Source organism: Pleurodeles waltl, chromosome 11 (assembly GCF_031143425.1).
Source record: "Pleurodeles waltl isolate 20211129_DDA chromosome 11, aPleWal1.hap1.20221129, whole genome shotgun sequence".
Classification (NCBI taxonomy): domain Eukaryota; kingdom Metazoa; phylum Chordata; class Amphibia; order Caudata; family Salamandridae; genus Pleurodeles; species Pleurodeles waltl.
The window spans coordinates 354096105-355249537 of record NC_090450.1 but is presented as its reverse complement, the minus strand read 5'-3'; the positions used below and the strand labels follow the sequence as shown (position 1 = coordinate 355249537).

The 1153433-nt window shown below is 45.2% G+C and overlaps 1 protein-coding gene across 2 annotated transcripts; it reads left to right on the top strand.

The window, feature by feature from the left end:
- Positions 1-220103: 220103 nt before the first annotated feature.
- Positions 220104-1098362, top strand: CROCC2 (ciliary rootlet coiled-coil, rootletin family member 2). Of its 2 annotated transcripts, XM_069213663.1 has the most exons (36): positions 220104-220300; positions 251694-251844; positions 259164-259309; positions 273956-274132; positions 294626-294709; positions 310213-310319; positions 369505-369670; positions 370007-370113; positions 370238-370465; positions 371806-371902; positions 374887-374976; positions 390044-390259; positions 416070-416269; positions 459957-460139; positions 461197-461341; positions 485857-486003; positions 504654-504884; positions 513321-513514; positions 514192-514319; positions 594698-594867; positions 607166-607345; positions 634621-634755; positions 682369-682512; positions 728102-728340; positions 742114-742273; positions 763280-763447; positions 813935-814286; positions 852428-852639; positions 863174-863294; positions 864651-864814; positions 887549-887989; positions 912130-912279; positions 912534-912734; positions 975032-975163; positions 975447-975626; positions 1090845-1098362. In XM_069213663.1, exons 1-36 carry the CDS (start codon positions 220256-220258, stop codon positions 1090926-1090928), a joined length of 6075 nt encoding a protein of 2024 aa, XP_069069764.1. In that variant the 5' UTR covers positions 220104-220255; the 3' UTR covers positions 1090929-1098362. The 2 variants fall into 2 exon arrangements, with proteins under 2 accessions (XP_069069764.1, XP_069069765.1); XM_069213664.1 differs by lacking the exon at positions 294626-294709 and having other exon boundaries at positions 220139-220300.
- Positions 1098363-1153433: the final 55071 nt, after the last annotated feature.

The following is a 1153433-nucleotide window of genomic DNA, read 5'->3' as shown; positions in this document are numbered from 1 at the left end:
GTTTAGCTGCCTATTGGCTTTAACATGACATTAGACATTACATTTGGTATTTAGGTTAGCTGACTATTGTTTTTAACATGGCATTGGATATTACATTTGGTATTTAGGTTAGCTGCCTATTGGCTTTAACGTGGAGTTAGGCATTGCAGTTGAGACATAGCAGATGAGCTGTGTTTTTCCAAGCTGTGTTTTTCCACATGGTTGACCAAGCTGTGTTTTTCGTATTGAATTCACACCAAACCCTAGCTGATAAGAGAGCGTAGATTTTGTGTTTACCTCTCAATCCAGCCGGGGAACAAGTGAAGTTTGGAGAATTGGCCACTCTCCAAACTTATTCGGTTCCCACACTGAGCCAGCATTTTTGCTTTTAACGGTGGCCCTGGGCAACAGCAAGGGGAGATCTTCCAGGACTTCAGTCAGGAGCGGACGTCAGCTGCCTGGCTCCCGTTTGGGTGGAAAGTCTTTCTCGCAGTTGAACCGGAGTCATCAACTTGAAGATAGGAGAAAGATGGCAAGCAGTGATAGGCCCTACAGTGATGCAATTTTGATTTTTATTCTTTGCTTTGAAGTTATGCTATAATATAATCACATGTATTTGCTGTGTACATTGCAATTGAGAAGTACTTTGCTATATTTCGCTTTCATTACTGCACCCCACGAGGAAACAGGACGCCATGGAACCAGAGCTGCACATTCTCCCTGCCCTTATCTTCTTGCTCCTCTGCCAGGAGCACGAACGCCGGCAGAGAAGACCACGGTGAGTACTGCACCTACTACACAGGGGAGGGGGGAGGGAAAAAAGAGGGACACACGCACGCAACACGCAACACCCCCACCCTCACCCACTACAACACACACACTAATACAGCATGATAAATTACAGTTACACCCCCCAAACCCCCCGGAAGAATGCAAAGACAAAAGGAAATGAGTGTAACCATTGTAATATATTAAAATCCAGTGCGCAAAAATATATACACACTATTAACAAATATATACACCAAGAATTGTAGTCCAGGTATAGCTCCATTGAAGTCCATGGAACACTGGGACCACACGGCATGGGCGAGGCCCACACTCAATACCCAAACAGGAGATAACACTGCAGGGGCATCAGATAGCAATAAAACAGACACCTCAGGGGGAAGGAAAGGGGGAGGCACCTCAGCCGGTTGCCAACTGTTCAATCCTGGGGAGTGCAAAGCCACAGTCTCTCAAGTCTCTACAGCGGGTGGATTGCCCACTGTTCAATCCTGGGGAGTGCAAAGCCACAGTCTCTCAAGTCTCTACAGTGGGTGGGTTGCCCACTGTTCAATCCTGGGGAGTGCAAAGTCACAGTTTCTCAAGGGGATAACAGTCTCCACTGGTTCTGGAGGGGGCTTTGTGCCCAGAGTGCTTCATCCTGCCAAGGACTGAGGTAGTGGATGTAAATCTCTACTGGTTCTGGAGGGGGCTTTGTGCCCAGAGTGCTTCATCCTGCTCGTGGCGGACACAGTAGCTTCAGTGCCCTTGGCGCTCATGGGCCAACGGTGCTTGTGGCGGCGGTGCCCTGTTCAGCGGTGCTTGTGGAGGCGGTGTCCTGTTCAGTGGTGCTTATGGCAGCGGTGTCCTGTTCAGCGGTGCTTGTTGCGCCGGAGTCCTTGGCAGCGACTCAGCTCTGGCGGTCCTGTCTGGCCCAGCGGGGCTGGTGCTGGCGGTCCTTTCTGGCCCAGTGGGCCGGTGCTGGCGGTCCTGTCTGGCCCAGCGGGGCTAGTGCTGGCGGTCCTGTATGGCCCAGCGGGGCTGGTGCTGGCGGTCCTGTGTGGCCCAGCGGGGCTGGTGCTGGGGGTCCTTTCTGGCCCAGCGGGGCTGATGGCGGTGGCCTCCTGGGCTGCGGGGATGATGGCGGTGGCCTCCTGGGCAGCGGGGATGATGGCGGTTGCCTCCTGGGCAGCGGGGCTGATGGCGGTCTTCTCCGCTGTGCTGCTCTTCCCAGACTTGCTGAGTTTCTTGTGCCCCTTCCCCACCTTGGAAGGTGTCACAGCTGACTCCACACTCCCACCTGTACCCCTGGGAGCGGCTTTGCTTGCTGGAGTCTTGCCCTTCTCCCGCTGGGCACTGGCCAACTTTTGATGCTTGACAGGTAGGGGACTGTCCGTGCTGTGGCTCCTTGCCACAATGGCTGCCCTGCTGCCTGGTGCACTCCAGAATCCGGTGACTACAGGCACCACTGGTCCCAGAGATGTTGTGGCTGAGGTGCTAGGTTGGGACCTGGAGAGTCGGGCCCTAGGAGACTGATGGGGTGGGGGAGGTGAGGGAAAGAGGTCAAGGGTGGACAGGAAAAGTTTCTTGGGAACACTGGGACGGGTAGCTGGAGGGGGTTTGGGAGTGGAGGAAGAGGTTGTGGTTGTAGGAGGTGTTCATTTGGTGACTTTGGGTGAAGGTGCATGCGCTGGAGGATGTTGTGAGGTGGATGGCTGTTGGGTGGGTGTGTGCCTGCGTTTGTGTATCTTGGGAGGTGGCATCACAGACACACTGGGAGAGGACACAGGGGACGTGTGAATGGTAGTGGGGTGGTGACTGCACGTGAGCAGGGTGTGGTGGTGTGTGTGCTGGTGGTGGAAGTAGTGGCTGTAGATGTAGTACATGCAGGTGTGAGTGGAGATGAGACTGGGAGGGAGGAGGGAGACGAGGAGGAGGGGTACACAGTGGAGGCAGTGGATGTTGGTGTGTCTGCATGTGTGTGATGCTTGCGTGAGTGCCTGTGGGATGTGTGGTGCTTATGTTTGCCAGAGCTTCCCTTGTGTGTTGACGTGTGTGCATGCTGGTCTGATGGTATGCTTGGGGTAGGCTGAGGTACGGGGGTGTGGGTCTGGGTGGAGGAAGTTGGAGGGGGGAGGCTAGAGACAGGGACAATAGCTGCCATCATTGCTGAGGCCAGAATCTGAAAAGCTTGCTGAAGGGCTGCCTGACCAGAATGAATGCCCGCCAGGAATGCATTTGTTTGTTGCAACTGCCTCTCTACACCCTGGATGGCATTCAAAATGGTAGACTGCCCAACAGTGAGGGACCTGAGGAGGTCAATGGCCTCCTCACTGAGGGCAGCAGGGGTGACTGGGGCAGGGCCTGAGGTGCCTGGGGCAAAGGTGATGCCCACCCTCCTGGGTGAGCAGGCGCGGGGCAAAGGCTGAGGGGCTGCTGGGAGGGCGGTGCTGGTAGGGGGGGTGGCGGCTGTACCTGTAGATGCGGGGGGCACAGATGTGGCCACCACCACAAGCGAGCTCTCATCAGAGGACGAGTCCATATCACTGGTCTCAGCTCCTGTCCCTGCTGTGGAGCTCCCCTCGCCCTCCGTCCCACTGGTGAATTCCGAGTCCATAGTCTCGCCCTCCAGGGCCATGTGGGATGCAGCTCCCTCCTGCTCCGGTGCCACTGCTCCCCCACCTGATGATGCTAATGCACACAAGAACAGGGAGACCACAAAAAGGGGGGGGGGACGACAGAAGAAAGACATGTTGAGTGCATGCATTACCGCTACAGTTGGCGGACACGACAGACACAGAAGCCCCCTGCACTACGCCGTGCACTTGGGGTCCACTGTTCAATCCCTGAGACATGGCCTACAAGGCTATGGCCGACATCTGCACACATGGATGTCACAGGAGCCTGACTAGGTGTAGTTGGCACTGTACACAGGTGGGGTGGGGTGCCACACGGTCTGCCAGAAGAAGGGGACCAAACTAGCACACTCGCCCTGGCCTAGGGAAACCCACAGCCCACCTCCCCCACCCAGACACCTCCACTGCGTGCTGAATCAGCTGAATGAGAGTGTACTCACCCCCTTGTGGCTGCTGTGATGCCCTCAAGCGCCCATCCAACTCCGGGTACGCCACCGCCAGGATCCTGAACATCAGGGGGGTCATGGTGCGACGGGCACCCCTCCCACGTTGGGAGGCCATCCCCAGCTGGGCCTCCGCCGTCTTCATGCTCCAGCGGCGAATGTCCTCCCATCTCTTACGGCAGTGGGTGCTCCGCCTGTGATAGACCCCCAGGGTCTGGACGTCCTTTGCGATGGCACGCCAAACACCCTTCTTCTGGTGGGCGTTGAACTACAGGAATTGTACAGGGGAAAAAGAAAAGTTATTACCAACTGCACCGTCAGTCATTGGCCCCCATGCCTACCCTTGCCATGTGGCACATGCACTCACCGTCGTTACATGCACGCCTCAATCTCCCCCCCATCTTTCATCCACCCAACTCCACACAGGCATAGCCCATACAGCATGCTCCCAGTGTACTTACCTGTTTGTCTGGTGGACCGTAGAGTAGTGTGTTTCAACACCAGGGCAGTGCGCGCTATATTGGCGACTAGAATGCAAAAACCCAGCACTCTCAAAACAACTTAATTTATGCATTGTGCTGATATGTTGTTGTTTAACCTTTTGCATTGCAGAGTTCAATCCTGAAGACTTAGTTTTAATGTGCTTACAAATGCTGTTCATTTGCAATGTATTGCTGCAGGCTTTCAGAGTGTGTTAGGGTGTGGTCCCTTTCCAGGGCCTTCTAGAGACTTTCCCTGCAACATGCCTGGGTGTGGTTGTGGGCTGGGCCAAGACTCCATAAAAAGGAGCCAGCCCAGCTCCAAGGGCTCACTATTCTGTCAGAGTCACAAGATCCTCAGGGTCTGCGCACGTTCCCAACACGTCCACCACTGAACAGCTCCAAGACTCTGATAGACAAATCACAGAGGCTAAGGGAGTTCAAGAGGGGAAGAGGGGATTAGGAAGGGAAACAGCTGGGAAGGAGACCTGTAGTAAGAAAAAGGTTATAACACACAATATGGACATCTTATTGCCTGTAAAAAATTGCCCACTTCTAGTGAACTGGCAACTATTTTACTGAACAGAGTGGTTCGTTATCATGGACTGCCAAAAGTTATCTTCTCCGATCGGGGGTCGCAATTTGCCTCCAATTTCTGGAAGACATGGTGTAAAACACTCCAGGTGACATCTACACTATCTACTAGTCACCATCCTCAAACAGATGGTCAAACGGAGAGACTAAATCAGACTTTAAAACAATAGCTACGTGCCTACGCTGAAAAGGCACTTCATTCTTGGACATCTATGCTCTGGTTAGCTGAGTTAGCTTACAATAACTCATTCCACATTTCTATTGGCGTTACACCCTTTTTTGGTTTATTTGGCTATCATCCGGACACCCTGCCCATCACAATTCCTCAAGAAAGTTCTCTTACTCCAGCTGTGTCAGAAAACATTCAGCATTTGCATCAAACCCAGAAACTGATTCAACAGCATTTAGAAAAAGCCAAACAAAAATACAAAAGGCATTATGACAAGAAACATTGTGAGGGACCGCAATATCAACCAGGTGACAAAGTGTGGCTTTCCACAAAACATATAGACTTCAAGAAGAAGCACATGTTTAATCCCAAATTTATAGGTCCTTACACAGTCCTTCAGCAAATCAGCCCGGTAACCTATAAACTACAATTGCCCAGATCCTTACGGATTCATCCAGTTTTACACACTTCCCTATTGAAAAGGGCAGTCCAAAAGGTCCACCCTCACCCAGCTCCTGTTCTAGTACAGGGAGAAGAAGAATATGAAGTTAAGTAAGTGTTGGATTCTAAACTACGAGGACGTAATCTATGGTACTTAATCTCATGGAAAGGTTATGGTCCTGAAAGTAACTCATGGGTTTCCACATCTGATGTTCATGCTCCAGTACTTGTGAGACGCTTTCATCATCTTAATCCAGGCAAACCAGCTCCTAGAGCGCGTCTGGGAGAGGGGAGTACTGTCAACACCAGGGCAGTGTGCGCTCTATTGGCGACTAGAAAGCTAAAACCCAGCACTCTCAAAACAACGTAATTTATGCATTGTGCTGATATGTTGTTGCTTAACCTTTTGCATTGCAGAGTTCAATCCTGAAGACTTATTTTTAATGTGCTTACAAATGCTGTTCATTTGCAATGTATAGCTGCAGGCTTTCAGAGTGTGTTAGGGTGTGGTCCCATTCCAGGGCCTTCTAGAGACTTTCCCTGCAACATGCCTGGGTGTGGTTGTGGGCTGGGCCAAGACTTTATAAAAAGGAGCCAGCCCAGCTCCAAGTGCTCACTATTCAGAGGTCCCGGTGCAGAGCAGCAGCTACTTCCTGAGCTCCTGTCCCGGTGGCCTATTTGATCTTCCAGACATCTGACTTTCATTCTTCATTTGGAGATCCTTGTTCTGGGCGGTAAGACGGTGGTTGGGCTGGCCTCCCGACGCCGTTATCGAAAACTCTCATCTTCTTGGGCCTAATTCTTTTAGGATTTGACAGAGTACTTTGCGCGTGTGAAATATGCACTTGAGTGTTTGTGACATTTGCAGGGTGACATGCGAATCAGCAAGACGCGCGATTCATTTCATGATAATTTAATCTTGTTATTCATTGCACGCTACCATTTCTTGACATTTGCATGGTGGCTTAAGAATCAGCAAGACGCGCAATTCGTTTTATGGTGTTTTAACTTTGTGGTTCATTGCGTGACCATTTCTTGACATTTACATGGTGGCTTAAGAATTGGCAAAAGACGCGTGATTCGTTTCATTGTACTTTGATCTGGTTATTCATTGTGAGCTGTTATTTCTTTGCATTTACATCGTGGTTTACGAATCGGCAAGACGCGCGATTCGTTTATTGATGATTTGACTTTGATATTCATTGTGTACTACCATTTCTTGGCATTTTACATGGTGACACTCGAGTCGGCAAGACGCACGATTCTCTCCTCAAGTTTAATTCATGTTGTTTATTGTATGCCACTATTCTAAGATATTTATCATGTAATATTTGAGTTGACAAGTTATGTGATTTGTTTTCCTGAATCCATATTGTGTTATTCATGGTGCACAATCCTTTTATGGTCTTTACTATATATATATATATATATATACATATATATATATATATAAATCTACAATATGCGCAATTTGTGTTGAAACATTTTAAGAGTACACAGAAGATCAGAGTTTCTAGATGCAATATTGTATGTTCCTAGTATGCATTCTCAAAAAAGGATTTATATGACTGGTTTAAAATTTAGTCAGAATGTTTTTCTGATTCTCATGTAAAGGAAAGTACTTGAATAAGACAGTTTTCATTTCATCCATCTTGATTCCCTTACAGGTATCCGGCCATCTTGAAACTTAGTCATTTTAAATTTAATTCTTAGATTGTTCATGTTTTCAGAATGACTATGCTTAGAATCATAGTTTAGTATTGATTTCAGGAGATATAATGTTCATATTGTGTGTTCTAACCTTTTTCTTACTACAGGTCTCCTTCCCAGCTGTTTCCCTTCCTAATCCCCTCTTCCCCTCTTGAACTCTCTTAGCCTCTGTGATTTATCTATCAGAGTCTTGGAGCTGCTCAGTGGTGGACGTGTTGGCAACGTGCGCAGACCCGAGGATCTGGTGACTCTGACACGTGTACTGGGGGAGGACCCCATCCACGAGTTTCTCCAACTCCTCCGATGTGAAGGCAGGGGCCCTTTTCCCAGGCGCACGAGCCATTGTCTCTTCCAGACTGAGGTCACAGCAGCACTTGCAGTGTAGGTCCTCTCCTGTCGAAGATCAGGTATCGAGTGATTGAACAGATAGAAAATGGCGGTCAAATCCGCGGCGGTGTGTACCGTCACCGCCGGCGTACATCGCCATTGGCTCCTGGGACCTATAGGGTCCAATGTTAACCAATGCAGAATTGCGCCGTGGTCTTCGACCGCCTACCGCGACGGTGTACAACGCCAGCGCAGTTACCTCACATCCCATTGTCCCACTTTACAGGTCAGGCACCCGTCATTTCAGGGGCCCACATGGCTTAATTTTTAACTACGTCACACATACCTAGGCCTTGCCTCAACACTCATACATGCTTATTTCGGATTATGAATCGTGTACTGTGTAAACTGTGGGTACGTACCTCTGAGTTGGTTGACACTGTGCTCGCTGTTGTCCTTCGTAGGCACCGTCCGCTGGGACATGTAAGGAGATGGCGGCATCCTCCGGTGTACAGACCGCTGGTGGACCTGTCGACAATGGAGGAAAGACATGTGATCATCACCTACAGGCTTGATCATGCCACAATCCTGGAACTGTGTGCCCAGTTGGAGCCAGACCTGATGTCAGCTATCCGCCATCCCACAGGAATCCCCCCTCTAGTGCAGGTGCTGTCAGTACTCCATTGCCTTGCAAGTGGGTCATTTCAAACAACAATGGCCATAGCATCAGGGATGTCCCAGCCTATGTTTTCCAACGTGTTGTCCAGAGTGTTGTCTGCCCTGCTGAAACACATGCGGAGCTAAATCGTTTTCCCTCAGGTGGAGGATTTGCCGACAGTGAAAGGTGATTTCTATGCCCGGGACACATCCCCAACATCATAGGTGCTATTGATGAGACACATGTGGCTTTGGTACCCCACGCAGGAGTGAAACCAGAAGAGTTATCATTCGATGAATGTGCAGATGGTGTGTATGGCCGACCAGTACTTCTCCCATGTTAATGCCAAATTCCCTGGCTCAGTGCATGACGCTTACATTTTGAGGAATAGCAGCATCCCTTATGTGATGGGGCAACTCCAGAGGCACCGTGTGTGGCTATTAGGTGAGCACCTGGAAGCAAGTCAGTGGGAATGGTTGTCTGGGGATATCCCTACAGGTTAGTGTGTGTCTAACAGTAGTCCCTCGACATTTGCAGGGGACTCTGGTTACCCCAACCTGTCATGGCTACTGACCCCAGTGAGGAATCCCAGGACAAGGGCAGAGGAACGCTACAATGAGGTCCATGGGCGAACTCGGAGGATTATAGAGCGGACCTTTCTGCCTCCTGAAGGCCAGGTTCAGGTGCCTCCATATGACAGGTGAATCCCTATTCTACTCACCAAAGAAAGTGTGCCAGATCATCGTGGCCTGCTGTATGCTTCACAACTTATCTTTGCGACGACAGGTGCCTTTTCTGCAGGAGGATGGTCCAGATGGAGGTGTTGTGGCAGCTGGGGACAGTGAAGATGAGGAAGCAGAAGAAGAGGACATCGACAACAGGAACTCAGTGATCCTGCAATACTTCCAGTGAGACACAGGTCTCAAACCTGCCTACTACATGTACTTTAACACTACTACCTCTCTACTGTCTGTCCTTTTCACCCAGTGTATGATCACTAAGTTGTCACTTTCCCTTACAATTTCACAGATGTAGTTCCCACTCTGTGACATCTGCTTTGTTTCCTCATGGACTAGAGCTGTGTGACATAGGTATGTTGACATTACAATTGAAAGAGCATTTTGACACTGTAATTGCTAATACACTATTTCAAAATCACAGACAGACTCCAGATTGTTTTGTGCTTTAAGGGTGTTTATTTAAGTGCTCAATATTGGAGGGTGCTGTAAAATGGTAAGGGGTGATGGTGGACGAATGTCCATGGCAGAGTCCAGTCTATTAGTCTCACAGGTGCATTGCCCAAATGGGCATAGGAAGTGGAGCTGGGGCAGTTTGAGGATGGACAGGGTGACAAGGTGGGACAGAAGGATGACAATCAGGGCGGTCTCATTTCTTGGCGGGGGTCTTGGCATCATTCTCTGTCTTTGTCCTGGATCTCAGGGACCGTTTGTGGGGTGGTTCTCCCTCTGCAGGGGATGGGGTGCTGGTGTGGTGGTCCTGTGGTGGTGCCTCCTGTCCACTAGCGTGGCGGAGGTGGTGGGCAGTTCATAGTCCAGGCTAGTGTCAGGGGCCCCTTGTTGTGCCACAGTGTCCCTCCTGGATGTTGAGGACTTCCTTCAGTACCCCTACGATGGTGCCCAGGGTGGAATTGATGGATCTGAGTTCCTCCCTGAAGCCCAAATACTGTTCCTCCTGCAGCCGCTGGGTCTCCTGAAACTTGGCCAGTACCGTTGCCATCGTCTCCTGGGAATGGTGGTAGGCTCCCATGATGTTGGAGAGGGCCTCATGGAGAGTGGGTTCCCTGGGCCTGTCCTCCCCTGTCGCACAGCAGCCCTCCCAGTTCCCCTGTGTTCCTGGACCGTGTGCCCACTGCCACTGCCCCCAGGTCCCTGTTGTTGTTGGGGGGGTGGGTTAGCCTGGGTTCCCTGTAGTGGTGGACACACTGCTGATTGACGTGTCCTGGGGACAAAGGTGTGGGCCAGCTGGGTGGGTGCTGTGCTGGTGTTTCCAGAGGGGGGAGGCTCTGTGGTGGCCTGTGCCAGTGTGAGGGGAACCAACTGTCCCGAGGTCCCAGATTTGCCGGGCTGTTCATCAAGATCCAGTTGGACAGAGCTGCTGTCATCACTGTGGGCCTCTTCTGTTGGTGGTGTGGACATCTGTGGACCCTCCTGTCTGGTGACGCTGGGTAGGGGTCCTGCAGGGGTATAAAAGGATGTTTATTGCATCTGTGTGTGCCATGGTGTGCGATGGGTGGGTGACCATATACCCCAGTGCTTGCATTCCTGTGTGGGACCTTGTGTGATGATGGTTTCGGGGGTGTATGGGTATGTGCAGTGGCCATGCTTTAGTAATGGGTTTTCCATGCTTTGTTGTTGAATGCAGGGCTTGGTGTTGGGATGTGTGGTTTGTGATATTGGGACATTTGTGAGGAGTTGGAGTGATGGGGTGAGGGCGAGGGTGGGGGTATGTGATGGCATGCAGGTAGGGTGGGGTATGTAATAGTTAAGATTTGACTTACCAGAGTCCATTCCTCCATCTACTCCTGCGAGGCCCTCAGGATGCAGAATCGCCAAGACTTGCTCCTCCCATGTTGTTAGTTGTGGGGGAAGAGGTGGGGGTCCACCTCCAGTCCGCGGAACCACAAGGTGGTGTCTTGAGACCACGGAACGCACCTTCCCCCATAGGTCCTTCCACCTCTTCCTGATGTCATCCCTATTTCTTGCGTGCTGTCCCACTGCGTTAACCCTGTCCACTATTCTTTGCCATAGCTCCATCTTCCTAGCTATGGAGGTGTGCTGCACCTGTGATCCGAATAGCTGTGGCTCTACCCGGACGATTTCCTCCACCATGACCCTGAGCTTCTCCTCAGAGAACCTGGGGTGTCTTTGCCGTGCCATGGGGTTTTGTGGGTGATGTGTGGGGTGGTGTGCGTGGTGATAAGTGGGGTGATATTTAGTGGTGTCTTGTGTGAGGTGCGTGGAAGTTATGTGGGTGATGGTATTGTGTGCCTGTGGATGCTTGGTAGTAGTTTGTAGTGCTTCTCTCTGGCCTTCTTTCGGTATTTTGGTCGTAGGGGTTTGTGGGTGATGTGGATGTGAGTTTTATATTGTAATGGGTGTGTGGGAGTGGTGTGTGTATGTGTATTAGGTGTGTGTATTTCGAATTGTCCAACATGGCAGTATTTTGTCAATGTGTGTGTATTTTGAGCGCGGCTGTGTGTACCGCAAATAGAATACCGCAGTTGAAAGACCGCAGCGTGGATTCGTGGGTCGTGATAGTGTATATCTGTTGGCGTGATGGTGGAGGTTTTGTTTTCGCCAGTTTATCACTGACCTTTGGTGTGGCAGAATTGTGTGGGTGTCTGAATTTTGGCGGATTCAGAGCAGTGGGTCGTAATAGCTGTGGCGGAATTCCGCGGCCGCGGCGGTGTGTTGACGGTCTTTTGCATGGCGGTAAGCGTCTTTTACCGCCAATGTTGTAATGAGGGCCACAATGCTTACAAAACAAGGGCAGCTTGATACCAGCTCTCTCTTCTATTGAAAATGAAACTATCTCTTCCAGAAAACGACTTCAGAAATACTTTTCAACCTCTATACTTGCAGGAGGCTAACCTCGTTTGTAGTGGGTAACTATGGTAATTACACCTTTTACCAGGTCCAGTTATCCCTTATCAGTAAAATATAGGCAGTGTCTAGAAGCCAGGCTGTCTAGAGGTAGCTGTAGCTGAGCAGCTAAGGCTTATCTGGGAGACATGCAAAGCTCACACAATACCACTGTAGTCACACAGTACTCACACACATGAAAGAAAACACTCAGGCCATCATTATGACATTGGTGGTAAATCCCACCAACTGCTGCCAACATAATGCCGCTGCGGCGGATAACCTCCAACAATATTATGACACACACATACCAATCTGTCACTATACAGCCACACACACAAATCCGCCAGCCCAAGGTCAGTGATAAACTGGCGGTATCCAAACCCACACCGTTACGCCAACAGAACTATACCCACAACATTATGACCCACAAATCACCGTAGCGAACATTCAATGGCGGTAAACCATTGGTGGTACAGACGGCCGGGCTCAAAATACACACACTCAAACAAAACAGCACCACATTGGACAATTCAAACAACACACACCTGACACACATACACACACCACACCCACACACCCACTCCACTATAAAACACACACACACACTACTCACAACCCTTTACGAAGACAAACCATTGCCAACAGAGACAGCAAGAGCACCCACACAACCAGAGCCACATACCACCATCACCTATACACCACACATGCAACTTACATCACACACCCCAACACATCACCCCACACACCCTCACCCATACCACCCACACCACACTCATGGCACCACGACGACATCCCAGGTTCTCTGAGGAGGAACTAAGGGTCATGGTGGAGGAAATCATCCGGGTAGAGCCACAGCTAGTTGGATCATAGGTGCAGCAGATATCATTTGCTAGGAAAATGGAGCCATGGCAGAGGGTCATGGACAGGGTCAACGCCATGGGACAGCACCCAAGAACAAGGGATGACATCAGGAAGAGGTGGAATGATCTACGGGGGAAGGTGCGTTCCATTGCAGCTAGACACCAGCTCGCAGTACAGAGGACTGGTGGTGGACCCCCACCTCCTCCCCATAACTTACAACATGGGAGGAGCAAGTCTTGGCAATCATGCATCCTGAGGGCCTGGCAGGAGTAGGAGGAGGACTGGAATCTGGAATGTCAAATCTCTATTACTATCACCCGACCTGTATGCCACCACATACCCTTACCCTCACTCCCATCATCACTCTACCACCGCCCACATACCCCACCATCACAACCCACTCATCCCAATACCAAGCCCTGCGTGCAACACCAATGCATGGACACCCCTCACAGACCTGAATGGGCACATATCACCATAGCATGCACACTAGAGAGAATCACTTAGCCCACCAAATAACAACTCACACAAGGCAAAGCTGTCAGGGGAATAACAACCATAAAGCGCAACCCACCCATGCACAATATGTCACATGCAGAAACAATAATACTGCATTTACATTCCCACAGGTAACCCGTCCAATGTCACAGGCGAAGAGTTGCCAGCAACATCCAGTCCCCCCACAGAAGAGGCCCACATTGATGACAGCAGCTCTGCTCGCCTTGATCTGGATGACAATCCTGGCCCATCAGGGATCTCCGGACAGTCGGTTACCCAGGCACAGTCTTACACCACCACAGAACCTCCCCCTCATGAGACACCCCCACAGCACCCACCCAGCGGGCCCATACCTCTGTCCCCAGGACACGTCAATCAGCAGTGTGTCCACCACTACATGGATCCCAGGGCACCCCACAAACATAGGACGATCAGGTACCTGGGGGTCAGTGGCAGAGGGCACACGGTTCAGGGGACAGAAGCGCAGGACAACAGGGAAGCTGGGAGGACTGCTGTGCGACACTGGGAGGACAGGCCCAGGGAACCGACTCTCCAGGAGGCACTTATCATGATCCTGGGAGCATACCAACATTCCCAGGATACGCTGGGCCAGATACTGGACAAGTTGCAGGAGAACATGCGGCTGCAGGAGGGACAGTACCTGGGGATCAGGGAGGACATGAAGGACATTAACATCACCCTGGTCTCCAGTCCAGGGGTGCTGGCAGACATGGCCAACAGTATGAGGGAGGCAGTGGCACACCACAGGGCTCCTGACACTAGCCAAACCACCGAACAGCCCTCCACCTCCGCTATTCGTTGAACAAAGGTTCAAACATTGCAATTCAACTGTACAATAATGTTTACATTGGAAAGACCTGTAGTTGGCTGCACTGAACACACCAGGAGCAATATTTGGGCGCCAACATCTGCAAAAAGAGATGTTAAAGGGTACAGTGAGTGGGCATAGAAGTAGGAATACACAGCCTGCCAGTGACAATGTCACACATCAAACTTTCAATTATATGTGTATTAACACTGTCTTACCTCTATCTCATTGGACGTATTGATGAATAATTGCACTTCTGTTGTCCTCATCCTCATCCTCATCCTCTGCCTCCTCATCTTCATTGTCCACAGGGTCCACTGCTGCCACATGGCCATCTCCAGCCTCCTCCTCCTCCTGCAGAAAAGGAACCTGGCGACGTAAGGCAAGGTTGTGCAACATACAGCATGCCACGATGATCTGGCAGACCTTCTTGGGTAAGTAGCACAGGGATCCACCTGTTAGATAGAGGCAATGAAACCTGGCCTTCAGGAGGCCAAAGGTCCTCTCTATAATCCTTCTTGTTCACCCATGTGCCTCATTGTAATGTTCCTCTGCCCTTGTCCTGGCATTCCTCACAGGGGTCAGTAGCCATGAGAGGTTGGGGTAACCAGAGTCACCTGCAATTATCGAGGGACAACTGTTCGCCACACACCAACCCTTAGGGCCCACACCATACCCATACACCAACATACACTGTTGGGGAACTAGGGCTCACCCATTAACCACACCCTGTGACTCTGGAGTTGAGCCATCACAATTGGGATGCTGCTATTCCTCAGGAAAGAGGCATCATGCACTCTATCTTAGGATAGTTAGCATTGACGTGGGAGATGTACTGGTCCACCAGGCACACCATCTGCACATTCATTGAGTGAAAGCTCTTTCGATTTCTGAACACCTATTCTTTTCGCCGGGGGGGGACAAATGCAATATGTGTTCCATCAATATCCCCAATAGTGTTGGGGATATGTCCCATTGCATAGAAATCAGCTTTTACTGTGGCCAAATCCTCCACCTCCACGATGTAGCTGCACATGTGTTTAATCAGGGCAGACAACACTCTGGTCAGCACTATTGAGAACATTGGCTGTGACATTCCTGCTGCCAAGCCCACTGTCACTTGGAAGGAGCCAGTTGCCAGGAAATGGAGTACTGATGGCACTTGCACAAGAGGGGGGATCCCGGTGGGGTGATGGATAGCAGAGATTAGGTCAGGCTCCAATTGGGCACACCGCTCAGTGATTGTGTCCCTGTCAAGCCTATAGGTGAGGATAATGTGCCTGTCGTCCTTTGTTGCCAAGTCCACCAGTGGTCTGTACACGGAGGGATGTCTCCATCTCCTATTCATCCACAGCGGTTGCAATCTATGGGCCAAAAGAGTAAGCAGTTGGTCATTATCTCCACATTCCAACCACTACAGTTCAATGCATGTTGTGATTGTGACAGTATTTTGTTGGAGATGTCCCAATGGTGCATTCGCATAAGATGACGCAGTTAGGAGCCATGGCCTGCAACCCCCCCCGAGCCCCCGAAATGGTGTCCGCCTGTCCTGTATGGAGAGACAGGTGGAAATGAGGTAATTCCGCTGATGTTGTGCGCTGTTGTGGGAGGCGGTCGAGAACCGTCGTGCAACTCCTCATTTGTTAACATTGGGCCCTATGGGGTACAGTGGCCAATGGTGAGGTATGCCGGCGGTGACGGTACGCACAGCCGCGGACGTGACCGCCATTTTCTATCTGTGCACTCACTTGCTACCTGACCTTCAACAGGAAACGACCTACACTGCATGTGCTACTGTGACCTGTGTCTGGAACCGACCATGGCTCGTGTCACTGGGTAAAGGGACCCTGCCTTCACCTCGGCGGAGTTGGAGCGACTGGTGGATGGGGCACTACACCAGTACCGACTGCTGTATGGGCCTTCAGACCAACAGGTGAGTACACTGTGAGTACGATGCATGGGGCGTGAATGCATGGAGTGCTGTGTGTGTAAAGGCCTCATGCGAGGGGGGTGGTGGATGGGCCCTGGGCACTGTGCCGCATTTATGTCTGTGCCGCATGTCTGTGCTAATAGGGATGGGAAGGGGCATGGTGGGCCATGAGTGTAACTGGCAGGACGGTCGGACTAATACCTTTCCCTGTGTCTATTTCCCTGCAGGTCAGTGCCCATCAAAAGAAGGGTATATGGCATGCCATCACCAAGGACGTGCGGACCCTGGGGGTCTACGGCAGGCGGAGCACCCACTGTCGGAAACAGTGGGAGGACCTGAAACGCTGGGAATGGAAGACAGCAGAGGCCCAGTTAGATATGGCCTCCAAACGAGGAAGGGGTGCCCATCGAACCATGACCCCCTGATGGCCTGCATAGTGAGGGTGGCCTATCCGGAGCTAGATGGGCACTTGAGGGCATCACAGCAGCCACAAGGGGGTGAGTACAGTGCCCTAATATACAACTTGCACCTGGTGGAGTGGTATCCGGGTGGAGGGGTGGGCCCTGTGGATGACCCTAGCCCAGGCCTGGCATTGCAGGGTAGGTCCTATGTTGGGCAGGGTTCTAATGTGAAAGTACTCCAACCAAGCTAGTAGGCATCCACTACTGGGCAGGGGTCTGTGGGTCTCAGGTATGCTGCAATTGGCGTCAGGTGTCCAAATCCATGGGCTGGTGACTATCATTGTGACTGGTAGTGCATTGCCTAGTGCGTAGGGCTGTTCCCTGTGTGTGAGTGTGTTGTGCCCACGGCGGTGTTGTTGGTGCCATTGACCAAGTGTATCCTTTGTCTCTTCCCCCACCCTTTTTGTTTTGTCACCCTGCCCTTATGTGTATTAGCATCATCTGGCGGAGGAGCAGCGGCACAGGCGATGGAGGGAGCTGCATCCCACATGACCCAGGAGGCCGAATCCACTGACGGTGAGGGCACCAGTCGAACAGAGGGCGAGGGGAGCACCACGGCAGACTCTGGAGGGGACAGTTTGGACACGGATACCTCCTCCGATGGGAGCTCCCTGGTGGTGGCGGACACCTCTGTGACCATCCCAGCTACAGGTACAGCCGCCACCCCGTATCAGCACCACCCTCCCAGCAGCCCCTCAGCGAGTTTCCGGTGCCCACTCACCCAGGAGGGTGGGCATCTCCTTCACCCCAGGCACCTCAGTCCCTGCCCCAGTTAGCTCTGCTGCTCTGAGTGAGGGGGCTATTGACCTCCTGAGATCCATCTCTATTGGGCAGTCAACCATTGTGAATGCTGTTCAGGGGCTGGCAGCCCAAATACAACAGACAAATGTATTCCTGGAGGGCATTCACACTGGCCTGGCGGCCCAACATCATTCTAGGCTCTGGCCTCCACTCTGATGGCAGCCATTGTCCCTCTTTCCACCCTCCCCCCTCCAACTTCCTCTTCCCAATCCCATTCCCCTCAACCCCAAACTATCCCAAGCACACAGTAAGACGAGCAGGCACCCAGGACAACACACAAGAGTGGACATGGCAAACACAAGCACCACACTTCAACCAACAGGCACTCACACAAACACCAGCCAGAATCAGAAATACCAACATCCACTGTCTCCACTGTGCCCCCCTGTAGGAAAGTACCATCTTTCTTGGCATGTTACCCCCAATTTTATATGTATGTCAGTATGTTTTTGCCTGTCTCACTGGGATCCTGCTAGCCAGGACCCCAGTGTTCTTAGTTTGTGGCCTAAATGTGTATGCCTGTGTAGTGCTAACTGTGTCACTGAGGCTCTGCTAATCAGTACCTCAGTGCTCATACTCTCTCTGCCTTTAACTGTGTCACTATAGGCTAGTAACTACATTTACCAATTTCAATTGGCATACAGGACCGCCCTTATAAGTCCGTAGTACATGGGACCTAGGTACCCAAGGCATTGGGGTTCCTGGAGATTCATATGGGCTGCAGCATTTCTTTTTGCCACCAATAGGGAGCTCAGACAAACCCTTACACAGTACTGCCATTGCAGCCTGCGTGAAATAACGCACACCTTATTTCACAGCCATTTTCACTGCACTTAAGTAACTTATAAGGCACCTCTATGTCTAACCTTCACTTGCTGAAGGTTAGGTGCAAAGTTCCTAAGTATGAGGGCACCCTTGCACTAGCAAAGGTGCCCCCACATAGTTCAGGGCCATTTCCCCGGACTTTGTGAGTGCGGGGACACCATTACACGCGTGCACTACATATAGGTCAATACCTATATGTAGCTTCACAATGATAACTCAGAATATGGCCATGTAACATGTCTAAGATCATGGAATTGTCCCCCCATTCCAAATCAGGTATTGGGGAGCAAATTCCATGCATCCTGGGGGCTCCACTATGGACCCCCAGTACATCCAAGCCAGCTCTCTGGGGTTTTTCTCTGCAGCTACAGTTGCTGCCACCCCCACAGACAGGGTTCTGCCCTCCTGGGGTCTGGGTATCCCAGTCCCAGGAAGGCAGAACAAAGCATTTCCTCTGAGAGCAGGGTGCTACACCCTCTCCCTTTGGAAATAGGTCTTAAAGGCTGGGTAGGAGTAGCCTCTCCCAGACTCTGGAAATGCTTTGAAGGGCACTGATGGTGCCCTCTTTGCATAAGCCAGTCTACACCAGTTTAGGGAACCCCAGCCCCTGCTCTGGCGTGAAACTGGACAAAGGAAAGGGGAGTGACCACTCCCCTGTCCATCACCACCCCAGGGGTGGTGCCCAGAGCTCCTCCACTGTGTCTCAGACCTCTGCCATTTTTTTTTAGAGGTGTGGGGGCACTCTGGATGCCTCTGAGTGGCCAGTTCCAGCAGGTGATGTCAGAGACCCCTCCTGATAGGTGCATACCTGACTAGGTAGCTAATCCTCCTCTGAGGGCTATTTAGGGTCTCTCTTGTGGGCTTCTTATCAGATTACGACTTGCAAGAATCCAGTAGGGCTCCTCTGCACTTCTCTCTTCGACTTCTGCCAAGGATCGACCGCTGACTGCTCCAGGACACCTGCAAAACTGCAACAAAGTAGCCAGAAGACTACCAGCGACATTTTAGCGCCTAATCCTGCTGGCTTTCTCGACTGTTTGCTGGTGGTGCATGCTCTGGGGGCTGCCTGCCTTCACCCTGCACTGGAAACCGCAAAGAAATCTCCTGGGGGTCAACGGAATCTTCCCCCAGCTTCAGCAGGCACCAAACTTCAGCTTCACCGGTACTCTGGGTCCCATCACATCCTGACGAGTGTGGCCACTGGAACACAGGTGGTGGACCCAAGTGACCCAGACTGTCCAGAGGTCCAACTGTCCAAATTTGGAGGAGGTAAGTCCTTGCCTTCGCTCCCCAGACAGTAATCCTGTGCACCATGTGATCTGCAGCTACAAGGGCTTCTGTGTACATTTCGAAAAAATCCTGCATGCACAGCTGAGCCTAGGTTCCCAACACTCCATCCTGCGATGCTCAGCTCCCTGAGTTCACCGCCGGTGTTGTGGGACCTCTCTTTGCAGTGTTGAGATGACTGCTGTGTTCAGTCTTCTTGAACCTGTGTTCAAGGACTTCTGCAGGTACTTCCCTCTTTTCTGTGGGCTCTCTGCATTGCTGAGGGCCCCCTCTGTCTCCTCACCTGAGTGGCGACATCCTGGTCCTTCCTGGGCCCGGCCACCACCCTTTTTCTCCAACCGTGACCCTTGCAGGTAGCAAGGCTTGTTTGCTGTATTTTGCCAAGGAAACAACTCTGCACCCTCCAGCACACAGTGGGACATCTTCTGCACAAAGAAGAACCTCCTACCTTCTTTCATTTGTGCAAAACAAGCATCTTCTTCCAACCAGAGGCAGCCATTTTGCACCTTCATCTGGGGTTTAGTGGGCACCCACCCCCCCCTGGACACTTAAGCGACTCTTGGACTTGGTCCCCTTCCTGCAGGTCTTCAGGTCCAGGAATCCGTCTTCAGTGCTTTGCAATCTGTTGTGGTTCTTGCAAAATCCTTTAACATTACTTTAGTGTATTTTGGAGGAAATAGTAGTACTTTACTCCTACTTTCCTGGGTCTTGGGGTGGGATCTCCTTTACACCCTTAGTGTTTTCTCACACTCCCAGCAACCCTCTACACACTACACTTGCCTAGGGGTGCATTCGTGGTTTGCATTCCACTTACTTAGTATATGGTTTGTTTTGCTCCTACACCTATTGCATCCTATTGTGTTTTACAGTGTTTGCACTACTTTCTGACTGTTTTACTTACCTGATTTGGTTAGTTGTGTATATTTTGTGTATGTTACTTACCACCTAAGGGAGTATATCCACTGAGATATTTTTGGCACATTGTCACTAAAATAAATGAACCTTTATTTTTAGTAAATATGAGTATTGTCTTGCTTATGATATAGTACCTATATGATATAAGTGGTATTGCATGTGCTTTGCATGTCTCCTAGTTCAGCCTTTGCTGCTCTGCTATAGCTACCTCTATCAGCCTAAGCTGCTAGAACATTACTACACTCTACTAATAAGGGATAACTGGACCTGGAATAAGGTGTAAGTACCATTGGTACCCACTACAAGCCAGGCCAGCCTCCTACATTGGCGGTGCAGCGGCGGGATAAGTACTTGTAACTGCTTTACCACTTTGTCATTGGTGCTTTTCATAAGAAAATCATATACCTAATACTTAGAAATATACACAAGTAAACTTAACAGTCTTACTTTCACTCTAAAGACTTTCTGAAACGTTTCTCAAAAGTTTGAAAAAGTTTTTTTCTCTCTGTTCTTGAAAGCTTAAAACTTTTTCTCTTACCCCTAATCTCTTTCTTTTCACCATGTATGTGGTAGTGGCTACTCCCAAAGTTGTGAAAACAACTTATGATAATCTAAACTTTAAAAGTTTGAGGGGTCTCTGTATAGAAAGAAGTTTGGGGATTGGTAGGAACCCTACTAAGGATCCCCTTCTTAACCTTCTCCTTGAAAGTGACCAGAATCAGACTGGTCAATCCCAGGATCAGGAGGTAGAAGAGGGGGGTACCCAGATGGATTCAGGGGTAGGTCCTGAGAACTCTGGGGAGGGTACTTCCAAAGACCTTTCACTTAACAGGCCACCTAGTGAAGCTGGTAATGGGAGGGGGTCACACAGCAGTAGGACACCTTTCACTCCTAATAGCCAGGTCACTACGGTTCAGGCAGTCAGAGAAAGGTCCACTTCTGCACATTCTCACATTTCCTCTATATCAGAGACTTCCCTAACCTCCCAACCTGAGGACAACACCCTAGACAGGGAACTCAGAAAGCTGAGGTTGGAAGAGGCCAGATGAGGCTAAAGCAGCAACAGTTGGCCTTAGACAGGGAATCCCTAGATGTAGAGAGAGAAAGACAGAAGTTGTTTTTAGTTCCCCATGGTGGCAGCAACAGCAGGAATCTTGATAGTCATCCTGTTAGAGAAACAGATTCAAGAAACCTGCATAAGATTGTCCCCCCTTACAAGGAGGGGAATGACATTAACAAGTGGTTTTCTGCACTTGAGAGGGCCTGTATGATACAGTTGGCCCCTCAAAGGTAGTGGGCTGCTATATTGTGGCTATCTTTCACTGGCAAAGGTAGGGACAGACTCCTTACTGTCAGGGAGAGTGATGCCAACAATTACAAAGTTTTGAAGGGTGCACTATCAGATGGATTTGGCTTAACCACTGCCAATACAGGATAAAGTTCAGAGATACCAGAAAAGAGTCCTCTCAAGACTGGACAGACTGTAGACTGTTCAGTGAAGGCCTTGGAGGAATGGTTACATGGCAGTAAGGTGACTGATTATGAAAGCCTATACAATCTAATTTTGAGACAGCATATCTTGAATAATTGTGTGTCAGACTTGTTGCATCAGTACTTGGTAGACTCAGATCTGACCTCTCACCAAGAACTGGGAAAGAAGGCAGACAAATGGGTCAGAACAAGAGTGAACAGAAAAGCTCATACAGGGGGTGACAAGGATGGCAAGAAGAAGGATGGTAAGTCTCATGACAAGGGTGGGGACAAAGACAAAAAGCATTCTGAGTCTTCATCAGGCACACAAAAACCCTCTGGGGGAGGTGGGTCCAAATCCTCTTCTCACAATCAAAAGAAGCCATGGTGTTATTTATGTAAAAGTAAAGGCCATTGGGCAAGTGATCCCACCTGCCCAAAGAAAAACACCAAGGCTCCCACCACCACAACCCCAACTGCATCCACTAGTGCCCCTAGTAATAGCAGTGGTGGTGGGAAGAACACTACAAATAGCCAGATAAAGGGTGTAGCTGGGCTCACCATTGGTAATGTAGTGGGGGTTGGTCTAGTTAGGGAGACCACAGAGGCTGTTTTAGTCTCTGATGGTGGTATTGACTTTGACACCTTAGTTGCTTGTCCTTTTAATATTCGTAAGTACAAGCAACTACCCCTAATAAATGGTGTTGAGGTTGAGGCCTACAGGGACACAGGAGCCATGGTGATAGAGAAACAGGTTGCCCCTGAACAACACCTACTTGGTCAGCAGTACCAAGTGACTGATGCTCATAACAACACTCTTAGCCACCACCCCATGGCTGTTGTGAATCTCAACTGGGGGGGTGGGGTTACTGGCCCAAAGAAAGTTGTGGTAGCCACTGATTTGCCTGTAGACTGCTTACTAGGAAATTAATTGGAAACATCAGCTTGGGCTGAACTGGAGTTGGAGGCTCCCTGCCGCAATGCTTGGCATTCCAGGACATATCTTTGCTCTCACAAGGGCTCAGGCCAAGAAGTAAGGAGGACAGGGAAACTTGGATCCTGAAAAAATGGACCAAGTGCTCCCAAGGCTAGAGGTAGAAAGGGGAAATCCTTGCCCACTATTCCTCCCTCTCCAGAAGATTCCCCTGTTGAGGAAGAGGAATCCTCTCCCTGTGCAGTACCCACACCAGAGGAGCTGGCAGCTGACACTGCTGAGCGTTTGGCTGCGGGGGGCTGCTAGGGAAGATCTGAGTGTGGCACAGCAGACCTATCCCACACTAGAGGGTCTATGACAGAAAGCTGTTAAACAGAAAAATGGGGCTGTCACTGATACCCAGAAAGTCTATTGGTAAGACAACCTTCTCTATAATGAGGTAAGGGACTCTAAACCTGGAGCTGCCAGGAGATTGGTCATCCCTTTGCAGTATAGTGAGTTTATTCTGACTTTTGCTTATGACATTTCTTTGGCTGGGCATTTGGGCCAAAGTAAAACATGGGACAGACTTGTTCCATTGTTTCACTGGCCTCATATGTCAGAGGACACGAAGATGTTCTGTCACTCCAGTGTGACCTGCAAAGCCAGTGGCAAGACTGGTGCCACACCTATGGTCCCCTTAATTCCACTTCCAGTGGTTGGGGTGCCCTTTGAGAGGGTAGGAGTTGACATTGTTGGCCCCCTTGACCCTCCAACATCTTCAGGAAACAGATTCATCCTAATGGTAGTGGACCATGCCACTAGGTATCCTGAAGCTATACCCTTAAGGACCACTGCACCTCCTGCAGTGGCAAAAGCCCTCCTGGGAATCTTTTCCAGAGTGGATTTCCCTAAGGAAGTGGTATCAGACAGAGGTAGTAACTTCATGTCTGCATATCTCAAAGCAAAAGTATGGAAGGAGTGTGGTGCTACCTACAAGTTCACCACTCCTTATCATCCACAGACAAATGGATTGGTTGAGAGATTTAACAAAACTCTTAAAGGCATGATCATGGGACTCCCTGAAAAACTCAGGAGGAGATGGGATGTCCTGTTACCACGCCTCCTTTTTGCTTATAGGGAGGTACCCCAGTAAGGAGAGGGCTACAGCCCCTTTGAACTGCTCTTTGCACACCCTGTAAGAAGTCCCTTTGCTCTTGTGAAGGAGGGTTGGGAACAACTTTTAAAAGCTCCCAAACAAGACATTGTGGACTATGTGCTTGGCCTCAGATCAAGGATGGCTAAGTACATGAAAAAGGGCAGTAAAAGCCTTCAGGCCAGCCAAGAGCTCCAAAAGCAATGGCATGACCAGATGACTGTCCTGACACAGTACCAACCAGGACAGAAGGTGTGGGTATTGGAGCCTGTGGCACCAAGAGCACTCCAGGACAAATGGAGTGGACCCCATCTCATTGTGGAGAAGAACAGTGAGGTCACCTATTTGGTGGACCTGGGCACTGCCAGAAGCCTCCTTAGGGTGCTTCATGCCAATCACCTTAAACCTTACTATGACAGAGCTCACTTAACCCTGCTTATGGCCACAGATGAAGGGCAGGAAGAAGAGAGTGACCCTCTCCCTGACCTATTCTCCACCACTGAAGCTGATGGCTTAGTGGAGGGAGTTGTACTAGCAGATTGCCTTACTGCTGAGCAGAAGGACAACTGCTTAAATCCCCTTGGACAATTCTCTGACCTCTTCTTACTAATTCCAGGTACAACTACTTGGTGTGAGCATACAATCAATACTGGAGACAGTTTACCTGTCAAAAGTAAGATTTATAGGCAGCCTGACCATGTCAAGGACTGCATAAAACAAGAGGTTCAGAAAATGTTAGACTTACGAGTGATTGAGCCTTCGGAAAGCCCCTGGGCCAGCCCAGTGGTGCTTGTCCCCAAACCTCATAGTATAGAAGGAAAGAAAGAAATGCGGTTTTGTGTAGACTATAGGGGTCTCAGTCAAGTAACGAAAACTGATGCTCACCCTATACCCAGGGCAGATGAGCTAATAGATACACTGGCTTCTGCCAAGTATCTAAGCACTTTTGACTTAACTGCATGATATTGGCAGATTAAGTTATCAGAAGATGCTAAACAAAAAACTGCATTATCAACCATTGGAGGGCATTATCAGTTCACAGCTATGCCCTTTGGATTGAAAAATGCACCTGCCACTTTTCAGAGGTTGGTGAATACAGCCCTCCAAGGAGCGGAAGCCTTTAGTGCAGCATATCTAGACTATATTGCTGTCTTTAGCTCCACCTGGGATGATCACCTGGTCCACCTGTGCAAAGTCCAGTGACAAGGGTGTTCCCTATCTATGGAGTCATCTCCTGGAGTTGTGCTATTGGATCACTTAGACACTGAGGTGATATGGGAATTGACAGAGGTGGATCTTTCCCTAGCTTTTGTGACCCTAGTGATCTGACCTCTGGGTGTAAATGGGGCCCTAACTAAGTGACTACCCTTCCCACTACCAGCTACACTAGTGGGGCTGCTAGGTAGAAGATCTTTGGAAGAGCTCTCCCCTGAACCTGAAAGGTGATTCTCTCATTCTATGGGGTCAGAATCTCCCTCCTCCTCCTCCCCCTGGCTACCAGCATGCTCCTGGTCATCCTGGAGAAGGAGGCTCAAAAGGAAATTCTTGTTGGGGTTCTTCCCCACATCTAGTTTCTTGTCTGTACAAAGCCCCTTCAATTCCTTGAAGGACATGCTCTCATAGGGAGTACCCATGACCACAGAGCTAGGCCCAGCAGTAGACATGATGTGTGTGTTAGGGTGGTGTAGGGTGAACCTAACCTACCTAACCTCTAGTCTCTAGAAAAGGAAAGTAAGAGACTAGATCCCTGTACTCGGTCTGTTTGTATAGCTCTAGGTATAGAGTGGTCTTTCCTGTAGAAAGCACCAAGTGACAAAGTGATAAGGCAATTGCAGGCACTTATCGCACCACTGCACCACCAATGTAGTAGGCTGGCCTGGTTTGTAGTGGGTACCTATGGTACTTACACCTTATACCAGGTCCAGTTATCCCTTATTAGTGAAATGTAGGCAATGTCTAGAAGCCAGGTTCTCCAGAGGTAGCTGTAGCTGAGCAGCCAAGGCTTATCTAGGACTCATGCAAAGCTCATGCAATACCACTGTCGTCACACAGTACTCACACACATGAAAGAAAACACTCAGTGTTACAAAAATAAAGGTACTTTATTTTGGTGACACAAATGCCAAAAATACATTAGAGACTATACACCCTTAGGAAGTAAGAAATACACAAATTATATACACTAGTTGTAGGAGGCTGGCCTGGCTTGTATGAGGATAAGATATATACACAAGATATATGTACACAAACCAAAATTATGCAGGTAATAAAAGTAAATGCAAGCAGTGTAAAGTTACACTAGATTGCAATAGGAGCACATAGGTATAGGGGCAACACAAACCATATACTCCAAAAGTGGAATGAGAACCACAAATGGACCCCAAACCTATGTGAGCTTGTAGATGGTCGCTGGGACGGTAAGAAAACAATGAGGGTTAGAAAAATAGCCCACCCCAAGACCCTGAAAGGTAGGTGTAAAGTGCACCTACTACCCCCAGAGAGCACAGAAGTCGTGATAGGGGGATTCTGCAGGAAGAACAAACACCAGCAATGCAACAAGAAAGAAGAGGACTAGGAACTTCCCCTTTGGAGGACGGATGGATGTCCCACGTTGCGATGAAGCTTGCAGAGGTGTTCCCACGCAGACCGCAAACAAGCCTTGCTAGCTGCAAGGGTCGTGGATAGGGTTTTTGGGTGTTGCTGTGGCCCAGGAGGGACCAGGATGTCGCCACTTGGAGGAGGAGACAGAGGGGGTGCCCAGCAACGTAGGGAGCCCTCACAGAAGCAGGCAGCACCCGCAGAAATACCTGAACAGACACTTAGAAGAAAAGTGAACCGGAGTCCACCCAAAGTCACAAAAGGGAGTCCCACGACGCCAGAGGACAACTCAGAAGGTTGTGCACTGCAGGAAGGAGTGTCGGGACCCAGGCTTGGCTGTGCACAAAGGAAATCCCGGAAGAGTGCACAGGAGCCGGAGCAGCTGCAAATCACGCGGTACCCAGCAATGCATCCTGGCGTGGGGAGGCAAGGACTTACTTCCACCAAACTTGGACTGAAGAGTCACTGGACTGTGGGAGTCACTTGGACAGAGTTACTGAGTTCCAGGGACCACACTCGTCGTGCTGAGAGGGGACCCAGAGGACCAGTGATGCAGTCTTTTGGTGCTTGCGGTTGCAGGGGGAAGATTCCGTCGACCCACAAGAGATTTCTTCAGAGCTCCTGGTGCAGAGAGGAGGCAGGCTAGCCCCAGAGCATGCACCACCTGGAAACAGTTGAGAAAGCCGGCAGGATGAAGCGATACAAGGTTGCTAGTGGTCGTCTTGCTACTTTGTTACGGTTTTGCAGGCGTCCTGAGCAGTCAGCAGTCGATCCTTGGGCAGAAGGTGAAGAGGGAGATGCAGAGGAACTCTGGTGAGCTCTTGCATTTGTTATCTAAAGAATTCCCCAAAGCAGAGATCCTATATAGCCAGAAAAGGAGGTTTGGCTACCAAGGAAGGAGGATTGGCTACCAAGAGAGGTAAGAGCCTATCAGAAGAGCCTCTGACGTCACCTGCTGGCACTGGCCACTCAGAGCAGTCCAGTGTGCCACAGACACCTCTGTTTCCAAGATGGCAGAGGTCTGGGACACACTGGAGGAGCTCTGGGCTGCCTGGACCCCAGGAGGGCAGAAACCTGTCTGAGGGGTTGGCAGCAGCTGCAGTGGAGACCCCGGAAAGGCAGTTTGGCAGTACCCGGGTTCTGTGCTAGAGACCCGGGGGATCATGGAATTGTCCCCCCAATGCCAGAATGGATTTGGGGTGACAATTCCATGATCTTAGACATGTTATATGGCCATGTTCGGAGTTACCATTGTGACGCTGTACATAGGTAGTGACCTATGTACAGTGCACGCGTGTAATGGTGTCCCCGCACTCACAAAGTCTGGGGAATTTGCCCTGAACGATGTGGGGGCAACTTGGCTAGTGCCAGGGTGCCCACACACTAAGTAACTTTGCACCCAACCTTCACCAGGTGAAGGTTAGACATATAGGTGACTTATAAGTTACTTAAGTGCAGTGGTAAATGGCTGTGAAATAACGTGGACTTTATTTCACTCAGGCTGCACTGGCAGGCCTGTGTAAGAATTGTCAGAGCTCCCTATGGGTGGCAAAAGAAATGCTGCAGCCCACAGGGATCTCCTAGAACTCCAATACCCTGGGTGCCTCAGTACCATATACTAGGGAATTATATGGGTGTACCAGTATGCCAATGTGAATTGGGAAATTTAGTCACTAGCCTGTTAGTGACAAATTTGGAAAGCAGAGAGAGCATAACCACTGAGGTTCTGGTTAGCAGAGCCTCAGTGAGACAGTTAGGCATCACACAGGGAACACATATAGGCCACAAACTTATGAGCACTGAGGTACTGGCTAGCAAGGTCCCAGTGACACATAACAAACATACTGACAACATAGGGTTTTCACTATGAGCACTGAGCCCTGGCTAGCAGGATCCCAGTGAGACAGTGAAAACACCCTGACATATACTCACAAACAGGCCAAAAGTGGGAGTAACAAGGCTAGAAAGAGGATACTTTCTCACACTAGTATGCAAAAACAGATGTAAAAACAGTTAGAAAATAATGCAAATAGTGAAAATCACAATGGCCCTCATTACAACCCTGGCGGTAAATGCCACCTACCGCTGTGCCGACGGCTGCCAACATACCGTGACCGCGGCAGTAATCCGTCACGGGTATTATGACCCACACAGAGAATCTCGCCACAATACAGACACCCACACAAGTCCCCCAGCCCAAAGGTCAGTGATAAACTGGCGATAGCAAAACCCACACCGTTACGCCAACAGGAATACGCCCACAGTATCACGACCCATGAATCAATGCCGCAGTCATTCAATCGTGGTAATCCATTGGTGGTACACACAGCCGCGCTAAAAATACACATACAGTTACAAAACCACACCACATTGGATTATTCAAAATACACACACCTGACACACATACACACACTACACCCTCACACCCATACCACTATAAAACACACACTCACTCACATTACCCACAACCCCTTACAATGAAAAAAAAGAGACCAAGCACAGAGAGACAAGCAAAGAGTGCCCACTCAATCAGAGGCACAGAACACCATCAGCCATACACCATCCACGCACATCACAGTATACACCCCAACATGAGACCCCGCACATCACCTCACACATATCACTCACACCACACCCATGGCACCCCAAGGACACCCCAGGTTTTCAGAGGAGGAGCTAAGGGTCATGGTAGAGGAAATCATCCGGGTAGAGCCAAAGCTATTCGGATCACAGGTGCAGCAGACGTCCATTGCAAGGAAGATGGAGCTATGGAGGAAAATCGTGGAACGGGTAAATCCCGTGGGACAGCACCCCAGAACAAGGGATGACAAGAAGAGGTGGAACGACCTACGGGGGAAGGTATGTTCCGTGGTTTCAAGACACCAGATTGCTGTACAGAGGACTGGCGGTGGATCCCCACTTCCTCCCCCACAACTAACAACATGGGAGGAGATAATGCATCCTGAGGGCCTCACAGGAGTAGCAGGAGGACTGGACTCTGGCAAGTCAAATCTATACTATCATATCCCCCACCCTACCTGCATGCTATCACAAACTCCCACCCCTACCCTCACCCCCATCACTCCATCACCTCAAATATACCCCACTAGCATAACCCACCCATCCCAATACCAAGCCCTGCATGCCACACCAATCCATGGACCCCCATCACAGACCTGCATGGACACCCATCACCCCAGCATGCCCAACAGAGAGACTCACCCAGCCCACAAAATCACCACTCACACAAGGCCAAGCCGACAGGGAAAGCACAATCATACAGGGAAACACACCCATTGCACAAGATGACACACACAGATACATTAACAATTCATTTGCATCCCAACAGGACACCTACGCAACGTCACCGGAGAGGAGGTACCAGCTACATCTAGCCCCCCCCCCAGAAGAGGCCCACAGTGATGACAGCAGCTCTGTACTCCTGGATCACGATGACCAACCTGGCCCATTAGGGATCTCTGGACAGTTGGTTCCCCTGTCACAGTCCCAGACAACCACAGAGCCTCCCCCCTCAGGAAACACCACCACAGCACCCACCCAGCGGACCCATACCTCTGTTCCCAGGACACGTCAATCAACAGTGTGTCTACCACTACAGGGACTCCAGGCAACCCCACAAACAGAGCACGATCAGGGACCTGGGGTCAGTGGAGGTGGGCACACAGTTCAGGGGACTTAGGTACAGGACAACAGGGAAGCTGGGAGGACTGCTGGGCAACAGGGGGAGGACAGGCCCAGGGAACTGACCCTCCACGAGGCACTCTCAAACATTATGGGAGCATACCACCATTCCCAGGAGACCATGGGGCAGATACTGGGCAAGTTACAGGAGACCCAGCGGCTGCAGGAGGGACAGTACCTGGGGATCAGGGAGGACCTAACTAAAATATACACCATCCTGGTCACCATTGCAGGGGTGCTGGCTGACATGGGCAAGACCATGAGGGAGGCAGTGGCACAACGAAAGGCCCCTGACACCAGCCAAACCGAGGAACAGCCTTCTACCTCCACCGGCGCTAGTGGGCAGGAGGCACCGTCACAGGACCAACAGGCCACCAGCACCCCACCCCCTGCAGAAGGAGAACCACCCCGCAAACATTCCCTGCGATCCAGGCAGAAGACAGAGAACATTGCCAAGACCCCCGCCAGGAAATAAGACTCTCCTGATTGTCACCCTTGTGTCCCACTCTGTCACCCTGTCTACCTTGAACTGCCATTGCTCCCCTTCCAATGCCCAATTGGACAATGCACCTGTGATACCAATAGACTGGACTCTACCCTGGACTTTCCTCCACCATCACCCCAGCCCCTTGCACTTACCCCCATACTAATTTGCACCAAAAATAAACACCCTTGAAACAGAAACCATACTGGAGTCAGTGTGTGTATGAAAGTACCATCTTGCCTGGCACATTTGCACTGTATGTATGTTTGTTTTTGCTCATATGTCACTGGGATCCTGCTAGGCAGGACCCCAGTGCTCATAATGTATGCCCTGTATGTGTTCCCTGTGTGGTACCTAACTGTATCACTGAGGTTCTGCTAACCAGAACCTCTGTGTTTATGCTCTCTTAGCTTTCTAAAATTGTCACTGCAGGCTACTGACTAATTTTATCAATTCTCATTGGCACACTGGAACACCCATATAATTCCCTAGTATATGGTATCTAGGTACCCAGGGTATTGGGGTTCCAGGAGATCCATATGGGCTGCAGCATCTCTATTGCCACCCATAGGTATCTCAGACAATTCTTACACAGGACTGCCACTGCAGCCTGAGTGAAATAATGTCCACGTTATTTCACAGCCATTTTTCATTGCACATAAGTAACTTATAAGTCACCTATATGTCTAACCTTCACTTGGTGAAGGTTAGGTGCCAAGTTACTTAGTGTGTGGGCACCCTGGCACTAGCCAAGGTGCCCCCACATTGTTCAGGGAAAATTCCCCGAACTTTGTGAGTGCGGGGACACCATTACACGTGTGCACTACACATAGGTCACTACCTATGTGTAGCGTCACAATGGTAACTCCGAACATGGCCATGTAACATGTCTAAGATCATGGAATTGTCACCCCAATACCATTCTGGTATTGGGGGGACAATTCCATGATCCCCCGGGTCTCTAGCACAGAACGCGGGTACTGCCTAACTGCCTTTCCGGGGTTTCCACTGCAGCTGCTGCCAACCCCTCAGACAGGTTTCTGCCCCCCTGGGGTCTGGGCAGCCCAAGCCCAGGAAGGCAGAACAAAGGATTTCCTCTGAGAGAGGGTGTTACACCCTCTCCCTTTGGAAATAGGTGTGAAGGGCTGGGGTGGAGTAGCCTCCCCGAGCCTCTGGAAATGCTTTGATGGGCACAGATAGTGCCCATCTCTGCATAAGCCAGTCTACACCGGTTCAGGGATCCCCCAGCCCTGCTCTGGCACGAAACTGGACAAAGGAAAGGGGATTGACCACTCCCCTGACCAGTACCTCCCAGGGTAGGTGCCCAGAGCTCCTCCAGTGTGTCCCAGACCTCTGCCATCTTGGATTCAGAGGTGTTGGGGCACAATGGACTGCTCTGAGTGGCCAGTGCCAGCAGGTGACGTCAGAGACCCCTCCTGATAGGTGCTTACCTCTTTCAGTAGCCAAGCCTCCTTTCTTAGTAGCCAAACCTCCTTTTCTGGCTATTAAGGGTCTCTCCTCTGGGCTGTTCCTCAGATAACGAATGAAAGAGCTCACTAGAGTTCCTCTGCACGTCCCTCTTCGACTTCTGCCAAGGATCGACCGCTGACTGCTCCAGGACGCCTGCAAAACCGCAACAAAGTAGCAAGGCGACTACCAGCAACATTGTAGCGCCTCATCCTGCCTACTTTTTTCGACTGTTTCCAGGTGGAGCATGCTCTGAGGGCTGTCTGCCTTTACCCTGCACTGGAAGCCAAGAAGAAATCTCCCGTGGGTGAACGGAATCTTGCCCCTGCCAACGCAGGCACCAAACTTCTGCATCACCAGTCCTCTGGGTTCCCTCTCATCCCGCCGAGCGTGGTCCCTGGAACACAGGAGCTGGGTCCAAGTGTCTCCCACAGTCCAGTGGCCCTTCTGTCCAAATTTGGTGGAGGAAAGTCCTTGCCTCCCCACGCCAGACAGCAAACCTGTGTACTGCGTGATTTGCAGCTGCTCCGGCTTCTGTGCACTTCTCCAAGGATTCCTTTGTGCACAGCCTAGCCTGGGTCCCCAGCACTCCGTCCTGTATTGCCCAACTCGCTGAGTTGGACTTCGACGTCGTGGGACCCTCCTTTTGTGACTCTGAGTTCACAGATCTTCTAAGTTCCATATTCTGGTACTTCTGCGGGGGCTTCCTGCTTCTGCGGGGGCTCTCTGAGTTGCTGAGCACCCCCCCTGTCTCCTCCTCCAAGGGGCGACATCCTGGTCCTTCCTGGTCCCCAGCAGCACCCAAAAACTCCAACCGCAACTCTTGCAGCTAGAAAGGCTTGTTTGTGGTATTTCTGCCTGGAAATACTTCTGCAACATCCAGCATGCCGTGGGACATCTTCCATCCAAAGGAGATGTTCCTAGCCCTTTTCGTTGTTGCAGAATCTTTTGCTTCTTCCACCCAGAGGCAGCCCTTTTGCACCATCATCTGGGGTTTAGTGGGCATCTGCCCCCCTGGACACTTTCGTGACTCTTGGACTTAGTGCCCTTCCTTTACAGGTCCTCAGGTCCAGGAATCCGTCTTCAGTGTTTTGCTGGTCCTTGTGGTTCTTGCAGAATCCCCTATCACGACTATTGTGTCTTTCTGGGATAGTGGGGTAACTTTACTCTTGGGATGGGGTATTTTGGACACCCTTACTGTTTTCTCACAGTCCCAGCGACCCTCTACAACCTCTTATAGGTCTGGGGTCCATTTGTGATTCGCATTCCACTTTTGGAGTATATGGTTTGTGTTGCCCCTAGACCTATGTCTACCTATTGCATCCTATTGTGATTCTACATTGTTTGCACTACTTTTCTTATTGTTACTTACCTGTTTTGGGTACATATAATTTGTGTATATTACTTACTTCCTAAGTGAGGGTATCCTCTGAGATACTTTTGGCATATTGTCACTAAAATAAAGTACCTTTATTTTTAGTAACTCTGAGTATTGTGTTTTCTTTAGATATTGTGCCATATGACATAAGTGGTATAGTAGGAGCGTTGCCTGTCTCCTAGTTCAGCCTAAGCTGCTTTGCCGTAGCTACCTCTAACAGCCTAAGCTGCTAGAAACACCTCTATTCTACTAATAAGGGATAACTGGACCTGGCACAAGGTGTAAGTACCACAAGGTACCCAGTATAAGCCAGGCCAGCCTCCTACAGTGTAATGATTAGAAAGATGTATAATTACAACATTATCAAACCATTGCAACGTCTATGTTCAGTGAAATATACCACTGGTCATTGGTGGGCAGCAGTACATATAGCAGTAGCCAGAATTGGGTACACAGATCTGAAAATAGAGAATCCAAAGGTAACAGTCAGTGTCCATAGACAGAGGGTAAGAGGCTGCCATGTACAATGTCCAAAGGTTTACTGTAATGTAAATTAGAGTTACAGCCTCTTACCTGTGTGTCACTGGAAGTACTGCTGTATAATGTTTGTTCTGTTGTCCACATCTTCTTCATCTGCCTCCTCTTCCTCACTGTCCACAGGCTCCACCGCTGCCACAAGACCATCTCCAGGCTCATCCTCCTGCATAAAAGGCATCTGCCGTCTCAAGGCCAGGTTGTGCAACATACAGCATGCCACGATGATCTGGCACACCTTCTTGGGTGAGTAGTACAGGGATCCACCAGTCAGATGGAGGCACCGGAACCTGGCCTTCAGGAGGCCGAAGGTTCTTTCAATTATCCTCGTCGTACGCCCATGTGCCTCATTGTAACGTTCCTCTGCCCTTGTCCTGGGATTCATCACTGGGTCAGTAACCATGAGAGGTTGGGGTAACCAGAGTCACCTGCAAATATCGAGGGACAACTGTTAGACACACACTAACCCTTAGGGACAACCCCATACTCAGACCCCAACTTATACTGTGTAGGGACCTTGGGCTCACCTATTAGCCACACCGGTTGCCTCTGGAGTTGCCCCATCACATAAGGGATGCTGCTATTCCTCAAGATACAGGCGTCATGCACTGAGCCAGGATATTTGGCATTCACATGGGAGATGTACTGGTCCCCCAAACACACCATTTGCACATTCATCGAGTGATAGCTTTTTCTATTCCTGTAGACCTGTTCATTTCTGCGGGGGGGGGACAAATGCCACATGTGTACCATCAATGGCACCAATGATGTTGGGGATATGTCCCAGGGCATAGACGTCAGCTTTCACTGTGGCCAAATCATCCACCTGCGGGAAAACGATGTAGCTGCGCATGTGCTTCAGCAGGGTAGACAACACTCTGGTCAACACATTGGAGAACATGGGCTGAGACATCCCAGATGCCATGGCCACTGTAGTTTGAAAGTAACCACTTTCCAGAAAATGGAGTACTGACAGAACCTGCACTGGAGGGGGTATTCCTGTGGACTGACGGATAGCTGACATCAGGTCTAGCTCCAATTGTGCATACCGTTCTTGGATTGTGGCACGATCAACTCTGTATGTGATGATAATTTGGGTCATTCCAACCCTGGCGGTCATCGACCGCCAGGGTGGATGACCACGGAAGCACCGCCAACAGGCTGGCGGTGCTTCCCTGCCCATTCTGACCGCGGCGGTAAAGCCGCGGTCAGAAAAGGGGATCTGGCGGTTTCCCGACGGATTTCCCCTGTCTGGGCTGAATCTCCATGGCGATTCCGACCCCCTTCCCGCCACCCTGTTTCTGGCGGTTTTTACCGCCAGGAACAGGATGGCGGGAACGGGTGTCATGGGGCCCCTGCACTGCCCATGCCACTGGCATGGGCAGTGCAGGGGCCCCCTAACAAGGCCATGATTTTCACTGTCTGCCTAGCAGACAGTGAAAATCTCGACGGGTGCAACTGCGCCCGTCGCACCCCTGCAACAACGCTGGCTCCATTCGGAGCCGGCTTCTATGTTGCAGGGCCTTTCCCGCTGGGCCGGCGGGCGCTCCTTTGGCGGGCGCCCGCCGGCCCAGCAGGAAAGCCAGAATGGCCTCTGCAGTCTTTTGACCGCGGAGCGGCCAAATGGCGGTGACCGCAGTCAGAATGACCGCCAATGTGTCTGTCCTCCATTGTCGACAGGTCCACCAGGGGTCTGTATACCGGAGGATGCCGCCATCTCATCATCTGCCTCAGCGGTTGTAGACTATGGAGGAGAACGGTGAGCAGAAGGTCATTTTCCACATAGATGGCACAACTGTTTTTGAATTCATGTCACAGAAGCAGTGTGTGAGTTCGAGAGTCAGTAGATGTGCCAATATGTGCTGTGACGCAGCTAGGTGCCAGGCCATGTGCCCCCCTGAAATGGCAGCTGCCTGACCTGTGAGGAGGGACAAGGGAAAATGAGGTAACTGCGCTGGCATTGTGCTGCGTCATGGTAGGCGGTCCATGACCGCTGCACAACTCTGCATTGGTTATCATTGGGCCCTATGGGTCCCAGGAGCCAATGGTGATGTACGCCGGCGGTGTCGGTACACACCGCTGCGGACGTCACTGCCATTTTCTAGCTATTCACTCACTTGCTAGCTGACCATCAACAGGAGAGGACCTACCCTGCAAGTGCTGCTGTGACCTGAGTCTGGAAGCAACAATGGCTAGAGTGTCTGGGGAAAGAGCCCCTGCCTTCACTGCGGAGGAGTTGGAGAAACTGGTGGATGGGGTCCTCCCCCAGTACACGTTACTCTACGGTCCTCCAGACAAACAGGTGAGTACACTGTGAGCATGATCCGTTGGCAATGCCTGTTTGGAGTGGTGTGGATGTAAGCCACATATTGGGGGGTGCTAAGGCGTCTTGGCCTGAGTGCTGCATGAGAGGTGGTCAGTGTATGTGCATCAGGGCATTGGTGGGAACTGGTGGCCAATGAGTATGACGGTCCGGACGGGTGAGTAATTACATTTTCTACTGTCTTTTCCCTCTAGGTCAGCACCCACCAGAAAAAGGGTATTTGGCGTGCCATCACCAAGGAGGTGCGGACCCTGGGGGTCTATCACAGGCAGAGCACCCACTACCAGAAGAGATGGGAGGACCTGCACCGCTGGACGAAGAAAACAGCGGAGGCCCAGCTGGTGCTGGCCTCCCAACGTGGGAGGGGTGCCCGTTGCACCATGACCCCCCTGATGTTCCGCATCCTGGCGGTGGCCTATCCGGAGTTGGATGGGCGCTTGAGGACATCACAGCAGCCACAAGGTGGTGAGTACAGATTCAGAAAGCTGACTTTGCGCACTTTAGGAGCTAGCAGGGTGGGGGATGGGGGCGGTGGGTGCCCCTAGGCCAGGGCGATCATAGCAGGATAGGTCCCTTGTGTGCAGGCTCTGAAGCACTCCTACCCTAATGGTACAAGTGGCCAACTACTACTGGGCAGGGTCCTGTAGGTGTCAGGTGTGCAGATGCTGGCGTTAAGCATTGTACTCCATGGGCTGGTGACTCCCTTAGTGACTGGTTGGGCATGGCCTAGTGCATAGGGCGGCTCCCTGTGTGTGGTGTCCACTAACGGTAGTGGTGTTGACGGCATTGACCACGTGTATCCTCTGTCTCTTCCCCCCTTTTTGTTTTGTCACCCTGTGCTTGTGTGCATTAGCATCATCTGGCGGAGGAGCAGAGGCACCGGCGACAGAGGGAGCAGCATCCCACATGGGCCTGGAGGCCGAATCCACCGAGGGTGAAGGCACCAGTGGGACGGAGGGCAAGGGGAGCTCCACGACGGCGACAGGCGGGGAGACCAGTGGCAGCGACTCCTCCTCTGATGGAAGCTCCCTCGTGGTGGCGGACACCTCTGTGCCCACACCAACAACAGGTACAGCTGCCACGCCCCCTACCAGCACAGCCCCTCAGCGTGTTTCCCGTGCCCGCTCACCCAGGAAGGTGGGCATCTCCTTTGCCCCAGGCACCTCAGACCCTGCCCCAGTCAGCCCTGCTGCCCTCAGTGAGGAGGCTATTGACCTCCTGAGATCCCACATTGTTGTGCAGTCAACCATTCTGAATGCCATCCAGGGTATCAAGAGGCATTTGCAACAAACAAATCCATACCTGGAGGGCATTCATTCTGGCATGGTGGCCCAACAGAGAGCATTTCAGGCTCTGGCCTCAGGACTGATGGCAGCCATTGTCCCTCTGTCCATCCTCCCCCCTCCAACTTCCACTACCCAGTCCCAATCCCCTCTACCTCACCCTATCCCAAGCATACCTTCAGACCAGCATGCACACAAATCAACACACAAAAGTGGCTCAGGAATACATAAGCACCACACATCATCACACAGGCACTCACACAAGCACTATACCCATGCAAACATACCAACATCCACTTCCTCCACTGTGTCCCCCTCCTCCTCTTCGTCCACCTCCCTCCCAGTAGCGTCTCCACTCACACCTGCATGCACTACATCATCAGCCACTGCCTCCATCACCAGTACGCCCATCACAACGCACCCCTCATGAGCAGTCACCACCCCCACAACCATGCACACGTCTGCTGTGTCCTCTCCCAGTGTGTCTGTGAGCCCTCCTCCCAAAGTACACAAACACAGACATACACCCACTCAACAGCCATCCACCTCACAATAGCATCCAGCCCATGCACCTTCACCCAAACTCAGCAGACGTACACCTCCTACAACCACTACCTCTTCCTCCACTCCCAAACCCCCTCCATCTTCCAGTCCCAGTGTCTCTAAAAAACTTTTCCTGGATAACATTGACCTCTTCCCTACGCCCCACCGTCCTTCCCCTAGGGCCAGGGTGTCAAGAACCCAGGCCAGCACCTCAGCCACCAACTCGGCGTCCTCTGTGGTATGTGCAAGTCCCAGGGGTGCAAAGGGGGCACCCGTCAGGGCTGGCAGTGTGCCACCGAACAATGCAAAGGACCAACCGATTCCGCCACCTGCCAAGGTGAAGAAGGGGCCAGCATGCAGCATGGACAAGACGCACCACCCACCCAGCAAGGCCTCATTCAAAAAACAAGAGGACAGTGCCAAGGGCCCAGCAGCGTCTGCCAAGGTGGGGAAGGGAAAAAAAACAAAGGCAAGGCACTTCAGGGCTCGGAGCCTCCAGGTGAGCGACTGTTGACCACCATTAGTCCTAACAGGCCAGCAACCTGTACCGCGGAAAGCACCGCCGCAAGCACCGCCATCTGCACCGCCACCTGCACCGCCGCTGCCACAATAACAGTCAGCAGCGTCATACCCAGTGGGCAGCCGTCCGAGGCTGCTGGAGACGGCCTGGTGTCTCCCTCCACTACTACCAGCACCTGCACCACGGCCAGCACCGGCAGCATCTCCGCCGCAGACACCACCGCAGGCACCGCCATCTGCACCGCCATATGCACTGCCACATGCCCAGTCGATGCCACTACATCGGACATCAGCAGCATCCCCAGTGGGCAGCCATCTGAGGCTGCAGGAGACGGCCTGGACCCTGTACCCATCACTTGAAGCATCATCACCAGCACTGGCACTACCAGCAGTTTGCAGCCTAAGTCGCCGCAGGATGGAGTCTGGCTCTGCCTCCGTGGAGTATCATGCTACCTGTTCCCCGGACATCTTGTGCCTCAGACACTCAGGTGAGGGAATGTGAACTGCCACATCCCAGGTGCAGCATCACTGGGCACAAAGCCCCCTCCAGAACCAGTGGAGATATGCATCCAGTCACCCAATCCTTGGCAAGATGAAGCAGACTGGGCACAAGGCCCCCTCCAGAACCAGTGGAGATATGCATCCACTCACCCAATCCTTAGCAGGATGAAGCACACTGGGCACAAAGGCCCCTCCAGAACCAGTGGAAAACTGGCACCCACTTGAGAGACCGTGACTTTGCACTCCCCAGGACCAAGCAGTGGGCAAACCACCCACTTGAGAGACTGTGGCTTTGCACTCCCCAGGACCAAGCAGTGGGAAGACCACCCACTTGAGAGACTTGAGAGACTGTGGCTTTGCACTCCCCAGGACCAAGCAGTGGGTAAACCACCCACTTGAGAGACTTGAGAGACTGTGGCTTTGCACACCCCAGGACCAAGCAGTGGGCAAACCACCCACTTGGGAGACTTGAGAAACTGTGGCTTTGCACTCCCCAGGACCAAGCAGTGGGCAAACCACCCACTCAAGAGACTTGAGAGACTGTGGCTTTGCACTCCCCAGGACATTGCTGTGGGCATGTTGCCTCCTCAAGGAGCAGTGGCGTAGTACCATCTTTTGGCTGAGGTGCCACCCCGCCTTTCCCCTGAGGGGCCTGTGTGTTTTCGACCTGATGCCCCTGCAGTGTTCTCTCCGTTTTGAGGCAGGAGTCAAGTGTGGGCTTCGCCCATGTTTTTTAGGCCCACTGGTCCACGGACATTTGCAAAGGACAGTGTACGGCCCTCTGTACATATTGTAAATATTTGTATATACTGTTGTTTACATTCGTTAACTTTATCTGCATTTTATAAATATCACTGATGTAACTCAATTCCTTTTGTCCTTGCATTCTTCCAGGGGGTAACGGGGTGTAAATGTAATGTTGCTGCATGTTCTTGGGTGTATGGTGTTGTGGGTTGGGTGGGGGTGGGGCTGTTGCGTGTGTGCGTCACTCTTTTTTTCCTCCCCCCGTGTGCTAGGTGCAGTACTCACTGTGGTCGCCGCCGCCACCTTCTTTGACGTTCCTGGTGTATTAGCAGATACACCAGCATCGGCAGGACCTGTAGTTAGGGCTCCATGGCATCCTAGTTCTTCGTTGAGTGTTGAAAGGTGAGTGGTTCCCCTTCTCTGTCCTTCTTCAGCCATGCTTTTGATGTTGTTGGTACCACCCCGGAAAAGCTGGTGGGTTGGTGCCTTGTAATAGAGTGGGTGGTACATTGTCTTCTGCCTGTCTGTTGGAGGTGACCGCCGCGGTGTTTGTTGCTACCGCCGTAGCGGTCGGAGTGTTAAAGTGGCTGTCTATGTTGGCGGTTTCCGCCGTGGTCGTGATCCCATTTTTTTTACCGCCGGCCTGTTGGCGGTATTACCGCCGCTTTATCACCGACCACCAGGGTTGTAATGAGGGCCAATATTTAGAAATGGGTCTAGGGGGAACACAAACCATATACTAAGAAAGTGAAATGCGAATGTCGGTTTCCCACCAAGGCAAGTGTAGTGTGTAGTGGGTCACTGAGAGTACTAGAAAACACCAGAGGTAAGTGCCCACCTTAGAGCCCAGAAAAGTAGGAGTAAAGTACAAGAACTTTCCCAGATCATACAGAAACACAAGAAAGAAGGTTATGCAAGAACCAGAAGAGACTGCAAGACACCAACAGTGGATTCCTGGACCTGAAGACCTGTGGAAGAAGGGAACCAAGTCCAAGCAGCACAGAAGAGTCCAGAGAGAACAGGAGCACCTGCTAACCCAGATGAAGGTGCAGGAGAAGTACCACGGGTGAAAAACAGTCAGTACTGCACCCAAGAAGATGGATGTGTGTTCCTAGTTGGTGCAGATGATGTCCCACGCCAGATGGAGGATTGTAGTCTGGTTTGCGTCACCGGAATCCACCAACGAGCCTTGGCACACTCAAAGCTCTCGGTTAGTGGAAAGTGGCGCTGCCCAGGACCAGAAGGGACCTGGTGGACTCTACCCAGGGGGGGAGTCAGAGGGAGCTCTCAGCAACAAAGAAAGCCCACAGAAGACCAGGCAGCATGAACAGGAGACCCACAGCAGGGGGACAAAGAAGGTGCAAAAGGAGGCCCACGAAGCACTACAACAAAGGCTCCCACACCGCCGGAGGACCACTCAGGAAGATGTGGGTCACAGGAGAGAGTGCTGGGGGCCGGAGCTGCACAGTGCACAAAGAACTTCGTGGAAGGATGTCAACAAGCCTTGGCAACTGCAAAACACCCCGTGCATGGGGGTACTGTCTTGCGTGGGTAGAAAGTCTCTTACTTCCACCAAAGTTGGACAATAGTACGTCAGGACCATCGGGACCACTTCAGCCTACCACTCGTGATGCAGGATCCACTCAACTTGTAAGGAGAAGGGACCCGCGCCACTGTTCGTCGAGGCAGTGAGGTGCCTGCTGAAGCGGGGGAGTGACTCCTTCACTCCAAGGGAGATTCCTTCACTCTTCTGGTGCAGGCTGAAGATAGGTTGTCCTCTGAGGATGCACGACTGGGAAAAAGTTGCAGTTTCTGGCAGGAGCTGAAGGTACAATGTTGCAGAAGTCGTCGTTGCTTCTTTGTTGCAGTTTGTAGAGTTCCTGGAGGGTCCAGATGCAGTTTCTTCAGTGAGAAGGTGAAGTGGAGGATGGAGAGGCTTCCTGCTAGAGTCTTGCAATCTGAATCTGAAGAACCACCCAAATGAGAGACCCTAAATAGCCCTGAAAGGGGGATGGGTCACCTAAACAGGTAACCACCTATCAGGGGAGAGCTCTGACATCACATGCTGGCACTGGCCACTCAGATGCTCCCAGAGTTCCCTGCCAACTTGGAATCCAAGATGGCAAAACCCAGTGACCCTCTAGAGGAGCTCTGAGCACCACCCCTGGGGTGGTGATGGATAGGGGAGTATTCACTCCCCTTTCCTTTGTCCAGTTTCGTGCAAGAGCAGAGACTGGGGGTCCCTGAACCGGTGCAGACTGGATTATGCAAGGAGGGCACCAAATGTGCTCTTCAAAGCATTCCTAGTGGCTTGGGGAGGTTACCCCTCCCATGCCTGTAGCACATATTTCCAAAGGGAGAGGGTGTAACACCCCTCTCCTAAAGGAAATTATTTGTTCTACCTTCCTGGGCAAGAGCTGCTCAAGCAACAGGAGGGCAGAAACCTGTCTGAGAGGGGGCAGCAGCTCGGGCTGGCTGGAAAACCTCAGAAGGCTGGAATGGCAATACTGGGGGTCCTCTAAGGAGCCCCCAAAGTGCATGCAATCATACAACCAATGCTTGCAAAGCCTTGGGGTATGATTCCAACATGTTTGATACCAAACATGCCTATGTTCTAAGTTACCATTATGTAGCTGGACATAGGTAGTGACTGTCCAGTACATGCGTCACGAAGTCTGGGAAAATGGTCCTGGCGGTCATGAGGGCACCTCTGCTACTGCAGGGGTGCCCTCACATACAGGAACTCTGCACCCTGACCTCAGGACTGGAGGGTCTGCTATGGGGTGACTTATAAGTGATAAGTGACCTGGTGCAGTGTAAATGGCAGTGAAAGGGTGCATGCACCTTTTCACACAGGCTGCAATGGCAGTCCTGCAGAAGCTTTTGCATGGGCTCCCTATGGGTGGCAAAAGATATGTTGCAGCCCATAGGGATGCCCTGGAATGCCAATGCTCTGAGTACCTAGGCACCATATACTAGGGACTTATAAGGGGGCACCAGTATGCCAATTGTGGGTGAAATACTGAGTTACCAGTATGCAACAACCATAATTTAAGGGAGAGAGCATAACTACTGGGGTCCTGATTAGCAGGATCCCAGTAGATACAGTCAAACACACTGACAAACAGGCCAAAAGTGGGGGTAACCAAGCTACAAAGAGGCTACTTTCCTGAAATACTCTAGTATCTTGATGTTGTTAAAGCCTCCCAAACTCCACACAGCATCCTTAAGGGCATTCCTACACGCCGCAGCACGTCATCATGGGCCAAAGGAAATATGAATACATTAACCTTTCATGATAGAGTTCCATTAGCTTTCCTCGCCAGCATGTTCTATCTTAAAATCCAGATGTGTAATTTACAAAGCCATAAAAACGAGTTCCCCACATTTTTGCAGACAAGTTCACCATCTTTGGTGGTTTTCGGAACACCCAAAGCCAGGACACCATCTGTCTACAGACTAAGAAGTGTGAAAAAGAAAAAAATAAGCAAGAAGCCTCTTCCATCTATACACCAAGGATCTGGAAAGCATCCCAATACCAATCAGGACTGTCTGAGCACTGCTACAATTAAGAAAGAGTTGAAGACTCATCTCCTAAAAGAAAACTACATCACAATGCATTAACCATCCACAATCCAGCTATTTCTTCCATCACTCATCGAATTTATGCTTGTCATTGTCCATTTTTCATACATCAATACATATGTCATATTTAACACTTTACAGGAAGCGCTCACTCCCTTCAACACAGTCAGTGATGCATGCAAATGTGGACAGATCCTCTCAGTGCTTAGAAAAGTAATCCTTGAACCTGATTAGCTCATAAACTACTGAACTTCATACGCATATCATTAAACAAAAACAAGTAAGCAGTCAATATCTAGCTACATTTCCAAATTACCATCAATTCCATCCTTTAGGACTACCAATGTGGTTCAAACCATACTGGTGCACTGAGACACCAAATATTCATGCTTCGGGATATATCCAGCTCATCAGAAAACTAGACTACTGTACTCAATGGCATGCAAACTCTCTCACCTACTTTCAATAATCCTGACTAATCCCAGATCCAAAATCTCTTCCTCTGCATGGCCTTCGATGCAGGGATGTTACATTGGCTCCCTTATCACTCCAAGCAACAACACTTCCTCCAGGAGTATACCTTCTGCCTAAATAGCTACTGATACACTGAAGAGTGCCCAAATGATCCATTCTTTCCTTGTGGTCTTAAATGTATGCAAGGAATGCTTTGTGGGTAACCGTGGAATCAAGTTCAACAAATATACCAATAATATAAAGCTTAATCTGAAAGTGCAAGGAAGGACAAAGACCAGCTAAATGACTACCTTGCACTAATCTAAGTCTGGTAGGCAGGTGCCTCCCTCAAAATGCAACCAAAAGACTAAACTCATTCTCCTGTCAACAACAAACAACAATCTCAAAAACAGGATTGATTCTCAAGTATGAAGCACGAAAAGTTTTAATTCCCTACAAGCATAATACCACTTGGATTTATCAGAGTCAGAGTCGGAAATTACTTTATTCGACTGCTTAAAACCTTAAAAGTACACATACAAAAGTCAAACAAATGTGCATAAAAACATTGAAAGCATTAAAAACATTAAAACGAACAACTGCAAATAATTTAAACTGGCAAGCATAAAAGAAGATGCAGAATCACGAAAAAAACACAATACAAAATGTATTACACCAGAAGCCTAAACCACATAATCATACCACCCACACCTTTTCATATATCTAGTGACAGCCACCAAAAAACTTGCAGCACAAAAGCACTCCAGGGGACTAATTAACATCTCAAGATGTATCAGGGCCAGTTTAGCCTGTACAAAGCCCTTCTCTTTTAAAAGTTGATGAAAAATGCTGTTGTGGTAAACAGTAATAATCACAGAAAAACATAAAATACAGAGGCCCTCATTACAACCCTGGCAGTCGGTGATAAAGTGGTGGTAATACTGCCAACAGGCGTGCAGTAACAAAAATGGAATTATGACCACGGCGGAAACCACTCAGACAGACAGCCACTTTATCACACCGACCGCCAGGGCGGAATCAACAAGCACCATGGCAGTAACCGGCAACAGCCAGGCAGAAGACAATGTTCCGCCCACTATATTATGACTAGCCTATCCGCCACCTTTTCTGGGGCGGTACCAACGACATCAAAACCCTGGTGCAAATACTGCACAGAAGGGAAACGACTCACCTCTGGAGACTCTGGGAACAACCACGACGCCATGAAGCCCGAACTACATGTCTTCCCCATGCTCGTCTACCTTCTGCTCCATTATGAACTCCAACGTTTGGCGAAGACGACCACGGTGAGTACAGCTACCTAGCACACAAGGGAGAGGGAGGAAAAAGACAGTGACACACACATGCAACACCCCCACCCTCAACACCATACACACAACCTAATGCAGCAACATAACATATTTACCCAGAACCACTCAGAAATAATGCAAGGACAAATTGATCAGAAGAAAGTGACTGTAATATGATAAAATACAATAAATAAGTGCATCCAAATCCAAACGTATATACACATTTTCAAATGTAGGGACACTGCCCAGTCCTCAGTGTCGGTGAGCCACAGGGCCACAACACATAGACCAAGGCCCCACCTCACACCTGCAACAACTCGGAGAGAACACTGCAGGGGCATCAGGTCGAAAATAGCCAGGCACCTCAGGGGGACAGGGAATGGGGGGGCACCTCAGCCCTGTGCGCTGTCCTGGGGAGTGCAAAGCCACAGTCTCTCAAGTGGGTGGTTTGCCCACTGCTTGGTCCTGGGGAGTGCAAGGCCACAGTCTCTAAAGTAGGTGGTTTGCCCACTGCTTAGTCCCGGGAAGTGCAAAGCCACAGTCTCTCAAATGGGTGACTACTTCCACTGGTTCTGGAGGGGGTATTGTGCCCAGTGAGCTTCATCTGGGGAGGATGGGGTAAGTGGATGGCTTTTCTACTGGTTCTGGAGAGGGCATGTGCCCAGTGAGCTTGATCCTGGGGAGGATGGGGTGAGTGGATGGCTTCTCCACTGGTTCTGGAGGGGGCAGTGTGCCCAGTGAGCTTCATCCTGGGAAGGATGGGGTGAGTGGATGGCATCTCCACTGGTTCTGCAGGGGGCAACATGCCCCGTGATGCAGATCTTGGGGAGTGCAAGGTCACAGACTCTCACCTGGGTGTCAGACCCACAGGATTTGCTGGTCCCAGCCTGCACAACAGCCCATGGACACAGGACTACACACTGTCTGCCAGCGTTGATGGGTGCTCAGTGGTGGCAGTGGTGGTGCTGGTGCCAGTGTGGCAGTGGTGGGGGAGGCTCCAGCCCATCCCCTGCAGCCTCAGACGGCTGCCCACTGGGGCTGCTGATACTGGCAGTGGTGCTGGTTGTGGTGCTGGCAGTGGTGGGGGGAGGCTCCAGCCCATCCCTTGCAGCCTCGGACAGCTGCCCACTGGGGCTGCTGATGCTGGTGGCAGTGCTGGTGGCGGTGCTGGCAGTGGTGGGGGGTGGCTCCAGCCCTTCCCTTCCAGCCTCGGACGGCTGAACCACCATGGTTGGTGGTGTGGGCTCCAAATGAGTCCCAGCACCAGACCTCCTGTCCTTCCTGCCTGCTGGTGCAGGCCCCTTGCCCTTCCCTTTCGCAGCTGGGGGTACCTCCTTGCCCTTCCCCTTCGCAGCTGGGAGTGCCTCCTTGCCCTTCCCTTTCGCAGCTGGGAGTGCCTCATTGCCCTTCCCTGTAGCAGCTGGGGGTGCCACCTTGCCCTTCCTTGTATCCGCTGGGGGTGCCTCCTTGCCCTTCCTTGAAGCTGCTGGGGGTGCCTCCTTGCTCTTCCTTGAATCTGCTGGGGGTGCCTCCTTGCCCTTCCTTGCAGCACTTAGTGCAGGCACCCTTTCAGTGTGTCTGCCAGGTGCCCGGGATTCTCTCCCACCTGGAGTAGCTGTGGGCACTATTGTGCCCGTTGACTGGGTGGCTGAGGTGCTCGCCTGTGTTCTGACCACCCTGGCCTGATGTGAAGGACAGGGAAGAGGGTAGGGAAGAGGTTAAGAGTGGAGAGGAAAAGCTTCTTAGGGACATTGAGGCAGGAAGAGGGAGAAGGTTTGGGAGTGGAGGAAGAGGAAGTGGTTGAAGGAGGTGTCTGTCTGCTGTGTTTGGGTGCAGGTGCATGGGCTGGATGATGTTGTGAGGTGGATGGCTGTTGGGTGTCTGAATGCTTGCGTTTGTGTACTTTGGGAGGAGGGGGCACAGACACAGTGGGAGTGGACACAGGGGACGTGTGCATGGATGTGGGGGTGGTAACTGCCAGTGAGGGGTGTGTAGTGATAGGCGTGCTGGTGATGGTGGTAGTGGATGAGGATCTAGTGCATGCAGGTGTGAGTGTAGAGGCAACTGGGATGGAGGTGGATGAGGAGGAGGAAGGGGACACAGTGGAGGCAGTGGATGTTGGTATGTCTGATTCTGGATGGTGTTTGTGTGAGTGCCTGTGGAATGATTTGTGGTGCTTGTGTTTGCCTGAACTACTCTTGTGTGTTGGTTTGTGTGCCTGCTGGCCTGCCTGTGTGCTTGGGAAAAGTGGGGGTTGAGGGGAATGGGATTGCTCATTGGGAGGCCATCCCCAGCTGGGCCTCCAGCGTCTTCCGTGCCCAGCGTCTAAGGTCCTCCCACTGTTTCCGACAGTGGATGTTCCGCCTGCCATAGAACCCCAGGTCCCGCCGGACATTGGCGATGGCACGCCATATACCCTTTTTCTGATGGGCGCTGAGTTGCAGGGAAATGGACACAGGGGAAGGTATTAGTCCGACCATCCTGCCTGTTAAACTCATGGCCCACCATGCCCCTGCCCGTCCCCTTACCCACAGACATGGCCCAGCTTACAGGCTGCGTGCTTCCCAGGGCCCATCCACCACCACCAATGCCCCCCTACACGAGGCCTTCATACACAGCACTCCATGCATTCATGCCCCATGCATCGTGCTCACAGTGTACTCACCTGTTGGTCTGGAGGCCCATACAGCAGTCGGTACTGGGGTAGCACCCCATCTACCAGTCGCTCCAACTCCGCTGAGGTGAAGGCAGGGACCCTTTCCCCAGTGACACAAGCGATGGTTGGTTCCAGACACAGGTCACAGCAGCACATGCAGTGTAGGTCCTCTCCTGTTGAAGGTCAGGTAGCAAGTGAGTGAACAGACAGAAAATGGTGGTCACGTCCATGGCGGTGCATACCGTCACTGCCGCGTAGATCACCATTGGCCACTGTACCCCATAGGGCCCAATGACAACCAATGAGGAGTTGCACAGCAGTTCTCGACCGCCTCCCGCAACGGCGCACAACGTCAGCGGAATTACCTCATTTCCACCTGTACCTCCATACAGGATAAGCGGACGCCCTTTCAGGGGGGTGCAGGCCATGCCACCTAACTACATCACAGTACACACATGCACCATTTTGACGTCTTCAACAATATACTGTTACAATCGCAACAGGCAATGAAGTGTAGTGTTTGGAAATATGAGATACTGACCCGCTGCTCACCGTTTTGCCCCAAAGATTGTTACCGCTGCGGATGAATAGGAGATGGAGACATCCCCCGTGTACAGACCCCTGGTGGACTTGGCAACAATGGAGGACAGGCACATTATCCTCACCTATAAACTTGACAGGGCCACAATCACAGAGCTGTGTGCCCAATTCGTGCCTGACCTAATCTCTGCTATCCGTCACCCCATCGGGATCCCTCCTCTTGTGCAAGTCCTATCTGTGCTCCATTTACTGGCAACTGGCTCCTTCCAAGTGGCAGTGGGCTCGGCAGCAGGAAGGTCTCAGCCAGTGTTCTCAGTAGTGCTGACCAGAGTGTTGTATGCCCTGATTAAACACATGTGCAGCTACAACATTTTCCTCCAGATGGAAGATTTGGCCACAGTGAAAGCTGATTTCTATGCAATGGGACATATCCCCACACGTTATTTCACAGCCATTTTCACTGCACTTAAGTAACTTATAAGCCACCTATATGTCTAACCTTCACTTGCTGAAGGTTAGGTGCAAAGTTACTAAGTGTGAGGGCACCCTTGCACTAGCAAAGGTGCCCCCACATAGGTCAGGGCAATTTCCCGGGACTTTGTGAGTGCGGGTCCGCCATTACACGTGTGCACTACATATAGGTCAATACCTATATGTAGCTTCACAATGGTAACTCGAAATATGGCCATGTAACCTGTCTAAGATCATGGAATTGTCCCCCATTCCAAATCTCATATTGGGGTGGCAATTCCATGCATCCTGGGGGCTCCACCATGGACCCTCAGTACTGCCAAACCAGCTCTCTGAGGCTTGCACTGCAGCTACAGCTGCTGCCACTTCAGACAGGGTTCTGCCCTACTGGGGTCTGGGCAGCCCAGTCCCAGGAAGGCAGAACAAACCATTTCCTCTGAGAGCAGGGTGTTACACCCTCTCCCTTTGGAAATAGGTGTTACAGGCTGGGGAGGGGAAGCCTCCCCCAGCCTCTGGAAATGCTTTAAAGGGCACAGATGGTGCTTTCCTTGCATAAGCCAGTCTACACCAGTTCAAGGACCCCTTGTCCCCTGCTCTGGCACGATACTGGTCAAAGGAAAGGGGAGTGACCACTCCCCTGTCCATCAGCACCCTAGGAGTGGTGCCCAGAGCTCCTCCAGTGTGTCCCAGACTTTAGCCATCTTGCTTTGCAAGGTGTGGGGGCACTCTGGAGGGCTCTGAGTGGCCAGTGCCAGCAGGTGACGTCAGAGACCCCTCCTGATAGGTCCTTACCTGATAAGGTAGCCAATCCCCCTCTCAGGGCTATTTAGGGTCTCTCCTGTGGATCTCTTCAGATTCTACTTGCATGTTTCCAGCAGGAATCCTCTGCAACTACTACTTCATCCTCTGACCCCGGATCAAACGCAGCCTGCTCCAGGAACCGCTGTAACAGCAACAAAGTATCCACATAGGATACTTTTCTTTAGCAACTTCAGCGCCAGCCAGCAACTGAAGAGACCTCCCGTGGGGTGACAGAGTCACTCCCCTGCTCACGCAGACACCTTCCAAGTCGACGACTGGTACTCCTGGACTCCTCTCACAGCAACGAGCGTGCTCCTAGAAACCCAGAGGGTGGACATCATCAACATAGACTGTCCTGAGGTCCTGCTGATGCAATTTGGAGGAGGTAGGACCTTGCCTTCCCTGAGAGCGACGGTACCCCTGTGTACTGCGTCTTCTTCACCTCCTAAGGCCTCTGAGTACTATTTGGAAAATTCATTGATGCACATCCTGGCCCAGGTCCCCAGCACTCCATCCTGTCACGCTCAACTCGCTGAATTGTCCTCCGGCTGCATGGGACCTTCCTTTGTTGTGCTGCACCAATCGTGTCTCGCGCCTCCTCCGTGTCCATGTCCTGGGACTCCTGTGGGTGCTGTCTGGCATCCTGAGGGCTCTCTAAAGTATTGAGAGCCCCCTCTTCCTCCTCACACATAGTTGAGGCCAACAGGTCCCTCCTGGGCCCAGCTGGCGCCATTTTGATGCAAAACGCACTTTTGTTGTAACCAAAGCTTGTTGGTGACCTCCAACACGAAATCATGTCTGCATCCATCTTCACATCGTGGGACATCCTTTGCATCATGCAGGAACCCGCTGGCATCTTCCTAGGGTGCATTCCTGCAGTCTTCGACTAACCAGTGACTCTTCTTTTGCACCCTCTTCTGGGTTGGCAGGGGCTCCTGCCCTTCCTGGAAATTCTTTCGACTTCTGGACTTGGTCCCCTTCTTTTGCAGGTCTTCAGGTCCAGGAATCCAGCAATTGTTGTTTGCAGACTTGGTTGGTTACTGCAATATCCCAATCACGAGGTGTAGTGTGTCCGAAGGAAACTTGCAGTACTTTACTCCTGCTTTTCTGGGCTCTGGTGTGGGGTCATTTACTTACCTTTACTGTATTCTTACTCTCCCAGCAATTCTGCACACACTACACTCATCTAGGGGGGAATTTGTGATTTGCATTCCACTTTCCTATTATATGGTTTGTGTTACCCCTAGACCTATTTTCTCCCACTGCATTCTGTAAGATTTCCTATTGTTTGCATTGTTCTATGACAACTTACTTGTCTAATTTTGGTGTCTAGTGTATATATTGTGTATAATACTTACCTCCAGAAGGAGTATTGTCTCTAAGATATTTTTGGTACTGTCACCCAAGTAAATTCCTTTATTTTTGGTAACACTGAGTATTGTCTTTGCTTGTGTATAAGTACTGTGTAACTATAAGTGGTATTGCATGAGCTTTGCATGTCTCCTAGTTCAGCATAATCTGCTCTGCTATAGCTACCTCTGTCAGCCTAAGCTGCTAGAACACTACTACATTTCACTAATAAGGGATAACTGGACCTGGTATAAGGTGTAAGTACCCAAGGTCCCACTACAAATCAGGCCAGCCTCCTACACACTGCCTCCCTCATATTGTTGGCCATGTCTGCCAGCACCCCTACAATGGTGACCAGGGTGGTGGTGTTGTCCATCAAGCCCTCCCTGATCCCTAGGTACTGTCCCTCCTGCAGCCGCATGTTCTCCTGCATCTTGTCCAGTATCTGGCCCAGCGCATCGTGGGATTGTTGATATGCTCCCAGGATCACGGTGAGTGCCTTCTGGAGAGTCGGTTCCCTGGGCCTGTCCTCCCCCTGTCATACAGCAGTCCTCCCAGCTTCCCTATTGTCCTGTGCCTCTGTCCCCTGGACCGTGTGCCCACTGCCACTGACCCCAGGTCCCTGATTGTCCTGTGTTTGTGGGGTGCCCTGGGGTCCCTGTAGGGGTGGACACACTGCTGATTGACGTGTCCTGGGGATAGAGGTATGGGCCAGCTGGGTGGGGGCTGAGCTAGTGTTTCCTGAGTTCGGAGGCTCTGTGGTGGTGTGTGACTGTGCCTGGGTAACCGAATGTCCAGAGATCCCCGATGGGCCAGGTTGGTCATCCAGATCCAGGGGTCCAGAGCTGCTGTCATCACTGTGGGCCTCTTCTGCGGGGGACTGGATGTTGCTGGCACCTCGTCTCCAGTGACGTTAGCTGGGGGACCTGTGGGGATGTAAATGCAGAGTTATTGTTTCTGTGTGTGACATCATGTACATGGGTGTGTTGCCCTCTATGGTTGTTGTTGCCCTGGCAGATTGGCCTTTGTGTGAGTTCTTATTTGGTGGGCCAGGTGATTCTCTCTAGTGTGCATGCAGTGGTGATAGGTGTCCATGCAGCTCTGTGATGGGTGCCCATGCATTGGTGTTGCATGCAGGGCTTGGTATTGGGATGGGTGGGTTGTGATGGTAGGGTGTGTGTGAGGTGGTGGAGTGGTGGGAGTGAGGGTGATTGTGGGGGTATGTGATGGCATGCAGATATGGGGGGGTGAAAGTAGTAAAGAGTTGACTTACCAGAGTCCAGTCCTCTTCCTACTCCTGCCAGGCCCTCAGGATGAATGATTGCCAATTCTTGCTCCTCTCATGTTGTTAGTTGTGGGGGACTAGGGGGGGTCCACCACCAGTCCTCTGTACAGCTATTTGGTGTCTTGCTGCTATGGAATGCACCTTCCCTCGTAGTTCATTCCACCTCTTCCTGATGTCATCCCTTGTTCTGGGGTGATGTCCCACGGCGTTGACCCTGTCCACGATTCTCCGCCATAGGTCCATCTTCCTTGCAATGGATGTCTGCTGCACCTGTGATCCGATTAGCTGTGGCTCTACCCAGATGATTTCCTAAACCATGACCCTTAGCTCCTCCTCTGAGAACCTGGGGTGTCGTTGTGGTGCCATGGGTGTAGTGTGACTGGTGTGGGTGAGGGTGTGTGGGGTGATGTGTTTGGGTGTGTGATGTAAGGTGTGTCAATGGTGAATAGGTGATGGTGGTGTGTGGTCTTGTCTGTGGTCTTGCTATCTCCCTTGTGGCACTTGTTTTTAGTTGTAAAGGGCTGTGGGTAATGTAGGTGTGTGTTATATAGTGGTGTGGGTGTATGTGTGTCAGGTGTATGTTGTTTGAATTGTCCAATGTGGTGGTGTTTTGTCTGTGTGTGTGTGTAGTTTGAGCGCAGCAGTATGGTCAACCTCAATGGTTTAGCGCCATTGAATGTCCGCTGCGGTGATTCGTGGGTCATAATGTTGTGGGTGTAGTTCTGTTGGTGTAACGGTGTGGGTTTTGATACCGCCAGTTTATGACCGACCTTTGGTCTGGCGGACTTGTGTGTGTGGCTGTTTTGTGACGGATTGGTATGTGTGTGTCATAATATGGTAAGCGGATATCCGCGGCGGCAGCGATATGTTGGCAGCAGTCGGCATGATGGTAAGTGGGACTTACCGCCAATGTCATAATGAGGGCCTGAGTGTCCGGGTAGAAAAGTTATTGCAGGTGCAGGGAACCGAATTCTTCCCCTTCTGTCTCCACTGGGGCGCAGTAAGTAACTAATGTACCAAATTCAGTCTGAACCTAGTTAACAGGAAGTGGTGGTAAGGTAATGAGGTCTCAAGTAAATAAGGTTCTGTCGAAGGACAGGTTTTTTAACAAGATGTACGCTCTTACAGTGCATTTAGAAAGCTCCCTTGCCTCCCGCTATACAGACATAACCGGGAAAAATTGTTTATTCGCCCAGCAAAGATCGCTTTGGTAAGCTTCTTGAGAGGGAAACAAATCTGGGCAACCCAATTTCTGAGCCACGGTCTTGATATGGCACATCTAGGGAATGCTTTTAACATGATCTAAAGAAAGACAGTCTTTTTGTTTTTTAAAAGCCAACACAGGGTTAATCCAGGTCCTAATCCAAAGCAAAAGGGGAGAAACTAACCCCGGGTCAGAAATATACCCCACCTCCAATTCTTCTTGGACAACGTAAGAAGCTATAGAATGGGGAACCAAGAGCAAATTCTGGAGGAGTTTATTGTCTCCTATTTGTAAGTCCCTGGGATCCTTATATCTCCATATCTCACTCCCATAATAGGTAATAGATATACATTTAGCCCTGTATAGCTTCAGCAGTGCCTGCACTGGTTTAGCCCCCAGTCTTTTGGCAAAGTCAAGAACAGCAGCAGCGGCTCTTGACATAGAGTTTCTTTTTGCTTTTCTTAAAGGAACACAGGAACCCCTGTGATCAAACAGGCCTCCCAGGTAGGAAAATGTTGGAACCCTAGTAATTTCAATGCCATCACAATATTGCTTTCTCTGGGTTTCATTTCTCTGACCCAAAACTATAGTATGATACTTAGCAAAATTAGTACTCAGGTCCAGGGAGCTCACAAACTCAACACTGGATGTCAGTGCAGTGTCTGAGCATTACATTCAAGCAGAAATTTAATCACGAGGGCCCGGTAAGCACCACATTAATATATCAACAGGAAAAAAGCGCTCTGTCTAGTATTATTAGTCAGAAAAACAGTACACTGTCACCACTGCCTAATATATGTGTCCTAGGGCATGAAAGATTGTCTTATGTCATCTAAAGAGTGTGTTTGGTGCACCCATCCAAACCTCAGAGCAAGGCCCTATGTCTCATTGTCAGTTACAAGACCTAACTGACCTCAGTGCATGCACAAGATTATCATATGTGCTGGGCCAAAATGTCAGGATACCAAATAACCTACCTACAGCTGGGATCACTCAGGTCATGGGTTCATGTCTGTACTACCGTGCAGGGGCCATTCATTTTGTCCCAACAACTTATCTAAAGGAAAGTATGGCCATATCATTCCCCCATGAAGTGCCTTCACTCCTGCATCACCTTAAGACCTTCTGCTTCACCTAAAGAGCACTAACAACAAACTAGCTCACATGTTGTAGGAAAGTGGAGTATTATGCAGCGATGCTGACTAAGCTTCACTATGTAATACCCTCACAAGACACCAAAGATGGTTGGTCTTTGGATTCACAATAATAAATCCTTAGCTCAGTTCTGGTAGTGGGGCAAACAGTAGTCAGGCTTTACAAGTGGAACATGTGTTAAGCATTTCAGAGTACCAACAAAGTCAGATGGACTCCTCCCAATGATCAGGCACAGGTGACCCCACATTTAGGGTATTGAGGGACCTAAGAAAGTGTGAGACGACAAAGCCCAAACTTAAAGTGGCACTAACAGGGATACATGCCACAATATGATCCTATTTTCCATCCTGACGAATGCCACGGACGCTTGTGAGCCAAGAAGCAGAAACAAGTGAGAATGGGGTATTGGTTCCCCTAATATCCACACCGTTTTTAGCACCAAGTGATATCTCACTTCAATTAAAAGGTAGTTTTGAATTATCACATTGGTTTATAACATATTCATATCACAGGTTCAGTAGTTGGGTAGAAATGCCTCCTGTACTATAAAGTGTAAGCTCACTCTTCATCAAACGGGATTTTAGACTAGTGAGGGGAGTCCTATGATGAAACATGACACCTGGTAGTATGAGAGGACATTGCGTCACATTTTTTTGGTGTGTCCATAGATAAGCTTGAGGGGGACAATTACTTATAAAGGAGCAAACAACAATTTCTTGTGTGGCTTTTCTTATGTTTAATATTTACGGTTGGAGGCCAGCTCACCCCAGAGACCCCATTGCCTCATGTTCCCTACCTTGGAGAATCTCCAAGTTCTTTTTGGTTTGATGTGCCGATGGGCTACTAGCCCCAGCAGCTAACCACCCCCAAGTTGACAACATCTGGTGCGTAGTGGCACCTTTTCTACACAGAAGCCTGTATTTTGCCACATTTCAAGATGGCAGAAGCCTTCCTTGGCAGTACAGACCAGGAAGCCCATCTTAAAAGTGTGGTTAGCCTTCTGGGGGTGTATGCTGCCTGAATAACGAATTTTCCCTCCTGCGCATGTGTAAATGTGCCTGGAGGAACGACGATGGCTTTGTCCTCCCAAGGAACAGCCTTCTTGAATATCAGAGCCAATGTGTCCTTTGAAGCCCATTGCCTTGACATACCACTTAACTAGCTTTCATGGGAGCGGCAAGGTAGGCGCTCTTTCCCATCCAGGCCTTTTTCCTAAACCCTGGGAGTGTTCACACTTCATTCCAGGGTGTCAGAATTCTGGCTTGGCAGCAGTAGCTGTGAGATGGCAGCCAGAGCACAGGAAAACTGGGGCAACCAATTGCGCAACCTCTAAGGTTACCACTTGAGTGCATGCCACATTGCTCTCAACATGAAATTCATGTGAGGGTGAGAAGGCATGTTGTTTGATACCAAACATGACATATTTGAGCGGCACCATAATGGAGCTGGCGGCCTCTGGGTTGCCTCGGTGCCGGTTCATGCTATCCTTTAGGCAGCCTTTCACTTATAGTAGCTTTTAATAGAAAATGCCACTATAGGGACATGTAGGCTTGCCTGTATACGTCCACCCCTTTAACATAACGCACCCTGCCTTCTGGGCTCAGGACTCCTTCCTTAGGAGTGACTGACATGTATTAAAAATAGTACATTGGCTTTGCCGCACATGATGTGGGCAAAATCGAATTTGAGCAGAATACACTGCTCCTTCAGTCTGCAATGACAGGCCTGCTGTCAGTAGTTTACTTGGGTCACTCAGGGTGGCACAAACAGTGCTTCAGGCCCTGGTAACCCCTCTAAATACACATTGCTGGGTACCACTGATACCAAATACCAGTGACTTATAAGGTGGTTAAAGTCATTACCAACTGGGGATACCAATTCACATGTACTAATTTTGGGAAAGAGCACTGGCACTGGGGCCTGGTCAGCAGGCTCCAGTTTACTTTCAGTCTCATAACCAACAGCATCTAGAGAAAAAAAGTGTGGGAGTGAGCATACAAAAAGGGCACTTTCCTACATGACCTTGAACTACTAACCTTCCTCTTAGTAGTTATCATCACCTAAGTGGAAGAGCCTGGAAAGGTCATCTGTATTGGTATGGTCAGTCCCTGGTCTATGTTCCACTGTAAAGTTCATACCCTGAAAGCAAATAGACTACCTCAACAATTTGGTGTCCTTTCTGCATCATCCACCTGAGAGGCCTGTGATTCGATAGAACATTCAAGTGAGTCCCAAACAGGTAGGGTCTCAGCTTCTTCAGGGACCAAACCACAGCAAAGGCTTCACTCTCGATAGCAATCCAATGCTGCTCTCTAGAGAGGAGCGGCCTGCTCATACGGACAACTGGTTGATCCTGGCCCCCATTTGTTTGTGACAACATTATCCCTATCACATGTTCAGAAGCATCTGTTGGAACAATGATCTGTTTCTCATAGTCAGGTGCTGTCAGGATAGGTGATGAGCACATGGCTGCTTCAGGATGTCAAATGCCTTTTGAGTTCCAGTGGTTCAAATGACCTTCTTAGGCTGCTTCTTGGACATAGGTTCAGTGAGAGGGGCCCCAATCGTACCATACCCCTTCAACAACCTCCTGTAATACCCAATAAAGACAAGGAATGCCATGACTTGGGTCCGGGTCTTGGGAACTTCCCAATCCAGAATGTTCTGGATTTTGGATTAGAAAGGCATCATCTGGCCTCCACCTACAAGGTGGCCCAAGTAGAAAACAGAACTCTGCCCTATCTGGCACTTGCTGGTCTTGATAATTAGGCCTGCCTTCAGCAGGGTCTGTAAAGTTTCTCTCAGGTGGACCAGCTGATACTTTCAGGTGGAGCTAAAGATAGCAGTGTCATCCAGATATGCTGTACTAAAGTCATCCAATTCTGACAGAACTTTATTTACAAATCTTTGAAAAGTGGCAGGTGCATTCTTCAGACCAAAAACATAACTTTAATTTGAAAGTTTCCTTCAGGGGTAGAAAATGCAGATCTCTCCTTTTCTCCTTCATGGGTGAGACCAATTTGCCTATACCCTGATGTTAAATCACAGGAACATTAAAACAATAGCTGCAACCAGCTTATCAATAAGCTCACCTGCTTTTGGTATGGGGTGTGCATCAGTTGTAGTGACTGCATTTAAACCCCTGGTATCTACACAGAGCCTCATCTCTGGTTTTCTACTCTTTGAGTGAGGTTTGTGAACCAATACCACTGGGCTAGCCCAGGGACTGTCAGAGGGTTCAATCACCCCTAGCACTAGCATCTTGCTTACTTCCGCTTTTATGCATGCTTTGACTTGATCAGACAGTCAATACATTTTGTTCTTGACAGGGACGCTGTCACCTGTGTTCACATCATGGACACAACAGGTTGTTTGACCAGGGGTCAATGAGAAGAGCTCTGCTAACTGGCTGAGGACTTGCCTGCATTCAGTCTGCTGCTGGGCAGTGAGGGTGTCATCCACTAAACCATCTTGATGGTTGCTTGACAGTAGGCCAGGGAGTGGCTGACTTGCCTCCTCCTGTCCTCCATCAGAGACCATCAGCAGGGCCATGTCAGCCCTGTCTTGGCGTGGCTTCAGGTGATTAACATGGAGTGCCCTGTGAAGGTTCCTAAGTTTACTAAGTAGGTGACTTCCCCTTTCTTCTCCAAAATGGGATAGGGCCCAGTCCACTTGTCCTGGAGGGCCCTGGGAGCCGTAGTCTCCAACACCCACACCAACTGACCTGGTGGATACTCAACCAGTGCTGACATGTGGTGACACCAGAGCCTGAGAAGCTCTGGGCTTGCCTCTAGATTCCTGTTTGCGTTTATCATGTACTCAACCTTGCGTGAACGCAGGCCCAGCACATAGTTTACTATGGGGGTTATTACAACTTTAGAGGAGGTGTTAATCCGTCCCAAAAGTGACGGTAAAGTGACGGATATACCACCAGCCGTATTACGAGTCCATTATATCCTATGGAACTCGTAATACGGCTGGTGGTATATCCGTCAGGTTACTGTCACTTTTGGGACGGATTAACACCTCCTCCAAAGTTGTAATAACCCCCTATATCTTGTTTGGGTTGTTTGAAGATTTATCCTAACCTTCCCTCCCCAAAATTAGAGGACCCCTTCCAGGATAGCCAAACAGAAGTTCAAAGGGGCTAAAGCCAACCTCCTTGTGAAGCATTTCTCTGTAGGCAAACAAGAGACATGGTAACAGGATATCCCATCTCCTCATGAATTTTTCAAGGGGAGCACAATCATGCCCATCTTGGTTTTGCTGAACCTTCAACTAAACCATTTGTCTTGGGACGAAAGGGGTGGTGAACTTGTAACTTACACCACATTCATTCCCCATAGCTTTTAAGTGTGCAGACATGAAATATGACTCTCTAACAGAGACCACCTCTTTAGGTAATCTCACGCTAGAGAAGATGCCAAGGAGGGTCTTTGACACTGCAGGGCAGTGTCAGTCCTGAGGGGAATTGCCTCTGGGTACCTAGAGGCATGGTTCACTACCACTAGAATAATTCTGTTCCCAGATGCAATTGGAGGGTCAAGGGTACCAACAACATCAATTCCTATCCTCTCAAAAGCTGTCCCAACCACTGGAAGTGGATTTAAAGGAGCCTTTGCTTGTCTTCCTGTCTTGCCACTGGCTTGACAGGTATTGCAGGACTGACAGAACTCTTTTACCTTCTCAGACATCTGGGGCCAATACAAATAGGCAACCAGCCTCCCCCAGGTTTTGGTTTGTCCCAGATAACCAGTGAGGGGGATATCATGGGCTAAGGTCAGAATATACTTTGTATACTTGGGGGACCACCACTCTTTGGGTTGGCTCTGGTTTGGGGTCCCTGGTCTCAGTTTACAGGAGCCATCTTCCCAATAAACCTTGTGGGTACCAGTGTCATCTTCTACTTCTTGCCTTGCTGCCTGCTGCCTAAGGCTTTTAAGAGTAGGGCAAGCCTCTTGCCCTTGGGCATAGGTCCTCTCTGGAGGGTCCCCCTGCACTTAGGTGATCTGCCAGGCCAGGCTTCATCAGCTGAAGTTCCCTCCTCAGGCATCAGGGCATCTCCCTCAGGGGAACTCTCCCCCAATCCTGTGACCTCTTTGAAACTGTCTTAACAGTCTCCTTGCCCTTTATCTTGCATTTAGAGTCTTGGACCATTATTTCAGGGTCAAGTCCACTTGACTTTCCTATTGTGCTACCTGTGCTCTAGATGTCACACACACCCACTCAAGGAGAGTAGGCATTTCTGCATGAGTCCTCCTTTTGACTGTCAAGACGGGCAACTCACCTGAAAAACAGGCTGTATGCAGGCGCGATGGTATGCCCCCGACCTCCTGGAACACCTCTCGGCACTTTCTGGTGGACACAGAAACCCCGGCAGGTGTCCCAAAAGAAAAGGGGGAGTGGAAGAGAAAGAGACAAAACACTGCCACGTCTTGCCGGTCCAGCCAGGCCCCCTGTATCTTGGGGGGCAAGTAGTTGTTGACAGAGTTATAGTAGAGTTAGTGCACTCAACTTCCTTGAAACTGAATCTCTCTTTCTGATATGGGCACAGGACTGGTAGAAGAACACTGTGATGCTCCAGCACTTTTCTTGGATAATAATAACTTTTGGCACCATTACTAACACTTCATTACCAAAAATCCAATCTGAGTACCATAACAATAAGTACTGCAACACTAGGGCTGGCTTCACAGAGATTCACTGTTGCACACTACAATTAGAACTGTGGTTGCACTTATCATGCAAAAGAAAGACAAACAAGGGAATTTATTATATCAGGTATAGCAATTCTGCATGCATAGGGTTAAACTAAAAGGAACAAAAACAATTCAAGAAATACAAATGTCCACTCTGGGTTTAAACAGTTAGGGTGGCACAGTTTGGTTTGGTTTCAGTGTGTGTGTGTGTGTGTGTGTGTGTGTGTATGTGTGTGTGTGTGCAAATTCCTCAAACCTGAAACAGGCATGAATGAGACAATTTAAATCCAAGAGTTGTGCTGTTAGAGAAAGAAAAGTCACGTAAATGCTCTTTTAAAATTTCACTGTCACTTTTTGAAGTACTTGAGCTCAAGCCAATTTTCTGAAGCACATTTAGGCAAGTAACTACAATAATAATGTATAATGTTCAGAAATGCATTTGTCAGATAAGCACACTGCCAAAATACGAGGTCTGAAATACACCAGCTGTTCTAGGAAAGCCCGGCGCTCTAAGAACAAACTCCCTGGACAATACTAGACACTTAGCTGCAGGCTTTGCCAGAGAGCTGGAGGAATGCCTGGTGTCAGCTGGTTCAGGAACAAAGAAAATAATTGCCTCAAAAGTCCTGAATATGAGGATGACAGCAGGGGCTGGAATGCCAAATCAGATGCTGAGATAAGGAAGCAAAACAAAGCCAAGCAGGGAGGCATGCTTCACTCTGCTATTTATAGCCAATCAGGAAAGCAGTTGAGTTTCCACATATGGATGAGTCACCACACCCAATTAAAAGCACATGCCTACACCACACCCAATTAGAAGCACATGTCTACACCTGCTCACATTAGTAAACGAGCATTGGTAAAACAAGCATTGATAAAACGAATTGTGTAACAACACAGCACATTATGTTTACGTAGAAACATGAAGGTTTAACCAAGAACAGAGATATGATTTAACTCTAATCCCTAGGGATGCTGACAGATAACGCAGGAGGCACCTTGGGGATTCCTGACAGTCCTCCCCACCAAGGACCTCTCAAAGGGCGGGGCTTGGAAGGGTGCAGGAGATGGAATTTTTTAGTAAGACATGGAGCATGAACTTTGGACGTGGGTTCTCAGGAATTGTCCTCAGGCCCATAGCCTTTCAAAGCCAATAAATAGTGTAGAACACCACTGACGCACCAGGAATCAAGAATTTTGGCCTCTTCAAATTCCCATTGCCCATGTACTTTTACCAGGGGAGGTGGTGGGGCATCGTGGGTATCAGGGGAATAGGGACAGAGTAATGACACAGGAAACACGGGGTGTACCTTGAAATCATCTGGCAATGTCAGTTCTACTACCACAGGATTGATGATTTTGGCAATAGGAAAGGGGCCTAGCAACTTGCACTGTCACTTTTTGTGGTACTTGAGCTCAAGCTGATTTCTTGAAGCACATCTAGACAAGTAACTACAATAGCAATGTAGAATGTTCAGAAATGCATTTGTCTCTTTAGGATAAGCACTCTGCCAAAAATGAGGTCTGAAATACACCAGCTGTTCTAGGAAAGCGCGGCGCTCAAAGAACATACTCCCTGGAGAATACTAGCCACTTAGCTGGAGTCTTTTCCGGAGTGTTGGAGGAATGCCTGGTGTCAGCTGGTACAGGAACGAAGAAAAGAATTGCCTCAAAAGTCGTGAATACGAGGATCATAGCAGGGGCTGGAATGCCAAATCAGATGCTGAGATCAGGAAGCAAAACAAAGCCAAGCAGGGAGGTATGCTTCACTCTGCTATTTATAGCCAATCAGGAAAGCAGTTGAGTTTCCACATATGGATGAATCACCACACCCAATTAGAAGCACATGTCTACACCACACCCAATTAGAAGCACATGTCTACACCTGCTCACATTAGCAAACAAGCATTGGTTAAACAAGCACTGATAAAACCAATTGTGTAACACAGCACAATATGTTTACTTAGAAACATAAAGGTTTAACCAAGAACAGAGATATGGTTCCCAGGAATTGTCCTCAGGCCCATAGCCTTTCCAAGCCAATAAGTAGTGTAGAACACCACGGGCGCGCCTGGAGTCAAGAATTTTGGCACTTCAAATTCCCATTGCCCGTGTACTTTTACTAGGGGAGGTGGTGGGGCTTCGCGGGTGTCAGGGGAATAGGGACGGGGTAACAACACAGAAACACAGGGTGTTCCTTGAAATCAACTGGCAATGTCAGTTCTACTACTACAGGATTGATGATTTTGGCAATAGGAAAGGGGCCTAGAAATCGGGGGTTTAATTTTCAGGATCCAGCAAGATGGAGATTTTTGGATGAGAGACACACATGATCTCCTATCCGATATGAGGGGGCAGGACTCCTTCTTTTGTCTGCTTATTTTTTTTTCTTGAGCTTGGTAGAGTTTTAGATGGTGTTGTACTTATTTTTGAGTCTTCTATAACTCTTTACGGTATTTCTGTACTGATGGGATTCTTGTGAATGTTTGGGACCCAGTTATAGGTAGCATTCTTGGGTGCAGAACATACCAACAGTAAAATGGGGATACTCCTGTAGCCATGTGGACACTGTTGTTATATACAAATTCAACAAGAGGTAAAGCCTTATCCCACTCAGTAGTCCATGTGTTAATGTAACATCTCAGGATTTGCTCCAGCAATTGGTTGGCATGTTCCGTCTGTCCATCCATTTGTGGATGATATGCAGAGGACAAGCGGACGTCCATACCGACAGAGGAACAGAAGCTACGCCAAAACCGTGATATAAATTGGATGTCACAATCGGAAACAAATGTGGTGGGCAACCCATGAAGCCGTTCAATGTGTTGGACAAACAAATCAGAGAGCTTGGAAGCCGTAGGGAGGCATGTTAATGGAACAAAATGAGCCATTTTAGTTAGGTAATCTACAACCACCCATATGACAGTGTGTCCATTGGAAGCTAGGAGATCAGAAATAAAATCCATACTTATGGTATGGCATGGGGCCACCAGAATTGGCATGGGAAGTAACAATCCTGTGGCTGGAGTATGTGGGGTTTTAGCAAGAAAACAGGTGGAACAAGTTTGGACGTAACTTCTGACATCCTGCACGAGTGTGGGCCACCAAAACCATCTTTGACAGAGATCTAACATCTTTTTCTCACCCGGGTGACCTGCGAGGACAGAATCATGTCCCAAATAGAACACTGTATCCCGTAATTCTTTGGTAGGGACATACAACTGATGATCATTGTATAGTAAACCCTCTTTTTCATACACATCAGTTGAACAGGGAACCTTGTGTTGGGCTACCCATATTTTCTCAAGGAACTCTTGGGAAGTGCACACAGCCATGATTTTTTCTGGGGGTATAATGCTTCTGACCTGTTCTAGCGCAACATCAGAGGAAAAACCCATCCTAGACAATGTGTCTGCCTTTTGTTGTGTAGTACCTGCCCTATAGGTGATTACGAAGTCAAACTCATTAAAGAATAGAAGCCAGCGTAATTGATGCTGTGTCAGGGCCTCAGTCACTTGAAAAAACAGTAAATTAAGGTGATCTGTGTAAATAGTTACGGTTTGTCTAGCTCCTAGTAGGTGGTGACGCCATTCCTGGAAGGCAAGCTTGATGGCCAGAAGTTCCTGCTCCACCACTGTGTAATTTTGCTCTGCGGGTAGCAATTTCTTTGAGAAGTAAGCTACTGGGTGGAAATGCCCAGACTCAGGATCTCGTTGGGACAAGACACCACCCACTGCCATTTGGGAAGCATCTGCTTCCACGAAAAATGGCTGAGCCGGGTCGGGATGATGGAGAATGGGTGCTTCAGTGAATGTGTTTTTAAGATGTTGGAAGGCTTTCTAAGCTTCTGCATCCCAGAGGAACTTAACCCCCTTTCATAGGAGATGTGTTATGGGAGATACCACGGTAGAAAAGTGGGGTATAAATCTCCGATAAAAATTTGCAAAGCCCAAAAAACTGTTGCACTTCCTTGATGGATCTTGGGGCTACCCAATCCAGGATGGCCTGTACCTTGGACCTATCCATGGAAATTCCATCGGGAGTGATCACATATCCCAGGAATTCTACAGTTGTAGCATGAAAAACACATTTTCAAGGCTGGCGAAGGGATGATGCTCACAAAGTCGTTGTAAAACCGCTCTTACATGCCCTATAAGTTCCTCTGTGGAAGACGAATAGATCAAAATGTCGTCTATTTTTACCACTACACTGATATCCAGAAACTCCTGCAGCACTTCATTGATGAAAAATTAAAATGCTGCAGGAGCGTTACACAACCCGAAGGGCATCACTGTGTTCTCGAAGAGTCCGAATTTAGGGGGTCATTCTAACTTCGGCGGGCGGCGGAGGCCGCCTGCCAAAGTTCCCCCGCCAGAATACTGCAGCGCGGTCAAATGACCGCCGCGGTAATTCTGACTTTCCCGCTGGGCGGGCGGGCGACCGCCAAAAGGCCGCCCGCCCGCCCAGCGGGAAAGCACCAGCAACGAGGAAGCCGGCTCCGAATGGAGCCGGCGGAGTTGCTGGTGTGCGACAGGTGCAGTTGCACCCGTCGCGATTTTCAGTGTCTGCTAGGCAGACACTGAAAATCAATGTGGGGCCCTGTTAGGGGGCCCCTGCAGTGCCCATGCCAGTGGCATGGGCACTGCAGGGGCCCCCAGGGGCCCCACGACACCTGTTCCCGCCAGCCTGGTTCTGGCGGTGAAAACCGCCAGAACCAGGCTGGCGGGAAGGGGGTCGGAATCCCCATGGCGGCGCTGCACAGGGGCAGGGGAAAACCGGCGGGAAACCGCCGGTTTCCCTTTTCTGACCTTGATGCTCCGCCAGCCTGTTGGCGGTGCATCCTCCAACTCCGGCCCTGGCGGTCCATGACCGCCAGGGTCGGAATGACCCCCTTAGTTCTGAACGCCATCTTCCATTCATTCCCCTTTATCAATCCGATCAAGTGGTAGGCGCCCCGGAGGTCGAGTTTAGTACAAATGGTTGACTGGCGTACCTGATCTAAAAGTACCGGGATCAACGGAAGTGGATACCAAATTTTTTATGGTCACTTTGTTCACTGCGCGATAATCTATACAGGAGCGCAGCTCGCGATTCTTCTTGGGCACATAGAACAAAGACGACGATACTGGTGACGTTGAATGGTGAATAAAACCCTTAGCCAATACATCATCCAGGTAGTCTCGCAGGTATCGATTCTGAGGTTCAGAAAGAGCATACACCCTACTACAAGGCAGCCTCTGGAATCAAGTCTATACAACATTCGTATGACCTATGTGGCAGCAGCTGGGTGGCCTTCTGTTCACTAAAGACATCATGGAAGTCTTTATATGGTGCAGGAATGGCCAGTGTGTCGTCTGGCTTGATAGCCATCCTATGTGTGGACCCACAAGGCAAGAGTGTCCCTAGTAATGGTTTGATTTGGTAATAGGAGTGCCTGCAATGTTTAGAGTCTAATGTCACTGTCCTTGCTGCCCAGTCAATTTTGAGATTGTGTAACTGAAGTCAGGGTATCCCAAAATGGCTCCAAATACTAGGGTATCCATGAGGTCAAACTGAATTTGTTCTGTATGGTTGTTTGCACAAAGCATGGACAAGGGTGTTGTTTGATAAACGATAAGCCCGGAGGACAATTTTGAGCCATCCACGGCTCTGACTGGTTCACAGACGTCTTTTCTGACAGTCGTAATATTGAGGATTTTAGCCAAACCCAAGTCTAAAACGTTTCCGGTAGCCTCAGAGTCAAGCAATATGGGAATGACCTTACGAACCTGAGGGGACAACACTAATGTCACAATAAGAGTTAGATGTTGAGGTACTGGACTGGTAGTATTAGCCAGAAGATGTGAGACCATATTGAAAGAAGCGCTCAATAAAATGGTCTTAGAAGTTATTGAGCCATTTAGTTTTCCGTCTGGTCAGGAAGAGAGAATTCAGGCCCTGTTACCGCTCCAATGGCTTTTTTTTTGGAGCAGTAGGCTTGTTAGGACATTTCCGAACAAAATGCCCTGCCTTACCCAGCATAAAGACAGTTTCAATTTTTTCCTACGTTCTTTCTCTTCCTTAGATAGTGGGCCCCGCACACTGCCAATTTGCATGGGCTCAGGTGTATCAAGAGTGGGAATGGTGGGCTTCTTTTTCTCAGTTTTGAGCACCACTAAGCGTGTGTCACCCTGGAATTTTTCTCCCTTATGTTCACTCAAGCGATGATCAAGTCGTACTACCAGGTCAATGAACTCGGAACACTCTGTAGGCGGTTCCACAATTTGGGCTAGAACATCCTTGAGATCGTCCCAAGGGCCACAATAGAAGAGGGAGGTCCTCTTCTCCTTGGGCCACTCAGTCGCTGCCACCAACCGATTGAAAGAGGTGATATAGGATAGTAGATCCTTGTTTCCCTGGCACAAGTTCAGCAACTCATTGTCACTGGCTTGCACGAAGAGATGTTTGGCAAACAGTTTCCGCAAGGCTTCCTTGAACCGGTTGAAATCATACAGTATAGGGTCATTGCACTCCACCAGCGGAATAGACCAATTAGCTGCATTGCCTCCCAAATAAGAGATAATAAAAGCTACCTTTACAGCATCGTTGGGGAATGCAGCTGCCCGACACAAAAACTGTACCTGCCACTGGTTAAGAAAACTGTTGAAATTGGCACTATCTGCGGGAAACCTTTCTGGAGGAGCTAAAGGCACAGGAGTTGGTTTTGTGACCATTACCTGCATGGGTTGTGTGGTGGAAGTCGTTGGGCCTGAATCGGGTCTAGGGACATGATTAGATGGATCAAACCGAGGGGCCTGTAGTACTGGAGATCTTTGTTTTAATTTGACTCCTCCCCAGGGGGTGTCTTGTGGTTTATACTGCTGTAGTTCAGTATGCAACTTCAGGTTCTCTTGCTTTAAGGAAAGAACTTCCTTCTGAAATCCCGCTAGGGCCCTAGTTAAATCTAATAAAGATGGAGCATCCTGATCAGCTGGTAAAGCCTGTGCTAAACCTTTGAAAGTAACCATTGAGGAATCCATCGCCCAGGCAGCCCTGTATGTTGTGGCTTGGCTTTATGGCGAGACGAGGCCACTCACCTGAAAAGCAGGATGTCTGCAGAGCCGATGGTATGCCCCCCGACCTCCTGGAACACCTCTCAGCACTTCATGGTGGACACAGAAACCCCGACAGGTGTTCCAAAAGGAAAGGGGAAGGGGAAGTGGAAGAGAAAGAGACAAAACACTGCTACGTCTTGCTGGCCCAGCCAGGCAACCTGTATCTTCGGGGGGCAGGTCGTTGTTGACAGAGTGATAGTAAAGTTAGTGCACTTAACTTCCTTGAAACTGAATCTCTCTTTCTGATATGGACACAGGAGCGGTAGAAGTACAACGGGATGCTCCAGCACTTTTCTTGGATAATAATAACTGTTGCCACAATTACTAACACTGCATTACCAAAAACCCAAACTGGGTACCATAACAATAAGTACTGCAACACTAGGGCTGGCTTCACAGAGATTCACTGTTGCACACTACAAGTAGAACTGTGGTTGCACTTATCATGCACAAGAAAGACAAACAAGGGCATTAAATATATCAAGTATAACCTTCCTGCAGGCATAGGGTTAAACTAAAAGGAACAAAAACAATCCAAGAAATACAAATGTCCACTCTGGGTTTAAAGTTAGGGTGGCACACTTTGGTTTGGTTTCACTGTGTGTGTGAAAAACCCTTCAGAAGCAAATTCCTCAAACATGAAACACAGACATGAATGACACAATTTTAAATCCAAGAGTTATGCTATTAGAGAAAGAAAAATCATATAAATGCTCTTTTAAAATTGCACTATCAATTTTTGTAGTACTTGAGCGCAAGCAGATTTCCTGAAGCAAGTTTAGGCAAGTAACTACAATAATAATGTAGAATGTTCAGAAATGCATTTGTCTCTTCAAGATAAGCACTCTGCCAAAATACGAGGTCTGAAATGCACCAGCTGTTCTAGGAAAGTGTGCCGCTCAAAGAACAAACTCCCTGGAGAATACTAGTTACTTAGCTGTAGTCTTTTCCAGAGTGCTGGAAGAAGGCCTGTTGTCAGCTGGTAAAGGAACGAAGAAAAGAATTGCCTCAAAAGTCCTGAGTATGAGGATGACAGCAGGGGCTGGACTGCCAAATCAGATGCTGAGATCGGGAAGCAAAACAAAGCCAAGCAGAGAGGCATGCTTCACTCTGCTATTTATAGCCAACCAGGAAAGCAGTTGAGTTTCCACATATGGATGAGTCACCACACCCAATTAGAAGCACATGTCTACACCTGCTCACATTAGCAAACAAGCATTGGTAAAACAAGCATTGATAAAACCAATTGTGTAACACAGCACATTATGTTTACTTAGAAACATGAAGGTTTAACCAAGAACAGAGATATGATTTAACCCTAATCCCTGGGGATGCTGATAGATAACGCAAGAGGCACCTTGGGGATTCCTGACAATATTTGTCTACAATTTAAATACAAAAATGTATTTGTAATTTTTTTTAAATATAATAATTTGATTTTAATAAAAATTAAAAAAAATGTAAATAAGTCCAGCTGGACTCAAACCCCCAATGCTCAGCGTAAAGGTCTGCAACCTACACACTGAGCTGCAGGTTTGTTTTAATTTTTTAATTTTTTTTTTAGTCCTTTATGGGCTATCTGAGACCACGTCATGCTAACACCACCCCTGGCGTGGCATCAGTGTTTGGCGCTGCCACAGATTTACTAATTTTTGTAATCTGGGGCAGCGTCAAAAGCAATGGGTGTTGTGGTGGAACACCCACTGCAACACCCATTGCACGCCCCTCTGTCGCAGAAAACTGCAGTGGTTACGACACCGGAGTGTCACAAAAAGTGATGCTGTGGTTGTGATAGGGCCTTGTAAATCTGGCCCCTGGCCTTTAAGCGAATCAATAACAAAGCCTAGATTATGGACTGACATGGAGGGAGATGAACACTGTGGTGCTGGATAGGCAGCCAGTCGGGTGGGTGCAGTTTGTGGCTCACATGCTTTTACTTAGGGGACTACTCTTGTGGCCCAATCAAGAGCTGTCTGGACTGGAAAATCACCTCTCTGTTGTTTATTGCTCCACTGCTGCTCGTCTTGTCAGTTGGTGATGTTGTCATCTCCAGCCATGAGTGGGGCCGATGGTCATGTCTGTCCTCATTGTTTTTTTGTTTTTCTGTCCCACATTTGTTTTATTGATGCTACATCACACAATTTTACTAATCCTGTTGATGCACACTTTCTGACTACAGTGTACCCGATGTGCATTTTCGGCAACACAGCTGCATGCATTAACTTTGTGCTCATCTGTGGTGTTGTGCGTATGACACGCAGTGAATTTTTGGCACTTTTTTCAGTGACCATTTTGCTTGAAAAATGCTGCGGGCTGTTGCACCCAGTGTTATGTGCACTGTACTCATGGACTTCTATTGAACTCACAACAGGTTTCTTTTTGCACAAAGGCATGATGCACATATCGGTGCCTGCCACACTTTACCTGTCTTTAAGGTGTACTGTGAATCATAATGTTGGCTTTCATTCTGTTGTGCTGCAAAGCTTAATTGCCCTATTCTCCCAGGAGACTGTGCTTGGGTTTTTAAAAACTTTTGCTGCAGATTTGCGGATCAGTCGTGATTTAGTGGCAAAAAATATTTTAAAATGCTTTTTTGCCCTGGTGGGGTTCTTGGGGGACCCAGCACCAGGGATAAGGGGTCAGGATATATTTACCCTGCACCTGTTTCATTTTTTTCAACTTAGTTAGTTTTTGGGCCTCGGCTGAATTTGAGTCCCAAAATGGCTGCCAACAACTTTCTAGTTGGCAAACATTCAGATTTCAGCACATGGACTAAGGTACCTATAATTCACGCTCTTGCCATGGACTGCTAATTACCCTAGATATTACATCACTCATGACATCTTCTATGACATCATTGATAATATCACTGTAACATTTGTAGTAAAATTATTAATGAGAAAACTGTGCATGGGGAGGGCTCGAGTTATAGTTACTTGAAAAACTAACTATAAAAGCTGAAGCTCTATGGTTTGTGCATGTAAGTTCAGAATCTAACTGTAACATCCCTGTACACTTTTTTTCAGTGTATATATATATATATATATATATATATATATATATATATATATATATATATATATATCCAATAAAGCACGTCGGCTGAAAACGCGTCACCTTCTTTGCGTTCAACACCACAACGTACCGAGACGTATTAAGCACCAGCGTATTTCTTATGAAAAAACCTTACGCGTTTCGGAGCTAATGCTCCTTGATCACAGGTTGTTACAAGTACCTGATTCCATTGCTTATTTAAAGACCACCACCATCTTTTTTCAACTCAAGTTACAAAATAAACAAAAGGACTAACAAAACACATACTTTTCCAGGAAAAATGTCCGCCATCTTTGAATGTACCTACTACTTCTTGAAATATACTGTACTACATATTGGACATTGTACTCTATTTCCATCCACAAAAAATATATTTCCCTTATGAAAATATAAACATAATAGAATAATCCAAAATAATTAGAAAAATAATTAAAAAATACTTTTATCAAACTAATGATCTAAATTTAACTTAATTATACAATATCACACCTGCATGAATAAACCTTAAACCTGCATCTACCATATCCCTTATCAGCATGCACTACAAATTCACAAATTAGTAATGAAATTTATATGACAATATTAAGAAAAACTTAATTATACATCACAGTTAGATCTTTTCCTGTTCTCCTTCTGGCCTGGATACAATAGCTCTTTTGCATCAGTTGTATCTAAATATTTCAACAAAAACAAAAATATCAACAAATATTGTTATATGCATGGGCCTACTGAACAACTACCCTATTATGAAAGAACAATATTATTGTAAATATATATATATATCATATGTATTCCCTTGTGTGGCCTTTACACTATACATATTATGACAGCTAAACTCATCATAAATGTACCGATAAGTCCTTATCAAGGTTAAAGCCTTCAGGGGACATTGTTCTGTATTTAATAATATATTTCGACTCCAATCTTCGTAATTCTTGTTCTCTATTTCCTCCCCGTATATTTAGAGGAACATTATCAAGTACACAAAATTGCAGAAGGCTGCTATTTTTTCCATGACATTGTGCAAATTGTCTAGCTATGGGATATGTTTTGTCCTCCCTAGATATAGCTCTCATGTGTTCTAATATTTGTTTCTTCACTTTATAGATGGTACTGCCAATGCAACTTTTAGCACATGGGCATTGTAATGCATAAACGCAAAATTCAGTATTACAATTAGGATGTTTCTTTACCACCAAAAGGTCTAGTAGATTGAGATAATCGTATTTGTTTACAACTTTTACTACCTTTACATTCCTTACAGGAGCCACAGATAAAAGCCCTGTATCGATGACTGTTTCTGACTCTTAATGGATTCAAAAAGACTGGAACATAATTTATCTTTAAGAGCTGCACATCTTCTAAAGGTAATCTGAGGTCTTTTATCCAACTTTAATATATCCCAATATTTATTCAAGATACACCTTAATTCTCTAGCTTGGTCGTTATAGGTTGTAATAAACCTAATAGGTTGAGTACCTTTCACACTATCCTTTACCTTTGGAACTAGTAATTTGTCATGATCGATTATCATCACTTTCCTCAACGTATTATCAATAAGGTTTCTAGGATAACCTCTCCCTTGGAACCTTATACTCATTGCCTGTGCCTCATGATAAAAATCTTCATTCTCAGTACAATTCCTTCTAGCTCTCAATAATTCTCCATATGGAATACTCCATATGAGATTCTTTGGATGACAACTATTGGCGTGGAGTAAACTGTTTCCTGCTGTCTTTTTGCGATGCAAGCAGCTTGTTAATCTCATATTTCTAACCTGCAACTTGAGATCCAAAAATTCTGTTTTGGAACGATGTATATGAACGGTGAATTTTAAATTTAACTGGTTTTCATTCAAGGATCTTACAAAATCCAATGCCTCTTTTTCACGGCTGTTCCAAATACAAAAAATATACTCTATGTATCGAGTCCACAAGACTGCATGCTCTTCAAATAGACCCATATTATACACTACCTGTTCCTCCCACCAACCTAAAAAGAGGCCTGCATAACTAGGAGCGAAGCATGTCCCATCGCAGTCCCTCGGGTTTGACGGTAGATCTGATTATTAAAGATGAAAAAATTATTCGTTAAACATGTTCTAATCATGTGCACTAACATGTCAGTATGTTGTAAAAAGGAGATGGATCTTGTTCTTAAAAAATGTCTGATTGCTGTAATACCCAGTTCATGCAGGATGCAAGTGTATAAACATTCGACATCTATACTGAGCATCAGGAATTGTTCATCCCAGACAATACCTTCAATCTGTCTAAAAAAATCACCAGTGTCCTTGACATTAGAAGGTAAGGCTTCAACAAATGTTCGTAGAAATAAATCAACATATTTAGATGTATTCTCTAATACACTTCTACTAGATGAAACAATTGGTCTACCCGGTGTATTAATTGGGTCCTTGTGTAGTTTTGGAAGTAGATAAAGTACTGGGAGTTTAGGAAAATCACATTTTAAATATAAATATTCATTTTTTGTGATGATTTTTTCATCATACCAATTTTGTAGTTATTTCAAAAAAACATTATTTGATCCAAGATATATTTGTCTGGTAGACCTTTCATATTGTTTTTTATCATTTAATTGTCTTAACCCCTCCTCAAGGTACTTTTCTGCTGGCCACAGAACCACATTACCTCCTTTATCAGATTGTGTGGTGACTATAGTATCATTTTTCTGTAACTCAACCATTGCTTTCAATTGCTCTTTGTTTAAATTTTGCCAATGAAATTTCTTTTGTCTTTCCATCTTTTGAAATTCCTTAACCATGCATTTTTCAAATATCTCTATAGATTCATTGGATACTTGTGGACAGAATATAGATTTAGGTTTGAAAATGTCTGCCATTCCACTGTCCCAATTGGTCTCTACACCTTCTTCCTGTATACTCCGCATAGGATATTTTACCCAACTCTCATCATCCATAAGATGTCCCATAGTTTGTAATGTCTCCAAATCACCTATTTGGAGAGTAGCGGGAGCCTCTCTGACATTCATGATGTTGCTTTCACTCATAATGTTTGTAGCATGCCAATATCTCAACCTGAGTTTTCTAGTAAAGTGAAACAAGTCAATCCTACTTGATGTATAATCAAAATGCGAAGTTGGGCAAAAAGAAAGTCCCAAAGATAAAATGTCTTCTTGCGTCTTAGTTAACACAATGGTAGATACATTCACCACTGTTTTGTTTGATATTCCTGTGTCATTTGCCTTTTTGTGCGGATGCCCCAAGATCTTTCGATATCTGTTTGGCGTGCAACATTTCCTTTGTTTCCTCCTCTGCCTCCTCTTCCACGACCTCTGTGGCCTTGGGCACCTCTGCCTCGTTGGGCTTTCATTCTGCCTTGTGCCATCAAACTGAATTCCTTTCAAATTTGGGATTTTACTCCTTCTGTTTCCGACTGATTAGAGACATCACTCTCACTATTTTCACTGTCTGCTGTATCTGTTGGAGCAGCATTGCTGTCTGGAGGCAAAGGTGGTGCTGTTATTGATGTAACCAATGAGCCTGCTGTATCTTTCATCTGACTCTGATCACCCACACTGCTTCTTAGGTATTGAAATCTGCGAGCAAAGGTTAATATCTGACCTTTCACATAGTCACATTCATCTCTGCTTCTAATTTAACCACTCTCTTTTGTATCTTCTCCATCTCATTATCATATTCTTCCTTGCTACATTTCTCTTTAAGGATCCCAATATTTTTATCAATTTCTGCTGCTGCTTTTTCAACTTCTGTCTTTGCATACTTAATCAATATTTGTAACATGCACATGGAGCAATTGAGGTTATTCACTGCCCATTCTTGTAGCATTTCAGGGTCAGGTTTAAACACCGTTGGGAAAATAAAGATTCTCAAATCCCTTGGAATTCTCTCACAGTCCACATATTTTTGCAAAGTGGTGGCTTCCCACCATTTCAATTGTTCACGTTTGAATAACTTCCATAAATTCTCCCACAATTGTTTTTTGGACAATTCTTCCTTCTGTCCCTTAAATGCCTCTGTGTTTGATCTGCCATCCATCAATGTAAAAAGTTTATCAGCTGACATCTGACGTTTCTGTTCCCTACTAGCTGCCATTGTATCAATCTAGAATCAATAATCTGAAAATACGCTGTGCCTACGGACTTCTTTGCTTCTATAATTACAAGCTTTGTTTGGAACATCTGATCCGCTTGCCAACCATCGCAAAAAAAGTATTAAAACACACAAATATGCCGTCGCTATGTTCAACGATCTTGAAGTCAAGCTTAATGACTGTATTTACATACGTACACAGTTTCATTGTGTTCCATGCGTATCATACCTCTCCCGAGGGATCGTTGTGTGCATTCCATACACCTCCCCAGAGGTCGTGTCCCAACAAACTCGGGTATCCTGCAAACGGCAGTTGTTTTCTGCCGTTCGCAGGATACCCGAGTTTGGGGCGGGCCGATATTGCATCGAAATCCACTAATAGCAAGTCGCTAGAATCCGGCCTCTTTCACGCAGCACGACTCAGCAGGGTGACAAGCCCTTCATGAAAGAAGCCGGATTCTAGGGACTTGCTGTTAGTGGATATATAAAAAAAATATATATATATATATATTTTTTTTTTAATGAAAAAAACAAAGATTATAGGGACGTTGGTGTATGAGTTGGTGTATTTTTTTCCCATTGTATTTAAGATCCACTGATCCTATGCAAACTTACACTGGGGGCTGCGCTGAGCACTGTGGATTGTCCAAAAACAATTTTGGGGCAATTTCTTGCCCATGACTGGGTCCCTCTGGGACACCTTCATGTGACCTATTGGGTCAGGATACCTGTATCCTGCCCTTTTCTGTAGTTTCACATTTTCCCAGATCCGTGGATCACCCACCAGTGGATCCATGAAGGATCCAGGTCCATAGATTTCTTTTTACCTTAATAACTCAAAAACTACTGAATAGATGTATACAAAATTACAACAAGGGCTCTTTCCAGAGCACGATCTAGCTTTCTGCCAAGTTTGATGTAATTCTCTTCTGCGGTTCGGGCTGTAGCCGTGTCTAAAAATTGCAAAATCCATATAGAAAATGCATGGGGAAAAAGTGTTTTGAGACCCCCTCTTTTCTCAGCTCGCGCTTGACGAAACACCCCACAACTTTCCACACAGCAGCTAAAGTTAGAGGTAAACTACATTTGAAAAAATTTGTGAAGATTCGTCAAACGGCGCCAAAGTTATTAGCAAAAAAATATGCTTTTTCTATGGTAACGGTGCTAACTATATCTACCTACTGGCTATCGGCAGTAGGTTAGATATATATATATATATATATATATTCAACCAAAGCCATCAAAAAATGCCGAACTCTAGCGAGCGGGTGCTACCTATACGTGATGATGGAATCACGAAAATAAACATAACAACAAGGTTTAGGAGCACTCACGGGTAAGTAAGTTCATTAATTTCGCCCACAGACGGTGCTGAAATGCTCGCTAGACTTCGGCATGTTTTGGATAGAGAGAGAGAGAGAGAGAGAGAGAGAGAGAGGGGGGGGGGAGAGAAAGTGAGAACTATATATTCTTTTTACTGAAAAATCCAAAGGTTACAGGGGCGTTATAGTTAGAGTCATGTTTTGCACACACAAAGCCATAGTCCAGCAGTTATAGTTATACATATGTAAAGAAACTATAACTTGTGGCTTAACGTTATAACTATAAGTATAATTATGACTGCTGAATTTCGTAAAAGATGATAAAAGATGACTCTAACTATAACATCCCTGTAACATTTGTTTTTTTAGTGAATTCCTATTTTTTAAAAGGTAAATTAAAATATAATTACCATACTTTAATACAGCGGTTCAGGCTGTATGGGTGTCTAAAATTGAAAAATCCCCATAGAAATTGCATGGGGGAAAAAGTGTTTTGGAACCCCTCCTTTTTCTCGGCCCCACTTGATTAATCATCCCAACACATTCCACACATCACCTATAGTGAGTGCCAAATTAGTTTTGAAAATGTCATGAAGATTCCTTAAACGGCACCAAAGTTATCAGCAAAACAAAAAATGCTTTATCTATGGGAAAAGTTGATCTATAACGACCTACTGGCTATTACCAGTAGTGTGTTATTTTTTTTTATCACTGAAAAAAACAAAGGTTACAGGGATATTATAGTTAGGTTCTGAATTTACTGATACAAAACCATAGAAATTCAGCAGTTATAGTTAGAGTTATTTCAAGTAACTATAACTTGCTCCCTAAGGTCACTATAATTCCTCACCACTACGTAGTTATAGTTAGGACCATGCTTCCATAGAAAAAGCGATTCTTGACTCCACAATATCTTTGGCATTGTTTGACAAAATTTTCCAAAAAATGAGTGCCGGTGAGTCTTGTTGCACATTCGATGTTTTGGGGTGAGCCATCAAGCGGGGGCCAAGAACCGGGGGCGGGGTCAAAATCATGCGTTTCCCATGTCAATTCCCATAGGAGTTTTGAACACAACTACAGCCCTAACTGCTGGATAAAATTACATCAAATTTGGCAGAAAGCTAGATTTTGTTACGCAGATTGTCCTTTAGGTTATTTGGTGTAAATCAGTTCAGTACTTTTTGGGGTATTGAAGGGAAAATACATACAAAAATTAAAGAAAAAAAACAAGCAGGGGCTGCCATGCTTGTTTTTAAGAAGCCCCTGACTGGGCCATGTCACAGGGGCATTGACATTTTGAATGCGGGGAGGCCCAGCCTCCCTGCAGTCCTGGGGACTGCCACCTCCCCGGGGCACAACTTTAAAACAAATGCAGGGGGCCACTCGGTGCCTGCTGCAGCTCCGGGGACTGCCACCTCCCCAGGGCACAAATTGTCAACAAATGCGGAGGCGCCACTTAGCCTCTACGCAGCCCGGGGACCTCCACCTCCCTGGGGCACAAATTGTCAACAAATGTGGGGAGGGCGCTCAGGTACCCCCGCAGCCCCGGGGACCACCACCTTCCCAGGGCACAAATTGTCAACAAATGCGGGTGGTGGGCCCTGCCCCCATCCCAGGGACCTCCACCTCCCCAGGGCACAATTTAAATAATGAAGGGGGCCTGTCACAGACCCCTGGGGACCACCACCTCCCTTGGGTATTTCATTTGGAGGGGGGCCACGTGGCATCCCTTGTGGAGCCAATGATGGCCCTGGGGACTGCGACCCCCAAGGCCGGCTCCTGCTATGTCTGGGGTATTCACTGCCGGGACATAGCTGTTTGCTATTGTAGGAAAGTACCATCTTGCCTGGCATGTTACCCCCATTTTTAATTGTGTGTCAGTTTGTTTTTGCCTGTGTCACTGGGATCCTGCTAGCCAGGACCCCAGTGCTCATAGTTTGTGGCCTATATGGGTTCCCTGTGTGGTGCCTAGCTGTATCACTGAGGCTCTGCTAACCAGAACCTCAGTATTTATGCTCTCTCAGCCTTTAAAATTGTCACTGCAGGCTAGTGATCATTTTCACCAATTCTGATTGGCACACTGGAACATCCTTATAATTCCCTAGTATATGGTACCTAGGTACCCAGGGTATTTGGGTTCCAGGAGAACCCTATGGGCTGCAGCATTTCTTTTGCTACCCATAGGGAGCTCAGACAATTTTTACGCAGGACTGCCACTGCAGCCTGAGTGAAATAACGTCCACGCTATTTCAAAGCCATTTTACACTGCACTTACGTAACTTATAAGTCATCTATATGTCTAACCCTCACTTGGGGAAGGTTAGGTGCAAAGTTACTAAGTGGGAGGGCACCCTTGAACTAGCCAAGGTGCCCCCACATTGTTCAGGGCTATTTCCCTGGACTTTGTGAGTGCGGGGACACCATTACACATGTGCACTACATATAGGTCAATACCTATAGGTAGTTTCACAATGGTAACTCCGAATATGGCCATGTAACATGTCTAAGATCATGTAATTGTCCCCCCATGCCAAATCTGGTATTGGGGTGCCAATCCCATGCATCCCCGGGGCTCCAGCATGGACCCCGTGTACTGCCAAACTAGCTCTCTGGGGTTTTCTCTGCAGCTACTGCTGCTGCCAACCCTCAGACAGGGTTCTGCCCTCCTAGGGTCTGGGCAGCCCAGTCCCAGGAAGGCAGAACAAAGGATTTCCTCTGAGAGAGGGTGTTACACCCTCTCCCTTTGGAAATAGGTGTTAAGGGCTGGGGAGGAGTAGCCTCTCCCGGCCTCTGGAAATGCTTTGAAGGGCACAGATAGTGCCCTCCTTGCATAAGCCAGTCTACACCTGTTCAGGGATCCCCCAGCCCCTGCTCTGGCGCGAAACTGGACAAAGAAAAGGGGAGTGACCACTCCCCTGTCCATCACCACCCCAGGGGTGGTGCCCGGAGCTCCTCCAGTGTGTCCCAAACCTCTGCCATCTTGAATGCAGAGGTGTGAGGGCACAATCTAGACTTCTGAGTGGCCAGTGCCAGCAGGTGACGTCAGAGACCCCTCCTGATAGGCTCTTACCTGGTTAGGTAGGCAATCCTCCTCTGAGGGCTATATAGGGTCTCTCCTGTGGGTTTCTCTTCAGATAACGAATGCAAGAGCTCACCAGAGTTCCTCTGCATCTCTCTCTTCAACTTCTGCAAAGGATCGACCGCTGACTGCTCCAGGATGCCTGCAAAACCGCAACAAAGTAGCAAGACGACTACCAGCAACATTGTAGCACCTAATCCTGCCGTCTTTCTCGACTGTTTCCTGGTGGTGCATGCTCTGAGGGCTGTCTGCCTTCACCCTGCACTGGAAGCCAAGAAGAAATCTCCTGTGGGTCAACGGAATCTTCCCCCACTGATGCAGGCACCAAACTTATGCATCACTGGTCCTCTGGGTCCCCTCTCATCTTGACGAACGTGGTCCCTGGAACACAGGAGCTGGATCCAAGTGACCCCGACAGTCCAGTGGGCCTTCTGTCCAAATTTGTGGAGGTAAGTCCTTGCCTCCCCACGCCAGACAGTAATCCTGTGTACTGCGTGATCTGCAGCTGCTAGGGCTTCTGTACACTTTTGCAAGGATTACTTCATGCACAGCACAGCACAGGTCCCCAGCACTCCAACCTGCATTGCTCAACTCGCTGAGTTGACCACCGGCTGCGTGGGACCCTCTTTTGTAGTATTGAGAAGACCGCTGTGCTCAGATTTCTTGAACGCCTGTTCAAGTGCTTCTGCTGGTGCTGCCTGCTTCTGCATGGGCTCTCTCTGTTGTTGAGCGCCCCCTCTGTCTCCTCCTCCAAGGGGCGACCTCCACCCATTATCTTCAGCCACAACTCTTGCAGCTAGCAAGGCTTTTTTGTGGTCTTTCTGCGCGGAAAGAACTCTGCGTCCTCCAGCACGCCGTGGGACATCTCCTGACCAAAAGAGAAGTTCCTGGCACCTTCCGTTGTTGCAGAATCTTCTTCCACCCGGAGGCAGCCCTTTTGCACCATCATCCGGGGTTTAGTGGGCTCCTGCCTCCCCTGGACACTTGCGTGACTCTTGGACTTGGTCCCCTTCCTTTGCAGGACCTCAGGTCTAGGAATCCATCTTCAGTGCTTTGCAGTCAGTTGTTGCCTTTGCAGAATCCCCTATCTCAACTTTACTGTCTTTCTGGGGTCATAGGGTAACTTTACTCCTACTTTTCAGGGTCTTGGGGTGGGGTATCTTGGACACCCTTAGTGTTTTTTTACACTCTCAGCGACCCTCTACACTCTACACTAGGCATGGGGTCCATTTGTGATTAGCATTCCATTTTTGGAGTATATGGTTTGTGTTGCCCCTAGGCCTATTGTGTCCTCTTGCATCCTATTGTATTTTACAGTGTTTGCACTACTTTTCCAACTGTTTACTTACCCGATTTTGGTTTGTGTGTATATTTTGTGTATTTTACTCACCTCCTAAGGGAGTATATCCTTTGGGATACTTTTAGCATATTGTCACTAAAATAAAGTCCCTTTATTTTTAGCAACTCTGAGTATTGTATTTCTTATGATATAGTGCTATATGATATAAGTGGTATGGTAGGAGCTTTGCATGTCTCCTAGTTCAGCCTAAGCTGCTCTGCTATAGCTACCTCTATCAGCCCAAGCTGCTAGAACACTACTAATTTACTAATAAGGGATAAATGGACCTGGCACAAGGTGTAAGTACCATAAGGTACCCACTTTAAGCCAGGCCAGCCTCCTACAGCTATGACTTGGTGGGAGCTTTGACAGCTCCCACCAAGTCAGAACAAACACTTCACTTTCTGCAAGTGAGAGCTGTCAAGCAGCTCTCACTTGTAGAAAGGGACATTTTCATCTGTTTCACTGCACGCAAAGATGCATGCAGTGAAACAGATGAAAATATTGCTCCCGCAAGCAGAGAGCTGCTTTTTTTTCAAGCAGCTCCCTGCTTGTGGGAATAATGCCAGCTCCTATAGGATGAGGGAGCTAGCTAGGACCATGTGGCCTTGAGGCTCCCCTGCGGTCCTGTCACTCTTTCACTCTCTCTCTCCTTCATCCCATAATGGGATGGAAAAGAGAGAGAGATTGTTATTGCAATGGTCTCTCCACACAATGACTTCAAAGAGTCAAACTAGCAAGAAGTTTGGTACCCATGTTATAGTTGGATTTGGATGCAAAGCAGAACAGAGTCACTTCTGGCCTGCTGTCTCACAGTAGGCTGAAAGTTCAAATCCTAGTATTGCTTGGCAGTGTGTCTCTTTATTTGCTAGTGTTTTCACTGTTAAACATTCCTATTGATGGAATATTGAAGTCTTTTTACCCTCAAAATATGTGGATTGAATGTCATAGCTAAGTCTTGCCACTGTACAGTAAGGAGTCACCTCTGACCTAGTGGTTAAGGTCTCAGACATGCACATTAAAGGTTAAGGGTTCTAGTGTAGATGAATCTGTGGTCGTTCCCTGCTTTAGTTTCTTTCCAACTATAAATGTTTAAGTTACATAATAAAAAATGAAATTGGGTATCTAGTTTTCAGAGGTATGCACCTTGTCCAAGTAGGGACCACAATCCTAGTCATGGTAAGTCACTGCACAGCCTTAATTATCCTGTGCTTGCCCTCTGGTAGCTTAGCACAGAGCAGGCAGGCTTAATTTAGAAGGCAATGTGTAAAGTATTTGTGCAATAACTCATACACTAACACAGTGAAATCACAACAAAAGTACTCCACACCAATTTAGGAAAATAGATAATATCAATCTGAATAAATTAAGACTAAAATGACAAAAATCCAATATGCACAAGTCAAGATATCTCTTTTTAAATGTTTAAATGAGTCTCAATCCTTAAGAATCAGTGGTTGTATCCTTTTAACACACAGTACCTGGGACGTGTCAAAATAATGACACAGGGGGGCCGCAGAAGAGATGATGCATCGAAAAGTAAAGCAATGCGTAGATTTTTCCAGGATGGCAAACAAGATGCGTAATTTCTTTCCATGTTGCATGGTAATGCGCCAGTTCCCAAGAGAGCAGCCTTGGTTCCACACTTTGATATGGTGATATTTTGACATCCAGGGACGATGCGTAGAAAACCCAGAAAGTCTTGAGCAGAGGCAACAGACGCTGTATCGATCTGGCAAGTGATGCACTCATTATTTACCCATAAGGGGGTGCTGCGTTGAACCAGCAGGCATTGTGTCAAATTTTGCAGGCATTGCGTCAATGCGCTGGATTTTCTTTTCTTTGATGAAGTCTTTGATAGCCCTAAGACCTCAGAAAGGAGGCAAGCTCAATCCAAGCCCTTGAAGACCACTTGAGGAGGAAGGCAGAGCCCTTCCAGCAGAGTCAGGGGTCAGAAGGCAGCAGGGCAACAAGGAGGCCAGCAGTCCTTCCAGCAAAGCAGTCCAGATGAGTCCTTTGGGCAGCCAGGCAGTCCCTCTGACAGAGTTCTAGTTCCAGAAGTGCCTGATTTTGTGGGGTTACAGAGACAGTATATTTACCCAAAAGTGCCTTTGAATTGGAGGAAACTTCAAAGAGTGGTTTGGAAGTGCACAAGTTCCCCCTTTAAACCCAGCCTTGTCTGCCAGGAGCCCTGTGGGGCCTTACCAGTCATTTTTGTGAAGGCAGGCCACTAACCTTTGAAGTGTGAGAGCCCCTCCTCCCTTCTTTCCCAGGGAAACCCATCTGTATGCAGATGAATGTAGATGCAGCTCAGTGTCCTGTGCTCATGGCTGTCTGGGTGGAATGCACAAGGGGAGCTGTAAACCAGTACAGACCAGATGTTGATTGGAGACAGACTGTAAGTTACAGATGCCAGTAAGTGCAGAGAAATACCTACTTTATGAAAGGGTCATTTCTGAAATAGTAATGTAGAATTCAGCTTCACCAGTAAGCAGGATTTCTCACTACCATTCAACCATATCAAACATGACAAGTCTATGGGTTACCTAGGGCCTACCCGAGGGGTGACTTACATGGAAGAAAATGGGAATTTAAGGCTTGCAGGTAGTTTTAACTGCCAAGTCGAAGTGGCAGTGAAACTGCACACACAGGCCTAGCAACGGTAGACCTGAGACATGGTTATGTGGTTACTTTATGTGGGTGGCACAAGCAGTGCTGCAGGCCCACTAGTAGCATTTTATTTACAGGCCCTGGGCAAATCTAGTGCACTTTACTAGGGACTGAATGTAAATTAAATATGCCAATTAGGTATAAGCAAATGCTACCACGTTTAAGGGAGAGAGCACTTTAGGACTGATCTACAGTGGGAAAGTGTGCAGAGTCCTAAAACCAGCACAAAGGGGATAAGAAAAATGGAGGGAGGCAAAACGTTGGGGTAAGACAACACTAAGGCTATCAGGTCTAACAGGTGATCTCACTCTTTTTAATTGACAAAAACATTTTTATTTTCAATTTGTCCGGAAATATCTCTCTCTCAATCCCTCACTTAATCTCCCTCTCTCTCTCTCTATCTCTCAGGGTTGGGTGGTTAGAGGGGTTGGCTGCAGGGACTGGCCACAGGCCAGGCCCTGCAGCCAACTGCTGCCACGCACAGCTGAAGGCCATGCGCGGTGGTAGTTGGATTAATGGATAGTTATGAAAATTACTATAACTCGCTCCCTAAGGTAACTATAACTCCAGCCCCTGCCATGCACAGCTTTCTCATCAATAATTTTATTACTAATATTGCTGGGATTTTAGTAATTATGTCATAAAAGATGTCAGGACCGGTCAAGCTCAGTTTTAAAGGGAGAATATGGCAGTCCGCATTACGGCAGGTCACTAAAGCGCAGGTCATATGGGAAGCCCAGCCAGTGCAAGGAAGCATGCTGAATGTGCTGTCTTACCTCTCTCGGGTCAGCAAGAGACACAAATCGATCCGGCGGGGCCTTGGGTTGGTTCTGACCTGCCCTGGAACTGCAGAGGAGTCGCAGAGGGCCAGCACACGCTCCTCTTTGGGGAAGCGAGGGCAGCGTCAGCACAATCTCTATGGCGGCAGCGGCTGAAGCGGAAGGTGAGGATGTTGCAGTTGAACCAGGGAGAGTCACGACGTGGAAAGCAATGTACGAAGCTGTCAAAATTTTGCAGGCTCCGCAAGTGAAAGAAAAGGGCCGGCAAGGAGAGGTAGGACCCAGGTTTGAGTCTGTGGATAGAGCTGCTCTAACGGGGGAGTATGATGTGAAAAGTGGGGGTTGGAAAGGGACTGGGTGTGGTGGGTCTCTTGCGTTTCCAGGGCATGGAGCGAGCACAACAAACCTTGGGATGAAGCAAAGCAGTGACTGGCAATAAATTAGGCAAAGCTGGCAAAACAAGTAAAAGAGTTGCTTCTATTGCCAAACCGAAAATTACTCCTTCACTGAGGTCCTTTTTAAGGTCTTGCCATCAGTGGTGGGTATTAGTAGACCCCCTAGAGCAGCAAAAGAAGACTTAAGTAAGAAGACATTACCTCTGCTAACTATGGCAAGTGGAAATGAAATGGTAAGGAGCAGAGGGGATAAGAGTATGTCTAAGGCCCTGACAAACTTGGAGAACAGTCGTGAGGCAATAGGAAGGGTAAGAGGCGAGGCAACAGATAACCAGCTTAGTGATATGGTAGCCTCCTCTGTAGGGGCTTCCCCTGTTTAGGTCACTTTACAGGAGCCTACACAGGAGATTCTGGAGGTATCCACCTTTAAGGCCATGGAGTCTATAGATCGCACTGTTCATTCAAACGCTCACTCAAACGTTTCCCTGGAGTCTATGATGTTATCTCTTTGGAAGGAGATCATAAGGGGTTTTGCTGTCTCTGAATCAAGGGGAGATAAGAGATGCATGTGAAGCTCTTGAAAAAATGTTTGGTCTTTTGACCATTAGAACCCAGGCCCTTGAAGAGACATTAGGAGTCATGAAAGAGCAATTAAGGAAAAATAAGGAGGAAATCCAATCACTGAAGATTAGTGAGCTGTAAATGCAGGATAAACTGGAACAGTCGAAAGATAGCTCAAGAAGGAACAACTTAAGAATTTGAAATGTTCCAGAGGGGACGGAGGGGGGCGATCTAAAGACTTTCACGATTTCCCTTATTAAGGCAGCATTATCGATAGAAGAAAGTGAGGAAACCATTGCAACGGAAATGCAGAGCATTCATATGGACCCTTTCAGGAGAAATCCCCACAAAAAGCAGACACGTAAAATCCTATTAAACTTTCAAAACTTATGTACTAAAATAAAAGATACTGCTTAAAGCATTAAAAATTAAATCGCTGAAAGGGAAGGGTTTCTCTTTTCAGATCAGACCAGATGTGTCCACAGCAACCATAAATAAGCAGTGGGAATTCGGGAGACATCTGGAGCAATTCAAAAGTTTAGGTGTATCAGCTCAGCTCAAATTTCCGGCCTCCCTTCAAGTAAAGTATAATAATAAAATGTATAATGTGAGATATCAAAGAGCAGCGGATGACTTGCTAGAGGTCATCAAGGGTGGGGACTGTAGAGCCTGAAAGGTTTTTGTTTTTTTGGCCGGATTTTCCCAGAGGCGCTCTAAAATCGGACTAACACCTAGTCCATGAAGAGGAAGGGGGTGTTCTCCAAGGGTTGGTGGAAGTGACAGGGTGAGGGTGGTAGGGAGCACAGGTTGGGGAGCATTTAGAAGAAAAATAAAAAAATCCTCTTACACCTCAGCCGGTATCTTACTGGAAATAGAAAATGGGTGGGGGGAGTGCAGATTGATTCAGATTATGTAATGGAATGTAAATGAGTTGCGTACCAAAGGGAGAAGAGGGAAGATTTTGCAACGCTTAAGGGATTCTCCAACCCAGCTATTTATTCTGCAAGAAACACACTTGACTAGAGTCGAATGTAGGGAATTGTTTACATCTCAAAAATTGGTTCAATTCTCTGACTCTACAGACCACAATTTTAACACCAAGGGGGTGTTGTTGTTCCGGGAAACCAGTAGGTTAAAGCGTGATATTGGGGGTGAAATCTGACAAATCAGGGAGGTAGTATACTCCAACTATATGATACTATATTCACATGAGTAGGGATTTATGGACTGAACTGTGACGATATTAAGCCACTTAAAGTGTTTTTTTCTCACCTTTTCGATTTCTCTGATCCAGTTATAATGGCGGAGGACTTCAATGTGATTTTGCATAATAAATTAAATAGATCAGCGAGGCGTAGATCAGTAGGTACCCCAAAATCACAGGCATATCTTAAAGGGATGATGAAGGAATTTGGATTGTGTGATTTATGGAGGTAGAGTTGGCGTGCAGCATGGGTTTTCTTTTAATAATAAAAAATATGGGCATGCCTCTCACATCGATTACTTTTTGGTGGATCGGGTGTTAGGTGAGTTAGTTGATGATATAGATTACTTAGCTCTCCATCTGTCTGCTCATGCGGCAGTAAGATTAGCAATTAAGCCCTTTTCGAATGAGGTGGTAAAGAGATGGACTTTGGCTCATACATTATTGTTGGAGAGTAATGTATTCCAACTCCGTATTGAGGCAGAAGAATTGTTTTAGGCCAATTTGGGATTAGTTCCATTGACTGTGGTCTGGGATAAATTTAAAGCTGTTATAAGGGGAAAGATCATAAATCATACGCGTTTCAGAAATAAGAGGTATAGGAATGAAGTGAGTTTTTTAGAAGCAGAAATGGCCAGCTGTGAGAAACAACTAATGGCGATTTGAAGAGGCAGAAGGCAAGTTTGTTTTGGGAAAACGGTTGAGCCAGTTGACGATGCAGATGGAGAAAGTATTGCAGGCCAGAGTGAGAAAGAGATGGTAAGCAAGCAGATTAGCTCATTTTCAGTACGTAGAAAGAGCATGAAAACTGTTAGCCTGTAAAACTAAGGCAGATCAAGTCCAAAATACCATCAAAGAGATTGTGTGTGAGCCGACTGGGGTGATGTGGAGGAGTAGTGTAGATATAGAGAAGGCTTCTCAGAGGTTTTTTTTGCAGAGTTCTATATGGAGGAGAATTTAGTGACTGTGGAAGCGGTGAGAGATTGGTTTGGGATGGATATCTTGCCCAGTCTTAAACCCAAGGAACAGGCCCAATTAAACAAACATATCTCCCAGGGAGAAATTTAAAAGCAAGGAAGGGAGGTAAAGCAGCGTAACCTGATAGCATTCCGGTGGAACTGTATACAGTTTGGGGGGGATTCCATAGTACCTTTTAATGCAGCCATGTTCGGGGAGATTTTGGAAGATGGGGTGCCATTATCATCATCTTGGAATGATGTAACTATCACCTTGATTCGGAAGCCAGGAAAGAGTGCGTTGTGTTGTAAGTCATATAGACCGATTTCACTTTTGAATAGTGACTATAAATTATTTGCCAAGGTGTTGGCTAAGTGGGGTGGTGGCCGGACTTCTACATCCAGATCAAAAGGGATTTGTCAGAGGCAGATTTCTTCATGAATTAACCTCTAATTTGTTTGGGGCTATTGATCTGGCCACAACTTATGATGCCCCTCTTGCGGTTTTGACGCTGGATGCAATAAAGACTTTTTTTGGGAGTTAATTGAGTTTATTTGAGTTAAATTCTTAAGCACTATAACTTAGGTGAACAATTCTGTAGGGTGGTTGGTCAAATCTATCAAGCCCCCAACTGCAAGGGTATTGGTGAATGGGAATCTAGCCTCCTTTTTTTAGGATAACCATAGTATAGTATAAGGTAAGCAATGAAGGCAGAATACTATAGCCATTGGACCCTATTTAGGATTCTCCAGGCACCCCGGGTTGCCTTGAAGATAAGTTGGCTATACCAATCAGGAGGGCAGGTATAGAACATTGTGGTGAAGCTGAACAAGGTAACGGGGGTAAATTGTCTAGATTAAAGTACTTTCAGTTGAAAGGTTGAAAGGCTGGTCACAGAGTATCCAAGCGAACCTGGGATTGACGAATCATCTGGAGGAGAAATTGCTGAGGGGACCCCCAAGTGCCAAGGAAGTGTTCATTTGGTATTGGGAAATCTTAAACACGTTGGAGGGGGACTTGAAGTTGGCAGAAGATCTCTGGGGAGGAAGCTTGCCGAAGGAACAGCTACAAGATCTGTGCCAAGTATTGATGCACACTTTATTTGCTGGGTTTAGACCTGCTCCAGTAAGAAGAAATATTTTTTTCCATTCACAGAGCCTATTTCTCATCACACTAGCTTACAAAAATGAGGAAAGTGGGAGTTGCTAAATGTGCAAAGTGTGGTTTAGAGAATGCAATAGGTATCCACATGTTTATGAAGTGTCCAGTGTAGGAGGCTGGCCTGGATTGTTGTGGGTACCTTGGGTACTTACACTTTATACTAGGTCCAGTTATCCCTTATTAGTGAAGTAGTAGTGTTCTAGCAGCTTAGGCTGATAGAGGTCGCTATAGCAGAGCAGCTTAGGCTGAACTAGATGACATGGAAAGCTCATGTAATACCACTTATAGTTACACAGTACTTAATGACAATACTCAGTGTTACCAAAAATAAAGATATTTATTGGGTGACACAGTACCAAAAATATCTTAGAGACAATACTCCTTCTGGAGGTAAGTATTATACACAATATATACACTAGACACCAAAATAAGGCAAGTAATTAGACATAGGATAGTGCAAACGATAGGAAATGCTATAGAATACAATGGGAGAAAATAGGTCTAGGGGCAACACAAACCATATACTAAGAAAGTGGAATGCGAAGCACAAATTCCCCCCTAGACAAGTGTAGTGTGTGCAGAATCGCTGGGAGAGTAAGAATATAGTAAAGGTAAGTAATTACCCCACCACAGAGCCCAGAAAAGCAGGAGTAAAGTACTGCAAGTTTCCTTCGGAAACACTACACCTCGTAATTGGGATTTTGCAGCAACCAACCAAGTCTGCGAACAACAACTGCTGGATTCCTGGACCTGAAGACCTGCAAAGGAAGGGGACCAAGACCAGAAGTCGAAAGAAGTTCCAGGAAGGACAGGAGCCCCTGCCAACCCAGAAGAGTGTGCAAAAGAAGAGTCCCTGGTTAGTCGAAGACTACAGGAATGCCAGCGGGTTCCTGCATGATGCAAAGGATGTCCCACAATGTGAAGATCATTGCAGACGTGATTTTGTGTTTGAAGTCACCAACAACCCTTGGTTACGACAAAAGTGTGTTTTGCATAAAAATGGCGCTGGTTGGAGCGAGGAGGGACATGGGGCCTCAACTCTGTGTGAGGAGGAAGAGGGGGCTCTCAGCACTTTAGAGAGCCCTTAGGATGCCAGCCAGCACCCTCGGGAGTCCCAGGACATAGGGACAGAGGGAGGTGCAAAATGCAGTTGGTGCAGCACAACAAAGGAAGGTCCCACGCCTCCGGAAAACAATTCAGCGAGCTGAGCATCACAGGACGGAGTGCTGGGGACCTGGGACAAGCTGTCACGAAGAAATTTTGCAAATAGTGCACAGAGGCCTCAGGAGGTGAAGAAGACGCAGTACACAGGGGTACCGTCGCTCTCTGGGAAGGCAAGGTCTTACCTCCTCCAAATGGCATCAGCAGGACCTCAGGACAGTCTAAGTCGATGATGTCCTGTGTTCTTAAGGAGCATGCTCGTCACTGTGAGAGGAGTCCAAGGGTACTGGTCGTTGTCTTGAAAGGTGCCTGCTTGAGATGGGGAGTGACTCCGTCACCCCACAGGAGATTTCTTCGGTCCTTCTGGTGCAGGATGAAGACAGGGAGTAGTCAGAGCGTGCACACCATGGAAACTGTTGCAGTTCCTGACTTGGAGCTGAGGTTGCAGAGAAAAGTATCCCTTGTGGATACTTTGTTGCTGTTACAGCAGTTCCTGGAGCAGACTGTGGTTGATCCGAGGTCAGAGGATGATGAAGTAGTTGCAGAGGATTCCTGAAGGAAACTTGTCAGCAGAATCTGGAGAGAACCCACAGGAGAGACCCTAAATAGCCCTGAGAGGGGGATTGGCTACCTTATTAGGTATGGACCTATCAGGAGGGGTCTCTAATGTCACCTGCTGGCACTGGCCACTCAGAACCCTCCAGAATGCCCCCACACCTTGCAAAGCAAAATGGCTGAAGTCTGGGACACACTGGAGGAGCTCTGGGCACCAACCCTGGGGTGGTGATGGACGGGGAGTGGTCACTCTCCTTTCCTTTGTTCAGTTTCACACCAGAGCAGGGGACAAGGGGTCCCTGAACCGGTGTAGGCTGGCTTATGCAAGGAGGGCACCATCTGTGCCCTTCAAAGCATTTCCAGAGGCTGGGGAGGCTATCCCTCCCCAGCCTGTAACACCTATTTCCAAAGGGAGAGGGTGTAACACCCTGCTCTCAGAGGAAATGCTTTGTTCTGCCTTCCTGGGGCAGGGCTGCCCTGATCCCAGGAATACAGAACCCTGTCTGTGAAGTGGCAGCAGCTGTAGCTGCAGTGCAAGCCTCAGAGAGCTGGTTTGGCAGTACTGGGGGTCCATGGTGGAGCCCCCAGGATGAATGGAATTGGCTCCCTAATACTAGATTTGGAATGGGGGACAATTCCCTGATCTTAGACATGTTACATTGCCATATTCGGAGCTACCATTGTGAAGCTACATATAGGTATTGCCCTATATGTAGTGCACGCGTGTAATGGCGTCCCGCACTCACAAAGCCCCGGGGAATGGCCCTGAACTATGTGGGGGCACCGTTGCTAGTTTAAGGGTGCCCTCACACTTAGTAACTTTGCACCTAACCTTCAGCAAGTGAAGGTTAAACATATAGGTGAGTTATAGGTTACTTAAGTGAAGTGAAAATGGCTGTGAAATAATGTATGCGTTATTTCACAGAGGCTGCAATGGCAGGCCAGTGCAAGGGTTTGTCTGAGCTTCCTATGGGTCGCAAAAGAAATGCTGCAGCCCATGTGGATCTCCTGGAACCCCAATGCCGCAGGTACCTAGATGCCATATACTAGGGACTTATAAGGGGGGGGGGGGGTCCAGTGTGCTGATTGAAATTGGTAAATTAAGTCACTAGCTTACAGTGACAAATTTAAAAGCAGAGAGAGCATAAGCACTGAGGTTCTGGTTAGCAGAGCTTCAGTGGCACAGTCAAGCACTGCTGACAACACATGCATTAGGCCACAAACTATGAGCACTGGGGACCTGGCTAGCAGGATCCCAGTGAGACAGGCAAAACACACTGACATATAAGTTTCTGTCTATGAGCACTGGGGTCATGGCTAGCAGGATCCCAGTGACACAGTAAAAACACACTGACACACACTCACAAACAGGCCAAAAGTGTGGGTAACCATGCTAGAAGGAGGCTGCTTTCTCACACAACCCCCGCAAATGAAAGACAATAAGGCTAACCTTGGCCAGTTGAGGCTTTATTGTCTAAGTGGTGATAAGTGGAGAGTAGATCTGCAATGGAGTGGTTACTCCCTTTATCATCCACTATACGTTTACTTCCCTGTGGGGATGTAAACCACTGTTCGGAGATTTTTACCTAACCAACAGTGTGAGTGTAAATTCTCAGAGTTCCTATTAGTATGTTTTAAAGTTGGGCATTGGGATTGGTCCACTGGGCCTATGTCAAATGCAGGAAATGCTTGACAGGGATGCTGTCTCAATAAACCCATAGCTGGGCAAAATGTTTGTCCATATGGCTGTAAGAGAGAACAGGGTTGCTGTTTCTCTTGAGTTGGAGAAGGGCAGGGCTGCTGTCCTATAAGCTCCACACCAGGACAGGGTGTCCTAAGTGCTTAGAAGCTGTGTAGGGCTGCTGCACTAAAGTTTCTCTGGGAGGGCTGGAGGGATGCTCCATATTTACTAAAATGGTGCAATTTTGCACATCTGGATTAGTAGTTCCACAGAGAGGTACTTTTACCTCTAGGAATCCAGCTGTGGTAGCTGAGAGCTCCTTTGGTACAGGTTCCACCCAAGGAGAGGTTTCTCCCACCACAGGAATGGTATCCTCAGTGGCAAGGTGGGGAAGAGATACTTCTTACCTGTTGGCGGAGAGGGATCCTGAGATTTCAGGCCTTTTTCTCTCCTTTGCTTTTTCATTTCACCAGAAATGAGAGGAAGCAATTCCTCAGGGATACCCAGCATGGATGCATGGGTCCTAAACTCTACCTCAGCCTAACCTGAGGCATCTAGGTCCTTCCCTAAGAGACAATCTACAGGTAAGCTAGGTGATACTACCACCTGCTTAGGGTCAGTAACTCGACCCCAACTAAGTTGACCTACAGCTACGGGGAGAGACTGAGTGGAGTTATTTACATCAGTAACTTGGTACTTCTGTCCAAGGAGGTGTTCTGCAGGTGACCCCAGGTTTTCAGACACCAAAGTGATACTGGCACCTGTGTCCCTGTAGGCCTCGGCCTCAACACCATTTATGAAGGTTGTCTGCTTGTACTTATCCATGTTAAGGGGACAAGCAGCCAAAGTGACAAGGCCAATGCCACCAGGAATGACAGAGACTGTCTTGGGACTGTCCACCCCAGTTTCCATTATGGTCCCAAAAGTGAACCCAACTACACCTTTAGTTTGACTATTGCCAGTAGCCCCACCACTATTACCACTACTGCTAGGGGCACTAGAGTCTGATGCCTTAGTGGTGGTAGGTTCAGGGGCTTAACCTGTGCAGGACATATCCCCTGGCCAATGGCCTTTATTTCCACACACATAGCACCAAGCCTTTTTCTGATTGTGTGAAGAGTTTGAAGAAGATAAAGAAGTTTTATCCCCACCCCCAGGGGAGTGTTTTGGGCCTGAAGAAGGATCTTTGTGTTTACTTTTATCCCCATGCTTGTTTTGAAATTTTTCACCATCTTTCTTTTTGCTGTCTTTGTCACCCCCTGTATGAGCTTTTCTGCTCACCCTTGTTCTGACCCATTTGTCTGCCTTCTTTCCCAATTCTTGGGGAGTGGTCAGATCTGAGTCCACAAGATACTGATGTAACAAGTCAAACACACAATTATTCAAAATATGCTCTCTCAGAATCACGTTATATAGGTTTTCATAGTCAGTCACCTTACTGCCATTTAACCAACCTTCTAGGGCCTTCACAGAACAGTCTAGAAAGTCTGTCTAGTCCTGTGATGACTCCTTTCTGGTCTCTCTGAACTTTATCCTGTATTGCTCACTTGTTAATCCCAGACCATCTAAGAGTGCACCTTTAAGAATGTGATAATTATCTGCATCATCCTCTCTGACAATAAGAAGTCTGTCTCTCCCCTTGCCTGAGAAGGATAACCAAAAATTAGCAGCCCACTGTACATGAGGGACCCTCTGACTTTACAGGACCTCTCAAGTGCAGCAAACCACTTATAGATGTCATCACCATCCTTGTAAGGAGGGACGACTTTGTGCAGATTTCTAGAATCAAATGAAGGTTCCCTAACATTTGTATTTCTACAATTGTTGCTGCCACCATGGGGAACTAACCCCAAACCCTGCCTCTCTTTCTCCACAGCCAGGGATTCCCTGTCTAAGGCCAAATGTTGCAGCATTAGTCTTAGTCTGGCCTCCTCTAGCCTCAGCTTTCTGAGTTCCCTATCTAGGGACTGCTCCTCAGGGTTAGATGTGTGGGATGCCTCTGAAACAGAGGTAACATGGGAATGGACAGAGGCAGATCTATCTCTAACAGGGGCCACCCTAGTGATCTGGTCTCTAGGGGTGAAGGGAGGCCTATTAGTGTGTAAACCCTTCCCACTACCAGCTGTACTAAGGGGCTTGTTAGCATATAAATCTGTGGAAGTACCCTCCCCAGGATTGTCATTGTGCTCCTCTGAGCCTTCATGGTTGGAATCATCCTCTTCCCCTGTCTGATCTGGACCAGTGCTGAGTCCTTGGTCATCTTGGAGGAGGAGATTTAAGAGGAACTCCTTATTGGGGTTCTTTCCAATTCTTAAACTTCTTTCAACACAGAGACCCCTCAAACTTTTAAAGTTAAGATTCTCATATGTTGTTTTCACAACTCTAGGGGTAGCATCTACAGAAGACATTTTGAAAGAGAAAAAGTTCAGGAAAGTGAGTAAAAAGTTAGTAGAATAACAGAGCTAACTTTTTAGAGAAAAGAATAAAACTTTTCAGAACTTTGTAAAAACATTTGCAAAGTTAAAGAACTTTTGAGAAAGTTAGAAAATTATTTCTAGGAATATACTATGTATGCTCTAAGTATTGGAGCAAGCTTTTCTTGTGAAAAGCAACAGTATCAAAATGGTAAAGCAATTGCAAGTACTTATCCCATCGCTGCACCACCAATGTAGGAGGCTGGCCTGGTTTGTAGTGGGTACCTTGGATACTTACACCTTATACCAGGTCCAGTTATCCCTTATTAGTGAAGTAGTAGTGTTCTAGCAGCTTAGGCTGATAGAGGTAGCTATAGCAGAGCAGCTTAGGCTGAACTAGGAGACATGCAAATCTCATGCAAAACCACTTATAGTTACAAAGTACTTATACACAAGCAAAGACAATACTCAGTGTTACCAAAAATAAAGGTGTTGATGCAGAGCTGAGCTTCGTAGCTGGTGTGCAACCGGTGTTTCAGAAGTGCTGAGCTGCAACGCTTAAGGGCAGAGGCGGAGACTGCTGGTGAGGAGGACGTGGCATACATGAGTGGGATACGCTTTCAGGAAAAACATTTTTGTGGACAGACAGACGTGCGTGCACATCGCGTGCGTTCACTTACCAGTGGTGAAAGTGAGGAAGGACTATGGAGCTGTAGTTGAGAGCTCACCGCACGTGTCTGGGGGCCATTTTGCAAGGTTGGGGAAGTATTTCAACGTGCCCAAGCAGATGTTAAAAGAAAGGAAGAACAAGCATTGCGGCAGCCACCTTGAAGATAGTAATATTGTTTTGAATGTGATCAAACACAGAGGTAATACAGAAGGATACAGGTACTGAGACAAAAACAAAAAAAAGGAAAATAGAAGGAACAACACATTAAGGCACTTGCAATTACTTATAACAGAGAAAAGTGAAAAGAAAAAAGACAGTAAACAATACATTTACAGGAAAAAAGAACGGTATAGCAGAGGTATATTAAGGACTTGTTTGAAATAAATTCAAAGTGGAAATATTTTTGTTACAATGAAACACCGCCTGTTGATTGGCAAACATGGAAGGAAACATTTGAGGCATACCTGGAGGCTATAGAGGGTGACACTTTTACTTTGAAAAAGAAAAAAGCGCTTTTGATATATAATTTGGGTACAGAAGGAAGAAACATCTTAAAAACATTGCCCTTAGAAGCAGTTGGTATCTTCACGGTGGGGGAAAGATGGAATAGAGTCAACATCTGTGGTCGATAAATATGCCTCGATAATTAGCACGCTGAATAAGAGGTTTAGCCCAAGGAAGAACATTGTTCTTGTATGGCATAAGTTTCTTCAGTGCGCACAGATTCCAGGAGAATCAATTGACGATTTTGTAGCAGCGCTACCAACTCTGGCTGCCAGTTGCAATTACAGAGAGTTTAGGGATGAGATAATACGAGATCACCTAATTGAGAGAACAAACAACAAAAAGATACAGCCATGGAAGATCCGGATTTAGAAACTGCTTTGAAGTTGGCTAGGAGTCTAGAACATTCACAAATCTGCATGCAGGAAATGAATAAAACCGTAAAAAACCCGGAGATACAAAATATGAGAACTAAACAAGTGGCAAAATCAACCGTGAAGAGTAACAAAGCGAGTGGATGTGATGAACATGAAGTTTTATCATCCAAGAATAAAAACATCCCTAGTGACATAACCTGTTATAGGTGCGGTAGTAAGACTCATGTAGATAATTCAAAGAATGGTGCAGCTGTGAATCAATTGTGTTTCAAATGCTGAAAGAGAGGTCACTTCGCAAGGGTATACAAGGTAAGCACAGGCATGAAGAATGCGTCACATACAGTCAAAATGATTGACAACAGCTATGCCACTTGGAACGAAGATGAGAATGTTATCCTCATGCTCTCGTCTAAGAGTCAAGAGGACGGCGGTACTGTAGAGATATCTTCCATGATGGCGACGCAGAAGCGGAGACTGCCACCTAGTGTGGTTTGGGTCAACAATAAGAATGTGAAGTTTTTAGCAGATTCTGGCTCACCACTCACGTTAATTATTATGGCTGATTTCAAGGATACTGACGACATGGTTGTGCAGGAATCTCGTCTAAAAAAATTGCATATGGAGAAAAACGCGTTGAAGTTGTCAGAAAATTCAAAGCAACTTTAAGTTTCAAAGGGAAGTGTGCAGTGGGAACGGTGTACGTGGTTAAGGAGGGTGTAAATTTATTGGGTTGGGAAGAACAAGAAGAGTTGGGAATCATTCTAGACCCGAATAACCCTGATATGGTCTTATCAAAGAATAACAACATTTACCAATTGGGTACGGGAGCAACCAAGGATTGGATCAAAGATTACTCAAAAGTTTTTGCAGAAGAGTTAGGAAAGCTCAAGGGTTTCTAGCATCGCATAATATTGAAACAAGGTGCAAAGGCTGTGGCTCACAAGGTACACAAAGTACCATTGGCACTACGTGCTGAATTGAAGTGTGAACTGGAGAACCTATGTACGTTGGGCATAATTGAACCTATTGAACGGTCTGAATGGTTGGCACCTATTGTTTTGGTGCATAAAGCAGACAAATCCTTAAGACTCTGGGTGGATTTGAGAGGCTTGAATGCGAATATTTGGGTGGACTGTCAACCACTTCCCAACATCAATGAAATGTTGGCAAGTTTGAAGGGGGCAAAGTATTTCACCTCACTTGACATATCTTCTGCATATCATCAGGTGGAATTGAGCAGGGATTCTAGATACTATACATCATTTGTGACTCCAGAAGGTGCATACAGATACATACGTATGCCGTTTGGTCTGGCATCTGCATCTGCTGTATTCCAGCGTTTGATGAACAATTTGTTTCATGACAAAAAAGGTGTTATGTACTTCCAACATGATATAGTAAGATTTGGGGAAACTGTTGCTGTGCACGATGAGAGAGAAGGGGTGTGTTGGAAATTATTAAGTAGAGTGGGATGACTTTAAGAAAGGACAAATGCAAGTTTAGGCAGGACGGCATGGATTATTTGGGACACCATGTATCAGAGTTAAGGCGTGGAACCCGAAATGAAGATTTTGGATGCGATTTGTCTTGCACCTATGCCTAAGGATAAAGATCAACTATGGTCCTTTCTTGGTTTGGTGAAATACTATGCGGAATTTGTGCCCAATTTTTCTAACATAACAGCGTGTTTATGCAATCTTCTAAAGAAAAATGTCAAGTTACATGGGACAGTTTGTGCTTCAAAAGATTCAAATTAATCACAAACAGCATAGCCGATGCGCATCCTCTTAAGGCTTTTGACATTAATGACACATGTATTATTGCAGCTGATGCAAGCAATATAGGACTCAGTGCTGTGCTTATGCAATTGAGGAGCAATGCAAAAGAAGAAACTTTTGCATTTGTATTTAGAACCTTGGGGCGGGCAGTGTACACATATTCTACAATTGAAAAAGAAGCCTTGGCCATGTGGTGGGGTGCAGAACATTTTAAGAATTTCTTGTGGGGGAAAGAATTTGTCTTAAGATCGGATCATAAACCATTGGTAGATCTTTTTAGCAGGGTGGGGGCAGGGCCACACTCAGTATTGCAAAGTGGCAATATAGGCTGCAAGAATCCAACTATAAGCTGGAGTATATGCCAGGTGTGAATAATTGGGTGGTTGATTGACAGACCAGGTTACCTTTGTCGAGTAGTGATGATGAATCAGAAACGGTGGACGAAATGGAAATTGTGTGTGCAGTGAATGCTGCTGTTGATGTTTCTAAGGGAGCGTTGACTGAACAAGAGTGGGTAAGTGCATGTTTGAATGATGGAGTGTTGCAGGAAGTTAAGAGTTTCATCACGGGAGGATGGCCCAGTGCAAAAAATACACCAGAGGATCTAATCCCCTACAAAAGAGTTGAAGAGGAGTTATCCATTGTTGGAAATAAACCTAAGTATGGCCTGGTTGTGGTGGACTACTTGACCAAGTGGCCTGAAGTAAAATTTGTAGATCATATGAATACTGATACAGTCACAAGGTTTTTCAAATAACTTTTCCTGAGAGAAGGTTTTCCGGAAGAGATTGTAACTGATAATGGGATACAACTTGTTTCTAAAGAGATGGCAGGTTTCCTGGCCAATTTGGGAGTAAAGCACGCTCTAACTTCTCTTTATCATCCTCGTAGCAACGGGTTGGTGGAGAGTGTGAAACATGTCGTAAAGGAAAACTTGCAATTGGCTTTGGTCAATGAGTCACAGTGGAAGGAAACTGTTGAAGCCTTGATGTGGGGGATTAGGACAACACCCCATATTAGTACAGGGATTTCTCCATTCATATTCCTAAGAGGTAGGGTGGCTGGTTCAAAGTTAAATAACAAACGGATGGCTAGGAACAATATTGATTTGGACAAGTTGGGAAAGGTAGTGGATGTGAGATCAGCGGTACAGGAAGGATACAGAACGAAGGGCATGAAATGCAAGGGTCTTGTTGTAAAGGAAAGTGATTGGGTGAGTATTAAGAAAACGGGTTTTGTGTGGAAGGGATTATCTAGGTTTTCTTCTCCTGCTAAGGTGAGGAAAGTTCTGGATCATGTTAGTAGTGTTAGAGAATGGGAAGAGATGGAATAAATCCTTCCTTTCCATTGTAGCAGAATCTAAAAGGGATTATGTCAACAGGAGATTGGGCGTGGAGGTAAGTGAAGATTGCATGGAGGAGAGTATGGATAGGAGAGAGTCGGGAAGGATGAGGTCATGTCCTATGAAATTCAAGGATTAAGCTGTACATCAAACAATATAGTCAATCACATGTGCAGCCATGGATATGTTAGACTTAGGTAATTTATTGTTCACACATTGTTTTTCCTCTCATTGTGAAGGAAGGGGTGTGTGTTGGGTATCGTGTGTAGAATCTTAGATGAGTTCCAATTCCCTGCGTGGAATGTGGAACATGAAGGGAGTTGGATGAGGAGTTGTTGCCAAGACGCTGACAGATGAAGAAATAAACTGGTGCCCTCCTATCCGGTGTTGTCTTCCTTTCAAATTTCTATGGTTTTCTGCAAGTAAATTCAGAACATAACTATAACGTACCTGCAACCTTTGTTTTTTAACGGAATTTCTATGTTTTTTAAATTTTATTTCCTAACTATACCGTGCGATAACCCTCCTACATAAAAGTGATGTAAAATCTGCTGAAGGTCACACATGGTCCACAGAAAGATAATTTTGTGTGTTTAGAACGGTTTTTGCTATATTTGTGCAAATTCCATGAAATGGTGAAAAGGGCTCCCAAATAAACACCAAAAACATTTAAACCACCAGTCAGACTAACATTCAACTGCGGTAAACCATTAGCGGTACATACCACTGCGCTCAAAATGCACACACACATACAAAACAACACCACATTGGATAATTCAAACTACACCCACCTGAAACTCGTACACACACCACACCCACACCACTATAAAACACACGCACACATTACCCACAGTCCTTTACGACTCAAACAAATTGACAACTGAGAGAAAGAGACACACCAAGAGCACCGACAGAACCAGAGCCACAGAACACCATCTCCCATACACCATCCACACACCTCACAGCACACACCCTAACACATCACCCCACACAACTCACACACACCACACACATGACACCCACGGCACCACAAAGACACCCCAGGTTCTCAGAGGAGGAGTTAAGGGTCATGGTGGAAGAAATCATCCGTGTAGAGCCATGGCTTTTTGGATCACAGGTGCAGCAGACCTCCATTGCCAGGAAGATTGAGCTATGGTGGAGAATCATGGATAGGGTCAACGCCCTGGGACAGCACCGCAGAACAGGGGACAACATCAGGAAGAGGTGGAACAACCTGCGGGAAGATACGTTCTGTGGTTGCAAGACACCTGATAGCTGTATAGAGGACTGGCGGTGGACCCTCACCTCCTCCCCCACAACTAACAACATGGGAGGAGCAAGTCTTGGCAATACTGCATCCTGAGGGCCTGGCAGGAGGACTGGACTCTGGTAAGTCAACTCTTTACTACTTTCACCCCCTTACCTGCATGCCATCACATACCCCCACCCTTACCTTCACCCCATCACTTCATCACCTCACATATACCCCACCATCACAACCCACCCATCCCAACACCAAGTCCTGCATGCAACACCAGTGCATTGACCCCCATCACAGACCTGCATGAACACCCATTACTAAAGCATGCACATTACAGAGAATCACCTAGCCCACAAAATCACTACTCACACAAGGCAAAGCTGACAGGGCAATCAGAACCATACACAGCAACACACCCATGCACAAGATGTCACACACAGAAACTATAACACTGCATTTACATCCCCACAGGTCCCCCACTCAACATCACCGTAGAGGAGGTGCCAGCAACATCTAGTTGCCCCCCAGAAGAGACCCACAGTGATGACAGCTGCTCTGCTCGCCTGGATCAGGATGACCAACCTGGTTACCCAGGCACAGTCTCATCCCACCACAGAGCCTCCCCTCCTCAGGAAACAACAGCACAGCACCCACCCAGCGGGCCCATACCTCTATCCCCAGGACACGTCAATCAGCAGTGTGTCCACCACTACAGGGACCCCAGGCAACCCCACAAACACAGGACAATCAGGGACCTGGGGTCAGTGGCAGTAGGAACATGGTTCAGGGGACAGAGGCACAGGACAACAGGGAAGCTCGGAGGACTGCTGTGCGAGAGGGGGAGGACAGGCCCAGGGAACCCACTCTCCACGAGGCCCTTGCAGGGATCTTGGGAGCATACCACCATTCCCAGGAGAGCATGGAAGAGATACTGTACCTTTTGCAGGAGACCCAGCGGCTGCAGGAGGGACAATACCTGGGGATCAGGGAGGACCTGAAGGAGATCCACACCACCCTGGTCACCATTGCAGGGGTGCTGGCAGACATGGCCAACACCATGAGGGAGGCAGTGGCACACCACTTGGCACCTGACACTAGCCACACTGATGAACAGCCCTCCACCTCCGCTGCCGCTAGTGGACAGGAGGCCCGCCACAGGAACAACAGGCCGCCAGCATCCCTCCCCCTGCAGGAGGAGAACCGCCCCGCAAGCGGTCCCTGCGATCCAGGCAGAAGCCAGAGAACATTGCCAAGACCCCAGCCAGGAAATAAGACTCTCCTGATTGTCACCCTTCTTTCCCACTCTGTCACCCTGTCCACCTTGAACTGCCATTGCTTCCCTTCCTATGCCCCATTGGACAATGCACCTGTGATACAAACAGACTGGACTCAATCCTGGACTTTCCTCCATCATCCCCCCAACCCTTTGCACATCCCTTTCTACCTCTTAGCACTTAAATAAACACCCTTTGAAAAAATACAAGTATGGAGTATGTCAAATGATTTAACTATGTATTTGTTTAACAAGGTTGAAACACTGCAATACAACTGTACAGTGATGTATACATAGGAAGTACCTGTTGTTGGCTGCAGTCAACACACCAGGTGACAGAGTGGGTCACAGATATCTGAAAATAGAGATGCCAAAGGGTACAGTAAGTGGCCATAGAAGTGGGAGAATCTGTCTGCCATGTACTATGTCAAATACAAAACTGTCAATGCAAAGTGACGTTACAGTGTCTTACCTGTGTGTCACTGGAAGTACTGTCGTATAATAGCTGTTCTGTTGTCCTCATCCTCTTCCTCTGCCTCCTCATCTTCACTGTCCACAGGGTCCACTACCGCCACTAGCCCATCTCCAACCTCCTCCTCCTGCAGAAAAGGCACCTGGTGTCTAAAGGCAAGGTTATGCAACATGCAGCATGCCACGATAATCTGGCAGACCTTCTTGGGTGAGTAGCACAGGGATCCACCTGTTAGATGCAGGCCCTGAAATCTGGCTTTCAGGAGGCCAAATGTCCTCTCAATTATTCTCCTTGTTCGCCCATGTGCCACAGTGTAACGTTCCTCTGCCCTTGTCCTCACAGGGGTCAGTAGCCATGAGAGGTTGGGGTAACCAGAGTCACCTGAAAATATCGAGGGACACCTGTTAGACACACACTAACCCTTAGGGCCCACACCATACCCATACACCAACATATACTGGTTGGGAATCAGGGCTCACCTATTAGCCACACCCCGTGCCTCTGGAGTTGATCTGTAATATCAATATAAGTGCACTGTTCCAAAAAAGAGAAAAAAGACAAGAAAACTAATTAAGTTCTATTCAGCAAAGGCGAATCTATACTAGGTGTTTTAGGAGAGCCCTCAAGCACCCACTAGGGTGACAGGTATCATCATTGGGCTTACTCCTCGCCAGACTGGTGCTGCAATGCCTGGCGGGCCACCCAGCATACTGGGTGGCACTCAACCGTTGTTAAAGAGTATGTCTAAGTCAGTTGGTCAGTACAGTCGCCCATCCCGTATTAGAGATTGGGCTCCCTAGGTCTGCGCTAGCATCAACGAAGGAGATCGTATTGGATCGCTCCTTGGTAAATCCGGAAACCTGCCCCGTGCTGCGCACATGAAGACATACTCTGACATACTCTGTCTTCTATTCTGTAAGTGACCTTTTGTGCACTTGATTAATTGTTGATACACAGGAGAAGTAGTTTAATTACAAGTTTTTTTCGTGGGTCCTGAAGAAGCGTCATACGATCACTTTGTGACCGATCGTAGACGCGAAACATGTTGACCATGTAGGACTAGGTAAACTACCTTCCCTAATTAGAGAGTGTAATGGTACATTATTTCCAGTAACACTCCTATATTCCCGTTTTCAATCTTGGCCTGGACCTTGTTTCTAACACATTAAAATAATGGTTTAGGTTCAGAGCTAATTTTAAGAGTTTTGTCTCTTCTCTATACTCTCCGTTTCTTAGTCAGTCTCTTTCCCAGATCTTCTTTTGTTAGCAATTTAACAACGGTTGAGTGCCACCCAGTATGCTGGGTGGCCCGCCAGGCATTGCAGCACCAGTCTGGCAAGGAGTAAGCCCAATGATGATACCTGTCACCCTAGTGGGTGCTTGAGGGCTCTCCTAAAACACCTAGTATAGATTCGCCTTTGCTGAATAGAACTTAATTAGTTCTCTTGTCTTCTTTCTCTTTTTTGGAACAGTGCAGTTATATTGATATTACAGGTTCACTTCGGGAGACTGTGCACTGGACCAACAATCTCCCAGTCCCTATTTTTGTTTAAAGCCTCTGGAGTTGAGCCATCACATATGGGATGCTGCTATTCCTCAGGATATAGGCATCATTCACAGAGCCAGGATACTTTGCATTGACATGGGAGATGTACTGATCCGCCAGGTACACTATCTGCACATTCATCGAGTGAAAGCTCTTTCGATTTCTGAACACCTTTTCATTTCTCCGGGTGGGGGGACAAATACAACATGTGTACCATCAATAGCCCCAACTATGTTGGGGATATGTCCCATTGCATAGAAATCAGCTTTCACTGTTGCCAAATCCTCCACCTGGAGGAAAACGATGTAGCTGCACATGTGTTTAATCAGGGCAGACAACATTCTGGTCAGCACTATTAAGAACATTGGCTGAGACATTCCTGCTGCCAAGCCCGCTGTCATCTGGAAGGAGCCAGTTGCCAAGAAATGGAGCACAGATAGGACTTGCACAAGAGGGGGGATCCCAGTGAGGTGACGGATAGCAGATATCAGGTCAGGCTCTAGTTGGGCACACAGATCCGTGATTGTGGCCCGGTCAAGTCTATAGATGAGCATAATGTGGCTGTCCTCCATTGTTGACAAGTCCACCAGCGGTCTTTACACGGGGGGATGTCTCCATCTCCTTTTCATCCACAGTGGTTGTAATCTAGGGTGCAAAAGGGGGAGCAGCTGGTCAGTATTCCACATTTCCAAACACTACACTGCATTGCATGTTGTGACTGTAACAGTATGTCGTTGGATAGGCCCAAATGGTGCCTATGTGTACTGTGATGAAGTTAGGTGCCATGGCCTGTCCTCCCCTGAAATGGCATCCGCCTCTCCTGTTTGGAGGGACAGGTGGAAATGAGGTAATTCCGCTGACGTTGTGCGCCGTTGTGGGAGGTGGGTGAGTACCGCCGTGCAACAGCTCATTGGTTGTCTATGGGCCCTATGGGTTACAGTGGCCAATGGTAATGTACGCCGGCGGTGATGGTACGCACCCCCTTGGACGTGACCGCCATTTTCTATCTGTTCACTCACTTGCTACCTGACCTTCAAGTGGAGAGGACCTACACTGCAAATGCTACTGTGATCTGTGTCTGGAATCGACCATGGCTCGTGTCACTGGGGAAAGGGCCCCTGCCTTCACCTCTGTGGAGTTGGAGAGACTGGTGGATGGGGTCCTACCCCTGTACTGAATGCTGTATGGGCCTCCAGACCAACAGGTGAGTACACTGTGAGCACAATGCATGGGGCATGGATGCATGGAGTGCTGTGTGCAAGGGCCTCGAGTATGGTGGGTTGGTGAAAGGGTTCAGGGCAGCATGCTGCATGTATGGTGGGCAATGTCTGTGCGTAAGGGGATGTGAGGGCCATGTGGGCCATGAGTGTAACAGGCCGGACGGTATGACTGATACCTTTTTCAATGTATCTTTTTCTGCAGGTCAGCGCCCATCAGAAAAAGGGTATATGGCATGCCATCACCAAGGACGTGCAGACCCTGGGGTTCTACGACAGGCGGAGCACCCACTGTTGCAAACAGTGGGAGGACCTGAGACGCTGGGCAAGGAAGACGGAGGATGCCCAGCTCGGGGTGGCCTCCCAACGAGGAAGGGGTGCCCGTCGAACCCTGACGCCCCTGATGGCATGCATACCTGCGGTGGCCTATTTAGAGCTGGATGGGTGTTTGAGGGCATCACAGTAGCCATAAGGGGGTGAGTACAGTTTCACAATATACTACATGTGCATGGAGGGGTGGGCTTCGGGTGGGGTATGGGGGCCTGTGGGTGCCCCTAGGCCAGGCTGGACATCGCAGGGTAGGTTCCATGTTGGGCAGGGGCTGATGAACACCACCTCCAACCAAGCTAGTTGGCATCTACTACTGGGCAGGGGTCTGTGGGTCTCAGGTATGCTGCCATTGGCGTTAGGTATTCCTGTCCATGGGCTGGTGACTAGCATTGTGACTGGTAGTGCATTGCCTAATGCGTAGGGCTGTTCCCTGTGTGTGTGTGTGTGTGTTGTGTATGCCAACGGTGGTGTGGTTGCTGCCATTGATCAAGTGTATCCTTTGTCTCTTCCCCCCCTTTTTGTTTTGTCACCCTGTCCTGATGTGCATTAGCATCATCTGGCGGAGGAGCAGAGGCACCAGCGACGGAGGGAGCCGCATCCCACACGGCCCAGGAGGCCAAATCCACCGACAGTGAGGGCACCAGTGGGACGGAGAGCGAGGGGAGCACCACAGCGGAGACAGGAGGGGACAGTTCAGACAGTGATACCTCCTCCGATGGAAGCTCCCTGCTGGTGTCGGACACCTCTGTGCCCACCCCAACTACAGGTACAGCCGCCACCCCTGTACCAGCACCGCCCTTCCAGCAGCCCCTCAGCGTGTTTCCCGTGCCCGCTCACCCAGGAGGGTGGGCATCTCCTTCGCCCCAGGCACCTCAAACCCTGCCCCAGTTAGTCCTGCTGCCCTGAGTGAGGAGGCTATTGACCTCCTGTGATCCATCTCTGTTGGGCAGTCAACCATAGTGAATGCCATCCAAGGGCTGGCTGGCCATTTGCAACAACAAAAAATAATTCCTGGAGAGCATTCACTGTGGCATGGCGGCCCAACAGAGATCAATCCAGGCTCTGGCCTCCTCCCTGATGGCAGCCATTGTGCCTGTCTCTAGCCTCCTCCCTCCAAGTTCCTCTGCCCAGTCCCATTCCCCACAACCCCAACCGATCCAAAGCACACATTCCGATGAGCATGCACCCAAGCCAACACATAGGAGTGGCTCAAGCAAACACAAGCACCACACATCATCCCACAGGCACTCACACAAACATCATCCAGATTCAGACATGACAACACCCACTGCCTTCACTGTGTCCTCCTCCTCCTCCTCCTCCTCGTCATCCACCACCCTCCCAGTAGAGTCACCACTCACAGCTGCATGTACTACATCCTCATCCACTACCCCATTACCATCACACCTATCACTACACACCCCTCGCAGGTAGTCACCACCCCCACATCCATGCACACATCCCCTGTGTCCTCTCCCACTGTGTCTGTACCCCTCCTTCCTAAGGTACACAAACGCAAGCACTCAGACACCCAACAGCCATCCTCCTCACAACAGCATCCAGCCCATGCACCTGCACCCAAACACAGCAGACAGACACCTCCAACAACCACTCTCTCTTCCTCCACTTCAAAACCTTCACCCTCTGCCCACCCCAGTGTCCCTAGGAAGCTTTCCCTCTCCGCTGTTGACCTCTTCCCTACCCCACCCCATCCTTCATGTCGGGCCAGGGTGGTCAAAACCCAGGCTAGCACCTCAGCTGCCCAGTCCACGGCCAAGGTAGTGTCGGCAGCTACTGCAGGTGGGAGAAGCTCCAAGGAACCAACCATCAGCACTGACAGTGGGCCTGCACCAGCTGCCAAGGGGAACGGCAAGAAGGCACCACCAGCTGCCAAGGGGAAGGGCAAAGGGCCTGCAGGCAGGGCGGACAGGAAGCCTGGTGCTGGGACTGAATCTGAGCCCCCACCACCAACAATGGTTGTTCAGCCGTCCAAGGCTGCAGGGGAAGGGCTGGAGCCTCCCCCCACCACCGGCATCCCCGCTACCAGCACCGCCACCAGCACCACCACCAGCACCACTGCCAGCAGCAGCATCCCCAGTGGGAAGCCGTCCGAGGCTGCAGGGGAAGGGCTGGAGCCTCCCCCCACCACTGCCTGCCCCGACACCAGCACCGCCACTGCCACCACTGAGCAGCCATTACAGCCGGCGGGCAGCTTGTAGTCCTACCTCCATGGGCTGTAATGCGTCCTGGACCCTGCAAATCCTGTGGGTCTGACACCAAGGTGAGAGACTGTGACCTTGCACTCCCCAAGATCTGCATCACAGGGCACAAGGCCCCCTCCAGAACTAGTGGAGAAGCCATCCACTCATCCCCTCCTTCCCAGGATGAAGCACACTGGGCATAAGGCCCTCTCCAGAACCAGTGGAGAAGCTATCCACTCACCCCCTCCTTCCCAGGATGAAGCACACTGGGCACAGGGCCCCCTCCAGAACCAGTGGAGAAGCCATCCACTAGAGAGACTGTGGCTTTGCACTCCCCAGGACCAAGCAGTGGGCAAACCACTCACTTGAGAGACTGTGGCTTTGCACTCCCCAGGACATCGCAAAGGACATGTAGCCCCCTCCAGGACCAGTGGTGTTGTACCATCTTCCGGGCTGAGGTGCCCCCCCATTCCCCATCCCCCTGAGGTGCCTGTGTATTTTCGACCTGATGCCCCTGCAGTGTTCTCTCTGTGTTGTTGCAGGAGTCAAGTGGGGCCTTGGCCTATGTGATGTGGCCCTGTGGCCCACGAACATTGTGGACTGGGCAGTGTCCCTCCATGAGATATATATGTATATACGGTTTTGATTTTGAATCACAAATTTCTAGTATTTTATCTTATTACACTCACTTTAATCAATTCCTTTTGTCCATGCATTATTCCTGAGAGGTCCGGGTGTATATGTAATGTTACTGCATCTGTTTGTGTGTATGGTGTTGGAGTCGGGGTGGAGTGGGGGTGGGGGTGGGGGAGTCGTGTGTTGCGGGTGTGTGTCACTCTCCTTTTCCTCCCCCCTCCCTTGTGTGCTAGACTGTGGTACTCACCGTGGTCGTCTACGCCGGCGTTGATGTTCGTTGTAGGAGGCTGGCCTGGCTTATAGTGGGTACCAGATTGTACTTACACCTTGTGCCAGATCCAGTTATCCCTTATTAGTAGATTAGTAGTGTTCTAGCAGCTTAGGCTGATAGAGGTAGTACTATACCACTTATGTCATAAAGCACTATATCATAAGAAACACCATACTCAGAGTTACTAAAAATAAAGGTATTTTATTTTAGTGATAATGTGGCAAAAATATCTCAGATGATACACTCCCTTAGGACATAAGTAAAACACACAAAATATACACACAAACCAAAATCAGGTAAATAAACAGTTAGAAAAGTAGCGCAAACACTGTAGAATACAATGGGATGCAATGGGCCTAGGGGCAACACAAACCATATACTCTAAAAGTGGAATTCGAAGCACAAAAGGACCCCAGGCCTAGTGTAGTGTGTAGAGGGTCGCTAGGAGTGTAAGAAAACACTAAGGCCCGTATTTATACTTTTTTAGCGCCGCATTTGCGTCGTTTTTTAACGCAAAAACGGCGCAAACTTGCAAAATGCCATTGTATTTTGTAGGTTTGCGCCGTTTTGCGTCAAAAAGCGGCGCAAATGCGGCGCTAAAAAAAGTAAAAATACGGGCCTAAGGGTGCCCAAGATACCCCACACCAAGACCCTGAAAAGTAGGAGTAAAGTGACCCTACTTCCCCAGAAGCACACTAAAGTAATGATAGGAGATTCTGCAAAGGCAACAACTGACTGCAAAGCACTGAAGACGTATTCCTGGACCTGAAGACCTGTAAAGGAAGGGGACCAAGTTCAAGAGTCACGCAAGTGTCCACGGGGGGCAGGAGCCCACTAAACCCCGGACGAAGGTGCAAAAGGGCTGCCTCCGGGTGGAAGAAGCTGAAGATTCTGCAACAACGGAAGACGCCAGGAACTTCTCCTTTGCAAAGATGTCCCACGGCATGCTGGAGGGTGCAGAGTTGTTTCCACGCAGAAAAACTGCAAACAAGCCTTGCTAGCGGCAAGAGTCGGGGTTGAAGAAAATGGGTGCTGCCCGGGCCCAGGAGGGACCAGGAGGTCGCCTCTTGGAGGAGGAGACAGAGGGGGCGCTCAGCAGCACAGAGAGCCCACGCAAAAGCAGGCAGCACCCACAGAAGTACTTGAACAGGCCTTCTAGAAATCTGAGCATGGCGGTCATCTACAAAAGAGGGTCCCACGAAGTCGGTGGTCAACTCAGTGAGTTGAACAATGCAGGACGGAGTGCCGGGGACCTGGGCTATGCTATGCACAAAGGATTCCTTGCAAAAGTGCATAGAAGCCCTAGCAGCTGCAGTTCACACAGTATTACTGTCTGGCGTGGGGATGCAAGGACTTACCTCCACCAAATTTGGACAGAAGGACCACTGGACTGTCGGGGTCACTTGGATCCAGCTCCTGTGTTTCAGGGACCACGCTCGTCGAGATGAGAGGGGACCCAGAGGACCGGTAGAGCAGAAGTTTGGTGCATGCTTTAGCAGGGGGGAGATTCCGTCGACCCATGGGAGATTTCTTCTTGGCTTCCAGTGCAGGGTGAAGACAGACAGCCCTCAGAGCATGCACCACCAGGAAACAGTCGAGAAAGCCGGCAGGATTAGGCCTACAATGTTGCTGGTAGTCGTCCTGCTACTTTGTTGCGGTTTTGCAGGCGTCCTGGAGCAGTCGATCCTTGGCAGAAGTTGAAGAGAGAGATGCAGAGGAACTCTGGTGAGCTCTTGCAATCGTTATCTGAATAGAAACCCACAGGAGAGACCCTGACTAGCCCTCAGAGGAGGATTGACCATCTGTACCCTTCAAAGCACTTCAGGCTACTCCTCCCCAGCCCTTAACACCTATTTCCAAATGGAGAGGGTGTAACACCATCTCTCAGAGGGAATTCTTTGTTCTGCTTTCCTGGGACTGGGTTGCCCAGACCCCAGAAGGGCAGAAGCCTGTGAAAACCCCAGAGAGCTAGTTTGACAGTACCCGGGGTCCATGGTGGAGCCCCGGGGATGCATGGGATTGGCACCCCAATACCAGATTTGGCATGGGGGGACAATTCCATGATCTTAGACATGTTACATGGCCATATTCAGAGTTACCATTGTGAAGCTACATATAGGTATTGACCTATATGTAGTGCACACGTGTAATGGTGTCCCCGCACTCACAAAGTCCGGGGAAATTGCCCTGCACAATGTGGGGGCACCTTGGCTAGTGCCAAGGTGCCCTCACACTTAACAACTTTGCACCTAACCTTCACTAGGTGAGGGTTAGACATATAGGTGACTTATAAGTTACTTAAGTGCAGTGTAACATGGCTGTGAAATAACGTGGACGTTATTTCACTCAGGCTGCAGTAGCAGTCCTGTGTAATATTGGTCTGAGCTCCCTATGGGTGGCAAAAGAAATGCTGCAGCCCATAGGGATCTCCTGGAACCCCAATACCCTGGGTACCTAGGTACCATATACTAGAGAATTATAAGGGTGTTCCAGTGTGCCAATCAGAATTGGTGAAAATGGTCACTAGCCTGCAGTGACAATTTTAAAAGCAGAGAGAGCATAAGCACTGAGGTTCTGGTTAGCAGAGCCTCAGTGACACAGTTAGGCACCACACAGGGAGCACATACAGGCCACAAACTATGAGCACTGGGGTCCTGGCTAGAAGCATCCCAGTGACACAGGCAAAAACAAACTGACACACAAGTAAAAATGGGGGTAACATGCCAGGCAAGAGGGTACTTTCCTACATTTGTAGTGAATGAGGAGGTATACAATCATGGGAAATATGTGCAACTCGGGCTCCATGGCGTCGTAGTTATTCCTTGAGTCTCCAGAGGTGAATCCTTTGCCTTCTGTGCTCTGTTTCTGCTGTGCTTTTGATGTTGTTGGTACCGCTCCGGAAAAGGTGGCGGATAGGTCTGTTGAAATACAGTGGGCGGCACATTGTCTTCCACCTGGCTGTTGCGGTTACCGCAGTGGTGCTTGTTGCTACCGCTGTGGCGGTCGGTGTGTTAAAGTGGCTGTCTGTGTGGGCAGTTTCCGCTGTCGTCATAATTCCATTTTTTTTACCGCCAGCCTGTTGGCGGTATTACCGCCGCTTTATCACCCACCGCCAGGGTTGTAATAAGGGCCTTAATCTTCATTACTTTTTCAACCTAATATTGGTTTCACCACCATATGTATTATAGTGCCTTTAATTATGCTTGTGGAATTTTTATAAAATGCTAAGGCTACCTTATGATATGCCTCTGATTCTATGAGTATGTCGTATCAGTGGGTATTGCATACACTTTTCTTATTAATATTAATTCACACATACAGTATTCAACAAGCATTTTCCCCGCAGATTGTATAACGGTCCCTCGAACTAATCCTATTAATGCCCAAAATGATATCTTGCAACTTCCACCAGACTGCATGCCATATGTTTTGGTCTTAGCTAATGTTCCTCCCCTTGAACCTTCATGTAGGGAAGATACTATTGGCTGAGGCAAAAGTTTAGCTATCAAGTTGATTTAAATAATAAGATTCTTATGGCACAAAGAGTGAAGTCGGTGGGTCTTCCAAAGAAGGTACATGACGGCGACTGCATTGTGAATAATTTTGCCAACCCGTATTTGGTTAATCGTTTATTGATGGATTCTTCATACCATGCTAAGAGGAATGAAGGGATTCAAATATATCCTTTGAGTTTTTTCTATGAGTTAATCATTTTACCTATCCCCTCTACTGTGGCTCATTGTGATTTAAATGTGGAGATGCCTATGGCATTTGTACAGGAAAATACTTTTAGATGTAGTCAGGCTTTGACTTCTTTAGATGTGAACGATTGACAGATGGCATAGAACATCTCCACAACTGGTGTTTTAAATGAAGAATTGGCTGGTGTTTGGTGTGTAACCTCGATACTATTGAATGGGCTTGATGAGTCAGATACTTCCCCTCAAGATATAGCAGATGTTTCTATAATCAAGGAGCCAGTGGCTGGGATTTTTAACAAGAATAAACCTTTAACTCTGATTAGCTGGAATATTGAGGGGCTTCGGTCTAAGGTTAAAAACCCAGAGTGGCGGGAATTTATATCTATTTATGATGTTATCTGTTTTCAGGAAACTTGGTCTACTGACCCTTTTTATTTGGATGGGTATTTCTCTGCATTTCGCCCAGCAATCCCTTCCTTAGTGGGCAGGGCAAGTGGGGGGCTTTCAGTTCTTGTTTCTTTGCAGCTCCCTAAAATGGATGCGTCTTTGGTTTGGTCTTCGGGATTTTTTATGGTGGTTCAATTATCGATGGAGGGGAGCAAGGGTTTTTTGTTTATTAATTTTTATAATAACATTCCCTGTGATTCCCTAAATGCAGTTTTGAGGAGTTACGGACTTCCTTGATTTTTATGGGTAGTGTAGGAAGTTGGCTCTGTATGCACTATTTCAAAGTAGGAAATAGCATGCACAGAGTCCAAGGGTTCCCCTTAGAGGTAAGATGGTGGCAAAAAGAGATAATTCTAATGCTCTATTTTGTGGTAGTGTGGTCGAGCAGTAGGCTTATCAGAGGGTAGTGTTGAGCATTTGTTGTACACACACAGGCAATAAATGAGTAACACACACTCAAAGACAATTCCAGGCCAATAGGTTTTTATATAGAAAAATATATTTTCTTAGTTTATTTTAAGAACCACAGGTTCAAGATTTACAAACAATACTTTAAATGAAAGGTATTTCACTTAGGAACTTTAGGAACTTTGAATTAGCAAAATAGCATATACAGTTTTCACACAAATGGCAATAAGTTATTTTAAAACTAGACAGTGAAATTTTCAACAGTTCCTGGGGGAGGTAAGTGTTTGTTAGTTTTGCAGGTAAGTAAACCACCTACAGGGTTCAAAGTTGGGTCCAAGGTAGCCCACTGTTGGGGGTTCAGGGCAACCCCAAAGTTACCACACCAGCAGCTCAGGGACAGTCAGGTGCAGAGGTCAAAGTGGTGCCCAAAACACATATGCTTCAATGGAGAAGGGGGTGCCCCGGTTCCAGTCTGCCAGCAGGTAAGTACATGCGTCTTCGGAGGGCACACAAGGGGGGTTTTGTAGGGCACCAGGGTGGACACAAGTTAGCACAAAAAGTACACCCTCAGCGACACGGGGGCGGCCGGGTGTAGTGTGCAAACAGGCGTCGGGTTTGCAATGTAGTTCAATGGGAGACCTAAGGGTCTCTTCAGCGATGCAGGCAGGCAAGGGGGGGCTCCTCGGGGTAGCCACCACCTGGGCAAGGGATAGGGCCACCTGGGGTTGCTCCTGCACTGGAGGTCGGATCCTTCAGGTCCTGGGGGCTGCGGGTGCAGTGTCCTTACCAGGCGTCGGGTTCTTAGAAGCAGGCAGTCGTGGTCAAGGGGGAGCCTCTGGATTCCCTCTGCAGGCGTCGCTGTAGGGGTTCAGGGGGGTCAACTCTGGCTACTCATGGGCTAGCAGTCGCCGGGGAGTCCTCCCTGTAGTGTTGGCTCTCCACAAGTCGAGCCGGGGGCGTCGGGTGCAGAGTGCAAAGTCTCACGCTTCCGGCGGGAAATGTGTGTTCTTTCAATGTTGCTTCTTTGTTGCAAAGATGTTTCTTCTTTGGAGCAGAGCCGCTGTCCTCGGGAGTTCTTGGTCCTTTTAGATGCAGGGTAGTCCTCTGAGGCTTCAGAGGTCGCTGGACCCTATGGAACGCGTTGCTGTTGCAGTTTTTCTCGAAGTGGGGAGAAAGGCCAGTAGAGCTGGGGCCAAAGCAGTTGGTGTCTCCGTCTTCTCAGCAGGATTTTCTGCTCAGCAGTCCTTCTTCGTCTTAGGTTGCAGGAATCTAGTTACCTAGGTACTGGGAGCCCCTAAATACTCGATTTAGGGGTGTGTTTAGGTGTGGGAGGTTAGTAGCCAATGGCTACTAGCCCTGAGGGTGGCTACACCCTCTTTGTGCCTCCTCCCTGAGGGGAGGGGGGCACATCCCTAATACTATTGGGGGAGTCCTCCATCTGCAAGATGGAGGATTTCTAAAAGTCAGAGTCACCTCAGCTCAGGACACCTTAGGGGCTGTCCTGACTGGCCAGTGACTCCCCCTTTGTTTTTCTCATTATCTCCTCTGGCCTTGCCGCCAAAAGTGGGGCCGTGGCCGGAGGGGGCGGGCAACTCCACTAGCTGGAGTGCCCTGAGGTGCTGTAACAAAGGGGGTGAGCCTTTGAGGCTCACCGCCAGGTGTTACAGTGCCTGCAGGGGGAGGTGAGAAGCACCTCAACCCAGTACAGGCTTTGTTACTAGCCACAGAGTGACAAAGGCACTCTCCCCATGTGGCCAGCAACATGTCTGGTGTGTGGCAGGCTGCTAAAACTAGTCAGCCCACACTGGAAGTCGGGTATGGTTTCAGGGGGCATCTCTAAGATGCCCTCTGGGGTGTATTTTACAATAAAATGTACACTGGAATCAGTGTGCATTTATTGTGCTGAGAAGTTTGATACCAAACTTCACAGTTTTCAGTGTAGCCATTATGGTGCTGTGGAGTTCGTGCATGACAGACTCCCAGACCATATACTCTTATGGCTACCCTGCACTTACAATGTCTAAGGTTTTGCTTAGACACTGTAGGGGCATAGTGCTCATGCACTTATGCCCTCACCTATGGTATAGTGCACACTGCCTTAGGGCTGTAAGGCCTACTAGAGGGGAGACTTATCTATGCCATAGGCAGTGTGAGGTTGGCATGGCACCCTGAGGGGAGTGCCATGTCGACTTAGTCATTTTATCCCCACCAGCACACACAATCTGGCAAGCAGTGTGTCTGTGCTGAGTGAGGGGTCCCCAGGGTGGCATAAGGCATGCTGCAGCCCTTAGAGACCTTCCCTGGCATCAGGGCCCTTGGTACCAGGGGTACCAGTTACAAGGGACTTACCTGGATGCCAGGGTGTGCCAATTGTGGAAACAAAGGTACAGATTAGAGAAAGAACATTGGTGTTGGGGCCTGGTTAGCAGGCCTCAGCACATTTTCAAATCATAACTTGGCATCAGCAAAGGCAAAAAGTCAGGGGGTAACCATGCCAAGGAGGCATTTCCTTACACAACGCCCCCCCAAACGAAAGAGGATGAGACTAACCTTTCCCAAGAGAGTCTTCATTTTCTAAGTGGAAGAACCTGGAAAGGCCATCTGCATTGGCATGGGCTGTCCCAGGTCTGTGTTCCACTATAAAGTCCATTCCCTGTAGGGAGATGGACCACCTCAACAGTTTTGGATTTTCACCTTTCATTTGCATTAGCCATCTGAGCGGTCTGTGGTCAGTATGAACTACAAAGTGAGTACCAAAGAGGTATGGTCTCAGCTTCTTCAGGGACCAAACCACAGCAAAGGCCTCCCTCTCAATGGCACTCCAACGCTGCTCCCTGGGGAGTAACCCCCTGCTAATGAAAGCAACAGGCTGGTCAAGGCCATCATCATTTGTTTGGGACAAAACTGCCCCTATCTCATGTTCAGAGGCATCAGTCTGCACAATGAACTGCTTGGAGTAATCTGGAGCTTTGAGAACTGGTGCTGTGCACATTGCTTGTTTCAGGGTGTCAAAGGTCTGTTGGCATTCTACAATCCAGTTTACCTTCTTGGGCATTTTCTTGGAGGTAAGTTCTGTGAGGGGTGTCACTATAGATCCATATCCCTTCACAAACCTCCTGTAGTACCCAGTCAAGCCAAGGAATGCCCTGACTTGAGTCTGGGTCTTTGGAGCTGCCCAGTCCAGAATAGTCTGGATCTTGGGCTGGAGTGGCTGAACTTGGCCTCAAGGTGTCCCAAGTAAACCACAGTTCCCTGCCCTATCTGACATTTGGATGCCTTGATATGAGGCCTGATGCTTGCAGAGCCTTCAAAACCTTCTTCAGGTGGACCAGGTGATCCTGCCAGCTGGAGCTAAAGACAGCAATATCGTCAAGATAAGCTGCACTAAAGGACTCCAAGCCAGCAAGGACTTGATTCACCAACCTTTGGAAGGTGGCAGGGGGATTCTTTAAACCAAAGGGCATCACAGTGAACTGATAGTGCCCATCAGGAGTGGAGAATGCTGTCTTTTCTTTTGCTCCTGTTGCCATTTTGATTTGCCAGTACCCTGCTGTCAAGTCAAAGGTACTTAAGTATCTGGCAGCACCTAGCTTATCAATCAATTCATCTGCCCTTGGAATGGGATGGGCATCTGTCTTGGTGACAGAATTAAGTCCTCTATAGTCCACACAGAACCTCATCTCTCTCTTTCCATCTTTGGTGTGAGGTTTGGGGACTAAGACCACTGGGCTGGCCCAGGGGCTGTCAGAGTGCTCAATGACTCCCAATTCCAGCATCTTGTGGACTTCCAACTTGATGCTTTCCTTAACTTGGCCAGACTGTCTGAAAAGTTTGTTTTTGACAGGCATGCTGTCTCCTGTGTCCACATCATGGGTACACAGGTGTGTCTGACCATGGGTTAGGGAAAAGAGCTCAGCAAACTGTTGCACGACCTTCCTACAGTCAGATTGCTGTTGGCCAGAGAGGGTGTCTGAATAGATCACTCCATCAACTGAGCCATCTTTAGGGTCTGTGGAGAGGCGATCAGGGAGAGGTTCACTCTCAGCTTCCTGGTCCTCATCTGTTACCATCAACAGATTCACATCTGCCCTGTCATGGAAGAGTTTGAGGCGGTTCACATGGATCACCCTTTTGGGGGTCCTGCTAGTGCCTAGGTCTACCAGGTAGGTGACCTGACTCTTCCTCTCTAGCACTGGGTAAGGGCCACTCCATTTGTCCTGCAGTGCCCTGGGAGCCACAGGCTCCAGAACCCAGACTTTCTGCCCTGGCTGAAACTCAACCATAGCAGCCTTTTGGTCATACCACAACTTCTGGAGTTGTTGGCTGGCCTCAAGGTTTTTACTTGCCTTTTCCATATACTCTGCCATCCTTGAACGTAGGCCTAGTACATAGTCCACTATATTTTGTTTAGGCTCATAAAGAGGTCTCTCCCAGCCTTCTTTTACAAGAGCTAGTGGTCCCTTTACAGGATGGCCAAACAGAAGTTCAAAGGGGGAAAACCCTACTCCCTTCTGAGGCACCTCTCTGTAGACGAAAAGCAGACATGGCAAGAGGACATCCCATCTCCTTTTGAGTTTTTCAGGGAGCCCCATGATCATGCCTTTCAATGTCTTGTTAAATCTTTCTACAAGACCATTGGTTTGTGGATGGTATGGTGTGGTGAATTTGTAAGTCACCCCACACTCATTCCACATATGTTTCAGGTATGCTGACATGAAGTTGGTACCTCTGTCAGACACCACCTCCTTAGGAAATCCCACTCTGGTAAAAATACCAATGTGTGCTTTGGCTACTGCAGGGGCAGTAGTCGACCTAAGGGGAATTGCTTCAGGGTATCTAGTAGCATGATCCACTACTACTAGTATGTATTGGTTCCCTGAGGCTGTGGGAGGTTCACGTGGACCCACTATGTCCACACCCACTCTTTCAAAGGGGACCCCCACCACTGGAAGTGGAATGAGGGGGGCCTTTGGGTGGCCACCTGTCTTACCACAGGCTTGACAGGTGGCACAGGAGACACAAAACTCCTTGACCTTCTGGGACATGTTGGGCCAGTAGAAGTGGTTGACTAATCTCTCCCACGTCTTGGTCTGTCCCAAATGCCCAGCAAGAGGAATATCATGAGCTAAGGTTAGAATGAACTCCCTAAACTCCTGAGGCACTACCACTCTCCTAGTGGCACCAGGTTTGGGATCTCTTGCCACAGTGTAAAGGAGTCCATCTTCCCAAATAGACTCTATGGCCCTCATTCTAACATTGGCGGGCGGCACTCGCCGCCCGCCTGGCGGGAACCGCCATATGGCCGCTCCGCGGTCGAAAGACCGCTGGGGCCATTCTGACTTTCCCGCTGGGCCGGCGGGCGCTAGCCAAGATAGCGCCCGCCGACCCAGCGGGAAAGGGGCCTGCAACACTGAAGCCGGCTCCGAATGGAGCCGGCGGTGTTGCAGGTGTGCGACGGGTGCAGTTGCACCCGTCGCGCTTTTCACTGTCTGCTAGGCAGACAGTGAAAAGCATACTGGGGCCCTGTTAGGGGGCCCCAGCACTGCCCATGCCAGTGGCATGGGCAGTGCAGGGGCCCCCAGGGACCCCAGGACACCCGTTCCCGCCAGCCTGTTCCTGGCGGTAAAAACCGCCAGAAACAGGCTGGCGGGAAGGGGGTCAGAATCAGTGCCGCCATGGCGGATTTGGGCAACCGGGGGAAATCCGGCGGGAAACCGCCGGACCCGGTTTTCTGACCGCGGCTTTACCGCCGCGGTCAGAATGGCCCAGGAAGCACCGCCAGCCTGTTGGCGGTGCTTCTGTCATTTTAGCCCTGGCGGTCTCGGACCGCCAGGGTTAGAATGACCCCCTATGTGTTCCTGTTATTTTTCCTTTGGACTCTTCAGCAGCTTGCTGCCTAAGGCCTTAAAGAGAGGGACAGGTTTCTTGCCCCTTACACAACTGTTCCCTTGAGGGTCCCCCTGGGCCTAGGAGCTCAACCTGATAAGGATCTAACTCCATGGGCTCAGTTCCCTCAGAGGGCAGAACTTCTTCCTGGGAAGAGAGGTTCTCTTTCTCTTGTTGTGTTGAAGTCGGTTCTCCAGTCTTCTTTCCTTTTCTCTTGGAGGGTTGGGCCCTTTTTCCAGGCTCCAACGCCACTTTTTCACCTTGAGCCTTGCACTGTGCCCTTGTCTTGACACACACCAGTTCAGGGATACCCAGCATGGCTGCATGGGTTTTGAGTTCTACCTCAGCCCATGCTGAGGACTCCAGGTCAGTTCCAAGCAAACAGTCTACACTGACACTGGCACCTGTATCCCTCAGGCCTTCTACACTTGTCCCATTAATTAAGAGTTGCTGCCTGTATTTTTGCATGTTAGGGGGCCAGGCAGCCAGTGTGGCTAAATCCACCCCACCCTCAGAGATTAATGTAGCTTCAGTGTGAACCCTGATTTGCTCTGGGCACACTGTTGATCCCACTTGGAGACTGGCCATTCCAGTGTTAGCTGGAGTAGAGTTAGAAGTGGAACCTTTCTTGGGACAGGCCTTGTCTCCAGTTTGGTGTCCTTGCTGATTACAGCTACGACACTAGGCCTTTTTGGGATCAAAGTTTTTACCCTTGTACCCAAAATTGGATTGTGAAGAGGCTCTGGACCCTCCATCCTGAGCAGGTTTTTGGGGCCCTATAGAAGACTCTTTACTTTTTCCTTTGGATGTCTCAACACTCTCCCCTGGGGAGTCTTTGTGACCCCTTTCTTTTGGTCACCCCCTGTGGAAGTCTTGGTCACCCTAGTCTTGACCCAATGGTAGGCCTTCTTTCCCAATTCTTGGGGAGAAATTGGTCCTAGGTCTACCAGATGCTGATGCAGTTTATCACTGAAACAATTACTCAATAGGTGTTCTTTCACAAATAAATTGTACAGCCCAACATAATCATTTACACCACTGCCTTGAATCCAACCATCCAGTGTTTTTACTGAGTAGTCAACAAAATCAACCCAGGTCTGGCTCAATGATTTTTGAGCCCCCCTGAACCTAATTCTATACTCCTCAGTTGAGAATCCAAAGCCCTCAATCAGGGTAGCCTTCATGAGGTCATAGGATTCTGCATCTTTTCCAGAGAGTGTGAGGAGTCTATCCCTACACTTTCCAGTGAACATTTCCCAAAGGAGAGCACCCCAGTGAGATCTGTTTACTTTTCTGGTTGCACAAGCACTCTCAAAAGCTGTGAACCATTGGGTGATGTCATCACCATCTTCATATTTAGTTACAATCCCTTTTGGGATTTTCAACATGTCAGGAGAATCTCTGACCCTATTTATGTTGTTGCCACCATTGATGGGACCTAGGCCCATCTCTTGTCTTTCCCTTTCTATGGCTAGGATCTGTCTTTCCAAAGCCAATCTTTTGACCATCCTGGCTAACTGGAGGTCATCTTCATTGAGGCTGCCCTCAATGCTTCCAGAGTTGCTGGACTCTCCTGTGAGAGAAGCAGCATCTCTGACTATCACTTGTGGAGACAGGGTTTGAGGGACCCTGTTCTCCCTAACTAGGAGTGGGGGTGGGAAATCCTCCACATCACTAGCTTCCCCCTCTGGGAAGGTATCCTCAGAGGGGTTGTTCTTAGCAAACTCTGCCAAAAGCTCCTGGAGCTGTACTTTGGTAGGGTTTGAACCAGTTTTAATCTTTTTGATTTTGCAGAGAGACCTTAACTCTGACATCCTAAGATGCAGGTAAGGGGTGAGGTTGAGTTCCATCACAATCTCTTCTGCAGCAGACAATATGGGGGTAATTACAACATTGGCGGTAAAAGGCGCTTACCGCCGTGCAGAAGACCGCCAAGACGCCGCCGCAGCGGCGGCATTCCGCCACAGCTATTATGACCCACATCTTGGAATCCGCCGAAATTCAGACACCCACACAAAACCGCCACACCAAAGGTCAGTGATAAACTGGCGGAAACAAATCCTCCACCTCCATGCCAACAGAAACACGCCCATGCTATTACGACCCACGAATCCACGCGGCGGTCTTTCAACCGTAGTATTCAATTGGCGGTACACACCGCTGTGCTCCAAATACACACACTACAAAACACCGCCACATTGGACAATTCCAAATACACACACCTGATACACATACACACACCACTCCCACACACCCAATACAATATAAAACACACACCCACATCACCCACAAACCCCTACGCCCAAAAATTAGACACGAAGGCGACAGAGAGAGAGCACAGAATAGACAACCCCACTACACAGAGGCATACAACACCATCACCCACACAACATCCACGCACAAAACACCACACACCACTACACTCACCACAACCATCACCACATACACCACCTCACACATCACACACACCACCCCATGGCACGCCAAAGACACCCCCGCTTCTCCGAGGAGGAGCTCAGGGTCATGGTGGAGGAAATCGTCTGGGTAGAGCCACAGCTATTTGGCTCACAGGTACAGCACACATCAATAGCCAGGAAGATGGAGTTATGGCGCAGAATAGTCGACAGCGTGAACGCCGTGGGACAGCACCCAAGAAATAGGGAGGACATCAGGAAGAGGTGGAACGACCTACGGGGGAAGGTGCGTTCAACGGTCTCCAGGCACAACATCGCGGTACAGCGGACTGGCAGCAGACCCCCACCTCCTCCCCCACAACTAACAACATGGGAGGAGAAAGTCTTGACCATCTTGCATCCTGAGGGCCTCGCAGGAGTCGGTGGAGGATGGGACACTGGTAAGTCAATTCGTAACTATCATATCCCCCACCCTACCTGCATGCTATCACACACCCCCACCCTCACCCCCTCTCCTATCACTACAACTCCTCACTAATGTACCCATGACACCAACCACCCATCCCAACCCCAAGCCCTGCATGATACAACTAAGCATGGATACCCCTCATTAAAGCATGCCCACTGCACATACCCAGTACACCCCCCCAACCATCACCACACAAACCCACACACCGGAATGCATGCACTGGGGTACACAAACACCCACCCATTGCACACCATGACACACACACATGCAATAATCATGCTCTTATGCCCCTGCAGGAACACGAAGGACCCTCACCACACCAGAGGGCCCAGACAGCACCACTCCACCCCCAGAAGAGGCCCACAGTGACGAGAGCAGCTCTGCCCTACTGGATCCTGATGATCAGCCCGGACCATCGTGGGCCTCGGGACCGTCGGTTCCCCTTGCACAAGCACAACCCAACACTGACCTTCCACCCTCTGGTAACACCAGCACAGCACCCACCCAGTGGGCCCAATCCTCCCTACCCAGGACAGGTCAATCAGCGGTGTGTCCACCACTACAGGGCACCCAGGGTAACCCACCACCCCAACAACAACAGGGGCTTGGGGGCAGTGGTAGTGGGCACACGATCCAGGGGACGGAGGCACAGGAACACAGGGGAACTGGGAGGGCTGCTGTGCGACAGGGGGCGGACAGGCCAAGGGAACCCACTCTCCACGAGGCCCTATCATCCATCATGGGAGCATACCACCACTCCCAGGAGACGATGGTGACGGTTCTGGACAAGTTGCAGGAGACCCTGCGCCTGCAGGACGAACTGTATTTGGGGTTCAGGGAGGAGCTCAGGACCATCAGCTCCGCCCTGGGCACCATCGTAGGGGTGCTGAAGGACATACAGACGACCTTGAGGAACACTGTTGCACTCCAAGGGGCCCCTGACACTAGCCAGGACGATGAAATGCCCACCACCTCTGCCGGCGCTAGTGGACAGGACACCCCGCCACAGGACCACAACACCAGCACCCCACCCCCTGCAGACGGAGAACCACCACGCAAGCGGTCCCTGAGATCCAGGAACAGGACAGAGCAAGATGGCAAGACCCCGCCAGGAAATGAGACCACCCTGATTCTCCCCCCACCATCCCACTTTGTTACCCTATCCATACTTAAACTGCACCAGCTCCACTTCCTATGCCCAGATGGGCAGTGCACCTGTGAGACTAATAGACTGGACTCTGCCATGGACATTCCTCCACCATCACCCATCACCATTTTCCAACCCCCTCCCATTTCTGAGCACTTCAATAAACACCCTTGAAACACAAAACAATCTGGAGTCAGTCTGTGATTCAGTAAAAATGTATTATCAATGACAGTGTCATAATGGATGTACCATTCTAAAGCTAACATACCTATGTCACACATCACAAGCCCTTGAAGGATGCAAGCAGTTGACATGTAGGTAACCACACCTGTGAAACCGTAATGGGAGGGTACAACTCAGTTACCAAATGTTGACTCAAATCGAAAAACAGGATAGAGGTAGACGTGTGAAAGTTAATGTAATGCTAAAAATTAAAATGTTCTCACCTGTGTCTCATTGGAAATTTTGCTGTATGACTGACTCCCTGTTGTCGTTGTCTTCTTCATCAGCTGCATACTCATCACTGTCCACAGGCTCCACAGGCTCCACAGCTGCTACAACACCGTCATCTGGATCATCCTCCTGCAGAAAAGGCACCTGGCGTCGCAAAGCCAAATTATGGAGCATGGAGCAGGCGATGATGATGTCGCACACCTTCCTTGGTGAGTAGAATAGGGATCCACCTGTCATATGGAGGCACCTGAACCTGGCCTTCAGGAGGCCGAAGGTGTGTTCGATCACCCTCCTAGTCCGCCCATATGCCTCATTGTAGCGTTCCTCTGCCCTGGTCCTGGGATTCCTCACTGGGGTCAATAGCCAAGAAAGGTTGGGGTAACCAGAGTCCCCCAATAGCAACACACGGTGCCTCTGGGGTTGACCCATCATATCAGGGATGCTGCTATTCCGCAGGATGTAGGCATCATGCACTGAGCCAGGGAACATAGCATTTACCTGCGAGATGTACTGGTCTGCCAAACAGACCATCTGGACATTCATGGAATGATAACTCTTCCTGTTCCTGTACACCTGTTCACTCCTGTGGGGGGGACCAGAGCTACATGGGTACCATCAATAGCACCTATGACGTTGGGGATATGTCCAAGGGCATAGAAGTCACCTTTCACTGTAGGCAAATCCTCCACCTCAGGGAAAATGATGTATCTCCTTACGTGTTTCAGCAGGGCAGACAACACTCTGGACAACACGTTGGAAAACATAGGCTGGGACATCCCTGATGCCATGGCCACAGTTGTCTGAAAAGACCCACTTGCAAGGAAATGGAGCACTGACAGCACCTGCACGTCAGGGGGGATTCCAGTCGGATGGCGGATTGGTGACATCAGGTCTGGCTCCAACTGGGTACATAGTTCCTGGATTGTGGCACGGTCAAACCGGTAGGTTACGATGACATGTCGCTCTTCCATTGTAAACAGGTCCACCAGCGGTCGGTACACCAGAGGATTCCGCCACCTTCTCATATGTCCCAGCAGACGGTGCCTACGAAGGACAACAGCGAAGAACCAGTCATTATTCATCCAGGTATGTACCCACAGTCACACACAAGACTACACCACTCACAAAACCTTTCCTGTATGTGTGTTGAGTGTAGGCCTAGCAATGTGTGACGCAGAAGTAAATGGAGCCATGTGGGCCCCTGAAATGGCGGCTGCCTGACCTCTAAAGTGGGACAATGGGATTGTGGGGTAACAGCGCTGGCATCACACACCATCGCGGTAGGCGGTCGTAGACCGCGGCGTAATGCTGCATTGGTTAACATTGGACCCTATGGGTCCCAGGAGCCAATGAACAGGTGCTCTGGTGGTGATGATGCGCACCGCTGCGGACGTCACCGCCATTTTCTATCTGTTCAATCGCTAGATACCTGACCTTCGACAGGAGAGGACCTACACTTCTAGTGTTGCTGTGATCTCGGTCTGGAAGCGACGATGGCTGCTGCGTCTGGGGAAAGGGCCCCTGCCTTCACTGCACAGGAGTTGGAGAAACTGGTAGACGGGGTCCTCCCCCAATACACGCTACTCTACGGTCCTCCAGACCAACAGGTTAGTACACAGGGAGCACATTGGATGGGCTAGGCCTGGGTGGAGAGGGCTGGTTGGAAGAGGGAAGGGGGCAGAGTCCATAGAACATTAATGCATGGGAATGTATGGACCACATGGCCAGAGTAGGGAGGGGGCCACTCACAACAACGGTGCAGTTGGTAATGACTGTTCCTCTTTCCTTGTGCATGTCATGTAGGTCAGCGCCCACCAGAAGAGGGACATTTGGCGTGCCATCGCCAAGGAGGTCCGGACCCTGGGGGCCCACCAGAGACGGGGCACCCACTGCTGTAAGAGATGGGAGGACATTCGCCGCTGCAGCAAGAAGACGGCGGAGGGTCAGCTGGGGATGGCCTCCCAACGTGGGAGGGGTGCCCGTCGCACCATGACCCCCCTGATGTTCCGGATCCTGGCGGTGGCCTACCCGGAGTTGGAAGGGCGCTTGAGGGCATCACAGCAGACACAAGGGGGTGAGTGCAACCTCATTCTGCGGACTTTGCATGCAGTGGAGGTGTCTGGGTGGTGGAGGTGGGCTGTGGGTGTCCCTAGGCCAGGACGAGTTCGGTAGGCAAGGCCCCTCTGTAATGTAGGCCATGTGGCACTCTACCCCACCTCAGCAGAGTGCCAAGTCGAGGTATAGTTGCCCCAGTGGCATCCATGTGCGCCGATGTCCACCATTGCCATATAGGCCATATCCCAGAAATTGCATGTGCAGAGGGCAGAAGCACGGCGTAATGCAGGGGGCTGCTGCGTTTGTCTTGTCCGCCAACGGTATGCCATGCACTAAAACCCTCTTTCCTCTGTCTCCCCCCCTTTGTCTGCTCTTCCTGTCCTTTTGTACATCAGCATCAACAGGCGGAGGTAGAGTGGCACCGGAGCACGAGGGAGCTGCATCCCACATGGCCATGGAGGGCCACACCATGGACTCTGAATGCACCAGTGGGACGGAGAGCGAGGGGAGCTTCACGTCGGCCACCGGATCACCAAGTAGCGACACGGACTCGTTCGACGATGTGGGCTCCCTTGTGGTGGCAGCACCATCTGTGCCCCCACCTCTACAGGTACAGCCGCCACCTCCCCTACCAGCACCGTTCTCCCAGCAGCCCCTCAGCGTTCGCCCTGTGCCCGCTCACCCAGGAGGGTGGGCATCACCTTCGCCCCAGGCACCTCAGGCCCTGCCCCAGTCACCCAAGCTGCCCTCAGTGAGGAGGCCATTGACCTCCTCAGGTCACTCACTGTTGGGCAGTCTACCATTGTGAATGCCATCCAGGGTGTAGAACGAGAGTTGCAACACGGTAATGCATTCCTGGAGGGCATTCATTCTGGTCAGGCTGTCCTTCAGCGAACCCTGCAATTTTTGGCTTCAGCACTGATGGCAGCAATTGTCCCTGTGTCTAGCCTCCCCCTCCAACATCCTCCACCCAGACCCAATCTCCTGTACCCCAGCCCATCCCAAGCACACCTACAGACCAGCATGCACACAAGTCAACACACACAAGAAGCTCAAGCAAACATAGGCACCACACACACCACAAGCACTCACGCAAGCCTCAGCCACATACAGACACAACAACATCCACTGCCTCCACTGTGTCCCCCTCCTCCTCTTCTCCCTCCTCCCTCCCAGTCTCGTCTACACACACACCTGCATGCACCACATATACAGGCACCATGAATCGCACCAGGACACCCAGCACCACAAGCCGCTCACCTGCACTCACCACCTCCACTGCCATTTACACGTCCCCTGTGTCCTCTCCCAGTGTGTCTGTGACGCCCCCTCCCAAAGTACACAAACGCCGCCAATCACTCACCCAACATCCATCCACCACACGACAGCCTCCAGTACCTGCACCTGCACCCAAAACACCTAAAGTTACACCTCCGACAACCAGCTCCTCTTCCTCCACTCCCAGACCCCCTCCAGCTACCCATCCCAGTGTTCGTCAGAAACTGTCCCTCTGTAAAGTTGACCTTTTTGCCCCCACCCCCCCTCCAATTCATCAGTCCCGTCGTAGCGCCTCAGCCAAAAAGCCTCCAATACCAGTGGTGCCTGTTCAAGGTTTTTGGATTGCACCGGCCACCAGGGCAGGCAGTAGGACCCGAGCCAAGGCGCTGGCAGCCCTCCCCTGTAAAGGCTCCAAAATTGGAGAGTGGACGACGGGACCGTGTTAAGACTCCTGGTGGGAAAACAACTGACATGGGTTCCAAGGGGATTGGAGAGTCAACTGTGATTCCACCAAAGGTGGGGAAGGGCCAGAGGAAGTCTGCCCAGCCTGTTGTGAGTGTCACGGCGGAGAGGTGCGCTATCATTTCCGGCGGTCGAGACGCAACCGCCAGCACCGTCGTTACTGGTCCACAGACCACCGCCATAGTCACAGCCCAGGAGGGCCCAAGTATCGTCACTGGTCAGGAGACCACCGCCAGAGTCACAGCCCAGGAGGGCCCCACTATCGTCACTGGTCAGGAGACCACCGCCAGAGTCACAGCCCAGGAGGGCCCCACTATCGTCACTGGTCAGGAGACCACCGCCACCGCCGGAGTCAGTGCCCAGGAGGGCCCCACTATCTTCACTGGTCAGGAGACCACCGCCGGAGTCAGTGCCCAGGAGGGCCCCACTATCGTCACTGGTCAGGAGACCACCGCCAGGGGGAGTCAGTGCCCAGGAGGGCCCCACTATCGTCACTGGTCAGGAGACCAACGCCAGAGTCACAGCCCAGGAGGGCCCCACTATCATCACTGGTCAGGAGACCAACGCCGGAGTCAGTGCCCAGGAGGGCCCCACTATCGTCACTGGTCAGGAGACCACTGCCAGAGTCACAGCCCAGGAGGGCCCCACTATCGTCACTGGTCAGGAGACCACCACCAGAGTCACAGCCCAGGAGGGCCCCACTATCATCACTGGTCAGGAGACCACCGCCAGAGTCACAGCCCAGGAGGGCCCCACTATCATCACTGGTCAGGAGACCACCGCCGGAGTCAGTGCCCTGGAGGGCCCCGGCTTCCACAGCCCCGCTGGGCAATGATGAAACGTCATGCCACACACCAATGTCCAGTGTAGAAGACGTCATGCCACACACCAATGTCCTTATCAGAACCGCCATGGCAAAGCACAGCTGAACAGTCCAGAGACCGCCATGGCAAAGCACCGCTGAACAGTCCAGAGACCGCCATGGCAAAGCACCGCTGAACAGGGCAAAGACCGCCATGGCAAAGCACCGCTGAACAGTCCAGAGACCGCCATGGCAAAGCACCGCTGAACAGGGCAAAGACCGCCATGGCAAAGCACCGCTGAACAGTCCAGAGACCGCCATGGCAAAGCACCGCTGAACAGGGCAAAGACCGCCATGGCAAAGCACCGCTGAACAGTCCAGAGACCGCCATGGCAAAGCACCGCTGAACAGGGCAAAGACCGCCATGGCAAAGCACTGCTGAACAGTCCAGAGACCGCCATGGCAAAGCACCGCTGAACAGGGCAAAGACCGCCATGGCAAAGCACCGCTGAACAGGGCAAAGACCGCCATGGCAAAGCACCGCTGAACAGGGCAAAGACCACCATGGCAAAGCACCGTTGAACAATCCAGAGACCGCCATGGCAAAGTACCGCTGAACAGGGCAAAGACCGCCATGGCAAAGCACCGCTGAACAGTCCAGAGACCGCCATGGCAAAGCACCGCTGAACAGGGCAAAGACCGCCATGGCAAAGCACCGCTGAACAGTCCAGAGACCGCCATGGCAAAGCACCGCTGAACAGGGCAAAGACCGCCATGGCAAAGCACTGCTGAACAGTCCAGAGACCGCCATGGCAAAGCACCGCTGAACAGGGCAAAGACCGCCATGGCAAAGCACCGCTGAACAGGGCAAAGACCGCCATGGCAAAGCACCGCTGAACAGGGCAAAGACCACCATGGCAAAGCACCGTTGAACAATCCAGAGACCGCCATGGCAAAGTACCGCTGAACAGGGCAAAGACCACCATGGCAAAGCACCGCTGAACAGTCCAGAGACCGCCATGGCAAAGCACCGCTGAACAGGGCAATGCACTGGGTAGAAATTAATGGCCCGCCACATCAGGCATCCTTATCCCATGTGCAGCTGGGACAGTGACAGGACACTACCTTTCACGAGGAGACTCATCCAGTCTGGGCACCAGTCCCCCCCAGTACCAGTAGGGACCTGCATCAACTTGAGAGACTGTGGCTTAGCACTCCCCAGGATGGCACAGTGGGCAACCCACCCACTGTAGAGACTTGAGAGACTGTGGCTTTGCACTCCCCAGGATACATCAATGGGCATGGAGCCCCGTTGTGGATCTGGCTTTGCAGTCATCCGGCTGAGGTGCCCCCCCTTCCCTTCCCCCTGAGGTGCCTGTAGTATTTCTATCTTATGCCCTGGCAGTGTTCTCTCCGATTGTGGTCAGGTAACGTTTGTGGGCCTCGCCTATGTATTTTTGGACTGATGGTGCACGGACATTGTTATGTACATATCTGCAATACTTCTCTTATTGTATATTATTATGACTGATTTTCAAATACATATCTGTATATTTTTGTATGACATGTATATTGCCACATTACAAGGTTTGACAGAATTTCGCATTGTCTTTTCATTCTTCCTGGGGGATTGTGGGTTGTTACTGTGATTTTTGTGAATGCATTGGTGTGTAGGTTGTAATATGCGAGGGTGGGGGTGGGGGTGTTTAGTGGGTGTCCCCCTAACTTTTGCCTCCCCCATGTCGTAGGTGCAGTACTCACCGTTGTCTGCAGCGCCTACGTAGCTGTTGGTCGTAGAAGAGCAGAAACACAAGGGCAGGGAGTATTTGGAGTTCCGGCTCCATGGATTCCTCGTTCCTCGTGGGATATGTTAAGGTGAGCATTTTTCCATTGCAAAAGCTGTTTCTGCCGTGTTTTTATCCACGGTGAATCCGCCCCGGAAAAGGTGGCGGATTGGCAGGTTGTAATAGTGTGGGGGGTACATTGTCTTCCGCATGTCTGTTGGCGGTTACCGCTGCGCTGCTTGTCTGTACCGCCGTGGCGGGCGAAGTGTTAAAGTGGCTGTCTTTGTTGGCAGTTTCCGCCAGGGTCATAATTCCCTTTTTTTGTCCGCCGGACTGTTTGCGGTATTTCCGCTGCTTTAACACCGTCCGCCAGGGTTGTAATGACCACCTATGTTTCTAAAAGTTGGAATACTTTTTAAGAATCTAAAACTATCTCTAGAACTTAATTCAAACTTTTACAAAACTTTTAAACTCTAAAAGAAATGCTAACAGGGACTAACACAAGACCCTAGCAGGACTTTTAAAAATTTAGAAAAATAGCTAAAATTTCAAAAATCAGTTTCTAATGACAATTTTTGGAATTTAGTTGTGTGATCAGGTATTGGCTGAGTAGTCCAGCAAATGCAAAGTCTTGTACCCCACCGCTGATCCACCAATGTAGGAAGATGGCTCTGTATGCACTATTTCAAAGTAAGAAATAGCATGCACAGAGTCCAAGGGTTCCCCTTAGAGGTAAGATAGTGGCAAAAAGAGATAATTCTAATGCTCTATTTTGTGGTAGTGTGGTCGAGCAGTAGGCTTATCAGAGGGTAGTGTTAAGCATTTGTTGTACACACACAGGCAATAAATGAGGAACACACACTCAAAGACAATTCCAGGCCAATAGGTTTTTATATGGAAAAATATATTTTCTTAGTTTATTTTAAGAACCACAGGTTCAAGATTTACAAACAATACTTTAAATGAAAGGTATTTCACTTAGGAACTTTAGGAACTTTGAATTAGCAAAATAGCATATACAGTTTTCACACAAATGGCAATAAGCTATTTTAAAACTGGACACTGCAAATTTCAACAGTTCCTGGGGGAGGTAAGTGTTTGTTAGTTTTGCAGGTAAGTAAACCACCTACAGGGTTCAAAGTTGGGTCCAAGGTAGCCCACCGTTGGGGGTTCAGGGCAACCCCAAAGTTACCACACCAGCAGCTCAGGGACGGTCAGGTGCAGAGGTCAAAGTGGTGCCCAAAACACATATGCTTCAATGGAGAAGGGGGTGCCCCGGTTCCAGTCTGCCAGCAGGTAAGCACCCCCGTCTTCGGAGGGCAGACCAGGAGGGTTTTGTAGGGCACTGTGGGGGACATAAGTTAGCACAAAAAGTACACCCTCAGCGGTACGGGGGCGGCCGGGTGCAGTGTGCAAACAGGTCTCGGGTTTGCAATGTAGTTCAATGGGAGACCTAGGGGTCTCTTCAGCGATGCAGGCAGGCAAGGGGGGGCTCCTCGGGGTAGCCACCACCTGGGCAAGGGATAGGGCCACCTGGGGGTCGCTCCTGCACTGGAGGTCGGATCCTTATGGTCCAGGGGGCTGCGGGTGCAGTGTCCTTACCAGGCGTCGGGTTCTTAGAAGCAGGCAGTCACGGTCAGGGGGAGCCTCTGGATTCCCTCTGCAGGCGTCGCTGTGGGGGATCAGGGGGGTCAACTCCGGCTACTCACGGGCTTGCAGTCGCCGGGGAGTCCTCCCTGTAGTGTTCGTTTTCCACAAGTTGAGCCGGGGGCGTCGGGTGCAGAGTGCAAAGTCTCACGCTTACGGCAGGAAACCTGTGTTCTTTCAAAGTTGCTTCTTTGTTGCAAAGATGTTTCTTCTTTGGAGCAGAGCCGCTGTCCTCAGGAGTTCTTGGTCCTTTTAGATGCAGGGTAGTCCTCTGAGGCTTCAGAGGTCGCTGGACCCTGTGGAACGCGTTGCTATTGCAGTTTTTCTCGAAGTGGGGAGACAGGCCGGTAGAGCTGGGGCCAAAGCAGTTGGTGTCTCCGTCTTCTCTGCAGGATTTTCAGCCCAGCAGTCCTTCTTCATCTTAGGTTGCAGGAATCTAGTTACCTAGGTTCTGGCAGCCCCTAAATACTCGATTTAGGGGTGTGTTTAGGTCTGGGAGGTTAGTAGCCAATGGCTACTAGCCCTGAGGGTGGCTACACCCTCTTTGTGCCTCCTCCCTGAGGGGAGGGGGGCACATCCCTAATCCTATTGGGGGAATCCTCCATCTGCAAGATGGAGGATTTCTAAAAGTCAAAGTCACCTCAGCTCAGGACACCTTAGGGGCTGTCCTGACTGGCCAGTGACTCCTCCTTGTTTTTCTCATTATCTCCTCCGGCCTTGCCGCCAAAAGTGGGGCCGTGGCCGGAGGGGGTGGGCAACTCCACTAGCTGGAGTGCCCTGGGGTGCTGTAAGAAAGGGGGTGACCCAGTACAGGCTTTGTTACTAGCCATAGAGTGACAAAGGCACTCTCCCCATGTGGCCAGCAACATGTCTGGTGTGTGGCAGGCTGCTAAAACTAGTCAGCCCACACTGGAAGTCGTTTATGGTTTCAGGGGGCATCTCTAAGATGCCCTCTGGGGTGTATTTTACAATAAAATTTACACTGGCATCAGTGTGCATTTATGGTGCTGAGAAGTTTGATACCAAACTTCACAGTTTGCAGTGTAGCCATTATGGTGCTGTGGAGTTTGTGCATGACAGACTCCCAGACCATATACTCTTATGGCTACCCTGCACTTACAATGTCTAAGGTTTTGCCCTTATATATATGTATAGTGCACTCTGCCTTAGGGCTGTAAGGCCTACTAGAGGGGAGACTTATCTGTGCCATAGGCAGTGTGAGGTTGGCATGGCACCCTGAGGGGAGTGCCATGTCGACTTAGTCATTTTATCCCCACCAGCACACACAATCTGGCAAGCAGTGTGTCTGTGCTGAGTGAGGGGTCCCCAGGGTGGCATAAGACATGCTGCAGCCCTTAGAGACCTTCCCTGGCATCAGGGCCCTTGGTACCAGGGGTACCAGTTACAAGAGACTTACCTGGATGCCACGGTGTGCCAATTGTGGAAACAAAGGTACAGGTTAGGGAAAGAACACTGGTGCTGGGGCCTGGTTAGCAGGCCTCAGCACACTTTCAAATCATAACTTGTCATCAGCAAAGGCAAAAAGTCAGGGGGTAACCATGCCAAGGAGGCATTTCCTTACAGGAAGTATCAGGACAGTGAGCTAGTCATGATTTGAGTTGGAGATTTTAATGTGCTGTTATGTAATCAGGAATTACCACATGTTTGTGGCACTTTTATAGAGGGGAGAGAAACGTCCACACATTTTACCCATTCCAACCAGGGCAAAGCCTTAAATACTCTCATTTATAAACTTGATCTTGTCTTTGCTAGGGAGAATGCCGCTACACATACTCAAAAGATACCCACTTATACGGGAAATTCTAAAAGTAGCATTATTGACTTTATTTGAATTAGCTCCCCAGACTTTCATTTAATTTCGGATTTCAAGGTCATACCACATTGTGCCAGTGATCATAACCCCCTGTGTATTAATTTAGTTTATTACAATAATTCAACTTCATCTAGTGCAAGACGCAGGGGCAGTCCAGTTTTCAACAAATATTTTGGTCTTTGTATGAAATGGGAAAATATAGATCCAAAGATTTTTCATAAATATATTACTGAGCAAAATCTTGGTTCTATTAATAAGTGTTTAATGCCACAGCCGTCATATCCTCATCTGGTACTAGAATTTAAAGCTTTAAGTAATGCCATCTCTGAGGCTTTAGTGAGTAATAGGCCTTCTCATTGTTTCAAGCCTTGGCAATGGTTTAATTCTATCTGTACAGCTGCCCATAAAGAGTTAAAATTAGCTCTGAAAACAATCCTGTTTAGTTGGGAACTAGTTAGACGGGCAAAGGGCTGATATAAGACAGCCCTGGAGGAAAGGAGAAATGAAATTAGAAATAGAGCATGGGAACAACTCATGGTGGCTACGGAACTGAAGGACTCAACACAATTCTGGAAAGTAGTTAATCATCCTTACTTTCTGGAATATGATAACAAACAGGGCGAGTGTCTGATACCTGAAGGGGTCTGGGTGAAACATTTTACAGAGATATTTCAGCCTGCTAATGATCCCCATCATGAACAAGGGGATTGTAGTAATTCGAATGTGGTGGCAGTAAATTTGAATACGAATAATTTATCCTTTGAGCCACATGAGGTAATTGCAGCTATTAAACGATCGAAATAGGGGAAAGCACCTGGTCCGGATGGGGTCCCAGTCGATCTTTTTAAATCTATTCCAGACCTCTGGGGACCATTAATCACAAATGTATTGATTAGTGCAGTTAAAAGTAACATTCCTTCTTCATGGAAATTGGCAATAATTGTTCCTATTTTTAAAAAGGGAGATAGACAAGACCCAACCTGTTACAGACCAATTTCCTTAATAGATTCTACTGCCAAGATTTTGGGAAGTGTTATCTTGACCCGGCTTGAGGACTGGGCAGGTAAGACTAAAATTCTCTCACCAATCCAATATGGCTTTAGGCCTGGCTTAGGCACAGTGGGGCAGGCTTTAAATTTACATCTTATTCTTAGTTAATATGTCACTATCAGAAAAGATCTATTCACTTAGCTTTTATTGATTTATCTAGTGCGTTTGATTTGGTGAATAGAGAGAAATTGTGGCAACTTATGGATATAATAAGGGTTGACCAGGATGTGCTTGAATTAATTAAACGTTTATACACTAACCTTACAATTTCAGTTCAATATGGCCAGCGTGGAGAGAGATCTCTTCCTTTTCCATCCTTACGAGGAGTTAGGCAGGGTTGTATCTTAGCACCGTTTTTATTTTTATTATATACCAATGGCCTTTATAGTTTTTTAGTACAAAATGGTAAGGATTTCCCGAGGATGGGATCCAGACAACACCCGGTCTAATTGTATGCTGATGATGCTGTTTTGATTGCCCGCACAGCAAATGGTCTTCAGAATTCATTAGACCATTTTTTACTTTTATACAGGATCTTGACTTGAAAGTAAATTTTGTAAAGTCACACATTATGACATATGGCCCTCGAAACACACGCACAAGATGTTTTACTATGGATGGAAATATTTTAACTAAAGTGAAAGATTTTTGTTAGTTAGGACTACATTTAAACTCCTCCTTGTCATGGTACCCCCATCTTAATTTCAAAATCCAACTAATGGAGAGAAACATAGAGACGATCTTTTGTTTTGCCCGTAAACTGGGTCATAGGCCAGTTCACCAGATTATTACGCTATATAAATCTAAATGCATTTCTGCAGCTATGTATGGGGTGGGTCTTTGGGATTACATCAAATCAGCCCATTTACAACGAATTGAGAGTACATTTCTGCACAGGCTGCTTCTGGTACCTAAGAATGTAGCAAATATTATTTGCCATGAGGAGCTGAGAGTACGGTATATTGAGGATTTGGTTGGTATTGCCCCACTTTTGTTATGGCTAAAAGTTTGGTCAAACCCCTGGGGGGGGCGGTGCTAGCTAGCTGTCAAGATGGCCGTCACTACGTGAGGCTCTGCCAGACTTAGGGCTTTAAGCGTTCATTTCTCCTGACGTGGTGGTGCTGGGAGGGCCCCCTGGACCGGGAGCCCTCCAGATTATCAGGGTGTTGCTGTCTGCCGCCGGGTTTCGGTGTTGCCGCAGGAGAGCTGCATGGAGCGGGCTGAGCTGGAGGCGGGCCCACCGCGGAGGCCTGTTTGACCATGCGGGCTGGCGTGCACTTACGCGCACTTACGCGGGTGGCTGGAGAAAGGCCTTGTTGCCCCGCAGGAGCGAGGCGAGTGGTGAGTGCTTCCTGGGGGGGACCTTTGGCGGCTGTTTCGGGCCACGGCCACCCCCCGAGGGAGAGCGGAACGGCCCCAGCTTGAGGTGCGCAGCCTGGTATTGGAGGCCGCGCAGCCTGAGTGGCTGAGCCTGCACCACGTTTGGTTTGGCGTGCATGGCGGCCGCGCTGTGCTGTCTGGGTGGAGGCTGGGGGGCCCCCTGGATCAGAGCTCTTATCAGGGTGCGGGGGCCCCTGCAAATACATGTTGTGGCGCTGCCCATTGGGGCCGGAGGCCGGGTCCCGGGGATAGGTTGGCCCGCTTTGGACCTTCAGGTGCTGGGCCTTGTTGGTGGGCCCGGGGGTCGTAATCGCCGGCTGGTTCAAGACGGGGGGCGAGGCCTGCAACATCTGGTGCCGCTTTGGCCTTTTTGGGCTTTTTGAAGACTTTGGCCCCCGGAATGAAGTACAATCTGTGCTAGTTGAGCTGCTGGAGGTAGCTGAGGATACACTGGTGGGGCTGGTGACATGACGAATTCCAGGCCGATGCTTGTCGCCTCTTGAAGCTTATTGATTGACTGGACGACCTCTGGTACTTACCTGGTTTTGTCTGGGCGCTGCCCCGGTTGGTGGCTGCTGGGAGTTCTGCTGGGGCCCTGGTTGGGCTCTGCGTTCTCTGTTTGACTTGCAAGATCTCTGGAGTTACGAGGTTCGTCGGCGACTGGCTCCCCAGTGGAGTGCGCTATGGGCAAGGAGGAGCAGCGACAGGCAAAGCTTTCTTTTGATGGCGGTAGGCAAAAGGGGGGTACCCCTGGGCCTTCGACTGGAGAGGTACAGATGGAGGAAGGGTCCTCAGATGCTTCCGTTCGGTCCATGTTCTTGGACCTCAAGAGTCGTTTGGCGGGCATTGATGCCAAGCTGGACCATCTGACAGAGCAGATGGATCACATCCGAGCCCGGGTGGATGAGCATGATACCCGATTCGAGCAACATGAGTTACGTACCTCGGAGCTGGAAGACCAGGGTCATGGTGAGGGAGAACGCTTGCTACAGATGGAGCGGGTGCTGGAGGTTATTAGGAATAAAAACGAAGAGTTGGAGGCGCAGTCCCGGCGCAATCACGTCAGGATGCTTGGTCTTCCTGAATCCACAGACATGGGCAGAATGGAGGACTTCATGGAGAAGCTTTCCGGGCGAGCTGTTTCGCATGCTGGTGGTGGAAAGGGCTCATTGATCGTTGGGTCCTCGGCCCCCCCGGGACCACGCCGCGTCCTGTTATTTTCCGCCTCTTAAACTATCGTGACCGCGATAGTGTGCTGCGACTGGCCCGGGAGCACAGAGTTACTTTTTATCCCTGACTATACTCCGTCTGTGCAGGCGGCACGTAAGGCTTTTTTGCCGGTTAATTGCTCTTTAAGCCTGACTGCGGATCTCTGCATTTCTATACGGACCCGAAGCTGGCGGGCAAGTTTGTCAAAACACTACCACAACGCTCTGCGACTGAGGGGGCTGGAGATCCTGACCCGGAGCGGGCGAACCTCAGTGACACTGATTGACTGCCTCTGCGCTGAGGCGCTGCTGGAACCTGACTCCTGTTTGGAGTGATTATTGTATTGTTCTTAATTTCCTATTTTGAAGCTGCCATGTCTGCATTTTTGTCTTTTCTTTGCCCTTTGTCCTTTCCGGCCTGTCTGCTTTGCGGATGGACTGGATGGCTAGCTCACGACCCTTGGATGAGTCCCTTAACTATGTTGTGGGCCCCTGGATGTTCTCTTGGGGGATGGGGGGTGTCTCTGCTTTGACCCAGTTGGGGGGTCTGCGTGGGTGGGGGTGGGAGAATTCTTTGATTGGTTGTTTAAGTGTTGATTGGGGGTATTGTTATTGTCTATTTGCAGTGAATAAGTGTGGTAGGCGCTGACGGGTGGCGGGGCGCATGGATAGGATGCTGGATCGTGGCAGGTGATGATGGTGGTGGTTAACTGTCTTACATGGAATGTGCGTGGCTTGAATGATCACCGTAAAGTGCAGCTCATGTCTGCCTACCTTCAGCGTCATCATATCGATATATGTATGCTACAGGAGACGCATTTGGATGGGTCCATGATGCACCGGCTGCGTGCTGGGTGGATTGGTGAGAGTCATGGTGCGGGGTTCTCGCGCTACGCCAGAGGAGTGGCGATTCTGATACGAAAGGGGCTGCAGTGGCGTACTCATCGGGTGATAGTGGATCCAGAGGGGCGTTATGTGTTGTTGAATGGCACCCTGCTGGATCGGCCCTGTAGGCTGGTGTCGGTGTATGGCCCGAACGTTGATGACCCTGGTTTTTTTTTGTGAGTTATGGCGCCTGATTGACTCACTGGGAAGTGGGACTGTGATCTGGGAGGCGACTTCAATGTTGTTTTGGATCCTGAGCGGGATCGGGAGAGTGCGACCAGGCCTCGATGCTCTGCTGCTGCTGCGGTGTTAAAGACTGTCATGTCCGATGGAGCCCTGGTAGATCTATGGAGGGTGAAGCACGGGGATAAGTGAGAGGGCACGTGTGTCAACTATGTTCATAATAGCTGGTCTCACTTAGATCGATGGCTGGGCACTCGGGATGTGGAGATGTGGACGCAATCGGTGGATCATTTGGCTCGGACCCTCACGGCTCACTCCCCGGTCAGGCTGCGGCTTTCCATACCGGGAGCCCCGAGTACTGCGTTTGCCTGCCATCTGCAGGGGGGGGCACTTCGTGTTTCGGGAAGAGATTCATGAGTCCATTTTGACTTTCTTTGCTGAGAATCGCAGGTCGGTTGCTTCGGCGGGAACGCTTTGGGAGGCCTTTAAAGTGGTCATTCGAGGAGAGTGTCTTTCCAAGCAGCATGGGGTGCTTCGTGCGTTGCGGCGGGAGTTGGCCGAGCTGGAGGTGCAGATATCGGAGGTGAAATTGGTGGCAGACTGTGCTGGCGAGACGGTGGCGGCTCTACGTGAGGCGATCTCCCGATATGAGCAGGCCGCTCACCGAGAAGTTTGCTTTTTGGGCAAATATGCCAGGGCCGGGCGTTATGGTGAAGGGGACAGGGCGGGTCGGGCATTGGCGAATATGTTGCGTAAGCCTTGGGCGAGTGGTTACGTTACTGGAATAGATGGGCAGGGGGGCGAACGGGTAATAGGCACGGAAGGTGTACTGCAGGTTTTTTCGAAATATTTTGCGGACCTATACTCTGCCCCCACTGGGCAACATCTTGATGCAGCGCAGGCTTACTTTTCAGAGATTAGTTTGCTTTGGTTCAATGAGGGCCATAGGGCTAACTTTGACGAACCCTTCTCGGTGGACGAGGTCAAGGCAGTCATTAGTGGGCTGCCTGGTGATAAGGCCCCGGGGCTGGATGGATTAACCCCTGCATTCTATAAGGAGTACGCTGACATTCTGACTCCGTATCTGCTGGAGGTCTATGCTGAGGCTCTGAAGGCTGGGTCTCTTCCCGCATCCTTGAGGGAGGCGCTGATTGTTACGATCCTCAAGCCGAGTAAGGACCTGTATAGTTGTGATTCGTATTGTCCACTGTCTATGATTAATGTGGACATTAAAATTCTGGCCAAACTGTTGGCATCAGCGCTTGCAGCCCCTGATGTCGCGCTTGGTGCTTCCGGACCAGTCTGGTTTCGTGCCGGAGCGGTCGACGATGCATAATTTGCATACCTTTTTCGCAGTGCTGGGTGGCCTTTCGGCAGACGATGAGGCTGCTTGTGTGTTTTTGGACGCGACTAAGGCATTCGATTCCTTGGCCTGGCCATATTTGTTTGCGCTCTTGGGCAGGGTGGGCATGATTGCCCGATATATTAACTTGATTCGCCTGCTGTATACGGATCCGGTTGCGCGGCTGAGGCTGAATGGTTGCATCTCGGACCCCTTCCCTGTGGCCCGGGGGACTCGTCAGGGATGCCCTTTGTCCCCGCTGCTTTTTTCTATCGCCATGGAACCGTTGGCGGCCTATTTGCGGCAGCATCATAATCATAGGGGTCTGCAGTTTCAGCAGCGACTGATTTTAATCTCGTTGTATGCGGATGATATCGCGTTGTACGTGCGGGAGCCGGGTACGAATCTAGATGTCCTGCTGACTGAGGTCGCCTGATTTGGCGGCTTCTCGGGCATCACGATGAATTGGTCGAAGTCGGTGGTGCTTCCCCTTACTAGCGCCACTGCGCGTTGCTCATCGCGGTATCCTGTTGAATGGGCGGAGGGCCCGGTCCGTTATCTGGGAGTATGACTAAGCTGCGATGTTGAGACTTTGTGGCTTGTTAATTACAGCAGGTTAGTAGCTTGGCTGGAAGATAGACTTGAGGTCTGGCGCACGTTACCGCTTTCGCTTATTGGACGAATCGGCATTTCTAAGATGATTGTTTTGCCAAAGTTTCTGTATCTTTTTGTTAATCCGCCGCTGGTGCTCACTGTGAGTTTCCTAGGAGGCTCAGATCTGGTTTGGTGCGACTGGTGTGGGCAGACGGGCAGCCTAGGATTGCCTGGGAGAAGCTGACGCTGCCGTTCGAAATGGGGGGCCTTGCTGCCCCAGATCTGGAATTTTATTATTACTGTGCTCAGGCCCACTTTGCGTACTTTTGGATTCATCCTATAAGGTATTTGCCTCACCTTGCGCCTGAGAGTGATTTGGTGTGGCCGGATCGTCTGCCGAGAGTCCTCGGTTGTATGTCTCGAACTCATGCGAGGGGGATGGATTCTGTGGTGTGTACTTCTGGGGCTTGGGCTGCTTTGGTGCGCCGGTCTGGGACGGGTTTGCCCTTTGCCCCTGCGATGCCGGTGCTGGACGTGGCAGATGAGAGGATGTCTTGCGATGCTCGCCTGTGAGAGTTTCTGGAGGCCTTTGAGTTGTCATTACTGGGGGACTGGTTTGTGAATGAGTGTCTGCTCTCGCTGGAGGAGGCGCTGCGTGCTGGTGCTGATAATGCGCTGCACAGGTTATAATTACTGCGTGTTTACGCGATGCTCCGTGCGCGGTATCCTGGTCTCCCGGCCATGCCTGAGACTTGCCGGGTGCTCAAATTGCTGTGGCGGGCGCAGTCCCCGTGAAGGCTTATTACTCGATTATATGGGTGTATGCAGGAGCAGCGTAGGGCAGTGGTTGTGGCTGCTAAGGCTAAATGGGAGTTGGATGTGGGGGAGGTGCTTACTGAGGAAATGTGGAGCAGTTGCTGTGCGCATATGCGCATGCTGTCGCCCAACTACAGGCTACGACTGATCCACTTTAAATTCCTGCACCGGTTATATTACACTCCTCGTGGCTTGTGTGCTATGGGTCTGCGGGCTGATGCACACTGTGAACACTGCCATGCATCGGACGCTGATTTTCTGCATTTAGTGTGGAACTGTGCCGAGGTGCATGTCTTTTGGGAAGAAGTGATGTATGACATCGCTGGAATGACTGGCTTGGTTCTGCTTTTCTGTCCTGTGTTGGCGCTGCTTGGGCTGCTGGATGGGGTGCCATCCGAATAGAGGCGTCTGGTGGGCATGCTGCTTTTACTGGCAAAGAGAAGGGTAGCGATGTGTTGGGGGTGGGGCAGGGCGCCGCGTAGGGGTGACTGGCTGTGTGATGCTGCGTTCTGTCAGGAACAGTTGTCAATGTTTTGGGAGCAGGCCCCCGCGGGCTCTCGCCCTAGAGATATTTGGGCACCTCTCCGCGCTTCTTTGACTTCTCATGATTGAATGGTGAGGGCCCGTGTTCTCTATGACACGTCACATTCTGGTATTGATTGGACTGGATGTTATCTCCTACGAGTAACGTATGTTTCGCCTGATGGTGTACCCTGCTGCTTGTGCCTGCTCTGCCGCCTCTACATTTTTAGTTGGTTGATGTTGGTTATGTTTGTGCCCTATTGAATGCTGTGCGTGGTAGATCCTAGTGGTGTACTACTCGAGGCTGTGCTTCTGGATGGCGGGCAGGCTGCTGGTCTCTGGTGTGCTAGATATGTTGAGATCCTTGGTTATTGTATCCTGCCTTTGGCGGCCCCTTGCGATATTATGGGTACACTACTGTATTTCCTTTGTTCGCTGTACAGCTCACGGGGCTGTTATTGGTGTTGTATAGTAAATTTATATAAAGAAATAAAGAAAAAAGAAAAAAAAAAAAGTTTGGTCAAACCCTGCGGCCAGCTTGGTACAAGATTGCATTATAGATTGTATCCAATCAGCTAAAATCCCATGGCTTACTTATGTTCAAAATTCCTTTCGGAATTGAGGGTTAGAGAACATGTTTACTAATCCAGAGTCTTTACCCACTACTGCTAAGGAATTGCTTAAATCACAATATATAGAGTATGCTGCAAATTGTAGATATCAAGAGGCAACAAAATTGAAAACATTCGAATCCTATGTTCAAATTTCTACCTCCATGGTGCTAGAACCATATTTAACTTGGGTTTTCGAGCTCCTCGTCATATTCTCTCCTTGTCTTATTTAGATTAAATTTGATACATTTTATATTGGCTTTTCCAAAGAAATGTACTTGGCATAAAATGCTCCCAAACTGCCCCTGTGACAATCTTTCAAAGCAAATCACGTGACACTTTTTCTTATTCTGTCCACTTTATTCTGCACATAGACACATTTTTATCTTGCTAATTTTACATAAATTTCAAACTACATCTTCTCAGGAGGCACTGATTAATATTCAAAAACTCTCCTCAGTACAATTGTGCCATCCTGTTTTAAGCTTCATTAAATCGGCTATGGCCATTAGGAAACAATATGAATTGATTGAAGTAGACACACATTAGCATAATCTGGCAACATATGATTTTATCCTGATGCTGGGCTCTTACATTTGCATTGTACATGTTTGTATTTTATAGGGTTGTCGGGTTGATTGATAATGGCAATGTATAGAACTTTGTGATAATGTTGATTGAAGATGTTTTTTGAATCTTTGGTTTTAATATTTGCACTGTATTTTAATTATTAAATTTTTTAGTTTGAAATGCATTGTTCTTTTATGGCACTCGCCAAATAAAGATTCTTTGACTGACTGACTGACTATATATATATATATATATACTAGGTAGTTATAGTTAGGACCTAGCATCTATAGAAAAAGCTTTTTTTCTTGCCTAAATGGTAGGCGCTGGTTGTGAAAAAGTAGCCTCTTTTTCTAGCATGGTTACCCCACTTTTGGCCTGTTTGTGAGTGTGTGTCAGTGTGTTTTTACTGTGTCACTAGGATCCTACTAGCCAGAACCCCAGTGCTCATAGCTAAAAACCTGTATGTCAGTGTGTTTTGCCTGTCTCACTGGGATCCTGCTAGCCAAGACCCCAGTGCTCATAGTTTGTGGCCTTCATGTATGGTTTGTCAGTAGTGCTTGACTGTGTCACTGAGGCTCTGCTAACCAGAACCTCAGGGCTTATGCTCTCTCTGCTTTTAAATGTGCCACTACCAATTCATTTATCAATTTTAATTGGCACACTGGACCTCCCTTATAAGTCCCTAGTATATGGTACCTAGGTACCCAGGTCACTGGGGTTCGAGGAGATCTATATGGGCTGCAGCATTTCTTTTGCCACTCATAGGTAGCTCAGACAAACCCTTGCACAGGCCTGCCATTGCAGCCTGTGTGAAATAACGTACACGTTATTTCACAGCCATTTTTACTGCACCTAAGTAACTTATAAGTCACCTATATGTCTAAGCTTCACTTGCTGAAGGTTAGGTGCAAAGTTACTAAGTGTAAGGGCAACCTTGCACTAGCAAAGGTGCCCCCACATAGTTCAGGGCCATATCCCCGGACCTTGTGAGTGCGGGGATGCCATAACATGCGTGCACTACATATAGGTCAATACCTATATGTAGCTTCACAATGGTAACTTCGAATATGGCCATTTAAAATGTCCAAGATCATGGAATTGACCCCCATTCCAAATCTGGTATTGGGGAGCCAATTCCTTGCATCCTGGGGGCTTCACTATGGATCCCAAGTACTGCCAAACCAGCTCTCTGAGGCTTCCATGGCAGCTACAGCTGCTGCCACCTCACAGACAGGGTTCTGAAACTCCTGGGGTCTGGGAAGCCCTGTCCCAAGAAGGCAGAACAAAGCATTTCCTCTGAGAGCAGGGTGTTAAACCCTCTCCCTTTGGAAATAGGTGTTACAGGCTGGGGAGGGGTAGCCTCCCCCAGCCTCTGGAAATGCTTTGAAGGGCACAAACGGTGCCCTCCTTGCATAAACTAGTCTACCCCGGTTCAGGGACCCCTTGTCCCCTGCTCTGGCGCGGAACTGGACAAATGAAAGGGGAGTGACCACTCCCCTGTCCATCACCACCCCAGGGGTGGTGCCCAGAGCTCCTCCAGTGTGTCCCAGACTTCGTCCAACTTGCTTTGCAAGGTGTGGGGGCACTCTGGAGGGCTCTGAGTGGCCAGTGCCAGAAGGTTACATCAGAGACCCCTCCTGATAGGTCCATACCTGATAAGGTAGCCAATCCCCCTCTCAGGACTATTTAGAGTCTCTCCTGTGGGTTCTCTTCAGATTCTGCTTGTAAGTTTCCCTCAGGAATCCTCTGCAACTACTTCAGCATCCTCTGACCTTGGATCAACCGCAGCCTGCTCCAAGAAACACTGTATCTGCGACAAATTATCCACAAGAGATACTTTTCTTCTGCAACCTCAGCTCCAAGTCAGCAACTGCAACAGTTTCCACAGTGTGCACGCTCTGAGGACTCCCTATCTTCATCCTGCACCAGAAGGACCAAATAAATCTCCAGTGGAGTGACGGAGTCACTCCCCTGCTCCAGCAGGCACCTTCCAAAACGACGACCGGTACCCTTGGACTCCTATCACAGTGACGAGCTTGCTCCTAAGGACACAGAGGGTAGACATCATCGACATAGACTGTCCTGAGGTCCTGCTGACACAATTTGGATGAAGTGAGACCTTGCCTTCCCAGAGAGCGACGGTACCCCTGTGTACTGCATCTTCTTCACCTCCTGAGGCCTGTGTGCACTATTTGCAAAATTCCTTTGTGCACAGCCTGGCCCAGGTGCCCAGCACTCCATCCTGCGATGCTCAACTCACTGATTTGTTCTCTGGCGACGTGGGACCTTCCTTTGTTGTGCTGCATCAACTGTGTTTTGCACCTCCCTTGTCCCCATGTCGTGGGACTCCCGGGGGTGCTGGCTGGCATCCTGAGGGTTCTCTAAAGTGCTGAGAGCCCCCTTCATCCTCCTCACACACAGTTTAGGCCCCCAGGTCCCTCCTGGGTCCATCCAGCGCCATTTTGGCACAAAACACACTTTTGTCGTAGCCAAGGCTTGTTGGTGACTTCCAGCACGAAATCACATCTGCAACGATCTTCACGTCGTGGGACATCCTTTGCATCATGCAGGAACCTGCTGGCATCTTCCTTGGGTGGATTCTTGTAGTCTTTGACTAACCGGGGACTCTTCTTTTGAACCCTCTTCTGGATTGGCAGGGGCTCCTGTCCTTCCTGGAATTTCTTTCGACTTCTGGACTTGGTCCCCTTCCTTTGCAGGTCTTCAGGTCCAGGAATCCAACAGTTGTTCTTTGCAGACTTGGTTGGTTGCCTCTAAAATCCCAATCACGAGGTGTAGTGTGTCCTAAGGAAACGTACAGTACTTTACTCCTGCTTTTCTGGGCTCTGGGGTGGGGTAATTTACTTACCTTTACTGTATTCTTACTCTCCCAGTGATTCTGCACACAGTACACTTGTCTAGGGGGGAATTTACATTCCACTTTCTTAGTATATGGTTTGTATTGTCCCTAGACCTATTTTCACCCATTGCATTCTATAGCATTTCCTACTGTTTGCATTGTTCTATGACTATTTACTTGTCTAATTTTGTTGTCTAGTCTATATATTGTGTATAATACTTAAATCCAGAAGGAGTATTGTCTCTAAGATATTTTTGGTACTGTGTCATCCAAATAAATACCTTTATTTTTGGTAACACTGAGTATTGTCTTTACTTGTTTATAAGTACTTTGTAACTATAAGTGGTATTGCATGAGCTTTGCATGTCTCCTAGTTCAGCTTAAGCTGCTCTGCTATAGCTACCTCTATCAGCCTAACCTGCTAGAACACTACTACTTCACTAATAAGGGATAACTGGATCTGGTATAAGGTGTAAGGACCCAAGGTACCCACTACAAACCAGGCCAGCCTCCTACACTGGTTGATGACTCTTCACAAAATTTTGCAAACAAATATGATGCTCACATCAGCTGCTGCCTGGAAAGTTTTGGGGTGATCCGTCAAGTAGGGGCCGAGAAAAAGGGTGGATCCGAAAACATGTTTTCCCCATGTTAATTCCTGTAGGGTTTTTGAACAGGAAAATAAAAAAAAACAAGTGTGGTCTCCAACACTTGTTTTAATAAAGCCCCCATGTGGGGCAGGTCCCTGGGGGCATATAAAAAATAAAGGAGGGGGATGCGCAGGGCTCCCCTCCTAAAACCAATTTTGCCCCGGGGACCGCAACCTCCCCAGATCCTATATTCATTAGTATGCGGGGGCAGCGCAACTCCGCCATGCCCCTTGGACCACAACCTCCCCAGAGCTAAATTGCTTGGTTATAGCGTTGACAGCTCCCAGAAAGTAAGAGCAAATACAAGTCCGCTCCACAAGTGAGAGCTGTCAAACAGCTCTCGTTTGCTGGGAGTGGAGGTTTTCCCTGTTTCCCTGCCCATAAACATGAGGGGAGGGAAACACAGGAAACGATTGCTATTACAGACAGGGAGCCTCATGTTTAGCAGCTCCCTGTCTGTGACAGCAATGCCAGCTCCCACAGGAGGTGGCAAACCAGCTGGGACAGCTGGGGCCTTCAGGCTACCCCCGCAGTCCATTGCACACTGGGTGCCCTGGAGGACACCCACGAGAGATTTCTGGGCCCTAGGGGATGGGGTATTCAGGGCTGAGATCGGCTCAGGCGGGGGGCTGCGCGTCCCACCCCTAAAAAAAATATATATCTTAAGGCCAAGCCCCGGGGGATGTGATCCCTGGAGCCAATTCAGCCAGGGGAGGGGTGCTCCCTCGCCCAAAAAATAAATTAAATATATCGTAAGGTCAGGCCCTGGGCGATGGGGTCCCCCAGGCCAAGTTCGGCCCGGGGAGGGTAGCCGCACAGCCCCCCTTTTTAATAGTGGAGGGCCGGGGGATGGATTCCCCGGGGTGGAAATTGGCCTAAAGTAACTATAACTTGTGCCCTCTCCATGCAGTGCTAATTACCTCAGATATTACAGCACCCATGCCAACTTTTATAACATCAATAAAAATATCAATAAAATATTAAAAGTCAAACTATTGAAGAAAAACTGTGCATGGAGGGTGCTCGAGTTATAGTTATTTGAAATAACTATAACTGCTGAATTTCTCTGGTTTTGTGCAAGTAAATTCAGAACCTAACTATAACATCCCTTTAACCTCTGTTTTTTAGTGAATATATATATGTATATATATATTTGTATATATATATATATATAATAGTTATAGTTAGGATTCTGAAAGATAGGAGTTCCTTTTTTTTTACTTGTAATCACTTTGCCACCTTTTGACCAATCTCCATGAAACTTTGGAGACTTATCGCTTTTTATACATTGGCTGATGATGCAAAGTTTTGTGGTGATTAGTCAAGGGGTGCAAAGAAGAAAAGGAAGTCCCTAACCAAATTTTTACACCAATGCATTTTCCATAGAATTCTTAGGGAGACGTAGCGCTGAAATGGCTGAACAGAATTTTATGACATTTGGCATTAATATATATTATGGTGTGGAAAGGGTCCTTTCTGGTGTTTGATGTAAATTGGTTCAGTACTTTTTAAATAATAAGGACTACAAACCTATTGACATATTGGGCTGTGGCACTATTGTGGAATACCACAGTACAAGGTGATGACAAAACACTATGGTCCTCATTACGAGTCTGGCGGCTGCATGACCGCCAGACTCGCAGAGGCTGTCCCACCACCAACAGGCCAGCGGTGGGACCGCCACATTATGACTGTGGCAGAGCCACCACGTTCAGACCACTGACACTGCCAGGCTGCCGCAAGCCCGCAGCCTGGCGGTGTTGGTGGTTTTTATCCTCCAGGGCAGCAGTGCTTGCAGCGCCGCCCTGGGGATTCCGAGTCCCCATACCTCCAGCCTTTCCATGGGGGTTTACTCCTCCATGGAAAGGCTGGCGGAATGGGGGCTTCTGGGGGCCCCTGGAGGCCTCTGTACTACCCATGCACTTGCTGCCCATGCACATGCATTGCTGCACCCGCCATACCGCCACATTGGCGCCGGCTCCATTAGGAGCCAGCGTAAATGTTAAGGCCATGTTCACCGCAGGACAGGCGAACACTGTTTCTGCCCGCCAGCCCTGCGGTGAACTCCTAAAAGGGCCAGCGGGGTTCAGGCCACCCGCCAAACTCGTAATGAGGGCTCATATGATTAGACAATGAAAGCCCTTATAAAAATGAAAAGACTATACCTGGTGTGTTTTGTGATTAAAAGTGAAATATAGATTATTACTATGTTTCTAATGGGTAAGAAGACATACTTTAGTTTAGCAAACTGGGCAGAGGTAGGGAAAACTATTTTTATTGAGAGATATATTGTTAAAAATTCACAGAGTACTGCAGTACCTTTGTGAAAGTACCATGGTACCTATGGACATAAAAAAAACAAATAACAAAAGACACTATACAACACGCCACTCCACAGTTACCATGGTACTCTTGAAATGTAAAACAAATATATTACGTCATTGCACTCTGCGACACTGCAGTATATGCCACTGCACTGTACACCAGTCTACTATACTCTGCGCAAAGCTATTCTATTCCAGGACAGTTCACTTCACTCCACGCCACTGCACTCAAAGTTGAACGACTGATAACATAATTTTGTCATCAAAATATTTTTAAAAATCCAGAATTACATCAGAAAATACAGAAATTAATCTTGAATATAGAAAAAATAGAAAATTCCAATAAATACACAAGTGATATATTAAAAAGATAAAATTGTTAAAGCCCAGGTAAATGGTCCCCGAACACATCAATTCACTAAAATTGGGCTTACAGTTTTTGCCTAATAGACCAAGCTGCATACATGAACTTAGAAGCAGTCACCACAACCCCAAAGTATCGCTCTTACAAATCCTGAGTACTTGTATGTGATTGATCATACCTAAGCTCTGGCACAAAGTAACAATCCACCTACTTCTGGGATTAAATTAACTAGGACAAAAAAGCATCAAGTGTTCCGCTGTTTTATCCAGAAAGGTGCAAAAAACATTGTGGGGGCCCGGGCTTAGAAATGTCCCACATTACTGAATGAGCAGCGATTGGGAGAGTCCCATATCTAAATTGCAAAAACAATGAGGGGGCACACACTAGAAAAATATAGTTTAAAAATTCCTCTGCCTTAGGCAACGATTTAGACACCTTGAAGGGGTGTCTGTGTGGTTAGACAAATCATTTTGAGCAGTAATTCTTTCTGTATACCTTAATTTGACCCTTGGGCCCCCCTTCGCTGGGATGGATGCAGTGCTTAATTTGTGCTTGTTGTTTCCGGTGCTGAGCACCAGCACTTATTTTTGAGGGCTGGGGCTTATTCTTCTGTCTCAAGCATTTACTGCGAGCAAAAGACACATATGGGACAGAGGGAGGAAGGGAAAAACAAAAAAGCGTCACAAAGGGAAACAGCAGAAAGCTGCAAGAGTGAGCTGAAGGGGCAGGAAGTAGCTTTATGTGGATTTGAGTGGCCTGAGGTGGCTTAAGAATTACGCTGCCTCAGTATTCCATGTTTCCACATTTAGGGCCCGATGTAGGTAGGAAAAAAATAGCGAGTCGGAAATTGCGAGTCTTTGCGACTCGCAATTTCCGACTCGCAAACAGGTATCCAGCAAGAAGAAGCGACTTCATTTTGCGACTCGCAAATGAAGTCGCACCGCAGATTGCGAGTCCGCTGTTTGCGACATCGCTTTTTGCGACCTCGCTAAAAACGAACACGCAAATTGCGAGTGGGTGTCGCACATTGCGACTGTGCCGCAAATTGCATGCAGGTGCAGCAGAACACTCTGGAAAACACTTCCTGGCTCTTGATGATGACATCACAGCCAGGAAGTTTACTAATACACCTGGGAGGAGTAAGGACCACACCCATTTCCAACTGCTGAACAGCCAACAGGAGGAACAGCAGCAACAATGGAGGAATCAGCCAGAAAGAGGAAGATAAAATTTTCTGAAAAAGAACTGAAGGTGCTGACGGATGAATGCTGCCAGCACCATGATCAACTCTTTGGAAGAGCAGCCCTCAGTGTGCCTGAGCTGGAGAAAAGGAGGATTTGGATGGAAATCCAGGAGAAGGTGAATTCAATGAGGGTGAGCCACAGGAGCATTGATGAACTTAAAAAAAGATGGTATGACCTGCGCTCCCGGACCAAGGAGAGGGTAGCAGAGCGCCTCCGGTAGATGAGGGGCACTGGAGGAGGCCCATCTACTGTACCACCACCCACACCCTTGGAGGAAAGAGTGCAAGAGACCCTGGAGCCAGAGGCAGTGTCTGCAGTAGGAGAGCTGGACACGTCAGCGCCAGGACCATCAACCAGTGAGTACCATGAAACATGCATGTACACCCATATCTGCCATACCCCCACCCACCTAGTACACAGCAGCATGCACAACCAAAATAGCTCCATTTCAGAGTAGCAACCACCAGAATGGTGCATTATGGGCAATGTAGTCCAGTAGGCAGCTGATAGGCAACAGTTTATTAGGAAGGATACAACAGATGGTAGATACTGATGTCCCACAGGTCTCCCACAAGACACTACCACCAGCCACACCATCCAGGGGTCAGAGGTCAGCCACCAGGCAGCACAGGACCCAGGAGCAGCCACCACAGGGACCTACACCACCCGACCACAGTCCCCTCCAGATGCACCAGTGGACATAGTGGAAATAGACCCAGCACCTGGTCCCAGCCACAGTGCCAGCCAACAGGACACAGATGCACCACCGCTTCGCAGGCGACGTGTCCTTGTCCCTGCAGTGTCACAGGGAGATGTAGGGGACGCCTCCATGTCCGCCGCCGAGGCTGCACTCATCGAAGGTCAGCGCCTGCAGACAAGGCAAATGAGACTGATTTCAGGGGCCATGCGGCGAATGGAGAGGAATCAGACAACGGGGCTGGCACAGGTCTACACAGAGCTACAACACCTGAACAGTAATGTAGGTGACCTTGCGCTCTCCATCAGACAACTAGTGGCTGAACTTGTCACGGAGAGAGAGGGTGCAAGGCGCCGTGACCGGCAACTAATCCACCGACTAGACCGCATGGGTGCCTCCATCGTCCGCCTGGCTGTAAATACCACAGGGCTGTCACGCCGCACAGTCAGCCTACAGGTCGACATGGGCCACTTTGCCAGCAATGTGGCTCATGGCCTGGGACGCATAAGCCACGATGTGGACTTAATGGAGGCACGACAGGTGGCTAGGGGTGTGGCAGACACGCCGCAATACAGTGAGGAGGGCTCTACTATAAGTAGTGCATCTGCCACAGACACCAGGGTCTTGCGTAGTGGAAGTGCACGGCAGGGATCTGCAGACGCTCCAGGCACCAGCCATGCTGGCCGTCCCAGGCGTAGGATGTGAGCTACGCACTAACAAACAATGGAGGCACATGATGTTAATGTGTCCTCATAGCAGGTGGACTTTTACAGCCCCTGATCAATAGTTCATTTCAATAGTTTTTTGGTTCACTTCATTATAGTTCTTGTTTGTTCCACTTCACACCTGGGCTCTTTGTGTGTGACATTTGTGTGTGTGGTGACAGTTACCATGTACCTTCCAAAGTATTGGTTTGCAATGTGGTCCTGTCTCTGTCTGCCTTGATTTGCAATGCTTCTATCCCCAGGCTGGCGCTGTGGTAGCTCTTGCTCGTCATCCTCCGAATCTGGGTCTTCAGGGGTGATATGTAGCCCACGTCTGGTGGCAATGTTGTGCAGTATAGCGCATGCGCCAACGATCTTGAATGCTGTTACTGGGGCATACTGGAGGGCACCTCCACTTCTGTGGAGGCATCTGAATCTTGGGTGTTAAATACGGGGTAAGTATCAATGGTCATAGTGCATATGCACTGTCACCTGTTTGGCAAAAATAAACAATGTTAGCTGGGCATGGATGGGTTCCACATTGACCTGTGTGTATGTCTGCAAGGTGTATTCATCTATACCTAGGAGATATCCGTCTCCAAACTCCCCACGTTCTAGGCGTTGGTGTATCCCACTGTGCCTGAAAATGTAGGAGTCATGTGTACTCCCTGGAAATTTGGCTACCATGTCAGTTATAACATAATGGGCGTCACATACCACCTGGATGTTCAGTGAGTGGGTACACTTCCGGTTGCGGAACAGATATTCCAGATTTGCAGGAGGGCATATTTGTATATGTGTCCCGTCTACACACCCTATTACATGAGGAAAGTTGGTAATCCTGTAGAATTCCAACTTGGTGCTGTTGATTTCTGCCTCATTCCTGGGTAGGTATATGTATCTGGACATGTGTGTGAGTATGGCATCTAGGAATGCTCTGAAGAACCGTGAGAATGCACTTTGAGATACCCCACCTGCCACAGCAATGACCCCCTGATAGCTACCCGAGGCCAAGAGGTGCAGTGAGCATAGCACTTGCACATGTGTGGGGATGGCGCTGCCGCGCACAGTCTGGGCTTGAATCTGCGGATTGAGTAGATCTATTAAATCTAGGATTGCTGCACTGCTAAGTCTGTATTTATCATATATCTCCTCCTCAGTTTGTTGGAAAAGTGTCTGTCTGGTTCTGTATATCTTCTCCTGTCTCTGGCTCCTCCTCCTCATCTGCTGTGCAGGGTGGGCTCTCCTCCTCCTTGCTATCACATATATCTCTGCCATCTTGAGTAACCCAGGTGCCTTCTGGGTCTCCTTTTATACTTTGGTTCTGGTTACCATCTGCTCTGAGTTAGTGGTAAATTGGAAGTGCAAAATGGGCTTTTTGCGACTAGTCGCAATTTGCGAGTGGCTATTTCATATGGTTTGTGACTCGCAAATTGCGACTTCCTATTTGTGGGTCGCAATTTTTCGCGAGTCGGTAATGGCTCGTGCCGCAATTTGCGATTCGGAAATGGGGTTTTTGCATCCCATCTCCGATTTCGCGGGGTCGCAAATTGCGATTCGGGCCATTTGCGACTCGCAAAATTTTGCTACATCTGGCCCTTAATTGCAGCAACCACGTGTTTAAGAGGAGGGCTTTGGGCATGGCACGTTTTTATTTACAAATTAAGCACTGGATGGATGTAGGCTCTTTCCAACAATATGCAAGGCCAAACTCCATCTGTGTTTTTTAACATAAGCCAGCCACTTAATCTTATTGGAGGATTGAATTTTGATGATATCAATAAGTACCTCTCTATAATCTTGAAGTTCACTAGTGGCCCAAATATGCAACCAATAAAGCAAAGGTCTCACCGCAGCCAAGTCTGCGATGAGGATAATATCAAGTCTAGTGTTAATGGCACCAAGGGAGTTCCCCTCCCTAAACCAGTTATGGCTCTAAGAAAGTTATTTTCATTGATACTCAGGGTACCCAAGTTGCAATGACCCCATAGTTCAGCACCATAAAGTGCTTCTCCCCTTGTCTGCATCTTGTAGATTTCCAGGGTGGGAAGATTTGGAAATCAGGAGGCCTTCTTTGCAAGCATGTGAATTGCCCCTACTCTATGGGTTCAAAAGTCTGAGCACCTGGAAAAGGGTTTAGCAGCAGACACATCTAAGAACTGTTGATTGGAAGCTGTTAGTGCAAAAGACTCCTCAGAATTTTATATGCTAAGTGGCATACGCATTGTGGATAAAGATGTTCATAGTTATATGTATAGATGTTTGTATATATGGTTTGTAAATAAGATATGTGTTTGTATGTTTACATTGTATGCTAAGAGAGTAAGATAAAGAGAGACAAATACTAAGGAATATCAATAAAAAGAAGGAAAAGAAGCAAATTCTTCCAGTGATTAAATGATAAGTTCACTGTGATATACTAGCATATATATATATATATATATATATATATATATATATATATATATATATATATATATATATATATATATATATATCCCCTCTGTATAGTTGTATTTGGTGTGCTCAGCAATAGTCACGTCATTGTTCCCCCAATTATCAAGCATGAGTTCCATAGGTGCAGCCAAGGCTGAGCACATACTTAGTAGAGCATTGAGAGAATAGCACACCAACTTCTGCTTCACATTCTTGTGATTGTTTGTCACCCTACACTGCTGACTATACATCATGGTGGAGAAACAAGGAACCAGGGATAGAAACTGCCTCATCTTTGATACCAGGGAATTGTTATCACTCTTGTATGGCTCTATCACTGTCATGTCTACCATCTGCCTCCACAGCCTGATGTCTAGGAAAATATAGTCAAAAAAGCTTATTTATGACCCTCTTCTAAATGTAGGAACAGGTGTGGCATCAGAGGACAAGTGACCATTACATGCTCACATTCCATGGACTCAGGTAAGATCTACAACTTGGAGGGCAGCCCTTGTGAGATTTTTCCTCAATGGAGAAGTTAATTCCGGGAATCCCTACATCTGATCCTCATCATGGATTAGGCCCTGTGCTATGCCATTAGGTTCATATGTAAGATTTAAATAACCTGCCACGATGACATAGTGAGACCCTAAATGGTAGACCAGGATCTTGTCCAACAAGTAGAGGGTGGGTGATTCTCGCCATTTCCCAGGGCTCCGATTATATAAATTAATTAGCAAAAGAGACATACCATTTGGAATGGGAAAAAATTAACCCTTGAATTAACAGTGATCTGTTTGGAGTTCTACTATCAAACAGGAAATTAATATGTTCATTCAGACAAGCAGCTCACCCGAAGAACGTCCTACAAAGGACCTGATTGCTGGAGTATAAGAACTCTCAATACCACTTCTAAATATATGCTCAACTGTTCAAGATTCCTGGAAAAGACAGATCACATTTTTTCAAGGAGCTGACCCCATACAGGATTAGCAACCTTATACTTACTTCCCACAGTGTTCCAACTAACAATTATTATGGATTTGAGTAGTGAAGTGGCAGGAGGAATACAAGTGCCCGGGGTAGACAATGATTGATGACATGAAACATGGACAGACCATGGTCCTCAATAAGAGACTGGGCAATAGTAGCTGGTAATCATATACTATTGACCATAGGACTAGCAGCACAAGCAAGGGGAAATAAGGATGTCAAGGTTTGCAATCTGTGAAAATATAAAGAAGGCTCTGAAATAACTGATATTGGTGGCTCCAAGGTTGGAGTAGCTGTCTTATAGGCTGGGGAATCCAAGATATCTACATACCTGTGAGCAAGCAGAAGTCAGTCTACCTCTGCGAGGTGGAAGAAACCTCTGTGGGGGCAGGAGGAGCCAAATTGTGATCCGCTTTATCCCTACTGAAGGTCAGTGGTCTAACTGGAGACACAGCCCTTGGTCAGAAATGGTGATAGAAAAAAAATCAGTGGGCGAAGGGAAATATCAGAACGTGGTTTACCATACAACTGAGAGTTAATCAACAATTTATGGACAATGACAGGAGACTTGAAGTTGACAATTATGCAATCTCCAGGAAAACGTTTAGCCAGGGAACCAGTCCATTTTACCCTTTGAACCATCAAAGTACTGGACACTTCTAGGTATGGGAAGTGGGCAAAAGGGTGTAAACAGTGAAGGGCCTTGTTTTAAGCTGGACAGATGACTAAGTTGTATTATCACCCAGACAGGGAACACTAGATAGCACAATCACATAAGGAAATTCCACAGGAGGGAGGTCAGTTGCAATGGAATTAGAATAATGGACATACGTAGCCCCAGCAACCCCAGTGGCCCCACTTTCCCTACACTTACCTCCTCTCTTATCCCCACCAAGGCAAGCCCCTTATTTATGCAACAACTCAACACTGACTGAAGGGGATGGCTGTGTTGCTACTCTGCCTGGTGGGCAAGTTCTTATAGGATCAACATTACTTTCTGTAGCGTTGGAGGGAGTGGTGTATTTAGTGGCCAAAGGGGGATGAGTGTCAGAAGACGATGCAATTGGCAGCCAGCCTAAGAAGAACGAGTTTAGTTTACTTAATTCTGCCTCACAAATTGGCTTCAATTTAGTCTCCATTGTGCCAGTAACATTATCACATAAAGCTCCATTTAGTTCTCAATTTTGTTCTTGCCGTAGACCACAAGATCCCTTTTTCCAGGTGCTACAGGCTTGACACGGTCACTTGGACTTGTCACATGCATCTGTCCTCTTTCTTTTACCTGTCAGACTGTTAGTGGTAGAACTTAATAATTGAGTTTCAGGCTCCAAGGGCGCAAGGGGCAATGAACTAGGACTAGGGTGAGGATTAGGGGAACCTATTTCCATACAATCAGTGAAGGCTGGGGTCCCATATCAAGACCTGTGGTCATTTATAAAACAGGAGCCACAGGAAGGAGAGGAGGGTAAGAGTGAGCCGTCACTCAGCCAATTCAATTTGTTTTTTTAAGGGCGCCCACTGCACACTAGAGAAATCCATCCAGAGGTGTGCCTGGTTGAGATTTCTGTCAGAAAATCGGTGAACAACGGCTCCACTGCTATGGTGGTGGTGTTAGAATTTTCAGCAGCATTCAATACAGTGGCACCCTCCACCTTGCAGAGCAGGTTAAGCCTTTTTGGCTGTCAGGGTACAGTCCTATCCTCGATACGATACTTCCTGGGAGAGTGTTCCCAGTAGGTTTTCCTCCACCCTTTTTCCTCCTCTTCCAAACGTCTGGTCTGTGGGGTGTCTCAGGGCTCTGCACTTAGTCCTCTGCTCTTCAACCGCTTCTTCACCCCCTGGCCACACTTGTTGATTCCTAGGGGGTGAAGGTTGTATCCTTTGCAGACGACAGACAACTGGTGCTCACATTTTGATAACACTCAGTAGCGGCCTTCATCAGGTTTAAAGACTGCCTAAAAGGCATAATCAAATGGATAGATTTAAACTCTTTCAAGTTGAATACTGAAAAAGTGAGCATATTATCTTCCACCAGATGGCCCGACCCCGCTAATCTTTGGTACCCAGCGGAATTGAATACATCCTGGAACCGGCTTCTTTGGCCAGAAATTTGGGGATCCGGTTTGACTCTGAGCTCTCTTTTGCCTCCCAGATCAGGCAGATATCTTCATTCTACTTCCTGAAGCTCAGATCAGTCAGGAAGCTGTTACATCTATTCCTAGCTGAGATCTTAAAAATTGTGATCCATGCTTTAGTGACATCACATTTGGATTAGGCAAACAGCCTTTATTTGGATCTCCCTGCCTTTCTGATCCATAGGTTACAGATCATACAGAATACGGCTGAACTGCTAATTACCCCCAAGATATTACAGCACTCATGACAACTTTTATAATGCCAACAAAATTATCAATGAAACATTGGAAGTCAAAATATTGAAGAAAAAACTGTGTACGGTAGGGGTGCAATTTATAGTTACCTTAGGCCGTGAGTTATAGTTACTTGAAATAACGGTAACTATAACGGCTGAATTTGTAGGGTTTTGTGAAAGTAAATTCAGAACTATAACGTCCCTGTAACCTATTATATATATATATATATATATATATATTTACATATATATATATATATATATATATATATATATATATATAGATATAGAAATATAGATATATATAATACATATATATATATATATATTTTATTTTTTTTACTACCTGTAAAACCTCAGCGTACAGCGAATATGCCTTTACCACTCATTCCTTACAACAAAATGTGTTGTAATGGCACAGGTGGTAAAGGCATATTCGTTGTAAAGACATGCGTGGTAATGGCATGCACAGTAATGTCACATGTGTGATTAAGGTTGTGTGGTAATGGCATGCAGGGTGCAGCTTTCGTGGTAAAGGCTGTTTCCCCTAAAGCACTAACCATAATTTCTATGACAAAATGATCTCCCTCATTATGTTCCTTTGTAAATTAAGGCCCATATTTATACTTTTTTTTTGCTGCATTTGCGTTAATTTTTTACGCAAAAGTGGCGCAAACTCATAAAATATAATTGTGTTTTGAAAGTTTACGCCGCTTTTGCATAAAAAAGAGGTGCAAATTTGGCACAAAAAATGTATAAATATGCGCCTAATTGTTTTACGTTTTACCAGTTTGACTTAAACAAGATGGCTTCAGGTGTGCCACACTTTTGTCATACGTAAGACTGCTAGCTTTCTAGTTGTTCTTTAGAGCACTCTGGGAGGCTGCAATAGAACACAAGGGAATCAACTGAGAATACCAGACTTCATTCTCATATGGCTTAGAAAGATAGTGTGCGTTTACAGAAAATATGCTCTCATGTTAGTTTCTGGAGCACCTTCCATCACCTCTACGGGAAAATCTGGAGAAAACAGTTTGGCCTCAACCATGATTCATGAAATCCCAGCAGGATAAAATCACTTTAGAACACACCAAAATCCCTAAAATTAGTATGGTACCCTCAACAAATCATTTATATTGTAACTAAAAAATTTAATCACCCTTTATAAATTCTCCTTTTTGTGAGCCTCAAAACCTACTGTTCACTACAATGCATTTCACTGGGGTGCTATCATGTCTATTGGTCCCAAGATGGCTGCCATAACTTCCTGGTTAAAATACTGACAGCCAATCAGATCTCACCATGAGATCCGTGCTTAGGCTCCGCCCTGTTATACAAATTTGGGTTACCTTTAATTTCTCCTAAACTACTGAACGGATTTACACCAAATTAAAGAAAAAGCATAATGTGCAAACCAAAATCTAGCTTTCTGCCAAATTTGGTGTAACACCGTCCAGTGGTTCGGGCTGTAGTTGATTTCAAAACTTCTCTGGGAATTTGCATGGGAAACGCACCTCCCCCCCCCCCCTTTTCTCGGCCCCACTTGGTGTATCACCCGAAAACTTTCCATGTACAACAAGAATTACTGCCACACTCTTTTTGGAAAATTTAGTGAAGCTTTACAAATGACGCCAAAGATATAGGCAAGTCAAAAAATGTGTTTTCTATGGAAACATAGTCTTAACTATAACTACCTACTGGCGACCACTGGTAGGTAATGTATATTATATAAATATACACACAACTATTTATCTCAGATTGTGCTTATACCAAAGCTCACAAGGGGTCATTGGGTTTTCCTTCATTTTAAAGTAATTCCAGACTCTTCAAGAGCCTGTCAGATTAGCGCTGGAAACCAAGGAGCACCACTGCCAGTGGAAAGGGCAGAGAGAGTAGTAGCAATAATTGGCATGAGGCCAGTTATTTTTTTTTTTTACATTTTGGACACAGAAGAGAGGCCATGTATGGCTTCCCTATTTTTCCACTGTCCCTGCGAAGTAGTTGAAAGCGGGGGGACATGATTTTGCGGACCATACAAAACATAAAATCATAGATGGGTAAAAAGTAAATGTTTTTTACCTCGGTGTTCTGATTGACATTACAGACAATTCAACCTTCACTCTTTGTGTCTATTTGATGTCACTCTGAACATCTTGGTGAAAATCATCCACATAATTCACTATTACCCATCTGTAAATCTATATATAGTAGGAGACTTGTGACACACCCAGTCACATACTATAAAGAAATGACATAACCGCTCAACTGCAATACTTTATTCCAGTTCAGGTCTGATTTCACAGTCAAACCCTCCATAATGAAGACAGTTTCCGATTGACTAAAAAAATGTAAAAAAATGTTTTAACAATCGCAGAATCGTCACTTTTATAAAAGGCTACTCTACGAAATGTCCTGATTGTGCCCCTTGCCTCTATTTTAATTAGCCTCAGCACCGGTACTGTGCATAATGAAAGAAAAGGCTGCAGCAAAGAGAGGTGTTCATTTTCTATCTTGTCTGCTGCCTTTGGAGTCTTTAAGTATAAATCAAAATCTTTTACCTGCACCCCGCCCAGCGTGTCACAGCTCAATATATATTCAGACCTGTGAGTCAAATTACTTTTGAAAGTTATGATTATATCAGTTGTGAACAGCTAAGGATGAACAGTATCCCGTAACAGACCTCAGAGAGCAGCCTCACGCCGAAGCATTATTTAAATCTTAACCCCTTCCCTGCCACGGATGTAATGGTTAAGTCCGGTGGCGTGGCGCTGAGGCGCACGGATGTAACCATTACGTCCTGCAAGAGGCCCTCGGGGGAAGTGCTAGCACCCCCCGAGGGACACACCCCCCACACCTCTCCAGGGCAGGGCTGGAAGGAGAATCACTTCCCCTTCCACCCCGACCCCTCCACCCCCCCAGTGACATCTGATGACGTCATTGCACAATCACGTGCTGACCTCATTAGAAGTCGCCTCCCATCGCGCTGGAAGCATGCTTCCAGCGTGATCTGAGTAGAAACAGATTTGTTTCCCCTCAGTACGGTTGCAGGGGCGGTCAGAGAGGCATGAAGAGGGAAGGAAAGGCTTTTCCTTCCCTTTTCATGTCTCTCTGAGCATTCCTGCAGCACAATCGCATAGCGATCGTGCTTCTGGAATGCCACTAGACACCAGCGATTTTTTTGTTGTTGTTATTGGAATATAAGGGGAGCGACCCCTTCGACAAGGGGCACTTCCCTTGGGGGCATTTTCTCTAAGGCCTTTTCTGCCCCCCAGGGGAAGAGCCGCCTATATTAATTAGGCCTATATTAATTAGGCCGATCTGCCCGGGGGGAGGGGGGCTGAAGCCATTTGACACCAGGGATGTTTTTTTTGATAATGTTAATGAGGAAAGCGACCCCTAAGGCAAGGGTTGCTCCCCAGGGTGCAATTTTATTATTAAGGCTTTTCTGCCACCCCTGGGGGCAGATCAGCCAATATTAATTAGGCCGATCTGCCCCCGGGGGCAGAAGTCATTAGACACCAGGGATTTTATTTGTTTGTATTGTTTATAAGGAGAGCGATCCCTAAGGCAAGGGTCGCTCCCCAAGGGGCAATTTTATTATTAGGCCTTTTCTGCCCCCCGCAGCAGATCAGCCTATATTAATTAGGCTGATCTGCCCCAGGGGGAGCAGAAGCCATTAGACACCAGGGATTTATTATTTTGTTTATATTGATAAAGGGAGTGACTCCTTAGGCAAGGGTTGCGCCCCAGGAAGCAATTTGTTTATTATGCGTTTTCTGCCCCCACATGGGCAGATCGGCCTATATTAATTAGGCCAATCTGCCCTTAGGGGGGCAGAAACCACTAGATACCAGGGATTTTTTTTTGTTTACATTGATAAGGGGAGCTACCCCTTAGGCAAGGGTCGCTCCCCAGAGGGCAATTTTTTTATGAGGCCTTTTCTGCCCCCCTCCGGGGGTAGATCGGCCTATATTAAAACCACCAGACACCAGGGATTTATTTTGTTTTCCTTTACAGATAGGGAGCGACCCCTTAGGCAAGGGTCATTCCCCGGGGGGCAATTTTATTTTAGGCCATTTCAGCCTCCCTTGGGGACAGATCGGCCTATTTTTCTTAGGCCAATCTGCCCCAAAGGGGGGCAGAAACCACTAGACATCAGGAATTATTTTTTGTGCCAATTTCACGCAAGGGGAGCGACCCCTTAGGCAAGGGTCACTCCCCTGGGGAGGGGAATTTATTTTAGGCCATTTCTGCCCCCCCATGGGGTCAGATCAGCCTATTTTTGTAAGGCCCATCTGCCCCCAAAGGAGGTAGAAAGCCCACCACAGAAAAAAAAGAGGGTGGGGGTATGGCCATACCCCCACCCCAAATAAATGGGGACAAAGTTGTTTTGCCCACCGGTGGGCAGATGGGGCAATTACCCCGATATACTCCCCGGGGGCTAGAAAGCCTACTAGATGCCAAGAAATTAAAAAAAATATATAATAGTTGGGTGGTGGCTACCAAACAGTATGGGCATGGTTATGCCCCCACCGTACCTGAAGAGGGGAACAGTCTTTCATCTCTCCCCCCGCACACTAAAACATCTTATCCCACGGCAAGCAAGAGGACATATGATTATTTTGGGTTTTGGTTATACCTTTGGGCCATGAAAGCGTGCTTAACTCTCAAAATCGTTCCACTTGGAATGGTGAGGGCTGCACTTTTTGGACTTTGGGATGCTGCCATGTAGAAAAATCTATGAGACCTAGACATATCTGAAAACTAAACACCTGGGTGAGTCCAGGGTGGTGTGCTTTTCATGCACCCTGCACCATTTTCTTACCCACAATGCCCTGCAAACCTCCAACTTTGCTTGAAATCACACATTTTTCCTACATTTTTGTGATGGAACCCTCCGGAATCTACAGGAATCCACAAAATTCCTACCACCCAGCATTGTCAAATCTATACTGATAAAAATTCTGCCCCACTTATCAGCCTAAAAATGTTTTTTTTTCAAATTGCCCTTTTGTACCCGCTTAAGTTCCCCCTCATTTTTTACCTGTTTTTGGCTCTTCCCTGTCACAGGCACTTGGCCCACCTACACAAGTGAGGTATCATTTTTATAAGGAGACTGAGGGGATCGTTCAGTGGTAGGAAATTTGTGCCGGTGCAGTGATCCCACTGAAGAAAACACTGGGGGATCCACACAAGTCACACCTCCCTCGGGTGTCTAGTATTCAGAAATGTCTAGGTTTGGTAGTTTTCCCTAGATGGCTGCTCAGCCCAGGACCAAAAACGCAGGTGCCCCCCGCAAAAACAGGTTGTTTTGTATTTGATAATTTTGATGTGTCCGCGTAGTGTTTTGGGGCAATTCCTTTTGCAGGTACTAGGCCTACTCACACAAGTGAGGTACCATTTTTATTGAGACACCTGGGGGAATGCTGGGTGGAAGGAAATTTGTGACTCCTCTCCAGAACTTTCTTTCACCGAAATTTGAGGAAAACTTTTTTTTGCCAAATTTTGAGGTTTGCAAAGGATTCTGGGTAATAGAACCTGGTGAGAACCCCACAAGTCACCCCATATTGGATTCCTCTAGGTGGCTAGTTTTCATAAATGCACAGGTTTGGTCAGTTTCCCTAGGTGCTGGATGAGCTAAGGCCAAAATCCACAGCTAGGCACTTTGCAAAAAACTGGTCTGTTTTCTTTGGGAAAATGTGATGTATCACTGTTGTGTTTTGGGGCCTTTCCTGTCGCAGGCACTAGGCCTACCCACACAAGTGAGGTACCATTGTTAATGGGAGACTAGGGGAAATGCCGGGTGGAAGGAAATTTGTGGATCCTCTCAGATTCCAGAACTTTCCATCACCAAAATATGAGGAAAAAGTGTTTTTTTGCCAACTATGGAGGTTTGCAAAGGATTCTGGGTAACAGAACCTGGTGAAAGCCCTACAAGTCACCCCATCCTGGATTCCCCTAGGTGTCTAGTTTCCAAAAATGCACGTTTGGTAGTTTTCTCTAGGTACCGGCTGAGCTAAAGGCCAAAATCCACAGCTAGGCACTTTCCAAAAAACAGGTCAGATTTCAATGTAAACATGTGATGTGTCCATGTTGCGTTTCCTGTCACAGGCAATAAGACTACCCCCGCATGTGAGATACCATTTTTATCAGGAGACTTGGGGGAACACAGAATGGAAGAACAACTGTTATTGCCCCTTGTCTTTCTCTACATTTTTTTCCTTCCAAATGTAAGACAGTGTGTAAAAAACACGACGATTTGAGAAATGCCCTGTAATTTACATACTAGTATGGAGAATCACAAAGGGATTACACCACCCGCAATGCACCCCCACATCCAAAGCAAAATGCAATGCAAACCTCATATAGGCACCCTGCATGGCCCCAAAGTGTGAAAACCTGCACAAAGCAGCCCAGTCCTGTGCACCCCATCAGATCATGCAATTGTAACAGACATGTCCATTCCCCCCAACAGGCACCACCACCCATGCCACCCTGACGGACAGGACAAGAAGTGGCAGTGCCCCACAGGGAGACAGAGGCACCTCCCAGAACACTGGGGATGGAACCCTGGACATTGACGACCACCCTGGCCCCTCACACAGTCCTGGACTGTCATCATCCAGCAGCCCCACCCAGGACACCACTGACACCCCTGCCTTTCAGCCAACAACATCAGCCCAGGGCAACCATCCCCACACCTGTGTATGCAGGCCACAGACTGGTGGAACACATGGACAGAGGCCACAGTCACCCCCTACAAACAGGCAGGAAGACGATGGCCCCAGTACAAGTGGTACCGCCAGACCTGTGCAGGGGACACAGGGGGCTAAGCCCAGTGGGAGGGCATCAGTGGCCCAGGGGGAAGGCCACAGGATTGATGCTGCAGCCTAGGACGTGATCTCTAAGGTGCTGGGAGCATATCACCATACCCAGGACAGATTGGCCCAGATAGTATCCACCCTGGAGCAGATTCAAAGGATGCAGGTAGCAAACCACCAAGAGGCCATGGAGCAGTGGAAACTGCACAATGCCACAATGGCCACCATAGCAGGTGCTTTGCTGCACCTTGTCCCAACACAGTCTGAGGCTCACACAGACCAGGAAGCCCCTACTACAGGCCAAGATACAGACCGGACAACAACAGCAGTAACTGGACATGTTCCTCTACCATCTCAGGACACACAGGAGACATGCATCTCAACCCGAACAAGCCAACAACAGGCACCCAAATGGTCTCTCAGGCCCAGATATGGGACAGGAACACCTGCCAAGACCAAGCCCCCCTCACAGAAGTGACTCTGGCAAGAACAGTCCTCCAAGTGTCCCACTGAACCAACGACCAAACCGTGTGAAAACAACAACAAACACTTGAAACATAGATGGACATACCACTACTGCCAACAAATGCTGCGACCATGTTTCCATATTGTAAAACCACCAGTAGCCCACTCCCATCACTGTAAACTGCACGATGTAATCCCTGGACCAAATAAAACACCAGTTCACCCATTAAAATGTCCCCTGTCATTATGTTTAAACAAAGTGAAGTATGGAGGCAACTGTATTATAAATCATTTATTATTATCTGAGTAGCAGGCATTGCACCACACGCATAACATGTTGTTGTGCTTACGGATGTGTCAAACTATTATACTATAATGTTACCTGTCCTATGCAGACCTGGTCACAGTGGCACTGACTATTGACCCAAACCCCTCCTAGATGAAAAGTCACACTGACAGTATGCTGCACAGACAGCAATCTCATTGATTAGTCCCACATAGTTACTGGAAGTAGAGTTGTATCAGTTGGGTCCTGGACTGTACATCTTCCCCCTCCTCATCGTCACCATCACTCTCATCCCCTCTCTGAGGAAGCAGGTCTGGATAAACAGCACCCTCCTCCTCCAAGAGGGGGATAGAATTCCTCACAGCCATGTTGTGCAGCAAGCAGCAGGCCACCACTATTCTACACACCTTTTTAGGCCCATAGGCCAGGGACCCGCTAGAGACATGTAGGCAACAAAATCTAGCCTTCAGGAGACCCACTGTGCGCTCCATCACCCTCCTAGTCCATCCACGGGCCTCATTGTAATTCCTCTCTGCATCTGTTCCCGGATTCCTCACTGGTGCCAGGAGCCAACGCACGTTGGGGTAGCCAAAATCACCTAAAAAAGGGGGCAAAACAGGACTGTCAATGACAACCCTCAGTGGAAGACAGCCTGGCTGTCTGCTATGTGGCAATAAGTGTCAGAAACACCTACCTATGATCCATCCTCTGTCCCCTTGAGGTTGTTCCATCTTGTGTGGCACACTACTCTTCCTTAGGGATCATGGACTGATCATGGCATTCACATGTGAGATGTACTTGTCTGCAGTACACAGCAATTGAATGTTCATGGAATTAAAGTTCTTCCTGTTTCTGTACACCTGTTCACTGACTCTTGGGAGGATGAGAGCTGTCGATGGCACCTATCACATGGGGTATGTTGACAAAGGCATAGAAGTCCGACTTGATGGCAGGGAGGTCATCACTTTGGGGAAACCTCACATAGGACTGCAGGTATAGTACAAATGCATTCAGGAATCTGGACAGTATAATGCTAAACATTGGCTGCGAAAAACCTGCACCCATGCCCACTGTCACTTGCAATGAGCCCATGGCCAGGAAATGGAGTGCAGAGAGCACCTGTACTTCAGTAGGGATGACATGCTGATTCCGATTAGCCGGTCTCAGTGCTGGGTCCAGTAATGCACAAAGTTCATGAATAGTAGCACAAGTGAGTCTGTAATTGATAATGATGTGACGCTCCACTATGGTCTGCAAATCAACAAGTGGTCTGTACACCGATGGGCCCTCTCTCGCCACAAGGGTCTGTACCTAGGAGGAGTGGAGAACACATGTGAGGAACACACATACATCTGCACACATTGTTCCTTATTCAGCACTGCTTGCATGATTGTCAACGACATAAATGCTTAGTATGTGTGACATTACGGCAACATGACCACAATGCTATATCAGGACTGTTCAGGTGAGGTAATGTATAATGTTTCATGACTATGGGTGTTTAGCGGACAATAGGGCCTGCATGGTGCTGATGAGGGTTTTACAACTGCGTAGTTATGGCCAAAATGTCTGCCCCCTGTAATCCAGAAGTGGCGTGGTGAAAGGGACCTCCTACCGCTAGTGGTTGATCTAATAGCGTAAGGCGGTGTTTACCGCCGTGTGCAAATTCATTGGTTAACATGGTTGTCAATGGGCACTCTTAGCGTATCATGATCGCCGCCGTCAGCGGTGGAAGTGCACACTGCCACAGTGCATACGCGAACTCGTCACCCCAGCTTCACTTGACTCTCGGATCTCGTGCGTGCATGTACTCCACTGAGTGTACTGCTGTGTCCTGCCTCTGGTCATAGAAATGGCACGTGTGGCAGGGGAAAGGACCCCGGCCTTCACCAACGAGGAATTGGAGAAGCTCGTGGACAGGGTCCTGCCCCTTTACGCCAAGCTCTGCGGTCAGCCAGAGGTACAGGTGAGTAGGAGGACTGGGGAGCATGGATGTGTGTAATGGTGGTAGATGGCTGCATGCATATGTCCTGGGTTCCTGACATGCTGCATGTGTGTGTGATGTTAGGCTGTTTGAAATGTCCATCCCGTAGTGGATGTATAGCCAGCTGTATATTATTGGCCATTGTCTGACCTCAGTGTTAATTTTTCTGTGTGTTTCTTATAGCTAAGTGCCCACCAGAAGAGGGGACTTTGGCATGCCATCGCCAGGGAGGTGCAGGCCCTGGGGGTCTACAACCGGCGGAGCACCCACTTCAGGAAGAGGTGGGAGGACCTGCGGCGCTGGGCGAGGCAGATCTGCAAGGCCCAGCTGGGGAAGTCCTCCCGACAAGGAAGGGGTGCCCGTCGGGCACTGACCGCCCCTTATGTGCCGCATTCTGGCAGTGGCATACTCGGACCTGGATGGGCACTTGAAGGCTGCACAGCAGTCACAAGGGGGTGAGTACAAATACCATACTTTGGCTCCTTGATGGATGTGTGTGTGTGCGGTCGTATTTATGCTGTCTAGTGGCAGGGACTCTAACTGATGTCCATTTACATAATGGCCCCCCTGGGGAGTAGGGGTTTAAGGGTCAAGTCTGCAGTACGTCAGGTCCTTCAGTGCTGTGGGGAATGGCCGTAGAGCAGGGTTGTGGCCACTAGTCAGGGGCATAGCCATGTGTATAGCGGGAGGTGCTGCCTGGTGGAATATTTCAGGGTGGGTGTATGTGTGAACTAGTTATGTACCTCCATTCAGCTATTTGCAGGTGTCTCTCCTATTTTGTCTCCCCATCCCTGTTCTCTTGTGTTGTCTGTGTACATCAGCATTATCTGGCGAGGGAGCTGAGGCACTGGCAAGTGGGGATGCAGTGGCCCACGGTTCCTCAGAAGCAGAGTTGTCTGATGCCAAGGGGACCAGTTGGTTGGAGGGCGAGGGGAGTACCACGGGGGAGGCAACGACCACTGTAGGTAGTGACTCTGATACCTCCTCTAATGGGAGCTCCCTGGTGGACCCTAGTGGGCCCATCCTGTCTGTGTCATCTTCTGCCACTCCCTATACTATCACTGCCCTCCCATTTGCTCCCCACCAAGTTGCCCGTGCCCGCTCACCCAGAGGGTGGGAGTCTCCTTAGCTCCAGGTACCTCCTCCCCTGCCCCAGTTAGCCCTGCTACCCTCACAGAGGAGGCTATTGACCTCCTGAGAACCATCTCTATAGTGCAGACAACCATCATCAATGCCATCCAGGGGCTAGCATTAGAGGTGCAGCAGACCAATGCCTATCTGGATGGCATTCACAGTGCTGTGTCTGGCCTACAGAGATCTTTTCAGGCTCTAGCCTCCTCTTTGATGGCAGCCTGTGTCCCTGGCCATTCCGTCCCCCCTCTAACCCCCTCCAGCACCCCACTCGCTTCACCCGTCCAAAGCACAGATTCTGACATGCAGGCACACACCCTCAACACACAAGAAGCACACTTCGAAACACAAGCAGCACACCTCCCACCACAAGCATATACACAGCCAACATACACATGCACACACGCCAACATCCACTTCCCCCAGTGTGTCCACCTCTTCCGCCTCCCTGTCTGTCCCCTCTAAATGCACACCCACAGGCACTGCATCCTCATTCAATGTTGCTGACCCTATTCTTGCAGTCACCAAAATATCAGACATCCATTCATGCACCCCAGACACCACCCCTGCACTCACCACAACGGCCTTAGTTGACACATGCAGCACACTCACCAGACTTGCAGACACCCAGACAACATACATTTACACTGGCAGCCTGTTTTGTCCCACTGTGTCCACCCCCCCTCCTCCCAAGACACTCAAACGCACCAAAACACCCACCCATCACACATCCACCACACCTTAGCATACAGTCCAGTCACCAGCACCCACGTCATGCACACCTACACCTCTTACAACCACTCCCTCTACCTCCACTCCCACGCCTTCCTCCAGGTCCACCCCAATTGCACCTAAGAAACTTTTCCTATCCCGTGTAGACCTATTTGAACCCACTGGCCCACCCCGTCTCGTCCCTAAACGTGCCCACCTCCTTGCCCTGTCCACACCTCCCACATCACAGCCCGCCCCTGTCTGCCCTTCCCATTCCCGTGCTACCTCCCCCGTGCGGAAGAGACCCTGTGCTAGCCCAAGAACATCTGCCGCACCCCAAGCCAAGTCCTCTCCACCAGCTGCAAGCACAAAATCCAAGCCCCCTCCACCTTCCAAACGTAAATCTAAGTCCCTCCTCCCAGTTGTAAGTCCCCAGCCCCACCACACCCTGCCCCATTCCCTGAGGTGCCCGGATGCCCCATTGTTTCCCCTATGAGGTGGAGTACAGTTGCGCTTGTGGGAGTCAAGTTGGGGCCATTGTGGCCCATCGGACTACTTTTATTATGGACTGGCCGTTGGCCTTATATGCACTTATATTGCTCACAGTTAATGTGTGGACTGCGTTGGTTATGGCACACTCTGGATCCGTGGTTATTGTTTGGGGCTGTTGAGCACATGTGTGTACTTTTGGCAGGTTGGATTTGCCTTGTGTCGGGTAAGTACCTCTTGCTGTGGGGTGTATGGCTTGTGCTGCTGTGAAGGGTTGTGGGAGTGTTTGCATTGGGTATGTAACTGTGCCCTTTCTTCCCTTTTTTAGTAGGTTGTAGTACTTACCGTCGTCGTCTTTGTTGGCAGTCTTGGTCATGGAGGTATATGGCAAGGAGGAGGGCTGCCATGTCTGCTTCGGCGTGTTGTGTGAACCTCCGGTGAGTGTTTCCTTATATTTGGTTCGTTTCCACCTGGCTTTGCATGGCGGTGGTTCCTGCCCCGGAACTGACGGCAGTCTAGTGCTTCATTATTTGATGGCCGGGTAGGGCCTTTCCGCCGGCCTGTGGGTGGGCTCTGCCATCGTTTTTGGCACTCCTCTGCTGGCGGTGAGTAGTTTTCAGGATGCCTGTGTTTTAGTTGGTTCATTATTTGGCGGTTCGGACTGCACGTCTGTTGGCGGTTTTTACCGTCATCACCGGCAGTGTGGTGTTTACCGCCATGTTCATAATGAGGGCCTAAGTCATCAATGTTAGATCAAACTTTATTTAATTCCACATAGAATTAGTTCATTAATCACCATCAATATCATAATCTAATCGAAACTGAAAAAACACATATTCCATCATAAGCCAATAAAGATGAATACCCTCCATTAATACCAGAGTTCAGCAAGTAGTTTGTCAGTCATTTGTCACTGTCAAACGTCACCCCTAGAAAACCTACCTAACCCAAACTAGCATTAGAATGTGGGGCTTCATGCAAAAAAATTAGAAAACATAATTTGGAAAAACATCTCACTACGAGAAAAACTATAAAGCAGCGCAGTTGGTACCTAGAAGAAAGGCACAAATTAATCAGTCACATTGTCATAGCTACTATCCATGGAATGGATCAGCAACAGTCAGTCTTCGTCTTCAGGTCATCAATTGATCAGCAACGCATCAGGCTCTCAAGAGTATGAGCCCAAAGACAGAATCTCAAACCGCGTCTCCTGACGTCATCAACGTCTCACCCTTATTCTCCTGCATTTGAAGTTTTAGCCCCTTGTCATGACTTTTTATTAGAGTTTTTCAGTCCATCCCCCTATTTCTTAATTGGTCAGTCAGTCATCAGATATGACTGTAACCCATGATATAAATTTTTCAAATCTATGAATTATAGTATTAGTCCTTTTACAGCACACAGATTGGTCCTCTTGTTGATGTCCTCATCATCCGGCTCTTCAGGTATCAAAATTGTTGCATGTTACTCTTCAGTCAGTGCTCTCATTATTCAAGTCTTGAGAAAGTACATTTAGCCTACTCTACACATAATTGTATCAATTTGACTTCATCATCTCCTGTCCGTCAGTAAATTGCAGAAAATTCTAGCTATGCAACTTTAACATCGGGTGGCTCAAGGGCAGGTCATGCATCAGCTTCTCTGCAGTCCATTAGAATTTCAGCTCCTTGTGTGAGGCCTGGAAAGGACTAGGCCTTAACCTCAGCTAAGTTAACTTCTACAAATTAATGTAAAGCATAGGTTATACATCTTAATGTAACATATTACTACATTATTCTTTCACATTTTCATTATTTCACACATCTTTAGTTATTTTAGTATAACTTTGTATAAGTGGCTGACACTTCCCGTGGTCACACTTTCAAATGTGCACTTTATTTTCTCTACAATTGATTTTCTCTACGAACTTTCCATTAATCAAAACACATAAGCATTCATTAATAATTTCTAATTAACATACTTGCATCAGCAGTCCCTCCTCTGATGACTAAATATGTCATTAAACCTTTCTCTACCTGTATTTTGTCCTCTTCTCAGATTTCGCCTATAAATTCTTCCCCTGTTTCGTTCTTCTCTCCTCTGATTATGTCTAGATCCCTTCAATTTTATCTTTTGCCATAATTTACATATGCCCCATAATCCTAATATGCAAGCAATCACAATTAATATTCCCTGTACAATTTTTAATAATACTCCATTCCAAATTTGACTAAACCAGTTGCCCACTGAAGCAAATCATTTTCCAACCTTTTCCCATACACCTGGTTCTTTTAATTCTTTAAAATCCTTACTAGAATTAGTTAAAGTAGTGAGTAAGTCTCTTATCTCTTTATCTATATTTGGTATAAATGAATAACAATGCCCAGCATTAATCATTTTGCAGATTCTGCTGTCTTTCGCTAAAAGAATGCCTAAAGCAAGCCTATTTTGAAGTGTCATAGCTCTATCCGCAGCTAATTCAGTATCCAACAGGAGTATTGCCCCTGTAAAATTTGTCAGCATATTATCCACAATAGTAGACAACTTTTGTATCTTTATTTAATTTAAAATGACTCCCACTGAAGGAATCGCTGCATCAAAAATATCTCCCACGATTGCAGAAGAGGTTTCCCTCCTCTGTCACTTATGATGTAATTCAGTCAATTTCGGAAACTTCTTTAAGTCATCTATCTGATAAATTTTAGGGAAAACTATCCCCAAATAACATGTTCCCTACCATCCTCTAGGAAGACGGTAATAAGCAATTAAGTCCTCAAATATAATAGATCCCAGGAATCGCAGGGTCCTGACCATTCAGCATAAAAGTCCATTTACTCTGAAACAGAAACACATGCCTACATTCACTCGTTCCCACAAATAAAGTGTCAGTGCGTGACTTTGGACTATATATACACAAAGCTTCCCTACATGTAATGCATCTAATGCTAATTTCCCTTGTGTTTTAATAGCAGTGTAAGCATAATCATTCTTGTAGGTCCTATTCTCTAACCCCTTTTCCAACTTTTCCTTCAATGCCTTTCTCCTATCATCAGTATGCCCTATAAAGCTCTTTTCTAAAGGTGTAAGCAAGCACGTCAAATTGTTTCTGTGCGCGTATGCGGTCCCAAAAGTTAGTGTTAGTTCAAATAATCCTCTAACTAATACTATATCATGTTCTTTAGCCATTTTAGTCAGGTATCCAATAATAGGAACAAATGAAAACACTACGTCATAGTTTGAGTAAAAGTACTGTATGTACTCTTGGTTATAGAATCTTGTTAGTATCAAACTACAGCTTATTCCATAGGTTAAGGGAAGACTATGGAATGTAACCCCTTCCTCTACTGACAAAGGAATTTGCGTACACACAAGACAATTCCTCGCACCCATTGTCTCAACATACTCACTCAACAAGCGATAGAAGACATTAGAAGAAAGCTCTCCCTGAGCATTAGTATAATCATGCAAGTATTTCTGATCTATCTTAAACCTCTCTAAAGCTGTTAATGTAGTAGTCTCAGGAGCAAAAGTAATAGTAGTCTTTTTCATATCATTAACAGACATTCCCACAATCATTATTATAAACATTATTCCACACATAACTGCTAGTCCAACACTCATGTACAGCGCCTAATATTTCTATCTTGATTATTTAGCTCAGCCATGATCTGTAAAGAATCAGAAAGCAGAAGTAACTCTTGGATAAAATGCAACAAGAAAAATCAAAATGAAGGAAAATTCTCTTCACACAGTTTAGTTCCACATCCAGGAACCCTCTACCTTTGTCAAAATCGATTAGCAGCTTGTCACATCTCGTTTTCAATTGTCATAGCAGGTTATCAATGCCTTTTTTGGTTTTAGTTCAACAGTCTCTTTCTTAAGTTTCTCAGATTTAGCTCAACAATTCAGCTTCTCGATCACCTTCAGGTTACATCAAAATATTGACTTGGAACTTCTCTATCAAAACAAAAAGACATAAACTTGTGTTGGCATTCACTGGTAGCTGCATATGCCCATTCAGGACCTGCGTATCGTCGACTTGCTATTCTCTTTCTATTTAACCTTCGTTCACCACTTAATTCTCCTTCACTTAATTCTTCCTTTCTCGTAGTATCCACTTCTTCTATTGTATCATTTATAACCAGCTCTTTCCTCTTTCCAATTTGCGATTCAGGCCAATTGTCTCCATTTCTTGTTCCTTCTGTCAATATACGTCTCAAAATTGGACTCTTCTCTTTCTCTTTCTTTATGGTGTTTTCTCTTGATGGACCTGCAACAGGGTCAGGAGGAGTCGAATCACCTTGACTTTAATCCGTCTCAATTCTTTCACCCTCTTGGTCTGGCACTTGCTCTGTCTGCTTTTCAACACCATCTGTTTCTGGGAGAACCTCTACTGAGCTAGGCTCTCCTGCTGTATCCATTGAGATAGGCTCTTGCACACCCTCCTGTAATTCTTCACTTTCGGCTCTTACAGGGGTGATAGACACATCTTCCACAAGCTCTGGTTCGATTTCGGGCTCTGTTGAATCCTTTTCTGTTTCAGGGGTGGCGACCTGTTTTCCTGTTGTTGGTGCTCTCAACAACACATCTTCATGTTCCGGTGGACATACAACTCTCTTTGTATGGCTTGTGTGTATCCAGTTTGGGAGTCCTGCACACTTCACAGCTGTCGGAGTTGTTAGCACCACCTGGTAAGGACCGCTCCAACGTGCTTCAAAACAAGTCTTGCGAACGTGTTTCTTGACAACGACCCAATCTCCGGCTCTTAGATTGTGACCTGGATCGTGGATGGGTGGCAGGGTGGTGGCCTGCACCTGCTGAGAGAAAGAGAGAGCCACATCAGCCAGACCCTTGCAGTAGTCCAACACCACAGCACCTATAATATTGACAAGTGCATTGGTTGGAACTCCTGGTAATCTCATTGCTCTGCCCATGAGGATTTCATGGGGCGACAGCCCTGTCTTCCTGTCAGGTGTGTTTCTCATTGACATCAACACCAAAGGTGATGCATCTGGCCATTTTAAATTCGTAGCTGCACACATCTTTGCAATTCTTGATTTCAAGGTACCATTCATCTGTTCCACTAGTCCTGATGCTTCAAGGTGATAGCTACAATGCAACTTTTGCTCGATGTTTAATGCTGCACATAAGAGTTTAATCACCTCGTTGTTGAAGTGAGTTCCTCTATCTGATTCTAAAGAAACCCAAAACGTGGTATCAACTCCCTAAGCAACAACTTTGGTACTGTGAGACTGTCATTTCTTCTTGTGGGGTATGCTTCAATCCAGTGACTAAAGACACACACAATCATCAACACATACTTCAAACCTCCACACGCAGGCATTCAATGAAATCCAGTTGCACTCTGCTGAATGTACCTCCTGCTCTTCCAATGTGAATTAAATTCACCACGGTCCCTTTTCCAACGTTTAGTTGCTGACAAACTATACAGCGATGGCATACTGCCTCCGCTGCTTGCCTGAATTTAGGATTAAACCAGTCAATCTTGAACAATCTAACCATGGTATCCCTTCCAATATGTGATTATCCATGGTAGTAACAGGCCATTTGCAACAATAAACTATTGGGCAGGACCATCTGACCCTCCTCAGAAATCCAAATTTCATCAGGTCTTTGGACACATTTTGACTTAACCCAGAGTCGTTTCTTTTCTTTGTCAACATTATCCTGCAATGTTTTCAATTCTTCCAAAGTATCACTCACCTTTAATGTAAAACTTGTGCAAGTATTGTCTTCTTCGGGCATTAATTCCCACTTGTCTTTAAAAGATATACAGTTCAATGCGCAAAACCTTGCAACTTGATCCACATATCCATTTCCCAATGAGATGTAATCCTGTGCCTTTTGATGTGCACTGCATTTTACCACCGCAATTTCTTCAGGTAACTGTGTTGCATACAGCAACTCTTTTATCTTGTCTTACTGGTGTACCAGTAGATGTCAGGAAACCTCTTTGTGACCACAATTGACCAAAATCATGAACAATTCCAAATCCATATTGGCTGTCAGTATAAATTTTGACTCTCAGTCTCGCAGAAACATGGCATGCTCTAGTAAGAGCTACTAATTCCCCCACTTGTGCAGAATATACACCTCGAAGCCAGGAAGCTTCTAATGTACCTGTGATTGTGCATACAGCATATCCTGCTCTCAATGTCCCTGTACCATCTTTGAGACATAAGCCATCGACAAAAACAATTTGGTAATTTTCTTCAAATCGAGTATCTCTGATATCAGGCCTTGGTTTTGTACACAATTCAGTTACCTCAAGACAATCATGCTCGATGTCTTCCTCTTTTTCAATTTCAACAGTATTACTCGGAAGTAATGTTGCTGGATTCAACACTGTACATCTTTTCAATGTTACATTTGGAGACCTAGTATGCTCGACTCATACCTTGTCAGTCTTGCACCAGTCAAATACTGTGTTTTTGTCCTTGTCAGTAAAATCTCAACAGAGTGTGGTACCGTTACCGTCAAAGGGTATCCCATCACTACTCCCTCACATTGAGAAAGACTTAGACCAACTGCAGCTACTGCACGCAGGCAACCTGGTAAAGCTGCTGCGACTGGGTCCAAGGTAGCTGAAAAATAGGCTACAGGGCGATAAGCCCCTCCATGGACCTGTGTCAAAACAGACAAAGAACAAGCATCACGTTCATGACAAAACAATGTGAATGGCTTTGTGTAATCAGGCATTCCCAACGCTGGAGCTCTGTATAAACTCTCTCTCAACTCAGTGAATGCTTTTATCTTATCCTCATCTAATGTAATGGGGTCTGTAGCTTCCTTATGTGTCAGCTGTTGCAACGGTTTGGCAATCTCTGCAAAATTAGGATTCCACTGTCGACAATACCCTACCATTCCCAAAAATATTCTGACATCCCTCTGTGAAGTTGTAGGACTTCTCTGCACAATTATTGTAATCCTTTCTCTGGAGATTCTCCTTGACCCTTTCTCAATCTGGTGTCCCAAGTATTTTACTGACTTCTGACAATACTGCAATTTTAATGGGGACACCTTATGTCCAAATTTTCCCAAATGATTCAATAGGGCAATCGAGTAATACTTACACTCGTTCCTTGTCCTGGATACAATCAGCAAATCATCAATGCACTGAACTAGAGTCGATTGGTAGGTAGTTCCAATGACTCCAAATTGTTTTTCCGAATCTGATTAAACAGAGACGGTGACTCCGTATACCCTTGTGGAAGTCTGCACCAGCTGTAGACTGTATCTAGGAATTTTAAACTAAAAAGAAACTGACTATCCTCATGAAGAGGCACAGAAAAGAAAGTTTGTGACAAGTCAACAACTGTCAACCATTCTGCATCACAAGGAATCTGAAACAGTACCACTGCTGGATTTGGCACTACAGGACAACACTTGACCACCATGTCATTCACTTTTCGTAAGTCCTGCACCATGCGTACTTTTCCACATGGCTTCTTTAAGCCCAATATTTGTGAATTACATGGACTGCTCAGCACTTCTTTCAAAACTCCTTGTTTTAGAACATCTCCAATTATCTGCTCCACTTTCATCAAAACATCTTGTGTCATGTTGTACTGTGGAAGCTCTGGAAATATTAAATTCGGCTTCGAAGTGATCTTAATCAGTTCCACTCCCTTAATCAAACCCACTTCTTTACCTGTCAGGTCCCACACATTTTCCTGTACTGTTCCCTGTAGATCCGCATGCAATTCTTTCACAGTAAACATTGGGAAAAATTCAATCAATGGGTATTCCTCGTTAACATTGTTATTCATGATCTCAGATGTCTGTTCTTCCTCATCATCACTATTAGTCTGAACCTCTATCCCAGTAGTCGAACAACTAATGGAGCATTTTGTCTTACACAGTAAGTCTCTTCCCAGTAGGGATACTGGACTTGAGTCACAGACTATGAACCTATGCAGTCCCTGGAAGTTACCAATTTTAACCTGTACCGGATCTGTGATTGGATTTGTCAACTGTCTGTTTTCTACTCCCACAATCTGAACTGTTCTGCCTGAAAGAGGTAAGTTTGGGACTTCTGCACTTCTCACTGTAGATCGTGTAGCTCCTGTGTCCACTAAGAATGAGACTTTGTAACCCATCACCTTTCCCTTCACAAAAGGTCCTCTCTGATATACTTCTAAGGGCGCTGCAAGCATACACTGTCCTTCATCTCAACTGTCACTCATCCATTCATCGTTTATTTCATTCTCACTATGAAATGGGAATTGGTGCACTGTGTCATTACTTCTGTCTTGCCTCTGACCTGCCGCGTAAGCATCATCTGTTGCTGTTCCATCGGGGCTTGAGGTATCTGCATTTGCTGTCTACGTACCATGGGAACGTGCTGCTGCATTGGTTGCAACTGTGTCAATTGTGAACGCGGCACTTCCACCAGCTGCATGGGTTGGAAATTCTGCACTTGGTTTTGAACGTTCTGATTAAATCCTCTCATTCTAGGGATTTTCACAGTTTGAAATGTATTGACATCACCACTTTGCTGAACAGCACCATCCTGCACCATCAACGGACACTCCTGCCTCCAGTATCCCACGTTTCCACACAAATGACACGGTAACATCTTTTTCATTCCCTGCATATCATTCTGAACCACTACAGTACTCAAATCCGGACCACGAGTCATGTTGACTCCACGACCCCCACCTCTCATCTGAAGTTGGAATATGACAATTCCCTGCTGCTGCGGCATCTGTTGCACCAAAGCTCCTTGCACTCCTTTTTGAGCTGCCTTTATTCACATCACCATCACTTTCTCCTATAGCTTTTTCTGCTTTAATTCAATCTTGTCACTACAGTATTTTGCGTACTGCAACACTTCATCAATTGGCTTTGCTTGCCAACAAATGAAATTACTCTTAATCATCTGCCCTATTTCTGGTCTCAGTCCTTCGACAAACCTGAACACAAAGTGCAACATGTCTTTTGTCTCAATTGCTTCCTTGCCACTGTACTCTTTGAACACTTTCACCAATCTCTCATAATAGGTATGCATCGACTCTTTAGTTTCTTGCACTGTCCTGTCAATTCTCTGCCAGTCAATATTTTTGGGCGAGATTCTCACCTTCAGGAATTCAATTACCTTATAGTAATGTTTCATCACTTCAGGTGAGGGTGCACCTGTAACCATATCCCTTTCTGGGTCACTCGTCGGCCAATCCACTGCCCACTTGCATTCAACCCACAAATCAGCTGGAACCACTATTTCCAACAAAGTATTCAAGTCTTCCCAAAGAAATTTAGAAAGCTTCACAAATCTATCTGTCTGCTGGTACCACGCAACCAGTTTCTCTCTCAGTTTTGGGTAATCATTTGTGAATGACAGTATATCTCTCCTGTGCTATGGGACATGAAAGAATTACCCTCCTGGAATTTCCCTCATCTGTAAAATCTGTACTGGGTCCTTTTCCCTCTGAACACCTTCAGACCCTTCTTGTGAATCTCATTTCCGTTTATCCTTCTTCTTTGCCCATCTACCTTCCCTCTTCTCTAATGCTCCCCAAATCTGAGCACTCTGCAATAATTCTTTCAGATGTGCCTTCATTCCTGCTGACCTCATATGTTCAAAATCCTTTACCTCGAAATCTAACCTATAACTTCTTTTCAAATGTTTTGTTCTCTCAATCTCCATGTCATGTTTGTCTGCCAGCTCTGCCAATTTCTGGTGTATCTTGCTCACCTCCTTTGTAATGTTCGGACACAAGTACCTCAACTCTTTCTCCATGTAGGATTCCAACCTGTTCACTCTCATTGTTCCCTCAACTAGCTCAGTTATTTCTGTAGCTAATCTTACACGATTTATCTGCTCTTCACCCTTGGATGTATTTTGAGGAGTATTCAAACTATCCAACCATTCACTCAATTGCTGTGCTGTCAATCCCTGTAACAAGATGTTACTTGCATTCGGCAATGGTACCTGTTGTACCTCTGCACTTGGAGTCTGCGGTGTCAGAAGCTTCAAGCTGCATCTGGAAGCACAACAAGTGGACTAAGATCCATTAAAGGTCTAGATCCATCAAAGGTCTGACCCACAGATGATACCACCTGCACATGATCACTCACTTCCCTTCTAACAAGGTTCTGTGACATTTCACCCTGCTCTCCTGCAATTGATTTCTTCTGCGCAAACAATGGTACAGCTGGACCAACAGTAATCAGTAGCGATATTGCATCTGGAGCTGCTCTGATGCTCGCATTTTGTGGAACAACTACTCCCATCGTCTGATTCATCACTGGTGTCATATCGGACTGTGTTCCTATCATTGGCGTAAACTTGGGCAAACCCTGTGTTTGTGCCTGAGGCAACAACATTGGAGTCGGCTCAGTCTGAACTAGCATTGGCCTCGGAAGCGCTTGCTCTGATGGCACCACTAAGTTCGAAGTCGTTTCAAGAACTGGTACATCTGGATAAATTCTCTGTATCAATGGTTGTTGCATCTGAACCACCAAAGTAGTCACTGCATTAGGAGTGCTCTGCACTACCCCTTGTACCTGTCCATTGTCTGTCTGCCCTGGTTCCACTGTCCCCGATGCTTGTGCTGGAGCAGTTGGGGCAGAACTAGTACTTGGACCCCCTACATGCGTCGCATATGGCGGAGGTCGATCCCTCAACAATTGTGTAATAAGATCCTCAACATCAGAATCTTCTTCTTCTACATAAGTCTTTTTCTTCTTCTTAGTCATTGAACTCTTATCACTCTTAGCAGCATCTTCTTTTTCTGACTCATCTTCCTCTGTGATTGCAGGAAACAACTTAATACCCTGTAATGTCTCCGTTCTCCACCTTTTCGGTTCCCAATCTCACCTTGCTTCTGCCAAAGACCTTTCTACCTTTCTTATTCTCCTCTGAAATCTCATCTCTTGTTGCTGTCTGGCTACCAGCTCCCAAACTGCTAAAGCCTCAAACTGTGCTGGCCTCGGTAATGGCTTTGACTCATATAATGTCATTCACAATTCATTCAAAATTAAAAGTTCCATGCTCTGGAAACGCTAAAGCTCCCAGTTTCTCTGTCATCTTGCACCACTGCTTTAACCAAAGACATGGCGCAACACCTTGCTCTTCCATCACAATATATGCCTGAGAATTTTCCGGTGGGGTCGGCTACCCCACTGTCACCTTAATGTAAGAATCACTCTTCATGACACTTCTAAATGCTTTGAAAAACTTCATTTTTCTCAGTTGTATTTATTTGGATTCAATAAGGAAATTACTTTTACTCCCAAGATTCCTTGCACCCGCTTACTCAACCAATTGCCTCTTGCGGACGGCTGCCAATCCACTCGCAACCCTCCTCGCCAAATCTCAGTCGAAGATTCCTCTTACTCCCTTAACTTACACACCGACATGTTGACCACACCCGATCAACCTACTAAACCAGACAGATTACAACATTTAACCAAGTGTCTCCTACACTTGTCAACATACTCCGGAGTCTTAGACCACGCAGGGTCCGTACATCACCAACAACCACGTGGACAATTTTTTAGCACAAAGTGCCACACACATGTGGAGTTCGACGACTTCCCTACTCTCATATTGTGGAGTACGCACACACCTTCTAAACCTCATCTGGAGTACGCAGACTCACTACTTTACCTCTCATACATCACAATTCACCTGCAATTTTGCTTAAGCCTTTTCAAGCGCAACCTACCACTTTCACACCATCACAAAACACGCCGAGAACATACCCAACTTTACTAGCGGGATCCAAGATCTGGGAAAGTCATTTCTGGGTTTAAGGGGACATCATCTTTGCTACAATTGCCATCTCAGAAAAACAAAATTCAAACCTCATGAAAATACGAACAACTAACCCTGACTTAAACTACTACCATAACCACTAATCACCACATAACTAGTCCGCAAAGGAAACAAACCATCAAGCTGCTACCAAAAACTGCTAGCGCGCCTGGTCTTTAATAAGTAAACTTACATGGGGACGCGTATAGGTCGATGAACCTTTTGGATCGCATGAAATGTCCTAATCAGGTAGTTACTAATGGCATCTATAATCAGCAAAACCAATTAATAACATTTAAACTCAATACAACTAAAACCACCAATTCATGAATAACCACAACTCAATAAGCGTTTAACAATTTTTGTTTCCCTATTATTTACAATACTAAGTCATCAATGTTAGATCAAACTTTATTTAATTCCACATATAATTAGTTCATTAATCACCATCAATATCATAATCTAATCGAAACTGAGAAAACAAATATTCCATCATAAGCTAATAAAGATGAATACCCGCATTAATACCAGAGTTCAGCAAGTAGTTGGTCAGTCATTTGTCACTGTCAAACGTCACCCCTAGAAAACCTACCTAACCCAAACTAGCATTAGAATGTGGGGCTTCATGCAAAACAATTTAGAAAACATAATTTGGAAAAACATCTCACTACGAGAAAAACTATAAAACAGCGCAGTTGGTACTAGAAGAAAAGGCACAAATTAATCAGTCACATTGTCATAGCCACCTATCCATGGAATGGATCTGCAACAGTCAGTCTTCGTCTGCAGTCCATTAATTGATCAGCAACGCATCAGGCCCTCAAGAGTATGAGCCCAATGACAGAATCTCGAACCGCGTCTCCTGACGTCATCAACGTCTCACCCTTATTCTCCCACATCTGAAGTTTTAGCCCCTTGTCATGACTTTTTATTAGAGTTTTTCAGTCCATCCCCCTATTTCCTAACTGGTCAGTCAGTCAGCAGATATGACTCTAACCCATAATATTATTTTTTCAAATCTATGAATTGTAATATTAGTCCTTTCACAGCACACAGATTGGTGCACTATATGATGTCCTCATCATCCGACTCTTCAGGTATCAAAATTGTTGCATGTTCCTCTTCAGTCGGTGCTCTCATTGTTCAAGTCCTGGGAAAGTACAGTTAGCCTACTCTACACATAATTGTATCAATTTGACTTCATCATCTCCCGTCCGTCGGTACATTTCAGAAAATTCTAGCTAAGCAACTTTAACATTGGGTGGCTCAAGGACAGGCCATGCATCAGCTTCTCTGCAGTCCATTAGAATTTCAGCTCCTTGTGTGAGGCCTAGAAAGGACTAGGCCTCAACCTCAGCTAAGTTAACTTCTATAAATTAATGCAAAGCATAGATTATACATCTTAATATAACATCTTACTACATTATTCTTTCACATTTTCATCACTTCACACATCTTTAGTTATTTTAGTATAACTTTGTATAAGTGACTGCCACTCCCCGTGGTCACAATTTCAAATGTGCACTTTATTTTCTCTACAATTAGTTTTCTCTACGAACCTTCCATTAATCAAAACACATAAGCATTCATTAATAATTTCTAATTAGCATATTTGCGTCAGCATTACTTTTTTCACTTTTTTAGGGTCTAGCCTACAAGTGCATATGCTTGCGCATGCATAGTTGTGTTCACTAAACCGCTGGAAGCCCGTCTGTCGCTCACCATTTGTTGGTTTGTGTGGCACTCTTCTTTACAGCCTCGTAATTCGTCAAGGCATGTCTGGCATCATTTCCATTCCTCGATGTGGAGCAGGGATCAAGCACTAATTAATTTCAACTTAATTAGTGTCTGTCCGCTGATCCTGAATTGATTGAGGTACTGTTTTGTTTTAACTTTCAGAGCCCCGCAAACAGAAGGCTTGTGACTGGCAAAAACGTGCCCTGCAAGACAAACAATATTGCAAAGTTTAATTTTTTTAAACCTAACTTTATTTATTTTGTTAAGCCGTCTTTTCTCAGTTTCCACTCGTTTTTTTTTGTTTTTGCTTGTGGGCGCTGTTGTCAAAAGATGACAATTAACTTGCTCGAAATATGCAAGATCTATTGCATTGCAAAAGCTTGGATATTTTTCTGAATTGTCTCCTGTAGTTAAAAAGACTTCTCCAAGTCAGACATTTATACCATTTGTCCAAATAAAATCTTCTACGTTTTGTTCATATCAGATTTCTGTTTTAGGATAGAACTATTATGTGAGAACATATGTACAGGTCTAAACCTATTAGTAATTTCTAACACTAGGTTAAATGGGTAAATATCCATTCTTGGAATCTAGAGATCTGAACTATATTCTACCATTGTAATCAACAAACCAAATGTTTGATTCAATTTGTTTTTCTTTCCTATTTACAATTTAAGGATCATGAGCGTATAATCAAAAAAATCCTAGGGTTAGAGGAAAGTTATAGTGTACACTATTTGCTGCTGAGATTAAAAGGGAAAGTCAAACTTGGAAATTACAGGAGGTAAACAGACCATTTAATTTTAATTCAAGTACCTTTTCAAGAGGGACTTCAGCATTTCACAACTTCACTATTTGTTAATTAACCACACAATTGGCTAACAAACTTGGGCCCTCATTACAACCCTGGCGGTCAAAGACCGCCAGGGCTGTTTCAACTGAAGCACCGCCAACAGGCTGGCAGTGCTTCACATGGGATTACGACCACGGCGAAAGCGCGCGGTTGCGCCACATTGGTCCCAGCGGTTGTAATCCCCCAGGGCAGCACTGCTTGCAGCGCTGCCCAGGGGATTACGAGTCTCCCTCCCACCAGCCTTTTCATGGCTGTATGAACTGCCATGAAAAGGCTGGCGGAAAGGGGAGTCACGGGGCCCTGAGGGCCCCTGCACTGCCAATACCTCTGGTATAGAGGCCCCATGGAGCTTTTCACTGTCTGCATAGTAGAAAGTGAAAAGCGGGAAGGGTGCAACTGCACCCGTCGCTCCGCCGCACCCGTCGCACCGCCGCAACACCGCCGGCTCCATTTGGAGCCGGCTCCCGTGTTGCGGCCGAGATCCCCGCTGGGCCGGTGGGCAGAAACTAGGTTTCCGCCCGCCGGCCCAGCGGGGATCTCCAAATAGCTACTGCGGGAGTGCAGCCGCATTGGCGGCCGCGCAGCGGTTTCAAGCGCCGCCCGCCAAAGTTGAAATGAGGGCGTTGATGCCACCAATATTTATAATTCTTGCAGCAAAAAAGCAGCAAAAAAACTGCTGGGTAAGTGCCAATGTAAAATAAATGGTACAAAAAGGAACAAAGATCTCTAGTTGAAGGAATAAGAAGAAATTATTTACAGACAAAGCACAATTTTAATCAATTAAACAAGCAAGTCACAAAATGGTGCAGTGAGTGTCAGTGCAGAACAACATGCTTGGTGCTTCTTCATAAGTGACATGTATATGATCACCTTGTGCGTCACAATACCAGCACAGCCTGTCATAACAAATCACATATTTAAAATTGGGTCCGAGGTATAATCAGCTGACAGCATTTCGATCCTCAACAAATACCAGGTTCAGCACCAGTACTCTATCATTCATTATGGCATGAGACCATATTTGCAGGCACTGTAAAATTAAATTGAAGAAATAAGTGGAGTGAGTAAAACAAAATAATTAAAAGTGCTATCCAGGTTCAGAAAAGTAGGTGAGCTTACCTGAGATGTGTAATACCTTCCCAGCAGTCATCCATGGAGAAATAATTAATCAGAATAGCCTGTGAATGGTAATCAGGGCCTGATTTAGCGCTGGTGGCACCCTGTGTGACAGTCTTTTTTGGTGCTCCCTACCCCATGGACACTTCCTCGGATTCCCTCACTACCACTCGACAAATGTGCCCCTCATCTCTCCATAGTCCCCCTTTCAAATGCATTCATTTGTTTTAAAGCGCTTGCACAGGCTGGCTTTATTAATCCACTCAGCTATCCACATAAAATATAGTTCTGTTCTTTGCAGTAGGCATATTAACCCTCCACGCTACTTTATGGCGAGTGGAACATTAATCACCAGAGGTATCTTGACATTTTAATTGCTTCTTGAATGCTGGACTCACTAGGAACTTTTCAGCAGGTGCTTTTAAATCGCAAGTTTCGTAAGTCATTGCTAAACACAGCGCCCCCAATCCAGGTCAGCACCTGGTGTGACCGCAACGCTCGCACTGCCCTAAAGCCAGGTCTGATGGTAGTATTAGCAATAAGGGAATTGCAGGGGCCAAGATACTAAGAACAAAATCAGGAATTACAAGCACAAAACTGATACCTTAAGTTTCAAAATGGGCAGCAGAAGCCAGAGGCCTGTAGCATGGGCTGTTTGTGAGTGCCTGTGTGTGGAATCACCATGAGGCAGGTAGGGGCTATGAGCAGGTGCAATGAAGGCCCGTTTAGCCAAAGTAGAATTAATGACTGCAAACATGAAATGGCGGAGGCCATGTTGCAAGAGTGATAAAGGCAAGAAAAGAGTGGAAGGACTACAACCTGCCCCTGAGTATGAGTCGGCGATGTTGCCAGGAATTCAAGAAACAAGAAAGGGTTAATTTAGCAGCTATATTGGAGGTATACATGAAATGGAAAGGAATGAAGAAAGACATAAAGGGACAAATACCAAACCCCAGAAGAGAAGGGAACAGGAATAGCACAAGGGTATAATGAAGAATTAAGATCTAAATTAGTAATTTGCATACCCAGTAAAACGTAGATACAAGACTCCAACCACAAGAAGTAAATACAGGAGACAGCTCAGTCTTTTTGATTCACAAATATGCCCCGGTCACAGTAAAGAAAGAGTATGTTATGCAGCAAATCTTCTGTGAGCATGAGCCTATAGATTAATAGAATAATATTGAGTGTTAATTTCAGCTCCTCTTTGTTCAAGAGTTGTTCAGGATTTCCTCCTCTTTCTAGTATCAATATGGATACCAACCACTTCAGATCATTTTCAGAATGATTGGAATTAATTAAGTGAGAAACCAATGGGGCAGTGTGGGCCTTGCATCTGATCTTACTCCGATGCTGACACAATTCTGATTTTCTGATTCTGATTTTCACTTTTTGCGTAGTCTGACCAATATCAAGTAGGGAGCATGGGCAGAGTATGGCATATATAACATTAACTGTATTACAATAGGAGAATGTTTGTAAACATACCATAAAGTTGTGAGTGAACACCTTTGTCTCAATAGTGTATTGACAGATGCTGCAACCACCACCTATATAATAGCCTATGACGGGGAATTCCCCAATGGTGAGTGAGGATCAACATGGATTTTATAAGGGGAATGACAGCTCAACCGCTTGATCTTTTACTTTTCTCCCATTTTATAAGGCAAACATTGCAGCATCAAATGAAAGCCCCCCCTGCTACACTTTCCAATGTTTGGAAACTGGTGAGAATATGGTCAATAAATCAAATATAGTACACACTATTCTTTCAGTTGCTTCTTTTTTGGGAGTAATTAGAGTACCAGGCTTGTTTAGCTGAATGTTTCACCAGTTGTTTGGGAGAACCACGGACTAAGAGTTTGACAGAAAATATTTCTGTTTCTTTTTAAAATCTTCCTTGCGCTTACAACTACACCTAATGTATACAAATTGGCTGTAGTAGGGTACAGAATCTCTAGTAAAGGTAGGTGGAAACTATTATATACCAGACGTGAGTTATTTTCAGTTGGTTTTCTGTATAAGGCGGTATATTGATGGTTGCTATCAGTTTTCATAATAAGGTCTAGGAAAGAGATCTCTGTATTGTGACTTTGCATGGTGAAACATAATCTGTACCAATTTTGGTTTAGCCAGGTTTTAAGTTGTAGTAGGAGGGTATGTAAGCCTTTCCAAATAAGAAAAATATTGTCAATGTATTGTTGCCAAAAATAATGTTCTTACTGAATGGGTTTGATTTCTTTGTCAGGGTTGGAGATGAGGATTATGCTTTCTTTTCTTCTCTTTTTCGCATTATTAAACAGCAGCCATGTAAAAGCATCACTAAGGAAACTACAAACTCCATTAACATATGGGATAAAGTTCATCCCAGTTCCACTAATCAGGGAGTCCATAACCTATTATAGTCCAATGACTTTAAGGTTCCTTCCTCTTTCTTCACTGCCCGTCGCAGTTGTCTGTTAATTGTAATTGTAATTGCATTAATTTAGCTTACTACCCCTGACAAGGCATTGAAGCACTTTTCGGCGAGTAGCACGCTACTCCAGAAGTCAAAAAGATTAGTGATGGATTGCTATAGGGAAATATGAGTACAGTACTAGTATAGGGATATATGAGTTAATTTGAGCAGACAACATGTAAGTCTCTTATTTGGATTGAATAGAATAATGGGGGGATAGAAGAGGGAAGAGTCTAAAAGTGATAAGTGGGAGATCATAGTAGTAAGATGAGGTTTGGGATGAGTTAGGGAGAGATGGAGGGGGGTAGAATTTGTGGAAATAGATTAGGAAGATGATAGTAGTAAAATTACGTTTCGGATGAGTCAAAGGAGAGGTGCATGAGACAGAATTTAGTAGGATTTTTTGGGAGATCACAGTAGTAAACTGAAGTTTGGGGTGAGCCAGAGAGAGGAGATAGAGGATAGATTGAGAGATTATTTTTTTTTTGTTTACATTGATAAGGGGAGCTACCCCTTAGGCAAGGGTCGCTCCCCAGAGGGCAATTTTTTTATGAGGCCTTTTCTGTCCCCCTCCGGGGGTAGATCGGCCTATATTAAAACCACCAGACACCAGGGATTTATTTTGTTTTCCTTTACAGATAGGGAGCGACCCCTTAGGCAAGGGTCATTCCCCGGGGGGCAATTTTATTTTAGGCCATTTCAGCCTCCCTTGGGGACAGATCGGCCTATTTTTCTTAGGCCAATCTGCCCCAAAGGGGGGCAGAAACCACTAGACATCAGGGATTATTTTTTGTGCCAATTTCACGCAAGGGGAGCGACCCCTTAGGCAAGGGTCACTCCCCTGGGGAGGGGAATTATTTTAGGCCATTTCTGCCCCCCCATGGGGTCAGATCAGCCTATTTTTGTAAGGCCCATCTGCCCCCAAAGGAGGTAGAAAGCCCACCACAGAAAAAAAAGAGGGTGGGGGTATGGCCATACCCCCACCCCAAATAAATGGGGACAAAGTTGTTTTGCCCACCGGTGGGCAGATGGGGCAATTACCCCGATATACTCCCCGGGGGGTAGAAAGCCTACTAGATGCCAAGAAATTAAAAAAAATATATAATAGTTGGGTGGTGGCTACCAAACAGTATGGGCATGGTTATGCCCCCACCGTACCTGAAGAGGGGAACAGTCTTTCATCTCTCCCCCCGCACACTAAAACATCTTATCCCACGGCAAGCAAGAGGACATATGATTATTTTGGGTTTTGGTTATACCTTTGGGCCATGAAAGCGTGCTTAACTCTCAAAATCGTTCCACTTGGAATGGTGAGGGCTGCACTTTTTGGACTTTGGGATGCTGCCATGTAGAAAAATCTATGAGACCTAGACATATCTGAAAACTAAACACCTGGGTGAGTCCAGGGTGGTGTGCTTTTCATGCACCCTGCACCATTTTCTTACCCACAATGCCCTGCAAACCTCCAACTTTGCTTGAAATCACACATTTTTCCTACATTTTTGTGATGGAACCCTCCGGAATCTACAGGAATCCACAAAATTCCTACCACCCAGCATTGTCAAATCTATACTGATAAAAATTCTGCCCCACTTATCAGCCTAAAAATGTTTTTTTTTCAAATTGCCCTTTTGTACCCGCTTAAGTTCCCCCTCATTTTTTACCTGTTTTTGGCTCTTCCCTGTCACAGGCACTTGGCCCACCTACACAAGTGAGGTATCATTTTTATAAGGAGACTGAGGGGATCGTTCAGTGGTAGGAAATTTGTGCCGGTGCAGTGATCCCACTGAAGAAAACACTGGGGGATCCACACAAGTCACACCTCCCTCGGGTGTCTAGTATTCAGAAATGTCTAGGTTTGGTAGTTTTCCCTAGATGGCTGCTCAGCCCAGGACCAAAAACGCAGGTGCCCCCCGCAAAAACAGGTTGTTTTGTATTTGATAATTTTGATGTGTCCGCGTAGTGTTTTGGGGCAATTCCTTTTGCAGGTACTAGGCCTACCCACACAAGTGAGGTACCATTTTTATTGAGACACCTGGGGGAATGCTGGGTGGAAGGAAATTTGTGACTCCTCTCCAGAACTTTCTATCACCGAAATTTGAGGAAAACTTTTTTTTGCCAAATTTTGAGGTTTGCAAAGGATTCTGGGTAATAGAACCTGGTGAGAACCCCACAAGTCACCCCATATTGGATTCCTCTAGGTGGCTAGTTTTCATAAATGCACAGGTTTGGTCAGTTTCCCTAGGTGCTGGATGAGCTAAGGCCAAAATCCACAGCTAGGCACTTTGCAAAAAACTGGTCTGTTTTCTTTGGGAAAATGTGATGTATCACTGTTGTGTTTTGGGGCCTTTCCTGTCGCAGGCACTAGGCCTACCCACACAAGTGAGGTACCATTGTTAATGGGAGACTAGGGGAAATGCCGGGTGGAAGGAAATTTGTGGATCCTCTCAGATTCCAGAACTTTCCATCACCAAAATATGAGGAAAAAGTGTTTTTTTGCCAACTATGGAGGTTTGCAAAGGATTCTGGGTAACAGAACCTGGTGAAAGCCCTACAAGTCACCCCATCCTGGATTCCCCTAGGTGTCTAGTTTCCAAAAATGCACGTTTGGTAGTTTTCTCTAGGTACCGGCTGAGCTAAAGGCCAAAATCCACAGCTAGGCACTTTCCAAAAAACAGGTCAGATTTCAATGTAAACATGTGATGTGTCCATGTTGCGTTTCCTGTCACAGGCAATAAGACTACCCCCGCATGTGAGATACCATTTTTATCAGGAGACTTGGGGGAACACAGAATGGAAGAACAACTGTTATTGCCCCTTGTCTTTCTCTACATTTTTTTCCTTCCAAATGTAAGACAGTGTGTAAAAAACACGACGATTTGAGAAATGCCCTGTAATTTACATGCTAGTATGGAGAATCACAAAGGGACTACACCACCCACAATGCACCCCCACATCCAAAGCAAAATGCAATGCAAACCTCATATAGGCACCCTGCATGGCCCCAAAGTGTGAAAACCTGCACAAAGCAGCCCAGTCCTGTGCACCCCATCAGATCATGCAATTGTAACAGACATGTCCATTCCCCCCAACAGGCACCACCACCCATGCCACCCTGACGGACAGGACAAGAAGTGGCAGTGCCCCACAGGGAGACAGAGGCACCTCCCAGAACACTGGGGATGGAACCCTGGACATTGACGACCACCCTGGCCCCTCACACAGTCCTGGACTGTCATCATCCAGCAGCCCCACCCAGGACACCACTGACACCCCTGCCTTTCAGCCAACAACATCAGCCCAGGGCAACCATCCCCACACCTGTGTATGCAGGCCACAGACTGGTGGAACACATGGACAGAGGCCACAGTCACCCCCTACAAACAGGCAGGAAGACGATGGCCCCAGTACAAGTGGTACCGCCAGACCTGTGCAGGGGACACAGGGGGCTAAGCCCAGTGGGAGGGCATCAGTGGCCCAGGGGGAAGGCCACAGGATTGATGCTGCAGCCTAGGACGTGATCTCTAAGGTGCTGGGAGCATATCACCATACCCAGGACAGATTGGCCCAGATAGTATCCACCCTGGAGCAGATTCAAAGGATGCAGGTAGCAAACCACCAAGAGGCCATGGAGCAGTGGAAACTGCACAATGCCACAATGGCCACCATAGCAGGTGCTTTGCTGCACCTTGTCCCAACACAGTCTGAGGCTCACACAGACCAGGAAGCCCCTACTACAGGCCAAGATACAGACCGGACAACAACAGCAGTAACTGGACATGTTCCTCTACCATCTCAGGACACACAGGAGACATGCATCTCAACCCGAACAAGCCAACAACAGGCACCCAAATGGTCTCTCAGGCCCAGATATGGGACAGGAACACCTGCCAAGACCAAGCCCCCCTCACAGAAGTGACTCTGGCAAGAACAGTCCTCCAAGTGTCCCACTGAACCAACGACCAAACCGTGTGAAAACAACAACAAACACTTGAAACATAGATGGACATACCACTACTGCCAACAAATGCTGCGACCATGTTTCCATATTGTAAAACCACCAGTAGCCCACTCCCATCACTGTAAACTGCACAATGTAATCCCTGGACCAAATAAAACACCAGTTCACCCATTAAAATGTCCCCTGTCATTATGTTTAAACAAAGTGAAGTATGGAGGCAACTGTATTATAAATCATTTATTATTATCTGAGTAGCAGGCATTGCACCACACGCATAACATGTTGTTGTGCTTACGGATGTGTCAAACTATTATACTATAATGTTACCTGTCCTATGCAGACCTGGTCACAGTGGCACTGACTATTGACCCAAACCCCTCCTAGATGAAAAGTCACACTGACAGTATGCTGCACAGACAGCAATCTCATTGATTAGTCCCACATAGTTACTGGAAGTAGAGTTGTATCAGTTGGGTCCTGGACTGTACATCTTCCCCCTCCTCATCGTCACCATCACTCTCATCCCCTCTCTGAGGAAGCAGGTCTGGATAAACAGCACCCTCCTCCTCCAAGAGGGGGATAGAATTCCTCACAGCCATGTTGTGCAGCAAGCAGCAGGCCACCACTATTCTACACACCTTTTTAGGCCCATAGGCCAGGGACCCGCTAGAGACATGTAGGCAACAAAATCTAGCCTTCAGGAGACCCACTGTGCGCTCCATCACCCTCCTAGTCCATCCACGGGCCTCATTGTAATTCCTCTCTGCATCTGTTCCTGGATTCCTCACTGGTGTCAGGAGCCAACGCACGTTGGGGTAGCCAGAATCACCTAAAAAAGGGGGCAAAACAGGACTGTCAATGACAACCCTCAGTGGAAGACAGCCTGGCTGTCTGCTATGTGGCAATAAGTGTCAGAAACACCTACCTATGATCCATCCTCTGTCCCCTTGAGGTTGTTCCATCTTGTGTGGCACACTACTCTTCCTTAGGGATCATGGACTGATCATGGCATTCACATGTGAGATGTACTTGTCTGCAGTACACAGCAATTGAATGTTCATGGAATTCAAGTTCTTCCTGTTTCTGTACACCTGTTCACTGACTCTTGGGAGGATGAGAGCTGTCGATGGCACCTATCACATGGGGTATGTTGACAAAGGCATAGAAGTCCGACTTGATGGCAGGGAGGTCATCACTTTGGGGAAACCTCACATAGGACTGCAGGTATAGTACAAATGCATTCAGGAATCTGGACAGTATAATGCTAAACATTGGCTGCGAAAAACCTGCACCCATGCCCACTGTCACTTGCAATGAGCCCATGGCCAGGAAATGGAGTGCAGAGAGCACCTGTACTTCAGTAGGGATGACATGCTGATTCCGATTAGCCGGTCTCAGTGCTGGGTCCAGTAATGCACAAAGTTAATGAATAGTAGCACAAGTGAGTCTGTAATTGATAATGATGTGACGCTCCACTATGGTCTGCAAATCAACAAGTGGTCTGTACACCGATGGGGCCCTCTCTCGCCACAAGGGTCTGTACCTAGGAGGAGTGGAGAACACATGTGAGGAACACACATACATCTGCACACATTGTTCCTTATTCAGCACTGCTTGCATGATTGTCAACGACATAAATGCTTAGTATGTGTGACATTACGGCAACATGACCACAATGCTATATCAGGACTGTTCAGGTGAGGTAATGTATAATGTTTCATGACTATGGGTGTTTAGCGGACAATAGGGCCTGCATGGTGCTGATGAGGGTTTTACAACTGCGTAGTTATGGCCAAAATGTCTGCCCCCTGTAATCCAGAAGTGGCGTGGTGAAAGGGACCTCCTACCGCTAGTGGTTGAGCTAATAGCGTAAGGCGGTGTTTACCGCCGTGCGCAAATTCATTGGTTAACATGGTTGTCAATGGGCACTCTTAGCGTATCATGATCGCCGCCGTCAGCGGTGGAAGTGCACACTGCCACAGTGCATACGCGAACTCGTCACCCCAGCTTCACTTGACTCTCGGATCTCGTGCGTGCATGTACTCCACTGAGTGTACTGCTGTGTCCTGCCTCTGGTCATAGAAATGGCACGTGTGGCAGGGGAAAGGACCCCGGCCTTCACCAACGAGGAATTGGAGAAGCTCGTGGACAGGGTCCTGCCCCTTTACGCCAAGCTCTGCGGTCAGCCAGAGGTACAGGTGAGTAGGAGGACTGGGGAGCATGGATGTGTGTAATGGTGGTAGATGGCTGCATACATATGTCCTGGGTTCCTGACATGCTGCATGTGTGTGTGATGTTAGGCTGTTTGAAATGTCCATCCCGTAGTGGATGTATAGCCAGCTGTATATTATTGGCCATTGTCTGACCTCAGTGTTAATTTTTCTGTGTGTTTCTTATAGCTAAGTGCCCACCAGAAGAGGGGACTTTGGCATGCCATCGCCAGGGAGGTGCAGGCCCTGTGGGTCTACAACCGGCGGAGCACCCACTGCAGGAAGAGGTGGGAGGACCTGCGGCGCTGGGCGAGGCAGATCTGCAAGGCCCAGCTGGGGAAGTCCTCCCGACAAGGAAGAGGTGCCCGTCGGGCACTGACCGCCCCTTATGTGCCGCATTCTGGCAGTGGCATACTCGGACCTGGATGGGCACTTGAAGGCTGCACAGCAGTCACAAGGGGGTGAGTACAAATACCATACTTTGGCTCCTTGATGGATGTGTGTGTGTGCGGTCGTATTTATGCTGTCTAGTGGCAGGGACTCTAACTGATGTCCATTTACATAATGGCCCCCCTGGGGAATAGGGGTTTAAGGGTCAAGTCTGCAGTACGTCAGGTCCTTCAGTGCTGTGGGGAATGGCCGTAGAGCAGGGTTGTGGCCACTAGTCAGGGGCATAGCCATGTGTATAGCGGGAGGTGCTGCCTGGTGGAATATTTCAGGGTGGGTGTATGTGTGAACTAGTTATGTACCTCCATTCAGCTATTTGCAGGTGTCTCTCCTATTTTGTCTCCCCATCCCTGTTCTCTTGTGTTGTCTGTGTACATCAGCATTATCTGGCGAGGGAGCTGAGGCACTGGCAAGTGGGGATGCAGTGGCCCACGGTTTCTCAGAAGCAGAGTTGTCTGATGCCAAGGGGACCAGTTGGTTGGAGGGCGAGGGGAATACCACGGGGGAGGCAACGACCACTGTAGGTAGTGACTCTGATACCTCCTCCAATGGGAGCTCCCTGGTGGACCCTAGTGGGCCCATCCTGTCTGTGTCATCTTCTGCCACTCCCTATACTATCACTGCCCTCCCATTTGCTCCCCACCAAGTTGCCCGTGCCCGCTCACCCAGAGGGTGGGAGTCTCCTTAGCTCCAGGTACCTCCTCCCCTGCCCCAGTTAGCCCTGCTACCCTCACAGAGGAGGCTATTGACCTCCTGAGAACCATCTCTATAGTGCAGACAACCATCATCAATGCCATCCAGGGGCTAGCATTAGAGGTGCAGCAGACCAATGCCTATCTGGATGGCATTCACAGTGCTGTGTCTGGCCTACAGAGATCTTTTCAGGCTCTAGCCTCCTCTTTGATGGCAGCCTGTGTCCCTGGCCATTCCGTCCCCCCTCTAACCCCCTCCAGCACCCCACTCGCTTCACCCGTCCAAAGCACAGATTCTGACATGCAGGCACACACCCTCAACACACAAGAAGCACACTTCGAAACACAAGCAGCACACCTCCCACCACAAGCATATACACAGCCAACATACACATGCACACACGCCAACATCCACTTCCCCCAGTGTGTCCACCTCTTCCGCCTCCCTGTCTGTCCCCTCTAAATGCACACCCACAGGCACTGCATCCTCATTCAATGTTGCTGACCCTATTCTTGCAGTCACCAAAATATCAGACATCCATTCATGCACCCCAGACACCACACCTGCACTCACCACAACGGCCTTAGTTGACACATGCAGCACACTCACCAGACTTGCAGACACCCAGACAACATACATTTACACTGGCAGCCTGTTTTGTCCCACTGTGTCCACCCCCCCTCCTCCCAAGACACTCAAACGCACCAAAACACCCACCCATCACACATCCACCACACCTTAGCATACAGTCCAGTCACCAGCACCCACGTCATGCACACCTACACCTCTTACAACCACTCCCTCTACCTCCACTCCCACGCCTTCCTCCAGGTCCACCCCAATTGCACCTAAGAAACTTTTCCTATCCCGTGTAGACCTATTTGAACCCACTGGCCCACCCCGTCTCGTCCCTAAACGTGCCCACCTCCTTGCCCTGTCCACACCTCCCACATCACAGCCCGCCCCTGTCTGCCCTTCCCATTCCCGTGCTACCTCCCCGTGAGGAAGAGACCCTGTGCTAGCCCAAGAACATCTGCCGCACCCCAAGCCAAGTCCACTCCACCAGCTGCAAGCACAAAATCCAAGCCCCCTCCACCTTCCAAACGTAAATCTAAGTCCCTCCTCCCAGTTGTAAGTCCCCAGCCCCACCACACCCTGCCCCATTCCCTGAGGTGCCCGGATGCCCCATTGTTTCCCCTATGAGGTGGAGTACAGTTGCGCTTGTGGGAGTCAAGTTGGGGCCATTGTGGCCCATCGGACTACTTTTATTATGGACTGGCCGTTGGCCTTATATGCACTTATATTGCTCACAGTTAATGTGTGGACTGCGTTGGTTATGGCACACTCTGGATCCGTGGTTATTGTTTGGGGCTGTTGAGCACATGTGTGTACTTTTGGCAGGTTGGATTTGCCTTGTGTCGGGTAAGTACCTCTTGCTGTGGGGTGTATGGCTTGTGCTGCTGTGAAGGGTTGTGGGAGTGTTTGCATTGGGTATGTAACTGTGCCCTTTCTTCCCTTTTTTAGTAGGTTGTAGTACTTACCGTCGTCGTCTTTGTTGGCGGTCTTGGTCATGGAGGTATATGGCAAGGAGCAGGGCTGCCATGTCTGCTTCGGCGTGTTGTGTGAACCTCCGGTGAGTGTTTCCTTATCTTTGGTTCGTTTCCACCTGGCTTTGCATGGCGGTGGTTCCTGCCCCGGAACTGACGGCAGTCTAGTGCTTCATTATTTGAGGCAGAGCCCACCCACGGGCCTTTCCGCCGGCCTGTGGGTGGGCTCTGCCATCGTTTTTGGCACTCCTCTGCTGGCGGTGAGTAGTTTTCAGGATGCCTGTGTTTTAGTTGGTTCATTATTTGGCGGTTCGGACTGCACGTCTGTTGGCGGTTTTTACCGCCATCACCGGCAGTGTGGTGTTTACCGCCATGTTCATAATGAGGGCCTAAGTCATCAATGTTAGATCAAACTTTATTTAATTCCACATAGAATTAGTTCATTAATCACCATCAATATCATAATCTAATCGAAACTGAAAAAACACATATTCCATCATAAGCCAATAAAGATGAATACCCTGCATTAATACCAGAGTTCAGCAAGTAGTTTGTCAGTCATTTGTCACTGTCAAACGTCACCCCTAGAAAACCTACCTAACCCAAACTAGCATTAGAATGTGGGGCTTCATGCAAACAATTTAGAAAACATAATTTGGAAAAACTATAAAACAGCGCAGTTGGTACCTAGAAGAAAGGCACAAATTAATCAGTCACATTGTTATAGCTACTATCCATGGAATGGATCAGCAACAGTCAGTCTTCGTCTTCAGGTCATCAATTGATCAGCAACGCATCAGGCTCTCAAGAGTATGAGCCCAAAGACAGAATCTCAAACCGCGTCTCCTGACGTCATCAACGTCTCACCCTTATTCTCCCGCATTTGAAGTTTTAGCCCCTTGTCATGACTTTTTATTAGAGTTTTTCAGTCCATCCCCCTATTTCCTAATTGGTCAGTCAGTCATCAGATATGACTGTAACCCATGATAAAAAAAATTCTAATCTATGAATTATAGTATTAGTCCTTTTACAGCACACAGATTGGTCCTCTTGTTGATGTCCTCATCATCCGGCTCTTCAGGTATCAAAATTGTTGCATGTTACTCTTCAGTCAGTGCTCTCATTATTCAAGTCCTGAGAAAGTACATTTAGCCTACTCTACACATAATTGTATCAATTTGACTTCATCATCTCCTGTCCGTCAGTAAATTGCAGAAAATTCTAGCTATGCAACTTTAACATCGGGTGGCTCAAGGGCAGGTCATGCATCAGCTTCTCTGCAGTCCATTAGAATTTCAGCTCCTTGTGTGAGGCCTGGAAAGGACTAGGCCTTAACCTCAGCTAAGTTAACTTCTACAAATTAATGTAAAGCATAGGTTATACATCTTAATGTAACATATTACTACATTATTCTTTCACATTTTCATTATTTCACACATCTTTAGTTATTTTAGTATAACTTTGTATAAGTGGCTGACACTTCCCGTGGTCACACTTTCAAATGTGCACTTTATTTTCTCTACAATTGATTTTCTCTACGAACTTTCCATTAATCAAAACACATAAGCATTCATTAATAATTTCTAATTAACATACTTGCATCAGCAGTCCCTCCTCTGATGACTAAATATGTCATTAAACCTTTCTCTACCTGTATTTTGTCCTCTTCTCAGATTTCGCCTATAAATTCTTCCCCTGTTTCGTTCTTCTCTCCTCTGATTATGTCTAGGTCCCTTCAATTTTATCTTTTGCCATAATTTACATATGCCCCATAATCCTAATATGCAAGCAATCACAATTAATATTCCCTGTACAATTTTTAATAATACTCCATTCCAAATTTGACTAAGCCAGTTGCCCACTGAAGCAAATAATTTTCCAACCTTTTCCCATACACCTGGTTCTTTTAATTCTTTAAAATCCTTACTAGAATTAGTTAAAGTAGTGAGTAAGTCTCTTATCTCCTTATCTATATTTGGTATAAATGAATAACAATGCCCAGCATTAATCATTTTGCAGATTCTGCTGTCTTTCGCTAAAAGAATGCCTAAAGCAAGCCTATTTTGAAGTGTCATAGCTCTATCCGCAGCTAATTCAGTATCCAACAGGAGTATTGCCCCTGTAAAATTTGTCAGCATATAATCCACAATAGTAGACAACTTTTGTATCTTTATTTAATTTAAAATGACTCCCACTAAAGGAATCGCTGCATCAAAAATATCTCCCACGATTGCAGAAGAGGTTTCCCTTCTCTGTCACTTATGATGTAATTCAGTCAATTTCGGAAACTTCTTTAAGTCATCTATCTGATAAATTTTAGGGAAAACTATCCCCAAATAACATGTTCCCTACCATCCTCTAGGAAGACGGTAATAAGCAATTAAGTCCTCAAATATAATAGATCCCAGGAATCGCAGGGTCCTGACCATTCAGCATAAAAGTCCATTTACTCTGAAACAGAAACACATGCCTACATTCACTCGTTCCCACAAATAAAGTGTCAGTGCGTGACTTTGGACTATATATACACAAAGCTTCCCTACATGTAATGCATCTAATGCTAATTTCCCTTGTGTTTTAATAGCAGTGTAAGCATAATCATTCTTGTAGGTCCTATTCTCTAACCCCTTTTCCAACTTTTCCTTCAATGCCTTTCTCCTATCATCAGTATGCCCTATAAAGCTCTTTTCTAAAGGTGTAAGCAAGCACGTCAAATTGTTTCTGTGCGCGTATGCGGTCCCAAAAGTTAGTGTTAGTTCAAATAATCCTCTAACTAATACTATATCATGTTCTTTAGCCAATTTACTCAGGTATCTAATAATAGGAACAAATGAAAACACTACGTCATAGTTTGAGTAAAAGTACTGTATGTACTCTTGGTTATAGAATCTTGTTAGTATCAAACTACAGCTTATTCCATAGGTTAAGGGAAGACTATGGAATGTAACCCCTTCCTCTACTGACAAAGGAATTTGCGTACACACAAGACAATTCCTCGCACCCATTGTCTCAACATACTCACTCAACAAGCGATAGAAGACATTAGAAGAAAGCTCTCCCTGAGCATTAGTATAATCATGCAAGTATTTCTGATCTATCTTAAACCTCTCTAAAGCTGTTAATGTAGTAGTCTCAGGAGCAAAAGTAATAGTAGTCTTTTTCATATCATTAACAGACATTCCCACAATCATTATTATAAACATTATTCCACACATAACTGCTAGTCCAACACTCATGTACAGCGCCTAATATTTCTATCTTGATTATTTAGCTCAGCCATGATCTGTAAAGAATCAGAAAGCAGAAGTAACTCTTGGATAAAATGCAACAAGAAAAATCAAAATGAAGGAAAATTCTCTTCACACAGTTTAGTTCCACATCCAGGAACCCTCTACCTTTGTCAAAATCGATTAGCAGCTTGTCACATCTCGTTTTCAATTGTCATATCAGGTTATCAATGCCTTTTTTGGTTTTATTTCAACAGTCTCTTTCTTAAGTTTCTCAGATTTAGCTCAACAATTCAGCTTCTCGATCACCTTCAGGTTACATCAAAATATTGACTTGGAACTTCTCTATCAAAACAAAAAGACATAAACTTGTGTTGGCATTCACTGGTAGCTGCATATGCCCATTCAGGACCTGCGTATCGTCGACTTGCTATTCTCTTTCTATTTAACCTTCGTTCACCACTTAATTCTCCTTCACTTAATTCTTCCTTTCTCGTAGTATCCACTTCTTCTATTGTATCATTTATAACCAGCTCTTTCATCTTTCCAATTTGCGATTCAGGCCAATTGTCTCCATTTCTTGTTCCTTCTGTCAATATACGTCTCAAAATTGGACTCTTCTCTTTCTCTTTCTTTATGGTGTTTTCTCTTGATGGACCTGCAACAGGGTCAGGAGGAGTCGAATCACCTTGACTTTAATCCGTCTCAATTCTTTCACCCTCTTGGTCTGGCACTTGCTCTGTCTGCTTTTCAACACCATCTGTTTCTGGGAGAACCTCTACTGAGCTAGGCTCTCCTGCTGTATCCATTGAGATAGGCTCTTGCACACCCTCCTGTAATTCTTCACTTTCGGCTCTTACAGGGGTGATAGACACATCTTCCACAAGCTCTGGTTCGATTTCGGGCTCTGTTGAATCCTTTTCTGTTTCAGGGGTGGCGACCTGTTTTCCTGTTGTTGGTGCTCTCAACAACACATCTTCATGTTCCGGTGGACATACAACTCTCTTTGTATGGCTTGTGTGTATCCAGTTTGGGAGTCCTGCACACTTCACAGCTGTCGGAGTTGTTAGCACCACCTGGTAAGGACCGCTCCAACGTGCTTCCAAACAAGTCTTGCGAACGTGTTTCTTGACAACGACCCAATCTCCGGCTCTTAGATTGTGACCTGGATCGTGGATGGGTGGCAGGGTGGTGGCCTGCACCTGCTGAGAGAAAGAGAGAGCCACATCAGCCAGACCCTTGCAGTAGTCCAACACCATAGCACCTATAATATTGACAAGTGCATTGGTTGGAACTGCTGGTAATCTCATTGCTCTGCCCATGAGGATTTCATGGGTCGACAGCCCTGTCTTCCTGGCAGGTGTGTTTCTCATTGACATCAACACCAAAGGTGATGCATCTGGCCATTTTAAATTCGTAGCTGCACACATCTTTGCAATTCTTGATTTCAAGGTACCATTCATCTGTTCCACTAGTCCTGATGCTTCAAGGTATTAGCTACAATGCAACTTTTGCTCGATGTTTAATGCTGCACATAAGAGTTTAATCACCTCGTTGTTGAAGTGAGTTCCTCTATCTGATTCTAAAGAAACCCAAAACGTGGTATCAACTCCCTAAGCAACAACTTTGGTACTGTGAGACTGTCATTTCTTATTGTGGGGTATGCTTCAATCCAGTGACTAAAGACACACACAATCATCAACACATACTTCAAATCTCCACACGCAGGCATTCAATGAAATCCAGTTGCACTCTGCTGAATGTACCTCCTGCTCTTCCAATGTGAATTAAATTCACCACGGTCCCTTTTCCAACGTTTAGTTGCTGACAAACTATACAGCGATGGCATACTGCCTCCGCTGCTTGCCTGAATTTAGAATTAAACCAGTCAATCTTGAACAATCTAACCATGGTATCCCTTCCAATATGTGATTATCCATGGTAGTAACAGGCCATTTGCAACAATAAACTATTGGGCAGGACCATCTGACCCTCCTCAGAAATCCAAATTTCATCAGGTCTTTGGACACATTTTGACTTAACCCAGAGTCGTTTCTTTTCTTTGTCAACATTATCCTGCAATGTTTTCAATTCTTCCAAAGTATCACTCACCTTTAATGTAAAACTTGTGCAAGTATTGTCTTCTTCGGGCATTAATTCCCACTTGTCTTTAAAAGATATACAGTTCAATGCGCAAAACCTTGCAACTTGATCCACATATCCATTTCCCAATGAGATGTAATCCTGTGCCTTTTGATGTGCACTGCATTTTACCACCGCAATTTCTTCAGGTAACTGTGTTGCATACAGCAACTCTTTTATCTTGTCGCCGTTTCTTACTGGTGTACCAGTAGATGTCAGGAAACCTCTTTGCGACCACAATTGACCAAAATCATGAACAATTCCAAATCCATATTGGCTGTCAGTATAAATTTTGACTCTCAGTCTCGCAGAAACATGGCATGCTCTAGTAAGAGCTACTAATTCCGCCACTTGTGCAGAATATACACCTCGAAGCCAGGAAGCTTCTAATGTACCTGTGATTGTGCATACAGCATATCCTGCTCTCAATGTCCCTGTACCATCTTTGAGACATAAGCCATCGACAAAAACAGTTTGGTAATTTTCTTCAAATCGAGTATCTCTGATATCAGGCCTTGGTTTTGTACACAATTCAGTTACTTCAAGACAATCATGCTCGATGTCTTCCTCTTTTTCAATTTCAACAGTATTACTCGGAAGTAATGTTGCTGGATTCAACACTGTACATCTTTTCAATGTTACATTTGGAGACCTAGTATGCTCGTCTCATACCTTGTCAGTCTTGCACCAGTCAAATACTGTGTTTTTGTCCTTGTCAGTAAAATCTCAACAGAGTGTGGTACCGTTACCGTCAAAGGGTATCCCATCACTACTCCCTCACATTGAGAAAGACTTAGACCAACTGCAGCTACTGCACGCAGACAACCTGGTAAAGCTGCTGCGACTGGGTCCAAGGTAGCTGAAAAATAGGCTACAGGGCGATAAGCCCCTCCATGGACCTGTGTCAAAACAGACAAAGAACAAGCATCACGTTCATGACAAAACAATGTGAATGGCTTTGTGTAATCAGGCATTCCCAACGCTGGAGCTCTGTATAAACTCTCTCTCAACTCAGTGAATGCTTTTATCTTATCCTCATCTAATGTAATGGGGTCTGTAGCTTCCTTATGTGTCAGCTGTTGCAACGGTTTGGCAATCTCTGCAAAATTAGGATTCCACTGTCGACAATACCCTACCATTCCCAAAAACATTCTGACATCCCTCTGTGAAGTTGTAGGACTTCTCTGCACAATTATTGTAATCCTTTCTCTGGAGATTCTCCTTGACCCTTTCTCAATCTGGTGTCCCAAGTATTTTACTGACTTCTGACAATACTGCAATTTTAATGGGGACACCTTATGTCCAAATTTTCCCAAATTATTCAATAGGGCAATCGAGTAATACTTACACTCGTTTCTTGTCCTGGATACAATCAGCAAATCATCAATGCACTGAACTAGAGTCGATTGGTAGGTAGTTCCAATGACTCCAAATTGTTTTTCCGAATCTGATTAAACAGAGACGGTTACTCCGTATACCCTTGTGGAAGTCTGCACCAGCTTTAGACTGTATCTAGGAATTTTAAACTAAAAAGAAACTGACTATCCTCATGAAGAGGCACAGAAAAGAAAGTTTGTGACAAGTCAACAACTGTGAACCATTCTGCATCACAAGGAATCTGAAACAGTACCACTGCTGGATTTGGCACTACAGGACAACACTTGACCACCATGTCATTCACTTTTCGTAAGTCCTGCACAATACGTACTTTTCCACATGGCTTCTTTAAGCCCAATATTTGTGAATTACATGGACTGCTAAGCACTTCTTTCAAAACTCCTTGTTTTAGAACATCTCCAATTATCTGCTCCACTTTCATCAAAACATCTTGTGCCATGTTGTACTGTGGAAGCTCTGGAAATATTAAATTCGGCTTCGAAGTGATCTTAATCAGTTCCACTCCCTTAATCAAACCCACTTCTTTACCTGTCAGGTCCCACACATTTTCCTGTACTGTTCCCTGTAGATCCGCATGCAATTCTTTCACAGTAAACATTGGGAAAAATTCAATCAATGGGTATTCCTCGTTAACATTGTTATTCATGATCTCAGATGTCTGTTCTCCCTCATCATCACTATTAGTCTGAACCTCTATCCCAGTAGTCGAACAACTAATGGAGCATTTTGTCTTACACAGTAAGTCTCTTCCCAGTAGGGATACTGGACTTGAGTCACAGACTATGAACCTATGCAGTCCCTGGAAGTTACCAATTTTAACCTGTACCGGATCTGTGATTGGATTTGTCAACTGTCTGTTTTCTACACCCACAATCTTAACTGTTCTGCCTGAAAGAGGTAAGTTTGGGACTTCTGCACTTCTCACTGTAGATCGTGTAGCTCCTGTGTCCACTAAGAATGAGACTTTGTAACCCATCACCTTTCCCTTCACAAAAGGTCCTCTCTGATCTACTTCTAAGGGCGCTGCAAGCATACACTGTCCTTCATCTCAACTGTCACTCATCCATTCATCGTTTATTTCATTCTCACTATGAAATGGGAATTGGTGCACTGTGTCATTACTTCTGTCTTGCCTCTGACCTGCCGCGTAAGCATCATCTGTTGCTGTTCCATCGGGGCTTGAGGTATCTGCATTTGCTGTCTACGTACCATGGGAACGTGCTGCTGCATTGGTTGCAACTGTGTCAATTGTGAACGCGGCACTTCCACCAGCTGCATGGGTTGGAAATTCTTCACTTGGTTTTGAACGTTCTGATTAAATCCTCTCATTCTAGGGATTTTCACAGTTTGAAATGTATTGACATCACCACTTTGCTGAACAGCACCATCCTGCACCATCAACGGACACTCCTGCTTCCAGTATCCCACGTTTCCACACAAATGACACGGTAACATCTTTTTCATTCCCTGCATATCATTCTGAACCACTACAGTACTCAAATCCGGACCACGAGTCATGTTGACTCCACGACCCCCACCTCTCATCTGAAGTTGGAATATGACAATTCCCTGCTGCTGCGGCATCTGTTGCACCAAAGCTCCTTGCACTCCTTTTTGAGCTGCCTTTATTCACATCACCATCACTTTCTCCTATAGCTTTTTCTGCTTTAATTCAATCTTGTCACTACAGTATTTTGCGTACTGCAACACTTCATCAATTGGCTTTGCTTGCCAACAAATGAAATTACTCTTAATCATCTGCCCTATTTCTGGTCTCAGTCCTTCGACAAACCTGAACACAAAGTGCAACATGTCTTTTGTCTCAATTGCTTCCTTGCCACTGTACTCTTTGAACACTTTCACCAATCTCTCATAATAGGTATGCATCGACTCTTTAGTTTCTTGCACTGTCCTGTCAATTCTCTGCCAGTCAATATTTTTGGGCGAGATTCTCACCTTCAGGAATTCAATTACCTTATAGTAATGTTTCATCACTTCAGGTGAGGGTGCACCTGTAACCATATCCCTTTCTGGGTCACTCGTCGGCCAATCCACTGCCCACTTGCATTCAACCCACAAATCAGCTGGAACCACTATTTCCAACAAAGTATTCAAGTCTTCCCAAAGAAATTTAGAAAGCTTCACAAATCTATCTGTCTGCTGGTACCACGCAACCAGTTTCTCTCTCAGTTTTGGGTAATCATTTGTGAATGACAGTATATCTCTCCTGTGCTATGGGACATGAAAGAATTACCCTCCTGGAATTTCCCTCATCTGTAAAATCTTTACTGGGTCCTTTTCCCTCTGAACACCTTCAGACCCTTCTTGTGAATCTCATTTCCGTTTATCCTTCTTCTTTGCCCATCTACCTTCCCACTTCTCTAATGCTCCCCAAATCTGAGCACTCTGCAATAATTCTTTCAGATGTGCCTTCATTCCTGCTGACCTCATATGTTCAAAATCCTTTACCTCAAAATCTAACCTATAACTTCTTTTCAAATGTTTTGTTCTCTCAATCTCTATGTCATGTTTGTCTGCCAGCTCTGCCAATTTCTGGTGTATCTTGCTCACCTCCTTTGTAATGTTCAGACACAAGTACCTCAACTCTTTCTCCATGTAGGATTCCAACCTGTTCACTCCCATTGTTCCCTCAACTAGCTCAGTTATTTCTGTAGCTAATCTTACACGATTTATCTGCTCTTCACCCTTGGATGTATTTTGAGGAGTATTCAAACTATCCAACCATTCACTCAATTGCTGTGCTGTCAATCCCTGTAACGAGATGTTACTTGCATTCGGCAATGATACCTGTTGTACCTCTGCACTTGGAGTCTGCGGTGTCAGAAGCTTCAAGCTCTGACTTGCTCTTGGGCCGTTTACTGCATCTGGAAGCACAACAAGTGGACTAAGATCCATTAAAGGTCTAGATCCATCAAAGGTCTGACCCACAGATGATACCACCTGCACATGATCACTCACTTCCCTTCTAACAAGGTTCTGTGACATTTAACCCTGCTCTCCTGCAATTGATTTCTTCTGCGCAAACAATGGTACAGCTGGACCAACAGTAATCAGTAGCGATATTGCATCTGGAGCTGCTCTGATGCTCGCATTTTGTGGAACAACTACTCCCATCGTCTGATTCATCACTGGTGTCATATCGGACTGTGTTCCTGTCATTGGCGTAAACTTGGGCAAACCCTGTGTTTGTGCCTGAGGCAACAACAATGGAGTCGGCTCAGTCTGAACTAGCATTGGCCTCGGAAGCGCTTGCTCTGATGGCACCACTAAGTTCGAAGTCGTTTCAAGAACTGGTACATCTGGATAAATTCTCTGTTTCAATGGTTGTTGCATCTGAACCACCAAAGTAGTCACTGCATTAGGAGTGCTGTGCACTACCCCTTGTACCTGTCCATTGTCTGTCTGCCCTGGTTCCACTGTCCCCGATGCTTGTGCTGGAGCAGTTGGGGCAGAACTAGTATTTGGACCCCCTACATGCGTCACATATGGCGGAGGTCGATCCCTCAACAATTGTGTAATAAGATCCTCAACATCAGAATCTTCTTCTTCTACATAAGTCTTTTTCTTCTTCTTAGTCATTGAACTCTTATCACTCTTAGCAGCATCTTCTTTTTCTGACTCATCTTCCTCTGTGATTGCAGGAAACAACTTAATACCCTGTAATGTCTCCGTTCTCCACCTTTTCGGTTCCCAATCTCACCTTGCTTCTGCCAAAGACCTTTCTACCTTTCTTATTCTCCTCTGAAATCTCATCTCTTGTTGCTGTCTGGCTACCAGCTCCCAAACTGCTAAAGCCTCAAACCTTGCTGGCCTCGGTAATGGCTTTGACTCATATAATGTCATTCACAATTCATTCAAAATTAAAAGTTCCATGCTCTGGAAACGCTAAAGCTCCCAGTTTCTCTGTCATCTTGCACCACTGCTTTAAACAAAGACATGGCGCAACACCTTGCTCTTCCAACACAATATATGCCTGAGAATTTTCCGGTGGGGTCGGCTACCCCACTGTCACCTTAATGTAAGAATCACCCTTCATGACACTTCTAAATGCTTTGAAAAACTTCATTTTTCTCAGTTGTATTTATTTGGATTCAATAAGGAAATTACTTTTACTCCCAAGATTCCTTGCACCCGCTTACTCAACCAATTGCCTCTTGCGGACGGCTGCCAATCCACTCGCAACCCTTCTCGCCAAATCTCAGTCGAAGATTTCTCTTACTCCCTTAACTTACACACCGACTTGTTGACCACACCCGATCAACCTACTAAACCAGACAGATTACAACATTTAACCAAGTGTCTCCTACACTTGTCAACATACTCCAGAGTCTTAGACCACGCAGGGTCCGTACATCACCAACAACCACGTGGACAATTTTTTAGCACAAAGTGCCCAACTCATGTGGAGTTCGACGACTTCCCTACTCTCATATTGTGGAGTACGCACACTCCTTCTAAACCTCATCTGGAGTACGCAGACTCCCTACTTTACCTCTCAAACATCACAATTCACGTGCAATTTTGCTTAAGCCTTTTCAAGCGCAACCTACCACTTTCACACCATCACAAAACACGCCGAGAACATACCCAACTTTACTAGCGGGATCCAAGATCTGGGAAAGTCATTTCTGGGTTTAAGGGGACATCATCTTTGCTACAATTGCCATCTCAGAAAAACAAAATTCAAACCTCATGAAAATACGAACAACTAACCCTGACTTAAACTACTACCATAACCACTAATCACCACATAACTAGTCCGCAAAGGAAACAAACCATCAAGCTGCTACCAAAAACTGCTAGCGCCTGGTCCTTAATAAGTAAACTTACATGGGGACGCGTATAGGTCGATGAACCTTTTGGATCGCATGAAATGTCCTAATCAGGTAGGCAATGGCATCTATAATCAGCAAAACCAATTAATAACATTTAAACTCAATACAACTAAAACCACCAATTCATGAATAACCACAACTCAATAAGCGTTTAACAATTTTTATTTCCCTATTATTTACAATACTAAGTCATCAATGTTAGATCAAACTTTATTTAATTCCACATATAATTAGTTCATTAATCACCATCAATATCATAATCTAATCGAAACTGAGAAAACAAATATTCCATCATAAGCTAATAAAGATGAATACCCCGCATTAATACCAGAGTTCAGCAAGTAGTTGGTCAGTCATTTGTCACTGTCAAACGTCACCCCTAGAAAACCTACCTAACCCAAACTAGCATTAGAATGTGGGGCTTCATACAAAACAATTTAGAAAACATAATTTGGAAAAACATCTCACTACGAGAAAAACTATAAAACAGCGCAGTTGGTACTAGAAGAAAAGGCACAAATTAATCAGTCACATTGTCATAGCCACCTATCCATGGAATGGATCTGCAACAGTCAGTCTTCGTCTGCAGTCCATTAATGGATCAGCAACGCATCAGGCCCTCAAGAGTATGAGCCCAATGACAGAATCTCGAACCGCGTCTCCTGACGTCATCAACGTCTCACCCTTATTCTCCCACATCTGAAGTTTTAGCCCCTTGTCATGACTTTTTATTAGAGTTTTTCAGTCCATCCCCCTATTTCCTAACTGGTCAGTCAGTCAGCAGATATGACTCTAACCCATAATATTATTTTTTCAAATCTATGAATTGTAATATTAGTCCTTTCACAGCACACGGATTGATGCACTATATGATGTCCTCATCATCCGACTCTTCAGGTATCAAAATTGTTGCATGTTCCTCTTCAGTCGGTGCTCTCATTGTTCAAGTCCTGGGAAAGTACAGTTAGCCTACTCTACACATAATTGTATCAATTTGACTTCATCATCTCCCGTCCGTCGGTACATTTCAGAAAATTCTAGCTAAGCAACTTTAACATTGGGTGGCTCAAGGACAGGCCATGCATCAGCTTCTCTGCAGTCCATTAGAATTTCTGCTCCTTGTGTGAGGCCTAGAAAGGACTAGGCCTCAACCTCAGCTAAGTTAACTTCTATAAATTAATGCAAAGCATAGATTATACATCTTAATATAACATCTTACTACATTATTCTTTCACATTTTCATCACTTCACACATCTTTAGTTATTTTAGTATAACTTTGTATAAGTGACTGCCACTCCCCGTGGTCACAATTTCAAATGTGCACTTTATTTTCTCTACAATTAGTTTTCTCTACGAACCTTCCATTAATCAAAACACATAAGCATTCATTAATAATTTCTAATTAGCATATTTGCGTCAGCATTACTTTTTTCACTTTTTTAGGGTCTAGCCTACAAGTGCATATGCTTGCGCATGCATAGTTGTGTTCACTAAACCGCTGGAAGCCCGTCTGTCGCTCACCATTTGTTGGTTTGTGTGGCACTCTTCTTTACAGCCTCGTAATTCGTCAAGGCATGTCTGGCATCATTTCCATTCCTCGATGTGGAGCAGGGATCAAGCACTAATTAATTTCAACTTAATTAGTGTCTGTCCGCTGATCCTGAAGTGATTGAGGTACTGTTTTGTTTTAACTTTCAGAGCCCCGCAAACAGAAGGCTTGTGACTGGCAAAAACGTGCCCTGCAAGACAAACAATATTGCAAAGTTTAATTTTTTTAAACCTAACTTTATTTATTTTGTTAAGCCGTCTTTTCTCAGTTTCCACTCGTTTTTTTTTTGTTTTTGCTTGTGGGCGCTGTTGTCAAAAGATGACAATTAACTTGCTCGAAATATGCAAGATCTATTGCATTGCAAAAGCTTGGATATTTTTCTGAATTGTCTCCTGTAGTTAAAAAGACTTCTCCAAGTCAGACATTTATACCATTTGTCCAAATAAAATCTTCTACGTTTTGTTCATATCAGATTTCTGTTTTAGAATAGAACTATTATGTGAGAACATATGTACAGGTCTAAACCTATTAGTAATTTCTAACACTAGGTTAAATGGGTAAATATCCATTCTTGGAATCTAGAGATCTGAACTATATTCTACCATTGTAATCAACAAACCAAATGTTTGATTCAATTTGTTTTTCTTTCCTATTTACAATTTAAGGATCATGAGCGTATAATCAAAAAAATCCTAGGGTTAGAGGAAAGTTATAGTGTACACTATTTGCTGCTGAGATTAAAAGGGAAAGTCAAACTTGGAAATTACAGGAGGTAAACAGACCATTTAATTTTAATTCAAGTAACTTTTCAAGAGGGACTTCAGCATTTCACAACTTCACTATTTGTTAATTAACCACACAATTGGCTAACAAACTTGGGCCCTCATTACAACCCTGGCGGTCAAAGACCGCCAGGGCTGTTTCAACTGAAGCACCGCCAACAGGCTGGCAGTGCTTCACATGGGATTACGACCACGGCAAAAGCGCACGGTTGCGCCACATTGGTCCCGGCGGTTGTAATCCCCCAGGGCAGCACTGCTTGCAGCGCTGCCCAGGGGATTACGAGTCTCCCTCCCACCAGCCTTTTCATGGCTGTATGAACTGCCATGAAAAGGCTGGTGGAAAGGGGAGTCACGGGGCCCCTGAGGGCTCCTGCACTGCCAATACCTCTGGTATAGAGGCCCCATGGAGCTTTTCACTGTCTGCATAGTAGAAAGTGAAAAGCGGGAAGGGTGCAACTGCACCCGTCGCTCCGCCGCAACCGTCGCACCCGTCGCACCCGTCGCACCACCGCAACACCGCCGGCTCCCGTGTTGCGGCCGAGATCCCCGCTGGGCCGGTGGGCAGACACTAGGTTTCCGCCCGCCGGCCCAGCGGGGATCTCCAAATAGCTACTGCGGGAGTGCAGCCGCATTGGCGGCCGCGCAGCGGTTTCAAGCGCCGCCCGCCAAAGTTGAAATGAGGGCGTTGATGCCACCAATATTTATAATTCTTGCAGCAAAAAAGCAGCAAAAAAACTGCTGGGTAAGTGCCAATGTAAAATAAATGGTACAAAAAGGAACAAAGATCTCTAGTTGAAGGAATAAGAAGAAATTATTTACAGACTAAGGACAATTTTAATCAATTAAACAAGCAAGTCACAAAATGGTGCAGTGAGTGTCAGTGCAGAACAACATGCTCGGTGCTTCTTCATAAGTGACATGTATATGATCATCTTGTGCGTCACAATACCAGCACAGCCTGTCATAACAAATCACATATTTAAAATTGGGTCTGAGGTATAATCAGCTGACAGCATTTCAATCCTCAACAAATACCAGGTTCAGCACCAGTACTCTATCATCCATTATGGCATGAGACCATATTTGCAGGCACTGTAAAATTAAATTGAAGAAATAAGTGGAGTGAGTAAAACAAAATAATTAAAAGTGCTATCCAGGATCAGAAAAGTAGGTGAGCTTACCTGAGATGTGTAATACCTTCCCAGCAGTCATCCATGGAGAAATAATTAATCAGAATAGCCTGTGAATGGTAATCAGGGCCTGATTTAGCGCTGGTGGCACCCTGTGTGACAGTCTTTTTTGGTGCTCCCTACCCCATGGACACTTCCTCGGATTCCCTCACTACCACTCGACAAATGTGCCCCTCATCTCTCCATAGTCCCCCTTTCAAATGCATTCATTTGTTTTAAAGCGCTTGCACAGGCTGGCTTTATTAATCCACTCAGCTATCCACATAAAATATAGTTCTGTTCTTTGGAGTAGGCATATTAACCCTCCACGCTACTTTATGGCGAGTGGAACATTAATCACCAGAGGTATCTTGACATTTTAATTGCTTCTTGAATGCTGGACTCACTAGGAACTTTTCAGCAGGTGCTTTTAAATCGCAAGTTTCGTAAGTCATTGCTAAACACAGCGCCCCCAATCCAGGTCAGCACCTGGTGTGACCGCAACGCTCGCACTGCCCTAAAGCCAGGTCTGATGGTAGTATTAGCAATAAGGGAATTGCAGGGGCCAAGATACTAAGAACAAAATCAGGAATTACAAGCACAAAACTGATACCTTAAGTTTCAAAATGGGCAGCAGAAGCCAGAGGCCTGTAGCATGGGCTGTTTGTGAGTGCCTGTGTGTGGAATCACCATGAGGCAGGTAGGGGCTATGGTGGACTGAAACAGGCTACAGGAGCAGGAGCAATGAAGGCCTGTTTAGCCAAAGTAGAATTAATGACTGCAAACATGAAATGGCGGAGGTCATGTTGCAAGAGTGATAAAGGCAAGAAAAGAGTGGAAGGACTACAACCTGCCCCTGAGTGTGAGTCGGCGATGTTGCCAGGAATTCAAGAAACAAGAAAGGGTTAATTTAGCAGCTATATTGGAGGTATACATGAAATGGAAAGGAATGAAGAAAGACATAAAGGGACAAATACCAAACCCCAGAAGAGAAGGGAACAGGAATAGCACAAGGGTATAATGAAGAATTAAGATCTAAATTAGTAATTTGCATACCCAGTAAAACGTAGATACAAGACTCCAACCACAAGAAGTAAATACAGGAGACAGCTCAGTCTTTTTGATTCACAAATATGCCCCGGTCACAGTAAAGAAAGAGTATGTTATGCAGCAAATCTTCTGTGAGCATGAGCCTATAGATTAATAGAATAATATTGAGTGTTCATTTCAGCTCCTCTTTGTTCAAGAGTTGTTCAGGATTTCCTCCTCTTTCTAGTATCAATATGGATACCAACCACTTCAGATCATTTTCAGAATGATTGGAATTAATAAAGTGAGAAACCAATGGGGCAGTGTGGGCCTTGCATCTGATCTTACTCCGATGCTGACACAATTCTGATTTTCTGATTCTGATTTTCACTTTTTGCGTAGTCTGACCAATATCAAGTAGGGAGCATGGGCAGAGTATGGCATATATAACATTAACTGTATTACAATAGGAGAATGTTTGTAAACATACCATAAAGTTGTGAGTGAACACCTTTGTCTCAATAGTGTATTGACAGATGCTGCAACCACCACCTATATAATAGCCTATGACAGGGAATTCCCCAATGGTGAGTGAGGATCAACATGGATTTTATAAGGGGAATGACAGCTCAACCGCTTGATCTTTTACTTTTCTCCCATTTTATAAGGCAAACATTGCAGCATCAAATGAAAGCCCCCCCCTGCTACACTTTCCAATGTTTGGAAACTGGTGAGAATATGGTCAATAAATCAAATATAGTACACACTATTCTTTCAGTTGCTTCTTTTTTGGGAGTAATTAGAGTACCAGGCTTGTTTAGCTGAATGTTTCAGCAGTTGTTTGGGAGAACCACGGACTAAGAGTTTGACAGAAAATATTTCTGTTTCTTTTTAAAATCTTCCTTGCGCTTACAACTACACCTAATGTATACAAATTGGCTGTAGTAGGGTACAGAATCTCTAGTAAAGGTAGGTGGAAACTATTATATACCAGACGTGAGTTATTTTCAGTTGGTTTTCTGTATAAGGGGGTATATTGATGGTTGCTATCAGTTTTCATAATAAGGTCTAGGAAAGAGATCTCTGTATTGTGACTTTGCATGGTGAAACATAATCTGTACCAATTTTGGTTTAGCCAGGTTTTAAGTTGTAGTAGGAGGGTATGTAAGCCTTTCCAAATAAGAAAAATATTGTCAATGTATTGTTGCCAAAAATAATGTTCTTACTGAATGGGTTTGATTTCTTTGTCAGGGTTGGAGATGAGGATTATGCTTTCTTTTCTTCTCTTCTTCACATTATTAAACAGCAGCCATGTAAAAGCATCACTAAGGAAACTACAAACTCCATTAACACATGGGATAAAGTTCATCCCAGTTCCACTAATCAGGGAGTCCATAACCTATTATAGTCCAATGACTTTAAGGTTCCTTCCTCTTTCTTCACTGCCCGTCGCAGTTGTCTGTTAATTGTAATTGTAATTGCATTAATTTAGCTTACTACCCCTGACAAGGCATTGAAGCACTTTTCGGCGAGTAGCACGCTACTCCAGAAGTCAAAAAGATTAGTGATGGATTGCTATAGGGAAATATGAGTACAGTACTAGTATAGGGATATATGAGTTAATTTGAGCAGACGACATGTAAGTCTCTTATTTGGATTGAATAGAATAATGGGGGGATAGAAGAGGGAAGAGTCTAAAAGTGATAAGTGGGAGATCATAGTAGTAAAATGAGGTTTGGGATGAGTTAGGGAGAGATGGAGGGGGGTAGAATTTGTGGAAATAGATTAGGAAGATCATAGTAGTAAAATTACGTTTCGGATGAGTCAAAGGAGAGGTGCATGAGACAGAATTTAGTAGGATTTTTTGGGAGATCACAGTAGTAAACTGAAGTTTGGGGTGAGCCAGAGAGTGGACATAGAGGATAGATTGAGAGAGGTATAGGATAACAGGTAGTAAGCGTTGGAGAGAGTGATTTTTTTTCTCTTGTACAGTATGATTAAAGTAATAAATATATAGACACATGATTACATAGAAAAGGAATATGTGTATTAGTAAGATAATATATTGAGATTTAAAGTTGTATTGTATAACCACAGACTTTCAAGTATTGCAGTATTTGGAGGTAATTTGTGTACTTTTTATAATATTACTTTTTATCTTTTACTCAATATTTCAATAATGAAATGATTGTAGATAAATAATTAAGATCATTTTTACCAATTGTGATCGATAAATAAAACAGAGACTCATAAGCATCTAGTCAAACATTTAGAAACTATGCAATGGCCTATAAACTTGTTAAGCATAGAAGAAATGTATGTGTTTCCATAGAAAAAACATTTTTGACTTGCCTATATCTTTGGCGCTGCTTGACAAATCTTCACGAAATTTTCAAAAAAAGTGTGCCCATGATTCTTTTTGCGCATGGAAAGTTTTGGTGTGATCTGTCAAGGGGGGGCAGAGAAAAAGGTGGGGGGTAAGGTGTGTTTCCCATGTTAATTCCAATATGAGTTTTGAACAGTCTGATCTGCTGGACGGAATTGCACCAAATTTAGCAGAAAGTTAGCTTTTGGTCCGCAGATTACTCTTTTTGTTATTTGGTGTAAATATGTTCTGTAGTTTAGGAGAAATTGAAGGAAAAACAAATTTGTATATCTAAGGCCACAGTTCCTTCCCGACGACTTCGCAAATAATAACGAGCTCATGCAGAGATCTGTTAACATTTCAACCAGGAAGTGTTAGCAGCCATCTTGGGACTCGGCTTCAGGTGAAGTCCCTGAAAAAATATTAAAAGAAAAGGGCCCAGGGTAGGGACACCCTGACCCCTTAGCTCTGGTGCTGAAGTTCCAGAGGGACTCCCCCAGGGAAAAAAGCACTTTTGAAAAAACATTTGCATGAATTTGTGACGATGTCGCAAATTTGCTGCAAAACTTTAAAAACAGGAGCCCCTGAGTGGGCCAGGTCCCAGAGGCATTTTCTAAATTAAAAAAAAAGGAGGGGTGCATGGGGCCTCTCTCCTAAGGCTCTTTCAGCCCTGGAGACCACCACCACCTGAGGCTTTATTAAATAAGGGTGTGGGGGGGCACATGGCCCCGCACCTCAGGGACCACCAACCCCCTGGGGTAAAACAGTTGTTATAAGGGGGAGGCCCATACGGCGTTTCCCGCAGCCCCGGGGACTGCCACCTCCCCGGGGCTAAATAGTACATTTATGCAGAGGGCCCGCACTGTTGCAAATTTGCTGCAAAAAAATTAAAAAAGAAAGAAAAAGCATGAGCTCCCGGGCTTCATTTAAAAAGAGCCCCCGGTGGGACAGGTCCCAGGGGCATTTTCTAAAAAAAAAAAAAAGGAGGGGGCAGTTCATGGGGCCCCATTCCTAAGGCTCTTTGAGCCACGGAGACCACCAAATCCCTGGGATGTATTAATAAACTGTGCAGGGGGCACTTGGCCTGCACCGTGCCCCCAGGGACCACCACCTCCCTGAGGCAAAACAGTTGTTTATGGGTGGAGACCCATAGGGCCTTCCCCGCAGCCATGGGGAACGCTACCTCCCTGAGGCTAAATAATAAATGTATGCAGGGGGAGCAGCAGCCCCAGGGACCACCACCTTCCCGGGGCTGAATGAAAAAGAAGAAGGGGGTCTGTTGCAGACCCCCAGCCCAAGGGACCACCACCTCCCGGGCAATAATTGCTAATAAAGGGGGGTGCGCGGCTCCCCCGCAGACCTGGGAACCCCCACCTGCAAGGCACTGAATGAAAATGATGTAGGGGGTCCGTTGTGGACCCTCAGGGACCACCGCATATCCGGGGCAAGGCCACCACCTTCCCAGGGATGAAATAAGATAATGAAGGGGATCCATTGCGGACCCCCGGCCCTGGGACTACCTCCCTCCTCGGAGCAAAGTTAAAGGTTGGAGGAGCCAATAAAAGCCCTGGGGACCGCATCCTCCAGGGCTGGTTCCTGCTATGTGCCCACCCCCGGGACATAGCTGTTTGTTCTGACTTGGCGGGAGCTTTCACACAGCAAACACAACTCTGCTCCCAGCAAGCGAGAGCTGTTTGACAGCTCTCGCTTGGTGGGAGCGGAGGTTCCCTCTGTTTCCCTGATAGGAGACATTGAGGCAGGGAAACGGAGGAAACAATTGCTCTCGCAGACAGTGAGCTGCATGTTTAGCAGCTCCCTGTCTGTGACAACAATATAAACTCCCGCAGGAGGCAGGGAGCTGGCTGGGACTGCATGGCCTTGAAGCTCCACCCGTGGCCTCATTGCACACTGAGTGCCCTGAAAGTACCCAGGAGAGATGGCTGGGGCTCCAAGGGGACAAAATCGGCATTGAGAGTGGGGCTACCTGGCCACCGTCCTCCATTTAATTAAGGCTGGACTCCGTGTGATGGGGCCCTCGGGCTGAGATCGGCCGAGGGAGGGGACTGCGTGGCCCCCTCCTCCATTTAATAGAGGTGGGTCCGAGGGGAGGGGGTTCCCCGGTGCCCTCTCTCCCCCACTGAATAGTGGTGGGCTCTGGGGGATAGGGTCCCCAGGGCCAAAATCAGCCAGGGGAGGGGGGGGCTACACAACCACCCTCCCTAACGTCAGTGGGTCTCCTTTTAAATTGCTGTGTATGCAAATGTGCAAATGAACTAGAAGCTGCACCTGTTTGGCCCCGCTCCGTCCACCTTAGATTTATGCATGTCTTCCGTCCTTTTGCCAGGATGATGGACAGCTTTCCAAAGGGCCCCTCAGTGCGTTTCTCACCAATTTTGATGGGGCGTTCTTGATGCCGCGAAATATGCGAGCATCTCCCCCAAAAAAAAGAAGCACTTACTTCATATAAATCAGAGGAAGGACCCTGGTTTGGTGGAGACTAACGTCTTTGTAGTCTATTTGGCCTTTTTTATTGGAGGATTCATCTTATCACAGAATTCTAGAGAAACAGGCAACAGGAACAATCATGTTGCCAAAACGCACACAAGGTCATGGGTGACATTTCCTTGTGCTCCATTATACAGCTGTAGTGTAGAATATATACTGGACATTTTCCCAAGAAGGCAGAAAGAATTCCACTTGGATAGATATTTCAGGCAAAGCTGTGGCTTTTGTTAGATAAAAGGGCAGATGAGGTTCCTTTGTGACAATCACTCACACAGCTACCGGCAAACCCACACAGACACTCACACACCCACTCTGACACTCACTCAGACACTCAAACCCATTCACAAACCCACTCAGACACTCATGCACTCACTCACATACCCACTCAGATACGCATGCACCCACTCAGACTCACTCATGCACCCACCTTCAGACCATTCAGAGACTCACTCACCCACTCACAGACCCACTCAAAGACTCATGCAACCACTCACAGACCCACTCAGAGACTCAAGCACCCACTCACAGACCCACTCAGAGATTCACTCACAGACCCACTCAGACTCACGCACATACACTCACAGACCCACACAGACACTCACACACCCACTCACTCACACTCTCACACCCACTCACTCACTGACACTCTCACACCCACTGTCACACCAGCAGACACCCTCTTACACCTACACTGACACCCAGACACTCTCACATCCCCTCTCAAGTCCATATAGACCCACTCACAACCACTCTCACACCCAGAGACACCCTCTCACATTTATTCTCACACCCACAGTGACAGGCCCTGCGGCCAACTTGCACCTCACAAGGCCATGTGCAGCGCAGGGTTGGGTGGTTAGGGGGCTTGACCGCAGTCCAGGCCAAGCGGCCAACCACCACCGCCCACAGCCTTTGGTCGTGCGTGGCTTGGGGTTGGGTAGTTATAGCGGGTTGGCTATAGGACCGGGCTGCAGGGAGTAATGAATTCCATAGCTTGGCCGCTTGAACAGAGAAAAATGCACCCGGCGCTTTGGCCACTTATTACTATTTCTTGCATTGTGTACCATTTTAGTGTTTCACTTACTTATTGTCTTTCAGATGGTTTTCTTGTTGCCTGAGGAAGCACACTCACTTCTACACGTCTGGGGCTTCTCTCTGAGACATGCCGGGATGTGTGGTGTTGTCCTCTGACCGCTAGGGGCTCCCAAACATCTCTCGGGAGATTCTTTACCTAAAAGTACAGCTGCCATTGCTCCAATCGCATTCCTTAATGGATAATGACTTGAAAGATGCTTGTGTCCAACCTCTGATTTGTTTGTCCCACAGCCAGGAGTAACACGCTCCGTGCAGGGGCTTGTATTTACCAGCAGGCGATCCGCTTGCGTGTCTGTGCTTCCACATCCCAGTTGCGGGTCTCTATTGGAGGTCTCGGACCCCGGGTGAACAAGTTGGGGTCCATCTTTGAGGTCTCTGAACTTGTGTGTGGTAATGAAGTGTTTTGGCATTTGCACAGTAGCCCCCACCGGGCTGCAAGGGACACTGTACCCAGGTCTAATGTATATACTATACACTTTACATACAGGTTTGCTGAGCCCTGCCCCTTCCCTGTATTTAGTGTTTAATCTTGTGAAATAAAGGGCAGCTGTGTCCCCCTACATACTAGTGCCTTTCAGTCCCCCTTAATATTTGGCTTTCCCCAACCCATGTTTTTGCCTCTAATTTGAGGTAGATTCATCACTCCTACACAAAGGAGGAGGTGATCACTTACCTCCTCATTAATGATCATTTCTGTGATGTCATGGACGCCTCTATTCATAGGGCAGTCTCAGAAGCCATGGCACCGCTAGACAAAAGATATTGAACCTGGCAGCACAGTGCCTTCGACCCATCTATCCCTCGACATGAGTGCAGAGCCTAAGGGGTTTCTCACCTCTAAGCCTTCGGACATACTCGAGATGCTCCAATCCTTGGCCAGGAAGCACACCTGCATAGATTTAGATGCCTTTGCCTCCTTTAAGTGTGCTTTCTTGGACCATACCTCCCTTGAGCAAGCAGGTACTTCCAGCCCACCCTCCCCAGATTCACGACCGGAGCCCTCACTCCCCTGGCTCCCCATTCGCCAGATGGTGCTGGCCTCTGGTGGATACCTGGAGCCTTATAGACCCTGGTGCCTCCAATCAGCGTCCAAAATGTTAGACAGAGATAAACCTACACTAAACTCAGAGTCAGACATGCAAATTTGAGATCCCTACTGCGCTTGATCTCATGTATATGAACCACTGAGGGCTTTAGACATCACAGGACGAGTGTTTAATCTGGAAGGCATTAAATTGTACATTTCAAGAAGAATGAAAAACAGTTCCAAGATGGTTTCTTATCTGTCTTTTTCAGATTCCCCAACTATGTGTAGTGCAATGCATTAAGTCTTATGAATCCATGACCAAGGTGCTCTGTTCCCATGGGGAACAGCAACTTCTTATTGCCCTTACAAAATCACTCAAAGCAGTTTCCTCCCCTAACATTGGTAGATGTGTCCAGTGGGTCATGCAAGAAGCTGGCATCAACACTCAGACGTTCTGGGCCCATTCCACCAGAGTGGCTATGGCCTCTAAAGCTTTTTCCTTGGGAGCTCACTGAGAGGATATCATGAATCTAGCGGGTTGGTCATCAGACTCTTCCTTCAAGAGCTTTTACTTTAAGCTGCTTCACATCATGGCATCCTTAGTGGTGGATAAGCTTTTAACTAGCATTATACTTGCCTCCATACCTGACATAGAAACATAAAATGTTCTAGCTTTTGTAACAGAAAGTTTCAATTCTATTAAGGTACTTTATTTGGTTTTGTCCAAATGATAAATATTCACTGAAACTCAATCATTTGTGCGCCTTATAGTTTTTATCAATACAATAGCATGCCTGTTTAAATATAGCAGCCATGTCAATGAAAAATATGCTATTTGCAATTTAAAGTGTGCTATCACACCATAATTTAGTGATATATTTATGACAGTGTGTTCCACAATGCACCACTGGCTACATAGTACACCCTTACCATTCTCCTAACGAATGGGTGACTCATTTGCTGTACAACTGATTCTTGGATTTTTCAGAATCTCTATGACTTCAGTAATGAGACTTGATAGCAGCACTGCCACTCTGAAAATTGTACAGCACCACTGCTAGTGATACTGTCCCTGGGATGCAGGCAGCCTAGTGACACTAAGTGAGATGCAGGCATGCATGAAAAGTGGTTACAGTTTGACAGATTTTTTTTAACACACGCAAATTAAACGTTTGCTACAAAACGAATTTTGCAGACATTTTCAATGGCCCCGGCAGCAAGCTAAATATATGATTTATAATTGTGAAGTGAGAATAGGAAAAAAATAAGAAGGTTCTAAATAAACCAAGCGACGTTGTTTATTTTATATGATAGAAAGAAGTCTAAAATTGCTTTGATTTGTTATTTGTCCATTTTCATTATGTCCAATTTCCATGTAAAGTTAACACAAATGCAAAACCAAAACTCGCTGGGAGAAATTCAAAGGCATATTCAGATATAACCATAGGTTTACCGATGAAAATGTCTTAATTTATGCCTGCCTGGAATTCACAAAGGGGTTTATGGCCGGCGTAAGTCTACTTTACAATTGATGAATTCTCCCCGGATCCACTTTGAAAATAGTCCCACCACCACCATCGGACACATGAAAGGGAAAAAAAGGGAGTGATAGAAACGTAAAGGCTACAACGGCATTTTGTCGGAGAGACCAACACACGAACCATGCTAGTTTCACAGACAAAAATGTGTACTTGCTCACTTTGATCGGCTGTTTAAGGGTGAGTCTGTATAGTAGGTAAATTAAATTCGCCTACAGAGCACGGCTATAACGCTTTCTCTATGAAGCTAAGGAAACTGGTGTTACTGTAAAAACTGATCGTTTTATATTCAGCCTTTTCGCGCCTTTTAGGCTCCCTAGAGTTTCTATAAGAGACTCGCTATCCCTTGGCTTCTCCGGTCTCCATGGTTTCCCCAACCTTCTTCCAGAGTTCTGTTTGTGCTGTAGCGCCTTCCGGTTACCGTGGCAACCAATGCCCGGGACCCACCGCGCGCTTAAAACGCGAGGTAGTAAGCTGCCTTAGACCAGTAGCAAGTTAAGCCCAGAACTGCACGTAAGAGCACGGGAAAAGTGCCGGGGGACCAAAATATACGTTAACACCCGGAACCAGGCGCCAGATATACATCATGACCTCGGACTGCGGTCAGGACAGACTCGAAACGGTCATACAGGTCAGTGCGCGACCCTCCCTATCCGAAACTAAGCAGAACAGGCATGGTGCCTTGCACCGCCATTCGTATTCCACCCAAGGGCTGGGCCACTGATCTAGTCAATGTGCATTCAGTCCTGCTTGGCGTCCCAGGAAAATGCTAGCGTAAGGGTGTTTTTGCTAACAAACCACAACACGTATGGCACATTTCCCTTGCATTAGCACATGGGGCAAACTTGCGACGCTGTTCAAGAGGACAGGCAGGGTTGGGACACTGCCATCAAACATTATTCCCCACTTATGACCGAAACTCACGATATTTGTTGACAACCGTTTTTACTGTTTTTTCATTTTTGGTTTCCTCGAGCCATCCCCATTCAAACCTAAGTTAGTGGACAAACGAGGGTCATTCCAATACCTTAAGTGGGACGGAAAAACGTGACGTGCCCTAAAACGGATGCTTAAGAAACCTTTACAGGAGGCGTGGCATGTGTAATTCATGTATGTGAAATTCCATCTTGTGTTTGACAAATGAATAAATGGGATATAACTGACAAAGCATAATCAAAGTCAGCAGGATATTTTATTTAACAGTTTTTGTAGCATCTTTATTCAGGCTCTAATACAATAAAGTTCACAAAGTTTAAAAGTTAATGACCATGCATTATTCAATTAAAGTGAGATTATTCTTTGGTCCTGGAACAGCAATGGTAAACAACAGTGGCCACTTATCACTTAGTTCCTTCATGTGTCACAAAAAGGACTTCTAGTGACAGTGCTTTGCAACGGTAGCCTGTGACGGGCAGGAAGACGTGTTTTTTTCTTCAAATGGCGAATGACAGAAATAGAGCGCCAAATAGAGCTCTGGTTCGATGTCCATTTTTTTGGTTTTGCATAGACAGTGCATGTGCTGTCGCTTCGAGACATGTTGTTTACAGTTGGTGGGTGTTAGAAATGGGGTATCTAGTTGGCAGTCAGTTTGCACCCTGTCCAAATAGGGACCCACATTCTAGTCAGAGTAAGGGAGATACACAGTGCAGATAACCCCTGTTCACTCCCTTGGTAGCTTGGCACAAGCAGTCAGGCTTATCTCAGAGGTAATGTGTAATGTATTTGTATAAAGGACATACAGTAACACAGTGAAAACACCACAATAGGACCCCACACCAGTTTAGAAACATAGCCAATGTTTATCTAAATCAAACCAAACCAATCCAACATACACATGTAAGGATTAAAGAAAAAAGAGTCTTAATCTATAAGAATCAATGGATGCGTTGTTTTAGCATAAAGTACCTGGTATAAATCAAAAATAGAACCGCAGGGGGAGAGTGCGTCAGAAATACAAGTGATGCGTTGATTTCTTATCCGTAAGTGAGGTTGTGCGTCAATTCTTTCTCTCTCGGGTAAGCAGTGTGTCGATTCTCTCCTCGCAGGGAAGGGATGTGTAGATTTCCGGACAAGAAGTCTCAGATCTGCGCTGTGATGTTGAAGATTTTGACTGTCAGGGATGTTGCGTGGAAAATCCAGACGCACAGCAAAAGTGAAGTTGTGCTGAGCTGACGATGCATTGATTTTTGCAGCTGTGAGGCAGACACGTCAATTTCTGCAGGTTCTGTGTTGATTTCTGCAGCTGTGAGGCAGATGCTATCGATTTTTCTGCTGTTTGCCTCCTGTGCGTGATCTTTACTCAGGTTCTGACAGCTTCTCCTTCCAGGGGCCTAGGGACTGGATACGGCACAACTTGGCAAGTCAGGGGGTCTTAGCAAGAGAGCCCAGGTGCTGGCAGATGAAGTCTTTGATGTCCCTGAGACTTTTTAACAGGAGACAAGCTCAGCCAAAGCCCTTGGAGAAATTTCACAAGCAGGATACACAGCAAAGTCCAATCTTTGTCCTCTCTAAGGCAGAAGCAGCAATTGCAGGCCAACCCAGCAAAGCACACATAGCAAAGGGGCAGTACTCCTCCTCACAGCTCTTCTCCTTGGCAGAGGTTCCTCTTGATCCAGAAGTGTTCTAAAAGTCTGAGGTTTTGGGTTCATTACTTATACTCATTTCTTCCTTTGACGTAGGCAAACTTCGAAGGAAAGTCTATGTAGTGCACAAGACCCTTCCCCCCCTTCCTTGCACTGCCCCAGCCACACTTTAGTGGATTAGAGACTCTATTGTGTGAGGTCAGGCACAGCCCTTTCAAGTGCAAGTATCTGCTCCTCCCTCCCACTCTAGCCCCGGAAGACCCGTCAGGATATACAGGACACACATCAGCTCCCTTTGTGTTACTGTCTAAAGTGAATTCACAAACAGCCCAACTGTCAGTCTGACCCAGACGTGCGTTCGTCAGCCAAGCAGATGCACAGAATGGTTAACCAAGAACATGTCCACTTTCTAAAAGTGGCATTTGCCAGTAGGCAGTCTAAAAACCAACTTTACCAAAAGATGGATATATATTTTTTTAGTCAGTTTAGAGACCTCAAACTCTACACCTCTATCTTTTTCCAGTGGGAAACCGCCCTTAAAAGGTATTTAAAGGCAATCCCCATGTTAACCTGTGGGAGAGATATGTGTTGTAATGGTGAAAAACACATTTGACAGTATTTTACTATCAGGACATGTAAAATACATCAATACATGTCCAACCTTTAAAATACACTACACCCTGCTCATTGGGCTACCTAGGACCTACCTTAGGGGTGCCTTACATGTAGTAAAAGAGAAGGTTTGGGCCTGGCAAGTGGGTACACTTGCCAGGTCGATTGAGCAGTGCACAACTGCACACACAGGCATTGCAATGGCAGGTCTGAGACATGTTTGCAGAACTACTCATGTGGGTGGCATAAGCAGTGCTGCAGGCCCACTAGTAGCATTTGATTTACAGGCCCTGGCCACCTCTAGTGCACTTTACTAGGGACTTAATAGTAAATCAAATATGCCAGTCCGGGATAACCAACCATAATCACAATTTACACAGGGAACACTTGCACTTAAGCACTGGTCAACAGTGGTAAAGTTCCCAGAGTACCAAAACCAGCAAAAATGAAATCCAGCACACAGTCAGAAATACAGGAAGCAGAAGCAAAAAGACAGGGAAAACCACACCAAGGATGCCAGATCTAACAGTGGGCTCGGCCTGCCCATCAGCTTGACACTGGTTAGCTTCAGCATGGGTCACCTCTGCTTCTTTTCTATTTGGCACGGCATGCATGCGTCATATCGTCTCTCCTCCCCTGGAATATTGACTGAGTACCTGTGTCCTTCCACTGCTCCTGTTTTTAGAGCTACTTTTTCTTTGTTTTCAAGCACTCCACATGTGTGCACTCTAATATCCCTGTTGATGTTGCGTATATCCCTTCTCATCCGCCTTCTCCCATCATTATGTCTCTCCCCTTCACCCCTGTTTCATCTTATCCCCCACATGCCCCTTGTCCATCTCTCTCCACTGGCCCTCGTGTATATTTCGTCTCCCCCATTCACTTGTCTTAGTGCCTTTCCTTGCCCTTTGTTTTGCCTGTGTGTTCTTGTTTTTAACAGGATGCGCAAAGCAGAGGTGAGGGCAACTGGGTTGCCGAGATGTTACTAATAAGCTATGTCTGCTGAAGAATTGGGGAGAGGCAGGCTGTCTGCCCATTAACGGAGGCCACTGTGTATAATGCTGTACTCATTTATGAACGAGAAACAAGATAATTTCTGCTTTCTTTGTCAAACAGTGAGCCCATCTCAGACCAACAAACATGCATGCCCACTTGTACAGTCTTTCTATATTATGGAGAGGCAGGAGTGCAGCAGTGCGCCGTAGAGAATTGTATTTACTTGTGAACTAATGGCTAGCTCCAACTGGCACATGGTCATCCTCCCACAGAATGCTATCAACATACACTGCACTGTACATGTAAGGCTGCACTACCACTCCAGTCCCCATCTCTCTCCCCTGTTTTGACCACCCGAGGTGGAAAAGTCATCTTCCGTCCCTCACTGCTAGGACTGCTGCAGAGCATGGGTGTGGAAGTGAGGCAGCCAGGCTGACAAGCTGTGTGGTGGCAGGTACAGTGTGTCCCAAGACCATTCACTTTTAGCAACCCCCCTAATCTCACGTTAATGGCGTTTCTCTGATGTGTGGTGGTTAAAAAAAAATTCTCCCTTGTCAAAATGTCACATTCGGAGAGGTGACTGGCTTTCTATGGTACCTTTCTAAGACTAAAATCAACCTAAGTCGTCATGAAAAGCAGAATTTAGAACAAACTGGATATGGAAGTGGTATTTCGATTAGATAGCCACATAACTATGCTTTTAGAGGACGTTAATAAGAAAATTACTTCAGAAGTGGCATACAGCGATTTATATAAAAAAAAATAAGATTTCTTAACAAAATATTATTTGTTTCTATAGCATTTGTGACAGGAATGTTCTTTTTTTTTTTTATGTTCCATAACTAGAACAAACATAAGTAGGACGTCTAACCTGCATTGTAGAAAGCATGGCATCTTTGCATTTTAACTGAAAACTTTACATTTCTTTATTTTCTCGGAAAGTGCTTGGTTGACTCATGGACCTTCATACCAAGTCTGTGTCTTGTGGCAGTGGTTGATATTTTATCTGAGAATCGGGTGTTTTGAACAGTTACCAGGAATGAAAGGGGATATTGCTGGATGATTTCCCCGGGAAACATTAAAGTGCGAGACCTAATAGTTCAGCCATCCAGTGATTATTAAAAGATGGAAAGGGATGAGCCATAAAATACATCACTGACACTGTAACTGTGGGCTTCCTCCTCTGGGAGTAAGCTACCATCCTCATTCTCTTACTCAGTCCATGCCAAAACATACTATAAAATAACAAGACATGCCATGTCATACTATATGAAAATCTCATACCACACCATGCCATACAATGCCATATAACACTGTGCAATGACAGGCCATACACATGTTGTCATACAATCATACTATAATATTATATAATATTCTTTTTGAAAATGTTGTACAACATTCTAAAGAGGAGGTAAAGCCAATAGATCTTGAATAGGTTAGTCCTATTGGTTTTGCCAATGCTTGTTTGGCTTAGCCAGGCCCAACCCTCATGGGCCCTGGGCTATTCACACAAGTGGTTCTTTCTTTGTCTTGTGCTCTTATGTTCGCATTCATGCAGTGTGAAGGAGGACTCCCTATCACTGAGTTAGGACTGAGGAGATGTACACTAGGTCATTCTTCAAAGATCCTGATCACCCGTGCTGCCTTTGCCAAGACTGAGTCAAGATAAATCAGAGGGTTACTGTGATCAGTGAGCACGGAGCCCTTGCAATCTTTGGATAGTCACTGAGGTTAACCATTTCTAGCGTTGTTTCATAAATACAATGTGAACGTCTGTCGCCTAAAAGAAAGTAGCCAGAAATATAAAATACCACAACTTTAACCATAAATAATTGACACTGACTGAGTGAGCAAGATGAACGAGCTCAGCACCGACGAGTCCGATTCATCAAGGGCTATATATTGTGACTAACCTTCCACATAGATGTTGAAGGGGTGGTTCCTGCCAAAGAAAATTTTGAAAAATTGGGGCCACGTTGTTCATTTTACAGATAGGTTTTCAAATAAATTGGCTAGAAAGCTGTAAATTTTACAGGCAGTTATGTAGGGACACTTATAAAATAATTTGATGCACTCATGGTGCACAAGACAAGGCATCAGCAGGGTAATCCCAAAGTCCGTATTTCCTTCTATCTTGGTCTCACTTTTGAAATCTTTCTTTGTCTTTCCTTTTCTTACATTTTTTTTCCTTCATATTTTCGTTTTTTATCTCATTGCTTCTTCCTTTTCTTATTTTCTTTCCATCTTTCTTTTTAGATATTTAACACTGCAGTATCATCAGTTTGAGGCATGTTTAGATTAGAGGCAACCTAATTTACGTCCTACTATGTCTCTTAAATTCACACTCACAACCCTTCCCTCTAGATTCTCTAAGTCCAAATAAGACCCTCTCAATTTTGATTGCTTTTGAGACTGTAAGGTGAGGGGATCAAAAACTATTTTCCATCTTATGCTCCTCTGCATTAAATGTGCTGTAGCTTGTGGTAGATATTGTGGCAGCTTAATCAGATGAATTGGCACTCTGTTATAGAATGGTTGAGCCACAAATATATTTATCTATGGCTACCTATATCTGACAAGCTTTAGTGCTTACCAGGTAAGTCCATGGCCAGTATGTCGAGAAATAATTGCTATCTAATGTCTGCGCCCTTTCTTAACCTCAATTACTGTTCATGGAGCAAGCAAACAACCAGGACTGGCAGCAGTGTAGTCCCAGTATGGACTTTAGTGCTCCCGGACTGGAGCAGCAGTTCTCATACGCACTTAGCCTGGGACAGTTTGAGGTGTCTTTGGAGCATAGTAATGGGGTCTCTGAGAACGATTTTAAGTTTATTAGTGTGAGTCTTGCATGTAACAAAAAAAACAACAACAAAGGGCACTTGATCTTGGTGATGTTGAAACAAGGTGGAGAATATTGTAAACACAACCAGTTAGCGTAAGCAAAACCTACAATACATTTGAATGAAAAGGAGATCAGCTCCCACAATCACCTGCCCCCCACCCCCCAGTGATTTCACATCACCACCCCAATTCTTTATTCAAAACAAAATTCATTAATGTTGGGTTCTTGTTGAATTAGTCAGTCTTTCATGTTTTCAGAGATCACTCTGCATCTCTTCAACCTTTCATCACATTTCTTCCTTTTTGTTGTTCTCGTTGCTGACATCTTCTTATGCTTGGAGAGTAACAGTGATAAGGGCCGATAAAGCAACTTGCTCTAACTGCAAAATGTTTTTGCCTAATGTAGAACGCTCAGTACCATTCCAGTGACTAAATTTAAGGTGCTAAATGTAGCAATTTACATTATCCTATCAACATTTATTCACATTCTACATTGCAGAGTTTTTGTAACGGACATATAGAACTACAAGTAACCTGGCTTTGTGCCAAACCATTAATTATAGTATTCGTGTGAATGTTTAACCTTACTGTAGCACTCTGATTTAATTTGTGAAAATACAGATTACTGAGTGTAGGAGGCTGGCCTGGTTTGTAGTGGTACCAATGGGTACTTACACTCTGCACCAGGTCCAGTTATCCCTTATTAGTGTAGAAGAGGTGTCTAGCAGCTTAGGCTGATAGAAAAGGTAGCTTAGCAGAGCAGCTTAGGCTGAACTAGGAGACGTGTAAAGCTCCTACTATACCACTGGTGTCATATGCACAACATCATAAGAAAACACAATACACAGATATACTGAAAATAAAGGTACTTTATTTTTATGACAATATGCCAAAAGTATCTCAGTGAGTACCCTCAGTATGAGGATAGCAAATATACACAAGATCTATGTACACAATACCAAAAATATGCAGTAATAGCAATAGAAAGCAATGCAAGCAATGTACAGTCACAATAGATTGCAATGAGAGCACATAGGTATAGGGGCAACACAAACCATATACTCTAGAAGTGGAATGCGAACCACGAATGGACCACAAACCTATGTGAGCTGATAGAGGGTCGCTGGGACTGTAAGAAAACAGTGAGGGTTAGAAAAATAGCCCACCCCAAGACCCTGAAAAGTAGGTGTAAAGTGCACCTAAGTTCCCCAGAGAGCACAGAAGTCGTGATAGGGGAATTCTGCAAGGAAGACCAGCAATGCAACAACAATGGATTTCCAGACGAGAGTACCTGTGGAACAAGGGGACCAAGTCCAAGAGTCACACTCAAGTCGGGAGTGCGCAGATGCCCAGGAAATGCCAGCTGAGGGTGCAAAGAAGATGCCACCGGATGGTAGAAGCTGTGGATTCTGCAAGAACGAAGAGGACTAGGAACTTCCCCTTTGGAGGATGGATGTCCCACGTCGTGAAGAAACTTGCAGAGGTGTTCCCACGCAGAAAGACCGCAAACAAGCCTTGCTAGCTGCAAGGGTCGCGGTTAGGGTTTTTGGATGCTGCTGTGGCCCAGGAGGGACCAGGATGTCGCCAATTGCGTGAGGAGACAGAGGGGGCGCCCAGCAAGACAAGGAGCCCACTCAGAAGCAAGCAGCACCAGCAGAAGTGCCGGAACAGGCACTACGAAGAAGAGTGAACCGGAGCTCACCCGAAGTCACAAAAGAAGGTCCCACGACGCCAGAGGACAACTCAGGAGGTCGTGCACTGCAGGTTAGAGTGTCGGGGACCCAGGCTTGGCTGCGCACAAAGGAAATCCTGGAAGAGTGCACAGGAGCAGCTGTAAATCATGCGGTACCCAGCAATGCAGTCTAGCGTGGGGAGGCAAGGACTTACCTCCACCAAACTTGGACTGAAGAGTCACTGGACTGTGGAAGTCACTTGGACTGAGTTGCTGAGTTCCAGGGACCACGCTCGTCATGCTGAGAGGGGACCCAGAGGACCGGTGATGCAGTCTTTTGGTGCCTGCGGGTTGCAGGGGGACGATTCCGTCGACCCATGGGAGATTTCTTCGGAGCTTCTAGTGCAGAGAGGAGGCAGACTACCCCCACAGCATGCACCACCAGGAAAACAGGCGAGAAGGCCGCAGGATCAGCGATACAAGGTTGCAGTAGTCGTCTTTGATACTTTGTTGCGGTTTTGCAGGCATCCAGATCAGTCAGCGGTTGATTCCTTGGCAGAAGGTGAAGAGAGAGATGCAGAGGAACTCTGATGAGCTCTTGCAGTCGTTATCTAAAGAATTCCCCAAAGCATAGACCCTAAATAGCCAGAAAAGGAGGTTTGGCTACTTAGGAAGGAGGATAGGCTAGCAACACAGGTAAGAGCCTATCAGAAGGAGTCTCTGACGTCACCTGCTGGCACTGGCCACTCAGAGCAGTCCAGTGTGCCAGCAGCACCTCTGTTTCCAAGATGGCAGAGGTCTGGAGCACACTGGAGGAGCTCTGGGCACCTCCCAGGGGAGGTGCAGGTCAGGGGAGTGGTCACTCCCCTTTCCTTTGTCCAGTTTTGCGCCAGAGCAGGGCTGGGGGATCCCTGAACCGGTGTAGACTGGCTTATGCAGAGATGGGCACCATCTGTGCCCATCAAAGCATTTCCAGAGGCTGGGGGAGGCTACTCCTCCCCAGCCCTGACACCTTTTTCCAAAGGGAGAGGGTGTAACACCCTCTCTCTGAGGAAGTCCTTTGTTCTGCCTTCCTGGGCCAGGCCTGGCTGGACCCCAGGAGGGCAGAAACCTGTCTGAGGGGTTGGCAGCAGCAGCAGCTGCAGTGAAACCCCGGGAAAGGTAGTTTGGCAGTACCCGGGTCTGTGCTAGAGACTCGGGGGGGGGGGGTTCATGGAATTGTCTCATTGGCATTGGGGTGATAATTCCATGATCTTAGACATGTTACATGGCCATGTTTGGAGTTACCATTGTGACGCTGTACATAGGTAGTGACCTATGTCCAGTGCACGTGTGTAATGGTGTCCCCGCACTCACAAAGTCCGGGGAATTTGCCCTGAACAATGTGGGGGCACCTTGGCTAGTGCCAGGGTGCCCACACACTAAGTAACTTAGCACCCAACCTTTACCAGGTAAAGGTTAGACATATAGGTGACTTATAAGTTACTTAAGTGCAGTGGTAAATGGCTGTGAAATAACGTAGACGTTATTTCACGCAGGCTGCAGTGGCAGGCCTGTGTAAGAATTGTCAGAGCTTGGGTGGCAAAAGAAATGCTGCAGCCCATAGGGATCTCCTGGGACCCCAATACCCTGGGTACCTCAGTACCATATACTAGGGAATTATAAGGGTGTACCAGTATGCCTATGTGAATTGGTGAAATTGGTCACTAGCCTGTTAGTGACAATTTGGAAAGCAAAGAGAGAGCATAACCACTGAGGTTCTGGTTAGCAGAGCCTCAGTGAGACAGTTAGTCATCATACAGGGAACACATACAGGGCACACTTATGAGCACTGGGGCCCTGGCTGGCAGGGTCCCAGTGACACATACAACTAAAACAACATATATACAGTGAAATATGGGGGTAACATGCCAGGCAAGATGGTACTTTCCTACAATGAGCCCTAACCATTTTATGTGAATTATTGCAACATAAAAATTTCGATAAGTTGCATATTGCAGCATCACAGCATAGTATATGTGACGAAAGAAGGCCTGGTTTGAGAAATATATTTTATCGTAAATACAATAATAGGCTTTAAATTGAGTTATATGAGTAGATGCACCTGACCTTCTTTTGTAAGACATCTGCCTCTAAAAGAAGCTTAATTGTATTACATGGTAAAAAGTTCAAAGAGTTAAAGAAATGCGGTTCTGAAAATGCCTTTTTTTTCACTCGAGTACATGTTGTAAACAAAGTACTTATTGAAAGACTACAGTTTGATATAAGACGGAATTTTTATTGTTAACATCGTCTGCAAACGGCTTCCTTTGGGTATGCAGACATCAGCTCCACAGCCCCAGTAGATTCCCATCCTCACACCTGCAGCCATGTGCTGCCGGGTTTCCTTTCAGTTGTTTGGTGCCAGGGTGTGAAATAGGTCTGAATGGAGCTGAGAAAGTCAAGCCCTCGGCCCTTTGTTATGCTGAACTTGGAATAGCGCACATTTACACCTGATTCTCCGCCAAGTCTGCAACTCAACAGGAGTATGGGGTAGGGCTGCTACAAAGGACTGGGCACTGAAGAGTTTATCTTCGGAGAGACAAAAGTTGCGGCGATGCTACACGGAACTTTTCATCCACAGTCAAACATAACCTACAGGTGGAGAAGCAGCTAGGGTCAGGAATCTACTAAAGCACCTATAGGTCACCTGTGTATACATCCAACATTTTACTGTTTCAATTTTCTTTCCATTTATTCACATGGCGGCTTGTGGGTTCAGTGACCTGTGCATAATTTACCAATTGCCTGTCCCCGTTTTCTGGTCTACTTTTAATTTTGTACTATTTATTTTCTGATAGTAATACATTCTTACTCTGATTCACCCGTTTTATAGACACAAATTCTGTACATCCTCATTTGTTTTCATTTTATGTTTTACTGTCAGCTCATTTCCCCTTTATGAGATTCGCAGTTCCTTGGAACTGTAGTTGCTAACCTTATCTTCAGTGTCCAACATTCCCAGATGATGTGCGACCATGTGCCTCATGCATAGTCTTAGCAGTACATGCGCCTCATTCTTAGCTTCAGCAGTGAGTGCACATCTCCTGCAGAAGTTTCAAGCAATGCCATGTTCATACTAGCAAACGCCATAATGTGCCTTCTATGGATTGATTGCATGTTCTGCAAATCTATGTCCAGCATGCATTTGCATTAGACCTGCACTAAATGCATAGCTTGATACAAAGACTCGGCATGGACATCAACTAACCAAAATGCCAGAGGTAGTGAAAGTGACATGACACACCCTTTTACCTTAATGACAGAAAGAGAGATCATACCATGAATCTTCACAGGAAGTGAGGCCACACAACTATATGCTAATGGCATGACAGTATTTGGCAGTGCTGAAGTTCCAAAACAGCTGCAGGATTATTATGACAACACAACTAAGAAATGTCTGTTTTAGGTACCACCAATATTAGAATGCCAACATGATCTTTGAAAGTGATGGGGAGTAATATCTGCCATGAACTGTAGAAAGTGAAGTAAGGTAGCCAGATGCCTTATAAAGGGGTTCTGGTGTGGGTTTATGGGGTCTTCCCTTGAGAACATTTTGAATAAAATGTAATCAAATACTGCATTTACAGCATGATTTTCACATAAATGTGCTCAAAAGCCATAGGCTCCGAAGGGGCACTCACTAAATATTCAAGTCTTTTATAGGCGGACTAGCCAATTAATCTTGATGCTCCCCATTATTTTCAAAAGTGTGGATGTGTGCCCTCTTTATGCCATAGGTACCAGCATGCCAAAAATTGCATACAAAATCCCCCAAGGATCCTTGCTGTGTCAACCCTTTTTAACCTCTACGTGACCCCACTAGCTGCCATCGTTGGAAGCCATACACTCAACATCGTCTCCTTTGCTGACAACACCCAACTGATAGTCTCCCTCAACAACAACCCGACCACCGCCAAAAACAATTTCCATGAAGAAATGAAAGCAGTCGCTGCCTGTATGAAAGATAGTTGCGTCAAACTGAACTCAGACAAAACAGAAGTCCTCATCCTCTGCTCCACACCCTCCGCATGGAATGATTCCTGGTGGCCCTCTGCACTCGGAAACGCCCCCACCCACCACGCCCGCAACTTCGGCGTCATCTTAGACTCATCGGTATCAATGGACCGACAGGTCAGCACTGTCTCATCGAGCTGCTTCCACACCCTGCGCATGCTCTGAAAGATCTACAAATGGATCCCCACTGAAACCAGAAGGACTGTCACCCAGGCCCTAGTCATCAGCCGACTCGACTACGGCAATGCTCTCTGTGCTGGAACCACTGCCAAGACCCAGAGAAGACTACAACGCAACCAAAACGCCTCCGCCTGGTTTATCAAGAACGCCCCACAACACAGCCACACCTCCGCCCTCCTAAGAGACCTACACTCACTGCCTAGTGACAAGAGAATCACCTTTAAGCTCCTGACCCACACCTACAAGGCCCTACACGAAGCCGGACCAGTCTACCTCAACCATAGACTCTCCTTCTACACTCCTGCCAGACAACTGAGCTCTGCCCACCAGGCCCTCGCCAAGGTCACCCACATCCGGAAAACCACAGCCGGAGGAAGATCCTTCTTCCATATCGCCACCAAGACCTGGAACACCCTCCCCATCCACCTCAGGCAATTCACCACTCTGTCTCAGTTCAGGAAGGACCTCAAGACCTGTCTCTTTGACTGATCCTCCCCCTTCTTTCCCCCCGTGCTTTGAGACCCTCACAGGTGATTAGCCGCGCTATACAAATCCCTGATTGATTGAGTGCCAGAATTTTCCATTACAGCCATCCATGTACCATTGGGGGGGGGGGGCAGGGGGGCATGGGCATCCGTTTTTTCATTGTTGCCACGCCTTCATGCCACAGTTGTCCTCCCTTAGGTGAAGAACTTCCTCCAATGTGCTCATGTCAGCATTTTGCAATAGGTGCCTCCAAGCCAAAAGTGTCCTCCGCTTTTCCAGCTCCAGCACTTCCAAGGATGCCAGTATTTATGATAGTTCCCATTAGTATAATAATTATCTACACTATCCCAGGTGCCTGCCATGCTAATACTTGCCAGCAGTAGTATTTTGCCTAGGGTGCCTTTATAAGCCATTAATTACCTACACTAGCCTGGTTCCAGTATTTAGTCACAGGTGCCTGCCATGCTAATACTTGCCTCCAGTATGCCAGCAGTAGTATTTTGCCTGGGGTGCCTTTATAAGCCATTAATTACCTACACTATCACACTACCAATATTTAATCTCAGGTGTCTGTCATGCTTAAACTTGCCTCCTGTATGCCAGTTTTAGTATTTGCCTGGGGTGCCTTTTTATAGGCCAATAATTACCTTTGGTATTTCTGGGCCAATGGTAGACTTACAAGCATTGCACCACATTCTCACACTCTCCTACATTCATTCATATCCACTTATTCTCACTCACTTCACTCATATTTTCACTCACTAGCACTCATTCATTCTCAATCACTCTGGCTCTAACTTTTACTCTTCCACTCATTTTCAGTCAATCACTCTCATTTACACTCTGACTTGTTCATACTTCGGCACTCACACTTACTCCTATTCTCAAACCCCCACTTCACTCACTTTAACTCACTCATTTATTTACATTATCTTATGTTTACCGGCATTCACTCTTACTTTCCCTTGCTCACACTTAATCACACTCACTCGCCCACACTCTAACTCATTCTCCCTCTTTCACTCACTCACAGATATGCTCACTCACTTTAACTCACTCGCCCTTATTGCTACTCACCCACACTCCCTAACTCTCCCTCATATGCATGCTTATTCATTCTCAGTTACTCACTCTTTGTAGTCACTCAGTCTTTCTTACCTATCACTCATTGTCACTCACTCAGATTCACTCCTACTCACTGACACTTATTCTCACTCACTACCTATCACTTGCTTCCACTCACACACACATACTTAGACACCTTTAAGCATGTACAAAATATACATTAAAAATTCTTACCACAGCTGCAGTAAAGGTTTTGTAACCGATCCTGTTGCCAAGTGCTCAATTTTCTATTGCACTAATAGTGAAAGATTCACTATTAGTGTAATAAAAATATGGGCTGAAATCCCCACGTCCATAAGAGAAAGTAACCCCTGTATTCTTGTCACTTCTTTTGCCACTTCTGAGGCCAAAGATCACAAAAGCTCTGTGACCCCTGGCAAACCCCAATTGAAGTCCATAAGGCTAACTCATTGTATACTGTTGCATTGTGAGACCTGTATCTTCTGCTGCAGTGTTATGCAGCTTTTCTGAATAAATGCACCCGCCTTGTTTGCTGCAGCAGCCTAAGTCTTATGTATACCTGCAGTGTAAAGTTGGTTGGAACTTCTGTAGTGTTGGCGTACATCATCTTGATGCAAGCTGAATTGAATGCTTCTAATGCACTGCCATGGTGTCCTTCAAATGTAATTTCTGAAGTGCATTCTTTGACGAGAAAAGGTCAATATAGAAATATGAGGAAATAGGGAGCCGCTGCATAAGCCACATAAAGTGTGCATATATTGCTTGTGCAGAAGCTGTAAAAAACGTGCGAAGATGCAACCATACTAAAAACCATGAAATGTTCCCCTATATCTAAAAGCTCCAAACTGCACCTCCGGGACCTCCGAAACAACGGAATGTGGAGTATTAGGGAAGCAATGTAAGAGTGGGGAGGCAGTGGAGTAGAACGCAAGAGCAGAGAAGGGCAGGGGAGCAAAAGAGTTCAAGGGGTAGAGGAAGCAACAGGTGTGCCGGAGTGGGGGACATAGCATGTAGAGAGCATGATGACAGGGGTTTGAAGGAGAAGGCAGCATGCACTCCCATGGAGTTTTGAAAGCAAAATAATAATACTTCCCTCAACGTAAGAAGTGAAAGTTTACAAGTCATGTAATCAATAGGATGGTAAAGAAGCTGTGCTCCAGGGGAGAAAAGAGGAAGGAAAACCACTGAATAACAGGTAAGTAAATGGGATTGACATGACCAATGGGCTGATTGAAACCCCTCTGTAATTGTTGGTATTGTACATAATAGGTCTTCGACATTAGACAGCTAAAAGCTGATTGTACATGAGTCATTGTATGTATGTGAGTATTTATTAGGCCGCGGCATAATTTCAATAATGCCAGAGTAATTTTGGTTATTCTGTGTTACTGGTTGACATGGCATTACCAGTAATTACGCAATTACTCCCGCTTGCATAAAAAAAAGAGTAATGTGGAGGGGAAAAATCCTAGCGTGAAAACACATTTAGCGAGTACAAGTGGCCGCTCATGTTCACTATTTGTGTTCTGCTGCAATAGCACTATTTCTGAGTGCAAAATGCATCCTTACGTCCATGCTTGATGTTAGGGTGCATTTTACGATTAGAAAGTAGCGCTAAATGGCGGTAGTAAGCTGGGGACAAATCCTAACCCCAGATCACATTTATTGAGTGGGAAAGGCTGCTCATCATCACTATTCATGTTCCGTTGCATCTAGCGCTATTTCTTAGCTCAAAATGCACCCCCATGTACATTTTGGATGTGAGGGGGAATTTCTGCAGTAAGAAATATCGCTGAATGCAAAAGTACTCTTTTTGCGTATTTCAAGCATAATCTTGCCGGATTCTTAGGTAATTATGCTACGTGGAACTACACAATCTATGCCAACCCCTAGTATTCATGTAAGCACAAAAACCTAGCCACTGTGATTGAGCAATGTGCAAGGCCAAAGGCAAGTAATATAATGAGATATTGTTTATAGGGTCACAAGGTGGGCATCTGGGTTCATAATGGGAAAGGGGTATTTCTAAACCAAGTAGTGTAATCGATGTGCTGGTCTCTATAATAACTTTTCAGGAACTTATCTGTTTAATTGTTTATAATTGCAAAATAAGAATATAGTTATGCACGATTCTTTGATTGTTGCAGAAAGTTTTTGAATTATACTCTCGCAATGTGCGTATATTTCTGTGTAACACATCACTGTTGAGTAGTGTACCTATGGTCCCCCATTTCCCCACCACAAGCCTGTAAGAGTTTGCTCTCAAGCTGTTGAAGACGGCAAGGTCTTCTTGGTTGAAAAAAGATCTGCTTTCCTCGGAGAAATGAGTGGCGATTCAGAGGAATTTTGGGGTATGAACGATGAACGCACAGTCCAAGTAGTAACTATACAGATGTTAAGGTGGCTATGTGCTTCTGCTGAAGAAAAGCTGTGTCCTGCAGCACAGGACAAGTGAGAAAAGGTGTCATTAGCGCTTTGTTATATGGGCTATTGTGTCCTGCTTTGACTGGGGCTCCCAGCTCATTCTCACCTAGTCACTTCCAAGCTAATTAACATTTTAAGAAAAAGTGTAGTATCCTGAAACTTGCAAGCACCAAAGATAGGTAAGTGCATTGCATGCACAATCATGAAAATGTAAAACAAGTTAGACATATGTTTTCTGCAGCAGCTACTGGATGCATTCAGATTTTTTTTTTTTTTTTTTTTTTTTTTTTTTTAAATAAATAGGGGACATGAGCACTGCAGAATTATATGGCAGTTAATCAAGTTTGAACAGCACACTACTTATTCAGGGTCATTTAATCATATGTGCCTCTACAAAAATTGTCACAAACATAAATTGTCTGGTTTTTGTTCTGTAGTTAAAAGCAAGATGGCAACTGCTCTGGTTCACATTGCAGGGGGTAACAGTGCATGCAAATAGCAGAAAATGCACCAAAACAGGAGCAAAAAGCGCAGTATTGCTCTCGAGTATGACTTTACATTTTGTGATTTACAGATTCTATCTGGCATTTGCAGCTCTCTCAAGTTGTTTGACATCTAGTGATGGTTGCTTACCCAGTTCTGTTTTATTACATGCACTGTGGGGCTTGAAGTTTTTCGTTCAATGGAAAAAAAAAAAAACCTGCAACACACCCAGTGAAAAAATGAAAACCATCAATAGATAAAGCAATTCACCCCAGAAATTAAACCAACTGGAATTATTAGGTATTGTATCTGTTTTACTAATTTTCACTGAAATACACCTTCATCCTCATCTTTCCATTAACCCCCACCCCACCCAAACTGTGTGCATACCCTAAATTATTTATAAATAATGATCAGATGAGTTTATATAATTTCACAATGCAGTGCACCATAATTCTTTAAACGTAGCTAAGGCTCAAATGGCAATAGTGAAGTATTCTGGGGTTAACAACTGACCCAAATTGCTTTTAGGAGTGTTTATAAAACTACTAACAATTTCAGATACAAAAGTCTAAATTCAAAAGCTCTATGTAAATAAGGTTTTAATTTAATAGAGAAAAGGTTATTTTGCATGAAAAATATATGGATAAATACAGGATAATGCAGTGTTTTAGCCTGTGCTTTTTGTGAGCAATGTGTATTTAAATGCAAAGTGTGTTTAAGACTTCAGTACCACCTCCTGTCTACAGGGGCAGAGCTGAGCAAAAATATAAACACACTCGATGAAACACAGGTCCCCCACAAGGCATTTTTTTAAAAAGTTGTAAAAATTGACACAGATGTTCCTGAAGTCATTTTATATAATTTAGAAAATGTTGCCTTGTGGAGACTTGGTTTCAGGTCCCCACAGTGCAATGAAGTCCCCACAACGTGATTGTTATCACACCAAAGTCCCCACAAGGATAGTAACACAAACTATTCCCCCCCCCCCCACACACACACACACACACACACACTAGTTAGGTTCTGAACATACTTGCTGAAAACCATAGAAATTCAGCAGTTATAGTTCTTTTAAGTAACTATAACTCGCCCCTCCACCCTGCACAGCTAATTACTCCACATATTATATCACTGATGAGCTCTTGTATGGCATCTCGATATTATCAATGCAACATTTGCAATAAATTATTGATGAGAAAACTGTGCATGACAAGGGCGCGAGTTATAGTTACTTAAAAGAACTCGAAATATAACTACTGCATTTGTATGGTTTTTACGAGTAAATTCAGAACCTAACTATAACGTCCTTGTAACCTTTGGTATTTTTATGTGTGTGTGTAATTTTCTATGCTTATGTTCATAGGTCATTGTATAACTTCAATAAGTTTGACTAGATGCTTATGAGTCTCACTTTTATTTATCACAGTTGGTAAATATTATCGTAAATATTTATCTACAAGCATTTTTTTTTTTTAATATTGAGGAAAAGATAAAAAGTAATATTATAAAAAGTACACAAATTACCTTCAAATACTGCAACACGTGAAAGTCTGTTACACAATACAACTTTAAATCTCAATATATTATCTTCCTTTGTGTGTGTGTGTGTGTGTATGTATGTATGTATGTATGTATATATATATATATATATATATATACACTTGCACAGTCCTGTCACATAAATCACCAGCCAGGACGCCGACACTCCAAGAATGTGAATGCCTTTATTTCACAAAGCCCACAATATCAACAATGACCTGTTTCGTCCTTGTTCACAATGTATATTTCACTTGTCTGATAAGTACTTAAAATTTCCTTGTAAAGGAATGCTTGACAAAGCATGGTAATGACCTGTGGGGTAAAGGACACGTGATAAAGGCATGCGTGAAAATGACATTTGTTGTACTGTCATACAACTGTACATTGTATAACACTGGCACGTGCATAGAGACATGTTGCAAGGCAGACCCCATGTATTAAATTATTTACAATGCTTTGGCTAAATCTGTGTGTAGTAAAGTGCCCCTTTTGGCATTGTTCCCCCCCCCCAACCCCCAAGGCACACACACGTTGCCTGATATCTAATGCTAACTTGACTGAGTGTGTGCTGGAATCCTGCAACTAACCCCAGCATCTGTGTTCTTTCTCTAAAGTGTATCATTGCTTCCACAATTGGCACACAGCTAGGTCCCTTGTAAAAGATACCAGTGGTACCAAGGGCCCTGTGGCCAGAGAGGGTCCCGAAGGACTGCAGCAATTATTGTGCCACCCAAAGGGAACCCCCACCAAACACATTCACACTGCCATTGCCGATTGTGTGTGTTGGTGGGGAGAAAAAGGTAAAGTCGATATGGCATGCTTCCTTGGGTGCCATGGCCCCAAGCCACTGCCTGTGGCATAGGTAAGTCATTCTTCTAGCAGGCGTTACAGCCCTAAGGCAGGGTGCACTACACCACAGATGAGGGCATATCTGCATGAGCAATATGTCCCTACAGTGTCTAAGTCAATTCTTTGATATTTTAAGTGCAGTGTAGCCATATTGAGTACATGGGCTGGGAGTTTCTCATTAGGAACTCCACAGCTCCATGAAAGCTTCACTGAAGGCTTAGAAGTTTGGTATCAAACTTCTCAGTTCAATAAACCCTCACTGAGGCCAGTGTTGGATTTATTGTAAAATGCACCCAGAGTGCATCTTAGAGATGCCCCCTGAAATTCACATAATTCTTTAGTGTGTGGCTGACCAGTCTATGCCAGTTTGCCACCACCAGACAAGTTTCTGACCCCATGGCATGAGAGCCTGTGTGCTCTCAGTAGTCGGGGACAAAGCCTGTACTGGGAGGAGGTGCCCACCCACTGGACCAAGCCCCATTTACTTGGCAGTAGGTTGGGCAGCCTGCTCCAAGAACTGCAGTAACCGCAACAAACTATCCACAAGGGATACTTTTCTTCTGCAACTTCAGCTCCAGCCAGCAACTGCAACAGTTTCCACGGTGTGCACGCTCTGGGGACTCACTGTCTTCATCCTGCACAAGAAGGACCGAAGAAATCTCCCGTTGGCTGACGAAGTCACTCCCCTGCTCACGCAGGCACCTTCCAAGACGACGACCGGTACCCCTGGACCCCTCTCACAGCAACGAGCGTGCTCTTAAGGACACAGAGAGTGGACCCCATCAACATGAACTTTCCTGAGGTCCTGCTGAAGCAATTTGGAGGAGGGAAGATCTTGCCTTCCCTGAGAGAGAAGGTACCCCTGTGTACTGCGTCTTCTTCACCTCCTGTGCACTATTTGCAAAATTCCTTTGTGCACAGCCTGGCCAGGGTCCCCAGCACTCCATCCTGTGACGCTCAACACGCTGAGTTGTTCTCCGGCAGCGAGGGACCTTCCTTTGTTGTTTTGCATCAACAATGTTTTACATCTCCTTTGTCCCCGTGTCCTGGGACCTATGGGGGTGCTGGCTGGCATCCTGAGAGCTCTCTAAGTGCTGAGAGCCCCCTCTTCCTCCTCACACAGTGTTGAGGTCCCCAGGTCCCTCCTGGGTCCATCAGCACCATTTTGACGCAAAACGCACTTTTGTCATAGCCAAGGCTTGTTGGCAGCTTCCAACACGAAATCACATCTGCCACGATCTTCACATCATGGGACATCCTTTGCATCATGCAGGAACCCGCTGGCATATTCCTAGGGTGCATTCCTGCAGTCTTTGTCTAAGCTTGGACTCTTCTTTTGCACCCTCTTCAGGGTTGGCAGGGTCTCCTGTCCTTCCTGGAACTTCTTTCGACTTCTGGACTTGGTCCCCTTCCTTTGTAGGTCTTCAGGTCCAGGAATCCAGCAGTTGTTCTTTGCAGTCCTGGTTGGCTGCTGCAAAATCCCAATCACGAGATGTAGTGTGTTCTAAGGAAACTTGCAGTATTTTACTCCTGCTTTTCTGGGCTCTGGGGTGGGGTAATTTACTTACCTTTACTGTATTCTTACTCTCCCAGCTATTCTACACATACTACACTTGTCTAGGGGGGAATTCAAGATTCACATTCCACTTTCTTAGCATATGGTTTGTGTTGCCCCAGACCTATTTTCCCCCATTGCATTCTATAGTATTTCCTGTTGTTTGCACTATCCTATGTCTAGTTACTTACCTTATTTTAGTGTTTAGTGTATATATTGTGTAGAAAACTTGCCTCCAGAAGGATTATTTCCTCTAAGATATTTTTGTCCTTGTGTCGCCCAAATAAATACCTTTATTTTTGGTAACACTGAGTATTGTCTTTTACTTGTGTATAAGTACAGTGCAACTATGAGTGGGATTGCAGGAGCTTTGCATGACTCCTAGTTCAGCCTAAGCTGCTCTGCTATAGCTACCTCTATCAGCCTGAGCTGCTAGAACACTACTACATTTCACTAATAAGGGATAACTGAACCTGGTATAAGGCGTAAGTACCCACTACAAACCAGGCCAGCCTCCTACACTATTGAAATTAATGTCCCTCTTATCAGTTCTCTGAGTGGTTTAAATATCCTTGTAAAGACTTGTTAATTTCTGGGTGCAACTGCCTAGTATACAACATACATACAAGTATCTGAAACACGAGGGAAATGAAGCTGATGTGAGTGCTTCTTGTGCCTTATGCTGTTAGGTGATAATACGACCCTAGAACTTTAGTGCTGGCTGGCAAAAATCGCTTACGTTATATTATTGTTGTAGGAGGCAGTTTGGCATTAGCCAAAGCACCACAGACCTTCAGAAGGGCTTTGTTCTTAAGAGTTACCACCAATATTGAATACTATAATTCAGGAATTTTGAATAACTTACATATTTGATCTTGAAACACTTCAGTTGCTGATGATATGCCAAAGATGAGTCTTTTTTTATTTTTTTAAACAGACTTGTGGGCGGCACACAATATATCCTGATGGCTTTTCCAACAATAGCTGAAAATGACCCTTCTTAGAATATACTTTAGAGAACACTAGTACACATTGAGCTGGTATATCATGTCCTGGATCTCTGGAGCTTGATTACAGTAACTCTGTATAACCAAACTGGGTTGTGACATGTCCACACAGATGTGAATTTGTCCACTGGACTACTTCTTAGGTCCGTGTGTGTGTGTGTGTGTGTGTGTGTGCGTGCGCATATACACACACACACACACAAGCCTGGGTCATGCATATTGTGATACTTGCAGAATGGATACAATTTATTGGGTTCAGAACTCCACATTAATACTGTTTTTCCACACCTTTTTGAACTGTCGCATTGTAGAAAGTCATAAACAAGGCAATTCACGTCTTATAAATCAAACATGTCCTATATCTTTGCAAAATAACTGATGAATCACATCTGTGTTTGCAAGTTAAAGAGCCTGCTTATACCACATATGTGTACAAATTGGCCTTGTTTAAGTTGCCTTCTTCTGTACAGAGTTCAGTAGGATGACAGCTTTGCGATGAATCGAAATGGTGGGATGCTACCTACTGAGTGCTAACACCGCTGGAATAACCCAGCTCACACCACCCAGCCGAGATGTGATATAGTAATTGGGGCAGTATCAGCATCTTTGCTGTAGAGATTCTGCCAATTATGGAAAGGAGCAGCAAGGCCTAAAACTTCAACGAGTGATGCACTCCAGATAATGCTTTACCATGGTTACCGTCTGCTAGGTCAAGCTCCTTATGGTACACTTAGGCCTGAGGCTGCCCCAAAGCTAACAAAGTTTTCCATCACTACTTGTAGGTCCTGACCAATGTCTCTGAGGAAAATCAATGCATCAAGTGCGTACAGAAATATAATCTCTCATGTGATGCTGCTGTGCATGTCCCACTGTTGGTCTAGCATTCTAAAGAGGCCAGCCAGGGGGATCTAGGCCAAAGCAAATGAGAGGGGTGTGTGCGAAACAAGGCAGCCCTGTCGAGTTCCCCAGTGTATCTCAAGGGGTGGTGAAATGTCTTTGCCTGTCTGCACTCTAGCGATCGGATCTTTGTATAGCAGGTCTGTCTAGCATAGAAGTTCCAGCCTTATACACCCCAAGACACTGGAGATATGAACTGCTCAGGAAGTCAAAAGCCTCCTCAATATCCAGGGCCAGCACCACCCCATCTGAGGATGTAATACTCTGTTCCTCCATTATGCAGAACAGTTGCCACATTTAGAAATGGGTTCCTCCATGGTACAAAAACTATTCTGGTCTGAGTAGACCAGAACGGACATGTGAGGGGGTAGGTGATTAGCAACGATCTTCCCCCCCCCCCCCCCCCCAAACCTTGCCATCAGTGTTAGCCAATAGGAGGGGTGGGTTTTGCTAGTACCACTATGAGCGCATCGGGGTGCCCTCTGCCCTGGCTGCCTGAAGCATGGTCAACAATCATGGTGCAAGTGTGGCATGGTATGTTCAATAAAACTCTACAGGGAGGCCATTGATTAACAGGGTCTTGTTACTCGCCATCAGAGAGGCGTCCAGTGCATGTCTAAGGAAAGGATCCAGATGGGGAAATGGGAAGGCATCCAAATCTGCCTCAAGCCCAGGTCTAGCTAGTCCATCGTCTGCAGGTAGAGGGCCTTGTAGTAGTTGTAGAAAGCCACAGTTGGCCATCAATGCGACACAGATGGCGGGGGACCTGATAGCTGCCAAACCATGCCTTTAGTTATTGGAGCGCAACAACCATACCAGCACCCACTTTGCCTTGTCGCCCTCCAAATGCTGTTTCAGGGTGTACGCTGCATAGTCCAACTGACCCAGCTTGTCCTGTAAATCCCTATAGTCTGCCTGAAGTTGTGAGTTCCACTCTGATTTCCCTCCCTCCCCCCGTTCCGAATGTGTCTTTATTGTGCAGATTGTCACCTCTAGAGCAATCTGCTCCCAACGGAATGGGTTTGACGCCATAGTCAGTTTTTTATTTTTACAGAGGCCTCTCATGACTACCTTTAAAGGCTTCCCACTCCACCACCCCCTTGACGCTGACCCCTCGTTCTGGGCAAGATAATCTTTTACCCGTGCCCTGACTGATTTAAAAAACACTGTATACTGTAGTGCTTGGGTAGGCAATTGCCATGTGGGATGGGAGTTCGACACCTCCCCCAAGTCAAGGTGGCCAGAAGGGTGCAATGATCCGACAGTGTACGACCAAGGTGTTCTGCTGTCGACATATTGGGGAGCAACCAAGAGTTACCTAGGAGATAGATTCTAGTGTGGAGCTGATGGATTGTCGAGAAATAAAAAAATTCACCCTTGAGAGGGTGTACAGAGCGCCAAATGTCTTGTAGGCCACTATAAGTAAGCCAGTGCGCTAGTGAATGGGCATACCTACACTCCTGTAGTGGAAGTGTGGATCGGTTTAAGTTGATGTCAAGGACACAAATGAGTGCGCCAATCACCCCCACCACCAAGGTCTATAATTCCCATCCACCATCAGGGATCCTGCTGCATCAGGCAACCCATCTGAGCACATCACATACTCTGGGCCTCACACTGTGTGTTGCTCCTGCACCCCATGACCAACGGGTGAAGCGGAGTCGAAAGCGGCATCAATGGCGGCTACAGAGGTAATCGCAAATGGGGTCTATAGCTGGACGCTCAAAAGCCGTAGCCCGGCGCAGCACATAGCTGCCCCCCAACACCCTGATCTCTCCCTTGAGCAGACTGTCGCCTCTGCTGTGGAACCAGGAGTGGGTAGTGGCTCCTCCCTGCACCGCACACATTGAGGACACAACTCAGAGAGGAACCTAACACCCCGTGGCCCAGTTGCACCTGTCAGAGGTCTATCGGTACTGCCAAAGGTCAAAGGAACAGCGCTATCCTCTTCTGTCTTCTGCCCCTATTAGAGGGGGAGGCCATTGCTTTGGCTGGGCAGTGCTTTGACCCCCCCCCCTTCAAAACCATAGAGGGACTTCGCTGGGGGTATGGGGAGGGTTCATACCTGACGCAAGGGGGGGCTTGTCCCTCCCCCAGTCACATTTTCATCCCTGCAGTCTGAACTGTGCTGGGATGGCGGTTATTGTGAAGGAGGACCGGTAGTTTCTGGAGATAGGCGTGATCACATGCCTGGCAAAACTAAAGACCAAGAGCCAAAGGCCTTAAGCACCCAGTTGGAGGGGGTGGGTCCTCATGGACACTGCCTTCCAGATATCATGCACTGCCAGGGAATGTAACCCTCAGACCCACATTGTTCCTCCTACAACTGCAGCCGCCCATGACAGGGGGGGGGGGGGGGGGTCTCACTGCCGCCACAGGTGGACAGTATAATAGTTCTGTAATGGATTGATCATGATTGACTATTTTTTTGGAGTGAGGTAACAACAGTTTCTGTCTCCGGGGACAGATCCAAATGATATGGGTAAATTGTGGTAATTTTGTTTTCTTTTTTTCTTTCTAAGGACGGATCCAGAAGACATGGATAGATTTGTGAAGCCCTACTGTTAACTGCAGGGCCAAAGCATTGCTAGGAAAAGGCAGGGCATGGAATAGGAGGAGGCTATTAGCTTAATGCTTATTGGTCTTAGCAAAAGGGTACTGCTAGAAGTCACAGTAGCTAGGTGTGCAGAAGAGGAGTTGCTCTGTGAAGCAGATTAAGAACATTTAGTATTGTTAGAGTTTGAATTTTGGTTTGGAGAATTCAAGGCTACGCTTGAGTTGTGGGGGGGGAATCATCTCCTTGGTATAACTCATGGACTCTGTAAAGCTTTTAAGAATCCACAACAAACGGTAAGGAGCATTGTTGGCCAAATGAATCTAATCAGATAAGTGTTCAGCTTTTGGCTTTAAAGAGTGTAATTTTGAGGTAATTTGTTAGTTAATTAGTGTTACATGCCTGTCCAATGTGAAATTGATTCTAAAGCCTTGCTAACAATTTTGAACACACTCCCTCTTCCACCTCAACAACCGTTCCAGAGGTGGTCCGGAAAACAGTGCGTTCAGTTTATCCCTGAAAGTCTTTCTGTTCCTTTCATCCATGTGACCCCTTCTCACAGGTGAAGTGGTGTTCAGCCTAAAGAGTGAGTACGCGGATTTAGAGACCTCCCCAATTTTACTTGCTGCCAAGCAGGTGTTAGGTGTATTGTATCACCATGTGCCTCAAACCTTGAAAGAAACTGCAGATGTGTAACACATTGTACATTCCAGCACTCCTCATTCTTAGAATAGAGTGGCCGAATCCAAACGCTCTGTTTCTCTCACTGCTGCTGCCTTTGGACTCATGCTGGCTCCTGAGTGTGTTTGACTTACCCCTACAATTCTATAGCGTGAGCCTAACACAAAATCACACAGTGCTCTCTTGTTTTTCAAAATATTGATTTTTAAATGTTCTAAAGTGCACTTGGGGTATAAGGTAGATGGATCTTTCAAATTAACCTTTATTTTAAGACTCCACTGAATCTTGAATCTTGTACCGACGTTTGCGCTCCTCACAAGCAGTCCTATACCAGATTCTCCTGCAGCTAATGCCTGGACCGATGGCATACTTTTTGCGAGACCATGGCTACAGTGCACTTTTACAGCATGACTGCCCGTAACACAGTGCCCACATCATAGACTACACTGGAGGCTAGTTGCTTTTTAGGGGTCAGCGCAAAGCGCTCAGTCCCCTGCTGTATTTCTCATTGAGCTTCTAACCACGACCATGTCACGTCAGTCACTTTCTTTGGTTCGTGGACTTTCCTTTTAAAATTTGCTTGCTTTAATTTGTGAAAGGTATGCATACGTCATGCCTTTTCTGGTGTTTAGCCTACCTACACAGCACCGGTAAACTACTGAAAACATATGAGGCTCTATGTTTTCAGCATGGCTTCCGGACTACTTTATCCTTTTATTTTCCATGCAGTGCGATCGCGCTGGGTTTTTCCGTTTTCAATTTCAGTGCAATAGCGCACCTTTTTACATAGCGCAATTGTGGCGCTTTTTTTCCTTTTCATTTGTGTGGCAAGAAAAGTCCGGTTTGCAGTTTACAGCGCTAGAAGCTCTAACTCGAGCAAATGCAATACCTGTTGCATGGCAAATGCTTGTTTAACTACTGCAGTATTCTGTATAGTGCAATTTCCGCTTCATTTGTATGCAGAGCAGTTTTGTGAATTACACAGAGTTATTTAGATTTTGTAACTGTACCGTCAAATCCTTTGTGCAGGATTTCTTGTTTTGAGTTAAGCCTGTATTAAAAAAAAAAAACCTCTCTGGTTTTTAGGTCGAGCGTTAGCGTTCGGCCTGCTGTATACTAAAGTATACAATAGAGTGAGTTCCAGCGTTCTGATTTGTTAGTTGCAGTGTCCTTCAAAAATCCTTGCTTGCTAGTGGTCAGTTTGCCTCTTTGTCCTGCCTTTTTTCACTTTGGGAGCAGCACAAAGTGCTGTGTAATTACGCTATGTCCTGTTAATCTCTTCTGTAAGGGACCTTTTTTGGCATTTGCCTGTTTCACCTCAACAGTGTGGCTGCTTGTTCAGTCCCTCCTCCCCACCAGCTCCCTCTGTAAACATAAACCAACAGCAGAGGGGGGCTTTTCCAGGGCCAGCTCACCCTCGCTCTCTTCCTTTTGTTGTTTTCAGTCTGTGTGGCAATAAAAGTCCAGTCAGTAATTTACAACAGTATGAGCTCTAACTTGAGCAAACACAAGATTATTGCATTCCAAATGCTTGTTCCTCTTATTTTTAAAGAGTTGGTCTGAACCATAGGATTTTGTGCTGTTCATGAACTCTCCATGTTCCGAGTGCATCACTCTGTGTGCATTTTAACATTTTTAATGTTTAACGTTTTAACGTTAATTGCTTGGCAGCCTGGCATTTTATGTTGAAACACTAGAGAGTGCATTTTAATGTTTTAAATCACAAGATGTAACGGCTGCTTTGTTCCCATCGAATGAGAGATGAAACACTTCAGGCCGGCATGTCGCTGTGCAGCTTGCTGGGTCTGTATATCCAGGGTATTTCTTCCAGAGCGAGGTAGAATGACTTATAGTAAATTAACACAAACACACATCCACGACCAGGTACGCAGATACATTAGGCTAAGAAAACGATACACTTAACCAGCCTAATTGCAAAACCCGTCCCCTGTGCTGTTTTTGCACCAGGACTAAATTATGGCCCTGGGTAGCGTGGCACGCAGAATCATGACGTCACTTCCTTCCAAGAAACCCAATATTGATGACATCCCTAGCAAGGCCAAGTCCTAGTACGAAATCCACTTTACGTTGCAGTATGCCTGAGTCGATGTACTTAATGTGAATTTGGGAAGAGTCTTCATGTTTGGTGGTTCTAGGCACTAGCAGACAGCAGTTCAAATCCAGGAGGCATAAAATGAGTCACACTGTGGTCCAAACCAAAGACTGCACTTGGTGGTTGGTTGGGAGCTGCTGCCCCTGTCAAATCAGTGGGTAGAAGCCGCGAGCATCGATCGCTTTCACATGTGCACCAAAGCTTCACAGTGCTTTGCAGTGTCAACCCCCACCCTTTATAAAGAAGCGCTGTTAGTGCACTCCACTGGCGCTGGCGTTTATTTTTGTGGAATGGCTTTGTTTGAACGCCCCGTGCATCATGCTTATTCAACTGCCTCCTCTATGAACATATGAAAACTGTTTAATGTAATCTGGTAAATAATATTTATGGGTGCGTCGCATTCCTCTTGATCAGTAATGACAGTTCATTTCCTCCATCCCACTGTTTTATATGTCAGTTAAGTTGCAGTCCCAATTGTTTTTTTTTTTTTTGCATGATACCCATAATAGTATCATTTATGAAACTACCTAAAGCAAATGTAGAATAATATTGTAGGGATAAATGAAGCAAATAGGAAACAATATTACCATTTAAAAAAACACTGAATAGAGTTTGACATTTATATATATATAAAGTGATCGGTTATTTATGCTTCTACATCACATATCTGCCTGGCTATTAAACGGCACAATTAGCACCAAAATGTATCCATTTCAGAGCACCTTAAGGCGAACGGCTAAATAGTATTTTCACCAACAATACTATGGATCTCTTCCAACCCCAAACTCTGCATTGCTTATCAAATGAGTTTAAAAAAAAAAAAAAATAGTTTTAACCGCTGTCTCTCTATTTGCGCGTTCTAAAAGTTTCCAAGAATCATTAAATTAATGATAAAACATCTGCTAATTACAAAAGTATTTTGTGATGATTTATAGATTTGCTTTGTCACCATTTGTTGGTGGTTTTAAAACATGTACATTTTACCAACATTGGTTTCGTGTTTTGAACCGAAATGCACAAATAAATCACAACCTGCCAAAGTCTGAGTAAAAATATTTTTACCCGAACTAACTCTTATTTTATTTTTTCGCTTTGATTAACATGAAATTCTGTTGTATGGCGGCAGAAAGGAATCGCTTTCATTAGTGTAAGGCATGCATACGTCATGCCTTTTCCGGTGTTTAGCCCTCCTTGAGCGTGCCAACCAGCTACTGGAAACCTAGGAGACTGCATGTTTTCCGTATGGTTTCTGGACTACTTTTTCTCTTTATTTCACAGTGCAATTGTGCTAGTTTTTTTTCCATTTAATGTGGCAAAAAAAGTCTGGTTAGGAGTTTACAACGCTAATAGTTCTAACTACATGAAATGCGAAACCTGTTGCACTGCAAATGCTTGTTATTTACAAGCTACTCGTTTGGTTATTTTGGATTGTGAATGAGAGCCAATCAGTGAATAAGAACATGGCTAGTCAAACAAGTCCATCAGATTTCTTGACGTCTCCTGCAGGACCAAGTTATTAATGCTTCTATATTGTTCCCGTCAAAGGTGCTTCAACCCAGAAGGTATTTATAGGGTCATCAAGACATTCACTCAAAGAGTGAAAGTAGGTCCACAAGAATATAACTAAAGTGTTAGTGAAAATGCAGAAAAAAATTTGACATGAAAACGGGTATAAAACAGGTAAAGAAAATAGTTACGTAGGGAAGCAGGTGACCAGTTCCTAAATCGGGTGAATTTATACATGCAGAGCGCAAAAAATTAGTGACTTACTGTTGTATCCGATCCCGACAAGGTCCAGATTCTGGAGAGAATAAAATAGTAAAAATGTGTTTAAAGTCTGCCCCCAAATGTGAAAAAGAAATATGTAAACTGCCACTTACGGACAATGGACTGGCAAAGAGCCACCAATTAAAGAAGCATTGAACTGCTACATCCAAGAACTAATCAATGGGCTATGGGGACCAGATAGCGTACAATAGGAAAAGGACGAAAACAACATTAAGTTAAAAATAATTGAAAGATAGAAAAGTTAGAATAACTTACTGATCGGGTATCTGACGGGAAGGAAGGCTTACTGCAGTCCAGAAGTGAATAGCGGGCGTGTAATGTAGCAATCAATGATGCCACCACCGCGTAACCAAAGCCGCAAATGCAAGAGACTGACTTTCAACAATGAGCGAGGAGGACGACTCTTCTGGTGAAGCCTTTGGGAGGAACGCGGGCAGGTGAATCTGCCTAAAGAGCATGTCCGTGTGGGAATGCAAAGGCGGATGCGAGTGTGTGCCCAGATGCCGTCTGGCCATGACGGCTGACAAATTGTGAGAAGGGGGCACAGAAGCTACCCATATACCAAAGGGGCATGGTATACAATGGAAAAAACAAGCACCTCTCTGGTTTTAATTTAGCAAGATACTCGTTCAGTAGTTTTGGATTGTCAATGAGTACAATCCTAGATAAATGAATATCAGTGACGACCAGTTTTCAGTGTAAACTTTCTTCATGTGTCAAGATGATTTAAACACTGTACACAAATGATCTACCATAAACAACAATGGTACTTTTGTGAAATAATGTGATCGCATGGTGCAATGAAATTATGAAAGAAATCGTATGAAGTGATCATCCATAAGGCAGTATTGAGGTCCGATTATACAGTACAATCGATGACGAAGAATATGGGTAGTCTAAGAAGTCCATCAGATTTCTTGATGTCTCCTACAGGACTAATTTATTAATGCTTATGCCTCTTTTATGTCAATGGTGTTTATAGGGTCAGCAGGACAGCAACTCAGGCCCTAAGAATATAACTGTAGTACTAATGAGAATACATAAAAAGGTTTGTACAGAAAACGGGATCACACAGTGCAAAGTAAATATAATAAAAAAAATCATAGAAAGTGATCATCCATATGGCAATACTCCCATTTAGGAGTGTTAATTGAATTAGCAGTTCCCTTTTGGAATATATTTTCATGGCTCCCCTGGAATTTTTTTGGGTGGGGGTATAATCTAACAGTTCCTGTGGTAATAGCAGCACAAATAGCATTATCTAGCTTCTGTTACTTAATATTATATTTTCTCCATAACTGATGGGACCTTCTTCCTCACGCCTCATTAAAGAGGTCTTCCATTGTCCATGTGACCGATGCCCCACCTAGATAGCGTAAATTATGCCTTCTAGAATGTCTCCACACTGAGTCCACCTTCATTAGCAAATGGGGTTTCCATTACCATGCCTACAAAGAAAAGACTGCAGGGTCCAAGTATTTTGATGCAGATGTGTCACTTTAAAACAGAAGCACATAAAAATAGTATAATTCATGGTTAAAGCCGCGTCAGATTCTTATTGACCAAAAGGTATTACCTGTTAAGCTTAGAATTAATAGCGCTTATTATTTATTTTCTCAGAGATTGGAGGATACTGTTCTGAATCCTGAAGCAGCCAGAGACGACAGGGGGCTGGCCATCCGTGGTGAAGGGGAAAGATCCAGCTTCACCTCAGTCCCTGTTCGAATTAGACAGATCATCACAGAGAACCTGTCAGAGGATGCATGTGAAGGTACACTGCTAAAATGGGAGAAGAAGGGGGACACAGAAGATACCCATATACCAAATCCACCAAACACAGCACACTCATTCTTAGGTCATGTGGCGTTCCAATTACGTTTCAGTCAACACAACACAACAATGGCAATCATTGTGTCCATGGTTGAAGTCCTTTTTGCAACAACCATGTGATGCTGTGCTTTCTCATTTCAACATTTTTGGATTGCCTGGTATGTTTTCCTGCACAGGGTACTTGTATTCTTTGTCCAGGAAAGGGTTGTTCACCAACAGAGTAATCTGCTCATGAGATGTGGGTTCCCCCTAAAAAAAAATCATCTTTAACATGATTAGGCTATGGCATGATAAATGGTTAATGGCAGATGATTGCAAGAAGAGGTATCTTCATCTGTGTTAGGTATTGCTCTCATAGAGAGCCTCTGTCATTTATTTCAGTTTCTAAATGCCATAACACACTCCTATGATATGGCAACAGTTGATAAGAAAAACTGGTTACCTTCTGATTTGATGTTATAAAGGCTTTCCAGACCAACCTAACAAGGCTTTCTGAAAACCTGCCAGAACCGCTCTGATTATCTACGTTGACTAAAGCGCTGCTGCAAGAGGTGGAAGGAAATCAGGGAAGGTGGTGGAGGTTGGTTAAGGATGGCAGTTAAGGTTTTTATTTTTAACCTTTGGGATAGGGATACACCACAGAGTCCATGTTGTGTATGGTTCCCCCATTACTGTGTAGCAGTTGAAAGCATGGACAGATGGATTTTGGAGCCATAGATAACATAAAATTATAGATGGGTAACCGTGAATTATGAGGATATTTATCACATCTGGATTCTGAGTGACATCACAGTAACTCTAGTTTCACTTTCGTTGTCTATTTGATATTATTCATAACCTCTCAGTGAAAAACATCCTTGTATTTCACTTTTACCCATTTATAATTCTATATATTATGCATGACTTCCATGCAAAACCTCTATTGTATACACCAGATTCTAAATCTGGTACCTGTAGGAGGCTGGCCTGGTTTGTAGTGGGTACCTTGGGTACTTACACCAGGTCCAGTTATCCCTTATTAGTGAAATGTAGTAGTGTTCTAGCAGCTTAGGCCGATAGAGGTAGCTATAGCAGAGCAGCTTAGGCCGAACTAGGAGACATGCAAAGCTCATGCAATACCACTCATAGTTACACAGTACTCCTACCCAAGTAAAGTGAATACTCAGTGTTACCAAAGATAAAGGTATTTATTTGGGTGACACAGTACCAAACATATTTTAGAGACAATGCTCCTTCTGGAGGTAAGTATTATACAGAAAATATATACTAGACACCAAAATTAGACAAGGAAATGGTCATAGGATGGTGCAAACAATAGGAAATGCTATAGAATGCAATGGGAGAAAATAGGTCTAGTGGCAACACAAACCATATACTAAGAAAGTGGAATGCAAATCACAAATTCCCCCCCTAGACAAGTGTAGTGTTCGCAGAATCGCTGGGAGACTAAGATACAGTAAAGGTAAGTAAATTACCCCACCCCAGAGCCCAGAAAAGCAGGCGTTAAGTACTGCATGTTTCCTTAGGACACACTACACCTCGTGATTGGGATATTGCAGTAAGCAAACAAGTCTGCAAAGAACTACTGCTGGATTCCTGGACCTGAAGACCTGCAAAAGAAGGGGACCAAGTCCAAAAGTCGAAAGAAGTTCCAGGAAGGACAGGAGCCCCTGCCAACCCAGAATAGGGCGCAAAAGAAGAGTCCCCACTTAGTTGAAGACTGCAGGAATGCACCCTAGGAAGATGCCAGCGGGTTCCTGCGTGATGCAAAAGATGTCCCAGGACGTGAAGATGGATGCAGACGTGATTTCGTGTTGGAAGTCGCCAACAAGCCTTGGTTACGACAAAAGTACCTTTTACGTCAAAATGGCGCTAGCTGGACCCAGGAGGGACCTGGGGGCCTCAACTCTGTGTGAGGAGGAAGAGGGGGCTCTCAGCACTTTAGAGAGCCCTCAGAATGCCAGGCAGCACCCACGGGAGTCCCAGGACACTGGGACAAAGGAGGTGCAAAACACGGTTGGTGCAGCACAACAAAGGAACGTCCCACGAAGCTGAAGTACAACTCAGCGAGTTGAGCGTCACAGGATGGAGTGCTGGGGACCTGGGCCAGGCTGTGCACGAAGGAATTATAGAAATAGTGCACAGAGGCCTCAGGAGATGAAGACGCAGTACACAGGGGTACCATCTCTCAGGGAAGGCAAGATCTTACCTCCTCCAAATTGCATCAGCAGGACCTCGGGACAGTCTATGTCGATGGGGTGCACTCTCTGTGTCCTTAAGAGCACGCCCGTTGCTGTGAGAGGGGTCCAAGGGTACCGGTCGTCTTCTTGGAAGGTGCCTGCGTGAGCAGGGGAGTGACTTCGTCAGCCAACAGGAGAGTTCTTCAGTCCTTCTAGTGCAGGATGAAGACAGGGAGTAACCAGAGCGTGCACAAAGGTGGAAACTGTTGCAGTTGCTGGCTGGAACTGAAGTTGCAGAAGAAAAGTATCCCTTGTGGATACTTTGTTGCTGTTACTGCAGTTCCTGGAGCAGGCTGTGGTTGTTCCGAGGTCGGAGGATGAAGTAGTAGTTGCAGAGGATTCCTTAAGGAAGCTTGCAAGCAGAATCTGAAGAGAACCCACAGGAGAGACCCTAAATAGCTCTGAGACGGGGATTGACTACCTTATTAGGTATGGACCTATCAGGAGGGGTCTCTGATGTCACCTGCTGGCACTGGCACTCAGAGCCTATACTATACTATACTATACTCTGCTTTTGTTAGTCTTTGCCTGTGTGAGACTAATGTAACTGAGAGAAAGGCGATGAGATCTGATTGACCACGATACCCCTGAAGAGTGATTATTCGCCCTGTTGCCACAATCATCCCCGCTCTCGGGTGGAGATGAGGCACTGCAGGTTGGCTGGAAAAACCTGGATTCGGCTGACAGGCATCACATTGTGTGGGATTGCACTCAGTGCCTCACAGTTTAGGTGATTCTGCTGCCCAACTCCAGTAGTGTCATTGGATAATGAGAACCTACGCAACAGTAGTCTTTCATATACTGGTAGTTTACCAGCAAGACATCGGGGGCCTCCTTGTGCGGGAAGGAGCTGGAAGACATGAAAACTTTTGCAAACTCTACACGAACAGGCTGATAGTTTCTACTATTTACTTCAGAAGTGAAGCAACTCCTCCCACCCCCCATCCTGCCTCTTTGGGATTTGCACCTCCGGAACTTGCAAGACTGCCACTTTGCTTACTAAACCCAGAGGCAAACCTGCTAAAGACAGCTTGCTGGTCTCCCTCTGGGCCAAAGCTCCACTGGCCGACATGAGTGGTAATGGGGAGCCCTCTGGGCAGACTGCATCGGTCCCTCCTGCTCTCTCCATCACAAAGGACTATATGGAGAAGTTCCTAGCGGGCATTGCCAGGAGATTGGCTCCTTAAAAACAGACTTCAAGAGCTGCCTCAATGAACTACACAAAGACATGACAGCAGAGGGAGAAAGCATAGATGCTCTGGAGCGCACCATGGACTGTCGAGCAGGGGACCAGGAGGAGCTATGGTGACTACTCAATGCATTGGAAGAATAATATATTGAGCTCCAAACCAAGCAGGAGGGCCGGGAGAACAGAGACCACAGCAATAACCTGTACATCAGAGGCATTCTGCATGGTGTATAGGGAGAACATGTCTTTTACCAGGGACCTCTTGAGGTCTTTTAGGGGTGTTACAGTGGGGGGGGGGGGGACCCCTCGTTCTGGACAGAGCACATAGTGTAACACCAGCGCCTGAAAGGCCTAATGCACCCCATGACATCATTACCAGGATCCATTACTTCCAGGACAAGGAGGCAGTACTCAAGGCCTCAAGGGGGAAAGCACACTTGGTATTCTGAGAACACTGTTCAGATTTATCAAGACGTCTCCCCCTTGACTCTGAAGAAGAGGAGAGACTTTAAGCTTGTGACTGAGCATTTGCGAGCCCAGGATACTAAATATCAATGGACCCACCCCTTCGGCCTACTATTCACATAGAATGGAAAGCAACTCATTGTATGCTCGTTAGCAGTAGTTAGAACAATCCTGGGTCTACCGGCGTATCTCCCCAGCAGAGATGCCTCACTTCCCTCTTCCACGTCCTCTGATGCTTGGCAATCCCAATGACGCATGGTCCATTGACGCGGCTACTATCGTAAGACCGCCCAGGCCTCCCAGAGAGAGAGAGTACATTATCGCACACCTCCAGAATCGGAAGAAGGAACCCTTGCGCCCCTCAGCCGAAGAGAACTGATGACCATGGCCTATGCTCAGGTCCTGGCCTGGAACTGAGACTGGCTCCCACTGACTTACACACCATTTGTATCCTTTGCATGGCCCACAGCCTGGAACTCGGGCTGTCAGGATCTATTTGATATTTCTTGCATTTTGAACAACTACCACTCCAGGGTATGTGCATTTCATAAACTGAGCTTTATCTCCATTGAGGGTGGCACCTCTATAGGGTCAGATTATCTCCCTTGACCCATAGTGGATCGGTTCACTTGTTTTGGTCCCTTTAAATCCTTCTCATCTTGTTCTACACCAAGGTCTTCCCTGCTAGATCTCCAAGCTGCTACACAATTCCCCACAGGTGCTCAATGGATCAAACACAGACCCTTTCACAAACAACCACCTCTGAGTTACCGCCTTTTTTTATTTTTTTTGTTCTTTAGCACACATTGTACCTTCTACTCCCCTCATGGACAGCACACATGATCTGAAGTTATTATCTCTTAATGTTCATGAGCTTAACCCCCCTGCAAATGGTGACCGGTTTGACGCTATTTTCTGCAGCAGGACCCATAACTACTCTTCCTGCAGGAAACGCACTTGCTTAAAACGGATTGTCACAACATGGCACCCCCCAAATACTAGCACCAGCACTGGGCTTATACTGACTCTAAGACTTTGGGAGTCGCCTTTCTCTGTAAAATGGGTTTTTACACAAGGCTACTAAAACTACTAGAGACCTAAGTGGGCGCTTCCTTACATTGACGGTTAAATTAGGCAGGGCACACTTGACGCTCCTCACCCTTTATGCCCCAAACCAAGCGCAGGGTACATTCATACGACAGACACTTGCAGGACAACTGAGATCAGTCATGGGTGACATTATTGTGGGAGACTTGGTCTGGGACCCAGAAATGTATAGGGGCACTGCACATGCACAGGGAACGGGAGCCAATTTCAAACTGCTTAAGAGGAATTTTCTGACTCATACCTAGTCGATGTCTGTCTGGCGCTATCTACACCCAGACACGATGGATTAACCCTTCTAATAGCATGTGCAACTCTTCTATTCCCGCATTGACTAACTCTTTATCACCTCCTCCTTCCTGCAAACCTTACCTCTGCATGAATTTCCGATATCTCTATCTCTGACCACGCACCCGTAGAGCTTTCTTGGACTCCGCGTGTGGGCAGAACCCATGTCCCTTCACATTGGCCCCTCTCCCCGATCGCCTGCGAGACCCAGTAGACAAATTGGCTATAAGACGCTATCACCAAATACTTCAGGCTCAACTCCTTCCCAGATACTCCTCCCTCCCCCCCCCCCCCACTCCCCCTCCAAAATACTCTTTAAAATGGATTAACAGCCACCATACGAGGCACCATCTCGTTCATCACCATAGTCTCTTTGAGGTGAAACTCAGATATTCTTACCCTAGAATGCTCTGATAAACCGCATTCTGTGAGAATCGTGAAATGGAGCTGGCCATACTATGGGGCAGCTCCGGGCACACACAATTAAGCAAGCAGAGCACTCCCTCTTAGGACATAAGCAGAGGTATTACAAGGTGGCGGGAGCAGACAATTTGGGCACCCTCCTGGACCGTAGTTCACATCAACGCACAAGGTCCCACATTGTTAAACTTAGGACAGAGAACCCCAGATGGCCATCAGGGAATCGGACAAACCGGAGGCCTTTTTTGCCTTCTGCCAATGCCTCTTCACCTCCAGGGGGAAGATCAAACTGCAATAGACTCCCAACTCCAGACCTGTTAATGGCAGTCACTGCCTCCCAGTTTGAGGATCTAGAAGAGCCTGTTTTCTAAGGCCAAATTTATACGGCAGAACTCAATAAAGTCCATTAAGAGGTTCCCAAGGGCAAATCCCTCAGCCCAGATGGCCTTGCACTGTCCTTCTACGCAATATTCCTACCACAACTCCAAGACCACTTGCTTAAACTTTACAAATCCTGTCCTCAAACCATGGGCCTTACACTGACCATGTCTAATGCAGAGATCACACTTAGCCCCAAAGCTGGTAAAGACCCCACACTTTGCTACTCCTATCGTCCAGTAGCCTTATTCAATACCGATGCCAAGCTCTATACCAGAATGCTGGCTAACCTTTTGGAGTCCCTTTTTACCTGGCTTAACAGACCCTGACCAAGTTGGTTTTATACAAAATAGGGCTACATCAATATCCGGCATCTAGTCCACCTAGTTGAAAAGGCTCATAGACCTGTGATCCCCTCACTCCCTCTCAACTGCAGGCAGAGGCTCCTAGCCTGCCCTGCTGCCAATCCTGACGCTGCTTACAGCAGAGTCCGGATTGGCTGGGAGCGCCCAGACAGGATTAGCTGGGAGCACCCAGCCCGACTGGGAACCTGTGAAGGCTCGCTCCAGCCCAGCAACTGTGGAGAGAGCCCTGTGCACATGTGTGTTTGGTTGGCCCGAGACGGCCGGCCAAACACACATGCGCTCTGAGGGAAGTTAAAAAACTTTATTCCAATACAGACACCTTCTGGCACAGGATGCACTGCCTAAGCTAGCACCCTCTAAAAATACAAACTGTAGCCATGTTGAAGTAGATGTACCTCTCAAATCACTCACACATCAGGACCTTGGAGCAAGCAGTGCACTGTCTATATATTGCCCCAGTCTGAATAGCCCACACCCAAAGCTTAAGACTCTGCCGCCAATACCTGAAACTTGGAATACCACAGACTTCTTCAAGATGGGTTAAGGTGCCCTTTTCACTAAAGTGTCTTGCTGGTCACGTTTGCTGCCTCTCCCTAGCGGCAGTTTCTGCACCCCACACCCATCCAACAGACTTCACCAGTCATGTGACCCTGTGAATAAAAGAAGGGCTGAACGTACGTGCCTTGGACCAGTTATACCCGCATCCACTGTGTGTCTGTGTCTGTCCTTTCTGTAATATGTGGGCGTAGGGTCCATGACTTTACATTTACAACATGTCCTGGCTCTGAATACCGGTTTATCTTCCTTTCAGCTGCCGACGAGCAGGCAACAAAAACAAATATACAAGAAGAAAACCGCCTTCTGCAGCAGGAGCTCTGCCGCTTGGAAGATCTGCTGGCGCACACAAGTGCAGAACGAGACGAGGTCACAGTCAAGCATCATACTGTTTGTGAGAGGGTAAGTCATCTGCTGCAATGCTTCTGTTTGCTGAAATTGGGTCAAACCTGAGGTTACAGTTGCTATGTACATTTCCAAGTCTGACTTGGACTTTGTTTCCCAAAATGGAGCTCACCTACCTAAGACAATTGGTGTATTGCTGAATAATAGTGTAAAAGGGTTAGAAGATTTAGGAGTGTTCATTCACAGATGAGCTCTATGTTGGCTTAGGACAAAGGACTGGTGCTTGTAGTAAGCCTTAAAATGCATTGGTTTATGGTCTCAATACTGGAAAAGTAGCGGGAGAAGCATGCTAAGAATTGAGTAAAGTAGAAAAGAGGTGTGCGAACCCTAATAAAAGGGTACCGGTGCAAACTACAGGTTACGACTTAGGCTTCCAAGCAGTGTGTGCTCATTTTGTAGAAGTGATATTCTGGGAGATAGAGGGTGTTTTCTTTGGGGTGGCTATGGCAACCAAGGTGGCAGCTGCAGTTTAGTCAAACTGCCCGACACCTGATAATCTGCAGTGACCCATGCAGCTCGGTGTTCCAGTATGCCAAAAGGGTGAGGTTGGTGGTACCACTACTAGTAGTAACTCATGGGACAGTCTGTTGCCACCTCGGGCAGAGAGTGCCATGCAAGAGAGCAGAGGATGCTGCGTAGGCAAGACTGACCCTGAAAACTGTGCCATCCTGGTGCAGTTTTCTCTCCTGCATTGCAGGCCTTTATATGTGGATCGGGAGGCTGCCCTCAAAGTCGAGGACTGACACCCACTCACCTCCTGCCCAAAAGACTAAGGCCCTCTTTATGAACACGGCAGGATTTTCTGCCGTGTTCATGCTGGCAGTCTAAACACAGACCGCCAGCCCGTTGAGGACCCTGCCGGCCCAATAAAGAACATTCCATAGGGCTGGCAGGCGGAAACAGTGTTTCCGGCAGCCGGCCCTGTGGAATGCTGGGCCAAGACATTGCCGACGGCTCCACATGAAGCCGTCGTCAATGCCGCAGTGCGGCAGGTGCAGCAGCACCCGTCGTGCATTTCACTGCCCGTAAATCGGGCAGTGACATTCGCGACGGGGCTGTGCACAGGGGCCCCTGCACTGCCCATGCCAAGTGCATGGGCAGTGCAGGGGCCCCAGAGCACCCCTTTCGCCAGGCTTTCCCTGGCAGGGGAAACCGCCAGGGAAAGGCTGGAGGAACACGGGTTCTTTATCCAGAGGCCAGCGCTGCCCTGTCGGATAGAGAACTCCACCATTGTCAGTTTTCCTGGTGGCGGTAGCCTGGTGGTGGCGGAGGGCCACCTGCGGCGGTCTCCCCTGTGTTCGTAATATGGCGGTCCAGACCGCCATGCCGGTGGCGGTAATTTCTGGTCTGGACCGCCATGTTTATAATGACCCCCTAAGTGCTGGGCACAAGATTGACAGTGATACCCGGTGAGGCCTATGGCCATATTAAAGGAGCAAAGAGGATCCTCCATCATGGCACCAGAGGAGTCCACACCGTATCCACTGCATGATCAAGGCCTGACATCTCAAGCGCTGAACTGCCTGGAGAAATAAAACCAGAGCAGGTCTGTAGCACCACATAAGTGTAGCTGGGCTCATCACATCTGAGGAAGATTGGAACACTGTTCGCTACTTCGGGCATAACCACCTGTAAACTAAACAGAGTATGGACAGGTGATCCGGAATAACATAGATGCAATTTTAGGCTTCAAGCTCATAGCTAGGAGATCCCAAAAGTTCCAGTGTAGCATACACGGGATGGGATGGTGGCTGCAAAACAGTGGCAGCCTGTGTGCACCAGTAAGGGCTTTACGGAAGGGTGTAAGTGGTTTTTTTTGTTTTTTTTTCTTCCCCTTTGTTCCACTTCCTCCTGCAACCCCTGGACCTACCTTTCTACTCCCTTAACCCAGGACAACTTTATGATAAGCGAATCCTGATATGACAGAGTGTTGCCAGAAGGGTCAAGCACCAACACTTTACAATGCAGTTAACATTGAAGAGCAGAGGCTAGCATGCAAAGAAATGGGGAGGACTCCGATGCTAGAACATTCTTACTAATGGGTTGGCTGCTCATGGTTCCAGTCATGCGGCACGCAGCTTGACAACTGATGTAAGAAACTGGGTTATTTAGTTGTGATGGATGGGAGTCCTTCAAGTAATGGTTCCCAGTAAGGAAACCATTGTGGACCTAAGTACCCCATTGTACTAGACCGTCTCAGGGCAGCAAAACAGAGCTGTCCAAGGCCTTCCAATGGGTGGTGGTGTGTGCTAGTAATCTCCATTTGCTGGTATGCAACAACACTCAATAAAAGCAATATATTACACACCAACAGACACTATTAAATACTATGCATTTAATTACAAATATTTACATCAGGTAGGTGAACATACCTTTGACACCCTTATATCACTGGTCTCCTCTAGTGGGTCTTGGACCCCATAATCACAATCCCTCCCTACCTATACCAGATGCAACATCACAATATGATGATGATGATGATGATGGTGGTGTCATTTTAAATAAGCTAGGACAATTGACTTGGTCAGGGTGTCACCACATCAAGATGTATAGGTAAGCCTATTGGCTTTGTCAGTCTACCGCCACATCACTAAAATCCGTAATCGCGTAGTAGAATTTACCCTTAAAGCCAATAGACTAAAGAAAAAGATATATACTGTACATTGTATTGTTAATTAACAAAATTGTTATCAGAACCCCGTTCAATCGACCATGGGGCAAGCAGGAATTACTGGGCCCAACTGTGGTGGTTGAGGCCTTTTACTCCCAATGTAGCGGAGTCCGTCCTGCTATGGATCCCACTCAACTGGGCCAAGTAAGCACTCATGCAACTGGCTCTCACTCTGGTAACATCACAGCTCCTTCAGGGGAAAGTGCAGATACAGATCAGTGAACACGACTTATAACTCAACATGTGACCAGAGCAATCTATAAATAAATGTCCAGTCAAAATACTTTTTATATATATATAAAAAAACATTTAATTCTTATTCTACACATGCAAAAGTAATTGACATTCAAAAGCTATAAATAAAACACCCTTGAGGTCAGGGCTCCAGAAGTTATCAGGCCACTCCCTGTCCTTCCACCTCTAGTGCAACGGATTCAATGTTATTCCCCATCCGTAGATGACCGCGTCCAGGGATTGTAAGCTATTAGGCCGTACTCAAGAGATTGTCCCTTGGACTCTGTCAGCAAATTCAGTTCCTGATTTGGATCTTGGTGGAGGGAATACTGTCACAAATGTGACTGGTAGCCTATCCTCCTTATTAAAATCTCCATAGGATATCATGGGATCGTAAAAAGGCGGATGGGAAATCCATCTTGTTTGTGATGGAGTATTCCCCTCCACCAAGACCTAAGCTAGTCCCTCAGACACTAGAGTCAAGGGGTTTGCAGCACCAAATGTGTAATGTCCCCCGAAGCACTAAAGGAGAGGGACTTTGGCTTACCCACTCCGGCGGTAGGGAACCCCTTCGGCTGTGCAGTGCGGTCCTGTTCTGGATTGGCAAAGTCTCGCTGTGCATGATCACACACAGCAGCACCTGACAGGTGCCAGCTCTCCCTTGAGCTGCGCTGCCTGCGGAGCTGGGGTTGCTCCTGCTCCAGCAGTCATGTGGTAAGTCACTTTTTCCTCAACTGAGATAGGGGGTGGTCTCCTTGCTCCTCAGGCCTCCTGCCGTGCAGTACACAGAATGCAGTATGGTCCCACCATAGTCCCAGCAGTTTCTTGGTCTCTGGCAACAGCCCAGACCCCTTTGCCTCTGTGTCCCTGGCGGCCCCTCCTGGCATACGGGGTCGCCACTTTGGTTCTCACATGTACAGTCAAGCTGCCTTTTGGCATTCACGGCGATGCCACCTAGCATACAGGGTCACCAAGGCAATCCGACACATGGGCTATGGCCAAATCTGTGAGTGGATGGGTTTCTCCTGACATACTTCTTGAGTCACTCTACGCACCCCCTCCTGGCATATAGGGTCGCTAATTCATTTTGGCACATGGGTGATGGCTTGATTGGTGTAGGGATCAGGTATCTTCTGGCAATTGAACTTAGGAGCAGAGCAGAAGACCCACCTTGCACACTGGGTCACCAACTTAGTCCAGCACACATACTATGGCCTGATCAATGTGGGGAATGCTGTTCTCCCACCTTGCATAGGCTTTAGTCATGTCAGGGCTCCCTGTTCCTCACAGGTACACCACAGTCTTGGAATGCGCTGGTGCTCAAGGCTCCAGGACAGGTGATCTTAGTTTCCCTGGGTGATGTCCCCTCACCCAGCAGGGTGACTAGCATGCTTGGGACCCTAGTCCTGGTCACAGGTGGAAGTCTTGCAGTGATTTTCCCTACTCACACAGCCTGTCTAGCTGCTCGGCAAGTGACTGAGGTTTGAGGTCTTAGACCCTACTTATAGTCCTTTTTCAGACACAAGATGTGATGTGGTGTCTGAGTCTTTGAAATTTTATGTTGGGGTTCTGCTTCTTTGAAAGGGGCATCTCTCCCCTTTCTTCTTCTTCCTCCTGAAGGATTTCTGTCACAGCAGGTAGGACTCCAAACCTGATTGACCCACAGCAAGATTCATGGGAATGACCAGAGTTCACTCCTGGATGTCAGCCACAGTGATATGTTCATCAAAATGTTAATCCTGGACCCTAAGCCCTGCTCTTTGATTCCCTTATTAGCCCCATCTTTTTTCTTAGATGTATCCAGGCCCCTTCTATATGATCTGTCACTTTATCAAAGTTGTTTGAAATGCGCAGAGGGCCTGGTGCTCCCCCTCTCCAGAGCTTGTCCCACCAAGCTTGCAGCAATACACAAATCTGTCTGTGGGTTGGGGATTCCTCTACTAATGTTTTCACCAAGTGGGCCTGTGTGGTAAAGCAGTTGCAAGTACTTATCCCACACTGCACCACCAATGTAGGAGGCTGGCCTGGCTTATAGTGGGTACCTTGTGGTACTTACACCCTGTGCCAGGCCCAGTTATCCCTTATTAGTAGAATAGAGGTGTTTCTAGCAGCTTAGGCTGATAGAAGGTAGCTATGGCAAAGCTTAGGCTGAACAAGGAGACGTGCAAAGGTCCTACTATACCACTTATATCATATAGCACAATATCACAAGAAAACACAATCCTCAGAGTTACTAAAAATAAAGGTACTTTATTTTTATGACAATATGCCACAAGTATCTCAGTGAGTACCCTCAGTAAGAAGGTAAGTAATATACACAAGTTATTTGTACACAAACCCAAAACAGGTAAGTAAGAGTAAGAAAAGTAATGCAAACCGTGTAGAATTACAATAGGATGCAATAGGCAAACATAGGTCTAGGGGCAACACAAACCATATACTCCAAAAGTGGAATGCAAATCACGAATGGACCCCAGACCTATGGGAGCTTGTAGAGGGTCGCTGGGACTGTAAGAAAACAGTCAGGGTGTCCAAGATACCCCACCCCAAGACCCTGAAAAGTAGGAGTAAAGTACCCCTACTACCCAAATAGGACACAATAATCGTGATAGGGGGATTCTGCAAGAACCACAAATACCAGCAAAGCACTGAAGACGGATTCCTGGACCTGAGGACCTGCAAGGCAAGGGGACCAAGTCCAAGAGTCACAATAGTGTCCAGAGGGGGCAGGAGCCCAGGAAACCCCGGATGAAGGTGCAAGAAGGCTGCCTCCGGGTGGCAGAAGCTAAGGATTCTTCAACAACGAAGAGAGCTAGGAACTTCTCCTTTGGATGGAAGATGTCCCACGGTGTGCTGAAGGTTGCAGAAGTGTTTCCAGGCAGAAATACCGCAAGCAAGCCTTGCTAGCTGCAAGGGTCGCGGTAGAGGTTTTTGGGTGCTGCTGGGGACCAGGAATGACCAGGATGTCACCCCTTGGTGGAGGACAGAGCTCAGCAACCCAGAGAGCCTCCACAGAAGCAGGCAGCACCCACAGAAGTACCGGAGCAGGCACTTAGAAGATTTGTGAACCGGAGCTGGCTCGGTGGCACAAAGTAGGGTCCCACGACGTCGGAGTCCAACTCAGAGGGTTGAGCACTGCAGGACAGAGTGCTGGGGACCCAGGCTGGGCTGTGCACAAAGAAATCCTTGGAGTGCGCAGAAGCTGGAGCAGCTAGTCAGGATGAGAGGGGACCCAGAGGACCGGTGATGAAGTCTTTTGGTGCCTGCGTCGACCCACAGGAGATTTCTTCTTGGCTTCCAGTGCAGGGTGGCGGCAGATGACCCCCAGAGCATGCACCACCAGGAAACAGTCGAGAAAGCCGGCTGGATGAGGCGCTACAATGTTGCTGGTAGTCGTCTTGCTACTTTGTTGCGGTTTTGCAGGCGTCCTGGAGCAGTCAGCGGTCGATCCTTGGCAGAAGTCGAAGAGGGAACTGCAGAGGAACTCTGGTGAGCTCTTGCATTCATTATCTGAAGACATCCCCAGATGAGACCCTAAATAGCCAGAAAAGGAGGTTTGGCTACCAAGAAAGGAGGATTGGCTACCAAGAGAGGTAAGAACCTATCAGAGGGGGTCTCTGGCGTCACCTGCTGACACTGGCCACTCAGAGCAGTCCAGTGTGCCCCCAACACCTCTGTTTCCAAGATGGCAGAGGTCTGGGACACACTGGAGGAGCTCTGGGCACCTCCCCTGGGAGGTACTGGTCAGGGGAGTGGTCACTCCCCTTTCCTTTGTCCAGTTTCACGCCAGACCAGGGCTGGGGGATCCCTGAACCGGTGTAGTGGCTTATGCAGAGATAGGCACCATCTGTGCCCATCAAAGCATTTCCAGAGGCTGGGGGAGGCTACTCCTCCCCAGCCCTTCACACCTATTTCCAAAGGGAGAGGGTGTAACACCCTCTCTCAGAGGAAATCCTTTGTTCTGCCTTCCTGGACTGGGGGCTGCCCAGACCCCAGGAGGGCAGAATCCTGTTTGAGGGGTTGGCAGCAGCTGCAGTGGCAACCCCAGAAAGGCAGTTTGGCAGTACCCGGGTTCTGTGCTAGAGACCCGGGAGATCATGGAATTGTCCCCCCAATACCAGAATGGTATTGGGGTGACAATTCCATGATCTTAGACATGTTACATGGCCATGTTCGGAGTTACCATTGTGACGCTATACATAGGTAGTGACCTATTTATAGTGCACGCGTGTAATGGTGTCCCTACACTCACAAAGCCTGGGGAATTTGCCCTGAACGATGTAGGGGCACCTTGGCTAGTGCCAGGGTGCCCACACACTAAGTAACTTGGCACCCAACCTTCACCAAGTGAGGGTTAGACATATAGGTGACTTATAAGTTACTTATGTGCAGTGAAAAATGGCTGTGAAATAACGTGGACGTTATTTCACTCAGGCTGCAGTGGCAGGCCTGTGTAAGAATTGTCTGAGCTCCCTATGGGTGGCAAAAGAAATGCTGCAGCCTATAGGGATCCCCTGGAACCCCAATACCCTGGGTACCTAAGTACCATATACAAGGGAATAATATGGGTGTACCAGTGTGCCAATGAGAATTGGTAAATTTAGTCACTAGCCTGCAGTGACAAATTTAGAAAGCAGAGAGAGCATAACCACTGAGGTTCTGGTTAGCAGAGCTTCAGTGATAGTTAGGCACCACACAGGGAACACATACAGGGCACATACTATGAGCACTGGGGTCCTGCCTAGCAGGATCCCGGTGACACAAGGGCTAAAACATACATGCTTACAGTGAAAATGGGGGTAACATGCCAGGCAAGATGGTACTTTCCTACAGCCTGGCCTTCCCAAAATGAAACCTAAGGTCCTCCATATAATTTACCAGTGCAGGCACTTCTACACTCGGTGTACATCCACAAAACACTAATTACCTAGTACTGTTATCCTCATGTGTTATGCCACCATCAGCATACCCACATGCAGCACACATACTTAGTCTGTCCGCACTGTTCAATACTGCAGTCTCTCTGTACTGTACTAGATTGTGTTACTTTAAAACCACACACTGCCACCACACACATTTCCCATGTGTGGGCTGTACCACACTTCACCCTTTCGTGTAGTGTACTTGTTGCGAGCACACATGCACTCACCATGTTGCCACCATGCATGCACTTTCACATCAACCTGATGTAGGCCAGGGGTGAGTTAAGCACACAGTAGCAGATGGTTTAAAAATTTGAGTGAGCCTGTAGGCCTCACTCAAGAGACAGAGGGTAATAAAGACCTGTTTAGTACATTGTAAACGACCACCATCGCGCTTATGCTGCCTTGATTCCTGATGAAGGCAATAGCCTTCCACTGCTATGAGGATAGCGCTTTGGGTGCCCCTTCCGGTCTAACAAGACTCCAATCTGTGAGACAGGCCTATGTTGTGGAACGCACGCAATATCCATGTTCCCCTATGACAAAGAATCAGCATTGGGGATCCGTACAACAACACAGTTGGGTACACGTCTTTCACCATGAAGAGGATGTTTCTGCCTTAACAATTATCAGTAAAACACTTATAGACAAGATAACCACCAGCAAATATCGGTCTTTCTTTTGTACTCTTATGCTGATTAGCACTAGTGGGTCCCTGCACCCTGAGCTGAAAAGCAAAAGCTGCAGCTGAGGAAATGCTTTAAAACAGGATAGGCTTCTCCCAAGGGCATAATTTTTCATCCTAGGAAACTTGGGGTTAGGTTTGAAAGAAGGAATTCCTGGGGGAAGGGGTGAGGAGCACTGGGGAGGGGCTGCTGCATATCAAGCAGCCACCCACAACATAGCGGCCTCTCATTGGTGATGCACCCCGCCTCTCATTGGTGCACTGCAGCAAGCAGAAGTCCAGAAGAGCCGATGGGGGCATCATGGGGTGCTCTTCAGCCCAAAAACTGCATATTTATTGAGTGGGAAAGCCGCTCCGTCATTTCTTCCAGTGTGGCCACCCGCTGCATACCTTTACATTTTCCCAGGTGCCCTGGTCCTACGTGTGGCACTCGCATTCTTCTAATTCATTGGGGGGGCTGATGGGGGAGCCCCAAGGCCCCTCAGCTCTTGGTTCTCAAGCCTCTCCTTGGCCGGGGAATGTGGGACCAAATCTTGCTTGGGCTCTAAAAGTGGCATTTTTAAACACACGATCTTAAAATCAACTTTACTAAAAGATTTATTTTTAAATTGTGAGCTCCGAGACCCCAAACTCCAGATGTCCCTCTGCTCCCAAAGGGAATCTACACTTTAATTAGATTTAAAGGTAGCCCTTATGTTAACCTATGAGAGGGACAGGCCTTGCAACAGTGAAAACGAATTTAGCAATATTTCACTGTCAAGACATATAAACCACATTACTATGGCCCTCATTACAACCCTGGCGGTTGGCGGAGAAGTGGCGGTCTTACCGCCAACAGGCTAGCGGTAAAAATTTGGGAATTATGACCATGGCGGTTACCGCCATGGTCATCTGCCACTTCTCCGATCTGACCGCCAGGGCGGAAACGACCGCCGGGCTGGAGACCAGGGTCTCCAGCCCGGCGGTCGTCACAATACCAGATATGGATTTCATGGAGTTAGGAACCCCATGAAATCCGTGGCGGTAAGCACTATCGGTGCCAGGGAATTCCTTCCCTGGCACTGATAGGGGTCTTCCCCCACTCCCGACCAGAGTCCTTCCCCTACACCCCCCACCACCCCTGCCACCCCCAAAGGTGACAGGACCCCCCTCCCCATCCCTACCCCCAACATTACATTACACATTCACACCTGACACCCACGCAGGCACCACCAACACACATACCCGCACACACACACCAACATACATGCCAACAGCCACACACACAGTCATACGCACACACCCACACCCCCATTCAGACATACACGCACACATCCATACAGACATACATAGACACGCACTCATTTCCAAACACACAACACCCCACATGCATACACGCACTCACACACACCCTCTACATACACACACCCCCATGCACCCACACATCACACAACACCCCCGACCCCTCCCTCCGCTAACGGATAATCAACTTACCTGATCCGTTGATCCTCCGGGAGGGGACGGGATCCATGGGGGCAGCTCTGCTGCCAGCACCCCGTCAACAGAACACCGCCATGCCGAATCACAGGACGTGATTCGGTGGGCGGTGTTCTGTTGACGGAGCGGTGGAGCTACCTCCACTTCCCCACCGTCAGCCAGTATGGCTGCTGGTGGCTCTCCATCCGGAAAAGGACGGAGGGCTGCCAGCTGTCATAATGCACTGAGCGGAAAACCGCCTGCACTGGTGGTCTTCAGCACGGCGGTCTTGTAAAAAGACTGCCGAGGTTGTAATGACCACCTATATGTCCTACCTCAACCATATACTGCACCCTGCCCTTGGGGCTACGTAGGGCCTACCTTAAGGGTGTCTGACATGTAAGAAAAGTGAAGTTTTAGGCCCAGCAAGTGGGTACACTTGCCAAGTCAAATTTACAGTTAAAACTGCACACACAGACACTGCAATGGCAGGTCTGAGACATGATTAGAGAGCTACTTATGTGGGTGGCCCAACCAGTGCTGCAGGCCCACTAGTAGCATTTGATTTACAGGCCCTGGGCACCTCTAGTGCATTGTACTAGGGACATACTAATAAATCAAATATGCCAATCATGGATAAACCAATTACATACACATTTTGTAAAGGAGCACTTGCACTTTAGCACTGGTTAGCAGTGGTAAAGTGCCCAGAGTAACAAAAACAGAGTCCAGCACACATCACCAACCTGGGAAACAGAGGCAAAAAGTTAAGGGAGACCGCGCCAAGGATGAAAAGTCTAACATTTATATTCTTTAGCAACCTGCCACACTTATGTAGAATCTCCTCAGGAAACTGGTGCCCGTAAGCATTCAGCAACCCCAGTATCTACCTCTCCATTTCTCTTTTCACCCTGGTTGTCCAGATGCTCCTTCTCAGGCTCTTGCACTAGATCTCCTGACTGTTGGCCCATAATTCTCTATTCCTCACATCCAAGTTACGTACTGAGTATTATTCATAGGGCTTTAAGATTGCTGCCCTCCTTATTCCCCATTGATAAATCCATTACCTAAGAATAACCTACAGATATAATTGCAAAACCAGTAAGTGTGGTACTAAGTCCATTACCAGATGTACTTTAAGCGAGGCCATCATTAGTAGTCCTTCACTAATAACAGTCAAGTTAAGTCTTGTTAAGGCTAAGCTAAAGTTCCTCCCCAGTAAAGTAATCCTCACCTCACCCAAAACTATCGACCTCAGCCACCTCACTATCTTGCTTTGGTGGTGGTATTTAAATATTAAAATGCCCTACATGTCATATTAGGACAGCTGGATAGCTCTATCCTATATTCAGAACCAGGCATATTAATTTGGTCAACTGTAAGCCTTCCTCCTTATTCGGTGGCAAGTACAAATTTACTATAATCTGCATTTTACTCCAGGGGTCATTATGTCTCTGAATCAGTCTTGCTCTCAACCTCTTCTGTTATAAAATCTGAGAATTCACTAAATATTCTATAAGGTTTAAGATCCTTCTGGACAGCAGCTAATGTCAATAACCCACCCCTTGGATGACCAAAAATACCCTTTTTGGCTATTTGGTATTCCCATTCAGAGGTTAGTACTTTTGAGTTGTTGGTGTATAACCCTGCACTCTCCAATAGGGCTACTAGCTTTTCTTCAGTAAAAATTACGATTGTTTTTTTTTTACTGTCAGGACATGTAAACTCACATGCCATATTTTTAAATATACAACAGTCTGCCTTGGTGCTTATTAGGCCTTCCTTAGCGGAGACTTGCATATATTAATAAGAAAGGTTTGAGCTTTGCTAACTCTGCTTTGTCATTTAAAATGATGGCAGTTTAACCCTGCTCACCAGTCTGCAGTGGCAGGCTGGGAGACATGTTTTTCCTTTGTTACACTCGTAGTGACACAATAAGTGCTGCAGTCCATGAAGGAAACTTTAACTTGCACATCCAGGATACTCCTAGTACCATATACTAAGAAGTTATAAGTAAGTTAAACTATGCCAATTGGGTTTAAGCCAATTAAGCATACACTTTCAAGGCCACATAAGCATCACTCTTCTGCCTCACTCATTCCTCTCTCTGCCTATGTCACATAGTCACCTATATGTTTTGCATGTTCATTCTCTGCAATGCGACTGCGGCTCTCTCTCCTGGTCAGTAGGGTCCAGTTCATCAGTTATTACACCAATGCCCAATAGTCCAATAGTCAAAAATGTAGGTAAACCTGCAGAAAGCCATGTCCTCACAGGATGATAATAAAAATGTCCATCCTAACAGATCTCTCCACTTCTCACCCTTCAGCTATGCCAGCTGAAGTCCACAAATACAGACAAAATCTCAGATTGGCCAACGCAGCACTGTAATCAGCTGAGCACACTATATAATATGAAGTACCATAAAAGGACCTGCAGAGGTGTTCAAAACTACCCGCATGCTATAAACCATAAAACTGCGTGCTTGACCCTTACACGTCATCATCCAACAAACTGCAATGCACTAAGTCCCATAACACAATAGCTGCGACTTGGTGGTCATCCCACACGACATGAAAGCACTCCCACATAGGATAAAAACAACTTCTTTCCAACCACTGATGCGCTCAGTTTTCTCCTCATACATCAAGGACACTAGCACAGCAAGACTCGTGGTTTTACATTGTGAATTTCTTTTTTGCAATTTTTATACAGTGCGAACTTGGCCCAAGAGCATTGCAAAGCTTTTCATGAGCACCAGATTACATTACACAAGGTCAGATTTATGTATTTATTTATTTTAAGACCTAGGGAAATTAAGTGATTTGCAGCTCGCCTATTGCTTAGCTTTCGTTGGCTTTATTGTCACTCTTACTTGCTGTCTTCTTAATGGCCAGCTTGTGCCGGCTTCACTTCCTCTTCTGTCGGCTGAAGCCTGAACCAATTACTTTTTTGCTTCAGCTTGATTGCTGTCCTTCTGTTGTGATTGAGGTACAATTTTTATTTTTTCTTCTCTTGCTTCTTCCCCTTGAACTCCTGTGTATTTATTGTTTGTTTCCCCTCCCACTCCCGTTCATGTTGCTTCTTACCCCTCAGTCCCTTGCACATGTTTCTTCCCACTCCCACCCCCCTTATCCCTGTTGCTTCTTCCCACTCCCACTCCACCTTATCCATGTTGCTTCTTCCTGTCTCAATACCCCACCCTCCCATTTTCGCCATAAGAAAAATCATTTAATATCTTTTACCCGTGCTTCACAAGAGCTGCACTTCTCTATAACTTGGCCAAAAGACTTTGGCAAAACCATAGTATAGAACTATTGGCGTTGCCATTGCTTGTTTTTTGTTTTCATCCCAATAGGTAAGGGGGAGGAGGCTTTGTAATGTGCACCATTTTGGGGTTAGAAGGCAGAGTGTACCAGTTTGCTGAAGTGTAGGGACACTTGACACTCTTAGAGGGCTTAGTTGGCCTTTACGTCCTGCTATTACTGTGAGGTGAGATGTTCTTCTGCAGAGCTTCCATGCACATTGCTACTGTTGACATATGCCACAGCTGAGCCCTGCATACCAGCTATGCTGCACCACTTTAAATGCATACATTGGGTCAGTATATACCATCTTTGGAGAACTGCACCTAAGGTGTTTATTACAAATGGGCTGGTTGAGGGTGAGGTATTTACCACACTTAGACCCTGATTATAAGCGGGTTGGTGCCAAGATGCAATTTATCACACCTGATAAAATCCTACTGTCTTTGGTGCGATGAATTCCACCTATTCTGAATGTTTATGGGAATAACGGGGATTTTAGTTCAGGGTACACCAAAATCAGCTGGTCACTGTTAATACTGTGCACATCCCCCCCTTTTAAATTCCTGTAGATTTGACCAGCTGAAATTGAAACCGAGGACCCTTTATTGCAGCGAGTAATTAGAGTGCAGTGAATTCCACTTAATTGGGAATTCCAATCCCATAACAAATAAATTCATATTTATAACCCTAGTAAATACTATTACCCCTCCATGAGATATTTATCAGATCATGTAAATGCCTTCCAATTCATATTTTTCTTAGAATTGAGGCATAACATGCATAATCAATTTTAAAAGACCAAATTTCATATGTTCTGCTTTTTCTGATCCCTTTCCCCTTATACATTTCATCAAGTTTACACTGCCGAAATCTGTCAGTGGAAAACGGCTGAGTGGCAATAATTATTACACTGTAAAGAATTACGATCAAAAACTCCAGCTTGCACAAGGATTGGAATATAACAGTCCGCTTTTGATCAGGGCCTAAGGATAAAAATGGCATACAACCGTGAGAAAGTAGAGGGACAGGAACAGGAAATGCCTGCATACACATGTATTTATTTGGGACATTGGTGAAAATGTGTTTCCTATTCTAAGCTGCCTGGTGAACATTCTACAGTACTTAAATGGAAAGTAAGATGAAATTAATGCACTCATTCACAGTAGCAATTTACATATGAACTTGGTCACAAACCTATCATTTTAGGACCAGCTTGTGCTTGCACTTGAAAGTGGGCCAATTAGTACTATTGGGATTGTTGTCCAGCATTGTTGTCCCTGTACTCAAAACCATAGCCCTCCCTCTTGGCCTACATCTAACTGATGTTAATATTGTTTTCCATTCGATAACTTCTACCATATTCCATAGCTGGAGTTGGCACTCGGAGGAAGAGAAACGTCTCGTCGTGAAAAGGACAGTCCAGCAGCACTATCCGAACTGAGAAGTCGGTTTGAAGATGATGAAAAGGCATATAAACGCAAGCTTGCAGCCTATCAAGAAGGGCAGCAGCGCCAGGCCCAGCTGGTCCAAAAGCTACAAAACAAGGTATGACAAATTACTGAGAACTCTGATCCGAAAATATTAGGGAAGGGGGGTGTTGCACGTGGTTTTCAAGAATTCCGCAGATTCCAACCTCGTGATTTTTTGCCAATGCAAATATGTTTAATTTAATATTGGTTTTGCCCTACCCTTAAAAAAACCAACAGAAATGTACAAGTAAATATTTAGCTTTTCGTTATGAGATTTATTGCACACACAAACCTGGATGCCAAGTTTCTTTGTCACTAGACTTCCTCACTCTGCTGCATGCCAACCGATTACTATACCTTTCCATATACTACACATATTAAATTTGCATGAAGCGAACATAAAGCACAAAAGGCCTAATCACGGACAGAAAACAAATACCTTGAAACTTGTGAATTCTTTTTAGCTGCGTCTGCCCTGTTTTGACCTCATATGCCGGAGGAAGGGACAGTTTGCATAAGTGTGAATTGATTAACAAGGTAGACATGTCTGTCAGTTAAATTCTACACTTTGTTTATCAGTTACTTTGGCCATTTAAAGTAGCTGTAGTTTTTAAGAACAACAATGCTGGATTACAATACTTGGGCCCAGATATTACATCTGGTCCGTTTATAGCTCGTCACATTTTTGCTGTGCTAGGACCGGGCCAATAACTTTGCTGCACCACACAGCTAGTGCAGCGCATGTGGGCTGTTTATAATAAGATGCAGAAATCCAGCCTCATGAATATTTGACTTGTGATTACGTTATGTACCTCATTGTGAACTGATGCCGATGCATGTTAGAAGTAGTAGATGTCTCACTCCGCATCTGGTGGCATATTACAGCTCCTGCCATTTAAATACACAGGGACTTCAATGCCAAAATAAACGGTACCTTGGGAAATGGGCATTGGGGAGCAGGCAGTGGTCAACAGAACTGTGCCCTGCTCCACACAGTGCTACCCAAGGTCGTTCACATAGAGTCATCTGCACCTGGGAAATGGTTACCAACAGATCTCTGCAGGTAGTAACCAATCCGTGCTTTCTGACTACAGAAGCTGTAACAAAGGATTGACGAATTTGCCTGCAGGTTGCATGGAATAAGGGGCCATCTGCAGCCACCTTTACTTTACAGCTCGAAGGACGTCCCTTGCCAACACTGCAGTTCACAAAGTTATTTGTGAATTGCAGTGCCATTTTTGTATATTGCAATTTGAGACTCTATTGACACAGAATTTGCAACTTTGTGCAGCGCTGGATTTTGTACATTTTGTCATTAACCTACATAGCGTGTTATGAAATATATCTGCCACACTAATATATTCCTTTTCCACTCCACCCCATCTTTGAGCACTCGAATTTCCAATTTGTCCCTTTGTATTACTCTTTCCTCTTTTCAATTTATATTTACTTTTTTGTTTTAATTTGTTTGTCATTTAGCTATCAAGTCTCCATTCTTCATCCTAATCTCATCCGAGGTTTCATGCCCTTCCACATCTTAAGTTTTTATTACTGCTTTCACGTGTTTTATTTCATCTTCCTTCATCCCCTAACCAGTCCCTTAAATGGAAATATAGAAGTGCAGGTACTCACTATTTAGAGTGCCTGTCTGCTCCTGAGAAGTGCCTGTATTCTTCTAATAAATGTATAACAGCGGTGCTAAGAACTCGCCCTTTAAAATGTCGATGCTTAGTACTAGACCGTACTTGGCCATTTAAAGCACTGCTGCTAACCACATGATTTCGATTACCTCATTGTCCAGTTCTTCATTTCAGTCATTATGATGTGAGTGTGAATTTGCCTTCACCGACAGGCAGTCCTTTGACCAATTCCCATCCTTATAAAAAAAAAAAACTAGCTCCTCCGAGGTAAGTATATCCAGATCACCTGCCCAGAGGCTTCCTGTTTATCCGTTTTGTCAGGCAGGCGATCCTTACCCTGTGGTCACGATCGATCACAACATGTTTTATGTTTTTCCTTTAATCTGCAATATGTTCGGGCCAAATTTGTTAAGAGTAGCTTGGATTTTTTTTTTTTTTTTTTTAAATATTAGTGCAGCTGAGATCAAGTTTAACAGATATGTCAATAATGCACTGCAGAGGCGGCATGTCAAGTTTAAGTAGCTGTGGTGGGTTCCCAGTGACAATGTATGATTGGGTCCAGCCAGGCACAGGGGCTGCTTACTGTGTCATGCGAAGCATTCTAAAGCCCGGGCGACCTTAGGACTGGAGGAAAGGTAGCCAGCATTAACACAACCATACAGTCCTTGTACTCTGCTCCCCCACACATCTCTTCCAGTGATCAAATCTAACAAAACACTCATAACTGTCATCCATCCCCTCTTCTACACCACATACACTCTTCCCCAGAACACACCACCATCCCCTGTACTATTCAAATACCACTCACCAGCAGTATCTCACATAGAAATCCTTCACAGAAAACCACTTCATCAATATCTCTTCTCACTACTCCACAAAAACAAAACAAACACACAAGCCCATCAAAACAACACACACCTTCATAATACTTCCCGTCACACCCAGCCCCACTTATGACTAAACAAATAATACAAATCCTGAACCAACTTCACTCCTAAATTTTCAATCTTCACCCATATCCACCACAGACACCCTAACACAGCAGCATTCATCCACCCGCCTCTGATTCATTGCTCAGTTTAGAGCCTTAGAATATGAACCGCATGCTCCATCACCTAACCCCTAACCTATACCTCTTCCAACCTTAACAGATACAAACAAAATAAACTGCATTCCACTCTTCACAACTTCGCATCCCCTTGTCTATTACTCAACAAGGCTACTCTACAAAAAGAACACAACTCATCTTGTCACTCACAACCAGCATCTCCACCACTGACACACAGACCCAACAAAATGCCTTCTAACTCTGATGGATGAGGAACGCAATATAAAAAAACAATATTCTGACCCTCATACAGTTATTATCAGCACTAATGACACACCTGCTACAAGTTCAAAATATACTGATCAATCTTCTACAAAACAAAATTAAACCACCACCAAAACATAGGGGTCATTCTAACTTCGGCGGGCGGCGGATGCCGCCCGCCAAAGTTCCCCCGCCAGAATACCGCACCGCGGTCAAATGACCGCCGCGGTAATTCTGACTTTCCCGCTGGGCTGGCGGGCGACCGCCAAAAGGCCGCCCGCCCAGCGGGAAAGCACCAGCAACGAGAAAGCCGGCTCCGAATGGAGCCGGCGGAGTTGCTGGTGTGCGACGGGTGCAGTTGCACCCGTCGCGATTTTCAGTGTCTGCTAGGCAGACACTGAAAATCAATGTGGGGCCTTTTAGGGGGCCCCTGCAGTGCCCATGCCATTGGCATGGGCACTGCAGGGGCCCCCATGGGCCCCACGACGCCTGTTCCCGCCAGCCTGGTTCTGGCGGTGAAAACCGCCAGAACCAGGCTGGCGGGAAGGGGGTCGGAATCCCCATGGCGGCGCTGCTTGCAGCGCCGCCATGGAGGATTCACAGGGGCAGGGGAAAACCGGCGGGAAACCGCCGGTTTCCCTTTTCTGACCGCAGCTTTACCGCCGCGGTCAGAATTGCCCTTGATGCACCGCCAGCCTGTTGGCAGTGCACCCTCCAACCCCGGGGACCGCCAGGGTCGGAATGACCCCCATAGTCTATAAAATGCTTACTCATGAAGGCTCGATCTCTCTAAAAACAAGCACCACATCAATGACCTACTCACTGACACACAACCTGACTTAGGCCCTCATTATGACATTGGCGGTAACACACACACACACCCTCCCCCCCCCCCCTCAAGTCCGTCACTATTCAGCCACAGACACAAGTCCGCCACACCAAAGGTCAGGGATAAACTGGCGGTATCAAAACCCACACCGGTATGTCAACAGAACTACGCCCACCACACTATGACCCACAAATCACCACGGCGGACATTCAACGGAGGTAAACCATTGCCGGTACATACTGCTGTGCTCAAAGTACACACACTCAAATAAAACACCACATTGGACAATTCAAACAACACACACCTGACACCCATACACGCACCACACCAACACCACTATAAAACACACACCCACATTACCCACAACCCTTTACGAATACAAACCATTGCCAACAGCCTGACATCAAGACTACAGACAAGACTAGACTCACACACCACCATCACCTATACATCACACACCCCAACACATCACTCTAAACACCCTCACCCACAATACTCGCACAACACCCATGGCACCACAACAACACCCCAGATTCTCAGAGGAGGAGCTAAGGGTCATGGTGGAGAAAATCATCCGGGTAGAACCACAGATATTTGGAGCACAGGTGCAGCAAATGTCCATTGCTAGGAAGATGAAGCTATGGCGGAGCATCGTGGACAGGGTCAAAGCCGTGGGACAGTACCCAAGAACAAGGGACAACATCAGGAAGAGGTGGAACGACCTACGAGGAAAGGAACGTTCCATTGCAGCAGGACACAAACTTGCTGTACAGAGGACTGGCAGTGGACCCCCACCTCCTCCCCCCACTAGCAGGAGGACTGGACTCTTCTAAGTCAACTCTATACTACTATCACTCCCCTACCTTGCATGCCATCATATACCCTCACCCTCACTCCCATCACTCCACCACCTCCCACACACTACACCATCACATCTCTCTCATCCCAATGCCAAGCCCTGCATGCACCACCAATGCATGAACACCACTCACAGCCCTGCATGGACACCTGTCACTAAAGCATGCACACTAGAGAGAATCAGCTAGCCCACCATATACTAAGTCAAACAAGTGAAAGCTGCCAGGGCAAAAACAACCATAGAGGGCAACCCACCCATGCACAACATGTCACACACAGAAACGATAACTCTGCATTTACATCCCCACAGGTATCCCAGCCAATGTCACTGGAGAAGAGGTGCCAGTAACATCCAGTCCCCCCACAGAAGAGGCCCACAGTGATGACAGTGACTCTGCTCGCCTGGATCTGGATGTCCAACCTGGCCCATCAGGGACCTCTGGACAGTCAGTTACCCAGCCACAGTCACACACCACCACAGAGCCTCCCCCTCAGGAAACACCACCACAGCACCCACCAGCGTGCCCATACCTCTGCCCCCAGGACACGTCAATCAGCAGTGTGGCCACCACTACAGGGACCCCAGGATACACCACAAACCCAAGACAATCAGGGACCTGGGGTCAGTGGCGGTGGGCACACGGTTCAGGGGACAGAGGCACAGGGCAACAGGGAAGCTGGGAGGACTGCTGTGCACCAGTGGGAGGACAGGCCCAGGGAACCGACTGTCCAGGAGGCACTCACTGCGATCCTGGGAGCATACCAACATTCCCAGGATACGCAGGGCCAGATCCTGGACAATGCGCAGGAGAACAGGCGGCTGCAGGAGGGACAGTACCAGGGGACCAGGGAGGATTTGCAAGCCATTAACACCACCCTGATCTCCATTGCAGGGGTGCTGGCAGACATGGCGAAGATTATGAGGGAGGCAATGTAACAACAGCGGGTCCCTGCCACTAGCCGGACTACTGAACAGCCCTCCACCTCTGCTGCCGCCAGTGGCCAGGAGGCCCCTCCACAGGATCAACAAGCCACCAGCACCCCTCCCCCTGCAGAAGGTGAACCACCCCGCAAACCTTCCCTGCGATCCAGGCAGAAACCAGAGACTATTGCCAAAACCCCGCCAGGAAATGAGACTCTACTTATTGTCACCCGTGTGTCCCACTATGTCACCCTGTCCACCTCGAACTGCCGTTGCTCCCCTTCCTATCCCCCCCTTGGACAATACACCTGTGCTATAAATAGACTGGAACTATACCCTGGACTTTCCTCCATCAATACCCCAGCCTATTGCACTTCTCCCTTTTCTTCATAGCACTGCAATAAACACACTTTAAAAAATACAAGTATGGAGTATGTCACATGATTGAAGTATGTATTCACTTAACAGGGTTTAAACATTGCAAATCAACTGTACAGTAATTTTAACATAGGAAATACCTGTAGTTGGCTGCAGTGACAACACCAGGAGTGATAGTGGGGTACCAACATCTGCAAAAAGAGTTGCCAAAGGATACAGTGAGTGGCCATAGAAGTGGGAAATCACAGCCTGTCAGTGACAATGTGAAACAAAAAACTGACAATGAAATGTGAAGTAACACTGTCTTACCTGTGTGTCATTGGAAGTATTTTCTAATCACTGCAGATCTGTTGTCGTCATCCCCATCCTTTGCCTCCTCATCTTCACTGTCCACAGGGTCCACTGCTGCCAGCCTCCTCCTCCTGCTGCAGAAAAGCCACATGGCGTCTCAAGGCAAGGTTATGCAACATGCAGCATGCCACGATTTTCTGGCAGACCTTCTTGGGTGAGTAGCACAGGGTCCACCTGTCAGATGGAGGCACCGAAAGCTGGCCTTCAGGAGGCCAAATGTATGTTCAGTGATCCTTCTTGTTGACCCATGTGCCGCATTGTAACGTTTCTCAGCCCTTGTCCTGGGATTCCTCACAGGGGTCAGTAGCCGTGATAGGTTGGGGTAATGCATGATGTGAATTTTAAATGTATTAGTGGCATATGTCCTCTATGTACAATTGTGATCTGTGACGCAGTTATGTTCCATGCACTGTCCCCAACCCCTGAAATGATGTCCATCTGTCCTGTATGAAGGGACAGGTGGAATTGAGGTAATTCCACTGACGTGCGCCGTTGCAGGAGGCGGTCGGGATCTGCTGTGCAACACCTCATTGGGTAACATTGTGCCCAATGGTGATGTACGCCGTCGGTGACTGTATGCACCGTCGCGCACGTCATTGCCATTTTCTGTCTGTTCACTCACTTGCTACCTGACCTTCAACAGGAGAGGACCCACACTGCATGTGCTGCTGTGACCTGTGTCTGGAACCTACCATGGCCCGTGTGACTGGGGAAAGGGCCCATGCCTTCACCTCGGCGGAGTTAAAGAGACTAGTGGATGGGGTCCTACCCCAGTATGGACTGCTGTATGGGCCTCCAGACCAACAGGTGAGTACACTGTGAGCACGATGCATGGGGCATGAATGCATGGAGTGCTGTGTGTGAAGGCCTTGTGTGTGGGGGGGGGTTGGTGGATGGACCCTGGGCAGCATGCAGCATGTATGCTGGGCCATGTCTGTGCGAAAGGGGATGGGAAGGGCTATGGTTGGCCATGAGTGTAACAGGCAGGATGGTCTGAGTAATACCTTTCCCGGTGTGTATTTTCTCTGCAGGTTAGCGCCCATCAAAAGAAGGGTATATGGTGTGCCAATGCCAAGGGCGTGCGGACTCTGGGGGTCTACGGCAGGCGGAGCACACACTGTCTGAAATGGTGGGAGGATCTGAGACGCTGGGCACGGAAGACGGCGGAGGACCAGCTGGGGATGGCCTCCCAACGAAGAAGGGGTGCCCATCGAACCCTGACCCCCCTGATGGCCCGCATACTGGTGGTTGCATATCCAGAGCTGGATGGGCGTTTGAGGGTGTAGGAGGCTGGCCTGGTTTGTAGTGGGTACCTTGGGTACTTACACCTTATACCAGGTCCAGTTATCCCTTATCAGTGAAATGTAGTAGTGTTCTAGCAGTTTAGGCTGGTAGAGGTAGCTATAGCAGAGCAGCTTAGGCTGAACTATGAGACATGCAAAGCTCATGCAATACCACTTATAGTTCCACAGTACTTCTACACAAGTAAAGACAATACTCAGTGATACCAAAAATAAAGGTAGTTTATTTGGGTGACACAGTACCAACAATATCTTAGAGGCAATACTCCTTCTGGAGGTAAGTAATATACACAATATATACACTAGACACCAACATAAGGTAAGTAATTAGACATAGGATAGTGCAAACAATAGGAAATGCTATAGAATGCAATGGGAGAAAATTGGTCTAGGGACAACACAAACCATATACTAAAAAAGTGGAATGTGAATCTCGAATTTCCCCCTAGATAAGTGTAGTGTGTGTAGAATCGCTGGGACTGTAATAATACAGTAAAGCTAAGTAAAATACCCCACCCCAGAGCCCAGAAAAGCAGGAGTAAAGTACTGGAAGTATCCTTAGGACACACTACACCTCGTGCTATGAATTATTGCAGTAACCAATCAAGTCTGCAAACAACAACTGCTGGATTGCTGTACCTGAAGACCTGCAAAAGAAGGGGACCAAGTCCAGAAGTCGAAAAAAGTTCAGGGATGACAGAAGCCCCTGCCAACCCAGAAGAGGGTGTAAAAGAAGAGTCCCTGGTTGGACGAAGCCTGCAGGAATGCACCCTATGGAGATGCCAGCGGGTTCCTGCGTGATGCAAAGGATGTCCCACGATGTGAAGATGGATGCAGACATGATTTTGTGTTGGAAGTCGCCAACAAGCCTTGGTTACAACAAAGTTGTGTTTTGCGTCAAAATGGCGCTGGCTTGACCCAGGAGGGACCTGGGGGCCTCAACTCTGTGAGGAGGAAGAGGGGTCTCTCAGCACTTTAGAGAGCCCTCAGGATGCCAGCCAGCACCCACGGGAGTCCCAGGACACGGGGACAAAGGAGGTGCAAAACGTGGTTGGTGCAGCACTGCAAAGAAGGGTCCCACGCCGCTGGAGGTCTATTCAGAGTTGAGCATCCCAGGATAGAGTGCTGGGGACCTGGGACAGGCTGTGTACGAAGGAATTTTGCAAATAGTGCGCAGAGGCCTCAGGAGGTGAAGAAGACGCGGTGCACAGGGGTACTGTCACTCTCAGGGAAGGCAAGGTCTTACTTCCTCCAAATTGCGTGAGCAGGACAGTCTGTGTCGATGGGGTCCACCCTCTGTGTTCCAAGGAGCACGCTCGTCTCTGTGAGAGGAGTCCAAGAGTATGGGTTGTCGACTTAGAAGGTGCCTGCATGAGCAGGGGAGTGACTCCGTCACCCCACGGGAGATTTCTTCGGTCCTTCTGGTGCAGGATAAAGACAGGGAGTCCTCCGAGCTTGCACCCCTTGGAAAGTGTTGCAGTTGCTGGCTAGGGCTGAAGTTGCAAAAGAAAAGTATCCCTTGTGGATACTTTGTTGTTTTTACAGCGGTTCCAGGAGCAGGCTGCGGTTGATCCGAGGTCAGGGGATGAAGTAGTAGTTGCAGAGGAATTCTGCTGGAAACTTGCAAGTAGAATCTGAAGAGAACCCACAAGAGAGACCCTAAAAAGCCCTGAGAGAGGGATTAGCTACCTTATCAGGTAAGGACCTATCAGGAGGGATCTCTGACGTTACCTGCTGGCACTGGCCACTCAGAGCCCTTCAGAATGCCCCCACACCTTGCAAAGCAAGATGGCTGAAGTCTGGGACACACTGGAGGAGTTCTGGGCACCACCCCTAGGGTGGTGATGGACAGGGGCGTTGTCACTCCCCTTTCCTTTGTCCAGTTTCCTGCCAGAGCAGGGGACAAGGGGTCCCTGAACCAGTGTAGACTGGCTTATGCAAGGAGGGCACCATCTGTGCCCTTCAAAGCATTTCCAGAGGCTGGGGGAGACTACCCCTCCCCAGCCCGTAACACCTATTTCCAAAGGGAGAGGGTGTAACACCCTGCTCTGAGAGGAAATGCTTAGTTCTGCCTTCCTAGGACTGAGCTGCTCAGACTCCAGGAGGGCAGAACCCTGTCTGAGGTGGCAGCAGCTGAAGCTGCAGTGCAAGCCTCAGAGCTGGTTTGGCAGTACTGGGGGTCCATAGTGGAGCCCCCAGGATGCATGGAATTGGCTCCCCAATACCAGATTTGGAATGGGGGTAACAAATTCCATGACCTTAGACATGTTACATGGCCATATTCGGAGTTACCATTGTGAAGCTACATATAGTGCAGTGAAAATGGCTATGAAATAGAGTGTGCGCTATTTCACGCAGGCTGCAATGGCAGGCCTGTGGAAGGGTTTGTCTGAGCTCCTTATGGGTGTCAAAAGAAATGTTGCAGCCCATAACAATCTCCTGGAACCCCAATTCCCTGGGTACCTAGGTACCATATACTAGGGACTTATAAGGGGGGGTCTAGTGTGCCAGTTGAAATTGGTAAGTGATGTCACTAGCCTATAGTGACATTTAAAAGCCGAGAGAGCATAAGCACTGAGGTTCTGATTAGCAGAGCTTCAGTGACCCAGTCGAGCACTATACAGACACACACATTAGGCCATAAACTATGAGCACTGTGGTGCTGACCAGCAGGATCCCAGTGAGACAGAGCAAAAACATACTGACATACAGGTAAAAATCATCAATCACAAAAATAAGAAAGGTACTACTTGGGCAGAATTAAAAATGCTACATCTGCAAATAATGAATTTTATTAAATTCTCAATGCATTTCAAAAACCTAAATGCATGGAAGGAACTTGATCCATTACTCAAGAATTTACAGACAAACTGGCAAATCATTACACGATCAAGGCAGACACATTGGATTTCTATTTAAAACAAAGGAAACCCACCAGCACCAACCTGTTTCCAAAAATCCTCTCCTAGATTAAGCCAACCCAGTCTCAGGTCTTCTTCAAACAAATATCACAAAGTGAATTTATGGATCTGGTCAAAGCCAGCAGGCCTCATGGCTGCCCTTTTGACCCTTGTCCACCACACATCTTCAAAAACATTATTTTATCTACCTCTGCTGCCACACCAGTAAGAAGAATCATTAATAACTCTTTAAGTACAGGAATATTTCCTGAAGACCTTAAAAAGGCATGCATGCACCTATTAAACAAAACAAACCTGGACCCTCATGACCTGAACAACTACAGACCAATTTTAGATGTATCTTTCCTTGGTAAACTGAAAAAAACCCAGCTTTCGCCCAGATGTCACAATTCATTGAAGATAACTCCATAATTTCAGACTATCAAACTGATTTCCACCCAGGAAGATGCACTGAATCTCTCCTCTTCGCCATTTGGGATGATCTTAAAAACACAATAGACTGCAATGGAGTTGCCATACTGCTTCTCCTGGACTGCTTAGCTGCCTTTGTCACAGTTGACCATGACACCCTAATACAAACTCTACGAAGGCGTCACAAAGGTGACTGCTCTTCATGGATCACATTCTACCTTCAAAACAGAACAAATGTCAACCATACTCCCCCTTTCTCGTCCATACCCTACTTCACAAAAGCAGGGGTCCCTCAAGGCTCAATCATCTCACCCATGCCTTTCAATATCTACATGATGTCATTACCGGTAATGCTCAATGAATTTCAACTCAAATGCTACAACTATGGAGATGACTCACAAATATTCCTTAAACTGGAATACCCCAAAGATATTGGAAACTCACAAATCTTCAATTGCCTCTTAACCATTGATCAGTGGATGACATGGAGCTATCTCAAACTGAATACTTCTGAAACAGAAATACTCATGTGGCGAATGGAAAATTATGACCCACTCTGCCCCTGGCCTAACGATCTGAGACCACCTCCTAAAGTATCTAAGGAAGTAATAAACCTGGGAATTACCATGGACTCCAAGTTAACAATGAATGTTCAAGTGGACAAATTAGGAAGATTAAGCTTCATCACCATAAACTCTGCAAGCATATTTTCCCCACCTCAGATTCCAACACAAGGTGCAGGCTAATATCTTTCTTGTACTATCTAAACTGGATTACACCAATGGCCTCTACCATGGATCATCTCTATCTGCTATGAAAAAGCTACAATGCATTCAGAACTTTGCTGCCAGACTACTCCTACATGTAAAGCCGCAAGCCCACATCTCCCCTGCCTTGAGTGCCCTACATTGGTTACTTGTTGCCCGAAGATCCGCCTTCAAGCTGCTTTGTATCACCCGCAAAGCAAAACTTGAAACAGGACCTCTTTATCAGGAATAAAATCACAAACTACATTAAAAGAAAACAGAAAACTCCGCTCAAGATTGGCACCTCACCTAAACACCACCATACAAGAAAAAGACAGTAGATGGTACATCTTTCTTTGCTCAAGCAGCCAAACTATGGAATTCATTACCTCCAATTATATGAGATGCATAGATAACTATCTTGTCTTCAGAAGACTACTCAAAAGTTGTCTCTTTCCTCCAAAACTACCATACTCAATCAGCAATGGACTGCATATCCCCCTATAAACATTTATTATTTCATTATATTAAATATCTAGATAAGTGTATTTCTTTGTACAAATAGGTGTAATAACTGTTATCTTAAAATATATTCATACTCTTTATGTCTGTTTTAACAAATGTGTATTTTCCTTGTGGTTAAATGTATGTATGTGTGTGTGTATATATATATATATATAATATTTTATGTAGATATGTATTTATGTGTTTATATTATTCTACTCTTAAAAGGTCCATAGGTCATTGCATAATTTCTGTTTTTATTTTACCTATCACAATTGGTAAATATTATCTTAACTATTTATCTACAAGGATTTACTATTGAAATATTGAGGAAAGATAAAATGTTATAAAAGTTCACAAATAAATTACCTTCAAATACTGCAACTCTTAAAAATCTGTTTATACAATACGAACTAAATCTCGATATATTATATTCCTTACAGATCTATTCCCTTTACTATATAATCCTGTATCTATATATTTATTACTTTAGTTCTACTGTACAAGAGTACAAAAAATTACTTTCTTGAAAGCTTTACTGTATCTCACCATCAGCCTATACCTCTATCAATCTATCCTTTCTCTCATCTCTGACTCATCCCAAACCCATTCTAATACTATGATCTCCAAAATAACCCTTCCTAGAGTCTTCCCTCTCTACCTCTCTTGGCTCACTCCAAACCTTAGTTTACTAACATGATCGCCCAAACAACTCCACTAAATTCTCCCTTACTTATCTCTCCATTAAAGTTATCACAAACCCCAGATTACTACTATGATCTACCCAATCCCTTTCTACAGGCTCTTCCCTCCTCCATCTCAACTCATCCCAAACCTCCTCTTGCTACTATGATTTCCCAATTACCACTTCTGGATTCTTCCCTCCTCTATACCTCCATTATTCTATTCAATCCAACTAACAGGCCTATATGTCCTCAGTTCAAATTAACTCATACCTCCCTATAGTCATACTGTACTCATTTTCCCCTATACTGATCCATTTGCGTTAGAATAGTGTACAACTTGCCGAAAAGCACTTTGATGCCTCATCCGGTGTAGTAAACACTACATAAATACAATTAATTTTTTTTAAAGTAAGATGGGAATTTGTATAAAGTATAATTTGCTTACCTTTCAGGTCAGTGCTTCGGTGGAAGTCGGGCAGAGCGCATGACCCAGGTTTGATGCCTGTTAAAAAGAGGGATTTAAATGCTGGTACTGGATTGATTAGAGAGTGCAGCAGTCTTGGCTTTGTGATTCGTTATTACTCGAGCTCTTTATTCGCTGGTCATAAGTGTATATATAGATAGTTCATCACATTGCGTCTTGCTGCTTATTTGATGAGGCGATATGGAGAGTAAACGAGCTGAGAAAAGGAGACATCTTTCTTTCTCTTGTTGATACCTCCGATAAAGAGGGAAGTCATGAGAGAAGAAGTCAGTGAGGGCATTCTACATCTCCTGCAGAAGAAATCGTTATTATCTTCTCATGTTAAACTATTCATAGAGCAAGCAGTGACAAAGGCATTAGTAGTATAAAGGTCTAAATACCAAACAGCAAAGATCAAACTGCTGCTACAGATTCTATTTCTGCTGATCAAGAAGTTGGCTCTTCTAGCCATGGAAAGTGTGTTCACCAACAAGAGTTAAAATCCATTCTGCCCCAATTGCCAGCTTCAGAGATCAGCCTAATTTGATGATCCCACAATGTAATAGTCCCTCAGGTCAATCTCTTCCTCTGCATGACCAGTTGAAATCTCTTGTTCTGTACGAGTGGCTGAATTGTATCATCTTACAATCACTCAATTAATTCAAAAGATGTACTCTTTGGAAGAAAATGACATGGTTCTGCTTTACACTGTTTTAATAGACTCCATACTAGTCATGTAGACTGGTCCCTCTTCAGTCAACTCAGAACAGTGTGCACCATTTAATCAAGTGCATTAAGTAAAGTATGCTTCGGAAACCATTTAGCCTTACTTTTGCAGTATATACTGCAAAATCTTTCATCATAGATTTTAATTCCTGGCAGGAGTAATGCAGGAGGAAGAACATTCCATGGATATTTTGAACAAATGGAATGCTTTTGCTCCAGCATTGCTTGTGGTGGTCTGCAGGTGCAATGGAAGTATCACTACTGTCAAGAAGGCACATGTGGATTAGTAATTGGAAAATGATTTGAAAGTTGATGCAGCAGAGAAGACGGTATTTTTTTTGTCCTCATCAGGCACAAGACGCTGGCTTCTTTCACTGGTGAAAGCCTTTCCAGCAGAGCCTTTCTTCTGGCTGAGGATGGGAAGGCCTTACTGACACATACCTTTGGGCTTGATAGGTCCAGCTTACTGGAATCAACCAACGTACAGCAAAGGCAACATTGGTGAAGAACATTTTGCTGGTTACAAGCTTTTAGTGGAGCTTTTGGAACATATGGTCTCTAAAGCCTTTAAAGATGGGGAAATAGGTTTACTCTACAATGAGGAATCTTCATCCCCCTGTTATGGAAGCTTGGATTTGGACAAAAACTCTTTATACTTACATAGGTCTTCTAGTCGAAAATGTTTGCAAACAAGACAGAGAAAATGGTCAAACATTTTACAGCTTCCCATTACTTAGAATAAGCAGCAGCATTCCAAACTACAGGGGAGCAGTGAAAGCTACAGGTTTTGTTGCAGCACCAGTCCAACATTTCATTTTATTTAGACTGTATCTCCATACCTCCAGGTTCTGGGGGCATTCATCTGCCCATACCCAGAATGAATACCCAAGCTCATGTGTTGAGGCGGTATTTCTTCATTGCTGCAGAAAAAAGGGGTAATTTCAGTTCCCAAGAAAGACCAAGTAAGAGTGATGTATTCAATTCTGTTTCTTGTTGCGCAAGTGAGAAGATGTCTGCAAATAGTAACAATGACACATTTCAAGTTGTGTTGTCTTCAAATAATAATTCATTTAACACAGCCAGAAGAGTGAGTGTAACAGATAAATCTAGATTTGCAGAACACATCTTCGTTTCAAAATGTTATAGGCCTTGAAAGTACTTAAGATCTGCCAGGGACAATCAACATCTCTAACTTTGTGTCCTGTTATTAGGTGTCAAAACGGCACCAAACATGTTCACAAAGGTGTCAGCACCAGTATTAGGGCACTTACATGAAATATGCATCCTCGTACAACAATATTTTGTCAAATGGATGATTCACGCAGGGTCAACAGAACATAAAATGGCAAATGTGAAGAAAGTCATCTTAGTATTTTGTGAATCCTGACTTCCTTGAACGGTAGCAGAAATAACAGTTGTTTCCAATTTAGGATCTGAAATGCATTGGATCTAGTTCTCTCAGACTGGGGATTGCAGAATATCAGAACATCTGTAGGAAGCTGCCCCTCTATTTAGTGCACTAAAATGAAGTACTCTATGCAGAGAGTCCAGTAGATCCCCATTGGTATTGCAAAGGCAAAAGTAGATAAGACTAGTGCTCTATTTTGTGGTAGTGAGGGAGAGCAGTTAAGCTTACCAGAGGGTAGAGCTAAGCATTTGTTGTACTTACAGGGGCAATAAATGACACACACACACACTCAAATAATAAGTCTGAGACCAATTTAGAAAAATAGCAATTCTTTTTATATATGTTTCAAACCCAATACCTTCGTAATCAGGGAAGTAGACTTTTAAGCATAAATACTTTGCAGTTTAAAAAATAGACCGTGCAGTTTTCACAGTTCTTGCAATGTTTTTTCTCCATAGGAAAACAATGTTCAGCAAACACAGGGTTAACAATGACTTACAAAACCAATCTCAAGGAGTTAAGAGAAGTACTGGGCACTGATCAGAATCACACCAGCAGTTCACACCGGGCAGCACTGGGGTGGCTGGGTGCAGATGTGCAGTAAGCCGTCGGGTGCCCAGCGGTTTCCTACAGGAACTTGGTCCTTGTGAACGTAGGCTGCAGGCTCTGGCTAGGAAGACAGTCAGGGACAACAAGCAGGTAGGGAGTAGATTTGGGGTGCTTCGGGACGTAGGTACACCTTTGGTCATCTTCTCCTGTGCCCAGGGGTGACTGATGCGGAGGTGCCCTTAGGCATTGGATTTTCAGGTCTGGGAGCACTTGCGGTAAGGAGATCCTGTATGTTGAGGTTGCAGGCATCATGGGGGAGTCTGGCAGGGGTGGACCCAGGGTGGACTCGAGCTAGGGGATGTAGTTGGCACCAATGACCCACCTCAACTGGGGGTCAGGGGTCCAGGGTGCAATGGTTGCTGTAGCTGTCAAATTTTCTTTCTCCACAAACCTGTGGGAGAGGGAAGGCCTGTGTGCAGAGGCTGCAGGTGTCTCAGGGGAGTCCAAGATGGGTGAGCCCACACTGGACTCCCTCTGGGCAGCTGGAGACCCGCATTGATGCGGTCCCTTGGCTTCACCTTGGGTTGAGGGCATTGGGTGCAGTGGTCTCGTCTGGTGTCGGTTTCCGGGGTCCAGCACCTGCAGAGTCTTTTCTGTGGAGTTTTCTTCTTGCAGGACAAGTCCACTGCCCTTTCGGGAAAATTGAGTTTTTATTGAAGGCTGGACGAGTTGGCTTTTTTTGGTGCAGTATTCTTCAAGGTCAGCAGGCAGGCTGGAGGGGCTGGGTCCAGCTCAGCTACTTCTTCTTTCCTCTTCTGCGGGTGCAACTCTTCTTTGTCTGGGTCCTCTTGGGTTGGCGAAATCTGGGTTCAGTGGTGCCACCTAAATATTAAATTTAGGGGTGTTATAGGGAGTGCCAAGCGGTAGCGAATAAGCTGACCGCCATGAGGGTGACTACATCCTTCTTATGACCACTTACGTTGGGAAGTGGGCATAACCCTAACCCTAGTGACCAAATTCCTTCTGAGCAAAAGGGAGGAATTTGAAAAGTAGTGTCCACTTCAACTCGTCTACCTTAGGGGTGGGACTGGCATCAAGTGGGCGCTCCTCCTAATTTACCTAATTTTCCCACCTGTACTGCAGCCAGAAGTGGGGTCAGGACAGAGTGGCTGGTCATCTCCATCTGGAGAGACCTGGGTTGCATTACAAAGGTGGGAAGGCCTTTGAAACTCACCCACTGTGGAATGTTCATACTGCCTGGGACAAGAGGTCACACCTCTGCCCAGAAAAGGCCTTTGTCTCAGCCTCTCGTTAGTGATGGCTCCCAACTTGATGGGGGGTTATGTGAGGGGGGGCAGAAACATGTCTGTGGTGGCTGAGCTGGTCAGGACCAGTCAGTCAGCACACTAGTAGCTGGTAGGTTTTCAGGGGGCACCTCTAGGGTGCCCCATGTGCATGTCTTAATACATCCATCACTGGAATCAGATCAGTGAGGGTTTATTATTCTGAGATGTTCAATACCAAACATCCCCGGGATCATAGAAGCCATCACGGAGCTGGGGAACTCAGTGACCAGTGTCCACCACATGCATTTAAAATGGCTTCCCTGTACACTTACTATGCCTAGGAATCCACAAAGACATAGTAAGACAAAGGCATGCATATATGCCCTCACATGTAATATAATGCACCCTGCCTGAGGGCTGTAATTACTGCTAGAGGGATGACTTACATATATTGCATGAAGTGTTACGGTACATGTTACACAGGCTGTGTGTCCAGTTGTGTTTTCAATTTTGGGAGCACCTTGTCACGCAGCCTGCAATGGCAGTTTGCTTAAGGTTGGTGCTGGGCCCTTCAGAGTGGCACAAGCTGTGCTGCATGTCCGAGGGGCACTTTTAGGTACCCATGCACTAGGTACCAGGGGTACCATTTACTAGGGGCTTAGAGGGGGCCGAAGGGTCAGGTCACTCAGGGATCAAGCGACCAGGTGTCTTGTTTTAGAAAAGGAACACTGGCTCTGGGGGACCTGGTTAGCAGGAACTCAGTGCACTTCAGTCAAAGCTGCATCACAAAATCGGGCAAAACATGGGGGGTACTGCAACCAGAACCCAGCTCCCTACAACACCTATTGAACTTACTCCGGCAAGACAATCCAACTGTAGGAATTTGGTTTATATTTCTAGGTGTCATGACAGATTTGCTAGCAACAGTCTATGATCTAGGTTTCCTTTAGGAAAAGGTATGAGATTTGTCTTGAAGAAATGGAATCAAAGTTGTCCGGATTTTGATAGGACAATTCTTTGGTCACAAGAGTGCAAGATGGAGCTGCCTTAATAATCAAAGGATCAACACCTAAAAAGGGAAGTATCCCTCTTTACTGTCACCCAGGTGACAGTTACTGCAAAAGGCAGTGGTCTGGGAGCAGGGGACAAATTTGCAGGACAACAATTTATTGGGACATTGGACAATCCAGGAGAAGAGATGCTCCTCAGATTGGAAGGAACTGAAAGCTATTAATCTTGGGGTATTCTTATGTTTTTTTCCCTACTGACAGGCCGTTTGATGGCAACATGCTATATGAGCATGCAAGGGGAGAAACATTCTCAAGCTCTTGGGGATATAGCAGACAACATCTTACCATGTGTAGCAAGATCCCCTGATATTCCTGAATGCAATGTATATTCAAGAAAATGACAAAATGGAAGCAGACAGATTAAGCAGAAGTGTATCCTTTTCTCAGGATTACTCTCGATCCACCCCTGTTCCTCTCTTCTGTACAGGAACTAGGGAGAGTGTGGTTCCAGTTATAGGTATGTTTGCGAATCAGGAGACTCTTTTGACTCCTCAATTGTTTCAGGTATCAAACGTTGAGGATTGGGGGTGTGGATGTTCTTTATTGCATCTGGCTAAAATACCTTCTGTATGATTTTCCCTCATTCCCCCATTGTCTCAAATATGTTTTATGGCTTCAGGAGAAATAAAAAGTTGTGGTGATAGTGATTCTTCCTTCATGGCCCCTCTTTATTTCGTTTCCTTTGTCAAACGGATGTTCCCAATAGTTCCTTCTCCTCTGAGATATCCTCCCCTTTTCGTGGGATGCTGCAGGTCAGTCACCTCCAGTAATCCGTGTAGAGGCTGAAGCGTAATCCTTACTTAGAAGGAGTTTGTCTATAGAATTAACTATTGCCATACATATATGAAGAAGCCAATCTACATTAAATTCCTACCAAGGCATTGGGCTTTCTTTACAAAATGTTTTGCTCTTACGGATATTTACCATAATTTAGGTGATAGCATGGCCATCTCATTTTATCTTCAACAGGAATTTAATCTGGGGCTCTCAATTATCACTCTTCGCATTCAATGGTGCTTCCTTGGAGCTTTGAGGGAGCAATGGGGTGGTGTGCATGATTGTGAGAATTTTGTTGTCAGTCTTTTGAAGAGGTTTTTCTTTGTGTCAGTATTTCAGAAAGAAGCTTAGTTCCATAGTTGGGATCTATTGTTGGTGTTGGAAGACTTCAAGGTCACTTTTTTGAGCCACTCAATTTAGCCTTTCCTATGTATTTGATTCTCAAGGTGCTTTTCTGTGGTAGCTGTTACCACAGCCAGAAGGTTAGGGGTGCTCAAATCTTTCCTGAAAATCTCCTTACAACAGGGGTTTCCCTGACAAGTTGATTTTGCAGCTTGGACCATTGTTTGTAACCATGCTGGTTTCAATTTTTCATTTTGAACAAGAGGTGATTTAATCTCAGTTTTGTCTGGATCGTGGTAGTCCTGAAGCTGCATTCCTTAGCTGTCAGAGTAGTGTTGACCTATTTGGATAGAATGCATTTTTACAATGTGGCATTTTGGCCTGCAAAGAAAGTTGTAATCCTTCTACCCCTGCTCTTGGCCACTAGAAAATATCTTGTATTTCGTGGACTGTCTCGTGGGTATACAGGGAAGATCTACTTGTGTGATGTCTGCTTCCTGGGTAGAAGCTCAAGAGGCATCTTTAATGGAGATATGTTGTGCAACCAGTGGGGCACCTCCGTCATTATCATGTGCAGTTGAAAAACTTTGAGGAATCTGGCTTTCATTATAGGATCATTTCTGCTGTGAAGTAATAATGCATGAAATATTGGTTTGCTGAAAGTTTCTCTGCTCTGGAATCTGTTGTGTTTTATTATTTATAGGGGTTTATCTTTGCTAAATTGTTTTTGCTTGGATATTTTCCTCATAATGTTGTAATGACAGGGACGAGGAATAGGTGATGAGGGAATGACTAAATTACACTATTTTCATTACTCAGAGTGCCATAATCCTTGTTCTAGTCATAATTTATTGCCAATAGAGAGGGTAGGGTTCGAGTACAATACAGGAGGTATTGGAGGCAGGTGTTTGGTATATACAGGCGTTAGTTTTGTGTTTGCAAAGGGGTTGATCAAACAATGTGTGAAGGCAGATTCACCATCACATATTAATAAATGGAACAATGAATATTGGAATCGGAGTAATGGAATTATCTTGTAATTTACCCCCTTTTCAGACCACTTTGTGACCTGTCACTCCTTTCTAACAGGTGTTGCAGTACAAGAAGAGATGTGGGGAGTTGGAGCAGCAGCTTCTGGATAAAACCTCACAGTCTGAACATCAAAAGCTATCGGTTAGTCTGGTCTCCTTTTTCTGTCCTTAGGCTGGCTAGTTCCTTTGCTCTCTGATGGTCCCGGGTTCAGTGACCATCAAGCTACTGGTTCATGATGGCCAAGGCCAAAGCAAACAAACTTCAGCAAACCAGTAGGTTTGCGCCAGAGTATTGCCGGGGAGACTGAATGGCTTTGACAACCTTGTTAGAAATATAAAGAATACATTATTCCGAGTAGTGTGTGTGTGTGTGTGTGTGTGTGTGTGTGTGTGTGTGTGTGAAAATATATATATATATATATATATATACTTAATTCAGTTGAACATGCCAGTCCCACCCGTATGGGTTTTGTACTACTGTGCTTTCTGTTGCCTTTTGCAGTAAGTTATACTTGTGTATTCCATAGCCAATGGTGTAGAGCAAGTTCATCGATTTACTGATTAAATCCTAAATCAGAAATTATGGGTTGTTATAGCCTAAGAATACACATTCCATTAAAATTAGGTAGTTTGTGCATCCACATAAGTGCATCTTTATCATCAAGCTCATCACAACACTCCCATCAAGGCAGCGACAAAAAAAACACTCAACACATCACATTAGACGGTACTCTGTACACCGACCCAACACAGCTCAGATATTCCATCTTGTTGGATATTAACAACTACACAAAAGCACATAACTACACACTTGGACAAACCAATGAACAGCTTAGAGCACCATATAGGACCACGCTCAGCTATTAATGCATTAAACCAACATCTATTTAACACCATACAGCTGAATAAGTTCAAAAGGATACTGTCGCCGTTAACAAGACACCATAGTCATAATAAAGGTTGTTGATGATCTCCAGCTGTGCACACCGAAGAGCACTAACACACTTGCAACCAAACATATACACAGAATGTTAATCCCACCCACACTACTTATGATCATACTTAAACAGACTCTGTTCTGTGATGGAATCCTTAGAACGCCATGTGAAAGTACCGAAACAATACAAAGCTTCAAGACTATACTAATGGCAATAACACTTTAAATAAATGCCTATTAACTAGACAAAGCAGCTAAGCTGGTACTGTATTATGTGATGCCAAAGAGAAAGGAGTGAGAATATTGGTGCTGGACAGAACCAAAGAAAAGTGTTTGATATCTTCAGGTGAAGCTTTATAAACTGTTAGGCAGACCCAGAATAAATGAGATAATCTTGCCTAAAGAAAATGTTTTTGGGAGCAATGTTGATTGCCAAGGAGCTGACAGTGCAATACAGGATGTATGAGCGTAGTGTTGCTGTGCTGCAGTGGACATGCTTATGGTAGTAATATTTTGTAACAGTTTAAAATTAAATAGATTTGATTGAGCTAATATTTTATCACTTCTATTGTGTTGATTTTTAAAAAGAAGTTTGATTTTATTGTCTTTTTCCATATAAGGCTGTTTGTCTCAATCTTAGTAAACTTAACTTGACCTGTAGAATTTCTGCTGTAATGTCTAACAGACACTAGAGATGCCATGGTCCACTATCATGAATGCTTTTCCCTGATATGCACTAGCACGATTCTGGAAAACGGGTATTTGTGAGGGACAGTTTTAACTAGTGATTCTCCACCTTTAGAATATCCACAGATGCCAGACTGGATCCAGAGAATATCAGCAGCAGTGCTCTTGTGTGCTGGCAGGTGGCGATATGTGACTCCAGACAGATTTTGTACTATCCTGCATGTGATGGGGTGGGGCTGCATAGAAGCGCTACTACTGTGTACCAAGGTCATTTCCTTTCTATGCACACTTTCCGACTCTGACCCAGAACTCCGCTCCCAACTTTTGTTTTTCTTAAGACAACTGTTAGAAAATGGGTCTTTGGTTGGCGGTCAAGTTACACCCCCGTCCAAGCAAAGTCCGTCACTCTAGTCCGTGTAAGTCACACACGTTCCAAATTATCCTGTGCCCGCCATCTGGTAGCTTGGCACTGAGCAGTCAGGCTTAACTTAGAAGGCAATGTGTAAAGTATCTGTGCAGTAAATCATACAATAACACCATACAGCACTACAAAAATACACCACACAGTGTTTAGAAAAATATATAATATTTATCTCGTTGAATGCAGGTCAAAACAATAAAAAATGCAGTAAGTAAAGGTAGAGATATCACTGAAGAGTGATATAAAGTGTCTTAAGTATTTTAAAAGCAAACAGTCTCCTTCAAGCACAAAGTACCTGGTTCGCGTGAAGAATCTCCACAAAGGGCCGCAGAGGAGGAGAAGCCTGGAAACAATGGGGTGTGCCTCGATTTCTCGGGCTGCACACGGCTATGCGTCGTTTAGTTTCCACGCAGGGACGGCTGTGCGTCAATTTCCGGCCCTCGGTCGTGGATCCTCTTCAGGTTGCGGGGTTTTCAGATGCCCAGGGGCGGTATGTGGATTTCCTGCGCTGGCAGGACGAAATCACAGGAGCTGCGTCGATCCAGTGGGCATTGCGTTGACTTTTCTACCGCACTGCAGGCGCTGCATCGATTCCTCTCTGGAAGTCGAGCTGCGTTGTTCCGGCTCAGCTATGCGTTGATCCAGTGGGCCGTTGAATTACCAGTTGCTACGCTGGCGCTGCGTCGATCTTCTCGTTGCAAAGTCGGCTACGTCGTTCCGGTTCGGCGTGCAGTGAAATTTTCGCTGTGATGCATGCTGTGTGTCATTTCTGACAGGCTTTGCATCAAATTTCGCCGCACAAGGAGTCCTTCTTGAAGAGATTAAATCTTTTTGTTCCTGAGACTTCAGGGAATAGGAGGCAAGCCCTTGGAGAGCACTTCACCTCAGCCAGAGAGCAGCAAGGCAGCAGGGCAACAGGAAGGCAGCAGTCCTTCACAGAAATCAGTTAGGTGAGTCCTTTGGGCAGCCAGGCAGTTCTTGGCAGGATGCAGGTTCTGGATACAAGTTTTCTTCTCTAGGAAGTGTCTGAGTTGGAAGGGGCAGAGGCCCTGTTTTATATACCCAAATGTGCCTTTGAAGTGGGGGAGACTTCAAAGAGTGGTGTAGAAGTGCACCAGGTCCCTTTTCAGTTCAATCCTGTCTGCCAGGGTCCCAGTAGGGGGTGTGGCAGTCCTTTGTGTGACAGCAGGCCCTCCACCCTCCCAGCCCAGGAAGACCCATTCAAAATGCAGATGTATGGAAGTGAGGCTGAGTATCCTGTGTTTGGGGGGTGTCTGAGTGAATGCACAAGGATCTGTCAACTAAACCCAGCCAGACGTGGCTTGTAAGGCAGAGAGATTTAAGTGCAGAGAAATGCTTACTTTCTAAAAGTGGCATTTCTAAAATAGTGATATTAAATCCAACTTCACCAGTCAGCCGGGTTTAATGTCGCCATTCTGGCCATACTAAATATGACCTTCCTACTCCTTTCAGATCAGCAGCTACGTATGAGGGCAGCCCCAATGTTAGCCAATGAAGGGAGCAGGTCTCATAGCAGTGTAAAAACGAATTTAGGAGTTTTACACTACCAGGACATGTAAACTACCTAGGTACATGTCCTGCCTTTTGCCTACACAGCACCCTGCGCTATGGGTTAACTACGGCATACCTTAGGGGTGTCTTATATGTAGAAAAAGGGGAGTTTTAGGCTTGGCAAGTACTTTTAAATGCCAAGTCAAATTGGCAGTGAAACTGCACACACAGGCCTTGCAATGGCAGGCCTGAGACAAGGTTAAGGGGCTACTTAAGTGGGTGGCACAATTAGTGCTGCAAGCCCACTAGTAGCATTTAATCTATAGTCCCTGGGCACATATAGTGCACTTTACTAGGGACTTCTAAGTAAATTAAATATTCCAGTTGGGTATGATCCAATGTTACCATGTTTAAAGGGAGAGAACATATGCACTTTAGCACTGGTTAGCAGTGCTAAAGTGTGCAGAGTCTTAAAACCAGCAAAAACAGTATCTAAAAAGTGGAGGGAGGCAGGCAAAAAGTTAGAGGTGACCACCCTACGGCTGTCAGGTCTAACAACAATTCTAAAATGTGCAGACCCTTTGCTAAGGAATAATGTCTCCTCTGCTTCAAACCATGCCAATACTGCAGAAAACATGTGTCATTCACAGACCCACATGAGTTTTGCCTTTGGTGCCTGGGCCCTTGTCACAGCTTTAAGTCATGCAACACCTGTGCCCTTATGAACCATAACGTGCTCTGGGATTGGGAGGCAAACATCTCTGAACCCAATAAGCCAAAGCTACTGTCGCACTTACTCCAAACTGTGGTCCCGATCTTGGTCCCATTCACAAGACTTTTCCTTCAAATTACCTGTTTCCCTCCGAAGGTTCCCAGATATGTCAATGATGAAGTCCAAGCAAAATCATCAAAACACAAACTGTGACGCCATCCCTCCAATGTAGCTCAAAAGAGAAGCCACAAGATAAACATCACACTGCCTTAGAAGTCCCTGGATTTAGAACAGATTCCCCAGTTGGTCCTGATTTACCCTAAGTTCCCTGGGCTGTTGTCAACCCAACAACAGACAGTGGCCTTCAAGCAGGCCATCCCCTATATCTTTGGTGCAATTCCACCCCCCTTTGGTGCTCCTTTTGGGTCTCATGTAGCCTCCCAGGCCTCCAGCTGGATCACCTCCAGTAGGGTCTCCCACAATGCAGTCTATCCCTTTGGGACCCCTTAAAAAGCCTCCATCAACTCTAGTACAGACTTTCACAGTGGCCCTAGATCCATGTCCGTTTCTGAAGCACTGGTGCTGTTAGTGACCCTGCCGGCATAGATGGATTATGTGGTGCTGTTACCCATGTCAGACCATGAACCAACTTAGGGCTGAGTCTGACTGACAGGCTGGAGATCACAAAAGTGCAACTAGTCATTGTGCAGACTGTCTCTAACCCACAACACAACTATCAGTGGAGACTGCATTGGAGTCCTGTTGAGGATGGAAGATTGACACCTCTCCCTAAACTGAGCTTGACTTTCCACATGACCCACCAGCTGAAGAAAATGCCTCGTTTACAGCAGTGGTGCAGAGGGCAGCCAAATACTACATCTGCAGTTGTCCTCCCTTGAGACAAAAACAAACGTTCTGAAAGAAATCCTCCAAGTAGAACAGATGTCATGGGAGCCCTTGCCATCAATTAATAATGTCCTGAATGAGAAATTGATGTCAGTATGGTCCAAGCCGTGCCCTTGCCCTCCTCTCATCTGGCCTGTAGCTTGGCACCCAATGATATGGACTTTCTTTCTTTAATTTACTTTATTCGGTACAAAAAGACATAAAATAAATAAATAACATACAGAATTTCACAGTCATAAAAAGAATTCTAAAAAACATTGTTAATACATTTTCCGAGCACCAAAAGCAGCATGTATAAAATTTAGCACGGCCTGGATTATGTCCATATTTCCCAAATCGTGTAAGTGGGAGTAAGCAAGTTGGCTAGTTCTAATACTGTTAGACTGAAATAGCGGACGTAAAAACCTTTTTCTTGGAAGAGTATATAAAGTGCAGAAAAGCATAAAGTGTAATGTGCTTTGAGATGTCTTTCCATTGCAGTAACAGGGAGGGAGGATCTTAAACCAGGTTCCAGCAACTGGGAATGCCACAAGATAATGTAAGGTGTTTAGACGTCGTCTTGTGAGTAAAAACCTTTGTCGCTCATGATTAATGATGGTCAAGTACAACTTCGGTTGAGGTTGTTGTGTCTCTAAGTTTGTCCGTTGGCTCATTAAACAGGAGTCTGGGTCCGTATCCTGTTTTTTCTGCCAGAATATGTCTTTGACCTTCTTAATGTCCTGTCTTGTTAAGGTATCTGGTTTAAGGAAGAAATCTCCTAGTCCTAATGATAGGACTTCCTAACTAAACACTGTACACAGGAGTGTCTAATTGTTCAGACCTCAACTAGTAAAGTTGTTAGGCCTAACAACCTTGGTGTGATACTGTTCACATTACAAGATTGGATTAGCTTGTCTGGAATCCAGGCTCCATAAAAGTGACTCAGAGGGTCAACTGACTGACCAGCTGTTTGGAAGCTTGTTGTGTCCCTATAGCTCAGAGGCCACCCCTGCAATGCCCAGCTGACCATCACTAACTGGACCTGCCTGAGCCCTGCTTGCTGGCCTTTGCTGGAGTGCTTGTGATCCCAAGAGGTGCCCTCCCCAGGTCCTGGACCTTTAGCCAGCATCAGAGTTTACTGCTCATGAGCTCCAGGTGAAAAGCAAGCCATTTTGGACTACTTGGGGTGAACAACAATCACTTGCAATGCTCAACGACTCTAATTTCTAGCAACAACTGACCTTTGCATCAGCAGCAACAGTCCGTGTCGACCACCAACATGAAGCTCTGGCAACAGCAGGTCCTTTGCGCCACAACAGAGACCTACCTCAGCAATGCCCAACCTGAAATGTTTAGGTTTCTGGGATCCAGCATTGGTTTCACACCCATTTCTGTCACTGACTGGAAGGAGGCTGTAAGAACAAAAAATCGTAAAAATGTGGTATGTTCCAGTAAAATGCCAAAATTGTGTTGCAAATTGGGTTTTCTGATTCAAGTCTGCCTGTTCCTGAAAGCTGGGAAGCTGGTGATTTTAGCATCGCAAACCCTTTGTTGATGCCATTTTCAGGGAAAAAAAGACAAGCCTTCTTCTGCAGCCCTTTTTTCCCATTTTGTTTTGAAAAATAAAACGAAATTTTCACTGTATGTTGGCTAATTTCTTGGTCTCCTTCAGGGGAACTCACAAAGTCTGGGTACCTCTAGAATCCCTAGGATGTTGGAAAAAAAGGACGCAAATTTGGTGTGGGTAGCTTACGTGGACAGAAAGTTATGAGGGCCTAAGCACAAACTGCCCCAAATAGCCAAAAAAAGGCTTTCCACCTAAGGGGGAAAAGGCCTGGCAGTGAAGGGGTTAAATGTTCATCCAGCTGGGCCTTCGTGGCTGTGCACATTTATCAGGAGATGAGCACTTTGAAGGCCAACCCTTTTCTCAAAACCTTTGTTATTAATTATTGGTACCTCTGGATTTCCTGTGACTGGTGATTTTGTTTTTTTGAAATTCACATGCCATCTAATCTTGTAATCTGATTCTATTAGTGCCCAAAAACGTTTCTTTAAATTATCTGTGTAAATACCCTTATTGTAGGCAGGTGTGTTATTTTTTTATTTTATTTTTTTCGATCTGGAGACAGACCACTTTTGGTGTCTTGTCATCAGTTACTCAAAAATGTACTATATTAGTGCAGAGAAAATGTGTGTTTTTTTTTTTTTGGGCCGGCCACGGCATTCTGTGAGTTGATACTTTGTTAGATGGATGGGCTGAAGTTGTCCTTATGTTAGATTAAAGCTACTGTGTGCTGTTGGATGGCACAACAGTATTTTAATGGCTGTTTTGTAGTTTTTATGTTTATGGATTGCTTGCTCTTTGGATGTTAAGTATGTTAAAAATCAGTGCTGTTAACTAATATCCCTGCATGTTAATTTTGTTTTACTCTTGATAACCTCGTGGAATTCAATGTTTGTTTTAGATCAGAGTTAAGACGTTTACATAAGCTTTCTTGAAGCTCAGTCTGTAGTACTGCAACTTACCTAAACGTATTTACTATGCAATATTTTGCGTTACTTCTGAGAATGCAGCTAAACTCTGCTACTACAGTCTGTTGATCAAAGGATCCTTATTCCATCTTCCTTATTGTTTTAGCCCAAGATGTTGCTTCATTATATTTTCTTTCTTAGACTGCTAGGAAAACACACGCAAAGTAACCATCTATTACCAAACGCTTCCTGCAACAAAAGCCAGACCAAGTGGCTTTGCCAGTGCTTGTTTTTTTTTTTTTCAGGCACAGGGAGGTTAACTGATTTGCCAAGAATCACAGGATGTTGAGCGACTCCAAGACATGAACCTGGTTCCCCAGTTCCAAAGTCGGCAGCTCTTTCTGTTATGCCACATCCTCTCGTCCCTCCATCTCAATTCTTTTGATTTTACTTTTAAAAAACAAAGGCTAACCTCCAAAACGTAGATTATTTTTAAAATGCAGGGTTATGAGGGACGTGGCTAGGCGTGAGGCTATGACGGCAGATCGCCTCTGAGCTCTGACAAGCCTCAGGTGTGTTTTGGTCTAAACACTTCACCCAAGGTGTCCCAAATTGCTGATCATGCTACGAAACCTCTAAAGACCAAGAAAACATACCTGCGGATATCCAAACGGGGCGAGTACTGTGGCTCGCTGCACCTCTACACCTGTGTCTGATCCCCAGCACAATTAAAGATTATGGTGATCACCTAAACCTAAGGCGGTTCCCCACCCAATCATTGCTAATCCCCGCTGTGGAGCCAAATGAAGAGCAAGGCCCTTTTTAGCTGCAGGCCAATGCGGTGCTAGCATGCACACCTTGTTACCTCCTGCACCCTGACACCAGGCACCCCACGCCACTCACCTTTACCGGCTCTCCCAATAAGTGGGGAAACCCTTCCACAGCTCACCGCCCGTGCAGACTCCACATACAATAAAAATGGCAATGACTGCCTCACTAGCTGCGGTCCCATGGCGATTTCACCACGCCCTGTTCTTTGTTGCATCACTGAGAGTAGAAAGCCCTTTTGATTGCAGTGAAATAGGATGAGTAGATTTCACCTGGACCTCCCACTCTGATCATCCATCAACGCTATTGACATCGTATTACCTTCAGGTAAAAATTGCCCCTCAGGGATACACATAAATGACACCACAGCAAATACAATATGACATCTTGTTGCGCAAATTCCGCAGCCCCCCCCCCCCTCCCCCCCCAATAATCAGAGACCGTTGTTGCTGTGTAGATAATATATAGGTATCTGAAGCTAGGCTGAGAGGAGATGCACAGCTTGCCAACTGCTGAGTGGCCCTGAAAAGTGACTGCAGTCGGAGTTCCAGATCTGATTTACCAAGGAACACAAAACTGCATAAAAAACACATAAAGATGAATAAAACAACAATACCCACCAGCATAAGCCAATTTACATCCAAAATACTGCAACAGCACCACAACAACACCATACTAATCAAGCATCAAAAAGCGGTCTACTAAAACCTCAAACAGCCTCAAGACTCAAACAACAGTAAATCCTTCACCTCTAATCAAGCTTCACAAGACCTTGCCCTTTAGTCATGTCCACTAGCAGTTTGTATATTGGATGTAGTGCAGAAGTTATATCTGGTGACTTTCATGGCAAGCTTTAGAGAGACCAATATGAAGGACCGAGAAAACAAAGCTAGCCTGAAATGATCAAAACAAACTCCTCCTGTTCCAGAGTCCCAAGTGAAAGAGAGACTAGACTTTCTCCACACTAGATGCCACGCTACAAAAACTGAATACGGTGCATGAAGTAGCCTAAAGCACCAAAACAAACACTGATCTGCTTCAAGTTGAGGTTGCTGGGATTCGCACAGCCCTAAGAGACTTAACGGTAAAAATCCCTAATGATAAAACTAAAATAGGCTCCATCGAAGACTACAACAATGCCCTATCCAAATGACTACAAGTGTTAGAACGTTCAGTGACCTCTATTGGACACAAAATTACACATCTTGAAGACCGAAATCGGAGGAGAAACATTTGTATTTTTGGGCTACCAGAGGGAATAAAAAATGCATCCATCTCGGTGGTGGACTTCTTAATTATGTTGATTCCCCCAAAGTGCATGAAATGTCTTTCATCAAAGACTTTGAGATTGAAAGAGCCCAGAGGGTTACAACCTTTAAGCGTAAGAATGTAATCTCCACGGCCTTTGATCTTCAAACTGCTGTGTCACCAAAACACAAAGCATATTTTAGCTCACATGAGAAAAATTAAAGTGATAAACTGGTGAGACCATAAATCTCAAGATTATGCAAAAGAAACTGTCATCAGCTGAAAATATATATTTTTTTTTTTAAGCCCTACTGAAAAGACTGCTGGAAATGGAGATCCTATATGCATTCTTTGGCCCTTTCAAGTTTCGTATTACATTCAATGGGCAAACAAAGATCTTTTCGGATCCAACAGTGTTATCTGCCTTCCTAGACAACAAATGTGAAATGTCGATGAAAGCACTCTCCTGAAAACTCTGCAAGATATGAACGCTTGTGGTGTTCAAGGTTCGACTGTGGAAGCTTCACTGATGATAACTACAAAATTCCACCCAAGTGAGACCTATACTGGTATAAATACTTCATGTTTCACTTAAAATGTTCATACTTGAAGAACTAAAATATGATCATACCATCCACTTACATGGCATTTATATGATCTCCTGCAAATGAGAACTGAATTGGTATAGATATTTAAGGTTTGGTTTTAAAATGTGCATACTTGTATGCTCACAGTTGACCTGGTCCTCCCTTTACATGCTGATTCCCAGTTCCTTACTACTGGTACCCTCTCACAGTCTTTACCGCCAGTTCATATATTCAAGGCTGCAATATCTAAATCACACTGATTAAGGTACTCTCAATCAAGATGTTAAATACAAGATATCCTGGTAATTTGAATCTAGGTTTATGTTCACATCGATGTTTATAGACTAAGTTGCACGAGTCCAAACACAACTATGTTGTTTCAATATGTAAATGTTACAGACAAGACACGCATTCTAACACCCAAGTTATTTGCAAGAACTCCTAGTGTGTCCTTGAACCATTGTACTGTCATACTTCCCACTACATCGGACAGCCCAACTCCCTGTCACAAGATGCTACGATTCTCTCCGCTTGAACCAACCGATTTCTCCTACACATGACCCCAGAGGTGATGCACAGTGTTCAGGTAACACACATAAACATTGCTATACTCACACCCATCCAGCCCTTCATATCCTCATGATTGCTTCGTCTACTGGCCCCTCACTCCAGAATCAGCCAATTCCGTCCACTCTACATTTCATACTCCCTACTGTGCACCGTCTGTCACAGACACCCCCAGGTGGGAAGGGGGGTCAAGATCACCAGTCTGTGATCCTAAAACCCACGTAAGTTCTCAGAGCTGGTTGTTAGCACCCTCCAACGCTTCCTTCTCCTGCACCCTCCCCCCCCCCCCCCACTGACCCAGTGAGATACAATTAACAAAGATGTCCGCATCAAAGAAGCCAAAGCCCTCACTCATGCTCCCTCAACATGAAACACTGTCAACCCTGATTACCAATGTCATTGCTAAACCTTATTTTCCTGAACACCAAGGGGTTGAACCATCCAGTCAAAAGAACTAAGACATCAGAATACTGTAAAGACTTGTCTGGCAAGATACTCCTTCTTCCTTAGGCAAAAATTGGACCTAACAAAGCCCTATCAATGAAGAAAGGATGGGTTGCAGGGGTGACCTACTCTGAAGCATGCAGGGGAAAAAATGGGGTACTTACCTTTCTTTCTAAAAGATCTGGCCTTTCAGTTATCGCCTCAAAGCAGGACATTAATGGTAGATGTCTAATCACAAGACTTAATGGGGAACATGACCTCTATGTAATATCTCTATGCACCCAATGTAGATGATCCTCTATTCTGGCACACACTTAACAAGAAACTAGCAGACATCCCATGAGACTCAAAAGCGATCTTTGGAGGTGATTTTAACCACCAGAGGATCCCGCTTTAGGCAGTCCTTCAGCTTTCAAATTCAGACCGCCTAAGGCACACAAAGATGTACAATATATGCAACACGCACTGTCTCCTAAATGTATGGAGGGTACACAACCCGAAAGGCAATGACTTTACCTTTTTTTCACCACCTCACTCACTTTCTCTCTCATTGATCATCTTTTAGTAGATGCCTCCCTCCTCCAGGCAACCTCCACAGCCATGATAACCCTGTTCTCTTTTCAGATCATGCAGCTATCTCAATGTATATTCTAAACGGCCCATCAAAGAAAAACCCTCTACTTGGCATTTAAATATGGGTACCCTAGAAAAAGAATCTGACATACTGTACCTACTGAACGAAACCAAACTGTATTTTAGAGAAAACAAACTCTGTCACCAACCCAGTTGGTCTATGGGATGCGTTCAAATGAGCAATGAGAGAACAACTTCTTAAACGCATGTCCGTAAGAAGTAGGGACATTAGAAGAACTCTACAAAAACTAAGAGAGTAAATCTAAAAGAATGAGGTTCTATTCAGACACTTCAAAGAGAATTAGCTACTAATTGAAATTAAGCAATTAAAATACAACTATACCCCTATAGTTAGCAAAAGCGGGCATGCTTGTGGGTGCATGCTGAAAAATCCAAAAGATTACTATTCCTTAACGGGCCGGCAAGGCCCTAGCGGTCACCCCCAAATAAAAAAATTTAATAACCTGGTTATGCATATTAAAGCACAGGACGGTTCTCTAATTTTTTAAAATAAAGGCATTTTAGAGGTATTTAATCATTTTTAGCGAAACATATATAAAAGAAGATTGCATAGTATTCCTCCAATCAAGTCAGCCTCTGATGTGGACAGAGCCCGTCTAAACAAACTGATAGAAACCGAAGAAGTTGTCAATACAATAAAATCGAATTGCTCTAGGAAAGCTCCGGGCCTCAACAGTTTTCCCATCATCTTCTATGAAAAAAATAAACTATTGAAGTCTATAATTAAACTGCTAAAGAATACCCTTGATCACTTTGTCTTTCAAGGGAAGGTTTCTGGCACTGCTGCCAATGCCACAATTGTGGTGATTCGTACAGAGGGCAAAGACCACATGGACCCCACATATGACCATTTTCACTCTTAAATATGAAAGCCAAAATATTTGCAAAAATACTAGTCAAAAGATTAGAACCATGCATCAAGGGAGACTAGCAAGAGACAACATACGCAAGATTCTGCCATATAATAAGAGGCCCAACACTCCACCCTACCTGCAGCGGCCATAGTGCTCTATGCAGAAAAGACCTTTGATAAAGTCTTATGGCCATTTCTTCATGCAGTCCTTGAGTCACACAACCTCATGGAGGCAAACATTAATATGGAGATGGCCCAATACGTCAATCCCAAAGCAAATAGAGTAAACAGTGCACATTCCCCCTTTTTTGACCTACGCCAAGGTACAAAACAAGGCTGCTCGCTACCGTCCCTCTTTTCTTACTCTATCGACCCTTTTGTCAAGTAATTAACTCCTCCTCTGAAATTACTGGTTTTCATTTCAGCACTAAATCATACTAAACGGCTGCATACGTAGATAATATCCTCATTCTCTCTGATATTTGGAAAGGTATCCCATTGATCACTAATATAATCCACTAATTCTCCTGGGTCTCTGGAAACACCCTGAACACAGGCAAAACTGAGGCAACCCAGATTCCTCAAATACTTGGGATATGGTTCAGCAGTGACTTATGAATCCCAAACCATCCCTAAAGTTCAAAACTTGCTAACTTCCTGGTCTTCTAAGCCCATTTCTTTGTGGGGCACACTCAAAATACTTAAAATGACGATGCCCCCAGTAGTAAACTTTGTATCGTCTGTGTTGCCTCCGAAATGTTCCCCAGCCATCTTCAAATAGTTATTTAAAATAACATTGAATTTCCCTTGGAGTAGTAAATTAGTGAGGCTTTCCTATAATGTATTAGACTAAGGGCCTGAACTTGGCAGATGGAATACTCCATCACAAACGTGATGGCTATCCAATCTACCATATGACAATCTACATAGAAAATAAACGAATCGTAATATGGCAGACAGCGTATCTGTCACGTTTGTGATGGAGTATTCCCATCTGCCTAGATATAAATCAGACTCTAAGTTTTGAAGATGGGGGCTGTAACCTCCCGAATTGGAACTTATATCAGTCTGCCTTTCTAGCAGCACATGAGGTCTACTGAGTGCTGCCTGACACTGTTAATTACCCCTGCTGGATTGAAACAGAATGCTCATTACTCACTCTCTTTAACACCACATCAATTATCACCATGACGAAAATTAAATATACCCAGTCAACAAATATTAATTGACCCTGCAAATGCACTCTGTTTATTAGACAAAAGCCTGACAAATTCAATCCATAGCTCCATGTTGACATCACTCTGGCATAACCCCAAAATCAAAACTGAGGGTATTTATAATTTTGACACCTTTTGGGCTTCAAAAGGCATAACTTTAATCGGAGATCTAGACAACACAAATACTAGTCCTCGTTCCTTTGCTGAACTCCAAAGAATATACAACCTTTCCAGTGTTGATTTCCACAGCTTTCGAAAACAAAGTAAAACAGTCTAATTTCAACATGATGAAGACCTAGCCATCCTTTCACCTGAGTACATGGCACCCCTCAGGACATATGGCTTCATAACTATATATAATCATATCTAGACATCTTCCAGCACCAAAATCATTCTAATCGAAATGGTCCAGACTCTTAGAACCTGGAAGTATTGACTACATCATAGATGTTAAATGGTCAAAAATAGGCAAGATGGCAATATACAACAAATTTGCACCTTCCCTTGTTACAATCAACATTGTTTTTTTCAATGAATTTCCTCCACTGGACTCCAGCCAGGCTTTACAAACTAAAGCTTTGAGGAAGTGACACTTTTTAGAACTGCAACTTGTCAGCAGGTTTTCAGGAACATATGTTCTTTAGCTGCCACCCCCTGAAGCAGTATTGGACTTTAATCCAGAATCATTTAGCAACTCTATTCAACACAACAGTCTTCCTAAACATTCCAGTGATTGCCCTGGGCCTCTCCAATGACTCTAAATCTGAAGCCCAATGACATGGCCCTGTCAGACCTTCTATTAACAATTGTGTTGAAAATCTTCCTATCAGTATGGAAATAATTTTCCAATATATCGCACCACATATGGTGGGCATGGATTACCTATCTAAGGGGAGCCCACAATTCCCAGGTTGGTTCCTCAACCAATCCTACGATACCAACAAAAAGTCTGGCAAACACTAGACAGATATGTGGACCCCCCCCCGGTTACACTATTTAAGACATTACACTAACTCTTGTATTCTCGTAACCTCACTGGGCACAACCCCCTCCCCTTCCCCCACTTGCTTGATTTGTTCTTACTGTGATACACATGTATGATATACCTTCTACGAGATGATATACATACCTTCAGACACATCATAAGGAGCTGTAACTGGATACCACAAACTGTCTCAGAAATGCATCATGTATATCATACTGTTTTCTACCGTTCTAATCACCCTATGATTGTGTATCACATGCTATCTCTCATGATCTCTGACTGTATGTCTAAAAATAACGAATAAAGTTTATGGAATTAAAATGAAGTTATGTACACATACTTCATCCTAAAGTATGCATACATACGTGTGTAATTTCTTTGATCTTATTCCTATTTTCTTTATGTTGAATTATATGTATATATTTATATGCTGTTTTGTATACAAAGACCACTGCAGTCGATTGCAGTGATAAAAACACAAAATGGTGAAATAGTTTGTCATGAGTCAAATACCATTTACGATCCTTCAATGAATCTGGGAAAAGAATGGTTTAAGCAGGGGAAATATGCTTTAAAACTTGTGTGGAAGCCAACCATTCATTTAGAAAGTTTTGCTTTTTCTGTCCTCACTCATAGCTTCAGACCCGCTTGGATACAACAGAGTCCCGCCTTCGAAGATCCGAGCATGAACACAGCAGTGACCTGGAGAATGCCCTTATACGACTGGAAGAGGAACAGCAGAGGTGAGTCAAGACCCAGACATGAAATTCACTGAGACGCTTGGCTGACCTACTCTGTAGGTCATATTTGTAGGAGGTTGAGAAGCCAAGCAAAAGTCTGCAGAATAATTGCTAACAAAGTAAGTAGTTTTGCTTTCATATAGTGACATACTATTCTTGGAGTCTTGGGGATGACTTAAGGGCCGATTTACAGTTTTTCAGACTGGTTACTCCATCATAAACGTGTGCCTAGTTTCAAGTCCATTATATCCTAATGCACTTTGTAATTAGGCGGACGGGATGTCTATCATGATTGTGAACAAACTCCAAATTAGGTACTTAGTTTGTGCTCACAGTTTAAAGCGATCACCAAGATTTTGGGGGCATTAGCTCTCAAACAGGGCAGATCCTCTGCTGTGGTGGACTAGCATTACCTCCCCCCCCCCCCCCCCCCCCACCAGCAACAGCCGCTGCAAATCCTTTAACAACAAAAAGATAATAAACTTTTGTTGGGCATTAGGAGTGACGGGGCGAGGGGAATGCACTGTGCACTCCCCTCAGTGTGCATGTGTGTTTGGCCCGGCTGTCTTGGGCACTGTGTTGCCAGGCTGGAGAGAGCAGGCACAGGCTCAGAGTCAATCCTAACGCTGCTCTGAGCAGCCTCAGGATTGGCCGTAGGGCAGGCTGGGAGCTTGTGCCTGCAGTGAGGGGGGAAAGAGGAGCGGCGCGGTGGTGGAGCAGGTACTTTTTATATTTTATTCTTTCTTTTAAAAAATGTTTTAATAGTCTCCCCTACCTCCCACGTGCCAGCCTGCCCCTTCTAACAGCCGCAACTGCTCTCAACTTGTCAAAATTATGAAAGTTCTGTGATGACAGTGTCTCAAATCTAGCCTTTATTTAGAAACACTGACCTTGGGGAGAAGCAACCGGATGGCTCACTAACAGGAACCCCCACAGCATAGGATGTGCCGCTTTCTGTATTACATGATGTCTCATCTGCTGTGGACTTCCCAATTTAACATCCACCCATCGGTTTGCTGCTCAGGCTGACGGTCATAACAATAATAATCTTATTAATAATACTAACCTGTTTTTCGTGTGGTGCCTTAAACCACACTTCTGTCGCTTAAAAGTAGTGTAAGTAACAAATGCTAGCATTACCTCATTTAATGTCCCTTGGTTTAGTGACCTCTGCGGTATGGTAGGCTGAGCCATGATCTTTGGCTCACCACATTTGGCAGTGGTGAGCATTCAACTCTATTTGCCATCCTGCTGACTATGCTTGAAGGTAAGTGATGAGCTCTGCATGTCACCAGTTGGCTATGTGAGTGAGAAGTGGGACTAATGTGCGAGTCCTGCTCCCTCTTGCCCCAGTTTCAGTGGCATAGTCCTGCTTTGGCTTTTGGTACCAGTGGATGTCTGAAGCTTTAAGAGTTGTTGAAACTGTGGAAGGGAGGCAGTATCGAGCAGGAGTAGATGCATGTGATCCACACAAGAGGCTGCACCTGCACTTTCCTTTAAATATTAGTGTACAAGTAAGTTGCCAGGAAGCCTTGTGGCATTGTTTGTTGGAAAAAACTCTCACCACACGTAAAGAGACCCTGTAATCCTTTAATTGAGGAGACATTTTGAAACAGGCGCTACCCCCAAGTGGCATTGTGGCAGATCCTACAGTGAGTGAAGGTGGATTTCGGGAACAGATAAGTCTCATACAGTCTGGAACTTATTTAACTAATAATTGAATGCAGTAGGCATATCACACAGAAACCACACATTATCTATATCCTGGTACACGAGTGTTGAAATGAAAACTAAGTTGAGAGAAAGAGCTATTGAAACTATGGAGGATTTCTGATGTCAATGACTGTAATAGTGCACAAGGGACAACCATCTCAAAAAAATTGTCGTGCTCTAGAAACACAAAATAAAAGAGGAGATTTGAAAGCAAATCAGTTGAAATTGCTGCTGATTGTTCCAGAGGGGACAAAAAAAGCCTCTCGAAGACTGCACTACTCTGCATTTTTAAACACTTTTCTGGAGGACATTATGTTCATTGTTCAGCCTAAGTAGTGCACTTGTACACAGAATTCAAAACAAATTCTTGAGGCATGATGACTGTTCTAGCCAAACTTTGTCTCGCACTCAAAAGCAAATTTTAGGGTAACAAGAAGTATCGCGCAAGGCAAGATTGTGGATAGCTTTGTTCTCTTCCAGGGGATCCTCATCAATAGTCACAAGCACTGAATATTCCTGCCAATGTGTGGGGGGACCCTAGAACATATTAAATATTTTATTATATATACATGTACATTTATTAATATACGGAGTACCTTTAAAAAAAAATATATATATATATATATATATATATATCTATCACATATGCAGCCTACAAAATGCCTAAAATGAAATTCAGTTTTCTTTTACATCAACATTTTACATTAGATTTTTGTAAAGCAGAAAACAAGCAAGAAAAGATGCAATTATAGCTTTTATTTAACCAGAAAACTACAATGAAGTGAGAGGCATTGGTAGCCAATAGGCTGCATTTAAAAACATAAGAGAAAAATGCCTTTAATGTCTCAGAGGACACTCTGTATCACATTGTGCCCCACAGGTGACAGTGAGGTCAGTTCTTTTTTCCGGCTCCTAATGTTAGGATCCTGGAGCAGAGTGCTCCTATTTTTTGGCTTTTTGTCAAAAAAGTTTCTTCAAAAACTCAATTATTCGACCTCAGTCAACATCTTTCAGTACATACTGTACAGAGGGTTACTTTTTTGACAGAAAAATTTATCTTTTTCTGTTAGACCATGCCTGCACTGTTTCTGAAGTGTCCTTGTGGCAAAAAGAAGGCTTAGACAGATCCTCATTCTGTCTGTGTTGCCTGTCTTCCTGAGACTCATCTGCCTAAAAAATGCCACCATTGCCAGGGGCTGTGGAGGAGAACTTTAAATGACATTAAAAAAAAACAATCTCATTAGGCTGCCGGAGGGCGGAAAAACAGCTTCAAGTGGCCTTGGAGGGTCCCCATCTACCTCCAAGAAGCCCTCCTCTCGCCCTAAGAAGGCACCCAGAGGAAGATCCCCAGAGAGACAGAAAAAAACAGCAATCCTGGTCAAAATTGAGAGGAAGGACATCAAGGTCAGGGCAGATACCGGTCTGGTTGTTGTCGACGTTAAGAATACAGCCTATCAGATGCCACTCGAAGTCAAGCCAGTCCTCGCCAGTAAGACTGCCGTCGGCATCACAGCAACATCATCACCCGATGTTAAGACAACCATCACCGTCAAGGCATCGCTCGTCTATGTCAAGGCATGCATTGCTAGCAAAGTCCTTGTCAAGCAAGAGACGCCACTGCGTGACGTCAAGGCACCCTTCTGCATCACAGTTACTATCAACATCAGAACAGGCTAGCCTTTTGAAGTCAAGGCACACGCTGCTGATATGATCGACGTCAACATCAAGACCTGTAGCCTCACAGCCACATATTTCACGTTGACCATTGTCAACGCCAAAACAACCTTCGATGTCAACCTCAGAGAAGAGCCATTCACCATCACACAGCTCACAGTCGCAGTCGCCGGCTCAAACAATACCCTCATATCCAGGAAGTCATTCTGTGTCAACTGATGTTTATATTTTGTCAGTGCATCCACTGAACATCGCATCTCATGCCCAGTCTGCACCACATGAGACCCCAATGAACATCTCGCCACAATGGTTGGACAGTCTCAACAAACAGCAGATACAACAGAGTCTGGGACAGACTATTGACAGACATACTCTCCTTCAAGAGCTACTCCACGATCACCATTGCCGAAGCCAACAATGCCACCTGTGTCTTCTCTGGCTTCTACTTCTCCCCAGGAGAGTAATATTCCTGCACCTAGATCACTAAGGAGATCCACGACACCTCTAAGGCATATGTTGAGGTCGAGCACAAGGAGCTGATCCACTTCAAGGTACCACTGGTTGCACTGATCCCGGTCGTGACATCAACGACGTAGGTCTCCCACCTGCTCTACATGTTCTAGGTCTTCAATGAGAGAGTATTTGCATACACTGGCAGACCCTCCACCGGCAAGAGTATCTCCAGTAGATGACCTAACAACTTTTAATTACGTGTTGATTCAAGGCGCATCCAAGGTAAACGTAGACATTCCTGCTCCCCCAACATCAGTCATCTTTGAGAACTTGCACCATCGTTCAGCTTCGAAACCACTGCTTCCTCTGGTCCCAGGCTTTCCCCAGCCAGCTATGTACCTTTCACTCACCCCAGCAGCTCTGTGAGCGGCTTCTTTGCAGATCCTTCAAAAGTACAAGGCACCTGATCAGGATGCATTATTTTTTAAGTCTGACCTACCACCAGACTCGATTATTATAGCTGCAGCAAAAAAGACACTCTGGCTGCCTCATCTTCTGTGCCCCTAGATAAGGACAGCAAGCAGATGGATGCTTTGGGAAAGATGTGTGGTACGTCTCCTTCTATCACAAAGGTGGCTAGCGCATCTACCTTGTTGGGGAGATACAACAGATTTCTATGGACTCTTTCTCACTCACAGAAGGATTGCCTAAGGAAGACAGGCAAGGCTTCCAGGAGAACCTACAAAAAAGGCCTCCAACCAGGCTATCACTGTGGTGGCCGATGCCTCTGATCTGGCTGGTTATGGGTACTCTCATTGAATCCACGCCAAAATGTCCTCCTGGCTTTGCCTTACATGCCTCACCCAGAGGCACAACAGTGGATTCTAAACCTGCTGTTCACTGGAAGCTCACTCTTTGGATCTCACGCAGATGACAGAATGGCCAAACTGAAAGCAGAGCTTCATGCACTCAAGGCCTCCTCCCTAGAAAAGTGCAGAGATTTCCATCAGAGATACAGGCCATAAGACCAACCTTTTCAACAGAGGGTTCACACCCCTCATTGGGCTCTGCAACAACACCAGTAATCCTGGTCTCTATCACCCTTGCTATCCCTTCACCAGTTTTACCCCAACTCCATCTGGGGCACTAGATATGTTCCATTGATCTCCTGGATGCATATTTCCACATTCTGGTCACACCAGAACACCGGAAGTTTCTGCGCTTCACAGTGGCATCCCAACATTACCAGTACAAAGTACTACTGTTTGGCCTAAAATATGCACCTCAAACATTCTCAGAGTTTATGGCCGTAGAAGCAGCATCTTTGCAGAGGAAAATAATGTTCTTTTATACATACTTAGATGATTGGCTGATAAAAAGCTCCTCAGAGTCCCAAACGGAACGTCATTTCCAAATATCCGTCAACACATTACAAAGCTTAAGTCTCCAGATCACACTTGTAAAATCCATACACACGCCAACACAAAGGTTCCACTACCTGGGCATAAGGGCTACACGTGTGTGTCCTTTGGAGGAGAGATTATCCTCAATAAAACTGATGTGTCACAATCGCCAACACACTCTGTATCCATTACTTAGGCAGGTGGCATCCCTTCTGGGATCAATGGCCTGTTAACTTTTCATCGTCCCTCATGCCAGGCTGCACATGAGACCTCTAAAGCAAAATCTGGAGGATCAGTGAAGTCAGTTTTCAGGCCACTGACTCTTTTGCGGGAGGCAAAGCAATCACTAACATGGTGGTCTCAGCATCACAATCTACTGGTAGCGGTCCACTTCCACCAGGACCCTCCCTCGTAGACTTTCATCATGGATACCTCTCCCCAGGGGCAGGGTGCTCACATGGGCCCTCTACAAATGCAAGGCATGTGGCTGGACAAGGAGCAGCATTATCACTTAAACATGCTGGAGCTGTGAGTGGTCCATCTAGCCCTCAAGTCTTTCTACCCATTCATTCAGACCAACTCTCTCCTGGTCCAGTCAGACAACGCATCCAAAATACATTACTTAAAGAAGCAAGGGGGAACTCAATCTCGTCCCCTGTCTCTGGAAGTGCAGGCCATCTGGGAGTGGCTAATAGACGGGGGGTCTGACTATTTTCGCCATTCACCTACCTTGGAGTCGAGAACACTCAGACAGACTCTCTCAGCCGCAGATTTGCTGAAGCGCACAACTTGATTCCTCACAACGACCTCGTAGAAGACATATTTTGAGAAAGGGATATCCGCAAAGCGACCTGTTTGCAGACGGCAACAACAAAAAATGCTGAGACTTCTCATCCAGGTTTCCCCGACCAGGGACAAGAAAGAATGCTTTTTTAATTAATTAGTCCAGGAAATTTATTTTCTCATTTTCCCCGATCCCACTGATGAGAAAACTGAATAGATCCAGGACCAGTATGATCCTCATAGCTCCAAAATGTCCCCTCCAATGGTACTTTGCGGATCTCCTTCACCTTTCTGAAAGACCACACAGGAGGCTTCCATGCAGACAAGATCTCCTGTTTAAGCTTGGAGGGCAGATGTTCCACTGCAACCTTCCCTCTCTGAGCTTGACAACATGGCTCATGAATTTCTCCAGTGTGGACATCTAGGCCTCTCACAGGAATGTATTGAGATTCTTAAGGAGTCCAAAAGACCCTCTACCAGTCGCTCTTACAAGTTCACGTGGAAATTCTCTATGTGGTGTATCCAGAATGATCATCGTCCAAATCTGGGGCAGGAGGATGTCATCTTGCCTTATCTCCACCACATAGCAAGGTCTTGTCTGCAATTGCCCTCGATTAAGGTTCCTCTCGCTGCTATCACTGTTTATAGAAATTCTTCCACTCAGGTGTCTTTCTTACAAATGCCTTTTTAAGAAGGGTTGAAGGTTTCTCCTCCTGTACATTCACCCTCTTCTCCATGGGAACTTAATGTGGCCCTCTCAAAGCTCATGGGCCCGCCTCTCAAACAAGGCATCTTTGCAACACCTTACAAGGAAAACTGCTATTAAGTTGCAATTACTTCAGCACGTGGAGTCAGTGATATCCAGGCTCTTTGTGCTAAAGAACCTGACACTGGGTTTCATGCTAACAGGGTGATCATGAGAACCCCGTCTGAGCTTACTTCCTAAGGTGATTTCTGATTTTCATGTTAACCAGACTATTTCTCCTCCCACCTTCTTTCCTAACCCTTCCATGCCAGCAGAGAGTGTTGCACTCATTAGATGTCAAACAAGTCCTAAAATTTCATTTAGATAAGACCAAAGACATCAGACATCTATTTGTCAATTATGTTCCAATGAGAACAGGCATAGCATCCTCCAAGCAGACCATCTCTAGATGGATAGTCTCATGTATAGCACTTTCCTACCAGCTATCCAACAAACACTTATCTGCTAGACCTAAGGCCCACTCTGAGGAGTAAGGCAGCAACATCTGCTCTACTGAGAAATGTACCCATTTCTGAAATATGCAAGGCTGCTACATGGAGATCGGTACTTACTCTCACCAGACATTACTGTTTAGACTCCGACTCTCAGGCAGATACTCAAGTAGGGAAAGGCCTCTTTAAGAAATCTTTTCAGATAATTGTAACAGCTGCTTTTTATGTTCATAGATTTGTCTGCAGATGTGTGGGGGTGGACTTGCTACTCTATTCAGTGCTTATGACTATTGATGAGGATCCCCTGGAAGAGAAGGCAAATTTGCTTACCTGTAAACCTGCAATCCTAGAGGAATCCTCCTCAAAGTCCGAAGCAACCCTCCCTCCTCCACGGACAAATGTGTCATACAGCAGAGTATACATCCTTTGCAATGTTTTCTTCATGTCACCGTAGAAAAGATCTGACCTAACTGTCACCTGTGGTGCATGGATGGATACAGAGGGTCCTCTGAGGCCTTAAAGGCACGTTCCAGTTTTCTCTGTTATGTTTTTAAATGCAGCCTATTGGCTACCAGTGCCTTTCACTTCATTTTTCTGGTTACATAAAGCCTATAATTGCACCTTTTCTCTCTTGTTTTCTGCTTTACAGAAATGTTAATGTAAAATGATGATGTAAATGAAAACTGTGTGTCTGTATATGCGTGTATGTATATGTGTGTGTATATATATATATATATATATATATATATAATATGTACTACATACATTAATAAAGGTGTGTGTGTATGTGTATATATATATAAGTTTTCCTGAACAAAAGCGCACTCGCAACTGGTCATTATGGAATGTAACAAAGTCAGCAACCTACAGAGAATTATTTGGCATTTTCATTATTTCAGGCCTTGTATTTACAAACATCTCTGGACACGTGTTTCTGGGTTAATCCCTTCATCAGCAGAGTTTAAACATTTCCTTCCTTTTTCAAAAGCCAACTGCCTGGCTACTCAGCAGATTTAATTGCAGACACCTGATATCAGTTGAATACCAGTTTTGTCCCAGTGGACCTCAAGTGAGCTGCAAAGTGCATCCTGGTAAAGGTAGTCCTGCACATTTTAAAATTATTATATCCCAAGTGGGTTGCTGAAGCCAAACAAAATAATAAAACACAGTTCGTTACCCCAGTGGGCAAATTCAAAGTAAGAAAATCGTTTTTGGTGCCAGTGTTCCAACCTGCTGCTCTGCAAGATACCCGACCTAACCCACCTCACTGGGTCGGTGTACGACAGCAGGCGCAGGACCCGCTCAATATATACCAAGGCACGTGCTGCATCCTGCAAAAGAGTGAGTCAGCACTCTAAGATGTAGCAGCTGCAAAAGTTTTATTAAGGCTTACATGTTTCAACCTTCCAGTCTTTGTCAAAGCCGTATCACAAACACAGAGTGCCCATAAGAAATATATATTGTGTGTGTGCATGTGTGTGTGTGGCGCTCCGTTGGTTCCCCCACATGGGCGGGAACATTCAGTGCTTATGCCTTTGATGAGGATTCCCCTGGAAGAGAAGTAGGTTTACAGGCAAACAATTTATCCTTATTTGGTTTGTTCTCATCATAATATCTTTGGTTTATGTTGTGACGTCTACGAGGCAGACATGGTTTGTGAGGGTCATGGAGCCTGGGAGCTGTGAACTGCAAGCTTGGAGCCAGAAGTCAAGCCATAAGCCGACAGCTGTTTCTTTAAGTTGGGATGCCTACAGTCTGCGCTTTCTGAGATGAGAGGCTGGTGTTAACATCCAGCTCCCCCACCTTCCCTGCTGATCCTGGTTGCTCCACGGAAAACTGGTGATAACCATTTTGCCTGGTTTGGCACAGATTGTCGCCTGGGAAACACCGGTGTGCTTCTCTGGTACGTAAAGTCGGCATATGGATCCACTCTGACCCCATTCGCTGCTAAGGAGTCAGCACGACAGGTAGTGGGTTGCCTCATGTGACTGAGTTGAGCTAAATGTCTAGTCTGGTATGTCAGTTTTAGTGCTGCTTGCAGGGTGTTAAGCGACATGTTGTGCATACTGGGTAGGTATACTGCTACCATATTGCCATCAGCACTACAATATTACACCATGCTCCCATCAACCTTAACTGCTTGCATTTGATTCGGTCTTCGGATTTCCTGAATTAACTTCAGCTAATTGCTTTCCAAAATCACAGGTGTGTTAGCGCCGGATGTCCACCAGCGGATGAAACAAGAATGGGACCAAAGTTTCTAACGCATTTTGAGGTTCAGGTTTCTTGCTAAATCACATTTGAAACCCATCTGATGCCTCACTTTCCTTGTAGCTCACCCCAGAACCAGGCTTGCGTAGAGCCTACCTAGGACTGAGAGCTAGGCATTGTGAGTAGCAAACAACTTGAGTGGCCAGCAGCAGGGAGGTGCAGCTGGCAAGACAATTTAGCCTGGTAACCTAACCACCTGAAAATAGTTTGGCTTCACAGGCTTGAGAAACATTTTAAAGGAGCATCAGTACCTTTTCTGGATGCTTGCTCTTTATTCCTCTTACCCAGAGTAACTCCATATCAGCTTTAGTAGTATCCCCACGTGCCTACCAAGGGGCTTCCTCTCTGGTCTAAAGACTCCTGTTGGCCCTACTTGACACTCTTGCTCCTGTGGAACTACAAGATTTTTAAACTTGTAGTTATTGCTTGAGCCTCTTTGAGCCCACTGAAGAGTCTCTGGTTTGGGAGGAGGGGGCTGTTATATTCCTCTGTAACGGTCCAGTATGAAGACTCTGCAACAGCTGTCTAAGCTACAATAATTGCTACCACAACCGTTGGTGCAACAAGCCAGACACCCACGGATTGAGAAACCATTATTAGAACGGGACTTCACCCACAACTGCAGGGAAAACTGAGTCACTAACTGGGTCACCAAAGCTTGATTTTGAGTGCTGTTATTTCTGCCACCTCTGACTCAATTAACCCCATATTGGGTGTTTTTTTTCTACCCTTGAGAGCCACCTTGAGTGAACAGGTAAAAATGGTAATAAAAACACTGGCTAAAATCATAAGCAGAAACTAATAAGTGAATGTTTAATATTGTCTGATAGGAAAAGGCCAGCATGGTTTGTCGCGTAGGTTCTCATTAGGGTAGTGAGGCTACTGGATTTGGGTGGTTGGATCGCCTAGGTAGTGGGTACGGAGTACAATTCCAGACCTGGTTACACCTGTCGGCCTAATCTGGGGTTTCAGGCTAACTAGCAGCGCCCCATCTCGAACCGAGATGATTGTGGCAACCGAGCTCATGGTAAAGTAGACTCCCCAGGGAATCGTGGTATGTCAGATCGCCTCCCCTTCTCTCAGTTCCCAAGATCTCACTCAGGCAAAGACAACAGAGGCAGAATATAGTTAAATAAGCATTTATTAAAATATCTGCATCCTAGCTAGAAGAAGATACATAGCAATAACGAGGATCATAACAGACAATAGGAGCAGGCATGTGACTAGAAATGTGAAACACAAGAACAGTCCTACCATGCTGTCTAAACAAGAGTGGATCTATAACCCCTCAACTACGCTAAGTATGACCATAGCATACTAAACCTAATCTGCCCTTCGGGTTTCCCCCTGGGAGAACATCATACCTGAAGAAGAAGCCTGAGGCCTAAAAAGACACCGTCCCGATCTGGATCAGGGCTCAGTCATCCTAGCGGGTAGCTGTAGCGAAGCTTGCAGCAATCAGCATACAGTTGTGGTAATCTGGCTGGAATCTCACTCTAACGTGTCTGGGACTAAGGGGTGATTTATAATAACACAGCTGACATTCTAAGAAATGGTCCCCACGTATGAGTGTGTGTGTGTGAATGCAGGAGACACAGTTTACCACGTTTGTCGGCAACCCTATCTTGACTGTAGCCTTGGAGAAAGCACAAAGTGAACTGTATGTCCTATGAAGGACGTGGTGCAGACCTAGGCAAAATGACAAGATAGAGAAAATAAAACAACATCGTAATGGAAGCTAGAAAAATAATACAATGCTAAATAAACCGTAGGCGGGTGAAATGCACAGCTAAAAGCCTAGTTAGCTAAAACAACACGCCTGAAACATGGCTAAAATAGCTACACAACAGCTTACGCGCACCACTGGAACAATTGCCTTCTCAATCAACCAACCTTATAGTCATAGTCAATCACTGCCAAACTAATCCCATCCCTTTAGGGTCGTTGGTGTTGTGCTCTCATTCTGATCCTGAGCCTGACCCTGATGCAGACTCAATTTACGGGCATTAAACAAATTGAGCTTGGGAGATCTGTTGAAAATCAATCTTCCAACTCTGACTCCTTGGATAACTCACTTGACAAGTCAGAACTATTAATCGAATTGTAAGATCTAGCTGTTGCTCGGCCTGCTTTTGAGTCGAACACCTACACATGAGACAGCAACTCTGTCATCCTTTGACGCTCCTCTGTCAGTAGTATGGAGGAGGACTCAACACCACCAACTTATCCAATTTTGAATGCACTGGAAGCAGTTCGGTCAACATTCACGAAAATCACTGACACCTTATTGCAACAGTCAGTGTTACTGTCTGAACCAATGTTATTAATCAAACACATCAGCACAAATCTATCCTCATTAAAATCAACCATGAAATTTGTAGAGAACATTGAGCACACTTTATAGTCATTTGAGCTGAACGTTTCTGTTCTAGACCCACTGGATGATGTAACAGACATACTACAACTGCTACCTACAAAAATAATTTTAATTCTGACTGAATCAAAACATCCATCCATTCAACATCAACCCGTCTTGGAATGTACAGCTTCTGATGATGGACATAATCCCACATTGATTAACTCTATAAATAACTTTCAAGCAAAAATAAAGACACTACTGATATTTGAACCACTCTTTTATCCCCATAGTTATACAGAAGGATTTTGGATCGAAATTCGAGTAGCTCTTAAGTGGAAAAAATTACAATGCCCCACCTAATGCTGGCAAAGGGGAGAACAATGATCATTTTCAGCTTCATAGCAGTAGACATTGAATGAAAAACTAAGGAAGCTAAATGAGAACCATTGAAGATCACTCTCCCAGCCTATGTCCGAAAAACGATGCAGCTAGCACAAAAGTCTTCCCTGCTTTCAACACAGCCAGATCTCATCCTCATACTTCAAGTGTGACAAATAACATTGACCTAAAAGAATATTCTAATCTGTCTCCGGCCCAGGGCAGCCCTGATCAGAAGACTTCCCTGCCTACTGTCTTAAGCCCTAAACCAACTTCTAGTCAAATAGTCTCTAAGTCATGTAACAATAAATAGTGCCAGTCAGGAAGGACTAAAAACAAAGCAAGGTAGTCCAAATTACCTTGTTTCTAAATGAATGAGCAAGGATGTACTGTCAATGAGTGAGGCTGGAGAACATGGTACTTGAATGATAAGTAGCTCTATTGTTTCAGTCACCAAATCTGGATAAAACATTGCTCAGCAAGCGCCTGGCTTTGTTCTTTTAAAGTTTCACTAACCCTAACCAAAAACATCTTAAACTATCATTGGATTCTTTAAAAGGGCAAAATGCACAAGCCAGACTGTCTTAGCGGCATCACATTGTAACAGTGACAATGTAACCTGTTCCTCTGGAACTTCAGACACTTTGTGCCTTGGAGCAACTCCCAACTTTCTACCTTTTTGTTGTCAGAAAAACTACTAACTGTCCCAAATGATATTTTTCATTCACATTCTAATCTTCTTGAGGCTAATGAAGTAGATTTTCAGCCAATGTGTAAATCACAAAAAACAAGATATCCTGAACCCCAAAATATTTTCAGATTGCTCTGTCATTTTCCAGAAGTAAGGGATATTAATTCTAATGATTTAATCAGTGTAAAGTTTTTATTGATTGCATAAACTCTACTACTCATTTCACTCCCACTACCTTGGCAACTCATTCCTTCATATCTAAAATCGTGGGCAGATGTGTGCTTTTGGAATCCTGGGGTGTCTGCATTGCTCAAGTTGAAAGCACTAAATATCCGTCTAACCTTATATATCCTGATCGTGCCACAAAACACCTACAAACTAGGGTAGGACTAGGTGGCTCAAACCTTTTCAAAGGCCACCAGCATAGGCCAAAAAGTTTGTTTGATAGCATGAACCTCACTATGCAGAAAGACCTTTTTCACCTTTTAACTGCTACTACTCCATCAACAGAAACTCATGCAGCATCGATGGGCCTCCTACACTCTTTCCAGTATTACTGAAATCTTCTCTGTGGATGACACTTCGGTCTTAATCTGCTCCTGGTATAATGCCAGGATACATCTCAATTTGGTGAATAGTCTTTTTTTTTTTTTCTTTTCTTTTATAAACATCATATAGTCTGCCTATAGGAATCATGGGTCTACTGGTAATATTGCGTTCCAAATTTTAAAACATTTGTAGTCAAGCCTCAAAATCAAATCAAGTGGGCAAACCCTCTTGGCACTGGTTAAAAATAACGTTAATGTCATCAGTTCTTATGCTTGCCCAATTTTCGACAACTTTTTAATTGTCTTATTGGAGAAATCCAAAAAAGGCAACTCATCCTTAAGGGACATAATTTATTTATATATATACATATATATATATATATATATATATATATAATATCACAGAATAATTTAGACCAATTACTCATCCACATAGTAACAACTTAATCCCCTCCTAAGTAAGATTTAATAAAAAAAAAACAATCATATTAAATCCAGAAGCTAGAGCCTTAGATTCATATTAAAACAACCTCTTGTGTATCAGCATAATATACTGCGCAATTGTAATTACAGTGTCTAAAAACTTCATAGAACATAAAATAACTCATGCTTCATTTTAAGTTCTTGTTCCATACTTCATGAGTAGAGGATGTAAAATCCTTTCCCTATCATCACAAAGAGATCACAATCTGAGAGACTATGCATCAGGGAGTATTTATTTTTTAAGTCACAAAAGCGATAAACCTATTTTGAGACTTTTTCTAAAGCTGGATATTGTCCAACCTCAATCAATTCCTATCTGGAATTGGAGAACAATACTCTGTGAACGTTTATCTGGAACCTGGGACAGATATGAAAAAATCTCCTCCTCCTCCAAATTTCCAATAAAATGAACAACTGAATACTTCTTCTTTGCAAGGTTCTCTCTATTACCAACTATTGAGCCTTCTCTAACCTCGACATGGAAAGCTCTCTTTACCTTGTCTAAAGGCATCAAATAATAAATATAAAAAATATCAATACCCGATTCTGAGTTTTTTGCAATGTCACCAATAAGTCAAGAAAGTTCATTGAGCATGCCAATATGTCCTGCAGCATCAAAGATTAACATTTTCCTTTACTACTACACTTTTTGATGCTGATTTAAGACCTGAAAACTTGAGATTAGACTAAAATAGTCCAATAACCTATGCCTATTGTCATAGTTTGACTAAGACTGCTGGTTTAAGGATGACCGTATTTATGTTTGTAGGTGACTAGGCCAGTCCTACAACAAGTCGCAACTATCGTCCCAAACCCACCCAGCTCACAAGCAGTACCTCATCAAAAAAAACGAAAAAATAGAAGGTGATTTATGGCAGCCTTTACAGATGGACTCTAGAGTGCGACATCTCAGGGAGGTCGTGGTTAAAAGGGGATTATCCCTTTCTCACATGGACAACATGTCTCAGTCATACACAGGCAATTAAAGAGATGCAGTGATATTTTCAATAAGCTTTATTAACAAGACTAAAATCTATGATAAGTTGCATGGGATGCAAAGATTAGGATAATTAATAATGCAAGGAACAGAATGGTAAAAACAAGAGTCAAGAATTTGCAATAACACGAAATGTAAAGCAGGTGTGGTAGACCCTAATACTCTAGCATGATGAACCTAATCTCTGATCTAAAGAGAGCTAGGTTTGTTAAACCTAATTTGCCAGTACAGTTCCATGAGAAGAGCCCGCCAACCCTTGTTACCCTGGAATGAGGACTTTAGATCAGACTCTGTGGGGGACACGAAGACTGGGTCAGCATCAAGGAGTGGTGTAGCATAGATCGCGTCAATGGCATCTGACAGGAATCTGTCTGTGTAAGGTGTATTTATACAGTTACGATCGGACCCCTGACATAGGTATGTTTCCAAGCAATAGATAAGAAGACTTGCTTGGTGCGGCAATTACACAAACAATTCCCTGGAAAGCACAAAGTGGGAAAGTATCTAATGCGAATACCTACATCTTATTTATCTTTGGCACTGATAGTGACGCCTTAGCAGAGGGGCACTGATAACGTGAACCTAACACATCTTCCTAACTATAAACAATGCAGCCATCTTGGGAAGATATAATTATATAATTTTGCTAAAACAGAGCAAGCTAAATAGGGTAAACGTCTGCAAGCCAGAAGGCTAAGCTAACTACTGCTTCCCATAACAAGATAGGATTCACTACACTATCTTATCCCTTATTGCATGTATCATACATTGTTTTGGGAGGCACAGAAGATTCTTTAAACAGAGACTCTCCTAAGATTCACATTCTACACAAAGATCTATCGCAAATAATTCTGCACCATATATGCTTGTGAAATCAGTTTGCCTCTTACAGTCTTCTTAAAGCCTTGCAAAGCAAACATTAAAATATTTTCAAGACTTTTACGGTAGCAAGAGTGTGGTTCTAACATTTGCTGTAAGTTTATGCCATTTTAAATTACATTAAAAAGAAAGGACTAGATGTTTGTAGACACTAACCTGATCCGGTGGAGCATTGTTTAAATCCAAATAAATTTCTTTTGGCGCTTGGAAAAGATCAGGGTCTTTGCCATATCCACATTTACAAGTCTAATAAACTCTCAAAAGGAGTGCCAGGCTTGAAGTTTGTTGCAGACCTGTTGGCGTATAGTCCTGTTTAATGAAATCGCCCACATACGTAAGGCAACACACATGACTACCACCTATTGTAGAAGGGTAAGAATTTGTATTTGCCAGGTCAACAATGAAAAAGCTAAATGGTAAGTGTCTAAAATGCACCCTTACGAGATCCCTGCCGAAGTCTGTTTTAAATAGGAATTTTATCAGATAAGTTGCCAGAGCCATTCATATCTATCCTGGCCCAATTATTAACGTGCAGTTGCTGTTTCATGAATAACAGGGCATGAGGAATATTCTATCTTGTTAAATTCTCCCCAAAGAATACTTCTGTCTGGCTGGAAGCCCACATATCAGGAGCAGAGTTTGCCTGTCGTCATTGTGGCTCTGCTTGCAGCACCCCAAAGTACAAAGCAATGGTCAATCGTAGAGAGTTCTCTGAAGCCCCGTGCTCTTTAGTTACAATACAGGCCCCAAAATCCCTTATCTTAAGAAATGTCAGCAGGGTTTGTGTGTAGATCTCAGAAGCTGTATCCAACACTGAAATTAATTGATAAAATACTGAATCATCACAGACCTTTCTTGTGAATAGGCTTCATTATTGCTCCCCACCATTAATCCCCACCATGAATAGAGAATTTTCCCAGAGCAAATGACCCATTTAGAAAAGGGATTTAGGAATCAGCCCACCACAGAGGATCAGATTGCATTAATACAGCAGGCAATCTATCAGCTCTTCTACCTGTGGGGGTTTTATATGGCTGTTTGAGATATTCCCTGTTTCCTACAGTTGCATTTGATTGTCGCCAATAAAGAATAATCAGATTATGTTGCACTAGAGTTGATGGCTCCATATCCGTTCTACCTGAGAAATTACGAGCTTGGCACACCACTTTGGGAATTTTATAACGACACATTTGCTCTTCCAAGAGGTCATCGAAATTACAAAGAAACATGTTTAACTTAATCACCAGCTAAAATAAAAAGTGAAGATGGAAAGTATCAGCACAAATTAGACAAATCACAGTCCGTTTTTTTCAGTTCATCTTCAAACTGAGAGCAATGGGCGGTATATAACCTGTCAGATATTAACACGTTTTTTATTTAATGACCAAAGAATAAAGAGATAAAAGAAGTTAGCAGCCAGTTACAAATTATCTTTACTAGGGAATCTTTTTTTCTCCAAGTAACTGACTGTTGTTTCTGTAAAAGTGGGCGGGCCACAGGCATGATGTGGACGGAGGGGGAGTGCACAACACTTCCCCTCAGTGCGCAAGTATGTTTGGCCAGCCGTTTGGGTCCAGCCAAACACTCATGCGCACATGGCTCTCTCCAGCCCAGCAACATAGTGCATAGTGACTGTGGGATGTCCATTCACCCAAAGATGCTTACCATTCAAGCTTTTTCTCCTTGGATAATTAGGATATTCAGTGCTTGACTTACAAAGTAGAAATGACACATAAATACTAGCTTTATTTTCAACGAAGTCATTGCTATTTTTTCATGCCACTCTTTGTGACTTTTCCTTAACTGTTGAATAGACCAATACTGGAATTAAATGTGGGTAACACAGAAAGGATGGATTACTAGCGCTGCCTTTTACATAGTTAGCCTCTGGTATTTGGACCATCACAAAGCTCTATTCCTTCCATGGAAAAGCCTGCTCTTTTCTACATAAAAGCAGCTGTAACAATGTTTGAGTAGAATTGAACATTTATTTTGCTCACACCCGTTAATCATAATAGATTTCACTAAATCTAGGCCTTCTGAACTAATTTTCAGGAGCTTAGGGGGATTTATAGGTCGTAGTTGGGATTTCAAATAGACAACTGTAGGAATCTCTTCCTCAGGTGTGTTACTTTGATAAAATTGTTTTCCTTCTGATTTTGCTTGTGTATCAGTAGCTCCTTTTAAACTAACAAGCATTCCCATAGATTTGGCCTGTTTTGCCTGAGTGCAAAACTGATGTAACAAGTACTTCCCTCTTACCTTTACAAATTTGCTCTGAAATCTTGCTACTTCTCATACCAATTATAGTACTTGCCTGTACAAAAGAGAATTGAGCAACATTTTTAATGATTTTGTGGGCTTTTCTGGAGACTTGAGTTCATCCCTCTTTGCGTCTACTAAATCTAAAGAGGGCTCAAATTTTTCCATACCTTTCACCCAAGTGATAATCTAGGGGTGTACGTGGAGATTCAAACATAGTTCCATTAGGCACAGGGATTGATTGCTTGGAAGACCCCTCTGGCTTTTTTCCCATCAAATGATGATTTTGGACTTAATTTTTAAATCAAGCATGCTACCATTTTCTAATTCCAGTGTCTGCTTTGCATGCTGTGCATTGACTAGAACTAGTTTTTAACATACCCTGAAAAGTAGTTTGCATCAGTGTCAGTAAGTTTAATATAAAAAAAAATCCGGGGCAAATTTAAGGAAGGAGAATCCTTTGTTTCTAGAGATAAAGAAAAGAAGGAACATTCATTGTCTCAGTATCAATAATTTGGATCATGTGAGCATCTAGCTGCAGAGAGATGGGGATCTGGAGATATTCGAGAAACTCACTCCTCACTAAAAATGCTGTTCCTTCTCCTTATCACAGTCCCCAAGTCACTTTCAAGGCAATCTACCAAACATAGATTCATATTCAGATAGCACAATAGGAGAATGGTCACATGGCAACTTGAGGTTGGGAACAGAGGTTTTTCATGACGATGTACACACATTCAGTGGTACTTCATTTTCCAAATCGGGGGGCACTATCTAGGATAACAATAGGATGTGACTCTGTTGTTGAGTTATTTTGGTTTAATGAATTTTGTCAAGCCACCAGGTTTGTACAAGAGCTTTCCAAGAGTTTGGAACTCTCACCAACTTTAAAATGTTTAGTGACAAGTGTCCTTAATGGACATGACAAAATGGAACCCCTTTCCTTTTCAGATTTCCAGCAGCCCATCTGGACCAGCTGATGAACAAAAAGTCAGTTCTCCCCCTCTGGTTTGGCTTCCATGGGAGCTTCAGGGTCCATATTTGTCCTGTCCTACCCAGATTATCAAAATTATCCAGATATGGATTCTGGGATGTGATGGTGGCATATGTTTTGGGCTGTTGTCTCAAGATCTTCTGATACATGACTAAAGGCTTATTGTATGAAAATAGAAAACAAATATGAAACATTCGCAGACGAACATATAGAGACCCTGAGATAAAAAGAAATTAAAAAATCTTCTAAAGATTCTACTACCATAATCATGAATAGAGAGCTAAAGGTTCAGGTTCAGGTTCCGGCTCAGGTGAAGGTAACTGAGCTAAGCACAGGCACCAAACCACAACCACCATGAAATACCCTCCCTGATACCCGAATCACCCCTCTCCGCTTGACTCCTTGGGCTGGGGGAAGAGTCAAGCAAGGGGTGGGTTTGTCACAGTACTCAGGGGCAGGTCAGCCAGAATAACACAAAGGATAAAAGCTTGAGCACACCAATTTCATCATGTAAGGTACTTCTGCCCTTTCTTTTTGGAAGCAAGGAAAAACACAAAGGTCTTCCAATCATACATGGCATCCCTGCGCAGATAACGTAATGTAGCGTACAGTATGGGGCTATAATTCTGATGGCTGGTGGCCTTGACCTTCCTGACATTTCCAACTTGGTGGGCAAACAGAGGTCTCACAGTGGTGCCACAAATGACAGCTGCAGTTCTCAACATACCCACTCATAAACCAGTACTGTACTTATTTTCATTACCTCCAGCAGTTGAATAGCTGGCACAGACACGGGGCTGTAGCCAAGCCCATTCCTTGCCCCGATCTCAATGCTGCAGCTCCTAACTCCTGCCCCTTCAAATGTGGGGCATGGAGCACTGTCAGCAGTCAATGAAGCCTGTTGAGAGCCCTCCGGTACTCGACTGTCTGCTAAGGTCCTGACACATGCTGCTCCTCGAAACTGGACCGATGGCCAGCTCCTTCATGTGCATGACTTGCATGGTCAACTCCGCTACTTCCACTCAGCTGCATCTGAGCCTCCTGATCTTAATAATTGTTTTTACACCTTTATTTTTAGAGTTTTCAATGGCATATATAAAGCATTGAGACTGAAACATAATAACCAAAGCAATAAGAGAACAGTTTCCCATATCATGTGCCCCCCACCTCCCACTGTTGCCTGGTATACTACAGGATCAACATATGTACAAGTTCAGGAGGAATCAAGTAGTCAATACAGCGTGTACTAAGATTAGAGTCACATACACACGATCCATAAGTAGCATCCACAGAATAGCAGATATCCTTCCGAGATTCAGTCATCAAGCAAGTCTCAATCCCTCTCATCTGTACCATCATCCGCTTCATACTTGGAGTCATCACCTCTATCATATGATTGAAATAGTTCCAACACTAATGAACACGTTGCAAAGTCATCCTATGCCTTTTCATCATGTGTAGTCTGCTCAAGGTGTTGTTCTTCAGCTATCACACATTCCAGAACATCTCAGACCCAGTAACCCTCTTGGGGCGCCCAAACTCACATCCAGCTAATGGCTACCCATTTCTTAGCCTGTAGGAGAACCAACAGTAAAAACCTATAGGGTTTCTTTCTGCCTTTAGGTTCTGCCACCATGCCTAGTAAGCTAGTACAGGGTGTAATTAGGAGCAGGAGATCTGTGACCAAGGCACCACCTTCTTCACTACACCCTGACTGCATTACAGGACCAGGCAAGATATAGGAAGGTGGCCTGATACTCCCCACATCTGGGACATCCAGCCATCTGATCTGGGTAGATCCAACTGAGGGCGTAGGGAGTAATGTATGTGTGGAGGAGGGAATTGAAATGTATTAGTTTGAATCTATTGTTACATGAAATGTGACTGTCTAATGCACAGGCCCGATACCAGTCCACATCGGAAAATGGTCCTGCCAGTTCAATCTTCCAGGCTTGCCTAGATCTTATCGGGGACCAGGTTAAATCTCCCCTAATGGCTTTGTAGAAGAGCGTTATCATGCGTCTACCCTCAACCCATCTAAGAAGTACACACACCACCTGTGAGGGTGCCGGAGCAGCTGGAAATGTACACCAAAGTTACCTTGCAGTATTCTCTAGTTTTGTATATTGCAAATACTGTCAAGCCCCTACCTGAAATGTGTCTTGCACCTCCTGAAAAGTTCTGAAGACCTCCCCCGGATAGAGATCACCCACTAGGGAACAGCTCCTGGTTCTTCACTGTTCCATGGAAATGTCTGTATCTATAAAATGGAGAAAAAGGTCTGGTCCCAAAACTGCAATTCTCTGTTAAAGGGGGCCCTATGGACCTGTTACCATCTTCTTCCAGATCGCAGCTGTCTGACGGATCAAGTAGGGTGCTGGTTGATCTGCCCGCCCAACCCTCATGAGAGGGCGCGCCATGGGGCATGGTTGGACAAGTATCATTCCAAGTGTACCACATCCTACAGAGAGTTGTAAGGGAGACCTGTCACCAGAATGTGGTCCAATCAACTATCGGTATTGTGTTAATGAGTGGCAAGTGTATTCCCGAGTCTGTGGGTGTAGTGCCCTCCAGCCGTCTAGAAGGTTCAAAATATGTATAACCTCCAAGAATGACCTGGTTGACAACCGTTTTGTTTGGGCCGGGTGAATGATTATCACTATCCCTATCTGTCACACAATTAGTGGCCCACGCATCTTGAAGCAAGCTCGGCATCCTATGGAAGAATTGATGATCGTCTGTATTGGATGCATAGGTATTCTGAATGGTGATATCTTTCCCATCTAATATGCCCTGTACAAGTATATATTTTCCATCTACATCCTCCTCAATGTATGTGTTGAAATGGTACCCAAGGTGCCAACCATATGGCCACTTCATTGGTGTATGAGGAAAATGTGGCCGAGTAGTATAGCTGACACCCCCCACCCCACTTTTTCACCACATTTTGCACTTCACTGGCCATTAGTTGTTTTTTATGGAGTCATGCTATGTGGACCCTGGTAAGCTTGATGGATGGATGAATGAATGCATCCTTTACCTTTTGGTGTAATCGCCTAGCCCCTGAACATTCCAAGAGACAATGTTACTGGTGTACCCCATGAGTGATTCTGCGTGTCATGTGAGGTGGTATCCTTCTGACCCACCCCGGGTTAGATGTGTGCAGAACTCCTCCCCAGACCATAGGGCAGAATGGAACATGTAGTGACAACCCAACTAAAGCAAAGTCACCAGAACATATTTGTAAAACAAACTATTCCATACCCCAAACAAGGATCAGTCAAGATCGCCCATTAATGTGAAGCTGCCAAGACCAGCAGCGTGACCCCTACACATAAAAGAAAAAACAAACACCTACCATCAAAGGAGGGAGTGAGCTCCCATACCCCTACAAACTTTACATATGTATATGGCAAATGCAATGTAAGCACCCAACTTACTCCCCGAAGATCCATCTGTCATCAGGAAACAGAAGAATACAAGGCCTCACCTCCTCCCCCCAGCAAACGGGAACCAGAGTTACTGCGACGAACAAGCTCCTTGCCTGCTATGCACCACTGCTGAGTGGCAAGTGTTGGAACCTTAGGCCCGTCAGGCACAGCTGGGAGCCAAAAAGTTCACAGGTAGATCCAGTGCACCGCCTCGCTCCCCAGCAGTGAAACTTACATCATGTCAGTCACTCTGTTCTCGGATTTCACTGAAGCAGTGTCCTTTGCCATGGTACTATCACTTTGTATAGCCACTCTAGTGGTGTCAAGTCCTCCAGTGGGGCACAAATCCTTCTGCCCGCTGGACTGTGTGCCTGTCCAGCCACCGAGACAGAACTCCCATCCTCGATCGGTTTCTCCAGGCACCTCTTGCATCCTGCAACACTTTATCCCACATTTCCAGCCATCACCAAACGTCTTCGGGGCTACCAAAAAAATGAGACTGTCATCCTAGATAATCGTCAGCCTGGCTGGTACAAGAGCATGTACTTTAGGCCCACAGCTTTCAGCTGCCTCTTGACCTCCAGAAAAGATTTCCTGTCCCCCTGCACTTGTTGCATATAATCTGGGTATATCGAGATTTTGTGGTTGTCATAATGTGCAGTGTCCATTTTGCAAGCAGCCAGGAGGATGCTGTTGCTGTCCTTGTAGTTAACGACACTGGCTATGACTGCCTGGGGAGGAGCACCTGGAGTGGTGGAGTGACTAGAGCTTTCTGTGCTCCTTCACAATTGGAGAGGTCCCTCGGTTTTAGCACCTTGCGCACCCATTGTTCTATAAAATGTTCAGTTGATATTGCTTCTGCCCTCTTGGGGAAGCACAGCAACCTGAAATTATTTTGGCGCGATCTCTACTAGTGTCTCAAGTGTCCCTGTGCTTGTGAGGATGGCAGTCATTTGCTTCTGAAGGGAGAACACTTCCTGTTTATGATTGTCTATGTTCTTCTCGGCTGCGTGCACTTTTTCAGTAACCTTACGCAAGTTGGCACAGAGGTGATTCACTTCTATAGCCACTGTTTCAATGTTGCCCTCTAGCACTACCCTGAAGCCTTGGCTCTCCCCTAGTAATTCTGCCTTTGAGGGCTCCTCAACCATGGCTACCAGGTTAGGAGAATGCTGAGGGCCCCCATTATGCATCTTCTTTAGGGAATCCAGTTGGGGGGTGTTGTACTGGTCCATAGTGTTGGCCTGACATGGACGCTGGGATCTATTTTTCCCCATGTGGCCTGGTACCCTCTGTATTTGCCCTAGGGGCTAGCACACTCACTAGGGGGCGAAGGGGGGGATAAGTGCAGGCTGTGATGCAGGGGTTGCCCTCTAACGAGTAGAGGGTCTACTGTGTAACACCGCCCTAAGAGACTGGTACAGTAACAGTCTCCATTGGACCACTCATACCCGTGCCCAGCCAGGCACTGCAGTCGTGGAGTGATTTGCACCCCTAGTCCACAGATGCAAGGGAGCCCAGGGTGACATCCAGCAAATACCCCTCTCCCCGGCACCTCTGCAGTGTTCCATCAGTGCCCGTTCACCCCTGTCTAGGGAGGCAACTGGCAGTCAGGGGTGAAAGTGGCAATGGTTCTCACCAGCTGCAGTTGGGTGTTCAAATAGGGGCCTCCTCCGGTATCTGGTGCGGGGCAGCCACCACCCTTTCTGCACTGCCAGCAATCTCCCTTTCAGCCCGGTGCATGGGCCCACTATCTCGTTCTTCAGCGCTGCTGCTCTTCATGCTGCAGCATCACCAATGAGGAGAAGGGATGTTGGCTGCCCGACACGCAACCCAATTTTCTTCTTGGGGCTACGACCTCTCCCACAGGCCTCACACCATTCGCCGCAAGCGAGGCAAGCAGCTCAGGGCCCCCAGACAGTGCCGCAGTGACCCTGTTGGCAGCCAAGAAGCCCCCCCCCCCAGGGCCCAGGCACCAGCTTTGGTACCCTGCTGGGGATATCCGACACTGGTAGACTGCAGCCAAGGATCACAATGTGCCACGCCCAGGTAAGCCTCGTTCAGATTTCGGCCGTGGCACCCTATGGTGAGTGCCTCCATTTCACACCGGAGGGGCAGGAGGGGTCCCCAGTATGCCCGCATTGGGGATTCATGGTTACCATTGAGAATTACAGCAGGATGTTACAGAATAATACCGGGGAGTGTGGAGCTCCTCAAGGAAGCATCCTGATGGTCATCTTGCTTGGCCCCTTCCCCCGATTTCAATCATTAATGTGCACCTTCCTCCCACACTAAAAATTAAGAGGGCCTAGACTTAAGACATCTTTGAGCTTGAAACTGTTTATGCTGTACAAAATCAGAATAACTATTCTGACAGTGGATGGGAATGGGAATGGTGACAACGGGGCACACTTGAGGACTCTCCTGATGTGGCTCATAACATTCAACCATTGCAGTGTGTGAGGACCAATCAGAAAAAGCACTAAAAATGGCAAATACCCCTTCAATTTCCTCTTTGTTTCTGCCATCATGGCACTTAATGGACAACTTAATGAAGATAACCAGTGAAATCAACTTTTATGATGAACAATTCAAAATCCATAATAGATTACAGATTTTTACATTATTCTTAATTTTATCTTTATCAGAATTTTAAAATGATCTATAGACTGAAGAGTGACCTCAATCCACAACAGATTTCCCTGTACTTCAACAGGAGATTTGGGAAGCTTTCACTGAGTCAATCTAATCAGATGCTCACAATGAATAATATGAGATTGATGTGGAATAAATGTCTTGACATCAAATTGTTGCAATTGAAAAACCAACAGATCATAATGGCCAGCTAATACAACACTTCGTTCCTGGATCCAAGTACAGGGATTTCCAGACTGAATGGGAATTGTTAGTTTGAGCAACTTTAACCCACCTAGCTTCTCAACTATTCAGTTCTATTTAATATATGTCAAATCGCCCCAACTAAGTCAAATCGACTAAATATCGTAGCCCAAAGGCAGCGTAGGAAAGCCTTTAACGTTTGATTTTTACCAAGCTCAATTGACCACAACAAACAAATTAAACATTGTAAATAACAGTATAGAGCTGTAATGGAGGGAATCAGATTTACTCAACAAAACATGCAATGGTACAAATCAGGCAATCAATAAGAACAAAGAATGCAAAACATTTGTTGTCACTAATTGGCGCTGGAACGGTTTCCCATAAAACCACAAACCATCATTTCATCCCGTACAACTACTAGAATATCCGCATAAAGGATCTCTATGCCAGCAATATTTCTGTTCCTTTTTCACCAGGCCCATATGTTAACAAATGTCTCAGTATTTCTTGAGATTAAATCATCACTTTGATAAAAAAAATTGTTGATCTTTCCGTGCACCACGTCAAACGGCTTACCAATAGCATTGTTTTTAACAGAATCCAGCATTTTGGGGGACCCTTTTTTCTGTCTATTCGTTCAAATTATGCAGATAGGTCAGATTTCTCCATCACGGAAGAGGCCTATAAAACACCCAATCCATTAAAAAAAAAACAAAGGATTATCCAAAAAAAATCCAAGCCATTGCCCAGCTTGATGCAGAAGGACAGTTATTTGAAAAACACCTTTTGAGCAAGTTAATTGAGTGGACGAATGACAACAAGCTGCTCTCTGCGACTCAAGCAGGAGTTCCTGCAGCTGCTCTAATACCAATAAAACCCTAGCCCTTTTCTTTTGCCAAACAGAGATATCCCAAACAACAAGGCCCTCTACGTTTGTTTCATTGGCTGTGATTGTTTTTTCCAGAGTTAATCACAATTCCCTCTGGAAGAAACTAGATGACATAGGCATATATTGTTCATTACTACAACTTATTATTGCCCTGCATAAGGTCACTTGGCTAAGGGTCAAACTGTCAAGCAAAAATGAAGTTTCACTGAGGCCTTATATTGAAAACGGTGCGAAACAGTGGCGTGTCCTGGCCCCACTAGTGTTTTCTTTATACATTTCAGACCTTTCAAACTTTCTGAACAGTCCGGATAGTCTTCCTCTGAAACTGGGTTGCCAGCCCATCGGCCATCTGGCGTACTCCGATGACCTAGGGATTTTCTTATTCAGTCCTTCCGGGCTGCAGAGACAATTATCAAGCTTGAACCTTTTCAAGCACGCTATTGGTCTGATTATAAACGCTCAAAAAACAAAATGCTCAAAAATAAAAATTATGCCATTTGGCAGAAAAGAAAGCACCTTGATTGGAAGATTGGTTAACAACTGAGACGTTGTCTACCTGGGTATCACCCTCAATTCCAAATTAAGTAGGTCTGCTCATAGCAATAAGATAAATATCAATATCAATAAAAAAAAGCTTCCGTGGAAAATAAAGGAGTTAAACGTTTTGCAACTATGTATTGCGGTCGTGCTATTAGTTCATCACCTCTAGCAGTGAACACCAAACTTCTGCTTTTTCTCTATGCCTTGGTTGTATTTAGCAACACACATTTAAATAAGCGCAGTGCCACCTACATGCAAAATCTCAGGCTCTTATTCAACTTGCAGTCCTCCACACCACAGGCAATTCTTCATTTTGAATTTAATTTAAAATCTGTTAACAACTTACACATTGCTTCCCTGTTCAACTTTGCCTGTGGAATTAAGGGGACCTAACTGTTAATGCCTTAAAAAATTGTGACTAAATATTACTGTTATTGAGAAGTGTCTTGGTGAATATAAATGAGTTTCTCAAGCTATTATCAGGATTTCCCAGATGCATTTGCAAATGGATAATAAGGTCCTCTCTGTAGCGATTCAGCATGGTAGTGATTTAATGGCTTTAAAACAAACCTTTTTTTTTGTTTTGTTTTTTTTAAACCGCCATATCTTGACTCAGACCTTGAGGCAATCAAAAAGATCAACTATCTCCAGATTTGTTTATTATATATTCTCATTGAGTTTGACAGCTCTTGGAAATCGTGCCTACACTCGCAAAACCACTGCAGGTTACGTGACTACAAATTTGATTTTCTGGTACATGTACATGTAATTAGCATTGTCCGTATTTATTGGATGTGAGGACAAAGTGTGTGCCTCAAACATTCAACGAGAACAGCAAAAGAACAGCTGAGGAAGCAATGAAAAGCAGTGAGATGTTGTTTTACTCTTCAGATAAATTGCTTTGGTAGCAAACTAGTACAATTTCTCGACCAAACATATTAGAGTCTGTTGCTTCTACTAGGCAGCTAATTGTTGGAGGCTTGGGCTCAAGTATAACTGCAGAGGACTTGTTGACTTGGATTTTTATGCATTTTTCTTTCTCTCCTTTATATAATAAATGTAATGAACATATTGGCATACTTGTTTTAGTTTTTGTAATTATTTACTTACAATAAAGTATATTTACTTACTCCGGGCCTTATTATGAGTTTGGTGGTCTGATAGCCTGAACTCCAATACGGCGGTGGGGATGTGGCCGTCAAGCCAGTGGCCGTCAAGCCAGTGGCCTCCCCACGTCATATATACAATGTTTCCGCCAGGCTGACTGATGGAAAAAGAAGGAGCCGAGGCCAATGCCATTGCACACATCTCCCTCAGAATACCCACTGTCTGCATGGCAGACAGTGTGCATTCCGAGGGTGCTATCAGGGGTGGGGGGGGGGGGGCTGCACTGTCCAGGCCATGGGCAGTGCAAGCGCCCCCTCTGGCCCTAACTCTCTTTCCACCAGCCTTTTCAAGGAAGGCGGGACCCAGCTATGCAAAGGCTGATGGAAAGGAAAGTCATGATCAGCATGGCAGTGCCGAACTCTGCACCGCTGTGGCTGACCACGACTTTCACTACCTCCAACCTGTCAGGATCCCTGATTCCGGCAGAGCCGGCGGTCTCCTGACCGCCAGGATCATAATCTGGTCAGACCTCCACCGCGAGTTTGGCGGTCTTAGGACATCAAACTCATAATCGGGCCCTTAGTCTCATGTAGTCTCCCTATCTGCAGATAACATACTCTTAGATATAGATAACATTGGGGTGAGATTTCCAGAAATGTTGAATTACACAGAGAAAATGGACTAGTAGTGGGTCCCAGATTAGCTGCACAAATTCGGTAGTGTATCCTTGTATCGGTGTAATGGACAAACATGGGAGATCTTCAGATGACTGGCAAAACAGCCTTTCTGATTTCTGGGATTAGATTCAAAATACTGTATGTAACTTTTAAGTATATAAACAAAATATAGATGACATCCTAAAAGTACTGGAGAACTGACTTGGTTGATAGCTTTGATTTTCCCTTATCAATAATCCAGAAGTTCTGCTTAGCTAAAATGATCCTGGTACCCCGATCCAGATACGTTTTTCATAGTGTACCCATGTGTTTGCTGAAATTGTTGTTTCTAGGGGTAGATGTTTTCAGGAAGCAAGTCTCCCTAGATAGGGTAAACTGTGTTAAGCTTCCATATGACCTTGAAGGGTAGGGGGCACAGATTTTTATAGCTTATTCTATGGCTTCTCAATAGTGATATGTATTTTTTAAACATTTGTGTTTTCTGATTTTTTTCAGTCATTAACACAGCAGTTTACAAGGCACATATTCAACTGTCCAAACAAATATCCTGAGCTGTCATTTTCGGTGTAAATACAGCTGCAACTCCAACTGTTCCATTGACCATTTAAATACAACTTGTTGAATTACCTTGCCCTCTCCTCCCATCTTTCACTCTTCCCCGGTATCATACCTGGCATTTGACCCTTACTCAAAGCCCAGCCCCAAGCAATATGTATTTTTGAAAAGATATGTTTGATTTCACCTTTTAATGCTCCCTATTAAACGTACCAGTATAGCCAAAAGCCAAGACACACTAATCTTCATCTAAGAGTCTTAACATTAGCTTCCGTCCAAAGTGATATTATGTGTATCAGTTCAATTTTCTGATGCTGTAAATTCTCTTTCGCAAAATCCAGTTTTATACCATGTGGGATCATTCAACAAACAGAGGGGTACAGACTGTAGTATATTTACATTGAAGATAGATTTTTGGCCTTTGATCAATATAGTGAAATATGATAGCATGAGAAGGGTCGGATGCTTTGGGTGTATTTCCCAAGGAGTCAGCAGTACATATTATCAACAGTAGGGTGACGGAACAGGGAAACGGTAATTGTATATCCAAAATATACTCAAACTGTACGATGGTGTGGCTTTGCTCTTATATTTAAGGCAAGTCTGCATGTCACATGGATCAGAAAGCTGTAAACCACAACAGACTTGACTTAAGACACTATCACACAGGCTTCTGCAAATTATTTTCAACTGATTGTTTAGATTATATCAGTCTCCATGTTGACACTAATGACACACCAGCCTGTGAGTTCTTCAGCTTCTTTGAAGTACTAGGGTTTAAACAACTGATAACAGGAGATACCCATCAAGCTAATCTTACGCTAGGCTTAATATTTGCCATGGAGCGTCTTGTATTTATTGGAGCCTTTACTCCCATGGTCTGGACAAAGGATGACTAGAGTTCATATAAGAATTCATCTTAATATTGAAATTTGGGAAAGTGAGAAATTACAAACATATATGTTTAGAATGTTCTGCTTGAATCAAGTCTCCAACTTGTATCCTTTTTTGTTTCTGGTTTTAATGTCTGTTAACAAATTAAACTCCCCAATCAGTTGGTAAATTAGAATGGGCCTATACATGGAGGCAGAGAGCATGAGACGTGAGGTCTGGGTCTGTCTCCACAAATTCCACAGGATGTGGAGATGCTGGATGAATTACTATGGAATGTGTGATGCACCCAGAGGTGCAATGAATCTCTGAGCTAGGCCAGTATAGATGCGAGACAGAGGAGAAGAAATGGAATAGAACACCCCCTCACGATTTAAGACACCAACCCCTGCTGTGCAGGTCATTGACTATCTCTTGTAAAGGTGGTGCCCCACGCAGGTTTATAGTGCCCATCTACTTGTTAAATTGTAAGCTCTTCTACTGGCTTTGTTACATTGTTTTATGTTGTACTAAAAATGCAAAAATCTCACAAATATCACACTAATCAATAATATAACTTTTCTTTTAATCTGGAACATGTCAATATGTAATAAGTCTGGAAAAGATCCCAGATTCAATGAACAACTAAAGGTTGAATAAATAAAAATGAAACAAAGAGCTCTGATGAAGATGCTTCTTTGAGATGGATCTCCACATCTGCAAACTACAAGTAAAGATTATTAAAACCTCAATTATCAAGGCCAAAATGGATTTGCTTTTTTATTTGTTTTATTCAAATTGGAATTGCAAGCAGTGGAACCTGAAATGAGTGTATTCTAATATTACCCGATCACAGGATTTTTGCGATGAACCGGATGACTTTTTTCAAGTATTAAAAAAATGAATACAGACTTAATAAATGCTCAACTCACTAGATGCTAAAATCAGTATAGATACTACCTTATCCTCAACAACCTTTTCATTGCAGATAAGCACAATTTAAAGTTGTTTTTTTTAGCACTAACATGAGGATCCCTATTGGATCCTTAGCCAGCTCCTACGGGAAAGCTTCTTATCCTATCTGTTAGTGACTTTCAAGAATGCTTTTCAAACTCCTTGTCTTCTAGAGTAGTTTCTTTAACTTAGAAGCCAGTAGTCTCCCCATTGTTAAATAACAACAATCTTGATCCTAGTGACATGAACAACTTCCATCTTGGTATTTTGTTCCCTGCACTGAGCAAAGTGTTAGAAAATTGGTAACTAGACAGCTAATAAGCTGTTTGGAGCATTATATTTTGGGTAAATGATAATTTGATTTCCAGCCCAGAAGCGTTTTATAGACAGCAATGCTTCTGGCCACTGAGTCGTTGAACCTCATCTTAAATGTAGGTCATTTTGCGATAGTGAGTTATGATCTTTCAACAGTCGACCATTGTATCCTGATAAAACATTTCACAGATGTAGATGGAATTCTAGTGGGATCCTCTGTTGCTCCTCGTGTTTGATTAGTATATTAACATATATGTTATACTGATTAGCTCCTTTGAATGCAAGGTGTTTTCATGTAAAGATGATATTCAGATTATTGTCCATCTAGACCAGAGGTCTTCAAACTTTTTGATGCTGGGACCCCTTCTCAAAATGTTTTAAGGTGTAAGGACCCCCTCTGACAAATATTTCTAGAACCTGGTACTCCTCATTGACAATAATAAACGTTTCCAATTTCCACAGCAAATCATTTTTACTGCGAGGAAATAATATGAAACAGTGTTTAGCAAACCAAAGTTCAGTAGTGTGAGGGTGCGGTAAAAAATGTGGCTGAAAACTAAGGTCCGAATATATGAGGAATTGGTGTAGGGCAGTGCTGCAAGTCTTCCTGCTGCAGTGCCCTACGGCAATATAAAAGGGCAGGAATGGACTGTATTTATGAAACACAGTGCCTTCCTGTCCTTTCCACCTGTGCTGGTGCACAAATTGCTGCTTAACGTCAATGAAGGCAGGATTATTTTTGTGCAGGAAGGGGGACCTTCCTGCACAAAAACAATCCAGAGAGGCATTTTCCTCTTTCTGTATGTGAGGCAGATAGCAACACACATGGAAAGAGGAAAAAAACAAGGAGAAATTAAAATTGTTTTCCTCATTACGCCTGCTCTGGGGAGGTGTACGATTTTGGCACTGCTCCAGTTTACGTGATTTTGTAAATCTAGGGCAGCGTCAAAATCCATGGGTGTTGCGTGGGAATACCCACCACAATGCCCATGGGATGCCTCCTTGATGCAAAGTAAGGTAACACAGTGGCTTGCGTGCTTTGCCTTACTCCATATCTATGAGGCCATGCAGGGTGGCTGTGCGTCGCCTCATAGGTATGAATGAGAGGCTTGTACTGCCGGAGCGTCAAATTAGTGATGCTCTGGCGGTGCAAGCCTCTCGTAAATAATCCCCAAAATATTCTGTAAATGTGTTTTTTTTTAAGTCTTTCACTATCAGGTAGCTACATAAAAAATAACAGCAGCTTAAATGAAAATAAAAATAAAAGAAAGTTGTTTCTCAGCTTAAATGAAAAAAAAAAGGAAAAAAAGTTGTTTCTCAGTGGGCAATGCACTGTAGTGAAACCTCTATTAGTTAGTACACTGAAGAGGTCTGTGTGCAAAGGAAAAGCAAAATAATAAAATCTTGGTTGGTGCAGTGGAGAATAGTGATTTGTGTATTTTTATTGCCACAAAGTCACAGCCTGTGAAAGAAAGCACGTGGATATGTGGGGCATTATTTTATACTTGCATTACACACAGTGTAAGATAGGCCACTACAAAAAGGTTTAAGATAAAAGGATGCTTTTACAATGTAGATTTAAGTAATATCAGAGCATATGCATTGTCATATTTAATAGCTGTCCCTTCAACACCTCCAGGTGAAGTAAGCGCTATGTAAATAACATTACAACTAAAATCACACACTCATAAAGAATACGTTGTAATAATAACGCTTAGAGTGACTGGATCATTTAAAGCCAAGAACCAGTTCGCAAGCATCCTTTACAGTTGCGTTTTTAGCTGTCTGGCTTTATTTCCCAGCACAGGAAACTCAGTAAATCAGAGTTCAGCTGAGGCATTTTAATGTTGGGAGAAGTGAGTCTGGGGGAATGCTCGACCCCCTGCCCATGTCTCCACGGCCCCCCTGGGGGTCGCGACCCCCAGATTGAAGACCTCTGATCTAGACCAACGTTCTCAGTCTTCCCTGCTAGGCTCCATTTGGGTAGCTTCCAATTTCTTAAAGCTTGATCACAGCAAACAGAATTATTGATTTTTGGCAGCAACAAAGGTTGTTAAGATAGCACTTTGGCTCTCCTGAGTTGCCTGTTAACTCTGCAGGAGTACACCGTGGTTGGAATTAACGATTTGAGAAACAAGTCTAGTTTTGTGGATATTCCTCCCCTTCCAGGGGGAATAACTGACCAACTCTAGAAGCATTTCCCACCCGCTTGGAGTAGGCAGTAGGTAGTACAGTGAGTGGGATTTTTGAGTTTGGGGAGATGGGTGGTTAGCTTTGGGCCTTTATCTTCAGCTGGGGTGAGATGTTTGTGCTCCACCCAGCTGCTGTATGCGGTCAGACACAGCAGTTTTCGGGTCTGTTGTTTTGGGGCCCAGAATTATTGTGTCCAGAATTTGCAGACACAATAATTCTAGGTCCTTAGACACTGTAGAGCTTGCTGTTGCCCGGAACAGTATTCTTCCTGGGGATATAATTCTGACCTGGTCGTAATGAAGGCAATACTGGCCAATTAGTATGGGTTCTCCGCCAGTTTGGAAAGCCAACTCGCTTTGTGTTTGCTAATAACCCTTCTCTATTCTTATTCATTAACTCAGCATTTTGTTAGTCACTACAACAGCTCTAAAGAGCAATTACTTTTCTTCCGCCCAATATGCATTCGCTGATTAATGCCACCTGCATGTTATCCAGATTAAACTATTGTAATAGCTTATATTTGGCCACGGTGACCCAGCTCAAGCCAGAATTCTTCTGCAATTCCAGAAATAAAAACCAAGTAGGAGATAAATGTTCCTTTTAGATTTTTAGGTGCCAAAATCTGGAATCAATGGCCTCTAAATTCAAGACATTCACCACGTTTCCGAACCTTTAGAAAGGGGCAGAATCCACCTGGTTTTAATGTGTTACGCTTTGTTTTATTGGCTCACAACAGAAGGAAGTCTTTTGTGTCAGTGTGCTGCTGATGTAGCCAATAAAATCGAAATCAGAAGAGCCATTAGGGCCATCAAACCTGTGAGTTAATTTAATCTCTGCCTTCTGTATTCAGTGATTGTTATCCATACACCTAATGGGCTAGATGTAGTGTGTAACCCAATTCTCACGTTGGGTGCCCCTCTGAAAGAAAAGGGATAAAGAGGTCCCTCACATGGATCCACGGGCATGGGCTGACACTCCTGCAGGACTCATCCCATATCTGGTGTGGGAATGGTGCATGGACTAGAATATGGATGTCCTGCGAGGGCCTTAAAATGAAATAATCCTGGTAGTTGCATCATCATGTGATTTAGGATATCATCTAAGATCGCTCTCCAGAAGGGTCATGCTGGCCCAAATCCCCCTAGTCATCCCGACATCATTGTGTTACCTGGTGGGATTGCAGTGAGTGCCCACAGATTGCATTAAAGACACACAAGGTGATGGGTGAAATGCTTGCAAATAATCTAACCTACTGGGAGAAGCTTTGTTTTTTTTTGCCTGCTGTGCCACTCTAGACAGAGGCCCACCTTACCGAAATCAGTAAGGCCCATGCTTCTTATGAGAGTAATCCAAACTAAATTGCCAGGTTAATCCCTCCAGAAGGAAACATAAGCACCCCCTGACTGGTTTTGGAATAGTTAAGCCTCATCAGTTAAGTATAGCTTGGGCCTTGTGGCACAGCTAGCAAGGTATCCATGCCTAGACATTCTCTCAGCCACTTATTGAACACACAAAAGGTAATGGGAGTAATGCTTGCGAATAATCTATACCACTGGCAATTCCTCTGTGTAGCATTCTAACACATTGTGAAGTCCCAAAAAATCATGGCTTTAAAGATGTCCATCCTGATGTCACCCTTCTTTCTGGCTTGGTCCAGGATGTGATCCTTATCCCTTTCATAATAAGCGGGCAACCACTGGTGTTGGGGGTGCACCTGGCAACGGGCTGTGCTAGCATTCTGTGGGCCCTTTCCAACAAGTGGAATGGTGAGAGCCCCTCAGGAGTGATCTTCTCCCGTAGCCAAGTTTCCAAGTAGTCTAGCATATTGTTCCCCTCCACTCTCTCTGGAAGGCATGGCAGTCAGATGTTCTTCCTTGATCTGTGTTTTGCATCTTCCGCCCTTTGTTTCAGCATCTTGACCTTTCCTTCCATAAGTGTATCGTTCACAGAGGGCCAGTAAATCTGAGGGAATCTCCTGTCTTTCTTTCTGCTGTGGTGACTCGTTCCACCAGTATTCGGTGGTCATCTTTGGGAATGCCCAGGTCCTCTCCCATTGTGTCAATTTTAGTCTCTAGTACTTCTCTGGAAGCAGCGATGGTATGTAGGATATCTTGCAGTGTTGGCCCTCAGGTAACCTCTCCAACGTAGTTGTCATTGTCCGGTACATGGGCAGCCAAGCTACTAAAGGCCAACCCCTTTCTTCTATTCGCTTTACCCATGGTGGTGACTACAGGATGTAAAGTGTTAGCCGAGAGGGTAGTTCTAGTGCAGCTGTGTCAGACCAGAGGCGCCTCAGTGCTAAAATAAACAAGAGGAACAAATGGGCATAAATTGGGGTCATCAAAGTCCGATACCTCTGTGGAGAACCTTGGAATCCAGGACACCCTGCCTGACTCACGTTTCTCCAGTTATCCGGTATCCCAGTTTAATCTCAGCGCTTTCCTGCAGTGGAGTGGAGCCCCTCTGGCTAGTGTACTCAGTGAGGTTGGTGTCAGATAGGGTGTCCCTCCAGGCCCACCATCCAGCAGTAGTTTCAAGCAGGGGAAAGTGATTCCAGTTGTAATGTGCCTTTAAGAGCCTGCCTCGGAGGTCAGAATGGGTTTTCAGTCCCGTGAGCAGGGACCGGGCATCTCGGGGGAGGTCTCACAATACCGCAGATCTTGGCTCCAGGTGCCGTCACCACGTGTCCTTCAGTGATGCCCCCCAGGTTCATGTTGGGGCCACTTGCAAGTGAAGTGCAAATTGGGGAAAACATTGCGCTCGCCACCGCTCGTCTGGCAAAATCTGGGGTCCATAGATGCCTCTACCAGGTGTGCCTCACCAATCCCACCTGCAGCGATCTCCTCTGCGGGGTTGATGTCAATATCGTTGTGCTCCACAGCAATGTGGTTGAGTTTAGGCCTCGTCAGGGCAGATCCTCAATCATTGCCTCCAGATACACCACATCACAGGCACAGTTTCAAGCACCCCAGGTCTGGTACCTACTGCCTGGTGTCTGTGGTGTCCTCGTGTCTTGTCTCCCCTGTGGCCACCTGGAGGGCTACGGAGATGCCTCTGCGGTATTCCTGGGTTCCCACTAGGTCAGGAAATGTCAGTTTGGGCCCCACTAGAGGCCCCACCCAATGCCTTCAGGTGGGGCGCCCCTCCATTTCCCTGCAGCCAGATAGCCAGCAGGCAGGGGAACAAGTCTTGCTACGTGTAAGGGAGGGGGGGCCCATGCTGGCTCTCACAGCACCCCCACACACAGTGATGTTGGGTGTCAGATCAAGCAAGGCCACTGCTCCATTTGTGGCCTGCACAGACTCACCCAGAGTCTCCTCTGCACAGGATTCACGCTGGTGCTTCCTTCTAGTGTGGCTGCAGTAGAATGGAGTTGCAAAGCCTGGGAGGAGGTCTACCGCTGGGGGGCAGCGTCAGCATGATGACATGCGGGTGATTACGTCCCACCCTGTACCGTTCAAGGCTCCACGTTGCTGGCCAGCTTCTCTCAGCCTCTGATCGCCATTTTCTGAGCGTCCTGCTCAGCCAGCACGGTTGGGTCCCAGTGCCTGCCGTGGGATCCCCTTAGCTTTTTCTTGAGTGGTGATCCGTACAGGGAGCATTGTGGAGGCACAGATGTTAGTGGGTGTCCCCCAGGTTACCCATATAGTGCAGGATGTCGATGGGTGAGTGCAGCTCACACCATTGCCGCTTGGCCAAACTGCCCATTTGGTACCATCTCCTAAAGATTGGCCATGTGTGTTGGGGGATGGCTGCAGGGCTTGGACACAGCCCAACTCCTGTAGGCACCCAACCCACATACAGACTTCAGCCTTTCATGGCAGGGGATAGCCATGGGGCCTTCCTGTGGTCAGGCCCTACGCCCAACACCCTGTAGGCACCCAACCCCACACAGCCTACGGCTCTGCGGGGCAGGGGTTTGCTGCAGCCAAGCAGCCCCTCTCCTCATTAAATATTAGGCCTAGCCCTTAGGAGGCGGTGGTACCCGGGGTTGTAAATGGCCCGGGAGGCGGCCACACTCCCCTTCCTCCTAAATTGCCCTGGCCCCACGGAGGTGGTGGTCCCCGGTGACTGTAATGGGCCAAGAAGGAGGGCCTGCGCACCCTGCTCCCATTTTATAGATTGACCTTGCTCTGGAGAGGAGTTGGTCCCCAGGGCTAGAATCGGCCATAAGGGGGGATGCTTTTGCTCCCTCCCCAACGTAATTATTTAAAATTGCTCCCGGGACCTGGCCCACCCACAGGCCCAGTTAAACCAGAGTATGAGACCGTGCTTGGTCTTGTAAACATTTTTGCTGGGATCCACCAATCGTTTGGTTTCTGTGGCAAAAATTGAAAAAATAATGCTTTTTGACTCAGGCAGGGTCCCTGGTGGGCCTCACCACTAGGCCTAGGGGAGTCAGTGTATTCCTACCCTGCCCCCTTATCGTTCTTTTTTTTCTTAACTTTTTTTTGGGGCTGAGTCTAAGTCCCAAAATGGCTGCCAACACTTCCTTGTTGAAATGTTGGCAGCCAATCAGATCTCAGCGTGACATCTGTCGGATCCACTGAGGATCTGCGTCCCTAGATGTCCAATTGTTTTTTTCTTCAATTACTCAAACCAGTGAACGGATTTAGACCAAATAACAAAAAGGGTTGTTTCTTGACCAAGAGGTAGCTTTTTGCCAAACGCGGTGTAATTCCATCCAGTGGTTCAGGGTGTAGTCATGTCTAAAATCTCCATAGTTAATTGCATGGGGAAAAAGCAATTTGGTACCCTCTTTTTTTCTCAGCCCCCGCTTGACGAATCACCTTGAAACTTTCAACACCGCAGCTGAACTGACTGTCGTACTAATTTTGAAAATTTCATGGATTCGTCCAACAGCGCTAAAATTATTGGCAAAACAGAAAACTCTTTTCCAATGGAAACTAGGTCCTTGCAAGAACTACATATTGGGGACTGCCAGTAGGATAGAGAGAGAGAGAGAGAGATAGAGAGAGAGAGATATAGAGATATATATAGAGAGAGATAGATATAGTTTCAGTGAATTGCTAAAGTTTTTTTTAATCAAAATCTCATTTTTATTACACATAACTATAACTATATTTTAACCATTGTTTTTGTCACTGAATTTGTAGCCTTTTTTAAAAAGAAAAATATATTAAAAAATATATTGAAACTTACTACTATGTAATAATGTTTGCACAGAGAAGGTTCAATTTAGTTTTTGAAACTCACCTATACAACAATATTCCCAGCATAGTTTCCATAGTCTTCGTATATATTTTTACATAAACCTCATATTTATATTTAAAAAAGACACTCATCGGTTTTTCATATACTGTAAACTGTGTTCTCATATGTATATCTGTTTTTAAGGTGTGTGTGCTCTCGCAGGATGATTGCAGGATCATAGAGTTATACATTTGGTTCCAATCTGTTGAACAGGGTTCTTTTTCTTTTCGTCAGTTGTTAATGAATGCTAATTTTTAATAGTAAAATTAGTAAAGTTAGTACAGCATGTATATTGTATTAATTATCTTGATTACAAACTTATGGCTCTTGCAAAATGATCTCAGGAGTCGCACACACAATCCCCTTGGTGGATTTCGAGGGGACTGTACTTCCTGTTTGGCTTTATTTTTGCAGATCTGAAGAAAATAGGACATGAGAAATGTTTAAAGTAGGGAAATATTTGATGTATTGTTGCATTTGAGATATTAACAAAGTTCTGTGTTATTTTCAATCTCGCTGTACTCTCGCAAGATACCCATGAGAACCCCAGGAGAGGAAAGAAATCCCAAGGAAAGATTGCGATTGGTTCATATGGATGTCTTTATTTAGCAAAGAAAGATTCCTTCATCTTTGCATCAATGTCTTATTGGGGTTTTCTGTGATTACACCTTTTTGGCTACCACACTGACTTTCCTGATTTTCTTTGACCAGAATATCATCCTCTGGTTCAGATGCGAACCCCACTCCAGTTCCTGCAACTCAGCCACCCAAAGAGTCCTTGGTCTGGCAATTTTTTTTAGATGAGGCCTGGTGGGAATAAAGTATCTGCCACATATGTGATTTTTTTTGCCCTTTTTTGCTGGTTATGCAAGCAGATAATTTTTTCTTCTGAGATAAGCAGGCCTGTACCGGACAAGCTTGTCCAGGATCATAAATGCCCACCTAGGCAGTAGTTTTTTAAACATTTTTTTTCTACATGTTTCTCCTCTGTTTTTTTTGCTTTTGTTACTCCAGAGTTCTTGTTTAAAAATAAAAATAAAATACTAACACAGAAAAAGTTGTTCAAAATGTTAATTGAAAATGTTCTTTTCAGAGCTACGGTATACTTTAATTATGTATGTTCTTTGTGCGATGTTCCTCCCCCCCCCCCCCCCCCTTTTTTCACTCTCACAGGAGCCATGATGCTCTCTTACACAGCATGGGTGACTTTTGCGAGCCTCTTCCGAGAGTCAGGCACACAGTCCTCTGAGGCCACTGCGAAGGGGGCAGTGTTTTTCTGGTTGAGCATTCAGGAGCATTTCTCAAGAAAGTGCTTTCGTGATGAAATCTGCATTTTCACCGACCATATCCTGCTGTAATACGTATAATTTATATCCACCAGATTTTCATAGCCCCTTTTTTTAATCCAATCCCACAAGACTCTCCCTTTCCCTGGCTTAAGTATGCATAGGAGGGTGGAGAAGGTGCTTAACTCACATGTAACACCTCACTATTCCATACTAAGTATAACGAGTACTATCCTTCCCACTAACACTTCCCCAGGGAAATAACCATGTTCATTATGTGTGTGGGAATAGATTTCCCTATCCACTCACAGCTCTCCCCAACATAAAATATATACACAGTAGTATGTAGGGAATCTTTGTCTTCTGCACTAACACCTATTTCCAGGACAACTTGGATATATAATAATATGGTGTAGTGAACCAGTGGCATCTGTCCTCATACCTCTCCTTAGAGCAACAGCTATATGGAGTGCTGTCTGGGAAGGGAGTCATCGCTCTGGTAACACATCTTACCAGGGCAAGAGGTGTCTCTAGTAGGGTTTGAGGGCAACATATCTGTACTCATACTTCTTCTCTGCCCTGTTTCCTGGCACAAGTCTCTTGCATGATACTCTGTGTAGTAGTGTGTGGAGAGACTGGTCTCTCTCCTGTGATGTCTATTGGATAATGCTTGTGCACATTAGGGTATGAAAGGTGGCTTACCTTTGTGGTCACACCTCTCCCCAGTATGGCAGAAGTACAAGTAGAATATGGAGTTGAAATTATCTTTATGCTCAAAAGTATGTCTTACTTAACATATAGAGACTGTGATATGAGAACAACTACCTCTTAGGTGAGACATCTCCGCAGAATAACATATGCAAAGTAGACTGTGGGTAGAAATTGTTATTTCTGCACTTACCTCTCTTCATACTCATGAATGTCCATAGTGGAGTGGAGTTCAGAACTGTCTCTTGGATAACTTATGTCCCTATTTCATTGTGTAGATATACTTACCTGTGTTTCAAACACTTCCCAGTGGCAACATCCATACATAATAGGGTGTGCACATCAGATGATAGCAGTGTGTATTAGAGTATAAACGTGCACTTACCTCTGTGCAAATATCTGTCTTGCATTATAGTAACTATACTACAGCATGCAGCACCTCACTGTTGGTTGACAACTAACCATACCTGCATTGCAAAATAATTGACTCCTCAATTACCAACTCTCTATAAAGTAAAAGATGAGCTTGGTACCATTTACATACATATACATGTAAAAGCATATTTACACTCCCTCAATATGGTACTGACAGTTTTACCAAATTTTGCAATAGTATTATAAACTTGAACTTTATAATAAACATTAAGGAAACTAATCCAAAGTAACTTTAAATGTATTTATTACAACATAACAATTTAACAAAAATACAAAACTACAACTATGTTGACAAACAATATAAACTATAGCATAAAAAATGTAATACATCATTGTTTTGATGCTCATGAGCACCTCCTAAAAACATCCCCCCCTGCACTTTCGTTCTATTTGCCTACTAGATGTAGATGTTGATGACTTCTATGTTTTTCACCCACAATCACTTATTTATATCTAATGCACTGGTATCTTGTTATTCTTTTCTCCTGAAAAATTTCATACCCTCGCACAGCGCAATTTGTTTCACTAATAACTTATGACATGCCATCAAACCTTATTTCATAAAAGTTTATAACTTAACACATTCCTTAGATACACCTTTCTTAACACTCACTGCAGATGTTCACTCTAGAAATAGCAATATCACCACTCAAACATTTCACAGGGCTAAAGTATGTGTACTGTGAGGTTCATAATGACAGTACAACTTGTATTATTAGATTCTTTGTTTTATAATTTGACAAACACTGCATCCTTTACTTACAAGTACACACAGTTTGTACATTTCAATTTTTTAACACTATCTGCAAATCTTGCTCACATCTCTCTACATTGTAATATGTAACTCTGAAAATCTATATTAACACATCCACACCTCCCCAAACAATGTTTCAATCTGTAAACATACTGTAGAATAAGTGTACCAACATTAGACACTTACTAACATTTCTCAACAATGTTCATGAAATATATTGCGAAATACCAGTTCTTTATTAAATGCAAATGACCACACCAGTCTATTTCAAACCCAGATACATTAACTTTTGCTTAGTTTTGCTGAGCACAATTCGGAGGCTTCCCTCTCCTTCAAAGCAGCAAGGTCACACTGAGCTATCTCTGGTTCTGCACCCAATCACATCACACCATTTCTGCAACCATGTATTAAGAATAGTAACTACTGGTGGAGCCTTAGCCTTTTTTTTATACTCCCTCCGCTTCCATATGATCTTGAGAGATTTATGCAAGATCGTAAAAACACCTCTTGGCAGGCCCATTTATTTTCTTCACAATAGTTATCCGTTGGACAACTCCTCATTTTAGTCTACACGCACAACAGTCTCAACTAAAACCTCTCCCTTGGGAGCACTGAAATGCCTGCCTTCGGCCGTGCATTTCTCAGTCTCTTGTGAGTCTCGCAAGCTCGAACATTTAGTGTATTTCTCATGGACAAAAGGTCTGCATGCTTCAGTGTGGTTAGTAGACTATTCAAACCCATAAGCCTGTTCACTGACACTTTTCTCTGTAAACACCTTTCTCTGCCACCCCTACCTTTTTATCCTACTAACTCGTGAGATTGTAAAAAAAAAAAATAATAATTAAATCACATAATGTACACTCTCCTTCATTTCAGTACTTAAGTGGTACTTCCTTCTCCTAGGACTTTAGAAAAAGTGGCCACTCCAGTCTCCCCTTTCCATGGTATGGCAGCAGTATATAATAATCAGTGATGAGAGACTGGACTCTTCCAAAACAGCTCACCACAGGATAACCACTCTACATAGTAGGAAATAAGAGGGACTGGCGATTCCACTGAGATCTCTTCTCTTCCTCAGGGCAACAAGGATGTACAATACAGTGTAGGGAAGGACTGGCCGCAGCACTAAGAACTCTCTCTTGGATGAAGGGTTTGTGTACTAGGATGTAGGAAGAAACTGGCCTCTACACTGAGACCTCTCTGATTACGGATGTGCATAGTAGAGTGTGTGTGTGTTGGGGTGGTGTTATTGGCCTCTGCTGAGATCCCTCTCTTTGATGATGGGTACACGTATAAGGTGTGGGAAGGAACTCGTCCTTATGCTTAGGGGGGACTAGTCTCTCTCCTAAGACATCTCTGTTGAATGAAAGATCTACAAATATGGTGGGGGGGGGGGAGAAATGAGCTCTATAATGACGTTTCCCTTGGATGTCAAGCATACAGACTAGGTTATAGAGTGATGCCACGTCTGCTCAGACATCTACCCAGAGTAACATGTCCAAATTAGGTTGTGGGTACAGACTGCTGTCTGATCATACCTCTCTTCATGATAATGAATGCCATTAGTTCAGTATAAAATGGATTACCCTCTTTTGACAACTGTCTTAGACAACCAGTATGCATATTTGAATTTAAGGACACACTCACTTCTTTCTCAGACATTTCCTTATGGGTACAGGCATGTATACTAAGACAGACCTCTGCACTTTTTACTTCTCTCCAGAGTGACAAGCTTATACACTGAGATGTGCCAAAGAACTGCCCTCTCCAGCAACTGACAATAGTGAGAAGTACTGTACAATGAAATTAATTTGCCTCTGTACCAAACCCTATCTCTTGTATAAAGATCTTTATACTACAGTGGGAGGAAGCACTAATCACTCTATAGTATCTTAAACATACATATACATACACCAGAACAGTTACAGTTCTTTAAGATGGAACTGCCACTTTAAGTCATCGTTGCAATACTGTAATAATATAGAACACTTTAAAATCTGATAAGGAAAGAAATCTATAGTAATTTTTAATATTTTATTTTAAAAAATGTAACAACATTACAAACAACTACATTAACAGACTACAACAACCAGAAAAAAAAAAAACAACAAGTTTTACCAATGTTTTACATTTTCTGTTCCCTCCGATCACAAGGCACCAACACCTCCTCGCCTTTTGCATCATTTGCCTACTAGATTTTTATGTACGCAGATCTTTTCCTTTTTTTTTTTAGCCACCTTAGCCTGCCAGCCATCGTGATTTTCTGGCAGGCTAGGTGACAAGAGAGTCACTTCAAATAAATTAAAAAAATTGCAAAAAGGAGTTCAGCTAGAAAATGATAAACATACAGTGAGTGTGTTACAACATTACAGGGATCTACACCTCAAGCAGATGATAACCCTCCTTTTGTAAAATAGAGCCCATTTTTGCTGTTTAAGTAAGCAGATCATTTTGTCATCAAACTCAAGTAGCACTACATAGAACAAGCTTATCCAAGGTTACAAATATTATCGGAGTCACTAACAACATAATTTGTGCAATTTTTTTTTTTCCTTGACTTGCCACACAGTTACTTTTCCACCTTTCTTCCAAAGTGAACAATTTTTGTTTTCTCCCTCCATACGTTCTGTGACATGTTACTTCTGTTTTCCATTTTCCACCTAAAAAGACAAGATAACCAAAACATTTAAAGTTACATATTGATCAATAATTTATAACAGTGACACATCACTATAGCGTCCTCCCCAGCCAGGGTACCAGCCAATGACTTTGCCACACATGGAGCTGTAAATCGACCATGTTTATTCCTCTGTGTATAGCTATGTACCCCAACATTCTAAACTAAACTTTCATTACATTCTATTCTAGCGATTACGTCACACTGATACGGAGCATGTTAGGAGTCAGAAAGGTTATGTCCTAAAACATGCAAGACACTCCATTTCCCCCTCTATTTAATGAAAAATTAAAATATTTAGAAAATCAGTAGACACACACACACACACACACACACACACACACACACACACATATAGATATATATACACACATACATACAACTATATCTCTTTGATCAGTCTTTGTGGTGCTTCGATCATATGACAGATCTTTTACTGGAAGCAGTCATCTTCAGTGTCTGGGATTGCTGTATTTGGTAAGGAGACAGCAGCAGTCACTGAATTTTCAAAGTCATTCTTTCATTCACCATTTTGAAATGAAGGCTGATAAAACACAGGCTTAAACTGAGAAGAGTTTCTGGTAACTGACTTCCCAGGACACTGAGCAGTCACCACGTGTCCCTTGGTAGTTATCACTTGGAAAGGTTCAGCTTAGCAGGGAGTGTCAGATTTTCTTTTGCACATCTGTTGGGTGATCACCAAATCTCCTTTTTATACGAGATGTCCTTTGCATGTTGCTTTTTGTCTGCATAAGCTTTCATTTTCTGCTTGTTAATCAAGTCCCTTGTACAAATCATATTTCACTTTTGTCTATTTTGGTGGTCCTTTGAGGTAACTTGGTTGTCATTGCTTTCCCAAACATCAAAGTCACAGGACTTTCACCTGTGATCAAGTGAAATGTCGAATAAGCTTGTAGAGTAGAATTAAATATTTTTTTCAAATTGAGCTTCTCAAGAGTTGCACATACTGTTTTCTTTAGTGTTCTCATAAAGCGCTCAACAAGCCCATTGGCCTGTGGCCTTTAAGTCATACTTTTTTGATGCTTCATGTTTAGATACCCCAAAAACTCTTTGAATTCTTTACTATTAAAGGGTGGGCCATTATCAGACTTCACAATGGCTGGGATGCCCCATGTCGCGTATGTGCCATTTAGTTTTTCAATAACTTGTTTGTGAGTCCTGGATGAGAGATATTCAACCAAAGGAAAAAATGAGTATTCATCTACAATTACCATTGGATGATGTTCATTAACAAGCGGAACAAAGAAATAGATGACTGTTCTCTCCCATGCATGTCTAGGGATTTCTGACATGTTCTTAGTATGTTGAGTAATGGTGGTTGATAGGCAATGCATAGGTGACAGGCCTTGAGTTCCTTTTCAACTCTTTCATCGAAGTATGGAAACCAAACTCTGGGGGTCATCATGACCCTGTTGGTAGATGTAAATGTGGTGGTAGTACTGCCAACAGGCTGGCAGTACATACCGTCACATTATGACATTGGCGGGTTGGCTCAAGCCAACCCGCCAATATACCACATCGACCGCCTTGGCGGTAGCAGCCGCCGGGCCGCAGATAACAATCTCCAACCCGGCGGCTGATACTGCACCGCCAATGGCATTTTGACCCTGCCTACCACCAAGGTTTTCATGGTGTTCATAACACCACGAAAACCATGGCAGTAGGCCCTATCCGCGAGTGGAGAAGTGTGGCTCAATGGTTAGAGCGGCAGACCCTGAGGCAGAGATCTGGCTCAAGACCAGGGTTCAAGTCCTGCTTCGGCAGGTCTTGGGCTCAATTCCCCTTGACCAGATAATTCTCACCTCGGTGCCTAATCTAATTCATGGGTCCCACTCTGCAACTCTGGGCAATAGCTTGCTTAATCTCCACAACGGCCCCAACAGCGCTTGGATGCCTGGCTTCACCCTGGGGGTGCTCAGGAGTGGGTGCCTCACAGGGAAAAGCCAGGAGGGGTTCCATAGCGGTATGAGTACAGCGCCTTGAGACCCTAACGGGTAAGTAGTGCGCTATACAAGTGCTAATTTACATTTACATGGGGAATGTCTTCCCTGTTACTGGTAGGAGGCCCGCGCCCCCCAACCCCCTCCCCTCTTGCAAACCCGACTTACCTGCATCCAGGGGGTCTTCCGGCAGGAGACAGGACAGGGCGCTGGTACCGCCAGCAGAACACCGCCAAGCTGTAGTATTTTTCATAATAAGGCTGGCGGCGGTCTACTGGCGTGGCGCTGCTGGTGGTAGCAGCGCCACCTTAATACTGTCCACCGGCATGGCCACAGCCGGATTTCCGCCCTTCTTGTGGCGGAAATCCAGCTGTGGTCATATTATGGCGGATGGATGTTAGCCGCGGCGATGGTCTTTTGGCGGCCGTCGCCGCGACTGTAGGCGGCACTTACCGCCAATGTTATAATTAGGGCCTCTGTCTCAGAGAGCTCTCTTTGTGGCAAGGATACCACAATGGCCTTTATGAGCCCATTCAATCATTTTCTGTTGCAGACTCTCTGGAACCAGGATTCTTGATCCTTGCAGTATAACTCCTTCCTGAGTTATGGAAGATTCACCTTTTACATTTTGTACTGATGTGTAATTCTGTCTTTTAACTTCAGCAAGTCACTAAAAAGCAATCAGCAGATTCTAATCCTTTCCTTGACAATGCACAATTGTATAATTGTACTCCTGTAATCGTAGACCCCATCATTCAATGTGAAGCGGCATCTTGACTTTTGGATTGCCAAAAATGGTAAACAAATCTTGATGTTCAGTTACCAGCATAAAAGGCTTTCCGTACAGGAATACATGGAGATGTTCTCAAGTCCATACCACAGCCAAACACTTTCTCAGGTTGTGAGTAAGCATGTTCTGTCTTGGCCACACATCTAGCATAGGCCACAATATGCCTTAGAGCATTTGGGTGTCTACTCTGCTGTGCAAGGATAGCGCCTAACCCAACTGGACTAGTGTCGACCACAACCTCTGTATGAAGCTTTGGATTGAAGTATGCTATTTCAGTAGCTTTTTCAATGGCATGTTTGATTCTCATGAAGCTTTTCTCACATTCTTGTGAAGATTAAAAATAAACATTTTTCTTCGCCAACTCTCATAGGAGCACTAACAGTGGCAAAGTCTTGTATGTATCTTGAACAGTAAGTGGCCATGCCAAGAAAAGGGTGTATCGTTGAAACATCTTGCGAGGATTCAGCATTTGACAAAGCTTGTACTTTTGCAGGATCAGGCGTCATACCCTCATCAGAAAAGATATGGCCAAAGAATTTCAGTTTTCTCTTGTTGAACGCACACTTGTCTGCATTCAAAGTCAAACTTGCGTCATCGAGTAATTGACATACTTGTGTGAGAGCTTTCTTGTGCTCCTTCTGTGTAACTGTGAAAACTAATACATCATTGCTACAGTTAAATGTGTTCACAACAGGTTATATGACGTCTTAGAAAAGTTCTGCAGCCAATGACAAACCAAAACTAAGCCTCTCTTACCTAAGCAAACAAACATGTGTAGAAAAGGTAGTAATGTACTTGCAGCTTTCTTCAAGTTCCAGCTGATGATAACCCTTATTTAACTCAAGTTGAGAAAAGACCTTTGCACCATTCAATTGCGTTATCATTTTTTAGCAATGTGTGACCACGGATGTCACTCTCGTTCAGTTGCTTTGTTCACCTGACGCATGCCAACACATGTACACAGCTCCTTCACTGTCTTTTTTTTTTTAATGTTTTTTAATTTTAGGCACTACTACAGTGGGAGAAACCCATGGTGTAGGACCAGTGGAACGCTCAATGTCATACTTAAGTAATGATGCAAGTTCTTTTTCAACCGCTTCTTGTAAATGAAAAGCAATTCATCTATGTCTCTGAGCAACAGGACGGGCATCCTCATTAATGCTTAGTTTTACTTTCATAGTCTTTAGCTTTCCTAAACCATAAAAATTTGAGGGAATTGACTTACTATTTTGTCATGATTCATGTTGTAATTCACTGAAATCAGTCCCATATCAGGAGCCATGTTGAAACTGAGGAAACGGGCACTTGACGCTGCACCTTGAAGCACATGGATTGGTGCTTGTATTGTCGTTTTCTTATGTTTCACTGTCACTACAAATTAACCTTGACTCTTTATGGGTTTTAATGCTGACCAAGTATACACTTTGGTCTTTGATGACATAAGCCTCAGTAATGGAGATAGTTCATTGTATTTCTCTTCAGGTATAATGTTTATCGATTGACCACCGTTTATAATGAAAGGTATCAAACACCCATTTATTTTCAATGTGATCTTTGGACAGTGTTTGTATGATTTGAGTGCTTTGGCATGTCGACTTTTCTTTTGACTGACCTTTTTCTTCATATGCAACCAGTCCGACGTGCACGTTTTCCTGAGGTAAAAATCGTCATGGCACAATCACTTTCTTTTATTTTGAGGCAGAAGATCTGATCGACGATGGTTAAGATGACGATCAACTTTATTTAGTATCCATTTTCCTCTACTGATGTCGCCACTTGGCCTTGTGGGCGTGCTTCAAATGTTGCTTTTGGAATGTTCTGGTGGGCGTTCTGTCTTTGGGCCATGATGCACTTACTTTTTCCTTTGCTTTATACACCCTCACAAAACTCTCTTTACCACAGCCTTTACATAACTTGTCCAATGGCGGTACACTTTCCTTCGTGTGGAAAGGAAAGTCCACATCTAAAACACAACTTCTTTTTACGTGTAGACCTCACTTTGTGTCCTTCAGTCTTTTGCTTCAGATTACTTTTCACTATCGTGACTGATTCGCTGTGAGCACCTCTGACCTCCATGTCAGCAGCTTGTCTCTCAGCAGATTCCTCAGCTATGGCAGCTCTCAACACTCCCTCCAGACTAGAGGTTTCTCTCAGCATTCTTCATCTGAGTGAATCGAACAAGCATCTATCGATAACTCTAAGACGTATGGCTTCTTCATAATTAAATTCATTCAACTTAAGTGTTTTTGTGCATCAAGTCTTTTCTCAAATTCATCAGTTGTTTAACCAACTCGTTGATGTCTCGACTGAAAATGTATCATTCATAATCAACTTTTGGAACTGGATTGAATTTGAGATTCAACGCATTTTTGATCTGTGGCATGTGTCTTCTTCACCAGTTCTCAGCATTTTCTTTGTTAAAATTAGTTTAAGTATTGGACTGCTGACCCCACAACTTTACATTACTTCTGGATCAAGAGGAAATTCTGCCAAGGAGAAGAGCTTGATGCTTTAGGAGGACCTGCCACTCTGCCTTTTCTTTGCTGTGCTGGCCTCCTGCTGCTGTCTCTGCCTGAAGAAGGAAATAATTGGACTTTGATTTCTGAAAACCTGCTTGTGAAGATTCTCCAAAGGCTTGAACTGAGTTTGCCCACTGTTGTGAAGTCTCACGGACATCAAAGACTTCATATACCAGCATCTGGGCTCTCTTGCAGAGACCACTCCCTGACAATCGCCACATCTCTTCCTTGCGAGGAAAGAATTGATGGCTCACTTGCCAAGCTGAGAAAGAATCGACGCACTGTCTCATTTGCAAGTAAGGAATCAACGCATTGCTTGTTTTTCCGACGCACACCTGCCCGTGTGGCTTTATTGGTGATGCATACCAGGTACTTTGTGCTAAAATAGCACATCCATTGGTGGATTAAGACTCTTTTTACTTTAAAAATTCATATCTTTGCTTGTGTATGTTGGATTTTTGTTGTTTTGGTCTTGTTTGATTCAGATGATATTGGCTATTTTTCTAAACTGATGTGGAGTCCTTTTGTGGTGTTTCCACTGTGCTACTATGTGTTGGTATAAATACTTTACACATTGCCTCTTAGATAAGCCTGACCGCTTGTGCCAAGCTACCAAGGGGGTGTTCAGGGATTATCTGAGCTGTGTATCTCCTTTACCCTGACTAGAGTGAGGGTCCCTACCTGGACAGGGTGTAAACTGACTGCCATCTAGAAACCTCATTTCTAAGATATACATTTTGTATGGATTGGGCTCAATGCCAGCATGAGGGGATGTTTCATGAAATTCTCTTTCTTTCTCTCTCCATGCTGTAACTGCAATATTTACAATTGCTTCAGCTAGGCTGTAAAACCTGATGCAATTTCTTTGTCACCCATAATTAAGTTCCCTATTCTCTCCCTTATTTCTACACCTTGCTCCTGCTTGTCTAACCATGCTGTCAGTTTTCAGTCTTTATTTCCTATCTGGTGTAAACGCCTCTGCTAACGGGCGTACATTTTCTTGGCTTCATTCTCGGCTATATATTTTATTTATTCTGTTGCAGGTAATTCAAAACTTTAAAAATGGGAAGGAAGACAAACTCTTCTTTGACAATGTACAGACAGCACTTTATTGTTGGGACAGTGAGATCAACTCTCCTCACTCATTCAGGCAGACGGTCTCAAATTGCTGTAGCATAGAGAGCTTCCTATATATAGAATCACACAATGCTTTATTACAAAATAGTAAAAAATCAGTCACTACATAGTTATACATTACATGTGGCAAACCATCATGCCACTTGTGACCCTTGACCCTAAACTATTACCTAAATTACCACACATCCTTCATTAAAGAACCGCAAATAAGTGATCTGCCAGTTCTAGAATGAAACAGAGAAACTTTTGAACACCTGTGACGTCGTAAACCTTAAACTCTAAACTAATCTTCTAGACATTCTTCATTTGTGGCATTAACAATGCTTGGCAAACTAACCATTCTTTGTTCTTAAACAAATACATATTTGTGGTAAATACAACTTTAATACCATGCATGCTTTATCATTGTAACCCTAAGACCTCTGTGTAGGCTGAACTGAGTAGATTTCCTTCTCTCATTGTCTAATCAGGTTACAGTTTATTTTGAAACACAAAGAACGTGCCAGTAAGCCTGTGTGCTAAGACGTAATTACCTACATGCTTGCTAAACATTAGTTGGATTTTAACTGCAACCCTTTCAAGTTACTTATTTCATTGTGTCCTTAAGGGAACTCTTCACCTTATTCCGGTCAGTATTAGTTTGGGCCTGCAATGTTCCTTTACTATGTACAGCTGCATAGCACTTTCTGCCAATGCCATTATAGTTTCACATCCATATTCTACATTTCCTGTAACACTTCACCCTCAGACTTCTAAGACTCCGATTTTTCCACATGAATTTCTGATTATTGTTATAGTAGTTAATTACCAGGCACTTCTGTGTCTTTTGTGTTTTTGATGGGAATGGTGCGACTTGACATTGTAGGGCAAGGAGTTCTGCCCCAAGACCCTTCCAGCCCTAAAAAGGGTAGTTGCTTCAGAAAATTACGGTTTACCTCCGGTTCCCTGATTCGTGCCACACAGTAAGCATATCACAAAAGAAATTGTGGGTAATGCCGCCAATGACAAGTCAGGATGGATGAGAAATGAGGATCTTTGAATCGTATTAAAAAGCGGTGCGATTTCATTCATGAGTTTTGCCCTTTGGATGTGTGAGGTCATCCTAAAAAAGGGCTTCACCTCTTTGTTTTTAGATGAAACAGATTCCAATTTTACTATGAGATCCCAAGAATCCACAATTGTACCTTGTATGACCCAGTTTAGAATGAGATCTTGAAGATTTTGCTTTCTGACAGGGCTGGACTGGGGAACCAAAAGCTGTAGCCAAAATGCTCAATCCAGCCCCACTCCCCTCATTACCTTGAGTAGTCTTTTTCCATCCATTCATTCACTCTCCTCTCTCTTCTCCTTCTCTGATGACTTTCTCTCAACCTTCCTCTCATTCTTGCTACTAAAGCCAACCCCTTGACTGCTGCACTCAACCTCGGGGAGCTGAGAAAAGTGGCAGAGGCACCAGCAGCATTCCCTGGGTTTTCAAAACACGCCTCTATCCGACCCGGAAAGTGCTTGGCAGAATAAAAGGCCTTTCCGGCCTTGCCTTCTGGTGCGGGAGATGCAGCTCATCAAGTTTGTGTTACTGAGCTTTATTTACTTTAGAGTCCATATAACGTTTCACACTCTGGTGGTCGTTGAGAGACAAGAGAAGATAGTACAAATCTAAGTGAAAAATCTTACTGAAGTTGTGTTCACAACGCAGAGTTAAAAAAAAAAAAAAAAAAGTCTGTGCCCTTGATCATATTCTTTGCTACATCTGGCCCTAAGTTCCCCACAATCAATCTGTGCAATCAGCCCATTTTGTCGGCACAGGAATCTTCGAAACAAAGGGAGAAGAACAGAACTGGAGACATTTCTGTAGTTTTGTGATACTTATGGAATTTGGTTTAGCCCACAGCATCAGACTCTGACATGGGGATTTGCAAGGGACACCCTCCTCTAATTATGTTTGTGGGTTTCCTTCATCACATGAGCAAAGGTATTCAATTAAAAGACCGGGTGACTTCTTGCCATGGGTCAGAAAGCATTAGCACGGTCCAGGTGTTCGTTTGGTGCCGTCTCCTGCACCTTGACCCTCAGGAATGCCATGGTAGATGCACACAATCTAATATCTGGGGACGAGGGCTACTAACACTTGTGAGCACCTTTGTGCTGTTTGTGGCCTCCTGCCTCTGTTTGCTATCACGGCCAACAAAGTCCCTGATTGTTTGGCCACCTGCCCACAGCCAGCACATCAATGCCAGGTGCCCCCCCTCTACACCTTGGCCCAGCATCTCGCCACTCACCAGCGGGACCGATGACTACCCCTGAGCAGCTCAGTCTAAAAGTGAGAAGCTCCTGCCACGCCTATGTGCTCAGCCGCTGCCAGGGCATCCACTTAGCTAACGCAGCGCCTCAGCTGCTGAAGCCCAGCAGGTCACTCAGCGCCCCAGCCACTGAGAGCAGGCCTGGCCATCTGCTAATTTCAACATGCCGCCCACCTACATGTTTCAGCAGCAGTCGTGTTTTTACCTCCTGAGGGCCTCACAGGACAGGAGCCACTCAAGCCTGCCCTGCCTGCCACACCAGAAATGAAGGTACTGTGCACCACTGGAAGTTTATCTTGGCCCTCTATTCATGCGCTGCCGTTTTGGTTGCGGTGCTCCTGACACCACATTCAGTGCAGGCTAGACAGCGCTTACTCACCTGCTGCCACTGCAATATAGGAGTTTCTCCTTTGTTGATGAGCCTGATGCCCACTTGCAGCTGTCTACCTCATCCCTAAAGGTTGGGTGAGAGGTGGGACATGTGACTGCTCATGAGGAGGAGGAGGACAGTACATGATCTTGCAGCCAGCCATACTCGCCCTCACCCCAATTGTCACCTCCCACCTCAGAGCCTACTTTATGCACGTTTTGGTACAGCTCCTGAAGGTTGTCCTAGCATACTCTAGGTCACCTTGTTCAGCACCTAACCACATAGACCGATGGCTTCCATACCCACTCTTGAACCTTTTGTGTGTAATGAGCCTCTATCATCTCAAGCCAGCTAAATGGAAAGAGTGGGTGGACCATTTAGAAATGTATTTTGCGGCGGTGACCCTAGGAAACAACAGAAGATGTCTCATGCTTCTCCACCTCGGCAGTGCTGCAATACATAAAATTGCCAAATCAGTAACAGAGGTGGGACTGCCTTTCACCTACTGTACCTTAAAGAATGCATTGATGGCCTATTTTGAACCGCTTGCCCACCCAGCCTATTAGCGTTTCCTGCTACAGCAAGCGAGACAACAATCTGAAGAATCCATAGATGCTTTTTATAACCATCTCAAGGAGTTGGCCAGCACATGCACCCTACCAGAGGTCGAGGATGAAGTGTGAGCACAAGTCATCCAAGGCTGTTCATCCGCAAAGTTAAGAGAAACATTAGTCCAAGTGCCAAGGATGTCCATGGGCGAAAATACTAACTCTCTGCCGTTTCCAAAGAGCTCTCCAAGGCATGTGCTGCATGCATGGAGGAAGCCCTGCAACAGCCAGTACAAACTGAGCCTATCAATGCTATAGCCACCCCTAACACTGACCAAAAAAAAACCTGCTCTAAAACTTGAACAGCTCCAAAGTCCTGTCACTGGCAATACTTGCACCAAGGTGCCTGTCCAACACAAGAAAAAAGGTCCACCTCATGTAGCAAGCTAAATCACTTTTCTAAGGTCTGCCGGTCCTCAAGTAACAAGAAGCCACAAAGACCCAAGTTGGGGAACACTATGGAAGTGCCAGAAGCCAGGACAAGGAGGACATGGACGACGACAATGCCAAAGGTGCAGTACATGTTATACATGTCCTGCAACCTGACATACACCTAAGACACTGCATTCCCAAGAGCACTGTTGCTGTAGCAGGTCATCCCCTCTCTGCATTAATTGACAACGATACCTCAATCAATATCATGGCACAAACTGTGTTCCAAACTTTCCCATGCCAGTGTGTACATTTGTCTCTACCATTCTGTTGCCCCAAGCCGGTGTCTTCACAACCAACACCATCCACATGAATTGCACAACCAGAGCCAAAGTGTATGTCACCCGTGGTGGCTCGGGAATGCTTTTAAGCTGCAAGATGCCTGAATGGCTCCAAATGTTCACATTCGCATTCAGTGTACACCTCTCAGCTGTTGATGGCCTCGTGAGTGAGTTTGCAAAACTGTTTGAAGGAATCATTTGTCTCAAAGATTGCATGGTTTGCCTTCATGTAGATGAATCAATTCAGCCTGTCACACTTTGTCATCGCCAAGTAGCATTCCACCTTCACCCGAAGGTTGAAGAAGAACTAAGAAAACTAGAGGCGGCATACATCATCAAGAAGGTCGAGGGTCCAACCCCCTGAGTGTCACCAATATTGGTCGTGAGGGAACCCAAGTAGCCTGGGGAGGTTCAGATCTGTGTGGACATGTCTCTCCCCAGTATGATGATACGGCGAGAAAGGCAGCTAACACCCACTGTTGACGACCTTGTGGCATAAGTGAGTGGATCCAGGTGGTTCTCAGAAGTGGACCTCCAAGCAGGTTACCACAAGCTAACAATGGCACCAGAGACAAGGGCAATCACAGGTGTGATTCACAACACCATCTGTGGGTCCTGCTAGGGCTTCCTGGCGTCATCAACGTCGGCGATGACCTCTTTTTGCACGCTCTGTCACTAGAAGAATATCTCGAAAGACTGCGAGCTATGTTTCAGTGCCTTTTGGATAACAGACTCACACTCCACAAGGATAACTGTGCTTTTCTCCAAAAAGAGATCAGTTTTTTTGGGAAATCGCTTCTCAGAGAGTAGATTCATGCCTGATCCCACCAAAGTCAGAGACATCCGGTCAGGCCCTGCTCCATTCTATGTCACAGGAGTCTGAAGTTTCTTGGGGATGGTAACCTATGGGGGCTGTTTCATTACAAACCTCAAGGCCCTCACAGCCCCCTTCATGAACTGGCCAAAGCCATGTGGGAGTGGGACCCATCTCAAGAAGATGCCTTCTGTGCCACCAAATAAAACACTCTGAGCACACCACACTGGCATATTTTGACCCATGTCGTGAGTCTGACTTGTCAGTCGACTCGAGTCCCACATGTCTCGGAGCGATGCTATCTCGGAAACAGGATAATGGCGAGTGGGCTCCTGTAGCTTATGCTTTCCAGGCGCTGACTGAAACTGAACAGCGATACTCCCACATTGCGAAAGAGGCTATTGTAATACATTGAGGATGTTGTCACTTCCACCTGTATATCTTTGGACACCATTTCACAATTCACACCGCCTTAAGCCACTCCCTCCACTGCTCACTGGTTCATCTTCCAAGCCACCACCAAGAATTAAAAACTGGATTCTTCAATCCCAAGAATATGACTTCTTTGTGGTCTACCAGCTAGGAACCCAAAACTCTGCAGACTATCTACCCTGGCATGCAAGACCTGCTGTGGTCTGTGAAGAATCTGAAGCAGAAGAAGTGGAGGAGTATGTAAGACTAGTGGTTGAGAGATCACCCTGATAGAGATTCTGGAAGCAACACAAGAAGATGAGTGTCTTCAGCTGGCGCTGTCTGCTGTGGCGTCAGGTAAGATGAAGAAGAACCTGACTTTTGGCACCACTGAAGCCTAACACACTTTGCTGTCTCTGCAACATGTTTGCAGTGAATTGGCTGTGTCACCAAAAGGGTGTTTATTGCGAGGGCCTCGTCCATTGATCCCTCGACAATTTCAGCAACGGATAGTGGATCTGGCACACTCCTCTCATCAAGGCATTGTCAAGACAAAAGCCAGTTTCTAGTGCAAAGTGTGGTTGACCGTCTCAAAATCATGGTCGAGAGTACTGCATGTCGATGCTGTCTGTCAAGCAGCTGGCCCTGCTGAGCCACCAGACCCCATCATTACTCCGGCCATCACTCCCATCCCATGGCATTCAGACAGTACAGATTTTGACAGCCTCCCTGATGGCAGACACATGTTAGTGGTGATCGATGATTTCTCCAAATACCCAGAGGTGGAGAGTGTTGAATCCCTGACCGCTCACCAGCGCATCCCTCGCGGGGAGAAGATCATGGCCACCCACGGCCTCCTGCATGAACTCCAGACAGACAGCAGACCTTCCTTCTCCAATCAGGAGTTTGCAGAATACCTGAAGTTCAGAGGGATCCACCACTGGAAGACCACACTCGGGTGTCCCCAGGCAAATGGAGAGGCAGAACGCTTCATGAGGACTATTAACAAGGTACTTCGCATTGCACTGGCTGACGGTCAAAATTTGGACTGTGCACTATATGCTTTCATACGAGAGTACAGGCTTACTCTCCACCCCAACACGGGAGTCTTTCCAAATAAGCTGTGCATCAGCTGCCGACACATGGATATTATACCCCATGTGAACATACCCTCTGCTATTCAAAGTAAGTGTCTGACGCCCTTAGTTTACTAAATGAAAAGAATGACCTGATATCCTCCAAACGAAGAGCATGCCACAGCCAGTTAAGAATTATTAATGCTTTTTGGTCAGAGATCGACACCCGGGGAGCAAACTTTGCTTACCTTTTGAATCACCTCCTTGGAAGATCACCAGGATACGAGGGACAGTGATCACCACCACCAGGGGTGAGGAGACAGTCACCCGAAACATTGTTGTCTTTAAGTGTTACCAGCTCTCCATCTCTCGAGCAGGTGAGAATTTGCCAGCCCCATGGGAAAGGAATCCCTAGTAGGACATTGACAGCCGTGAGGAATTGCCCCAGGTTGATGCCAATCTGTCAGTAAGTCTGCAAAGAGATCCCGATGTAGCTGAACAAGGACAACTACCACAAACTTTGGGTGCACAAGACATCAACTCCAGCTCCGCAGACAGACAGCCCTAAAACAACGCCCCCATCCAACTCAAAGGATCCTCAAGATACAATCTTTTTTTGTCTCACTTGTGTTTTTCTTTTCTTTGTTTTTGTTTCTTCCTTTTCATTTTGTTGTTCTTTCGCTCCTCTGTCCTACATTCTATTACTTCACTGTGACTATAGGAAATGTTTTTGTTTTCCTTTACCTCTCCGGTGCAGAGGAACGGTATGTCATGGGACTTGTGGGATTTGGTTTATCCCACAGTATCAGACTCACAGGGGTATTTGCAAGGGACCCCTGCCTCTTTTCATGTTAGTGGTTTTCCCTGCTCATGTGAGCAAAGGTATTCAATAAAAAGACCAGATGACTTCTTGCTATCGGTCAGAAAGTATTAGCGGTGTCTGAGTGTTCATTTGGCACCGTCTCCAGCACCTTGACATACCTATTTGTGGTGCAGCCCACAGGAATGCCATGGTAGCCGAACACACAATCTAACAATTTCCTCAATGTCCACAGCACATTTTTAAGTTCAAGCACGACACAGTGACTTGAACTACCCCCATCATCAAGCACTGAAGAGACCAGAGGATCAAACCCTCCAGTGAATTTGAAAATCTATATCTTGGGGCTACATGCCCGTGGCAGCGCAAACTGTCAGAATCATAGGCTGACCAAAAACAGTTATGTGAGGTATTGTACAGGAATATTAAACTCCACCAGAATAGGGAGCACATCTGAGCGAATAAAATAGAATTCCCCATTACTTGGCAAAAAACACCACACTCAAAAAATACATTATCTCTTCTCTGTGAGAAAAGGAAGACTTGTGGAGTAAAACGAAGGAGGCAAAAGCCTGCTTTATTCCTGAAGAACTTGGGTAACCACTAGAGAAGGTAGCAAAATATTTCCCTGTATAACAGGTAACACATGGCACTCATACAACAGTCAGGAAACTGTAAGAATATGACTGCTAATGTAATGTAAGGACTCCTTTTCATGCTCCTGTGTCGACATGTCATACAATTAGAATGTTTTGGAATTGTTTTATTTATGTACACAGCGAGTTCCTCCTCTGCACTCTGGCATAAACATTGCTTGCAAAAGGCAAGAAACCCTATTGATAGCCCATGTAAGACCTCAAAGCTCATCCTGTTTTATTGAATTTACAACTGTTGACACTATGGCCTCTTAAGCCTCCATCATGCCCATAATAAAAGTAGCAACTTCTTACAGTCGTGCAACACATTGCTGCAATGTAGTAACTCCGTTTCTCCCGGAGAAACAGGGGCCTAACCAGTATTTTTTCTGATGCATACAATAGATTTGGAATGAATATTATATGGTTTGCTAGGTTTTCTTCGGAGTGAACACACCCAGCAGATTAACCAGAAGGTCATGGGCTGTTGTTTTCCCATCCAGGAGTACTGGCCTGTCTCAGGTGAACATGCTTCTGCGGGAGCAACTAGACCAGAGGGAATCGTCCAATCACAAACTGGCAGAGGAGCTCGAGAAGGCCACATCCGAACTACTAAGAACCAGAGCCGAACTTGAGCAGCAGTGTTCCCAGTGGAAGAAGGACAAGGAGGTGAGGTCTTAATTCCACTTTCCTGCAGGCTGGCACTGTAATATTTTATTGTAATCCAGTATCCGTCTTGAGTCACAGGTTCCATACCTGAAGTATGCCTTCCAAGCACAGCAAGCGTGCGACAGCCTAGGAAACATAGTAGTGTTGGCCCTGTAATTTTCATCTCAGCATTGCGTGTTGTATATCAATCTTGTGGTCTCAGATCACTGTCCCATGACAACCTGTCCAAAGACATTTGGTTTATATTGGATTGTAGTTCATTGCTTACTGTGCCGCATGAGCAGTTGTTTCCAGTGCTCTGGATTTGACGTGTTTTCTCTGGTGATCTCACATTAGATCTACAACAAATGTTTGAGTAAAGAGCACAACGCAATCCTCTCACTCTGGCACCAGACTGTGACTCTCCGCAGCAACTTTGCAGAGCTTCGCGCAGCCGCAGAAAGGTGAGTCCTAGATCTTTACTGGGAAGCAGGGCTGTGGTACCATGCTCCCCTCGGAGTGCAGCACTCCGAGGCAGAATCTTTCCTAGTATATAGAATTTCTTGCCCTCATATCTTTCCCTTTCAGAGGCCTTCACGAGCTAAAGACTGACACAGCCAGGACAGCTAGACGTCTTCAGACAGCGTGCCTGAATCTAGATTCCAACATACGCTTGTCAAAGAGTAGCACTGTGTCCTCACTGGAAAAACAGACATTGCATGGAGCTCATCTGGAGCAGCAGCTCCGCGACAAGGTGCGGGAGATGATCCAGCTGCAGAGCCGTTGGGATACTGAGAAGGTGGAGCTGAACTCTAGGTGAGTAGACCAATACTTTCTCCAAGTCTATGCCAGAGGTTAATGGCATCTAGTTACCAGTAGCATCCCAGAAAAAACACAAAGGGTACAATGTACATGCAGGAGAGGCCCATAAGGTCCCTTAGACCACACACTGTGTCTCTTTAAAGGTGTACATGGCTCAGTTTAACTGGTGTTTGCTTAAGTGTAGGCTTCCGCAGCATGCAACTTAATTAGACATCCCACAGTTGAGGATCTTATTCCCCGTAGCTTCTCTGGCTGTACATATATTGAGTGACTTGGAAAGCTTAATCTGACAGCCCCCTCATTGTATAGCACCCAAATGAAGAGTAGTTTATTTTTGTTTGCGTTAGGTTCAAAGTATCTTACATACACATAAATATTTGAAGTCAGAAAAGAGGGAACTTGTGTGATTGAAATAGGAATCATGAAATTAATCAGACCCTTTTGAAGAGAATTGTATGACAACAGTTCTTAAGGTGTATTGTGTTGTGCTGTTGAAGAACACCACAGTCTTGCGATAGTTGAGGCAAAACAAAACTAATGTTATATAGGCATACCATGCTGGAGTAGTATGCCAGGGTTAAGTGTTCCCTAACATATATCCATGCCTTTTTAGGAGGTTAAAGGCTAGGACTTCTCTTTCTGTAATCTGTTTTAAGATTTTTTTTCTTGCTTTACGGGAGTAACAGCACAGAATATAACCCTGGTTTAAGGAGAATATTTAATGTCATTATGTACTTTATTAAAGGCAAATTTAGGGGAAGCGACCTTCATTTATCTCATCCCTACACCATACCTGCAGTCTTCATGGCCCCAAATGTCTCAATAATTTCTCACCAGAGTCTGACCTATACAGTCAAGATATATCATTTTTCTGACATACACAGCTAGGATATATCCTCTTTTTTTGGAAACTGTCACACAACCAGAATTGGGATTTGTTTCGACCCTCCGACGTTGCCTCCTATAAAGTGAGTGTCCAAATACGTAAACAGCCCAAGGAGCTCTGGTCAAGAGGTTACCAAATAAAACCATGTCAGAAGATTCTGGGTTGTTTCATTTATTTTGACAAACCTACTTCTGCCATTTGCTGCAGGCCCATTGAACATTCAGCATTTGCTTTGGCATGCAGTATAATGTACTTTCTCAAAGGTTTCAGCAATTGTAACCAATTCACTTGGTTAACTATATTTACAAACGTGTTGCACTCAACCTCCATGTGTTAGTCATGATGTTAAAGTTGTGTGGATGCATTTGAGTCAACGTTTTTGCCAGACCTTTTAATCATACATCTCATTTTAATTGAAACTGTGCTTTACCTTGCTTATGTCCTTCAGGATTTGTGACTTGGTGGTTCAAGTTGAAAATGTGAAAGAGCAAAACAACAACAAAGAGAAAACTATTGCCTCTCTGAGACAAGACAATCAAAAGCTGGTAACAACATACTTGGTTTTACAAGTTCCCTGGTTGGTCTAGTTGCCTTTGTCTTCATCTCTCTGCCTCACTATGTGTACCTATGCCTCTGCTTAAGCCTCCTACTGGCTCCTTTTCCCTTCATCACTCAGGTTCTATTTTACCCTTGTTATGCTGGCTCAGTCTGTCTCCCTCCGCTATGACACTATGTATGCCCTGCTCTCTCTCTGGCTCTGTCTGGCCTGTTTTCTTGCTTCTCTGTCCCACCTTCTCACAGTCTGTATCTGCCGCCCTCTCTTGGTGGCTCTGTATGCCTTGCCCTCTTTCTGGCATTGCCCATGCCCCTGTCACTCAGTCTGTAGCCACTCTCCGTGGTTCTCTCTGCAGCCACTCACTCGCTGCATCTATCTGTTTGGTAGCTTTCCACTCGCAGATTCTTGCTTTGGTTGCTTTGTCTGTCCCTCAGAGTTTGGTATCTCACTCTACGTGCTCATTGTTTCTTTCTCGCTCATTCCTCCCCGCCCTCCCTTTAGTGTGTGTTTTACTCTTAATTGTTATGTTGTACTGCTTTTTAACAATACATTAGCTCTTTCTGTTTTTCTTCCATACAGCCTCTTGCTTTCTTTCCCTCAGTCTGTCTTGTTCCGCAATCTCCTTTTGGTGTCCTTCCCATACAGAATGTTCATAATTAATTTTCTTCTTCTTATACATACTGACTTTTCCACTTATAAATTCTTTTCTAGAGACACTATCGTCCCATCATAGACAGTCTCTGGTTATTCTCAATTTACACTTCTATATCCTATACTCAAACATATCTTCCTGTCCTTCCCACATACCATCATTCTTCAACCTTCCCTCGCACTGTCTTGAACTAGCATCCTTTCACACCATATGGCTAGTTTCTCTTCTTACTGTATCTTTCGCTAATCTGCACAAATTATTTCTTACTGCTTAACTAGTGTGACCCCTCGTCAACGCCATTCTCAACCTCACAAGAAAAAACAATACAAAGCTAATCTTTTAAAATGCAATCAAAACTCTCCAATCACTTCAGAAACTCTACTATTCCAATAGATTCAACACTTCAAGTAATAAACAAAAAGACATTTGAAATCATAAACAAACTTCCAATATTCCGAGCTCCGTTCCTCCATCAGGTTGTCCTCATTAATTCTGTACAAAACTGACCCACTCTTTTGAAGAACAAATATATTACTGTCCATGAATCAATATCATCAGAAGTATTGATGGGGCACTACTTTGTACACTTGGATGAGCTACTAACCATATTAAACGGGAACTTTTTATTTGCTCCACTTCATGGAAAAACTTGGTTGTCATAATTGTAATTCTTTTTTCAAACTAAAAACAATGTAAGTCAGGTTAGGTTCCCCTCTATATCTGATCCCTATTAAAATGTTGAAATTGGAAATTTACCAATTTAACCAAATCATATATGAAACTATCTCTATATCCCTACAAAAGGGAATTGTTTAATCTGAGCTTAACCAAGCCATTGTGAAACCCATTCTAAAAAACTTCCATTTGCATCCTGAAGTTATGACCATCTACTGTACCATTACACTCTTGCCTACTGTAGCCAAAAGTTTAGAAAACTTGTGCTCATGCTTGGTAGATTATTTAATCCTAGATGAAGGCCACGTCCTGATAGAAGTATAGAATCTGCATTAGCTGCTGTTTCACATGATCTTCGAATGGCTGCAGGTACCATTTATTGGCAGCCTTCAACACATAGTGGACCACAGTATATTAATCACGTGAATGACAGAGTGTGGCATAAAAGGAACTGCTTTGGCTACGTTTATTTACTTATTAAATAACATCTCAAAGATTAAGGATTAACTATTTCTTTCCTCCTTACACCCCCTGTCTTTATGGAAATACTGGAGCTCCTCAAAGGTTAATTTTTTCCCCTTCTTAATTCAGAAAACTGAGATTTTGGTGGTGAAGAATGACCCTAATGTGTGGACATCTGTTAACTGGTCACTCTTTCCTGGTCCTCTTCACAATCCCAAATCACACATTTGGGTCTCTGTGTTCAGTTTGATTCCAAACTCAAAATGGGCATCTTCTGTACTTTCCTCATGTTCTGTCTTCCTATGCAAGCTGCAACATAGTCTCATTGTCTTTGAAGATGGTAGGAGCAACAGGAATTGCAGCTATTGTTGGTTATTATTATAGCTTGATTAGAGAATAAATTGAATTACAATAAACAACACATTCACAGACTGCAAACTATCTAAACTCGAGCTGCTAGATCAGTGATATTAGCTCCTTGTTTTTCGTTGGCTACTCCCATTTTGACCAAACTTCACTGGTTTCTGATCCAAAAAAGGACTATTTTAAAAACCCTCTGCTTGGCACATAAATGCCTATAAGCCTCCTCACTTGGCTTCCTCAAAATAAGGAAATACAGTCTTACCTCTTATGCTCATCATAAGCTAATTTTGTAGTGACTTTTTTTTAAACATCTTCTCATGGCTGTGAATCTTCTCATTGTCTGCTCCAAAAGACTTTTCAATGTTAATTCACTCTATAAATGTTTCTCATAACTTAACAAGTTTGCTTCCAGTATGTTCTCACGTTCTTCTTCTGCTTCTCCACGAGCACTTTCCTACTCTCCTGCGATCAGACACCATTGTCCCCTTATAGCTGCTCAGCTACTTTTTTGTAACTATATTTTAGCAATTTTATGTAGTGTGGGGTAGTCCAAAAGGATGTTATGAGAAGCTGCACATGAAAGCTTTTGCAAGAGTGACTTGGTGTTGCAGCCTCGTGAAATTTGGGGGTGCCAGCAAAGTTGTCTTTTCTCCTGCAGCCTTCTTAGATTTAGTTTTTCAGTGTTAAGTAGAGGGCATTGGAACTAATGTATGTCATCTCAAATATATCTTCTCTTCCACTCATAAATTGCCCCTGGCTTCTTTCCTCCCTTATGCCAGCATGTCATTCCTAGTTTCATGAATTCCACCTTCTTTGTACAGGATGAGTCCAAGGTGGATTACCAGCAGGAGCTGGACGCATTGCAGCAAGAAAACAGTTCTCTACAGCGTGTCCTGAGCAGCATCACACAGGTATCCTCCGCCATGCTGGCCAGCCTTAGAAATTGTCAAAAGCTGGTTCTGGTGTGGAAAATAGAAATTCCTCTCTCCTATTAATTTTCTAAATGTTTGCGGTGTTGGTAAAAACCCCAAAAATTTGTGTAAAATTAAAGATTTTGGTCAAAATAGAGCTTTCCTTCTCACACTCGGCACGTTGCTACATCTACCTGAGGTACATCTGAATGTGTGTCCACAGGGAGAGTAGGGATTGTCGTAGGGCATTTCAGTCACTAGAGATAGATGAGCAAATGGGCCATCTCAGGTCTCTGAATTCTGGAACTGAGTCATGTGATTTCTGAACCCGTGGACCCCACGAAAATATCTGAGCCTGGTATAAGATAGATATTAGTGTCAGCAATGCCCAGTAATTATTGAAAATGTGGGTGTAAGGTTGAAGGAAGATACACTCGCTAAGGTGAATGCTTTTAAAAAACAGAAAAGGGACCTTAAACCATCCCTGACAGTGAAGCTAAGTATCTAAAAGCTTTTATAACCACGTTCTGTAATGTCTCTCACCCTAGTTTATGCAGTATTTAGTCTTCATTTCACCTATACATTTTCTTGAGTATTATCACACAATAACTTTCAAAGTCAGATCAGCCATAATTCCCAATAGACTAAATGAATGTGCTGGTCCATCACCACTGGTGAGAATTTGAAACACAAAATGATATGACAAAAATTAGTATTTATATTTACAAATGCCAATGAAAGTACAAACTCAGCTGATCAATATTAGTGCTCCAATTGTATTTTTCCCGTAGTGCATTGGATTTTTTAAGTGGTGTAATATATTGATTGTTAGACTTGACATCCTTGGCGTGGTCTTCGCCCTAGCTTTTTGCAGTTAACCCTCCTGGCTTTTTAAATTAGTTTTTTGGGCATTAGGACTCTGTGCACTTTAATACTGCTAACCTGTGCTAAAGTGCTTGCACTCTCTGCCTAAAACATGGTCCTATTGACCTATATCTGATTGGCACGTTTAATTTACATCTAAGGTCCTAGTATATGGAACTACATGTATCAGTGCCTGTAAATTAAATGCTACTAGTTTGCCTGCAGCACTGATTGTGTCAACCACTAAAGCAGCCTTTAAAAAAATCTCAGGCCAGCCATTGCAGCCTGTAGTTCAGGATTAGGCTGCCAATTCAAACTGGAAAAATAAACCTTTTGCCTGGCCTAAAGCTTTTTGCATACATACAAATCACCACTAACGTAGGCCCTAAACAGCCTACAGAAAGGGCTTCCTTTTTATCTAAAACTGGGACATGTGCTTTAATGTTTCACATGCCCTGGTAGTGAAAAACTCCTAAATTTGTTTTTCACTACTGTAATGCCTATTGCCCCCATAGGATAACATTAGGTTACCTTTCCAGAACCAGATGTGGGGATAGCCCATTTCTGATGCTGGCACCTGGTATAAATATTGGACCCTTAGTGCAACTGTTCAAGTACACTCTTGGAACAATGGAAGACTTCTGAAGGACTGCCTTGGACCTCTCCAAAGGACTGTCCTGCTGCTTGAGGCCTGCCTTGTACCTATGAGAACTGCCCTACTGCTACCAGAGGACTATTGTGCTGCTTGAGACTTGCCTTGCACCCCAGAGGACTGCCTTGCTGCTTGAACCCAGGACTACCAGAGTGACTCCAAGGGCTAATTGACTGCCCCCTGTGTGAGCTACAAGCACATAACACGCTCACGAGACCTTGAACCCTACAGCTGGCCTCTGCTGTAGTGAGTCCCAACCCCACCTAAGTGGTGCTCCTCTAGTCTGGACCCTTTTTGGAGGTTGTGTAAAAGGTACTATTCTGCCTAACCCTTGGAACTTACAAATGTTTCCACCAAAAAGTGGCCTGAGAACCGCCAAAAGACCGGTACCTACCTGCTTGCAGAATCACCCTGGGTGCATCGCTGGTCGACCTGACTCTGTGGTAGCGCCCGCTATGTTCTTCTCAGCAGCAACAAATCCTGTTCAGCAGGACCTCTCAGTGACTGGATCCAACTTTGTGAAGCCCTTATCAGCTACATTCTGCAGCTTTGTCCTGCTGGAGATTTTCCACTTCCAAAAAGGTGACAGACTGAAGGTAGAAATCTTCACCATGGGACTCCGTTGATGATATCTCAATCTCAAACACCACCAGCTGTATTGCCCCCTCCGCACTTCACCTTCTCAGGAACTTTTCCTCAAAATTTCTTTTAAGTCTAAAGGTAAGCTAAGTCTAGGCCCAATCCACCTTCCGTAGCCAAACCTCATTCCATCGTGGTCAGCCTTAACTTTTGACTTTAATCCGGTCTCGTGCAACCAGATATCTGCAGTTGGTGATTTGACCTTTTAGGCAATAGTTTAGACAAAAATCATAACATCAGTTCTGCCGATTGGATATAATTTGTTTTGGTGTCATTTTATTTATTAAAACTTACTCTATTTTTCTACATTGGTTTAGAGTTTTTATTGTATTGTGTTCTCATTTTATTACTGTGTGTATACTACATAAATATTTAACAAAGTACCTCTAAGTTAAGCCTGACAGCTTTTGTGCCAAGCTTCCAGAAGGTTAAGCATAGATTAATTTAGTGACTTTTGTGGTTGTTGCCTGAGTGGGCTTCTACCCCATTAACCAACAACCCAATTTCTACATTGATGCAAGGCAGTTTGTGAAGGGGATCGACACTCCATGTGTTTCAATTATGAAACCTGTAGGAAAGTCCTCCTTTTTGCCCTGGTTACCCCCAAACTTTTTTGACAGGTACTGGTGTTTACTGACTCTTGGCTGTGCCCTGGGTACTGCTTACCAGTCCCAGGGCCAGTGCTCTGTGTAAAGTGGAAATGCAAATTAGGCTAATTATAATTGGCAAAGTTAACCTACCTATAAGTCTCTAGTATATGGTAGGGCATGGAGGTATAGGGACCCCAGCATAGGTAGTGCCCCCATAGGTGTACTGCTGAGGTGCCCGGTGTCATTTTAAAGGCAGGCCTGCCTTGCTGGCTGCTTTTAAATTAAAGTTACATGCAAAGTCGACTTTGAAATTAAAAGTAGTTCCAAAGTCCTAAACTACCTTATTTTTACATATAAGTCACCCCTAAGGTGTTCCCTATGTGCCCCTAGGGCTGGGTCCCATGTAACTATAAGCAGGGACCTTATAAAAATAGTTTTATAAGCCCTGGTGAGGTAAAACAGCCAAATTCGTTTTTCCCTCATTGTAGTGAATGGCCTCCATAGGCTAGAATGGGGAGACTTTATTTTAATTTTAAAAGTCCCCTTAAGTAACAGATAACAAGAGTTTGGTATCAAATTAATTGTTATAATAAATCCCACAACTTTGTTGTGGGATTTAATATAACTTGTTCAGGTAAAGAGTTTTAAAGTTTACCTGAAAAGTTGCCAACATCAGCCCTGCAGTGTTTTTGCTGCTGTGCTCTGATTGGCCAGCCTCTGGCAGCCTGGCCAGGCTGCCTTGATGAGGTGTGAAGTGGCCTGGCTTCACACAAAGAGATGTGCCTGTGGGAGGAGATCTCCCCTCAGCAGATGGTGAGGCAGGAAGGGGGAGGGCTGCCAAACTGGTCTTCAAAGGCAGAGAAGGACATTTGGAGCAACCCAGCAACACCCCCACATCCTCAAACCCAGACAATTAGGCACCCCCTTGATTAGATTGGGAGAGGGCAGGAATGGGGTGTGTTTAGGATTTTTAGCCACACCAGTGGGTGGGCTCAGCCAGATGTAACCTCCAAAAATCACTTTCAGCCATGATGGATTTTTTAGTAATGTTGCTCCCTGGGATTGATTTTTGCCACACTTCCCAGGAAGTGGTCATCACAGGGGGAAGGACCCTGCCCCTGATTGGAGAACCAGGACCCCCCTGTTTTTCAGCCAGGAGCAGGGATAAAACTGGCAGACCTGCACCCACACCTCAGATTCCAACAAGAAAGAACTACAGGAGAAGGAGGACTGCCCTGCTGGACCCCTGACCTGCACCTGGACCCTGCACCCTGAAGGACTGCACCAGCTGCACACTTGGGCTTCACCACAAGAAGGACTTTGCCTGGCTTCAACTGGTTCAAGGAGGGACTCCCTGTTTGCTACAGGTGAAAAATTGCTTACCAGAGTCCCCTGCACCAACTCCTGAAGAAACCAACTAGCTGACCACTGTCCAGAAAGGAGTATGCGCCAGTTGCATTCTGGGATTTGTAGTCCACACCCCCAAGGATCATCTCAGAGCTTCTGGAACCTTGGATTGAGCTGTGGACCCCAAAAGAACCTTAAAGGAACATCTGGAAGAAGATCCAGAAGTTTGGAGAACTTTTGAAAAAAAGCTCCATAGCGGGACCGACCCGTCGCGGCAACTCTAGCCGGCTTGCCTCAACCGCGACCCGGCCTGACTTGCAGGTTTGTCCCGGTGAAGAAAATCTCCAAAAAAAGAGACTAACTCCGAACGTAGAAAGTTGACCGGGACCTCCCAGCCAGCGTGTCGGAGGAGGGCTCCAAGGACGTCGGATCAAGATCTAGGTTTGCCCCGGTCGAAGGATATTCACCTCGGAAAAATGACTAAGTCCGAAGGTAAAAATCTCCACCAAGGGCTCCCGCGACGCGTATCTGAAGAAGAGTTCCAGGAGGACGGATTGGACTGGCAGGTTCGTCCCGCTGAAGAAAATCTTCAGAAAAACGACTAAGTCCTAAGGTAAACTTTTGACCGAGGCCTCCTGCGGGCTGTAGCCGGGCCGAGCTCCATCGCGGTTGGCCTTAAACTTTGACTTTGCCCCGGTCGAGGTGCGACCAGATGATCAGATTGGCGCTTTTTGTTTCTAGGCGCTAGAAAACAATAATTCTTTTAAAATTCATATCTCCGGTTCCCCTTATCCGATTTTATTCGTTTTTGTGTTATTTTAAAGATAAAAATATAATCTATTTTTATACATTTTTGGATTTTTAAACTGTTTCCTGTGTTTTATTTAATTACTGTTTTGTGATATTTGAATGCTTTACACTCTGTCTCCTAAGTTAAGCCTTGTCGCTCGTTGCCAAAGCTACCAAGGGTTGATCTGGGTTTAATTTACTGAGACCTAACTTGACCTAAGTGGAGGTTAGTGGCCTAATGCTAAGTGTAGGTAATTACCTGCCCTTACCAATGACCCATTTTCCAACAAAACCCCATAGTGGCAAACCCAGTAGATCTTGGCAATGAAACCTGCTGGCTTTGCCAATATATATTTTTTTCTTAAATCCTAGGTAGCTATCACAAAATGACTTCACATCTGTCGTAGCAATCTAAGAACAGAATTTGTTAAAATATTACAAAACACATTAAGACTCCCACTATGGATGCATGCACATCTACAGTGGCCATGTTCAAATGGGATTTGTTCAAATAAGTAATTTGAAAATGGTAACTACACATGCTTATAAGGTCGTTCTACAAAACATGAAGAGTTTTAAAATATTCTTTCCAAAGGAGCATGGGTACATATTGGAATAAGAGGGCAGATGAAGTAGGAGGGCACATGCTATTAGGGGATGAAGGCAGAGGATCATAGACATTACTGAATCTCTGGACCCCACCAAAATATCTGAGCCTGTTATGAAATAGATATTAGTGTCAGCAATTTGGGAAGGATGCCCAGTAACTATTGAAAACGTGGGTGCAAAAGTTGAAGGAAGAAAAACATCCACTAAAGACACTGCTGGATTCTACTATTGGTCTGAGATTGCACCCTTGTGGCGGTATCTCCCCATTAGTTTCCAATATTAGATGTCTAGCCACAAGTGCAGACTCTCTTTGTGAATCAGGTCACAGTGGAGGAGAAGCCAAAGGAGACTAGCCAAAGGAGAAGCTTGTAGGGGAGCATAGGCAATGCTTAGGCCCAGAAGCAGCAGGCATGCCGTGGTGAGTTGAATCTCACTACATTCAGAGAGTATTTAGGCTGGGAGTAGAGGAACATGATGTTGATCCTGATGCCAGAAGTAAGAACCCTGCTGCATGAGGGGAGGGAGAGGAAATGCACTGGGAAAAACAATAATGGTTTCTGTTGTTGCAGCAAGAAGGACATGCAGTTGAGAGACGGAGGCCTGGTGCAGAGGACTTGGGCATAATGCTGCACATGACAATTAGTGAAGGCAATGGGGGTAGAGTAGATGGATTTCCTGGCATTGCTGTACATAGACTAGTCCCCACTCTCTGCATCTGCAAGTACAACAAAACATCAAACATGGAACTCGCCCCCGAAACAGAATTCCTCAGAATGCTGCTCACCTCCGTGGGTGTCACTGAACACCACCACTGTTTGACTCAGCCTACCTCTTCCGTTGGAGCCAATGCTGCTGCCATTGCTCTTACTTCTCACAAATGCCTTAATGTGGAACGATTTGGGGAGTGGATTCCTCATAATCATATCCGAGAGAAAGCCTGCTTAACACAGTAACATGATTTAAATTCTGTGGTGTGATAGCACTCGGGAAAATAAGGCCTGAGTGGTGGATGCTAGTAACTTAAGGTGTGAGATAAGTTATAAAAGTGTTTTGTTTTTAATTTGTTAGATGAATTATTGCAATGTATCCATACAGTTGCTTGCTGTTTTAACAAATGTATTTACAGTGTGGTAACAATAATATGATAAGACAGGCATTTATTCTCATAAAAAAAGAGCAAGATATCTGGTCTCATATAAGCACCAGGTGAAACGAGGGTCCTGCATTCACAGCTGTTCACTAGGGCATTTCTTGCAGTATGGTGCAATGGTAACCCTTATAGAATTATGACAAAAGTGCCCTGAGAGTTTTATTGTTACCCCAGAGTTTGATGACACCTGCGCAGGGGACCCCAGTTATCCTTTGGGCAGTTCAACTAAAGGGGGTGAAATGGACTTTTTGGACCTGACATCCTTGGCATGGTTATCCCCCCATCTTTTTGCCTTCCGTTCTCTTGTTTTTGCTGACTGTATTGTTGCTGGACTTGGGACTCTTTGCACTTTACCACTGCTAACCACTGCTAACCACTGCTAAAGTAATTGTGCTCTTGCCTTCAAACGTGGTAAAATGAGCTTAGCCCCAATTGGCATATTTAATTTCCTTGTAAGTCCCTAGTAAAGTGGTACTCAATGTGACCATGGTCTGTAAATTGCTACTAATAGGCATGCATCACTTATTGTGCCACTCACTTGAGTAGCCCAATAAACATGCCTCAGGCTGGCCATTGCAGCCTTTATGTGCAGTTTTAAACTGGCATTTTGCCCTGGTAAAATAAACCTGTTGCCACGCGTATACCTTCCTTTTAAAACACGTAAGTCACCCCTAGAGTAGACCCTAAATAGCCCATAAGGCAGGGTGTGTTCTATTTAAAACATTGAGCATGTACCTCTTAACTTTTACATATCCTGGTAGGGAGAAACTCTTACATTTGTTTTTCACTACTGCTGGCCCTACCTCTCCCATGGGATAGCAGTAGGTTACCTTATTACGTGTAATAGTGATAACTTTCAGGTGGGAGCAGATAGGAATCAGAAGTTTGGTGTCTAACGAATTGCAATTTAAAACCCTTTTAAATGGTAAAGTTGGATTTTAAGTCACAATTCTCAAAATGAAAAGAAAGTTGGTATTTTCTTTTCCTAACCATTTGGTGTCTGCATCCTGGGCTACATGACTAAGTGCAGCTGGCAGTTAGTCTTTGTGTATTGTTCTGAGACAGTGAGACAAAGGAGAATAGATGTTGAGAGGATGGGCCATCTCTGACTTGATGAGGAGAAGCTGTCAGCCACCATCACATCACAATGGCTCTGACTGAACACAATCACAAAGGGTTTGACACTAGTCTTTTGTGGCCCCAAACAAGCTGGAGCCAGAGGAGGGGGAAGGAAATTCCAAGCACCTCTGAGGGTGAAGCCTCTAGAAACTTCCTCTACTTCAAAGTGGCCACGAGGAGTAAATAATGGACCCTCAGACCCAACTCTTCAGTGCTCCTGTGGACGACTCAGAAGTACTGCAGTGCTGCTCTCCAAGAAGGATTGCTGCTCTGTTGCCCTTCTGCCCCTCTACCTAAGTGAAAGCACTGGACCTGCTTCTTGATCCCAGGAACCCCAGAGTGATTCCAAGGGCTACTTGGCTGACCTCCTGATAAAAGGCTCCAACCACCTTGAACCCAGCACCTGAACTTTGCCTGCTGTGGGTCCTAACCCCACCACCCAAGGGGTGCCATTCCAGTCCTGGGCCCTTGGACATATGCCTGAAGGTGCTCTGCCAGCTCATCTGTAGTCCTGTGACAGAACCAATCCAGCATGATTCATCTCCTTGCAGCTCCGCTCTGGAACTGCTGCAGTGCAACATCCCCGATGCTGGACCTCACACTGCAGCCCGTAGTCTCCTTGGAACTGCTGCTAAGCAACACATCCTTGATGCAGGCCTTCACATAGCAAGCCCCACATCAACGGCATCCTCTACAGTACAGGAATCCTCATTCCAGCCCAGCAGCTTCCTCTGGATTGCCAGTGCACAATGCATCTTCAACGCAGTACTTCGCATCGCAAGCCCGTCATTGACGGCGTCCTCTGTGACGATGCAGGTTTCTGTACTGCCGCTGAGCGATGCATTCCCAACATGGGATCATGGACCGCTCAACAAACCAGTATTTAAGGTACTTTGTTCTTTGGGTGTAACTTGGTCCCCACACCATCACGTCAGCCTCCATAAGACTTTGCCCTGGTCCTTGCCACAGTTGGTGCTTTGTTTTTAGGCACTATTTTCACTTAATTCTTTAAAATTGCATATCTTCAGTTCTACTGATTGGATTTTTGTTGTTTTGCTCTCAAATAATTTACTAAATGTCACTCTATTCTTCTAGGTTAGTATGTGAGTTTCACTTTATTACTGTTTGAAGTACTGCATAAATACTCTACACCTTTCCTCTAATTTAAGCCTCACTGCTTTGTGCCACTCTCATTCGGTTGAGCACAGGTTAATTTGGGGTTTGATTGTGTTTCACCCTGTCAGAGGTCGTGGTTGTTGCTTGATTAAGACTTCACCCCCTCAACCAGTAACCCAATTTCCTTCAGACATCCAACATAATACTGCAATACCTGAGATCTTTGAACCAGTCTTGAACATTAGGGCATGGGCCTCAAGCCCAATGCATAGCTATACATCTTTTTGCTAATAAGAGGACCTTGAATGTTTGTGAAAGCTGCCAGTGTAACTCTACAGCACACAATGTGATGGGAGGCATGCTTACAAATAGTCTAACAACTGGCAGTCACCCAGGATAGCATTCCTCCTGTTTTTCAACCACTGTGTCCCTCTAGACAAAAGCCAGCTGGATGCAAATCAGTACTGAATTTGTTCTGCATGAGACCAGTCCATGTTGTACTTCCAGGCGAGGCTCCCTCCAGAAAGGAACACAAGCAACCACAGACCACTGTTGGCTTTGTTAGGCCGCATCAGTGAGGTATGATTTCTCCCAGTTTAGTAGGAAAGTTCAATCTGGAGAATCTACTGATTGAGTCAGAGTCAAATCTGGAGTCTCACTTAAGAGTAGTCTGACAATGTTTTGACCATACATTCAACAACATTCATCCACATACATAAGCCTCTTATCCCCATGCCAAAGGTCTGTCGTAGAAAACATGCCATGGACAGCTAAGTAATAAGTGTAATCTTGGGAGCCTGTTCCTCCAGATATCTACTAATTACTGAGTGCCTGTTCCTCCATATATCCACTAATTCAAGCATTTTCCTATATCTTCAGCAGGGTCATTGCAGCTGATGAAAGTGTTCTGAATGCAGAATTATGTTTGCCCACTCTGGTGTCAAGGGTAAGGTTGAGGTCCCTGCCCCATATTAGTGAATTGGGTTCATGACAGAGACCTGTTTCAAATGTGTTTTGAAAGCAGGAAGGGCAAACAGCATTGGAACCTTAAGTGTTGGTCATGGTGACACTTGTGTGACCTAGGGTTTCTTGAAGAATCAGATAGCACTCATCAGGGTCTGCAACAGTGTCCAGAGCTTGGAAGGCGACACTCCATCTAATGGTGATGGCATCCCCCTTGGGTCAATCACCCATTTGCACACAAAATTAATTGAGTTTCCTAGAACAATGCAATATCTGTATTTTGCCTAGCCAGGTAGGCAACCTACAATCTTAATTTGCAGTGGTTGGTCAACATTTAACATTTCATATGATCTACTGAATATCTTAAACATTCTTCATCACTTTACATTTGAGACTATCTTATAGTGTCACTTGTCGGGAATGGATGCTATTGTTAAATACTGTTGAGTATGATTGTGTCTGCGTATACTTATTGTGGGTAAGTTACCTTTAACAACGTAGAACCCATTTCCCATGCCCCACTCGCACCTACTTCCAATACATCAGTAAACATTTCCATCCCTAATGCCTTAGGAACACTAATCACCAAATTAGAACTTGTGAATGATTTTCAGTTGGTAATGCTTGTAAATGGCATGCTGTAGTCATGGAGGTGCCTAAGCCAAGCCTACTACAACCACTTGAAACAGGGATGTGTGCTTAACTCTATTTTATGTAATCTGTTTATTGCAGATCTGGAGTTATCAATTTTAAATTGGAGTGCTTGTCCGACAAAATTAAATGGTCATAAACTTTGTGTACTAGAGTTCGCTGATGACCATTGTTGCTGGATTAGTCAATTCAGTTCATAAAACTTTATTCAGTCCATCATGTGACCATAGTAGCACATAAAAAAACAATCATTACAGCACTCACAATATACACTAATAAATAAACCTTTTAAAAAATGTGACATGTAATAAACGTTTTGAGCAAATACCTTTAAAAATACAGATCTAAGTACCATATGTTTTCCTAAGTTTAAAAGCTGCCCCAATGTAACTCACAACGGAGAAACAAATTTCTAGCATAGCATCCGATTTTCAAATATCTTAAGCCATCTTTGTGAAGTATAAAAGTGTGCATGCTTTAATATAGGGCAAAGAAAGTCAGCCCGGGACACTGAATACAGTTTGCATAAAAGCGTAAAGTGCAGAGTTTCACATGGGCAACGTGAAAAAAGGCTACTCTCAAGCCTGCTATTGGGAAAGCAACTAAATGATGTATTAAATCCAGCCTTAGACTTGTACAGTAAAATCTATGTTGAGGACTAGTTAACTATGGCAGGTACCCATTCACGCCCAAGCCGTTAGTGAGCTGCATACAGTTTAGAACAGAAACCACCTTAAGGGACCGTACCCTACGACCTTCATCTTTGTGGGACAGATAACATTTTTCAATAATTTCCTTAATTTGAGGCTGTGTCCCTCTGAGAAAATCAAAACGTTGCTTCATTCCGATGGTGCACAAATTGCTTTTAACATAGGCTAACCACAGGATAGTGTGCCAATTATCCAAATTCAGGCAATCCACAATTACCTTCTGAGAGAATGCCGCCCTAAGAGTACTCCAAATTTTGACCCAAACCAACAGAGCCGCCATGCCCACACAATCTTCCAAGTAATCAATTCTGAGTTCAAAGCGGGAAATAAAGCTCGCCGTACTTTGTGGTATTGCTAAAAGGTGACAGAGGAACTTATTCTCGATTACTTGCAGTTTACCTGGCACAACCCAACCCAGTACACCTGCTCCATAGACACGGAGTGATAAGCATTTGCTCTTATACAACTGAATCAATTCCTTAATCAGTTTACTGCTCGACCGATTTGCAAATCTAAACAGTGTGTCACAGGCTACCCCCATTTTTAATTCTCTTTGGGCAATTAGCCTGTCTCATGAACCACATCCATCAAATACAATACCGAAGTAGCTAAAAAAGGGAACTTTCAAAACATGTGTTCCTCCCACCTGAAAATTATTGATCTTAGTCGATTTAGGGCCACAGGTTATAACAAGTGATTTCTGATGATTAGCTTCAAGGTTTAAGTTACTCATAAAATCATTAAAACCAGTTGCTGGATTAGTCAACGATAGGACTCCAACTTCTTTAACCAAACTTGATAGCTATTGCAGAAAGAATAGTTTGGACATTAATGTGGAGAAGACGAAAGTCATGACTTTTACAAGGAAACAATTCAGTCAAGGCTTATGGAGAATAGGATTTCACGCTGTCACTAGTCTTCATTCTTACAAGTACCTAGGCGTTTAATTACAAGCTACAGGCTATGTGAGTCACTTGACACCTGCCTCAGTAAAAGCAAGAAAAAATGCCTTTGAACTACATAGAGTGGCTCGAAATCTCACCGGACCATTATAGGCACCAATATTTAAAGTTATAAATGCCAAGTATTTACCTTCAATAACATATTGTCTCGAAGCATTTCCTTGCAAATTCGGTGGATTGCTTAACTAGGAGCAACTTGTTAAGTCTAAATTCACGGCTTGGGCCAGTGGCATTGAGTCCATTCTTTATGAACCAAGTATGATACTGCCATGGACTCTTTACATCTAGAGTCTAGTACATCTAGTCCAGTAGTTTTACAATTATTTAAGTAGAATAATAAAAACAAAGTCAAAATAAATAGATCTGACAACCATGCTGACAAAATGACACAATCAGTTCGCTGTGGCAACTTTTGAAAAACTGTCTCCACGGGAATATCTATTGAAGACCTTACTCTGGGAATTCAAGCTGAAATGGTTAAGGTTGCATTTGGGCTTATTTGATGTCGGTGAGAATACTGAAAGCTGGAAATACACCAGAGCAGCAAGGCCCCTTGGTTTTGCACATAGGGTAAGGAGTGAGTGGTGCATGTTCTTTGCGTCTGCCAAGGTAGTAGCTTTGGTAGAAGGAAACTGCTCACATGTTTATTCCAGGAGCTAGGCATTCACTCCTGCCATTCGCCATATCCAAGTGTTTCCGAGAAACTGACTGTAGACTAATGGCAGGGTTTGTTAAATTTATGGCCACAGTAGTTCAGGGCATCCTCCTAAAACAATACCGCTTCTGGATATTTATTGTTCATTGACAATGACGTCAGTAACCTTATACAACTGCGTCAGTTCTTAAGTTAATTGATGGAGTCTTTAACTGAAAAGTATTAAATTCTACTTTTTGGGGGGTTGTAGGTGAATCGACTCTGCTGTAGTTAGAACTGTTTAATCAGGATTGCAAATAAATATTTTCTATCCCGGAAGTATTTTATCGGTATTTATCAAGGCATTTCTGTTTATCGCGACACCGGCTGATTTTTACTAGAGTTCCCGGTTTTATGGGACATGAAAGCACTTTGAATTGATTCTGTTTTATGAGTTATTTTATTATTTTTATTACGATTATTTAATGAGTTTTATTTCTAACTTGGAATTAACGAACCAAATAAAATGTTTTTTACTTACTACAAAAAGTCTGTGGTAGCAGCAGTGAGGATGCAAATGACTAATAATGGTGAATAAATGTCTGGATGTGAAGGAGCCATTGTGCGCCAGCAAAACGCTACTATCCCGCAACAGTCTTTATGAACGAGTCTCATAAAGCCATCCCCCACTGTAGGAAAGTGTGCTAATTATTATTCAAGTCCGTAGAGGTAACAGTTAAGTAGTGCATTATCTGTGGATGCGACATTTAATAATATTTATGTCAAGTGCTCACATGCAAGATGCACCCCAATTGACTTGTCCAGAATTTTTATCTCTGCTCACATATGCTAGTCAGTTTCTGGCAGTAGAACTGGCCTTCCCTTCACCGTTTCTGAATAAAGAGTTTGATACGACCGTGTAGAGTAAGTTCACCAGAGAGCTTTGTTCCTGCACTCTAATACAGTGAAGTTCTTTGTAACTGCTTTTAATCTAGGAGGTTTTGCTGTCCAAGTTTCAGGGAAGCCATTGTCTTTTTTTGGGCTCCATGAAGAAAATGTACATCCTGCATTATTCTCTATGGCAGGTAGATAGTGCAAGACATAGATGAGTATCTATAGTTTTTTTTCTTTTTCTTTACTGTCATAAATGCCCGCCATGCCTCCAGCGTGAAATGTGTGACCTTTTCTGCATGCTAAACATAAACAAGTGTCTCTATCCTGCTAATCTTGAAGGCCTGCTGGTGCTCCTGGCAGTGTTTTGAATGATAGGAAGCAATGAGCATGTTCCATAAGAAGCATTGACCTTCTTTGACAATGTCTCCATGAATATTTTAATTTTACTTGTGGCCGTGGATTATGCAACACCTATGATGTGTACGTTGTTCCTCCTACATCGTGCGTCAGGGTTATCGTTTTGTCTTTAATCAGTTCCACGATTAACTAATTGTTGGTTATGGTGAATGACATTTTGTATGATGTGAATTCGTCACTCCTAAATTAACATGTTTTTGTTTTCTAGAAAATGTTGGGGATTACACTTGCATCAATAAATATTAGTGTTAAGATACAAGTATAACTTGCCTTGTGTGTAACTGTAATTGCCCTTCCTAGAATTGAACTGCGAGGGGTCAGACCACAACATGGAGGCAGTTTTCTACCTTGAGAGTAATGGGTCAGGGCTTCCTGTGCAAGTCTTAGAATTATTAATAACTCATTTAAGCGGTTTGATTTGAGCAGCTATAGGACAGGAAAAACGACAATCGTGGTGAGGTCTTTCCCTCCTTCATATTTGAGAGCCCAAGTATTTCTGTCTAAACCTCTTTCCTCGTTTCAGTTCTTTGTGTCAGAGTAAGGACTTCCACCTGCTTAGCAACTGCTTCCTCTCTGAGACTGTCCCATCCTCTTACGTTTGGGATTACCCTATGCCTGCCGACAATCCTCAGTCCATCTGTACTTGCTTTTCTTTGTTCATGGCACCATATGGGCCTAAGCGGGCCACCTCTTTGGGCAATCTGTCAGTGTTCAGAGAGGCATTGTTCCTGCATGGTCCCCTTCATTTACTCTCGTTGTTGGAAAAGGTAACGACCATCCAGGTCTTTTCTTCTTTTAACCTTTTTCCCTGCTCACCTCTTAGACTGTAGAATCTCTTGGTGCTGGTCATACTCTAGCTTATTAACTGATTTCGCTGCCACCTAGTCTCTAAGTGTATATGAGGTCCAGTCATCTCTTCCTGCAGCTCCTGTCCTCTTTTCTGATGTTTTTGGTCCTATAGGTCGTCCAAATGGACACAGAGAGTTCGGATCCTGATCCCTCCGATGGCTCTTGGACTGCTGCTAAGGAAGATTCCAGAAGTCCTTCGTTGCCAGTGCACTCTCTTTCACCGTCCCGCCGGAGGTCTCCACCATCGCGACCACACTCCCCTTATCACCAGGAAGCTGCCCTAAGAGCTGTGCAAAGTGCCATTCAAAGACGTCAAAAACGCCTGCAGGTTTGTAAGCTTTTCTTTTTGCAATTCTGCTAGTTAACTCTCTCATCAAGTGATTGGGAACTACATCTCCTTTAAGATAGCGGTCCACAAGGCATACTGGAGGAGCTTATACATACGACCCGGTAGCAGCTTTTATTAACAGAATCCAACTGCTGCATGATCTGCCGCAACAACATATGTCATGTCATTGCCTGTTATTATCAACATACATGTTCCTTATGACCTATTGCTGCCAAAAAAGGTGACTCATACGGCCTGCTGCGGGTCTGTTGCCTGTGTTTATCGAAGTAGCTGCTCTTGATGGCCTGCTATCTAAACATTTCTTCTATGATTATCTGCTTTTACATATGTGTCCCTAATGGCAATATATGAATCCACATTATAACTGGGTATGCCCTCGTGGTGACTAAGAAGCCTCAGCCCAGTAGCCGAGGCACTTGTGCAGCAATCGAGCAGGGTGTGTCTATGAAGTGTTCAATGTAATATGTAGCACATATTCTTTTACCTTTACCCTACTCTCTGCTGGCAGGTTGTAGGCTAGATTTTTAATTCAAATCAGTTAAAAAAACACAAAATGCATTGCTTACGTTATTGCAGGTTTTTTAAGGTCTACTGTCTCATCATGTTTGCCCTCTCACCGGAGCATACACTGCTAATCTAATTTCTTGGAGTTTCTTTTATAAAGCATTGCATTCATAAAGTAAACAGGATTGACATGGGTAATCTTTCTTAAACTAGTCTCATAATGGGACAGTATGGCCAGGCAGAGCATACTGGAATGTGGGGCAACACAGAGATAAGCCAGTTCCCACGCAAACAAGTTCTAAATAACAGCTTTACCATATTTTGCATCTCCCATTGAACTGACATCTACAGAGTAATGCCATGAATTGCATATGGAGGGTTAAAGTATTAGAGTGGTTCCTAAATTTCACACAGCGAAAGAAACAGACATGCTTCATAATACTCAACCATATCCCTACTGTCCAATCTGAATCTTCCTTTTTCCTGAGCCTTTCGCTTCTCTCTTCCCCTCCATTATCCCAATTATTCCTCACTATCTTTAAGCCCCCCGGATCTTCCCTACTCTCTCTTCTCCGTCCTGTCCCCCCTTGCCACTTTTTTCAGATTTATATCCTCTTTTCTCAGTAGACCCAACTTTCCCCAATTTGTTAATCACGTTCCCTTATTAGGAATCAACGTTTACGTTTTGTCCACTAATCCAATCATTTCCTTTAGAACGTACCATTAAACGTCATTACTCCAGGTTCAGGGCCCGGTACAAACTGACCATGCAAATCCTCTCCATCATTATTATCCCTTATCTCCACTGGAGCAGACTTAGGCAGCTTAGAAGGAATAGTAAAGGTACCAGATCTCGCTCGAAATCCTGTGTCTACTGCAGATTGCATCCTGGTCTCAATAGATTGTAAAGTTATAGGCTCCCAGGAACCAGACTGTGCCTCTCCTAAACCCTCTGCATCAGTATGCTTTATGTTCTCCTTTGCCTTTCCAGACTCCATACGAGCAACAAGCAGGGCCAAACCACACCACAGACCTAACTCGCCACAGAACAAATGGAAAATAACTGCCACTTAATTAGCGCTGTCTGCGCATCCTCCCATTTCAGAAGTTGTTTAGCAACCAAGCTATGCCATCTCACAATAATGCAGGGTTAAAAAAAACCTGCAAACACCACCCTCTCCCTTTAGGCAGATGCTGTGAGACCACTAGAGCAGTTTTTCAATGGCAACCAGCGTGCTCCTCCGCACAGCTTGAGCAGGCCCAAGGGACGGGTGCTTGCCAAGACAGCTGTCCGTTCGCCGGAACCCAAAGCCTCTAAATGCCAGTAAGCAATAATGAGCTCTCTTTGCGAAGCTCCAGCATCTAAAATACATAAACACTTACCTCACATTCGTACAACCATTCAATTTTTTTTTTTTTTTAACACAAAACAGGAAGTGTTGATGATCACTTCCCTATATATGGGACAGGAAGGGGCAGTCGGCATATTGGTAGGAAAGGTTTAGTTTGACTTGTGTGACTGAGTTATTATGTTAACTAGTTCAATGTAAGGTTTCTCTCAACTTGTTAGTTCTCTGTGAAGCTCGCTGACACCATTTTGGTAATCCTGGATTATACAAAATGTAGACTAAATATAAGCTAGTTAAGTTGGGCGTTATGAACAGCCTGGTCTTGAGGTGCTGCCTGTAAAATAGTAGATTGCATATCTATCTTATGTTCTCAAATATGCTGCTTCAAAGCGTGGTGACCTTGTAAATAAAACATTTTTGGAAGCCTCCCAGTTGTGTGTGAGAAATATTTATTCTAAATATATCCACATCAAAACATTCCCTAATTATTGCATTGAGTCAACATCTGTTGTAATTACATCTTAAAAACTTTAATATTAGAAATACTCTTGTAGCGCCTATACTCACTTGTTTTTAAAGTGATTCTCTTTCTTAATGTTAATGACTATTTAATAAGGCTTTTCCATTACTTACAGCATACAACAGGAAAAAGGTAAAACACTATGCATTGTCTAGTTTTTTGTTACATGCAGAGAAATGTAAACACTATGACATTCTCCACCTGCATAAGGGAAATGTCATTCTCAGGAGGAAGGGGTCCAGACAATCTGGAGAAACTGTTCCTCTCGCACTTTTCCATCCGGATCGATATAGTTAACAGGGAGGAATTATGCTGTCTAGATTTCAGAGAAATGCATTCTAGTGTCTCTGCAGTAAGACATTTCTAAAGTGACACCTCTGCCTCTAATACGACTGCTGGAGACTCAGGAATTAGGGAATGAAGGCCTGTTTGGCACTGCATACAGTCCGTCTCAAATAAACGCTAAGTGCCAGGAGACTGAGGATGCTGACTAGTCCTTCCACCTATGTGGAAGGTGATTTCTCTTTTTGTGACAGTCTGGCAGTCTGCTCAGGAATATGACACGTTCCAAAAGCATTACCCCTATGATGAGCCCGAGGAAGAGTTGCATCAGGCGCAATGCCCCGCTATTGCGATACCTGTGTCTTTGGTCATAAATTTGCATATGATGATAGATATTACAAAAGGTTTCCTGAAGCCAGTACGTCATCTCGGCAAACCACAATGCGGACGGAAGTTCAGGAGGCAGTTTCTCTTCCGATAAGCCCTATCAGGACTAAAAAAAAACTAAAAGAACGGGCTGTACCACCGCCTATTACTGTCCGGGATAGCTTTGTGGATAGCAATGGTGACCAGTAGCCTGAGGAAGGGGAAATTCCCTTTGATTCTGCTGAGGATAACCTGGAACGGGATCACTGTGTGGCTCCCCTATGTGCATCACCAATCCCATCTCCAGCAGACTCACTTCCAGCGGATATAGGAGGCCTCCATGAAGACCTGGAACGACTGTCCAAGTGTTTTGATCTACCCCTCTGAGATAAGCAAACTGTGTTTTCTCTATGATTTCAAGTATTCGGCTCTGCGCACAGTAAGATCCATACCCATTGTGGAATACATCTGGCAAGTGGAGTTAAAATTAATGTAAGTACCTGCTTCAGTGGCTGCTGTTCCAAAACTGGACAAGAAATTAATGTCCCCTGACAAAACACCAGCAAGCCATATAGGTCAGCCTCGACCTGACTCATTTATAATGCAAGCAGCACAACAACGGGCTAAAAATCCCTCTTCTCCTTGCTCCGCCCCACCAAACAAAGAGGGTCACAGATTAGACAATATAGGGTAGAGGTTCTCAGCCATGGCAGCAACATCAATAAGAGCCTCTAATATGCTGGCTACCTGGGGAGATCCCACCATCAGATGTGCTCTGACGCGTCAGTGTTTCTGGAATTTCTCTCAGAGAACAAAAGAAAAGAGGCAAGGGATATACTGCTAGGGGAAGAGAAGGCCTCTTTGGAGATCATTGATGCGGCAATGGACATCTCTTCCACTGCTTTTTGTCGAATGGCAGAAGTGGCTGTCTTACGCCGTCAGGGCTGGTTAAAAGCAAAATAAATTTTGCCTTGACGGTCAAGCAAAAGTCCTTGACATGCCGTTCAATGGGGAAAATCTTTTAGGCAAGTATGTGGGTGATGCCCTGCAGTCCATAAAATCGGACACTGAAACTGCTCACTCACTCTGCACATGCCAACAGACGTTTTCAACCCTGTCGGGGAGGCGGGGCAGGACAATTTGCAAATCCAAATGCCTTACCGACAGAACAGGTACCAGCCTTCAGGGGTTTAGGTCAGCCAGCAGGGGTTTAGGTCTTCATATCCTTCACAGACAAAATACAAGGCTACTGCAGCATTTGCCTACCCTAGACAGACAGCACGTAGAAGCTTCCTGCTGGAGAAAAGTCCCAGAATTCTTCTAGGAGACAATGATGTGTTCCAGGCACTGGTCACCTCAGTCCCACATCAACAATTGGGCAGTTCCCTCTCCAAATTTTACAATTGTTGGGAAAACATCTCTTTTGACAAATGGGTGTTAGACGTAATCCAGCACGGTCACATCCTGGAATTTGTTCAAAAGCCTCCAGATTTTCCACTGCCAACTTGTTCTGCTGAAGCAGGAAATCCATTTGCTTCCCTCCAAGAATGCAGTAGATGAAGTCCCGTTAGATCGGTGCAACACAGGATTTTATTCCAACGTCTTTCTCGTCAAACAGAAGTCAGGCAAGTAATGGACTTAAGGCTTCTAAACAAATTAATCAAGAAACAGTCCTTCAGGATGCTGTCCTTGCAGGGGATTATACAGCTATTAGATCCAGGGGATTTCATGACATCTCTGGATCTGCTACATGTGTATTTCCATATCCCCATCCATGTCAAGCATTGAAAGGTTCTGCGGTTCGAGGTGGCAGAGTGCCATTACCACTTCAAAGTGCTCCTTTTTGGGCCACCATCATCTCCCAGGGTCCTCACAAAATGCTTGGCCCCAGTGGTGACTTTTCTGAGCTACGGGCACCAGGTTTTTCCATACTTGGACGACTGCCTCATAAAAGGATCCACTTCCCATTTCCCCAGAAACTCGACTTATGCCTGTCTGAAGTTATACAAAAGTCTAGGCCTCAAACTGAACAAGGAGAAATCATCCCTAATTCCGTCCAGGGTCATTTCTGGGAGCAGTTCTAGATACAGAAGTCACCATGGCCTTCCCTACTGCGGAAATGATTCATCAACTCAATTCAATAACAGCATCTCTCTTGGCGTAAAGGTACTCTTCTTTACAAAGGTACAAGTCAGTGTTGGGGATTATGTTATCCTGCATCCCGTTAATTCCAAACTGCTGTCTTTGTATGTGGCAATTGCAGGAACAGCTGGATGAGCAATTGGGTCAATGCCAGGCCACCTTTGAGGATTTAGTTACAATCACATCAGAGATGAAGTCGGCCATGTCTTGGTGGATGAACACAGACAACATCTTGCAAGGTTTCTCATTCATCCCCGTGCGATCTCATATAGTGATGACAATAGATGCTGTTAAGACTGGGGAGCTAACCTGCAGGACTTGAAAATCCATGTGAAATGGACCACTCAGAAGGGTTTGTCTCACATAAATCTCCTAGAACTGAAAGTGGGTTTCCTGGGCCTTAAGGCTTTTCCTCCCAGGTTCTGCGATTCTTCAGTCTTGGTGAGAATGGACAACACTACCATATTTTATCTTGCCAAACAAGGAGGAACAGGGTCAAGGATCCTTTCAGCTGAAGCACAGCAGATCCGGGAATGATTACTTACCAACATTACCTTAAAGATAGAACATGTCCCAGGGGAACAGAACGAATGGGCGGATACCTTAAGCAGGACAGGCAAACAGTGCCACGAATGGGGACTCAGTCAATGGCAGTTGATGCAGGCATTTCAGCACTGGGGGGTGGGGAGTCTAAACCGGTATCTTTTTGCTACCCTTTGGAACAAGAAATGCAAGTGTCGTGCCGGCAGGTACCCTCAACCGGGATCTTGGGGTAATACATTCCACCTAGAATGGACAAGAATGTTCACATATGCTTTCCCTACTTTTCCGCTCATTCAAAAGGTCATCTGAAAAATAAAGCAGGAACTTTGCCATCTTATGCTCATAGGCCCACCGTGGCCAAGACAATACTGGTTCACCAAGCTTCTTCGCCTGTCGGAGTGTTCACATTTTCCATTCCAACCAGCGGAGGATCTTCTGTCAATGAACGAGGAGCAGGTGGTTAATTCACAGATTCGATCTCTCAACTTATCCACCACCTGGCTCTTCACAACACTGAGTTGGGGGCAGTAAACCTGTCTGAGGATTACAGAGTGATTCTCTGACATGCTTGTGCTAAATCCACAAGTAAATGTTAGTCTTGGGAGAGGTTTTGTGTCTGGGGTGGGTTTCAGTCTCTGCATCCCATTTCTTCTTCTCTGCAGCAGATTCTTCCTTATCTGCTACAGCTCGCAAAGTCAGGACTGACTCACTCATCTAATAAAGTACACCTGGCAACGATCTCCAGTTTCAGGAGGTGTAGAGGGGAACTCTCGATATGGTCCAACAGGTTGGTTAGGGAGTTTATGAAGAGCCTGTTGTGGGTCTGCCCTCCAGAAAAACATCCGCCTGTGGCAAGGCAGCTCAACACACTCTTATCTCAGCTGCTGAGGACTCCTTTTGAACTTTTCCTGTCTTGGAAAGTAGCTTTTCTTTTCGCTGTCACTATTTGCAGTTTTGAGAGGAGTCCTTTTGAAAACCAACCCTAGGTTCACCCAGAAAGTGCCAATATCTTTTCACCTCAATGACCCCATCGTATTGCCAGTATTTTTCAGTAATCAGTCTTTGACAGGAGAAAGAGCCTTGCAGTCCCTTGACGTTAGATGCTGTCTCAAGTTTTACCTTGGCAGAACTAAGGTTTTCAGGAAATCTGACCAGCTCTTGATTTCTTTTACCTTGCCAAGGAAAGGAGAAGCTTTGTCAAGAGTGAGTGTTGCTCGCTTGATATCTGCAGCTTTCACATTCTGCCATGAGAAAGCAGGAAGACCTCTGTCTGCAAAAGGGAAAGCATTCTCTACAAGAAAAGTTGCTACTTCTTTAGCCCTGTTTGTGGTGGTATCGCTAAAGGACATCTGCAGGGCAGTTAATGCCCATACCTTCACGAAGCACTACTGCCTGGACCCATGGAGAAAAGCTGATGTAGCAGTTGGCAGAATGCCCTACGGCACCCTTTTTTTTTTTTTTTTTTTAAGTTTGCATCTTTGAGTTATTTGTGCATAATGCTTGATTATGATATCTTTTTCTATTTCTCTGTCTTTTCTTCATATATATTTATATAAAAACGTATATTTTGTGATATGTTACCTTTATCAGAGGTTCTTGACAGGCAACATTTGCTTGTATCTGTGAATAGCATTCCTACAAGTGAAGTTTACAGTCAATGTGGAAATTATTAAGGTGGGATGGTTCACATTACTTGCCTCCATGGTTCTCGTAATACTGCTTGCTAGTCTGATTCAATGGTTGCGAACATTTGAAAGATATAATACTGGAAAAAAAACAAGTTACGTACGTGTACACCTTGGCTCTCCAGTATTAATGTCTCATAGTTTCACATGCGACCCACACTCCTCCTCCTTAAGGCTCAACATTGTTATACATCTTATTTTCTCATATGTTACACTTGTGCTTGAAATCTAAGGTATGGTGGCTCTGCAGGGGATGAGTGCTTCAGGGACTTGGCTCTGATAGGCTGGAGTTTGTATGCATCAAAACCATGTCAATTGGTTAGCAATGTCTATTGGTTTAAAAGGATTTCTAAGGCCACTCTATTAGCACTGCTTTTTATTGCTGCTACGGCAAGACTCTCACCATGACGACGGGGAAGATTCAAGCATGTGAATCTATGAATGACATTAATACCTGAGAACCACAGTGTACTGGTAAATATAACCGTTTGGGTAATATTATCATGTTAATCAGGGCTATTCTGCCTACCAGGAATAAAGGGAGACTGTGTAAGCCGCTAATAAAGTCTTCTGTTTTCGACCTGACTACCCCATAGGTTTCAATTAGGACCGCATTTCTGTCAGAACCAACCCAAGTCCCTAGGTATTTAACTGAAGGGTGGCACCATGGGAGAAATGAGTTGAACATACAGACCTATGTACTAGTAATTAATGGAATTATGGCTGATTTGTTCCAGGTCATCGCTCTGAATAATGCACATCCCCTTATGACCGGAGTGGGATTTCAGGCTGTATTGTTTATATAAAGGGTAATGTCATAAAGTGATTAAGGACAGTATGGGGCGAGAAACCTAGCCCCCTGGCAGAATGTAATTGTCTCACTATGCACGCCGGGGGTTCCGATACCAAGGCACACAGCAGTAGGGAAATTTGGCAGTTGTGGTGTGGCCCCTCTTTATTGAAGTAAGATCAGACAGTAGGCCATTTAGGTGAATTCTAATTGTCGGCTCTGTATAAAGTAGCCAGATCTAATTCATTAAGCTATTTGGAACTTCCATTCTACTTCGGCACTGCGAACAAAAGAATCCATGTGGTGGAATCAAAGGCTTTAGTGGAATTGAGGATTGCATGCTTTCTGGATTAAGTTGGTCTATTAAAACAAATAAAGTCTGCACATTATGGCCTAGTTGAGTAAAATATAGATCAGACAATAATAATTGACGTGTATTAGCCACAATCATGGCCACACTTTTGTATTAGGGGCCTGTAAGAGTCTCAATATGTCAGGATTTTCATAATGGTAATGACATCTTTATAGGAACAATTCATTTTTAGTTAACTCTTTTGAGATTCCTTTGCTGTTGACTATGTAATTTGAAACAATTATTGAAAATGCAATGTTTTCTTTTATTCTGAAGTTGTTTACTCTGCCTTCTGACATAGGAGCATCTCTTCATTGATATCACATTCTGAAAAAGTCTTGGTTTAAAAAAAAAAAAGGGTCAATTCTCCTGGGTGGGTTTCTTTGGGGCATGCTCTGGCTAACTAGACAGGCAAAGCCTATGGTAGCTTATGTTTCTGACATAATGCACCCTATGATGGTGATGTGGGAACCCATCAATGTAATTACATGGTTGGCATAGTTTCTAATGGAATGGAAAAGTTCTCCGGGTGGTAATGGATGTGCACCCCTGCCCTGAGTGACCTAACTGTTCTGACGTCTGGATCCCTAATGATGATTATTGTTGTCATAGGCAAACACAGATCCTGCGTGTGAGCCATGATATAGGCCTATCTCATGGATTGCAGTCTTGTTGGACAAGGAGGGCTGTCGAGAGCATTATCCTCATTGTGATAGAAGGCTAATGCCTTCACAAGAAGTTAGCCAGCCCTTGGCGCAGTGGTGGCAGTATTCACTGTAGTGATCAGTAGGAGCGAACAGGTTCTTTTTAGCTTTTGCCTGCACAGCCCTATTGCTGTGCTGGCTAAATCTGCTGTAAATAATATAAAAAGTAAAAGGGGCTTAGAGCTTGCTTATTACATGCCCTTATTCACTATTGGTTGTCTCCCTAGTCACTCATTTCCTTGCTTCCTACTGGTCAGGTCCTCCCGCTTCCTCCTAGGCTTTGAATCTTTGTCCTGATGTGGAGCCTGGACTAAACACTCTTGCGGTGGTCAGTGTCCATCCACAGGCCACAGATACTCTTTTGTTACTTTTCGACATGACTCCTATTGAGTCCATGTCTCTGCAGTACCCTCCGAACCCCGAGTTGTTTTCAGTCCTCCTCCTTCCTCCCTTATGCTCGCTGTTGTTTCACACAACCTCTCCACTCCTTATCGATGTTTCCCACCCTCTGTGTCTGTATTGCTTGACCCCCTCCAAACTCCCCAGCTGTTTTTTACATGTTGAAGGTTACCTCCTCCTTGCATTCTATTCTCCCCTGGAATACACAGTCCAGTAGTACTCCCTTTAATGCTGCACCAGGTACTCACTGTGCTACAGAAATTGCTGACTGGTTTCACGTCTCAGCTGTCGAAAGTCTGCATAGTGAAGAGGGAAACAATGAGGCTTCCACATTTTTTTCTTCTGTGTTGAAAATAAAGTAAGTTCTAATCATTGTGGGTCCTTCGGGCTTTGAAATGTCAATGCAAGTGTTTCTGGCTAGTGAGTCGTTTTTCTTTTCTTGGGCATGGATAAGTGTGCCCGTTGTTTTGGTCATGGATCTCACTGGGACACTTATTTCTCGCATTTAATTCCCTTGCTGAATGCGGCTGTTATCATGGGACTGAAAGCCGTGGTAATGGTGTGCCTATCTAAGTGCTGACATGAGTGTACAATTACATTGTTGAATTCAGACCATTGTTCTAAAGTTTCAGAAGTTTTTGTTTGCAGCACTGCTGTTGCCATCCAGACTCACGCATACACTCACTGAAAGGCTCTAATACTGTCACTCACACTCGGGCACAAATGCTCACACACTTGTACCCACAGATGCACACTTTGAAAAACACATAATCGCAGTTGGACAACCAGCAGTCTTTCTTTTACACTCACTCTGCCACATAAATAATCCTATCCAGATTCCATTGATTCACACTGACCCACTCAAAACATAATCACTCATTCGCACACACATCATGATTACAGTGATCTTCAAATATATTCACTTCCACACATCCAATCATGGTCACATTGACACTCTTGCATAATCTCTGTCTCACACACGTCTCTTAAATGTGCCACAGCAGACACACTGAAACATGGTCACATTCAAACTTTCGTAGGCTGGAGTGCCGAGCCGGTGATACAAAAAACAGCAAGACCCATTGTGAACTTAACAAGGGTCATACTTGTCCTTTCACCATTGCAATCTACAGTAAAACAGTTATTTCACCCAACTCCAATCCCCCATACCCATCAATGTGTTTCCCACTCTCCTCCTTCGTGTTGCTTGACCCCTCGCCTGTGCTGTTTTTTTTACATGTTGCACAGCGTTACAGACTGCTGCGCCACATGGCGGTGAGAGTAAAAACGTCTTGTCATTGTGTTTTTTTGTTTTTTTTTATCTTCAAGCAATGTTACACAGCAGCTCACACTGCTCTGTAACACGTAAAAAATCATTGACAAACAATAGATTTCGCAAAGGCCAGTGCTTATTAACCTGTATCACTGGATTGAGACTTACTCTCTCCCAGACAAATTTGTGTATAGCTGCATTCTGGTATTTTGGGTGGGACATTCACTGGAGAGGAGGGAGCCAGGCTTCTCCTATACACTTGAAAGGGTGCCCTTTAATTCACTGAGAGGTCACAAGGAATGGGAATAATCACATCTCAGTGAGTAGATAGGCTGATAAGAGAATCCTAAAGAATAGGGCTGGGGATCTGAGATAACCTTTTGATACACATCACTGTGACTGACATCCAGGTGCGAACTCTAGCCCTCCCTCCCAGGGACTGTTGTGGGGCTATCCGCTTTGGGGTTGCTGTGACAGATTGCTTTCACAAGGGCAAAGGAGCAGGCACTTCAAAAAAAGCAGGCCCAAACATAAACCTCAAAGGCTAAGACTCTAAGTCACATTTGGTGTCTGGAAATGGACTTTGAAGGGGAGCTTGAGACCCTGAAAATTGCCATCTGCCAAGTAGCGATGTTGCCTGTGTTACGAGGGGGGGTAGTTCTGCAAGACGTATGGCTGTGACCAGGACTGTGGGCCAAGACCTGATAATTTCCCAGCTGAGTGAACAGACTTCACCCAGGGAAACCAAGACCATCTGCCCTTGAGCACAAGTGTATGCCTGTTTGCAAAGACTAGTTTGTCCTGTGAGGAAGAGGAGAGCTTTTGAGCGAGGACGACATCCGCAACCCCCAAATGCCAGAGGACGGCTGCTTTAAGCTGAGCCATGCGCATTGCTGCGCCAGAGCCTGTGCATAGTAAAGAGATTGTGACCCCATAAGCAAGAAGGGCTGCCATGAGAAGATTGCTGTGCTGTGAAGTCTGTAGGCCATGTTCAGTGGTGAGCCACGACCATGTATGACAGGAGGGGCCAATGCTGAGGACTTTGCTGTGTTGATCGTGCCAGAGCCTGGGTACAGAGAAGATACGGTGAACCCATATGCCAGAGATGGTTGACTGGGAGCATCAAGGCATGTGATCTAATCCACACCACTGCCAGAGAAGTGAGGCCACAATGAAAGCACATGTTTACTGTGATCCAGATGGCATATGCAATTCAGAAACGTTGCATCAAATCCTTTTCCCAGCTCCAAATGCGGAACAAATCAAACACTTACGCTGCAAGGAGAAGCTGCAGAGAATCTCCGGTCGCTCCAGTGGCACCACCGAATGTGAGGAACTATGCACCTGCTGAGCGGAGTCTGCTGGGGCCATGAGTGGCAAAACTTTGCTGATTCAGCTGTTGCTGCTCCAAGCGTCTGCAGACTGGGCACGCTCAGGAACTCTAGACGCTCCAAACCTGCAGATGCCACTAAGACTGATTTTGGGCCAGTCGGCCCGAAGGAGCTCTCCTTTGTATTGATAGCAGTAGAAATACAATATTTCATTTTTCATAAAAGTGAGTATTTGGCTGGACAATCATTTATTGCTGCTGCTCCACACATTTTGAGGTGTGAGCCTGTGTTCACTTCCTTGAATCCACCCTCACCCCAAGGGAGCCTTGGACTGCTCAACCCATGTTACCACTGAATGTCGAATGCTGAAAGGAAACTTGGCCCAATTGCTTAGAATCCAAAGTAGGTCAGGCCCCAGGAGATCCGGAGTAAAAGGCCTCAACCCCCATGATGGGGCCCAGCAACCTTTGCTTGCCCAGTGGCCCACTAAAAGGGGTTCTGACATTTTTCGTCTCCATTGACCCCATAATTTAATAAACTTGATTTTACACCAGCTGTGGATAAATCTTGATTTGAGATATTTAAAGAGGAGGATTTAGTCAAATGGATGGGACAGCGACACGTATGGTGGTCCAGTCTTGGCTGTAGTCTAGAAGGAAGTACCCATTCACATAAAAAGGTTGATGGACTTGACTGTCCCCCGGACCCAGCTGTAACTATCTTGGGGCGGCGACCTATAAATTGCAAATGGCTGAGGATGATGAATGGCTGTTAATTGTCAATTACCCAGATACTTCTTGCGGGAAAGCAGGAAATAGCGATAAGATGGAAAGGTAAACGCCCTCTGTATGTGATAGTATGGTCCCACTGGTTTTGAAATTTTTGGGAGATGGAGAGACTGACATAAGACATTCAAGATGAATGTAAAGTTTTATGCTTTATGACAACCTGATTATGTACAAGAAGAGGTCTTTGGCATGCCTTGCCAATCACATTGAGAGCCCTGAAACTGACTTCTCCCTGAGGGGTAAATGGGGAGGGGGTAACATAGAGTTGGTTCCTCTCTTAGTACCACAGTGTTTCGATGAGAGGCATTCACTTTTATTGAAGTGCAAGAATGGAGAAATGGTTTGGCGAGGGAGAAGGATTTTCTGGGAGGTTTTAAAATTCTGGTTGGTAAGATTCCTTGTTTAGTTTGTTTTACGGTATTCAACATCATGTATTTGTATGTGGATTGACAAATATTGAAAACAAAAAATGTCAAGCAAAAATTGGATTAATTTGAATAACCATGTCCAGTGTAGATACTAAAATACCTGACCTTAATAAAATACTGGCAAAGATGATTGCAAATCATCTGTCCCTGTTGATGGAATGTAAGATCTCTCCTGTTGAGTCTGCCTTGTACTGCATAGTTCTACTGCCGTAAACCATTTCTGATAGCTGTGCTCCATATGTTCGGCATGGGCTGCTATATACTACATCCAATATCCTTGGTATATTTTATACCGTTTGCTAGGGTTAATGTAAATGGCCTGACATCTGATGCCTTTTCAGTGGCCACAGGCACAAGAGAAGGCTGCCCTTTTTCACCTGTACTGTTCAGATGACCCAATCGCTGACTGGCTACAGGACCGCTATTTACACAGAGGGCTCTTTAGCAGTGGGAGGCTGCTACTGTCAATGAATGCAAACAAGATATTTTTGCTTGGTCATACGCCATTGTAAAACTTCTTCCTCTTGATACTGAAGGCAATTAGCTTTAGTATATTTTCTGCATAACAGTCAACTGGGACAAAACACAATTAAGAGATTCAGTTCATAAACGATTACTTAGATTAGTGAGTAGCCATCAGAACACAGCCGTTAGCTTAGAGAATTACATCCCTGGAGTCTATGAAACGGATAAGCCGACTATACAGTGCAATATCTACATTAAGATTCATTGGTTCCAATCATAGTTGTAATCAGGATGGGATGTAGACTTTGGATCCGACCTTAAGTTCTTACATAGAGCTTGTGTTATCTAAGAAAACACAACAAGATTGATGTCGCCAGACCCCCTAAGTGCCCATGATGTCATGCCTACTAGGCAGGGTTCATACACTTGGCCTGGTTTTTTGCTCCCATATTAAACTTCTGGAGCAAGATAAACCCAGTGATCTCCAACATGATTAGAAGTAGAGTTGATCCGCTGCCAAATGTTGTCTATTGGGCTACCTTAAGGGTATCCCACAAGACGTTTGTCACTTCATGGTGTTTGCGTGATTGCTAGCTAAGCATAGAGAGGCCATGAAGTGGTATAAACAAGCTGCTCTGAAGCAAGATGACCAGATGAGAGACTTGGCTGTGTGTAATGACCTTTAAGGGGCATATGCCATATTGCAGCACCCCACGTCTAGGCCTGAAGACTTCTGGGACCCTTTTAGCTCACATCTGGCAGAGATAAGCACTGCCAGTCCACATTCTCAGACTGAAGGCAGAAAGCCGCTGGCCACTCCTGGAAGTATAGTTGTTCCTTCTCTACTTCAAGAAAATGGACATTCCCTTGTCCCTGTCTCACTTCTTTATGAGCAAGAATTGGCTGCTGCGTTAACTTTACTATATGGTCTTGTCTGAGGAATTTTAATATGTTGTGCTACACTTTCATGTATCATGATGTATGTATTTGGAGGCAGATTTGTCTTTGAGCACTAACTGATGGGGTTTACGTATACTGTGTCAGTTCACCAGTGCCTCTAAATACTGACATGAACTAATGTGATGGCATCGTTTAGCTAATTAAATAATAAACAAATACAATAAAATACATGATCTCAGTTCCTTATTGGCATTTGAGCAAAAGAGCTGTCTCACTCAAATTAAGCTAAAAACAACAGGAAACCATTGGTACAAATACGATTTTCCAACAAAATAGAAACAATTTTGAAACCTCATTGTATATGTGAATCCGTTAATGGTCTGAGAATATGGAGAATTTCATCAAAATTCCTTTTCTGATGGATTCCTTTTCCCTCAGATTTTCCTCCATACGACTATTCTTTAAATGCCAGACTATTTTGGAACCTTTTCACCCAGTAGTCGCTCTCTACCACCTCCAGGTGGTACCATTTGGCCACAGATGCAGCTCCACTCACCCAAGACATGACAGCAATTAATTACATAAGACGCCATTGACGCATGTTTTTTTCGTCTCATCAGCAGGGGTGCAGAGTTGCTCTTGGTGCTTCTCTGACAAGTTCCTCAGCTCCGCTTTCAACAACAACATCCAGATTGAATGTCTCCTCCTAGGATTTTTGGATTTACACCCTGTTGCAGATACACCCTAAGAAGATGTGCTTGTCAGATCCATAAGATATATGCTTGTTGTGTCTTGGGCTAGAACACAACCTTTAAGCCTGCGACTCACTAGTAATTCAATAATAGAGACGTGAACTTTCAAAGTAGCAGACGTATATTTGGCAGTAAGGACATAAATAAGCTACCTATGTGCATGCAGGCAGAGCATCAGCTTGCAACTGACTAAACCTCTAAATGCAGTTTAAACATAACATTCTTCAAGCCTCTAACATGATGTGGTTATAGACTACAGAATCCAATGATGGAAGCAGTGAAGGATAGTACATGACTTTTCTTTAAAAAAAAAAAAAACACTCAGAACAATATTAGCAATAAAAAACTATCTAACGTAAGGGGAAAGCTCAATTGGGGAATGCCTTAGCATGACTTTCAAGAGCTTTTCTTAAATGGTTCAACTCCATCCACCAGCGAGAACATACTCCTTCCTTGACTCACACTTTTCTTCGAACAGAGTTAAATCCTCACCCCCATTCTTGACCATTCTGACCACAGTCCACCAGTGATGATCATGCGCTCAAACTGCATTACAAAAGACTTTGTCAACAACTGGTTCACCACACTTGCTGTCACCTTTCCTCACATGACCTGGTTTCTTAATAGTCACCAACCTCAAAAACTTTCTCTTTGCCATGTTTTCTCTCTCCTTAAATTCCTGTTCATGTTTTCCCTGGAAATCCTCAGCACTATTGGTGACAATCAAATTCAGGTCCCAGCTGGAAATACCTTGTTGAAGACATTTGGACCTGCATACTGGACTAAACTCTGATGGGCTTCTTAATTCTCAATAGTTCGGAATGGTCCACCTTTGTAGCTGATTGCGGAGTGGGTCAGGTAGAACCAAAGCATTGCCCTGACAGCATTTGGGACCACACATTAGTGAAGTAAAGCCCTTCGTATACATTCCCCAGAAGACACTAGTCATATGTTCAACAAGACTGTTAGTCTCACAGTGATAGAGCAAGCTTTTGAAATGTTTTTTGCCACAGGTTTGAAGGAAATTCTCAACGTCCATGCACGCTAACTGAACTGAATTGTCAGAATTCCAGTCTCCAGAAGGCCTTCCATATGGTAAACATCTTTCAAAAATTCAGCAGCTGTTCTAGAATTAGGTTCAGCAGTAAACTTGATCCTGGACCGCTCTAAATAATAATCAACAAGTGCAAACACAGATCAGAAATGACTGGGCAAAGAGATAAAGGGCCCCAGTAAGTTTATTCCAGGACCCAGAAGGCAGCTTGATCGACATCAAAGGAGAAGACATGTTAAGAATCTTTTTGCCAATGAAGTAGATCACACACTCCTTTATCACTTGTTCAACATCCACTTACAATGTCTGCATAAACTAGAAAATTATCTTGAAAATGACCATAACTTTGACCTTCTTGAGCATGTGAAACATTAATTGTTGAAGTACAGATGCCAAAGAGGTCAGCTGAAAGGTGTCCAGGGCTACTAGAAAGTACCCACTGGGGATATCAATGCAGTCAGGTGTCTTAATTCAGGGTCAAACTTGGTGATAGGCTAAAGCTAGATCCAGTCTGGTGAACCATCTTGCACCTACTGCTGTGGCTAACAAATCTGTGATATTAGGTAGAGTGTGTGAATCCACTCAAATATCCTTATTAAGATTGTGAAGGTCAATAAACTCCCTCAGTTTGTCATTGCACGTAGGTGCTACTACTAAGGGGAATAACCAAAGCAAAGGTTCAGTGGGTTCAGTGAATCCATTTTTTGCACAAATACATCTGTTCTTTCTTCAAGTCCTCCTTGAGGCTGAATGGGGCACACCTCTTGGGATTAACAGATATAGGAGGTTATTACAACTTTGGAGGAGGTGTTAATCCGTCCCAAAATTGTTGGTAAAGTGATGGATATACCACCAGCCGTATTACGAGTCCATTATATCCTATGGAACTCGTAATACGGCTGGTGGTATATCCGTCACTTTACCGTCACTTTTGGGACGGATTAACACCTCCTCCAAAGTTGTAGTAACCCCCATAGCCCCTTTGTTTATGTTAATTTTATGTCCGAATCCCTTTCTCACTGAAACCATCCCAAAACACCTTTATATACTTGTTCAACGCCTCCATCATCACACTGCTGCCAGAGTCTTTTCTTTGGCACCTGGCTTCAACAGCATGCCAAATAGAACCTGGTGGAATCACTCAAGTATGTTGCGTTCTTTTGTAGCCATATAAACCTTCCCTTGAATTAATCTCCCTTGAATACTACAGAGTCTTCAATTAAATCTATTACCCTCAATTTTGTTCCCTTCATAGGACACTGGGGCGCAATCTTGTGGTTCGAGGGCATTATCTTAGTAGGTTTTGATAAACTGTTCCTGTGTGATCATAGTGATCCTCCTATTAATAATTGAGGAGTTTTGTTCCTCACCAGGTCATCAACAATTGGGACTACAAACTTGGAGGGATTTCCCTTCTTCACCACATCCTCACCTACAGCAAGCACCATATCTCACATTCCACTGTGTACACATTCCTCTTCAAAAGCACTGGACTGATTATCAGAAACACTTGCTATCTTCTCATTAAAAACATTTGGAGCTCTGACAAACTTGCAAACTTCGTGTCCTAGTTTGCTGCAAATTCTTCTCTTCACATTTCTGGCAAGACAAGGGACCCTTCCGAAGTGTCTGTCTGCCACAAATGAAGCAAATATTGGTTTGCTTAAAAAATGCTTAGGATGATCCAGATGTTTTCTCTGTACATTATCACTTTAAGAATGAACTGCTTCTACTGACTTCACCAACTTGTCATCACATTCCTTGGCCAACAACTGCAGTGTTTAAATAGTCTTTGCAGTCTTGATTGTCTCACCCACCGATGGAGAGCAGTTTTAAATGCCTTTGACTACACAATGGCTGATAACTTGATCACACACCAGTTGATCTCTAAAATGTTCAAACTGGTTTTCTGTTGCACATTTACAAAAGGAAGTATTGCAAGAGTCCAAATCCTCCCCTACTTTCTGAAATCTCTTGAAAAATGGATGTCTAAAGACAATCAAGCTTGGCTGAAGATCGAATCTTATCTGAATTGTTTAAAGTACTTCTTAGTAATCCTCCAGCTCCTCACCCCCATTTGGGGCTGTAGCAAGAAGATCTTTGTACATCAATCTTCCTTCAAAGCCAATAATTTCAACAGTGCAGATTTTTCCCTTTCTGGCCCGATTCTGGAGACACCGGTTTCCCTATAATAGGTCTGAAACCTCTGTCTTCATCCAATAGGTGGGTCACCAGGTAACTCTAAAAATTGTGACGATGGGTTGACTGTCTTCATGGTGAACAAATAGGCAAAGAAAATAAACCTAAATTAAATGCTGAACGATAGTGCTCGACAATGTCTTGTAATTTTTCATAACTTTAAGAAAACTGCAATAGTCAAATAACACTGCAAATGTTCATACTGAAATCAGTTTTTGCATCACAGAATGGTAAACTATGTCTACCACTGTGAAATGCAGGCAAATGTTCATATTAATATCTAATTTTCCACAACAGGCTTAAGTAGTGTGTGTATCACTGACATGTGGCTTGGAGAACAGAACAAATGTAGAAAAGCGATTGTAACCACAAGATGTGTGCGTGTCACAGCGCTGGCCCCAAATGGTGTGTCTTTTGCCTTGCATTCACGTGGGTTGGAACCACAGATGTGGTGTGTACACACGTCTATGATTTTTTCTATTGGTTAACATGTGTGGTGAGGCACTAATGCACAGCAGTGTGTGTGGATGCCAGATACAAGGCTTGAAATGCTACTTGCGTTCTACTACAGTGAACAGATGTGACCATCATTACTTGCCTTCCCTGTTTGCCTGACATGAGAATAGCAAGGCATTGGTGCTTCTCAAAAGATGTTTGAAATGCTTTTGCATTTCACTGCAGCAAAAAAGATTATTGTAAACTGAAAAACTTAATTAAGCTTACTTGAGAGATGCAATAGCTGAAATAGAATTTTAAGAAGGTGAGTAGGACAAAACTCATTAGACAGCTGTATACACGTAGCAAGTTTCTTGGAATACCTTGGAGTATGTGGGTTCTTCTCAGATCAAGCAGCTTGTAATATCCTCATCAGTGTTTCTTTGTAGTAATCTAATAAGAGGCATGAAGCTCCAAAGTACTGGACATTTACTGCCATTAAAGACTGAGACAAGCCATCCATATGCAGGCAGGCAGAGGGTCAACTCTCAACTGACTAAACCTCATGTAAGTTTAAATATGAAGGGTCTATGGAACATACTCAACTTCAAGCTTCTGGGATTAGGCGGTTACAGACCAGAGGTTCTAGTGATGGAAGGATATAAAGATGCTTTAGGCTCCTGTTTAATGATGACCCAAATGTCCAACAGAGACCAGAAGGCCAAGCTGTTTTTTGGCCTAGGACCGCAAGGATGTGACGGCACAATAGTCTTCCAGTAAGTAGACCCACAGGGAACAATCTTTCAAAGGGGTGTCCCACAAAAAGCACGGACAACATAAGAAGGAAAAGCCCCTTCTTCCTCAAGAAAGTCTTGGTTGCAAGGCCATTGAGAGTCCCATTGTAGATCTCTTCCTGGTCATCTGAACCAGTACCAGTGTTGGAAAATATAAAGCTATGGTTCTCACCTTCGTTGGCCAACTCTTTCCAGGTCTAGGTATTCAGGCAGAATGCCCTCCAAGGCACTGACCCCCATGCACTCTGCATTTTTGTAGCCTGACATACAAACAAATATTATTTGATGGTCCCTGTCGACACTGTGCAACCCAAATTATTTATTTCACATCCCTCTAGAGAATCCAGTGGTCTAAACCTCCTCTGCTATGTTGAACCAAAATGCCTTTACTACGACCCCCTCCAGGCTGAGAGCCTAAGCGGCTAGATTCTAAGGGCCAAAAAGTCTTTGCCTCTTGCATTCTCATTCTCCACATGGCAAATGGCACATGCTTACTGTGTTGCTGTGCCCATAACATGTGGGAGTTGGCCTAGTTAGCAGTTATCAGTCTGTTTAATTGCATGAAAAAGTTGTTCTTTCATGTGGTCATTGACGGTTTGGATTCTTCCAAATAGATCCCAAAGTCACTCACTCAGTGTGAAGTGTATTCTGTGGGCACCACAACTCGATCCATTAGGCACAGATGTCACCTTACGTCACCACACATGGATCTATTCCACTGGAATCTCAAGAGATGTTTGGGCATCTGTTAGAAATTGGGTCTTTGGTTGACATTCAGGTTATCACCTGTTCAAGCAAGGACCCTCACTCTAGTCAGGGTAAAAGAAAATCACCCTCAGCTAACCCCTGCTTACCCCCTTGGTAGCTTGGCAGAGAAGTAGGCTTAAATTCAGAGTGCTAGGTGTAAAGTATTTGTACCAACACACACAGTAACTTAATGAAAACACTACAAAATGACACAACACCAGTTTAGAAAAATAGGAAATATTTAGCTAAACAAAACAAGACCAAAACGACAAACATACACCATACACAGGTCAAGTTAACAGTAAAAATGCAAAAAGAGTAATTAAGGAGTTTTAAACACACAATAGCGCTGCTAGCCGCACAATGATCCGAAAACCCTGCAGCGCAGGTTGTGATCTCCCAGCCTCCGTCAGCGATGCTGCGCACCGTTTCTCCTGCTCTGTGCGTCGATTCTTCGGTCGCGTTTCCTGCGAGCGTCGTTTCTCAGCTGCAGAGCTGGCAGCGTGTCATTTTTTTCAGCCGCCGATTCGGAGTCGCAGCAACTTTTTTCCCCGCACAGCGCTCTGAGTGGATTTCCTTGTCTTTAGGCTTCCAGCTTCTCCTTTCAGGGTCACAGGAACTGGATGGGCACCACAGGGCAGAGTAGGAGTCTCTCCAGAGACTCCAGGTGCTGGCAGAGAGAAGTCCTTGCTGTCCCTGAGACTTCAAACAACAGGAAGCAAGCTCTAGATCAAGCCCTTGGAGATTTCTTCTCAAGATGGAAGGCTTTGCCCTCTTACTCTGGCAGAAGCAGCAACTGCAGGATAGCTCCACAAAGCACAGTCACAGGCAGGGCAGCTCTTCTTCCTCAGCTATTCAGCTCTTCTCCAGGCAGAGGTTCCTCTTGGTTCCAGAAGTGTTTCTAAAGTCTGTGGTTTTGGGTGCCCTTCTTATACCCAATTTCTCCTTTGAAGTAGGCCTACTTCAAAGTAAAGTCTCTTTTGAATGTGAAATCCTGCCTTGCCCAGGCCAGGCCCCAGACAATAACCAGGGGGTTGGAGACTGCATTGTGTGAGGACAGGCACAGCCCTTTCAGGTGTAAGTGACCACTCCTCCCCTCCCTCCTAGCACAGATGGCTCATCAGGATATGCAGGCTACATCCCAGCTCCCGTTGTGTCACTGTCTAGTGTGAGGTGCAACAAGCCCAACTGTCAAACTGACCCAGACATGGAATCCACAAACAGGCAGAGTCACAGAAATGGTATAAGCAAGAAAATGCCCACTTTCTAAAAGTGGCATTTTCAAATACACAATCTTAAAATCAACTTTACTAAAAGATGTATTTTTAAATTGTGAGCTCAGAGACCCCAAACTCCACATGTCCATCCGCTCCCAAAGGGAATCTACACTTGAATCAGATTTAAAGGTAGCCCCCATGTTAACCTATGAGAGAGACAGGCCTTGCAACAGTGAAAAACGAATTAAACAATATTTCACTGTCAGGACATATAAACCACATTACTATATGTCCTACCTTAACCATACACTGCACCCTGCCCTTGAGGCTTCCTAGGGCCTACCTTAGGGGTGCCTTACGTGTAAGAAAAGGGAAGTTTTAGGCCTGGCAAGTGGGTACACTTGCTAAGTCGAATTTACAGTAAAAACAGCACACACAGACACTGCTTTGGCAGGTCTGAGACATGATTACAGAGCTACTCACGTGGGTGGCACAACCAGTGCTGCAGGCCCACTAGTAGAATTTGATTTACCAGCCCTGGGCCCCTCTAGTGCACAGTACTAGGGACTTAATAATAAATCAAATATGCCAATCATGGATAAACCAATTACATACAATTTACACAGAGAGCATATGCACTTTAGCATTGGTTAGCAGTGGTAAAGTGCTCAGAGTTCAAAAGCCAACAGCAACAGGTCAGAAAAATAGGAGGCAGGAGGCAAAAAGATTGGGGATGACCCTGCATAAGCAAAAAAGTCCAACAGCATCCCTCATGGACATGCCCATCAAAGACGAGTGGTTAAAAAAAACAAAGCCATGACAGGTTCACTGTGCTTAGCTTCCTGGTGAAACAATTACACCAGCTGTATAGGAAGTTTTGATGCTCCTAAAGGGTTCAGCATTGCTGGCAGCACCAACCTTTGCATATCATCCAGACTGTTCAATCTCTATCTGATACCACCGGCACAGATTGGGCCTGCACTTGCACAACAATGGTGAGGTCCTTTATTCCAGTCCCCAACCTCTGAGGCTGCACATGTAGAGATTCAGCAATGCCTACTAGAGCCCTACTCTTTGCCACCTGAAGTTGTAGATGTCATCTTGGCTGCCAAAATACACTTATGTGGATCATTGGAACAGGGTTAACCTTAGTATTAAAATATGCCATGCATTAGATTAAAAAGATCCCCTAACCAATATTCTTGCTCCCTTCACTGCTGCTGCGGCTCTCACCAAAGGCTTTTCGGTGGTTGGCTTCTGCCAGACAGCCACCTGTTGATTCTTACATACTTTAGCTAAACACCGTTCCCTCATAACTTAGGCATTGCCAGGGTTGTGTTTCATGGCTTCTTTAGTCAATCCACTGTATTCATTCCCAACTTCTCAAGGTTATTGCTTTGGGCTTCATTTATAGGGTGATGAAACTACAGGAAGAAGAGTCACACACCTACAGTATTAATGCTTCTAGTAGATATTACAGCTTGCTGTAGATTCCTCACTGCTCCCCCTCCTCTCCTGAGACTGTGACATTATCAATAAGATTGTACGCGGTATGCAAACCTATCGTGCTGTTTTGTCACTGTTGTTGATGCACTATTGGTTCCTTTCCTTATGCCTCGATTGGACCATTTAAATGTACCAGGTCCTAAAGCCAGTGCACCAGTTGTTGAGTTGATCTGTATTCACTGAAAAAAACAAAGGTTGAAGTAACATTATAGTTGGGTGAAATGTTCAATAACAACGTAATGCTTTAAACTCTAAAAACCACAGAAATTCACCTGTTATTGTTATCTCAATAACTATAATTCGTTCTCTAAGGTAAGTATAACTCGTTCCCCTCCCGCAATGCACAGCTTTCTCATCAATAATTTCATGGAGATGTCATGAGTGATGTATTATGTGAGGTAATTAGCAGTGAATATCGAGGAGTTTTTTTTTTTGAAGCAAAGTAATATTTTAATACCATAAGTAAAGCCAATCTCCTGCCATGCACAGCCTTTGGCCGTGCGCAGCAGGAATGCCCTGCGGCCAATCCCCCATGCAGCCCAACATCCCCATCATCCCCTTTCCCCTTTCCCCTCCACACCCAACACCCATCCTATATACAGAGGTGATCTATCATCTTTCTCCAAAAATGACCAATAATTGTAATCAAATGTATATTTCAATAATGACGTAAAAATATTTAATAACGTTTTTGTTGGACTACAATTTGGGGGCTCTTTTTGCATAGTTTACATTTACATTTTGGGGGTGAAAATGTGAAAATAGACAGATATTTTTTAAAGGTGCTGGAGCCTGCAATTTTAGTTTTTCAATTTTGCCACTGATTTGCAGATCCTCTGTGAATTTGCAGTAAAATGTAAAAGAAAAAGCGTTTTGGCCCCAGGCAAGACCCACCCTCCCGGGCTAAAAACATTCTGTGCAGGGGGCCACCTGGCCCCTCGCAGCTGAAGGGACCACCACCCCCAGGGCTTAAATATAATTCAATGCAAGGGGCCGCATGGCCTCCCCCTGCAGCCCCAGCGACCACTACCTCCCTGGGGCTATACTCGTTGGAGGGGGCCGTGAGACCACCTTCGAGGAGCCGCTGATGGCCCTGGGGACCGTCACCATCCAGGGCCGGCTCATGCTATGTCCCAGGTGCCCTTAGGGGGCTTCAGCTGTGAGCTCTGGGGCCTTAAAGTCTGACTTGCTGCACAACCTGAGTAACAGATTTGAGTCTTTTTTTTTTCTTACTCCCCCTTGTCCAGCAGCAGCCTAGGAGCACTGCAGGCAACTGTTGACTGATTAGTGAGGCCTCTTTTTACTTTGGCTCCATAACCTCTTTAAGATAATGCAATAACAACCAACCTCAGTGTGATGTAATCGGGCAGCAATTGTTTAAAGCAAAAGCTTGGTTGTGGTTCTATAGTTTATATATATATATATATATGTCTCTCATTGACAATTATGTACATTTTTGTGGCTGCTATTGCCATATTTAGCACACCAGCACTTTAGGGAACAATGCCGCCACTAGCAGCGAGTAACCTGTGCAGTAATTCCTATGTGTTTTAAATGTTGATTACATTGCCCCGCATGTCATTTGGTTGTTTTTGGCTATAACAGTGGTTTTAACAAATCACAAATGAGCATGGATTGTATGTTTCTGAGGTCAGTCTCATGCTTTTATATTTGTATTAATTGTAAAAAATTTTAATAACTTTTAATAACCGTATAAAATAGTCTTATTATTAGATCAAGAAATTGGATTGACTGAACCTGCATATGTTCACTCAAGGGCATCTGGAGAAGAAGTAGTTAAGTAAAATGCATTTCCTCTCCTTTTAAATAATAATTTCTCTTTTCTTGATTACAAAAAAAAATTTAGAAGTATAAAGTATTTTCAAAATCATGTGCTCAGAAGATGAAAGGTCCAATGCCCTGGAACCCAAGTTAAATGCAAGCGGATATGGCTGTAAGGCTAGTTCTAGTTTTCCCCACTCGGAGATAAATAATGATCAAAGAGATTGGCATGCATCACATGCTTGGGCAGGATATGTGTGATAGGCTCAGGAGTAGAAACTTTTTTTTTTTTCAAATAGCTATTTGCACCTTTTTGCTGCCCACTGTCATTGTACTGCAACCATCTGTCCTCAACTGTACATTTTGCGTTCTCATGATGATTGATCTGAGGGGCAGGAAAAAAGCTGCACATGAAGAGTAGCAGATAACGCTTAGATCAAGGTCTTCATTTTAAAACGTGCATCTGTTCTCTGTGTCCCCAGGAGCTGCGTTCCCAGCTAGATTCATCACAGGAGCTCTTGACACTCACTAGGAAGCAGCTGTCTGATTGTCAGAAGGAGGCACAGGCCACTGAGTTGCAGTCTCAGCAGTTGCAGCACGAAAGGCGGGACCTTCAGGAGGCTATGGAGGAACTCCAGCATGATGCACAGCGTTTTACATCAAGTCTTGAAGTACTGAAAGGGTAAGTTTGAAAGAGGGATGGTACAAAGGTGGTAAAGGTCTGGAGGATTCCTATTAGCATAGGAGGTTACTAAGCCTTTGGCAGCCCAGTAGGTAGCATAAGAGCAGACAGAATACAGAAGAGTGGGGAGGCAGAAAAAGTCAGGCTATTTTACATTCAAGAGAACCCTGGATATATACAACCTCATCATTAATAATATTATAGCATGACTTCAGCAGTCAGCTAGAGATGAAAGTATTGTACTGGACGGAAAATACGAATCGAGAGATCCGTGATATTTAAGATGTTTCCATTACACCTACAGTGCTGTCTGAGCTTTTTATATTATTGTTTCGACTAAAGGTTGTATGCAAGTGGAGGTAGTACAGGTGACTTTCAAAATGAAGATAGGGTAGATGTCTTTAGGAAAAAATAATATATATTTATTTTGAATGATCAGTGTTTATTGGTAATACCTAACACATTTTAATTGATCAGTGTCCTATTAGTAAACTTTCTTAAACATTAAAAAAATCCTCATTGGTTTTGAAGAAAATAAAAACTAAACGCATGGACTTTACAAAATCCAAAGCAAAATAGAATAGCTAATAGGTGTTCATTTGTCACTTCATCTGGGTTTGGCCGTTGGTACAAAAAAACAAAAGATTAATTATTTAGAATGTTGTTTTGGTCTCTTGCAATATGTGAACTATTAGCACAATTTAATAACAAAAGAGCATAAACACAAATGACCATGTATAGTGTAAAATACAAATCAATAATGGAGAGAGGAGAAAGAGACAGAAATAAGAAGTGCAGGCTTCTTCTTCTTTAATACTTTATTCGGTACAAATAGACAATAAAAGACATTTAATAAATACAGCCATACAGACTTCAAAAGCAAATAAAACATTATTAATACATGTTCCGAATTCCAAAACAGCGTATATATAATTTAACATAGCCTCTATTGTCTCTACATCTCCCAACTTGTGCAAATATGAATCAGCGAGCTGGCTAGTTCTGATACTTTTAGCTAAAAGAACAGGACGGAAAAAACGTTTTCTTGGTATAATATAAAAATTACAAAAAAGTATAAAGTTCAATGTGCTTTGAGATGATTTTCCATCACAGCAACATAATGGAAGATTCTTAAACCATGTTCCGCAGGAAGGAAATGCTACCAGGTAATGCAATGTATTAAAGTGTAACCTGGTAAGTAGAAACTTTTGACGCTCAGAACTGGTAACAACCAGGTATAACATCGGTTGGAATTGCTGAGACTGGGTCGTCTCCTGGTTTTTCTCTAGACATAAATTTAACTTCGGGTCCTGTGTTTGCTGCCAATATATTTCCTTTACCCTTCTTATGTCCCGCTTTCTTATAAGATTCGGCTTAGAAAAGAACTCCCGTACTCCAAGGGAGAACAACAGAAAAACACACATATCTAAGCCAAGGTATATCCAATGACCTTGTTAACAAGAGGCAGTCCTGTATTACCGTCCTACATAAATGAGCTTCCGGGTTTGCCCAGATTTTTAACCAGAGTAATACTGATTGGAGCTTTATATAATCGGATATAGCCCTCAAGCCCACTTCATCATGACAGAACGTTACCGAAGTTGATTGCGGAACTGCTAATAACCTCCTTAAAAACGTATTTTCTACAACCTGGATACTTGGTGAATCAGCATATCCCCAAACCCCTGCTCCAAATGTCGCGATAGAAAGACATTTGCTAGAAAATACAATCATCAACTCTTTTATAGGTTTATGCCCCAATTCTTTTGAAAATCTAAAAACGGCATCTATAGCTCTTTGAAATTGTGTTAGGTGTACATTTTCTAAAAACTTGCAATTAAAATCAACATCAATAGGAACCCCCAAATACCTAAAATGTGTAACCTTCGGATATTTCTTCCCCCTCCAGAATACATTTTTTAGTTTTTGCAAGCTTTGGCCCACTCTTCATCACAAATTACTTTGATCTATTAATTTTAAGACCAAGCTTTCCCATAAAAGCATTAAAAGCATTCAATAGAATTTGAAGACCATTTGCTGTCCTTGAGATGAGTACAGCATCATCCGCATAAAGCAGTACTGGAATTGGGGTATTATTAATGCTTGGAAGATCCTTCCCCATCTCACAGAGAAATTTCTCTAAGCCATTTATGTAAAGAAGAAAAAGAAAGGGGGCCAGCACGTAGCCCTGCCTTACCCTTTTTAATGAGGAAAACTTCTGTTAATCCACCCTCCTGGGAGTAGCGGACTCGTGCTGAGGTACATGCATGGAGTCTGCTGAGTAAAACAATTATATCCTTGTCCACCCCCATTTTTGACATGACCATCCACAATTTCTCTCGATTAACTGTGTCGAAAGCACATGATAAGTCCATAAATGCTAAATGCACACACCCTTTTTTGACTTTCGTGTATTTCTCTACTATCAAGGTCAAATTGAGTGTTTGTTCAACTGTACCCAGCCCTGGTCGGAACCCAAATTGCACTTCTGAGAGGCAATTAGTCTCCATTGCCCAATTTTCCAGCTTATTTAGGATCACTCGGCCTAAAATCTTTACCGAGCTATCCAAAAGAGAGATTGGTCGATAACATAAGGGGTCTGCGATATCCCCCTTTTAAAAAATTGGGACAATGATCGCCTCTCTCCAGGTATCTACTAATGGGCCTGTTATAGCAGATCTCAAAACATTAGTAAGAAATGGTGCCCAAAAATCTGGTAGCGCTTTATATAAGTCGAATGGGATCCTGTCTGGGCTGGGAGCTTTCTCTGATGGGCAATCTAAAATAGCCTGTTTTCCATCAACTACATATATAGTGTTACTGAAGGCCACACTAATCAGAGCGTTATTTATAACCATAGAGCGAGTCGTATCATCCTTCAATTCATTATCCTCTATTGCAAACGTTTTTGAAAAATAGTCAACCCAAGCTTGTGCTGGGATGACAGTGTCCGTGGCCATTTTGACCTTATCATTCATCAGTAAAGAATTAACCAGTCGCCAAAAAGCAGCTGTATCTCTATTTTTGCTTGCCTCTATCAGATCCTCCCATGCAGAGTCCCTTATATCCCTTTCTTGCGATTTTGATAGCCTGTCCATCTTGAGGGAAACAATTAATTGTTTTGTTCAAATTCTTTAAAGAAGAGGTGCATGCATGATTAAACCATCAAGGGCCACTCTCTTTATCTAAACTAGGACGCTGAAGTTTTTCGGCCATGTACTTTGTCAAAGAGGAAAAAGCATAAACAATTTCATGAGGGGGATTATTTTCGGCCAAAGTTATCATAACGTCAGTCCACTTGTTCACAATCAAATATTTAAAAAAACTGGTACTATCTATTTTCCCCCATTTAATAGTTAGGCCTTTACGAACTGAGAACTTCATATCTGGGTATCGCCTCTCTTTTCTTGAGACATTGTTCAATCCCAAGCTTGTTTCTATAATTAACGGATTATGATCACTAACACAAGTTGAATTTCCCAAAAAAGGGGATAAGCTCTTTAGAATAAATGATAAAATCTATTGTAGATTGGGCGTCGGTACCCCCTCAACTAGTGGGGTCGGGAAGAGCAAAAAATTGGCTACTATCAAACGATTTCAAGCGTTCCCATAGGGGGAATGTTTGAAATGTTGAATGGGACAATCATTTTCATCATAGAGCCCACAGCAATCTGAAAGCTCTAATTCACAACAATGGATGTTAAAAGCTCCAGCCTAAATTATTCTTAAATCCTTCTTACTTGTGTTCAAGGCCTGATGTATTATCATTTCAAGGCTATCAGTCACACTAGTGTCCGAATGGTCAAAGTTATTATTGTAATAATTAATCAGCAACACATCAAATGGCTCAAAAAGTTTCATAGTTAGAGCCAAAAAATAGGGGGATGTGCCCATTACACGCACCTCCACACCCCTTGCCAATACAGATACAAAGGTGGCTAATCCTCCCCTGGGCCTACCCGCAGGGGATTTAGTTGCCGGAACACTATGGGCCTGATTACAACTTTGGAGGAGGTGTTAATCCGCCCCAAATGTGACGGATATACCACCAGCCGTATTACGAGTTCCATAGGATATAATGGACTCGTAATACGGCTGGTGGTAAATCTGTCACTTTACCGTCACTTTTGGGACGGATTAACACCTCCTCCAAAGTTGTAATCAGGCCCTATATGTAGTGTAGCCATTAACAAGCGGCGGTTCTATGAGCCATGTCTCTTGACAACAGATAAAAAGACTAGTTGTCACTAGTCCCAGCCACTCAGGGTTTCCCATTTTTTACTTCAATCCTGCCACATTCCAGGAAATAATCCCTGAAACTGTTGTGCCTGGTATACTGGGAACTCCCTCAGATTGTAGGTAAGGCTGGTGTGATATATTTATCTTGGAGTTCTCCTCTGAGTGGGACCTTGTTACTAATGGTCAATCTAATTGCTCTAGAGAAACCAAGGGCTCATACCTATTAGACAGCGTCAGGGTAGTATCATGTAGCTTGGGTACACCTGAATGACTGGGATTCTGTACTTTGGAACGATTTGAATCGGGAAATTTAAGATGGGCTGGAGGTAAAATAAACTCAGTTAAACGTTTGACTTTTATAAATCCTATAGATTGCGTTGTGCAGGCTAATTTTCAAATCATTATACTCAATCATATACTGAATTATAATCAAAGTTACACAATTTATTCATGCTCAGTTAATCAAAATCATTGTATGTAACACAATTTCCGTCACATGTTCAGGACAAACATACTTACTGCTTGTTATGTCGACTGGCATGTAAGGCAGCAACCAAGGACCTCCACTTTTATCTGTATTGGGCAGGTTTCTATACAGTGCCCGAGCTGTGGTTCAGGGTCTTCATTTCTGTTTCCACAGTTCGCCTCCAGGTGTCCTTTGGCCTCTCTCTCTTCCGCTTGCATACTGGAGTCCAGTGGAAAGCGGTTCTTGTGATAGTCTTGTTCTCTTCTGATGGTGTGTCCTATCGATCTTCATCGTTTTCTCAGAATGATTGTGTCCATGGTATTTCGCTTGCATATGGCGAGCAGTTCCTTGTTGTGGCCAGAAAATGTGCAAGATTCTTCTTTGTTTACTGGTGTGGAAGACTGATAGTGATGTCACTTTTTTGTCACCTGCCAGCATTCTGATCCATACAGGTGTGTGGATAGAATGCAGCTCTGATAAAGCCTCAGCTGGGTGTTGGTGCTGTACTGAGATGACCTCTACACATTGTTCAACATCCTGAAGGCATTCATAGCCTTATTCAGCATGCTCTTAATGCCACTTTGTGCCCCCTATCATGTTTGATATTACTTCTTAGGAAATTAACCCTTCAGTCTTGGCTAGGTCCTGTCCATCCAGCTTGATTGGTGAATGGTTTCTGGGCGGGATGTGTCCACCCGTCCGTCCCTCCCGCTGTGAGGACCGGTTTGTGTTCGTCCGTCCCGCCCGCTGTGAGGACCGGTTTGGTTCTTGTAGCATAGGTAAACACTGTCAGTTCCAGACAAACACTGTCCTTGTGAGGACCGGTGCGATAGGAGGACCGGTCTCCATAGTGTGTTTAGGGAAGTTTTGAGCAAGTGCATTAAAAAACTAATAGTGAAGTTATATTTTCCTCGGTCTGCTATCAAAGTGTGCGTGGAGTTAGAATAGTAAATACACACTTCATTACGGTCAATGGGTGGTCCTCAAATTATTTTTGTGTGTGTTGGCTTGGTTTTGAGTTGTGCGTCGCTTCACCCTATCGATGACTAGGTTGAAAAGCAATGCTTACATCATACACCCCTGACTCACACCGGTCTTAACTTCAAAGCTGTACTCACTGTCTCCCACCTTGCAAGTCAAATTATCATAAAAGTGGTTGATGAGGAGAACTCACTGCTGCTTTATGCCCCAGGCTCTTATTATATGCCAGATGCTGTCACCATGAATATGTTCAAACACTTTCTCAAACTAAATGATGTATAGTTGTCTCTACCACTCTGTGCACTGCTCCATGATGTTGCGTAGAGGAAGGATATGATCAACACATCCTCTGCCCTTGCAGAACGCAGCCTATTCTCTTCTTAACTTCTTGTCTATGGCATCAGAAATGGACTGTGTAGTGATATTCACTGGGAATTTACTTAGGATTGACAGAAGGGTAATTCCACACCAGTTATTACAGTTGGTTGAGCTCCCTCAGGTACTTTCTTTTCCTCTCAAATTGCTGTAAATTGTTTGTAATATCTTGGCTGATGTTTCAGGACCTGCCTTGAACTTTTCTGCATTCAGGAAGTACGTTTATAATAGTACACCAAAATCATTATTACGTAAAAAAAACAAAAGGTCGCCCCTTCAATTAATTTGTTTCTGTAGATCTCAATTTATTTTCCGCAAGGTTCATAAATTTTACAAAACAAGCAGTTAAAATAACGTTTGTTCCTTGAATGGATCCGGTTCCTGCTTTCCTACATGAACGGATGCACATTGAATTAAACATTCCTTTCAGCCAACATCTGTCACCTACCAACACTGCCCAGGTGCACAAAGTATGTCCTACGGATTCATTGAAGTTATCATATTATCTACATTTCTTCCTGGGATGGGGTTAAGAGGTGGGTAACCTACCAAAGTGGAACAATACAAGCTTATTTATTGTGCTTGAAAAACACAAGTACGATTAGGTAGTGAGCACAGAGTAACTATTGATGATCGTCTAGGCATGAGCACACATTGCTAATTTGTTTTTGTCAAGGTTCTCATTTTTTGTGAGGAGCCTCTTGAAAGTCCTGAGAGTGACTGGAGTATCCCTAAAACTCCTTATATGCCAGTCAAACAAAGATTTTCTAAAAATTACATGACAGAACTTTTTCACTTGAGTACTTAATTTCCAACCAAAGCAGGTGGCCGTGTGTAATGCTGAGTTATTTCCAGTTTAAAGCATGTCTTCAGCAAAGGCTTTTGTGGGGCAGTTGTTTGGTTGATTAATCAGAATTCAAGCTTAATTTCGACAGGGGAGAAGTGGTGCTAGGAGGCGAAAAATCCTACTACAGATGTTAGATATAGTATTGTCCAAAATGTTTGCTTCTCTTCCACTCAGCCATATGCAGTTGTTGGAAGTAATTTTGCTTAGGGAACTTTTAAAAGATGGACCAGGGACGAGCCCCAACATTATTTTGACAGGGCCTCAAGTGAGTGAAGGAGTGTAGTGGCTCAGTTTTTTTTATATATTGCATGAGCAGAAAAGATGTTACTCAGCTGTGTAAGAGGAACCTTAAATATTTATTTAAATTGTTCTTTTTTTTATTTGTCAACCTTTCCCATAATCCAGATTTTAGTTTTTCTAAGGTTTCAAGATTGTTAATTTCTGCTTTATCATGCAGTGCATTCAGGAAGTGCTATAGGCCAACTGTTGCTTGCCTCAGTAGGAGGACATTGTCAGCGTAAAGGAGACTAGATGTAGGGTAGTCACCAGTTTCTGGGGGATATGTAGAAGTTAAGTCAAGTGTAGTGGTTAGGTCTGCAAGGAAGCTGTTAAACAGTAATAGTGCCAGTATCCATCATTGTTTCAATCTTGTTATGGTGTAGATCTTTTGTGAAACTTTAGTGCCATCCCTAACCTATACCCTTACCCACATATTAGTGTACAGCATGGCAGTTCCTCTCAACAGGGATGATAGAATCCCAAGTCATAATAGCTTGGACTTTAGCGCAGCTCTTGGTATCGGGTCAAATGTGTATTAAAGGGCACAAAGCATAAGTAAAGTGGTGCTTGGTTGGCCTTTGTTTTATTGATTAGTAGGGAGTCAGTAAGAGAGTAAGGGTGCTAAACCCATTTGATTTATTGGGATTATTTTATTCTCTACCACCCAAGCCTCTAGATCTTTAAGTGAGAGACCTTCAAATTATTTGCCTTTGTCATTGAGTAAAGAGATCAGGCAGTAGATTGATGGGTCAGACCTATCTCTCCCTTAAAAATTGGATGGCTAACCACCCCATGCCAAGAGTCAGGCACTTGTTTGCTTGCCAGAATGAATTTGAATAAGGTTGTTAATTTTTCAGACCAGAGCATCGTTTTAATCATGCGTTTAGGGAGGCCTTTTGATTCCAGGGCACGTTCATGCAACTTTTTAAAATTAATTTTCTCACCTGCGATTATGTGTAAACTGCAGTGCTAGTTGGCAATCCAAATATTAAGACCCTGGGTTTACTACATCGAAGCCTGTTGGTGGGCTGTGGAAGGTATTCTCATTAGCCAGTTCAATGGCTTCCTCTGGGACCTTTCAGCTTTGTGACTTGTTGAGATATTTGAACCATTCACTTTCGCAGATGTTTGAATTACTTGTTAATACGCTGTCCTTTTATAAAGTGTTCATAGTAGACCAGAACTTCTTAGAGTTCTCTACCTTGATGGCATGGAGAATCCTCGTCTAAAATTCATTACAATATTAACTTTTTGCTGCCTGGATTGCGGATTTACTCTTTAGATGCAACACTTTAACCTTTTCTTGGCATTCTCTTTCCTGTCGATTTTTGTTGCAAACCCTTAATTCCTGGTTAATTTCCTTTTTCAATAACCTTAAGGCTGCTGTATACCAATGTTTATTTCTTGACCTGATGGCCAGTTGGTGCGGTTTTCAAGTGTGGTTGGTAGTTACTGGTTCCCAAATCACGAGCGGGTTCTAGAAGTATTTCTCCAGCTGCTCAAATAGGAATTGCACGACTGTTCGGTGACCAACCCAAGATCTCCATTCCATTAGTTTTTTTTCACATATATAATGTATGAGCGAACCTATTGCTGTTGGATTTAGATTCGTATCTGATGAAAGCTCTAGATGCTGCACAAAGTGATCACTTTCAGTGTGAGGTTCAATAAGGAACTTGGTTATATATTTGAATAACGCTATGTTTGCTATAGTGTAGTCAGTGGTATGGGTTAATGTAGGCGTTTGGTCACCCCTGAATCTCCCATTTAGAACTCGGAGACTGGCATGGACACAAGAATTCATGAAGGATTCTCTTAATTTATCTCATCTTTCGGATATAGGTAACACTTGATGCAAAATGCCCCAGTTGAGATGCTCCAATGTAGTAAATTGATCATCGTAAGGAATAGAGAATACATTCCTATTAAAACCGCCCGTCAACAGAATAAGAGCATTATTATGGTCTGCTTTAAAGTCCATATTAATGCTTTGTAGCTTGGAAGCAATCTCCCTGTTTTGCTTAGGGACTAGGGACTGGGTTAAAATAAACATTTTGGAAATTCGTTTTAGGTCATGGTCTGTGGCACAATTTTCGAGCTGAATGACTAGAAGCCATGGTACTTGTAGCGATATTTTACTGATTCTTAAGCTTGAGTTCGACCGGGCTATAGACTGCTGGTCTACCCTTTGTTCTTCCTCTGATTGTTTTTTATTGCAGGATTGGTAATTTCAATATTTCCATTTAAAGGGATAGATGTTAGGCTACAGGTTTGTCCTATAAGCTCATTTACTGACTAGCCACTAAAAAGTCAGTGGTGAGTCTCAGGGTTATTAGTGGTGGTATGATCCACAATGCACAAGGAATAGCTGAAGCCTTCGTGGACTTTATGAATATTTATATGGATCATACCCAGCCCCGGTACTGGAATCCCAACGCCCCATTATACAGGATCTGCTGGTGCCTAGACTATCCAAGGAATGCAAAAGGAAAGATTTTCCAAGGAAGGCAAAAGTGATTGTGAACTGCCACTCCTGGTGGAGGAACTTCACACTGTACTAGAGTATGCCCATGGGAAAGGCACCAGGGCCTAATGGTTGTTGGAAATGTTTAATGAGGCTCTTTGGGCTGCAACTCTCCTAGACTTGTGAAACCACTGGATTGGTGCTCCCCAAACAACGGTTTGTGCCTCTTACACACCAATCTCTCTGATCAACATTGAAACTAACATACTAGTGAACGCACCTGCCCTAAGACTTGGTAAAGTTATTTGTTCCCTAATCCATAAAAATTCAAATGGCTCCACGCCAGGGAATGAGACACAACTTAGGAAGGCTTCACAACATACTGGCACATGCCCACGAGCTACCCGAGCAAACGTTTATAGCCTGATTGGACCTTCAAGAAGGTCTTTGACTCTGTTGAATGGCCCTTCCTTCATGAGGTCTGAAAACACATGAACTTCAGTACCTATATCTGCAAGGATGGTCAACTGTTATACAGTAACCCAAGGGTGAGGGTCAATAGTGCAACATCCCAGAGTTTCCCAAACCTGAGGGGCACCAGCCAGGGTTGCCCCCTGTAACTCTACTTCTTTGCCTTTGCCCTCATTTTCATGCAGAAACCAGTGACCTCGGTCCACGGCTTGATCAATATGTTACAGATATTTTGGAGAGGCAGCAGGCATCTGTCATGATTGGGGCAGGTCATGTTCGGTTACCTTAGTGGCCCTTTCCACCTAGATATTGTATACACATCCAGAAATACCATACAAGGTCCATTTATGTGTCTGGGATTGGGGGTGTCTACTGCCCTAGAGGTATGTTAGGGGCACAGTATAGCACCCCTTGAGGACAAAGTTAGGAATCGCATGACAAGCTAGAGCAGGCTTCTTCTTAATCCCTTGGGCCATATTGCCCTACTTAAAATGATTACACTTCCCCAACTGATTTACACCCTTCAGCTCTACCCGCAGGAGATACCGTCAAAATGGTTTGGCAGGCTGCAATCCAAGATCAGTCATACCTCTGGGGAGACACCCTTCCTGCCTCAAAATCACCACCACCCAAGTGTGGCCCACACCAAATGTATCCAGGCGCCATTAGATGGGGGCATGGGGGTATTGGACATCAAGCGCTATTACTGGGCAGCCCAGATGCTCCCGCTCAATGACCTGTTGTTCGGGGACATGGGCGATCTGGCTCTCTGCCTGGAAGTGAAGTGAATCTGGGGCTCAGTACTACTGTCTTGGTTGTAAGGCACTGGAGCCCCACCAGGGATACCCCCAATCATGGCAATCCATGTAGACTGCTGACATAAAGCTCTAAAGTGGATGGGGTGGAGTCAAAAAATAATCAGGGAAACACTTCTGTGGCAGGGGACCTGGCCTGAGCAGAGTCACAACTACAGGTTTTTTTTAGAAATGGGACAAAATAGGCATCTGCAAGTTAGCGTATGTCTGGGCACAAGGGCCCATGTTATAATTTGGCCAACTGTGATCGGATTTCTCCATTCGCAGATCCCAGTTGTTCCTCTACTTTAAACTCCAGCACACCTTGAACTTATAAGAAGGGAACCAACCTCACTTCCTAATACAAACCACTGGAACCCAAGTGCACAATGAGGGAAACCGACCAAAAAGGTACATCAGTTTTACAGGACTCTAGTGATTAATACCCCAAATTCTACAGTGCTCCTTAAATGGGCCTTGGACATCGGCAAGCTAGATGATGAGGAATGGGTAGATGCAAAAATGGCGTCCAAACAACTAGTGACCCCAGCACTGACAAGGCTCATCCAATTTAGGTAATTGCATAGGGTCTGCTATACACCACACAGATTGTGGCAAATGATGTGGCTGCGGAGACCCTGTGGGTGACAGGCTATATACTGCTTGAGAATACCCAAGAATGCAACAATACTGGTTAGAATCCTTTCTATACGGTTATAGGATTTCCCATTGGGTGGGACCCCAAATTCATTCTTCTGTGAGTTTCTCTGGCATGGAATGGCCTCCAGGGATAGCACATTCTGAAAGGGTGGAGGGGTGGGAGGTTAGGGTGCATGCTCACTAAATGGGACATTGCCAAACAATGGAGAGCCAAGACCCCCTCCATTCCCCTCTTTACTGCACAGCTGGGAGCACGGAATGTTTGTAACTGCTGTACTAGTTCATTGTTTATTTTTATTATAAACTAATGAAAATAATTTTAAGACATGAAAAGATTTCTAATGTGTTCATTGTGGACCAAGGACCTCCTATATTCAAAGAGCAGATTGCAGTTTTGAAACCTTTGAGGGGGTTGTGGACCTAGATGAAGATAGTTTATTTTTCTGCAGGCTGTAACAGTTGTGTGCACAGCTATGGGAGTACTTCTCCTGTTTGAATTTGTCATGTCGATAGTTCGGGCCTGGAGAAAAGCCTACACAGCGGGAACCACTAAACAATGTTTTAATAATGCATCATTGTTGGACTTAGCCCTTTTTGCAGGGTCATCACCAAACTTTTTGCATTCACTGCTAACCAGTGCTAAAGTGCGTGTGCTTGCTCCTTAAAATGTTTACTTGTAAGACCCTAGCAAGGTGGCACTACCTGTGCCTGAGGCCTGTAAATTAAATGCTACTCGTGAGCTGGCAGCACTGGTTGGGCTGCCTACTCAAGTAGCACTTTAAACATGTCTTACGCATGTCATTACAATGGAAAGAGGTAAGCAGTTCATTTTTGGTGTCTTCGGAATTGTAATACAAATTCCTAAGTCAGATTTTAAATTACAATTTTGAAAATGTCACTTTTAGAAATTTACCATTTTCCTGCCTTAGCCATTTGGTAGTCACAGCCTGTCTGTGGGTCACATTACTAGCTATAGTTGACAGTTGAGCTCCATTTATTCCTCCTACATAGCCACACAATATAGGGAGTTTAGTGTTCCTGGAGGGATCATCACTGGCAGGATGGGAGGAGGAGCTGGACACAGCTGTGCTTATATCTGAATGGGGGGTGTCCTGGGTTCACACAAAGGGCTACATACCCCCTGTAGTTAATCTAGAGTCAGGGCAAGGAAGGCAGAGTAACAGTGCACGTCAAAGGAATGCCTCTAAAAGCTTCCTACTTCAAAGGCACAACTCAGTATAAATACTGATCCTCTGGCCACCAACTCTTCAGTACGCTTCTAGACTTGTGGATACTTTGCCAGGAAGAAGGGCTGCTCTGCTGCTTAAAAAGGCTGTCAGTCTGCTGGACTGCTGCCCTGTTGTGCTGACCTGCTGCTGTCTTGCCTGTGTGAGGAGGACTGGACCTGCATCTGCTGAACCCTGGACTACCAGAGTAATTCCAAGGGGTAGTTGGCTGGCCTCCTGACATGAGCATCCGAGCCAGAAGGCTCTAACAACCACGACCCCAGCACCTGGACTCTGCCATCTGGGAGTCTACCCTGCCAAGTGGTGCCATCCCAGTCCTGGACCCTTGGAAGTGGGCCTAAGATGCTCTGCCAATCTCTTTGGATCCAGCAGAACTGACACATCTCCACTGCTGCACAGTACAACCAAAGCAGAACCGATGCATCTCAGCTGCTGGGTGGACTGAACCTGTCACAAAGACCTGCATTGCCACTGCAGTCTCTTCTGAACCGCCGCTGTGTGATGCAGCTTCAACACAAGCCCTCGGATCCCTCGTTGATGGCAGCCTCGCAGCTCCAACCAACAGATGCATTGCTCCGACTCCGCAACTCATCCGCAACTCTGGACTTTACATCGCAAGCCCTTGTTGACTGGATCCTCTGACAATGCAGGACCTCACATGGCACCCTTGCTGAACCTCAAACCCAAAGCATTCCTTCAGCTACGTGACACATCTTTGACACAGATCCTTGTAATACTCTACAAAACAGGATTTAAGGTGCTTTGTTCAGTGGGCCTAACTGGGTCCCTGTAGCCCACCCGTGCTCAATTGCTGTTGGCCTGAACTTGTGACTTTGTCCTGCTCCAATGCGACCAGATATCAATAGTTGGCGCTTTATGCTTTTTGGTGCTATTTTCACTAAAATCTTTGAAATTGCATGCCTCCAGTTCTGCTAATTGGATTTTTGTCAATATGGTCTTGTTTATGTGTATTATTCTACCTTAGCATGGGATCTTTTTTCTTTGGTGTCTTTTACTACTGTTTGAAGTGTTGCACAAATACTTTACTTTGCCTAAAAGTTATGCCGGACTGCTCTATGCCAAGATACCAGACGGTTGAGCACAGGTTAATCTAGGGTTATCTTGTACCTCACCATGACCAGGATTGTGGTTGTTGCTTGACCAGGGCTCACGCCCCAGTTAACCAACCCCCCAATTTCCTACACCCGTTGTTCTGTTTTTAGTGGCTCAATAGCAGGATGTTTTTCTCAACCTATAAATTTACTCCTATGTTGACTGTTGGTAACAGCACCCTCCTTTCTATTGAAGTTGTCTTGTTGCATGACCCACATTAGGGCTCAATGTTAGATTCACAGTGTCTTTGTAATCGTGACTTTTTGCATAGTTTCCTACTAACACTAGAATTCTTTTTCTTACGCATTTATTCTTGGTAGGCATTATCCCCCTGTAGTCTGCACATTCAGTCCAGGGACATACAATCGGTATGCAATGCTATGGTTTTCCTTTTCTGTGCTCATTAGGATCCAACCCGTTTTTGCTAGACAAACCAAAGTGGCAGTTCTGCATCTCTGCCAGTGTGACAGGGAGAGAGTTTTATTATATAGACATCACCCACGCTACACTCTTTGAGAGGAGCACTAAACGGCAGATGATCATGGAACCTCTTTGAGCTGTGACTGAAATGCAGCCCTGCTGCCTCCGACCTCCATCCTGCTAAGGAAGATGACCTGTGCACTTAGACATGCTTCTAGACACTTAAGGTATGGGGGTTTGACTATCCCAACTGATCTAATAGAAGGGTACTCCCACTACGCTGTCTTTAGTAACAATTAACTTGGTTGAATTGTTTATATTACCATTCTAATAATGCTGATTACAGTAACCTATCGCATCTTTCTAATAATCTCAGCTCATGCTTTTTATGCAAGGATACAATCATTTCAGTAAATATTTGAAAATGCATTTTTTGTTCCTTTCTTTTGTTTACCTTGGGCATGCAAGAGTGACCAAACGAAAGGGAAGATCTGTTTCTATGGATTCCTTGAATCCATATGGGAATGAGTGTCATGTCTGAGGTTGCTGACATCTGTTAACCTGGTCAGTTGGGTTTTTGGATGTGGCACTGCGAGCTTGCTGAAGCAAGCAAACAATTTCTAATTATAGAGGTAGACTAAGTCTCTATATTCTAAAGTTCTTGTGTTGCATACAGTCCTACTGACCTCGTAGGAACCGTATAACAGTCTCTGATCAACCGATAGACTGTTTCAGGATCGAGTAATGGAGACCTTTGCCTGGCGTGCCACTGTCAGAATTGTTGTCTTGAACCTTGAAGCCTTAGGTTAATTTTACTGAGTAAGCGTTATCCCAATTTTGGTTAACTTTTGATTTCCCATTTCCTAAATGTGGCTCTATCTAAGAAAGCTCCTTTTTCTGGTTCCACTTGTAACCAAGTTCCCAATGCGAGCTCATTGTATTTTGGCATCCACGGAATTGTAGAAACTGAATGGACACAATGTCCGTTGAAGAAATATGATCTGGCCACTGGGGTACCTTTTAGTTGTTTTGTTGTTTTTCTATTTAATAGGTCATGCTGACCTTTGGAGGCGTATTCTGCATGAAAAATGTGTTCTACTCCCTGGGGTTTACTTCCTGGTCATGCAAGTTGCTTAATCTGTTACCTTCTGTGCTCATGACATGCCTGTTTACGTCCGCCAACGTGGCTTGTGAAGGATTGATGACATTACTCCTAAAGGCATAATTTTAGTTGCTACAGGTGTCATTCACAGCCTCCTGCTACTCCTTGAGACCCTCGCCTTTATCTCACGATTAGCAACCTCCTGAGTGCCTTGCACCAGCCTCAAGTTAGTGTGACATTTTATCAAGTGATAAACTTGATCTTCTTCATTTTCTGTCTGAGTTACATGTGTGATCTACTGATGGAGTCTGTACCTGATACACATATGTCCAATGCATTTATAAGGTCTACTTGCACGTCTCATTTTTTTGAGTGATTCTTTAGTGCTACCACTGACCCTTGGAGTGTATCCAAATGGGACAACCAACATTCATTGGCAGTGGTGCAAAAAGTGGTTTTGTAAAGCTGGTCCCGGTTGTTACTGGGTTGAATAAAATATCCTTCTTGTTAAGAGCCTGTAATAACGTTGGGCACCCATTGGAGAATGCGGTCAAGGTTTTTATGTGTTATATTCTGAGTCACTGTCTGAGAGTTCTATTGAAGTCTCTTTAAAAACTCCCTCAAAGCCCAAAACATGCTCGTATTTGTTGTTGGCCATGGACTTGGTGTTTAATTGGGCGGTCTCAAAGTGATCTCCTTCAGCTTCTGCTTCTAAGAAAGATCTTCTATTTGTTATTGCTTTATCAATACTGGTGTCATGGGTTGTTTGATGGGGCTTGAATTGTGTTGTTGGTTTAGTTGGATTTGGGTTTAGTTTTTCTTTTTGCCCAAAGGAGAAAGTGGACGAAAGGCGCAGCTCAATGTAAAGGGGGATTGTGGGGATGAAATGGTTGGGGAAGTGAGCAAGGCATGGGGGACTAGTCACCAATGGCAGTGGGTCGAGCTCTGCATGCAGTGGGTCAGTGTCCAACCTAGACGCTGGTACAACTTGCACCCGCAGAGTTTTTCCCCCAGCTCCTGCCTCACCACAAGCTGCGAGCCCAGGCTTTGCCACCCTAGCCTGCCTGCTTATCCCTGCAATCTAAGCCTTTCCCAGTGCATCCCAGGTGGTCCTAGCTGGGCCCTATCTGACTGTGACCGCATATAAAGACATTTTGGCCTGTTCCCACTGTAGTGTACTGGATGAATTTGAAGTAAAGCTACTTGGCAGGCAATTGGGAAATTGGACTGGGACAGAGACCAGAGCATTGTCAGGATTCGGGCCAGAGATGAAAAGGAAAAAGGCCTTGCTTGGCTTTGCCTGGTAGTGGGTAGTAGCAGCAGGAGCTTAAAAGGGTTCAGAAGAAATGCAAGCAGTGCATAAACATCTAGCATCTACCTTTTACGCAACTGAAATTTTGACTGTCCAAAAACTCAAACAAATTTGCATCACCTGCTCTCTACTTATTGCTGGGGATGAGATCTGGAAAAATACAAGGCTCAGCAAATTACAAGATATCTGGAAAATTACAAGCGGAGATCCAACTTTGCTGCCAAAGTGAATAAAAACACTAAAAGTTCCAGGGCTGGGAATATCTATACTTCCAAACGGAGAGCAGAAGCACTTTCCTACACTTTTTATCTTCTGTAAAAAAGTTGAGAAACTTATAGATTTTCTCCCAAATTACATAATGCAGGATGCAGTCCCACATGCACCAGGGCTGCAGCAGTGGTGATGAAAATAGTGTTGGCGATAAAGGCAGTGTTGGTATGTTGGAGAGAAGTAGCACAAGTCCCTGCCACATGGTGTCCCATCCCAACACACAGCCCACTAAAGCAGCAGCAGGACAGCAGTGGGGCAGCAAGAGAACAGCTGGTGCATTCATTGCTTCCGAGCTCCAGGCTCCTGCTTTCAATGCCTCATATGTCCCCAAATTATTATCAATACACAGAAGTGCATTTTTTGTGCATTCAATTTGTTATAATTTATTAAGGATTTTAGGCAACTTTCATAGACTATAAATGATTCCTGAGTAATTTACGGCTGCATTGCAGACTCAATAACTACGTTTAGATTGGAAATATAGTGTTATATAACGTAATATGTAATCCTAATAGAAATATAGATAATCAGTTTGCTGGAGCAGAGATCCATTTCCAGGATATGAAATGGTTTGGGCTGATAAATTATAAAAGATTTCCAAAATATTAATTACCTCATTTTTGATTTTGTATGAACTTGTTCTAGATATGGTTTCTTAGTTCATTCAGCACCAAGCATCATTGATAAAATAAAGTTGAGAATAATTTGCAGATTAAAAAGAGATAAATTCAGGACTGAGTAATTCAAGGAATATAAAATGTATCAGACATGATACAAATTGTAGATTTTAATAGCATCTATTTTAAGGCTAGTGTTGATTGTAGATCTGTGAATAAGATAAATGTGAGCTATATTTGTTGAAGATCATAAATGGACATATCTGAGTCTAACCCTATATAAACATAGCAACCCATCAAATGTCTTGAGAGCACGGTATGCTCTGGCCCGCTTGGTAGCAGTTTGAAGTAAAAGAAAATGCCAAAGAAAGTCTTCCATACTGAGTCCCCTTTTATGGTGGTTGTGATTGTGGAATCACTATATCCACATGGTGAACACAGTATATTAACTATCCAGTTTTTAACCACTCTGGAATGTCTGGATGGGAGAAGAAAGACAGGTGAAAAGAAGGGATGGCAAGACTGTGAAAAGTCATAGTGGGTTTTCAAATTGAAAATACAAGATAAAAGGGGAACGAAAAACTGTTAAATATAGAGGAATTCCGAGGTTTGAACTAAAAGAAGAATTGGAAACATTTTTGGAAACCCTTTGTTTTAAGAGGCGGGCATAGGAGGATTTGAACCAGTGGTTTCCCAATTTCAAATAGGTAACATGATCCATTGACTTACAAAGGTAATAGTTAGTGACTTGAAAAAATGAAACCAGAGTTTCTCCATTATTGGATTTTTCAGAGATTCACATGCAGTCGTCCAAGTGGGTGTCTATGGTACAACTAGTAAAGTAGTGTAATGTTAAACATAACTTAGGAAGACCATAAATCTTTTACTTTAGTAACATATCTCTATCATTTTAAGAGACCAAACTTCAACCAATCAGCTTTCAGTACTCTTTAGAACACTCCCATGGGAGGCTTCTGTCTCGCAGATTTTCTACTGCACGTTGGATGAGGGAATCTCCCCTGAGCTCTGCTCAGTTCAACCTATTATTGAATATTCAGTGAGATTATATTTATCTACTATTACCAGTTGCCATCTGCTTCAAATCTGACTTTACAATGTCAGAACTGACTAACAAAAGGTATTTTTAGACCATGTGGATCCTGTGAGAAGGAGAGACTGCATTCTGAGGACCAGCTCAAGGACTGCATATACTGCCTCTACCCATCCTACAAGGTAAAGGACTGTAAGAACTGCCATACCTTTTCCTCAAACACCCTAAAAGATAGAGAGGGGAGGTTATTATTGTGGCTGCAAAAGCTCAAAACCAAGGGAAATCCTGTTTCTGGGAATGATAGTAAGGACTCTGCTTTGTCTTCCAAAAGGGTTCAAAAGAGTTGCAGGGAGAGGTCAGAACGTCAGTCTTCTCATGACCCTTCTCAAGAGGTCTTCAAAAAAAACACACCATGGGCATTACAAGGAACGTAGTACCTCAGAAAGGCACTCTCAAGCATAAGGGACATGATTTTTCTTCAGTAAAACCTGGGAAATCAAAATCTGAACCTTTTATGCCTTCCCCTCCAGTTTCTGACAAGTTTAAGAAACATCAACAAGCGCAGCATTGAAGAAGAAATCATCAAATACCACGCCGTTGATTACGACATTGATGACCGTAACAGTGATCATGGTCCGTTTACTGTCAGTGTACGGTGCCCACCCCATCAATGTCTAAATTGGTCTTTACCTCGAAGATGGCGACAACACCGTTGACAGTCAAAGCGATTTAATCTCCAATGTCAGTCAGACCACTGTCCCTGGCATTGATGATGGCATCGACAATATTGTCGATGAGAAACAAAGCAGGGGAAAAAAAACAAAAGAAATGGGAAAACAATATCTTTGATGGCGGAGCATACATCTCCATGCAAATTTTTATCCTTACCACCCAGTCATTTATTTGATGAAGATGACTCAGATGATGATGGTCCTGGTTCTGAATATCCCAGAAGGATGCAGTGATATTCTAGCCACAGCTACAGCTAGAGGCGATAGTGCGAACAAGACCTGCAGGCTTTAATGGAAGCGATTTTGCATCTGGTGGAACGGTCAAGCATACACCCAATGTTATCTACACCAGAAAAGATTCTTCCATTCTTGCTACATCTGGCACGCTCCATTAAGGTTCACTTAGCAGCTATATCTCGCTTCAGAAGATTCCGTTAGGTTCTAGCAGGCTCATCAGACAATTTCTCAAAGGTCTGTTCAGGGTTTATCCGGCAGTCAAACTGCTTCCTCTGCTATGGCAATTAAATACAGTAATCTCACAATTAATGAAAACCTTATTTGAGCTGATACACAAGGCAGAGATTCATTTTCTCTCCTAGAAAGTGCTCTACTTCTGTCACTGACAACTGCAAGATGAGTAGGTGAAATACAAGCATTCACCATTCAAGAACCCTTTTTACAGTTTAGGAACAATAATGTGATTATGCAAACAAATATAAAATTAATTCCTAAGGTAACATCAGACTTCCACTTAAATGAACCGGACATCTTGAGGACTTTCCTTCCAGATCCAAAGACTGTAGCAGAAAGAACATTACATTAGTTCGTTGGATATTAAGAGATGTTTGAAATTTTACCTCGGCAAGACAAAACAGTTCAGCAAATCCAGTCAATTTTAATGTGGCATACATTGCTTCCCGGAAAGGTTATCCGCTCTCTAAACAAAGTATAGCAAGTTAGATAACTAAAGCCATACAATTTTTTCCTAAAAAATCTGGCAGACCGTTACAGACTAAAGTGCAAGCTCATTTTACTTGAAGTATATCGACTTCAACAGCGTTGTTTGCTGGTGTGTCTATCTAAGATATCTGCAGAGCAGCAGCCTGGAAAAATAGACTCCCCTTTAGGCAGTACTACTGCTTGGATTCCACAGTTCATAAAGATGCAGCAGGGAGCCAGGCAGTGTTCCGTCCTCTTTTTCAATAAAGGTGAGCCCTCCTAGTAAGTTATATCCCACCATCTGCTCAAGTATTGTGTACATTTCGCGTTATTTATATATAATATACACATTCACTTAAAAAAAACAAAAAAACAAAGTTTACACAGATGTTATAGTTAGGCTCTCATTTTAAACAAAACCATAGAAATGTAGTTGTTATAGTTCTCTAGAGTTATTTCTACAAGTAAATGTACCTGGTACCCTAAGGTAACTTTAACTTGCGCCCCCACAATGCAGTTTTTCCTCAAACATTTTACTGCAAATATTACACTGATATTAACAGTGAAGTTCTGAGAGATGTCATGATTGCTGTCATATGTGGGGAAATTAGCAGTGCATGGCAAGGGCACAGGTTGTAGTAATAACTCCAACTATAGCAGCTGAATTTCTTTGGTTTTGTACATTTTAAAATGTGAGCCTAACTGTAATGTCCCTGTAGCCTTTTGTTTCTTAAATGAATTTCCTTGTTTTAAAAAAAATTCTATTTCCCAACTATAACTTCCCTGTAACCTTTGTTTTTTTTACCATGAATTTCTATATATATTTTTTTTTTAACGTAAAGTAATTTTAACTACTCTACATTAATCCGTGCACGGGCAAAGACTGTACACGGTGGGGATTGCCCTCTGGGCGTGGCCTGCGGCCAACCTACTAAAACCCTAACCACCCAAGCCCGTGCCACGCACAGTCTTTGGATGTGTGCTGCGGGGGGTTAGCCACAGGACCAGGCCTGTGGCCAGCCCCTATAACCACCCAGTCCTCCACCATGCACGGCTGAAGGTCAAGGGTTGCGTGGGTTAGCAGCAATAACTGGCCTGTGTCTGGGCCTTATAGCCAGTCCCCTATAACCATCTAACAACGCATAGCTGAAGGGAGCAACATTAAATATATATATTAAGGGAGGCCTCCTAGGCTGCAAGGAGCACCAGCTCCCCGGGCAGTGTGACAAAAAACGTTAAGCGGGCTGTGGGTGCCCCCTCTCCCCTGGACCAAGGCTATGGGGTTAGGGTATACAAATCCTGCCCCTTTTTTCCTGTTTTTAAGGACTCTGCTGAAGCAGAGTCTCAAAACGGCGACCAACACTTCTTGATTGAAATGTTGGCAGCCAATCAGATCTCAGCAGTAGATCTCCTGGATCAGCGGACCTAGATATACACATTTCTTTTTCCTTTAATAGTTCAAAATACTGAACGGTTTAACACCAAACTTAAAAAAGGGTGATCTGAGGACCAAAAACTACCTTTTTACAATAGGGCTGCAGGCGTGTCTATGGGAATTAACATGGGAAACATACTTTTTTGCTCCCCCCCTCCCTTTTATTTCGGCCCCCGCTTGACGGATCATTCCGAAACATTCCATGCACAAGACCCTAGAGGGCACTTTTTTGGAAAATAAAGTTAAGATTCGTCAAACGGTGGCAAAGTTTTATATGCAAAACAAAAAATTATTTCCTATGGAAACTAGGTCCTAACTAGAACTACCTACTGGCGACTGCCAGTGGGTAATGATAATAAATATATATATATATATATATATATATATATATATATATACACACACACACACACACACACACACACACACGCCTTTCTTGTTCAACTTGTATATCAGCCAGTTAAAACACCATTTGAGGGGAGTGGAGGCGGGTTGTCCGTGTGTGGGCATGCGTAAGTTACTGGTGTTATTATGCGTGGATGATGCAGTTCTCCTGGTCAAGACCACCAGAGGTTTGCAGTCCCTGTTAAACTCTTTCTTCTTTTATAGAGAGGCTGGATCTGGCTGTAAACAATAAGAAATCATTTGTGATTGTATTTTTCCCCTGTACCACCAAAATGGTGTGATTAACGTTCGGCGCAAGTAGTCTACCCAATTTTCTTATCTGGTCCTTCTTTTTGATTCTACACTGAGCTGTCACCCCCTTTTGCATAAGAAGTATGAGGACCTTGGGCAGGCCAATGTGGTTATCTTTAGCTTTGCTACCAGGCTAGGCAGTAGGCCAGTAAGTGCTCTGTTGCAGATCTATAGGACCAAATGTGTATCACAGGCCATGTGTGGTAGTGGGGTTTGGGGTTATATTAACCCTTTTGAATTACAAGTAGGGAAAAATAGGTTCCTCCGTAGGCTCCTCTGTCTTCCTCAAGGTGTCCAGGGCATATCGGTCCATGAGGAACTAGGCGTGGGCTTTTGTCTGTCTTGGTCACTTTCTGCCCCCTTGCTTTCTGGTTGAAAGTTTAGCTCAGACAGGATCTTAAATTAACTAAGTTGTTTTTAATGGATTGTTTGTCCCTTGATTATGTCCTATGTATCCTCTGGTTTAAATATATCAAAGATGTTGTACACCACCTGGGGAGAAGTGATTTTTTTTTTTTTTATTGTTTTAATTTTTTTTAGCCTCCCAGAGAGAATTTGTAAAACTGATTTTACATGGGTCAAGGAGTGCTTTTTTAGGAGTAGGTATGTAGCAAAAGTGGAACAGGCACTTACTAAATCGTCTGTATGGCAACACATCCTGCTAAAGACCACCCCGTTATAGGACCCTATTTGCAGTGGGTTAAGAGCAGACAGGACTGTTTCCTCCTTTCTAGATGTAGGATGGTTTATTTCACCTGTTGTTGGCATTTTCTCTGGGTTCTAATAGAAGGCAGAGTATAGCACCTTGCAGATGTGATCATATGTCCTTACAGGACACTTTACATTTTATTATGTTTTGCTTGTTTTACAAGCTGCCCCGTAAGGTTTACCTTGTGCCTATTTTGATAAGGGCTAATTTTGCACAACTTAGACCAGCTCTTATATTCCTGCAGAAGTTGAAGAGGGATGTAGTTTTGTATGTTCTTATTTTTTTTAAAGGTGTCAGTGAGGTAAGAAATAGCATGGAGTGCGATTTTTGATTTAGAAAAAACGGAGGGTGATGAATTGTATCGCGGTGCCATGTTTACTGTCATTAGATCATTTATATTTATGTATGCTTTTATGGTTAAATTTTAATCTGAATAAAGCTTGTACAGAGAGGAAAGATGTGTGTGTGTTTGTGTGTGTGTGTGTATATATACATATATATATATATATATATATATATATATATCTTATTGGGGCTAGTAGGAAGTTATAGTTAGTCCCTACTTTCCATAGGAAAATCATTTTTGTTTTGCCTGTAACTTTGGCACCGTTTGATGAACCTTCACAAAATTTTCAAAACTAGTTTGCTGCTCACGTTACCTGCTGTGTGAAAAAAATTGAGATTTGTCAAGCAGGGGCTTATAAAAAGGGGGGGCTATCTGCAGATCCTTTGCTGCAGTGCTCAGCGTGACCCCCAATTTAAACTTACGAAGGATCATCGGATCCTTAAAAAACTGGAAAAAAACTCACTCACTGACCAATACCCACTGCACATGGCCAAATGCGTGGTATGGGATTAGGTGCATGTAAGGGCGATCGGTGCAGGGTCAGGCTGCAGATGCAGCTGTGTGCGTTAGTGGTTGTATTAATGGGCGGTAATTAGATATTGCTTTGTGTTAAAACAACAATAGAAACTCACTGGGGGAAAAAACGGTTACAGGGACGTTACAGTTAGGTTGACATTTTACCCTTACAAAACCATTGAAATTCCACAGTTATAGTTATACTTACCTGAAGAAACTATAACTCAAGTCATTAAGTAACTTTAGGCCATGAGTACTAGTTTCTTAACATAAGTATAAATTTAGGTATGATTATAAATGTTGAATTTCCATGGTTTTGTACCGTTAAAACGTCAACCTACCTATACTGTCCCTGTAACCTTTGCTTTTTTTGTGTGTGTGTGTGTTCATATATGATGTGCTATTTAACTGCTGTTTAATCTAATTCAAGCATGTGAGTCTACGAGAGATCCAATACTGGAGAAGAAAATAAGTTACTTAACTGTAACTGCAGTTGTCCAGTATTGGTATCTTTAATAGATTTGCATGTGACCCACCCTTCTATTCTGAGAGGCTTCTTCACTTTGATACTAATACATGTTCACACTAGTGCTCTAAAATATGAGACAGAAGCCTCTGAGGAGAGTGTTCTAAAGGATGCTGCAACTTGATTGGTTGTAGGTTGGTCTCTTCTAAAATTACAAAAAGGTCACTAACATGAAGGCTTTATGGCCTCCCAAGCTGTGTTTAACATTACACTGCTTTTCTAGTTGTACTGTGGGACTCTAACTTCAACGACTGGGAATAATTCAAGCATGATAATTTATGAAAGATACTAGTACTGGAGAACTACAGTTACAGGTAGGTAACTTTTTTTCTTAAGATTCAAACTTCTAAAACTTGCGAATTTGGCCAATTAAAAACAATGCTTACATTTACAAATGTAACTTGTAAATAATTATATCAAAGATTATTGGAAAATATAAGTATGTGAGATCTAGTAAATATAAGAGGATACAACCTTCACTTGTGTTAATGACTATATAGATAGGTTTGAAACAGGAATCTCACATCTATAAACACTTTGCACATTCATTTGAGCTACAAAAGTATTGAATAGTTTCAGTGGACTAACAGAACCTAAATAAAGAGTCTGCATCGAGAATAGTGGCTGAAATGAGGCAATATGTCACAGTTGCTTGAATGAAAGAAGTATTTGCAACGTTAAATTGGAGATTGTTTGATTCCAGTGACCAATAAGAAGGGTAAAAATAGAGATGATCAATGCTGTCATGTTTAAAGAGATTTGTATTCCTGATGGTAATATGGTACAAAAAAAAAATAAGTAAAATTTGGAACTGTCAGTTAAGACTCCCAAGAAAGGGTGATGGGCCAGGGACATCAGTAAAACATAGGCTATTTTACCTAAATAGATTAACATTTTTAGTTAGTGTTATGATCGAAATAAAGAGGTATACATTGGAGTTTAAAGTGAGGTTTTCAAAAGTTGACTAAAACAAGTATAAGTTAATTTGTGCTCTTAATTTATACATAAGTGTACTTTGGGTGTTCCAGTATTTGGAATGAGTAATTTTTTGTAAATTTACTTAAAATGTATCATAGATATAAAAATTAATATGTAGCTCAAGTCAATTATTAGTCATTAAATAGAGATTTGTGCTGTTCTTCTCTGAAGAAAAGTGTATTGAGGATAATAGTTATGCAGCTTATATATCATCACAGAGAGCATTTAAGATGAAAGGTGTGTCAATCCGACTGATGTAATAGTTAATACAAGGTTCAGTTAATTATACTTGGGATTAGTACAACAGGAAATTCGCTTCAAGATTAAAACCATAATTTGTAAACCCTAATGTATGTATACAACATCTTTCTCTTTCAAAAGTTGCTTTCTGTTTTCAGCTGTTCTGGTTTTTTAGGTGACAGATATCCAAGTATCCTATTTCTTCCATTTTATATTTGCTATTCGTTCCATGTATGTACAGAAACATAGTTTATTTTATGTCAAGTGTTTTGAAAGCCCTAAAATGCTTCTTGCATCTTCCTTTCACTAGTCTTATTGTTGATCAAAAGTAAATTTAGCAGCAAGATTAAACGATCTTAAAAACACAAAGGGTAGAACTGCAATTTAGAAACTCTTCTATTGTTATTTTGTGGTTTTACTGGGAGCAATAAAGTTTTGTTCTTGGTGTTAGCATATGGGCAACATATATAGTTTACTGCATGTATGTCAGCTATGGTACTTGTTTTGCCTTATGTGTATTTGTTTGTATCAGTTAGGAATGTCCTTTAAAGTTCTCCCTCTTCAAAGGCAAAGCGATGGATGAATTTTGAGAAATGTATTAAGCATCATCAGCTTCTAAAAATAAAATATGCCAATGCCTCTTTAGTATCTGATACATGCGTGAGCTCTCTAAATTATAGTTAGTGATAAGATATATTATTCTTTGGATTAATTTGATTTGTATATCAGATCATGTCCGTAAGCAGTAGAAGCTTTGGTCAGTTTCTTGGAATGACCTTCTGATCATATCCTCTCTCAAGAAAATGTTTTGTGATCATACCAGCTTTTACATTACAAAAATCACCTTAAGGAATATTGTTAATTGGATGTTTATGGTGAGCAGAGGGAGCATGTATAATACTATTTACAGAGGTGTGTATTCTGTATACTTCACTGTGTGTCATAAGTATGTACATTTCACAATCCAGGAAAACAGATATTTGTGGAAGTAAATTAATGTGTCAATTTTGTGTTCACATCATCTTCATTACATCTGCTATGGAATTTCATCAGGTTGTGTTAGCCTTCCATAACTTAGACATCTATAAACTACAACCAAAGCATTATATCTTTCTCAAATTCTTACAAGCCCAGTCTCAAGTTTCAGTCCCTCACAAAAAAAAAAAAAAAAGCTATAAAGAGATGCAATCTAAAACTCATTACTGTACCTCTTATTTCCTATAAAATAAAAAAAATTGATAGTCTTGAAATGAGATTTTTTGCATGCAATAGGCCGTCTCGTCTGTGATATACAAGTGTTAAAAGATTTTACATCCACTGTCACTAGTAGCATGATCTTTCTCCCATGTAATGTCATAAAATGCTTTAAATAAATCAGTGGTTTCCTAGATATATGATGGGAGAATCTTAACTAGTGAGTCAAGAAATGCATCAACTAATTCAGATAGTCTGTCAGTTGTTGAATAGTCTTTATTTGATCAAATAAATAGATTATAAAAGAGTCACATACAATACAAAGTTTAAAAACATATCAAATATACAAAACCTTATCATAAAATACGACCAAAGCCCCGTCCTTAAAAACAAATCATCTAATTTTGTTATTAAAACAGCAACTTCTTATGCCAGGCCACCGCTCCTTTTGGGAATTGGCCTACTGAGCTGTATCCATCACAATCATTTAACTGGCAAAGGAAGAGCAAGTCGACCCTACAAATAGTGAAGGTTTGTTTGCATAACAGCGGTACCAACTACAATTTTCTAAAGGGCTCATAATGCTTACAAAAAAACATGCAACAGCATTTGTCGGGAGTGCTCATCACAGGGGCAGGTGCAAATAACACGAGAGGAAAGCTGTCCTTGAGCAAAGGACAGCATCCAACGAAGGGACCCCAATCTTAAGCCAGTTAAGAGCATTCGCTCAAATACGTTATGGACAAACAATAAATAAGGGGCTGGGCCTGCGGATATTTGAGCCATACAATAATCCTTAACAGTTTCTTGCCCACTTCGTTTGTCTCTTGGGCCGCCTGTCTGAGCTCAAGAAAGTGAAAACAAACCCACGATTTATCTTTTTTTAGTAATAAGATGCGGATTCTCAAACAAATGCGGGCAACCCACATCAGTCAGAGAGCCCTAATGTATTTCAACCACGGGACTGAGCAGGCAAGATTACTAGCGAGACAGTCCTTAATAATCAGGTGATTGAAGACGGCTTCCTTATTAAGCCAGGTCGAGCACCATCACTCCAGCAGAGCAACACTAATTCTAAGACTAATAGTCTCAGGAAATATTTACCTAGCCTGTCAGTTAGGTAAATATTTCTGGAGACAATTAGTCTCCCAGGTCGTTGCTCTAGTGTTTTATACATTTCTGGCATTAAATATTTGACTGGTACCTTAATATGGTTGATATTCTAATCTCTCCCTAATCATTGGCATAGCATGTAATTTGAGTTCACATGTTTTTCATCATTCAATGAAGCTCTTTTATAACATAAGGTGTCTTTCAGTTGTTTACAGGATTACTCATTGTAATCATCATAATTGGTAATGATCACACCACCACTTTTATCTGCACCTCAAATCACAATACTTTTGTCGTTCTGTAATGTCACAAGGGCTTCACTTTAATGTTTGAGATTGTGATGTAGCAAATGTAAGTGTCATTTATCAAAGTCCTTTAACCTGTTAACTGGTAAGGCTTTTCTGCTCTGCTGAGTCCTTTTTTTTGGCTATTTGGGGAAACTTTTTTTCCAACATAAAGTATCCTCATCAAATGTGCGCTATTTTTCCCCAACATCATGGGGATACTAATGGTACCTAAGGTTTGTGGATTACCCTGTAAGGGACAGAGAAAATATCTATTTTTGTTGGGGGTGGAGGGCAGGAATGGGGGGGGGGGGGGAAATATGCTGTGCAAGAAAGTTTGTTTTTTCCTAAAAATGAAATCAATAAAAGGTTTGCTGTGCTAAAAAAACAGCTTCTCAGACCTTTCAACCTACTTCTAGTTTTTGGTGGCAACAGATGTCAATCCGATGGGTGGTGCCAGAAAGCTGTACATTTTTTATAAAATCCCATAACAATGCCCAAAGAGACATTATTTGAAATGACTAGTTTCCATCATTTGCACAGTATAATAGCTCAGTATATTGTACGTGTAAATACGTTATAGAAGAAGATATGGCCAACTGTAATTCAAAAGATATTAGTTAGTATTTTAAAACATATCCATACCCATGTAATTATTTATTACCATGCTGGACCTGCCAGGCCCCTCGGTCTCCTCCGAGAAACCAGGTGAAGGTCGGCATGCTCTGACCAGAGGGCGAGTCCGCTGCTGATGAGTGGGGGGGGGGGGGGGAATTCAGTCCCATGCACCCTAGATTCCCAGGGGTTGGGTGCACCCCCCTGTTGGCAGGCAGGTATGCACAGTTATATTGTGAGATGTCTCTGTTGAAGCATGGCAGATGTCTGCCAAGACGGGACCTGTCTGTGTCTCGACACCCCAAAATTGTAGGGCTCTAAGACCACAAGCAATCCAGTTTCCTCTGCAGTCTAGTGGGGTGTTAGCCTCACAGTGTACTTGTATACAGTTCAAAATGTCCTCTGGCTTTACTCAAAGGCCAGTGTTGGGGAGTTCCCCTGGGTGGGGGCCTCTGTGTCGCAGCCAGTAGCTAGACCTGATATATGGGCAAGGACTCCCCTTTTTATGATACAGCAAAAGCTCAACACTGTTGCTCTGGGTCTTGGTCTGGAGAGGAAGGCCTGAGGGGGGTCTCAAGATTTCTGGGGTATGCGTAGTTACATGTTAGGCACCCCTCTAAGGCACCATTTAGCCCGTGCCTGCAGTGATCACTCTCCCTTCCCCCAACCTCGGTGTAGGAGGCTTTGCAAGGGTGCAGTCTTGGCGCCGATGGTCTACGGCATTTGCCGCTCCCTCAGGTGTCGCAGCCCCATATGAGCCTGTAGATGTGAAGGGGCAGATCCAGTTCAGGTAGCGGCATGCGGGACAGAGGCCCCTCCCACGCTGCTCCCACAAGCAAACAGGCACCTACTTCACAAGGAGAGGATCCACTGATTCTTCCTCCGGCCAGGGTTTTTAGCAGTGATATGGACACCTGCAGTCTCGGCATGGCACGTCCTGCGGTGCTTTAAGGGCAATCACTTCTCTGTGGCAGGCCACAAAAGCACGCCTCAGTTCCCCCACCTCTCTGCGTTCGTGAAATTCACTGGGGAGATACTGGTATGTAGCCACTGCAGGTGCTAGCCGAGGTGGGCTGATTTGTTCCTCTGGCGTTCAGCCAGCGCCATAGCGGGTCCCAGGCCATGGTGTCTGTGCAGTCGATGAAGGTGGCACCCTCAACTATCTGACCCCCGCTTTCCCCTTGTGTGTTTAGGCTGCAACTCTCAGAGTGGCCTCCCCAGGCATCCTCTGCCGCCTTAGACTGCCTGTGCATCTGCCGTGCCCAAACGTACATCATCTCCACAGGACCACAGATCACTTCAATAATGTTTGGATATTGAGTCCCCTTGCATAGAGCAGGGCTACTTTGCATCCGCGGGTTGGCCATGTGTGGAGGAAGATAAAGTGGCAATGCGGGCAGGCAATTGGACCCACTGTTGACTGAGGTAGGACTCAGCAGCAGTGTTGGTGGCAGCGTCCAGGTTTGAGGAGTTGGAGTTTGTGGCAAAGTAGCTGCGGGACGCTTTTGACCAGGTTTCAGATGCTGTGGGCTCCATTAAGTAGGGCCTTAGAGAGAAGAAGTGTGCATGGTGGGCTCAGCAGGAGTGGGAAAGTCCGGCTGTGGGGGGGGGGGGAGAAAGGCTGGCAGGAGCAGCAAGGCAGGAAAACTCAATCGGACAAGCAAGTTTGGTAAAAAGTTAACAGTAGATAATTGCACACATGTATAAATTACAGTGAAACAGTACATCAATCACCAATTAATAATTTACAAATAGTATTGAATCCAAAATAATGTCCTTTCTTGAGTTCAGAAGCACAGTTTATTCCAAATGAAATTTAACAGTCCAAAGATCCATATATATATATACGGTGTAAATAAAGTCCCAATTGAAACAATCTCTGATCCAAGAATTTCAAATCATTTCAAGTTCCACTTGGTAATCCGAACAGATTCTCATATACAATATCCAAAATTGTTTCATTCAAAATTTTTCACTTGCTTGTCCGTCAACATGTGTTTCATCCGGGCAGTGCCCCTGGATTTCTTCAGGACCTCCTACAACAATATGCCCATAATTAATTTGTCAGTATACAGCTTATTAATTACAATACTAATCTCATTGTTGGTGATATACATACATCCCTGTGACAGACAGTGGGAACCATGCCAAATGTTCCTCCATAGCCCTAATTGATATCAAAATATGTGGAAATCCTCTTATTAATAATTCATGTGAAATTGTGCTGTGTGTCATGCATACTATTACTTTTTACTCACCCTCTCTTTTATATTTGGTAAAAAGTTGCCATTGGAGACCAAGATGCAAAAGAGCAGTAAGATGAGCAATAGATGCAAAAGGGGCAGTTAAGAGGAACAAAGGATAATAAAAGGAGGATTTAAACAGAGATGGGGGTCAGATGGAAAGAGGGCACAAACCAGAAGGAGCAGGCACAGAGTTGGGCAAGCAGGTACAAGCAGCTAACATGAATAACATTAGGAAATAGACACCAACACGAGCCAGGACAAGGCAAGGTCGCACTGAAGCAGAATAGAGACTTGTGGGCACCTACTCAGTAAAAACTGAGAATTATGCACCAAAATAGTTATGTGTAAGTGTTATAATTTCCGAATTATGCTGAAAGTGTTGTGGCTATCCATAATAAAACAAGCATTGGTAAAGCTGATATGTCTGACTTGTAATTGAAAATGCAAGTCAGATCTATTGGTTTGGCCAATTTTTATTTTTATTACTTATTCACTTTTTCGCCACAAAATCACAGTGCCCTGCTGTTTTTTGTCCACCTCAAAAGACAATAGCAGCTGTATCGGGTCTAGTAAGTTGTAACTGTCTGAATTATAACATATTCATCTTGACAGAGCACCTTGTCTGATAAGTAGCACTGTGACACCAGCTCTCACTTAATTTTTTCATCTAATATCTCATAGACGCTTTAGGGGTTGTCTTCTACCACCGTATTAGATTTGCTCACTGACCTGCCAGTACTCCTAGATGCTCTGTCTAGATCAGTGGGGTCATTTTTTCCAAAATGTAAAGGGTGTTGAGCAGGAGGGGGCTCCTATTGTGATTGGCTAACATCCTGTTTCCCTGTTTACCAGTGGTCGGGAATACTTACCCAAGTTTGTCTTTTATCAGCACTATGTTATAAGACAGTTGAAGCCCACCAGCACTGAACTCCCTTCAGTTAATCATGAAGGTATAGTAGTACTGATTCTAAGTGTTGATCTAGATTACATGACCTGAATGCAATCTGCATATGAGCTTTGCTACCAAAAAAACAGAAAATAATGTAACCAAAATAAAAATATATACATTGATAGGAAGTGGCAATAAGGAGGACCTCGGTCACTCCAGATCTTACTGCAGAGTCTTCTTGAAGAAGAAAAATATCTTGATCATTTGCGTCCAAAAGTGGCGAAAAGAAGTAAATCATTCTGACACTGTTTCATATATACCCCTTTCCTTTAGTGTTTTAATGTGGATCTTGTGATTACCTCCACCAAAAAAGCTGCAGATATCCAAAAGCATCACTGCCATTATATGACCCTGGTCCGTTATCAATCTCAACTTGATGCATCTTTAAAAGGCCCCTAGTAATCACGGTACGGCAGATTCTGTTCTCGGGCAAGCACCGGTTTTTACAAACTTACCAGCTTGCTCAGGAGAAACAGGCAGGCTGTGGGACAGCATGTCTCACAGTCTACCTGGAGATAATGGCTATTGGACAGCTACCAAACCATGTCTTAGACTGTCAGGGGTAAATTTTATTTTAATATGGTGCTGCAGCATTTTTCCCCTAAGGATGCACACACAAAAAATCCACAGTTAATTAAAAATGCTTTATTAATGTGTCAAATATTTGTTTTAGTGCAAAACACAAGCAAAAGTGTAATTGCAGTTAATATGCACTATCGAGAGCAAAATTAGAGCAATACAGGTAAATAATATAAAACTGGGAACATAATGGATGCCAAACGTTAATTAAATTTTTACTTCCCTGGTCCTATCTAAATTTCATTAAACACGACTTTCTTGCCAAAACATAGTTTTCTAATGCATGCACGAATACCTACTTATTGTTTGTTAACGTCCAGTTTGTCACTATGCCCATCTGCAAGGTCAACTGCTTTTTGTCAATGCTCTCAGAAGGGCTAGATAGCAAGCAGGAAAGTGCGGGTTTGGCACGATGCTCCTTCTGGAATGCTCCTCGCTCCGTAAGAGTCTCACACAACCATTGTATTATATAACCATTCTTAGGAATTATTACCTTGGGCACTGTGATGTATGGTGGGAACTATAAATGTGTGAATTCCACTGCGCAGTCATTCGATTTCCCTGTGATTTTCTGTAAAGTCACTGTTAATGAATATATACTATATGAGTAAGAAATACACTGTTAGAGAATACAAATGTGTTACTATACTGCAAACACGCATACATGAAATACCATGTAGCGGTTATACAAGTTAATCTGTATGTGAAGCTTGAACAACACTGAGCGGTTAAGCAGATCTATTTTATCAGGGCGGCTCAGAGGCAGAAGTAAGGCATGACATACAACATTCCTGGAGTGATATGAATATGTATATTTATGGAATAAGCTGATTAAACATGAATATATTTCAACGCGCGTTGATAAATGATTAATTAGGGCAACTGCTTTAAGCATAAACTAATCGCTCTTCTCTTGGTTAACTGAGTTCATTTTCATAGGTGGGACTTCTAAAACCGAAACACCTACTACAGAATCCAATACTGGAGGCAATAATGGAACACAAAACACACTAACTTTTAAAGAAGCTATAGATACAGGAGTTGGTTGCTTCAAAGTCATCACTGTAAATGTTGGAGATGCAAAAAATGAATTACGGTTGAAGCTGAAGATGATGGAGACAAATAAGGCATCAGATTTGTTTTTTTAGGCGACCATGTAGAAGCCACAATAGGTACTGCATGTACGGGAGAGTCAGACAATTGAATATGGTGATAGTGCAGCTCCAACAAACAATTGTGGCACATGGCAAACCACCGACAATGATTCATATGAAGCAGTCTTGACTATGTGAATGATGTAGTAATGGACGTTTAAGACTTCTGTGTAATATCAGTCAGACACCAACAGATCGGTTGACACCAAGAGACCTGGACGTTATGGGGGAATGTTGGATACAGCCCCCCTTCCTGGTAAGAGACCAACAACTCCAACACATTTCGTGCACCACAATAGGGCTGGGCCCCCTTTGTCCCACCACAATATCAATCCCAACAAGGGTTTCATTGGCAACAGACACCACCTCCTTTTTTAGACAGAATCAGAGGAAGGGGCAGAGGGAGAAACAGATGGCAAGGTGTCATTGAGAGAGTCACAATCAGAGTTGAGGAAAACAATTCCTATGAGGGCCCAACCAAGGACAAGTAAAACATAAGAAACAACATAATTAATCTGAGTATGAAGACCCTCACTGATACCCAGAAGAAAGTTATTATGGATTTGGGGTTCGTCCCCACTCCTAGGGATGACCTGTTTAGACAAAGGATTAAAATGGCAGACTTTCTTTAGAAAAAATAGACTACAGGTCTACTTCTCTTCCAAAGATGATGACATGAGAGATAGTAAAAATTATACCAACAGAGGCCTTCACAAGAAGTCCAAGTTCATCCCCATGATCCATCAGCTACTGCCTTAGGTGGAAGCCTTTGAAAAGATGGTTAGTCTTAGGCTAGTCTCCCTGAACAAGGAGAGTCAGAGCACTTTCTAAAACTTCAGCAGACTAGAAAAAGAGGCTATTACATCCCTGAAAAAAGACAACTCTCATCATAAAACCAGCAGAGAAGGAGGGAGGTACTGAGATACTTCCTAGGGAAATGTACCAAACAGAATGCCTATTGGGAAACAAACTGCATTATAAGAAATTGAACAGAGACTCCACACCAGAAATAAGAGAGAAGATTACCTTTTTGGTCAAGAGGTTTGTAAAATGGTTAATTTAGCGAAAAAGAGGCTGACTTCCTCTTAGAAAAAGAACCTGTGACGCTGTATTTCTGTATCCTCCCTAAAGTCCATAAAATATTCATCCGCCACTGGGCTGCTTAATAGTGTCAGGTATAGGGGCTGTGCTAGAATCAATCTCACATTTTTTTGATTTTTCCAGAACCGCTAGCGAATCCAATGCCATCGTACTTAAAAGATACAAAGAATAATTTTAACAAACTGAAAGATATGCCTTTTGATACAAACAGAGAACTCCTCCTTACACTAGATGTATAATCATTATACAAAAACATTCCGCAAGAAGCTACCCTCAGGGAGATGGACCAGCTCTTGACATCCAGTAGAATTAATTCTTGATTGTGCGCATTTGGTGCTAACTAGCGATGTTTTCGAATATGAGGGAACCTTCTGTCTACAGACTCACTGCATCTCTAAGGGCAGTAGCTGTGCTCCTGCCCTGTGCTTATGTGAACAATTTTAAAATTGAATATGTCTACAATGAAGATAACCCATTTCTTGACACAGTGAGGCTTTGAAAAATGTATATTGATTATGTTTTGGGCATTTGGAGGGGTACAAAGTAGGAGGCAATTGAATCTAACGTGAGTCAATAGCCTCAACCTTTTTCTCAGGTTTCTGATGACTCTGATTATAGAACTGAAATCCCTTTCTTAGACCTTCAGAGTGCAAATAGAAACCAAGAAACAACATTCATGAGACTCTTCTAGGCACATAGCAAAAAGCATGGGCATGGACAGCCTGACCATTATGTGTGACAACATTTTCCCCGAGTTCAAATATGATTACTAAATTAGTGAAAAGCCAATGGAGCATTTTGAACTCTGGAAACCTTAAGATCGAAAGACCTCTATTTTCATTCAGGAGAAGTTGGAAACTTAGGGACATATTAGTACACAAATGTCCCAAAAAATTTACATCTGATTCACAGATGACATTAGAGAACACGCCTACCCCTAGGGGCTATCAACCATGTGGTATCTGGGAAGTGTGCCAATTTACAAAAACATGGAAAACCTTAGTCTTAGGACTGGCTACCACTTGGGAGCTAAGCAGGCTGGCTGAACTGCATCTCTAGTAATGTCGTGGGAATGACAACGTGTAAGGTGTGTACATGGATAACGGAACATAGGAGCAAAGTAAGGTGCAAAAGAGACAACACTAAACTAACCAGAGATTTCAGTGAGTGTAATCGCACTAAACTAAACCGATAGGAATTGTGAGAACTTTGAACAAATGAATTTCACTGGCAATTGTTAGCAGAAGATCAAGTAGGGGATTGTCAGATGAATTGAGCTAGAGAAATGTTAGAACGCAAGGGGGCCCAGTATCACTGTGGAGACATACAGATCTATGTGCATTTCGAAAATATTAGATAAGTGTTTGGCATTCTTCTCTCAGTACTGTGCAATTCCAGCACGAGTTTGGCTCCGTTTTTTTGTGTTTGTATTAAAGGTCTGTTTGGTATCCAGTATGACAGATGTAGCATAATGTAAAACTGATTGAGTGGGGGAGAAATCAATATTATTCTGGAAGGTTTTTGGTATTTGTTAGTCCAAGACCCTTCAGGTACGGGTAGAGGGAGTGGTCTCTACCTATATTGCTAAATTGTTTTTCTCACTTGTGGGATGGGGATTTGTACTTTGGGAGTTGAGTAATTTGTACATCTTGGAAGCTATATGTCCTGATAAACCATTTCTTGAGAAGGAAGATTAAGGGCCTGATTAAGAATTTGGCGGTCCTTGGACCTCCAAACTTGTGGTGGCGGTCGGACCATTGCATTCCAGGTGGTCCGGTAGCCAGATTATGATCCTGGCTGTCTGACTGCCAGGAGACTGCTGCCCTCGTGGGGATCAGGGATGGGTTTGCAGCTGTTTTAGTGGTCAGCAACGGCGTCTGTGAGTTCGGCACAGCCGTGCTGATCACAACTTCACTTTCCGCCAGCATTTGAGCATTATGAGGCACTACTGTTAACAGGATTGCTTTGAACGCTGAAGCAGTGATTTGGCACACATGTTATGCTCGGTGTTGGAATGACTGCCCAAGTTCTGCAGTGTTTTACTAATTCAGCTTTGTTGCAACAGGTGGGTGCTCTCTCTGATAATGAAAGTGTACTAACAATTCTGAATGTGACCGCACTGCTCTTTATTGATACAAATGTTCCTACTGGGACAACTAAAATCTTCACCAATTGGCATATTGTTATTGTGAGAATATTGCCACATAGTCTCACAGTCTACTAGAGATAAAGACAGTTGTTGTCCTTTTGTACTTTTCCATATTTTTGTGAGGCAGAGCGGTGAGTAGCTGAGCTGCATTATCTTGTAGGAGTGAGCCATCAGAAGGGGGTACATGCTGATGATCTAAGCTTACGTTTCCTGGTTTAGCATTTTGGGAGCCTTCTGTGTCTGTTTTTTTTCCTACCTCCTTTTTCTTACATCTGGGTCAAACAAGTCTTCAGATTGTTATAACTGATGTCCTTCAGAAAGTTCCTCACCTCTGAACTTCTTGAATGCCGTCACATGCTTCATGATGATTCTGCTGTTGTTGGGAGTTGTCTTTACCAAGGTGTCACTCAGACTATGCTTATGTGGATCTCTTAGATTGCTTCTGAATCTGGGCTGTTTGATCTTCACACATTTGGCCTGCCAGAGGTAAGGGTGACCCCTTTCAGTAGCCACGGTACCGCTGACACAGAGAGAACCTAGCAGTTAGTGCCTTCTGGCAGGAGCTTCTATGAGAGAAAATCTAGTGAGCAAAAAAAACACCTTTGGTCTGATGAAATGGTCTCCGTAATTCATGAATGGCTTCACAAAGATCAAGACTAGCAGGATGCTATGCTGAATAGGACTAGAAGTCAAGCTCTCAAGCTTCTGGGAAGTACTATGAGGCAGGTGTAAGAGAAGACACTGATACACCAAGAAGACGGCTGAAGAACAGAGAAAAGAGGTGAAAAAATAACTGGCACAAATACAAGAGAAAAACACCAGGGCTGATCCATGAGTGGGGAGCATGATAAATCAACTACTCAAAGCATTGGGACGCAAAGAGTAGTAGAGTAGTAAAGTTTCTCCCCTTCTATAGGCCAAAGACAGGAAGTTAATATTAACCATGTGGTTTCTCCATAATTCTTTGGGGAAAGGCCTATACAAACCAAAAGTGGCAGCAATCTTGAGCTGGGAACCTACATAGCCTTCCAAAAATTCCTCACAGTAGGATCCTGGGAAGGATATGAACAGGAATGAGGCCATGACAAGTGTCTCCTGCACATGGAGGAGAGTGCCGAAGAGGATCACACTGGGGGACAAACTGCTGAGACGTAAATCTAGTTAGGGAATGCAATGGCCTGCTTTACTGCCATGGGACTCTCTGCACTTGAATTCCTGCCTGATGCAAAATCTGTAGACAATAGCGAGTGATCCGTTGGCCTCTGCAGCGGTACAACAACACTTGCTTTATGTGGATAGTGGTGTGAGGCATGCTTCAAATGGTTGACAAAGCTTTTCACCAGTGTGATGATTTTCACTTGGACCAAATGAACTTTCTGCCAGTGCCACCTATCAGTTTGTCTTCTTGTGGTATCTTATTGTTAGACTGAGCTTCTAGTGCTACAAAACTATTCACTAAGAGAGAATGGGCTGGCCCTTATCGCTTGTCCTTCAATAAACCTTCAGCTTTCCTCCTCCAAAAGCAGACAGTTGCCCAGGCTGGGACTTCAGAGCTTTGAAAAGTAGTTAAACCATTGGCTTCTATCTAGGGTGGCGTTCAAGTTTCTCTCTGCTTCAGCAGAACCATCAATCAGTATGTCCCAGAATCTTTTCTGGTCTTTGTTTCTTGTAGCCGCCATTAGTAGATCCCAGTTTGTTTCCACTACCTCATCTTTCTTTTTCGCCACCAACTTAATCTCAACTCTTTGCGACCATCTCAGTCTGATCATTCCTACTCTCCTTGATGGTCGTCAGCAACATCTACTTTGTTGTCCTGCATTCCTTGTCATATCTGTGCTGCTTACCGCAATGGATCCTGGTAGATCATATTGGCTTAGTGCATTTAGTCAAATCTTCTCCGAATATGATCATGTAATCTTAGAATTTCTTGAGGGGGAGTCTATCTTTTTCCAAAACTTGTTTTAAATGCCCAAACACCTTGCCTAATTTTTCAGGTAAATATTGTAAATCTCCAGAGTAGGCCATTTTAACATCTTGCAACTGTTGGATGGCACCTCGTTCATCCCATTTTTTCTCATCCCTGTAAATATGCCTTCATTTGCTGAGAATAAAAAAACGAAGAACTAACACATCTTCATTAATTTCTAATCGTGTCTCAACACATCTATCATCTACCAATGCCCAGATAGCCATGTTAAATAAAATGTAATCCAGCATTCTACTACTTGCACACCTAAATGTTGACATTGCTGGATTTTCTGATTTCCTTAGTCAATTGCAAGCACAGAGTTGAAAGAGGGCTATTAACTGAATTAAGATTTTCCTTGCCACAGAATTTCTATTAGGGTCTACTTCTTGTTATAAAGGAATGTTATAAACTGTGCCCTTGGGCCATGTTTCCGCAAGTAGACAGGGTAGAGGTTAAAGGTGGACAATAAAGTCACCTGCAGTAAAAAGGCAATCAACCTCTTGAGGCCCACCTGAATCATGTTGCAAAGTTGTCAGGTTTTTTTTATGTTTTACTAGTAGGATCTTTCTTATTTGTGGGCAAGGACATGAAAATGCACTAAATGAAGGCCCCACTTTAACCCTGCATTGGTCTAAAATTCTATGTGCTGCACATCTAGGCTGTGCTTCAGCAGTACCTTAACATTCACCAGGATAGATAACAAAATTGTTAACCTACCCTCCGGTCCATTTATCTTAATCTGTACTGCTGGTACAGCAATCACTCTATTAATTAATAGTTTCAAAACATGCCACGTTTCCTACTGACGAGATGTTGTGGTTTCAAACAAGGATTTCTCACTGCTGATCTCTTAATGCCTGCCACATTCCAAGATAATATGTATTCCTGTTTATGCTTTTTTGAGGGTATTCAACCACAGGGTTTGATGGCATAACAGCTGGAACATCCAGAAAGCCGTTTCCGCCGCAGGCCACGTTTTGAGCCGCATTTGGGGCCGCTACCTATTTTTCGGTCCACAGCGTGACCAGTCAATCTTTCTTTGGGTGCTGCTTTGCGCTGGGCCTGCTTTTCGCCCTTATAATCTCTCTTACCTATTCTTTCTGCCTTTTATCTTTTTTCTTGTTTTTCTCTTTCTTTATGGTTTTCCCCTTAGCCATCTTTTCTTCGTCCCAGGAGTATGTGTTTCCTTCCTTGCATGCCTTGCTTCCTTTTTTACACCATGGCTATTTTTCCATTCACTTAAATGTGGCTTTTCCCAATTCAAGATGGTGTCTTTGGAACTTCCTGCGTGTCACTTCCTGTTTTCCAGTATATAAGCACAATTGGTCTTCTGTTCCTTGCGTTGCAAACACTTCTGTTCTCGTGGTGCTCCTCGCTCCTGTTTCCGGTGATTTTTGGACTTCTCCTGTTTATTCTTGGCTGCAGTATTGCTGTTTCCAGTTTATATCACGCTTCTCTTTTTTCTTACCTCCTTTCCAGGAGTTCCTTCCTTCTGAGGTTTTTTCCTCTGGGACTCCTTCTGGAGGTCACTGTCTGCTTGGTGTTACTCTATCAGCAGCACCGTGGCTACTGGAAAGGGTTGCTCTTACCTTGGTCAGTCCAGAACCAGCAAGAGACCAGGTGGTGCCTCGAGATTAACAAACAATCGCGGTAAGAAGCATTCAGATCGTGACATCACCAGCTTTGTTACAATGATCTCAGACACAGATGTTTCCAATACAGACAGTACCTATTTATTGAGAAGATCAGTTTGGCAGCATGTGGTGATCCTGTTGTTGTATTACAGAACCATGGGTTATTTTATTGGTATGTGGAAGCCATGGGGGGACAAGATGATGCATCTAAGGCCACAAGTCTGTTAATCAAATAGAGTGAAATTGTTCCCTTCTCACCTCAGCTGACACCATCCCATGTGAATGCAAAATGTCTTTTCTAACCATTAGATAACAGACTCTCTTCTATCTCTACGAGTTTGTTAGTTTTTTAATTAACAAATCACTGTCTTCCGTATAGGCAGGTATTTACTGGGGTACATCGATCAGCAATACAAGATGTTCCCTTTGTTTTTCATTACGTCCATAGATTGAATTGCTTCACATTTTATCTACGAGAAACACTGATAGGTGAAGATCGAAGTCTATCTATATGAAGCTAGTTTAGGCTAAGGAAGAGAAATACCCCACCCTATGTGGCTATAGTAGGATGGTTGAAAATCCACAGGGTCTCCTTCTATCTTTAAAGGGTAAATGTGTGCCTGTGCAGGCCTGTCTCAGCCAACTGTACATTTTTCTTCATCCAAACACCTTTTTTGTCTCTCACCCCACAACCAATTACTCTATTCTTTTACAGGTGCATGCAACAATTCTGTTAAAGTTACCATGTATAAACTGACACCAGTCAGTGACGATTTGAAGTCTTCTGTGGCTTCCCCAGTTTACTTCATATCCTAAACTTCCAAGGGATCAGTTTTTATTTTTACGGATGAGATGGCCTAATCAAAGAGCTTGAAAACTGGCTTTAGGAACTCAGACATGTATTTAACAAGGGTCAGTCTCTATTACATTCTTTCAGTGCACTTAAGCAGGCATACATAATGCATCATTGCGTCTTGGTGAAAATGAGGATTTTGTTGATGGTAAGAGCACCAGGAAGGTCAACTAGAATTTTCAAGATGGCATTATGAAAGGGGTACCAAAGTTAGTCATTCATACTGATTGAGTCCATCTTCCGTGGAGATGATAGTTGCCACGGCTCCTTGGATATGTCCATCTGATGGTAGAAAGTGTTCAAGTCCAGCATGGGAAAATAACTGTGGTTCATTAAGGTCTGCTATGATGTTGTATTTGGTGGGGCCAGGAACATTTTGCACTTGATTACTCAGTTAGAAAGGTGCATTTATACAAAATGCACTCTTGATAGGTTAGTTGACTTTTGTTTTGACTACAGTTTAGAAGATTAGAATGTTGAGCTATTCACTGACGTAGCTTAGTTTTTGTAGTTCACTCTATACCTGTTCCTGACCTTCAACAGAATGAATCAGTGAAGTCATACCACCAGCTGTGGCTCCTGTTTAAGTGAAGCGTTGCTTTCTTGATCTAAACCCCTAGCCTATGCACAACGGTTAAAAAGCTCACCAAAATGCCTTTCACAGTGTCCATTCAGAAGTTGAGTGCAAAGTTTATCAGCTTTAGCTTCTCAGCTGTGTGACAGCTCAAAGAGGAGTTCATGCCTGTTTGCACAACAATTGTTTTGGCTTTGGTCTTCTCTTGGTCAAAATTGTGCATCATTGAAAACCCTATTTAACTTCACATTGGGACGTCAGCCTTCTCACTCAATCTGTGTTTTTCTCCCTGTCAGCCCTTGTGTAGAGTATTGTTGCTTATTGTTAGCAGGTAGACTGCAACCGATGTGGGGACACTTGTGGCTCTGTCTTGGTGGGGGGGGTTTAACTGTTCTGACAGTTCAGACTGGACTGTTCCTGCTGGGGCAGTGCCAAGGCTTATATACATATGGCTAGTTCAATTTAGAGTGGCAGAGTGGGTAGAAAATGATGGTATAGTATTTGGTCCTGAACAATCAGCAGTAGCTGACATCAATTTAGGTATTTCTTCATTCACTCTTCTTGTTGCACAATTATACTTGGGCGCAAATGGAATGTATCAATGGATTTGCCGTTTTCATATCTGGCTTGTTGCAGCAAAAATCACTGGCAGTTCCAGTATAGTGACTGCCATATTAAGGTATTGATTGATGGCTGTGTATGTCACTGTCAGAAATATGCTGGAACTTTGATGTCTGTGTATGTCTGTGTCAGAAATATGCTCGTACTTCCTCCCTTATGCAGTGTAAAAGCAAAGATCTATTTTTTTTTAAATTTATTGCTTTGAAAAATATACAGCCCAAATTTCTACTTGGGAGCCTTGGTGGCTAGTGAGACATGCGATTGAAAATGTGTTCGTAGGTGGTCCCCATTTGCCACCAGCTGTACCATCCTCTTCTGAGACGGCTGTGCTGACTGGGAGATCATTACTTGAATGTGGTGTAGATTGGTACCTGTGGTGCAGATGGATAAAAATGGACCAAAAGCACATGGTGGAGTTGAACACACTCAGGCATGAACGTGCACATCCCAAAAATCCACTATCCTCACTTTGGGAATGGCTGCAATTGGTAGTCTTATTAATCATGTTGGCTCACACTTTGTGCACAGGCCTAGGCTAAATAGCCCTGTTTAAGGGACTGCACTGTTCTCCACTGATAAGTAACAAATATGTGCAGTGGATTTAATTGGTGTCCCTGTCGTCACTAAAAGGTTGGGTGTTCAGACATCTGAAAATAATGGGAAACTCCCTGTATCAATAAATAGTGTAACTCAGACGCTCCCACCCCCTGTCCTCTACAAAAGGTGTTGCACATTGTCTCAAGTCTGTTTCCATAATTTAAACACCTCATACTTGCATCTTGTCCATGCCCACATGCTCCAGGCCCGATGAGCCTTTGTTTTTTACAGGGAGAAGGAAACGCTGGAGTCCTCATTGCAGAACCTTGTACAGCTAGCAGATACTACTCAGCTTGAGCTAGAGAGGCTGAAGGCTGTAAACACTGAGTTAGAACATCAGAGAGGCCTACTAGGAGAGCAGAACGAAGATCTCTTAAAGGAGAGAGAGCGCAACCGGAAGGAGCTTGAGCGTGGGTAAGTACCACTTCTTCATTTGCATTGGTCTTTGGGTAGATCATGTGCCTGTAAAGTGTAAATAAATAACTGAAGCTTCTTTCAGTTAATGAGGCCAGTTGTTAGAGACGCATAGATAATGGAAAGCCTTAGTGAAGTGTATGAGGGCAGGTTTTGATAATGAACGACTAAAGAAATTTGGAAGGTGAATCTTTGGGAATGTGAGAGGCCCTATAAAAGTGTATATCCCAAGAAAGAAAGTGGTTCAAAGCAGTTTAGTAGACAAATGGCTCAGAATGAGGACTGCATAAGAGTATAGAGGCTACAGATCTGTAAAGTAAGACTACATAGGGGTGTTTGAAACTCGTCATGAGAATGAAACAAACTCATGATACGAATGATCAATTACAATTTAAGTGGAACCTTATAAAAAAGTATATCATTAGTTATCACAAATCATAGTTCCCAGGGAATGTATTGGGATTGCCTGATACTCCGTAGAGGTATATGAGAACTGGAATGAGAATAATAGAAAGTCAGTTGAACTGTATGATGCTATTACCTAGGGATGAATGAAATCCTGTAGACGTGTAATGAGGCCAGAGACTAAGGATTAATTACACTTCCGTAATATATGAGGTCAATAGGTGGAAAAAAGAAATAGACAACTGCAAGTGCTTTAGGTCAGTGATGAGATTGACTAATACTGAAGTGAATGTGGCTGATGGTTAAGAATGAGTGAGACTTCAGAGAAGTGTGTTGAGCACATGATGAGGAATAAATGAGACGCTGTAGCACTGTATGAGGCTGATAAATTGTGATGGATGAAAACCCATAGGAGTTTACAGGATTGTTTAGTACAATAAGTGATACTGCAGAAGTCTATTAGTTTAGTGATGAAAATGATTAAGACTTTGTTCAAGGGCATGGGGAAGTATGTAGAATGATGTAAACTCATGGTTGGGTATGTGTGAGACTATCTCCTTTCTTCTGAGGTGAACGGCCCTGTTTAGTTTATATGTACTTAGATGCTTGTGGTTGTACTAAGGATTGAGATGTCCTTGCAACTCTTCTTCAGGCAGAGGGACATGGAACATCTGGAGGAGAAGATCTCCGGCCTGAAGAAGGAGCTTGTTATGGTGCGGGAAACACTGAACCAGTCTATGCTGGAGAAGGAGGTCCTGGAGACTGAGAAGAATGGGCTCACTCAGGCACTTTCTAAAGTGAGCAGAATGCCTTTCAGCCCATCCAATGCACTATTGTGCTGCATACTTTAACCTTTCTCTCATACTCCCTCTCTCATCCTTTCAATTCTCCCTCTCCTCATCCGCACACCCTCTGTGCGCTCTGTCTTAATCCTCTCCTTTCCTTGCTCATTCTCCCACTTCCTCTTTTTACGTTTGTCACCTGCTTTCTCTTCTCATTCGCCCTTCTTTCCCCTGCAACTTCCTTTGCTATTTGCTTTTTCACTTTTATGATATTCCCACTTTCCTCACCCCAATATTTTTCTCTATTTTATGTTCCCCTTTCTTGCCTTGTCCATGTATATCACATTGTTTTTCCTGTCCCATCGAATTGTTCTTGTGTTCTTTCCTGTAGTGGCCGATGTCAGGGAAGGGTGGTGGTGGGGTTTTGCGGGGCAAAAATAAATGTAAAAAATTAAATAACTTATGTGCCTTCCAAGGGATCGCCGCTCTTCTGCTCCACGGCAGGCAGACTTGGGAGCCTGTGCCTGCTATCTCCAACCTGGCAACACAGCTCGGCTTGGAGACAGCTCAGTGCGCATGTTGGTTTGGCTGTCCTGAGACAGCCGGCCAAACCCACATGTGCACTGAGGGGAGTGCACACCTCTCTCCCTCCATGGCTGTCATCACAATGATGACCCCACCCCCAAGACTTGGCCACTAAAGAAAAATAAAATGATAATAAACCTGGTTTATTATAATTTTATTTTTAAAGTTTTGCCTCTGCTGGTAGGGGGGTGATGCTCCTCTGCCTTAATGGAGGAGCCGCCCTGGTTCATTCCATTATCCACTGTCTTACTTCTAAAGATAACTCCTCGTTTCCTACTTCCTTTGTCACCTTTCAACTCCACTTTACAACAGTATTCGTTTTTCCCCCCTCTTCACAATTCATGTAAGCTTCTTGGACCCATTTTTTTCCCTTAGGTACGTATGTGATGTTTCTATAGCGCAGACCTAACTAAAGGTCCATTTTTGTATATTTCCCCCACCGTTCTGTCACTTTCTGTGCCTCCTTTCTTATTCATCAATCACTTATCCCTCACATCCACTTCTTTGCCTTTCTGTCATCATTCTTCGTCCTTACTCTAACTTTTTCCCTTTGCCTCCTTCCCCATACTTCCCTCTCTTTATCCCTTATTCATTCCCTTCTCCCATCTCTTTCCGCATGCCCACATAATGCATTCCTTCCAGGAATTAAGGAAGTGTCCTTCCCTCCTTTCTCTAATTTGCCTTCTTCCTTCTTTCTCTCTTCTCCTTGCCTTTCTTCTCTTTCCAAACTTTTTACCTCTTTTTCCTACCTGTTCCTTACACTTCTTACATCTTTTTTTGATTCTCTCATTACTTTCTCCCTCGCTTCCTTTTTTCTTTCTTCCATCCCCTCACTACAAAAAGCTTTCTTTTCTTCTTCCCTTGCTTTCATAAATTAATTCTTCCTTTCTTCTATCAGCCCTTCCTCTTTCTTCCCTCCCGTTTTCCTTTACCCTTCATTACATCATTCACCCTTCTTTTCATTACACCCTTCTCTATTAATGCTTTCTCCCAGGATGACCTCCTTCCTTATTTTCTCCCTCCCCACTATTTCTCTCTTACTTTTATTGTCACCCCCCACTTTTCTTTCATCCTCGCCCACTTATTTTTCCTTCCTCCAAAGACATCACTGACCGTTCCCTTCCATCTCCTTCCTCTATCTCTGTTCTTTTTCCCTTTACCATTTCTCCTTCTATCCCCTCTTTACATCCACCTTTACATTACTTTTATTTCTTTTTCCCTAACGTATTCATTCCTTCTCCCTTCATATATACTCTCCTTTCCTCTCTGCCTTTTTTCCTCCCTCAATCTTTCACTTACTAGATACCTTTCTTTCCATGCCCCACTTTCATTTCTTCAAAATCCGGACTGCCTTGTGCTCAGAATTATTTTCTTTCTTTAGTCATTTATTTATTTTGAGGTGATATGTAGCGCAGACCATGCCATCATTGACATCCGAGCACTTTACGTACATGTGAATATATATTTCGAGGGTGTCGTTTTTCGAACAGCACTGTTTAGACGTATTACCTTAAAAAGACAACCATCAAGATAATCTTCAAGCCACTTGTTCGAGTGGTCAATACTCTGATCCTACGTAAATGTGATGCTCTGTTTTATCATAAAACTTTCATTTCTTTCTTTCTTGAATGCAGTGTTCTTTGTGGTCTAGCCTTCTGTTCCAGAATCTCTGGGCTGCCCTGGAAAAGGATTGATTGCATATTTATATCTTGAAGTTTTGGAATTGCTAGCATGCCGATTTCTTTGTTCCAATGAGTGTTCTCCTTATATAGGATTCCTAATTTCTATGTTAAGTTTATTAAAGCGTTATGGTGTGGGGCTTTACTTCTAAGAATGCATTGCCATTCCTTTGGAAGCTGGTTGATCATTGATATGTGGTCAGATTTTTTTCTATTGGAGATCAGACTGCTGAATTTACCCTGCTTTCAGCAGCAAAAGGCCATTTCTTTTTTAAACTGAGAAGTGCCAAATCCATTGTCTAGTCTAGATGGAACTAAGGATTTTACTAAGGCCTAAAGTTTGGTAAGCTGAGAAGTTGCGATTGAGTACTATTGCGTACGTAGCTAAAGAGAACCTACAGTGAGTGTCTTATATATCAAAAATAACCCCATGATTTTGCTTTATTCAGTCAGTCATGCTGCCAATATTTCAGTCAATGACCATCTTACATACGTTGTTGGGTGAGAAAAGAAGGAAATCTCGGCCAGTTCTAAACAAATCAACGCAGATTTGAGTACACTGACGTGGTGCATACATCTGTATTGTCTCACTGCCAGTCAGTACTGCGCTGACTGCTCCTACAAATGAGCCCTCAATGGAACAGTCAGCAGGACGGAAAGACAGGATGCGCACAGCTGAAGCAGTGAGCTTGGCAATCTGCCGACTTCCACTAGTCAGAAAGAGCTGGAACTAGGCAGGCAGCCACCCATCCATCGTTCCTGAGCTTTTGACCTATTGCTTCATTTTTGTGGGTGATTGGAGGTGAGAGGCATCCATACTCATTTTAGGGACCCAGACGTAATTTTCAAAATCATACTTTGACCTAGAAAAAAGAGAAGTAGGGATACAAAAAGTTGAAGAGAAAGATAACTAAACAGTAACAAATGGGAAATACGAGGGATGAAAACAGGCACGCCAAGGTAAGAAGTAGGTACAGGAAGCTTAGGATAATGGGAAAAGGGCACAACATGGAATCTATATCATGCAGTTTTGGTATTCGGCAGGCCAGGGAGTCTGCAATCCTGTGGTGGCCTCCTAGACACCTTTGGCCCATGCACTAATATTTTTACGATGTATGCACTGTCTAGACTCCAAACCACTGACAGTGAGTCGTGGTGAAACATTTTGGTTCTAGATCCTTGCTCTGTACTGGTCTTTCTCTTTAGGCGGCAGCCTCCAGAGTGCTTCCAAGTCCGCTGGGCAGGTAGTAGGCAGTGCAATTTAAATGATGACGGCTTGAACAACAAGGAAAAAAATATATTTTCCTGTAAATGCAGCATGTCTAGTCTTACTGCAGCCCCCTTTTCTTTACTGCTTGTGGCTTTCTTCCAATGCTGCAGTCGAAAAGGTGCTTCTGGGAACTTACATTTACTGAGTCAGGGTTCTGGTTATTTTAAACAGGTTTAAAAGCCAATAGGAAGTTGATATACTCCTTTATTATCCCCAGAATAAAGATCAGGAAGTATTGCTAATGAACAGCTTTTGCCAACATTATTCTCTCTTGGTACCAAGAGACAGTTGGGACCATAGACATCTTTGTTCTTATGCTCATGGTCCAAGTGTCTGTGATCTCCTAGGTCTATCTCACAGGCCTGGTCTTTGTGTCCACTCATTAGTGTCTTTATGTCCTTATATCCCAGTGCCAACGAACATTGTGCATGTATCTCTCCTATTCATTTCATATACATATTTGATATTGTAACCTCACCGAATGTCCATACATCAATAATTTATTTCTACAAAGTGTACATACTGATATTGCAAAAATTTAAGAAAAATAACTGATATGCAACAATTCCTTCCTATATTACAGATCTCCAACATATAATACTATAAAACAACATATAAAAATACATATAGATCAGCATCACAAGCACCAAAGAATAGGACCAAAACAACACCAAGACAAACAGAAACGATTAATCACGAACATATAAACAAACATATATTTACTTCAGATAAAGTGTATCATATAAAGACTAATGTACATTTCATATATCAGACATAAATAAATTCTAAATATCTCATTGTTCAAAACTGAGCCTTAATCAGTTTCCTCAAACTATCTCCAAATTATTCTAAAGATTCAATTCCATTTCATTCAAGGATGGATGTCCATAATGCATATCCACATCGTTATGCAAAAATGTTCAGAAAATAGTGGAACATAGTTCATGTATATCAAATCCAGCCTCTTCCTGGTATTACAATCAAAGCACCATCACTGATCTAAATAATAGTTACTCCATAGCCGACGCGCGATTCGGTGTACTTACACCAGCCAATACAATCAAAATTGTGTATGTCACCTACATCAGGGAAATGTATCAAAAGTAGGCGCTACGCCATTCTTTTTGGATCTAAACATAAATTCAAACATAAATGACAATTTCAATTATATCACCTTCTTACAGGGAATTGTTGTGTCTGTTCCATGCCCAAAATAAATAAAAGTGGGTGTGAATATTCATATGATATTGTCCACCACCTAATGGGTGAAAAACCAAAACCCCTTATTCTGTCCTCGTACCACAAGTGATCTACAAACACATCCAAACGCATGCGGGTCACCAATTGTGCAAACAATGACCCAACTATCATACCTGATAATATCCACAAAATGAAGAGACTCTGTACAGACTCACAGGAATGGGGGGCTGCAATACTAAACAAAATTACACATTAAACTGCTACAAGGTTCTCCTCTTGTGTGACAGGCTTTATATACATGTTCAAACTGCTCCAAGCTCAGACATATCACTTTCCGTGTAGCCTCTAAAGAAAAGACTTTACTAAAAAAATCCAGAGGCGGATATCTAAGAATATGTGACAGAAGGCCACATAGTCTGTACACTCAACAAGGCGGAAGTCGAAAAACCTACCTATTAACTCAAGTCGCTTAACTTCTCCTCATCTCACTTCGTACATGATATTGGCTGCTCATCATAACGTTTGCGGCCATGAAATCCACTGTTTATATCCTAATGCAAAACGCCAAGAGCTGCTAAACATGGAGAAAGGACTCTAAACCATCAAGGGAAAATGAAAATGCCTGCAAACCTGACGCCCATTTTGGAACGGTGACGAGATATATCAAACCTCTTACAAAACACTGCCCATAGTAGATCAAAAATACATTTGGTAAGCATGATATTTCAAAAAGCCATACCACAATAAAACAAAACTAAAAAAAAAAGAAAAGCATATAATGAATTATAATTGCACCCAAACTAAAACCATCCACCCATTCAGAGATACTATCTTTATACATAAGAAGTTACGTTTTTTAGAAAGTGTTGTGCCAAGGTATTTCCTCATTCAAACCTTTGTCAAAAGTCTCCAAATAAAAAATCCAAAATACTTCTCTCTTCTTTCTAACCAATTCTAGATTCACACCACTTTTCGCAGACATTTTTTCTAAAATAATCCATCTCATATCAACTTCATTATGATTGTTTGTGATCCAGTGCGTGACTAGAGGGACAGCCAGTTTACGTGTTCTGATGGCAGATTTATGTTCACAAAGCCTGATTCTGAATTCTCTGGACGTCTCGCCCACATAACCTAAGTCACAGGGACATAAAATCAAATAAATCACATTTTTTGATCTGCAGTTTGTCTTGGTTGTCAAAACAATTGTCAGAAAACAACAACAGGGAGGGGCATACGTGGGAGATTCGGAGGAAAAGACTCCTGGTCCGTGTGTAAAGCTCCCGATAATCAGTAAATCAAATGATGTACACACGGTTCCAAAATACAAGAGGGTTTCTTTCAAACTTAGTGGTTCTGCATACAATGGAAACCAAAGTATTCGAAGCAAGAGCCCTCACTCACCATCCGGTGACATGCTTTATCATAGGGCTATGCTCCTCGTCAGGTCGGCACTGCAATGCCGGACGGGCACCACACGGGGCTCTTTGCCGGAGATCTTTTGAAAATAATGCACAACCGGTCAAAAAGTGATTAAGGATTGGTATAAGGATAGTTAAAAATAACTAGAGGTAACAAGTTGTTTATTTATTTATTCTAATACTGATACCTCTGACATGATTAAAAACAATAAATAGGGATATGGTAAAATAATGTCTACACTCCCCATATGAAAGAAATTTTAATATAGTTACTAAATCTCGCAATAGAGAATAGTAAAGGAAAGAGTAAACACAAGATCCCCTGTGTTACTCTGTATCATAGGTCAACATGTTTCTTGCATTTTTTTAATCAATAAATGATCTTATGAGATTCGTCAGGACCTTAGCACGTACCTAATCCTTTAAACAATTAGGAATCCCATAATAGGGAGATCAGAAACCTAGAAGAATAGAAAAGAAAGAAACCAACGTCAAAGAATTTCATTGTCGTCAACAGTGATGTGTCCACAATATCCTGAGATATTACCCCATACACTCGTGAGGAATCCCAGAGGTGCCATGTGACAAAGGTACAACAGTGATAAATAAGAAAGGACCAACTTGGCGAAGGTTCCACAATGCTTACCCTCCAAATATTCAAGGCAGGGCCTCATCAGGGAAAACATCAGGCTTGAAAAATCCACTATGGTCTAAATATATACACAGAGAACAAACCTTGAATAATACATTAGTTAGATTGGTTATTTGACTGTGTAAAAAATTTATGAAGACCATAACAGGCAAGGTGAGTTATCAGCATAAAAACTCCTATCAATGATAACATATAAAAGACCTCCTGTCATGACTTAGCAAGATAAAGCTAAGTACAGAAGATTAGGGGAGCTGGCGGCTACTAATGGCACAGTAATCAAGTTAGAGAGAAGTAGTCAAAATGCAGCAATATTTACAGATCAGGGTTTTGATTCCCTACATGAATTTGTTATCGATGTTTAAAGACGGTTTTATACAATAACTATTTTGAATTTAATGGAACAGTATACCAACAGATTTAGGGAGTTACTATGGGAACAGCTTGTGCTCTGAGTGTGGCAAATTTGTATGTAGGTGCATTTGAGAAGAAGCACATGTACAATGAGATTGCCCCGTTCTTTGGAAACATTCACATGTTGTGTAGATACATAGATGATTTCTTTATTTGGAAAGGGGAGGAACATAAATTGGAAGAGTTATTTTTATGGCTTAATCTATGTGATAACAACTTGAAATTCACCGTAAAGAGTGATTGCAATCAAGTAGGGTTTTTAGATGTTTATATCAAACATAGCAATAGACATCTAATAGTGTCTTTGTTCACAAAACCCACAGCAAGAAACACTCTTTTACACTTCGATAGTTTCCATCTAAGAAGTAAGTCAAAGACAGGCCATTCCTTTTAGCCAGTTTTTGCGTCTCAAAGGAAACTGTACAGAACTGAAAGATTTTATGAAACATGCGGATGTTCTAGCAGAAAAAATGAGATAGAGAGGATATCCCCAGAGAGTGATTCAAGACTCTCTGAAAAGAGCAAAGTTTTATGACCGTCAGACATTATTTCAAGAAAAGGAAAGAAAAGGCAATGAGAGATTGCTATGTGCTATTCAGCATTCTAATTTAGATGATAGAATTGGACAGATCATAAACTCTCAGTGGCATATCTTGAATACAAGCAATGACTCTGTATCTCTGGAAAAACCTCTCTTTGCTTTTAAGAGGAACAAAAATTTGTGCTGCATTCTGGTCAGCCATGAGCAGTACAAAGGAATCTGTACAAAGCTCCATCGTAGAGCTGGATCCAATCAAAGGCAATTACAAATGTGGTAATTGTCATGCCTGTGATGGAGCGATGGTTACCGATAGTCTTACACACAATGGAAGGTCAATTGTTTTGACAGCCATGACATACTGCCAATCAAAAAATGTGATTTATTTGATTTTATGTCCCTGTGACTTAGGTTATGTGGGCGAGACATCCAGAGAATTCAGAATCAGACTTTGTGAACATAAATCTGCTATCGGAACATGTAAACTGGCTGCCCCTCTAGTCACACATTGGATCACAAACCGTCATAATGAAGTTGATATGAGATGGATTATTTTAGAAAAAATGTCTGCGAAAAGTGGTGTGAATCTAGAATTGGTTAGAAAGAAGAGAGAAGTATTTTGGATTTTTTATTTGGAGACTTTTGACAAAGGTTTGAATGAGGAAATACCTTGGCACAACACTTTCTAAAAAACGTAACTTCTTATGTATAAAGATAGTATCTCTGAATGGGTGGATGGTTTTAGTTTGGGTGCAATTATAATTCATTATATGCTTTTCTTTTTTTTTTAGTTTTGTTTTTTTGTGGTATGGCTTTTTGAAATATCATGCTTACCAAATGTATTTTTGATCTACTATGGGCAGTGTTTTGTAAGAGGTTTGATATATCTCGTCACCGTTCCAAAATGGCTGTCAGGTTTGCAGGCATTTTCATTTTCCCTTGATGGTTTAGAGTCCTTTCTCCATGTTTAGCAGGTCTCGGCGTTCTGCATTAGGATATAAACGGTGGATTTCATGGCCGCGAACGTTATGACGAGTGTTCAATATCATGTAGGAAATGAGTCGAGGAGAAGTTAAGCGACTTGAGTTAATAGGTCGGTTTTTCGACTTCCGCCTTGTTGAGTGTAGAGACTATGTGGCCTTCTGTCACATATTCTTAGATATCCGCCTCTACATTGTTTTAGTAATGTCTTTTCTTTGGAGGCTACACGGAAAGTGATATGTCTGAGCTTGGAGCGGTTTGAACATGTGTATAGAGTCTGTCACACAAGAGAAGGGCCTTGTAGCAGTTTAATGTGTAGTTTTGTTTAGTTTTGCAGCCCCCCATTCCTGTGAGTCTGTACAGAGTCTCTTCATTTTGTGGATATTATCAGGTATGATAGTTGGGTCATTGTTTGCACAATTGGTGAAGCGCATGCGTTTGGATGTGTTTGTAGATCTCTTGTGGTACGAGGACAGAATAAGGGGTTTTGGTTTTTTACCCATTAGGTGGTGGACAATATTATATGAATATTCACACCCACTTTTATTTATTTTGGGCATGGGAACAGACACAACAATTCCCTGTACGAAGGTGATATAATTGAAATTTAATTTGTTTGAATTTATGTTTAGATCAAAAAAGAATGGCATAGTGCCTGCTTTCGATACACTGTCCTGATGAAGGTGGCATACACAATTTTGATTGTATTGGATGGTGTAATCCACCGAAACGCGCGTCTGTTACGGCAACATCAACAGGAGTAACCGTTATTTAGATCAGGGATGGTGCTTGATTGTAATACCAGGAAGAGGCTGGATTTGATATACATGGACTATGTTCCACTATTTTCTGAACATTTTTGCATAAAAATGTGGATATGCATTATGGACATCCATCCTTGAATGAAATGGAATTGAATCTTTAGAATAATTTGGAGATAGTTTGATGAAACTAATTAAGGCTCAGTTTTGAACAATGAGATATTTAGAATGTATTTATGTCTGATATATGAAATGTACATTAGTCTTTACATGATACGCTTTATGTGAAGTAAATATGTGTTTGTTTATATGTTCGTGATTAATTGTTTCTATTTGTCTTGGTGTTGTTTTGATCCTATTGTTTGGTGCTTGTGATGTTGATCTATTTGTATTTTTATATGTTGTTTTATAGTATTATATGTTGGAGATTTGTAATATAGGGAGGAGTTGTTGCATATCAGTTCTTTTTCTTACATTTTTGCAATATCAGTATGTACACTTTGTAGAAATAAATTATTGATGTATGGACATTGTGTGTAGTTACAATATCAAATATGTATTTGAAATGAATAGGAGAGATTTGTGTTTTTTACTTTTTGCATATTTCCCTGGATGTCTCTCTTTATTTGGTCAGGGATCCTTTTCTTTTGAAGTACATTGTGCCTGTATTGCCATGCCTCAATGCCAGGTTTGCAGTGTGTCTCTCAATATCAGTGCCTGTCACAATGTCCATGTATCCGTGTCCTGAAATCATTGTCCAAATGTCAGTCTCTGTAACAGTGCCAGTGTATTCATGTCCACATGACTTGTTGCTTGTTTGTGTCCCTGTTTCAATACCCCAGTCCCAATATGCACACCTATATCTCTCATTATCCCAGTGTCATTATTTCAAAGACGGTGTCCCATGCAACTTTAACTGTCCCAGAGTCCATGTTTCATAGTATCTTGGGCTATGTGCAAATGGCAGCATTGGACTTCTCATTGTGCATGCTAGTGTTCTACTGTCAATCTTGATAACTCCTGTGTTGATATATACATAACGGTGTTCTTGTGTCAGTGCCCCAGTGTTAGCATTCCTTTGTCAGTGTTCCCCCATCAGGATTTATGTGCAAGCGTTACTAACCCAATGTGTGTCTCCCCTGGTAGTTTCTGTGTCAGATTTGATGCTCTAGTGCCAGTGATCCAGTGTCTGTGCCTCCATGCTAGTGCTCAGTGTTGTCACTTCCCACTATTAGCATTCCAGTGTTGTAGTGTCCTGCATCAGTATTACAGTTCTTATGTCCGTGTCCCTCAGTGTCTGAGTCAGTATTTGTGAACTTTTTGGTGTCCAAAGTAGGTGTCCCAATGTCTGTGTTGGTGCATATGTGCCAATATCCCTCTGTTTCCCTCTGTCAGTGTTCCAATATTGAAATCAGGGCCCCCGTGTCACTATCCCAGTATCAGTGTGCTCATTTCATTTCTGTCATTCCAGATATGGTCACTGTGGCAGTAGCCCTTGGCAGTGTTGCAGTGTCCAGTGTCCATATTAGTGTCCAAGTATCAGTATGAATGCCTGTGTCCCAATGTCGTTGTCCTTGTGTCAGTATCCCAATGTCAAGTGATCCTTGTCAGTACCCCAGTGTTGTGTCCCTCTAGACTGTGCCTGTGACTTTGTGCCCCTGTGTTATTTCACTTTCTTAGTGTTGTATCCAAGTGTCAGTATTTTAGTGTGATTACCTTGTCCTCCCCTTTTTAATCGCCTGGAGTCACCACCCCCTTACCATTGTCCCATCATCAATATTTGTGTCACTTTCAACATTACAGTGTCACTGTTTCCAAGTCACTATCCCCATGTAAGTGTTGAAGCTTCCGTGCCGGTGTCCCAATGACAGTCCCTGTGTTACTGTAGGTTTGCTGCTGGCCCCAAGACATTGTTCAAGTGTCCAAGTTGGTGCAACTGTGTCTGTGTCCTAGTGTTATTGTTTGTGACTTAAGTCAATGTTTTAGTTTCGCTGTCCCTGCAGCTTCACGTGGCATCGTCCGCACCGGAAATTATGTGTGCAGTACCTATATATGTCCCACTCCAGCGCGTTGATTGTTCTTTTCTTTTTGCACCAGTCAGCACAAATCCGAAGAGAGACATGTTTTGACAGAGTTTTTTTTTTACCCTTGCCAAAGTTTTTCTCTATTGATCTGGTATGGCAGGGATGTCCACGAAGAAGGCTGGATTCAAGCTCTGGGGCACCTGCCACTGACAAAGGTCAGAGATGGACCCGCACCTCATCTGCCTCTGATGTCCTGAGCGTGAATGCAATGCCAAGCCCTACGTTGATTTTCATGCCATGCACCCCAAGGCCTTGAGGGAGCAATTCCTCAAGCCCCTTTCGATCAAGGTCATCCAGCGAGATGAGGGAACGTCATCATTCGAGGCTAGCTCTATGGTTGAGCCAGTTCGTTGGATGTCCCTGCTTTTCCGGGAGCTGGAGTGACCCCCTTCCAGCTGTGAAAATTTGGATGGCCCGCCCCCACTGGAGCACTTCCCCCACGGCAGGTCTCGCCCCTCAGTCCACGGATGGATCCAGACAGGTGCCAGTCACATCCACCTCAACCCTCCCGATATCAACACTCCTGGCGGCGCAGCCCCCATTCTCACCCCCCAATTCAGACACGGAGCCCAAGTGTTGTTGCCCGACACCCACTTCGGTGCAGACTGGAGCCTTACCCTCCAGACCAAAGCCGATTGTTACGGGCTAGATCTTGGGAAAGATTGGGAGGGACCTCTGGACCCTGATGAATACCAGCCCCAAGGCCCCAGCATTTCCTGGTGTGAGGAATTGGTGTACCCCAGTGGGCTGGACATCTCCCGAGATACTAACTTGCTCTCTCCTCCTAGTGTGGATGTTGGAGGAAGCCTCATTTCCTGTGGTAATGAGAAGGGTGGCCGAGGCCCTGGACCTTAGCCTGAACTCCGTGGCAGCCAAGACTTACTTCTTGACAAAAGTGCTTCAGCCGGGAGTTACCCCTCAGAACTGCTTCTCCCATTTAATGAAGCTTTTGCGGTAGTCCTGTTCGGGCCTGGCCCTAGCCCTACACAGGGGCTCCTGTGAACAGGACAATTGCCTGCCACTAATGCCCCACCCAAGGGAACCCAGTTTCCTCACTCAACACCCTACCCTGGATAGCTTGGTGGTCCAAGCCTCCACTTCCCATGGAGATCCTAGTGCATTCCCTACAACCCCACCACATAGAGAATCCAAAAGGCTAGACAACGTAGCCAAGAAAATGTTTTTTAGGCCAGTCTGGCACTGAGGTCCATGAACGCAGCATGCCTTTTGGGCTGTTACTCCCATTCACTCTGTGATTTGGTTGTGCAGTTGCTGCCCATGGTCCCAGAGGAGGCATGGGCCATACTCTCCCAAGCTGTGGCAGACAGGAGAGTCACAGCCAAGTTCATGATCTGATGTGGGCTGAACACAACCAACTCGCTAGGCAGAGTGGTTTCTTTCTATGTGGCTTTATGGCTCCACACCTGGCTGAGAACAATTGGCGTTTCAGCATATGTCCAAACTTTGCTTATGTACACGGCCTTTGATAGTTCTTGTCTCTTCAGAGACGACGGTCTGAGTGCTGGAGTGCTTCAAGGACATCAGATCTACAGCCTGGTCCTTTGGCCTTTCCACATCCTGCTGCCAACCCCAGTCTGCCTTTTGCTCCATTTGTGGGCATGGAAGGAGCTTCCAGTCTCATCTTTACCCTGCACAGCATGCATGCTCCCCAGCATCTGTGTGGCTGAGGACACAGTACTTCCAGACCCTGTGGGTCAGACAACCAGAGGTTGGGCCAGTCCACCCCTAAGCAGCCGCATCCTCCAAACCTCTTTAGTTCTCCCTCCAACCATGAACAACCAGTGGGCAGGATACATCATCACCAGCACCATTGGAGGTCGATAACATCAGACGGTTGTGCTCTCCAGAGTGTACGAAAGGGCTGCTCCCTCCCCTTCATGGCTACTCCTCCACCCATTTTACCCACTTGCAAAAGACTGACGAAGGGCCATCTCTCCTTAATCTTCTTGGAAGTGGCAGCTCTCTTGAACGTTAGAACCATAGACATTGTGCCAACACCGGAAGTAAGTAATGGTTATTATACCCTCTACTTTCTGGTGCCCAAAATTGACAGAGGTGTTTGTACTATTATAGTCCTGAGATATCTCAATTTCTTCATGCACGCTCCAGTCCTTTCTGCCCTGGACCCAGGAGACTGGATGGTAGGTTTGGACTTGCATGGCGAATACTTCTACACTCCTATCATGACTGCCCAAGGATGGTACCTGCAGTTCACGGTCAGCCACAAGCACATCTGATTGAGACTTCTAGCTCCAGATTCCTCACCTTTTAATTCCCCAGGCGTCATACTGGATCTGGAAACCTTTGCTTGAGCAGTACCTTTGCGAGCGGTGTTACATTGTTTCAAGTATTTTTTAAAGTGTGTTGTGGCACCTGCTACCGCGCCGTGTCGGTTACAGGCCCTCACCCTGTCTGCCTATGGTGTCTCGAGCACGACCATGATTTAAAGTAGTGCTTGGACTTTGAGGCCATAGTGCAGAAGGCTTTGAGGGAGTGGTCCCTAAAGCTGCTTGCAGCCCAGTAGTCGATGCAATCTGATGCACCTCCTCAAAGGTCCTGGTCCCGATTTAAGTAGAAGTTCGCAGGACCGCTCCAGGAGCCCCAAGTCCACTTGAGGTCCTCTGGGCACTTGGGGAAGAGGAACAAGAAGAAATCTAAACGGACTCATTTTCGGGAGACGGAGTGACCCATGCTCAAAGAAAAGACTTCTACAAGGCCATGCACTGCATATTCGAACTGTCTGACCTCCTCAGAGCGCCCTCGGGCGCCTTGAGGTCAGAGGAGGCCCCATCCCATTCAGCGCCCGCGGCTTCTGTCTGAGCTCTAGTGGGGTCTCATGGTTCCAAATCTGGATTTGCGCCGGTCGTACCCTTGTGACCATCTCTGGCGCTGTTCCGAACACCGTTGCTCCCGGCACCCACTGACGCGCCAGCCCCATTCTGATTTCCAAGCCAGAACGGCATCTCACAAGGCTGATTCCGATGCAGATGGCGCCCATGGGTGCCAGATCGTTGTCTGAGCATTAATTTCTACAGCCAGAAGATTGGGAGGGGTCACTGGACCCTTTATAACGCCAGTTAGAACGATCTATGGACTGGTATGAGGTACTAGGAGAGGCCAGTGAACCCCTCCAGATTCTGGCTTGCTCTCTCACCCCACTGTAGCTATGGAGGAGGAAGCTTCCAATGCAGTGGTGATGTGTAGGGGAACAGAAGTCCTCGTCCTTGAACTGCCCTCAGTAGCTGTCAAAACCTAACCTTTTGACAGAAGTGCTTCAGCGTGGGGCTTCTGCTTCTGAACCCCTTTTGCCCTTTAATGAAGCACTTACTGATGTCCTGCCAGGAACCAGGTCCAAACCCACCACAAGTGCTCCTGTAAATAGGAAAATTGCCCACCACCATCGCCCTGCACTGGGAGACCCTAGTTTCTTCAGCCAACACCCCACTCCTGAGAGCTTGGTAGTCCAAGCCCCAACTTCCCAAGTTGCATTCCCTTCCGCTTCCCCAGACAGGGAATTCAAGAGGCTAGACCAACTTGGGAAGAAGCTATTTTCTTCCACCAGTCTTACATTGAGGTTGGTGAACACCTCCTGCTTTTTGGGCCTTTTCTCACACACCTTGTGGGATACGGTTGCGCAAGTGCTGCCACAGGTCCCGAAGGAGGCTAAGGTCATCCTCTTCCCAAGCAGTAAAATACGGGAGAGATGCAGCAAAGTTTATCATTAGGTGTGGCTTAGATATGACTGACTTGCCGGTGAGAGCAGTTTCATCGACTGTGGCCTTATGTCACCATACTTGGCTAACAACAACTGGCTTTTTGGGGGGATGTCCAGGCAAACCTTATGGACATGCCCTTTGACGGAACTTGAGTGTTTGATGGGAAGGCAGACTCCCAGCAGGAGTGCTTTAAGGGCTCTTGGGCTATGGCCAAGACCTTGGGCGTCTTGGCGACCCCTCATCCACTGTCTGCCTTTCACCCTTTTCGTGGCCATGAAAGGGGCGTTTCACCCCACCAGCTACCATCCTGTACAAGCTTCCCAAGCTTTCAGACCCTAGAGGGTGTGGAAACTAGAAGTCATCTTCCACCCAACCCTTGGCAGCAGCACCCTCCTAGTTGATTCTGCAGACAATGCTGGTCCAATTGGAGAGAGAATTCAACATCATCTCCTCCACTGGAAGTCCGTCACATCAGATGCTTAAATTCTGCAGATCATTCAGAAGGGGTACGCCCTTCCTTTCCAATCCTTTCCTCCCCCAATACTGCCAACACACGAATGGCTGGCAGAGGATCACATGACTTTCTCAGAGAAGAAGTTATAGCTCATGACCAAGTGAGCCTTAGAAAGGATGTCGATATTAGAAGTAGGTATTTGTTGTTATTCCTGCTACTTTCTGTTACCAAAAAGAACAAGGGCCTTCGCCCTATTCTAGACCTATTGATCGTCAAACTCTTCCTCAAGAAGGAGAAGTTGAAGATGCCCACTTTGGCTCATGTCTTGTCATAGACCAAGGAGGCTGGATGGTAGCCTTCGCCTTGCAGGATGCGTATCTTCATATCCCCATCCTGCCTGCCCAGGCGCAGCCTGCAGTTCAAGGTAGGCCACATGCACATTCAGTTCACTGTGCTCCCCTCCAGATGGTCGTCTTCCACCACCAGAATAGGGCTGACCTCCTGCATTCGCTGGGGTGCACTATAAATGTGACACCTGACTCCCTATCAGACGCATTGGAACTGTTCTGGACTCCATGCAGTTTCAGGCTTATCCTCCTGAGCAGCTAGTCCAAAACATTTAAAAATCTGCTATGCACTGGCGAAGAAGCAGCCTTCAGAGGGCTTGAGGGCTCATTTCACTAGGGGTAAAGCTGTGACCGCGGAGTTAGCAGGTGGTGTTTCAGTCCTGGATAATAGTCAGGTAGCTATGTATGCATCACTGCACACGTTTGCAAAACATTACTGCCTGGACAGTTGGGTTCGCAGAGATGGCCATTTTTCCATTTGTTTTCCTGCAGGACTTCCTAGTGTAGAAAATATGTCCACAACCAGGATGGTATGGCTTGGGTATTTGTACAAAGGTAAGGAAACTGCAGCTAGGAGTCTCTATCAGAAGAACAAGTTATTACCTTTGATAACGCATTATCTGGTAGAAACTATATCTACCTTTCAGGACACTAGATTGGACTCACAATCGTCTGTTCAGTTAATGGCTATGGCCCCGTGGCATGGAAAGTCATGAAAAAAGTAACTGACGTCTGCGACCAGGGGGGCGCCTATATAGGTGACCACAACATCACATCTGGTGCAGACAAAACCATGTGGAACCAAACAGAGCCACCCGATGACACGTGCAGGGTTATTGCTCAAGCAGAAGTATCCGGATCCAGTCTGACGCCTTGGGAAATTCAAATGTATGGAATCTGCAGCTAGATCTTGCCTCTACCCGATAATTTGTTACAGAAGGTAAGTGACATGTTCTTTTAGTTTGCTGTGTTCCTGTTTGGCCTTACCCAGCGCCCCTCGGGTGTTCACCAAGGTGATGGCTGTGGTTGCAGTTAATCTGCAGAGATCAGGGATACCAAGCTTACCCTAACTCAAGACTGGCTTGCCTCAGGCAGGTGTCTCCCTCCTCTAGACTCCGGTGGACCTACTGCACTAGCTGGGATTCACTATCAATATGGCAAATTCACACTTGCCTCTCTCTCACACTCCCTTTTATCTGAGCTGTTTTGGACACAGTGCAGTTTCGGTCTTATCGTCCCGGTGAGCCCAGAATATTCAGTCTATGATACCAATGTTTTAACCTCTATCCTGGGTTTTGGTGCGACTGACAGACTGCTAGGCCTCATGCCTTCTGCATCCTGCTTGTGACACATGCCCACTTACAGATGCGGGCTCTGCAGTGGAACCTGAAGTTCCAGTGGGTGCAGCATCAGGGGAATCTCACTGGCATGTTCCAGATCTCGGAGGGAACTGCAAAAGATCTGCAGTGATGGTTAACAAGCCGCAATTGAGTCAGCAGCAGACCCCTCTCCCTTACCAAACCAGATCTGACAGTAGTGACAGATGTGTCACTCCTGGCTTGGGGCAGCCATCTGAGAGAGGTAAAGATCAGAGGCCTCTGGTCTCCAGCCAAACCCCAAATCCTCATCAACCTACTGGAGCTCTGAGCAATCCGGCTGGCATTGAAAGCTCTTCTGCCCTCCATCAAGGGAAGGCTAGTGCATATGTTGATAGACAACACCGCCCCATGTGAAACTGCAACAAACAGGGGGCTCGGTTCTTGGACCCTTTGTCAAGAGGTCCTGTGCCTCTGGACTCGGCTGGAACATCAGGGCATATCGCTGGTGGCTCAACACTTGGCAGGCTCTCTTAATGTCAGGAATGGATGAACTCAGCCGAAGATGCCTAGCAGATCACAAATGGTGTCTCCATCTGGAGGTGGTACAAGGTGTGTTTCAGCAGTGAGGAGAACCTTAGTTAGATCTGTTCGCCACGACTGAGAACACGCAATGTCAGCAGTTTTGTGTGCTGGAGTTTCCAAGGTGTCTCTCATTCGGAGAAGCTTTTCCTCTCAAGTGAAGTGCAGGCCTCCCATATGCCTTTAAGCCCATAACACTCCTGCCCATAGTTCCCAAGAAGATCAGGACCAACTTGGGCCCAAGTCATCCTTGTGGCTCTGGACTGGGCTCAGATTGTTTGGTATCCTGTGCTGTTTAGCAGGACCATCAGTCCTCCTCTTAGGCTGCCTCTTCAGGGCAATCTTCTGTTGCAGGGGAGGGTTCTCCACCTGAACCTGTCAACACTGCACCTTCATGCGTGGAGATTGAAGGGCGACAGTTGATAGCTTTCAACCCTCTGTCTGAAGTCTGCAGTATTATCTTGGCAGCCAGACATCCCCCTCTACTAGGTCTACACCGCCACTGGGGTAAGTGTGTGCCATAGTCTGCAGAAAAATAGATTGACCCTCTTTCTGCTACCCTTTCTCACGACCTCATATTTATTCTTTCTCTTGTCCAGCAGAGCTCTGCTTTGGGCACCTTAAAAGGCTATCTTTCGGCCCTCTCAGCCTTTCTGTGGTTGCCAGATCACCCATCCCTGTTCAAATTCCCTGTTGTAAATAGGTTTTTGAATGGTCTTAAACACATGTTCCTACCTTCACCGTTCATCATGCCTCAGTGGAGACTTAGGGCCAGATGTAGCAAAGGGTTTTACCCATTCTGTGTCTATGGGAAAATGTGTTTGTACATATGGCCCTTAATCTGATACTCACCTTTCTGCTGTGTGCTCCTTTTGAGCCACTGCACAACTGTCCTCTCAGCCCCCTTACTATCAAGACGGCCTTCCTAGAGGCCATAGCATCCTCCCGGAAGGTCAGTGAGCTCCAGGGTTTGTCGGCTAAGTCTCCCTACCTCAACATCTTTCGGACAAGCTGGTCCTTCGCCCAGAGCTTCATTCCTTCCAGAGGTGGTTACTCCTTTTTATGGAGACCACTCCATCACCGTGCCTACCTTTTACACTCTGCCACATCCCTCTAAGGAAGAGGAATTACCCCATCGACTTGAACCAAAAAGAATGGTATCCTTCGACCTTGACCCCCACGAAGGAGCTCTGGGTGGACAAACAACTCTTCGTGGGGTATGTTGAAGCAAAGGAGATGGCAGTGCAGCAACAGAAAATCTCCTGATGGATTGTGCTCTGCATTTAAATCTGCTACGCACTGCCCAAGAATCAATCCCCTATAAAGCTTGCGTGCTCATTCCACCAGAGCAGAAGTTGCGACCACTGCCTTGGCAGGTGGAATTTTGGTCCTGTACATCTCCTAGGCAGTAACGTGGGCTCCTCTGCACACGTTCACCAAGCACTACTGCCTGGACAGTCAAGTCCGTCTAGACAGGCTCTTTACCCATTTGGTCCTGCAGTACTTTTTGAACTGAAGCAGTTTCACAGTCCCACCTCCGGGGAGGTATTGCTTGGTTATCTATTCTAAGGTAAGGAATCTGCAGCTAGAAATCTCTATCAGATGAACAAGTTACTTACCTTCGGTAATGCCTTGTGTGGTAGAGTCTGTCTAGGTGCAGATTCCTTACCGACCCACCCATCCTCCCCACTTTAAGAATGGATCTCTAGGGACAGGGCTTTCCCCTTTTAGTGTTCTTCGTTGCTCTGCACTCCTGCTGTAGAAAGTCGTGGAAAATAACTGACGTCTATGCGCTGGGGTGGGACCTATATAAAACCACGACTATCACTGCCGATGCGGAAGACCCAAGCGGAGCCGAACAACGACACCTACTGGCGTACAGGGATACTGTGCACAAAAAAATTCCAGATCCAGTCTGACACCTGGGGCTAATTCTAAGGTAGGGAATATGCAGCTAGATAGTCTCTACCAGATAAGGCATTACTGAAAGTCGGTAACTTGTTTGTTGGTGTCTTCATGTCACTGTTTGTTTGTTAAAGTTCCTGCCTCTCCCCTATATCAGTGTTGTAATATTAGTAATTGTTCTCCACATCAGTGTCCCAGTGTTACTGTTCTCTCGTCAGTACTGGTGCTTGTGTTTCATTGAACCCTGTGTCAGTTACTTGGTGTCAGTGGTGATTACCTGCGTCAATGTACTGGTTACAGTGCCTATTTGCCATTACAACTGTTAGTGTCCACTTGTTAGTGTCCTTGTGTTGCCTAGTTTGTTGCTGTACAAATGCCAATGTACCCACGTCCTGATTGAAACACTAGGGAGATGGAAGAACACTGGGGACAGAGGATAAAGATGGGGAGTTTAGGTGATCTAAATATGCACTGGTGGTGATGAGCATTTTAGGAAGAATAGCTTGAAAAGGGTTATGAAATAGTGGGGCTGATGCAGTAAATGTTAGTGCAGAGCAACAAAGCAACCAAAGTGGCTGTACTGTGTTGCATAAGGGGGAGAAAACAATGCAGAGCCATATTTATTAAGAATGGCCTACTGCTGTCTTCTTCTCCTGGGCTAGCACATAGACAAACTGCTTGCCACCATGCCCATTCCCGTGCACCCTGGTGCAATGGTGTATGATGTCTAGCATAGGTTTTGTACTGAAGGGACACACTTGCAGTACAAAATGCCATGCCTAGACAATTTTTATGTTACAAACAGGATAAACCTGTGGACCAAATTGACACCTGGGTGAATTAGAGTATAAAACAACAATGCCACAGTGGGTAACAATAGAAAATAGACATTGATGTCCGATTCTAGACAATTTTTATAACATTTCACACATTTGTGTGTTTTGTTTCCTGTACAATGCAGAACATTGACAATTTTATGAAAAATAAAATTGTTTGGCCAACTTTGCACCTTTTTCAAGGAGGTTTTATTTTTTGATGCGAAGCCCAGTCTGCTTATCTTAATAGATTGAGTTTTGCATCAACAAACGTGGATGCTTGCATTATATAATGCACAAGCTCCACCCATTTAAGTGATGTAAAGTGCAATTTGTGCCAAGAAAGGGACACATTTCCAGAGCAAGATAGATTTTGTGCTGGAAAGTAAATCCCTTTCTCAGATGTTGCGGCAGGGCAAATTCTTAGTAAAGTTTCTGCAAAGTGTTTCCTAGCAAGAGAGATGGAGAAAGAGAGACTAACTTTACCAGACGGAATTACCAGTTGTGAAATCAGTCTGCTATTCCAGCACCCAAGAATGTCCGGTGAGGGAACACAAGGCGAGTTGTGATCAGGCAGAGTGTAATTCCACACATTAAATCTGCTCCATTTAACTCCTAATAAGAGCCCAGGGCATTTCAGTGATTCAGTATCTTTTTCAGAATGTGCGGCTTGATGTTCAAATTTAGTTTTTGGTTGCAGACACAAAATAGGTGCATTTTGGACCTCAAAATACGTTTGTACTATCTACTAACCCTATTTTAGGAGTCTGCAAACATTTGCTTACTTTTAAAATGGGATTGCAAATCGGTATGAGATCCATCAATGATTTGCAACTGTAATCCACTCTCTGAACATTGGAAAAATTACTGACTCAAGTTGGGGTGATAATTAGCAAAAGGGAAAGAGGTACCTTTTGGACCTGTCTCCCATTGTGAACCTTTAATAAATGTGCTTGTGAGTAGGCAGCGGACTAGGAGGTCTACTGCAATTCTTAAACTTTAAAAAAGAAAACTTTTGTTTAAACGCAGCCCTGTTTCCTTTATGGAAAACAGCCTACCCTAAAACAGAAAAAAATCTGTATTGAGAGGCAATCGCGGACATAGTGGTCTGCTGACCCTAGTAGGCCAGTAACAGAAAGGGTAAACCAACTTTGTACTCCCAAGGATCTAGGGTATGCAAGCCATAATTATAACAATCATCAGGACAAGATTTAAATATGAGAATCTGCTTCCATTCGGCATGCTGTTCTGCAGAGTTTGAAGCCGAACAGCACGCTGAATGGAACTAGCGTCCCTGCTGTAAAGGAAAACACAAAGGTTCTACACTTCCCCTGAGTTCTCCTGTTTATTGAGGTGTTTTTTTATGTACTGCTCAGGCGATCAAATTTTACTTCAGCGAGTCTCATTTGTGAGATATAGGCCCTCATTACAACCCTGGCGGTTGGTGGAGAAGTGGCGGTCTTACCACCAAAAGGCTGGCGGTAAAATAATTGGAGTTATGAGCATGGCGGTTACCGCCATGGTCATCCGCCGCTTCTCCGAACCGACCGCCAGGGCGGAGATGACCGCTGGGCTGGAGACTTGGGTCTCCAGCCCGGCGGCCGTCACAAGTCCGCCAGCGGTATCATGACCCTGCTGACCGCCATGGATTTCATGGGGTTGGGCACCGCCATGAAATCCATGGCGGTACGCACTATCAGTGCCAGGGAATCCCTTCCCTGGCACTGATAGGGGTCTCCCCTACCCCAAGTCCTTCCCTGACACCCCCCACCCCCCAAAGGTGGCAGGACCCCCGTCCCCACCCCTACCCCCAACATCACTACACAGACACACACCCAACACGCATGCAGACACCACCAACACACATACCCGCACACACACAAAAACATGCCAACAGACACACACACAGTCCTACTCGCACACCCACATTCAGACATACACACACACATCCATACAGACATACATACAGGCAGACACGCACACATTTCCAAACACACTATATCCCCCGCATGCATACACGCACTCACACACCCCCTCTTCATACTCACATGCACACACACAACACCCACCCGCTCCCCTCCCCTGACGGACGATCAACTTAACTGGTCCGTTGATCCTCCGGGAGGGGACGGGATCCATGGGGGCTGCTCCGCCACCAGCACCCCGTCAACAGAACACCGCCACACCGAATCACGTAATGTGATTCGGTGGGCGGTGTTCTGTTGATGGGGTGGTGGAGGTGGAGCAACCTCCACTTCCCCGCCGACCGCCAGTATGGCCTCTGGCGGCTCTCCGTCCAGAAAAGGACGGAGGGCTGCCAGCAGTCATCATTCGCCGAGCGGAAAACTGCCAGCACTGGCGGTCTTCAGCACGGCGGTCCCTTGGCGGTCTTGTGAAAAGACCGCCGAGGTTGAAATGACCCCCATAGTCTCTAGCTTGGTCAGGTTGTTAAATTTGTCTTGAGGAAGACCCTGTCAAAATTCTGTCTTTAAGGGTTGAAACGTTGAGCAATATGTCTGAACCAAATATTAATTTATTGTAAGGACTCTTTTCAATAAAAACTGACTTGATGGGAAATGTCATTCTTGTGTATTTAAATCTTGTCATGTTCGTTGAGTTTTCAATCTGTTATGCGCACTATATATATGTATACACATTTCCTAACTTTATTTCAGTTGCACTGGGCCTTTACATATAGCACCCTGTCACCTGTTGGAATTGTCATATGAGAATTATGAATATGATTAATCCAATCATTAAAATTGAATTTTTTTTTTCAAGCTTTCTCATCATTCATTTTTTGTCAGCAGTGACCTTTTTGTGTACCTACATATTTGCTATGTCTTTTCTTTAGAATAATTACCATTCGAACACCTGTTATAGTAATAGATCCTGGCAGGTCATCAGCACTGTCATGGCCTCTAATCAGGGTGAGTCGCAAGTTGCGATCTATCTCATGAATATCAACGAGGTTGGTTGGATTGTGACCCACTCTGATTCCTGTTTTTTGCAAACTGGACTACTCGTAAATAGGCTGGTTCTCAAAAACTTTCTAGTTCGTAAAATAATAGTAGCAGATTGCAACAAGTATTTGCAACCAGAAGGTATGTACATCAGGCCCTTTTTTATAGAGTGTAATCTGTAAATTCAAGACTGTTCAGATCAATGTTCCTTTATTCTTCGTTTAGTAGTGCCAATTAAATGTTCCTTAGATACTCCTCGCAGAATGATATAGTTCCTTACTACCCTTCTTTTCTTCTTCAGTCATCTCCTTCTCTTGTTATCACTACTTTAATCGTTCATCACTCACTTTATTTTCCCTTTGTTCCTTCCTTCCTAACTCTTCTATCTCTTAATAGCTCCTCCCTGCCTCCCTCTCTCCTGCACACACTCTTAATGCCACTCCCCATTGCTTCTTCGTTTACTTGGCTTCTTCATTCCCTACTCTCTCCTCCTACCCTTCCTTTTATACGCTAGTTCCCTTTTCTCACTTACTGAATTCCTTCTGTTCGACACCCCTTTCCTCATTCAATTTCTGAAACCTTTACTCCTCTTATCTATTTATCAGTTCCTCCTTCCCTGACTCTACATGTGCTCTTCTCTCCCTCTGTTATTTCTTCCTTCTTTTACTCTTTTATTGCTTTTCTCCATTCTTTCCTCAGAACAATATGCCCTATTCTCATCTACAATATAAGACGTGCCTCAAAATAAGTGGGTATGTTTTGGAGCAGTAAATTAGACAGTTTGGATGCTGTAGTAGATTATACAATGTACTTTTGTCTACATCATCAGACAGAAGCCAACAGCTCTTACCTGGAACTTAGAATTAACAGAATGAAGACTGAAGAAGCAACTCTTAGGGACTCGCTGGCTAAGATGGGGGCATTGATGGAAGGACTTGCACAAGACAAGATCAACCTGAATCGAATCATATTACAGGTAATCTTTCAAGCACCCTGACTTGACCTCATAAAAAACAACCCTTTCTAAGCGCACTGCACAAATAGCATAGGTCGGCATTGGGTAGGATTTAAAGACGTTAGTGGGACTGAATGTCTTCCCGCAAATTATTATTATTATTAGCATGTTAGACTGGGAACATAGTTCAAATGCAGGTAATATTGAAAGATGACTTTTGAATATATCAGTGGGGGTGGGTATAACTTCTGCCTCAATGATTTCCTGAGAAATGCAGTAGTAGGTTGTGGATTTGTGACCACATTAAGAGAGTAACATCGAACAAACATTGCCAGAATTTAAATACTGCTTTGTCACTTTGCCAAGGATTTTTGTCAACCACGGTAGTCTTGTAAAATTGCTACAATAATGGTAGAACATAATGATAACTTTACAAAGGATTTGAGACTTCTTATCATGTAATGTTTGGAGGATATGCAGTGTCATATGTTGCATTTTAAGCATGTTAAGCTAATTTACATGGGGTGAATCCCCCAAAGAATGTTGTGGTGACTTTCTTACAATACTGATGTGTGGGCAAGGGAAAGAGAAAGTTTTAAGTTGAGAAACACTGTATACTATTTCTAGAATTCACTTTACAACAGGTAGCCTACCACCCTACTGATAATGGTTTGTTGTCGCTTTGTCATCCTGCCCCCGAAGAAACATTCAGTGTTATTATTGTGGAACCTTGCGCACCCTATTGGTACCATGCTTCATCATAGGGTCGTAGCCTGGTGCCTAAAACCTGGGTGGGTTCTACTAAATTCCAGGGAGCACTTTGAATAATGTTATAATCTTCATGGGGGATACCCGTATTTAAAAATGCCTAGTGATCACCCTAGTATCCCTTTATTTTGGGTGCCACTGTTATGATTGACAATGTAAATAAATTGAGCAGGTAAATTAAGGGCAGGGTTACTACCACTGTATCTTAATACTACGTCAACATGTTTTATCCCTTCCTCACTGCCTCTACTGGTCCCGGGCTTTCCTCAGGACTGATTATTAAATAAACCCCATTACCTATTGTGTGTCAAAGTCACTATTCAGTCCGTGGTGATGAATATGTCTTTTAGCAATTATCACCATGCCAGACACACAGCAAACATCAACAAATGAGGCTGGCCTACTTGCCTGTGCTCCAGATGGAGAGGCATATACTCTGATGCATGCTTTCATCAAAATCAGAAGGATGCAAAAAGGCAAAGATAAAAAAAATATAAGACCTAACTCTAATAGTAGGTATGCAGCTGCTTTACCCCACTCCTTAGCAGTCACATGCACCTATATCAGTTTCCCACTTCTGCCATGTAGTGGCTGAAGCTTCAACAGTCTTTTTCCAAATGGCTTTTGCTATCCAGGAGATAAGTTTCCTAATAGTTACAATTATAAATAAGACTTAAATTAACAGATGGGTGGGGGAGCTCAGACTGCAATTCCCCTTTCAAGGGTTTCAAGTTCCACAACTCACCTCCTGTGCATCAAGAACTGTCCCACCAGAAGGCTGATCTATTCCAACAGCAGATTGAATGTAATCTAGATGCCGTCTTTAAACAGATCACTGGTGGAGCTTACCCTTGAGTTCTTCCAATTCTCTATCACACCCCAGCCTGTGGCTGCACCAAAGGGGCGCATGGAGCTCAGGGGGATCTCCAGTGCATATGGGGTCACACCTGGGTAAGCCCTCAGAACGAAGAGATTGCCCTTACCGAATTGCCGTCCACAAGGTGTGGGGCAGCATGGTATATGTTGATGCCCAAATACTGAAAGGTGGAACATTTCCAATTAATCTGATGAGTATTGACTAATATGTTGTCTGCAGAGCAGGCGGGTGTAGTGGGAACATGCAGGATTTGAACCAGTTGACCCCCAGGCCTGAGGCTGCCTTGAAGACTTCCAGTATATGGGTGAGGTCCTCCATGGCCACGTTCTGCAAAACACCATCTGCATATAGGGAATTGGCATGCGTCTCACCATTTAGTGGTATGCCCCAGGTTCCCCCGAGCTTGCACATGTGATGCACCAGTGGCTCAACTGCTAGTGAAAAAAAGAAGCAGTGAAAGTGGGCACTCCTGGTGTGTGCCTTGATTGACAGGAAAGTGGTCTGAGATCAGCTGTCTGATTTTAACCCAGGCCACCAGTTTGGTGCATAGGAGTTTGATCAATCCCAAAATGTGTCTACCAGGCCCATTTTATGGAGGACAGTGAACATGTAACCCCAGTTTACCATATCAAAAGCCTTCTCTAAGTCTGATATCAAACATGCAGAGTGAAGTGAGCTGGGCGGTTAGTCTTACAGGAGCCTATGTATCCTGCATATTTTAAGGGATGTGGAACATCCAGGTATGAATCTGTTTTGGTCAGAATGAATTGACATGAGCTCCAGTAATCTTGTCACCAGGATTTTACTGAAGATCTTCTAGTGGCAGTCCAGCATGGCTAATATCCTGTAGAAAGGTACCACAAGTGGGTCTCATCCCGGTTTAGGGAGGGAGACCAGGAGAGCCTCTTGCATGGATTGCAGTTAAAAGTCCGGTGGCAAGGGCGGAAGTGTACAAGTAGGCTAACTTGGGGACCAACATTTTTTCATAGGTTCTCCAAAATTCGATCAGGAGCTCATCGAAGCTGGAGTTTTACAGGTGGGGGAATCGTATGTGGTGAAGTGGATCACTTGTTCCATGATTGGGACATCTAGAATGTCCTAGTGTGCCACAGGGACCTCCAGCAAAAGTGATGGTGCAAAGGAATTTATAACCATTGAGCTGACACGAGTGGTAGTGTGTGCATAACACCATGTGTATTGCTATTGGGTGTATGCTATGGTATCCGTTGAGGTGCAGGTGGCTGCCTCATGTCATATTAACCACACTAGTAGATGTCCTTGCTTATCCCCCTGTGCATGTATCTTGGTGTGGTACACCTTGTAATCTATGCAGTATAGTGATTCGAGTAACTGAGGATGGCATTCCCGTGCTTCATTCTAGTCGATACAAGCTGCTTCGTCCTCTACAGCTGCCATCTCTAGGCTACGTAAGGAGTCTTCAATCTGCTCCAGCTTGTGATGCAGTGTGACTTTTGCCCCTATGATTGCATGTAAACCATGCCCGTACTACTGTTTCAGGGTGTCCCACAGCACAAGATGGTGATAATGTTTTCAGCTTTCCCCACCCCCAAAAGCAATCCCACAACCCTAGGTGAGCTGCAGTAGCAAGGGGTTATGTTCAGAGAGGGTCTTGCCAAGGTATTCTGTGTCAGTCACTAATAATTCTGTAGCAGGGTGGCTTAAGAAACGATCCAGCCTGATGTGAAGATCATATGGTGGGGGGGGGAGTAGAATGAGTACACCTACTCGCCAGGATGTAGGGCTCTCCATCTATCAACTAATGACCAGTGTGCCAGACGTTGCGAAATGCAGGTTGCAGTGTGGACCGTGGACGAGCAGCGGGTAGGGGGAACAGAGACTTCTCCAGTATGAGGTTTAAGTTGCAGTTGAAGTCGTCCCCTATTATCCAGGGAAGCAGGGATCAACTGGCCAACTGAATTGAAAGATCCACCTGGAATTGCGATTGGCCTGTATTCAGGAGGCAAATGCTCTCCATTAGGACCGTAGTACCATCCAGTACTCTTTCCACTAGTACATAGCACCCTCCCACATCCGTCACAGTCGTAGTGCACCGGAAAGGTACTGTTCACCTAACCCAGATGAGCACCCCTCTGGGGTAACCTGTGCAATAACATCGGCCCCTCCAGCGTTTCTGTAGTCTGAGGTTTTCCCATTTGGGAGCATGGGTCTCCTGCAGAAAGGCAATGAGCGCCCCCTGACTTTCAGTAAATGCTTCCCCACAGTACCCATTCCATGGATTTTCCATGTCACTATTGATAACTTAACCATGTTTTGTGATGATGAGCAACTGATGATGGTGTGGGGAGGGGGATGTGGGAGGTGCCCCAGGAGGGGAGGAGGTGGGCGTATCGATCTGCACAACCCAGTGACCTCCAGTACTGAGCAGTAAGAATCCAGCCCACCTACTAAAACAAGCCAACTCCCAAACCCAGGGCAGGATCGCAACATCTTGCTGCCCGTACAATAAAATGTGTTGTAACCTGTAGGTTGAGGTGCTGCAGGTCTTGCAACTGCACAGTGGAAGGGGGAGCCAGCATGTCAGGCTGGGTGGGTCATTGGAGGCCTACACTAGTGAGATGCAAGATAGGTAGGTTCATTTTTGTGTGCTTTTAACTTGTGAACCTGGTTCATGCAAGGGCATGGGGGCCCCAATGGGGGCCTTGTGATCCCTCTTATCTGCATCTACTGATGAGAGGGTGCCTCATCAGCACTCCCCAGTGCACCAGGCATATTAACAGGTAATTGCACAGGGCAATAAATATGCTGTGGTGTTGCCTGATGCTTCTCTGTGCTATCATAGCAGTGCATGTCTCTTTCTTGTCTGTTGTACAGTGTGTACTGCATTTCCATTCATACAATGTCCTTGGTTGTCTGGGGCATTATTTAAGGAAAAATGGTGGACGCAGTGCTGATCAGATCTGATTATTTGTCAGAGGAAACATCTGCATCATCTGCAGAGCAGGTTGGGACTGGTGTCCAGAAATGACACAGTATCAATGGCCACAATTCTTACACTCCATGCCTGCACTAGTGAAGGAGCCTTGGGGGTGTACCTATGTGAAGTTGTCCTTCGATGAGGCACTGCGCCTTTCCAGGGGGACCTGTACCGGGCTCGTGGGGAATCACTGCTTGTCTTTGAAGTGTGGGCATCTTTGCTCACCCCAGTCCCATGCATTGGTGGTTTCTGTAAACAAATTGGAACACCTATTCACAATCACCTTCAGCTTCATAGAGAATTATGATGAGTATTTGAACTGAGCATCTTTTAGTTTGCGTTTCACACCCATGTACAAGGCCCTCCTGTGTTGGACAGCAAGTGCGTAATCTGGAAAGAGGAAGATCTGTGCATTCTCAAAGGTTATGCAGCCTGCTTGTCTGGCAGCATGTAGCATGGCATCTTTGGCATAATTGTCATTAAAGTTCGGGATTTTAGCTACGATTGGTCGTGGAGGAGCTGCTGGTGCGAGGCACCAGGAGAGCACCCGATGTGCATGTGCAGAAGTGAAATGGGGAGAGAGGACTGTGGGTGAAATATGGTTAGAGAGCTAGGTTTCGAAGAAAGCAGTGAGGTCCATGCTTTCTGCAACCTCCTGATAGCTTATAGTGCACACATTGTTGCATCTAGATCTCCCCTCCGTGTATTCCATTTTGTCTTCCAGGAAGTGGACCCTGTTGGTGACTTCAGTCAGCTTCTTGATGAGGTCATCAGTGTGGGGCTGAAATTCTTATATGACCATCCTGTTGTTTTGACGAGGTCTGAGAGTTTAGGTTGATCCTTGCCTAACAGGCCAATTCAGTTGGCACCGCAACTACTGTGCCCCAGAGGTCAAGCCTGGTCTCTGCTATTTCGCTGAGGATCATGTCCAGTTTCATCAATATGGGTTTTGCCATGTTTTGTTTGAGTGAAGGGTTCCTCAGTGGGTTGTAGGGTGCTTCCCCTTCACAATCCGCCTTCTCTTCCAGGGCCAGTGCCACTGCAGAAGAGTTTCCAGTCTTCTCTCTCCCCATTTGCAGGCATAGCGACGTTCCCTTGTGGCTGTCATAGCTCCTTGCAGTGTAAGATGGCGATTAGTTAGGCTCTAGACATACAGGGCCAGATGTAAGACAATTTTTAGTGGTCACAAACAGATTTGGCCTCTGTCATGTACAAACCCTATTTTGCGAGTCGGTAACTTATTACCGACTCGCAAAATAGGGTTTGTGAGCTGCTATTAGTAAGCGACTTGTCAAGGGCGTCCCTTTATAATAGTGATTTGCAAGGGGATGTACAGTTGTTTCGTAAATGGAATGAGGTTGCAAAACAACTACAGTTTACCGCCTACTTCGAGTAGGTGGTAAGCCAGTCACAAACTGGAAGGGGTCGCCAGGGAACCCCCTTTCCCTTTCTGAATGGTAGCGTCAATGTCTTTTAAGAACAGATAGTGGTCCCACGGACCACTGCCTACCCTTAAAAAACAAAACCAACGTTTTCATTTTTCTTTTTGAAATGCATCCTGTTTTCCTTTAAGAAAAACAGACTATATTAAAAAAAAAAAAAAGTTACTTTATTTAAAAGCAAACACAGACATGATAGTCTGCTGCCCATATTCCCAATGGGTGCAAATTGCGACCTGCCTCATGAATACTAATGAGGCAGGTCAATTGCAGCCCCACTCGGAATCCCTAAATGTGTCTGAGACATATTATTACATTTTCCAATTGCGACTCTCAGTCAGTCAGTCAAAATAACTTTATTCGGCGTGTTGCCATAAAAGTACACATACATATATAAAAATCATCATAAAATACAGTACTTATTACCTAATTCGAAGGCAAGTCTCTTTAATCTACAAATCTATAAAATCTAAGCTTACCACCTAAGCTTACTAAATCGGTATAAAATAATAAATACTTATAAAATCGTATACAACAGTAAGACAATATCTGGTTTCCCTTAATAAATAGTCACATTACTAATTCATGTCGGTTCCTAATGGTGATAGCAGATTTGATAAAACTAAGAATAGAACTGCACATTTGTTTGGATGAAAGGCTTTGAATGCCAATCAATCGTTCTTTATAGGAAAAAGTGTGCAAATTACGCAAAATAGGTAGTAAAAAGATTTCCCTAGGAGCTGAGCTCAATTTGTGAGTCGCAATTTGGGAACTGTTGTATATCTGGCCCACAGTTCTGTAAGCAGAGACCCGCAGCTCCGCAACACTGGAAAATCCAAGCTGGGGGAGTCACAAGCAGTCTCACATTGTACACTGATAGGTATTGCCCAGGGAGGATAAACAGCAGAGCTGTGCGTCCCCACTGCATTGCAAGGTGAGTAATGAGAAGGAAATGGGGGGGGGGGGTGATGGTCAGGGTCTTTATCAGAAGTCAACAGTCGTATGTCCGCATAACTAGATCAATCCACTGCACCAGGTTCCCTTTACAGCTGGGCCTATATCTATGGCCGTCCAGGCATGGGGGCACTGCAGCTTCTGCATGTACAGAGGGCTCCCCACACCAGCAGAAGATCTATAGCAGACCTAGGCATGTGCCGGGAAGAGCAGGTCCCTTCAGGGAGGCCCTCCGTGCAGAGCAGCCTGCGCATGTCCTGGTGCAGAATCTCTCACCCCTTTGCTGCAAACGGGTGGCCCACAAGACTTACTACATGAGCGGGGTGAAAATCTGACTCCCCTGCAGCACCGCAAGGGCTCCAGCCCACATGGCGTGCTCTGAAGTCTACTGCTGCAATAGTATCAGGCTGCACCTATCTCTCTGTGCTTATGCTGCTGCTCCACAGCCGTCTTTGCTGCGCCCCTCCACAGCCACTCTGAGTTCCCGCCAGATGTCCTTTGCCATTCGCTAGTCGGTGAGGGCTCAATGCAGCCTGAATTATGCAGGATTACAGGCACTCCTCTACTGAGCATCCACCATCTGGCAGCGCCAAGCCACACCCCACTAAGATAATAATTTGATGTCACTCACTACTTATTACAGATGCAAAGTTGTCCCAGATCAGTACCGAGTATTTTATCCTACTTAAGTTTTCCCTTTTGCATTATTGTACTTGTGTTGATGCTGTACCAGCTCTAAATGCAACAAATCCAAAAAATCAGTGAGGGTGCGTAGGCTGTTACTGCAGGGTGGGTGGGGTTGCAGCCCAAACTAAGTGATCCTTCAGATGTTTCGCTTTTTATAAGCAAACATAGGAGGTTCAAGAGTAAGATCTCCTGCTGTCATTGCATTTCAAAGTTTCGTAATACATTTGCTAACAAAAGTAAATGCTGTTGAAAGTCTCTCTTTTTTTGCTTTGGTATCATTAGAGTCTTCCTTAGGCAATAACATGCCCTGTTCGTTGAGCGGGTGACTAATGGTCTACAGTAAAAGCAGTCTTTAATTAATACTTCTAATTCTGAGAAACTGGCTAAATGATCAGAAGTTTTTCAGGGCACGAGGGTGGAAGCTTGAGAAATTCAATAGTGTTCCTCTCAGTGGGTTTGGGATAGAAGGTGGTATAAAGGAGGCCATTATCTGTCCTAATCAGTAAATCCAGAAAATAAATGTCGGTATTCTTACTGTCCATGGTAAGCTTTGAGCCATTGCAATTCCGGTTTAGTCAATTTTGGAATTCGTGAGTGAGTGAGAGCCTTTCTAAATCCTAAAAATATCATCAGTGTAACAGTTCCAGAAATGTTTTTGGTTCCCGAAAATGGTAGTGGTTTTGAAATAATCTATTAACAAAATGGCAGAATTTGGAGCATAAACATCCCCATGGATGTCACTTTGGTCTGAAGGAAAGACATGTATTCCCAATCTGGAAAAAGTTATGGTTAATGCCAGATTAAATAGGGAAATTATAAATAGAGCTCCCGGTTTTATGGTATTATTTTACCATTTCCCCTATATTTATCAATATTTATTCTTGGTCATCTCATTGGTATTTACCCTTATTTATTTTGTGTTTTTAAAGTAAATGGAGTCGTAAGTTGGTATGTTTCCACATTTATCTTGTAAGCATGCACTCATACTTTAATGCCTGTCACGTTCTAGCAGGTTAAGCAGCGAAGTATATCAAATCGCTATACCCACAGATAAATATTACCATTATATACAAATATTTTAAGCATATGCCTGTATTTAAGGAAATTCCATCATGTTTTTAACTCCTCATGGTGTCTATCTGCTCAGTTTTAGTCTGGAGTTCATGAACGCCATGGGGAGTCACTCACAAGAAGCACAATTTTCTGTATTTTTCTGCATTTTAAAAATAAATACAGACTGGAAACACATTATTTTCTGCCTGTGTTTATCTGTAAAAATCAGTAAAAACGGAAAACTGGGAGCCTTAATTATAAATGAGGTAGCTACTTGGTAGGCTATCGGTCTTGTATTCAAGGAACCACTGATCACACTTATACAATTTGTCTATGGAATATTGGAATAAAGGACTTCAGTGTTCTAGTGTGGTAAGTATACAGTCTGAATGGTCAAGTGGAGTGCCTTAAATCAGGTTTATGAAATGTCTACTGTCTTTGATGCAGCACTTTGTCTTAGCAGAGAAAGTTTTAATAAGAAAGTCCACCTACTGGGTTTCGGTTAAAGAATGGACCCCCAACCTGATACAATTGGTCTCCCCGGAGGGGTATCTTGATTTTTGTGGATTTTTTGAGTCTGTGGATGTAGCCTGAATTTTCGGGTTCTTTGCTTTAATATTTGTGTCTTCATTTTTGCCTAGGTATCCTGCCTCTTTGGCTTCCAGAGTAAGTATGTTCTTAGTGGGATCTCTGCTAAGCCCGGCATAGTATTCGTGGCTTGACAGTTGTTGTTTAGCGTCATACTTGTATTTGTCTGTCTTGTACACTATCTCCCCTGCCTTGTTGGCAGGTTTGATGATCAATGTGTTGTATTCTTTGAGCTGGCTGATTTCTGAGTGTTCCTGTAAGGTGATATTGTATGGTGTAAATACGCTTTTCTGTTGGAGGGAAGCTACCACTTTAAGGACTCATTTCTTGCAAATTAGTACTTCTGTGGGAATGCTGCTTGATGGATAGGAAAAAGTGGTTGGGGGTGTAACCCAGTTACATCTTTGCTGGCGAAAGGATTGTGTACCCCAGGAAAAGCTGAAAAAAGCCTTAAGAGTTTAGTTTGTAGCTCTAAAAAGTTGGTTCTTTCTGTGGGAGCGAGGAAAAGGCCTTTACTCAACACAGTAAACTCATGTGTAGATAGTCTCTGGGATAAAAGGTTAAATATGGGGACAGTTTGTGCATGGTGTATTCCTGTGCTGGTCCCCATTGTTAATATTGTGTGTGTTTCTGTACCCTGGTATATTGCTATACCACCGCTATGCTTTTTGTCTCCCTGGATTTCTCCTGGGAGAACGGAATTGGTCGCTCTCTAAAATATCCTTTTGTCCCTTTAATATTAAAAGACCCACTGGTCCCTTCTCCTGGTTATTAGCCACTTAAATCTTCTGAGATCTCAGAGAAAGTTACAAATTCTTGTTATTTATTATAATATCCCCAAGGGAGGTTGATAATGCTGGAATAGGTCCTCGTTGTGTAATAGTTGCCCAATAAATATGGATATGTTCTCTCAATGTTATGGTTTTGAATTCCCTTTTTAATCTTATTGGCCTTCTTTTCTTGTTCTAAATGCTTAAACTCGGCAGTTGTTTTATCAGCTTTGTCAAGGGTTGCTTTAGCACTCGAAATGAAGTTGGATTCTTTGATTTGCTTTTCGAAGTCCTCAACTTCTTGTAGGGTTTTTTGGTATATTCTAGACCAGTATCTATACCCAAGACCGTCCAATGCCTTGAGCATGTGGTACCAATGTAGCTGAATTATTTTTCTGTTTTTGTCTTCTGTGAAGACACAAGTGATATTTTTTACTTGCAGACCTATCAGAATGACGCCTGCTTTTAGCCATTCAGCCATCATCTGGATCACTAAATATGTACAAGTGTATTTTTTCTGTATTTTTCAAATTAATCAGAAAGATTTTTGGATGTAGTTGGTATGCTGTCAGCGCCATTGAAAATAAGGACTGGCCTGCAAGGATGTTTATTCCTCGGAGTATGCAGAGGTAAAATCTGACATACCAATGTAGGAAAAACAGAATGGAAGGGAAAAGCGAATTGTACAGTGGAGTTGCCTCCGAGGTCAGCTGCGCCGGCCCATTGTCACACAACCCATTAGGCACTGCACGATTCCGAATCTAAGTCGTCAATCCCAGCTGGCAGCAAGATCTTATTGTTGGTTCTCTGCATGATTTCTATTGTCTTCAGATATGTTACGCACGTTATCAGGGCTGGTAGTTCCTTTTGCTGTGGACTAAGTACCCCTTGCTTTTCCCTTGTCCATACAGGCTATCCACCTTCTGTGTCTCATATTTACCAATCCTTCTCATGCAGGTACGTTTTGCGCATTTACTTCCCGGTTCTCTTCCTTCATAATGGTCCTTCACTCAGTAGTCCTTCTCCCCACCGACAGACATTATTCCTGTTGCCTTCCGATACCCTGGGAACACCTCTTCCCACCCTCTTTTTTTCAGATTTTCTTTGTAATTGGCCTGTGTAAATAGCGTAGTTGTATATAACAGTGTAAAGGCTGCATATACAGTTTATTACTGTTTCTAATGTTTCCATTTTAGCTTCCTGCTCGAGCTCAATATTTCCACAATACCTTAAAGGATCTAACCGCCGTTGACTTAGAACACTGACTCCCTTTACGTTGTTGTATTTGAATCGAACGGCACGTTTTCTTGTGTACATGATACACGTTGATCACAGTATTCATTAGTGTGTTCCGCACTAAAGAGTATTTAACACGTTTTTGTCACTGGCACCCGTCGCGACTGTTTTTATATATCACCCATTAAATGAAATGATCTATTTATCAGTTTTATCGTCTCATGTTTTGGAGACCACGGTGTTTATTAATACTTTATAACCCCATGTCCCTAGTGAAATTCGGGTGTCCCCTTGTTTTCATTAACTGCCAATAAATACACGCAAGGCACAACTGAAAGGCTTGTTGTTTAAAAATGTCACTCCTAATCAACTGCAATAGTACTTTTTTTTTTTTTTTTTTTTACATTTAAACATTTAATTTCAAAAGCACAGTGGCAATGTTTAAGTGGCTCCTTGGTTTTTTTCTTGTTGCATATGCTTGTAATATAAAAAGAAAAAAAAACATGCCACCAGCCTGCGAAAGTCAGAAAGGTTGGCTTTGCTAATGCTTTGTTCTGAGATGGAGTATTACATATCTCTGTTTTTTCCAGAATGACCGTACTACCTACAACTTCTTTTTTTAGTTTTAGAAAACACTTGAAGTCTGTGATCTTTTTAGTCGTGTTTTAAGGAGATGATGCGCAGTGGCAGCAGTGCACATGAAAGTGAACTTTCCCTTCACTACTATTCAACGCCTTCTCAGGCTGAGGCGTGGCAAGCCTGCCAGGGGCTGTTGAACAAACTAGGAAAATGCCCACCTCACCAACAATCTGCTAATAAAAGGCAGCCATAACTGGCCACCAGAGGAACCAACATACCTCAGGACACTGATCCTGCTAAACTGGCTGCACGATTTGTAGCTACATTAATGCTCCTATGAACGTTACATAGCACTCCGACAGGAAGATGCATAGGCCACTTGATCCTTAGTCGGTCCAGTATCCTTACTGCAACAGTCGTTGGTTAAATTTGTAACTCCTTATTCTGATGAATACTTCTAACCACAGATTCCTCAGCTTGTCAATATCCCCCAAACGTGTGTCTGAATCAGGAAACCTCCAAAGCAGTACTCATTGTGCAGACCTACACACACACTGTTCTAGTCCAGAAAGTTAAGAGGAGCCGCATATAAGTGCCACCCATGCTTGCTGATGTCAGTCCCTTTCTTTCCCCACCTTCATACGTGGGTCAAGAGCTTCTCCTTGGTCTTTCAACAGGATTTAAACCGTGCAGATACTGTTGTGAGGAGATATCTGTGACATACTCTCATATAGTCTGTTTATGGTGCCTGGAGTCAGAGCATGACTCCGGGGCCTGCCACAACTGTGTCCAGTTGAACTTGCAGACCATACATGACCATGAGGCCAAATACAAGAAGACTCCATGCCGTCGCCTCTCACAGTTGAAACAAAGGTCCCATTTCTGTTCCTATAACAGATCAACGTTGCACTCAAAATCTTTGGGGAAGTCCAAGAAAAAGCATCAAAGTCAAAAAAAGAATCTGCCCATTTCTGCCACTCTCAGATTCAAGAGAGGGCCCAGGTCATCAGCATGCCCCCTGGTCTCACTCCCAGTCTCCACCAGAGTGATTTCGAAAATGGTTCCGGCACAGCCTGAATTTCCAGGTCCCTTGCAGCAAGTGGAGGCCTTCAGAGAGTCCATGCTGCACATTTTCTACACTACCTGTCTGTGCCACTTCAACTTGCTTCGGATTCAGCATTAATTCTGATTTCGGTTTCTATGACATCCCCCCATCCCACTTCTTTCGCTTATACGCCTATCTCGTCAACGCATGTGCTATTGAACTCCAAGCAGAATCGACCTTGACAGAGATCACAACCAACTCCAACCGGCATGAAGCCACTAGCCGCCAATCCTTCAGATTCCGGTACATTACCCTTCCCACATGATAGAGCCCAAGCTTTGCACAATCTTTTCGGCACTGACTCGGACAATAATAATAATATTGATTGAGGGGGAAACTATATTCCCCAATGTGATGAAGAAAAACTGGTATGAAGAGTTTCAAGATGCCAGTGGGTTGGATACTTCCCAGGAAAGTGTCCTTGTGCCCCTCCCAGCCCTGCCACATAGGAAAGTGCCTTTTCTTTGTGGTTTTGTGAACAGCGGCTAAAGTTCTAGATTTACAGATAACATAATGGGAATGAAGGCTAATGTATTGACTGAGGTGCTTCAACCTGGTCAGGCTCCCACAGAGTCCCTGTTATCATTTAATGATGCTCTTACAGGCACCCATTTGGGCACTTGGTCAAAGCCATGATCAGGTTTGCCTGTTAATAAGCAGGTTGCTCATTGCCTTAGTTCCACACAAGGTGTCTCTGACTTCTTCAACACCCGATGCCAGAGAGCCTGGTGGTACAGTCATCCACCAGCAAAATGAATCCCAATTCTTTCCTATCACGCCACCTGATCATGAATCCAAAATATAGAGACATTTGGGAAACTGATTTTCTCCTTTTATACTCTTGGCTCCGAGATCTGTGAATGCCCGCTATCTTCTAGACGACTACTCTCATGCTTTTTGGGATACTGTGGCACAAGTTTTGCCTGCTTTTCCAGATGACCTTCTGGTGTCACTTAACCAAACTATTAAAGATGGTTGCAATGATGCAAAGTTTGTCAAACATTCTGGGTTGGACACGTCCAACTACTTAGTTAAGCAATGGGTACTAGTGTAGACCTTCAGCACCATACCTGGAAGAGGTCCATGGACTTCCTTGGGGATGTCCAGGCGTCCTTATTGGACATGCTGTTTGACAGCTCTTACCTTTTTGGTGCAAAAGCAATCTCAGATTTGGAGTGCTTCAGGGAGAACAGAGCCAAAGCACTTTCCTTGAGCCTTTCTGCTCCCACAAGACAATTTCACCAGGAATTTCACCCTCTCCTTGGCTATGATAGAGGTTTTCCATTTCACCAAAACCAGACTTCTCCACCAGCCCTACAGGTCTTTTATACCTTTTTGTGGGCTTGGGCCGCAGTTCTCCGAGACAGACGCTCAGGACAGTAAAGACTACATGCAGTTCAGTCCTCCAGCACTCTACCAGCGCAGCCTCAAATCTGCTTTAGTGTCTTTGGCTGCATGCTGGCAATCTGTTGGAGGCACAATTAGGTATTTTCTCCAAGAGCGGCAGATCATCACTTCAGAGAATTGTGTCCTCCAAGTTGTTTATTGGGACTACGCCCTCTCTTTTCTCTCTACTCTGCTGCACCTTCTACCACCATCAGGACAGCTGACAGAGGACCACCTGTAGGTCTTAAAGCAGGATGTGCAAGCTCTTTTACCCAAAAGGGCCACAGAGCTTTTGGGCCTCTGAAGTAGGAACTAGTTGTTACTCCCGCTATTTCCTTTTGCCAAATTGTCTGAACTTTGTCCTGTTTTAGATCTTTGCCCTCAACTCTTTCCTGCGAAAAGACAAATTCAAGATGCTGACATTGGCCCATATCATCTCTGCCCTAGACCCCGAGACTGGATGGTGGCGTTGGACCTGCAGGCACTTATTTCCATATCCCTCTTCTATAGGATCACAAGCTCTACCTGTGGGTGCAGTGGGCCAAGATAATTTTCAGTTCGCAGTACTCCCTTTTGACCTCATCAATGCCACCCAGGTTTTCACATAAGTGATGGTGGTGGTCACAGGCACTTTCAGAGGTTGGAGGTACCAGTCTACCCCTACCTTGATGACTGACTGCTGAAGGCGGTTTTGCTCCAGGCAGTCAACCACCTCCAGACAACAGCAAACTTCCTGACATCTTTGGGGTTTGCTACTGTTGTCACACCTGACTCCTTTGTAGACATTTCTGCTCATCATAGCTATTTAGGATACTGTGAGGTTGCATGCTTCTTCCCCGGGAGCAGAAAGTCCAGGAAATTCAGGCTATGATCCCAGTGTTTCAGCATTGGTCCTAGATCTCAGAGTCTTGAAAAATCATAAAAATGTTACAAGACCTGCAGTTTGAGTAACTTGAATAATCTACTGGACCTAACAGTAATTTACTTGACCGGTAAACGGGTCTCAAATTGTGTGATCCAAGGCAAATATTTTAGTTTAAAGAGTCTTCTTTTTCTTCATTCTCATAAATGAGTGCACCTTCAAATGTGACCTCAGCATTTCTGCTGTACAGAAAAGCCTCTTTTGTTTGATTAAATAGACTAAACACTTGCTCCATGCATAAAAAGAATCTAGCCCCTATATAGGGGGACACATGATCCATGACTTGGCATCAGGGAAGGAGTGTTTCTCAGTTTCCTTAAACACTCACTTTGAATAAATATATTACTAAAGCATAATGTGATAGCATACGGTCATCTACAGACCATACATTTCTAAGAAATGTCCAAAAACCTTCCCACTAGCTTTCAGCTTTAGTGATAAAACGATATAATGTATTAACAATAATCTATGAAAATTGGGTTTCAGAAAACATAATTATCCCCTGCACATCAGCAAGAAAAGTGTTCTGATTTGTTTTCATCCTATTAAATATTTTTTCATCACACACAAGTAGAAAAATGAGCTTTCACAACTACTGAAATATATTTTGCAAAGTTTGTTAGAATGACTTAGTTATTTACATGTTGTGGGTTAGGAAAAACCTGACACCCTACAGCCTTTCATTTTACACTTTGGTACAGCAGGTCAGACAGTTCACCTTAAAAAATACTAGAACTCTGCAGTCAGCAGGAAAATTAACTGTAAGAACACAAACTGACTTTTGAACTCTGTCTCTGAACACAGAGCAAATGTGACAAGATTTAAAGGCGTCTTTATTGCTCCTTCACTTTCTGACTGAACATAACACCTGTTCTTTGTCAAGGCAGGGGTGAGTATGTCTTGAAAATAGCTCGACCTGATGAAATATGACACAACCACAGCTAGTGGGTGAGTAGATTTTTTGAGGCCTGATCTCATTGAAAATAACCAACGCTCAAGAGGTTGTTGGCCTCCCGCATCCTGCTGGCCAAACATACCAGGTGGTACTTGCGTGCTTTGCAGTAAGACCTCAAATTCCAGTAGCCACAGCATCTGGTAAATCTCAACCCAATGTCAGTGTGTTGGAATACAAAGTGAATCACTTGGTGTTGAAGGCCTATCTACTTGTCATCCGAGGAAGGGCTGGTACAGGTACTCACAGACAACACCACCAGTTGGCACTGAAACAAGCAGGGCAGGGTGAGGTTGTCAACCCTGTGTCAAGAAACTCTGTGCCCCTGGGAGTACCTGGACTGACAATGAATTTCTCTATTGGTAAATCACTGGGTGGGATTGTTAAATGGCAGGGCAGATTAACTCAGCTGCTGGCACTTAGAAAATAATAAATTACAGTTGCACCCGGAAATGGCACAGGGGGCCTTTCAGCAATGGGGAGAACCCTGGCTCAACCTTTTCACCACTGCAGAGAATGCACAGTGTCAGCACGTTTGGTTTTTAGAGATTCCAAAGCAGCACTCTCTTGGAGACGGCTTATGTCTGAAATGGATTTCAGGGCTCCTGTATGTTTTGCTGCTCCTGCCTCTCCAGTCCAGAGTTCTGAAGAAGGTCAGGAAAGACTGAGTTCAAGTCATCCTAGTGGCACCAGATTGGGCTTGGAGAGTGTGGTACCCGGAGCTCCTGGGCATGAAGGTCTGTCCTCCGATCAATCTGCTGCTTCAGAAGTAACTTCTGGTGCAGTAGCAGGGTAGGGTGTTGTACCAAGGCCTGCACAGTCTGCATCTCCCTTACATGCTTGTCACCTTGGCAGTGAGGTGACCTTCTACAAAATCAATATACACCAGTTGTTGGTACAAGTTTGTGGATTGGTGCAGCACTCAACAACTTGACCCCCATTGCAAGCAATGTTGTCTGAAGTTTTGTTGTTTGTTCCCTCTCAAGCCCAGCAAGCTCTTGCTTTGGGCACTGATAAGGGCTACTTTTCAACTCTACCAGGTTTTTTTTGCAGTTGCCGAATTAGCCTTTGTTATTTAAATTGCCTGAGATTTTTTAAAGGTTTGTAACATTTGTTTCTGTCAAAACCCTTTGTGATGCCTCAGTGGGACTTGAACTTAGTCTTCACTTTTTTGATGGGCTCCCTACTGAGCAGCCACAAGCTGCAGATTCTTTCTGTTAACCCACATTTATCCCACTTATTCTCAGAAAATTTGTTGTTGAGGACCCGAGCTTCCTTTCCACCGAATGTGGTAACTCCTTTCCACAATGGGTAGACTGTCACCGTTCCAGTATTCTTTGCCTCGCTTCACCCCTCTAAGGAGGACTAGTGACTCTGTCGTTTGTACCCTAGGAGGGCACTAAGCTTTTATATGGATCGTACCAAGGAACATTGAGTGGTTGATCAGCTGTTTGTTGGGTTTTCTAGAGCATAGCAGGGCACGGCAGTGCAAACGAGGACTATCTATCAATGGATTGTTCTCTGCATAAGACCTGCTACACACTGACGAAGAAGCAGCCTGCACAAGGCTTGGGTGCTCACTTCTCCATGGCCAAAGCTGCTATCACTGTGTTAGCATACAAAGTATATGCTCCTGACATTTGTCAGGGTGATGTGTGGGTACCTGAACACAAGTTCACAAAGCACTACTCCAACAGTCAGGCCTGTTGATAGGGGCATTTTGTCCGCTTGGTCCTGCAGGACTTTTTGGTCTGAATCAGTCCACAGACTCACCAACTTGAGAGGTACTGCTATATTTATTCATAAATTGAAAAATCTGTTGTCAGAAATATTAATCAGAAAAACAAGTTACTTAACTTCTTTAACAATATTTCTGGTGAATACTCTGTATAACCGTAGAAACCACACTAACCTGCACACCTCCCCAGTCTGTGAACTGCACTCTTTTTACATCTAAAAATGTCCCAAATCTAGAGTTTTGCACACTGGTCATGCCAACATGCTTTTGGACTCTGCATCTGAGTGCACATGCAGCCTAGAAAGCAGTAACATCAGTGTGCTTGGGTGGCGCTTATGCACTTCTGAAGAGGAACAACATTGGTACGGAGCCACACAACGCCACATACCAGCACGCAGGAGTGCTGCTTTTAAAGTTTTTGGATCCAGTCTCGCATTTGGGTAATATCCACAGGTGAGGAATCTATGGTTAGAGTATCCATCAGAAAGATTGTTACCGGAGGTAAGTATCTTGTTTTCCATACAACTTGTCTTCTATAACCTTCACCTAAATACTGTGCCAGAGACTAATATTGTGCCTTGCCTTTTTCCATTGGACACATTTCAAATGTCTGAACTCCCCTTTCATCACTTTGTGCCTTTTTCTGTTCATGGAAATATAGCTGGAGGGGGAGAAGACCTTGTTGCTGGAGCAGAAACGGGAGCTTGACCAAGAACGTGCATCCCTAAAGGAACAGATTTCTCACTTGGAGCAGGAAGTGACACGTATTTCTGCCGAGAAGCAAGGCATCGAGCAGAGCTGGTGCATATCTGAGGAGAAACTAGAGAAACAGGGGGAACAGTTGGCGATGATTCGTAAAGAGAAATGCCAGCTCCATGACCAGATTACGCAGGTAAAAGAAAATCCACAGAATTAGGTGCTTTACTGAGGCATAATCTATGTTAAGGGCACTCTTGAAAAGGTTTTAAAAATGACATCACTACTTGGGGTTGCCAGTCTCTTGAGCTGATTGAAGGCCTCCAAAAAGAAAGCCAAGCATTGAAGATCATCTCTGTGCTGAGAACGTTGATTAAGCATTCTGATGCTTGTAGCCGTAGGTGCAAGGGTAAACAAGGGAATTCCATTTTCCATATTGACAATAGATGTATCAAGATGTGGTATGATAATCTCATTTAGGAAGTGACCAGTCCCAATTGTGAGCTGAAAATGCATTTCTGTATCAAGCATGAAAAATACATTTAAAAACAGGCTTTTTGCAGATGCCTCACACTTTGGGGCCCATCTCACCCTAAATTGATTGTTGACTTGGTAATTCTCTGATTGGCAAGGGCTTTACCCCTTGATAAGTCCCTAGTAATTTGTACCCAAGGCATGGGTGGTAAAGGGGTCCTCCTCAGGCTACAGCACGGGTTTGTGCCACCCTGATTGACCCATGTAAACTACTTAAAGCAGGCCTTGCCATTGCAGACAGCAGGAGCAGTGCAAACTGGCTGAATTCTACTGTGCTCTCACCATGAGTGGCTCAGTCCCATGCACTGCCTTTCATATAAGTCAGACATCTCTAAAGAAGGCTTCTGCAGGCAGGGTGCATTAAATATAAGGTGCAGGCATGCAAGCACAAGCCTATATGTCTCTATAGTACCCTTTACATTAGGACTTAATCCCGGGTAGACCCAGGTTGCTTGCTCCATTATGGTATTGCATTGATATGTCGAATTTGGTGTTCAACAACATGCTTTCTCTCCCCAATACCAATCTGGTGTTGAAGGACGGCTGACATGCACCCAGGTGGCACACTAGGGGTTACCCTTCTGTTTGCCACCCTTCTTTGTGCTCTGGCCAGTCAGCCCACACTTATTCCTGTGCTTGCTCTACCAAGATGGGTTTCTGACCTCCTGCCCAGTAGTGTGGACACTCCCAGGAGTCTGGGACAAATGCTGAGGCAGGAAGAAGGTCACCCCCCCCAGCCAAACTAGGGAATAGACCCGTCAGGGTGGTGAGCATCAAAGGCTTCACCACCCCTGATAGCCATCTGTGCTGTCCCCCCCCCTTCCTGCAGAGGAAAATGCCCTCCCCTGCCCCCAGGCACATTTGCTCATGGTTATGTGGGAAATTATGTATATGGGACAGTGCCACCCCCCAGCAGGCTGAACACACTGCCTGGTCTGTGCACTAAATTCTGATTTCTGCCATCCTAAGATTGGCAGAATAGAGTGGTTCTGGGAAGCTGAAGGTGGCCTACCCACCGGATGTGGTCACATCAGGGGCAGATTAGCTGTGGGAGCTAGCTGGCAATTGCCCATTAGTCTCCACACTCCTAATTCCCCTAAATCCAGGATTTAAGGGACACCTTGGACACCAGAACATCAGATCGGTTCTGTCTGTCTTCAATTAAGGACCAGGTGGAGATCTGCATCTCTGACAACCTGACTTTGCCACTGCCCAAAAGCAAAAGAGGGATACTCTGTCCCTGAGGCAACACACTGGGCATTATGTTAATGACCCTTGCCCTTGGCTGTAACTCGACACTCTTGACCAGAGCGACCCTTGTGGAAGCCAGAAGGACCCTCAGCCTCCCTTGGACTTGTGGCACTAGTCCCCTACAAACGGAGGATAAAAAAAAAGCTTGCAGGATCCGAAGATTCACCAGCCATTGGGCCTGCCATGGGATCAATAAAAGCCAGGTGGTCCAGTGTCTTGTAGGAGTTGTAGTCTTGCCTGTCCCCAAGTTTCAGGTCAAAACATCATTCCCCCGGACCCTGTGTAGTATCCAAAGATTTCTGCACCTTTACGGCTGCCAAGGTATGTCGGTTGCTTGTCCGGTAACTGACTTTCTCTCCCCCTCCCCCTCCCCCCCCCACACACGATGCTGCAAATCCAAGGCACATCATACAACCTGCATCCGATATCAGCAACCCGACCCCAGCTAAGATTTTGCGGTCGTGAAAGCGGTAAAACTAGTGCCACTGCAAGTTCCGGTCAACACCACAGACAGCCAGGACATCTCTGCAGCTGGATGCCACTGACCAGGTAGGCCTGTACTGACTGTGATCTAGTCATAGGGACTGCACAACCTTAACCCTGCGAGGGTTCCAAGTAACATGTAATTTAAGTACTGTTTTGCAACCACTAGTATTTTCTCCATTGACTTCAATGCAACATTTAAATGCTATTTTTGCTGTGATTTAATTTTGCTTCTGAAATTCATAACTCCGGTTATATATATGCGATTCTATTCATTTTGGTGTATAAATTAAGATAAAAATAAGTTCTATTTTTATAAATTGGTGTTGGATTTCTTTGCAGTCTTCTCAGTTACTTACCGATATGTTGGTTCTCTAAAATGCTTAACACATTCCTTTTAGTAAAGCCTAACTACTCTTTGCTACACTACCAGGACTGAGCCATGGATTTACTAGTGTGATTCCAAGGGCCATCTTTGGGGTATTGAGAGTACTACATGGTGAGGACTAATCCCCACACCACATAATACTCCACTTTCCTACACAAGGGCAGTTGGGAGTAGGTCCCACCCACCTTGTCCAACACCCACCTTGTCCAATCTAACATGCATTTGTGAGCAGATTGATTTTGGAAGGAAGTGTCCTGATCTAAAAGTTCTGAAAAAGAATGGCAGGCCTGAGGTCAGTTAGCAGACATTGCTTGAGAAGTAGCTCATAAAGTCTGCCCAGCCCTTGCGTCTCCCTTGCAAACGCACAGCAGGTAAAGACCTTAAAAGTTCATTTGCACATTCCAAAGGTAAGGTAACCGCTTGGTTGTCTTTGAGAGTCTCACCAAGGATAGCAAAAAAGTGATACGCTGGAATGATTGAATTAATCTTACCCACTGATAATTACTCCGGCCACACCCAAGTCCATATTGTGTTTTCCCACTATGCCATTCTACAAAGAGACCAGCCTAATGCAACTCAGCCTTGGTCCTGCTCCAATAGGAACATTCCAGCTTGCATTTTCAAGCACAGTTTCCTTTAGATGGAACCACAAACAACATCAGACTGGTTTTAGTCTTTTTGGCCTCATCAATGAATAGCTTGATTTCTGTGGAACAGCAAGTGTGGAACCCACATTTAGGTAAAGCTGTCACTCTTAGGGTGTTGCACTGAGGAAAACCAAAAACTGATCAATTAAATGTTTGAATGAACCTCGGCCATTGGTAATTGCTTGGGCCACATCCCAGTCCATCTTTTCTGTCTCATTATGCCATTTATGACATTGACAAGCTATGTGCAAATCATTGACAGTACATGGCCCCCACAGATGGTGTCAGACCCTCTTCAAGGAGCCACAGGGCAAGCCGGGCTACTGGGCTTCAGCCCTGAGGCCTGAGTTCATTCCCCTCTGATGCCCTGTGGTCTGTCCTACTATGGCTCAGTAAACTGTTAAGTGCAAGCCTTCAGCACTTTCAGTGGTAGCGATGGCAAGCAGTCATAGGCTTCTCAGGGGAGGTAGTCTGGGTGTGCAAACTCAAAACTCAACAGTCGCTCAGCAATGCAATAACTGCTTGTCAAACCCATTGCCTTACTTTATAAAAGAACACTTAAAACAAAATATCTCACAAATAATATCTAAAAGACACAGCCTAGGGAACTGGGGCTAGTGCTTCTGATTCTAGCCACATATTCCCCAGACCTCAGGCTGGATCCTGAAACATTTGCACACTACCTCTGCGTGCCGGTAGGTGGTGCTGTGTGGCTTTGCACTGATGCTGATCCGCTTAGGAAATAATGTGCAGGGCCATTATACAACGTGGATCTGGAGCTACATCTCCTTGAAACCCCTTTAACTTCAGAGTTTACAGTGTGCCGAGGGAAATGTCACCTTCAAAAACAGGTTTTAATCTTTTTAAGGACTGTCACGAGTAAATTTCTGACAGGTCCTCATCCGGTTTTCCTGTGGTGCCTGGAGTCATGACTCCAAGGCCTCCAGTAAATGCGTGTTGATGAACCTGAAAGCCGTACAGGATCACAAGGCAAAACTCTGTCGCCAAGCACCGAAAGACTCCACATCACAAGCGGTCCAAGTCCAAGGATTAGTCTTAGTCCCATTCCAGGTGCAGCACTCACAGGAGTCAATCCCAATGTTGATTGTCGTCATGCTCTAAATCTTCTGGCAAAACAAAGAAAAAAAAATAATCCAACTGGCTTTAGCCCCTTCCTGCCATTCTTGAACTCCTGAAAGGTGCAAGGGTTTCTCCAGACCTCTTGATCTCACTTACAAAGTTGATCGACATCAGAGCACATCCCACAACTTGTTCTGGCACAAGCTGAGTTGCATGAGCGTTTTTAACACAGAGGCAGATTCAAGAGACCTGTGAAGCCATGCTCTGACTCTTAGCCAGGAGTTAGGCTGACAGTTTCCAAAGTGGTGTGGAATTGACTCAGTCTCCCACACGGTGGTGCTGCCGCCCTAAACATGCATTCTTATTAACATAATAGAAACCACACAACAGTGTTGCTCTTTCACGTCTGCATACTCCACATCGTTATCTTCACCCATGTGTTTCTCCCTTTGTCCCCATGTACTCCCTTTCCTCTTTCTTCTCCCTCCAGCTATCTTGTTGCTTCTTCCCTGACCTCTGCCCACTGTTTCCTCACCCCAACCTGATCCTCCTTATTCATTTTTTTAATTTAAGTTTATGCAGTGTTTTAAAACAAAGACCTTTAATGCGACTTTTTAAAAATGTACTGATCCATCTCAGTTTGGTAAATAAAAAAAACACTGTTATTTTGTAGGTACACCCATGTATGTTGAATGTATGTGTGTACTTTCAAACTGATGCAACAGAAGTGCTATCGCGATGCTCTACAATATGGTTAGAAAACATTGGCAAAGCCAGTAGGTCTCCTAGGCAAGACCTATTGGCCTTTCCAATCTTGTCATGTAGTGTTGCTGTAATATGGCGGCAGGGAGAAGGTTTGCAGGATAAAAGGTTCAAAGCCAACCTTTATAATAATCAGTTAGACTGAGTGTCGCAAGTGGATCAGGAGCTGAAATTATTTTCGATAGGTCAATTTTTGAAGATGGACTGTAATTACTTACAAACATGGTCCTTGATTGAGAGTATTCTCAGTTTTTTCCCTAAACTGAAGTTTTATTAAAAAAAAAAAGTATACATCAAACATAAGAAAAAATACACATTTAGATTGTGAAATTGGAACAAATATTTATAGGTACAGTACTGAGAAAAGTGAATCAATTTTGGGACATGGATGCAGAAAGTTCAGCTCTGGGAAAATCTGCCGCCACGTAGCTATAAAATAGCATTCTCTGATAGCCTTTATGATTGCACCAATGGCAAGAAAGAGGGATATTGATTGTTGTCCTGCCTTTGAGAGCAGCACTCAACACAGTAATAGCAAATTGGACCCCTCAACGGTGAGATTGACATTATAAAGATAAATTCAATCTGTAGACAAAACATTTCTACCAGGAGTTTCTTGGTGGACCTAATACAGGGGTCACAAGGAACGTTAATATCTCCAAGAAATACCAAATGGATCCAGTTACATATCTGCCAATTTCACTGTTAGAACTTTGGTGGAAATCCCTTGTGAAGAATGGGCACCATCTTCAAACGTAATCCTTGTAGTGCAAGGCCGTTTTTGCAATGAGCATAGTACCATTGACCTTTCCAAAACACTGATTATGTTTCTGCAAATCCTGGGTTAGGGAAGCTTAGGGATCTAATACTGCCGAGATGATTTTAAGGCTGCTTGACCGGTCTATCAGGTGGTACCCGAGGGGATGGGGATAAACTTATGCAGTTCCATGTAAAAACGTCAATTTAATATTCAGTCTCTACCAATGTAAAACTCGAGAATCTCTTGTGCTGTCTGCGAATGTTTACAAGGCTCCTTTTTCATTCTTAACTTGATTGATCATCTACCGTCTTAACCACAACACAGTGCTTCAATCTTAAAATAGGTAAAAAAAAAAAAAAAAGAAGTCTGTTTCCTGTGATGGTGATGCATTTTTCGGAAGCGATAGCCCAGTGAATCTTCAAAGATTGTTAGTAAAGCTGGGAGAAACTACCAAACAAAACTTTCTCAGAGTATATTTGTCTGTGGCTAGGATCATGAAGCTGGGCAAAAGATTTCTGTAAAAACAAAAATAAATAGATTAATAAGTTCAACCGCGTGTTTAAGGGAAAGGCGTTGGATAGAGTTCCTACATATATTATTTGGTTTTGTCATTTTTCTGAGGACCTCACATAGAGTAGGTAATAAACTTAGGAAAAACTAAATGGGAGCCGTAAATGTGGACCAATTAACGTTTCAGTGAATGTATGGTGATTGGTCATCCTAAATCAATCACCTGTGCATTTTTCACTGGGCATCAGTACAAAAACAATGCTGCAAAGTATGGAATTGTCTGCTCTGCTGGTCACCAGTAAGGGAGATATACATCTACATTGTATCTCTCCTAATATAAAAAACTGCTGTGGTGAGATACCAGAGAAAGGCTTAGGGGCTAGGGAGAGCAGTAGTAATTAATTGACTATAACATCACCTCAGTTGCTATCACCTCATTAGTCTGGAATGTGCTGTCAATCAATCCCAAAGTTTTTAAAAACATTCTTTGGTCACCCACTTAATGCATTAATGGACCTTTCTGCATATAGATGCCAGTCCATATTCAGTTGCCAGCCCCTAACCTTTGGCTCATACCCTTGGCTTGCTACATCCTTTTGTGCTGCTGCTAGACCCAAGCTACATAAAGTCTTGACATATAGAGGCGTTCGTGAATCTCTTTAAACCCAATATACATGGTTTGGCTTCCAGGGGAATCTTAATCTACTGACCTGTTTCTGACTGTCTTTGACCCATTGCCAAAATCTTTGTATTTTTGCGTAAGCCTATAGGCTATGATAAAATCTGCCCACTTGGAGGTACCCCATAAACCATTTAGCATCTCACACAATTGCAAACGTTTTAAGTTGTTGTCCCGAATGTATTTATCCATTTAAAGAGTTTTATATAGCACGAAAATGTGCAAAAGATTCTCTGCAAGATTTAGTACTGAACCAATATGAATCCAGATCTTCTAGCCACTTCTTTTGAGCATCCCACAGCTTCTCCAAATCAGCATCTACTATAAAATAATGCTATGTTTAAACAAACAGAATCTTTATAATTACTTTTTGATTCGCTCATAAGTTATTCACATGTTAAATCACTTTTGAAGTCCAAAATAAGGTAAGTAAATAGATCGGAAGGAGTTGTAAGCGTTATTACACGCAGCTTCCGATAGTTATTGATTGTAAAGGTTGTGGAGATTAAATGTGACAATTCCGGTTTTTGCGAAGGGTACAATGGCAAATGTCAGAAATATTCTTCTACCTATGCTATTGTATTAAAAAGGGATTCGAGTGGAAAATAACATGATAGGAATGTTGTCCTTAGAAATGCTTGGCTGAAGAAATCTTCACCCATACAACTTGGGTCGGCAAAGTATATAAGGGACTAACGGCCGCTTGTTTATGAAATTTGGCCCTACTCGAGAAACATGTTTTTGGTTTGGTTTGCGCTGGCCATTGGACAGCAAGAATGTTAGCTGTCTGGCTAAAACGGTTATAATGTTTTCTTTCAAGTTTATGAAAAAATTGTGTGTGTGTGTGTGTGTACGTGTTATTTTGTTAAAGTGAGGTTTTACTTTCAAATTGTCAGGTGAAATTCTAAGGAATGTATTGAATTGTTTGTCTACAAAATACAATGCAATTTAATTAGTTAATGCAATGACCTGTAGTAACGTGGAAGCTGGAGATTCTGTAAAGTTGTTTTTCTTTTTTCACCGTTCTCTTCCTCCTAATATTTTTCCACTCTCCCTAGACTTTCCTCGTTAGTCTTTCAACCTTTGCTGAATACCATCCTTTATCTTACAATGTTTTTCTTTCTCCACTTCTTCCTTACCTTCGTTCCCTAGATTTTCCCTTCCACCCATCTAATATTTAAAGTTATCAGGGTACTGTCATATTTTCTGTCCTTTAAAGACATCACAAGCATGACCCCAGCCACCTGTCTTTGTTTCTCGCTACATTTCTTTTACATGTTTGCAAATTGGCTCAGCTTGAGTTAAACAATTGACATCTACGGTGATCAGCAGATCAAAGTTTCGAATCTCGGGAAGGCCAAGACTTGGTAAACTTAGTCACATAGCATTAGCTAATGGTTTTATCCGTCGGTCACAGCCTTACGAACGCAGAAGTGCTCTTCCCCAGTAATTGTGTCTGCAGGCTTCATTTTGCTCCCTTAATTTTTGTCTTGCTGCCCAATCTTCAATCCGTTTTCTGCTTTGCCCCTTATCTGCAGATGGCTATCCAGAAGCAGGCAGTCAGCGGTCAGCTCATGCAGAGCCGTCGGGAGATAGACATGCAGAATGATTCTCTGCTCCGTGCTGTGCAGAGGAAAGAAGAGCTCTCCAAGGAGAATGCAGGGCTGGGCGTCCAGCTCACTGCACTAGATAGGAAAAACAAGGCCATGGCGGAGGAGCTGGACACTCTAAGGTATTTACTTCATGCTGCTAGTTATAAAGCTAACATAATCTTTGGCATGCCATGATTCATCACACTCTCGAGCCATTACTAATTTGTGTTGTGTTCAGAAAAGTATGCTTGTATACCAGGACACTGCACAACATTCAACCTGTCACCCCCAACATACATCTTCCATCACCCACCATTACCCCACTGCTCTAAACATCATCATCCAGGAGTGCCTTTGCATTCTCTACACCACCTATCTCTGTCCTAGATCCCTCAGTACTCCGCCATCCAGCACTCTCTTAAGTCTCAACACTCCATCATCTGCCTGTATCCTGGTATGCTCTACACTCCACCATTCATCAGTGCTCTAGAGCTTAGTGTTCTGACATCTAGCACAACTCAACTTCGTCAACACTTCTCATCCATCTCCAACTCTATCGCACTCTGTCATGCAGCACTCTGAAAATTCCCCATATCAATATGCACAATGACGTCTGGTATCTTTCACTATACCATTCATTAGCCTCCCATTTAGAGCACGTGTTCCCTCATCTCATACAGTCCCTGATAAGCAAATCTCCTTTACAGCGCTACTTCATCTTCAAGTCTCTGCTTCTCTAGCTGTAATGTATTCATCTGGAGCTTACTCTTTACTCCTTATTCTAATTTCATGCCATTTTTTTTTCTCCATATTTTAGAGCTGAAAAGGATGTCCTTGAGACCACCCTATATGAGACACAACAATTGCTGACCCAAGTAGAGACTCGGAAGGCACAGCTCGACAGAGAACACCAAAATAATCTTGCAGCCAAAGAAGCTCTTCTAGGTAGCCTTTGTATTGACCCCTAACTCCTTCTCTAGCACCATCCATGGCTTTTGGGTCTCCCATCTTTTCTGATGGCCTACTTTGGTTCTCCTGCTCTACTCTAGTGTCCTTATTCTGTAATAGGTTTCTTACCCTGTCTTATGCCATTGTCTATGCTCTTTTCCATACCTTTTTATTTGTTCTGCATGCACCATTGTATATTCTCTCTCAGTTTCTAGCACCGTGCATTTAGTAAAAGCACACAAAGCAGGGCACTTACTGCTGCCTGTGTACTTGTATGAGTCATTAGATGACATCTCTTGTATCATAAGAAAGAAATCTCATTTCTCCTATATCCATGCTATGATGTCCTATTGTGTCACTGGAAGCAGTTCAGTCTGTACATATTACCTTACAAACAGCACATGATATTATTGGATATTGGTTACCATGTGTGCAGTTATAATATTGATTAACACTAAGGGCCTGACTTAGAGTTTGGCGGATGGGTTTACTCTGTCACAAATATGACGGAATATCCTGTCTGCCGTATTAGGATTCCATTATGCCGTGTGGACATCCGCCAAACACTAAATCAGGCCCTATGTTTTCCTCACTATGCCTTTAAAAGTATAACTTAATTAGGAATATAAATGTCTATAAGGTAGGATTACCAACCCCAAAAAGGTAAAAGCATGACGAGGGTGTGACATCTTTTGTGGCATCATCCGCCGTCCTCAGGGGTCAGTCAGGGGCCTGTTCTCTCTGTGAGAGCTCGGCCTGATGATCACAGACTGTCTTTTCTAGGACAGAGGCCCAAACGTCCTAGCAATGTTGTTACAGGCATCCCCTTCGGGCATACAGCGTTGCAGAGATACTTTAAGGTTCAAGCACAGACTCCTCCATTACAATCACCCACATCATGGTGGCCCTCTAGGCATATGGGATTGCTGCTAAGGCGGTCATGATTATGAGCATGTTTATAGCAATAACATCAATGGTGGTCCCTTCTGGCATACGGGGTCACCGCAGCAAAACAGTACGGATTAGGCACTTACCACACTGTGCTCAATTTATGACTCAGTCACCAGCGGCCCTCTCCTGGCATACGGAGGTCACTGAATCAATTCTACACCTGGGCAACGCACTGATCGGTGCACACCAGTTTCCTCAGGGAGTCTTGTTGGTAGGACACCCCACTGGACCTCGCTCCGTCCAGCACTCGTGTCTTCCTCGTAGGGCACACTGGTCTTGGCAAGCAGACACACTGGTTCTCCAGGGCAGCTGGTCTTTGTTTCTCTGGGTGATGTACCCTCACCCAGCAAGGAGATTAGCAGGCCTGGCTCCCTGTCCTGGTCATAGGCAGAAGTCTTGCAGACCTACCCCTTATCGTGCAGCCCGTCTGGCTGCTGGGTAAATGACAGATTTTGGGGGTCTCAAACTCCCTTTCTTTTGGTCCACAGACCCCAAATGGGATTTAGGGACTGAATCTTTGAAGTTGTATGTTGGGGTTCTCCTTCTATTGAAGTGGATACTTTTCTTTCTCTTCTTTACTCTTGAAAGGCTCTCTTTTACAGCAGGAAAGATTTCTAAGATGCTCGTTCCACAACACAGGCTATTGAACAAACTAGAATTCACATCTAGATGTCAGCCACAGTGATATGAGCATCAAAGAATTAATCCCGGCTCCCATCCCTACTCTTTGATTCTGTTATTAGCCTCATCTTCTTCCTGATTTGTGTCCAGGCCCCTTCCTTGTGATCTATTACTGAATCAAAGAACAGCCTTTTGAAGTGGAAAGGGGGAGTCTATCTCCCTTTTTCCAGTGTGTGTCTCACACAGCTCACATGAATGCAGCAATACACATCTGTCTGAGGGTATCCTTACTCCTCATGTCTTCATTAGGCAGGCCTGGGCTTCCCAAAGTGGAACCCACGGTCCTCCATGTAATGTACCATTGCAGGCACACGTTTACTCTGTGTACCTTCACAGCACACATATTGTTCTGCACTGTTATCTCCATTCATTTTGCCACCACTGACACACATACATTCAGCACACACATTCAGTCTGCTGGCACTGTTCAGTACTGTAGCCTTTCTGTATTGCACCAAGGTGTACTATCTGTAAACACACACACACTGCCAGCACACACACTCGCCATGTGTTCGCTGCACAATCCTTCAACTTGCATGTATTGTACTTCTCACAAGTACACATACACCCATCACATGCCTTTCATTGCACATGAACTGCCACAGCACTACATCGTGCATGTAATGTATGCCTTGCAGGCATATATACACTTAATATATAAACTAACCATGCATGTATTACACCACACTGTGCTAACCATGTACTGTGCCCTTTCTAGGCATACATGTATCCAGCACAGAATCCTTGCTCCTGTGCTCCGTAGCATTTTACATCTACCTTTAAAAAGGTGAGTGAGCCTAGTGGCCTCACTCCATTGACACCTGTTCACTCCTACTGTTCGTTGCACAGTATGTTGCCACCACCTCGCTCATGCTGCTTAACTCTTGATGAAGGCGGTGGCCTTCCACCATTATGAGGGGGTAACTTTGGGCACCCCTCTGGGTCCAAGAAAACAACAATCCATGAAAGAGGCCTGTGCCATTGGACACATACATGATCGGTGCTTGCCTATGACAACAAAAATCAGCATTGGGGATCCAGACAGCGTACGATTTGGCACTCATGGCAGGGGTACATGTTTTTTACCATGGAGGTGACTTTTCTGTCCCAACAGCTGCTACTGTATGTATACGAATGCTTAAGTATTTTTCATTATGCTGATGTTATTTGTCTTGTATGAAAATGTTTAAAATGTGGTTGTTGGGTGGGAAGCCAGGACTCCCATTGTAACTGTAATAAGCATTGCACATAATGATATATTCCATCACTGAATTGAACACCCCATGATCTGATTGATCATAATAAACAAATACTAATGGCTATTTTTGTTGATGTCTAGGAGGTGTTCTATCAGTTAACTCGACTGATGTTTCAGATAGTTTACAAATCTTAAAAATCATGCTTTTTGAACCCCTCCTCCTTCTACATAATTTATCCAATATTTTTAACGCCCTGTCTAGATTTGGACTCTGTCACCTATTCAACCCAGGTATGACAATATTTTGTAGAACCAAACAAAATGTACTAGCGGAGCACAACAATTTCTTTTCTTTCTTTCTTTCTTTTTTCTAAAGTATTGATAATCAAAAAGTCAAAATAGTCAAATATGACTATATAATTAGTAAATTATGATAGACTGTCCACAATCCATATGCATTCATATATTATTAACCTCAAGCAATGTAGGTTCTCATAATTTTATATAATGAAAATATTTATTTAAAAAATTAGTGACAATAATAAATAACATACAACACTAAACCCCTACAGTAGACAACCAATCAACATAAAAGACATAACGTAAATAGATACAATAAAAGTCCATAATCTAACACAGAAATAAACTATGAGTCAAAGGACCGGATGATATTTTGTCGAATCCACATGTAGCATCAGCCGACACGTGTTTCGTCCACACATTGGACTTCTTCAAGGCTTAATCTCTCCATTTACCACTTGTATCTCCAAATAATATTCAAATCTCTTGGTATTGTCCGCACTAAGCTTGTTCATTGTACAAAAAAACCGCAACTGATTTTCATTTTTTTGATAATATAATTTTAGTTCATCAGCTTATAGTTGGTCCTGTATCCTCGTAACATCCGCATAATAGTAATCCGCGTCCCGTGTTGCTTCGTTGCAATACCAACAGGATACAGCTCTTGTATTTAGCAGAAAAGCATCCTCCATTCTGCCCCTGGAACTAGCTACCAAGTGAAGTAACCCAGTAAATGGTGGATTAGCTGAGATGCAAAAAGGTCGATCTTGGACAGCACGTGCTAGACATCCGGTGTCCGAGCACCCCAAAATAGTTTCCATGTGCCAGAGTCTTGTAGGTATCTGGCTTTTCTGACTCATCAGGTTCTACTTGTCCTGCAGCTATTCCGCCATATCCAAAAATGATTCTGTCTAGGTAGAAGTACTAAAATCCTTATAGAAATTTGCCAGTGTCTTGGAATGGATACCAACTAGCCCATTAAGGAGACAATGTATATTTTTAGCTGCTTGCAAAAGACTACCCTCTTCTTGTCAGGAATGTTGTTGCAAATTAGACTTGGAATAGTTCCAAGCAGTTGCTGTGGAGACTCAGCTCATCTTCTGACTGACCTCCTCCTGTTGATAAAGCCCCACATGGGCTCTCAATCCCAGGTGACTGGCATCTGATTCTGTAATTACATCTGGGGTGGAGCCAAAGAGTGCTCTCCCTTTCCAGGCCTCAAGTGCTTCTCCAACTACTGGATCTGAAGCATGGCTCCTTACCACTTCAGAATATGTAAGTCTCTTTCTTAGATGAGAAGCCTTACATTTTTGCATGGCCCTTAAATGGAGAGATACCTGAAAACATCACTAACATTGATGGGGCAAGTAAACCAACTAGTCTGCCTCTTTTCTTGAGGCTTATTCTGTCTCTTAGCATACCCTTCTTCAATCCCTTTCTAACATTTGTCAGTGTTTTTTGGAGGTATGTTTTGGGTGGTCAAAACGGCGTGTACAGTGAACCTCAGAGGAACTAACATTTGACTGGTTCACTTCATACTTTTTTTTGGCCACAGTCCAAAACCCTGAAGGAGGTTGAGCAAGAAAGCTAAGTTTGCCCTCGGTTGGGTCTTGCATTGATTCATTAAGAGGGTATTGTCCAAGTTGACAGGTCAAATTCCCCTGGGGCTCAGGAATTCTATTGCCACTTCATAAAGCAGTACAGGGAAAGACAATCCTATGGATAGAGCTACAAATTGAAGCACCTAACCCAGCCAAAGGAATTGGAGGAGTCCTTGATGGGAGGAAGGAGAATTGAAATCTCTTGAAATCTAACCTGACCACCTAACCCCCACCAGTAATACATCCTTGAGGAGATATATGCCAAACTTCTTGACATGCTGGTTTTGCAGCCATTTATTGAGCTTTCAAAGCTTGATGACTGACCAGTGGCTGTTATCGTCTTAATGAATTTTTTTTCCAATTGATTAAAATAGGTTCATCAAAAACCTCATGGGTGCAAAGTGGTCTCCACCTTTGGCCCGTATCTGACCTAGATGTGCACATTCTAGCTGAATATGAAACATCTTGCCTGTGCGTGGGTGGGTTGGTTAGAGAGCTAGTAGCTAACTTGACTGTGTTTTATCATGATGGTCAGTACTCATGTCCTATAGTAACTTTGCAACATTGTTATGACATACATTGCCGACCTGGAACCTTGACCCTGGACATCATCTCAGACTCTGCAGTGTGCTAGCTGGTGGCAGGCAAGTACCGGAGTGAAAGTTTCTGAGGGGAGGCCGCGAGCGGGAGAAGCAGTTTAAGCTCTGCTTTATGCCTGGCATGCAAGTAGGTGGAGCTGGGAACCTGCATGCGGAGGTCTGGGGCCTTATTTAAAGCTGGGAACTAGCATGGAGTGTAGCCAATTGAGGCGAGCAATAGAACGGCATGCGGCACGCCAGGTGATAGCATGCTGTCACCGTAGACATATTGACAGTAAGCAACATTGTAGTGCACATTGCAGACTTGCGCCTGCCTCGGCCTGGCCCCCTCCCAGGCATGGTGCCGTGACAGGACCTGCACGCTAATGCTGCAGGCGGTGACAGACTACTAAACACCCATGGATGTCCCTCCCTGAGTGCCTGGGTTTGCTTGTGTTCTTCTAAATGGGCCTCTATGGAGGAAGGTGGAACCCACAGTACTGCCACACAGGCACAGACGCTGCAGCGTGCGCTCACTGCCCCCTCTGATACTTTGTTCGCTCTCCTGATGCCCTTAAAATGCACAAAATGTGCAATGTACGATTCTGAGACTTGAGCTCTGGCGCCACGTAATGACATCTGCTAGAATACAGCTAAACGGGTCTCTGCACTGAGCTCTTGGGTTTGATAGTGCCCCTCCATTTTTGGTCTTGACAAGGAAGGCAGGACCCAGACCACTGCAACTGGGTATGAGAGCAATTGCTGAACTGGAGATTGGGACAGTCGACCGGTTGCTGGTACTCTGTCCACTGCGACGCCCAATGCAGGAGCACTGCTGACACCCTGAACAGCCTAAATAATGATATTGTATCACCACGGGCATTGCTGCATAGTGTTCAACACTGACGGAGACCTGCAGGGCTACACCGCAAACATGTGGAAGCCTGACCACAGGCAGTCAAAACTACAATTTGAATCTAAACAAGGATGTTAGATGGCAGAGCAGAGGTCACTAGATGACCCCGAGAACACTAATTTGGAGGGCCTCTAGAATGCTTCACCGGACCTCAAAGCATTGCTGCAAACCATCTAGCAAAGCCTGCTGTCTAGAGACCCTAAACTGTACTCACTCACCATCAGAATGGACCACATGGCACAATGCCTGGGCAACAAGAACAACGCTTCATGGCTGAGGAGCGGCGCATTTCTGACGTGGAGAATAAAGTGCAAAGCAACGTCCGTAAATTAGATGATATTGAGAATTCACTGGTGTCACTTAAGGTGAAATCTGAGGACCTGGAGGCTAGGTCACAAAGAAATAATCTGCATATTGTAGGAATACAGGAAACGGTGATCACAGGGAAACCGGAAACCTTTGTGAGAACCTCGTTCAAGCAGTATTTGGTGGTGAGCAGTTTACACGTTTCTTCATAATAGAGGGAGTGCATTGATTGTTGGCCTCATGCCCCCACTGGCTAGGGGACCGTCCCTGATCTATAATAGCATATCTTTTGTGACCAAGACATGGTCCTTTGCCTGGCATGGGGAAAAGGGTCCATAACAAACAATAGCAGCAAGATCAAATTCTTTGCAGACTTCACATTGACAGAGCAGGAGGCTAGATCTGAGTTCCTGCCGGTGAAAACATTTCTATAGCAGGCCGGTGTAGAATATGCAATGTTCTATCTAGCTAGGCTCAACTTCTCACTAGAAGGCAAGCAACATATTTATCTGATAGAGACTTCTAGCTGCAGATTCCTTACCTTAGAATTCCCCGGCGTCCGCTTCGAATCAGGAATTTTTCGGGACGGGATTCAAACCATGTAGTGCATGTCATCGCACCATGTCGATTACAGATCCACACCAGGTGTGTCTCTGGTGTCTTGAAAAGGACCATGATTTGAAGTCGTGTTCCGGCTGTCGGGCCATGGCTCTGAAGGCCTTGACAGAAATATCTCTCAAGCTTCTAGCGGCCCGGCAGCCGTCTTCGGTTAGCGCGACTCCTAGAAGGTCACTGTCCTGCTCTAGGAGGAGGTTGCTGCACCACTCCAGGAGCCCCAAGTCATCTTACTTGCATTCAAGGTCTTCGGGGCATTCAGGTAAGAGGCACAAGGCGACTTCACCATGCCTGTCGGTTGACGAGGCGTCCAGGGAACATCGATGTTCCGAGCGTGGCTCCACAGAGCCATCACCAGGGCCGACTCCTCGACTTCCCTTCTCCGGGGACCGGCACGACCCCAGCTCAAATCAAATAATTTCACAAGGCTGTGCGCCTTGTTTTTGAGTGGGCTGCACCCTCTGGTGGTTCTTTGGGCCCTGCAGGGTCAGCAGGGGCCCCATCTAATTCGACATCGCCTGCTTCAGCCTTTGCACTGTTGGTGACCCCGGGATCCGATAGTGGATCCGGTCTGGCGTCTGTATCTCAGAGTCGACCTTCTCTGTCGCCAGGCCCAACGTCGACACTCCCACCACCACCGGTGTTCACTGGTTGTGGTAGCCCCATCCTCATTCTGGATGATCCAGAGCCGGAACAATGTTGTACAATGCCAATTCCCACTTTGAAGGCGCCGATTTAGGCCCAGATCATTGCCTGAGGCCTTTTCAGAACAACCAGGCACAGGAAAGGAGTGAGAAGGGCCTGAGAACCCTTTAGAATATGGATTGGGGCATGAACAGGGCTGGTAGGAGGATCTAGGGGAAGCCAGGGGACTGGATACTTCTCCAGATGCAAGCATGCTCTCTCCTCCTGCTGTGGCTACGGAGGAGGGTGCATCTTATGCCATGGTGGTGCGTAGGGCAGCTAAGGTCTTGGACCTAGACTTGCCTACGGTGCCAGTCAGAACTAATCTCCTGACGGACGTGCTTCAGCCGGGGTTGCTACATTGGAGCCGATGTTAAGCTTCGATGAAGCCCTCACGGATGTCCTTCTGGGAACATGGTCCAAACCCAGCACAGGGGCTCCTGTGAATAGGGCAATCGGCCGCCGCCATAGACCTGCTCCAAATGACCCTAGTTTCCTCACCCAATACCCCATCCCGGTGAGCTTGGTGCTCCAAGCTTCCACTTCCTGTGGTGCCTTCCCTTCCGCCTCTCCGGATAGGGAATCCAAGAGGCTGGACCAACTTGGAAAGAGGTTGTTTTCTTCCTCCAGTCTAGCATTGAGGTCAGTATACACTTCTTGCTTATTGGGCCATTTTTCCCATTCTTTATGGGATACGGTGGCACACGTGCTGCCCCAGGTCTGGGGGGGGGGGGGCGTATGGGACACTCTAACCCAGGCTGTCAAAGATGGGAGAGTTGCAGTCAAGTTTACTATCAGGTGTTGCTTGGACATGACTGATTCGCTGGGCAGGGTGATTTCTTTGACAGTGGCCCTCTGTAGCCATACCTGGCTACATTCTACTGGCTTTTCAGGAGATGTCCAGTCAAGTTTGATGGACATGCCTTTTGATGGTTCTAGCCTTTTTGGTGAGGAGGCAGACTCTGCGCTTGAGAGGTTCAAGTATTCTCGAGCTACGGTCAGATCCTTGGGCGTTTCTGCTCCACCTCGTCAGCAGTCTGTCTTTCGTCTCTTTCGAGGCTTTGGAAGGGGTACAGTACCACGTCAGCCACAAGTTAGCCATAGTCCTCCAGCTTCACAGCATCCCGTGCGAGGACGAGGTTGTGGTACCGTCCGACCCAGAGGGTCTGGCCAAAGGTCAGCCACCACACAGCCCCCTCTTCCACAGCACCCAAGCCCTCCTAGTATGGTTCTGCAAGACCATCTCCGTCCACTTGGAGGGAGGATTCAATTTGATCTCCCTCACTGGCAGTCCATTTCATCGGACAAAACGGTCTTGTAGATCATACGGAAGGGCTATTCCCTCTCCTTCCAGTCTATCCCTCCCTCTATCCCTCCGGTAAAAGAATGTCTGATGGGGGATCATTTGGTCTTGCTCCGCGAGGAAGTTACAGCTCTCTTGGCCAAGGGAGCCATAGAAAGGGTCCCAATGTCAGAAGCAGTTGTTTTTCCTGCTACTTTCTGATTCCCAAAAATAACAAGGGCCTTTGCCCTATTCTTGATTTAAGGAACATTAATCTCTCCCTCAAAAATGAGAAATTCAAGATGCTCACTCTTGCTCAGGTCTTATCTGCACTAGACCAAGGGGACTGGATGGTAGCACTGGACTTGCAGAATGCGTATTTTCACATCCCCATCCTGCCTGGATGACTGGCTGTTGAAGGCTCCGACGCCCCAGGCTCTCGTCACCCACCTCCAGACGACGGCGAACCTCTTGCACTCGCTGTGGTTCACTATAAACGTGCCAAAGTCACACCTGACTCCCTCTCAGATGCTCACTTTCATCGGAGCTGTTCTGGACACAGTGCAGTATCGGGCCTATCCTCCCGAGCAGCGAGTCCAGGATATTCAGGTTATACCGATGTTTCGGCCTCTATCCTCTATCAACTCTTAGGCTGTTGGGGACTCATGGCTTCCTGCATCCTATTAGTCAAGCATGCCAGATGGCGTATGAGGGCTCTGCAGTGGGATCTGAAGTTCTAATGGGCACAGCATCAGCGAAATCTTACCGTCATGGTTCAGATCTCGGAGGGAACTGCAAAAGAGCTAAAGTGGTGGTTAGTGAACTGCGATAGGGTCAAGGGCAGACTCCTCCCCCTTCCCCAACCAGATTTTACAGTAATGACAGATGCGTCACTTCTGGGATGGGGCGGACATCTGGGAGAGATGGAGATCAGAGGCCTCTGGTCTCCGGCGGAATCTGGACTCCATACCAACTTGTCGGAGCTTTGGGCAATTCGGCTAGCATTAAAAGCATTTCTTCCTGTTGTGAAAGCCCTCCCACAATGTGGTACTGCAACAAGCAGGGCTGTGTGGACTCAAGGACCCTTTATCAAGAGGTTCTACTTCTCTTGAGATGGCTGGTACATCAGGGCATAACCCTGGTGGTTCAACACCTGGCAGGTTCTCTGAACGCCAGAGCAGACGATCTCAGCCAAAGATGCTTAGCGGATCCTGAAGGGCGTCTCCATTCGGAGGTGGCACAAGGACTCTTTCAGCAGTGGGGAGAGTCTTGGTTAGAACTGTTCGCCTCCAAAGAGAACACGCAATGTCAGCAGTAGTGCGTGTTGGAGTTTCCAAGGCGGCTATCGGTAGGGGACGCTTTTCGTCATGAGTGGAACTCAGGCCTCCTCTACGCCTTTCCACCCATACCACTTCTGAAGAAAATCAAGAACGGCCGGGCCCAAGTAATCCTAGTGGCTCTGGATTGGGCATGAAGAGTCTGGTATCCAGAGCTTCTCAAAATAAGAATCAGTCCTCCAATCAAGTTGCCTCTTCGGGAAGATCTTCTGTCGCAGCAACGGGGGAAGGTTCTCCACCCAAACCTGTCAACTCTGCGGCTTCATGTGTGGAGATTGAGTGGTGGCAGTTGATGGTTTATGACCTCCCTCCCAAAATCTGTGATGTCATTCTGGCAGCCAGCCGTCCCTCTACTAAGACTGTTTACGCCTGCCGTTGGAAACGTTTTGTGTCATATTGTACAGAGAGGTCTATTGATCCTCTTTCTTCTTCTTTTTCTAATATTCTTCTGTTTATTCTGTCACTCGCACAACAGGGTTCCTCCATAGTGACTCTTAAGGGCTATCTGTCTGCCTTGTCTGGCTTTTCTTCGCTTGCTGGATCAACAGTCTTTGTTTAAGTCTCCTATTGTACAGAGATTCTTAAAAGGGCTTGTACATATGTTTCCACCTACACCTTTTGTTATGCCCCAGTGGGACGTTAATCTAGTGCTCACTTTTCTTATGTGTGCTCCTTTTGAGCCTTTACATGATTGTTCTCTCCGGCTGCCCACTAGCAAAACAGCCTTTTTAGTGGCGATCACATCTGCCAGGAGAGTGAGTGAGATGCAGCCTTTATCGTCGAAACTGCTGTATCTCACGATATATCCTGATACGGTAGTCCTCAGAACTTGTGCCTCTTTCCTCCCCAAGGTGGTGACCCCTTTCCATCTGGGTCAAAATATCATCCTGCCCACCTTCTTTGCTCCACTGCATCTCTCTAAAGAAGAGGAGCGTCTCCATCGGCTGGACCCAAACAGAGTGTTATCGTTATACCTTGACCGCACAAAAGAGTTCCCGGTGGGCGACCAACTATTTGTGGAGTACGTTGGTGCAAAGAAGAGGCGGGCAGTCCAGAAACTAACCATTTTGCGCTAGGTCGTTCTCTGCATTAAAATTTGCTACGCTTTGGCTAAGAAGCAACCTCCTGAGGGCTTGAGAGCACACTCTACCAGGGGGAAAGCTGCTGCCACGGCGTTAGCTCGAGGCATGCCGGTATTACACATCTGTCAGGCATCAACATTGGCTTCCTTGCACAAGTTTGCAAGACACTACTGCCTGGATAGCCAGGTTAGAAGAGAGGGGCATTTTGCTCCCTCTGTCCTGCAGGACTTCCTTGTGTGAAGTATATCTTCGCAGCCCACAGCCAGGAGTTAAACCTTGGGTATCTATTCTAAGGTAAGGAATCTGTAGCCTGAAGTCTCTGAGATGAACAAGTTACTTACCTTTGGTAACAAATGATCTTGTAGCGACTCTAGCTGCAGTTTCCTTACACCCACCCAAGCCTCCCGCTCTGCGGATATATATTATGTTTTTTTTTATTTTTACCCTTTCTCCAGGGCATGTCTTTTTGGTCAGACAATCAGAAAAGAAAAAATAAATAAATAAATAAAAGTTGGTTCTTCCATGACTCTGCGCTTCTGGTGTGGGAAGTTGTGGAAAAGAAATGACATGTGCACCGGGGTGGTGCCTATATTGAAGACTGAGATGTCACAGACAGCTCCGATGACACTGATGACGCCACGCGGAACCAGAAGACGCATGCGGATCCAAACGACTCCACCCTACGGCGCGTGCAGGGTACTGCTCAGCAGAAAAATTCTGGATTCAAAGATGACGCCAGGGAATTCTAAGGTAAGGAATCTGGTGCTGGATAGAGTCTCTACCAGATAGTTTGTTACCGAGGGTAAGTAACTAGTTCTTCGGGACCTTAAGAAAGCTGCTAGCTTTCTGAAGAAAAAAAAAAGTACCTGTGGGAAGTTCCCTGCACCTATAATGTCAGAGACGTCACCACAACACAGTGACTCAGACTAAAACACTGTTTCAGTTTTAGAAACCACTACTCGCCCTCACTGAGAAATGGACTAAAACTGAAAATACCCATGACATTCTATACTGTCAATCTAGACCAACTCTGCCGCTGCAGATGGTTTCCACCGATAACCTAGTTGTCCCACTGGGTGATCCTTATACTCTTTCCTGACATTGGGTGGTGTTAGGCTGTAGTAAGCTTAAGGCTTCACACATTCTCATAGCTTAACTGGAGTCCAACAGTTGCTGTCACCTCTTGATGGTTTATTTGATGTTTAGTTACTTTTGTTCATTTTGTTCTAGAATTACCCATGTTCACAGACAAGGGAATGTCTGCATGATTGGGATGCTGATGTTGGGGGATGTGTGGGAAAGTGTATGGGAGGTTTACAAGACATTGCAATACTAAGATATGTGTTGGACTTTTGCTTATGCAGGGTCCTCCTGAATCTTTTTGCCTCCTGCCTCCTATTTTTTTCGGACCTGTCGCTGTTGGCTTTTGAACTCTGAGCACTTTCCCACTGCTAACCAGTGCTAAAGTGCATATGCTCTCCGTGTAAATTGTATGTAATTGGTTTATCCATGATTGGCCTATTTGATTTACTAGTAAGTCCCTAGTAAGGTGCACTAGAGGTGCCAGGGCCTGTAAATCAGATTCTACTAGTGGGCCTGCAGCACTGGTTGTGCCACCCACATAAGTAGCTCTGTAATCATGTCTCAGACCTGCCACTGCAGTGTCTGTGTGTGTATTTTTACACTGTAAATTCGACTTGACAAGTGGACCCACTTGCCAGGCCTAAACCTTCCCTTTTCTTACATGTAAGGCACCCCTAAGGTAGGCCCTAGGTAGCCCCAAGGACAGGGTGCAGTGTATGGATAAGGTAGGACATTTAGTAATGTGATTTATATGTCCTGACAGTGAAATACTGCCAACTTCGTTTTTCACAGTTGCAAGGCCTGTCTCGCTCATAGGATAATATGGAGGCTACCATTAAATATGATTAAGGTGTAGATTCCCCGAGAGAGTAGATGGACATGTGGAGTTTGGGGCCCCTGAACTCACAATTAAAAAATACATCTTTTAGTAAAGTTGATTTTAAGATTGTGCGTTTGAAAATGCCACTTTTAGAAAGTGAGCATTTTCTTGCTTAAACCGTTCTGTGACTCTGCCTTGTTTGTGGGTTCCCTGTCTGGGTCAGTTTGACAGTTGGGTTGTTTTTCACCTCGCACTAGACAGTGACACAAAGGGGGCTGGGGTGTAACCTGCATTTCCTGATTAGCCATCTCTGCTAGGAGGAAGGGGTGGAGTGGTCCCTCTCATCTGAAAGGACTGTGCCTGCCTCTGACAATGCCAGCTCCAACCCCCTGCTGTGTGTCTGAGGACTTGCCTGGGCAAGGCAGGATTTCACAAGTAGGTGTGAGTCCCCTTTGAAGAAAGGTGACTTCAAAGACTAAAATGGGTATAAGAAGGGCACCCAAATCTACAGACTTTAGAAACACTTCTGGAACCAAGAGGAACCTCCTCCTGGAGAAGAGCTGATAGCTGAGGAAGAAGTGCTGCCCTGCCTGTGACTGTGCTTTGTGGAGCTTTCCTGCAGTGCTGCTTCTGCCAGAGTAAGAGGGCAAAGACTGGACTTTGTGTGCCTTCCATCTTGTGAAGAAATCTCCAAGGGCTTGAGTTAGAGCTTGCCTCCTGTTGTTTGAAGTCTCAGGGACAGCAAAGACTTCTCTCTGCCAGCACCTGGAGTCTCTGGAGAGACTCCTGCTCTGACAAGTAGTGCCCTATCCAGTCCCTGGGCCCTTGAAAGGAAAGCTGGTGGAATCCAAGGAAATCGACTTCGGACGACTTCGGACCGACACCACAGCTGAATCCGGTAACGCCGCCTGCACCTGACGCCGTGACCTTCGCTGGAACGTGACGCTCTTTGCAGGCCCGACGTCGCAGCAGCCCGCTGAAGTCCGCAACTCCGTGGAAGTCATCGACGCTGCTCGAAGTGCGCAGATTCAACGTTTCGCACAGACGCCGCGATCCCCGACTTCGCGCATCGGCTTGTTTTCACTCTTCACCAAAGGTACTGTACTTGGGGGTCTACACGACTCTGTGTCCGGCGCCGCTGGTGTCGGCTTGTTGGGAACGACTCCATCACGACGCCGTGTTAACATCTCATCGAAGCATTTTTGTTTCTAAGCGCTATTTTTTAGTTTAATCTCTAAAAATTCATAACTTGACTTGTGTATGTTGGATTTTTGTCGTTTTGGTCTTGTTTTGTTTAGATAAATATTTCCTATTTTTCTAAACTGGTGTTGTCATTTTGTAGTGTTTACATGAAGTTACTGTGTGTGTTGGTACAAATACTTTACACCTAGCGCTCTGAAGTTAAGCCTACTGCTCTGCCAAGCTACCAAGGGGGTAAGCAGGGGTTAGCTGAGGGTGATTCTCTTTTACCCTGACTAGAGTGAGGGTCCTTGCTTGAACAGGGGGTAACCTGACTGTCAACCAAAGACTCCATTTCTAACAATATGTTATGACAGAAGTATGGATGTAACCACCAATATTTAGCAACACCCAAATTAGGAACACAGCACACACATATCCGTTAAGTATTCTTTCAATAAGCAACACATGGCAACAGGAATGGGCGTGAGAAGTAATCATATATAGTTTCTGTCCTGGAATGTTGGGAGCCTTAATGACCCATGGAAAATAAGACACCTACTAGTATACCTAGACACCGAAAAAAGAGTGGCAGGCAAATGGGCAATGCATAGATATGCATTGTCCTACTCTTCCTTCCTCACAAGGCGTCTTGATTTTAGTCAGGAAAGCCCACATAATCATACTCTGATGATAAAGGCTGATATGTGATATAACAATGTATAATTCATGGTATTCATGTAACACTAGTGAACATAAATAACCCGAATACAGATGACCCAGCTTTCTAAGTGTCCGTATAGAACAAGCTACTCACACTAATGACATGCAATGTTCTGTGAGGAGGGGATCGCAGTACTTATCTAAACCTATTCTCAACAGTTGAGCCTCCACGCACTGGTGCAGTAAGCAGGCCGCCAAAGTTAGTGTCCGGCATGGAAGATCATGGAATGCTAGACTTGTGGAGAATTAAATATCCTGACAAGAATGAAGGCACATTCATATTCTCTGTTGATAATACATGGTCCTGCCTAGACTATTGACTGACAACTCGAGATGTAAATGACTCTGCACAGGCTTTTGCACACCTCCCCAGAAAACTATCAGATCATTCCCGATCCCGCTTATGATCGGGATCCCCATATGCATACCCACATAATTTATGTTGAGATTTAAGGCCACACAAATAAAAGATCTTATATTTAGAAGATTAAGTACACCCCACAACCCTACAACCCACCTTCCACCGTTAATTTGGGAATACATAAAATATGGGAGGTTCTCAGGCTTCAGTATTAACTGGGACAAATCCTTAATTTACCCTCTGACAGTGGTCACTGTACCATGCAAACTGGAATATCCGCTGAGGTGGAGTGATGGCCCTGTAAAATATCTCAGGAAATGGCTACATTGAGACCTAGTTGAGATTATGCATAGTAACTACAGCACTGCTGTATCGTGCCTCAAGGATCAGTTCCAATGATGGTCAAAACTCCCTTGTCTAAGACAGACAGAATAGCTGTTATGAAAATGTTTGTAAACATGCCTACAGTCTAACCGTAATACTTCTTCACACTTAAAACACACCTTCACTAACCTCGCCTGGGTGAGGAAACAACCAAGAGTGAGAGGGGAGATACCCTACCGTATTTGCAACTCTATTATTTATGTGCCCAAGCTCAGTTTACACACTGTTGGTAGAACCCACACGTCCCAGTGGAAACAGATGGTGTAAGTCCTTTGCCATTAAACACCATTCTCCCACCATTGCCCCATCAGGGTAAAAGCCTAGGCATGCAATATCAGCTCAGTGTGTTGCATTGTTCGTGCATGGCAGCGATTGCAAGAAAAGCAAATTTGGAAATGCTTTAAGCACCACAACTCCCACTACTGTACCACCCACTTATTTACGCAACCCACAAATTAAAAACGTAAGAGGTACTAGTACAACTAATCTATAGGAAAGATATTTACCCAGGAGGGGAGTTCATTAAACTTGATGATTTTACTCACTCACTATATCCTACCCAATTTGCTAACCTTCTCAAACTACCACATTCATGCTGCAGTTTGAAGCAGCGTTCCTCTAGTTTCTAAACAAGTACCCGACTCTGCATGCACGACACGTACTGTTAAACACTGCTACACACCTGAAAGTGATAGCCGTACTCTAAAACAGCACTCAGAGTAAAATAACGACGTAGGGAGCACAAAACAGATGAAACAAGAGGTCAGATCCACCACCGACACAAGTTGACTTGGCATTTTGCTGTACCCAAACAGGCATGCTACTCCCTAATGCTAATTTACGCATAATACACTTTAAGTACTTACACCAGTTCTACCATACCCTGGTTAATCTGCAGGGATAGGGAGTAAAGGAAAACTCACAATGCGTGCCATGTGGGGAGGTAGAAGCCGAGTTTATCCACCTGGCTTGGAAGTGCACCCCAGTCTCTGCTACTGTACAAAATAACAGATGCAATATCAAATATGCTAATAGAAACAAAATAATAGGGCAAAACGATAGAGCAAGAACACCAGATATACCGCCTTGGCTATAGCCTGAAAGCCAAGCAGGCGAAGGACCAATGTTAAAAATAAATAAATAAATAAATCTATCTGGGAACTTATGAGTAACCGGGCAACAAATCGGCACAAGTACCTAAATCCCCCTTTTGAGGCCGTGGAAGCATGTGCATTCTGGACAAGCAGCCTGCTGGTACCTGTGGTAGCTAAACTGCTGATCAAACAAGCTAGGCTAATATTGATGAATCGTGATGTACAAGCTGTGAAGAAATTGGGTCACAGAGGTTTGGCTTAGACGCTGTACAAGCCAGAAACCCTCCCATCCTATTTTTCCCTGCCCCTAAACTTAACTATGAAACATCAGCTAATGGGCTTGCTCTTCGAATTAGTTCCTCTGAAGTGGCATTGTTATGGCCGGAGAACCCTGGATGACACTGACAGACACTGTCACCTCTGCACGAAGGGAGAGGAATTGTTTATCCATGTACTCCGTATCTGTGAAGAGCTCCCCCAGCTAAAGCAGTTCTGGCTTTGACCAGTCTGGCACATTTTAAACATCCGGACTTGCTGAGGTGCTGTAGAAGCGTGTCTGACAGTTGAATCCGCACAGCTAGCTGCCCGCTCTGTGAAATTCATGAAAGCTGCAGTTGCTTTACTGCCCGCTAGGCAGCTCCCTGAGACAGTCCCTGTGCCGGATTTCAAACTCTCTCAATGGTTAATGTGTCAGTGCTTTAAGACTCTAACTAACCTCTCCATCATTTGGCCTATAACAGTAACTGAAGGGGTGCAAAGGGGAGCTTTTTAGTTTCCGAAGGAACAGCTTGCTCATTATTATAGTCCTCCCAATGTATTAGATCAGTGGTTCACAACCTTTTGATTTCTGTGGAACCTCACTTTAACATTAATGGAACCCAGGGACCCCCACTGAATCATCATGGGAATCCGGGGACCCCCGCATAAGTCATTACTGGAAGCTGGGGACCTAATTTATCAATATTTGTTATTTTTTTTCCAGTTTTCTAGGCTCTCATGGACCCCCTGAGAAGGCTTTGCGGACCCCTAGGGGTCCCCAGACCACAGGTTGGGAACCACTGCATTAGATTTTAACCCGTCACTTCTTTTATTATGTTCTCAACCAATGTTTTATATACTTGCTTTTTGTTCTTATTTATTGGTTTTACTTCTTCCCCTGTTCAGGGGTTTCAGATTGTAATGATTTTAATTAATCGTTGTAGGAGGCTGGACTGGCTTGTAGTGAGTACCAAGGGGTACTTGCACCTTGCACCAGGCCCAGTTATCCCTTATTAGTGTATAGGGTGTCTAGCAGCATAGGCTGATAGATAATGGTAGCTTAGCAGAGCAGCTTAGGCTGAACTAGGAGACGAGTGAAGCTCCTACAGTACCACTAGTGTCACTTGCACAATATCATAAGAAAACACAATACACGGATATACTAAAAATAAAGGTACTTTATTTTTATGACAATATGCCAAAGTATCTCAGAGTGTACCCTCAGTATGAGGATAGCAAATATACACAAGATATATGTACACAATACCAAAAATATGCAGTATAGTCTTAGAAAACAGTGCAAACAATGTATAGTTACAATAGGATGCAATGGGGACACATAGGGATAGGGGCAACACAAACCATATACTCCAAAAGTGGAATGCGAACCACAAATGGACCCCAAACCTATGTGACCTTGTAGAGGGTCGCTGGGACTATTAGAAAATAGTGAGGGTTAGAAAAATAGCCCACCCCAAGACCCTGAAAAGTGAGTGCAAAGTGCACTAAAGTTCCCCAAAGGACATAGAAGTCGTGATAGGGGAATTCTGCAGGAAAGACACAAACCAGCAATGCAACAACGATGGATTTCCAGTCGAGGGTACCTGTGGAACAAGGGGACCAAGTCCAAAAGTCACAAGCAAGTCGGAGATGGGCAGATGCCCAGGAAATGCCAGCTGTGGGTGCAAAGAAGCTGCTACTGGACAGTAGAAGCTGAGGATTCTGCAGGAACGACAAGGGCTAGAAACTTCCCCTTTGGAGGATGGATCCCCCACGCCGTGGAGAGTCGTGCAGAAGTGTTTTCCCGCCGAAAGACCGCCAACAAGCCTTGCTAGCTGCAAGTCGTGCGGTTAGCGTTTTTGGATGCTGCTGTGGCCCAGGAGGGACCAGGATGTTGCCAATTGCGTCTGGGGACAGAGGGGGCGTCGAGCAAGACAAGGAGCCCTCTCAGAAGCAGGCAGCACCCGCAGAAGTGCCGGAACAGGCACTACGAAGAAGAGTGAAACAGTGCTCACCCGAAGTTGCACAAAGGAGTCCCACGTCGCCGGAGACCAACTTAGAAAGTCGTGCAATGCAGGTTAGAGTGCCATGGACCCAGGCTTGGCTGTGCACAAAGGATTTCCGCCGGACGTGCACAGGGGCCGGAGTAGCTGCAAAAGTCGCGGTTCCCAGCAATGCAGTCTGGCGTGGGGAGGCAAGGACTTACCTCCACCAAACTTGGACTGAAGAGTCACTGGACTGTGGGAGTCACTTGGACACAGTTGCTGGATTCAAGGGACCTCGCTCGTCATGCTGAGAGGAGACCCAGGGGACCGGTGATGCAGTTCTTTGGTGCCTGCGGCAGCAGGGGGATGATTCCGTCTACCCACAGGAGATTTCTTCGGAGCTTCTAGTGCAGAGAGGAGGCAGACTACCCCCACAGCATGCACCACCAGGAAAACAGTCGAGAAGGCGGCAGGATCAGCGTTACAGAGTTGCAGTAGTCGTCTTTGCTACTTTGTTGCAGTTTTGCAGGCTTCCAGCGCGGTCAGCAGTCGATTCCTTGGCAGAAGGTGAAGAGAGAGATGCAGAGGAACTCGGATGGGCTCTTGCATTCGTTATCTAAGGAATCCCCAGAGACAGAGACCCTAAATAGCCAGAAAAGAGGGTTTGGCTACTTAGGAGAGAGGATAGGCTAGCAACACCTGACGGAGCCTATCAGAAGGAGTCTCTGACGTCACCTGGTGGCACTGGCCACTCAGAGCAGTCCAGTGTGCCAGCAGCACCTCTGTTTCCAAGATGGCAGAGGTCTGGAGCACACTGGAGGAGCTCTGGACACCTCCCAGGGGAGGTGTAGGTCAGGGGAGTGGTCACTCCCCTTTCCGTTGTCCAGTTTCGCGCCAGAGCAGGGCTAAGGGGTCCCTGAACCGGTGTAGACTGGCTTATGCAGAAATGGGCACCAAATGTGCCCATGAAAGCATCTCCAGAGGCTGGGGGAGGCTACTCCTCCCCTGCCTTCACACCTTTTTCTAAAGGGAGAGGGTGTAACACCCTCTCTCAGAGGAAGTCCTTTGTTCTGCCATCCTGGGCCAGGCCTGGCTGGACCCCAGGAGGGCAGAAACCTGTCTGAGGGGTTGGCAGCAGCTGCAGTGAAACCCCAGGAAAGGCAGTTTGGCAGTACCAGGGTCTGTGCTACAGACGACTGGGATCATGGGATTGTGCCAACTATGCCAGGATGGCATAGAGGGGGCAATTCCATGATCATAGACCTGTTACATGGCCATATTCGGAGTTACCATTGTGAAGCTACATATAGGTAGTGACCTATATGTAGTGCACGCGTGTAATGGTGTCCCGCACTCACAAAGTCCGGGGAATTGGCCCTGAACAATGTGGGGGCACCTTGGCTAGTGCCAGGGTGCCCTCACACTAAGTAACTTTGCACCTAACCTTTACCAGGTAAAGGTTAGACATATAGGTGACTTATAAGTTACTTAAGTGCTGTGGTAAATGGCTGTGAAATAACGTGGACCTTATTTCACTCAGGCTGCAGTGGCAGGCCTGTGTAAGAATTGTCAGAGCTCCCTGTGGGTGGCAAAAGAAATGCTGCAGCCCATAGGGATCTCCTGGAACCCCAATACCCTGGGTACCTCAGTACCATATACTAGGGAATTATAAGGGTGTTCCAGTAAGCCAATGTAAATTGGTAAAATTGGTCACTAGCCTGTTAGTGACAATTTGAAAGAAATGAGAGAGCATAATCACTGGGGTTCTGGATAGCAGAGCCTCAGTGAGACAGTTAGTCACTACACAGGTAACACATTCAGGCACACTTATGAGCACTGGGGCCCTGGCTGGCAGGGTCCCAGTGACACATACAACTAAAACAACATATATACAGTGAAAAATGGGGGAAACATGCCAGGCAAGATGGTACTTTCCTACACAACCCCCGCCCCCACCCCCCCCCCAAACGAAGGACAATAAGACTAGTCATTCCCTGATGGGTCTTCATTGTCTAATTGGAAATATCTGGAGAGTCCATCTGCATTGGAGTGGCTACTCCCAGGTCTATGTTCCACTGTATAGTCCATTCCCTGTAGGGATATGGACCACCTCAACAATTTAGGATTTTCACCTTTCATTTGTTTTAGCCAAAGTAGAGGTTTGTGGTCTATCTGAACAATGAAGTGAGTGCCAAACAGGTATGGCCTCAACTTCTTCAGTGCCCAGACCACAGCAAAGGCCTCCCTCTCAATGGCAGACCAACGCTTTTCTCTAGGGGTCAACCTCCTACTAATAAAAGCAACAGGTTGATCCTGGCCCTCAGAATTAAGTTGTGATAGGACTGCCCCTACTCCTAATTCAGATGCATCAGTCTGGACATAGAATTTTTTAGAATAACAAGGGCTTTTCGGGACAGGTGCAGAGCACATGGCCTGCTTCAGCTCCTCAAAAGCCTTCTGACAGTTTGCTGTCCATAATACCTTTTTAGGCATTTTCTTGGATGTGAGGTCATTAAGAGGGGCTGCAATGGAGCCATAGTTCTTAATGAACCTCCTGTAATACCCAGTGAGGCCTAGGAAGGCTCTCACCTGAGTCTGAGTAGTAGGGGGAACCCAATCAATAATTGTTTGGATTTTCCCCTGTAGTGGTGCAATCTGTTCCCCACCAACAAGGTGTCCCAGATAAACCACCTTACCCTGCCCTATCTGGCACTTTGAAGCCTTGATAGTGAGGCCTGCCTTTTGCAGGGCCTCCAAAACTTTCCATAGGTGGACCAGGTGATCATCCCAGCTGGAGCTAAAGACAGCTATATCGTCCAAATATGCTGCACTGAAAGCTTCCAGCCCTTGCAGGACTGTGTTCACCAACCTCTGAAAAGTGGCAGGTGCATTTTTCAATCCAAAAGGCATTACTGTGAACTGGTATTGGCCTCCAATGGTTGAAAATGCAGTTTTAGGTTTAGCATCTTCTGATAATTTGATCTGCCAATACCCTGCAGTCAAATCAAAAGTGCTTAGATACTTGGCAGATGTCAGTGTATCTATGAGCTCATCTGCCCTGGGTATAGGGTGAGCATCAGTTTTGGTTACCTGGTTGAGACCTCTGTAGTCTACACAAAACCGCATTTCTTTCTTTCCATCCTTGGAATGAGGTTTTGGTACAAGTACCACAGGAGAGGCCCATGGACTTTCAGAGTGCTCAACCACTCCCAGTTCTACAATTTTCTGCACCTCTTGCTTTATGCAGTCCCTGACATGGTCAGGCTGCCTATAGATCTTACTTTTGACAGGCAAGCTGTCTCCAGTATCTATAGTGTGCTCACACCAAAAAGTGGTACCTGGCACAGTAGAGAAGAGTTCAGAAAACTGACCCAGGAGATTTATGCAATGGTCTTTCTGTTCAGCAGTAAGACAATCAGCCAAAACTACACCTTCCACTAGAGCATCTTGTTCTGTGGAAGAGAAGAGATCAGGAAGAGGATCACTGTCTTCTTCCTGTCCCTCATCAGTTGCCATGAGCAGGGTGAGATCAGCCCTGTCATAGTAGGGTTTCAGGCGATTGACATGGAGCACCCTAAGGGGACTCCTGGCAGTGCCTAAGTCAACTAAATAGGTGACTTCACCCTTTTTCTCAACAATTGTGTGGGGTCCACTCCATTTATCTTGGAGTGCTCTTGGGGCCACATGCTCCAAGACCCACACTTTCTGCCCTGGTTGGTACTGAACCAAAACAGCCTTCTGGTCATGCCATTGCTTCTGGAGCTCTTGGCTGGCCTGAAGGTTTTTACTGGCCTTTTTCATGTACTCAGCCATCCTTGATCTGAGGCCAAGTACATAATCCACAATATCTTGTTTTGGAGCTTTTAAAGGTTGTTCCCAACCCTCCTTGACAAGTGTTAGTGGACCCCTAACAGGGTGTCCAAAGAGGAGTTCAAAGGGGCTGAAGCCCACTCCTTTCTGGGGTACCTCTCTGTAGGCAAAAAGGAGGCATGGTAACAGGATATCCCATCTCCTGCGGAGTTTTTCAGGGAGACCCATAATCATGCCTTTGAGAGTTTTGTTAAATCTCTCCACCAGTCCATTTGTTTGTGGATGATAGGGTGTGGTGAACTTGTATGTCACCCCACACTCCTTCCACATGGCCTTCAAGAAAGCAGACATGAAATTGCTTCCTCTGTCTGAAACTACCTCTTTTGGGAGGCCCACCCTGGAAAAGATTCCCAGGAGGGCCTTTGCCACTGCAGGAGCTGTAGTGGTCTTTAGAGGAATTGCTTCAGGATATCTGGTGGCATGGTCCACTACCACCAAGATAAACCTATTGCCTGAAGCAGTAGGAGGGTCAAGGGGGCCAACTAGGTCAACCCCTACCCTTTCAAAGGGCACCCCGACCACAGGCAGTGGAATAAGGGGTGCCTTTGGGGTACCACCTGTCTTGCCATTGGCTTGACAGGTTTCACAGGACTTACAAAATTCCTTTGTGTCCTCAGACATTCTAGGCCAATGAAACAAGGGAACAAGCCTGTCCCAAGTTTTCATTTGCCCCAAATGTTCAGCCAGGGGAATGTCGTGAGCAAGAGTTAGGAGGAACTTTCTGTACTCCTGAGGAATCACTAATCTCCTGGCAGCTCCAGGTTTAGGATCCCTTGCCTCAGTGTACAAGAGGTTGTCCTCCCAGTAAACTCTGTGAGAGTCACTGACATCCCCATTAGCTTGTTTGACAGCTTGCCGTCTTAGACCCTCTAGTGTGGGACAGGTTTGCTGTGCCACACTCAGCTCCTTCCTGGCAGGCCCCCCTTCACCCAAAAGCTCAGCAGTGTCTGCTTCCAGCTCCTCTGGTGTAGGTTCTGCACAGGGTGGAAATTCTTCTTCCTCAGAAGTAGAATCCACTGTAGAGGGAGGGATAGTAGGTAGTGCTTTACTTCTACTAGCCCTAGCTTTAGGGAGTACTTGGTCCATTGTTCCAGGATCCAAGTTTCCCTGTCCTTTTTGCTTTTTGGCCTGAGCCCTTGTCAAAGCAAAAATATGCCCTGGGATGCCCAGCATTGCTGCATGGGCCTCCAACTCTACATCTGACCAAGCTGATGTCTCCAAATCATTTCCTAGTAGACAGTCTACAGGTAAATCTGAGGCTACCACAACTTTCCTTGGACCAGTAAACCCCCCCCCCCCCCCCCCAGTTGAGATTTACAACAGCCATGGGGTGGCTAAGTGTGTTGTTGTGAGCATCGGTTACTTGGTACTGGTGACCAAGTAGGTGTTGTTCAGGGTGGACCAGTTTCTCTATCACCATTGTGACACTGGCACCTGTGTCCCGGTAGGCCTGAACCTCAACACCATTTATTAGGGGGTAGTTGCTTGTACTTATCCATGTTAAGGGGACAAGCAACCAAGGTGGCTAAATCAATAGCCCCCTCAGAGACTAACACAGCCTCTGCCCTAATCAGACCAACCCCAACTAAGTTACCAAAGGTGAGCCCAGCTACTCCCTTAGATTGGCTATTAGTAGGTTTGCTCCCACCACCACTGCTATTAGTAGGGACACTAGGTGTAGCAGTAGGGGTTGTAGTAGTACGAGGCTTGGTGCTTTTCTTTGGACAACTGGGATCTGTTGTCCAATGGCCTTTTATTTTACATAAATAGCACCATGGTTTCTTTTCTTTGTTTTGATTTGAAGAGGATTTGGACCCACCACCCCCACCAGAGTGTTTTTGTGGGCCTGATGAAGATTCCTTTTTAGATTTGTCCCCACCCTTGTCAGAAGACTTACCATCCTTCTTCTTATTGCCATCTTTGTCACCCCCTGTATGAACTTTTCTGTTCACCCTTGTTCTGACCCATTTGTCTGCCTTCTTTCCCAATTCTTGGGGAGAGGTCAGATCAGAGTCCACCAAGTACTGGTGCAACAAATCAGACACACAATTATTAAGAATATGCTCTCTCAGGATCAAGTTATACAGGCTGTCATAATCAGTAACTTTACTGCCATGTAACCACCCCTCCAAGGCCTTCACCGAATGGTCAATGAAATCAACCCAGTATTGTCAAGACTCCTTTTTGGTCTCTCTGAACTTTATCCTGTACTGTTCAGTGGTTAAGCCATAACCATCCAGGAGTGCATTCTTAAGAACTTTGTAATCATTGGCTTCATTTTCTTTCACAGTAAGGAGCCTATCCCTACCTTTTCCACTAAATGATAGCCATAGTTTTAGCAGCCCACTGCCTTTGAGGGACATCCTGTACAGTACAGGCCCTCTGAAGTGCAGCAAACCACTTGTTAATGTCATCCCCCTCCTTATAAGGGGGAACTATCTTGTGCAGATTCCTGGAATCATGCTCTTTTGCAGGATGACTATGGGGAATACTGCTGCTGCCACCATGGGTTTCAAAACCCAGTTTCTGTCTCTCCTTCTCTACTTCTAAGGTCTGTCTATCCAAATCCAGCTGTTGCTTCTTGAGCTTCAGTCTGGTTTGTTCCACTCTCAATCTATTGAGCTCCCTTTCTAACATTCTGTCATCAGGGTGGGTGGGAGGGACATGCCTTGAAACAGAAGTGTGGTGAGAATGGACAGAAGGAGACCTGTCCCTTACAGAAGGCACCCTAACAGCTTGGTTAACAGAAACATCACTTCTACTGTGGTGAGAAGGAATACTCTTGCTATGATGTGAGACAACACTATCTGTATGGTGTGACTCTTCATCATTACCAACTATGCTAGACTGTCTAGTAATGGGCAGGCTAGGAAGTTTCTTTCCTGAATCTTTTCCTAGGGGAGTCCCTGGATCAGATTGGGAACCATTAGCTACTTTTTCAACAGATGGGGCCCTTTTGGCCTTATCCTGTTCTCTAAGCATGTTAAGTAACAATTCCAAGGAAGGATTCTTCCCTACACTCAAACCTCTTTCTATACAGAGTCTCCTTGCTCCTTTCCAGCTAAGGTGGTCATATGCAAGTTTGGACAGATCAACATTTTGGCCTGTTCCAGACATTGTAGAAAGAGTTTAAGTGATAGAAAAAGTGAAGAAAAGGTTTTTCAGAAATTTTAGAAAGACAGAAAAAAAAAACATTTTAAACTTTTTAGAACTTTTTAGCAAGTTTAGAAGTACTTTTCAGCACTTAGAAAAGAGTGAAAAGAGGAAATGCAAAACTTTTTAGTTATGTGTACACACACTGAACTTGTTTTGTATATTTTTCTCTTATGAAAAGTACAATGACAAGAGTGGTAAGTAGTCTCAAAGCACTTATCCCACCGCTGCACAACCAATGTAGGAGGCTGGACTGGCTTGTAGTGAGTACCAAGGGGGACTTGCACCTTGCACCAGGCCCAGTTATCCCTTATTAGTGTATAGGGTGTCTAGCAGCATAGGCTGATAGATAATGGTAGCTTAGCAGAGCAGCTTAGGCTGAACTAGGAGACGAGTGAAGCTCCTACAGTACCACTAGTGTCACTTGCACAATATCATAAGAAAACACAATACACGGATATACTAAAAATAAAGGTACTTTATTTTTATGACAATATGCCAAAGTATCTCAGAGTGTACCCACAGTATGAGGATAGCAAATATACACAAGATATATGTACACAATACCAAAAATATGCAGTATAGTCTTAGAAAACAGTGCAAACAATGTATAGTTACAATAGGATGCAATGGGGACACATAGGGATAGGGGCAACACAAACCATATACTCCAAAAGTGGAATGCGAACCACAAATGGACCCCAAACCTATGTGACCTTGTAGAGGGTCGCTGGGACTATTAGAAAATAGTGAGGGTTAGAAAAATAGCCCACCCCAAGACCCTGAAAAGTGAATGCAAAGTGCACTAAAGTTCCCCAAAGGACATAGGAGTCGTGATAGGGGAATTCTGCAGGAAAGACACAAACCAGCAATGCAACAACGATGGATTTCCAGTCGAGGGTACCTGTGGAACAAGGGGACCAAGTCCAAAAGTCACAAGCAAGTCGGAGATGGGCAGATGCCCAGGAAATGCCAGCTGTGGTTGCAAAGAAGCTGCTACTGGACAGTAGAAGCTGAGGATTCTGCAGGAACGACAAGGGCTAGAAACTTCCCCTTTGGAGGATGGATCCCCCACGCCGTGGAGAGTCGTGCAGAAGTGTTTTCCCGCCGAAAGACCGCCAACAAGCCTTGCTAGCTGCAAGTCGTGCGGTTAGCGTTTTTGGATGCTGCTGTGGCCCAGGAGGGACCAGGATGTCGCCAATTGCGTCTGGGGACAGAGGGGGTGTCGAGCAAGACAAGGAGCCCTCTCAGAAGCAGGCAGCACCCGCAGAAGTGCCGGAACAGGCACTACGAAGAAGAGTGAAACGGTGCTCACCCGAAGTTGCACAAAGGAGTCCCACGACGCCGGAGGACAACTCAGAAAGTCGTGCAATGCAGGTTAGAGTGCTGTGGACCCAGGCTTGGCTGTGCACAAAGGATTTCCGCCGGAAGTGCACAGGGGCCGGAGTAGCTGCAAAAGTCGCGGTTCCCAGCAATGCAGTCTAGCGTGGGGAGGCAAGGACTTACCTCCACCAAACTTGGACTGACGAGTCACTGGACTGGGGGAGTCACTTGGACAGAGTTGCTGGATTCAAGGGACCTCGCTCGTCGTGCTGAGAGGAGACCCAGGGGACCGGTGATGCAGTTCTTTGGTGCCTGCGGTAGCAGGGGGAAGATTCCGTCGACCCACAGGAGATTTCTTCGGAGCTTCTAGTGCAGAGAGGAGGCAGACTACCCCCACAGCATGCACCACCAGGAAAACAGTCGAGAAGGCGGCAGGATCAGGTTACAGAGTTGCAGTAGTTGTCTTTGCTACTTTGTTGCAGTTTTGCAGGCTTCCAGCGCGGTCAGCAGTCGATTCCTTGGCAGAAGGTGAAGAGAGAGATGCAGAGGAACTCGGATGAGCTCTTGCATTCGTTATCTAAGGAATCCCCAGAGACAGAGACCCTAAATAGCCAGAAAAGAGGGTTTGGCTACTTAGGAGAGAGGATAGGCTAGCAACACCTGAAGGAGCCTATCAGAAGGAGTCTCTGACGTCACCTGGTGGCACTGGGCACTCGGAGCAGTCCAGTGTGCCAGCAGCACCTCTGTTTCCAAGATGGCAGAGGTCTGGAGCACACTGGAGGAGCTCTGGACACCTCCCAGGGGAGGTGCAGGTCAGGGGAGTGGTCACTCCCCTTTCCTTTGTCCAGTTTCGCGCCAGAGCAGGGCTAAGGGGTCCCTGAACCGGTGTAGACTGGCTTATGCAGAAATGGGCACCAAATGTGCCCATGAAAGCATCTCCAGAGGCTGGGGGAGGCTACTCCTCCCCTGCCTTCACACCATTTTCCAAAGGGAGAGGGTGTAACACCCTCTCTCAGAGGAAGTCCTTTGTTCTGCCATCCTGGGCCAGGCCTGGCTGGACCCCAGGAGGGCAGAAACCTGTCTGAGGGGTTGACAGCAGCTGCAGTGAAACCCCAGGAAAGGCAGTTTGGCAATACCAGGGTCTGTGCTACAGACGACTGGGATCATGGGATTGTGCCAACTATGCCAGGATGGCATAGAGGGGGCAATTCCATGATCATAGACATGTTACATGGCCATATTCGGAGCTACCATTGTGAAGCTACATATAGGTAGTGACCTATATGTAGTGCACGCGTGTAATGGTGTCCCCGCACTCACAAAGTCCGGAGAATTGGCCCTGAACTATGTGGGGGCAACTTGGCTAGTGCCAGGGTGCCCTCACACTAAGTAACTTTGCACCTTACCTTTACCAGGTAAAGGTTAGACATATAGGTGACTTATAAGTTACTTAAGTGCAGTGGTAAATGGCTGTGAAATAACGTGGACGTTATTTCACTCAGGCTGCAGTGGCAGGCCTGTGTAAGAATTGTCAGAGCTCCCTGTGGGTGGCAAAAGAAATGCTGCAGCCCATAGGGATCTCCTGGAACCCCAATACCCTGGGTACCTCAGTACCATATACTAGGGAATTATAAGGGTGTTCCAGTAAGCCAATGTAAATTGGTAAAATTGGTCACTAGCCTGTTAGTGACAATTTGAAAGAAATGAGAGAGCATAACCACTGAGGTTCTGGATAGCAGAGCCTCAGTGAGACAGTTAGTCACTACACAGGTAACACACTCAGGCACACTTATGAGCACTGGGGCCCTGGCTGGCAGGGTCACAGTGACACATACAACTAAAACAACATATATACAGTGAAAAATGGGGGTAACATGCCAGGCAAGATGGTACGTTCCTACAATCGTGCAATAAAGTATCTATCTATCTGTCTATCTATCTATCTATCTATCTATCTATCTATCTATCTATCTATCTATCTATCTATCTATCTATCTATCTATCTATCTATCTATCCTCGTGGTCTTTGTTAAAAATGTGACACCAGTAGTGTGGAGGCTAGCAGCAATGGCATTGTTGATAGCGAAAAGAAAAGTAGCAATGTGGTGTGGTAAATGTACAGACGAAGCAACAAGGGATAACAGACCTTGTTAACTACGAGACCAAATTGAAACGTAGGCTGAGGAACTGCCGGTGGTATCCTGTCTTAAAGATATATGGGCCCCTCTAACAACCTATTTTCTGACAATGGGAACAGTAGCAGACAGTGAGCATGTTCACACTAACACAAAACATTAGGTCGAATGCATCAGAGTTTTAATCAGCTACTAGGACTCATATGGTAACTTTCTGTTGAACTGCAGTTCATATGAAATCGACTTTTTGGCCTTCCTAGTATCATTGATTCATGTTGTAAAGAATCTTAAAAACTAATAAAAAATTTTTTTTAAAGCATCACACCTGCAGGAAAATCAAGGGCCTTTTAAGCTGTTTTTGGCATCTGGAGAAATCTCCACGGAAAACATTATTGCCTGTAGTTTCTAGGCATCTCGTCAGTTGTCACTACCTGGATGTAAACAGGGCCATTCCTTCCCAAACACCTTAATAGGAGAAAGGGATAATCTTCACCAGAAAATCCTGCTGCATGTCCTTGCCCGTCTATCCTTGTTGAGAAGATACCACCCTAGGAGCCTTGCAATCAAGTGTCCCCTGCTCTGACCGAGCCTCAAACATTCTTTGGGATGAAAATTCTCTTAACTGATGCTTGGACCTTTTCAATGGAAGTACAGGTAGTAATGTTCCTAAATGTTTAATTACATTTTCTTCAAATACACCACTTTCTGTGATCATCCCTGCCTCTGGGGATACCAAATCATCCAGTTTGGGGTCACCTTTGAGTACAGAATGTATACACTTTGTCGAGAGCACAAAATGTGCATTCTCTGGAAAGCAAATCCTTCACTTTGGCAAACAAGAGAAAAATGTCTGGCAAAATCAACCTACTTGGTTCCTTGGCCTTTTCTGCTTTGTCAAGGCTTTTAATCAGTTAGTAGTCTGGCAGCAGGCAGGAGTTAGACCTGGCACACCTGCCAGGATACAGTAACACCCTTCTTAGAATGTTTCTAAAACTTAGCCAGGAAAGTGACCATCTTGTAGTCTGTCTCTGTGAGGGGTACCCCTTGCCTTTAAGAAGCGGGGGAGAACATTCTGCCCATGTGCATCCTTTTGCTTCGTTGTCAAGGGGTTTCTGCAGCCTACTGTTCACATGCTGTGTTTCCATGTCAGCTGGTATCCACTTGGATGACTGGTGGTGATAAATGTCCAGACAATCCAGCATAATCAATGGTGTCTCTTAACACACTACCTCTAGTTCCTGCCAACTATTGGCATTTCACTCCGGAGACAGGACCTCAAGGCCTCCTCAGACTGGGCTCCTCCTCCTATGGTTCCTCTGCCAGTTCTCGATCATCTAAGTATCCCTATTATCGGGTTCCTTGTGTTTGAACACTTGGACCATCAGAGAACCAAGTCAGTCTGTTTTTTAATGTAATTATTGGTTTTTCGTACAACACTACAAAAACTTGTTGTAGCTTATATTTCATGTTTGTAATCTTCAAATTAGCAGACTATTGGATACCGACCCCATCATGTGACATAATCATTAAAAGCAAATAGCAATAGTGTGTGGTGTCTATTCTGCAGTGCTAATAAACCATCATCAGAATTACTCAAAGTATGTCTTAAAATGAGGGTATAGTATTAACTTCATACGACATATTTTGTTTGGTTAATAAGCATCCAGGAAGAATGCATCTAGTCTGATTCTTGTGGGGTTATTGAACAACAGAAATCCTGGAGTTGGACACATAGTTCCAGTCTCGAGCCATGAAGAACCTATCAGTGTAATTTCAAGAAAGACATTCTATGCAGGTTTGTTACCACTTACTAACCAATCAAGCAGCCCAGCAGCATTGTATCCCAGGCTCATGCTAGATCTCAACTCTCTACTCTAGCTCACTGAGCCATGTGAACAGTGCCCCAGCCTCTGGCCAGCTTGGAACACCAGCTATCCAGCTTACACCTGTTGGATCCATATTAGATTTTCAGGAAATTGCAGTTTTACCTTTGCTGAGCACCCTAACTAAATCTATAAACCTGCACAAATTTCAAGCTTTCTTGGGCCTTATGATAGCATGCAGACTGGTCCCTGAGCTATGCAGAGACTTCTTGGTATTCACCTTGGATAGTTTTTCAGTTACTGATTAACAAAAATGGGCAGTTACTAGGTAGCTCAAGACCTTTGGCGTCAAGAGTGTATGCTGTAGATAGTTGAATTGTTGGGGCTTGAACCACACTATACTAGGCATATCCCTTTACCCTGTCTCAGTTACTATCTGGAAGGTCACTGCATAAGCCATTTTCCCATTTAGTCATGGCCTATTTGATTGTGATGACTTCCATGTTTCGTAAGGTTGCTTTTCGTCTCTTATCCAACATCAAGACCTTGTGGAGAACCATGGGCACAGGAGGATCTGAGTTATTGCGGCTCCAAAGGTGCCATTCCAGTATGGTGACGTGCACATTATTTTTCCCTAGGGGAAAGTCATATGTATGGCTGATTTCCTCAAACGTGAGTAAAGAGCTAACCACAAAAAAGTTTTCTATGGTCAAGACTCCTGCACTAGATCACAGTGGCACTAACATTGTGTGACCTGATCACTGGAACCCTGGGCGCACAAGGGCAGCCCCAGAACCTATGCCATCCCAGTACTTGTGAGTGGTATACGCCTCCCCCAGGAGTAACATACTGTGTGCACAAGCTTACAAAGTGTCTGATTTTAACAGCTTCCACCCCAGTGTGTTTGCCAAGGAGTCTGGTGCCAGCACCCATTCCAGGTATCTCATCTCACCGTTTTTGTCATGGTCCATTCAATATGCTGTAACTGTATTGCAGGATAGTATGCTCAGCATTTAGTTGTTCCCAACCTGGCATGTAGTAATTGACAGCATGAGTTTTTTTTTTTCCTTACAACACTCAACAGTAAATCTGTCAGTGAAGAGCATAACATTTGAAAGAAGCTCAGTGGTGATCCTATCGCAAGATTAGTCAAACAATACATGAAACGCGGGAGCACCACAATATTCAGAAGTGCTATGTCCTCTGTTATTGAAAGTGGCAGATGCCTCCAGAAGGATTTGCATCCTTGTAGCTGCCAATATTGCTCTTAATAAGTTTCCCTCTTGGAAATATTCACCTGAGTCGTAAAGTTTAACTTCTACATATTTGAATTCGTTTGGTGCTCGGCTGAAGAAGGAGACAAACAATGACACAATTAAGTTTTTTTTATTTTTAGGGGAGCATTCATGACTTGTTCTAGTTGACTTTATGGCCAGGCAATCTGGCAAAGTCATCCGAGAGACAGATTGATGGAGACAAGTCTTGCAAGAGATACTTAGGAGATAGGAGAATGTTATCTACATATAAGTAAATGTGTTGTCATTTACTATCACACCCTTCTGCTCGTTTTCACAGCATACTGGCCAGATTAGAGGCTTCAAGGCAGATTAGGCGCTCCAGCCCTGGCAGTTGCCCCATGAACTTGTCAGCTTTTGAATATTACTGAGCCTGTGTGGACTCAGAGAACTGAATTTCATCCATCATATTCATCCATCATATTATCAGTGCCCACAACCATGACTCACAGCATGTTTTGAAGGTATCCCCAGTCTATGGTTTCAAAGGTCATTTCAATGTCAAATGAAAGCCACCAAGGACATCCAACAGTTGTCAAACGGGCCATCTGTGACATCAAATACCCATCGGTTAGGCCATGTATTGCAGCCAGAAACAAAACTGCTTTGATCCTAATGGATCAGAGATGGAAGCACATTCTAAAGCCCAATCACCAATATTTTCATCAGTATTGTGTAATCTTTGTCAGCATTGATGAATGAAACTATGATCTATCTGACAAATCAGGATCAGGCATGGAATCCTCCACCACTACAGCCTTTTTTAGCCAAGGGAGACTAGCTACCCCTCTACAGTGAGAAGTTGTATATGTCTAATATAGAGGCTGCCAACAGTACCACTGTATTCATGAAGTAAGCCATCCATTCCCAACGCCTTCCTGTTAGGCATGGACCCATGAATTTCTGCCTGAGTGAGCAGAGCATTGATGTCATCCTTTCCCTCTGGGGCTAGCACTTGGTGAGCAGCCTCTTCCTGGAGAAATTTGTATTTGCAGAGTGCATAATACCAGTAAGTGTAAAGCGCTAGCACAGGAGTAGAGCAACTACAAGGAAAAAAGATCAGACTGACCATCACAGCCAAATGTTCCATTGCTTATGAAAAGAGGCATGGGAACTTAGATTCACAGTGTGGGTGGGTAGCGTATTTCAAAACTTGGAGGCAGCAACTAAAAAGAGCAACCACCCATCTAGTTTTCCAAAACATAGGTATTCTCACCTTTCTAAGAGAAGAAGATCTCAACTGTCTGTTGGAAATATACCAATGAAAAGCTGTTCTAAGGGGCAATAGCCCCTGGAAATAAGGTGCTGTATGAACAAGACAGGAATTTAAATATTACTCACTTCCTGACTGGCAATCAACTAAAGGATCGAATACGTTTTCTAACGGACAGATGTTTGGGAATACCCAGGACCAAATGAGCTGCCACATTCTGGATGATCTGGAGTCTATTTAGAGTGGACCTAAAGTATTTAAGTACAGAGCACTACAATAGCCAAGGCATGATGTAATAAGCGCGATGACCACTGCCACTCTGAGTTCCGCTGGTATAAAGGGAAACATCTTTTTCAGTGTTTTAATAGTAAAGAAGCAGGAGCTCCTGGTCCTCTTAGCTTGAATATCAAAGGGAAGGGTATTGTCAAAACATCACCTCTAGATCTTTTTTACGAAGCGATCAGGAGCAGTAATGAGCTGCAAATCTTTGGCCACCACAATTCAGACCATGAATAGAAAAATTAAGATCTGAGTCTTATCAGCATACAGTTTCAGCCAGTCCTCTTCCAATCCAGTTGTATATTTCAGTCATACAGCATTTAAACCTTTCTGCCACCAGCACCTGGAAACCAAACTGCCAGGCCAGGTCCTCCCTGGGCTAGAAACAAGCATCCTGGTTCTGGCAATTCCGACTGGGCTGTTCCCATGGGGAGAATGGTGAAGACTGATCTGCATTCGGCTTGGTCCAACTGGAACAGTGTGTCATGCGTAAAAAACTATGGATTTAAGCCCAGATCTGTGACAGGGGGTGAATGTTGACAATGTTCAGCATTCCATCCATCATCTGTTCTTTTAGTACAAGTATGAATTTTGAAAAAAAGGCAAAAATGGCCCAATCAGAACCAAAAGACATTTAAAAATCCCCAAGTCTATTTTTGCTGTCAATTTAAATGACTGCATCATAGTGCAAAACATAAGTTCTAGATCCCACTGCTGAGTACCAGTGTGAAAAAATTATTTTATTTGGAGTGGGCAACTGCGCACTTCAATGAATAATCACATCCCTTGTTAGGACAAACCCTCAAAGTCACTAAACAATCCTGAGCTCATCCCCGGTTCCTATGGCACAGAGCAGACAGGCTTAAGGGCAGAGTGTGTTTATGCAGTAACAAAACAGACATAAATGCAAAACCATAATACTCCCAAACCAATGTAGCAAAATGTAATAAACAAAACACAACAAAAAGGCAAAGATCCCATAAAGGGAGCCAGCGATATGATTTGTTTTTACTTTGTAAGTAGGAGTAGCACCAAAAAAACGTTATGCGCCAATGATAGGCTATAGTTGCAGCAGACTGCAACCTACATGCAATTTCAGGTTGACTGTGTTTGAGCTCGGGTCGGATATGCCAACCAGGTTGGTTCCAGTCAAAGATTTCACCTTCTGGCTTAGTCTTTTTAAGTCCCAATTCATAACAAGAGTACACTTTTAAAACCCCCCAGGATCTCAGGGGAGGCACTTTAAGACTTACTGTGTGTCAGACAGAGGCCAACAGCTTCCAGGAAAAGCCCCCTGGCAGCTTGTTGTCTCCTTGTACACACAGTAACCACTAACCCTTGGAGTCCACTTATTTGTCCTGGGTACTAGAGGGAGCAGATCCAGTTCTTGACAGCTCCTCTCAGATTTTAGACAGCAGGTCCAGTCTTCGTTTGAGCTTCAGCAGGCCCATAAAGTATTCTGAAGTGGGTGCTTGGAGGTGCCACAACAATGCCTGGCATGAGCTAGTGAGTGGGGGTGACTCCTGGACACTCGCTAACCAATAGGCCAACCCTACTTGCTTTTTCAGTAGTTTTCATCTGCCCTATTGCAAACTGGCCCAAAATGGCATGTGTCAGGGCATTTTCAAGATGGCAAATGTCTTCAGCTACTGTAAACTTGGACTTCAAGGGCTGGGAATGTGTGCGGGGAGTGCACTATGGTAATCATAGTGTCTTCCTATACCTAACGCTAAACTCCAGTTTGAAACCGTTATTGTACTCACATAAAACCTAGGGACTGGTAGGGTAAAAACAGGATCAGTCAGAAACCAGACAGGGGATCCAAAAGAATTTTCTTTGCATCATGTTCTCTCCCTTGAAGTGTGCCCCAAGTGTTTTATGTGGCTCACAAGACCTGTCAGACAGAATTTGACAGACTGGTGTCACAGGATGTGCACAGTCCCTACTCTTCATGTTCTGTATTATTCAGAAGAGTAATCTCTGCCCATTCAGGTCAGACAGTTTCTTCCTGGAGGGCATTTCGTACCTATTTCACACCTATTCAAGGCTGAGCACATCTTATGCTAATTAGGCTTCAGAAAGTTCATGCAGTAAAGGGTAGCTTTCTAAAAGTTACCTTTCCTTAATATTTATTAAGAATCCAACTCCACCATTGAAATGGATCTTCAATAACCATTACAAATAGTGTTCACATATCTTCCTTGTGTATCCCATTCCAAAATACAGTATTAGTATTTTAATTTGTACTCTGGCTTTCTACATAAGACGGCTAGATCTGCCACAGTGAAAATAGCGTTTTGGGCCTTGCACTGTAGGGACATGGTAACAATTTCCTACATGTCCTACATTTAAATACCATCCACCTTGCCTTGTGACTGCAACACTTACAAAGGGGTGACTTACTAATATTTAAAAGGGAGGTTTGGTAATCTGTCAAAAATGGTTATTTTAACGGGGAGCACTGCAGGTTTACAAAGCAACAGTCATGCTACAAAGAGTACGCCCAAAGCCATGTTTGCACTGCCCTTATAGTAGATGTCACAATAGAAGCTGCAGTCTTCAAGTGGCATTTAACTTCCAGGCCTTGGGTGCACTTTTTACACCATATTCTATGGACTTTGCAGGCAAGTTACATGTGCCAGTCACGAATAAGCCAATTTAAATGTGGTTAAAGGGGGAGCACCAGCACTTCAGCTCCTAGTTAGCAGAGGTGCATAGAGTTCTAAACCCAGCAAAAAACATATGGTCTAGCAAAAGGCAAAAAATCTGGGGTGACCATGCGGAAAAGGAGAATTTCCTACAAATGTCTGCCATTCCTTGGTTCATGCCACTGCCTCTCCATCTGCGTTAGAGCAGAATCCTTCCTGGGTCCGTCTCATGTGTTTACAATTCCCAAACAGCAGTGTCTTTGAAGAAAGGGAAGATTTAGGCCTGGCAAGTGGGTACACTTGCCAAGTCAAATTTACAGTTAAAACTATACACACAGAAACTGCAGTGCAGGTCTGAGAAATGATTAATGGGCTACTATTGTGGGTGGCACAACCAGTTCTGCAGGCCCACATTTGCATTTGATTTTCAGTTCCCGGGCACCTCAAGTGCACTTTACTAGGGACTTACTAGTAAATCAAATATGCCAATCATGGATAAACCAATCAACCATACAATTTACACAGAGAGCATATGCACTTTAACACTGGTTAGCAGTGGTAAAGTGCTCAGAGTTCAAAAGCCAACAGCAACAGGTCAGAAAAAATAGGAGGCAAAAAGATTGGGGATGACCCTGCATAAGCAAAAAAAAAGTCCAACATTGAGGATCTTGTGTTATACGGTTCCTTCGAATCAAGTATGACTGTGTATCTGGTCAACATAAATGTCAGTGTATAGGGATGCAGTGTACCAATATCAGGAAATGTTGACACGGTTCCTAGCTACCTCAGTGTCTCCAATCTGAATCCCTAAATACGCCAGGGTACCAAATGGTATTTGCAGCCTGGAACATCACTACTCAGATTCCCAAAGAAATTGTGGAAACAGATCTACCCTTTTGTCGTCACTCTAAGTATGCAAGATGAAATACTAGAAAGAGGCAGAAATGTTATTTCAAACATTTATTGCAACAATCGTATTCTTGCATAAAAGACATGAACTGTGATTATTAGGCAAATAAGACAAAGCATTGTAACCAGCAGTAGGAAAATGGTGAAAAAATAAACCGTTAAACCATGATGATGTTGTTGTGTTGATACACTCCTATCTGTTACTACCTACATTATCGAGAGCATAGTGGGAGCACCCTTTGCCAGATTTTACTTGGGATAGCCTAACCCCACTCTTACCTGGGTAAATTATACCAGCAAGCCAGGAAGCCGGTCTGGTGTAGTGCAGACTATTATCCTATGCAGGGTAGATGTCAGAGTCGGTATCCGAGTCAGCAAGGCTGCATCTTGGTCACTGCATGCTATGTTCCAGTATAATCCTAGCAAAAGTGCTCTTCTGCTGAATGAGGCGCAGATGCAGCTTTTGTAATATAAAGTATTGTTCTCCTTGCACTGTGTCAGAAGTGCAGGGCCGATGCGATATGCATGCAAGTGAAGAGCTGTCTCCTCAGACAATCATAATACTTAGAGCATTGCATTTTGTGTGCCGAGCCCTGGACATCAGAAAATAATTCCTAACTTAAAATGTGCATTAAAAAATTGAGGTACTAAGAGGGCCCTATCATGCTTCGCCACACATGACTATTAAAGGCCTGGTCAAAATCCCAATGGGAATAGGGATGCCGGAGCTCTATGCACATGTTATTTAGAAAAGAAGATTGAAAGGTCCTTAAGACAAGCCCTAGCTAGCCAGTCCTCCAGGGAGAGTTCCATATTTGGCCCTCTGATCTCTAAAGAAGACTCACAATGAGGATGTTATTTTGTCTGGATCAGCACTCTACATCCTCTGCCCTGTACTCAAGATACCTGATTCTGTCTGTCATCTGTTCCGTTTGCTCAAATATTTTCAAGACTCCAGTCCCATTGATGCCATTGTTGTTTAGGTTTATTGATCTGTCTCTTGGACTGTGCTGTTCAGTTCTGTGGAAATTGACCTCAACGGCTACTTCAGGTATTTCATTTTTCCATTGCTGCGTGAGTTTGTTGTTGGCCTGTAGTATGCTGTCAAATTAATTGTCATCCTGTCTAACTGGTTAATTATCTCACCTGAGAGACACCATTAATGTTTTTCTGCTGTGCACTCTGTACTTGGGAAAAGGGAAGCAGAGCAGATAAGGCAGCATTTGAATGAAGCGGTCACCCAGTACTTAGGTGATGTGGTGCACCATGCTCCTCAGGACTAGTGTCCCTCGACTTCGACCCTGCCTCGGGGCCAACCATTGTGTCACCTGCCGCTTGACCGTGCGCTCCTTAAAGAAGGCTTTACTTCTTGCCCGCAAACCTGTCATTGTGTATTCCAGACTGCATGCTGAGTCAAAGGTAGTCAGGTTGTTAGATTGTGCTATTGCGTACAGCAACACCCTTCTTGCTCAAGCCATCTCACTGAGATGCCGATTTATCAAGGTTTGACTCAATGCAGCAAAAGTGCTTGCTGTGTGGGACTGCATGCGTTAAAGGAAGAGAGCATGAATGCTCCATATTTAACATTATATGGTGCTTTCCTGTCCTCTCCTTATGCTTGTACACAGTTTGCTGCCTCCAGCCACCCTTGCACCGTGGTGCAAAGGTGCCTTCATTGTAGGCAAGATTGATGTAGTGCAGGAAGGGGCACCTTCCTGCACAAAACAATCCTTAGATGCATTTTCCTCTTTCAAAGTGTGCTGCAGAATTCAGCATGCTTAGAAAGAAGAAACACAGAGGAGAAATAAAGATATTTCTTTGTTTTGCCTCTGTTGGGAAAACACACAATTCTGATGCATTTCCAGGTCTACCAGTGTTGGTAAATCTGGGAATGCATCAGAATACATGGGTAGATGCGTGCAAACACCTACACTCCACCCGTGTGATACCCCCATCTGGCAGGCAACTCTAGGACCCTGTACGGCACTCCATATCACTCAACTCTACTCCCCCCTATGACACTCACTCTGACACTCCACTATATGATACTCTGTGCCATTTTCCACCATTCCACGCCACTATACAACACTCCACTTTACCCCACTCTATGGGACGCCACTCTATACCACCCATGTCTGCAACACTCAATGCCACTCCACTCTACGACACTCTACTCCAATTTATGCCACTTCACTTCACTCTACTCATCTCCTCTCCATGGCACTCCACTATTCGACACTCCACTCTACGACACTCTGTTCCACTCTATGCCCTTCTACTCAATGACCGTTCACTCCACTCCGCAATTCACCCCTCCACTCTATGCCCTTCCACTTTATCACCCTTCACTCTACTCCACTCAGACACTCCACAACACTCAGCACTCCACTTTGACACTTTACTCCTTTCTATGATAGACTACTCTATGCTACCCCAGTCGTTGACTTTCTGTGCCATGACACTGTATGCTCCTTCACAGTACTACACTTCACTCTATGGCACTCCACTCTATTCCACTCTGCGCCCCTCTGCTTGACGACTGTTTACTCCACAATACACTCCTCCAGTCTACCCCTCTCCAATCTATGCCCTTCCATTTTACGACTCTCCACTCCACCACTATGATACTCCATGCCACTTAAACACTCCACAACACTCCACTCTGTGCCATTACTATACTGTCTGCTATTCCACTCCCTGCCACTATATAACATTCTGTCACTCTACTCTACTTCACTAAACTTACTACCCCATCGCCACTCCTCTCTACTCCATTCTACAACACTCCCCTCTACAATGCTCTACTCGTCTCTGATACTCCACTCTGCTCCACTTTGATACACCACTCTACTATACTTACGCCACCCTTGCCACTCTACTCTACACCACTCTACTACACTCTGCGTCCCTCCACTCGGACACTATGCCAATCCACTCTGTGCTACTCTGACACACCACAAGACTACTCTCCTCCACTCTTCAGAACTTTACTCCACTCTATGCTATGGGGCTTCACTCAATAACTCTCCACTCCACGACACTCCACTCTATAACATTCCGCTCTACAACACTCCACTCTCTCTATGGCACTCTGCTCCACTCTACGCCACAAAACTCTACACCACTCTATACCCCTCCACTCTGACAGTCCCCTCTATGACACTCCACTCTATGCCTACCTGCTCTACTCTGTGCCACTCTACTCCATGACTGTCTACGACCCTTCAATCCACTCTGACCTGCCACTCTCTTCCACTGTACAACACTCTACGACCCTCTATTCAAAGACCATCCACTCCACAAAATTGCCCTCAACTTAATTCTCCTCCACTCTGTCCTTCTACTCGACTCTCCACTGACCCCACTCTGACACTCCACGCCACTCTACAAAACTCCACTCTATCCCACTACAACACTCTACACCACTCCACTCTAAGCCACTGCATGACACCCTACACCTATCTATTCTACTCCACTCCGTCATTCTTTGACCCTCTCCTCTGACACTCTGCATTCTATTCTGATACTCTACTTTGACACTCTACTACACTCCACTCTGCCATGACACTCCACTCTGCCACAAAACTCCACTCTCTTCCACAACTCTCCACTCTCTTCCACAGCACTTCACTCTACACCTCAGCACTCCACTCTACATCTCAGCACTCCAATCTCTGCCATGGCACTCTATCTATGCCACTCCACTCTACACAGTCTACTCCACTCAGTGCCACTCCACAACACTCTACTCCACAATTCTCTACTCCAGAATACACTCCTCCACTCTACCACACTCTACTCTACGGGCCCACTATGACGTTTTACTCCACTTCAGGTCCCTGTATGCCACTTCATGCCACTCTGCGCCATTCCACTTTGACACGCTACTCCACTCTACACCACTTCACTATATTCCCTCTGTGCATTCCCAGTCTACAACACTCTACTCCACTTTATGCCCGTCCACACCACTCTACATCACTTCCCTCTACGGTATACCACTCTACTCAAGTATACTCTACGCCACTCCACTCTACACCAACCTACTTCACTCTGTTCTATGACACCACACTCTAATCCACAACACCCCACTCCCCTTTGAGATACTCCACACTCTGCACCACTCCATGACACTCTATGCCACTCCACAACAATATGCCACTCCACACTAGGCCACTCTGTCACTCCACTGAACTTCACTCTACACCACTCTACTCCACAGTACCCCATCCTATTTCACAACACTCAACTCTACTTCCCGATACTCCACTCTACATCATGATACTTCACTCTACATCATGATACTCCACTCTACTGTACTTCGTGATACTCCACTCTACGCCATTTCCATGACATTCTACACCAGTCCATGTCACTCCACTCCATGTCACTCCACTCTATGCCACGCCATAGTACTCCACTCTGCCACTCTTCACCACTCTACGCCACGTCACTCTACTGCACCCCACAGCACTCTCCTCTATGCCGCAAACTTTTAGCCATGCTGAACAGTAGCCACAATAATGTACAACATGGGAAGGACACAGGCAAGAGCTCTGTTGGATTTGCGGATGATTGTCTAGCCCAGGGTTCATTTTATGGGCTCCATCCAACAAATTCAAGGGCCTGCATGCAGGCCCTAGATCCCAGCCATGCATTGGTCAATATGTGACCTGCTGCTTCTGAAGGCAGCTGCGTCCTTAAGAACATCTGATGGGCTTTGACTCTGCCCCTCTAAGAAGACTTGCATCACTGCTAAAACAGGGGGTAGTGAAGAAACACAGCTTTCCTGGGCAAGTACTCACTGATTCACAGATGCTGTGTCTACAGAGTCTTAGCAGCAAGAACAAAATAATTCAATGCTGGAGGTGAGTTGCAGAGTCAACTTGTGTTCTATAGGATTCTGCCACGGGAACAAGGTCCGCTCAGAGGCAGCTTTTACCGTGACTTTATTTGATGTTGGCTAGCCACATCTCAGTGTTTCCTCCCTTCTGGGAGGGTGTATGGAGAAGGTCACATATTTTCATCAGAAAAGCCTCTAATTGCCTTGAAATATCACTATTCCTCTTTGGCTTGACTAGCATTAATGATGCACTTCGGTGGCCACCATGCCCTATGCTGCATACCTTAGGAGGTGGGTAAGCTTTGGCTGGCTGCCTGGAGTATTTGCTATCTTCCCAGGTGCATTATTTTTATTTATTTATTTGTTTTAATTTTTTTATTTTTAAATAGATGCACATCATAATACAAAAGTAGAAAAAATAAGAAGATACAAATTAATTAATTCTTGTTAAACATATAAAACAGTGCTGCAATATTAAGACATAAATAACCCTTAAAGATTAAGGTGCTAAATGTGCAAGTTAATTCCAGCCTTTCGCTATTACTGTCAGAGGAGCAATCACATTCTATCTAACCATTGTGTTAAAGGGGCCCAGATTATTTTGTCAATCTTCCTACAGGCATAGCCCTTGAGCGCATAAAAAACAATTTCTAAATAATACATTGAACAAAGGCGAGCCAACCATTGATTAAATGTAGGTGGAGCGGCTTCAACCAGTCTGAAGCTATACAACAACGGGCGACTGACATAGACAGAAATAAAAACCTCTGAGACTGATCGGTCCATACCTCTCCATCAATTCCTAATATTGCAAGTTGAGGGTTTATCACAGTTACCTGGCCCATGATCTTTGATAAATACAAATCGATATCAGTAAAAAAACAATTGAAGCATATCACATCTAAAAAAACCTATGGATTAGATCTGCCCCGTAACATTACAACGGGGGCAGACAATCCCCCTTGACTTTCCCCATTTTGACAGCCTAGCAGGGGTATAGTATAGATAAAACACTGTTTTATAATGTTGATCTTGAGGCCCAGCCAAGAGCAAAGTCCGCTGGGCCATATCTAAAGAAAGTAAAAAAAAAGAGGCTTTCGAAACACCCATTCTACACCCCCACTTCTCAATATGTTTCCCCAAATCATCAGGCATCAGGTCCAGTAGAACGGGGTAAAGTGACCGAATCCTCCAGTCAGATGACTTATCAAGAAGGTCCAAAACTGCATTTCTATCCCCAAATGACCTGTTCCTGGCTGAAAACCGCAGAAAATCCCTAATTTGCAAGAATTTTAAAAAATCCTTATTATCGTGAGAGAATTAATCTTTTAGCTCACTAAACGATGTGATCTGTCTACCTTTATAAAAGTCACCTATTTTCCTAACACCCCCACGCGCCCACTTGACACAGCATTTATCATAAAAAATTTCGGGGAGAACTGGCACATTCCATATGGGTGTATGGTAACTAATCCGCCCAATTCCAATTCTGCGTTGATACCAGACCAGATCTTACATGCAGCTTGTACAGTCTTGAGTTTAACTTTTTTAAAGTTACTAGGCTCAACTATTCTCATGAAGGCTGCATTGGATGTACTACCCCATATCATTCTGTGAATAGTTGGGCATAATTCCCCGCCTCCCTGACTGCCATCTTCTGGCATAATTGGTGGCTGAATGTATTGGAGAGCAGCTGCCCAACAGTATAGATGAAAATTGGGAGCAGCAGCCCAGCCAACTTTTGCTCTTGGAAGTACCAGGTATTTAAATGCGCAATGAGGCCTGGCAAAAGACCATATAAAGCTGTTTGATAAGTTTTCCAGACGCTTAAGCCAATCATTACTAAATTCCAATGGAATAGTTCTAAAGAAGTATAAAACCTTAAGCAGGAAGAGCATCTTGATAAGATTACATCACCCAACAATCGTAAGATGCAGATTATCAAACGTAATAATTCTTTCTTAGTTTTGGCAAGAATTGGGGCAAGGTTGCTATCAACTATGCTCTCAAGATTGGGGGTCAAACTAACCCCGAGATAAATGACTTGGTCCGCCTTCCTATTATCTTCAAGGGATACCCATTCATTAACCATAATTTAACATTTTGCTTTATTTCGTGAGTATACCGAAACCTTACCAAACTAGGCCCTTAATTTCTCTATTTCACTCATCGATGTTCTCGGGTCAGGTGATGTAATAGCTATATCATCGGCATAGGCCAATATTTTAATTGTGCCCTCGACCATTTTCATGGGAACAATTAGTTTGCTATCAAGCATCCTGCTTATGAGAGGGTCTATATAAAGTGCAAAAAGGAGCGGTGAACAGGGACACCCCTGTCTTGTGCCCCGGCTAATATAGATAACCTCCGAGCCCACCCCAGCCATTTGAATTTATGCGGTGGGATTCTGATATAAACCCTGAAGATACCTTATAAAACTGGGATCTATATTACATTTGAGAAGTACTGCCCATAAAAATTTCCAGGGGATCCTCGCCGTCCTGCTGATATAATATAGAATAGTAATCCTTAAAAACCTTTAGCACAGCCAGGTACCCCTATACTATCTGTCCTTCTTTATCCATTATTGAGGTAATACAATCATGGGTCAGCTTTTGTCTAGTCTTGTGGGCCAAAAGCTTGCCCACCTTCTCACTAAATTCATAGCATTCCTGCCTATGCGTCTGAGCCTTGATAACATCCCGCTCTAAATAGATCTGAGAGAGTCTGGCCTTTTACCAATACTATTTGATTTAAAACATCATGTACAGGAAGATTATTCCTGGCCAGCTCCATAATCTATACTTCCAATGTAGCCAGCTCATTCTGGGCAGTATTTATAGCTGTGGACCGCTGCTTTTCCTTATTTAAGCTATAGCTTAAAGTTTCGCCACGGATTCCTGCCTTTAAGGCATCTCCGACTACCCCAGGTGGAGCGGTCCCCTGATTATTTCTAAAACAAACTCTAGGATCCATTTTCTCATGCACACAACATATGCCGGATCCAACAGGAGACCCTGGTCAAATGACCAGCTCTTACACTGTTGCTCCTTGCTTAGTGCAGAAATTTGTATCACTAAGGGGTTATGATCGGACAGAAACCTTGGATATTTTTCTATAAGGAGCCCCTCACATAATGAAGATGACACTAGAAAGTAGTCTAAACAGACAGACTTCCTATGTGGATAGGATAAAAAAGTAAAACCAGGATCAGGAGCCTAACAATACTGCCAGGTATCCACTAGTCCATGGCACTGCACCAAGGCTTGTAAAGCCTGAAAAACTTTTTTTTTTCTCCCCGTATAGTGTTCCTGGCTCTGCAAAGGAGTACTGACATCAATTTGTATATTCAAGTCCCCACAAATAATAATCGGCAGGGCCCAGGCTGCGAGCTCTATGTTAAGGTAATTAATGACTTCGGGGTCTCAGTGAGACAGTTAGTCACTACACAGGTACTACATTCAGGCACACTTATGAGCACTGGGGCCCTGGCTGACAGGGTCCCGGTGACACATACAACTAAAACAACATATATACAGTGAAAAATGGGGGTAACATGCCAGGCAAGATGGTACTTTCCTACACAACCCCCCCCTCCCCCAAACGAAGGACAATAAGACTAGTCATTCCCTGATGGGTCTTCATTGTCTAAGTGGAAATATCTGGAGAGTCCATCTGCATTGGAGTGGCTACTCCCAGGTCTATGTTCCACTGTATAGTCCATTCCCTGTAGGGATATGGACCACCTCAACAATTTAGGATTTTCACCTTTCATTTGTTTTAGCCAAAGTAGAGGTTTGTGGTCTATCTGAACAATGAAGTGAGTGCCAAACAGGTATGGCCTCAACTTCTTCAGTGCCCAGACCACAGCAAAGGCCTCCCTCTCAATGGCAGACCAACGCTTTTCTCTAGGGGTCAACCTCCTACTAATAAAAGCAACAGGTTGATCCTGGCCCTCAGAATTAAGTTGTGATAGGACTGCCCCTACTCCTAATTCAGATGCATCAGTCTGGACATAGAATTTTTTAGAGTAACAAGGGCTTTTCAGGACAGGTGCAGAGCACATGGCCTGCTTCAGCTCCTCAAAAGCTTTCTGACAGTTTGCTGTCCATAATACCTTTTTAGGCATTTTCTTGGATGTGAGGTCATTAAGAGGGGCTGCAATGGAGCCATAGTTCTTAATGAACCTCCTGTAAGACCCAGTGAGGCCTAGGAAGGCTCTCACCTGAGTCTGAGTAGTAGGGGGAACCCAATCAATAATTGTTTGGATTTTCCCCTGTAGTGGTGCAATCTGTTCCCCACCAACAAGGTGTCCCAGATAAACCACCTTACCCTGCCCTATCTGGCACTTTGAAGCCTTGATAGTGAGGCCTGCCTTTTGCAGGGCCTCCAAAACTTTCCATAGGTGGACCAGGTGATCATCCCAGCTGGAGCTAAAGACAGCTATATCGTCCAGATAGGCAGCACTGAAAGCTTCCAGCCCTTGCAGGACTGTGTTCCCCAACCTCTGAAAAGTGGCAGATGCATTTTTCAATCCAAAAGGCATTACTGTGAACTGGTATTGGCCTCCAATGGTTGAAAATGCAGTTTTAGGTTTAGCATCTTCTGATAATTTTGTCTGCCAATACCCTGCAGTCAAATCAAAAGTGCTTAGATACTTGGCAGATGTCAGTGTATCTATGAGCTCATCTGCCCTGGGTATAGGGTGAGCATCAGTTTTGGTTACCTGGTTGAGACCTCTGTAGTCTACACAAAACCGCATTTCTTTCTTTCCATCCTTGGAATGAGGTTTTGGCACAAGTACCACAGGAGACGCCCATGGACTTTCAGAGTGATCAACCACTCCCAGTTCTAACATTTTCTGCACCTCTTGCTTTATGCAGTCCCTGACATGGTCAGGCTGCCTATAGATCTTACTTTTGACAGGCAAGCTGTCTCCAGTATCTATAGTGTGCTCACACCAAGAAGTGGTACCTGGCACAGTAGAGAAGAGTTCAGAAAACTGACCCAGGAGATTTATGCAATGGTCTTTCTGCTCAGCAGTAAGACAATCAGCCAAAACTACACCTTCCACTAGAGCATCTTGTTCTGTGGAAGAGAAGAGATCAGGAAGAGGATCACTGTCTTCTTCCTGTCCCTCATCAGTTGCCATGAGCAGGGTGAGATCAGCCCTGTCATAGTAGGGTTTCAGGCGATTGACATGGAGCATCCTAAGGGGACTCCTGGCAGTGCCTAAGTCAACTAAATAGGTGACTTCACCCTTTTTCCCAACAATTGTGTAGGGTCCACTCCATTTATCTTGGAGTGCTCTTGGGGCCACAGGCTCCAAGACCCACACTTTCTGCCCTGGTTGGTACTGAACCAAAACAGCCTTCTGGTCATGCCATTGCTTCTGGAGCTCTTGGCTGGCCTGAAGGTTTTTACTGGCCATTTTCATGTACTCCGCCATCCTTGATCTGAGGCCAAGTACATAATCCACAATATCTTGTTTTGGAGCTTTTAAAGGTTGTTCCCAACCCTCCTTGACAAGTGTTAGTGGACCCCTAACAGGGTGTCCAAAGAGGAGCTCAAAGGGGCTGAAGCCCACTCCTTTCTGGGGTACCTCTCTGTAGGCAAAAAGGAGGCATGGTAACAGGATATCCCATCTCCTGCCGAGTTTTTCAGGGAGACCCATAATCATGCCTTTGAGAGTTTTGTTAAATCTCTCCACCAGTCCATTTGTTTGTGGATGATAGGGTGTGGTGAACTTGTATGTCACCCCACACTCCTTCCACATGGCCTTCAAGTAAGCAGACATGAAATTGCTTCCTCTGTCTGAAACTACCTCTTTTGGGAAGCCCACCCTGGAAAAGATTCCCAGGAGGGCCTTTGCCACTGCAGGAGCTGTAGTGGTCCTTAGAGGAATTGCTTCAGGATATCTGGTGGCATGGTCCACTACCACCAAGATAAACCTATTGCCTGAAGCAGTAGGAGGGTCAAGGGGGCCAACTAGGTCAACCCCTACCCTTTCAAAGGGCACCCCAACCACAGGCAGTGGAATAAGGGGTGCCTTTGGGGTGCCACCTGTCTTGCCACTGGCTTGACAGGTTTCACAGGACTTAGAAAATTCCTTTGTGTCCTCAGACATTCTAGGCCAATGAAACAAGGGAACAAGCCTGTCCCAAGTTTTAATTTGCCCCAAATGTCCAGCCAGGGGAATGTTGTGAGCAAGAGTTAGGAGGAACTTTCTGTACTCCTGAGGAATCACTAATCTCCTGGCAGCTCCAGGTTTAGGATCCTTTGCCTCAGTGTACAAGAGGTTGTCCTCCCAGTAAACTATGTGAGAGTCACTGACATCCCCATTAGCTTGTTTGACAGCTTGCTGCCTTAGACCCTCTAGTGTGGGACAGGTTTGCTGTGCCACACTCAGCTCCTCCCTGGCAGGCCCCCCTTCACCCAAAAGCTCAGCAGTGTCTGCTTCCAGCTCCTCTGGTGTAGGTTATGCACAGGGTGGAAATTCTTCTTCCTCAGAAGTAGAATCCACTGTAGAGGGAGGGATAGTAGGTAGTGCTTTACTTCTACTAGCCCTAACTTTAGGGAGTACTTGGTCCATTGTTCCAGGATCCAAGTTTCCCTGTCCTTTTTCCTTTTTGGCCTGAGCCCTTGTCAAAGCAAACATATGCCCTGGGATGCCCAGCATTGCTGCATGGGCCTCCAACTCCACATCTGACCAAGCTGATGTCTCCAAATCATTTCCTAGTAGACAGTCTACAGGTAAATCTGAGGCTACCACAACTTTCTTTGGACCAGTAAACCCCCCCCCCAGTTGAGATTTACAACAGCCATGGGGTGGCTAAGTGTGTTGTTTTGAGCATCGGTTACTTGGTACTGGTGACCAAGTAGGTGTTGTTCAGGGTGGACCAGTTTCTCTATCACCATTGTGACACTGGCACCTGTGTCCCGGTAGGCCTGAACCTCAACACCATTTATTAGGGGTAGTTGCTTGTACTTATCCATCTTAAGGGGACAAGCAACCAAGGTGGCTAAATCAATAGCCCCCTCAGAGACTAACACAGCCTCTGTGGTCTCCCTAATCAGACCAACCCCAACTAAGTTACCAAAGGTGAGCCCAGCTACTCCCTTGGATTGGCTATTAGTAGGTTTGCTCCCACCACCACTGCTATTAGTAGGGACACTAGGTGTAGCAGTAGGGGTTGTAGTGGTAGGAGGCTTGGTGCTTTTCTTTGGACAACTGGGATCTGTTGTCCAATGGCCTTTTATTTTACATAAATAGCACCATGGTTTCTTTTCTTTGTTTTGATTTGAAGATGATTTGGACCCACCACCCCCACCAGAGTGTTTTTGTGGGCCTGATGAAGACTCATTTTTAGATTTGTCCCCACCCTTGTCAGAAGACTTACCATCCTTCTTCTTATTGCCATCTTTGTCACCCCCTGTATGAACTTTTCTGTTCACCCTTGTTCTGACCCATTTGTCTGCCTTCTTTCCCAATTCTTGGGGAGAGGTCAGATCAGAGTCCACCAAGTACTGGTGCAACAAATCAGACACACAATTATTAAGAATATGCTCTCTCAGGATCAAGTTATACAGGCTGTCATAATCAGTAACTTTACTGCCATGTAACCACCCCTCCAAGGCCTTCACCGAATGTTCAATGAAATCAACCTAGTCTTGTGAAGACTCCTTTTTGGTCTCTCTGAACTTTATCCTGTATTGTTCAGTGGTTAAGCCATAACCATCCAGGAGTGCATTCTTAAGAACTTTGTAATCATTGGCTTCATTTTCTTTCACAGTAAGGAGCCTATCCCTACCTTTTCCACTAAATGATAGCCATAGGATAGCAGCCCACTGCCTTTGAGGGACATCCTGTACAACACAGGCCCTCTCAAGTGCAGCAGACCACTTGTTAATGTCATCCCCCTCCTTATAAGGGGGAACTATCTTGTGCAGATTCCTGGAATCATGCTCTTTTGCAGGATGACTATGGGGAATACTGCTGCTGCCACCATGGGTTTCAAAACCCAGTTTCTGTCTCTCCTTCTCTACTTCTAAGGTCTGTCTATCCAAATCCAGCTGTTGCTTCTTGAGCTTCAGTCTGGTTTGTTCCACTCTCAATCTATTGAGCTCCCTTTCTAACATTCTGTCATCAGGGTGGGTGGGAGGGACATGCCTTGAAACAGAAGTGTGGTGAGAATGGACAGAAGGAGACCTGTCCCTTACAGAAGGCACCCTAACAGCTTGGTTAACAGAAACATCACTTCTACTGTGGTGAGAAGGAATACTCTTGCTATGATGTGAGACAACACTATCTGTATGGTGTGACTCTTCATCATTACCAACTATGCTAGACTGTCTAGTAATGGGCAGGCTAGGAAGTTTCTTTCCTGAATCTTTTCCTAGGGGAGTCCCTGGATCAGATTGGGAACCATTAGCTACTTTTTTAACAGATGGGGCCCTTTTGGCCTTATCCTGTTCTCTAAGCATGTTAAGTAACAATTCCAAGGAAGGATTCTTCCCTACACTCAAACCTCTTTCTATACAGAGACTCCTTGCTCCTTTCCAGCTAAGGTGGTCATATGCAAGTTTGGACAGATCAACATTTTGGCCTGTGCCAGACATTGTAGAAAGAGTTTAAGTGATAGAAAAAGTGAAGAAAAAGTTTTTCAGAAATTTTAGAAAGACAGAAAAAAAAAAACTTTTAAAACTTTTTAGAACTTTTTAGCAAGTTTAGAAGTACTTTTCAGCACTTAGAAAAGAGCAAAAAGAGGAAATGCAAAACTTTTTAGTTATGTGTACACACACTGAACTTGTTTTGTATATTTTTCTCTTATGAAAAGTACAATGACAAGAGTGGTAAGTAGTCTCAAAGCACTTATCCCACCGCTGCACAACCAATGTAGGAGGCTGGACTGGCTTGTAGTGAGTACCAAGGGGTACTTGCACCTTGCACCAGGCCCAGTTATCCCTTATTAGTGTATAGGGTGTCTAGCAGCATAGGCTGATAGATAATGGTAGCTTAGCAGAGCAGCTTAGGCTGAACTAGGAGACGAGTGAAGCTCCTACAGTACCACTAGTGTCACTTGCACAGTATCATAAGAAAACACAATACACGGATATACTAAAAATAAAGGTACTTTATTTTTATGACAATATGCCAAAGTATTTCAGAGTGTACCCTCAGTATGAGGATAGCAAATATACACAAGATATATGTACACAATACCAAAAATATGCAGTATAGTCTTAGAAAACAGTGCAAACAATGTATAGTTACAATAGGATGCAATGGGGACACATAGGGATAGGGGCAACACAAACCATATACTCCAAAAGTGGAATGCGAACCACGAATGGACCCCAAACCTATGTGACCTTGTAGAGGGTCGCTGGGACTATTAGAAAATAGTGAGGGTTAGAAAAATAGCCCACCCCAAGACCCTGAAAAGTGAGTGCAAAGTGCACTAAAGTTCCCCAAAGGACATAGAAGTCGTGATAGGGGAATTCTGCAGGAAAGACACAAACCAGCAATGCAACAACGATGGATTTCCAGTCGAGGGTACCTGTGGAACAAGGGGACCAAGTCCAAAAGTCACAAGCAAGTCGGAGATGGGCAGATGCCCAGGAAATGCCAGCTGTGGGTGCAAAGAAGCTGCTACTGGACAGTAGAAGCTGAGGATTCTGCAGGAACGACAAGGGCTAGAAACTTCCCCTTTGGAGGATGGATCCCCCATGCCGTGGAGAGTCGTGCAGAAGTGTTTTCCCGCCGAAAGACCGCCAACAAGCCTTGCTAGCTGCAAGTCGTGCGGTTAGCGTTTTTGGATGCTGCTGTGGCCCAGGAGGGACCAGGATGTTGCCAATTGCGTCTGGGGACAGATGGGGCGTCGAGCAAGACAAGGAGCCCTCTCAGAAGCAGGCAGCACCCGCAGAAGTGCCGGAACAGGCACTACGAAGAAGAGTGAAACGGTGCTCACCCGAAGTTGCACAAAGGAGTCCCACGTCACCGGAGACCAACTTAGAAAGTCGTGCAATGCAGGTTAGAGTGCCGTGGACCCAGGCTTGGCTGTGCACAAAGGATTTCCGCCGGAGGTGCACAGGGGCCGGAGTAGCTGCAAAAGTCGCGGTTCCCAGCAATGCAGTCTAGCGTGGGGAGGCAAGGACTTACCTCCCCCAAACTTGGACTGAAGAGTCACTGGACTGTGGGAGTCACTTGGACACAGTTGCTGGATTCAAGGGACCTCACTCGTCGTGCTGAGAGGAGACCCTGGTGACCGGTGATGCAGTTCTTTGGTGCCTGCGGTAGCAGGGGGAAGATTCAGTTGACCCACGGGAGATTTCTTCGGAGCTTCTAGTGCAGAGAGGAGGCAGACTATCCCCACAGCATGCACCACCAGGAAAACAGTCGAGAAGGCGGCAGGATCAGCGTTACAGAGTTGCAGTAGTCGTCTTTGCTACTTTGTTGCAGTTTTGCAGGCTTCCAGCGCGGTCAGCAGTCGATTCCTTGGCAGAAGGTGAAGAGAGAGATGCAGAGGAACTCGGATGAGCTCTTGCATTAGTTATCTTAAGAATCCCCAGAGACAGAGACCCTAAATAGCCAGAAAAGAGGGTTTAGCTACTTAGAAGAGAGGATAGGCTAGCAACACCTGAAGGAGCCTATCAGAAGGAGTCTCTGACGTCACCTGGTGGCACTGGGCACTCCGAGCAGTCCAGTGTGCCAGCAGCACCTCTGTTTCCAAGATGGCAGAGGTCTGGAGCACACTGGAGGAGCTCTGGACACCTCCCAGGGGAGGTGCAGGTCAGGGGAGTGGTCACTCCCCTTTCCTTTGTCCAGTTTCACGCCAGAGCAGGGCTAAGGGGTCCCTGAACCGGTGTAGACTGGCTTATGCAGAAATGGGCACCAAATGTGCCCATGAAAGCATCTCCAGAGGCTGGGGGAGGCTACTCCTCCCCTGCCTTCACACCATTTTCCAAAGGGAGAGGGTGTAACACCCTCTCTCAGAGGAAGTCCTTTGTTCTGCCATCCTGGGCCAGGCCTGGCTGGACCCCAGGAGGACAGAAACCTGTCTGAGGGGTTGGCAGCAGCTGCAGTGAAACCCCGGGAAAGGCAGTTTGGCAGTACCAGGGTCTGTGCTACAGACGACTGGGATCATGGGATTGTGCCAACTATGCCAGGATGGCATAGAGGGGGCAATTCCAATATCATAGACATGTTACATGGCCATATTCGGAGTTACCATTGTGAAGCTACATATAGGTAGTGACCTATATGTAGTGCACGCGTGTAATGGTGTCCCCGCACTCACAAAGTCCGGGGAATTGGCCCTGAACTATGTGGGGGCAACTTGGCTAGTGCCAGGGTGCCCTCACACTAAGTAACTTTGCACCTTACCTTTACCAGGTAAAGGTTAGACATATAGGTGACTTATAAGTTACTTAAGTGCAGTGGTAAATGGCTGTGAAATAACGTGGACGTTATTTCACTCAGGCTGCAGTGGCAGGCCTGTGTAAGAATTGTCAGGGCTCCCTGTGGGTGGCAAAAGAAATGCTGCTGCCCATAGGGATCTCCTGGAACCCCAATACCCTGGGTACCTCAGTACCATATACTAGGGAATTATAACGGTGTTCCAGTAAGCCAATGTAAATTGGTAAAATTGGTCACTAGCCTGTTAGTGACAATTTGAAAGAAATGAGAGAGCATAACCACTGAGGTTCTGGATAGCAGAGCCTCAGTGAGACAGTTAGTCACTACACAGGTAACACATTCAGGCACACTTATGAGCACTGGGGCCCTGGCTGGCAGGGTCCCAGTGACACATACAACTAAAACAACATATATACAGTGAAAAAAGGGGGAAACATGCCAGGCAAGATGGTACTTTCCTACAATAGTGCAATAAAGTATCTATCTATCTATCTATCTATCTATCTATCTATCTATCTATCTATCTATCTATCTATCTATCCATCCTCGTGGTCTTTGTTAAAAATGTGACACCAGTAGTGTGGAGGCTAGCAGCAATGGCATTGTTGATAGCGAAAAGAAAAGTAGCAATGTGGTGTGGTAAATGTACAGACGAAGCAACAAGGGATAACAGACCTTGTTAACTACGAGACCAAATTGAAACGTAGGCTGAGGAACTGCCGGTGGTATCCTGTCTTAAAGATATATGGGCCCCTCTAACAACCTATTTTCTGACAATGGGAACAGTAGCAGACAGTGAGCATGTTCACACTAACACAAAACATTAGGTCGAATGCATCAGAGTTTTAATCAGCTACTAGGACTCACATGGTAACTTTCTATTGAACTGCAGTTCATATGAAATCGACTTTTTGGCCTTCCTAGTATCATTGATTCATGTTGTAAAGAATCTTAAAAACTAATAAAAAAAATTTTTTAAAGCATCACACCTGCAGGAAAATCAAGGGCCTTTTAGGCTGTTTTTGGCATCTGGAGAAATCTCCACGGAAAACATTATTGCCTGTAGTTTCTAGGCATCTCGTCAGTTGTCACCACCTGGATGTAAACAGGGCCATTCCTTCCCAAACACCTTAATAGGAGAAAGGGATAATCTTCACCAGAAAATCCTGCTGCATGTCCATGCCCGTCTATCCTTGTTGAGAAGATACCACCCTAGGAGCCTTGCAACCAAGTGTCCCCTGCTCTGACCGAGCCTCAAACATTCTTTGGGATGAAAATTCTCTTAACTGATGCTTGGACCTTTTCAATGGAAGTACAGGTAGTAATGTTCCTAAATGTTTAATTACATTTTCTTCAAATACACCACTTTCTGTGATCATCCCTGCCTCTGGGGATACCAAATCATCCAGTTTGGGGTCACCTTTGAGTACAGAATGTATACACTTTGTCGAGAGCACAAAATGTGCATTCTCTGGAAAGCAAATCCTTCACTTTGGCAAACAAGAGAAAAATGTCTGGCAAAATCAACCTACTTGGTTCCTTGGCCTTTTCTGCTTTGTCAAGGCTTTTAATCAGTTAGTAGTCTGGCAGCAGGCAGGAGTTAGACCTGGCACAGCTGCCAGGATACAGTAACGCCCTTCTTAGAATGTTTCTAAAACTTAGCCAGGAAAGTGACCATCTTGTAGTCTGTCTCTGTGAGGGGTACCCCTTGCCTTTAAGAAACGGGGGAGAACATTCTGCCCATGTGCATCCTTTTGCTTCGTTGTCAAGGGGTTTCTGCAGCCTACTGTTCACATGCTGTGTTTCCATGTCAGCTGGTATCCACTTGGATGACTGGTGGTGATAAATGTCCAGACAATCCAGCATAATCAATGGTGTCTCTTAACACACTACCTCTAGTTCCTGCCAACTATTGGCATTTCACTCCGGAGACAGGACCTCAAGGCCTCCTCAGACTGGGCTCCTCCTCCTATGGTTCCTCTGCCAGTTCTCGATCATCTAAGTATCCCTATTATCGGGTTCCTTGTGTTTGAACACTTGGACCATCAGAGAACCAAGTCAGTCTGTTTTTTAATGTAATTATTGGTTTTTCGTACAACACTACAAAAACGTGTTGTTGCTTATATTTCATGTTTGTAATTTTGAAAATTAGCAGACTATTGGATACCGACCCCTTCATGTGACATAATCATTAAAAGCAAATAGCAATAGTGTGTGGTGTCTATTCTGCAGTGCTAATAAACCATCATCAGAATTACTCAAAGTATGTCTTAAAATGAGGGTATAGTATTAACTTCATACAACATATTTTGTTTGGTTAATAAGCATCCAGGAAGAATGCATCTAGTCTGATTCTTGTGGGGTTATTGAACAACAGAAATCCTGGAGTTGGACACATAGTTCCAGTCTCGAGCCATGAAGAACCTATCAGTGTAATTTCAAGAAAGACATTCTATGCAGGTTTGTTACCACTTACTAACCAATCAAGCAGCCCAGCAGCATTGTATCCCAGGCTCATGCTAGATCTCAACTCTCTACTCTAGCTCACTGAGCCATGTGAACAGTGCCCCAGCCTCTGGCCAGCTTGGAACACCAGCTATCCAGCTTACACCTGTTGGATCCATATTAGATTTTCAGGAAATTGCAGTTTTACCTTTGCTGAGCACCCTAACTAAATCTATAAACCTGCACAAATTTCAAGCTTTCTTGGGCCTTATGATAGCATGCAGACTGGTCCCTGAGCTATGCAGAGACTTCTTGGTATTCACCTTGGATAGTTTTTCAGTTACTGATTAACAAAAATGGGCAGTTACTAGGTAGCTCAAGACCTTTGGCGTCAAGAGTGTATGCTGTAGATAGTTGAATTGTTGGGGCTTGAACCACACTATACTAGGCATATCCCTTTACCCTGTCTCAGTTACTATCTGGAAGGTCACTGCATAAGCCATTTTCCCATTTAGTCATGGCCTATTTGATTGTGATGACTTCCATGTTTCGTAAGGTTGCTTTTCGTCTCTTATCCAACATCAAGACCTTGTGGAGAACCATGGGCACAGGAGGATCTGAGTTATTGCGGCTCCAAAGGTGCCATTCCAGTATGGTGACGTGCACATTATTTTTCCCTAGGGGAAAGTCATATGTATGGCTGATTACCTCAAACGTGAGTAGAGAGCTAACCACAAAAAAAGTTTTCTATGGTCAAGACTCCTGTACTAGATCACAGTGGCACTAACATTGTGTGACCTGATCACTGGAACCCTGGGCGCACAAGGGCAGCCCCAGGACCTATGCCATCCCAGTACTTGTGAGTGGTATACGCCTCCCCCAGGAGTAACATACTGTGTGCACAAGCTTACAAAGTGTCTGATTTTAACAGCTTCCACCCCAGTGTGTTTGCCAAGGAGTCTGGTGCCAGCACCCATTCCAGGTATCTCATCTCACCGTTTTTGTCATGGTCCATTCAATATGCTGTAACTGTATTGCAGGATAGTATGCTCAGCATTTAGTTGTTCCCAACCTGGCATGTAGTAATTGACAGCATGAGGTTTTTTTTTTTCCTTACACCACTCACTCAACAGTAAATCTGTCAGTGAAGAGCATAACATTTGAAAGAAGCTCAGTGGTGATCCTATCGCAAGATTAGTCAAACAATACATGAAACGCGGGAGCGCCACAATATTCAGAAGTGCTATGTCCTCTGTTATTGAAAGTGGCAGGTGCCTCCAGAAGGATTTGCATCCTTGTAGCTGCCAATATTGCTCTTAATAAGTTTCCCTCTTGGAAATATTCACCTGAGTCGTAAAGTTTAACTTCTACATATTTGAATGCGTTTGGTGCTCGGCTGAAGAAGGAGACAAACAATGACACAATTAAGTTTTTTTTATTTTTAGGGGAGCATTCATGACTTGTTCTAGTTGACTTTATGGCCAGGCAATCTGGCAAAGTCATCCGAGAGACAGATTGATGGAGACAAGTCTTGCAAGAGATCCTTAGGAGATAGGAGAATGTTATCTACATATAAGTAAATGTGTTGTCATGTACTATCACACCCTTCTGCTCGTTTTCACAGCATACTGGCCAGATTAGAGGCTTCAAGGCAGATTAGGCGCTCCAACCCTGGCAGTTGCCCCATGAACTTGTCAGCTTTTGAATATTACTGAGCCTGTGTGGACTCAGAGAACTGAATTTCATCCATCATATTCATCCATCATATTATCAGTGCCCACAACCATGACTCACAGCATGTTTTGAAGGTATCCCCAGTCTATGGTTTCAAAGGTCATTTCAATGTCAAATGAAAGCCACCACGGACATCCAACAGTTGTCAAACGGGCCATCTGTGACATCAAATACCCATCGGTTAGGCCATGTATTGCAGCCAGAAACAAAACTGCTTTGATCCTAATGGATCAGAGATGGAAGCACATTCTAAAGCCCAATCACCAATATTTTCATCAGTATTGTGTAATCTTTGTCAGCATTGATGAATGAAACTATGATCTATCTGACAAATCAGGATCAGGCATGGAATCCTCCACCACTACAGCCTTTTTTAGCCAAGGGAGACTAGCTACCCCTCTACAGTGAGAAGTTGTATATGTCTAATATAGAGGCTGCCAACAGTACCACTGTATTCATGAAGTAAGCCATCCATTCCCAACGCCTTCCTGTTAGGCATGGACCCATGAATTTCTGCCTGAGTGAGCAGAGCATTGATGTCATCCTTTCCCTCTGGGGCTAGCACTTGGTGAGCAGCCTCTTCCTGGAGAAATTTGTATTTGCAGAGTGCATAATACCAGTAAGTGTAAAGCGCTAGCACAGGAGTAGAGCAACTACAAGGAAAAAAGATCAGACTGACCATCACAGCCAAATATTCCATTGCTTATGAAAAGAGGCATGGGAACTTAGATTCACAGTGTGGGTGGGTAGCGTATTTCAAAACTTGGAGGCAGCAACTAAAAAGAGCGACCACCCATCTAGTTTTCCAAAACATAGGTATTCTCACCTTTCTAAGAGAAGATCTCAACTGTCTGTTGGAAATATACCAATGAAAAGCTGTTCTAAGGGGCAATAGCCCCTGGAAATAAGGTGCTGTATGAACAAGACAGGAATTTAAATATTACTCACTTCCTGACTGGCAATCAACTAAAGGATCGAATACGTTTTCTAACGGACAGATGTTTGGGAATACCCAGGACCAAATGAGCTGCCACATTCTGGATGATCTGGAGTCTATTTAGAGTGGACCTAAAGTATTTAAGTACAGAGCACTACAATAGCCAAGGCATGATGTAATAAGCGCGATGACCACTGCCACTCTGAGTTCCGCTGGTATAAAGGGAAACATCTTTTTCAGTGTTTTAATAGTAAAGAAGCAGGAGCTCCTGGTCCTCTTAGCTTGAATATCAAAGGGAAGGGTATTGTCAAAACATCACCTCTAGATCTTTTTTCCGAAGCGATCAGGAGCAGTAATGAGCTGCAAATCTTTGGTCACCACAATTCAGACCATGAATAGAAAAATTAAGATCTGAGTCTTATCAGCATACAGTTTCAGCCAGTCCTCTTCCAATCCAGTTGTATATTTCAGTCATACAGCATTTAAACCTTTCTGCCACCAGCACCTGGAAACCAAACTGCCAGGCCAGGTCCTCCCTGGGCTAGAAACAAGCATCCTGGTTCTGGCAATTCCGACTGGGCTGTTCCCATGGGGAGAAAGATGAAGACTGATCTGCATTCGGCTTGGTCCAACTGGAACAGTGTGTCATGCATAAAAAACTATGGATTTAAGCCCAGATCTGTGACAGGGGGTGAATGTTGACAATGTTCAGCATTCCATCCATCATCTGTTCTTTTAGTACAAGTATGAATTTTGAAAAAAAGGCAAAAATGGCCCAATCAGAACCAAAAGACATTTAAAAATCCCAAAGTCTATTTTTGCTGTCAATTTAAATGACTGCATCATAGTGCAAAAGATAAGTTCTAGATCCCACTGCTGTACCAGTGTGAAAAAATTATTTTATTTGGAGTGGGCAACTGCGCACTTCAATCAATAATCACATCCCTTGTTAGGACAAACCCTCAAAGTCACTAAACAATCCTGAGCTCATCCCCGGTTGTTATGGCACAGAGCAGACAGGCTTAAGGGCAGAGTGTGTTTATGCAGTAACAAAACAGACATAAATGCAAAACCATAATACTCCCAAACCAATGTAGCAAAATGTAATAAACAAAACACAACAAAAAGGCAAAGATTCCCATAAAGGGAGCCAGCGATATGATTCGTTTTTACTTTGTAAGTAGGAGTAGCACCAAAAAAACCTTATGTGCCAATGATAGGCTATAGTTGCAGCAGACTGCAACCTACATGCAATTTCAGGTTGACTGTGTTTGAGCTCGGGTCGGATATGCCAACCAGGTTGGTTCCAGTCAAAGATTTCACCTTCTGGCTTAGTCTTTTTAAGTCCCAATTCATAACAAGAGTACACTTTTAAAAACCCCCAGGATCTCAGGGGAGGCACTTTAAGACTTACTGTGTGTCAGACAGAGGCCAACAGCTTCCAGGAAAAGCCCCCTGGCAGCTTGTTGTCTCCTTGTACACACAGTAACCACTAACCCTTGGAGTCCACTTATTTGTCCTGGGTACTAGAGGGAGCAGATCCAGTTCTTCACAGCTCCTCTCAGATTTTAGACAGCAGGTCCAGTCTTCGTTTGAGCTTCAGCAGGCCCATAAAGTATTCTGAAGTGGGTGCTTGAAGGTGCCACAACAATGCCTGGCATGAGCTAGTGAGTGGGGGTGACTCCTGGGCACTCGCTAACCAATAGGCCAACCCTATTTCCTTTTTCAGGAGTTTTCATCTGCCCTATTGCAAACTGGCCCAAAATGGCATGTGTCAGGGCATTTTCAAGATCGCAAATGTCTTCAGCTACAGTAAACTTGGACTTCAAGGGCTGGGAATGTGTGCGGGGAGTGCACTATGGTAATCATAGTGTCTTCCTATACCTAACACTAAACTCCAGTTTGAAACCGTTATTGTACTCACATAAAACCTAGGGACTGGTAGGGTAAAAACAGGATCAGTCAGAAACCAGACAGGGGATAAAAAAGAATTTTCTTTGCATCATGTTCTCTCCCTTTAAGTGTGCCCCAAGTGTTTTATGTGGCTCACAAGACCTGTCAGACAGAATTTGACAGACTGGTGTCACAGGATGTGCACAGTCCCTACTCTTCATGTTCTGTATTATTCAGAAGAGTAATCTCTGCCCATTCAGGTCAGACAGTTTCTTCCTGGAGGGCATTTCGTACCTATTTCACACCTATTCAAGGCTGAGCACAGCTTATGCTAATTAGGCTTCAGAAAGTTCATGCAGTAAAGGGTAGCTTTCTAAAAGTTACTTTCCCTTAATATTTATTAAGAATCCAACTCCACCATTGAAATGGATCTTCAATAACCATTACAAATAGTGTTCACATATCTTCCTTGTGTATCTCATTCCAAGATACAGTATTAGTATTTTAATTTGTACTCTGGCTTTCTACATAAGACGGCTAGATCTGCCACAGTGAAAATAGCGTTTTGGGCCTTGCACTGTAGGGACATGGTAACAATTTCCTACATGTCCTACATTTAAATACCATCCACCTTGCCTTGTGACTGCAACATTTACAAAGGGGTGACTTACTAATATTTAAAAGGGAGGTTTGGTAATCTGTCAAAAATGGTTATTTTAACGGGGAGCACTGCAGGTTTACAAAGCAACAGTCATGCTACAAAGAGTACGCCCAAAGCCATGTTTGCACTGCCCTTATAGTAGATGTCACAATAGAAGCTGCAGTCTTCAAGTGGCATTTAACTTCCAGGCCTTGGGTGCACTTTTTACACCATATTCTATGGACTTTGCAGGCAAGTTACATGTGCCAGTCACGAATAAGCCAATTTAAATGTGGTTAAAGGGGGAGCACCAGCACTTCAGCTCCTAGTTAGCAGAGGTGCATAGAGTTCTAAACCCAGCAAAAAACATATGGTCTAGCAAAAGGCAAAAAATCTGGGGTGACCATGCGGAAAAGGAGAATTTCCTACAAATGTCTGCCATTCCTTGGTTCATGCCACTGCCTCTCCATCTGCGTTAGAGCAGAATCCTTGCTGGGTCCGTCTCATGTGTTTACAATTCCCAAACAGCAGTGTCTTTGAAGAAAGGGAAGATTTAGGCCTGGCAAGTGGGTACACTTGCCAAGTCAAATTTACAGTTAAAACTATACACACACAAACTGCAGTGGCAGGTCTGATACATGATTAATGGGCTACTATTGTGGGTGGCACAACCAGTTCTGCAGGCCCACATTTGCATTTGATTTTCAGTTCCCGGGCACCTCAAGTGCACTTTACTAGGGACTTACTAGTAAATCAAATATGCCAATCATGGATAAACCAATCAACCATACAATTTACACAGAGAGCATATGCACTTTAACACTGGTTAGCAGTGGTAAAGTGCTCAGAGTTCAAAAGCCAACAGCAACAGGTCAGAAAAAATAGGAGGCAAAAAGATTGGGGATGACCCTGCATAAGCAAAAAAAAGTCCAACATTGAGGATCTTGTGTTATACGGTTCCTTCGAATCAAGTATGACTGTGTATCTGGTCAACATAAATGTCAGTGTATAGGGATGCAGTGTACCAATATCAGGAAATGTTGACACGGTTCCTAGCTAGCTCAGTGTCTCCAATCTGAATCCCTAAATACGCCAGGGTACCAAATGGTATTTGCAGCCTGGAACATCACTACTCAGATTCCCAAAGAAATTGTGGAAACAGATCTACCCTTTTGTCGTCACTCTAAGTATGCAAGATGAAATACTAGAAAGAGGCAGAAATGTTATTTCAAACATTTATTGCAACAATCGTATTCTTGCATAAAAGACATGAACTCTGATTATTAGGCGAATAAGACAAAGCATTGTAACCAGCAGTAGGAAAATGGTGAAAAAATAAACCGTTAAACCATGATGATGTTGTTATGTTGGTACACTCCTATCTGTTACTACCTACATTATCGAGAGCATAGTGGGAGCACCCTTTGCCAGATTTTACTTGGGATAGCCTAACCCCACTCTTACCTGGGTAAATTATACCAGCAAGCCAGGAAGCCGGTCTGGTGTAGTGCAGACTATTATCCTATGCAGGATAGATGTCAGAGTCGGTATCAGAGTCAGCAAGGCTGCATCTTGGTCACTGCATGCTATGTTCCAGTATAATCCTAGCAAAAGTGCTCTTCTGCTGAATGTGGCGCAGAGGCAGCTTTTGTAATATAAAGTATTGTTCTCCTTGCACTGTGTCAGAAGTGCAGGGCCGATGCGATATGCATGCAAGTGAAGAGCTGTCTCCTCAGACAATCATAATACTTAGAGCATTGCATTTTGTGTGCCGAGCCCTGGACAGAGTGTACAGACTGGATGGCAGTGATGCTTACAAAAAACAAGATGCATGTACAGTGATTTCTCAATTCATTATCGTATGAGTGAAATTTTCTGTAAAAAAACAAAAAAAAAAAAAAGTCACCATCAGAAAATAATTCCTAACTTAAAATGTGCATTAAAAAATTGAGGTACTAAGAGGGCCCTATCATGCTTCACCACACGTGACTATTAAAGGCCTGGTCAAAATCCCAATGGGAATAGGGATGCCGGAGCTCTATGCACATGTTATTTAGAAGAGAAGATTGAAAGGTCCTTAAGACAAGCCCTAGCTAGCCAGTCCTCCAGGGAGAGTTCCATATTTGGCCCTCTGATCTCTAAAGAAGACTCACAATGAGGATGTTATTTTGTCTGGATCAGCACTCTACATCCTCTGCCCTGTACTCAAGATACCTGATTCTGTCTGTCATCTGTTCCGTTTGCTCAAATATTTTCAAGACTCCAGTCCCATTGATGCCATTGTTGTTTAGGTTTATTGATCTGTCTCTTGGACTGTGCTGTTCAGTTCTGTGGAAATTGACCTCAACGGCTACTTCAGGTATTTCATTTTTCCATTGCTGCGTGAGTTTGTTGTTGGCCTGTAGTATGCTGTCAAATTAATTGTCATCCTGTCTAACTGGTTAATTATCTCACCTGAGAGACACCATTAATGTTTTTCTGCTGTGCACTCTGTACTTGGGAAAAGGGAAGCAGAGCAGATAAGGCAGCATTTGAATGAAGCGGTCACCCAGTACTTAGGTGATGTGGTGCACCATGCTCCTCAGGACTAGTGTCCCTCGACTTCGACCCTGCCTCAGGGCCAACTATTGTGTCACCTGCCGCTTGACCGTGCGCTCCTTAAAGAAGGCTTTGCTTCTTGCCCGCAAACCTGTCATTGTGTATTCCAGACTGCATGCTGAGTCAAAGGTAGTCAGGTTGTTAGATTGTGCTATTGCGTACAGCAACACCCTTCTTGCTCAAGCCATCTCACTGAGATGCCGATTTATCAAGGTTTGACTCAATGCAGCAAAAGTGCTTGCTGTGTGGGACTGCATGCGTTAAAGGAAGAGAGCATGAATGCTCCATATTTAACATTATATGGTGCTTTCCTGTCCTCTCCTTATGCTTGTACACAGTTTGCTGCCTCCAGCCACCCTTGCACCGTGGTGCAAAGGTGCCTTCATTGTAGGCAAGATTGATTTAGTGCAGGAAGGGGCACCTTCCTGCACAAAACAATCCTTAGATGTATTTTCCTCTTTCAAAGTGTGCTGCAGAATTCAGCATGCTTAGAAAGAAGAAACACAGAGGAGAAATAAAGATATTTCTCTGTTTTGCCTCTGGTGGGAAAACACACAATTCTGATGCATTTCCAGGTCTACCAGTGTTGGTAAATCTGGGAATGCGTCAGAATACATGGGTAGATGCGTGCAAACACCTACACTCCACCCGTGTGATATCCCCATCTGGCAGGCAACTCTAGGACCCTGTACGGCACTCCATATCACTCAGCTCTACTCCCCCCTATGACACTCACTCTGACACTCCACTATATAATACTCTGTGCCATTTTACACCATTCCACGCCACTATACAACACTCCACTTTACCCCACTCTATGGGACGCCACTCTATACCACCCATGTCTGCAACACTCAATGCCACTCCACTCTACGACACTCTACTCCAATTTATGCCACTTCACTTCACTCTACTCATCTCTCCATGGCACTCCATTATTCAACACTCCACTCTACGACACTCTGTTCCACTCTGTTCCACTCTATGCCCTTCTACTCAATGACCGTTCACTCCACTCCGCAATTCACCCCTCCACTCTATGCCCTTCCACTTTATCACCCTTCACTCTACTCCACTCAGACACTCCACAACACTCAGCACTCCACTCTGACACTTTACTCCTTTCTATGATAGACTACTCTATGCTACCCCAGTCGTTGACTTTCTGTGCCATGACACTGTATGCTCCTTCACAGTACTACACTTCACTCTATGGCACTCCACTCTATTCCACTCTGCGCCCCTCTGCTCGACGACTGTTTACTCCGCAATACACTCCTCCAGTCTACCCCTCTCCAATCTATGCCCTTCCATTTTACGACCCTCCACTCCACCACTATGATACTCCATGCCACTTAAACACTCCACAACACTCCACTCTGTGCCATTACTATACTGTCTGCTATTCCACTCCCTGCCACTATATAACATTCTGTCACTCTACTCTACTTCACTAAACTTACTACCCCATCGCCACTCCTCTCTACTCCATTCTACAACACTCCCCTCTACAATGCTCTACTCGTCTCTGATACTCCACTCTGCTCCACTTTGATACACCACTCTACTATACTTACGCCACCCTTGCCACTCTACTCTACACCACTCTACTACACTCTGCGTCCCTCCACTCGGACACTATGCCAATCCACTCTGTGCTACTCTGACACACCACAAGACTCTACTCTCCCCCACTCTTCAGAACTTTACTCCACTCTATGCTATGGGGCTTCACTCAATAACTCTCCACTCCACGACTCTCTATAACATTCCGCTCTACAACACTCCACTCACTCTATGGCACTCTGCTCCACTCTACGCCACAAAACTCTACACCACTCTATACCCCTCCACTCTGACAGTCGCCTCTATGACACTCCACTCTATGCCTACCTGCTCTACTCTGTGCCACTCTACTCCATGACTGTCTACGACCCTTCAATCCACTCTGACCTGCCACTCTCTTCCACTGTACAACACTCTACGACCCTCTATTCAAAGACCGTCCACTCCACAAAATTGCCCTCAACTTAATTCTCCTCCACTCTGTCCTTCTACTCGACTCTCCACTGACCCCACTCTGACACTCCACACCACTTTACAACACTCCACTCTATCCCACTACAACACTCTACACCACTCCACTCTAAGCCACTGCATGACACCCTACACCTATCTATTCTACTCCACTCCGTCATTCTTTGACCCTCTCCTCTGACACTCTGCATTCTATTCTGATACTCTACTTTGACACTCTACTACACTCCACTCTGCCATGACACTCCACTCTGCCACAAAACTCCACTCTCTTCCACAACTCTCCACTCTCTTCCACAGCACTTCACTCTACAGCACAGCACTCCACTCTACACCTCAGCACTCCAATCTCTGCCATGGCACTCTATCTATGCCACTCCACTCTACACAGTCTACTCCACTCAGTGCCACTCCACAACACTCTACTCCACAATTCTCTACTCCAGAATACACTCCTCCACTCTACCACACTCTACTCTACGGGCCCACTATGACGTTTTACTCCACTTCAGGTCATTCCCTGTATGCCACTTCATGCCACTCTGCGCCATTCCACTTTGACACGCTACTCCACTCTACATCACTTCACTATATTCCCTCTGTGCATTCCCAGTCTACAACACTCTACTCCACTTTATGCCCGTCCACACCACTCTACATCACTTCCCTCTACGGTATACCACTCTACTCAAGTATACTCTACGCCACTCCACTCTAGTAGGTTCACTTCACTCTGTTCTATGACACCACACTCTAATCCACAACACCCCACTCCCCTTTGAGATACTCCACACTCTGCACCACTCCATGACACTCTATGCCACTCCACAACAATATGCCACTCCACACTAGGCCACTCTGTCACTCCACTGAACTTCACTCTACACCACTCTACCCCACAGTACCCCATCCTATTTCACAACACTCAACTCTACTTCCCGATACTCCACTCTACATCATGATACTTCACTCTACATCATGATACTCCACTCTACTGTACTTCGTGATACTCCACTCTACGCCATTTCCATGACATTCTACACCAGTCCATGTCACTCCACTCCATGTCACTCCACTCTATGCCACGCCATAATACTCCACTCTGCCACTCTTCACCACTCTACGCCACGTCACTTTACTGCACCCCACAGCACTCTCCTCTATGCCGCAAACTTTTAGCCATGCTGAACAGTAGCCACAATAATGTACAACATGGGAAGGACACAGGCAAGAGCTCTGTTGGATTTGCGGATGATTGTCTAGCCCAGGGTTAATTTTAGGGGCTCCATCCAACAAATTCAAGGGCCTGAATGCAGGCCCTAGATCCCAGCCATGCATTGGTCAATATGTGACCTGCTGCTTCTGAAGGCAGCTGCGTCCTTAAGAACATCTGATGGGCTTTGACTCTGCCCCTCTAAGAAGACTTGCATCACTGCTAAAACAGGGGGTAGTGAAGAAACACAGCTTTACTGGGCAAGTACTCACTGATTCACAGATGCTGTGTCTACAGAGTCTTAGCAGCAAGAACAAAATAATTCAATGCTGGAGGTGAGTTGCAGAGTCAACTTGTGTTCTGTAGGATTCTGCCACGGGAACAAGGTCCGCTCAGAGGCAGCTTTTACCGTGACTTTATTTGATGTTGGCTAGCCACATCTTAGTGTTTCCTCCCTTCTGGGAGGGTGTATGGAGAAAGTCACATATTTTCATCAGAAAAGCCTCTAATTGCCTTGAAATATCACTATTCCTCTTTGGCTTGACTGGCATTAATGATGCAGTTCGGTGGCCACCATGCCCTATGCTGCATACCTTAGGAGGTCTGCTATCTTCCCAGGTGCATTATTTTTATTTTTTTATTTTTAAATAGATGCACATCATAATACAAAAGTAGAAAAAATAAGAAGATACAAATTAATTAATTCTTGTTAAACATATAAAACAGTGCTGCAATATTAAGACATAAATAACCCTTGAAGATTAAAGTGCTAAATGTGCAGGTTAATTCCAGCCTTTCGCTATTACTGTCATAAGAGCAATCACATTCTATCTAACCATTGTGTTAAAGGGGCCCAGATTATGTTGTCAATCTTCCTACAGGCATAGCCCTTGAGCGCATAAATACCAATTTCTAAATAATACATTGAACAAAGGCGAGCTAACCATTGATTAAATGTAGGTGGAGCGGGCTTCAACCAGTCTGAAGCTATACAACAACGGGCGACTGACATAGACAGAAATAAAAACCTCTGAGACTTATCGGCACATACCTCTCCATCAATTCCTAATAATGCAAGTTGAGGGTTTATCACAGTTACCTGGCCCATGATCTTTGATAAATACAAAGCGATATCAGTAAAAAAACAATTGAAGCATATCACATCTAAAAAACCTATGGATTAGATCTGCCCCCGTAACATTACAACGGGGGCAGACAATCCCCCTTGACTTTCCCCATTTTGACAGCCTAGCAGGGGTATAGTATAGATAAAACACTGTTTTATAATGTTGATCTTGAGGCCCAGCCAAGAGCAAAGTCCGCTGGGCCATATCTAAAGAAAGTAAAAAAAAAAAGAGGCTTTCGAAACACCCATTCTACACCCCCACTTCTCAATATGTTTCCCCAAATCATCAGGCATCGGGTCCAGTAGAACGGGGTAAAGTGACCGAATCCTCCAGTCAGATGACTTATCAAGAAGGTCCAAAACTGCATTTCTATCCCCAAATGACCTGTTCCTGGCTGAAAACAGCAGAAAATCCCTAATTTGCAAGAATTTTAAAAAATCCTTATTATCGAGAGATAATTAATCTTTTAGCTCACTAAACGATTTGATCTGTCTACCTTTATAAAAGTCACCTATTTTCCTAACACCCCCACGCGCCCATTTGACACAGCATTTATCATAAAAAATTTCGGGGAGAACTGGCACATTCCATATGGGTGTATGGTAACTAATCCGTCCAATTCCAATTCTGCGTTGATACCAGACCAGATCTTACATGCAGCTTGTACAGTCTTGAGTTTAACTTTTTTAAAGTTACTAGGCTCAACTATTCTCATAAAGGCTGCATTGGATGTACTACCCCATATCATTCTGTGAATAGTTGGGCATAATTCCCCGCCTCCCTGACTGCCATCTTCTGGCATAATTGGTGGCTGAATGTATTGGAGAGCAGCTGCCCAACAGTATAGATGAAAATTGGGAGCAGCAGCCCAGCCACCTTTTGCTCTTGGAAGTACCAGGTATTTAAATGCGCAATGAGGCCTGGCAAAAGACCATATAAAGCTGTTTGATAAGTTTTCCAGACGCTTAAGCCAATCATTAATAAATTCCAATGGAATAGTTCTAAAGAAGTGTAAAACCTTAAGCAGGAAGAGCATCTTGATAAGATTACATCACCCAACAATCGTAAGATGCAGATTATCAAACTTAATAATTCTTTATTAGTTTTGGCAAGAATTGGGGCAAGGTTGCTATCAACTATGCTCTCAAGATTGGGTGTCAAACTAACCCCGAGATAAATGACTTGGTCCGCCTTCCTATTATCTTCAAGGGATACCCATTCATTAACCATAATTTAACATTTTGCTTTATTTCATGAGTATCCCGAAACCTTACCAAACTCGGCCCTTAATTTCTCTATTTCACTCATCGATGTTCTCGGGTCAGGTGATGTAATAGCTATATCATCGGCATAGGCCAATATTTTAATTGTGCCCTCGATCATTTTCATGGGAACAATTAATTTGCTATCAAGCATCCTGCTTATGAGAGGGTCTATATAAAGTGCAAAAAGGAGCGGTGAACAGGGACACCCCTGTCTTGTGCCCCGGGTAATATAGATAACCTCCGAGCCCACCCCAGCCATTTGAATTTATGCGGTGGGATTCTGATATAAACCCTGAACATGCCTTATAAAACTGGGATCTATATTACATTTGAGAAGTACTGCCCATAAAAATTTCCAGGGGATCCTCGCCGTCCTGCTGATATAATATAGAATAGTAATCCTTAAAAACCTTTAGCACAGCCAGGTACCCCTATACTATCTGTCCTTCTTTATCCATTATTGAGGTAATACAATCATGGGTCAGCTTTTGTCTAGTCTTGTGGGCCAAAAGCTTGCCCACCTTCTCACTAAATTCATAGCATTCCTGCCTATGCGTCTGAGCCTTGATAACATCCCGCTATAGATCTGAGAGAGTCTGGCCTTTTACCAATACTATTTGATTTAAAACATCATGTACAGGAAGATTATTCCTGGCCAGCTCCATAATCTATACTTCCAATGTAGCCAGCTCATTCTGGGCAGTATTTATAGCTGTGGACCGCCGCTTTTCCTTATTTAAGCTATAGCTTAAAGTTTCGCCACGGATTCCTGCCTTTAAGGCATCTCAGACTACCCCAGATGGAGCGGTCCCCTGATTATTTCTAAAACAAACTCTAGGATCCATTTTCTCATGCACACAACATATGCCGGATCCAACAGGAGACCCTGGTCAAATGACCAGCTCTTACACTGTTGCTCCTTGCTTAGTGCAGAAATTTGTATCACTAAGGGGTTATGATCGGACAGAAACCTTGGATATTTTTCTATAAGGAGCCCCTCACATAATGAAGATGACACTAGAAAGTAGTCTAAACAGACAGACTTCCTATGTGGATAGGATAAAAAAGTAAAACCAGGATCAGGAGCCTAACAATACTGCCAGGTATCCACTAGTCCATGGCACTGCACCAAGGCTTGTAAAGCCTGAAAAACTTTTGTTTTTCTCCCCGTCTAGTGTTCCTGGCTCTGCAAAGGAGTACTGACATCAATTTGTATATTCAAGTCCCCACAAATAATAATCGGCAGGGCCCAGGCTGCGAGCTCTATGTTAAGGTAATTAATGACTTCGTGGTCATCCTAATTAGATAAAAAATAGAACACACCATAAATCTAGGCACGCTAATAATACATTCCAGGATCACCCATTGGCCCAATTTATTCCCAGATTTCCTGACAACTTCTAACAGGTTATGTCGTGCCACTACGGCTACACCCTTCGTAGTGGTTCCCTGGGTAGAATAGCCCAGTAATTGGTACCCCGGAAATTCCAGCAGATTTTTTTGTAGCCAGTAATGTGCGTCTCCTGCACACAAATTAAATCCACCCTCAACTTTTTTAAACCATGACCGTCAAAATGCCTTTTCGTAGCATCGTTTAGCCCACTAATATTTATCGTAGCAACTCGTAGCTTATTACAGTAACCCATTTAAATCTTTCTCCGCAGCCACCTGGATCAAGACAGCACTGATCAAAAATATACAGCGTTCAAAACATTGCTCTGTTGTGCATCTTCCACCCTACCCAACTCGCCCCACCCATCGCTCTATACACCCTGTACTCCCCAAACCCACTTATTCCCAAAACCCCAACCACCCACCCCTTCCTCCCAATCCTATCAGGTGAGACAGCCAGGCCAAAGGTCTGTAAGATGGCGAGGCCCCCTCCCCTCAAAACACCAGGGACCTCAAAAAGAAAAAGAAAAATTCACTTCTATCCTAGGGTCCAAAGTTCCTACAGCCACCGATAATTACAGCTAGCATTATACACCCAGGACAGAAGTGAATAAATAAGATAAACAACATTACATCAAGTGCCAATAGCCACCCGCTAAGATACATATGCTTTACAGTCCAATGTGCCACAAAAAAAATACACTCTTTTGCTTAGACGCATTCAACCTCAGCTAGGTCAGAGTTTGCAAATACTCTTTAGCCTTAATTTCAGAACAGAAGACCTGAACTGCGCCTTTATAAATCGTTTTAAGGCGAGCAGGGTGCAACAGATAAGCCTCTGTGTCCTTCTCATGAAAAAAGTGGATCATTTGACGCAGGCGCCAAGATGCGTAGATTGTTACGTCGCTGCCAATTTTCAAAATCCTCCAATTTCCACTGGATATCAGTAAGTTGCGATTCATGCATAGTTGATTGCTGTACTACTGTCCCCAGCTCAGCTTCTAACACACTGGTACGAGTTTCAAGTGTGGCAATCTCCAAACAAGACTTTGGGATCTTACTTACTGCAACCTGCAGCTGCTTGCTGTCCTCCCTGGCTTTTTTATTGTCACCTTGTATCTGCTTATGCTGTGCCATCATAGTTTGATAAATAAGTTGCAGAGATGGAGGCGCACCATCGCCTACAGAGTCAGTGACAGGATCCCGCGACCTCTTAAACACATTATCTGAATTATGTTGAAATGGCTGAGTATCTGTATAGTCCCATGACATCGCTCTTGTCCTACTTACAGATTTTTTTCTTTTTCCTTTTCTCATTAGTTTTGACCGGCTTAGTTTTTGCAAAATCAGCTTCTACGGCAGCTTCTCTGCATTGCACCGCAGACTGCCCTATCACAGAGATCTCAGAAGGGATAGAGCTACTGTAAGATTCTTAGTCAGTTGATAGGGCAGCATTAGGATCTTCCGACTCCTTAGACTGATCTGATAGTGAGAAAAAGTTCTCTGCAACCTCGGTTTGTCCGAGAGTACCCTGCTCAGTTCTGTTATTAAAGACGTCCAACTGGGCGCTCCCGATAGTTCCGAAATCTTGCCTTACCAAAGCATGGACTGGCCCCGGCTCCAGACCATTGCGACACCCCTGATTCTCAGAACCCTGCGCTGGGATTATAGGTCGCCCTAGACTGGGATCCTGTGGGGTACAATGGTCACCCTGTTCTGTCGCAATCAATACATCCTCAGAGTTGGAGGTAAGGGCAGAGGCACGTAGGCTAGTCAAAGTATGATCCATTGAAACAACAGTCATATCAAGAGAGCATTCATCACTAGCCTGAAGGAGGCTGTTGCAACTGGCAGAGGGTGCCGATCCACCATTGCACTCGCTACGTCCCTCCATTTCCTGCTCATACTTCGAATTCATTAAATACATCTTCTTCCTTGTTTGGAGGGGCAAGTGCGGTATAGGCTGAAGTTTTTTAAACATGTCTGGGATGGTCACGCCATCCCCGTGGTGCACGGTGCCCTTATTCCTGGTCCCGCAGCCGGCATCCAAAATTTGTGGCAATTGCTGACTGCCTGAGTCCCCTGGGGTTTAAAACTCGTTTTTTTCCCAGCGTTTGAGACAGCCCCCAAAGAGCGGGATTGGGGCTGGGATAAACTCCTTTCATCAATTCCAGGCTTCGCGCGGTTGCTGCGTGTGTTTTTAGGGGCCATTACAGTCTCCAGTCCTTGACGCGCCGAACGAAGCTTGCCGTACCCCTGGCGTCTTTGTGGCCGAGTTCGTTGTCGTGTGCCTAATCATCGGCTGTCCGCCCTGCAACCCTCCAATACACCAGCTGGGCTGCAGCAGCGGCATGAACCGGTACTATACAGTTTCAGAACGAAGAGTATCAGCACGGCTTTCACTTCATGCATTCCTGCACTTCACATAGCGGGCTTACTGGCACTCCCCTGGTCAAGAGAGGTGGGAGCACCTACTGCCGCGAGGTAAACACGGCTGCCATCTTGGACCAGCCCAGCACCTCTCACTTTAGTGCATTATTAATAGTTCTCTGTACAGTGGACTCTAGGGTCTCTGAATGGCCATCTTTCATGTGGAAGTATAGCTGCTCCTCTGTGACCTCCTACACAAGTTCCTGTGTCCTCGTCCTTCTCTGGTACTCAGGGCATACTATGGGCACACCAGAGCACTGCTCCCTGGTTGTTTTGAGCGTGGGAGGAGAGAAGGCTCTTCCAGGCACTGAATTGCCTTAAAAAAAAAAAATGTATACAGGACTAGTGCCCACTCAGTACGTGTTGTCATGCCCACAACCTCGTGTACATGTATTGGTGTAGCAGCAATTTACAGCACAGTGGATGCAGTTAGTACATTCGTCGGCAATGGCCTTGAGCGACCAGATGCTCGTTTATTTATCTCCTCGGGCTGTACCCACCCCTCAGAATGAGAAACTGCAATAAAGTGTAGTAGAGGCCGGGTGGCACTCTACATCCCTCCCAATTTTTATTTAACTGCAATCAGTCCTTCAGATGTCCATTGGGAACACATGTGATCTCTGTCTCTGGCTGGGAGCAGGGTTTTGGCAGAGGTCATACCTCTGATTCCGGGCACCTTGTTTACTCCTGCTTTGCAGGTTGCACATGTCTTGAGCCTCCCCAACTAGGGACATAGTCGGCTTTCCACCATTTTGAGTTGGTGATAGGCCACTAGCAGTACGTCTTGGAATACCGGGGCCCTCTGAAGAACCGTTCTCCCCTGGTGATGCTGGTGCAAAAAGCCTCTCTCTGCCCATGTCATCTTTTTCGCCAAGCACCACTTCTGGCCTACAGGCAGGGCCGTAAATCCTGTTGACACATTTCACACCATGGTGTGATCTCCTCACTGCATGGTGACCATGGTGCTGTTAATCTTTACAGCTCGCCAAATCTCGGGCTCATGGAGGGGGGGTGGTCTGGAACTTCCACCCTGCGTATCGGTCCCGCATGATGACATTGTCTCCAACTTGGAGAAATTGGGTCTTCGCTCCTCGTCCATGGCTGACTTTTCTGTTGGTGATCTTTCTTTTCTTCTCAGTGGCCTGGATGTCTGTTACTGCAGGCTGCCATTCGGGACCTGCTGGGATGCTGTCTCTCATGGGTCTTTGTAATAGTAGATCGACCGGGTCACAGTTCGTGGTGCTGTGCAGGGTCTGCCGATAGGAACCGATGCAGGCAGCACTCCCCGCCTTCTACCTGATCAATGTCTACTCTTAGGGCTTGGTTCAAAGTTCTCATGAATCTTTCTACCTCACTGTTAGCTTCTGGCCACTAGGGGTCATTTTTTGGTGTCAGATGGCAAGAGATACCATGTAGTCTTGAAATTCCTGTCCCTGCAACGGAGGACTGTTGTCAGACTTTATTTCTTCGGGTAGGCCCATCAGTGCAAATGTCTTCTCCAAGATATGCTTCACTTTTGAAAATGCCTTTGACGGTACCAATTCTACATTTCGTGTGAGAGTCCATGAGTACTACTATAGGATATTCTTTTGGAATGTTTCAGAAGTCAATGCTTAATTTGGACCAGGTTTTAGGCTGGGTTGTTTGCTTTGCATGGGGGTACAGGTGGGTCACCGCAGTTGATGGCACTTGAGCTTTCTCCTACACTTGAGCATCCATTCCTGTGGACCACACCATGTTGTGTAGCCTTGCTTTTGTCTTAACCACACCTTGGTGACCATTGTGCGTCAGTGCAATCGCCCTGGCCCACAGACTCTGCTGTATCACTATTTGTCGACCCATTAGCATCAGGCCTTCTTTGCTTTCATTTCACAACTTCCATAGCAGGATCCATTGAAGCAATGCTGCTGCTGTCTCAGGATAAGGGCATCCTTCACCCAGGTGATACGTTCGTCCCTATCAATCGCTTTTTTAATCGCTTGGAGGGTGAGTGCTTTCGGGGACGTCCTCCTGCACAATCATTTGCACAAAGTCCTTGCCTCCTTTGTTGTCTTCTGTATGCTGATATCCTTCGGGATGCAGAGGGTGCCTTGACAGATAATCAACCTGTTGGCGGCTCCCGGACGGTAGATGACTTTCAAGACGTATGGTTGCAGCTGCACAGTCCATCTCTCAATCCTCAAGGGTGCGAGCTGGGCTGATCCAGTGAAGAGTGGTATGAGCGGCTTGTGATCTGTGTGCAACCTGGAATCACCGACCACACAGATACAGGTGAAAATGGCAGCACGCCTGCCAGATGGACAAGGCTTCTCGCTTGGTTTGAGCATATCTGGCTTCAGTGATAGAGAGTGCCTGTCTGGCTTGTGCAGCGGGGACCCACACTCCATCCGTATTATTTTTGTAGAAGCACTGCTCCTAGCCCTACTGGGCTGGCGCCAACTACTAGCTCTATCTTCCACTGTGGGTTGAAATATGCTATGGTGGCTTTGTCAATGAGAGCTTATTTGATGGAACAAAATACCATTGTGGCTTCCGGGCCCCACTCTCACTGAGCATTTGCAGTGGTTAGTGTCCTTAGTGGTTCTTATAGTGGCCAGGCTTGGGATGAACCTTCTGCAATACGTTGCCATACCTATGAAGCTCCTCACCTTAGTTGGGTTCTTTGGTATGGACGCGTTCCTGATGGCATCTGCCTTCTTGGGGTCTACCTTCAGACCATCACGTGAAAATATGTAGCAGAAAAACTCTATGGAGTTTTGGTACAATGAACATTTTTGTCGATGAAGTGTCAGGTCGCAGTCTGCTAGCTGTTGAAGGCCGCCCTCAGCCTCACCTGATCCTCTCCAAGGCTATCCGAAAAGATTAGTATATCGTCACTTATGTTGATCACCCAGATCAGCCCGAAGAGGGTCTCTTTGGTTGTGTTTTCAAACACTTTCTCGGCTAGTGAGATGCCAAAATTTAATCTCTATCACCTGAGGCTCCTGTGCGTGGAAAACGTTCTGATGAATCAGCTGGCTGCGTTAAGCTCTAGCTGATCGTATCTTACATTTAGTTCTAACCTTGAGAACCATTTTGAGCCATTCAGGGCCGCTGCAAAGTCATCCATGGTAGGTATGATGTGGCACTCTCTTCGAATGACCTGATTTGGAAGTCCTATATCCAAACATAGTCTGATTGCTCCTGGGCCAAGACCAGTATGTTGTTCAGGGAGACCCCTGACTGCCACAGGATTAGGCGTCAGGGCATAGATGACTTACATTCTTCTATTATCTGGACACATATCTCTTCCTGTCGATTGATGTTTACGCACATGTTTACCAATTTTTTTCAGGCGTGCATAGAACATGTTGACCGACTCCTTGTGCAGATTGAAGAGCTCCTAGTTTGGATTGAGCTTCTGGTCAAAGTGCTGTTTAGGGCCTGTTACAGCAGCGTCAAAATCTGCATCGCCACCGGTGTTTGATAGTGTCTCAAATAGACAGTAGAGCTCTTCACCGCCAAAATGCATCAACATTGATCTTTTGACAGCGCCATCCGTCTCACATGGAAGTATTGTTGTAGTTGCCCAATCCAAGAGCACCATCCTATCTTGGCGCTGCTGTGGCTTCGTCCAGCAGTTTACTGAAAGGTGGCAGTGGCATTACTGAGGCATATTCGTATGGCACAGTAATGGAGCATGCCTGCCCCTGCTGCTGCTCGCTCATGCTTATTCTGCAAAGGTGTTTGGACTGTTAAAACATGCGCCTTTGTGCCCGTGTCTTTGCCGTCTCTATTGTTTTCTATTTTTGTTTTTTTTTGTTCTCTGGGTTTTCCTCACCCGGGTGCTCTGTAGACCATGTTGTCTTTTTAATTCCCCCTTTTTCAATTATTATTTATTTTATTCATCCTTTCTCTCTGCTGCTTTCTCTTTACAGTAATGTCCCCTCTCAGGTGTGTGCAAATCGTCCAAGGGGGAGGGGGGTTATCAACGTGGCAGATTGAGCATGATACCTTCTTGCAGTGCTTGATTTATTTTGTTGATTGATTGAATCTGAGACATGGAGCTGCTTGTGCAGAAGTGGCCCCCTCTCTTTGTGTTGAGTTCGTATGGGCAAAAAGCCTGGAGATCTGTGTGCGGAGAGAGAAGGAGAAGGGGGTACAGCTGGGTGAGTTGGAGAGCACATGCAGAGCAGAAGGCCTCTTCTGGCCTTCCCGATGTGTAGCCCGGCCCGCGGCTTGCTGACAGGCCTTTAGGTGGTGCTGTTGGTGCTCTCCGGAGTGCGAAGCAATGCACGGGCCTCAGGCAGGGCCCCCGGGGAACAGCCGATGCCGCTAGAGGGGTGGAGTCCACAAGCCAGGTAGAGTTTTCTCCTACAATGAGTGTAGACCACCACACTGGACAGCAGTGTGTCTTCCTTATCAGCAGCCATGGGCAGGCTGATCACTTTGATATGCACCGGCTGGCGTGGTGACAAGACAGTAGGACAATGGGGCACAGCCAGCTCACTATGGGTACTCCCTGACCTCGTCACCAGTGTCATGCTCACAACCTCGTGGACATGTAATGGTGCAGCATCAGCTTACATCACAGACACAGCACATAGGATGCCGTTAGTACATTTGTCAGCAATAGCCTCAAGTGACCATATGCATGTTTATTTATTTCCTCTGGCTTCTTCCGGCCCTCAGAGTGAGAAACTGCAACAAAGTATAGTGTAGGCCGGGTGGCACTCAACATGTGTTAAAATATCTGTATATATTTATAATAACCCTCCATTCTGAAGGTTCACTTAGTATCAGGCTCTGAGGCCCTGAGTGGGTGCTGATGGGGTCAAAACCGGACAGGGGCTGGGCATGCACCAAGTTAGGTGTGTCACAGACAACCATCAGTCGAATGGAACTGGCTGCTTGAGTGTCTCCACAACATCTGATCCTTCGTATCATCATATGGAGACCAAAAGAGAAAACAGTCTAGAGTACCACTTACAGGGCTTACGCTTCTCCGTGTTCAGTCTGCAGTACTGCACTCTCAATCCCCTACCCCCCAATCTTTTCACTTCTAGTAGGTGCCACATCTGTGCCTGTTCGGGCAACATTTTCCCTGTCCGTTTGGTGGCACTCTCTGCCTGTGCTTACTCTTGAGGAACATAACCAAATCCCATGATGAACTTAGTTGGGGGTGGGGAAAAGACCAGCAATGGGCACCAAGGTCTAGTGAATAGCTGCCCTATATGGTGCTGGCGGTTGGTACCCAGGCACAATCTTTGCAAAACCTCCCAGGCCTTCACCCCAACAAGAGATGTAGGTAAGTTCCAAGGAAGATCAGTCAACAGACAGCTGAGCAGTGAAGAGGAAGTGCTGGATATCCCAAGGGGTTTATGCCTCTGGACTAATGTCATCCTTATGGTTGAGGTGGGTCGTTCTGTGTGTTTTCAGACATGAGGTTTGTGGAAATGTTTGTGGTGGTTCTTTAAGGCTGCTGTGTAAGAATAAAGATGTTACATAATCCTTGTCTTCAGTCCTAACATAGACTTAGTGGCTTCCTTAAATATGGGCAGTTGTTAATATCATTTGCTGACCCATATAAATGGTAGGCATTGTTTGAATACATCTTGGTTTGCTCAATATTGACCACCATTATGGTAAGTCATGAAAAAGCTGCAATGCATTTATAATGCACATACCATCAATGGCAAGAGAGACTTCTAGGGCTCTTTTCGCAGATGTGCACCTGATGGACATTTGCAAAGCAGCAGCCTGGGCTAAGACACATATGTTTACCGGGCCCTACTGCCTGCATGTGCAGATGAAATAGGAGGTGGAAGTGGGATGATTGATCCACAGCATTGTTAGATAAGGTGAGCTTTGTTCTGGCCTTTTGACCATTATACTATATATACTGTTTTGCAGTCCTAATTAAAGCATATGAATCTGAGAAAACCAATGCTGGGTAAGAAGTTAATTCAATATAATTACATTTTTTCAGATTTTGGCTATTTCTTAGATACATGTAATCCTCCCTCCTCTCTATTTTTGAAGCCTCCTTTCACGGTTGATTAGAAAATCTAAAGCTGTGGAACCTGACTCCTCTCCATCTCCGTTGATTTGGTTAAGACAATGTAGTGGACTAGCTATTAAATCTGATATGTTCTCCTATGTTGTTATGAGTGTTTAGTTGTCACTGCGTCTTAATACTGCTTCGGAGGATTTCTTATCCGATTATCAGGAATAATGAATGTCGGTGACTATGAAACAGATCCACACTGGAGAACTATAGTTCCAGATAAGTAACATTTTCTTGCAACGCAGCATTCACATGTCAGTCTTTCTGACAAATGTATTCTTGTCTGACAGTGAATCTTGAAAGGTCACGAAATGAGCTGAATGTGCAGGAGACCACCCTGAGGAGAGAAAAGGAACTGCTAGAGCTGAAGCTGATGCAGATAGAGCAGGAGGCACAGCTGTCCATCAAGAACCAGGCACTTACTCATCAAGAAGAATTTGACCGTCTCAGGAAGGATAAGGTACTTAAAAGTTTCATTGTCTGTCTGGGTTGGCTTTATTTACTTATTAATTTTATTTATTTATGGGATATTTTAACTACACAGCCATGCACCTTAACGGGATCTCTTGGTGCTATAAAAGTAATTTACAAAAACAGTCATTCAAATAGCAAACAAAGTTAAGAGCCAAGTTTCCAGGTTTTTTCTGCAATTGAACGTGTACTGGTTGAAGAAAGAGTATAGTGATTGAATTCACCTAGGTGCTTTGCAGAGGAAAGCTGAAACTGCTTGATATCTTAAAATTATATTTCAAGACTTGAAGTAGCAACTTTCACCACAGACCTAACATGTTTCTGAAGGTCATACTTGGTGAATTTGTCGCATAGTTTATTGGGTCTTTGCGTGGGGTAGGTGTGCTAAACAGTGAAAACTTATTACTTCCCCTTTACAAATCCATTTCTGTTATTCCATCCTATCTCCAATTTCCCCTTTTCATACCCATTGCTATTATTCTACCCCTACCCCAACCTTTACTAAACGTGCCTTGAATTAAGAGCACAAACCTAACACAACCAATTGTGAGAAAGTGCCTCTTTTGAAATGGTTAGCCCCCACTTTTTGCTTGGTATATGATGTGGATTCAAAGTTGTAAGTGCCCTTGGCCCCTGCTAAACAGGTTCCCAGCGCCAGATCACTTTCCCAAAACTGTTGTGATGCATTGGCATAATTAGCAACACCTTTAGCTGCCACTAAGTCTGTAGTAAGTTGTACTTGGGTACCCAGCGCATGAGGTACTAAGGGTAGGCCCCTGAGGGCAGCATCACAGATTGTGCCAACCTCTGGTACTCTACATCCAAGTCCACTCAGCCCTGCCATTGCAGACTGAGTGTCCTGGTGCAATCCTAAAATGCAAACATGATATGGCACACAGCCTGTGTGACCTGTCCACTACACACTGCATGCAATATAGGTAAGTTACCCTCTGGCAGGCCTTACAGCCTAAGGCAGGGTGCACTATAATGCATGTGTGGAAATAGGTGCATATGAGCAGTATGCCCCTACTATGTCCTTGCCAAAACCTGGTACATAGTAAGTGTACAGAGGAACCATTTTAAATGCATGTGCTGGACACTGGTCAGGACTGGTTTCACTGCTACATGGCACTCTGACCCCTGGGTTGTTTGGTATCAAACAACTCAGAGCAACAAAACCAAACTGGTACTAGTATTGGATTTATTGCAAAATGTACCTAGGAGCCACCTTAGAGGTGACCCCTGCAAATGGTTGCTGGCCAGTCCCAAACAGACTGTCACCACCAGACAAAAATCTAGATTTCTGGGGTGATGGGATTTTGTCTCTGGGGCCAGAAAAAAGCCCTTCCTGGGCGAGGTGTTACACCTCCTCCCCCACGAATGTGCACTGCCCTGCCTACGAGCTTTAAAGGTCTTGCCACCCTTGAAACTCAACTCCCAGCCCTGCTGCTAGCAGCAGATGGCCACCCCCGTTGCAAACCCCCACTTTTGGCAGGAGCAACGGTGGGAAAATGCACAAAGATTAGGAGGAGTGGCCACCCTCTGGCTGCACCACCCCTCAGGTGTAGCAGGCAAGGTGACCTCTCCGTTTCATTTTCCTCTATCTTGCATGGTAGGAAAATAGCCAATCAGGGTTAGGGATGCGACCTGTGCCCTCAAAAAGTGGTCACATAGTGGGTATAGCCACCCTAAGTTAGATGGCCCATTGGTTACTACGAGGTACTTCCATAAACACCCCCTAAATGCAGTATGTAGTGAGCATCCCTAGGCCTGCAGATCAGAGTTGGACACTAGAAAACCAGCGACAAAGAAGACCCAAGGCTCAAGAACAGACGTCCTGCTGCAAGAAGAAAAAGGGGCCAACCCCTGCCTGCTTCACCATGGATTCGACAATCGCCACTGAGGGGGTCGACTGGTCATTGGACGGTCTCTAACAAACCCCAAAGGACCTCCAGCCTTCTAAAAAAATGCCAAGAACCTTCCTCCAGATTAAAGGCATAACTCACTTTAACCAGCAAGCAAGTTTCAGTGAAGTCCAGTTCACGACCAAGGAACCGGGCACAGCAGCCAACCCAAATTTACCCCAATGGACCCAGAGGACAAACCCTGCAAGTGTGCCAAGCTTGTTGCCACTGAGACCTCCAGTGGCTGAACCGTGCAATAGCCAGGGGTACTGGACCCCAATGTCAAACACCCAGAAGAAAACTCCACTCCGGATCCTCCAAGGATCTGAAGCCAGCACCAGTTGAGGGACTTCAGAAGACCCAAGAACCACCCTCCAGAGTGGCCCTGCTGACCTGCAATCCACCCTCCAAGTGATTTGACCCATGGTTTCAAACGCTCCTTTGCGCACAGCTCTTGGCTGACCTATCTGCTCTGCACCCGGCCTTTCTGGCCCTTGAACCACAGAACCAGCTGTGCTCTAGGGGTCTCCAACCCCCTGCGACCTCTGCACTACAAGGAGACCCATTGGTCCCCCTCGCTTGTCCCACACAAGCTCCAACACCTTCAGCCACTTCTCCTGCTTGAACCGGGAAACTCCTGAACTTCTATGGCTGGCCCAGAGGATATCTCAATGACCTCGACCTAAAGGTGACCTTTGTGAAAGCATTGTCTGATTTTTATATGCATTTTTTTTACAAAGTTTTCTCCCATTGATTCCTATGGTGCGTAATTACACACCCAAAAAATATTTTTGCTAAACTTTGAAAAATCAAAACTTAAAAAGGGCTTACCCAATTTTGATGATCTTTGTCTTAAAAAATGTATACAAATCTGAAGTATTTTTGTTAATTGGTCTCAAGTTATTCTTTTTAGTGTCTGTCCACGTTTATTGATACTGTGAGTACAACAAATGCTTAGCACTTCTCCAAGATTTTGCCTAACTGCTCGACCAAGCTACCAGAAAACTTTGAGCAGTAGGTCAGTGGTTCCCAACCTGTGGTCCTGGGACCCGTGGGGGTCCGCGAAGCCTACTCAGGGGGTCCACGACTGCTTAGAATATTAAATAATATTAACAGCCTAGGTCCAAAGCTTTCAGTAATGACTCAGTGGTTGGGGTAGGGGTGGTCCCCAGATTCAAATAATGCTTCAGTGGGGGTCCCCGGGTTCCAGTAATGATTAAATGGGGGTCCACAGAAGTCAAACCACTGCATTAGGTGGTCTTGTTTTTACCTCTGTGAACCAACACGAGGTTTCCCATACTTTCTGCACAGTGCACATCATTTTTGTACACTGTCTATAGAGCCCAGCGTGCCACACTGATGCACAAGAAAAAACAATTCTTTTTTTTTTTTTATATATCTACCTAATCTTGGGTTCCGGAGTAGTGTGCTACTCATCAAAAAAGCAAGCCAATACCTCGTCAGGGGCTGTAAGGGCTATATAAATACATTTACAGTTACAATCAGCTGTAAAAGAAATATGTTTTCAGATATAGAGCTACTGAATAAATGTAACCATGTCTCTGACATAAAAAGCAAGAGACATGATCACATTATTTGAATTATAATAAAGTTCACTCAGCAGCAGTCTTGATGGTTTGAACCTTGGCTACACTCTTGGGTAGTGTGAATTACCTAAATTTACTTGATACTGTGCAAAGGCACTAAGGCAATATTGTTTATCTTTGGCACCTTACCCGATCCTTCTGGTGAACCTACGTGCCCCATGGATCTAAGGAGCCCTCCAGTTAGGTTACCACTGGTGGAGCTATTGCCATCACTGCCTGTGCTTCTCAACCATGGACCAGGGCCTGGCCATACTTCATGGCTGACATCTATCCCGGCTCCAACTCTAACGCCACAACCTATACCAGTTCCCCTGCATCAACAGCGTCCCCAAAGCCACGGATGCTGTAGGAAGAAAACATTGTGCTGTTGGACTCAAAACTGAATCCGACATGACCTCGGAAGAAGTTGAGTCCAACCCCAACTTTGCACCCACCAAAAGCATAACTCCTCTCCGACTGACAGAGCTTTACCACTAACCCCAAATAAACATTGTATGTAGCATCTATTTCACTCGGATTCAGACCATAGTCAACATTGTTTCAATGATAAACAGGATGACACAGATGAACATATGATGATGGCAGTCTTTATATGAACCTTCAAGAGGCCAGTGAGCTAAATACTTCCACTGGAATCAGATTAAGTTCTCCCTCTTGCCCATCTACTGAAGAATCTGCCTCTTTTGAGGTGGCCATTCAAAGTACTGCAGAAGTCTTTGATCTTCAATTGCCTACTGTAGAAGCCAAAATAAACGTGCTCACACAAGTCCTGCAGCCTGTGCAGACTCCTTCAGAACCGCTCTTGCCGTTCAATGAATCAGAACTTGTTCTTGCCAGCTGGTAACTAGACAAGTGGCTGGTAGACCTTCCTGGCCCTACATCCTGAGTCAGAAAGCTTGGTGGACCAAGCATTTACTAACAGATTTAACCCCAATTTATTCTCCTGTTCATCTCTGGATGAGAAGTCTAAATGAATGGAAGCTTTGGGAAACAAATGTTCTCCTCCTCCATCCTGGCATTAATCTCAGTCATTGCCAGTTGTCTTCTCAGACGTACTCTCATGCATTATGTGAGTTAGCAAGATTGTGCCAACTATCCCAGATGAATATAGAGATAACCTAGCACAAATTTTCCAGATGGGCAGGATTTGGCGAAGTACGTCATCCAGTCATGACTGGTCACCACTGGTTGCTTGGGCAGGGCAGTCGGTGCCAGTGTGGTGCTTTGGCACTATGCCTGGATGAAGTTCATGAGTTTTTCGGATGATGCCCGACATCCCTGATGGACATGCCATCCAATGGGACTCTTCTATTTGCCAATTAGGCAGACTCTGCGCTAGAGTGCTTTAAAGATAGCAGGGCAACGGCACACTCTTTCAGCATTTCTGCACCCATGCAGCAGTATCCCCAACAGTTCTGCCCCTTTCAAGGCTGCAGCTGGGGTGTCAAACACTGACAATGCCTAGGGCCGCCACTACAACTGCAGACCACCGTTAGTCCTTTCAATGCTAGGGTCAGGGATCAAGCATTGTCCAAGGCCTCAAAGACTGTGCATTGCCCAATCACCTACCTATCCCACCACAAAACTGCTTTAACCTGCCCCTCTAGGTACATAGCAACTCGGTTGGGTGCAGATCACAACATTGTCTCCAAGGGTGGTAAAGCACCACATCTGAACAGTGCTCTCCAGATTGCCCACTGAGGATACACCTTGCCATTCCTAGACAACCTGTCACATATTCCTCCGTTAGACTATCAGAGGGACAATATATCCATCATCCATCATCCAGCAAGAAGGCAAGGTTATTTTGGCCAAAAGGCCCAGAAAGAGGGTTCAGTTAGCAGAAATAGGGACTTGATGCTATTCTTGTAATTTCCTGGTGCTGAGGTATGGAGGCTTTTGTCCAATTTTAGACCTTCACCCTTTTCACTTCTTTCTTAGGACGGACACATTCAAGATGATCATGCTAGCCCAAGATCTTTTTGCCATTGATCCTGATAAATGGATGATTGTGTTGGATCTGCAGGAAGCCCATTTTTATATCCCCGTCCTACAGTCCCACAGACATTACATGGGGTTCAGGGTGAGCCAAGGTAATTTTCAGTTTTTTGGGCTCCCTTTAACATCACCAGTACTCCTCTGGTGAATAGGAAAATGATTGTTGCAGTGGCAACACACCTTCAGAGGTTGAGTATATCAGTCTTCCCATAGTTTGATGACTGCCTGCTAAAGGCTGACACACATCCATCAGTTGTAGACCACCTCCAGACGTTAGTGAACCTCTTCACATTTTTTGGCATTCTGGAGCAATGTGCCAAAGCCCCAACTGACTCCTTCCAGAAGCTTTCATTCATTGGAGCTGTTCTGCGTATGGTGCTATTTTGAACCTTACCATTAACTTGAGATTAGGACATCAGTTATGATCCTAATGTTTTAACCTTTGCCCTGGGTTCCTGGGTTTTGGTGAGAGTGGCTTTGAGGCTCTTGAACTTCTTGGCTCCTGCATCCGGCTTGTGGAACATACCAGATGGCATATGTGGGCTTTGCAGTGGGATCTGAAGTCACAGAGGGCTCAGCACCAAGAGAAACTGTTGGATTCCTTTCAAGTTTCAGACTGCCAAAAATCTGTAGTGGTGGCTGCTTGGTTGCAATTGGACTGGTGGCAGACGCATCTCTCTACCCTCCCCAAAGTTGACGGTTGTGAATAATGCATTGTTGCTGATGAGGTCATCTTGGAGAGGTGTAGATCAGAGGACTCTGGTATTGTCAGAGACCCAGCTCTACATCAATCTGTAGAAACTGTGGGCAAATCCCTTGGCACTAAAGGCTTTCCATCCATCAAGTGGAGGCTGCTTCAGGTTATCACAGGCAACACAACTGCAGTGTGGTACTGCAACAAATAGGGCGGATTGGGATCCTGAGTCCAGTGCCAGGAGGCTCAGACCCTCTGGAACTTGCTGAGTCATCAGGGCATTTCTCTGATAGTAAACCAGTCAGGATCCATATATGCCATGGAGGACAAACTCAGTCGGTGTTGCTTAGCAGATAATTAATACAGTTGAACTCCAAGGTGGTGCATGGCATCTTCCTGCAATGAGGGAACTGTGGCTCTGAGCGTGACAGCTCACTACTTTGACCTCCCTCCCTATGTAGCAGATGTCATCTTGGCAGCCAGATGTCCATCCACAAAGATCATCCATGCCGGAGACTGAGAATCATTTGTGATTTGTTAGACTTTCTGTAGGATAGATACGTTGCAAGCCATGTTGTCAGATGTGCTGTTGTATGTGCTATCTTTAGTCCAGTTGCACTTGTGACCACTTCTAAAGGTTGTTTGTCAGTGTTTTTTATTTATATCAGATCAGACTATATTGTTTAAATCACCTGTTGTGATGTGTTTTCTGAAAGGGTTAGTCTACGTTATTCACCTAAATCATTTGTGATGCCACAGTGGGACCTTACGGTGGCTCCTGTATACTTGATGTGTACACCATTTGGACCAATTCACAGCTGTACTCTGCGTCTTTTTTACTCTGAAAACAGTCTTTCTCATAGTGATAACATCAGCTTGTCACATTGGTGAGTTCCAAATGCTGTCTGTCCAGCAACTTTGGAACCCGTCTTCCTGGACAAACTAGTGCAAAAGACTAGGGCACCTTCTTGCCCAAGATTGTGACTCCTTTCCATGTTTGACAGTCCAACACACTTGTAGCAATCTTTGCTTGATGTCATTTCTCAAAAGAGCAAAAAAGACTGTATTGTTTGGAACCCAAAGAGCTTTGAGCTTTTGCATTGATTGCATTAAGGACCATTAGGTGGAGTTTAGAAAGAAACTGACATCAGCAAATAGAGTGCACATATGTGGCTCTGGCGTCACGTTTGGGGAGGGGCAGATTCAATGTAGTGCCACATGAAGCCACCTACCAGCATGCAAGAGAATTACTGAAAATATTCTCAGGTTCCAGTCTGGCTCCTCAAGTTTTTAGAAAGTGAGTAATCTGCAGTTAGAGTATCCACCAAAAAAAAGTGTTAATAAAGGTAAGTAACTTCTTATACAGAGATAAATGACACGGTGGCTTGCCACTGTGTAGTTGTAAGGTCAGAGTGTTTTTTGTCTTGCTAATAACTTTAACACTGTTTACCAAATCTTCACAAAACTTTCCAAAAAAACACTCACCCACCTCGGCTCCTACCTGAAAAGCTTTGGGTGATCTGTCAAGCCAAGGCCAAGAAAATAACACTAATTTCTCCATGCAATTTATATAGGGATTTTTGAAAAGTGAGAAAACAGCTGAGTACAATTACACCAAATTTGGTAGAAAATCCGATCTTTAGTTGGAAAATGCTTTTTGCGATAAGAATGTAGAGCTATCTGGGGGAGACTTGCCCTGATATGCTCCTATTAGTCACTTTAGATTGGATTGTTCAATCCTGAATCGTTTTTTTCAACCTGACCAGTATGTTGTGGCAGCTATTATAAGACTCGGGCCATTACATGGTCTCTGTGTCCTGAAAATGAATGTAAAAAGTACGTAAGGGGACAGGGTTAGCACACCCTGACCTCAGAAGGCCTGTGGGGGAGTCCTAAAGAGACTTTCCTTGATTGGCTGTCCAAAACATGGGCAACAGGTTGTGGAAGCCATTACAGGACTCAGGGACATGGTCCCCATTTGAATGCATTGTAGAAAAGGCCTGTTTTTGAGTGTGACAAAAAGGAGCACATATAAAAGGTGATAACAGATTTTTAGTCCAATATTAATAATTTGTTGGTGTGCCATACTAACTTTAGAAATTGTGGTGTATTGTAAGGTGATTTTACTCAGTGTAAAATGCAGATCCTCTGCTGTGATTTGATGCATCATACCTGAGATAACACTGTTTTCTGTCATGATTTTCTCACAAACTTAATGTGAATTCACACTAACAACTGAATAAGCAGCCGGTCAGTAGATTGCCCAGTGTTCTACTTTAGCCTTCTGCAGTATATTAATGAACAACTGAAAGCGCTAATATTCTTAGTTATGACAAAAGTGTAGCACACCTCAAGTCATCTTGATTGCATCCAAGCAGTAAAATATAAAACATTTCCTTTTGAAAATAACAAAATATGGGGGTTTGTTTTGTCATAGAAAATATGATTAGTGCTGTAGAAAGCAAAACGAAGACACATTTTCTGTTAGCTCTCTGATATCATCTTCATCCATTCCAACAAAACATTTTGACATGCAGAATGAAACATTTACTTTCCACTCCAGCACCAGCCTGTCAGTTAATTCCCTGGTGATCAACTGCAGTTTTACCGCAGTGTTTTAATAAGCAACTAGAGTGCTGACATTCTGCATGTATGACAAAAGTGTGGCATACCTGAACACCATCTTGATGGAATCAAAACTGTAAAACTGAAAGCACTTGCCACAGGGAATATTGCAGTAAATTAAGAAATGTGGGAGCTTAATTAAAAAAAAAAAAGTCTCCCGATATGGCTGCCCCAGTACAAAAGTCCAAATGTAACCCAAATATAAATTCCTCCCAAGTGTAGCTCAATGATCGAAGTGTGCAATAAATAATCCACTGATGAATTGGTCAAAAAACATAAAAAAGAGCATCAAGTTTAATTGCTGTGTGTTGCCATTTGGAAACTCAGAAAATGCGTCCTCCTTTTAGCTTTCTGAAGCATTAACCATACACAATGTGTATGTGAAAAGAACCCTTTTATTATCTTTATTTTTAAAGGAAACACTTTAGCTTTTACAGTTTTGATTTTTTCAAGACTACTTCAGGTGTGCCACATTTTTGTCATAAATACAGAATGTCAGTGGTCTAGTTGTTCATTACAACACTGTGGAGAGGGTAGGGGCAAAGGCACAGACTCAGACAATGGAGGGCAGGGCAAGGCAAGGGAGTAGGGGCAAATCCAGGAAACTGGCCATGCCAGGCAGCCAGAAGGGGCAGTGACAGCACAACAAACCGCACAGGGCAGGCAAGAGGGATAGTGGCAGCACAACGGACATAGGTGGGCTGGAGGAGTAGGGGTAGGGACACAAGCAATGGAAGACAGTAGGTAGGTGTTGGGTTATCAAGCTGATTGCACAGGGCAGACATCAGGGGTAGTGGTAGAATAAAAGATCATGGAAGGCAGGAAGGAGGGGAGGTCGGTGTCCGGGTTAGCAAGCTGATCACACAGGGCAGGAATCTGGGGTAGTTATACCACAATGGACCATGGAAGACAGGAAGGAGGCTGCATGAGAACTCAAACAACTGAGGGCAGGGTGGAGTAGGGGCAAAGTCAGCAAGCTGACCAGGCATGCGGGAGGGACAGTGGCAGCACAGTGGAACTAAGGAGGGCAGGAGCAAGAGGCACTGAGAATACACAGACCATGGAGAGCAGGTGGGAGGGGCAATGGCAGCTCAATGGACCATGCAGGGCAGGTCGGAGGGACAGTGACAGCACAACAGACCCTGGAGTGTAGGAGGGCGGGGCAGGGACATAAACACGGACAACAAAGGGAAGGGGCAAGTGAGTCAAGGGCAACAAGTTGGACACTCAGGGCAGGCATGAGGGGCACAGGCAGTACAAAATTAATGGAGCATGGAGTACAGAAGGGATGGGCAGGGGCCCACACATAGACAACAGAGTGCAGGGGCAGGAGCAGCAAGCTGTGTCTTGAAGGGCAGGTAGGAGAGGTAGGGGAAGCACAACATACCATGGAGGGCTGGAGGAGAGGGTAGTGGCACTCACATGAATGGGGTCACGGGCAGCAGACTCCGATGAGTTGCCCACCAGCAGGCGGTGAGCCTGTGCGGCCCCATGTTGTGAATGGCCAAAGGCTATGTACTGTGGAGGTGTTGAATGAATATGTTTTAAAAAACTCATGAAATTCATGGATAAAGCAAAGGTCAAATAGACGTCATAGTCTGGTATGGTAATATAATCTTCTCTGACATAAAGATGAAAAATCAGAAACTCACTGGGAAAAAAAAACAATGATTAAAGTGACGTTATAGCCCAATGTGGTAATAAGGTCTTAGCTTATGATAAAAAATCCCTAGAAATCCACTGAAAAAAACGAATGTTAAAGTAAGGTTATAGTTCGGTGTTAAAACAAGGTAAAAACTAGTGCTTAAAAACAAAAAAAACACTGTAATTCACCAGTTATAGTTCAGTGACCTAACCATAACTTGTGCTCCTGCCATGCACTGCTTATGACCTCAAATATGGCATCGCTCCTAACATGTTAAATTACATCATTGATGCCATCACTGATGACCTCTGAAATGACATAATTGATGACGTCACTGATTACATCATCCAAGCTGCTGCTTCTCAAATTACTCTATAAACTGCGTAATCATTTTGCAAAAGAAAGTGAGCAGTAAAGGGGACACACACATATGCAGCAGCTATTGATTGAAGTCTGATTCAGTATGGCACATTTATATTGTGCAAAGTCTAACTATTAGTAGAATTGTAGGTGGAAACAGAACGTTATTTAAACTAGGTAGAGACTGACTGCAACTAGTATGTGTTGCAGATGTACATTACAGATAGGTGGTGGATTAAATCAAAATCCTGTTGACAAAATATGTGAGAAACACTAAAGCTTATGTTTGTAATACATTATTAAACTGTGGCTGTCTGTGCACTTGCTGACATTAAAAGCTTGTCTTGTAATGCTTTTGAAATGTGTTATATAAACTGGAGATTTATACGGTATATATATTTATTTCCACATGTTCAGTGAAAGAAAATTCAGAGCCATTATACATTGCTGAAGAAAGTATAAACAGTGGGTGATTAATTTACATGGTTCAGGTTGCAGAATGGTTCTAAACATTCTGCGCATTTCAATGTGTAAGGTATTTTCACATACATGCCTTTTCTGGGGCTAAAACATAAATGTAAAGGCATTGACCTGAAATTATATGTCAAGATTACAAATTTAACAGGAACAACTCCTTGATGTAATGAATGGCCAAACACTCTTTTGAATGTTATTTAAGATTTAATAAATTGCTCATTGCATTAATGTCCACAGAGACATTATTTTCCTTACACACCTGAATACTAGTAAAAAAGCATAAAGTGTACTAAATGTGGGTACTTTCACAGATATTCTTTGTCCTGCAAGTTGCAAATGTTTATACCCATTAGCACTAGAGAGGTGGTAGAAAATTGGGTCTAGGTGTAGCTCGTTCATACCTCACTGTCACATTCACTGCATGATGTCATCAGTGATGTCATAAATGAAATACCAGATGTATGTGTGTGTGTGTATGTATATGTGTATATATATATATATATATATATATATATATATATATATATGGTTAAAGTGACGTTACACTTAGGTGAATATGTCAGTTAAAACATACCATTTTAAACAAACAAAAAAACAAAAGAAATTCACTAGTTAAATTGGTCTTAAGTGACTATAACTCGTCTCCTAAAGTAGCTATAACTTGCTCCATGAGAACTGTTGAAAAAATATGAACTTTGGATATCACCACATATAATCAAGGTGTATGTTAGAAGTTATAAATAATTTTGAATCTCTATTTTTTGCTTTCTCTTCTGTTTCCTAAAATTTTTATTTTACTCCCATGTCCTCTATGTACCCTACACTTACTTTCCTAATCAAATCCCATTTCTCCATAATCCTGATCTCTGTTTTTAATTTTTCCATTGATGATTTCTCAATTTTCCTTTTCTTTTCATGCTTTCTCTGCCTCACTTCATGGGCACCTTTTTTCATTTGCTGTATATTTCTGTAATCAGGAGAGCCTTCTCTTAGCACTGTCTGAAGAGAAAGAGGATGCTATACGTCGGCTGCAACAGGAAAAAGAAGAGATCCTATCACAATATGAAGCAGAGAAGCAAGATCTAAATGAAGAGATCCTTGGTTTGCAGGAGGAAAGGGATGCAAGTTTGCTTCAAGTTGAGAATGAGAAACAAAAGGTAAAATTCAGCAGGACTGGAAAAAGGTTTGGGAAAGGTGAATCTAGTTTGCCCAGAATGATGAAAGATGAGAAGGAAATTCCTTTCTTACTTCATCGTATTATGTTTGTAGTGCTAGAGAGACAGCTGCGGCTCCTCTGCTATGGTTGAGGAGCGTCACCCGACCACCACCACCACCAGTAGCAGCAAACTTGAAACAATAAAACGAAAGTTATCATTTTATTTTTGAAAAGTGGGGCCACTGGTTAGTTAGCGCATTTTAAATCAGTGGCTTGATGAAACTATCAGGTTTACTAAAACACAATGTCGGCCATTGGTGATAATATAAAGACTGGGAATTTTTTTAAACCCCTTCGTGAAAGCCAAGTGATTTTTTCTGCACAGTACGTATAACGAAAGAGAATTCCAGACAGTAAGTGCATATTTAGAAAACTCTTCTGTCCCATTCCCTCTCCAGTAAATAGGACATCACTATCAGGGTGCTCTGTGACCGTTCTTATAGTGTGGAATTTTAATATCCGCCCAGTGTACAGCCATGGAAATAATAGCCTTTTAGGGTCAAATGTCAGAAGGAAAATGCAGCTTTGATGAGTTGCAAAATCAAAGTGAAAACTACAACTCCATCTGCATTCTTCTCTAATAAGTTAAGCGCCTTACAGATACTTAGATGGCCAAATAAGAATGTTGCTTTAATTGGTTGTACACTAAAATACCAACCTTAAATATATATTTTTTGTTTTTTATTTTTTGTGGGTTCGTGGATCCCAGTTCAGGTTCGCAAACATGCTGGTTTGTGGGCCCCACTCACAGGTCCACAGACCCAGTATCATATTGAGACCTCCGCATGAGGTCCACTAGAGATTTACGAACCTGAGTGGGTTCCTGGGCGCTGAGGGAAGGTCCACAGATCTGAATGGAGCTAAGAGCCCCCGTCAGAATTCGTGAACTCCAGAGCACAGTTTGTAGTCCTTTAAACCCACACTGGGCTCCACAAGCTATTTAACAAAAGTTACTTTTATTTCCTTGGGGAGAGTGGCGGTCCCTTTGCCCCCCACTTATAAGTCCGTCACTCAACGGTTGTTCTGACTGCCCCCACTGGCTCCTTCAGTTTTGCTTTTCTGACTAAAGGTCTTGTCACTGAGCACTTCGCCAAGCAAGTGAACTCGTTAAATTGAACATCTGCCACTATATGTGTTTCTAATGTGTTGGCCCAATGCAACTGTAGTGCACTTAATACCGTTTCATTTTTTTTTAAAAGGATTCACAAATTTTATGCTGGATTAATGGCATCTGCACCAGAAATTGTTATTGTGATGTACAGCCAGTCAAATCGCTTCAGATTTGTGAATCCGCTGCTGGAGTCGCAAATCCAAAATGCACGAAGGGTGTGCCTTTAATATGGAGGATCCAGATAGCTTTAAAATGTAACCTCCTCTTGCCAAGACAAGAACACTTCTTAAACACGAATTTCCCAAACTGCTGAACAGATTTACACCAAACCAAGCAAAGGCACTTCCTTGGGCAAAGTTCTATTTACATGCCAGTTCAGTATAATTTATATTCAGGTTTTCTTGGTTTGGTGAAAATCTGTTTCTTAGTTTTGAAGATATAGGGGAAAACGTGAGTTTCCTGAGCATAAGTCCAAATAATGTATTTATTGAAAAAAAAATCAGCAAACATGAACTGAGCATCCACAGACAATAGACCATGAGTGCACTACTCTAAACATCACGCTGAACACTCAGAATTGTTTTCCTACCAATGTACACAGATGTTGGCAGAAAAACAATACAAAAATTATAAAGGAAAAAGTAGCAGATACCAGGATACACAATGCTGCATTATTATGAATATCTCTTCCCCGGTCTGTTTGGCAAGCTAGGGTCAGATTAAAAAATGAAAGGTCTTTTCCCTCCACTCATATAGCCTGGCCATGAATATCGGGGGTGGGGTGGGGAATAGGGGTCTCTAAATAGTCAACTCTGCTTTACCAAGGTGGTGGTGTGTGGTTTGTATACTTCCTCTTTTTTCTTTTTTTTCTTTTTTTAAGTCATTTGAGAAGGATGCTGTCCATACTCTTTGGTCTTGCCAGAGAAGTGAGGGCAATGTATATTCATATCAGAGCTCTCCCCCTTTTCCTTGATAAAGAGTGCAGAGAGGGGAAATGTGTCTTCCTTGTACCCCAACCAAAACAGCCAGAGGGACTCTTTCCCCTTCCCAACCTGTACAAAGATGGGTAAACAGGACTCCTCCCCCGGAAAGGGAAACAATATCTCCGATTCACTCTCACCTTGTCCAAGACTGAAGGAAAGAAATGTCTGAGGCATGTGTGGCTGTAGATATACATGCTGTGCATACTTCTGCCATCTAGTTTTGGGTCCAGATACATGCCAGTTTTTCTCAGAAGAAGTCTTTCAAGTCACAAGGTTTGGTGACTCCTCCTTTTGCTTGTAATGTGCATGGGCATCGACTCCATTGTTAGATTCTTTTCTTTCCGCCATCAGGTTTGAATGTGTGCTTCTGTGGTCTGGATCGAAACCCTCGTCTGAACTTTCTTTGGATTTCCAGAAAGTTTCTTGATTGTCGGTATTTTTTTGACCATGTATTCCTTTATTAGTTCATAGCGGGTCAAAGAATGCATCTCTGCCCGGTGATCCTCAGATACGTCTTGGCCTATGTGGGCCTTGCCCTTTGGGGACCTTGTTTCTCTGAGTTACAAATTCTACCATGAAATGTAGCAAAGGTGATGAAACAAACGCCTTTCAGATTTTGTCCTCAATACCATTCCAAATACCCTTGGACCGACCTACATCCGGTCTGTAAGCGGTGTCTTTCTCCCAACCACAACAACCTTGAATGTGACGTGCGCCTCTCCTTCAGATCCAAAAAGACTCTCTGTGACCATCGGCCCCAGTGTTTTTGAGATGTCCCTGAGGAGTGGTGATGATCCAGTGGACCTCTTTGGTGCGGAAGAGCATCCGGAATACTAAGTTGACGCATCAGCAGCTGATGAACAAGTGTTTTCTCCAGAGGACAGCATCAACTCTGACTTTGAAATTGAGGAATTACCAGCTGCTCAAAAGATTGTGAGTATAGTACATCCAACCCCTCGACACAACCCCCACACAGAGGGGCCCTCCTCGAAACATTGTGTAAGGGCTCAAGAAAATCACAAACCTCCCAGTGAACCACCACTGCCTTTGGACCATGATAGGCACCGAGGCCAAACTTCAGACATTACGCCCAGCCTCAGCTCTGAAGAAACCAACTATGCCAGTTGGCTCTGCATCAACTGTGATTGGCTTGGAATCTAAACTGTTGCCACCAAAATTGGCAGAATTGAAGTCTCCATCTGCACGGAAACCTTTGGTGCCAAAACATGCTAACACATCCGTTGGAGCCGAAACAGTTGAGCCAATCCTTCCTCGACTCCAAGGAAATAGAATCCTGTTAGAAACACTTAGCAATTCACCCCTAGACAGGGAAAATAATAACCTCACCACCAAAGAGACAGCTTTTGCTCCAGGAAACATTAGACGAAGCCCCAGTGCTAAAACAAAGAAGAAAGCCGACAAGACCACTAGTCCATTGTCTGCACCCCCTTCACAAGGCCCCAGCAGGCTCTGACCCAGACCTGTACCCAGTTTGTCCATTCCCTCCAGATGACTTTCACTTATCAAGGGCTGGTGGCCAAAAAAGCAGTCTACCATAAGGTGCTGCTCTACAGTGACCCTATCGATGATGATTTTTTATTTGAAATACTATCCTCTACCCAGCACAACACCAATATCTCCCTATGCTTATGTTTATGCACACGGGGGACATCTTCAAGAAACCTGTCCTTGCACAAGTGATTACTCCCTGCGTAGACAAAAAATACAATGCATCGCTATTAGATCCACCTTATGTTAGAGGCCAGCTTACATCACACTCTCATATATATATATATATATATATATATATACACACACACACACAGCGAGGAAAAGGGCGAGCACCCATATAGCAAGTAAAGCCGCCCTGCCTGACAAAGAAAGCAAGAGAATAGACACAGGGGCAAAGAGGGTAGCAGCACAATCTGCTAACCACGGGCAGATTGCTAATTCTGTGGGCCTCTTACGCAGGAACAACAGGTCTACATGGAAGGAAATGGAGGAAATCCTACAATACTTCCCTGAAGAGCACCCTAAATGGGAGCAAGAGTTACTGTCTGAGAAAAAAAACATATCAAATACTGTCATAAAATGTGCCATTGTTGCTGCTAACACTGCTGCTTTGGGCATCAACTCAAGTCTCCTTCTTAGATGTCACGCATGGCTCTGAATATCAGGCTTTACACCAGAGGTATAACAGAATTTATTGTCTCTTCAATATGATGGGGAACATCTCTTTCGGCCACACAAACTGTAAAAGTAATGGGTGCACTTCAAAGAACAGTAAACAATCAAACTGTGTAGCTGAGGACAGTAGCTTAGTTTGCAGGCATCGTCCAGATGTCTCCGGAGAGAGGGGAATGTAAGTGGAGGTACAGAAGCAATTTTGCAGGACCCCTAAGGAGCAAACAGAGAAAACACACCTGAGCTGTCAAACCCAGTAAGTGGGAATGCAATGGCCTGACCTACATGTAGGGAACACAATAGGGAGTTATACACAAGTCTCCCAGGACCAGCAGCTCTGAGAATAAACTAGAGCTGTGCAGTCCCCAGCAGCACCCTTCCCTTACACCATTGATCAGGCAATTACCACTACTTTCTCTTGCAGGCAGCGTACATACATGTCCCTCATGGTGGCAGTCCTCCCCCCCCCCCCCAAATGTGCAGGTTGTGGTTTATAGCATCAGCCTTAACAGTTTTCCATCGAAGTACTTTCTGAAGCTAGCAATTGATCGAGGGCAGCTGCTCCGCTTTCCAGGACGTAGCTATCAGGCACTTGAAGAGGGTCAAAGCTAAGTCTGCTAGTTTCAGGTAGAGTTTGGTGCATTTTGTGTGCTTTGTGATGCCCAGGAGACAGAGTAAGGGGGCAGGTGATAACTGAAAATCTACCATTTCTGAGAAATGTGCCAAAACTTCCTCCCATATCTGTGCAAGTGGGGTACAGTCCCACATCATGTGATGGAAATTGGCATCCTGGTACCCACATCTAGGACACACTAAAGTCACTCCTGGGAACATCTAGAGGAGGCCGTGTGGTGTTAAGTAAGTTTGGTGCAGGAAGTTGAACTAGGTCAACTTTGGGGATCATTGGAAGATATTTGCTTCACTTGCTGAAGTGCTATCCCCCATTGTTTTATCGTCGGGTCTGTCCCGAGACACATGTCTCATATGGGTTCGACAAGTAGTGCGAGGTACACGTCTGCAGTCTGCAAGGCTACATATAATACTGTTTTCACTCTGCGGCCCATAGAATGGGTCAATATACACTGCAGCCTGTGATGGATGGCCAGGGGCTTCTCTTCCCTCCCTCCAAGTGGTCCTTATAGCCAGGACACGAGCAATGTAAGCTACAAATTGAGCTGCTCCCAAACCATTGCCATCTTGCAGGTCCTGGAAGGAGCGCAGCATCCCAGCGGTATACACGTCCCCCAAACAGGTCACTTCTGATTCCTGCTATGGCCCCAAGTCATGGGTCTTCAGCAGGGTAGGCATCGTGGACATGCTCCAAAGTGGCAATTCAGCTGCTTATGGGGGTGCACCCCAGAGCAGCTGAGTAAATCTATTTCAGCACGGCTTTGCGACCCACGCCAGCCTACCAGCATCCCCATCCGGGCCTCCTTCGTCTCAGAAGCTAATCCAGTATTCCACTCTTGTCGAGCTTGTCACTGGTTAAGTGGCTTTCGCCCAGCATGTGTCCCGTCAACCACTACATGGGCCACTGCAACTGTGCGGCCGCCAAGTACAGCTCAGAGTCTGGTACCCCTAAGTCACCCTCTAGGAGTGGGAGTTGGAGCATATGGATAGAAACTCACTTGAGCTCCCTCCCCTACCCCTCACTCCCTACACCCCCCCCCCATTTAAAGACTGAGAGTAGACTTTATAGGTCTTTAAAGAAAGCCATACAAGGGATCAATGGCACTGTTCCAAAGAAATATACGAGTTGTGGTAATGGTAACATTTTCGCTGTGGAGGCCCAACCCATAGGGGATGAGGGCAAATGTGTCCAGAAGCCTACAGACTGTCGCAGTGACATCAAAGTTCTGTCATGATTGCCACCAAGAAGGTCTCTATCCATATGATAGATGCTCACTCCAAGGTAGCAGAACGTCTCCAGCTGCCAAGGGAGACGGTCCGATTCCAACTCTGCCACCTACGCCTGCTATGTCACTCTCCGCTGGAAAATGCATGACTTTGTTCAGTTCACCCAAAGACCCACCATATCCCTGAAAAGATCTAGGAGGGTATAGAGTGCCAGTAGGTCTCACCCCAGGTTGCTCAAATAAACCAGGATATCATCCCCGTAGAGCAAAACTAAGTGCCGTTGAGGCCCCTCCTTTACAACTTAGTCTGCACCTCTCACACGCAACAAGGCAGCCAGCAGCTCTAGAGCTAATGCAGAAATCGCAAGGGAAAGGGAGCACCCCTGTTGTGTGCCTCTGCCAATATCGAACTATCAAGAGATCTGATGTCCTGTATGGACTCTGGCTATCGCGCCGTATACAGCAGCTTGACCCACTTAAGAAATTCAGGCCCCACCCCAAGGCCGGGCAGAGAAATAAGGCCTGCTCCTCCATCTCTTTAGCGGTCGCATACATACTACATTCAAACTTGGCAAGTGCTTTTTTTAGAAGCCCAAATACCCGTGAAGGCAGCAGTCGGAAATGTGCTATGTTTGAACTGCAGATAGAGCTTCCTTGTCATAGTGGGCCTCAATATCATCCAAGCGCTGTTCATACCTAAACTCATCCTTGAACTGGAGGAATATTTGTTTCAGGGTGCCAGAGACCAATTGAGCGTACTGTAGTGAATCCTAGTTTGTTTTAATGGGAAAACAGGAGTTAGCTTAGCCTCTGGCTTGCAGACTCGTGCCCCCGTCACCTAGTGACTTTTAACCCACTTAGCTTGCTCTCTTAGCCCATTTAATTATTTAATTCATCTAAAATGGCTGCCTTGTTTATAGTTAGGCCACTTGTTATGCTTTGCATTATCAGTGCCACCGACTAAGGCGTCAAGATCAAGCAATAAAGACAAACAAACAGTAGGTGTTCACACTTGGGGATTTTCCCTCTCTATACTTTCGAGGGATTGTTTGTATTAATTGCCGTCCCAAGAATGTCTGTTATCTATTGTTTGGGAACACACCTATGTCAGGGGTCCTGGTAGATATGTATAAATACATCACACTTTAGACAGATAATCAGAGGGATTCTGACCAGAGGGCATCGCCACCATTGCTGATATCGATGCTGCACGTCGTCTTGACGCTGACCCAGTCTTCGTGTCCCTGCGGAGTCTGAGATAGAGACCTCAATCCAAGGTAACGAGGGTTGGGGTCCCCTTTCATGGACCTGGCTTTGGCAGATTAGGTTTAGCAAACCCAGCTCTCCTTTAGGTAGGAGGTTAGGCCCATCACATTAGGGTATTAGGGCATATTACATCTCCTATATCTTTTACATGCATTGCAAGATGGTGGGGGTCTTTGTAATAATGACCCTCGTCTTCACAATTCTGTTCCTTGCATTATTCATTATCCTAATCATTGCAGCCCATGCAACTTATAGCAAATTGCAGTTGTGTTAAATAAAAACTGTTGAAACTTTACTGCATCTTTGTCATTGCTGGTGTTTGTATGAAACATGATATATGTGTGAGAAAGGGGTAATCACCGTTTAACCACGACACTCCCTGAGAAGTCTTATTTTCGAGTCCATGCGTAAAGGCTGCCATAAATTGCCTTTTTACTATTGTGTTTCTGGTGAGGTACTGCTAGTGAGCCGGTAAGGTTGGGACAACAGTTGCGATTTGTTGTAGGATAGGCATAGTCACCTACAAACAAAAGTACTGTCATCCTTTAACCAGCAGTCTTGCCTCGAGCAAGAGTCCAAACTACGACAGTACTTAAGACCCTTTTTGTGCTTTCAGTACAACTTTTTTAAAGCTAATTTGCTTAGACCAGCCACAACCTCAGGCTCAAAGCAAAGGCCACCACATCCTGTATTAATTAAGATCTCTTTCACATATTTTAACTAACAACTGGATCCTGAACCTGAAAGGCTTAATACCTCCTTGATCCCTCCTGGAAACAGCCAAGCTCCAGAGAGGCTACATCCAGAAAAGAACATGTCTCTTTTCTGCTTCTAAAGTAATAGGTTTCATATCCATATTCTATCTAAGTGGGGCTACCAGGGTACTAATTGGGAGACCCACTATCTGGCGGAGAAGAAAGTTCTAATCAACAAGACGTTTAGACAACTCCTTATAACCCCAAAGCTCTGCCCAATAGAGTGCCATTCCTAAGGCCTGCAATTTATGTATTTGGGGGACAGGGGAAATTGGGCAAAAACAGGACTTTTTATTAGCCCTCGCAAGCACCCCAGAACACTGCACCAATTTAAGCCTTTGTTTTTCCAGCTGATGACACCAATCTAATTTAGTAGTTAAAGTTAGCTCTAAATAATCAAATACATACACTTCAGATGTACTCCAGATAACTTAGGATTGGGCCTCGAAGTGTGGCTCGAGTTTAGTATCATGAATTTGTTTTGGCTACATTAACTTTAATGCCCTTCATCACACAGAATCTTTCAAAACTATCCAAGATTCATTGCAGACCCACCAGTGACTTGGACATCAAGGGAGTAACATCAGCAAAAAGGAGGGTGGGGATTTTAGAGTTGGCCAACCAGGGAACATCCACATCACACAGGTTCAGGTGATTAACCAGATCATTTACATCGAGTAAAAAAGTGTAGGGGCCAGCACACAACCCTGTCTAACCCCATGATCTACAGAAAATGGGTCTGCCAACTCCCTGTGTGCTCCACACCAGACTCACAGAGTTATTGGTGTGAAGCCTGGTCAGCATGCTCAAAAGATCAGTGGGAACCCCCATGTTAAATTGAAAGCAGAACCCAAGTTGTTAGAAATGTGGTCTCTGGTTGGCAGTCAGTTTGCACTCTGTCCAAGCAGGGTCCCTCACTCTAGTCAGGGCAGTGGATATACACACTTAGGATAACCTCTGCCCACCCCTTTGTATCTTGGCACAAGCAGTTAGGCTTATCTCAAAGGCAATGTGTAAAGTATTTGTACCAATACACGCTAATACGGTGACAAGACTACAAAATGGACACCGCGTCAGTTTAGAAAAATAGCCAATATTTATCTAAATCAAACAAGACCAAAACGACAAAAATCCAAAACACACAAATCCTGAATTTTCACCGGAATAGATTCTTACTCCATAGAAAACAATAGAAACGTTGTTGTTAAACAAAGTACCTGGTTTGCGTCAACAATAAAGCCGCACAGGTGAGCGTGCGTCGGAAAAGTCAGCGATGTGTTGATTCCTTACTCACAAGTGAGGCCGTGCATCGTTTCTTCTTGGGTCAGGTAGGTTAGGCGTATATTTTCTCTTCCACAAGAGGGCGATGCATCGATTTCCAGACGGGGCACCTCAGATCAGCACAAGTTCACGAGGATTTCAACGCACAGCCATAATGCGTATGAAATCTGGCTACACCATAATAGAAAACCACACTGTGTGGGATTTGCATTGTTTTCAGCAGCCGCAAGCGGGTGTTGCGTCGTTTCTCCAGCCGCGATACAGGTGATTCATTGATATTTCCAGCCGCGATGCAGATGGTGTGTCGATTTCAGCCGCGAGACGGGTGGCACGTCGTTTTTACAGCCGCGTTGAAGATGGTGTGTCGAAATATTCTGTGCACAGCTTCCTGTATTGTGAATTTCAGTCCCTGTTCTACCAGCTCCACCTTTCAAGGGCCCAAGGACTGGATAGGGCACCACTTGGCAGGGCAGGAGTCTCAGCAGAGAGTACAGGTGCTGGCAGAGGAAGTCGTTGATGTCCCTGAGACTTCAAAACAGGAGGCAAGCTCAGTCCAAGCCCTTGGAGAAACTTGACAAGCAGAAATATACCACAAAGTCCAGTCTTTGTCCCCTTTTACAGGCAGAAGCAGCAACTGCAGGATAGCCCAGCAAAGCACAGAAACAAGCAGGGGCAGGACTTCTCCTCAGCTCTTCAGCTCTTCTCCTTGGCAGAGGTTCCCCTTGGTTCCAGAAGTAATCTGAGAATCTGGGGTTTTGGGTCCACTACTTATACCCCTTTCTGCATTTAAAGTAGGCAAACTTCAAAGGAAAGTCTCTGTTGTTCACAAGATCCTGCCGTGCCTAGGCCTAGCCCCAGACACGCACAAGGGGGTTGCAGACTGCATTGCAGACTGCATTGTGTGAGGGCAGGCACAGCCCATTCATGTGTAAGTGAACACTCCTCCCTCCACTCTAGTCCAGATGGCCCATCAGGAAATGCAGGCTATACCCAAGCTCCCTTTGTGTCACTGTCTGGAGGGGATTTACGAACAGCCCAACTGTCAGTCTGACCAAGATAGGGAATACACAAGCAGGCAGAGTCACAGAATGGTTTAAGGAAGAAAATGCCCACTTTCTAAAAGTGGCATTTTCAAACAGTTAGTTTAAAAACCACCTTTACCAAAAGATGTATTTTTAAATTGCGAGTTCAGGGACCCAATACTCCACATCTCTATCTGCTTCCAAAGGTAAACTGCACTTGAGATATTTAAAGGCAGCCCCCATGTTAACCTATGAGAGACATAGGCCTTGCAACAGCGAAAAACAAATTTGGCAATATTTCACTGTTAGGACATGTAAAATGCATCAGTACATGTCCCACCTTTAACATATACTGCACCCTACCCATGGGGCTACCTAGGGCCTATCTTTGGGGTACCTTACATGTATAAAAAGGGAAGGTCTGTCTCTGGCAAGTGGGCATACTTATCAGGTCGAATTGGCAGTTTAAAACTGCGCACACAGACATTGCAGTGGCAGTTCTGAGCCATGTTTACAGGGCTACTCATGTGGGTGGCACAACCAGTGCTGCAGGTCCACTAGAAGCATTTGATTTACAGGCCCTGGGCACCTCTAGTACACTTTACTAGGGACTTACTAGTACATAAAATATGCCAATCATGGGAAAGCCAATCACCAATACAATTTACACAGAGAAAATATGCACTTTAGCACTCGTTAGCAGTGGTAAAGTGCCCAGAGTCCTAAATCCAGCAAAAACTGGTCAGAAAAATTAGGAGGAAGGATGCAAAATGTTTGGGGATGACCCTGCAAAAAGGGCCAGGTCCAACACAAGTCAACAAAGGTGACATAAATGCAAACGACCGCAACATCACTGATTTCCAATAAATTCGCTGGAATCTAAAAACCTGGTCAATAGTGCTTATTCCATTCCTGAAGCCTACTTGATGGTGCACCAACATTTATTTTTCATCCATCCATTGATGCAACCATTCCAGAAGGATGGAACTAAATAATTTCTGAGAACAATCATGAAGGCTAATGGGCCTATAGTTACATGGGTCTCCCAAGGAAACCTTTTTGTGAATAGGGATAATCTCAGCACCTGCCAGATTGGGGGAATGTCTGCACCAGCCATAATGTAGTTAAAAATAACCATAAAATACAGACATTCAATGAATTAAGAAAAAGATTTCCTGGAACTTTGTCCTACTCAGGGCCTTATAGGGGGCTATATCAGCAATTGCCAATCTCACCTCCTCCTCAGTGATTAGTGTGGAAAACGTGCAGATATTAGACACAACCATTGCATCCACCAGTTCCCCATTCTGTAAAGGATGTTCTAGCCCCAATTTTACCCCCCTATTCAAGAAGTAGATGTTGGAAAATGGGCGAATCCAATCAGCTGCTATGACTGTTGAGCCTGCCTACCCAGACCAATTTCCAGAGCCCCTGACGACCCCCTTCCTGACCGTGTCCAACAGATCCATTTACTTGGATGTTTCCAACTTTTTTTGAGGTGGCGATAATTCTTTTTTATGCAGCCCTCTGAGATTGATCACTTCCCTATCCTGATTCTTGATTGCAGAAACCAAGGCTACTCTGAGAGCCCTACAAGTCTTATTAAACCAAGTACGAGAGACCCTCCAATCAGTGGAACATCTGTCAACCACATAAAGGATATCCTTTAACTTGGCAAACAGATTTCCATGGACGGAACTAATTCTATCCCACCCAGCCGATTAAGACCCCCTGTCCCCCAGTATGCCCCCAATGGAATCTGCAACCAGAGGATACATATTCCCCAATAAACCATCAGAATCAACCAAATGAGCCCAGTTCTCTCTGCGCATGTTACTGGCTAGTCCTAGGACTCTTCTACACTAGGGACCCTAGTGACAAAAGAAAGGGTGACTGATAGGACCAATGCATTATGGTCACTATTTTGGCGAGGAATAGTGTAGGAGGCTGTCCTGGTTTGTTGTGGGTACCTTGGGTACTTACATCTTACACCTGGTCCAGTTATCCCTTGTTAGTGAATGTAGTAGTGTTCTAGCAGCTTAGGCTGATAGAGGTAGCTATAGCAGAGCGGCTTAGGCTGAACTATGAGACATGCAAAGCTCATGCAATACCACTTATAGTTACACAGTACTTATACACAAGTAAAGGCAATACTCAGTGTTACCAAAAATAAAGGTATTTATTTGGGTAACACACTACCAAAAATATCTTAGAGACAATACTCCTTCTGGAGGTAAGTATTATACACAATATGTACACTAGACACCAAAATTAGACAAGTAAATAGTCCTAGAACAATGCAAACAGTAGGAAATCCTATAGAATGCAATGGGAGAAAATAGGTCTAACGGCAACTCAAACCATATACTAAAAAAGTGAATGTGAATCAGGAATTCCCCCCCTAGACAAGTGTAGTGTGTGCAGAATCACTGGGAGAGTAAGAATACAGTAAAGGTAAGTAAATTACCCCACCCCAGAGCCCAGAAAAGCAGGAGTAAAGTAATGCAAGTTTCCTTAGGACACACTACACCTCGTTTTAGGGATTTTGCAGCAGCCAACCAAGTCTGCAAAGAACAACTGCTGGATTATTGGATTTGAAGACCTGCAAAGGAAGATGACCAAGTCCAGAAGTCGAAAGAAGTTCCAGGAAGGACAGGAGCCCTTGCCAACCCAGAAGAGGGTGCAAAAGAAGAGTCCCCGGTTACATGAAGACTGCAGAAATGCACCCTAGGAAGATGCCAGTGGGGTCCTGCATGATGCAAAACATTTCCCACGGCGTGAAGATTGTTGCAGATGAGATTTCATGTTGGAAGACGCCAACAAGCCTTGGCTACGGCAAAAGTGCGTTTTTCATCAAAATGGCGCTGGATGGACCCAGGAGGGACCTGGGGGCCTCTGCTCTATATGAGGAGGAAGAGGGGGCTCTCAGCACTTTAGAGAGCCCTCAGGATGCCAGACAGCACCCCCAGAAACCACAGGATCTGGGTTCAAAGGATGTGCAAAACGTGGTTGATGCAGCACATCAAAAGAAGGTCCCACGCCGCTGGAGAACAGCTCAGTGAGTTGAGCGTCGCAGGGTGGAGTGCTGGGGACCTGGGCCAGGCTGTACACAAAGGAATTCTGCACGGAGACCTCAGGAGGTGAAGAAGATACAAAACACAGGGGGTACCGTCGTTCTCAGGGAAGGCAAGGCTTTACCTCCTCCAAATGTGTCAGCAGGACCTCAGGACAGTCTATGTTGATGATGTCCACCCTCTGTGTCCTTAGGAGCACACTCGTCGCCGTGAGAGGAATCCCAGGGTACTGGTCGTCACCTTGGAAGGTGCCTGCTTGGAGCAGGGGAGTGACTCGGTCACTCCATGGGAGATTTCTTCGGTCCTTCTGGTGTAGGATGAAGACAGGGAGACCCCAGAGCATGCACACCATGGAAACTGTTGCAGTTGCTGACTTGGAGCTGAGGTTGCTTAAGAAAAGTGTCTCTGGTAGACACTTTGTTGCAGTTACAGCTTTTCTTTGAGCAGGCTGCGGTTGATCCGAGGTCAGAGGATGCTGAAGTTTTTGCAGAGGATTCCTGAAGGAAACTTGTAAGCAGAATCTGAAGAGAACCCACAGGAGATACCCTAAATAGCCATGAGAAGGGGATTGGCTACCTTATCAGGTATGGACCTATCAGGTGGAGTCTTTGACGTCACGTGCTGGCACTGGCCACTCAGAGTCCTCCAGAGTGCCCCCACACCTTGCAAATCAAGATGACTGAAGTCTGGGACACACTGGAGGAGCTCTGGGCACCACCCCTGGGGTGGTGATGGACAGAGGAGTGGTCACTCCCCTTTCCTTTCTCCACTTTCCCGCCAGAGCAGGGGAGAAGGGGTCCCTGAACCGGTGTAGACTGGTTTATGTAAAGAGGGCACTATCTGTGCCCTTCAAAGCATTTCCAGAGGCTGGGGGAGGCTACCCCTCCCCAGCCTGTAACACCTATTTCCAAAGGGGAGGGTGCAACATCCTGCTCTCAGAGGAAATGCTGAGTTGGCAGCAGCTGTAACTGCAGTGTAAGCCTCAGAGAGCTGGTTTGGCAGTACTAGGGGTCTATGGTGGAGCCCCCAGGATGCATGGAATTGGCTCCCCAATACCATATTTGGAATGTGGGGGGACAATTCCATGATCTTAGACATGTTACATGGCCATATTCGGAGTTACCATTGTGAAGCTACATATAGGTATTGACCTATGTGTAGTGCACACGTGTAATGGCGTCCCCGCACTCACAATGTCCAGGGAAATGACCCTAATCTATGTGGGGGCACCTTTGCTAGCGCAAGGGTGCCCTCACACTTAGTAACTTTGCACCTAACCTTCAGCAAGTGAAGGTTAGACATACGGGTGACTTATAAGTGACTTAACTGCAGTGAAAATGGTTGTGAAATAACGTGTACATTATTTCACGGAGGCTGCAATGGTAGGCCTGTGCAAGGGTTTGTCTGAGCTCCCTATGGGTGGCAAAATAAATGCTGCAGTCCATATGGATCTCCTGGAACCCCAATGCCCTGGGTACCTAGGTACCATATACTAGGGACTTATAAAGGGGGTCCAGTATGCCAATTGAAATTGGTAAATGTAGTCACTGGCCTACAGTGACAAATTTAAAAGCAGAGAGAACATAAGCACTGGGGTTCTGATTAGCAGAGCCTCAGTGACAGTTAGGCACTACACAGGCATACACATTAGGCCACAAACTATGAGCACTGTGGTCCTGGCTAGCAGGATCCCAGTGAGAGGCAAAACACACTGACATATAGCTTTTTATCTATGAGCACTTGGGTCCTGGCTAGCAGGATCCCAGTGACACAGTAAAAACACACTGACACACACTCACAAACAGGCCAAAAGTGGGGGTAACCATGCTAGAAAGAGGCTACTTTCATACAAATAGCAAACATATCGATCAGCAACGGCCACAGCCTAAGATCCCCCAAGATATAGTCAACAAGACTGGTGCTAGATGCTCGAATAAAGGTATGGCTTCCCTTTTTATCTGACCTAGTTCTCACATTCCCTGCTCGAAGGCCCTGCATCAGAGTGAAAGCATTAATTTGCAGGGCTAGAGCATGTCATTTCCTAATTGGCGCCATGTCCAGTTTAGGAATCCCCCAAACATTATCTTCTTTTTCGGTAATGTAGGGCCCATTAATCTCTAGTGGTTCAAACTAACAGTTAAAGTCTCCCCCCACAGTCTTGAGAACCCCAGCTGGGGCTTCTGACATATGCAAGTTTAATATCTCTAATATAGGGGACTCATGATTAGTTCCACCCGGCCTATGATACACATTATAGATATAAAGAGTTTGGGAGGCAGAACTTAGTGCAACACACAAGATATCCAAACAGGGCACCACCACTTATTTTATTTGAGAAGACAAACTAGGCATCCCCTTCCCCTGGAAATAGCTTCATTACTACAATTTGCAAACCCGGGGCGATAGAGACGGCTAACTGACCTGGTTTCCTAGAAGACGCAAATAGTGTGCAGATCAATAAATGAAGCCCACTCAGGAATATCGAGCTTGGAACCAAGCCCAGCAACATTCCACACAAGCACTTTAATAACAAAAAGATGGGAATTGGGGTGTGACTGCTCATTATTCATCATGCCTACAACAGGATCACTACTCCCCACAGATGCTGGGGAAACAAGACTTTCAAACAAGGGGCCACTAATTGAAGCCTGTAGCACATTGATTACACTGAATGGGAGTCAGAGACTACTATGGAATTCTTGGTTATCACTGGGCCCTACCACCTGTGGGCTGGAATTCACTGGTAAAGTACCAGATAACTGTGAAAAAATCACTCCTGCCCCACATAGGGCTTGAAATCCCCAATCATAGGCTCTCAGGCTCTAAAATCCTTGACCGACAAGAACCTTGCTGGGATCCCATCCATGTAATTTAGATCACCTTTCATCAAACCCCTCCCTGAACTTCCACCTTCCTAATATCCATCAGGGTTCTCCTTCAAGGAAATGCCCACCTAACCACCAACAAGTCAGTCCACTCCATCAAGACTGTCAAGGCCCTCAAACCGATTTGCAGTGGGGAGGACAAAACCAACATCCCTAGGTACCTGGTTCACGTTAGGCTTATATAACCAAGGGGTATCACGGCTGATTTCCTAAAGCTCGGTATCTCCTCCTCCCAGAAAAACTAGGCTTATTAAAATAACCTAGGGTAGAAGTACCAAATTCAATTTTCCCTTATATGTTTCACGGGGTGAAAAAAGCAGCCTTTGTACAACGTGGAGACTTAAAATTTATGATAACGCTGTCACCCTCAATGGTCTTCGTGCCACAACCCAACAAACCCACCCAGCATGTAAGGAGAATATCATCCAGTATATAGAAGAAGTCCCTTTGATGGCCCAACCACTTAGTACATTTATTGGTCAAATCTCTTTGGCCTTCCTTCTGACCCACTTGTAGCACAGATGCTCTGGCCAAAATTGCCACATAAGAGCATGCCGGCGGGAGATCTATTATTGGCTGCCCCTGGCCTAAATGACAGGCTGTAGATCCTTGAGCAGAGCCTCCTACACAATCTTCGGGCCAAACCACTAAGGCCCTCTTAGACCTGTCAGGGTCAAGTTTATCCATTTCTTGCACGGTGGGACCTGGCAAGGTGCTAGAAGCCTCCCCAGCCAAATGTGCACCACACAAAGGGCCAGCCACCGCCTCAGAACTAACTCTTGTAATAAAACCTCAGGCAACCACCTAGGATTCACGACAGGAGAGTTATCCTACAAAGCGAAACTTTTTTCAATAGCTCCCAGACTATCGTGGATAGATGAAAACTCTTTAGAAATTATGCTCTGGATTTTCTCAAGTTATTATTCCATGAAAGACTCAGCCCAATACGGAACTTAGACATGGTCCTCCCACATTGGGCTTTACACTAGTAATAGGAGTCATAGAGCCCACATTGCTACTGGATCTCGCTTCTGTTCTCCCATCCTTTGGTTGCAGTCTGGGCCTTTTCGAAACTGGTAGTGTCTGAGTAGGGGCTTTAGAGCCCGCACCAGGGGGAGTGGAGACACCTCCACAATCGTCCTCCATACCCAGCTGCAAACCATCAGGCCAATTTCCGTAGGTACACTAAGAGGATAGGGTGGACTACCCAATGTACTCCCATCCAAAAAAGGGTCATTGGGATCACCCAGCAATAGACACCTCTCTGTAAGTTCAATTTTTGTAGAGATTATTCCCATTGCCTTCTGGAGCCTTTTGTGTATATTGCTTGATTGGGGTGGGGACTGTAATCTGGAAGGGCATCCTGGGTTTTTTCTTTTCCCCATGGCCTTTACTGGGGAGGGGCTCAAACACAAACACCCACAATCATGAATGCCAAAGAGGAGGGTCAGTTTGCTAACTTATATTAGCCCCAGACTATTGAATTCAGGCTGGCAAATCAATTACCCTGAGTATGATGTCAGAGTGAGCCCAAGCTCGTCCGGCTGCGCGCAGACAGGCCTGCGCTTGGCCCGGGCACACGGCCGGTGTGTCACGTGTAGCGGAAGAGAAGCATCCGATGTAAAGCACTTCCTGGCACCAGGATGTAGCTGGCAGCCCCTCCTGCCGCGGGTTATGGTGGGGGATGTAGTGCGGCTCCCCTGTTGCTTTCTAGCTCGTCTCGCACATCAGGAGAGAAGCATTCGATTTAAAGCATCTCCGGGCATAGGGAAGCAGAAAGCCTGCCTTGCTGATGGACTTCCTGGTAGATCGCAAGCAATTTGGGAGATCGCGTCACTCTAAACTTTGCATATTACTTGACGGGGAACCTGTCCATGCCTGGAATTTTGCAGTGGGCCATCTGACATACAGCAGCCAATGACTTCTCAAGTTGCAGCTGTTGTTCAAGTTCCTGGGACTGGATATTAAGTCAGGGGAGGGTGACTACTGCAATATACTGCCAGAAGTGCTCACTGGAAAAGCTAGGGGCAGGTGGGGGAGAATTAGAAACGGTCCTAAGACTGAGCCAAAGTATCGCAAATCTCAGCTTGGGAGGATACAATGGCACCCATAGATGTGCAGATTGCAGCTATAATGGTCCTGGTGATTGCTGAACGTAAAAGCCTTTCCAACGTGCAACCCCGCTTATCTCCATCCGCATGCTGGTGAGCCAGGGACACTCCATAGTCAATATTAAGTTGTTCCTCACGCAGCCTCATCCAAGCCTCAATTACTGTCACCGCCTCCCGTTTTGGCAGTGCACATCTGCTCCTCCAACATTAGTACACTGCAGAGAAGGGATGCCTGCTCCCCCAGGATGTCTTAATACAGTGTCCCCTCATAACCACCTTCATGGCATCCCACTCCACTCCCAGGGAGCCTGAGATAATCTCATTCTCCTCAAAATAATACAATCTTGTATGGACCTGATGCTCTGGGGCATAATAAGAGTACTCGGTATCATCAGGGTGACCCAGGTGCCAAATGTCCTAGAGCTGTGTTGTAGACGTCTATTCCCTGAAGTGTTTTGTCTGCTGTAGATCCTGAGTCCTAGGTAGTTGGGGCACTTATCTGTCTAATGAGGTACAGTGTACGCAATTAAAGACCCTCCCCCCCCTTCCTCAGTACACTAAGGGACATGGAATTAAGGAGCAACGATTGGGACAAAGTGCATAAGCAATCCCCTTGGAGTGTGTTGGGGGCATAAAATGAAACAATTGCCACTGGGCGCCCATCAAGCGTTACCCTCTAGGAGCACAAACCAGCCCTATGGGTCCACCAAAGTCCTGTTCTGAACAAACAGGACCCCTGAGGCAATCCAAATTAGCACCCTCCTCGCAAACGCAGTATCAAAAACCTGCCCACTCTGTTGGGCAATCTTGTCTAGTTCAATGGTGGTAAGGTGAGACTCCTGCAAGCATGTCATGTGAATATGCCTCCGCCTGAGGTAGGCATACACCCTGTTATGGCGCCATCCACTGGATATTCCATTTTAGTGCATTAAACCTCATAGCCATAGAGCATATATGGAACGCAGCCCCCTGACAGAGGCCCAGCTTTACCATCATAGAATACTAGGAGCACATTTTCTCCCCCGTTTTCTCCTCTGCCCATTCCAGCTCCTGTTACTAACCAAACAATAACACCCATTCCCTTGGCTTGGACACCAATAGGCGTTGTGCCACAATGTCTAACTAGATGGTCAGTTATTAAGACCTAACTGTTGCACTGATCAGTCCTTACAGAAATCTTTGTATAACAGGCCAAGAGATGTGCAAAATAAAGTCCTGGGTGGCCCCAAGCATCCCTGGCCCTAAGAAAGTGCTGATAAGTCCCAAGACTTCATCATAGACGATCATGCTATCCAGTGACTCCTCCGATTACTTTCACTCCGTCTGCTCCTCCCCCAGCAGGGGCCCCAGTAAATTCATTCACCTTGATGGTAGGTCGGGCGGATCAGGAAGTTCTTTCCTTGAGGCTGCACTGAGACAATAGTAGAATCCCCATCTGAAGCAAAGACCCTGGAGCACCCAGCACCGACTCCTGATCAGTGTTGACGTCAGTGCCTGAAACCTGTTAGTACCCTGGAGCGATACCTCAGCCACCACCTGTGCACATTCCTTTCCAGCTTGTTCACTGATAGGCTGTGCTTGGGGCCTGCGTGGGCAGCGCCAGCGCCCGGTCCTCCCGTCAGACCATCCACGTAGATCACCTCTGTCTTCTGCCTCCGACCGGTCTGGGACACCCTTGGATCGCAGTCAGGTCCAGACTTCCTCAGGGGAAGTGAAGATGTGAGTAGTGTCCACATTAACCACTCTGAACTTCGCTGGAAAAGCAGGGCATAGGACCGGCCCACACTTCACAACTGTGCTTTTACAGCTCCGAATGTTTTCTAATGTCTTTGGACCTCCGCCGTATAGTCAGGGTAGGCAGCAATGGGGTTCCCATTGTAAGTCCAAGGGCCCTTTTGTTCGGAACAACTGGAGGATTAAGTCTCTGTATCTGTAGTTGAGCAGGTGTGCAATCCACGGACGCGAAGGAGCTCTCGCAGCAGGTGGCCGGCCAGGGATGCGATGCGATGCACCCTTTCCACTGAGAAGAACTTGGGGAAACAGTTGGCTTAGACCATTTAAGACAGCCAGCCCTTGAGAAAGAGTTCTGTGTTGGAGCCCTGCACTCTTTTGGGAAATCCTCAAAAACTATTATTATTGCACCTTGAGCGGCCTTCAGTGTCCTCTTCTCACCTTGAGGTCTTTTACTTCCGCCTGTAGGAGGTTGAGTTGATCCTGAACCAAGACTAGAGAGGATTGCATGGACGTCAAGGAGGACTTCATTTCATCCACCCTCTCTGTGAGTTTGGCATGGTCTGCTCGTAGAAGAACTGTTTCCATCTGAATGGCCCCTAGCTGAGCTTCCATAGCACTTTGAGTCCTGAATAGCCTGCAGCACTATGTCAAGCATTCCGGTGTGCTTTTCAAGAGTGCTTTCCAGCTGGCTGACCACGTCTACTGGCTGGGTGGAGGCAGCCAGGATGTCCATAATTGACTTCTGAGGAGGCGGGGGTTTGGTGGTTTTTATTTTGGCCATGCCCCTGCAATCACCATCGCACCTCTGAGAGGCAGAGCAAACAAATCAGTCCTTTAGTCACTACACCCAGGACCCCCCAAGAAGCTAAACTGCACACGCTTCACAACCACGTTGGTGTCCTGTAGCATGTGGCGTCTTACTAGAAGAAATGGGGGCCAGTCGGGCATGCAGCCCTGTGTCAGTCAGCAGAATGTTAATGCCCCCTCCGAAGACCCTCCAAGCGGTGATGCGCACCAGTGACTGCTTCTCCCTATTAATCTGAGTGCCGGGGGCATGGGGGAGAGGGATAGGATAAGGGTGAACATCTCCGAGACTCTGGGAGCCCAACAGAGGGAGATCCAGACCCAAGACTCTACCGCCAAGGCAATCTGGTACCTACACTCTTCTCACTCTCCAGGTCTTGCTGCTCTGCGGCGAGGGGGTGGGGGGGGGAGAAACAGTTAATTAGTGGGCCAGGTGTTTCTCCCCATACCTCTGTGATGAGGGCTGTCTTTGTGCCTGTTATACAGGTGCCTCCTCACCTCACCATGTCTAGGGCGGGACCAACCACTATTCAGGCCACTCTGAGGTGTACTCCCCGTTGCCTTCAATGCACCACGGCCTTGTCTTCTGATGGTGTCCTTCTCTCATCTGATGGCACAGGACAATCATGGTAAGGTAGTGCGCACACCCTCGTGCCTCTGTTGCAGGAGGTCAGTCTGCGTGTGTCGGCCTGCTGAGCTGGACCCCAGAAGTCAACAATACAGCCGCACCAGCACCTGTGGGAGGGGGGGGGGGGAAACGCCCGCACCCTGGACCTTTGATCTACACTCCGCAGCAGGCAAGGAGTGCGGGGCAACACTTGCATCTGTCTCCCCCTCCCTGAGCTCCCATAGCCATAGCCTTGTGACACAAGCCATGCGAGGGAGGGGTTTAGGTTCTGCATCTGATAGTTGCATTGGCTGCCCACGACCTAGTAAATGCCACCAGGGAGCAAGCTCAACAGCCCTCAGTGAAATCTTCCGGGCAGTTTAAGGTGGGGGTGGCGGTGCATTCAGTGTGACCCTGCATACCGGGCTAGGCACAACGGGTCTCAGCAGCCGCAAGCGCCGCCTCGCCCATTGCCCACAAATTATGTCAAGGAGGGCTGCACCATGGGCAACAGTGGTTATCCAGCAGGGACTGCGGAGCGAAGGCTACATAGCTCACACCCCCGGGGCTCCAAGTGCCGTAGCCTTCAGGTGCGAGCTATTCAGAGAGAGCAGATCGGGCCTTGCTGCTGCTGGGCACACCATCATCAGCGGCACTGTCAGTTTTGCCGGAAACTGACCCAAGCTCCCCTGCAGCAGTCGGCATCGTTAGGGAAGGGAGGGTCACCATTCTTTGGGGGGACTCGTGGTGGCACTGGAGCGAAGGATGATGGTGGGTGGGACGAGAGCGCAACCTCACGAAAAGTTGACTGCTCATGGTGCCATCTTGGTCATGCCCCCCACACCTTCCACACTTCCAGACAGAACCATTACACGTCTTCCAGGCATGATGGCCTCCTTTGTTGATAGTGCCTCATGCAAGACTGAATATGTGTCCACTGCAGGAATCTCTCACACAACAGAGGATCACTGGGAAGATCTATTGTTAGTCAGACCCAAAGCTTCTTGCCCTCTTCTATGGTGGAACATTAATACTTTGTTATAGGGGTGGCCTTTTTGCAACCCCATTCTACAGGAGACCATCACAACCGACGCATCCCTCAATGGTTGGGGGGGCACATCTAAATACTTTGACCATCTGAGGACATTTGAAACCCAAACACCATAGGTTTGACATCAGTTTCCAAGAGCTCCTAGCAGTGCAGCTAGAATTGAAAGCTTTTCTTCCACACCTGGTGGGAAAAAATAGTTCTAGTTTGCATAGACAGCACCACAATCCCAACCATATTTTTCTGCAGAAACTCTGGGGGGAGCGGATTCGATCTCCATGACTCTCTTTCACAATGAATTTGGAGGTGGACTTTTGGTCACAAAATACACCTACTATCGAAACACCTCCCGAGGACAGAGAATGACTTTGCCCATCTCCTCAACAGGATGTGGAACAAGTCCATGAGTGGAAACTCCACCCAGAAGTCCTCTGTCAATACTTTCTGCGGTGGGGCTTTCCACAAATAGACCTACTCACAACCGCAGAAAATGCAGAATGTAATGTGAGTGAAATGCTCAGGGATATTTGCTTACGTTGTTCAGCCGCTCGCTCTTCTTTCATTTCTGGCTCAGAGGTTAAGGAAGCATCCCTCATCCTCATTTTGGTAGCTCCAACTTGGGCTCACCAACCATGGTTTACAACACTTCTGGAACTGTCAGTGGTCCCTCACGAGAAACTCCCTATCAGGCCGGACCTCCTGACACAGAACCATGGAGATAAATAAGATAAGATAAGACAGACCCCAGGACAGTCAACCTTGCTATTTGGTTCTTGATGTCCTAATATTTGGCTATCTTAAACTACCAATTGAATGGAGATGCACGCAGACCTACTACTCGTTTGTGCTATGCTGCAAAGTGGAAACGTTTTGTTCCCTATTATCATTCAAAACAAATTGACCCGCTCACACCAGTGGTACAGGATATTGTCTGCTAATCTACAAACCTATGGACTAGCATTTACTTCCATCAGGCTTCACTTAGTGGTAGTTGCTGCATATCTACCAAATAGACAAAGCCTTTATAGAAGGCCTCAAAAGGGTAATACCTCCTCGTACCCTCCCAGCACCATCATGGAAGCTCAGCATCATACTCACTAGGCATATGGGCCCTCCTTTTGAGCCACTTAATTTATGTCGACTCCAATTCCTTTCAAGGAAAGTGGCTTTTATAGTTGCTATTACTTCCTTAACCCTTAATACGTGGTTGAGATCTCCAAGCTTTAACTTTAGAAGAACTTTTCTTTCACATACATAAAGACAAAATTGTCCTTCGTACCAACCCACATTTTTTACCAGAGGTGGTTTCACAATTCCACCTGTCAATCAATAGAACTTCTTTTTCTTTCCCACAACCAGAATCAGTTGCAGAAAAGGCACTTCATACATTAGTTGCCAAAAGAGAACTCTTGTGTTATATATAGCTAGAACAAAATCATTTAGAAAGACACAACTATTGTATGTTGGTTTAAAAAAAACACACAAAGGGAAGGCCATCTCCAAATCAGGGACTGCCAGGTGGATAGTCAAATGTATACCAACCTGCTATGCCAAAGCAAAGAACTCCCTAAGAATCCCTTCAAAAGCTCATTCCATTCGCAAAAAGAGAGCAGCCGTGGCCTTTATAGAGAACATTCCAATAGTTGAAATATGCAAAGTAGCTACTTAATTTAAACCACATACCTTCACAAAGCACTACTGTGTAGATGTGTTAGCTAGACAACTGGCCAGAGTTTGCCAAGCAGTATTATGTACACTCTTTCAAGCAACTGCAACACCCACAGGCTAGCCACTGGTTTAGGGAGGACTGCTATACAGTCTATGCACAGAATGTGTAACTCCAGCCACTCGCTTCCAATGGAAAATGTTACTTACCCTGTAGACATGTGTTTGTTACATGTAGTGCTGTACATTCATATGCACCCACCCTGCTCCTAGGATACCTGTGGCTGTTGCAGTAATCTTTCAAACGTTTTTTTTACACTTATTGTTTGCATGCACATCCAACCCTACAAAGCTTTACAAATCACTCCATCCTCACTCGCCTCGTGCCTGAAAACAATCTTACAGTGGAGCTGATACTCATGTACATTACTAGCCAAAGGAGGAGTCACCAAACCCTATTACTCAAAAGACTTAGAAGAAAAACAACTTGCATATATCCAGACCAACTCTAGATGCGGAAGTATGCACAGCATGTGTCTCCACAGCACTACATGCTACAAACCGATATCTACTGGGTAAGTAACATTTTCCTTAGCCCCTCTCTTAACCCCACTGCTGAAGTGTGCAGGGTATGTGATTTTAAAACCCCTCACCTTGACCAAGGATGAAGGAGATGTGTTCCTTCCTCTCTTGCCTTACTTAAGGCTGAAGGGATCTTAAACTTAGAAATAAACTAAAGCATGTGACACTTTGGTACCCTCTCCTGCACCATTTTCACAGTGAATGGCATGGGGGCAAAGTGACCTTCTCTTTCGTAGTCCACATAATGATGCGCATCACCTTGTTGTGATCTTCTTGACAATGTTTATAGTAATGCTTTGTGTGATCTGTCTGATGTAGTGAAAAAAGAATAGTTCCAAAAAGAAATATATTTACAGATTAAAACTGCTTCCCTATGAAAGGGTACACTGTCATTGTCGATGAATGATGCAGGTTTAATTCATCCCTATAGATAACCCTCTATTCATATAATATATCAGCTTGGCCAAGCTTGTAAATCTCCTTTTGAGGGTGTGTTGGGAATATCAGACATGGTGGCATAAGCCCCTCATTTGGTGGTCGCTAATGAGTGGATGTTTGAAACTAGAGCTGACTATGCCTATGAGAGTGAGCGATGGGTCCTGGGCTGAGGCAATGTTCTACAATTCCTATACGGGTGAAAATTGTCCAAAATCCTACATCTTCCACTAGAACAGCAAACATTTGGTGAGAAGTATCAGATGCCATTGGGTGGGATAAAAAAACTTAGCAACAGCTTTGATGGTTCCCAGCACGATCGGTGTAGCATCTTGCAATAGGTTTACTTAGGTAATACAGTTTAAGTGCCTTCACAGGATTTATTACACCTAACAAGACATATGAAGATTGGGTAGGGAATGGTCCCCCATATGCTTAAGATGTCGGGAAGATGTAGGTGATTCCTACACTCAACATAGAGATGTTGGGTGCTTCAATGGTAACCGGGGAAAATAGAGTAGCTCTTCTCAAACGTCCTGCAGCATACCATCACCCTTACCCAGAAAGTGGCCTTGTTAATTATATTATATAAGATTGGTATTAATACGTATCAGAAGATCATGCTATGTGTAGCATTAATTATAGCTAAGAGGGACATTGCATAAAATTGGAGAGCGATTGGGGCTCCTGAAATGTCAAACTGGAGTGGATCCTGACTACTGTAGTATCGTGGGAAAGCAAATATACAAACTGAGGAGATGCCCACAAGAAGCATGACCATTTATGAGAGGTGGATGGAGAGATTTGAGAGCCTTAGTGATACCCCTGTTGAATGAAAGCATATGAGTAGGTCATGCAATGTTACGTTTAGGGAAGATTATATTTTGGCTTAAGAAATCAACACTACGGAACAACTGGATTAAATTGTATTATGTCTCAACTTTGGTTCTACGTGAAACATCAATAAAATTAGCTATTAAAAAGATCAAGGAAAATATGTTTACCTCAATCCCTAGGCGGTTATTGTTATTAAGCTTACTTTTTCCAGACCTAGCTGATGTGATCTTGTAGCTGTTGAGTAGTCTCAGTGCCTTGCACTGTTCTCCATGTTGAGATCCTCAACATGGCATTGTGGTCTGGAACAGTATCACTTCTTGCAGAGTAGCTTGTGCCTCATCTCACACACAACACAGCTGCAAGGTAATCAAGGCTTGTCTTCATCCTGCGGCAGAGCCATAATCAGCATTGTTTCAGCTCCTCGTAATATGTGCCCAGCACTTTTATATAGTTCCTCCTTGCTGTCTGTACAGTCTAAGCCCACTTTGCCCAGAGGTTCAGTATTTATACTACTTGGTGCAGAAGGAAAATCCTAAGAAATGCACAAGCAAACCAAGCTTTTGCATTTTCGAAATTCCAGTACTTTAGCCTTGTTGCTGTGGGCTTTTGTAACTGTGGTCTAGGTCATACCTCTTCAGACTGGTTCAGGGTGTGAATTGTCCTCAGGCAGGGCCTAGAAGAAGGCCGTTGTTGCAAACTGACGGTTATCAACACAATAAGAGAATGAGGGCTGAGTTTCATCAGAGCAGAGGATATCTATTCTGATCAAAAAGAGGGGATGGCAATCTACTTCCTTACCTAATAGGCAGAAGGAGGCCCTGAAAGATTTTATTGCATTTCCTAAGGTATTGGAGTCTTCTCGGTCCTTTCAAAATTATTCTCATCTCCCTTGAGGGTTTTTGGAATTCCCAATGTTGGAGTGCCCGTTTGACCTCTAAGTTAATTGTTATTCTTTCCGTTCACTTTGTATTTCTAGGCTTTGTTTATTAAAGAGACCGAGAAGAATATACTGTCAGAGAAACTGAGTCAAGTCCAGCGGGAGCTTGCAGATGCAAACATGGAAATGGAACGGGTAAAGCACGAGTGCTTGACTCGCCAGGAACAGGATAAGGTGAGCATCAAGCCTACTTCTTGTTTATTATAATACATCTAGGCCATCGTCTTACAAACCCCCTTCTGGTAACTTAAATTTGAGGAAAATCACAATGCAGGAAACCAGAGGATTGTCGTTCATGTATTCGTCCTTGTAATATCCAAAATTCAGACTTTAACATATTGCTCCTGTCCTGTGTGGTAGACAAGGCCTTTTCAGGCACCATGATGATCCCAAAACCAACAGGGTTGGCTGAAAAGCCCAAAACACCCAAACAACGCTGCAATTAATGGGGCCAGAAAGCCAGGAATTTGTTTTTACAATGCATGCATTGACTGTAGAAAAACAATAGTATTACAAATAAACAACCCTTAGTAATTCTGTTCTTTATAAACAAATGCTTTACCCAATAAACATTTGTGAAGAGGACAACAGTATTTGTGTGCGGTAAGCAAATACCTTTTACTTTAAACAAAAATCCAGACCCGATTTCTTTTTGTGGTGTTAGCTTTTGGTGCGTGTATAGCACATTGATCCCACAACAAGGACGGCAATGATGTAAGGGCCCTGGTACAGTGTAATCCTTCTGGCAGCTGTAAAATGACTTGTTAAGTGTTTTAATTTCCTGAGTCAACAGACAAACATTCTTAGAGCTGGGGCAAACACTTGGGCTCCATTAAGATGTGAGATTTGACTTTCAGGACTGCCAACACCACAGCCATCACCTCGAAAAAAGATGAAAGTTGTCTAAACTGTACATACTACACTTTGATAATGTTAATTATGGCACACCCAACATTTTCACCAACAAGCCACAATCCACAGCCACCCTGAGTGCATTTCCTGTCTACAATGTGTTTCGTGGCCTATTAACATAGATTAGATTGGCTGTAGGACTGTATAAGACCATGGAACAGGGTTTTCATGTGCTGGACTTTCTAGGTGTGTTAGACCGAAATTGTTAGTTTAAAACTACAAGGATGAAGTGATAAAGGTAATCTCCATATTTGGATGTCTACAGTATATGTGGAGCTCTTAGCTATGACCCTGAAGTGGTGGTATCCTCAGTTTTACACTATACTGTGCCCTTTCACTGTCTAGCGCTCTTTTGACAGGTAAGGTGCTGGTGGAAGGCTAGGTGACGTGTGGCTGTTTCATGTTCTAGCAGGGCAGTCCTTTCAGGTTTGCCTCTTGGGATGGTCTGAGGGACTGTGATTTTATAAGCGGTCTTCTGCATCTATTTCTCCTATATGTGCTTTGTAGTTTTGTGGATTGGATGGGGGTACACTGATACCTGCAGAGCCCGTTTAGGATTATGGAGGACCTGCATTGGTGGACAGCCATGTTACAGTGGTTCATATCTTCTCTTGTATGCCATATAGCTTCTTCCATCTATCCTAACCCTTAAACCCCACCACCACCACTCCCTCTGTGGTATCGGGGCTGTAGGTGTAGCATTGACGCAACAGACCACTCAACATTACAGACTTCTGTTTCTTCTGCTGATTTTGGCTGTTTGGTAGTTCTGCCTGGTGGGGTCATGCCACTCCTGTTTAGTGCACTGGGTGTTTCACATTAGGGCAGCACTGCCCTCATTTGCTGTGGGTACTCCACTAATTTGGGGTTCTTCTCCCTGCTGTGTGCCTGGAGTAGGTCTTGTTTCTTCTTGGAAGTGGGGCATAAGTTAATGTGGTGCTTTCTGGGGTGCTTGACTCCACACGCTTATTTGGATTCTTGCTCTTTTTCTTGCTTTATGGGCAGATGCTAGTTTTGCTTTCAGAAATTTATGCCAGCTGGTATGCACCAATAAGTTATGGGTGTTTTCCAATTGAAGGCCATAGCTCTAATCCCGATTGATAATAACAGATCTACGAATAATCGTTCTTGTTCACCTGGTTGTGTTGGACTTTGGAAAGAAATTAAACCTCAGCCTCAACCACTGGGCTGACATCCAACTGAAACTGGAAAGCACTTTCCCTGTATTCCCCTGATCAAATAGGGTTGGGAATGTAGGACACTCAACTATCATGTAGGACGATTCCATTCAGAGGAACCATTGTGCCATCAAGATTCTGAGTCAGTGAACTTAATGTTCTTAGGCCTGAAGTGTGTCAAGAATGATCTGTGCATTGTCATTAATCCAGTCAGAGGGAATATGCTTTATCTGCAAAAATGAAAGGCTTGTTTAAGATCATTTTCCACATTCAGAAGAGTTTTCTCTGTTGCTGATAGGGAGTTTTCCTGTCTGTTTTCTGTTTTACTATTCATTTCAGAATGATTGCTTTGCTAACTGCTTGAAGACCTTGGGGTCTAAGTGACCCTATGTGGATATGATCAGTATGCAATCTAAATCTCCAGTTCGATAAGGTGTCCATGTTTCAATTTAGCCCCTTTCAACCTCAGGAATTTATAAAAATCTAAGGTACTGATTTAGAGTGTGGTGGACAAGCTACTTAGTCGCAAACACAATTCAGTCCCCTAGCCGCCAAACTCTGTTAACCTGTTTCATGTAAGGATGGACGGACCCTAAGCTATCTGTTGACAGTCCCTGCTTGCTCCATCATCGAAACGCCACCTTCAACAGCCGATGGATAGGGGGATATCAGAGGGAGAGCATTGCACCATCCGCTCTATTTAAGTGGACAATGTGTTATCATTTTTTTCTGTCAGTTACTGCCAGGAAAACTTGGCAGTGAGTGACAGAAAACATATTTGCCCATACTCCCTAAGAGAAAATTCCCAGTGTGTCTCTAATTTTGGTGGACAGTTGCCAGTCAGGGTGGCAGTGGTAAGGTTCTCCACTGCCCTGAATGGCTGTACTCCATCTGCCAAAGCTTAAATCTGGCCCTATGTTCTGTGGTTTAAATTTGTACTGTATTGTTTTGTATTTCTACAAAGACCATAGGTAACCTAGATGGTATAGATCAGTGAAACTCAAAGTACGGCCCAGGGGCCGCATGTGGCCCTCCTGACCTTTACATGCAGCCCCCTGGTGAACAGAAGCTCTGGGTTGCTGTTTAATTGACTCATCACTAATATTGAAAATATTTTTACATAAACTGGCAAGCAGTTATTTAATGGTTAATTGAAGTTAAAGAAAGGAAAGTCTTTAGAGTGTCGGAGGACAGTTGTGTGTTTCCAAGCACCTGGGAAGGTCACAAAAGAGGTGGAGGTAGTCAGAATGGATGTGAGCATGGTGCTTATGGGTTGCAGTCCTCTGGAGAAGGTGTGCCAGGGTAGGACTGTAATGGGGCTCCTTAGTGGCCCATGGACTGGACCTGAAGATGTGGTGCATAGACCTGTATGGTACTTGTACCTGTGTGCTCCTCTTCATCTTCTACTCAGAATGGATCTGTTGACCCCACCCTGGGAGTAGGGCCCTCTGAGTTCTTTTCAACTTCTACCCAATGTGATTGATCTTTTTTGTATGTTGACACTAAATTGTGTATGCAGGGAAATGGAACAAGTTTATCATCAGACATTCCTGTAACTGGATTGATTCTTTGAATGTGACATTGGTAAATATCTTACAATTTGCAATGTTGGTTCAGCATGGCTGTGCAGTTGTCACTGTCAATGGATACATTGCAGCTATGTCTGACTTTTTGTCTCTCAGACCAATCATCCTTGTAGAAGTCCTCGGCGATGGTACGTTTTTTTTAAGGATTGATAAACATCTTTCTGCCAGTCCTGTTGACCTTTTTGATGGGCCCTCCTCTCGAGTACCTGCATAGTTGCAGTTGTCATATGAGAAATGTCATGTTAAAAATATGTTTACAGCTATAACCTCAGCTTGTCAATTAGGGAGCTTTAGCCCTTGAATGTCCGCTTGTGTTTCACATGTTTCTTCCCAGACAAGTTAGTCTTCCAAAGTAAGGTCGCTTTTCTATCTAAAGTTTTGTTAACATTCCTTCTAAGGCAGTCTATTACCTTGCCCACATTCTGTCTACCACCTCATCCGACAAAGGAGAATGAGTGGTTACATAGGTTCGACCCCCAACTTTGTGGTAAGCTTTTACATCAGCTGCATATGACCAGCTCTTTGTTGGGTTCCTGGGCAACAAAAAGGGGAAGGCAATTTAAAAGAGAATTTTTTCTCAATGGATTTTGCTGTGCTTCAAGATCAAGTGTTGGCAGAGAAGGGAACTGCCTGAAGGGATCTGAGCCTATTCCACCAGGACAAAGTCTTCTCCAGTGAAGCTGGCTAGAGGTGTGTGTCACAGGACTCTTGTCATTGGGTCGAGACTGCTGTTTTCAGGCGGCAGCACCACCGCGTGTGAGGGACTGAGTCTTATCCCACACAGTCTGGCAACTTTTGGCCTAACCCTTTCTGCTAGCTAGCAGCACCTCACCAAAACCCAGAAGTAAAGGTGAGTTGTGGCAGCCTGACACATGACACTCTGACTTCTCATGGAAGTTGTGGTGGAACAGATCTTACACCTTGCTCTCAGTTACATAAGGTTCATATGTGCAGAAAACAAAGGGAAGAAGGATTTGGTTCTATATATTTTATTGAAGCAACTGCATTCTACTTAATGAGGCATGAATTGTGATTATTAGGAGAATGAACACTGCACTATTATCATTGTGATGGAAAATGAGAAACAGATAAAAAGTCCCAAAATTATGTCACACTAGTGAATCTAAAATCCTTACCTGCACAACTAAAAATCTACATGAGAGCAATAGCAGTGTTAGCCCTAATCTGCCCCCATACCAGGATAATGAGCTGGGGGTTTGCCTGTTGGTCTGATGGCAGTCCTCCAAAATGTTTGGAATTATGTGACCAATTCTAGCAGCGATGCAACATCATGGTACAGCATAGGACGGCTGTCTGGAATGTTCCCCTCTAACCTGGTTAGGGGCAGTCTGTTGTTTCATAATAAAACATGTTTTGTACTGAGAACTGCCCTGATGTGATAAAATGTATTTTCTGTGGAGGGTAGTAATGGAACTCTTGGTACTGGCAATACACTGTAAAATATCATGTACAGGTTCGTACAGCCTTGGTCTGAGCACGTGATGAAATGTCATACAAACGCACAAATAAATTCTGAATGCAAAGGCAATGATAAAAATAATAAAACCGCACCGCTAAATTGAAGCTTTTGCTAAAATAGTAAAGGGAATAAAATGAAATGCAGCTAGGTGGAAGGGCAAAGGGTTGAAGCCCAGAGCTAAAATAAATATGCCCATGCAAAGCACTCAAATAACCCCACAACACCATCCCCATTGTCAGTGCAAGAGTGCAGAGGTCAAATCTAAAAAGGCTACAATAAAATACCTTTATCTAAACTACGAATTAAAAGCAGACTAAAATGTCTGTAGGAGATAAAATGTCCATGTTGACAAGTAGGATAAACCACAGTCGAGCTGAACTGAAATGGTCAATTTAGAATTTTTAACAAGGAAATGTTGTGAATTGAGGCCAAATATCAATGTTCAACAATAGTCGTGGTCCCACAAAAACTCACCAATATCATCAATGGTGATGAAATACAAGAAAGAACCCACTCCGGCAGAGAATAAGTTAAACAGCTCGTTGGCAAGGATAGCAAAGGAGCACTAATGTTCCATTGCTTCAGCCATAGGTCTGGCCGAAGAGGCAGCATTCCGTGCAGTGCCAGGTGTTATAGCACAAGGAGCCACACAATCCACAAAGGGGGCTTAGAGGAAGCATCCTGCAGCAATCACATTCTCAATGGACACGTCTGACAATGAACCCTCATAGAGAACACCAGCAGACTCGCATCCAAAGACGGTTTGAGCTGCAGAGCAAAACACACTTCTGGTGTATGTTCGAATGGGCACACAAGCATCGAAAGACAGGCTGCAGGCAATTCAGAGCTGGTCTGAAGGACCGTGACCAGTTCAACTCCAGTTCTTCCAGGAGTGGTACTCTAAAGTACTGCATCATGCGTTCACAACACAGTAGGGCTGGTGAAAGCACCACCATTGCTCCTTGTTGTGATGGGGCAGCCATGCAAATGAAAATCAGCAACCGCGGAATACCGCCAATCAATGCCAAAGTTATTGGGAATCCCCTAAAGACACTCGTAAATAGTGAATGTATGGCTAAAGGTATTACGCCAAATAGTTTGAATGGTCCTGGAAAAAACAGAACCAACAGCCTTAAAGCATACAATCTCAGTGGTGGTAGATGCATTAAAAATGTGACAAATTAATTCACCAACATGTTTTGGAAAGTCAGTATTTGAAAGGTGACTGCATCTCTGCAGACGACCTTGCTACTTGGAGATCATAGGTCTCGACGGCAGATGAAAGTGCCATGTGATTTTGAAACCAAAGTCTTCAGCCTGCTCAGCATGTCAAAATTTACATTAGACGTAGCAATATGAGGCCATGTGTCTGCTATTTTTGTCTCTCACGTGCTGGTGGGGGGCAACAAGTCACAATTTTGGAGACTGAAACCGTGTAGGCAATGCGGCCTGCATACCACAACAGCTTTCATCGTTCGCCATCACATAACACGCATTTGAAAGCACCTAGAAAGCTGGGCGAATCGAAGGAACAGGAACATCTGTCAGATAGCAAGCTAAATTTACTACTGAAGCATTACATGCTTTGTGCAAGGACAGCTGTTTACAACTCATCTAATGGCTCACAGAAGTCTCACATTCGCTGCCACTAAGAAAGACCTCCTTTATGCCATTGAAACATTTCTGTGTAAATGGTAGCTCCCACACCTTGAGTATGTAACTGTCTCCTAGCCACTCAAACCTGCCTACTGGAATGTGTTTTAAGCATGAGGTAAATTTAAATTTTGAAATGGGCAAATTAATAATCCAACGTATTAACTAAACTGCAGATGGTATTTATGCCACAGTAAAAGGCAATTCCTCTAACTTTTAGATGTTAAGCATAATGTAAGTTGCTTCTTTCTTAGCCATTTTATGTTGTTCCCGTGTCAAATTAAATGCGGCAAACAAGTCCCTGGAGTTGACATGTTGCCAGGGCACGCAGCCACTTTTCAGAACTTGTAACGTCCAACCTAACTGCATAACGGACCTAAGCTGACTTTGTCCATGATGTAAAAAGTACATGCTATTTTAAATAATGTCAATTGCAGATGAGACAATGTTGTTTAGGGTGTAAATGTGGTTGGAAAATGTGTTGATATGTTATTGACAAAGGCCAGAGCTTCTTGATCTATTTTCCGTAACCTGGCGGCTAATTCCTTTTTTGGAAATCATCCATATTTTATTAGATTTTGCATATAAGAAACATTTTGAGCGCTGCTTTCACGGACCAAACAAGAAATCTTGTAAGTCTTTTTCTTCTGACAGGGGACTAGGGTGTTCTCTAACGGCTGTTAGTGTGGATGTTTTTGACCATTGTTGACATAGTTTACCCACGCTATATGTGGTGACAATATCAGAATGTTGTGCGGTGATGTAACAAGGGTCAGGTCCGCCTGCTCTAAAACCCCTTGTGCAGTTTACAAAATGCGCATGACAATAGTTTGTGTCCTCTGGCTACAGTAACCACCCGTTAAGACCTAAAAGTATCCCACCCCTTGAGCTGTTTTCCTGTGACATTTAAAATCTTGTGCCAATTTTCGAATTTAGCTGGTGAGTGAATACTGGACTTGTTTAATTCTTTAATTTTTGCTAAGTCTAAGCAACTTGTTTGTTGTTCTGTTTCATTGAGAAATATGGTTTGTATCGGAATAAGACATGTTCTAAAGAAAGCTTCGCTTCCCTGTATTTGACAATCCCTAGTTACCCACACACTCTTTAAGTCAATCGATTTCAACTAATATTCATAGATTTCTACAGCCAACTGGGAAACAAAGAAATTAGAATAAGTCGATTTGGTATCAGTTAATAAAAAGTTCAACAATTTTGAAGGTGGCAATTTAAAACAACACTCAACATTTTAACATTATGCCCAGTAAAATAGAAAAACTTTTCTACTTATGTTTTTGAACTCCCCACTGGTGGGTCTGACAATGTTCCAGTTGTGTGTAGATGTAAACAGTTCTCTGTGTGCTGGCTTTGTGTAGAGAATAATGTCCGTGATAATGGTAACATAACATTTCTCCATAACTTGCAGTTGTTTGATAAACATCTTTGCTTTCAAACACAGTGTAGTATGCAAACTCAGAAAGCATAGAATCAACTGTTTTTACATCCCTATCATCAGACACAACTCCTGGTATTATATTATCTTTCATAGAAACTTTGTATACATATGGAATTTGAATCATTTCCGTAGGACCAAAGATATGGAACTGTACTTTATCCCAAACAATCCCATCAGGTATTGGAACAGCAGAAATGTTCACTAGGGACAAGTTTCTTCGGACCTTGTGTGAGGATAGGTAAGGTTTTAAAATCTCAAAAACCAGTACCACAGCAGAGCATTCAAGTAGATCATTATCATGTATCAGCAAAAAGAAAACAATGACAAAACCAATCTAGAGAAGGAAGGCATGCAAAGTCAAAAGAATCCACAGATAATTCAGAGGACAAATTTGATAGTTAAGCTTATATGCTCTTGATAGAGGTACTTCAGAAGACGCTGAAGAATTTGAAAATGAATTGTTGATGGTGGTAAAATAACCAGAAGCAGTTCTTGCAAATACTGGAGCCAGTGCAGGTGAAGGCAAACTGGCAGATAAATCCCTCAGTGGTTCATAGTAAACAATTCCATCCGTTTGTATTGAATTTGAATATAACAAATCAGAATTTTGGACATTTCTTTTCGTTGATGTGGTAACAGGAACAAATGAAAGATAATTTTCTACCCTCCCCAAGCTCTGGGAAGTTTCTTCATCATTGTTTAGTTGTTGTAGAGGCACACCCTGATGGGCAGTGAGAGGGGTATGGGATCTACCCAGGAGTCGGGAGTTGTGCGAGACTGGCCACATGGTCCAAATTGACATTGTCAATTGAAATGAAGCGGTTTTCTTTAGAACCAGGCAGCAGTGGTAAAATAACAGTTCTGGTACTATGTATTCCCAGGACTGGAACGGGTGCACTATATGCTGGGCCAAATTCCTTTTTCCAGCAATTTTTTCACGCACTAGATCCCGAACTTTAGGAATCCAGCTGGTGGATGTTGTTTGCAAATCCCTCATTCCCAAGGTGGCAGCATGTGCAGATTAATTTTTCATCACTGAACTGGTGTACTTCCTGCAAGACAGTGACGCATTCATTTATGTCAAAAGGTGCTTCTGCCGCCACCGCACCAGTACCATCAATATCTGGGACATACATAGGTGTCCCGTACAGGACTTTGTATGATGTCTGCCCCCCCAATGACCTTTTAGGCAGATTTAGTGCTCGCTGGACTCCATACAGGTAGTACAGCCAACTACAACCTGTACCAAATACTTTAGCTGTTAAAGATTGCTTTAAGTCTTGGTTTTTCTGCTCCACAATCGCATTTCCTTCAGGATGATAGGGAGATGAGAATTGCAGTTGGACACCCAACCTCACCATGGTGTCCCTGAATGACCTGAAGGCAAAAGCAGGGACCTGGCCTGTGTGGGATGCAGCAACAGCATATGTCCAGATGAAGACTTGCAAATCTTTGATAACAGTTTGAGCATCAGCTGATCGATATGGCCATACCCATAGGAATCTAGAACGTGAATCAACAGTTACTAAGATATATTTGTATGCACCATCAGGTTGCAAGGGACCACAATGGTCAATCAATCAATCAGTATTTGTAAAGTGTGGCTACTCACCCGTGAGGGTCTCAAGGCGCTAGGGGGCAATGTGAGGGGGCTCATCCGAAGAGCCACGTCTTGAGGTTCTTTCTGAAGATAGTTGGCTTTGTCTGAGGTGCAGGGGTGGAGTTGTTCTTGCTCTTCTCTGCAGTGTAGGTAAAAGATTGTCCTCCGGCTGTGGTTTTGCAAATGCGAGAGATGGTGGCCAGGGCCATCTGGGCTGAGTGGAGGGATCTGGCGGGGTGTGGAAGGAGACGCAGTGGTTCAGGTAGGCTGGTCCTGCGTTGTGTATGGCCTTGTACTTGTGGATGAGAAGCTTCAAGGTGATTCGCTTCTCGACCGGTAGCCAGTGGAGGGTCCTCAGGTGTTATGAAATGTGTTATCGGCGAGGGAGGTCCAAAATGAATCTGGTGGCAGTGTTCTGGATGAGTTTAAGTTTTTTGATGTTCCTAGTTGAGGTACCGACGTAGAGGGCGTTGCCGTAGTCGAGCTTGCTCAAAACTAAGGCGTGGGTGACTGTCCTGCGACAGTCTGCTGGGAACCATCTGAAGATCTTCTGGAATTTGCGGAGTGTGTGCCAGCAGGAGGAGGTGACAGAGTTTACCTGACGGGTCATGGATAGGGAAGAGGTGAGGATGATTCCTAAGTTGTGGGTGTGCTAGATGGGCACGGGGGCCTGAGGGATGTGGGCCACCATGAATCGTCCCAAGCTGAGGTGGCGTTTCCGAAGATAATGAGCTGCATCTTGTCGGAGTGGAGCTTGCGGCATCTTTCGCTCTTCCATGTGGCTACGGCTTCCATTCCCGAGTGGAAGTTCCTTTTGGCTGTGTCCCGGGTCTTTGGTGAGGGAAATGATGAGTTGTGTGTCATCGGCATATGATACAATGTTCATACCGTGGCTTCTGACGATGGCAGCAAGAGGGACCATGTATACATTGAACAGTGTGTGACTCAGTGAGGATCCTTGGGGTACTCCGCAGTTGACTGCTCTGAGTCTGGAGGTGTAGGGCAGGAGTCTGACCTTCTGCATCCTTCCGGAAAGGAAGGAGTGGAACCATTCTAGGGCTCTTCCGCAGATTCCTATGTCGTGGTCCAAGCACATGCATTGAAGTGGTCTGTTGGAAACCAAGAGAGGTGTCTGCAGAGGGTGCTTAACTGTGGACTCTTTAATTTGGTGACAGATGTCACAACAAAGGACATACTATTTGGCCTTTTTGTACAGACCAGGCCACCAGTAGCATTTTTGAAGCAATGAAATAGTAGTTGCCACACCTGCATGGGCAGAAAGCAACCATCATGCGCTGCTTTGATAGGATGTAGTCTCTAGTCTTGGTTGAGGATCACACTGTCACCCAACCCTGGTATTGTTGCAAATGCAATATGTTGGGCACTTAAGTGGTGGGAACATTTGGCAGGATATGCCTTTGGGAAGGGCTTGCTGTTGGCCAAAGCCTTCACAGCAGCTAGTGTTTCTTCATGTAGTCCTGTATGAGAACGAGTAATCAGAGCAACAGAAGCCTCATCGGCCAAAGTGTTTACCACAACATGTAATCCAACATGTTGGTGATCCAGGGTACGGACTACATGGGCCTTTGGTAGCTTGTCTTTAAGATTTGCTACCCTCCACCACAAACATTAGTTTGATAGTGTTCCCTTTAGAATCTGTGAACCCATTTTGGCACCAATAATGCACATATTTATTGAAGGACTTGACACAGTAGTACAGATCACACACAATCAATGTTGAATGTTCAGGATCCATATGTTTCAGTATTAAAATCAGAGCCTTAAGCTCTGCTAATTGTGCAGTGTATTTTGAGGGAGGAAAGTACCATCCTTCATCACCTAGCTCAAGGCTGCGCATTGAGGTTTAGTACCTACAGCGAGTTGGGCTGAACCATCAGTGTAAATGATGATCCGGTATTCAAGAGACAAAACATTTGTAGGCATTGGGTATTCAAGTTCATATTGTAGGAATTCTTGTATCTGTAGTTTTGGTTCAAAAACATAATCAACATCAGTGGCCGTCAGAGATGTTGCCCATTGCATCCAATGTGGATGTAATGCTTTTGCGTCCGGTATGCTAGCTTGCTTTGGTAACAGCCTCAACGGCTGGTATTGGGGTAACAACAATAATGCCTTTGTCAAGGGCCAGAGGTCTCTTTTATGACAGCCATCTGAACAGCAACCAGAATATTTTCAGTGGGAGCAAAACACTGTTCAGCATTAGAATGTATTATTTGTATGCTATAGGGATGGTGTCACCCTCATTGAAAGTTACATAGGTGAACCCAATGGCACCAGCAATTATTCTAATGACCAAATTTGCCTCAAGCATTTCCTGTCTCAGTGCTCTGAGAATGTATGTATGTTGAGGTGTCCAATGTTTGCCTGAAAAATCTGGACGTATTAAGTCATAAAGTTTTATGCGTTGTGCATGATCTGGAATATAAGTTCTGTCAACATTGGAAAAAAAGGCCAGCAGTGATTGTAGCATTTTTGATGGTGTTAAGTGGCTTTAACTGTGCGCACGTGTCTAGTAAGTGTGGTGCCAGATTTTTTCCTTCATCTGATAAATGTATCCCAAAATAGGACACTTTAGAAAGGCAATTTTTTGTCTTCTTAAAATTAAATTTGCAGCCCAATTCAGCAAATCCCTGACAATGCTCTCCACTCATTAAGGTGTTTTCTGAGGTCATCATCTGTAAAGTAAATATCATCAACATAAGACAAAGCTTCAGGGTCAATATCATGTAATATTGATGTTATACGGGCTGAGAACAATCTTGGACTGTTCTAATACCCCTGTGGGAGTCGGCAACATTTTCTTTGAGAGCCAGGTGCATTGCAGGCACTGAAATCCCGACTTTCAGGTGCTAGATTTTGTCAGAAAAAAAACATTGGAACTATCCAAGGTTGTTTTGTATTTTTTTGTGCACCAATTGTTAAGTGCTGTGCTATGTGCATTTTGTATTGCAAATGTGTGAGTATGACTGTTAAAGTGTCTATTTTCTGAGACTATTCTGTATGAATGGTCCAGCCTAGCTTCTGTAGAAAAGTGTTATTCATTAGAAATATAGAGGGTCCAATTACTCCCTGGTACTCGAGTTGTGAGTATTCCTCTCACAGTATTGTGGTAGAACCAGTGGTGTTGACCTAATTGGTATTACATCGTAGGGGGAATATTTATCCCACCCTATGTGGTTGCGGTACAGTGCTGAGGCTTGTGCTAATACGCAATCTAATACCCAATCTACAGCCTACGATTATTTAAGTGTACCTAATACAGGGACTGAGAAAGAAGGCAAAATTACTTCTTCACCTCGTGGGAGATTACTAACAAATTCAGGTAGCCAATCTCTTTCTGCTAGGAGGATGTCATAACTAAATGTTAATCATCCCTAAAATATAACTTTAATTTTTCACTCTGTCGTCCTTTATTTGTATTTTCAGTTTGCAAACCCTGTCGGGTGGGGAGATTCCACCTATCTGCAGTTTCAACTTCAAGAAAATCATTAGTTGCTGTCGCATCCAGAAGCTCTTGAAGATTCTGGCCAGTCACTGCCCATGTCCTGTTCTTCAGTAAAGTTCTCAATATGTGCCGCATTTTTCTCTCAGATGGCCATACCCTTTTTCTTTTTAAATTGGAGTTTCTGTTGTGGAAGTTTCTCTTCCTTTTTGATTGAAACTTCAGATGAGTGTTGTGACTCTTTTCTCTGTTTGACGTACTTGTTTCGGTGGTCTGACCGCACTCCTCTCTCACTGTGTTTTTCTGGTGAGTCCTGAAAGGAACAAGATTGGCACATGTCAGTATATTGGTATCTATCAAGTTTAGATACTATTTCTAAGCCTGTATTGTTTCTCTGAGGGTGCCAAACGCAGAGATTCTCCTCCTTTTTTATAATTTTTATTTTGTTTTTTAAAAATTTTAGCATTTTTAGAGCCCTTTTGAGCTTGTTTGGTGGAATCCTTATTGGATTTACCTTGCAGTTGAGGTTTACCTGGTCTAGCTCCCAGACTATCCCTACCTATACTATCATAGGTTTCAGAGATTATCTTTGGCAGCTTGCGTTCTTATTACTGTTGAGGAATATCCTGGAGCAACTGGCGTACTGCCAATGCTATTGCTTCTCCTTTTGAATTGCTTAATATAATTGAGGACACTGTGGCGAAATTGCCCATTAATTGCATCCCCAAGTACTGGGCTGCCCTGCATTTATCTTGAATCTGTTTTAACACTTCTGAAAGATTCACAAGTGTCGGTATACTGTGTGCAGTAGTATAAAGCACAACAAAAACTAGACCATGGTAAATTGTTTATTGACCCCAAATGGCACGGTTGTCCACTGAAGGAACCATCCTAAAGGCAAGCACGCTGTGAGAATTTTATATTTATCTTGGGGTCCCATAGGGGGAAACACTGCTTCCAAAGCGCTTATTTTTTTGTGCTAACAAAAATGGAATTTCTTCACATTTGGTGGGTACCTTGCCCATCATTGAATGCACAGTCGCAGGATTTATTCCTGCTGTAGCTAAATGTGGTTGCGCTGGAACAGCCCTTGCTAGGGCACTGTTTAAAGTCCACATTATGAATTGTATTAAGCGCCTATATAGTTCTACTAATTAATTTGTTATGTAAGCTGCGTACCTGCGTTACTGCCATGGTACCCACATTAGGGTGTTGTGTATAAGTAGCTTATTCTGGCAATGTAGGACCGTCACTAGCTAATGGTCCTTGTCTGACATTTAGTTCAACGTGTGGTAGGGCACCATCAACCAAATTATGGTGTTCTTGAAACGATAGTCGTATTTCTAAATACGCATATTGTCTGTATTGTGCAGCTGCATTTGCCACAGTGTAATTGTGAAATGTGTGTGTTCCCATCTCCTGCTGGAATGGGGACCCAAGAATAAAAATAAAATCAGTTCTGTAAGCTTTGTGAGCTTCTACTGTGAATGTGACCTCCCCATCTTTAGAGATGAGCCCATGATTTAATAAATGTTGTGTGAGAGGTTGTCACATGTTTGCTGAAACTGCTATCTGTTTAGGTCCTGCCATAATTAACAAATAGTCAGTTCAGAGATAGAAACAGCAATTTGGGAAAATCCTTTTTTAAGGTTCAAGTTTGAACAACCTACAGCCTAGAATAGGTACTACCTGTCTAGCTGAGGAGGATATTCCCTAATACCAAGGGCGTCTCTGTATAAGGTTATTAGGGTGCCTTTAGCATGTAATGAGACAGAGATACTTAGGAGATCTGTAAAGTAAGTGCCTTGCCAATGTTGGGGGTGCCATGTCGTTGGACTCTCGTCTTGGTGATGAGACTGCTGGACTCGGGCTGCAGCACCACCACGTGTTGGAGTCTTATCCTACTCCATCTGGCAGCTGTCGGCCTAACCCTTTCAGCTAGCTAGCAGTACCTAACCAAAACCCAGAGGTAAAGATGATTAGTGGCAGCCTCATGATGGTGATTGTCACTCTAACTTCTCAGGGAAGTCATGGTGGAACAGATCTTACCCCTTTCCCTCAGTTAGAAAAGTCTCATACATACAAAAGACAAAGAGAAGCAGGGTTTGATTCAATATATTTCATTGAAGCTACTGCATTCTATGTAATGAGGAAAGAATTGGAGTTATTGGGAAAATAAAACACATTATCTGTTTCTCATTTTCCTTCACAATAATAATAAAGTCCCAACATTACATCACACTAGTGAATCTAAAATCCCTACCTGCGCTACTAAAAATCTACATGAGAGCAAAAGCGGTGTTAGCCCTAACCTGCCTGTTCTTGGTCTATGCAAGCAAGACCCACACCCATACCTGGTTAATGAGCAGAGGGGTAGCCTGTTGGCCTGCTGGCAGTCCTCCCATGTGTTTGGAACAGCGTGGCCAAGTCTAGCAGCAATGCAACTACATGGTACAGCATAGGATGGATGACTGGCTGGAATGTTATCATCTAACCTAGTTAGGGGAAGTCTGTACTTTTACAATAAAATGTGTTGTTCTGAGAACTACCCTGGCGTGATAAAATATATTTTCTGTGTAGGGTAGTCATTGTACTCTTTGGACCAGCAGTACTTTGTAAATTATCCTGTACAGCAGTGGGTTGTGCACAAGATGAAATGTCATGCAAAAAAAATAATAAATTTTGAATGGAAAGGCAACTGATAAAAAATAAAAAACAGCATAGCTAAAATGAGGCTTTTGCTAAAATAATAAATGGAATAAAATGAAATGCAACTAGTTGAAAAGGCACAGGCCTCTGACCCAGAGGTAAAACAAATGTGCCCATGCAAAGCTCTAAAATAACCCCACAATATGTGCCGGTCATGGACATTTGTAAGGCGGCAACATGGCTTCTCTTCATGCGAGAGATGGCCATTTCCCTTACTCTGTTGTACAGGATTCCCTTCCCTTCAGACCTAACTCCTAGAGGAATATCGATCGGGAATCTGGTCAAAGATTAGGAATCTGCAGGTAGAAGTATCCATCAGAGGAAAAGTTACTTAACTTTGGTAATGATCTTTTTTGGGGGGTGGGGGCGGTGACTTGGTGCCAATGTGATTGGATGCAAACTCACGGTGCTCCCGACACAGCTCTGCCATCTGGACCCATCCTGCAAGCTACTGCTAATTTTGCCCCATAAAACTATAGTGTGGAGGATAGCGGACATCCTCCCTACACTGCTGCTGTTCCCAGTGTGCTGGGGAGCCCTGCGGTGAGGGATACACAGGACAGACCATGCCGGCCATGTGGCAGCATCTCAAAATGGCAGTGAGCTGTGCACAGTTTCATAAAACATGTCCGCCAACATCACAACTATTGCAGCAGAGCAAGACCTGACCGCGTGAAGGACCAGCATGACAGCACACCGAAGGACCTCTGCAGAGGCTGAAGTGGAGCCTGGAAGTGAGGGGTCGGGTAGGTGGTGGGAGAGCGGAGCTGCGAGGGACCAAGGTGTATTTACAGGCACGGCCAGCGAGTGGTCTCCTGAGAAGAGAGCAATATGGGACTACAAGAGGTTCCCTATCAGCGCTGACATGGCAGGGGACCCCGGGACTTGGAACTGGCAGACCTTGCTGGGAGGGAGGCTAGGGGATTAGAGGATCGCGCACCAGGCACTCAATAGCACCGAAGGACCATGGACATGTGTGCTGCTTAGGGAGAGCTGTGACGGGCACAGTGACTCAAACATGCAATATGGCATAGGCCCCACAGGCGAGCAGGGGCCTATAAGCATGCTCCTATTTGCTAAGAACTGTCAGAGGGCTGTTGAAATGGCAAGAAACGGCTGGCACACCTAAACTACTAGAATTGGGCAGTGCTGCGGGCAGTGAAAGTGTAATAAACACTGGAGGGCTAAACTGCCAGCCTGAGAGCACATGTGGAGGACTCACCACAATTGGCAGACACTCAGACACCTAGAAATAGTGGCACGTTACACACAGGGACCTTCCAGACCACCAGCACCCCCACAACGTGGCAGGATAGGGGGGATGACCCCCACTGAGAAGAGAACAGCAGAAGGAGATTAAAATTGCATTCCAGAAAAGCTAAAAACACCTCTTTAAACACACTGGGCTCACGTGAGAGTTGTGATCTAGACCAAAGGAAGAAGCAGAGATGGGCAAGCCAGGAATGAAGAAAGACACAGGTGGGGGCCTGGCTGGCAGGAATGGGGGGGGGGGGGCTGGGTGAAGGTGAGGGGAAGATGCAGAAAATAGGGCAAGACGCAATAACCTCTGCATTATTGGGCTCCCTGAGCACGTTGAGGGTACAAATATGATCACCTACCTGGGAAGGGGGCTTCGCTCAGTGTTCACTCCAGAGGGCCTCTCCCCATTCAGTGAGCACAAACGAGCCTAACGTGTACCTTCCAGAATACCACCGACCGGAGCGGGGACTTGCCCTGTCGTAGCCACGGTACTACATTTTAGAGACCGAAATCATATACTTGCCCAGGCCCAGATTTAAGGAGGACTCATAGTGGAAAATAGGAAAGTCATGATTTTCCCTGACTTTACTAAAGCAGTTCAACAGCAGTGGGAGTCCTTTACAGGCTCTAAGAAACAACTTCAGAAATTGGGTATCACATATTTTCCATGATGTTCGCTGCTCGACTCTGCATCAGGTGCAACAGTGTGGTACAGTTTTTCACTTCCCCACCTCAGATCTGGGACTGGATTGAGCAACTCCCCCAAAAGGAGAACGATCCCGACCTGAACACCTGACAAGAAGCATGGCAACCTCAGAAAAAGTAATTGAAAACTAGCACAAGAACATTCCCATCTCGTTTTCAGGCACTAAAAGAATGCCAGAAAGTAGTGGAGGTGGTGGTGGCCATCAGCGGATTGGGGCCCACCCCCCAATCACAGCTAAGAGACGAGGACCCAGGGCATTCTAAATCAGACCGTGCCTCAACGAGTTCCCACTACTTTGACATTCCCCTCCCACAGATTACCCCCAGAACGGCAGATGAAATAATATTAAACTGATTTGATGGGGGAGCGGATCCAGAATTGACACCACTTGGCTGTAAGATACCCCCTACATGGTGGTGATAATTGCGGATTGGGGTGAGATTGGCTGATGTAATGTAGCTTCTAATATCCTGATGGTGTGTAGTGATGCTGGAATACACCTGGCAAAGGGCACCCCTCCCATTCACAAGCTATGCATATGTTGAATGCATGGATGTTGACATGTTTGCTGGTTAAATGGGAGTGAGTTCACTTTTTGTTCTGGGGTTGTGGAGTTGGAAAGTTCGAAGTTGGTTCTTTTTTTTGATAAACACATTTTTATTGTTTTTAAAGAGCATCAAAAACTTCAGACAAAGCAGGTAGAAAGAGCAGCGGACAATTACAGGGCAATACATTCTAGCGACAGGCCGCCACCGGCGACAGTTTGAACATGGATATTGACTGACAAGGACATCCAACGTAAGCTCCGTTACCACAACCATGTTTGTATCCTCTGTCCATTTTATGATCATACAACCATCCATCACCCACAGATTTTTCTCAAATTTCTGGGGGCATCCTCTAGATTCATATACCACTTTCTCTTGGTTTGCACACCCATCAACACGTTTTCATCACTTTTGAATTGATGGGCCCTTAGGGGAGATCCAGGTAGCAGCAATGTCTCTTTTGGCGACCAGCATGGCCGAAGCGGCCAGGGCTCGTTTCGCTCGTGGGCCTCCCATCTCCTCCATCACCCCCAGCAGGGCCAACTTAGCAGACCTTTGAACCTCCTGTCCCAGGGCGGCCCGATCTCCGTGAATACCCCATCCCAGAATATCTATCACGTGACAGGACCAGACCATATGGAAGAAGTCGGCAGGGCCACCCCCACACCATGGGCATTGGGTGGAGGGGCGCAGACCTGCACGGTGCAGTCTGGACGGTAGTAGGTAAGCTCCGTGCAAGTAGTAGAATTGCACGGCGCGGAGTCTAGCCGACACCGCCAACTCCCTGGGTGCCATCAGAGCCTCCCTCCACTCCGAATCCTCTAAGGCCCCCCACCCAAGACACCCACCTTACTCTGATGGAGTTCAGGTCTCCGGGAGCATTGTTAATTAGCATTTTATATATTTGGGAAATACCTGCCCCCCCCCTCGAACCCTCCACTGCCGGTTACCCATGAGTAGTTTTGTCTCGAGAGGGTTGAATTCAGGCAGGGGGCCGGTGGTTGGTAAGTGGACCCTCAGAGCGTGTCTGAGCTGAAGGTATTTGAAGAACTGTGTCTGAGTTAGTTGGAAATCTATCTGCATGTCACGGAAGGACTTCATTGTTTCACCTTTCCACACATCACCCACCAAGGAAATGCTAGCCGGTCCCAGTCTGTGAATCCCTCCAATGACGCTATCGCGTTTAGCCATCTCCCTGCCCATAAGGGGGTCTGGTGTGTGATCGTGGCGTTCCATCGGGTGTGTCTTAAAGCTGCGCGCCATGCCAAGAAGTCGCTCTGGTCACCTCTCCCTTCCCCCCGGGGGAGGGGTTTCCCATATAGTATTCCTAGGATGTGTGGAAACCCCAAGATCTCAAGTTCCACTCGGTACACCGAGTCCCCCCATCCTCCATTAAACCAGTTGTGAATCACTATGAGCTGGGTGGCTAGATAGTACAAGTAGGGGTCTGCTGCACCTAGGCCTCCGTCATATGTTCCTCTCCTACAGTGGTGGGACGCTACTCGGTGTCTGGCACCCCTCCACAGGAACTGGCCAGTGGCGTTTTTGAGAGTCCTTAACCGGGAGCAAGGGATCGGCAGGGGAAAATTCTGAAAGATATACAGGAGCCTCGGCAGGACCATCATCTTGAAAAGGGCTGTAGGAGGCTGGACTGGCTTGTAGTGAGTACCAAGGGGTACTTGCACCTTGCACCAGGCCCAGTTATCCCTTATTAGTGTATAGGGTGTCTAGCAGCTTAGGCTGATAGATAATGGTAGCTTAGCAGAGCAGCTTAGGCTGAACTAGGACACGTGTGAAGCTACTACAGTACCACTTAGTGTCATATGCACAATATCATAAGAAAACACAATACACAGTTATACTAAAAATAAAGGTACTTTATTTTTATGACAATATGCCAAAGTATCTTAGAGTGTACCCTCAGTGAGAGCATAGGAAATATACACAAGATATATATACACAATAGCAAAAATATGCAGTATAGTCTTAGAAAACAGTGCAAACAATGTATAGTTACAATAGGATGCAATGGGGAAACATAGGGATAGGGGCAACACAAACCATATACTCCAAAAGTGGAATGCGAACCACAAATGGACCCCAAACCTATGTGACCTTGTAGAGGGTCGCTGGGACTATTAGAAAATAGTGAGAGTTAGAAAAATAACCCTCCCCAAGACCCTGAAAAGTGAGTGCAAAGTGCACTAAAGTTCCCCTAAGGACAAAGAAGTTGTGTTAGAGGGATAATGCAGGAAAGACACAAACCAACAATGCAACAACTGTGGATTTCCGATCTAGGGTACCTGTGGAACAAGGGGACCAAGTCCAAAAGTCACAAGCAAGTCGGAGATGGGCAGATGCCCAGGAAATGCCAGCTGCGGGTGCAAAGAAGCTTCTACTGGACAGAAGAAGCTGAGGTTTCTGCAGGAACGAAAAGGGCTAGAGACTTCCCCTTTGGTGGACGGATCCCTCTCGCCGTGGAGAGTCGTGCAGAAGTGTTTCCCCGCCGAAAGAACACCAACAAGCCTTGCTAGCTGCAAATCGTGCGGTTAGCGTTTTTGGACGCTGCTGTGGCCCTGGAGAGACCAGGAGGTCGCAAATTGGACCGGGTGAGAGAGGGGACGTCGAGCAAGACAAGGAGCCCTCTTAGCAGCAAGTAGCACCCGGAGAAGTGCCAGAAACAGGCACTACGAGGATGCGTGAAACAGTGCTCACCCGAAGTCGCACAAAGGAGTCCCACGTCGCCGGAGACCAACTTAGAAAGTCGTGCAATGCAGGTTAGAGTGCCGTGGACCCAGGCTTGGCTGTGCACAAAGGATTTCCGCCGGAAGTGCCCAGGGGCCGGAGTAGCTGCAAAAGTCGCGGTTCCCAGCAATGCAGCTCAGCGAGGTGAGGCAAGGACTTACCTCCACCAAACTTGGACTGAAGAGTCACTGGACTGTGGGGGTCACTTGGACAGAGTCGCTGGATTCGAGGGACCTCGCTCGACGTGCTGAGAGGAGACCCAAGGGACCGGTAATGCAGCTTTTTCGTGCCTGCGGTTGCAGGGGGAAGATTCCGTCGACCCACGGGAGATTTCTTCGGAGCTTCTGGTGCAGAGAGGAGGCAGACTACCCCCACAGCATGCACAAGCAGGAAAACAGTCGAGAAGGCGGCAGGATCAGCGTTACAGAGTTGCAGTAGTCGTCTTTGCTACTATGTTGCAGGTTTGCAGGCTTCCAGCGCGGTCAGCAGTCGATTCCTTGGCAGAAGGTGAAGAGAGAGATGCAGAGGAACTCGGATGAGCTCTTGCATTCGTTATCTAAAGTTTCCCCAGAGGCAGAGACCCTAAATAGCCAGAAAAGAGGGTTTGGCTACTTAGGAGAGAGGATAGGCTACTAACACCTGAAGGAGCCTATCAGAAGGAGTCTCTGACGTCACCTGGTGGCACTGGCCACTCAGAGCAGTCCAGTGTGCCAGCAGCACCTCTGTTTCCAAGATGGCAGAGGTCTGGAGCACACTGGAGGAGCTCTGGACACCTCCCAGGCGAGGTGCAGGTCAGGGGAGTGGTCACTCCCCTTTCCTTTGTCCAGTTTCGCGCCAGAGCAGGGCTAAGGGGTCCCCTGAACCGGTGTAGACTGGCTTATGCAGAATTGGGCACCTCTGTGCCCAACAAAGCATTTCCAGAGGCTGGGGGAGGCTACTCCTCCCCTGCCTTCACACCATTTTCCAAAGGGAGAGGGTGTCACACCCTCTCTCAGAGGAAGTTCTTTGTTCTGCCATCCTGGGCCAGGCCTGGCTGGACCCCAGGAGGGCAGATGCCTGTCTGAGGGGTTGGCAGCAGCTGCAGTGAAACCCCAGGAAGGGCAGTTTGGCAGTACCAGGGTCTGTGCTACAGACCACTGGGATCATGGGATTGTGCCAACTATGCCAGGATGGCATAGAGGGGGCAATTCCATGATCATAGACATGTTACATGGCCATATTCGGAGTTACCATTGTTAAGCTACATATAGGTAGTGACCTATATGTAGTGCACGCGTGTAATGGTGTCCCCGCACTCACAAAGTTCAGGGAATTGGCTCTGAACAATGTGGGGGCACCTTGGCTAGTGCCAGGGTGCCCTCACACTAAGTAACTTTGCACCTAACCTTTACCAGGTAAAGGTTAGACATATATGTGACTTATAAGTTACTTAAGTGCAGTGAAAAATGGCTGTGAAATAACGTGGACGTTATTTCTCTCAGGCTGCAGTGGCAGGCCTGTGTAAGAATTGTCAGAGCTCCCTATCGGTGGCAAAAGAAATGCTGCAGCCCATAGGGATCTCCTGGAACCCCAATACCCTGGGTACCTCAGTACCATATACTAGGGAATTATAAGGGTGTTCCAGTAAGCCAATGTAAATTGGTAAAAATAGTCACTAGCCTGTCAGTGACAATTTGGAAAGAAATGAGAGAGCATAACCACTGAGGTTCTGATTAGCAGAGCCTCAGTGAGACAGTTAGTCACTACACAGGTAACACATTCAGGCACACTTATGAGCACTGGGGCCCTGGGTTACCAGGGTCCCAGTGACACATACAACTAAAACAACATATATACAGTGAAAAAATGGGGGTAACATGCCAGGCAAGATGGTACTTTCCTACAAGGGCTACACAGCCCATTACACTCAGCAGCAAGGTTTGCCATCTTTGCAGGTCTGACCTTATGCATGTCAGTAACGGTGTCAGGTTTTTGGCCCAAGCCAGTTCGGGCAGGGTGGACACCCAGACGCCCAGGTATTTAAAACTGAGTTGACGTAATGATATTGTGTCTTGCCAGTCGAAGCAGTCACGTGAACTAGCCAGCGGGATCAGCATTGATTTAGTGGGATTCACCTTCAATCCTGATGCCCGCTCGTAGCGCCGTAGAAGGCAGAGACTTTGTGGGCACGTTGTATTGGGGTCTTCCATGTACAGCAGAACATCATCGGCATATAGTGCAATTCTATCTTTTTGGGAGTGACCCCAATTCCACCTGCGGTACACTGGGTCCGTCCTGATCACCTGGGCCAGGGGCTCGATGGCCAGGATAAACAGGAGGGGAGACAAGGGACATCACTGAGGTGTGCCACGCTGCACTACAAACGTTGGGGACAAGGTGCCATTCACCAGCACGCGGGCTGTGGGGTTAGCATATAGTGTCTGAACCAGACGACAGAATCTTGGGCCTAGGCCTGCTCTTTGAAGCACCAGGAAGAGAAAGCCCCAGTCCACTGAGTTAAAGGCCTTTTAAAAATCTATGAGTAGAAGGGCCAGATCCCTGTGTAACCGGTGGCTTCCAGCCAAGGCCACATATAGATGACGGATACAGTGTCGAGTGCTGCAAATGGCCATAAATCCACATTGATCCGGGTGGATCAGTTGTGGTACGACCCTTTTTAGGCGGTTAGCGAGGATAGTGGCAACATTTTTTACTTAGGTATTAATCAGTGATATTGGTCTATAATCAGCGCAGTGTGGTGAGGGAGGTTGGGATTTAGGGAGTACTGCAATGGTGGCGGCATCTAGTTCTCGGGGGAAGGATCCATTCTCTTCAACCTCTGCGTAGAGTTTTATCAGGTACGGTGTTACGTCCTCTCTAAAGGCTTTATAGTATTCAGAGGGGAACCCATCGGGTCCCAGCTTTTTCCCGGCGCCAAGAGTCGATATGGCTGTATCCATTTCTTCAGCACTGATAGCTTCGTCTAAAATTTGCATCTCCTTTGCCGGTAGCTGCGAGAGGGGGACCTCGTCTAGCATGCGTTGAGCAAGCTCCAGATCAACCAGGGCAGACTTTTGATACAGTGTTTGGTAGTACTTACCGAAGGTGTTCGCTATTTCCGGGTGTTTTACCACAGGGTTTCGTCCCCCGTCATATATTTCCGGGACTATCCTGGAGGTATGGTGGCGTGACAGCAGCCAATATAGCATTTTCCTGGATTTGTCCCCACACCCATTAACCCTCGCTGTGGTGGCTCTCCACAGGTGTTTCGCTGCTTCCGGGGACTGGTCTCGGATCTCCTCCTGGATTAGGATTAGTTGTGTTTCCGTTCTGTCGTCTGGGTCCGTTATGTTCTGTTTTTCAAGCTTCATTGCACGAAGCTCTAATTGTTCAATGTGTTGGGTTCGTGCACGTTCTTGTCTCCGTATCAAGTCTTTGGCTGTGCCTCTTAATACCGCTTTACCTGCTGCCCACAAAGTACCTGCCGAGGTCACTGACCCTTCATTCAACGCAAAGTAGTCTTGCAGTGCCCGTCGCAGTTGTTCTGTGAAGGTCCTGTCTTAGAGGTACCACGCGTGTAAGCGCCACATGGGGCGAGATTGAGATCGGGTGGGACCTATGACAAACCGAAGTGATCGGAGACTCCCCTCGCTAATATCTCAATATGAGAGAGGGCTGTGCTTTCCGTGCTCAGGAGCAGCACCAGGTCGATTCTGGAGTGCAACCCATGGGCTGCTGAGGTGTGTGAATTGTCGCTGTTTTGGGTGCCATACCCGCCAGGCGTCAGAGCCCCGTTGTGGAGAGCCATTCCGTGATTCCCGCCGCTGCTGCCTGTCTATGTACTGAGATCGGACCGGGTCTGGGGTTGCGTTGAAGTCACCCCCCACCATCGTATGCCCGGGTGGAAGATCAGCGAGTAGGTTAGTAAGGTCGTCAAGAGTTCTCCGAACCAGTGGGGGGGGGGGCATAAACACTGATTATGTTAGTCGTGATTCCTTCGATCTTGCCAGTGATGGCCACGTATCGTCCCTGTCGGTCCCTCCGGACCTGGATGTTTGTCAAAGGGAAGGTACTATGCAGTAGTATGGCGACCCCCCGAGATCTGCGCATGAATCCGGCATGATATACCCTGTCTAAGCCCCTGCGGGCCAAGAAGGGGCAATGGTCCCCCAGGAGGTGCGTCTCCTGCAACAGGAGTATTCCCGGTTTATGTCGGTGTATGAAGGTGAATACAACAGTACTTTTAATTTTATCTAGGAGGCCATTAACGTTCCATGAGATTACCTGTGTTTGAGTCATGGTGGGTGGGTGTCTAGAAACGTCTTGTGGTGTGCGTCAATATTTCCTGTTTCCGGGCCTGGGGATAACGGAGGGCCCCTATGTCGCTCATGTCATCGCTGGCGTGAGTCGCTGTTATATTGATTAAATCTCTATTGTCCCTGCTCTGTGCTTTACATGGAAAACCCATATGTGATAGTAACAGAAGAACTAACATTTGCCTTTGAAACTAGGCTGGAACTCCCTTGCCCCCCAACTCCCGCCCACCCCATACTTCCCTCCAGAAGCATCTGTCGCCCAGGTGTTGCGCCTCCCTTTTGGAACTGGTGAGGCGGAACATCAACTAATAGGGTAGCAGTGGTGGTGGACCCCTCCTTGAAGTCGGATTAAGATCAAGAACATAATAGACATGTTAGTCTAGTGTCTAATGTAGTTGTTATCAGCTTGGCAAAGTGGTACTTTTGTCTAGGGATCTCTCTGCGAGATCATAGTACTGGGCTACGAGATAGGTCTGTGTCCCCCGGAGACCCGGATCGGGCCCAGTTTCTGTCTCGACCCCGGGAGGGGGGGGTCTCCCAGCGACACGGGCTCATCGACCCCGTCCGGTGGGCCCCAGGGGGGGAATCTGGGTGGGCTCCGCGGTCGGTCCTGCGTCGCCTAGAACGGGTGCGGCGGTGTCGATCGGACTGCTGCCCCTTCTGGCCGCCTGGTGTTGTTACTTGCTGGAGTCGAGATCCATCTCTGTAGGGACCCAATGGGACCTCCTCTGTCAACCAGGTCCAGGCCGTGGCTGGCCGATCTAAGAAGTTTTGTAGCTGTGGACCACCCAGAGTCGTGCTGGAAAAAGGAGGCGATATTGAATGTTCATCGATCTCAGTTTCTGTTTCACCTCTGTGAACGAGCGGCGTTGCTGTTGCACCTCCCTTGTGTAGTCAGGGAAGAGGAGGACCTTCGCCCCGTCGCAGACAAGATCTCCCTTGGAGCGTGCCTCCTGTAGTACCGTGTCCCTGTCTTTGAAATTGAAGAGACGCAGTAGCACCGATCTGGGTGGGGAACACGGCGGGGGGCCTCGACTGAAGGGCCCTGTGGGCTCGCTCGATTGCGAGCCATGGCGTGAGACGATCCGCCGGCATCCAGGAGCGGAACCAGTCCTCCAGGTATTTGGCCAGAGACGATTCCGCTGTGGTTTCAGGAAGGCCCACTACGCAGAGGTTGTTACCCCTCGACCTGTTTTCAGCATCCTCTGCTCTCCGGTGTAGTTCGGAAGTGCGGGTGGTCAGTGCAGAGACTTGGGCCTTAAGAGCGGTCATGTCATCTTCCATTGTGGAGATTCTCGATTCAGTTTCAGTAATTCGTGCTGTGGCGTTTCGGAGGTCCTGCCGAATCAAGGCTATGTCCACCCTCACCTCTCCTTTTTTCGTTTCAACAGCCACTTGGGATGCTTGGATCGCCTGGAGTATCGTTGTCAGATCACTGGACGCCGTTTGGGGGTCGCCACCTCCGCTCGGGGCACGGTCCTCCATCCGGGGACCAGTTGCTCCCGTAGTGAACTGGTACATGCGTGTTTGCGCCGATGCCTGCCTCGTTGCCTTGTCTTTGCCCATTGTAGTTTAGTCCCGTTCTCTTTTCCGCGTAGACTTCAGTGGGTTGGTTTGCCGCTGCCTGCTAAAGTCACTTCTCCGCGGTGCGGGCCAGGATGGTGCTGCCCGGGATTTGGATCAGGTGGACCTTCCCACCTCCCGGGGACAGCCGCGTGTGTGCAAGGGGTCGGGGACCATGGGCCACAACCTCCAGTTCATTCTTGCTCAGTTATGTGGGAGCCCCCAGGGGAATCAAAGTTACGGTTGTCTTGCCTGGTGGGGCGTAGTTGGGAAACGAAATGTCGGCCCTCTCCCCCGGCCCAGGTGTGCCAGTATAGTTTGAGTGTTTTGTGGAGAGGGAGGACTCTACTCCAACGACGTCGGTCTCCACCCTCCCACGCCGGCAGTTATTCCCCCTCACCACTCTCATCCGGCAGGAGTTATTATCCTCACGTTCCTGTGAGTGGGCCCTCGGCTAGGCAGGGTCCCTCCGGGGGGGGGGGCCCTCCTCCCAGATGATATCGAAGGTTATGCAGCCTCGTCTGGCAGTGCGAAGGTTTCCATTGAGGGTGAGTGTCAGTCACTACCCCAGCTAGAGTTTGCCAGCCTGCTTGGGGTTTACTCTGTCTTCGGGGGGGGGGTGTCCAGCGGAGGTGGAGTAGAGAGCGCGCAGTAGAGGGCTTCGTCCCAGCTGTGCCGGAGTCTGCTTTCCTGTGCAGACAGTCGTTTTCATGCATGACTCCCCCCCCAGCGGGTCCCCCCGCCTCTAGGCTCCAGCGGGTGAGTCCTCCAATTTGGTGGGGAGGCCCTGGGTCGACGCCTGCTGGCCCCCAGCCGTCCTTAGGTCCCGGAACCGCACTCCCCTCCACGACCCGGGTCACAGGGTCCAGGCTAGCGTGGGAGGTCTCTGATCCGCACCTAGGCTGGTGCCGTCTTCAAGTCCCGAGCCCGCCGCGGCCTTCCGGTAGCGTCACCAGTCGTCTCTTTTTTTTATTTTAGGGGGCAGGCGTCCCGTCTCCCAAAGCGCTGACGCACCGCTGCGGGGCGCGCAAGGCCCGCGATTGCCACCGGGCTCCAGTCACCGGCGCCATCGACCGCCGCCTCGTCTGCCTTCCGCCCTCTCTGGTTGCCGCGGCTGCCCCAGGCGCCCACCAGCGATCCGGCGTCCCGCTTTTCTCCTCCGGATCTTCTGCAGCGCCAGAGGGGCAGCAGCGGGGCACCCATGATCTGCTGGTGTTGCGGCCTCCTCAATTACCAGTGCTCCGTTTCGCATCTCTGCCCTCCGTCCACCATCTTGGCCCTGGGTGGTTATTCGTGGCTCAGCTGCTTACGGTTTAGTGGAGCGGCCGGCGGGAGTATTTTCGAGCTCAGCACAGTGGCGGGGTCTCCGGGGTCTGTTTTGCAGTGCAGATGGTGTAGGATTATGCGTTCTGCCAAAGGCGGATGACGGAGGGGTCCGGAGCACTACGAAGGTGCGACCGCCATCTTGACTCCTTGGCCACGCCCCTCGAAGTTGGTTCTTAAAGCTGTTTTTGTGTACTGTCCTTTCCTCCTTTAATTGGCTATCTATGGGGTGGGAGGAACACACTTGTAGGAAAGTAGCCTCTTTCTAGCATGGTTACCCCCACTTTTGGCATGTTTGTGAGTGTGTCAGTGTGTTTTTACTGTGTCACTGGGATCCTGCTAGCCAGGACCCCAGTGCTCATAGATAAAAACGTATATGTCAGTGTGTTTTGCCTGTCTCGTTGGGATCCTGCTAGCCAGGACCCCAGTGCTCATAGTTTGTGGCCTAATGTGTATGCCTGTATAATGACTAGCTGTGTCACTGAAGCTCTGCTAATCAGAACCTCAGTGCTTATGCTCTCTCTGCTTTTAAATGTAGCACTGTAGGCCAGTGACTTCATTTACCAATTTTAATTGGCATACTGGACCCCCTTAGAAGTCCCTGTTATATGGTACCTAGGTACGCAGGGCATTGGGGTTCCAGGAGATCCATATGGGCTGCAGCATTTATTTTGCCACCCATAGGGAGCTCAGACAAACCCTTACACAGGACTGCCACTGCAGCCTGTGTGAAATAGTGCACACACTATTTCACAGCCATTTTCACTGCACTTAAGTAACTTATATGTCTAACCTTCACTTGCTGAAGGTTAGATACAAAGTTACTAAGTGTGAGGGCACCCTTGAACTAGCAAAGGTGCCCCCACGTAGTAGTTCAGGGCCATTACCCTGGACTTTGTAAGTGTGGGGACGCCATTACACGTGTGCACTATATATAGGTCAATACCTATATGTAGCTTCAGAATGGTAACTCTGAATATGGCCATGTCCCCCCATTCCAAATCTGGTATTGGGGAGCCAATTCAATGCATCCTGGGGGTCCCACCATGGACCCCAAGTGCTGCCAATCCAGCTCTCTGAGGCTTGCACTGCAGCTACAGCTGCTTCCACCTCACAGACAGGGTTCTGTCCACCTGGGGTCTGGGCAGCCCAGTCCGAGGAAGGCAGAACAAAGCATTTTCCTCTGAGAGCAGGGTGTTACACCCCCTGCCTTTGAAAGTAGGTGTTACATGCTGAGGAGGGGTAGCCTCCCCAGCCTCTGGAAATGCTTTGAAGGGCACAGATGGTGCCCTCCTTGCATAAACCAGTCTACACCGGTTCAGGGACCCTTTCCCCCTGCTCTGGCGCGAAACTGGACAAAGGAAAGGGGAGTGACCACTCCCTGTCCATCACCACCCCAGGGGTGGTGCCCCGAGCTCCTCCAGTGTGTGCCACCCATCTAGTTTTGCAAGGTGTAGGGGCACTCTGGAGGGCTCTGAGTGGCCAGTGCCAGCAGGTAACGTCAGAGACCCCTCCTGATAGGTCCATACCTGAAAAGGTAGCCAATCCCCCTCTCAGGGCTATTTAGGGTCTCTCCTGTGGGTTCTCTTCAGATTCTGCTTGCAAGTTTCCTTCAGGAATCCTCTAAAACAACTTCAGCATCCTTTGACCTCGGATCAACCGCAGCCTGCTCAAAGAAACGCTGTAACTGCAACAAAGTGTCTACAAGAGACACTTTTCTTCAGCAACCTCAGCTCCAAGTCAGCAAATGCAACACTGTCCACGGTGTACATGCTCTGGGGACTCCCTGTCTTCATCTTGCACCAGAAGGACCGAAGAAATCTCCCGTGGAGTGATGGAGTCACTCCCCTGCTCCAAACAGGCTCCTTCCAAGGTGACAACCGGTACCCTGGGACTCCTTTCACAGCAATGAGCATGCTCTGAAGGACACAGAGGGTGGACATCTTTGACATAGACTGTCTTGAGGTCCTGCTGACGCAATTTGGAGGAGGTAAGACCTTGCCTTCCCCGAGAACGGTGGTACCCCTGTGTATTGTGTCTTCTTCGCCTCCTGAGGCCTCTGTGCACTCTTTGCAAAATTCCTTTGTGTACAGCCTGGCCCAGGTCCCCAGCACTCCATCCTGCGACACTCAACTTGCTGAGTTGTTCTCCGGCAGCGGGGTGCTGGCTGGCATCCTCAGGGCTCTCTAAAGTGCTGAGAGCCCCCTCTTCCTCCTCACACAGATTGAGGCCCCCAGGTCCCTCCTGAGTCCATCCAGCGCCATTTTGATGAAAAACACACTTTTGCCATAGCCAAGGCTTGTTGGCGCCTTCCAACACGAAATCTCATCTGCAACGATCTTCACGCTTTGGGGCATCTTTTGTATCACGCAGGAACCCGCTGGCATCTTCCTAGGGTGCATTTCTGCAGTCTTCTACTAACCGGGGACTCTTCTTTTGCACCCTTTTCTGGGTTGGCAGGGGCTCCTGTCCTTCCTGGAACTTCTTTGGACTTCTGGACGTGGTCCCCTTCCTTTGCAGGTCTTCAGGTCCAATAATCCAGCAGTTGTTCTTTGCAGGCTTGGTTGGTTGCTGCAAAATCCCAAAAACTGCTCTGGCACGAAACTGGACAAAGGAAAGGGGAGTGACCACTCCCCTGTCCATCTGTGCCCAGAGCTCCTCCAGTGTGTCCCAGACTTCAGCCATCTTGCTTTGCAAGGTGTGGAGGGCTCTGAGTGGCCAGTGCCAGCAGGTGACGTCAGAGACCCCTCCTGATAGGTCCTTACCTGATAAGGTAGCCAATCCCCCCCTCAGGGCTATTTAGGGTCTCTCCTGTGGGTTCTCTTGAGATTCTACTTGCAAGTTTCCAGCAGGAATCCTCTGCAGCTACTACTTCATCCACTGACCTTGGATCAACAGCAGCCTGCTCTAGGAACCGCTGTAACAGCAACAAAGTATCCACAAGGGATACTTTTCTTCTGCTACTTCAGCTCCAGCCAGCAACTGCAACAGTTTCATGGTGTGTACGCTCCCTCCTGGGTCCAGCCAGCTCCATTTTGATGCAAAACACAAATTTTCGTAACCAAGGCTTGTTGACGACTTCCAACACAAATTCACATCTGCATCCATCTTCACGTCGTGGGACATCCTTTGCATCACGCCGTAACCCACTGGCACCTTCCTAGGGTGCATTCCTGCAGTCTTCGTCCAACCGGGTACTCTTCTTTTACTCCCTCTTCTGGGTTGGCAGGGGCAACTGTCCTTCCTGAAACTTCTTTAAACTTCTGGACTTGGTCCCCTTTTTTTGCAGGTCTTCAGGTCCAGGAATCCAGCATTTGTTTGCAGACTTGGTTGAGTACTGCAATAATTCCAATCACAAGGTGTAATGTGTCCTAAGGAAACTTGCAGTACTTTACTCCTGCTTTTCTGGGCTCTGGGGTGGGGTAATTTACTTATCTTTACTCTATTCTTACTCTCCCTGCGATTCTGCACACACTACGCTTGTCTAGGGGGGAATTTGTGATTCACATTCCACTTTTTTAGTATATGGTTTGTGTTGCCCCTAGACCTATTTTCTCCCATTGCATTCTATAGGATTTCCTTCTGTTTGCATTGTTCTATGACTATTTACTTGTCTAATTTTGGCATCCAGTGTATACATTGTGTATAATACTTACCTCCAGAAATAGTATTGTCACTAAGATATTTTTGGTACTGTCACCCAAATAAATACCTTCATTTTTGGTAACCGTGAGTATTGTCTTTACTCGTGCATAAGTACTGTGTAACTATAAGTAGTATTGCATGAGCTTTGCATGTCTCCTAGTTCAGCCTAAGCTGCTCTGCTATGGCTAACTCTATCAGCCTAAGCTGCTAGAACACTACTACATTCACTAACGAGGGATAACTGGACCTGGTGTAAGGTGTAAGTACCCAAGGTACCCACTACAAACCAGGCCAGCCTCCTACAACACTCAACAACTAAAAAATGATCACCTGACAGAGAGTAATCTCAATCACTATCACATGCTCTTATCATGGACAACCCCCTGAAATTTACGTTTAGCAGTTGGAACGTGAAACAATATGACTAAACAATATAAAATCTACACATACTTAAAAAGAGCTCAGAGAGAGATGAGCTCCACAAACGGTGGAGAGGGCAACTCCATGCAACGACGTACTCAGCATTTGCCTTGGGGGGAGGGCTTGATTTGGCTTGCCCTGGAGTCTCATTTAAAAAAATGAACAAACTCATTGACCCTAACAGGAGATATGTCCTAATGACCGGTAGGTGAGCAGGCTGGGATCTGACCATTGCTGGGCTCTACGCCCCTCACACTGAACAGGGGTGTGGGGGTTACCAGACAATCTCCCAAACAGTTGCTGTACGCTTAACACAACCAATTATCATTGGAGAAGACTTTCATAGTGTAAGTGATCCTACCATTAATTGCTCACACCCGCCTTTCCGTGATTCCCCAGTGACTCAGCTAGCACATATATTTAAGAATTGGCAACAGAAATAGGGGCTTATATACTTCTGGCAGAGGCAACACCCAGGAGGTGGGGATTACTTTTCTACTCACACTTACATGATCTACACATAAGGTTGGACACATTTCTTTGCTCCCCTGAGGTGAAAGGAACAATGAAGTACATGGAATATCACTGCCGAAGTGTGTCGGACCACAATCCAATATTACTAGCACGAGACTGGAATAGGGAATGTACCCAAACAGTTATGTGGGCCGATGCATTGCTGAAGTGGTAGGGTTCCGGCGGATCCTCATACAAGGAGTAGAAACCCATGAAATGGCACTGAGGAATTTGGAGGCAGCTTGCCTCTGTAACCCAGGATTACAGCAACTACTGTTGGCTGCAAACAGACAGCTAGCAGTATGCTTAGAAAAGGTTAGGTGGTTTGACTACCGAAAATATATGATTAAGGCCCACGCTGAGCTAGATAAATCTGGGCCCTGGCTCACCAACCCAGTGCCTAGAGGCTCCCTAATACTAGAGGTGGACTCAGATAATGGAATGAACCTATATTGCCTTCAGGATACAAATCATAGATTCAGGGAATATTATGCACTCCTGTTTGCCACCCCTCTAGGGCCACCTCAGGAGACTGTGACCGAATTTCTAGGGAACACAGAGCTGGCACATATTGACGTGGACAATACAGAAGACTTAAGAGGTCCCATCACTTTTCCGGAGGTGCATGCAGCAATTAAAGCTATGGCCCAGGGCAAAGTACCTGGAACTAAAGGCTTCCTGGTGGAATTCTATGCCACATATTTAAAGGAACTAGCACCTAGATTAGTGGACTTGTATGCAGCAGCTCGAGAGGTGGGTCACCTCTCTTCTACCACCAGCGAGGCACTGGTAATCCCCTTGCCTAAATCAGGGTGCTCCCCTCGGGACGTCTGTGCTTATTGTCCGATCTCAATGCTTAACCTAAACTATAAAATACTGAGCCGCATATTGGCATCCCTCCTCCTACCACATATGTCCAAAATTATACACCAGACGAAACTGGTTTTAAATTTGGATGGAATGCGGCTTTAAATATACTCAGACTGTTCTCCATTTGAGAACTACTCTCAGACGATAACGACACAGTGATTATCTCAATAGATATAGAGAAAGCATTCAATAGCTTATGCTGGGATTATCTCCACCAAGTGATGGAAAGACTGGGACTAGGAGCAGAATTTGTCCAGTGGACAAGACTTCTTTACACGGGATCCTCGACACAGGTGTGGAAGGAGAGGGTGATCTTGGAGGCTTACGAGGTTGGAAGAGGAACTAGACAGGGATGCCCCCTTTAGCCAATAGTGTTTGCTATTGCTATTGAACCTCTTGCTGACAGAGCATGGATGGGGGCATTCTGTCGGAGACTAGAATGACAAGGCACCTGTCACAAAATTGCACCATATGCAGATGATATGCTCCTCTTTTTAGCCAACAGGGAGCGGACTTATTGAGGGGGCAGTCTCCCTACTAGAACGATTTGGCAACATATCTGGCCTGCACATAAATTGGCAGAAATAATTAATGTTCCCCTTTAACCCTAATATGCCACAACCCCGTAATGTATCCGGGCTCACATGGGAGGGATCATGCATGAAATATTTAGGTGTCTGATTGTACCATGAACCCAAAGATATCTTGGAAGGGAACATCAGGACTGCAACATCGGCACTTAGAGCTAATGTGGGGTTCTGGAAAACACTTCTACTGTCCTTAACAGGATGGATAGCATTAGCAAAGTTGGTGACGCTTCCTCAGTTACTTTATCTTTTTAACACACTACCTATACTGATCCCCCACAAACTATTTACAGAATTAAATACACTGATGGTGAAACTCGCATGGAGAACGGGCAGACTTAGAGTGGCAATGTCCAAACTTTGCAGGCCAACCACGGAAGGAGGGCTGGCAGCACCTGACCTCAAGCTTTACTACCTTTACTACTCAGATTCAATGGTTTAATCAATGGTTACTCTTGAGACTGAACTCAGAGGGGTTAAGTTCTGAGGGAAGCCCCGGACATCAAAGCCCTATTTAGATTACTCCTGATGATTACAAAACTGGAAGTAGGAAGTCCTAGACAACAAAAAACAATTAGTCATTGCTCGAAGCGCTGTCTACAGCGCACCCGAAACCACTGGCCTTACTCCCCGGAGATATCATTACAGGCAACAGTGGCCATAGATGAGACTGGGATGCTGTGGGGAACACTAGGTTGGGCAGTTTATGGCATAACACAATTGGGTGACCTCTACAGGGCTAGCGAGTTACTACCCTTTCAAGACTTGGTAGAAACATTTGAGCTGCCCCTGGGACAATTCCTATTACACTGTGTGGTACTCTGAAAGATGATGCTACACATGGTATGGAGCTGCTGTGCTTTACAGGAGTACTAGGAGTGAGTAGTAGCATGTAAAAATGCATTTTTCTGTACCCTAATGGTTTTTCTGCTAGGGGGATTTCTGTGTCCTACCAAACACAAAGTAACAACTAAATTTGCGGACTGATATTAATCCTGGCAAAATCAAGAAATTACCATGATGCGGAAAGATAATAGAATTCCTCAGGTACATAAACAGAAAGGAAAAATCATACTATGGGCAGGATATGAAGGAGCAGTGTTGCTGCGCGAAGCATGGAGGTCATGTAGCACAATAGACTTAGCTAGGGCCTGGGACGCCTTGCTGGACTGTTGAAAAGAATCAGATACTGACTCCCCTGACAGGTTCCAACTGTTCCAGAACCGCACGAGCTATAATCAAAAAAAGCACAAGGGGATGGGATGAGCAAACCATTGATAATGGGTAGCAAGACGACTAGACTAACAATGACCTACCACCTACGGGTAGACCACATCACACGGAACACCTGATAAAGATCAGAGAATATTGACAGGAGAAAAGAGAGAGTTTAGTTAGAGTTCAGTAGGATGGATGTGTGTACATGCACAGAGTGGACCACTGCAAAATATGCCATGTATACCGTAAAATATAAATGCAACTAAACAGGTCTGCTGGCCTTACCTGTTTATACCTCTTTTGAATTCGTGACAATCCTCATTGGTCTTTACTCATACTGCAATGTTTTCTCTTGTTTAAAAAAATGCAATAAAACTTTGTTAAAAAAATAAAAAAAACTTTGGTAACAATCTTTCAGGTGGATGCTCTATTTGTAGATTCCTCTCTGACTCTTCCTACTTCCCTATTCTGAAGAAACGTCTTGCATATTAATAATGATTCAAAGTTAGTTGTCTGGCCTATAAATTATAATCTCTCTTCTCTGCCTTGAAAGTTGTTGTAAAAAACAGGAAAACTGGCATCAAGGTGGGCGCTTTTTGGCTCTAGTAATGTCACAGAGATCCACTTATAGCTTCAAGAAGAAATAAGTGCAACAGTACTGGCACCTAAAAGCTATACCAGGAGTTTCCGAATCCAGGAAAGTGCCTAGGTTATTCAAAAGTGAGAAATCTGCATGGAGACAGAGTATTCAACAGTTAGAATGTTACCAAATGTAAGTAACTTTTCCTTTTGTGCCACACGTAGGAAGGTAGCCTCTTTCTAGCCTTGTTACCCTCCCCCCCACTTTTGGCCTGTTTGTGAGTATATGTCAGGGTGTTTTTACTGTCTCACTGGGATCCTGCTAGGCAGGACCCCAGTGCTCATAGTGGAAACCCTATTTGTCAGTGTGTTTGATATGTGTCACTGAGACCCTGCCAGCCAGGACCCCAGTGCCCATAGTTTGTGGCCTATATGTGTTCCCTGTGTGGTTCCTAACTGTATCACTGAGGCTCTGCTAACCAGAACCTCAGTGTTTATGCTCTCTCTGCTTTTAAAATTGTCACTGCAGGCTAGTGACTAACTTCACCAATTCTGATTGGCACACTGGAACACCCTTAAAATTCCCTAGTATATGGTACTAGGTACCCAAGGTATTGGGGTTCCAGGAGATCCCTATGGGCTGCAGCATTTCTTTTGCCACCCATAGGGAGCTCAGACAATTCTTACACAGGACTGCCACTGCAGCCAGAGTGAAATAATGTCCACGTTGGTTCACAGCCATTTTACACTGCACTTACGTAACTTATAAGTCACCTATATGTCTAACCCTAACTTAGTGAAGGTTAGGTGCAAAGTTACTAAGTGTGAGGGCATCCTGGCACTAGCCAAGGTGCCCCACATTGTTCAGGGCAATTTTCCCGGACTCCCTGAGTGCGGGGATACCATTACACGCATGAACTACATGTAGGTCAATACCTATGTGTAGCTTCACAATGGTAACTCCGAAAATGGCCATGTAACATGTCTAAGATCATGGAATTGTCCCCCCCAAGCCAAATCTGATATTGGGGTGCCAATCCCATGCATCCCTGGGGCTCCAGCATGGACCCAGGGTGCTGCCAAACTAGCTCTCTGGGGTTTTCTCTGCAGCTACCGCTGCTGCCAACACTCAGACAGATTTCTGGAGGTAAGTCCTTGCCTTCCCACGCCAGACAGTAATCCTGTGTACTGCGTGATCTGCAGCTGCTAGGGCTTCTGTGTACTTTTGCAAGACTTCCTTTGTGCACAGCACAGCCCAGGTCCCCAGCACTCCGTCCTCCATTGCCCACCTCGCTGAGTTGGCCCCGACTTTGTGGGACCCTCTTTTGTTGTGCTGAGACAACCGCTGTGCTCAGATTTCTTGAACACCTGTTCAGGTACTTCTGTGGGTGCTGCCTGCTTCTTGGGCTCCCTCTGTTGCTGAGCGCCCCCTCTGTCTCCTCCTCCAAGGGGCGACCCCCTGGTCCTTCCTGGGCCCTGGCAGCACCCAAAACCTTCAGCCCAGACTCTTGCAGCTAGCAAGGCTTGTTTGCGGTCTTTCTGCGTGGAAACAACTCTGTATCCTCCAGCACGCCGTGGGGCATCTTCTGACCAAAGGAGAAGTTCCTGGAACCTTCCGTTGTTGCAGAATCTTCGGCTTCTTTCACCCGGAGGCAGCCCTTTTGCACCTTCAACCGGGGTTTAGTGGGCTCCTACCCCCCCCCTGGACACTTGCGTGACTCTTGGACTTAGTCCTCTTCCTTTGCAGGTCCTCAGGTCCAGGAATCCGTCTTCAGTGCTTTGCAGTCAGTTGTTGTCTTTGCAGAATCCCCTATCTTGACTTTACTGCCTTTCTGGGGTAGTAGGGTAACTTTACTCCTACTTTTCATGGTCTTGGGGTGGGGTATCTTGGACACCCTTAGTGTTTTCTTACACTCCCAGCAACCCTCTACACACTACACTAAGCCTGGGGTCCATTCGTGGTTCGCATTCCACTTTTGGAGTATATGGTTTGTGTTGCACCTAGGCCTATTTTCTCCTATTGCATTCTATAGTGTTCTACAGTGTTTTCACTACTTTTCTAAGTGTTTTACTTACCTGATTTTGGTTTGTGTGTATACTTGGTGTATATTACTTACCTCCTAAGTGAGGGTATTTTCTGAGATACTTTTGGCATATTGTCACTAAAATAAAGTACCTTTATTTTTGGTAACTCTGATCATTGTGTTTTCTTGTGATATAGTGCTATATGATATAAGTGGTATAGTAGGAGCTTTGCATGTCTTCTAGTTCAGCCTAAGCTGCTCTACTATAACTACCTCTATCAGCCTAAGCTGCTAGAACACTACTAATCTACTAATAAGGGATAACTGGACCTGGCACAAGGTATAAGTACCACAAGGTACCCACTATAAGCCAGGCCAGTCCCCTACACCGCATGACAGCCCTGCCCACATATGCTGCATCATTGCCCCTCTGTCATCCCCCTCTCCCTCTTTGAATAGTGATTTTGACAGTGGGGCTTTGGGTGTCATCCCATTGTCTGATTGCTGTGCTAACTGAGAAACTAGATTGTTTTCTTCAGGTGGGGGCCTTTTGCTTGTAACCATCTGACATCTTCATGTTAGCATCTCTTACTTTGTTCTTATCACAGTTTTGTCTGCACTTTGGTACTATGTTCCTTCAATTCTTGCTGGGTTGAGTTTCGATTCTTATTGGTTATTGGACATGATTAGTGTTTCCCTCCTACCTGTGCTCCAGCCAGTGGACCCATAGTTGATATCCATTTGCCTTTGCATTGACTTTGAGGTTGTGTACAGGATTAGCACTAGCTCGTCGGTTGCATGCATGTGCTTAATCCTACCAGTGGTGTCTTGATGGTCTACACTGTGATGTTTATTTTGGCCTCTTTGTTCCATCACAACATTTACAACCGTTTCAAATGCTGCTGCTTCTTGCTACTAGTAACTGTAGACCCTGGAGATTGTGGTGATTTCTGGCTGGGCCCTCTCTCTGTTTCTTCTTCCCCAGATCTGCTACGGTTTCTCAACTGTTTGTGGTATGACTGCTGTTGGGGTCCCTTAAGTGCAAGGGATCCAGCTGCGGTGTGTCTACATTTTCTGTAAGTGGTTTTACTGCACGTTATGCACAGTGGTCATGGCCTCCTGGTTTTTTTTTTCCCCCCTGGTAACATGTTTTCTTATATACGTGGTACAGTTTTACCTTCTTCCTAGGCTCCTGTAGTAATATTTCCCATAGCCTTCTTGGTGTGGTTCCCTCCATAGCTCTGCAAGGTCCTGGCACTGTCTTTTCTTCATTGCCTTTTCCATGGGCAGGTTGGGTTCCTGCTTCCAGACTTATTCGCTGGCACTACTCAGTGTGGTTGGAGTGCCCACCTGGAGCTGTGGAACCTTTGTGGGATATTTTGGGGATGCTTAATTTCTGAATTAGACCGTAGTGATGTTGAGTCCTTGTTGCCTGTTGGTATGGGTCCTTTTTGGCTATATCAACTCCAGAAGTGCAGTTTGTGAACAGCAACTGGCTTACTCTTTTGTCAGTGAGAGCATGACTCGCTCTAAACCGCTCCACAGTTCTCTTTTACCCCATCCTTTGTCTTCCTAAACTTCTCTCATTTATTGGTAAGTATTCCTTTTTTTCAACCACTATCTGGCGTCCCTTCCACATTTACTTCTAAAATGTAGGTGTGCGTGTGCTAAGATCTCTGCAATTGGGGTTGAGATCTCCACACATAAAAGACAGAAGAGTCGGAGGCAGAGCCATCCGCATGTAGGTTCAAATGAAGTACAAAATGTAGTTTGGGAGTAAACGCAAGGTCTTTTCTGCACAATTCTAAGGAAATATACATGCAATAAAGGATGCTTTAAGCTCTGGTAGGTAATTTCTTTCTTTTGGTAAGATTATTGTACTGGAACAGTGTCAGACTATGCTCATAATTATAAAGGCACAAATCCATCCCATAACATTGTATGGAATGACCACTGCGCCTACCTGAAAACATTATACATCATGCAACATTGTAGAGTAGAGTTTGTTGAACTTAGAAATCACAGTTCTTAACTGATGAAACATTTGATTAGATCAAATCCAAGCTGTCTGTAATCAAAATCTATCAAGATTAGTAGTGTGGGCTTGAAAGAACCGAGACAGATTCAGATGTTCTTCCCATGGTATTAATTCTAGAGATGTATATCTGAAGAGTCTCAGCTGTGGATGTTCAGCGAGCTGGTGGTACAGTAGCTACAAAGTGTGAATGAAACAGCACTAATATGCCTGAGCTCGGGGAAACTCAGTTGGAACCTTTGCACTGAAGGAGGGGAAGATGTGAAGTGCTTAGGCAGAAGCACTCCTGAACACACATGCAAATCCACTATTACAGGTGGAATTTACCATACCTGTGAGAAATTGGGTGGTTGGTTGACTGGGTCGGTCGAATAACTTTATTCGGCAATTGCCATAAAAGTGCAAACCAGAACACATATTACCGATCTATAAATAATATAAAACACAATTAAAACTATAAAACAATTTCTAAGAACACCATATAAGCATCCAATCTAAAACCCCTTGACATATAGAAGATAAATATACTAAACATGATTAAAAATCACAAAAGCACAAAAATACAGATACTATCTCAAAATAGTAGACTTTACAAACATATAAGAATTTAAAATAGAGTAGACCTTTTCCTAATACTTAAAGAAGCTGTAACAAAATCTAGTACATGATTACAAGTTTGGATATCTGGCAGTCTCTGGAAATATAATAGAGCTTCCTTGTAGTGGATAGGTCTAACTTGACTGGGGTGTGAGCCCTGGTCAAGCAACAGCCATAATCCCTTTCATTTGGAACCACAAAAAAGTCACTAATTTAACCTGTGCTTAACCCTGGGTATCTTGGCACAAAAAGGAGTCAGGCTAAACTAGGAAGGAATGTTTTAAGTATTTATGCAATACACAAACAACAATACAGTAAAAACACAACACAAAAATTCCAAACCTATTTAGACAAATAGAGAATATTTAATACATTATTTGACCCAAACACCATCCAAATCTAATTGGTAGAACCGGAGTTATGAATTTTTAAAGTTTAAGGTTCAAAATAGAAAGTCCTCAGTTTTGGGAAATGACCACCTGGGCACCTTTAGCACCACAACAGAGGATCCAAGAGTGGATGGAGACCTCTTGGGGGTTCTAGACTCAATATGGCTGGGTACAGGTGAGGGTTCAAGATGGTGGGAGTCTGTTATGTCCATGAGGCTCTGAAAAGGAGGCCAGCTAAACTAGCTCATGGAGTCACTTCTGAAGTCCGGGACGCAGATGAAGATGCAGGGCGTCGCAGCAGGGCTGGCCTCTCAAGGTTCAAGGGAGACTCCAAGAAACAAGGCAGTCCCTCCAGGTACAGCAGCAGTCTGGTGGAATGCACAGCAGGTCACAGCACCAAGCTCTCCTCCGAGTCCTTCCACAGGTCCACAAATGAACTGAGGAGTAGGTCTAAAAGCCCTATTTTTATACCCTGGTGCTCAGCTCCTAGAAGTTGTGAGAAGTTTTCAGAAGCGTTCTCTGAAGTTGCAGGAGTTTCCAGCCTCCCCTGCCCTGGCTCCTAGCTGGCTGCACTGACAATGCAGGGGTGTTAAGCTTATTGTGTGACAGTAGAGCACAGCCTATTTAGTTGTAAGTGTGGCTGTGCTTAGCTCCGCCCCACATCATCAGTTAATGACCCTTTCAGGCTCTGCTAATCCCTATATTGGGTGACTGTCTGGGCTCAATTCACAAAGTCTCAACTGTCAGTTACACCCAGTCATGTGACCTACGGCAGCCTACAGGCACAGGGGGCTAAGGCAGGAAAATGCCAATTTTCTAAAAGTGTCATTTTCAAACTTGTAATGATACATCTGACTTTACTGTTTAAGATGGTTTATCATTCCATGTTTGTAGATACCAAACATGAGCTATCTACCACCTCTAGTTTAGGACTTGCAGCTCATTAATTAAATTAAGGAATCCCGAAGGTTATCCTATGAGACGGATAGGCCTCACAGTAGTGAAAAAACATAAATTTGGTAGTTTTTCACTACTAGGACTTGTAAAACTGGACAATACATGTCCTACCTTCTAATTACACAGCACCCTGCCCTATGGGCTATCTAGGTCCTACCTTAGGGCTGACATATATGTAATAAAAGGGGAGTTCAAGGCCTGGCAAGGGGGTTTAAATGTCAAGTCGACATGGCAGTGGGACACTGTCTTCAGGCTGCAATGGCATGCCTGGGACAAGTTTTAAGGTGCTACTTAAGTGGGTGGCACAATAAGGGCTGAAGGCCCACTGTTAGCGTTTCATTTACAGGCCCTGGGTATATGATATACCACACTACAAGGGACTAACATGTAAATCAGATATGCCAATCAGGTATATGCTAATCAAACCATGTTTTAGTGAGAGAGTGCAAGTACTTTAGCACTGGCAAGCAGTGGTAAAGTGCACAGTCATAAGGCTAACAAGCAAAAAATCCAGCAAAAATTAGGAGGAGAAAGACAAAATGTTTGAGGGTGACACTGTAGATAGGGCCATTTCCAACCATACCCCACTCTCCCAGCCTGGCTGACTGGTGCCACATGAAGGATAAATGGCTGGATGACTGTTGCAGATTCTGGTGTGCGTAGCCTGCACGATGTATTGCCAACTTGCACTTTCCTCCCATCCTGTATGTCACTTGGATGCACTCTGAAAATTCCAACCCCAGCTTACAAAATTGTTCAGATTCTAATCTATCATCTGACCTGGGTAAGTGGGAAATCATTGCTAACACTGGAACAAGAGCTTTTGTACGCCTTGGACATTTAAGATAAAAAAGAAAAGAACTCATCAGGTGCTCGCAATACAACAAAAATACAATGTGTATTTTCATGGAGTCACCATGATATTGTCATTTTTGGGCATGCAGTGAGTGTTTATCAAACCACCCAGGGACTGAATTAAAATGCTCTTGATGCACGTATTTCATCTTTGGTAAATGAATGTCACTGACCTTGGCACATAGGTGTTTGGGACCATGTCCCTAAGAACAGTTGTTGTGTGATGAGAGTTAAGATATTATGGCCTATATTGTCCAAAAGAGCACAGGGAGCCGGAAGGTGCTACAGGCCGATAGGTGGGGCCGAGAATGGTGAGTGACAGAATGTGTGGTCATATGATCAACCAATCACCTTAATACGTGTGTCTGCTTGAAGCAAAAGTGCTCAAGAACAATTCAGTCAGATGCAGTTAACACCTAAGAAAGGCGCAGGGATGTCTTTGGATTGGTTGACTGCGACAGGTGCTTGTATCCAGTTTTGCTGCTCCACAAGGTGATCATTAAATAAACATGAAATTCGAGAAACCAAAGTGTGTTTTATTAAACCTCTTTTTATTCTCTTTCCAGAACAATGCAACAACTATAGTACAGTTGTTGGGTACAGGAAAGAGGCATATCGTAATAGCAAACATGAGTTCAGCATATTGGTCCACAGGAAGGTGGGGGTTGCAGGGATAGGTATACATCATACATGTTGATCCCCCTTCTCGTCATATACATCAATCGTGACAGCCTCATGAGAAACCATAATGGTTAAATATGTTTTTAGAACAAAGCTCACAGGAGCTGAAACGGAGGATATGACAGATTCAAGGCACGAGACTCTGGTAAGAATAACAATGATTATGCGGAATACACAGGCATTACTAAGTTCCTTGGTGAAAACCCAATGTTGTCAAACTGCTTGGCCAATGACGGCCTATAAGATGTCCTGTGTTGACGTAATGAAAGCCAGTCACATCTCAGCCGACCTAGTCCTTTTGCTTTGCTGCATTGCCAAGTGGAATGCTGTAGAAACCCAACCTAGACATCTTGAATGAAAGCAAGTAGTCTTCCTTCCTAGAGGCAGCCACTGTGCCTACAAATCAGACAGATATCCAGTCTTTTATCTTGCCCTATCTTAGCACGTATACTATTACATCCAGGAAATATACATAAGAAAGCAGGCCAAAAAGGCAAAACTACTTGTAGCATGAAAACAGCTCAGAAGAAGGGAGGTATCAACAGCCAGCCAGTACTGAATAGTGACCATTTTATTTGTAATCAAGCCTACAGACAGCGCTAGATCTCTCATTGATCTTGTCCCAAGTTTTGAAGGATGCCCACCCACTTGCTTTATTACATGAACTCTTAAGGGTTGAGCCCCAAAAACTAACACTTACTGTTGAACTGTTAGTCTAATTAAAAATCATAACTTACCTTAACATGTTCACAATTAACATTTGTGACAGACACTTGACCATGACTGTCCAGACTAGAGAGCAGTCTGCATGTCTCAACCCCATGGGCTTATTCAAGGCTCAAGAAATACCAATTGTTAGAACCTTACTGGGTAGCCATATGGGCACATATGCAATGACCTCACCCACACGCTGTGAAACCCATGGCCCACTTGGCATTACTCCACAATGTTTGTACGCTCCCGAGCTAGATATTCACATATATTGATGGGTGGCCACCGCACTGGTGGTAGCAAAGATGCACGTCCTCTGTCACTAGCGCCAACCCACTTGTTCTACAAACAGTGAATGGACTGTAGAACTTCAGAGTGGCCTTGTGCAAAAGGTTCAGGTATAAGCTTGCAGACAAATTGGAGACCTACGAGAGGATTTGGGGTACCTTTCTGACAGATGTTTCTAGGTGAGTCCTGAACAGACCAGCTCAAATAATGCATCCCGTTTCTCCCCGCCATGGCTAGGGACCACACGCCGTTTCCTCTCACCTCACAGCCACACCGTAGGCAAGCTCTTGAGTTGACAATCCCCGGATGTAGGGACATACATGCCCACTATCATTCTGGCTAAGTTCCCTCGCCTCACAACCACTGCACCCTGGCTTGTGTCTGTCCCAGCCAGACGCCCTCAGTATCCACTGATCATCGCATTTTACGGTCTCCTCGGCTCAGTTATAAATGTGGTCATGTCCATGCTGTTGCTTTTGTACTAGAGACTCTTCCAGCTCTCGATTCAGCATGTTGGTATCACTTCCCTGACTCGGTGGGTCGATGTCTATTGATTACTATATTTTTTGAGAAATGCCAATAAATAAAAAGTTGCAAAAAACATCTCCAACTGGATGAAAAAATCATCATCTTGGCACACAGGCAGCCCAGTTCATTTCACATTATAAAGGGCTGCTTCTTTACGACCCTGTAGCTTCATATACCTATTAACACAATGTTAGCCAACCCCCTATTTAGAAGTTACTGCATCTAGAACACCACATGGTGCTTCACCAACTAGTATATATATAAATAAACATGCTGCCTTTAATCTACAACATATCATTAGGAAGTTTACACCTCAGTGTTTCTGTCATGTGAAAGAGCATTGGGAACCTTTCTGAGCTGGGGCAAATCACAGCTTTCAGTCAAGCCAGATACTAGAGATTTGAAAAGCTTGCACCTTATAGAAATGGCAAGTGCTAGGCAGTTTGATAAATGGGCTGCAGAGCAGGCCTGATCCAGAAGTACAAATACCAGTGCAGAACTTGTCTTGGCAGATACAAGGCAGGTGGGCTTAAGGGAGGCATGAGGAGAGAGCAGTTTACTAGACCTACCAGCTATTCATTGCTAGTTCTGTGGATGGCTGAATATCACCCCAACTTAAAGAAATGTTACAATCGATTGATGTACTTTAATCACCAAGCATGGTATATTCATGTTTGTTTTCTCCCCATTCAAGAGGTTTAGCATGAAACCAACATCTCATCAAAGAATGGTGGCTATTTTCTTTTGTAGGGAACATTTGATTGATTCAGTAGGGAAGTTCTTTTTAGATCTGGCATGGCAGTACAGTTGTCACCGACGTTACATGAACAACAAAAAGGGGGCTTTCAGAAGCACTACTGATAGAGGGGCTTAGGCTCCACCACATGTTTTTTTGTACAAAATCAATTGGGTACATGTGTGCTTCAACTGAAAAACAGTAATTGTATTGAGCTTTTCTTGTTGGAAAGTATATGCTTGATATAGCAGGACTGAGTTGGTTATTGTGGCAAGCCAGTGAACAAGGCTGTAGGCATGATCTGTTTATTATGAAACATTACAATAAAAACAGTAGGACAGACATATTCATTGTGAAACGTATACCTTAAAGTCAATAGGCATTGAAAAGTGGATTGTTAATACTCTGTATTAAAGCCTGAAGAGAAATATGTTACCTGGAATATCAAAGATTACCGTAGTAGGCAAAGGTTTTGGTGTTGGTTACCCCTTCTGACAGGAGATAAAAGATCTGTGCTATGATAATCCTTGGTGTCCTTTTATGAGCCAGCTTGTCATCTATAATTTTGCATACATGTGTAATTATATTACAGTATCCCTGATGGTTTCCTTGTGGGAACGTTTACGCTCAGTACAGTAGGCCTGACTTGGTCATGGTCCAAAGCCAGTGATGAAGGCTACAGGCCTCATTGCTTCAATGGTAAAAGTTATGTCTGGCATCATATGTGAGATCTGTTCATTATGAAACAATGACAAAGGCAGTAGTTCAGGCTTTTTTGTTGTGGAAAGCATTTGTTAAACCCAATAGGCTTTTAATGGTATATTGATATTACACTGTGTTGTAGGCTAAAAACAGGTATTTTGTTTAAAAAAAATAGAAATTCACTGGAAAAACAAAGGTTAAGAAACATTATAGTTAGATGAATATGGCAGTGACAGCATTAAGGTTTTGAATTTTAAAAAAAACAGAAATTCACAAGTTATAGTTAGCAGAGCTAAGTATATCTTGCTGCCCCCCCAGTCACTGCTCACATATTGCATCACTCATGACATTTTCTGACATCATTTATGACATCACTGATGGCATCTTAAATTACCTCCTCCCCTTTAATTAAAGGGGTTACAGGGGATGGGGTCCCTGTGGGCATTAGAAGGCTCGGGGAGGAGGGGGGCCTCTCCCTTTATGGACATTTCTGCCCCAGAGGTGGACTCCCCTCCCTTTTTATAATACATATACAGAAAGGTAGTTGTGGTATATAAATCGCACCTCCTGTTGAACAAAAGTAAATGAGGATAATGTTAAAAAAAAAAAAAAAAAAAAAAGACACAGCTGATTAGGGTGGTGCTTGGCAGGTATCACATGCCATACTACCAAAGGATGAACAACAATGGTCTAATAGGTCCACTGTATACTGGAGTATACAAAGACACCCGAGAACTCAAATAGTATTCTTAAAGTAATTGTAAGTCAATAGAGTAAGTATTCAAAGATAAGTCCAATCATGTGAGTTTATTTTAACATGGAAGATTTTGTGCTCCAAATGACATCTATTATCGCAAGTGACATAGTGCATGTTTGATGACCTGAGTGCCTAACTTCATTAGTGACTGAAGAGGAACCTTTATTTATAGGCCAGACCTATTAGCATTGCCAGTTAACAATTGTGCTTCTGTTGTACAGAATATGGTGGCAGATCTCACAGCAGAACTCAAGGCTCTCCAGGCCCGGTTCGAGGATGCTGTGGCCTCACATGAGAAAGAAACCAGAGGCCTGAATGAGCAGCTAAAGGAACTGGCAAGGCACAAGGACACAATTGGAAAGGAGGTGAGTTTTCCTAGACTGAAACTGAGAATGCATAGCACAGTACTCCCCATGAAAGTTCACCAGTGGTGCTGTTGTGTAATATTTGAGCAAGACAGAGGAAGCTTCAGCTCCTACTGAGCCAAGTTCATCTGCAGTGACCTCTGCTATCGGAGACATGAAGATGAACTAAAGTCAGAAAGCACAAAGATGAGCTCTGCAATTCCTGTACAACTGAAGGCCCCTTTACAGGTTAATGAAGGTCCTAGGTCCAACTTAACGGGTCATATTGCATGGGGATGAAAACACCTCGCCCACACCCAGGCCATTGTCCCTACTCTAGGAGCAGTTTTCACATCTCCTTAAGGCCAAGTACTGACAAGCTTCTGGACAGCTAATTCAAATTCATCTTCAGAAGCTTCATGCAGAGAAAAGGTAACTTTCTAAAAATCACTTTCCTCACATATTTATGAAAAATCCAGCCTTTACCATTAGATTGAATTTTTAATAAATATGAACGATTGGGTTTGAATCATGTTTCGAGCTCAGTGGTTTTTAACCTGTGGACTGCGGACCCCTAGGGGTCTGTAACATTCTCAGGTGCTCTGTGGACTACAGCGCCTAGCTCTAGCCCAAGCTGTCTGGAGAATCTGGGGCCAAATGTAAGCAGTAATAATCAAATGAAAATTAATGTCCGTGAGAAAGCTTATGTTCAAATTTCCTGTGTTTTATATTATTTACTTCCCAAAGCTTATTCGTTTTTTCCCAGCACGTTGTTTTCCCATAAATTTTATACTGTATAATCTTGTATTAGGCATGGTGTGGCCTGGTTCGCTTGCAGTATCTCTGTGAATCGAGGTTGTGGGTAGATGTTTCACACTGGTCATAATTGAGAGGTTTGGAGTTGACGGCGAAGGCAGTGCAAATTTCTCACAATATTAATCAGTGGGTTAATTAGATGTTCACATTATTTGAACATTCGATCCTTGGCCCCACTGAAGAGAGCACAGAGCAAAGGTAGACTGTGCCAATTGTAATTGGGATTATATGCAAGTGTGTGAAGGAGGTACAAAGTTGCTGCCATATTGACAGGGCCAAAGTATTTACAGTGGAATTGTTGTTTTTTGTTCTGGTGTGTGTGGGGTTATGATGAAGTGACATGCAAGGAAATACATGCCGAAGGAGAGTGAAAAAGAGGACGCAGAAGAAGAAAGTGATGTGTGAAATATGGAAATGGAGGATTTCAGAATGATGTGAGTAGAAGCAGGATTGAGGGTCCCAGGCTTCCATTAGTGATTTTGTTGGGGTCCTCATAAGAGAAATTGTTAGGAACTGCTGTTCTAGCTGTTCCCAAACTTGAGAATAATATTTTAATCTGTACTATCGTTTCTCATGAGACAGCAGGAACCCTCCACAGTGAAAATAGCTTTTGAGGGCTTGTTGCTGTAGGGATATGTTAACATTAAATTCCTACTTGTCCCAATTTTAAATACCATGCTCCCTACCTTGTGGGCTACAAGACCTACATACGGGTGATTTATTAATATATAAGAGGTTTTTCCCTGTCAAGAAGGGTTACTTTGAACTTGAGGTTTACACACTGCAGCAGTCAGGCTACACTGGTAAGCCTTGAGCCACACTAGTGGATGGCACAATAAGTGTTGCAGTCCACAGGTGACATTTAACTTGCTATACCATGTGTATGTATTTCTGAACCATATAATATGGCCTTACAGGACAAGTTAAGTATGACATTAGTAGGTAACTAATTTCCCCACATTTTAGAGGGTACATCACACACACTGGGCCTGATTAGTTGTTCCCAGAGTAGAGAGCCAAAAAAACACAGCATCATCAGTCCAAAACAATGGGTATGATTAAGCCAAAAAAGGACACTTTCTCACAGATGTAAAAAGTTCATTGTTTAAAACACGTCTCTCACTCTCCCTCACTTCTTGCTCTTAGAGATTTATTACTCATTCGGGACTCTTGTATTACTCTCTGAGGTTGTCTTGCAGAAAAAAAGCAGGTCACACAATGCTTTAGATCCACCCACTCCTTTCTGCTTGCAGCCAGTGGTCCTCTACACCATTTCCTATAGCGACCTCTCCTGAGAGAGCTTGAGACTGCAGGCCTGGTGACCCTCCCATCCACCACTCTTTTATAGCAAATCATTCTCTACAACAGCAAGTTCTGCTTACCAGCATGTGACAACACAATCTCTGAGCTCATCCAACACATCTACTCCACCTTTTAAAATGCCCATGAATTGGAGTGGTGCCAAGTATAGGGTCTCCACGGTCCACACATGTATGCCTTAACCGAAAGCGCCTCCTCTACAGAGATCTTTAACTGCATGGCCTATGAGCCCCAGGGCTAGCAATTTTGTAGTACTGACATATTGAGGCATGGGCAAAAGGGGTATTAGCCCACTCACCACCCTCTCAAGGCCTTCTGCTTAGGATTAGCAGACTTCTTCTGCTGCATCGATTCTTGTGCCATTTCTGAATGTGAAAGGTGTTCTGAGAGCGCCACCATGTGCTTTGCGTGTGTGTTTGCAATAGAGAATTGTTTGCACTGCTGTGCCATAATCTCAATGCAGTGTATCACTTGATGATATACATGCTCTCAAAAAATTATATTTCGCACCTAAGTTTAGTTTAGGTGAGCAAGTCCTGTTTGTACGAATATAAATTGATGTTTGTTATTCACAAAAGAACATTTACACCTGGATGTGCTTTTACACACAAGTACAAATATACCCGTATGAAATAATATTACGCGTAAGTAAATCTGTTCTCTGTGGAGTGCTGTAGGTGTTCGGAGGTAGATGTAGACGTACACCGTCAAATTTTCAAATTGGTATTCATTCCTGAACCTTTTGGCAGCCACGTGCACACACTGAATATAGTCAGTCACTCTGTCAAAGGCAGGTGATGTCTTTAGTGATGGAATCAGGAGGGAGCACTACACAATTGAAAATGTCGCAGGGGGGAGTTTTCTCCATGGTGAAAATATTTTACCTGTGAAGAAACGAAAATTTAATTTAGCAAAACTTGTACATTATATTTATGCATGTGTGATTGAACAACTGTTACATTTATATAATTATAAATGCTGACACATATTGAATTCTCCTGTGGAGCTATTAGGGAGCGTTCCCCGATGGTACAATGGGCGTATGCGCCCGAGTTCTGCACCCCTGCTGCTTCTTTTGTAATACTGATATAGCCTTTTATAATTTCTAATATATTGCACTCTATAGTTCTTATTTAAATTATTTTATTGTTTTTTTAAGTCTATCGTTGCACTACCACACGCCGTGTTAACAAAAAGTTTGCGATCCAAAATGGTGCACCACAAGCCAGCCTTTAGACATGAATATTTACTCCTACAAGGACAGATATTTTCACAGGTTAGCCGATTTGTCCTAGGCCTGTGCCTGTAATATCTTTGTAACTTAGTGAAAGATTGCCCCTTGGAGCTGCAAATATTGTGGGGTGGGGTGGGAAGAGGTGTACAATCAGAAAAACATTGCACTATTTCTGGCTTTGCTGTCAGAGGCTTGAGCATATAAAATGTGTCTTGATGGGAATCTCTGTTGTCGGAGACCTGAGTCTGTATGATCTATGTGGCATGAGAACAAATTTTCTGTCAGCTGCCAGTTCTTACTATATACACTTAAGCAGAGGAATAGCTTTATGTTCTGAGACCTGTGATATCTCTGTTACCTGAAGGATTTGTTCTTCCGTCTGACATCTTAGCGTTTAAGATCATTGTACACAGATGAATAGTATTGCTGTCAAAGGCCTGAGCCTGTACCATCTCTTGGCCCGAATGATAACTCTGCTGTCATAGTATAAGCCTCACCCTGTAGGTCTTTGTACGCTGAGAGATAGCTTCACATGCAGTTCTTGAGTCTGTAATATCTCTGTAACCCGAAATGTGTTGGTTTTGATATCAGAAACCTGTAGCATGAGGAATAGCTTTGCTGTGAGGGAATACAATTCAAACTCATATGCAGCTTTCACGTAGCCAGCCGTAAGAAGCTCCTCCCTCCTATCCCATCAACCGACATTTGATGGTCCGTCTTACAAGCTTAAAACGTGTCAAGTGAGCTTTACTGTTCGGTGTGTTTATAATATACATGGTAAACTTAAAACATAAATTAAAATGCTCCTGGGTTTTTAAACAGACCTATGCTTGCAACATTGCTGACAACTATCTAAAATCTCTAATTTGATTATTTCGTATGTGTACGTGGGACTCACACTAAACAGCTAGCCTCAAGGTATTTTAAATATGACTATAAGGGGAGACATTTAAATGCAGAAAGACGGGAACTAAAGCTGTGATATGGGTTGTAAAATGGGGCTGGAACAACTTAACCTTAAAAAATTAAAGTAATGGTTCTCGCTACATTTGATGTCTGCAGAATTCAGGTTTTACCATTGGCAACAGCACACCTGCGAGCTAGAACAGTCTGCTACCGTGAGCCATCACTGCAATCGGCAAGTGCTCAGGTACCATTCACCAAGCCTGTCCGCCTACCCCGACCTCACGTCCTTGTATTCCATTTTCTACGAACAGCATCCAGCTAGCAAAGGAAAAAGAAACGATAAATATGATGAACAAATGAAACAGGGAGGGCAGAGAAAAGGCAGAAACAAGAGCGACAGGGTCAGTGAGGTGTGAAGAGGGAGGTGGTGGGGGATGACGGCGAGACAGAGAGTGGTGTTTCTGCACAGAGGGGAAATGGCTTTAAGCAAATGAGGGCACGGGAGCAAGAATGCATGCACTGGCCGCAGAAGCCTAATTTCACATGACACACTGTTTACTTTGGCAGAATTTACTGCTTTCAGAAGAGATCAAAGTCCCAGCCTGAGAACATGCAAGACAAGCACCAGAAAAGGATTTATGTGCTATGAGGTGGGGTGGGAGAGCAGAAAGCTTTCACGCAGTGCAATTGATCTAACGTGATATTCATTATTGATTGAGCAAATTTATCAAATCAAATGGCGTATTGAGATAGATTATTTAGGACTGAAAAGGAGATACACAAGAAAGCTAAATAACATGGGGGCCTTGAATTAATATAAACAAATACTGGCAAAACCAATAGGTCTCTCGTAGGAGACCTATTGGCTTTAGCAATGATTTTTAGCCATGCTGTACAGCGGCGTGGTTGCTGTGTAGCATGTCTAAAAGTAATATTAACAACATTCACTGACGTGGCCAGCGCTCATGTGCTTATTTTTTTATGAACTAATTGGGAAGTGGGTTGGGGGGGCGAGGGAATACAGACTGACGGAAGAAAGGGCGTTAGATTACACGCAAGAGGCAACGGGAAAACAAATGGACAACTGAGGGTGGGTTGATTTGGGGGAAGTGAACTGACCACGGAGTGTGGATGGGAGGAGTTGTGGGATCAACCTGACAATGAAAGATGCACAGAAGGGGACGGGAGCACACAGAAAATGGATAATGGGTGGGCGAAGGGTGGTGGACTACAAAAACAAAGGAGGGTGGGCGAGCAGCGAATGAGGAGATCACGGACGACGGATGGTGGGTTGGAGGGGCTCGGAGATCAAGCTGACAATTGAGGGTGGGTGTGAGTGGATGGGGGCAAGCTGACAATGGATGATGGAGCAGTATGTTGACAACGGAGGGAGGGTTTTGGAGGGGATTGGAGAACAAACTGAAACACAGGGTGGGGGGGTGAAGCAGCAAGCTAACAATTGAGAATAGGTGGGAGGAGCTGGGGCAGCCAGTTGACCCACACATTCACCTTCCTTTGTCAGAGACAGCTAGCAGACAATAGAGGGTAGTCCGGAGGGGATCGGAGATCAAGCAAACAACAATGGGTGGGACTGCAGGCTGACAATGGAGGTTGGGTAGAAGGGGGTGGGACAGCAAGCTGACAAAGGAGGGCGAGACCGGCTGGGACAGTAAGCTGACAATAGAGGGTGGGCGGGAAGGGCTGAGGAAGTAAACTGACAACAGAGGATAGACGGAGAGTCTAGTGGAGCAAACTAACAATGGAGGACAGAGGGTGGACTAGATGGTTTCTGGGGGAGCACACAGAGTGTGCTGGTGGGGAATGGAGGACACGGACAATGGGGGTTTGCAGGCAGGTAATGGAGGAACACATGGACAACGGAGGGTGGGCAGGAGAGGCTTGGGAAGCAAGCTGACGAGAGGATTATGGTAGGTGCCAGAGAATCGCACTGACAATTAAGGGTGGTTGGGAATAGCAAGCTGGCAATGGAGGGTAGGGAAAAGGGGCTGGGTAATTAAACTGACAATGGAGGGTGGAAGGGATGGGAATTAGTTTGACACCAGACAATGGGTGGAAAGGGGATGGGTAAGCACACAGACAGTGATGGGTGTGCGGTAGGGGCCAGGGCAGCTAGCAGACAGTGGAGTGAGGGTTGGAGGGCCTGAGGTATCAAGCTGATAGTGGAGGGTGTGTGGGAGGGGCTGTGAGAGCAAGCTGAATAGGCTCTATGAAAGCATGCTGACAACTGTCTGAGCAGGGAATGGAGAAGCCCGTTGACAACAGAGACTGAACGAGTGCGGTTGTAGAAGCACACGGGCAATGGAGGGTGGGTTGCTGCGGCTGGAGAAACACAAACGGAAGGTAGGCGGGCGGTACTGGAAAAGCACAGGAAAAATTTAAGGCTTGCAGGTGGGGATGGGGAAATTCGTTGACAATGCAGGATGGATAGGAAGGGCTGGGAGAGTAAACAGACATGGGTGTGGTGGGGATGCCAGAATGGCAAAGGAAGGTGTACAGGAAGGAACAAGAATGGCAACTGAGGAAGGATGAGAAAAGTACACTGGAGGGGTGTTGGGGAGGAGAAGCACAGGCTTATGACAGCTGTAAAATATACATACTCGCATAGAGTGCTTAAATATTAATAAAAAAGTAGTGCCTGAAAAGGGAGCAGTGGAGGAACACAAGTAATAGGTTTGTGCTCCAGGGGGAGGGACAAACACAAGAAGTGGAAGAAAACCCTACGGAAGCTGACAAAAAGCAAGCAAATGAGAATGACAAGGAAACCAACCAATGAAAAGCAACTGGGATGGTCTCTAAGCCCACTGTAAGCTAGCAATATGTCTTGCTACACACAGAGCATGCGCTGTGTAAGACGAGAGCTAATAAGGGACAGTGAGAAGAAACATGAAAGACAAACAGTTAGACACATGAGTAAAACGGAGTGAGAGAGGAGAGTGATTCAGAATAAATCAGAGAATTAACCGTATTTTCTTCATAGCCAATAATGGTTGCCACCGACCAGTATGTTATTGGCATGGGTGGTATTTTTATGCCATGACAGGTAAAAACAAATATAAAATTATTAAATTCCTATATTTTGCTCTTTGTAATATAAATTAAAGCAGCAATTTCGTGATGAATTGAAAAATTAATAAATGAGCCATTAGGCAGAGAGAGCCTCCTCTGAGCTCCAGCCACAGGTTGCAGGAGGCGGGGGAAAGGGATGCCCCTTAAGTCAGATTTTTTTTTTTTTTTTTTAAAGTAACTTTAGTTGTGAAGTTTGTTGACCCTAAGCCAGGGTTGTATTGTTTTGTATTGCATTCCATTGTATTGTATTTGTATTTATTTAGTGCTTGCTGACCCTTACGAGGCATTGAAGTGCTTTATGACAAGTAGCACGCCACTCCTTCGCCCAACATTAATGATTAATTGAGTGGTTTAGTGGAGTGGATTTGTTGGTGATTGGGTTGCATGCTAAGGAAACTAAAGAATTTCCTTCATGTTTACGTGGTGACATATTAAGTTGAGAGGAGGTAGGTGTAATTTTTAGAGTTAATTATTGTTGGTGGAAAGATATTGTGTGATATCAAGGAGAGATTAAACTAATTGAGACGTGGTTTATGGGAGAGGGATAAGAACGAAGGTTAGAAAGGTTTGGTCTGGCTGGAGTGGTTACTTAGGAGAGTGTATGATTTATAAGGAGGCTTAGTTTACTGAAGTCTAGTAAAGAGTATGGCGGCAGACATGCAAAAGTGTAGGTAAAAACTCAGAGGAGGGAGTGTAAATATTTCATTCAAATAGCGAGGCAGTAGAGGGAATAATCACTAGCTTTAAATCGGGTATTTTCCTACAGGTATTTTCAAATGTTGAGGTAGGATGCAACCAGAGGAAGTGTAAGGAGTGGAAAGAAAGGCTGCAAGTTTATTACCTGTGGACAGGTAATATAAGTTTTGCCACTTTACGTTGTTATGTTTAACTATTGATGGTGATGATATCGCCTGTAAGGGTGGGTGTAGCTCACGGAGTTCTACTCCGCAGAATTCCACGGAGTTGGCTAAAAACTCTGTGGAATTCCACGGAGTTCCACGTGTGTCAGAATGCTGCCTGCCCTACCAACACCCTAGCCTGTATACTCCCAATCTCAGAAGCGCTAAGCAGGCCTGACCCTGCTTAGTACTTCTAAGATCAGGCGCATTCAGGCCAGGGTGGTATGCCATTGCCGCAGGCAGTGAAAACTGCAGTTTCAGGCCTCTCTTGTGCACACCAGCCTGGAGCCTGCTGCTCTCAACCACATCTGCACACTTACCTTCACCAACTGCCCTCCTTCACAAACTTGCTACGAAGGGCCAAGCACACCCCCGTCTTGCACCAGCCTTGCAATTGCTTCCTCTGCACTTACACACAGCCTTGGACCGCTCTTTCTTTAGAGCCCAGCAATAGTAGCAGCAAACCAGCTTACTAGCATCAGCGTGGTATTTTTCACAAAGTGCCTAGCTAAGCTTGCCACTGGGCTCTAAGGCACTCTTCTCAGGCCACATACATCCCTACTGGGGGGGTTGGCTGGGGGAGGTGGGTTCGGGGGGGGGTGCTGGACTGCTGGACTACCACTCAGCAGCTGATGCTCACCTGGTTTCGAGCTCTCCCTGCTGGCCTTAGCACCACACCCCATAACACCACTTCCTTTCCCAGGAACTCTGGGGAGACAGGTTCTGTTTATATGGAACTGTGACAGCATGTTCCCTTTTTTCCAAGTACAGACCCCCTCATATGCAAATACTGTCCATGCCCAATGCCGGCCCCCATGTGCACATAGAAGAGAAAGCAAAAGGGTCTTATCTGAGTTCAGGAGGGTCATCTTTCGCAGCGGCCTGGCTCTGCCTCCCTCTGCCCCCTGCTCCCAGGCTGATGAGGACAGTGAAAACAGGGAGGCCTGGATCCAGAGCTGGCACTGGTGCAGCACCTCAGCAGCAGCAGTTCCATGCCAAGCCTATCATAGGGCAAATGTCTTCTTTGAGCAGAGTGTAAAGTGCAGCCCAGTTATGGGTCACACAGCGCAAGGGCAGACTGTGCTTGCGAGTCTGTGCTTGCGGTGTGTGGCCCATATCAGGGCCGGTGAGCTCTGCTCCGCTGCCGCGCTAGTTGAGTTTTTGGCCAACCTCCCCACTCCAAGCGGAGCACGGAGTGCCAAAAACTCTGTTAACTCCACCAGCAGAGGGGAGCTCACCACCCACCCCTAATTGTCTGTTCTTTTGACATAGGTAGTCAACACTATTGAATTGTCTGATTTTTGTACTATTTTTTAATATGGGGTACTGAGTTATGTGGTGTATCTGGATAGTAGTTTGTTAAGTATGTCTGTCGAGATTTGGAGGAGAACCAATAAGCGGGCTTGCATTGATCAAATTGTTATGTATTTGAGAAAGATTTATGGGTATTGAGTTTTAAGTGGGGTTTTGTTCTCCCTGATATTAGGAGTTGTTTGTTAAGGAATTCTGGTGATTTAGCATTTTTTGATCTTAGAGGGTCCAGGAGAGGATATCAGGAAACAAAAATGTGTGGATTCTTTGTTGGATCACATTAGGAATAATCAGGTCTTAACCATTCTTCTGAACTAAGTTATTCCCAATAGCTCTGCTCTTTGCAGGTAGAGAATTCCAGAGTTGTTCTCCTTGCATGAAGGATGGTTTTCTTCCTATAAGCAATAATTATTAGATGAAGTTCCGATCTGGACCCTATGTTCTTGCTTGGGAATATTTTATGATTTTTCCCTGAATTAATTTTGGTCCTTTGCCATTAATAGCTCTTTGAGTGATGCACAGTAGTTTGAAATGTGATCTTCATTCTGTTGGAAGCCAGTATAGAACATTCAGGACTAGAGAAATGTGGGCTTGTATATGTATATTTATATTTGGAAGTAGTTTTGATCTGAAATATTTCTAGCCTTCTGATAGCTGAGAGTCGAGTATGGCCTGTTAGCATAGTACAGGTTTGAGAAGATGAGTGACGTTATTGCTTTTACCTTTTGCAGAAGTCCAAGATCTGGTAAGTTGTATGTAACGGCCTGATTACGATATTGGCAGATGAATACTCCATCACAAAACGGACGGATATCCCGTCTGCCGCATTACAAGTTTCATAGGACATAATGGAACTTGTAATACGGCAGACTGGATATCTGTCACGTTTGTGATGGAGTATCCCATCCCCCAAGATCATAAATAAGTGGTTCTGCTGTGTAGAATGCTGATTGAATCAGCCTTTCCATGTGCATAATTGTGGAACTTATAGAGTAAGAGGAAACGCTGAGATTTTTCATGTATGTGGCTATGTTTGGCAGGGCCCCCAGTTTATCTGGCAGAAATATATATGATTGTAGTTTTTCAAATCAACAGGTTAGCATTTAAGGTTTTCAAACAGTCAACTTGAGGTAAATCCATATTCGGGATTGGACTGTAGCTGTTGTGGTCTTGATGGTCTACATTCTTCTTAAATAGTGGGATTGTGCATGCCATCTTTAAAATCTTAGAGAAAGTTCCTGTTTTTAACCCCTTTGCTTCTGGGCTTCCCCTCCACCCCAATGCTAAGCCTTTTTTGTCTATTTGTGGTACTTTACTGTTCTGTCCCCAAAACTTTTTGTCCACATAAGCTATCCACGCCAACTTTGTGTCCTTTTTTTCCCAACATCGTGGGGATTCTAAAGGTACCCAGGGTTTGAGGACTCCCCTGGAAGGGACTGAGAAAAGGGTCAAAATATAGCTAAATTTTGAGTTTCGGGGGAAAAATAAGAAAAAAGTGCTGCAGAAGAAAGCATCTGTTTTTTCCTGCAGATGGCATCAATAAAGGGTTCATTGTGCCTAAATCACCATCTTCCCAGCTTTCAGGAACAGGCAGATTTGAATCAGAAGAACACATTTTTCAACACAGTTTTGACACGTTACTGGGACATACTCATTTTTTCCTATTTGTTTGTGCTTTGAACCTCTTTCCAGTTAGTGGCAGAAATGGGTGTGAAACCAGTGGTGGATCCCGGAAAGCTATACATTTCTGAAGAGAAGACAAAATTCTGATTTCAGCAAGAGGTCATTTGAGTAGATCCTTTAAGGTTTCCCATCTAAAGTAACAGTTGAAATAAAAAAGTATTGAAATTGAGTTGAAAAAAAAACAGCCATTTGTGTCTACATTTTCCTCTGTAACTTTTTCAAGCTGTGGCAGATTTTCAAAAGCAATGTGCAGCTACGTCCACAGGACCTTTCTGGTTTCAGGAATATATGGGGCTTGTATGTTTACCAAGAACCCAAGCTAACCAAAGCCAATAACTTAGCTGCACCTTGCAATGATTTTTCACTGTGTACACGGTATACACCAATTCCTATGGTAAAATATAAATAGTGAAAAGTAGGTATCAAGGAAGCCAATGTATAGGAAAGTACCATCCTTCTTGATATGTTACCCCCAATTTCTACCTGTTTGTCAGTGTATTTTTACTGTCTCACTGGGATCCTGCTACTCAGGACCCCAGTGTTCATAGTTTGTGGCCTATATGTCAGTGTGTTTTACTGTGTTGTCAGTATGCTTGTCTGTGTCACTGGTATCCTGCTAACCAGAACTGCAGTGCTTATGCTCTCTCTGTTTCCAAATTTGTCACTGTAGTCTAGTGACTCCATATTCCAATCCAGATTGGCACACTGGACCCCCCCCTTATAGGTCCCTAGTATATGGTTCCTAGCTACCCAGGGCATTGAGGTTCCAGGGGATCCTTATGGGCTGCAGAATTTATTTTGCCACCCATAAGGAGCTCATACAAACACGTCTTCAGGACTGCCACTGCAGCCTGAGTGAAACAGTGCAAACACTATTTCATAGCCATTTGCACTGCACCAGGTAACTTATAAGTCACCTATATGTATAACCTTCAGTTACTGAAGGCTATTTGCAAAGTTACTGTGTGAGTGAGGGCACCCTTGCACCAGCAAAGGTGCTCCCACGTTGCCCAGGACAAATTTCCTGGACTTTGAGAGTGCAGGGACACCTTTATAAGCGTGCACTACATATGTCAATACTTATATGTAGCTTCACAATGGTAACTCTGAATATGGCCATGTGAGGTGTCTAGGATTGGGAAATTGTACCCCCAATCCGATTCTGGTATTGGGGGGGCCAGTTCCATGCACCCTAGGAGCTCCACCATAGACCCCCAGTACTGCCAAACCAGCTCTCTGAGGTCTCCACTGCAGCCCCAGCTCCTGCCACCTCCCAGACAGGTTTCTGCCCTCCTGGGGATTGAGCACCTCAATCCTAGAAAGGCTGAGCTATGCATTTCCTTTAGTAGAGGGGGTGTTACACCCTCTCCCATTGGAAATAGGTGTTACATGCATGGGAGAGGTATCCTCCCAGAGCCTCTGGAAATGCTTTGAAAGGCACAAACGGTGCCCTCCTTGCATAATCCAGTTTGCACAGGTTCAGGGATCCCCAGTCCCTGCTCTGGCACGAAACTGGACGAAGGAAAGGGGAGTGACCACTCCCCTGTCCATCACCACCCTAGGGGTGGTGCCCAGAGCTCCTCCAGAGTGTCCCTGGCGTTAGCCATCTTGGATTTCAAGGTGTGGGGACCCTCTGGGAACATCACAGTGGTCAGTGTCCGCAGGTGACATCAGAGACCCCTCCTGATAGGTGTGTACCTGGTTAGGTAGCCAATCCCCCTCTCAGGGCTATTTAGGGTTTCCTCAGATTTGGTTTGCAAGACTCCACCAGGACTCCTCTGCTTGAGCTTCTGACCATCGGATCAGCCGCAGACTGCTCCAGGAACACTGTAACTCCAACAAAGTATCCAAGAAGGCTACTGCAACTCTGCAACTTCAGCTCCTGCTAGCAACTGCAACAGTTTCCAGATTGTGCATGCTGTGAGGGCTGCCTGTCTTCATTCTGCACCAGAAGGACCAAAGGTATCTCCCGTGGAGTGACTGAGTCACTTCCCTGCTTCAGCAGGCACCTCTCTGCAACGACAACCAGTACTCTGGGACACCTCTCCCGTCGACGAGCGTGATCCCTAGAACACAGGTGGTGGATCGAAGTGATCCTAACTGTCCAGAGATCAAGCTGTCCAAAGTTGGTGGAGGTAAGGGCTTGCCTCCCTGTGCCAGACAGTACCCCTGTGCACCTCGTTCTGCAGCTTCTTGGGCTTCTGTGCACTTCTTCCAGAAATCCTTCATGCACAGCATAGCCCAGGTCCCCAGCACTCTATCCTATGATGCTCAACTCCCTGAGTTGTTCTCCGGCGGCGTGGGATCCCTTTGTGTAGTGCTGCTAAGAACGCATTTTGCAACTCCTTTGTCCCCGTGTTCTGTGACTCCTGTGGGTGCTGCCTGGTCTTCTGAAGCCCCCTCTGTCTCCTCAGTCCGAGTTGAGACACCCAGGTCCCTTCTGGGCTCAGGTAGCGCCTTTTCTCGCCAACCGCAACATTTGCGTGAGCCAAGGCTTGTTGGTGGAATCCAATGATGAAAACTAGCCTGCATCCAACGAGTCGACGTGGGACATCTCTTGCACAAAGGAGGAACCCGCAGCTGTCTTCTCTGGTGCAATTCTGACTTTTTCTTCCAACCGAAGAATCCACTCTTGCACCTTCATTCGGGTCAGCAGGGGCTCCTGTTCTTCCTGGACTCTTCATCGACTTCGGGTCTTGATCTCTTCTCTCCACAGTTCATCAGGTCCAGGAATCCATTGTTGGTGTCTTGCAGTCTTGCTTGTTTTTTGCACAGCCATGCTTTACCACAACTTCTAGTGTGTTCTGAGGAAACTTGCTGTACTTGACTCCTGTTTTCCTGGGCTCTGGGGTAGGGTATTTTACTTATCTTTAGTGTTTTCTTACACTCCCAGTGCCCCTCTACACACTACACTTGCCTAGGGGGGAAACCGACATTCGCATTCCACTATTTTAGTATATGGTTTGTGTTTACCTTAGGCTCATTGCAACCTATTGTGTTTTTCACTGTTTGCACTATTTTCTGTCTGTTTACGTACCTGATTTTGGTTACTAGTGTATATATTGTGTATAAAACTTACCTCCAGAGGGAGTACAGCCTCTAAGATATTTTTGGCCTTGTGTCACTAAAATAAAGTACCTTCATTTTTGGTAACAATGAGTATTGTCTTTCTTGTGTATAAGTACTGTGTGACTATAGTGGTATTACAAGAGCTTTGCATGTCTCCTAGTTCAGCCTTGGCTGCTCTGCTACAGCTACCTCTAGACAGCCTAAGCTGCTACATTGCCTACATTTCACTAAGGTGGATCACTGGACCTGGAATAAGGTGTAAGTACCTCTGGTACCCACTACAAACCAGGCCAGCTTCTCACACAATGTATTTCCGAAATGGACACAAGTTATGGAGTTTATAAGTAGGAGCTATTTGCACATCTCTTAATTTGTAGGTACCCATACTAGCATGTGAATTAGAGGGTATTTCTTAAAATGACGTTTCTTACACTTTGCCTTACATCTGGAAGGTGCAAACGTAGAGAAAGACAATTGGTAATAACACTCATTCTACTATTCTGTGTTCCACTAAGTATCCCAATAAAGTTTTGGTACCTCACTTGTGTGGGAGGGCCTTGTGCCCGCTACAGAAACTGTCCCAAAACGCAACATGGATACATCCAATTTTTTCACACAACTGACATGTTTTTTGCAAAGTGAGTAGCTGTGGTTTTTGGATCCAACTTCAGCTGGCACCTAGAAAACCCCAACAAATCTGTACATTTTTTAAAACTAGACTCCTAGGGGAATCCAGGATGAAGTGACTTGTGTGGCCCTCACCAGGTTGTTTTTCCCAGAAACCCTTGCAAACCTCAAACTTTGACTAAAAAGCACATTTTCCTCACATTTCTGTGATGGTAAGTTCTGGAATCTGCACAGAGCCACAAACTTCCTTCCACACAACATTCTCCTATGTCTTCTGATGAAAATGATACCTCACCTGTGTGGGTAGGCCTAGTGCCCACGACAGGAAGTGGGCCAGAACGCAACATGGATACATCACTTTTTGTTTCTCGCAAAACTGACCCCTTTTCTGCATAGTGGGTAGCTGTAGTTTTTAAGCCTTAGCTCAGCCAGGACCTAGGGAAACCTAGCAAACCAGTACATTTTTTAAAACTAGACACCTAGGGTAATCCAAGGAGGGATGACGTGCATGGATCCCATGAGATTTTTTGCCCGCCATGGCCTGCCTGCAAACCTCAAATTTTGCCTGAAATCATACATTTTCCTTTCTGTAATGGAGACTTCCGGAGTACGCAGGAATCCACAAAATTCCACTCAGCATTGGCCCACTAGTGGCGATACAAATGCTGCACCACTTGTGTGGCATACCTCTGCCAAATAGAGACCCCATTTCTAACACCCACGGTTTGTCAGGTGAAGTAATGAACACCAACTAAGCTAATCTACGAGACTTAATTTAACAAAATACCTATCTGTAGCCTTTAATAGAGAGTAATAACAATCTACCATTAAACACCTATTGACTTTAACATATGCTTTTCACAATCAGTATGTCAGGCCTACTGCTTTTATTGTAAGTTTTCATTATAAACAGTAAGGATTATAATTTGTTATCAATGGCTTGTCAACATAACCAAATCAGACCTACTATGTTGGTTATAAACCTTCCTACAACGCAACAATGAGGTAAACCATAATAAAGTTACAAAAGAATGCAAAATACAGTTGTCAAAATCCCCACTAATATAGCCTAATAAATATTACAGAAATTTAGCTTGTTTATCCCCATTTCTTTTTCCAGGTGTGTCACCAACATCACAACCCTCGGCTGCTATAACAAACTAAAACACCTGCCTATGGGCTTCAGCACAGTGTCATATCAATCCACCCCTAAAAGCCTTTTCCCCTTTAACACATGCTTTTCACAATAAGTATGTAAGGCCTACTTGCTATGTCATACCTTTTCATTATAAATATTCACACCTAAGGAAGCTCACATAACATTACCAGTGATCTTATAAGACCTGTAGCTTTTACTAGTCGATTGATACTATATATAACACAGGCCTACTGAAGTGTGCAAAAGCTGGCAACCATTTTATTTGTGTGTGTGTGTGTGTGTGTGTGTGTGTATATATAAATATATATATATGTACATATATATATATATATATATATATATAAATTTCAAAAAACGGTGCGTAGTATTTCAACACCAAATGGCTGCACAATATCCAGGAGATCGTGGAAAGTAGATAATGAAAAACAGTTCGAATTATTAATTTGTATGAAGAATCGTCTGCTCCATTTATTGAAAAAGAAATTCATAAAGGCAGATCTGAATACATTTCAAAAAGTCACTAAAAAATGTATATAGTAATAAAATGATGCCAGAAAACAACAAACATACGCTGTCCCGGCCAAATGTCGACGGGTTTCGGCAAAAGCCTTCAACTGGACATTGGCAGACATTTTTGCACATACCTATTTAAATCTTCTAGTCCTTTTTTTATTTCAGCAACATAACTAGGAAGTTAGAGAACATGGCGATCATATTGTAACGTAATAGTCTACAATCCAAACTGTTGAATATCATCCATATAATTGAATCAAGATCATATATACTAATGTTGTATATCTACCATGGCACAGTGTTATTATCCTATTGTAGAGACTAATGATTTTCAACATTTATTATTCTAATGCATACAAAAAATATGTTCTCAAATAAATGTTATAAATCACTTTCAGCACCTGTTTGAGGATAATTTATATATCAATTAATAAATATTAAATATTAATCATTTCATCAATAGTGATTTTTATATATGTTCTTCAGATAAATATTGTAAATAATTTCAACACATACCTATGAAATCCTATTATAAATCAATAAATATTAATATCCTCATCAATAATGCAAAAAATGATTAACATTTCCCAATTCATCTCAATGGTAATATCCAATTCATGTATACAATATATGATCATTAAAAATCAATTAATTCTTAATAAAATCAATTAATTCTTAATAAAAACTGTAACCATGCTCTGTATTTGTATAATACCAATTGAGAACATCATATTCTAATAGTAATCATCTTGATCCATCAGATGGTCCCTGTATATGAAATAAAAGACTAATTCAATATGAATATGTGGACAAAAACCCGACCGCCTGACAATGGCTCTAAAGTGCAAATTGAAATTGATTACTGATAATATACAAAATACTAATCTAAATGTGCAAAAAAAGCAATTAAAAAATAAAAATGAAAACAAACTAAATTATATAAACAGGTTCTAATGCTCACTATCAAGAGTGAGAGATATCATTTACAATGTCTATGACACTTACTCTGTGCAAAATCCATTGCATATAGATCAACACTGAATGTGATTCAAATTCTCACAAATGTACATAAAGTTCCACATCTAGTTTGTGTCCCCATGGATTTTCAGAACCTAATGCTAAAATCATTCTAGATTCTGTTTGTCTTAACAGTGCGGTTCTATTCCCACCCCGGAGATTGACAGCACTGGTTATTATCCCATAGAAGGTCAAAGAACTGCAATTGGCTTTATGGACATCCCAGAAATGTTTGGCCAAAGGATATGATCGACCTTGAATTTTTATTGCTTTAAGATGTTGTAAGAACCTCACTTTCAATTTATGGATAGTGCTGCCCACATATTTTTCGTGGCAGCCACATTCTATCACATATATAACATACTCAGTGTCACAAGTTATATGGTCAGTTATTTCACAGACCCTACCCTCAAAAGTAGTGTATGAATGAGTGTTGTACGCATAGTTACAAGATTTACAATGGCCACATTTCCAGAAGCCCAAACATTTCTTGGATATCCAAGATCGATTAGCCTTGAAAGAAGATCTCCTAATGACCGGGTTTTACGATATGTAAGCTGAGGATGTAAACCCACACTCTCTTTAATACAGGAGTCATGTTGCAAAACATGCCAATTTTTTCATATAATGTTATTTAGTTCAGAGTGTTGTAGTTTGAATTCCAGAAACAGCCTCAGAGGAAATCTATTCTCTTGGAAGATATCCTCTGTGTCTCCCGATTTAAAGAGTCATTTTTCTCTGCACATATTTAATACTCTCAGATGGGCATCATTTAGGATCTTCCAAGGATAATCTCTGTCTAAACATCTTTGAGTCATGTTTGCAATTTCAGTATTAAAGCATTCATCGTCAGAACAAATCCTGCGAGCCCGCAAGAATTGACTATAAGGACTGGTCCATTTTAGAGCTTTGGGATGACCACTATTCCCATGAGGTTGGAATTGCATGCAGTTGGTTTGTGGAATATAGTTGTCTGCAAAGTCTCATTGTGGACAGTTAACTGAACATCCAAAAATTCAATGGTACAAGTGCTGTATTTTAGGTTCAAATGAATGTTAAAGTCATTGTTGTTGAGTGTATTGACATATTGTACCAAAGAATGTTCGTCACCATCCCAAATGAGAAAAAGGTCTTCAATATATCTGACCCACAGAACAACTCGTTCCATGTGGTCCTTGTTGGCATCCGACCAAGCTATTTCCTTTTCCCACCAACCCATGTACAGGTTCGCGTAGATGGTAGCAAAAGAAGCTCCCATTGCTGTCCCCTGTTTCTGAAGATAATATTCATTATCAAATAGAAAAACATTGTGGGTAAGACAGACTCTTAATATGGTCAGAAGCATATTAGTATGTTGGAAAAATTCAATTTTGCGGGTACCTAGAAAATGTCTACAGGCCTGAATGCCATATTCATGCATGATTGAAGTGTAGAGGGAGGTTACATCCATAGTGACCAATAAGAAACTAGATTGCCAAGGAATATTATGTCTTTTAGATAGGAAGTCATTTGTATCCCGCAACTATGAAGGCAATTCAGTTACATAGGGACATAGAAAAAGGTCCAAATAATGTGAGGTGTTCTCTAGGAGGGAGGAATTAATGCTCACAATTGCTCGACCATAGGGGAAGTTTCTTATTTTTATAAATTTTTGGTAAGAAATAAATGCATGGAATTTTAGGAAATTCAACTTTTAAGTAGAGATATTCATTTTGATCAATGAGGCCATCTATACGCCATGTATACAACATCTCCAAATATGTAGTTTGATATTCAATAGTGGGATTAGCACCTAATTTTTCATAGTGCTCCCTATTGGATAATTGGCGATAAGCCTTCCTGGTATAACTCTCAACAGCCATAATCACAATATTGCCTCCTTTATCAGAGGGCTTAATGATAATAGTGCAATTAGATTTGAGCTCAATCAAATCTTTCCAATCCTTAGCTGAAAAATTAGTTCTCTTCAATTGTTTACAATTCCAGTTATTGCGAAAATGATCAATGTCATTGACTACCAATTCATAAAAAGTGTCCATTAGGTTGCCGCTGGGTAGCTGTGGATTGAATCTACTAGAGGGTTTCAGTGCACTGGTGATAGTGTGATCAACTGTAAATCCCATAGTTTTCAAAATTTCCTTGTCAGTACCTCTTTTGCCATCAATAACATCATCTGTACTGATTAGATCACCAATCTCAACTAAATCGGGAACATCATCGATATGAAACCCAGAGAAATGAACCACATTAATATTTGACACTGATTGATTTACCTGTGCCTTATTGGAAAAATGCTTCATTAGACGTAATTTAAGTGTGAATTTATATAATTCTATTCGTGTATCAACATAATCCCAATGCACATTCGGACAGAAACTCAACCCTAAATTGAGAATGCGTTCTTGATTCCGAGTCAAATTAACCTTGGAAATATTCACAATAATATTGGAATTGTCAAACTGAGAAACTCCCTCTAGTCTTGAGGTTTGTAATTTCTTCCTCTTCCCACTCCGCGTCTTGTGCCTCCTCGACCTCGTCCTCTGTTCCTGTTTGATTGTGGTGTCACTAGTTACAATCGTCGCATTTCCCAGTGAAAATCCAATTTGTTGGAAGAAGCTTCATCAGCCGATGAGCTCAAGTCCGAACTTTCATCTACAGAATTCGACTGCACATTAGAACTTTCTATTGTATTGATCTTGTTTTGCGCTCTAAGAGTATTATATTTTCGCGCCAAAGTATAGATTCTTCCTAATTCATAATCTTTTTTTGTCTCTATAAAATTTTGAAGATTTACGGGTTTTAATTTCATCCTCTTTCTTTGTTATACGTTCTTCCATTTTCACCATTAATTGTTGTATTTCTTGTAAATTGACAATTTTTTCCAATTCTTTCATTAACTGCTCAATCTTCTGTGTCTGTTCCTCCACACGTCGTTTAGCTTGAGTAATCAGAGTATCCATCAATTTGACAGAGCAATCAGCTGTGTATGATCTCCATTGCTCAAGTAAATCGGGATCCATGTCACCAAGGGTGGGCAAAATTAAGATCCTTAGACCTCGTGGTACACTACCATTCTCTATATATTTGGTCAACGAGGTCATTTTTTCAATTCTAGGATCCGTGCCTTTTCCAATTCAAAAATAATGTTGGATACAGTACGAATTTGAGGAATTGTAACTGTCGATGTCCCATGAGCATTATCAAATAGGGTAACAGCTGCTTGTTCCCATAATGCCCTTCGATTGGCCATGTTGAACTGTATTCGTCAAAATACTGAGATTTTAAGGCCACACAAAAAAGAAGAGCAACCGTAAATTGGAGTCCTTAATGTAAAAGCATATGCATGTGCTCAGCTTAATAAAGGAGCACCCATCGCAAAATGCAGAGACTCCAAAAAGCAAAAGTAAAAGAAAAAAAAAACGAGGAAAAAACGAGAAAAAAACAAAACTCCGTAAATACAAAAAATTCCAAAGAATCAAAAAGAATCTCTGCTCCTCCAAAAAATCATATATTCAGGAGTATAAAAAATATATAAATGGCATAGACAAAGTGTGTTATTTAATATTTCACAAAACGACTGGAGCTATGAACCACGGGACAGCGTGTGAAATATTGTTTAAGGAGCCGACGTGAATTTTCAATCATTATCTTCAAAAAAGTCACACGAACTCGCAGCATAGTAAATTGAATTTCCAACGGATATTTCAAATAAATGACTACAATAGTCCATCTGAGCTGTACGTTAGTAAATTACCAATCAATCCTGTTAAACCACCCCGTGGGAAATCCTCCTTACCTAGGGGAAGTCCTCCAACTCCCTTCAGCAACTCCGATTATCCCACAGGAGGGAAAACAATGTGAAACACCAGCGCAGTGCAGTGTGAACGTCCTCTTCAAAGTTGGTCTGATTAAAATGTATCAAGCGCCCTCTAAACAGCGTGCTAGCCAAGCCGCGTACCGAACGAGCGCGGAACAATACATTTCAAAAAACGGTGCGTAGTATTTCAACACCAAATGGCTGCACAATATCCAGGAGATTGTGGAAAGTAGATAATGAAAAACAGTTCGAAATTAATTTGTATGAAGAATCGTCAACTCCATTTATTGAAAAAGAAATTCATAAAGGCAATGTGAATAAATTTCAAAAAGTCACTCAACAAATGTATATAGTAATAAAATGATGGCAGAAAACAACAAACACACGCTGTCCTGGCCATACTATATATTACACAGGCCTACTGAAGTGTGCAAAAGCTGGCAACCATTTTATTTGTGTGTCTGTGTGTGTGTGTGTGTGTGTGTCTATATATATATATATATATATATATATATATATATATATATATATATATATATATATACACACTACTCCCAGGGTTTGCCAGAGTGGGTGACATAATCAAAACCCTTGCCTGCCATGATAACCAATGAGCTTACTTTTAACAAGGTACCTTTCTGCCACCTATAACATAATGTGATAACAATCCATTGTTGGAGGCCTTTTTACTATATGCTTTTCACAATAAATACGCCAGGCCGACTGCCACTGTAATAGCTATTAATAATAAACAGGCCAGGCCTGTGGCATCTGGCATAACATTTCCTTGCACATCAATCAAGCCTATAGCTATTATAATTGGCTTATCACCATAGCCAACTCATGCTTAATGTACTGAGCATAAACTGTCCCTTCAAGGCAGCCATTGGGCAACTGTCATAAAATTGCAAATGTAGATGAAATTACATTTAGCAAATAAATACTCTCTCTCCTAATATGGTTCAACAAGGATTCTGGTAGTGCAAATCTTCTAGACCCATGGTTTGTCAGAAGGAGTAATTGACACCAAAACTCCCCCCCACTGAGGTAATCTGTGAGATTCCATATGACCTATCTATAGCCTTTAATTCAGATTAGAAACCATCCACCCTTAAATGCCTATTGCCTTTAATATATATATATCACAATCCGTATGCCAGGCCCTACTGCCTTTACCATAACTTTGCATTATGAACAATCAGGCCTATTGCCTTTATTACTGGCTTGTCACCATAACCAGCTCAAGGCTGTTGTACTAAGCGTAAGCTTTCCGCAAGGCAACCATCAGGCATATGGTCACAAAAATACAAATGTATACAAAATTATAGTTGGCAAAGCAAAAGACTCTATCTCCTAAAAGAGCCTTACAAGAATTATTGTACTGCCTGTTGTCCATCTCTACTGTTTGTTTCAGTGACTCACCAAAACCCTTGCCTACCATGGTAATTGTGAAATTCCATGCAACATAATGCCCACCTACAGGCTTCAGAACAGTGTAATAACAATTAATCCTTAAAAGCCTATTTATTGTCTTTGACATATGGTTTTCACAGTAAGTAGATCAGGCTCACTGGCTTTCTCATAACGTTTCATAGTAAATAGACCAAAGCTATGAAATCTGGCATGACTTTCCCCAGTGAAATGATGAAGCCTTTACCCTTTACCATTGACTTAACATCTTACTCAACTCCCGTCTATTCAAGTGCACGTAAACTGGCAACCACCATGTATACAGTTGTAAAATTACGAATGTGTATGAAAATACCACTTGCAAAACAATATTCATCCCCTCTCAAAAGGGCCATTTGAAGAATCCTCACAGTAAAACTCCCCAAGGTTTGTTAGAGTGGGTGGCCATTTTCAAAACCTTTGCCTGCTATTGTAATCTGTGAGATTGCATGTAACAAAATACCGGTCTATAGACTTGCTCCATAATGTGATAACCAACTGTTAAAATCTCACTGGTTTTAACAAATTATTTTCACAATGAATAAACTAGACCAACTGCCTTTGTCATAATGTTTCATAAAAAGCAGTCCAGACCTGTGGGTATTGGACATGTTTCCAAGTGAACCAATTAGGTAAATCGATCAGAATTCTTATAGCGAGCGGTTAATCACCTGTTAGGGTCTCAAGGTGTTTGGGGTGGGGGGAGGGGGGAAGGCAGCTCCGTCGAGGCACTGGATAAACTTTTCCTCAAGGCAACCATCAGACACAGTCATAAAGTTAGATGGGTATACAAAATTACAGTTGGCTAAGTACAAAATAATACCTCTCCTAAGAAGGCCTAACAAGGTTTCTCAAATAGAAAACCTTCTATATTAGCGATTTGTCACATGGGGAAACCAACCCCAAATCATTGCCTGCTTTGGTAATCTGCGAGATTCCATTTATTACAATTCCTAACTGTAGACTTTAAAACCGAGTATAACAATCCACACTAAAATACCTATTGAATTTGACTTATGGTTTTCACAATAAATACATCAGGCCTAGTGCCTTGGTCATATTTTAATAGCAAACAGATCAGTTGTGTAGCTGTGATTATTGGCTTGCCCTCATCACCAACTCAGTCCTGCTGCCTCAAGTACAAGCTTTGGCCCAAGCCAAAAAGTGCAATACAGCAAGTCCTTCAGTGGAAGCACACAAACACTGCCCAACTAAATCATGTACTCAGGAGAACCAATGTGTGAGTGGAGCTTAGGCCCCTCTCTCAGTAGTACTCTGAAAACTCTTTATTTAGACGCTAGTTACACTGTCAAGTCAGACCTAGAAATCCATGTCAATTGGCATAGCCCTGCCCACCCTATACCGCTCTCAAACATAAAACTGTACACTGAAGTCTAAAGTAAATGATCGAATGTGAAGGTGCAGGGACTGAAATGCATTTCAAGCTGCGCTGCAATTATTATTATAGGGGTGTCCGGCCCCACCAGGTCTACAAAATTAACCATCACCCTCATGGCTATGGCCCTGCAGACAGCCAGAGCCAGACTTCCAAACAATCACAGTGAACCTTCATCTGAAACTGTCTGCTGAACACAGTGTTTTCTCCCACACTCCTCCCTTCTAAAGTCATTTTGAAGCAGCTGAAAATATCTGTTTACAAAAAATGTTGGTGCTGGTGGTGTGAGTTGTCTATGAGAGATGGAGCTCACTTTGTCCAGCTGGGGTAGGCCGTCCCTGTACAACCTGAATCAGAAGACATTGGTCTAGGTACTACCTGGTGAGTTTGTGTATGTTTCATACCTGATGTGTAGATGAACTGAGGTCTGATCAGCCTTTCACCAAGTTCACGTTAGCAGCTCTGTCTCCTCTTTCCTCATCAAAATGTCTGTAGATCTCTCTCCTAGCTAGGAGATTCTAGCAATACACATTATCTAGAGAAAACCAACCTCTCCACCTTCTTGTGTGGTTGTGTGCTACCAAAATGGACCTTGCAGGCATGCAACACTCCTGCATGGCACACTACTGCTTCTGGCGCTAATGCACAGAACAATGCATTGCATGGCACACTGCTGCTTCTAGCATACATGCACAGTGCATGGGATGTCATGTTTCAGATTCCAGGTTCATTACGAGCAACGGACTTTAGACAACTTGGCTAGTGGGATCTCATTTATGTCTTGCAGGTAAAAAAGCCTGACTTATAATTCACTGACATCACAGCGCTCCACTCTTGAAACCAACTACAGTTGTGGTGCCGGATGGGTCCCTGATCTCCAAGGACCCCCCTCGAGTTAGAACACTGTACAGGGGCGGCAGGCTCCTGAGTCCAGGGGCGGAAGGGGACCTCTTCCAGGTACTTTGCAGGGGGCCCCAATCGAGTTTTGTTATGCCACTGGGGATTAGTGTGCACGCAATGACCAAAACAGGATCACAGGCATGCAGTTCAGGCACGCAAGGCAGAAGACATCATCCAAGGGACATTCTCAACGTTCAGCACTTTCTGTCACTCATCTTTACAGTCTGTCACATGCAGCGCTTTAAATGGGCAGGTACTGCTGGTACTGAGTACATGCACTGCTTTAATTTGAAAGGGAGAGTACCTGCACTTCTGAGCATTGCTGCAATATGTTTAATTGGAGAGTACCAGCACTTTTCAGGAGCATAAAGGTACTCTGAATAGTGAGTACCCGCACTTTTAGATTTCCATTAAAAGCACTGCTCACATGCCATTCATATGCTGTTCACCCGATCTCTCCTTCGTAGTTTTCTCCCTCTTCCTCCCACTTACTCTATTGACCCGTCAACCTTTCCCGTACTTCCGTTTTTCACTGAGCTCCCATTCACTCTGTTTTCTCTCCAAACTAGCTCTGCTCCTTTAATCTTTCCTCCCCTTTTTACTCTTCCACCCTGTTCCCTTCTCCCACTCCCTCCTCCTTATCTGACCTTTTCTCCCGCTATCTTCATTCTGCTCTATGCCCTCTCCTTAAGCTCCCAACTCAGCTCACATCTCTGGTTCTCACTTCCTACTCTGTTAGTTCTTTTAAAAGAACTCGGGAATAGTTCTGGCAGGAACCCCCTCCCTCCCTTTAATTAAAAAAAAAAAAAGGCATTGGGGCGAGTTAAAAAAAAATCATGGAGGGGCGGGGTATGTTTATTGTGAAATGTTCCTGCAGAAAGCATCTAATTGTTGCATTCCCACGAAGCTCAATTTTGGCTGGGAAATCAACGCTGACAAAGCATTCCTGTGCTTTGGGTTGTGTGATTTCCGTGCTCTCTAGTGTCCTGGGAAAATGAAAACAAGTCGGCTGTATGATGGATCGTCCCCTTCTCTCTGCTGACCCCAGGGGGCTTTTTCTTTTCTCTTTTTTTTTTTTTTTTGTTCTATTTATCTTTTATGCTTAGCTGAGCGGAAAGCGAAGGACTGGGTACCAATGCCGAGAGTGGATAGGAAAGGAAATGAGGGAGAAAAGTTTTCCCCTCATCCCCTCTCTGGAGCAGTGTAATTATCTAAGGGCTCAAATCCGCGGAGAGGCCTAGCACACCAATCTGCATAAAGTAGGACTTGAGCACACCCCTCCCACGATCGAAGTAGATCTAAGAAATGTCACGCACGGTCACCAAAAAACAGTGGCCCAGGTTTGCACTATTTTGGGACCGTGTTTCTTAAAAATCGTGGAAATTCTGCATTTTATACATTAGAATAGTAACATTGGTCAGGGCTAGTTATGATTTTAAAGTTTTTATAAATGGGTTTGCCCTAAAGATCTGTTTTAGCAACATTTATGGCAGATGTTGAATTTCAGTACATTTGTGGGCAAATGGAGTAAATATGACATAAACTGGAAAGGATTTAAAGAAAATTTGACAAGGAGATCTGGGGCAGACCCAATGAGATTTTCAATTAATTAGACAAAGTTGTGACAATTTTGAGGGGTTGAGGTCTTTTACCACTGCTGTCACTTGGCCCGCCCTACTATGGCTCTGCAAACTGGGGCCAAGTACAACCCTTTCTGCATTTTACTCTCAGCTGTAGCAGCGGTAAGGATTCACAGGCTTCTCTGGGAGGTTAGCGTGGGAATACTAGGCATTTTAATCACCCCTCCCCACCCCCAGCAGTGCAATAAGATCAATGTTTAGCCAAGAAATTTCTTACACAGAAAAAATATAATTCTATATGTAACATAAAACATACAATTCGATCTCTGGACCAACCACCCCAGGTCCATAGATCAAGGTACAACCTATGAGTCAGCTCGTGCTACCCCCCTTTCACCCACCCTGTTTAATCTTATCATTCAGTGTGTTTTGCGTAGGACTTTTCAGACTCTTATTCAGTTCATAGGAGCTTCCGTACTCAGACCTCCTGTGGCAACTGGACCTCACCGGTAACAGTGAGCTTCCAGTCAGCACACACACTTCCAGGGAGATGCATGTTAGTCAGCCACGCAATGCGTCACACAGAGCCATGGCAGCAGCGAAGCGTACTGTCAGTTTCGCCATGACTCACTCCATTGAGTATTTGGTGCTCCTTCTAGGGCACAATGACAAAATACCGGCAGGTGACCATTCTTTAGTTCAGTGGTCACCGGGCACTATCTTCGGAATGCAATGCCTTGAGACTTGACCGTGATTCTTCACAGTGCACCCCAGGGGAACCTCTCATCTCACTTGACCTTCAAGACTGGTCCTAACCCATCAGCATGCTTTGGCAATGCTGCTGTCACATGGTCTTCTTATGTGGCATATGGGCCTCCAGCAGGCAATTATCCTGGCTTCCATCGGAGCTACCACTTTGACACACAGCTACAGGTGTCATGGCAACACGGTAACTATGATGTGGATAAATAGTGAATATCACATTGCCCCGTATATCAGCACTGTGATTCCTTTAGTGCAGACGCTTAGCAATGCTCTGTAGTACAGACCGTATGACCGGGTCAGTTACAATGGTCCCTGCAACTATCAGTTTCTCTTGTAGGGTTGGTGCTTCATCCCCTCGGTCACAGGCAGGACATCCTGACACTCAAGTCAGTCCAGTATTTCTACCTTCAGATTGGATTCCAGGTGACATTCACTCTTCTCCAGGGAGTTAGTTGTCAGTGTGACACCAACCTTTGACTGTTTAGTAGTTCCTGAGTATTCCCTGGAGTACCACTTACTCAGTAGAAGAGACCACAACAATGAGCATCAGCAAGTTTTGGCTCCCATCACTTTCGCAGACGGAGGATGTCTATTCCAGGTATGCTTCCTTGGGACCTGTTTGGTCGGTTACTCTCATGTGTCCTGATCAGGTCACTTTCCAGACCTGGCCTCTGTCCACAAGGATACAGTGCCCAGCATGCCAGTGTCCAGGTGGAGTACCCACCACAAAAGTGCCGGCTGCACTCGGGTATTTACGACCCCTTCTCACAGAGATCAGGAATAGTGGTATGAATCTCTACCCCTTCAACGGACTACTTTCCCTAGCAACAGATATTACCAGACCTCACTGTACCTCCTGCCAACCACCAAATGGCAGCTGCATACTCATTTCCTGACCCATTTTCTGGAGGGCCCTGGCACTTCTAAGGAAAGCCTATTTCCTCTTTCCGCGCCATAATGTCTGTCGCTTGCCTTCCTATCCAGACGATGCAGCAACACATTTATGCTGTCTGGAGAAAAGCAACCTCTCTCCCTCATCTTTTACTGTAGCCCAAGCCTTGAGCTTCCAAAATGGGCCTGCAACCCTGCTGCATGACACTCAACTGCTTCTAGCATACACAAACCTGTATAACACACGTGATGTTGTCATTCAGTATTCTGGGTTCATTAGATGGAACGTAGATGAATGGACCTATATGTGCATATTCATGTCTGAGAGGTACAAGCCTGTCACTGTAATTCCCCACCCATGGTTTGCTGGCACCACTGTGATTCACATGTGAAAAATTACAGGGACAGCATTCACCAGTCAATATGGGGTTTTGCTTGGTGCACCCCTACCAGTTCAGAACTAGGTGAGTTGAAAACGTATTCTAAAAAAAATCTAGCCTAGGTCAACGCGTGCACACAGGATTAGTATGTGGCATGACTAAAAATAAAAAAAACAGGGTTGTTGGTATATGCAGTTTGGACATGCTGGGTAAGGGATGTCTACTGTATATCATACAGGGACATCCCCATCCCAACAACATTTCTAAAACATAGTTCAACTATAGCATTAGTTCAAATTAGTTCATTTGGTTCAAATTGGTTAAAACCTAAATACATTTTATGGAGAGGATATGCGGAGGAGACATTCTAGTCCATTGTGTGCAAACTGGATATGATTGAAGTACCTGGATAGAGTAGAGATTGTCCTCCCCCCCCCCCCCTAGTTAAACTTTTGTAAAATTTTTTAGCCGATGAAGCATTTTTCAGACCGCGTTTGGGGAGCTACAGTACAGACATTGTCTATTGAGACCCTGACTTGGTGGCTGGAGTTGTTTGTCACTGGTGTCCATCCTGCTATGGCTCTTCAAACTGGGTTGGATATGCCATTCTTTCAGTCGACTCCAAGGGTAGTGAGGACTATGGGGCAAAGTCTTCGCAAGGAAGTATTGTTTGTGGGGCCATGGGTAAGAGCTCGAAACTCAACACTTGACCAACTGACACCAGAAGTTTTTGTGGAGCCCAGTGCTTATCTATTAAAAAAGAGAAATTACTTTAATTACACAACATAAAGTAATACAAACCGGCACAATTAATTAAATGAGGCACTGAGTGTCAGAGTTACCAGATCCTCTGGGTCTACGCATGTTCCCAACACGTCCACCACAAGACAGCTCCAATACTCTGATTAGAATGTCACAGAGTCTAAGAGAGTCCAAGTGGGGAAAAGGGGATTAGGTAGGGAACAGCTGGGAAGGAGACCTGTAGGAAGCAAAAAGGTTAAAACAAATAATTTACAGATTATCTCATATTAATCATTACTAGACTATGGTTCTAAGCATTGGCCTACTGGAAACATGGATAACTTAAACATGGACTAAATAACTAGGCCTCAAAATGTCTGATTACCTGTGAAGGAATCAAGAAGGATTAATACAACTTTCCAATGAACTCTCAATGAAATGTTACACGTGGATTAAAAAACATCAGAACCTTCTAGAATTACATTTTCAAATTCAAGCATAGTCTTTTGCATGAGGACAAGAAAATAATCTGAATTGATTCTATAACACCATGGGAATTGTACTTAAGGGACTTATTATGCACATACAATACAACATCTAGAATTCTATCACTTTAGTTTCTTAAAATGCAGGAACATGAATTGCGCACATTGCGGATTTCCACAAGAGATTGTAAATGCCATGAAATGGTTGCGCACAATGAATACCATGAATTAGGCACAAGAAATGAATCGCGCGTTTTGCTGATTTGAAGGCCACCAAGTAAATGCCATAAAATGGTAGCGCACAATGAACATCATGAGTTAAGCACAAGAAACGAATTGCGTGTCTTGCCAATTTGAATACCACCATGTGAATGCCACGAAATGATGGCGCACAATGAGTAACATGAGTTCAGCACAAGAAATGAATTGCGCGTCTTGCCGATTTGAATGCCACCATGAGAATGCCATGAAATGGTAGTGCACCATGAATAACCTGAATTAAGCACAAGAAATGAATCGCGCATCTTTCCGATTCGAATGCTACCTTGTAAATGCCATGAAATGGTAGCGAACAATGAGTAACATGGATTAAACACAAGAAATTAATATCATGCAAATTAGAACCAAGAACTCGAAAGCTTTCGAGAACAGGATCGGGGGCCCAGCCGGACCTCCGTCTTACCACCCTGATCAAGAATCACCAACAAAGTGAAAGGGCAAGGCCTGGAAGATCAAAGTAGGCCTCCGGAACAGGAGCTCAGGAAGTTGCTGCTGCTCTGCACTGGGCCCTCTGAATAGTGAGCATGTGGAGCTGGGCTTGCTCCCTTATATAGTGTCTTGGCCCAGCCCACAAACCACACCCAGTCATGCTGCAGGGAAAGCTTCTAGAAGGCCCTGGAAAGGGACCACACCCTGACACACTCTGAAAGCCTGCAGCAATACATTGCAAATGAACAGTATTTATAAGCACCTTGAAAATAAGTCTTCAGGATTAAACTCTGCAATGCAAAAGGTTAAACAACAGTATATCAGCACAATGCATAAATTACGTGCTGGGTTTTTGCATTCTAGTCGCCCGTAGAGCGCGCACTGCCCTGATGTTGACACTGAGATGGAGTCCTGTGTCTGATGCCTTCAGTATCCTCCCTCCGCTAAAGGAGTTCCACCAGTATCTGGAATAGGTAACATATAATTTGGCATAAGACACTAATTAGGTACAGGTGCGGTTCACTCAGTCACCTCGAAGGCATAGGTGCTCTGAACAGTACCCTTCATTTTTTACCTCTTTGTGTTAACTCGTAAACATTCTGTTTGTTCTGCAGACCTCGGTCTAATACTCAATTTCTAATTCATTCAGTCTTGAGCAGTACGTTTATATACATCTTGATGTTGCGACCTGTCTGAGCTGTCGCGAAATGGACTTGTGCAGCAAAGTTGCTATTCTGGCATCTCTTCTGACTTGTTAGGGCCACGGCGTCAGCCTCACTTGGCACTTGATGAGATGAAGATTTCAGTGTAGGAGCTCTTGTCATTGGCAGTTGCGGCCTCCCTGGACTGGATACAGACAAGGCTCTGATATGGCAGCTACAGCCTTTGGGCCGATCTAAGCATTGTGATGAGGCAGTTAGTCTTCCGGGCCTATCAGGGCACCCACCCAGGTGTTGACTAAGTGTATGGACTCCAGCAGCACCAGTTCCTGTCACAACAAGCTGCTGGTCACACACAATACTTGATTTTTGCAGAAGTGTTGATGTTCTAAATGTGGTTCATGACCAGAGCTATGTAGAGGTTCTGGAGGACACTTTCTGCATAGGGCCACTCCTGGCTTCACTCCTTGTCTCCTTGTCAGTCACACACACTCTCCGGCTATTCCCCATGGTGGGAACATCCTGAGCACACTCACTCTCTCTTTAAGCAAACAGGAGTCTATGCTCTGGGCAGACTTGCAGCTCCTCCAGCAGAAAGGGCAGGCTTACACTGTTGTCCACTCACCAGCCATTTTGACACAGTAGACCTTCAAGAACTCTGCAAAGCACTCCCTTCCTTGGTCATGAAGGACTTGGAACTGAAACAGATTGGGGTGGTTTAGGTCTCACTTTTATAAACATTTTCTATACAGAGGATGTATATCGACTGTCTAAGGTTTCAGTATTAGATTGGATTGCATCTCTTTCAAATGGCATTTCCTGTGTGTTTCTCAAGTACAATCTTTGTGCAAGGTAATGGCTCTCACAGCAAGTAGCAGTGATGCTGGCCCTAGGTATGAGTATCCAAAACAAGGGCAGAGTGAATTGTGAGAGCTCTACTTCCTCAAGAAGGTGGATAACAGACAGGTGCAATCACAACCAGACAAAAGCACAGATGCTGCCAAGACGTTTCCCAGTCTTAAGCAACAGCAACTTCAGTCCCACTCCTAGCATCTACCAAACTGTAGTATTCAAAAAGACCTAACCTTCAGCCCTTCACCAACAAGGGCCTCTTTAAATTCCTAATGGGAGCCTGTCTCTTTTCACTGTTTGGGCCTCCTCCCTTTAGCCACAGGTATACTGTCAGTACACTTCCATGGAAAAAGATGGAGGGGATACAGCTCCCCAGACCATGTTAAACCAGGGACCATCCAAAATGGAACCCGCTGGCCCCAGTTTTCAGCCTCTTCCCACATACAATACTCTGCTATCAACCATATCCCGCATTGGACACAGACAGGACACACAAGTAGGTTGTCAATGCAAGGGTCTGGCAGTCACATAACACTGGAACTTTACGCAAGAGGTGAGTGTGGACTACCTTCTCCTTGACGAAGAGAAAAAGGTCTAGCCACACTACTGAGTCACAAAATCTTTTATGTTAGCACCCTTGCTTTAGGTGATGCACCAAGGGCGTGGACAGTAGTCTTATGGCCTGGATGAAAGCATATTTTGTGCTTCCCTCAAGGTATATAAGCAGATTCAGGACTTCACATTACCAGGGACAAGCCTATGCCTCAGGTCCCATGCTAGAACAGTATGATAACTGTGCCAATTAAAAAAAAAAAGTCAGGATACCACTTTCACAAACAATTGGACACTTGCAGCAGTGGTACATGCCTGTTCTCCTTGCAGGGTATATTCCTGTGCCAACAACATGTTTGGCAGTTGAGCAGGGTTTAAATTACGTTCTAAAGGAGATAAGGCATTTATAGTCAAATACTATCTGGCTCAGAGCTCTGTACTGCCCATTTGGGTATTCTGGCTTTTCCTGGTGGGTTCCAAGCTGGAAATCAAGCTTTGAAAAAATGACACTGCTCATCCCTTGCTGAACAGCCTACTTGGTCCCCTAACTCCAAACAGTATGTATTACATGTTGCTTGCTTTACCCAGGATAATTTATCAAGACAGCTGTAAAACTGCTACCGCTCTGTGGAGAAGATTGAATCTGTTGATGACCCACTCTGCCTCTCTGCAGGAGTTAAATGCAGTGCTCCAAAATGAAAGAATGAAGTGCAGGCTGCTGCCTAGTTGTGCAAGATCATGCTGAGCAGCACACAGATGCCCCCGCAGATCCAATTGCATACATCCATAGACCCATACATGCTGTTTCGCATGCCTGTATTTGGGACTATGAGGTGGGGAGGGGGGGTTGGACATTGTGGTTAGTAGCATCCTGGTAATGATACTTGCATTGAATTTGGATTTTAGACATCAGGGGATTTTGTTTCTGACATGACGGCGAAGCGTACATTCATGGCTACTGTAAACCTTTGCATGACATTTGTGTTGTAGAAATCAGGGAAATGTGCATGATTGCATTTCTGTGGTTACGGAGGAACTGTGGATTCTACCTTTACATTAGGGGCAGTATGGATTCTGGCCCAAAAGTGGTCTTTCTACACAGGTAACTATGGTTGTGGTACATCAGTGATGCAACATATATCTCTACAATGTTTTTTTTGTAAACATTTTTATATGGCCAGTGTAGGAACTGCCATGGCTATGTTTGCTTTTTTAACTGAACATCAACGTAGTACCTGTAATCAAATCAAGTGGATACTACTGTAACTTGACAGGGTAGTATGTATTATAGGTAGGTAGTGCCGACCTTTACATCCCGATCAGCACCCAGTGCGCTGTTGGCAGCGCTTTGGCACAGTCCAATGTGTCCTGTCAAGGGGAGATGCATGGGCATTTGGAGTATCTGTCATCACACCTGAGAGGCTGGCGTATTTAGAATGTTACTAACATTGTATTGGCAGCACAACACATTTTGACAGGCTGTAAATTGTCACATGAACAGTAGTGGGGCTTATATTGCGTGACCAAATTTTAAATTTATGTTTCTGCTCCGATGCACTGTGAAAGATACTGAAGTACGTATAAATCTTAGAGTCTTTTGGCTAATATATTTGAAAAAGTTAGCTACGAAATGCACCATTTGTTGTCTCTCAATTGCCACTTCTATTCTCTTCTTGTTTCGTCACTCCCTTCAGAATCTGAAGAGAACCAGGCAAGGGCCAGGCTTGCTCACGCACACAGCACTATATGGGACTGGTTTGAAAATGTTTTCATGGTTTGGTTTGAATTCCAGCTCAGTTGACGCATATCCAGATCATCTCACAGTAGTGCCCAAGTCAGTGTTGTTGGTTAGTTCTGATGGAAAACCCTTCCTGCAGATTCCTCACTTTATGAATTTCATTCATTTGGTAGACTGGATAAAAAAAAATGCCAAGCCATATATTTTCTGTCTCTACAGATGTTACCATGTGACCTCAGCCGCAATTTTGCCTTCCCTAGATGTGACCACATCGGAATTTGAGGTGCCAACCCTTGTCAGTTCCTGTTCTTCACACCTCATCCGTGTCTGGAGTCCTTCTTGATGTTTCACCAACATAATTACTCTGTTTTATTCAGTGACAAGGTCAAATATCTCCTAAAATTTCACAGATTAAATCCTGTTGTAGGTGATGTCCTTGTCAGATCCACATAACATTTGCATGTTGTGTCTTGAATATGAACACAACCCCTTGGCCTGTGACTCCTGTTCCTTTATACACACTGAGGCCATTAGGGAGTCGGAGACCAAGCTATTTTTGGCCAAGGCATGCAGGGCTATGCTGATACATTCCCCTTTCCTTCAGGTAAGTCCTTCAAGAAGTACTGATCTCCCTGAAGATTTTTTCACAAAAAGGGCCATAGGAATGTGAAACCCTCTTTTTCCTCGAAACTTTCTCGCTTCCAGGATCCTTTCGTCGGGTCGGGCGCGTCATTCCTTCTCTCTGCAGGAGAGCGATGCGTCAATCTGGTCAGCACTGTCGGGTCCGGACAGGCCTTGCGTTGTTTTTACACGCCCAGCGGTACTTGCGTCGGAAATCTAGCTGCATGATGATCCGAAAACCACGCAGCGCGGGTTGCGATCTCCCAGCCCCCATCAGCGGTGCTGCACGTTGTTTCTCCTGCTCCGTGGGTGATTCTTCAGTCGCTTTTCCGGCGAGTGACGATTTTCAGCTGCAGAGTTGGCGGTGCGTCGTTTCTTTAGCCGCAGATCGGAGTCTCGTCTATCTTTTCCCTGCATAGCGCTCTCTGCGTGGATTTCCTTCTCTTTAGGCTGCCAGCTTCTCCTTTCAGGGCAGAGCAGGGCAGAGTATGAGTCTCTCCAGAGACTCCAGGTGCTGGCAGAGAGAAGTCTATGCTGTCCCTGAGACTTCAAACAACAGGAGGCAAGCTCTTACATCAAGCCCTTGGAGAGATTTCTTTTCAAGATGGAAGGCACACAAAGTCCAGTCTTTGCCCTCTTACTCTGGCAAAAGCAGCAATTGCAGGTTAGCTCCACAAAGCACAGTCATAGGCAGGGCAGCTCTTCTTCTCAGCTCTTCTCCAGGCAGAGATTCCTCTTGTTTCCAGAAGGGTTTCTAAAGTCTGTGGTTTGGGGTGCCCTTCTTATACCCAATTTCTCCTTTGAAGTAGGCCTACTTCAAAGTAAAGTCTCTTTTGAATGTGAAATCCTGCCTTGCCGAGGCCAGGCCCCAGACAATCACCAGGGGGTTGGAGACTGCATTGTGTGAGGTCAGGCACAGCTCTTTCAGGTGTAAGTGACCACTCCTCCCCTCCCTCCTAGCACAGATGGCTCATCAGGAAATTCAGACTACACCCCAGCTCCCTTTGTGTCACTGTCTAGTGCGAGGTGCAACCAGCCCAACTGTCACACTGACCCAGACAGGGAATCCACATACAGGCAGAGTCACAGAAATGGTATAAGCAAGAAAGTGCTCACTTTCTAAAAGTGGCATTTTCAAACACACAATCTTAAAATCAACTTTACTAAAATATGTATTTTCAAATTGTGAGCTCAGAGACCCCAAACGCCACATGTCCATCCGCTCCCAAAGGGAATCTACACTTAAATCAGATTTAAAGGTAGCCCCCATGTTAACCTATGAGAGGGACAGGCCTTTCAACGGTGAAAAACTAAGTTAGCAATATTTCACTGTCAGGACATATAAAACACATTACTATATGTCCTACCTTAACCATACACTGCACCCTGCCCTTCGGACTACCTAGGGCCTACCTTAGGGGTGTCTGACATGTAAGAAAAGGGAAGGTTTAGGCCTGGCAAGTGGGTACACTTCCCAAGTCGAATTTACAGTAAAAACTGCACACACAGACACTGCAGTGGCAGGTCTGAGACATGAATACAGAGCTGCTTATGTCCAACAAGTATTGTCTGTGTAGGAGATGATGTTGAGTCTGTGGGATCTAATGTCAGCCAGAGCGGTCATATAGGGACTGAACAGAGCGGGGCTCAGGGAAGAACCTTGGGTACACCGCAAATGATGCTCTTGGTGCGTAGGTGAAAAGAGGTAGTCAGACGCTCTGAGTGCATCCTGTTAGGAAGGAGGCGATCCATTTGAGGGTGTTTGGTATTCCGAAGCTGTGGAGTCTGTTGTCGAAAGTGTGGTGGGAGATGGTGTGGAATGCAGCTCATAGGTCAAAGAGGATCAGGCAGGCAGTTTCCCCCCTGTTGAGAAGTGCTCTGATGTTAGTGACGGCAGTGACTGCTATCTCAGTGCTGTGGTTGGAACAGAAACCTGATTGGGAGGTTTCCAGTAGTTTTTTTTTCTTCCAGGTAGCTGGTAAGCTGCTGATTGATGGCCTTCTCGAGTACTTTGGACAGGTAGGAGAGTAGAGAGATGGGTCGCTAATTTCCACATCTTTTCATTTGTCCGGAAAAACTGTCAAGGTGATGGAAGTGTTGAGGATGCTGGTGAGTTCCGTACTGATGTGATTGGTTCCGCGGTTGAGCAGGTGGTAAGAGCATGGGTCGGTGGGTGCCCAGAGTGAATGGATGACATGATGGCTGCGGTGGATTGGAGTGGTGAGCGGTGCCCATGTGGAAATCGTACTGTTAGTGTGTGCTGGGAGGAGTCGAGAGAGTTGAGGTTGAAGATAGTGGGTTGGGGGTCAAAGTTATTCTATATGTTGGCGATCCTGCTGTGGAAGTAGTCTCAGAGGGTGTTGCAGAGTTCTAGGGAGGGGTGGATGGTGTTCTCTGTGACTGAAGGGTTGGAGTATTCTTTGACTAACTAGAAAAGTTATTTTGTGAGGTTGGATTCTGAATCAGTGTGGGTCGTGTCGACTGCTCTTTTAGCCTCTTTGAGTTGTCGGTGGTAGTTGCTGAGGGCTGCTTTGTGGACTGTTCTGCCACTGGGTTTCCTGGTGGATTGCCATTGTTTCTCAAGTTTGTAGCAGCTGCACTTGGTGGCTCTGAGCTCTGGAGTGCACTAGCTTTTGTTTGAAGATGTTTGGTTGGTTCTGGCTGGTTTAAGTGGGGCAACCGAGTCGCACATTCTGTGACCCAGGAGGAGAAGTTCAGGATGGCCTGGTCAAGGTCAGATGAGGCCTTGGGGTTGGATGAGCTGAGGGCCTGCATCCTCTGTGATTCAGTTACTCTGCTCCAGTTGCGGTAATGGACTCTGTAGTTCCTAGTCATGGTATGTTGGGTGGCCGCATTGCTGTAGTGGGCAATGCTGTGGTGGACCAGGAGAGTTATGTGATGTGGCTGAATGTGAATGTGACTGTTGCTGGAGGTGAAGAGGGGGGTTGTGAGTGTGTCCGGCCTTGTGTGTGGGTGCATTGACTAGTTGGGTGAGGCCTATGTTGCTCAGGTTCTTAAGGCCGGTGGTGGAGTTGGCATTGTTGGGGTTGCTGATGTGGAAATTGAGGTCGCCAAGTAGAATGTAGTGGATGGAGTTGATGGCTAGTGGTGCAGTGATGTTGGGGATAGCGTTGCAGAAGGCTGGTCAGGGTACTGTGAGTCGATATACGCGGGTGCCTTTCAGGGAAGTTTTGGCATCAGTTTGTAGTTAGAAACTGAGGTGTTCCATGGGGAGTGAGGTGTCATTGGTGCCGATGCATCGAATGTTGTTCTTAAATATGATGGTGATGCCCACGCTGAGTTTGTTGGTGCGGTCTTGGTGTGTGATCTTGTGGCCCTCGGGTGTGGCAGTGGCGATGTCGGGGTTTGAGGAGGGGTTTAGCCAAGTTTCGGTGAAAAAGGCAACGTCTGGTGAAAGAGAGGTGATGATATCCCTGATTTCTGTGGCATGTTTGCAGAGGGATCAGGCATTGGGCAGGATACCTTGGAGAGGTCCTGGGTTGACTGTGGCCTTCTGGGTGGGTTTAGAGTGGGGCCCTGCGTGGAATGGTGGCTCAGTGCTGCAGGAGAAGCAGCAGTTTTGGTAGGTGAAGGGTGCTTAGTTAGCACAAGGGGATATGGTGCCGCATTTGTTGTGGCATTCAGGATTCAAGGCTCAGAGCTCCTTGGTGGACTAGGGGTGGGCGGGTGGCTGCAGGGATAGGGTTCATGGTGCTAGGTGAGGTCCAGGCCTGGATGGGCGCAGTGGGGCTTGCCTTTGGCAGGCCATCAGCACGCCAGTGGCATGCCTGCTGAGGCCTCCATTAAGGGTATTTTCTGAGTAGTGTTACACCTTGCAAGCTGCCTCATTATGAGAGTTGATATTCTGAGTTATTTCTGCTGTGAAGATCACAAGTGTGAGTTACACCACAGCGTGCGGAGTTGGCCCACTTTGAGTAAACCTGATGTGACAGTTGTAATTTTCTCCAGATTGGGTGTTTATGCATGGATCTCTTGCCCACAGCTGGAAATGTCTTTAGATTTGTGCCGTAACCTCCCTCCGAAAGGTTTCCTGGAAAATGCCTTCAGGATTCGTTGGTCACAGGCTAGTTGTACACATTTCCACAAATTCCACTCTTCTCAAGAGTCCTGTGAAAAGGTGCAGGACGATCAAGCACAGCTGATGCTGATCATCCCAGACTCACACACTGAGTATTTCACACACTGATCTGTTTGCACCTAGCATCCTGGCCTCTCGACCTCTCCCACACAGGGTTGACCTGCCCTCGGAGGACGAAAGTTAGTGTAGTAAATCAGCTTTCCCCCATGGCTACTCCAGATTTTACGCTTTCTGATGCATCCTTTATGTTTGCTTTCTTTAGAACTCTGTGCACTTTACGCCTGCTAACCAGTAGTAAAGTGCCTGTGGTGCCCTTTTTACATGTTCAAATTGGCATAGTCCTTATTGGTATATTTAACTTGCCTATAGGGCCCTAGTATATGGTGCAAAACGTACAAAGGGAATGGAAATTAAATGCTACTAGTGGACTGCAGCATCTGTTGCACTATAGTGGCAGTAAAAACATTACTTCAGGCCTAGTATTGTAACCGGACTAACAGTGCAAAATATGCACTACAACCTTTTAAAGTAAACCTTTTTTGACAGGTAAAACACTTCCTTTCAATATTAGTCATCCCTATATAAGACTTGTAGCCCACAAGGCAAGGTGCATGGTATTTAACGGTAGGACTTGTAAAAAGTTAGCATGTCCTTACAGTGACTAGTTCCTAAAAGTTATTTGCACTGTAAGAAGGCTGGCTTGTAGGAAAGCTGACTGGACCCTAAAGAAACACTGGGAAGCAATATTAAATGCTAATACTGTATATTGGGAAAGGGACCGGCTAAAAAAAATAATTGACCCACTATTTTTAATCCAATTCAGTGGTGAAATCAGATTTTTTTAATAAATATTAAGGCAACATAACTTTTAGAAAGTTACCCTTTACCTGCCTGAACTCTCAGAAGGCTAATAACCATAATCCTCTGCCAACTTTCAGTTTGTGCTCAAACCTTGATCAGCTGTGAAAAAGGTGTGAAATACCTCCCAGGAGCAAAAGTAGGCTGAACTGGAAAAGCAGAGAAAAGATGTGCAGTTCATAGCTGCCAAGTTTAAAGATTGCTAATGAGTGGCATTACCATTGGTTTTAATACAGTAAAGAGTGGCATTCAACTGCCAAATTTGTGACACTTTTTTAGAGTAAAACCAAGCAATGAAGTCCATGGAAATGGATAAATTTCAGAAATTACACCCTTTTGTGCACTGAGAAGCTCTAAAATATGTTGAAATTGCTGCAGAGCTCCTGAAACGAAGATCACTGATATTTTTATGTATCTGAAATATAATTTAACTTAGAAAATATGCCTCTAGTTGTCAGTATTACCTAATATAATTGAAAGGGCAGCCTAGTATGGTTAAGGCACATGCTACAGAGAGATTAAACAAGTGAATGCACCACAAATATAAAAGGTAGAAACCATAAAGATTGTGATTAGTCTCTAACTCCATGCTCATGTTGAAAGTAAACGACAGCCCTTCACTAAGTCTCCGACCTTAGCCAGAATGGAGAGGAACACTACCTTGCACCTCTGGCTGCACAGGTGTGGGTTCCAAGTTACCAATAAACCAAAATCTGGGGGTGGTAGGCGGCTAGTAGGGAAGAGGACGGGAAGAGCCATATGATTGCTTCCCTCAGTGCCAGTGAACATCTTGAGCTGCACCTGCATGCCCAGCTCCAACCAACAGCCAGCGTCCACACAGAGGTCATGCACACTGCGTAGCACTATTTGTCTAGGCAAGTGCAGCACAATGTGAGGCAAAAACACAGACACTGATGCCTGAACCAGTGACCTGCATTTTGTGCCTCACGTGTGTCTCCTAGAGAGGTCAGGTCAGTGGAGCACAGACTCGCTTTTTGCTGCACCGCAATACCAATCTATCCAAGACTGTGCAAGACTGCTGATCACCATGGGAACAAGTGTGTCCTCCCAGGGCTTCGGGCTAAGCTGTAAATTGCCTCTGACAGGCCGAGTGGCACTGCACAATTGCAAAATTGCATGTAAGATCTGCTTTTTATTGATTATTCCTGCACAGCGGAGCACCTCATCATCCCCAAAGCGTCAGAAATGTGGTAAATGCATGGCTAATGCATTTTATGTGGTACACTAGGATTATAATAGTACACTCCCGAACCCCCAGCTATAAGAGCCCCAGTTGAGTGTGACCAAAGACTTTTGTCATCTTGAATTTGCCCTGACACATTGCATTTTGAGTCTGTTTGCAGTAAGGCAAATGGGACCTTTTGAAAAAGTGGATAGGTCAGGGCCTGGGAACCTTTACCACATTGGTTAGGAAGGGGCCAGGAGTCACCCCACCTTTTAGCTCTTCTCAGGCACAAGTGTGGCGTCTCCAGGCACCGACTTCAGTACACTTAGTAGATCTGCGGAAGATCAGAAGACAGCTGGATCAGCTGTCTGTGGCCGAGAGGAGTCCTGAAGGACTGGTCCTGCTCCCTTTTGTACCCAGGTCAAATGAGGAATCTCCAGGTTCAGTTGGCTAATCTCCTCTATGGCTAAAGGGAGACAACAAGTTGCAGGAGTCCTCTCCTGAAAGTGCCCAGCTGACTAGTGGCAAGTGGACCTGGACTGGGCCCTTTTTTGGCCTGTGCTTGACACCCTGTTAGTCTGTCTCTCCCCTGAGGTCCTGGGGATTGTGAGGGGGGCTTTAGAAGTGTACTTCTGTGATGGATTGGACTTAAAAGGCTAAGTTGGAGAGTAACATTTGTGACCAGGACAAGGCAGCTGAGGTCAGCCTCAGTTTCTTCCTAGGTCCTTGTTTACCGTGACTACTGACTATCATTAGTGCTTTGTGCTTTTTAGCACTATTTCTACTTAATGCATAAAACTTTTAAAAAATAGTAATTTTGGTTCCCCTTATTGGATTGTTTTCATAATGGTTTCATTGTGCTCATAAACTTTTACTCTATTTATTTAAATCAGTTTGGGATTTTTATTATTTTGCATTCTGTCTTTATTACTATTTTAGTACTTATAGAAAATGTGTTACCCCATTTAGTCAACCAGGATTTTTTGCTCTTGTCTGCACTATTTTTGGACCTTTACTGTGGGTGAGTCTCAGTATCCGCCTCTCACTCACATTAAAATCACAGTAACTGGACTTCGCATGTTAACTGCCTGTGTCTGCATTTTAAGATAAGGCAGCTGCTGCACAGCTAGGGTAAGTGGCACATGCCTGGCTGCACATGAACACATCTGTAAATTAATGTAGGCTCAACATGTGAGACTACGGTCATGCACAGCCCAGCATCTGCGTACAGGCAGCCTGTCGCAGAAGGGACTCTGTAAGGATAGGTGCTGACCTGGGGTAGGCCTTATAATATTACTAGACGTTCATAGAGAGGTCATTAGTGTTTACTGGAAAATCTGTGGTGGTGTCACTGTATTATTACACATATAGGGAAAATATGCCCTAAAGTACAGTTTCACTCCTCTTAGGACTACATATTCTAACAAGGTATCATGACAGGGTAAAACATGCACGTTGAGTTTGAATGTGCAGGTCCGAACAGATAACATTCACACATTACGGTACTTCATGAATTGTGTATTTTTCTGGATCAGTTTGCGACCAGGTTCCAGGCCTTTGACCCCTTCAAACACCCCCGCCCCCCTTACTGGGCCAGGTTAACTGCTCTACTAACCAGCAGAAGGTGCCAAGTCCTCCTCAAAGAAAAGGAGCAAATATCAGTGGTTGAAAGCTTGTGGGAAAGGAATGGGTGGGGAGAAAATCTGTATCTGATACTTAATTAATCAAATCAAATCATTAGCATTTATAAAGCGCGCTACTCACCCGTGCGGGTCTCAAGGCGCTAGGGACAAAGGGGGTGGTTATCGCTGCTCGAACAGCCAGGTCTTTAGGAGTCTCCGGAAAGCGGAGTGGTCCTGGGTGGTCCTGAGGCTGGTTGGGAGGGAGTTTCAGGTCTTGGCCGCCAGGAAGGAGAAAGATCTCCCACCCGCCGTGGAGCGTCGGATGCGAGGGACAGCAGCGAGTGCGAGGCCAGAGGAGCGGAGGAGGCGGCTGCTTTTCGGCTATGACAGCCCAGGCCTACTAGAGCACAAGGGAATGGCCAGACCTCCGGAGACACCATAGTAGTCGTTTGCCTTTGAGGTTTTGGTGGGAAGGAGGCAGGCAAGGATGCGAGTTAGAGGGGGAGCTGAGTTTCTCAGAGGAGCTCTTTCCATAAAAAACTTGATGTTGCTATTATGGATTACCCTAGAGTTCTGTGCAAGAGGCTTGGGACATGGGTAGAGGGATTATGAAGCATCCTAGGATTGGCCAGGGGTGCCTGGCATCCAGAGCTCCCCAACCCCACTTAAAAACACCTGCACAGCAGAGAAACTGTTGAGCACAGCCTGGACCTGGGAGGCGGTGATGACAGAATGAATGTCCTACTGGAAGGAGAAGCCGTCTGATTCCCTGTAAGAATGGACTAAGGACTTTCACTCCAGCTGGCCCCCAGGACTGGTATGGGTCTCTAAAGGGCCAGTGGTACTTGCCTCCATATGTTCATTGAGAACCATTTGGGAGAAAGACCTGGGGGCATATTTACAAGCCCCTAGTGCCATCGCAGCATTACTTTTTTTGACGCTGCATTGGCGCAGTGTGGTGGCCCATATTTACAAGGCCAAGCAAAGCCACCTTTAGTGGCTTTTCATGGCCTTGTAAATATGTATCCCATTCACGCATTACTGTGCATGAAAGGGGCATTCCTTGGGTGTTACTGTGGGTGTTCCCACACAACACCCATGGAATCTTATGCATTCCCAGATTTACAAGGCTTGGAATGTGTCATATTCCTACTCCACCCCAGAGGTGTCGTAAAAGTGGAGCAGCGGGAGAAATGTTGATTTCTCCTCGTTTTTTCTTCTGTCTGTATGTGCTGTATTCTGCAGGCCACATAGGAGAAAAACACCCTTATTGACTTTTTATGTGCAGGAAGTTATTTCAGTTCATTCTATTAATAATCAGCCGTTTAATTCTATCCTTCGAAATTAGAATATTGACAGAAAATCGGGAGATAATCATCCACCGGCCAGTGGCTCTGTGGTTGCACTGACCACTTCTTGGGTGGGAGGAGGATGGACGTGCTGGTGGACCTGGACCTTCCAGCTCTACTTCTTGAGCTGCCTGTGTGTGTTATTGGCTGGGCTTTCTGGGTGACTGGTTAGGTCACCGATGCCCTGATAGGGTTGATGCGTTGTTTTTCTCAGGTAATTGTTTTTTTTTCTTTGTTAGTACTAATCACATTTCATCGTTTTCATCACTCGCCTATTATATATTACGAAGTCTTTGAAAAAGTTTGATGGCGTTATGTCACTGACCCCTTGCGGGATGTAAAAGTGTTGACATAATGGGCCTGCCCCTTCTAGGGATAGAAATAGGAACGGTATCTACCTGCGTGCTGTCATGGTCAGGTCAGTGCTTAATTTGTAAATAAAAAGGTGCCGGTGCTCAAAGCAGTCCTCTTAAACACGCAGCTGCTGCAATTAAATGTGTAAACATGGAATACTGAGGCGGTGCAATCCTAAAGCCACCAAGGGCCTCTTTAATCCATATAAAGCCACTCCCTGCCCCACCACTCACTGTTGCAGCTTTCTACTTTCTCCCTTTGTGACGCTTTTTCGTTTTTCCCTTCATCCTTCTTTCCCATGTGGGTTTTTAGCTCGCAGCAAATGCTTGAGGCAGAAGAATAAGCCCCGGCCCTCAAAAATAAGTGCCGGTGCTCAGCACCGGAAACAACAAGCACAAATTAAGCACTGGGTCAGGTGCGTTTCAAGTTGAGAATTTTGTCCTGAATTGTTATACCATTACAGAATGTAACTGTGTTTTCAATAATTTTCATTTCTTACATGCGGCAAAATTGTACAGTGCCTTTCAATCCTTTTCTTGTGTAAATCCTTCCAATACTGAGGTTGGCAATTAAATGGTTAGGTCGTGGTTGAGCTTTTAATATCCTCCTCTCGCTTCTCATTAGTCCAAAGAAATGGGGTGGCACGGGTGTAATGCGGGAGGGTGGGACGTTTCGGTCACTTGTGGGTGTTGGTGAGTTGCCTTTTGTAATCATACTATAGTTTTCCTGTACTACTAGGGTATCGCTCCTCTCGATCCGCCGAGAGTGTATTGGCCAGATTTGATAACGTGTTACACAGTACGATACTCTAGCAGTCATAGCAATATGCGAGTGTACTCCCTAAAAGATTTTTTGTGAGACTGTGAGAAGATGATAATACCGTACTCGAGTATTTCTTCACGTATTTAATCATGAGAAAGATGTCAGATTTTGTGTCCTAAAATCACTGTCTGTGTTTCATGAACAGAGGGAAGATTTGAAGACCCAGCTGCGTCTGGCAGAGGATGCCCGTGACACGGTACGGAAGGACCTGATTGAGTCCCACCGCCTGCACAGAGAAGCAGAAGAATCCCGCGATGCCCAGCGCAAAGAGTTATTGGAAATCCGCCGAACACTCGGGGATGAGATGAGAGAGAAGGATGCTCTGCAGAGATCAAACACTGAGTTGAGAGCAAATATTAAGAGGACCGAAGGGGATCGAATCAGGTGCGGCTTCTTCATTTTATATTCAGGAAGGGATAAGCTGGAGCGCACTGGTAGTAAGAGAGAATAAGACCAATGGATCCACTGGGGGAAGGAGAGGCTGTGGTGCACATTGAAGAGGGGCACTCTGGTGAAATGCGTGGTGCAGTAGCAGAAGGGAGGGGGGTAAGAAAGGAGTGGTGCAAAGGTGACCTCTGTTTGTACTTAGGAGAAAAACAAGGGCCGAGAGAAAAGGAAATCCGGTGGACATAATAGCAGTTCTGCGCTGGCAGGGCAGGTCAGCTCTGCAGTATTTCATTTCTTTTGGTGGTGAGGTGTGGCATCGGTTAATTTCACTAATCTGAGGTCATGCACCTTCTATCTGTTTTGTCTCAAAGTTCTATACAAGTAGTAACAATGATCACTGTGATCTTTGGTGACATCCCATCATCGTTTGTACCAATTAAAAAAAAAAAAAAAAAATAGCATTTGCAATGCAGTGGGTCTGGCATTTGCTCGAGTTAGAGCTGTTAGCGTTGTAAACTCCTACCCAGACTTTGCTAGCCACATAAATTGAAAATCAAAAGTTAAACGGTTTCACATAAGCGAGACGATTCACAGCGCCATGGCCTCCATGACCATCAGCGATAAGGTGAGACACACAAGGAAAAAGAAGTTTGCTCACAGTCAAACTTATCGGCAGAAGTACAATTAGCGATGTAACAGGGGCGATAGCCAAGGTGGTAATAAAACCTCCCAAGGAGGGACAAATGTAAAGCATTTACCAATGTCATCAAAGGATTTTTGAATGGCAAACCCTCGAACGAGTGATAGTGATGGTTGTGAGGTGGGCGTGATTAAAAGCCCAGATACATACTAACACATCGGAAAAAGCAGCAAATGCACGCTGCTATGCTCGGCCTAAAAAACAAGCATTGGCAATGATTAGAAGTTAGTGATTTTTCAATTGTTTAATGGTTTAGGCACTCAATAAGTAATGACACATGCACTCTGTCACTCATCCATTCAGTCATGCACCCATTCATCCACCCACTAACTCAATCCTGCATTCACACTTTTACACTACCTCATGAAAACACACACAAACTCAACATATGCAAGATAAAGTAAAAGAATACAAGTTGAAAAAAGAAAACATGCTGCCCTCTAAACAGGGTGGGCATATGCTTGCAATAACAAAGTTAAACATAACAGTGGATGGAGGTCTTTATGGGGTATTTTAGATAGTCTATCATTGTTTTAAAGATCCCAGGACGACAAAAAGTTACTCACACCTCTTTGAGGTCTCTGGCCATGGAACCGATTTCTCAGCTGGTCCTGACGTGCTCTGGATTTCCATGACTTTCGTCAACCCAGCAGCAAATCGAGATGTTAAAGAAAGTGATGCTGCAAATTTTTGGTGCATTTCTGACTCCCTTTGACATGCCTTCAGGCCTCATGAACTGCATGGGCCACCAGTTGGGGTACTGCTGGTGGGTCCTTTCTCAGCCTCTTTTGTCCCCTTTGGACATGTTTGTGGGCTTTTACTGATGACGGTACAGACTTCTGCTCTGGCCCCGAGATCAATGCCAGTTCACACTACCCAGATGGTGGGGCTGATGCTGCTGGTGTCTGAGAATGATCCAGTGCTGACACCAGTGTCAGATCCCAAGACTAGTTTAGCTCAAGCCTGACCGGTGCCATGCTATGAAATAGCAAATGCACCCTTACTCTAACCCTGTGCCTCTGCCATTTCACACCTACCTGCAGAGGCTCCATTAACTCTTTGGTTTTGACTCTGATCCTGTAGCCGAGGAGGGGTCACCCCAAAATGCTAATGATGGTAGTCTTGGGGATGGCTTGTTTCCCACTTGCTGTACTGGTGATGGCTTATGCATTGGCATACATAATTGCAGTGGGCTTGATACCTTGCCCAAGACAGAGCTTGACTCTCCACTTGGGCCACCAACAGAAGAGAGTATCTCCTTTGCAATGGTGGTTCGTAGGGCAGCTGAGGCACTAGAATTGCATATCCCCTTATTGGAGCCCAAAACAAATGTTCTAGCAGAAGTTTTGCTGTCTTACCCAGCAACATCTGCACCCTTTTAACAATGCCGTTACTGATGCTTTGATGGCCAATTTAATAAAGTCTTGTTCTTGCCCACCTGTGAATAGGCAGGTGGTCAGATGTCAGAGATCATTGCCTAGTGACCCACATTTTCTCACCAAGCACCCCACCCCAGCGAGTCCTATCTTACAGGCCTCAGCCAGTAAGGCGAACCCTAACTAATTTCCAATCAATCCTCCAGCTATAGAATCTAAGAGGATTGATGCTTTTGGCAAGTTAATGTTTTCTTTAGTCTAGAGCATTGTGATCTATAAATGCTGCTTGTTTGCTGGGCCATTACACACTGGTACTTTGGGACACGGTCAGCAAGATCTTACTACCAGTGCTGAACACCATATAACTTCTTTTGTCTGGACAATCCATGATGGCGAGTTCATGGCCAAATGTTATACATGCAGGTGTGGATACTACAGATTGCTTGGGGATGGCATTCAGTAGCAGTGTTTGTTGTTGGGTGCATTCTACAGGATTCTCCAGCGATGTACAGGCCTCCTTAATGGATATGCTTTTTGATGAATCTCTCCTTTTCAGTGAGAAGTCCGTCTGTGATGGATTGCTTTAAGGACAGATAGTTAAAGCATGCTCCTTGGGGTTATTGAATTCCGAAAGTTCAGAGGCTAGTCCAAAGGGCTGATGTATAGAGTGACAGCCTTCCCAATCAGTGATGCAGCAAAGACGACTCTTTTCAAAGCAGTGGACATGGGGCAGTAGGGACATCAATGATACAGTTCCTTTTCAACTTCTACAATAACAAACAAGCCACTTTTATTTGTCCTTAATGGAGCACGCCCAATCAGTGGGAAGCAGGATTCAGCATTTACTCCTCAGTTGACGATCCATCACAGTGACAGATGGGTCTTAAAAACTGTTCAAAATTGTTATGCCATGTGTTTACATTGACCCCACTCACTATTGTTCCCACACCGGATGAGCACCTGTCCATTCTGTTACAGAAGGTGTGATTGTTGCTCTCCAAATATGCTAACAAGAGGATGCTGAACTCAAAAGAGGAACGGGTTGTTACTCTTGGTATTTCCTTGTTCTAAGAAGGACAGGGGTACCAGCTCTATTGTGGACATTCGGCCTTTGAATGCCTCCCTGCAGAAAGGCAAATTCAAAACACTCATGCTGGTCCAGATCCTGTCTGCTCTGACTCAGGCCTGAGATGTGTCCTTGGACCCACAGGATACGTATTTCCATAAACCTGTCCTGTAGTCCCACAGACGTTATCTGGAGGTCAGTGGATGCCAGGAGCATTTTCATTTTGCTGGGCGTCCCTCTGGTGATCACAGAAGCGATGGAGGTGATTGCGGCCATCTTTGAAGGTTGGGGATACCAGTATTCCTGTACCTAAACAAATGGCTTTTAATGGCAAGTTTGCCACAGTTGGTCATCGATCACCTTAGGATGACAGTGGACCTATTGACATATTTGAGTTCACTATCAACAAGCCAAAATCGCACCTGACTCCTTCGCAGAGACTTCCATTTATTGGGACAATTCTGGACACAATGTTGTTCAGGGCTTCCCCTCCACCAGAATGATCCCAGGATGTCCAGGGTATGATACTGATGTGTCAGCTCGGATCATGGAGAGAGAAGCTCTGAGGATTCTTGGCCTCTAGCATCCCCCTCATTAACTATGCAGTGTAGCACATGTATGTTGTGCAATGGACTTTGAAGTGTGTGAGTGGACCTAGCAGCAAAGCAGTGTGGCCGCTGCTATCCAGATGTAGGAGGAGACAACTACAGATTTGCTGTGGTGGCAGCTCAAACACAACTGATCCAGTGGCAGGTTCCTCTCTTTCCTCACTCACAGCTGATGTTGGTGACAGACTCATTGCTGCTGGGCTTTGGAGGTTTCTGGGGAAGATGTAGATTAGGGAACTCTGATCTACGACAGAGGGCCGGCTCCACATCTATCTGCAGCAGTTGCAGGCATTCTTCTGGCTCTGAACACTTTCCTGCTATTCATCAAGGAGAGGTAGGTGAAGTTTCTCACCAACACACCGCCACATGGTATTGCCACAAGAAGGTATTAGTGAGGTCCTATGTCAGGATCTCTGCACTTCTGGAGATGGTTGTAGCATAAGGGGATTTTCCTAATCTTGCCCCACCTGGCAGGGGCGTCGAATGCCAGAGCTGACGAGATGAGCTGATGATGCCTGGTGGATCACGTTTGACAAGTACGTCCCAAGGTGTTGCGTGGTTCCTTCCAACAGTGGGGAGAACCATGACTAGATGTTTTTGCCACCATCAAGAGCATGCAGCCTCAAACGTTTTGTGCTTTGGAGTTTCTGCAAGACCACTTGTTAAGAGAGGCATTCAGGGTGAAATGGAACACAACGCTCCTGCACACCTTCCTGTCTCTGCCTCTCCTGTTCAGGTTCTGAAAAAGATCAGGAATGATCAGCCCAAGTCATCTTATTGCCTCTGGTTTGGACCATGAGAGTGTGGTACCTGGACCTTCTGGGCGTGAGTATCTATCTTTCAATGAGGCTGCCACTTCATGAGGGCTCCTGTCTCAGCACCAGGGCGTGATCATTTACCTGACTGTGCCCAATCTACACCTCCGTGCCTGGAAATTGAGTGGCGGCAATTTACTGAGTTTGTTTTGCCTCCTCAAGGGCTGGATGTCATTCATGCTGTCCTATAAATCCATTTATGCTATGAGTGGGACAGATTTTGAGCCTGGTGAGGCATTAAAAATAGTGACCCCTTACAAGAAAGCTGCTGGATATCCTTTTGTTTATTTTGTCTTTGGCCCAACAAGGCCATGCAATGGACACTATTAAAGGATTTTTATTGAGTAAAAAAAGGTAATCTATTGTAGAAGAGTATTGTGTTCCTCGTACAGTAGTACACATTACAAAGGGTAGTACCATATGCACAGGTAGTATATATGGATACCCCAGCCTTTGATGAACAGGTGATTTAACCCACGATTATGTGGGAGAGTTAATAAAAGAGAGAGGTGTATGGGGAACAATAGGTCCCTGGCTGCCCCATGAACACGAAAGCACAAACTGTGTCTGAGCCTTGTTTTATGCTTGCGGCGTGTCAGCGGTCTAACCAGTGTGCAGCCACCAGAACCAGGGCCCGAGCCCGGTAGGACGCTACAGTAGCAACAAGACTGTGAGAGCCTGCATGACCGCCAAGCACTGCTCGCCATTTTCCATGACCCTCTGCAGCAGCTGCCTGGCTTGGCATACAACTGATGTTGCTCGTGCCACCTGGGAGGGACAAGTGCCGCATTGAGCTGGCACACGTACACAGCTCACCTGGAATTAACTCTGCATGTGGCAGCTGCCCAGTAAAACAAAAGCTGGTTGTGCTCATGCAGGGGAAGACAGGGCCACACCCTTCCTTTGTATTGTCATTTCATACATGGTGGCCACCCAACGTGGCATTAGTCGTGCTCATGCTGTGCCTGCAGCTTGACCGCCCCTTTAAGACTTCAACCAGGTTACTGCTTCAGGCCCAACCTCACAGCAGCACAAACATCAGGCCTTGCACGATTTAGAGACCCTAACTAAGGGCCTTGGCAACCAGCACCCGACGAGACACCTGCCTGCACCTGGCACCCAGCAGCATATGTGGCCTGCAGCACTGTGACACTCATACAACTCAGCATCCATTGAAACAGGGACCAAGGGTGCACATTGCTAACCCCACCTCATCATGGCAGTTCTCTGGCACCAGAGCTGTTCATTATCAAGGATGCACCATCCATGCAAGTGCCCAAATAGAGAGACTGGATGGAGTGCCTTGAACTATACTTTGATGCCAATAGGATACCGTAAGGGAGCAGAAGAGTGTTCTTTCTCTACCTGGGTGACAAAGAAAGGCACTTAATGAGGCAGTGGCTAAAACGTACAACACCCTAGTCGCAGCTCTCAATCAACATTTCGAGCTCATGGCTAACCAAGACTATGCACGGTTCATCTTCAGACAGGCTCGCCAGAAGGAAAATGAGTCCCTGGACATCTTCTACAGCAGGCTTAGAGACCTAGCCAGCACCTGTGGATTCTGTGAGCAGTAAGAAATTTGGGGACAGACCATCCAAGGGTGTGCTTCGACAAAGCTGAGGAAAAACATCCTTCAAAAATCTGGCAAGTCCCTGCAGCACATTCTCACAATGGGCTGCTCAAAAGAGCTCTTGAAAGCAAGAGCATTGCATATGAAGGCCGAACTGCATTGAACCATTAAAAGAGAACCTGTGAATGCGGTCAGACCAAAGAAGTCACCAGAGAAGCCCAGAAGGGCACTGGAGGCTGCCTGAACATGTTGTTTATTGCAGAAGGCACACCCACAGACCAACACTGTCCTGCAAGAGGAAAGGTGTAGCACATGTGGGAAATGCAACCACTTTGTGAAGGTATGCAGGTTGTCCAATGCAAAGAAAGCCAAAAAGCCTGTCCACGCCGTCACAGAAGAAATGGTGGACATAGATGACATGAATGATGACCCCCATGGAGCAGGTGCCACACCACAGCCACCCATCCACCACTGCCTCAATGTTGCATACAAGAAGGAGCGGACTCAGTTACAGCGACTATTGACACAGGCCCCTCCATTAACATCATAGCCAACCTGTACAATCCCCTGCTAACCAAACCTCCACTGTCCCAGACTAGGATCTCAGTGTTTGCATATGAACAGAAAAGACCCCTACCCATGCTAGGAAATTTCAAGACCCAAATTCAGCATGGCAACCCATAGATGGACACCACTTTGTATGTTGCAGAGGGTGGTCAGGGTATACTTCTGAGCAGCAGCACGACAATGGCCTTGGAACTTCAAGTTTGCATTTGAAATACACACAGAAGAAGTAGCCCACATCCTAGACGAGCTCTCACACCTGTTTGTACCTACTGGTTGCATGAAAGACAAAGTAGTCCAGCTACACATCGATAAGGCCACTTAGCCCGTGGCCCTGCACCATCAGAGGATAGCGTTCCACTCAAAGCCAAGAGTTGAAGCCAAGCTAAATAAGCTTGATTAGTTGGGAATCATTGAAAAGGTCACTGGGTGGACCCCATGGGTGTTCCCAATCATCGTGACAAAGAAACAAAAGCAGTCTGAAGAGGTCTGCATCTGTGTGGACATGAGGCTACCTAAAATAGTAATTTACTGTGAACATCATTTCACCTCCACTATCAACAATCTGATCAGGGAGCTGAGTGTCACGAGCTGGGGTTCCAAGGTATTCCCCCAGTCAGGGTATCACCTGCTAACCCTGCACTCAGAGTCAAGGTACATCACAACCGTATCAACACATGTCTGGCTCTGATGCTACCACCACCTAAAATTCGGAATCTCCAGTGCTGCTGAAGTTCCCAGAGTCATCATCATTAGCGACGACATCTTGGTATATGCCATCACATTCCAAGAATTTCATGAATGGCTCAGAGAGGTGTTGCAAAGAATTAAAGAGTCAGGGCTCACCCTTCATCAAGACAATTCAGTAAATTTTTTCGGCAGATGGCATGGTCTTTAACCCCGAAAAGATGAGAGATGTTAAGGAAGCCCCAACACCGTCAAAAATCCAGGAGATGAGAAGCTTTGGAGGCATAGTCAATTAATTAGGTCGTTTCATATTGGATTTAGCCCCTAGGGGAACTCACCAAAGCTGCAACTGTGGACACGTGGACATGAGGTGAAGACCAAGTGAAGTATTTTCAGACAATGAAGGATGCATTGTCAGCAGACACAATGCTATAGATAACCTGTCGAGATCCACCATCCTAGCAGTAGAAGCCAGCCTGACAGGTCTAGATGCTGTCTTGTCACAACAGCTGTGCAGAGGCTGGGCCCCGGTGGCCTGTGCCACAAGATCCCTGTCGGAGCAAAGGTACTCTCAAATTGAAAAGGAGGCAATAGCCATCCATTGGACATGGCATAATTTTGCCCTATGTTTGTGGACACCCCTCTGTTGTAAACACAGACTACAAACCTCTACTACCACTGTTTAAAGGCTCTTCCTCCAAGTCGATAATGAAATATAATACACTGTTCCAAAGTTGACACAAGGAAAAGGAAGGAAGTCCTGATAATCAGGAGCAAAAGTCCTCACACACCACATATGGTGTCATGCTTCATCATCGGACAGCTCCTCGTCAGGCCGGCGCTGCAATGCCTGACGGGCACCCCCCGAAGGGGGGCTCTTTGCCGGAGATCTTTTTATTAATGATGAAGCCGCGGAACCAAATGTGGGTCCGAAAAAGAGGAGGAAGAAGAAAAGGACAAAGTAAAATTGGCTCAAAACCCTCACTAAATGGTTTATTATTTGCTGTTGGGAGTTGGTCAAGATTAAAAGAAGTTACAAGGGAGTGAAACAAGAGATAATGCTCAGGCACTCGTACAAAAAATCAAGGCAAAGGAAGACGGTAATTATCCGAAGTCCCTCAGTATATGGTCAATATGCGGTCGACATGTTTCGCGTCTCTTATGGTCCAACAGGATCCCCTGACGCTTCTTCAGGACCTACTAAATCATTGGATTATTCCAATTGTAAATAAAGGAAACAAATATTATTATCCCTTTTCTCAGCTCCTGCAATCTAACGCTCACAGTCAAGACGTCATCCGTCACTTACTAGAGATAAAACGGACTGGCTTTTCTTTCCTATCAGTCACCCTAGATACAAGGGAAAGAAGTTAAAGTTAATAAATTGCATAACTACTGCATCTACACTCTGAGAGTAGTACACACGTGAAGACTAAAACAAAAAACATTTTTGTGACAAACTGTGCAACTCATAGTGATGAAGTGAGTGGTAGCAACCCATGCTTCCTCCAAGTCACCACCCTGTATAGAAAAATGGAATCTCCAACTCCAAGGCTATGACTGTCAAGTAGAGTACTGGTCCTGGGCAAACAGTCCGGCAGATTACCTCTCCAGGCTTCCGAGAGAAGTAACACAGGAAGAAGTTGCAGAAGCAGAGGATACTGAAGAGTATATTAGGTATGTAGTGGAATGATCCCAATCTCTACTCCGGTCACTCAACAGGATTCACACAGCAACAAAGGGAGACAAATGTTTACAATTAGCCAGGGCAGCATTAAAGACCGGAAAATGGGAGACCCTCAAGGAACACTGAACACCAGATGCCAAACGGGTACTAGACTTGCTGTACCAGGTGCGCTACAAGTTGTTGATCAACGCCAAAGGATGCCTACTTATAGGCTAGCACCGAGTCATCCTCGGCAGCCTTATCGCATATGTGGTACAGTTGGCCCACTCCGGACATCAAGGTGTTCTTAAGATGAAAAATTGCCTCATAAGTAAAGTGTTTCTGTTGATGGATGAAATAGATGAAAACCACAGTCTGCTTGAGTTGATGGTGCCAAGTAGTTAGGCTTCCTGGTTCACTGGCTCCCATAATTGCAAAAGATGGCCCACAACAGCCCTGGACATATGCTCGTCTGGATTTTGGGTGCCTCCTGGATGGGTGGTACACCATGGCCTTGATAGGTGAATATAGCAAATGCCCAGAATTACAGATTGTAGCTTCCCAAGACAGCAAGTGAGTTTCTCCCAAAACTGGAAAAGATTATGCCAATCCACGGATTGCTGGGGGAGCTCCGCACCAGCAATGGCCCGCTATTCCGAAGCCAGAAACGTGTGACCAACAGCACCAGAGAGTGACTGCCTCATGGCCACAGGCCAACAGGGAGGCTGAGATGTTCATGCAAACACTCAACAAAGTAATCTGAATAGCTCATGCTAATCAACCTTTAGAATGGGCCATATACGCTTTCTTGAAAGACTACAACCAGAACCCTCCCTACACAATGGGGCGTGCCACAGGAGACACCCTCATGGGCCTGGTGACCGTAGACAGTATACCCCATCATCCCAAATGGAAGCTGCCTTCCATCGACAACAGCGATATGCTGCAGAAGAGAAAGACCAGCAATCAAAGACTGAGCAGGTGCAGAAATTCAGTTGGGGGGACCGCATATTTGTCAAGGACAGGCATCTGGGGTGCAAGTTCTGATTACCGTTGTGGCAGTGTCTGTAGACAGTAGTCCAATGGCAGGGCACCATGTTCATGACAGAGAGGAGAAGACATCACCTGGAATGTTTCATTTTCCAAACTTGCCAAAGAGGGACCTGAAGCGGAAATAAAGAAGGCGGACACATGGATAACAGAGGCTGGTGACTGTGAAGATACCATTACCCCAACACCTTAGTAGACCTAGACAGGGTAAAATCCTCTGGATGGACCCAGGGGTCCTCTGCCACTGCTTCCCCCACCCCAGGGATCATCCAGTAACAAGACTTCTGGAAGCCGAAGCAGTCCCACCAGATATCACTTAATGGATAACCTGGTGCCCTCCGTTCGACTAAAAGACTGTGCATTCTAAAATGGATGACCCCAGCATCACCAAAGGAGATGCAAATGATTGCCAGTATTCTGTTTGTGTTGATTGTTATATTTTGTTACGGTTGATGAGGAATATAGTGTTCTTCACACATGAGGACACATCACCCACAATGACATGGAAGAGTTAATAAAGGAAAGGGATGGGAGACAAGAGGTCCCCAGCTGCCCGACAAATGCACTGACTGTGTCTGAGCATTGTTTATGCTTGTGATGAACCAGAAGCCTAGCCAGCGTGTAGTAGTTCCGAACTGGGGCCCGAGCCCAGTAGAACTTAATAGAAAAGGACCTTAAAGAGGTGGGTAGAGCTCTTCATTTAGGTTTCCTATGCACTGACCAAGAAACAGTGTGTAGAAGGCCTGGGAGCTCATTCCACCAGAGCTAAGGATGCCATCATTGTGTTGGCAAGTGGGGAATCTGTTCTGGAGAATCTGCCAGGCTGTGATATAGGTGTCAGTGCACACACTCATGAAGTACTACTTCCTTGACAGCCAGGTCCAACAGAAAAGACATGGCATCCACATTGTCCTGCAAGATTTTTTGGTATGATTCACTCCACAGACCCTCCACATTGGAAGATAATGTTTTGGTATCTATTTTAAATTGAGGAATCTGCTTTTAGATAGAGTACTACAGAAGGTAAGTGTCTTGTTCATCATAGTGCAAATTTATTCCCACCGTTTGTTTGAGATGGTTTTTAACACCCACACCTTTGTTTACTATGGTGATCTGTGAGATTATGTTGACACAGCACCTGTTTACAGTCCATCCTTCACAGTCCATTCTCTTTAACACATGCTTTTTACAATGTCAGGCATGCTAGCTTTGGCATAACATTCCATGACAAAAAGTTAAAACCTACGTAATCTGACATACCATTCCCCAGAGAATGAATAATGCCTGCAGTCTTTCCCATTGGCTTGAAGCCGTAACCAACACAGGCCTACTGGCAGGACACATCAGCTGCCTACCATCATGCATATATTTATAAAATTACAAATATGTGTATATTACAGTCGATTAAACAATACATAACTACAATGAAAACATTCTATGCCCAGGGTTTTGTCAGGAAAGGAAACCAACTTCAAAATCTTTGCCAGCTATGGTAAACTATGAGATTTCCTGTAACAGTGCTGTAACAATCCAACTTTAAACACCTATAGGCTTTAACAAATTCCTTTCATAATAAATAAACCAAGCCTACTGCCTGTCATAACTTTTCATAATAAACAGATCAGACCTATGGAATTTGACATATCTTTTCCCAGTGAGTCTTTCAGATTGTCAGCCTGTAGCAGAGTGATAACAGTCCACCATAAAAGTCGCATTGGCTTTAACAAATGCTTTTCTCAATAAATTATTCAGACCTGCTTCTACTGTTGTAACGTTTCTTAATGAAATATTTTACATATACATCAGAATAACTTTTCCCATTGACCAATCAGGCCTATATCACCTTTACCACTGGCTTGCTGCCATAACCAACGATGACTACTTTTCTGACAGTGAGATTTCCACAGACAGCCATGAAGCATACAGCTATAAAATTACGAATGTATACAACATTGCATTTAGAATCTACCTACTCTTTTTCAGTGGAAGCAATCAGTTGCCTGATCAAGTGCTGTTCTCAGGGAAACCAACATTTGGGTAGCACAAAATCATAGTGCTCTTGAAAGTTCTGTTTCTGTTGATCACTTAATGACTGACAACAGCTGTGCTGCCATTCCAGCCCTAAAGACTTGAGCTCTATTTGCAGTGCACCCTCTCCATTTTTGCTTGTCAGAAACATGTTTAAACAAGCCTATTCTGTCCATTGATCGTAGCAGCTTTTATTTCACTGTCCTGCTGTGAACTGCTAGAATAACAGCTTCAGGCAAGAATTTATCAAAAACATCTGAACTAAGAAGCATACGCTTCAATGGCAAAGGTACCACCAACTCCATCATCTGCCCAATTTCTGTTCTAGCCTCATAGCTCGCCATAGCGGGCTATACCGGCCATTGAAGGCCCTCTCCAGCGTTAAGGGCCCGAGCTGAAGGGACTGGGACTTCAATGATGGTATAGCTCTGCTACGGAGGGCTATAAGGCTACTAGAACATTCTGCCACTAGAGGGTAGACTGTTCTAATAAATAAAACAAAGACCACACGAACCTGAGGGGATGGAGATCCCCTCGGGCTCCGTGAAGCCTTTGTTCACAGCAACAGCTGTGAAAAAAACATTTGAATGTTGGAGCACTGGTCTTCTACTGACCATTAGAAGCCATGGGCACCCCATAGTTTAAATGGGGCTCCCTACATTCCAATGTTCTAAATGACAAACACACTCTGTTCTATTGTTGCTCACCCACTATCACTCTTCAGTTCCAAACTTTTGCCTTTACCGTTAGGGGAGGCTTTCCCCTGAAAAATCTTTCCCTCCTGGCTTGTTAATTATAGTGAAGAATTTGAATAACTATTTCCTTCTTATATATGTGAAGGGGCTTTTGAGCCACATTCCTTCTAGGACCAAGGGTTTTCTACCATCCCCGCTTTTGATTTCTTGTTTCTTGGCTGTTTCCTTTCTGTTCTGGTTTCTGGAAAGAATATGACTTGCTTATCTAAAGATTTGTACAGAGAGGTTAAAACTCCAAAATGCTAAAGATGACCCCTGATATTTGCCAACACTAAAGTATTTTAACTATTTCTATTTTGATACTCACCAAAGATTAATATCAGCAGAAACAGAGTTGCAGAGGCGACGTCTTAAAGTGTGTAGGCCTGAAAAGATTTACAACGAGCCTAAATGGATCTCTCTAAAGTCCCTATCACATGGAAAAATACAGCTATAATGTTTCTGTTAATTTGGTTTTTAAATGCAATGTTCTCTTTTTTGTTGTGTTCAATGCTACTCCTTTTTCCAAAAGATGAGGGAAATGTTTACTGTCATCTTTTAACCAAGGTATTCAAACGAGAAAAGCAAAGGTAGATTAGGTCCTGTTTTTTCAAAAGTAATTAGGGAAGCTCCTTTATTAGAGAGAAACTCGTAAGTTATTTTATTGGATAGTTTTATAAAGCAAAGGTGCAAAGTCATACGCTCACAATGGAGGATTTCCTGTTACTGGTGTCTCTGAAAGGCTAAGAAATGACAGCCTCTTGTAAATCAGAGTCGTCAAACTCCGCCTCACCCCTTAGGCTTTTCAGAGTCACCAGCCTGTTGAAAACACTTCTGGTGCCTACTGTAGTGATTTGGGTAGGTCTTCTGTTCATTGTACTGACAATAAACTTTGTAATTTAGTCTTAAGCGATCCAATGAGGAGAAGGAGCAGAAGCTGGTTTTGTTGGAGGAGGCCAAAACTGCTGCCCAGAAAGAGGCTGGAGACCTGAGAGTGAACCTCCGTGAAGTGGAGCGGTCCAGGATGGAAGCCCGACGAGAGCTGCAAGAACTCCGCCGACAGGTGATATTCCAGTTCTTTGTATGGGTTGTGGGGTCAGCGTCCCATTGCATTTACCAACGATCTCCTGCAGATCTGGGGATTTTCTTCTTTTTCCCTATTTTCTTGAATTCTATATTGATATTTCCCAGTAAAAGAGGGGCTGTGAGGCTGGGGACTGCAGGCAGCGAGTGTTGTTTGCTGTGGAGAACTTTAGGACTGCTGCCAGGAAAACCCAATTGCAGGAGACCACCAGCACTTGGACAAGAGGGCAGACCCAGGCACTTCTATGGAGGAAAAAACAGTATTACTAGAGGCTGATGGGTATCTGCCGGTTTTCTCAGGTAACATTCTAGGGATCTTAAAGCCTTAAAGAAGGCAGTCCTGCTAACTAGAGCCTACCATCAGGAGCAGACTTATTTTGCCCCTATTCATATCCACTCAATGGGACCTGAGATACGCACATTTTCCCCTGCAATTTGGTGAATACTAGGTGCAATTGCGCACTTTGTAATCCTCCCATCGGAAGCCCCGTGCCCAGCAAGCCTTGAGTATTGTCCCTGTGCCCAGGGCCTCACCAGCACACCCCTGAGCAAGGAATTCCTCCCTAGGCATGAGAATCACAACCTGCACCCTAGCAGAAGACTACTGGAAGAGGTTGTCAAGTGCGAGGTAGGAAGACAAGTGAGAAGAGCCTGCCTTAGGATCTCTCTAAACCTGCCTGCTTAGGCTAGTTCTCCCTTTCCCTGCGCCCTGCTAAAGAGCAACCAGTCTCTCCTGCACCTCTGGGCAGCAGCACAGGGATAATGTTTAGATACCCCACTCAAGGGCAAGAGTGTCCGCGTGGAGAAATTAACAGCACCTATACTGAAAAAAACAAACATGGCTGGAACAACATCAGAGTAAAAAGGAAAATAGCCTCTGGAACAGAAATGCCCACCCTAAGCCAGTGCAGCAGGAAGAAAACTTTACATATTTGGAGGTGAGTGTTTCAGAGGATCTCTAGTAGCAACCTGGGGAAAGCTTTACCTGTTGGGTGGCTGAAGGAAGGGTATGGCGCATAAGCTCCACTGCGATGTGAGAAATGTTGTCAATATTTGTCTTCCAAGAGAGGGAAGTGGGTGCCTGGAAATGGAAAGGTACTCTAGCCTCTAGGCATTGTTTACTTGTGGTAAAACACATATCAATGCAAATAGGCTTGGGTTATGTATGGTGAAAAGGAAATGTTTTCTATTCCATGTTCGTACCTTAGTGTATTAGTTTTGTTTGCTAAAAAAGTACCGTTAAAGCATGTAGTCCTTTGCTATTTTATTGTGGACTTTTTAGGAATAAGTCATATGTTTTTACTGTAATAGGATATTTCTGTTTTGGAGAAAGGCCCTTATTTGGAGTTAGAAATGTGCCATGTTCTGCGTATTAGTCAGTCGTGTGTGTATTAAAGTCCTCTCCTATTTAAAATAACAGCGCTGACAGGCAATTATTTTTTTAGTATGATTTTGTTCCTTGCTGAGATGTGGGTTTTAAGCCCGCAGGAAATCCCTGCATGAGCTTTTGACTGATATGCCTCCCTACCCGTCAGTGAAGTACCAGAAGGGTACTTGTTCCCAGTCTGATGCCCATGCACTGACTTCCCGAAAGTCTTTGTCCCAGTTTGCTAGTCAATGTGCTCAATATCTGAGGATCTCTTGTTAAAGATCTAAAGCAACGGTTCCCAAACTGGGGTTCGCGAGCTGTTTTTTGGTGGATCCAGCAAAAATAAAGATCACCTTGTCACATTTGGTGCTTTAGAGACAGAGTTCAAATATCAAACTATGACTGTTGAAAAATTGGTGTTTATTCTTTTAATGTGTGGTATTGGGGTTTACATTTTTGGTCTGATTGCAAGGTGAGAGGATTTTTTAAAGAGAATTATGTGACAATCTTGCTTAAGTATAGGAAGCGTAGAAGGAAAAGATGTAGGATGCCTGTTTTTAGCAACACACAATAAAATGTAAATACTTGTACACAAACTGTATTCGTTCAGGAAAGCAAGAATGAGGCAAATTTTTTGTAATTCTGAAGTGTGTGCGGGAAACAGAGATTTTAATGGGATCAAACCAAGACACTTTACTTGGTGTTACACAAATAATTAATTTTCACCGAAACCCGTTTCCCCCACATTATCGTTTGTGTGCTACATAGTTTTATCAGTAAAACTTATGTCTGTGCAAATTTAGTGACTATTTAAGTGGAAAACCTGCTGTGTGTAATTGACTATGCGCTACCACACAATGCTTTATTTATATTCAAATTGATGTGCTTTATGTCCATTAAAGGTATGTGGGTCATAAAAGTTTTCAGTTACGAAAATTGGGTCGTGATTGTAAAGTTTAGGAAGCACTGTTCTAAATGATTATAATATATATATATATATATATATATGTACATATATATATATACATATATATATATATTTTCTTTTTTAAGTAGTGAAGCGATTAACAGTGTTGTATGGTGGAAGGAAGGGAATTTGAGAAGGTTTGCCCAAGATGGGAAAATGTTTTTCCCAGATTAGATTTGAGTTTAACTATATGTAAAATCAACAAGAATGTAATGCTGCCCAAAATGCTCTCCTGATAGCTTTTGATTCATTAAGTGCAGTATGCCAAAGCAATTTTATTGATGCATTTATACACGAGGCATCCGATTCTTGAACTGATCAAAAAGGGATCTTAAAGAGAAGTCAGTGGAGATGTCATCTGTCTTGTGAGGTAAAATGTTTTTATTTAGACGCTACATTATTTTCTTAACTACAGCATACTGAGCCTCTTAAAGATGATCTGTTTGATATACTGGAACAGTTGCATATTGGGTGTTACACTAGTCAATTTTACAATTGACTGCAGCCCTTATAACCAGGTTCCTGTGTCCTATGATTTTGAGACAGAAATGGCATTGAAGGTCAGAGCAATCACTCTTGAAGGTAGCAATTCCTTACCACCATGCTGATCTGGATATTTAATAAGAGATATGCTTCAAAAGTACATGTACTACGAGAAGGTTTTGGGTTAAAATAGTACTGTTCAGATGGATGATGATTTAGTTCTACTTTTTGTCCAAAAGTTAACAAGTTCTGTTTTTGAATTGTTGTGATGAAGATAGTTCAGGCTCATCCAAAATTCTACTTTTTGTAGTAGTTTATGGAGGTTTTTAATGACGGGACATAGCCGTCCATACTTACTGGAGAATTTGCCACTGTGGATGGATGGTTCATAAGGATGGAGTGGTCAACATATGAAATGTGGCCAGAAGGTCTAACATAGCCAAATGGTTTCCAACCTTTTCATCAGTAGCCGAAGGGTGCCAATCAAGAAACATATTGAGGCTGTCTCTTTCCCATGCTTCGGTCTATATCAAAATTGTAAAGGGAACAGTCTTCCCAAACTCCAAGAGCTTGCATTTGTTCCACTGGGCTCCTTTCCAGTATCTTTTCTAAAAATTCTGGTGTTGTGATAGGCCTGAGGAAAGCTGGGGAGTGACTGACTGAGGAGGAATGGCAACCATTGGCCTCCATAGACTGATGGCAGATCTGTTTGCAAAGTGAGGACAGCCAGCAAGAAATAAAGAGGCATTGAGGAACTTTCCTTCTGCAAATGATAGATGAGGCCTCTGACCTGTGTCTGGAGAGACTGTCGCCTGGTGAGAGTTTTAAGTCCAGCATGCTGAAAAAATAAAAGCAACATTAATGGTATTGACAAGAGACACTACTTTGGATCTGAAGCAGTGGATGCCAGAGCTGAAAAGCAATGCAGAGACCATTTTCGACAATACACCATCTGCTCATTCTCTCCTATGATACGAAGGTAGAACAATTGGAAAAAGCACAGAAGAAGGCAACTCTGAGAATTCCACCCGCCTCCTTTGGTTCAGAATGAGATATTTCTGCTAGGATGCAGTCCTTACAACAGGATGAGCTCCTCAGTCTGGGCTTTGTATCAGAATGAGGTGGTCTCTGTGTTTCTGAGGTGTTTCCAACAAGGGGTCCATAAGTGAGTGAGTTCTGTTTGGGCATGTACATGTGGAATTGACCTGTGCTTGGCACAGGGAGCTGGTTACATTAGCAGAAACAAATGGTCCAACCCCTTTATCTTTGACCAGCGTCCACCTGTTTCTGGATCCCTGCTGTTCTACAATTCTATGGATGCAAAAAGGTAATAATTTAAGAACGGTGTTATGTATGGACTACAATGCTTTCCATGGTTTGGCTCTTAAGATAAGTTAGACAGTATGAGGTACCATTTACACAACGCAGTGGTGCTATGGACTTTCCAAGTTGGCCTAGCCTGAATGGCTGCCCGTCATCCAGGAAGGTCACTTTAACGTCGTTTTTTTAACTGCTGAGGTTAGTAAGTATTTTGCAGTGTCAGTGTGAGGTTATTCTTTACATATTAGGACCAGGGGAGTACCTGCAAATGTTCTGTCTTTGAATTGGGACTTGATTCTGCTTTATTGTGTTTCTTGTGAGTGACTGTGCTGCTCTGGACACTGCAAGAATATCCTCTTTACATGGTTGTAAAAATACATATATGAATCTTCGTATTATGTTTTTATTATTGTCATTGCCATGTCGCTATGTCATAGTTAACTCAATAAGAATATATTGAAATGTAAACAGCTTTAGGGCTTTTGCTCAGCTGCCACCCTGAAACGTGTCAGTTTTGAATTTGCCAGATACTTATTTTTCAAAGAGACAAATGCAGAGCTTCCTGTTCCATACGGAACGTAATTACTCAGCCTTTTCAGGATCCCTGCTGCACACTGTGCACTTAGATGAGTGCAGGCTATCTTAGACCTTTCACATGTTCACATATGTTTTGGGCTTTGTTGGAAGATAACAAGGAAGCCGGTTATTAGGCATGCATTGAGGGCTGAGGTTATAGGCCAGAAACCTTCTGTTCAAGGCACCAGTCGAGGGTAGACACAGGTATACTGTCTACCCTCTTTTTTTTCTCCATAAGGTGGACGCCGTCTACCCTGCTATGAGGCTGGGCCCAACAGAAATATGCTAACCTCGTCCTGGTGTAATATTTAGACACATGGACACATTCAACAGCGCCTGCACGTTGTCTGTTTTTGTTAGGAGGAGCAAAGTTCAGGCTGGGAGGAGGCTTATCAGATTCCAGCTGGGCCCATAACAATGACTGAAGTTAAGGGGCCATCAGGCCTATCTTTGTTGGAGTATCCTGGCTGGGAGCTATCAGGAGCCTCACACCTAAATGCAATAGAGAGTAAACAAAGGCAGGCAGCTTATCACTTCACAGGTAGTTAAGAGAGGCACCATTTTGGCTTTGCGCTATATATATATATATGACACGCGCATGCACTGTAAGAATGTCAGATGTGTTGTTCTGTCCCAGTATTTACCCAAATAACACTTTACATACCACTACTTTGTTTTATTTCTTTTATAGCGCTATTTGTCCAAATGCGGGGTGTTAGAGAACTTTGCATCGCATGTACACATTATGGGCCTCATTCTGACCCTGGTGGACGGCGGAGGCCGTCCGCCAGGGTACCGCCGCTGAATGACCGCACCGCGGTCAAAAGACCGCGGCGGCCATTCAGACATTTCCTCTGGGCCGGCGGGCGTTCTCCAAAAGAGCGCCCGCCGGCCCAGAGGAAATGCCCCTGCAACGAGGACGCCGGCTCAGAATTGAGCCGGCGTAGTTGCAGGGGTGCGACGGGTGCAGTTGCACCCGTCGCGTATTTCAGTGTCTGCTTAGCAGACACTGAAATACTTTTCGGGGCCCTCTTACGGGGGCCCCTGCTGTGCCCATGCCATTGGCATGGGCACGGCAGGGGCCCCCAGGGGCCCCGCGGCACCCCCTACCGCCATCCTGTTCCTGGCGGGCGAACCGCCAGGAACAGGATGGCGGTAGGGGGTGTCCGAATCCCCCATGGCGGCGCAGCAAGCTGCGCCGCCATGGGGGATTCTAAGGGCAGCGGTAAACCGGCGGGAGACCGCCGGTTTGCCTCTTCTGACCGCGGCCGAACCGCCGCGGTCAGAATGCCCTGCGGGGCACCGCCGGCCTGTCGGCGGTGCTCCCGCCGATGACCCCCTATATGTTGACAATAAATTATGTATGTGTAATTCAATGTACAGGATGTGTTACACAAGACAGTGAGGGTTACAAGGTGTAGGAGCTGCATGTCCTTCATAGCTCACTGTGCTATATTAGGACTGCAATTTATGAACTTCAAGTTATAAAAGGATATATGTGCTTAAAGCAATAACCCACTTACCCATTTACATAAAATAAAAATCTGTCATCTGCGTGTCAGATAATGTGCCAAACGCCCCTCTTTTTACTGCTGATAGCTGTCTGACGAGACACTTTGAGCTGCCTTGCACATAGTTCATCTCTCACTATTTCATCCTTCTATGAGCTGGGAAAGAGGTGCTCGTCTGTGGCTTTGAGGGAGGAGCTACAGCACAGGTAGGGTTCTGCACAATGCAGCTTCCGTGAGACCCTTGCCTTTTAGATATGCCCAGAATTATAATTTCGTGTTTTGTTCCAGCCTATTTAGATAAAACAAGGAATAGATGTTAAATATAGTGGTGATGTCTGCCCATCCCAGTGAATTGCTCACCTTGTTCGGGGTCCATCACATTGTTCTGTTTTTTGTTTTGTTTTTTTAATAGCACACCCTACTCGTATTGTGCCTATTTATATTATTTCATATAATGGGAAAATGTAGCAATGTGTTGTGAGACTTTTTTCAGATAAGCTCACTTGTAGCCTTGGTTTCCTTATCTTGCACCTTGTCTAGTTTGTTGTTGATCTGTACATGGGGCCATCCCAGGTCAGGTGTTAAAGTGTATTCGGGCAAATTAAGCTTTATTTAAAATCTTCATACCCCTAGTGCCTCCTGTAGTTTACCTGTGTTTAATTTACCCTGATTCAATAACATTTGTACAATCAATCTAGAGTTCATACTCTGAAGTGTATTTACATGTCCGTATCTGTTGCAAGGGGTAATATGGTGTAGAATATATATACAAATCCTGACTCAGCAACAGCCAGTTAACATAAATATTGGTCGTTCAAGGAAAAAAAGAAGACATTAGCTTTGTTCTCATTCACTCACGCCTGCAGACTTATACCTTTGGGTTGCCTTGATCTTCCCTTTCTCACCACTAGCAGGGACATCTCTTTCCTCACTGCCAGTACCAACTCGAAGGTGGCTTGCATTATTCTCGGGAAGCACACACCAGTGAGGTGACACGGTATCTTATGCACTGGTTTGAGGACCATTCCTTTGAAAACATACTGTGATATGGCATTACTCTAGGTCAGCTTCAAGAGGCATTGGGCAGTGGAGCTGGGTCTTACCACTCTCAATTCGGAGTTGGTTTCCCTAAGGGAGGTGGCCCGCAGCTTACTGCCTAGAAGTAGAATTCCAAGTTCTGGGGATAGCGCCCTATCTTCCGCACCGTCGTATCTGATGAAGGCGATCTGTGTCCTCGTTGGACCCGGGAAATCTGGCCACCTGTGGCTCAGACCCGTATTAGTGCTAAATTGTCCACACTGTGGGTCATCTCCGAGAGCTGTGTGTGTCCACCTAGAAAACGACCTCCTGCTACCTTGGTGATTGTGCAATAGTATTATTCTTGCTAGACTCGAAGAGGATGAAATAATTGCCCCCAAAAAAGTGAATGATGTGTGTATATCACAAGTTTTATATATGTTTGGGGTTCTTTTCTAGATTTTCGTCTCCCCGATAGATAGATAGATAGATCTTGTTTAACTTGACCTGTACCGATTTACAGCATGGGCATGGCACTCTTTCTACCTTGCTGATTACTTGACGTATGTGCAGGGAAATGAATGAATGTGTGAGAGTCCCCTTGCTAGTGTCTGGGAGCAGAATCTTAATCCACTTGCTATAGAAGCTTAGTTAGATGCCTCTGGAGTTGTGAGGTTGCAGTTCTAGTACTTCCTCTTTTCCCTCCGCTCCTGGTTGAAGCAACTGACCTTCACAGTCCGCACAACACTTCACTGATCAAGGTTGAATCGGGGTGGTATGTGGGAGGGTCAGCGCCAAGACATCCTAGTGATGGTCGACTAGAAACTTGGGATTTTTTTTTATTTCGCCAGTAACAAAAAGACGGGAGTGGACCTTACCGGAAATGGAGTAAGAACAACCAGTCCAGACCCAGGCACCCTTGTCTGCGTTTCTACAAGTGTGTTCTCCACATGCCTTTGGTGTTTTTTGTTTACAAATAGTAATGAGTGCTTGAGAAACCCTCGCCCTGGAACGCGGTGTCCCACGAGGATGCCGTTTCTGATGTCTCCGTGTATTTCAGCGCAATGGGAATCAGATGTTGTCCCCTGCTCAGAGCTCTTGTAGCCTGGGAAAGTGGATTCGGGTGGCGCAGTTTTATTGAAATGTGGGAATCGGATATCAGGCTTTGTCTGAAAATGAAAAACTGAAATCCAGTTAATGAAATGTCACAACTTTTTCGTTACTTTCTTTTTTAGATTTAAGTAGCATGCAAGGACAGTGGAACAAAAAGTGACATAGTATGTGCTGGGAAAAAGAGGACATCCTCGCAACAAAACACCATACTCAGTTTTCTAACTCACTTCAGAAAAAGTATTGACGCAATAGCAAGCCACGGACACTCTCACTTGATGCAGTAGAGGGGAGAAAGACACTGTCCTAACTCCTCTACTCAGGTCTACCTGAGTAGAGGAGTTAGGAGTGAAGAAAGGCCTCTACTCAGGTCTACCTGAGTAGAGCAGGTGGGCCAGCGACTTTCTCCCCTCTACTGCATCAAGTGAGAGTGTATGTGAGCATTATCTCCATTAGCACTCTCCGTTATTTTTAATCTTAGCCTAGACCTACATCTGATCTATTAAATTATGATGTTTTAGGTTTAGAGCTATTTTTAACCTCCTTGTTTGTGCTCTCCTCACTATGTTCATTACAGCATACTCATTTCCGGCACAAGTTAATTAGATCTCCAGCTAAGAGCACCCCTTTTTTCAAAAGGGGTGCCCGTCAGACATTGCAGCGCCGGTCTGACGAGGAGCTGGCCCAGTGATGACACTTGACATCCTAATGGATGCGTGAGGGCTTTCTTCGCTCCTGACATCAGAGCCCCCCTGTGTCTCTGTTTGTTTTCTTTCTTTGGGAACAGTGTACTTGATTCTTTTTATAGGTTATGATGGGAGACTGTACACTGGACCTTTAATCTCCCTGTCCCTCTTTTGTGATTTGATCTAAAATACTCAACCTGGGCTGAGTGCTCCCACTGAAGTTCTTACCTAAGCTCTCGCCCGCTGACATACTCTTTCTGCTCCTTCCTCATCTTGTCAACTCATGTTTTCCAGTCCAACTTGTCTAGAAGAATCTTTCCAAGAGCCTTAAGCGAGTAAGGGCCCAGTGATAGAAATATGTTTCTGAAAACTCAAAATATTACTAGTGCCACAGATCAATATTGCCCTCCCAGGAACTTCCATTGGGAGCCACAAAGGATATTTCCTTCTCAAGACTCTCCTTCCTTTAAGCAGAAATCCCACCCTGCCAGTTTGGTTAAAAGTTAGATTTTTATGTTGAATGTCCCCAAGTTAACCCAGGCTTGGCAACTTCTCAAGACACGGAAACACTAATTAACAAGTAATCCATTGACTTAAGCGTGTGAGGCACTGTTATTCGGTAATTCAGAATGATATAATGTGTGCAAAATGCTACCTTTCCCCAGGTACCAATTGGGACCACTTAGTTAGTTAGTTAGCTTTATTTCGGTAAAAGAAAATACCATTAAAGCACATAGACAAAACACATACATACATCAAAAGATTTAAAAATTATATTATAAAACCTCTAGCTAATAGTGGGGTGCATGAGTGTAACAACTTTGCCACATACAAAATCTAGTGTAAGAATAAAATGCAATATAATATAGTGCGTTTAAAAGTTAAAATCAATATTAAGATCATAACTACAAGGATACAGCACATCTCATGTTCTCAATTGAAAATTAATTCTTGTAGGTTATCGCTAAAATATTAGCTTTCAATTTGCAGTTGCTAGCTCGTGACAGTTACAGTACTATATATTATGACTTACCCTCCAAAGATTTACGTCTAATGTGCTAAATTGCCTCCAAACATTTTGCCAATGAACATGCCACATTCCCTTGCGGGTTTGATTTGAAAGTCCTGAGGGCTAGTACCCTACTCCTAAAACCCATGGATCTGCAGTGTGGTATAAGCCAACGTGCCCTTAGCTTAGAATAAGCGGGCAGTGAAATAAAACGTGGGCTATGTGTTCAGCAACTCCGCATCCCATGGGGCATAAATCGTTGTCGCTGACAGATTTAGTCCATTTACAAGTGAAAGTGCGAAGTGGTAATGTACCCAGCCTAAATCTAATGTAAGGTGCACATGCTAAGGGAGATACAATCAAATCCATAAAATGCTCAAATTCATATTGGCATTTCAGTGATAAAAACTATCTGTGAAGCTAAGCGAGAGCACCTCTGCTAATTTTTCCATTTGTACACTCAACCAATATGCATCTTTCACGACCTGCGTGGTGTTTTTTGGAAGATGGGAAGGATCTGTCCAATAGACTCCCAACCTGAGGTTAAAGAAGATTTTTTTAACGCAGTTACACCACCTGACTTTCTTTAAGGCTTGCATGCTCATCAGGGTACTAAGGCCAGCTCTATATGGGCCAGAAATGTCCAGGGACCAGATCCTGATCCAGTGCATCAATGGCCTTACGGCAGCAATGTGCGAGATAGGGTGAAGATTCAAATCCAATCTAATAGGCAGGGTCGGGGAACTCGCTGGTATTTTTAATAGCACTTTCATGAAGAGGTTTTCGGCTTTCTCCAGATCGTTCAAATTACAATTACCCCATAACTCCACACAATATAATACCACCCCCCCCTTACTTGAGCTTTGTATATCTCCATTGCAGGAGTAATTGCAAACCTGGGGGATTTGGTAGCATATCTCGAAATACACCCAGATTTTTGTTTTAAGCTCATAACAGACTTCGATAAGTGGGCCTGCCATAAATGGGAATCCTCCAATCTTATTCCCAGATAATCGAAGTCGGTTACTCTTTCTAGAACTTCTCCCTCCAAGCATATCTTCTTCCTCACTTTTTGTTTTGGGTCGCCAAACACCATGTACTTGGTTTTGGAGGTGTTAATTTCCAAGCCATGATCTTTGCAAAAACCTGTGAACTTCTCAAGCAGGTTGGTGAGACCAGAGGCAGTTTGAGATTGTAACAAAGTATCATCTGCAAACAGCAGGCAAGGAATCCTCACCCCCTCTATTTTAGGTGCACCACTGACACAATACATTAATAAACAGTAGAAAGAGTGTAGGGACCAGCACACATCCCTGCCTTTACCCCTCTATGTATTGGGATCTAGCTTGTTAGTTCCCCTTTTGTCCCCATAGCTCTCAGAATACAGCTCTTTGATAAGATTTAGCAGAGGGCCCGGTACTCCAACTTTATTCATGACTTCCCAGAGTTTTCTGCGTGGAACCAATTCAAAAGTGGACCTAAGGTCTAAAAATGGGACAAACAGTTTCCTAGCATCCAGGTCCACCACCTACCATTTGATCGTAAGGCAGCGAAAGACCTGGTCAACTGTTCTAATCTTCTGCCTAAAGCCTGCCTGTAAATGGCTAAGTACTTGGTTATCTTCAATCCATTCCTTAAGCCTGCTCAGTACTTGGTAACAAAAATATGTTTGTAAATTGTCCAGGAGACTAATTGGTCTGTAATTTCCTGGTACACCCCTCTCTCCTTTTTTGTAAATAGGTACAATGACTGCTCCCTTCCAGGTCCGGGAGTGAATGCCACTTGCCAGGGTGGCATTTGACACCCTGTTGACATAGGAACCCCAATAGGCAAGATCTGATTTAAACATGTCCGCGGGTATACCATCCAACCCAGAGGCTTTTCCTAATTTTTGGGCCCTGATGGCAGTCTCAGTTTCCTTAAGAGAGAAGGGAGTAAGACTAGGTATAAAAGACAGTGCTTCTGTGGGTTCATTCCCAATTGGGACTACATTAAGCTCACTTTGACCAGCGCCACCATAGCAAATAGACTTGTATCTCTTGGCCTTAGATCCAACTCACCCCCAGGGTCTGAGATAGAATTCAGATCTGTTCCTACAACTAGCCCTACTCTGGTGGCTCTACAGGACCTGGGAAGGGAGGACATTCCACAGCAAACATCATCTCTTAACAAAGTGGACAATCTGAGCATAAACCAGTGACTTCATCAGCCCCCCGCTGATAAATGCTTTGTTTGAGGCCGTTGGAGGGTCCGATTTTTGATGATTGGAAATTTAAAGTTAGTTTTATTCTCACTAATATATCTTTGAGTAAGTCTACTGTGACGTGGAGTGAGGATGGATCAATTCCCAATGTGTCAGTAATTTTATCAAAAGCGGAACACTAATCTATAAAACAGGCATAAAGAGTCATTATTTGTATTGTTTGCCTTCTTCCAGGAGTGATCAGAGCTGCGATATTGTCCAATAAGGAGCAGTCTTCACAACATCCGGTTTAGATGAATGGTATTAGGAGATTATTACTTACTCAGATTGTTAAAAATTAAGTATCTGGCAACTAATTCCCTCCTGCTGCCTAGCAGTGCATCAGACTTTTCTGAATTTCATGGCAATCTCTTCTCCTGTTTGTGACCCTGTAGTTAGGTCCGGATTAATCCACACAGGTTCCTGTAAGCATGCCTCCTTCCCTAAGATCTGGTCCTCAACTCTGGATAAGCAAGGGTCACAATAATTCTATTACTGCCATCAGTCTACTTACAGCCTAGAGATCTTAAGGGTAATCTAAGTATAAGTACATCTTTATTGGTTTTTGTAGGTGGCAATGGGAACAACATTAGGCCGGTATACCCATCCTGGAAAAAAAATCCTCCCCCTTCAGGCTGCACGAAAAAAACAAATTGGTCTTGCTTTCTCATCTCACTCTCCCAGTTATTATGGCTGCCTGTTGGAATGGCATGTAATGACATTCTAACCCCTCCAGCCCTCATATCCGGTACTTGTCTTCATCTAAAAATTCCCACCACTTGTAATCTTTGCAGACAGGATATACCTCAGTATTCCTGGATGAGTCACAATACTGTTGGGCCCCACAATTTATGAAATATCTGATATTTGTCTTGGGTTTTATAGCCCAACTTCTGATAAGCCAATGGCTGCCAGAGTTTTTGTAGCCAGATATCATCTGTTGATTCCTGTTCCTTACCCCTACAGTGATAGTATTAGCTGCTACAATTAGTTGAGAGATGGTATTATCCTTCATTGCCTGGAGGGTGTATATCCCATCTGAGGGCCTGTTCAGTATAATCACCCCTGGTCTTCAGTTGAACTAGCTCTCTGTGGTTTGCTCCATGCCATCAAACACCTCTGAACTCCAATCAGCCATCTTTGTGCATCTGCATTGAATACGCATTAGTGTGCCTACCTCACCATGTCCCCTCCAGCAGGTGCACGGCTTAGTCTGATCAATCTTATGGTGCTTAGAAGGCAGATATTGCCATCTACAAAGGATCTTGTATAGTATTCGCTCACCCACCCCTTTGGGAGTAGATAATTAAATTGTTAATTCCATCCAACCATAATTCAGGCAGATCTAGGGCCACTCTCAGCTGTTTCTTCCATTGGATGTGACTACCCATCTCAAGAAATAATCACAGCCCCTTTCTGGATGAACCCTCAAAGTCACTAAATTAGCTTGAGCGCAACCCCCCTGGTAGCTATGGCACAGAGCAAATAGCCTTAACTTACTGCAAAGTATAAAGTATTTATGCAGTACCAAAATGGTAATAAAGTCAAAATGCAAAAGAAAAAAAATCCAAACTGAAAAACAGAGTAAACATTATTAAACAAAGCCTCACCAAAATGACAGACATCCAATAAGGGGAACCAGAGGTATGATTTTTTAACGTTTTTAGGTATGAATAGCACTTAGAAGCAGAAAGTGCCAATGGTAGTCAATGGTTGTGGTAGACCGGAGCCTAGGCAAAACTTGGTGCTGATGCTGATGGAGTGTGGGTCGGATACATCAACCCGGTTTGTCCTAGTCAAAAATATTACCTTCTGACTTTAGTCTTTTAAGACCCAATCCACCACAGTAGTACACTTCTAAAGCCCCCTAGGTCATCAGGGGAGGCACTTACAGATTCATAGGGTGTTAGGCAGAGGCCAGCACAAGTCCAGTCCAAGTACCGCTAATCAGCTGGACAACTGCAAGAAGGCGCTATTGTAGTTTTTGTGTTTCCCATGTCGTGAAAAGGTCAGCCTTATGACCCTTTGAGTCCACTTCTTTGTTCTGGGTACATGGGAGATCAGGTCTAGTCCTTCAAGTTTCTTATCAGGCCACAGACAGCCGGTCCAGCCCTGTTTTGTTCCACCACAGGCCCAAAAGTGTGCTGAAGTGGGTGCCTGGAGATGCCAATTTTAAGCAGGGCACAAGCCTTTGGTGGGATTGACTCCTGACCAATGGGGTAAACATTGCTGGGGTCTAGCCTATACTCCATTTGGGCATTTTCAAGATGACGAAAGTCCTCTGCCACGCTAAACTTTGGCTTTTACGTTTTGGGTGTGTGTGTGTGTGTGGTGCACCATGGTAACCCTAATGTCCTTCCACATCTAGCACAAAATCCAGTTTGGGGCACTATACTCACATTAAACTCAGAGACAGAAGACTAGTAGAACAAAAGTAGGGTTTTCCAGCAACCAGACAAAAATTGTTTTGGCATCCTGTTGCCTGTTCATTCAAGTGCACCACCAGTGTTATATGTAAAACCCAGAAACCGAATTCTGGTATTGTTTTTCTAACCGATTTCCCTTCCTTTCAAGTGTTGTCCCTAAGTGTTATATGTAAACCCAGCAGACCTGTCACGCAGGATTTGACATTCAAGCGGGATTTGACACTTAATTGTCAGAAAGGATGCTCACAGCCCCTATCCGCAAATTCTGTTAGGTTCAGAGAAGTCCTCTGTGCCTGTTCAGGTCAGCCTATTGTGTGCTCCTGGGTGGTGTTTCACAACTTTTTCACACCTATTGAAATGCTAATTAGTAGCTGGCAGAAGTGGGCGAGAAAATGCTAAATTTTGCCTCCAAAAACTTAAGGCAGGAAAAGGTACTTTTCTAAAAGTTAACTTTCCATAATATTTATTAAAAATCTGACTTCATCATTGAACTGTTTTTAATAACAATTAAAAATGTTTTTTTTTTTAAATTATATTTCTAGCTAGTCACGTTCCCAAGATGCCGGCATTGGGAGTTTAATCAATACTCTGGTTTTCTACTTTGACAATTAGGCCTGCCACAGTGATAACTAGCTTTTGGGTGCTACTCGCTTTAAGAACATGTTAGCATTCAATTTCTACATGTCCTACTTCTAAATATCATACACCCTGCCTTGTGGACTCCAAGGCCTACAAAGGCAAGGCTGTTAATATTTGAAACAGGGGTTGACCTGTCAAAAGGGTTTAGTATGATAAGCCATTTTTATACTGCTCCAGTACAGCTACCCAGAGTAAGCCTGAAGCCTTGGTTGCACTACCACTAATTACATTTATCTTCCAGGGCCTTGGGTACACCTTGCATTAAGGACTCGGAGGTAAATTAAATATTCCAATTCAACCATGTTTAAAGGGGAGCACAGGGACTTTATTACTGGTTAGCAAGGTCAAAATGCATAAAGATTTAATGCAGCACAAATATAGGATCCAGCAAGAGGTGTTGCATCCAGCGTGTGACCATGCTGAAAATGCAGACTTCCTACAGGTGTGTGTTTTTGGGGTTCCCTTTAGTCAGAGTCTGTAAAAGCTTGGAGACAGAATCAGGTAATGAGGTGTGGGGGTGAATAGTTGGAGTACTTTCTCAAGGGGGTAAGCCATCTTGTCACCCTAGATTTAATCATTCCCTGTAGTGCCCCATGTCTTAGCTAAAACAGTAGAAACTTTCTATTTCAGGGAATACAAAGTCCCTTTGATAGCATCATAGGACGTGATGGATTACTTCCTTAATGGGAACCAACCTCCTTCTATCGAAGTGTCAAATTTTGCTATTTCAAGACCCAGGCTGAAATTGGCTTTTCCCAACAGTGGTGTAAAGTGGAGGTTTAGGTGCTTATCCAAAGTCTATCACAAATTTTATCCCAGACTCTGAGTTGCCCCCACTAATAGGGGCGAAATACAAAGAGCCCCCCCCACCCACTATGCCTTTGGAATCCAGACCCCCCCTCCCCCAACCTCATACAGTCATGGATTATCTGCCTTTGTAACACCACCAGCTACAGCTCAAAGGTACCACCACTCTCAGGCCCCAAATGAGCCTCAACGCAGCCTAGCTTAAGTGACTAAAACGAAAGTGTGCCCTAGAGGTTAACAAAAAAACAACAATCTTGCCTCTAGGATCCTCTATATGTTTTTTGTTTGTTTTCTGAATAATACTTTTTAAAGTTCTATAACCCTCACTTATTAACATTTATCTGCAGACCTGTGCAGAGTAGATTCCTTTTTCACAGTTCCGGTTTTCCTGTGACACCCTAGGTAGTTAGGCCTGTGCTGGTTTTGACTGTGTATTTTCACAGGAAACGGCACATCTACATGTTGCTCCTTTCCTCCACCCCCGCCTTCTCCACTCCCTTTTCCCAACTTCTGTGTCTGTTCCATTATACACTTTTACCCACGAGTCCCTTCCATTGCATCTATCCAATGCCTTTGGCTTCAGTCCTCAGCGTATCCCCCTCCTTCCAGCCTTAACTCTCCATTCATTCCTGAGACCTCCTCTCCTCCTTTGATTTATACTTTGACACTTATCTTCACATCAAATTCTGTCCTGTACGTCATCAAAACATTTCTACCTTTATCCACAGTATTCCCATCGGCTCCCAGCCTCCAGCTGTTCGTTTTTAATTGACACCAACCCTCTACTGTTGTCCAACCTACAATTGGGCTTAGGGGTTGCAGACCTTTAAAAATAACAATCAGCATATGTTAAGTTTTAGTTTACGAAAGGAGAGATGTTCTGTTGTCATTAGCCGCACTACTGTGGATGCTCAGCAGCACTTGATAACTCTGCGCTTGCTTACTAGTGATCTGTTGAACAGTTCCTGTTCTTTCAGGATGTTTATCAAAGTTGGATAGAGCTTTTCTGAAATTCCAGTTTTATAAAAACCACTGAACTTTATTAAGTCAACTGGGCTACAGTTGAGTCCTGTGGCCTAGGAAATGGGAGTTGAGGAATCTTAACTTACGTTTAGTGCAGAATCAACAGCCATAGAGGGCATTGATGGTAATTTCTCTGCCGAGAGCGTGAGTATTTTCTTTCAGCAATCATAAGGCAGCAGAGTGAGCAAGCCTCGTTAGTACATCCCAAAGGTCACCTGTGGTTTATAAATCTCTGTATAATTTATAAGCAGAGAAAGCCTGTCACATACACAGCAGGCGTCAGCGAGACAGTCTCTGTAATTCAACAGTGGACTTATAGTTATGGCTCTTGCAGTTAAAACATGAGAAGATATTTGTAACATCTCTCAAAGAACATTGAATGTACAGCTAAGCAGTTGATGGTCCTGGCATTCCCATTATTTGCCCATGTGTCGCATTCTAGGTAATGTTTGAACCGGAATGTAATATCAGGACTACAAGATTCCGAGTCTGTGGTGGCCTCATCTGTGCCATCTTCCACATGCCTTCCATTCTCCCAACCTGACACTGCCAAGTATTTGTCTCAAAAAACAAGTTTGCTGAGACTTAAAAAAAAAATAAAAAAAATGTGTCATGCCTCACATGACTGAGGGATGGTAGTTCATCTTCAGGGGAAAGATCGGCCAGAACAAGTTGAAATATGATAGTGCACCATCAGGCAAGAAAGTGGAAACTATAATATTCTGAAAAGGTGCATGGATGGAAGGAAGCAGGGGAAAGGAATTTGGGGCCAGATGTAGCAAAGGGTTTTAACCGTTCTGTGTCTATGGGAAAATGTGTTCGTACATATGGCCCTTGGTTTTTCTCTCAGAGATAGCCATAATAATTCATTAAAAACACAATTTAAAAATGGGTGGAAACTAAGGCCTTTTGACCTCAAGTTCACTCTGAGATTTTTGACAGACTTGTTTTGGGCAAAATACAAAGGTCGCAGTGTTCTATAGTTCAGTAATCCTGTTGTCTCTTTCCCACTCTGTGTATGGGTCTGCGCTTTTGTGCGTGCACAGTTGCACACGCATGTTCCTCATCTTCATTATATGTCTAAATATTCATTAGGGCCACCATTTGCTAGTGTGTGATTATTATGCTCTATTAATTATGGCATGTATATTGGTCTCTTTTGTTCTCTGTGCACCTCTGAATGGCTGCAATTAATGAGGGTGTGGACGTTGAATTTTATTGGGGCACACAATTCCCATTTCAAGGGTACTCTTGACAATCTTAATGCATAGGTTTTTATGCTTATTTGCTTTCAATTATAATTGTGTTTCCTTTCACTGATAAGCCAGAGCTCCAGATTATAATTGTTTTGAGAGCCAACCCCCCTAAAAAAAGTTCACCTGGGTGCTAATGTTGAAATTTCTCTCAACTTCTTGGTCCCCTTTTGGCATAGATACTTCCCAGTTTCTTTTAATTGATCTCCCCAAGTGCACACGAAAACAATCAATGAAACTTGGTCTATGATGATTATCTTATCTTATATAGCTGATACTTTGTGATTGCTAGAGACAGCTGCCTGGCTACATAATACATTTTATTAATTGAATTGGCCTTTGCAGTGTGATGTTATCTTAAGATTTAGAACACGAAGGCTCGGGAGGAGGTAATTAGATGATTTCTCAGAAACAAACAGCTGTACTCGTAGCAGGTATTGCCTGAATCTAGGAGATCAATTTTGTGTTATTGTGGTATGAATTGATGCTTGCATAAATAGCAATTTCAAAAAGTAAACGTTCATTAGGCTAAAAACAGGTAGATAGGAAAGTTATTAGGGTTGGGGCATAGTTAGGCAGTGTGGCATGTCACAGACCTGTACCTATGAGTGATTCTTGGAAAAGTCTGCCACTGATCACTCCTTACTAGATCTATAGTGGACGTCTCTGATTTTAAAGGTCAACTCCTTATGTACGAAGGCATTATTTATTAATTATAGTTCAACTTTTATCTGTTTATTTTGTTACTTCTCTCGAACATTCACGTTTGTAAATATTTATTAAAAGTTAAATGTACGTACTATTTTTAGAACTGACGTGAAAACAAATCTGTTTTATTGAACTATTGTTTACAATATACAGAGTTGGCTTTGGTTCAAACCCTTCACACATTGGGGGTCATTACGACCCTGGCGGCCGGCGGTATGTTGGCGGTAACACAGCCAACAGGCTGGCGTTGTTCCGCCAGCAATTATGACCATGGCGGAATTGCCACTGCCATACCGCCGGCCCCTCCATTTTCCCGCCAGGATTCCGCCTGGCGGTCATAATCCCCAGGGCAGCGGTGCAAGCACCGCTGCCCTGGGGATTTTGATTCCCCGACCGCCGGCCTGTCCATCACGGTACACACCGCCATGGAAAGGCTGGCGGTAAGGGGACTTGGGGGGCCCCTGCACTGCCCATGCACTTGGCATGGGCAGTGCAGGGGGCCCCAGGCATAGACCCGTGGCGCATTTCACTGCCCGAATTTCGGGCAGTGAAATGCGCGACGGGTGCTACTGCACCTGCTGCACGTCAGCATTGCCGCCGGCTCTATTACGAGCTGGCTCAATGTTGATGTGACATTTCCGCTGGGCCAGCGGACGGTAACACTGTTACCGTCCGCTGGGCCAGCGGAAATGTCATAATAGGGAGACAGAAATACCGCCGGCAATGGCGGTATTCTGTCTCCCTCGGCCTCGGCGGTCTTTTGAAAAGACCGCCGAGGTCGTAATGACCCCCATTGTGTTGTTTAAGTCAGCTACCCTGGGCCATTACTTTGAGACCGCATTAGTCACATCTTGGATAACTGCAACAGTGCATTAATTTCTCACCTTCCGCTGTTTGCTTTTTGAGATACCATTGCACCTCCTAAGAAGTGGGTCCCCCTTGCAGTGCACGAGGGAGTATTTTATATCTGAAAAGTACACTCCATCATCACAATTTTTGTCACATTCAATTCTTCATATTTGTTTCAAGCAACATATACTGGTTCATATTACAGTAAAACAAATTAAATACTAGGCTTGCAAATGGCCATCCCTTTTATACTTTCCATGAGAAGAATGACCGTTTGGCGTCACTTTCAACTGCATGAATCCAGCAGACCACTCAGCACACTCTGTAGCAACTCTGCTTCTGCCAGTGGGCTACTGCTTAGATACAAATTCAGCACACCTGGCAGCTTTAGCATTACCTATAGGTCTGCCTAATAACTGAAAATGCAGACAAATCTATTAGCTTTGTCAACGTGTGTTTGTATTTTTTGCCTCTTATCATCCATAACATATACCACTCTTTGTAAATGTTATCGACTTGATCTATTATTGGCCAGAACATCCTAATCTTATTGCTAAGACAGTGTATCTTGTGGATGATCTGAGCTGGTGAAATGTCAGTGGGGGAAGATTGCTGAGAGAACAATGTTCCTGAAAGTGTTGTGGGGCCTAAGACTTTATGTTGTATGTCCTGTACCTTTTTCCCAAGTTACTCATCCAGATGCCAGTGCTTAGACAAAACCGATTTAGTAATAAACATGATAATGGTATGATCATTTTGGTTCATAATATTGTCTCCTTTGACAATGTGTGTCCATTGATGATACAGTGACTGTGCTCTCACACTGATAATGATGTACTCACTGATCCCAGTTTTTAATACTGTGGTCATTAACTTCCATTAAGAACAGTGTGACTGTTGGCCATCATTAATAAGTGAGAAATCATTGAGGAATATCTTGATTTAATTCCACTTATCATTAGTATGGTTTTAATAAGTGTAATTGTTGCAGGTGAAGACGCTTGGTGGGGAGACCAGTAAGTGGAGTCACGAGGTGTCGGAGCTGCAAGCCAGGGTACTCCAGGATGAACAGAAAGAGCAGCAGAGCCGCAGGGAAGCTCTAGAACTAAAGCAGAGAATCATGGAGACAGAGGCTGGACGAGAATCAATTCGCAAAGAGGTAACCATTCATTGACAGCCTGCATGATAGTTGCCCCCAACTTGCCATTTTTTACTTTGAGGCCTCCGTCCTTGAAACTGAAGAGAACTTCTACATTCCTTTTGCATCTGCCCCAGACTTGGGAGGCCTTTCAGATGCGTTCTCACCCACCACCCCCTGCACTCTGTCCAGTGGTAAGAGGAGTATCTCCATCTCTCAATACCTTTGTGTATCCTTACTAGAACCACATTGGCTCTATCCCCATTTGAGAAAGGCAGACGTAAATTATTTTTTTCCCATGCCCTTCAATGTGTACCTGGAACTTTGCACCTAAACTTGTATCAGAGCTTTAGTGATCTTCAAAGCAATGTATTTTTTACAGTGTGCTAAGGATTTTTCACCAAAGATGTCGGGTTCCAAATCATGATCCCCTGCAGGAAGCAGATGTCGGCCATAAACACAGGTGTCATGTGTCATTGATGTCTTAGATCAAAGCTTGATTTAAAGTCACGACAGATGCTCTTTGATGCATCTGAAGGCCATCGGGGAGTGGGAGGCAAAGCTTTGTTGCAGAGCACAGGAAACGAAATCACTGTCACAGTTCAGGTCTTCATTCTTGGTAAGTCTAGTACAAAGTTGTAGGACAAGTCTTAGCACAAACACAAAAAGGCCAGTTGGGAGCCCCCCTCCCCGCTTTGTGCTCAATCCAGGGAGAAATTGCACTGTATGCCCTCTTAAAACAATACTCTGCACCATTTGTCCAGTTCAATCTAATTCCACAGCCGAAGACCATGCACCCTGAGTTTGCCAGTCCATCCCTTACTCTGTGGCAGGTTGACGCCTTCAAGGTGGCAATGCTTCAGATCTTCTGGATGATTTCAGGTCCCTCTCTTGCACCTTCTAGCCCCATAGATTCACCAGGTCACCCAGCCACACTGACTTCCCTGGTCCTAGCTGACCCTATTGGGCCTCTGCCTGGCCCATGCACATGCACCAGGCTTTTCTTCCACTCCTTTGCTGAAGGTCACATATGTTCTTGTCGGGTGAGTGCCAGCCTTGGCTCCAGAGACACCAGCCCTGTATCCATTCACAACACTGACCTTGGATCTGGAGCTGTGTTCAGCTAGCTCTCAATCAGTATCTTGCTATGAAATTTCCAAGGCACAGCCATTGGTATTGGAGGTCTCTTCGAAACTGCCTGCCTTGGCACCAGTATCTTCAGTGACAAGTAACCTTATCGGCTCAGACCCAGATGTTCAGGAACTTCGGATTCTGCACATAGTGGGGATCATGAAAAGGGGATTGGCGGTTTGCTGCCCCTTACTATACAAACGAAGGATTATACCCAGACCTCCAAAATGCACTGGTCTTGATTCTTCGCCAAACATTGAATTGAACTCCTCTTTAGGGTCCCCTGCTGAGGAAAGTGTCTCCTTATTGTAATAAAAGGCATGGCAGCAAAGGTGTTTGAACTGTAGTTGCCAACTATGGTAACTGAGATTCATCTACATACTGAAATTTTGAAACCTAGCCCTTTGTATTCCGAGCCTTTACTGCCCTTCAGTGAAGTCTCGACAGACACTCAGTGGCATGTGCAAAGCCTTGATCTCTCGGTGCTTCCAGTAAGGCACTCCATATCTAAGTGGCACAGGCCGGCTTAGGTCAACCCAGTCTTTTGACTCTCCGCCCATGATCGGAAAGTCATGTAGTGCAGGTTTTGGTACAACAAAGTAAACCCAAATGCCTTTCCTACTGCTCCACCTAATAGAGCGTCTGAACACAATGATGCACCTGGCAAGATAGTGTTCTCCTCCTCCAGTTTCACTTTACGATCTTTGAATGCATTCTGCTGCACAAAGCAAATGGGATCTTCCCCACTCCCCCTTAGGAGTTTCAAAATACATTGCACTGTCAGTCCACAATAAATAGAAAGCAACAATGTACACATTGGGCTGGACTCCACAGTCTATGTAGCCTGTTCTGTGGGAACTAGTGTGGTTATTCATTGCCATGCCTGGAAAGAAAGGTTAGATTGTTGAAGGTCCATGGGGCAGTTGAAATTGTGCCCAAGAAGAACAGGGGCAGTGAGTGTTATTGCTGTTTTGTTTCTACTGCCTAAAAGGATGGTAGACTCAGGCCAATTTTGGATCTGCAGTTCTTGAATACTTTCTTTCAGAAAGGCAAATTCAGAATATTAACTTTGGCCCTGAATCTCTCTGCTGTAGACCGGTGGAGTCTGGATGTTGTCCTTGGACCTGTTGGACTTGTAGGCCACTGTGCATTTTCATGTACTTGCCCTGTAGCCCCAAAAGTGTTTCCTCTGATCCATTGTGGGAAAGGAACAGTTTAAGTTCACCATTCTGCACTTTGTTCTCAACTCTGCTCACCATGTGTAAATAAAGGTGATGGAGGTGATCATGGGCAAGCTAGCAGTTCAGAAGAGCATGTCTTCCCAATTCTGAATGACTGGCTGTTAGTAGTGGGCTTTTCCCTTATATTTGTAGACCACCTGTGAACAGGCTTGTTCTTGTCTTTCTTGGGGTTTTCCCTCAATGAGCCAAAACCCACCTCTGGCTAGTGCAGAAGACTCATTTTATGTGTACAGTTCAGACACACTGGCATTCAAAGCCTTTCCACCCCTGTGGAGCATCCAGGACCTTCAGTATACGATCCATGGTGTCTGCTCAGGTAGTTTTGAAGCTTTTTGGTACGAGCCCTGAGTTTCCTGCTGGTGCTTCAATGGGCTCAGCACTAGGGGTGGGTATCTCATGGATAACATCCTCATGTCAGATGCTGTAGCCCAGGACCTTCAATGATAAATGAAGGAAGCTGATCTAAAGTGTTGTAGGACATTCTCCCTATCCTATCTAGAGCTCACAGTGGTGGTGAATGCTTGAACTGTGAGCTGCATAGCCAGCAGCACAAGGTTAGATCAGTGGCCTTGGTTCTCCACTGAAACAGAGGCATCACATCATCCTTCTGGAACTGTGTGCCATCAGCTGGTTGTCATGACCTTTCTGCACTCCATCAGAGGCAGCCCTGTGTAGTTTTGATGGACAACATATGGTACATTAAAAAGGAGGGGATGGTGTGGTCATGTATGCTGGGCCAATAGGTGCCAACATTTTTGCTGTTTGGAACTTCAAGGGATTTCCCTGATGGCCAATAATCTAGCCGGATTCCTGACCTGCTAGGTGGATGAGCTCAACAGATACCATATAGCTATTTTTGACATTGACACCTGGAGATATTTCAAGGCATTTCTATTTCCTCCCTCTGGAGCGCCCTCTGGAAGATCTTTTTGGTGCTGTTGAAAATGCTCATGTTAATCTTTTTTCTCTCTAAACTTCCAGTGTAAAATTTCCCCTGGGGACAGGTTCTACCTTCCACGGGATTCTGGTCTCCTTTGTGGGTTTATGCCTCTGCTCCTGCTTCATTGAGTTCTGAAGAAGGGCAGGCGGGACTGGGCTTAGCCGATCCTGATAGCCTGGACCCGGCTTGAAAGGTCTTGTATTCCAACCTGCTGAATCTGAGCATGTAGACCCCCACACCGCTCTTCCAATAACAGGGCAGAGTTTACACCCGAACCTCCCTAACTTATATCTCCATGCATGGATATTGAGTAGAACCTGCTGAGCTGATTCAATCTACCTGAGAAGGTGGTGCACATTATCTTGATGGCTTGCCACCTTCCACAAACTCATCTGTTCTGGGCAGTGGTCAAAGTTTGTGGTTTGGTGCAAGAACCATTGTGTTGATCAATTGCAGACTAAACTTTCTGATTTTATTGTTTTTCTAGTCTCTGGCCCAGCAAGAATTTGCTGTGGGCACTGTCAAAGGTTCTCTTTTGCCCCCTTTCTGCCTGTTTGCCTCTTTAGCCATCCCTCTTTTAAGCTACCAGTTGTGATGCATTTTTTTTTTTTTTTTTTTTTAAAGAGTTTTATATAATTTTCCTCATGGGCGTTATGTCACAGTGTGACCTTAATTTGTTTTTTACCTTAATAAGCACGCTGTTCGAGCTTCAGCACAGATGTTTGTTGATGTTATTAACTCTTAGATAAGATTGTCAACTTTGCAATGAGTATAATTAACGGAACATCACCATTACGTTTTGGCTACATGTACATGAACACAGCATATCAAAAATGCAAGTACAACTGTCAGTGGGTACTTCTTGAATCATCACCTTGCTACTAAAAGGTTGCAGAGTGTTGGAAACAACTGCTTTCAAACTACAATAAAAATTGTCAGGAGCGCATAAAAAAAGTATTCAAGATCAATAGTTACGGGAAATTAAAAAAACAAAAGAAAGTATTCAAGATCAATAGTTACGGGAAATTAAAAAAAAAAAAAGAAAAAAGGTCAGAAATGTCATAATTCACCGAAAGGTCTTATTTATTCTGCCCTGTGTTTACTGACACTACAAAAAGACACACCGCAGCCTATTCCAAACGAAATTGCGACACACGTAATGCCATACTCCTGGAATTCACTGCATAATGAGCACAACCGTTAATGGACATTCTTGAGCTGTTTTTCCGTACCAGACTCAATATTGCTGGTCTAGCTCATAGTAAACTTATAACTGATATCATTTCCTTGCAGTACCGTTATTCTTCTAAGCTTTAGTGGCTCTTAATAGCCTTTAAAAATTCATATTGATGAAACACGTGTTGGCTGTTCCTGATATCCATCATAACTCTTGTTTTCTGTTATACACTTCTAACCACAGATTCCTCACCTTTTGAATTGAAAAGAAAGTCTCTGTTGTTGAAAAGATCCCGCCTTGCTCAGGCCAGGCCCCAGACAAACACCAGGGTGTTGGAGACTGCATTGTGAGAGGGCAGGCACAGCCCATTCAGGTGTATGGGACCACTCCTCCCACCACTCTAGAACAGATGGCTCATCAGGATATGCAGGTTCTACTCGAGCTCCCTTTGTCTCACTGTCTAGAGGGGATTGACAAACAAAGAGCCCAACTGTCAAACTGACCCAGACAGGCAATTCAAAAACAGAATGGTTTAAGCAAGAAAGTACCTACTTTTAAAAAGTGGCATTTTCAAACTAATAATCTAAAAACCAACTTCACTAAAAGATGTATTTTTAAACTATGAGTTCAGAGACCCCAAACTCCACAGTTCTATCTGCTCTCAAAGGGAATTTGCACTTTAATAATATTTAAAAGCAGCCCCCGTGTTAACCTATGAGAGAGATGGGCCTTGAAACAGTGAAGACTGAATTTAGCAGTTTTTCAATGTTAGGACATGTAACACACATCAGTACATGTCCCACCTTTAACATACACTGCACCCTGCCCATGGGGCTACCTAGGGCCTACCGTAGGGGTGCCTTGCATGTATGAAAATGGAAGGTTTAGGCCTGGTAAGTGGGTACACTTGCCAGGTCGAACTGGCAATGCACGATTGCACTCATAGACACTGCAGTGGCAGGTCTGAGGCATGTTTGTAAGGCTACACATGTGGGTGGCACAACTAGTGCTGCAGGCCCACTAAAAGCATTTGATTTAGAGGCCCAGGGCACCTCTAGTGCACTTTACTAGGGACATACTAGTAAATCAAATATGCCAATCTGGGCTAAACCAATCACCAATACAATTTACACAAAGAGCATGTGCACTTTAGCACTGGTTAGCAGTGGTAAAGTGCCCAGAGTCCTAAAGCCAACAAAAACTGGTCAGAAGAAAATAGGAGGAAGAAGGCAAAAAGTTTAGGGATGACCCTGCAAAAAGGACCATTTCCAACACCTCTCAATTTTGCTCCCAAAGTCGGTCGACCTCGGATCCCATCCCATACCTTACGCTAGCACAACCAGATTTTCTGGGGCTGTCTGCGACACCGAGGTAGTTCAAAGAGTTCAGTAAGCCATACACCAATTTTCTGCATTGTAACTGACTTGTGCTTTCAGGCCCCAAGAAGCCGAGGAACCTTCTTTCTGGGATACAATCAGTGGGTTCACCCTCTGAGCCACTTGGACCCTCCAAATCCACCAGTGGGCCTCCCCCTGCTTCTGCACCAATTCCACTGCCGGCACCACACCAGTTCCCGGAGCCTCTGCGCTGATACTGACTCCATCGATGCCTGAGGATGAGGAGCCCATTGCATTTTCTGAATCTGACTTGGCACCGTTATGACCCCGACAGAGGCTGTGCTTGATTTCAGTCAAAGCATAACTTCAGTACTTGACTTAAGACCTTCACAAGGAAGAACACATACATTGCATTCCTTATTTGGTATGGATTTGGACAGCGATAATGATGCAGGTGATGAGGTATGGCAACCATACCACAAGAAAAATTGGTATGATGCCCTCCAAGAAGCCAATGGCCTTGACATTCCCCCTGAGTTGGGATTCCTCTCACCCCCAGGACCTGCCGCTGAGGAGAGTGCATCTTATCCAGTGGTAACCAGTAGAGCAGCCAAAGTTATTGACCTTCAGCTTCTCATCTTGGAGGTCAAAACGAATGTTTTGACGGAAGTGCTCCTGCCGGGGCAAACCTCTACTGAGCCCCGGCCAGCCTTGAATGAGGCATTCACAGATACTTTCTTAGGGGCTTGGGCCAAACCTTGCTCTTTCTCCACTAGTCAGTCTCCAGGTTGTAAGACAATACCGCACTGCCCCAGGGAACCCTGCATTTTTATTTCAGCACCTATCCCCTGAAAGCTTGGTGGTGCTGGTGTTTATTAGTCTGGCAAACATGAAATCTTTCTAACTACTCCTCCCAATAAGAACTCCAAATGCATGGACACCTTTGGGAAGAGGATTTTTTTCTTCCACCAGCTTGCCCTCAGGTCTGTGAATGGCAGTTTCCTTCTGGGCTGCTATTCCCATGCTTTTAGGGATTCGGTGGCTCAGATCCTCCCAGGTGTTCTGGAAGATTTCCAGCCTGTTCTGACCCAAGTCATACAGATGGTCAGGAGGCAGCAAAGTTCACAATTCGCTGTGACTTGGATACCTTTGTTTCCATCAGGTGAGCCATTGACACCAGCATTGCCATTTGCCATCCCATCTGGCCGCACACTTCCTGGGCTTACCTGCCCTACTTTGCCATCTGCATCAGCTCTACAATTCCTTTTGCGTTTCAGCAGAGGCACACCATACTGACATCCAATTGTGCCTCGGCAAGGTGCCCAGCAGCGTCACCCACTGCCCCTGTGGTCAGCAATTCACTCAATCCACTGCCGCCCCAAGAGCCCCACCTGCCAAACCCTTTTGTGTGCCTATTGTTGTGCACAGCCACCTGTTTGAAGGCAGGATCCCATGATTCTTGCCGGGCTGGCAGGCCATAACATTGATTTTTTTTTTTTAAACAAAAATAGTTTTTTATTGCCATTTTCGTTGTGAAACAGCAATGATCAAAACATCAGCAGTTAGGAGCTCATATATCAACAGATAGTTCAGCAGCTGCAGCAAGAGAAATAGTATCTTCATAGTAAGACAGTATATCATAAAGCACAATGAAGCATCTCAATGGACGAATGTTAAACAAATTTCTAAATTTCAAGGTGCAGTCCCCAACAGAGGGAAGTGGGTCAGGGAAGCGCAGTCCTCTAGTGAACGCTTCAAAAACTTAATCTGTTCTGCAGGGATGATCGGAACCGAAATGCAGAGCTTAAACCAATTTAAAAAACTCTCTGGCAAACTGGGAACCTGGGGTGGCCAATGAGGCCAATTATCCTGGTACAGTAGCCGAGGGGACGCAACAGAAAGGGGAGAGACATGTGGGTGAGCTTGTCACAAGGCATCTGCAAGCAATAGAAAAGTGGGAGGGCCCTCTCTGGAACTCCAGTCTCTAGGGCGTCCAGAGGGAATGAGAGGCCCACGTGCACGACGAGCACCAGCACCACACCCCTAAGGCGCCTCACGGTTAGTTATTTGGCAGCCAAGGCATCTAGCAGCAGATCCCTGGTACATATGGCGATCTAGGTCTGTGGTCTTGTGAGGGTATCCACAAGGACATATTATTGATCCTACCCTTTCTGGGCAATCCGCCGCACTGTGCACCATCTCCAGACCAACTGACAGAGGGCCATCTCTCCTTTTTACAGTAGGAAGTGCAAGCCCTTTTTACCAAAGGGCTATTGAAAGGGGCTATTGAGAGGGTGCCTGCAACAGCAGTGGGCCGTGGTTATTACTCCTGCAATGTCCTGGTGCCCAAGAAGGATGGAGGCCCTTTCCCTATTTTATACCTGCACCCTTTCGATGTCATCCTCTGGATAGACAAATTCAATATGCTCACTTTGGCCCAGGTCTTGTCTGCCCTGGACCCTGGAGACTGGATGGTGAGTTGAACCTCCAGGACCCCTTTTTTCCATATATCCATCCTGCAGGCCCATTTGTACTAACTGTAGTTCAATGAGACAGAAGCATTTTCAGTTTGCTGTGCTCTCCTTTGTTCGCACCAATGCCCTTTGGATGTTCATGAAAGTGAAGGCTATGGTGGCACCACATCTTCAGAGGTGAGGGGTCCCAGTCTTTCCCTACCTCGAAGACAGGCTGTTAAAGGTGGGCTCGCCCCAGGCCGTTAACCACCACCTCCAGACTACATCGAAACTCCTGTCGTCCTTTGAATTCAATATCAATGTGCCAGACTCAAACTTGACTCCTTCGCAGACGCTCCTTTCATTGGAGTAGCCCTGGACACGGTTGGGTCTAGCGCCCCCCCTCCCCAGAAAAGAGAGTCCAGGACATTCAGGATATAATCATGATCTTTTAGCCTCTGTCCTGGATTTCAGGGAGGTGGACTCTGAGGCTGCTGGGAATGATGGCCTCCTGCTAGTCAAGCAAACCAGGTGACACAGGGGAGCCTGAAGTTTCTGTGGGCCCAAAATCAAGGGGACCTCTCCCAACGTGTCCAGGTTTCAAAACAGACTGCAAATGATCTGCATTAGTGGTTACTGGACAGTGAATGAGTCAGCGGCAGACCTCTCTACCTATCCCAACCAAAGTTGACAGTGTTAACTGATACGTCCCTTCTGGGTGGGGGTGACCATCTTGGAGAGGTGGAGATAAAAGGATCTTTGAATGTCACAGCAGATGAGCTCAGCTGTCAACCCTTGACGAATAACAAGTGCCAGTTACACCCAGAGGTGGGCCAATGTATTTTCGGTGAATAAAGAGAACCGTGATCTGCTCGGCACCACCAACAACATACAATGTCAGCAGTTCTATGTGTTGGAGTTTCTAAGGTGTCATTTGCTACGAGACACGTTTTTTCTAGGGTGGACTCAGGACTTATGTATGCCCTCCTGCCTATACTTGTTGTACCCCGAATTCTTAAGAAGATTCTGACCTACAGGACCTAAATCATCCTAGTGGCCCTAGCATGGGCACGGAGAGGATGGGATCCAGAGCTCCTGGGCTTGAGCACCTGTCCTCCAATTAGCCTGACCCTCAGGAAGGACTTGCTTTTGCAACAATGCAACAGGGTTCTTCATCGGGCCTTCATAATCTCCACCTTCATGCATGGAAATTGAGCAGTGACAGCTGATCACCTTTGACCTTACTCCAGAGCTGGTTGATATCATCTTGGCAGCCAGGAGTTCCTTGACAAAAGCTGTATACTCCTTTTGTTAAGCAAATTAGTATTTTTGTGTGGCTCACACCAGTTATTTGACGTCTGTTGTTTGTTTTGTCTCTCGCCTGGCAAGGTGAATTGTATCTTTCGGCTCTTTCCACCTTTTGTGGTTGCAGAAGCAGCCCTCATTGTTTAAAAAAACAGTTGTGATGAATGTTTTTTAAAAGTCTCCATCACTTGTTTCTTCCCTCTCCTTTTGTCATGCCACCGTGGGACCTTAGCTTGGTCCTCACATATTTTATGTGGACTCCCTTTGAGCCTTTTTTCAGCTGTCCTTTTCAGCTTCTTACCTTCAAGACCGTGTTCCTTGTTGCCATAACATCAGCTCGGCAAGTGAGTGAGCTGCAGAGCCTGTGTCAGTCTGCCATATGCCACTTTCTTCCCATACAAATTGGTTCTGCAGGTGCGAGCCTCCTTCTTGCCTAAAGTTGTGACACCATTCCTCATTGTCCAAACCATCGCCCTGTGAAGTTCTATACTCTGCCTCACCTCTCCAAGGAAGAGGAGAGATTCCATCAATTGGACCCCAAAAGAGCTTGGAGTTTTTACATTGATCATACCAAAGAACACCTTGTGGTGTGAAAAAAGGCAAGGTGGTTGCGATGAGGACCATCTCCCGTTGGATCATACTCTGAATCAAGATATGCTAGGCAGTGACCATAAAGCAGCCTCCAGAAGGTCTGCAAACTCATTCCACCAGGGCCAAAGCTGCTGCCACTGCACTGGCATGCAGAGTTCCTGTCCTGGATATCTGCCAGGCGGCTATGTGGGGGCCACTTCATAAGCTTACAAGGTACTATTGTCTGGACAGCCAGGATTGCCGAAAGGGGCATTTTGTCTGTTCGGTCCTATGGGATTTTTTGGTGTAGCCAATTCAGACCCACCTTCTAATAGCTAAAGTTCTGTATCTATTCAAATGGTGAGGGATCTGCAGTTGGAAGTCTCTTTCAGATGAAAAGGTTACTTACCTTCGATAATAAACTTTCTGATAGAAACACTATCTAACCACAGATTCCTCACCGACCATCCCATCCTCCCAGTTCTGTGGATTGGGCTATACCCAATAATAAGATCCCAAAACTAGAAATCCACACATTGGTAAAAGCCAATTTGTTTTTTGGGGCTCTGATTCTGAAGTGTGAACTTCCTAGAAAATAACAGACAATAGCGCCCTGAATAGTGTCTATATGGGCCCTACATATCATTGGTAAGGAGTTACACAGTGCCACTCACTCGGCACGCAAAAGTGCTGCTTAAAAAATGTCCAGATCCAGTCTGATTGGGTGGATAATCAGTGCTTAGTCTCTACCAGAAGAGGGTTACTGAAGATAAGTACCGCATCTTCACTTGGTAGGGATATTGTACTGCTGGTCATATATGACAAAAGAATTATATGCATCAAGACTTGTATGTACACCTTATACGTATACTGTATATACATAGTTAGATGTCCCTAACACCTCAACATACTGGATGATGGTTTACCTACCTCACTTTTGATTGTAACATTGGACTATTCTTGGATTCTAAATGCTATAAATAAGACCTTCTGTCCAAATACACAATTTCTGACTGTTGTGATAATCCTTGATGCTATTGATCTTTTATATTTTTTGGTGTGCTCCAGAGAATTTTCGTTTGACGCTTAAGGTTGTCTTCCTCATGCCATGTTAGTGAGCGTCGGGTGCTGTCAGTGCAACCAACCAATGCCACCTTCTTTCTGGACCAGCTTGTGCTTCAGCTTGGGCGTCCTTTCGGCCTATGGTGTTACCCTTTCATGTGGGGCTGTCTATCACGCAGTCCATATTCTTCTCTCTGCTACATACATCTAAGGAAGAGGAGAGACTTCACAGGGTGGACTTAGGAGAGAGCACTTAGCTTTTATATTGATCGGACCAATCAGCACAGGGTAGATGACCAACTTTTGTGGGGAATGACAAACCAGAAACAGACCTTGTTGAGATGTATTCCTGTCTGTATACAATGTGCTATGCCTTGCCTCAAAAGAACCATCCTGTGGGTTCATTTTACCAGAGCGGCACTACAGCCTTTGCCAGTGGTGTTATGGTGCTGGACATCTGCCAAGCGGCTCAATGGGCATTTGTCCACACCTTCACCAGGCAGTACTGTCTTGAGCCGTAGGCTCACAGAGAGGGTTCTTTTGTCCATCCTGTCCTGAAGGATGTTTGGGTGTGAAGCCCACTCCTCAGACCCTCATACTTTTGAGAGATGCTGTTTTGGTATTTAGAAAATGGTTAGAAGTGTATACTTTCAGTAACTCTTTCTGGTACTCACTTTCACCATCTTCCCTATACATTGGAGGGGAGCTCTAGATGTTGGTAATGTTCCACGTCAAATGGTGCACACTGTTACCATTTCCAATCTGTCACTGACACTCTAAGTCTAAAGGTGTGGAATGCTTTGCTAACAACTGACATCAGCACACAGGGGTGGTACCGAAGTATGGCCCGCACCATCACTTGAGGGTGAGGTGAGGCTGCTGGGAAGTCTGATTGTACCACCTATAAGCACAAGGGAGTAATTGCTGGAATTGTTTCTGGATCTTGTTTGCACTTGGGGTAAGCCAAAAGGTGTAGACTTTGCAGCTTTATAGAGTATCTTCCAGAGAAGGTAAGTAATTTGTTCTTCAGTGATCTTGTTCATCATCTAACTACCTTATAAACAACTTTTAGTTCATTAAACAAATATTAATTTTAAATTACTGAATGTTTTCCATTTCTAATCTTTTCCTCCATCTTGCTCTAAATATGCTTTCCTTCTTTCCATTAAGTTTCCTAATATTCACTCGTATTTCTGTATTAGTAAGTTCCCTATGTTCTGTGATATTATTGGATCAACACAAGAGAACTCTTGTACATAGAATAGGTAATCTTTTTTTTCTTTAAATTAAAGTCACAGACACCATGTCTTGCCTAATATAGTAGAGTAACAGAATATATGTGAGTAATCCTAGCAGAATTATTTTCTTCTCTCGTACTCCAACTCTGCTTATGGATTGCTTGCCCTGTTGTTGCCATAGTCTCATCCTAAAATAGGTGAGAAATAGCTCATGATGGTGTTCCAACAAATGTGTGTAGTGTGTGTATGACTATTATTTAAATTGATTGTTCACTGCAATGAGCAAGGTATTTTAGCATGTTTATGTTGTAGCTACATGTTGCCTTCAGTCCCCTTCCAATCATGTTTGGCCTGTTGGTGCTAAATAGGATTCATTGATGGCTCATAAGCAGATACACTGGGTGTAAGGAAATGCCTCCTTGGCATGGTTACCCCCTGACTTTTTGCCTCTGCTGATGCTAAGTTTTGATTTGAAAGTGTGCTGAGGCCTGCTAACCAGGCCCCAGCACCAGTGTTCTTTCCCTAACCTGTACTTTTGTTTCCACAATTGGCACACCCTGGCATCCAGGTAAGTCCCTTGTAACTGGTACCACTGGTACCAAGGGCCCTGATGCCAGGGAAGGTCTCTAAGGGCTGCAGCATATCTTATGCCACCCTGAGGACCCCTCACTCAGCACAGACACACTACTTGCCAGCTTGTGTGTGCTGGTGAGGACAAAACGAGTAAGTCGACATGGCACTCCCCTCAGGGTGCCATGGCAACCTCACACTGCCTATGCAGTATAGATAAGTCACCCCTCTAGCAGGCCTTACAGCCCTAAGGCAGAGTGCACTATATACCATAGGTGAGGGCACCAGTGCATGAGCACTGTGCCCCTACAGTGTCTAAGCAAAACCTTAGACATTGTAAGTGCAGGGTAGCCATAAGAGTATATGGTCTGGGAGTCTGTCATGCACGAACTCCACAGCACCATAATGGCTACACTGAAAACTGGGAAGTTTGGTATCAATGATGCCAGTGTACATTTTATTGTAACATACACCCCAGAGGGCACCTTAGAGGTGCCCCCTGAAACCTTAACCAACTACCCGTGTAGGCTGACTGGTTTTAGCAGCCTGCCACACTCGAGACATGTTGCTGGCCACATGGGGAGAGTGCCTTTGTCACTCTGTGGCTAGTAACAAAGCCTGTACTGGGTGGAGATGCTTATCACCTCCCCCTTGCAGGAAATGTAACACCTGGCGGTGAGCCTCAAAGGCTCACCCCCTTTGTTACAGCACCCCAGGGCTTTCCAGCTAGTGGAGTTGCCCGCCCCCTCCGGCCACGGCCCCACTTTTGATGGCAAGGCCGGAGGAGATAATGAGAAAAACAAGGAGGAGTCACTGGCCAGTCAGGACAGCCCCTAAGGCAACCTGAGCTGAGGTGACTCTGACTTTTAGAAATCCTCCATCTTGCAGATGGGGATTTCCCCCAATAGGGATAGGAATGGGACCTCCTCCCCTTGGGAGGAGGCACAAAGAGGGTGTAGCCACCCTCAGGGCTAGTAGCCATTGGCTACTGCCCTCCCAGACCTAAACACACCCCTAAATTCTGTATTTAGGGGGCTCCCCTGAACCTAGGAACTCAGATTCCTGCAACCTAAGAAGAAGAGGATTGCTGAGCTGAAAAACCCTGCAGAGAAGACGGAGACACCAACTGCTTTGGCCCCAGCTCTACCGGCCTGTCTCCCCACTTCTAAAGACACTGCTCCAGCGACACTTTCCCCAGGACCAGCGACCTCTGAATCCTCAGAGGACTGCCCTGCTCTAGAAGGACCAAGAAACTCCCGAGGACAGCTGCCCTGTTCACCCACAACTGCAACTTTGTTTCAAAGGAGCAACTTTAAAACAACTGCGTTTCCCGCCTGAAGCATGAGACTTGCTACTCTGCACCCGACGCCCCCAGCTCGACTTGTGGAGAAACAACACTTCAGGGAGGACTCCCCGGCGACTGCGAGACCGTGAGTAGCCAGAGTTGCCCCCCCTGAGCCCCCACAGCGACGCCTGCAGAGGGAATCCCGAGGCTCCCCCTGACCGCGACTGCCTGACTCCCAGATCCCGACGCCTGGAAAAGACTCTGCACCCGCAGCCCCCAGGACCAGAAAGATTGGAACTCCAGTGCAGGAGTGACCCCCAGGAGGCCCTCTCCCTTGCCTAGGTGGTGGCTACCCCGAGGAGCCCCCCCTCTTGCCTGCCTGCATTGCTGAAGAGACCCCTTGGTCTCCCATTGATTTCTATTGGAAACCCGAAGTGTGTTTGCACACTGCACCCGGCCGCCACCGTGCTGCTGAGGGTGTACTTTCTGTGTGGACTTGTGTCCCCCCCGGTGCCCTACAAAACCCCCGTGGTCTGCCCTCCGAAGACGCGGGTACTTACCTGCTGGCAGACTGGAACCGGGGCACCCCCTTCTCCATTGAAGCCTATGCGTTTTGGGCACCACTTTGACCTCTGCACCTGACCGGCCCTGAGCTGCTGGTGTGGTAACTTTGGGGTTGCTCTGAACCCCCAACGGTGGGCTACTTTGGACCCAAACTTGAACCCCGTAAGTGGTTTACTTACCTGCAAAAACTAACTGACTCTTACTCCCCCCAGGAACTGTTGAAAATTGCAGTGTCTCTAGTTTTAAAATAGCTATATGTGATTTACTTGAAAACTGTGTATGCTATTTTGATTATTCAAAGTTCCTAAAGTACCTACCTGCAATACCTTTCATTTGAAGTATTACATGTAAAATTTGAACCTGTGGTTCTTAAAATATATTTTTCTATACAAAAACCTATTGGCCTGGAATTGTCTTTGAGTGTGTGTTCCTCATTTATTTCTTGTGTATGTACAACAAATGCTTAACACTACTCCTTTGTTAAGCCTACTGCTCGACCACACTACCACAAAATAGAGCATTAGTATTATCTCTTTTTGCCACTATCTTACCTCTAAGGGGAACCCTTGTACTCTGTGCATAATATTCCTTACTTTGAAATAGTGCATACAGAGCCAACTTCCTACACTGGGCTATTGGGATTTTGGTAGCTGTCATACAATCTCTGTGTATAGACATACAGCTAATCCTACCATCTGGTTCAATAGATAGATATTTTCTTTTGAGCGTTTAGAATTCTGACCCACCGTGAGAGGTTAAAAACTCTGTTCTTTTCCAGCATTGTGGAAAAGTATGCTTGATTTGTGCATGTAAAGGGATTGGCACATTCTGCATTCATTGAATCAAAGCTTGCATGAAGAGTGAGGTTCCCATTAATACATTTCTGTTATTTCACTTACTCCATGAATGAATAGGTGATATTGTTCCCAGTGCCTTGGGTTTTAGCAGTCTCTCCTCCATTTGTATTAGACTTGGCTTTTGGTTGCTATAGCCTGATGGAATTACCACATATATTATAATGCTTAGTTTGTTATGGGGTCCTGGCTTTGGAATATATTGGGCCATTAACCCTTGCAACAACTTCCATCTTGCTTACACTTCAAATTGATTCCTTGCTTCAAAAGTCAGTCAGTCAAAAAACGTGATTCTCTGTGCATATCATTCTGGAGTGACTCCTCCTGCATGTCAATTTAGTGGTGACCCGCATGCAGGAAGATACTGTTCCATTGAATGTATTAAGCTATATTTTATTGGAATAATATGCAGTTCTATATTTTTATTTATGTCTGGTAGATATTATGTGGTTACTGTGAGTTGAAGTTATATTAATTTTGGCTACCCAATCCAAGACGGCCAAATCACCTCCTGAATGGTGTCACATCATATTTAGTACAATAAAAGGGAAGGCCATCTTGAGTCCATTGGTGTCACAATTTTTCTGCATTGTTGCTTGCTCACTGGCCTCCATGAACTCTCCTCCTTCTCCAGTTCCTGTAGTTCTCCTGCTCTTCACCTTGCTGTTTGGCCTGGTCAGCTGGAAGATTCTTCCTGGTCTCCTGTTTTTCCCTTCCTGCTGGATTTATTTTGTGGTGTATTGCTAGACATCGAGCTACAATCTGGCAATGCCTCTGGAGGTTAATGGCTGTATCTATGTACCAAGAAGACACTACAAGCTTCACCTAGAAGACCCAATCTTGACAAGTTGTGACACATTCCCATTCAAGAAATGGATTAGGTCCAATAATTACTGACAGCTGTAGAAACCTTAATGCTGCAGGTTCAAATTCTAACCAATAAAAATGCCTTGTTATGTCTGTCCGTTGCTGCTCTGCATCAAGGCTTCTTGAATCCTCCCTTGGCTGAGTTGAAATTTGACTGCAACTCAGGGAGACTGATTACCTTTTTGGACACATACTGTGCACATTTTATATTTGAGCCCCACATTTATGCCTCCAATAGGTCTAAGGTGGGCTTTATTGTCAGCAATACCACAGGAAACACCTTGGCTTGGGCCAGGATCCTAGTTTCAAACGCCAGTCGACTTTTGGACAACTTTCCAGTATTTCTAAAGGAATTAAAAAATGTTTGCCCATCAAGGCATTAAGTACTCTGTTCAAGAGGAAATGTTGGAGCTCAGCCAAATTTCCATGGATCTTCATATTTATATATATTTTCAAGTTCAATTGATTGGATGGACTTCACCTTCTTCAGCTTATTTCAAAATGGATTAAAAGACAAACTCGCTAGAGTTGCTGGACAAGCCTCTCTACAAGATCGTATTCAGCTAACCTTTCAGAAGGGCAATCGCCTTCAGAAAAGGTGAATGGAACGGCGCAAACAATCATTGTTTAAAGCTGCCGTTAGACAATTGTTCAAGACGCCATCAAAGTCTTTCCATCCTGAAGATGAGCCCATGCAGATGGGTCTCAGTAAAAGTCCTTTAATTGAAGAAGAAGAGGCAATGTGGCATAAGCAAGGCTTGTGCCTATACTGTGGTCAGGAAGGTCATCTTCTGAGTTCTTATCTAGTACTCTTGTTCGCCCTTTTTGTGTCTTTCTAGATATTATTTGGATATTGTGAATTTAAATTACATTCATTTTGGCTTGCCAATTCAAAATGGCCGAGACACCTCCAGAATGGTGTCCTTTCCTGCTTGGCACTATAAAAGTAAAGTCCATCTTGAGTCCAGTTGCGTGATAATGGTTTCTGCCTCATAACCTCATTTGCTGCGCTCTCTGTTAGTCTATTGATAAATATGTGGTGGATAAGTGGGCCCTCTGAAAGTGCACATTTTTGGAAGCATCTCTTTGGGTCCCTCATCACTGTTACTTTCTCCTGTTCCATATTACTCTTATCCAAGATCCCAACCCCTGCCCATTTGGAGCAACCCACTGACCAATACTGCATTGGACGGTCTTCATTCTGAAAAGGTCTTTGTGCAGTAGGTGGGTCACTTGGTGAAATATATGGTCCAGGTCACATTGCTTTACATAAATCAAAATGTTGTGTTTGTTTTGGGAGAGTTCTCTCTTTAATGTTAAATGAGCTCAGTTTTGAACTGTAGGTTAGGTATAGATGTATTGGTCTTGGAAGCTATGAAGTGCTTGTGTGCAAGTATACATGTAGATTTATGAGGAAACCCCTCACCAACCCCGAACTATAAGAACATTTTAATAAACCACAGACATTTAGAAGACACATTTTAACTCTCTCACTGAAGCAACTTCAAAGTGCCCCCCCTCCCCCTGCCCCCCCCCCCCCCGGTGAAAACATTTGGTTTGTGGAGCTATGCACTTTCTCCTATTCAAACTTCCATGCCAATAATGCTTAAAAGTAAAGGTCCCATACAACCTCTCCTGTCCTGAGAGTGATTTGCTCCTTCTCGCCCCACGTGCCCATCTCCCAATACTTGCTATGAATTATAAGCAGTCCAATACTCTGTGTCTCCTGCATATGCAGACTCATGTCCTCCCGCTCTCTTGGGAACCAGGAGCGAAACTGGTATCTTGTAGTGGGGAAATAATGGCTTTCCGCTCGATATTCATCACATCACTTCTGCTGTTCATTTTGAACTTCTTTGTTTATGTACCTTCTGCCATCTGTGGGGTCTTTCACCACCGAGTATATGGACTTTGGCAACACCAATCCTGCTGATCTTCTTTTTGGCACCTGCACTGCAGCGCCTAAGTAAACATCGATGCAGTTATAGTTGCAAAATGCCCATCATCATGGTGGGAAGGTGAGCATGGGCAGCAGGGAGGGGGGTGTTTAAAACAAATTTTAAAACAATAATTTTTTTTTTTTTAAAAGCAGTCATGTGTATTTGTATTGTGCACAACTCACACAGAAAACACTGCAGGGCAGATACCAGCTTCGGGAGTAAGTTGGTATTTACCTGGTGGTGAAATATCTACTACTCCTTCCTGCTGACTTGGAGTGAAACCAACCTACTTGATCCAGCTCCACTTGGTGTCTCCCAGTTCAGAGGGTGCACTAGGCCTCCAAAACTGAAGTTAGTTGCTGCATATATCCCTCCCACATAAATATGATGCAGAATGCCAGGGCCCCATTTGTATTTGATCTGTTCTTCCCAGAGGAAGTCCGTCACCCGTCTGAAGTCCAGATATTTTTTGGTGAGTTATAGGTAGAAGATCTTGAAGGAGGGAACGCTGATTGCCATCATATGTAATCAGACCCACAGTTCTGGATGCTTTCATAACACTTTCCCTTTGTTGAAAATATTGGACACATCTCAAGATGGTGGAATATTTTCTCTTTGTGTTCTTTGTCCCGCTTGATGTGTACAATCCAGTACTGTGTCCTCATTCTTTGAGGGTGTGCAGTTTTTGAATGAAGACATACACACTCCTCCATGTCTACACCCTCTGCTACCCCTCTGATTGTTATATTTTGCACTTTGAGCAGTTTTCAAGGTCTTCCAAGTGTGTCTGTAGTCCAAAATCTGGCCCCTTTAAGGTTTGAATTTGTTATTGCATCATCTCAGTTTCTTTCTGTTTCTTCCAAAGATGTTACTCTAGGGCCCAGTTCTGCCACTTGTCTTTAACGTCTTGTAGGTCCTCAGCTATTTTGACTCAGAGACTTTTATCTCAACATGGAGGCCTTCATACAAGTTTCTCCACAAATCTATGTGTGACACTGCTGTTTCTTGTAGTTGAATTTCTTTTGGAGGTGACTGCTGCATAGGTTTATTAGTCAGGTCTGTTCGGTGAACTTTTGTTCTTATTTGTATTTCCTTAGTCATTTCTGTTCTTGGATAAATTCATGTCCGGAGGAGCAGGGTGGGGGCTATTTGCTCCGAGGGTGCACCTTCAAAGTATATTGCCATGCATGGATCTGGACTTCTGACTTCTCAAACGATGTACAGGCTAACCTCATGAATTTCCCACTCAATAGAGCTTGGGTATTTGGAGACAACAGTGACACAGCCCTGGATCATTTCAAAGCTTGCAAGGGCACAGCCCAATCTCTGGATCTCCAGCAGCCTCAAATTCAGAGAGGCTACCTTCAGTTTCAGATTTTGTAGGGTTTCACCAAGAATTTCTCCTTTCGCCTGTGCCAACCTCACCCTCCCCAGGTGCTGCAGCACCACTACCTGTTGGTCTGCAGTATATGGGTAGAGCCAGAGGTAAGGGCCATGGATCCTTCCAGCAAGCCTTCTCCTCTTTGTTTCCTGCACCACCAGGGAAACAGGCCTAGTTTGTCTTCTTAAGCCAACATGAGGCCTGTGGGAGAGTCAGTGTCCTCCTTTCTGTCAGCCTGGAAAGCCATTACTTTAGATAAGTGGGTCCTCCAAATAGTACACCTTTCTGTTTCTTCAGGTTTCAGCCTCCATCCCACCTGTGATTTAATCCCTCCAATGGACCGCTTTTCTATCCTGCAGCAACAAGTGGAAGCAGTCCTACAGAAAAGAGCTGTGGAGCTAGTGCCAGAGCAGGAAAAGGGACAGGGATGTTATTGCCACTTTTCCTTTTTTCCCAAGAAGGACAATGGTTTGCATCCAATCTTGGATCTCAGGGAATTGAATATCTTCCTCTCAAAAATGAGAAGTTCAAAATTCTGACTCTAGCTGAAGTGCCACTTTCATTGGAAGCTGAAGACTAGATAGTGTCAGTCGACCTGCAGGATACATACTTCCACATTTCTTTTCTCCAGTCTCATCGAAAGTACTTGCGCTTTGTAGTGTTTTTTACGCCCTCCCACTTTACAGTGCTCCCCTTTGGCTTAACATCAACAACTCAAGTCTTCACGAAGTTGATGGCAATGCTTAGGGCCCATCTCAGGAGGTCAGGTACTTCAGTTTTCCAGTACCTGAACAACTTTGTAATCAAAACTGTGTCACCAGAGCTAGTGTCACACCACATGCAGTCAACAGTCTCACCTCTGTTCGACCTGGCTTTTTCAAACAAGCCCAAATCTCAATTACTACAATTTATAGGGTCAGTATTGTAACCACTTGTTTCAGTGCTTTTCTTCACCTCAGAGGATAGCAGACATACACAAGATTATTCAATTTTTTCAACAGGACATGAGAGTGCTAGTCATGGAGATCATGCTATTTCTAAGTCTGCAGACATCTTGCATCCTACTAGTCATGCATGAACTTTGACACCGAAAAGCATTTTATACTCTGTATTGGAAAAAATGCATGGAAACTGACATTCTGCATCGTAGGATGTTTATTGATGGTCATAAACATTTAATATTTTCCCAGCAGCATGCACAGACCCTGGAACGCCTTCCTTAATATACTTACATTTTGAAGAAAATGTAATTTGAGAATGCTCCTCAATTAAAATCATTTTCCATAGTCTCAGTGTGGTCTGTCAGAGATGTATTTTCCTTCTGAATGCTGTAGAAAAGTAGCTGCAGTTATTAAATAGCCTTTGAATGCACAACATTTTGTCATGGAAAAAGGCTACCACTATACATCAAGCATGAGGAGAAATGTGGCCTAGTAGGCTAACACTGAGAGAAGGTTAGAAAGATGCATGTGCCTTTAAGAACCACAAACACTCCAGCCCAGAATACATAATAGTGGCAGTTTGCCTGTGAGAGTCAGTTCTTTTTTCTGGCTCCTTCAGACAGGATCTCTGAATATCTCAGTTGTTTTTTCACACCTCCAAAACATTTATTTGTCTGCAGCACTTGAACAAAGCACTATGCTCAACATTTTACCATCCTGTCTGTCATGTAAATTAATGTTTTCCTATTTCTCGCAAGATATTTGTCAGAATGCCTGATATGTGTGCGGGTATGTGTGTTGGTAGTGTATGCATGCGTGGACGGTGTGTGTCTGGGTTGTGATGTTGCGGGTAGAGGTGGGGAGGGGGGTCCTGCCCCCTTTGGGGGGTGGCAGGAGGGTGTGGGGGGAGGAAGCGGGGATGGGGGAGACCCCTATCAGTGCCAGGGAAGGAATTCCCTGGCACTGATAGTACTTACCGCCATGGATTTCATGGCGGTCAGCTGGGTCGTGATACCGCCGGCGGTCTTGTGACGGCCACCGGGCTGGAGACCCAAGTCTCCAGCCCAGCAGTCGTCTCCGCCCTGGCGGTCAGATCGGAGAAGTGGCGGATGACCATGGCGGTAACCGCCGTGGTCATAATTCCAATTTTTTTACCGCCAGCCTGTTGGCAGTAAGACCGCCACTTCTCCGCCAACCGCCAGGGTCGTAATGAGGGCCTAAGTCTTTTATGTCAGATTTACCAACTCACAGACAACAAGATTTTCTAGAAATAGTTAACGAGGGCCCACTAATTTCCAACCAATCTATTAGTGCAGCAGTGTTTACTGTCAGACTCTCTGCCACCTCGTTCTCTTGGCACTTCCTTAAGACAAACATCCTGGCTGAAAATATCTTCACTAAAACCTGATGCCGAGTTGAAGATAGCAAATTTACCTTTTTTAAGTTCCTCTTTGTTTGGACAAAATACTAAGGAAAAGATTCTCAGGATTTAAAATGAGGCAGAAACACTAAAGGCGGTACATCTTGAAGAACAAAAGACAATTTACAGACAGCAATACAAATCCAGAGACCGAAGGTACTATTACCATAAGGTTCAAACCCCTAGGTGATCTTATCAATATTCGCAATAGCAGAGACGATCTTAAAGCCCATATCAAAGATGATTTCAAACGAGGAGATCTGCTCCATTAAATCCTCACAGCCTTTGGCAAAAACTCTTCAAACAGTAAACCATGAAAATCAGACACCCTCCTTCACAGTTTCCCACTCTTGAGGTGGATGCGGTGAACTTCTTCCTGGAAGAGTGGAAAGCCATAACCTTGGAGAGATGGGTGCTGAGCATAACACAAAACCCATATGCACTCCAGTTCAGGTACACTCCTCCCTCCATCTGTTTGTCCACTGCCTGTGTCAACAACTTTTATAAACAACCTACAACAAGACGTTTGCTGTACCACAGAAATGAGAAATAGTGAAGATTTCCACAGATCAGATCAACAGTGGTATCTACTCAAGGTACTTTCTAGTCCAAAAGAAAAGTCTTTCCAAGCAGTTTCAGGCATTTGTGGGTCTCTGATTCCTCAACAAATATATAACAAGCATTTGGAATGCAATGGTCTCGTGCTTGCTCGAGTTAGAGCTCAGAGCTGTAAATTACTGACTGGACTTTTATTGCCACACAGACTGAAAATAACAAAAGGAAGAGAGCGAGGGTTAGCTGGCCCTGGAAAAGCCCCCCTCTGCTGTGGTTTATGTTTACAGGGGGAGCTGGTGGGGAGGAGGGACTGAACAAGCACCCACACGCTTTAGGTGAAACAGGCAAATGACAAAAAAAAGCCCCTTACAGAAGAGATAAGCAGGACATAGTGTAATTACCCAGTACTTTGTGCTGCTCCCAAAGTGAAAAAGGCTGGACAAAGAAGCAGAACTGACCACTAGCAAGCGAGGGTTTTTAAAGGACACTGCAACTAACAAATCAGAACACTGGAACTCACTCTATTGTATACTTTAGGATACAGCAGGCCGAACGCTAACGCTCTACCTAAGAATGAGACATTCAGCGTGCTCTCCCGCCATCACATATACACACACTTGAGAAAAGATGACTTGCTATGTGCAATAGACTTACAAGGTATGTATTTTTATATTCCAATTTCTCATTATCACAGACAATTTCTAAGATTCCTCGTAGGAAACGATCGTTACTCATACACTGTGCTTCCTCTTGGCATAAAACAGCTCCCCAAACCTTCTGCAAATGCATGGCAGTGGTAGCAGCACACTTACAAAGGAGGAATGTTTCTGTATCTATATGTAGACAACTAGCTAACAAAAGCAGTCTCTTTGGAAAGCAAAGAAAGACTTCATTGTCACAACAAACCTATTGTCCAGTATGAATTTACAAATCAACTTCGAAAACTCAGTCTTCACACCAGTTAATTTTCTCACACTTCTTGGGTCAAAAATAAACACACAAAAAGGGAAACGTGTTTCCTTCAGAGTAGAGAGTGGCATCATTTCAGATGAAATGTGCATGTGTAATTCAGCAAGACAAACTAACTGTTCATCAAATAGAATCTCTTCTGGGTCCCTGTATATTCATAGTCTCAAATGCAACACTCTCTATGAGACCTCTACTGATTTGACCACAGGATCAATGGTATCAGAAAACTGGTTGTTAAGAAGATTGAATTTATCTGACAGACAGTGCACGTCTATCTCTCACACAGTAGACCAAATCTCACAATCTACTAGCAGGAGTACCTTTCCTGAAGGAAACACCCTCACAAACTATAATCAGACACCTCACTTTCGGGATGGGGCGCACATACAAACCACCTCACAATTCAGTGGTGTTTGTCTCAAAAGGAGAAGTCTCATCACATAAATTTATTAGAGCTCGTAGCTGTACATCTAGCTCTCAAGGCTTTTTTTCCATCTCTCACCTCCAAAGAGCTCATGATTCAAAAAGATAATACCACTACAATGTACTATATCAACAAGAAGATGTAACAAAATCAAGACAACTATCACTCCAAGCTGAAGCAATGTGGTATTTAGCACTAGCTAAAGGTTCATCACTTGTATCCTTCCACATTCTGAAAATCCAAAATGTAGAAGCAGACTTACTCAGTTGGTTTCAGGAAGAAGTAGTAAATGACATCTTCAAAGAATGGGGTACACTAACAGTAGATTTATTTGCCACAGCACAAATCAAAGAATGCCAATCTTCACGTACCAGAACCATGTCTCTCTGGGCAATGTCCTTTTGATAACTGGTCAACTACATTTGTCTACACTTTTCCCCCGATGCCACTAATACCATGAGTAATTCACAAATTGTGGAAATCGAGCCTCAAAATGATTCTAATCACACAAGACTGGCTGAGGCAGTGGTGGTACACAAAACTTCTCCAACTATCCATAACATCATACATACATACATACAACATACATCTTTCACTCAGACAGATCCCCATTTCCAGGCTTCAGGGCCAGATTTTACATCCAATGATCCAATTCCTGCATTTGGCAGCATGGCTCCTGAAATCACAGTGTGCCTATTTGAGCCTACCTTAACGTTGTATGAACATCCTAAAAGATTCAAAATGACCATCAACATGATCATGCTATGCCCTCAAGTAGAAATTGTTTTTGTATGTGGTGTCAAACAAATGGAAATGATCCTATTAATTTACTCCCGTACTTACTAACTTGGTTTTACATTAGAGACCACTTAGCAGTGGTTATTGTGTGAACAAAATCTCCAACGCAACCATCTTACTTCAATATTATCATGCTTAAAGGACTTAAAGTTTTCCTCCAGTTAGGAGACCATCTCTTCCTTAAGAATTAAACTTGGTACTTACACAGTGGTTACTCCATTCAAACCCTCCATAAATCGCCATTACAACATTTGTCATGGAAACTACCTTTTTAATAGCCATTACCTCTGCATGTAGGGCTACAGGCTTATTAACCAATCAATGACACTTCCTACATTTTGTCCCAGCCTGACCACAGCAGCAAAAAGAACCCTGGATTCTTTAGATGTTAAGAGCTATGTTTTTATTTGGACAAATTGAAAGGTATAAGAAAGTTTAACTATCTCTTTATTAACTATGGATCATGAAGGCAAAGCTAGGCTGCTTCAGAAAAATCTATAGCGAGATGGCTAGTTTCTTGGATGTCTTTGTGCTATCAGAATGCTAATAAACCTTTACCAGGTAAACCTAAGGCTTACTCTACAAAAGGAAAAGCAGCAGCAGCAACAACAGCTTGACAGCTTGGGTCAGACAAGTTCCAATTCAAGATATCTGTGTGGTAGCTACTTGGAGATCTATACACACCTTTACAAGACACTATTGTTTAGGCACAGACACTCAAGCCAAAGCAAGATTCAGGAAAGAACCATTGAGGAAGCTTCTTACATAGTTGCAAGCCTTTTGGCTTGATGCATTAGTACAGTGTGGGTGGACTACTCCAGCTAATGCACATAAGATCTCCACATACTGTTATATATACCTGACAGCTGTGGTATTATGTTTTCTGCAGCTTGCTTCTCTATCCAGCATTTATGACCATCATTGAAGATCCTACGATGCAGAAGGAAAAGTTACATACCTGTAGTTCTAGTTAAGCATTGTAGTTATCTTCATTGAAGTCATAAATGACCCTCCCTCCTCCCCACTGTCAGGACATATGAGTTTATAGTTCAAATAAAAAAGAACTGTCTCTCACAGGAAAACTGCCATTACAATGCAATGTGGGATGGGGTGTGTTGGAAATGGGGTCTTTGGTTGGCAGTCAGGTTTCCCCCTGTCCAAGCAAGGACCCTCTCTCTAGTCAGGGTAAAAGAGAATCACCCTCAGTTAACCCCTGCTTACCCCCTTGGTAGCTTGGCACGAGCATTAGGCTTAACCTCAGAGTGCAAGGTGTAAAGTATTTGTACCAACACACAGAGTAACTTAATGAAAACACTACAAAATGACACAACACAGGTTTAGAAAAATAGAGAATATTTATCTAAACAAAACAGGACCAAAACAACAAAAATCCACAATACACAAGTCAAGTTATCAATAAAAAAAAGTAAAGAGTCTTCATGTAGTTTTAAACACACACTAACACTCAGCGTGAAAATGTACCTTGGGTGCCTCAAAAATAACCCCACACGGGCGAGTGTGCGTCAGAAAGGGTTTTGATGTGTCGATTTCACTCTAGAGCGAGACCTTGCATCGTTTCTCCTTTTGTCGGGTCGGGGGCGTCGTTTCTTCTCTCTGCAGGAGAGCAATGCATCGATCTGGTCAGCACTCTCGGGTACCGGCAGGCCTTTCGTTTTTTACACGCCCAGCGGTGTTTGTGTCGGAAATCCAGCCGCACGATGATCTGAAAAACACGCAGATCGGGGTGCGATCTCACCAGTCTCTTTCAGCGATGTTGCGTGTCTTTTCTGCAGCTCCGTGCGACGATTCTTCGGTCGCTTTGCAGGCGCGTGTCGATTTTCAGCCACAGATCGGAGTTGCGTCAATCTTTTCCCCGCATGGTGTTCTGTGCGTGGATTTCTTCCTCTTAGGCTGCCAGCTTCTCCTTTCAGGGTCCCAGGAACTAGATGGGCACCACTTGGCAGAGTAGGAGTCTCTCCAGAGACTCCAGGTGCTGGCAGAGAGAAGTCTTTGCTGTCCCTGAGACTTCAAACTACCCTAATCAAGCCCTTGGAGATCTTCACAAGATGGAAGGCACACAAAGTCCAGTCTTTGCCCTCTTACTCTGGCAGAAGCAGCAACTGCAGGATAGCTCCACAAAGCAGAGTCACAGGCAGGGCAGCTCTTCTTCCTCAGCTCTTCAGCTCTTCTCCAGGCAGAGGTTCCTCTTGGTTTCCAGAAGTGTTGTAAAGTCTGTGGTTTTGGGTGTCCTTCTTATACCCAATTTCTCCTTTGAAGTAGGCCTACTTCAAAGCAAATCCTGCCTTGGCCAGGCTCCAAACGCTCACCAGGGGGTTGGAGACAGCATTATGTGAGGACAGGCACAGCCCTTTCAGGTGTAAGTGACCACTCCCCCTCTCCCTTCTAGGACAGATGGCTCATCAGGAAATGCAGACTACACCCCAGCTCCCTTTGTGTCACTGTCTAGAGTGAAGTGCAACCAGCCCAACTGTCAAACTAACCCAGACAGGGAATCCTCAAGCAGGCAGAGTCACAGAAATGGTATAGGCAAGAAAATGCTCACTTTCTGAAAGTGGCATTTTCAAACACACAATCTCAAATTCAACTTTACTAAAAAAATGTATTTTTAAATTGTGAGCTCAGAGACACCAGACTCCACATGCCCATCCGCTCCCAAATGGAATCTGCACCTTAATCATATTTAAAGGTAGCCCCCATCTTAACCTATGAGAGGGTCAGGCCTTGCAACAGTGAAAAATGAATTTAGTAATATTTCACTGTTAGGACATATAAAACACATTACTATATGTCCTACCTTAACCATACGCTGCACCCTGCCCTTGGGGCTACTTAGGGCCTACCTTAGTGGTGTCTTATATGTAAGAAAAAGGAAGGTTTAGGCCTGGCAAGTTGGTACACTTGCCAAGTCGAATTTACAGTTAAAACTGCACACACAGACACTGCAGTGGCAAGTCTGAGACATGATTACAGAGCTACGTATGTGGGCGGCACAACCAGTGCTGCAGGCCCACTAGGAGCATTTGATATACATGCCCTGGACACTTCTAGTGCACTGTACTAGGGACTTACTAATAAATCAGATAAGCCAATTACATACACATTTTTTAAAGGAGCACTTGCACTTTAGCACTGGTTAGCATTTTGTAAAGTGCTCAGAGTAACAAAAACAGCAAAATCAGAGTCCAGAGCACATCAACAACCTGGGAAAAAGCGGCAAAAGGTTAAGGGAGACCACACAAAAAATGAAAAGTCTAACAGGGTGCTTCTGAGGTTCTTAAAGGAACAGGCTTCTTTTTAACCGTCTGTCGGTGTTCGCCTATCAGGCTGCCTTTCCTGCTCATGCTTTTGGCATAAAGGTAGCCTTTTCCATGACCAAATGTTGTGCATACAAAGGCTATTTATTAGCAGCAGCTATTTTTCTACAGCATTCAGAATGAAAATAGATCTCTGACAGCCTACACAGACAGGTAGGCAGAGTATCCATCCCAAGATTATTACTGCAGGTAAGCAGCTTTTTCCTTTGTCTCAGAAAGATGAAGGCAAACCCCACTTCACTGCTGTTGGAGGATGGGCTGCTGTACAATAATAGTGGCATGAGCCTGCTCTATTGACAATATATTGATAGCTCATGAGATGATTTACGCACCTGACTGATAAACATTCAAACAAATGCAGGTTACCTCATATTAATGCCCCTTTCTGATATAATACTGACCTCTCATGGTCCACTGGGCAGATTGGTTGAATTTAGTTGTTCAGTCTCTGAATGTTTGACCAGGAAAAAGCAGTTGAATTCCTACAAGATGAACTACGTCAGCATGATTCACAAACCTGGATATATTTACAATTCTCACAGTGCAGTAAATTACATTTGGGGACTTGGACTCTGGCACCTATGTCGTTCATGACCTAGCTCCCAAACCACGGCTGCTACCAATTGTCTACAAAGCCACTTACTGCAAAGGGGAACAGCATTTACAACAAACAATGGCTTTCCTATATAGGTAAGTGCCACACTCACAAGGATTTGTACCTTTACCACGCAGGTATTTTTTAAGCAACATCATTATTATGTTATCTTTAAAGAAAAGGGTTTAGGTGCGGTTACTGGTAAAGGGAGATAATGGTAATGTTATGGTTTACGGGTTGGCAGTGGTAAAGGGATGTAAGAGTAATTATGACTTTTAGGGGTGAGCAGCTGTAAAGTGAGGTATGGGCAGGTTTTAGGGGTAGGTAATGGTAAAAAGAGGTAAGGGTAATTTTAGGGGCGGGTGGTGGTAAATGGAGGCAAGGGCAGTTTTAGGGTTTAAGAGTGGGTAGTGGTAAAGGGAGGAAAGTATAATTTTAGGTTTTAAAACTGGGTAGTGGTAAAGGGAGAAAAGGGTCATTTTATGGTTATGGGTGGGCAGTGGTAAAAGGAGGATGGAGTAATTTTAGGGTTTAGGGGTAGGTAGTGGTAAAGGGAGAAAAGGGCAATTTCAGAGTTTAAGAGTGGGTAGTGATAAAAGGAGCAAAGGGTAAGTTTGTGGCATATGCAGCTTGTCGATCCGTATGCTGTGCATACTTCCGCCATCTAGTGTTGGACTTGGATGTGTACAACTTGTTTTTCTTCAAAAGAAGTATTTTCAAGTCACTGGACTTTCTAACTCCACCTATTAGAGGTATTATGCATGTGCATCAGCTTGATTGTTTTTTCTCCGTCTTCTAGTTCAGACGTTATTGTGAGCTCCGGTTTGACACCGTGTGGTGTTCTTGCTTAGCCCTTGAATCCGCACCTGTGCCTATTTCTACAAAACAATCCTGTTTCTTATCAGTTTTCAACGTTTTCAGCATTCTATTAGATTGTGTCATTTACATACCACTCAACTCCCACTGCCTGGGTCGAGAATGTCCCCCTGATGGAAAAGAATCAATTTTGATTCTGCCCTACTTGCCACACAAAGTACCCAAGATCTAACCTCCATGAAGTCTGCAATCTCTGTTTATGTCCCAACCACCAAGAGGTATCCTGTTCAGCGTGTCTTGCGTTCTGTAGCAGAAAACCTCTTTGGAACAGATGCACTTGTCTCCTCGCTTTGGCCGCCATGGCACATAGAAGAGAGGTGGGAAACACTCCGGACATCTCTAGAGAGTGTGAAGAGTCCAATATTAAAGCGGTGGATACTCCAGGCTTTAAAGTACAAACAGCTTTCTTGCCCTAAACAGTCTAGTCTGAGGGCGAATGTCAAGTCCGAAGAGCCTCCGCTGGCCCAGCAACAAAAGATTACAGTGAGTACTGATGCTCCTAATACTTACCATCTAGAGGCATCAGCCCTGAGCAGCTGTGCGGTCCATGATGCCTTCGGTGTGACACTGCCTTCCGGCCATGGATGACACCATAATTCTGAGAGGGACCTGACACTGATCCAAAGTCCTCCTCCAAGCACAGAGCCTCATCCACCGATTTGGAGCTAGATTCAAAGGGAAAAGTTACATACCTGTAGTTCTAGTTAAGCATTGTAGTTATCTTCATTGAAGTCATAAATGACCCTCCCTCCTCCCCACTGTCAGGACATATGAGTTTATAGTTCAAATAAAAAAGAACTGTCTCTCACAGGAAAACTGCCATTACAATGCAATGTGGGATGGGGTGTGTTGGAAATGGGGTCTTTGGTTGGCAGTCAGGTTTCCCCCTGTCCAAGCAAGGACCCTCTCTCTAGTCAGGGTAAAAGAGAATCACCCTCAGTTAACCCCTGCTTACCCCCTTGGTAGCTTGGCACGAGCATTAGGCTTAACCTCAGAGTGCAAGGTGTAAAGTATTTGTACCAACACACAGAGTAACTTAATGAAAACACTACAAAATGACACAACACAGGTTTAGAAAAATAGAGAATATTTATCTAAACAAAACAGGACCAAAACAACAAAAATCCACAATACACAAGTCAAGTTATCAATAAAAAAAAGTAAAGAGTCTTCATGTAGTTTTAAACACACACTAACACTCAGCGTGAAAATGTACCTTGGGTGCCTCAAAAATAACCCCACACGGGCGAGTGTGCGTCAGAAAGGGTTTTGATGTGTCGATTTCACTCAAGAGCGAGACCTTGCATCGTTTCTCCTTTTGTCGGGTCGGGGGCGTCGTTTCTTCTCTCTGCAGGAGAGCAATGCATCGATCTGGTCAGCACTCTCGGGTACCGGCAGGCCTTTCGTTTTTTACACGCCCAGCGGTGTTTGTGTCGGAAATCCAGCCGCACGATGATCTGAAAAACACGCAGATCGGGGTGCGATCTCACCAGTCTCTTTCAGCGATGTTGCGTGTCTTTTCTGCAGCTCCGTGCGACGATTCTTCGGTCGCTTTGCAGGCGCGTGTCGATTTTCAGCCACAGATCGGAGTTGCGTCAATCTTTTCCCCGCATGGTGTTCTGTGCGTGGATTTCTTCCTCTTAGGCTGCCAGCTTCTCCTTTCAGGGTCCCAGGAACTAGATGGGCACCACTTGGCAGAGTAGGAGTCTCTCCAGAGACTCCAGGTGCTGGCAGAGAGAAGTCTTTGCTGTCCCTGAGACTTCAAACTACCCTAATCAAGCCCTTGGAGATCTTCACAAGATGGAAGGCACACAAAGTCCAGTCTTTGCCCTCTTACTCTGGCAGAAGCAGCAACTGCAGGATAGCTCCACAAAGCAGAGTCACAGGCAGGGCAGCTCTTCTTCCTCAGCTCTTCAGCTCTTCTCCAGGCAGAGGTTCCTCTTGGTTTCCAGAAGTGTTGTAAAGTCTGTGGTTTTGGGTGTCCTTCTTATACCCAATTTCTCCTTTGAAGTAGGCCTACTTCAAAGCAAATCCTGCCTTGGCCAGGCTCCAAACGCTCACCAGGGGGTTGGAGACAGCATTATGTGAGGACAGGCACAGCCCTTTCAGGTGTAAGTGACCACTCCCCCTCTCCCTTCTAGGACAGATGGCTCATCAGGAAATGCAGACTACACCCCAGCTCCCTTTGTGTCACTGTCTAGAGTGAAGTGCAACCAGCCCAACTGTCAAACTAACCCAGACAGGGAATCCTCAAGCAGGCAGAGTCACAGAAATGGTATAGGCAAGAAAATGCTCACTTTCTGAAAGTGGCATTTTCAAACACACAATCTCAAATTCAACTTTACTAAAAAAATGTATTTTTAAATTGTGAGCTCAGAGACACCAGACTCCACATGCCCATCCGCTCCCAAATGGAATCTGCACCTTAATCATATTTAAAGGTAGCCCCCATCTTAACCTATGAGAGGGTCAGGCCTTGCAACAGTGAAAAATGAATTTAGTAATATTTCACTGTTAGGACATATAAAACACATTACTATATGTCCTACCTTAACCATACGCTGCACCCTGCCCTTGGGGCTACTTAGGGCCTACCTTAGTGGTGTCTTATATGTAAGAAAAAGGAAGGTTTAGGCCTGGCAAGTTGGTACACTTGCCAAGTCGAATTTACAGTTAAAACTGCACACACAGACACTGCAGTGGCAAGTCTGAGACATGATTACAGAGCTACGTATGTGGGCGGCACAACCAGTGCTGCAGGCCCACTAGGAGCATTTGATATACATGCCCTGGACACTTCTAGTGCACTGTACTAGGGACTTACTAATAAATCAGATAAGCCAATTACATACACATTTTTTAAAGGAGCACTTGCACTTTAGCACTGGTTAGCATTTTGTAAAGTGCTCAGAGTAACAAAAACAGCAAAATCAGAGTCCAGAGCACATCAACAACCTGGGAAAAAGCGGCAAAAGGTTAAGGGAGACCACACAAAAAATGAAAAGTCTAACAGGGTGCTTCTGAGGTTCTTAAAGGAACAGGCTTCTTTTTAACCGTCTGTCGGTGTTCGCCTATCAGGCTGCCTTTCCTGCTCATGCTTTTGGCATAAAGGTAGCCTTTTCCATGACCAAATGTTGTGCATACAAAGGCTATTTATTAGCAGCAGCTATTTTTCTACAGCATTCAGAATGAAAATAGATCTCTGACAGCCTACACAGACAGGTAGGCAGAGTATCCATCCCAAGATTATTACTGCAGGTAAGCAGCTTTTTCCTTTGTCTCAGAAAGATGAAGGCAAACCCCACTTCACTGCTGTTGGAGGATGGGCTGCTGTACAATAATAGTGGCATGAGCCTGCTCTATTGACAATATATTGATAGCTCATGAGATGATTTACGCACCTGACTGATAAACATTCAAACAAATGCAGGTTACCTCATATTAATGCCCCTTTCTGATATAATACTGACCTCTCATGGTCCACTGGGCAGATTGGTTGAATTTAGTTGTTCAGTCTCTGAATGTTTGACCAGGAAAAAGCAGTTGAATTCCTACAAGATGAACTACGTCAGCATGATTCACAAACCTGGATATATTTACAATTCTCACAGTGCAGTAAATTACATTTGGGGACTTGGACTCTGGCACCTATGTCGTTCATGACCTAGCTCCCAAACCACGGCTGCTACCAATTGTCTACAAAGCCACTTACTGCAAAGGGGAACAGCATTTACAACAAACAATGGCTTTCCTATATAGGTAAGTGCCACACTCACAAGGATTTGTACCTTTACCACGCAGGTATTTTTTAAGCAACATCATTATTATGTTATCTTTAAAGAAAAGGGTTTAGGTGCGGTTACTGGTAAAGGGAGATAATGGTAATGTTATGGTTTACGGGTTGGCAGTGGTAAAGGGATGTAAGAGTAATTATGACTTTTAGGGGTGAGCAGCTGTAAAGTGAGGTATGGGCAGGTTTTAGGGGTAGGTAATGGTAAAAAGAGGTAAGGGTAATTTTAGGGGCGGGTGGTGGTAAATGGAGGCAAGGGCAGTTTTAGGGTTTAAGAGTGGGTAGTGGTAAAGGGAGGAAAGTATAATTTTAGGTTTTAAAACTGGGTAGTGGTAAAGGGAGAAAAGGGTCATTTTATGGTTATGGGTGGGCAGTGGTAAAAGGAGGATGGAGTAATTTTAGGGTTTAGGGGTAGGTAGTGGTAAAGGGAGAAAAGGGCAATTTCAGAGTTTAAGAGTGGGTAGTGATAAAAGGAGCAAAGGGTAAGTTTGTGGCATATGCAGCTTGTCGATCCGTATGCTGTGCATACTTCCGCCATCTAGTGTTGGACTTGGATGTGTACAACTTGTTTTTCTTCAAAAGAAGTATTTTCAAGTCACTGGACTTTCTAACTCCACCTATTAGAGGTATTATGCATGTGCATCAGCTTGATTGTTTTTTCTCCGTCTTCTAGTTCAGACGTTATTGTGAGCTCCGGTTTGACACCGTGTGGTGTTCTTGCTTAGCCCTTGAATCCGCACCTGTGCCTATTTCTACAAAACAATCCTGTTTCTTATCAGTTTTCAACGTTTTCAGCATTCTATTAGATTGTGTCATTTACATACCACTCAACTCCCACTGCCTGGGTCGAGAATGTCCCCCTGATGGAAAAGAATCAATTTTGATTCTGCCCTACTTGCCACACAAAGTACCCAAGATCTAACCTCCATGAAGTCTGCAATCTCTGTTTATGTCCCAACCACCAAGAGGTATCCTGTTCAGCGTGTCTTGCGTTCTGTAGCAGAAAACCTCTTTGGAACAGATGCACTTGTCTCCTCGCTTTGGCCGCCATGGCACATAGAAGAGAGGTGGGAAACACTCCGGACATCTCTAGAGAGTGTGAAGAGTCCAATATTAAAGCGGTGGATACTCCAGGCTTTAAAGTACAAACAGCTTTCTTGCCCTAAACAGTCTAGTCTGAGGGCGAATGTCAAGTCCGAAGAGCCTCCGCTGGCCCAGCAACAAAAGATTACAGTGAGTACTGATGCTCCTAATACTTACCATCTAGAGGCATCAGCCCTGAGCAGCTGTGCGGTCCATGATGCCTTCGGTGTGACACTGCCTTCCGGCCATGGATGACACCATAATTCTGAGAGGGACCTGACACTGATCCAAAGTCCTCCTCCAAGCACAGAGCCTCATCCACCGATTTGGAGCTAGATTCAAAGGGGCACCCTTGCACACCCTCAGACTTGAAACAGGTGGAACAGAAGATTTCGGAGCTGAGGCAGATTGCATCGAAACAGTTGGAGCCAAGTTCGCGTTCGGTACCAAGACCCACCAACCTGAAGCTGCAGGAAGGTGGCTTTCTTCTAGCATGGTTACCTCCATTTTTTGCCTGTCTGTCAGTGTGTTTTTACTGTCTCACTTGGATCCTGCTAGTCAGTACCCCAGTGCTCATAGTTTGTGGCCTAAATGTCAGTATGCTTTACGGTTTTGTCAGTATGCTTGACTGTGTCACTGGAGTTCTACAAACCAGCTCTCTGAGGTTTCCATTGCAGCCTCAGCTGCTGCCACCTCACAGACAGGTTTCTGCCCTCCTGGGGCTTGAGCAGCTCAATCCCAGGAAGGCATAACAATGAATTTCCTTTAGGAGAGGGGTGTTACACCCTCTCCCATTGGAAATAGGTGTTACAGGCATGAGAGGGTATACTCCCAGAGCCTCTGGAAATGCTTTGAAGGGCACAAACTGTGCCCTCCTTGCATTATCCAGTCTACACCGGTTCAGGGATCCCCAGTCCCTGCTCTGGCGCGAAACTGGACAAAGGAAAGGGGAGGGACCACTCCCCTGTCCATCACCACCCCAGGGGTGGTGCCCAGAGCTCCTCCAGAGTGTCCCTGGCATTAGCCATCTTGGATTTCAAGGTGTGGGGACGCTCTGGGACCATCTGAGTGGCCAGTGCCAGCAGGTGATGTCAGAGAACCCTCCTTTAGGTGCATACCTGGTTAGGTAGCCAATCCCCCTCAGGGCTATAGAAGGTCTCTCCTCTGGGTGTTTCCTCAGATTCGGTTTGCAAGACTCCACCAGGGCTCCTCTGCATCCTCTCCTTCAATTGTTGACCATCAGTTCAACCACAAACTGCTCCTGGAACCGCTGTAACTGCAACAAAGTATCCAGGAAGGCTTCTGTGACCTGCAACTTCAGCTCCAGCCAGCAACTGCAACAGTTTCCAAGGTGTGCACGCTCTGAGGACTGCCTGTCTTCACCCTGCACCAGAAGAACCAAAGGAATCTACAGTGGAGTGACGGAGTCACTTCCCTGCTTCAGAAGGCACCTCCCTGCAACGACGACCGGTACACTGGGACTCTTCTCCTGTCGATGAGCATGATCCCTGGAACACAGGTGGTGGACCGAAGGGGTCCTGACTGTCCAATGGTCCAGCTGTCCAAATTTGGTGGAGGTAAGGGCTTGCCTCCCTGTGCCAGCCAGTACCCCTGTGCATCGCATCTTCTGCAGCTCCTTGGGCTTCTGTGCAGGTCTTCCAAAAGTTCTTTGTGCACAGCGTAGCTAATGTAGCCAACACTCTATCCTGCAATGCTCTGGTCCCTGGGTTGTTCTCCGGCAGCGTGGGATCCCTTTGTGTAGTGCTGCAATGACCGCACTTTGCAACTCCTTTGTCCCCGTGTCCTGGGACTCCTGTGGGTGCTGCCTGGTCTTCTGGGGCTCTCTGAAGTGCTGAGAACCCCCTCTGTCTCCTCAGTCCAAGTTCAGACCTCCAGGTCCCTCCTGGGTTTGGGCAGCGCCTCAGCTTTCTTGCGTGAACCAAGGCTTGTTGGCGGAATCCAGCTACGCAAACAGCCTGCATCCAACGACTCGATGTGGGACATCACTTGCACCAAGCAGGAACCTGCAGCTGTCTTCTTTGTTGAATTTCTGTACTTTTCTTCCAACCGGAGAATCTACTTTTGCACCTTCTTTCAGGTTCGCAGGGGCTCCTGTTCTTCCTGGACTCTTCACCGACTTCTGGACTTGGTCTCCTCTCTCCACAGGTCTTCAGGTCCAGGAATCCATTGTTGGTTTCTTGCAGTCTTGCTTGGTTCTTGCAGAATCCTTTACTACGACTTCTAGTGTGTTCTGAAGAAACTTGCTGTACTTTACTCCTGTTTTCCTGGTCTCTGGGGTGGGCTACTTTACTTACCTTTGGTGTTTTCCTACAATCCCAGCACCCCTCTACACACTACACTTGCCTAGGGAGGAATCCGACTTTCGCATTCCACTATTTTAGTATATGGTTTGTGTTGCCCCTAGGCTGATTGCAATCTATTGTGTTTTTCACTGTTTGCACTATTCTATGACTGTTACTTACCTGATTTTGGTTACTAGTGTATATATTTTGTATAATACTTACCTCTAGAAGGAGTATTGCCTCTAAGATATTTTTGGCCTTGGGTCACTAAAATAAAGCACCTTATAAGTACTGCATGACTATAGTGGTATTGAAAGAGCTTTACATGTCTCTTAGTTAAGCCTTGGCTTCTTTGCTACAGCTACCCCTAGACAGCCTAAGCTGCTAAACACTGCCTACATTTCACTAAGGTGGATCACTGGACCTGGTATAAGGTGTAAATACCTCTGGTACCCAATAGAAACCAGGCCAGCTTCTCACAGAAGCATTCAGCTCTGAAATCGAGATCTATGTCCTCTGTGGGCTACCTCTGCAGGTTCCAAAGACTTCAGTCAGCCAATCCTTGAGTGGCTGCAACAACATCTGGATTCTCCGTAAGAGCAGATTCATATCCAGAGAGGAACTGTTCAGATCCTAGCAAAGCCTCCACAGGTACCAAAGGACTGTGTTCCTCATAAAAGGAAGTTGACTTTTGAGGAGGCCATCAACTCACCGGTCCTTCCTGCTTTCAAAAGATCTAAGAGACACAACAGAGCTACCTTTCCCCTGCCTCTGCTCGTCCTCCTCCTTTTTCTCCTCCCCTTGTAACCCCTGTGTTGCCTTTGAAGTCGCTACAACACTCGCCTTGGGGTTCCTCACACCTGGGGCGGGGGTGGGGGGGCAGTCCCAGTCTTCCTTATGACCCACAGGGCCCAGACGCTTAGGATGATTGATATTGAACCCCTTGCAGACACAGTCCTAGACCTGTACCCTGCTAAGCCTTCCTCTCCTGATGATGTCCATGCAGATCATGAGATTCTACACAGGGCCTCCACGTTCCACAATGTCGAACTACATGTGCAGCAAGAAGAATATGATTTCCTTGTGGAACCCTCTTCTCCACCCAACTTTACTAGAATTCCTCCCGAAGCCCAAAGTTGTCAAGGCGAGTGTTGGACCTTGCCCCGTTTGTGGGGTCATTCCCAGACTTTTTTTTCCTCCTTCCTCCTATTTTTTCTGGCTGGCTTTAGGACCCTGGGCACTTTACCACTGCTAACCACTGCTAAAGTGCCTATGCTGTCTGTATAAATTGTATTGGTAATTGACTTTTCCATGTTTGGCATATTTGATTTGCTAGTAAGTCCTAGTAAAGTGTACTAGAGGTGCCAGGGCCTGTAAATCAGGTGCTACTAATGGGCTTGCAGCACTGTTTGTGGCACCCACATGAGTACCCCTAAAAACATGGCTCGGACCTGCCACTGCAATGTCGGTGTGTGCAGTTTTTAAACTGTTGATTCGACCTGGCAAGTGTACCCACTTGCCAAGCCCAAGCCTTCCCTTTTTATACATGCAAGGCACCCTTAAGGTAGGCCCTATGTAGCCCTATGGGCAGGGTGTAGTGTATGTTAAAGGTAGGACATGTAGTGATGTGTTTTACATGTCCTAACAGTGAAATACTTCCATATTTTGTTTTTACTGTTGCAAGGCCTATCTCTCTCATAGGTTAACATGGGGGCTGCCTTTAAATATATTTAAGCGCAGTTTCCCTTTGGGAGCAGATGAGGATAAGGAGTTTGGAGTCTCTGAACTCACAATTTAAAAATACATCCTTTAGTAAAGTTGTTTTTTTAGATTGTCAGTTTGACAATGCCACTTTTAGAAAGTGGGCATTTTCTTGCTTAAACCATTCTCTGACTCTGCCTGCTTGTGTATTCCCTGTCTAGGTAAGTCTGACAGTTGGGTAATTTGTAACTCTCCACTAGAGTGACACAAAGGGAGCTGGGGTGTAGCTTGCACATCCTGATGGGCCATCTGGGATGGAGTGGAGGGAGGAGTGGTCACTTACATCTGAATGGGCTGTGCCTGTCCTCACACAATGCAGTCTCCAACCCCCTGATGTGAGTCTGGAGCCAGGCCTGGGCAAGGCAGGATCTTGTCAACAACAGAGACTTTCCTTTGAAGATTTCCTATTTCAAAAGCAGAAAGGGGTATAAGTAGTGGACCCAAAACACCAGATTTTTAGATTACTTCTGGAACTAAGAGGAACATCTGCCAAGGAAATGAGCTGTAGGAGGAGTACTCCCCCTGTGCCTGTGACTGTGCTTTGCTGGGTTGGCCTGCAGTTGCTGCGTCTGCCTGAAAGAGGACAAAGACTGGACTTTGTGGTATATTCCTGTTTGTAAAGTGTCTCCAAGGGCTTGGGTTGAACTTGCCTCCAGTTTTGAAGTTTTAGGACCATCAAAGACTTCCTCTGCCAGCATTTGGACTCTCTGCTGAGACTTCTGCCCTGCCAAGCAGTTCCCTATCCAGTCCCTGGGCCCTTGAAAGGTGAAGCTGGTAGAACAAGGACTGAAATCCACGCACAGGAAGCTGCAAGGGGAACATTTTGACACAACATCCGCTTGCAGCTGCTAAAATCGATGCGAACTGCACCCCGCAGCGTGGTTTTCCATCACAGTGTGGCCGAATTCCTCATGCATCGTTGCTGTCAAAATCACATAAACCCGCGTGGATCCGAGGTGCCCTGTCCAGAAATCGATGCATTGCTTTCTTGCCGAAGAGAAAAATGAAGCATTGCCTATGTGACAGAAGAAGATACGACGCACAGCTTCACTTGCGAGTAAGAAATCAACGCATTGCTGACTTTTCGACGCACGGTTACCTGTGTGTTTTTTTTTTTTTTTACGCAACCCAGGTATTTTGTGTAACAATGTTTCCATTGTTTTCTATGAAGTAAGAAGCTTTTATTTAAAAAAAATTCATAACTTTACTTGTGTATGTTGGATTTTTGTTGCTTTGGTCTTGTTTGATTTAGATACATATTACCTATTTTTCTAAACTGGTGTGATGTCCGTCCATTTAGTAGTGATTTCACTGTATTACTATAAAGCCTCTCCTAGTGATCCTCCATTCATTTGTAGCCAGTTACTCCTGGCTCACTGGTGGTCCATACTGACAGAAAGCACACTAACACCTAGAGCACCAGTGACATAGACCCTCTGGATCGGGAGAACAAAAATATAGAAGCTGGGGGCAAGAGGGTAGCGGCACAGTCTACTACTCCTTCGAGAATCACCAGTTCTGTTGGTTTGCTCTCCTGATACTACCGCATGCACTGGGATCAAAGGCAGACTTGGTAAAGCATCTCCCAGAACAGTACCACGTGAAAAGGTAGCAGTTAGTAGCATAGATAAACTTATCTCCAATACTAACATTCACTGTGCTTTGGATGCCGCAGATACAGCTTTTCGCAGCATTATTTTCAGCATTGTCTTGCAGCGCCATGTCTGGTTATGGGTTTCTGGTTTTAAGTCAGAGGTCCAGCAACACCTACTAAATGTGCCCTTCAGTGGTCAGCATCTCTTTGCCCCCAGGTCAATGAGATGCTCAAGAAGCCAAAGAACGACGCAGATACTTCCAAAGCTATGGGCGCCCCCTAAACACTGCCCACTAGAGGTTCCTTTCAATGCTCAGTTTTGTGGTGCATGTAAGACCCCAGCTCCAGAACCCTCTTCCCTAGACCACGGCAAAAATCCCTCTTGCTGGGTTACAGCAGGGGTGGAGGGCAACAATGGCAAAGGTAGATGTAAGGGTGCAACTCCAAAAGGAACAGCCCCTTAAATGTAGTGACGCCTTTCAACTTCCCATCCATCACACAGCACTTTTCGAGGGAAGACTGCTAGAGCTTCTGCCCCACTGGTCAGAAAGCACCTCAGATAATTGGGTTCCAGAAATCATACAGAAGGGGTATTGTCTGGAACTCATGAAAACACCACCAAACATCCCCTTGCTCCAACATAGATTGTCCGAATAACACCTGTGCTTTCTTCACAAGGAGATACAGGCCCACCAGGACAAGGGGACCAAAGAGAACCTTTCCGCCTCAACACTGTGGAAAGGGTTATACTCCCTCTATCCCAAAGAAGGATGGCTCCCTGAGGCCCATCCTCCATCTCAGGCCTCTCAACAAATACATTCTGTCAGAGCGCTTCCACGTGATGATCCTACAGGGTGTCATACCACTCTTGCAGAAAGGTAACTTCAGGACTGATGTGGATCTGAAGGACACCTACTTCCACATACATGTGCACCCAGGACATCAGTGATATCTGAGGTTTGTAGTAAGTGGACACTGTTATCAATTCAAAGTGCTTCTCTTTGGGTTTACCGCTGTGTCAGGCGTCTTCACCAAATGTCTGGCTGTGGTGGCCGCTCATATCAAGAGGAGCAACCTGCACATGTTTTCTGACCTAGACAACTGGCTGGTGAAGAGCGCCACACAGGAACTCTGCCTTGCGCAGACCACAATTCACGCCTTGAACAGTCTGGGTTTCACCATCAATCTGACCAAATCCCATCTTCAATCCCTTCAAGTACAGCCCTTCTTTGTGGCTGTCTTAGATGCGTGGGTGGGAAAGCTTACACCAACCCATCCAGAGTACAAGCCTTCCAAAACTTGCTGTCTCTTTTTCAACCAGATCGGCAGGTAACAGACAGAACTGTGATGCGCCTACTAGACATGATGACTTCTTGCTTAACTATAGTCCCCCATGCCAGTCTCTACATGTACCTGTTACAGATGTGCTTTGCTGCACTATGGTCTCAAGCAGAGGATCACCTAGAACATCTATTGTTGGTTTGGGGCTGCACCCTTCGGTCTCTGGGGTGGTGGAATGCAAACAAACTGTTACTGGGATGGCCTTTCCTGGACCCAGTTCCTCAAGAAACCTTCAACGGGTGCTTCGCTTACAGGTTGGGGAGCTCATATCAATCACCTCACTGATCAGGGTCAATGAACCCCTGTACAGGAAACTCTTCACATTAATCGCCTGGAGCTGCTGGCCATCCAGCTAGCATACCTTGAGTTGCCGTCTGCTTGGACAAAGAGAAAAACAATCTGAACAAACTTAAGGGCCTCGAACGTGCCCAGCACCAGGAACCCTAGTTCTGCTAACATCCCCTTGATATTTACGGTTGGATCTCCTAGCCCTCCATGCCCCCTTGCTCGGGGTCTGCTGCCGCACATCTCCTAGAAACACTACAGGTCCTTTCTCCTGCTACCACTATCACTTTACCTGCCATGCGGACCCACCCACACCCACCCATGCAACCACACTCATCTAAAACGTATCCATATTTTACTTACAGAAACAAGGCAGAATACATTTAACACCACCACACAAGAATTCAATCATATAAAATGTATCCATGTTTTACTTGCAGAAACAAGGAGGCATACTTTCATCACAGTTGTCCAGTGTGAGCAATCTATCATAAAATCCATCTATTCATTCAGCACATTTCCAGGGTGGACAACGATCTAGCAGACCTTCTCAGCAGGATGCATCAGCAAGTACACTAATGGGAACTCCACCCTGCTGTAGCTGCCTAGTTGCAGAATAGGCAACATATTTCACTGTTCAGAATTCCAATCATTGAGGCATTCTTGGAAAGCTTCAAAAGGATTATATCTCCACCTGCTCCTGCTTGGAACCTTAACATCGTTCTCCCAAGACTGATAGCCCCCCTTCTGAACCACTTCACTTTTACCCACTTCAATTATTGTCTTGGAATGTGGCCTTTCTTGTAGCCATCACCTCTATCAGGAGAGTCAGTGAAATACATGCTCTTACCTTGGAAGAGCTGTTTGTTTCCTAAAAACATAAAGACAGAGTGGTTCTCAGAACCAATCAAAAATTCCTCTGTAAGTTAGTCTCCAGTTTCCATCTCAACCAGACATTTGAGCAGCCAGTCTTCTTTCCATACCCAGAGACTGTTGCTGAATGCGCTCTGCACACATGATGTTAAGAGAGCTCTAAATGTACCATATTGACAGGACAAAGTCCTTCTGTGAGACACAACAACTATTTGTTTCTCACTCCAAGTCCCACAAGGGATGTGCTCTTTCCAAGGAAGAAGTTGCATGGTGGTTGGTCAAATGCATACAGACTCATACTAAAGCAAAAGGAACACTACCCACCCCTCCCAGACCGCATTCCATTCATAAGAAAGGGGCTTCTATGGCTTTCTTAGCTAGACAAAGGAGAAGGAAAAACTAACTTTACACCAACCGATGATGAATGGATGAAGTAACTGATGGCAGTGGCCTTTAGTGAGTGGCTGTTCATAAACCTAAACGACCAACTTTCTTTATCGTTGAATAAATCTGAGGCTCCATTTACCCAGATGACTTGGAAGCCTGATGGCGTGACTCATCTTGGCCACTTGTGTTTGTTTGTTCATTTGCCATACGCTGCACTTCTACTTTTTCTGTCCTATATAACAGTTTCAAGTTGTGCGTCATTGTGTCCTCTCACCCATTTTAACAGTGTTGTGCTCCTCCTACCCTCTTGCCGCCTATTTTTATGACCTATAAGTGATTGATGCCCTCTCATATATGCAGTCTGTTACACTCCTTCATTTCTAATTGTTATAATGATTCTGCTTTGGCTTGTCTGCATGTATGAATACAATAATTCGTACAAATGTTGCTGGCTGACTAGCTTGTCTTAGGATTCTGCTGTTCTTCTAAGTGGTATCAGCACCATGCTTTTTAGAACTCGCAGAAGGCTGTTAGGCATGCCCTGTTGATATGGCAATATGGTGCAGTATTTGACTTTATTTACCTTTTATTGGTGTTTCTAGTGTGTATTTTTCTACCTTATTGAAAAGTAAATAGTGGCTTATTAAAGGAATATGAAAGAATGTAAAAGAGTAATTCAGCTGAAATATATCCCTATAAGCCATGGACAATGGCCACTATGTGAAGGTTGGGCTACCATTAAGTGCGGGAGAGACAACATATTCTTAAGCCTGACCACTATGTCAAGTTGTGGCCATGCCAACCAGTGTGTTGCCCAATCTGCCAGCACCCCCATCACAGCCACACTAGCTGAGGCTGACATGGCCAGGTACACTCATTCAAACACATACACATGGAAGCACTCAGGCACAACAAAACATTTACTGCCTCACCCTTTTCCCAGGCATCCCCCTTTAACTGGCAGTTGACTGCGGTGATCTGTTTGCGTGGTTCCATCCACAATGAGCTGCGGCTTGCCAGTATGCAGACCTTCAAATGGATTGGTGCTGCCCTCCATTCTAGGCACCTTTTGGCTTTTGTCTACGCCTATTGAAAGGAAGCCAGGCTCTGAATATCAGACAGTTGGTAATGAAAAGAAGATCTGAGTGAAGTGCGGACTCAGACATGTCTGGTGGGCTGCCTTGGTAGGTAGTGGTAGCAGAACAATAAGGCAGAGATACAGCACATTGTGTGCTCCAGACGGGGAATCAGATGGAAAGCTCTGAGTCAGGTGTGAGCAGATCACCCGACAGCACCACGAATTATGCTCTCTCTGTCAGTCTGCGCATTGTGATAGTGATACCACCAGTGATGGGTGGATGGCGCTGACAATAAATAAGCTCTGGCAAATATGCTGAAAAACAGCAAACCATATAGGGACTGTTTTGGATAGCCTGGGCTTAAATGTTATGTCCTACTCCCCCCTCATCTTTGCGCTTTCATATAGATTGTGGCTTATACAGTAGAAGGCTCATTTTAATTCTGAAAACCTGTAGGGAATGCGACGGAAACTAAGAAGCAGCATTATGGCTTGTGCACTACATCGGAAAGCACAGGGAAGCAGCAGCAATTGACGGTTAGGCTTAGGATAACCAACAAGAGAAAAACAGAGAGAATAGACAGGGCCTGTATGTATTTAAACCTCTAGAGATTTTGAACTTTGTAATATAATCCAGAACACAAACAGGGGCATAGTTTGGTTAGTTATACTCGACTGAAAGTACCTGTACCCAACTATTCATCAGAAAATAAAAAAAATTGTGGGGGGGGGGGGGGCGGGGGTGTAACACCCCAAACACCACCCGCTGAAGCTATGCCCCTGAACACAGAACTTAAAGGCACAGACAGAAAGAAATGTGCTTCATTATACAAAACTCTTTATCTGCATTAAAGAGTGTATGCAGAAAGTAGGAGGCTCCTTATTATCCAATCGTACCTTGAGGTGCTGCCAGCTTTGACAAAGAGACAAACAAACAAACGTAAGAGCCTGAACAGTGCCCAGCACCAGGAACCCTAGTTCTACTAACATCCCCCGATACTCACGGTCGGATCTCATCACCCTCTACTCCCCCTTCCTCGGGGCCTGCTGCTGCACCTCTCCTAGAAACACCATAGGTCCTTTCTCTGCCGCCACTATCACTTCACCTGCCATGCTGACCTGCCCACACCCAGCCACATGACCACACAAGAACACACTCATCTAAGATGTATCCTGCTCAATGCACAATTCCTCTGCAAGCCCTCAACCGAGGTACGGGACATCATTCACTTCCTCAATCCTGACATCGCCTTCCTCACTGAAACTTGGCTCACCACCTCCTCTGCCAACATTACAGCAGTCATTCTGAATGGCTACAAGATCATCCACCACGACTGACTCAACAAACCAGTAGGAGGAATCACCATTACTTACAAAGAAACTCTCCAATGCACGGCCATCACGGGCAACAACACCAAGCTCATGGAATACCTCAGTTTTCAGGATGCAAATTGACGTCAACAGCAACCCCAAAGGCACCGTCACAGACAGGCACTTCCGGACAAAAGCAGCAGCACGATCGACATCAAACAAACGGTTATCATCAACATCTCCAACTCGACAGTCACACACACAGAAGAATGGAAACACAACGGAGTCAAGCCACTTGTTAAAAAAACCTTCTGCAAACCTAAACGATCTAAAAAACTACTGACCAGTCTCCCTGCTTCCCTTCACAGCAAAGATCATCGAGAAAGCCATCACCAGCAGCTCACCACCTACTTAGAGGACTATGAACTTGTTGAATCCTCCCAATCCAGATTCAGTGCCAACTACAGCACCGAATTTGCAGCTGACGACATTAGAACGTTGCTTGACCAAGGAGACTCAGCACTCATTTTCCTCAACCTCTCAGCGGCCTCAACACTGTCTCCCATCACACACTGATCAAGAGACTCCACGGGATAGGCATTAAAGGAAACGCCCTGCAGTGGATCACCTCCTTCCTTTCCGGTAGGTCACAAAGAATCTTATCCCCCTTCACATCCCAACCAAAGGACATAATGTGCAGAGTACTACAGGGTTCTTCTCTCAGCCCCACCCTTTTCAATTCTACATGAGCCCCTTGGCCAACATTGTCAAGAACTACGGTCTGAAAATAATCTCCTACGCAGATAACTAAAGACACGCCCACCACAAAAGCCAATTTCCACCTCAGCATGAACTTCATCGCCAACTGAATGAAGGACAACTGACTCGAGCTTAACACTGATAAAACAGAAGTCCTCCTATTCGGAAACTCTGCCACACCCTGGTATGCCACCTGGTGGCCTATCAAGCTTGGACCACCCCCCACCCACTCTAATGCCACCAGGAACCGGAGGTTCATCCTCAACAAACTCAGTATGGAGAAATAGATCAATGCAGTCTCCGCTGCCTGCCTCCTGAACCTTCACGTGCTACAGAAGATTTTCAAGTGGCTCCCAGTCACAACTAGAAGAACAGTCACTCAGGCATTCATTTTCTACAGAAATGCTCTCTACTCAGGGATCTTAACTCACCTCACAAAGCGACTCCAAGTCGTCCATAACTCAGCCACCAGACTCGTACTGGACATCCCTAGATAATTCATATCACCCACACCTGAGGAACCTCCACTTGGCTACCTATGCACACACTTTCAATTCAAGATCCTAAAGTATGAATACAAGGCCCTGCACAACCTGGAACCCACCTGCCTCAACCACTGACCAAACTTCTACCAACCCTCCAGACACCTTTGCTCAGCAACACTCTACCTCGCAGCCACCCCACACCCCAGCATCCTTTGCAGCTCATTCGGAGGTCCTGCATTTTTCGTCATCACAGCCAAAACCTGGAACAGCCTCCCAGTCAACCTGAGAACGGCGGCTCTAACCCTCCAGGAGTTCCAGAAGGGCCTCAAGACCTAGCTTTTTGTCTAGAGCTCTGCAGCCTAGAGTGCCTAGATACCCTTACGGTTGACAAGTCACCTATACAAATCCTCTGATTGATTGATTAAACCGCGTGACCTTTTGAATTCTGGTATGGCCATTTATCACTGTGTGTTAGTGCAGGTGTGATTATGTGATTTTAGGGAGTTGTCTTGGCACATCTTGGGGACACACTTTGAGCAAAAATATTTGTTAGCGGCCCCCAGTGAACTCCTTTTTGATGTATTCCCTCACTATAATCCTCCAACGGTACACATCATCTCTCCATAGCGTCCTTCCCAATTTTATTTTGTATATTTTTATAGTGCTGCTCACCCCAGTATATAGGGTGTCAAAGAGCGTTACATCCTATCTCTCTCACACACACATACAGAGACAATGACTCATACAAATGTTTAAGTCAATGTACAGGAAGTGCTGCATGAAACAATGAGGGCTATAAAGTGTAAGAGTTACATTGCACCTGTACTGGTAGACATTATATGTTAAGAGTTTTTAGTCTGGTAAAACACTCATTTAGGATTTAAAACGTAACAGTAGTTGCCTATACTAAGAAAAGGATCTTTGTGACAAAAACAGTAAAACCAACCTGGTTGTCTACATAAAATACAAATATGTGATCTGCATGCTACGCATTGTGCCATGCAGCGGGTGGTACTTTATGATAAATACAAAATATGCTTACACTTTCCAGTATTTTAAATACTCCTGGAATTGTAATATTGGGCCTGGAATTACTTCCCTGAAATAACTGCCTAATTGAAACGGACCTGTAACAATATTGTCATTATTCGGAATTTAGAGGCAAGGCTATTTTTGACACTTGAAAACACAACCCACATAAATCTCGTATTTTAAAACGTCTGTATGTAATCAAATTAGTAGACAGTATCTGTTCCACGTCTGTCCAGAACGATTCATCAAAAATGCTGGGAAGAGTTCTGTTACAGCAGTTGTTTACTTACTGATCTCTCCTGCAAGTAGATTAAGATTCAGAGTTGTCTTGCTCTTATTATTGTATCCTGAAAATTGCTGGGCACACAAAGGTCTCTGCAGCAGGTGTCTCTAACCCCGTAAGATATTTTAAAATGTAGCTTGTTTGTTAAATAAATAAGTAAGCCAGAAATGAAATTGCATAATAAATAAGCATTAGCACAGCCAGTAGATTTGACCTTAGCAGGCTGGTGCAGAGGTTACCTTTCTTTTAGTTTGTAATGGAATAATTTGGCAAATACGAAAATATACCGGCATCTAAACATGGCCACCATAGGTTTGCAATAAAAATGTAAAATTGAAAAAACATTCACACGACTTTTTTTGTAATGATAGTTCTGTTTGAATCACAAGCTTTTTAGGTTTGATTATTTGAGAATGTGACAACAGTAAATCAACACCTAACCAAGCACTCAAGTCACAGTCAAGGAGACGGAAAATAAATCACCACCTACCTCGACGCCTGATGTGCAGGCAAAATAAATAGCTGGTATTTAAAACTAATATAAAAATAAATAAAAAGCTCACCCTAAGCTTTGCCCATGAAGAGAAATAAACTATTTTAGGCGGATGTGAACAATCTGCACAGGCTTTTTACAATCACTCAGATTCAAGAGAGAAAGTGGTTAAAGTGGACCGACCAATGTTGTATACTATGGTGGGTGGAAGCAAAATGTTAACGACAGTGTAAGAGACCTATAGATGAAGCGTGCATCCAAAAGCCCTTCTAGGTATGTATATTGTGTTTGAATTGTTTTAAAAAACAGTCTGGTGAGAGTCTCAAATGCCAGAACTAAAGTGTTCTGCCTCATCTTACAGTGGCCCACTGAAGGCCCTGTTGCTGCTAAGTACATTATTGCAGTTAATTACATGATGGCATTTGTCAGATCACCGGAGGTATCCACTGAACTCTCTGGTAGAAGTGTTGTGCTGATGCTGGTCAGAGCAGAGCAAAGTCTGGCTGACCTGTCCCACACACACAGTCAGCGACCCAGAGGCATGCCCGAGCCAAAAGTAAGAGCTTAAGGCTCCTCCTCCCAGCTCCTGCGGACCTAGCTATTGCCTATTGATGCTATCTGCACTAGGACCCTTGTGGTTCTGGGTGGACTCTGAACAGAACTGTATGATATGCGGGTAGGTGTGGTGGTTCTGGGAAGTATGACATAATGTGAAGTGTGTGAATGGATGTTAAAGGATAATGATATGCTCAACTGCAGCTCCTATGTGTGGCATAATCTATGTGCATACTCCAGGGCTGGGAAAGACAATACACTAGCTTCCCCTGGTGACCTCCAATAGTGGCTCCTCTCTTTTGTGAAATACAGTTGCCTGGCACTGATCCAGTCAAGAGACTGCCTGTAGTCATGTGCTTTATTAAGATGATAAGCTAAAGTGGGACTACTTGATCAATGAGAAGCCACTTGAAATAGCACACAAAAAGGCTTACTTTTAAAATTGCACAACCTAATAGCAAATGATGAAACCCTGGTTGAAGTTTGAGCATCAAAGGAGAAGTAAGTAGTGACAGCTTCTGAGTAGACTAGCTGCATGGTGGAGGTCCACTAGAGCAATATGGGACCTAGTATTTATTTTTAAATTCAATATTTATTTAGACATTATTGTGAGAATTAATCCTTTATTGTTTGCAGAGGAAACTAAAGTGGATAGGATAATAAACACAAACCAGTACCATTACAGTACCTGTGGTGCGGTCTTCATCTGTCTAACTGGTTAAGATTTCTGTGGCAAATGTTAGGTAGTTTTTTATAGCACAGCTTATCACCCTTGAGGGTATCCACGTGCTGGTGCAGGAGAAAAGGCCCGGTGGTGCGACTAGTTGAAAATTCACATCTTCAGTTTCATGCAGAAGTTGAGGAATGGAGTGTAGGTTCTGATGTATAGAGGAGGTTCATTCAAGTTTTTGGAGGTGATGAAGGACAAAGCGTGCCCTCCCGTCTTGCTTCTGAAGATGCAGGGGTTTGTGCGAGGGCAATATAGGTGGAGCATAGCTGTCTGGAGGGTTGGTAGAGTTGGAGTCACCATTGAGGTCGGTTGGTTCTGTGTGTTGTGGAGAGCTCCGTAGGCGTGGATAAGCATACAGTAGAAGTGGTCCACTCTTCTTTCATCCATTGTTCCTTCTGTTCTACATGAGGAGTAGGTTTCTTCATTTTTTTTGATGAAGGTCCTGTTGTACACTTACAGGTAGATGTTTTAATCACCTGCGTCTAACACCATAAAGTTTGAGATACCCATATGTCTTTTCAACATGTTTCTTTTCAGGTCAGTGTCCTTCATCGAAAGTTGGCAGAAATGGAGTCCGAAGTGCAAATTCGGGACAATGAATTCCAGGAACGCCTGAGCGAAAGCCATGGAAATGAAAAAAAACTAAAAGATGAGCTCCAAAACATGGAGGTGAAACTGCAGCAGACTAGCACTACAGCTGATGATCTTCGATTGCTCCTGAGTGCAGCAGATGGGCGCATCCATGCGCTAGAGTCTGAGTTAGCAAAAGTGGATTCTTCTAAGAGAGATGCAGAGTTCAGACTGAGTAGCCTGTACTCCACATTGCGCCGGACTCTAGGGTTACGAGGACGCAGCCCATCACCACGAAAAACCCACTCTCCAATGAAAGGTCAGAGGCTCAACACAAGATATTACAGTTGTGGTGCTAGATGTTAATCCTTTACATTTTTTTAATAGTTCTTCTGAAGTCAGATAAGAAATAGTAATGCCTCTAGACGCACAGTTCGTTTGACCTAGGAACATGATCTCTGGAGTTACAGAAAGAATATTCCCTCATTATCAGTGGAGAAACATTCCTGTTTCAGCTGAAAACTGAAGTTTTTGTCCAAAATGCTATTACAAGTAGTTGGTGTTGTTTCTTAGCATCCGGTATTCCAGAGTGCTGCAATTCCATTTTTTTTGTTTACAGGTAACCAGTTGTTCCGGTCATTTCTTGAGGACTTTCCACAGTAAAATGCCCAGAATTACATATTCACCAGCAGTAATTAGTGCTGGAAGACCAAATTCCTCTTTATATTCACGGGTAGAGAATTAACTTGTGATATCTGCTGCATTGCATGCGGGGGGGGTATGGCCCAGTATGAGGGAGGTAGAATTAAGGTGGCTGGAGGGTTTGTGGAATTTTAGCAGTGGTTGATCTAGGTGGGTCCAGAGTTGTGCTGGGCCTAGAACATGTGGTTGAGGAGCTTGAACTGGCATCTCTTCTAAACCGGGAGCCAGTAGAATTTTTTGAGGTGGGGGTGGTGTGAGGGTGATGAGGGAGATCCAGGATGAGTCTTGTTAATGCATTCGGTAGGGTCTGTAGTCTTTGAACTAGGTGGGCTTTGATCCCCCACTCCATAACGAGTCGACTGAGGACATTGGCTTGGGTGATGGTGTGTCTCGTGTTTTGTGTAAGCCCTCTGAAAATCCTATGTAACATGCGCAGGATGAAGAAGCAGGAGGATGACACAGCATTGACTTGGGAACTCATGGTGAGTCTGCTGTCCAGGATGATACTGTGATTCCTGGTGTGCTCAGCAGGGGCTGGAGTGGGCCCCAGTTCTTGGGCCACTAGGAGGCATCCAAGGGGGATATTTTGCTGCCGAAGATCAGGACTTCCATCTTGTCTGTGTTAGATGTTGAAGAGGGTGGGGCTGAGCCATGAGGGACTCCACTGATGATTGGTTTGGAGGTGAAGGGTGGAAGGTGGACTTGTGTGCTGTTGGTGAAGAAGGCAATCCATCTGAGAGCGGCTCATTGGATGCCTGTGTCGGGAAGTCTGGTGATGAGCATGTGGTGGGAGATAGTGTTGAAGGCTGCTGAGAGATCAAGGAGGATAAGGGCACCTGACTCTCCTTTGCCAAAAAGGGCTCAGATGTAGTCTGTGGCCACAATCAGGGCTATCTCAGTAATGTGGTTGCTGTGGAATCTGTATTCAGAGTCATCCGGGAAATTATATTGTTTCAGGTAGATGACGAGTTGTTGGTTGATGGCTTTTTCAATGACTGGCTGGAAAACGGAGCAGCGAGATGGGTGTGTAGTTGCTGAGTTTGTTGGAGTCCGCTGAATTTTTCTTCAGCAGGGGTTCAATTTCTGTGTGCTTCTAGTCTTCTGGGAAGGTGGCAGAATTCAGTGAGGTGTTGAATAGGGTGGAAAGTTTGAGGCCCATCCTGGATGCTTCTTAGGTTGAAGATGTGGCGGGGCATGGGTCGGAAGAGGCCTGAGTGGAGTGATTTCATTATGGTGTCCTTAGTTTTGAGGTGGTTAGCCTTGCAGTGGTCATGTGTGGAGGTATGGTTGTTGGAAAAAGTCTTCAGGCTTGATTTGGGGGTTGAAGTTTCTGTAAATTTTAATGATTTGGTTGTGGATGAAACCTGCATGTCTGTTGCAAAGGGCATGCAAGGGAGAAAGGTTGCTTGTGTTCGTTGTGAGATTGGTGAATTTCTTGACTATGCTGAAGCGCTCCTTACTGTAGTTGAGGTTAGCTTTGATGTGTGATGCCAGGGTTTGTTTGTTTCATGTACTTGGCAGTGGTATAGGTTGAGTGCTGATTTGTAGGGGGTTCTGTTTGCTGGGTCTTTGTTGGTGCGCCACTTTCTCTTGAGGTGCTTGCTGTGGCACTCGGCTGTCCTGAGATCTTCGGTCTACTAGCTGGCTTGCTTGGGGGCTCTTCTGTGTTTCTTGTTCTTGATGTGGCGATGATAACTGCACAGTCAGTGATCCAGGTGTAGAAGCTTCTGATGTCCTGATTCACATTGTTGTGGTGTTTGGGTGGTTGAGGGGAAGGTTTTTGGTCCATTCGGTCACTGGCAAGGTCGAACCGATTTTCCACAAACTGCAGGAGAGAAGATTGACGCACGGCAGAAACACCTGGTCATCCACACCCATGCAGGCTGGGTCCTTGCCTGCTCTCCGGGGTCTGATGTTGTTCCACCCTCAAAATGCCAGTTGTCCTTTGAGGAAGCTTTGGACATTTTGATTACACCAAAGCAGCGCAGTAAGGTGGATAAAGCTACCAGTTCCTTAACCCATGCACAACCATCCCATCACCCTGTTACTCGGTCTTCATCTTCCCTACCTTCTCCGGGGGTCCTCCTTGACATCACACCTCAGAGGTCTCCTCACTCTGACATGGGTGTGCATGAAGGAGAGGACGACACATTTGACACCCTTCCGCAGGATGACCAATGGGACTTTCATGACACAGAACCACTGGCGAACACAGACCTTGTCCTATCAGAAACTCATTGGTAGGGCCGCCTTATTCCACAAGGTTCATCTTCATACAGAGCCCATAGATGAGAGCTTCCTTTTGGAAACCCTGTCCTCCACTCTCCGCTCTACTCGGTACCTTCACATGCTTAAGAGCAAGCTAAGCCACACACCTGATATCTTCAAGTACCCCTTCCGAGCCAGGGTCATAACACCTAGGGTAGATAAAAAATATAAATCCTCCACTACTGACCACATTTACATTTGTGTTCAGCTCCTGTCCAACTCTCTGGTGGTCATTACTGCTCGTAAGTGAGCCAACTCCCAGGCCAGCTGGAATGCCCCACCAAGGGAGGAAGAGAGTAAGCGCATAGATGAGGTGGGCAAAAGGGTGGCCAAACAATCGTTCAACCAATGATGTATTTTCAATTCATTCAGCCTTCTTTCAAGAACAGATTATGCTGATCTGGGACAAGATGGAGGAGCTCTCTAATACCTCCAGGAAGAGGGTACATGAAATAGTATCTCAGGGCAAGCAGATATTGAACACTACTATTTGTTGTGCCTTAGATGCTGCAGACACCACTGCCAGGGGTTAATTCCAGCACTCTCCTATGAAGACACGCCTGGCTCTGAATTTCAGGCTTCAAGCCGGAAGTTCAGAAGAACTTGTTGAACATGCCTTTTGATAGCCAGCATCTCTTTGGCCCATAGGTGGACCAAATGTTAGAGAAGACAAAGAGGGATGTGGAGACAGCTAAGGCGAGGGGTGCAATTTAGATACCTGCTCCCTGCTGTTTGTTTCGCTGCACATCCTATCGGAGTCTCAGAGACCACCCACCCCGAAGCATCCATGTCCTACAAGCGCACCTAGGGACAGCAATTCTCTCCCAAGGGTTACCTTATAGGGCCCTACAGGGGCAACATATCTAGGGGCAGAAGTAAAGGTGGCTCCCCAAAAGGAGCTGCAACCATCACCAAACCCTGACTTATCCCTTCTCCTCTCACTCCTACCACACACCACCAGTCGGGGGTACCTCCAAGGCTTATTTGTCACATGGCAGAACGTCACTTCAGACCAGTGGGTGTTGGATATTATCCAACATGGTTATTGTTTGGAGCTCAATTCCTCGCCTCCAACTATTCCACCTCGCAAACAAAAGACTACCCGGAACAGAAAAAGGCTTCTCAGGGAGAAAGATCTATGCGCTCCTTCTCAAAGGGGCTATTGAATCCATCCCCTACCATCAGCAGGGCCCAGGAGTGTACTTTTTGTACTTCCTAATGCCCAAAAAGGACGGATCCCTCAGACCCATTCTGGGTCTCAGGCCCCTAAACAAATACATCTTTCAGAGCCCTTCCATATGGCCACTCTCCAGCAAGGTCCCTTCATGACGTCGCTCCACCGGAAGGATGCCTATTTCCACATAGCAATACATCCGGCTCATCGTTGATATCTCAGGTCTGATGTCAACGGAAAACGTTACCAATTCAAAGTGCTCCCCTTCTGGGTTACCACTGCATATCAGGTGTTCACTAAGTGCCTTTCGTTGGTGGCTGCACAACTGCCCAGACAGGGTACCTGCATCTCCTATTTTTTGGACAAGCGGCTGACCAAGAGTGCCACCTGCTAGCAATGCCGCCAACACACAGGTCACAATAGATCACCTTCATAAGACAGGGTTTACCATCAACACCACAAAATCCCATGTCCAACCCCTCCAGATCCAATACTACTGTGGAGATATTCTCAATTCTGAGATAGGTAAACCCTACCAGGATCCAGCATGCCTTCCTTTTTAGCAGCCATATCACCAGGTCCTGGTCATAAGTCATGCACCTCCTAGACATGATAGCTCCCTGCATTGCCATAGTACCCCATGTCAGGTTACACATGCATCCATTGCAGAAATGCCTAGAGCAACATTGGTTTCAGGTGGAGGGTTATTAGGATGATCTAGTGTTGATCAGCCACCGCACTTCTTGCTCTCTGCAGTGGTGGATACCAGAAGCCTCCTGCATGGGCAGCCTTTTTTATGACCCAGTTCCACAGAGGAGCATTACAACAGAACCCTCCCTTCAGGAATGGGGTTGCGTTCTTACAGGACTGTCCAAGGCAAATGAGATCCAAAGCATCAAGGCCTCCATATCAACTACCTGGAACTCTGTCATCTAGCAAGCGTTAATGGCTTTCCTATCTCACCTGATAGGCAAGGTTGTTCTTGTCCAGATGGACAATATGGCAACCATGATTTACCTTCTGAAATAGGGGAGGGGGCAAACACTCTCCACAACTATCACAGCAGGAGTGGGAATTCCACTGGCAAGTCTTCCTCTGCTACTTCCAGAGATAGGGCATCCCAGAAATACACCTCTTCACAACAACAGAAAATGCAAAATGCCCATCTTTCGCATCCAGATGCCCACACCCTCAATCCAGCTGCAATGCACTATGGATGAACTGGTCAGAGAGATTTGCCTATGCTTTTCTGCCTCTCCCTCTGCTTCTGTTTGTGGTTCGGAGGCTTCGACAGGTGTTCTTCACACTCCACATGGGTCCGCAAGCCCTTGTTCATGACTCTGCTCAAACACTCTCTGGTTTCCGCTTGAGAGGCTATTCAACAAGCTGGAACTATTCATCCAGAACCATGGAGAAATTAGGCACCCAGACCCCAGGTCACTCAACCTTGGTTCCTGAAGACATAGAATTTGGGTACTTCAATCTCCCACCTGAATGCATGAGCATTCTCAAAAAAGCTTGCAGACCTACCACCGGGCCTGCTATGCAGACTAGTGGAAGAAATTTGTGTATTATGGCTCAAACCAAGGACAACGGGAGCCCTTGTGTGGGGACTTTTATTGACCTCATTTGGATCAGTTTCTGTTGCTGGCATAAGGGCCAACCACAGAAGTGGTGCAGCGTTTTTATTGGAACAAGTGGAGCAATGCTGGGTGGTAAGAACTTTGTGAATTCCTGCACATTCCGGAATTTTCCATCACAGAAATGTAAGGCTAATGCATGCTTTTAAGCAAAGTTTGAGGTTTATAGGGAAATGTGGGTAAGCAATCCTCATTAGATTCACACAAGCCACACCACCCTTGAATGCCCTGGTTTTCCACTTTTCAAAACTGTCCATGGTTGGTAGGTTTCCATGGGTGACGGCTAGACATGGCCCCAAATCCAGCAGCTACCCTTATTGCTGATCTCTCCACGTAGCACTTTAGGGCCTTTTGTGTTGAGATGTCTTGGCCCACACACACACACACAAGAGGTACCATTTTTATGGGGAGACTTGGGGTAATGCTGTGTGGCAGCAAACGTGTGGCTCCCCACGGATTCCAGAAGTTTTCTTTACAGAAATGTGAGGAAAATGTGTTCTTTTAGTCACCTTTTGAGGTTTGCAGGGCATTGTAGGTAACAAAATGGTGTGGGGTGCGATGCATGAGAAGCCACCACCCTAGACTCGCCCACATGTCTAGTTTTCAGAACTGTCTGGATCTGGTAGGTTTTTCCAGGTGGCAGCCAACCCAAGCCCAAAAAGTGCAGCCGTTCTCATTGCAAGTAGGATGATACTGGGAGTTAGCCAAACTCTCCTAGCCCATTTGTAAAAACACCGAAAATAATCAAATGTCCTCTTGCTTGTGATTGGGATGGGATGCTTTAGTCCACAGGGGAGCAGAAAGACTGAGGTTTTAGGGATGAGCATTGGGCCAGATATTAGGCTGGGAAAGATCCACCCCATTAGTTTATTAAAAATATATATAGCTGCCATACAGTGGGCTTTCTGCCCCCTGGAGGGAGAGCATATCAGGGGTAATCACGCCATCTGCCTCCAGGGGAGGGAGAAAGGCTATTGCCTCATATACTTGGGCTGGGGGAATTAGACATGGGGTCTCTACTTGGCAGAGGTATACACCCTTGTCCAAGTTGGGACCACAATTCTAGTCAGAGTAAGTCAAAACACAATCCAAACTTTCCTGTGCCCACCCTGCAGTAACTTGGCACTGAGCAGTCAGGCTTAACTTAGATCATAACACAGTGAAAACACCACTAAAAGACACCACACAGCTTTAGAAAAAATCCCTAATATTCTCCCCTTTCCATTGACACCTTCCCTGTCTGAATCGGCGCTGGAGAAGGTGGGGGTGTAGCTTCATTCTGCCTTTTTTGTGGAAGAAACTGAAGGCATGCTATGTTATGGTAGCACTTCTTCATAAATGTATAGTATCATTCTGAGTGTGTCTCCAACTAGACTGAGAAGTCCCTCAAACTGCTAAACAGCTACCAAGTCCAGTGCATCTGGATTAGGAGTTAGGCAAACAACATCGAGGCCTTTGGCACCTTGCTAAATAATAGATGGCGCTGGAGGTTCCAGAAGCTCAGTGGTAGAGTGTTCCAAGTTTAGTTCCTGTTGTTGAACACTCCTCTACCAAACTTCTGGCAGTGGAAAAAAAGGATTTTCACAAGACACTCAGAAGCTGATCTTAAAAGGCATTGGGGATTATATTTTTAGAGAAGGGGCTATGGTGATAAAACAGTTAATAGATTATGCAGAGGCTATTACATGGGATCGTTTTAGGGACTGAAAGTGAATGGACAGTATGCTGTTCAGTAGAGCCATGGTTGATATTTTTTGGCTAGGCCAGACACAGTGGATTGCTATATTAAAAAATCAAGACAAGTTCATACACGTTGTCTATGGATTTCATTTTGCGGTGCTTCAAAATGCGCATTTTTCAACTTGCTTGGAGTGTGTCATGTCCCCACATTGCCGTCGCTCGATTTAATATGGTTTAAGTGCCCTTCATTGCAAACTTTATCAGGTGAAACTGTTAATTGGTATACCGGTGTCATTACAATGGAGGCATTTACTAGCTGTGAGTCTGCCTCCTTTTCCGACCTCTGTCTCTTAAACTAAATTGACTTGGTAAAGGGAACAAAGCTGTGCTTGTTTCAGCTAAAGGGCTGCAGAAGGGAAAAGCAAACATTATTTAAAATGTTGGATCATGTCAGGTGGTGAGGTCTGGTAATTAATGCTAGTAACCATTAGAAAAACGTACAAAACACTGAAGCAGAATGATCGAGGAGGGGTGGAACTATCAACTAGGCCTGAACGTATTAGTATGTTCTGACGCGGGATTGTTCATCATTGGTTTAAAAATGTGTTTTTTCCAAGGCTGGCTGTTGATTTTGCAAATTTGCCAGCAACATGATAAACACCAACGTGCTAATTATTTTGTTTAAAATATTTAAATTACATCGGTTTCTGTACTTAGCACTTTTTATATTTGTAAGCATTGCAGATATCAGTGATGTGCTCTTCCTCTATAGGAAGGGGAAAGTTATTTTTAGTTTTATTACTTAGGTAAATAAACCTGCAGTCACTGCGTACAGTGCTTAACTAACATTGGGAAATTAAGGTGATAGTGTTTGTAATTTTCTTTCTTTGTGTAACTAAAGAGAAACCGGAACAAAGTAGATACATACATAGTTATCTCGTTGTATTGCTAAAGAAGGATTAGCATCCCGTGCTGGGATAAAACAAGCTCACCAGGGTGACAGCTTTACAATCAGTAATAAATAGTTTCACGGTGAATGAAGCACATACAATCTTCAGTCAAATGATCGCCTCTGAATTGGACAACAATGGCCTTTTAATTTTAGCAATGCAGCCCTCAAAGGTAGTTGCCGCAAACGCTTGATCAAAGGCAAACTTTCACCCCGCACCAACACTACTGCCTCTGTTGCTGATTTGTTTCTTTTGTAATTGATTGGCAAGTCCGCATCTACGAAGATCATTCTGGTGCCTGCCCTTCTCTTTTCCACTCTCAGCATAACTGGGAAATTAATCAACAATATAGCATTAATGTAGATATCACAGAAGGTTTACTGGAATCTGAAATGTCCATGAGACTAGAAGCTGATAAAGTTCTCACTGTTGGATGAGTGGCTGACGTGGTAACACAGTAATCAGTATTTTAGTCCATTTGTCTGTTTTAGCAGTGATGCTGCAGAAATACTGGAATGGAATGTACACTTAAGTGAGCGAAAATATATACACAACAGACACTGAAAATAAGGCAGTATTTTAAAACGTTAGTGGTTAGAGAAGTGACATCTAATATATAAAGCAGCAAATTGTACAGTCCTGCTTTTTGATAAAGGACTTTCAGGAATCAGTACACCATTAAAACATCAACATGAAGGATGTCACACAGAAGACCATAGGTCTTTGTTAATACATTTTCAAATTGCCACAGTTTCGAAACATTTAGAGTCAAGAAAATGTTGGGGTACACTGAAAAATATTTAATAGCAAAAAATAAGTTAGGTTTTTAATGTGTTCCACTTGTTTAAGTATTCCTAACTACATGTGGCATCTAACCCTATGGTGTTTTTTGGAATGTACGTACCCCCCCGGCCATGTGTGTTTTATTGGGGCCAATCTCCTAGGACCATTGTGGTGTCTCTGCACCTATCTGTGGGATCTGATCTAAGTTTCCTATTTGTGTGTTTGTCTGCTGACTACACGCCATCCAACCTGTGACCTGTCATTCAGTGGCCTGGGTCTCAGAACTTATCTGACCACGTATGTTCGTGACGTTGATGGGGAGTTCAGTACAGGGAAATCTAATAGTGGTGATGCAACTTCGTTCTTATATGTGAATGTATCGTTGTGTACATCGACTATTCCAATATTAACATTCCCCCCTCTAGTTGAATTTTCAACTACACAATGTAACCCATACGTTATGACAGTCACATGGTTTGGGGCTTTTTTTCCCCACTTCCCTACCAACTTGCATTCTACCCAATTTGAGGACTGTGTTTTTACAGCAGGAAACCCCCACTTGTAGGAAACCACACAAAAACAGTAACACAATGAAAACTGTCAACAATGACATGCACAGACCAGTCAGCCACCGGGGGAGCCTGGAGAACCAGTTTGTGAACCACTCCTTTTCAGGGGCACCTCCCTCTTCATGCATGTCTTTTTCTAGTCAGAGTAAAGCTTGGATGGCAAATGTCAGAGTTCCATTGTCCATGTCATTGCCAGATATGAACATACAGCATGATGCTTCGATCTTCGCACATACTCCACCCTTCATTGCGGTCATCAAGTCCAATACATACCAATGTTGCATCACCAAAAGCTGGATGGCTTTCAGTTCTTCCTTGACTGCATTGAGGTTGGGCTCAGAGCTGTTCATCATATTGAGCATTTCCCACCTGGTTACTTGCAGCTGCAGGTATTTGCTTTTGTCTTCAAGGTGAAAAAGGGTATGGATCCTCCATCCTGGTACAAGCTGAGTGTATGTAAACGTACTGCATTGTCAGTAGGTATCCATCAGCGTGGAGGCGCCCCATATCCAGAATGTGCGGGATTGTGCCACAATTTTCATTTGTACCCAGCGGAATAGTTCCTTTGCCTCTGATACATAAGGAATACAGCGTGAGTTTCCATACGAATAGGGGTTGCCCCTTCACTTCTGTCCACGTATACCTATCTATCTCAGTGTCCTAGATTTCCTGATACAGGGTATCAATGCTGTTATTCAAACCTCCCCTATGAGACCAATTTCCCTTCGTATCACCTAGGTGGATGGCCCTGCACGGAAAGTAAATAGCAAAGGGGCAGTTGTAGTTGTCCCTGCTGCACTGGTCAGTTCCTCAAGTAATAAACCCACAATGCCTGTTCCTAAAGTTGTGACTGCCTGCAACCAAACAATGTAGGCAAATAAATAGCCATCAAGAAGGGCAAAATATTTAAATAGTTCCCATCGTGTGCCAAAATTCAAGCTCTATGTTGAGCCACATCGTGCTGATGGCATGCAAAAAGCAGATAGTAAACAATAAATGTCCAGTTCTCTGTATTGCATATTTCTTATTCTTTTATTATTCGCAAATATCTTTCTTTACTTTCTTTGTCATTTCATGCAGACCCAGCCAATGTATCTCGTTCCTTCCAAGGAACTTCATCAGAGCCTATAAAACATACATAAACACCAACCACCATCCCAGTTATGATGCAAACATCAAATCACATACTGCGTTTATACAAACCTATTAATATTTACATAATTAAAACCATACTAGAAAACAATAATTTGCCCAACCAATAATTTTCCATCATGTAAAATCAAGCTCCTTCATGCCCTCTCAATTCATTATTTACTACAATGTATTAAGTTCTGTCATACTATCACGTACATTTAGTATACATATATTAAACTACTATGTCCCAGCCTAAAATTACTTGGCTCAGATTAAATGAATCCCATATTTTCTATAAACAAAAATCATTAATTCCACTCATATGATATGATGTATTCTGAACTTTACATTCATGATTATACTTGTTAGTTTTTGGTATTAATTTAATCTGTTAAACAAATATATATTTTTCCATTTACTTCAAAGTGGTTACACCCCAGCTTCCGTCATGCCTTACAATAATAACTACTTTAATTTCACTCTATTATTATCAATTTTCTTCCCAGACTATTCTTCAGTAGGGCCCCCACAATTTATTTCTAGAAGGGTTTAATACCTTGACCCCCAGAGAAGAAGTCACAAGCCAAACATTACCAGGGCCTCGTACACCTTTAAGCATCTTCATTGGCACAAAGCAGATGCTTATTCAAGAAAAAGAACTTCATTTGTTACACTTTGCTAGAACGCAAACCTCATTTCACTGTGAATGCTCTGTTCATTTCGTGCGTGGTATCCTATCCAGGTATTAACTAAAAATATCACAGTAGAATCCAGAATTCTACCACAGATGTCCTGCCCATAACTAATTGACACATTTTAAGTTAACATTTGTGGTCATTCCCCCTGCAATCCTCACATTAAACATCCTCATCCCTAGTAGTTATAAATCATTTGGACAACATGTTTGAGAATTGAAGGGTGCGAGAAGCAGGGGAAAATCTTAAAACACGCATTACTGGGAACACTTTGCGCACATTCACTAGTGCCAAGCAAGTACATATCCCGGAAATGAACTTCACTCTATACAGTGCTGCAAGAACACGAATCCTGTTCCTTGTAAATGCGCTAGGCCTTACTTGCAAATATTTTCGCTACCCATTGCGGCAATCGAACTAACATTCCGGCAGCATGCCTACTTTCCAGCACCAAACTTGGATTCCATTAGTGCCTGCCTTATATGGTCCCTCTTCATTCACTTGAGTCCGATCATACAGAACTTTTACAACACCTTAAAGCAAGTATCCTAATATCTATGGTTGCCATCTTAAACTGCCTACATCAATGCTGCACTTGCATTAATATTTCAATTCTTATTCAAATATAATAGTAATCAGTCATTTACACCTGATTCAAACAATATGGTGGTCATTCTGACCCTGGCGGTCTTTGACCGCCAGGGCGGAGGACCGCGGGAGCACCGCCGACAGGCCGGCGGTGCTCCAATGGGGATTCCGACCGCGGCGGTAAAGCCGCGGTCGGACCGGCACCACTGGCGGGGTCCCGCCAGTGTACCGCGGCCCCATTGAATCCTCCGCGGCGGCGCAGCTTGCTGCACCGCCGCGGGGATTCCGACCCCCCCTACCGCCATCCAGATCCCGGCGGTCGGACCGCCGAGATCCGGATGGCGGTAGGGGGGGTCGCGGGGCCCCTGGGGGCCCCTGCAGTGCCCATGCCACTGGCATGGGCATTGCAGGGGCCCCCATAAGAGGGCCCCTACATGTATTTCACTGTCTGCTGCGCAGACAGTGAAATACGCGACGGGTGCAACTGCACCCGTCGCACAGCTTCCACTCCGCCGGCTCGATTCCGAGCCGGCTTCATCGTGGAAGCCTCTTTCCCGCTGGGCTGGCTGGCGGTCTGAAGGCGACCGCCCGCCAGCCCAGCGGGAAAGTCAGAATTACCGCCGCGGTCTTTCGACCGCGGAACGGTAACCTGACGGCGGGACTTTGGCGGGCGGCCTCCGCCGCCCGCCAAGGTCAGAATGAGGGCCTATATCTACAATTATCTCTAGACCCCTGCCGCTCCTATCAAAGGGGTTAATTTATTATATTGCAGGCGCATATTTTAATGTAAATAGGCACCATCTTGGACTTCTTGCAGCATTATTAATTTGGCAGACGTTCTGGCCACATACCAATTCCGAAACAGCCAATATTAGCTTTATACACTGAAACTCCATGTCTGGGGTTCACTGGTTGTTAACGAAGACAGCCCCAGATAAACTAAGGTCCACCCTGGGACAGCAGATGGAAGCAGGAGTGGATGTGTGTGTGTACTGGTTAGGCAGCTTTGCCACCTCCAATAATCTTTTTTCAGAGAAGTCTTGGGGCCAAACAGTATCCTCCCATATGGTGCCCTTCTTGCGCATCCTACCTAGCTCAGTTTGGATATCGCAAGGCTTGGTGAGAAGGTACAGTGCTGTGGGATTGGTCTTGTAGTGGGTTAGACTCCTGCTTCCCTGTGGGTCTTTACTCTATTAGGTTATATTTTGGCCCTAATCCTATAGATGGAGAAGGCATTTTGTTTTTTATGGGGCTACCTCTTGGGATAAGTAAAGCCTTTTTGCACCTACTGCATGTAGTATCAGGGGACATAGGGTGCTGTGTAGTGCATGTGGAATGCTAGTGTCGGGTGAAGTGTAAATATAGGTGACATAGGAGAGATTCCTATGCAAGCGCAGTCGTAATTTCTGAATACTCTAGGCTGCTCTTTGAAAATGCATGGATGCAGTAGCACTCCTAGTAAACAGAGGGTGTACAAATCTATAAAAACACATAAATTATAAAACATTGTAGGTTTTAAGATGATTCCAGCGGAGATGTCTGTAGTCCTCTGGTGATGGGAGTTTCTTGGTTGTAAACAGTTTGAAAAAGTCTTTGGAGCAGGGCGTGGTTCAGGATCCCATTGGGAGTAATGATGTGGAAAGTTCTTGGAGCTGGTTGTAGCTCTTGATACTTTTAGGGGTATTGGTGCAGAAAGTTCTTGGAGCATTTTGTAAATCTTGGTCCTGTTCGGGGTACTGGTGTGGCTGCTGGGAAAGTGATGGTCCGCTGTAGAGGTGGTGGACTTCGTGCTCAACTGCAGACCTGTTGGATGAGAGCTAGGTTTGGTTGTTATAAAAGAAAAAACATTGCATCCTTACATGTGTTGTTGCCAATTATTTCCTAGGAATTTCTTGCGTTTTTGTCATTTCAGTGAGGCTTCTGAATGTGGCTCCACTCCAAGTATCTAATTTTGGTGAAAAATAGGTTATTGTTCATTAACATATTGATTTTATGGGTTATAAACCCTTCCCCCTCTCAGTGCCTGACTAGGTGTACGTCTGTGCGTATATTTTTTTACTGGGTGATCTTGTGAGCATATTAATCATTAACTGGCACACTATTGGTGTTGCCAGCCCTCCAGTGTCCTAGTGTGTGCAAGGATGTGCTATCGGTGAGGGCGGCGTTTTCGACCTACATCTGCCCGGGAATTTATAAAGAGGAGGCGTGTCGCACTGAGTGTTGTCAGCAATCACAACATGCCCTCTAGTCACATGCGTACCCGTCTAGTCCTGCATGTGGCGTGCAATGTGACCTTTCTAGAGACTTTTTTTGGGCATCTTTTTATTGGTCTTTGGGCACTTCCCTAGACCGTCGTATGATCTGTTATAATTGTCATGAAAGCAGGGGGGGAGGGGCGCAGAAAGTTGTTTCGCAGCCCCCATGTGCCTGTGATATTGTGGTGTCTGAGTTTGAGACTATGGGCCAGATGTAGGAAGACGGCAAATTGCGACTTGCAATTTGCGAGTCCGAGCGACTCGCAAATTGCAACTCGCAATTTGCTATGCAGAACGGTGTCTCAGACACCGTCTGCGAGTCGCTATGGGGTCGCAAAGACCCACCTCATTAATATTAATATGGTGGGTCGCAATTTGCGCCCCCATAGCGACTCTGGGCACTCACGGGGATGGAGGCCTGCTGGGAACAGCAGACCTCCATGTCCGTGACTGCTTTTAAATAAAGAAGTTTTTTTTTTCCAAGTGTAGCCCGTTTTCCTTAAAGGAAAACGAGCTGCACTTAGAAAAAAACCCTGAAACCTTTAGTTTCGTTTTTTTTTCAGGGCAGGTAGTGGTCCCTTGGACCACTGCCTGCTCTGAAAAAATATTTGTGGGTCCACTCACAAAGGGGAAGGGGTCCCATGGGGACCCCTTCGACTTTGCAAGTGGGTTACCAGCCACTTCAAGTGGATGGTAACTGCGACCAATGGAATTGCATACCACTGCGACTCGCAAATAGGAAGGGAACACCCCTTCCTATTTGCGAGTCGGAAATGCATTTTGCGAGTCGGTTCCGACTCGCAAAATGCATTTCTGCATAGTAAACACATGTTTGCGACTTGCAAACGGCGATTTTCGCCGTTTGCGACTCGCAAACTGTTTGCTACATCTGGCCCTAAGTTCCATGGTTCCCTCCAGACGGTGTGTGCAAGCTTTTCTGTGTGTTGGATGTCTGTAGGCCTGATATGGGGTGAGCACTTTTCTGAATTCTACTCTTCTTGGAGGGGTGGTGGGTGTTCTGGACTCCCTCCCTGGAATCCCCTTTCCCTCACTTCATCTCTTTCCTGGGATTTTCGACCTCAGAGTTTGAAAAAAACTTTGAGGAAAGGGAGACGGCAAAATATTGCTGTATGAGGAGTCCAGTGCGAGACCAAGAACTTGTCGAAGTTTGCCCAAATGAACGAGTTACTTACCTTCGGTAACAACTTTTCTGGTGGATACATTAGCTACCTGTGGATTCCTCACCTAATGAATACTCCCATTGTGCCAGCATTCGACGGAAATCTTCTTCCTAGCTTCTGCACGTCGACGAGGACGTCACAGTTGCCCACGCAGTGCCGTCTGACGTCATACAGGCAATAAGAGGTCCTCGCAGACGTGCCGACGTCAGTACCAACATTTTTTACGTGCCTGAGAATAATAGGCCATTGAGATGAAAGAACAAATAGCAAAATTTAATGATATTCCAAATAAATACATAATTCTAATAACTCAATCCTTCCTTTTTCTTTTTTTTTTTAAACAAATCAATAAATATATGAACAATATATATCAATATGAATATATATACAGAATATATACAAGTCCTCAAAACCAAGAGGAGCACACTCAAGAATTACTTGGCGAGACCAGACAGGCAACGGGGAGGCGGGTGGGACCGTGAGGAATCCACAGGTAGCTAATGTATCCACCAGAAAAGTCGTTACCGAAGGTAAGTAACTCGTTCTTCTGATGGATACAACTACCTGTGGATTCCTCACCTAATGAATAGAGTCCCAAAGCAGTACCGCACTCGGTGGAGGGTGCCTGAATGGTCAAACCAAGAAATCCTGCAGCACCGACTGTGCAAAATGGCCGTCCCTTCTGACCTCAGAGTCCAAACAGTAATGCTTCGCAAAAGTGTGAAGGGACGACCAAGTTGCGGCCTTGCAGATGTCAACCACAGGAACACCCCTAGCCAAGGCCGAAGAGGCCGATTTAGCTCTGGTAGAATGAGCTCTTATACCATCAGGGGGTTCTTTCTTTGATAAAGAGTAACACATTTTAATGCAAAGAACAACCCACCTGGAGAGTGTTCTCTTGTGGACTGCCTTTCCTCTGTCCCACCTACCCGATGAAGAGCTGATCCTCCAGCCTGAAATCCTTAGTTCTGTCTATATAAAAGCTTAGCGCCCTCCTTGGATCTAAGCAATGAAGTCTCTCTTCTTCCTTTGAAGGATGAGGCGGAGGATAAAACGTGGAAAGAGTAATCATCTGGGACATATGAAAGGGTGAAACAACCTTCGGAAGGAAAGCAGCCTTGGTCCTCAACACCACCTTATCCCCATAAAAAGATATATAAGGGGGGTTTTCAGATAGCTTGCAACTCATTTACTCTCCTTGCAGAAGTAATTGCAACCAGAAAGACCGCCTTTAGGACCAATAATCTCATGGGGCAAGAGTGCATAGGCTCAAAGGGGGACCCCATAAGCAAATTTAGAACCAAGTTCAAATCCCACTGAGGCATAACAAAAGGAGTAGGAGGGAATTTATTCATAAAACCCTTCAAGAACTATAGGGGATTTAAACAAAGAAGGCTGGTCTGGAAGACAAATAAAGGCTGAAAGAGCAGACAAGTATCCCTTAACCGTAGCCACTGCACAACCCCTCTGTGCTAGAGACAATGCAAAAGATAAAACATCCAACAAATGAGCACTTAAGGGATCAGTCTGCCTCTCTCCACACCAAACCTCAAATTTAGACCACCTATTAGCGTAGATAGATTTAGTGGAGTGTCGCCTGGCCGCTAAGATAACATCCACTACATCAGGCGGGAGAGAGAAAGAACTCAGGTTGCCCCGTTCAATCTCCAGGCATGAAGGTGCAGGCTCTGGAGGTGGGGGTGTAAAACCTGCCCCTGCGACTGCGAGAGGAGGTCTGCCCTGAGAGGGAGACGGAGCAGAAGGCACAGTGAGAGTTGGAGAAGGTCCGTGTACTATACCCTCCTTGGCCAATCCGGAGCTATTAAGATGACTTGGGCCCGGTCTTGGCGTATTGTCCTCAATACTCGAGGAATCAAGGGTATGGGGGGAAACGTGTAAAGCAACTGGTAGCACCAGGTCCTCTGAAACGCATCCCCCAATGCTCCTTGTACCGGATACTGGAGGCTGCAGAATAACGGGCAGTGCGAGTTCTCCCGGGTGGCAAACAGATCTATCCGAGGAAACCCCCACATCTGGAAGATTAGACGGACTTGATCTGGATGGAGACGCCACTCGTGATCAGCCGAGAAATGTCGACTGAGACTGTCCACACGTACGTTCAAGACTCCGGCCAGATGATTTGCTACCAAGCAAATCTGATGGTCCTTTGCTCAGGACCATAGCCGAAGAGCTTCTCTGCAGAGAAGGTACGACCCTACCCCTCCCTGTTTGTTTATATACCACATCGCGGTAGTATTGTCCGTCAGGACCTGAACCGACTGACCGCAAAGGGATGGGAGGAAGCCCTTGAGTGCCAGACGTACAGCCCATAACTCCAACAGATTGATATGAAACATCTGTTCTACTGGAGACCAAAGACCTTTGATTTCCAGGTCCCCCAGATGAGCTCCCCTCCCTAGAGTGGAAGCATCCATTATTACCGTGGCCACTGGTGGAGCTTGCGAGAACGGCCTTCCTCGGGAAAGATTGCCGTCCGCAATCCACCACTTCAAATCCGTGGCAGCATCTCTGGAGATCCTCACCAAGCCTTGGAGATCCCCTTTGTGTTGAGACCACTGCCTTCGGAGACACCACTGAAGATCCCTCATGTGCCAGCGAGCATGCGTGACCAACAGTATGCAGGAAGCAAACAGACCGAGCAGACGTAGGACCTTGAGGACTGGAATGACCGCTCGACTTTGAAACATTGGAACCAACACCTGAATGTCCTGAATCTGCTGAGGCGGAGGAAAGGCTCAATTCAATGTTGTATCCAGTACTGCCCCTATGAACAGGAGGCGCTGAGAGGGCTCCAGGTGAGATTTGGGCACGTTTACCGAAAAACCCAGGTCGAACAACAACTGGGTTGTCGACTGCAGGTGATGCAACACGAGCTCCGGAGACTTGGCTTTGATCAACCAGTCATCCAGATAAGGAAATACTGCTATCCCCTTCCTTCTGAGCTCCGCTGCAACCACCGACATCACCTTCGTGAAGACTAGAGGTGCTGAAGTAAGACCAAACGGGAGGACCGCAAACTGATAGTGCTGCGACCCCACCACAAACCGGAGATACTTCCTGTGCGACTTGAGTATTGGGATATGAAAGTAAGCATCCTGCAAGTCGACAGACACCATCCAATCTCCATCGTTCAGCACCAAAAGCACCTGATCTAGGGTCAGCATCTTGAACTTTTCCTGTTTGAGAAACCAATTCAAGATCCTTAGTTCCAGGATTGGTCTCAACCGACCATCCTTCTTGGGAATCAGAAAGTACCTTGAGTAACAACCTTGACCCCTTTCCTGCTCTGGGACCAACTCCACCGCGACCTTTGAAAGGAGGACTTGAACCTCCTGTTCTAACAAAAGGAGGTGTCCTTCTGAAAATAAGATGGGCGGGGCGGGATGGGGGGCGGAAACTCCCGAAAGGGAAGGGTATAGCCGTTTCTCAAAATGCTGGTAATCCAGGAGTCTGATGTTATGACCTCCCACTTGTGGAGAAAATTCAGTAACCTCCCCCCTACAGGAGTGGAGTGAGTGGGAATTGGTGGAAGCCTAAGGCTGCTTCCCCTGCTGCACCCCTCCAGAGGAAGAGGCAGAGTGCTGCTGAGTGGCTCCCCTGGTACGGACCCTACCCCTCTCTCTGAAAGATCTATAGGAGAGAGCAGAGATGGGTTGCTGGAATTTCCCTCGAAAGGAAGAGGAGGAGGAACCACAACCAAATCTTCGAAACCTCCTTAAAAAATCTGGAGGAAGTAGAAGAAGTGGCTTGCAAGCCCAGCGACTTGGCCGTGGCCCTGCGATCTTTGAACCTTTCTAAGGCCGAATCCGCTTTGGCACCAAAGAGCTTGTCACCATCAAAAGGAAGGTCCAGTAGGGTTGACTGCACATCAGAGGAAAATCCTGAGTTACGAAGCCAGGCCTGCCTCCTCGTAACTACAGCAGTGCCCATTGCTCTAGCAACCGAGTCAGTTGTATCCAACCCAGATTGGATAACCTGAGTTGCAGCTGCCTGAGCGTCAGATACCAGGCTTAACAATTCCTGAGGAACCTCTGTGTGCGTTGATTTAATCTCGTCCATCAGGGCATAAATGTTACTTCCTAAAATGCATGTAGCATTGGTGGACTTCAATGCTATGCTACATGACGAGAACACCTTTTTGGATGACATGTCCATCTTCTTGGAGTCTCTATCCGAGGGTACAGCTGGAAAAGACCCAGGAGCAGACCTTGCCGAGCAGGAAGCCTGGACCACCAAGCTTTCAGGTGTTGGATGCCTGGTAAGAAAACCTGGGTCAGCCGGTGCAACCCGATACCTCCTAGCCCCAGATCTATTGACAGCTGAAGAAGACACCTGCTTTTTCCAGACTTCCATTATGGGGTCTAGCAACGCTTCATTGAATGGCAAAAGCGGCTCTGCTGATGTAGAGGCAGGGTGCAACACTTCTGTCAATAAATTCTGCTTGGCTTCAGTCACTGGCAAAGGGAGGTCCAGGAAGCCAGCTGCCTTCCTGATAACAGAATGAAAAGTGGCCGCCTCCTCTTTGTACTCCACAGGTGATGACAAGTCCCATTCGGGGGAGGTATCCAGGCCACTAGCAGTGTCAAGTCCATGGAGACCCTCACGAGAATCCTCGATCTCCCCTTCCTCCAAGGCTTGCCTCTGGTATTCCTGTTCTTCAAGGAGGCGGAGAGCAAGCCTCCTCAAGTGTAGCCTCTTCTCTATCCTCGGCGTCGACATGGTGTCAGCAGACATCGAAGAATGACGCCGATCGTCGGATCTGTCAGACGCCGGGTCTACAGGCGCCATAGTTGTCTTCGGCGCCGAACGAGGAACTGGAAGGTGAGAAGACTGTGCCGGAGTCGGAGGAGGTCTAGACGGCGTCGCTGGCTGAAAAATCGAAGCCGCAGGAGCCGAAGCCTTAGGAGCCGAGGCCACCGGAGCCGATACCGGCGCCGAGCCCACGTTCCCCAGGGGGAGAAAGGGCATAAAGGGTGCCGGGCGAAGTGGAGCCGGAACACCCATGTTGAAAGCCAAAGGGCCCGAAGGACCAGCCGGTCCACCACCTGGAGCCATCTGTTGGAAGATGGAAAACATTGCATTCAGGAATGCGGTACTGTCAGCTCCAGGGGCCGGGAAAGCCAGGTACTGGGGTGCCTGGTTGGAAGGCGACGCCGGCCTCGACGTCTGCAAAGATGGAGAAAACATCTGAGGCTGCGGAACCTCGAACACTGAAGGAGGATGGCCCGATGACATTGGTGAAGTCGGTGAATCCGGAGATGGTAACGGTGTCGTCGGCTGGGGAGTGACAGTGGGACTAACTTCCCAAGTCTTCCGACATCGAGCTGATGGAGACCTTGACCGAGACCTCTCCCTACTCGACCGGCGCCGTGAATCTCAACGACGCCGGGAGTCCCGATGACGCCGATGAGACTTCGGTGACGACGACTTTCGATGATGCTTCCTCTCCTTCTTTTTCGACTTCGCAAGAAAAAGCTTGGCCTCACGCTCTTTCAAGGCCTTAGGATTCATATATTGACAAGAATCGCACTTGTCAACATCATGGTCGGAACTAAGACACCACAAGCAGTCAGAATGTGAGCCCGTTACCGACATTTTGCCACCACACTCACGGCAGGGCTTGAATCCTGACTTCCTTTGCGACATTGTAATCTCGCAAAGTAAAAATCGCCAAAAAACAACTGTAACTGTCGATACAGCAACAGTAGCTCCCTCGAAGATAACCGTTTTGAATGGCACGGAAAAAAGGGAACTGACGTTGGCAAGTCGACGAGGACCTCTTATTGCCTGTATGACGTCAGACGGGGTCGCGTGGGCAACTGTGACGTCCTCGTCGACGTGCAGACGCTAGGAAGGAGATTTCTGTTGAATGCTGGCGCAATGGGAGTATTCATTAGGTGAGGAATCCACAGGTAGTTGTATCCATCAGAATATGGGGATGCACTGAGATGGCTGGATGTTCTGGTGAACCCCCTCTACAGGCTTGGTGTCATGTGGTGCTTCACAATCTGTCGGACCTCATGCATGCGCTGTTGTAGGTTATGAGGTCTCCACTATCCCAAGTGCACGGGAAACCTGGCTCCTGACACAGAAATATTGCTTTGTTTTGGAACAAAAACGAGGCCTCCATTTCGCCCGAGGCCATTAACTTTTGGGGGCACTATTGCTGTTGGGACTACATGACAGAGGTAATCCTATCCTGGCTTGGTGCCCGAGAATGGGGACCTTTTGACTTGGTAATTGGAACCCATCCCATTTGACTTGTGGATGCAGGGATCTGGGTGCCTGCTTTGGTCGGGGAGCTGCCTCGTCCCTCTTTGTCAGACTGTCATCCGCTGGGGAATGGCCAATAGACCCTGCCATGGGGGTTCAGCAGCAGGGTGAGGCCTAGGCTCCCACAGACACCCTGAATGGCAGACTCGAATGAGGATACCCGATCAACAGAACATACTGCAACTCTGAGTTTCCCAAACTCAAGTAAAAGTTTAAAACTCTAATGTTGTCTTCTTGAACCTTCTTATGAGTTTTGGGTCCAGGGAATTTTGAAATACGCGTGAAATGGAAACTTCTCAAAGGGGGTATTAAGTTACTGTGCATTTACGTTCTACGTTTGCGCGAAGGCATTACTTCCCCAAACAGTTACCCCTCCGTGCCACGGTTGTGGGCCCAGTCCTTGTGGGGCTGGGTTCCCTGTCTGTGGTTGCTGATGCCATGTGTTGGTCCAACTACCTGACCCCTGTTGCAGTGGTGCAGCAGTAGACTGACTTCCCTGCGGCTGAGTATGGGGTGGATTCAGGTTTTCCTGGGCTCGGTTTTGTGGATGGAAAATTTGCAAGCACTGGCCCCGCCTCATTGACTTCTGCTTATGATATGCCCTTAGCCGGCTTCTGTCAGCCATGTGGCCCATTCTGTGACAATAGTAACATTCTGTGGGGTCTGGCTGTTGCCAACCTCCCTGATTTCTGTTGTTATAGCTGGGTTGAAACCCTCTGGGGTTTTGTGATGGTGCTCCCTTCAGGACTGGTGCTATTTGCACGCTTGCTGCCAATGTTGGCCCTTCAAGAACTGTATGTTTCAATTTGTATTAGGCCAACTCAGCAGTGTCTCTCTGAGCTTGCTCCTGTTTTTCCAGTCCTTTTCCTGTTTATTTTTGTGAATATGCAAAGTGAGCCTGTATCTCCTGCCAGGGTTTGGTGTCTAGCCCAACTATGCTGTTCAAACCACTTTGTATTTTGCTGGACAGCCTCTTTTTGAGGATATTGTGTAAACAAATAATATATATATATATATATATATATATATATATATATATATAACCTGGAGGCCCATATCGATCTGTAGCTGTCCTGTCCCCTGTCCCCACTGTTCTCTCATCCTATCTAGAAAGTTGTTTGGTCTCCCCAGGTTTCATGGTTTCTGATTTTTTGTTTTTGTTTTTTTTAATTAAATATTTGTATTGATTTTAAACAGATGATAAAGATTGATATTGAGCAGGGAGCACCCACATAATATACAATAGCAAACATAACACATTGCCCCCATATGCAAACTTTTCACCCACAAAACGTTTTTTTCAATTATACTATAGTATTAGGGTTATTATCATCTCTATGAGGTAGGTATGTCCCCAACTTCTGGATCTTCCAAATCGTAGTACCTGCACGAGGGGCCCCAAATCTTACCACATTTCCTTGGGCAACCTCTGGCTATAGTTTCTGCCTTTAATCCTCCTACATCTGGGCAGTCAGGGAACATTTCTCTCGGGGACGTCCATATTTAGTGCCAGTATGAATTGTATGCGGCCCTGTCATGTTCAGTATTTTTTAGCGTGATTGCTGGGATGCGGGCTCGGGCGAACACTGTTAGTCTGTTCTCTGATAATACTGCTTAGCAGACTTTTGAAACCGCCTATCTCTAGGGTTATTCCTCTGGTGTTCTTTTGATTTCCCCATCCAACAACGCCAGCAGTTTGGCTGTTAGACCTTCCTTACCCATCTGAGCACACGGCACATAGATGGTCCCTAACATGCCCTTCTGCAGTAGGGAGCACATTCTTGTTTTGGGCAGCTCCACTGGTTTCTCCTCAACATAGCTTTCCCATCTCCTTAGACAATCCTACATGTAAGGGAAGTTCCACTTGGGATCTTCTCCTCTGTGCTGGATGCAATCTTCCGCAACAGCTATGTCCTCTGGTCTGAAGGATTCCTCCTCTGGCCAGGATCTGTCACACTGGTCACTTCCTTTGGTCCAGCAGTCTAGCAGGTGATAAAAGGGTCACACAAAGATCTCGCCTTCTTCTTGAGCTATTATCTCTCTTGTGGTTAGCTTATCTATCCTGTGTGTTCTGGATGAGTGGCGGACGTCTTTGTTGCTGCTCCCCTTGTGCACATGCAAAGGTGCCATCTTGGTTCTCCTGTGTCTAAGTTGAATTTGCACAAGGCTACCTTGGTCTCTAATTTCCTGTTCGGCCCCTCTCCTTCATTGGTGCTCGGGTGAGGCGTGGACCCTGGTCAAAAGCCCCTAATTCTACCTCGGATTCTTCCCCAACTGGGGCCCTGTACCTACCCCTGCACTCCTCAGGTATAGGGCACGCTGCTCTACTCTCTCCTTGTACTTCCAAGGTGCAATCTCTCTCTCTCCTTATTTCATGCCTTTCTTCTACATACCACCTAGATTTCCTTCTTCGCTCTCAGCTATGCACTGTTCTTCTTAGTCAGGACTGGCACTCAAACTCACTCTTTGTTGTTTCTCTGGCTATCTGAGAATACCCTGTGACTCCCTCCTCGTCATCAGATTCCAAAGGACTGGGACCCCTTACCTCACCCCCACTAGTTGTCTCACTGTCCAGAACCGCTATGACTCTCCTTGTCACTCGGGTGTGTTCCCCGGAACCAGTGGGATTGTGTGTTCTCCGTGCTGCTGAGGTTCAGTGGGCTCAACATGATGGGAGGGGGATCGAACTTCAGGGAGCTATAGCGCTGGACTGAGGTGGTGCTGGGATTGCCTGGGCTTGTTGGTCTGTTAGTCTGTCATGCCTTGACCTGACTGCTTGTTGTTTGATAGGGGCCTCTTGGGCTCCCTCGTCCAGCGGATTAGTGTAACCTAATGCAGGCATAGCAGGCAGAACACCTCCATACCTGCATATGGCAGGGGAGGTACAGAGGCCATGCTGGTTGGCTATTGGGTGGTGTTATCAGCCTGGGCCTCCTCGAAGATGGTCCACAATTCTAGTAATACTTCTCTGTTGTTCTTCTTTTGCCCTGTGTATTTTGTTTGTATGTGTGCCCTTGTGTGTTCAATTATGTCAGTTTCAAAAGTTTCCTCCTTTGGTCAGGGGAATGCATGTGCCTTAGTGTGTATGTGTATGCCATTCATGGTAGAACCTGTCAAGCTTTTTAGCCTGTGTGGGGAACCTGGTTTGCATATGCTTTAGTGGCGATTCCATGCTAATTTTGGGTAGTTTTGTTCTAGGGGACAGTTACTCCTCTAGCTTTTAAGATTTTAGGGGATCTTAAGTTATACTTGTCTAAATTTTCTGATTATTAGGGATTCTTTAACTTTACACTGATAGTGGGGGAACATATACATGGGGATTACTAGTTCTACTCTGGTAGTGGGGAGATATATACACCAAGATTGCTAGATCTAATGAGCTCTGCGTTATTTACAGATGCATCAAAATAAACATTTAACAAGCACAAATAACAATGCATATGAAGGATCACAACCTTGAAGAAAGTGCAGTTGTTAATTCAGACTTATGAAATTTGGCATCAAAATACCAAGCTTTACTTTGGTAGCAAGTAGCAATTTATGAGAATTAGCAACATCTTCATAGCAATTTAGAACATCAACAACACACAATACCTAAGATAAAACACAGTTACATCAATTTAGCAGCGCCACAGTGTCAAAACAACACCATTTCATGTGGCACAATGAAAAACTGACAGCACAAAGTGTTGACTTTGTTAAAACTACCTTAGCCCTCTCCTAGCGCATGTTATCGTGTAACCAGGGGAAGCTCTGTGCAATATTCAGGACTAAGTGAGCCTGATAATCTTGTCAAAATAACAATTTATGCAGAGAAAAAAGGGATAGCTTCAACAACCATACGCTCTTCTTGGCCAAACACAAGCTGTAAGGAAATGCCTCCTTGGCATGGTTACCCCCTGACTTTTTGCCTTTGCTGATGCTATGTTTTGAATTGAAAGTGTGCTGAGGCCTGCTAACTAGGCCCCAGCACCAGTGTTCTTTCCCTAACCTGTACTTTTGATTCCACAATTGGCCCACCCTGGCACCCAGATAAGTCCCTTGTAACTGGTACCTCTGGTACCAAGGGGCCTGATGCCAGGGAAGGTCTCTAAGGGCTGCAGCATGTATTATGCCACCCTAGAGACCCCTCACCCAGCACAGACACACTGCTTACCAGCTTGTGTGTGCTAGTGAGAACAAAATGAGTAAGTCGACATGGCACTCCCCTCAGGGTGCCATGCCAGCCTCTCACTGCCTATGCAGTATAGGTAAGACACCCCTCTAGCAGGCCTTACAGCCCTAAGGCAGGGTGCACTATACCATAGGTGAGGGTACCAGTGCATGAGCACTGTGCCCCTACAGTGTCTAAGCAAAACCTTAGACATTGTAAGTGCAGGGTAGCCATAAGAGTATATGGTCTGGGAGTCTGTTTTGCACGAACTCCACAGCACCATAATGGCTACACTGAAAACTGGGAAGTTTGGTATCAAACTTCTCAGCACAATAAATGCACACTGATGCCAGTGTACATTTTATTGCAAAATACACCCCAGAGGGCACCTTAGAGGTGCCCCCTGAAACTTAACCGACTGTCTGTGTAGGCTGACTAGTTCCAGCAGCCTGCCACACTAGAGACATGTTGCTGGCCCCATGGGGAGAGTGCCTTTGTCACTCTGAGGCCAGTAACAAAGCCTGCACTGGGTGGAGATGCTAACACCTCCCCCAGGCAGGAGCTGTAACACCTGGCGGTGAGCCTCAAAGGCTCACCCCTTTGTCACAGCACCGCAGGACACTCCAGCTAGTGGAGTTGCCCGCCCCCTCCGGCCCCGGCCCCCACTTTTGGCGGCAAGGCCGGAGAAAATAATGAGAATAACAAGGAGGAGTCACTGGCCAGTCAGGACAGCCCCTAAGGTGTCCTGAGCTGAGGTGACTCTAACTTTTAGAAATCCTCCATCTTGCAGATGGAGGATTCCCCCAATAGGGTTAGGATTGTGACCCCCTCCCCTTGGGAGGAGGCACAAAGAGGGTGTACCCACCCTCAGGGCGAGTAGCCATTGGCTACTAACCCCCCAGACCTAAACACGCCCTTAAATTTAGTATTTAAGGGCTACCCTGAACCCTAGAAAATTAGATTCCTGCAACAACAAGAAGAAGGACTGCCTAGCTGAAAACCCCTGCAGAGGAAGACCAGAAGACAACAACTGCCTTGGCTCCAGAAACTCACCGGCCTGTCTCCTGCCTTCCAAAGAACTCTGCTCCAGCGACGCCTTCCAAAGGGACCAGCGACCTCTGAATCCTCTGAGGACTGCCCTACTTCGACGACGACAAGAAACTCCCGAGGACAGCGGACCTGCTCCAAAAAGACTGCAACTTTATCCAAAGGAGCAGCTTTAAAGAACCCTGCAATCTCCCCGCAAGAAGCGTGAGACTTGCAGCACTGCACCCGGCGACCCCGACTCGGCTGGTGGAGAACCAACACCTCAGGGAGGACCCCCGGACTACTCTACGACTGTGAGTACCAAAACCTGTCCCCCCTGACCCCCCACAGCGCCGCCTGCAGAGGGAATCCCGAGGCTTCCCCTGACCGCGACTCTCTGAAACCTAAGTCCCGACGCCTGGAAAAGACCCTGCACCCGCAGCCCCCAGGACCTGAAGGACCGGACTTTCACTGCAGAAGTGACCCCCAGGAGTCCCTCTCCCTTGCCCAAGTGGAAGTTTCCCCGAGGAAGCCCCCCCTTGCCTGCCTGCAGCGCTGAAGAGATCCCTTGATCTCTCATTGACTTCCATTGCGAACCCGACGCTTGTTCTAACACTGCACCCGGCCGCCCCCGCGCCGCTGAGGGTGAAATTTCTGTGTGGGCTTGTGTCCCCCCCGGTGCCCTACAAAACCCCCCTGGTCTGCCCTCCGAAGACGCGGGTACTTACCTGCTGGCAGACTGGGACCGGGGCACCCCCTTCTCTCCATTGAAGCCTATGCGTTTTGGGCACCACTTTGAACTCTGCACCTGACCGGCCCTGAGCTGCTGGTGTGGTAACTTTGGGGTTGCTCTGAACCCCCAACGGTGGGCTACCTTGGACCAAGAACTGAACCCTGTAAGTGTCTTACTTACCTGGTAAAACTAACAAAAACTTACCTCCCCCCAGGAACTGTGAAAATTGCAGTGTGTCCACTTTTGAAATAGCTATTTGTGAATAACTTGAAAAGTATACATGCAATTGAAATGATTCAAAGTTTCTAATGTACTTACCTGCAATACCTTTCAAACAAGATATTACATGTTAAATTTGAACCTGTGGTTCTTAAAATAAACTAAGAAAAGATATTTTTCTATAACAAAACCTATTGGCTGGATTTGTCTCTGAGTGTGTGTACCTCATTTATTGTCTATGTGTATGTACAACAAATGCTTAACACTACTCCTTGGATAAGCCTACTGCTCGACCACACTACCACAAAATAGAGCATTAGTATTATCTCTTTTTACCACTATTTTACCTCTTAGGGGAACCCTTGGACTCTGTGCATGCTATTCCTTACTTTGAAATAGCACATACAGAGCCAACTTCCTACATTGGTGGATCAGCGGTGGGGTACAAGACTTTGCATTTGCTGGACTACTCAGCCAATACCTGATCACACGACAAATTCCAAAATTGTCATTAGAAATTGATTTTTGCAATTTGAAAAGTTTTCTAAATTCTTTAAAGTCCTGCTAGGGCCTTGTGTTAGTCCCTGTTAGCATTGCTTTTAGAGTTTAAAAGTTTGGTAAAAGTTTAAATTAGAACCTAGAACTAGTTTTAGATTCTTAAAAAGTATTTAAACTTTTAGAAGCATAATGTCTAGTGCAGAGATGAATGTGGTGGAACTCGACACCACACCTTACCTCCATCTTAAGATGAGGGAGCTAAGGTCACTCTGTAAAATAAAGAAAATAGTAATGGGCCCCAGACCTTCCAAACTACAGCTCCAGGAGCTGTTGGCAGAGTTTGAAAAGGCCAACCCCTCTGAGGATGGCAACACAGAGGATGAAGATAGTGACTTGGAGGAAAATTCCCCCCTACCAGTCCTATTTAGGGAGAACAGGGCCTCTCAAGCCCTGACTCCACAAATAATAGTCAGAGATGCTGGTTCCCTCACAGGAGGGGCCAACAACTCTGAAATCACTGAGGACAACTCCAGTGAAGAGGACATCCAGTTAGCCAGGATGGCCAAAAGATTGGCTTTGGAAAGACAGATCCTAGCCATAGAAAGGGAAAGGCAAGAGATGGGCCTAGGACCCATCAATGGTGGCAGCAACATAAATAGGGTCAGAGATTCTCCTGACATGTTGAAAATCCCTAAAGGGATTGTAACTAAATATGAAGATGGTGATGACATCACCAAATGGTTCACAGCTTTTGAGAGGGCTTGTGTAACCAGAAAAGTGAACAAATCTCACTGGGGTGCTCTCCTTTGGGAAAGGTTCACAGGAAAGTGTAGGGATAGACTCCTCACACTCTCTGGAAAAGATGCAGAATCTTATGACCTCATGAAGGGTACCCTGATTGAGGGCTTTGGATTCTCCACTGAGGAGTATAGGATTAGATTCAGGGGGGGCTCAAAAATCCTCGAGCCAGACCTGGGTTGACTTTGTAGACTACTCAGTAAAAACACTAGATGGTTGGATTCAAGGCAGTGGTGTAAGTAATTATGATGGGCTGTACAATTTATTTGTGAAAGAACACCTGTTAAGTAATTGTTTCAATGACAAACTGCATCACCATCTGGTGGACCTAGGACCAATTTCTCCCCAAGAATTGGGAAAGAAAGCGGACCATTGGGTCAAGACTAGGGTGTCCAAAACTTCCACAGGGGGTGACCAAAAGAAAGGGGTCACAAAACCTCCCCAGGGGAAAGGTGGTGAGACAGCCAAAAATAAAAATAGTAAAGAGTCTTCTACAGGCCCCCAAAAACCTGCACAGGAGGGTGGGCCCAGAGCCTCTTCACAAAACAATCCTGGGTACAAGGGTAAAAACTTTGATCCCAAAAAGGCCTGGTGTCGTAGCTGTAATCAGCCTGGACACCAAACTGGAGACAAGGCCTGTCCCAAGAAAGGTTCCACTCCAAACTCCAATCCAGGTAACACTGGAATGGCTAGTCTCCAAGTGGGATCAACAGTGTGCCCAGAGCAAATCAGGGTCCACACTGAAGCTACTCTAGTCTCTGAGGGTGGGGTGGATTTAGCCACACTAGCTGCCTGGCCGCCTAACATGCAAAAATACAGGCAGCAGCTCTTTATTAATGGGACAAGTGTAGAGGGCCTGAGGGATACAGGTGCCAGTGTCACCACGGTGACAGAGAAACTGGTTTCCCCTGGCCAATACCTGACTGGAAAAACCTATACAGTCACCAACGCTGACAATCAGACTAAAGCACATCCCATGGCAATGGTAACTTTAGAATGGGGAGGGGTCAATGGCCTGAAACAGGTGGTGGTCTCCTCAAACATCCCAGTAGACTGTCTGCTTGGAAATGACCTGGAGTCCTCAGCATGGGCTGAGGTAGAACTAAAAACCCATGCAGCCATGCTGGGTATCCCTGAACTGGTGTGTGTAAAAACAAGAGCACAATGCAAGGCACAGGGTGAAAAAGTAGAGCTGGAGTCTGGAAGAAAGACCCAGCCTACCAAGAGAAAAGGAAAGTCAGTTGGGAAACCAACTGCAACACAGTCAGAAAAAGAGAACCTCTCTTCTCAGGAAGAAGTTCTGCCCTCTGAGGGAACTGAGCCTTTGGAGCTTGAACCTTATCAGGTTGAGCTCTTAGGCCCAGGGGGACCCTCAAGGGAGGAGCTGTGTAAGGGACAAGAAACCTGTCCCTCTCTTGAAGGTCTTAGGCAGCAAGCTGCTAAAGAGTCCAAGGGCAAGAAAAATGGAACACATAGGGTCTATTGGGAAGATGGACTCCTGTACACTGAGGCCAGAGACCCCAAACCTGGTGCCACTAGGAGAGTGGTAGTGCCTCAGTCGTTCAGAGAGTTTATTCTGACCTTAGCCCATGATATTCCCCTTGCTGGGCATTTGGGACAAACCAAGACGTGGGAGAGGTTAGTCAACCACTTCTACTGGCCCAATATGTCCCACAAGGTTAAGGAGTTTTGCCTCTCCTGCCCCACCTGTCAAGCCAGTGGTAAGACAGGTGGGCATCCAAAGGCCCCCCTCATTCCACTTCCAGTGGTGGGGGTCCCCTTTGAAAGAGTGGGTGTGGACATAGTTGGTCCACTAGAACCTCCCACAGCCTCAGGAAATATGTATATCCTAGTAGTAGTGGATCATGCTACTAGGTATCCTGAAGCTATTCCCCTTAGGTCAACTACTGCCCCTGCAGTAGCCAAGGCCCTCATTGGTATCTTTACCAGAGTGGGTTTCCCTAAGGAGGTGGTGTCTGACAGAGGTACCAACTTCATGTCAGCATACCTAAAACACATGTGGAATGAGTGTGGGGTGACTTACAAATTCACTACACCATACCATCCACAAACTAATGGCTTAGTTGAGAGATTCAACAAGACATTAAAAGGCATGATCATGGGGCTCCCAGAAAAGCTCAAAAGGAGATGGGATGTCCTCTTGCCATGTCTGCTTTTCGCTTACAGAGAGGTGCCACAGAAGGGAGTAGGATTCTCACCCTTTGAACTTCTGTTTGGTCACCCTGTAAGGGGACCACTTGCTCTTGTTAAAGAAGGCTGGGAGAGACCTCTTCATGAGCCTAAACAGGACATAGTGGACTATGTACTTGGCCTTCGCTCTAGAATGGCAGAGTACATGGAAAAGGCAAGCAAAAACCTTGAGGCCAGCCAACAGCTCCAGAAGTTTTGGTATGACCAAAAGGCTGCAATGGTTGAGTTCCAACCAGGGCAGAAAGTCTGGGTTCTGGAGCCTGTGGCTCCCAGGGCACTTCAGGACAAATGGAGTGGCCCTTACCCAGTGCTAGAAAGGAAGAGTCAGGTCACCTACCTGGTGGACCTGGGCACAAGCAGGAGCCCCAAGAGGGTGATCCATGTGAACCGCCTTAAGCTCTTCCATGACAGGGCTGATGTAAATCTGTTGATGGTAACAGATGAGGATCAGGAGGCAGAGAGTGAACCTCTCCCTGATCTTCTGTCACCAGACCCAAAAGATGGCTCAGTAGATGGAGTGATCTACTCAGACACCCTCTCTGGCCAACAGCAAGCTGATTGTAGGAGAGTCCTACAACAGTTTCCTGAACTCTTCTCCCTAACCCCTGGGCAGACACACCTGTGTACCCATGATGTGGACACAGGAGACAGCATGCCTGTCAAAAACAAAATTTTTAGACAGTCTGACCATGTTAAGGAAAGCATCAAGGTGGAAGTCCACAAGATGCTGGAATTGGGAGTAATTGAGCGCTCTGACAGCCCCTGGGCTAGCCCAGTGGTCTTAGTCCACAAACCTCACACCAAAGATGGAAAGAAAGAGATGAGGTTTTGTGTGGACTACAGAGGGCTCAACTCTGTCACCAAGACAGACGCCCATCCAATTCCTAGAGCTGATGAGCTCATAGACAGATTAGGTGCTGCCAAATTCTTAAGTACCTTTGACTTGACAGCAGGGTACTGGCAAATAAAAATGGCACCTGGAGCAAAAGAGAAAACAGCATTCTCCACACCTGATGGGCATTATCAGTTTACTGTTATGCCCTTTGGTTTAAAGAATGCCCCTGCCACCTTCCAAAGGTTGGTGAATCAAGTCCTTGCTGGTTTGGAGTCCTTTAGCACAGCTTATCTTGATGATATTGCTGTCTTTAGCTCCACCTGGCAGGATCACCTGGTCTACCTGAAGAAGGTTTTGAAGGCTCTGCAATCTGCAGGCCTCTCTATCAAGGCATCCAAATGCCAGATAGGGCAGGGAACTGTGGTTTACTTGGGCCACCTTGTAGGTGGAGGCCAAGTTCAGCCACTCCAACCCAAGATCCAGACTATTCTGGACTGGGTAGCTCCAAAAACCCAGACTCAAGTCAGGGCATTCCTTGGCTTGACTGGGTACTACAGGAGGTTTGTGAAGGGATATGGATCCATTGTGACAGCCCTTACTGAACTCACCTCCAAGAAAATGCCCAAGAAAGTGAACTGGACTGTAGAATGCCAACAGGCCTTTGACACCCTGAAACAAGCAATGTGCTCAGCACCAGTTCTAAAAGCTCCAGATTATTCTAAGCAGTTCATTGTGCAGACAGATGCCTCTGAACATGGGATAGGGGCAGTTTTGTCCCAAACAAATGATGATGGCCTTGACCAGCCTGTTGCTTTCATTAGCAGGAGGTTACTCCCCAGGGAGCAGCGTTGGAGTGCCATTGAGAGGGAGGCCTTTGCTGTGGTTTGGTCCCTGAAGAAGCTGAGACCATACCTCTTTGGGACTCACTTCCTAGTTCAAACTGACCACAGACCTCTCAAATGGCTGATGCAAATGAAAGGTGAAAATCCAAAACTGTTGAGGTGGTCCATCTCCCTACAGGGAATGGACTTTATAGTGGAACACAGACCTGGGACTGCCCATGCCAATGCAGATGGCCTTTCCAGGTTCTTTCACTTAGAAAATGAAGACTCTCTTGGGAAAGGTTAGTCTCATCCTCTTTCGTTTGGGGGGGGTTGTGTAAGGAAATGCCTCCTTGGCATGGTTACCCCCTGACTTTTTGCCTTTGCTGATGCTATGTTTTGAATTGAAAGTGTGCTGAGGCCTGCTAACCAGGCCCCAGCACCAGTGTTCTTTCCCTAACCTGTACTTTTGATTCCACAATTGGCCCACCCTGGCACCCAGATAAGTCCCTTGTAACTGGTACCTCTGGTACCAAGGGCCCTGATGCCAGGGAAGGTCTCTAAGGGCTGCAGCATGTATTATGCCACCCTAGAGACCCCTCACCCAGCACAGACACACTGCTTACCAGCTTGTGTGTGCTAGTGAGAACAAAATGAGTAAGTCGACATGGCACTCCCCTCAGGGTGCCATGCCAGCCTCTCACTGCCTATGCAGTATAGGTAAGACACCCCTCTAGCAGGCCTTACAGCCCTAAGGCAGGGTGCACTATACCATAGGTGAGGGTACCAGTGCATGAGCACTGTGCCCCTACAGTGTCTAAGCAAAACCTTAGACATTGTAAGTGCAGGGTAGCCATAAGAGTACATGGTCTGGGAGTCTGTTTTGCACGAACTCCATAGCACCATAATGGCTACACTGAAAACTGGGAAGTTTGGTATCAAACTTCTCAGCACAATAAATGCACACTGATGCCAGTGTACATTTTATTGCAAAATACACCCCAGAGGGCACCTTAGAGGTGCCCCCTGAAACTTAACCAACTGTCTGTGTAGGCTGACTAGTTCCAGCAGCCTGCCACACTAGAGACATGTTGCTGGCCCCATGGGGAGAGTGCCTTTGTCACTCTGAGGCCAGTAACAAAGCCTGCACTGGGTGGAGATGCTAACACCTCCCCCAGGCAGGAGCTGTAACACCTGGCGGTGAGCCTCAAAGGCTCACCCCTTTGTCACAGCACCGCAGGACACTCCAGCTAGTGGAGTTGCCCGCCCCCTCCGGCCCCGGCCCCCACTTTTGGCGGCAAGGTCGGAGAAAATAATGAGAATAACAAGGAGGAGTCACTGGCCAGTCAGGACAGCCCCTAAGGTGTCCTGAGCTGAGGTGACTCTAACTTTTAGAAATCCTCCATCTTGCAGATGGAGGATTCCCCCAATAGGGTTAGGATTGTGACCCCCTCCCCTTGGGAGGAGGCACAAAGAGGGTGTACCCACCCTCAGGGCTAGTAGCCATTGGCTACTAACCCCCCAGACCTAAACACGCCCTTAAATTTAGTATTTAAGGGCTACCCTGAACCCTAGAAAATTAGATTCCTGCAACAACAAGAAGAAGGACTGCCTAGCTGAAAACCCCTGCAGAGGAAGACCAGAAGACAACAACTGCCTTGGCTCCAGAAACTCACCGGCCTGTCTCCTGCCTTCCAAAGAACTCTGCTCCAGCGACGCCTTCCAAAGGGACCAGCGACCTCTGAATCCTCTGAGGACTGCCCTACTTCGACGACGACAAGAAACTCCCGAGGACAGCGGACCTGCTCCAAAAAGACTGCAACTTTATCCAAAGGAGCAGCTTTAAAGAACCCTGCAATCTCCCCGCAAGAAGCGTGAGACTTGCAGCACTGCACCCGGCGACCCCGACTCGGCTGGTGGAGAACCAACACCTCAGGGAGGACCCCCGGACTACTCTACGACTGTGAGTACCAAAACCTGTCCCCCCTGAGCCCCCACAGCGCCGCCTGCAGAGGGAATCCCGAGGCTTCCCCTGACCGCGACTCTCTGAAACCTAAGTCCCGACGCCTGGAAAAGACCCTGCACCCGCAGCCCCCAGGACCTGAAGGACCGGACTTTCACTGCAGAAGTGACCCCCAGGAGTCCCTCTCCCTTGCCCAAGTGGAGGTTTCCCCGAGGAAGCCCCCCCTTGCCTGCCTGCAGCGCTGAAGAGATCCCTTGATCTCTCATTGACTTCCATTGCGAACCCGACGCTTGTTCTAACACTGCACCCGGCCGCCCCCGCGCCGCTGAGGGTGAAATTTCTGTGTGGGCTTGTGTCCCCCCCCGGTGCCCTACAAAACCCCCCTGGTCTGCCCTCCGAAGACGCGGGTACTTACCTGCTGGCAGACTGGGACCGGGGCACCCCCTTCTCTCCATTGAAGCCTATGCGTTTTGGGCACCACTTTGAACTCTGCACCTGACCGGCCCTGAGCTGCTGGTGTGGTAACTTTGGGGTTGCTCTGAACCCCCAACGGTGGGCTACCTTGGACCAAGAACTGAACCCTGTAAGTGTCTTACTTACCTGGTAAAACTAACAAAAACTTACCTCCCCCCAGGAACTGTGAAAATTGCACTGTGTCCACTTTTGAAATAGCTATTTGTGAATAACTTGAAAAGTATACATGCAATTGAAATGATTCAAAGTTCCTAATGTAATTACCTGCAATACCTTTCAAACAAGATATTACATGTTAAATTTGAACCTGTGGTTCTTAAAATAAACTAAGAAAAGATATTTTTCTATAACAAAACCTATTGGCTGGATTTGTCTCTGAGTGTGTGTACCTCATTTATTGTCTATGTGTATGTACAACAAATGCTTAACACTACTCCTTGGATAAGCCTACTGCTCGACCACACTACCACAAAATAGAGCATTAGTATTATCTCTTTTTACCACTATTTTACCTCTAAGGGGAACCCTTGGACTCTGTGCATGCTATTCCTTACTTTGAAATAGCACATACAGAGCCAACTTCCTACACAAGCTACGCCTAATCTCCTGGATCCCAATTTTTCTTTTCCTTAATGTCCAAATTACACCTGTGTCACAACTAGGGGTTATGCGTACCATCCGCATCACGTCCAGTGGTCCATGCAAACCACAGCACGTCTCTTCTTTCAGATAACAGTTTTAAGAAACTTGTGGCACTGAGAAACCCTTTAGACTAGACATCATGATTGAGGTGCAAACCCTATATCACACCCAAAGCCTATGCGTACCGTCTGTGTCATGTCCAGTGGTTCAAGCAAAAGGCACCTCTTAAAACAGAGGTGCTGCCCGTATATTACACCCAGTGCCTATATGTAGCATCTGTGTCATGACCAGCGGTCCAAGCAAGAAAAAAAAAAAAACAACATCCACCTTTCCTAGCACGCTGTCTATGGGGGGAAAAAAAGTGACTTCCACTGAGTTATGTTTTTCCTAGTTTGCCATACACCAATGCTGGGCTAAGGCTCTGATGGTGGCTTCTGGATGGACCTCCGTCCCGCAGATTCAGCAGAATTTCCAATCAATTGTGCCATCTACTCACCTTTCTTGTTGCGCAAATGTGAATCCGTCCGGGAGTGGTCCCCTTCCTTCAGTCGCAGTTTGGGTCTGAGGAACCAGCTGCTCCTATCAGGCTCGGAAATAATTGCTTGAATGTGAAGTTACCTTAAAAAAACAGAAGACAAGAGGCGTTTGGCAAAACAGAAACTGTTTGTTTATTTAAAGATTACGGCTGGGAGAGTAGTTACAGAACTGGGGTTTGAGGACTCTTTCTCAATGTACATCAGTTGAGAGTGGAGTTTTATATATTTCTGTTAATGTCATAAAATAATTAAAACATTTTTTTCTTGGTTAAGGATGCGAACAGTTGTCATGGAGTCATAAATAAGGTCCTGATAACAAATACAGGTGGGCCTCGACCTTATGTGGACACAATGTGTCCAAATGTTCAGTCTGAGAGGCACGTAGTCGCTGCGTATTGCTGTGTTCTGATTGGCTAAGTGTTCCTAACTACATGTGGTATCTAACTTTATGGTGTTTTTGAGAAAGTATGCAGCCCTCTGGCCATGTGTGTTTTATTGGAGCCAATCTCCTAAGACCATTGTGGTGTCACTGCGTCTATCTGTGAGATCTGATCTAAGTTTCCTGTTGGTGCGTTTGTCTGCCGGCTACCCGCCACCCAACCTGTGACCGGTCAGTGAACTTAAGCCTGGGTTTCAGATCCTGCTTGACCACGTATCTTCGTGCCGGGGGTGATGGAGAATTCATGACAAAGGAATTTAATAGGGGTGATGCAACTTCGCTCTTATATGTGTATGTATCATTTTGTACATCGGCTATTCCAATATTAACACCAGGGGAAATGTACTAAAATGGAGCATGGACTGCACCAGAATTCTAATGAGAGAAACAAGGGCTTAAATGTACGTTACATAGATGAAATGATTAGCAGTGTAGATAAGATACAGACATTTTAATACCTCTGTGCGTTAAATGCATTAAGAAAGGTGCCCATGCTTAGTTGGGGAAGCGTCTAGCCCAGAGGCATTTTAAGGCATGAGCAAAGTGGGCAATTGCCTAGAGTCCACACCTTCAAAGGGCTCCCTTGGAAAGGGAATTTTGTATCACAGTTTTGTCCATTTCTCCATCTCAATCTTTAACATACTATTCAATATTGTGTTTGATCATGGAGCTTGTTATAGAAAATGAATGATAAAATTCAAAGTTATTCTGAAAAAGGGCCTCCAAAAAATATGTTCTGCCCAAGTGCCCCAGAATCCTTAAGAGGACACTGGTCTAGCCAAGAGCTTATCAATAGGAATCTCAGAAGAGACATAAGTGTGTTTTTCAGATAAGTTGTTAACTGTGGGGTACTTTTTCACAGCAAGACTCAACTCAAAGATATTTGTTGCCATCATCCTCTGCTCTTGTAACCATTTCATTTTCTGCCTGTTGAAAGTCCTGCGTACTTATGAAGTATCTGATATATATCACTGAAACAAATTGTGTTCTCCATGCACAAGTATGTTTTTTGGGTCCAGTTGAGACTATATTACAGAAACATAATGAGTTTGTTTAACTAAGACTCTACATGGTAAGTTACAATATTTTTGTTTTAATTGCTGAAGCACATGTCTCCAGATTTCAGGGTTCTTGCAAGTCAGTTACTATACCTAATGTCAAATTTAATGTCTCATTTAGACCCTCCCTTCTCTTAACAGGTACTGACAACTCCTTAAGCAGTCCTACTCAGGAAGGCTGTACCACTCAGTCTTGCAGGACAGAGTCTCCAGATAGGAGTGCTGTACAATCTCCGTTTGGATTTGGATCCCCCTGCAGAAATGATCTGGCTTTCAGGGAAATTGACCCAGAAGCAGTTCGAGATGCTTTGAGAGACTTCATGCAGGACTTACGAGATACCCAGAGGGAACGAGTAAGCACACTTCCTTTTTGTTGAGCAGATTCACCACCTGTGTCTAGTATGCTGCGTTCATACACATGCATGTACCACTGCTTCCCGGCAATCATTTCACAATATTACTGTTCATAATAGCTCAAGAGTCCTATTCACTTCTTCCGTTGTTGTCATGGTTTAGCACAGCTGTAGGAAGCTGGCTTAACAGAGGCTAAAGTAGATAATACTAATGCTCACTTTTGTGATAGTGTGATCGAGCAGTTAGGCTTATCACAGGATAGTGCAAAGCATGTGTTGTACACACACACAGTCAATAAATGAGGCACACGCTCAATGACTAGCTCCAGGCCAATGTATTTACATTGGAAAAATATAATTTGTTACTTTATTTCTAGAACCAATAGGATCTTGTTGCAGGTAAGTATCAAACATATGTATCAATAGCACTTTGTTTAGATTTGGCAAAGGAAACGGTTTACAGGCAAGTAACACTTTTCACTTTTAAAAGTTGACACTGCAATTTCAGTACAGCCCTGGGGGGGAAGTGTTAGTGCAGTTTTGAGGTAACTACTCGACTTACAGTTCCATTCTCCGGGGGTTAGAATGTTCACTGGTCAGCGTTCAGGATGACTCCAAACTTACACCACCAGCAAAACGGGGCCGGGCGGGTGCAGAGGACAATGTTGTAGTTAGATTTTGAATGGGATCCCTTGGAGACTAGGGGCACTTTGAAACAGATCTGCAGGCAGGTAAGCACCCGTGACTTCGGAGGGCGGGCCTGGGGGCTTAAGGTGAGCACCGTGGGGCCACAGGTCAGAACCAAACACACAACCTCAGCAGCACAGTGGCGGCCCGATGCAGGGTGCAAATACAGTGTTGGGCTCCCAATGCTTTCCCATAGGGGACCCCAGGGTCACAAAGACGCTGCAGGCTGGATCCTGTGAGCTGGTTCCGGGAAACCACAGGCCGAGCAAGGAGGAGGTCCACCTGCTTGAACGTTGCTGGACTGGTGGTCGGATTCCCCAAGGCCAGGGGGCTGCAGGTGCAGGGGTACCTTTAGGCGTTTGGAATCTTCTTCCGGTTCTCTTGTGGTCGGGGGTCCTCTGGATTTAGGCTGCAGGTGTTGTGTTGGCCATAAGGGGTCAACCCAGGGTGGAAACAAGGTCGGAATCGCCTGGGGACCTGCTCTGGACCGGTGGGCCTCCTGGAAATGGCCGTGGCCGTCGGGTGCAGAGTGGGCAGGACTCGCGGATCAGGGGCAGTTTTGAAATCCTTTTGGAGGGTTTTGTCTGGACAGAGCTACTGTCCTTGGGAGTTCTTGGTCCTCTGGTGGGCAGGCAGTCCTCTGGGGTTTGGAGAGGTCGCTGGTCCTGCTGAATGTGTTGTCTTTTGGTAGCAGAGTCCTTGAAGTTGCAGACAGGCTGTTAAGACTGGGGCCAAGTCAGTTGTCGTCTGGAGTCTTCACTGCTAGGGGTTCAGCTTAGCAATCCTTCTTTCATCTTGTCTTGAAGTTGCCAGGAATCTGGTGAGCGAGGTTCAGGGGTGCCTCTAAATACTAGATTTAGGGGTGTTACAGGGGTCAGAGGGCAGTAGCCAATGGCTACTGTCCCCGAGGGTGGCCACACCCTTCCTGTGCTCACTCCATTTGGGGAGGGGAGCTCACTCCTAACCCTATTGGTCCTTGTCCTCCAAACCAAGATGGAGGATTCTGCAGGGAGGGGGTCACTTCAGCTGTGGAACCTTAGGGGTGGTCCTAGCTGGGGTGGTTCTAGCTAGGGTGGTCACTCTTTCCTATTTTACCTAATTTTCCTGCCAGACTTGCTGCCAAAAGTGGGCCTTTGTCTGGGGGGGCGGGCATCTCCACTAACTGGAGTGACCTGGGCTACTGTAACAGGAGGCCTGAGCCTTTGAGGCTCACTGCCAAGTGTTACAGTTCCTGCAGCGGGGAGGTGTGAAGCACCTTCACCCTGAGCAGGCTTTGTTTCTGGCTCCGAGAGCACAAATGTTTTCACCCCATGAGGTCAGAAACCTGTCTTCTAGTGTCAGGCTGGCACAGACTAGTCAGCCTTACACTAAAGAGTTGGTTATAATACAGGGGGCATCTCTAAGATGCCCTCTGGGTGCATTGTACAATAAATCCAACACTGGCATCAGTGTGGGTTTATTGTGCTGAGAAGTTTGATACCAAACTTCCCAGCCTTCAGTAAAACCATCCTGGAGCTGTGGAGTTCGGGATGACAAACTCCCAGCCCATGTAGTTAATATGGCCACACTGCACTTACAATGTCTAAGAATGGACTTAGACACTGTAGGGGCATATTGATCATGCAGCCATGTCCTCACCTGTGATATAGTGCACCCTGCCTTAGGGCTGTAAGGCCTGCTAGAGGGGTGACTTACCTGTGCCACAGGCAGTGGCTGGTAGGCATGTTGACTTGTTCTCCCTACCAGCACACACAAGCTGCAATGAAGGTGTGCATGTGCTTGGCGAGGGGTCCCTTGGAGTGGCACAATACATGCTGCAGCCCTTAGGGACTCTCTTCGGTCACAGAACCCTTGGTACCACTGGTACCTTTTACAAGGGACTTAGCTGTGTGCCAGGGGTGTGCCAATTGTGGAAACAATGGTACAGTTTAGGGAAAGAACACTGGTGCTAGGGCCTGGTTAGCAGGATTACAGTACACTCTGTCAAGTCAGCATCAATATCAGGCAAAAGGTGGGGGTAACCGTGCCAAAAGGGGCACTTTCCTACAACCAGGGTACATTTATTCCACATGTCAGAACACCTTTCAGAGGGCAACGAGGCACGCAGGAGATACAGGGCCCAACCGTGGTGGTTGAGGCCTTTAACTCCTAATGTCCCAGGGCCTGACTTGTTATGGATTCTGAGTAACTGGGCCTAGTACAGCTTCTGCACTTGACTCTCAGGATAGAGTGGTTCGAGCATTCCAAGGCTTTCTCAGGTGGGAGAGTTGGATACAAGAACATGGGCTCACAACTCAAAATATGTGCAGTAGCATTAATCAATCAGTGCTCATCCAAATATTTACCTTCATGAAAAAGGGAACCATTTTATTTTTTCCACAACCAAACAAAGGAGAACTACAACTAACACAAATTGCACAATCCCACTTGAGGTTGGGGCTCTAATATTTGTATGGTGATTTTCTGTCATGCTCACTCCTCGCGTTAGCTATCATGGTTCACGATTGGTAACATCCAGAGTATTCCCCACTAGTCATCCGAGTCTCAAGAGTCCACTTTGACTGTCAATACAGGTTTCAAAAAGACAACATACATATAATCACTCACTCCAATATACAGTTGTTAGGAATGGGGTCTCTAGTTGGCAGTGGTTTGCATTCTGACCAAGTAGGAACCCTCCCTTTAGTCGTGGTAAGGGAGCCACATATCTAAGATAACCCCTGCTCACCCACTTGATATCTTGCACGAGCAGTCAGGCTCATCTCAGAGACAAATGTGTAAAGTATTTGTACACACACACTGTAACAGTGAAAACACCACAAAAGTACTCTACGCCAGTTTAAAAAAATAGCAATATTTATCTGAATGAAACAAGACCAAAACAACAAAACTCTAACATGCACAAGTACAGATACACATTTTCAAAGGTGAAATCTTAGTCTAGAGCTTAGAAACACAATAGCTCCAACTGGTGTTATCACAATGTCTTGACTGAGTTGCTTCCAACAGTCTGACGCCACTTGCGAAGGCTGATCATGGAGTTGCACGGACCCCGGGTACAGAACCTTGGAAAACAATAAGGAAACAAAGATGGTGTGCAAGGCAGGGAGGCGAGACTTTGCTGGAGCCTGTGCATTGTCGGTTTCATACTGCTACCAGGGAGGTGAGGCACCGATCGGTTCCTTACTGCTAGGCAAGGGAGGCGAGGCCCCTTTTCCTTATGGTTGCAGGGGAGGCGATGTGGCGCCAGTGGTGAGGCGTCTTTTCCTTATGACAAGGCAGGGTCAATGAATCCAGCAGGTCAAGATGCGAGGCATCGACTTTGCAGTGTCTCAAGCCCAGCACAGGTGCCTCTGCGGAGTTTGGTGTCATGGACGTCGGTGACACAGCACTCAGGATTTGCTCTGTGACAGGACTTTGGAGGCGCTGCAGTGGCATCGGGCCTGTGTTGCAGGTCATGGTTGTTGCATTCAGCGGGGTCCACAGCTCCGGTGCAGGCAGTGGTGCAGTCAGACATCAGCACTGTTTCCAAAGTTGCACTGGAGTCGATGTGCTTAGTTTCTTCTTGGTTGTACCAGAGCTCACTTCCAAGGGCCCAGGAACTGGATTTGGCACTACTTGGCAAGTCAAGACACTCAGCAAGAGCCTAAGCGCTGGCAAGTGAACTCTTTGATGGCCCTCAGGCTCAGTTCAAGCCCTTGGAGAACCTTGGAAAGCAGGATGTAGAAAGCCAAGCCCAGTCCTTTCATTCCCATGACAGAAGCAGCAAGCAGCAGGCCAGCACAACAAAGCAACAGGCAGAGGGGCAGTCCCTCCTACAGCAACCAGCTCTTCTTCCTGGTAGAATATCCTCAGTCTAGAAGTGGTCTAACTATGTGGTGCCAGAGGTTCAGTATGTGTACCCATTTCTGTCTTTGAAGTAGTTAACACTCAAAGAGAAGTCTTTGTAGTGCAGAAGACCCTGCCTTTCCCTCCCTGGCCCCAGACACACTCCAGGGGGTTGGGGACTGCTTTGTGTAAGGACAGGCTCAGTCCTAATCAAGTGTATGCTTCTCCCACCAATCTAGCTCTGGAAGACCCATCAGCCTGGGTGGGTACGGCCATCCAGATATGCAGGGCACACCTCAGTTTCCTTTGTGTGACTGTCTAGAGTGAATGCACAAACAACCCAACTGTCAGCCTGACCTAGACATGTAGTCCATAGGCAGACAGAGGCACAGAATAGTTAAACAAGAAAATGCCCACTTTCTAAAAGTGCCATTTTCAAACTTACAATTCAAAAACCAACTTCACCAAAAATAGTAATTTTAAAGTTTTAGTTCAGAGACCCCAAACTCTCTATCTGCTCACAATGGGAAATTTCACTCAAGATATTCCAAGGCAATCCCCGTGTTACTCCATGGGAGGGATGGTCAATAGTGAAAACCGAATTTAGCAGTATTTCACTATCAGGACCTGCAAAACGCACCAGTACATGTCCCACCGTTTGAAATACACTGCACCCTGCCCTTGGGGCTGCCATGGCCCTAATTTAGGGGTGACCTACATGTAGAGAAAGAGAAGGTTTAGGCCTGGCAAGTGGATGTACTTGCCAGGTCGAATTGGCAGTTTAAAACTGCCCACACAGACACTGCAGTGGCAGGTCTGAGACATTTTTACAGGGCTGTTCATGTGGGTGGCACAATCAGTGCTGCAGGTCCATTAGTGGCATTTGATTTACAGGCCCTGAGCACACATTGTGCACTGGACTAGGGACTTACTAGTAAATCAAATATGCCAATCAAGGATAAACTATTACAATTTAGACAGAGCACTGGTGCTCTAGTGCGGGTCAGCCCAGAGTCCTGAAGCCAGCAAAAACTAAATTCAGCACATGATCAAAAACAGGAGGTCAGAAGCAAACGGACAGGGAAAAACCACTCCAAGATCTGACAGGTCTAACTATCTTCATCCTCATCCTTCTTCATTCATACCTATCCTTACCTCCATACACTCAAAAACTTAAAACGCTTTGGTTTTTCACATCCATTACAGTTTGGGACTTGAATATACCGACTGTTATTTTGTATCATTACTGACAGTCTTGCCCTATTTTATATAGTTTTTTCTACTATTTAATATTATTTCTTTTTCTCCTGAATTCCTTATATTCTTTCATGACACTAATGTGGCAGCAACTTAATTTTCCAAGTGTGTTTTGGCAACAAACGCTTTCCTCAGGAATGCCACATTTTCAACACCGCACTTGCTTTAAAGGAACCAACAAGGAGGAGGAAAAGATCATGGACACAACACTGAGATAAATCGGGCCTCAACAGGTTCCAAATGGGACAGGGCTGGTAGGCCTAACCTATCTTGTGTAGGCTGTATATACAAAGGACAGTTTCGTAACATCCTTGAAGTTTCTATGTTCACTTCCTCAAGGCGTGGCGCTTTCAAAGATTAGGGCCCGGGCGTGTGTCGTCAGGGATTCTTAAATTGCCACGGTCAAAGCTTTCTGTTTCTGAAGCTGCTGAAATCACAGAACCCCACCGGCGTCTCCTCTCTTATAACTCCAGCCGTGGAAAGCGATTGTTGATGAGCCACGGTTCCAGCACTCCTAATTAACATCAATATAAAGCAAATTCCATGGTGGCCCAAATACACCTCCTTAATACTTTATTTCCGCTACACTAGATTGGCCTTTTAATTAACAGTTCTCTCATTCTAATCAGTCCTGCATAACTGACAGCCACCAGCAAGAGGCATTGTGAAATGTTGCTTTATTTGATGTTGATACCTTGAGTTATGAGATGTACTGTGAGATTATTCACCAGGTCGCCGCTTTACGTGCGCATAGAACTTACCGGTAATCTTCATTACCCTTAGTCCATCTTATCCTCTTAACAGTCATTACAACATGAGGTGATGTCACCTTGCAACAGGGAACAAACAGGAGGATCCTAAATGCCAGCCCCACCCACCCAACCTGGGTGCCATAAAGGGAGCTGGCATGCATGGCTTCTCCTGTATATATCCAAGCCATCATCAAAGGATTGATAGGAGGGAGGGACGGTAGGTGAGGTGTAATGACTGTGAAAAGATGAACTAAGGGTAATGAAGATCACCGGAAAGTAACCCGAACATTAACCCTACATCCCTCGTCCCAGTCATTATGACATGATGCGTACCAAAGCTGTAAGTCCCTTGAAGAATTAATGGAATAAAACACGGTATCAGTGCAACACCATCGTTTTAACAGATGCAAAAATCTGAAAAACTCACAATACAGACAGAGGAAATCGAAGTGCAGAGTTCAGAACTCCTTCACCCAAGCTCAACTGTAAACTAGAAACACTGTTCAGGCAATAATGCTTCACAAAAGTATGTTCCGAGGACCAGGTGGCTGCCCTAATGATTTCTTGTATAGAAACACCTTGGACCTCTGCCCAGGAGGCAGCAGTACCCCTTGTGGACCTTCCTTGAACCTGAAGTTCTCCTGCTGAGTCCTGAAAGGCCACTGAGATGTTTGACTTAATCCATCTACTCAAAATCATAGAGGGATACCTTCCTGCCTCTCCCCAACTGTGCAAAAGTTACAAACAAGACATCAGTTTTCCTGAATTGCTGAGACCTAGAGACTTAAATCAAAAGAGGGTAAGAAAGAATGGAGAATAATCTCTTGAAACCTATGAGAAATGGAACTACCCTTAGGAAAAAAGGCATGATCAGGTTGCAACACAACACCATCATCCAGAAACCGAAGAAAAGGAGGATAGCATTTCAAGGCATCCAACTCCCCAGTTCTCCTGGCCAATGTGATCGCCACCAGAAAAAGCACCATTATATGAAAGAAATTTAAAGTCCACCTCATCCAGAGGCTTAAAGGGATTGAACTGCAAAGCCTGTAAGACAGTTGGCAGATTCCAGGCAGGAGAAAGCAGAGTTTTCGGTGGCTGCAACACAAAAAAACTCCTGAAAAGTCTAGAAATCAGAGATTGCACCACAGAAGAAGGTTCAGAAAAAGACCTAAAAGCCTTTTTAGCAAACCATTGAGTTTTCAAACTGGAAATAGAAAGATGCAAGTGAAGCTATCTAGAAGAAGGTGTAAGACAGTAGACAAACTACAGTGGGTGCAGAAAAAGAACAAGCAGAGCACCATGTATCAAAAGACTTCCAGTGGTTTGTATAGGATTTGTTGAATTCCATCCACCAAGGCAGGAAAATGGTTCTGTGCTAAGAGTCTGAACTTTTCAACCTCCAAACTGACAGAGTTAGTTTGAGGCAGAAGGCCAGGGCCGAAAGTCTGAGGGGAGAAGGGGATTTCGGATGTACCCAAGGAGGATGGAGAGCCAGGGACAAGAGGAGCAGAAAACAAGATCTCTGTGGCCAATAAGGGAATATCGGTATCAAGTACCCTCTCCTGCTGGAACTTGGAGAGAACTCTTGAATCAATGGAAAAAGAGGGAACGCATAGAGAAGACGATCCAGCCACTTAATCAAAAGCGTCTATTCCCCACGCATCAGATACCGGGAACCTAGAGCAAAACTGGTGCAGTTGAGCATTGTCCTTGGTTGCAAAGAGGTCTAGATAAGGCTTGCTGAACTAGTTGCATATTGCGCGAAAGACCAGTCTGGGCAGGGTCAGCTGTTGTGACGTTTGTAATTTTCTGCTAGGAAAATTTTGAGAGATGCAATAAAATGGTCTCTGTCCAAGAGCTTAACTAAGTCGCAATCGTATTGAGGAAAGCTGAGCGAGTACTTTCCTGATGATTGTTGTAGGAGACTGTCACTGTGTTTTCTGTCTTTATCAGCACATTCTTCTGGAAAAGCAGAAGACAAAAAAATGTCAGTGCCCTGAAGATCGCCATTAATTCTCTCCAATTTGAAGACCTGCACCGTTCCTGGAGGGACCATTTGCACTGGGAGGACCTGTCCAGAAAAGTAGCACCCCAGCCCAACTTGCTGCCATCCATAGTCAGGCCAATAGGAGTATCCAGTTGCATCTAGACCCCTTTGGAAAGATTCCTCATGTCCGACCACCAAAGAAGACTGTCGGAGACAGAGGAACTAAGGCGTCCAAGGAATGACGTGCCGTTGACCAATAACTGTGCAGATGCCACAGAAGAGGGCCGAGGTGAAGCCGTGCCCACTGAACTGTATGTATCAAGGCCGCAAGGCCAGCCTTGCCGGGGCCTGAACCCTGGAGATCAAATCCTGCGCTGCTGCCTGCAAGCACAGGATCCTTTTCTCAAAAAAAAAAACCTGCACAAATACATCCTGAAAGGTGCCCCAAAGAAGAAGAGATCCTTTGAGGGGGACAACTGGCATTTCGGAAGACTGAGGAGAAGGCCCAAACTGTAGAGAACCATCCATGTTTGATCCCAGAAGTGACCAAGCAGGTCCAGACTTGGAGCATGTAAGAGGCAGTCATTGAGGTAGGGAATACAGGGATCCCCAGAAGATGTAGGTGTGCCACCACTGGAGCCATCATTTTGGTGAAGACCCTCGGAGCTGATTTCAAGCCGAACTGCCTCTCTAAATCGTGCCTATGTGATGTAAAGTGCTCCGACACCCCAGGGTTGTTATGAGTAGTGCTATAAAACAAAGGTAATGCATGTGCGAGAGGGGCAGTGGAGAGATGAGCGTCACTGTTGGAAGGTGGCAGTGAAAGAATCTGTGGAGAAGGAGGTCATGGGGGATGGGGAGGGCAAAAAAGGTTGTTGCATCAGGCGCCTTGCCTTAAAAAAACAGTTGTTGTCCATTGTGCCTAAATTTTCCTTCAGCTGAACATCTGCTTCCTTAGTCCCTGTGCCAAAAGTCAATTGATGGTCCACATTTAGTTACTGTTCACATTTCTTGGGAGTTCCTGACTTGCCTGAAGCAAGCATGAAAATGTTCATTTGTTGTTATTTTCCAGCTCAAAAGTTACTTTGTCCTGACAATTTACCTAAAACGTAATGCAAAGTAACTCTGGGTGCTGCTTTGAGTTACTTTGTGTCAAGAGGGCTTACCATGGGTGGCGCATGGACATTCTCACACTTCCACCCATGGTTTTTGATGCAACGTCCTATCTAATGAGAGTCCTAGATTGGGCTTTGCACCAAAAAATTGCACCTCCTCATGGCAGGCGCAAAGGAGAGAAAAAAGTATTTCTCCAAAATGTACAAACTTTCCATGTTTGCTGCACTTTACAGTACACATACAAAGTGGGAACATTTTTAATGTTTTTCTAAGCATAGTGTTTTGTACTAGAATTGTACCTTTCAAGTACGAAGCCTATGGCAGGCTTGCGCACATCACACCTTTGCACTATGGTGCAAAGGTGTGCATGTGATTCTAGGCACCTTAATTGAGCACCATTTTTTGGTAATAGAGCAGTAGTAACATACCTTTTGTAGATATGGTTCTGTCCTGCTCTTGTCTTTTTATTCGTCTCAGAGCAGCAACTTTGGCTTCTGCTCTACTTTGTTTGAAATAATAGTAAATTTGCCCCTGCATGTTCTAGCTATTGACAGTTACTTCTGAGGTCCTCTTTTGTCACTTCTGTTAATTCTGTTTTACAAACATTTTCAATGTTACCAGTGAACAACACTGATCTTTTTCTCTTTTCTAATAACCCCCGTCTTCTGCCTACTACACCTCCCATATTGCGTCTACACTCTAAGTCTGGGTTGTTCTGTACTTGGGGGTCTTTCAGTCAGTGCAATAGATGTATTTCATGTGGCTCAGCACATTTGAAAGTCTCCACCATTCCGCAGGCTCGGGGTTTATCTCTTCCAAAATACTTTAACCCAATGTACACTATCTGCCTTACCTTCCTTCATCCTGGGGACAAGGAACGCCTAACATGCTTTTCTTCTTACAGGATGACGCACGAATTGAGGTGATTAACATGAGTCGTCAGATGAGTGATCTAGAGACTGAACGAGACAGGACCAATATTCAAATTCAGCAGCTACAAAAATCACTGTCCGACTTCGAAGAAGGTATCTGGCAGTCCTGTTCTAGTATCCATGTTTTGATCACCTAAACGAGAACCCTTCATTACATGATGTTGCAACTGTTTGCTCTTGTAGTGAAAGATGAATCCCAGGTCTTAATATCATTCAATAATAGTCTGCAGACTTAAAAATCTGGGAGGGTAATTTATTATAGAAGGGCAGGAATTCATTCATGAAGCTGCAATTATTCGTATGTAATAGACATGGAATTACATGTTTGAAGTAAAGTTGAGCTTCAGTGACTAGGTTGGTATATGTTTGTACAAGGCAAAAAAACTAAAACTTTATGAATATAGACTCTGACTTTCCCTTTCATACTAGGAAGCGTTAGTCAACTGTGTTATTTCGTGAGCTATTTCTGTGTGTGGGGGCATTTGAAGGTCTCTGCCTATGCGCAATTATCCCAAAAAATTCCTATGGACAAGCAAACATTCTCGAACATTTGTATGTCTTTTTAATTTAGGACACTATTCTAAGTAACAGTTGATGCTATCATATCCTACTAACATATTGCTCTGCTAGTCGGTCAGGGTATTTGCACTCTTCCAAGAATTATATGGAAGAATTGACCTCCCCTTCAACCCATATTTACCTTCAGAAAACTTGAGAAGAAGTGCATGTGGAAGGAGAGATGAAAGTATGTGTGTAGCACATTATTATGTTTTATAGGTATAACATTGTGTGTGGGGGTTTGTTTAGGGATTGGCGATCTTATGAGCACACTGTTGGTTACTATAAATGAAATAATACATATTAGGAAATTCCCTTCAGGGAAAGTATGACAATGGCTGGTGGTTCAGTCCTTTGACAGAAGTGTCAGTGGGTTGACAAATGCTGTGTACTTTATCTGGGTACATTGATAGAGCATTGGTGATCTGAGATGAAGATCCCTCTTGGATAGGTTTGAGCTTCATTGGAGGAGCACTGTCAGTGGGAAAAGTGGGCTCACGTCTGGAGAACTCTAGACTATTATCAAAGCAGTCGCAGTAGCAGAAGAATGGTCTATCTGGGGTAGGACAGGACTCTAGGGATTCTTCCTAAATTTCCATCAGGCTCCTTGGTAGAGCAATATGAAATTGATACTTAGTCTTCAGTGTAGTTCTTCTTCCATTGCTGGAACAATGTGAATGGGAAAACCTGTGGATATGTGTTGGACTCCTTTTCAAAAGAAGTGTATGTTTGAGTGGTAGAAGATCATTATGGGTGCATTGAAATGTAGGCTGAATTTCATGGATTTGTCAGAAGTTGTTTTATAGTGATTATTTTTCTCTTCAGTTATCTCCAGAAGGATTAATTTCACTAATTTTCATTGTAAATTTGCACTTTATTTCCCTTACAAAGGAAAGCGAGGAGTTGATGGGCGCCTAAGCACTGCAGAAGCAGCACTGATGCTCCAAGAGGAAACTATCAGACTGTTTGAAAGGGAGCGTCAGGCTTCTACAGAAGAGATTTCTAGCCTCAAACGCAGTCTGCAATTCTGTGAGGATGAAAAGAGAGACTTTCAGGTATAAATAGGCAGATATATGTTTGTCAGCAAATTCCACTGACTGACGTCCACACTGACTTGTTTAAGGTAGGTATTAAATGAAGGGCTTTAAATTTGTATGTAGAAACCTAATCTCTCCAGCATACCATCACTGACTTTCTCTTATACACTCAGAGATTATACATAAGCCTAAAGCCTTATCAATATAATGAACAGCAAAATTCCCATATTTGCCAGCAATACTGAATGCTCAGTCTACTCTAAGGAGTTAAGATAACTAGGGTTCCCCAACGTAGGTTAGATAGGGGCAGGTCTGTATTTGAGAGAGCAGGACAAGAGGGCGGCAATTCAGATCAGGGACGTACAAGGTAGCCTGCACAATAAATAGCATGGAAGGTACAACAAAGTATGGCATCCCTTGTTACCTTCGAGAAATAGCTCTTCCTACCAGGCATAAGCAACAGCTAACATGTATTATTACAACTATGTGGAGGAAATTCAGGCTAGCTAAGATATACACAAGATAAACTGTAAACATGCCAAACCTATATTAACTATATAACCCAATTTCTCAGTGAGCTGAAACTGGTGTTCTGGGTATTGTTCCAAAGTGGCCATCCTCCAGAGTGCACTGTGAAAAGGTATTCTGAATTAAACTGGAGTTTTGACGTGCTTGATGTCTGGTGATGGATTGTGTTGTATGTACTTAAGATTGTAGCAGTCGCATTGCCAGCAGTGTTGACTGGAAAACTGAAGTAAAACTTCACCCCTACCGAGCTCAAACATACTGATAGTTGGCTCTGTCGGCAGAGAGACATGTGAAGCCACATCAAAGCTAGAGCTTGAGAACACTAAAGGCAATAAAACAGGTTTCCATCACATTAATGTTATGTTTGGCCTGGCTTATAGTGGGTACCTTGTGGTACATACATCCTGTGCCAGGTCCAGTTATTCCTTATTAGTAGAATAGAGGTGTTTCTAGCAGCTTAGGCTGATAGAAGGTAGCTATGGTGAAGCAGCTTAGGCTGAACTAGGAGACATGCAAAGCTCCTACCATACCACTTATCATATAGCACAATATCATAAGAAAACACAATACTCAGAGTTATTAAAAATAAAGGTACTTTACTTTTATGACAATATGCCAAAAGTATCTCAGAGAGTACCCTCACTTAGAAGGTAAGTAATATACACAAGTTATATGTACACAAACCCAAAACAGGTAAGTAATATTAAGAAAAGTAGTGCAAACAATGTAGAATCACAATAGGATGCAATAGGTTAACATAGGTCTAGGGGCAACACAAACCATAAACTCCAAAAGTGGAATGCGAATCACAAATGGACCCCAGACCTATGGGAGCTTGTAGAGGATCGCTGGGACTGTAAGAAAACAGTCAGGGTGTCCAAGATACCCCACCCCAAGACCCAGAAAAGTAGAAGTAAAGTTACCCTACTACCCCAGAAAGACACAATAGTCGTGATAGGGGATTCTGCAAGAACCACAATCACCAGCAAAACACTGAAGACTGATTCCTGGACGTGAGGACCTGCAAGGCAAGGGGACCAAGTCCAAGAGTCGCGATAGTGTCCAGGGGGGGCAGGAGCCCAGGAAACCCCGGATGAAGGTGCAAAAGGGCTGCCTCCGGGTGGAAGAAGCCGAAGATTCTGCAACAACGAAAAGGGCTAAGAACTTCTCCTTTGGATGTAAGATGTCCCACGGCGTGCTGGATGTTGCAGAGGTTTTACCACGCAGAAATACCACAAACAAGCCTTGCTAGCTGCAAGGGTCGCAGTAGAGGTTTTTGGGTGCTGCTGGGGACCAGGAAGGATCAGGATGTCGCCCTTGGAGGAGGAGACAGAGGGGATGCTCAGAAACTCAGAGAGCCCCCGCAGAAGCAGGCAGCAACCTCAGAAGTACCGGAGCAGGCACTTGGAAGTTCTGTGAACTCAGAGTCACAAAAGGAGGGTCCCACGACGTCGGAGTCCAACTCAGAGGGTTGAGCACTGCAGGACGGAGTGCTGGGGACTCAGGCTAGGCTGTGCACAAAGGAATCCTTGGAGAAGTGCACAGAAGCCGGAGCAGCTGCAAATCACGCAGTACACAGGTTTGCTGTCTGGCGTGTGGAGGCCAGGACTTACCTCCGCCAAACTTGGACTGAAGGATCACTGGACTGTGGGGGTCACTTGGATCCAGCCCCTGTGTTCCAGGGACCACGCTCGTCAGGATGAGAGGGGACCCAGAGGAACGGTGATGCAGTCTTTTGGTACCTGCGTTAGCAGGGGGAAGATTCTGACGACCCACTGGAGATTTCTTCTTGGCTTCCAGTGCAGGGTGAAGGCAGACATCCCTCAGAGCATGCATCACCAGGAAACAGACGAGAAAGCCGGCAGGATTAGGCGCTACAATGTTGCTGGCAGTCATCTTGCTATTTTGTTGCGGTTATGCAGGTGTCCTGGAGCAATCAGTGGTCGATCCTTGGCAGAAGTCGAAGAGGGAAGTGCAGAGGAACTCTGGTGAGCTCTTGCATTCGTTATCTGAAGAATACCCCAGAGGAGAGAACCTAAATAGCCAGAAAAGGAGGTTTGGCTACCAAGAGAGGTAAGAACCTATCAGAAGGGGTCTCTGACGTCACCTGCTGGCACTGGCCACTCAGAGCAGCCCAGTGTGCCCCCAACACCTCAGAATCCAAGATGGCAGAGGTCTGGGACATACTGGAGGAGCGCTGGGCACCTCCCCTGGGAGGTACTGGTCAGGGGAGTGGTCACTCCCCTTTCCTTTGTCCGGTTTTGCGCCAGAGCAGGGCTGGGGGATCCATGAACCGGTGTAGACTGGCTTATGCAGAGATGGGCACCATCTGTGCCCATCAAAGCATTTCCAGAGGCTGGGGGAGGCTACTCCTCCCCAGCCCTTCACACCTATTTCCAAAGGGAGAGGGTGTAACACCCTCTCTCAGAGGAAATCCTTTGTTCAGCCTTCCTGGGCCGGGGCTGCCCAGACCCCAGGAGGGCAGACTCCTGTCTGAGGGGTTGGCAGCAGCAGCTGCAGTGGAAACCCCGGAAAGGCAGTTTGGCAGTACCTGGGTTCTGTGCTAGAGACCTGGGGGATCATGGAATTGTCCCCCAATACCAGAATGGTATTTGGGTGACAATTCCATGATCTTAGACATGTTACATGGCCATGTTTCGGAGTTACCATTGTGACGCTACACATAGGTAGTGACCTATGTGTAGTGCACGCGTGTAATGGTGTCCCTGCACTCCCAAAGTCCGGGGAAATTACCCTGAAAGATGTGGGGGCACCTTGGCTAGTGCCAGGGTGCCCACACACTAAGTAACTTTGCACCCAACCTTCACCAAGTGAGGGTTAGACATATAGGTGACTTATAAGTTACTTCTGTGCAGTGAAAAATGGCTGTGAAATAACGTGGACGTATTTTTCACTCAGGCTGCAGTGGCAGGCCTATGTAATAATTGTCTGAGCTCCCTATGGGTGGCAAAAGAAATGCTGCAGCCCATAGGGATCTCCTGGAATCCCAATACCCTGGGTACCTAAGTACCATATACAAGGGAATTATATGGGTGTACCAGTGTGCCAATGAGAATTGGTCAAATTAGTCACTAGTCTGCAGTGACAATTTTAGAAAGCAGAGAGAGCATAAACACTGAGGTTCTGATTAGCAGAACCTCAGTGATACAGTTAGGCACCACACAGGAAACACATACAGGGCAAACACTATGGGCACTGGGGTCCTGCCTAGCAGGATCCCAGTGACACAAGGGCAAAAGCAAACATACATACAGTGAAAATGGGGGTAACATGCCAGGCAAGATGTTACCTTCCTACAATTAACCAGACATCTTAGATGATGGTTAGTAGGGAGCTGGGCCCAGGCTGATATATGGTAGAAGAGGTCTGGCACTACTGGTAGATAAATATACTCTTTGGGCCCCACAAGGCTTTTCTGAATAGAAACTAAGATTTGCTGGCCGTCAGTCTGTGGTTGTTATGGTGGCTTGAAGGGTAATGGCAAAAAACAGCACCAAAATGTATCTTCCAAGCATCGGAGACATTAAAAGAGCCTCAGGAAGTAAAGGGTCAAAGCATAAAGAAATGTAGAAATTGTTTTTAAGGACAAGGCTTTTTTCAACCTCCTTCTAGGGGTCGATGTTCACCCCATGTACAGAAATCCTCTCCCCAAGTTTGTTCTATGATAGTCCAAGGGGTTTTCTGAATCAAAATGACAAAGAGCATGGTGAGTATTGCAGTCTGTCAGTTGACAAATTAGCAGCTGAAGACTAAGAAATGCAGGCTAGAAAAGGAAGGCAGGGCAATCTAAACCTCTATAACTGGAGATAAAAAGTAGTGACAGGTGTCCCACTGTAGGGTGAGGAAGAACTGTACTCTTTTCAAGCATCCTCCAACACATTGACAGCAGCAAGTTGAGAAGCCCTGGGCACAGGAGGAAGAGCAAACCAGCAGCAGACTTGCATGTCACCAGTGTCCCATCTAAAGTGTTCCAAAGCCTTTCAGAGTGCTTCTTAATACTCCCACTGTTCCTCAAAGAATGAAACTTCCAACTGGTGAATGCATTGCTCCTGTCAAAATGAGCTCAGTTTCCTACCTGGACTGCCACAATGTCACTAATACCTCCTGACCACGGAAAACCAGTTAAGTCCTAACAAATTAATTATTTCCCATTTAAGCACTTGGTTATACAGCAGGGCACGCCTTGTATCTACCTCTGGCTCAAACTATCCTTGGGCCTGTAAATAAATGAGTGAGGAAGCCTGCACAGAACTCCGAGCTATTATGCTGTTGGTTCCCACTATACAATGGGTCAGCCAAATACATAACCTTCCTCAGTGTAGCCTCCGGTGGAAGGCATCAATAAATCACACATATCCGAATCTCGCTAGCCTACCCAACACCTAAAGGGCAGCAAATCACTGGGCTTATAAGCTTCCTGAAGCCTGTGAAGAAATTACCCCTGAGGCCAAAAATCTCTCCCCCTCTAGTCCCCATATGCTAAATATATGTTTGATGGCATGTGTAGCTGCAGGTACACATGCTTTGCACATCCCGCCATCTAGTGTTGGGCTCGGAGTGTTACAAGTTGTTTTTCTTCGAAGAAGTCTTTTCGAGTCACGAGATCGAGGGACCTCTCCCATTTCGGCTCCATTGCGCATAGGCGTCGACTCCATCTTAAATTGTTTTCTTTCCGCCATCGGGTTCGGACGTGTTCCTTTTCGCTCCGCGCTTCGGTTCGGAAAGTTAGTGAAAAACTCGGAAAATTAGACGGTATTGTTTGCGTTCGGTATCGGGTTAGTTACAACAGATCGACACCGAATTCGGAAGAGCTCCGGCAACCCTTCGGGGTTTTCGATTCCCCGCCGGGGCCTGGTCGGCCCGACCGCATGCGTCTTCAAGGCTAATGGAACGGACCCCATTCCGCTTCTGCCCCGAATGCCACAACAAGTATCCTTACACAGATCAGCATCTGGTCTGTAATTTGTGTTTGTCGCCAGAACACAAAGAGGATACCTGTGAGGCCTGTCGAGCATTTTGGTCCAGAAAGACTTTAAGGGACCGAAGAACAAGAAGATTACAGATGGCGTCGGTGCCGACTGGACTAAAACACATGGAGGAAGAAGAGGAAGCCTTCTCCATCGAGGATTCGGACTCGGAAGAGGTCGATCCTGAACAGACACCGAAAACCGTGAGTAAGACGTTGATACGCAAGACTCACGTAAAAACCAGTAAAGCCCAGGGGATGCCACCGCCAACAGGCCATGGCTTAACCCAAAAAATAGGTGACCGGGCATCGGCACCGAAAAAGGGCATGCATGTGTCGAAGTTATCCGACTCCGGTCGAGATACCGGCTCAGAGCAGACTCGACCCCGAGACGCCGGGTCAGAGCAATCTCGGCACCGAGAGAGCGGCACCGAAACAAGTCGGCACAGAGAAATCTGTACGCCAAAGAGCAAAAAAGTGTTGTCGGAACCGAAAAAAGCAGCCGAAAAGGTTTCGATACCGAAACATCCGGCCTCGGAACCGAAATCAAGTTCCTACACAGAGGAACAAGGCCTGTCCTCACAAATGAAAACACATAGATTTGGACAGGAACTGGAGACAATGGAGCCAGACTACACCCAAAGAAGGCTCCACATCCAAAAGGAAACGGGGAAGATCAGCACTCTCCCTCCGATTCGAATGAAACGCAAACTTGCCTTCCAGGAGAAAGACAAGCAGCCACAGGCAAAGGTGGCTAAACAAGTAACTCCGCCACCGTCTCCACAACGCTCTCCGCAACCATCACCGGTAGCCACTCCACCAATGATGCAATCCCCAACTCATACAGGGATGAGTCAGGATGATCCAGACGCGTGGGATCTTTATGATGCGCCAGTGTCAGATAACAGTCCTGACTGTTATCCAGCTAGACCGTCACCACCAGAAGATAGTACAGCCTACGCACAGGTGGTGTCAAGGGCAGCGGCGTTTCATAATGTCAGCCTGCATGCAGAGCCAATTGAAGACGACTTTCTATTTAATACACTGTCGTCCACAGACAGCCAGTACCTGAGTCTCCCCATGCTACCTGGAATGCTAAAACACTCCAAACAAGTGTTTGAGGAGCCTGTAAAAGGAAGGGCCATTACTCCAAGAGTGGAGAAAAAATATAAACCGCCACCAACAGACCCCGTGTACATCACACAACAGTTAACACCGGACTCAGTGGTAGTAGGGGCAGCTCGCAAGAGGGCGAACTCACACACTTCAGGAGATGCACCACCTCTAGAGTCGTAAGTTCGACGCGGCAGGGAAAAGGGTGGCGGCACAGGCAGCAAACCAGTGGCGTATTGCAAAATCACAGGCTTTGTTGGCCAAATACGATAGGGCTCATTGGGGCGAAATGCAACACTTTATAGAACATTTACCCAAGAAGTTCCAAAAGAGAGCACAGCAAGTGGTGGAAGAAGGACAGAGTATCTCAAACAATCAGATACGGTCAGCAATGGATGCAGCAGACACAGCTGCTAGAACTGTGAACACAGCACTGACAATAAGGAGACATGCATGGCTGCGTACATCAGGATTCAAGCCGGAAATTCAACAAGCTGTGCTGAATATGCCATTTAACGGACAGCAGTTGTTTGGGCCGGAGGTGGACACTGCCATCGAAAAGCTTAAAAAGGACACTGATAGGGCCAAAGCTAGGGGCGCACTCTACTCACCACAGAGCAGAGGCACATTTCGTAAAACACAGTTTCGAGGACAAAGCACGGAACCCACAACCTCACAAACAAGGCCCTCTTATCAGAGCCAATATCAGCGGGGAAGTTTTCGGGGACAATATAGAGGGGGACAGTTCCAAAAAAGTAGAGGGAAGTTCCAAAGTCCCAAAACTCCACAAAACAAGCAGTGACTTACACGTCACAAATCCCCAACACATAACACCTGTGGGGGGGAGGCTAACCAAGTTCTACAAACAATGGGAGGAAATAACAACAGATACTTGGGTCCTAGCAATTATCCAGCATGGTTATTGCATAGAATTTCTCAATTTCCCTCCAAATGTCCCACCGAAAACACACAATATGTCAAAACAACACATGGATCTTCTACAACTGGAGGTCCAAGCGTTGTTACAAAAAGAAGCAATAGAATTAGTACCAATTCATCAGAAGGGAACAGGAGTTTACTCTCTGTACTTTCTCATACCCAAAAAGGACAAAACTCTAAGACCTATATTAGATCTCAGAACGTTAAATACCTACATCAAATCAGATCACTTTCATATGGTGACATTACAGGACGTAATCCCATTGCACAAACAACAAGACTACATGACAACACTAGCCCCAAAGGATGCACACTTCCATATACCGATACATCCTTCACACAGAAAGTACCTAAGGATTGTATTCCAAGGGGTACATTACCAATTCAAAGTGTTGTCATTTGGGATAACAACTGCGCCAAGAGTATTTACAAAATGCCTGGCAGTAGTAGCTGCACATATCAGAAGACAGCAAATACACGTGTTCCCGTACCTAGACGATTGGTTAAACAAAACCAACACGCAAGAACATTGTTCACAACACACAAAGTATGTCATCGAAACCCTCCACAAACTATTTTTCTCACTCAACTACACAAAGTCACACCTTCAGCCGTGTCAAACACAGCAATACTTAGGGGCGACAATCATCACAACAAAAGGGGTTGCCACTCCAAGTCCACAAAGGGTACAAGCATTTCACAATGTAATACAGACCATGTATCCAAAACAAAGAATACAGGTCAAGATGGTGATGAAACTACTAGGCATGATGTCCTCATGCATAGCCATTGTCCCAAACGCCAGATTGCACATGCAGCCCTTACAACAGTGCCTAGCATCACAATGGTCACAGGCACAGGGTCAACTTCCAGATCTAGTGTTGATAGACCGCCAAACATACACCTCGCTTCTATGGTGGAACAGTATAAATTTAAACCAAGGGCGGCCTTTCCAAGACCCAGTGCCTCAATACGTAATAACTACAGATGCCTCCATGATAGGGTGGGGAGCACACCTCAATCAACACAGCATCCAGGGACAGTGGGACACTCAGCAAACACAGTTTCACATAAATCACTTAGAACTACTGGCAGTATTTCTAGGGTTGAAAGCATTTAAACCCATAACAAGCCACAAACACATCCTTGTCAAAACAGACAACATGACAACAATGTATTATCTGAACAAACAGGGAGGAACACACTCAACACAGTTGTGTCTCCTGGCACAGAGAATATGGCATTGGGCGATTCACAATCACATTCGCCTAATAGCACAGTTTATTCCAGGGATTCAGAATCAGTTAGCAGACAATCTTTCTCGGGATCACCAACAGATCCACAAATGGGAGATTCACCCCCAAATACTAAACACTTACTTCCAAAGATGGGGAACACCACAAATAGACCTATTTGCAACAAAAGAAAACGCAAAATGCCAAAACTTCGCATCCAGATACCCACAGGATCAGTCTCAGGGCAATGCGTTATGGATGAGTTGGTCAGGGATATTTGCATACGCTTTTCCCCCTCACCCACTCCTTCCATATCTGGTAAACAAATTGAGTCAAAACAAACTCAAACTCATACTAATAGCACCAACTTGGGCAAGACAACCTTGGTACACAGCACTACTAGACCTCTCAGTAGTACCTCATGTCAAACTACCAAACAAACCAGATCTGTTAACTCAACACAAACAACAGACCAGACACCCAAATCCAGCATCGCTGAATCTAGCAATTTGGCTCCTGAAATCTTAGAATTCGGACACTTAGACCTTACACAGGAATGTATGGAGGTCATAAAACAAGCTAGGAAACCAACCACTAGACATTGCTATGCAAATAAGTGCCATATTAATCAAATCCAGCCATTACACGCATCTGCTAAAGACATTGTAAGCTACTTACTACATTTGCAAAAGTCAAAGCTAGCTTTTTCATCCATTAAAATACATCTTACCGCAATTTCAGCTTATCTGCAATTTACGCACTCAACTTCATTATTTAGGATACCAGTCATAAAAGCGTTTATGGAAGGCCTGAAGAGAATTATACCACCAAGAACACCACCAGTTCCTTCGTAGAACCTCAACATTGTCTTAACTCGACTCATGAGTCCACCTTTCGAACCTATGCACTCATGTGAAATGCAATACTTAACATGGAAAGCTGCATTTCTAATTGCTATCACATCTCTAAGAAGAGTAAGTGAGATACAAGCATTTACCATACAAGAACCATTTATTCAGATACACAAGCATAAAGTAGTCTTACAAACAAATCCTAAATTCTTACCAAAAGTCATATCACCGTTCCACTTGAATCAAACAGTAGAACTACCAGTGTTCTTCCCACAGCCAGATTCGGTAGCGGAAAGAGCACTACATACATTAGACATCAAAAGAGCGTTAATGTACTACATTGACAGAACAAAACAAATTCGGAAAACAAAACAATTATTTATTGCTTTCCAAAAACATCATACAGGAAATCCAATTTCAAAACAAGGCATTGCTAGATGGATAGTTAAGTGCATTCAAACTTGTTATCTCAAAGCAAAAAGAGAACTGCCTAGTACACCAAAGGCACACTCGACTAGAAAGAAAGGTGCTACCATGGCCTTTCTAGGAAATATTCCAATGACTGAAATATGTAAGGCAGCCACATGGTCTACGCCTCATACGTTTACCAAACACTACTGCGTGGATGTGTTAACGGCACAACAAGCCACAGTAGGCCAAGCAGTACTACGAACATTGTTTCAAACAACTTCAACTCCTACAGGCTGAACCACCGCTTTTGGGGTGATAACTGCTTACTAGTCTATGCAAAGCATGTGTATCTGCAGCTACACATGCCATCGAACGGAAAATGTCACTTACCAAGTGTACATCTGTTTGTGGCATTAGTCGCTGCAGATTCACATGCGCCCACCCGCCTCCCTGGGAGCCTGTAGCCGTTTCGAAGTTGATCTTGAACATTTGTAAATTTGTAAATATATCATTTTAAACTACATTATGTACATACATATTCACTCCATTGCATGGGCACTATTACTATAATACACAACTCCTACCTCACCCTCTGCGGGGAAAACAATCTAAGATGGAGTCGACGCCCATGCGCAATGGAGCCGAAATGGGAGGAGTCCCTCGATCTCGTGACTCGAAAAGACTTCTTCGAAGAAAAACAACTTTTAACACTCCGAGCCCAACACTAGATGGCGGGATGTGCAAAGCATGTGAATCTGCAGCGACTAATGCCACGGACAGATGTACACTGGGTAAGTGACATTTTCCTTATATATGAAACCTTCCTTGCTTTATGAAGGTAGCAAGGACTTCTCTTGGTGGCTCCTTTGCCTCTCCTTGTGATGGGAGTCCATTTAGATGTATCTTGTCCTCGAGGTGTTCTGGCTTTTATTTGCAACATAGCCCATTTGGGGGCAGTTGTGGCCTTGTATTGGGTCACAATGTGCTATGGGACTAGAGGCCATCAGGGGGCCTTTAGGAAGTTCCACAATCTTATTCCCCTGCATCTCTTATTGGGCCGCAGAGCATGCCTTGCTGGCAGAGGGTTTGCCAGAGGCAGAACAGGATTACAGCTGTATTTTGTCCCAGCCCTGCTACACTATGCACAGTTGGCTTCACCCACCATAACTATAGCAGACACTTAAGGCCACATTACGAGTCTGGCAGTAAGATCGCCAGGTGACCGCCATCCCTGCCAGGAATATGGTTCCCAGTGGGCTGATGGCAGTCTGACTCTTGCTCAGCCAGGGTGGTGTTGAACTCAGCGCCACCGTGCTGATCACGACTCCTGTTTCTGCCAGGCAGGAAAGTCTGGCAGAAACCTAGTGCTGGGGGCCACAGGGGGCCCCTGCACTGCCCATGTCTATGGCATGGGTGGTGTAGAGGCCCCACTGCGCAGCACCCTCAGAATGTATACTGTCTGTTATGGTAGGCAGTGTGTATTTCGAGGGCCCCTGTACAACGGCATTGGCCTTGGCTCCATTAGGAGTTGAGGCCCATGCCGCCACACTGTTTCCACTGGGCTCACAGGCAGAAACCTCACTTTTGAGGTTTTTACACTGGTCAGCCCAGTGGAAACCTTGTAATTGGGCCGAGGGGGAGACCATCAATTCTGCGACGGTCTCCTTTCCACGGGGCTGTTGGGCCAACGGTGTGAGAAAGTAGCCTCCTTCTAGCATGGTTACCCCCATTTTTGGCCTGTTTGCCAGTGTGTTTTTACTGTCTCACTGGTATCCTGCTAGCCAGGACCCCAGTGCTCATAGTTTGTGGCCTATGTGTGTTGTCAGTATGCTTGACTGTCACTGGAGTTCTGCTAACCAGAACTCCAGTTCTTATGCTCTCTCTGTGTACCAAATTTGTCACTATAGTTTAGTGACTCCATATTCCAATTCTGATTGGCACACGGACCCCCCCCCCCCCTTATAAGTCCCTAGTATATGGTACCTAGGTACCCAGGACATTGGGGTTCCAGGTGATCCTTATGGGCTGCAGCATTTCTTTTGCCATCCATAAGGAGCTCATACAAACCTTTCTTCAGGGCTGCCATTGCAGCCTGAGTGAAATAGTGCACACACTATTTCACAGCCATTTTTCACTCCACCAGGTAACTTATACATCTCCTATATGTCTAAGCTTCATTTACTGAAGGCTAGGTGCAAAGTTACTGTGTGTGAGGGCACGCGTGCACTAGCAAAGGTATCCCCCATGGTGTCCAGGACCAATTCCACAGACTTCGTGAGTGCGGGGACACCATTATAAGCGTGCACAACATATATGTCAATACTTATATGTAGCTTCACAATGGTAAATCTGAATATAGCCATGTGAGGTGTCTAAGATTGTGTAATTGAACCCCCAATCCAAATCTGGTATGGGGGGGGCAATTCCATGCACCCTGGGGGCTCCACCATGGACCCCCAGTACTGCCAAACCAGTTCTCTGAGGTTTCCACTGCAGCCCCAGCTGCTGCCACCTCAGACAGGTTTCTGCCCTCCTGGGGATTGAGCAGCTCAATCACAGGAAGGCAGAACAAATAATTTCCTTTAGGAAAGGGGTGTTACACCCTCTCCCATTGGAAATAGGAGTTACAGGCATGGGAGCGGTATCCTCCCAGAGCCTCTGGAAATGCTTTGAAGGGCACAAACGGTGCCCTCCTTGCATAATCCGGTCTACACCGGTTCAGGGACCCCCAGTCTCTGCTCTGACATGACACTGGACAAAGGAAAGGGGAGTGACCACTCCCCTGTCCATCACCACCCCAGGGGTGGTGCCCAGAGCTCCTCCAGAATGTCCCTAGCATTAGCCATCTTGGATTCCAAGGTGTGGGGACCCTCTGGAGACCTCTGAGTGGCCAGTGCCAGTAGGTGATGTCAGAGACAAACAAGTTACTTACCTTCGGTAACAACTTTTCTGGTGGATACATTAGCTACCTGTGGATTCCTCACCTAATGAATACTCCCATGGCGCCAGCATTCGACGGAAATCTTCTTCCTAGCTTCTGCACGTCGACGAGGACGTCACATTTGCCCACGCGACGCCGTCTGACATCATACAGGCAATAAGAGGTCCTCGCCGACGTGCAGACGTCAGTACCAACATTTTTTACGTGCCTGAGAACAAGAATCCAATGCAATGAAAGATAAAGGCAACATCTCATGACATTGCAAGAAGATGGCTATAGATTTAATATAACCTTCTCTTTTTTTTTTTTTTTATCAATACATATATACACTAAATATATATATAAAAATAAATATATATACAAATATCCATATATACACAATCTATTGCAGTCTTAAAGAGCAAGAGGAGCACACTCAAGTATTACTTGGTGAGACCAAAAAGGCAACGGGGAGGCGGGTGGGACCGTGAGAAATCCACAGGTAGCTAATGTATCCACCAGAAAAGTCGTTACCGAAGGTAAGTAACTCGTTCTTCTGATGGATACAACTACCTGTGGATTCCTCACCTAATGAATAGAGTCCCAAAGCAGTACCGCGCCCGGTGGTGGGTGCCTGTATGGTCAAACCAAGAAATCCTGCAGCACTGACCGTGCAAAATGGCCGTCCCTTCTAACCTCAGAGTCCAAGCAGTAATGCTTCGCAAAAGGGTGAAGGGACGACCAAGTTGCGGCCTTGCAGATGTCGACCACAGGAACACCCCTAGCCAAGGCCGAAGTGGCCGACTTAGCCCTGGTGGAATGAGCTCGAATACCATCAGGAGGATCCTTCTTTGCTAAAGAGTAACACATTTTAATGCAAAGAACAACCCACCTGGAGAGTGTTCTCTTGTGGACTGCCTTTCCTCTCCTCTTGCCCACGTATCCGATGAAAAGCTGATCATCCAGCCTGAAATCCTTTGTTCTGTCTATGAAGAAGCTTAACGCCCTCTTTGGGTCCAAGCGATGAAGTCTCTCTTCTTCCTTTGAAGGATGAGGCGGAGGATAGAACGTGGACAGAGTAATTGTCTGGGCCAAATGGAAGGGTGAAACAACCTTCGGTAGGAAAGCAGCCTTGGTCCTCAACACCACCTTATCCCCATAAAAATTTGTATAAGGGGGTTTTACCGATAAAGCCTGCAACTCACTCACTCTCCTTGCAGATGTTATGGCCACCAGGAAAACTGTTTTAATAACTAAGAACCTTAAGGGGCAAGAATGCATAGGCTCAAAAGGGGACCCCATAAGGAAAGTCAGGACCAAGGACAAATCCCATTGAGGCATAACGAAAGGTTTAGCAGGGTATTTATTCATAAGGCCCTTCAAGAATCGAAGTACTATAGGAGATTTAAATAACGATGGTTGGTCTGGAAGACAAATGAAGGCTGACAAGGCAGACAAGTAACCTTTAATAGTAGCCACTGCACAACCTTTCTGCGCTAAAGACAAAGCAAAAGATAAAACATCTGACAAATAAGCACGTAAGGGATCAATCTGTCTCTCTTCACACCATACCACAAATTTAGACCACCTATTAGCGTAGATAGTTTTAGTGGAGTGTCACCTGGCCGCTAAGATAACATCCACTACATCAGGTGGGAGAGAGAAGGAACTCGGGTTGCCCGTTCAATCTCCAGGCATGTAGGTGCAGACTCTGGAGGTTGGGGTGTAAAACCTGCCCCTGCGACTGCGAGAGGAGGTCTGCCCTGAGAGGGAGACGGAACGGAGGGCACAGTGAGAGTTGGAGAAGGTCGGAATACCACACCCTCCTTGGCCAATCCGGAGCTATTAAGATGACTTGGGCCCGGTCTTGGCGAATTTTCCTCAACACTCGAGGAATCAAGGGTATGGGGGGAAACGCGTAAAGCAACTGGTTGCACCAGGTTCTCTGAAACGCATCCCCCAAAGCCCCCGGCACCGGATACTGGAGGCTGCAGAATAGCAGACAGTGCGAGTTCTCCCGGGTGGCAAACAGATCTATCCGAGGAACCCCCACAACTGGAAGATTAGACGGACTGGATCTGGATGGAGACGCCACTCGTGGTCGGCCGAGAAATGGCGACTGAGACCGTCCGCTCGTACATTCAAGACTCCGGCCAGATGATTTGCTACCAAGCAAATCTGATGGTCCTTTGCCCAGGACCATAGTCGAAGAGCTTCTTTGCAGAGAAGGTACGACCCTACTCCTCCCTGTTTGTTTATATACCACATCGTGGTAGTATTGTCCGTCAGGACCTGAACCGACTGACCGCGAAGGGATGGGAGGAAGGCCTTGAGAGCCAGACGTACAGCCCGCAACTCCAACAGATTGATATGAAAAATCTGTTCCTCTGGAGACCAAAGCCCCTTGATCTCCAGATCCCCCAGATGTGCTCCCCACCCTAGAGTGGAAGCATCCGTTATAATCGTGGTCACTGGTGGCGACTGCGTGAACGGTCTTCCCTGGGAAAGATTGTCGTCCGCAATCCACCACTTCAAATCCGCGGCAGCATCTCTGGAGATCTTGACAGTACCTTCGAGATCTCCTTTGTGTTGAGACCACTGCCTTCGGAGGCACCACTGAAGAGCCCTCATGTGCCAGCGAGCATGCGTGACCAACAGTATGCAGGAGGCAAACAGACCGAGCAGACAAAGGACCTTGAGGACTGGAACGACCGCTCCACTTCGAAACATTGGAACCAATTCCTGAATATCTTGAATCCGCTGAGGCGGAGGAAAGGCTCGATTCAATGTTGTATCCAGTACTGCCCCTATGAACAGGAGGCGTTGAGAGGGCTCTAGGTGAGATTTGGGCACGTTCACCGAAAAGCCCAGATCGAACAACAACTGGGTTGTCGACTGTAGATGATGCAATACAAGCTCCGGGGACATGGCTTTGATCAACCAGTCGTCTAGGTAAGGGAATACTGCTATCCCCTTCCTTCTGAGTTCTGCCGCAACCACCGACATCACCTTCGTGAAGACTCGAGGTGCTGAAGTAAGACCAAACGGGAGGACCGCAAACTGATAGTGCTGCGACCCCACCACAAAACGGAGATACTTCCTGTGCGACTTGAGAATTGGGATGTGAAAATAAGCATCCTGCAAGTCGACAGACACCATCCAATCTCCCTTGTTCAACGCCAAAAGCACCTGAGCTAGGGTCAGCATCTTGAACTTTTCCTGTTTGAGGAACCAATTCAAAATCCTCAGGTCCAGGATTGGTCGCAATCGACCATCCTTCTTGGGAATCAGGAAGTACCTTGAGTAACAACCTTGACCCTTTTCCTGCTTTGGAACCAACTCCACCGCGCCCTTTGAAAGGAGTACTTGAACCTCCTGTTCTAATAACAGGAGGTGTTCTTTTGAACAATAAGATGGGCGGGGCGGGATGGGGGGCGGAAACTCCCGAAAGGGAAGGGTGTAGCCTTTTCCCACAATACTGGTAACCCAGGTGTCTGATGTGATAATTTCCCACTTGTGAAGAAAATGCAGTAACCTTCCCCCTACAGGAGAGGAGTGAGTGGGAATTGGTGGAAGCCTAAGGCTGCTTCCCCTGCTGCACCCCTCCAGAGGACAAGGAAGAGGCAGAGTGCTGCTGAGAGGCTCCCCTGGTACGGACCCTACCCCTCCCTCTAATTGATCTAAAGGTGAGAGAGGAGGTAGGTTGTTGGAATCTCCCCCAAAAGGAAGAGGAGGATGAGCCACGTCCAAATCCTCGAAACCTCCTAAAAAACCTGGAGGAGGCAGTAGAAGCGGCTTGCAGTCCTAATGACTTGGCCGTGGCCCTGCTCTCTTTAAACCTCTCCAAGGCCGAATCCGCTTTGGCACCAAAAAGCTGGTCCCCATCAAACGGGAGGTCCAACAGGGTCGACTGCACGTCCAAGGGGACCCTGAGTTGCGAAGCCAAGCCTGTCTCCTCGCAACCACCGCCGTGCCCATCGCTCTAGCCACTGTTTGGATAACCTGGGTTGCAGCAGCCTGAGCATCCGACACGATATTCAAGAGTCCTTGAGGAAGCTCTGTATGCGATGATGTGATCTCGTCCATAAGAGCATAGATGTACCTCCCCAAGATACATGTAGTGTTGGTGGACTTCAGCGCCATGCTACAAGATGAAAATATTTTCTTCGACTGTGAGTCCAACTTTTTGGAGTCTCTGTCCCCCGGCACTGTTGGAAAAGATCCAGGCGCAGATCTAGCAGAACAGGAAGCCTGGACCACCAAGCTCTCCGGCGTAGGGTGTCTGGACAGAAAACCAGGGTCAGATGGTGCAGCCCGATACCTCCTGGCCACAGACCTATTAACAGCCGAGGAAGATACCGGCTTCTTCCAGACCTCCAGTACCGGTTCAAGCAAAGCCTCGTTGAATGGTAAAAGAGGCTCTGCCACAGTAGCCACCGGCAAAGGCAGTTCGAGGAAGTTAGCCGCCTTCCTTACTACAGCATGAAAAGTCGCTGCCTCCTCAGTATACTCCCCTGGAGATGACAAGTCCCACTCAGGGGAAGTATCAAGACCACTAACTGTATCCAGTCCATGAAGACCTTCACCAGAATCCTCAATTTCTCCTTCCTCCGGGACCCGTTGATATTCCTGTTCCTCCAAGAGACGGAGAACACGTCTCCTAGAATGCAACCTTTCCTCAATACGCGGCGTTGACATGGCATCTGCCGAAGTCGAGGAACGACGCCGATCGCCGGATCAATCTGACGCCATGTCAGGCACCACAGGAAGCTTCGACGCCGAGACAGGAGCCGGATGAAGAGAGGTGCGTCTCAGAGTCTCAGATGGTCCTGTCGGGGTCACTGGCCGAAACCCCGACGTCGATGGAGCCGAAACCTCGGGCGCCAAAACCTCTGGAGCCACCAGAGCAGACACCGGAGCCGACACCGGCGCCAAGCCCACATTCCCCAAGGGGAGAAAGGGCATGAAGGGTGCTGGCCGTAGCGGCGCCGGAGCACCCAAGCTGAAAGCCAACGGCCCCGAAGGACCAGTCTGAGCACTGCCTGGAGCCATCTGCTGGAAGATGGTGAACATCGCATTTAAAAATGCGGTATTATCGGCTCCAGGAGCCGGGAAAGCCGGATACTGGGGTGCCTGGATCGAAGGCGACCCCGACGCCGGCCTCGACGTCTGCGACGCCGGAGAGAACACCTGAGGCTGTGGCACCTCAACCACTGAAGACGTCTGCCCAGGCAAAGTCGGAGAAGGCAACGGCGTCAATGGATGTGGAGTGACTGTGGGACTGACCTCCCAAGTCTTCCGACGGCGACCTCGATTGAGACCCCTTGCTCGAATGGCGCCGTGAGTCCCGATGGCGCCGGGAGTCTCGATGACGCCGATGAGACTTCAGCGAGGAGGACTTTCTATGATGTCTCTTCTCCTTTCTCTTTGATTTTGCCATAAAGAGTTTGGCTTCACGCTCCTTCAGGGCTTTCGGATTCATGTGTTGACATGAATCACATGTGGCCATGTCGTGGTCGGAACTTGAGCACAACGAGCAGTCCGAATGTGGGTCAGTGACGGACATCTTGCCCCCCCCACTCCCGACAGGGCTTGAAACCAGACTTCCTCTGAGACATAGTAACCTCAGAGAAAAAACGTGCAGCAGAAAAACACACTGTAACTTCAAAAGCAACAGTAGCTCCCTCGAAGATAACCGTTTCGAATGGCACGGAAAAAAGGGAACTGACGTTGGCACGTCGGCGAGGACCTCTCATTTGGTTTGCAGCATTCCTCCAGGACTCCTCTCATCAGCTTCTGACCATTGGATCAATCGCAGACTGCTCCAGAAACCGCTGTAACTGCAACAAAGTATCCAGGAAGGATACTGTGACCTGCAACTTCAGCTCCAGCCAGCAATTGCAACAGTTTCCAAGGTATGCACGCTCTGAGGACTGCCTGTCTTCACCCTGCACCAGAAGAACCGAAGGAATCTCCAGTGGAGTTACAGAGTCTCTTCCCTGCTTTAGCAGGCACCTCTCTGCAATGACAACCAGTACTCTGGGACTCCTCTCCTGTCGACGAGTGGGATCCCTGGAACACAGGTGGTAGACCGAAGTGATCCTGACTGTCCTAAGGTCCAGCTATCCAAATTTGGTGGAGGTACGAGCTTGCCTCCCCGTGCAGCTACAGTACCCCTGTGCCCTGCATCTTCTGCAGCTCCTTGGTCTTCTGTGCACTTCTTCCAAAAGTTCTTTGTGCACAGCGTTGCCCAGGTCCCCAGCACTCCATCCTGCAACACACAGCTCTGAGTTGCTCTCTGGCGGTGTGGGATCCTCCAGTGTAGTGCTGCGACCACCGCACTTTGCAACTCCTTTGTCCCCGCGTTATTAGACTCCAGTGGGCACTGCCTGGTCTTCTGAGGGATCCCTGAAGTGCTGAGAGCCCCCTCTGTCTCCTCAGTCCGAATTGAGACCCCCCCAGACTCCTCCTGGGACCAGGCCGCTCCTCTTTGACGCAAACCACGAATTTGCGTGAACCAAGGCTGGTTGGTGGAATCCAGCGACACAAACAGCCTGCATTCAACAACTCGACCTGGGGCATCTCTTTCACCAAGCAGGAACCTGCAGTTATCGTCTTTTGTGCATTTCTGTACTTTTTTCTGATCGCAGAATCTACTTATGCACCTTCTTCCAGGTGGATAGGGGCTCCTGCTCTTCCTGGACTCTTCCTCGACTTCTGGACTTGGTCTCCTTTCACCACAGGTCTTCAGGTCCAGGAATCCATTGTTGGTTGCCTGCAGTCTTGCTTGGTTCTTGCATAATTCTTCATCACGACTTGTAGTGTGCTCCGAGGAAACTTGCTGTACTTTACTCATGTTTTCCTGGACTCTGGGGTGGGGTACTTTACTTGCCTTTGGTGTTTTTGCTACACTCCCAGTGGCCCTCTACACACTCCACTTGCCTAGGGGGGAATTCGACATTCGCATTCCACTATTTTAGTATATGGTTTGTGTTGCCCCTAGGCCTATTGCAACCTATTGTATTTTCTGATGTTTGCACTATTCTGTGACTGTTTACTTACCTGATTTTGGTTAGTAGTGTATATATTGAGTATAATACTTACCTCCAGTAGGAGTATTGCCTCTAAGATGTTTTTGGGCTTGTGTCACTAAAATAAAATACCTTTATTTTTGGTAACACTGAGTATTGTCTTTTATGGAGTATAAGTGCTGTGTGACTCTAGTGGTATTGCAAGAGCTTTGCATGTCTCCTAGTTCAGCCTTGGCTGCTCTGCTACAGCTACCCCTAGACAGAAAGGCTAAGCTTCTAGACACTGCCTAGAGTTCACTAATAAGGGATAGCTGGACCTGGTATAAGGTGTTAGTACCATCGGTAGCCACTACAAACCAGGCCAGCCTCCTAGAAATGGTCAGCCCACAAACCTTGTAATTAGGCTGTTAGTCTCAGAGTATGCTGCAAGTGTATTACAGTGCCAAGTTGCAGCACACTGCCTGGGAGTCAGCAGAAGAGGACATCCAGACAGAAGGGCTACAGGTGAGCATTAATCTCCCGCTACCCAAGGCAGAACCAGCTTTAAAGGTAAGGAAGCAGCATTAGACCAGATAGGAGGCATAAATAGGTGCCTTTAGCAGTAGAAGGACACCATATTGGTCGGCAAAGGATATTAGTGTAGTGTGAATAATGTGTGATTAATTCACTGGCCTAAAAGAAGCAGGCGAAAAGACGGAGGCTTATTGGCATCAGTGGGAATAATTTTAATTGTCACACAAAAGCAGGGAAAGTGTTACCCTTTGAAGATGTATTGTTTATTATTCCTACTTCAATGTAAGCAAAAGCATAAAAAAGTGCTTTACTTTGGAAGGGTTAGATTTACTATTCCTACTCCAATCAAAGCAGCAGTAGGGAAAGTGTTGGGCTTTTCAGGGGGTTAAATTTACTATGACCACTCCAGTCATAGTCGTAGTAGGGAAAGTGTTGGACTTTGGAGGGGTGAATTTTATCATTACCATTCCAGCGTAAACAAAGGCTGGGAAAGTGTTGGAGTTTGGAGGGGTTTCATGTTCTATTCCCCATCTAAGCAACAGAGGGGACGGTGTCGGACTTTGTAGGTGGCTCCCTTAATTATTCTGTCTCCTACGTAAGCAAAAGCAAGGAAAGTATTTCAATTTAGATTTGTTTGATTCACTATTCACACTCCAGTCTTAGCAACGGTAGGGTGAATATATTGTCCTTTGGCGGGGTTAGCTATTCTACTGCAACTCTGAACTATTTTAAAAAACATATAAATGCATAGCAAAAGAATATTATTTAAACATAATCTAAATAAAAAAATATATCCATTTTCATTATAGATTAATTACATTTAATGTAATATAAAAACGCATTTCATCATAAAAATATAATTAAAAATATGAAACAAATTACAAATATTTGAAATAAATACGGTTACCTCCCTACTATTACCCAAAAAAACACCAACATACAAAAAAGTTAAAAAAAGTTATAACATTACTGATATGAAATAATTGAAAAACACAAAATTAAAACAATTATAAAATTATTTTTCAAAATGTTTTTAATAAAGTGATTAACAGGTAATTTAAAAACAAACAAAAAATGTACATAATTACCTAATTAATTGACCTGATTAATTACAATTAGTATTGTAATCACCATAGATAATGAAAATAAAAATAATGTATATTTTAAATGAATTCCAACTCTAGTCTGCTACAAACCCAATAACCCACTAATAAACTAGACATTGATGATTACATGAACATAAACATTTAATACACATTAAAAAATGATGAACTATACTAAAATAAATAAAAGAATACATAAAAAATGTTAAAAAGTATATATTTACAAATAAATTATCTAAGATCAAAAATAAATGAAAAATGAAAAACAAAAATGTATATTATAAATAACTTCAAACCCTAATCTCCTCCAACCCAATTTAATTTTATTAAATTAAAATTACTAATTAAATGTAACAAATGTAAATTACACATTCAATAATAAAAGCTATTAGAAATCTATTATACTAATACCTAAAAATAATATAACTAGTATATAATAAATTGAATATAAATTATTATTTTATACAACTATATTACGGTAATCAATGTTATCCAACTGTATCTTAAAAAAGCAATATTATATAGCTTCAAAAAAGTAATGTTCTTACTTTTTATGTTGTATCCCACGATATTTTTTACTTGGTGCTATTTTTACGTGATATTCTTGTATTATGATATTTTTTCCAATATGTTTTGGTAATTCACCTATATAACAAGTAGTATGTAAAGAATAAATTAAAGAAAGAAAATGTCTATGTAAAACCAGCCATGGGGCCAAACTGAAGAGAAACAAGAGCATGGCATTAATTTTTGTAAGTGTCCTAAGGTTTGCAGCTTTAGGTTTGGAACCTATCCTGTCCGTCAACTATGATGTCAATGAACCAATAGATCTACTTTGATACAAGTGCATATTCAGTTTATTCATGGAGTACAGACAGACTGTGGTCTTCCTAGGACAGTCATGTACCAACTGCCTGGACCTGGGATGTATCTATCTAACAGAATTAAGAATCAACAAACATCCCACTATACTATCCATACTTAGATATAATATAGGCTCAATTACATGTTTTGCTTTTTGCTGTTTACCTAGGCATAAAAAAAGTCAACATCCCTTTTTTCCGATTCACTTTGTCTCCTACACCTTTCTATCGATGTCCTACAGTTTGTCTGTTTTACAGGAGAGGATTTCAAAGCTGAAAGCAAAAGAGGTGAGGTTGGAGACTGACAAGCGGAAGCTTAAAGAGATATTGGAAGCGTCTGAGAGCCGGGCTAACAAGCTGGAAGTGAACCGTCTTTCTCTTGAAGGGGAGCTGCAGCGAGCCCAGCTTAGTCTCTCTGATCGTGATTCTGAAATTCAGTCTCTGCTTGAGCGAACGCAGCTGCTGCAGAGCCAGCTGGGTGATAGCGAGTGCCAGGTGATCTCCTTGCAGCGTGACATGGAACGCATGAGCCTTTCGCTGGCCAAGACCGAAGATGAAGAAAGCCAACTGAAGGATAAGGTTCAGAGCCTGTCGCAGGCACTCAGCGACTCCTGCGTGGGATCTAACAGCCTCCAGGATAATGTGTCACAGCTTCAGAAAGCGCTGACTTCTGCAGAGCAGGACCGTCGCGTGCTGCAGGTATTGGGCAATCTCAAAGTCGAACTAGAAGTTCAATTAAATAGCAAGATTGTGACACCTAGTCCTTAATAAGGATATTGTATTCCAGTATAGCAAACTTACAAAATGTGCAGCTTTAAGAAATTTGTGTGTTTTTGATAGATTGTGAAAGTGGGACAACTTCCAGGTCTGTGCAAAAAACATGAGCTTCTCTATGCCACAACCTGGCTCTTGAAACACATGTCCAGGGCCCCGTTTTCCAGGGTAATTAGAACATTGCCACATTTTATTGCCAGACGGGACCAAAGAGGCAGCACTGGTCAGGAGTCCTCGCAATTTCCAGGGAGATGGAGTTGACCACCCCATTGTATACAGTAGTCTCTGCATTCTTTGTACAAATCCATATTACGCTACACGAGGGGCTCGCAGGGATTGTGATCTGAAAAAATGGTTGTACCATGTTATTCCTTATTCCCTAGTGTAAGTAAAATTAGAATCAAAAAAATTCATTTGTAACCTCAAACTGTGGCATCAGTCTGGCAGTACGACTCTATCATGGGAGAATATAACTTAAAAAGGCATCAGTGTCGCGCGGACTCCTACTGGTCTAACAGATTTTCTTTTCATGACAGCCTATAGATTGCTCCCCCAGGAAACATTGCTTTAGGATGCAGCAAAACAGTGAAAAGAATGGTTGGCAGCTGAATGAATATTAAATGCTGTGTTCACCAGTCAGTTGATGTGAGTCTCTGGTAATGATTGTAGCCACCTTAAACTATCCTGATCTGAATCGTATTTAAAATACACCACAAATAATAAGTTCAAATTTAGAGCCACATTTTTAAAATAGTGGCGAGGCAGAGAAAGGGAAAGTGTAGGTCTTTTAGTGACCTTTGGGCCTGTGCTGTTAATAAGTAGGAGAACATTTCCCTATCAGTTCATACAAGTTAAATAAACAGTGCGACAGGGGCACTCCTGAAAAATCCAAACCAGCTTGACCTGACAGGCAAATGCTGCTTCATTGTACAGAACTGTTCTCCAATAAAAACTATTTCTCATAAATAGCATTGCTAAAGCCAATAGCACTAGTCTTTAATGGCTTCAGCAGGACCTGTTGGCTTTTTCAGTGCTTACTTACATGTATCACCTGTCTTACCATGAAATTGTCATCCATTATTACGTATGCAGAAAACATTCAGAGTGAATCACCCAAACGTGTGCATGCAAGGATGTCCTTCTTTGAATGTGTTTTTTTTTTTTTTTTTTAAACATAACTCTTCTTTAGAGTTTAAATGGATGGTGCTCTTTTTATTTGGCAGCCATATTGGAATGGGATTAAAGTATTCAAAAAATCATACAAGTGTGGCTGCCTGTGCATGCACACGTATGAGTGTCCACCTTTGCACCAATGAATGGTTATAGAATAATGTATCCCATTTTAAGATGGCCACCGTGCACAGGTGGGATGTGGGGTACTGCAGATTCCAGGAAGCAGTCGAGTAGCAGTGTGTGAAAAGCTGATTTACACTCACAAAGTTAAAAAAATAAACGGAGTAAGTAGTGTATATTTGAAAAAGAAAAGACACAATGGCCAACCAGTCCTGAATCCGAAGGTGACTATTTTTACAGAAGTAGTGCACATTGTGCACAAGTAAGTGCTATCACTCACAAAGAGGGGAGTCAGTGGTTCAAGTGGGGTGCCCCATTGACCCATGCTGTGTTCTGTGCTGGGCAAAAGCAAAATGTGAATGACAATGTAACAGACCAAATGACAAAGGCCATCTATATATATACACACACACACAAACAAACTTCAGAAAAAAAACCAGTATGGTTGATCAATTATTTCCGCTTTGTTCTTATAATATGGAAATAACAGAAAAAACAGCATTTGTACGTTGCTTTTATTGATCTTAGGGCTGCTTTTGATCTTGTCCCAAGACCTTGTCTATGGGTATACCCTCAAGTCAGTGGTCAGGTCCGATAAGGCTCCACATATAGATGTATGCCCAAGTACACCAGGGCAAATTGGGCGATATCACAGACAATACCAATAGAGAGGGGGTCTGACAAGGCTCTGTTTTAGCTACCACTTTGTTCTCTTTTAGGTTAATGATGTTATTATTTTCTTAGGTGAGTGTGTCACTGATTCTACTAAACTAGAGGGTATGTTTACACCACTCTCTTTTTTGCTGATACTCTCCTCACATATCACACCCCGGTGCTCTTACAGAATCTGTTGAATACATTTACTGATTTTTTTCCAATACATGAGGTTTGGATGTAATTACTAGAAAAACCAAATTCATGGTCTTTGACTCCCAAAAGTCTTTTAGGGGCAGCTTTAAGACGAGGGGGGCTCACCTTCAGAAAGTTGATAAGTTTGATTATCTTTCAATTAGAGTTGACAACTTTCACATTTGGAAATCTCAAATACAGAAACGTGCTGTAGTAATGCTTGACAGATCATTAGCAGTTGTTGCAATGTACAAAGCCACTACTTCCAGATCTGTCTTACTGGTAATTGAGATTTATCAAACTGCATCGCTATACCATGCAGAAATCTGGGGAATGGGCAAAGACCTGACACACAGGGAAAACAGATGTTTGAGACTGCTACTTCACCTTCCTCAAAGCCTGTCTCAAATCCCTCAAAGCTCAACGTCGAAGCTCAAATTGCATCGCTATGAAGGGCATAAATCTGCGGAATGGGCAAAGATCTGACACACAAGGAAAACAGATTTTTGAGACTGCTTCTTAACCTGCCTCAAAGCCCTCCTATTTTACCACTTTTTCATGGCACTGGCCTTAGGAGAATTATGGACATATCGATCATAAGACTACTCATCATATGGATTGGATTGGAGTCAACTCCCTATGAGCCTCGACAAAGCCCATATTTTTCCCTATGCCATATAAATCACTGGCTGGGGTCCCTGGGACTGGATAAATATTGGAACACCCGAACAACCATCAAAGGGATGTCCATAATAAAATCTGCCTACTGGGCTTATGTCCTTGGACAGCAGCATAGGACTGTTAAATGTTATAGCCTTATGTACACGTTTTTGCTCCATGAGCCAAATGCCTCTTTTGAACCTTATCTGGACATGATCCATCCCCCTCAAGCTAGACTCTTCTACACATTAAATATAGATTTGGGAGCTTATTTACCAACAGTTTTACTTGCAAGTTGAAGTCTAGTAACGAAGGTCATGGCACATGTAACATTTGTAAAGACGCAATTGAGAACATTGACCATGCATTATTTTTCTGTCTGAATTGGCAAGGAGGAAATAGATAAAACCGATATGCATGAGTATGGGTATCAAACACTATTGTGTTGCATCACCGATGTTTCAGTCTGATACTAGCCCACTCATAGCATTTAGCCTAAGTACATTTTTACTCACTGCCTTGTTTCAGGAGAGGGCAGACACTTTTACTCTGATTCAAAGTAACAACTGAGATCTTCTATATGCTAGTTTTATTTAGCTGATTTTGCGTATAATTGCGCAGGAGATATTATAATTTTTTTTTTATTACTGGGCGATTTTATTGTTTTCGTGGCCTCAATTTATATGCTAGGAATATTTTATTGTGAATATGTGGCATATGTCTTTTGCTTCAACTTGTATTTAGTAGTGCATTAATTACTGTACTTATATTTACTTGTTTTTAGTTTGAATTTTTATACATTTGCACATAGTTTTTTTCCTGAAATGAACAATTAAGTCTGATGGGAAAGTTTAAGCTGTCCGCCTCAAAGGCTAGGCCTAAGAATGACATTACAGCTTTATCACCCCTTTTCAGGACCAGGGACGTTTTGCAACCAGCTTTTCCTAAACTCTGACTGACCCTGCCTTTTTTCATCAACACCTCACATTAGTGCACTTGAAGACCTGTAAAAGGTTGAAGTTACCCAAATATGACAAAATGTTCTGTAGTCTTATCTCATCGTTGGTGGGGAAAGTATCAAGCTTTAAAAAAAAGATTTTGATAATACCCTTATTAAAGCATTTTCTTGGTTCAAGAAGATGCAGGGCATGTTCTGGAATACCTAAAGTGGGGTAAAGGAGAAGGCTCTGCTAAGAAGAGCAGACACTTGCAATTGTTATTTGGATTATTTGAATTGGCAAGACACCCCTGTGGATCTTACACATCAGAAGCGGGTATTGAAGTATCTACTCTAATCTTGATGTATGTCATTATGACAAAGTCAAAAAAACATCTCTTTTCCTTTGGCACCAAAACACTCTGCCGCTGCAGTTGCCGCCTTCATGGGCCACATATTGGTTTCTTATTGCTTTATGGCAGTGCAAAGTTTTGTATCATTTGATGAAGCTCAGATTTGCACCAAAGTCACAGTTTAAATAAAGTGAAATCGTGGTTATGAATTTTCAGCCAGTTAGTTTACAGTTTTCTGTGATGGAAGGCACGTCCTATGCTTAGTGAACCAGGCAGAGAAAATGGAAAAGACAAAGATTGTATGTCTTCCTATCAGAGTTAACTTTAGGAGAATTAAACTTTGGGCCTCTTTAGCCCCTTACAGACAGCCTCCTAAGCCTACAGCACAGCAAAGGCCCTTGCCAAGCTCCTTAGTAGTAGAGGCCATCGCCTTCACCTTCTCGGTGGAAGAGTCTCCCACTGTACCTAAAGAAAATCAATCTTCTGGTGTAGCAGATGCGCTTTCAGGAAAACTAAATGCCTTGGTGGCCATCATATTGTTGCTGCCCGTTGTTAGGTCGGGGCCTATCAGAAACTGCAGCTCTCTGGTTTCCTAAGGACATCTTGGGGGCTTTCAGAAAGTTGACCTAGGAATGCATTACGCTTGTTGATTACCATTGGCTTTGTGGTTTGTAACTCACACGTTCTGGCTTTCCGTTTTCTGGCTGTATTTGCTTCAGGCTCTCCAGGTTCAGTTCGTCCCTCCCTTTGCTTGACCCGCCTTTTCTGTATTCTTCCACAAACTCACTTTCAGTTAACAGACTTTTAAGTCTTGTACTTACCTTGTCCCATTTGCTCTGCATTCAAACACCAAGGTCAAATGTCAGGCGCTGGCTTCCAAGGGTGATTTTTTACTTTTGTTTCGCTGACTTCAAAGTGAGATAATATATGTGTGGCAATTTTGCTGGATACTGGGGATAAAGAGTTTTTTTTATCTAGCACACAACAACATTTCAATTAAATGTGTAAGTATCTCAGAAAATATCAGAATTATGTATTCACAAATGAAGCACATTTTTTGTTATTTCTGAAGTGTGTTGGAAACAAATATTTTAATATGATCAAAATGGATCATTAAACTGGGAGATGCAATTTCCACACATTTCCGTCTCTGCACTGTATAGTTTAATCAGTTAAACTGTATGTCTGTGCAAATGTAATGGTAATTTCAATTGAAAATGTGTCATCTGTAATGGCAGTGTGCTACCACACCATGAATGCACCACTATACGCCACTCCACTGTACACTTCACTACTCCACACCAGTGCACTCTACTCTGCACCACTCCACTTTACACCACCACACCACTGCAATCTATGCAACTACACGCTATGCCTCTCTACACTACCCTGTACTACTCTGCTCTCTGTCAGTGTACTCTTCGTCACTCTACTCTACTTCACGTCAGTCTTTGCTACTGCTCTCTACAGCACTCCAGCCCAGAACACTAGTCTACTTTGCACAACTCCACTCTGCAACACTGCACTATTTGCCACTGCACTATGTGCCAATACACTCTACGCCACTGCACTTTACTCTGTAATGCTCAGCTCTATGCCCCTGCACTCCACCTCAATCCATAGTACACCACTCCAGTTTACTCTGCATCACTGCATTCTGTGCCAATGCACTCTGCACCACTTTACTCTGCCATTACTCTGTATGCCAATCTATGCAACTGCATTCTAGCCTGCACCACTCCACTGTACGTCACTTCACTCTGCTCTGAAAGAATCTACTCCGCGCCACTCCACTCCACTCCGCATCTCTCCACTCTGTGCCACTGCACTCTGCATCTCTCCACTCTGTGCCAATGCACTCTATCCAACTGCATTCTGTGTCACTGCACTCTACGCTTCATCACTGTACTCTATGCCACTGAACTCTACGCCACTCTACTCTTCAGTACTCCACTTTATACCACTGTACTCTATGGCACTCTACTCTGCATCACTCTATGCTACTCTGCTGTAAACCACTCTTAGCCACTGCACTCTGCCACGCTACTCTACTTGTCACTCTATTCCACTGCTCTCTGCATCACTCATCTCTATGCTACTCCACTCCGCATCACTATACACCACTCTACTCTGTGCCATTACACTCTGCATCACTCTACTCTGCGCCACTGCACTCTACTCTGCACCACTCTAATCTGAGTCACTGAATTTTACGATGTTGCATTGTGTGCCGCTGAAGTCAATGCCACTGCACTCAATATCACTGCACTGTATTCCAGTATACTCTGCAACAGTCCATGCCAATGTACTCTACACTAGTCCACTCTACGCCACTTGAGTGAATGGCACTCTATGCAACTCCACACAATGCCACTCCCAATACACGACACTCTACCACGCCACTATACAACACTCTACTCCACTCTGTCATTCCACTCTGCGACCATCCACATTACTCTCCTCTATTTCCATTAACTTTTGGTTGTGCTGAACAGAAGTCACGCTGGTGAACACGTGGCTAAAACACATTTGCAAAGCCAATTGCTCTTGCATGGGTGAGACCTGTTGGCTTTGCCAATGCTTGTTGCTTTCTTTATCTTTGAGTTAAACAAAGTAAAATTGTCTTATCAAGCACGGAATTTTCTCCCTGCTTTGTCAGTGCCATTTTTTATTTTTCTTCCCAGGGCCACCGTATTGCATGGCAGTACCTGGCTGGAAAAATCATTGGTAGAAGCCATGCCCCAAATACACGGGTGATTTAAGCAACTATGATGCAGCTGCTCTGTGCAGATGTGCTAGCTGGTCAACGGCTTCAGCTGAGGCTCTGTTGTCAAATGTTTGCCAATTTCCCCCTGTAAATAAACAAAGAAAACCCCACTGCAGAAGGTGATGAGCATGACCCTCAGTCTCATTTCTCAGATTCATTGAAATTGGGATGAATGGGGGCCCACCCCTGAATGGATGGGGGACTCTCTGCAACCCAGGGTCTGCAGGGGCCTGAGTTACGCCACTGTGCCCAGCACTAAATGACTCCCTTACTCCAGCTTTTTTATAAGGGCTTAGCTAAGAAAAATAGCTATCAGCATAAACTCAAACTGAGATGCTGAAAAGAGTTTGAGTGACAAGATTTTAGTTAATTAAAGCATATGTAAAATACGCACAAAATGCTAGAATAAAATAGAAACAGAATGAAGGCAATAGAAAATACCACATTTGAGGATATCAAATACATTACTCTGATTACCAAATCTCCCGGTGCCTCTGGGGACATCTAGATGCCTAAAAAATTGACTTGCAAGCAGTTCACACCTGCTTATGCCCTGAAGCTACACATTCAACGTAGGGAGACTGCTGGTTCCCCATTTCTGAGCAGTATCTTTCTGGACCAGTACCCTACTGGGTTCCCCAAGGCCTTCTTATAATGGTTAGTCTTTGTCTTCTAGGATGTACTGAAGAGTGAGTTTGGAAGAGGGCGGCATTGACAACCAATGATCTTTGACAGGGAATCAAAGAGCTCACCCAGAATACCTGGACAAGTAGGCAGTCCCAAATCATGTGAAAGAAGATGCCCTCCTTGGACCTTTAACTAAGGAATAACAGGAGTAGTAGCTTCAGTGAAAGTAGTCAAATTCTGTAAGGTGGTAGAATGAAGCAGTTGCAAATTCTGTGGGTGATATGGTTGTCACTCCATTCCTCATCGGTCAAGGTTACCCTCCCTAACACCCTAAGCGTGGGGGAAATGTGAGGGGAATTAATAAGTAAAGACAGATAAGCTGTAAGACTTTCTTACCCCTAAGAGGATGGATGGTGAGCTTACTTTCTAGCAGGTTAAAATCAGTAATATCACCCTCTTCTTTCAAATGCTGGGTAATGGCGTGCCTCAGCTGAAAATATCGGCAAGACTGTGACTTATTGAGTTCAAAGTCATCCTGCAGATCCAAAAAAGATAATTCTGGGGACCAAATGATTACATCATTTAATTTGGATATCCTTGTGGTATCAGTCATCAAAGCCCTGAAGGGAAGAGACCTGTGACAGGCATGTGCCGACTACCAGCGGAGTTGGCCCAGCTAGTTTATTATGCCATTTGATCCCACAAAGTGAAAGTCAGGGGCCAACAACCAGTTTAGTGGCAGGTGGTATTCCAGGCAGCATCCATCATCCATAAAGGTATTGTAGGGCAGCCCGTCTCACAAATCCCCGTGTGCAGTCACATAGGCACGATAGCCATGTAGCAAGTAATTGTTTACTATGAAGAGGGAGGCAGGATAGTAAGATTCAATGCCAGTCATTCCTAGATCGACATCATAAGGTTACTTACAGCACTTAGCCATAGATATGAGTGGGATGTCACCATCCCACAGAAAGCTGGATAGAAAAGCATTGAACCTGCAAAAGGAGGAGAGGGTAATACAGCATAGATAATTCTGTAGTGCACAGAGATGCATGGGCAAGGATATCCTTTTGATGATGGTGACACAACCCATGTTAAGCAGCAGAAGTGAGGAAACCGGGATATAGGGATGGAGTACAGGAGAGGAGGTAGATACCCATCTAGCACTGAGTTGCTGAAGTTGCCACATATAGTCCTAGGCTTCTGAAGCCGGACAACTCCTCTTTTAGACATTAGCCTCTGCCGGAATAGCTGGAGAGCCTCTAATTGGGAAATGGCTTGTGCTAGTTAGCTGCCTAGAGCGGGCGAAAATCTCATTTGTGGCTCAGAGACCTGTGATCAGTCCAGGTTGATCAAAATGGCATCAGCATAAACTCTGTGCCTACTGCCAAATGGAAAAACAACCCTGCATAATAACATAGGTTCTCAGCAAGCTCAAAAGGCGTTCAACGACCAGTGGAAGAGAGAAAAGAGGACAGCCCTGCCATGTTCCCCTCTCGGTAGGGAAAGGTTCAGGTAGGACTCCATTAACACACACTAGTTACTGGAAGAGTGGAGAGAAGGCAAGTATAGGACAGGAAACTGGGCCAATCATACATCATCAAGAACTGCAAATAAGTAGTTCCATCCAATGCATCAAATATTTTTTTGAAGTCCATCTATTGATTTGCTTTGGGTGCTCCTAAATGACATAAAATGCAGTGGCATTATGTAAACATCTGCTGTTAACACAAGTGGCTGGGATGTCCCAGGCATTAAGATACTTAGTTTTGTGTATACTAACGAGTGAATACACTGCTGGAAGGGGTAGGATAATTAAGATGATGAGCCTGCATAAGGTTTACTGGTTTAGTTATAACAGGCTACTTGAAGTCTAGAGGAAGGATCCTGTCTTCAGAGGCCCAAATAAACATTTATGTGATATCTGGAGCATGTTTATAGGAAAGACACATGACTATTTACAGTGAGAACCTATTAGGTCCTAGGGTTTTAATGTAAAATCCAGTCTTTCCCCAAGTCTCCACCACCACTTACCTTCCATAATAAGGGCACCAGAACCAGTACAAATTTGTCCTGTGTATTTGAATGGGCTATCCTGCCTTCTAAGCCACTAGACCAGCTTGCTTCCTTTGTCCCCATGCTTGTGTATGCATTATGTTGCAAAGCAAATTATAAGTTCTTGGACTCATCTGTCAACTACAGTTGCAAAATATTTTACAAGACTTCCATGGCCAGGAACACAGCATGGTCTCCAGAGTACCTAAGCATAGGTTTAGGTCAACAGGTGACCCCATGGTGGGGGACTGTATGGTGCCTTTCCCTCTAATTGGTAAATGTATCCCATAGCTTGCCTAGGAAGTACAGATCTAAAGGCTTTCTAGAGCATGACAGTACAAATTACCAATCTCAGAATAAATTGAATGTAGGACTCGGATAAATGCGCCATAAAGACATCATCTGAGAACCACCACATGTTGGGTTTTCATAGGCCCCTTGTCTGTTCGGTTCCGGCGACCCAAGGTAAGTAGAACAGGACAGTGGTATAAGAGGTCTCTTTGTGAAACAGCCCATGGCATAAGCAAGTAATCTAGTCTAGTTCTTGTACTTCAGAGAAGGAAGTGTGGTTGGGGGGTGAGCCATGCACCACGTATCCATGAAGCCTAGAAATATGCAGATCTTAAGATAGGAATGCAGTCAAAACAAGTGATGGGCCAGGTGAAGAATTGATCTAGGTCTGAGCCCAATACACCAAGTTCCCAGCAACTAATTGTATACTTTGAGGGACGTCCAGCAATATGGAATTCAAGGAGGGGAAAAAAGATGCTGGGTCCTCTGGGCAAAGCATATTAATTCAGGCAAGTAAAGGTTTGCTGCTACAGAGACCTGGAACCAATATGTGCCTGTCATGGGTATCCCGATGAACGTGAAAAGGTTGCGTTCCTGCAAAGAAGGATGGCAACCATATGTGATTCTGTAGTAAATCTGGAATGCATGAGATTTGTGAAGTCATAACACCACAAGAAGGGGCACTGCAATCCCACTAGTTGAGTCTCTTGGAGAAGAAGGATGTAAGGCAAGTGTTGCCTAACCACTTGTTGGACAGTCTTCCATTATTTGCCATTGACATTCTAGGATAGGACCCCCAAGAGGTGGAAGATTAAAGGCATTTTATTCAATAGCCATCCGTTAAAGAAAAGGTGGAAGGTAAGTGTTCCGTCCGAGAATGTCAGTGAACCACTACCTGATGATAAAGAGTTAAGAAAAGAAGAAAACCCTAAAATTAAGAATACCAACTGCTTGTCCACCACTGACGCTTCCCTTTCAACATGAATATCTGTTACCCATCCCTGAAACATCATGCAAAACCCAACAATTGGGAAACACATTAGAACCATCTAAAAACCAAAGAAGAACCGCCAATCAACAAAACAAAGAGCAAATTAGAAAAAAGAGTTATTCTACTTTTTCCTATAAGTATGTAAAATGTCCAGTGGCAACCGCTTGGTTTTTAAAACATGCAAAAACACTGTGGGCAGAGAAGTGAATAGGAGGTGATAACAACAGCATAATATACCACCTGCCAATAGTGAATTTAGACAAGGCCTCCTCGAGCTGATTGCAAACAAGAGGGCATTGTATATCCTCCCCATGAGGTAACAACAAGTGTAAATTAACAGGCCAAAATTCAGTGGGCCTAGGAGCTCCAGTGTGTGCCTTGATGAATGCTCAAAATCTGTCTAATTTCGACTGTGAGATCCCTTCTTACTCAGTGTTGAGTTTGACGAGTTGAAACTGCAGCAGGAGTATCTGCCTCATCAATGGTTCACTAACAAGTCCTCAGTCATGTTTCAAGTCTCCTCTTCATCATCACTCCTTGGGTCGAGCCCCAGCAAAGTCTGGTTGTTAACAAGCATCATGAGGTGTACTTGGCTCTGCCACCCAAGACTGGGTCTCACCTTGATGAAGGCCAATGTTGGCTGTAGGGTGTCAAAGAATAAAGATTTAGATGAAAAAAACGACATAAATTCTAGCAGGGTACAAAGGCACATAGCAAAGATCCATATGCTTAACCTTCTCTGATGTAGAGATGTTTACAATTATTGCACAAGTTTTATTAGAATTTAAGCTTTTGCATTTGTTTCATTTAGTTTTTTCTTTCTTTCTCTGTTTTTTGGATTTAATCCCTATTTTTGCAGAAGTTTAAGTTCTGATTTACAGAGAGGTACATTTTAGTTTTTGAGTTAGAATTTATCAGTTTTAGTTAATGCCCATACATGAATCCTGTGGTCACTGCGCCACTGGATTCAAGCTAGCCTGGCTGATGAGGGGTGATACCCCGAAACCGGTCCAAGGATGATGGTTTCCAGTCCAGGGAGGACCTGGCGTTGCAGTTTGGGCTGGACTGTTCCCCTGGGGAGCAGGATCAAGGCTGATTTGCACATGGCTGTGTCCAAAGTGGAATGGCATAGGTAGCAGAAAAATTATGTATTTAGGCCCAGATCTCTGTACTGGGGGTGAATATTTGACATTGTTCAGAATTCCATCCATCACTTGTTCTTTTTGTGTCCGTTAAGGCCATGGCATTCCATTAATGGTTAAACAATCCATTTGTGTCTCCGCTAGGTTTTGGTAATAGAGCTCAACTATCATCAGATGCTTTAGGATTGCAAGAAATTTGTTATATTCTCGTTATAGCAATTATTTGCATGTGGGCCATATGTCTGACTTCTCAGCTCCACGTGGTACAAAATGCAACTGTTTAGCTTCTTAAACTTCCCAAGCATTCATCTGTATTTCATTATCTATTGATCCTTCATTGACTTCCTATTGAAAAGGCCTTCAGTGGCTTCCTACTGAAAATAAAACTATATTTCATGCTGTCTGTATGTGTCATTGAGTCTTCTCTAAAGTACACTGCCTTTCATCAGCTCATTTGAATCTTCTTTGTGTACCAATGAAGATCAATGTGGTGGTCGAGCTTTCTCAAGTCAGCAGCCAAGCACTGAAGTCAAGTACTGGTAACCAATAGACTTCTCCCTATTAGCCAAGTCTTGTTCCATAATGCAATAGAAACACAGCTGTCTTAATGAACCTAGATGGTTTTTGCATCAGTCTTTTAGTCTTAGTCCGATCCACTAGCGTCTTGACTCCCTTTGGGGTAACAGCATGCTGTGTAAATAGGCATTTTGATAGGCCTACGTAGCCCTTTTGATTGGCTGTAGAAAGTGTGTATTCTTTAATGTACGTACTTTGCAACACAATGACATTTTACTTGCTGGTTTATGGCTTTTTTGTTTAAAAAGGGGTTGCTCCTTTGATACCTTAACCTGGCGGGCCTCTTCTAGAGTAACTTGTCACAGTGAGGCTCTATGAAGCTGGAGCTGTCGATTGAAGTCATTTGAAGCCTCCCCTCGGCATTGTTATTCTATTGCCAAGATCTGGTCCTCGAGTTCAACTATATGATGTTGTTTCTCATGCTGTTTGCATCTTACATAGGGTTTGGCTAACCCTCTTATGATAGCCTTTCCATCACTGAATCAGCTGTGCCGTAATTTGTCTTGAAGTAGGCCTGTAGGTCAGTCGGGAAGAGTTTTGAATGTTGGTCGTGTAGCAGATATGATGCATTTAAGCCTCCAGACAGGGTGCTTGTTAGCATTGAGCACTTCCAATCAAACTGTGACAGGGGAATGGTCGGAGATTTCCTATGGGAGAATAGACAAATCCGTTGTGTGGTGTATGTCTGATCCAGGGAGGACCAGCAGGTCTATACAAGTCAGGGTTTTATGTGCTGCTGAGGCATGGGTATATTCCCTGCTTCATGAATGCCACAATCTCCAGGCATCAAACAGTCCCCCAGTAATTTAGCTCTCCTGATTCTCCCACCTGCGACTTAACTAGTAGAGTCAGTTTCTGGGTTTGGGAAGAAATTAAAGTTCCTTCCAATGATCATCGTACCTTGTGGGTACTTCAGTACCACTGCCACTATTGCTTTGAAAGCGGGTTACAGAGTTGGGGTGGGACATAAACACTTAAGAAATTGTAATATTTACCTTCGAGGCAGCCCTCTACTCCCACTAATCTAGCCTGTGGATCCAGGGTGACTATTGACAACACTAGGGAAACCTTTGAAGGAGTATTGCAGCCCACCTTGAGCCCTTGACAAAGCCTACATGGAACACACTATCATAGTCAAAGAGTGCCAAATACATTTCTCCATAGAGGATAATAGCAAGAGTCATTCGTTTTGTGTAATGGAGGACTGTGGCCCTCTTGATGCGATCATTCGCCCATTTGACATTCCAGAACAGGATTAGGAACCCATTCATGGAGATTTGAAGGCTTTTGGCGTGGACTTGTGCCTAGAACAACCAGGCATCCAGGCTTGAGTTACTGTAAACCTATTAGATCCCCCACACAGCAAGCAGTCATTAAACCTGTATCTATGGATGCTTTGGTAGGTGAATTCATGTAGGTGAATTCAACAAAACATTAAGTCAACCTATACAGGGCACTAGCAGTAGCTGTGGACCTCCTCTGTACAGGCGTTTAATGGCAAACTAATACATTGTCATATTGTCTATGGTATCAGTGGTCACAATCACAGCCCAGACCAACCCATTCAGAGCTGTGACAGTTCTTAGTCTTTCCACACCCCTATATCCAGTAGATGCTAATGCGGCTCTGGCAATGGCCTCCTCATCAGAACCTCTTATCTGGTGGTCAGCAGGTGCCACACCCTGTGCTGATTCCCAGGTCCCATTTCCTAGTAAGACATGGGAGAGCCCCTATCCACATCTGACAAATCTGGTGATACCCCGGGACGCTTCCTAGCCCTAGGGTACCTCACCCTGCGTCTGGACTTGGGTTGTGCATCTCCCAGTGGCAGCCAGTCTCATCTCTCAGGTGGATCTTGGCTGAGGACAAGGTAGTCTAAGTTTCTCATTGTCTACCACCCAGTCCTACGCTGCATCTGGGGTCTCAAAGAAGTAGAACCGGGAGTATAATGAGCACCCTGAGTTTGGCTGGAAAGATCAGCATACACTGCAGGTTCATGGCTCTGAGTTGTTGGACTTCCTCTATTTCTGGACAGATTTTGAGCAATCCAGGGTATCATAAATCCAAGCTGGCTGAGGGCTAGATTCTCAACTTGCTTTTTGAAAAACGGTGTCCCTGTCCCTTGTCTGCTTGTGAACAGAGATGTTTTAATGCATGGACAAAGTGGTCTCTGGCCCAGGGCCCAAGGCTTTCTGGGAGGGGGCGGGGGTGCCCTGATAGAGCCAGCTATGTTTTGAAGTCTTGCCCTGATCACCCTGAATAATTCTTAAACAATTTGTTTTTAATACCTCTTTCCTTTCATTTATTTTTAATGTAGGTGACGTGTAAGAGTCTATTACAAAAAAAAATCTGAGAAATGTTGTTTGTTTCATGCAACATCCATAAAAAGGTTTTTGTTCTTGAATCAAAACAGGATATTTGAGAAATGAGAAGGTGTTGCAGAGAATATTTGCAGTACTATTAGTGAGCTGCTGCTGTATTATATATTTTTTAGAACATGTCACTAACCCTGAATATTAAATGTAAACATATTTAGGGTTTGGACTAATGTGCCTGCGCACTGTCAGTGACCCAACAAAAGAGGGCATGAAAGAGCTGAAATTGGATCATAAATTGAGAGTTGTTCCAAAAAAGGGTCCCCCAAAAGACGTTTGGCCCAGGTCCCCCAAAATCTTTAAGATGTCCCTGCTTGTGAAGTAGCTAGTGGCCCAAAAGAGTAGAAAAAGAGCAAAGGGTAAGCCAGCTCCAAGACACTGCCGCCTAGAGCAGAGACCAATGCCACAATCATTTGCAAGTCTCCTTAATATGAAATAGTCGTACTTCTATTCGGGCAGGGTGAGAACTCTCTGTCACAGTCCCATATCTGTGAAAACTGAAAATGGGAGGTGGGTTGTTGTGGGGGAATTGCCACCCCTCCAAAGGGCCTTCCCCATGTTGTCGTTTATAGGCTTTCTTAAACATGCAAACCTTGTTTTCTGATGCCTGCATTACTTTTTTTCTTTGAGGGTACAGCTCACCTCTGCTAATGGAGTCAGCTTAAAACAGCGACCCTATACTTGTCTTCTGTAGTACTCTAGCCCAAGATGTTGCTTCATTATGGGGTTTTCTTTCTAAAACAGCTGAAGGTAACACACTCAGTTGCATGCCTATGAGAGAACTTCCCCAATGAAAAGTCAAACCTACTGGTTTTGCCAGTGCTTGGTTGAATGTATTATTTTTATTGGGTATAATGTCAATGCAGGACAATCTGGGTAAAAAAACATTGAGTAAAGTATATGCAAACATTAGCATATAATATGCAGTTTAAACCTAGACCTGTCACTTCTTAATTAAAATGTTCTTCCTTCTTCCCCACCAAAAAACTGTAAGCCCACCATCCTTTCTCCACATACCCTTAATGACGATAGTGTTGCCAACCGTGCTATAATCCATTTAAATATTCTCTCCACAATTCTTTAGCTCTCTTAGCCTACATGATTCGGCAGTTATGCTCATCCGGTTATGGGGTCGTTTAAGTCCACTTTAAATGTTTTCCAGCTGTTTTTGACTTTTACTGCTGCCGCCTTGATGTTTCACGTCACTTTTTCCTCATATGAAACTGTTGACAGCCTCTCATCTATTAATAGTCTACGGAGTGGAAGGTTGTTACACTTTAAGTTTATTATAAGGTTTCTGTGAGCTGTGGAAACATAATTTACATGCAAAGCTTCACTCCCACCCAATTATCAAACATTACTGGTAATACCTTTCCCTGGAAAGAGCACCTGTTCTCATTCCCAGGTCATGTGATTAGTAAATATCTACTGCTGTGCCAACACCATCTTTTTCCAGCATATACGTGGTTCATTTTGATGTACCTTACAGGGCCTCTCCCAGCTGAAAATTTTAATATGGGGCTGGTTATCCAGAAACTTTGATTTTAGAAGAGTAAATCCGCTGTCCACCTTTCTGACTTACGCTGGAATAGTACATCAAAATTGTGATCCTCACCTTGATTAGACATCTGGTTGCTCTGTCATGAGAGGGACCAATACTGCTGAGGGTTGTAAGAATATAACCAAATGAATATGCATAAGGATGCATGTGATGTTTGTAGAGTGTGAACCTTGCTAAAAGATAGCAGAGCACTGTACAGGGTCTAAAAGCAAAGATACAGTCCATACATTATTGTAGGAGTAACTTGGTTCTGAGAATGGATGCACACTGTTAGTTAGGATGCTATTTCGAGGTTGGAAGACAGGATATCACATCAAAATGTGGTAGAAATCAGTCTGCCATATTAAGTGCCATTAGGTATAATGCACTTGTAATGCAGCAGCCTGGACATCCTCCACATTAGTGACAGAGTACCCCTTTCACCAAACTCTAAATAAGCTCCCTAGTCAAGAATGTGTGTTCTTTAAAGAGAAATGTCTTTAGCCATTCCCTAAATTGGAGCAAGGTTGGGATGATCCTAATGTATATGGGGGTGTCATTCAGATAATGATAATAATGATGCTATTTATATAGATCTACTTCTAGATGAGGTGTCCCAACACTAGGATGCTAGTTACAAATAAAAGGAAATGCACATGGACAGGAGTTTTTAACTGAATCCAAACAGACAAGTTCCAAAGGTAATGAGTTCCAGGGTTTCGGGCCAAATGGCTGAAAGCACAACCACCAATTCTAGCTTTTTAAAATCTTGGAACTACGGCCAGTTTAGCAGCAATCGATCTCAGATTTTGCGTTGATGCAAAAGGGGTAACCATAGCTTGTAAGTAAGATGGGACTTAACTGGACAGCGTCTTATAGCAATAGCAAACGGCCTCAAAGGTTATTCTCTGTTTCACCGGCAACAAGTATAGTTTCTTAAGCATGAAGCTGATAGAGGCTTGTCTCAGAAGGCAAAGCAGAGTCTGAGCCGCCACATTCTGCACATGTTGAAGCCCGTTCATTTGCATTTGGGTAACACACAAAAAAAGAAAATTACAGTAGTCCAGTCGGGATATGAGCAGAGTCTGAACTATTGCTTTCTGTGCAAATTCTGGGAGAAGGTGTAGAACTTTTTTTAAGGACCGCGGCGTCCCAAAACACTCTCCAGCAAGAACAGTAATTTGGGCATCAAAGGAAAGCTTCTCATAAAACCAAATGCCCAGGTTCTTCACCTTGGGATTGGGCGAAGGCAAAGGGCCAAAATTATCTGGCCACCAGGCATTCTGAGGTGCTTACCTAATACCAGAACTTAATTTTTTTCCTGCGTTCAGTTTTAAACAATTGTGATCCATCTAGGTGGCAACATATGACAAACATGCACTTAGGGATGACGCCATATGACTGCTGCTGTGAGACAATGATAACAAGTTGTTTAATCTGCGTATGAGACGTTAGTAAAACCTTGTCACTCGGTTAACTCAGCCAGAGGGCTGACATAAACATTAAAGAGCGTCCAATCCCCCCATAGTCGTCCAATCCTGCGCCACTCAAGGACTTTGACATGCCCATGGGAAGGCCCTGTGGTCAACCCCACACCACGCACAGCCTTTGGCCAAACTCAGGGTGCTCACTAATTCCCTGTCCTACTTCTTTGAGACCCCAGAGACATCATGGGACTGAGTGACGGAAAAGAAAGAACTTAGACTACATAGCACTCTGACCCAAGCTCCACCTGAAAGATGATTGGCTACCATTGGAACGTGCACAACCCAAGTCTAGTCGCAGGGCATGGTCCCCTAGGGCTGGTAAGCGTCCTGGAGAATCACCAGATGTGTCTGATGCAGATAGACACTCTCCCATGTCTTACTAGGAAATGGGACCTGGGAATCATCCCAAATTTTGGCCTCTGCTGACCACCAGATGAGCGGTTCTGATGAGGAGGACCTCGCCAGAGCCATATTAGAATCTGTTGGATATAGTGGTGAGTTATAGTTACCCTAGAGCATGAGGGGTGAGTTATATTTACCTTAGAGTATAGTGGATCCTATTTAGTTTTAGTGGGAAATCAGGAGTTTAGCTTAGCCTTTGGCTTGCAGGCCTGTGCCCCCGTCACCTAGTGACTTTTAACCTAGTTAGCTTGCTCTGTTTTAGCACAATTATTTAATTACTTCTGCCAGGATGGCTGCCGAGTTTATAGTTAGCAAATGTTTTAGTTTCACGTTATCAGTGCCATTCTGTGAAGGCGTCACTATCAGCGTCAAAGATATATGAGATACATAGGTATTCCCATCATGTACTTTCCCACTTTTGTGTGGCAGTATCATTAAGTACCTTTTCAGGCAATTGTTTATATAATTGCCATCCCAAGCATGCCTTCTTATCTATTGTTTGGGAACATACCTGTGTCAGGGGTCCTACAAGATTTGTATAAATACATCTCACACTGACAAGATTATCAGAGGGATTCCTACCAGATGCCATTGATGCTATCTATGCTACATGTCGCCTTGATGCTGACCAGGTCTTTGTGTTTTCACGGAGTCTGATCTAGGGACCTCATTCCAAGGTAACAAGGGGTGAAGGGCTCTTCTCATGGACATGGTACTGGCAGACTAGGTTTAACGTACCCAGCTCTCTTTAGGTTAGAGATTAGGTTCATCATGCTTGGGTATTCAAGCCTATTTCACATCTATTGCATACTTCATGTTATTGAAAGATGGTGGGGCCTTATATTCATGACTCTTGTTTTCACAATTCTGTTCTTGCATTGTTCATTATCCTAATCATTACAGACCATGCAATTTATCGTAGATTGCAGTTTTGTTAAGAAAAACCTATTGAAAACGTTGCTGCATCTCTTTCCTTGCCTGTGTGTGTGACTGAGACATGTTGCTCATGTGAGAAAAGGGTAATCTTCCTTAACCACAACCCCCTGAGATGTTGCACTCTTGAGTCCAGGCACAAAGGCTGCCACAAATCACCTTTTATTGTTTGAGTTTTTGGTGAAGTACTGCTTGTGTGCCGGGAGGGTTGGGCCGACAGTTGCGACTTGTAGGATTGGCCTAATCGCCTACAAACAAAAGTGCTGTCATCCCTAAACCAGCAGTCTTGCCTAGAGCAAGAGTACATCTACGACAAAAGGATAAGTTACCTTGGAGCACAAGTTATATTGTCTTGAGTTAAGTATAACTCTATCTGTTAAATTTCTATAATTTTGTTTGTGTAAAATCTGAACCTAACTGTAACGCCCCTCTTACCTTTGTTTTGTTTTTTAAGTGAATTTCCAAGATTTTTTAAATTCTATTTCCTACAACTCTGCAAACATATTAAACAATTCCAACTTCTAGATCAGTACCAGTCTGGATTCAGAACTGGCCATATCACTGAAACAACTCTGACACACATTTTTGATGATGCCCTGAGATAGCTTGATCAGAATAAATCCTGTCTACTTATACTTCTTGATCTCTCCTTGGGATTGATATGGTCAAACGTGACAGCATGATGGACCTTGAAAATAGGATGGGGTTATCTGGCCCGATTTAAAATGGTTTGCTTCCTTCCTTCACAAAAGAACTCCAAGAATAAAAATCAACCAATCCCTATCAGACATTACACTGGTAACAATTGGAATACCCCAAGGCTCCACACTCTCACCCACGCAATTCAGGTTTTTCATGGAACCTCTCACGGACATTTTGAAGATCTCAAACATTCATTGCTAAATTACCTTATATTAATTCAACCCCGTGTCACGCACAGCCTTTGGCCGTGCAAGGCGTGGGTTAGCCACAGGTCCTGCCTGCGACCAGGCCCTGTGGCCAAACCCCAAGCCACCCAACCCTGGCTCAAGCATGGCCTTTGGCAATGCGCAATGGGGGTTGGTAGCAGGCGCTTTTCATGGAGCTTCAAGGTAAGTTTGCGCATTTGCATACTCGTAATAAATAAAAGGATGAGGGATGGACTCTTCTCCCGCCAGGAGAGGACAGGAAAGATCCTGCTTGTCACAGTCACTGCAGAAGAGATTGTGCTCCAATTGAGCAGTGCTGCATTAGCTTCATTGCCAAATTGGAGCCTCACCTGCTTATTCATCCAAGAAGAGTCCACTGTTGCTGCTCCCTGTGTGCAGGAAAAATTGCTTCATCTGTCTTCCTGCCCGCTTGACAGCAGGTAGGAAAACAGATGAATAGTCTGCTCTTAGCAGGAGGGATTGGTTTTCTTGCTCCCGACCGTTGGGAGCTGACTTACTTTGCCCTTGCTTGGTGGGAGCTATCAATGCTCCAGCTAAGTGACCGCAAACTACTGTATCCGGAGGGTGGACACCTTGTAACATAGGGAGCTGGCCCTGGAGGGTGGCTGTTCCCAGGGCCCTACTGGCCAAAGGAATGGGGTCCGCATGGCCCCCCCTCCAATTGTTTTATAAAGCCCCTGGGAGTTGGACCCTGGGGCTCCTAATGGGCGTAGGAAGGGAGAGCCGTGCATCTCCGCACCAATAAAATCTATTGGCTTGCCATGGGGAGGGGCCAGTCCCTTGGGCCAAGGTAGGCAATGGGGAGGGGTGGTGTGTGAGCCCCCCTCCTCACAGTATTTAATATTCCATGTACCTGGGACCTGGCCCACTGGGGGGGGGTCTAAATGTTAAACAAGCTGAGGAGACTGCACTTGTGACTTTGTTTTTTTTTATTTTTTTGTCTGGATTCGCAGATCCTCTGCTATTTTCTGGCAATTTTAAATAAAAATGCTTTGGGGCCTAGGTGGGGTCACTGGGGGACCCCAGCTCCAGGCCTAGGGGGTCGGGTATTCCTATCCTGCCCATTTTCTTTAGTTTTTTTTTTTTGTGGGGGGGGGGGCTTGGCTGAGTCAGTCTCTCAAAATGGCAGCCACCACTTCCTGTTTGAACTGTTGGCAGCCACTCAGATGTTAGCATGGGACTGTTTTATCCATGGCGGATCTGCATCCCTTGATAATTATATTTCTTTTTCCGTTAGTGACTACAAAACTACTAAATGGATTTTCACTGAATCACAAAAAAGGCTCTTTCTGGGCCAAGAGCTCCCTTTCTGCCACATTTGGTGTAATTCCATCCAGCGGTTCGGGCTATAGTTGTGTCTAAAATCCCTAAGGCACCAAAGTTATTGGCAAAACAAAAAAGGCTTTTCCTATGGAAACTGGTTACTAACTATAACTACCTACTGGTGACCGCCATTAGGTAATATTGAACACTTAGCTGCAAATACTTGCATTTCGTTGTAATGGCATGCGTGGTAAAGGCAAATGTGGGGTAAAAATGTGTGTACTAAAGGCATGCGTGGTAAAGACATATGTGTTGTAATGGATGCATGGTAAGGGTATTGCGTGGTAACAGCTGTGTTCTAAAGGCTGCTTCCCTCAAGCAGGAGCTGGACATCCACGTTGGTATGACATGCAAGCAGTGTTTAAGGCATTGAATGTCTGAAGAGGAGGACACTTTCAAGTAGATTTGTGTGCTTTTGGTGTATTAGTTGATGTTGTAGTTGGTGACCGGTGTCTTGTGGAGGATAAATGTGGGGGTGGGGGTAGATGGGACCATGGAATGCTCTGCCAGTAACCAGGATCTTCAGCAATCTGGTGGGGTACATCTGAATGAACTGATGTTGGTTGGATAGGTACAATGAGACAAAGCAAGTGTGTTAACAGTGAATCCCATTTAAAACTTCAAGGTGGGGATTAGGGTGAAATGATCAATGGTGGCGAAGGCAGCTGAACCAGAGGTTGTCTTTCATTGGGGAAAAAGGGTTTCTTAAAGGTTTTTTTAAGCAGGTATCTTCTTGCAATATCATTTGCTGAACCCGTATTGATTGAGATGGAGGAGATTGGTGGTGTTGATCTTGGTGGTTAGTCTAGACTGCTTTTTTGATGATCTTGCCAGTGAAGGGTAGATGAGGGAAGGTATGCTAGTTGGCAAGGTCATCAGGGACTAATGTGTTTTTCTTCAGAAAAAAAGGATTTGGCCTCTGGGAAGATGTCTTGGGTGAGGGGCATTGAGAATGGTGAGTAAGGGTGAGAGAGCTTTGATGAAGGACATGGGTAAGACACCCCTTTTGTAGGATATGACTATGAGGGAGTTGGGGATGTTGATAAAGTCTGAGGGAGACAAGGTTTGAAGGGTGATTACTGGTAGAAACAGGGATGTCAGAGGAGAAGGAGGCTTTTTGTTTACTACACACTGCCAGATATTCTGTATTTTTTCACTGAAGTAGAGGTTCATGGCATTGCATTTATCTGTGGGGTGTAGGATTGAGGGTTGAGGCAGGGTTGAAAATTATTTCCAAGTCCTGAAGTAGGTGTTGGATCTCTTTCATACTACTTCAAATGCTGAAACCTGTTTATCCTATGACAGGGTTTACGATATATCTGCAATTGTATTCTTATAGCAGATGACACACTTCCTCGTTAAATTATATTTATGGTGTCTGGATATTATTTTAACCTTCTTCACAGTCTTGCCTACCTTTCTGCGCATTCTGTACATTAAAGTCTGATCTTTAACTGTATGTACATTGGCTTTGTCCAGGCACAAACCTATATAGGTGGTACACCAGCACTCACCTACCACCAAACAGCAATAATAGGAGCAAGCAAAATAATTTTCTCAAACATATTGCTAGGTTTGTCAAATTATATCACTAAGCGCACCATGCAGTGTTCAATCTGCAGGCCTAGTATTACTCGACGGCTCTTCATAATCCTTTGGTTGTTACCATGTCTTTCTTAACCTCCTTCCACTGACTGAGTACTAAAATGGCAGCGTTTTTCAGGCTGTAGATTTCCGGAGCATGTGTATGTAATAACATTTTGTAGTAAGTATTTATAAGAGGGTATCGGAGCAGCATCTCCCTTCCTGTTCTCCAATAGCTTCAACTATATGTTCAGAAAAACAAAACAAGCCACTGCATTCCTTATGGTTCAAGGTGGGCCCCACCTGTCACTGGATACCCATTTGGTTAGGACCTTTTTGTATCAGTGAAACAAAACAGTCTAATTGAAATTTTAGGAGGTCGTCCCCAAATTGAGCTTATCCGTGGACAACCAGAAGAAGCTAATCAATTGGGTGCAGCAGCGACTGATAGTTTTCCAACGTGCTGATGTATTGATTGTAAAGAGTATATCCATTCTTTGGATTCCCCTTTCCACCAAAGCATGGCAAAAGGCATGGAAGATTATAGCCACACACCAAAAAGCCTAGTAAGCCCAAGAGACATGATAGAGTCCACTTCAAAATATTGTGCTGGATATCTCATTGCCTTTGATTCCATTATTTCCACGTCACCACTCTGCCCTCTGTGTGTAATTACTATTCACCCAGAATATGTCAAAATACTAGAGTGACGCCTCCACCGGAGGATCCCCGGGGTTAAGTTCTAAATTTCTGTTGATTGATCCAAAACAGGGTTAGTTTTCAGGTCTGTTTTAACTTTGCCCTCTACTGCAGTACTAGCTTTTTAAGTTTTAGTTTTATACAAGTTTGAGCAAAAACAGAATTGCGATTTCACATTTGTAAAGATGTATCTCAAACACAGAAGGCTTAGTACAAGTTTGACTGTCGCAATCTATTTTGACAATCCTTTAGGAGCGCTTGGATTCGATGCGACATGCACTGTCTGACAGCAAGAGACAGAACCATACTTTTACAGAGACAGTGCAGGTGCTGCAGCAACAGATGGGAGAAGTGAAACTGCGGTGTAGGGAACTGGAGGAGAAAAATGGGACCCTCCAAGAGGTATGTTTCGCACAGAGGTAATGGATGATGGAACGAGAGGTTGTGGAGAGTGGAAGGAAGATGGGTCAGGCACTGTAGACGTTAGAAACAAGTGGAGATCAATTGTGGACACTGGAATTGGTGGAAAAGTATGTGGGGTGTCATGGGTAGGGAGATGGAGTGGGCCAGTAGAGGCATGCGAGTATAATGCACTGTGGCCTTATTTTGTGTATGCTTATGTATTGTTCTTGTGCATTATCGTTCCTTGTCTCCAGGTGCTCCAGCAGAAGCAAAGAAGAGAGCAAGTGGAGGAAGGTGAACTGCAAACACTGAACAAAGAGAAGAGGCTCCTGCACGAGAGGGTAGCAGACCTACAAGGAAGTGTGGCGCAAACAGACGAGCAAAACAAGGAGCTGCAACGTTGCATTTTGCAGCTGGAAAAGGAAAACGCAGTCCTAAAGAAAGGTTTGAACAAGGTGAGTAAAGAAGCAAGTTCCATCTACAGAAGTCCCTGTGGGCATCTGAGTGTGGAAAAAATATGGATGCGCACATTGATAGGCAGTGCTTAATTTGTAAATATAAACGTGCCAGTGCCCAAAGCTCTTCTCTTAAACATGCGGCTGCTGCAATTAAATGTGCCAGCACGGAATACTGAGGCAGCGTAATCCTGAAGCCATCTCTGGCCTCTCCAATCCACTTAAAGTCACTCCCTGCCCCTTCAGCTCACTGTTGCAGCTTTCTGCTTTCTTCCTTTGTGACCCTTTTTCGTTTTTCTCTTCCTCCATCTTTCCCATATGTATCTTTTGCTGGCAGTAAATGCTTGAGGCAGAAAAATGAGTGCCGGCCCTCAAAAATAAGTGCTGTTGCTCCGCACCGGAAGCAACAAGCACAAATTAAGCACTGCTGATAGGGGGCTTTAAAGGACCCAATCTTCTGCCTTGCTAGTATGTCCTAGCAAGTAACCTATGCACTTTTAACATGTCAGGGGTAAATACATTACTGCAATAAAGAGGCAGGTTTTGTAGTATTTTTGAAAGATGATGGTAGTTGGTTAATAATAATAGCCAGTGTACAGGGCGCAATGCAAATTCCGAGAGGCATAACAAACATTAAAGGCCTGAAGTACGAAACTATTTTGAGGCGCCAAAGTCTGTGAATCGCAAAATCACAAAACTTTCAACATAAGCATCCATTTTTACCACAATATCAAAAGTAGTGGAAATGACGTTGCACGCCTGTGGACCTTAATGACATTACATTAACGGCCTTATGTACCTAACGATTTGTGGCTGCAAAGTGTGTGATTTGCAATATCATAGAACCTGCGACATGGGATCCAATTTACTAGAATATAAACGGTAGTGTGGTGACATTCCGCTTGTTGAACTTTATTAGATTAGTGGCAGTGACATTATTTCATCTTTGACTCTGAATCTTCCCAGGAAGTGGAGCCACGTGACCTTAGCCCAGATGACTGATATTGCCAAAGTTCCTTAATAAATGCATGATTAATATACAAATGTCTGTTTTAGATACCACCTACATTAGGTTGCTGTTATGAAATGCCAGGGAAACATTTTTGTTTCTCTTTGTATTATATAAAAGGTACGTGTTTGTCTGAAGAGGATATAGTGCCACAAAACACAAAGCACCACTAGAATCTATATTATTTATACCACAAACTGTCATGATTTTAAAATCCCCCAAGATTATACCCCAACAAGAAATAGGGGATGTATAATATTATTACACATGCCATTGCCACACATGCCCTCACCAAGCATGTACTACCACATATTGTCCTTTACAACTTGTGGCATTACATCGGGGACCTTTACCACTCATGTTATATGTGCATATGTGTGGACACACGCACATTGCTTCTCTTTCATAGACGTTTTAACTGTGAAGGGAGATTGGTCAAGGTTGCTTTTTAGTGGTATCTGAACATCTGAGTTAAGTCTCATTTAATTGTTATTTTTAATGTACTGTAGTTTATGCTTTTTTATTGTAATGGTCTTTATTACCCCATCAATAAATCTCATACTCCCTTTTACCTCTTCCTTCCCCAGGAACCGTAAAATTGCCTTACCTCCCTTTACTTCTACCCACTCCTAAATACTAAAGTAACGCTTGTTTCCCTTCCCTCCACCCACCCCTAAATCCTAAAATCACGCTAACCTCTCTTAACCTCTGCCAAACCCTGGACCCTAGATTCCACCTTACCTACCTTTAACTACTTCCACAGCTTGAGAGCATCCCTGCAGCTAGATTGTTTCAGGTTCCTTTTCTTTCAGCAGGCATGGTATTGCAGCATAAGGGTATGTGAGCTATGCTGTTTGATGCTACTGTTGTGTGCCTGAGACAGCCAGTGGCTGGGATAGGTAATTTGAAGTTTTTAAGTTGAGAGCTATGTGGATAGTGCAAGTAACTTTAGTTAAATTATGTTTCTAGCTTTAACCAGAGCTCAGTTCAGCAAGAGCATAACTGATGGGATAAGGTTGTACTTCCTGGTCCATGAGGCTAGCCTAAGTGCCACATGTAAAGTTGTTTCTGGGATGCAAGGTGTAGCTTAGGTATTCTTGTTGACAAGGAGTTGCCATAATATCTTTGTGATAGGACTAGAGGTTGTATAGGTTTGACAACTTGTTTAAAGCCTTCATCAGGAAAGAACAGTTTAACCTAACAGCGGTGTAATTTGTAATTGTGCTCCTTTGCTCCTTTTTCTAAAAGGTTTGTGGACTTGAAGTTTAATGTCCCATCCAGGAGGAAGCCCAGTTATTTTGTGCAGTTAAGTGATGAAACTGCATATTCTGTTATGTTGAGGGAATTGAGTCATGGGCCCACATGGATTGTTAATTGTCCATGAAGAAGGGGATATTAACAGAAATTGCAGAATCCGGACCTGCGAAACAGAGCAATCTGATTGACTGGCCACAACATAGAACAAAATGTTGTACCCACCATTATAGGACTTGTGGACTCTGTCCCTATGTCCTGAAAATGTTTTTTGAAAAATAGTGTAAAAGGGCAATGCAGGGAAACCTTGACACTAGGTACTTGCGCTGGAGACCATGAGGAAACACAATGACCAAAGATTTTTTTTTAAGTTGTTTTTTAAAAATGTATTGGCCCCATGGGATAGGGTTCCCGGGGCGTAATTTCCCTCGGGGACAGGGGGGCTGCACAGCCTCTACTCTCCAGTTTAATTGGATTTGACCCCAGGTGGGGTCCCTGGGGCACATTAAGGGTTGGGGAGGAGGCTGCACACCTCCTCCCCATAATATATATGTTTTAGTTCTATGGAATGTGTCTCTGGTGCCTCAAGGCCAACCCTACACTGCTCACGCTAAGACTGTTTACGGTATGGGGCTGGCAGCCTGCTGGGAGTTTAGCTAGAATGCTTTGTAGCAGGCCCACTGATCACCCCATGATATGAACGGCTAAAGGCTGAGCATAGTGTGGGGTTGGCTGCCTGAGGAGAGTTGGAAGCAGGACCTGGCAGCAACACAGGCTGTGCAGCTAAAGCCAGACACAAGCTCAGGCCATGCGTGGTGTGGGGTTGGCTGCTTGCCTCTGGGTGGCTGCTTGTGTGGAGTTGGAAGCAGGGCCTGGCTGCTGCCAAGCCCTGTGGCCAACCCCACCCCATGTGCAACAAAAGGCTATGTGATGCGTAGGGTTGCTGCCTCCTTCAAATTATTATAACTTGCACACTTCCATACACAGTGTATTCAAGAAGGTAGCCACATTACATTAAAACCCCACTCTACCATGCACTCTGTTCTCACAAAAGTTTTGATTTGCAATGTCATGACTGTTCTTGTAAATACTATTTGGTTACACGGTACAAGTGAGATAATATAAAATGGTATAAGCAGCTCCTGAAGAAGGCACACATTATTGTTCATGTAATGTGTCTTCTGACTTGAATACACTGTGTAATGAGGTGCACAAGTGTGAAGGTGTTGCATAAATTATGGATTAAAGCTATAACAATATGGTTTAGAAATGTACATTTTTGTGTACTTTAACTTTTGGTTGGAGCTAAAGAATAAATAAACATACTAATTTAAAGGTGGTGCGTAAATTGTAAATAACTGAAGAATTTCTAATGCTTGTTTAATCTACATTTGTTTTGTATAGAAATAATAATTAGTTTTCTAAACTATAACAAAGATTCAACCTTTAGTTTTTCTTTTGAGTTTCAATGTTTTTTTTAGTTTTAGTAAAAATAGGTTCGAAATAATAAAGTTTACTGTTGTCAAGTGTAGTGTTATTAAGTGGAGTGTGGTACAGTAGATTGGAGGAGAGTGCTGTAAAGTGCACTGAGCCCTGCCAAGTGCCACAAATCTTGAATCTCTCCTTGAGTGTAAGCATACGATCTGTTGAATACTTTTAAGTATATTTCTTCTGTGGGCTTCCAGTTAGTTAATTTGTTAGTTTGTGTCATTTAAAAATCCTTGCTTGCTAGTGGTCAGTCATGCCTTATTGTCCCTCCTTCTGTGTGTGAACAGGGACCAACTACTGTATAGCTACTCTTTGTCCTGTTTATCTGGTGTGTAGGGGACTTTTTTTTACTTTGTTTCCTGCTCCTGTGAAGGGAAGCTTCCATTTTCATTTGCAGAGCGTTATCTTGGTCACATTTGGTTTTTGTGGGCTCTCTGGTACCCGCCCTTCCATGGGCCAGTGCCAGGAAACAAAACAAAAAAAGAAACGCTCTCTCTCGCGCTCTCTGTCTCTCTCGTGCTCTCTGTCTCTCTCGCTCTGTCTCTCTCTCGCTCTCTCTGTCTCTCTCTCGCTCTCTCTGTCTCTCTCTCTCTCTCTGTGTGTCTCTCTCTCTCTCTCTCTGTCTCTCGCTCTCTCCCCCCCCCCCCAAGCCTTCAGCCGTGCCAGTACCAGGAACCCCACACATGCTCTCTGCCAGATCATCCCAGTTCTTGTGCAGTCAGTACACTCTGCTGCTCAAGTACTGGGACCTCAGGCACTGCTCCAACAGTGCACATCTGTTCTACCCTGGCGAGGCCTCTTTCTTTCCTCTACTGGGACCCCCGCGAACATACAGTTCCATTACAGCAGCTCAATTCTAATATTCAGTCCCACTGCCTACCAATACTGGACCCAAAAGAGCAAAACACAGCTTAGCGGTGCACCTCAAGACTAACATTCAACGCCACTGTTGATGGGAACCACCACAGCTCTGCCAGAATCCATCAGTTCTATCATTCAGTGCTAATTTCTTCTCAGTACTAAGGCTCACACACACACACACACACACACACACCCTTCAGGGCTCCTCGCTTCTGTGGTTCAGAGGCAATGCCACTCCCATGCTGGGCACCACTCACAACTTCATCAGTGCACCTCCAGGCTAACACTTGGCAACACTGACACACCAGTACTAGGTTCCACACATAGCTCCATTAACATACCTCACTTCAGACCTTGTGTGTCTGTGACTATTCCAGGTCTGCAGCCCACATGCAACTCTGTCAGTGGACCTCAACCCTAACCTGCAGCACCCGATTATTCCAATATCGGGAATTATGCGGCGCTCCATTTCTCATTCCTCACCGCTGCCTTTCTGTTATTCCACCACTGAGCCAGTACATAGCTCTTTCTACACCCCCAATCCTGGTCTGCAGTGCCCCAGTATTGCTGTATTGAGCTTTCACATACAACTCTGCTAATGCACCTCCTGCTGTTCTCCAGTGCCCCCTGCGGTTCCACACTCTGAATTCTGTTTGAGGAAGTGGAAGAGCCAATTAAATATATTCTTAGCTGTCATCTTTATTTGGGAGTGTCTGTTTCACCTATCTCACTCTGTTCTCTCCTTTACTCTGTTTACTCTCAATGTTTTCTTTATCACCCACTTTTCTCTTTCCAGCTCTTAAAATCCACGTTAACAGTTTTGCTCTCTCTCTCAACTGTTTATTTCTACTCCTATCCTTTTTTTTAAATTTCCCTCTTCCTCTTGCTTCCTCCTCTTTCAAACTCGCAAAAACTTGTTTTTTTCTTTTTTTGTTTCATTTCTCTCTTTTTATCTTCATCAGTGGTTCATTCTTTCACTGTTCTTTTCTCTTCCCCTAATTTTTTTTAGATCTTTTTTCCTTCCTTTCTCTGGTGTTTTTCTTATCTTTATCTGTCAATTCACATTCTACTGTAAATCTCTTTTTCCTGTCTGTATGTGGAAGCCACAAGTTACATGTTGGGACTTGAAGTGTCAAAATGGTTTACCCATTCTGTGTTTGTGGTACATGTCAGTACATATTTGCCCTGGCTCTTTCGCTGCTTGTTTCTCTTGCATCTCTTTTTTTCTCAAATGTTCATTTTTCTCTTTCTTTTCACACTTTTTTCATTATTTTTCCTCTTTATCTTTCGTTCACTAGCTTCATTCCCTTTTTGCCTTTGTCGCACACGTTTGCTGTATTTCTTTTTAGTTGTGTTTTCATTTTCTCATTCTTTCTTTCCTTTTTTTTAAAATTTCTTTGCGACCCCTTCTCTCTCATTCTGTTGTATTACTTTTGCTTCTCATTTTTCTGCCTCATCCGCTCCTCAATGGAGCAAAAGGTGCAGTGGCACTGGGGCTCAGAGACCTACGGACCTCACTCAACTCTAATTACTGCTGTATTTTCCTACTGAAGTTCCAGTCAACCGTTTTCTTCTCTTATCCCAGGGCCCATGACACTGTTACTATACCATTTTTCCTCTCCATCTTTACTCCCAACTCCCTATTTCCTTTCACCCTCCAATCCATCCTAAATTATAATTTTGTTATGGTGTTTTGAGCATTACACTCTAATGCCAAAAGTTTATGTCTGATAAAGGTTTATGATAATTGTTTATGTTTTAACATGAGGAAGAACATAATGGAAGTACTTTAGTTAAATGCTGGGTCATTGGAATTATATGGCTGGAAAAGAAGAAATTACGAGGCAGGGTTGACCAATTTAAGTGGCAAGAAAAGTCCAGTTAAGGATTTACAATGCCAATAGCTCTAACTCAAGAAAATTTGAGACCTATTGCTTTGCAAATGCTTGTTTTAATTTTCCCGCATCACTACAACAAAGGAGACTGTCACTCATTGTGGCACTTGGTAGTACTGACACAGCTGAGCAAATGAAAAAAGGCGTTGAGCCGTGTTGTGCAGCCACTCACCTCTTATGAGCCTGCTCCCCCTTTGTTTATACAGTCAGAGGCGGTGTGTGCTCAACTGTGTGTGTCAGGCTGCAGGCAGTTTTCCTGAAAGCCCTGATTGTCAGATACTCAGCATCCAAGCCTCCCTGCCCTCACTGAACATCGCCTTAGAGCTAGCTGGCCCCTCCTTCTCTTTGCAGCTACATGCCCACGTGTGCTTCTCCCAGCAGAGACCTAAAAGGGCACTTGTCCCAGGCTAACTGCGTTCCGCTGCTGGGGTGTGGAGTAAGATGTAAGACACCTCAAGCCTTCGACTCTGCACACATGATTGGTGGAGGAAGAGGTCGAGTGCTTCCAGCTGTGATCCAGGCTCCGTCCGTGGCCAAGCAGATCCTGTTGTAATTAATCGCTGAGCACGTCCCTGCTATCACCGCCGCTGCCCCCCAGCCCCAACTCAGCTGGACCATCAGTGCTGAAAAGGTGAAGCCTTGCTATTTGAAAGTCTGTAAAACGTTTTCAATGAGTGTTCAAGGACGGGAAATCTTGGAGGTCACTTTTTTCCACTCCACAAACGCATGTGGCAACATAGATCCCTGCATGATGCATGCCCAGAATGAGACAAATCTGCCATTTTTTAGGAGATGACATAGCAGTTTTTAATCCCTAATCCACAACCTCTTCTTGTTGTCACTTCCCTGAAGCTGTCAGGAGTCACATGGATCCGAGCCTGGCACACAACAACCCACAGTTTTATTTTATTTTCTGTTGACCTAGGACAACCTTGTGAACGCCCCCCCCCCCCCCCACCCCCCACACACACGCACACACAGCTCACAGCACTATCAGGATTTCTACTTCTACTTTCCCACTTTCAGTCTATGGACTTCCCCTCGTGTGTGTGATCCCGGAGCTTAGAAGGCTTAGAAGCAGGCACTCTAGGCCATGTACTTGACCCTTTGCTTCTCAGTCCCCCTGCTGTGACAGAAATATATCTAATGCATTTTTCCTGCTTAAAATAACTCACCCATCCCTCTACCCCCATCCACTTCGAAGTCCGTGAACCTAGAAATTCTGGTGATTAAATGCACTTACTAGGGTCATCTGTGTTTTGTCTGGTTTTGATTCGTCATAAAGTAGCATACTGGGATAATGTGCCTGCTGCAAAACACGTGTACATGAAAATCACAGATTTGTATTTTATATAGATAGCTCAGTGGGTCACTGCCTTTGACACAGATTGTTTTGTTGTTTGCAGTTTATAGGTTTCAATCATTCTAATGTAGCACAGAGACTATTACTTGGCATCAAGAAGCTATATGCAAACTGTAAGGTGCACATTAACAACCATATGGGTTACTTTCATCAATCTTTCCTTATTCTGAGGTTACTAAAAAGGGTTTAGGTTAGACTAGAATTATTAGCAGAGACAACCTGAATCTCTGTTAAATACTGTAAACATGTTTCTTCAGACCAAGCATTCATAAAACATAATGTCTACAAGTATCAACGTAATGATTCCTATACCTTGTAACCCTCATTGTGTTAAAGTAACAACGATATATGATGCCTATACTTTGTAACCCTCATTGTGTTATGTAACATTTCCTGTACATTGACTTACACATTTGTGTGATTCATTGTCTCCATATGATGGCCGATTGAGGTAAAATATTCTGACACTCTATCACATTGACATCGAAGTGTTAGGCTGTAGGTACTCCTCAGCCAAGAAAAACTCAAATAAAAGCAGAGCTGATGGACTTTTAAGTAAGGTTTTTTTGTTTTGTTTTTTGGGCTCAGCACGAGATGAAAATAAGACACCCACCCTCACATCTTTTAGGTTGCTTCTCCAAATGCAAAGCAGACCTGTGCAGGAACTGCAAAATGTGCTGCAATATTGGCAAATTACATTGGGACAAATTTAACATATTTGACTGTGGCTCACCCAAACCTGTATCTGACTGGCACCCCTTATTTCTTACTCAGGATGGAGCAAACACCCCTGGTGTTGTATGTGTGAGTCTGTTTGTCATTTGCTGGTGCCAGGAGTAGAGCTGTGGAGCTCTGCTACTCTGCACTGCCTCTGTCTCCCCTCCTTTTTTTGAGTCTTGAAAGACAGGTGCAGCAGGAAAGCCTTCCAGTTTTACCTTATGGATACTCTAGAGCCCATATGATCAGAATCAGGCATTGCAATGTAATCATCAACTGTTCCAGGCTGTTGCAAATCCCTTTACGGTCCCTTTTAGACGCCATTACATTTCCAAAATGGTGTAATTTCTGAGAATAATCTTTGTAAGAATCCATTGTCTTTTTTGGACTTATGATAAAAATGTCACACCTAAGGCTTGAAATGTCATACATAAACACTGCACATTTCGAAATATCATATGCAAATTGGAAACTTGGAGCTATAAGTACTGTGTTAGCGTATAGATAGTGTTGTATAGTGGAGTAGAGTGAATGTGGTATAATGGAGTGTTTTATAGAGGAATAGAATATAGTGGTGTTGTGTAGATGTGAATAGCGTAGAGTGGCATACATTGGAGTGGTGTACAGTAGAATAGGGTACAGTGGAGTTATTTAGAGTGCAGTGGTGTAGAGTGAAGTGGCATGGAGTGGGGTAGATTAGATTAGAGTGGCGTGGAGTGGCGTAGAGTGGAATAGCATAGAGTGGAGTGCCATACAGTCCAACAGTGTAGTGTGGATTAGTAAACAGTGGAATGGCATAGAGTGGAGTGTGTTAGAGTGGAGTGGCAAACAGTGGAATGGTGTAGGGTGGAGTGGCATAGAGTAGAGTGGTGTACAGTGGAGTGTTCTAGAGTTGACTGGCATAGAGTGGAGTGAGGTACAGTGCAGGGGGTAGTGGCATACAGTGGAATAGCGTAGAGTGGAGTGGAATACACTGGAGTGGCATGCAGTGGAATAGTGTACACTGGAGTAGGGTAGAGTGGAATAGTGTAGAATGGAGTGTCGTACAGTAAAGTAGCATACAGTAGACTAGTGTACAGTAGAATGGCAGAGTGGAGTGAGGTACAATGTACTGATGTACAGTGGTATAGAGTAGACGGGAGTGGTGTAGAGTGTAATGTTGTAGAGTGGAGTGCTGTAGAGTGGGGCAGGATAGAGTGTAGTGAGAAAGAGTGTAAGGCATACAATGTAATAGTGTACTGTGGAGTGGCATACAGTGTGATACTGTAGAGTGGAGTGGCATACACTGGAGTAGCATTCAGTGGAGTGGTGTAGAGTGGAATAACGTTGAGTGTTACTGGCATGCAGGGTAGTCACATGGAGTAGAGTGGCATATAGTGGAATAGTATATGCTAGAGTGGTGTACAATGGATTGTTGTACAGTGGAATAGGGTAGAGGGCAGTAGGATAGTCGATTGCGAAAAGTGGAGTGGTGTACAATGGAGTGATGTACAGTGGAATAGCATATAATGGATTGTTGGAGTGGCATAGATGGAGCCGCATAGAGTGAAGAGGCATGGAATGGCGTAGAGTGAAGTGGTGTAAAGTGAAATAGGGATTAAAGTGGCGTACACTGGAGTGGCGTACCGTGGAGTGGTGTACAGTATGGCATAAAGTGGCATGGCATAGAGTGGCATTGCATAAAGTGGAATAGTGTAGTGCATTGGGGTATAGTGTAGTAGCGTACAGTGGAGCGGTGTAGAGTGTAGTTGTGTACACTGGAGTGTTAGAGTAGAATGGCGTTTAGTGGAATAGAGTAATGTAGAGTGGAGTGAGGCACAGTGTAGTGGCATAGAGTACAATACCATAGTGTGAACTATTTTGGAGTGGAGTTGTGTAGAGTGTAGTGGGGTAGACTGCAGTGACATTGAGTGCAATACCGTAGTGTGAAGTGGCATAGAGTAGAGTGTTCTAGAGTGAATTGGCGTACTGTGGAACAGCATAGAGTGGAGTGGCGTAGTTTTGAGTAGCATACAGAGGAGTAGTTCACAGTGGAGTGGTGTAGAGTGAAATAACACTGTTACTGGTATATGCTGTGGCGCCATACAGGGGAGTGGCATTTAGCGGAATAGCGTACACTAGACTGGCGTAGAATGGAGTGTTGTTTAGTGGAACAGAGTAGAGTGTAATAGGGTAGAGTGGATTGGTGTGGTGTGACATAGATGACAGTAATGTATAGTGTACAGTGGTGCGGCGTATAGTGGAGAGGCACGTTGGAGAGAGTTAGAGTGGCTTAGGGTAGGGTAGAGTAGGGTGGCATAGAGTGGAATGGCATACATTGGAATGGCATACTATTGAATAACGTATATTAGAGCAGCCTAGAGTGGAGTGGCATAGAGTGGAGTGTCATACAGTGGAGTTGGGTACAGTGGAATTGTGGTGAGTGTATTGGTGTTTTGTGTAGTAGCATACAGTGGAGTGGATTAGACTGGAGTGTTGTCAGTTGAGCAGCATACAGTGTAATAGTGTGCAGTGCTGTGGCAGAGTGGCATACAGTGGAGGGTGGTTGCGCGGCCTGGCGTAGAGTGGAGTGAAGTAGTGTTTTGTGGCGTACATTGAAATAGCATAGAGTGGAGTGGCGTGTACTGGAGTGGCATACAGTGGAAGTAGTGTACACTCTGGTGGGGTAGAGTGGAGTGGTGTAGAGTCCAATAGCTTAGAGCGGGGTGGCATAAAGTGGAGTAACGTAAATAGAGGTGCGTTCAGCATAGAGTGGAGTGTTGTAGAGTAGATTGGAGTGGGGTAGGCTGTGGTGGCATACAGTGTAATACGGTACTGTACAGTGGCGTACAGTGGAGTGTTGTGAAGTGGCATACAGTGGAGTAGTGTAGTGGCATACAGTGGAGTAGTGTATAATGAAGTTCTGTATATTGGAATAACGAGTGTTACTGGCTTGCAATGTAGTTACAGATTGAAGTGGCACATAGTGGAATAGCGTATAGTAGAATGTCATACAGTGGAATAGCAAAAGTATAATTTGGTAGAGTGGATCGGCATAGAGTATAGTGCCATAAAATGTAGTGATGCACAGTGTAATAGTGTACAGGGGATTCTCATGGAGTGACGTACAGAGGAGTAGTGTAAGGTGCAGTGGCATAAAGAGAAATAGTGTACTGTGCAGTGGTGTACACATAGGTGGCCTACAGTGGAGTGGAATAGCAAAGAGTGTGGTGTGGTATGGTACAGTGGAGCTGCATTCAGTTGAGTAGCGTAGAGTGGAAGGGCATACAGTGTATTTGCATACTCTTGAGTGTCGTAAAATGGAGTGGCATAGAATGGAGTAGCATTCAGTGTAGCAGTGTAGAGTTGAGTGTGGTAGAGTTGAGTGACAAAGTGGTTTAGCATATAGTAGAGTGGTGGTGTGGTGTGGAGTGGAGTGTAATAGCGTTGAGTGGCATAGAGTGAGTGTGGAATTGAAACAGATGTAGCGTGATAGTGTGTTAACAGATGTAGATTTAATGTGGCAGGGAACTAGATTATATTGGTGGAAACTAATTTTTGTTAGTATGTGTGAATAGTGTAAGTAGTGTTAAAGTATTAATTTTTAAAATAATAAGTTATATATTGTGCTGCAGTAAGTTCTCGGTATCCTGCAGTACATGCTTATCAGGCAGTCTGATTGGCTAATAGCTATGTTTACCAAAGATAAAAGGCAGCCATGTTATTTTCAGCACAATTTGTGTTCTGTGCTTTGCTGCGTTGTGTTAGGGTCTTAGATCTATGTAAGTATTAAGTGTTATTATTGTTCCCTACATATTACCATTTTATTAAAGTGTTAGTAGGTAGAGAAATGTCTTTATAATTTTCTATATATTTTTACAGCAGTTTGGGGAGAAGTGTGCATTTTTGTAAAAAAAAAAAGAAAGAAAGAAAGAAAAAAAAATTTAAGCAGCGTAGTAATTTTTAGGTAATACCATGGTACTGCCTAGACATTTTACTGAAGATTTAATTATGTTAAAAATGGAAGACACTGTAGTACACTATATTTGTAAAATATAGAGTATTACAGTTTATTGTTAATTTCTTAACATATTTATCTTTCTTTGTTTATTTTTGGTAGTGGTACTCCTGAGGCAGTGCAGTAGTACTCTGTAATTTTTTTTAAAACTTAATAGAAACTTAAAATGTTTTTCTTTACCTATTACCACCTTAGTAAAGTGGTAATAAGTAGGGGAAAATATCAAACCTAATACTTACCTACATCTAAGGGTGAAACTCAGAACATAGACAATGTGAACCTAAAAACATAACGGCTGCCTTTAACTTTTGTAAAGATAGTCATTAGCCACTCACATAATACTTGTCATTGCTATGCACCATGGTACTTCCGTGAAATACTGCAACATTTCATGAAAATACCGCAGCAACAGATATAACTAACTTAAAATGACCTATAACTTAACAAATAATTGGGCTACTTACCTGTAGTACCCCAAAAAGTCATCTGCGCGCCACAATGACTAATCCTGCCTATTTGTATGTAAATCTGTTCAGTCGTGTTCATGCTACGTCCAGTAACAAATGTCTGTGGAACATGCATTGGCATAAAAAATGTGTTTTGGGCCCCCCTTTTATTTTTGCACCCTATTAACCAAACATTGAAACACTTTGCATCATCCGCCAACGTAAACGGTCTGCAAGGTTTCATGAAGATTCGTCAAACAGGTACTAAGTTATTAATGGTGTGCAGGGGTACTGCTAACAAATGTTATGGTATTGACTGTTGTATAGTATGATATAGTATGGCCTGCCATTGTGTGGTATGGTATTGCTGATCATGGTCTGGTCTGGTCCAGCCTGCCATTCTGTATTATGGCATGATGTAGCCTATCTTTGTATCGTATTGCCTGTCATTGCATAGTGTGGCATGGCCTGAATTTGTATGGTATGATTTGTCATTTTATAGTATGGTATAGTAGGACTATGATATGACCTGTCATTATCTAGTATGGTATGGCCTTATATTATATAGTATGGTATAGGCTGTCATTGTAGGGTATGGTATGGCATGGCCTGTCATTGTATGGTAAGGTATGTTGTACAGTATGGCATGCCATGGCTTGTCATTGTATAGTATGGCATGGTAGTGCCTGCCATATGGTATGGTTTGGTATAGTATTTCCAGCCATTGTAGATTACAGTATGGCCTATTTCCATATGGTACAATATGATCTGTGTTTGTATATTATGGTATGGCATATCCTGTCTTTGTATAGTATAGTATAGTATGGTGTGGTGTGGTATGGTATGGTATGGTACAGCATGGCCTGTCATTGTATAGCATGGTATGGCCCATCATTTGATATGGCCTGTCATTGCATAGTATGGTATAGTATGGCCCATCATTCTATAGTATGGTATGGCCTGTCATTTTATGGTATGGCATTGCTTGGCCTTTCATTATATGGTATGACCTGACCTACCATTGTATAGCATTGTCTGGCATGAACTATATACAGTGTGGTATGGTATGCTCTTAGTGTGATCTTTCATTGTATAGTATGGTATGGCCTGTCTTATGGTATGGTTCGCCTCTCAATGTACGGTATGGTATGGCATGGCATGGCATGGCCTGGCCTATCATTGTATGGTACAGTATCGCCTGTCATTGTATTGTATGGCATGGTATGGCCTGTCGTTTTATAGTATCGTATACTGTGGCATTTCATTGTATAGTATGGTATGGACTTTCATGGCATGGTATGATATGGTAAAGTAATGTATGGTATGGTGTGGTATGGTCCACATTGTATTGTATGGTATGGTATGGTATGGTGTGCTCTTTCATTGTATAGTATGGTGGGGTTGGCCTGGCATATGGTATAGTATGGTATGCTATGGTAAACCTGTCACTGTATGGTATGATGTGGCCTGTCATTGTATAATAAGGTATTTGTACCGCTTGGTATGTCATGTGGTAGCCTGTCATTGTATGGCATGGCCTGTCATTGCATACTATGGTATTGCATGGCCTGAATACATAGTATTGTTTTGTATTGTATTGTATGGTGTGATATAGTATGCCTGTCAGTGTATGTAGGAAAGTACCATCTTTCTTGGCATGTTACCCCCAATTTCTGCCTGTTTGTCAGTGTGTTTTTACTGTCTCACTGGGATCCTGCTAGTCAGGACCCCAGTGCTCATAGTTTGTGGCCTATATGTCAGTACGTTTTACTGTTTTGTCAGTATGCTTGACTGTGTCACTGGAGTCCTGCTAACCAGAACTCCAGTGCTCATGCTCTCTCTGTTTCTAAATATGTCACTATAACCTAGTGACTCCATATTCCACTCTAAATTGGCACACTGGACCCCCCTTATAAGTCCCAAGTATATGGTACCTAGGTACCCAGGGCATTGGGGTTCCAGGAGATCCTTATGGACTGCAGCATTTCTTTTGCCACCCATAAGGAGCTCATACAAACACTTCTTCAGGACTGCCATTGCAGCCTGAGTGAAACAGTGTAAGCATATGGCCATTTTCACTGCACCAGGTCACTTATAAGTCACCTCTATATCTAACCTTCAGACCCTGAAGGCTAGGTTCATAGTACCTGTGTGTGAGGACACACCTGCACTAGCAGTCATCCAGGCCCATTTTCCCGGAGTCCGTGAGTATGGGGATGTCATTATTAGTGTGCGCTACATATTGGTCAATACATATATGTAGCTTCACAATGGTAACCCCGAATATGGCCATGTGAGGTGTCTAGGAACTGAAAATTGTACACCCAATCTGATTCTAGTATGGGGGGGCACTTCCATGCACCCTGGGAGCTCCACCATGGACCCCCAGTACTGCCAAACCAGCTCTCTGAGGTTTCTACTGCAGCCCCAGCTGCTCTCACGTCACAGGCAGGCTTCTGCTCTCATGGGACTTGAGCAGCTCAATCCCAGGGAGGCAGAACAACGCATTTTCTTTAGGAGAGGGGTGTTACACCCTCTCCCTTTGGAAATAGGTGTTACAGGCTTGGGAGAGGTAGCCTCCCAGAACCTCTGGAAATGCTTAGAAGGGCACAAATGGTGCCTTCCTTGCATAATACAGTCTACACCAGTTCAGGGATCCCCAGTCCCGGCTCTGGTGCAAAACTGGACAAAGGAAAGGGGAGTGACTCCTCCCCTTTCCATCACCACCCCAGGGGTGGTGACCAACGCTTCTCCAGAGTGTCCCTGGAGTTAGTCATCTTGGATTCCAGGGACTGGGGACCCTCTGGAGACCTCTGAGTGGCCAGTGCAAGCAGGTAGGTGCATACCTGGGTAGGTATCAACCACAGACTGCTCCTGGAACCGCTGTAAATGCAACAAAGTATCCGGGATGACTCCTGTGACCTGCAACTTCAGCTCCAGCCAGCTTTTGCAGCAGTTTCCAAGGTGTGCACGCTCTGATGACTGCCTGTCTTCACCATGCACCAGAAGAACCGAAGGAATATCCTGTGGAGTGATGGAGTCACTTCCCTGCTTCTGCAGGCACCCTTCTGCGATGACAACTGGAATTCTTCTTCTCCTCTCATGATGACGAGCGTGCTCCCTAGAACACAGGTGGTGGACCGAAGTGACCCAGACTGTCTAAAGTGCCAGCTGTCCGAATTTGGTGGAGGTGTGCACCGCATCTTCTGCAGCTCCTTGGGCTTCTGTGCACTTCTTCCAAGAAACCTTTGTGCACATCATAGTCCAGGTCCCCAGCACTCCATCCTGCGACGCACAGCTCCCTGAGTTGTTTTACAGCGGCGTGGGACCTTCCTGTGTAGTGCTGTGACAGATGCACTTTGCATCTTCTTTGTCCCCATGTTCTGGGACTCCTGTGGGTGCTGCCTGGTCTTCTGAGGGCTCTCTGAAGTGCTCAGAGCCCCCTCTGTCTCTTGAGTCTGACTTGAGACCCCCAGGCCCCTCCTGGTTCCAGGCAGCTCCTTTTTGACGCAAACCACCTACTTGCTTGAACCAAGGCTTGTTGGCAGAATGCAGCAACGCAAACAGCCTGCATCCTACAACTCGACGTGGGACATCACTTGCACCAAGCAGGAACCCGCAGCCATCTTCTTTGGTGCTCTTCTGTACTTTTCTTCTGACTGGAGAATCCACTTTTGCATTTTCTTCTAGGTTGGCAGGGGCTCCTGTCCTTCCTGGACTCTTCTTCGACTTCTGGACTTGGTCTCCTCTCGCCACATGTCTTCAGGTCCAGGAATCCATCGTTTTTTGCTTGCAGTCTTGCTTGGTTCTTGCAAAATCTCTTATCACGACTTGTAGTCTGTCCTGAGGAAACTTGCTGTACTTTACTCCTGCTTTCCTGGGCTCTGGGGTGGGGTAGTTTACTTACCTCTGGTGTTTTCCTACACTCCCAGTGCCCCTCTACACACTACACTTGCTTGGAGGAATTTGTTATTCACATTACACTATTTTAGTATATAGTTTGTGTGGATTTTCTACTGTTTGCACTATTCTATGACTTTACTTACCTGATTTTGGTTACTAATGTATATATTGTGTATAATACTTACCTCCAGAAGGAGTATTGCCTGTAAGATATTTTTGGCCTTGTGTCACTAAAATAAAGTACCTTTATTTTTGGTAACACTAAGTTTTGTCTTTTATTGTGTATAAGTACTGTGTAATTATAGTGGTATTGCAGGAGCTTTACGTGTCTCCCAGTTCAGCCTAAGCTGCTCTGCTATAGCTACGTTTAGACAGCCTAAGCTGCTAGAACACTGCCTACATTTCACTAAAAAGGGATAACAGGACCCGGTATAAGGTGTAAGTACCTTAGGTACCCACTACAAACCAAGCCAGCCTCCTACAGCTCGAAAGAAATCAGGGTCACAGATAGAGTATTTCTTTTAAAACCCACATTCCTAAATTGGTACTATGCGTTAAATGAATAGTGCGTTCAAAGAGCTCCTGTACTGAGGTTTGAAACTAATCCAAAATGGTGTGTTAAATGTTGTGAATCTGTGTAGCTCGCATCCATGCTTCACAGCAGCCCTAAAGTGGGCAGTGCGATTAAATAACTTTCAAAACGTATCCCAAAACAAAAAGGCTAACTTTTTTTCAACAAGGTTTGCTCCTGGTCAGAACCTCACCGTCCCCCCTTCCACTGCATGACCCCTTAAAGCGGTTTTGCGGAAGTAGATGAAGCGCCGGGTGAGGACGGTAATGAGTTGCAGAAGGCGGGCAGGATGGCCGTGCTTGAGAATTCAGATCGTTCGAGGGAAGGACTATTAGTGTCTCAGGGGACCCACTCCGGATGCTGCAAGTTGTTGACTTTGGATCAAAAGGCAGAATGTTTTCTTTCATTCACGCTTTCGCAATAAACCCCAGCATGATTCCGGCTGCATTCAAGATTGGCCTCGTCACGCGTGATGCAGGGAACGCATTCATGCCAACATTTTACAAGAGGAAAGTGGGAGATTTGAAAACAAAAATATTTGGGAAAATGTATTTTCCCTATTGACTTCTATTGAAGCCGAGGGAATTTTATGCCTGTAGACCCGGGTAAGCCGAGAGACCCCCTACTTTTTTAAGCCAACGTCACTTTATTTTGGCTATCTCCCGACTGAAATTGCATCTCCCTCAGTATAAGACAATGGGAGAAATACATTCTTCTGATTTTCTTTTTTTTTAATTTCCCACTTCCATTTTCTAAAATGTTGACGTGAATGAAGACAACCAAAATAAAGCCACTTTTGCCTCAAAATTGTGGGTCTCTTGCCTGAATCGGGTCAAATGGCCGAACTAATTTCCTCAGTCACTGAGCACTCTATGGGGTTCGTTTGAACGTATTTCCCATAGCTATTTTTAGCTACCAATCCACCAGTGCCTGCATCAAGCATTCCAGACCGCTCCCATATTCCTCTTCATCTTTGTCTATATCAGCTGACTCTGTTTCTGTTTATTTCCCGCCCAAATTGCCCCTCTCTTCGGTATTATCACTCCATAATGCCTCATTTTCATCTCTATCATTTCTCCCCATTTGCACCGCCTTTACTTTCTCACCAATCTCTTGTCACTATCTGCTCTAATTTCCACTTCCCTGCTCATTGGCGTCATTTAGGAGTCTTTGCCACCTCTGGCTTGCACTTTGCGACCTCTGGCACTGTCTTTGCGACCCCTGACCTCAGAGGTGGCAAATTCAGTGCCAGAAACAGAAGCAGCTCGTCGTTATGGACGTCAGATGGGGCTCGACTCTTATTTTCTGTCAAATTTTTATTACACACTTATAGTGAATAATAATATATTTTTCACTATTAGTGTAATAAAAATATAGTACAATTAGCTGGAATATGACCGTTCGTGGCAGGTGAGGTACCTAGAAAATGCTTTTAAATTTATGTTGTGTTTGCTTGCGGGTAAAGTATGTTTATGTGAGAAAGAGTGTATGTAAGTGTGAACTTGTATGTATATGAAGGTATGTGTGTGTGTGAGTGGAAGTGAAGATGAAGGGGCATGTGATGTCACTTGCCACCCCTGGCATTTCGGTGAATTGACTCCTCAACTATTAACCTACGTTACGTTGAAGGTTTGTGAAGCAATAATGTAACGACAACAGATGTGAAGGTCGAGGGAAGCTTCTAAGCTACTGTGGTATTGCGAGGCTCACACCGTGAAGGAAAACCCTCTCATCCCAGACATTGAACCTCTCACGTCGAGCCTCTCACAGCTGCACACTGATCCTTTTACTCACACACAATTATGCGAGACGTGGGCGAGCCAACAAATGTACTGGGGGAGCCGAGTCAGAGCCAAGCCAAGGGTCTGGCTTGGCTCTTGGAGCCTGTGCACGAGCCAAACCCTGAAAATGTTTGCCATGAAAATCATATAACAAACATCATGTAAAATCTTGCCCGGAACAGTTGGACGGTGGCACAAGAACAAACAGCTCCAGGTCCAATTCAAAACATTTTTATTGTTCTTCTTTGGGCATTGTAATATTTAGATTAAACAAAGTGAGAAACACATTTAAAAGAAAAGTGAACGGCCTACGCGTTTCGGCTACGCTTTCAACTGGGCTTTCTTTAACTTATAGAAGCTTTTACATTATTTCATTGTAGAGCACTGCACTTAAAAATACCTATTAAAAATGATAGTTTTAAAACATGAAATTAGAACCATTCCCCCCCATACCCCTGTGACAGTGCCGTAAGGCAAGATAGTTTTCACCTCTAAATCACACCCTCAAGCCAAACCGCCAATGTACCACCCTGTCCGCCACGGCGGTAACAGCCGTCGGGCTGGAGACTTCAGTCTCCAGGCAGGCGGCCGTCACTAGCCCGCCTGCAAGATTATGACCCCGCCTACTGCCATGGTTTTGTGGCTTCCTTACCACCACAAAAACCATGGTGGTAGGTAGGCACTATCAGTGACAAGGAATTCCTTTCCTGTCACTGAAAAGGGTCTTCCCTGCCCCTCCCCAGATTTCCCCCCAACCCCCCTCCCTCTCCAGGCGCACCCGCCAACATACACGTACCTTAACGCACCATTACACACACTCCTACACACATGCACCCACTCATGCATACATCCATTCACACACACCCATCCAAACACACTGACATACATACAAGCACACACACATTCACACAACGCACAATACACGCACTCACACATCCACTCATGCACACACATACCACATGCAACACACACCTGCACACACAAACATACACACACCCACACCCCCCACCCTGTCAGAGCACCCAACTTACCTGATTTCAGGGGGTCCTCCGGCAGGAGACGGGACGCTGCTGCCAGCAGCAGCTTCCGCCAGCAGAACACCGCCAAGCCGTATCATGGGTCGTGATACGGTCTGCAGCGGTTTACTGGGGCAGTGCTGCTGCTGGCTGGTGGCAGCAGCGCAACCTTACCTCCATCCACCGCCATGACAGCAGCCGGAATTCCAGAATTCCGCCATCCTTCTGGCGGAATTTCGGCTACGGTCATAATATGGCAGATGGCTGTTAGCCGCCGAGACAGCCTTTTGGCGGCTGTCGCCACGGCGGTAGGCAGTTTTTACCGAAAATGCACACTAAGGGGGTCATTCCAAGTTTACGCCGCCAATTGGCCGCTCCGCGGTCAAAAGACCGCGGGGGCCATTCAGACTTTCCCGCTGGGCCGGCGGGCGCCCGCCAAGGGAGCGCCCGCCGGCCCAGCGGAAGAGGCCCTGCAACACAGAAGCCAGCTCCGAATGGAGCCGGCGGTGTTGCAGGGGTGCGACGGGTGCAGTTGCACCCATCGCGATTTTCACCGCCAGAAACAGGCTGGCGCGAAGGGGGTCGGAATCTCAAGCAGCGCCGCCATGGAGGTTCAGCCCAGCCAGGGGAAATCCGGCGGGAAACCGCCGGATCCCCTTTTCTGACCGCGGCTTTACCGCCGCGGTCAGAATGGGCAATGAAGCCCCGCCAGCCTGTTGGCGGTGCTTCCGTTGCCCGCGGCCCTGGCGGTCTTGGACCGCCAGGGTCGGAATGAGGGCCTAAGTGCTAGTACTCATGTTTTGTAAACCCAGAACACGAACCAGATGAGTCCAGAGTGACTGCATAGAAAGAAAGAGTTTAGGCTCTGGTCCAGATTGGTACTTGACTCTTGGCAAAGGGTGTATAGTGCACAGTGTGGCATATGTCTACATGATTGGTTGCAGCTCCTCTTCACTCATCTGAGACTAACTTTGCAGGCTTTTCTCTTCTCCTTTTGTGAATGTTGTGGGTATTCTTCCTACCAAAAGGGATCACAGTGGGCTACTCAGCACTTCAGTGAAACCATGTTTGGGGTGGGCACAGAGCAGGCAGATTCTCCAGGGCCACAACCGCTGTGGTTTGGATTGTGTGCCGCTCGTATCCTGAACCCCTTCCAGACATGACTCTCAGGGTAAAGAAGGCAAGAAATCAAAAGCTTCATAGTGCGGTAGCGTGAGTGCAGAGTCTTAGATCTCAACAATCAACAGACACAATAATTCATTGTCCATCCCAGTGCTTATCTTTAAGTAAGGAAAAGTACTTTTATGGCCACAACAAAACTAAAAACTACACACAATTATGGGATGAGTACAGCTTTCAATAAACCTCATTAAGGGTAATTTTAAGATACGCCACCCTTTATGGGGTCCTATAGCTCTTACAGGTCTGGAATATTTCAAAGGAATGATAGGATCTAGGCAATAACAGCACAGGTGCAAGTTTACTAAATGATAACCAAGGGATGTCAACATTTTGTTTGTGTGATCTTGAGCTAAACAGATTTCACAATGATATTGCTGTGCCTCAAAGACAGGTGAGTTTTTACAGGATAGTCCTTTTTCACTTTTAGTCCCAGGTTTGTAACCTTGTGCTGGGGAGACATTGATGTAGCATTTCCAGTCAACACACTTGCCTCTTTTGCACCAGCAGCATCCTCAGAAGTGATGCGGGACAGAGGATGGTGACCTCACCTCCCTGGTTCTACTTAGGAGCACAGGGCTGCTGGCCTGGTTGTCACACAGTGAGCAGTGGTAGTATTCATCCCTCTTGGTATACTATAGTTAGGATAGAAAGCACATATCGTTCTTCAGAAAACTGTTCCCTTCCTGGTCACCTCCTAAACCACACTGGGAGACCTATCATGTTCTTGTTGGCACCGGTTGTGCTCCCTATAGTAGTCACACTCCTTCCCTCTCTGATCAGGCAGACATATAGGTGCTGGGCTGTTCAACAGCTTCTCCAGTAAGTTGTGCAGACTTCAGATGTCCCCTCACCTATCTTAGAATGGCTGTCTTACAGACACCAGCCTTGGTCTCACAGTTTGAGTACTCCCTTCCTTGGCCAGTGAAGCAGACAATAACTAGAACAAAGTTGGGTGGTTACTCATTTACCAAATGGGATGTGGATTTACTGTATGTTCTTGGAACCGGTTTGAGGTGGTTCCCTGTCATATGTAATTTTCTGCAGACGTAGCCTTGGCGCAAGGTGATTGCTCTCACACCTGGTACTGATGATGCTGGCTCCAGACAGTAGTATCCAAAACATGAGCAGAATGAAGTGTGAAGCCTCTGCACCTGGCTGTCATCAGCCTTCCTGAAGTAGCGCTCAGTGAAAAACAAAAGGACAGGTTCTATTGAGAAACTTTGTCACCTTCAACAATAGAATCTGCTTACTCAGCTTCTCTCTCCTACCATCCACCAAATTGGCAGCGCTCAGGAAAATCTAATCAATCACTTGCTAAAAGATCATCATAGAATTACTTAGGACTGCTTTGTCTCCATCCTCTTGCACTTCACTGTTTGGGTTTCTATCATCCAAACACTGGAATGCAGGCAGTACACTTACGCTATGTGTGAAAGATGTATCAATCTTCCATCTGTGCCGTGCTAAACCAAGGCCATCCAAAATGAATCTTATCGATCCCAGCAACCATACTAGCAATGCCAACAGTCTTCCTGCCGTCACTGAGCCATGTGTTACTATGGATACATGCACATGGGATGTCAACACAAGGGTTTAGGTGTTAAAGTTGAAGCAGTCTTTTGCATGGGAACGATCAGTGAATCGACCCCCTCCTAGAACACAAAAATGATCTACTGAGGGCAATCAGTCCCCTGTCAGCAACCCAGAACATGAACAGTACTCCAGTAATCATCAAATGGGGACATGCTTGGTGAACCCCTCCAGGTCACAGAGCAGGTTCTTGACCTAGGCTTTACCATGGACCCGCATTGGCCGTCGTACACAGACTAAATTAGCATGGTAACTTGGGCTAACAAAAACGTTAGGATACTAGTTTCTCAGGCAGTTGAGTTACTCAGAGTAAGAGTACATGTCTGTTTTCCATGCAGGGTATATTTTAGTCCCATCGACTACTAAAATAAATTCTGCATGTTTTATCTTTACTTCCCAACTTGCCTGGATGGCTTGGAAAACGAAGCTAGAAGTAGTACCCGTTTCGTTCTGAAATAAAATTCCCAGGCTATCCATTCATCCCATTATTTTTATTATTATTATTATTATTTTTTAACAGGCAATCGCTAGTTTGGGTGTGAGGACATTCTATAATAGTGTAATGTCCTTGATTTGAAGCCAGCACAATGTTGAAATTAATTCATATTATACAGTTGTGAAAGTTAAACTTCCTTTGAGAGACCACCTAGTCCTGCTTCCAGTGTATATGCATGCGTACACACACACACACACACACGTCCTTGTTGAATGTTATCTCTAATGCAAGCTTCACATATTAATTATCTTTGTGATGGCAGGTAATGTTGAGTGAGATGAAAAGCAGAGACCTTTTCCTTTCCTGTGTTGCCACAAGCATATAACCTCATCCCAACCACTCCTTAAGAATGCATAGATATTGATCAATTTATGAGCTATTAATCCTTATTCGCCTTCATCAGCCACCTCCATGGGTCCTATTCTTCACTCCTGTTCTATCTTAGTATACATCTTTCTGATGAATTCTCAGATGTAATCCTAGGCAAAGTCTTAATGTTTCATCACCAGTCTGCTGGTAGAGCTCTGTTGCTGCTTGACTTCTTTCACCACATCCAAAGGGATCCTGAAAACTATTTCTCCTCTCCTCTTCTTATGGTAAAGTCACAAGTGAAGCAGAACAGAAAGTGGAGGCTTAATATGCAAAATCTGAGCTTCTACAAAACCCTTAAAATAAATAGCTGTTCACAGAAAAGTGCCACAAGGGCTCCTTGGCAAACTCTTGACTCCCCGTTTTGGTAGTGTAGTGTGGAATGGAGCGCACAAAGTATTCCCACATATCTGCAGAGGAATAGAGGAATCAAAACTACTTTGTAATACACATAAAAACCTAAGGTGTAGGCAAATTTAGACGTAAAATCAGTAAATATGTATTAAGGGGGTAAATGAAGGAGCCTTCATAGATATAAACAGGGGTCTTTAGATAGGCCATTCAGGCTCTTGAGGATATCAGGTGGCGTAGATACCTGAACTGCTTAGGGAATATACCTTAAGATCAGAGGTCTGAACAGCGTCTCAAAAAAGCCACCTGCACTGTGTGGCAATCAGCCAGCAGTAGAGGCTGCAGCTTGTAAACAACCCCCTCCTTACTCTATACATTTTGTTCTGTAACTTCAGTGCAGTATTTTGGGACTTATAACCCAATAAATCATGGGCACTTCTGAAATATGATTGTATTTATATAAACTTGTAGAGTGCAAAATTGTCACCACAGAAGATATCCTGGCATTAAAAAAGACAAGACATGCAAAAAAGCTAAGATTCCCTTCATAAGAAAAAAATCATTGATGCGTGCTAGAATTATGGCAATTGGGGGAACAACCACATTTTCAACGCCTTCCTGAACCTTAGTAGGTTGCATGCCTTGCACAGATAACGAGGTCAAGAATTCCATTTGGCGGCTGCTTCTTCCACAGAAGCTCCATAACTAGTGGTGGATTAAAACTGGGGGACCACAAGTAGCAGGTGATCCTTAAATCCCTAAGCTCTGCCATGCTGGTAACATATAAAGAGGGGTCCAGGAATAGAGCACTATGTATTTTACACTGCTTTCTGGACCAAACAAAACAATTCATATCTAACACTTTCTCTCACTGGAAGCCAGTGAAGAGATATCAATGTCAGTGAGACATGGCCCTTGGCTATAAGGACTGGACAAGCCATTATTGAGATGTAGTGGTGAAGCAAATAAGTAGTCAAATTAAGATGAGCCACCTTATAATAAGCCACACTTGCTGAGGTGAAAGCATTCAGAATCATTATCTTGTGAGGGAAAGAGAATAAACAAAGAATTCTCTTTAATTGTAAACAGGAGCTACCAACTGAAATTACTTGCTTCACTATTGTGTGTGCTGAATCAATTTTACACTTCGATTCTTTACAATCGAAACAGCAATGGGCTTAGGACCCAGTGAATCTGGCATAACATGAAAGTTCCATTAGGGAAATGTGCTCATGGTGCCCGAAATTTGAACCATCAATTGTGCTACCTCTGATAGACATAGAGATGGGCAGTGCTTAATTTGAGGAGGTGGTTTCAGGTGCGGGGCACAGGCACTTATTTTTGAGGGTTGGCACTTAGTTTTCTTCATCTGGCATTTACTATGAACAAAAGACACATATGGGAAAGGTGGAGGAAGAGAAAAATGAAAAAGCGTCACAAAGGAAGAAAGCAGAAAGCTGTAAGAGTGAGCTGACGTGGCACACAGTGGCTGTAAATGGATTAAAGAGGCCCGAGACGGCTCTCACTTTTAAATGCAGCAGCCACATGTTTCAAAAGAGAGCTTTGGGTACAGGCACATTTTTATTTGTAAATTAAGCACTGGAGATGGGCAGCAGTACTAGCCAAATCACTAGAGTTTTAAAAAAAACAATCGGAGTGTCTACTGGGGACATACACAACTTACATTTGTAGGACTGAGTCATTTGGGCCATGGATGGCATGTAATTGTGATTGTATTTATATAGCTCCTACTACCCCTGACAAGGCAGTAGCATGCTACTCCGGAACCCAATGGATTAGTTTTGGATTACTTTAGGGAAATATAAGTTGTTAATTTGAGCGATGGACACGTGAGTCTGTTGGTTTAATTGCATTGGATAAAGGAGGGAGAGAAAAGGGAAGAGTCTAGATATCCAGATAGTGGTCTTTTGGAGATCATAGTTGTAAAATGAGGTTTGGGATGAGTCAAAGGAGGGATACAGGAGGGAAGAATCTAGAAAGTGTTATTTTGGAGAGCATAGTAGTAAAATGAGGTTTGGGTGAGTCAAGGAGGGATAGAGGAGGACAGAGCATTGTCGACCCCCTGCTTTAGCAGCTACAGCAGGGTGGAGTTCTGGATGGGCCTCTTCCGTCTGCATTTCAGCAGACAAAGCTCATAAAAAATGTGAAAGGGTGGGTGTGTGAGTGACTGGATGGATGGATGTGTGAAAGCATGGATGTATGGGTGAGTGTAGGAAGTTGGCTCGGGATGTACTATTTTAAAGTAAGAAATAGCATGCACAGAGTTCAAGGGTTCCCCTTAGAGGTAAGATAGTGGCAAAAAGAGATAATTCTAATGCTCTATTTTGTGGTAGTGTGGTCGAGCAGTAGGCTTATCAGAGGGTAGTGTTAAGCATTTGTTGTACACACACAGGCAATAAATGGGGAACACACACTCAAAGACAATTCCAGGCCAATAGGTTTTTATATAGAAAAATATATTTTCTTAGTTTATTTTAAGAACCACAGGTTCAAGATTTACAAACAATACTTTAAATGAAAGGTATTTCACTTGGGAACTTTATGAACTTTGAATTAGCAAAATAGCATATACAGTTTTCACACAAATGGCAATAAGCTATTTTAAAACTGGACACTGCAATTTTCAACAGTTCCTGGGGGAGGTAAGTGTTTGTTAGTTTTGCAGGTAAGTAAACCACCTACAGGGTTCAAAGTTGGGTCCAAGGTAGGCCACCGTTGGGGGTTCAGAGCAACCCCAAAGTTACCACACCAGCAGCTCAGGGCCAGTCAGGAGCAGAAGTCAAAGTGGTGCCCAAAACGCATAGGCTTCAATGGAGAAGGGGTGCCCCGGTTGCAGTCCGCCAGCAGGTAAGTCCCCGCGTCTTCGGAGGGCAGACCAGGGGGGTTTTGTAGGGCACCGGGGGGGGACACAAGTCAGCACAAAAAGTACACCCTCAGCGGCACGGGGGCGGTCGGGTGCAGTGTGCAAACAGGTGTCGGGTTTGCAATGGAGTTCAATGGGAGACCCAGGGGTCTCTTCAGCGAAGCAGGCAGGCAAGGGGGGGGCTCCTCGGGGTAGCCACCACTTGGGCAAGGGAGAGGGCCACCTGGGGGTCGCTGCTGCACTGGAGGTCGGATCCTTCAGGTCCCGGGGGCTGCGGGTGCAGTGTCCTTACCAGGCGTCGGGTTCTTAGAAGCAGGCAGTCGCGGTCAGTGGGCGCCTCTGGATTCCCTCTGCAGGCATCGCTGTGGGGGCTCAGGGGGGGTCAACTCTGGCTACTCATGGGCTCGCAGTCGCCGGGGAGTCCTCCCTGTAGTGTTTGTTCTCCACAAGTCGAGCCAGGGGCGTCGGGTGCAGAGTGCAAAGCGCTTCCGGCGGGAAACGTGTGTTCTTTCAAAGTTGCTTCTTTGTTGCAAAGATGCTTCTTTCTTGGAGCAGAGCCGCTGTCCTCTGGAGTTCTTGGTCCTTTTAAATGCAGGGTAGTCCTCTGGGGCTTCAGAGGTCGCTGGACCCTGTGGAACGCGTCGCTGGAGCAGTTCTTTTGAAGTGGGGAGATAGGCCGGTAGAGCTGGGGCCAAAGCAGTTGGTGTCTCCGTCTTCTCTGCAGGTTTTTTCAGCTCAGCAATCCTCTTCTTCTTAGGTTGCAGGAATCTGAGTTCCTAGGTTCAGGGGAGCCCCTAAATACAGAATTTAGGGGTGTGTTTAGGTCTGGGAGGGCAGTAGCCAATGGCTACTAGCCCTGAGGGTGGCTACACCCTCTTTGTGTCTCCTCCCAAGGGGCGGGGGTCACATTCCTATCCCTATTGGGGGAATTCTCCATCTGCAAGATGGAGGATTTCTAAAAGTCAGAGTCACCTCAGCTCAGGTTGCCTCAGGGGCTGTCCTGACTTGCCAGTGACTCCTCCTTGTTTTTCTCATTATCTCCTCCGGCCTTGCCACCAAAAGTGGGGCCGTGGCCGGAGTGGGCGGGCAACTCCACTAGCTGGAATGCCCTGGGGTGCTGTAACAAAGGGGGTGAGCCTTTGAGGCTCACCGCCAGGTGTTACAGTTCCTGCAGGGGGAGGTGAGAAGCACCTCTACCCAGTACAAGCTTTGTTACTAGCCACAGAGTGACAAAGGCACTCTCCCCATGTGGCCAGCAACATGTCTGGTGTGTGGCAGGCTGCTAAAACTAGTCAGCCCACACTGGTAGTCGGGTATGGTTTCAGGGGGCATCTCTAAGATGCCCTCTGGGGTGTATTTTGCAATAAAATGTACACTGGCATCAGTGTGCATTTATTGTGCTGAGAAGTTTGATACCAACCTTCACAGTTTTCAGTGTAGCCATTATGGTGCTGTGGAGTTCGTGCATGACAGACTCCCAGACCATATACTCTTATGGCTACCCTGCACTTACAATGTCTAAGGTTTTGCTTAGACACTGTAGGGGCATAGTGCTCATGCACTTATGCCCTCACCTATGGTATAGTGCACCCTGCCTTAGGGCTGTAAGGCCTACTAGAGGGGAGACTTATCTATGCCATAGGCAGTGTGAGGTTGGCATGGCACCCTGAGGGGAGTGCCATGTCGACTTAGTCATTTTCTCCCCACCAGCACACACAAGCTGGCAAGCAGTGTGTCTGTGCTGAGTGAGGGGTCCCCAGGGTGGCATAAGATATACTGCAGCCCTTAGAGACCTTCCCTGGCATCAGGGCCCTTGGTACCAGGGGTACCAGTTACAAGGGACTTACCTGGATGTCAGGGTGTGCCAATTGTGGAAACAAAAGTACAGGTTAGGGAAATAATGCTGGTGCTGGGGCCTGGTTAGCAGGCCTCAGCACACTTTCAAATCATAACTTGGCATCAGCAAAGGCAAAAAGTCAGGGGGTAACCATGCCAAGGAGGCATTTCCTTACAGTGAGTGAAAGGGTGGAATGGGTAAATTGATGGATGGATGAGTGGCAGGATCGATGTGAGGATGGATGAGCAAAAGAATCGATGGATTAGTGAGAGGATGGATTGATGGGTAAAAGGGTGGATGGATGGATAAGTGAAAGGATGAATGAAAGGGAGGTCGAATGGATGGATGAAAGCGTGGATGGACGGATAAGGGAGAGAGTGAATTGATGATGAGAGAGTATGGATGTATGATTGAGAAGGTATGGATGGCTGAGGGAAAGGATGGATGGCTGAGTTGAGTAACAGGGTAAATGGATGGATGAAGGGAAAGGGTGGATAGATGGATGGAAAAAGGATGGATGAGTAAAAGAATTGATGGTGGGGTGCGTTGTATTCTATTCTAGTATTTTTTTTATAAACACATGGCTACCCATAAGGCCACCCAGCGCTGAGACAAGCACACCTACTAATCTTGGCAAAAGTAGAAGTGACATGACAACTAAAATAAATGTCTTTAGAAGCTTCCTTAATGTGACTTCATAGGAATCCCGTCTAAGGTTGGACAGGAGACTATTCCACAGTTTAGCTGTCAAGTATGTGAAGGAACGGCATCCACATTGTGCTCTCCTGGTCCTGGGCACCATCAACAGATTTGAGTTCCAGGACCGTAATGATCTACTGGGGTGTAGAGGCTCAAGAGTTGCCGACTAAGACGGGGGCCTTTTCCGTACAGAGCTTGATGGGCCATACATATTCAGTAACCATTGTAAGACTTTGTCACTTGCTATTACTAGAACCTCAGGAGGAGCTGGATCTAATTGAGGGCCTGATCTTATGGAAGATAGAATATCCTCAATGCCTTCCATATTTAAGGAGGGAAGAGATGGCAGTTGGGCTGTCATGTTTGGAACTTCGGAGATATTAGGGCTTTGTGCCGCGGATCTTGAGAAGGAATTTAAGGTACTTTTTTTTCATTAACAAAAGCATTTGTGAACATACCATAATGGTCTGGAGAGGGAGGAGGTCCTGACATGCTGGTAGGAACTTTCATAAGGCTATTTACTACTTTATACAACTTCTTAGCTGAGTTGTTGGCATTTTCAGTTCTAGTAATGAAATGAGAATCTGTGGCCTGTCTTGCAGCCTGCTGATATTGTTTTAAGATCAAATCTGTTTATTGTTTTATAAGAAGATAAACATACAAAACACCACTCATTGCAGGGCAGAAATTATATATATCAGCACAATAGCAGTATTGCAGCTTCATACAAAGGTCTCTCTCATGAGTCCCAAAACCATGCTCATATGGACCCCCCAAAGGATCTTCTCCTTAACCCCTCCTTATCCAATCGCAATTCCCCTCTAGCAATCCCCCCGCAGCACTCCAACCAATGGTTCAAATCAGCCTCAAGACTCTAGGTAGGTCGGGCATGTCAGTTCAGTAAATTCTGCAGAAAGAAGCCGAATAAATGGCATCCACAATGCGCCCAAATCTTCCACCCGCTGCTGGGAGGCTAACGTAAGTTTCTCCATTGCGAGAATAAACCAGAGCTTCTGGAGCCATGAGACGCAAGTTGGGACCCTATCTGTACCCCAGAGAGCTAGAATCTATTGCAACGCTGCATTGAGTGCTAGGGCTATCTGCCTTCCTTTTAGAGATCTTAAAGGGAAAGTAAGAGGATTGGGCAGCCCCAGTAAGATATACAATGGGAACCTCGGGATCGTGACCTGGAATGCTACATCTATATCATCTATAATGTTTCCCCAGTACCGATGTAACTTGGGGCAGTGCTAGAGCAGATGTACCAGTGTGCCTGTAGCTCCACACTCTCTCCAGCAAAGGTCTGTCTTATCATGATCCCATGCGTGCAACCGCACCGGAGTGTAGTACCAGTAAGAAGCGACTTTATATGATGTCTCTGTCCCTGCCGCACTATATGCTGTATGATGTATTCTATAGAATATGCTGTCCCATTCCTTATCCGAGAGTTCTCTCTCCAACTCCCTCTCCCATCTCAGCTGCCCCTTTGACTTAGGCGGCGGCTTACTCCTTGCAGAAGGCGATAGAGCTCCAAGATAATTCTCCTATCATCCTTCTTTAGGAACAGCCATTTCTCAAATGGCGTGAGAGGTCTATCCACCAAAGCTCTGTTCGCCGGTAAGAGAGCCCAATGCCGAACCTGATAATACATCAGCCTATCCGCCTCCACTAGGCCATAGGCCTCTCTCATCTGGTCAAAGGACAAAACCCCATGTTCGTCAAAAAGACTTCCCACTCTCCTACAACCCACCTCATACCAGCGTCTAAGGCCTTCCAGGTGTAGTCTAGGCTCAAAGTCAGGGTTCGCACCTATGGGGGTCATCGGGGAGGGAAAAGAAGTCAGCCCTAAACGGCAAACCACCTTATCCCATACCCGCAGCGTTGTCCCAGTAATCGGAGATGCATAAAGACCTCCAGCCCTATGCCTACGCCGGAGCCAAGGCTCCTTCCAAATATGAGAGCCCGCCACCGCCTGGTCCGTAAAACACCAGTGTTTCTCCGTGAGTGGGCGACTCCACTCTACAAGAAAGCGTAGCTGGGCTGCCTGAAAATATCTCAGAAGACACGGGATCGCCAATCCCCCACTGCTCTTGGGGCGATATAGAACCTGTCGCGATAAACGCGCCGGTCGACCCTCCCATATAAATCTTAAGACCGCGTATTGTAGGGTAGCAATCGTCCGGGGGGTGGGGTCAACGGGAGCACCTGAAATATATATAATATTTTCGGCAATACCGTTATCTTAACCGCAGCCACCCTACCCAGCCAAGATAGCTTATGTTTTCCCCATACCTCCAGATCCCGCTGTATAACACGTACCAGTTTCTTGTAATTTAGGCTCACCGTTTTAGCGGCAGACGTCGCTAACTCAACCCCCAGATAGGAGAGGCGCGAGGACGACCAAATAAAGGAGTATCGAGCTCTCAAATCTTCCTCATGATCTGCACTCAAAAACAGACTAAGGACCTGAGACTTCTGCATATTCACTTTAAATTCTGAAACCTGGCTAAACATAACTAATAACTCCATAAGCGCAGGCAAAGAGGTGGCAGGCTCCGCAAGTGTAAGAATCACATTGTCTGTGTATAGGATTATAAGGTGGTGGTCTCCACCAAATTTCACACCAGAAACCAAGGGGCTGTCTCGCAAGCGCTGTGCGAAGAGCTCCATATAAGGCGCAAACGAGGGGGGAAAATGGGCATCCCTGTCTAGTCCCACGCTCAACCGGAAATGATGCAGAGAGCACACCATTGACTCGAACCGCCGCTCTAGGGAGCGGTAAGCACATTGGATCCAAGATCTAAAGCCCGGACCCAGGCCGAAACGCTTCAAAACCCGGAAAAGGTATGGCCAATGAACCCTATCAAACGACTTTTCAGCGTCGATTGAAAGGAAGAGCACCTCTCTTCGAGATCTATCAATTTTATCTATCGGATTCAAAAGCAGCTTCGTATTATCTCCGCATTGTCGATTTGGAATGAAACCTGACTGATCGGGATCGATAAGACCCGGCATATAAGGATTAAGGCGGAAGGCAAGTATCCCCATGAATAATTTGGCCTCTATGTTCAGAAGCGAGATCGGCCTATACGAAGCACAGTCCTCCGGATTCTTACTCGATTTATGTATAACAGCAATAGTAGCGTCCAGCATGCTAGGTGCCAGGGTCCCCATTGTCTGAAAGGAATTAAAAAGCCAGGTGAGTAGCGGGGCGAGTTCCACACAAAATGCCTTATAAAACAACGCCGTGAACCCATCTGGGCCAGGAGACTTCCCATTCTTCAAGCGGGAAATCGCCGATATAACTTCTTCTAGCCTTATCTCCTGGTCTAATAACATCACCTCCCTCTCCCCAAGGGGAGTGATTGCTACACCCTCCAAATAAGAGTCCAGGGCGGCATCGTCCTGCTCATCCGCTGTATATAAACCCCGGTAAAACCCCGCGAAGGCCTCAGCAATCTGATCACTCGCGCAGGCCACTTCACCGGAAGGGGAATGAATCAATTTAACTGTCGACGCTGCGCTCGCAACCGATGCGCTAGTAGCTTTCCACATCTATTGCTCCCAATATAATATTTATGCTTAAGACGTGCTACTGCGTACTCTGCCCTATCCCAGTCTAGTCGCTTCAGCTGCTGCCTTGCCTTCTCTAACTCTCGCCAGATTCTGGGCGCACCAGTCGATTTATGGGAATGCTCCAGGACAGCCACTCTCTCCTCTAACCTTTCTCTCACCTCTCTCCTCGCTCTATTATCCCTCACTGACAATGCCATAACCTCACCCCGCACTACTGCCTTCAACGCCTCCCAGACAATCTCCATGGAGGTGCTGCTGTCATCGTTAAAAGCAATATAATCCACAATCGCACGTCGAAGCGACTCCACTGCTGACTCACTCTGAAGCAAGGAGTTCTTGAAGCGCCAGCTCGGGGTACCGACGTGACCTACCTCCATGGCCAGTTCCACAGTAATAGGGGCATGATCAGTCAAGGCCCTGGGCTCGATCGTAGCCTCTCTAACCCGAGACATAAACTCTTGCGAGGCCAAGAAAAGATCAAGCCGGGCGTAGGTCTTGGTCGCCGCAGAATAGAGGGAATAATCTCGAAGTGTAGGATGGGACTTCCTCCACACATCCTCCAACCCAACCTCAACCAACCATTGACGCCCCATCTCCGACACTGCCCCAGTCTGTCCAAAGCGTTGGCCCGAGCGGTCGAGCTCATTATCCACCACTAGATTAAAATCACCCCCTATTGAAATAGCGCTATCTGGCGAACTAAGTACAGGGGAGATTGACTGCCTCAAGAAAGCCGCCTGCTGGGAGTTCGGGGCATAAAGGGAAGCAACGGTAAAAGAAAAGCCGCATTCTAATAGCCAGGAACCTACCTGGAACTTCATGTATCTTCCCAACTATCTCCTCCGGAAACGTCCGCGAGAGCAATATTGCCACCCCGCATGTTTCGTAGTAGTTGAGGACCAAAGCTGCCTATGGAACCATCGTGAGCACATGCGGAACGTATCTTTATGTAACAAGTGGGTCTCTTGTAATAGGCAAATATGACCCTCCGATTTCTCTAGACCTGACAGAATCGCTAGCCGCTTGGTTGGGTTGTTAAGCCCCCGAACATTCAAACTTATACATTTAATTGTCATGTCGTCGCCAGGAGTGGGTCACCCAGGGGCAAGGAGCACGGGGCTGCTCCTCCAAGACTACTCTTAGACCGGGCTCCCAGGGAAGCACACCAACAAACAACCATTACGCACAACAGGTGCTCACAACCATAAAGTCCTCTCACTCTCATCTCCAAAGAGGAAAAAGTCTCGACTGGGCCGTGGAACCCCCTCAAGTTCACCAGCTAGGCCTGTTCACCCCGCCGCCCAGGCCCCTCCTTGACAGTCCATAGGCGAACAAATAAGCGACCCAGTGCTACGCAGCCGCCCTCAGGCGCCCCAGACTTAAGTATTGGTCCCAGCTGCCACATTGCTCACTGCCGACTTCCGCTCCGATAACTGCTCCGACGCGGTAGGTCGCTGTCACTTCCTCCTTCTCTCCTTTCTCCTCCAACTCGGACGGTCCTCTCCGCTTGGGCCCGGCTTCACATCCGGGTCCTGGCCACCTTCCACCAGGCCCAGGATCCGGTTCGCCTCTGATATGGACTTCACTTGATGGAGCTGGGCCTCCCAGCGAAAGATAAGACGGAACGGGTGGCCCCAAGAATATGGCACGTCCTGTGCTCGCAAATGTTCCATAATAGGCTTAAATTCACACCGCCTCTGCAGAGTCTGTGCGGAAAGGTCCTGAAATAATTGAAGCTGAAGCCCTCTAAATTGGATCTGCGGCAGATTGCGTGCTCGTTGCAGTATACTGTCCTTAAGCCCATAGTTGTGGACGCATGCCAGGATGTCCGGGGGCGATCTCCCTCACCCAGAGTCCGACCCACCTGATGCACTCTATCCAGCGTAATCTCTCCGGACTCCTCCAAGCCCAGAACAGAACGAAATAGCTCCACCACGAACTCTCTGATGTCGTCCTTCTCAGCCCCAGACGGTGCTCCTCTATGCCGGCGTGAGCAGTTCTCTAGGTCCTCCACCGCAAGCTGGAGGAGATCCTGTTGCTCCCGCAAGCGAATGCATTCTTGTTGGAGATCCGCCACCTCCTCTCCCTGGGAGATTTCACCATCCTCAACCTGTGCCACCCGTTCACCGAGGGAGGTGACTTCTGCTCTCAGCTCTTTTACCTCGTGGGAAATGTCCCTCCGAAGCTCTTGGAGATCGCTCCTGAGCGAGTTGAACAGGGAGGCCAGAAAGCCCCTCGTAACCGGGGCCTCTTCATCCTCTTCCACCACGCCCCTCTCCTCCGGAGACCTCGCAGCAGGCGGCCCTCTAGAGCTCCGCCCGGCACTGGGCGAGCCCCTGTGAGCATATCTAACAGTTCGTTCCTGCTTACCCTTAGCGGTCGCCATCACTCCAGCTCCCCTTTACCGCGTCGGGCTTCCAGCTCAAGCAAAGCCTCCTCAAAAGTACCCCCGGGAGTCAGGTCACTCTAGGCCCAACGTAGTCACCAACCACCACTAACCTCTTCTCTCAGTGGCAATGCACTTCGCCTCCCAGCCGCTCCTTATGCCTCGGCGCCAATAAGGTCCTCCGCGGGCCTCTGCACCGCCGATCAATGGGCCCTGGGTCCCGCCTCACCAAGGGCCACTCATCCCCCAGATCTAGATGTCAATCACAGTAGCAGCTGGCTCATGTCTCCAGCCAGGGGCCCAGGCCCTGCTGCTCTCAGGCTCCGGCGCTCCGCGCCTCATCAGGAGAGCACCACAGCCCCCACTGAGCAACAGCAGTGCGGCGCCCTCCAGGGCTGCCGCGGCACCACTCCCCAGGGCCACAAGGCCCAAGGGCCGCCGCATGGCCCGAGCCGCCGTAGGCCGCGCCCGCCTCCTGCAGGCGTCAGCACCGGTCCCGCGGCTCCACCCTCCCGCTCAGCGGATGCTCAAGCGTCCTGGGCCCTCCGGGGCACCCCACCGTCCGGGGCGTCCGATGTGCTCCTCAGGCGCCCGATTTCACCCCATCTGGGGCCGCAGAGGTGGCCGAGCACGGACAAAACACGTCCGCTCACGCCACCATGTTGGCCACGCCCCTCCCTGATATCTTTTTATAGCTTCCCTATAAATTCATTTGCAAGAAGTGTTAAAAGCTTGCCTCCATATTCTTTTCCTTTTCTTTTGCTTCTTTCATAAGGTCCACAAGCTCAGTGGCCTGACCACAAGTACGCTTTGACTTCTGTTGTTTACAAGGGACTAGGGGATTGAGTGGATCCATTAAGCATTTTCAAAGTGTTTTATACATTTCCGTGGTATCTCCGTCCATGTCAGGGACAGATTCCTTAAAAGGTTTGGTCCCTAAATCTACTTCAAGTTTTGACCAGATACTGGCTTTAGGTGGGAGGCTCTCTTTCGGTGCTGTTTTAGGAAAATCCAAAATAAATGGGACATAAATGGGACAATATGGTGATCTGACCATAGAACAGGAATTACTTCTTTAGTGGAAAGAATTGTAATGTTAGAGAAATTTGGGTCCAATACATGACATCACCGATGAGTCGCTGTTTTACTGACTATCTTTAGCTGCAATGCTGCTAGATCTTGTGCCATTCTAGTCACAAAGTATCACTATTGTCATTAAAATGGAGGTTGAGGTCTCCTATCAGGATATGTCACCATCCACAGTGGGGATGAGTTTCTTGATGGGCCTCTGCTCTCTGCAACTTGGCAGACAAAGGTGACTGAGTGATAGGATAGACGGATGTGAGTTAAAAGGTGGATGGATGGGTGAGTGAAAAGATGGTCGAGTAGACAAATGAATCCAAGGATGGATGTAAGAATGGATGAGTGAAAGAATGGATGGATGGGTGAAGGGTGGATGAATGTGTGAAAGGGGTGGATGAAAGGATGGATAAAAGGGTGGATGAATGGATGAGTGAAATGGAAGATTGTTAGATGGAAAAATGTGTGAAAGCTTGGATGGATGAGTGTGAAAGGATAAATGGATGGATGGGTGGGAGAGTGGATGGATTAGTGAAAGGATGGATGGCAGAGTGAAAGGATGGATGGATGAGTGAAAGGGAGGATAAATGTATAGATGGAGTGAAAGGGTGGATGGAGAGATGGACAGGTGAAAAGGATGGATGAATTATTGGATGGATGGTTAGGTTTAATGGATAGTTTTAGAGGTGGATGGATAGGTTTGGATCTGGATGGGTGGACAGAACAATGAAAAATTGAATGATCGTTGAAAGAGTGAATGGATGACAGATTTAAAGATGGCATGGTAGAAATCATCAAGTGGATGAAAGGATGAGTGGATAGATGTTTGGATGAAAGAGACAAGAGTTCTTCTGGGGAGGGTTGTGATGGGGAAACAGCCATTACAATGTGACTGTTACCATGTGTTACATTTACAACACTACTGGTACAACACAGGTACCATTACAGCGCAGAACCTTTACCATGCATGCTTTTACAACAAATTTCATAGTAAAGCCATGAATGGTGAAGGGTTTTTGCTTGTGAAGGTAAGTATTTTGCAGGTAAGTATTCAGTGATATATATATATATATATATATATATATATATATATATATATATATATATATATATATATATATATATATATAGTGTTTATACTTACCTGTAAAATACTTATATTTACTGGTGAAACCTTTACCACACATATTCGTGGTAATGGCATTCACGTTCTAACGGCCGTGTTGTAACAGCATGTGTTACAATGGAATGTGTGGTTCCATCATACATCTGGTGTGATGGCTTGCTTTATTTGCTTGGTGCCTGAACAGCTTTGGTTCGAAGTGGGGGGTATTATAGTGAACCATAAGCACTATACACATTTGTTAAGCAGACCTAAAGAATATCTGCATAGTTTTAAACTATAATATACACATATATTTCTACAAAGAAATGCTTATATACAAATACATACATACATGTAATGCAATTATACATGTTTACGTGCACAGGCATTTGCTGTACATGTACGTTTGAGTGTGGTGGTCATGCAGAAAGAAGCAACTCTTGAGTAGTCTTCCGAAGATAAGATAGTTATCAGTGTAAAGATGAAGTAACAAAGGGGACAAAATTTAGTCTTGCGGGATCCTACACGATAAAACCCTTGGTGAGTATATGCATGTAGGCCGGAACTAGACAGGGCCTCCAGTAAATGTCCTTTTGGCCGCGGGCTTCTAGGTACTTTAGTCAGAATGCCTGCAGAGTAAATGCCTGCAGAGTCTCCACTTTCGCATGGCAAGGCTTTTTCTCTACGCTCTGTTGGATGAGGGCTGTATCCATTATCATCCAAGAAATGTAGTAATTGACAAAGGGATGGGGTTCCTAGCACTTCATAGGTCAACAAGCACTGAGTTCCACTGGTGCAGCAGGCTGAGCTACACCCTTTGGGAATGGTGGCTCCAAGACTAGTACGGTTTACTAAAAAAAATAGCCCTTAGCAAAAAAGGCAGCCTTTCCCACTTTTTCAGGGAGAATTCATCCAATTTGTTCAGCCACATATTTGTGGATACAGACTTGATCTCTCCTGAATGCTTCTCATACCAGAGCAGTCTTCTTATTTCAAAGAGGACCTCGAACTGTAGCATGATTGTAGTAGGCTGTCCATGGATTGACTTTTTATGAAGATATCCTAATCCTGAATCGAGTCTTGAGCTGGGATCCCTTTGCAGTGGAGGCTGTAGATCTTAAACCTCACATTAAACCCATAAAAAAAGAATAAATCATTTTCCAAAGGTGGGTCCTTTTCTGCGCTCATGGCAACCTCTGTAGCTAAGAACTTCACACCTTCCAAGGGCTTCAGCTCTGGTGCCTATGCTGCAATCAAAACTGGCCAAGGCACCATCCCTGTTCGCTCAGGCCCTTTGGTATCAATCTCAAACCTAATACTGATGCCGGCCACAGAGCCAGCTCTGGCAGTGGTCAAGCAATCAGTAATGGAGAAGTAGCATCCAATTGGCAAGGGAAAAGTTCAAGGATAATTTTAACTATAAAACCGAGCACCTTCCCAGGGTACAAATGTTTGCACATTTGGAGATTTTCAGTTCATATATCTTGGATAATGAGGATCCAATCTATGGCTACAAGGAAGATGGTTCAGAAGCAGATCATCTCTGCCACCTTACAGTACTGGTGCTGACATCCCCTTGAACTTATAAAATGCGAGTGGCCTCGATACTCCACCAGAAGTATCCACGCCTTACCTGACTAACCCTGCTTCGTAAGAGATTTAGGGCCTGATTACAACATTGGCAGGTGGGATACTCAGTCGCAAACGTGACGAATATCCCATCTGCTGAATTACAAGTTGCATTATATCCTATGTAACTTTTACAGCGGCGGGCGGGATATCGGTCACGTTTGTGACTGAGTATCCCATCCGCCAAGGTCGTAATCAGGCCCTCAATCTTTTGCAACAGTTATTCAGAAAGCAGCAAAAGTCTAACATACTAACAGAAATCTAGCAATCCTCTACAGCTTCTATGAAGCCACTGGTCACATTTTATGAGGCTGTCCTTGACCCTTTAGTGACTGAATGGGAGAAATCCAGACTATAGACAGATAGCCTTATGTCATAGGCCTGCTCCTTGTAACCTGAACATTTTGTCCTCCTGTTGAGGGTTTGGTTGTTTAAAATATCATCTTCAGTGCAGAACCCCAATTTGCCTTTCCCACAGCTCCTCTAGACAGGGATTGCAAGAAGCTTTATACCTTGGGTTGCAAAGTTATTTGCCTCCATCATCGTGACTCATTGAAAAGTTCATGCCCTTGTTTTTTATGGCAGATTCGTCCATGGCATAAGGGAACTGGTCAAACATACAATTGTCAGTCTCTCAGACTGTTTGAACAAGCCATTCTCTAACTCAGTGAGTGATGATCTAGAAGCATCAGAACAGATCCTGAAGTGTGTCTATGGGTATGGCTGTCACACTGTGTCAGTATCCTGGAATGCGTTGCAAAGGATATTTGGGAAATGTCCAGGCTACGCTAAAAGCATGTCCAATGAGGGTTAGCAGCTATTTGAAATGTGGAGGCAGACTCCTCCTTGGAATGTTCTAACAACCACAGAGCTATGGCTCACACCATAGGCCTAGCCTCCACTGCACTGCAATTTCACCAACAATATAAGTTTTGTGGGTATTCCAGAGTTGTGCAGTCTCAGCAACGGCAGCCATATCAGCTCATTTCAAATGACGCAGCAAATGTATTGCTCCTTTCAAGGCAGAGGTGGATCAAGAAGGCATTACCAGCTGCAGGAGCATCAGATCCAGTCCTGACATCTTACGTAGGGTCTTCTGCATTCAGCCCTCTGATCCCTCTCCCTCTTATCAGCTTTCGATTGGGTGGAAGGGTTTTCTATTTTGTCACTCAGTGGACGGTTATCAGGATGGACTGCTGGGTAATGCAGCTGGTCTCCCAGGGCTGTGCCATCTCTACTCATCCTCCCCTCCCACCCATCCCTCCCCTTCTTTCAGAGTTTTCTAGCCAACTCATGCCTCGATCATGAAGCTGGAAACCTTTGACTTGCTGGCCAAAAGGACCATAGAAGAAGTCTCTAGAAGAAAAGGGCACAGAATATCTATATATTTTTTTTAACTTATCGGTCCTTAAGAAAAATAGAGGCCTGAGGCCTAGCCTGGGTCTCTACATGGGAACCTATTAATATAGCAGAAAAAGTTTAAGATACTGCCCATGCACCAGGTCTTGTTGGCCTTAAACTTGTGAGATTGGTTGGTGTCCCTGTACCTCCAGGATGCCTCTTTTCATCTACTAAGTCTTCCCGCCAACAGGAGCTACGTTCGGTTCATGGTGGGGTACCATTGCTCTCAGTAAGCGATCCTTCCATTCAGACTGCGCCCCACGTGTGTTTATGAAGGAGCTGATGCTCATTGCATCTTGTATGTATTCTTCCCATTAGCAGTCCATCTCGTTGGTTCCCTCAGTATGAGAGCGTATATGCCCTGAATCATCTCTCCTTGGAGGACAATAAGTGGCAGCCACACCCCAAAGTGACGGAGGTGTTCTTTTCCAAACTGGTGTTTCCATTAGTTGAGCTCTTCGTCACAGCCAAGAACAGGAACTGCGTTCAGTTTTGTTGCATATGTTTTCTGCCAGGTGGTTCCCTCTGGATGCATTCAAGTTCAACTGGTCTCGGGTCTGTTATAGGCCTTCCCACCAATTCAACTCCTGTCCAAAGAACTGCGGAAAGTGCAGAAAGATGTGTGCATTTGTTTCCTATCGCCCCAGATTAGAGGAGCTGCTGCGTTCATTAATTGGCAGTCAGCATTCCGCCACCTCTTACCCTAACACACAAAGGGGGTTATTACAACTTTGGAGGAGGTGTTAATCCGTCCCAAAAGTGACAGTAAAGTGACGGATATACCACCAGCGGTATTACGAGTTCCATAGGATATAATGGACTCGTAATACGGCTGGTGGTATATCCATCACTTTTGGGACGGATTAACACCTCCTCCAAAGTTGTAATAACCTCCAAAGTGTTTCTGCTCTTGCATTAGGATGGTCAGGTTCTCCACCCTAGTCCCCCAGCATTGCAACTGCACTTGTGAAATTGAGCAGTGCTAGCTAGAATCTTTCCAGACCCCTCCCCATCCTTGTTACCTGAGATGGTTTCTGTTTTTGAAATGTGCCAGTCTACCACCTTCCCAACTTTCTTCCTTCCTCTTTTTCCAACCGAGGAGTAGGGACTACATAGACTAGACCCCAAAAATGTGGTTTGTTAGTACATCAGCCAGGCATTTCAGGACAAATTGGCTGATCAACTGTTTGTGAGCTTCACTGGAGCTAACAAGAGAAATATGTTGACCTAACATGCCGTATGAAACTGGATCATCCTTTGTCAAGGCCAAGAAAAACTCTCCAAAGGGCATTCATCGTTGTTCCACCAGAGCCATGGCTGCTTCCACAGCTCTTTCCAAATGCATGCCAGTTGTCTGCATCTGTTGAGTAGCTAAATGTTCATCCTTGCATTCTTTTGCCAGGCACTACTGCCTCACGCTTCAAGCATGCAGTAACAGGAACTTTCCCTGCTTTCCTTGGTTAGTTGACACTACTCAGGCCTACATCCCAGGAGGGTACTGCTTTCAGTGAGGAATCTGCAAGAAGTTGTATCCAGCAGAAGAAAATGATACTTGTCTTAGATATATAATCTTCCCATGGAGTACTCCCCACCCTCTTTCCTAAATAATGAGCTAGTGTCCTGATTAAAAAGAACCCAAGGTATGCAACCATGTAATTTTCTGTTTTGTTGCTGTTGTGGCTGTCTTAGTGCCTCTGCACGCCCTGATATCATACAGAAAAATTATAATGAACTGATGCCAGGGCATTGGGTGGCACTTAATATACTCTGAAGACCGCACAGTTTGAGGTGGTGTTGCTGGGAAGGCCACGAGGCAGTCATTGCTTAGATATACGTTTTACAGACCAGTCTGAGGAGTCTTCATAGGGTGAAGACTGGAAAAAGTCCGGAACGATTCTGGAACAAAGCTGTCGGGCGGGAGTAGTGTTTTTAGGGCAGGTGGTGGGGCAGGATAGATATATTTTTAGGGCAGGTGGGGGCGGGGTAAATAAATATTTAGGGCGGGTGGGGGGTCGGGTAGTTACGTTTTTAGGGAGGGAGGGGGTTGGCATGCTAGAACCAACCATATAGTTCCCACACATGCCTCTAAGAGGCATGCTTTTACAATGAAAAATAGTTGCAAAGGCATGCGTGGAAACAATGCGGTCGCTGTTCCGACTGCGTTGTTCAGGCATGCGTTGTTCCATCATACAACCATGAAGACTTTAGGAAGATTATGTACCTTCCAGAAACAGTGGTACCAAATGTAACTAACTTTTTCTCTGGCATAGTGTATTATTTAATACTCTTCAACTTCAAAACTTGAAAGCTTCATTCACTGTACGAGCTCCTGCATCCAAAGAAAATCTATTCAAATGAGACCTAAAATAGCTCAAATGTGTGAAAACCAGAAGAATATTGTCATGGTGATTTACATATAATTCACTGTTATCAGAAACTTAGCTTGTTCTATAATTTTAACCATCCCTGTAGGAAAGTGCCCTTTTTGACATGGTCACCCGCACCTTTTTTGCCCTAGTACTGATGTTTTTTGACTGAAAGTGCTAACCAGGCCCCAAGAGCCACTGCTGTTTCCTTAAAACAAGATATGTCTAATTGTAACCCAATTGACAAGGACTATAGCACCCTTGTAAGTCCCTAATAAATGGTTCCCAGGCCTGGGTACTGAAGAGGGTCCTTAAGGGCTGTAGCTTGTATTATGCCACCCTAAGGGCTCCACACATAAATTGCATGTATACTGTCATTGCAGAATGTTGGAAATGGTGCATACCATTTTGAAAACATATCATTGCGCACACCCTGTGTTCAATGCTCATCACCACTGCCTGTAAAATATGCCAGTCACCCCTACAGCAGGCGTAGAGTCCTAAGGCAGGGTGGACTGTATTACATGTGAGGGCACACCTGCATGATCAAATGTACCCCTGTGATGCATAGTTCCATTGCTAGACATTGCAAGTGACCAGGCAGCCATCTTTTTTTACTATTAGCTTTTAATTATGAGGATGCCCAGCAACAGGGCTTCATAAATTGTAAGACATACATCAACGATATTCATTCTGACATGAATTAATGGTAAATATTAAAGGAGTAATAACCAAAAATATAACAGTAACATATGTTGGTACATCCTTCTTGCTTTGATTTTCCCCAGCGCCCTCAGCGTTAACACCATTCAAGGAGTTCAGTTGTGTTACTTTCCCATAATGGTAGTCTCCCCAGCGGTTCTCCCCAACCCCTGTGTCTCCATCACAAGATCAGGCAGCATCTTAAGGAAATGTACTGGAGATTGGTCATTACGAATGACCCAGCTACATGGTGGCTGTGCTTAAACTAATGGTGTAATGGTATCAAACACTCTGTCTTAATACATCCGTACTGAAACCGGTATCAAATTTATTATGACACGCACCCAGAGGGCATCTTAAGGGTGCCCTCTGAAAGCCTACCAGTCTCTTTGTGTGCTGGCTGACTGGTCGCATCCAGCCTGCCACCACAGACACATTTCTGACCCCCTGCAGGTGAGAGCATGTGCTTTTAGAGGCCAGAACAATGCTTGCTCTGGAGGAAGGTGATCACACCTCCAGCAGGGCGGCTAACAATTTAGCATATTAGGGCAGGGGGCTTTAAAGCCTCTGCTGGCTTTGCTTGATATGTAATCCTGGCTTTCCGCAGTCATGGGAAACACCATCGCCTGCCCTAAGTCCCATTTGGCACCAGAGCAGGCGGAAATTAGTTATTCAGGAGGTGTGTTCCACTCCTAGACTACTCACACCCATAAAGTGGGCTGCCTGAAGTGGACACTTGAAGAAGGGTTGCACCATCTTGTTTTTGGTGGAACTAGGAACTCTGGGTCAGGAAAATCTCCACTCTTCACAGGAAGTGGTCATCTAGGGGCTGTAGTCACCCCCAGGGGTATTGGCTGCTATCTTACACTCCCCTTAACACCCCTAAATTCAGTATTTACGAGTCACAATGGCACTAGAGACATAGATTTGTCTTTCTGGGAACACAAGAAGTACTAAAAAGAGCCAACAATGCAAGAACTGTGAACCAGCACTGACATTGGTGCCAAACCCTGCCTGGCTGCTGCTCTCCTGACAGTTGTAAGAAACTACTTGTCCTGCCACTGACCAGCCTCCACAAAACCTTGGAAGTCCGTCCAGTACTACGCAAACCAAATAGCATCATTCTTGGGATGGAGGAGCTAACTTCCTGCATCGGCAGGCGCTCACCGCATCTGCCTGGTTCACTGTTTTGCTGACCATCAGGTCCTCCAAAGGAGCAACTCGTCAGGAGGAGGACACTGAGAGCCCAGGAGGGCAGCTCTGTCGCTTCACCAAGTAACGAGACGCTGAGCCTGCCCGGAGCCTCCCTGCACCAATACCTTGAGTATGCCAGCCCTTGCAACACCAAGGCTTGTGTGTCCAGCCCAAACACCACTGATGCCACATTGACCTGCTGACGAGGGACATCAGGATCTTTAAGGTCTTCACCAAGAGGCGCCCAGCAGTCTTGTTTTTCTCTCCCTCTCCAGGTCACTCAAAACCAATTGAGAGCCTCTGACTCAAGTGATCCGATGGACAAAACATCTCTGCACCTGAGCCCCCTAGCCGATTGATGTCTGCCAATGGTGTCCTCATGCCCTGGAGACCTCCAAGAGTTGAGCCCCGCTTGTGGGTTCTGCCGGACTGGCCCACTCCCATTCCCCACTTGTGGCCTTTTCCTTTTTCAGGGACTTTTCCATTGACTTTACCGCGTAGCGCTCGAGGCTACTATCGTGGCGAGCACCTCTGCATCCAGACACACCAGGGAAGGTAAAACCGAACCGCTGGTGGTTTCTTGGACCTTGGGCTTTAAGCCCCTTCAGTCCAGGAGAGGAACCCTGAAAACCATTTGCAAGTATTTCAATGCAGTGTATGTTTCTTCCCTAGAATGACAATACAGCGTTCGAGGGTCGTGCATAAAATCTGACAGCTGTAATTGTCTTCTGTTCTACCTGTAAAAACCTAGTGCATAAAGTATTTACCCAATGTAGATGATTTTGGTGTCAGAATATATACAAAAAATCTGTTATTTTTCTAAATTGGTCTCAGATTTCTTTGAAGGCGTGTCTCATTCAATGACTGTTTACAGCAAATGCTCAACATGCCCCTCTGATAAGCCTAAACTGTTTGCCCACACTACCAGAAATAGAGCACTTGGGATTATTAAAGTAAGCCCCTATAAATCAATAAGGTTTGTCTGGACTCTTTGAATGGTGTCCCCCTACATTGGTACACTATATATGAAGTCAGCTTCCTACAATCCCCAATTACAGCTAAAACCTGCAATATATTTAAAGAGTGTCCTAACTTTTCCTTTTCTTACTAAATAATTCCTTAATTGCTCGGGAATTTGGGACACATGACAGTCAACAAATTAAATCGTTTTTTTGTTTTTTTTCTTTAGAACCAATTCAAAAAGTAGTTTTTTGATTCTTCGAATCAAAATATTTTCAATTGAGATTTGACCATGGCTATATATTTCCATTGTGTCAATGTCATATTTTTCATCAATAGATCTAATGATTCTGTAATCCAGCTATTTTCAGAACTACCTTCACCAAAAATAAAAAATAAAATGTGTGTGGAAATGCGGTTTTAGCCAGAACTGAATGTTTCTGGGTAAATCTGTACTGTGGTCACGCTGTACGCGGATACATGTATTCAGTGCCTAATTTGAGCTGGTGGTTTGAGGTGGGCCCCCCAGCACTCATTTTTGTGGATCAGCACCTATTTTTCTTCGTCAGACATTGACCCAGGACTAGAAAGAGAAACCAATCAAATGATGTTTATTTCGTAAAAGACACATCCTTAAGAACATCATCAAAGATAAAGCATTAGATGTACGATATATACAACAAGCAAAGTCACAAGATCCATGACAATTCTAACATCCTAGCTTATGTAAACATACAATAAATTACAACACATAAAATCCTTAATATATGACAGATATAGAGAACGAGCCATTGTCTGGTGGAGAAGGACTCTTCCACAAGATCATTATTAGGTGAGGAAGGACCCTTCCACGTGTAGGAGGCTGGCCTGGGTTGTAGTGGGTACCAAAGGTACTTACACCTTATACCAGGTCCAGTTGTCCCTTATTAGTGAAATGTAGTAGGTATCTCGAAGCCAGGCTGTCTAGAGGTAGCTGTAGGCAGAGCAGCCAAGGCTAAACTAGGAGACATGCAAAGCTCTTGCAATACCACTCTAGTAACCCAGTACTCAAACACATGAAAGACAATGCTTAGTGTTACAAAAAAGGTACTTTATTTTAGTCACACAATGCCAAAAATACTTTGGAAACTATATTCTTAGGAAGTAAGTAAATTACACAATATATACACTAGTAACCAAAAACAGGTAAGTAAATAGTCAGAAAATAGTGCAAACAGTGAAAATCACAATAGGTTGCAATGGGCCTAGGGGGAACACAAACCGTATACTAAAATAGTGGAATGTGAAAGTCTGTTTCCCACCTAGGCAAGTGTAGTGTGTAGAGGGGTGCTGGGAGTGTAAGAAAACACCAACGGTAAGTAAAATGCCCCACCCCAGAGCCCAGAAAAGCAGGAGTAAAACACAGCATGTTTCTGTAGGACAGTACCATCTTTCTTTGGCATGTTACCCCCAATTTTACATGTATGTCAGTATGTTTTTGCCTGTCATACTGGGACCCTACTGGTCAGGACCCCAGTGCTCATAGTTTATGGCCTAATGTGTGTGTCTGTATAGTGCTTGACTGTGTCACTGAGGCTCTGCTAATCAGAACCTCAGTGCTTATGCTCTCTCTGCTTTTAAATTTGTCACCATAGGCTAGTGACTCCATTTACCAATTTCAATTGGCACACTGCCCCCCCCCCCCATAAGTCCCTAGTATACGGTACCAAGGTACCCAGGGCATTGGGGTTCCAGGAGATCCTTATGGGCTGCAGCATTTCTTTTGCCACCCATAAGGAGCTCAGAAAACCATTTCACAGGACTGTCAGTGCAGCCTGCGTGAAATTGTGCACACACTATTTCACAGCCATTTTCACTGCACTTAAGTAAGTTATAAGTTACATTTACGTCTAACCTTCACTTGCTGAAGGTTAGGTACAAAGATACTAAGTGTGAGTGCACCCTTGTACTATCAAAGGTGCCCCCACATAGTTCAGGGCCATTTATTGGGACTTTGTGAGTGCGGGATGCCATTACACGTGTTCACTACATATAGGTCAATACCTATATGTAGCTTCACAATAGTAACTCTAAATATGGTGTAAGGAAATGCCTCCTTGGCATGGTTGCCCCCTGACTTTTTGCCTTTGCTGATGCTATGTTTACAATTGAAAGTGTGCTGAGGCCTGCTAACCAGGCCCCAGCACCAGTGTTCTTTCCCTAACCTGTACTTTTGTATCCACAATTGGCAGACCCTGGCATCCAGATAAGTCCCTTGTAACTGGTACTTCTAGTACCAAGGGCCCTGATGCCAAGGAAGGTCTCTAAGGGCTGCAGCATGTCTTATGCCACCCTGGAGACCTCTCACTCAGCACAGACACACTGCTTGCCAGCTTGTGTGTGCTAGTGAGGACAAAACGAGTAAGTCGACATGGCACTCCCCTCAGGGTGCCATGCCAGCCTCTCACTGCCTATGCAGTATAGGTAAGACACCCCTCTAGCAGGCCTTACAGCCCTAAGGCAGGGTGCACTATACCATAGGTGAGGGTACCAGTGCATGAGCATGGTACCCCTACAGTGTCTAAACAAAACCTTAGACATTGTAAGTGCAGGGTAGCCATAAGAGTATATGGTCTGGGAGTTTGTCAAACACGAACTCCACAGCACCATAATGGCTACACTGAAAACTGGGAAGTTTGGTATCAAACTTCTCAGCACAATAAATGCACACTGATGCCAGTGTACATTTTATTGCAAAATACACCCCAGAGGGCACCTTAGAGGTGCCCCCTGAAACTTAACCGACTGTCTGTGTAGGCTGACTAGTTCCAGCAGCCTGCCACACTAGAGACATGTTGCTGGCCCCATGGGGAGAGTGCCTTTGTCACTCTGAGGCCAGTAACAAAGCCTGCACTGGGTGGAGATGCTAACATCTCCCCCAGGCAGGAGCTGTGACACCTGGCGGTGAGCCTCAAAGGCTCACCCCTTTGTCACAGCCCAGCAGGGCACTCCAGCTTGCTGGAGTTGCCCGCCCCCTCCGGCCACGGCCCCCACTTTTGGCGGCAAGGCTTGAGGGAACAAAGAAAGCAACAAGGAGGAGTCACTGGCCAGTCAGGACAGCCCCTAAGGTGTCCTGAGCTGAGGTGACTCTAACTTTTAGAAATCCTCCATCTTGCAGATGGAGGATTCCCCCAATAGGGTTAGGATTGTGACCCCCTCCCCTTGGGAGGAGGCACAAAGAGGGTTTACCCATCCTCAGGGCTAGTAGCCATTGGCTACTAACCCCCCAGACCTAAACACGCCCTTAAATTTAGTATTTAAGGGCTACCCTGAACCCTAGAAAATCAGATTCCTGCAACAACAAGAAGAAGGACTGCCCAGCTGAAAACCCCTGCAGAGGAAGACCAGAAGACAACAACTGCCTTGGCTCCAGAAACTCACCGGCCTGTCTCCTGCCTTCCAAAGAACTCTGCTCCAGCGACGCCTTCCAAAGGGACCAGCGACCTCTGAATCCTCTGAGGACTGCCCTGCTTCGACGACGACAAGAAACTCCCGAGGACAGCGGACCTGCTCCAAAAAGACTGCAACTTTGTTTCAAGAAGCAGCTTTAAAGAACCCTGCAACTCCCCGCAAGAAGCGTGAGACTTGCAACACTGCACCCGGCGACCCCGACTCGGCTGGTGGAGAACCAACACCTCAGGGAGGACCCCCGGACTACTCTCCGACTGTGAGTACCAAAACCTGTCCCCCCTGAGCCCCCACCGCGCCGCCTGCAGAGGGAATCCCGAGGCTTCCCCTGACCGCGACTCTCTGAAACCTAAGTCCCGACGCCTGGAAAAGACCCTGCACCCGCAGCCCCCAGGACCTGAAGGACCGGACTTTCACTGGAGAAGTGACCCCCAGGAGTCCCTCTCCCTTGCCCAAGTGGAGGTTTCCCCGAGGAAGCCCCCCCTTGCCTGCCTGCAGCGCTGAAGAGATCCGTTGATCTCTCATAGACTAACATCGCAAACCCGACGCTTGTTTCTACACTGCACCCGGCCGCCCCCGCGCTGCTGAGGGTGAAATTTCTGTGTGGGCTTGTGTCCCCCCCGGTGCCCTACAAAACCCCCCTGGTCTGCCCTCCGAAGACGCGGGTACTTACCTGCAAGCAGACCGGAACCGGGGCACCCCCTTCTCTCCATTCTAGCCTATGCGTTTTGGGCACCACTTTGAACTCTGCACCTGACCGGCCCTGAGCTGCTGGTGTGGTGACTTTGGGGTTGCTCTGAACCCCCAACGGTGGGCTACCTTGGACCAAGAACTGAACCCTGTAAGTGTCTTACTTACCTGGTAAAACTAACAAAAACTTACCTCCCCCAGGAACTGTGAAAATTGCACTAAGTGTCCACTTTTGAAATAGCTATTTGTGAATAACTTGAAAAGTATACATGCAATTGAAATGATTCAAAGTTCCTAATGTACTTACCTGCAATACCTTTCAAACAAGATATTACATGTTAAATTTGAACCTGTGGTTCTTAAAATAAACTAAGAAAATATATTTTTCTATAACAAAACCTATTGGCTGGATTTGTCTCTGAGTGTGTGTACCTCATTTATTGTCTATGTGTAGGTACAACAAATGCTTAACACTACTCCTTGGATAAGCCTACTGCTCGACCACTCTACCACAAAATAGAGCATTAGTATTATCTCTTTTTACCACTATTTTACCTCTAAGGGGAACCCTTGGACTCTGTGCATGCTATTCCTTACTTTGAAATAGCACATACAGAGCCAACTTCCTACATATGGCCATGTAAGGTGTCTAAGATCATGGAATTGTCCCCCCATTCCAAATCTGGTATTGGGGAGCCAATTCCATGCATCCTGGGGGCTCCACCATGGACCCCCAGTACTGCCAAACCAGCTCTCTGAGGCTTGCACTGCAGCTACAGCTGCTGCCACCTCACAGACAGGGTTATGCCCTCCTGGGCTCTGAGCAGCTCAGTCCCAGGGAGGCAGAACAAAGCATTTCCTTTGGAAGCAGGGTGTTATACCCTCTCCCTTTGTAAATAGTTGTTACAGGCTGGGGAGTTTAGCCTCCCCCAACCTCTCGAAATGCTTTGAAGGGCACAGATGGTGCCCTCCTTGCATAAGCCAGTCTACACCGGTTCATGGACCCCTTGTCCCCTGCTCTGGCAAGAATGTGGACAAAGGAAAGGGGAGTGACCACTCCCCTGTCCATCACCACCCTAGGGGTGGTGCCCAGAGCTCCTCCACTGTGTCCCAGACTTCAGCCATCTTGCTTTGCAAGGTGTGGAGGGCTCTGAGTGGCCAGTGCCAGCAGGTGACGTCAGAGACCCCTCCTGGTAGGTCCTTACCGGATAAGGTAGCCAATCCCCTCTCAGGGCTATTTAGGGTCGCTCCTGTGGGTTCTCTTGAGATTATATTTGCAATTTTCCAGCAGGAATTCTCTGCAACTACTACTTCATCCTCTGACCTCGGATCAACCATAGCCTGCTCCAGGAACCGCTGTAACAGCAACGAAGTATCCACAAGGAATACTTTTCTTCTGCAGCTTCAGCTCCAGCCAGCAACTGCAACAGTTTCCACGGTGTGCAAGCTCTGAGGCTCTGAGGATTCCCTGTCTTCACCCTGCACCAGAAGGACCGAAGAAATCTCCCATGGGTTGACGGAGTCACTCCCCTGCTCATGCAGGCACCTTCTAAGTCAGCGATCGGTACTCTGGGACTCCTCTCACAGTGACGAGCATGCTCCTTGGATCACAGTGGGTGGACCCCATTGACACAGACTGTCCTGAGGTCCTGCTGCCGCAATTTGGAGGAGGTAAGACCTTTCCTTCCCTGAGAGTGACAGTACCCCTGTGCACCGCGTCGTCTTCACCTCCTGAGGCCTCTGTGCACTATTTGCAAATACCCTTCGTGCACAGCCAGGCCCTGGTCCCCAGCACTCTATCCTGCAGCGCTTAACTCGCTAAGTTGACCTCCGGTGGCGTGGGACCCATCTTTGTAGTGCTGCACCAACTGCGTTTTGCACCTCCTTTGTCCCAGTGTCCTGGGACTCCAGTGGGTGCTGTCTGGCATCCTGAGGGCTCTCTAAAGTGCTGAGAGCCCCCCCTTCCTCTCCTCACACAGAGTTGAGGCCCCCTATGTCCCTTCTGGGTCTAGCTCCATTTTGATGCAAACCCAAATTTGTCATAACCAAGGCTTGTTGCCGACTTCAAATACAAAATCACGTCTGCATCCATCCTCACGTCATGGGACATCCTTTGCATCACGCAGTAACTCACTGGCTCCTTCCTTGGGTGCAGTCCTGCAGTCTTTGTCCAGCCGAGGACTCTTCTTTTACACCCTCTTCTGGGTTGGCAGGGGCTCCTGTCCTTCCTGGAACTTCTTTCGACTTCTGGACTTGGTCCCCTTCTTTTGCAGGTCTTCATGTCCAGGAATCCAGCAGTTGTTGTTTGCAGACTTGGTTGGTTACTGCAATAATTCCAATCACGAGGTGTAGTGTGTCCTAAGGAAACTTGCAGTACTTTACTCCTGCTTTTCTGGGCTCTGAGGTGGGGTCATTTACTTCTTTACTGTATTCTTACTCTCCCAGCGATTATGCACACAAAACACTTGTCTAGGGGGGAATTTGTGATTCACATTCCACTTTCTTAGTATTTGGTTTGTGTTGCCCCTAGACCTATTTTCTCCCATTGCATTCTATAGCATTTCCTATTGTTTGCACTATCCTGTGTCTAATTACTTGCCTTATTTTGGTGCCTAGTGTATATATTGTGTATAATATATACCTCCAGAACGAGTATTGTCTCTAAGATATTTTTGGTACTGTGTCACACAAATAAATACCTTTATTTTTGGTAACTGAGTATTGTCTTTACTTGTGTATAAGTACTGTGTAACTACAAGTGGTACTGCAGGAGCTTTGCATGTCTCCTAGTTCAGCCTAAGCTGCTCTGCTATAGCTACCTCTATCAGCCTAAGCTGCTAGAACACTACTGCATTGCACTAATAAGGGATAACTGGACCTGGTATAAGGTGTAAGTACCCAACGTACCCACTACAAACCAGGCCAGCCTCCTACAGTTTCCTAAAACACACTAGAAGTCGTGATAGAAGATAATGCAAGAACCAGAAGAGACTGCAAGACACCAACAATGGATTTCTGGACCGGAGGACCTGTGGCAGAAGGGTACCAAGTCCAAGAAGCACCGAAGAGCCCAGGGAGAACAGGAGCCCTTGCTACCCCGGATGAAGGTGCAAAAGAAGAACCACCAGTGAGAAGACAGTCAGTACTGCACCAAAGAAGACAGATGCGGGTTGTTGATTGGTGCAGAAGATGTCCCACACCGGATGGATGTATGCAGTCTGGCTTGCGTTGCTGGATTCTGCCAACAAGCCTTGGTTCACACAAAACACGCAGTTGGCGGAAAATGGCACTGCCGGGAACCAGAAGGGACCTGGTGACCTCTACCCAGGAGGGGGGAGACGGAGGGGGCTCTCAGCCACTGAGAGCCCTCAGAAGACCAGGCAGCGTGCACAGGAGTCCCACAGCACGGGGAGAAAGGAGGGGCAAAATGAGGCCCACGCAGCACGACACAAAGGATTCCCACGCTGCTGGTGAACCACTCAGGAAGCTGTGCATCGCAGGGTGGAGTGCTGGGGGCCTAAGCTGTGTTGTGCATGAAGAAGCTCGCGCACAAGCCTTAGCAACTGCAAGTCATGCAGTGCACGGGGGTACTGTCTTGCGTGGGGAGGCAAGCTCTTACCTCCACTAAAGTTGGACAGCTGGATGTTGGGACTGTCGGACTCACTTTAGTCTGCCACCAGTGTTGCTAGATCCACGCCTGTCTGGAGAGGGGACCCAAGCCACCGGTCATCGCTGCAGAGAAAGAAGTGCCTGCTAAAGCAGGGAAGTGACTCCGTCATTTCACTGGAGATTCCTTTGGTTTTTCTGGTGCAGGATGAAGACAGGCAGTCCTCGTAGGATGCACAACCTGGAAACTGTTGCAGTTGCTGGCAGGGGCTGAAGATACAATGTTGCATAAGTCGTCTTAGCTTCTTTGTTGCAGTTTTGTAGAATTCCTGGAGCAGTCAGCAGTTGATCCATCAGTAGAAGATGAAGTAAAGGATGTAGAGGATTCCTGCTGGAGTCTTGCAATCTGAATCTGAAGAAACACCCTGAGTAGAGACCCTAACTAGCCCTGAGAGGGGGACCAGTCACCCATCCAGGTAGGCACCTATGAGGAGGCCTTCCTGATTTCACCTGCTGGCACTGGCCACTTAGAAGTTCCCAGAGTGCCCCACCACCTTGGATTCCAAGATGGCAAAACCCAGGGACACTCTGGAGGAGCTCTGGGCACCACCCCTGGGGTGGTTATGGACAGGGGAATGGTCACTACCCTTTCCTTTGTCCAGTTTCACGCCAGAGCAGGGACTAGGGGTCCCTGAAAAGTTATGGACTGGATTATGCAAGGAGGGCACCATCTGTGCCCTTCAAAGCATTTCCAGAGGCTCTGGAAGGATACCCCTCCCATGCCTGCAACACCTATTTGCAAAGGGAGAGGGTGTAACACCCCTCTCCTAAAGGAAATGCATTGTTCTGCCTTCCTGAGATTGAGCTGCTCAAGCCCCAGAAGGGCAGAAGCCTGTCTCCGAGGTGGCAGCAGCTGGGGCTGCAGTGAAAACCTCAGAAGGCTGGTACAGCAGTACTGGGGGTCCACTGAGGAGCCCCCAGAGTGCATGGGCTTGTGCATCCAATACTGGAATCAGTATTGCGGTACAATTCCCAGTTGTTAGACACCTTACTTGGCCTTATTCAGAGTTACCATTGTGAAGCTCTGCATAGGCAAACTTATACTGGCGCCCCTGCACTCATGAAGTCTGGGAAAATGGGCCTGGACAATGTGAGGGCATCTCTGATAGTGCAGGGGTGCCCTCACACACAGGTACTTTGCACCCAGCATTCAAAGTTGGAAGACCTGATATATAGGTGACTTATAAGTGGCGTGGTGCAGTGAAAATGGCTGTGAAATAGTGCATGCAGTATTTCACACAGGCTGCAATGGCAATCCCGTAGAAGTCTTTGTATGGGCTCCTTATGGGTGGCAAAATAATTGCTGCAGCCCATAAGGATCCCCTGTAACCCCAATGCCCTAGGTACCATATACTAGGGACTTATAAGGGGGGACCAGAATACCAATTTGGAGTGAAATACTGAGTCACCAGTATGTAGTGACAAATGTAGGAACACAGAGCATGAGCACTAATGTCCTGATTAGCAGGACTGTAGTGACAATTTAGAAAACAGTGAAAAACACTGACAAGCAGGCTACAAACCCTAAGCACTGGGGTTCTGACTTGCAGGATCCCAGTGACACAGTCAAAAACACACTGACATTGGGCAGAAATGGGGGTAAAATGCTAAAAAGAGGGTACTTTCCTACACCACAAGATCATTATTAGCACCAAGCCATTCACAGAGAGCTGCAACCTGGAAATGCATACAACTGGTGAAAACGTAGTGCAGGTGAAAACGTATTTCTATTTTTATGTGATGGAATAACTGGCCTTCAACACATGTAAATGGAAGTACTGTGTCCAAGGCATTGGTTATGCTATCATTAAATGCCATTATTTGACAAAGCAAGTTTGCAGTAGCTTCAATACGGTCCCTTTACCTAAAGATGATAACTGCTCTTTTGAGGTAGAAATATCTGTGTAACTATAATGACTACTCTGTATCAATGATGTGACATTCTTGGTTCAAAGTGTCCCCCGATGTTAATGTTGAATGGGAACCATGAAGATGGTGATTCAACCACAGGACTGGTTTCCGCGTCCTACCTGATGGGGTGGGCTTAAAAAATTGCAAACATCTCATACGAAGGACTGGGAGATCGATGGCTTGCATTAAACTTTCAGGTACCCAATTTATATAATATTTTCTTTGTAATTGTATTCTGTGCAGTGTCCTTTTTTAGGAGGCTTGTTGCTATGGTACGGAAGAGTGAAGGAGAGAAAATAACAGAACAAAATAAAAGGCATTGTCTGCCAAAGAGCATGAGAGCGAAAAGGACTAGTTTGATATTTCTCTCCTCTTCTTTTGCTTTCAGCTTGTGATAGGCAATGAGCGATATCCCTCCACCTTGCCGGGTTGACCTTTAACACCCAAAACGCGGTAGCTTTATGGGATAAATTCCACTCGAATGAGGTCACTAGCTCTTATTAGCTAGGGCTCTACTAGACATCATTCCCAAGAAGTGGTAATCCTTTAATTCAGCTATTTCTTCTTTGCTTTCCATGGCTGAATTTACGTTTTCAAGCCGGGCAAGGGGCTTCGTTTTGCTTTGCCAAAAATCAGAGACAAACCGTTGTCACTGGGTGGTGTGATAAAGTTTTTCAGACTTAAGCCATTTTTTTTAGGGTTCTTATTCAGAAGAGAACCACAAGAGGAGCACGCAAGATTCATATGTCCTAGGCTTAATGTATTCATCTATGGGAAAAGAGCAAAAGGTATCAGCAGAGCCTGGACGTTTGACAGTTGGCAGTGTACCAGCTCAGAAGGGTGGTGTAGCAGCCCTGTGGGCGCCCCTGTAAGGTGGAGAATTAACCTACACATGAACCAAACACCGAAAAAGCTGCAGACCACAATTTGATGGAAATCCTGATCTGTAAAAATGGCAAACAGAGAATGAGAGAAGGTCTTGCCAATACTGCACTGGTGTAAGCCGCCACAGTATGGTTAAATAGCAGAAGTGGAGAAATCTTGCCTAGTTGGAAAACACTAATCCCTCATCTAAATTCAATGTCAATTACAGCAAGTCAAATTAACAGGTAACAAAACAAATACTAAAAACTAGGACTACCCTAAAAGCTACAGCAAAGCAACACTGGGTCAAGGTTGGGGGGGGTTGTGATTTCAAATCTAAAGATAAACTGGCAGTGTTCCTGCTGTGGTCTTAAAGCTGTGCTGCAGTCTATCCAAGGGTGGTGGGCATATCTGCTAATAGTACATGAAAAAACTTAGAGTGGGTTTCAACAGGATTCCAGATACCTAACTGGCAGTGGCTAGATCTAATGAAAATGCTAACCAAGATTGTACCCCTGCTGGTGATGAACCCTCCCAACATTGCTGCATAATGTGGAGTAAAGCAATCGCACCCAATACTCTAGGTACACACAGGGCCTGCTTTAGGACTGGTGGCGTGATGTGCGCCAGTTTGTGGCACCCCCCCACCCCATGACCACCTCCTCGGTTTCACTCACTACCACCCAGCAAATGTGCCCCTCATCTCTCCATCGCTCCCCTTTCACATACATTCATGTATTTTAAAGCACTTGTAAAGGCTGGCTTTACTAATCCAGTCAGCTCGCCACATTAAATATAGGGGCATATTTAAAAGTCCCTAGCACCATTCTAATGCCACATTAGCGTCATTTTCTTACGCTAATGTTGGCGTTAGAAGGCCAAAAACGCCATGCCATATTTACAAAGTGGAGCAGTGCATACATTGCGCCACTTTGTATCCCTTTGCGCTACATTATTTCTGCGCCAGGCATAATGTATGTAATCTGACAGATTTCTTTGCTTCATTTTTTTCCTGAACTTTTAGCAGGCATTAAAAGGAGGCGTCTGTTGGTTACAATAGCCCTCTGGGTGCTTGCAGGATTAGCGTCAACATTTTTTACGCTAATCCCGCAAAGCGCCGGACAAGTGTCAAAAATTCTGACAATAGTCCCCTAACTACTGCCATGTTGCACCGTATTTTAAATACAGCGCACACATGGTGGTGTTAGGGGAGTGCTCAGGGGCACAAGAAAGTGGTGCAGCACTCTGTGCAGCTCAACTTTTTTCAAATATGCCCCATAGAGCATATTTAAGAGCCCACAGTGCCATTCTAACGCCACATTGGTGCCATTTTTTTACACTAATGTGGCATTAGAAGGCCACAAATGCTGTGCCATATTCACAAAGTGGCGCAATGCAGGCTTTGCACCACTTTGTAACCCTTTGCGCTACATTATGCCTGCGCCAGGCATAATGTATGCAAAGGGGGCACCCTCTCACTAGGTGGGCTAAAAAAGTGACGCAAAGAAATCTGACAGAATTCTTTGCGTCATTTTTATTCCGGCACTTTTAACGCCTGCTCAGAACAGGCATTAAAAGGAAGCTTCCATTGGTTACAATGGGCCTCTGGGTGCTTTGCAAGATTAGCATCAAAATTATTGGCGCTAATCCTGCAAAGCGCCACTTTTCTTAAATATGCCCCAGAGTTGTTTTTTGCAGCAGGCATATTAATCCTCTATACTACTTTATGTTGAGTCAAAGCAGCCAATAGGTAAAACTCCCATCGCTCTCCCTCTTTCTCTAGCAGGAACATTAATCACAAGAGGTATCTTGACATTTTAACTGTTTCTTGAAGGCTACAGCACTTGCTTTGAAATCAAAAGTTTCTGAAGTTATTGCTAAACACAGCGCCCCCCTGAGGTCAGCCGGCCCTGGGTACACAACATTAAGCCAGTTTGTGAACCAATGGCTAATTGCTGGGAAAGAATTAATAGCAAAATGTATGAGAAAGTCAATTTGTGGGTTTCGTGATTGCAAGTCTGAGGGTAAACTGACAGCATTTCTGCTAAGATCTCCCCTACTGAAGGCATTCTGATGGATATTTCTATATATCTATTGAAGGACTTATTATGGATATCCCTGTGCTAATTTGAAGGGGCCGTCTTCAGCCCTATGAGGGGGAACACAGTAGGTATTCTTCCTCTTGCACAACTTTGAAATAGTTCCTAATGGGGATTATCCTTCTTTCAGGTTTTTGGCTTCAGCTTTCTTTTTAATTTTCCAAGCATAAAACATCAAAGAAAAACTTGCATTGGCAAAGCCAGTAGGTCTGGTCGATACAGACGCAGAAAGACACGACATGCGGTCACCTAGGCATGTATACACACACAAAGCATATACTAAGGATGACATACAGATAAATCATCAAAGCACCTACAAATATAAATAAGTACACAGAGAAACTAACATGCTTTCGGGCACAGATGTAAACAGACATACAGACATCCATTAGCACACAATTAAACCTGTTAGACTAAGTATATTGACCCATGGTTCTAATTATGTATTGTATGTGCATATGTGTGTGTATTCATGTGTGTGGGTATGCATAAATATATATATATGTATGTATGTATGCATGTGTATATGTTTGTTTCTGTGCTTGGCATGTTCGTGGGTCATTGCATGGCTCCTGGGTGGGTTGTTATACTAGATATCTATGAATCCCTGCTCTCATCTTATCACACTTATCGACCCCTCATCATCTGTCATGTCTTTATCAAACTATCCTCCATTCCCACTCTGACTCATCCCAAATCCTTTCTACTACTTTCATCTCCTAAATAACTCTGCCTAAGCTCTTCCCTCTGCTTCCACATCTAACTCACCAAACCTCACTCTACTACCATGACCTCCCACACAACCCGACTAAATTCTCCCTCAATCTCACCCTGCTACTATGATCTCCCTAACCCTTCCAGAGACTCTTCCCTTCTCCATCCCCCTTTACTCATCCCAAGCCTTTGGGTTGAGTAAATGAGGGATATACTCCCAATTAACACTTCTGGATTTCTTTCCTCCTCCACCCCTCCATTACTCCAGTCAATCTAACTAACAAACTCTTGTATGCGCGGCTCAAATTCACTCATAATAATACTAAAACTGTACTCCTATTTCCCGATACTAATTCATCACTAATTCTTGTTGGTTTCCAGAGTAGCGTGCTACTCACCGAAAAGCGCTTCGATGCCTCGTCAGGGGTAGTAAGCGCTATATAAATACTATTACGATACAATACAAGAACCTTCAGGCACTTATATTTTCAAGCATTGGCACAGCTACAGACACACCCATTTACATACATGCAAAGCATAGTTGGGACAGTAGTACTCAGAAGGCAGGCAGTACTCAGAAAGGACACATACAATAAAAGGCTACATTCTAGGAATAGACATTCATGCAGGATGCAAAAGCAGCTTAGGCTTCAAAAGCATGTCCTTAAGTTCAGAAAAGAAGTGCTACTTTGTCCACAAACCTTGCTGGACTTGTCACATATTACTTGTGAGCAGACGTAAGTGTGAAGATGGAAAGATCATTGGTTTTTGCAGGAATTAAAAGTAGACGCCAATAAGAGCATGGAAAATAGGTACATTCCTGCTTCAGAGCCTCCACAAATAAAACCAAAGGTAACAGACACTGGTGCTTACATCAGCTATTTTTATTGTACTCTCCGGAGCCCCATCAGTTGAGCAATCATCAGTTAGCTGCACAAGACTGCCACATCCCCAATAAATGTATTTTGTGATAAATAGTTGGGTATGGTGAGGTGTCTGTCAGATTTCACCAGGAATTTTTACACAGACAGACAAAAACACACACACAATCTTTTCCTCAGTTTGGAAAAACCTCACTTTCTCTCACTTACTACACCCACCAATCTGCATTGTTCTCTTTTCACTGCTTCTTAAGCCCCTTTCGCGCGCCTTGCTTGTCATATAATGTACTCTGACATCCTGTGCCAGCATACTTGTTGGGAAATCTGAAGCTAAACAACCCCCCTCCTCTCCCCAATCATACTGACCCCACTATGCCCCTGGTCAGCACTACTTAATAAGGGTGAGTGTATGCTACTGAACTGTCTAAATGAAAATGAAAGATCTCAGGACTACATCTACTAGCAACGTTATTGAATGTACATACCTGTGAAACTTTCTGTGCTACTTTGCATACGGGACAATGTATGTGCTTTGTAAATATAAAGCATCTTTTACATCATTTAACTGTATACTGGTTGGCATTCCTCTACCCTCACCACTCAAAGCATAGCGCTGGCCAGCCTCGGATTGGCAAGGCGGGCAATCGGGCATCGGCCGATGGGCATGTGTCTGAGGCCAGTTAATGGGCCGGTTTTTAGATCTGTTAAACAGTGCGACCTGCATTGGTCCTCTCTGGTGCCACCAAGTGCACAACGTGAAAGCCTGTTATACTAGCTTTTATATGCAAATACTAAACCTGTTTCCATCAAATCACTGCAGGTCAGCCGGCTAATTATCATAGGCAGAATGACAATGGGCTGCTCCGGCTGTCACTGCATGCCCCCTCTGACTCTCTCCAGGTGTGACAGAGCTCCCGATGGTAAGCAGTTACCACTTGCTTTGCAGAGGACTGGGGCAGGGGAGAGGACCTGAGAGTTGGGTGGTGGGGGTTGGTAAGAGGCAGAGAGGGAACTCTGCAGTTGATTTTTGTCCCCTCCCCTCCATGGAAGAGGGTGGGATAAATTAGTCTCTGCTGTTCTTCTTTGCCTGCCCCATATCCTCCTGTAGTCAGCAGGGAGAGGTTGTTGCCTTAGCGGACTTTGAAAGTGAGAAACCATGTTTAAGTCCCAGCATCAGCTCAGCATCCTGTGATCCTGGGCAAATCACATAATTCACCCGAGCCTCCAAATAAATTTATCTGACCTTCTGTATTGTTATCTGGTGCTCTTGTAAAGCTCCCCAACACTCCTGTGTCAAGTTTATACTATATAAAACTGTGAAGAAAGTGACACTATGCATATTTATTTTTGTATTTATACACTAGCATCATTCCATTTGTTAGAACTTACGCATGAAGATACCTGCAAGTAAAATAACTATAACTATGCGCCTTTTGCCAGTCTCTGAACACTACACTACAGAACCTCTCTTAAGTAGTGTAAAAGTACTGCACATATCTAAAAGCCGTGGGTGAGTGTAAAAGGCCTAAGGATGGAGAGGACTCTAAGGGAATTTCAGGGTGAGAAATATTCCAAGAACACCCAAGAGAATTATGTGGAATAATTTTGTTTCCAGTCTTGACAAAAGTTACAGGCCCTATAAGGTTTAGAATACTTTTAGTACTGCAAATGTTTATGAACATTAGGTCCATGCTCCTAACTGAACTGTGTTTTGCGAAAGGTTGCGATCTGTGAATGTGGGCCACATTGTTTTCACTGCAGGGCCTAATTGTGGCCCCAATCCAACCTTGGTGCTGGCTGATAGTCTTTCGCCCCTACTGTGTGTAACCTTCATTTTGCATCCTTGTTAAGGCGTTCTTATGTGAAAGACCCCTTGCTCCTTTCATGGCTGTGCTGATGAGTGTTTCATCCCTGCAGCTGGAGCGAGAGAAGCTCAGGAAAGCAGACGATGCCATGAGGCTGAGCGTGGAGCGAGGGCAGCTTGATCAGTCGCTGAACACCTTGGAGCAAGAACTGGCTGAAACCCTGAGTCAGAACCAGCACCTGCAGGTCAGAGAACAAGGCTCCAGGATGATAAACTGTAAAACAGCAGGGATACATTTAAGGCGAGATATAGAGGAAGTACATGAGCAGAGCAGCTTAATATATAGCGCCATATTGTGTCTTTGCATCTTTCTACCTGATCACGTGTATCTTCAGATAATAAAGTTGCTTATAAAAAAAAATATTTTCTGCCATTCTTCTCTTCTGTTTATACTTTTCAGTTTACTAACTGTCGCCACTTCCTGTCATGTCATTGGTTCGTCTCAACCTTTCAATCTTTTTCAATTAGGGGCAGATCGCAGACTTGGAGCGTGCTCACACGCAGCGGCTGATGGAGCTGACGTCTCGGCACCGACAGGACCTGGAGTTGGAGGCAGAGAGATTGCGCAGTGCGCAGCTTCAGTCGGAGCGCCTGCTCGATTCCCGTGAGAGAGCTTACAAGCAGCGAGTGAAGGGCCTAGAGGAGCAGGTGAGAAGGGAGCAACATTCCGTTGTCTGTGTACCAGTCATGATGCACTGCCCACACTCTGGGTCCTAGTATCAGTAATCTAAAGAAGAAACCTATTCCTGCATTGCTCAGTCAGCATTGGAATTATATTGACCTCCCCAGAACTATTTCACTGTGCTGGCATTCAGTGTTCACCTTCCTGATTATCTATCGGTCAAGGCATCGTGTCTTTTGTGTTTCACACCCCGCAGGCTTCGTTAGCCCCCAAAATGGGGCTTCTGCCTATGCAGAGAAATGTATGGATGAGTATTTTCCAACCCTTCCCTAAATTGTAATGACAGCCAATTTGTTTTTTTTAATTCAAAAGATGTGCCAGCAAAACTCTTACTTTTACAGAGTATTGATAAGGGACTCTAACCCTGAAATGTGTATACACACAAACTTTGGTATTCTATGGTAATTAGTGTTTATTATTTGCTAAACTCTTATAAATCAAATACTTGAGGATTACTGTCATAGTAGTCTCTATGTCAGGGATTAGGAATATTTATCAAAGGGAACATGATATAGAACTTTATTCATCGCAACTCCCTGATCAGTTTAGAACCCCTTAATAGCTTTGCAGCCTCCTGTTATTTTTAGCGCTGTGTCCCTGGTGTAATCTCTCTGTGGGCTTTTAACCACGCCCATCAGTTTGGTTGGTTCGTGGGCTTGCCATTTAAAATTTGCTTGATTTAATTAGTGAAAGACATGCATGCATCTTACATTTTTCCGGTGTTTAGCCCACCTCGAGCGCACCGGCCAACTACTGAAAACATATGAGGTTCCATATTTTTGTTATGGTTTCTGGGCTACTTTTTCTCTTTATATTGTGGGTGTCGCGATCTCGCTAGGCAGTAGACAAGTGCTTTGCATGACATTGACCCTGTTACATGGATATTTGCACTTTTGCCAGTTACATAGATAATTGCACTTTTGCGGGTTACATGGATGTGGAAATTTACAGGATAAATTCATGCAAGGATTTCTATGAAACTTGAAGGAAGATCTTTATTAGAAGAAAAGAAGATCCACTCTAGCCTCAGACTACTGGGAGGTACAAGTCTAGTACATCTGAATAATAAGTCCTTGACCGTACTAAGTTCATCCCTTACTCCCCAAAATATTTTGCACGAATCGGAAGATTACTTCTTGTAGATCCATCCCGTGCTTACATCGGAAATGACTTCACACAACACCTTATCTGAGCTAAGTTCCTCTTTCCAACTTTGTGCAGAAATAACTTCACTTCATCAACTGGGAAAAGTCTTCAAAAGTGTGTCAGCCACCCCATTATCAGCACCAGGGATATATTTAACCTCAAAATTATATTCTTGTAAAGCTAGCACCCATTTAGTTATTCTTCCCGAGATAAGATCCAAACCCTTTTCATTAAAAATGTATACCAGTGGTTTATGATCAGTTCTGATTTCAAAATCAGACCCTGCAAAAATCTCTTCAATTTCTTCAATGCCCAATGTACTATTAGAGCTTCTCTCTCTATTACCAAATATGTAGACTCTGCATCCTTTAGTCCTCTGGAAATAAACATTAAGGTGTGTAAACCATTGCTTCAAGATTGATGTAACATTGCTCTCAAGCCTTTCATTCTGGCTTCAGTAGGGATGATAGATTTTTTTCTTCAAATCAAAATTTCTCAAATTAGGTGCTGCATTAAGTTTCTTTTTAATTTTCTCAAACTTGTCTTCATATTCTGAGTCCCAGCAAAATTAAACTCCTTTACATAAGTGATCTCATTTTAACACTATGATCAGCAATGTTTTTGACAATTTTTTTTGTAGTACCCCACCATGCATAAAAACATCATAAATTCCTCCTTCGATCTGGGTGAACTCATTTTTTAAATCGTGTCCACCAGCTTGAGCTTAAGTTTTATACCATCACCATAAATGTTATGACCCAGCTAGATTATAGTGTTAGTATGAAATGTGCACTTTTCAGTCTTTAGAGTGAGGTTACTCTCCTCCAATCTCCTTAACTTCTCTGAGCCTTACATCATGTTAATTATCATCTTTTCCCAAAAACGGGGACATCATCTTGATAAATGCAGACACCCTCCGTCCCTTTCAGGCTTTTTTCCATTACCTGTTGAAAAAACAGATGCAGCAGAAACTAGCCCGAAAGGAAGCCTGACAAATCTGAAGGTACCGAAAGGAGTTATAAAATACTTCTAGTCCCTGGATGACTTCTCCAGTTCAACCGGATGGTAGGCCGAAGTGAGGTCTAAAGTGCTAAATACTTTCGCTCCTCTAAGTAGAAGTAATAAGTCTGAGTTGTTGGGTAAAGGGTATTTATTCACAACTACATTTTTGTTCAACTGTCTTAAATCTACACATAAGCGTAAGCTCCCATTAGATTTTCTTGGTGCAACAACTGGAGCCAACCATTCTATACCTTCAACTTCTATGATCCCCCTAGTTTTTAACTTACTGATTTCTTTCATTTCCTGATGGAGAGCAATAGGCACAATCGAACTTTACAAGTAATGGGCTGAGCATTTGCTTTAAGTAAAAGTTTGTTTGTAGTCCTTCAAACACCCCAGTTCTTCCCTGAACACATTAGAAAAATCTGATTTTATTTTCTGTAAGTATTCATTATCTGAGACTGTTCCTACACAAAACATTTCATTCCTGTCTTTAATGCAAATAGGAGAGTCAGAAGTCTAATCAAGCATTACTCCCAAATCTCCTTGATGACACCAACTATTAACGCTGTCTCCTTTCTTCGAAACATACATCTTCCCTGAAACCAATTGTCCCTTGTATTCAATTAGACCAATGAAATACCCTTGTAATTTGATGGGCTCACCACCATATGCACATGGTTTTATATCCGGTTTCAGTAACACAACTTTACCTCTTAACGTGGATTGAAGAAATTATTTTAGACAATAGTTATTTTTGCACCAGAGTCAAATAATACTTTGGTTGCTTCATCTTCCACTAAAATGGTATCTATAGCGACAGTTTTTTTCCTTTTTCTCATTCATCTCAACCTACTGTGCTATTTGACCACATGCAAATTCACTTGTCAGTTTATCGCCTCCAAATCTTATGATCTCCTTCCACATCAACACACTTAACTCTAGTTTTTGCATTTTTTTTTTTCTGCATACCAACCCCAAATGTCCCTTCACACCACAGTTATTGCAAACCATTTTAAGTGCAGGACATTTTTTGTCCTTGGCATGATGTCCAATTCTATCACATCTATAACATTTACATGAAGTAGAATTATATTTTCTCCACTATCTCTTTGACTCTTTTCCCCCTTCTTTCTTTATGACATCAACACACTTTGAGTGCTCTATCCTTTTAGCACTTACTAACACCTCATTAAGTGAAGGTTCGTCCCTCAGCCACAATTCCTCCCTCACCTTTTCAATATTACAGCCCAACATAAATTGATCGCATATACGTTCATCTACTAAGCTACCAAACTTGCACGAGGACACTAGCTTTCTCAATTCAGTTACATAAGCTTCTACGGATTCTTTCCTTTGCATTCTCTGAGAAAAATTGTATCTTTCTAAAATAGTACTTACTTTGGGCAGATAATGTTTATCAATTGTTTTAAAAAAACCTTCTAATTCCACTTCAGGAAGGTCAGGTAAATGATCAAAAAACCTCCTGACCTTCAAGTCCTAAATAATGAAGTAGTAAAGAGGTTTTTCTTTCCACACTCAAAGAAGTGCCACAAACCTTTCTCCACTTCTGCCACTATATGGACAGCGTGCCTGGGCTAGAGAGGAAAAAAGCAGGAGCTGGAATATGTTGCATGATAAACTCTACAACAGTAAAGTGAAATACAAACATATATTGTATATATAACTGTCAATAAATGTGTAGATATGTAGATCAAACGAGGTGTATAAATGAAAAGCACAACATTGAAGTCATGGAAACAACAGTGAGCACATATCATAAAAGAGCGTGCATCACTGAGAGATACACAGTGTACGAAATGAGTCAGATTAGCAAAAGTGTGCGTATCACTGAAACATGTGGCGTTAAACGTGATGTTAAGCGGATCAATGAACACAAAGACTGATTCAGAAAAGTGTGTGCATCACTGAAATATTCATTTAGTGAAACTCAGGGTAGCAACAACAAAATATGCTTGTACTTGAGTGTGCATATCACCGTGGTATTTCCTGGTAAAACGCAGCATCAATTTAGACACATGAAATGAATCTGTGAATACAAAGACTGGTCCACAAAAGTGTGCGCATCACTGAAATATTTCCCAGTGAAGTGCAGCGTAGCAACAATAAAGTATGCTTGTACTGTAGTGTGCGTATCACAGAGGTATTTCCTGGTGAAGTGCAGTAATACTTTAGATGCCGTTTAGGAGTGCACTGTACATAGCCTAGTGGGTCGTTGAGTTGCTCAGGACACAGATCAGCTGAGGATAAAGAGTCTCGCAGCTAGGTTAATAGGCACGACCAGAAAGCTGGTAATGACCCATATCATAAGAAGTGGCGTTGCCTGGAAACACAGCATGCTTGGAGAGTCACTGATGGCGTGTGCTATGAAGGGCGTTGCTTGGCTACACAACCCCTTTTGATAGTTACTAATGATGTGTGCTATGCACAAGCAGCAGCTCTGAATAACACACAGTGAAACTTGAGAGATGCTAATGAAGTGTGCTGTGTACCATGCTAGTTGGTTACACCACACAATTGTACTGTTACTAATAGCATGTACTGTTTACAGGGTGGCAGCCTTTGTCATATGGCATCAATTAAATGAGAGGATTGACTCACTGTGAAACCTTAAGTCCAGCCCCTGCTCAACACAAAATACATTTTACAAAGGAAACAGACCTCAAACATGAAATACCTGATGTGTGTAGAAGTCTCTCACAACCAAAGAAGAAAATGCTGTCTCTTTAGTAGTGCTCAACGTCCCAGTGAAACTGACAACTCAAGTTGTCCCACATGTTGAGATCTTCTTCCTCATCCTGCCGACTACGCCAGTGTGGGAATTTGCAGGATACATTCACGCAAGGATTTCTAAGAAGCTTAAAGGAAGATCTTTATTAGAAGAAAAAAGATCCCATCCACTTGACATCAGTTCTTCCCAGCAACTCCTCCTATTCAGAACATAACATTCTACTCCCTGCTGATGACATGTACAGTGTTCTATATCTTGCTCTAAGAATCCAACAAGTGCAAGATTCTACAGTATCTGAGCCAGATACCACAATGGATATTTGCACTGTTGCCGATACGTTTCACTCCGATCGAACTTCCGTTTCCTTTTGTGTGCCTGCTGTGGGCTCATATCGGCCGTCGGCTCGCTTATGTGAAACCGTTTTACTTTTCATTTTTAGTTTATGTGGCAAGAAAAGTCCGATTAGGAGTTTACAACGTTAATAGCTTTAACTCGAGCAAACGCAAAACCAACTGCATTGCAAATGCTTGTTTTTGTTTCCTGTAGAAGTCAAGTGATAGCCCTGCATACCTGCTACGGACCAATGTTTGACTGTCCCGATGGGCAGTATATTCCTAGCAACTGTTTTCTGTTTTCTTACAAATTAGGGAGAACTTACACACCTCTTCCACTGTAATGCGTCTGTGGAGCTTGTGGGGGCCTCATTTGAATCTCTGTGTTTGCTACATTCAGCTGAAGAATGTTCTTTCATTTAAAGCATTCTGAAGCATTCTGAAGCATTAGTGCACTTTACATTTATATCCCCACTACTGCGAAAACCAGAGCTATTAGCAAATTACATTGCAGACTTGTTTACCTCATAGCGGCCGCCATTATCAAGCAGAAGAAGTTGAAAATGTAACTTCAGCTTAAGCAGCAGAGAATAGAAAATGTGCCAGTTGTATACACAAAATAAAATATTATGTTAGTTTTGCATAAATAAAGCAAACTCACTCTCATCCATTTCAAGAGCTAATTCAAACGTATGCTAAGAGCACTCAATCAGTGCACAAATAAAAACTATAATAATGTACATTGAGGTCTGTAATGCACATTAACATCATCAACCACACATGGGGAAGCATTGCACACTGTAGTGTTAGCAGTGGGGAATGCTGCACCTCCTTAGTTAAAAAGACATTGTTGTCCCTAGTCTTACTCTTCACTGTCAGCAATGGAAGAGCCATAAAAATGTATCTGCTTCCACTAATGGTATTTAGGAACTTCTGCACAAAGTCCTTCACTCCTGTATATAAAAGGGAATACATATACATTATACTCTTGAGGATGGCTTCATTCTGGATCCCAATTTCATGACAAAAAGTATATCAAGAGATCAGTAGAACTTGCAAAGCAAAACTAGTTGCTGCCATTTTTCACCATGTCCATCTTTATATTAACTAAACTTGGCCAGGTAAAAAAATATAAGGGCCAAACAAGTCACACGTCACAAAGTACTACGTCAATAAGAATGCAAACTATTAAAAGTGAAGAAATGTGTTTTTTGGAATTATTGGTATAGTTAAAAATATTGCATACGTTTTGTAGAACAGGACCATGTGTTGTGTTACTGTTTCTGATAGACACATCTAACAGCAGATTTCTCCTCCTAGGATACTCCCCAGGTGCTAGAATGTATTTGGAAAACTTCTCTAGCATTGCTCCTGCACATTTCAGCGTGGTGCCATATGGCCTTGCGTGGACTCTGCACCGCCCCGAAGTGACTGAGAGGAGCTGCATATAAGAGCCATCTCTGCTCACCGACCTCAGTTCTTTTCTTTCTGCGCCATCCGAGGTAGATCCAGAGCTATGCTCCCAATTTTGTTGGCCTGCCAGTGACTCCTGAAAAATTAGCACAATCCAGCATGCCAGGGAATGGTGCCCCTTAGAAAGACTACAGGTTTCAAACCATGCCGCCACTGTTGAAAATAGATGTCGATCACAAACCCACATGAAATGTCTCTGGAGCTGGTGCTCAGGATGCGACTGTCAAGCTGCAGTTGTGCACTTAAAAGCGATTTGGCGGGCGAGAATTAAAACTGTACCTTGCCAAACACAAGAAGTTGCAAACCTCATGTAGGTTTCATTCCCGCTCTTAATGAAGGTGTTCCCACCAGAGGTCAACTTTGTAGTCAGAGTCCTCCAGTAAGTCAAAATCAAAGTTAAACCACAAGAAAGCAAAGTGGAACTCAGCCCCATCCAACCGCTCTCTATCCAAAAAGAAGGCACAAGGGCATCACAGTTTTAGTTGTTCTCCCTCAAGATCTCCAGTTGCAGAGCAAATTTCACAATTGATCCTGGTGTGATCTGAATTTCCCGGACCACCAGTGATGGCTTATTAACCTGACATATTTAAAGCCATGCTGCAGACAAATGGCATTTTTCCAGCTCCCTGTGGTGCACCTTTTGGCCACAAGAATCAACAGAGACCCCAGTTGGGTTACTGCCATCTTAACCCATTGGACCCTTCACACGCTCCAACCTGACTCGAGTACAAACATCAATCCCAGCTCAACGACCTAAGCCGAGACCTCCCTCATATAATGCCGATACCAGTGCCAGAGGAGAATCCGGTGCTGATTCCATTGTATGACCCTCAACTGACATCAGCCCTGATCCAAATCAGTGTTGCGCTACAGAATTACTAAAGTGCAACACGTCGCTATATAGTCTTACTCTGATTCAATGACTCTACTAGGGCGGACACACCATGAGAGAATCCACTATCATTTTGCCGTACTTCTGGCCAAAGTTTACCACCAGACAGAGATGGTGATGATGGGGATAGGGATGATCCACCCCCTCATTTTGCTGATAAGGTTTTACATGGGCTTAGAATAGGCTAGTTGGCTTGACACTTTTCCTGATAGAGGGTTGAATTCCTCATTTGGACCAGCAGAAGAGTGCTTTATTTGCACTGGTAGTCCAACGGGCAGCTGAGATTTGGGCCTTACAAATGCCTTTCATTGAGACTCAAACTAATGTCATTACGGATGCGTGGGCCACTCAGAAATGAGTTCTTGCTCCCATTCATTGAGGTCCATTCTGATACTTTAATGGTTAACTGGTCAAAGCTTTGTTTTTCCTCACCAGTGAATCTGTAGATGGCCAGACGTCACAGACTGGCACCTGGAGATCCTGATTTTCTCAGTAAACACCCTACTCCAGACAGTCTGGTTGCCCAGGCTTCCACCAGCAAAGTGAACTCCTATTCATTCTCAATGACTCCTCCATATAGGAAGTCTAAGAGGATTGATGTATTTGGAAAAAAAATGTTCTCCTCACCTAGCCTAGCATTGAGATCTATCAATGCAGTCTGCTTATTGGGCCTATACGCATGCCTTCTGGGACATGGCCAACAAAAGCATGTTGGCAGACCCACAAAGACCTTAAGGTCTCACTGGCACAGACCATTCAGCATGGTCAAGATGTAGGCAAATACTTGATGTTTGCTGGCCTTGATACTACTGATTGTCTGGGAAGGGCGGATGGTACAAGTGTGGTCCTCTGCTGCCATGTGTGAAGGTGCTCCACAGGTTTTTCTAGAGGTTTACAAGCCTGTCTCATGGATATGTCTTTTGATGGTTCACACCTGTTCAACGGGAAAGCAGATTCAGCCTTTGAGCATTTAAAGAAGGTAGAGCCGGGAGGAGGGCTGGAGTATAGGCAAAGTTAGTTACTCCAGCCACTGTTGGAATCATCCCAGTTCTTTCAAGACCGGAGTCGTGGATCTGTCAGTTAACATGAAGGCCATCAAGGGCATGAGTCCTCCCTGTCTCCTTTCCATGCAGCAACAGCCACCAAGCTGCTATATTTCACAATAAGAGGAACACAACCACCCCTTGGGAGGCAGCATCAGGAGTTTCTCCCAAGGTAACGATCCATCACGTGCGAGAGATCCTTTAAATCATTCAGAATGGTTAAACCCTGCCTTTTCTTTCTGGTTTACTAACTCCTGCCTCCACATTGGATCAAATCTTAGAGGAACACCTGTCCATTCTGTTGCAAGAGTTGCAAAAGCAGCTACTGAGAGAGTTCCAGACTCTGAAATTGGAGAGAGTTGCTACATTTGCTGTTTCCTTGTGCCAAGGAAGATTTATTTTGCATCTTCACCCACTGACTGCCTTCCTGCGAAAGGACAAATTCAAAATGGTCACAATATCCCAGATTCTATCTGCACAGGACCTGAGCGACTGGATAGTGTCCTTGGACCTGCAGGACATGTTTTTTCATCTATCGATCTTGATACCTGTGGCTCCAGGTAGGCCAGGAGCAATTATAGTTTGCCATGCTCCCCTCCGGCCTTACCAGTGCCTCTCAGGTGTTCGTGAAGGTAATGGCAGTGGTCATTTCCTATCTTCAGAAGTTGAGGATATCAGTTTTCTCCTGCCGCAACAACTGATTTTTGAAGGCTGGCTTACCACAGTCACTTGGGGACCACCCACAGACAACGGTGAACCTCATGATATTGTTAATTGTTGGGATTCAGAATAAACTAGCTGAAGTCAACCCTAACTCCTTTGCAGAGGCTTACTTTCATTGGGGCAGTCCTTGACACAGTAAAGTTTAGGGTATTCCCTCCATTCCAATATGTCCAGGACATTTGGGCCATCGTCCCACTATTCAAACCTTGTTACTGGATCTTGGTGAGAGCAACTATGAGGCTTTGTGACATTTTTGCCTCTTACATCCTCCTTGTCAACTACACAATCAGAAGTTCAGGTGGGCTTAGCACCAGCCAAACCTAACAGGTGCCATGCAGATTTCCGAGGAGACTGCACGCAGTCAACAGTGGTGGCTTCTGTGGTGACAGACGTATTCCTGCTGTGTTGGGGAGGTCATCTGGGGAAGGTGCAGATCAGAGAACACTGGTCTCCAATTGAAGCCCCCCAATTGAATTTGGTAGAGTTAGTGGCCTTTTGCTTGACCTTGAAGACCTTCCTACCATCCACAAAAGGGATGCTGGTGCAGGTTCTCACAGACAACGCCACCGCCTTGTGGTATTGCCACAAATGGGGCAGAGTGGGGTCTTGGATCCTTGGTGACGGGGGGCTCTGGGGTTAGTTGAGTCACCAGGGCATCTTTCTGATCATAAACCATCTGGCAGGGTCCTTGAATGCAAGAGCTGATGACCTCAGCAGATGGCACCTGACAAACCGCAAATGTAGACTACAAGCGATGTGGTACAGGGAATTTCCGGTAGTGTGAAGAAGCCTACCTAGATTTTTTTTCCCACCTTCTAGAACACACAGTGTCAAAAGGTTTGGTCATTTGAGGACTACTAGGAGGTGCATTCCAGCTGGAATGGATCATGGGACTCCTGTATGTTTGCCCCAGGTCCTGAAAAAGATTAGGAATGACCGGGCCCAAGTCATTCTACTGACTCCAGATTGGGCCAGGAGAGTATAGTACTCTGAGCTTCTGGGCATAAGCACCTGTCCTCCAATGAGGCTCCCACTTCAGGAGAAACTCGTATCTCAACAACAGGGCTCGGTCCTTCACCAGAATAATGCAATCTACATCTCTATGTGTGGAGACTGAGCAGCAACAGTTGACATGCAGACGGAAGTGGTGGATGTCATTCTTCCCGCCAAACGCCCTTCCATAAATTCCATTTATGTAGCGTGATATGGGATATGTTTGTGGCTTGATGTAAGAACCACACGACTAACCTTTTACAATCCAAGCCATTAAAAGTGATCTTGTTTGTTTTGTCTTTCTCCTACCTAGACCTTGCAGAGGGCACTATTAAAATATATTTGTCTGCCCTTTCAGGATTTTCTCGTTTGCCTACAATCCATCCTCGTTGAAATAATCTGTTGAAATGAGCTTTAGAAAAGGCATGATACACATTTCCTCTTTAACCATTTGTGATCCATAGGGGGACTTAAATTTGGCCTTCACATTTCTCATATCCATGACCTTCAAGCCGATGCATAGCTGCCCACTGCCTCTCTTGACTTTGGAGACTATCTTCCTCATTTTGATTACTTCAGCTCATCACTTGAGTGATATTTAGGTTCTGTCAGGCATTCACCCTGCACCACCTTTTTCCAGACAAACTGATGTTGATGACTCAAGTGGCCTTCTTGCCTAAAAGTTGTGACTCCTTTCCAAGTTGTACAATCTATCACACTGCTTATGTTCTTTGCCCCTCCTCACCCATCAGAAGAGGAGATGCTTAATCGACTGGATTCCAAAAGGGCTTTACACTTTTAAATTATCTACCAAGGTACCCTGTTTGGACAATCATCTTTTTGTGGGGTTCTCTGGGGCACATAAAAGGAAGGTTGTACAGAAGACTACCCTGTTGAGGTGGATAGCCCTCTGCATTAAGATCTGCTATGCAGTGGCCGAGAAGAAGCCACCATTGCTATGGCTGCTACCAGCATGAAGTATTCCTGTCTTTGACACGTGCAAGGCTGTGAAGTGGCCTTCAGTGCATAGGTTCATCAAGAAGAATATTTTGCTCTTTTGGTCTTGCAAGGTGTTTTGGTCTAAGTCCACTGAGGCCTTTAGTCTTTCATGTGGAGTACAACAGGCCTCCTTTCAGTCCTACACTTTTTAATCTGTACAGCGCTCCTATGGCAGCCTTAGTGAGATCTTTTGGCTTCCAGGTACTATCATATGCCAACAACACACACATTGTGTCCCTCACTGGCCAAGAACTTTAAACTGTGTGACTGGTGTGAGTTTTTGGATGAAGGATAACTTCATTGCTGACAAGACCAAAGTTATGGCCTTTAGAGCCCAACTCTCCATCTGGTCAGAGCTATGGCCACCGGAATTCTGTGAGTTCTTCCCTACCCCCACAGAGTCAGTAAGTGCCCTTGGAGTTCTGCTTGACACATCCCTTAACTTCAACCTCCAGGGGAACCAAACCATGAGCAACTTCTGTTTTTTAATTTAATCCCTCAGGAAGATCTTTCCTTTTATTCCTGAGGAACTTTGCAAATCAATGCCTATCTCTCTGATCACCTTGCAATTACACTACTGTAACGATCTTTATCTCAGCATCAATAGCTACTCCCTGAACAAACTTCAGGTGGTACAAAATGCGTCCATGGGTCTCATTCTCAACATTACACCATGTTTTTCAGTGAGAGAAGACCTTCAAAATCTGCACTGGCTTCTAGTCAGGAAGCAAGACGTTTTTAAGGAGCTTTGCACAATCCAGCTAGCTCTATGTGGCAAGAGCTCACTGACCATCAGGTTATCCTTTTATCTGTACTGGCCGACCAGACACATAAGATCAGCTTCAAGCAGGAAAGTTATTGTTCCTAAATTTCAAAAGGCAATATGGGGTGCACACTCTTTCTCTGGCAGCTGCCAAATTATGGAACACTCTGCCAAGCTACATCGCTGTGACTGACTGTTGTTTGTTTGAAAATACTTAAAAACTTTTTTTCTAGTTAAGGCCTCCCTAGTCTCTCAGGTTACAGAGTTATCTTCTCTTCCCACTTTTCCAGCTGGGATTCCATTTCTTTTCTCAATTTCACTCTTGGTCAGGCTTCCCCTGAGGTGGTTTTGGAATTTCTGGACACAGTGCCTTGATACACCTGGATTTAGGGTGCTGGATACGTTTTACTTTCATTTCATTTCATTGCACTCCACAGATCCTCCACTTTGAGCAGTACTGCTTTGGTATGTATTCTAAGGTGTGCAATCTGAAGGAAGAAGTATCCACCAGAAAAACAAAGTACTTACCTTCTGTAATACCCCTTCTGGTGGATACTCTTATCTAACCATAGATTTCTCACTGCCCCTTCACCTCCCTGTTTTACGGAGTATCCTCTTTTTAACATCTACAAAGGTCCAAAGTTAGGAATGTTACTACCAATTATTCACTCTACATCTTATGTCACAGAAAGAGGCAAGCAAGAAACTGTAAGCATCGTCCATTCTGGGGCAGTCAACGCAGATCTGAATGGCGCTACCTAGCAGCATGCTGGAGCATTGCTAGATGAAAGTTTTTCAGATCCATACTGGTGCCTGGGGAGTATTCTAAGGTAAGGACTCTGTGATTAAATAAATTATTCACCAGTAAATAATAAACAAAGCGCACCCACATTTCAATTTAAGGAACATCAGCAAGATTCCCTGTAGCCCAGTCAATGCGCAACCTCGCTCTTCTCATGCTTCAGCATTGACCAGCTATTTCCAAAATTAAAGCAAAGGTGCTGTTTTGCGCTCATAATCAAGACCGTGCCCAATCCAGCAATTAAATTAGGAGCATTCAAACAGCAATGCTAGCTCTAGGGAGAAAATCAAACAATCTTATCTCACATGTACTCATGCAGCTGCGGCCATTTTGAAGTCATGCACCCTCGTGGAAGTATATTGATAATAGGGGTGGCCATCTTTAAGTCAGGTATTCACTCAGAACAACATTGAAGCTAATAAAGGAGCCATTTTGTAGTCAGGCAAACTGGAAGAAACACCATTAGAGTCCATTGGAGTGGCCATTTTGAAGCTGGGCAACCAGGGAATACTCATAGAATCCTATCAGGCACCCATTTTGAAGTTAGGCACACAGTCAGAATGGCAAAAATGCCACAGCAATATAAGCAAAATCAATAATAAAAACAAAGACAAACCAAAGGCGCAGAACAGTGCCCAAGGGAAAAAAACAAGTCAGTGACATGCTAAACAATAGGAGGAGCCATGTCGTCGAAGACGAACCCAGGCAGAGAATCAGCACCATATCTCCAACGCTGACTACCCCTCTCGTCAGGAAACACCATGGAACCAAAATGGAAGGAGTGGCTAGATGACTTTGAGGAATTCATCTACGCATCTGGGGGGAAAAGGAGAAAAATGTCCTGGCCACAATGAAAAATTTAATCGGAAAAGACATATGCAAAATCATTCGACTGCTACCACCTGTATAGGTGCAGACATACCAGTCAGTATGCGCTGCATTAGACACATTTTCTACCTAAGAAAAACATTGACCTCAAGCGCTACACATTCAACCTGGCATCACATGAAAAAAGAGTCAGTGGGCAAGTTCATCACAAGATTACATTGCCAAATAAAATACTGCTAGTTCAATAAATATAAACACAAAGATGCCATTCCCCTGCACATATCAAAAGGTGCCAGTCAGTCACTTTGTCTACAGGCTACTGAGAAAAAAACTACACCTTAGGCAAATAACACGGCTAAATGATCAAGCAGAGGTGCAACCAAGAAGAACAGTAGAAGGGAAAGCAAAGAAAAGAGAACATGTGTACTGTCTGCAAAATCATTCCAGACAAACTCAAAATCATGCATAGTATAACATATCCAGCGATCAACACAAACGGAAAGACAAACACAGAAGCAAGGGAAAAAAAGAAGGAATGCTATTGATGTGAGAGGCCATAGCCACTTCATGGCACATGCCCTGCAATGGGGCAAGAATGCCACAAATATGGGAAAGATGATACCTTTGAGAAAATGTGCAAAGGATCAAGAAAAACACCAACTGACAGTCACAAGAACAACAGACCAGACATAACATGCACACTGAGAGGCACCAGCAGCAGTAGCTTGCCAACATCACACTCATCTTGAAAGATGACCCTAACGAAGCAGTTAGCCTCAAGATCATCAACAGAAAGTTAAACAGCATCCTCCATATCTTTTGAAACTGACAAATATAACCCATGAGGATCAAGGTAAAAGGTAAAAGCAAGTGCCCGTGCATTCAAATCACCATGGGATATCATTGCACTAATGTCATAATTGGCTGTGGAGCATCATCAAACTACATATGTGCAGCAGAATACAAGCAGGTGAAACTCAGGCCACATTTACTCCCATCCAAGGTGCAATTCTACACCTGGATAGCAAAGATGCCATTGACAGGTCTAGGAAAATTTACCACAATGCTCACACACAAAGATCGAACCACGGAAGTGGACCTACATGTGATGGTTCAGGACCATCTGAATATCTACTCAGCCTTCCAACAGCTGATTGCAGTTTTTTTTACATTGTGGATGATATCCCACAAGTGTTAAGTTGGCACCAAAAGCTATTCACAGTACTTGTGAAAATTAAAGATTTCACCATGAAGCTACATATCAACGAATATGTTAAGCCTGTAGCCCAACACCATAGGAGAATACCATTCCACTTCCAGCAAGCAGCTGAAGAGGAACTACAAGAATTCCTAAAAACAGATATCTAATGAACACAAGGACCAACGCCATGGGTGTCTCTGCTGGCAATAGTACCCAAGTGCAACACAGGGCAATTTAGTCTGTGTGTAGACATGAGAATTAATTGAGAGCCATATTTAAGACCACACCTATCTGACATGATCGCTCTCCTAAATAGGGCTCACATATTCTCTAAACGGGACCGCAACAAGGGGTACCACAAGTTGGAATTACATGAAGATTTGAGATATATCGCAACATTTACTAAACATTCAGGCCTATTCAGATACAAAGGTTCCTGCTTCGTCTTTATCCGTTAATGCTTCCTGATTGTCCATTTGTGCCAGTCACAATAGAAAAAATAAAATATTTTATAACATTCATGACCAATAATTTTTTCATTCTATTAATGACACAGATGCGAAAGTTATGTATTCTCCTCTTTGCTTTATTGGAACAGCAGCCATGTAAACAAACCCAGTAACCATTGAATTTAGTTTTGAGAAAATACAAATCCCAGAGTTCCAACATGAACTACACATCCCGTAGTAGAACGTCCGAAAGCCAACCAGCACTCATGTAGACCTATAAGCAGGGTATAAAGTATAAGCATCACTTCTTCTTGCTGTGAGGACACTTCTTTCTCGAGGACTAAAAATAGTAGTTTAATTCTTAATTTTGATCTGAATCTGAAAGTAAAGAACTAAACCTCTATACATGGGTATAGTAAATTGTAATCAACAAATGAATGACAGTACTAAAGAAATACATTGTCAGCATTAAAAACATGAAAGGAATTAGTTCATTTATGCAGTTACAGGGCGGGATAATCTTCACCTCTGTGTCTTTAATAGAACTAAAAACTCTTGGTCATGAATATTATAAAATGTTCAATTCTGTGGCAGGCTCGGAGGTGTCAGATTATGCGAGTTTGAAGCTTATCAACAGTCATTGAAAAGGTATTACTTAATGTTTCATGATAGAATTCTTTGAGCACGGATGCTTCAACCAATCTGCCATTCTGATAAATTCCTCCAGTGTCTACTCCAGCTTCAGCTAGAAACCACTTCACCCACCTTTCTAAATTAGAACAAAATACAGGAGCATAAGGATGGCGTGATGAAATTAGCAATTGACAATTAGGAGAACTGCTGAGAGGAAAGCTGACTTTCTTGTACTCCCTAAGACATTAAACCACATAGTTTGCAGTCTCCTAGAACAGCAGGGAACCCTGCGTTTTTAGTTGCTGATTTGGTTATGTTAGTAATAAGTAAAGTCACTCCATCAGGGATAAACGACCTACCTGCTAGGTCAAGGCCTTGAACATCTTAAACTTGTTCACAGGAAACTAGGCAAAGCAGAAGGGTTAGCTTGGGAAACAGTTGTCTTCTTGATAGGAGGGAATTCTCTGCCCAAGACTGCAGAAATCGAAGGACTAAGAAAACATCCCTAAGGCTGGAATTTTTAGGTTGAAGGGGAGCAGCAAATCTAATCTCGCTTAGAAGCTTGGACACCAAAGAATGTTCTCCAACAGGTCTGTTGGCTACAGGAAAATGCCAAATGGTTATAGGATTTCATTGCTCTGTAAGAGAGACTTTCTGATACAACAGAAGCTAGAAAATCGGTGATATAAACTATATCAGCTCTCACAATATCTGAATCCTATTCCAAGCACCAGCATGACCATGTTTTCCAAAATGCATGATATCTTTTGGGAGTGGAGTTTCCCCAAGCTTTATCGATGCAATCAAGAGCTTGCCTTCAAAAGGCCTGGTACTAGCCAACATCTCTGAAAAGTCTCCAAACTACCAGCCTCCAGTGATGCGACATGACCAGAGGGTCCAGGAGGAGATTCAGGAAGTAGGAGAGGGAAATCGCAAGACTGCTCCAGAAGAAGTGGGATCCAAGTCTGAGTTTACCTTAGGGGAGTAATCAGAACCAACTCCGCCAATTGCCTTCAGACTTGAAGGGCTACTCGCAGGGTCATCAAGAAGGGGGGGCAAAGGTGTAGTTCAGCCCAGTCCACTTCTGCAAAAAAGACACCCGTCACTTGTGCTACAAGATCTGGTTTCCAACTGTAGAAGGATGGTAACTGGCAGGTCAGTTGAGATACAAAGAGATCCATCTGGCAGGGACCCCAGAGTCGCATGATCCTGTAAAAAGGGATGGATCTAGTTTCCAATCGCTGCAGTCTGTGAGGTAACAGGAATTTCCATTGGGAACTGTATTCTAGGTGTCTTGAAGGTGGACTGCTCTTACTGAGACTGATGGTGGAGGAAGTAATTTCAGAAGTCTTTTGCAATCTCTGTCAGAATATGCTAGCATGTCCCTCCCAAATACTTTATGTATTGTGCTCCTGATTTACAGACCTTCTTCAGTAGGATACAGCATTAAATGTATTGGGGAGAGAAGACTTGAATCCCAAATGAACCTGCAAGCAATTCTGGACAGTTGATCTGTAAGGACAGTTCGGATTGAGACCATCTGCTGTCAGTGGTCAGATTCCAACAAACACCCAGTTGTGATGCCTGGCATCAGATTAGATCACTATATCAGGAACAATCAGAAAATGGCCTTCCCATTCAATGTGTCCATGTGATTGAGCCACCATTGCTGACGTACTTAAGTTAATTGAGTAAGAACAGACATTTCGCAAATGAGAGATCTGGAGACATTGGAGCGCCAGATAATGAAGGGGGCCGGGAAAGAATGCCTGAATGGAAGACACCAGGATTACAACTAGTCTCGCTAGCCTCAAAGGGTCAAAGTCTGTTTCAACAGTGTTCTGCATATCTTTCTGATTTACTCCTATCTTCTTGATAGGAAGAGCTACGAGGGCTGTGATTGAATCTATAACAAAGCCTAGAAATATCAGCTGGTGGGATGGGATTAAGTCAGATTTTTTGCAACTGATGATGAATCCTATGGCTCCTAGGAGCTAAAGTGTTAGGTCTAAGTGCTGAGTGAGTGTGCCTCGGTTCTGTGACATTAACAGGAAGTCGTCTAGATAGACGATCAGCCTGATGCCTCTGGCTCTGAGATACTGCACCACTGACTTGAGCAGCTTGTTAAAACACCAAGAAGCTGAGAACAGTCCAAGGGGCTTTGCACAACGTCATAGAAGTTGTTCTTCCGTTGAAACTGCAGAACTTGACCGTGTGGTGGAAAAATTGGACTACAAGATAGGTATTTTCCCAGTTGAGACGAATCATGAAATTGCTTTCTCTTAGTAGGTCTATCAGCAACTATATCCCCTCCATCTTGAAATGATGGTAGAGGATCCAAGTGTTGAAGAGTTGAAGTCTTTGATATTGATAACTAGAAGGAAGCCTCTGCCTTTTTTGTCTACCACAAAAATGTTGGAGTACGATGAACATGGCGTAACTACCTGCTTCTGAAGAAGGGAACTGATTTCTCTATTCTATAAATTGTTGCTTGAGAACTGGAAAATTAAGTTTATTCGGGACGAAAACCCTGGACTGTCTGCAGGACCCATGCGTCCTGCGTTATCAGCAAAATCCTGCCCCAATTTCTGGATGGGAAAAAGGGATAAGTCTTACCTCGGAAATTGGAATTTGATAGTGTTCGGCTGAAATTACCACACTGGAATCTGCGCCTGAATCCTCTCACTCAAGAAATAAAGAAAGAAGGGGAATCCCTTCTGTGAGTTGTTCTGGTTTGATAAACGGCAACTGGGTTGGCCCTGAAGGAGACTTGCTAAAAGGACGCCTGCCTCGACCTGCCCTGCTGAAAAGGTGAGATTGGAGTCTGTGCTTTGTCTAGGAAAGTAACCACATGTACGAAGTGCCACCTAGGTCTTAAAAAAGGTGTCCTTCAGTCAGCTGTGATCTAGCCAGAGAAAAATATATCTTCAGCATCCTGATGATAGTGCACACTTGGCATTGCCCAGCAAACATATGGCTTGTTGAGCTCAACCAGCCAGCACTTCAGGGTCAATGAGCGTATTTTGGTCTTTTGTAGAGAAGGCCAAATCTAAAATCGTTTTCAAAGAACCAGAGATGTCAAGAGGTTTGTCCTGGCATGCCTTTCAGGAAATGTCTATCCCTACCAGGGAGTCAATGCATCCTTGCCTTGGAGGGCCAGTTGGGGCATTCTTCCCGTAAACGGTTCCTTGTATCTTTGGGGAAGGGTTATCAGTATGTTTTGCCTATAGGCAGCTGTCTTGGGAGATGGTTTCCATTCAGGGGAAAGGGGATTTATGATATCCTCCCGATCAAAGGTATCTTGTAATAGCGAGGAATGTGAATCAGAGGGACTTTCCCTTGCATCAAGGTCCTCCGGGCGTCTCTTTTGTGGTACAGGAAGCCAGGACCTAACTTCCTTGTTATCTGATATGTTAGTATCCCCTTTACGTTTTTGGGTGTGAAGGAAGGAGGCAGTACGTTCTGGAGCCTCGTCATGATCTTACCCCTCCAGTAGGAGGGCAAAAGAATCTAAATTGGCGTAGGTTAAGTTTTCAAGAGCATCCAGTCTAGTAGATTTGGCTGACTACTTAGAACGAGGCACAGCTGGTGCTCAAGAACCTACAGATACCTGTGATGGAGGTAAGGCAAACTAGTGAAAAAAGATTGAAGTTATTTAGCCATAGCACCCAGAGAGGCTGTGAACAAAATTTGATTGTGGTTTTGAAGGGTGTGACCTACGGTAGGTCTCTCTGGGCCCAAAACACTTTCACGTGTCAAGTCAGTGGGCACTGAGACATCTGTAGATGTGCTCAGAATTCTTTAAAATCAATTAACATCCCCAGAAAGATCACCCTTGTGTACAAAGGGTAGTGCCTGCTTCTGCCACAGAATAAACTGTAAAGTGAGGGGAGTTAACCCTAGCAAGGCACACATTAAGCTGGGTTAAGCAAGGAGATATTTTATTTAAAAAAAACAAGCAACGAGGCAATGAAGCAATTAGCGAGGTGAGAAATGCCTCAGAGGGCAGTGTAAACAACTCAGAAGGAGGTCTTATGGCAGCAGAAGGGACGCCTTGTAATAAGATCGCAGGGCGGGATTCAGACTGGTAAAGACATGCCTCGTTGAACATGGGCGAGCCAGAGGCCCAGAAGGGGCATTGGAAAGGGGTGGGCCACAACTGGAAAGCTGCTTCCAAGACGAGGAGGGCATAGGGTCGGAGACGAGAGAGCACAGATCACCGCAACCGCCGCCAAAGAACAGCATTCAATAAATGGCAGCAGCGTGGGAAGCCTGCACAAACAAAGTAAGCAAAACTCTGCCAACAAAGTTCGTGCAGTGGAATAACAGTAGCACCCAATAACTGAAATTCAAATTACAAAACCAACATATTTTCATCTCTCTTTGACTTAACATTACCGCCAAGCAGCAAAGAAGAGGCAGTGCTTATATTGTTCACCCTGTTTATAGGTCTACATGAGTGCTGATTGGCTATTGGACATTCTACGATGAAATGTGTAGTTCATGTTAGAACTCTGGGATTTGACGTTTTTACTACTACAACTCTTTTGTTACTGTTTGTTTGCATGGCTGCTGTTAAAATAAAGCAACGAGAAGAATGCATAATCTGAAGCCTCTGGTCCTGTCATAAAACTTCTTCTTTCCTCCGATCCGCAGGTGAGTTACAGAGATATGACTTAAGGTTTTTTAGCCTCAGCACTGCCAGAGGTCCAGGATAACCAATTTCCTCTTATGTTTAAGCATCGGGTGCACAATGTAACTTATTGTGTTTTTTTTTTTTTTTAAATAAGTAGTATTAAAATGTTGCAAAGGCCGAGGTAAATTACACAGTCACATACAAAAAAATAGTAGGTTGTTCTGGGGTCATCCTGCTGGTAAGCCTCTTCATCCCACATGTCCTGTTGCTAGGTGATTGCTAAAATAATCTAAACCAGTGGTTCCCAACCTTTTGATTTCTGTGGACCCCCCACTTTAACATTAATGGAACCCAGGGACCCCTACTGAATCATCATTAGAATCCGGGTACCCCCGCCTGAGTCATTACTGGAAGCTGGGGACCTAATTTGTCAATATTTGTTAATATTTTTTAATTTTCTAGGCTCTCACGTACCCCATGAGAAGGCTTCGCGGACCCCCAGGGGTCCCCAGACCACAGGTTGGGAACCACTGATCTAAACAACAATCCCTACATATTACTCTTGTAGCCCCTACTGGAGTTCCGCTATTAGCAGTTGAGAAAATATGATACTGTGTATTCACAAATTCGAAACCTCTCTCCGAATCATTTCTAAAATGTATTGATTTTAAGGACTACTATGATGAGTGGCATTGCCATATATCCTACTGAGCTTGGTCTTGACATCACCCATTAAAGTCTGAGGAACGTTAATGACTACAGTGTCTCTAACCCTTGCCACTTTTGTGTAAGCATTCCCAAGAGCATGATAAAAATAAAATGACCTGTACTACCATACTGAGAAGCGGAGCCTTTTGTCTTTAGGTTTGGCTCTAGCCAAGAACTTTTGAATTTACTAAAATTATATGTATAGTTTAGTTTCTGATAGGGCCTTTTTGCCAACCCTCTTCATCCATTGACCTGTTGAAAGTGTGTCACTCATATTTTCCTTCCGCCCACTACAGCATACAGCAAGGGGTACTAGGTCAACCCACTTCGACCATTTGCTAACTACACTTTGATTGACAGCATTTTGCCGTTTACCCTCGCAGTCCACAGGCAGAAAAATCACTTTAAATGCCACCACGAGGCTGCCTTTGATCCTCTGCTCTTGTCAACTTCTTGTAGTTATGGAGTGGCAACAATAAACTTATTAGCGTTGTAGCGCTAGCTTAGCCCGCATGGACATCTATAAAAACAGCTGCCCCGAGCTATAGGGATTTACTTTGACAGATTCACATGCCGTAGCTCAGCGTTAATGAGCCAGGACCATTGGCAGACATGCTGGTGTCAGTCTCGGCTCGGTTGGAAGAACATGAATGTGAACATGTACACAATAAAAGGTTCTGTTCTTAAATATTTTCACATAAAATGTTTGCTGTTAAAAATACGACTACCGTTCAGTCTCTGGCTCACTGTAAACACTTCAAAAATAAACACGTTCCATTGAGTTCTTTACATCCCAAAAATGTAAATTATGTTAAGTAATACAGAATATCTATTGTACTGATGTTATTGTTAAGAATAAGTTTGCCGGTTTGTGGTGTTTGATGGTTGACATCATTCCAGTAGGGCTTGTACTGTCACGTAGGCCTATCACAGAAATGTTCTTTCAGACTCACAGTGCAGGGTTGTCCTGACATATTGGGTGGTCACGTAGTGCCCGATTTGCTGGTCTGATAGGTCAGTGTGTGGGCAGATTTTTCTTTGTTTACTGTTTTGGGCCTGTTTTATGGTCTGCTGGGCCGGTTTCGGCCTGCAGCAAGATCACATTTGTGCTGTCTTCCGTGCGTTGCAAAAAACTTGTATATCCTTGCTTTACAAGTTCAAAACTGCCCGGTTTGCAAACATGAATCACTTTTTAGCTATCTAATTTAGTCATGCGGACCCTTTTATTTTCGTGCCTACTCAAAACCCCTGCACTTAGCTCACTCCAGTAGTATACATCCCACATAATCATTTGTGAATAGAAATACACAAGCCCTGTGTTTGTATTTCTCGTTGGAATTGTTGGTTGCAGTTTTATTACATGCATGTTCTATTACATTACAAAGTCACAGTGACCAGTCATCATCTAAAATGACAAGACCATAAATAATTATTACAGAGGCATAATTCATCCTGAGTGTCATAAATCATTCTGACAAGATCATAAATCATAATTTCATGACAGGTCATAAATCATCAAAGGTTAGCATGGCATAAATCATCTCTGCCCTAAATCAGTCCAGTCCTTTCATTTGATTATCATATTTGACACCTTTTTGTTGTTGACGCCATCATCCATGCTGCTTTTTGGGGTTGTAAACGTTTTGTTGGTATTTTGTTGGTTTTACCACAGATTGTGAGGGGCAGTAGCCTCTTACTGCTGTTAGGCTCAACTCGCTATCATGTCTGTCCATTTTGTGTCCTGCCAACTGGTTGGTCTGGGCTGCGAGTGCCATGCTGTACTCACTCGCCCGTGGGCTTACTTAATCTGCTGTAAGATATCCTGAGGTAAGTGGCCTTCTACCATCATGCCGCCCTCCAGTGTGTCTCCTTTGCCTTAACCGCTCATCTACCTTCTCAGCCCTGCAACCATGTTGCTATTCTTGTGTAGGAGGGTGGGTCTCATATTTCCTGTGCCTTGCCCCTGCTCCACGAATGTACCTTCTCCAGGGGCAGTTCTGTACTTATATCACCCCCAGCTGAGGTGCAGTGGTGTCCCCCCCAAAGAGGTGTTTAAATCATTACCTGGGTCCCCAGTGGCCTGGAATTTTGGCAAAAACCTTTGGGCCCTTTTTCTTCACCTGAGGGGGAGTAGGATGCATTCCCCCCCTTGCTGTTTGCTGCTATGGACCAGCCCTTAAGGCCCCCTTCGGGGGCTGCCTCTGCCATAAGCCCTGCCTTTGGCCCACTCCAAAAGTACACATCCCACATATACGTTTGTGAATAGAATTATTTCAGCTATGTGTTTCTATTCCTTGTGGGAATTCTTGGGCACAGTTTTATTAGATGCATGGTCTCTGCTTTGTTATTGACCTCCTATTCACAATGGCCAGTCATTGTCCAAGATGACAAGACCATAAATCATTAATAGTCATAAATCATTTAGACCGGATCATAAATCATAATTTACGTGACCAGTCACAAATCATCAGAAGGTTGATAGGTCATAAGTCATCTGTGGTATACAGAAATCATTCTGACAGGATCATTAATCAATATTTCATGATAGGTCATGAATCATCAATGGTAGACAGGTTGTAGGTCCACTCTGCCCTGTAGCAAACAAGTCCTGTAATTTGCTTGTTGTAGTTATGACACCTTTTTTTTTTTGCTGAGGCCATCATCCATTCCGCTTTTTGGGTTGGTTGGTTTTTCCTCTGGTTGTGCAGCAGTCCTCTGGCAGTCACAGGTGCTTGCAACCCTGCCCCAGCAGTGATCCTGGAAAGCGCCAGGTAATTTCTCAAATTACCTCTGTGCTACCCCTGTTCGACAAATTTACCTTCTCCAGGGGCAGTGTCATTCTTGTTAACCCCACCCCACACACCCTCTGTTCCCAGCCGGGTGTTTAAAACTTTGCCTAGGCCCCCATTGGCCCAGCTTTTTCGTGCCAATTTTGGGCACTTTTTCTTCCTCTGAGGGTGGCGGGACACCTTTGCACCTCCTTGTTTGCCACTATGGTGGCTTAAACTGGTATTTATGGGTCCCAGGGGCTGTTATTGTGCCGGCCCGTGAGGGCCCCTTCTGTCCCAGCCCAGCCCTTTATGGAAGGCTGTGAGAGATGAGAGCAGAGGAGGCCCAGCTGCAGAAGGATCGCAGGGTGACAAACATGCTTCCCCGTGCCCAACTGTGTAAATGTTTGTATACTTCTCTTGCTCCCTTCAGCATGACAACCTGCATATGTTGCTTCAGCTTTTCTCTCCCTCTCTTTTTGTTTCTGCTCTTCCTCATCTGCATCTCTCTTGCTCCCCATCTCACCTCTCTTGCTTTTCCTCCCTGCCTCACTTAGCTATCTTTCTTTATCTCTTCCGCTTGACTTTCTATTACTTCCCGTCCCCAACCACATCAAACGGCACCTCACTCGTCTTACATATGTATTGCTGGAGTCCTTTCCTAAAATGATGCTTATGACCAGGCTAAATGCCCACCCTCTTAAGTGCTGCAGCACCTGCTATGTGCAAAGGAGCCAAAGATGTAGGCAAGTCAAAAAATGCTTTTTCTGTGGAAACTATAACTACCTAGTGGCAACCGCCACTAGGTTATATAGCATAAACAATAAATGGAATGTGGGATAAGGCACTCAGGAGCTCCACATGCTAAGAATGAAGCTCAGTAGGTTCCTCACCCACAATTGCTGTTACAGATTCTGACTGCTACTACCCATATATTTGATATACATGCAAAGGCAGGGTCTGGAAGCTGACCCCTATGCTGATTATAAAATTAACTGAAAGAAAATACAGTGGACAAGAAATACCACCTAGATTGACAGCTGGGCCCATGGGTCCTGGGAAATCAAACAGGAAAAGCGGTAACAGCAAGGGTGTAGAACTAAATACAACCATGATAGACAGGGAGCTAGCAAGGAGGAGTGCTTAACAGGAATGAAGGGGAAACAAATGACAAACTTGGCAGAAAGCAAGTAACAAACATGCAATGAAACTAGAAGCAAGACAACAGGAAAACAGCAAACTAAGAACTGGAACAAAGAAATAAAAAGAAAAGCAATGACTGGCAAAAGGAAAGCACAGAAGGAGAAGTTTCAAGGGAGCACAAGAAGTGCTGGTGCAGGAATCAAGAACACAAGGTTATACAGCAGGCAGAAGTAGCTCAAAGATTAGCTGTGGGTCAGGAGTCAAGTAGCACTGTAGGTAGTGCTAGTTCGGGAACAAGGGTTAGCTAAGGCTCAGAAGACAGTGTAGTATTTTCTGGAGTGCTATTTCAGGATCAAGGATTTGCTTCTGCTCAGGAGCAAGGATAGCTACAGCTCACGAATAAGGAATACCTATAGCTCAGGAACAATGAATAACTACAGCTCAGGAACAAGAAATAACTACAGCCCAGAAACAAGGAATAACTTTGACTCAGAAAATACGAATAACAAAAGCTCAGGAAACGAGGATGGAATAACTAAGGCTCTGGAACAGGAACAATTAGTAACTATGGTTCAAAAATGTCAGGAAAGAAGGGTCGGCATCACCAGAAAACAGCTACAATTATCAACCCTGGGCTGAAGGGAGCTGAGGCTTAACCCCTTCGCTGCCAGGCCTTTTTCCCTCCTGTGCCGAGCCTTTTTTTGGCTATTTGGGGCAGTTCTCGCTTATGCCCTCATAACTTTTTGTTCACATAAGCTACCCATGCCAAAGTTGTGTCCTTTTTTCCCAACATCCTAGGGGTTCTAGCGGTACCCAGACTTTGTGGGTTGCCCTAAAGGAGACCAAGAAATTAGCCAAAATACAGAGAACATTTTTTTTTTTTTTAATGGGGAAAAAAGGGCTGCAGAAGGCGGCTCGTGTTTTTTTCCCTGAAAATGGCATCAACAAAGCGTTTGCGGTGGTAAGATCACCATCTTCCCAGCTTTCAGGAACAGGCAGACTTGAATTAGAAAACCCAATTTTCCAACACAATTTTGACATTTTACTGGGACAAACCCCATTTTTACTATCTTTTGTGCTTTCAGCGTCCTTCCAGTTAGTGGCCAAAATGGGTGAGAAACCAATGCTGGATCCCAGAAAGCTAAACAATTCTGAAAAGTAGCAAAATTCTAAATTCAGTAAGGGGTCATTTGTGTAGATCCTGCAAGTTTTTCCTACAGAAAATAACAGCTGAAATAAAAAAATATTGAAATTGGGGTGACAAAACAGTCATTTTTCTCCACATTTGACTCTGTAACTTTTTCCTGTGATGTCAGATTTTTTAAAGCAATACACTGTTACGTCTGCTGGACTCTTCTGGTTGCAGGGATACATAGGGCTTGTAGGTTCATCAAGAACCATAGGTACCCAGAGCCAATAAATGAGCTGCACCTTGCAATGGGTTTTCATTCTATACCGTTATACAGCAATTAATTTGCTGAAATATAACAAGTGAAAAATAGGTATCAAGAAAATGTTTGTATTTCCAAAATGGCCACAAGATAAGGTGTTGAGAAGCAGTGGTTATTTGCACATCTCTGAATTTTAGGGTGCCCATACTAGCATGTGAATTACAGGGCATTTTTTCAGATAGACATCTTTTTTACACACTGTCTTACATTTGGAAGGAAAAAAAAGTGGAGAAAGACAAGGGGCAATAACACTTGTTTTGCTATTCTGTGTTCCACTATGTCTCCCGTTAAAAATGGTACCTCACTTGCGTGGGTAGGCCTAGCGCCCGTGAAAGGAACTGCCCCAAAACACAACGTGGACACATCACATTTTCACAAAGAAAACAGAGCTGTTTTTTACAAAGTGCCTAGCTGTGGATTTTGGCCTGTATCTGGCACCTAGGGAAACCTAGCAGACCTGCGCAGTTTTGAAAACTAGACACCTAGGGGACTCCAAGATGGGTTTACTTGTGGGGCTCTGACCAGGTTCTGTTACCCAGAATCTTTTGCAAACCTCACAATTTGGCCAAAAAAACATTTTTTCCTCTCATTTCGGTGACAGAAAGTTCTGGAATCTGCGAGGAGCCACATATTTCCTTCCACCCAGCGTTCCCTCAAGTCTCCTGATAAAAATGGTACCTCACTTGTGTGGGTAGGCCTAGCGCCCGTGAAAGGAAATGGCCCAAAACACAACGTGGACACATCACATTTTCACAAAGACAACAGAGCTGTTTTTTACAAAGTGCCTAGCTGTGGATTTTGGCCTGTATCTGGCACCTAGGGAAACCTAGCAGACCTGCGCATTTTTGAAAACTAGACACCTAGGGAACTCCAAGATGGGTTTACTTGTGGGGCTCTGACCAGGTTCTGTTACCCAGAATCTTTTGCAAACCTCACAATTTGGCCAAAAAAACATTTTTTCCTCTCATTTCGGTGACAGAAAGTTCTGGAATCTGCGAGGAGCCACATATTTCCTTCCACCCAGCGTTCCCTCAAGTCTCCTGATAAAAATGGTACCTCACTTGTGTGGGTAGGCCTAGCGCCCGTGAAAGGAAATGGCCCAAAACACAACGTGGACACATCACATTTTCACAAAGAAAACAGAGCTGTTTTTTACAAAGTGCCTAGCTGTGGATTTTGGCCTGTATCTGGCACCTAGGGAAACCTAGCAGACCTGCGCAGTTTTGAAAACTAGACACCTAGGGGACTCCAAGATGGGTTTACTTGTGGGGCTCTGACCAGGTTCTGTTACCCAGAATCTTTTGCAAACCTCACAATTTGGCCAAAAAAACATTTTTTCCTCTCATTTCGGTGACAGAAAGTTCTGGAATCTGCGAGGAGCCACATATTTCCTTCCACCCAACGTTCCCTCAAGTCTCCTGATAAAAATGGTACCTCACTTGTGTGGGTACGCCTAGCGCCCGCGAAAGGAAATGGCCCAAAACACAACGTGGACACATCACATTTTTCCACAGAAAACAGGTGTTTTTTTTTTTTTTTTACAAAGTGCCTACCTGTGGATTTTGGCCTGTAGCTCAGCCGGCACCTGGGGAAACCTAGCAAATCAGCGCACTTTTTAAAACTAGACACCTAGGGGAATCCAAGATGAGGTGCTCTGACCAGGTTCTGTTACCCAGAATCCTTTGTAAACCTCAAAATCTGGCCATAAAAAACACCTTTTCCTCTCATTTCAGTGACAGAAAGTTCTGGATTCTGAGAGGAGCCACAAATTTCCTTCCACCCAGCGTTCCCCCAAGTCTCCCGATAAAAATGGTACCTCACTTTTGTGGGTAGGCCTACTACCCGCAAAAGAAAATGCCCAAAAACACTATATGGACACATCAAAATTATCAAACACAAAACTACCTGTTTTTGCGGGGGCACCTGCGTTTTTGGTCCTGGGCTCAGCAGCCATCAAGGGAATTCTACCAAACCCAGACATTTCTGAAAACTAGACACCCGAGGGAGTCCAGGGAGGTGTGACTTGCGTGGATCCCCCAATGTTTTCTTACCCAGAATCCTCAGCAAACCTCAAATTTAGCTAACAAATCACATTTTTTCCAACATTTCTGTGTGGGATTACTTCACTGGGACAAATTTCATACCACTCAACGTTCCCCGCAGTCTCCCGGTAAAAATGATACCTCAGTTGTGTAGATGGGCTAAGTGCTTGTGAAATGGAAGAGCCAAAAATATGTCGATATTGAGGGGGAACCAAAGGGGGTCCAAAAGGGCAGTTTGCAAAAAAAAACATTTTTAGGCTGACAAGTGCAGCAGAATTTTTATTGGTATAGATGAGACAATGCTGGGTGGTAGGAATTTTGTGGATTCCTGCAGATTCCGAAAGGTTCCATCACAAAAACGTGGGAAAAATGTGTGATTTCCAGCCATGTTGGAGGTTTGCAGGGCATTGTGGTTACAAACATGGTGCGGAGTGAATGTGAAACATACCACCCTGGAATCACCCAGATGTTTAGTTTTCAGATGTGTCTAGGTCTTGTGGATTTTTCTACATGGCAGCGTCCCAAAGCCCATGTAGTGTAGCCCTCACCATTCAAAGTGGGACGATTCTGAGAATTGGCCAAGCTCTCATGGGCCAAATGTAAAACCAAAACCCAAAATAATCAAATGTCTTCTTGCTTGCTGTGGGATAAGATGTTTTAGAGTGTGGGGAGAGCTGAAAGACTGTTACTCCCTTCAGTTGGGGTGGGGGCAAAACCAGGCCCATACTCGTTGGTAGCCACCGACTCAATATTTTTAGTTTTTTTTTTTTAATTCCCTGGCATCTAGTAGACTTTCTGCCCCCCCAGGGGTGTGGATCAGGGGTAATTGCTCCATCTGGTGGGCAGAACAACTTTGGCCCCATTTATTTAGGGTGGGGGTATGGCCATACCCACAACCCTCTTATTTAAAACAAAAACTTTCCTGGCCTCTGGTGGGCTTTCTGCCTTCCAAAAATAGCCCATCTGCCCCCAAGGGGGGCAGATATGGCCAACAGTAATGTGCCCCCATGGGGAGCGACCCTTACCCAAGGGGCTGCCCACCCTAAAGAAAACACATGCATACACACACACACCAATCCCTGGTGCCTAAGTGGTTTCTGCCACTCTTGGGGGTAGATTGGCCTAACAAAAATCGGCCGATCTAAATGGTCTAAATACAATTTGCTCCTCAGGGGAGCGACCCTTGCCTAAGGGGGCGCTCCCCACCTCTAAAAAAACAAACCCCCAAAAAAACCCTAAAAAACAAATTACCTGGTGCCAAGATGTTTCTGCCCCCTATGGCCTAAAATAAATTTGCCCCTCCTCCCCCCTGGGAGCGACCCTTGCCTAGGGGGTCGCTCCCCACCTCTAAAAAACAGTGGCGGGACTGCAGACTCCTGCCTTCCAGCCAGGCTGATTGTGGCAGGAATACCTCCAACCCAAGACTGGCAGATTGGAGGAAGTAAAAACACTCCTACTCCCCCATTTCATTTTATCTTTTCCACAGGATCATGACTGGAGGATCCTTGCCAATGCTGCTAACTCTTGAGCTTGAAGGACTCCAATTCCAAAATAGCCAAACGCGAAAGTGATCAGCACATGGGACATGTACACAAAGGGGTGACGCTTTGCTTTTGAATCTGACCTGACCGTCAACATACTTGTAAGTATGGTTTTTGTCCTCGGGGTTGGAATATGTGTTGACTTAGGTTTTTGCATACATTGTATGCAACACACCTATATCAACAGATATATCCAACGGGACACTATACCTCCATCGTTTAGCTGCCAAGTCACAATGCGGGTACAGCGGGAACATCTAAATCAGGTTGGCGGTACACCGCCAGCCTGATGGTGGTGGAGTCCAGTTGGCCAGCAATGGGAAACCACCTCCACAGCAGTTTGTTTCCTAATTGCCAATATCTAAATACTGCAGGCGGGAGACTGCTGATGTGACAGTCTTTTCTGGCCCAGCACCTGCTTGGCAGTAATATCGCCAACATCTAAATCAGGCTCTTAATATTATTTTTTAGCCAGCCTTCTTCTTCCATTGTTCGGCTGTGGTGTTATTTCCATTTTGCTTCTGACGTCAGCAAACAGCCTGGGCACAGGAGTATCCCACTTTAGCCACTGTCTGGCCTGACAGTGATTAATGACCTTCTGCTCTTGCACAATGTGCAGATCCATACAATAGTTAGTCCCATTCAATTCGACAGGATACTTGTGCAAGGTGTGCTCTTGCTACTGGACTGAACAAAAACTCTTCACAAACAAAATAAGCTTTGCCAAAGACAAACTGTAGATGATCAACTGATCATTTGGCTTTGCCAATGCTTATTTTAACATGGATTGAAGTGTCTGATCAAGTTGATCAAAATGTATGCATGGGTAATTGAGTGCCATTAGTTATGCTGTGAAACGTGAAAAGCAAAACCAAGACACTGGAATATATACATAGAAGGAGGAATTACTATTGAAGAGGACAAATTAATGCAATCTTCATTTTATTGTAGATAATCCCTGATACTACTATCACAAGTATTATGTTGCTCTGGAGAAGCTATGCTAGCTATACTTTTTCACTATGAGGTATGCTTATTCTGCTGATGCCCATATTGGTCCCTCCCCTGTGTAAGGGAAATTTGCACAGCTGCAGCATTTGCTGTTCCTGTTATGTAAGTGTGAGGGATTCTAGCATTACTGCAGCTGATTATGTGCCTTCTCTTTATACACAAAAACACCTTGCTGTGCAGTCACCTACGCTGTACCTGTTTGCCACCAACTCTTGCCCTTCTATTAGATTGTACCTATACTTTTGTATGATTGATGTTTGTGCTGCAGTTATCTATACTTTACACCCATATGTGTGATGTGGCATTCATTACTCCTACCAATATGGAACGTTCTCTGCATGTGTGAGGGATCTTGCTTGAATACTGCCCGCGCTGCATCCGTTTGTGTTGTGTGCGATGGAAACTTGAACAAACTCAGCCCATGCAGTGTTTGTTCTGTGACTATACTGACTACATTTTAAGTGCAACGCATGACTTTGCAATACGTTTAGATGCTTTTAAGAATTGGAGCGTGCTTCGCTGTGAGAGGTATAGCCACGAAATGTCATTTAGAGACCACTGTGAGGAGCTCAGTGTCTGTCATCTAATGCTCCACTTACATATTACATTTTCTCAATTTTCACAGTAGTGAAGGGAGACCTCCCTCCGTCATGGTACCAGCCCCAGCCACTAATTACAAAGTTGGTGGAAGTCAGTATAGCTCCAGTTATACGCAGTGTGTGAAATTGAAAAATAGAAGTGCAGGGCCTCAATAGCAGACTACTTGCTTGCTTTTGAAACATGGCATACTCTCAAATTGAAAGTATTTCATTGCTGCTCAGATGTGCAGGTACTCTACCTGTCAAAATGAAGAAGTGTAGGTACTCAGTACCTGACAGTAGCTGACCATTTAAAGAACTGGTTATAGGGGAATGTCCATGCTTCCACCACTGCCAGTGGCTGACCGAACCCCCACCCTGTAAGAATTAAGAGGTGGCTTTGGCCAACCCATTTTCACATGGCCTGGTGGGGTGGGAGGATGGTCATGGGATAGCGCTGAGTCCCACTAGCTCAGAGCTGACTGTTGCCCCCATCTCCCTGCCCATAGAGTAAGGGGCCACTAGGAACTCCCTCCCACCAGGGAGGGGGAGACAGTTTCTTACACTTCTGACCTCAATACCTGCAATAGTCCCAAGCATTATTCTACCAAGGGTCTTCAAACATACCCAAGAAAATGGGAAGACCAGATATTCCCTTGCAGATACCATACTCATACATGATAACCACGAAATCCATAGAATTACGGTTTTCTGGAGTACTCGTGCATCCCAGGTAGTGTACTGCTAGAGATTACTATTGTACTTTGAGACCAGGGATATGAGGAGTGCATCCGATTTACTTGCTCTGCACTTCAGAGTACTGGAGTAATCTAGTGGATTGCCCAGGACTTGGCATTTTCCAACTTACACTCTTTCTGCCAGACAGCCCTGCGGGGCGTCCAGGTAGAACTGGGACATTTGTGTGGTTGTCTTTGTGCTGCCATGCTGATGTCCACCCCCCATTCTCCCATCAAAGCCTGGCAGGTCCTATAATAGAGGGTAGTAAGTACTAGTGGCTGTGGCAGGTATTAGGCCTGGGTATATCTATTTTGGGGTCTGTCTGCCATTTGTGGAACTACTGACCTGGCTTTCATGCAGAAATGTATTCTTGTATGTCACTGTATTTTCTCGAACTTTTTCTAATTTTTGAAGTGTGCAGTTGAGTATTATTTTGCATAATTTTTCATGCAAACATTGTCTACTTGCATCACTTATAGAAATCAAAATCGGGGCTTTTGCAATAAAGTGAGTGCATTGTAGGGGTGATGTGTACAGACCATGCTAGGGTAGGCACATCGTTTGCACAACATTTGCTCTGCGACCAATCCAATTCTTACAGCTCTTTAGAATGCAGCAGTCCCAAACTGCACAACAGAATCGTTTGCAACAATTTATAGAACTCCTGCTCAATTTATATTATTAAGGAGGATGCCTTTTGTGAATCATTGCAGCTGGCTTTGAGGGCAGAGGTGAATTTAAGGTCAGGACAGAACTGTAGCTCACTCGTTTTAGGAATGGGGTGGCACCAGTGATTGACAGATGTGGTGAGGTCCAAAAAAATTTAGATCACGAAAAGAGACCTCGTGTAGGGCAAGCAGTGGACGACTGGACTGCTTGCTCTCTGCTCTCCCAATGCCTACAGCTATCATTTGCTCATAGAAAACTGCCCCTAAGACGAAGCTTCCACTTTATCAGTGGTTCCTGACTTGCAAGAGTAGTAACGTTTAGCACTTTGCAAGCTCCGGAGACGTAATAAACCATTGATGCATATCTTGCGAGGAAGGCGGGAACAGTGGGGGGCCACTGTTGTCTTGTGATTCAAAATAATTCACAAAGTGTTATTTGCAAGTTAAAATGGCATTCGCGATTTAGCTCACTGCATTGTCTTTTTCTCTCTTTAAAGCTGTGTAATGCGGGCTCTATGTTTGAGGGTGGGAGGAAGGCATTAAAGCATCCTTTCCCCGATTGTAAAAGTGTGCAGAAAGTGCAAGTCAGTACACCACCTGCAAAACAAAATCCCAGTCTTTCCGCACAAACACTCGTCCATAAACATACAATGTTGAAAACATTAGTAAACAGCGCTGCTTTCCATTCAACTGACATGGGCATCTGTGCACCAACTCTTCAACATCGGTAGCAAAGCAAGTGCAATTGTGAGTGAAATACAGTGGCAAAGTCAGTGTTCAAGGGCCTGCGTCACACTGCTTATTCCATCACCAGAACAAAAAACAATGCCCGTGCTGCGATTCAGAGTGGCATCAAGACAGTTGTATACAACACCCTCCTCTGGTCATCGGCGGTGGGCACCCTAAGAAGACAGTAGCTTAGTGACATAGCGCTCTCACAGCACAGTAGTGTATGCCGAAAATACTCTCTCTCTCTCTCTCTCTCTCTCTCTCTCACACACACACACACACACACACACACACACACACACACGAATGAGCACACCACCAGGACACATCTTCCATAGGGAGAACAAATACAAGTGTACACCCATGACAAGAAACAGCCTTAACCGCATCCACAGACAATCTCAAAAGAAAGGGGATGTAACACTAACCCAATTCCCTGCTACATTTCCAAAACAAACTTGTTAACACCACCCCATGGAGTGCCACATAACATGTGCAGGTCAACTTTTCACATAATTGCTTATCATCGTACGCCTACCCGACTTCCAATGAGTTAGTTTTGCCATAGCAGCAACCCTCCAACAAACGTGTAGATGATTCGTGCCATGGACATGAGGAGACAGATGCCAATTGAAACTACTAAGCTTTGGTAGTACTAGTACCAGTGCACCCCGGCACACAATGTGCACACCCCATTACAAGTCAGGAAAACTCAAGAAGATAAGACTAGACTAATGTCCATCCAAAAAGGAGGAGGGCACTTGTGAGCACAGTGGGCACATCGCTCCAAACGTTCCACTGCACTGTGCTACCTATTCCCTAACACTGAAGTGGGGGGGGTTGGTCGTAAGGAGAAGCATTACAGTAATGGGAGACGTCTGCACCTCAGGACACCTCAGCGATCCTTGTAAAACCGACCTCACTGCTCCTGCCAAATTGGAACATCCTGCTGCACCCTTGCAACCAAGCACTGCAGCTGTGACACCCTTGTAACTGAAAGGAAGTGCACAGGAGAGCTGGTAAGAGACGGTTATGAGATGAATAATCAATGATTTTGACATTGGGCTGTAGGCTTTTCCATCCCCTTACTTAACCAGCAGGAGACCCAGTGACAAAATCTCATCAGCCAGCAGTAACCAACAGAGCCAAACTACAGTACACAACAGTGTATTAAAAAGCCACACTTTGCCTCAGACATGCACATGAGTGCCTTGACCTTGGCCTCTCTTTATGGACTGTGTCTACTATAGTCAGGGAGGGATGCCAAAGTTCCTTCCCTCAGATTGGATTTTGCTACCCCATCACAGAGCTCTGGAATATGAGTGCAGTGGTGGCAAGCATACCTGTTTGGTGAACAGTAGAATGTATCTCAAGTCATAGGAGTGAAGCCCACTGGCACAACTGGCTAAAGTTTCACCGCTGTATTCGCAACTCGATTGACCTACATGAGAAGAATGTAGTGCTGTGAAGCCCACACTTGTTCTTGTGTGCTATAGACTGTATGTGGGTATGCCTGTGAGAGTCCATAACACAGAGGCATGTGATTCCTTTTTGGGAAGTTTAGAGCCTTGAAACTTCCAGGATGGAAGTATGGACTGCAGACCCACACAGGAAATATGCATTGATGACATTACTATTACTGGTGAGTAGAGCTAAATTTGGAGGGGAACAGAGCATCCCCTGTGCACATCAAAGACATATAACTAATCAGGAAGGTGCTGGGCAGGGAAGCCAGAGCACAGTGTTTATGGAAGTTGGTAGGACTAATAAGGTGCACACTACAGGAACACAGACTCCTAAAAGATCAGTTTTAGAAATGGGGTCTCTAGTTGGCAGAGGTATACACCCTTGTCCACACAGGGACCACAATCATAGTCAGGGAAAGTCACAACACAATCCAAATTATCCTGTGCCCACCCTCTGGTAGCTTGGTACTGAGCAATCAGGCTTAGCTTGGCAATGTGTAAAGTATTTGTGTAATAAATCATACAGTAGAACAGTAAAAACACCACAACAATACACTGCACAGGTTCAGAAAAATAGATAACATTTATCTGAATAAAATAAGGTCAAAACAACAAAGATCCAATAGGCAGAAGTGAAAATATCACTTTTAAAAGATTGAGTCTCAATCCTTAAAAATAAGCAGTTGTCTCTTTGTTAAGCACAGTACCTGGAATGCGTAAAAAATAACTACGCGCACAGACCGAAGAGGAGGAGGTGTGTGGAAAAATAAGGTGTTACCTCAGATTTTCTGACATGGCACAGAAGATGCGTTGTTTCTTTCCACACTGCAAGGGCTCTGTGTTGTTTTTTTCAATGTGCAGTCTTGGTTTCTCACTGCGATGCGGGGATATTTTGATGCCCAGGGACGATGCATTGAAAATCCATGACGCGCTGGAAGAAGGAGCAGGCACTGCGTCGATCCGTTAGGCAATGCATCTAATTTTCCATCGCAAGGTAGACGCTGTGCCGAATTTCCAGATCGGGAAGTTGGTGCTGCGTCATTCCAGTCAGCTGTGCAGCGATTTCTCGGCCGCAATGCAGGCTTTGTGTCCATTTTCGTCCCACAAGGAGTTTCCTGAAGAGGTGAAGTCTTTCTTGGCCGCAAGACTTCAGAAACAAGAGGCAAGCTCAATCCAAGCCCTTGGAGAGTACTTTTGGGGAAGACAGAGTACTTCCAGCAAAGTTAGAGGCCAGCAGGGCAACAACAGGGCAGCAGTCCTTTCCAGCAAAGCAGTCCAGATGAGTCCTTTGGGCAGCCTGGGAGCTCCTCTGACAGGGTGCAGGTGTAGGTCCAGAAGTGTCTGAGTTGGTGGGGTCGGAGACCCAGTTCATATATCCAAAAAGGCCTTTGAGGTGGGGGAAACTTCAAAGAGTTGTTTTGAAGTGCACAAGTCCCCCTTAAGCCCAGTCCTATCTGCCAGGGTCCCAGTAGGGGTTATCATGTATTGTGTGAGGGCAGGCCATTGGCCTTTGAAATGTAAATGTCAGGCCTGCCACCCTTCCAGCCAAGGAAGACCCATTCAGTATGCAGATGAATACAGATGTGACTGAGTGTCCTGTGTTTGTGGTTGTCTGGGTGAAACCAGCACAAACCAGACGTTGGAGACAGGCTGTAAGGCACAGATGCTTTTAAGTGCAGGGAAATGCTCACTTTCTAAAAGTGGCATTTCTAAAATAGTAATATTAAATCCAACCTCACCAGTAAGCGGGATTTCCTATTACCATTCTGGCCATACTAAATATGACCTGATTACCCCTTTCAGATCAGAATCTACCTCTCAAAAAGTATATGAGGACAGTCCTAACGCTAGTCTATGAAAGGAGCAGGCCTCACAGAAGTGGAAAACGTATTTTGGAGTTTTCACTAGTAGGACAAATAGAACACATATGTATATGTTCTGCCTTTTACCTACATAGCACCCTGCCCTATGAGTAAACTAGGGCCTACCTTAGGGGTGGCCGATATGTAGAAAAAGGGGAGTTTAAGGCTTGGCAAGTACTTTTAAATGTGAAGAGGCAGTGAAACTGCACACACAGGCCTTGCGACTGCATTGTTAAGGGGCTACTTATGTGGGTGGCACAGTCAGTGCTGCAGGCCCACTAGTAACATTTAATTTACATGCCCTGGGCACATGTAGTTCACTTTCCAGGGACCTATAAGTAAATCAGAGATGCCAGTTGAGGATGAGCAAATGTTACCATGTTTAAGGGAAAGAGCAAATGCACTGTAGCACTAGTTAGCAGTGGTAAAGTACACTAAACTAGCAAAAACAGTGTCAGAAAAGTGGAGGTAGGCAGGCAAAAAGTTGGGGGATGACCACCCTAAGGCTGTCAGGTCTAACAATCCGCGACTTAATCCTTTGCACCTTTGAGAGGCATGTTTCTCTGGAAACTGACAACCAGATGTAACCTTTTGCTGCATCCATGACCTGGGTTGTGGGGCTCTAGTGCCACCCTTGCTTGGGTATACAGACCCCAGTAGAAAGAACATGACCGAGGAGAAAGCACTTCAAAGAGCCCGACACTCACATAACAAATTCAAAGGGCGCAGCTCTAAATAACGTTTGTGCCTACTCGTCGTTCAGAGCTGTGGCAAGATCACCACTTGAGCTACTGCAACCAGCACCAGGAATCGAGATCTGGTCTCCCAGCTGGGAAGAGGGACACTGCCCATGATGTTCAGGACTTGTCCTGAACCTGGAGCACCAGCTTGTCTGTCTGCCAAATCAGTGTATCCTGTGAGGAGGAGGAGGAGAGCCTGGAGAGAGCGAGGGCCCAGAAGGAATCCGGAAATTAGGATCCCACTGATCAAGGTGTGTGGCCAAAGTGCTTTCGGGCCGACTACACTGTGGGATAACCACAGTGCACCAAGGACCGTTTGCCTGTGCATTGTGGGCCATTGCATGCTGCATTGATTGAGGGCCACCTCCCATGTCCTTTTTAGGGCCAACCCCCAAGGAAACAGGTGAATTCTTGGGGTCCCCCATCTCTGCCAGGAGAGAGGGACCGCTCAACTCGGGCTACTGTGCGTGACTGTAGGAAAGTACCATCTTGCCTGGCATGTTACCCCCATTTTTCACTGTATATATGTTGTTTTAGTTGTATGTGTCACTGGGACCCTGGTAACCCAGGGCCCCAGTGCTCATAAGTGTGCCTGAATGTGTTACCTGTGTAGTGACTAACTGTCTCACTGAGGCTCTGCTAATCAGAACCTCAGTGGTTATGCTCTCTCATTTCTTTCCAAATTGTCACTGACAGGCTAGTGACCATTTTTACCAATTTACATTGGCTTACTGGAACACCCTTATAATTCCCTAGTATATGGTACTGAGGTACCCAGGGTATTGGGGTTCCAGGAGATCCCTATGGGCTGCAGCATTTCTTTTGCCACCCATAGGGAGCTCTAACAATTCTTACACAGGCCTGCCACTGCAGCCTGAGTGAAATAACGTCCACGTTATTTCACAGCCATTTTACACTGCACTTAAGTAACTTATAAGTCACCTATATGTCTAACCTTTACCTGGTAAAGGTTGGGTGCAAAGTTACTTAGTGTGAGGGCACCCTGGCACTAGCCAAGGTGCCCCTACATTGTTCAGAGCCAATTCCCTGAACTTTGTGAGTGCGGGGACACCATTACACGCGTGCACTACATATAGGTCACTACCTATATGTAGCTTCACAATGGTAACTCCGAATATGGCCATGTAACATGTCTATGATCATGGAATTGCCCCCTCTATACCATCCTGGCATAGTTGGCACAATCCCATGATCCCAGTGGTCTGTAGCACAGACCCTGGTACTGCCAAACTGCCCTTCCTGGGGTTTCACTGCAGCTGCTGCTGCTGCCAACCCCTCAGACAGGCAGCTGCCCTCCTGGGGTCCAGCCAGGCCTGGCCCAGGATGGCAGAACAAAGAACTTCCTCTGAGAGAGGGTGTGACACCCTCTCCCTTTGGAAAATGGTGTGAAGGCAGGGGAGGAGTAGCCTCCCCCAGCCTCTGGAAATGCTTTGTTGGGCACAGATGTGCCCAATTCTGCATAAGCCAGTCTACACCGGTTCAGGGACCCCTTAGCCCCTGCTCTGGCGCGAAACTGGACAAAGGAAAGGGGAGTGACCACTCCCCTGACCTGCACCTCCCCTGGGAGGTGTCCAGAGCTCCTCCAGTGTGCTCCAGACCTCTGCCATCTTGGAAACAGAGGTGCTGCTGGCACACTGGACTGCTCTGAGTGGCCAGTGCCACCAGGTGACGTCAGAGACTCCTGCTGATAGGCTCCTTTAGGTGTTAGTAGCCTATCCTCTCTCCTAGGTAGCCAAACCCTCTTTTCTGGCTATTTAGGGTCTCTGTCTCTGGGGAAACTTTAGATAACGAATGCAAGAGCTCATCCGAGTTCCTCTGCATCTCTCTCTTCACCTTCTGATAAGGAAACGACTGCTGACCGCGCTGGAAGCCTGCAAACCTGCAACATAGTAGCAAAGACGACTACTGCAACTCTGTAACGCTGATCCTGCCGCCTTCTCGACTGTTTTCCTGCTTGTGCATGCTGTGGGGGTAGCCTGCCTCCTCTCTGCACCAGAAGCTCCGAAGAAATCTCCCGTGGGTCGACGGAATCTTCCCCCTGCAACCGCAGGCACCAAAAAGCTGCATTACCGGTCCCTTGGGTCTCCTCTCAGCACGACGAGCGAGGTCCCTCGAATCCAGCGACTCTGTCCAAGTGACCCCCACAGTCCAGTGACTCTTCAGTCTAAGTTTGGTGGAGGTAAGTCCTTGCCTCACCTCGCTGGGCTGCATTGCTGGGAACCGCGACTTTGCAGCTACTCCGGCCCCTGTGCACTTCCGGCGGAAATCCTTTGTGCACAGCCAAGCCTGGGTCCACGGCACTCTAACCTGCATTGCACGACTTTCTAAGTTGGTCTCCGGCGACGTGGGACTCCTTTGTGCAACTTCGGCGAGCACCGTTTCACACATCCTCGTAGTGCCTGTTTCTGGCACTTCACCGGGTGCTACCTGCTTCAGTGAGGGCTCTTTGTCTTGCTCGACGTCCCCTCTCTCTTCAGGTCCAATTTGCGACCTCCTGGTCCCTCCTGGGCCCAGCAGCGTCCAAAAACGCTAACCGCACGATTTGCAGTTAGCAAGGCTTGTTAGCGTCCATTCGGCGGGAAAACACTTCTGCACGACTCTCCAAGGCGAGAGGGATCCGTCCACCAAAGGGGAAGTCTCTAGCCCTTTTCGTTCCTGCAGAAACCTCAGCTTCTTCTGTCCAGTAGAAGCTTCTTTGCACCCGCAGCTGGCATTTCCTGGGCATCTGCCCATCTCCGACTTGCTTGTGACTTTTGGACTTGGTCCCCTTGTTCCACAGGTACCCTAGATTGGAAATCCACAGTTGTTGCATTGCTGGTTTGTGTCTTTCCTGCATTATTCCTCTAACACGACTACTTTGTCCTTAGGGGAACTTTAGTGCACTTTGCACTCACTTTTCAGGGTCTTGGGGAGGGTTATTTTTCTAACTCTCACTATTTTCTAATAGTCCCAGCGACCCTCTACAAGGTCACATAGGTTTGGGGTCCATTCGTGGTTCGCATTCCACTTTTGGAGTATATGGTTTGTGTTGCCCCTATCCCTATGTTTCCCCATTGCATCCTATTGTAACTATACATTGTTTGCACTGTTTTCTAAGACTATACTGCATATTTTTGCTATTGTGTATATATATCTTATGTATATTTCCTATCCTCTCACTGAGGGTACACTCTAAGATACTTTGGCATATTGTCATAAAAATAAAGTACCTTTATTTTTAGTATAACTGTGTATTGTGTTTTCTTATGATATTGTGCATATGACACTAAGTGGTACTGTAGTAGCTTCACACGTCTCCTAGTTCAGCCTAAGCTGCTCTGCTAAGCTACCATTATCTATCAGCCTAAGCTGCTAGACACCCTATACACTAATAAGGGATAACTGGGCCTGGTGCAAGGTGCAAGTACCCCTTGGTACTCACTACAAGCCAGTCCAGCCTCCTACATTGGGTGTGCAGTGGTGGGATAAGTGCTTGAGACTACTTACCACTCTTGTCATTGTACTTTTCATAAGAGAAAAATATACAAAACAAGGTCAGTGTATATACACATAGCCAAAAAGTTTTGCATTTCCTCTTTTCACTCTTTTCTAAGTGCTGAAAAGTACTCCTAAACTTTCAAAAAGTTCTTAAAAGTTTTAAAAGTTTTTTTCTGTCTTTCCAAAAAGTTCTGAAAACTTTTTTCTCTTTTTCTATCACTTTAACTCTCTCTAAAAAATGTCTGGCACAGGCCAAAGTGTTGATCTGTCCAAACTTGCATATGACAACCTTAGCTGGAAAAGAGCAAGGAGTCTCTGTATAGAGAGAGGTTTGAGTGTAGGGAAGAATCCTTCCTTGGAACTGTTACTTAACATGCTTAGAGAACAGGATAAGGCCATAGGTGCCCCATCTGTTGAAAAAGTACCTAATAGTTCCCAATCTGATTCAGGGACTCCCCCAGGAAAAGATTCAGGAAAGAAACTTCCTAGCCTGCCCATTACTAGACAATCTAGCATAGATGGTAATGATGATGAGCCACACCAAATAAATAGTGTTGTCTCACATCATAGCAAAAGCATTTATTCTCACCATACTGGTAGTAATGTTTCTGTAAACCAAGCTGTTAGGGTGGCTTCTGTAAGGGACAGGTCTCCTTCTGTTCATTCCCATCATAGCTCTGTTTCTAGAAATGTCCCTCCCACCAACCCTGATGACAGAATGTTAGAGAGGGAACTCAATACGTTGAGGGTGGAACAAACCAGACTGAAGCTTAAAAAGCAACAGCTGGATTTGGATAAACAGTCTTTTGAATTAGAGAAGGAAAGACAGAAGTTGGGTTTAGATACCCATGGTGGCAGCAGCAGTATTCCCCATAGTCATCCTGCAAAAGAGCATGATTCCAGGAATCTGCACAAGATAGTTCCCCCTTATAAGGAGGGGGATGACATTAACAAGTGGTTTGCTGCACTTGAGAGGGCCTGTGTTGTACAGGATGTCCCTCAAAGGCAGTGGGCTGCTATCCTATGGCTATCATTTAGTGGAAAAGGTAGGGATAGGCTCCTTACTGTGAAAGAAAATGATGCTAATAATTTCCAAGTTCTTAAGAATGCACTCCTGGATGGTTATGGCTTAACCACTGAACAGTACAGGATAAAGTTCAGAGAGACCAAAAAGGAGTCTTCACAAGACTGGGTTGATTTCATTGACCATTCAGTGAAGGCCTTGTAGGGGTGGTTACATGGCAGTAAAGTTACTGATTATGACAGCCTGTATAACTTAATCCTGAGAGAGCATATTCTTAATAATTGTGTGTCTGATTTGTTGCACCAGTACTTGGTGGACTCTGATCTGACCTCTCCCCAAGAATTGGGAAAGAAGGCAGACAAATGGGTCAGAACAAGAGTGAACAGAAAAGTTCATACAGGGGGTGACAAAGATGGCAACAAAAAGAAGGATGGTAAGTCTTCTGACAAGGGTGGGGACAAATCTAAAAATGAGTCTTCATCAGGCCCACAAAAACACTCTGGTGGGGGTGGTGGGTCCAAATCCTCCTTTAATCAGAACAAGGAAAAGAAACCATGGTGCTATTTATGTAAAATAAAAGGCCATTGGACAACAGATCCCAGTTGTCCAAAGAAAGGCACCACAGCTCCTACCACTACAACCCCTACTGCTACACCTAGTGTCCCTACTAATAGCAGTGGTGGTGGGAGCAAACCTACTAATAGCCAATCCAAGGGAGTAGCTGGGCTCACTTTTGGTAATTTAGTTGGGGTTGGTCTGATTAGGGAGACCACAGAGGCTACTTTAGTCTCTGAAGGGGCTATTGATTTAGCCACTTTGGTTGCTTGCCCCCATAACTTGGAGAAGTACAAGCAACTAACCCTAATAAATGGTGTTGAGGTCCAGGCCTACAGGGACACAGGTGCCAGTGTCACAATGGTGATTGAGAAACTGGTGCACCCTGAACAACACATACTTGGACACCAGTACCAAGTAACCGATGCTCACAACATAACACAAAGCCACCCCATGGCTGTTGTAAATCTCAACTGGGGGGGGGGGGGGTAACTGGTCCAAAGAAAGTTGTGGTAGCTTCAGATTTACCTGTAGACTGTCTATTAGGGAATGATCTGGAGACATCAGCTTGGTCAGATGTGGAGTTGGAGGCCCATGCAGCAATGCTGGGCATCCCAGGGCATATTTTTGCTTTAACAAGGGCTCAGGCCAAAAAGCAAAAAGGACAGGGAAGCTTGGATCCTGGAACAATGGACCAAGTGCTCCCTAAAGCTAGGGCTAGTAGAAGCAAACCACTTCCTACTATCCCTCCCTCTACAGTGGATTCAACTTCTGAGGAAGAAGAATTCCCTCCCTGTGCAGAACCTACACCAGAGGAGCTGGAAGCAGACACTGCTGAGCTTTTGGGTAAAGGGGGGCCTGCCAGAGAGGAGCTGAGTGTGGCACAGCAAACCTGTCCCACATTAGAGGGTCTCAGACAGCAAGCTGTCAAACAGGCTAATGGGGATGTCAGTGACTCTCACAGAGTTTACTGGGAGGACAACCTCTTGTACACTGAGCATAGGGATCCTAAACCTGGAGCTGCCAGGAGATTAGTGATTCCTCAGGAGTACAGAAAGTTCCTCCTAACACTGGCACATGACATTCCCCTAGCTGGGCACCTGGGTCAAATGAAAACTTGGGACAGATTGGTTCCATTGTTTCATTGGCCTAGGATGTCTGAGGACACAAAGGAATTTTGTAAGTCCTGTGAAACCTGTCAAGCCAGTGGCAAGACAGGTGGCACTCCAAAGGCACCCCTTATCCCACTGCCTGTGGTTAGGGTTCCCTTTGAAAGGGTAGGGGTTGACATAGTTGGCCCCCTTGACCCTCCTACTGCTTCAGGCAATAGGTTTATCTTAGTGGTAGTGGACCATGCCACAAGATATCCTGAAGCTATTCCTTTAAGCACCACTACAGCACCTGCAGTGGCAAAGGCCCTCCTGGGAATATTTTCCAGGGTGGGCTTCCCAAAGGAAGTAGTATCAGACAGAGGAAGCAATTTCATGTCTGCATACTTAAAGGCCATGTGGAAGGAGTGTGGTGTAACGTACAAGTTCACAACACCCTATCATCCACAAACAAATGGACTGGTGGAGAGATTTAATAAAACTCTCAAAGGCATGATTATGGGTCTCCCTGAAAAACTCCGCAGGAGATGGGATATCCTTCTACCATGCCTCCTTTTTGCCTACAGGGAGGTACCCCAGAAAGGAGTGGGCTTCAGCCCCTTTGAACTTCTTTTTGGACACCCTGTTAGGGGTCCACTCACACTTGTAAAGGAGGGTTGGGAACAACCTTTAAAAGCTCCTAAGCAGGATATTGTGGATTATGTACTTGGCCTCAGATCAAGGATGGCTGAGTACATGAAAAAGGCCAGTAAAAACCTTCAGGCCAGCCAAGAGCTCCAGAAGCAATGGCATGATCAGAAGGCTGTTTTGGTTCAGTACCAACCAGGGCAGAAAGTGTGGGTCTTGGAGCCTGTGGCCCCAAGAGCACTCCAAGATAAATGGAGTGGTCCCCACACAATTGTTGAAAAGAAGGGTGAAGTCACCTACTTGGTTGACTTAGGCACTGCCAGGAGTCCCCTTAGGGTGCTCCATGTCAACCGCCTGAAACCCTACTATGACAGGGCTGATCTCACCCTCCTCATGGCAACAGATGAGGGACAGGAAGAAGACAGTGATCCTCTACCTGATCTCTTCTCTTCCACAGATCAAGATGCTCTTGTGGAAGGTGTAGTTTTGGCTGATTGTCTTACTGCTGAGCAGAAAGACAATTGCATAAATCTCCTAGGACAATTTTCAGAACTCTTCTCTACTGTGCCAGGCACCACTTCTTGGTGTGAGCACACTATAGATACTGGAGACAGTTTACCTGTCAAAAGTAAGATCTATAGGCAGCCTGACCATGTCAGGGACTGCATAAAGCAAGAAGTTCAGAAAATGTTGGAACTAGGAGTGGTTGAGCACTCTGACAGTCCATGGGCTTCTCCTGTGGTACTGGTACCAAAACCCAATTCTAAAGATGGAAAGAAAGAAATGCGGTTTTGTGTAGACTATAGAGGTATTAACTTAGTAACCAAAACTGATGCTCACCCTATACCCAGGGCAGATGAGCTTATAGATACACTGGCATCTGCCAAGTATCTAAGCACTTTTGATTTGACTGCAGGGTATTGGCAGATCAAATTATCAGAAGATGCTAAACCTAAGACTGCATTTTCTACCATTGGAGGACATTACCAGTTTACTGTAATGCCTTTTGGTTTGAAAAATGCACCTGCCACTTTTCAGAGGTTGGTGAACACAGTCCTGCAAGGGCTGGAAGCTTTCAGTGCAGCATATTTGGACGATATAGCTGTCTTTAGCTCCAGCTGGGATGATCACCTGGTCCACCTATGGAAAGTTTTGGAGGCCCTGCAAAAGGCAGGCCTCACTATCAAGGCTTCAAAGTGCCAGATAGGGCAGGGTAAAGTGGTTTATCTGGGACACCTTGTTGGTGGGGAACAGATTGCGCCACTTCAGGGGAAAATCCAAACTATTATTGATTGGGTTCCCCCTACCACTCAGACTCAGGTGAGAGCCTTCCTAGGCCTCACTGGGTATTACAGGAGGTTCATTGAGAACTATGGCTCCATTGCAGCCCCTCTTAATGACCTCACATCCAAGAAAATGCCTAAAAAGGTATTATGGACAGCAAACTGTCAGAAAGCTTTTGAGGAGCTGAAGCAGGCCATGTGCTCTGCACCTGTCCTGAAAAGCCCTTGTTACTCTAAAAAATTCTTTGTCCAAACTGATGCATCTGAATTAGGAGTAGGGGCAGTCCTATCACAACTTAATTCTGAGGGCCAGGATCAACCTGTTGCTTTTATTAGTAGGAGGTTGACCCCTAGAGAAAAGCGTTGGTCTGCCATTGAGAGGGAGACCTTTGCTGTGGTCTGGGCTCTGAAGAAGTTGAGGCCATACCTGTTTGGCACTCACTTCATTGTTCAGACAGACCACAAACCTCTACTTTGGCTAAAACAAATGAAAGGTGAAAATCCTAAATTGTTGAGGTGGTCCATATCCCTACAGGGAATGGACTATACAGTGGAACATAGACCTGGGAGTAGCCACTCCAATGCAGATTGACTCTCCAGATATTTCCACGTAGACAATGAAGACTCATCAGGTCATGGCTAGTCTTATTGTCCTTCGTTTGGGGGGGGGGGGGGTTGTGTAGGAAAGTACCATCTTGCCTGGCATGTTACCCCCATTTTTCACTGTATATATGTTGTTTTAGTTGTATGTGTCACTGGGACCCTGGTAACCCAGGGCCCCAGTGCTCATAAGTGTGCCTGAATGTGTTACCTGTGTAGTGACTAACTGTCTCACTGAGGCTCTGCTAATCAGAACCTCAGTGGTTATGCTCTCTCATTTCTTTCCAAATTGTCACTGACAGGCTAGTGACCATTTTTACCAATTTACATTGGCTTACTGGAACACCCTTATAATTCCCTAGTATATGGTACTGAGGTACCCAGGGTATTGGGGTTCCAGGAGATCCCTATGGGCTGCAGCATTTCTTTTGCCACCCATAGGGAGCTCTAACAATTCTTACACAGGCCTGCCACTGCAGCCTGAGTGAAATAACGTCCACGTTATTTCACAGCCATTTTACACTGCACTTAAGTAACTTATAAGTCACCTATATGTCTAACCTTTACCTGGTAAAGGTTGGGTGCAAAGTTACTTAGTGTGAGGGCACCCTGGCAGTAGCCAAGGTGCCCCCACATTGTTCAGAGCCAATTTCCTGAACTTTGTGAGTGCGGGGACACCATTACACGCGTGCACTACATATAGGTCACTACCTATATGTAGCTTCACAATGGTAACTCCGAATATGGCCATGTAACATGTCTATGATCATGGAATTGCCCCCTCTATACCATCCTGGCATAGTTGGCACAATCCCATGATCCCAGTGGTCTGTAGCACAGACCCTGGTACTGCCAAACTGCCCTTCCTGGGGTTTCACTGCAGCTGCTGCTGCTGCCAACCCCTCAGACAGGCAGCTGCCCTCCTGGGGTCCAGCCAGGCCTGGCCCAGGATGGCAGAACAAAGAACTTCCTCTGAGAGAGGGTGTGACACCCTCTCCCTTTGGAAAATGGTGTGAAGGCAGGGGAGGAGTAGCCTCCCCCAGCCTCTGGAAATGCTTTGTTGGGCACAGAGGTGCCCAATTCTGCATAAGCCAGTCTACACCGGTTCAGGGACCCCTTAGCCCCTGCTCTGGAGCGAAACTGGACAAAGGAATGGGGAGTGACCACTCCCCTAACCTGCACCTCCCCTGGGAGGTGTCCAGAGCTCCTCCAGTGTGCTCCAGACCTCTGCCATCTTGGAAACAGAGGTGCTGCTGGCACACTGGACTGCTCTGAGTGGCCAGTGCCACCAGGTGACGTCAGAGACTCCTGCTGATAGGCTCCTTCAGGTGTTAGTAGCCTATCCTCTCTCCTAGGTAGCCAAACCCTCTTTTCTGGCTATTTAGGGTCTCTGTCTCTGGGGAAACTTTAGATAACGAATGCAAGAGCTCATCCGAGTTCCTCTGCATCTCTCTCTTCACCTTCTGATAAGGAAACGACTGCTGACCGCGCTGGAAGCCTGCAAACCTGCAACATAGTAGCAAAGACGACTACTGCAACTCTGTAACGCTGATCCTGCCGCCTTCTCGACTGTTTTCCTGCTTGTGCATGCTGTGGGGGTAGCCTGCCTCCTCTCTGCACCAGAAGCTCCGAAGAAATCTCCCGTGGGTCGACGGAATCTTCCCCCTGCAACCGCAGGCACCAAAAAGCTGCATTACCGGTCCCTTGGGTCTCCTCTCAGCACGACGAGCGAGGTCCCTCGAATCCAGCGACTCTGTCCAAGTGACCCCCACAGTCCAGTGACTCTTCAGTCCAAGTTTGGTGGAGGTAAGTCCTTGCCTCACCTCGCTGGGCTGCATTGCTGGGAACCGCGACTTTGCAGCTACTCCGGCCCCTGTGCACTTCCGGCGGAAATCCTTTGTGCACAGCCAAGCCTGGGTCCACGGCACTCTAACCTGCATTGCACGACTTTCTAAGTTGGTCTCCGGCGACGTGGGACTCCTTTGTGCAACTTCGGCGAGCACCGTTTCACACATCCTCGTAGTGCCTGTTTCTGGCACTTCGCCGGGTGCTACCTGCTTCAGTGAGGGCTCTTTGTCTTGCTCGACGTCCCCTCTCTCTTCAGGTCCAATTTGCGACCTCCTGGTCCCTCCTGGGCCCCAGCAGCGTCCAAAAACGCTAACCGCACGATTTGCAGCTAGCAAGGCTTGTTAGCGTCCATTCGGCGGGAAAACACTTCTGCACGACTCTCCAAGGCGAGAGAGATCCGTCCACCAAAGGGGAAGTCTCTAGCCCTTTTCGTTCCTGCAGAAACCTCAGCTTCTTCTGTCCAGTAGAAGCTTCTTTGCACCCGCAGCTGGCATTTCCTGGGCATCTGCCCATCTCCGACTTGCTTGTGACTTTTGGACTTGGTCCCCTTGTTCCACAGGTACCCTAGATTGGAAATCCACAGTTGTTGCATTGCTGGTTTGTGTCTTTCCTGCATTATTCCTCTAACACGACTACTTTGTCCTTAGGGGAACTTTAGTGCACTTTGCACTCACTTTTCAGGGTCTTGGGGAGGGTTATTTTTCTAACTCTCACTATTTTCTAATAGTCCCAGCGACCCTCTACAAGGTCACATAGGTTTGGGGTCCATTCGTGGTTCGCATTCCACTTTTGGAGTATATGGTTTGTGTTGCTCCTATCCCTATGTTTCCCCATTGCATCCTATTGTAACTATACATTGTTTGCACTGTTTTCTAAGACTATACTGCATATTTTTGCTATTGTGTATATATATCTTATGTATATTTCCTATCCTCTCACTGAGGGTACACTCTAAGATACTTTGGCATATTGTCATAAAAATAAAGTACCTTTATTTTTAGTATAACTGTGTATTGTGTTTTCTTATGATATTGTGCATATGACACTAAGTGGTACTGTAGTAGCTTCACACGTCTCCTAGTTCAGCCTAAGCTGCTCTGCTAAGCTACCATTATCTATCAGCCTAAGCTGCTAGACACCCTATACACTAATAAGGGATAACTGGGCCTGGTGCAAGGTGCAAGTACCCCTTGGTACTCACTACAAGCCAGTCCAGCCTCCTACAGTGACCCCCAGTGTGTATCACCAAGCCCAAGGAGCCCAGGAACTGCTTACCTGCCACCAAACACTGGACCTGCCCCTGAGGAGGATTCTGCAGGATTGGGACTTGCTGCCTTCCCGCTGGACTGCGACTCCTGTGAGAAGGGTCCTCGACCAAGACGTTTCCTGTCTCAATGAAGATACTCTGTCTGATGCTAAGCCACAGCACTTCTAAACCAGCTCTGTAATCACCAGAACACATGCTAGGACACAAACGGGACCACTTTCATTGTTGCTACTTCCTTGGTAAGAAACATTGAACAGGGGTTCATTAAGTGTTGGGGACTATGTTGCAAGGAGCCACATGTTAGAACTGTGTAAGAGACTTGCAGGCACTTGCTACAAACATTGTGAACAGACATTTACAGCAGAGGTGGCTGCACCTGTGGGAGATTTGCCTCGCATATGATCTAGACACTTCAGAACAGGGGAGTGGGCATATATAGGAGGGGCTCAGGTCATTTCACCCCAAGCAACAGAGATGGGTCTACAAAGGATTGCGTTGATTATTTTACTGCAATAGATTTGAACTGTTGTGTGAAATAAATACTTGTTTTCCCTAAAACTCAGTATTGGGTTGAGCTCATTTACTGGAGTTGCTGGTGGCAGCGTTGAGTTGTGTGTTTAGACCAACACTGACACTATAACTCCCCCTTGAAAGCCTTGGACTGTTTGACCTGCCATAACGGTGAGGGTCAAGTCCTTAAGGGGAAGTACTTGACCCCCTTGCTGAAAGGTCATAGTGATTGGGCATAAGGACAGTAGAAGTAAATACGCCTCAACCATCATGGCGGAGCCCAATAAGGCCTGCCTGGCCTGTGGTCCTCTGAGAGGGTTCTGACCATGTGCCAAGAGCAGGAGGACATTGGGGCTTTGTGGTTATAGGATAGGAGATACTCAACACTCTGCCTTCTTCAATCCCAAGAAAAGTCCACACTTCACTCATGTGGCACTGCTATAGTAAGAGGTAAGCTATACATCGAATGATGAGTACAGTTCCACTCTGCGCTATAATGTTAGTGTACATTTGCTCTTTCAAGAAGTAATAAATTAGACTGCTTATCAAGCCATGATTCTTTTTATTACCAAACTATGGTGTTAATCTCACAAAATTCCATATGCTGATGTGACAGTAGTGCATGCTCAAATACACGTATTCTTCTAGTATGTTCTGTGGCATCCCAATGCATTTTGGTCGATAGTCCTTCATGTGAGGTAATTCATGGTTTAAATAAACTGTAAACAGAGCTAGCATTATATATTAGAGGAGAAGAAAAAATTGTTTTTAGCAAGTAAAATCGTCTACCTAAAAAGTTAGTATTGGTGCCACTCTACACCAGTCAAGACAGAAACAAAACTGAGTATCCCAAAATTCACAAATGGTAATTTAGCATCACAGTGCCATCATACTTCTAAAGCTGTATTCCGTTGGGATAGTTATTCCAAACTAATTCTATGGTGTTAAAAAATCTTAGAAACCTATTGCGCTCATGCGTTCAGTCGATCATGATTTTAGACTTCTGACTTTGGTACTTTATGGAAGCGACACCACAATTCGCTTAAAAAAGGTCAAGGAACCTTAAAGAACTGTCTATCACTGTTTAAAATAGCTCCCACAGTAATTAAACCTGGAACATTTCCATGCCACCACTATGTTCACAGCAACAGTTTTTCACCCTCTTACAAGCACATCAGTTAAACTGAGACATCATATCACTAGTGAAACTATGAATTGCCCTTACTCATTAAAATGTCCTTGTGGCTCTCATACATTGGCAAGAAAGAACGTAAAATGAATTACGCATAACAGAAATACAAAAGTAACGTCCTTAACAAATCAGTCAAATATTCCTTGTACTTTATTGCTGTTTGACATAACATTTCACAGTTAAGACTCCAGATTTTGCAACAGGTTATTGTTGATCCGGAGAAGAACAATAAGACTCATACAGAGAGAAAATTTCTAGATTTCGAGATTGGAGACTTTCCAACATGTTTTCTCGAGGATTGAGCTCCTCAGCCAACAGAGTACTGAATTCAGTGATCCGCGTTTCACTTGTTGCGACACTAACGTTCATGGCTACTCTCCTGAACTTTCAGTTTGACCCCACAACAACATGGCTGACTTTGGTTCCAAATCAGTGCTACCTGTTGTGTCTACACGGGTTTCCGATACCAGATACGTTCGTGAGTAAACTGACATGACCAATAGTAGTTGAAGGAAGCATTTACATATAACTGTATACTTATTGGTTCATTTTGCATATACAGCAGCAGTCGATACAACACGCCTTGTATTTATAATGAAGCTCATATCCTGTTTCATTCAATATGTTCATTTACGGGGCCGATATGGTAACTTACTGAACTCGCGTTGTAACAAACTGCCCACTGGCAGGCTATTTTCAACCTCAGCGTTCCTGAAAACGGATTTTCTGCGGAACATCCAACTCGTTTCGGAGGTAACTTTTACACTTAAATATTATCTTAACTCCGAGAATCACTGCAGTATTTTGGATTCGAGTGCAGAGAGTGACGGCATGTCTATAATCGTGGGCATAGTGGTAAAGGTTTTTATAGCTATAACACCACTGTATCAGTGTGTAATAACGGCCCCTCCGCATTCTGATTAAGTCACGGCATGTCTAAAAAACATCACGGTCGATTGAATCCCAGAGCACAGTAGATTTGTAACATTTTTAACACCATAGTATTCGTTTGCAATAATGGTCCCTATGGATTCGGACTTTAGAATTATGACAGCATTGTCTTGGTGATTTACCAGTTGAGATTTTTACCACACTCGATTATGTTCCTTTCTTAAATGCTGTAGAGTGGCACAAATACTAACACATTTTCACTACACGATTTCACTTGCTACAAAGGCGTTTTTTCCTTTTCCTCTAACAGAGAATGCAGGTTCTATTTACAGTTGAATTCAAGCGTGATTTCCCCCAGATGATGCACTTAAGTCTGAAATGTATTCGGGTTCCAAAATACTATACTAGAAGAATGTGTATATGGACAAACACTATTGTTGCATCATCATATGGAATTGTTTGAGAATAACACAATGGTCGAACAATAACAAATAATATTGGATCAATAAGCACGCTAATTTGTTAGTTCTTGAAAGTACGAATACATACTGACATTACAGTGAGGAGTGTAACTGCACTAGTAATTCGATGTAAAGCTTACCTCTGATAACTGTGGAGCCCCAAGGACAGAAGGCCACTACTCCAGCATGTAGAAATTTGTAAAAAGAAGTGACCCTAAAACGAAACCAAAGAATGCCCACTGATCCTTCTACTTTACCTGCTATAGTAAAAACAGATATGATGGAGATTTGTAGCTGCACATTCCGTACCTTGGAATATTCCCCAGGGATTAGACAGGGTCTGGACATTTTTGAGCAATCCTTCCACACACCAGTAGATGGCATTTTTTGACTCTGCTTGGCATCGCCTGCACCAGAGGAGACGTGCGGTGCCCATATAGGCGTCACCCCAGTGCACTGACTCCAGTTCTTTTTCCATACCATCATTGTGGATCTGGAAGAGTTAACTTGTTTTGACAGGATTTTTTTTTTTTTTTTTTTACATTTTGTCAGCGACTGGTGTGCCTATTTTTAGTATGTCCCCGAATAAACTCATCGGGTTAAAGTATTGCAAAGCCTGTCATCAACAAATGTCGGTGACAGATACCCAATTGATGTGTCTGTAGTGCGTATAGAGGAACCATGGCTTTGCGACTTTAGTGGCAAAACATGAGCCCTAAGGACCTCTGTGAGTGGGCCATGGAGCTCTCTGGCTGCTCACCATATAACTACACTCCTCTCTAGGTCTTGTTCGCAAAGGAGATCTCGGGACTGCTTCTGCAGTCATTCACTTCGGTCCTCATCACGTTCTCAGACTGCTTCTCGTAAGTATCATAAAAAGAAGGCAAAGAAGTTGAAATGCCCTTTGGATTCTCTGTATGACTCCCACTCTTCGAATTATGTGAGAGAACGATGTCACAAACCCAGGCCCGCCAACAGATTGTTCCTGCGCAGCCAGCGTGTGACACTAGGTCTGCTCCACATTTCCGAGTTTCCTGGAGCCGGAGTGGCCGTGTCCAACTCCGTGCGTGAATTCCACAACACCATGATCTTTGTGCGGCCCCCTCTGGAGCACCTGCAAGCCCCCTGGATTCAAGAGGGCCTTTGACTGCAGCTCCACAGGCGAGTCCAACCTCAGTGCCAGTTAGACCCTCAGGCTCCTTTGGTGGATCTAGATCAGTCCGGGCTGCAGCTTCACAACCTCCTCTGGGGAACGTTCCAGTGGCGCTGTTCCTGTTGTCACCAACACCCATTGTTGGTACTAAACCCGTCGGGACTCCAGACTCCAATACGGAGCTGGACCAGTGTCATGTGACGTCGGTTCCAGTGAGGATCAGACCCACATTGCCTAAATTGGAGATGGAGCCCTATTTCTCTGAAGGGTCCACTGAGGAGAACAAATGGAGGGGATCCAACCATTACTATTGCTATTCTGACCTCCTAGCACAGTCCATGGCCAATGACGCATGCTTCTGGCAACCTCACCAAACACTGGCCTCCTTTCTCCTTCCTCAGTGACTATAGATGAAGGGACTTTTTTGGCGATGGTGGTCCAGAGGGTGGCTGAGGTCCTAGATGTGACGCTGCCCAGGGTTGAGGTCAAGACTAATGACTTGACAGAGGTGCTTACTATCTTTTAATGAAGCTCTCGCAGATGGCCTGTTCAGGGCCTGGGCCAAGCCCTACTCAGGCCCTTCTGTGCAGAGGACCATTGTTCACTGCCATTGCCCTGCTCCTGGGGACTCAGCCTTCATTTGCCAGCACCCCATTCCTAAGAGCCTAGTGGCACAGGCCACAACTTCAAGGATAAATCCTAGTGCATTCCCTACTACACCGGATATGGAATCCCAGAGGCTGGATACCTTGGGCAGGAGAATTTTCTCTTCCATCATCCTGCACTGCAGTCCATGAACACAGTGTGCTTATTGGGCCGTTATACCCACATGGAGTGGGATTCGGTTGCACAAGTGCTGCCCATGTTCCCGGAATGAGGCTCGGGTCATACTCTCCTAGGCTGTCGCTGATGGGAGAGACACGGCAAAGTTCACTATCCGATGTGGATTGGAAACGACCAACTGGCTGGGTAGAGTCATTGCTTCAATGGTGGCACTTCAACATCATCCCTGGCTGGGGATTACTGGCTTTTTGGGGTATTCCCAAGCTTCCCTTATGACCATGCCCTTAGACGAGGCTCTTCTTTTTGGTGACAAGGCGGATTCATGCCTGGAACTGTCTAAAGATAGTAGGGCAGCTGCCAGGTCGTTGGGGCTCACCATGGCCTGTGACAGCCACAATCTACCTTCCATTCCTTCTGTGGCAATGGCAAGGGCTTTCAGCCACATCCATTTTCCTCCAGCCACCGCAGCCAGGAGGAACCGCAGTCCTTTTATGGCCACTGACATGGCTGCAAAGTAAAGGTTGACCCAATCCATTCCTCCCCAGCAACTGCAACTCAGAAGCCTCTTTAGTTTGCCCTCTTCCTAACATGGGCAACTCGGTGGCAGGATTTGGTACATCCTACACAAATGGTGGGAAATAACTTGAGAGTTTGCCTGAGCATCAGCCATCAAAACACCATACCCCGCTCACAAGAACTGTGCAGTGCCCTCACTGACCACTTCCCCAACAAGATAGTACCTACAGTACCTTTGATCCCCAACCCTCCGACCTCCCCAGCATCCCATCAACCTCCACTCTCGACCATCTGCTCACTGCATGGGGACAACTCAGCACACCAAACACAATCCCACTCATGAGCTAAATCCACTCGGGAGCACCCACTGACATCTACCCCCTCAGCATCTTTGACCTCGGAAGAAACTAGATCAGCCACCAGCTCACCACTATCCTCGATGCCTCATTAACCATGGCCACTTTTCCAGAAGCCTGGAAACATGCAGAGATCAGACCCCTGCTCAAGAAGCCCTCTGCAGACCCTAGCGAGCTCCAGAATTACGACCCAATCTCTCTGGTCCCTTTGCACCCCAGAGTCTTTGAGAGGGCCACCAACCTCCAACTCACCAAAAACCTGGAGAGAAACAATCTGCTAGACCCCTCCCAATCCGGCTTCAGAGCCTCGTATGAAACGCTATTAGCCACCAGATCATCTCAATCCTCAATGCCTCGTTAACCACAGCCACTTTTCCAAAAGCCTGGAAACATATAGAGATCAGACCCCTCCCCAAGAAGTCCTCTGCATACCCCAGCGAGCTCCAGAGTTACCACCCGATCTCTCTGCTCCAGTTCCCCACCAAAGTCCTGGAGGAGGCCATCAGCGCCCAACTCGCCAAACACCTGGAGAGAAACAACCTGCTAGACCCCTTCCAATCAGGTGTTAGAGTCCATCACAGCACCAAGACACTTCTGATCGCTGCAACAGATGACATCTGCCCCCAGCTCATCAGAAAAGGAGCCATCCTGATCCTGTTCTATCTCTCTGCAGTCTTCAAAACCATCTCCCACCACACACTGATCAACTAACTACCCCGGACTGGGATCACAAACGATGCGCTCAGATGGATGGCATCCTTCCTCATGGGATGCATCCAGAGAGCCTGCCTCCTCCCTTCACCTCATAGGACAAGCACACCATTTGTGGCATCCCCCAAGGCTCCTCCCTAAGCCTAACATTCTTCAACATCTAGATGACACCACTTGCCTACATTCTGAGATTTCACAACATCAAAATCATCTTCTGTGGTGAGAACACACAGCTCGTCCTCTTGCTGTCAACACCTAGGCGAAGACCAACTCTGACTTTATGAAGAATGTATGCGCCTGGATAAAGGACAACTGCCTAAAGCTCAACACAGACACAACTGAGATTCGAATCTTCGGCAGACACTCAACCCTATGGAATGACTCCTGGTGGCCAGCAGAGCTCGAACCCACCCCCACACCGAAAGATCACACCCGCAACCTCAGCATCATTCTCAGCAGCGAACTTTCCATGAAACTCCAGGTCACTGCCGTTCCCTCAACCTGCTTCCACATGTTCCGCATGCTCCCCAAGATCTTAACTGGCTACCCATTGGCACAAGGAAAACAGTGACACAGCTCCTCATCACCAGCCAACTGGACTACAGCAACACATTCTACACAGGCAACACCACCGAAGCCATGCAAAGACTCCAGATGGTCCAGAACACAGCAGCCAGACTGATCCCCAACCTGCCCAAGAGAACCCTCAACCCCAGCACCTGAAGGACCTCCATTGCCTCCTGATCCCAAAAAAATCCCACTTCAAGTTCCTGACCCATGCCTCAAAGCCCTCCATACCCAAGTGTAGGAGGTTGGCCTGGTGGGTGCTGGGTACCTATGGTACTTACACCTTATACCAGGTATCCCCTTATTAGTGTAGTGTAGTTAGTGTCTAGAAGCTAGGCTCTATTGAGGTGTAGCTGTGGATGAGCCGCCAAGGCTCATCTAGGAGACATGCAAAGCTCATGCAATACCACTGTAGTCACACTTAGTACTTACACACAGGAAAGAAAATACTCAGTGTTTCAAAAATAAAGGTACTTTATTTTGGTGACACAAATACCATAGAGACTAATACTCCCTTCGGAGGTAAGTAATGCACAATTTATATACACTAGTATGCAGAAATAGGCATAAAAACAGTTAGAAAACAGTGCAAATAGTGAAAATCACAATAATTAAAAATGGCCCTGGGGGGCACAAAACATATACTAAGAAAGTGGAATGCGAAAGTCGGTCCCTCACTTAGACAGTGTAGTCTGTAGAGGGGAGATGGGAGTACTAGAAAAGCCCAAAGATAATTACCACAACCCACCCCAGCAACCAGGAAACTAGGAGTAAATCTTAGTAAGTTTCCTAGAACACACACACACAGAAGTAAAGAAGAATATTGCAAAACCCAGAAGAGACTGCAATACACCAACAGTCGATTCCTGGACAAAAAGACCTGTGGAAGAAGGGGACCAAGTCCAAGAAGCACAGAAGAGTCTAGGAAGAGCAGGAGCCCCTACCCACCAGGATGAAGTTGCAAAAGGAGAACCACTGGTGAAGAAGATTCAGCACTGCACCCAAGAAGACGAAGTCTGGTTCCTGGAGGGTGCAGGTGATGTCCCACGCCGGAAGGAGGACTGCAGTCAGGTTTGCGTCGGAGTCCGCCAACAAGCCTTGGTACACGCAAAGCTAGGGGTTAGCAGAAAATGGTGCTGCCGGGGACCAAGACGGAACAGGTGGACTCTACCCAGGAGGGGGCCCTCAGTGACACAGAGAGCCCACAGAAGACCAGGCAGCACACCCAGGAGTCCCACAGGACAGGGATACGAAAGTTGCATGAGAGGCCCACGCAGCACTCTGAAAAAGGCTCCCACGCCACTGTAGAACCACTTAGAGAGCTGTGCGTCACAGGATAGAGTGCTGGGGGCTGGAGCTTCAAGATGCACAAAGATCTTTGAGGAGAAATGCCAACAAGCCTGGGCAGCTGCAAAGGATGCAGTGCACTGGGGCACTGCGTGGGGAGGCAAGGTCTTACCTCTACCAAAGTTGGACAGTTGGAAGAGAGGACCTTCGGGGCCACTTCAGTCCACCACCCATGATGCAGGATCCATGCAGCTTAGGCCGACGGCAGCCAGTCGTCGTCGCAGTTGGTGCCTGCAGAAGCAGTGGAGTGACTCCTTCACCCCAAGGAAGATTCCTTCGTTTTTCTGATGTAGGTTTAAGACGGGCTGTTCCCAGAGGATGCACGACCGGGTAAACGTTGCAGTTGCTGGAAGGAGCTGGAGATGCAGTGTTGCAGAAGGCATCTTGCTTCTTTGTTGCAGCTTGTAGTGTCCTGAAGAGTCCAGATGCAGTTTCTTTGGTGAGAAGGCGAAGTGGAGGTTGTGGAGGATTCCTGCTAGAGTCTTGCAATCCGAATCTGAGGAACCACTCGAGAGAGACCATAAATAGCCCTGAAAGGGGGATTGGTCACCTAGCTGGATGACCACCTATCAGGAGGGGGCTCTGACTTAATCTGCTAGCACTGGCCACTCAGATGCTCCCAGAGTTCCCTGCCAACCTTGAATCCAAGATGGCAAAACCCAGGGATCCTCAGGAGGAGCTCTGAGCACCACCCCTGGGGTGGTGATGGACAGGGGAGTGGTCACTCCCATTTCCTTTGTCCAGTTTCATGCCAGAGCAGGGACTGGGGGGGGGGGTCCCTGAACCAGTGTAGACTGGTTTATACAAGGAGGGCACCAAATGTGCCCTTCAAAGCCTTTCCAGTAGCTTGGAGAGGCTACCCTTCCCAAGCCTCTAACACCTATTTCCAAAGGGAGAGGGTGTAACACCCCTCTCCCAAAGGAAATCCTTTGTTCTGCCTTCCTGGGCTTGACCTTCTCAAGCAACAGGAGGGCGGAAACCTGTCTGGGAGGTGGCAGCAGCATGGGCTGCCTGGAAACCCTTAGAAGGATGTAATGGCATTACTGGTGGTCCTCTAAGGAGCCCCCAGAGTGGATGGCATCATCAACCAATGCTTGCAAAAGCTTTGGGATATGATTCCAATGTGTTTGATACCAAACATGCCTATGTTCGGAGTTAACATTATGTAGCGGGACATAGGTAGTGACCTATGTCCAGTACACGTGTAAAATGGCATCCCCGCACTCATGAAGTCCGGGAAAAGGGGCCTGGAGTTTGTGAGGGCACCTCTGCTAGTGCAGGGGTGCCCTCATACACAGGCACTTTGCACCCTGCCCCCCTGGGCTAGAAGACCTGCCATAGGGGTGACTTATAATTGACCTGGTGTAGTGAAAAATGGCAGTGAAAGGGTGCCTGCACCTTTTCATGCAGGCTGCAATGGCAGTCCTGCAGAAGTCTTTGTGTGGGCTCCCTATGTGTGGCAAAATATATGTTGCAGCCCATAGGGATCCCCTGGAACACCAATGCCCTGGGTACCTAGGTACCATATACTAGGGACTTATAATGGGGCACCAGTTTGCCAATTGTGGGTGAAATACAGAGTTTTGGGAGAGAGAACATAATTACTGGGGTCCTGGTTAGCAGGTCAAGCACACTGACATCACGCAGAAAAAGGGGGTAACCATGCCAACATCTTATCTGCCCTCGACCCTGGAGACTGGATGGTTGCATTGGACTTGCAGGTTGCCTACTTATATATCTCCGTCCTGCCTGTGCACACAGTACGTGCGGTTCGTGGTGGGCTGTGAGATCTTTAAATTTGCTTTGCTCCCTTTTGGCCTCACCAGTGCCTTTAAGGTATTCACAAGGTGATGGCGATATTTACAGCACATCTGCAGAGTTTAGGGGTTTCAGTCTTCTCCTATATCGATGACTGGCTATTGAAAGCAGGATAACCCCAGGCAGTGGTCTCCCAACTCCAGACAATGGCAAGCCTCTTACATTTGCTGGGCTTCATTATAAATGTGCAGAAGTCACACCTGACTCCCAGTCATATTCTCCCTTTCTTCTGAGCTGTTTAGTGCAGTTTTGGACGTATCCTCCAAAACAGCCAGTCCAGGATATTTAGGCTGTGATTGCAAAGTTTCAGCCTCTATCCTCTGATTTCGGGCATCATTGCCTCCTGAATCTTGTTGACAACACATTCCCATAAGCATATGGGGACTCTACAGTGGGATTTGAAGATACAATGGGCACAGCATTAGGTGATCTCTCTGACCTGGTCCAGATATCAAGATGGACTGCAAAAGTTCTGCAGTGGTGGCTCTCGGACCATGATTGGGTCAGTGGCAGACCCCTTTCGCTTCCCCACCCAGCACTCACAGTGGTGACAGATAAGTCACTTCTGGGTTAGGGTGGCCATCTGGGAAAGTTGTAGATCAGAGGGTTGCAGTCTCTGGTGGAGCCTCAGCTTCACATCAATCTGCTGGAGTTGAGAGCAATTTGCCTGTCATTAAAAACCTTTCTTTTTTCAATCAAAGGAAGGCTAGTTCAGGTGTTCAAACAACACCACCGCAATGTGGTTCTGCAGCAAGCAGGATAAGGTGGAGCCAAGGATCCTGTGTCAAGAGGTCCTGGGTTTCTGAACATGGCTGGAACATCAGGACATTTTCCTGGTGCTTCAGAATCTGGCAGTACTCTGTACACCACAGCAGACAAACTCAGCGGTCGATGCCTCACAGGCCACGAATGCCATCACCGGAGGTGGCTTGAGGTCTCTTCAGAGAATGGGAAGAACCTTGTAAGATCTATTCTCCACCGCCGAGAATGTGCAATGTCAGCAGCTCTGTGCGGTGGAGCTTCCAAGGCGGCTGTCCCTCAGAGATGCATTTTGTCTTGAATGGAGCTCTGGACTTTTTTCCACTGATACCACTCTTGTCCAGAGTTCACAAGAAGATTAAGAATGACCGGGCCTAAGTTATCTTCGTGGCCCCAGATTGGGGAAAGAGAGTCTGGTATCCAGAACTCCTGTGCATGTGTCCTCCGATCAGGATTCCCTTTAGAGAGTGTATCTCCTGTCTCAACAGCAGGAGCAGGGTTCAGCACTTGAACTTGTCCACACTTCACGTACAGGCATGGAGATTGAGTGGCGACAGTTGAGTGTTCGGCTACCCTGCCGAAGTGTGTGATGTCATCTTGGCAGTCAAGTGTCCCTCCACAATAATGACATATGCTTGTCAATGGGACAGGTTTGTGACTTGGCGTGTATCCAAATCTGTTGATCCTTTGTACCCTTTCTGCAGTTCTTCTGTTTGTTCTATCTTTATCCCAGTAAGGCTTTGCTTTGGGCATGATAAAAGGGTACTTTGCTGCCTTCCTGCGGGTGCCGGACTAACCTTCCCTGTTAAAGTCACCTGCTGTGATTTGTTTCCTTAAGGATTTGCAACACGCTTCCTTATACGATCTTCATCATACCCCAATTGGACCTGAATTTAGTCCTCACCTTCCTCATATGCTCACCATTTGAACTGATGCACAGCTATCCTCTTGACACTGTTGCCCATCAAAACTGTCTTCCTTATGGGGATTACATCTGCCAGGAGCGTTATCGAATTGCAGACAGTTTCTGTTAAACCCCCACCCTCCCTATACACTTCCTTCTTCCCAGACAAGCTGGTTCTTAGAACCCAAGCATCCTTTTTACCAAAAGTGATTACACATTTTCACATTGGATGGAAATCACACTGCTTTACATCTTCCTCCCCTCATCCTACCAAGAAAGATGAGAGACTCCACCACTTGGTCCCAAAAAGAGTGTTGTCATTCTACATAGATTGTGCAAAAGAATTATTTTTTGGGTTTGTGGGGGGCGAAGAAGGGTAAGGCAGTTCAGTGAAGAACCTGCTCAATAAATCATCTTCTGTTTTAAGATCTTTTACGCAGTGGCCAAGAAACAACCTCCTGAGGGCTTGAAAGCTCATTCTACCAGAGCTAAAGCTGAAACCACTGTATTATCTAGAGGAGTCCAGTCCTTGACATCTGGCCTCATGGGCATCTCTGTACAAGTTTGCCAAACACAGCTGCCTACACAGTCAGGCCCAGAGAAAGGCAATTTGCCTGTTCAGTGCTTCAGGACATTTTAGTATGAATAGTCCGCAGACTCCCTTCCAGAGAGAGGTGGCTCTGATATCTATTCTAAAATAGGGATTCTGAGGCTCGCAGCCTCTATCAGATGAACAAGTTACTTACCTTCGCTAACTCATTATCTTGTAGAGACTATCTAGCTGCAGATTCCTAACCATCTTCTCTGCTCTGCGACTGTTTGTAAATTTTTGACTACTGAGCTCTTTCAGGACCTCACTTGGCACACTAGTCATTGCCCCTTAACTTGACTCTGTGCTTCTGGTGCGGGAAAACAGTCAAGAATGGAGGCCAGTGCCCTGGGGTGGCTCTGATATCTATTCTAAAATAGGGATTCTGAGGCTAGCAGCCTCTATCAGATGGACAAGTTACTTACCTTCGCTAACTCATTATCTTGTAGAGACTATCTAGCTGCAGATTCCTAACCATCTTCTCTGCTCTGCGACTGTTTGTAAATTTTTGACTACTGAGCTCTTTCAGGACCTCACTTGGCACACTAGTCATTGCCCCTTAACTTGACTCTGTGCTTCTGGTGCGGGAAAACAGTCAAGAATGGAGGCCAGTGCCCTGGGATGGCTCCTATATAGTCACTGTGCACTTCACTTCCGGCACGGACAACATCCTGTGGAGCCGAACACCACCACCTACCAGCGCATAGATGGATTGCTGAAAAAATTCCAAATCCAGTCTCACGCCGGGGTAATATTCTAAGGTAAGAAATCTGCGGCGGAGTCTCTACTAGATAAGGCATTAGCAAAATTAAGCAACTTGTTCTGTAGGTTATGTGGCAATGTGCTGCATTATATAGATGCTAGGTAGACTGTGAAACAGTTTGACAGTTCTTTTCATAGAAAAGGGAATTCCCAGGATACAATGTCACATGGAGTGAGCAAATGGAATAGAATCCATGCATTTGTATTATAACCGCAAGACATGTGTTAAAGAACTTTGGTGTGGTTCTTGATTGGTTAGTTGTCAGTATATGGTGCAGTTGCTGGACAAGATCATCCTGTCAGAGTATGGGAATGCAGACACATCCACACACTGAAATGGGGCAATAGTTATGGTGATATTCACAATAGATGTCATTCTTCTTAGCACTTATGAATGTTGCTTCCATTTGCATAGTAAAGTTGAAGGAGTTATCACCATCTCCCTCAGCAAACCTTGTGATGTTTTTGCAGCAGGGCCATTTTAAGACAGTCAAAGTGGGCAGGCTGGTAAATGATTGCGATATTCACAGGTAGTGCTGTAATACTGATGTGCATAAAGAATAGAATGATCTTGTTCTAGCTCACTTTTCTCTAACTCACCTCTTTATTTCTTTGCCTTACCTCCTTTTTGTACCTTACACTCCTCTACCTTGCATTTCTACCTCACCTTTGTGTCTCGCCATCACACTTAATTGCTCTGTTTTCTTTTTTTACTTTAACTATTGTTCTGTTCTCTCTCTCTACGTATTTAACCTCACTCCTTTTATGTTTCTCTTCCTCTACCTCCCTCTAACTCTTCACCTCATCTTCATCTGTCTACATTGCCTGCCCTGCTCTCTTCCTCACTTTTCTTTCTACCCAAATTTTCTACTTCATCTCTCTCTTAACCTCTATAGCTTGATGCACCTAAAATCTCTCTACCTCCTTTTTAGTTTGAGCGCGCAAGCGCTCTACCCTGTTGTAATCTCTGTAGGCTTTTAGCCACGCCCACCGCAGGCCTATCAGTATCACTCGTTCATGGGCTTGCTTTTCAAAAATCTTTTGTTATAATTGGTCAATGCTTTACGTTTGTCCCTTCTTAGGGTGGTTTTGTTACCGCCTTGGACACCGACATTGATACATGGATAATTGCATGTTTGCCGATACATTTGACTCTGAGTGAACTTCTTTTTCCTTTTGTGTCTCTTCTTTTTGCTCATGCTCATGGCGGCTATAGCGCTTTAAATCAGCTTGCTTATGTCAATTGTTTTACTTTTCCTTTTCAATTTATGCGGCAAGAAAAGTCCAGTAAGGAATTTACAATGCTAATAGCTCTAACTCGAGCAAACGGGAGACCCATTGCATTTCAAATGCTTGTTTATGTTCTGCTGTGTAGGAGGAAATAACTGGAAATTAGTTGGTAATGTGATATGTCCAAATCAGACGTATCACTTTTTTACTGGTTTTTTTTCTTCATGCTGTTGAGAACTCTTAGGACTCAACTCTGGATGTGATTGTTTTTTAACCAATGATGGTCCCATCTGATGGTCTGTGCTCCTAATCACTGCATCTACTTATTACATACTTTTCTGTTAGTTTTCTTATAGCCTTCACACAGTTTCACACTTATTGGAAATGTTTAAATTCCTTATCTCTGCATTTGTCCGATTTATCAATCGTAACTTTGCATTTTGTGGATCGCATTCTCCTGAAGCCTGTTGATAGCTGGAGTGTGTGTTTGCTCCTAAACGTATAGTAATGTTCAGTTCAGTGTCATAAAGCGGCTCAGCGTCTGAACTATAAACAGCTGTCCAGACTGGCACGGAGTATTGTTTATACATTCATCCATTATATTTTTATTCCTTGAGCCATGACAATTCATAAGTTACACTCTAAGGAATTAATATCAAGAAGGTCATCAAAAATCTATAAAAAGTTGACAGCTTTCCTGCCTAAGGTTTCTAAAATAAACAGAAGACACGAGCATCCAAAGCAAGTCTCAGTAGAGGCAATAAACTCATATGGTACAAAGAAGGCAATTCCTTTAGCCATGGACATGGTAACCATGGTATCAACTATAAATAGAAACAAATGTAAGCTTACTACTAATTTCTACACTACTGTGCCTAGTGAGCTGGCTTTTACCAAAATTTTAAGTGCTTTTGATATTGCTCTGGCCTTGGGCGAGTCAATAGTGAGCAATGAGGTAACTATCCAAGCTCAGGAAACTTTGGAACCAGCTTTAGTGTCTATAACTGCTTCTGGTATAGGCTAGAGTAGCTGACAAATAGGCACATAACTCCGTTGATGGATATAAAGCTGGTTGCAACAGATGCAGTAATTATAATCCCTGACAAAGAATCTTACATTCATTTCAAGTGGTATTGCTCCTTGAGCCAGTTCCTCGTTTGTGTATGATTATACCCTTCCAGATGTCTAAGCCTGCTCAAGGTTCAGACCCATGCCGCTAAAACATCCTAAGGGCCAGCCCCAGAGCTTACTCAAAGCAAGTGTTAAGATGAGTCCACAAATAGCTCTCATTCAGTTCTGGCAGACTGATTTTCTCCGCATGCTAGCAAGAACCAAAGAAAGAATAGACACCATACTTTCTGCCCAATAAAGGTATTGTGATCTCAAAAACTATGCAAGCTCTTCAAAGAGTACCAAGCTCTATATTGTCTCTTTGCAAAAAGTATTAGCTGGACAAGACCTATTTCATTGTAGCCAGTGGTGATATTGCAAGATGAAGTAATCACCATTGAGATTACTCCGCCTGCCAAATTTATAAATGACCAACTACCAGGCAGTCATATATAAAAGGCATTTGCATAAACTGTTATCACATCGGTTTCTGTTAATGCATTTTGCAAGTTGTTACAGGGCTGTGTGGGAAGAACGCAGCCCGTAACGTACAGTAATATTTTTTTTCTTTTCAAAAAGAAAATCCTGAAACATGATTTTCTTTTTGTAAAGAAAAAAGGTAATGCTCCCCTCGCTAAGGGAGGTTTCTCCCATGACGGGGGAGCATTAAAATATAATTACTATTGACTATTCCTGGTGTAAGAAATAATAAAGAAATTACTACATGTCCGCCCCTCCAAATTGTAGTCTCTGCTGTGAATAACCCAAAGGCCCACCCGCATCTAAATGCAGCGGGCATACTGTATGATACTTCATCACCATGGTGACAGAGTATCCTTACTGTAAAGAATTAAATCGGGGCCTTAATCATGCAATTCAAACCACTTCTGAACAACTGCTACACACAGTAACAGCAGATAAGGCAGGTACATAGACATGTGTTTAGCCTTGCATACCTTAAATAGATGCAAGAGCTTCTCCGTTTAGTTAGTGAGAAGCACCCAAATCATTGCCCTGAAAATAATTGTCATAAAAGGTATGTGGAAATATACAATAAGCATGGTGACATATCAAAGTTAAGGGCTAGACAGAACAAAATATTGCAATAACTAAGAAGGCGGCAAATGGTGTGGATCATGAACCAGATACTAATGTTGACTCAGGTGGTCTCAAGAGCTTTAAAATTTCCCCACAAGAAAAGACAAACAGAAAATTAAAAGAAGGGAAATAAGCTAAGGTAATCTGATGCCATATAGTCTACCAAACATGTATTTACAGAAAACGAGCCTGCCTCGTTCCATGAGACAAAGACTCAGTCTGTAATTCCTATTCTAACTACAGACTCAGGACAATCTTAGGGATACCGTCCCTATTCCTTGTTTGTACAGCACAGGACAAGAATGCAACATTGAACAGTATCTAGAACCAGTGGAATGTACAGCTTTCAAAAATAAAGTAGAAAATATGTAAATCTCTTATTCGAAAAAGGCATCTCGTATCATCAAATAAAATTAGTATTGACATAACAAACAAAATCCGGTCATTTTAACCCCTTGGGTGACCACGACGTATCGGTCACTTCCTCAGCTGCAGCATTGCTGCGCTGAGGACGTAAACGTTACATCCTGCACCCAGCCCAAGGGGGAGCACTAGCACTCCCCCCGTGGGCCACTCACCCACCTCCCCTTGGCAGGGATGGCAGGGTAAGCACTTCCCCTACTAACTCTGACCCCCGTGACATATGATGATATCAGTGTGCGATCACTTGCTGACATCATCACCGGTCGCCCCCATCACGCTGGAGTCCAACAGAGGAACTGATTACTTTCTCCTTGGGACTGGGCTTTTCCTTTCCTTTTCATGTGCCTCTGAGAATACCTGCAGCACGATCTAGACACCAGGGATTTTATTTACCTTAGGTAAACAAAGAAGTGGAGTGGCCCCTTGGGCAACGGTCACTCCCCAAGAGGGGCATTTTTATTTTGGGCCATTTGTGCCCCCCTTGGATGCAGATCGACTTATTTTAATTACGCCAATCTGCCCTCAAGGGGGGCAGAAACTTTGAGGCACCAGGAATCTTTTACATTTTTATTTATTTATTTTTACTACCAGGGGAGAGTGGCCCCTTAGGCAAGGGTTGCTCCCCTGGGGGCCAAATTTATTTGAGGCCATTTTTGCCTACTTTTATTAAGCCAATCTGCCCCCAAGGGGGGCTGAAACCACTAGATACCAGGTATTTTGTTTATATTTTACATCAGGGAAGTGACCCCTTAGGCAAGGGTCACTCCCAAGGGGGGGGGGGGGGATATTATATTAGGCCATTTCTGACCCACTTGGGGGCAGATCAGCCTATTTCTATTCAGCCCATCTGCCCCCAAGGTAGGCAAAAACCACTTAGGCACCAGGGACTGTTTTGTGTGTGTGAGTTTTGCTTGTGGGGAGCAGTCCCTTGGGCAAGGGTCACTCCCCATAGGGGTTCATTACTTTTAGCCATTTCTGCCCCCTTTGTGGGCAGATCAGCCTATTTTTATTAGGCTCCTCTGCCCTCGGGGGCAGAAACCACTTAGGCACAAGGGAAGGATTTGTTTTTAAAAAGAGGGTGGGTAATGGCCATGCCCCCACCCCAATGTGGACAAAGTTATTCTGCCCACCGGTGGACATTTGATTATTTTGGGTGTTGATTTTACATTTGGTCCAAGAGAGCTGCTTGGCTACCTCTCAGTATTGTTCCACTGGAATGGTGAGTAGTTGTACTTTTTGGACTTTGGGATGCTGCCACCTAGAAAAATCTACCAGACCTAGACACATTTGAAAATTAAACATCTGAGCGAGTCCAGGGTGTTGTGCTTCACATGCACCCTACATCATTTTCTTACCCACAATGCCCCGCACACCTCCAACTTTGCTTGAAATCACGCATTTTCCATACATTTTTGTGATGGAACCTTCCGGAATCCATAGGAATCCACAAAATTCCTAACACCCAGCATTGCTACATCTATACCAATAAGAATTCTGCCCCACTTGTCAGCCTAAAAACTTTTTTTTTTTTTTTCCAAACTGCCCTTTTGGACGCTCTTTGGTTCCCTCTCAGTTTCGACATGTTTTTGGCCCTTCCCTGTCACAGGCACTTGGCCCACCGACACAAGTGAGGTATCATTTTTATCGGGAGACCAAGGGGAATGTTGGGTGGTAGGAAATTTGTACCGGTGTGGTGGTCCCACACAGAAATGTGAGGAAAATGTTAATTCTTTTTAGCTAAATTTTAAATTTGCTGAGGATTCTGGGTAAGAAAACACTGAGGGAATCCACATAAGTCACCCCTCCCTGGACTCCCTCTAGAGTCTAGTTTTCATAAATGTCTGGGTTTGGTTTCTCTCAGAACCAAAAACGCAGGTGCCCCCTTACAAAAACAAATAGTTTTGTAATAGATAATTTTGATGTGTCCATGTTGTGTTTTGGATCCTTCCCTGTCGCGGACAGTAGGCCTACCTACACAAGTGAGGTACCTTTTTTTATCTGGAGACTCGGGAGATTGCTGGGTGGAAGGAAGTTTGTGGCTCCCCTCAGATTTCAGAACTTTCCATCACCGAAATGTGAGGGAAAAGTGTTTTGTTTGGCAAATTTTGAGATTTGCAAGGGATTCTGGGTAACAGAACCTGGGGAGAGCCCCACAAGTCACCCCATCCTGGTTTCCCCTAGGTGTCTAGTTTTCAAAAATGCACAGGTGTGCTAGGTTTACCTAGGTGCCAGCTGAGCTAGAGGCCAAAATCCACAGTTAGACACTTTCCAAAAAACACGTCAGATTTCAATGTGAAAATGTGATGTGTTGCATTTCCTATTGCGGGCACTAGGTCTACCCACAAGTGAGGTACCATTTTTAGTGGGAGACTTGGGGGAAACACAGAATAGAAGAACAAGTGTTATTGTCCCTTGTCTTTCTCTACATTTTTTCCTTCCAAATGTAAGACATTGTGTAGAAAAAAAGAAGTCTAATTGAGAAATTCCCTGTTATACACATGCTAATGTGGGAACCCCGGAATTCAGAGATGTGCAAATTAACCACTGCTTCTCAACACCTTATCTAGTGCCCATTTTGGATTTACAAAGGTTTCCATGATACCTATTTTTCAATCTTTATATTTCACCAAATGAATTGCTGTATACCCAGTATACAATGAAAACCCATTGAAAGGTGCAGCTCATTTATTGGCGCTGGGTACCTAGGGTTCTTGATGAGACTATAAGCCCTATATATCTTCGGACCCAGAAGAGTCCAGCAGACATAACAGTAGATTGCTTTCAAAAATCTGCCATAGCTGGAAAAAGTTACAGAAGAAAACGTGGACAGAGATGGCTGTTTATTTAAACTAAATGTGAATATTTTTTATTTCAGCTGTTACTTTCTGTATGAGAACATTGAAGGATCTACACAAATTACCCTATGCTGAATTTTGAATTTTGCTACATTTTCAGAAATGTTTAGCTGTCCGAGATCTACCATTGGTTAGCCCATTTCGGCTGGAAGGAGTCTGAAAGCACAAAAATAGTACAAATGGTGTATGTCCCAGTAAAATGCCAAAATTGGGTTGAAAAGATTGGTTTTCTGATTCAAGTCTGCCTGTTCCTAAAAGCTGGGAAGATGGTGATTTTTGCAACGCAAACCCTTTGTGGATGCCATTGTCAGGGGGAAAAACTCACATGCTTTCTTCTGAAGCACTTTTTCCCATTTTTCTGAAAAAAATAAAATTGAGCTGTATTTTGGCTAATTTCTTGATCTCCTCCAGAGGAACCCATAAACTCTAGGTAGTGTTGGAATCCCTAGGATGTTGGAAAAAAAGGATGCACATTTGTCATGGATATCTTATGTGGACAAAAAGGTATGAGGGCCTAAACGCGAACTACCCCAGATAGCCAAAAAAAAGGCTTGGCGCCTCAGGGGGAAAAGGTCTGGCTGTGAAGGGCTTAAAGACAGGTGATCAGAGGTCAATAGACTGCCCAAATGGCCACAGAGTATCAACCTCTTAACCCATTAACAGGCCCTTTTACGACCAGGAACCTTAAAGTTCTACAGAAATAATTCCATTAGTTGAACAGAGTTGGTCAGTAGCTGATAATTATTTGAACCCACTTACCTTAGACTTCATTTCCTTGTTAACTGATGTATAGCTATCCAAAATTATGAAGAAATCACTGCCCCTCAATTTATTCTGTTATACCATCCCTGAGGCTACTATGATACTGTGATAGAAAAAGGGTCATATATAAATTGTAGACACTAACACATGCACAACAGGGTCATGTGGTAAGTATTGCACAGAAGGGCATTGATGTTGTTTCTCTGCTTCCTTTGACCAAGATTTTATATTATCATGTGATTGTGATAAATAGGATAAAAAGCTCGACTAAAACAGCAGAGAATTCAGAAAGCATAAATATACCTCTAAGGAATTATATGGAGGAGGTCCACCATACTACTATTATTAACAACGACAATGGTTGCCAGCTGTCTTGGAAAGCACCAGAAGCAATAAAAATGTTTTACACCCTTCTTGAAGTCTGTTTAACTATATGCCACCCACGTCATCTGGCATGATGCAAACTAGCCTTCATACCAGGCTGAAATGTGGACGGCTGAGGGTCAAATTTGAACAATCTGAAATGGCAGTAATTTATAGCGAAATCTCCCAGAAGGATATTGGTTGCTTACAGGAAACATGGGTCTTAACAGAGTCTTAATAGATGGGTATATAAAATGTTGCATTACTGCAAGAAAAACTGTCAAAGGTAGATCAGTGGAGGAGTGGTCAGTCCTTCTTTCATCTAAACTCCACTGTGCGATGAAGCAGTTGCTTGTTACACCTCACTTAGGGCCAGATGTAGCAAAGAAACATTTTGCGAGTTGTAAATAGCGAGTCACAGCGACTCGCTATTTGCAACTCGCAAAATGTTATGCAGAACGGTGTCTCAGACACCATCTGCGAGTCGGTATGGGGTCGCAATGACCCACCTCATGAATATTCATGAGGTGGGTCGCAAATTGCGGCCCCATACCGACTATGGGCACTCGCAAACATGGAGGCCTGCTGTAGTCAGCAGACCTCCGTGTTCGTGACTGCTTTAAATAAAGCAGTTTTTTTTTTTTTTTAAGTGTAGCCCGTTTTCCTTAAAGGAAAACGAGCTGCACTTAAAAAAAAAAACGAAAACTTTAGTTTCGGTATTTTTTCAGGGCAGGGAGTGGTCCCTTGGACCACTCCCTGCCCTGAAAAAATGTTTTTGGGTTCAGTCACAAACTGGAAGGGGTCCCATGGGGACCCCTTCCAATGTGCGAGTGGGTTACCATCCACTTGAAGTGGATGGTAACTGCAACACCATTTGCGCCGCATATGCGGTCGCAAATGGTATTGCATACCACTAGGAATCGCAAATAGGAAGGGAACACCCCTTCCTATTTGCGATTCTGAAATGCATTTTGCGAGTCGGTCCGACTCGCAGAATGCATTTCTGCATAGGGAAATGCGATTTGCAACTCGCAAACGGCAGTTTTTGCCGTTTGCGAGTTGCAAATCCTTTCCTACATCTGGCCCTTAGTGCCTTCACATTCAATAAAAATATGATTTTATCCATAGAAAGTGTTGTGGAGATGCAGAGGGAGGATAACAAACAGCTAGGTTAGTATACATTATTGTTGTGTGGAAACCTTAATGTTCCACCTATGAAAGTTTTAGAGGAAAGTGTAATCCTCAAAAAGGATGAAATTTTAGTTCTCCCTGAATCAACAGCCCTGTCAAAAAGTAATTTTGAGAAAGGGAAAGGTTTTATGATGTCTGAATGGCCATTGTTGGGACAGAAAAGTCTCTCTCATGGTGATGGGCGTGCACCTCTGTCCTGAGTGCCCCAACTTAGTGATATTTGGATACCCAACACTGATTTTTTTCTTGTCATAGACAACCGCAGATAGTGTGTGCCCCATGACTTAGGCCTTGTCTTGTTAGACCAGGAGGGGCACCCAAGAGCTACCCTCATAGTGATGAAAGGATACTGCCTTTACCAGGAGTTAAGCAGCACACATGCAGTGGTGGACTCATACCGTGTAGTTATCAGTAGGAACGAACAGGTCATTTTTACCTGTGTCACTGAAGTGAGGCCTGCTTTGTGGCTAATTCATCCTTGGCCTACATGGGTTTGGTGTGTAGTGCTGCACAGCGCATGTGTGATGTACAAGTGTTGGGTGAATATGTGTGTGCACATGGAACAATACAGGGATGATGTAGTATGTGCATGTTATGGGCATCTGATGTGTGTGTGTGTTTGTGCCTGTGAGTGTTACAGTACATGGATGATGTAGCGCTGCAAATGCGTGTATGTTGTATACATGTGTTGAATTTGTGAGCTTGTGAATGTTACAATACAGGGCTGATGCAGTACTGTGCAGTGCATGCATGTTAAACGCATGTGCTGGGTGTATGTGTGCCTGCGAGTGGTACAATACATGAATGATGTAGTGCTGTGCAGTGCTTGTATTTTATAGGTATGTGCTGGCTGACTCTTCGATCCATTTTGGGAGACCCAGGCCTGACTGGGGAAACATGAGGAGAGGAGGTAGATGAATCCCACTCTCACCCGGGCAGAATTATGGATTGTTGCATTCCTGTAAGCTGGGTGGGACACACTGGAAAGAGGGAGACAGACTCCTCCAGTACACTTCAAAGGCTGCTCTTTGTTTCAAGGAGTGGTCAACGGGAAGGGGACTGGGCACTTCTCAGGAAGGAGTTGGGGCTGATAAGTCATAAGCGGTAGGGCTGAGGGCCAGGGCTAAGCTTTGGACACACGTCACTGTGATTGACATCCCGGTGTGAGCTCTTAGTAACTCCCAAGTGGGGCTTTCAGATTTCAAGTCGCTCCTGCTACGACAGACTCCTTTTAGAGGAGGAGAGAGCAGAGGAGTGGGTACTTCAAAAGAAAGAAGACTTCCAACATATACTTTGAAGACTCAGACTCTAAAATCACAGTTGTGTCTGAAAATGGACTATGGGAAGGTGAGCTTGAAATCCCAAAAATTGTCAACTGTCAACCAGCCAGTTCTGCTTGTGACGAGGGCTGGGGGACAATGCCTGCTAGTCTTCCAGCTGAGTGGGGGTCATCACCTAGAAAAGCCCGGACCACCTGCCCTGGAGCACCAGCACCTGCGTACTTGCCAAAACCAGTGTGCCCTTTGAGGAAGAGGAGAGTGTTGTAGGAAACAAAGTCCAGTGAGAAATTCTTTTGGGTGGGTTCCCTTAGCGAGGTGCAAGGAGACAACTTCTGCACCAATCGGGTTGTTGCCCATGTGCAGCGAAAATCAGCAATCCTCATATACCAGATCAGGGCCCCTGTTGAAGTGAGCTGTGATTGTTGCTGCGCCAAACGGGTCATCGCCAGTGTACATTGAGGAACTGGTGACACCTTGTGCCAGGAGAGGCACCCATGAGGAGAATGTTGTAACGAGTGGGCTGTAACCTCTCTACAGTGGAAAACTGGTGACCTCCTATGCCAAGAGGGACTGCTGTGAAGAGATTGCTGTGCTGAGTGGGCTGTTGCCCATACAGGGTCCCCATGTGCAGTGAAGAGATGGTGACTGCACGAGGGGGACACTAGGATCAAGCAAGAAGCATGACCAGGTCAAATCGTCCCCGGAGGAGAGAGATCACCATAATGACCCCTATGGTTCTTCACTGTGAGTGAGGATCAGAGTTAGGACTTTAACACCCCTGCCCCCTCCCCAGCTGTGGAAAATACCATAGAACATACTCAGCTTGGAGCTGAACCATGAAGAACTTCTGGTCGCTGCTGCTGCACTGCTGCCTGTGGGGAACTTGAGGTACACAGAACACAGCCCGTCTGGGACAGAAGCACAGACCTTACCAGAGACGGCTGCAGCAGCTCTAGCACCTTCTGAAGGGGCATTTTCAGGGTTTCCAGTTGCTCTGATCCTGCAGGAATAGAAGGACTAATTTTGCCAGATAGCACTTTGGTGCTGGAACAATTTTGACTTTATACTGACTCGTAATGGGACTCCTGAAATGTAGTCTAGTGGCTTCACCTGAATGTTGCCTTTAGTGAATGGGGAATGACCACTACTGCTATAGCTAGAAGTGGGATTCAGGAACTGGCTAAGAAACACTAGAGGTCTGACCTTGGGGGACTGTGGACATTTGTGAATGTTGTATTTTCTTTTGTGGTACTAGCTGGAAAATAATTACTACTTTTTCATAAAACTGAACCATCATTTGTTGCTGATCATAATTTGAGTTGTGAGACTGTGTGCCCCCTTAATTTAGAACCACCTCCCGTGGTGAGACACCTTGGACTGCTCGACCCACGCGACTACTAAGAGTGTTACTTGACCCAGTTGCTTAAGACCCATAGGAGAGCTGGTACCTGGACAATAGAAGTAAAAGGTATCAGCCCCCACGGCGGGGCCCAGTAACTCTTGCTTGCCCTTTGGCCTTTTGAATGGTGTTCTGACACTTATACTGCTTCTGATTGCCTTGCCAACTATTCTTGCCGTTCAGGAAAAAAGGGAAGTTCGATTGATTACGTCCAAATTAACATGGAGGCCTGGAAAAGACTAATGGACATGAAAGTAGTAAAAAGATCAGAAAACGATCATGACCTACTGATGGCCACCCTTGTAATTGATTGTGTTATGCCATTATGTTTAATCACCCATCAAATATGTTAATAACTAATAGAAGCACAATACATTGATTGTGAGAAACTTTATAGTGATATTTCATCTTTCAAGGAGCACCTTATTGACAATAAAGAACCACTACTAGGATCAAAGCAAGGTGAGGAAAAGCAGTGCTTGATTCCTTTATGGTAGCGGTGGACAAGGTTGCAGATGAATAGTCTACCACAAAACAGTTTACAGGAAGGAGCGTGTGCAATAACTCAGGTTTGATATTAAATACTGGTGTATAAAGTACCAGCCTCTGCTCTAGGAAATAGGAGATTAACAGCCAATAACAATTTCCCCTTATGAGAACTAAGGAGTAACTATGAGAAGTTATTAATGAACAAAAAGCTAGATGTCCATGCTAGGATATTGAGTGAACTAAACAACTCTGCTAAAGAAAAAGATGCCAAAAGTTTCTCAGACCGAGTAGCCTCCAGATATGAGGAGGGCAGGGATGGAGCATTGTATCGGAGCAAACGCTTAGCTATCCCTTTTTCATGAACTATTTTAAAAACTGTAAAGCAGATCAGCTAGCCGTCTTAACCACTAATTTGCATTAGGGAAAAAAAAAAAACGTTGTAAATAATCTGTCCATATTACTTCAGAAGTGGCCAGCAATGGCCAAACGCCTAATAAAGCACTTTGCTGTGATCTGGTCCCAGCAGATTTCTATCAGGCAGATCCCAACTTTTGGGCACAGATCTTTAACTCAGGTCTACAAGTGCTGCTTTTGCACTAAATTAGATTGCTTCATCTGGTCTGTCAAACATTATAGGTCTCTTACACAAAAAAGGTATCCAAAGGGATTCAGTAAATTGTATATTAATTTCCTTGCTGATGGGAGTCTGGAAGGTTTTAAAACGTGTACTCGCAATTCGCCTACACGTTTGGGTTGTTGAAAATTGTATCCTTATGAATGTGTAAGCCAGATTCTGAAAGGAAAGGGGACTTTGGATTAAGCATTTCACCTATATGATATATGTGTAAAATTTGTTTACATGAAGAAAACTCCCCTATATTTGACTTTATATTTATTTTAAAGCAGCCTTTCATCTTGTTGGTAGACTTAAGCTTTCAGCCATGTTGCCCAAAATGAGAACTGATCAGTCTCTACTTTCAGCCTTAAAAAGTCTCCATACGGCAACATCGGCTCGTGTCCACTATGTACCAACAGGGGAATTCAGTGGTATCTTTAAAATACCTTCAGGGGTGTTTCAAGTTTGTGTATTTGAGTGCCCTTTTATTTAGTTTATAAGATGTGGCAAGACCATCTGCATAAGTCTGGAGGTGGAGTCACCATCAAATTCAAAGATACCATCATCTGCATCACCTATATACACTCCCACCAGCTACATGAAATGGCTCACTGTCAAGATGTGCATCACTGCCAACTTCTCCCTGAGCAGACCCTCGTATACAGACCACCAGACCCTGCACCAATTCTGCCAGCGACATCACACACCTAGTCTCAACCTTCATCATCAACTCTAGCACTTTCATCCTCCTCGAAAACCTTAACTGTCACCTGAAAGACCGCACTGACCCAAACTCTATGACCCTTTTAGAATACCTCAGAAACTTTGGGCTCTTTTTGGCCATGACATAGGCATGACTAACGGATTGAGGACTTGTTGGACCAGGAAGGGTGGCAAAGAACTACACACACAGTTAAGCAGCTCAAGCACGCTGGTGGCAGCATACTGTGTAGTGATCAGTAGTAGTGAACAGATCATTTTTACCCTGTGTCACTGGAGGCTCTCCGACTCACTCACTTTTTAAAGGTATCTGCAGCTGCATGCTTAACTCACCCTTGGCCCCATCAAGTTGATGTGAAGTGCTAAGCATTGCAGGAGTAGTGACTGCGCTGAATGTATGTGTGCATTGGAAGGGTGCACAACAGGGATAGAGCAGTACTGTGTGTGTGCAGTGCATGAATGGTTAGTGCATGTATTGAGTGTAGGTATGCCCGTTTAGGAATATATATTACATGAGAGATGAAGTGCTGTGCAATGCGTGCACAATAATACCATGTGCTGCATGTTTGAGATAGATTTTTGTATTGCAGCATTTCTGTGTGCTGGGAGGGACACACGGGAGGAAGGGAGGAATTCATTTTACCTTTAAACTTCAAAAGGTTGCTCTTTGGTTCAGTGATAGATTGCAAGAAAGAGACCTGGATACATCTCAGGAAGGAGATTAGGCTGATAAGGAAATCATTAAAAGTATGGCCGGGAGCCCAGGATTAACCCTTTCATGCACATATTACTGTGACTGACATCCAGGTGTTAATTCTGGTCACTGAACTATGTTGCAGGTAACCCGGCTTCGGACTCTTAATTGCTGTGACAGACAGCCTTTCTTATGGAAAAAAGGTAAGAAGTACACTTCAAAACAAGCAGAACCCCAACATAAAACTTCAAAGATTCAAACCCTAAATTACATTTGGTGTCTAGAAAAGGACTATAAGAGGGGGATATCTGTTGGAGACATCTAGCCGCAGATTCAGATTCCTTACCTTATCATTTCCCAGGCATCAGATTGCATCTGGAAGATTTTTTGTGAGCAGTACTCCTGTGTGCCCATAGGTGGCTTTGTTCGGTTCCACGCAGCATCGTCTGCATCGTGGCACCAGAAGTGACATCACGGTCACCTATATAGGCGCCACTTCAGGGCGCGGATGTCAGGTCTTTTCTTTCTACACCAGTTAGCACTGATCCGTAGAAGAGCTACCCCTCTGTCAATGTTAACAGAATTTTTTAGTTTTTTTGGTGTGTCGAGGATGTCTTTGAGGAAGACAGAATCTAAACCATGTGGCCGCTGTCACTGCATCATGTCTGTTACAGACCACCCATCTGGTCTGTATTTGGTGTCTCAAGCGTGACCACCACTCCAAGTTGTACTCGGACAGCCGGGACGTGGCACCGAAGGCTTTGAAGGAGCAGTCCCTAAAGCTGCTGGCAGCCAGGCAGGTGACGTGGTGTCGCACGACTCCTTGGAGGTATTGGTCCCTCTAGTGGGAATGTCGCGCGACTGCTTCAGGAACCCCAAGTCCTCTTCATCCACTCCAAGTCCTTGGGACATTCTGTAAAGAGGCACAAGAAATTGAAGAAGTTGATTCGTGCTTCAACTTCTCGTCCGTCGTTTGTCATAATGACATTGGAACATCAGTGTTCAAGGCACGGTTTTGCGGAGCTGATGCCAGGTTCGACCCCATGCCTCTCTCGCATTTCTGGGAGCCAGAGTGACCCCACTCAGGTGAGAGAGTTCTACAAGGCCATGTGCTGCGTATTCGAGGGGGCCGACCCCTCCAGAGTGCTGTTAGGTCCTGCAGAGTCAGTTCTGCACCGACAGCTCTGGCCTTGGCTCTGATAGGCCCTTATGGATCCAATCATGAATCCGGACTGGCACCGGTCATGCCAGCAAAACCTTCCCTTACACAGGTCCAGACACCAACACTCTTGGTGGCATCAGGCCCTTTCTAATCCCTGAGAAGCTTGAAAGGCATCGATCAACTCCATTTCTGGTGCCAACAGGGCCCACTGGTCCTAGCTTGTTGCCTGAGCCTTGTACTGAACAGCTAGGCATGGGGAAGGGTTGGAGGGTCACTGGACCCTTTAGGATACCAATTAGATGCTAAAGGTTCTATGCACCTGTGTGAGGAACTGGGAGATGTCAGGGAACTGAACACATCTCCAGATACTGGTTTGATTTTTCCTCATACCATGGCTACAGAGGAGTGAGCGTCCAATGCAATGGTGTTAAAGAGGGCAGTGGGGGTCCTTGACCTCGAACTACCCTCTGTGGTGGTCAAGACTAACATCTAGACTGAAGTGCTTCAGCTAGGAGCTTCCTCTTCAGAACCCATACTCCCTTTAAACAAAGCACTTCCTGATATCCTGCTGGGAACCTTCTCCAAGCCCGAACAGGGGCTCCTATGAACAGGACAGCTGCCTGCTGCATCGCCTCACCCCAGGGGACCAGAGTTAACTCACTCGACAACCCACCCCTGAGAGCTTTGTAGTCCAATCCTCAACTTCCCATGGCACATTCCCTGCTGCTCCCCCGGACAGGGAATCCAAGAGGTTGGACACCTTAGGCAATAAAATGTTTTCTTCTGCCAGCATGCCATTGCGGTCAGTGAACATTGAATACTTTTTAGGCTGCTATTCCCACACACTGTGCGATACGGTTGTGGAAGTGCTGCCACAGGTCCTGGAGGTGGCCAGGCCATTCTCTCCCAGTAGTCAATGACGGGAGAGATGCAGCAAAGTTCATCATCAAGTGTGGTTTAGATATGATCGACCCGCTGGGTACACGGTTTCATGAACCGTGGCACTTCAATGCCACGCCTAGTTGAGAACATCTGGCTTTTCATGGGATGTCCAGCCAAACCTTATGGACATGCCCTTCAATGGTAGCTGTCTCTTTGGAGAAAAGGCAGACTCTGTGCTGGAGCATCTTCAGGACTTGCAAGCTACAGCCAAGTCCTTGGGCCTCTCAGTAGCCCCAGGTCTCCAGTCTGCCTTTCGCCCCCATTCATGGCTATGGAAGGGGTCTGCCACTGGGCCAATCGTATGTCAGACGCAGTCGTATGCAAGCTCCCCAAGCTATGCACGGATGAGGGCGCTGTGCATACCGGCCCTGTGGGCCAGGTAGCTGAGGGTCTGCCACAACCACCAACCCCCCCCCCCCCCAGGTGCCGCAGCTTCCAAGCCTTCCCCTTCAAACTCTCCCCTCCCCTATACCTCCAACACAAGATCGGTTGATAGAGGATCATCTCTCCTTGTTTTTCAAGGAAGTTACGATTCTTTTAGCTAGGGGAGTCATAGTGAGGGTTCTGATACCAGAAATGGGCAGTGGTTACTATTCCTGCTACTTTCTGATGCCCAAAAAGTTCAAGGGTCTTTGGTCTATCCTAGACCTCCAAACCCTCAATCTCTTTCTCAAAAAAGAGAAATTCAAGATGCTTACTTTGGCTCAGGTCTTGTCTGCTCTAGACCAAGGAGACTGGATGGCAGCTTTGGACTTGCAAAACACGTATTTCCACATTCCCATCCTGCCTGCCCACAGAAGTTACCTGCGATTCAAGGTAAGCCATGAGCACTTTCAGTTCACTGTGTTCCCCTTTGGCCTTACCAGCACCCATTGGGTGTGCACCAAAGTGATGGCAGTAGATGCAGCTCATCTGCGGAGATTAGAGGTGTCAGTCTTCCCTTATCTCGATGACTTTCTGTTGAAGGTGGGCTTGCCCTAGGCTGCCGTCTCTCACCTCCAGACTATGGCAGACCTCCTGAATTTGCTAGGGTTTACTATAAATGTGCAGAAGTCACACCTGACTCCTTCTCAGATGCTGCCTTACATTGGAGCAGTCCTGGACAGAGTGCAGTTTCTGGCTTATCCTACCAAGCAGTGAGTCCAGGATTTTCAGGCTATGATACCACTGTTTCAGCCCCTATCCTGGATTTAGGTGAGAATGACTCTGAGGCTGCTGAGCCTCATGGCCTCTTGCATCCTGCTGATGAATCGTGCCCAAAGGCTTATGGGGGCTCTGCAGTGGAACCTGAAGTTCCAGTGGGCGCAGCATCAGGGGAATCTGACATGGTTTGGATCTCAGAGGGTACTGCAAAAGACCTGAAGCAGTGGCTATCAAGCCGTGATTGGGTCAAAGGCAGACTCCTCCCACTTCCCCAACCAGTCACAGTAGTCACAGTAGTGACTGATGCATCACTCCTGGGATGGGATGGCCATCTGGGAGAGATGGAGAATCCAGACTCCACATCAACTTGCTGGTGACCCAGCTAACATTGAAAGCATTTCTTCCATCTGTCAAGGGAAAGATAGGGCAGGTTTTCAGAGACAACACAACTACCATGTGGTACTGCAACAAATGGGGTGTGGTGGAGTCATTTACGCTTTGTCAAGAGGCTCTGTGTCTCTGGACATGGCTGGAATAGCAGGGCATAACTCTTGTGGTTCGACTTCTGTCAGGTTCTCTGAATGCCAGGGTGGTCAGCCATCGATGTCTAGCAGATCAGATGTGGTGTCTCCATTCGGAGGTGGCACAAGGTCTCTTTCAGCAATGGAGAGTGCCTTGGTTAGATCTGTTTGCCTCCGAAGAGAACGCACAATGTCAGCAGTTTTGTGCATTGGAGTTTCCAAGGCGGTGATCGCTCTGAAATGCTTTTGGTCTTGAGTGGGGCTTAGGCCTTCTGTACCCCTATCCACCCATACCACTTCTGCCCAGAATTCTCAAGAAGATCAAGAACAACGAGCCTGTTATAGTTCAGCTGCTATAGTTAGAGTTATTTCAAGTAGCTATAACTTGTGCACTAAAGAAACTATAACTGGCGTCCTCACCATGGACTGCTAATTACCCCAGATATTACAGCACTCATGATATCTTTTAAAATACCATTGACAATGTCACTGTAACATTTACAGTAAAAGTATTGATGAGATATCTGTGCATAGCTTTGGCAAACGTATATGAAGGCCGGGTCCTGGGGGACTGGATCCACGGGCCAAAATCAGCTGGGGGGGGGGGCAGTCCCCCCCCCACCCCCACCCCCAAAAAAAATATATATTATAAGGCCATGCCCTGGGGTATGGGGTCCCTGGGCCATATTCAGCCATTTAATTAAGGCTGGGTTCCTGCCATCTAGTCAGATGGCAGAAACCATCCCATTTAAAACTTGGAAAATAACAATTAATAGAAGATCAAAGGAAATTTCAAGGTAACAAGACATATCGATTGTCGAATCTCCATCAGCAGTGCCAGTGTTAAATGACTCCTGCCTGGTTGAGGCCCCACAGCCATACCTTTTACAGACAAATGCGGAAATCCAACAGCAGATCTTTTACATGCGCAAATTAGCCCTGTCAATTAAGGATTTCAATCCTTGTTGGCCCTCTCAAAAAGATAAGAGCCTGCAGTCTTTGTTCTTGCCAATATGAAACCTGGTTGCATCTGTTTTGTTGCTGCCCCTCTTTAGTCTCTCAGGGTAGACAGCTAATTAAACCAGTAGCATTGGCCTTGGGGGCGCTCACTTGCTTGGAGGCATGCAAGATCTGCTTCTCACATCTGGCGGCCTTGGCTAGATGTGCAAAATATTCTACAGCACTAAGGCGGCTGCTCTTTCAGTAATTGGGGGTGGCCAGTATGGAGGATAGAGAGTCATTAGAAGGTTAAGAATTGTCTGAGAAGACAGACAGATAGATTTGCAGTTGTACATTTTATTTGCACAAGCACTTTCAGTTCCTTTAGCATAAAGGGAAGACAGTAGACAAGCTAGAAGGGGGAGCAGCTTAATTCATAAAGTCATAGAAAGGGTGAGGATTGTGTAGGCAATTGCACAAGCGGCAGAAGTTAGCCGCAATTTCTGTGGGTGTGAAAATAGATGTGAGAGGCTGTATCTGGGGGTAAGAGTGGCTGTCCGTGTGGGTGTGAGGGTGCGTACGGTGTTTTAAGGTTGTGCTTCGCACTAACCCCAAATTCTTCCCAAAGGTGGTCTCTCAGTTCCACCGAAATCCTTTGAACTCCCTGTCTTCTTCTCACAACCTGACTTAGTTGCGGAACGGGCCGTCCATACTTTGGATGTGAAATGAGCCATCGTACTATATTCACAGAACTAAACCATTTAGAAGTGTACAGCAACTCTTTGTTGCTTTCTCCAAACCCCATAAAGGCCCTGTCTAAATCAAGTATTGCCAGATGGCTTGTGAGATGCATCCAGACATGGTTTGATAAATATAAGAAGACCTTGCCCAGTCCTCTTAGAGCCGACTATACTCATAAAAAGGAGCCTTAATGGCTTTCCTGGGGGACATTCCTATAGCTGACCTATGGAAAACAGCTACCTGATCCACATGACACTTTTACAAATCATTGCTACGTGGATGTGCTACCCGCAAAAAAAGCCAATGTTGTCTAGGCAATATTACATGCACCATGTCAATATACTGCAACACCTACACACTAGACATCTCTTTTGGGAAGACTGCCTTGCAGTCAATGCACAGCATGTGTATCTATAGCCACACATGGTTTGAATGGAACATGTGACTTACCGTATAAGCCTCTGTTTTTGGCACACAGTACTGTAGATTCACATGTGGCCACCCTCCTTCAGGGGCACCCGTGGCCATTCAGGTGTCCTCTACTATCCTTCTCCTCTCTTTTGCTGACGTCTCCCAATACATCACTTTGCCTCACTGTCCATCCTCACCCGCCATGAGAGGAAACATTCTAAAATTGGAGTTGAGGACTATGCACATTGCCAACAAGTGGAGGAGTCACAGTAGCCTGTGATATGAAAGACTTCTTTGAAGAAAAGCAACTTACACACATCCGGGCCCAACACTAGATGGCAAGAGTATGCCTGGCGACCTGGGGGATACCCCTCCCTGTGGCAAAGTGTGAAAAAACCGCCCTAGGGACCAGCACCCTGCAGGGCTATTCTCACTGGAGGGGGCCCCCCCTCACAGAGCCACAGATGCCCTTGGGACTGCCACCCCCCAGGGCCGACTCCTGCTATGTCCCAGGTGTGCCCACTTCAGATTGAAAGAAATAATATGAAAGCCCATAAAAGGCTAGAAAAAAAGTTTAAATAAATTTATAAACAGGTCACAGAGCTTCACACAGAGCTACGAAGGTTTGAGTCCAGCTGGACTAATTTGCAATTATTATTTTTTTATAAAAAGAAAAATTATTATATTGTTGAAAAAAAACAAATAATTTTTTTTAATTTCAAATTGGAGACAAATATCTCATTCTAGTTTTATCAGACATCAAAGCCTAAAAAGCTCCATCTCTCTCCCTTTCTCTCTCTCTCTTTCATTCAATTTTCCCACTCACACACCCGACTTACACTTATGCGCACCTAATCACAGACCCACTCAGACTCACGCACCAACTCACAGACCCACTCAGACCCTCATGCACTTTCACAGCCCCAGTCAGACCCTCATGCACTCACTCAGACCGACTCAGACAGCTACGTGCTCACTCACACACCCATTCAGATGTCACACACCCACTGACACCCTGATGAACCCACTCGCAGACCCACGCACACCCTCTGGAACTGGGAGACCACCTTTGGGAAGAATTTGGGGTTAGTGCGAAGCACAACCTTATCTCTATTTACTTGGAAGAAAGGTTCTTTTAAGATTAGTGACTGTAGCTCACTTACTCGCTTGAGTGAAGTCATAGCCACCAAAAATGCCACCTTTCTGGAAAGGATCTGAGGCAGGAATAGAAGGGCTCAAATGGTGGACCCATGAGTCTTACCAGCAGAATATTGATGTTTCATGTCGCGCCAGTGGGACCAGAGGGGGAATGACTCTTGAGACTCTCCATGAAAGCCTTAATAACTGGAATTCTGAAGCAAGAGAGGTGTTGTCTGTTCTAAAGATAGGCAGCCACAGCAGCCAGGGTTAGCCATATAGAGGTGAAGGCCAATATGCAAACCTGCAAGTGAAGCAGGTAGCGGACAATGTTCTGTACTGTGGGTGTTAAAGGGTCAATGTGTTTAGAGTGACAGTAGTACATTAACTTCTTCCACTTGGCCGCATAGCAGGTATGGGTGGTAGATATGGATGCTCCCTTGAGAATGCTCATGGATATAGGTGGAAGATTAAGGTATCTAACTTTGAGGACCTCAGGGGCCAGATGGCAAGGTTTGGAAGTCTGGGTATGGGTGCTTGATTGCCTCCTTGTTCTGCATCAGAAGGTCCGGTCTGTTGGGGAGTCTCTTGTGTGGTACCAGAGAGAGTTTGATCAGAGTCATGAACTAGGGCTAGCAGGCTAATGTAGGAGCCGCCTGGATGTCAGATACATCTGCTGAAGCTTCCAAACCACAATGGAAGTAGTGGGAGAGGTGGAAAGGTGTGGGCAAATATCCCTGACCAACTCATCCATAGTGCACTGCTGTTGGATTGCGGGTGTAAGAACACAGAGGCAAAGTTTGGGCATTTGGTGTTTTCTGCTGTGGCGAAGATGTCTATCTCTGGGAAGCCCCATTGATGCAAATACTGAAGGAGGACTTGCAGATGAAGCTTCCACTAGTTGACTTGTTGCTGCATCCTAAGGAGGTTGGCAAAGTTATTGTCCATACCCTGAAGGTACTCCGCCAGTAGATGGGTTTTGTGATGTTGAGCCCACAGCCAAATGTTCTAGGCTAGCTGTGGGAGCTGGGGAGAACGGATGACACAATGTTTTTGAAGATAATACATGGCTATCATACAGTCTGTCTAGACTACAGCAAATGTTCCTGTCAGGATTGGTAGGAAAGCCTGTAGTGTTAGGTGAACAGCAAGGAGTTCCAAGTAACTGATGTGGAGGCCCTGGTGTTTGTGCACCCATTAGTCTTGGACAGTCAGGTTGTGAGAGTGCGCACTACATCCAGTAAGGGTGGCGTCCAATGTAACAGTCCTCTGCAGAACTGGGACTAGGAAAGGCCACCCCTGCAACAGGTTGTTGGTGTTCTACCACTGCAGCGAGCGACAAGCGCAGTGGCTGATCAACACTGGATCAACATTAAATTATCTCTGCTTGAGACCCTTGTTGGGTTAGGAATGCCTTCAAATTATGCATGTGTAGCCTGGCATGGGGACTATGGCAAATTGGAAGGTCATCATGCTGAGGAGGCGCATGGCTGTCCTGACCATAACCTAGTGGTCTGGTTGGAAAAGAGGGCTCAGTGCCTGATAGGACTGGATCCTGGCAGGGTTTGGATAGTCCATGCCAATCTCTGAGTTGAAAACTGCCCCCATGTAGGGTTGGATCCAGAGTGGCTGTAGATCGGATTTTGTGGCATGGATGTTAAATCATAATTTAAGACGTTTATCATGATTTATGTATGTTTGCAGCATTGCTGGCAGGTGATGCTGTTGATCAGCCAGTCATTCGGGCCCTGCAGCCAACCCCTTCTAGCCACATCAACCCCACGCCGCACACTGCCTTTAGCTGGTTGCGCTGGGGGTTGGCCGAATGAACTAGCATGGAGCCAAGCCCCATGGCCAACCCCCTATAACTATCCCAACTCCGCACCATGCATGGCTATCACCCCTTCAGCCATGCATGGTGGGGATGGCCACAGGGCAGCGCCACGTACGGCTGAAGGGGTTTAAAGCTTAAAGGGGACAATGTTAAATATATATATTTAGGGGATCCCAGGGGCACCCGGGGACCACCACCTCCCCGGGGCTACCTAATAAAACATATTGGGGGGGGGGAGGGGGAACCACGCAAACAACCCTCAGGTCCCAGGGACCACCGGCTCCCCAGGGAAACATAAAAAAAATATATAGTGGGGGCCCCATGGATCCCTTAGTCCCCGGGGACCACCACCTCGCAAGGGCTACATTTTAAAACAATATGGGGGGACCAGAAGGACTATCTCGAGGGCCATCACCTCCCCAGGGCAAAATGTTTTTTTTTTTTTTTTTTTTTTTTAAATGGAGGGGGGCCACGTGGTCCCTGTCCCTAGGCCAATTTCGGCCCAGCGGCCCCAATACCTCTGGGGCCTAACCACATATCCCTGGGTGCCCATGGCACCCATTAAAACGTAGGGGACTGCTGCGGGAGCCCAATGTTGTCATCTCTTTCCCTGCTTAAGCGTAGCGGTCAGGGAAAGAGATGAAAACTCTGCTTTCACAAGCAGGAGCATTTTAAAGCTCCACTTGTATAAAGTGGAGTGTTTTCTTTTGCTTGGAGGGTCAGTTCCTGCCAAAGAAAAACAAGCAGATACTTCTCGAGGGTGGGCACCTTGGGAGGTAGCTGGAGCTGGCCCTGGGGAGTGGCAGTCCTAAGGGCCATGTATGGCTCTAGAAGGGGGTCCCCCTAATCCATCTTTTCTATTTTGCTCCAGGAAGGTGGTGGTCCCTAGGGCCGGGGGTTCCCCGGGACCCTCTCTTTGAATCATTTTGTAGCCCCAGGGAGGGGAGCGGTCCCTGTCAGGAGTCCACCTGTGTGATGAATAACAGTTCTCATCAGGAGGCTGATGGATCAGCACCAGTAAAGCTGCATTGTCGAGCATAGCTGTCCCAGGATGGTTGCAGCTGAAATGCCCCTCTGACCCTTCCAGTCAGTGCATTGCTTGTATATTAAAACTGCACTGTTTTGGAAGATGCAGCTTTGGTGGGATGCTTTGTCGTGGTTATTAGAAGCTGTTGCCTAAACTGGCAGTACAGCACCCAGAATATCTCGCTCTTTATTTAGCCTTGGACAGAGTTATCCTGATTGTGTCAAAAAGCTAACTAGAAAAAAGGGCCATGTATCCTGCTTGCTCAGAATAATACCATGTAAGCTTGTACATGAAAAGATAATGCTGCTAAAAATGTGATGTAGCTAAAATGTACAACACGTAAAATGTGCAAAGCAAAAGCTAAGAAATGGGGGGAACCAAACTCTGTACAAAATGGACATCACTACACCCTCTCCTTGTTATTGACAGGTACAGATTCGAAAAACCCTATAGGCTAAAATCATGTAAATTAACAAAACGATAAAATGTTCAGCCCAACAAGCAAAGCAAACAAACAAGTGAAAAGATGTCAATTTGAAAGAGAATGAATTTAGGTGAAAAATAGTCCCAAATTCAAACATTTAAGGAGGCGTCCAAATTGTCAGTGTCAAATGAATCCAGGATGGATCAGCCTTCCACAGACGATAGTACTGCAAACGATTGGTGAAAAGATCAAAGGACACATGTGGTCAGTGGCCTCAGCGGCCACTGAGACTTTGACATCCAATGTAGGGCCTGCTGATAATGAGGCAGCAGGAACGAACCCTGAAGTCGCATCCACAAGTAGTGGCTCATAAACTGCATCCTGAAGCAATCGTATTCTCATAGGATAACACCAAAACTAGACATGTTACAGGGACATCTACAGATTCATGTCCATAGATAGTACCAATTGCATTGCAAAACAAATATTCCGGTGGTTCATCATAAGCAACTCTGTTGCTTTGAGTAGTAGAAGTAAAAAATTGTAGACTTGCGTCTGGTTACAGTGGTAACTGGAATCAACAAAAGTTAATTCTCCTCCCTCGATAGCCTAGGGGAAACAGCGTTAGTGTTGTTCAACACCTGAAGAGGTATTTCCTGTATGGTAGTGTGATCAGTTAGGGAACTACCAATGAAGCCTCTAGGCCTATTATTCAGTATACTCCACTTGATGCAATTTAACTTGATCAATTGAGGCAAAGCGGACGTCTTTGCAGCCAGCAAACCATGGTAGAACCACAGTTCTGGTACCATGAACGCCATGGACTGGCACAGGTGCAGTATGAGGACCACATTTCTTTTTCACTGGTATTTGTTTCCCGAACCAACTCCCCAACTTTTGGAATCCATCCTCTAGATGTTGGCTGCCCCTTCACTCCATCAGCAACAGCTTCTGTCGTAAAGCTCGCATCGCAAACTGCTGGTAGCTCCTGTAAGACAGTTAGACATTCATTATTGTCAAAAGGTATTTCTGCCGCCACTGTGCCAGGACTATCTAGATCTGGATGCCAAACAGGACTTCCTAAGGCGTTCGGCCACCCAAGGATCTTCTAGGCAAAATATTTAGTGCTCACTGAATTCCATATATGTGATGGACCCAACTGCAACCTGAACCTAATACTCTAGCTGTTAAGGACTGCTCTAAGACACGGTTCTTCCTCTCCACAATGGAATTTCCCTCAGGACGATATGATGAGGAATAATGCACAACCACGCCCAAAGTTCCCATGTCTGCCTTTAAGTCTTAGAGTTGAAAGCTGGGCCCTGGTCTGAGTGGAATACAGCTCCTGCATAAGTCCTGATAAAGACTTGCAAGTCTTTAATAAAATTGCAAACATCAGCCAGTCGCAATGGCCACACCTAAAGGAATTTAGAGCATGAATCTACTGCAGGTAGAATATATTTTAAAACACCATCTGTGTTTAAGGGGCCACGATTGTCTATGTATATACATTGAAATGGTTTGTTGGGAACTAGGAGAGGTGTCTGCGTTGAGTGCTTGATAGTGGAATCTTTAATTTTCTGACAGATGTCACATCTAAGGACATACTGCCTGGTCTATTTGTACAGACCATGCCACCAATAATATTTTTGTAATAAAGACACTGTAGCCGCTACATCAGCATGGACAGATGCAACTCCTTCATGTGCTGCTTTTATTAATTCTAGCCTGCAGTATTTTTGGGGGATAACTCAATTTCCTACTCCTGGTATTGTTATATATGGAACGTTTTGAGCACTTAAGTGGTAGGAATATTTTTCTAGATTTGCTTTTGGTGATGCAGTGTTATTGGCCAAAGGGTACACAGCTGCCATAATGCCTTCATCTACAAACAAGTAATCGCAGTTACTGTAGCAGTCTTGACTGCACTTTTTGCAGCTTCATCAGCCTGTGAATTCCCTACAACATGTATACCAACACGTTGATGGCTCAGTGTATGGATAACAAAAACCAGTGACAGGCTAACTGTTAGTTCTGCCACCTTCCCCCAGAGCATTTTATGCTTGATAGTATTCCCGTTTATCACTGAATCCATTTAGGCACCAATAATGAAATTGTTCTTTAAAAGACTGGACACAGTAATACAAATCACACACTATTAAAGTCGGGAATTAAGGATCTGTATCTTCCAATGCCATAATTAAAGCTTTTAGTTCACCAGACCATGCTGTGCAGTCCCAAAGAGACTGTGGGCCTGATTACGACCTTGGCGCATTGGATACTCTGTCACAAACATGATGGATATCCCATCTGCATATTGCAAGTTCCATTATAGCGTATGCAACTTGTATAACGCCGGGAGGGATATCCGACATATTTGTGACCGAGAATTCCATCCACCAAGGTCGTAATCAGGCCCTGTGTTTATGTAAATTAAGGGTGGAACTTGCCGTCCCTCATTACTCCATATACGGCTGCACAAGTCATAGAGTATTGGTGTCTAGTACCTATAGCAGGCTGGGCAGACCCATGAGTATATATATTATATATATATTTGTACTGTTCAAGAGGCAACATGTTTGTGGGCATGGGGTACTCCTGTTAGTACTGTAACAATTCTTGAGTTTGTAGTGTAGAACAAACATAATCTACATCAGTGGCAGTCAAGGAAGTGGCCCACTGTGTCCATCGTGGATGCAGTGCTTTAACCTTTGGTGCACTAGCTTTAAACAGCCTCTAAGGCTGGGACGGGATTAACGATAATTAAGCGTTTCCCTTGAACTATTGGTCTTTCCTTTGTCAACCATCTTTGCTGCAGTCAGTATTTTTCAGTGGATGCAAAACCAATTTCTGCTGGAGAATATTAATGCAATTTATATGCTATTGTGACCTTCATTGAATGTGACATAGTTGAATCCAGTTGCACCAGAATTTATCCGGGTGATAAATTCATTTGTAGATGTTGTGCTGCAAGCATGTCATTCTGTAGTGATCTGAGTATTTGTGTATGTTCTGTAGTCCAGTACTTACTGGAAATATCTGAACGAATCAAATTGTACAATAGTTTTAGGCATTGTGCTTCACCTGGAATGTAAATTCTGCCAAAATTAAAGAACCATAACAGGGATTCCAATTTTTGAATTGTGTTTAGTGATTGTAATTGAGCACACTTTTCTAGGAAGTGTGGTGCCAGGCTCTTTCCCTCATTTAATAATTCTTATCCTAAAAATAGGTCAAAAAGCAGTTTTTGTTTTCCTGAAGTTGAATGTGTAGCCATGTTAAGCAAATCCCCCAAAAATATGATCTACCCTGGCTAAATGTGTGTTTAGGTCATTGTCCAATAGAAATATATCATCGATATAGGACAATGCTTCTTTGGCAATACCATTCAATATTGATGTTACTTGGGCAGCAAACATTGAGAACCTAACGCAGAAAAATCACTTAAGTCTCTGATTTCAGGTGCTATATTTTGGCAGAAAAACCATTGGAAACGTCCAGGATTGTTTTGTATTTTGTGCAGACTATATTGTTCATTGGATTGGTACTGTGCGAATTTTGTATTGCAAATGTGCCGGTGTGACTGTTTAAATACCTATAGTTTAATTCAATAGGGATGATCTGGCTTTGCTGCAGGGGGGTAAGGGGTTATTCATTGGAGATAGACAGGGTTCAATTACTCCCTGGTACACAAGTTGTGAGAGAATTTCTCTTATTGGACCTTTTTCTTCATATTTTATTGGTTATTGTGGTTGCACTTGCCGGCTGAACCTTATAGGTATTATACAGTAAGGTGCTTCGTCATCCTATCCCACATGGTTGTGGTACAACTCCAAGGCTTGTGCAAGAGCCCAGTCTATGGGTTATGCTTCTTTTGATCCGGAAGTAGGACTGAGAAAGTCTATAAAATGACCTCTTCCACTTGTGGTAGAGTTCTAATAAACTCCGATGGCCAATCTTTTTTAGCCACGAGAACATCATAGCCTTGTGCTAAATCTTCCCAGAAAGCTACCTTAATTGAGGGTTTTATTGCATCCTCAATTTGCATATACAGTTTATACAGCCTATCTAGCGGTGCGACTCACTGGTCTGGGGTTTCTAATCTATGTAGTCAGTTGCTTTCACATGGTGAAAGTTTTGAAGGTTCTGGTGAACTATTATGACCTCTGTTGCACTGTCTAGCAGTGTCATTGCCCTTTTCTGAAGCAATGTTCTTAATATGTGTGGCATATTTACTGAACTTCCTGCAACCTTTTTGTATTTGAATTTGGGATTTTTGTTGTGGAAGTTCCTCTTCCTTTTTTATTATTACTTCAGATGAGAACCAAAGGAGATCAGTCCTTTGATTTCACATACTCTTCCTGTCGACATTCTGATCGCCTGTCTCACTCCATTTGGCAGATGAGCCCTGAAAGGAACAAGAACAGGTGTATCAGTATACTGATACCTGTCATGTTGTTTTAGTGTATCACGGCTGCGCAGGTTGTAGCAACTTTCAGAGTTGTCTGGCGGTGGAGCTTCTCCCCTTGATTTAGTTTTTTCTTTATTATACATTTTTGGTTTATTCCACCATTTTTTAAAAGATTTGGGTGCTTGCTTGGTATTGTCTTTATCTAATAGAGACTTCTGGCTCCAGATTCCTTACCTTTAGAATTTCCTGGTGTCAGCTTGGAATCCGTAACTTTTGCAGAGTAATACCCTTTGGCACACTGTCGGGTGACAATGTTCGGATCTGCGTGGCGTCATTGTAGCCGTCTGTGATATCACTGTTGCCTATAAAGGCACCACCCAGATGCGTGTACGTCAGTTCTTTTCCTTCCGCGCCTGTTAAATATCAGTGATGGACCCCCACCAGGTATGTCTCTGGTGCCTAGACCAAGGCCACGACTTGAAGTCATGTTCCGACTGCCGAGCCATGGCTCCGAAAGCTTTGACAGAGCAGTTCCTGAAGCTCATGGCGGCCCGGCAGTCTATGTCAGCTGCCGTGACTCCTCTGAGGTCACGGTGCCAGTTGAGGAGGACATTGCCAGACCGCTCCAGGAGCCCTAAGTCCTCTTCATCCCATTCGAGGTCCTTCGGGCACTCGGAGAAGAGGTACAAGAAGAAGAAGTCCAAGAGAGCTTCAACTTCACCGTATTCGTCGACTTACTAGATGACTTGGGAACATCACCGTTCCAGGCAAGGTTCAGCTGAACCATTGCCAGGGCCGACTCCGAGCCTTCCCCCTTTCTGGGAGCCAGAGCAACCTCTCCTCATAATTTTACGAGGTCATGCGTCTCGTATGTGAGCTGGCTGGCCCCCCCAGAGAGCCTTCAACCCCGCAAGGTCGACAGAAGCCCCATCAGGTTCCAAACTGGTGACTTCAGCGCAAATGGGGTCTCTTGGATCCGATATCAGATCCGTTATGCCGCTGGGTCCACACAGTCAACCTCTTCCGGTGTCGCTCCCAATGTCGACACTTCCACCGGTGACGCAAGCCCCATTCTAATAACAGACGATCTGGAGCCAGAATGTCGTTGTCGGCGCCCACAGGTGCCAGATCATTGCCTGAGCATTTTTACAAACAGCCAGGCACTGGTGAGGAATGTGAGAGGTATCGGGACCTCTAGACTCCCAGTTGGAGCCTACGCAGTGGTGTGAGGAGCTAGGAGAGGCCAGTGGACTGGACACCTCTCTAGATACTGGCATGCTCTCACCTCCTACTGTGGCTACGGAGGAGGGTGCATCGTATGAAATGGTGGTTTGCAGGGCAGCTGAGGTTCTAGACTTTGAGCTTCCCTCGGTGCAGGTCAAGACTAACATCTTGATGGATGTGCTTCAGCCAGGGGCTTTGTCATTGGAACCAATGTTGCCCTTTAATGAGGCCCCCACCGATGTCCTGCTGGGGTCATGGTCCAAACCCAACACAGGGGCACCTGTAAACAGGACAATTGGCCGTCGTCATTGCCCAGTACCGGGCAACCCTAGCTTCCTCATGCATCCCCCCGAGTCTGGACCAATTCTGGAAAGAAGATGTTTTCTTTCTCCCGCATGGCATTGAGGTGTGTAAACACCTCATGCCTATTGAGCTGTTTTTCCCCTGCTCTATGGAATATGGGGCAGAGGTGCTGCCTCAGGTCCCAGAGGACTTCTCTCATAGGTAGTTAAAGATGAGAGAGATGCAGCCAAGTTTACCATCAGGTGTGGTTTGGACACAATGGACTCGTTGGGCAGGGCACGTTATTCGACAATTCCTTCGATGACACACCTGGCTAAGTACCTCTGGATTTTCAGGGCATGTCCAGGCAAATCTTATGGGCGTGCCCTTCGATGGGACCCATCTTTTTGGAGAAAAGGCAAACTCAGCACTGGAGTGCTTCAAGGACTCCTGGGCTACAGCCAAGTCCTTGGCCCTCTTCTCAGCGACCCCTAACCAACAGTCTGTCTTTTTATTTTTTTTTAATTAATTTTCATTACAGATCTAGATACCATAATTTTGTATTTACGTTGGTAGGATTTTGTTGATCTGATATAAGATTTACATTCAAACAAAACAAGATAAACATAACTTAGGTCTTATTGTAACACTCAAAGTATTTGTCTGCTGTGTCTGGTTGTTGGGTCTTGCAGTGTGGTATTTGGTTGCCGCTCCTTTAGCTACTTGGTTACATTGTTCCCTGCTGTTTCATGCTTTGTTTGTGGTGGTGGGGGATGCTGGGCTGATGTCTATTTTTGGTATGTGTTGTAGTTATACTTATAGTTCGAATTCTGATTACTTACTCATCACGTGTTTACCGCTGTGGAGAACAGCGATTTGAAGGTGTCGGTGCTCTCTCAGCCAATATGGTGTGGCTCGACCGGTTTGCTTTGTTATGTTAAAGGTGGTCGGGTACTGTCTCACTTATCTCTAGTGCTGTATCATTGTCCAGTTCATGGTGGTTTCTCATCATTCTTAGCCTCTAATTTGGTTATTAATGTTTCCCAGGCTTCGCATCCTGTGTGTGGTTGGCCCTCCCCTGCTAATTTTCGTAGTACCTGGTATTCTGTACGGGTCCAGTGCAATGTCAGGGCGTGCCACGTTTTCAAATCTGGTGCTCTGGGCGCTTTCCAATTCATAGCTATCAATCTTTTGTAAATCACGTATGCTAGGTCTGCAAACTTATGTAGGTGCCTATGTTTCTTTTCTCTCTGTCTCAGCCCCAACAGACAGGATTTAGGGTCAACTGCAAATGCAAGACCCGTCAGTCCTGAAACCTCTTCTACCACTCCACTCCCTACGCACCTGGGCACACTCCCAAACCATATGGTAAAGTGTGCCAATGGGGTATCGAGGACAGGCTGGGTCCGATCCAGGGAAAATGCGTTTAATCCTAGCTGGTGATAGGTATGTTTGGTGTGTGTAGTTGAATTGTGTGTAGCGAAATCTAGGATTTCTCGATACCCCCTGATTATGACATAGAACTTTCGGCCAGTCCTCTTGTGGTATCGGGTTTGGCAGTACTGTATTCCATCTATCTCTTACATTCTCCAAATTAGGTTCAGGGGATTTATTCTGAATTTTATATAAGTTTACTACTTTTATTTGATTATCATATTGCACCATATGATGTAGTGTGGGGGAGATCTCTGGTTCTTGGTCTCCAGCCGCCCATGTCTTTTTAATTAAGTGACATATAGCATAATAAGCTATAAATTGCCCTGGATTCACTGCTGTGACGGCTTGTATGGATTCAAATGTCATCAGTCTCCCCTCTTCAAAGCAGTCTCCTAACATCAGAATGCCCGCCTCCGTCCAGGTCGTGATTGAGTGCATCCTAGCCGCGTTAGCCCATCCAGGAATCCGTCCCAGGGGAATGAGCGGCGAGTAGGGGCACACCCTGTGTCCTTTTTGTATGTATCTCTTCCAACATGCATGTGCCACTGCCATTAACAGATTATCAGATGCCCCTTTCGCTGTTTTATTTGTTAGCCATGTGATCAATGTTTCTCCATGTAATCGCGCCAACACCCATGTGGATTCTGCCATTGGGGGTCTATGTATCCAGTTCAGTATCCACTGTAACTGTGCGGCAGCGTAGTAGAGTTCGAAGTTAGGGGCGCCCAGACCTCCCTCGCTAATTGGGCGCTGCAGTGTGGTGAGTGCGACTCGCGCTCTGTCCCCATATGAGCTGCAGTAGGACTGAGTTCAAATCTCGGAAGAAGCTCTTGGGGACCCTGATTGGCAATGCCGTGAAGTAATAGAACAGCCAGGGCAGTAACAGCATGTTCGCCACCTCCACTCTGCCCAGAGGTGATAATGGCAATTTACTCCAGAAACGCAGCCACCCCTTCATGGAGCCTAGTGCTCGCCCAGGTTCCCATCTCTAAAATCCTCGGTTCTGTGGTAAATGTGGACCCCCAGATATTTGAATGTATCAAAACACCACTTCAGGTGTCCTGCGGGGGCAGTTTCTTTTCTCATCGGGGACCAGATTGTTAGTGGAAAAACTCATGATTTTTCCCAGTTTACCACCAAGCCTGATATCTCCCCATATTCAGTCAAGAGTGAGATTACTAAGGGTATCACCTCGCTTCCTTTCCGCACATATATTAGGGTGTCATCTGCATACAATGATATAACGTGGTGCAGCCCACTCCTGATAATTCCCCATCTATCTTTCATTGTACGTATTCGAGTCACTAATGGTTCCATCGCTATAGCAAACAATAAGGGAGAAAGGGGGCAACCCTGCCTGGTGCCTCTGGTGATCGGGAAGCTATTGGATATAACCCCTCCAGTTTTTACCCTAGCTTGTGGATTGGCGTACAGTGTCTGTACCCATTGTATGTAGTTAGGGCCAATTCCCATACTCTGCATAGTGGCAAACAAAGTCCCACCCTAGTGTATCGAATGCCTTCTCAATATCTAATGATAGTACCACCTCGTCATGTGCATCCAGTGGGGTATCTCCCATGACACGCAACAATCTACGGATGTTTAGAAAAGAATTACGTTTTGGAATGAATCTGTTTTGGTCATCATATATCAAGGTGTGTATAATGGGAGCTATCCTGTTAGCCAGTATTTTATCTAGGATTTTACAATCGAGATTTAGGAGCAAAAGTGGTCTATAAGATTTAACGTCTGTGGAATCACGACCTTGCTTAGGAAGAACCACTATCATTGCCTCTCTCTGTGTTGAAGGCAATAGCTTACAGGTCCATGCCTCCTTGAACACTTTCAGCAGGTGAGGCTTTAAGTGTTTCGAATAAGTAGAGTAGTATTTTATTGGGAGGCCATCTATTCATGCCGATTTGTTCCTAGGCATCTGTTCTAGAGCTAAGTCCAGTTCCTCCATTCTCAGAGGGGCCTCCAGCATCTCCCTATCTGCCTGCGACAGTTGCGCCAAGGGTGATCCTGCAAGAAAGGATTCAAGTTGTTGGGCCGTGTATACTGTGCGTTTGGTATAGAGGTTCGTGTAATATTCCTTAAACGCCCCATTAATCTCTTCTTGCATGGTGGCCATTTTGCCTCCATCTAGCCTTATAGTCCCTATGGGGGACTGCTGACGGTTCTTGAGAAGGAGCCACCCCAGCAGCCTACCCGATCTGTCTCCCTCTGTTTGTAGGCGCATTAGATGATATTTGTGATCATGTCGGCGGAGACGAGAATCCGCTTCAGTATATTTTGTATGCGCCTCTTTTAGCACTGTGTAGGGTGTCTCATTTCGTGCCACTGCAATTTCCATTACTCTCAGTTCCTTTTCCAGTTTGCTGACCTCCGCGTGGAGGGTGCGTCTCACTCCCCAGGTGGTTGAGATACAATGTCCTCTGACTACAGCCTTATGCGCGTCCCACTCTACTGCTCTTGTGTCTGTGGAGTCCTTGATAATTTCCCAGTACTGTCTCACTGTTGTGTTCAATCCTTCTACGAATGCCTGATCCTGGAGAGCTTCCACCTGCAATCGCCAGGTAGGGATTGCTGAGCGTCTCCTGCCCCAATTCAGTGTTAATCTAAGCGGCGAGTGATCCGACAGTGTCTTGGCCAGGTATTCTGTCCTTTTAATCAGTGCCCATATGTCAAGGGTTCCCCATATTATATCTATTCTCGTGTGTACTTTGTGGGGTATTGAGTAGAATGAGTATCCCCTCTGTTGTGGATGTTTCATGCGCCATAAGTCATAAAGTCTCATGTCACCCGCCCATGTCAGCAAAGGGCTCCTGGCGCTTCTATTTGTTGATCCTCTCGGGTGTGTGTTTGACCTGTCCAACACTACATTCGGTGTGCTATTGAAGTCACCACCCCAGATAGCCGGGGCTTCAGGGTTTACCAATAATGCTGGAGTAAGCGTGCCCAGGAACTCAGCTTTCGCAGTGTTGGAGGCATAGATCCCGATTATCGATAATTGTCTCCAGTCTAATTGCCCCTCTATTACCACGTATCTGCCCCCTTGATCTATCCTATGCAAGGTTTGGACATATAGGACGCCACCTACTATCCACACCAATACTCCTCTAGCAAAAGCTGAGTATGTTGTGCCTATAATCTGTCCTCCCCATTTCCCGTGTATCTCCTGTAAGTCAGACACCAATAGGTGTGTTTCTTGTAGAATGGCAATATGTACTCCCTGACGTCTGAGGCGGGCATATAACCGAGATCTTTTGCTTGGTGCACCCAGTCCCCTCACATTCCACGTGACCGTTTCATATTGATGTGTGATGAGATTTACATTTTGAGCCATGTAGCATTATGTGATGTACCTGCATGAGATGCGCTCCAAATTTCAATACCCGTCCAGGTCCCCATCATCCCCACCATATATATAATTAAGGCTAACAGCTGCAGCAATGTTTCTTGTGTTCTGATTTGACCTATGGTATACAACTTAACTGTCTCCCCCCCCACCCCCCCGCCCCAACTAATTCCCTTGCACAACTATGAACTCGTAATAAGCTACACAACACACTACTACTTAAGAAAACCTGTATCCATGTGAATACCTGTAGGGGAGCTATTTTGACAACTGGATGTGGCTCTTATACGGGGCTCACATCCTTCCACGGACATGGTCTGTGTATATGTATGGGCGCTCCCGGAGTGTTAGCGTCCCCCGGACCGCATGCACAATGTCATTAATCATTGTTCTTAATAAAAAGAGAAATTGTTCAAAAGATACTCATAGGTGACAGCTACGTCCTCCGTGTGGTTTCCCTCACAGTTGTCCTTTGCTGCCCTTCGACTTGTCACTCAGTTCAGGTGGACTAGCGGTCTGGCAGCTTACATTTATAGTGCATCCGCAGATCTGGGGGTGAGCTTCGAGCCCTTGAACACCTCTGTTATCGTGGAGTCTGAGCTAACCGAGTCGGAGTCTGTGTTGTCTGTAGGAACCACCCGTAGTGCCTCAAAGGAATTTTGTGTGTGCAGGGGTGTTTCTTTTAATACCTTTGCCCTTTCTTCTGCTGCCTGTTTTTCAGTGGGTTGTCCCTTAGATCGTTTCTTGGTGCGCTTCCGCGATGCAGAGGTAAGCCATTCCTCTCCTTCGTCCATGCGCTCTTGGGATTGTGCGAGGCCTTTGGCGTGCAACCACGTCCAGGCGTCTTCTGGGGAGGTGAATATGTGAGTACGATCATCTGTTATCACTCTTAATTTAGCAGGAAACAGTAGGACGTTTTTAATATTGTGCTTGCGGAGGCGTTTGATTTTTGCATAGGAGTTACGTTGTCTCTGTACCTCTTGGGTAAAGTCTGGGTACGCATTAACAACTGAGTCCTCGTGTCGGAATGGGCCTTTGCTATGGAACTTCTGTAATATTATATTGCGGTCTCTGTAGTTTAAGAATCTTGCTATCAGTGGTCTAGGTGGTTGGCCTGGAGCCGGAGGCCTCCCCAGAACTCTGTGCGTCCTTTTCACAGAGAAGAACTTCGATGGGGCCCCATTTAGCACTTCTTTGATTAGCCATTGCTCCAAGAATATTTCCGTGCTCTGCTCTGCTAGTTTCTCAGGGAATCCTAGAAAGCGTACATTGTTGCGCCAGGATCTGCCTTATGCTTCTTCAGCACGTTGCCATAGGATCTTCACCTCGGCATGCAGTCGTTGAATTTGTTTTTGATTGTCCGAGGCCTTAGGGTTCAACTCATTTAACACATCTTCCGCTGACTTCACTCTCTCCTCTAGGTTGCAGTGGTCCACTCTAAGTAGGTTCAAGTCTTGTGCTACTGTGTCTATTCTGTTTTCTAAGGAGGATTTAGTGTCCATAATCGCCTGCAATACTTTTTCAAATTGTGTAGAGTGGGCTTGGAGTGTGCTTTCCAACGACTGTAAGGTTGCTATTAGCTGTTGATCACTCGGTGCCGGTCCAGGTGTGTTTCGTTCTTGGCTTTTCGCGGATTTAAATTTCCCGGCCATGATGCGTTTCTGTTGGTCAGCTTTCGTGGTTCAGAGTGGCGTGGCTATGCGTTGCTTAGGCGTCTGATTTCACTGTTGGTACGCACCCGCCTCAAGGTATGTGGTTCATCACTGTGGCGCAGCCCAAGTCGGTCTGCGTTACCCCTTGAACACGCCGGGCGGCAGCGGCGCAGGTTGCAGGCAAATAAATGTTTGGCGCTGCCGCCAATAATTAAGTGGCCTGGATCAGGAGCATGTTGTTTCCCCCGGGTTGTTCAGCCACTGCCAGTGAGATAGTGTTTTGCCCGACCTGGGTTTCCCCAGCCGACCCGCCCCATGCACTATTCTTTTGTGTAAACTTGACTGCGGGCGGGGACGGGGCGGGGGTGCCAGATAGAAATGATGAAAGGAAGAAGGGGGGGGACCCCGGTCTCTCCTGCCTGCCCAGCCTCCTCTTAGCTCCTATGGGGCTGTTGCCCCCGCTGATGGGGGGAGGAATTCCATTGTAGGCGGTATAGAGAATATTGTCACTCTTAATAGCGTCACCGCCGGACCCGGGCATGTATTTGCCGACACGGCGTGGCTCTCCTATGCACGCGCCGAGTCCGAGTCACCTCCTTTGCCCCAGCTGTTCTCCTGCCAGGAAGACAAACGCAGAGGAGCAGCTCGCGCCTCCAGTCCTCGGTACGCGATCCCCTCCGTGTCTACTCCTCGTCTGAAGAGATGCCCCGTTATGAGGGGGAAATGCGGCGAACGCTGTTGTCTGATGAAGAGGGGGGGAAGGGGGAAAGGCAGTCAGCAGTTCTGGCTCTCCCTGCTGAAAACCCACTCTGATCCGCCCTCCTCACCTCACGCCCGAGTCTCTCAGCTGGGCCAGCGGATAACCTCCAGCGCCGTCCTCGCCTCCGCGGCCCCCAGGGATTACTCGAGGTCGCGGCTGCCGGCTCACATAAGGCCCTCACCCGGCCCGTCCGCCGTGTCTCCACCAGCAGCGCCGCTCGGCTCGTCAGCGGCACGCCGACTTCACAGGCAGGTTTGCTGTGCTTTTCGGGCATCGAAAACTGCTCCGGGAGCGCCCGACAGGATATTTTCCATGAGCCCGAGTCAGAGCTCATGTTTTAGGCGTCCGTCGCGGCTGCCATTTTTGCTCCTCCCCACCAACAGTCTGTCTATCACCCCTTTTGAGGCTTTTGAAGGGGCAGGGTATCACACCATTCACAGACCAGCCACCGTCCTCAGCCAGGTCAGCGTCCTGTGCGGGGATGAGTTGTGGTGCCTTCAGACCAGAGGGTCAGGCCAGAAGTCGTCCACCACCCAGCCCCCCCACCTCCACAGCGTCCAAGCCCTCTTAGTATGAATTTGCAAGACCATGTACATCCAGTTAAAGGGAGGATTCAATTTCATCTCTCACTGGTGGTCCATAACATCGGACAGAAGGGCTATTCCCTCCCATTCCAGTCTTTTCCTCCCCCAATGCCTCCCTCAAAAGAACAGCTGATGGAGGATCACTTGGTTTTGCTCGGTGAGGAAGTTACGGCTCTCCAGGCCACAGGAGCCATAAAAAGGGTCCCAATATCAGAAGTAAGCAGTGGTTGTTATTCCCAATACTTTCTGATACCCCAAAACAAGGGCCTTCACACTATACTGGATTTGCAGTACATCAGTCTCTTCCTTAAAAAGGTGAAATTCAAAATGCTCACTCTGGCTCAGGTCTTGTCTGCCCTAGAGCAAGGAGACTATATGGTAGAGTTGGACTTACAGGATGTGTATTTCCATATCTCCATCCTGCCTGACCACAGGTGCTACTTGCAGTTCAAGGTAGGCCACAAGTACTTTCAGTTTACTGTGCTACCCTTCAGCCTTACCAGTGCCCCTCTGGTGTTCACCAAGGTGATGCCATAGATTGCAGATCATGTGCGCAGGCTAGGAGTTTCAGTCTTTCCCCTACCTCGACGTCTGGCTGTTGAAAGCTCCGTCGTCCCAGACAGTCATCACTCACCTTCAGACTACGGCAAACCTCCTGGCAGGTTCTCTGAACGGCAAGGCAGACAAACTCAGCCGTCGATACCTAGCAGATTACAAGTGGAGTCTCCATCCTGAGGTGGCACCAAGGACTCTTCCATCAGTGGGGAGCCCTGGTTAGATCTGTTCACCTTTGAAGAGAACACGCAATGTTAGCAATATTTCCAAGGCGATAATCATTTGGCAACACTTTGTCATAAGTGGAGTTCAGGCCTCCTGTATGCCTTTCCGCCCGTACTACTTCTGCCCAGGGTTCTCAAGAAGATTAGAAATGACTGGGCCCAGGTAATCCTGGTAGCTCTGGACTGAGCACAGAGAGTGTGGTATCCAGAACTCCTGAAAATTAGCAAAGATCCTCCGATCAGCGTGCCCCTAGGTAAGATCTTCTGTTGCAGAAGCAGGGGATAGTTCTCCATGAGAACCTGTCAACTCTGCACCTTAATGCGTGGAGATTGAACAATGGCAGTTGACAGCCTTCGACCTTCCTGCCAAAGTCTGTAAAGTTATTCTGGCAGCCAGGCGTCCCACCCCCAAGGCGGTATACGCCTGTTGTTGTCAACGCTTTTTATATTATTGTACAGAAAGATCTATTGATCCTCTTTCTGCTTCTCTCTCTGACATGCTTCTCTTTGGCTTATCCCTTGCCCTCAGGGATAAATGTTTCTGCCTTATCGGCATTCCTTTGGATGCCAGATCAGCCTTCATTATTCAAATCACCTTTTGTACATTGATTTCTCAAAGGGCTTGTACATATATATCCTTCTATGCTGTTTCTTATGCACCAATTGGACTTAAACCTGGTGCTCAGGTTTCTCATGTGTGCTCCCAATGGGTCCTTATACAACTGTCCCCCCTAGCTGCTCACCATCAAGACAGCATTTATAGTGGCAATAACATCTGGCAGGAGGGTGAGTGAGATGCAGGCTCTTTCACGTAAGCCGCCGTATCTCACCATGTTCCCAGACAAGGTGGTACTTCAAACTGATGCTTTTTTCCTCTCCATTTCACTTAGGTCAGAACATCACCCTGCCCACCTTCTTTCCTTCACGGTATCCCTGTAAAGAAGAGGAGTGACTTCACCAGCTGGACCCAAAAAGAATGTTATTGTTCTACCTTGACCGCACAAAAGAGTTCCAGGTGGATGACCAACTTTTTGTGGGGTACATGGGAGCAGCGAAAGGTCGGGCAGTGCAGAAGTGAACCATTTTGCGCTAGGTCGTTCTCTGCATTAAGATCTTCTAAGCACTGGCCAAGAAGCAGCCTCCTGAGGGCTTAAGAGCTAATTTCACCAGTGGCAAGGCTGTTACCACGGCATTAGCACAAGGTATTCCAGTCTTGGACATCTGTCAGGTAGCGACATAGGCGTCCTTGCACACGTTCGCAAGACATTACTGCCTGGACAATTGGGTCTGTAGAGATGGACAGTTTGCCCTTTCGGTCCTACAGGACTTTTTAGTGTGAGAAGATGTCTCTGCAGCCCACCACCAGGAGGTTATGGCTTGGGTATCTATTCTAAAGGTAAGGAATCTGAAGCAACAACGTTCTATCAGATGAACAAGTTTCTTACCTTCGGTAACACATTATCTGGTAGGGACTATCTAGCTGCAGGTTCCTTACACCCACCCATGCTTTACCATTCTGCGAAAACGTCTGATAGGGTCAGGGATTGTCCCTTTCAGGTCCCTAGTTTTGTGGCACAGACAACATGTTAGTTCTTTCCTTGGCTCGGTGCTTCTGGTGTGGAAGTTTGTGGAAAAAGAACTGACATACGCGCACCTGGGTGGTGCCTTTATTGGGGACCATGGCGTGAAAGATTGCTCCAATGTTGCCGACGATACCACGCAGATCCGAATGACATCACCCGATGGGGAGCACAAGGGTTTTGCTCTGCAAAAGTTCTGGATTCAAAGCTAACGCCAGGAGAATCTTAAGGTAAGGAATCTGCAGCTAGATAGTCTCTACCAGATAATGCGTTACCAAAGGTGAGTAACTTGTTCATCTCACTCACTGTGTCCTCTCCCAACTAACCATGTTTCCTTTACCCCAGATGAGGAAAGAAGGCAGCAGCACAGCAATAACTCTCAAGTGAAAAATTCCCAGTTTTACTGCTCAAAACGTGCAGGTTCTATATATATTTTTAGGTGTGTGTGTGTAACTGTAAATACACATGCTGTGCATACTCCTACCATCTAGTGTTGGGCATGGATGTGGTCAAGTTGTTTTACTTCGAAGAAGTCTTTCAGGTCATGAGGTACAGTGAGTTCTCCTCTTGTTGTTAATGCGTATGATCATCATCATCTCCATTGTTAGATTGTGTTCTGGTTCGGCATTGTTGTGGTACAGTTTCTCGGTCTACACAGGTTTTGTTCTCTATTGTGTCTACTTTCTCCCTTCGTCATGGGTCGACGACTTCAAACACCACCGTCAGACATAATGCCTAGTTCTGGCTCAGCACCAACAAGACCATCAGGGCCTACATCTTTGGTGTCGAAATCAAAACTGGCCTCCGAGCCAAAACCCAAGGCATCAACCAACAAGGCCGACCGCAGCTCGGGTGATGGTGAACCAATTCTCCATAAACTGCAAGAGGATATCGACGCTTGACAGAAACATTTGGTCATTCATCCTCATATGGGCCAGATGTTCACCCTCCCTCCGAGGTCTGCTCTCAGCCATTCAAATGCTAACTATCCTTTGAGGAAGAACTGGACATGCCAGCTCTACCAAGCAACGTAAGAAATTGGGCAAGTTTCCTAGCCCTAAGCCTTTCATACACCCAACACCTCACAACCCTCACCTTCCTGCTTCTCCAGGGTCCCCCCTTTCCCTTACACTTCAGGGGTCACCTTACTCTGACACAGGAGGTCAAGGATTGGGGGGACAGGGTTGTGACTCCTACGATAAAAATCCACTGAGGGACACAGACCCGTTACGTGTACCCTGCCCTCCCCTCCGGATGACTCTGCGTCCTTCCAAGAACTTTTCAGTGGGGCTGCCTCCTTCCATAAGGTGGCTCTCCATACTGAACCTTCTGGGGAGGACTTTCCTTTTGAAACGCTTTCCTCCACCCACCGTTCCACCCAAAACCTCCCCATGCTGAAGGGAATGCTGCTCCATACCTCATACATTTTTCAAGACTCTGTCTGTGCTAGGGTCATTACACCCAGGGTGGACAAGAAATATAAGATCTCCCTGACTGACCCTATTTACATTTGTGGCCAGCTCCCATCTGATTTTCACTACCGCCCATAAAAAGGCCAGCTCACAGCTACCTGGTGAGGCCCCTCCAACAGACAAGGAGAGCAAATGTATAGACGCTGCAGGTAAAAGGTGGGACACAATTAGCCAATCATTGGTGTAATGCTAACTCTGTTGGGCTGCTCAAGATATGACTGCGCCCACTGGGACTAGATAGAGGAGCTCCTCCAACGTCTCTGAGAGAAGCACATGAAAGGAGGCTGAGATTGTCTCTGAGAAGAAAGAGATCTCCATCACCATTATCCATTGCACATTAGATGCTGCAGATACTGCTGCCAGGAAGATTAACTCCAGCGTTCTCTTGTGGAGGCACACCTGGCTCCGTATGTCCGGCTTCAAAACAGAAGTCAAAAAGAACTTGCTTACAATGGCATTTGATAGTCCACATCTATTCAGGCCACAGGTGTACCAGACACTAGAAAACAAAGTAAAAAGATACAGAGACAGCAAATACTATCAGCACACTTCAAACACTTGTTCCTCATGGCTCCTTCTTTCACTTGCTCTACTATGGTGGCTCGAAGGCCCCAGATTCCTTTACATCCTATCAGCTTCCACAGGCCTAGCAGTCCTCTCCCAGAGGAGACTCTGAGGAATCCTTCAGAGGCAACAATTCAAAAGGCAGAGGTAAGGGGGGCTACCCCAAAGAAGCTGCCATCATTACCAAACCCTAACTTGCCCACCCAGCCCCCAATTCCCCTGCTATACAGGACCTGCCGGGGGCACCTTCAGAGGTTCTTACCATATGGCAAAACATCACCTCTGACCAGAGGGTGTTGGATATTATCATGGTTATTGTCTGGAGCTCACATCCATGCCTCCCCACATTCCACCCTGCAAACAGACTCTTCCCTGAACATCAAAAGCTACTCAGGATTTGGTCCAGTTGCCTCTTCTCAAAAGGGTTTTGAAGCTATCCCCCATCATCAACAGGGCACAGGAGTATACTCTCTGTACTTCCTGACTCCCAAAAAGGACGGTTCCCTCAGACCCTTTCTGGACCTCAGGCACCTAAATAAATACATTCTCTCAGAACACTTCCACATGGTTACTCTTCAAGATGTCATCCTGCTTCTGCAGGCAACTTCATGACCGTTCTAGACCTAAACAATGCCTATTTCCACATAACAATTCATCCAGCGCATTGCTAGTGTCTCAAGTTTGTAGTGAGTGAAAAGCATTACTAGTTCAAAGTGCTCCCTTTCGGGGTCACCACTGCACCTCAGGTGTTTACTAAGTGCCTCGTGGTGGTGGCTGCTCAACTATGCAGAGAGGGCATCCATGTCTTCCCCGACCTGGATGACTGGCTGATCAACAGCATCACCTGCCAGCAATGCTGCAAACATACATAAATCATGATAAACGTCTTAAACAAATTATGGTTTACCATCTATGCCACAAAATCTGATCTACAGCCACTCTGGATCTAACCCTACCTGGGGACAGTTTTCAACTCAGAGGTTGGCATGGACTATCCAAACCCTGCCAGGATCCAGTCCTGTCAGGCACTGATCCCTCTTTTCCAACCAGACCACTAGGTTATGGTCAGGACAGCCATGCGCCTCCTCAGCATGATGACCTTCCGATTTGCCATAGTGCCCAATGCCAGGCTACACATGCATAATTTACAGGCATTCCTAATCCAACAATGGTCTCAAGCAGAGATCATCTAATGTTGATCCAGTGTTGATCAGCCACCGCACTTGTCACTCGCTGCAGTGGTAGAACACCAACAACCTGTTGCAGGGGTGGCCTTTCCTAGTCCCAGTTCTGCAGAGGACTGTTACATTGGACGCCACCCTTACTGGATGTAGTGTGCACTTCCACAACCTGACTGTCCAAGACTAATGGGAGCACAAACACCAGGGCCTCCACATCAGTTAATTGGAACTCCTAGCTGTTCACCTAACACTGCAGGCTTTCCTACCAATCCTGACAGGAACATTTGTTGTAGTCTAGACAGACCGTATGATAGCTATGTATTATCTTCAGGAACATTGTGTCATCTGTTCTTCCCAGCTCCCACAGCTAGCCTAGAACATTTGGCTGTGGGCTCTACATCACAAAACCCATCTACTGGCAGAGTACCTTCAGGTTATGGACAACAACTTTGCCAACCTCCTTAGGATGCAGCAACAAGTCCACCAGTGGAAGCTTCATCTGCAAGTCCTCTGTCAGTATTTGCATCATTGGGGCTTCCCAGAGATAGACATCTTCGCCACAGCAGAAAACACCAAATGCCCAAACTTTGCCTCTGTGATCTTACACCCGCAATCCAACAGCAATGCACTATGGATGAGTTGGTCAGGGATATTTTCCCACACTTTTCCACCTCTCCCACTACTTCCATTGTGGTTTGGAGGCTTCAGCAGATGTCTCTGACCCTCATCCAGATGGCTCCTACATTAGCCTGCTAGCCCTGGTTCATGACTCTAATATACTGTCTCTGGTACCACATGAGAGACTCCCCAACAGACCGGACCTTCTGAAGCAGAACAAGGAGGCAATCAAGTACCCAGACCCAGGTTTCCAAACCTTGCCATCTGGCCCCTCAGGTCCTCGAAGTTAGATACCTTAATCTCCCACCTATATGCATGAGCATTCTCAAGGGAGCATCCATATCTACCACCCATGCCTGCTATGCGGCCAAGTGGAAGAGGTTTTTGTACTACTGTCACCCAAAACACATTGAGCCTTTAACACCCACAGTACAGAACATTGCCTGCTACCTGCTTCACTTGCAGGTTTGCTTATTGGCCTTCACCTCCATATGGCTAACCCTGGCTGCTGTGGCTGCCTATCTTTAGAACAGACAACACCTCTCTTGCTTCAGAATTCCAGTTATTAAGGCTTTCATGGAGGGTCTCAAGAGTCATTCCCCCTCTGGTCCCACCGGCCCCGACATGAAACATCAGTATTCTGCTGGTAAGGCTCATGGGTCCACCATTTGAGCCCTTCCATTCCTGCCTCAGATCCTTTCCAGAAAGGTGGCATTTTTGGTGGCTATCACTTCACTCAAGCATGTAAGTGAGCTACAGTCACTAATCTTAAAAGAACCTTTATTCCAAGTACATAGAGATAAGGTTGTGCTTCGCACTAACCCCACATTCTTCCCAAAGGTGGTCTCCCAGTTCCACCCTAATCCTTTGAACTCCCTGTCTTCTTCCCACAACCTGACTTAATTGCGGAATGGGCTGTCCATGGAAATGAGCCCTTGTACTGTATTCACAGAACTAAACCATTTAGAAGTGTACAGCAACTCTTTGTTGCTTTCTCCAAACCCCATAAAGGCCCTGTCTAAATCAAGTATTGCCAGATGGCTTGTGAGATGCATCCAGACATAGTTTGATAAATACAAGAAGACCTTACCCATTCCTCTTAGAGCCCACTATACTCATAAAAAGGAGCCTTAATGGCTTTCCTGGGGGACATTCCTATAGCTGACCTGTGGAAAACAGCTACCTGATCCACATGACACTTTTACAAATCATTTCTACGTGGATGTGCTACCCGCAAAAAAAGCCAATGTTGTTTAGGCAATATTACATGCACCTTTTCAATCTACTGCAACACCTACATACTAGACATCTCTTTTGTGAAGACTGCCTTACAGTCAATACACAGCATGTGTATCTATAGCCACACATGGTTTGAATGGAACATGTGACTTACCGTAGAAGCCTCTGTGTTTGCACACAGTGCTGTAGATTCACATGTGCCCACCCTCCTTCAGGGGCACCTGTGGCCATTTAGGTGTCTCCTACTATCTCTTTCTCTTTTTTGCTGACATCTCCCAATACATTACTTTGCTTCACTGTCCATTCTCACCCGCCATGAGGGGAAACATTCTAAAAATGGATTTCAGCACTATGCACATTGCCAACAAGAGGAGGAGTCACAGTAGCCTGTGATATGAAAGACTTCTTTGAAGAAAAGCAACTTACACACATCCGGGCCCAACACTAGATGGCAAGAGTATACGTGGCGACCTGGGGACTACCCCTCCCTGTGGCAAAGTGTGAAAAAACAGCCCTAGGGACCACCAGCCTGCAAGGCCATTCTCACTGGAGGGGGCCCGCGGCCCCCCTCATAGAGCCACTGATGCCCTTGGAACTGCCACCCCCTAGGGCCGACTCCTACTGTGTCCCAGGGGTGCCCACTTCAGGTTTAAAGAAATAATATGAAAGCACATAAAAGGCTAGAAAAAAAGTTTAAAAAAAATAATTAACAGGTCACAGGGCTTCACACTGAGCTATGGAGGTTTGAGTCCAGCTGGACTCATTTCCATTTTTTTTTTTTATAAAAAAGACAAATTATTATATTTTTGAAAAAAACAAATAATTTTTTTTATTTCAAATTGGAGATGAATAGCTCATTCTAAGTATATCAGACATCAAAGCCCCATCTCTGTCCCATTCTCTCTCTCTCTCTCTTTCAATCAATTTTCCCACTCACACACCCGACTTACACTTATGCGCACCTACTCAGACCCACTCACTCACGCACCAACTCACAGACCCACCCAGACCCTCATGCACTTTCACAGCCCCAGTCAGACCCTCATGTACACACTCAGACCGACTCAAGACAGCTACGCGCTCACACACTCATTCAGACCGTCACACACCCACTGACACCCTGATGAACCCACTCGCAGACCCACGCACACCCTCTAAAACACCGTATGCACCCTCACACCGACACTGACAGCCACTCTTACCCCCAGATACAGCCTCTCACACCTATTTTGACACCCACAGAAATTGCGGCTAACTTCTGACGTCCATGTGCAAAAGGCCGTGCACAACATCGGATTGGGTAGTTAGGGGGGATGGCCCCAGGAACTGGCTGCAGGCAAGCCCTTGCTGGCAACCTCTACTGCACAGGGAAGAAGGCAGTGCACGGTGAAAGATTGGGTGATTATAGGGGGTTAGCCTCAGGTGGTTGGATTCATGTATAGCAATTAAAATTACTATATGTAGAAAATATATATATATATATATATATATATATATATTCACTAAAAAAACAAAGGTTACAGGGACGTTATAGTTAGGTTTGAATTTACTCATACAAAACCATAGAAATTCAGCAATTATAGTTCAAGTAACTAAAACTCACACTTTAAGGTAACTATAACTTGGGCCTTTGCCATGCATACCTAATTACTCTACATATTATATCATTGATGACATATTCTATGCCATCTTTCATCCTCTTGATGCAACATTTGCAATAAACTTATTGATGAGACAATTGTGCATGGCGAAGGCGTGAGTTAGTTACCTTAGGACGCAAGTTTTAGTTACTTGAAAGAACTCTAACTAGAACTGCTGAATTTCTATGGTTTTGTACGAGTACATTCAAAACCTAACTATAACTTCCCTGTAACCTTTGTTTTTTCAGTGAAAATTCATATATATATATATATCTCCAATATAATGGCATTTCACAGTAGGTGTAATCCCAAACGTCGTTTCCCTCAGGCAGAGGCTAGATGGTGGGCCATTTTTTGCATCCAGTGGATAAAGTAGCTCCACATGCCTTGGTATATTTTGCAACAGGTGCAGGACCTGAAAGGCTGCTGTAGCCTTAGGGGAGAATTTGTCTGAGCAAGCCATAAAGTAAGGCATATTCATTGTTATTTGCAGAATGACAGTGGGCTGGCCCGAGCAGGCCCTACATGTGGTAAATCTCCTCCCATCCTGAATTCTTTTGAGCCACACTTGGGTGTTGATAAGAGGCTTTTGTCCCCTGCAGCAGGCCACAGTGATTGGGCAGAAAAGCTGCAGGTGTCTGCTGCCAGTGGTGTCGGATTCAGATTGGGAGTTTCATTCCAGTGCTGTTCTGTGGGTGGCTCAAAAACAATGGAAGAGAGACAAACACACTAAGAAAGCCAGACATTGTTAATACATTTAAAACATACCTTAATAGAAATGGCTAAAAGGAAAACACATTTTTTCATTTGTTGCTGTAAAAAAACAAAAACAACAAAACTCATTCTCCATCCTTACCATTTTGGGGTAAAAGACCAGAGGCAGGGGAGTGATAGAGAAAGAAAAGGACATAGATACAAAAGGAAGTGAGAGACAGGAATAGGGGCAGGAAGACCCTTAGAGGGGGAGAGGAGAGATTAAACAGAAAAACAATTGAGGGAGAGAAGATAAGGAAAGATGGGAGGGAAGAAAATAATTCTTAATAAGGAGATGGCGAGCAAGATAAAAAATGAAGAGAGGAAGAGACTAAGGAATAGATGAAGTAAGGAAAGACTGATTGGAGAAGTTAGAATGAGAGGTTGGTGAAGAGAGAGTGAAGGATGGGGATCAATAAGGAAGAGAAAGGAGATTACATAGAGAGAAAAAGAGTGAACAATGAAGGATGATGTAAAGGATGTCCGAGGTTTAATGGTCAGTTAGAATAAGCAAAGTATGATTTATTCTCTCTTTCTTTCTCTCTTTCTTTCTCTTTCTCTCTCTCTCTCTCTTTTGCTTTCTTTCTTTCTCTCTTTCTCTCTCTGTCTCTCTTTCTTTCTCTCTCTCTTTCTCCCCCACCTTAGTTCTGACGGTACAGCTGGCTATGGCTTGATTTAAAAAAAATGGTTGGGTGCCTACAGAACGTGCCAAATCTATTGTAGAACCCACCAGTGCAACTTTATTTAAGAAAGGGGTAGTACGGTAAAATGAATACCACGAGTGAATTCTCACCTGGTTTTAACACTCCCCCTGAAAAACTGTGAATTTCCCATTACCACCCAACTCTAAATCAGGCTCTTAGTCTGCCCACTATTAAAGGTAGAACAAGATCCCTTCACTTCCCTGAATCACCATTGGAATAATGCAGAACTCAAGGCATTTGCAGGAACAGCAGTCAATTGAATTTCTATGGGGAATGCTGGTCTTCTGGAAATGTCTAGGTTTGCTAAAGCAAGTAGTTGCTGTTGCCAGGCAATAACTAAAACAAAGTGGATATAACAATAGGTGTAGTACAAGACACAAAGGATTTCAGTTGCTGGGTGGAATTAAGTATAACACAAAAACAACTGATGTAAGGGAGAATTTCCAAGACCAAAAAGTGAACTGTAGAAAAAGAATGAAGAAAGCTTACATTTGAGACAGAGGAGTGGGAAATGGTCTATAGACAGAGGGAAAGGAAATCACAGAGGGAAATAGGGCAGGATGAGAGAAATAGGGATCATAAAATAGACTAAGGGGGGGAGAGGAAGAGAGACAGGAAAAGATTGAAAACGAGGGGGGGTAAAAGATTAGAACGTAGAATGATAAAGGGGGAGAATAAAATGGGGGAAGGGGAATGAGAACAAGGCTGATGGAGGCAGGCACATATAGAATGAAAAGTTGGTGTGAAAAATGGAAGGACACATGGAAACAGAAAATCCAAAAGATGCAATAGGTGAGAGTGAAGGTGAAATTAAGTAAAGAAAGGAGAAGCCTGTTTGTGAACTAAAAAAATGGGCATCAGATAAAATATAGAAATTGAAGGAAAGGCTGCAGTTGAAGTGATTTCCTGTAGCATGCCAAGTAGGTTCAGGTCATGGCTCTTCCCACAACATAAAAATATTCAAGGACCAAGATGTCTTACACAACAGAGCAGAAGGAACAACATGAGAATTATAAGATTTGGAGAACCTTATGGTTTACACTGCTTTCAAAGATCTGAAGAGTACCCTGAGGTTTCTAGGCAAGAGTGAATAGGAACTGCTGGGCTTGAGGGTTAACAGGGACATTGGGAGATAAGAAGAAGAAGAGCTGGAATCTAAAGGCACCTCCAGAGTGAGATGAAGCCTTGGGAACCGAGCCTGAGCAGGATCATCAGGGGACCGACAAGTGCAAGTGGGCCTAAGGGTCCTGGTACGTGGGTAGCTTAGAGGGCAACTGACAGACATCGGATTCTTGAGGATAAACAGAAGCCTCCAGACTGTAATATGAATGTGAAACTCTGGGGTCATGTTGGTCAGTGAAAAGTGAGGATCCCTAAGGCTTACCAGGAATTTAAAAACCTGACCGGTAATTCAGAGTTCCCAGGGTGAGCTGGGGCTTGGGGAATCTAAGAGTGAGTAATGGATTCAGGGACCAGACAGTGAGAAGATTTATTGATCTGAGGGTATGCATTAGAAGACTTGTGAATGAGCTACAATGGAATAATGGCGTTTTCAGTCTTGGATAATGCAGCCGGCACTAGAACCTTTAAAAAGTTTCAGTTACCACAAATTTCTCCCCAAATTAACCCAATAAAAATAACTATGCATAGTAATAGTGCCTGCCTGTCGTCAATTCATGTTTTCAGTACCCAAATCCATCCCTTACTTCACTTCCGTTTGGCCCATGCAATGTGGGCCAAGATTTACTAAGGCTTCACGCCATTGATAGCAAAGTGCAGAGCAGCGAATGGTATTTACTATCCAAAAGAAAAGGTGTTTTGTTCTAGAAAGATTTATTTTCACAGTGCTAAAAACAACTTGTGCCGCTTTGTATCAAGGGGGCGTTACTGGGGCCTATTGCAGGGCTGCCCCCTCCCTTGTGGTGAAGGAGAATCGCCCTACTGCTGAAAGACAGCAGAAAGCAGAGAAATAAAATGATAATAAAAGGATTTTCTTATAATTTTATATTTCCACTTTAGTCCGCCGAGTCTAGGGCAGGACCATCCTCTGCGCCAGCGGGTGGAGGAGGAGTAGTAGTCAGTGCACTGTAAGTGTGCTTGTTGGTTTGGACGGCCATCTTAGGTCGGCCAAACCAACATGCACACTCTCCATCTGAGCTGTGTTGCAAAGGTGGGTTGTGAATCAGTGCAGGCTCCCAGTCCCTAACTGAACGTCATTTCAGCCCACTCAGGCCAGTACCAACGCTTCTCTCATGCCAGGTAACAGCATGAGAGAAGTGTCTGGATTGGGTGGGGAGGGGAGTGAGCAAAGAAGCACTGAGGCAGCAGGAGCAGAGGAACATGGAGGGCCGGCAGCGGCAGGTAATTCTTTTTAATATTATTTTTTAATCACCTCCCCAACCTCCCTCCCTGCGCTGCCTCACCAAGCCCCACTGGCAGCAGCCACCACTGGCCCGTTGGTCTTCCTACACAAAGCCCATTCTACTGAGATGGCCTGACTAAGTGTCAAAAGTAATGCCTAATTGAAGAAGATACAAACAAGGGAAAATGTGCTCACTTCTCCGCAAAAAAACGAAGCTTTGCGTGTGTGCTGCAGTGCACAGACCTCAGCCACTGTGTTAAAAAACTTCTGAATTCGTTATGGAAATACATGCCTTCTGTACATGTCCTGTGCCATGATGTGAGGGTTTCTGTTGTACAAGATAGCCTTGTTTGAGCACCAGCAGGCGAATTTCAGTAGGTATGCCGCTGTGCAGGGTATGCCCCTTGCACAATGCAGCAGATTTAAATGTTGTGCTTGGAAAAAAGGCAGTAAATCCGGGCCTTGGTGGTTTACAAGAAAGATGTGAGTATCCACCTTTGGCTTGGGAGTGCAGGTCTCAATATAAAAAAAGATAAAGGGTGCTGTTGCGACTTGCAAATAATGTCATTTTTAACACTGGAAGGACATACCTCATGGAGCTGACCTGCAGCGTTGGCCACTGTAAAGAACCTCTCCCCTTAAAGCCCTTAAGTGTCTGCACTGAATAGATTGCTCTTGTACAACTGCTCTGAATGAAAGTTCTAACATTGAGTTTGTGTGGTTCAGACTCTGGTACAAGAAGACTTTGCACTTGCACATTTTTCATTGATTGAACATCAATACAAGGCCTAATGTGTATTGTTTTGTACATCTGCTATTTTTTTTCCATAGGTGATCACTCTGAAGGAGCAACTGGACCAGGAGATGAGACAGAGGCAGTCGCATAGCAGCCAGACCCTACGAAATGGAATGTAGCAAGCTGCCTGCTCTTCTTTGATCTTTAACTAGAGACAACGCCAATTTGATCCTCTGACTAAACTGTGAAGATCCAACTGACCGTATCTACTGACTATCTTTGGAAAGCATGGCCATGTCTGTACTCACTGACAACACCTGACTGACATCTGTATCTGTAGACACAACTGTGAAGTCTTGCCTGATATCTGTTTTGCATTGTAAGGGGAACGGTCCATTGAAGGCTAGGGGATGGAGGAAACACTAGTGGTTGGGTGATTCATATATTCTAAACATAAAGCCATCTCTTATCTAGCAGATTCCACTTCCCCAAAACACACAGTATTATTGTGCCATGACTACGCATACCACTCTTTCCTGGGGCTTGGTTATTCGGTTATTGAATGCCTATTTATCTACGTGTCACTCATTCACACATCGGCAATCTAGAGGAAACGAAAGGTTAACTTTGCACATCAGTTCGTGTTACTCTTTATCCTGCAATCCATATACCAACCTTCCATTAAGTCTCCTTTGTGTTGTTTATTTCAGACATACAATTTAGCTGTGTTCTGTGAACTAAGACGTTTGCACTACTTACTGCTTGGGATTTGCTATATAGCAGCGTGCAGGAGTTAACAGACTCCGTTCCACCCTCACTTCACACATGCCATATACTGCTGGTCCTAAGGACTAGCTTCCCATTTCACTTTTGAGAGAGGGATGTGTGTTATTATTGGTGAACTGATTTTCCTGTCACATTCCTACTGAAATACCTTCCACTACACGATTCAGCCACGTAAATCCTACTTTTTGAGGGCTGTGATATCTGCTTTTTTACATTTAACAGCAAGGCAGGATGGTTGCTAGGATTAGGCACTCATCTTTCTCTTTCCACTGATAACGCAACATAGGGCTGTCATCTGAGATCATAAACTCATGTCCTAGCCCCCTTTACAATCATATTTCAGGGCTGCAGCCTCTTCTAGCATTAAACATTGCACGCAAAGGGAAACAATGTCTCTCGGGATTAGATTGGTAGAAATAGACCAGGTGCTAATTTACTAAACCCTGCGTCATGAACTGTGATCCGAGGTTCTCCACTTCCACGTTTTGTGATCATGGACGAATGAACACATTTCCCCTTGTGTCGACTTTATTGTGCAAAACTCGGGAACAGTATAAAACATGTTACATTGACATTTAGACAATCTTATCCTTAGTGTTGAAAATTGCCGTCTTTGTATGTGATACTTTGAAGAAAAATGTCAACTAACTAGAAGTGCAAAATACTCTGTCCGTGCAGCCTCTCTAGATGGTCGGTTCAGTGTCTGCCAGGAGACTGTTTGGTTCCCGATTTGAGTTTTATAAACGATCTCTTTCATTCTTTTAATCTTCGTATTAGACAAATATCACTTTAGCAAGCACACAAACCACTAAGCCTATTTATTTTATTCATAGGCACTCACTTCCCCTCTCCACGAAACTGACCGCATCCAGGCGTTTCTATCTGTGTGCCCGCCTTTGGCTACTTTGTCCCTGGTTGGCTCACGAGTCACATATCCAATCGTACAACAGGGACAGATTTCCCAGATCCTCCCATGCAGCCTTTCCAGCTGTCTCCAGCCAGCTCCCTGCGGGAGCCTGAGGGAAAGGTCTCCAGAACAATATGTTCTTGTTAACAGGGCTGGTTCTATTATTTGTGGAGCCTCGGGCTGCACAGCAACCTGCGAGAGGGCCCTCTAAGTTTTCACATCACAGGAAGTGACAACCAGGGCCGGCTCGCATTTTTGCGACCGGTGTCATCTCACAGGGGAGGCGTGGGGGCACCTTGTTGCAAATATATTATGGTTTTAAAAGCACCTGCTGCCCGCCCCTTGCCTTCACCAATTTTCAGGCAACAATAAAAATGTCAAGATAACTCCGGTGATTGTTCTTCCGTAAGAAAGATGAAGTTGAAATGGATTTTCTGGCATGTTGAAGCAGCTTTGCAAGAAACTACTTACCTAGTGTGGAGATCACTAAAACGGTTACAATATAAACAATTATCCTAATAAAATGAGTACTTATGTTTTCAAGCTGTTTTAAACAGGAATACATTACTTTAATCAAACTGGGTGAAAAAGCTACGCTTAGGTAGTTCCAAAAATGACATGACTACTCAGATGTTCACTAATTGTTTCCAGATTAGTGCATGAGTAAAAGTCCAGATCAGATTGTCCCAGCTATAAAGCGGGACTTTAAGTGACTTCCTATTCCTCCAGTCACACGAGTGAAGTTCAAGACAAGGCATCTTGTTTTCAGCGGGCATGGAGGGGTCAACATAAATTATACATGCTGGATCGGGTAGTCACACGAGTGAAGTTCAAGATAAGGCATCTTGTTTTCAGCGGGCATGGAGGGGTCAACATAAATGATACATGATGGATTGGGTGAGTGACCTGCAATTGCTGCAGCAAACAACCGAAAGCAAGATTGAACATGTCATACACAGAAGAGATGTCTAACACATTGGCAGGCAGAAGTACTAAAGGATGGATCACACCTGCATGCTGAGCACCCAAACACAGGGATTACTTATTAAGCACTGCAAAGAGATTAATTAAATTAAAGATTACAGAATAGATGGCTAAAAAAGGGACAACAATTTCTGGCCAGGGAAATAAAGACTGCCAAAAGCTATACTAGAAGCTAAAAAGATACCTTAAATCATCAAAAAATAGGGGCATAGGGCCAGATGTAGCAAAGGGTTTTTCCCATTCTTTGTCAGTGGGGAAATGTGTTCGTACATATGACCCTTAGTGTAGTAAACTCTGTGCAGTTTAAAGCTACATGGAAAGGAAATGTAGCAATGTGAAATAGGTGGGTTGTGGATGGTGGTGCTTGACTTGCAAAATAAAACTAAAGTAATACCAGAGACTTACAATTTTACAAATTTTAAGTCACATGTACCTAACATCTAAAAAGGTACTTGTGAAATTGCAAAGGGACCAGAACTATTGTGCATGCCCTCAGGTAAATTCATTTGATCTTGGTTAAGGAGATATTTGAATGCAAGACTATTTCAAAAACCTACAAGTAACTCCAGTCACTAGGCTCCCTAACCAAACACTTTTGGTCTTCTAATCTCCTGTGGCAAATCACCAGCATTGAATCTACTGACTTACCCGCATAGGTTTAGTGGTTGGCAGATCACTCCATGTGCACTGAAGTACTTTATGGAATACCCCTCTCACTCCACAGCTGTCCTCCTGCCACGTAGCCCTCTTCTTGTGTACACTCCCCCTTCTTCTCTTCTCCTGAGGCCAATGCTAACTGTGCTTCTGAAAGGCAGCAGTTTCCCTGGGCTTCACTGTCACTTCCAGAGGTTTCAGATTATTTGTTGTGGGTAGAGGCACACATAATACTGTTTGCCTAGGTTGGTCATTGTCATTTTGCACATGACTATAAACCAGCTGGCTTTGTCAGCATACTCAGACTGACTCTGTGTACACCAACCCTAAGGCTGCAGCAATCTTTTGAGTTGTGCAACACCAGCTCAGCCAGCCTAAGCAAGGAGCCCAGTTTATTCACATTAATGAAAAAACTCATCCTACTAGCTGACCCAGCGATAGGCAGAGATGTCAGAAGATGTTGAGAAGGTTTGAGCCTGCAGAAGGATTTTTGACCAGTGGAACGGCCACAGCTTGTTTAGATGTTTTTTTTTGTTTTAGATTTTTTTTTTTACTTTGATAGGAACCAATGATGAGGCAAGCAAGGTATTGCAAGGGAGGTCAGGGCAGCAGCTATGATCTTTAGATCGCTGGTCAAGACATTGGCAGGAAATGGTCCCACTAGGAGGAAGATTTACTAGAAAGGTCAAGAGAAGTAATAAAGTACCCAGAGAGCAGGCTGAAATTCAGCAGACACAATGAGAATGTTTCACAATCTCCAGCTTTTATGAAGTGTGGCCATGCTTCTCAAAATTAAGACCAATGCTTTACAGACTTCAGCAGATGGTTCAAACGGTTCAAAGACATTTTTACCTCCCGCCTCTTACTCTTTTGCTCATTTTACCCACTTACATCCAGCTCTTCCCTCCACGCTCCACCTTTCACCACATCTCATCTCTTGCGCAGCGTATTACCTAATCTGGCTGGTTCAGTCCCCTCTTGCATCCACTTCATGCCTGCATTATCTCTTGTTCACCTGTCATTTTTCTGCAAGCGTCTTACCTTCACCCTCTAATTCTGCCACTCTTACATACACCTTTCCCCTCAATTCTCTCTCTACTTTTTTCCTCCTCTTTCTGCCTTGCCTGTCAGTCTCTTGCTAGTATTGCCCCTTTGGCATCCAGGTGTTCCTCCGAAGCTGCACTCCAACTCTCCGGACAGATTTTTATCTTCACTTCTGGTTCTGCGCCTATCCCTTTCCTATGTCCTCTTTCATTTTACCTTCTCTTACTGGTTCTGTCCCTTTTACATGTACTTCTCCCTTCCTCCTTTCTGTCTTAGCTTCTCTGCTGAGTCTGTCCCTCTTACATTGACTTCTACCTCCCTGATCTACTCTTCATCGCTCTCCAAGCCTGAAACTTTCTGTTGCAGGTTCTGCCCATCTAAGATCTAATCCACCTTCTACTTCCTGTCTCCCTGTGCCTGCCAAACTCTTACCATTTCTTGATGGTTCCACTCTTCCATCCACATCTCACCACTGTCGTTTTTCTCTCTCTCCACTCTGCTTATTGAGGAGTTAGCTACTCTTATATCCATGCCTCCTACCCATGCTCTACCCATGACCACTGACCTCTGGCCCAGCTTCTTAACTTTATCACTGGTTCTGTCTCATTTATGTCCACCTCTCCATTCCATCCTTCTGAAGCCGATATATTTTCTCAATGATTCTCTCCTTCCTACACCCAATCAGTCCCCTCCATGCTCTACTCTTCTTCTCATCTCTCGCCAGACTCGACCTTATCTCATGGATTCTGTCCTTCTTACATCTCCCAGCTTTGTTGCTTTTCTTACTGGTTCTGTCCCTCTTATATCCACCTTTCTCTTCCATGCTCCACACTTCACCTCATCTCTCCCACTGCCTTTTACATTACTCACTGATTCTGTCATTCTATTCTCTCTCCATTTCCTTTTTCTCAATCCCCTCCGCATACGTTCTCCTGCTGGCTCTGCTTCTCTCAAATCTACATCTCCCATCCAGTAAGGCCCTTCACCTCTCATCTCTCTATTCAGTTTCCTACCTTTTTTGCTGGTCTGTCCCCCTTTATATCCACCTCTTCCCTTTTACTCCCCCATCGCCTACATTGTCCCACTGTTATTGCTTCTCTTGCATCCACCTCTCCTTTCCATGTTCTACATTACCTTTCATTCTTCCCACAGTCTTTTACCTTTCTCAATAATTCTGCCTCATTCCATCCATATCTCACCTCCATGCTGTCTTTACCCAACCTCTACTATTCATTCGCTGGTTCTAACCCTCTAACTACCACCTCTCCTCTGCCTTTCTCCCTCAGCTTCTTATGAACTCCTGGTAGTCCTGCCCTGTTAAATCCAACTCTGCCTCTTAAGTTATTTTGACATTTCTGCCTCTTATATCTAGATCTCTATCCATGTGCCAGTTTTCTCTTTTCATTTTTACCTCCCACCTCAACTTTTTTTTTTTTTTTTTTACATCCTCATTGCTTCCCATTGCGCTACTCTTCACCACTCTTCTCTCTCTTGACTTACCTTGTTTTAGCTGTTTTCTTTCTTTACATCCACCTTCCCCCTTCCACCCTCCAACTCTCCTCTTCAAAAGGTTTTTACATTTTTGCATGGATTCTGCCCCTCACTCCTGTCTTTTGCATGCCATTATAGATGGGCAAGCCACTGAAATGTGGAGCCTGAGGCCCGGCTCTGCTCAGCTCACATCTGCTTGGACCCTCAAACTCAAAATCAGCTGAGCTCTCACAGGAGGTGATGTGGCCCAGTGGCCACAGCTGCCCACCATGCATCATGGCGGTCAGTCTCGAGCCCCAGCCTCAGCTTTGCATCCCGTGAATCTAGTTATATCTCTCTGCTGGAAAATAAAACAAATATAGTCTGTGTGTTGTGAAGTGCTCTTAGGTCCGTGGGCAAGGTTTGTGCTATGTACAACTGAGGACCTTGTCTATCATCCATGCTCTAGTCAAATCCTCCAAGAGTTAAAGATGAAGCATTAAGCTTTACTGCCATAAACAGATCTTTCTAGTGGCTGAATTGCACAGTACGAAACTGGAAAATCTAGGGTTACTCCCGGCTTCCCTGCGTGACCAAACTGTGATCCTAAGCAAACGCTTTGTTTCACTGACATCCATTTTGTTCAGTATCACACATCAGAGCACTTTGAAATAGGTGCTTCAAAGGCATGGCCTGTACAGAAACCCCATGTGCTTGATGTAATAGACTATCATTTTGCTGCTTGTTTGATAACAGTCTGGCCCACATATAAGGTAAACATGAACCCTGAGGTGCCTCACAGGGGCACTGAAATTATGGGATTTTGCAGTAGTGGCCTTTTCCACCCAATTATGAATTTGCTACTTCTGCCACATAATCCGTCATCTGCTGCATAATCTGCAGGTTTTAACAAAAAACATTTTTTTGTTTCTAACTCAAATGGATCAAAAGTTACTAAAAACAACATTTGTTGCAACACAGTGGAAAGCCCTTTGTAAAGGCTGACTGGTTATCTTTCTGTTGCTACTGTTGTATTTGGGTGTCGGATTGGAATTAATGAAATGAGACATTTGCCCAGATAGTATTAATGTATAAAAATAACAAAATAATGAGGTAATACTATCACAAAATGTGCCCCACAAGGGCACATAATCTGCATTTTTCATGTTGCATATTTTGGTAAACCAGGCCACGTAATTTGGCCTTCCAGTGTTGTACCATTCCAGTAGCCCTGCACTTAGTTCACTAATACCATTCTCATCAGGGCATGGACAGGAATATTTCTAAGTTCACGTTTAAAAACTCACACTTTTACTAAATTAATCTTTTATTTAACCACATGTTATTTGCATTTCTTAACATCACATATAGGTGTGTTACATCTGTATCAAATTACACACACAGTAGCAGTATTCCCACCCTTTGACCATTGTTAACATGATGTAACATCAGCAGGCATCCTTGGTTCAGTCTTTACAAACAAGAAAACCAACAGCAGATAACAAGTAATTGGTGGTATCAACGTATTTAGTATCATAGCCATCATTTATATAAAATCTTTTCCATCTCAGGCATGTGCTTTTCTCACTGGGGCCTGACACACTGAAACATCAGTAGGTACCACTGTAAAGTTACATAGGAATACCAGGGTATTCAAGAGGGGAGTGTTGTCAGCTAGTCAGGAGAAGATGGGGGTAGCAATTACCTTAAGGCATGGGGGTCGGTGGGGTCCATAAAAAGGAGAGGGAAGGGATGAGGTAGAACTGGCTTGGAAGTAAGAGAAGGGAGGAAGGGGTGGGATGGGGAGCCTCTACATTTTAAACTCACATTGGGACATGTCTGCTCAAATGTGAAAGCAAGTGCTAGCCACCCAGCTCTGTGTATATTTGCAAGTCGATTAACAGTACCTCCCAGACTGCTGCTATGGGGTATTTGGGCAATCCATCAGCCTCCTCTCGCCTTAGCGCCACTGTCTCTGCCCGTCCCTACTTAAGCATCACCATACAAGAGTGGGTTATGCCTGGTAATGTCTGGCCTTTCCAATGCATGGCTACGAGTTTGCGAGCTGTCAACATTGCAAAATCAATTAATTGGTTTGAGGCTCTTGCAGTTTCCGAGTGCTTAAACAGTCCTAACAATGAGCCCTCCATCGTGCACACATCCACGTGGCCAGTCATCTCTGCTAACATAGTGCTTATACCCACTGCCCATAGTGTTGTGGCCTCTTGGCAGTCCCGAAACATATGCAACATGTCAGCTCCTGTTTGTTGGAATGCAGGACAACTGGCGGATGACCCAAACTTTCAGAAAAGTATTACTGGGGTGAGGTAGGCCCTGTGTAAGATATGCTGAATGTACTGGAACTTAGCGTTCTGCATCAGCTTCCTAGGATATGTAAGCATTTTTTCCCCACTCATTCTCTGTCAGGACTCTTCCAATGTCCCCCTCGCATTTCCTACGAACCGCAGCCAATGGATAGTGTGTGGTGTGTGCAAGAGAGTGAACAAAACAGGTAATAAACCTATGGCCACCACCCATTATATAGAGCATGTGTATCAGGTGATGCTGATCTGGCTCAGTGTCTGATGCCCCAGAGTCTCTACAGTGTAGCCAGTAAATTTCCATATGCCAAGAAATGACCTGTCGGGAAGCTCATGCTCCACCTGTAATCAATCATACGGCAAGAGTGCACCCTCCTAAAACAGAGCACTCAGAGTACCCGCCCCGCTGCCTTCTAGGCCCCACCCCACCTAACATGTCACTCAATGAAGTGATAGATCTCAGTGGAATTTCAGGTGAGTAATAAGAGATTTGCTGCATGAGTAACAAACTGCAATTAAAACATTAATATGCAACCTGCAGTGGCCCTTTAGCATCATTTGGGAGCGGGCATATGGGAGGAAGGTCTGTTGGACCACACATTTTGCTCGGATTGCCCTGGCGAGACCCAGTTCCTCTGTGAGTTGCCTTGCCAACCAGCACCCGGGCCACTGCAGCTTTGCTGCCAAATAATAATGCTCGACGTTTGGGCCCCCAAGCTCCCTTTGTCCATGGGCGACTGTAGTTTATGGAAAGCAACTCAACGCCCTTGTTCCAAATGCAACTCCCCAATGCTGAGTGCAAAGTGTGGACCTGGGGGCACGAACCAGGAGATTATGAAAAAAGTATAGTAACCGGGGGGCATCACCATCTTAGATAAAGACCTTCTACTCTGTACCATGAGTGGCAGGGTGCTCTAAAATGCCATTTAGGCAGAAAGCAATGCTATGGGTCTCCTAAGATTGCCATTGACTAAGTCCCTATCCTCATGATAGATATTTATACCAAGATAGCGGAACATCCCACCATGAAGGATGAGAATCCACAAGGAAATGCTGCTGGGCACAATCCCGATGCAGAGAAAACAAATAGGATTTGGTCCAATTTACCCCAGGCCAGAAGTGGCACAGAATTCTTGTAGTATAGCCTGGACACTCGCTATACCTTCTGGGATGTCTTGATTAGCACCTCATCTGCGTATAGTGAGACGAGTTTCCCCACACAGAGGGATGCCCCAAGCCTGCTCCTGCCTCAGTTAAAGGCTCCATTGCTAGAGCAAATAGCAATGGGAACAGCGAACAGCCTTGCTCACCTAGAAAGGAGGGGATATACATTGGCCAATTTTCACCTGTGCTGTGGGTTCAACATACAGGAGACTGATTAGCCCAGAAAGCAGTCAAATGAGAGTAAGCCTAATCCACTGTATCAAAATCTTTCTCCAAAACTAGCACCAAATATGCAGCAATTAGCCATTGGGATAAAGAGCGCTCCATTACCCTGTGCAGGCAGCGTATATTTAAAGTGGTAAACCTCCCAGGCACTATTCCATTCTGGTCCGGGACTATGAAGCGTGGCATATGCTCATAAAGCCGGCCTGCATTAACCTTTCTCAGATCTTATAATCAGACCCCAGTATGGACAGTGGACGACAGGAAGCTAGATCCATAGGGTCCTTACCCAGTTTACGAAGAGACACTAATAGGGACTCATGGAGTGTGGGTAGGAGTCATCCTTCCACCTGGGCTTCTTGGTGTAGCTCAAATAATATTGGAGCTAGGTGGTTCTCGTATGCTTATAGGGTTTGATTGGGAATCCATCCATCCCCAGAGTCCTATTTGTTGCTGCGCCCCTTGTGGCCCCTTGAATCTCCTGTAATGCGAGGGGTGCATCAAGCTCTTCCCTGTCCAATGGTGCCCCCTCCAGCACTTTTGCAGATGGATTTTCCTCCCCTCCTGTGGCATGAGTCTCTTGTAATAGAGCAATCTGCGCATCCCTCCTTCTAAGGTATTGTTGAACCCGGATGCCTGTTCCATTTGGTGCCCATACAACAAACATCCCACATGATTATGCTAACTTTGGTCATTTCAGTGTCATAACTCGCCAGTTGACCGCAAAGAGAACCTCTAACCACATCGCCTTAACTGTACACCAGGAGACAGGAGCTACATTTCCTGGAAAGGACTACATTAGCAAACCACATTACTCTGCTAACTCTAAAAGTAGAAGCCCCAACTCCCTTCCGAGGGCAACCCTTGAACATATGATCAACCAAACCTTTAAGAACCTGTCCCATGGATGTAATGTTCCTGAATGTGCACTGGTGTACACCATTAGTGCCTAGGAGCTAGACGAGGGGGTTAGCCAGCTTGTCTCTAGTGCTTCCTACACCTGGGCAGTCTGCAGTTTTGGCTTGTCCTAACTCAGTTGGGAGGACCCATTGCTTCACAGTCAGTGATGTGGAACTCAAGGAGTGTTAATTCACACAGACAAGTCCTCTGGAGTGAACCGTTTTGGTATCTCCAGGTGCTCATAACAGGATCTCACTTGCCATTTGTGGTTTCATCTCCAGTAGAACCAATGAAGCCGTGCTACTGGTGGAGCAGGTGGATTCGATGTCAGACATACCATCTTCTAAATTGTGAGCAGGTGGTGAATACCAATCTGCCCATAATGCAACCAACATCATCAGGACTTGGACCTGGTCCTCTCTTTCCTCTCCAGGGTGAGCGTCCCTTGGATCTTAGCACCACTGGCATTGCGAGCCCTGCGTTTCTTGCAGTGCAAAGCCTGGACTGCACACTGCCGGCGTGTTTGTGAGGGTAAAGCTAAAGTCTCATATTGGCACTGCTCCACCCAGTCTGAAGCATCTGCTGGCTCTGTAAAGAAATAACTATTATTCCTGACCATAACTTTGAGCGTAGACAGAAACAGGAGTGAATAGCCAAGGCCTGCCTGTTTCAGTTTGCTCATCACCCCAGAAAGGAGGCTCTATAGCGGTACACCAACATGGGGTAATCCAGGAAAATGAACACTTGCATTTTTATAATGAAGCGGCGTTACCGCCCTGGCTGCTTGTAACAGGTCTTCTTTGTCTTTGTAGTTCATTATGTGGCCCACTACTGGCCTGTGAGGGGCTCCCACTGGTGTTCGGCGCTGGGACATGGTGGGCACATTTTAATAGAAAGTGTGTGGACAGCTGTCCCAGTGCCACATCCTGCGACAGCCAGGTTTTGAGGACCTTTACAGAATCAGCTCCTTTTGCCCCTTCCGGAAAGCCCACTATGCAGAAATTAGTTTGGCACAAGCGCCCTTCCGAATCTTCCGCTCTAGCCTCTTGTTCCTAGACCTTGGTGGTAAGGGAGCAAATTTGCCCCTCCAGATCTCGCATAGTAGGGCCGATCTCCATGATCTCATGTTCAGTGCAGGTGACGCGGTCTGCTAGACTCCATTGATCTTCATACAGCAAACCCACTTCTATTGCTACTGCATCAACTTTGGTGCTCAGATCTTGCCTGGTATCTCATAGTTGCAAGTACTGTGTCCAGTTTTTTGATCTGTGTTCGCCACCGACGATGACACACCTGATGGTATGTCCTGTTCCGAGGGGTCCAGGATGTTGCCACTATGATGCTGCGACTGTTGGGGTCCCACTCCACCTCTGCATGCCATTGTCAAGCCATCCCTACAATCTAACAAGGAGTCCACACACTAGTCCTTCTGCACCAGAAATTCTAATGGATAAGACGAACAGTTATGCTGGACCCACCAGGCCCCTAGTTCACCTAGAGTCTGACCAGTGCAGCAGCACAAGTAGTTTTGCAGAGGAGTGAGATCCAGGCCACAGTGGGATCCCTACCTCAATTTGTGCTTCGTACTTTATGTACTGTTCTAAAAGTCTGTATTCTGGGTCGATCCGCACCACACAGTCTACAGTGAACGTCTCCATCAGCTGCACTGCAAACCCAGCAAGTCAGATTGTAGGACCCATCTCGCCCCTATTTCCATGTAATATTGGGCACAAGCTGTCCAGATGCTGCACCTTCAAAGGCTCAGTAATTCCAGTGGGTGGGATGGATGACCCTTTTCCCACATCCATCGCCCCTACCCAGCTGGACTTGATTCAGGGTTTCAACTACAGTAAAGACTCGGGCCATCTGTTACCTCTAGGCCCTCTTCAGTGGTCACCAGTCAGTATAGGCTAGACCCCCAGGCTCTTACTGCTCCTCATGTGCCTTCTTCCCTCCAGTGGAGATATAGGCAAACACTCAAATTCTACACTCTGTCAGCGTCAGCCCATGTAAAAGATAGTGAAGGAGTCATGTGGAGGAGGGTCACAGGCTGTAGTTCCTCAATTTTGCCTCGGCCCCAGTCAGCCTTCCAGGAAATCCAAGGCGGTGGTAGGGTGCATGCGCCCACCCCCAGGCGCCAGTAGCTTCTGTCCCTATACAGGGACCAAAACCAGTCAATGTGAGGTACGTGCAGCAGGGTAAAAGAGGAGGTGGGGACGAGGAGTGGAAAGCAGAGAAACAAACTGCAGTGGTTGCCAAATCCCCCTCTCCCAATGGTACTCACTGCTGTCAAATCTCAGCCTTCTTTGTTTGGGACCCTCCGTCAGACAGCTCAGGACCCTTCACCAGTCGCCTCACATCCCACTTCACACTGCTCCCTGCGAGCTGCCGTGCTCCCTCCACCATCACCATGCCCCTCTTTTACCTCATCCTAGGTGAGTTATGCCCATCGATAGGACATGACTCTTTCTTTTGTTGTGAGCCTTGCAAGACACTTTGCTTTTCTTTCATGCAGGGACAGGGTTCCCGTCACACCTAAGGGCACTTAAAGTACCCATCTAATCACTGTTATCATGCAGATGTAGTGATTAGATTTCTGAAGCCCTTTCAGCCCATTTCGATGAGGCCTAGAGGAGGGCCCCACAACACTGCACTGCTGCTGCTCCCTGGGCCTTCTAACACTGGAGTCATTTATGCGTTTATGGTGGTGCCAGTTCCTGGGGTCATGTGCAGGAGCGCAGCCAATGCCTACTTTCACCTTGACACTGGATATTTTCTCTTCTGTTGCTGGCAGTTGGATGACGGAACCCAGGCTAGGGTTAAGCACAGATGAAGTGGAATGATCATTAAGCAGAGCTCCCGAAACCACTTGGGAGAAATAAAAACAAGCAATGGCAAAGCCAATAGGTTTCGCCTATGCAAAGTCTATGCAGAGTCTCTGGGGTTTCTGTGGCTTGATTGGGTCCGGCCATACTAAATAAATAAAGGCTGAAACCACTTGGTGGCGATCCTTTAAATAAGTTCACATAGAAATTGTCTGAGGCTTCAGAAGGTTCTGAGCAAATTACCTTGCAGAAAATAGGAAAATAATGCGGATGCTAGTAAAACATTTCCCACCATAAAGGCCAACAAGTGTTTGTGTGATTTAGGTAAGAATCAACCAGTCCGGTTTGTCCAAAAACATACATGCTAATTCCTGTCATAACACCAAAACTTGCTTGAGTGTTTCTATAGCGCCTACATGCAGCTGAATTGCTGCTACAATGCGCATTGTTCATGAATGCACCTGGAAGCTTACATGTGACTGACGTCCCACACGTGAATGCATTCTATGCCAAGCAGCATGTAGCAGGATATACATAGAAAGCAGCATTGCCCACCAAAACTGACAGGGATAAAGTCAATAGATAAAACAATGGTTGAACCAAGGACGGCAGCCCAATTGCCTGAAAACACTAGGAGCAGAGCTGCGCGGCTGGCTATCCAGGCGCACAGGAAGTGAATGGGAGAGGTTGTGGCATTAATGTTAACACTAGCAACTTTGTGGCAGATTTATACTTTTTCATGCAAAACACTTATGGAATGCTAGAAAGTAATTAAGAGAAGTACCTTGAGAAGCACGCAACCTGTGGAAGGACACTGGCTGCCAGCTGGAAACTGTACTTGGCCCAGGTTCCAAGGAACAGCCGAAGAAAGTGATCCTTGATAAAGTGACCCTGAGGCTGCTGATCAGTGAGAAGCCAGAAAATGCGAGGGATCAGGAAACCTACCAATGATATGTATTGGGTGGGTTCTAAGTCAATTTTAAGATTTCTTTTAATACAAAAGACTGTGCAAGCCTGTGCAGGCCACACCTAATAAAAAAATCAGATAGAGTGTCGCCCTGTCACAAGAACAATTTAATATCACTGAGGCTTCCTCATAAATAGGAACAAAATGCCCATATCCACGTAAGACAAAAGGATCAAAAACTCCCTCTTGAGTTTGGCTATAAATAATAAGAACACAAAATAATTATCAATACATTTCATTAAAACCAGAATTGCACTGCTATGTTTAATTTCTTTATTTCCTTGATGATGAACCATTGTAAACCCCTTTGTACCAAAACCTGTTGGGTTGTGCAGTGTATCCATGTTTTAGTGTTGTCAGGTGGCACTGCAAAGTATCGTGCAACTCTCGTTCCACAAAGGCTGCTTTCTCAGACATTATGAATGCCAGTGTCCCTTCATTTCTGTTTTCTGGATGTGTGGTAAAGGCTCTTACAGCACCTGTAAGTTTCATGCAACAATTTTAACCCACATAATGGTCACGTTTAAAAGGTGGGATGAGAACACTAACCTTTTTTTTATGTTCAGAACAAAAACTGTCCACGTTCAAGTCTTTCGTTTGAAGATACTTTTGGGGCACATGGTAATCTTGCAGATCAATGCTAATATTGCGTTTAGAGTGATAACAATCACAGCTTGGGGAGTTGAGAAACTTCCTCACCTCCTATCTGACTCACTGTGTCTGGTTTAAAGGAAATATGCTCTACACACAGTGATCTTCGCTATGGAGTAGCCTACCTGAATAATTAGGACTACAAAAGTCTTTCTGAATTTTCCTAGCCCTAAACTCCAATTCATCTATGTAGTTCATTGATAACAAGTGCACATTAGTCCCTCACTCTTATAATATTTTCAGGAACCGTATGCACTTCAAATCCCATAGGTGCCAAGGATCAGTTAGTCTACTGAGTGGTACAACGCTGGCACTGGTTAGCCATGGTTCATACTCTCTGGTGTCTCAATGTATAAACTGTGGAGGCTTGGAGTGGCAACCCCATTGTAAAGCAGAACATCTACCCTGTTTCCCCTCAATATAATCTACAGTATTAGGTTTAGGTTTCACTTCTGTAGGACCCAAGAGCACTGAGACAGATGCCAACTGTATGCAATACCGAATAAATTCAGTTCACAGTTTGACCATGACTTCATAAAGGCTTGTGTGTATTCCAGAATGATATAAATAGCCACCCTCTTACCTCTACTTTTGCCTCTCCACCCATGGTGATTGTCACCATGCCACTATCAAAACAAGGCAATGCCCGGCTACTATTAGTCAGCAGTTAACCTCAAACTTTTACCAAAGCACCTGTGACAAAATACATTTTTTTTTAGACTGCAAACCCTCAAACTAATTAAGTGATTACTAGTCAGTTGACCAGTCTTGTCACAATCATTGATCAATCTAATTACTAGTCATATCACAGATTGATCAACTTTTAATCTACTAGTCAGGGTACTCTCACTGATCACCACACAAACAACCAGGTCTCTGTCTTTCGTTGTTAATCAGTGCAATAATCCAACATGACATAATCCCTGGGATGTCCCAACGAGACTGAAAAAGTGCTGTAGAGCACTGCACCCACATTCAGTGCAAGGCCTCTTTGCCGGACATTCTCTCTTAATATTAGACTCCATGGCCCTGAACCTTTACTACAGGCCTTGAAAGGTAACCCGCTTACCAATGCACCCACAGACTACGATCATAGATTTCTCAACTTTAAAACTTTTTTGTATCTGTCTACAATATGTTAAAAGTGACTGCTTTTATATCTATTTTTTTATATAATTAAATATGCAATGGAGTGTTTTGTGCTAAATTGTTTTTTTTCTGGCTCGCTAAATAAAGGTTTTAACCAAGTGTATTGGATTATTTATTCAAGTACAATTTATTTGTGTTGTGAGTTCCCATCAGTCCTGTCCCACTGTAATCCCTATTACTTTTGTACTGAGATGACCAATACCAGTTTGACGAATGAACTTCAACACTGATCTACATAATCCTTTCTGGGCAATACTTGGTCAGTCATGACCGATGCCAATGTTAAAGCCCACGCACTCAGCTCTGCTCGCGTACCTCAATTATGAATTTGAACACTTGCATTCATATTATTTAATGTGTTGGTACTTGGGACATACAAAATCACTCACTCACTGTCAATGTCCATGGTTGACAGGTAAAGTAGAGAGCAATCTGTTTTTCTGAAGCAGAGTTACAAAATGTAATGTAATTTAAATTACATTTTAAAGCACTCTTTTACCTAAAATGTGTCTTAGCGCTAACAGCACCGGAAAGAATCACAGTAAGAGCTACTTTGCTCCTATGAGGTAAAACAACAGATTTTCAGACCTTTCCTGAAAGGCAAAAATTGGTTGCATAATCGCAAATGGGCAAGCAAAGGGTTCCAGAGTGCTTTCGCCCTGACTAAGAATACAAGGTTGGCAATTTTAGAGCAACGGACTCGGGGCACTCTAAAGAAATTGTCAGAAACAGAATTGAGCTTATTTGAGGGCTCATATTTGTATAATGTATGTTGCAAATACAACGGGACAAATTGGTGAATAGCTTGCAACACAAGGCAGGGGGATTTGAACATAATCCTGTAAAACACTGGCGGCCAATGGTAAGCTAATGGAGCTGATGTGGCAGAAGAATTGCGTGGCCATTGAAGGGCAAGCCTTGCTGTTGCTTTTTGGTTATTCTCCAATTAGCACAATATACCCAATCCTGCATCCAGGAAGGGGTATTTAAATAAACCAGTCGACTCTGAATTAGGGCATGTACAACAAATGGACGGACATGTAAAGCAAAGCTAGCATGCAAAGATAGCATAATTTAACCCAAAATCCTCATCTGGTTGAAACAAACCAATGATAGTTGATTTGCTAAATTGTTTAAAGAGATAGCAGCAATCTGGAACCCTAGATTGCAAAGTTTGTCTACTGGAAATAAGAGGTGCCAAGATGTTGTGGCCAAAAATTATTGAGAAAAATGTTTAAAGATGCCAGCCAGGTACCTAAAAAACCTCTGTCTCGTCTTAGCTGAATTGCAGTGAATTCACCTCCTGCCAATTAGCAACTGCCACCATACTGCCATGAAAGTTGGCCACTGTCTGAGGGTCAGACTCATCAGATGTTCTTAAAATTTGAGTGTCATCCACATAGGTCATGAATCTAAACCCAGAGGAACTGATCAGTGTAGCCAGCATCAGGCTTACGAGTGAGCCCTGTGGAGACTCTGTGATTGAGGCTTAAATTCGGAACAGAAATGGGTCGGAATATAGACTGACTGCTCACAGTTTTGAAGGTATGATTCCATTGACTCTAAAGCCTGGGCTCACACTCCTTCTACAGACATCCTGGGAAATAGTTGTTCTTGTGCTACCATATCAGAAGAGAGGTTGACAAGCAGCTCCAGGGCTGACAGGCCCCGGTCCACTTGAACTTGCTGGCCATCAAAGATCAGGGCTGTTTTAGCGCAAAAGAACGCCTGAAATGAGAATGGGCAACATCCACATTTTTGTGTTCCTCCAAGTACTGAGGGAGCTGTTAATTGATGCAAGTTTTTAATATTTTCACTGGAAGAGGCGTGGTTGATACTTGACAATAGTTACTTCAACAGCTAGAATTGGCTGTGAGTTTTTTAGTAGGAGAGTGGCCAACGTTTCTTTTTCTAAACATCAGGTACCTCTGCCGTCTTTAATGATTTGTTGTAGATATGTAGAAAGATATAAGCCACCTTAGGACAAGCCAACTTCCAGTTCCTAAGCGGGGAATGATCAAATTACAAGTCTGATTTGACTGATGAAAGAAGTTCATCTAACCCTTCTTGGGAAAGATGGTCAACATTACTAAACTGTACAGGCTAAGGGCTACTCCGTAGGCTGGTCATATCCTGTTGCATCATGCTGTTCTTAGAATGTGCAAAAGCTTCATAGATTTTAGAGTCTTTATCCTGAACAAAAATGTGTTAGCCTGTCACATAGTTCTTGTGGATGATCAATAAACTGGGAAAGGCAGGAGAGAGATGTTAGGGAGTTGACTATGTTAAAAATGTCTTTGAAAGCATTCCATGTCAAAGTGTCCTAAGGATTCTAATTGCATACTAATCAGCTTTTACTGTTAGAACACAAACTCCAGAGTTGAAGTGAAGGGCTTTCAGGGAGACATACCTCTACCCAAGAAAGTGTACTTGAAGATGACCTATTATCAAAATACGTTTACCATGTTTTGGTTTAGCAAGCTGTGATTTGTAGAAGGCTGAACCTGTATATTGATTTCTTTGGGTGGTATTCACAAAGGTAAACTTACACGAGTGAATCTATATATACAAGGTTACTCTTACACTTTGTAGTAAATGTACCGCTTTAGGCTATTCACCATTTACAAGTACAAATTTACTACAAAGCGTAGAACTACACACAGTTTAGGGAGGTGAAAAAGAGTTATTTACCACCATAAAGTTACTATTAGAACCTTTTACAACTGTATTTTACATTATGCACTCTGTGGGGCCAATTAAGGTGAATCTCCACACTCGGGGTGGAAACCTCAGCATGGAAGGAAATAGAAATAAATACACCTGAAAATAATTCTACACACCTGACACCCATTCCCTCCCAATAACATAACTACTGCCCACTCCAGAGAATCTGCATTTTCCTCCGTCTTGCTGGCATTCAGGCAGAAGAATGCAGACCATCCTACACAATAGGAAACGAAAATGTCATCAAGGAATATATACTCTTTTTAGCTGTTTGTTATCAAATACTACGAACAACTACATGAGCTGCCTCCCTTCTCCCTCAGTTGAACACAGAATGCAACATTGTGGCAAAAGGTGACAGACTGTCAAAGTATTGGGGAGGAGGCCTGCACAGTGGGAGACATTAAAAAAGCAAGCATTGGCAAAGTCAATAGGTTTCACTTATGCAAATTCTATTGTCTGTCAATTTTTTTTACATTTTGCAGAGCCAGCCACGTCATATCACTTTTTAAAAAACAATTATGCCATGTTGCACAGCAGCTTACCCGCTGTGTGACATGTAAGAAAACATTGAAAAAGCCAATAGATTTTTCATAGACAAAACCTAATGTCTTTGCCAATGCTTGTTGATTGTAGGCACAGGTAGATTAAAGTGTTTGGCTAGAATCACAGAAGGTGAGATTGGGCTAATTCTATTTTTTTGGAAGCAATTATGTAGGCCACCAATGTTGTTACTCATACAAACCCATCTATACAGCTCTATATTCACAGCTGCGTTCAAATAATTGCTTCATCTATGTGATATCTATAGTGCATCAAAAACGAACTCAAGGGTCCCTGGAAAAAATGAGGAGAGATCACCCAGGAAAACGCAAACCATATGTAAGAAAAATGTCTCTCCAAAATTAACTAACGTGAGTACATATACCTCCTATTATAACTAATAAAGCATATTCTGGAAACCAAACAATACATGTTGAATATACATTTAGAAACTAGGCATTTATTTTTATCATATCAAATATATCATTTTTTGCAGTTTCTTCAAAACAGTAAAAAAAATAGATAAATGATATAGTTTAAACAAAATTCTTAAAGGTCATAACTCAAAGAATCTACTCTCATACTGTCATTAATACAACACAACAATCCACCGTAGCATCATCCAATAGTATAGAAAACAGAGCTGTAACCTAAATACAGATAGACAAAAATAAAGGAATACAGAGCAAAATATGCAATTCGACAAAACAGAGATAGGTAACTCTATTAAATAATGGATCAATTGTTCATGACCGATGTTAAACATATAAAAAATCTAATAAGGCTTTAAAGATCAAGTCGGTCATGTTGAAATAAAAAATTTACATAGAATGCCGGTTTGTTAACAGTCCAATTTCAGTGCCATATCTTAATTAAGTCCGGGTGCCCTGATGGTAATTGCCTGCCTCTCTGTAATTTATCAACTCGAAGATGAGTACAACATAATTTTGTTTCCTGTTAATCCAGAATCTATTTGGCACAAATGTGCCTGCTAACGCATGTTTTTGAGGACGCAATACTAATTCAATCACCACCTTCTTCAGGGCAAAATTTGATGTATATACTAATGGACCCTCAAGGAAAACATACGTGTAAACACAATCATAAATATATGGCTCCCAGAACAAGTATAAAGATTATATACCCAACTAATGTGCAAACCTTAAAGTAAACGGAATCCTCTAAAGGCAATACATAAAAACACTTCTAAGTGACACAGATTAAAAACTGATAAACCATAATCCTGCAATTAGCCACCCAAGCATGTGTAGGTGCAAAATGATAAAACAGAGTGCAAATACTGCCACCACCTCGACTCTTGAATGGGAAAAGAATATTGTCAACTTCATCGTACCTGTTTTATCCGAAGAAAGATAGATAACAGATACGTATAGAAAAGTGGGGCCTTCTTTGTGTAATTTTGATGTAATTAACAGAGAATATCTCAAAAATAATTAATGACCTGTTTAATCCGAAGAGAGATAGATAACGGATACGTATAGAAGAGCAGGGCCTTCTTTATGCAGTTTGATGTAATCAGCAGAGAATATCTGAAAAATAATGAATGACCTCAAAAATTGGGCGCCTCTGTGCCGAGAGTCTTACAAAGAGCTAACATATATTTGAAACATAGACCTAATGAAATCAAAGGACTATAGACCAACAAACAAATATCATACATATATTTAAAAACTAATAAGTACAATAAAGCACTTCCTTTTTTCAGGATAATCTAAAGTTCTATAAATACGGTGTAGTTATAGGCTGATGTTTAAGCTTATTTGCATATCTGGAGTTCCGGCGTGTCTTTCAATCGCTTCAGAGAGGAAACCGAGCTCCCTGTTCTTCCCTCTTTTAAGCAACCAAACCACATGGTAATTACTAACGAGGACTAGAAAGAGAAAAAGGACCAACCAAACAATCTGCAGGGGACTGTAGTATGTCGGCCCTCTTGGAATGTAGATAAAGAAATGAAAGAATGGTCAAATTCAACTGACAGATGTATCATGAAAGTCAATGAAGAGTTTTTTTTATGTGTGTATATATAGAAAAATCGCATAGTAAGTGTTAGAAATGGGGTCTTTGGTTGACAGTCAGGTTACCCCCTGTTCAAGCAAGGACCCTCACTCTAGTTAGGATAAAAGAGAATCACCCTCAGCTAACCCCTGCTTACCCCCTTGGTAGCTTGGCAGAGCAGTAGGCTTAACCTCAGAGTGCTGGGCGTAAAGTATTTGTACCAACACACACAGTAACTTGATGAAAACACTACAAAATGACACAACACCAGTTTAGAAAAATAGGAAATATTTATCTAGACAAAACAAGACCAAAACGACAAAAATCCAACATACACAAGTCAAGTTATGATTTTTTAAAGGTTTAAAATAAAAAGAGTCTTTAGGTAGTTGTAACACCACACTAGCGCTGCTAGCGTGAAAATGTACCTGGTTTGCGGCAAAAATAACCCCGCACGGGCGGTGTGCGTCGCAAATAACCCGGCACGGGTATATGCGTCGAAAACAGCTCGGCTCGGCGAGGCGCGTCGAAAAAGCCAGCCACGCGACGGTCGGAAGTCCCGCGGCGCTGGTTGCGATCTCTCAGCCTTCGTCAGCGATGCTGCGCGTCGTTTCTCCTGCTCCGGGCGTCGATTCTCCGGTCGCGTTTCCAGCGGCGTCGTTTCTCAGCTGCGGAGCCGGCGTCGCGTCGTTTTCTCAGCCGCGATCGGATTCTCGTCGATCTTTTCTCCGCACGGTGCGCGGTGCGTGTATTTTTGTCCTTAGGCTGCCAGCCTCTCCTTTCAGGGTCCCAGGAACTGGAAGGGCACCACAGAGCAGAGTAGGGGTCTCTCCAGAGACTCCAGGTGCTGGCAGGAAGAAGTCTTTGCTATCCCTGAGACTTCAATAACAGGAGGCAAGCTCTACATCAAGCCCTTGGAGATTTCTTCTTCAAGATGGAAGGCACACAAAGTCCAGTCTTTGCCCTCTTACTCTGGCAGAAGCAGCACTGCAGGAAAGCTCCACAAAGCACAGTCACAGGCAGGGCAGCACTTGTTCCTCAGCGATCAGCTCTTCTCCAGGCAGAGGTTCCCCTTGATTCCAGAAGTGTTTCTAAAGTTTGTAAGTTTGGGTGCCCTTCTTATACCCATTTTAGTCTTTGAAGTCACCTTCCTTCAAAGGGGACTCACACCTTCTTGTGAAATCCTGCCTTGCCCAGGCAAGGCCTCAGACACACACCAGGGGGCTGGAGACAGCATTGTCAGAGGCAGGCACAGTCCTTTCAGATGAGAGTGACCACTCCACCCCTCCCTCCTAGCAGAGATGGCTAATCAGGAATGCAGATCACACCCCAGCTCCCTTTGTGTCACTGTCTGGTGTGAGGTGAAAAACAACCCAACTGTCAACTGACCCAGACAGGGAATCCACAAACAAGGCAGAGTCACAGAATGGTTTAAGCAAGAAAATGCTCACTTTCTAAAAGTGGCATTTCCAAACTCACAATCTCAAAATCAATTTTACTAAAAGATGCATTTTTAAATTGTGAGTTCAGGGATCCCAAACTCCACCTGTCCATCTCTTCTCTAGGGGAATCTACACTTTAATCATATTTAAAGGTAGCCCCCATATTATCCTATGAGAGAGAGACAGGCCTTGCACAGTGAAAACGAAATTGGCAGTATTTCACTGTCAGGACATATAAACCACATTACTATATGTCCTACCTTATCCATACACTGCACCCTGCCCTTGGGGCTACCTAGGGCATACCTTAGGGGTGCCTTACATGTAAGGAAAGGGAAGGTTTAGGCCTGGCAAGTGGGTACACTTGCCAAGTCGAATTTACAGTGTAAAAATACACATACAGACACTGCAGTGGCAGGTCTGAGACATGATTACAGAGCTACTTATGTGGGTGGCACAACCAGTGCTGCAGGCCCACTAGTAGCATTTGATTTACAGGCCCTGGCACCTCTAGTGCACCTTACTAGGGACTTACTAGTAAATCAAATATGCCAATCATGGATAAACCACTTACATACAATTTAAACAGGAGAGCATATGCACTTTAGCACTGGTTAGCAGTGGTAAAGTGCTCAGAGTTGAAAAGCCAACAGCAACATGTCAGAAAAATATAGGAGGCAGGAGGCAAAAAAGTCTGGGGATGACCCTGCAAAAGCAAAAGTCCAACACGACCCCCTACCAGCCTAAAGCCAGGGGAGAACAATCAATACCTTGATGTACTTCCCTGATTGGGGCGATAGAACAGGGACCCAGGCCCACAACAGCAGGGGCATGCTCCAGTTCTACGCCTTCCTGACTCCAGTTGGATCCCTCTGTCCATACTCTCAGGGCCCACTAAGCTAACCCATGGGGAACCCTTCTCCACATCTACAGACACCATCTGTGCAACACCTAACTTTACTTTGCTCACAGATGTATTGCAATGGGCAGATAGTACCACCAGGGCCAACACAGTGGTGTTGCCCACTCCACCCCCGGGGTGTGACTCTCGTCCTCCCCCCCCCGGGGGCAACTCTGTCCACCAGGACAGCAAGCCACAGTGGCCCCAGACAACTGTCAGGGATGAGAGCCCGACCTCAGGCCTCTCTAACCACTGTGACTGTGGAGAGTGGGGGGTGGTAGCCCCAGGTGCCTGGCACCCTTTGACCACTCTCTCTTCCACCAGGTCAGGGATGACAACCTGACCCTGGTCCTCCCCTCTGGGGCTCTGTACCCTCCCTGCAGAAGCGGCACCCCCAGAGTCCAAAACTGTCAGGGTGCTTGTAGAAGCAGTCCTGCACAATTCTTCCATCAGTGCAGGGATGTTAACCTGCAACTGATCCTCCAACCTGGGGTCTGTACCTTCAGGTTGGACCAGGGCCAGGGGTGAGGCTTCCCTCCCCCTGCCCTCTCTTCTGGGGTCCTGAACCACCCAACTAGGAGCGGCCCCCCCAGAAGACAACATGGTAGGGGCACTGTTAGCAGTAGCCCCTTCCTCCAGGTCAGGGGGGACACCCTTAACCTGGCCTCCCAATCCAGGGTCTGTACCCACAGACTGGATCACTGCCTGGCAACCCAGGACTTCCTGGGGGGCATACCTACCCCCTACCAGGTCAGAGTTTACCCTCTGAACCTGGTCATCCAACCCAGGGTCACCACCCTGCGGTTGAACCACTGCCTGGCACACCAGGACTTCCTTGGGAGCACACTTACCCCCCATCAGGTCAGAGTTTACCCCCTGAACCTGATCATTCAACCCAGAGTCACCACCCTGCGGTTGAACCATTGCCTGGCACACCAGGACTTCCTTGGGAGCACACGTACTCCCCATCAGGTCAGAGTTTACCCCCTGAACCTGATCATTCAACCCAGAGTCACCACCCTGCGGTTGAACCATTGCCTGGCACACCAGGACTTCCTTGGGAGCACACGTACTCCCCATCAGGTCAGAGTTTACCCCCTGAACCTGATCATTCAACCCAGAGTCACCACCCTGCGGTTGAACCATTGCCTGGCGCACCAGGACTTCCTGGGGGGCACACCTACCCCCCACAAGGGAAACACTTTCCCCAAGGGCCATACAAGAGTCTGGCTGGCGCAGGTCTCCTGACCTCTGCCCATCTGACAGAGTCTGGATTCCCCCCAGCCCAGAAATGGTCTCATCAAGGTCATTCCTGGGGGGCTCTGCACTCAGAGCTGACCCCTGACCCTCCAGGTTCTCCACTGGGGTCCGCAACCCCCTCTCAACCCTCTGTCTGGACTTCTGCAACCCCTCACTAGGAGTGGTACTGCCAGACACCAGAACTGGTGGGACGCTGGCTACCGCCGCCCCCCCAAGTTCTCCTGACACTGTGGGGTCTCCCTCAACAGATGGCCCTATGGTACAGGCTAGGCTCCCCTCCTGGTGTTCCCGCAGGGAACCCTCCAGGACCTGGGACCGGATCTCGGGCACCTTGGGCCTCAACCCATCCCCATTCCCTCTCCTCTGAGACTGGACATGGGGTCCCTCACCCATCCCACTACACTGGGACCTACCTGGGACACTACAATCCTTCCCTACCTCACTTGGTTGGGAACTACCTAGACCACTCCTCTCAGGAGCACCCCCAAATGCCTCTTCAGACTCTCTGGTACTCACCCAGAAGTCTGCCTCCATTGTAAGCTCCCTGGGGTCAGAGAACTCACACTCCACCTGGTGTTGGCATAGCTCTGGAAAATAAGGACTAGACATATGCTCTCCAGCAATTACATCACTCAGCCCCTCACATGAATTAACCAAAGTACCCTTCACCCAACCATCCAGTGACTCTGCTTTGAAAAAGCACCCCACATCACCCTCCTGAGACTGGTGAGACAGTACCTGACTGTCCCTGACACTCAACCCACGCTCTTCTTGGATGTTTTCACACTCCATAACCAGGACTTCTACCTGGGGGGAACCCCTCTCCCTGTCACTCTCAACTAGAGTCAGTAGAGTGTCCCTCCCACCAGTAGGAATATGACTCCCCATGCCAGTTCCCCAATCCACCTCAGGGACCCTGTGCATCACTGGAGCTACCTCATACCCCTGAACCTCCTGGCGTGTGTTAACTCCCTCCTTCAAGTAGGGCACCACCTCTCTGGGCATGTGCACTTCTTCAGCAGTACTGGATACAAGATTTTTGCTGCCACCATCTGAACTGGATTCAGCCCTCATGGCCTCCAGCTTCAGCTCTTCACAGCTCAGCTCTTGAGCTGCAATCCTTTCTTTTTCTAGGACTAAGGCTCTCTCCTCCTCAGCCCTCTCAAGCTCTGCATCTAGCTCTTCCAGACTCCGGATTCGAGCTAGGAGCCACTCATCTCTTTCTGTTTCCTCCTCCTCAGAGTAGTTATCCTCCTCCTCAGAGTAGTTATCCTCCTCAGACTCATTTGGTGGTGTTGCCTGACAACGTTTCAATTCATACTGAAACAGGGCTGACTCAAGATCCTCCCTTCTGGATTTCCTGTTCACAGCCAGTCCCCTTTCCATGCAGAATGCTTTAAGCTGCCACTTTTTATACATAAATAGGTGCCAGAAATTGACTTCCATTCTGCAAAGGCTTCACAACCCAAAAACAAAGTCCAAAAATATTATCAATACTTCCAGGAGGACATCAGAGAACAAAAAGCAGAATCACAAGACAAGTAGTATGTGGTCACGTAGTGGTCTGAGATCAAAACAGTAGTGTACACTTAATTACTGTATGTCAAGTACAAATACAAGTCCAATCCCGACCGCTGGTCACCAATGTTAGAAATGGGGTCTTTGGTTGACAGTCAGGTTACCCCCTGTTCAAGCAAGGACCCTCACTCTAGTTAGGATAAAAGAGAATCACCCTCAGCTAACCCCTGCTTACCCCCTTGGTAGCTTGGCAGAGCAGTAGGCTTAACCTCAGAGTGCTGGGCGTAAAGTATTTGTACCAACACACACAGTAACTTGATGAAAACACTACAAAATGACACAACACCAGTTTAGAAAAATAGGAAATATTTATCTAGACAAAACAAGACCAAAACGACAAAAATCCAACATACACAAGTCAAGTTATGATTTTTTAAAGGTTTAAAATAAAAAGAGTCTTTAGGTAGTTGTAACACCACACTAGCGCTGCTAGCGTGAAAATGTACCTGGTTTGCGGCAAAAATAACCCCGCACGGGCGGTGTGCGTCGAAAATAACCCGGCACGGGTATATGCGTCGAAAACAGCTCGGCTCGGCGAGGCGCGTCGAAAAAGCCAGCCACGCGACGGTCCGAAGTCCCGCGGCGCTGGTTGCGATCTCTCAGCCTTCGTCAGCGATGCTGCGCGTCGTTTCTCCTGCTCCGGGCGTCGATTCTCCGGTCGCGTTTCCAGCGGCGTCGTTTCTCAGCTGCGGAGCCGGCGTCGCGTCGTTTTCTCAGCCGCGATCGGATTCGCGTCGATCTTTTCTCCGCACGGTGCGCGGTGCGTGTATTTTTGTCCTTAGGCTGCCAGCCTCTCCTTTCAGGGTCCCAGGAACTGGAAGGGCACCACAGAGCAGAGTAGGGGTCTCTCCAGAGACTCCAGGTGCTGGCAGGAAGAAGTCTTTGCTATCCCTGAGACTTCAATAACAGGAGGCAAGCTCTACATCAAGCCCTTGGAGATTTCTTCTTCAAGATGGAAGGCACACAAAGTCCAGTCTTTGCCCTCTTACTCTGGCAGAAGCAGCACTGCAGGAAAGCTCCACAAAGCACAGTCACAGGCAGGGCAGCACTTGTTCCTCAGCGATCAGCTCTTCTCCAGGCAGAGGTTCCCCTTGATTCCAGAAGTGTTTCTAAAGTTTGTAAGTTTGGGTGCCCTTCTTATACCCATTTTAGTCTTTGAAGTCACCTTCCTTCAAAGGGGACTCACACCTTCTTGTGAAATCCTGCCTTGCCCAGGCAAGGCCTCAGACACACACCAGGGGGCTGGAGACAGCATTGTCAGAGGCAGGCACAGTCCTTTCAGATGAGAGTGACCACTCCACCCCTCCCTCCTAGCAGAGATGGCTAATCAGGAATGCAGATCACACCCCAGCTCCCTTTGTGTCACTGTCTGGTGTGAGGTGAAAAACAACCCAACTGTCAACTGACCCAGACAGGGAATCCACAAACAAGGCAGAGTCACAGAATGGTTTAAGCAAGAAAATGCTCACTTTCTAAAAGTGGCATTTCCAAACTCACAATCTCAAAATCAATTTTACTAAAAGATGCATTTTTAAATTGTGAGTTCAGGGATCCCAAACTCCACCTGTCCATCTCTTCTCTAGGGGAATCTACACTTTAATCATATTTAAAGGTAGCCCCCATATTATCCTATGAGAGAGAGACAGGCCTTGCACAGTGAAAACGAAATTGGCAGTATTTCACTGTCAGGACATATAAACCACATTACTATATGTCCTACCTTATCCATACACTGCACCCTGCCCTTGGGGCTACCTAGGGCATACCTTAGGGGTGCCTTACATGTAAGGAAAGGGAAGGTTTAGGCCTGGCAAGTGGGTACACTTGCCAAGTCGAATTTACAGTGTAAAAATACACATACAGACACTGCAGTGGCAGGTCTGAGACATGATTACAGAGCTACTTATGTGGGTGGCACAACCAGTGCTGCAGGCCCACTAGTAGCATTTGATTTACAGGCCCTGGCACCTCTAGTGCACCTTACTAGGGACTTACTAGTAAATCAAATATGCCAATCATGGATAAACCACTTACATACAATTTAAACAGGAGAGCATATGCACTTTAGCACTGGTTAGCAGTGGTAAAGTGCTCAGAGTTGAAAAGCCAACAGCAACATGTCAGAAAAATATAGGAGGCAGGAGGCAAAAAAGTCTGGGGATGACCCTGCAAAAGCAAAAGTCCAACAGTAAGCGAATTGAACAATCAAAAAATTATTTGAAAAAAACAGAGGAAAATGCTTAAATAGTACCCAAGGCAAAGAACTAAAAGATATTGAAATGCTCAATAAACCGAAACCGGTTATATATGTATTGATAATAGTAATGGAATCAGGTTGGTTCTGCTTGCAGCTGAAAATGATTAAACAACATTTTGCCAAGGCATTTCTTCATTTAGGCCATTGTTGTATTTGTCTAAATTATAAATCCAAAAAGTCTCTCTCTTATTTCTGATGACATTAGGATCTTGTCCAGTCTGGGTTATGATTTTTTCAAGTATGGTCCATCTCATTTCATGTTCTCTGTGACCTGTAGAAAGCCAATGTGATACTAGTGGCGCATTAGGTTTATTAGTCCTAGTAGCAGATCTATGTTCATAGTATCTCATCCTGAATTCTCTTGACGTTTCTCCTACATACCCAATATTGCATGGGCACTGGATCAAGTAAATAACATTTCTAGATCTACAATTTGTCATATCTGATAGCTGTATAGTCTTTTTTGTCCATGTAAGGGTATCAAAGACAAAGGCACCCATACAGGCTTGACAATTTCCACACTTGTGATTGCCTTTGCTTGCTGTAGGCCAGTGACTGGTCTTTGAACCAACTTTCTTCCTGTGGTCATGGTTGATTTGACTAGCATGTTATGTAGATTTCTATTTCTCTTAAAGGCAAACATAGTCAGATTCTGAGTTTATGTTCAAAATGTGCCATTGCGAGTTACTGATGTGTCTAAGTTTATCATTCAGGTTAGAATGACGAATGACACATACTAATCTTTGTGCTTCATTTCTTTTTTTTTGTTTTGAAACATCGCAGAGCGGTCATAATATTTAGCTCTCTTCATTGAGTCCTTGATCAATCTTTGTGGATAGCCTCTCTGTACAAGCTTGCTTGTCAAGAGGTCTGCATGATATGAGAAATCTTTCAAATTAGTACAATTCCGTTGAAGACGTAAAAATTGACTAAAAGGAATTCCTGTTTTTGGCACCTAGGGTGATAACTGTCAAAGTATTTCTAGTTGTAGGTTTAGTGTATAAGCAAACTATTAGATGTCTGGTTCGATGTTTGATCCAAATATCTAAAAATTCAACTTGTTGACGATCACTTTTAACTGTAAATTTTAAATTCGGGTCGCAGAGGTTGAGCCATGAGGTGAACTCTTCTAGTTGCTCCATCTCACCTCTCCATATAAAGATATGTCGTCAATATACCGTGACCATTGGACTACGTTCTCAAAAAATTGTGCTACTTCGTTGTAGATAAATCGCTTTTCAAATTGGCCAACGTACAAATTCGCTACACTAGGAGAACATGCTGCTTCCATGCTGACCCCTTTAATTTGCTGATAGACATTTCCATTAAATAAAAAAACAATTGTTATTAAGAATTATGTCTAGGTTTTCAATAACAAACTCATATTGAGGGTTCAATTCAATATCACTTACTAATTCACTGATGGTTTCCAAGGCTTGTCTCTGAGGAATGTTGGTATACAGTGCTTCTAGATTCATAGTAACCAGTGTTTCATGTTCAGGGTCAAAGTGCATTCCTTCTATTTTTGTTATAAGGTGACCTGTTCCTTTGACATACAAAGGTAACCTCGTGACCAAAGGTTTAAGGAAAACCTCTACATACTGGGACACTGGTTCTATTGCTGACCACATAGTAAAGACCATAGGGCGCAGTGGTGGATCAGTAGAATTTTTGTACACTTTGGGAATTCCGTAAATAACGGGTAATCTGGTGTGAACTTGAGTAAAATAATCAAATTCTTTATGACAAATCAATCCCCTTTGTAATGCTGAACTACTGTGGTCATATATGAGTTTTTTAACTCGTTCCTCTGGATTCTTTGTTAGTTTCAAATGAAATTCAGAGCATTGTAGCATGGCAGCCATTTTATTTATGTTATTAGTAGAATCAAAATTAGCTATACCTCCTCCTTTGTCACATGGTTTGGTGATGATATTATCATCTTGTTTTAACTGTCTGAGTTCAAAGTTTTCTTCCTTATTGAGATTAAATTGAGGTCTGGGAAGATATCTTAGCATATTCCTTACTTTTTGTGTCACTGTTTTCTCAAAAATGGCAACTTCTGGGCCTAAGCTGTCTAGGTCAGGATTGAAAGATGATATAGGTTTCAGTCCTGACTTATTGTGGTCTTGTATGGTTGAATGTGAGAAACGTGTTTCTTCAGATGGATACACAGCATGAAGTTTTGCCTTTTACGTGATTTGAATCAAAAATATTTTCCTTTTCAGAAGAAAAGATGTCTGCACCTGAAATCTCTCAAAAACATGTTTTGAGTTTCCCCTTTAAATTGGCTGCTTTAGCCCTATGACAGCAGCACAGACATCCAAAACGTACACAAACAAAGGGGTTGTAAAAGGGAAGTGTTGGCTTTCAGCCTAACACACAGGCCTCCAAAATTCCTCTCACCCAGTCCCTATGTGCAGTCTCATTTCACCAGGTCAAGCTATTTTTATGACTTACTTGTTGACATACGTCTGTTCAGTCAGAAAGTGAAAGAGGCCTTTAAATCTTGTTATTGTAACACTTGCTTTGAGTTCAGAGACAGGTTAAAAGTCAATTTGTCTTATAAATAATTATCCTTCTGACTGCAGAGATCCAGGATTTTGACAGTTTTTTCCTAACACACATTTACATAGCTAAGTCATCTGTACAAACATTTGAAAATATATTTCAGTAATGTGAAAGGCCATTGTTTGTACTTCTGTGTGATGAAAAAAATATCTAATAGGGTGAAAACAGATCAGAACAGTTTACTTGGTGATGTACAAAGAGTAAATATGTTATCCGAAACCAAATTATCACAGATTTGGTAATACATTATATGTACTTAATGTTTTACCTGTAAAGCTGTAAGTTAGTTGGAAGGATTTGGACATTTCCTGGACTTTGTCTGTCTGTAAATGACAGTGTGTGACCACATTATGCTTTATTAACATATATATTAAAAGTGAGTGTTTAAGCATAAACCCTCCTGTCCTGATAGCAATGCTGTTAGTAATCTAAGAGGCAAGTAATGGATCATGTGTCTCCTATATGTGGTCTGGATTCTTTTTATACATGTTGAAAACATTCAGTCTATTTAATGAAACATATAAGTTTTTTTGTACAGTAGAAATGCTGTGTTCACATATTTGAAGGTACACTCATGTGAGAATGAAGAAAAAGTTGACTCTAAACTGAAATATTTGCCTTGGATCACACAATTTGAGACTTGTTTATGGGTCAAGTACATTATAGTTATGGTTGAGTAAATTATTCAAGTTACTTGACCTGCAGGTCTAGTAACAGTTTTATGATTTTTCGGGCCTGACACATTTTTATTTATATAGGAAACTGCATGTGGTGAGATGTGCAAGGCTCGGATTGCAGCTCTCCCAGGCACCGTTGATAAACACCTTTTTCAAAATATCTTTAACTGGGAAAATGTACACAACCTACAAAAGAAGCGTGAAAGCAGAACAGGTCTGCACAAATCACAAGTACAAGCATCAAGTGTAACAGACTGCTTTACTGAGGGGAAAAAAAGCATGGCACTGAAAAATACAGGAGACGGACAGTAAGCGAGTGCAAGGGGGGGAAGCAAGAAGATGTGACAGAGGAAGAGGTTGCAAGACCACAGGGAGGAAAGAGACAACCTGCAGATGCACTCATGGAGTGCTCATTTGTAAAAAAAAAAAAAATTGCCTGCAGAGTGAGTAGTCTGCAAGGCAAGGATGGCAAAGCAAGAGCGGAAGTGAAAGCAGACAACGTGCTGGCCCATCAGAAGCACATAAATCAGAGCAATGTTTGAATAAACAAATGTTATGTTCAGGCAAGTAAGGAGCAGGTTCTAAGCCGCTTTTAAGATTGACAATTTTTTTTTTACTTTCAAAAGACTTATCAAGCGCTGTGTAGGCAACCCTGAAAAAGAGCAAATGAGAGGGGGCAGGTAAGGGAGACGATCTTCAGGATTAAGCTGGCTGAAGTTCCGTCGGGAAGGCCAATTGGATCCTGTCCGTCCCCACTAAAAAAGGCTGTTGTCTCCACAACGCACCTCCATCTCATATATGGCCTGAATCTTACTGACCTACAATCAATCACCCATTTGTGTCCTTTATTCTTACCTGCATTGTTTGGCATATATCACATATGTACTACTCTAAAAAACCCTTCCAATGCAACCCCTATCTATTACATGTTTTATCATTCTTTTTTTTTATTTTTTTATAAACCTTTTATTCAGCAAATCTTTTGAGTTGCCTGGTACCTTTGGCTGGAGCAGGAGGCAATGCAACAGCAGCATGGCAACACAGGGCAGGTCTTGCACCGCCTCCCATCTATACAGAGAGGTATGTCCTTATGCTAACAATCTAACACACTATTCTATCACTTGCGTAGGTCCACCCTAAACTATATTTGGCAATGTTTTTGAATGGCTCTTTATTGTAGGCAAATGTAACCTTGACATTTATACTCTTACCCTATTATATACTCATACTCTTAAAAAATATTTTAAAGGCCCTGTTTTGTCACATCCACCACCTGCCATAACAATGACTTCTACTCCTAGCAGTGCACCAACAACTGGACTAGTACCTCACAGCAGACAGATGGTAGAGGCTGGCAACTTAAATTACTGCTTTTTGGCTTTGGATATAATTTATTTTTTACGACAGACAGGGTACCTGTATGTCTTTTGTCACACATCCCCATCCCCCCCATGCTCAATATGTTATGATTTTTGCATGGTGTTATATGGTGTCTTTTCAAATGGCACCTAGACTTGCAAATGTAAGGCTAGCACTACAGAATATATGTTAGGCTTATCTTTGTGTGTCTCGAAGAGTATTTAAACCCTTTTTATAGCTCACTCTTTTGCTTGTTGTTTTATTATTAGAGGAGTAAAGGGTACAAAGGAAACAAACCCTTTCTTTAGATACATACATAACCATTAATAAAAAGACAAGAAAATAATTAATTACAGGCCCTTGTTTTTATGATTGGGACACCTACAAAACCTGTTGTGGTAATACCATAATTCATTAGATTTATAGACCATTCTCCAAATTATATCATGCTTGCCCACCTTCCCGCCAGACAATTCGCTGTATGAAAATCCCCATCTAATGCCAAATTAAGACCCCTGCCTTATTCTGGCAAACCAGTTGCCTACTGATGTCCAGACCCTGGCTCCATGGACTCCTCTTTTTCCATTACGCTTGTATAAACTCACCTCAAGATGCTGAAACATTGACAGTAATCTCACTAGGTTCCGAAGTTATGGGAGGTAACCAGGTTCATCCAGGCCATAGCGCTACAAATGGGGGCTATTGCCATGGCCACTAAAATCAGGGACAGTTTGTCTTTATACTTCACAAAATTGCAACTGCCATGTACTCCCAACAGCATTAACTGTGGTGTAAATAAAACCTGTGTGTTCAAAGCCACACTCAGAAATTCACTCAACCCTTCCTTCAAAGTTGCTAACTTCATACATTAAAAAACATGTGCACAATATCCGCTTGATTAACACCATATTGCAGACAACTGGAGTCAGGTATTTTGCCCCAACTACACAACTTGGGTTGGCTTTAATAGTGGCAATATATAATCTTATAATGTTGGCTCTTCATCCCCGCTGAGAGTGAAATCTCCTGACATAAATCCAATGATTGCTGGAATAACATATTGCACGCATGTTCAGCCAACCTACTGGACCAGTTTTCCACTTGCAACTCTCAATCATCTACATTTAGGTCAGTTAACAATTTATCTGTTGTTTTGATCTTGACCTCTCTAGGAGAATAGTTGACAGTTGTAATGTGATCTGAAGAGAGTTTCCCGTTGTCAGGTTGAAAACAAAATGATCTGCAAGTATTTAAAAACATGCTTTTAGTTAATCCATACTTCTGTAAATCATCATAGGAGTATATTTGATCATGATTGAAGATGTCACCTATCCTTGATATTCCAGCCTCTTCCCAGGCTGCACAGTCTCTATTATGGAACACCTTTGGAAACAGCGAAGGATAAAAGGATTAATGGCAAAGTTAGATTTTAAGTCACAATTCAGAAAATTCTACTTTTAGAAATTTGGCATTATATGTGTCCTAACCATTCAGTGCCTGCAGCCCATTCACATGACTAGGTGTAGTAGGCTATTGTATGTTGCTCCTAGAAAGCATTACAATAGAAGACCTGGGTATTGGCAGAATCAGCCATCTCTCACTTGATAAGGAAGCGTGCATTTTAAAAGCACTGGCTCAGCTCAAACACAAAGGACTTCACACTAGACTATTGTGCCCCAAGACAGACTAGGACCAGGGCAGGGAGGCAGGAAATTCCACACACCTTTGTAGATGAAAACTCCAAAAGCTTTTCCCACTTAAAAGTGAGTACCAGGAATACATTCTGGACCCTTAGATTCACTCTTCAGATCAATTCTGTACCTGTGGGAGGCTCAGAAGAAGGACTGCTCTGCTGCCTTGCTGCCCGAGTAAGAAGTACTGGACCTCCACCTGGAACCCAGGACCACTGGACTGACTCCAAGGGCTAGTTGGTTGGCCTTCTGATAAGAGCATCAGGGACAGAAAAGGCACCAAACATCTTGTACCCTGCACCTGGACTCTGCCTGCTGTGAGTCCTAACCCTCCCAAGTGGTGCCTCTCCAGTCCTGGACCCTTGGAAGTGGGGTTAAAAGTGTTCCGCCAGCACACCAGTAGTCCCCATCAAAACTGATGTAGCGCGATGCAACCCAACTCAACCCTCGCAGCTTCTCATCGGAACAAATGCAGCGCAACCCACTTGCTTCACAGCCCTCACAACTTCTCATTGGAACTGATGCAGCACAAAACAAATAAGCACAGACCTTGCATTGGAACCTATCCAGCGTGACACAACTCAACTGAGGACCCCGCATCACACTTCTGAACTGGCACTGCGCAGCGCAATACATCGCATCAAGGACATAAGGTACAATTCTCAGTGGGCATGAACTGGTCCCTGTATCCAGCCCGTGCTCCATCACAGTCGGCCTGAATGTGTGACTTGTCCCAGACCCACGTGGCCAGATAACCATAGATGGCGCTTTGTACTTTTAAGCACTATTTTTATCTAAACTATTAAAATTGCATATCTTAGGTTCTACTAATTGGGATTTTGTCATTTTGGTGTCAAATTATTTAGTAAAATTTACTCTATTTGTCTAAAGTGGTGTGGGATGTGTTTTTTGTGTTGTGTTGTCACTTTATTGCTGTTTGTGTGCTGCATAAATACTTTACACGTCACCTTTAAGTAAAGCCTGACTGCTTTTGTTCTAAACTAACAGAGTTAAGCACAGGTTAAGTTAGTGACTTTAGTGGTTCACCCTGATGGGGTTTGTGGCTGAGAAGTGCTCACACCCTCCTAAACCAATACCGGTAACCAATAAGGACCTTAAGGAGTACCACAGTCTTTATTGCTTTACAGCGGCCTACCAATGTAAGGTATAGATTATGGATCCATGCCAAGTCCTTCCTAATCTTCATCAATAAGGAATTACTGTTTATCAGAAATAAATTTCCTACCTTAGCCGCGGTATTGATTTCCAGTTATACCACACTGTTTGTTTGACAATTATTTTGTATGCTAGCCACTTTGTTGCACACTATTTGGGGCTTGCCTTTATTAAGGTAGTACCCAAGATTTTACCAAATCTTGCCACATCTTTTTCAACCTCTGCAATAGCAAGCTTAGGGCTTATGGTGACTACAGCAATAGCATCCGCATATGCCAGAATCTTGGTGATAAAGCTACTTACTATCAGAAGCCTGATCGCTAGCCTGTAAAGCAGGGATCAATATATAGTGCGAACCAAAGGGGATGAGCATGGACATTCTTGTCTTCTTGTGATAATGATGTCCTCTGATACTAACCCAATAATTTGCAATCAGGATGGAGGATTGCTGTACGGTACCAGTATTGCAGCCTCTAAGATTGTCCCAAACCCCTTCTTATATAGAACCTCCCACAAATAGCACTCAGCGTTGAGTAGGATCATTGGAATAGGGCCCCCCGAATTTTCAGGCATATCAAATATCACGATTACCCTCCTGATATCATCCAGAGTGCTGTGACCCGGAAAAACACATGCTGCCACAGGGAGACCAATTTGGCAAATATCCTACCAAAAATGCATCCCAAGTATTTTGGAATAGATTTTACTTACTGATGCCTACTTGCCCTCCTAGGGTATAGGCTATCAACTAGGACTTGGGCTTTTTTTTCAAATCTGACTCCAGGTTTTGACCATCTCCTTGCAGTCAGCCTTGAGACCTCAATGCGAGGTGTTTCTTGGCCTTCCTCTTTTCCTTTTCCCTTGGTGGTTCCAGGTGACGGCTTGCCTGGTGGTATTTGATGCTGATTACGAAGGATGTGACCTATCCAACCCCAGCGCCTTAAAATGATTCCTTCATGAGCAGGGAGTTGGAAAGTCTGCTGCCATAGGTCGTTGTTGTTCATTGTGTTTGGCCAGCGGATTTGGAGGTCCTCAAACAGGTGTTGAGTAAGGCCTGGGCTTTGTTGGTGTTGGTCACTCCAAGTTTCTGCTCCATACAGAATGACCGATTTTATGTTGGGGCTAAAAAGCCTGATCTTGGTTTGCAGCATTAGGTAATTGGAGCTTCAGATCTTCTTTAGCTAAATGTAGGCAGCTCTTGTTTGCCGATACTTGCCTTGACATCGGCCTCCTTGCCACAATGCTTGTCTATGAAATAGATTTTAATATCAATATGAATAAGGGAGATTGGTCTATATGACCCAGTACTCTGCTGAGGCTTCCCTTTTTCAGAAAAAAATACAATATTAGTGGTTGTCCATGTAGTTGGACAACATGAACCCTGCTGAGCTTCCGGAAAAATAGTAATCATATCCTTTATGGTACCTGATAGAATATACTGTAAAACCCTAATGGGATCCTATCTGGGCCTGTGATTTTTCCGAGTGCAAGGGAGTCTTCTGCCTCTAACAATTCCTCATACGTAAAGGGAGCATCAAGACCTGCCCTCTCGTCCTAATACCATTACATTGGATAGACCAAGATATTGTTTCATCATGCTCTGGAGCGGGGTCAAATCTTCCTGATGTAATGTTTGATAATATTCTTTAAGTACCCTGATGATAGCCTCTTGAGTGCTATCCTGCTGACCATCCCTGTTCTGAATGACATTAATAGTACTGTGCACCTCTTTCTGCCACGTTCTCAACACCAGGGCACCTTTCCTATGCTATCACTATATTTGTAACTTTTCATTTTGTGAGTTTGATATCTCCCCCAGGTCTTTCTCACTACATAGCTATTGATGTTTGCCTTGCTGACAGTGATCCTCTTAAGGAGCTCAGGCCCCTTCTGGCTTCCATAACTGTTTTAACATGACATGCTTCCAAACAGGCCAGCTTATTATGATTTTTCATGATTTTATTTACTTAAGCTTTCTGAATGTGCATACCAAAGCTGAGCAGTTCACCTCTTTTACCAGCTTTCAGAGAAGCCAACACCATTTCCACACATGCTCTGCCTCTATTTCTACCCAAGAAATCTGTCAGCCATTCCTTCATATGGCTGATGTACTATATGTTCAATAAAATGGCCCTATTAAATGACCAAGTGTGTTATGGCCTTGCGGTGGAAATCTGGCATAATTAAGGGGTTATGATCTGAGAAAAAACATGGTATTTCTCAATTTGAGTCTCCTTCAAAAGGGTAGATGACACCAAAAAATCATCTAAATGAACATAATTCCCAGGAGGGAACGAAAAAAAGGCAAAGCCTGAGTCAGTAAGATTCAACCTGACTCGGGCATCAATGAGCCCATGAGTTTCCATATGCTGCCGAACTGCTCTATAAACTTGCAGCTTCCGACCACATACACCTGTGGCTGTGCTAACGTCTGCACAGAATCAATATGACAATTGAGATACTGAGATAAGTGAGTGGCGTTGGCCATGAGGCCAGCTGAACCCCCATCTGTTCAATGACATCTGCATTATCAGACCCATAAATAGGACAGATGGTAAAACTTAGACCCACTACCTGACCCTCCACCAGAACCCATCTCCCAAGCTTGTCTGAGGTACTCCTGTTCACAACACAGACATTCTTTTTAGCAATAATTGTCACCCCTTCGTAGTAGTACCTTGTGAGGTGCAAGCAGAGAAATAATACACTAATCTCCCCAGCCAAGACTTCTTGGCAGCCTCAATACCAGTTTCCTGGAGACGGATAATGTCTGTTTCCAGAATTCACCAACATTCATCTACCTTAGCCCTTTTAAGTCTACCATTCAAGCCTTAAACAACAACTGAGAAAAAAGGCACCATATACTTGAGCAGGGTACAAAGAAAAACACAAAAACAGCCTGAAATGGAAAGTATGTTAAAAGATATGGGGAAAACAGAAAAATGGACAATGACTATTGCAGATTCTGCTACATCCACCTCCAAGTACGATCACCCATGAAACCTGTATAAGCTATCATATCGGATCCTGTCGCCAGGACATTTATTTCCAGCAAGATCTTCACTCATCTTCCTCCTCCAACCCCTATCCAACCCACCAACCCTTCCTAAACCCCACCAGACCCCTTCCCCCAACACCTCTCCCCTCTACTACAGAGCACACTCCACACCAACCCCTCACCTCAACTTCCATCCATGTGAAGCAATCAGACCCAACATTGTCTGCGTGATGAGGCATGCACCCTACTCCCTTCCTGAACATCACTGGTGTTTAGAAATCATGACCCAACAGCCCTGTAAATAGCACATTTCGAACTAAAAAACTAAAAGAAAAAAAAAAAGACCAAGGTGATCTCCCTCCCCCATATACTTCTACATCTTTACCTAGAACAGGGTCTACTCCAGAATCCATCAATCAAACAAATAAAGCTACGCTCAGCAATACAAACATCCTGTAAGAGAATAATAATAAGAAATTATTAATACATAGACCCACCACCTCCTTAACCTCACTCGTTACATCTTAATGCAGGCTGCCCAGATATCCCTTTGCCTTGATCTCAGAAGTAAATGTTCCGATCTTATTATTGAAATTGTCTTGAACCTTGCAGAGAAAAATGTCTCAGCCCCTTTATTCTGAAATGGTTTTATCATCTAGCGCATCCTCCTTCATCACTATACTTTAATGTGGCAGAAATAGTGCCTCATGTGTGCTTGTCTGCACTATATTTGGAATCCTGGTGTGCCTTTTCATACACTATCTCCTAAGGAGTACATTATCAAAACACACTAGGATTGCTCTTGGCTTTGAGCTGGAAGTTGTGTTTCCCTGATCTGTTTAGGTGTAATTGGAAACCTGTGTACCCTCTGAATCAAAGTCTCCCAGTTCCATCCCTCCAGCTCTGGGAACAATTTGGTCAGAAACTCTGCAACAAAAAATTTCTGTGCACCTTCTTCAATCTCAAGACCTCTTGAGTTACTCCCCTGTTGGCAATTCTCAAACGCCTCAATTTTCCATCGCATATCCACAAGTTAGGAGTCACGTGTCATTGTCTGTTCCCTTACTGAAGCAAGATCGGTTTCTAATGCAGCTGCCTGGATGTGCACCACTAAGATTCTTTTTGCTATTTCCGAGCAAGTCATAGACGTCTTAGAAAGTGCCATTTGCAGCATCCTGGTGGCAGCCCGGGCTCTCCTCTTATAGTTGTTGGTGTCCTCTTAGTGCAGCATAATTCCCTAATAAATTACTCCAAGAGTAGGGGAATCTGATGTTCTTCCTGGAGCCTGAACCAGTTGATCCAAGGTGCCAGATAGGCTCTCAAAAGCATACTAATTGGTGACTCGTCACATTTTAGATCAGTCCTTGAACCCACACACCTGAATGCTTTTGTCTTTATTGGAAGTCTTTGGTTCATACCAGGCATTTTCGTCACCTTCTGCCACTCCCAAATCCTGGTTATTCACTGACATGAGTTGCCAATTGACTCAGTCATCTTCTGAAAGATCAGTAATTTACAGACCTTGTTCTCCAATATAACTAACTCAGTCCTAATCTCCCTAACCCGTTAATAATCACCTCCCTTGCACTCACCTCCAACTGTAGGCCTGATTCAAAAAGGACCTCTGCTGTCACTGCCAAAGCCCCGCAGTAGTGGTGTGGTCCACACTCATGGAGGGACCTCCGCAATGGAAATCTGCAGTATAGAACTCCAGCCATCAGTGATGAGGGACCCCTGACACGACTGTAGGGGCCTGCCTCAACTGCAGAGGCCCTCTGTGAATCAGACCCTCACTCGCAATTATGGGGGCTTGACACTGAACCTTTCCATCACACTTGGAAACATGATCCTCCCCTACCTCCAAAAGTAACCCTGGCTTAACGGTTTCACCGACCTGAGCTCCATTGTCAGCAATAAAGGGAGACTGCTCATGGTTGGGATGGGTAACAGCTTCAGTGACTCTAGCTGTACCCCAACCAGGGGCTGTTTTGTAGGATGCCCTTGGGTCTTTAAGTTTGAGTCTCCGGCAGAGGAAAATATGGTTACAGGAGCTGTCTGGTTTTCTCCCTGTTGTTGTAGTGTCTTAACCTATGATTGCTTCAGTTCCTGACTCATACTAAAAGCTGCCTCATTGGGTATCTCGGCTCCCTGCTCAGCTGTTGAGTAATACTGTCCGCCCTGCATGTTTTTTTCAGCAGGTCCGCTATAGTCCTTTTACTTATGGTGGACTGTGCAGCAGGGATAGTAATGCTATCCATGGCTCAGATTGCTCCAGAACTCAATAGCACCGCTATCGGCTCGGGTTGTTTTACCCTTGTTGTATCGTACTCAGCGCACTGAACGGAGCACTCAGGGACCAGTGCTCCTCATGGAGGGTTACCATATAGCGGCCTAGAAGTCAAATTAAACATGCAGACAATGCAGGTGTGTTTTCTAGTGATCTACACAGACGGGTCCCACTTCTCCTCTCCTGACAATGCGTGGCAGCCACCAGTATTTATTATTGGCTGGTCACGTGGTAAAGGGCTACTGTAGGAGGCTGGCCTGGCTTATAGTGGGTACCTTGTGGTACTTACACCTTGTGTTAGGTCCAGTTATCCCTTATTAGTAGTTTAGAGGTGTTCTAGCAGCTTAGGCTGACAGAGGTAGCTATAGCAGAGCAGCTTAGGCTGAACTAGGAGACATGCAAAGCTCCCACCATACCACTTATTTCACTCAGCACTATATCATAAGAAACACAATACTCAGAGTTACCAAAAATAAAGGTACTTTATTTTAGTGACAATATGCCAAAAGTATCTCAGAGGATATACTCCGTTAGGAGATAAGTAAAATACACAAAATATACACACACAAACCAAAATCAGGTAAGTAACAGTTAGAAAAGTTGTGCAACAGTGTAGAACACAATACAATGCAATAGCGAGAAATAGGCCTAGGGGCAACACAAACCATATACTCCAAAAGCGGAATGCGAACCTCGAATGGACCCCAGGCCTAGTGTAGTGTGTAGAGGGTTGCTGGGAGTGTAAGAAAACACTAAAGGTGTCCAAGATACCCCACCCCAAGACCCTGAAAAGTAGGAGTAAAATTACCCTACTACCATAGAAAGACAGTAAAGTTGAGATAGGGGATTCTGCAAGAACAACAACTGACTGCAAATCACTGAAGACGGATTCCTAGACCTGAGAACCTCTGAACGAAGGGGACCAAGTCCAAGAGTCACGCAAGGTCCAGGGGGGGGGGCAGGAGCCCACTAAACCCGGGATGAAGGTGCAAAAGGGCTGCCTCCGGGTGGAAGAAGCCAAAGATTTTGCAACAATGGAAGGTGCCAGGAACTTCTCCTTTGGTCAGAAGATGTCCCACAGTGTGCTGGAGGATGCAGAGCTGTTTCCACGCAGAAAGACCGCAAACAAGCCTTGCTAGCTGCAAGAGTTGCGGTTGAAGGTTTTGGGCGATGTCAGGGCCCAGGAAGGACCAGGAGATCGCCCCTTGGAAGAGGAGACAGAAGGGCAACTCAGGAACATGGAGAGCCCACGCAGAAGCAGGCAGCACCCGCAAAAGCACCTGAACAGGCATTCAGAAGATCTGAGCACAATGGTCGACTCAGCACAACAAAAGGGAGTCTTACGAAGTCGGAGTCCAACTCAGTGAGTTGGGCAATGTAGGACGGAGTGCTGGGGACCTGGGCTAGGCTGTGCACAAAGGAAGTCTTGCAAAAGTGCACAGAAGCCCTAGCAACTGCAGTTCACGCAGTACAGAGGATTACTGTCTGGCATGGGGAAGCAAGGACTTACCTCCACCAAATTTGGACAGAAGGGCCACTGGACTGTCGGGGACACTTGGACTCAGCTCCTGTGTTCCAGGGACCATGCTCGTCAGGATGAGAGGGGACCCGGAGGTCCGGTGATGCAGAAGTTTGGTGCCTGTGTTGGCAGGGGGAAGATTCTGTCGACCCACAGGAGATTTCTTCTTGGCTTCCAGTGCTGGGTGAAGGCAGACAGCCCTCAGAGCATGCACCACCAGGAAACAGTCGAGAAAGCCGGCAGAATGAGGCGCTACAATGTTGCTGGTAGTCTTCTTGCTACTTTGTTGCAGTTTTGCGGGGGCCTGGAGCAGTCAGCGGTCGATCCTTGGCAGAAGTCGAAGAGGGAAGTGCAGAGGAACTCTGGTGAGCTCTTGCATTCGTTATCTGGTGAGATACCCACAGGAGAGACCCTAAATAGCCCTCAGAGGAGGATTAGCTACAGAGAAAGGTAAGCACCTATCAGGAGGGGTCTCTGACGTCACCTGCTGCTACTGGCCACTCAGAGCAGTCCATTGTGCCCTCACACCTCTGCATCCAAGATGGCAGAGGTATGGGACACTTTGGAGGAGCTCTGGGCACCTCCCCTGGGAGGTGCTGGTCAGGGGAGTAGTTACTCCCCTTTCCTTTGTCCAGTTTCGCACCAGAGCAGGGCTGGGGGGATCCCTGAACCGGTGTAGACTGGCTTATGCAAGGCAGGGCACCATCTGTGCCCTGCAAAGCATTTCCAGTGGCCAGGAGCGGCTACTCCTCCCAGGCCCTTCACACCTATTTCCAAAGGAAGAGGGTGTAACACCCTTTCTCAGAGGAAATCCTTTGTTCTGCCTTCCTGGGACTGGGCTGCCCAGGCCCCAGGGGGGCAGAAACCTGTCTGAGGGTTGGCAACAGCGGTAGCTGCAGAGAAAACCCCGGGAAGTTAGTTTGCCAGTACCCGGGCTCTATGCTGGAGACCCGGGGATACATGGAATTGTCCCCCCCCCAATACCAGAATGGTATTGGGGGGGGACAATTCCATGATCCTAGACATGTTACATGGCCAAGTTCGGAGTTACCATTGTGACGCTACATATAGGTATTGACCTATATGTAGTGCACGCGTGTAATGGTGTCCCTGCACTCACAAAGTCCGTCGAATTTGCCCTGAACAATGTGGGGGCACCTTGGCTAGTGCCAGGGTGCCCACACACTAAGTAACTTTGCACCTAACCTTCACTAAGTGGGGGTTAGACATATAGGTGACTTATAAGTTACTTCTGTGCAGTGTAAAATGGCTGTGAAATAACGTGGACGTTATTTCACTTAGGCTGCAGTGGCAGTCCTGTGTAAGAATTGTCTGAGCTCCCTATGGGTGGCAAAAGAAATGCTGCAGCCCATAGGGATCTCCTGGAACCCCAATACCCTGGGTACCATATACTAGGGAATTATAAGGGTTTCCCAATGTGCCTATCAGAATTGGTAAAATTAGTCACTAGCCTGCAGTGACAATTTTAAAAGCAGAGAGAGCATAAACACTGAGGTTCTGGTTAGTAAAGCCTCAGTGATACAGTTAGGCACCACACAGGGAACACATACAAGGCATACTTTATGAGTACTGGGGTCCTGGCTAGCAGGATCCCAGTGACACATAGGCAAAAACAAACATACATACAGTAAAAATGGGGGTAACATGCCAGGCAAGATAGTACTTTCCTACTTCTACGTCAAAGTGGGGCAATCCAGAGGGGGGTAACTTGGGTTTACCTTACGTAATATCACACTGTGATAGTACTCGCGCCACAGTTTTGTCACTGGGAGCAACACTACATTCCTCCCCAAATGAAATAAAACATAACAAAGGAAAATGAACACCGTAAGTACTGATTGTGAGTGGAAAACACTACAGATGCCAGTATTGAACTGTTGGGGAGGGCGTCCATAGCGAGATCAATCATTGTCAACAATGGTTAAACACAGAATAGCAGGCAGGATCCAGCGGAGTCGCCCACCAGTCTCACACAAGGTAATTCTTCAATCTTGTGGGTGGCTTGGGGTTCCTCGCAGTTCATACCTGGTCCTGGTGGTGCGATTTTCCTTCGGTTCCAGCGGTGTGGCTGGTGACCCACTTACTGGATCTCTGGATAGCAACACCGTGACACATTCTTGGCCAGGTGATGTCAGTTTTACGGGGGATGAATGTCCGGTCCCAAATGATGAATCTAGCTCTTCTATCAGAGAATCAACTCCTTGAGGAGGACTCGACTGTAAGGAGTTGGGGTAATACCTCTTGAATGCAGATATGTTCCTGTGAACTATCTCTGTTCCACGCCGGACGATAGCCAAGGTGCCCTTTCGTCGTATGCCAGTCCAGGGGTGACATTCAAACGACAACCTGAATTTACTCCCTGGAAATCGATCCTTTATGAATATGTGATCTCCAGCTTTCAAGGAGGACATTTTGGCTCGCCAATGACTGCTAACTTTCCCATTTGAGTTCCTTCTTTTTTCATACATGTGTTGGTCATCCATGGGACTTGGGGTCCAGGTAGACAGGAGCGGCTTGTGGCGTTTTGAAGGGGCGGCACGTGTGGGGGAGAGATTAATTTAAAAAAAAACACTTACCTTTCTCACCACCACCGCACCATTCCACTGCTGTAGCTGCAGGCACAGGCTCCCTGCCTGCCCTGCAACCAATCCGAACGCTGCTGGCAACATCACAGCAGCATTCGGATTGGCCAGAGCACCCAGCCAGTGAAAGTCTCTGCCTGCTCTCTCCAACCTGGCAACAGAGTGCCGGGTTGGAGAGAGCCCATTGTGCATCTTTGTTTGGCCAGCCCAAGACGGCCGGCCAAACATACAGGTGCACTGAAGGGAAGTGCTGTGTACTCCCCCACCGTCCCTGTCATAGCCTGTGGCCCTGCGCCTTTGACTATAAAACGGTAATAAACATAGTTTATTATTGTTTTATAGTAAATGTTTGCAGCTGCTGGCGGGTGAAGGAGGAGGGGGTGACACTCCTCTGCCCTAGCAGATGAGCCACACCTGCAGGTAGAGTGACGAGGAATTGAGTCTACTACTACCCGCCCCATTGAGAGATGTCCAGGTGCATGCCCGCTATTCGTGTGGGGAGTCTGGCAGTAAATATGCAGAAACGAGTTGATAGCCAGCTCTGGAACCTGCTGGCAGGCCCAGGCAATTCTGATGACCTTTTTTAAAGCTCTCATAAATCTCTTTACCTTCACATTTGCTTGAGGCCAGCATAGAGTTATGTTCTTGTGAGAGATTCCCATCGACTGCAGATATGGCGCTATCTCCTGACCTTGAAAGGGAGGTCAATTGTCTGTCCTTATTTCCTTTACCAGCCCAAGGGTGGCTACAATGTTTTCAATCTTGGTGATTACTTCACTGGCTGGCAGAGAGGAAATGATTTCTACTACAGGGTATTTTGAGTAGTCATCAACCAGAACCATGGAGTGTCTTCCATTGGGAAGACTCCTGAAATCCATGATGGCAGATACCAATGGCTTTTGTGGTTCCCTCTCTGTCTCTACTGGTGTAGGTGGGCTGGAATCTCCTGAGGCTTGACAGCAGGTACGTCACCTTGCAAGTGCCTCCATTTTCTCATCCATCAAGGGGAACCACACTTTGGTCCTCAGTCTACCTTTTGTCTTTACCATGCCCTGATGTCCAGCATGGGTGAGCTGGACTGCTCGATCAGCGAGACTGGATGGAATGACCCAAGTGGTGTCCTCTGAGGAGGCTCTGTTGGGGTCAACCTTCAGTTCCTGGCGAACATGACTTAAGCTTTCTATTTTGTGCTGAGCCTCCGGGTGAGCTGATGCCATTGTTTCTTCAGCACATGCCTTTGGTTGTTTCGCACAGTGTCTAACACCTTTTGGAGGCAGTCGTCTTGGCTAGTGGCTTGGCGAATCATCTCAGTGGAAATGTGCAAGGGGTTGAGAGCATTCAGCTACGTAACTTTTTTTTTTTTTAAATCTGTTTATTGAACTTTATGCACACACAACATTACAGTTTACTTATTAATAATTTTGCAATCTATTTGCACACAATTATAAACTGGTACAGCGCAATTGCACAACTTGAAACTGTGTAAAAAAAAAAAAAAAATTAAAAAAAACAACGGGAAAAGAAAATTAAAGTCACAGCTAAACACCGGTAGTAACATTCCTGTTGTTGGCTACAGCCCTAAGAAGGCGTAGAGAGGGGGAAAAAAAAGGATACATCTATTGTGTATAGGCGATGGGAGCTTGTAAATTAAATATGAGATATATGACAGGAAGGGACTCAGTCCCAAGCTGGTACTAGGCAAGGCTGGGCATGGATTACGTAAAAGCATTATTGTTATCGTAGGGGAGACATACTAAAGTCTTGCGTTATTGTATTGGGGGAGGGAGAGTAAAGAGGTTAATGTAATGGGTGAGTACAGGAGGAACAGCTGAAGGTGATATGATGTAAACATTTAGCAGGAGAAATACTACATGCACAATTACTAGTTTAGGGTGGGTATGTATCATCCCTAGACTCCATTGCTACCACAAAAATGTCCCAGACTTCAGGGCCGTCTTGAAGCAGACCCTTATGTTGTAGGGAGCGTAGTGTCTGAGCTTCAGCTTGTGCCCGGCTATGTAAGTCACGGAGCCAAGCGGAGTGAGATGGGACATGTGGGGCCTTCCAGTGAGTAGCTATTAGACGTTTGAAGACAACAAATGCAAGATCAATAAATCTGTGTATATGTTTGTCGCTTTTGGTGCGGTGACGTATGCCAAGTAAGCAGGAGTCTGGAGAGGGCCTCAAAGTATGGGATGAGATGTCAGCTGTGGCATCCGTCACGTGCTGCCAGGCCGCATTTATTGAGTGGCAGCTGCAGACCATATGATAAAAGTCTGCTGCCGGAGTAGCACATCTGGGACATGACGGATTTGTGTTTGGGTATATTCTTTGGATACGGGCTGGGGATAGGTATGACTGGTGGATGTAACTGAATTGAGTGTAACGCAGGCGAGGATTACAAGATATAGACTTGATCGTTGTAAGAGCCGCTATCCAAGTTTCTTGTGATAGAGGGGAAGGGAGGACGGAGTCCCAACGTGCCTTAGCAAGCGGCAAAGCAGAGCAGACCTCAGCTAGTAGTACTTTGTATAGCTTAGTTATAATACCTTTTGCGCTACCTATGGTAAGGATAGTGGTAAGCAATTGGGATTCGGGTGGTTCATTGTTACCAGAGCGCCAGAGGTTATTAAGTAACTTTTTCATGGTGCTATACATCAAGAAGGCACCGGTGTGCATAACCCCAGCGGCCACTAGTTCCGCAAAGGTGCGCATTATAGAGTTGGAGTAATAATCGCCTACGTACAGTGTGTTCATGTCACGTGTGTCGTGGTGTGTTGAGAGTAATTGGGTGCCTGGCAGCTGAAGCAGTGGTAACAAAGGGGAGTAAGGAAGTGTGGGTGCCTTGCTTTGAACGTATCTGCGCCAGCAGAAACGAGCTGCCTCCAACAATATGGGTTTTGAGGATAAGCGATTAGGGCCGGATAAGAGTGAGGATAGTATTGTTTGCGGATCTGTGTGTGCTTGAAGTATTATGCTTTCAGGCAGGGAAGTATCACTGAGCCAAGTGGATAACCATGATAGCTGGGCAGCTGCATAGTATCTTTCGAAACTAGGCATTCCCAGGCCACCCGCAATTTGCGGATATTGTGTTATAGCTAGCGACACTCTGCGTCTGTCTTTGCCCCAGAGCAGGTCGGTTAGTAGTGAGTGCAATTTACTGAGGAACGAGCGTGGCAAGCATAATGGAAGGGCAGTGAAGTAATACAAGAACCTGGGGAGTATGAGCATTTTGGCAATCGCTACCTGGCCCATAGGGGATAAAGGGAGCGAGCTCTAAAACGATAGTGAGCCACGGGTAGAGCTGAGTGCTCTATCGATGTTGCCCTCTTTCAGATCGGCCATAGAGTGATAAATTTGTATCCCTAGGTATTTGAAAGTGGTGTGTGACCATGGCAATTGATATTGCGGGAGTGTCATGTGGAGATCGGTAGGTATGGGGGTAAGGGGGAAAATGCTTGATTTGGACCAGTTGACCCGTAGTCCGGAGGCGAGAGCAAAGGAGTCAAGCACTGCCAACACCTCAGATATAGAGGTGGTGTGATTCCGTAGGTATATCAGGGCGTCATCTGCATATAGGGATATAATATGATGAGTGTTAGATTCGGTGATGCCCCATGTGTGTGCATAGCTACGTAGCTTGATTGCTAATGGTTCCATAGCTATGGCGAATAATAAAGGGGATAATGGGCAACCCTGTCTAGTGCCTCTGCCTATGGGGAATGCGTCAGAGATGGTGCACCCATTTTTAACTCGGGCTGTGGGTTTGGAGTAAAGTGTTTTAATCCAGCTGATGAAGCCTGGACCAAATCCGAACGCTTTCAGTGTAGGTATTAGGTATTCCCAGCTCAGCGTGTCAAATGCTTTCTCAATGTCCAGGGAGAGTGCCACTGCTTCTGTTTCTGTGTTACTGTGCATTATATGAAGTAGTCTTCTAATATTTAAAAAGGTGCTTCTTCCTGGGATAAAACCCGACTGATCCGGGTGTATTAGGCTTGACAAGTAAGGGAGTAGTCTGTCTGCCAGTATTTTCCCTAATAATTTGCAGTCTGTGTTAAGAAGGGAGAGCGGTCTATATGATTTCACGTCGAGGGGATCGCGGCCTGCCTTCGGGAGGACGACTATTAGCGCTTCGCGCATGGTGTTTGGTAGTCGTAGAACACTGCGCGCTTCATTAAATACCTCTATAAGTGGTTGTAGGAGGTGGGTAGCTTGGGAGTTATAATACTCTACTGGTAAGCCATCTGAGCCAGGCGTTTTGTTGCGTGCCATTTGTGCCAGAGCTAAGCGCAGTTCCTCTATAGTAATAGGACCGTCTAGGGTGAGGGCATTGTCAGTGATATGTGTATTTTGGGAGACAAGAGAGAGCATGTCAGCTAGTTGCTGCTCCGACGGGGGGGAAGAGGGCGTATATAAGGTACGGTAATATTTGGAGAAGGCTTCGTTAATTCCTGCTTGGGTATTAATGATGATGTCGGGGTTCAAGCGTATCGCACCTATAGGAGATGATTGTGAGGGTTGACGGGTCAACCATGCCAACAGCCTGCCTGATCTGTCCCCCTCGACGTGTTGTCTCGTCATGTAGTGTCTATAGTCGTGCCTGCCTAGCCTTGTGTCCGCTTCTTTATGGGCAGCTCTCAGCGAATGCAGGGCAGCCAGTGTGGACTCGTTGGTAGAGACCGCAACCTCCGCTTTGTGGAGTTTAACCTCAAGCTGTTTTAGTTCTTTGATAAGAGTCCTTCTAACCCCCACTGTGGCCGCGAGACAGTGCTGGTATGCGAGTATGCGTATGTCCCCAAGTCATTATTACACTGAGCGGATTATGATCTGATATGGTACGTGCCAGGTATTCGGTTGCACACACTTTGTGAATTACGGCCGCTGATACGAAAACCATGTCTATTCTGGTGTGAAGTTTATGTACGGGGGAGTAGTAGGAGTATTCGCGGTGGGTGGGATGACCCAGTCTCCAGATGTCGCTCAAGCCATCATTGGAGGCCCAACTTGCCAGTGCACATGAGGCACGGTGGGGTAGAGTAGAAACGAGTGGAGGGAATGAGCGGTCAATTTGGGTATTTAGGACGGTGTTGAAGTCACCCCCCCATATACAGTCAAGCGAAGGATCACTAAGACTGCCAGTGGAGAGCGTACCTAGGAAATCGCGTTGATTTGAATTTGGGGAGTACAACCCTACGAGCGCTAATGGAAACCCATCGAGGACGCCTTCTAGAATCACATGTCTACCGTTTGGGTCGCATTGTGTGCGCGATACAGTAAACGGAACCCCGGGAGCAATCCAGATCGCCACACCCGAGCAAAAGACGAGGAAGTGGTGCCATGCAGTTGGCCTTTCCATTTTGTGCGTGTGCTTTCCAGAGAGGATTCAGAGAGGTGTGTCTCTTGTAGTAAGGCTATGTGTACTTGATGTCTTTTAAGAAATGTGTGAATCCGCTGCCGCTTATTCGGTGTTGCCATACCTTTAATATTCCATGTGAGTATCTTGTATTTCAAGGTACCTTGTTGAGTTAGGGGGGCCATTCGACAGTTTTAGGTTTGATAAATCCAGGTAAGTATATGACCTTCATCCCCATTGTAAAACTGTTATGTCTGTTACCCTCCGGGGCTAGCCAGTTAATACCTTTAGTGGTGTGAAATGTGAAGCAACTAGTAAGGTAGTCATGACATATGTCACTGTTGCTATGTATGCGATTAATTAGCGTGTGACAAAACCTACTACCAACTAAAAAACACTCAAAAACAATATATAACAGTAAGAAAAATAATAAAACAGCAAAAAAAGTTCCAGCATTCGCCGGGTTGAGAGGACGGTCCATATGGAACAGGGGAGTTGCGGAACCCATTGCGTCAAAGTTATGGAGATACCCTGCCCGGGTTGTCAAAGGTGCAGGGGACACCGCCCAAGACCGTCGGCGGGCGAAGCGTCTCGTCAAGGGATCACAGAGTCGACTAGCCATTTCCGGGCTGCCGAAGGAGGGGGAGTCATATTTATTAAATGTAGAGAGCGGAAGTGAGTAGTATATAATTAGTTTAGCAAATATCGTCTGCTGTGCGCGGAGTAAGGGTTGGACCTCTTGTAGATTCTGCTGAGTCGGAGTTTACATCGTGATCTGGTTCCGCGTCCGTTTGAGTGAACAAAGCCGTCGGTGACGTGTTGACAAACCTGGACGTGGCCTGCAGAAGAAGAGAGCGCTCAGTGCATGACTGCTCAGGTGAGGGTCTACCGCCTTGTTTTTTGCGTTGCCTACACCTTGTCTTAGGGGAAGACCAATTTTCTACAGAAGTGTCCATATCAACCGGGTCCGCCAGGCCCTTGGCATGCAGCCAGGTCCAGGTATCTTCCGGAGTAGTAAAGAAGAGTACACGAGTGTCGTCTTGCACCCGAAGCCTGGCTGGGAACATCAGTGCATATTTGATATTATGTTTACGAAGGCATTCTTTGACACGGTAGAAGGAGCTGCGCTTCTTTTGAACCTCTGCCGTGAAGTCTGGGTAAGCTGTAATCGCGGCGTTTTCGAAGTGTACCGGTCCAGACCTGCGGAATAATTGCAGGATGAGGTCTCTATCACGGTAGTTGAGGAGTCTTGCTATCAACGGACGAGGTAGTGCTCCAGGTGGAGGGGGTCTGCCGGGGACCCTATGGGCGCGTTCGACAGAGAAGAACTTTGGAATATTGCCTTTAAGAATTGTTTCTGTGAGCCATTGTTCTATGAATATTTCTGCGCTGGGCCCTTCGGCACGTTCAGGAAAACCCACCAAACGAATGTTATTGCAACGGGACCTGCCTTCTGCGTCTTCAGCTCTGCGTTTTAAGAAGTTCACCTCTGACGTTAATTGGGACAATTGTGTTTTGAGGTCATCCACGGTCCGAGGCAGAGTAGCAGCATCTTTTTCTAATTCGACCACTCTATCAGCCAGTGCATGTTGGTCCGTACGGAGTATGTTAAGGTCTTCTGTCACCGAGCCAATTTTGGCTTCTAGGGTAGATTTGGTGTCTAGGATGGCCTGTAACATCTTTTCGAATTGTGACGTATGAGATTGTAAGGTAAGTTCCAGCTTCTGCAGGGCCAGTTGCGTGGTGGCGTGGGCTTCTGATGAGGGAGGCGTGTCAGGTTCCATTCTACCCGAAGGTGCACGTGGGGTTTTTGGTTTGACCATTTGTTCAGCGCAATTCTCAGTGAGCATCAGCGGGGTGGAATCGGGCAGTGCGAGGTGAGTAAGCGAAGGGACCGGATGAGGCGTGGTGAGGTCTCAGTCCCGCAGAGCTGTGAGCAGCTACTGTAGTCGAGAGCGCTATGCTAATGTCAGAAGTGTAGTGCGCAAGATTTGGAAGATCATACCACTGTCTCCGGAGCAAGAGTGCAGGCGTGTGATGAAGAGGTGGACGGCTTAGATCCTAATGATTTAAGAGAGTACTGCAGCGCTCGGGCGGGTAACTGCCATGACGTACGGTTCACAGCAGCAGAAGAAGCAAGCGTGTTGCACTGCTACCAGTGCATGAGGCGGCAAAGTCTAATAACCCTACAGGGGTGGCGGGGAGAGCAACTGAACAAGTCCCGGCCGGAGACGCATCACGGCTCAGCCTAGCGTGGGCTCAAGGTTTAAACAGAGCGAAGGAGGGTCAGTACAGGATGTTGGATGTTGGCTTAGTGCGTTGGCAGTCGTCTGCGCGGCTTAGGATAGCTGAGGTTAATGGGAAAATATATGTGTAAGATGGGCCAGCTGCTACTCAAAGTGGGATGAACCAGGAGGAGGTGGTTAACAAAATGTTTGGACTGCGACCCGATGAGTGTCGCCGAAAGACTCACCTCTCCCTTCACTCTGTAGCTCCTACCTCCAGCGCCAGGCTATCAGGTTCCGGTCTACTGCTGCGCAGCTCCTGTGGCTTGGCTTCAGGCAATCACTGGGCAATAGTGTAAGTCTGTTGGGTCCTAGGTGGTTGTTGGGGTCCAGGTGCATGGCCATGTTGTTGCTGTTGATTAAATAACTATAGGTGCCATGTTGAAAGGCCACCTCCCGGCAGGCCGCGTTAGCCCCTATCTACGGGGCACAGGAGAAACGATGGGCGCGCCCCTCACTTGAAGAGCAAAGGATTCAGAAGCGGTTTCCAGCATTTAGAGCCTCGATCGGCTCGCTATGGAGGCGAGGGCCCAACTCTGCGTGGACTCAGTTGCGGGCGCCGTGGCAGGTCGGCCCCACCCGACGACGACGCTCCAGGGTATGGATGGAGGCGGGCGCCCGCCCCCGATGGCAGCCGAGGGGCCGGGTCCGCCGCCAAGCGGCCTCCAGCACGGCCGCGTATCATGGTCCAAGCGCATGTCCGCGATGGTGGCCGGCAGCCCCGTGGGGCAAGCGTGTGGGGCGCCGCCACAGACACGGAGCCGAATGCCCGACGGGGCGATCGGCTCCTATGAAGGAGGCACTAGTTTCAGCGCGCGGTCTGGTCCGCGCCGGTCCTGGACGGTTGGATAGGCGTCTCTACACCTTAGAGAGGAGGTGTAGGCGCAGTTGCAGGATATTTACCCGGGCCAGGGATCGGAGCTGCAGTTTATGCTGCCGCTCCGGTCACCATGTTGGCCACGCCCCCCAGCTACGTATCTTAAGTATTCTTCTATCTCCTGTGCCTCATCTTCTTCATCTGTCATTGCTGCTCGTGGGTGCTGAGACAAGTAGTCTGCGGGGTTGTTGGATTCTAGATGATATTCTACCTGGCAGTTGTACTCTTGGAGTTGGACCATTCACTTTTCGATCCACAGAGGCAGCTTTGATGCAGTTCCTCCGAAGAGTGGTATCAGGGGTTTATGGTCAGTCATGATGGTAAACAGGTGGCAATCTACGTAGAGATTAAAGTGTATATACCCTCAGTGAATCGCAATTGCCTCCTTTTCTATTTGCACATACCTCTGTTCCGTCGCTGTAAGGGACCGGCTGGTGTACGCAACAGAGGTCCATTATTCCCCTTCCTGCCGGTGAATCAATACCATTCCTAGCCCCTTAGGACCTGCATCTACCTCTATGGTGGTTTCCTTGCACAGATCAAAGTATTTGAGAGTTGTGTCTGATGACTAAGCTTGGAATGCAGCCTCTTGTTCTGGCCCCCATGCCCATGGCACTGTAGTCTTGGTGAGGTCTTATATTGGTTGGGTCAGCAACATGAGATCATTGATGAACCTCTCACAGGAAACTGCGGACCTCATTCACTGTCGTTAGGAGAGGTGCCTCCTTGATGTTCCAAACTTTGTCGGGATTGGGGCCACTCCTTCAGAAGAGAATATGTACCCGGAGAAGTTGAGCTTTTTTTTTTTTTATTATTATTTTTTTTTAGAAATTCGCATTTGCTGTGATGGAAGGTAAGGCCAGAGTCTTGGATCTGTTGCAGGACTTTCTTTAGCCCAATATTAGGTCCAGGTATTGTTTTGGCATGGATTAGAATGTCATTGCTGACGTTTACAACACTGGGAAGGTCAGTGAGGAGCTGATGGATTACGTTTTAAAACACTTCTGCGGCACTTGAGATGCCAAAGTCCAATCTTCGGTATCGCCGGAGGCCCACCTATGTTGAAAAGGTGGTGATATAGCGGGACTCCTCAGCGAGAACAAGCTGGTAGTAACCGAATCTCAGGTCTAACTTAGAGAACCAGCTGGCCCCGCTGAGCTCACCAATTAGGTCATCTATTGTGGGGGTGATGGGCCGTTCTCTCCTGATGGTGGCATTGGGCAGTCTCATGTTGACACATATTCCCACCTCCCCAGGTTGTTTGGGCTTCTGGGCTACAACAACTGGGGACACCCAGGGTGTGGGCCTCGTCACTTTTGCGATTATGCGTGCCACTTCAAGCTTGTCGATCTCCTTTTCCTCTTGGGGCCTTGGCTGAAAGGCAATGCGACGTTGTCAGAGAGCCACAAGGTGAATTGACTTATCTATGTGTAATCTTAGTACCTGACATACTTTCTGGGTTTGGGTTTGCTTGGTTGCGATGCGACCGCATTGAGTAGTTGTACATTCCCTGGCTTCTACAAAGGCGTTTCCATGTGGGCCCCCGAGCTTTCAACAGTTCCTTCATTTGCCCCATTGTTAGGATGTCTGCCAGCAACTTCCCCAATTCTTCTAGAATGCGCTCACGCAGTTTCATAGAGGTACAGCCTTGGATGAGTTGTCCTCTAATCTCTTCATTCTCATCAGTGAACCTGCAGGTGCTGGGTAGCTCCTTCAGTCTCTTGTAGAATGTATCAATGGATTCTTCTGTCTGTTGCCTCACTTGGTGAAACACAAATCTCTTATAGTCTGTGTTTGTCGTCGGCTCAAAGTGGGCGTGAAGGGTAGCAATCAAGTTGAGATGCATTTAGGGTGTGGCCTCCATAATTGTTTTGGAGATCCTGTAGATATCTTTGACCTGAGTGTAGGAATTGTTCTTTTCCAGTGAATGTAAAGAAATCCAGAAAACACATTGGGTTGGCTTATACCCCTACGTATGTCAGTCTTTCTTGTCAGCTTCTGTCATACTGCAGCCCTGGTGCCAACCTTGACAACATCAACACAGATGACATCAAAGGGACATCCTTGCTGTAGTTATTAGGCCCTCTACTATCTGTAAGTTTAGAAGCTATGGGGCACATTTACAAGCAAGTGGCGCATCAGCCATGATGCGCCTCTTTTCTTGCAACCACCTCAATTTTCTTGACTCTATTGTGGCGCATTGTTCGACTAACGCTAAAAGTGATGGTGCTAGTCCAGCAATGCGTGGGGAGGCTCATTGGAACAATGGAAGCGTCACATTAACGCTTGCCTCATAAATTTCACTGCGCCATTTTTCTGGGTCTCCTAACGGGGGTAACACTCCCCTTGCATATATTATGCCTTGTGCAGGCATAAAGTGGCGCAAGAGGTCACAAATCTGGTGTGGGGAAAAGGCCTCCTTGACTCTGCCTGAACGTAAAACAAATGACGCTAGGGTGACGCAAGGAGGCACTAGGGGCTTGTAAACATGCCCCTATGTTCTTTACTTTGGTATCTTACCATTAGCCCTTTTTAACTCTATTTTGACAGTGCATTAAATGTTAAACATATGTTGATTGGTGATGTTTGTTTTCTTTTCATATACCTATCTCTAATCTGTCAGCATTTCTGCCCCTAGTGAATTTTATAGTGGTATAATATTGATTTGCATAATTTATATCGCCCTAGCTGCTGGATCTGGAGATACTTTCACATTTTTTAGCTATATTGATTCCATCCATGAACGGATCTTTAATTTTGTAATTGTTTTTTGTGCACAATAACTTATGTTTCTCAATTTGCAGAGCAGTATTTATTAAAGTACTGTGTTGAAATGTAGGCACAACAGGATTTGGTGTACATTCCTCTTCCACATACTGGGAACACTGCACCGGGTGATGATGTAGAATCATCTAAAAGTTGAGAATGCTAGGGAATAGGACTGTATGGCCTTAGCGCCATATTTATCTCTCGTGCTAAAATCACGCGCAGGAGAGATAAAACAAATGGTGCAAAGCTTGCTTTGTGCCATTTTGAAACACCTGGGTCAGGGCAGGTGTTAGGGGACCTGTGGGCCTATTTCCATGTTGGAACACCATGGATGAAGCCCACAGGTGCCCTCCCCAGGCCATAGGGACACCCCCACCCACACCAGAGGGACAGCAGACGATGGGGGACCCCATCACAGGTAAGTATAGGTAAGTACAGGTAAGTATAATTATTTTTTTAAGTGCCATTGGGGGCCCTCAAATGGGCAGTCTACATGGCACTGGGTGCAATGGCCATGCCCAGGGGCCCTGGTCCCCAGTGCTGGCCATTGGGGTGGTGAGCATGACTTCTGTCTTTTCTAAGACAGGAGACATGTGGTATGGATGGTTTTGTGTCAGAAAATGACTCTAGGCAGGTTAGAGTCATTTTTCTACTCTACATGTTACTGAGACCGCACTGATTGCTGTTACAGAAGAAGCCAGAAGATGCTTAGACCAGGGTTTGGAAACAGCTATCATCCTACTTGGTCTCAGCGCCACCTTCGATATGGTGGATCTTGATACATTGACAGATAGGATTTAAGAGATTGGAATATCTGGGTCGGCCTTAGAGTGGATCACCTCTTTTATCAAGGATAGGTCATTTCAAGTCTTAGACAGATCATATTTCTCAGATTGTTTTATTAATAGATGTGGAGTTCCACAGGGGTCTTCCCTCAGCCCCACTCTATTAAATATTTATATGTTACCACCAGGCCTTGGTCTTGTATGCAGATGACGCACAGCTAGTTGTATCTCTATCAAAGGATTCCCGAACTATAGATTCAGCACTTGGTCCATGCCTCCAAGCTGTGGCAGCATGGCCAGAAGCAAGCTAAAACTTAATGATCATAAGAAGGAGGTGATGATATTCGGGCAACAAACAAAGCCCATCCCCAATCCATCAATTGAGGATGACCTGGGATTTCTATTCCCACCTAAAGAACCTAACAAAAGTCTTGGAGTATGGCTCGATCCACAATTGTCAATGACCCATCAAGCTAATAAAATGGCTGCCACCTTCTTTGGCCTGCTTAGGCTTTTAAGCAGGGTTTTTACAATCCTACCCCTTACAGCCAAAAGAATCATTATACAGACATTGATCAGCTCACAAATTGATTATGGAAATGCATTGTTCATTGGCGCACCTAGCTACGTGATTAAAAGGTTGTATACGGTCCAGAATGCTTCTGCACGTCTGCTGCTGAACATACCTAATCATGAATCTATAAAGGCAGGAATCTCCTCGCTACACTGGCTTCCAGTGGCCAAGAGGATACAATTTAAGACACTATGCCATATGCATAGAGTATTGCATAATAGAGGTCCAGAAATGCTGAGGTCCTTAGCATCCTTCTATTCACCTAAAAGACCACTCAGATCCTCGTCAGCATATCTGGCATTGATTCCTAAAGTGAAGAAAGCCAGATGGGGTGGAAGATCCTCAGCGTATCAGGGGGCAAAGCTATGGAACTCTTTGCCTCTCAGCCTACGAGCAATGAGTCATGAACTATCCTTCCGTAAGGCTTTGAAGACTAGGCTATTTACAATTTAATTTCCATCCTTCTCACTCTCAATGCTACTGTTCCAGCCTTGAGCGCTGTGAGGCCTTCGGGCAGTCATGCGCTATGTAAATTCACATAACATAACATAACGTCATTTTGCCCCACCCGTCTAACGCCATTTTCTTTTACGCTAGCCTACCCTTTGCACTGGCTTGCACCATTCCATAAATATGGTGCCCGGCTGGTGCACAGAAATGGAGCAAGCCGGTGCTAAACTTTTTGGTACGAAACTGCATTAGTGCAGTTTTGCACCAAAAAGTAAAAATCAGGACCTTGGAGTGATGTGTGGTTGCATCAGTTGTATGGAGGTAGTGGTGTCATCGTCTGAGGTGTCACAGGTGAAATCACAATGTGTGGAAGAGAAGGTCCTACTGTGGTGCTGAGGTGTGCACAGCTGCAGTATGTATATTGGTATGTGTTATTGAGGTCATGGAGGAGTAGTGGTGGCGTTTGTTGGCCTTGGTGGCAGTTGTGGCTGTGGTGTTGCATTGGATGGTTACGGAGCGAGGGTTTCTGACTCTTATTTTCATTTCAAATAAGAGTTATATTTTGATCCCTTTATCCAACATAGTTTGCGTTGGAAGGACGTGGATATAAAATGGAGTTGTGTTTCGCATTGGGGCATGATATGCTTAAAACTGTATTTTTTCATTCAAAGTGAAGAGAGAAATTGTTTGCCAATCAATAAAAATTAATTTGTCACTATGCACATTTAAAGTTGACACTATTTATATTTGACTAGATACATCACATCAAGCAATGACAGCAGGATCAAGCCCTTCTATTTCAGACTGCCAGATGAAGAGCCTGATTTAGATTTCGGAGGACGGGTTACTTTGACACAGCGGTGACGGATATCCAACCGCCGAAATATAAATCCTAAAGAAAATAAAGGAATTTATATTTTGGCGGACAGGATATACAGAAGCAATCTGTGCACACAGGAGGAAATTAGGAAGAGCTGGAACAACCTACAGGGGAGAGTGCATTCCCTGGCCTCTAAGCATCACCTGAAGGCTAAGAAGGACTGGTGGTGGATCTCCTAGCACCCATTGCAACTTATTCCCTGGGAGGAGAAGGTCTTGCTGATCCTACATCCTGAAGGCTTGACAGGAATGCCTGGTGGAGTGGAGACTGGTAAGTTACACTTTTGAATGCCTCATTAATCAGAAATGCAGTTTTGCCCTTAAGTTAGCTGTTGATAATGTTTTAGATCCTCATTAAAACATATAAATAACATCTTAAAGCATCAAAATGTATTGTTATCAATTTAGTAGCATTATGGTTGTATTTTTCCTTTTAACAACGATCAATATGTGTTCTGATAATGTGTATTGTTTTCCATGGATCATCCCTTTCATTTAACTAAATTGTAGGTTTGTTTGAATGTGTGGTGAGGTACTCAAGAAAACAGGTTCCAAACTCTATCTATTTCTATTTGAAAAGGAATAGTGCACCTAAGTGTCCTTTTCATCTATTTACATCACTCACATATGTCTCTAAATATTGTAAATGTGTGTTCATTTTCACTGCAGATATTTTACTAGGTATGTTTAACTCACATTTTTATAAGTGTTGTTAATGGTAAATAGACATGACTACAATTACCACATTGCCCTGTTTTTGTCTCTGGAAAATAATATTGCAATGTTATGTTGGTCCTTCTCTCTTTTCTTCCATAAATGCACATGGATTTGACAATCACCATTTTATGCTATCAATGAAAATGTCATTTTTGAAGTATATCTAGTATGTTGTCACCTTCTTCTCATTTGACTGAATTGATGTAATTTGTTTTACAAATCATAGTAGGTTGACTTAAACATTGTCTATCATGTCCTGTTGTAGGTTGAATTTAAGTGGTACTGATAAACAATTTACTTTGCAATGTTCATATAATGACTAATGTTAATTCTCCTACATTGTATAGTAATCTGATTATTAGCCTGCTAGGCATTGGAATGGTTTAGTTCCCAATTCTCCTCTCTACTCTGCTGGGTTGGATATTTGGTGCATGTTCCGGACATCTCTTTACCAGTATTTCTGAAGTTTGCATTTGTGTATATAACCTGTACGTGTAGCTCACAAAAATTTACAGAAAGATTTAATCATCCCATAATCATTTGTAACTGTTAGGCTGCTTCATTGTAGCTGAGGACACATTTGATGTACAATCCAGCCTTTTAATTTCAGATTGCTTGAAACCCATAATATGTACCACACCCAGAGCCAGTGGACCATTGTCTGTCACTGAGGACACCTCCACTCCAGACCAGGATCAAGCCTTTGGTGAGGACACCACTCCTGCAAGTCTGGATGGAAACCTACACTTCCTGTGGTCAAAGGAATATAACACTCGTTGTGTGCCCCCAGTACTGGTTCCTATTGAGCCAACTCAACTACCACCTCCAGCACAGCCTGGACACAGTGGGATGGAGCACACTGCCTCAAGGACACAGGGTAGTGTGGGTAGGGGTAGTAGGAGGGAATCTGTGGGCCAGAAAAGTGAGGCCACTGGGTACAGTGTCACCCACACCTCCATCGACCAAGTCTTGGGAGCCCTACATCAGTCACAAGCCATGATGGGCCAGGTCCTAACACACATCCAGGACATTAAGCAGGCACTGAGGGAGCACAATTTAGAGATGCAGAATCTCAACTCAAATGTATGCTGCATGACTAGGGTGATGTTTGATGTTTATCACCATAAGTCCAGGGCTTTTCCTTTCCCATCCTCCCCTGTCTGTGATCCTTCAACCTCTGGACAAAATACACCAGTCTCAGTCACAGACAGAGAGGCACTGCCACAACAGTAAACAATTCCACCCACCTCAGTCCCTGCAACTGTTGATCTTAAACCCCCCCCACCCCCCCTAGGTGGGGGACCTTCATCCGGACCACCAGGAGAGGAAGGCAAGACCTACACCACCACCATCAAGAGACACAGAACAAAAGTTCCTTCAGTGTGTGACTACCATTATTTACTCTGAGAGCTATTTTCTAGACACATTTACTTTTTTTTTAGGACAGTTGTATTTTGTACAGTTTGTCTCGACCATGAATGACTGTTTTGTTTTGTTTTTTTATTTTTATTTTCGTTTTCAACATGTTTAAGTTTATTTCTGTTAAATTCAAAGACCACAAAGTCAAAGGCTGATGTATTTCTTGTGGTATTTCATTTCTTTATTTCTTCCTTCCATCATTATATAAAGAAGCAAAGAATAAATACAAATTATTTTCAAACAAATGTTATAAATATGCAATGTCTATCCTGTTTCCAAAAAAGAAAAAATACCAAACACAAATCTCAATGTATGGATTACTTACATCTGTAAGAAATACTTGTTAAAAAATAAATCTGAAAAAATTCACAATCAATGCATAACACAAATAGTCTGTGTCAGTTGTATTTTTACTGTTCCAAAACATGACACCATGGAAAAATTAGATATAGTCCTAATAAATAGATTCAATAGGCAAACTATTATTGATTCATGCCATCAACTGGACCTGGATATGATGCCTCACAATAGGAAACCCACATAAAAACACCAATTATTATTAATTGGTGTAGTAATAAAATATTACTACAATTTGTGGCCATAGGATCATTTCAGTATACCTTGGCAGTAGCTGGTGTAATGTCACAACCAACGTTAAGCGGTGTGCTATAAAATGTTATTTCTACTATGATGAGACACATCAACAGCTTCATACACTTAACCCAAAAGGAGAAGTTTCTCAATGTGATGGCAGATTAGTATTCTTTGGGCTGATTAACACGTGGTTAGAGCACGTTAAGCAGCACATGTTGCTTTGGTGACAACATTGAACAGAAAAAGGTCTAATGCAATCTCAAGAACATCAATTCAATCACTGTGCAAGTAGGCTTTGTACAAGATATGTACATTCAAAGTGTGTATCTTCCTCAG

Bases quoted from the DNA above. Each gene is read 5' to 3' on its own strand.
- CROCC2 (XM_069213663.1), top strand. From the start codon at position 220,256: ATGACCTCGGACTGCGGTCAGGACAGACTCGAAACGGTCATACAG. The intron at 814,287-852,427 runs GTCAGAGGCTCA...TTCTCTTAACAG, and splicing joins AACCCACTCTCCAATGAAAG to GTACTGACAACTCCTTAAGC. The intron at 887,990-912,129 runs GTATTGGGCAAT...ACAATCCTTTAG, and splicing joins AGGACCGTCGCGTGCTGCAG to GAGCGCTTGGATTCGATGCG.